Here is a 1,153,433-nt window from a genome sequence, read left to right on the forward strand (position 1 = left end):
TTTAACTGTTTAAAAACAGTTTTTATTTAGAATAATTTCATTCACATATGAAAAATTAAACTGGATTCACACTGATGTCACAAGCAAGCATGATTCAAGGCATATTAGAATAAGTTGATTTGATCTGATTGACTTTAGGAGGAACATGTGGAAATAAACCAATGTAATTTAGGGTAGAGCCTCTTCCCACAGCAGGAGGGGTGATTTTTCTCAGTCTCTTCTCATCCAGACCTCTGGATTGAGAAATGGTGTGAAACCAGGCAGATTGCAAGCCCTTGTATGGAACCTTGGTGGCAGTGACTGGTGATTACTGTGCCCCATTAAGGCAGAGGATCCAGCCTCAGTGGAAGCCATGAAATTGCCTCAGCCTCTGCCAAGTGTTTGTTCTACAACTGCATGATTTGTATGCCACTGCAGAACCCTATGAATCCTAGTGTGTTGTGATGTTGAGAAGAAGAACATGCCACTCTCATTTTTATCTGGTTTTCTGGGGAAAGTACTTGCTAGGATTAGGGAGACTCACAAGCTGGGCCTGGCTCTGCCCCTTATCCTTTATGGGTCTCAGTTTCCTTAACTCTATACATAGGAGAAGACTGAATTTTATGTGATCTCTAAGGTCTCTTTTGGCACAAAAATCCTTATGACCTCTGAAGTGGTTCCTAAACCAAGAATTTTGAGTACTGACTACCATATAGTTCCTTTCTTGTCCTTATCGATTGATGGATTGAGACAGGGTCTTGTTCTGTCACCCAGACTGGAGTACAGTGGGGTGATCATAGCTCACTGTAACCTTGAACTCCTGCGCTTAACCAGCCTCCTGAGTAGCTGGGACTACAGGTGCATGCCACTCTGCTCAGCTAATTTTTTTATTTAAAAATTTTTTTTTTTTTTTTGTGGTAGAGTCAGGGTCTCACTAAATTTCCAGGGCTGATCTCAAACTCCTGGTCTCAAGCAGTCCTCCTGCCTTAGACTCCCAAAGTACTGGGATTATAAGCATAAGCCACCATGCCCAACCTCGTCGTTTTTTAAAAAGCCCAACTTCAAGTAAACATAGCAACTCGGTCATAGTCATATATGTAGTCATATAGGTCTATGTTGTATGTTATATGTGTATGACATGTCAGTCAAGGAAAAGTCAGCCCAACCTGCTTTATAAGGATGGGAGAGGGAGGACCAAGAGACATGGAGGGCTCAGGGTTTCTCATGAAACAAGTATGTATTTGGGATTAAGATCTTCTACTCCATGATCCCACATGGAGACAAGTCTGCCTTCAAGTTTCTCTTCATTAGTGCAGCACCTTAGAAATAAGGGCCATGTCACCCATTTTCCTTTAAATTACTCCTAGCTCAGGGGCAGAGGTGGTACAGGGTGGCACCCTCGGTGATGTTCTTCTGGCCAAGCCATTCCTGCTCTGATGGGGCCACTCTGGAGCCAGCGGGTGGGTTCCTGAAGTAAGCTGATGACTCACTCGGTCTTGGCCTGATTCCCTCAGGTATGGAATCTGTCCCAAGGAGGTCTTGTGGAGAATGGGGAAGGGAAACTGCACATGAAGTGCCCAAACTCCTGGTCACTCTATATGTCAGGCTCAACTTGAGTCACTTCCAAGCATGGATGTGATTTGATGATGACCAGCCTGTTACATACTACATTGTACAAAATAAGAGAGGTCAGAGTGGCCTTCAGACATCATCCTGAAAGTGAATGCTAACTTGAACACCTCCTCTGACAGCCTTCCCTTCTTTGCTTGTTTCTTTTTCCTTGTTTTTTCTAATCTCCAGTTCTTCCTTCTTATCTGACTCATGACTTCCATGGCACTCATGGATGGACGTTGTGTATTTTCCTATCTGCAGCTCAGATCCAAAGACAAAAAAACCCAACTGAGCCCTATCTGCCAACCATCCAAGACTTCCAGGTGTTTCTAAATTCTTTCCTGAATGTCTCTCTCCAGGACTAAGAAGTTCTGGATCTTCTTTTGCAGGCTGTCAACAGATTCCCCCTCATATTTGACAGAAAAGCTTTGACCAAAGCTCAGTGTTACTTCTATGAATAAAAGAGATAATTGTGATCAGTGATTAAAACCATATATATATACGTATATATATACACACACATATATACGTATATATACACACATATATACATATATACACATATGTATGTGTGTATACACATATATGTATACATGTACGTATGTATATATGTATACATATATGTATACATATATACATATATGTGTATACATATATATGTGCATACATATATGTGTGCATACATATATACATATGTGTGCATACATTATGTGTGCATACATATACACATATGTGTGCATACATATATGTGTGCATACATATATACATATGTGTGTACACATATATACATATCTGTGTACACATATGTATGTACACATATATACATATCTGTGTACACATATATGTGTGTATACATATGTGTGCACAACATATATACATGTGTACATGTATATATGTATATATGTATATGTATACATATATGTGTATGTATACATATACATATATACATACGTACATGTATACATATATGTGTATACGTATATGTGTATGTATACACATACATATATACATACATATGTGTATACATATACACACATATATACATACATATGTGTATACATATACACATATATACACATATGTACATATGTGTGTATACATATATACACATACATATGTATATTTGTGTGTATACATAGATACACATACGTATGTGTATCTATGTATACATATACACATACGTATGTATATATGTGTGTATACATAGATACACATACGTATGTATATGTGTGTATACATAGATACACATACGTATGTATGTGTGTATACATAGATACACATACGTATGTATATGTGTGTATACATAGATACACATACGTATGTATGTGTGTATACATAGATACACATACGTATGTATATGTGTGTATACATATATACACATATGTATGTATATGTGTGTATACATATACGTACACATGTGTATACACATGTGTGTATACATATACACACACATGTGTATACATATGTGTGTATACATATACGTACACATGTGTATACACATGTGTGTATACATATATACATATATGTATACATATGTGTGTGTACATATATACACATATGTATATATGTGTGTATACATATATACACATACATATGTATATGTGTGTGTATACATATATACACATACATATGTATATGTGTGTATACATATATAAATACACATACATATGTATATATATGTGTGTATACATATATAAATACACATACATATGTATATATATGTGTGTATACATATATAAATACACATACATATGTATATATATGTGTGTATACATATATAAATACACATACATATGTATATATATGTGTGTGTATACATATATATATATATTTTTTTTTTTTTTTTAAGAGAGAGAGATTCTTGCCCAAGCTGGAGTTTAATGGTATGATCATGGGTCACTGCTGCCTCGACTTCCCAGGCTCAAGCGACCCTCCCACCTCAGCCTCCTGAGTAGCTGGGACTACAGCAGCATGCCACCACACCCAGTTTGTTTGTTTGTTTGTTTATTATTTATTTTGTAGAGACAGAGTCTTACTATGTTGTTCAGGCTGGTCTTGAACTCCTGAGCTCAGTGATCCTCCTGCCTTGACTTCCCAAAGTGCAGGGATTACAGATGTGAGATACCATGCCCCGCTTCTTCCATATTCTTTTTTTTTGTTTTCGTTTTTTTATAAAGAGACAGAGTCTTGCTCTGTTGCCCCGGCTGGAGTGCAGGGGCATAATCTCGGCTCACTGAAGCCTTGACCTCGACAGCTCAAGCAATACTTCCTCCCACCTCAGCCTCCCAAGTAGTTGGGACTACAGGGAAGTGCCGCCATGCCCAGCTAATTTTTTTGTTTTTGTGTTTTGTAGAGACAAGCTCTCACTGTGTTGCTCAGGCTGGTCTTGAACACCTGGGCTCAAGCAATCCTCACACCTCAGCCAATACGCTTAAAGGTAAAAAAGAAATCACCATTAGCTCTCTTCTCTCTAGACCACATAGCACAAACTCCCTGTGGCTTTACTTATAAGTCATACCTTAATAATTTTGATTATTATTGGAACCCTTGTCAGAAGCCCTATGTCTTTTCTTAAAAGGATGACTAAGATGAGATGGTGTGCTATGTAAGATCTGATTTTAAAAGAGCAAAAACAAAAACCCCAGCTCTTTGAAAACCATGATTTATATAATGCATTCATTTTCATATAGGCCAACATTATATTGGTTTTTTAAAACAATGCTTCCACATAGGTAGATTATTCTTAATTTTAGGTCATTTTTCTTTTTCCACATTAATATTTCCTTATTTTTGGATGGAAGGATTCTGCCCAAAAGTTAACCATTTTTATTAATCTACTTTTTGCATTAGGTTTTTCTGTTCACAAGGAACAAAGACCCTCTTGAGTTATCTAAGGCCATAGGGCTTGTAGTAAGGGTCCTTGTGGACCACAATGGAACCGAGCACCACCAGAAATCTTGGCAGCTTGGCACAGGGCCACTGTCTGGCCTCTCATGTTCATTCATGTGTGTCTCCTCCCGTTCCCCTATTCTCTTTCATTCTGCATTTCTATCTCATTCGTCTCTCTAAAGCGACCACCTTGCTCTGCTCCCTCAAAGCTCTTGTTCTCCGTGGCCTTGGCTTGCACGTGCACTTGGCCACAATGATCTCTCTTCTTCTCCTTTCCCCACATCATAACTTTCCAACTTAAGTTCTGGTTGCCAACTGGGTCATTCTGTCTTCCAAAGCAAATTCCCAAACGTGAGGATTTGATAGGTCCAGCTCATCTTTTTCATTCCAGCCTGTGGAGTGACTGAGGCTCAAGAGTGACCCAGCACCTTGGGTCAGGTGTTCACCTATGTCCCTCTTCATGCTGGGCATGTGAAATGTCATTCAAAGAACATGCAGCTGGGAGCAACTGATCAGGCACTGTGATTGATAAATATCTGGTACATCTTAAGTGAACTGAATAGTTTTCATAGAACTATTCTCCACACTTTCTGAGACTGAATTTTCATTATCTCCCAGAATATTAACAGTTCTACTAAATTTATTGTCATATAAAAATTGGGGACATATATTCTAATGCTCTTTATCCACCTAATAAATACTAATATTAAATAAGATTGATTGTAAAAATGAACCCCATGGGACTTTCTTCTGAATATCCCAGGTGGATACTGTCCCATTGAACACTACTACCGTTTGGGTTCAATCCATAAGCCATAACTGTAACTCATACCAAAATAAAGTCAAAGAGTATACTTTTTCTTGATGGGTAACCTATAGAGTCCCAGGTTCTGGGAAGCAGTTGGGAGTGGGGGTTGCTTGCACAGGCTCTGGAGCCAGCCTGCCTGGGATCAAGTTCTGGCTTCAACACTTCTGAGCTGTATGATGTGGGGGGCTTATGTGACCCCGCTGCTCTTCACTTTTCTTGTATATAAAATGGCACCACTAAGAGTATTTATGAGACAGGCTATTGTGAGGATTTAAAGAATTAATCAACATAAGATGTTTTGAACAGTATCTACTACAAGGTAAATACTCCACAAAATAGTTACATTGTCACAATTAATTCCATAACCTTTTGTTGAATACCAACTATATAGCTTAAGCTAGTTTCAGGCAGAGTTCTGTGAATTTTACAGTCACAGTGGTCTTTTTATTAAGCCATTTTTAAAATTTTATTTTTTAAAATTGACAATAATTGTACATATAACAGACATGTTTCAATACATATACTGTATCATGGTATAGGGTAATTACCATATTCATCATGTCAAACATCATTGCTTTGGGAACATTTAATATCCTCTTTCTAGCTATTTGAATCTATATGTTATTGATTGTAGACATCCTACACTGATATAGAACACCAGAATTTATTCCTCCTATCTAGCTGTAATTTTGTATCCTTTAAAAATCTCTCCCTATGGCTGCCTTCCCCCTACTTTTCTGAGCCTCCAGTCACCTCTGTTCTGCTTTTTACTTATATGAGATCAACTCTTTTTTAGCTTCCACATATGAGCGAGAACATGTGAAAATACAGATGGATTTCCTAGTCACTTTCTATCAGTCTATGTGGCCATAATTTTATTATAGAAAGAAATTAGACAAGTTGCTATGCCAAGCTCTTTACAGAATCACATTGGTAATTTTCTGTCATCTTCATATGTATTATTTCATGAATTTCCTATTATGAATATTTCCAACTGCTGGGATCAAATTGAGAACAACTGCATGATTTTTACTGTCTTCCAGAATATTAGAGACTTAATTTAATTAATTCCAATGAAAGTTTCCTTAAGTCAACATAAAATATTTTACAAAGATCATTCTGTGAATCTTACAGTGATGTTGTTCTTTGCATTTCCCCCACTGCATCACTTCTGGGTGTAGTGACTTGAAGCATAAATATATTGGTATGAGAGTCTATACTGAAATAGACACACCAGGCCCTCTTGGATCCAAGTTCAATAAAAAATGAAGTGTGGCATTGCTAGTGATCATCCTGAACTAAGCTGCAAAAATTCTGCTCTAAGGTTTTGTCAAACTAAATAGACTTATATTGCTAAGTATACATATCAGGTTCACTGCCTCTAAACAGGCAGCCTCTCATAACCTAGTGGTAAACATTTTGATTAGTGAGAAGTGTTTTCACATCTGCTTATTTGAAGCACAAGTGTTTTTTTCCTCCTCACAGAAAAATTGGGATAAGGCAAATATCATCAGCTCCATTCATTTCCACTTGCAGTTTCAGCTAGTATGTAAATACAAGGCTCGGAGGACCAGAAGATGTCTTAAATTAACACAGTATTATAACTGCATTGCCCAATGCTAGGGACTGATGGGAAATTGGCATTCCTAATCCAGCTGTAGTGAATATTCATTTTTCCATCTGGAAACTAAGTATGTGTGAATTTAGGAGATTAAAAACTGGTGTGACTTCAGCACTATAACTATATAAACTTTATAGTCTTGAGAGTGAAATTCAAATCAAAAATATGTTTCTGTAAAAGTATTGAATGAGAACTAGAACTGAGACTAATTAAGTCCGTTTGTCAGAAGTAACATAGGGCACAATTACATTTTAAAGAAAACACAGGTGGGGGATCCAAGACCATACTTTGATCACTATTTTAGAGACCATAGGAACTTGGAGAAGTTCTCTGCTCAATTCCTCCACAAGATTCCAATTTCAATAAGAGTTGCCAGGATCTCCTTAGAAATACAGAATATTGGAGAAGTGGAAGGAAACAGTAACTGGAAGACACATCTTATGCCATAAATAAAATCCTGTAGTTAGAGCTTGGAGTGAAAACCTTCTGGGGATTGACAGCTCATTCCTCTCTTAGAATTGCTCTTTAGAAATTAACGGGCTTGGCTTTGTGTCTCCAACTGTTCTTCACAAATGAACCAAACTGGGAATCAGTTGGAGTCACTGAAGCTTAACACAACTCCAGCTATTGTTTACATGGCTCCCATGAAGCCCCTGTGCCAAACTGATTAGATTTACAGTTCATTCGATAAGCCTGTCTGCTCATGGCACATAAGGCAGTGAACCTTTTCACAAAATGAAACTAGAGCTGGAGAGGGGGGAAAACACACAAAATCTTTAATGAAGAGGGAGGCTAAGAGACTTTGGTAGAAGATCTTTTAAGTTTGTAGAAAACCTCCCTTGTACTGGAGTTCCTAGGCTCTACATTGAATTGACACTTTGGGACTTGCCCTCCTGCCTACCAGAAACTCTACAGTGCTGTTTTCAAATTCTTTGTGATCATAGATATGTTTAATGCCAATAATAACTAAGGATTGGAAAACACCCTTTAAAATAAAGATGAAGTGGGCCAGGGAGCACTGTGCGGATCCATGGAAGCGATCACCAACCACACGATGTCAGACAGAGCTGCTTTTGTTTCCAGCTATCTCCCATCCCCACCCTAAACCAGAGGCTTGGGGGAAGTGTGTAAAACCTATCCCAGTGGCACATGCCTTGGACCTATTATTGAGTGGTTGGGAATTAGTCATGGAGCCATAAAGTCATCACCCCCAAAACTCTTTTTAGTCCCTTTTTAGCCAGTATAACTGATCTCACTTCTCAAAAAGCATGACTCAATCACTTTGTAGACCCTGGTCTAGCACTGCAGACTTGCTCCCACTGTGACAATGGCAGAGGAAGTGGCCAGCTTCTGAATAGAAGCTGACACCCACCATCAGAAGAGTCCCTTGTGGGAATTTTACACCATCCATTGCTTCATCACAGACTGCCCTAAAACTTAGTGGCTTGAAGCAACAACCATTTTATAAATACCTCTTAATTCTGTGAGTCTGTGATTCAGGTAGGGCTTGGCTGGGTGGTTCTTCTGCTCCATTTAGTGTCAGCTGGGGATACTTGGTTATTCAGCTGGTGGGTAGGCAGGTTTGTAGATTCCAAGATAGCTTTACTTCCACAGCCTTGGCCTGGACAGCTAGAAGGATGGGTTCAGTTGGACCTCTCCCTTTCCATGTGGCCTCATATTCACTCCACCATGGAAGCTGGGCTTCTTACATAGTGGCTCAAGGTTCAAGAATGAGTTCCCAAGAGTCCCAGGAATAAGACATAAGGTTTCTTATATTTCAGTCCTGAAATTCCCAGGTCATCATGTCTGCTAATTTCTATTGGTCGAGAAAGTCACTAAGGCCAGTTCAGATTCAAGGGAAAGGGAAGTAGACCCCACTTCTTAATGAGAGGAGTGTCAAAATAATCTGTAGCCATCTTGAATCTGCCTCAAACACTTTCTTTTGACCTTAGAAAAATAATTCAGTATTCTAAATCAAGTCATTTTTCACATATCTTACCCAAAAATGGAAAAAAATAGAAAAAAATATTCTTTAGAAAAGAAACCCAAATTAAAAAAAAAAAAGGCATATTCCTTATTCAAAAGATGCCATATTCTCTGCCAGGCTTGGTTTCTCTTAGAACATAGGCTCTAAATCTGGTTTTGTTGGTGCTCTTCTCCCCACGAACATGGCTTTTACTTCTTCTTTTTTTTTGAGACAGACTCTCACTCTGTCACCCAGGCTGGAGTGCAGTGGCGCCATCTCGGCTGACTGCAACTTCTACCTCCTGGGTTCAAGCAATTGTTGTGCCTCAGCCTCCTGAGTAGCTGGGATTACAGGTGCCTACCACCACACCTGGCTAATTTTTTGTATTTTTAGTAGAGACGGGGTTTCACCATGTTGGCCAGGCTGGTCTCAAACTCCTGACCTTGTGATCCACCCGCCTCGGCCTCCCAAAGTGCTGGGATTACAGATGTGAGCCACTGCACCTGGCCCATGGCTTTTAATTCTATCATGAACTCAGTACTTAATAATATTCAGTAACACTTGAGAGATCCATTAAATGGAATATATGACTGGGGGTAATAACCTAGCTTTCAAATGGATAACTCTTGGCTGGAAATTTTACTGTCAGGCTTGAATAAATCACAGAGAAATTGATGTTTAGGTAAAACAACACAGCCCATAAGTATTAAATTCTGGGACTCACACATTGGATGCCTCTTCCCATTCCTTGCATCATGGTCTGCCATCTCATACTATAACCATACTCCTTCACATACCTCCGATGTCTCCAGAATTCTATGTGCACTATAGTTGTGAATTTGAAGGATACCATATTATCCTTGCAGGTGTGAACAGAGGCCATTTCCTTCAGTCTTTTCATTTTCATTGCAATGAAAAGGCACACTCGTAGTATTCTTCAAGCTCATAAACCTCAGCCATGTCTGATATGATACTCAATGCATGCCTTCTCCCAAATATTTTCCTGAGAAGACCTTGCTGGCATTGAGCCTCTTACCATCTGGATATGTACAGTTGGAATAGGGAGAGGGCAGGGTGCAGAGACTGACCCAGTTATTTACCACTGGGTGGGTTGGGCAGTGGAGGGAGAAATGGTTAGAGGAGTCTATCATCTTAACCATTTCCCTTCTAGTTCATGTCACCATGTCTTTGTATGGTGACTAAAGGATGGGACACATTGAAGATGGTAGCTTTATGAGTATCTTGGTACAGTAGACCAAAGAGTGAAACAAATACATTTTCCAATTTAGGGAATCTACCCCTCCCAGAACCCTGCTGCTTTGTTCAAAGGGCTTCTCAATTTGCAGTCATGATGGCCCCCTTTTCAATCTACCCTCCTCTCCCCATTTTCCCTCCAACCGCCCCAAAGTCCTGCTCTAGGAATTTCCATTCTAGATTATGCAGCTCATCTTAACTTTTTCCTTGATATCTTTGGATTGTTGACAGCATTATAGCACCACAGACCTTGAGTCCAAAATGGTGCCTTGCTAATCAGCTGACTTGATGCAGTTTTTCATTTCCATGAGAATTACTCATCTGGGTAGACAGCATGTACCCTTTGGATAAAGTACACTGTTGGGTGTGCTCCATTTTAAGAATGTAATGCAAGGATGACACATTTTCTAAAAATAAAACAACAACAACAACAACAAAATCCTTTCAACTTCAAAGAAGCCTTCTGGCATAAAAAAGATAATTGGTAAAAACCCTTTGGTAACATAGTGATTTTTTGGTAGCTTCTATACTCTAGGGTCAGTGTTTGGCATCAGGGATAGAAAAATGACCAAGGCATGGTCCCTACTCTGAAGGAACTAAGGTTTTAATAGTAGGCATCTATGTAGGCAAATAAATCACAGTGTCCCTCAATGTGAGATAAGAGAGAGGGATATGCAGACTCTTGACTAGGAAGGGAGAGCTGGGGCAGATGGAAAGAGTGTCTACTTAATGCCCAGCTTCCTCTTTGAATTTATTGTAAGTGTAACCAAACCTAGATTCTGCTACTTGCTGCCCAAAAGCCAAAACTTGAGAGGCAAGAGTTGGTGGGAGGAAAAGCAGGTTTATTCGGAGATCCAGTAAACAAAGAAGATGGTGGACTAGCATCCTAAAGTACCATATTAAGTCAGTACAAATTTCAGGCTCTTTTTATGTTAAAGACAGAGGGAAGAAGAGAGGGTTGGGATCAAGAGGTGACCAACGACCGCAGACATCTGGACGCCAATGAGGGTCTGAGGAGGTTGGGAACAACTCTGTCCTTGGTCAGGTCACAACACTCCTATAAATCTTTAACAAAACATAGTTAATTGTTTACATACTTTCCCTTTAATCCAAGAGTTCGTTGCAAAAACTACATGATTGTTGTTTTTGCATATTTTCTCAGTGCTCCAAAATTATCCTAGCTTACGTGCAGGCTAAAGGCTCCTTAAACGAAAATGGAGTTTGCTATGTTAGTTCTTTTGCTGTTTCACTGTTACATAAGTGGCTGATGGCTGGAGTATAATCTATAGCTATAAATCCTTTTGATTAACATTTGAAAATGTTTCAACTTTGGAGTATATTTTCAAAATACACATAACTCTCAAATTATTTTCCCTGCATTTGAATTATTTTAAAAATACAGATGAGAACTGTTTATAAGCACTAACGACATTGCTAGCTGACTGTAGTCAGCACATAAAGTCTCAGAGAAATAGATGTATTTTGGTTATTTACAGAGTATAAATTAGGAAATTCTAAAAGCCCTCCAAAATCAAAGACGTGACTGTCTCCCATACTCTTACCTCCTTTTCAACCAATGTGGCATTTACCCAACTGTTTCTGTAACCAACAGCAACCAGGGGTGGGTTGGCTACTCGGGGAAAGTAAACTTCTGGGGCAATGGATTGGAGGCTCTATTTCCTAGTAGGGCCCAAGGCTGAAAAAATTCTCTCTGGCTTATTGGATTAAGTGGGGGCACAAATCCCCCTAAGTAGCCTTTCTGTGCTTTGCATCCTTCTGTAAGCAGGATGAACAAGTAGCATGTGTTTATGCCTGAACATCCCAACCTAACTGACGATGTGTTTTTTTTCCCCTCCAGAAAACACATTGGCTCAAGATCACACTTTGCAAACTGCTACAGTTCCTTGTTTGGGAAGCAGGAGATTTGGTCTCCATGAGAATTTGTCTGCCAAGGCTGAAGAAGGGTTCAATGGAGTGGTCTGGGTTATGAAATCAGAAGTCAGGAAATCCCAAATTTTAATTTGGTCAGAGAGACTGACATTCTTTTTAGGAAAAGTCCCTACTTTAGCGTCTCCAGACGTAAAATTAGGACACTGGCTTTTGCTTTGTGGAGATGCACTGACTTTAGGGGTTGAAAAGATTCTTGAACATGAAATGTGATATAAGTATCTGTGAACCCATTTTTCTCCTTTTTCACCAGGGAAAGTTCAGAAATATGTTGTATAATGCAGAAACGTTTGGCCCTTCACTTTTGGGCATGTGATCTGGGACAACAAAGCCATTGCAATAGGGACATTCTCGGCTATTAGGTGGTTCAGATTTCTACGTTCTTTTCCTCCTTTCTTTGTTATTTGTTCTATAGAGTAGTGTGTTCACAGGGCAGAATTTATTGCATTGCTTCAAATGTTTTGTTAATGTGCCATAAGAAGGGACGTGTTAAATATAGTGACTACTTAACTTTTCACCTGCCAATGACTTGCTTTCCAGATTCAAAAATGTTGAAGAAATTTTAAAGTTCAAGATTTGATTTCCCTATCAAGTGACATGTCCTCATAACTATCCTGTCAGCTTATTTTAAGTAGTATAAGCTGCTTTAATATTAGCAGCAAGATGTATTCAAGAAGATAAAGCTCCAAACAAAATAATGATAAGTTGGCTGTGATTGTGGATAATTCATAATGCTAACTTTCTCCTTGGCCGAGCAGGTTGTGATAAGGACGTGTTCAGTAATGTCCCTGTGCTTTTGTCTCTTTATTCCCCCCAGGCCTCCTAGCTAGCTTGTCCTCTGAACTGTTTGTCTCTTCTGAAGTTCCGGTGGCCACAGAGTTTGGGACCCACTGTTACTTCTCCAAATTCTGGCAAAAGACAGAAATGCTTCAGACCCAGAGTGAAGCACAAACTTGTTTCTATGCAGACCTTAGCATCAGGAAACTATCATATGACAGAGATTATAGATGGCTCTTTAACAACATGGGTTTGAACCACAGGGGCCCGCTTACACATGGATTTTTAAAAAAAACTCTGATTGAAAATACAGTATTTGCCGGATGTGAACCCGGTGAATGCAGAGGACCGACTTTGTCTATATGCGGATTTTCAGGGCTGACTTCAGGATTTGAGTATGCATGGATTTTGGTTATGTGCAGGGGTCCTGGAACTAATCCCTTGTATATACCGAGGGACGACTATATTTGCCAAGCTATAACGATAAGGAATGGTTTATGCTGACCATTTAAATGGTGCGAATATGGGGCACAAGTGACCTCATTTGCATATTGCCTCTCCCTATGTTTAATCTCCATTATTTGAAGTCCTCTCTTGTTTTATTTTCTAGTATGCTTTCTTCACCTACATTTTCACAGCTACTATTTTATTTCAGCGTGCATTTAATAGTAGACATTGTACTATATACCTCACTTATATAATCTCATTTAATCCTTATAACAACCTGATGAGTTAAGAATTCTGGCTATTTTACAGACTAGGAAATTGAGTCCTAGGCCAGGGGAGGTGGCTCACACCTGTAATCCCAGCACTTTGGGAGGCCAAGACGGGCAGATCACGAGGTCAGGATTTCGAGACCAGCCTGACAAACATGGTGAAACCCCGTCTCTACTAAAAATACAAAAATTAGCTGGGCATGGTGGCATGCGCCTGTAATCCCAGCTGCTTAGGAGGCTGAGGCAGGAGAATCGCTTGAACCCGGGAGGCGGAGGTTGCAGTGAGCTGAGATTGCACCACTGCACTCCAGCCTGGGTGACAGAGCGAGACTCACTCTAAAAAAAAAAAAAAAAAAAAAATTGAGTCCTAAAGAAGTTGGGTAACTTGCTCCAGGCCCTCAGCCGGGAAGAGGGTGAGACTAAGCTGCCTTCCATGAGTGTTTGCCTTAATCTCACCTGATACACTCCACAGATCACTGGCTTAAGTCCCAACTCAAAATCAGCCTTTTTTTTTTTTTCCCACAGGAGATATTTTTATAGAAAGCAATGAATTTTTTTCTTTAAAGAACTTAATTTTAAAATGTCTACTCCATGTTTAGTCTTTCAAGAGTGCATTGCGTGTGGCATGAGATGTACATATAGCTTCATGTTTGTTTCTAATGAAGGTGGGGATGGACAACCAAATTTGCCAGGTGGGGATTTCACCCCAGCCTTGTGACTCAGTTTTAGATTTAACTTGATTCATTTAAGGTTGGAGTTTATTTCTGCCTGGCAAAATGTGGCTTCCTGGCTTAGAAAAATTCCCTCAAAACAAACTTGAAAAAAGTTTGCCCACCTAAAATGGCAACGTGAAACACTCTACATTTTAATGAGCTCATTGTAAGTGAATTAAAAACATTCAAATGCAATTTACTTCAAAATAGATCTAGGTGTTAAAATAAGGAACAGCTGGCAGTATGGAGTCTCCTGATCCCAACTAAAGGCAGGTTTGCCCCTATTAAATGGTCTGTGACTTAGAGTGAATAAAATGTCACTTTTTTTTTTTAAACACAAAAGCATTAAGTTTCAGTGTAAAAGAGAAAACTCTGAACACTAATATAAAAAGACAAATAAAAAAACAGTATGGGAAAACTCTATTTCTTTCTCTGGAACAAAAAATCTGCCATTGACTAGTAGAATCCCTAGTCAGAACAGTTTATTAAGTTTAGTTCACGAAACTATAAGTATATTGTGGTCAATGCATAGCTCATATAAGCCGTATCTTGAAAGACTGTACACAGGTGGGAGCTCTGGTTTTGATGCAACATTCTAAGTGCTTTAGATAACATCAACTCTACTAATCCTTAAGAAAAAGCAACTACTGAGGGGTAGATGACATGTCATTATTTCCAGTTTACAGCTGGGAAAACTGAGACAAGGAGAGATTAAATAGCCTTGTGGCTAGTGTGGAGCAGAGGCAGGATCCGAAATAAGGAACTTGGGTTCCAGAGACCATGTGCTACCCACTCTCATGGATGGCCTCACATTAAGGGGCTCCAGGAAATATGTAAAACTGTTGGGATAATGTAACCACAGAAAGAGAATAAAGAGATGTTTTCAATAACTAGTTTCTTGAGACAGAGTCTTGCTCTGTCGCCCAGGCTGGAGTGCAGTGGTGCAATCTCGGCTCACTGCAACCTCCGCCTCCCGGGTTCAAGCGATTCTCCTGCCTCAGCATCCTGAGTAGCTGAAATTATGGCACCTCCACCACGCCCGGCTCATTTTTGTATTTTTAGTAGAGATGGGGTTTTGCCAAGTTGGCCAGGCTGGTCTCGAACTCCTGACTTCAGGTGATCTGCCTGCCTCAGCCTCCAGAAGTGCTGGGATTACAGGCATGAGCCACCACGTCCGGCCTAATAACTAGTTTTTATGTTGCATGAAAAAAGCAAATATGTTCTCTGCTGTTAGTGATGATGAAGTCAATATAACAGTGAACATGATAACAAAATGATTAAAGTAGGTCTCAGGGAATGGAAAATATATTAGGTATGACATGGATTCTTCAGACTTCTCCATAAATGACCAATATTCTAAAATTATTTTGAAAGCTCTTCTACAGAGGGTGGGATATAGTACAAATAAATAATTTTACTTTGAAAAGTGTACTGGTAAAACATAAGAATTCAAAAGCTCTCACCTGAGCAAATGCCTCTATTCATAGCTTTCACTGCCTTTTAATTAAAAATGTTCAGTTTATAGAAGTTTCTTCTGTGATGTGTTATTTTGTTTTCTAATCAGCCTTTTTTTTTTAGACACGGTTTTGCCAGTTAACTGGATTTGTAGGGCCCTTCTTGCACCGTGCATGTCTTGTTTTCATAGGCATGTGTGCTAGCACACACACACACATGCCCCATGCCCTATATACTCAGCACACCTTTATCACCAAGCTATCTCTCTCCCTTTGGTTCCAGACAAGTATCTTCCTGTCCCAGATTTTGTTTTCCCCATTAAAACTGTGTACTCCCTCCCCAGGTCTTTAATTTTTAGGGCTCTGAATTCTTTTATTCCTTTGGCCCCAGAGATTGATGTGTCCTCAGTGGATCCAGAATGACCGCTAAACCTCCTTTTTGTAAGACACTTTTGTAAAACACCCAACTCTGTTTTACAATGGAAATAACAACTGAGTCACAAAACTTGATTTTTTTTTTTTTTTTTTTTTTTGAGTCAGAGTCTTGCTCTATCACCTAGTCTGGAGTGCAGTGGTGCAATCTTGGCTTACTGCAACCTCTGTCTCCCCATTTCAAGTGATTCCCGAGCCTTGGCCTCCCCAATAGCTGGGATTAGAGGTGCCCATCATTAGACCCGGCTAATTTTTGTATTTTTAGTAGAGACGGAGTGGCAGGGTGTGGGGGGGGGGGTCTCACCATTTTGGCCAGGCTGGTCTCGAACCCCTGACCTCAGGTGATCCGCCCACCTTGTCTCCCAAAGTGCCAGGATTATAGGCGTGAGCCACCGTGCCTGGCCAAAACTTTTAGTCAGAAGGAGCTGACAATCTTCAAATAAATTATGTCAAGAGTGAGGGTTTGACTCAACTTCAAGTATCTTTGGCATCTATGTTGAGAGTGAGAGTTTGACTCAACTTCAAGTAGGTAGGAGACAGGTGGCAGGTAGGAGCGCTGAGCTAATAAGTTTTCCATTTGCGATGAGCACTTGACATATTCCAGAACAAGACTCCCAGCCTTGTTTTTCTTTATCTGAACCTCTTCCCACACAAGCATAATTTGCTTCAGTAATGCTATACATGTAGTTGTGATATTTAAATTTAATATTATTTAGAATTTCAATTTGAGCACAATCTGTGTTTGGGATAAAGTAAATAACTCTGGCCATTCATACATCATCCACTAAACACATCTTGGGAAGACAGGAATGAATGGTCCACAGAATTACTCTTAGAAGCAAGGGCTGATATTCAGAATAGTTAACAGCTGGTATGACATGGGGATATCCAAGCAGAAGGAGCCCTTGCTGCACCAGGGCTTAAGGGCTTAAACTTTCATTTGCTAGGTTGTAAGGAAGTTGCTTAGTCCTAGGAAAATGGGCAGGGCAGGGATGGTTGCCCGTGAGCAACTAAGGGCAGCAGCTTTTATCAACCAATTCAGAATATTTCAGCAACCATTACAGCCAAATCACTGGCTCCTGGCTGAGTACACTCTGCAGTGAGGTTCATTATATTATGGCTATAATAGTCTGGACCCCATCTCTCTGGAATAGTACATATTTTACACGAAGGGAAAAGGCTAACTTGCAACTTATTTGCATGAAAAATCACGTTGCAAATACTTCTTAGTTTACTAGATTGTCTCCAATAGTTTCTCAACCTTATCAAGATGTATTTGTTAAAACTGTGTGCTCTCCAAAATCATCTACTGAATTTAAACCCACTGCACCCCACTTTGGACTATAATTGACTGGAGTTACCGATTGGAAAGGAAGTGGTACACACCCCTAATATGCTGACAGACTTACTCTGACAGCTGCTACCACCTGTGGGGACCCTTGATGATGTTCACGCAGCTTTTCTGAGTGGCACATGCTGTTCTCTTGAATACTCCTTGAGGTGAAGAAGAGGCCATCCCTTACCCCTGTGCACACACAGCTCCTGCTCTTTCCTGGGGCTGCACCCTGCTTGTATTTCCAATGCAGGGATGTCAGATTCCAAAGAGGGCTCCCGAAGGCATTCCAGAAGGCTTCAGGCCAGCACGTCCCAACCTTTTTATGCCATGGGACCCCTTTGGCAGGCTGCTGAAAACCATGGGCCTCTTCTCAGAATAAGGGTTTTAAATACATAAAAGAAACAACAAGAGGTTACAAAAAAAGCCAGTAATATTGAAATATAGTTAACAAAATGTTTTTTAAAATTTGTGCTAGAGCAATATATATGCTTCATTATTGACATATAATATCTGGCTGATTGTCTAATAACTACTGTTATTTGAGATATTTGCAACAACTGTGATGTGATGTAAAAACCTATGGTTTCTAGTGATTACTAAGTCATAAATACTTATCCTACTGCTACTGTAGTTTGTTGTCTACGTTCATAATGGCAAAACATGCTAAATGTCAGAGGTTAGTGAAAATTAAGATGTAAATTTTTTCTCATCCAAGTTCACAGTACCCTTGAATTAATTATCTCTCCTTGGGTTAAGAACCCCTGCAGGATAAGGTTGCCCCTAGGGCCAACACCTCACTGGAGCCCCGCCTCATGTCCTGGAGGCAGGAGACTTCATGCCACCCACACAGAACTCGGAGCTGTCTCTTGGGCCAGCAGTTCTCCCCACAACTAGTTCTGAAAGTCCGGGGCTAGGAAAGAACGGCATCATCGCCTGAGCTCCTGGCGCCACTTTAAACAACCCATCCTTGACTTGCGTGACTTCTTCCACAAGCTCTCCTGGTCACCTGGGCAAAATCCTAGGTGATCTGGGGGCAAGGCGGAGCTTTGGTTTTCTGATCTGCAAAAAGAAACACCTACCTCATAGCACTGTTAGGATGAATCGAGGTAATGGCTGCGTTGTGTACATTATATACCACTATCAAGGTGTGTGCTGTGATCATTTTTGAGGGTTAGGTCTTTGAGGACCCAGAACAGTCTACACAGCTGTAGTCCCCAAGTGTTGGGCACGCCTTAAGCGCTCCACAAACACCTGTAGAAATGAATGAATGACTTATGAATCTGCACGTGTGCCCACATCTCCAAGAACAGGCTGCTCAGGCAATGAGGCCCGGTGCATCACCTGCAGTTTTCTTTATAACGGGTAGTAAAGTCTCCCTCGCTCTGTGCTGCTCGGCAACCACAATTCTCTCCACAGAGGGCGGCGCAGTGGGGCTGCTTCGCCGCGAGCTCGCCTCCGGGTCTCCCACGTCGTGGCTTCCGGGCAGGTACCGGGCCACTGGAGACTCCAGAGCCGGCGGGTAAGGTGCGGGCGGTGCGCCGGGCCGCGGGCGCGCAAGGAGGGGCGAGAGGGTGGGGAGGGGAGGGGCGGGGCCGGCGTCCTCGTCACTTGATAAAACGCCTGCGAGTCTCCAGAGAACAACGGGCTCATTCAGCGGTCGCGAGCTGCCCGCGAGGGGGAGCGGCCGGACGGAGAGCGCGACCCGTCCTGGGGGTGGGGCCGGGCGCAGCGGCTAGAGGAGGCGAAGGTGGCTGCGGCAGCAGCAGCGCGGCAGCCTCGGACCCAGCCCGGAGCGCAGGGCGGCCGCTGCAGGTCCCCGCTCCCCTCCCCGTGCGTCCGCCTATGGCCGCCGCGGGGCATCTGTGCTTGCTCTACCTGTCGGCGGGGCTCCTGCCCCGGCTCGGCGCAGCCTTCAACTTGGACACTCGGGAGGACAACGTGATCCGGAAATATGGAGACCCCGGGAGCCTCTTCGGCTTCTCGCTGGCCATGCACTGGCAACTGCAGCCCGAGGACAAGCGGCTGTGAGTTCCCGGACCCTTCCCACCCCCACCGGGGCGCCGGCCTGCGCGCGAGTTGAGGCGAGGGCGCGCCCTGTTCCCGCCGGCCCCGGGGAGGAGTTGGCCCGTGGGTCGCGCCCGGGCCGGCCGAGGCGCACCCAGCGCCCAGCGCGATCGACTCCCCGCCCTGACCCGCCCCGCGCGGCGCCTCCCTCCATTCAGCTCGGGAAGGAGGAGAACCCGAGGGCTAGGCTGGGCCCCGGGAGAGTTTACTTTTTTTTCTGTTTTAAACAAAGTGCTTTCCGCCGGTTCTTCCCTCCGGGCATGTTTGCTGGGACCCCGGCAGGTGGCACGCTTTGCTGAGCTTCACGTGTGTGTTTGGGGCTGGGGTGGCGTGCAGGGTCACCGCAGCGCTGCTGTGGGTTTGCAGGGAGCGTAGTTCCAGGATGGTCTAGGCCTTTCCCAAACTGACGGTGCACCCCGTTTCCCCTGCAGACTGGCGCGCCCCGCACAAGTTGGAAAGCCACTTTCCATGTGTCCTGCATGACTTTCCCAGCAAGGCGGGGGCGCTCCTTAGGAGATACTTTTGCATGCCTTTAAAAAAAAAAAAAAAAAAGGTGGGAGCAGGGGTGGGAATTAACCAAACACCTGTTCGCTGGACTAGATCAGCTGAGAAAACAAGTCTGAGTGGTGTGCCCAGCCCCCAAAGTACTCGGCCGCACCCGAGACCCGCTCGGCTCCTGCGTTGGGCGGGCACAGCCAAGGGGTTAAAGCAAAATGTCCGATCTGAGCCTGGACTTTGCAAACAAGGTTTGTAAGGGACAACCCCCCACCGTAGCGGTAAACCTCCCAGGAGAAAGAGGAGACCGGCACTACTGGCTTCTCCTTTTATTTCTTAAACAGTGTTTGGTTCCCACATGATCGGCTATTTAAGCCGGAGAGGGTATTTTGGCGCTTAGTCGCCTTAATCGCTATGGGGCTGCATTCTTGATCTGTGCTACTGAAAAATAGGCTGTAGCAACAAAAGGTCTCCCCTCCCCACCCAGACCTTGAGTTGAACTAAGGACCTTCCAGGACCAACAGACCGGAGAAAGCAAAGTGCAGCCACAGTGAAGAGATTTTGTGTTTAGGAGAGGCGAATGGGATTTTAGAACCGGAGGAAACCTCTTGATTTCAGCGGTTAACAACTTTGGAATTCGTGAATGTTGCAGCCCTTGAATTTTAGTCATTTTTTTTTTTCTGATAACACCTGCTAGGTGAAGCACAGAAATTAGCTGGGGGTGGGGAGGCTCTAGGAGGGTGGTCTGAGGCTGTATGCCTGGCCAGCTGCTTATACTCTGCTTTCTCTCAGAAATAATTGTTGTTAAGCTGTAAGTCTGAAATGAAAGGTTCCTGTTAACTCAGTTAATAGATGACGTCTATTGTCTCGGAATACTTGGTGTGTAGAATTTGAGCTTGTTAGTGCAGAAATGATTGTGGGCCAGCAGAGGGAATTCATTCTCCTGGGCATTCTCTCTCTGCACCAGAGGCCCATTGAAACCGGTGGCTTCCTTGAAATACTTGTTCAAGCAAAAAGTGTGAAGGGAAAGTACTGGGACAAGAAATATCCTGGCAGTGGAGATTTGCAAAACGTGACTTTGCCAGGAATCTGTGTCGTGAAGGTTAGCAGCATGCTTGCTAAAACTTGTTACTGCTGCTGGTCTTCTCCGGTATTAGAGCTGAGGCAACTCCTCCCGAGGTAAGGATAATAAGCCTGCAGTGGGGTCTGATGCCTTCTAGAAAAGCTCTTCTTAGCAGCTGACAGAGGGGAGAGGCCCCGTATAAGAAGACTGTATGTTTCCTAGAGTCCAAAGGCAGTGACCACACTTTAAAGAGGCTGTGGTTTATGTCACGAGCTGCCCACCTCCATGCTTTTGTAAAGTGTTCCAGCTTCAGGAATAGCATTGGTCTTCCCAGGAGAACCAGCACACACAGGCCATAAGCACAGGTCAGTTGTCACCTTTGACAGTAAAGAATGTGGGTGTAAATGGCAGAGCCAGTAAGACTGAGAAAACTTCTGGACCAGCTTCCTAAACTCTATGGAAAAACTCAGTGGGGGTCTTTCAGGGACCTGGTGGGAGAGAGACCTAAGCTGAGATTCCTTCTCGGCCTTTTATTAGCAGCTGTTAATTTACTTTGAGCTTTAATTTCTTTATCTGTAAAATGGAGATACTACTGCTTACTGGGGTTATTATGAGGATTAAGAGATAATATGCAAAGTGCTTAATGCCTGCCTGGCATGGGTACTTGCTGACTAAATGGTAGCTGTTAATGATCATTTAAAAAGCAGTAATTGTGTACCTACTGTGTGTCAGGTACCTTACAAGGTGTCTTAAACATTCTGTGATTCTAAGATTGCCTGAGAGTAAAGCCAAAGGTTATTGTTTTTGGGTAATGATATTTTAAACTCAGTCATGTTTATGAAACCCATGTTCAAAGCAACTTAAATAGGTTTTAATTAGACTTATAACAAAAGTGAGTTTAATGAACAGGGGACTTTGAGGAAGGAGAAGTAAAATATCAGATGCATGGGACGGTCAGATAGATGCACGATCATAGAAGACCTATCATAAATTTTTGTAGTTTAAATTTTCTATAGTGCCTTTAACTATTCAGTCACATTTTAGACTCCAGTTATGACTTTATGACAGAATAATATTGTGTCAGAGAGCCCCAAAACATGTCGGGTGTTCCTAAAGCTTTGGAGACTATAAAATTGAAGTAGATACCATAAACTTCATCCAGGTTTTCGGCTGTATATTAAAGAAGTTTCAGACTCCAAAAGATTACTCAATGGTCAGCCAAGTTGGTCCGCCGAGTGACCGAGGTCAGTGTCTGAGCACCTTGGACTCTTTAATTTCTCTTAGGTAGTTAAGATTGAGTCATTCCCAGAGGTGGAAGGTATGTGATGATGACTGTGGGTATATCCAGCCTATGAATCATCACTCTTAGCTCTTCTGGGAAGAGATGGATCTATATATGATCACAGGGAAGAACCTAGAAGAAGGAGATCTATAAGAGATAGTCTCATGAAGTCATTTTGGATTTCTGCCAACCCTCATTTTCTTCTTTATGGAGTCTCTCTCTGATCACCACTGTCTTCCAGATATGCTCCAGGCCCGCTGTCTGTTCTGTTCTGACCCTTACTAGGTTTGTTCTTGACTTTTCTCAGATTTGTCATGTTCCATCTCTTAAAATCATATTTTCTGAACTAGAGATCGTCTAGTCCAACTGTCTCTCTTTACAGATGAAGAAACTGAAGCTGAAAGTTCAGCTTGAGCAGAATCTTAACAGAATGTGGATTTGAATCTCTGACCCATGCTCGTGCCATTTTTAAATGGAAAAGCCAGAAATGTTCTTCACACCTAGAGAAATCGGCAAGCGTCTGAATTTTGGAAGTGTACTATATTGTGTTGATTTATCAAACTGCTTCCCATATGCATAGGTCAGGGCTATCTATTTAAATATTGGTGCCTGGACTCTTACCGTTGACTCTATTCCAGCTGGCCTTGGAACAAGTTCTGGGTCCGTCCTTCTTTGCCTGCCTCCACCCCATTCCCTTCTGAAAAAGCCCAGTGAAGTGTGGCTATAGCTAGCCAAGAATCAGAGCTGTATTCAGGATGTGTACCTAAGCACTTGCTTCCTTGCATTTATTCACTCGGAATGCCATGTGGCCCAGGGCCATCTTCCAGGGATTGCTGGGTCACCTTGAATGCTAAGAGTAGAGAAAAAGCCAAAACGGGCAGCGAGACTTACAGGAAGTCTTAGGACTCTGCAAGAAAGCAGAAATAGGCAAGTTTAATTTTAACACAGGCTGGTGTGAGACCAAGTAATGACAGGGTTGGGGGAAAAAAAGGGTCAAAGTATTTGTATGGTATAAATAATTTGTTGGGGAAGTCAGGTTAAATGCTTATATAAAAGGATTCCTTTATTATGAAGAAGTGGTTATTCTTTGTTCTCAGTTATATAGGCTCTGTTAGCATAACAATATATTGAGATTTAATTTAAGCTTTCATAACCAAATAGTACCAGAATTATGGCGCATGGTTCCCTGAAGACCTCGGCTCAACATATTACTGTGGACAGTGAGGTCAGTGAATTATTTGGTATTTTCAAGAGGCACAGTGAGACAAAACAGAAAATACTGTTGTAAGCTTAGATGACAGGGTCAATTGTGCCTGAAACACTGATTTAGTGCTGAATCAGCCCATTTTAAGAATATAATCATAGCTTAAGAACCAGTTTAAAATTTCCCCATCCTACACTAAAGCAATGTCTTTAACTCCTTTGGATGTCTGTAGCACATTGTGTCTGACAATTCTGATGTTTTGTGCTTAATTGTGATCCACTATCTTTAGGACATGATCTAATCTCTCCCAACTGGATTGTAGGTTGTGTGAGGGCAGGGGTCTTACATTCATTTCTTTGCCTGCTAGCACCTAGCATATGCCTTGCAAATACAATAGAGTCTGATATTATATGCTCAGTTTAACCTGTGACATCAACTCTTCCTGCTGAGGGTAGAGAGAGGGAGAAATCCCTTTCTTTAACCCTTTGCCCTTCCCTTCCTTGCTCAGGCCTCGGTGTCTTCTGCCTCTGAGGAAACAGAAGCTGTAAGCTTAGCAAAGAAACGCGCAAGAAGTTAATTCTTGGTTTTTGATTTTTCAAAGGCAAGGGTTCCAGCTAAGGGATTTTCATGAGTAATTTTAAATTACACCTGGCTTTTGCCCTAAAGGCAGACTTTAGAACCTAACCCCAGAAATACAGGCTGACCTACACTGCAGTGGGTACTCGGGACTTGCTGAGGTGGTTGGTTGTTATGAGGCTGGATAGAGAAGGATGACTGTGGAATAGAGATCCTTCTGAAAGCAACTTGCCAGGGGTGTGGGGGTCAAATGGAAGTGTGCAGTACATGTGTGAAGTCACTTGTGAATTGATAGCGGTAGGTTATTTCTTCAAGGATAGTAAGGGAATCTTGGATATATTTAACTCTTTCGGTAGGATGGTGGGAAGGCTGCTTACCTGCTCCAGGGGTGAGCCTAGGAGCCATAGCATGGGATCTGGGGTTCTGTGTAGCACCCCCGCTGGCTCCTGGGAGGATGGTAAAGATTATGTACTGCGGCAGTGGGAAGTGGATGTAGTCTCAGCCCCCAGTGCCCATCTTCCCTTTCTGGGCTTGGGTACAACTCTGGAATCAAATAACTTTATATCTGGAAGGAAGCTTAGGGGTTCTGAAACTTGGCTGGTCTTCAGGGTAACTACTTGGGCAACCTTTTATAAAAGTGTGATTCTCAGCCCAGCCTAGATCTATTACGTCAGTTTCCATAAGTGTGCTCCAAGAATCTGTTCTTAAAGTCTTCTTCGTTTGAGGCAGACTGGCTTTTCTCCTTTACACAGAAGGCAGAGTATAATGTAGTGACTAAGAGCAGAGCATAGAGCCGGGTGGGATCAAACCCTTTTCTGCCATTGACTAGCTATGATTTTGTGCAGGATTCCTAACCTTCCTAGGCCTTCCTGCCTTCAGCTGTGAAGCTAGTATCCTCGCACATTAGAATAGTCCTGGTCCAGAGTGAGCATTTTGTGTTTGTTAAGTAGATGAGGAAACCAAGGCTGTAAGAGGTGCAGTGGCGGCGGCATGTCTAGCAAACTTGGTCTTCAGTCTGCATCTTCCCTGCTTCCTGGCCTGTGCTGTGTGTGTGCTTTCTCCTTTTAGGTTTGGTTTTCATCACGTTTAAAGGTTTGGTTTTCATCACATTCTCCCTTTCTTCCATTCCATTCTCCAGTTGGAAAGTGCATCTCAGAAGAGCCGTGCCTTCTACTTAGCAGCCCTTCGTAGCCACTAAGCCATAGATAAATCCCAGTGAGGTCTCAGTGTTCAGAGATGAGTGGACAGATGGGTGCACAGACGTGATGGGGCAGTGACTGCAAGCTGGATACCCATGGAGGGTGGGTGGTGCAGTTACAGGATGGGCTTACTGCTAAGGAATACCACGTGTCTGGTTTCCAGGCCTTCTTAGACCTCTATGACCTTGAAAGCACCCCCACACCTCCATCCCTAGGAGGCTGGATAACTTGCACAACACCCAGGGCAGGTTTGAAAATGATTTATTTTTCTTAGTTTTTTGCTTGGCACTAATGTTTGCTAGGAAGGAGCTTGTGGATTATTGATGACAAAACTGCCTAAGGTTGGAAAGTATGTGGGCATATATGGAAGCAGTGTTTCCTTCACAGGTTTGTTTGTTAAACTGGCATTTAGATTTGCAAACACTGATCTCTTGGAACTAAGTTAAAAGGCTAATTGTTAATTAGCCCTGAACTGGGGCAGGTAGATGGGCCTCTCATCAGCGTAGGTCCCTGTCAACCTAATAACAGGGTTTGATAACCACCATCAAATCTGCTATCTGGCTTTTCTGCTTAGATAAACAAGGCAAGACGATCTCAAACCAGCGTACCGATTCTGAGGTTGGCATGTTTGCAGAAGACTGTTCGCAGGCCGCAGTGTGGCAGCAGACCCTCCCCAGTTCAGCCCCATGCCAGATTCCAACGTTGGATCCCACTATCGCTTCATCTCATCCCAAATTGGCAGAAAGATTGTTTAGAAAACTAAGTCTCTAAAACCAATTAAATGGTAAAGAAGACTGTTCTGAATTAGGGGGAATGGGAGGAAGTACCACTAAACGCAAGTTACAAAGGGCAAAAACTCATGACATGGAGCCGTGGGTATCTGCTTGCATGTTTATTTGCCAAGTGGCTAGTATATTTTGCATGTCATACAATCTGAAACTTACTTTTTTGAAAAGCCATTTCAGATATAGTATAAGAAAAGCCTTTGAGAGAAACATGCCTGGAGTATAGAAATAAAAATAAACTTTGCAATAATTTGAAAGGGGCACACTGGTTAGTGATTTGAAGAGTAAGGAAGCACCCAGTAATGCCTCTTTACCCAAGAGCTCTGTTTGCTTTGCTCGGTGATATCAATGTCACTGTGGTTTCTTCATTTTGAAAAGGAAGTTCATTTGTACTGAGGTGGTTTTAAGTGTGTGTGTGTGTGAGTGATGCAAATGATAATAAACATTTCAGACCCAGAGGGTAGAATGTCACTGAACCTAAGCCTTCCTGAGCCAAATAACTCCTTTGTCCTTGCAGAATCAGGAACCCTTCTCTTCAGGATATGCTGCCATTATGATAAAGCACTGTGATGTAAAGTTAACGAGAGGATCCTTATCCAAGTGAATCACAGCCAAGGGGTGGAATGGTTGGCCTCTGGTATGGATGCCCCATTCAGCAGCACTGAGAGTTTGGAGTTGTTCTGTTCTCCTTCCTTCTTGCTGAGGGTAGTAAGAAATCCTCCCTAGGCCCCATTCCCCTGATATATCTTGTGAGTGATGGCCTCTTACTGGCAGTGTGATTATGTATGTCCCTTTAAAACAAAGGTATCGAAACAATAAAAGTTGTGAAATGGAAATGTTTAGAATTCTACAGAGAGATTAGAGATAGGTAGGAAAAAGGCCATTGTTTTCTAATCAAAGGTGCTGAGAACCTGTTGATTGGACCTAAGGAATCCAGCTTTGCCGAGACACAAAACTCAAGAGTTTTGTTTCTTTTTCTTTTCTTTTTTTTTTGAGACAGAGTCTCACTCTTTGCCCAAGCTGGAGTGTAGTGATGTGATTTCAGTTCGCTGCAGCCTTGACCTCCTTGGGCTTAGGCAATCCTCCCACCTCTGCCTCCCGAGTAGCTGGGACTGCAAGTGTGCAGCACCACACCCAGCAATTTTTTTGTGTTTTTAGTAGAGTCAGAATGTTACCATGTTGGCCAGGCTGGTCTCGAACTCCCGGATTCAGGCAATCAGCCTGGCTTGGCCTCCCAAAGTGTTGGGATTACAATCATGAGCCACCATGCCCAGCCCCAAGAGTTTTCAAAAAAGGAAGAGTTCAAAGAGGCTCAGAAATGATCAAGTGGACATGCAGAGACAAAATTTTAGGAAAGGGATATTATGAATATTTGCCAGTGAGTCCCCGTTACTGCTGGTGAGACTAGGCCCAGGTGCCGACTTAAGACAGTACTTTGAAAAAGTTGAGAGGTGGCTTAAAGACCTGGGTGATGAATGAAGAAGACTTCCATGAATTTACAAGTGCAAAGAGAGATGGGTCTGGGCACTGCTGGGCCTTTTAGAGGCTCAAGGACAGTGGTCTTGGAGAAGGCTGAAGGAGACACCTATTGAATTAGGTGGTGCCAAGGCTGAGGGAGGAATTTTGGGAATCCCAGACTAGAGAAGTGTTTTAATGCCAAGAACATGGGAAACCCATTTCAGATACTGTATCAGATAAGCCAGCTTAGAAAGAAAAGCACCTTCTAAGGCTTGCCCTATATTTAGAAAGGGCTGCTACAGAGGTTAACTGAGAAGGGGTTGTAGGAATGTGGAGAGGCGTTGTGAGGATCCTCATTCAGGATGATCTGGGAGGTAAGCTCTGAGAGACAATGATCCCTCTTCCCAAGCTTAGCAGCCATGCCAGAAGCCAGCTGAGAAGGTTTTTCAATATCATAGAATATGTAAGCTCTGTAAGCTCATTTATTTCTCTGTGTGTGCGTACATGTTTTAACCCAAAAGAAATAAGGATTTTTGTCTTTATTTGAACATGCAGGGAATGTGGTCTGGACCTGCCAGAGAAACCGTGGCCAGCTTTTTAGGGTTTTCCTACAGAAATTGTTCATTCAACAGATATTCACTGAGTATTTACTATGTATTTGGCACTGTTCTAGTGCTGGGGCTACAGCAGCAAACAAAATAGACAAAATCCCTGCCTATGTTCTGATCAGGGAGACAGACCATAAACAAAAAGGTGTATCATGTTAGATAGTAATAATTAATGCAGAAGTGTTAATGCAAGAGAGGGGAGAATGGTTGATGTGATCTGCAAAAATATAAAGTAGAGAGGGAACAGGGAGTGCAGATGGGGAGGGAAGTGGTCAGCAACAGGGCCGCCTGGGAAGACTTTGCTGAGAAGGTGAAGCTGCATTCCTGGCAGAGAGAATGGCAAACACAAAGGCCCTGAGGCAGAAGCATGTTCAGGCAAAGCAGTGAGTCTCCTTGGAGGCAGATTGTATAGGGCCTTATGGATCATCGAATGACTGGCTTTTACTCATGAATGAGATGGGGAGCATTGGAAGGTTCTGAGAAGAGTAGGACATTGTCCTCACTTGGATTTTAAATGGATTTCTCTGGCCTGCTGCCTTGAGAGTAGACTGTATGAGGACAAAGATAGAAGTAATGATACTGACTAGGAGGCTCCTGTAATAAACAGATAAGAGATGGTGATTTGGACCAATGTGGCAGCAATGAAGATAGTAAAAAGTGCTTGGATTCTGGATATGTCTTGAAAGTAGAGTCAACAGGATTTCCTGGGGACTAGGTATCAGTTGGGACGGACAGAGTAGAGAAGAATGTGTCCAAAGTTTTTGACCTGAGCAGCTGGAAGGATAGAGTTGTATTATGGTTTGGGGAGAGATGTGAGAGGAATAGATTTTGGGGGCAGGGCAGGAGTATGGTTTTAGATATGTCAGGTTTCGAGTGTCTAGACAGCCAAGTGAGTTATTTAGGCAGTTGAGTAAGCAGCTGAGTCAATTAAAAAAATTGAATTTAAAAGCCTGAAGTTCAGTTGGAAAGGTTTGATTGGTGATGCAAGTAGAGGAGCCTCTAGGTTGTGTTTAGAATGATGAACTGATGAGGGCACCAAGGACGGGGACCGAGGCCTGAGCCCTATGTTGTTCTTACACATGGAGGTTACGGAGAGCCCTGGAGACTGACACCCATGGCAGGAGGAGAGGGAGGGAGTGTGTGGTCCTGGAAGCCACATGATGGGGTTTCAAAAAGGAAGTGAAAGATCAGTTATATCAAATGACACTTACTGAGATTTGATCGCTAGATTGGCAACGTAGAAGCCACTGGCGACCTTGTGAGAGCACTGATGGGGAGGAGTGGGAGCAATGCCTAATTGGAGTGGGTTTGTGAGAGAACAGGAGAGGAGGAATTGGAGACCATAGGAAGTCTTGAGGGATTTTGCTGTAGAGGGGAGCAGAGCCATGGCAACAACTGTAAGGGGAAATAGTGGGTTTTTGTTTCGTTTTGTTTAAGATGGGAGAAGATTATAGTGAGCTGGTTTGATGAAGATGATTCAGTCAAAAAGGAAAAGTTAATGCAAGAGAGGGGAGAACTGTTGGTGTGACCTCACCAACCGAGTAGGTGAGAGGACGTACCGTGGGGGAGCTGGCTTGATGACTGGAGCAAGGGTAGCTCATCACAGTTATGAGGAAGAAAGGCCGGATGAGGGGCACAGATGCAGGTAGGTGGCTAATTATCCTGGTGGAAGGGCATGGGGTTTTTCCATTGCTTCTAATTTCTCAGTGAATAATAATAAGTCATTAGCCCTAAGTTACTCAGTAGTTGTGTAAAAGTTTGCCTCATTAGGAGTAAGAACTTCACTGAGGCAGATGGATGTGGATTTGAATCCCAGCACCTTTACATTCTGTTGATTTTGACGTTGGACAAATTACTTGTCTTCATTGGTCAAATGGAGGTACTAATAGCACCTGCCTCAAAGGGTTGTGAACATTAAAGGTGAGGATAAAGCACTTAGCAGAGTGCCCGGAATATCCAATCAACGTCAGCCTTTACTGTTATGGGTCCCTTAAAGTAAAATATGAACATAATTCCCTCACACTGGGGAGTTTTTGTAGCTCCCTTATCTTTTCAGTCTGGTGGACAGCAGAGGTTACCCTTTGGGGGTCAGGTCAAAGGTTAAGTTTCCTTATGGAAAACTACAACTGGAGGGCAGTCCACAGGCCGCCATGCAGTATACATTGTTTTGATGAAGACAGGAAGGGAAAATATGGGACTTGGAAGAAGGAAGAGAAGATGGCAACATGTCAAAACTGTTTGGCAATCTGCAGACCTTTGTGCTATATTTGAGCTACAGAGAACCACGGCTTTTTGAGTTCTTAAAAGGCTCATTTTAGGTGTGGAAAGAGCTCTTCCCACGTGGGTCTGCAGCTCCAGAATTGGGTAGTGCCTTGGATGGCACAGTCCTGGTGTATCCTGCAGGCTGAGTGGACAGGAGGGCGTTGACTGGGTGTGTGTGATACAGGGTGGAAGCCAGCTCTGGGAATGCAGCAGGAGAGCCAAGGCTGTGCTTCCTGTTCCTGCTGGCCTGGTTGATTTGTCTTTGTAATCCTAGTCAATGTATCCAGCGTCTCAGTGCATATATTGAATAAAAAATGACACATGGCCTTGTTGAATTGTCAGGAGTGTAGAAAATTAGGCTAAATCAGCACTTTGGGTTCTAAAATACTGTCCTTTTTCAATCTCTTCTTTCAAGATTATTGGTGTAGACCTTGGAAATCTGAGTTCAAAAGGAAATAGAATATCTTTGGAATTTTGCAAAAGTGTGAGTCATCAGGACTTGAGCATACATTCCCCTGGTGTGCTGCAAATCAGATATGAAACATCTTCCTGAGGTGGCATGGTGGTGGTATAAAAGCTTCATTATAGTACGGAATGAAGTGTGTACTTATATGAAACACAAGTCTTCGAAGACATTACAAGCTTTTGGTGGTTGCTTTGCACTATGCCTCTATACATGTTCACCTGCCTCTGTCATTCAGTGCTTTTGTGAAAATGGCTGGGAAGCATTGACCAGCTCAACCTTTTCTCTCTAGAAGGAAGACTGAGACCGAGAAAAGTCAAGTGACAGCTAGTCAGTGGTAATGTGGGCCCTGAAACCTAGCTGCCCAGTGCCCAGACCACCTGATGGTATGCCATACACATCTTCCGTTTGGTGAAATAGCCCATTCTTGGAGTTAAACTTGTGCCACATAAATCTTGCCCTTAATAGAACAGTATCTTGGGTTTTTAAATGTCCCCTACATAGTGGGCTGGGAGAGAGAGCAAATACAGCCACCGTCACCCTTTTCCCTGCTTACTAGGGCACTCTAAATGACCATAGCACATTTTTTCAGTGGAATCTCAGAATTCTTTAGGTCAACATTGGTCAGCCTTCACTGTTGTGTGGGTGTTTGCAAATAAGACAGCACCTGTTTGCCCTCCTGGCCTTGCTAAATCCCGTGCATATGGAAGGCACCCTATAAATGTATGCCTGATGGATATGAGTCCTGTTGGTTTGTGAGCTTCTTAAGAATAAGGCTGACATTTTGTTCTTTTTTGGTTCAAATCTAATACATAGAAATGGATATTCAGTAGGTATTTGTTGAGCTCTTTGATTCCCCAAATACATTAAAGGCTTTTAGAGAACAGGAACCGGGGTAACCATTTCTTTAGAATGATCTTCTACATGCTGGTACTTTGAAAAAAAAATTATGGTAAAATATACATAACATAAAATTTATTTTAACCATTTTAAAGTATATGGTTCAGTATTGTTAAGTATATTCACATCATTTCTTGCCCGGAAATGATGTTGTTTCATATTATGAGGCCATAAAGTATTGATAAGCTAAATAAACTTTAACTCAGTATATGATTGTGCTAAATCATTTAATACTATATTCTAATGTGTATTAGTGGCAATAAAATTAAAAGTTTAACATATTTTATGGTACAAGTTGAAATTTAGTCTCATAGCTTATTATGTGTTTTTCCAATGTGGTTAAGGACTGCCGTGAGTTGAATTCAGCAGCTGTATACCTGGCACCAACAGCCTTTGAGAAACCAAGTAATAAAAGTTTTTAATTGAGTAACAGAAAATTGCAACTGATAAAATGCCTGCTATATTAGCTTATTTGTCATTTATATGTTGTTAGTACTCCTTAACTCTTGGTAGATTTAAGATGAAACCAAGAGTGGTTTTAGTTGCATTCTGTGTTCCGATTGAAGCTGAGGCTTGATTTGTGGCTTGAAGTTTGAAAGGAAGTGCCTGTTTGTTCAGGGAACACCAATTGGACTAACAGCTGTCCTTTGTAGTAAGGTCATCTTCAGCTTGTCTTGCAAATACTTTCCTTGTTCACTAATCCCTGCTCCCCACCCTGCTTCCTTTACAGCCATGTTAATCTATTACCTGGGAGCAGCTCTAGATTCTTGAGTTGGTAGTGACTAATTTCTCTGTTGCTCTCATCCTGTTGAGTTTAATAGGCTCTCTTTTTTTTTTTTTTTTAACTAATGTTTTCATGATGAGATTTCTAATAAGCTATTTGGGAGCTATCAGAATAGAAACTAATAAATATTATCTATCAGCTGTCAGAATAAAAGCTTACTGAGGGTTCTGAACTGTGAGGCCACTGAAGGCAGGGGCTTGGGTCTGATTTATCTGTGTTTGCCTAGAGCTTTAACAGAGCCTGACACTTGTAACTCTTAAAAATATACTTTAAAATAAATCTAAACTCAGCCAGGCATGGTGGCTCATGCCAGTGATCCCAGCACTTTGGAAGGCTGAGATGGGAGGATGGCCTGAGCCTAGGAACTCAAGGTGAGAGTAAGCTATGATTGTGTCACTGCACTGCAGCCTGGGTAACAGAGTGGAGACTCTGTCTCTTAAAAAAAAAAAAAAAAGAAAAAAAAAATCGAACCTCAGTGCATAAGACACAGGTGTTTTCATCTGTGAACGAGAGTAGACACATTCTAGTAATACCCAATGTTTTTGTGAATTTCTTTACAATTGAAACTATTTTCCACTTGTAGAAGTTGGGAAGGAACTTGGGGAATGGCCTAGAAAGGTAGACCACCACACTCATTTCATAGAACAAGAAACCGAGACCTAGGATTTGTCATAGTCCTGCAGCCAGCTACAGACAGAGCTGTGCCCACAACTCCCTTCTTGTCCTGAGTTGTTTCTGCTTCATTTCCCACTAGAACCCCATCCTGCCCTCACCCCTAAGCAGAGGTCCACCTAGCTAATGTGTCTGTTTTTATAAAATGTCACCAGAAGCTTAAGTACATCGGTTCATGTCCCATCAAACTTGCCTGAATCTCTTTCTCACCATAGAGAAGTGCCATCCTGAGTTGCTCAGATGATAAACATTTCTCCGCTAGATACTAGGCTCGGATTTGCCTGTGGCCACAAATCCAGAAGCAGCTGTGTGTTCCCCATGTTGGTCACCAACCCGTGTCATGTTTCTGAATAAGGAGTTCTGGTTACCGCCACACCCCTCATTCATTGCTTTAGATTAGATGAAAGGCGAGGTGCCTGACTCAGGCCACGACTCACTCTGCTTGGGTAAACCCAGCTCCTCCTGGTAGGAAGTGATTGCCCCAGGCAGGTTGATGAGTGCCCACAGCATGCAGGACTAAAGCATTTGGACCCTGCAGCTATTTATAAACAGCACTTTACAGTGCTTTCGGTCTGAATATTGGTACTCCCCTGGAAAGGACTGATTCAATCCTTTCTGAAAGGAGGATAGACGAAGGGTGAGGAGTTCGTGTCGGATGTATTTTCATAGCTGAAAGGTTCCTCTGAATGCTGTCAGTGCCATGGATGTTTATAGGGAAGGTTAGAGTTCCTGTCTCTGATGTCATTCATTTTATGCTGTAGCTCACTTGACTGTGGGACTCCCTAGGAAAGCTTATCTACCTTTTCAGCTGTTGCACCTCTTTTCTTCCATGTAGTTTGCCCTCTGCCTTACATTCACTCTTCATTGTAATGCCCCAGTTGCCAGCACAGTGCCTGGCGCACAGTAGGTATGCGTTTGTGAGCTTGCTTTACTGATGTGTTGTCATGCCTCTGGAACGGGCTGTAAAAATCAATCTTTGACTCTTTTTGCCAGCAACCGCCTACATAAAGACAGCATGTATGAGCTTGTTTTATGCAATTATAAGGTTTGCTTCATGACTTGTGGGCGCTGTTTTTTTTTTTTAACCTCACTATCTCCATCATTTTCTCTGCAAGATTTTCAGTGACCCCCGTGTCCATGGACTGACCTCCATTTTTAAAATTTCATTTTTAATTTATTTTTGAATAGGTAGTACAGTCACATGGTACAAATATTAAAACTACGAAGATGGAATGAAAGTCAACCTCCCACCCTTGATCTCTAGGCATCCTGTTCTTCCTGGAGGCAACCATTGTTTTACCAGCTTACTGTGAATCTTTCAGAGCTACCTATACATTTACAAGCAAATATGCACATAGATTTTTTTTACTCATTTGCCATGTAGATTCTTCTGCACCTTGCTCTTTTTCTCTTGGTATGTTTTAATGCCTGTTCAATCTTGTAAATAAAGAGCTTCCTTATTATTTTTAATCTCTGCATAATACTCAGTTTTGAGGATGAACTATGATTTATTTAACCAGTCTGGGTATTCAGATAATTTCTAATCCTTTGCTGTTAAAAGCAGTGCTGCAGTGAAGAGCTTTATGTTTCCCTCATTTCACCTTAAATGGAGGATCAATTAATTCCTAGTGCAGAGTGGACTGGCCAGCGTTGTTGTTTTAATGGTCATGGCTGATTCTGGAGGAGTGATTGCCCTCATTCCTTTCTATCCTAACCGTCTGATAGGACCACAGGCTACGCTATCAGTGGGTTTAGTAGAGTCTTTTCAACAATAGAGTTGCCAGCCTTATGCCCAAGCTGTTGGATCCCTGAAGGCTTCAATGTTTGTGTCCTAGCTGTACTTTATGCTTGTTAAAATGTATGTGTTAAAATTAGAATGGCTTGTTGGAATGTGTAAGATTGCGTATAGTGTTTCATGTTTCATCACTGTGTTGAGTTTACAAAGTTACTTGATGTTATTTCTTTTTTCTTTTTTGAGACAGAGTCTCACGCTCTCGCCTAGGCTGGAGTACGAGTGGCGCACTCACAGGTTACTGCAGCCTCAACCTCCTGGGCTCAGGTGATCCTTCCACCTCGGCCTCCCGAGTACCTGGGACTACAGGCATGCACCACCACGCCTGGCTAATCTTTGTATTTTTTGTAAATATGAGGTTTCACCATGTTGCTCAGGCTGGTCTCAAATTCCTGGGCTCAAGTGATCCTCCCACCTTGGCCCCCAAAGTTCTGGGATTACAGGTGTGAGCCACCGTGCCTGGCCCATCGTTTCATTTGATCCTTGCAACACCCTATGAGAAAATTTAGATAGAATGATTTCACAGATAATCCACAGTGATACTCAGCTAACGGGTGGTACTGCCAGGACTTGACCCCACCATTCTTGTAACTTCCTTGGTATTTCTGATTATGGTTTTGGCCTGCCAGTTTGTTATGGAGCAGAAAAGAAGATGTAAGCTTTCTGGAGGTAGTAGCTGCTACAGGCATACGCTATATTATCTCAGCAATAGCAAGTCCAAGTAGGACTGATTCGGTATACACAAAGAAGTATTAGTTGCTAAAATATTGAAATAACTTTCATTCTGGTTGGTACAGGTTGAGTATCCCAAATATGAACAACCAAAATCTGAAATGCTCCAAAGCTGGAAACTTTTTGAGTGTTTTTGAGTGCCTGCCAACATGACATGCAAAAGAAACATTCACTGGAGCATTTCGGATTTTGGATTTTTAGATTTGGGGTGCTCAGTAAGTATTAATGCAAATATTCCAAAATCCCCGCCCCCGCCCCCTGCCAAAAAAACCCAAAAACCCAAAACACTTGTGGTCCCAAGCATTTCAGAAAAATGATACTCAACCTGTAAATAGCTTTGCCCCAAACCCCCCTGAGTGTCTTTCTCTACTTCCTTGGCCACTTTTCACATAGGAACCCCCATAATCGCCACATATTTCCCCCCACAACCCAGCAACTAAAGGGGAAATGCCCTCATTAAGCGAGGAGCCCCTGGATTGTAGCTCCCGTGCTATGGCCACCATCTGTGCTTGCTAATTGGTTCCCAAGCCATACTGGTCCCTAAATATTCTTAAATCTCTAAGTGCAGGAATGGAGTAGTAAACAATTTAAATGTTTAGGCATATAAATTTGATTTCTGTAGGTTTTTTTGTTTGTTTGTTTTGTTTTGTTTTTGAGACAGAGTCTTGCTGTCACCCAGGCTGGAGTGCAGTGGCGGGATCTTGGCTCACTGCAACCTCTGCCTCTCAGGTTCAAGTGATTCTTCTGTCTCAGCCTCCCGAGTAGCTGGGACTACAGGCGCCCATCACCATGCCTGGCTAATTTTTTTGTATTTTTAGTAGAGACAGGGTTTTGCTATGTTGGCCAGGCTGGTCTCGAACTTCTGACCTCAAGTGACTGCCCGCCTCAGCCTCCCAAACTGCTGAGATTACAGGCATAAGCCACTGTGCCCGGCTGGTATTTATACTTTGTAGATTGCCTTTGTTGTTCATAGTATCCTATTTCTAAATCTGTTTTCTTTTTCTTTTTTTTAAAAAAAAGTCAGGCGCAGTGGCTCACGCCTGTAATCCCAGCACTTTGGGAGGCCGAGGCGGGTGGATCACGAGGTCAGGATATCGAGACCATCCTGGCTAACACGGTGAAACCCCGTCTTTACAAAAAATACAAAAAATTAGCCGGGCGCGGTGTTGGGTGCCTGTAGTCCCAGCTACTTGGGAGGCTGAGGCAGGAGAATGGCCTGAACGCGGGAGGCAGAGCTTGCAGTGAGCCGAGATCGCGCCACTGCACTCCAGTCTGGGCGATAGAGCGAGACTCCGTCTTTAAAAAAAAAAAAAGAAAAAAAAAAAAGAAAAGCCTGAAAGACCTCTTTTGGTTTTGCTTTTTGCTTTGTGTTTGTCTTCCCGGCCTCTAAAAATCTGGGTAGCTAGTCTGAGGTGTTGGGACCCAGGACTTGCTCTCTTGTTGCTCCACCATTGGAGCCTCAACCTCAAATTCAAGGTGGTGGCACCTACATTCCAGGCAGCTGAAGAAAGGAACAAAGAACAGAGTCAAAGGCACATGCATGCCATCTTCTAAGGAAAATTATTGGAAGCAGCAGTGTGATGCTTTGTCACACGTCCTATTCAGCAGGACTGAGTTGTGTGGCACAATCCAGCTAAAGAGGGAGGTTCACTTGAGTAGTAGTTATTCAGCGTGGCCTTATGCCCAACTAAAAAGTCTTTTACTATAGGAAAGAGGAGAACTGATGTTGGGTGACAGCCAGCACTCTCTGGCAGAGCTACTAAGCCTGTTGTTTCATTTATCTCATTTAGAAAATAAACTGTGACCATATTAATTTCCTTTTCAAAGCATTGAAAAATTTGTGTTTCCTGAACTATTGGAGTAGTAAAATGGGTATGGTGACCCACCAGGTGTGAGCTCATTAAGTCTACCTTTTCTCTTCTTGTTTTTTAATAAAATATTTTATTGAAAAATGATGGAATTTAAAGTCGCCTTTTCCTTTGCAGATGAACTATTTGATAACAGGTTTTAAGAAATGAATCTTATTTTTTGAGTTAACACTGATAATATTTATGCTTGGTACACTTGAAATATATAAACCTGCTTGGTCACAACATGCTAGAATTTAAAATTATTAAAAGTGATGAATTAATGACAAAACTTTATTCCCATAACAGAAATTTACTAAGCATCTACTATGTGCCAAGCGCTGTGCAAAGGTCAGGGGTGGAAATGGTGAGCTCACAATCCAGTGTGTACAGTTTCCTAGACTTGGTTTCTTGAAAGGAAAACTCACTAGAGATTGGACTCCAAATCACAAATGTCATTTGGCAACTGATAAGTCGGGTATCTGGTAATTCAGAAGCACAGGAAATGATTAAATGCCACATTTGACAAGATCTGGCAGCTGCCTTGTGAAACTGAAAGAACAGGATTGCTTGGAGACAGTTATCAGAACTTGGACTTTCATTTTTCCTTGCTGCAGTAGACAGTGTTTTACTGTGGCTCTTTAAGAGATGTCGTAGTGGTATGAATTGCTTGGTCAGCTGAAAAACTTTTCACCTAATTTTATTTTTAATTTTTTTGAGACAGAGTCTCACTCTGTTGCCCAGGCTGGAGTGCAGTGGCGCAATCTTGGCTTAGTGCAACCTCCACCACCCAGGTTCAAGTGATTCTTGTGCCTTGGCCTCTGAAGTAGCTGGGATTACAGGTGTGCACCACCGTGCCCAGCTAATTTTTGTATTTTTAGTAGAGACGGGGTTTCGCCATGTCGGCCAGGTTGGTCTCAAACTCCTGACCTCAAGTGATCTCCCTGCCTGGGCCTCCCAAAGTGCTGGGATTATAGGTGTGAGGCACCACGCCTAGCCAAATTTTATTTTTATTTTTATTTATTTATTTTTTATTTTGTGAGATGGAGTCTCTGTTGTCCAGACTGGAGTGCAGTGGTGTGATCTCCGCCTCCCAGGTTCAACCTATTCTCATGCCTCAGCCTCCCGAGTAGCTGGGATTGCAGGCGTCCACCACTACGCCCAGCTAATTTTTGTATTTTTAGTAGAGATGAGGTTTTACCATGTTGACTAGGCTGGCCTTGAACTCCTGATCTCAAGTGATTCGCCCGCCTCAGCCTACCAAAGTGCTACGATTACAGGTGTGAGTCACCACACCCAGCCCCAATTTTATTTTAAAATGAGCTAGTTATATATTTATTTCTGTACTTATAAATTTCTGTTGAAGTGGAATTCTTCATCATTTTGAATGCAGGCCAGTTGCTTTTGTGATTTTTATGTTGTTGCTAATGTTATTCTTTTTTCCTTGAGGTTATTGAAATTCTTATGTTGGGAGATAAGAAGCAAGTGTTGGTGGACCAAGGTCACACCAAAAATAGATCCTAGGGATAGAACCAGAATTCCAGAATTCTTTTCCTGTCTCCTCCCCCATTTTCCTGATCTGACCACTCTTATTAGCATATTCCATTTAAATAGTTGAAATTGAGGGTTGTGATTTCACATTTTTTCCCCCTGCTACATGGTAAAGACTCTGAGCTGAAGGAGTTGAAAGTTGTGGATGTTAAAAACGCGTTCCGCTTTGGATGTTCTTTATTGCATGAGCTCCCTTGCTCTTAATGAGACACACCCATAGTAAAGTACACTGAGTCAGGTTAAGAACTAGAACCCTCAGGTGCAAATGTCACATGAGCATCATATTCACTAGAAAGTGGGTTTAGTTCTAGCATGCTCTTTCAAGGAGGCAGGAAAGAAGGCATTTTGTGAAAATTTGGGAAGGCCAGGATAAAATTGCTGGTCTTGTGCTCCAGTTAAAGGTAACAGGTATTCTTTGCCTTTAATTTTGCCTTTAGCACAGATCTCAGAGTACTTAATAGACGTTAATTATAACTGACCATGCTCTTGTAATAGATTTTTTTTTAATGAGTAAACTGGGATGTAGTGATGTCATCAAATCAAGCAGAAAGGAGACCCTCGGTGTAGTGGTTTAGAGCAAGATCTGGGAGCCCAGGAGTGCTAGGCACAACTCCTGGTTTGTCACTTAGCAGCTGTGTGACCTTGGACAAGTTACTTGTCTTCTCAATTTGTGTCCACATTTGTAAAATGGGTGATGGCAATAGTGTCTCTTATATTATTGTCTCTTATAGTGTCTCATATTATTAGGCAGAGTACCTAATATGAGAGCATAGGAGATGATAGCTGTTGGGGCATTATTAATAATAGCTTGTTTGCCTCCTTTGAAAGTAGGCTATGTTTGTGATTTCTTAGAAGGTTATTAGAAATCTAGTCTTTTGAATGTGAAGTCGTAGTTTATAGTCAAAAGAGAGCCTCAGCCTTTTAGCCAACTTTCTGTGTAAACATGAAAATTCTGGGCTGGATTTGTTCCACTGTGAATTTTAGCTCATACTTGCCCAACTGGATTATCCAGTAAGTATAATTTAAAAATAGGGTTTGGTTTTTCTTCTCCAAGTACCCTTAAGGTTACAAAAAAAGCAGGATCTGCTTCCTGCCCTCAAGGAGTTTATAGCCTAGTAAAGTGAAATTGGGAGAAGTACTTGCCTTTGGAGATGATGAAACTTGAGTTAGGGGTCTTGAAGGCAAAACCGTAGGTAAAGCCTGGAGCTGGAGCTTGGTAATTGACAGTGTTTATGGGGTTGGGGGCAAGGTGGCAGGAAAATGTGAGCAAAGGCGTCAGAGTCCTTGTGTACCTGGGAAGTGAGAAGAGGAGGGGCAGCTCCTGGTGGATGGCCAGGGTGTGGCTAGATGGAGGAGGAGGGCTCCCAATTGTGGTGGGAAGAATGCTGCACAGTGGGAAGGGCACTGGGCTGGAAGCCCTACCCATGTCAGGGAATGTCTGAGCCTCAGATTTTTATTTTCTAGAATGAAGATACTTGCCCCCCAATTGCTGAGATATTTGAATAAAAGTATATATGAAGGATTTTGTAATTATAGAATGTCCTACAAATGTGAGTAGTTTGTTTGCTACTTTTTTGGCGAAGAAAAATATTGGGATGCATGAATAATATCTACCTAAGGTTGTATTCATCCCACTTATTGAATGCCAAGGATATACCAGGTACTGCTCCAGGTATTGTATTCAGGGAACAGAAGAAGAGTCTCTGTGCCCGTGGAGCTAACAGCATTCTAGGGGAGGAAAGATGGGCAGCTGACTTTCATGATCTCAGGTACTGATGAAGATTGTGAAGATTATTACATCGGGTAAATGTAGGGATGATTTAGAGAGAGCTGGTAGCTAGGATGTTCAAGGAAGGGCCTCTGTTGAGAAAGGGGATGGTTGGCTGGGTGCGGTGGTTCACGCCTATAATCCCAGCACTTTGGGAGGTTGGGAGTTTGAGACCAGCCTGACCAGCATGGAGAAACCCTGTCTCTACTAAAAATACAAAATTAGCCCGGCGTGGTGGCACATGCCTGTAATCCAGGCTACTTGGGAGGCTGAGGCAGGAGAATCGCTTGAACCTGGGAGGCAGAGGTTGCAGTGAGCCGAGATCATGCCACTGCATTCCAGCCTGGGCAACGAGAGTGAAACTTCCTCTCCCAAAAAAAAAAAAAAAAGAAGGGGATGGTGGAGTTAGCCCTGAGGAATATGAAGGATGCAACCAGCGAAGATCTGAGTCAAAAGTGTTCGGAACCAAAGGAAGCAATTTCGGTGACTCTGAGATGGAAATGAGGCTGCTATGTTCAAACGACAGAAATGGAGTCAGTGTGGCAGGAGTGCACACCTGAGGGGGTGCAGCCGGAGAGGGAGAGAAAGGGCCACTCACCATGGGCCTTGTAGAATGTGGCAGGAATTCAAATTTCATTCCATTGGCCATCGGAACCCACTGGAGGGCTGTAAGCAGAGGATTGATGTGATATGACCTGAGATGTGCAAAGAACAGCAGTTGCTCTGTGGAGGACGGGCTGGGGTGGAACAACAGTAGAAGCAAACCAGTTACAATGATGCTATAGTTGTTCAGGTACGACGTGATGGTGGCTCAGGCCTTTGTTTTAGGAGTTTGCAGGAGCTCAGAGCAGACAGTACAAGTGGCTACCTTTAGGCAAAACAAATGAAAGGGTTGATCACAAACTGGATTAAAGTTAGCAGTGAGAATACTGAAAAGGAACTACTGAGAAGTGGTCAGAGTAAAATGTGGAGGTAGAGCCTGTAGACTTTATTGATGCATTGGACGTGGGATGTAAGGGCAAGTGAAGAATCAATGATGACTCCTAGGTTTCTGGCCTGAGCACCTGAGTAGATGGTGTACATTTAGTAAGATAGAGAAGGGGTCGGGCATGGTGGCTCAAGCCTGTAATCCCAGCACTTTGGGAGGCTGAGGCAGGTGGATCACTTGAAGCCAGGAGTTTGAGACCAGCCTGGCCAATGTGGCAAAACCCCATCTCTACTAAATATATATATATTTTGTATGTGTGTGTATATATATATAATATACACACATGTATTATTTATTTATATATAAATATATTTTTATGTATTTATATAATATGCAAATATATATTTATATAATATGCAAATATATTTATATACAAATATATATTTATATTTTATATTTTATATATAATTATATATTATATATATTTTATATTTATATTTCATATATTATATATAAATTATTTAAATTTAAATATATATATTTTATATATAAATATATTTTTTGTGTATTATATATGTATGTATATATGTACATATATATGTGTATATATACGTATATACACACATATATACGCATATATACGTACGTATATATATATATATATACATATATACACACAAAAAAATTAGCTGGATGTGGTGGCGCATTCCTGTAATTCCAGCTTCTTGGGACGCTGAGGCATGAGACACTTCAACCTGGGAGGCGGAGGTTGCAGTAAGCCAAGATTGCACCACTGCACTCCAGCCTGGGTGACAGAGCGAGACTCTGTCTCAAAAGAAAAAAATTTTAAAATAAAGATCGGGAAGGAGGCCGGGCGCTGTGGTGTAATCCCAGCACTTTGGGAGGCCAAGGCAGGTAGATCATTTGAGGTCAGGAGTTCAAGACAAGCCTGGTCAACATGGTGAAACCCTGTCTCTACTAAAAATACAAAAATTAGCCTGGTGTGGTGGTGGGCACCTGTAATCCCAGCTACTCGGGAGGCTGAGGCAGGAGAATTGCTTGAACCCAGGAAGCAGGTTGCAGTGAGCCAAGATTGCACCACTGCACTTCAGCCTGGGCAACAGAGCAAGACTATCCAAAAAAAAAAAAAAGGGAATGCTTATGGCAAGCCTGGCTGGGGGAGAAGCTGAGTTCCATTTTGAATGTATTAAATATGAGATGTTAAGTGGAAATGTTTAGTAGGCAATTGAATATCTGAGTATGGAGTTCAGGAGAGAGGCTGGGGCTGAAAAGAGGTGTTTTGAGAGTCATCAGTGAATGGATGGTGTTTCCAGCCACAGGATGAGAGCGCAGCTAGAGATGAGGAAAAGGTCTAAGATCTGGTGGAAGAGAGGAGCAACCAGGAAACTCGAGGAGAAATTGGCAAGTATCGACTGACTTGTACATCCATCTACCTTGCTGTCCTTCCTCCCACTGTTTGGTCTAGTTCCCAACTGAATCGAATTAGAGGACCAAAAGTGAACTGGATGTGGGAAGTCACAGAGACACTTAGATCTCTCTGCTCTTAAATCAGAGCAGTGAGCCCACAATTGAAATTTCTTGTTGGCCAGGTGTGGTGGCTCATGCCTATAATCCCAGCGCTTTGGGAGGCCGAGGCAGGAGAATTGCTTGAGCTCAGGAGTTTGAGACCAGCTGGGTAACATAGCAAAACTCCATCTCTACAAAAAATAGAAAAATTAGCCAGGTGTAGTGGCATGTGCCTGTAGTCCTAGCTACTAGGGAGGCTGAGGTGGGAAGATTGCTTGAGCCTGGGAGGTGGAGGTTGCAGTGGGCTGTGATCATACCCCACTGCACTCTAGCCTGGGCAACAGAATGAGACTGCCTAAAAAAAAAAAAAAAAAAAAGATTTTTCTCGGTGGGGGCAAGATAGGAATGATCATAGTGGATAGTTTCTAACCTTGCAGAATATACGGGCAGTGGTACATTTTCAGTTAGGGGAAGAAAAGATTAGAAAGGGCTCTCTGCACAAAATTAGAAAGGGCTGTCTGCACGGTACCCTCCTAGTAGTGTTACCATTTGAAGCTCCAGCAGTAAAGAGGAGCCCCTGGTGTTTATTCTCACTGCTAACATTAATCAAGTTGGTGATCGACCCTTATGTTTGTGTTTCGCCTCAAGGTGGCCACTTTCACTGTCTGCTCTGAGTTCCTGCAAACTCCTAATAATCCGAGGGACAGAGGGGAGTGGTGGTGTACTGTTCTGGTATCTACTTTTATGATTCAAAAATCTGTTCTTTTTGAAATCACATGGTACTTAAAGATATGTATATTATCTTCTCTGTCGTCTTTTACTCCCTTCATTTTTACTTTGGTAATTTTACCTATTAAGATTGTGAAGGAACTTGACATTTTAGGGATTTCTTGTAGATGTTGTAATGAAACACGGTTTTGGAATTTGATTTAGAAAGAGGTGGAATATAGTCCGTTTTCTTTCTCTGGCTTCCCTCAACCTTCCAGTTCTTTACAGGTGGTTCATTGCTTTGATTACCAGAGGCCTTAAATGCAGGCTGCATAGTTGACCATGCGACCTGTGAGGCTCCCTTTGAACCTTTGTCCGTATTTCTGTAAAATTAGGAGCTCAAATGAGATCAAGCTGGGCTTCCTTGATTTCTTCCAGGGAATAGGGACTGGTGGGAGTCAGTGGCAGCAAGTCTTGTCTAAAGGTGTGAGCAGCAACAAAGCAACACAGGAGGCAGGAAAGGACCAGGCTTCATTAATGGAGGTGATGCTTGAGCTGAGATGTAGAGGGGATTGGGGGCTGGGCACGTGCTTTTTGGAGAATGGGCAGCATTTGCACAGTGTGGGAGTGCAAACAAAGAGCCTGGTGGACCAGCTCCAGGTGGTGACCCCATCAATAGGAATAGGGTGATTCTCCTGCATTTTCTCATCTGTAAGTAGCCATGTGGGGAATCCAAAAACCAGTTACCAACATTCAAAATTACTAGTGCTGTTAGTTCTGCAAGTGTAAAATTAGAAACAAAGTTCAAGCTTCATCTGCCAAGTTGAAGTTTCTTAAGCGTTCTCTCAAAACCCATATTAATGGACTCGTTTTGGCGTTTGTAACCTGGTGAGTTACAGATAAGGGCATTTGCATTAACTAGAGTTGCCTTTTGAAACTCCTCAGCCCTAGCTTTGGTTTCCCAAATGTGATGTGGGTATTTGGAGTAAGCTGCTGTAAGACTAAGCTGTTAGTAAGCATTTGATTTTGAGAGCCCTGTTTCCTTTGCAGCTCTTACAAATGCATTACTCAGTAGGAATTGTTGGAAATTAGAATCATTGCCTCCTCTAATAGTCTAGTTAAGGTGGGGAGGTGGGCCCAGTCACAGCACAGGGCAGAGCAGTCACTTAGCAAGGAGCTCAGGAAATGTTTGCTGAATGAGAGTGGAGGAGTGAAAGGTTGTGTTCTCAGCCTGGCAGCTGGCATTTCTGCATCACTTTTACTCAGAGATTTGCAGACAAAACTTTTTGTTTAAAACAATGCTATGTTAATTATAATCTAACTCTTACACACTTTTTTTTTTTTTTTTTTAAATCACAGTACAGGGCTGGGTGCAGTGGCTCATACCTGTAATCCCAGCACTTTGGGAGGCCGAGGCAGGAGGATTGCTTAAGCTCAGGAGTTCGAGACCAGCCTGGGCAACACCGTAGAACCCCGTCTCTACTAAAATACAAAATATTAGCCAGGTGTGGTGACACATACCTGTAGTCCCAGCTACTCGGGCTGAGGTGGGAGGATTGCTTGAGCCCAGGAGGTGGTTGCAGTGAGCCATGATTACGCACTGCCCTCCAGCCTGGGCAACAGAGCAAAACCCTGTCTCAGAAAGAAAATCACAGTATACATGGAATACAAAGGTTTTTTGTGTTTGTTTTTAAGAAATAGAGCCTTCGAAGGAGCATGTGGCTTATTGGTATTGGGCTGAAGGATGATTGCATGGGGCCCATCTGGATAATCCAAGATACTTTCCTGGGCAGGGGCATTGACAGGGATATTCCCTACTTTCTTCCACCTTTAGAGGATTTACTTTAGAAATGGTTTAAGGTTCCTCAAAGTTTTAAGTCTGCTCTGTTGGAATTATTAATACTGGAGTTTGTCTTTTAATTGTGTAAATTACTTGGCTTGTTCATTACAAATAACCGTTGAATGTCATGTAAGTGCTAGGCACTGAGCTGGATGCTAGGTGGTGCAACAGTGACGAGGACAGGTGTGGCCCCTGCCCCCACAGAGCTGACCTTCTGGGGAGGGAGAAGGATAGTGAGCAAATGGTCTCACACACAGTCGTATAATCACTAACTGTGGCCATTGCTGTGCAGGAAAGGCAAATGATAAGAGGTGGGACCTGAACTAGCCTGGAAAGTGGGAAGGTTTTTTTTTTGTTTGTTCGTTTGTTTTGAGATGGATTCTCGCTCTTGTCCAGGCTGGAGTGCAGTGGTGCCATCTCGGCTCACTGCAACCTCTGCCTCCTGGATTCAAGTGGTTCTCCTGCCTCAGCCTCCCGAGTAGCTTGGACTACAGGTGCACGTCACCGTGCCCACCTGATTTTTGTATTTTTAGTAGAGATGGGGTTTCACTCTGTTGGCCAGGATGGTCTCGATCTCCTGACCTCATGATCCACCTGCCTCGGGGAAGGTTTTTAAGCAGAGACATGAAGGGATGAGTAGGAGGATGCCTGGAGGAGAGAAGAAACTGTGCAAAGGTCCTGAGCCAGGAGAGTGGTGGTGGTTGGAGGGGTGTGAAAGAAGCCCAGTGTAGTTCAAGAGTAGAGAGTGATGGAGAGGGTTAACCCAGAACGTGCCCTTTGGAAATACTTAACATGAAATACTTTTACCTAAGCCATTGTTAGGATCTGAGTTCTTGGTGTCTGAGCACAACTGAATGTGAATAAGAGGCTGTTTGGATTTCCTGCTGTGGATGGCAGGATGCTATTCACAAAGAAGCCTATGTCCTGACCTTCCAGACCTGCTGCTACATTAGGTTAAATGGCAAAGGGGCATTAGGTTGCAGAAGGAATCAAGGTTGCTTATCAACTGATGTTAAAATCAGAGAAGTATCCTGGATTATCCAAATGATCCCAGTGGTTCTTGTAATATGGAAGAGGAAGACTTGAAGATGCTCGCCTGCTGGCTTTACAGATGAAAGAAGGAACCAAGAGTCAGGGAAAGTTTTCCTGCTGGGCACTAGGCTTAGTACCTGAGTGACGAAATAATCTGTACAGCAAACCCCGGTGACACGAGTTTTCCTGCATAACAAACCTGCATGTGTACCCCCAAACCAAAAATAAAAGTTTAAAAAAAGCTGGAAAGGGCAAGGAAACAGATCCTCCCCTAGAATTTTCAGGAAGGAATGCAGCCCAGTGAGACCTGGGTTGGCCTGTGGCCCTAAGGAACTGTGAGATAGTAAGATAAGATGAAGGCTATTATAATAACTGTGTCTTAAGCCACTAAGTTTGCAGCCATTTGTTAAAGCAGCAACAGAAAACACTCTGCCTACCCAACTCAAAGTTTTGTTGCATAGGTGGGTGTTACCACCAAGTCACTTGGCAGTGATGACCTCTGGTGCTTGCTTTGCTGCTCACAGAGCAGTGGAGAGTGGCTCTTACTAAGCCACGCCTGCAGGTAAATATTGCTCAGTAAATACTTACTGAGGGCCTGCCACGTGCCAGACCCTGCTCTCAAAGCTTGGGATAACTCCTGGGTGAAAATGGTAAGATGTGTGCCCTCACCAAGTTTCATTCTAGATGCCTCTCAGCCCTACCCCATGGAGAAGGGCCAGCAAGAGTGTGAATTTCACATCCAGACACCAACGGCTGCTGCTAAATAGTTGTGAATAGCAGTGACTTTCCCCTGAAAAAGAAGTCCCTTCCTTATCTTAACTACTTGTAGGAAAACACATATATACTGAAATAGTTTCCTTCCAGGTTATTCTGAAATGATTCTTTGGGACTGATAAAATGGGACAAACAGAATACAATAATATTTGCTGAAGCGTAGCTCATTACTGCTGGATAGAACTTGTTGTGAGTACAGAGTTCTCAGATGTTTTTTTAGATCTCCAAATCAGTCACCAAAATAAGGAAAATAGTTTTTTCATAACTTAAAGTACACACACACCAACATGCATATAGGCTAGAAAGCCTGATATGAGGTGTTAGTCTGGTAGATTGATTTCTTGTTCAAAGGGAGAAGAGTTTACAGAGGCAGAGGCACAGGGTTTGGATAAACGCACAAACAAGCTTTAACGCCTCCTCTGCTTTTCTTCACCAGGTGGGGAAGGCAGGGAACGGGGGGACCCTTAACTAAAGAGAGGAGAGTAAAGACTGAGCAGTCAAGGCAGGCCACCAGGTTTGCTGAGGGCAGCCAGGAAGTGGTAGAGGGTGTGGACATTCCCTGTTAATCACTGGCCCTTAGAGAGCAGGCACTTCCCCCTGCAGCCAGAGGAGACACAGTACTTCTGTCAGTGGATACCTGGAGGGTCAAGCTGCGGGAAAGGAGAGGGACTCTTATAAGGCCAGTGAACTTTGACGAGATGAGCTTACCCTCAGGTGTCCTGATCATGTGGAGACTGGCCATATGGCTTCCCAGATCAAAATAACTCACCTGTGCCTGTGAAACCATACCAGGGCCAGATGCAGCCACACTGTTGAGATTTGAAGCGTGGTGCTATTGAATTCAAGCTGCTGCATCAGTCAGGTTTCTTTACCAGCTTTCTATCCAAGCCTGGGGTGACCATATCATTCATCTTCCAAACTAGGACACTTTTAATGAAAGGAAGTAGAGTGAATGTTCAATTTTTAGACAACAGGTATGATCCAGGACTGTCCTGGGGAAACCTGGACTTATGGCCAGCCTAGCTAAGGCTAGAAGCGTTAACCATTCCATTGGATGGTCTGATGACCCAAAATGGCTCAGTACAACATAGCCTGTGTGTGGAAGGGCCTCAGCACCCCCAGGAGAGGGATTGTCCCAGGTGCCCTTGCTAGCATATGTCTATGCCCATAGCATAGACAGCTCTCTGATGTAGGGGTCTAGAATAGGTGTTTTCTTTATAATCCAAATACAAAGAAATATTTATTTTTACCCCAAAATTATTCCCCTTGTATTTGAACGTTATAAAATTGTTCTCTTATGAGAGCTGCCCTTCTGACCACTTTATTTTGGAACGACACAGTCATCTGTTCTAAACACCTTGGCTAATCTAAAAGGACCTCAATCCATTTTAGTTGTGGATGCTGATACAGGTTAACTTTGGTTTTAAATAAAAATAAATAATTTAAAGAAGGAGGCAGGCCACTGTGGTGGCTCACACCTATAATCCTAGCACTTTGGGAGGTTGAGGTGGGCGGATCACTTGAGGTCAGGGGTTCGAGACCAGCCTGGCCAACATGGTGAAACCCCATTTCTACTAAAAATACAAAAATTAGCCAGGCATGGTGGCAGGCACCTGTAGTCCCAGCTACTCAGGAGGCTGAAGCAGGAGAATCGATTGAACCTGGGAGGTGGAGGTTGAAGTGAGCCGAGATCACAACACTGCACTTCAGCCTGGGTGACGGAGCGAGATTCTGTCTCCAAAAAAAAAAAAAAAGAGAGGCAAAGAAATTTAGTTCACATTCAGTACTCATTCCTCAGGATTTAGCATCGTAATTGCAAGTACTGGATGTTACAAACTTTAAAACATCCTGGAAATGTTCTAGAAAACTGGGTTAGGCATTGCTCTCTGATGAAGTAATGTCAAAGAAACATACAGAATTTGATTAAAATTGCTTGATGAAATACAAATGAAATTATTTTTAAATGAATGTTTAGTATGTGTGACTTTAAATGTTTGTATAAATTTAAACGATCAAATGTCAGTTGACTTTCATCTGCATTCATAAAGCTTAAATACACATGTTAGCCAAAAAAAAGTTTGGAATGTTTTTCCCCATTCATTCATTTAGGCATACACAGTATGTGAGGAGCGGCAGTTATGACAAGAGAGACGTTGTGGGAACAGCTGGGGAAAGGCATCCCCCTTCAAACTGTGGGGGAAACTAGGCTGGGATGAAAATCTGATGCCTGCAAGGAATCATTGTATTTTGACTTGTGGTTCCAGATGGCAAGCTAGGTATATGGGTTTGCTTCCTGGCTCCTCAAGGCTCCCTAATAGTTTAGAGATTATGAAGAAGTGGAAAGCAGATGGGATCTGGGCTTATGACCTTAGCAGGGGAAGGAGCCAAGTCTAGAGTTCATCATGTTCTCCTCCCCCGCCCCCCAACCAAGAGTGATCAGGTAAAGCAGGGACTAGGAGAGAGGAGTGGGTCTGGAAGTGAAGGACCACACAGGGGTCCACGGAGACCCGGTGATTCCATCGTTCCCTACCTCTGTCTGGAGTAGGGGCTGCTGGCACTTAACACCCTGGCTGAGGGGAAAATACCAAACCCATAGCACTTTTTGGGGGCAGAGAGATAGGGGAATGTTGACATGTGCATGTTTTACAAAGCTTAAATTAATTACAATGCACAAAAATAAAGAATGAATTCTTTTTTTTTTTTTTTTTTTTTGAGACAGTCTTTCTCTGTCACTCAGGCTGGAGTGCAGTAGTGCAATCTTGGTCCTGAAACGTCCATCTCCGGGGTGCAAGCAATTCTTATGTCTCAGCCTCCCGGATAGCTGGGATTACAGGCGTGAGCCACCGCACCCGGCCAAGAAGGAATTCTTTATAGAAGTAGATTAGGCCAAGTCATGACACTAAAAATAAAAGAATCCCTAAAACTAGGGCTTCTCGTGTGAATGCTGGGACCCCAAGAATTAAGCTGTCCTCATTCTGGCATTTGAAGAGTGGTTTGCAGTCTGATAACTAGCTGGCTACCCACTCAGCCTAAAGCGAATCCCTGGAGTCAGCAGCCCCACCCAGGACTCCCTTTCAGAATTCCTGCTCAGGGTGAGAGCGAGCCAGAAATGGACCTTTTTATACAACATCAGAACAAAAGAGAACAAGGATTATCAGGCATGTGATGAGAGCTAGCAGCATAAAAGGCAATGGCCGAAGTAAACCAACAGAAAAACTACAAGAAACAGATAATCCAGGAACACAAAGAACTGTAGGAAAACTTCTAGGCAAAATGCTTAGAATTTTGGGAACATGTTAAACCCACAGAATAAGATAAGGATCTGTTATGTAAAAGGCACAGTCAGAACAAAGAGCTCTTGAAGACTGCAAATGTGACTACTGAAATTAAAAATTTCAGTATAAATACCAGAAAATATAGTTGAAAAATCTCAGAACCACAGAGGAGGGAAAATGAGAGAAAGGGTCGATTAACCCAGGAGGTTCACCACCTGACTAGTTAACAGAGGTTTCAGAAAGAGGACAGAAAACATACAAATGAAATGATCCACACACAATAAAAAGAGTTTCCGGGAAATTCATGTCCTAAGTCTGCGGAGTGAAAGAGGTCACACATAGGCTTACCATCATGCTGTTCAGAATGCCTTGGGTTAAGTAGAGAACGTAAAAGTCACCCTCGGTGGAGCACAGTGGTTCACGCACTTTGGGAGACTGAGGTAGCCGGGGCCTCGAGGTAGGCGAATCCCTTGAGGCCAGGAGTTCAAGACCAGCCTGGTCAACATGGCAAAACCCCATCTCTAATAAAAGTACAAAAATTAGCCAGGCGTGATGGCGCATGCCTGTAATCCCTGCTACTGGGGTGGCTGAGGCATGAGAAGCACTTGAACCTGGGAGGCGGAGGTTGCAGTAGGCCAAGATCATGCCACTGCACTCCAGCCTGGGCAACGGATGGAGACTCTGTCTCAAAAAAAAAAAGTTACCCTTTTGAGAATCAGACTAACACCAAAATTTCCACTGGCAACACTGGATACTAGAATTAATTACAGCAGTGCCATCAAGGTTCTGAAGAACATGTTTTTCAACCTGGATAGTTTCTACACCCAAACCATCAAGAGTGAGAGCAGCATAAAGACATTTTTGTATATGCAGAGTCACTCAGTTTACCTGTCATATGCTATTAGGACAGTATTTAAGAAAGTAATTCAAACAAGGGGGAACATCAGATCCCAGATCAAATCCAGTTACCCCGGATAGCCGTGAAGGGCTGTTCCAGCATGATCCTGTGTAGCAGGCCCAGCAGAGCATTAGGTCTACATTGCTGCAGAAAGGTCCAGGGGCTCTGAGAAGGGAGTGTGAGCCAAGATGAGATCCTGATTTAACACGGGTATGGCTTGGGAGCTTAGAGAAGATTGAGGCTTGGATAAAGGTGAACAATATAAGAAAAAAGAAAGGCAATGAGAAAAGCCAAGGAAAGCAAGAGTCATGGTCCAAATGTGAAGTACACAAAGCAATTGATAGAATGTAAGAATAGCAAGTCTGTTTGACCTTAATGCTAGGAACAGTTTCCTTTGAGGCCGAGGGCTTCTGATACTGCTCCCAGACAGAAAAAGGAAAATCAAAATACAGTTTGGTTCAGCACTGAATAATATTTATTTGGCTATGTAAAAGAATAGATGACTGAATTGTGGTTAAAAGGCAAAATGTAAGTGGTAATAGGTCCTGTAAGTGTAAAGGTGTAGCTGGTAGATAGCAAGACATGGAGAAACTAAGAGGAAAGTTTGGAAGGAAGAATCCAAGTGCTCATAGCTTTGTCTCACTAACTAGGGAATCAAGATTTTTGTCAAAAGTTGAAGGGAAAATAGAGTTTAAATCTTTAAAACTCGGAGTAGCAAATAGAGGAACTAAATCTAGTTATTCAACATAGGATGGGAAGTGGCAAGCAGTTTGTTCTTTCCTTTTCATATTATGGGGCCAACAGTTATTGCCTAAAGCTGATAAATCAATACATATATAATAATCCAGAATTATGGAGAAGTAAATCCAGAATGAAAAGTAAGAGGTTTGTCCAGAGTGTGGGGCTTGGGATGAGTTTGGAATCTGTTGCTTTCTACCGTTAAGTCCTTTATTTTTGATTTCCTATCATTTGTACTTACTACTTTAGCAAAAATTAAATCCTGAGTTTGAAAATGGGTTAAATGTAGAGGTGACACAATTGCCACAGTAATGCTACTTCTAACTTTTTAGGTCTTAATTTGGACAAACTAAGAAGGCTGTGTTTTAAATTAAGCAATAATAGTGTTCTTGTTCTAATGGTGCAATATTTCATGTTTCCTCTGACCAGCTTGCATAGCTAGGGGCAGAATCTTTAATCCTTGAGGAAATGAATTATTGCCAAAGACAGTGAAGCAAAGCTGCCATTGTCCTTGGAGTTTTATAAGTGTCCCAGTGTTTAGAACTTTTGATTTGAAGTATTTATGCAAAAGTATACCAGCTCTCTTTGGGGGAGAACTTGAATATATGAAACGAGTGTGGCTTACTTGAAGAATTTTGAAATAACCTTGTGTTCATAGCATGATAGTGAGTCCTGAGTCTCTGTGCCCAGAGCTCTGATTAGACTCCAAAGACCTGAATTTATATCATATTCCCAGTTACTGTTATACTTATATCGTTAGATTTTTACATTCCATTTTAGTATCTCAGTGTTTATTTCTTATCATTAAAGATGATATTGTGGTTTTGAGTTTTGCCTTTTAAGTGTGGGTTTCTGATATGCTGAAATCCCAAGGCAGTTTTTATTTCGGTGCAGCTTTAAAATTCAGTGGAGGTCATTGTCCACTGGCTGGTTTTGAAATGATCTTAGTTCACACCCAGATTCTTGCCCTTTGTTTAGTTTTCCTTGCCTTGACCGGATATGGGAATAGACCTCTCAGGCTCTGCTCTGTTAATTTCTATCACTTCCCCTACAAAGGCCCTAACTCATATCCCTTGGTCCCTGTGGCTCTGAAGGTCGAGTCATCACATAGCTCTTTCTTCCTTCATACGTACTGGGACGGTCAGTAATGAGTGCTACAGCTGCCCTGGTCCTAGGAGTTGCTGTGAGCATCCTGGTGGTGCCCAGAGAGTACCTGCTTTTCACACTGAACCATCTGGGTGGCCTGGGCTCAGTTTTTGGCGTTTAAGGGCCTTGGAGGGAAAGGGAAGAAAGCTGGAATTTGAGCATAAATTGGATTTTGTGTGGGCTGAGGGTCTTCCTAGGTGTAGACTGTCCCTCCTGGACCTGTACCCACTCTGCTAGCTCAGGAGCCAACCATGTCCTGAACAGCTTAGACCAGCACCCAGACCCTAAATGACCTAGATTAGGAAGTAGATAGGTTGTTCTCTGCTGTCATTGTTTGGACACAGCTCTACCTTATTTATTGTTCCCGCTAGGCATAGCCTCAGCTAATGGGCTGTGATCTCCAGCCTTTAAGGCTGGTTCTAGGCAGAATTAAGAGCCTTTGCTTGTTTCCCAAACCAGGGAGGGCAGCTTTACCTTGAGGATGAAGGCACCTCCAATTGCTGAATGTGGTTGTGATTACTGTGTTCTCTCATCAAGGTGTAGCTTTACCTTACCTTTTGATGATGGGTTCTGCCACCTTATCGCTGTGGGTCCCAGGAGACCGGGTGCAACCGGAGCAGGGGCGCCCTCTGCTGCTGGGTGTTGGCTCTTCCTCCCGCGGCCACCCAGGGGATTTGCAAGGGGCAGTGGAACACCCCTGCTTCCTCCATCCCCTGCGGGACCACCCGAGGTGGAGGAAGGACAGTGCCAGGACCATGTGCAGGCGGAGCCCATCCAGAGGTGGTGCAACAGCTAACGTTATTCTCTGTGGGTACGTTTCTCTTGTCGTTTGCAGGTCTCTTCTCGAATCTCTTGTCCTTTTTCCCCAAACCACCCTGCTGCCCCCATCCTGCCGTGCGGTCTGCTGTCATCTGCAGTAGCCGCCGCATGTAAGACACGAGGACTTCTTCTGCAAGAGCTTGGTGTGGGCATTTGTGAAATTTTGTCACCACACCCCCTGTAGCCAGCCAACAAATTCGAGTTAAATGCCTATTCTTTGTCCCACACATATTAGTTACAGAGAGTGGAGAACAAGTGGCAGATAGAGGCTGGGGGAAGCCAACCCACTCTGAGGGACTGGGCATGTAAATGGGACAACCTCCACAGCTTATTAAACCACAGGACACCCAAAAGCAGCTGTACCCTGCAGGACACAGCAGGCTACGGAAGCCTGGGGCTCAGAGGGTCTCTGACCCCTCGTCCTTTAGTGCTGCTGACCAGGCTGCTGATCCTCGACCCCTTCTTGTCACCCCATTGTGTCCCTCTTCTCCCTTTTCTCTGTCTCCTTCCCTTGCAGCCTTTGCATATGCTGTGTTCCTTACCTGGCCACCTCCAGCCCTGCTGTCATCTCTTAGTGACATCCTCCCTTCCTCTCCAGCAGGTGCTGGTGTCCACAGCACTCTGTTCCATCCTCTCATTACCTCTAGCTCCCTGTGGTTTCATGACCTCATGACCTGTTCATGGATCAGGCTTCCCCAGGCCAGAGATTGAGGAGTGGGGGCAATTCCTTATTCATCCTAGGAGGCTCTTAATCAGCGTTTGTTGAGTGAATAGGTGAACGAATGTGGGAATGGGATAAACAGGACATAAGCCCTGTGCCTGCCTTAGGTAACTTAGTAGCCACCTTGGGTGTGGGTGAGAAGAGGAAGTGGTTAGGAAGACACACAGTTAAGACACTGGGACTCCTGTGCTGCTTTTTCTAGGCTTCTCTTTGCTGGTGGTTACCTTTACAGGAAATCTCTTACCCAGCCTTCACTCCACCCAACTGCAATAATGCTTTTCTTCCTTCCCTCTGCTTGGCTCTATTTTCTGAACTTTATTAGCATACAGAACAGTTCTGCTTGTGATGTTTTATTTGTGTAAGTTTTGCCCTTTCAACTAGGTTGTAAACTTGAAATCCTGGGTTTTACTTCCTGAGCAGCTTTGTAAAGAAATGGAGACAACATTGCACCAAGATAATTTTTGTCATGGCCACCCACTAGCTGTGAGATCTTAGGGGATGAGTAATTAAGCTCCTCAAGGCCTCTGTTTCTTTATCTGTAAAATTGGAGGACTGGTCTCTCTTAGGGGCTTCCAGTGTGAAAGTCCTGGGGTTCTGGGCCTCTGATCCTGGCACTCCACTTATCCCTTCCAGCACCCACCACGTGACTCCACCTCTGACATCTGCCAAGTACAGTAATTGAACACATTCACCTTACAGTCTAGGCCAGTTCACCTCCCAGGTACTTGTTTGTTGGCGTTCCTGGGATCAGGGACATCACTGGAATAGGTGTGGAGCAGACCTGTGGGGACCCCTGTGGCCCCGGCCTTGCCTCTGTCCTCTGTCAAGAAGGTTCAGGCACCAAGGACACTGCTCCAGTTCCTAATTTAAGTCTGTGTGTCAGTTCTGTACCTTGGTGTGTGCTGTTTTGTTCCTTCAAATGTAGGGTGGGTTTGGAGGTGTGGAGACTGACTGTGACTGTCCAGGGATCTGGGAGGAAGGACAGTGCTCGGGCTATGTGTTCTCCATGAGCCACCCCTCCTTCTCTGGGCATCATCTGGCCCCCTTCCCTGCTTTCCAGGTACACTTGCCTCCCGTGGCACCTGCTGCATGATATTGGTTTAAAAAAAATATGTTGAATCCTTTATTGGAATGATTCCTTTATTGGGACCCAACAGGCATGAAGGTAATAGAGACTATTTGGTTTGTATTTTCATTTGTTTTGCTTTTGCTTCTGAGATTTGTGGGTTTCTTGATGGCCAGGAGTGGCTTGTTTTCTGTTGTAAGAGTTTGTTGTTTGTTACAGGTTTGTGTTCCCAGTCCTTTTCCTCAGCTCCAGCCTTGTTTCCAAAACTCTCAGCTCTTGGTTTATCTCTGTCCAGTCAGGTGTGTGTTCTTTGTCTTTGTTTCTTGTCCTAGTTGTTCCATGAGTCAGCCAGGCCTCAAAGATTGTAAACCTGATGGTGAGTAAAGGTATTAGCAAAAGAGACCTAGCAACAAGGTCGTTGGCTCTCTAAAGAGCCTGCCCAGCTGTGAGATGGTGACATTTTAAGGACTGTGGATTTGGATTGGGGGCCTCCTTATAGGAGATAAAAACAGTCGGTTGGGGAGAAGAAGGAATATTACAGTGCCTAGTACATAAGTGGAGCTACACCAGTTGTCCCTGAATCCTTTGTGGGAGACTGATAGGAGGAGAGAGGACGAACTCTTGTAATGTGACAAAAGTGCAAAGAAGTAAGAACTGACTTGGAAGAACAGACATCAACTTGTACACCTCAAATATATCTGCTTTTTATTTGTCCATTCTACCCTAATAAAACTGGAGGGAAAAAAAAAGAATTGGAAAGAGGCCAAGGCTGCAAGTGAATAATTCAGTCGAGTTGTATCTTACTTACCGTTAGGTTCTCTCAATTAGTATATAAACTGAAAATCTAAGATATAGTCAGAATTACCCTTGAAAACTACCTCAGGAAGGCACAGTGTTAGAAACTGACATATTATTGCTTATTACATTTAGTGTGGCCATTTTTTCCTTCCATTGTCACAAGTATTTGGTTTCTTCTCTTGAGTTTCATATGATATCCCTGGCTTCATAGGGGCTTAGAGGTTGTATTCTATGAAGAGGGTGTCTTTTAAACACCAGATCATACCCAGCAAGAAATGCTGATACTATGAGAGACCGGCCTATTTTCCTCGTTTCGGTATCCCCTCTTTGGCTTCCCCTGTTTAGTTGTGTTTGTGCGTTTTGCATGAACCAGCCATAGGACTCTACATTTGTTCTCACTCACTGCCTAAGCTGTTGAAGAATTAGTGGACTCCTAGACAAAGAATAATCCCACTATCTCCTAGTTCTGACTGATTTAAATGTTAAATGTATATTAAATTCAAATCTCTAAATTGTCTCTGTTTCATCAACAGGTTGCTCGTGGGGGCCCCGCGGGCAGAAGCGCTTCCACTGCAGAGAGCCAACAGAACGGGAGGGCTGTACAGCTGCGACATCACCGCCCGGGGGCCATGCACGCGGATTGAATTTGATAACGATGGTGCGTTCCTTTATCTCACTCAGCGTTCACTCCGGCAGCTTGCCTGTACTGTTTCCATGAGGGAGGAGAGTGGGGACAAACATTTATTCTTGTAGAGAGGACCTCTTTTAATTGCATCAGACTTGACTGTTTTTTATTTGCCCTGAAAATATTTACTTTACTTTCTAAATCATACTGGGATGCCGCGTGTTTTGCTGCTTCTCCTAACCGTGGTTTCTAAACCGATATGGTGTAGGGATGTTGCCACCTAGTGATGTGTTGAGGTTCTGCAGGAGGCAGTGGAAAAACTGATTTCATAGCAATGAAGAGAATGAATGAGCGTTATCTTGTATTCATCAGCCAAAAGTTCTCACATGCTGTTAAAATATTTGGGAGAAAGACAGTTTTAAATATCAGACCCCTTTGGAATGAGAGCTGGCTAACAGAGATAGTTTTCCCTACTGTCTCAGAAAGAGACCTGTTTTGTTAAGGGCTCTGGATAGGTAGAAGATACCATGAGGTAGGCATGTTGACATCCAGTGTACCTGGCTTCTTGTAGGTTGAGCAGAGCAATTAGTGTACTGAGAAGCTCTAGCCAAACCTCATTTGATATGTTCGGTCTAAGTAGATCTGCAGATTCGTGTTTATGTTCTTCTCTTGCTTCTTCATCTTTTAGAAATAACATTTGTTGGCCAGGTGGCGGTGGCTCACACCTGTAATCCTAGCATTTTGGGAGGCCGAGTTGGGTGGATCATTTGAGGTCAGGAGTTCAAGACCAGCCTGGCCAACATGGTGAAACCCCATCTCTACTAAAAATACAAAAATTAGCCGGGCGTGGTGGTGCACGCCTGTAGTCCTAGCTACTTAGGAGGCTGAGGCATGAGAATTGTTTGAACCTGGGAGGCAGAGGCTGCAGTGAGCCAAAATCGTGCCACTGCACTCCAGCCTGGGTGACAGAGCAAGATACCATCTCAAGAAAAGAAAAGAAATAACATGTGTTCTTTTATTAGAAAATAATATGTGTTAATATTAAGAAACTGGTAAAATACACAGACCTATGAAGAATAAAAAAACCCACTGGTAATCTCAGTATCTAGAGGTTTTTTTTTTTTAATATTTTGGCATTTTTCCTTCTGTCTAAAGTTGTTTAGTTTCATATTTTTGTAATGATTCAAGATTAAAACTTGTGTCTGTATTGCTACTCATGGAGGAGTGCAAAATTTGGATATAGGTCACACAGTGGGTTTAAATTGATACTGAAATGAGCACCTGGTGGTGTTTGTGGTCCCCGTCTCTCTGACTAACAGTAACTCTCCTGTTTGGCATTGATACATTGCCAGCTACAAGATCCTAAAGTAAATCTGAGTCTTTTTCTCCCATCTCCAGTAAAGAAAAGAACATTTAATGCTGTTACATAAAAAATTGGGGAGTATATAGAGAAGTACCCATTTTTTTTGTTAGTTTGGATGGTAGCTGCAGTTTTGAATACTAGATTTTACATTGTTGCCTTAAGAGATGTATTTTGGAGGGCTCCCTTAGTCTTACAGTTTCACTTACCTTCTGCATTCAGGACCCTGGGTATCAAGAGAGGGCAAAGGGTATTGTTGGACAAAACAGGCGACTATATAGAGCTAAGTATTTTATGTTTCCAATTTTTGAAAGATTCCAAAAACCACTTCTCTGTTTCCTTGAGATGACAAGTAATTTTTCTGGATTGAGTAACTGAATTTATTGAGTAGCTAGACTCAGAGTCAAGGCCATTTGGAAACAGTTGCTTGTATTTTTGTTCAGTGATGGTTTCTAGCATGTGCAGTCACTTGGAAGGCTAACTCTGCTCCTTTCTACAGCTGACCCCACGTCAGAAAGCAAGGAAGATCAGTGGATGGGGGTCACCGTCCAGAGCCAAGGTCCAGGGGGCAAGGTCGTGGTAAGTGTAGAGACACATGTTCATCCTATACTGTTGGACTGCTGGTTACGTGCCAGCACCAGGCTTACAGCAGGGGACAAAGCAGGGAGCATACATTCTAGCGAACTTACTGCTTTAAAGCAGGAATGGATGTCAAAAAGAAATCAGACTGGGCGTGGTGGCTCATGCCTGTAATCCCAGCACTTTGTGAGGCCGAGGCGGGCGGATCACCTGAGGTCAGGGGTTTGAGACCAGCCTGACCAATATGATGAAACCCCATCTCTAATAAAAATACAAAAATTAACTGGGCATAGTGGCATGCGCCTGTAATCCCAGCTACTTGGGAGACTGAGACAGGAGTATCGCTTGAACCTGGGAGGCGGAAGTTGTAAGAGCAAAACTCCATCTCAAAAAAAAAAAAAAGAAGAAGTAATCAAGTAATCAAAGCCTTATTTCTCCTGTGATTCCTGATATACTTTGAAGCAATCACACAACCTACTTTTCTTTAGAACTTTCAGATTTAAATAACTTATTAAAGAACCTTTACTAAATATTCCTAAAACTCTAGATGGTATTATAAACAAAACAAAACTAGACATCATTTCTGTCCTTGGAATTTTATAGCTTTATAGATAAGTTAGTAAAAATATGGGCATGGTCTTGGAAAGTAATAACCAGGTAGTTTTAACCTCTTGTTATTTATTCTGAGTCTTTTCAAATAGAAGGGATAGCAAAGAAAAGAGGGTTTGTTAGGTAGATTGGGCTAGATGGTCATGGCAAGGCCTTCCTGGTTGGAATATGATCTTTTTGTCTTCTCAAAATCTGGTTGCTGTGACGAAATTTATACAGAATTTTGAGAAAAAAAATGTAGTGAACATTGAGTTTTGATATTTAAGGAATGACACTTATGGAAAATTGATTTGATACTAGATTTTTAGGCTGTGTTTACATGGAGGGTAGCCATTCATACCCTGTAGAAATTATAGAGATTATTTCTGTCTCTTCTGGCCTTGTAATTCTGCCTCTTAAAAGTACGCATATTTTGGGAAATAATCTCAGAGCTCAGGGTGTAAGTTAGGACTGATTACAAGGAAATAGTGTGGGGAAAAGGAAATGTCTTTGTTTTAGCTGTGTTTGTTTGATCCCTATGAAAACAGGTCCATGATTTCTCTAGAACATTATTACCCACTTTCACACTGATGTTCTGAAGGTTTATACAGCCACAAAAAGCCAGTTTGAATTAAGAAAATGAAATAAGGTGTTTCTCTTTGTTTATGTGACAGGTAAATTTACAAATAAATTGCCTATGGATACAGATTGTCATTCAATATTTGGAGTGGAGGATTATTCTGAGTGAGAATAAGGCACATTCTAGTTTCTATATGCCTTGATAATGGTCTCCTTAGTGCCACTTTGGGGAATATTTGCTGGTCTGGGATCCAGTCCCAAGATGAGGACGTGCTTAATCATCCTCTTTAGAATTAACCTCTGTACTGACCATTTTATTCGTATGTAATTTTTTAAAAACAAGGTTTATAGACAAGAATGGGCTACTTTCTTCCATCTGCTTGCAGACATGTGCTCACCGATATGAAAAAAGGCAGCATGTTAATACGAAGCAGGAATCCCGAGACATCTTTGGGCGGTGTTATGTCCTGAGCCAGAATCTCAGGATTGAAGACGATATGGATGGGGGAGATTGGAGCTTTTGTGATGGGCGATTGAGAGGCCATGAGAAATTTGGCTCTTGCCAGCAAGGTGTAGCAGCTACTTTTACTAAAGACTTTCATTACATTGTATTTGGAGCCCCGGGTACTTATAACTGGAAAGGTATGACCTTTGTTATTTATAGAAATTGAGATTAGAATGTCTCCCTAATTTCTGTAATATGATTTAGTACCATGATTTAGTACATTTTGAGCTAAAATGTGTTAGAAGACATTTGTATATTATAAAAGTTGGGTAGGATATTAAAAATCTCTAAATGATACGATTTTTAAAAGCTAATAATAGTGGAATGTATGTTTTAATGTTGACATTCTTTTCCCCTCTACCAGTACTTTACTTTAATTCAGGTAGTTAACTTTTTTTTAGTAGGAATATAATAATTAACATTAGTATTTTTTGCTGTTTTATATTTGTGTGGCTCACGAAGCTAGAAGTGTTAATTTTAAGTTAGTGATCTGAAAACTTAGGAGGATTAAATAATGGTATATACAAATAACAGTGTATTAACATGGACATTAATAACAGAGTATTAATATGGACATTTCTCTCTGTATATGTTATTTTCAAAGGCCATGCTTTGCTAATAATTCAGTAAAATTAGAAGGGCAGATTACAGACAAATTGGGGAATTTTGAGGTATAATTTCAGATATGTGAGGAAAAGTTGTTTGATTATTGTGATGTGAGTAAATGGAGATGTGGAGAGGTAAAGAGGAAAATGGCCCATATTTTTTGACTGTGTATGTATAGAAAATGCTCTATCATAAAAGACAACCTAACTCTCATCCATGATGAAGAGAACTGCATCTGATTTGGAAATAAGTCATTTTTGAGAAATTTATTAATATAAGTCACATAACACCTCACTCATCAGGGAAAACTTAGGAAAATGGTCCCTTTTCTATTCAACAATTTGTTTTAATTCTGGTTCTAAATGACTCTTGAACACCTTTCTCTGTGTGCAGTCTTCAAGGGTAATTTCCCTTTGCCCCCACCTCCACCCCAACAGAATCTTCATGTACAGTATTTCCTAGGTTATTTTGACCTAACTGAAATAACATGTTGAATTTAGTTTTATTTTAGCATGAATAAATGCCATATATAGTAAAACAAAACAAAAATATCCACCAATTATGTATATTTTAATTCATGGAAAATATGGTTTACCTGCTTTATAAACCCTGACCTAAAATGTTGCCATTTAAAGCCATATAGTGATTGGGCTTACTATATGAAATCTTATGTTTTACATTACTAATTGTAAGAATTTTTAAAAGATGAAATCTTGGTTAAAGTGATCTAAAGAAAAGATCAATGTGTCTCACTTTTACACTGCAGAAAAAAGACAAATTGAGGCGGGATTACAGAGAATGTAAAATTATATATATCAAGTTCATGTCATTTAAAAATTGGTTCTCTGTAGATTTTGTTAACTAAGCAAACCTTCCATTTTTCATCTAGTTTCATGGCATTATAAAGATAGTTCATGAAAATGCATGGGACATTTTTTAATGACTCAAACAAATTTCTTTCCTAAAAAAATTTACACAAACATATTTAACAACCATAAAAGTCATCTCTCCTTCCTTTTTTTCCTCCAATTTTTTTTTCCTGTAACTAGTGGTAGCATGGGGGATGTTTATTAGGAACCATTTATTTTCTTTTATCTTCATTTTTTTGTTGTTTTTACCATTTCATTCCTTTAGGGATTGTTCGTGTAGAGCAAAAGAATAACACTTTTTTTGACATGAACATCTTTGAAGATGGGCCTTATGAAGTTGGTGGAGAGACTGAGCACGATGAAAGTCTCGTTCCTGTTCCCGCTAACAGTTACTTAGGTAGGAGCAGGCAGAGATGGCTGCCTTTGCCCACCTTCTCAGATACCTTGTGTGAAACTCCCTTGCAGGGCCTATGGCCCCTGGACTTCTAGGCTGAGAAGAGGCCAGGTGGGGCCGGGACCTGTGGCTACTTTTGCTGGAATTTGATAAGCTTGGTGATCTAGAGGCGTTAACCCGACTGATGCCTTGGATTCTTTTCTTCTGACTGGGGCTCCCTCAAAGGGGGAAGGAAACCTATTATCACCTAAAATTGTCTGTCCTCCCTCCTGCTCAGAAGTCTGTCTCTTGAGCTAATGGCGGCCTCCGTAACCTGAAACAGGCCGCTCATGCAGCCATGAAAACGTGCATGGGTGTTCACAGTAAGCTGAGATCTTTGTTCAGTGCCTCTTTCCAGAGATACTCTTAAGAACTGCATTTAATAAAGTTACTCTTAAGTGGCAAGTCAAGACCTCCAGGTCCTCCCTCTGTGATTGTGGTTCTCCGAGGATTGGCCCTGCTTCTGGATTGGGACCCCATGTCACAGGGCCCCGCAGATGGATAAAAGCTTCCCAGCGGAGGTTGAGCAGGACTGCTAAAGCGGCTTTCAGGATACCCAGACTGTGTCTAAGGGCCAATTCTTAACTCCTAAGGCTTGTTTGCATGACTAATGGGTGTCCTAAGTTATTCATGTGCATTATGGTAATTACACAAAGGCTTTTAAAAGCTTTAATTCTTGGTATGAGTTGACATAAAGAATAATTACTGTGCATTTCTTGGAAAAAATGTAAAAAACTTCTAAACCCAAATAGTAACCTGTTTTTAAAAAAAAAAAAAAAGTGGAGAAAAGTACCCAGATGTTAGGATATTACTGGAAGAATGGAAGGTAAAAAACGAAAAAACAGGTATAGATACATGAATAATTTCAAGCAATGTGCTAGTAAACACGCACTAAGAAGTTGTTCAGGCCGGGCCTGGTGGCTCACGCCTGTAATCCCAACACTTTGGGAGGCTGAGGCAGGCAGATTACTTGAGGCCAGGAGTTCAAGACCAGCCTGGCCAATGCAGCAAAACCCCTTCTCTACTAAAAATACAAAAATATTAGCCAGGCATGGTGGTACACATCTGTAGTCCCAGCTACTCAGGAGGCTGAGGTAGGAGAATCACCTCAGAAGGCTGAGGTAGGAGCCTGGGAGGTTGAGGTTGCAGTAAGCTGTGATTGCACCACTGCCCTCCAGTCTGGGCAACAGAGCAGGACTCTACCTCAGAATGTTTTATTTAGGGATTACTTATTAAAATACTTGATTGTAATTGCACTGGCCAGGAAACCAATACTTTGGTCTTTAAGATGGATGGCTGTGGATTTTATAAATTTACTTGCTGTCAGAACATTTGAAAATATGAAGCATTTTTTCTCAAACACATTTGCCACTTTTAGAATGGATTTCCTCAAAAGTGAATGCCTGAGAAAGAAATCAAATTCATATTGTTACATTCGGTTTGTCCGTGCTGTGTGTGAATCTGTCACTTCAAAAGATCAGAGGGTTTGGGGGAACAAAACGATCTGCTTGAGGTTTTGGCAGCTGGCAATGAGAGCAGCTTGCCGGATGCAGTGGTGGCCTCCTCATCCAGCGAGAACAGCAGTGGCTGTCCTGCCTCTTACCAAGCATAATTATTTTTTCTTCAATTTCTTCCGTCCCGTGCATGCGTACAGGCCTGCTGTTTTTGACCAGCGTTTCCTATACAGATCCTGATCAGTTTGTTTATAAAACACGGCCTCCCCGGGAGCAGCCTGACACATTCCCTGATGTGATGATGAATAGCTACCTAGGTTTGTGACCTCTGTGACGACAAATAAATTGTCTTGGTTGTGGTCATTAAAATTTTTTTTTTGATCCATACAGAGCATACATCTTTTTATGCCCTATTTTGTTTCCATTGAAGCACACACAAAAAGCATGCCATGGTTGGGGCTCTGTGGCCAGATGGTTGTAAGAGCTGGCTTCCATATTGCCCTCTAATCTGGTGGCTCATGTTTTTCAATTCACTTCACAATTTGAGAACTGCAACGGTAGTGGTGAAGCTTTTCATAAGTAAAACCCAATAAAGGGGGTGAGCTTATATTATTCTGCATCTGCCTCACCTTTCTATAGAAACATTTACTTAATTTGAATGGTTTTGATATGGGCACTTCTATTTGCTTTTCACCAGATCTGTTATTTGTAATCTGACATCCTACCTGATGCTTTATAATGGGGGTGTCCTAATGTTTTCTGCCCTCTGAACAAGTATATAACTGATACCAATGACAACTTCCTCACCTCTGTTGTTTATACTAGGTTCTCAAATACCATGTACCATCAGTCATTGTTTTGTCTGCATGTTTGTGTCTGAGAACTAAGTTGGTCCAAAACAATGAAATGCTATCTATGGTGTATTAATGATGTTAGCATTTGTTTTTGTCTGATTACCAAAGAGTTGATGCCTCTTACCAAGCTTAATTACTTTTTCTTCAATTTTATTTTATTCCTGTAAAAATACTGGTCATTAAATTATAGCAGAACCCTGTAACATGCACTCAATTATGCTTCCAGTCAGGTTATATTCTCTGTGTATATGATGTAACATAACCAAATTATTCCTGGACAATTCAGTATCTAGCTTGATCTCCTTTTACCATAGTTCCAATATTAAAATAGGATGGAAATTGATTAAGATGTATGAATACTTCAAAATTCAAGTTATACATAGGTGCTTTTCGTTAAAAGTCTTAATACCCGTAGAAAGCAGTAAATTAGCTAGCCCCAGGACTTTGTCCTTGTGTCAAATCTGAACTCCGTCACTCATATTACGAATGTGATAGCTGGTGGGAAGGTCAGGAGGAGAAAGGGGTGGGAAGCCAGAGGAAGAGGTAATGATGGAGTTACCAATGTCATAGGCCTAAAATATATGGATTGATGTGAGGGGCTCTATATATTTTGTTTTTCTAGGTTTTTCTCTGGACTCAGGGAAAGGTATTGTTTCTAAAGATGAGATCACTTTTGTATCTGGTGCTCCCAGAGCCAATCACAGTGGAGCCGTGGTTTTGCTAAAGAGAGACATGAAGTCTGCACATCTCCTCCCTGAGCACGTATTCGATGGAGAAGGTCTGGCCTCTTCATTTGGCTATGATGTGGCGGTGGTGGACCTCAACAAGGATGGGTGAGAAAGCCTCAGGTTATATTATGCTGCAAATCATTGCTGCTTACAGCTTCTATACGACTCGAGAAGAGCCGTCCTTTCAGGTTCATTGATGTAAAGAATATTTTTATTGCCACATTTTTACCAACCTATCTTTAACATTTCTGTGACGGCAGCAGACAGACATTCATATCCCTCCCCAGGGTGTAGGATTATATTTTTGATTTTCAGTTTCTACTTACATGTTGGGATCATAAGTCTATGAGAATTAAAATTTGAAAAAAATTAACTCAGAAAACACTTGCATGATTCTGTTCTGCGGTTTCATATGGGGCTGACGGAGCATCAGCTCCTGTTGAAAATAGGGATTGGTGATAAAGTAAAAAACAGACATGTGGCTGTTGGTGCCAGTTGGGGTGGGGTAGAACAGTGAGGTCTTAATGGGAGTCCTGCTGCACTATGGTTCTAACTCGAGGAACTGGCTTTGAGTTCTTACCCTTAGTATTCTTGGGGCATTTATTATAGGCTACCTTGGTTTTTAAAAAATGTTATAAATTCTGGAGTTGAGGGCCTTTCTATTATATGTCTTTGTATCCTTAGTACCTAGACTGGTGTTGCTGGTATGTTAGCTGTTGGTTCATGGCTCTTTCCCCTCATTATGTTTTTAGGTGGCAAGATATAGTTATTGGAGCCCCACAGTATTTTGATAGAGATGGAGAAGTTGGAGGTGCAGTGTATGTCTACATGAACCAGCAAGGCAGATGGAATAATGTAAAGCCAATTCGTCTTAATGGAACCAAAGATTCTATGTTTGGCATTGCAGTAAAAAATATTGGAGATATTAATCAAGATGGCTACCCAGGTAGATAATAGATTATGAAATGGCTATGATTTATAGATTATTTGATTGTTTAAATAATAGTGCTGCTGGGCACAGTGGCTCACGCCTGTAATCCCGGCACTTTGGGAGGCTGACGTGGGCGGATCTCCTGAGGTTGGGAGTTCGAGACCAGCCTGACCAACATGGAGAAACTAAAAATACAAATTAGCTGGGTGTGGTGGCACATGCCTGTAATACCAGCTACTCCCAGCTTTGGGAAGCTGAGGCAGGAGAATTGCTTGAACCCAGGAGAAAGTGGTTGCGGTGAGCCGAGATTGCGCCATTGCACTCCAGCCTGGGCAACGGGAGCGAAACTCTTATCTCAAAAAAAAAAAAAAAAAAAGCCAAACAAATAAATAATAGTGCTTATGTCATCTTACTTTAAAACATTTTACTGGAGTGTTTCTAAAGCGTTTGTCAAAATGTTAAAATGTGATGTTGTCAACAGATATTGCAGTTGGAGCTCCATATGATGACTTGGGAAAGGTTTTTATCTATCATGGATCTGCAAATGGAATAAATACCAAACCAACACAGGTAACCAAATAACTGGGATTTCTACAGCTAGAGTCTCAACTTTTTGCCCTATAATAAAATATTTAGGTTTAAGTGACTTTTTACACAAATCTTATTTTATTTACAAGTCCACAATAGTATAGATTTTAAAAAAATATATTACTAGAAGATACCTTCAAAATAAATATATAAATGCAATGACTTGCTTGTTCTTAATTGTAAAATTTCTTAGATAAGTTAGGAATCAAAGTAATCCAAAGCAAAAGAATGTTATTCTACCCTGATGGCATGAAGAGAGGAAATACGATATATTCTCTTTAGTAGCATACTAAATAGAGATGAAATTGGGCAAACAAAATAGATGACTGTAACTACATGGAGAATGTAGACACCAAAAATTAAAAATTTCTTTTGAGAAAAATAAGACTTGTAGGGAAGGTAGGGGGATTTGGTTTGTTGGTTTGAAATGGCCTGATTGACTTAATACAATAAACAAGCTCATCAGAAATGGGCTCTTTTCTGCTTTGAGATACTATGTAAATTGGATGACTTTTATGAAATGAAATGTATGAAGTGTTAGATCATATAGAAATTTATGACTTGTATATAATATAATTTACTTATAAGTGAACTCTCAAATTTCAGTTCAAAAGAAACTTGTGTGTCTTTTTCAAAGCATTGTTAAGAAGCTCATGTTGATAGCCTAATGTCCATTCGGATGCCCTGTGTATTTCAGGTTCTCAAGGGTATATCACCTTATTTTGGATATTCAATTGCTGGAAACATGGACCTTGATCGAAATTCCTACCCTGATGTTGCTGTTGGTTCCCTCTCAGATTCAGTAACTATTTTCAGGTCTGTTGTCTATGATTTTAGTGTTAAGCACGTTCTATAATCAGGTTATACTAAAATGTTGACCTTTCGGATTGAAATCTGTCATACCTATACTTCAAAGTTTTATGAATTGTGAAGCTATTTCTTTTTCTTTTGAAGGTAGTAAACAATGTAATAAAAACCTATTTTCTAAAATCTTTTAAAGTATTTGAAGAAAACATAGATCCAAGTTAGAATTTTTACTTCATTTATTTTTAAAACCTTAATTTTGATGATGAAAAAACAAAACACATACAAAATGTAACAGTACAAAGAACATACAGAAGGAAACCCCCTATAATTCACCATGAATTATTAAACTCCAAGATCTTGATTTCTATTCTTTTATTTTCTGTGATTGGACCATGTATATTTAACAAAATTAAGACCATAATTGTGCACAATTTTGTAACCTGCTTTTGTCTCTTTAGGATACATAGTGGACTTTTCCTATGTCACTGAGTACTTTTCCAAAATGAAGTTAACAACTGTCTGTGAGGCATCTTCTGACAGGTTCAGAGCTTATTTAACCAACTGCCGGGCTCTCACTGGATGGTTACGTTGCTTCACAATTTTTTTTTGCCCCCATGATATAAAAAGCTGTGGAAAACATTCTTACTTTTGTTTATATCCTTGTTTCCTTATTATAAATTCCTGGATGTGAAATTGATATATGTGCTTCAAGACTTTTGATTCGGTTTCACCAAGATGACCTCCCGAAATGGTGCAACATTTCCCATCCGTGGTGTTTGAGTCTCCCTTTAACCAGCGCTTTCATCACTGCTGGAAGTCACCATTAAAAATTGGAGGGTTTTTTTTGTTTGTTTTTTAATTTTTAAAAAGTAGCAGATTTATTTTTTTAAAAGTTAATAATATAGAATTATAGAAAATCCAGTACATTATTCCCATCTTCCACAAAACTTCTGAACATTTCTCTACTTTTTAGGGTATCATCAAAAGGCTACACTGTAACTTCTGTGTAATCTGGTTTTTATTTAATCTTGGGCTATCTCTCCTTGTCAATACAATAGATGACCTAACTTTAGTCAGTTAAATGTTTGCCTCTGTCTAGTGTAATTGATATTTTAATATCCTTACTTTCCTGTTCTCATAAGTAGGTTGACTGTCAACCCTGTACACTTGTTCCCTCTTTACTTGCAGATAGTATGAAAGTAAAATTCAACAACCCTTTGATAAGAAGAGGACTAACCTCCCCTTATTTTACAAATGAGGAAACTGAGGCCCAGGACTTGGCTTGAGCTTTTCAGGCTGGAGCCTGAGAGACAGAATGTAGCACCTAAATCTTCCCGACTTGAATCCTGTGCATTTTTTCTACTAAATCATACTAGCACTTCAGGGTAGTTAGTAAATAAACACCAATTTTAAACATGAGGCAGCCAAACTAATAAGACTTTTTTATGTTAAAAGACATAGTTTTCATAATTCATGTATACTTTGCCCTCAAAATTGTGTGTTGTATGTTTAAAAGACAATTAAAATATGTTCTAGGCAGAAATGTCTGTGAAAATACTACGATATGTAAAATACTGTATCTGTGGCAACTGATTTTAAAATACGTGTGAATTTTTGCCTTTTAAATATACTCTCAAAACTTAAGAATGTATCTAGTTAGTATCTTAGAACCTAGCAGCTGTCTAAATGTAAAATAAAAATAGAATGGTAAACAATAAAGGAAAATAGAAAAACAGGGAATGTGGGCAGTATTTGACCCTTTATTGTCCCCCACCTTCACCATGAATGGACTTGTGCTGTCTAGCCTACCAACAGATTGATTCCAGAAGTTTGAGCTAGCTGTTTGGGATTTGGAATGCATTTTCTTATAGAAACACTGTTCTCCAGAATGGCTGGGTTTACCACAAGCCCATCAGAGTCAGCCTAACTGAATCCACGTGGTAATGAAACCCCAGGCCCCATTCTGAGTTCTGGTGGGGAGCGATGGAGGTGGGCCTCCTCACCTACTCATACCCCCTCAACCCACCGCATACCTGCATTTCTTGTGCCTGTGGCAGCAGTCGGGCCACAGACCCGTGGAGACCCCTGTGGCTGCTGGGAGCAGGGCAGCCAAAACATACGAAAAGATGTTTTCAGATGGTGAACCAGAGTAGGGTGTGGAATTGGATTCCAGCTTCTCAAGTGTTTGCGGGGTTGCAGTAGGCAGCGCAGAGGTGGGAAGAGGTTTAAAAGTTCAAGTTTTTGCTTGCAGAGATATTGTGGGGGTAGAAAAGTTGTCAATCCTGGCAATGGGAAGGCAAAGACTGAAGGTTGTGGGTGGGAGACTCCGAGGGAGGCTGAAGAGAAGGGCAAGTGTTTGTACAATGGAGACTCCCAAGTTCAGGATTGCCTGTATTAATTCACATACTGTAGACACGCTGATCATGAGTATCTCAGGTATTAGATGTTTGTTGGTGTAATTCTTCCAGAGGGTATGTTGGCAAGACTACTCGTAATTAAAAATGCACATATTCTTTGACTCCAAAATTCTGCTGCTGGGAATTTATCCCACAGATAAACTCAAGTGTGTGCATAGATGATGTTTGTGAAAGCAGAAAGCTCAACAACGTGAATGTCTACCGATTAGGTACTGGTTAAATAAAGGATGTTACATTGATACGGTGTAATGCCATCAGGTGTGACAAACAGTGAACTAGATCTATGTGTATATACAGGACAAGACCTCTGAAATGAATGAGAAAAAGCCACATACAGAAAAATGGCAATTAAGTTCCCATTTAGTTGAAATTATACATATATTTTAATATTTAATTTTAGATAATTTTAACAGTGACGTGTCTGGAAGAACATACAAGGCTACTTGGGTGTTCGGGTGGGAATGGAGACAAAATATTTACTTTAAAACTCTGAAACCCCTACATGTTGCACATGTAAGTGTGTACGTTTTTAAACAAATATTGTATAATGAGGCTCTGCATTGTATACATTTATATCTATTAACAGTTATTTTCTTCAGCAATGGGGGAAAACGTCACGTGTATTTTTTTTCCTGTGTTTTTAAGCTGTGCTGGGCAGCTAAGGATGCTATCTAGTATGTGAATTGGTCTCACATTCAAGGTAACAAGAGGCTGAGCTTGTTTTTCACTCCTTTTGTCTTCAGATCCCGGCCTGTGATTAATGTTCAGAAAACCATCACAGTAACTCCTAACAGAATTGACCTCCGCCAGAAAACAGCGTGTGGGGCGCCTAGCGGGATATGGTGAGCGTCCCTCTTGTCTTGGTGGGATCCCCCTCAGTTTCCCACCTCCACTTATGATGACTCTGTTGTCCTGAGGAGTCACAGGGAAGATGACGGGAGTGCTGGGCAAAGGGAAGAGGGTCTGTCAAGTGTTTTTATAACATGTTGATCATCAATGGGCAGTGGGGGGATTGGAGAGCTAGGGAACATGTGGGTTTTTTCCACTGCAATAATGGGTCTTTTAAGAAATATGTGTTTGATTTTATTCAGCCTCCAGGTTAAATCCTGTTTCGAATATACTGCTAACCCCGCTGGTTATAATCCTTCAATATGTAAGTACCTAGTACCTTTAAAATATGTCTATTTTCTGTCTGCCAGGTTGAAAGTTCTGCATAAATCACAGAAAAATAAAACTGCAGTGGCCAACATGGGTCTGTCAATTCTGGTGTAAAGAATTAAGTGTATGTTTTGTCTCCCTTTTAATCAGGAGGGCACAGCACAGTGAGGGAGGAAAAAAACTCCACTTGGTCGCCATTTGAGTTTTCCAGAGCAGATGGTTTAGGACAGAATGGCTTGGAAAAGTACTTATTTGCTACCACAACCGTTTCCTCCGTTTCTGTCTTTGAAAAGCAGTGTGGAAAATTGATTTTGTGGTTGTGAGGTGGTAGGTGGTGGCTGGCAGTTGTGAAAGGGCAACGGCAGGTGCCAGAGCACAGCACAGAGTCGCTGCCAGGCTGCCTTCTCTTCCCCACACCCCCTCCCTCCCAGAACACCCGCCCTGTGTTCACAAGAGCAGGCCCCTAGGGAATTTGCAGGCTGGCCCTGAGAGGTCAGAGACCTGGTCTCTGCTCCTGGTTTCAGCTTTGATACTGACTGACCCACAGGGCAAGTCCCTTAACTTTGAGTTTGTTTTCCTATCCGTTCAGAACAATGCCTAGTAGTCATTAGTGCATACAGTTGTGCTGGAGATCAACTGAGAAGACATGAAAAGCAGTTTGTCATTTATTAGATACTGTTCTGCTTCCTTTTTTTGTAATTCAAAATAAGATTTTTTAAAATCAATTTTTGTGGATACATAGTAGGTGTATATATTTATGGGGCAACACAGGATTTTTGACAAGAATTTTGACACCGTTAATGATACTCTTAATAATAGTGGCCGTAGTAAGCTCTCCTCTGGCATGTTTTAATAGCAGCCATACTGCTTCAGCTGTGAGTCATCTGACCCCTGGCTCCAGAGTCAAGGCCAGGGGCATAGGAATTCCAAGAAAATCTTTTCTGCAAAGAGGAAGTGAAAAGAATGAGGAAATTCTCATCCCGGGTCCGGCCATGGTCCTGGCAGTGTGGGATTCTAGTGTACTGTATCTGCCACCAAGGGACACTTTGTGAAGAACAAGGTCATTCTGTCCTTTCATATGGTTGTCAGCCTTTACGAGACTATGAGGTAATGAGTCCTCTGAAGTGTTCTCCCTGTTATCTAAAGTAGTACTGTTTTCTTTATTTAAAAAGGTGTCCCTTATAATATTCCAGAATGTAACCTAATTCAAATAACCTAAAGTTGTTGCTCGAAACAGGAAAAAATAGCCACATAAGGACTAGGGTTTGCAATGGTGAATCCTCTCACACGTCATGGCTCTGTTCTTAGCTGTACTCTAATTCTTCTTTAACTTTATATGAAGTTTTATGTAACACTAATGAATGTATCCACTAAGACAAGAGAATGAAGATACTGACCTGTGATAAAGTTCAATGAATTATGGAAAGGGACAGTTTAAATAAATGTACTATCTTTAATTTTTTTTAAGTCCCCCTTCACCTGATTCTCACTGTCATAAGCTCAGTTAGCCTTCATCTTTCCAGATTTCCAGCTGTCTGCAGGTGGTTTCTCCGTCTCCCCTTCTGTGGGGTCGTCTCCTGCTGTGTGGTCTCTCCATGGGACCTGCAGACTTTGCATGAAGCATTCTTAGAGTGGATGGATTATGACTTTGTGCACAGGTGGAGCTGTGGCCTTTCGCTTTGCTTTTTGATGCAGCTGGCATTTTGTCGAGTGTAGAAAGCAATTCTTTGTGTGGCTTTTAATGACAAAAAAATGTATACTGTGACTCTTCAGGATCTATCATCCTTTCAGTATCATTTGTGTTATTTTTACCCAAATGCCATACCTTACACTAGCCCACTTGGATAATGGGCCCTTTGCCAGTGTTTGGAATGAATTAGAGAGACAAGGAGAAAACAGTGATTCTTTGACTAAGCAGCCAGAGAAAAAGGGGAAACATTTTTATTCTATTCTGATGGCCATTTTTTCAAACCACTCTCAGTTTGACTGTAGATGTGAAATATCATCAGAGCACTCCTTGACTTCCCCCAAATTAATCACCTATATAAAATACAGACTTTCTCCTAGCTGTAGCACGGCATTTGATGCCATGTGTATTACTTTTATGTTATGTAGCTACTCCATTAACCAAGTGTTTATGGATGGCCTATTATGGGTGGAACTTTCCTTTGAAGACATTCAAAGAACATTTGCTTTCATTGCTTTTACTTCCACAGTAAATTCTAAATGAACTAAGACAGAACTTCTACAAAGCTACATAAGTTAATACATCTAAAATCTTCTCCCAGTATCCAAGAATGTGAGCTTATTGTTTGACCGGGCTATTTTAGCTCAGCAGTCCTCAGATGTGGTGTTCCATACATATAGATATCTATAATTGAGCCGTAATGAGTGTTCTACTTGGCTTGCCCCTCAAGCAGTTAGCAAAGGTGGCCTGCAAAGATTTTAAGATGATGTGGACTGTCTGGAGGGTTAGGGAAGGTTAGAGTGAATTTGGCAGATAAACGGTTTTCCTGCACCCACACCTCCCATACTTTTGCTGCGAGGGGCACTCAGCGTGTGAGCCTTTATCTGGTTCATTGTGAAGCTAGCAGGTCACTTATAAATGGATGATGTCAAGGCTGCAGAGGGCCTAAAATGGGGGAGCATTCCATTTGGCAGCTGTGACATTTAAGAATTCTCCAGATGGACACAAAAATTACTATTGAAACTGTCAGTGTTTCTAAATTTTGGTCTGAATAGCTCACATTCAGCATAAGAATGTCACATCGTGTGTGTGTGCGTGTGTGTGTGCAGGTGCGGAACCAGTTACTCCCACTTCCGTTCATCTGTTCTATAAATCATATGTCTATCAGGTGTTGTGCTAGTTGCTGGGGACTGTGGTGGGGAATAAGACTGATGTGATGATCCTTGTCCTTGGCTTTGCCCCACTGTGGGAGACAATCAGGAAATCACAGCGTAGTGGGCCTAAGTGTAGAGACTGGAGAGATAGAATACTCTAGGATAGTGAGGAGAGGCCAGGACAGGCTTCCTGGAGGAGGTGAGGTCCACGCTGAAATCTGAAGGGGAAGGGAGGGCTTAGCCAAGCAGGCCAACACTGCTGGGAGGTGGAAGGGAAAAGAAGGGAAAGACAGCCTGCTGAGGGAAGGAGTGACTCCTGCGGTGGTTAGGAGGCAACTGAGACCTGGGCATCTAAGACCCTGTAGAAAGCAATCACCTTTTGTGTTTGTGATAGAGACTTAGAAGCTGGTGCTGCCTCTATCCCTCTCAGTATGACCCCAAGCCTCCCCCAGAAAAGGTCTCTTCCAACTCTAAAGTGAATATTCGAATGTGAGTTATTCATTTTCTGTGTTTTCTGTAGCAGATTTTTGTCCTGGAGGTTAACTTCTCCAGCCCTCTGCACACTTTGGTTTGCTTTCCCTTTTGATGGTTAGTGACTGCTTAATGAATGTAAGTAATTTAAGTATTGGCCCATGAAAAACAAAGGTAGCAGCCACATCTAATGAACCAACAAAGAATGCGTTCTGAAGTCAAAAAATGAGATTCTGATCATCCACATCCTAGCTTCCCTCCAGGTTCCATTAGTGTAGGTTATCAAGAACAGGCTGTGCCTTCTAGCCCAGTGCAAGGTAGACAGTTTGGTTGTGGGAGCTATATTATGCTGACTGACAGGCCCTCTATCCACTCAAAAATATATAATTTACCTTTTAATTCTTTTTTATCTTTATTATTATTATTATTATTTTTTTTGAGAAAGTTTTGCTCTTGTTGCCCAGGCCAGAGTGCAATGGCATGAATTTGGCTCACTGCAACCTCTGCCTCCTGGGTTCAAGCGATTCTTCTGCCTCAGCCTCCCGAGTAGCTGGGATTACAGGCATGCGCCACCATGCCCAGCTAATTTTTGTATTTTTAGTAGAGACAGGATTTCACCATGTTGGTCAGGCTGGTCTCAAACTCCTGATCTTGGGTGATCCACCCACCTTGGCCTCCCAGAGTGCTGGGATGACAGGCAGAATTCACTGTGCCTGGCCTCTTTTTTATTTGTTAAGGTAAAGGTCTCATCCTACTGTCGAAAGATTCTCCATCTCTAAAATATATTATTCCTCTGTTTAGACAATTATCCTTTATCAGTGCTTCTTAAAACATTAATATTTATAAGAATCATCTGGTGATGCTGTTATTAATAAAAACAGATTCTGGTTCTGTAGGTGTGACTGGGCCTGGGGTTCTGCATCCTCACAGGCCCTCAGAAGATGCTGCTATTCTAGAGACCTTTCCCAGATAGCAAAGGCACGAGGCCACTTGAATAAGCATTGACTGTTTAAAGGGAGAAAATCAGTTTAGGTCCTCGGGGAATGTTGGGTTCCTCTGCTTATCGTTAGTATTCTGTGGGTTCATGAACTTCAGCCAGAAACTGATTCTTAAATAACTGCTGCTGCTGAAAGGTTTTAACTTATTCTTGAGCTCCCCCAGGTGGCACAATGAAAATTTAACTTTGAAACATTGTTAACAGCAAAAGGAAGGAAAAGACAGCTTGATTTGAACCATCACAATTATGCAAATGCATATTACCAGGAAATATGAAGAGAAACAATGGCAATGTTTTCTACAAGGAATTAAAATCTTAAAAGGAGTTCAACATGCTTGTGGCTGGATTGTGCATGAATGCATTTACGTTAATATGATTTTAATTTTATCTAGCAATTGTGGGCACACTTGAAGCTGAAAAAGAAAGAAGAAAATCTGGGCTATCCTCAAGAGTTCAGTTTCGAAACCAAGGTTCTGAGCCCAAATATACTCAAGAACTAACTCTGAAGCGGCAGAAACAGAAAGTGTGCATGGAGGAAACCCTGTGGCTACAGGTGAGGGCTGCAGATGGTCACATCTGTTTTACGAAGAGGACAGAAAAGGGTTATATGGTGATATGCAGGTTTCTGAAATTTATTCTAGCAACCGCTTAATCAATACAAAATCATTGTTTTGGAATTCCCCAATAGCATGTATACCCCACTTAACCCTGACTGCATGCTTTTCATGCAGGATAATATCAGAGATAAACTGCGTCCCATTCCCATAACTGCTTCAGTGGAGATCCAAGAGCCAAGCTCTCGTAGGCGAGTGAATTCACTTCCAGAAGTTCTTCCAATTCTGAATTCAGATGAACCCAAGACAGCTCATATTGATGTAAGTCCCTCTGACTTTCATTTTGCCAAAGTTTTTTGCCATTTATGATGCTAAATCAAATGTCTTTGAAGGGAAAAGAACTAGTGATTTGCTTTAAAGGCCATTCTTTTGTATTAATATGTTTTTAATGTATGCAAAGTTAGAGAAGACTTGTTTCCCAAATTAGCAATAAACATAAAAACATGAAATACAATTTGGGGCCAGAGCGTATTTTCCTTCTTCATTTTTGGCCATTATAACTTATCGAGACTATAAATGGTAGAGCTTATATTCTAACACTGTTTCTCCTTTAGCTGTACATAGAAAGAAAAATACATTGTGTTTTATTTACCATTGAGAACACTGAAATGTAGAAAGCAATATGTTGCTAGTCAGAACATTAAAATCAAGGAATATCAAAATTCAGCAAAGCAAAAAAGTATTATTAGCATACAGTAGTCATTTAGTGCCTAATATAGCCTAAGTCATCTTTGGAAGAAAAATGTATATTAGATGGCCTGCGGGATACCTCATATGAGGTAGGGTCTGTTTGCTAGGGGTTTAGGATGGTTAAGATGCAAGGTTAGCCCGGGGAGCTATGACAGCTTGATTTGGCATTATGTTCTTGCTTTCAAAATCTGATTGATGATGAACGGGTGTGGTGGCTCATGCCTGTAATCCCAGAACTTTAGGAGGCCGAGGCGGGCAGGTCACTTGAGGTCAGGAGTTTGAGACCAGCCTGGCCAACATGGTGAAACCCTGTCTCTACTGAAAATACGAAAGTTAGTGGGTATGATGGACCATGCCTGTAATCACAGCTGCTCAGGAGGCTGAGGCAGGAGAATCACTTAAATCCGGGAAGTGGAGGTTGCAGTGAGCCGAGATGGCACCACTGCACTCCAGCCTGGGCAAAAAGAGTGAGACTCTATCTTAAAAAAAAAAAAAAAAAAAAATCTAATCGATGATGAGTGTCTGTCCACTATGGGGCTCCTGGTACTGGTGCCTTACTGAGGCAGCTTTGCAGAAATGAGTCCTCACTGTCTCAGGAGCTGATGCTTACATCTGCATATTGTCAATCATTTTTGTCACCAAATATAGTTCCTTATATTTCTGTATACTTTCATGTACTTTTATTATTATCATGTTAATATTTCTTATGTACATTCCCAGCTCCATAGCTAGAGATGATTTTCTATTTGTCGGTGTGATTATCAAAAACATATTAGCATGGTGCTAGTATGCCGTTTGCTTACCTGACCTTAAGCTCTCTGTTTCATCATCTCTACAATGGGGATCATAATAATAGTATCTTTTTAGAGGCCTGTTGTGAGGATTAAATGAGTTAAGATATGTAAATCGAGTATTATAATCGTTGGCATCATCATTATTATTGATACTTATTATAGTAGCCCTATAAAGTTAGAATGGTGGTATCTCCACGTTACCTATGATGAAACTTGGACTCTGAAAGGTTAAGTGACTTGCTAGCTAAGTAAGGGGTAGAGCTGGGTTTCAAACCCAAATCTGTGTGGCTGCTGGGTCACACTCTTCTATACCACACTGCCTCCATGCCCTGGTCAAAGTGTTCTTCAAACACAGTATTACTAAAGGACAGAATGGAAATTTGATGTGTGGCAAAGTACATTTAAAGCTTGAATTCTGCATTGGTAATTGTCACACAGGGAAATGAACTGTGTGGAATAGCCAGTCACCTACATCAATGCCTTCCTGAGTCCTGAATGGTGTTAATTGACAATAGTTTCGTTTTCCTACAGGTTCACTTTTTAAAAGAGGGATGTGGAGACGACAATGTATGTAACAGCAACCTTAAACTAGAATATAAATTTTGCACCCGAGAAGGAAATCAAGACAAATTTTCTTATTTACCAATGTAAGAATCGTTCTGTAGCACTAGCAAAAATGATTCTGGCTTCATGGTGGCTTTGTGTTAAGAAAGTTTACTGGAAACGTATTGAGGACTTTGCCTTTTTGTTCTTGTTTTCTTATTTTCAATAGTCAAAAAGGTGTACCAGAACTAGTTCTAAAAGATCAGAAGGATATTGCTTTAGAAATAACAGTGACAAACAGCCCTTCCAACCCAAGGAATCCCACAAAAGATGGCGATGATGCCCATGAGGCTAAACTGATTGCAACGTTTCCGGACACTTTAACATATTCTGCATATAGAGAACTGAGGGCTTTCCCTGTAAGTATTGTTAGAAACCAGATGAAAGGGGAAAAAACCAACACTGTGTGGCAAATGAGTGGATTGTGACCTAGTGCGTGTTTCTTTTACAGGAGAAACAGTTGAGTTGTGTTGCCAACCAGAATGGCTCACAAGCTGACTGTGAGCTTGGAAATCCTTTTAAAAGAAATTCAAATGTAGGTGATGCCTTCATATACTGTATTTTACTGTTTTAAATACCATTGCAGTGTCTATATGCATGGCCTGTGTTAACAGCTATTTATGTTTTTTTAGGTCACTTTTTATTTGGTTTTAAGTACAACTGAAGTCACCTTTGACACCCCAGATCTGGATATTAATCTGAAGTTAGAAACGTAAGAGTTACATCAACCTCTCCATTCAGAATTATTTCATGAAAACATGGGCAGTCAATGAATTGGCCCTGATCTACCTCATAAAAGAAGTCTAATTGTAGTGAGAAAACTGACTGGTAAAATACAACCCTATTGTTTCCTTTTCATTTTCAGAACAAGCAATCAAGATAATTTGGCTCCAATTACAGCTAAAGCAAAAGTGGTTATTGAACTGCTTTTATCGGTCTCGGGGTAAGTGTTTGTGTTTAGCATAACAAATCAGTGTTTGAAAGAACCATTTACAATCCTCATTAAAACTGGTGTTTTTTAATTTGACAGAGTTGCTAAACCTTCCCAGGTGTATTTTGGAGGTACAGTAGTTGGTGAACAAGCTATGAAATCTGAAGATGAAGTGGGAAGTTTAATAGAGTATGAATTCAGGGTAAGTTGGAGCAGTTGGTCTTTTCATCATACGAAAAGCTGACATATACTAGGTATGGTCTTGAGTATGTCATTTTAATAAATCAGTAATATTAATAAGCATTATAAGTAAATCATGAGTTAAAAATTAGTTTGCCAGCTTTTAAAGAACATACTGGCTTATAGTAAAGATTTTATCCTCCAGGATGGAGAACAACTGTCACTGTTCAGAATCCAGTTCAGTTTAGAATGCGTTATGATTTATTCCTTCCTCCTTTATAAGGTCATCTTTCTTACTGCTTGTGGTTGAAAGAATATTAATGTATGCCTACTTTTCACAAGCCCAGTTTTTGTGGTGAATGTAGATTTGGTATATGCCTGTAGGAAAGGCAGTGATTGGCTCTGAACCATTTAGAAGTAGGCAATCACAGTGACTCTCTGTCCTGTTGAATAAACATAAACATATGGTAGAGTCTGTTCGTAACTCACACATGGGTTTAGGTCTGTGTGGCTGAAATCACATTCCTGAAGGCATAGTGACCACTGTAGTGAAAGCCTCAAATGACAAGCATGGGCCCACCTGACTCCGGCAGAATGAAGAGGCTGAATTCTCCTCTGTGTGTCTCTTAGCATTACAGACACAGCTGGGGCAGGTGGTGGTGGTGGTTATGATCTCTATGCAGGTGCAGCTGGAAAAGAAGTCTTTGGGTTCTGGAACAGTCTCGACACCAAGAAGGCTCTTACCTCCTGTGTTTGGCTTCTGCCGCAGGACGTCACTCTGTTCCCAGCTTGGACTCTCATATTCATGGCTGTCCTAATGGTTTTGCAGAATCTCCTCTGGGACAGAGGCAGCTTCATTTCTGCGGTGGATGGGGTTTTCCAGAAGCAGGTTGTTGGTACACTGCCTTGGCCCAGGCCTTGTCATTGGCCAAGCAGGGTGCTTACAGGGCAGTTCACAAATTCACACGATTTTCCCTGGGCATATGTTGAGAACATGGTATATCTACACTGCTGATTCTGTTGCATACAGCAGTTGTTCCTAGAACGAGTTAGCTATCAGTTGTCCTTTGACCTTTTCGTTTTTATTTACAAAAATCTTTAGGCACAAGTCTTTATTTTGAATGCCCTATCTATAGTCCATTTTTGGAGCCTGTGCTTTTATTAAAGGATTACATTAGATATTTTAGCTTCTTTCTCTTGGTAATAGGAGCTGCTACTTAAATTTACATTGAGAAGATTAGACTGAGATAATATGTATTATTTTCTAACAGGTAATAAACTTAGGTAAACCTCTTACAAACCTCGGCACAGCAACCTTGAACATTCAGTGGCCAAAAGAAATTAGCAATGGGAAATGGTTGCTTTATTTGGTGAAAGTAGAATCCAAAGGATTGGAAAAGATAACTTGTGAGCCACAAAATGAGATAAATGTCCTGAACCTAAAGGTATGTTGGTAGATTTATCTAATGTCTCCATAAATGCAAATTAGAGAAACTAACTTGTTAGGGAAAAATCATTACTGTCCTTAGGAAAGTGGCATATTCTGGCAGGTTGACTTTCTCTTTGGTTGTCACAATTTCTCTTTTCTAGTTGAGTAACTGAGGCAGGCTGAGGCATTTTTGCTGGTTAATGACCATTATAGTACATAAGGCAGAGTCATTCAGTGCTTGCTGAGGCAAATGGTATTTTCTGATGTTTCATCATGACCCAGTATGTTACATAATAAGGAGAACTGGGGGGATGCTTCTGGGTAATAGTAGCTGCTATTATCCAGGGGCCAGCCAGTGTTCATTCCAAGTAGAACCAAACTCATTGGAAAAGATAATGGCATCTTAGCAAGTTAACCTTGAAAGGTTTTTATGCTTATTTTTAAAATAGTAATTATTTATTGTGTACTCATTGTGTCTCAGGAACTATGCTAAGCATTTTGTTTTCATTTTCTCATTTCATTCTCTGGATGGTCCTATGAGGGAGTTTCATTATCCCCACCATTTCACAGATGAGGACATTAAGATTCAGAGAGCAAGTAACTCTCTCAGTCACTCAGGTGTTAAGAGACAGATTCCACATACAAGCCCTGCTCTGCCTGATGTCAAAGCCTGTACTGTTAACCCCTCTCTCTATATTGCTCCATGCTTAGATAACTGGCCTATCATTTGTGTTCCAATTTGATGAAGGTTTGCATGTTTATTTCTTTTATTTTAAATTCTAAGGTGACTGGGTATGATCAGTGATCAGAGTTGGTGGCTTATAGCATGATCTTCTACTCATCAATGTTAAAAATCAAGATAATCCGTTATTACTAATCTTTGCTATAAGGAAAATGCAATTTTAAAAGTTCTTGTATGGCTTAGTTTTCATTGCTGTGCTCTGAATGAGCTATATAATGGGTCTTTTTGCTTCTTTCTGTGTTCTTCAGTGTCACTTATTCCTTCAAGATGTGCTGACTACCATGTTTTAGGAACAGCTGGAGGCTAGGGATACAGGAATAAGATTTGATCTCTGATCTCAGTATGCCCACAGTTTGGTGGGGATACAGAGGAACAAAGAAAGCATATTTCTCTTTCTCTGAGTTTTAAGGTCAGAGTGGGAATGAATTACTTAGTCCTATGAGTAAGTCAATAAACTTGAATTTAGAGTGATAATACTTGCTGGTTTTACACTTACTTCTGTGCCTTTGGCAGGAGAGAGGCAAATATTGTTGATTATGTGAATGTGGCACTGTTTGGGAGGATATGCTCAAGAGGCTTGTATGGTAGCGACAAAGAATTACATAAATTGGAACTATTTTGGATATAATTTTTTTCAGGAGTCTCACAACTCAAGAAAGAAACGGGAAATTACTGAAAAACAGATAGACGATAACAGAAAATTTTCTTTATTTGCTGAAAGAAAATACCAGACTCTTGTAAGTATTTTTCAAGAGCTGTGAATATTTGAGAGGATGAGGGGAAGGACTTCTTCAGAACGATGTCTTTTGATGACCATTCTTCCTTTTCTCTCTAGAACTGTAGCGTGAACGTGAACTGTGTGAACATCAGATGCCCACTGCGAGGGCTGGACAGCAAGGCGTCTCTTATTTTGCGCTCGAGGTTATGGAATGGCACATTTCTAGAGGTATGACCTTGGCGTGAGGCTGTCCCATGGAAGTAATTTGCCTTTGCCTAGGACACTTTTCACTTCCCTAATGCATTCACTAACTGTCTCCAAACAGGAATATTCCAAACTGAACTACTTGGACATTCTCATGCGAGCCTTCATTGATGTGACTGCTGCTGCTGAAAATATCAGGCTGCCAAATGCAGGCACTCAGGTGAAAGGTTCCCCAGCTTCATCCCCAGCTTCATTCAGGTTCAGGACATGTCTCTTTTCCATGTACCCCACACTCATGTCCTGAAGTCATGTGCTTTGGTGCTCATTTCCCTCATAGCCCCGTTACGGAGAAAACTGTCTTCAGGTACTGGCACTGCAAGCTGTATTTTAATAGAATCATTGAGAAAAAGAAGTAAATCTAGGGTCATCCAGTTCAGCAGTGCCCATGGCAGGTTTGAGAACTACTGGCTCAATTCAGAGAATGGGTGCACCTCACAGCCCTCTAGAAACCTGTGTCTTCTACCATCTCTAATGCTGCAGCCATTGGTATAATGCCCCAGTGATGGCCCATCCCTTGGCCAGCTGTAATTATTAGAAAAGATCTCTTCATAGCTGAATCCTGAACTGAACCTTGTGAGTCCCTGGTTATGCCCCTCAAACAAGTCTAAAATAAGTTCTCTCTTGGCCATGTAGCAGCCTCTCAAATAATTGAAGGAAATGGTCATGCCTCCTTGGATGTTTCTTATTCTTCTCAGAGTTTACGCACCCAGCTCTTGAGCTATGTGTCACACTGGGCACAGCTGAACTGGCTCCTGGCCTCTCCCTTCCTGGGCAATGTGATTCCCATGTGGACAGAGCAGCTGAGGTGGGGTCTGCTTGGTCCCACTTACCTGGGGCCTTTACCTCTCAGCATCTCGGCACCACACTTCTGTTAGACCTACCTAACATTTGCTTTTTCAAACCATTGCTGAGCAGCATGTTTGAATTTCTAGCAGCTGCTATTTTTGTGTTAGTGTTCTACCGAAACTTCCAGGTGTTTTCATCAGAATTTGTTGTCAAGCTGTGTTGCCAGTATCCTGTCCTTGAGCTATTTGTAAAAATCTAAATGTATGCCTTTAAGTGTATCCTTACATTTTATGCGATTTGCTTTGGGTCCATTGTTTCAGTTTGCAAAGTAATTTTGAATCTTGCTTCATCATTTGCTTTCTCAACTTTCTATCTCTGAAAGTTTTAAAAACTGAGAAGCATGTTCTCTATGTCTTCATCCAGGTAATGACAAATATGTTGAATAGGACTAGGTGTAGAACCTTGTAGTGAACCAATAGTGAGGGGTTCCCTGTGGGAGTCTAGAACTCACAGGGACTTGTATAAAGATTTTGAGGCAGAATGACTGCATGTCATGGTGGGAATCATGAATGGGAATGTTTTGCAAAAAAGACTGGAGAAAGAAATACTGCGAATTACTGTTCTTAGTTAATCTGCCAGTCTACTTATGGAAATGTTCTGGCTTCTTCAGTCATTTAGCTAGCTGAAAATTCAGGAAGCCTCCCTAATCATTCTGTTTTCTGAAATACAGCGGTCCTTATGATTTATTATCCAAACAAGAATACATTTTTGTTTTTATTTAGTTTTTTGAGATGGAGTCTTGCTCTGTTACCCAGGCTGGAGTGCAGTGGCGCAAACACGGCTCACTGCAGCCTTGAATGCCTGGGCTCGAGCAATCCTCCTGTCTCACCTCCTGAGTAGCTGGGACCACAGGCATGCCACCATGCCCAGCTAATTTTTCAGTTTTTTTTGTATAGCCGGAGTCTCACCATGTTGCCCAGGCTGGTCTTTAACTCCTGGACTCAAACAATCCGCCTGCCTCAGCCTCCCAAAATGCTGGGATTATAGGTGTGAGCCACTGCACCCAGCCCCAGGGATACATTTGCCTGAGACAAATGCTGTACTGGGCAAGCTGCTGGATAAGTGGTATCAACCAGCACTGTCCCGGTCTCTCCAGGACATATCAACAGGCATCATAACGGACTTTCAAATAAACCACACCTTCCCTAAGGATCCTTTCTCTGCATCTATAAAGGCAGCAGGTATAGCTTTCTATAACTGTAAATCAGCAACTCTGAAAATCACTGAGATTTCAGAGCTAGACAGAGAACACTTTAGAGGGAAGGGACTAACATTAATGAAGCCTTAATAAAATGTCTACAACTTACTAGATACTTTATACTCTATCATTTAAACTTCAGAAGAATGCCAAGGGTAAACATTGTACTCATTTTACAAACAAAGAAGCAGACTCACAGAGGGGATATAATTTGAGACCCTTGATTGAAACCCATAATTGTCTGACTTCAGGGCTTCTGTTCTTTGACTCTGTGACACTTGGTCCCCTTAAAGTCCCCAAATCTCAAATTTAGATAAGAAAACTGAATCCAAGGAAAGATATCTCCCCCTCAGGGTCACCCGACCAGCAAGTAGAGCTGAGACCAGACCTTGGGTCTGATGTCTCCTCTTCAAGTGCTCTCTTCTTCTGGAAGATGATGGAACTCTGGGGGCCCTGGTGTCCAGTCTAATGACTGGGTCACAAATGAAAGTGAGGTTCTCTTGGGCATTTTATGTTCTTAGAGCTTGGAGAACTCATGCCTCCCAATGGGAATTGATGTCTTCACAAATTGGTAGATTTGTGAATGGGTTACTGGTCTCATATCTAGAACCCATGTCTTTCGAAAATTGAGACATTTTCTTAACCTCTAGTCTTCTGACACCTTTTCTGTTTTCTGTGATTTCTGAAATACAATAGCTCAGATGTCGTATCTGCACATTTCTTGAGTAGTTTAAGCTGTAGTTTTTCTGGGCTTGAAAATCTAAGCTTAATTTGGCTTAAAAAAGCAAAAAAAACTTTTTTGTTTCTTTATAACCCAACCAATTTCAAGAGTTTTGTGTTCATCTTTTAATAAAACACAGTTAAACTTTGGGAGGCCAAGGCAGGAGGATTGCTTGAGCCCAGGAGTTAGAGACCAGCCTGGGTAACATAGCAAAACCCCATCTCTACAAAAAAATACAAAAATTAGCCAGGTGGGGTGGCACATGCCTGTATTCCCAGCTACTTGGGAGGCTGAGGTGAGAGGATCACCTCAGCTCAGGAAGTCGAGGCTGCAGTGAGCCAAGATTGTGCCACTACACTCCAGCCAGGACAACAGAGTGAGACCCTGTCTCAAAACAAACAATAAAAAACACTTTTAAATTAGGACACTATTATAATGAAGTCAAGGAGAGCAGAAGTCACATAATTGAGCCAGTAAGCCATGCTATATTTTAGCATCAATTAAATTAAATCCATCTTGTTAATAAATACCTATGAAAGACACATGTATGCCTTCCCTGTGCTAAATGCTAGAGATGCAAAGTTGGGTAAGATACAGTGTCAACTGTTAAGAATATGCTGTAGGAGACAGAACCAGGATAACATTGTCAAATTAGCCAGGGAAATTGAGGGGGATTGTTTATTGGTTGTATTTATATTGTCCCCATTTATCCCTAAGGAAGCAAGTAGAGAGTATCCAAGCTTCCTGGCTGTCAAAAATTTTTTTTAAATGACCAAAAAAATGCGTAATTCTTCAGGGAAATAAGATTTTCCCTTTTGGCTCTAAATTCAGAGAACAACTTAAGATACGGATCCTTTATAAGATGGCCTGTTATATGATAAACACCAAGAGTGGATGATGTCCTTAATAGATAATTTTGTAAAAGATACGAAAATCCCTTCATTGGGTGACTTCCTGTACTGAAGTTCAATGAGAACAATGGGTGGTACATTACAGAGTAATTCAGAGAAGGTATTTTGGCAGTTGACAAGCTAATGTAGTCTCAGCACTGCTCACTGGTAATCGAATTTAATGCATCAACAGAGCTTATATCCCTCTTCCCCTTATGGGCACATGGTGGATGAGTTTCACAGGTATGTGTCATCCCCATGGAAATAACTACACTGTAATGAAACCAAAGGTAAGAAATTATTTTTGGAGTTGTAAAGCTCTACAGTAGTTTCTACTCACCTGTTCATCAGTAACAGTTGGTGTGACAAGACAGATCAAGGCTTGGAGCTCTGGGAATCACAGCCCACCCTTTGTCTTCCATCTTTGGCCATCTGGCTCTATGGCCAGCTTCCCCTTGTTCTCAATCCCAGCTGGAGAATGACTGTCATACCAAAAACAAAAACAAAAAAACCTTCAGTTGACAGTTTAAGCAAACAACCAATAAAATCTTCCTGACTGGCCTCTCGCCCTCCAGAACCACAGAGCACATCTGCCCTTTAAATGTGTAGCCAACCCAGTCCCTGACTTTGGTCCTCAGTCTTCGATGCCCAGTGAGTTAACAATATGTGGAAGTTCTGGTTTGAATGGTGCCAGGCCTGGGGCTTAGAGCTTCAGCTGGATTCCCATACACCCTGCCACTCCAGGCTGCAAAATCAAAAATTACTTTGCTCAATTGTTAACAATGTTGGATCCCAACCATTTATGGGGGTGGCTTTCCCCTATTGTCAGCTGTTTTAAAGACACTTGTGCACAATGTTATTATAATAAAGCTGATTCTCCTTGCCGAAGACCAGTTTCCACTCTCCACTTCCAGATTTACTTGGAACTTTTTCTTACAAATGAGGATGGCCCTTCCACATGACCACCTTGCCCTAAGGATACACTGTATACCTTCCTTGTGTTAGATAATAGGGCAACAAAGTTAAACAAGATACAATTTAGGCTAATTGAAATCATCTATTTGGTTTGTTTCATTGTAGTCAGCTTACCAACCACATAACTATTCTATTGCTTCACTGGTTTGTCCCTGTCTCCTCTTCTTTGTAGATGTCCCTGTGCTGAACCCAGTAATCTCTTCTCTGTCAGGGGAGGGAAGGAGAGGGGAAGTGAGCCACGAGGCCACCTTGGGGCTCAGAGCTTGTAGAAAACCTCATTTAGAGCATAACAGGAAACATGGTGGCTGATAAAGGTGTTTTATGCCTGCCTGTTACCATCAGTATAATTGGCTAAATCTCAAGATGGGATTGCTGTCTATTGAATGTTTAAAGAAAAGCAGTTTTACTGCTTTTAAGTATTTTTTGTAAGTCAGGTGAGGTTGAGGAACTTTCCTAGAAGTGGAAAGGGAAGTACTTTGATGAGAGATTTTTTAAAGAAAAACACCACCGCATAGAAGTATTGAAGCACAGTGTAGACATAGCAGCATCCAGGGTTCAATACGGACATACAATATTTGACTGAAAACACTTCTCAGAAGTTAAATGCTCCCCCTGAGTTTTGTTTCCCCTTACTTTACATTCTCTTAATTCAGAAATATCAGAAACTTCAAACCAGTAGATCTCTAATCAGTGTAGTTTACAAAATCATGTTCACAGTAATCACCAGGTCTTTAACATGCTTTGAAAAATAGTTCCTGGTATCACAAAGTTCATTTGCATTCTAAACCCATGTAACTGAGTTGTTGGAATTGCCAGAAGCAGCTTTTTAGGTTTCTGAGTAAACACTATTTCTATTTAATTGATATTTGCAAACTATCCTATGTTTAGAGTTTAAGCTTAGCAGCAGCAGGAGCAACTTAAGCGCTAAGCTGCCTCTGAGTGGGTCCAGGGTTTAGTTTGTTCATATACCTTTTTGTAGAAGATGGCACCAAGCCATTTCAGGAAATGTTATTGTTTATGAGGGTCTTTAGTGTGATATCCTAAGAAAAAGGTAAAATGGTGTCCATCAGTCATGCAGCCCCATCCCTATTTTTGTATTTCACAACATCTTTAAAGTCTAAATGAGGAATGTTGGCTACTTGTGCCTAAACTGGCCCTTTTCTTTCCATTCCTGAAAATTAATTAAAAGAAAGTATAGGCCAGGTGAGGTGGCTCATACTTATGATCCCCACACTTTGGGAGGTCAAAGCAGGAGGATCACTTGAAGCCGGCACTTTGTGAACAACATAGTGAGACCCTGTCTCAACAAAAAATTTTTTAAAAAATTAGCTGTGCGTGGTGGCATGCGTCTGTAGTCCCAGCTACTTGGTAGGCTGAGGTTGGAGGATCACTTGAGCCTGGGAGGTTGAGGCTGCAGTGACCCATGGTCACACCACTTGCACTCCAACCTGGGCAACAGAGTGAGACCAAAAAAAAAAAAAAGAAGTATGATTGTTCTCAAAAAGATACCAGGTTAGATAGATAGAACAAACAGACTGGCTGTTAGATCTATTTAACTGGGTATCTTTTTGAGAGCAATTTGTTTAGATAGATACACAGACTGGCTGTGTATTGATAATTGCTGGAACAGGATGATGAATAGATAAGGGTTCATTATACAGTTTACTTGTGTTGATAACAAAATAATTTTTTTTTTAAAGATAAATTAACAAAGAAGTAACCACTTTGTCAGAATACAACCCAGCATTTTCAACATTCTGGGGAAAGATCTTCAAGGAATGTCTCTTGAAGCAATATTCTGTTAAGAGAAAGGATCTTGCATCAGAAAGTCATCTCATCCATTCACAGGCTGCATTGTCCAAAATATATTCAAAAGCAGAATTAGAACCATAAACTCCTGGCATGAACTCTTGCCGCAGTATGTAGTAATGCTGCTTTCTTTTCTGCCCTGTAGGTTCGTGTGACTGTGTTTCCCTCAAAGACTGTAGCTCAGTATTCGGGAGTACCTTGGTGGATCATCCTAGTGGCTATTCTCGCTGGGATCTTGATGCTTGCTTTATTAGTGTTTATACTATGGAAGGTAAGTCATCTCTGGCATTTGAATTTCATAACAAACTTTATTTCATGTTTTAAAAAATGGGAATCAGCACTGATAGTACGTTTTCTTTTTCATTGCTTCCTTTTTTCTAACATTATGAAACTCTTTTGACATAGCAAATTTGAGGAAAATTTTACCATGAACACCTGTATATTTACCAAGTATTTTGTATTTAAAGTATATTATTTGTACACAATAAGTTTCTTCATTTGTCTCTCACAGATAATTTAGCATGTTTAGCAAATAACAAATTTAGATTCTATTACTTTAGCATTTTCTTCACCTAAGATTGAAGTCTGGATCTAAGCCAAATTGTTAGGGTGTTGTAATAATCTGAATCTGTATCCCTGCTAATTTCAGTTTCTGTGAAGAATGTTCATAGCAGCCATTGGTGTTGGTTATGCTTACAGCTAGATTCGGAATAGAAGAGTATGACATGAATGAATAACTCTATGTCAAGGGGGTCACTATAGCGTGTATCAAACATAAGGAAGGTCTAGGTTCAATATGATGTTCCTCATTAGAATTTGGCCCTTTGACTGTAAATAAAATGTAATATCTTCCCCTGATTCTACCAGTGAAGAGTCTACATTATGAAAAACTGCATATGAGATGGATACAAACTCTTATTGCCCAAAGATTACCACCTAAAAATTTTAGATTATTCCCCGTGAGTGATAGAGGCTTAAGGTCCCTTATCTGCCATTCCAGAAAGCTCTGAAACCTTGAAGTATACAATGACTTATTTGGCAATAAAACCTGACGTGATGTGAAGAGAGGCTACTTCGAAGTCTTTCTCCTTTATGATTAATTTCACTGCAGAAATACTAACATTTTGATTATAGTAGCATTAGGTATGCAGTGCATTACTCTTTTTAAAGGACAAAAATTTTGGATTCTCAAACATGTCCGGTCTGGAGGGTTCTGTATGAACCATCAACCCCCTAGGATCAGACTATCCTTTTCTTTTCATTGGATCCAAAAATATAATACATAAGGGTTCAAGATAGTCTTACTTGCAAACATTGAGCATCTGTTTTTGCTTTATTTTTTTCGACTGACTTCTGCCAATTTGAGATAATTTTCTGATGTCTTCTAGACATGGGATTGAAGCGCATGACAAAACTCCTCCTGGTAGGAAGTTTTAGCCAGTTTTACCTCTAATGTTCACCTCAGGCAGTAGGTTCCTCTGGCAAACATAGCCAGTCAATATAAAACATTTTTTCAAGGAGATGCCTTGAAGAAAAAAAAATTTTTTTTTGAGACTAGGTCTCTCGCTCTGTCACCCAGGTTGGATTGCAGTGGCGTGATCATGGCTCACTGCAGCCTTGACCTCCTGGGCTCAAGCAATCCTCCCACCTCAGCCTCCTGAGTAGCTGGGACTACGTGCCACCACATCTAGCTAGTTTTTAAATTTTTTTGTAAAGATGAGGCCTTGCTGTGTTGCCCAGGCTGGTCTTCAACCCCTGGGCTCAAGCAATCCTCCTGCCTTGGCCTTCCAAATTGCTGTAATTACAGATGTGAGCCATTGCACCTGGCCTTGAAAATTATTTTGATATCAAAAACTAAAGTTGGGGTTTGATATTTGAGGATGATGATGTGTTTTCTGGAAGAGGTCATAAGGATGGTCTTTCAGAGCATTGGCAGCCTTTATTGAGGGTGAGACAGCAGTGGATTTAAAGTTAGAAACCTAAGCTGTATATAATCTTCGTCAAATCATTCCATCTCCCTGGGGGCCTCTGTTTGCCTCGTCTGTTAAATAAGTTGATTGGATTATTAGATGATTTCATTATTTTGAGAGTTTTTATTTTGTTTTTGTTTTTTGAAGCTCTGAAGTGTCCAGGCTGTCAAGGGGACTCTAAAACACAGACAACTTATACGACCCCACATAAGAAGCATTTTTATTACTTTTTATACTTTTATTCAACTGAATAATATGTTAAAGTCATAGGATTTTAGGGTCAGAACTACAGTTCAATGGACCTTAAATTGGATTTTGTATATCCATGTAGAGGGCAAAGCTAAACTAGGCAGGATGAAGATCCCTACTTCAACCATAGTAGTTCAGATTGTATCCATTTTAAGTATCAGGATTCTGTACAGGATTTTGTTTGCAGGTGGAAAAAAAAAAAAAAAAAAAGTCCCTTGGGCTGGTCTAAATCACCTTCATTTTGCTAACAAAGATGCTCATGACCAGGGATATTAAGAATGTTGCCGGCCGGGCACGGTGGCTTACGCCTGTAATCCCAGCACTTTGGGAGGCTGTGGTGGGTGGATCACGAGGTCAGGAGATCGAGACCATCCTGGCTAACACGGTGAAACCCCGTATCTACTAAATATACAAAAAATTAGCCGGGCATGGTGGCGGGCGCCTGTAGTCCCAGCTACTAGGGAGGCTGAGGCAGGAGAATGGTGTGAACCCAGGAGGTGGAGCTTGCAGTGAGCCGAGATCGTGCCACTGCATTCCAGCCTGGGCAACAGAGTGAGACTCTGTCTCAAAAACAAAAAAAAAAAGAATGTTGCCAAGTTGGAGGCAAGACCAGGCCTCTTGGTTCCTGGTTTATTCTTCTTCCCACCCTATTTACTAGCACATATTATTAAAAGCTGCCCAACAAAACTCTGTACTGATGGAAATGTTCTGGAGCTGCAGCATCCAGTATGGTAGCCATTAGTCATGTGTGGCTGTTAGGCACATGGAATATGGCTGGTTCAATTGAGGCATAGAATTTTAAATGTAATTTAAATTAATTTCAATCTGAATAGCCTCACAAAGCCAGCAGCTCCCATAGTGTACAAAGTGAATCTAGGCTTTTACCTTCATGAGTTGCTGGACTAGGAATCAGAGTTTTTCAGGAGATTTTATTTGACCAGGTTAAATTTTATAAAAGACAGTTCCATGGCCTTATGAACTAGATAAAAGTAAATAGGAAAAGTTCTCTATCACTGAACGAAGGAAATTATAGTAGAAAGTGGAATTATACTTTTATACTCATTTAGAGTGACCTAACCTGAGGGAGCAGCATTAGGTCCCTACCATTTAAGGGATTTATGGTGCTCAGAGTTTGGGAAAATGACAGCAATCATTCTTTCATGATGGTGTATTCGAATTTGTATTGTGATTCACCCCACAGATCCAAAGGCCTCAAGTAAATGGCATTTGTTCCATAAAATTTACTGTAAAAGGTAGAAAAATACCCATAGTATATCTATGTTTTATTTGGATTTGTGCTTTTATTTAGAGAATTTATTTTCTAACCTTTGTCTCAATAAACTGCCAAAGTCAATCTTTTGCCTCTTTTGGAGTTCATATTCTCCTGCAGGAAGAAACTACCCAAAGCTACAATCAGCAATGCATATACGTTTTCCCTATTAGAATGATTTTTATCCACAAGATTTCCGTTACAAAGAGAAAAATCAATGAGCTGACTAGTGTCATCCATATAAATATTTGACCAGAGATGTATGGTGAAGGGTGTATTGAATGTGACAACGAAACAATGCAGTGGCTGTTCACTGTTGGTTGACTGAAAGTGGTCTGTTTGTAAACAAGCCACTAGTAGAAAGCAGATTAAAATTTGAGATGTTCTGTTGTTTGGCTCTTATACACAAAACTGTAAAATTGACTAAATACCTTGCTTCCTTGTAGTGTGGTTTCTTCAAGAGAAATAAGAAAAATCATTATGATGCCACATATCACAAGGCTGAGATCCATGCTCAGCCATCTGATAAAGAGAGGCTTACTTCTGATGCATAGTATTGATCTACTTCTGTAATTGGTAATTGATCAATGTTTTTTAATTGCTAGCTGTGGGACCCGCTATGGTTGTGGTGGCTAACTTTAAGAACAACAGCTTGCTATGTGTGTCCCATTAACAGATGTTTCCAAATGTCCACACTGGCTTGCCTTGCTTGGATTTGTTTTGTTTTATTTCACTTGAAAGCTCAGTTTTTTGTTTTTTTTAATGCACAATCTTTCGTTGCAGGTGAGTTATTTTATGTTCTTGTTAAATATCACCACAGCAATGAAGAAAATTTGCAATATTTGTACACACAAAAAGAGGCTTTTAGCCCTCCATAGTAGCTCAGTTTGCCATGTGTTATTAATTCAGTATGTAGCCTTCCACTAGGGAATTCAAAGATGCATAAGAAATCATCCTAGATTTCTTGTTCATTTTGGAATTTTCCACAGATAGAAGCTGTGTCGACTGCCTAATTAACCTGTTGCATGTTGGAAATGTTGTGTTTCTCTTGGTGAGGCCTCCTCACTGTCATCTTTTTGTTCTCTTTGCTATAAAGTGATGGGGAAGGCTTGGAATGCTTTTTACTGTTGCTCAGGAATTGTTTTATGCTAGCTAAGCATGCAACTTCCATTTCCTGCATATCTCCTACTGGTCAAAGACCATTACAACAAACTATGATTATCAGCATGATGGGCTTTTATGGCCAACTTCAGAAGATGATCCCTTACCAGAGTTACCTTCCATCTACAAAATTCTAGTACAAAAAATACCCTGAACAGTTTTTATTGCAATATGTTGTGATGGAGTTTGACCATATTTCATGTATCCAGAGATTTTATCCAACCTTGGATCTCAGTTGATTTTAAATTCAAGTTTCTCTTATTTGGAAATACATGGAAATAGGAATTGCTAGTGATTCACCATTTATGTGGGCATGAGAGGACAGAATTACTCCTGTAGTCCTTTCCATGGCACTATCACAGTGAATCACAACATTGCCATTCAGTTTTACATATTACCCTTAATTTCCCTCTTTGTTTAAATGGGGTAGACAGCAGTCATATTTTGTAATAGATAGGTACTTCGGCTTTTTTTTCTTTTTTTTTGCACAGAATAAATGAATCCATGTAGAAATGACCTGGAACAAAACATCTTGGTCCATTTTGCTTATTGATTTAGTGATAACTATGCATATAATTTTATCTTGCTCCATGGCATTTTTATAACATAACATCATTCAGCATAAATGTCCTGTTACTATTGATGTCACACAATAAACACATTAATCAACCGTTCTATTAATATCCTCATTCTTCTAAACTGCATTTTAAAGTTGAAAACACCTTTTTTAAAAAAAAGTAAATATATTTCATTTAAAAATTTAATCTCAATTCAAATTTTTTCAGATATATTCTCAGTAAAAATATACTTTAGATCAGATTGAATATTTCAATGAATTTTATATATATATATACACACATAACACATTAACAATTTAAAGGTAAATGTATTTTTGCAAAATAAGAGAAATTAGGGAGTGCTCTGAAATTCAGTGTAGTGATACACTTCTCAAGTCCTATGCAGCACATGATTTTTATTGCAGGAGACAGTTACTATGTGATTTATTAATGAAATAGCTTAATTACACGCACAATAGCAAATCCAGGCAACATAAATGACCTCCTGGCTAACGAGAGAAGTGATAGGTGTACTAGAGCCTCAGAGGAGAGAAAAAGATTATAAAGTTGACCTGTTGGAACACTGGCATATTCAAATAGTAATTTGTAAAATACTTGTGACATGATTTGCATTTTGTTAGTGGGAAAGGGGCATGAAATAATCTTTGGTTTATGCCTTTTAAAAATTATCCTTAATCTAATCTGATAATCAGATATTTTACATATAATATTGTGATTATTTTTAAATATGGAAGCACTGTTTTCATAAACTCTTAAATTGTTAGTAAAGAGGTAGCCTACATTTGTTATAAAATGTAAAGAGAAGATGAAAATGGACTTTTCTTCCAGTTTTACAGCTGTTCTCTTCCGTTGATCCCCACTGGCTCTTCTTTCATTTCAACCTCTTGGTTCTTTCTTAAAAGAAAACCATGTCTTTTTCCCCTTAGTCCAGAGGTAGACATAGCTGAACAGAAAGCTTAGACATTCCCATTTAGTGTACTTGCTTCTTTGTGAGATTAATTTGTTTCTCTTTCTCTTTCCCTCTTCTCTAGTGTGGATTCTTTAAACGCTCTAGGTACGATGACAGTGTTCCCCGATACCATGCCGTAAGGATCCGGAAAGAAGAGCGAGAGATCAAAGATGAAAAGTATATTGATAACCTTGAAAAAAAACAGTGGATCACAAAGTGGAATGAAAATGAAAGCTACTCATAGGGGGGACCTAAAAAAAAAAAGCTTCACAGTACCCAAACTGCTTTTTCCAACTCAGAAATTCAATTTGGATTTAAAAGCCTGCTCAATCCCTGAAGACTGATTTCAGAGTGACTACACACAGTACGAACCTACAGTTTTAACTGTGGATATTGTTACGTAGCCTAAGGCTCCTGTTTTGCACAGCCAAATTTAAAACTGTTGGAATGGATTTTTCTTTAACTGCCTTAATTTAACTTTCTGGGTTGCCTTTGTTTTTGGCGTGGCTGACTTACATCATGTGTTGGGGAAGGGCCTGCCCAGTTGCACTCAGGTGACATCCTCCAGATAGTGTAGCTGAGGAGGCACCTACACTCACCTGCACTAACAGAGTGGCCGTCCTAACCTCGGGCCTGCTGCGCAGACATCCATCACGTTAGCTGTCCCACATCACAAAACTATGCCATTAGGGTAGTTGTGTTTCAATGGAAAGTGCTGTCTTAAACTAAATGTGCAATAGAAGGTGATGTTGCCATCCTACCGTCTTTTGCTGTTTCCTAGCTGTGTGAATACCTGCTCACGTCAAATGCATACAGGTTTCATTCTCCCTTTCACTAAAACACACAGGTGCAACAGACTTGAATGCTAGTTATACTTATTTGTATATGGTATTTATTTTTTCTTTTCTTTACAAACCATTTTGTTATTGACTAACAGGCCAAAGAGGCTCCAGTTTACCCTTCAGGTTGGTTTACTCAATCAGAATTAGAGCATGGGAGGTCATCACTTTGACCTAAGTTATTTACTGCAAAAAGAAAATCTTTATAAATGTACCAGAGAGTTGTTTTAATAACTTATCTATAAATTATAACCTCTCCTTCATGACAACCTCCACCCCACAACACAAAAGGTTTAAGAAATAGAATTATAACTGTAAAGATGTTTAATTATTTCAGGCATTGGATATTTTTTAGTTTAGAAGCCTGCGTAATATTTCTGCATTTCATACTGTAACATTCAGGAATTCTTGGAGAAAATGGGTTTATTCACTGAACTCTAGTGCAGTTTACTCACTGCTGCAAATACTGTATATTCAGGACTTGAAAGAAATGGTGAATGCCTATGGTGGATCCAAACCGATCCAGTATAAGACTACTGAATCTGCTACCAAAACAGCTAATCAGTGAGTTGATGTTCTATTTTTTGTTTTGTTTTGTCCCCTATCTGTATTCCCAAAAGTTACTTTGGGGCTAATTTAACAAGAACTTTAAATTGTGTTTTAATTGTAAAAATAGCAGGGGGTGGAATTATTACTCTATACATTCAACAGAGACTGAATAGATATGAAAGCTGATTTTTTTAATTACCATGCTTCACAATGTTAAGTTATATGGGGAGCAACAGCAAACAGGTGCTAATTTGTTTTGGATATAGTATAAGCAGTGTCTGTCTTTTGAAAGAATAGAACACAGTTTGTAGTGCCACTGTTGTTTTGGGGGGCTTTTTCTTTTCAGAAATCTTAAACCTTAAGATACTAAGGACGTTGTTTTGGTTGTACTTTGGAATTCTTATTCACAAAATATATTTTGTTTACAAAAATTTCTGTAAAACAGGTTATAACAGTGTTTAAAGTCTCAGTTTCTTGCTTGGGGAACTTGTGTCCCTAATGTGTTTAGATTGCTAAGGAGCTGATATTTTGACAGTGTTTTTAGACCTGTGTTACTAAAAAAAGATGAATGTCCTGAAAAGGGTGTTGGGAGGGTGGTTCAACAAAGAAACAAAGATGTTATGGTGTTTAAATTTATGTTTGTTAAAAATGTCATCTCAAGTCAAGTCACTGGTCTGTTTGCATTTGATACATTTTTGTACTAACTAGCATTGTAAAATTATTTCATGATTAGAAATTACCTGTGGATATTTGTATAAAAGTGTGAAATAAATTTTTTATAAAAGTGTTCATTGTTTCGTAACACAGCATTGTATATGTGAAGCAAACTCTAAAATTATATTATAAATGACAACCTGAATTGTCTATTTCATCAAACCAAAGTTCAGTGTTTTTATTTTTGGTGTCTCATGTAATCTCAGATCAGCCAAAGCTATTAGTGCCAAAGCAATAGGATTGAGGGTTTTTTCTGTTTTCGCTCTATGTAGGTGATCCTCAAGTCTTTAATTTTCCTTCTTTATGATTAAAAGAAACCTACAGGTATTTAAAAACCTACAAATTGGGAGCTGTCTTTGGATTGAATCTTCCTCTTCACTGCCTGTCCTTGTAAGGATAGGGAATTGCTTAGCAATGATAACCTGGCATTAAAAAAAGTTCTGATGGCTAAGCTGCTTCCTTCTTAGAATATGCTTTCGATGTGGGAGCAGGCTAGCTGTGACGTGTGTGGCAGAATCAACTAGTCAGAAAATATTTTCTTCAGCAAAAGATTTTAGAGTTTTATGAAACCTCTAGCTGGATTATCACAACCTAATACAAGAAAATAAAATATATATTTTATATATATATATATAAAATGCCTAGACAATATATAGTATGCCCTGGCCTGAATAAATGTCTAATATATTAGGTAATAGCTTTCCACTATACTTGGCATTACATAAAATCTTGGCCTTCTTGGTTCTTTGAAGATCAAACAGGTGTTACCACCCAAAGAAATATGTGATTGGCACTTAATGATTTGGGCCAGTGGCTGTGAACCTTTTTAGCCTCAGTTCATGTATCAGATATACCCAGATTAAATCACTACAATAATATGTAATCATAACCTCATAGAGCCTATCAGTAGCTGTGGTTTGACTAGGGCTATGGCATAAATAACAGACTGTAAGTCATGGCCCATCCAGTCATAGTGCCTGTGATTCCAACACTTCCCCTCCCTCTCAAAAATTACAGGAACGTCTACCAGCGATTGTGGTATTCTTACAGGGTTATCCCTCGATCTGTTTGGATTCACAGAGGAATCACTGCAAACATTGATACTTCATTACTGGTTGCAAATTAGTTGCTGCAAATTCAGTGTGTCGTGCATAGTCATGGTTTATGCTTTTCCCTTGTGGCTGAGAATATTCTAGCATGTGGTGTTGATATAGGTGGGGAATGCTTTAAAGATTGTCCAGACTGCCAGCCATGGTGGCTCATGCCTGTAATCCCAGCACTCTGGGAGGCTGAGGATCCTTGAGACCACAAGTTGAGACCAGCTTGGGCAACATGGCAAGACCCAATCTCTACAAAAAATTTAAAAATTAGCCAGGTGTGGTGGTGTGCACCTGTAGTCCTTGCTACTCGGGAGGCTGTGGTGGGAAGATCGCTTGAGCCTAGTAGTTTGAGGCTGCAGTGAGCTATGATCATGCCACTGCACTCTGGCCTGGGCAACAGAGTGAGATCCTGTCTCTAAAAAATTGTCCAAATCAGGGAAGTAAGGATAAGATCAAGCCTTCTACTCTAAATGAAAACATCTTAATGAGAAACTGGTCTCCAGTACACTATCCCACAAAAGGACAATGTGGGAAGACAAGCCGGGATTGAAAGACTTTTGTTTTCAAGGAGGGAAAGAGACGCTGTCAGTGGTTGGGTTCCACATAAGTACATCCACAGGGTTGAGAAAACAAATGTGGAAGAGTTGTTTGATCAACTTGGGTAGCATAAAGTAAGTGATTAAAGGCAGTTCCTTAAGACCAAAGGACAGGGTCCAACCACTTGGAATGAGGAAAAGGCGAGGGTCAAAGAGGTGAAGAAAATGAACCTCAGAATGATTTCAAGAGTGGCTATTCCATGCTAGTGGGGCATCTGTTCTTCCCGTAGTTTCTGATTATGGTTAATAGCAAGTTCTTTTTCTCTACCTTAAACAGGTTTTGCCAGCTCCAAAAGGCATCTCATCCAGCTGTTGGAAGGTAGGAGAGCTGTACACTAGGAGCTGAGACCAGGTCTGTGGAGGTGCTACCAACAGACCTCATCTAGGAGGAAAATCATGAGGGGATTCATAGTCAAATCCTCTTGACTCAGGGTAAATGAACTGTAAAACACAAACCAGAGGAAGGAAACTGTTGTGGCCCAGTGCAAGGGTGGACCAGGCACCACAAAGGGCAAAACTAACCAGGTAATGGTTGATAATTACACCAGAGTTGAGGGAATCAAGTGGTCAAGTGCAATTTTTGTAGCAGTCAGCAAAGCTTAAGTGCCTCAATCTTCTCTTGCCCTGGAGCCATCTCTCAGTTATGCTGCCTGTGCTGGGGTCATGGAAACAGTTCCATGCTAGGAGAGGTCAGATAAATTTCTTACTCTTCAGCCTTCTAAAACATGTGCCAAAAATCTCAAACTACAGGGTCAGAATGTACTACTGTTGTTATCTCAAAGCCTAGCAATTTAAGTTTTCAGTTCACCAACAATCAGTAAGTGGATTTAAGTGAGTGTTCTGTTAAGATCCTGTCACTGTGAGAGGGATGTGATTTAATCATTATTTTCCAGTTGGAAGTAAACAGATGTTTAGGGATGTTAAATTAGGCTCTGGGGATATACGTAAGACACTGGCTCTCTGACCTTTTATAGGAAGCTTATCTGAAACTACAGATGGTATTGACAAGCATAAGTGAATTCACTTTTTATAGGCAGCAGAATTTAAAACCCTAAGATATCAATGATTGACACATAAATTCAATACCTGGCCAGGTGTGGAGGCTCACGCCTGTAATCCCAGCACTTTGGGAGGCCGAGGCAGGCAGATCACATAAGGTCAGGAGTTCGAGACTAGCCTGACTGACACGGTGAAACCCCGTTTCTACTAAATACAAAAAATGAGCCAGGTGTGGTGGTGGCACATGCCTGTAATCCCAGCTACTTGGGATGCTGAGGCAGGAGAATCGCTTGAACTGGGAGGCAGAGGTTGCAGTGAGCCAAGACTGCGCCACTGCAGTCCAGCCTGGGCAACAAGAGCAAAACTCTGTCTCAAAAAAAAATAAAGTCATTACCTCAATCACTGCGGGCAGAACTTGCCCCAGAACAACCCCATTCCCAGAAAATTTAGAGTCATTCTTAACCAGGTCTACACATTTAAATCACCAAAGAAATACATATATATTTATTAAAATCCTGATGGCTGCACAATCTGCCACACTGACTACATGAGAATCTGAGTGTGAGACCCAGGAATTAGTGCTGCTTAAAGCTCCCCAGCTGACTCGTAAAGTGCAGCCAGGATTGAGAACCGCTTTAGAGATTATTGGATGTTGTGAATATTTATCAAAATAATATGCTCACTGTGTGGAATGCCTCATTCCTGTTTGTGGTACTTCCACTGCACCAGTAACAGGAGGTAGAAGCTAGAGGTGCATTTGCTATAGGCAGGGAGGCAGCTGAGCAGTGAATAAGGGCATGTCTCTGGAGCCACGCTGCAGGTGTGAATTAGCTTTTCCTCTTAGAACATAACCTTGGGTCAGTTACTGATATCTCTGTGCCCAGTTTCTTGGCCTATAAAATAAGACTGGTTATAGTGCTCACTCAGAGGTTCTTTTTTTTTTTTTTTTTTTTTTTTTTTGAGACAGAGTCTGGCTCCGTCAAGACGGAGTTTTACTCTTGCTGCCCAGGCTGGAGTGCAATGGCGTGATCTTGGCTCAGTGCAACCTCCGCCTTCTGGGTTCAAGCGATTCTCCTGTATCAGCCTCCCGAGCAGCTTGGATTATAGGCACCCACCACCACGCATGGCTAATTTTTTGTATTTTTAGTAGAGACGGGGTTTCGTCATGTTGGCCAGGCTGGTCTCGAACTCCTGACCTCAGATGATCCACCCCTGCTTCGGCATCCCAAAGTGCTGGGATTACAGGTGTGAGCTACCACACCCAGCCCAGAGGTTCTTGTAAAGAGAAAATTGGACCATCTGGAAGTGCTTATTAAATGTTAGTTACTTTTATACTTACCCTTGTTTATTATATAGAACCATAAAATGTTAAAAGGGGAAGGAAGCATGGAAATCTAGTTCTACTTCCTCGTTTCACAGATGGGGAGACACAGTTTATTTTTATTGTCACGGGAACCTTTTGTCTCCTCATTCTTCAGTGTCCACCAACTTAAGTCTTACTAGTGGGTATTATAACTACAAAAAAAAAAAAAAAATGATGAACCTAAGTCTTAAAGTCCTTATCAACATAGATCATTCTGAACAATGACAAGAGTGACCTTTTTTCTATGTTAAATTCTGTCTCAACCCTTAATACAGTGACCATAATGCAGTCTTCGGTTGGGGTCAGAAAGATGACATGTTAAGATAATCAACAAAGCATCTTGAAATCGCTAAGGTATTGATTCTTTGTGTTTTTTCCCCCGACATGGAAGAGTGTGAAAAGAGCAGATTCTCTTTTTGAACCTTTTCTCAGAGTTCTTTACACACCATCGATTTCTTTGATTTCCTTTAGTGGGAAGGCAAGCTGCAGTTTTACTGGTTATTTCCCTTACCTCTGTGCAGAAGAGGAAATGCTCACAGAGCTCATCTTGCACCTGAGTTACACCATGTGTGTTAGAACGGAGTTTGTCACTGGAAGAACAAATTTGAAAACTCCTGCCTCCCGCATGTCACAATAATGCATGGACTGAAAGACTATGTAAAGGCAAAAAACATACATATACATGCATTCTTCCACAGGAAGACTGGGGGACTGCCTGATGCCAAGGTGTCCTCAAATAGCTGATGGAACTGAAGTTCTGGGGTTCTTACCTAACTGAGGAAGCCACTGGTTGTCAGGAAATCTCAATTAGAGAAGTTAAGAACAGTCTTTCTCAAAATTTAACATGCCTAAGACTCACCTGAGGATCTTGTTAAGATTCAGGTTCTGATTTAAGCAGTCTAGGAAACAGCCTGAGAGTCTACATTTCTAACAAGCTCCAGGTGCTGCAATACTACTGACCTATGGATTACTCTTTGGGTATCAAGGGTCTCTAGAGCCAGTCTTTATTCAAGTCCCTATTGTGTCACTTTTTACCATATGACCTGGGCAAGTTTAAATGCCTGATGCCTTAATTCCTTCACATGTAAAATGGTATAAGGAATAAGATTATAACCTAGGCTGCCAAGGAATATACACTATCTTATGTACCTCTACACAACTTCCAAACCCCTAACATCCTCAAATGTGTGGATACGGACCGACTGGGGTGCAGTTAAGTCGGTTTATCTAAATATATAGCTTTCACCGTCTTGACAGGATAGCTGACATTTGTTGTAGGCTACTCTTACAGGCTATGCTTTTAAGATTCCTGCCCCGTGAGAAGTAAAATCCCATGACAGTGAATAGCATTACAACGGAATGGGAAACAATGTGCCAGTTCTAGTAGCTGACCTACAGAAGCAGTGACATGTTGATCTGGTTATAAAGACTTATCTAAATCAGTAACAAAACAAACACATTGAAAAGGTTCAGGCTGACTTAAAGAGAAGCTTTTGCAATTTGACATTTCCTTTCTTAAGCAGCAATTATTCAGTATTTCTTTGCCTGTGCCCACCATGAACAACCCAAGTACTTATGCCAGAAAACACACACACATAAATTAATAAAACTCCTAAGCCACTGTGATACATATCTGTGGACTGGCTTGCTCTATTCCATACTTTTTCTAGTTGGAGGGGCTGAGGGGCTAAAAATACCTTCCCAGACTCCCTTGCAGTTAGGGTTGTACATATGAATATTTTATTTTTATTTATTTATTTAGAGACAGGGTCTCACTCAGTAGCCCAGGCTGGAGTGTAGTGGTGCTATCTTGGCTCACTGCAACCTCCACCTCCTGAGTTCAAGAGATTCTCTCACCTCAGCCTCCCAAGTAGCAAGTAGCTGCAATTACAGGCACCCACCACCATGCACAGCTACCTTTATATTTTTAGTAGAGATGGGGGTTTCAGCATGTTGGCCAAGCTGGTCTCAAACTCCTGACCTCAAGTGATCTGCCTGCCTCAGCCTCCCAAAGTGCTGGGATTACAAGAGTGAGCCACCGCACATGGCTGAAATAAATGTAATTCTATGACTTGCATACCTGTTCACTTGAGATCTGAAACATGGACTCACGGTGGCTGTTTCTCCTAGCAAGCATGGCACGGAGCCCCAGGATTCAATGTTGAGTGTCTTCCAGCTTTCTGAGCCATCATCAGAGAAGGATTGTGACCTCTTGATTCCTTTTTCCTGACCTTGGATTGCAACTTCAAGTATTTGCCTTCAACCCTGTTTTGAAAAATAAAAATGAAATCCTAAGCCCCCAACCAAATAAATGGACCCCCTCTTTGCCACAGGGACCCTAGAGTAATTTTGAAAACCTGAGTTTAAGGGATGCTGCATCTCCCTTTTGTGGTTTTGACACAACAATTGACCAGCATTTCTTCCTAATAAGAGACCACTGACCATGGAGTGGCTCTGGCTAGTGTACATGTGACTCATGAAGGGGCATGAAGCCCCATTGCATATATGCACATTTCTCCTTTTGTAAATATTCATGATTCCTATTGCTGGCCACTGTGTTCAGCATAGACTCCTGTTCCCTTTGCCCCTCCCTCAAAGTATCTGTTTCCAGCTCCTGGACAGAGGCTATCCTTCCCAGTGTCAGAATGGTCACCCTGCCAGCTGCAAACTTTTATGAAAAATAAAGCTCTCCTTTCCAAATTTATAAACTTTGTAACCAACCAGTGGGTTCTCCTTGCCTACTGCCCAGATAGAGCCAATTTATCAAGACAGGGGATTGTAATAGAGAAAGAGTTTAATGCATGCCTCTGGGGATTCAGTCAGGATGGTGGGGAAAATTATAAGAAGCAAATCTTCTTGGAAGGCCTGGGGGAGATGCATAAGCTCCAGTAATAAACTTGGCTGAAGGCAGCCTTGTCCCCTTAGTTAAGTAAATTAAAGTAGAAACAAAGGAATGTGGGGCGTTTATCTAACTAGCTTGTTTACTCATGTGGTCCTAAGACTAACCTTTGATTTACTGTGGGTGCTTAACTGCTTTCTACTCAGGAGGTCCACAATGTCAACTATCCTCTAGTGGTGTTTATTCACGACCTTTGTCAATTAACCTTTACTGAATAAATCCAAGTCTCACTGACTGGTCAAGGCCGCAGTCGCAACTGTTTACAGCACTCTGCTTGTAGTCTGTAAGCAGCCTGGACGCTCAGCTGGACTGGCAAAGCAGAATATCTATGTGTCAGTGTACTTTATTCATCCGTTGTTGGGTCAGGGTCTGTGGGACGGACTCCACAGCTGGTGCCCTGTGTGGGGATTGCTGTGAAGGGAGCACGACAGACCCCTAGAAATGAAGGTGGAGAGGACTGGCGGTCAAGTCAGTAAAACAGTGAGTCATTGGTGCCTGCTTGGGATTACCAAGTTTGGGGGGGGATTGTTCAGGCTGAGATTTCATCATGGGATAACAGTTATCAGTTCAACAAAGACAGTATATAAAAGTGTTGAAACAGTTACTTAAGGCTAGGGGAGCATCAGTTTTGCAGGCTCAATTAAGAGACCCAATGCAAACTGTTGTCTCACTTAATCCATGGTTCCCAGAAGAAGGACCGCTAGATGTAGAGGTCTGGGAACAAGTGGGGAGAAATCTTAACGTTATGCACGAGGGCAATGCGTCCCAGTAACAGCTTTTAATGCTTTAGGCTTTAATTAGAGCAGCCCTAGTTCCGTTCTACACGGAAGAGCCTAAAAAGGGGAAGGAGGAGGAACCGTCACCTATCTTATTGCCTCCTCTTCCCTCAGCCCTGATATTACCGTGCCAAAATAACAAAGAGGAAACAGAGGTTGTGCCTGAGCCACCTCCTCCAATAGATAAGAAAAAAAAAAAAAACAAAAACGAGAGATACACTACAGCTATGAAACCCTGTCTTAAGCAGGCAGCATTAAAAGGGGAGCTCTTAGCTTGCCCAATAATGCAAAATCAGCAAGGCAATCAGGTACCTAAAGAGTTGTTAAAAAAAAGCATTAGAGGCCAAAGCCAGGCGGCCAAGCAAGCAGTAAGTGGAAGGAGAGGCTGGGCAGAGAGGAAGTTCGGGAAACCAGAGCCAGCAAGTGCTCCCGGAAACTCTGTCCACACGGGGGCAGCGGCAACAAAGAGCCAGGCCCGGCTCTCGGAAGTTAGCCTGTTAGAGAGGGGCAGGAGGCGCATGCGGGAAAGTCGGCCCACTGGGCAACAGCCACTGGGCAGCGGGGGTAGGAAGTGGCACAGGCGAAAAGCAACGCAGCTGCTGCCACCCCAGGACCCGTCTGCTCAGCTCTCCAGCTCTGCAGGTGGCCCATGGTAAAATTTCATGTGCTCCTTGTAGACGAGAGACATCCCAAATTATAATTCTATGCTAAGATTTAAGTAAAATTTAATAATTTGAAAAACCTCTTTCTGATAATGGGCACTGTTGTCTCTCTCTTACCCCTAACTCTCTCCAAATCCAATTTAAGTAAAACTGTAACCTCTAAAGGGAGAGAAATTACAAACGGCCCATGAGTTAGTTAAGGAGCAATTAAAGCAAACTTTCCTCCCCAGTAGAAACAAAAACAAAACAAAAACAAAAAAACTTCCTGATTACAAGGTTATTAATTTTATGGATAATATTCTACTAACAGCCCTTGGAGTTCGCCCATTTTCATCATTCCCAAAAAGTCTGGGAAATGAAGACTTTTGCATGACTTAATGTGCTATTAATGCTACTTTACAGCCTATGGGACCCCTTCAACAGGGCCACTCCTCCCCTGTGATGATTCCTCAAGATTGGCCTATAATCATTATTGACTTAAAAGATTTTTATACAATTCCTCTAGCAGAACAGGACAGAGAAAAATTTGCGCTTACAATACCAGCTATCAATAATGAAAAGCCAGCTTGTTGATTTCATTGGAAAGTGCTTCCTCAAGGAATGCTAAACAGTCCTACCATGTAAATCAAGCTTTGGTCCCTAGTACAAAAGAATTTCCTGATTGCAAGATTATTCATTTTATGGATGATATTCTACTAGCAGCCCCAATGGAGCCAATACTTTTAAATTTATATTCCTCTGTCGTAAAGAATACAGAGCTAAGAGGTTTAATGATTGCACCTAAGAAAGTACAAATGTCCTCTCCTTGGAAATATCTTGGGTACATACTAACTTCCTGGTCAGCAAGATCTCAAAAGGTTAAATTAAATACTAGCACTGTATACACGTTAAATGATTATCAGAAATTGGGCGATATTACCTAGCTCCACCCCACTTTGAGGATTCCTACTGATAAACTACAAAATCTGTTTTCTATCTTAAAGGGTAATCCAGCCCTGGATTCTCCTAGATATTTAACCCCTGAAGGAAAAAGGGAAACTGAGGAAATAGAGCATGCCATCTCTCAGAGGCAGCTAGTCGCATTGATCCATGGTATTCAATTCAGTTGTTTATTTTTCCCACCAAACACCCCCCTACAGGGTTAACAGGACAGATGACCCCAGGGCTACGCTTCCTAGAATGGGTTTTTTGCTCACATACCAGGACTAAAACACTATCTCCGTATATTCAGTTAATTACTAAAGTCATCTATTCAGGCCGCAAAAGATGCAATCAGTTGCTAGGTTATGACCCTGATGTCATCAGGATTCCTTTAAGCGAAAAGCAATGTGAATCAGTATTGCTCTTATCAATAGATCTGCAAATAGTTTTCTCTGATTATACAGGACAAATAGAGCACATGCTTCCTGCTGATAAACTCCTTCATTTCTTACCTCATACGCAGGTAATCTTACCCACAAAAATAGTTCACTCCCCCATACCTAATGCTTTAACACTGTTTACTGAGGGGTCTGGTAAACATGGAAAAGCGGCAGTCTGGTGCAGACTACACAATTCAATCACTTGATCTGGGTTTACTAGCAATCAGAGAGCTGAGATTGGGGCTCTGATACTGGCCTTGGAAACTTTTTCCACGCAGCCCACAAATATTGTAAGTGACTCGGCTTACTCAGCATATTTGCTACAAAATCTTGAAACAGCTTTAATTAAGTCCACTCTGGAGCCAGCCTTGTGTGCTTTTTTTCTCCGACTTCAGCAATTGCTAGATCAACATACACATCCTATTTTTATTACACACATTCGAGCCCACAGCTCTCTGCCTGGCTCATTGGCTTATGGCAATGAACAAGCAGATCTTCAGGTTATGACATCACTGCTTGACCAAGCCACCCAATCACATCAATTTTTCCACCAAAATTAGGGAAACTTATCTAAACAATTTCAACATATACAAAGGCTGGCTAAACAAATTATCCTACAATGCCCAGACTGCCAGCTCACAGGCACATCCCCTCCTTCCACAGGTATTAACCCTAGAGGACTAGAACCTAATCAGTTATGGCAAACAGATGTTACATATGACTCTGAATTTAGAAAACTGAGATATGTACATGTATCCATTGATACCAACACCCATTTAATTAGTGCACATGCCCTTCTGGGAAGAGTCTACTCGATATGTCATTAAACATCGTCTTTTAACTTTTGCATTTACGGGGTGGCCCACAAAAATTAAAATGGATAATGGTCCAGCTTATGCCAGCTCACAATTTCAACAATTTTGTCACAATGTGGAATATCCAACATTCCACAGGGATCCCATATGACCCCCAAGGACAAGCAATAGAACGTGCCCACTATTAAAAATATGCTCAAAAAAAACCGGAAAGAAGGAGTATGGGTAAAAGATCCTGCAACACTATAGGCACAAGCCTTATTTACCCTTAATTTTTTAAATTTAGATGACAAATTTCAATCAGCTGTAGAAAAGCACTTTGCTAAAACCTCTCAAGGCATAAAACCTGCAGTTTGATGGAAAGATGTAAAAAGTAATGTATGCCGTGGTCCAAATGAATTATTAACATGGGGAAGAGGGTATGCTTGTGTTCACACCCCCTCAGGTCCTCTTTGGATTCCAGCATGATGCATCAAACCATACCATGGCATGGCTAGGACCCAACCCGGTACCAGAAATGAAGGAGTTAACCCTACAAGACCCACAGACCCAGAAGATGCGGCTTCCGTGAATGACACAAGCCCCAGACGTTATCTGGGGGATGATGAAGAAGACAACTCAGGAGGCTGAACAAATCCTGCTCCAGACACAGACAGCATTTACTCCAGATAATTTGTTTCTTGCTATGTTTTCTGTTGTACATTGCAACTCACGTAGGGTATTAATCCTTTTTATGCTCTTGCTTTGTTTGCAACTGGTACCTGCTACACTCTTTTGGGCTCATTATCTTAGACCCACCTTTCTTTTGCTCTGTCACCTTGGCAGACACTCCCTTCCCAGCCTTTAATAACGTGACTACTTGGCTAGGAGGGATAGATTTACCCCCAGTGGGGTCCCTCAATAATCACACACATTGGACTAAAGTGCCAAGTAACACTACATAACACTCCACTATCCTCCCACTGTGTGTAAGTTATAAAGGTTCTAACCCTTACTGTGTACCTGCCCAAAAACAAGTATAGCTACATCATGGCAAAGGAAATGCCTTAACATTCTTAGCTGCAGGTAGCCTCAAACCAGGCATTGCAATCAATGCTGCTTTCCCAAACATTCCTTCCTGTGCTAAAGAACAAAGCCAGAAAAGTAATGAATGGATTCCAATTTAGCTGGGATGTCTGTCATGGGAAACAAGTCCATAGCCTCCAGTTAGGCAATTATAATATCTTAGACTGAAGTCCCCACGGCCAATTGCAGGGCAGCCTTACTAATGTCTTCGTCCATCATAGCATCAATCACAGTTTCATAGCCATGTCTTGTTCCCCTTTATTTTGGGCCAATGAGGGGATAGGATATCCCAGACCCCAAGTAAAGTCCATGCCAACCCAAGGCACCTTATGGTGCCTGGGACATCTCAGCGCCTCCCTTAACACCTGACATGGGACATATCATAATTCCCATTGCAACTATACTATAACCTTTATTCATAATCACACTGATCAGTGCCTGATTTGCACTACCTATCCATATGTTTTCCTTATGGGAACTAACATTTCCATTATACCCCAAAACTCCACGTTTGTGACCCAGGTGCAGGGATAGGCTTGGTTTGCCTCATATATCACTCACCACAATATATCTAATTTAAAAATCACTAGTGTCATGGTATTAAGGAGACAATCTGAGGCATTTCTACCAGTCAATTTGACATGACTGGCAAGGTTCCTCTGCCCTTGCCACCTTAGAACGTGCTCTGTCCCAGGTCAGACACAAAAGATTCATAGTTACACTTATGGCCTTTATAATCTCAGCCATAGTCATCCTGGCAACTGCTAGCATTGCTGTTGCACCTATTACTGAGTCAATATAAACAGCTAGCTTTGTAGATAATCTGGCCAAAATGTGTCTAATGATCTTCTCTTACAGCAATGTATGGATCACAAGATTCTTGCATGACTGTGAGCCCTTGAGTCTGCCTTAGAGTATATGGGGGAGTGACAAGATGCACTGGCATTCCAAAAGCAATTAAACTGTGACTGGGGCATAAACATATCTGTGTCACTTCTCTACCTTGGAATCCATCAATACATAGTTGGGATGAGGTAAAACAACACCTCTGGGGAACCTTTCATGATAATTTAACAGCACACATAAAGCAACTTAAAACTAAAATTTTAGAATCCCTTCACACCATAGATCTACACACCCAACAAACAGCCATATAGAAGGGTGTGCAAGATCATCTCTCCTAGTTAGAACCCCACTCCTAGGGGTCTCTCTTTGACTGGAAAGAATGTTGCTAATTGTACTCATGATTGTATTATGCTATTTGCTAATTCAGGATGCAAAGCCAGAATAAGAGCAATGACCACCACGCCTGACAAACCTGCTGCTGCATACATGTACACTCTCCAATCAAAAAGACCTGATGCAGAAAACAAAAAAGGGGGAGATGTGGGGGTTCAGTCAGGATGGTGGGGAAAATTATAAGACACAAACCTTCTTGGAAGGCCTGAGGGGTTTGCGTAAGCTCCAGTAATAAACTTGGCTGAAGGCAGCCTTGTCCCCTTAAATAAATTGCAGTAGAAACAAAGCAATGTGGAGAGTTTATCTAACTAGCTTGTTTATTCACGTGGTCCTAAGACTAACCTTTGATTTACCCTGGGTGCTTAATTGCTTTCTACTCAGGAGGTCCACAATGTCAATTACCCTCTAGTGGTGTTTACTCACGACCTTTGTCAGTTAATCTTTACTGAATAAATGCAAGTCTCTCTGACTGATCCAGGCCGCGGTCGCATCTGTTTACAGCACTCTGCTTGGAGTCTGTAAGTGGCCAGTACGCTCAGCTGGACTGGCAAAGCAGCATATCTGTGTGTCAGTGTACCTTATTCATCCGTTGGTGGATCAGTGTCTGCAGGACAGACCCCTGCACATGCCCTGTCAGCTAAAGGGGAGATCAGAGTCATTATTCAAATTAGTCTCTCCGAAAATCTGAAGACTTCCGGAGTTTTTTAAGGATAATTTGGTGGGAAGGGGATTAGAGAGTGGAGAGTGCTAATTGGTTGGGTCAGAGATGAAATCATAGTGGGTTGAAGCAGGTTCTTCTTGCTGTCTTCTGTTCCTGAATGGGATCACAGAACTGCCCGAACCAGATTACTGGTCTGTGTGACAACAGCTGGTGCACTAGAATGCAAGGTCTCAAAAATATCTCAAACACCAGTATTAGGTTTTACAATAGTGATGTTATCTCTAGGAACAACCGGGGAAGTCGGGAATCTTATGGCCTCTATGGACTGTGACCTCCAGGTTACATGTAGGTTCTAAGTTATACTGAGGGCTTAAGAAATACCGTGTGAGACGTGGGCCATGAAGGCTGCACCACTCTCACTCTAGATGAAAACCAGTGTTCCAAACCAAGGAATGATTTCTTTTATTAAGGCCTTAATGGCTTCAGAAGCTGTTTTTGTCCAACAAAGAAAAGACTCAACCCAAGGTATCCACAAACAAGAGTAGGTATTTCAAGTTACCTGCTAACCTTGACATCATAATAAAATCAATTTGCCAGTTCTCTGTTGTTCCTTCACCCCTGGTCTGAACTCCTGTGTTAAGTGGGGAGGGCTAGATTTGGGTTGTTCTGGGCACAGAAGAGATATTTTTCTATAACCTTCCAAATGGTCCTGTTTATATGTGAACCAGCAACATATTTTTGTATCCATTGGAGGGTGGCATCCCTACCACAATGGGTGGAGTCATGAATACATTCAACAATGTCATTCCTAAAATATGCCGGTGCCAGAATTGTTCCTCTCTCATTGTATATCCATCCATCATGAGTCCTCTGATTGGGGTCAAAATCCCAATTGAGTGCTCTTTTTAGGTATTCATCTGAGAATATGGGAGGCTCAGGGCCACAATCTGTTTTAGGTAGCAAAGGTATCAATGAAATTTTGGGGCCTTTATCCTTACTATTTTCTTCATGGCCTCATCTATGCAATATTGTCCTTTGCCAACAAACCATCTGTCTGCTGGTGCCCAAGGCAATGTATTATAGTTACTTCCTGTGGGCTACAATGGCATTTAATAGGACTAGAGTTTCTCTAGCATGTTTTGTTTGTTTTTAATTATCAGAGGTTAGTAGTCCCATTTTCTTCCAGATGGCCCCATGAGCATGAAAAACAGAGAAAGCATATCTAGAGTCTGTGTACATGGCCACTTGTGCTCTGTTACCTATATGGAGGGTTCCAATGAGGGCTCTGAGCTCCGTTTTCAGTGCTAATGTTCTGCAGGGCAGTGCTCTGGCTTCTATAGTCTGTCAGTGGGTTACCACCACACACCTAGCTTTCTATTGTCCCTGGCCCATAAAGCTGTTCCTGTCAGTGAATATCTCTAGGTCTGGGCTGTCTACGGGTACGTCTGTCAGGCGTGGCCAGCTGGAATGAACTAATTCAACTGCTTGTAGATAGTTGTGCACAAGTTCAGATGGCATTTGATGAAGGAGGGGGCAGGATTTAGAGTAGAGACAGCCTTCAGCATTACATCTGGGTTGTCTGAAAGGATGACCTGACACCTGCAGTCTCCCAGAGGTCAGCCAGTATCCTCCCTTCTGTTCCAGCAAGGGGAGCACACAGTGGGGCGGGTGCACTGTGTTGGCTGGCCTGATGTAAACTTTTCTGCTTCCTGGAGAAGGTCACAAGTGGCAGAAACAGCCCAAATGCAAGGAGATCATCCTTTTGTGACAATGTCCAATTGCTTTGAGAAACAAGCAATGGGTCTTTTAATATTTCCTAGGTCCTGAGTTAACACTCCTAGGCTTATTCTTGTCTCTCAAGCACAAACAGAGCGAAGTGCTGGGGCAGTCAGCAGTTTTCCTTTGATATCAAGGAAGGTCCTCTATCAGTCTCCAGTCCATTCTAGGGGTTCATTATCTCCTCCCCACAAAGCATTGTATAGAGGCTTGGCAATAAGTCCAAAATTAGAAATCCATATCCAGGAAAATTTGGCCATAACTAAGAAATCTCACAACTGTTGCCAGGTGGTTGGTTTGTCTGCCCTGGTGAAGGTGTCCCGCTGGTCAGGGACCAGGTCCTTCTGCCCTTGGGAGAGCTCGAACCCAAGATGTTACTGCAGGCCGAGAAATCAGAGCCTTTTTCTTGGATACCTTGTACCCTACTTCAGCCAGAAAACTTAGATTCAATATAGTGTTTTGGTCAGACAACTCCTGTGTGGTACTGGCAATTAAGATGTCATCAGCATACTGCAATAGAGTCCCATTCTTTAATTGCAAGTCTGGGAGGTCTTTAGCAAGAATTTCCCCAAAGATGGCAGGGGAGTTTTTAAACCCCTGAGGGAGAACTGTCCAACAACACTTTTACTGTGCTTTAGTATCTAGGTCTTCCCATTTAAAAGCAAACAGTTCTTGTGACTCAGGGCTTGGGAGATGTAAAATAAGGCATCTTTTAAATCTAAGACTGTGAACCAGCTGAGTTCACCATCTGGGGTTGTGAGCAAAGTATAGGGATTGGGGGCCACTGAGTAGGTATCTTTTACCATTGATTGATAGCCCTCAAGTCCTGAACAAATCTATGTTTCTTAGTCCCAGGCTTCTGAACCAGCGGAATAGGCATGTTACATGAGGACTAGCAAGGCCTAATGAGTCCAAAATGAAGGAAAGCACACAGCAGAGGTTGGATGTCCCTTCTCGTTTGTTGGCTTAACAGGTATTGTTTCAAGCATGGCTATGTTGTTCTCACCTGTACCTTCACTTATACTGGATGGCTGTTCTGGCCCTTCCTGGTCTCCTATCTGCCTATGCTTCCACAGCAACCTGCAGGGCATAGGCTTGTTCTGGAGGGTACTAAAATATTTACTCATACTGGGCTAAAAGTAACTTTGGCATTTACTTTAGTTATGAGGTCATGTCACAGCAGAGGAATGGGGCATTCAGGCATATATAAGAAGCTGTGCCTCAGGTGGGTTGGCCCAGCTGATATTCTAAGGGTTGAAGGATGGTCTCGTTAAGGTTTCCCCCAAGACCCTGGTCACTTTAACAGCTTCTGAAGAGTACAGACAGCCAGGTGTTTATCACCAAGTAACTAGCCTCAGTGTCCACCAAAAAGTCCAAAAGTTGATTTCCCACTGTCATCACGACCTGGGACTCTATGTGGGAATATGGAGGGTGTCGCTTGGGTCAGGAGGAACCCCAGGGCCCCATCATTCCTGGTCCTTATCCTAGGTATCTTTAACCTCAGACCTCTTGGCTATTTCAGGCATCTGGTGAACAGGGAGTGGGTTTTCCTTAACACTGTTCTTTTTACAACGTGGATAGTCTTTCCTCCAGCGGCCTATTAGCTTGCAATAAGTGCACTGCTTGGGACCTACAGTGGGGTGTCACCCTTTGTTAGTCTGGGGCTCAGTAGGGGTCCTATCTGGGATGGAGCGTCTGAAGGAGATTCACGCTGTGGTCCTGGGGCCTCTCGAGTCAAAGCCACAGCCAGAAGGTTAGCCTGATGTTTCACCTTTCATTGTTCCTTTTAAAAAATTATCTGCACTGGGCAACACTCTAAAGGCAATCTCCATTAACTGGGACAGGGACATACGCAGAGTCCCATCCATCTTCTCCAACATTCTCCAAATGCCAGGAGCACTTTGGCTGATAAAGGTCATATTTACCATCTGTCGGTACTTCTAGATCATGTCTGTATACCACCTACCCACTTTAAACACCCATTCCAAGAATTCTGAGGGGCTCTCATTAGATTTCTGCCTAACTTCCTGAAACTTATTAAGACCTTTCTAGGCTGGGCGCGTGGCTTACACCTGTAATCCCAGCACCTTGGGAGGCTGAGGCAGGTGGATCACCTGAGGTCAGGAGTTCAAGATCAGCCTGGCCAACATGGTGAAACCCCATCTCTACTAATACAAAAAATTAGCCAGGCGAGGTGGTGCATGCCTGTAATCCCAGTTACTCAGGAGGCTGAGGCAGGAGAATCACTTAAACCCAGGAGGCAGACGTTGCAGTAAGCTAAGATCATGCCATTGTACTCCAGCCTGGGCAACAGAGTGAGACTCTGTCTGTAAAAAAAACAAACAAACAAACAAAAAAACCTTTCTGTTTCAGCACTACTTTGCAGAGGCCAGCCAGAATACAGTTGCAGTCTTGGTAAGACTAAACCTTGATAAAGCCTTCTCCATTTATGTTCTACTCCCGGTCTAAGGTGGGTACAGCCACCTGTGCAGCGATTCTTACCAGGTTACATGGGACCTCGTGCATGCGACCAACCTCTTCCCTGGCCTTACCTAGGACCATTCTCTGCTCCTCTGAGGTCAATAAAATGCAAAGGAAATTTTGTACATCTGTCCACGGCATGACTGGGTTGCAAATATCAAGAACAAATCTTCCATCCTCCTCAGATTCTCCAAGTACGTGGGTACGTTATTTTTCCAACAAACTCATTGAAGGTGGAAATGGAGAGTAGACCCAGATAAGCCCCATTGGCTGACCTGTGACAACATCAATGCCCCCTATAGGAATCTGCTGAAGAGGGAATTGCCTTCCCTGAGCTAGAGGGGCACTCTGGCCGAATTTGGTTTCCTGTCAGAGGTGTGGGGGTAGACCATTCCTATTGCTCCTAGCTTCTATTCCTGCAAAGGTGGGGAGATCAGAGAAGATGGGGAGATCAGGGAAGATGGGGACCCCAGCTCAGGTGCTCATAGAGCAGCCCCAGCCGCCATAGGTAGGAGGAGGAACTGAGGGCTCATTTAACTGAGCAATCAAAATGTCATCATCTTTTTCATGTGACTCAAAAAAACAGGCTTTTTTCTACTGCCAGTTAGTTGGGCCACGACCTTACACCTTTTCTGCATTGGTTTATTTTGCCTAAGTGCCATGAAACACTGTACATAGGAGGTCCCACCACATTTCTCTTTCCCTTTACAAAACAAGATTCTGTGGTGAAAAACAGAACCCTGACAAGGCCATCATGCATTCTTAATCCCACAGGAAACTATGCCCAAGTTGTGTTACAGAGAAAATAAACTGCTTACGGGTCAGTGGGTAATATCCCCAAAATTTCCACTTCTTGAGGATACATGCCAATGGGCTCTCCACCAGTATAGGAGACATTTGGGTCCCCATACTTTTGTGTTTTTATCACAACTTTGTCTCCAATCTTCAAATAAGAGTCTCCAGTGGTTTGCAGGGACATCCCATCCATCAGATCAAGGCCAAAACAAGTTTTCTGTTTTCTTGGCCTGTCAGGAAGCCCAATATGCCAGAGGGTGAACTTGATGGCTTTCCCATGGGTCAAAGAAAATAGCACATTAAGAGCAGGTGCAGGCATACAAGACGGATTGAGGTATTTCCCTGTTGCGGGAAGTCTGGGACCCCGAATGGAGGGACTGGCTGAAGCCATGGCAGAAGAACATAAATTGTGAAGATTTCAAGGACATTTATTAGTTCCCCAAATTAATACTTTTATAATTTCTTACGCCTGTCTTTACGGCAATCTCTGAACATAAATTGTGAAGATTTCATGGACATTTATCACTTCCTCATATCAATACTCTTGTAATTTCCTATGCCTGTCTTTAATTTAATCTCTTAATCCCGTCATCTTTGTAAGCTGAGGAGGTATGTTGCCTCAGGACCCTGTGATGATTGCGTTATCTGTACAAATTGTTTGTAAAACATGTGTGTTTGAACAATATGAAATCTGGGCACCCTGAAAAGGAAGAGAATAACCGATTTTCAGGGAACAAGGGAGATAACCATAAGGTCTGACTGACTGCGGGGCTGGGCAGAACAGAGTCATATTTTTCTTATTGCAGAAAGCAAATAGGAGAAATATCACTGAATTCCTTTCCCAGCAAGGAGTAACCCAGGGAAAGGACTGCATTCCCAGGGGAGGTCTACGGACTGCCACTCTGGGAGTGTCTGCCTTATGCGGTTGAAGACAAGGGATGAAATATGCCTTGGTCTCCAGCAGTGCCCTCAGGCTTGCTAGGATTAGGAAATTCCAGCCTGGTGAATTCTAGTCAGACAGGTTGTCAGCTCTCAAACCCTGTTTCCTGTTAAGATGTTTACCAATGACAATGCATGCCCAGTGGGACATGGAACCTTATCAGTAATTCTACTTTCGCCCTGGCCTTGTGATCTTGCTCTGCCTCTCTCTTCTCCTTGTGATCTTTTATTGCCCTTTGAAGCATGGGATCTTTGTGACTTACTCCCTGTTCGTACCCCTCTCCCCTTTTGAAATTCCTAATAAAAACATGCTGGTTTTGTGGCTTACGGGGTATCACGGAACCTGCCAATATGTGACGTCACCCCTGGAGGCCCAGCTGTAAAATTTCTCTCTTTGTACTTTGTCTTTATTTCTCAGACCGGCTGACACTTAGGGAAAACAGAAAGGACCTACACTGAAATATTGGGGGCTGGTTCTCCCGATATAAAACAGCACATTAACAGCAGCTGCAGGCATACAAGAGGGATGGAGGTATTCCCCCAACTGCCACATAGCACCTGATAACCACCCTCCCAAAGTGGATTCTGGAACATGTGTTCCCACTCTTAATCTCAGTATGGAAACCTCTTCACTGTCCAACAGTAGCCATAAGAGGGTGGGCGCAACCAAGGTAAGGGGCCACAGTCAAAGCAAAGCAGCTACCACCCCGCCACCCACACCTATCTACAGACAGGACAGGTTGAATGAAACTCTCCAATAACATTTTAGATTCCCAGAAAGGCAGAGAATACACACAGTACAGTACACAGACATTAGTTTCTTTGCCAGTGCCCAAATATTGACCTGGCAAGACTAAAATTTGACCCCATTGGCCCCTATCATCTTTGATCCACTCAAGGTGGGGAGGAATGACCTCTGACCAAGAATTCAATTTGTTATTATTACAAAGCCGGTCTGGTTCCCAGGTAAGAAGGAGATTTAGGGAAAGCACTATTTCATCTTTGTTTCAAGCTAAACTTTAAATTCTTCCTATAGTTATCTCAGCCTATGCCCAGGAATGAACAAGGGTGGCTTGGAGGTTAAAGGTAAAATGGAGTTGGTTATGTTAGATCCTTTTCACTCTCTTTTCCGTGTGTGTGCGTGTGTGTGTGTGTGTGTGTGTCCTCTAGCTACATAAATCCTAAACCTGGTTTTTTTTTTCATACTTTTAAGTTCTAGGGTACATGTGCACAATGTGAAGGTTTGTTACATATGTACACATGTGCCATGTTGGTGTGCTGCACCCATTAACTCGTCATTTACATTAGGTATATCTCCTAATGCTTTCCCTCCCCACTCCCCACACCTCACGACAGGCCCTGGTATGTGATGTTCCCCCTTCCTGTGTCCAAGTGTTCTCATTGTTCAATTCCCACCTATGAGTGACAACATGTGGTGTTTGGTTTTTTTGTCCTTGCGATAGTTTGCTGAGAATGATGGTTTCCAGCTTCATCCATGTCCCTACAAAGGACATGAACTCATCCTTTTTTATGGCTGCATTGTATTCCATGGTGTATATGTGCCACATTTTTTTAATCTAGTCTATCATTGATGGAAATTAGGGTTAGTTCCAAGTCTTTGCTATTGTGAATAGTGCCGCAATAAACATACATGTGCATGTGTCTTTATGGCAGCATGATTTATAATCCTTTGGGTATACACCCAGTAATGGGATGGCTGGGTCAAATGGTATTTCTAGTTCTAGATCCTTGAGGAATCACCACACTGTCTTCCATAATGGTTGAATTAGTTTCTAGTCCCACCAACAGTGTAAAACTGTTCTTATTTCTCCACATCCTCTCCAGCACCTGTTGTTTCCTGACTTTTTAATGATCGTCATTCTAACTGGTGTGAGATGGTATCTCACTGTGCTTTTGATTTGCATTTCTCTGACCACCAGTGATGATGAGCATTTTTTCATGTGTCTTTTGGCTGCATAAATGTCTTCTTTTGAGAAGTGTCTGTTCATATCCTTTGCCCACTTTTTGATGGGGTTGTTTTCTTGTAAACTTCTTTGAGTTCTTTGTAGATTCTGGATATTAGCCCTTTGTCAGATGAGTAGGTTGCGAAAATTTTCTCCCATTCTGTAGGTTGCCTGTTCACTCTGATGGTAGTTTCTTTTGCTGTGCAGAAGCTCTTTAGTTTAATTAGATCCCATTTGTCAATTTTGGCTTGTTGCCATTGCTTTTGGTGTTTTAGACATGAAGTCCTTGCCCATGCCTATGTCCTGAATGGTATTGCCTAGGTTTTCTTCTAGGGTTTTTATGGTTTTAGATCTAATATTTGTCTTTAATCCATCTTGAATTAATTTTTGTATAAGGTGTAAGGAAGGGATCCAGTTTCAGCTTTCTACATATGGCTAGCCAGTTTTCCCAGCACCATTTATTAAATAGGGAATCCTTTCCCATTGTTGTTTTTGTCAGGTTTGTCAAAGATCAGATGGTTGTAGATGTGTGGTATTATTTCTGAGGGCTCTGTTCTGTTCCATTGATCTATATCTCTGTTTTGGTACCAGTACCATGCTGTTTTGGTTACTGCAGCCTTGTAGAATAGTTTGAAGTCAGGTAGCGTGATGCCTCCAGCTTTGTTCTTTTGGCTTAGGATTGTCTTGGCAATGCGGGCTCTTTTTTGGCTCCATATGAACTTTAAAGTAGTTTTTTCCAATTCTGTGAAGAAAGTCATTGGTAGCTTGATGGGGATGATGGCAGTGAATCTATAAATTACCTTGGGCAGTATGGCCAGTTTCACGATATTGATTCTTCCTATCCATAAGCATGGAATGTTCTTCCATTTCTTTGTGTCCACTTTTATTTTGTTGAGCAGTGGTTTGTAGCTCTCCTTGAAGAGGTCCTTCACATCCCTTGTAAGATGGATTCCTAGGTATTTTATTTATTCTCTTTGAAGAAATTGTGAGTGGAAGTTCACTCCTGATTTGGCTCTCTGTTTGTCTATTATTGGTGTATAAGAATGCTTGTGATTTTTGCACATTGATGTTGTATCCTGAGACTTTGCTGAAGTTGTTTATCAGCTTAAGGAGATTTTGGGCTGAGACAATGGGGTTTTCTAGATACACAATCATGTCATCTGCAAACAGGGACAATTTGACTTCCTCTTTTCCTAATTGAATACCCTTTATTTCTTTCTCCTGCCTGATTGCCTTGGCCAGAACTTCCAACACTATGTTGAATAGGAGTGGTGAGAGAGGGCATCCCTGTCTTGTGCCAGTTTTCAAAGGGAATGCTTCCAGTTTTTGCCCGTTCATTATGATATTGGCTGTGGGTTTGTCATAAATAGCTCTTAATATTTTGAAATACGTCCCATCAACACCTAGTTTATTGAGAGTTTTTAGCATGAAATGCTGTCGAATTTTCTCAAAGGCCTTTTCCGCATCTATTGAGATAATCACGTGGTTTTTGTCTTTGGTTCTGTTTATATGATGGATTACGTTTATTGATTTGCATATGTTGAACCAGCCTTGCATCCCAAGGATGAAGCCCACTTGATCATGGTGGATAAGCTTTTTGATATGCTGCTGGATTCGGTTTGCCAGTATCTTATTGGGGATTTTTACATCAATATTCATCAGGGATATTGGTCTAAAGTTCTCTTTTTTTTTGTTGTGTCTCTGCCAGGCTTTGGTATCAGGATGATGCTGGCCTCATAAAAGGAGCTAGGGAGGATTCCCTCTTTTTCTATTGATTGGAATAGTTTCAGAAGGAATGGTACCAGCTCTTCCTCATACCACTGGTAGAATTTGGCTGTGAATCCATCTGGTCCTGCCTTTTTTTGGTTGGTAGGCTATTAATTATTGCCTCAATTTCAGAGCCTGTTATTGGTCTATTCAGGGATTCAACTTATTCCTGGTTTAGTCTTGGGAGGGTGTATGTGTCCAGGAATTTATCCATTTCTTCTAGATATTCTAGTTTATTTGCATAGATGTGTTTATAGTATTCAATGATGGTAGTTTGTATTTCTGTGGGATCAGTGGTGATATCCCCTTTATCATTTTTTATTACATGTATTTGATTCTTCTCTCTTTTCTTCTTTAATCGTCTTGCTAGCGGTCTATCAATTTTGTTGATCTTTTCAAAAAACCAGCTCCTGAATTCATTGATTTTTTGAAGGGTTTTTTGTGTCTCTCTCTCCTTCAGTTCTACTCTGATCTTAGTTATTTCTTGCCTTCTGCTAGTTTTTGAATGTGTTTGCTCTTGCTTCTTTAGTTCTTTTAATTGTGATGGTAGGGTGTCAATTTCATATCTTTCTTGTCTTCTCTTGTGGGCATTTAGTGCTATAAATTTCCCTCTACACACTGCTTTAAATGTGTCCCAGAGATTCTGGTATGTTGTGTCTTTGTTCTTATTGGTTTCAAAGAACATCTTTATTTCTGCCTCCATTTCGTTATGTACCCAGTAGTCATTCAGGAGCAGGTTGTTCAGTTTCCATGTAGTTGAGTGTAAACCTGGGTTTTCTAAGGATAAAAACCTCTGGGCAAGATGGAAGAGCAATGGTCACCCTGAGTTAGGCCTGCTGGACTTCTCTCAGCAATTCCTTCAGGGATCCCCTCCATATATGTAAATATACAACAAAGTAATGACAAAGAGAGGCCTTCCAAACCACAATTCCAGACCAGATTTCAAACCAGAAGAGCATTTCTTTAAACATGTTCCTTATTCTTCATCCAGCTGGGGAGAGATTGCCACAAACTGAGACTCTTCTTACAATTCCAGGGAGAGCTGGATAGTCCCTGTGATGGGGACACAGGTAAATCTAGAGAGGTCAGTAGATCAGGAGAACAAAGAAGGTTTGGCAGCACCTGGAATACTCACCAAACCAGGTTATAAGATGTCTTTGAGGAACTATGTCTCCATTGCAATTAGATCCTTGCACTCTGGGTTGGCAGCAGCCTGTCGGCAGAGACAGCACCAGAGGGAGCCCTTAGTCCAACAGAACTAAGCAGCCACTTGGATTGGCCTGTGGACCTGAAACTGGTGAGGGACTGCCAAACCATAAACAGATGCCCACAAGAGCTATCCCAGACAATCCCCCAGATTTGTAACTGAACAATGGATTCTCCTTGCCCACTGCCCACATAAAGACAATTTATCAAAACAAGGGAATCGAACAAATAAAGAGTTTACTGCACACAGAGCTGGCTAAAGGGGAGAATTGTTTTATTACTCAAATCAGTCTCCCCCAAAATTCAGAGACGGAGTGTTTAAGGATAATTTGGTGGATAGGGAGTTAAGGAGTGGGAGTGCTGATTAGATGGGTTAGAGATGAAATCATAGGAGGTTCCAGGTGGGTTCTTGCCATTCTGTTCCTGGGTGGGATCATTGAACTGGTTGAACAAGATTACTGATCTGGTTGGTGCCAGCTGGTGCATCAGAATATAGGGTTTCAAAAATATCTTGAACACTTTTACAAACACTGATGTTATTTCTAGGAGCAATTGTGGAAGTCAGGAATCTTGTGGCCTCTAGCTACATAACTCCTAAATCTAACCTTGTGGCTAATTTGTTAGTCTTACAAAGATGGTCTGGTTCCCAGGCAAGAAGGAGATTTCTTTAGGGAAAGCTCTATTATTATCTTTGTTTCAAAGTTAAACTATCAACTAAATTCCTCCTATAGTTATCTCAGCCTACGCCCAGGAATGAACAAGAGTGGCTTGGAGGTTAAAGGTAAAATGGAGTTGGTTATGTTAGATCCCTTTCATGCTCATAATTTTTTTTTTTTTTTAATTTGAGACAGAGTCTTACTCTATCACCTAGGCTGGAATGCAGTGGTGTGATCTCAGCTCACTGCAACCTCCATCTCCTGGGTTCAAGTGATTCTCCTGCCTTAGCCTCCCAAGTAGCTGGGATTACAAGCATGCACCACCAAGCCTGGCTAATTTTTGTATTTTTTTAGAGACAGGGTTTCACCATGTTGAGAAGGCTGGTGTTGAACTCCTGACTTCAAGTGATCTGCCCACCTCAGCCTCCCAAAGTGCTGGGATAACAGGCGTGAGCCACCGCCCACTCTCATTTTTGCAAATGCAGTTTTAACTTAATCATTTTCAGTTGGCAATTTCCAGTGACTGCCTCAGAACTCCCTAGCTGGGTTATTATTTTAGAAATTATTCTCAGTGGTACAGCCTAGAGACCACTTTAGTCTGTTTTGTTTACATTTAATCAATCTCCTCAATTAAATCTCTTCATGCCAATAATATCTACAGTGGTCTCTATTTTATGCATCAAACTCTGACCGATATGGCCATCCACCCAAAGAAAATGTTACAAGATCTGGGAAATTGGAAGAGAAAATATGTGGACAAAAGGTAAAGTTGCCTTCTTCCAGCTAATTCTGAATTCAAAGTACTTTTACTGCTTTTAAGATCAACTTGATTATTCAAGACATGTCCAATAAGTTCATATCACAGTGAACTCTGTTTCTTCTTTTTTCTAAATCTCTAAGAAGGGTGAAAATACGTGTGTACATTACTTAACTAAAAAATAATAAATGGGGTTGGGCCGAGTGGCTCATGCCTGTAATCCCAGCACATTGGGAGGCAGGCAAATCATGAGGTCAGAAGTTCAAGACCAGCCTGGCCAATATGGTGAAACCCCCTCTCTACTAAAAATACAAAAATTAGCAGGGTATGGTGGTGCATGCCTGTAGTCCCAGCTAGTCGGGATGCTGAGGCAGCAGAATCACTTGAAACTGGGAGGCGGAGGTTGCAGTAAGCCGAGATCACACCACTGCACTCCAGCCTGGGCAACAGAGCAAGACTCCGTTTCAAAAAATAAATAAATAAATAATAAAAGAGACAGGGTTCAGGACATACCACCTGAAAATATGACTGTAGGACAATATAGCACTCTAAATTTACCTTGTTAGCATGAAGATTATTTTGAGCTGATTATTTTACAAAACAGCAGAAACAGGGGAAGCTCTGAAAACAGAGATGTTACCCTTTTGTAAGAGAAATTATACATCTATAAAGGAAATCGCCATTTGTAAGGATAGCTTCCTCTCTGCATTCTAAAATCACTAGAAACTAATCAATGAAGAAGGCATTGGCATAAATCTACACAACAAACCTTGCTCTTGTTTACCAGGATTTTCCTGGCCATTATGTCATAATTGAGTCTCCTCCACACCATTGATTTAATTCAGAAAACCATAGTGTTTAAGCCTGAAGTGAAAGCCACCTCTTAGAGATTTACCCATTTCTCTGGATTATCTCCCATGTATATAGGAGATGTATGTGTTAATAAACTTCTGTGTGTTTTACTCTTGTTAATCTGTCTTTTGTTCCTGGAGTCTGGGAACTCCCATCAAAAGAAGCAATCAGGAAATGAGAGGAATAAAAGTAAAGTGTAAAGCATCATTATTCTTCAAGTTTTAAAGAATGTCACATTTTGTGAATTGAATGTGTTTATTAAATCTCACTAACAAATTCCAGAAAAATTTAAAAATCTTCAGTTAGTAGAAATTTGTAAGTACAATAAAAGAAAGTGTTTCCAGTGTGCAGAATATCAAAATTGGTGATGAATGGGTATGGTTTTTATTTGCCTAGCATCCTGTGATGGGGTGTGTGTGTGTGTGTGTGTGTGTGTGTGTGTGTGTGTGTGTGTGTGTGTGTGTGTGTGTGTGTGTGTGTGTGTGTGTGTGTGTGTGTGTGTGTGTGTGTGTGTGTGTGTGTGTGTGTGTGTGTGTGTGTGTGTGTGTGTGTGTGTGTGTGTGTGTGTGTGTGTGTGTGTTGCCTTTCTACTTATTCCCAGTTTCCAGGAGTGGAAACATGGTCCAACCCCAGCCAAACAGACTATCCTGGTGCTTTTCAAAACTGACTTGAAAAGAGGTGCTCACTACCAAGGTTTTGCTCAGCTAGGACTACTAAAGCCTGATGCTACTCTGTCCATCGTCATTATGAGGAAAGCAGACACCAAGGAAAGCAGAGCTGAAATAAGGAGAGTAAGCAAAGTGAGGGCAGTACACATTCTGGTGCTTTAGGTCCAACGTAACTGAAGAATTTCCAGTGACACTGATAGCGCAGGAGTCAGATAAATGCCTAGGGAGATGGGGTGGGTCGCAGGGAAACCCCACCTTCATGCCAAAGACAGTTTAAAGCCTGAAAGCCAAGCCACAAGTCAAATCCACAGACTGGATTGAGAACCTGTCTTCCTGCTTGGTGCACTGGCCTCTGATCACCAACCTTCACCTATTTTACATATACCTACCCTTCCCCAATTGGTTTTTTACACAACCATGCACACCTTTGAGTGATGCCTTTGTTTTGAACTTTTTGCATACTCACAAAACAATCAGCATGCACTCCCCTATTCTGAGCCCATAAAAGCCCCAGACTCAGCCACACTGGGAGAGAAACCATCCAACTTGGGGTGGGGTACCACCCCTGCATCCCCTCTGCACTGACAGCCATTATGTTGCTCAGTACAATTCTTCTACACCCTCCTCACCCTTCAATTGTCAGAATATCCTCATTCTTCTTCAATGCAGAACAAGAACTCGGGAACCACCACGTGCAGGTATGAGCTATAACACAGCCATATGTGCAAGCTAGGTGCAGACTGGGTGTGCTGAGGGGGCAGGTCACCTCCTGCAGCAGGTAGTATGCCCAAATGAGGCCTGGGGGGGGGGGGGGGGGGCGGTCACCAACAGGAGGTCCCTGCTGGCAAAATGACTGAAAAAAATCCTGCATCATTTTCTGGGAGCTCATCCAGGATTATCAGAAGGGTGAGTAAATGTGGACATATTATGCTTCACTTTTTCCCAAGGCTTCTCATCCTCGGACTTTCTTCTGAAGGCAGATGAAGCACCAATCCTCTGATTAGCCAATTAAGGGCAAATGGTACAGCTACAGAGCAATGCTGGGGAGGAACCTGCCACACTCACCCCTGCCCTGTTGCACTTGGGTGTAGGGAATCCTGGCTTTGTTTCCCTTCACAGAGGTCTGGCCATCATCGGGGATCAGAATAAGGTCCTGGGGCAACTGAAGGCATCCAGCCAAGGGCACACCTTGATGTTGCCTGAAGTTCCCAGACCAGCTCCAGTTCCCAACCACCTGTTAGGCTGTCAGCCAAGACTTTGCTGTGGCATTTCCCTTCTTTCTTTCATGGATTGTAATGGCTCCTATCTCTTCTTTTATAATATTAAGGGTTCTGTTGCAAACTACAGAGATATTACTGGGTAGGATGGGCACGTGGCCCAGTCATAAAAATGTAATTCAGAACAATGTGGTTTCCATCTATTCTTGGAGGCAGCAAGGAGGCAGTGTTAAGAGTTTTTTTCCCCCTTGAAGGAGCTCATTTGCATAAGAGCAAGAGGCTTTTTCCCCCAAGTGCCTACCCTTTCCTTAACTTAATCTGTTTTTTTTTTGTTCCACCATGTCAGGAGTTAACACAGACCTGCAAATAAAGAGAGCTTTCCTATGCGAGAGGTTGGTTTTTTTTTTTTTTCCTTTTGGGAGGCACCTTACTGGGCCACATCCCCAGATCTTGGGACTCCCTTTCTCTCCCTTGTTAGAGGAGGATGTGGTTCCACAGCTTCACCTTAGCAGTCTGCAGAGAAACAATGGCAGAGAAACAATGGAGGAATGGCCCAGGCTGCCACTGCCAGTCACTGACTGCAGTTTTGCAAAGCCCACATAGGAGTCAATTTAATGAGTCCACGCACCCTCCTGGGGCACTTTGTTGTCCCAAACTCAATTCCAACCTTCAGGTTGAAGCCCCAGAAAAGAAAACTAGGTCTTAGATCAGACAACAGCAGAAGTCTAGGCGCACAGCACAGGCAAGTATGACTAATTCCTGCCAATCAGGCATCTCCCCCCAGCTTCATGGAAGGAGGTTATGTGTGTATCCAAGGCATAAACGAGGTCTAGGGGACTCGAAGGTTACCAACAGCAAGAGGACAGGCCAGTGCAGATATTCCTACCCTCTAGGCTTCCCTGCTACATGGGTGAAGGCCATATTGGGACCCATGGGCAGCACCTGTCAAGGTTGGTGAAACGTGGGGATATAAGGATGGAAGAAAAAAGAGGATGCATTTTTTTTCCTCTCCCTCATGTACCCTGGGTATTTGCTGGAAAGAGAAATTAAGGGATGCCTTTTTCCCCTCTTTCCAGATGGGTAAAAACCATTTTCAGTCTGTACTTCTCTCCAGTGCATCCTGAATCACTGGAACTCCTTTGAAAAAAAAAAAAAAGTCTTTTTTTCTGTTTCCTTCTCTGTCCTCCCTTTGTGGATGGTTAATCGTGTCTCCATACCACAGGAAACTCCCATTCACATGTATCCCCAAACTGGGATAAGTATAATTTCCCAAAACTTTAAACTGTTTGGTCTAAAAATGAACCAGGAAGAAATTACAGCTCTAACCGAAAAATCTCTTGAGGAGGGACAACTTTTACAGTATGTAGATAACCTCTCTGTCTGCTTCCCCTTCACAGGACTCCAGATAGGACTCCATTGCTCAGGGGAAAGGAACTCAGAAATCTGACATGCCGGCAGAAGGGTAAAAGTTCTTACCAGTGACACTTCCAGCGTCCCTCTCTCTGTAAAAACTGGATGAATAAACAGTGAAAAAAAAAAAAAAATCAATGTTTATATAATCTGTAAATATTTGATCAATTGGAAAAAAAGATTTGTGAGGCTAGTCTTAACCTGTAGCTAACCTGGTATACATTGTGTCTTTCTGTATAGTTCTGTCATAAGGTGGAATACCTTAGAATACAACCTGGGCTTAGGATCCCATAAGCCTGCTGTTCAAGCAGGCCAGAAAACTGGATAGTTACAAACTTCGCTACAGGTCTCAGAAGAAAAACAAAAACAAAACAACACTGGATGAGGTCTCCATCTTGTTTTACATCCCTGGGAGCTTAACCTTGTAACCACATGGAAGTATTTTCTCTTGCTCTCTGCCATTTTACAATGGCATCCCAGGTTCACTCCTGCCTTAGGGAATGAGTACTTTCTGGTTAATATCTGTGTGACTTTTTTTTTTTTTGAGATGGAGTCTCAGTCTGTCACCCAGGCTGGAGTGCAGTGGCATGATCTCGGCTCACTGCAAGCTCCACCTCCCGGGTTCACGCCATTCTCCTGCCTCAGCCTCCCGAGTAGCTGGGACTACAGGAGTCCACCACCACGCTCGGCTTATTTTTTGTATTTTTAGTACAGATGGGGTTTCACTGTATTATTCAGGATGGTCTCGATCTCCTCACCTTGTGATCCGCCTGCCTCAGCCTCCCAAAGTGCCAGGATTACAGGCGTGAGCCACCGCGCCTGGCCCTATCTGTGTGACTTTTACATTTACTTATTCTGTTCTCACCCATCCACAACTTCTAGCTTCCTTTTTTAAATCTTCCTTTCTGTGAGCCACATTTAGAGATTCTAGATTTTTAAAAAACTGCTTAACCTCTCTTTGAAAATAATTCATAATACTTGTGGTTAAGTAATAACCTTAGTTGAGGTTTGTTAGTTTCACCTGTGAGGCTGCTTTTGATAAAGTTCAAAAGCCAGAAATATTGGCTGCTTGACCAACTCAAGTAATAAGGGATTTGAAAATATTTTTTAAAAGAGCACCATGGTTAAAAGTCAGCTTATATTAAAAGTGAAGAGGCTGGGTGTGGTGGCTCACATCTGTAATCCTAGCACTTTGGGAGGCCGAGGCGGGTAGATTGCATGAGCTCAGGAGTTTAAGACCAGCCTGGCCAGCGTGTAAAAATCCTGTCTCTACTACAAACACAAAAAATTAGCTGGGCATGGTGGCATGCACCTGTAATGTCAGCTACTTGGGAGGCTGAGGCATGAGAATTATTTGAACCCGAGGTAGAAGTTGCAGTGAGCTGAGATTGTGCCACTGCACTCCAGCCTGAGCAACAGAGTGAGACTCTGTCTGAAACAAAAAAAATTGGATATCCGAGCTATAGGTATATTTAAAACACCTTGATGTCTTTTTTTTCTCTTCTTGGATCTTGTTTGGTTGGAAAAAGGTTTTTGTCTTCTCAGCTGACTGAATTATTTTTCTCCACTCTTAATGTACACATGATAAGCCTAAGATAATTTCTGATAGCCTGGGATTCCTTGGGAAAAACAGAAAACGCACCACAAAACCCATTTTGGGAAAAATCTGTTTTCCTCAGGGAACCCTAATAATTAAAGTCAGATAGACCCCTCTCAAAATCGGTTTTTGTCTTCAAGCTGTACCTACTTATTAGGGCCTAGAAACGGCATGTTTTCTTACCCGTTTTTTGAAGAGCTCCACCCTGGGTCCAGTAACCCAATTAGGAGATTGGCAAGTGAAAAATCTGTCAGGGCCAGTTGGCTGACACCTGTAATCCTGGAACTTTCAGAGGCTGAGGTGGGTGGATCACCTGAGGCCAGGAGTCTGAGACCACCCTAGCCAACATGGTGAAACCCACTCTCTACTGAAAACAGAAAAATTAGCTAGATATGGTGGTGGGTGCCTGTAATCTCAGCTACTCAGGAGGCTGAGGCAGGAGAATCACTTGAACCCAGGAGGTGGAGGTTGCAGTGAGCTGAGATCACATCACTGCTCCCCAGCCTGAGCGACACAGCAAGACTGTGTCTCAAAAAAAAAAAAGAAAAATAACCACTGGATCTTCTTCTGTCTGTGTAGTTATACATGTGATATGTGTATGATGTTTACATAAAAAAGAGCTCCAATTAATTGGATTAAGTAAAAATAAGCACCTAGATCAAATATTTTTAAAGAAAAAATAGAAGCTGTAATGCCTTTTAGTTCATGTGACTTTAATCTTTGAGAAATAAAAAGAGTCTTAAAGATTATATGACAAATGTCTTCAAAATGTAAATATGTGGTCTAAATTATGCAGGTCAAATACTAGGATTACTAAATACTTCAAGGTCAAAAACTGCTTCTTTGGCTTTTGAAAATTGTTAGACTTGCCTGCTTTAAAGGCCTGGGGACATATGGAGTTTACCGTGCCCCTAACCATGCTGGAAAGAGACCTTACCTGTGCCTAGTACATAAATAAAACAACTTACCAGGTTTTACATTAACACTAAAAATATATAAGAGGTTACCATTATAACATGTAACGGAGGCTACCGAAAATAGATTTACATACACAGTGTGTGAGAAAAGTAAAATATGTTTTTAGTAAAAGATTATAAGAAGGCATCGGAATGTAAATTTTTGCCTAGAGGGTTAAAGGATTGTTTTAAATTAAAGGTTTGAACAAGTTGTGGAAGGTCTGTAAAAATTAATTTTGTAAAAGAAATCTGGTGTGTAAATGTATTGACTAAATTCAAGAGTATTATTTGGTTTTTCCATGAATAGAAAATGGGAATAAAAGGAAAACAAGGTTTTCTAAAGGCACTGATCTGCTCTTTAACAAAAATGTGTAAAGAGTTATAAAAGGCTTATTAGACGATGGGCGCAGTGGCTCATGCCTGTAATCCCAGCACTTTGGGAGGCTGAGGTGGTCGGATTGCCCAACCCCATGTCAGGAGTTCGAGACCAGCCTGGCCAACATAGCGAAACCCCATCTCTACTAAAAATACAAAAATTAGCCAAGTATGGTGGTGGGTGCCTGTAATCCCAGCTACTCAGGAGGCTGAGGCAGAAGAATTGCTTGAACTAGGGAGGCGGAGGTTGTAGTGAGCTGAGATCGTGCCACTGCACTCCAGCCTGGGCAACAGATCGAGACTCTGTCTTGAAAAAAAAAAATGGTTTATAAGAATCTCACCTCACAGATGAACAGGTTAAGATTTGATAGAATTTTCTATAAGGTTTGTTGTTGTTGTTGTTGTTTTTGAGGCAGAGTCTCACTCTGTCACTACCCAGGCTGGAGTGCTGTGGTACAATCTCACTGCAACCTCCGCCTACTGGGTTCAAGTGATTCTCCTGTCTCAGATTCCTGAGTAGCTCGGATTACAGGTGGGTACCACCAGGCCCAGTTAATTTTTGCATTTTTAATAGAGACAAGGTCTGTCCATATTGGCCAGTCTGTTCTCGAACTCCTGGTCTCAAATGATCCACCTGCCTTTGTCTCCCAAAGTGCTAAGATTACAGGTGTGAGGCACCACCCCCAGCCTATAAGGTTTCGTTTTTTAAAAATTAAGGCTGACATTAATAGTAGACTAACGTGAAGGTGGAATTTGGCTTCCTCTCTCTTAAACAAGATTTTCACGTAATATAATTAAAGGATAATGAAAGACTTTTGTTTGCCTTGCAAATAAGCTACTGAAAAAAAAGGAAGGGAGAGACAAGAGACAGACTGTTTGGAAACCTAAGTCTTCCCTCTAAATGAGTAAAGGTTTTTGCTTTTTAAAAAAATTTTTGGGCTGACGTTCTTTTCGGACTCAGCCCGCCTGTACCCAGGTGATTAAAAAGCTTTATTGCTCACACAAAGCCTGTTTGGTGGTCTCTTCATATGGACATAAGTGAAATTTAGCGCCGTGACTCAGATCAGGGGACCTCCCTTGGGAGATCAATCCCCTGTCCTCCTGCTCTTTGTTCTGTGAGAAAGATCCACCTACAACCTCTGGTCCTCAGACCAACCAGCCCAAGGAACATCTCACCAATTTTAAATCCAGTAAGCGGCCTCTTTTTACTCTCTGCTACAACCTCTCTCACTATCCCTCAACCTCTTTCTCCTTTCAATCTTGGCGCCACACTTCAATCTCTCCCTTCTCTTAATTTCAGTTCCTTTCCTTTTCTGGTAGAGATGAAGGTGACACGTTTTATCCATGGACCGAAAACTCTGGCGCCAGTCATGGACTGGGGAAGACAGTCTTCCCTTGGTGTTTAATCACACGGGGACGCCTGCCTGATTATTCACCTACGTTTCAGAGGTGTCTGACCATGCAGGGACGCCTGCCTTAGTCCGTCACCCTTAGCAGCAAGTACCACTTTTCTGGGGGCAAGAACCCCCCAACCCCTTCCCTCCATGTCTCTACCTCTTCTCCGCTTTTCTGGAGGGCGAGAACCCCCCAACCCCTTCTCCTTCACCCTTAGCAGCAAGTACCACTTTTCTAGGGGGCAAGAACCCCCCAACACCTTCTCCTTCACCCTTAGTGGCAAGTACCACTTTTCTAGGGGGCAAGAACCCCCCGACCCCTTGTCTCCGTGTCTCTACCCCTTCTCTGCTTTTCTGGAGGTCAAGAACCTCCCACCCCTTCTCTCCATGTCTCTACTCTCTCTTTTCTCTGGGCTTGCCTCCTTCACTATGGGCAAGCTTCCACCCTCCATTCCCCCTTCTTCTCCCTTAGCCTGTGTTCTTAAAAACCTAAAACCTCTTCAACAAACACCTGACCTAAAACCTAAATGCCTTATTTTCTTCTGCAACGCCACGTGACCCCAATACAAACTCGACAGTGGTTCCAAATAGCCAGAAAATAGCACTTTCAATTTTTCCATCCCACAAGATCTAAATAATTCTTGTCGTAAAATAGGCAAACGGTCTGAGGTGCCTGACGCCCAGGAATTCTTTTACGCATCAGTCGCTCCCTAGTTTCTGTTCCCAATGCAACTCGTCCCAAATCTTCCTTCTTTCCCTCCCACCTGTCCCCTCAGTCCCAACCCCAAGCGTCGCTGAGTCTTTCTAATATTCCATTTCTACAGACTCATCTGACCTCTTCCCTCCTCGTCAGGCTGAGCTAGGTCCCAATTCTTCCTCAGCCTCTGCTCTTCCACCCTATAATCCTTTTATCACCTCCCCTCCTCACACCAGGTCTGGCTTACAGTTTCGTTCGGAGACTAGCCCTCCTCCACCTGCCCAACAATTTCCTCTTAAAAAGTTGGCTAGAGCTAAAGGCACAATCAAGTTTAATGCTCCTTTTTCTTTATCTCAAATCAGATAGCGTTTAGGCTGTTTTTCAACAAATGTAAAAACCCAGCCCAGTTCATGGCTCATTTAGCAGCAACCCTGAGATGCTTTACAGCCCTAGACCCTAAAAGGTCAAAAGGCCATCTTATTCTCAATATACATTTTATTACCCAATCTGCTCCCAACATTAAATAAAAATCCAAAAATTAAATTCCAGCCCTCAAACCCCACAACAGGACTTAATTAACCTCGCCTTCAAGGTGTACAATAATAGAGTAGAGGCAGCCAAGTAGTAACATATTTCTGAGTTGCAATTCCTTGCCTCCACTGTGAGACAAACCCCAGCCACATCTCCAGCACACAAAAACTTCCAAATGCCTAAACCGCAGTGGCCAGGCATTCCTCCAGGCCCACCTCCCCCAGAAGCTTGCTACAAGTGCCAGAAATCTGGCCACCAGGCCAAGGAATGCCCACAGCCCAGAATTCCTCCTAAGCCACGTCCCATCTGTGCAGGACCCCACTGAAAATCGGACAGTTCAACTCACCTGGAAGCCACTCCCAGAGCCCCTGGAACTCTGGCCCAAGGCTCTCTGACTGACTCCTTCCTAGATCTTCTTGGCTTAGCGGCTGAAGACTGACACTGCCCGATCACCTCAGAAGCCCCCTAGACCATCACAGATGCCGAGCTTCGGGTAACTCTCACAGTGGAAGGAGAAATTTGAACTAAGATGGAAAGGCTCACAGCAGACCCTCAGAACCTAGATCAGGGATGGACCTTTTCTGCTGTCCAGAGTCTCCTGTTGTTGTTCTTCAGATCACCTTTGGATACTGACAGCAACTCAGCTTGGGCCCAGCACTATTCACAATGGCAAGGACTTGGAACCAACCCAAATGCCCATCAATTATAGACTGGGTAAAGAAAATGTGGCACATATACATCATGGAATACTATGCAGCCATAATAAAGGATGAGTTCATGTCCTTTGCAGGGACATGGATGAAACTGGAAATCATCATTCTGAGCAAAGTAACACAAGAAGAGAAAACCAAACACCGCATGTTCTCACTCATAAGTGGGATCTGAACAATGAGAATACATGGACACAGGGAGGGGAACATCACACACTGAGGCCTGTTGAGGGGTGGAGGGCTCGGGGAGGGATAGCATTAGGAGAAATACCTAATGCAAATGATGAATTGATGGGTGCAGCAAACCAACACGGGACATGTACACATATGTAACAAACATGCACGTTGTGCATATGTACCCCAGAACTTAACGTATAATAATAATAAAAAATAATGGATCATATGATTAAAGTAATAAAGATACATAACATTAAAAAAATTTTGAGCCATCATTTTAGGTAAATAAATGATTTATGATAACCTGGAATTATATTTCATAATATCAAGTGTTCTAAATCTTTAACATATTTGATAGGCTTCCCAAAATCAAACTTCAACTTCAAAATTGTCTTTCCTGACTGCTAACTTTTGGCTGCTACACAGGGCCCCTGAAGCATCCAAAAGAGAAATAAACAGGACTATCTGACATGTTTAGTTACAAGGCATTGTCAAAATAAAAATTATGTTTAACTTCTTCAGGCTATATTTTAGTATATCATATTAAAATACATTCCAAAATTGTACTGGATTTCTAAAATTCTAATGTCTGAGTATATGCTACCAATCATAATTAGAGTTACTATGTTAAGTTATTGTAAACCACAATAATAACCAAATTTCTTTGTTAATCCTGTTTTTGACTGTAACTACCCTGGACATTTGTTATTCAGAGACAACTGTTGTCTTGTTTTGATCCTTTTCAAAAGATGGTTTATAATCAGGTATAGGACTTTGACAGGTGCTCTTAAATAAAGGTTTCTGATAACTTGGGAGATTGTGACATTGGAATAGAGGAAAACAATATAGGATTCATGAAGAGCTGAATTGCAGAATAAGAGTTAACAGAATGGACAGAACTAATAGAAAACTGAAGTAATCCATTTTAATTTTTTGCTTAAAATGTTGCTGATCCTTTTGTTTCTCAAAGCCAGGAAAACTTTCATTTTCAGCTATTTACAACTTTTAACAATTGAGTAAGGTATACTCCTGTGAACAAAATTTGGAGCATATTTGTTTCTCTCTGCCTGGTTTCTCCAAAATTTGGAAGCTAGATGCCAATATTCTTAACTTATAGCAATATAATGTTCTGCATAAGCACAATAAGAATCCATTTTCTTTTGCAACAAGATGCAATTGGTGAAACTGGTTCTTTTACCAAGGCTTTTACTATAAGAGTGTGCTTCCCTTTAGGGAATCAAGCTTGACTTGTAGAGGCAATAAAACTTGCAAGTTTTCCCTTAGGAAAATTTGCCTCATGCCTTGTCTACACAATCTCCATACAGGTTTGGTGAGTTAGAAATGTCACTTTCTAACAGGGCTAGGAGCCCCAAGTCATCTCGGGCCTTCAAGAAGAGACAAATGTACCCAATTCATAGGTATTTAAGAGTACAAACCCATGGCTGGGCTGGGCTTTAAAAAGTCTCAAGTGAGATTCCTTAGAGAACAGGGTTTCATCAGAGCCAATTTTTGAAGGCCTATGTGAAAATAATTATTCTTGCTGCACTTTATGCAAATAATCAGGCCAAGTATGAGACTAAACTCAGTTTTGCAAACAATTCAGTCCTATCATGACTTGTTTTAACAAAAATGAGGACTGGAGAGAGAGCAATTATGTTTCAAAACTTATCATACACTTGTCATTATATTCTAGTCTCATTATTAGTAGTTTCTAAGTTTTTGTCTGCATTTTAGATTAACCCTGCTTAATCCTGTGAACTAACCAGTGATCTCTGGCTGCAGTTCAGAAGAGACAAAAGGGATGGGTAATGTAAAAATCTGGATCAATTTTTAAGTTCTGGGCAATCATTCTGCAAATCCTGACAGGTGACAGGAGTAAATAGGGTGTCTATAAACCAGCAGTTTCATTTTTAGGAAAATAAGACCAAAGGAGCTAACCAAAGCTAAGCCCAGGCACCCAAATCTTAGCAAGCATAACCATAGCCCCCAGTTATCTGGGTGTGTCAGCAGCCTCAGGATTTTGGAGCTGCCCTTATCCCCCCTCTTTTGTTTTGTTTTGATACATGTCCTCTTTTTTTCTTTTTTCAAGATGGAGTCTTGCTTGCTCTGTCACCCAGGCTAGAATGCGATGGCGCAATTTCAGCTCACTGCAACCTCCACCTCCTGGGTTCAAGCAATTCTCCTGCCTCAGCCTCCTAAGTAGCTGGGATTACAGGAACATGCCACCACGCCCAGCTAATTTTTTGTATTTTTAGTAGATGGTTTTTTTTTTTTTTTTGAGACAGAGTCTTGCTCTGTCGCCCAGGCTGGAGTGCAGTGGCGCGATCTCGGCTCACTGCAAGCTCTACCTCCCAGGTTCACGCCATTCTCCTACCTCAGCCTCCCAAGTAGCTGGGACTACAGGCACCCACAACCACGCCTGGCTGAATTTTTGTATTTTTAGTAGAGACGGGGTTTCACCATGTCAGCCAGGATGGTCTCGATCTCCTGACCTCGTGATCTGCCCGCCTCTGCCTCCCAAAGTGCTGGGATTACAGGTGTGAGCCATCGCGCCCGGCCAAGACAGGGTTTCACCATGATGGCCAGGCTGGTCTCAAATGCCTGACCTTATGATCCGCCCATCTCGGGCTCCCAAAGTGCTTGGATTACAGGCATGAGCCACCGTGCCTGGCCTGATACATGTCTTCCAATATGTTTCTTCTTGCCTTCAGGCTATCAAACTCCAAACTGTAATGCAACCGCAGCTTCGGACAATAGCTCCCTTTTACCAGAAACCCTTAAATAGGCCTCTGAGGGAGATCTGACTGCCGTCTTCCCAAAACAGCGCCCCCTGTCAGCAGGAAGCAGTTAAGATCAGTCTTCATTTCTATTCTAATGGCAGTTAGATGTACCTCCTCAGAGAGGAGAATGGATAGCAGCAGGAGGCAGAAAAACGCCTAGGCAGACAGGGACATGTGGGGAAAAGAAAGAGAGATCGGATTGTTACCGTGTCTGTGTAGAAAGAAGTAGACATAGGAGACTCCATTTTCTTCTGTTAATCTATAACCTTACCCCCAACCCCGTGCTCTCTGAAACATATGCTGTGTCAACTCAGGGTTAAATGGATTAAGGGCTGTGCAAGATGTGCTTTGTTAAACAGATGCTTGAAGGCAGCATGCTTGTTAAGAGTCATCACCACTCCCTAATCTCAAGTACCCAGGGACACAAACACTGCGGAAGGCCGCAGGGACCTCTGCCTAGGAAAGCCAGGTATTGTCCAAGGTTTCTCCCCATGTGATAGTCTGAAATATGGCCTCGTGGGAAGGGAAAGACCTGACCGTCCCCCAGCCCAACACCTGTAAAGGGTCTGTGCTGTGGAGGATTAGTATAAGAGGAAGGCATGCCTCTTGCAGTTGAGACAAGAGGAAGGCATCTGTCTCCCGCCCGTCCCTGGGCAATGGAATGTCTCAGTATAAAACCTGATTGTATGTTCCATCTACTGAGATAGGGGAAAACGCCTTAGGGCTGGAGGTGGGACATGGGGGCAACAATACTGCTCTGTAAGGCACTGAGATGTTTATGTGTATGCGTATCTAAAGCACAGCACTTAATTCTTTACCTTGTCTATGATGCAGAGACCTTTGTTCGCGTGTTTATCTGCTGACCTTCTCTCCACTATTATCCTATGACCCTGCCACATCCCCCTCTCCGAGAAACACCCAAGAATGATCAATAAATACTAAGGGAACTCAGAGGCTGGCAGGATCCTCCGTATGCTGAACGCTGGTCCCCTGGGTCCCCTTATTTATTTCTCTATACTTTGTGTCTTTTTCTTTTCCAAGTCTCTCGTTCCACCTAACGAGAAACACCCACAGGTATGGAGGAGCAACCCACCCCTTCAGGACACGTAGCTGGTGAAACCCCACCTCCAAGCCAAAGACAATTTAAAGCCTGAGAACCGAGTTACAAGTCAAATCCATGAACCAGATTAAGAACCTGTCTTCCAGTTTGGCATGCTTTCCTCTGATTTACTCCTACCCTTCACCTACTTTACATATACCTCCCCCTTCCCTAATGGGTTTTTTACAGTCATGCCCACCTTTGATTCATGTCTTTGTGTTAACCTTTTTTGCATATTCACAAACCAATCAGCACGTACTCCCCTATTCTGAGCCCATAAAAGCCCTGGACTCAGCCACACTGGGAAAGAAACCACCCAATTTCAGGTGGGGAACCACCCCCATGTCCTGCCTCCATTGAGAGCTGTTCTCTTGCTCAATACAACTCTTTTCTGCCCTCCTCACCCTTCAATTGTCAGAGTACGTGCATTCTTCTTGGACACAGGACAAGAACTCGGGGACCGCTGTATGTGGGTACGAGCTATAACACAGGGGGGCTGGGGCCCAGCCTGGGTGGGTTGAGGGGCAGGCCACCTCCTACGGGCAGGTAGTGTGCCCCACCAAAGCCTGGGTGGGGGCATCACCAGCCAGAGGTCCCCAGCTAGCAAAGTGACCGAGAAAAATCCTGCGTCATCATCAGACAAAATAGCCTCCAGTTATTTAAAGACGTTTGAACTGAGTTTTTTGTGCTTGAGTCTGAAAGAGGCCTGGCAAATACAAAGTAAAAATCTGTCAACACAAATGTCAGGCCTCTGAGCCCAAGCTAAGTCATCATATCCCCTGTGACCTGCAAGTACACATCCAGATGGCTGGTTCCTGCCTTAACTGATGACATTCCACCACAAAAGAAGTGAAAATGGCATGTTCCTGCCTTAACTGATGACACTGTCTTGTGAAATTCCTTCTCCTGGCTCATCCTGGCTCAAAAGCTCCCACTGAGTACCTTGTGACCCCCACTCCTGCCCATCAGAGAACAATCCCCCTTTGACTATAATTTTACTTTACCTACCCAAATCTTATAAAATGGCCCCACCCCATCTCCCTTTGATGACTCTCTTTTCAGACTCAGCCCGCCTGCACCCAGGTGATTAAAAGCTTTATTGCTCACAAAGCCTGTTTGGTGGTCTCTTCACACGGACGCGGACACGAGTGAAAACCATTGCATCTCTGAAAGGATTAACAAAACAAAATAAGTATTTGGTTATTCTGCCCCTCCTTAGTTGGTTTACCCAATGAGCTTCTCCCTTGTAAACCAAAAATAAAATTTGGCTGGGGCAGTGGCTCAGGCCTGTAATCCCACCACTTTGGGAGGCGAGGTGGGGGAATCATTTGAGGTTGGTAGTTCAAGACCAGCCTGACCAACAGGGTGAAACCCCATCTCTACTAAAATTACAAAAATTAACCGGGTGTGGTGGCACATACCTGTAATCACAGCTACTTGGGAGGCTGAGGTTGGAGAATCACTTCAACCCAGGAGGCAGAGGTTGCAGTGAGCTGAGATCATGCCACTACACTCCAGCCTGGGCAACAGAGTGAGACTCTTGTCTCAAAAGATATATATATTCTAAACCCTCCAACCAACTGAATGGACCCCTCCTTTTGGCCAAGAGCATTCCAAAGTTAACCTGAGAAACTAGTTCAGGCAATGATGGGAAGGTGGGGTCAGACATGTCTCATTATTCTCTCCCCTCTTCTGGAATTCAGGTACAGCTGACCAGCATTAACATTAACATAGAGACTTTACATCTGACAAAACAGACTGTTTGTAGCCTAAGATACCAACATGACAAGGAGCAGGCTCTGCAAGAAACTAAAGATTTTATCTCAAAATATACTTCTTGACATATTTTGAAATAGTCCTGCAAAGCTGTCTCTTGTGGTGAAAATCTACATTCTATAGAGAATCTTCTTCCCTTTCCAAGTACTTTCCCTGATTCAGAAGGGAATTAACTAACTCTGGCACCTTTTTAAAGTCTGATAAGAAACATTTACAAGGTTGGGCGCAGTGGCTCACATCTGTAATCCCAGAACTTTGGGAGGCCGAGGACTCCCCAACTCTGTAAAATATTTGAAGAGATTTATTCTGAGCCAAATATTAGTGACCATGGCCCCGTGACACAGCTCTCAGGAGGTCCTGAGAACATGTGCCCAAGGTGATTGGGGCACAGCTTGGTTTTATATGTTTTAGGGAGGCGTGAGACATCAATCAAATACATTTAAGAAATACATTGGTTTAGTCCTGAAAGGTAGGACAATTCAAAGTTGGGGCTTCCAGGCTATAGGTAAATTTAAACATTTTCTGATTTACAATTGGTTGAGTTTATCTAAAGACCTGAGATCACGGAAAGGAAATGTTCAGGTTAAGATAAAGGACTGTGGAGACCAAGGTTCTTTTGAAGTTTTATTGTGGCTGCCCTCAGAGACAACAGATAACAAATGTTTCCTATTCAGATCTTTAAAAGGTGCTAGACTTTAAGTTAATCTTCTTAGGATTGGGAGGGCCTGGAAATAAAAGATCTAGCTATGTTAATAGAGATTCTTTACTGATGCAAATTTTCCCCCACAAAAGACAGATTTGCAGGGCCATTTCAAGATATGGCAAAGAAACATGTTTTGGGGTAAAATATTTTGCTTTACTTCCTTGTCACGTAATGTTATTCCAGAGTCAGGGTGAAAAGTAAGTCTCGATATATAGGGTTAAATAAAACCCATCTGATGAGAATTTATGGTTTGTAGGGCATGACTCCCCAGAATTCTTAGATAGGAATTTGGGCAAGATAAAAAAATCAGAATTTACTCCTCAGTAGCATCACATGACAGATAGAAGGTCCTGAAATAAATTGAAGTGTTTTACTCCAAAACATATTTTTTTGACATATTTTGAACTGGCCCTGCAAAGCTATTTCTTCCGGGGAAAATTTATATTCTGTAGAGGATCCCTTTCCCTTTCCAGGTTTTTCCTTTTAAAGTCTGACACCTTTTTAGGTCTGATAAGAGACATTTACTATTTGTTCTCTCTGAAGCCTTTATCTGTGTAATAAGAACCTTGGTCTCCACAACCCCTTGTCTTAACCCAGATACTCCTTTCAATTGATCCTAAGTCTTGAGATAGTAACTTAACTCTTTCAACCAACTGCCAGTCAGAAAATCTTTGACTCTCCCTATAACCTGGAAGCCCCCTCCTGCCACAAGTTTCCCAACCCCCCTATATTATGTCTTAAAGTTGTCCTGCCTTTTCAGACCAAAGCAGTGTATGCTTTACATGTACTGAGTGATGTCTGCTTGCAACTTCTGTTCCCCTAAAAATGTATACAATCAAGCTATAACCCAACCACTTTGGGCACATGTACTCAAGACCTCTTGAGACTGTGCCTCAGGCCTTGGTCACTCACATTTGGCTCGGAATAAATCTCTTAAAATATTTTACAGAGTTTGAGCCTTTTTTTTAAATCAACAGTTCAAATAAATTTTTAAAACTTTTAATGTGCCCAAATTTATCTTTTAACATTACCAGTCTCAGTTTGTGAAAGTCTAGAGTTCTCCCTGTCCATGTCTGTAAATTCTTGAGGCTCATAGTCTCATTTATAGTCCCCCCACCCCACCACCACTCGGACTCTTTTTGTGCAAAGTCTATCTCCATTGCCACAAACTCTCATAAAAAATTCATCCTTTCCTCCAATTTTCACAAAAGCACAACACATAAAAGATTCAGTATCCAATAATCTCTTTTTTTGCAAACTTTACTGAAGGTTTGGGTTATAAGAAGTGCTCACATTGTGAACAGTCTTTGCAATCTTCTGCCTCCTCCCCTTCCCCTTCGCTCTACAAAGTGAATTCCTCTCCTAGCTTCCTGTAAAGCTGTTCTGAGCGTTCCCTAGAGATCTCTCCTTCCACTCCAGCAGCATTTCAAAGCACTTACTCCAGATAAAAACTATGTTTTTGCTAAATAAATCCTGGTGAATAGGATGCCCTCATATCACTACACAAGTAATTACCTGAATCAAAGTACGCTTTAAAGAAAGAAGGCAAATGTATATAGAGAAAAATTATGCTTCAGTGGAATATTGCGTATCGTTTAGAGCACAACTTTTCAGGGTATCTGATTCCGATTCACTGTCTTTGAGCTATTTTACAACTCTGTAAATTGCAGATAAATGGTAACGCACATAATTCTTACCTATACATGTGCAAATAAATTCTGTCAGGTAGAAGAGCAACCCTCCCTGATTCCCAAGGAAAGAGCCAGTTTTACAGCCTTTGCAAATTTTTCTGAATTCCTGTTTTTTCACTTCTCCTTTGAACTGGCTGTAATATCTTTACTGGTTCCCCCATTTAATTAATGTATTAAATAAAATTTTTGACACATGTTCATTTTATAGCTGCGTGAGAGTTATTATTTTACCTTTTTTGAAAATTATCTTTCCAGCATATCAAAAAGGGTTCTAGGGCAGGAAATGATAGCACACTCAAAAGGGAAATTGATTAATTAATTAATGAAGGCACTATTTACAGAAGTGTGGGCAGAATTAAACCTCCAGGGCTGGTGAGCACCCAATCAGCAACAAAGAAAAATTAGTACTATCTCTAGGGATACTGGACAAGGGTAGGAAGCTGTGGCCACACTTAGAGGAACACAAATTATAGCTTGGAAGAAAAGAATCAGGGGGAAAAAATATCATGACTCTTCTTTCCTTCTGTCTTCTGAACCTCATGAAGCCAGGGGGTACTGGGGACAAGGTGACACAGTCTAGCTTGTTTTCTATTGCTTTTTCCATTCCTTTCAGTCACATCAGTCCAACATGGATCACAAATTCTCGGTGAATTTACAGGTGCTGGCTCATGTCTGCTATGTAAAAATTTTTTTATAGAAGCTTACAGTATGATTATACTTTATATCTACATGTGTGTCTTAGTCTGTTAGTGGTGCTGTAACAAAATACAGTCTGGGTAATTTATAAATGACAGAAATTAGTTTTCTTACAGTTCTAGAGGCTGTGAAGTTCAAGATCAAGACGCCAGAATTCAGTGTCTCATAAGGGCTTTCTTGCTGTGTCCTCATGTAACCATCCAATAGGTTTTTCTTGCCTGCTGCCCAGATAGAGCCAATTTATCAAGACAAAGAGTTTAGTGCATGTGGCGCTGGCTAAACAGAAGAAGAGTTTCATTACTACTCAAATCAACCTCCTGAAAATTCAGAGGCTAGGGTTTTTTTAAAGATAGTTGGGCAGACAGCAGGCTAGAGAATGGGGAATGCTGATTGGTTGGGTCAGGAATAAAATTATAGGGAGTCGAAGCTGTCATCTTATGCTGAGTCAGTTTCTGGGTGGGGGCCACAAGACCAGATGAGTCATTTTACTTATCTGTGTGGTTCTAGCTGGTCCATTGGAATTCAGGATTTGAAAAATAACTCAAACACCAATGTTAGGTTTTATAATAGCAATGTTATCTATAGGAGCTATTGTGGAGGTTGGTGATCTTGTGGACTCTGGCTGCATGACTCCTGAGCTATAATTTCTAATCTTCTAGTTAATTCGTTAGTTTACTTATTTTTTGAGACAAGGTCTCGCTCTGTCACACAGGCAGAAATGCAGTGGCAGGATCTTGGCTCACTGCAAACTACACCTCCTGAGCTCAAGTAATGCCTCCCATGAAGCACTACAGGCACGTGCCACCATGCCCAGCTAATTTTGTTCATTTTTTGTAGAGACAAGGTCTATGTTTCCCAGGCTGGTCTCGAACTCCTGGACTTACGCAATCCTCCCACTTTGGCCTCCCAAAGTGCTCGGATTACAGGCGTGAGCCATTGTGCCCTGCCTAATCTGTTAGTTTAACAAAGGTGGTCTGGTCCCCAGGAAAGCTGGGGATTTGTTTCATGGAGGAGCTGTTATCATCTTTGTTTCAAAGTTAATATATAATCTAAATTCCTCCCAAAGTTAGTTTGGCCTATGCCCAGGAATAAACAAGGGCAGCTTGGAAGTGAGAAGCAAGATGGAGTTAGTTAGGTCAGATCTCTTTCACTGTCAAAATTTTCTCACTGTTATAATTTTTCAAAGGCAGTTTCACTCACATGGTAGAAGAGATGGTAGGAACAGACTCACCCCCTCAGGCCCTTCTATAAGGCTCTGCCCTCATGACTTAATTCTCTACTAAAGGCTCCACCTCTTAATACTATCACATTGATAATTAAGCTTCAACATAGAAAATTTTAGGGGACACATTCAGAGCATAACAACAGAGAAGTAATACAGCTCTTTACTAAAGTCCTCAAAGGTTCTTTCCAGTTTCTGGAGTCTAAGTCTTTGACTAAGAAGCAAAAGTTGACACCATTTAATATGTGCTTTTATATGCACATTCTCTGTATATTGGTTGAAGCATGGTGAATATACTTTGGAGAAAGGAAAAAGCACTTTATACAACAGTTGATTCCTTCCTGAGGGAAAAAAATCTTGCCAAAATAGTCTCAAGGTTTCTGCTGGGCCTTTGTACTTTCATGCAAATTAATGTTCAGCTGAGCATCTTGACATGCTCAGGCAGAAAGCAGCAAAACTGCAAACAGGGATTGAGGGAGCTGAATAATGCTGTGCATGATAAAGTGACAAGACTTTGGAGCTCAGGGAATAATATAGAAGGAAGGAGATTAGAAAGGAGGAGGCAACCTGAGATGCTGGAGTAGAGCTGTGGAAATGTTTGAGGGACTATTTTAACAATGTGTAATATTCAACTTAAAATTGTTTTCTTTCCAACTTAGGTCCCGCAGAAGGGTGGGAAGAAGAAGGGGGCCATTCAGCCATCAATGAGGTGGTGACACCATCAACATTCCCAAGCACACCCCATTGAAATGGACTTCAAGAAGTGTGCCCCTCAGGTACTCAGCAAAGATATCTGGAAATTTGCCAAGAAAGAGATGGGAACTCCAGATGCGCATACTGATACCAGGTTTGACAAAGCTGTCTGGGCCAAAAGAATAATGTCCCATAGGGTATCCACGTGTGGTTGTCCAAAAAACATAATGCGAATGAAGATTCACTGAAATGTGAAAGGAAAATATGAGCCCCAAAATCACTGAGCTAAAGCGAAAATTCAAGCTGGGAACTGCTCAAGGCAAACCTGCCTCCCATTCTATTCAAAGTCATCCCTCTGCTGAGACAGATGCATATCTGATTGCCTCCTTGGGAAAGGCTTATCAGAAACTCCAAAGACTGCAACCATTTGTCTCTCACCTACTTAGAACCTGGAAGCCTTCCTCCCTACTTCAAGTTGTCCCACCTTTCTGGCAGGAACCAATGTACTTCTTACATACAGATTGATGTCTCCTGTCTCCCTGTATAAAACCAAGCTGTGCACCCACCACCTTGGGCACGTGTGGTCAGGACTTCCTGAGGCTGTGTCACGGGCACGCGTCCTCAATCTTGTCAAGATAAACTTTATACATTAACTGAGACTTGTCTCAAACTTTCGGGGGTCACAAAACTATGTACCCGTTACACTTTCTAAAACCAACAGTGTGGGAGAAGAACTGCTGATACTCGAATACATCAAATAAAGTTATAAAACCGCCAAAAACCGTTTTCTCTCAAACTTTTGGTAAAATGTGCTTCAGGGAAAACACAGGTCAGTGGTTCTGATAAAATCTTAATAAGGAAATAATTTTAAAAAGCAATAATGGTAAAAATAAATCCCATTTATTATCTGGTGTCCCCGGCATTGTGCTAACACAGATAGCTCTACTACCCATATCACAGCAACTGAGACAGATATTATGCTCCTTTTTCAGGTAAAGAGACGGAGGCTCAGAGAGGTTAAACAGCTCACTCAAAGGCACAGTCAGTACATCTCTTCTCCTGGGGCCGCCGTCGCGGTGATACTATTTAGGGCCACACGTCCCAGTGTTCAGCATTCGTATTTACGTACCACTGTTTGGCAAGCGGGGACTCCTGAAGCTCTCTGACCCTGGACAATGTGTGGCTTGCGTCACAGAGGAGCGTTTCTGGAACGCGCTCGCAGCACGACACCGCGGTGTGTGCAAGCGCAACGCCGCCCTGTCCTTGAGCCTTTTGGCTGAGACTGGGAGGGCAGAGGAAGCAGGAAGGTGGGATTTGTTTCAAAAGGGTGCGGGAAGGGGACGCTCCACACCGCCTCGCCTCTTAGTGTCCCCAGTCCCGTCACCAGACGTGTACGGGGAGGGCCGACACGCGCAACCCACATCTCGCCGGCTGGGGCGGGATCTGGGCGCCGGCTGCGGCCTGGCGCGCGCTCCGCATTTCCTTCCCCGCGAGGCTGGGCGGGACTCCGGCGAGGGGGCGGGCCCCGAGAGCGCCCGCCCCTTTTCTCTCCCCGCCTCCTTCCCGCTCCCCGTCCCGCCCAGCGGAGGGGGCCGGGCTCCGGCGAGAGGGGTGGGGGCCGCGCCGGTGACAGCCGATCCCCGCCCCTGCTGCCCGCCACGTCCCTCACGTACCACTCGGCAGAGGAGCGGGGAAACCTGGAGCCCGGGCTGTGGCTTCTCTAGCGGGACTCGGCATGAGGCTGGCGCGGCTGCTTCGCGGAGCCGCCTTGGCCGGCCCGGGCCCGGGGCTGCGCGCCGCCGGCCCCAGCCGCAGCTTCAGCTCGGACTCGGACTCCAGCCCGGCGTCCGAGCGCGGCGTTCCGGGCCAGGTGGACTTCTACGCGCGCTTCTCGCCGTCCCCGCTCTCCATGAGGCAGTTCCTGGACTTCGGTGAGTGCGGCCCGGACCTCAGGCCTTTGTGCGCGGTCCCGGGCGGGGAGCTGCGGCCGCTGCCCCAGGCCCAGTCGGCGCCGGCCAGCTCTCGCCTGAGGCGCACCCCTCCACCTCAGCGTTTCCGCCCCCAGCGCCTTAGGTGCTTCCTTCCTCCCGCCGAAGTGCCGGCGCTGGCTGGCGGCGTAAATAATGGTGGGCGTGTGGCTTTGACCGTATTGTTGAAAACAAACCAGCTGGGCCGCGGAATGATCTTCCGCCTTCCGGCGCACGTGTGCAGGTGCGCGCTCGGCCGGGCCCCTTCCGAGGAGTCGGACCAGGGTGGGAGGCCGAGCGTGGGCACCCCAGAGAATCGCGTTTGGGTTCCGTGCAGTGATGATGAATGCCCAGTTTTGCATATGATGATTGCATAGAATTGGCGTGATAATAGGGAAGGCAGATTATAACTGGCCCAGGGTTTCTTAGAATGTTTTCCTTGCCAGTGGCTTAAAACTGTTTGCACCAACAGCACATTTCATCATCAGCAAGTAAGTCTTGAGCACGTGTTGAGTGCATGAGGACAAGATGCTGTGAAGTTTACCGCATTATCTTGGTTTTCTCTAGAAGCTGTTCAACAAATTGCAGAAGGAATTGCATAGTTAGGCATTTTAACTTTTACATCCCACTTCCCGTGTGAAGGCAATGAGGGGAAAAGGGAAAACCTTAATGAATTCATAAAATTTGAGTACAAAGGTTATCTTCTGCATTGTGACTTCTGCATTGAACGACACCTGCATGGTTGGCAACTTTGTCTTAAAACTGTGGTTTATAGTGGCATAATTTTTGGCTCAAAGCCTTAGGTTTTTGTTTTTACTTTAAAATGACCCTAGTTCGAGGAAGGGGCGAATTTGGTGGTATTCATAAGTATGCCATAAAACTTTTACAAGCTGTTTTCCTTTAATGCCTTAATTTCTACTGTTGACAATCTAGTTTTTGCTAACGTTTTCTCTGCTAAAGCAGCAAGAATAGTAAGTTTAAAATGCATTACTGGAATAATAAGACCTTTTAGATTAATTTTAAATGGAGCTGTTTGCCAAAGGACATTCTACAACGATTCTGCTTAGGGAGTGATATGGGATCCTGATATGGGAGTGTAGAGGGGTCAGGAGACTTTCCAGTAACCAGACAATTGAATAGGACCTACTTGAAGATGGTGCCAACAGGCAGTGGTGAATTTTGCTTTCTGTTGCTTGAAAGCTTTCCTCTGCGCTTACTCTTTTTTCCCGTGTGTGTGTGTGTGTGTGTGTGTGTGTGTGTATATATATATTTTTTTTTTTTAATAGAAATGGGGTCTCACTATGTTGCCCAGGCTGGTCTCAAACTCCTGGGCTCAAGCCATCCTCCCACCTCGGCCTCCCAAAGTGATGATAGGTGTGAGCCACCACGCCCGGACTGCACTTAACTCTTTGCTTATGGTAATTAGCATTAGTGGTTCTATATGGAATCAGTGAGTCTTCCTATGCAAACATCACAATTTTCCTCTTTCGAGACAAGGTTTTACTCTGTCACCCAGGCTGGAGTGCAGTGGTGCTATCATAGCTCACTGTAACCTCAAATTTCAGCCTGAGCCTCCCAAGGCTGGAACTACAGGCAAGCACCACCACACCCGGCTATTTTTTATTTTCTATAAATTTGAGGTCTCATTGTGTTGCCCAGGCTGGTCTTGAACCCCTGGGCTCAAACAGTCCTCAAGCCTCGGCCTCGCAAAGTGCTGGGATTATAGGCGTGAACCACTGTGCCTGGCCCCCTGTTTTTAATTTATTTTTTTAAGGCTAGTCAAGTGAAGCAGTGGGAGTGGAGAAGGAACAAAGAAATCTGTAACCGGTTGTGATCAATTGGTTGTAAATACCACTGCATTCGGACCGGCTTAAAGTTTCTGTTTCTTAGGCATTTACTGTTTTTAAACCTAGAGTTAGAAAACAGATTTTCTAAATGATAGCAACGGGGTGTACAGGATAGACTTTTCCAGGTTCTGCTGTTAATTTTATAAAGCCTTGCTCAGACATGCTGAGGTTACCTAACTTCTAAAATGGGTGATCACTTTAAGGATGCAAATTAGGGAGACAAGAGTATCGTAATTGCTGTACAGAGCCATTGGAATGTCAGTAATTGGAAGGTCATAACTCTGGAGACTGGGTTATCTCATCCCTCGCCTCCCACAGGCAGGTATATCTTTGCCTCCTATTCCCTGTCCCATCGTGGTGATTCTATCCCTCTGGCCTTGCCAGATAACTTCCTCTTATTTCTCTCTGCCTCTTGCCTTCTGTTTCCTTATGGCTTTTACTTACTGCTTTACCCATGTTTGGTTTCAGGATCAGTGAATGCTTGTGAAAAGACCTCATTTATGTTTCTGCGGCAAGAGTTGCCTGTCAGACTGGCAAATATAATGAAAGAAATAAGTCTCCTTCCAGATAATCTTCTCAGGACACCATCCGTTCAATTGGTACAAAGCTGGTAAGATTCTCATCTTGTGTTTGCAGTTTGATGGAGTTGTGAACTTTATTCAAGGTTTTTTACTCTTCGGTGGAATCTTTTTTTGTTTGTTTGAGATGGAGTTTTGCTCTGTCGCCCAGGCTGGAGTGAAGTGGCGCGATCTCGCCTCACTGCAAGCTCCGCCTCCCGGGTTCAAGCGATTCTCCTGCCTCAGCCTCCCGAGTAACTGGGATTACAGGCACGTGCCACCACGCCCAGCTAATTTTTGTATTTTTAGTAGAGACGCGGTTTCACCATGTTGGCCAGGATGATCTCGGTCTCCTGACCTCGTGATCTGCCCACCTCGGCCTCCCAAAGTGCTGGGATTACAGGCATGAGCCACCGTGCCCGACCAGAATCTCAAGGTAGTAGCAGTATTCTTTTTTTGGCTGGGGGCGGGAGGGGCAATGTATTTGGGCTTGTGCCCTGAATTGTGGACTCCACAACTCCTTGATTTTGAGAAAACCAGTTAGAACTGCACTGAAATACAGATGCTAAATTTAGGATTTATGTTAGTATATCTTCAAGGATGTTGTAAGAAAAATGTCTACAATTTGTTGATGACTAGGTATTTATGTATATTGCCTTTAATCCCTTCAACACCCTTGCACAGTGGGTATGATTCTTTCCATTTTATTCATTGTTATTATTTTTATTTACTTTTTTTTTTTTGAAATGGAGTCTTGCTCTGTTGCCCAGGCTGGAGTGCAATGGCATGATCTTGGCTCACTGCAACCTCTGCCTCCTGGGTTCAAGCGATTCTCCTGCCTCAGCCTCCAGAGTAGCTGGGATTACAGGCACCTGCCACCATGCCTGGCTAATTTTTGTATTTTTAGTAGAAGCAGAGGTTTCACCATGTTGGCCAGGCTGGTCTCAAACTCCTGACCTCAGGTGATCCTCCCACCTTGGCTTCCCAAAGTGCTGGGATTACAGGCATGAGCCACCGCTCCTGGCCTATTTACTTATTTTTTTGAGACAGGTTCTTACTCTGTCAGCCAGGTTGGAGTGCAGTGGGGATCACAGGTCAGCTCACTGCAACCTCCACCTCCCTGGCTCAGGTGATCCTCCCACCTCAGCCTCCTGAGTTGCTGGGACCACAAGCGCATGCCATGCCGAGCTAATTTTTGTATTTTTTAGCAGAGATGGGGTTTTTCCATGTTGCCTAGGCTGGCCTCAAACTCCGGAGGTCAAGGGATTTGCCCACCTGGGCCTCTCAAAGTGCAGGGATTATGGACATGAGCCATTGTGCACAGCCTGTTTATTATTTTTTAAATTAATTTATTTTCTTTTTAGAGACAGGGTCTCCATCGCCCAGGCTAGAGTGCAGTAGTGTGATCATGGCTCACTGCAGTCTTGACCTCCTGGGCTCAAGAGATCCTCCTGCCTTAGCCTCCTGAGCAGCTGGGACCACAGCCACGCACCACCATACCTGACCAATTCTTTTATTTTTTTGTAGAGATGGGGTCTCACTTTTTTGCCCAGGCAGGTTGTGAACTCCTGGGCTCAAGCAGTCCTCTCACCTTGGCTTCACAAAGTGTTGGGATTATAGACGTGAGCCACCGCACCTGGCAGGTTAACTCTCTGTACAGATGAGGATGCTGAGGCACATAAAGGTTAAATCTTTTGCATAAGGCAGTACCATTGATAGTGGAGTTGGGATTCAGACCCCCATTTGTCCATCTCTGCTATACCATGCTGTAGTCAGAATGATGAAATATATGAAAGGGTATATCTATTTTTAATAAATTGTGTTTATTGAAGGGTATCTTTTTATAAATTACAAAAGTTAAAACGTTTATTTTTCTGTTTTAAAACAATTAGAAGTTTTTGGAATTGTGTAGAAAAAGTGTGATCTCTTCCCAAAGATAAGTAGAGATGTTAAGGGTATACACTCATGGAGACACCTATATGCAGCCTTCATTAATGTTACTGATTTAAAAGTGTTGTTCTTTTAAACACTGTACGCTTCAAACAAATGAGTTGCCCAGAGTTAAGTCTTAAACGGAAAAGGTTTAGCTGCAGGGCATTTCCCAGTTATGATTCATGGAGATTCAAATTTTCTTTTTGTAGTCATTATAGTGTATGGGAGAAGCTGATCTAATCTCAATTTAAAAAAGCAAAATATGACTGCTATATATATGATAATCAGATGCTATCTAGTCCGAGTATGGAGTAGTTAGTTATAAGTGTGGATTAAATGGGAAGCATTTGTTTAGTAGTTATGATGGGATATAAAGGAGAAAATATAATATTCCATGGAAGATTTTTCCTGTTTTTAAAAAATTCTTCATTAGAAGTAGAATATGCTGCTTTATGAAGCTTATCAGTCATGAAGTCTGATCAGTGCCTGTTGTAGGTACTCAAATATCTCTTGGATGGAGAGCGTAGTTGTTCTTGCCAATTAAGAGGAAATTAAGGGTTAAAGCAAAGCAGCAGCTGCTATCAGAATCCCTTAACTTTGGAATGCAGTAAGACATATTGCTTGTCAGAAACAGCTTTCCAAACCAACAGATGGAATTACAGGTTTTTAAAGCACTTTCATTGCTCCTAGATGCCTGCTAAGTTAGGGCAGTTGCAGGTAAAGTGCTTACAGCCAAGTGGAGCAGATCCCTTACACTGTCAAAGAAAGTAATTCAGTGGTAGCAAGTTATTTTTACCTCTGGCCCCGCAGTGCCATTGTACTTGCCTGCAAGACCATCAGAAAATTTGGCCTTTATTTTGCTCATTCCTTAACAGATGCTTTGATACTTTGAATTGTTAGATAAATTTAAAGTCTACATTTTTATGACTTTTGTGTTTTTTGTTCAGTTTAAAAGAACCACGTAGTAGATTATAGCCTTTCAATAAATACTTGTTAGTTGGACATAAATATGTAAAATTAAGGTTTTAAAGCACAGATATTTAACATACAGTCTCAGAGCAAGAGAGGCTGTCCTCCTTTTACTAAGACAAATTAAGTCATTTGCCCAAGATCACATAGTTACTGGTGACAGATCTCAGCATAATCAGTATATATACTGTAATGTACAGTGGTAAATTAAAAAAAAATTAAAAGCCGTTTTAGAATGTAGAACTTAGAATAGAAAATCTTAAAATTCTTAAATTTGACCTATGCTTTTAGGAGAAAATATGCACCTTCTACCATTTGTTCCCAGCACTTTGCTTGAATGTGCATGGGTGTAAAAATTCTACTTCAACCATAATTTATAGCAGTATTCTAAATTAAAAATTATAAAATGCTAAAAATAGCTTTTGAGCTAATTTTCATGATATTGAACTTTCAGAATATAAAAGAACGAACTTATCCTATTGATCTGCATTTTAGGTATATCCAGAGTCTTCAGGAGCTTCTTGATTTTAAGGACAAAAGTGCTGAGGATGCTAAAGCTATTTATGAGTAAGTTCACTATTTTGACCCTATTCTTAAACCTATTATTAGGTCACTTGGGGGAAATTGATTAACTTTTAGGTTTCTTCTACTTTAGAGCATGTGATATATGTGACTATAGCAGCCCATACAGGCAGGACAAATAACAATCAGCAAATTTGACTAGGCATAAGAAATACTTCGTGTTCCTCTTTAACAAAAGACAAAGTTCAGGTGTGATGATCAATGGAAATGTAGGTGTGGCCTCAGTGCCAGTTGGACTGTTCACCTGGAGGGTGCATGCTCCTTCTAATGGACAACCACCTTCAGCCCCAGCTGATCTTTGCCATATGAAAATACTGCCCATATCATTTGATTGTTTTCTGATTTTAAAGGAAAGCTACAAGTCTAGATTTGTAATGTAAAATCTCTCACTTTTGAAAGATTGGCAACTAATTAAAACATTTTTTAAAACACAGAAGGCCTATAAGAACATGGTTGCAGGTCTCTAGTTTATGCTGTATGGCCTGTAAGATGATGTAAGTAATATGACAAGGTTAATAACCCATATACCAGAATTGGTAAACCAAAGTATTTGCCTTATGCAGCTACCTGCTTATTGCAGTGAAGGGTACTGAGAATGTAATGACCATCTCTTGTCCTCAGTTAGTTACACATATTTTTTGGACTATCTTGAAAGTGAACAGTAACACTTCATTTTTTTAAACATGATTTTAATCTGAAAATAACTTCAGCAAGAGTTTACTCCTTGCTTAGGTATTGAGCAGACTTTACATGAGTGATGTTTTTTAATCCTTAAAACAATTCACTGAAATAATGCTGTTTGCGCACAAAGAGGTTGAATAGCTTAAGGTTACATAGTTAGCAAATGGTAGAATCCAAGCAGTCTTACTTTAAAAGTAAACATTATGTTATAGAGCCTTCTGAAAACAGTCATTCAGAGCTGTGGAAAATAAGTAGTCAAGCAGAATAATACAGATTTGTGTTTCTTTGAAGCAGAAAGAAAATAAATTAATAAAGGAGTGACTACAATGATGAGTTGTTTGTTGTTTTCGAAGAGTTTTGTTGTTTGTATTTTGGTTTAACAGTCTTGTTTTGAAGCTCATTACTAACTAGGAATTCCAAAAATGTTTTAAGCAGTGGAAACATCATTGGAATAAGTTAATAGTACTCAGGATGATGACTTTGAATAGGAAAGCACTCATTTGGAAGTGTAAATTCAGATGGGTTATGTTAGAAAATTGGTTTTGTTACTGCATAATTAAGACTTCTTGGGCCAGGCACGGTGGCTCACGCCTGTAATCCCAGCACTTTGGGAGGCCGAGGCGGGTGGATCGTCTGAGGTCGGGAGTTCGAGACCAGCCTGACCAACATGGAGAAACCCCGCCTCTACTAAAAATACAAAATTAGCCAGGCGTGATGGTGCATGCCTGTAATCCCAGCTACTCAGGAAGGCTGAGGCAGTAGAATCGCTTGAACTCAGGAGGTGGAGGTTGCAGTGAGCCGAGATCGCACCATTGCACTCCAGCCTGGGCAACAAGAGCAAAATTCCATCTCAAAAAAAAAAAAAAAGACTTATTTTCTCTTTTATTTAGTTCTTTAACCATGCAATGTCTTCTAAGTGACAGAGATGGGAAGGCTAGATGATTTGAAGATTTGTCTTTTAATATAATTGTTTACTTTTCCTCTCCCATTTTATAAACTCATAGGATGAGTGAAATGAGAATTCTTTTCTGTTTTTCTGTCCTAAGTGTTTCCTTCTCTCTTTGAACCCTAGGGAATAGTTCCAAAACAGGCAGGCTTTATTGACTCATTCATCTTGATTCCTTGCAGAGCAGAGCAGGTGTTCTGTAGAGGCGAGTGCTTTGTCTTCTCCTATGCAGAATGTCTCTGGAATACCATCCTCTTAGCCAGTCCTCAGATGACCTTAGTTGATAACAGCTAAAACCATTAACATTTTTTGGATTATGTTTTGTGGCAGCCTTACTCTTAGGAAGCCAAGAAAAGAATTAAATCTTGAAAGTTTTATTTTGGAGGTCCATATACTTTCATAGATTTGGTATATTTTATGATCTGAAATACATTTAATTAAGTTTAGGAAAACATGAACTGATTTTCCGTTTACTAAATTAGGGATTTTTTGTCTAGCATAGTTGGTTAAACATATTTTTGTATTAAGTTTACTTGTCAAAATATTTGGCTGTTTTGACAGATGGGTTTGTTTAGCTTTACAGATACTGTGATACGGATCAGAAACCGACACAATGATGTCATTCCCACAATGGCCCAGGGTGTGATTGAATACAAGGAGAGCTTTGGGGTGGATCCTGTCACCAGCCAGAATGTTCAGTACTTTTTGGATCGATTCTACATGAGTCGCATTTCAATTAGAATGTTACTCAATCAGCACTGTAAGTGTCCTGAGTCAAGAGAAGAAGCTAAATGAGATGTGTTGGCATATTTTAAATTTATTTAGGAAACTTCCCTTTAGGTAGAAAATTTAGTTTTACCTTTTGGCTAATTAAGAAAAGTAAATAGACTGCCATCAAGAAAGATGTTTTTATTGAATGTAAAATACTATGTTTATCCTAAAGGAAAATATTTGTTCTGTTTGGTACAATTTAAACAGTATTCAGATTTGGAAAAGAGCATTAGGTGGTTTAGCTTATTTTGTTGGTTTTTTCCTTTTTGGATAGCTTTATTGTTTGGTGGAAAAGGCAAAGGAAGTCCATCTCATCGAAAACACATTGGAAGCATAAATCCAAACTGCAATGTAGTTGAAGTTATTAAAGGTAAATACTGACATTTCTCCTTGCAACAAAAGATACAAAAATCAAAATTATTGTTATTTCTTACTATTAAAACATCTATTTGTATCATGAGATAAAATGGTAGGCACAAATGCATGGGTTTGAAAATAACCTTATAGTATTATTTGTGCATTATGTATAGGATGACTATTTTATTGATAGAGTTATTTGTTAGGCAAAGTTTGGTGATACTATAGAGGATATCTTTTTTGTTTTGTTTTGTTTTGTTTGAGACAGAGTCTCACTCTGTTGCCCAGGCTGGAGTGCAGTGGTGCGACCTCAGCTCACTGCAGCCTCCGCCTCCTGAGTTCAAGCGATTGTCTTGCCTCAGCCTCCCCGTAGCTGGGATTACAGATGCTCAACACTACGCCTGGCTAATTTTTGTATCTTTAGTGCAGACAGGGTTTTACCATGTTGGCCAGGCTGGTCTGGAACTCCTGCCTGCCTGCCTGCCTGCCTGCCTCGGCCTCCCAAAGAGCTGGGATTACAGGCGTGAGCCACCGAGCCCAGCTGAGGGTGTCTTTCACTTAGAAAAGAATTGAAGTCCCTACTGCCCTGTTTCTAATTCCTTACACTGTGAGCAGTAATTCATAACAATTTGGTTTGAATCATTTCACACTTTTTTCTATTTATACCACTTGTACACATACACAATTGATGTTGGTCTCACATTGTTGTTTTTAGAAAATGGGGTGCTCTATGTTTATTTCTACAAGTTTACAGACGTCTTGCTGTTCAGTACATCTGGATATACTCCAAGGTTTTGAATCGCTCTATGGAATGTATCAGTATGTGTTAATTCATTCTCCTGTTGATGCACACTTAGGTTGTTTTAATTTTTTTCTGTTACCACCAATACCAGCAGTACTGCTGTGAACATCCTTAAATACATGCTCACTTTTGCTAGTATTTTAGAGGGTGAGATTCCTAGAATTAAAAACATTTAAATGCATGTAAAATTTTGGTATCTCCAAAAAGGTTTCAAACAATAGATAAGAGTGTTTCCTAACCAACTCTTAAGTTTTGTTACATAGATAGCAAATACTTTCTCCAACCTGCTATTTTTCTTTTTTACATTGTTGTTGGTGTCTTTTTAGCATATAGACTTTTGCATTTTTTTTGTAGTTATATTTGTCATTCATTGTTTATGGCTATTCAGCTTTGTCATGTCACACTTAGACTTTCCCTGGGCCAGGCACAGTGGCTCATGCCTATAATCCCAGCACTTTGGGAGGCTGAGGTGGGTGGATCACCTGAGGTCAGGAGTTGGAGACCAGCCTGGCCAACATGGTGAAACCCCATCTGTACTGAAAATACAACAATTAGCTGGGCGTGGTGAACCACGCCTATGTAGTCCCAGCTACTTGGGAGGCTGAGGCAGGAGAATCACTTGAACCAGGGAGGTGGAGGCTGCAGTGAGCCGAGATAGCGCCACCGCACTCCAGCCTGGTTGACCAAGACTCCATCTCAGAAAAAAGAAAAAGGAAAGGCTTTCCCTGGTTGGGGGCAGTGGTTCATGCCTGTAATCCTAGCAGCAAGGCAGGAGGATGGCTTGAGCCCAGGAGTTGGAGACAAACCTGAGCAATACAGCGAGACCATGTCTCTACCAAAAAAAAAAAAAAAGCAAAGACTTTCACCAAACTATCGAAGTATATTTTCTTCTGTAGAGAGTTTAAGACTTTGATTTGTCAATACTATTGCCATCTTAATGCATGAAAGAGAAGTATATTTATTAAATCCTTTTTTGTTTTGTTTTGATTCGCACTAGATGGCTATGAAAATGCTAGGCGTCTGTGTGATTTGTATTATATTAACTCGCCCGAACTAGAACTTGAAGAACTAAATGGTAAGCCTGATGTTGTCTTTTTCTCAATAGTTAGTGCTTTGATTACTTGATAAGGGATAAGAATTTAAATGTTTTAATGGAAGATGACTTTTTCATCAACTTCATTGGATATGAAGGCTAAAGCATAGTAATCATGTAAAAAATGTATCTATAAACATATATGTAATTTAGTCAGATTCTTTATGAAAAGATTGGCTTTTTGTGCCTCATTTTCTTTATTTTTAATTGATAACTTTGATTCTTTGCTTTTTTTTATTTTCTATTTAGTCATAGAAAGAAAATGATGCCAAGAAAGTTACATTTGACTTTTACATGCACTTCAATAATGTAAGACTTACCCTTTTTCTGCTTCCTGAGTTGTAAATAATTTTCTGTTGTTGAGGACATAGAAAGACTGGGGTTGTAAAAGAGGAAAGAAAGATGCTCATCTATTTGAGAATCTGTTTGTCTCTGATGGTTTTCTTTTTACCCTGATTAGTGCCTTTTGGACAAAAAGGGTTTAGATGCCTTGAAAGGGGATTGATGAGTCTCTTTTTCCGGAAAGCATGGTAGTTTGACAGAGAAAAACATTTCCTAAGATGACACTTTAAGAAGGTGTGGTGGGAAGAATAAAGCAAAATAGGCTTTTACTAAGCTGTATTCTGGACCTTAGAGTGAGACAGCAGTGAAGTTACGCAATTGAAAATAGCATTGCTTGGTGGTTTTCTAAAGCCATATTAACTCTTTTGAGCCATGATGGTAGCGTAGCATTTGGTAAATAACAATCACAATGTACAAGTGATAGTTTGCAAACCTGAACTGCTGTGAGCAATTTCCAGATGTCCCATTTTTGTTCCCAAGGGGAGTTTATTCAGAGGAAGGTCTGATTTATTGGTTGAATTAGAATTCTAAGATATCATGAGTCTTAATCATTTGTTCTATTAAATGTCTGTTTTATACACACCCCATCACCACCCCCAGTGGGGCTCCTATTAAGTGTTTAAATGTAGAATTACTGTCTCGAGAAATTGATGCTAGCTCATATTTTTTTATTCAGCTTTATATCCATCGAAATGCCTGAAATAAAACAATATTCCGCCCAGGTGAAACATTTTGAAAATGGCTTAAAGAATGTATGGGCTGGGCGCAGTGGCTCACGTCTATAATCCCAGCACTTTGGGAGGCCGAGGCGGGCGGCTCACAAGGTCAGGAGTTCGAGACAAGCCTGGCCAATATGGTGAAACCCCGTCTCTACTAAAAATAGAAAAATCAGCCAGGCGTGGTGGTTGGCGCTTGTAATCCCAGCTACTCAGGAGGCTGAGGCAGGAGAACTGCTTGAACCTGGGAAGTGGAGGTTGCAGTGAGCCAAGATTGCGCCACTGCACTCCAGTCTGGGCAACAGAGCAAGACTCTGTCTCAAAAAAAAAAAAAAGAAGAAGAATGTATGCTTGTGAATTGGACTGTGGAATTTATAGATTTTAACACTTCTCTATTTGGAAAGTAAAATTCCTACCCAAAAGTTGAGCGATCTTTAAAAAGACTTTACCATCCTAGAGAAAAATGGGTTGGTTCGATTGTTATTCAGGATTGTGAGAAGTGACCACAGGACTTTTGTCATCGTCAGTTGTAAATATTTGTGGGTATGGGTTCAAACACTAATACATTGAAGAAATGGTGTGGCAGTTCTCCCTCAGATAATACTGTCCTCCATAGTTAATGTTTTCTTTTCATCACTACACAGTTTATTCTTAAAAATGCTTTAAGCACATCTCTCTGTACTTTCATATTTTTCTCTTCTGCTCTGTAGCAAAATCACCAGGACAGCCAATACAAGTGGTTTATGTACCATCCCATCTCTATCACATGGTGTTTGAACTTTTCAAGGTTTGTAAAATAGTATTACATAACCTTTACCAGTACTTTTCTGAGGTTAGGAATCTGCTCTGAAAGCCAAATATTCCACTAGGTTCTCCTATTAAGAAGTGCCATTTCATGTCAGTATCATATCACATTGCTGGAGATAAGCCTTTTATCAACACAGGGAGACACCTCCATGTAGTGGTGAGTTCAGAAAGACCTGGGTTTGAATCCCATTTATGGCACTTAATATGTGTGTGACCTTGGGCAAGCCATTCAGCCTCTCTGAGCCTCAGTTTCCTTTTCTGTAAAACAAGAATACTGTCCAGGATTGTTTATGACCATTGGGAATAACATACTAAGTGTCCAGTACAGTGGCACATATAGGTGCTCAATAAAGTTATCTTTACGTTTTTATAAAACAATATTTAGAAGAGTGATTCTCAGCTTGCTACCCTCAAAGGACCAGAATTCTTTCTTTGGTCTGGCTTTTCTTGGGAGGGGGAGGTCATTTATATTGACTTACAGGATTTCTGCTGTTGTCTTTGCTCTTTACAACAAATTTTGAAAACAAATTATGCTAGTAATACTGAGAGTATCTTTTTCCCCACCAATGATACTTGCTGGTTGACAGGAAAATGGGTGGGGAGTGAGGGGCACAGGTCCTGGTGGGTGAAAATGATTGCCCTCTATCAGAAGCTTGTAGTCTTTCTTTAGTTCTGTTTCATCAGCCAGCAGCAAACTAGAAGAGAGAGGGGGTGGCTTTCAATCTGATAACGTAAAGGAAAAGTGTACTGAAACACAGAAAAACTGACCGAATATCTTAGAACAGCAGCAGAGTGTTCTTTCTTCCAAGACAGCAAAAATGTATTTAATACCTTATAAAATCTTTTTAAAAATATTTATTTTATTTTTTGTAGAGTTGAGGTCTCACTCTGTTACCCAGGCTGCCCTTGAACTCCTGACCTCAAGCAGTCCTGCCTTGGATTCCCAAAGTGTTGGGATTACAGGCATAAACCACTGCACCTAGCCCCAAAATCTTTTTATCCAAGTGGTTAAACAAGTAGTGATGGGCACTTAAAGCATTAACACGAATTTTTTCCTTGAAATTCCAGTGGCATAAAGATCTCGTGCCCTATGATTGAGGCATTCTATATTATATTGTACGTAATGTCAGTAATAATGGCTTTCACCTGGAACCTAATCTTAAACTGCCTTTGGTGGAAATGATGGAATCTCCTCCATAAGGGGACTCAATCGCAATTGCTGTGCCAGGGCCACACACTCTTACTTCCAAATTCGGATGCCTTTTTAGTTACATCTAGTTTGTATCATTTTCTACTGCAATGCTGAATTTCATGATATTGTTTAAGGCTTCTGATATGTTAGCACTGTGTACCCTATTTCCTTTAGAAATTAGTCAAAGCAGCTTTACAATGTCAATACCCTTAATTTCAAACTAGAGATAAAGGGATTCATTGCTCCATCAAATATGACCATCGCTGTTACTACTATATGAAAAAAATTATTTTCCTTTAAAGAAATTTATGAGTTTTTTAAATAGTTCTAAAAATAGAGCTGAAACTGCATTTTCAAAAATGTTTTGCCCATCATTTACTAAAATTATGAAAGTGTTTGAACAGAGTTTTCTGCTTTAATGTAACTAATTAAAAGTGTTTTGAAGTCTGACTTTGGAAAATATGCAGAATTTAGTTGGAATCTTTAGGTCAGAATATCCTTCAAATCCCCCCCAAATTGACTCCATTCAAAAAAAAACTTTAAATGTGGTTATAAGAATTGTGATTCTTTGGCATATTTCCATCAAATTTAAAAACTTCAAATAGTGCATATGTACTTGAAAATTACACTTTCTCTTTTCTAAAAAGCTGTATTTTTAATACAACCCTAATGTATTTCAGAATGCAATGAGAGCCACTATGGAACACCATGCCAACAGAGGTGTTTACCCCCCTATTCAAGTTCATGTCACGCTGGGTAATGAGGATTTGACTGTGAAGGTAAATGTGTTTGGTGGTTTGGTTTTTTTTTGTAATTGATGTACAGACATGCAAAGGTAACTATACGCATAATTTCTAAAAGACGTAATGTACTCTCAGGGGAAAAGAATCTTGTCTGTAATAGATGATAAGCACATTGCTTCATTGAGCTGGTGAATTATAGTTATCCCTTGAGTCTTTTCTGTGCAGGTCCTCCGTCGAGGTGATTCAAGTTAAAATAAATCTTGGAGACAGACAATTTATTATTAATATCTCTTTGATAAGTAAGATCTAAAATATTTGGGTAGTTGCAGTATTATGGAGATAGTATTTAATATATAATTTTAAAAATTTTAAAACAATGCTTTTTAATCTACTTTGTTTCGTTTGATTCTCATGACGTAGGTAATTTTATCCTCACTTGTACAGGTGAGGAGACTAAGACAGTGATTAGCTCAGGATCACACAGGGCAGAAATGCTATGGGACATGATATCCAGTCTTCTGTCCCCAGTGCTAGGCCTTTTCTATTACATTGTTCAAGTGGCTCAGTTTCTTCTTTTACATTTTATTAAAAATTGTTTTCTGTCACCCAGGCTGGAGTACAGTGGTGTGATCATCGCTCACTGTGACCTTGAACTCTTGGGCTCAAGCGATCCTCCTCCCATAGCTTCCAGAGTAACTGGGACTGCAGGCTGCAGGCATGCAAGCCTGGCTAATTAAAATAATTTTTTGGGAGGTAGAGACTAGGTCTCACTTTGTTGCCCAGGCTGATCTCAAAACCCCTGGCCTCAAGTGATCCTCCCACCTTGGCCTCCTAAAGCACTAGTATTACAGGTGTGAGCCACTGTGCCTGGCCCTAGTTTAAGAGTATGATAGTGTTTTTCTTTTTTAATAATCATTTAAAAATTTATATTAAAGTAATAAATGCAGAGACTGTAAAAATTCAAATGTGTCAGTTCCTGGCCCTTTGTGGGCCTCATTACTCAGAGATTCTTAGTCTTTCTTTTTTTTTTTTTTTTTTTTTGAGATGGAGTCCTGCTCTGTCGCCCCAGGGTGGAATGCAGTAGTGTGATCTCAGCCCACTGCAACCTCTGCCTCCTGAGTTCAAGCGATTCTCCTGCCTCAGCCTCCCGAGTAGCTGGGATAACAGGCACCCGCCACCACGCCTAGCTAATTTTTTGTATTTTAGTAGAGACAGGGTTTCACCATATTGGCCAGGCTGGTCTCGAACTCCTGACCTTGTGTTATCCGCCTGCCTCGGCCTCCCAAAGTGCTGGAATTACAGGCATGAGCTACTGCGCCTGGCCTAATGTTTACATTTTAAACAGTAAATATTACGTTTCTGTTATAGTAGTTGAGGAGTTAGCTCTCTTTAATAGAGCACCTGCTCCCCTCCCCTCCCCTAGCCCAAGGGCCACTTTCCCTATACTGTTATCCCAATATTTAAGTTTGTATATGAAATTCGAAGTTGAGAATAATCATCTTGCAAAATTTTGAAGGCATCCATTGTTCCTTTTTTAAAAAAGGTACAATTCAGTGGAATTCATAAGGTTATTCAAGTATTGCCGCTGTCTCATTTTAGAACATTTTCATCAGTCCTAAGAAAAAACCCAAGTACTCCATCAGGCACAGCGGCTCATGCCTGTAATCCCAGCACTATGGGAAGCCAAGTTGGGCAGATTGCCTGAGGTAAGGTGTTTAAGACCAGCCTGGCCAACATGGTGAAACCCCATCTCTACAAAAAATACAAAAAATTAGCTGGGTGTGGTGGTGGGCGCCTGTAATCCCAGCTATTCAGGAGGCTGAGGCATGAGAATCGCTTGAACCCAGGAGCAGAGGTTGCGGTGAGCCAAGATCACACCACGGTACTCCAGCCTGGGTGACAGATCGAGACTCCATCTGAAAAAAAGAAAAAAAGGAAAATACCCAGTACCTATGAAGTCACTTCCCATTTTTCTCTCTTCTAGAGAGTGTGTGTATATATATATATATATGGGTTACTAGTCCCTGATGAGATGTATGATTTGCAAGTATATTCTCCCATTCCATGGGTTCTTTTCACTTTCTTGATAGTGTCCTTTGAAGTACAAAGTTGTGTTTTTTTGTTTTTGGCTTTTTTAAATAGAGATGGGGTCTCGCTATGTTACCCAGGCTGGTCTTGAACTCCTGAACTTAAGCAGTCCTCCCACCTTGGCCTCCCACAGTGCTGAGATTACAGGTGTGAGCCACCATACCCAGCCAAAGTTTTTAGTTTTGAAAATTTTCATTTTTTTTTCACATTGCATGTGATTTCAGCTTTATGTCTAAGAAACCATTGCCTACTCCAAAGTCTTGACAATTTATGCCTATGTTTCTAAGAGTTTTATAGTTTTAGCTTTTACATTTAGGTCTTTGATCGATTTTGAGTTAATTTTTGTACATGGTTTGAGGTAGAGGTTCATCTTCATTCTTTTGCATGTGGATATCCAGTTGTCCCAGTACCATTTGTGAAAAACCTATTCTTTCCCCATTCAATTGCCCTATCACCCTTGTCAAAAATCAATTGCTCATAAATGTATGGGGTTTATTTCTGGATTCTCAGTTCTATTTCATTGATGTATATATCTCTCGTTATGCAAGTACTTAACGCCATTCTCAATGATTGTAGCTTTAAGTTTTGAAATTTGCAAGTGTGAGTTCTACAGCTTCTTTTTCAAGATTATTTTGGCTGTTATGGGTTCTTGCATTTCCATGGGTTTTAGGATCAGCTTGGTCAATTTCTGCAAAAAAACAATGCCAGCTAGAATTTTGATGGGCATCATTTGGGAAGTGTTGCCATCTTAGAGTTAACTATTAACTCTTCTAATTCATGAACACAAGACATCTTTACACTTATAACACAGGGCATCTTTATAGGTCTTCTTTGCTTTCTTTTAATAATGTTTTGTGGTTTTTAGTGTACAAGTCTTGGACTTTTAAATTTATTCCTAAGTATTTTATTATTTTTGATGCTATTGTAATGGAATTGTTCTCTTAATTCCATTTTTTTGGATTGCTTATTGCTAGTGGATAGGAATATAACTGATTTTTTTGTACTGATCTTGTATCCTGCATCCTTGCCAAATGTCTTTATTAGCGCTAGTAAATTTTTGTGGATTACTTAGAATTTTCTATATAAATGATCATGTCTCTGCAAAAAGATGTAAGTGTGGCTGGAACCTCTAGTACAGTGTTGAATAGAAGTGCTGACAGGAGACATCCTTGTCTTTTTTCTGATACTAAGGGGGAGAACTTCTTGTCTTTCACTATTAAGTATGATGTTAGCTCTGATTTTTTTCATAGATACCCTTTATCAGATTGAGGAAGTTTGCCTGTATTCTTAGTTTGAGTGTTTTTATCATGAAAGGATGTTCAATTTTGTCAAGTGCTTTTTCTGTGAAGATTGAAATGATTGTGTGGTTTGTTCTTTGTTCTATTAAGTAGTGTATTACATTGCTTTTTCTATATCAAACCAACCTTGCATTCTTGGGATAAGTCTCAATTTTTTTATGGTTTATGTTGTTTTGTTGAGGATTTTTACATTGATGTTCATAAGGTATGTTTATTGGTCTGTAGTTTCTTGTGATGTGTTTGGTTTTAGTATCAGGATGACACTGGCCTTATTGGGAATTTCCCTCTCTTTCTATATTTTGGAAGAGTTTTTGAAGGATTGGTATTAATTCTTTCAATGTTTGGTAGAACACAACAATGAAGACTTCTGGGCCTGAGCTTGTCTTTGTGGGAAGACTTTTGATTACTAGTTCAATCTCTATTTGTTATATGTTCAGATTTATGGATAGATATTTATAAATATAAATAATAGGCCAGGCACGGTGGCTTAACGCTTGTAATCTCAGCACTTTGGGAAGCCGAGGCAGGTGGATCACCTGAGGTCAGGAGTTTGAGACTAGCCTGGCCAACATGGCAAAACTCCGTCTCTACTAAAAATACAAAAATTAGCCAGGCACGGTGGTGTGTGCCTGTAATCCCAGCTACTCGAGAGGCTGAGGCAGGAGAATCACTTGAATCCAGGTGGCAGAGGTTGCAGTAAGCTGAGATTGTGCCATTGCACTCTAGCCTGGGTGACAGATGAAGACTCTGTCTCAAATAATAGTAATTAAATAAATAAATATAAATAATACATTTGATATCTATTCAGATTGTCCATTTCTTCCTGAGCTCCTGAGCTGTGTCTATAGTTTGTGTGTGTTTTTTTGTTTGTTTGTTTTTTGAGATGGAGTGCAGTGGCGGGATCTCGGCTCACTACAAGCTCCGCCTCCCGAGTTCACACCATTCTCCTGCCTCAGCCTCCCGAGTAGCTGGAACTACAGGCGCCCGCCACCATGCCTGGCTAATTTTTGTATTTTTAGTAGAGACGGGGTTTCACCGTGTTAGCCAGGATGGTCTCGATCTCCTGACCTTGTGATCTGCCTGCCTTGGCCTCCCAAAGTGCTGGGATTACAGGCATGAGTCACCATGCCCGGCCTATAGTTTGTGTTTTTATAGGAGTTTGTCCATTTCATTTAGGTTATCTAATTATTACACACAATTGTTCATAGTATTCCCTCATAATCCTTTTTATTTTTGTAAGATTGGTAGTGATGTCTCCACTTTCATTCCTGGTTTTATAAATTTGAGTCTTCTTTTTTTTTTTCTTGGTCAATATAGGTAAATATCAATTTTGTTAATCTTTCTAAAGAACCAATTTTTCATTTCATCGATTTTCTCCATTTTTCTATTCTGTATTTCATTAATTACACTCTAGGCTTTATTATAATTTCCTTCCTTCTGCTTGCTTTGGTGTTATTTTGCTCCTGTTTTTCTAGTTTCTTAAGGTGGAAGTTTTGGTTATTCATTTGAGACATTTTACAACTATAAATTGTACTCTAAGCACTGCTTTGTCTGTATCTTACAAGTTTTTAATGTTTTGTTTTCATTTTCATTCATCTCAAAGTATTTTCTAGTTTCCTTTTTGATTTTTTCCATTGGTTAATAGGATTGTGTTGTTTAATTGCCACATACTTGTGAATTTCCCATGTTTTCTCTTAATCATTTAAATTTCATTCTGTTGTGATTGGAAACATACTTTGTATGATTTCAAGTATATATCTATTGAGATTTGTTTTATGGCCTAACATAGGGTCTATCCTGGAGAATGTTCCATGTGTACTTGAGAAAAGTGTGCATTCTGCTGCTGTTGAATGTTCTACAGATAGCTATTAGGTTTAGTTGGTTTGCAGTGTTGTACAAGCTTGTCTTTCCTTGTTGATCTTGTAATTGTTATATCCATTGTTGAAAGTGGAGTATTGAAGTCGTCTCCAATTATTGTTGAATTGTCTATTTCTCCCTTGAGTTCTATCAGTTTTGCTTCATGTATTTTGGAGCTTTGTTGAGTACATATATGTTTTTAATTATTATATCTTTTTTTGTGTATTAACCTTATATCATTAAAAAATGTACTATTTTGTCTCTTGTAACAATTTTTGTTTAAAAGTGTATTTTGTTTGAAGTTAGTGTAACCATCCCAACTCTTTTTGTTTCTGTTTTCATAGTGTATCTTTCCAGACTTCTACTTTAAACCTCTTTGTGCCTTTCAGTCTAAAATGTGTCTCTTTATAGCATATAGTTAGAATTTAAAACCATTCTGCCAATGTCCACCTTTTAATTGGAATGTTCAGATCAATTACATTTAATGTAATTACTATTAATGTAATTAATAGTAATTTTGGTTTATGTTTGCCGTTTTGTCTTCAATATATGTCATATCATTTTTTATTGTTTCTCTATTATCACTGCCTTTTGTTAAAATTATATTTTGTATTATATCATTTTAATTTCGTTCTTGTTTTTGTTACTATATTTCTTTGAGTTTTTTAAGTAATTATCCTGGGGATTACAATTAACACCTTAATTTATAATGTAGTTCAGATTAATACCAATTTGCTTTCAATAGTATACACTGACTTTTCTCCTAAATAGGCCTTTTCCCCTCCCCACCCATCCTTTGTGCTGTTATTGTCATATAACATACATTTTTGTACATTATGTGCCTGTCTACAGAGATTTATAATTATTGTTCTATTCAAATGTCTTTTAAATCAGATAGGACACAAAAAGAGTTACAAACAAAAAATACACTCATATTATCCTTTAGATTTACTTTTGTAATAACTTTTACTGGCACTGTTTATTTCTAAACATGGATTCAATGTATTGTCTAGTATCCTTTTGTTTCAGCCTGAAGGATTCCCTTTGGTATTTCTTGATAGCCCGTGTCTGTCAGTGATGATCTCTCTCAGTTTTTGCTTATCTGGAAATGTCTTAATTTCTCCTTCATTTTTGAAGGATAGTTTTGCTGGTTATAGAATTCTTGTTGATAGTCTTTTTCTTTCGGCACTTTGGAATATGTTATCTCACTGCCTTCCAGCCTCCATGGTTTGGATGAGAAATCAGCTGTTACAATCATATTGAATATTGCACATATGTGATGAGTCATTTCTCTTTCTGTTTCTCAGACTGGATAATTTCAATTGACCTGTCTTCATTCTCACTGATTCTTTTCTTTCACATGCTCAAATATGCTGCTGAACCCCTCTAGTGAAATTTTCATTTCGTTTATTTTTCATTTATTGTACTTCTCAATTCCAGAATTTCAACTTATTTCTCTTATATAATATCTATCCTGTTTTTTCACCTTTGCTAAATGTTGATGCATATCATTTTATTGCCCTATATTTTATTGTTATATCATTTAAAATTTTCTATTATGAGACATCCTCATACTTTAGTTCTTTAGTGTTTGTTTACAGAGTCTGAGTTTACTGACTCAGGTATAGTTTATTGACTGATTTTTCCTTGCTTGTGTATGGGCAATACTTTTTTGTTTTTTTAATATCTTGTTATTTTTGTAGAAAACTGGACATTTAAAATAATATATTTTGACAGCTTTGGAGATCAGATACTGCCCTCTCCCCAAGGTTGTTTTTGTTGTTGTTTTGTAATTTTTTTTTTTTGGAGTTAATTCTTTTAAGTTTGAATTCTTTGTTGTGTGTGGCCTCTGAAGTCTCTGCTCATTTAGCTTAGTGGTCAGCTAATGACTGCACTGAGATTTCCTCAAATACTTGGAATCAATAAGTTTCCCAGTCTTTGCCAAGGGACTCTGTGTGTGTATAGAAGCGTTTAGGAGAATATCTTCAACACTCAGCCAGGCAGTTGACAACTGTGCCTTAACCTTTAGGTCCTTGCCAAGGGACTCTGTGTGTGTATAGAAGTGTTTAGGAGAATATCTTCAACACAGCCAGGCAGCTGACAACTGTGCCTTAACCTTTAGGTCCTGCTCGCATAGAGCAATTAGAGGTAAGAGCTTAGGGCCTTCTCATGTCTTTCCTGAGCATGACCCTGGGCATGAGTATGGCCTTCCAGATTCCCAGGAGATAGCTGAGTTTTTCAAAGCCCCTATGGCTATCTCATTCCTTAGACCTTCCTGTTAAGCTTTTTGGTTAGCCTTATTGTTTGCCCTAGCTGTTGTCCAGTTTCTCCTGCAGCCCTCAAATTAATCAATTACTTCTAATTGTTTTTGACAGATGTTTCCAAGGATGGGGGTGGGGTGCAAGACTTTTGTACTGGGGAGCTCAGAGTCAGGTCAAATAAATAGTCTTCCCAGCAGCTACCAGGCTGCTGGTTTCACTCTGATTGCATATTGATTGGAGGGAGGGGGAGCAGATGGGAGCAAGTTAAAATGCTTACTGTTCTTATAGGGATTCAGTTGTTTTACTTGAATAAATGTTCCCCAGATTGCTGCATGCCTTTAGTTAATTTCCAGAATTCTTTTTTTTTTTTTTTAATTTATTTTTTTATTTTTTCAGGTGGAGTGTCACTCTGTTGCCCAGGCTGGAGTGCAGTGGCGTGATCTTGGCTCACTGCAAGCTCCGCCTCCCGGGTTCATGTCATTGTCCTGCCTCAGCCTCCTGAGTAGCTGGGACTTCAGGCGCCCGCCACCACTCCCGGCTAATTTTTTGTAGAGACGGGGTTTCACTGTGTTAGCCAGGATGGTCTCGATCTCCTGACCTCGTGATCTGCCCACCTTGGCCTCCCAAAGTGCTGGGATTACAGGCTTGAGCCACCGCACCCGGCCTAATTTCCAGAATTCTGTCAAAGTAGATTCTTCATGATTTTTGCACCCCCCACCCCCCCCTTTTTTTTTTTTTTTTTTGGTGCTTTGATAGAGGAGAGACTTTTGCAGGTTCTTTCTCTCCTACTTTTGCTGATGTCACTCCTGCTGTTCTTTTTGAGAAGACAATGTTTATTACAATTCCTCTTCCTTTTTATGTGACCAGTTTTAGGTGTCTACTTTTGTTTAACTGGAGTTTTTAACATTTTTTTTTTTTAAGCTGTGTTCTGAAGTTTCAGTGATGTGACTTGGTGTGGGCCTTTTCTTACTTATTGGGCTGTGGTCTTTGAACTTCCCATTATTTTCTTGATATTTTCCTTTTCACTGTGTGTTTAGTCTCTGATAGTCATATTAGGAGGATGTTGGGCTTCATGACATCATTCCCTGTTTTTTATCGTTTCAACTTTTTATTCTATTCTGTGAGATTTCCTTGACTTCAGATTCCCAGCCCTTCTATTGAACTTTTATTTCCATTATCTTACAAATTTCCAAGAACCCTTATTTTTAAAATTAATCCCTTTTTAGAATTCTGCTCTAGTTTTATTTTATTGCTCTAAGGATATTATTGTGTTTTTTTAAATTAATTTGCCTCTGCACCCTGCATTGTCCATTTCCTGAGTTTCCTTTTGTTTCTCTCTCGTTTGTTCATTTTAAAGAGCTAGGCACAAATAAGTCAATAAATGGCAGTGCCATCTGTTTGCTGTAAAAACTATGAATGTATCACTTTTTTTTTTTTTTTTTTTAGCTCAAATGCTATTTTTTGGTTAGTTATGTGTCAGCTACTTGTCCGTTAAGGTTTACAGTCAAGAAAAGACCCATTGGTCTTCTGGTTTGGGGCTTAAGTTGTGCTGCAGCATGTTCTTTCTTGTACCTTTTTCTGCTTCTATTAGAAGTGCTTTATTTAGCATTCTGATCTGCAGCTGCTTTCTATTGCTATTATCTGTCATTGCATAGATCAAGGTTTACTGAGTTCTTAGACTCGCATAAGAGATTATTTCTGTGCTGGTGGATAGGCTTCGCCTAGGGAATCTGTCTTTATGATATAAAGAAAAATTCATAATGACCCAGCAATCCCACTCCTATGTCTATACCTTAAAGGATTGAGAATATTTAGGCAAAAACTTACACACAAATACTCATAGTGGCACTATTCACAATAGTGTACAGGTAGAAACAACCCAAATAGCTATCAGCTAATGAATGGATAAACAAAATGTGGTATGTCCATAGAGTGGAATATTATTTGGCCACAAAAGGAATGAAATACTGATATATGTTACAAACTGGTTGTTATAACATTGAAGACATTATGCTAAGTGAAAGAAGCCAATCACAAAAGGCCACATATTATATGATTTTATTTACATGAAATGTCCAGAATAGGCAAATATATAGGGACAGAAAGTAGATTAGTGGTTGCCTAGGGATATGACCACTAAAGGAGCTAGGGTTTCTTTTGGAGGTGATGAAAAATTCTAAAATTGACTGTGGTAATGGTTGCACATATCTATGACTGTATTAAAAACCATTCAATTATATACTTTAAGTGCATTAATTATATGGTATATAAATTATTTTTATCTTTTTTGAGATGGAGTCTCCCTCTGTTGCCCAGGCTGGAGTGCGGTGGCATGATCTCAGCTCGCTGCAAGCTCCGCCTCCCAGGTTCAAGCGATTCTCCTGCCTCAGTCTACCTAGTAGCTGGGACTACAGGTGCCTGTTACCACACACGGCTAATTCTTGTATTTTTAGTAGAGATGGGGTTTCGCCTTGTTGGCCAGGCTGGTCTCGAGCTGCTGATCTCAAGTAATCCGTCTGCCTCCGCCTACCAAAGTGCTGGGATTACGGGCATGAGCCACTGCGTCCAGCCTGATATGTAAATTATATCTGAATAAAGCTGTTTAAAATAAAATAGGCCTGTAAAGATCTCAAAAAAGAGTGTTCTAGAAGCCTGCTATGTTAATTATATTTGAATAAAGCTGTTTAAAATAAAATAGGCTTGTAAAGGTCTCAAAAAGACTGTTCTAGAAGTCCTGTCTGTATTAGGCTCTGCCTTTACCTGTTGTTTCTGCTCCTCACATCCAAGGTCACATGAAGGCATCTCCTCTTGAGCCTCTCTTTACATGTTGAATTCTTGCTTTTTCTTCAGTCGAGCTTTGATCCCCATTACTTACCCTAGACTTTCAGAATCAAGGCTTGGTTTTTTTTCTTCCCCATTTTTTTTAGCTTGTTCAAATTATTGATGTTTTTTACCTTTTATCCTCCTGCTAAAAATCCTATACAAAAGTTGTTGTTTGTGTCTTACAGCCCTAGCTGCTCTTTCAATTATATGTTTAGTATATAATCTATAAATAACCTATGTGTTATAGCCACATGCCTTTTTTTTTTTTTTTTTAATAGACGCAGTGTTATTCTGTCACCCAGGCTGGAATGCAGTGGCAGAATCTCGGCTCACCGCGACCTCTCTTTCCCGGGTTCAAGCAACTCTTCTGTCTCAGCCTCCCGAGTAGCGGGGATTACAGGCGCGCGCCAGCATACCTGACTAATTTTTGTATTTTTAGTAGAGACGGAGTTTCACCATGTTGGCCAGGCTGGTCTTGGAACTCCTGACCTCAAGTGATCTGACCACCTCAGCCTCACAAAGTGCTGGTTACAGGTGTGAGCCACAGCGCCTGGCCTACATGTCATTTAAATTACAACTTAAATGTCTTGGTTCATTTACTGTTGATGATTTTACAAACTTAACAGTGAAAACGCTGTTGGCTAAGAAACTTTAGGAGCTCTGGGTGAATACAGGGAATGTCCTGGCTTTAGAACTGTCATGTAGTCAGTAGTGGTTCATTTCATCTGGGCCTAGAGTTCACATGAATTAACCTAGGGAGCCTAGTGTTATCAGGAACAGGAAGTTAGGGATGGCAGCTCTTGGTTAGATGACATTGACAAGTGGTGCTTTTGTGCACTGAAGAGAAAACTTTAAAAATAATTGGCAAACTTCTCTTCCTTGGCCTTCCTGTTGACATTACTTATCTCATTATCTTAATAAGGTTGCGTGTTAGTTTTCACATCTCTCTTTCAATACATTTGTCATCAAGGGTACCATTCTTCTTGCCTTGAATATATACAGACTAAATATCTGTCTCTCCATTATTCCCTCCCTCCCTTTTCCTGAAGAACTTGGATCCTCCAATAATCTATTACTGCTCTTTTGGAAACTCTATTGCCTACTTTAAAATCCACTGGCTCCAGTTTGTTGTATTGTTGGCTGCAAAGCAAAGTACTACTTTGACTGTAGTTTCTAACTCTATTCCTGTGGCTTAGTTTGCCCTTTACCTCTAGCAAGATGATGCTTCTCACATCCTCTCTGTCCTGTCTGCTTAGCCCCTCTTATTTTCCCATGCAGCCTGAGGCTGGAAATGACTTCTTATTTTGTACTTGCTAGGTTGTTGTTACAGTCTCCCTGGCCAAAAGGTTAAGGAAGACCAGGAAATATTTACTCAAGTCTACCTTTTTATCTTAGTGTCTATTCTAATATGTTCTTTACTCCCTTCATGTATTTATAGAATACACATACTTCTTATTCATGTTATTAGCAAATGTGCAGCAGAGCATTGAATTAAAGGATGAATAATTAATAAATTGATGGATTTCTCAAAATACCCAGAGCTCTTTATTCATCTTACTAAAATAAATTACTTTACAGGGCCAAGAGTAATTTCAAGCATAATGCTACATAAAAGTTTGTTTTGTTTTTTTGTTTTTTAACTGAGCAGAGTCTCGCTCTGTCACCCAGGCTAGAGTGCAGTGGCACAACCTTGGCTCACTGCAACCTCCTCCTGGATTCTAAGAGATTCTTGTGCCTCAGCCTCCCGAATAGCTGAGATTACAGGCGTGCACCATGACGCCTGGCTAATTTTTGTATTTTTAGTAGAGACAGTGTTTTGCCATGTTGGCCAGGCTGGTCTCGAACTGCTGACCTCAAGTGATTCGCCTGCCTTAGCCTCCCAAAGTGCTGGGTTTATAGGTGTAAGCCACCACACCCAGCCACAAGTTCCTAATAAAGTCCTTGTATACTTTATTATTGATAGTGTAATTACTTAATTTTAGATGTGTTAGAGGCACATCTTTCAATGGTATTTCAAGGCAGATTTTTTTAGTTACAAAAATCAAAATATCCATATAATTACTATTATAAAGGTAATATATATATACTGTAAAAATTTTTAAATATATAAAAACTCAACTATAAGCCATTCAGCCTATTGACTTTTAATACATATTATTCAGTACTATTTTAACCTATATATACATAAATTAAAAGCAGATTTGTTTGTATATGACAACTATATTGTTATAGGCAGTAAAATCAATTCAGATTCTGTGACAAAGGAAAATGGCTGTAGTAGATTAGAATACAAGCTGGATACTAGCTAGGAAAATAAGTCCATGTTAACTTTGAACGAAAAGAAAAATTATATGTAAATAAATTACTAAATTTGATTTGCCATACCGTTTGAGTTGAAAAATGATATAAAAATGTAAAGACCTACATGCCTTAAGAACATATTAGAAATTTTTCTGGGGTTCTAGGCTATAAAATTGCTTGTAGATGCAAACACAAAGTAGCGGTTCTGTCTTTTTGTCCCTAAAAATGAAAATTATACTGTTTTTTTCCTGTTAAAGTAATTGTGAAGAAAATTCAGAAACTGAAAACCCCAGACAAGAAGAGAAAATTACTCATTCTACAGACAATAAAATTAGATATCATTTCAGACCTTTTTATAACAGAATTTTTGCAGAGTATTATAAATGCTTCTTTGTAACTGGTTTTTTTTTTTTTTTTTTTTGCTGCTTAATATCTCTTATGCCAGTATATAGAGTTCTATATAATATCTAATTAATGGTTAACAATATTCTATTTTAGAATGTACTTTCTTTTACTTAACTAATCCCCTATTTAGGTTATTTACTTTTAGGTATTCTGCATAGAGCTGTGATGGATGTTCTCATATATACTTTGCATGCTTTTCTGCTTATTTTCTCAGGATAAATTTCTGGAAGTGACATTGTTGTGTGAAAGGTACATGCATTTTTTTTTTTTTTTTTAAATAGAGGTAGGGTTTTATTCTGTCGACCAGGTTGGAGTACAGTGGTGAGATCATAGCTCACTGCAGCCTCAAACTCCTGGGCCGAAGTGATCCTCCTGCCTCAGCCTCCCAAGTAGTTGGGATTACAGGCATGCACTACCACATCTGGGTAATTTTATTTATTTTTTTTTTGTAGAGACGGAGTCTCACTATATTGCCCAGGCTGGTCTGGAACTGCTGGGCCCAAGTGATCCATCCCCCTGTTATGGCCTCCCAAAGTGTTGGGATTATATGTGTGAGCCACCACCACACCCACCCAATATATGCTTTTCTTTTTTTGTTTTTGTTTTCTTAATTTAGAGACAGTGGCTCACTCTGTCACCCAGGCTGGAGTACAGTGGCGCAATCATAGCTCACTATAGCCTCCACCTCCTGGGCTCAAGTGATACTCCTTCCTCAGCCTCCCAAGTAGCTGGGATCACAATTGTATGCCACCATGCCCAGCTAATTTTAGAAAATTTTTTGTAGTGATGGGGTCTTACTCTGTTGTGCAGGCTGATCTCAAACTCCTGGCTTCAAGTGATTCTCTTGTCTCAGTCACCCAAAGTGTTGAGATTACAAGCGTCAATCACCATGCCCAGCCTAGTACATGCATTTTTAATTTTTTTTGTTTTTGTTTTTTGAGAAGGAGTCTTACTCTGTCACCCAGGCTGGAGTGCAGTGGTACGATCTCAGCTCACTGTGACCTCCATCTCCGGGGTTCAAGCAATTGTTCTGCCTCAGCCTCCCAAGTAGCTGGGACTACCGGCATGTGCCACCACACCTGGCTAATTGTTATATTTTTAATAGACATGGGGTTTCGCTGTGTCAGCCAAACTGGTCTTGAACTCCTGACCTCGAGTGATTCACCCATCTCTGCCTTCCAAAGTGCTGGGATTACAGGTGTGCATGTTTAATTTGCTTCTAGTCACCATGCTGCCCACCAGAAAGGAATAACAGATTTATAGTTACATACAAGATGGTTAACTTGTGCCCAGTTCTGTGCTGTAATGCACTGTTAATGAGACTCCCAGAAATATACAAAGCCACAGCAGTATTATGATGGAGTTTATGTATTAGAGTTTCACATATTAGAGGAGTTGGGTTGGGTTCAACAGCGAGGGAAATGCTTGTATTGGCAACTTGGATTGTGTTGTATTCATTTTCAAAAGCAGCACTCAGGCTGGGTGTGGTGGCTCATGCCTGTAATCCCAGCACTCTGGGAGGCCAAGGGGGGCAGATCATGAGGTCGGGAGAACGAGACCATCCTGGCTAACATGGTGAAACCCTGCCTCTACTAAAAAAAATTAGCTGGGCATGGTGGTGGGTGCCTGTAGTCCCAGTTACTTGGGAGGCTGAGGCAGGAGCATGGCATGAACCCAGGAAGCAGAGGTTGCAGTGAGCTGAGATTGCACCACTGCACTCCAGCCTGGGCAACAAAGCGAGACTCTGTCTCAAAAAAAAAAAAAAAAGCAGTGCTCTCCCACCAGCAGTTAAACTGTGATGCTATGAGTATGTGTTGATATTTTGCTGTTTTCTTACCTTAGATGAGTGACCGAGGAGGTGGCGTTCCTTTGAGGAAAATTGACAGACTCTTCAACTACATGTATTCAACTGCACCGAGACCCCGTGTTGAGACCTCCCGCGCGGTGCCTCTGGTATGTTATCAAGAAATAATGAAGTGTGTTTCTGTGAATTGCCTTCCACATGCTCTAGCTGCCAAATAAGTTAAGCCGTCATGTAGGGTACTGCACAAGGAAGAAAGAAGCTCTTAGAAATGCACACTTTACTCTAAATTTAAACAGCCTTCAGAATACTTTTTTTTTTCCAACTGAAATGGGCACGAGACAGAGATTTGGAGTTCTTGTTAACCATATTTTGAAATATGGTTAACCACATTATTTCTAATGTGGGGAATAAATTACTGGTTTTAGTAGTGTTTGGTCAACACTGAATTACTTTTTAGTGTTGACTTTTTTCTCAAGTATTTGTCATTAGAATGATCTCATATTCTAGACTGAAAAATAAGACAAATTCTAATCTGTTCAATCACCAACCTGAAGGCTTAAATTATAATTGCTTTGATGGTGTTTTTATTAATCTTAGTTCCACCTATTATCAGGTTTAATAGGATCAACTTTTGAATTGACTCCATCCTTATCTTTATGTTCTAACTCCCCCACAAAAAGTATGTTGCCAAAATTTTGTCTGTAATTCTAGAAGAACTCTATTCTTATGGGCTTGCAAACTTCTCTGACATTTCCAGTAGAGTTATGCTGTAACATGATGGGATATAGTACAAGATAGATCTATTTTAGATCCCTTCCTAGGAAGTTACTAAGACTTTATTCTAATAGTTTTGTGTCTGGAATTGGTGGGTTTTTGGTCTTGCTGACTTCAAGAATGAAGCTGCGGACCCTCGAAGTGTTCCAGTTCTTAAAGATGGTGTGTCCAGAGTTCCTTCAGATGTTCAGATGTGTCTGGAGTTTCTTCCTCTCTGTGGGTTCATGGTTTCGCTGGTTTCAGGAGTGAAGCAGCAGACCTTCACGGTGTTACAGATCATAAAGGCAGTGCGTCCAGAGTTGTTTGTTCCTCTCAGTGGGTTCATGGTCTTGCTGGCTTCAGGAGTGAAGCTGCAGACCTTTCGTGGTGAGTGTTACAGTTCATAAAGGCGGCACGTCCAGAGTTGTTTGTTCCTCTGGGTGGGTTCGTGGTCTCGCTGGCTTCAGGAGTGAAGCTGCAGACCTTGCGGTGAGTGTTACAGCTCATAAAGGTAGTGTGGACCCAAAGAGTGAGCAGCAGCAAGATTTATCGTGAAGAGCAAAAGAACAAAGCTTCCGCAGCCTGGAAGGGGACCAGAGCGGCTTACCGCTGCTGGCTGTGGTGGCCTGCTTTTATTCCCTTATCTGGCCCCACCCACATCCTGCTGATTGGTCTGTTTTATAGAGAGCTGATTGGTCCATTTTGCAGAGTGCTGATTGGTCCATTTTACAGGGAGCTGATTGGTCCGTTTTTACAGAGTGCTGATTGGTGTGTTTACAAACCTTTAGCTAGACACAGAGTGCTGATTGGTGCATTTACAATCCTTTAGCTAGATGCAAAAGTTCTCCAAGTCCCCAGCCGATTAGCTAGATGAAGAGCGCTGATTGGTGCGTTTACAAACCTTTAGCTAGACACAGAGTGCTGATTGGTGTGTTTACGATCCTTTAGCTAGACAGAAAAGTTCTCCAAGTCCCCACCCGACCCAGAAGCCCAGCTGGCTTCACCTCTCAATCCCCCCTCTAAACAGGATACCCCAACTGTTGTTGGGAATTGGGCAATGACCGCTGTAGCTACTTCCTGCTGGATACGGGCAGAGAAGGGGCCCTGCAGTTGTAGTGTCCTCCAGAGGGGAACTCTTTAGGCCAGTGAAAGGGCCAGCGGGTCGGTCCAGGGGTCCTCGGTAGAAGTTGTTAGTTGAGTTCATTTGGGGTTCCATTTGTAAGACCATGTATATAGCTTGATGGCCTTGATTCTAGAGGAAACAAATTTGACAAGGAGGTTAAAAATACAGGGCCCGAAGGTGAGTAATAGCAAGATGGCTGTCACAGGACCTGGAAAGGGGAGAAGCCATGTTGCCCAGCTCCAGAGGTTGGTATAAGAGTTTGAAAGGTGTTGTCTGATTTCAGAAGACTTTTCCTGTAAACGCCGGGCGGCATCTCGTACTATCCCTGACTGGTTAGTGTAAAAACAACATTGTTCTCCTAAGAAGGTGCAGAGTCCTCCATTCTCAGCAGTGAGGAGCTCTAGGCCTCAGCGGTTTTGGAGAGTCACTGCTGCCAAAGAGTCTATTTGGGATTGTAGAGTAAGGATAGATTTTGTTATTTCTTGCAAACTGTCTAAGAAATCCTTTGAGAGTGTTTGGTAGTAGGATAATGAACTAGATAAACTGGTATTCCGGTTCCTGTAGCAGTGGCCATTTCTAACTCTATAAGTAGGGGTATTAGTTGTATGGCCCTGCCCTGATGGACTTGAGCTTTGAGGGGCACTGATAGGGTCCGATTTCCATAAGATTAGAAGTTAAGATAATATATGTTACACTGTTAACTTTTAGCAAACTTTACTTTTGTTGAAAACCTTGTAAGTTTGGGATTTCAATTATTCTTTGCTATTAATAAGACCTTGTTCAGTCCATATTAACTTAAAATTGGTATAGATGGCTCCTTCCTGATTCTGTAAGTACTTTAAGGTTTGGCTGAGTGCAAACAGCTCACATGTTTGAGCAGACTAATTATTAGGCAATTTTCCTAACTCTGCTTCTGCAAGAGTTTCCTTATCAATTACTGAATACCCATTGTGTCTTTTTCCCTTAATCGCCTGGGAGGAAACATCTATTGTCCTGTCCTGAAGGGAGTTCCTCCTGTGTCTGGTCGGACCTTCAGATTTAGATCCCCTGTTAGGAAACCTGCTGGGTTAAGGATTTTTGATAGGAAAGCTATGGGTTGTCAGTGGCCTCAGTGCTTTCGGGCTATGCCCTTGTTTACACTGACAACAGGGTGGTATTGGAGTGTTATAGGGTTACAGAGAAGACCTTCAATGATCAGTTATAGGTTTTAAATTTACCCTGGCTTTTAAAGGAATAGGGTACACTGTTTTTTCTTTACTACTTGTATCTCTTTCTCTTTGACTTCTTTGTCTCTCTCTTTCTGACTCCCTCTTTGTCTGTCTCTTCCTCTCTCTGACTTTCTGTGTCTCTCTTTCTCTCTCTGACTTCCTCTTTGTCTCTGTCTCTTCCTCTCTCTGTCTGACTTTGTCTCTTTCTCTCTGACTCCCTCTTTGTCTCTTTCTTCCTCTGTCTCTCTCTCTGACTTTCTGTCTCTTTCTCGCTTTCCTTTCTGCTGGTCTTTCCCTGCCTCTGCCAGCTGCTTATGCTGCTCTTCTCCACTCTCCTGGAGAAGTCCGCAGACCAAGAACCCACCGGAAGGAACCAATTCCAGACACAATACGACCCAGCAGGCCAGCAAGGAAAAGCAATATGCTTTTTCCAGACCAACCACAAGTCATTTTATAGAAAGAATAAAGAGTTTTAAATGACCAGAGGGAAGTCAGCTGATACAGTACTCAAGTAAACCTCAGCTTAATCATTATCAATGCTTAAATATTAATTATATTAAATATAATGCATCTCTCAGATGCAGGCTCTGATAGCCCCATGGTACTCTATGGCATCTATCTTAATTAGAAAAGTATTTCAGTGTGTGGCTCTCTGAATAGAATTTTGTTTTTCTCATCAAACAGGCTGGTTTTGGTTATGGATTGCCCATATCACGTCTTTACGCACAATACTTCCAAGGAGACCTGAAGCTGTATTCCCTAGAGGGTTACGGGACAGATGCAGTTATCTACATTAAGGTAATAGCTGTAGTCTTCTTGATATAATATTTCTTTTGATGATAAGAACAGATATCCATACTTAACTGTAATGAAATTTAACTTTACCACATGCTGTTTAAATAGAAAAAAAACTATGGTTTTTTGCCTGGGGTCTCACCCATTTTGATAGATGATCCCCTCAAACTATGGGGAAAGAGATTTGTATCCTGGAGTGATCAGGACTCTGGCTATTAATAGGAAAAAAATTGGGTTAAAGTAGAGAATCATAAGTTATATATCATACAAGTTTAATTTTAACATAAAACACATGAATGGACATTGATACACCAAACTTTTGATGTACTGCCAAGGCTTTTTCTTCGTATATGGGTCTGCAGATTGGAGTGTCACATTGTCTTTTTTGCAAAAGCTGTACTGACAATGCATCATTTTAGTTTCTTTAAACCAACAAGTGCATACTCTTTTTGGACTTTTATGCAGTCCTTTACAGATACCTCCTGACTGATTTGACAGCAAGTTTTATGTGCCTTTCCTTCATGAGTCTTTCTAAAACATTCATCTTAGTTTTCAAGGAAACATTCCCTTTTTTATTCTTTGCTTATGTAATAAATTTTGTAATTATAATGACAGAATTGTACAAACAGTTATGGGAACAATTACAAGTGACACTTGGTAAGCATATAGCTTACCTGATGGACACAGAAGCACTTAGTCTGCTTACTTGGAGTGTTCAATGCATTAAGGAGGGATCCACACATTTTTCATGGTTGGAAAAACACTAGGTTCCATCATTCCCCTTCTTCGGCTAATTAGTGGCTGTTTATGCCTGATTTAGTGACTTTAGTTTCTTGTTCTGGCCACTAGATGGCATCTATTTTATAGGAAATGTTGAAGAATTTATATTGGAAAAAATATCTGAAAAGACTAAATTCTTTCTAGATGGTATTTTTTGTTTTTTTAACCATGTCAATTGCGAGGAAAAAGGGCAACATCAATGCAGTGTTTTTCTTTTTTTTTTTTGAGACAGAGTCTCGCTCTGTGTCACCTAAGCTGGAGTGCAATGGCATGATCTCGGCTCACTGCAACCTCCGCCTCCCGGGTTCAAGCTGTTCTCCTGCCTCAGCCTCCCGAATAGCTGGGATTACAGGCGCCTGACTAATTTTTGTATTTTTAGTAGAGATGGGGTTTGAACACGCTGGCCAGGCTAATCTCGAACTCCTGACCTCAGGTGATCCGCTTGCTGTGGCCTCCCAAAGTGCTGGGATTACAGGCATGAGCCACCGCACCTGGCTCAATGCAATATTTTTATGACGAAATGTAACATTTTGATCTAGCCCAGGAGTGTCCAATCTTATGGCTTCCCTGGGCCACAGTGGAAGAACAGCTGTCTTGTGCCACACATAAAATACACTAACGATAGCTGATGAGCTTAAAAAAGATTGCACAAAAAAATCTCATAATGTTTTAAGAAAGTTTACAAATGTGTTGAGCTTCATTCAAAGCCATCCTGGGCCACATGCGGCCTGTGGGCCATGGATTGGACCAGCTTGATCTAGCCTATAGATCAAGAAATTCTGGAATATTTAGAGAGAATATGGAGGTGAAAGGTTTTTAGTTCTACCTTGGAGAAAATAGAAGATAAGAAATCTTAGAGAATCATTAAAATTGTCAACATCAAAGACTTTAGCATTATCAGAATGAGATTTTCTGGTTCAGGATGTTCTGCATCTTAGGAAATGCCTTTGGTGTGGGATGGAAATACTACTGAAAAATCCTAACTTGAAGAAGATAACTAGAAATGTAGTTTATCTCAGGTTCCAGTGACTTATAGGAAGCTGAAATACAATGGAGAATTACTGGTAATAATATATCGAAAACATGAAATCATGCATGATGCAGAAATCTTGTGCACGTGACTGAAATTGGAGGCCGGAGAAGACACAGGTTCAAACCCAGGGCCAATAAATGTTCACGAAAAAGCTAAGATGCCTTAGACATAGATTTCTATTTATTAATAATGTTATGAGTTTTAAAATTTTTATGTATTTATAGAGACAATGTCTTGCTTTGTTGCCAGGCCGGAGTGCAGTGGTACAATCTTAATTCACTACAGCCTTGAACCCCTGGGCTTCAAGTGATCCTCCTCTCTCAGTCTCCCAAGTAGTTAGGACTACACGTGTGTGCCACCATGTCTAGCTGATATTTTTATTTTTTGTAGAGACAGGATCTTGCTATGTTTCCCAGGCTGGTCTCCAACTCCTGGGCTCAAGCAGTCTTCCTGTGTAAGCCTCCCAAAGCACTGGGATTATAGGCATAAGCCACCGTGCCTGGCTTATGATGAGCTTTTTTAAAGCACGGTGACTATGCTGAAAAAAACACTATTTCTTCTGGTAAATAATTAAAATAGAGTTCATTAAATTTATGTACATATATTAAGATACATATATCAATTTGTATGCTTTTACATTTAACCAACTTCTTCAGTTAGCCAACTCTGATCTGGGTCATGTTTTGTGTAAAATTTCAATCCAGCAGCTTTCAGGATGGCTGGGGAATTACTGTGAGCAACAAACTCAGTCAACCTGCACATCAGTCAGTGCCATAGATTTCATAAATAACACGTTTCAAATATACATAGCATTTAAAAGTATATTTAGGTGGTGTGGTATAAGGATTAATAAGATACTAATAGAATATTATTTAATTTGTCATAACCTTTTTGCCATTCTCTATTTTCTCAAATAATGAATTCTGAAAAATGCCAGACTTAATAGGTCTTAGGTTTTTTTTTTTCAGGCTCTGTCAACAGACTCAATAGAAAGACTCCCAGTGTATAACAAAGCTGCCTGGAAGCATTACAACACCAACCACGAGGCTGATGACTGGTGCGTCCCAAGCAGAGAACCCAAAGACATGACGACATTCCGCAGTGCCTAGACACACTTGGGACATCCGGAAAATCCAAATGTGGCTTTTGTATTAAATTTGGAAGGTATGGTGTTCAGAACTATATTATACCAAATACTCCATTTGTCGTTTTCACAAAACTATTTGAGTAGAATAAATAGAAACTGAATTCCATTTGTGCCCGTTAAACCTCCTAAAGGATGAAATTGCACCTATTTTACACTTATATTTTCACAGTTAATTGAACATATTTTTAAACAACTGTAGTTTTGGTCAACTTTTCGCTTTGTGGTAGACTTCAGAAGTGGAAATCTTCGGGTTTCTATAGGAAACTAGTTTTTTTTTTAAGAAATACTTTCATTTATGTTTGCTAGAAACATTTTCTAAATGATAGTGATTAGCTGGTTAGCCATCTTCCTGTTATTTGGAGGAGTTCTGCCATCTTTTATTCGGTAGTGACAGCTGTAATATGGTCTTCATGTTTATCAGTGACTTGACTACAAGTAAAGCAGAAAACAGTTGCCCTGTAATCACAGAACCAGCCACCCTTCGGCGTCTACATACATTGTCTTAGCTCTGAGGTTAATTTATCATTTTTAAATTTTATTGTAAAGAAGTGTAATGACTAGCTCTCTGTGGATCTATGCCAAAATCATGGGCCGTCTATTCTAAGTGTACTTGTGATTAATGCAAGGGGAAATTTTTATACTGAAAACAAACAAACTAGCAGCTACTAAAATAGAGAAGAAATTAAGGGCAAAGTAATATGTCTCCAAAACTGAACTGATTGCTTGTTGAGATTACCTAGAAAGCTTTTGGAAAAAAATAGAGCTTTTCTGCGTCCTACTCCAGATATACTGAATCAGAATCCCTAGGGCTAGAGCCTAGAAATCTCACCTTTTAAAATGCTTCCTAGGTAAGTCTGATGCCTACCCTAGGTTGGGAACAACTCTTTCAAAGTAAATAGTGATGACACAGCATTTGCTAAAGTAACAGATCTGTAAGTTTTGGTTTCCACCTATTTAAAGTCAGATTTATAGACTCAAGGAGACAGAAACAGAATCCCACACCTGGTGCAATTAGAAGCATAATTAGAAGCAGAAGAACAAAATGCCACGTAACCAAAGCATCAGAGTCATCATTGCACATGTCTTTTTTTCTTTTCTTTTTTTTGTTTTTTCAAGACAGGGTCTCGCTCTTTCACCCAGGATGGAGTGCAGTGGCATGGTCAAGGCTCACTGCAGCTTCAATCTTCTGGGCTCAAGTAATCCTTCCACCTCAGCCTCCCATATAGCTGGAAGTACAGTTGTGCACTACCACACCCGGCTAATTTTTTGATTTCTTGTGGAGATGAGGTCTCAGTATGTTCCCAGGCTAGTGTTGAACTCCTGAGCTCAAGAAATCCTCCTGCCTGAGTCTCTGAAAGTGCTGGGATTACAGGCATGAGCTACAACACCTGGCCTATTGCACAAGTCTTGACAAACAACATATATTTTCTAAAACTATCCAGATTTCATTATCAGGGAAAAGTTTGCTTAGGTTTATTACAGCAGTCCTTTGCATTCGTATGGTAATTTGTACTTTACAAATACGTTGATATATTATAACTCTATTGGTCTTTGAAACAAAGTGATAACAGTGTAGGTGGTATCATTCTCTTTCTCACTCAGTGTGGCCCAGAGTTGCTCAGAATTGGAGCAGAGCCTGAGGCGTATCTGCAGATCCTGTCATCAGCTGGCAAGTCCAGGAGACTGTGTCATTTAGAGACTGTGTTGTTAGTTACCCCTCAACATCTTCTAAGGTGGCTGGAAATAACATTTTAAAGTAAAAATTTTAAAGTTTAAAGAAGAGTTTTGCCACTTAAACAGGGGAGCTTTGTCTGGAAAATACATTGAGTTGAAACATTTCATCCTTGGAAGGATTATATAAGATGAACAGTTGTGATAAATGTGTAGATTAGAGGGATGTGAAAGGGCAGTTAGTCCAGTGCCCTCATTTAAGAGGCCAAGATCCTGATTCAGAGGAGGCATCCTTTGCCCAGAGCTGCTTAGCTAATCTGACCAAATGTTGGGAAAAATGTCTCACCTAACCCACTATTCCTTAATTATGGATTTTGTGAAAAACAATAGAACATGTTAATGAGTAATTTATATTAGTTCGATGTATTACAATTTTTTAGCTTTAAATTACACTTTTCTTATGATGATGAAATGTTTTAGAATCCTTTGAATCTAAGTACTTGTTTCCTAAATGAAACATTTGTACAACATTTGATGTTTTTACTTATGAAATATTCTCCTCCCCCAAGAAAATTTAAACTTTTTCTCTCTATTTAAAAGCTAAGAAATGTTTTAAAGGAAAAATGAAATTACCTTCCTTTAGCTTTTTTTGAGGTAAAACAGCTTTTTATTCTGTTATTGTGGTAATGGACAGAAAATTACATACAAAAATATTCTGGTAGAGCTTTCTCCTAGTTGGTTTTAAATCACTGTGCTACCTGAAAGGTTTTCAGATTTTATAGGAGCTAATTTGTCCACCAGCATTAATGTAACACAGTGTAGTTATGAAAATATATTGAAGGACAAGAAATGGACACGAAGTGATTTTTGTAACCTGAACACTTAATGAATGTGCCAGCATATTCTAGGAAGGGACAGCAAGAATATTCTGCTCTGTAGTTAAACTACTGGCTGACTTTTGATGTCTTCATGCTTAATTGTGATCACTTTCTTGCACTGTGATGTTTTTACGTGACTATGTTGAAGTAGAAGTCTACCATATTATTTTATAAAATGTTTTCTGTATGGCAATAAATTGAAAACATGGATCAACCCTTCTTTTGAAAATAAACTGAGTCAATTTAGCCTTTTAAAAATATAACCATCTCTTTTAAATAGAATCCTCTTCCACCATCAAGGCTCAACATTTTGTAAGCATCCAGAAAATTGGTAATTAGGGAGCTTGCACTAAATTTCACTATCTTCAGTAGAGAGGAACTGTTTGGAACTTAGATTTACAATGTGTATATTCTAATGGAGAAAGCAAGAGGTAGAGTTTGTATGTTTGACTTACCTTAGATTTTTATTTTCCATACATACCGTAGATGATTGACTTGTTGCATAAATGAAGATCTTCTGTTGTATGCTTTTCAAACACTGTAAATAAATTTGAAATTTGAATAACTTTCCACAGCATAACTGTAAAAAAAAAAAAAAAAGTTCTTAATTTAACCAGCATTACCCTCTGCTTGTACCAATTGAATGGCAGAACTAAACTCCTATAGTCAAAGATAAATTCGTATGCTATTTCTAATTGATGGGATATAGGCAGCACAATTTCCCTTCATTGGTGAAGCCAACAAGTTCCGTAACAGAACTCCAGAGGTAAATAGCTGGGGAAACTGTTAGTTTTAAGGTCCCACTGTTGCTCTGTGAATGACTAATCAGAGGAAGCCAAAAATCAGCCAACCAATTTCAGTTTATGTCTTTAATTGTGATATAAGTGTGAAGTTTCTACATATGGGTAATCAGGGTTGAGTTAGGTAGTTTGCAAACGTGACTTTTGCTGGAGGAGCTTTTAATCATGTCTTATTAATTTCTGGTCCCAATAATTAATTTTCTTACAGTCAAACCCAATGCACTTGAAAAATAGTATAATTAATACTGTGTGAAGGATTTTTTGCATGTTAAAAAAAGCAAACCGCTAGTTTGCTTAGTTCTGGCATTCATAAACTACTGTACCTTCTGTTCTATTGACATGTTTGGAAAAAAGAATTGAACATATGTACCACCCCCCTCTTTCTAGAGTCTCCACAGTTCTTTAGCAATTGCTAACCATAGGTTTTTAATAGCAAAAGACAAGATTGTCAGTTTTTGGTGCAAAACTCTACTCTTTTTGGTTGACTTGGAAAAGCTGTTGCTTATATTGAGAATTGTGACAGCTGTCTTTTACTTTGTTAAATTAGAAATTAGCAAAAATACAGAGTTTCACCCCAGTAAAATAAACTTCCACGTGAGAGTTGTGTTCATTCAAGGGTTATTTTTTGAGAGTAGAAGTACATTTCCTGCATTTGTCACAGATAATATCAGAAATTTTGTTGTTTTGATTAAAATGTTGCCATCTACGTATAAGTTAAAAGTGCTGAGAAGGTTTTTTTTGGAAACAGTTTATGAGGCCAGGACATTTTTAAGTTTGACTCAAATATAAAAAGCCACAGTATTCTTGCCATGGTTTTGTACTTAGATGTCTCTCATTATGGGATTCAGAATGTAACAGTTATAGTACTGCATGAAAATACTTAATATACAGTTCTACAGTTACAGTATTGCGTGAAAATACAGTATGGTATGAAATTATTTGTCCAAAACTGTACTCCAGAAATGGAGCCCATATGATTATATAACTATAAAATAGGATGAGACAGAGTAAAATATGTCTGTATTACAGTATAAACATATCTGGTTTAATATGAACTGTTTCTTTTCATCTCTTTACTCTCAGTATCTCCATAATGCTCAGTATGTAGTAGGCACCTGTAATTGTGAAGCAGCCTCGCTGTCTGGGGTAAATACCAAGGTTCTTGGTCTCATGGCCAAGGAGATCGAGGTCGCAGACACACACAGTTTGGAGCAGGAGTTTAATAGGCAAAAGGAAAGAACAGCTCTCTGTTACAGAGGGGGGTTCTGAGCAGGTTGCCAAGTTGTAGTAAAAATGTCAGGGTTTTTATAAATGGGCTAGTGAGGAGGGGGCTCGTGAGGAGGGGATGTCTTATCCTCCTAGGGTCCGAGGACGCTTTAGTTGGGACCAGGTGTGCTATCTGTACAGCGCAGAGCTTTTTATCAGCTCTTATCCCATTCCTTGACCACATAGGCTCTTAGAATCTTAGTCTGTGTTTCTTTGTCCAGCTTATCTGGAAGGGAGAGTTTCTCTGTCTGTTCCCATACATCTTGCAGCTGCAGGCATCCCCCCAGTCTGCTTTTAGCTTCCTTATCTTAGTGCCCCTAAAGGGAAAGGAATGTGCTTATTAAGGGCCACTATTTTACTGGGGTTAACTGCATGAGGTCAAAAAGGGAGCTATTTTTGAGCTGCTGTTTGTTAAAAGAAAAGTTTTCTGCCGGGGATTCGCTTTACCCTGTCTACCTAAATTCTTTCTGCCTTCTATAACAATTGTATGCTCAGTAAATACATAAGGAATAATGAACTTAATAACATTTTTTTTCCATTCTCAAAACGATACTTAAATGACTCAGTACAACAAAGAAACTATGAGTAGTAACCAGTGCGAAACTAGCAGAAGGATGAAATACACAAGAAAATGAGAGAATTTAACAGGAGTAGCAAAACAGCACCACTAAAGTTACAGGTTTATTTTAAAGTTTAAAATAGAAGTAAACAAGCAAACACGCTGATAATTGTTAGGCTTTCTGTCTCCACTGCACAAATCTCATCTTGAACTATAATCTCCACATGTTAAAGGACAGACCAGATGAAAGTAATTGGATCATGGTGATGGTTTCTCCCATGCTGTTCTCGTGATAGTTCCCATGAGATATGATGGTTTTATAAGTATTTGGTAGTTCCTCCTGCATTCATTCTTACTGCTGCCCTGTGAAGAGGTGCCTTCCACCATGATTGTGAGTTTCTGGAGGCTTCTCCAGCCCTGCGGAACTGTGAGTCAATCCTCTTTTTATTATAAATTACCCCGTCTCGGGCAGTTCTTTATAGCAGTGTGGGGACGGACTAATACTCACCGGGTTAGCTGGGGTAGGTAAAGCCATAGCCGTGGCAGCAACCAGCTGGTGGGTGTCCCTTGATGGAGGCTTTGCATGCTGCAGTAGAAGGGACCCTTCAGATAAACCTCCAGTCAGGAAAGGAAAAGGCCCAAATGAACAGTATTTAGATTTTTTTTAAAAAGGACGTAACTACCAATAGAGATTTAAAATAATCATAAGAATACCATTAACTTTATGATAAAAATTTTGTAAGTGGAGAAGAAATGGATATATTTCTAGGAAAACAGTAGAAGATCCATCTAAGATTTTGGCAATTTAAATCAACCACTAAGGAAATGGAATTAGTAATCACAAGTCCACCTCGCCAAAAGACAATTTTGAAAGATGAATGTTACCAAAACATCAAGAAACTGATCATTCCTATCTTATAGAAACTTTAAAATGAGAGAAAGCTACCCAACCCATTTCAGAAAGTTAGTAAAATCTCAAAGCTACACTTGAGCAAAGACTGAAATATTAATAGACCAATCTTCTTTATGAACATAGATGGAAAAATTGTCGATGAAATATTGGTACATTGAATGTAGCAGTACATAAAATATTGTATCATGAGCAAAAGGAGAATCTTTCCCAGGAACAGGAGGATGTTTTAATAAAAATATGTAATTTTCCTCTCTACAGATTAAAGGAGAAAAACTATATGATCACATCAACAGAAACAGGAAATTCAGTTTTTTGGGGGGGGTAGTTGTAATTAAAAGTGCTTAACTCACTTATATAAGCCGTTAGTGAATGTTACAATAAACCTTGTATAGTGGCAGATATAAGACAGACATACTGGAATTATCTATGGGGTTGGATCCATGGGCCAGCCATGGAAAATTTGTTGAGTAATATGTCCAAGGCGTCACCATTTGCCAGGCATTGCAAGTGTCACCATTTGCAAGGTGTTAACAAAAAGTTACCTGCCTATGGATTCTCCTTTCTAACTCTAACCTATTATTTTGGAACATAGAGGAAAGAAACATCTGATGTTTCTGTGTTTGGGTAAACATTAGGCTTATAAAAGGGCCTAGGGTTTTTTTGTTTGGTAAACCATTGCCTTTCCTTCTTTGGTGTGGCAAATCTTCCTTTGGAGAAAAAGGTGCCTTTCATCTTAAAACCAACTCTCAGTGAGCAACAAAAGCAACAAATAGGAACAACCACCAATTAAGAACCATCAGGTGATGCCGCATTTGCTGTGGTGCACAGCTGAACTTGATTGTTGCTCTTGGATCAGGGTTGGCTTGATAAGGACTCACTTAACCAATGGAAAGTAGGGTTAAATCTTTGTAAGCAATGCTTCTGATGCGAATCACCTGGAGATCTTGAGAAAATGCAGACTCTCGTTCAGCAGATCTGGAGTGGGGCTGAGATTCTGCATTTCTAACAAGTTTCCTGGTGATATTAATGCTGCTGGTCTGTGAGCCATACTTTGAGTAGCAAAGGACTAAAGGTTGTGAGATAAACTGCTTTTAGCAGCCCAAAGGGCCAACTGGAAAGACAAGACCAGTTGCAGAGCAAATGGCAAGACAGATCTGGTAATCTGATTCTTAGAGTACTTAAAAAAGATAAGAAGGATCTATTCCTGATATCCAGGGTACTTGGTGGATGTGTCCATGACCTCGAGATCGAAAACCCATTAGTTAATCTTTGTGAAATCTGAATTTTAAGGATCTTACCCAGTGAACATATAACTAGTGGAAATCCTGATAATTGGCTAATGCAAGGAAGTGATACCCATGTGTAATGCTTGTCTTTGTATCCATTTCATGGGGAAGGTCATGGAAGACGACAGCAAACTTGAGTGGTTAATGAGAGCGTCACTAACGTTGTCTGCTCCAGGCAATAAGTGAAGTCTCTGGCAGTGGGAAGCATGGACCCAAGACCGAAAGCTCTGGCACTTTATGGCAGTGGTAGGGGGTAGATAGGACTTAGTGTGGCCCCTTAAAGAGCAAGGTCTAAGTGATTTTCTCTGGTGAATGTCGATGTGGATCTAGTCTCCAGGGTTAGATCCAGGCAGGTAACATCAAAGTCAGTTGGTAAGACCTCTTATGCCTGTGAATGGAAGGCCTTGATAAAACTTCATTATTAATGTTCTGCATTAATTTAGCAGATGACTATCGTCATTTCACATAGTCTAATACATGAACGTCCTGTGTGGGTGACTGCTGAGGGTTTAACAAAGGAGAGTCCATTTATATTTGGCTGGTAAGGTCGATGCTTCTGTCACTACTGATGGGCAAGGATATTAACATCAATATCTAAAAAATTCTGAGATTTGGATTGTGATGTGTTAAATTTCTAGACCAATTTGAGGAGAATTTAACAATAGCTTTTCAATTTATGAACATAGTGTATATCTTTTTTTGGGGGGTGGGGGGTGGGGACAGAGTCTTGCTCTGAGATCACCCAGGCTGGAGTTTAGTAGTATGATCTTGGCTCACTGCAACCTCCGCCTCCCGAGTTGAAGCAATTCTCCTGCCTCAGCCTCCCCAGTAGCTGGGATTACAGGCGAACGCCATCACGCCTGACTAATTTTCGTATTTTTAGTAGAGATAGGGTGTCGCCACCTCAAGGGATCCACCTGCCTTGGCCTACCAAAGTGCTGGGATTTATAGGCGTGAGTCACCATACCCGGCCAGACATAGTATGTATCTTCCTTTACATAGATTGCCTTTGATTTCTTTCGTTGTTATTTTGTAGTTTTCAGCTTACAGATTCCGCGCATATTTTGTTAGACTTAAACCTAAGTATTTCCTTTTTTTAACTTACAAATTTTTTTTTTTAAAAAACGTTTTTCCTTTCCAATGTTCACTGCTAATACATTTCACCGTTTGAATCTCCAGTTCAGAAAAATCATGGCCTCTGGAGTTTTACTGAGGACTAGAGATAGCTAAGTAACATAGTTCTACCTTATTCACTTGGTCTTTGATGTGGTGTCCATAATTGAGTAAATGGCAGTATGTCCAATGCAACATCATGCTGCCGTGAACTTGACTTTGCCCTCTTGTCTAGCCCTCTCCATTTAGACTACTTGGAAGGGTCAGCAGTAAAATTTCACTGGCCCAGTCCAGGGCTGCTTGAGTGTTACTGTTTTGTGCCACAATATGATGTGGCCAGACTACTTTTCTGGTTTTGAGATTATTTTGGAGCTTTATATTGGGTGTGTTCTTATCCAAGTATCATTAGGGGCATTGATCTCTGATGCCCTTTTCTTTCTTATCTTCAAAATGGCAGGCAGTAAATGGCTTATTAAGCAAGTTTAAGGTTCAAGATCTCAGCCCCAAAGATATATTTGTAGATGCCAGGCTTAACATTCCTGAGGCTCTCAGAGAAAACTTTTCCCTCTATAGACTCCCCATTTTAAGAAGGAGGCACAGGGCTTGGTTGGCCCATTTAGTTAGTGACACACCTATATTACTCTCCTTGGCATCTTACCCCAGCCCATCCATTGGGTTGTGTCAGTCTTTTATTTCTAAGTGAGGATCCAGTCAACAGGAGGCACAAGAGATAGAACCAAATACCATAATGCCTTCTTCTATGCCACTATGAACAGTCAAGGACACTGGAGGCCTCTGGGTGGGACACATATGCGTTCAAGAGCCTCTGAGCTTAAAGATGTGTGAGTGGGGCTAACTAGACTGCCCAGGTTTGGTCTACGCTATAATTTTTTTTTTTTTTTTGTCTTTTTCTTTTTTGGAGGCAGAGTCTTGCTCTTTTGCCCAGGCCAGAGTGTAGTGGCGTGATCTCAGCTCACTGCAACCTCTGCTTCCTGGGTTCAAGCGATTCTCCTGCCTCAGCCTCCAAGTAGCTGGGACTACAGGTGCCTGCCACTATGCCCAGCTAATTTTTGTATTTTTAGTAGAGATGGGGTTTCACCATGTTGGCCAGGCTGGTCTCGAACTCCTGAGCTCAACTGATCCTACTGCCTTGGCCTCCCAAAGTGTTGGGATTGTAGACATGAACCACCGTGCTCAGCCTCTCTGTAAATCTTGAGTTGGCACTGAGCTCATGAAAGCTGTGCTGAATGGGTTTCTTTAGATTTTCATTTTCATGTTTGTCTCATTTATGCTAATATTAATTATTGGAAAATAATTCACCTACTTTCCTTCTCTCTGACCAACATAGGGGCAGGATCTGTGGAAAGACATTACCACCTGTTTGAAAAGGTCAGTGTGCTGATATTCACTAACTACTACCCCCACAACTCCCCCTCCCCAAAACCTGATAGATGTTATAATTTCTGCAGTCCAATCACTATTCTTCCCAAACTCCATGAGCCAGATTTTATACATATTTTGTGTGACCATAAAACGCTGTACTGTTATAGATATAAAACCATTTAATTTTGTAGATACCTTCAATGGTGGCATCACTGGGTCCTCTCTTGGATAGCATAGTCCTGTGACTAAATGGGTCAGTGGTTGATCAGGCTTCATGAGAATATGATCGCTGGGAGAAATATACAGCTAATTTAACAACAAATGACTGTCCTAATTCTGGAGACCTGGGAAGTATTGATAAGAGTATAGTGATCATAAGCAGACATTGGGTGCTTTAGCAAAGCCGATTTGCCTGCATCCTCTGGAAGGTAAAGAAGATCTCTCTCTTAGAACTTAATCAAACTCTTGGCATCCACAGAAGGCTAGGAGGATGTAATGAATACTTACCATTTTTGTGGAAGCCCACAACCTTTTGAATGGCCTTTCTATACTTTAGTGAACCTCCGTGTAATGAACCTTACTTCCTCAAGTCTCTTTTGCTGCTAGGAGGCAGACAGTAACTTCGGTAATTAGAAACATCTGCACTCAGCAACATGAAGCACAAGTTCTGTGCAGTTGTCCATATGCTGTCATGAGTTTTGCCATATGTATCATCTGGCTTTCAGAGGACCTTTCATGGTTGGCAGGTTAAGTTCCTGATACAGAAGTGGCATCGGTGCTGGTGTTAATGGCTGCAGTAAAGTCAAATTCCTAGATTTTAGTGCTCTGTGGTAGCAGAGAGAATGGTGGTAGTTTATTTTTTCTTTCCTTTTTTTTTTAAAAAAAAAAAACCTTTTTCATGTTGAAGTTCACATGACCTACAACTAACCATTTTAAAGTGTAATTCAGTGGCATTCAGTACATCCACAATGTGCAATCACCACCTCTGTCTAGTTCCAAAACATTTTTATCACCCTAAAAGGAAACCCTGCACCCATTAAACAGTGGTAGTTTCTCTATCATGCCACTTTTGTAGCATGCTTTGGGGTCTTATTACTGGGATCTTTCTCTACAGTGGTATAATTATATAAGGGTGGAAATATAAAAGAGTAAGCCTTTAGAAACAGTTTGTGTCTAAATTAGCTCTCAGGCATATTGTCTTCAAAGGAATGTTTTAAACCAGCCAAAGACTAACATCAACATGCTTACATTTTGAGTCCAAAATTAAAATCCAAAATAGCCAAGCATGGTGGCTCACGCCTATAATCCCAACTACTCCAGAGGCTGAGGTGTGATAGAATTTCTTGAACCTAGGAGTTCCAGGCTGCAGTGAGCTATGATTGTGCTGCTGCACTCCAGCCTGGGTGACAGAGCGAGGTTGCTTCTAAAACAAAAATTTGAAATAGTAAGTGCTTTGATTTTTTTTAATATAGAACCAAACAATTGTGAAAATATAATTGGCTAAGTTTCATATACAGTTCTTTCTAAAACTCCTTCTGTTCTCTAAGATGTAGTTTGAACCAGCCAAGGATGATGGCTTCAACATGTCTCCAGTTGTTTTGCCACTCCAGGGCCTGACTCAAACCAAAATAAGACTTGCTGTTACCCTGAGACAAGCCAACTCTCATTGCTTTGGCAGCCACTACAGCTACAGGTTGTTGCATCATGCCAAGCTCTGTGTTCTTTCTAACTAGTAGAATGGAGTGGGATGGTATCATGATGGTGAACCCAAAACAATGGTACTAGGAAGGAGGTTGGCCAAACTCAGAGTGGAGGCTGACCCTGTATCTGGTTGTAGCAGAGTCGGTCCTAGGGGAACAGGCTCAGCAGCAGCAAGGATGCAAGGACCAGAAGGCAGCAGGGGAAGGAAAAGGAGCAGGGGGTAGGGGAACTTTAGGAGCAGAGTAGTGTTGATAACTGGCATCTGGAACCTACAGTTTCCAGTTCAGAGCGGTACACCATAACTCAGTGTATACTTACACTCCAAGACATTTCCTGGGCAGTGATCTAGAAATGATATTTTTAAAAGGAGCTGTGTTTCAGTGTTAGACTGTAGTTATCCAAGCAATATCAGATAGTGTGCAGTTTTTGTAGTATAAGGTAAAAATCTGAATAATTAAGTTTATTAATAACAGTTTTAGTTAATACTTGACTGACATTGAGACTCTTGATGCAAAAAGGTAAGTAGAAGAGAAGGCTGTAAACTCAAGACCATCATACCCTGTGGGGAATTTACAATCTAAATATAACAAACATATAGAATGAGATAGGAGAAAAGAAATGGGATGGTAATGATATTGCTGGTACTAAAGTCTATTTAGGAAATGGAAATATATAGCAAGAGGAGTCAGCTACTTGGGCATTGATCAAAGAAAAATACACAAACATATAGAAGGAAAGAAAGGTCGTTTTAGTTTATAACATTTTCCTTCTGATTCTAGGTGATTATATAGCTAGTCTACTCTTCCACCCCCAAGATTCTGGGGTATTTTGGCTAATGTTATTTGCAATGTCCATAAACTCAGAAGAAGTTAGTATTGACAGAGATATGAAAGAACCTCCAGTTACTGTGCAAGAAATTTTAAATTTCCATCATGTTAAATTGTACAACTGTTTATCATTCACTCTGCTGTAAGTCTATGTGAAACCAAATCCATGGATTTACCAATGGCCATTTTATCACCTCCAAACTATCTTTTATTTTTTTGAATTGATCTCTTTCCTTATTCCATTTTCTTCTGTTTGATAAAAATCCTTCATGTTCTCCTGCATCATATGTCACTCATTTTTGTGTGAGCCACCTAGACCCTCTGAGAAAAAATTCAAAGCTACCCACTGTATGATTGTTCATTCACTGAACATGTATTTTTTGAGTGCCTACTGCATACTAAGCATTATGAAAGGCACTGAAGTGGAAAAGACTCAGATATCCACCATCCACAGATGGGCTTTTGTAGGTCCTGGAATTGAATTTGTCTTGTCTTTCCCCTATCATTTAACAGCCACTCAGGACGTTGGTAATTGGACATTTTCATAAACCACATTAAATTGTATAATTCTGAATTTCTATAATGGAAAATCATTATAAAGTCCCAAATCAATGAAGATAAACTTACTACATTATGCAAAACTAAAAATATGCTTGACTTAGAAGCTTTATTTTCTAAGGAGACAGAGTTAATAATGGACACTTTTGAAATAGCACCCTAAATGTGCTTTTAGTTTCCAATCAGCAGATAGCAGCACTTGATTCCAATTCAAAGAGAAAGTTAGAATGGTGTTCTGTGTGAATGCTATCTATGACAAGGACACTCAACTTCCAGAAAATGATTCTTAAGTGGAAATTGGGCACATTCTAATTGGAGATTGTCTGGTTTGTCTTAGAAAGGGGAGCGCTGCTGTACATTGATCAGGTACATTTAATTAAGGTAAAAGACAGCTTTTCCTCCTCATCAGTGTAAACAACTGGACTTCTTCCTGTTAAGTATCATATTAAACACAATCTGAAATTTTACTTACTATAAAGAAAATAAGATTTTATGCTTTTTTGATTAACTTTTCTCAGGTGCATTCTAAGTGAAGTGAATTTGATTTATTGCAATCGGAGTATTACTGCTGCAGGCACAAAGCTATCCACTGCACTCAATAAAATAAAGACCACATAGAAGAAATTATTAGAGTCCAAACAACCCAAAGAAGTGGAAGGAAATGCGGACACTAGTTTCTAAAACGAACATGCGTGTTTCCTTAAGTGCACATCATCATTGGAATGCGTGATTATCCTGCTGTTTGTACTTGCAGTATTGTCCCAAAAGTAAACTCAGTTATCCATCTGGCAAATGCAGTAGATGGGCCCTATGTTGAGAACTACAGAAAAAGCATTCACTATCTTTTTTTTTTTTTTTTTTTTTTTTTTTTGAGATAGAGTCTCTTTCTGTCACCAGGCTGGAGTGCAGTGGTGTGGTCTCAGCTCACTGCAACATCCGCCTCCTAGGTTCAAATGATTCTCGTGCCTCAGCCTCCCGAGTAGCTGGGACTACAAATGCCCACCACCACGCCTGGCTAATTTTTGTATTTTTAGTAGGGACAGGGTTTCACCATGTTGGTCTGGCTGGTCTCAAACTCCTGACCTCAAGTGATCTGCCTGCCTCAGCCTCCCAAGGTGCTGGGAGCCTCTGCACCCAGCCAGCATTCACTTTTAATCTGTAATATTCTAGCTGAATTATGTCTCGTTCATCTAGTATATCCTTTGCTATGAATTCTATAATATAGGATTTATGTTCTCTCAACAGTGGCTCTTCTTGGTTTATCTTCTCCAAAATGTATCTACTGCATGAATCATCCCTCTTGTTCTACAGTCACTATTTGAAAAATAGGTATCCAGTATGTTTAGGCACTGCCTGCCCCTACGATGCCTCTCAGACCTCTGAGCATGGGCACACCGGATCTCTTTGCAGGGCCAGCACCAGCCACCATGGTGGGGGGCTCCTCCCTGTGCCTAGGTTTTTGAAACACCACATCTTTTCTTTTGTTCTCCAGTCCTGGGTGGGACTGAAAAATTATTTTCCTGTAGTTATTAATCTTTAGGTTACCTCACAATCACCTTTTGGTTTTTCACTTTTATATTATCTGTGTAATCAATTTCATACATCAAATTATCTCTATGTAATTTTTTTCTTTTTTCTTTGAGATGGAATCTCACTCTGTTGCCCAGGCTGGAGTGCAGTGGTGCAGTCTCGGCTCACTGGAACCTCTGCCTCCCAGGTTCAAGCGATTCTCCTGTCTCAGCCTCCCAAGTAGCTGGGATTACAGGCGCCTGTTACCACGCCCGGCTAATTTTTATATTTTCAGTACAGGTGGGGTTTCACCATGTTGGCCAGGCTGGTCTCAAACTCCTGACCTCAGGTGATCCACCCTCCTTGGCCTCCCATAGTGGCTGGGATTACAGGCGTGAGCCACTGCACCCAGCCTCTATTTAAAATTCTTAATTTCTGTTTTCCTTATTTGATGAATACAGCTGTAAAAATAGCAGACATGTATCTAAAGTGTTATTTCAGTGGCAAAGGAAGGTTTTTATCTTGTAGAATTTATGTGTGATTTTAAGTGAAATATTTGTTTGGATCTTGGGGTTTTGGTAGCATATAAAGCCAATAAAATCAGAGACTTAGGGTTACAGAAGGGAAAAAATCCTCAACATCACATTCAGCAATGGTTTAGATTCATGAACGAGCTGATAGTCTAATCCTGAGTATAAAATACTTTGCATTCCATCAACTTCTTCTCAAATTACTAGTAAGAACTTCATATTTTATGTGATTCTCTCATTGACTGTTTTCATCTTTTCCTTAAATAAAACTAGGAGCAAAAACCTCAAAAGTACCAGAAATCAACCAGGATGAAATAATGTGCATAGTCCTTTAACCACTAAATAAATTGAATTTGTAATTTTAAAACTTCAAAAAAGGAATCTCCAGACCCACATGGTTTCACTGAAGAATTCTATCAAACATTTAAAAAGTTACCAGTTTCATATGTTAAGTATGTAAAAAAAAAATTAATGTTAGTTTTACACAATCTTTTCCAAAAAATAGAACAGGAGGGAAACACTTCCCAGCTCATTTTATAGGACTAGTTTTACTGTGTTGCCAAAACCAAACACAATACAAAAAAAACTACAGATTAATATTTCTCATGAACTTAGAGGCAAAACTCCCCCAAAAATATTAAATCCAATAATGTATAACAAGAAGTACGTGTCATGACCAAATGTGATTTATCCTATCTAAGTAATGATGGTTCAAGATTCAAAAATCAGTGTAATCATAGAAACAGGCTGAAGAAGAGAAATCATATGATAACATCAATTGACATAGAAGAAGCATTTGATAAAATTCACATCTATTCAAAATAGCCAGTGGTCCCCACATTGGGATCTGATAGTGCTGACTCCCCTCAGGTACCTTTTCCCATCTTTGATACTCCCTGATGTAAGAATAATGCTTTTTTGTATCTCATCTTGTAAATCAGTGAGTCAGAATTCATAAATACGTAGCTAGAAATGGAATAAATCAAACACATATTTACCATATCATAATTATCAAAGCCACAATTTTAAAAGTTGTTTTCTCACAGAGTAGAGTATTTCTCTAAATATATAATGTAGTTGGAAAATTCATAATTACTCCTATGGTACACACTTTATTGGCCTAAGCTAGTAAAGACCATTTCTCTTCCAAGATCCACCATTATACACTAACATTTGAATGAATATTTTCATTATACAGCCAAGATAGCAATTCCCAGATGCAACGCTAATGCAATTCCTGGCTAAAGCTGAAACTCTTAAGAGCAATTAACTAATTCCTGAGTTAATGTTGTTTAGACATAAGCCTCTAGAACTAAGTGAGCTAATGTATGTACAGTGCTTAGCACATTTCCTGCATATAATACTCAATATATGAAAGTAATTAGTATCACTGTCATAAACTAACAATGTCAAGCGGTTTTTTATGTTGATTAGAAGGTTTTTTTTTAAAAACATTTTCAAGCTAAGCATAAATTTCTCAAACCCATGGTCGAAGGTGATAGGAACACTGTGTTCTCTTAAGTCCAGTCACCACTCTCCAAAATTCAATTTTAAAATGTACTAATAGTTTTTCTGTGTATTTAGCCAAATACATGCTGTACATGCATGTCAGTGAAAGAAAATGCTACCAGTAGTGTTTTTTTTTTTTGTTTTGTTTTGTTTTGTTTTTTTGAGAAGCAGTTTCGCTGTTAATTGTCCAGGCTGGAGTGCAATCGCGTGATCTCAGCCCACTGCAATCTCTGCCTCCCTGGTTCAAGCATTTCTCCTTCCTCTAGTAGCTGGGATTACAGGGGCATGCCACCACACCTGGCTAATTTTTGTATTTTTAGTAGAGACAGGGTTTCACCATGTTGGCTAGGCTGGTCTTGAACTCATGACCTCGGGTGATCCGCCCGCCTCGGCCTCCCAAAGTGCTGGGATTACAGGCATGAGCCACCGCACCCGGCCCAGCTAGTGTTTTAAAGACTTTGCTACAGAAAAGTTATGTCATTTGGGTACTCTGGGAAGCAGATGCTGAGACAGGAATGTAAAAGGTTTATTGGAGGGTAATGAAACAATTTAGAAATGAATTGTGGAGGAAGCAGTACTGGGCATAGAGAACCTCAGACCATGATGCAGAACTGAGTCTTGACTAACAGGAGGAGCTTAGGAGCAAAGACTGCCAATGAGGACACCCACTCAGGGCAGAAATGGCTGGTACCCTGACCCTGCTCAGTCATTGGCAGGGACTTCCCTAGAGGGATGTGGCCTTGGGTTGAAAGCTGAAGCACACAGCCTGAAGGAACTGACAGAGGGAGCTTATCAGCTAATTTGCATTCTTTAGAGCTAAATTGTACATTCTTTCTTGAGGGGAAGTCTGAGCAGTACACCTCCATGACTTCAGAAGAAATGCTGGAGAAGACAAATAGTAGTAAAATCCTTATCCTTATTTGACCTTTTTTGCTGCTAATTCCTTTTTTTTTTTTTTTTTTTAAGAGATGGAGTCTCACTGTCACCCAGGCTGGAGTGCAGTGGCACAATGATGGCTCACTGCAGCCTCAAACACCAGAGCTCAAACAGTCCTCCCACCTCAGCCTCCTGAGTATCTGAGATTACAGGTGTACCACCATGTCCACCTTCGACTTTTTTGCTTATTCCCTATCAGATAGTCTCCTATCTGGACTATCTGAAGGGTGGTTTTAAAAACATATTTTGTGGAATACCTACCCACTTAAAAATGTGTAATAATGATGCCAGCAGGGAAGTGTGGCTGGGGCTGTATACTCCATGGAGCCAGGGGGAGCCCTTCTCCTTCTGAGTTGGGACAGGAACTCCAGTGCTGCTGCAGCCACCCAAACCGCAGCTGTAGACCCAGGCCTCCTGCTCTACGGAGCAGGCAGGAGCCCCGCCCTCCTGGGCTCCTCAAACTGCAGCTGTGGATCCAAGCCTCCCTGTGTTCTTGGGGGAGCCAGGAACAGGCAGGATCTGCCCTCCTGGGTGCAGCTGCAGCTGCCGCACCCACAGCTGCAGATCTGGGTCTCCTGCTCCAGGAAGCAGGCAGGAGCTGTGAACAAGCAGGAGCCCTGCCCCTTCCAAGTTGATGGGGTGGGAGCTCACAGGTCCAGCTGTGACTGCCCTCCCAGGTGTAGAACCCGGGAATCTCTGCAGCCTGTGCCCTCAGGGGTCCCAGGAAGGACCCCCCAACCCCCATCCCTGCAGGTTCAGGAGTGCCTGTTCAGACAGAGTCCTGAATGGAAGGGGTGAGTCCCCAGTAAGTCCCCACCTTCCAGCCAGGGAGGGCCTGAAGACTGGGGACCAGGCTGCCAGTGGCTGCCAGTCCCTCCAACAGGAGTGGGGACTCATGCTCTTCCGTGCTCCTCATGGCCGCCTATGGACCAATCAGCATGTACTTCCTCCCCTCTGAGGTCCATAAAAGCCCTGGGCTCAGACAGATCAGGGCAGAGGATGATGGGATGACCAGCTGCAGAGAGGAGTACTCTACTGATAACGAAATGATGGGCGACCAGCTGCAGAGAGAACCTGCTAGCAGAGAGGAGCTGCCCTCTGCTGAGAGCTTCAGAGACCTGCAGACATCTGAATGACTTGCCTGCAGAGAGGAGCCACTCTTTCCGGGGCCTTCTCTCAGCTGAGAGCTGAACACCCAATGGGATAATCTGCCTACAGAGAGGAGCCACCCACTCCTCTGAGCTGTTCTAACACAATAAAACTCTTCTTCACCCTTCACTTGTCTGCATACCTCATTCTTCCCTGGATGGAGGACAAGAATTCAGGCACCGTGGCCATAGAGGTTTCTGGCCAGAAAAACTGACACCCCAGAGATCCTGTAACAATAATATATTTCTAATTCAGAAACACTTACAAAGAGATTTAATAAAAATTAACATTTTTCTGAATTTTAAGTTGTATTAATTTTTCATAAACTTGATGCCTTATGACATATCTGTTAAGTCTTAGTACACAACAGTGATGAACAGTCAGGAATAGCTGTTTACACTTTTTCTTGGACATAACTTTGCCTGGTCTGGCTGCAGACCCTGCACAGAGTTTGCTCCTGTGTCAGTGGAGTGGCCGCCTGGATCTCACACTTGTTTACTGACGTGCTCCCTCCCACAAGGGGTTGAGCACAGCAGGCCAAGTAGACAGGGTGCCCCTGCTGGGAGTCTGGCAAAGGGGCTGAGAGAAATCTTGCATCACTGCCAACGTTGGATTCAATATTTCATGTCTTTCTGAAAAAAATGCTTGGTACTCTGAAAACAGCAGCACTGTTTGAGTTGTTCAGCCACTAGAACAAAATTTAGAACTTCTCTACTGCCATTAAAATTAAATAATAGAGGCCAGGCGTGGTGGCTTATGCCTGTAATCCCAACACTTTGGGAGGCCAAGGCGGATGGATCACCTGAGGTCAGGAGTTCAAGACCAGCCTGACCAACATGGAGAAACCCCGTCTCTACTAAAAATACAAAATTAGCCGGGTGTGGTGGTGCGTGCCTGTAATTCCAGCTACTCGGGAGGCTGAGGCAGGAGAATTGCTTGAACCTGGGAGGCAGAGGTTGCAGTGAGCCGAGATTGCACCATTGCACTTCAGCCTGGGCAATAAGAGCGAAACTCCGTCTCCAAAAAAAAATTAATTAGTAGAAGCAAAATACTGCTTCACCAAGGGTAAGTAATATCTTATGCAAAATCATCTTTACAATAATCACATGAACACTTTTTGAAACAAATCAGTTATGCAAAAGAATCAGCTATTGGTCAGTTAACTAAATTGGCTATATAATGAGACTTATTAAATTACAAGGTTAGGGAAGTAGAGCTTGTGGTACCCTGTAAAAAAAAGAACATCTTTCTTAAATTAGCAAGTCCATATTCTAAGTCTTATTTTGCTACATGCTACATTTATTCAACAAACATTTAGGGAGTGCCTACAACGGAAGAGGCACTGTGGGGACACAGCTACGAACAGGCACTTTATAGAAGAAAGCCAGACCAGACAGCCAAATCTCATGTAAGTAGGTGCTGAACCTGCTTAGTAATCAAGGAAGTACAAATTAAGATCACATTGAGGTAGTATTTTATATCCCTTAGACTAAAGGTCTAACAAAGCCAAATGTGAGAATATGAATCATTGTGAACTCTCATACGTTATAATGCATGTGTAAATTTATAAAATGACTTTCAAAACCAATTTAGCAGTTTTTTTGTGAAGTTACACATTGAAATAACTTGCGACCTAAAACTCTACCCGTAGACATACATTCTAGGAAAATTTGCACATATTTGGAATACTAATAACAACTGGAAATACTCTCAAAACCCAATGACATGAAATAAGTTTTGATATATTTATCCAGTGAAATAATATACAGCAGTTAATGAACTATAGCTACACACATGGATGAATCTTAGGAACATAATTTTGAGTGGAAAAGAACTCCCAAGAGACTGATACTGTATGATATCTCCATAAACTAAAAAAACCAACACAAACAAAACAATGCTCAGGCATATGAAAACCTACATTTTTTGAAAGGTGAGGGGATGATAAATGCAAAATTCAGGCTAATGGTTGCATGGATGGGATAGGGAAAAGCACAGAGGTGAATGAATGGTGGTGTTCAAGTTGAAGGTTTTGTGAGAAGTAGGTTCATAGAGGTTCATATTATGCTGCATAATTTATATGTGATGGGTTATTTTTTAATTTAGAAATATTTTTTAATTAGGTTAATTTTAAAAGCAATAAAATAATGCTCCATCTTGAATAGCATACTTCTGCATCTAAATTGGCTAGTGGTAGGACTGACAGTAGAATGCATATTTTCTTTCAGGGTAGTGTCTTGGAAAGTCAACTTCAAAACAGTAGAAAAACAGAACATGGCATATAGTGTACTTTCCCAATAAGATGTTCTTTTTCTGTCTTTGTAATTTATAAAAATAATGATTGGTTATTTTATTTATTTATTTTGGGACAGAGTCTCACTCTGTCGCCCAGGCTGGAGTGCAGTGGCATGATCTCGGCTCACTGCAACCTCCACCTCCTGGGTTCAAGCGATTCTCCTGCCTCAGCGTCCTGAGTGGCTAGGATTACAGGCATCTGCCACCACACGTGGCTAATTTTTGTATTTTTAGTAGGGATGGGTTTTCACCATGTTGGCCAGGCAGGTTTCAAACTCCTGACCTCAAGTCATCTGCCCACCTTGGCCTCCCAAATTGCTAAGATTACAGGCATGAGCCACCGTGCCTGGCCAGTTACTTTAAAATTCAAATAATACTTAGGAAAATTAAATAGATAAAATTATTAAATGTTTTATTAAAGAGATAATTCTTATTAAATGAAATAATTTATATTAAATAAAAAATATTATTCCCCTCTTCTTGGTCCATTTTGTGCTGCTATAGCAGATTTCAGACTGAGTAATCTATAAAGAATGAAAATTTATTCTCTCTCAGTTCTGGAGGATGAAAGTCCAAGAGCAAGCCACCGGCAGGTTAGGGCCTGGTCTCTGCTTCCAAGATGGCACCTAGAACACTGTGTCATCTGAGGGGAGGACCATCATATCCTCACATGGCAGAAGACCGAGACAGCAAACCAACTCCTGCAGGCCATTTTTCTAATGGCATTAACCTATTCATGAGGGCGATCCCTCATGACCTAAACACCTCCCATTAAGCCCCATGTCCCAGTGCTATTGCATTGGGGATTAAGCTTCCAATACATGAGTTAAGAGGGGAACAAACATTCAAAACATAGCATCCTCTGAACCTTTCAACTTCTATAATTCCATGTCCCAGATATAATGACTGAATATTTTTGTGCATTATTCCTAATATTTTCTATGTATATGCAAACATACATATATTTATACACATTAAACACATAACTTTATTTAAAAAACCTGTTTGCTGAAAACTATTTGGCAATAACCTATTCCTTTACTTACAAAACATATTTCATGTTAGAACCCATAAATCACCCTCAACACTTTTAGGGGTTATATAGTTTTCCATTGTAATAGATATGATTTAAACACTCATTTGATCACAGTTATTCAGGTTATGGCAATGTAACAGGACAGTAAATGAGACTCTGTCAGTTTTAGTGGAGGCTTCCAAGTCTGCAAATAAAATAAAAGGATCCAACTACCCCTACATTCTATAGTGAGATGGTAGACTATGTAGGTAGGACTTATTATACAAAGGAGGCCTTTATAAAGTGGCTTAGGACCCTGAAGTCATCATTCATCTTAAGATATAAAACTATTCAAGTGTATAAGATTGAAAAAGAAAAGTTAAAATTTTAGAATGAAATATTTTGAAAAATGCTAAAGACGAAAACAAGGGGTCTTTTTTAGTTTACCCAAAAGTAGATGGCCAGGGATACATTGGTCCAATGTTTGGACAAGGATGGCAACAAGCAATAAAGATGAAAACATTCCTACTTTGCGTCACTTTAATAATCATCATCTGGTAGGAAAGAGTAGAAGTAAAATTGGTGTGTGAGAACTGAAGCCAAAGATGAATAAAGAGGAAAAGAATAATAGTGCAAACCATGATTCTCTAAAATAATTTATCTCTGCACCTGGAAAAGTTATGTTTGGAGCAGAATTATGAAATCTTCAAGCTATTGGCTCAGGTGAGCAGATATCTTAGATGAATTCCCTGGCAACAAAATTAAGGAGAGCTGAGAATATTTGTTTGGGAGAGTTCTTAGAAAATACAGCTGGAAGGGGCAGGTAGGACTGACCAAAGTAAGAAGCTTTCCTACAGTGTGGCTGCAGCTGAGGTCCCAGCTGATCCTTCTGGGAGTTCCAGAGTTGAGGATGGCTCTTCAGAGTTGTCCCACATTGAGGCTAGAGATGTGGGCCATTTTATTCCTGCATCAGCGAGCACTGGGAAGGGTGTGACTTTGGGTAAAGAAATTATGGTCTGCAGCTAATATCCCCAGCAGCTTGGGGTTACATGCATCGACCCTATAGAGCAACTGGATGAAGTGCTGCAGTATCCGTTGTAAGAAGTAATGAAGGTTTTTCTTCCTAGTACTCATACGTTTCTGCCTGACTTTCACCACTTGTATGCTACCCTCAGGCTTACAGGAATTCATTCTGCCACCCCCTACCCCCCACTGCACTGGGGAGAGCAGGGCCTTGGGAGGTTGTCTTGGGCTGCTGGGATACGTCATGTGGACATTTGCACTCATTCTGCTCCTTCTGGGCAGGAGAAAACCCTCAAGCCTTGCCTTATTCACCACGGGTGCCCACATTCTCTCCTGTTCTTGGATTTCCAACTGTCTTGAGGATTTCTGCTGTGTCTTCCCATAGTCTGAACAAATTTCCATAGCTCAGTGGACCAGGGGTGGAGCTGAAGGGAAGCAGAGGACCAGGAAAAGCAGATACTGCCCATAACTCATTTTCCCCCATTAAATTTTCGTGCTTGAATTATCTCTAGGCCTAGCTTTTTTTTTTTTTTTTTAATCTGAAAGCATAAGCTTCAGAAATTTTAGAAGCTCTTTCTTTGGTTTTCTGCTGTAACAGTCTTTCAATGCATTGACTAAATGAATAAAAGGCAAAGAGTAAAAAATTCAGAGGAGGATTTCTCAGGTAATATCTCAAAATATTATCCTGCCACAATTACACCCAAGGATATTGACAGGATCTGTGATGAGATTCATGAAAGCTTATAATAGCCTTTGATGGCTCATGAAAAATGGAAAAGGATCAGATGATCAAAGTCAGGGAAGGGTCTCAATTTCGTTTAAAGAAGGAAGAAAGAGGATGCTGCAAATTATAGATTGGCAACCTTAATGTTTTACATGAAGAACATTCCAGACAAAACTGATCTCACGCTGGGCAGGTGGCTCACACCTGTAATCCCAGCACTTTGGGAGGCCCAGGTGGGTAGATCATTTGAGGTCAGGAGTTGGAGACCAGCCTGCCAACATGGCAAAACCCCGTCTCTACTAAAAATACAAAAATTAGCAGAGCGGTAGTGGTGTGCACCTGTAATCCTAGCTACTCAGGAGGCTGAGGCAGGAGAATCGCTTGAGCCTGGTAGGCAGAGGTTGTGGTGAGCCAAGATCACATCACTGCACTCCAGTCTGGATGACAGAGTGAGACCCTGTCTCAAACAAGCAAAACAAAACTCATTTATTTTTTTGATAGTGTGTCTTGGTCAGACAAAGGCTGTTGAAATAGGTATCTGGACTTCAGCAAATAACTGGACAGTCTCCTGAAATATCATTACTAAGATGTAAGAATGGGAACCAGAAGACAGAAGCGCAGGTAGATTTATAATACAGTGAACAACCGTGCCCAAAGAGGACTGGAACATGGCCACAGTAAAGTGATCAAGATAGAGGGGACGGTGGAAACGATGGCATGTGAGGGAAGCTGGAGAGAACTGAGGATATGAAGCCTGGAGAAGAAGAGCCTCAGGGAACCTAGGGTAATCTGAAAATGAGACCCATCATCCTATGCAGGCTCATTCTGTGGGGCTCTGATACGGTTTAGCTCTGTCTCCCCACTCAAATCTCATGTTGAATTATAATCCCCAGTATTGGAAGTGGGACTTGGTGGGAGGTGACTGGATCATGGGCTGGATTTCTTATGAATAGTGTAACACCATCCCCTTGGTGCTGTCTTCATGATAGTGAGTGAGTTCTCGCAAGATCTCGTCATTTAAAAGTGTGTGGCACTCCCCACCTCACACTCTTGTTCTTGCTTTCACCATGTGAAGTGCCTGCTCTCCCTTTGCCTTCCACCATAAGTAAAAGTTTTCTGAGGCCTCCCCACAAGCAGATGCCACAGTACTTCCCGTACAGCCTGCAGAACCGTGAGCCAATTACATCTCTTTTATTTAGAAACTACTGAGTCTAGGTACTTCTTTATGGTAATGCAAGAATGGCCTAATACAGGCTCAAAGGAAAAAAAAACTAGAACAAATTTCTGATGATTAGAACATGTCGGCTGGGCACGGTGGCTGACTCCTGTTATCCCAGCACTTTGGGAAGCCAAGGCAGGCGGATCACTTGAAGCCAGGAGTTCAAGACCAGCCTGGCCAACATGGCAAAACCCCATCTCTACTAAAAATACAAAAATTTGCTGGGCATGTGTGGTGGTTAATACTGAGTGTCAACTTGATTGGATTGAAGGATGCAAGTATTGATCCTGGGTGTGTCTGTGAGGGTGTTGCCAAAGGAGATTAACATTTGAGTCAGTGGGCTGGGAAAGGCAGACCCACACTTAATCTGGGTGGGCACCATCTAGTCAGCTGTCAGTGTGGCTATAATATAAAGCAGGCAGAAAAACGTGAAAAGACTAGATTGCTTAGCCTCTCAGCCTACATCTTTCTCCCGTGCTGGATGCTTCCTGCCCTTGAACGTCGGACTCCAAATTCTTCAGTTTTGGGACTCGGACTGGCTTTCCTTGCCCCTCAGCTTGCAGATGGCCTGTTGTGGGAACTTGTGATCATGTGAGTTAATACTTAATAAACTCCTCTTTTTTATATATATATAATATACATAATATATGTTTATATATTATATATATGTTTATATATTATATATATGTTTATTATATATATGTTTATATATTATATATAGTTTATTATATATGTTTATATGTTATATATAGTTTATTATATATAATATATGTTTATATATTATATATGTTTACATTATATATGTTTATATATTATATATTATATAGTTTATATATTATATATAATATGTGTTTATATAATATATGTTTAATATATATGATATATATGATATATGTTTATATATTATATATGATATATATATTATATATATATAATAGATATGTAGAAGTCACTAGAGGCCTTAATTCTGTCCCTCTAGAGAACCCTGGCTAGTACAGCATGATGGTGCATGCCTGTAATCCCAGCTAGCTACGTGGGAGGCTGAGGCAGGAGAATTGCTTGAACCCAGGAGGTGGAGGTTGCAGTGAGCAGAGATCATGCCACTGCACTCCAGCCTGGGTGACAGAGTGAGACTCTGTTTAAAAAAAAAAAATAAAAGAATTTGTCTCAAAAACAAAATAAAACAATCACATGAAAACCTGGGCTGTTGTGAGGTAATAAGCTTAATAGCAGTGTGATGCCACAGTGGAGATTCATTCATTCCACTAAGTGTATAGAGTGCCAACCCTCCACTCACAGAGAAATAGAGAATGAGGTCAGATGACTTCTGAGAGCTCCCACAGTTCTAAGCAGCTATGATTCCACTCCTAGAAAATGCAAGTGCTAAGCCAAAACCAAGTGAATTGCCACTTTTTGTTTTTTTACCAAAATGTTTTATGTTTTATGTTTTACAGAAAAACCAGTGATTCAGAAAGAGGTTTATAAAAGCCTGTGGATGCACTCAGTCAATTTTATCGCTCATGACCGGCAATATTAATAGAAGCACTAATAAAAGTTATGATATGTAGTAATAAAACACCTAAGCACGCACTCATAAATCATATTCCCACAGGGTTTGCTAGGGCAGGTTGTTTTTCCCTTGTGATTGAAGACAGAACAAATTTTACACTAAACTTAGCTTTTCCCCAGGAGACTCATAAACCTCAGTACAGGCTAAAGACTGGAGTAAAACCATGTTGTTTCAAAGATAAAACACCAATGAACATATATATAGATATGAAAAAAAATGTGACATTCTAGACTTACACAATGGAAATGTTTAGTCATCATACTTCATAGCATAAGAGCAGAGCAGGTTGCTTATTGGGCACTCCTAACTTAAAATTCCATAGGTTGATTTTCTACCCTTCAGTTCTGCTAAGATCCTAAACCAAAATTTGATGGGAAATTAAAATTTATATAGCTTTGGTGATGGCTGTTGTTTTTGCAGCTACTTACCCCTGCCTTCTGGTATTAGAGCCTTTCTTTCTCTGTTCCTCTCAGGAACTCCTCCTACCACATCTGATGGAGCTACCAATCATCAGATCTCCTCTGCCTCTGGGGTGCAACTCAGGCTGGCCAATCAAAGTTCTTCATCCACTTGGACTATGACTGACCCTGGGTGGTTATCTGACCCAAGGAAGTCCAGAATCCTTTTGTAGGGATTATTAGAGATGCTAAGAGAATGGTTGGGGAAAGCTTATCTCCAGAGATGATACACTAGAGCAGGAGTTCCCCAGCCCCCGGGGCCACATATGGTTACCAGTCTGTGGCCTGTAAGGAACCTGGCTGCACAGCAGGAGGTGAGCAGCAGGCAAGTGAGTGTTACTGCCTAAGCTCTGCCTCCTATCAGTTCAGTGGTGGCATTAACTTCTCATAGAAGGGTGAACCCCATTGTGAACTGCACGTATGAGGGATCTAGGTTGCATGTTCCTTAGGAAAATCTAATGCCTAATGATCTGAGGTGGAACAGTTTCATCCCAAAACCATCCCCCAAACACCATCCATGGAAAAATTGTCTTCCACGAAACCAGTCTCTGGTGCCAAAAAGGTTGGGAACTGCTGCACTAGAGATCATTTGAGTGGAGCTGCTGGAGTCCCATCCTTGCCACCATGAGAGTGCTTCCCTGGGGTAAACCAATGGAGAGGAAGGCAGAGCTGAGAATAAGAAGGAAGGGGCAGGGCCAGGCGCGGTGGCTCATGCCCGTAATCCCAGCACTTTGGGAGGCCGAGGTGGGCGGATCACCTGAGGTCAGGAGTTCAAGACCAGCCTGACCAACAGAAACCTTGTCTCTGTTTCAAAATTAGTTGGGCGTGGTATTTTGCACCTGTAATCCCAGCTACTCGGGAGGCTGAGGCAGGAGAATCACTTGAACCCAGGAGGCAGAGGTTGCAGTGAGCCGAGATCATGCCATTGCACTCCAGCCCGGGCAACAAGAGTGAAACTCCGTCTCAAAAAAAAAAAAAAAAAAAAAAAAAGCGGGGGTGTGTGGGAGGGAGGGACAAAAGGCTGATAATGTCTTTTGAATGCTTGAATCCAGGGAGAAAACATGGAGATATGAATGACTGTGTGGAGCAGAACCCACCTTCTCCCAGCTCAGCTTTGGACTGTGAGGTGACAGAGAAATAAACAAACATTTGTTGTGCTAAGCCACTGAGATTTTGAGTCATAACAGCTGTTAGCATCAACGAATCTGACTAATATAGTAGCCCACCATATGACTGTTCACTAGTATGTCTAAAATTCAAGGGCTGTGATCAACCACTCTCCCCGTCCCCACTCTGACAGTTAATTGACCTGTGAATTTGCCTTTTATGTAAATTCTCTTTCTATCCTTACTGCATTATTTATTTCAGCCTTTGTTTGGTTTCCTGACAGATGTAATTGTCCTGTGTGTCCTTTCTCCAGGCAGAGTGATGTTCCTGGAATGTTCATCTAATCATATCATGCATCTGTTTGTAACCTTCTCCCTTCAACCTTATCTCCTGCTAGTCCCTGCTATAGCTCTCTATGCTTGGAACGTATTTTTCTTATGCCTTTGTTTTCCAAGGACTGAATCTGACTCATCTTTTGGGGCTCTGTATAAATATCCCTTTATCCAGTAAGCCTGCTTTGAACATTTAGTCTGGTCTAATCCTAATCTGGTGCCTCTGCTATGAACTCCCATAGTACTTTTTATTTGTCTTAATGGAGCACTTATGACACCTTATTTACATTGCTTAATTGTCTGTTTCCCCTCTCTGGATTTGACGTATAAAGACTCTTGGGCGTTGCATTCCCAGGGCCTCGAGCAATGCCTGGCACATAGCAAAAAAAAAAGATATATTTTATGTATATGTATCTATGTCATACATATCATATGTACATATATGTGCTTAATGACATGAATGAATCAGTGACAAAAAAAGAGAAAATAAATATAAACGTCACAAAGATCCTCCTCCCATGCAAGTGTAGTAACTGATGTCTAAAGGTAGTGAGTCTGCAGCAGGTAAAAACATTTCCTAGAAATCTTTCAAAATCTTCTAAAATGTAGTCATGTATTGGATTCTTTCTAACATTTTTTTCTTTCCTTGGCTTGGGAGTTTATAATATCTCTGGAAGATAAAAATATCTTTGGCTTGGGGCAAAATATTTATAGTTAAGAAACTAAGTTTATTTTTTGGATTCTGAGTGTGATTAGTTGCTGAGGCTCATTTATTATCTGAAATGTAAGTAGTTAAAAGTTTTCAATAGCCTAAGTCAGATATGTGCTACTTTTCAATTTGATTTTGCTTTTGAAGGTAGAGTGACATTAGTAATAATGGGGGTGATAAATAAAAAGGAATTTATATACCTAAAATTTCTGTTGACATGTTGGTATTGCCAGCATAGTTATTTCGGAGAAGAGGGACGCTTTATAAGGAATGGAATGAAATAACTGTTCTTGTCTCTGTAGTTTGGCAATCCATATAGACACAATATCCATTATTTTAAAGATATAGTTTTGAAATTAACGTGTTGCAGGGCGCAGTGGCTCACACCTGTAATCCCAACACTTTGGGAGGCCAAGGTAGGAGGATCACTTGAGCCCAGGGGTTTGAGACCAGCCTGGACAACATGGTGAGACCCTGTCTCTACTAAAAATAAAAAAATTAGCCCAGTGTGGTAGTGCATTCTTGTAGTCCCAGCTTCTCAGTAGGCTGAGGTGAGAGGATTGCTTGAACCTGGCGGTTGAGGCTGCAGGGGGCTATGATTATGCCACTGCACTTAAAAAAGAAAGAAAAGAAATTAATGTCACACCTTCTTTTGGGGTAGGTCATTAATTTATTTAAGAAATCAAAAAACAAGATAAACTAATTTACAGAGATTGTTGAAATGTCTTATAGAAGGCACAGTGAAATACAGCAGTATCCAATCCCTTTCTCAGCTCTGAACACTTATGAAAGACATACAACATCAATTTCTACAGAAAAGAAAACCCCATACAAATCCATTCTTGCAGAATTCTAAAAGATAGAGAAAAAAAGAGGGGAGAGAATGAGAATCTCAAAAAGCTTCAACACTGCCATAGGAATTTTGTCCCGGGCCCAGCAACATGGTTATGCAAATCATTTCAGATGTAGAGGATTGAATGATGCACACGGCTGAGAACATTGTCTGAAAGAATAGTATCTAAACCTGCATCCAGGGCCACCTGTGGATTGTCACAAGCTCTGATATTGGCGCATTCACTCTTCAGTTCTCATGGTTTCAATTCAACATTCAGACATTTTCTGCAATACAGGTTTCACAAAGCATTATGTTCGTCGGGGAAATACTTCAGTGGAACATAAAATACTCTGTTGTGCCAAAGCAACAGCAGCTGGTGGAGTTTATCGAAATGAGCAGAGCCCAATATGATGAATTATAAACATGCTTATGTTTAAAGCAAGCACTGACATAAAAGAGGCAACAGAACACAGAACATGCTTCTATTGAGCTCAAAAAATATGCACAGTATCAAGAAAGCCATACATAGTCCTTAAAAGATCTAGGAAATTCACATACTAGACCATATTTTGTTCTCTCTTCCCTTGGACATCAGATGTGAGATGGAGTAAGGACCTCCTTAGAGGCCTGTGGGCCCCCCCGAAGCATGGAAATTAAGGAAAATCTTGAATTCCTTCAAGTTCATGCACCTAGTTAGCCCTGAGAAGTACATAAGCAACTTGATGAGCAAGAAGGTAGCCTAAAGCAAGAGCCAAGGAAGCTAGAATCAAGGGATATTTGGTTCCCCTATACAAACCAAAGATAACATTGTAACATATGTCTCCGAGTTGTTTTTCAGAAACCGAACCCTTACTGAACAGATCTGCTTGCACATCTACCTGCACATAGACCTCAGATAAGGGAGATCTGGGGTCTGAACTCTGACCACCGTCTTTTGTTCTAAATTTCTTCCCGCAGGGTGTGGAGAAAGTCACACCCATGAGCTGGACCTAACATTCTTTTCTGCTGACCCCAAATTTCTTAAACCTTCTCAAACCAATTGCAAATCAGAAAGTCTTTGAATCTGTCTATGACCTATAAGCCCCTGCTTCAAGATATCCTGCACTTTAAGGCCAAAACCAATGTGTAACCTTGATTTATGGTTTTGGCCATAAATTATTGAGTTATTATTTTCCTATAGCTTCTGCTTTCCTGAAATTTACCCCTGCTTTACAAACCCTTACCTGCTAGTCATAGGGAAGGTCAAGGTTTAAGCGTTAGCTTAGCTACCTGAGCCTCCTTGCTTGGCGCCCTGCCAATAAAACACCTTCCTTTCTCCTGCTGCAAACCACCGTGTGGATATCTGGTATCACGGTGCTGGGCTAGCAGAATCCATTTCAGTTCTATAACAGGTTTGAGGGTTAAGATAATTCTTTCTTTTCCTTTATGGCATATAATCATCACTCCTGTTTGCAGTAGCCTTTTCTCTTTTTCCCCCTGATCCCTGCCCCCCCACTTCCCTTTCACCCTCTACTTCATGGTGCAAAATTGTCAGTAGGTACCAAGCAAGAGTAATGTGTTTGATATATGGCCTTGGTTATATAAACATTTTTGAATAATACATAACTATTTCTGGGTGAGTTGATTTTGGAAACCCGTGTTCATAGGATCATACTATCACATCTCACTCTATTTCTTACCCTTCCCACCTAATACTGGATTTCCCAGCCCTCTTCATGTTGTTGTATGTAACTCTGGTTCATTATTTCTGACTGTAACAGAGTATTCCATAGTATACCTCCATCAGATTTAACGTCTCCATTCCCACCCATGATAAACTTACATTGTCTCTAAATCTCTACTGTCTTAATGTTGTGGGCCATGGTGGCTCATGCCTGTAATCCCAGCACTTTCAGAGGCTGAGTTGGGAGGACTTCTTGAGCCCGGGAGTTCAAGACCATCCTGGGCAACATAGGGAGACCCAATCCCTACCAAACATAAAAATAAAAAATAAATTAGCCAGGTGTGGTGGTGCATGCCTGTGGTCCCCGCTACTCAGAAGTCTAAGGTGGAAAGATTGCTGGAGCCTTGAGGAGGTTGAGGCTGCAGTGAGCCTTCATCATACCTCTGCACTATAGCCTGGGCAACAGAGCAAGACCCCGGCTCAAAAAAAAAAATGTGATGGGCACCTTTCACGTTTGTACATGTGATATGGACAGGAGGCAGGGAAATACTGGGTAGAAGAGGGCAGTCCCCGGCGAGGGCCACACTCTCAAGCCTGGACCCATGGCCCAAAGTGAGAACATGCATTCCTGTTTTCCTGCCCGAATGTTGCCTTTTCCAAAACCACCCTGGCCCTTCCCACCCCCGCATACTGTACCCATAAAAACCCCACAGGCCCCACTGGTGGAGTGGCAGAGCGGCAGAAAAAGGAAGAAGAGAAGTAGCCGGACGTCGGAGAGAAGCAGCTTGACTTCAGAGGGATGGTTTGACAGTGAGAGCTCAGAGAAGAGTTCAGCCGGGGAAGACCGAACTCCAGGGGAAGACCATCTTCCCAATCCATCCCCTTTCTAGCCCCCTATCCTGCTGAGAGCCACTGCCACCACTCAATAAAATCCTCCACATTCACCACCCTTCAATTTGTTCGTGTTTCCTGATTCTTCCTGGACGCCAAACAAGAGCTTGAGATACAGAGGGCTGTCACACTGAGCTATGAAACATTTAGCCATCTGCAGACAGCAAAGCTAAGAGAACACACTGTAACACTCCCTCTGGGGCATCGGGAGTCACAGGCAACCCCTAGGTGCTGCTGCAGGCCTGCATGGAGTTCTGCTTCCGCTGGTTGGCCAGAAGTGCTCATCCTGGCCTCTGTACCGTTTCACCTGTGTGCTCCCCCTCCCATGAAGGTTTGAAAGCTGTGGGCTGAGTAAATGAGCCAACCCTTTGGCTAGTCCTGTGAGGAGGTCAAAGGAAGTATTTGGTTTCACATTCACCTCCTCAACAATCTGTGTGTGAGTTGTTCTAAGGAAAGTGAGAAGGATTGATTGGCTATTTGATACATAAATCATTCATTCCAAAATGGCTGCACAAGCCTACTACTCCCCAACCTTCAGCAGTAAATGAGGGTTGCTCTTCCCCACATCCTCACTAACACTTGGGATCATATGACTTTCCAATTTTAGCAATACTATCTTATGGTTTTAATTTGTATTTTGCTTATTGTGATTTTGGATCTTTTCCTAAAAACTATGTACTTGGGCTTCCCCTCTGTAAACCTATTTATATTCTTGACCTATTTTTATATTGGACAATCTTGTATTTTTTCTTATTGATCTGCTAGAGTACTTCAGATTACCCTAGTTCTGCACTGCTCCATATGGTAACCACTAGCCACAGATGGCTATTTAAATTTAAATGAATTAAAACTAAAAATTCAGTTGTTCAGTTGCACTATCCCCATTTCAAGTGCTCGGTAACCCAGTGTGGATAGTGACTGCCATATTGGAGAGTACAGACAGAAAACATTTCATCATCACAGAAAGCTCTATCTTCTCCCAAATGATCATCCAACTGTAAGTCTTATCTACCATGTCCTTCACTGAATAATGATCCTTAATATTCATATGGTCATATCCACCTATTTTTTACCCTTTCATGGAATTTTTTTTTTTTTTTTTCGAGACAGGGCCTCATTCTGTCTTTCAGGCTGGAGTACAGTGGCACGATCTCGGTTCACTGCAACCTCCACCTCCCAGGTTCAAGCAATTCTCGTGCCTCAGCCTCATGAGTAGCTGGGACTACAGGTGCATACCACCATATCTGGCTGATTTTTTATTTTTTGGTAGAGATGGGGTTTTGCCATGTTGGCCAGGCTGATTTTGAACTCCTGACCTCAAGTGATCCTCCCACCTTGGCTTCCCAAAGTGCTGGGATTATAGGCATGAGCCACTGCGCTTGGCCACCCTCTCGTGGAACCTTAAGAAGTCCTTCTCCATCCCAAAGTACTCAAAAAATATTCTTCTACATATTCTATGTTCACTTCATAGCTTTACCTTTCACATTTAGGTCTTTGATCCATTTGGAAGTCATCTTTATATATAGGGTGACAAAGTTTCAGCTTTATTTTTCTATATACAATGGGCCAATTTTCCAAATGCCATCTGTTAAACAATGTAACCCCTTTCTTGCTGTTTTGTGGGGCCACCTCTATCAAATAACAAATTACCATATAAACATGTCTATTTTGAGTTTTCTATTCTGTTTCATTCCATCCCATCCCATCCTATGTCATTCTATTCCACAGTTAGTTTGGCTTGTGCCAGATGTGTACTGATTGTTGTGTTGTTTACTAGAAGACACATCCTCTCTTAAAGCAGATTCACCTAATTATGATTCAGTATTCATTCTCTTTCATTTTCACTAACAGAACCTTCCTTCTCTGCTTGTGCATGTGCACTTAACATCCACCATTGTGGACTGGTCTCCCAGTTTTGTTTGGGACAGCAATATATATACTCAGCCAAAATATTCATTTTCTCAGACCCTTGCAGCAGAGGTTAGCCATGTGGTAAGGTTATAAATAATGAGATGGAGACAAAATTCCCTAGGGTGATTTTTGTTTCCTGAGTTAAAAGATCTCACAGAAAGTCATTCTTCTGTTCTCCCTTTCCTTCTTTTCTTGCCTAGAATGTAGACAATATTCTGAGGTAACACACATGGGGACAAAGGTGTATATCCTAAGGATATAAGGACAGGAAAACTCAAAGAACCTCTGTGACTGGTAGCATTGTTTAGCTGTCAATATCAACCCAACTGTCTCTTGGCCTGTAGCATGAGTTAAATCATCCCTTGTCTATGCAACTCTTATGGTAGGGCTTTCTGATATTTGTATACGAATACACTTCTGACACACCCTACCTTTCCCCTTCTTTTCTGAAATTGCTTTACTTAGACTTTAATTTTTTTTTTTTTTTTTTTTTTTTTTAAGCAGAGTCTTGCTCTGTCGCCCAGGCTGGAGTGCAATGGCGCTATCTCAGCTCACTGCAAGCTCCGCCTCCCGGGTTCACGCCATTCTCCTGCCTCAGCCTCCCCAGTAGCTGGGACTACAGGCACCCGCCACCACACCCAGCTAATTTTTTTTTGTATTTTTAGTAGAGACAGGGTTTCACCATGTTAGCCAGGATGGTCTCGATCTCCTGACCTCGTGATCCGCCTGCCTAGGCCTCCTAAAGTGCTGAGATTACAGGTGTGAGCCACCGCCCCCGGCTGACTTTAATTTTTCTATATAAACTTTAGAATAAAGTATTCAGGTCTCTTAAAAACCTTCCCTTGAGGCTGGACGTGGTGGCTCACACCTGTAATCCCAGCACTTTGGGAGGCCGAGGCAGGTGGATCGTCTGGGGTAAGGAGTTCGAGACCAGCCTGGCCAACAAGGTGAAACTCCGTCTACTAAAAATACAAAAATTAGCTGGGCATGGCAGCGAGCGCCTGTAATCCCAGCTATAGGGAGGCTGAGGCAGGAGAATCACTTGAACCCAGGAGGTGGAGGTTGCAGTGAGCTGAGATCGTGTCATTGCACTCCACTCCAGCCTGGGTGATAGAGTGAGACTGTCTAAAAAAACAACAACAACAAAAACCTTCCCTTGGAATTTTGATAGGAATTGCATTAAACTTAATAGATTAATATAAGAAAAAGGGGACTCTTTACAATAATAAGTCATCCCAAGTGCAAATATGGTGTATTGCTCCATTTATTTAGATCTTCCTTCATGAAAGAATTTTAGTGAGTTTTTTTGGTAAAGATCCAGTGCATGCTTTGTTGAGCTAATTTGTGATGGAAGATCCAGTACAAAATGTTTATTGCATTTTGCCAGTTCTAATATGTACTTCGTTTTGTTTTGCTTTACATTTGAACATGTCTGCAATGTGGATTCACCTTTAGATTAATGACATCTAATAGTCATTGTTGGCAGTTGGCAGTGTTCCCTCCACCTGTCTCCTTTGTGGTACACAAAATAATGATGCATTAGAACATAGATGGTTTTGGCCAGGCACGGTAGCTCACGCCTGTAATCCCAGCACTTTGGGAGGCCAAGGCGGGCAGATCACGAGTTAGGAGATCGAGACCATCCTGGCCAACATGGTGAAACCCTGTCTACTAAAAATACAAAAATTAGTTGGGTGTGGTGGTGCACACCTGTAGTCCCAGCTACTCGGGAGGCTGAGGCAGGAGAATCGCTTGAGTCCGGGCAGCCAGAGGTTGCAGTGAGCTGAGATTGCACTGCCGCACTCCAGTCTGGGTGACAGAATGAGACTCCATCTCAAAAAAAAAAAGGAACATAGATGATTTTGATTCAAAGAAATACAGTATACATTTTTATTTAATATTTTTTCCTTTTTAGAGACAAAGTTTCACCCTGTTGCCCAGACTGGAATGCAGTGGAGCAATCATAACTCACTCCAGCCTCACACTCCTGGGCTCAAGCAATCCTCCTGTCTCAGCCTCCCAAGTAGCTGGGACTATGGGCATGCACCACCATACTTGGCTAATTAAAAAAAATTTTTTTTTAGAGATAGGGTCTCACTATGTTGCCCAGGCTGGTCTTAAATTCCTGGTCTCAAGTGATCCTCCCGCCATGGCCTTTCAAAGCACTGGGATTACAAGTGTGAACCAATGAGCCTGGCCCTATTTGATATTTTGCATTTGTTGGTTTTCTTTCTTTTGTTTTTTTTTTTTTTTTGGTCCATTTTCTTGACACTTCCAATTGATCAAAATCAAAACTGATCATTTTCTAGAAATGCTTATTAACTTTCCAAATTATTGTATGCACTGCTGATTCTGATAATTTGTAATGCTAAGAGCATTCCTACATTTTTTGTAGATAAAGCCAATCTATTTTTTTGTTTTGCTTGTAGTTTTTTTAATTAAAGTTTTTTGAAAAGTACAATATGTAACAAACTCCCATAAGCCAGCCTCACAGATGAACAATTTGCTTCAATTCAATTTTCTTCTCTTTTTAATAAAAATATAATAAAGTTTTTGTTATGTATTAGCTTAATTTATTTTATTTAATAATGAAATTATTATGACCAATGAAAATTTCCTGCTTCTCTCTTTCCTTTCTCATATTTCACCCTCCCAGTATTGTTTTATGGATTTTAAAATTTTGCCTGTGTGACATCTTTAGTCTATGATTTTTTTTTTTTTTTTGGTGACAGAGCCTTGCTCTGTTGTCCAGGCTAGATTGCAGTGGCACGATCTCGGCTCACTGCAACCTCCACCTCCTGGGTTCAAGCAATTCTTCTGCTTCAGTCTCCCAAGTAGCTGGGATTACAGGCACACTCCAACAGGCCTGGCTAATTTTTGTATATTTAGTAGAGATGGGGTTTCACTATGTTGGCCAGGCTGGTCTCGAACTCCTGAGAGCTCAGGTCATCTGCCCGCCTCAGCCTCCCAAAGTGCTGGGATTACAGGTGTGAGCCGACGTGCCTGGCCAAGTCTATGATATTTCTGCAATTTTCATTCAACATTATGTTTTTTAGTTCTTGCTGTGTTAGAAGGTACAGATGTAATCTATTTATTTTATTATTATTATTTTTTTTTTGGAGACTGAGTCTCACTCTGTCGCCCAGGATGGAGTGCAATGGCACAATCTCAGCTCACTGCAAACTCTGCCTCTCAGGTTCAAGCGATTCCCCTGCCTCAGCCTCCTGAGCAGCTAGGATTACAGGTGCACACCATCATGCCTAGCTAACAGGGTTTCACCATGTTGACCAGGCTGGTCTCAAACTCCTGACCTCAAGTGATCTGCCTGCCTTGGCCTCCCAAAGTGCTGGGATGACAGGCGTGAGCCACCATGCCCAGCCGTAATCTACTTATTTTAACGTCTGGATAGTATTTTATGAATTCCTTTACTGAGAGACTTTTGGATTATTTCCACTCATTTGTTATTACAATCATTGCTGCAGTGAACTTTGAACATGTTTCCTTTTTCATGTTCAGGTACAAAGAATTCCTCAATCCTACTTTCTAGTCTCTTGATTAAGGCACTCTATTCTTAAAATGCAAAAAAAAAAAAAAAAAAAGGTAAGTTTTTTTATTATTTTCAAAAAGAAAATACATAATTTATAAAAACTCTGAGGAAACTTTACCCTCTTTGTATGAAGTAACTGCAGTGTATTAGTGCATTATAATGAACAGTCATTGTAATTGCATTTCTTGAAGGAACTCTTATCAGAATGTCAACATTCTTTATTCCATTGAAAACTAATTGTTTAAAATACTCCCTGCTTTTCCCTCCCAAATCAAGCACAACCTAAAATGTAGACTTGCATAACTCTGTTTCATCAGAAATAGTGAAATCTCACTATATGTGTTTAAGTCTACAATATCACTGCATTGTTCAATATATAAATCTAGTATTTATCTGAACACTTATACCCTATATATGTTTCTATACTATAGAAACAGTAGGATTTACATGACTGCATATTTATTTCACAGTAAAATTTATATAAAAATGTGTTTCATTCCTATAATCTTACCATACTTTCTTAGATTCTGTATTTGTCTATTTGGCATCTATTTATCACACAGCCAATTGTATTAACTTTTTTGGGGGGCTGGGGGTGAGACAGAGTCTTGCTCTGTTGCCCAGGCTGGAGCACAATGGTGCGATCTTGGCTCAGTGTAACCTCCCCCTTCCGGGTTCAAGTGATTCTCCTGCCTCCACCTCCCGAGTAGCTGGCATTACAGGCGCCTGCCACCACACCTGGCTAATTTTTGTATTTTTAGTAGAGATGAGTTTTTGCCATGTTAGCCAGACTAGTCTCAAACTGCTGGCCTCAAGTGATTTATCTTCCTTGGCCTCCCAAAGTGCCGGGATTACAGGCGTAAGCCACCGCATCCTGTATTAACTATTTTTCTGTTTTTTGTATTCTTGATGCTCTGGCATTTGGGGGCCTTACAGACCCCAGGAGAGACTGCCCCCGCCCCCCCGAGCTAATTCCTAAACATAGTGAACAAATGACTTGGGAGTATGCCTTTCATATGCAAGCCAACTGCTCTCTTTAACCTCACACACCAACCCAATATTTCCTCTTCCCCGCATCATTCCAGGGGCTGTCACTGGTCAACCAGGCGCCACCCCAGTAGCTCAAAGCCCACCAGAATTATTCACACTAGCCAATCTTAAACTGCTTCCCCTGCCTTGCCTGGGCTTTCCTGTGGAAACCCAGTAAAAGCTGTGACCTAGGCTCTCCCCTGTCTCCTTTCTGCCTCCTGACCAAAACCGATGTTTCCCTTGTGGCCCCACATGGCATGGTTTTGCCTCTTCTGTTGGGAAATGTAAGTAAGAAATTCTTCTTCCAGTGGCCTTGGCCTCTCCATGTCAGCACACAGTCATCTCCACAAATTAGAATCCTGTGAACACAAATGAGACATATCTACAGAAGGTCTATGTCTTCATCTGTTTTGCTTTGCTATAAAGGAATGCCAGAGGCTGGGCAATTTATAAAGAAAGGGGGTTTATTTGGCTCATGGTTCTTCAGGCTATACAGGAAGCATGGCACTAGCATCCGCTTCTAGTGAGGGCCTCAGCCTGTTTTCACTCCCAGAGGAAGGCGAAGGGAGCCCACATTACATGGCAAGAGAGGGCGGTAGAGGGGGAGGAAGGTGCCAGGCTCTTTTAAACAATCATATTCTCGAGGTGACTTAAAGAGCAAGAACTCAGCCGGGCGCAGTGGCTCATGCCTGTAATTCCAGCACTTTGGGAGGCTGAGGTGGGTGGAACACCTGAGGTCAGGAGTTCGAAACCAGCCTGGTCAACATGGTGAAACCCCCGTCTCTACTAAAAATACAAAAATTAGCTGGGCGTGGTGGTGGGCACCTGCAATCCCAGCTACTCAGGAGGTTGAGACAGGAGAATCGCTTGAACCTGGGAGGCGGAGGTTGCAGTAAGCTGAGATAGTGCCACTGCCCTCCAGCCTGGGCGACAAAGCAAGACTCCGTCTCAAAAAAAAAAAAAAAAAAAAGAGCAAGAACTCATTCATTACCGTAAGGATGGCACCAAGACATTCATGAGGGATCTACCCCATGGTCCATACATCTCCCACCAGGCGCCACCTCCATCACTGGGGATCACATTTTAACATGAGGCTTGGAAGGGGCAAACATCCAGACGATGTCAGTCTACTACCCTCCACCCTCCAATGCAAACAAAATAAAAAAGCACGTAGAAAAAAACTCAAACTGTACCAAAGGGTAAACAGTAAGTCTCCTTCCTACTCCAGAACTTCCCCAGAATCCCTGGCTCAGTTTATAATACATAAGCTGTTTATATAACTGTTTATGTTATTGCAGGATTTCAATAACACTTATGAGAAAGAAGAGTCTAGAATGGGTTAATGAATCTGCATTAGAACTGACTCAAGTGATTTCTGTATAAGGCAGCTTTGTAGATAACTTTTAAAAAACGGTTCATGTTTCCAAGTATTCCTTAGTTCCCACTTTGACCTGTTCCAGAGCAGCTCCGTGACGCTGGCAGTTTGGTGCTCTGTTCTGGAACACATTATCTGATAAAGGACCCTTCACTGCTCAGTTAGAACATTTCACATGCTCTCCGCTAAACATCCACAGACGTCACTTATTCTGCCTATTTCTCTTCACTGGATATTCCTTTAATGCCTACCAAACAGCCTCAGTTGGCCCCGTACCTGATACACCTTAACCCATTTAAAATTATTCTTTTATCAAGAATAAATAATTGTTGGGACTCTTTGGTCTACAGAATTCTTTATCATCCTTAGGATATTTAGAAATAGTATAATCAATTTTTGTTTTTCTCCCATTTTAATCCACTTTTCTGTAGATTTACATTTAAGTCACCATAATTTAGTTGATTTAAGTAAATACATAACTTAGTACTTTCATTCTGATCTGCTCTCTTTTCTACATCAATAGGCTGCATTAATTTTTTTATTTTTTATTTTTTATTGAGATGGAGTCTCGCTCTGTCGTCCAGGCTAGAGCACAGTGGCGCAATCTTGGCTCACTGCAACCTCCACCGCCCAGGTTCAAGCAATTCTCGTGCCTCAGCCTCCCGAGTAGCTGGGACTACAGGCACATACCACCACGCCCGGCTAATTTTCTTGTATTTTTAGTACATGGCATTTCACCATGTTGGCCAAGCTGGTCTCAAACTCCTGACCTCGGGTGATCCACCCTCCTCAGCCTCCGAAAGTTTTGGGATTACAGGCGTGAGCCACTGCGCCCGGCCTGCATTTTTTTTTTTTTTTTTAATGGAGTAGGGAGAAAGCTGATAAAAATCAATATTAAGTTAAATAAATAAATTCCTTTATGTTTGGTTGATTTTCATAATTGCTACTTGGATAGAAACAGTCATGCAAGCAACTGGTGATCAACCAACCTGCCCAAGTATGGGCCTAAGAAAGAAACACCATGGACTGCTGCCATGGTCAGAGATGGCACTTTTATTTAAAAAAGTAACTCATGAAGAAAATGGCATTTTATTATCATGAATGAATTGTCTTAGGTGATGCCACTCGTTACTACAAAGCCAAAAATAAACAAGTGAAGAAAACAAATTAAAATGAACCTTTAACTGCCATTTTATCTTCTTGCTGACATACATTTCCAAAGACATAAAATCCTCCTTCCTATGAAGTCAGTGGGAGGAAAAAACTGTTTTTGAAAACTATTAACTGAATTTCCGCTGAAATATTAACATGTAGAAAATATTATTTCTTTGGTGGAATTAATATAGGTAAAATCTATATAATGGTCTTTATCCGTAAAAGAGCTCATATTCAGTATAATATGTAGCATAAAACTAGGAAATATCTATATTTAAATCTTATTGAAAGGTGAAGCCGGCTGGGCTTCTGGGTCAGGTGGGGAGTTGGAGAACTTTTCTGTCTAGCTAAAGGATTGTAAATGCACCAATCAGTGCTCTGTGTCTAGCTAAAGGTTTGTAAACACACCAATCAGCGCTCTGTATCTAGCTAATTGGGTAGGAGACTTGGAGAACTTTTGTGTCTAGCTAAAGGATTGTAAATGCACCAATCAGCACTCTGTGTCTAGCTAAAGGTTTGGAATTTTAATGATTCCACATATAAATTAAACGTTCTTATATTTGCATTTAAAACTGGCATCACACCATATCAAGATGAAGGTAAAAATGCTGATAATCTATAATTATGACTTGGAATGGCATCAAATAGCACGTAAAAACGTCACAAGGTGAGAGAGAGACTGCAGAAGAAAAGAAAAAACATTTTAGTACCTTTTTTAAAAAATAAAATTTTTTTATTTAAATTTTTATTTAAAAAATTTTTATTTAAAAAATAAAATAGAGACAAGGTCTCACTATGCTGTGCAGACTGGTCTCAAACTCCTTAGTTCAAGTGATCCTTTCACTTCAGCCTCCCAAAATGTGAGGCCTTTTGCTCCAAAAGCCAGATTACAGGCATGAGCCACCATGCCTAGCCAAGTATCTTTAATGGCAAATTTTTCCTGCTTTTGGAGCAAAAGGGTTCACATTTTCATTTTGCAGTGGCCTTAAACACTATGTAGCCAGCCGTGGAGGGAGCTACACAGTTACAAGAATTCAGGAGCCACCTATATCCTGAATGACCTGTGTGCTCACTCTCCAAAGGGTCTGGCTAATGGAGTCCCTGTTCTTCCTGTGAAGTTTGGGAACTTGATTTTTCTAGGTTCCCATGTGTCTTAGCCATGTGTCTGATGTCCCCGTTTCCTTATTACTACAAGATGATTTATAATAGACTTCCCTAATTGGAGACAACCAGAGTTCTCTATTCTTTGCGATTAAAAGCACCTAACGTAAAACCACAAAATATGCTATGATTTTTGTTCAGTAAATTATGTAGAATTATTTTCATTCCCAAAATAAGTGATGCTAACTTAAATATGCTATATGCTATGGTTTGAATATGGTTACCCCCACCAAAACTCATTTTGAGGCTTGGTCTCCAGTGTAACAGTGTTGAGAAATGGTGGTATTTTTAAGGGACATTGGGTCATGAGGGATCCACCTTCATGAAGGGATTAATGCCATCTTTTGGGCATGGGTTCTTGCTCTACAAAAACAAACAAACAAAAAGAATCAGCAAAATGGGTGAGGGAATCTAATGCTGTCATCACACTTTTGCCCTAAGGGACTCCAACCTTTATGTGGGCTTTAGGGGAGACATGTCAGGAATGAGCACAATCATTGTGGTTTTAGTCTGCATAGACAGGGCATAGCAATCAACACTGACTGAGTCAGCAGTGACATTTGCCTAAGCAACAGATGACTAGGTGGAAGGTGAAACAAATGTTAGGATATGGACCAAGGAGATAGGACTGGATTATGGAAATCAGTGGACAAACCATAAAGCCGAAGAAATATTCCAAATGGACAATGTGATAGAGGCCACGGACTACTGCCAGGAAATTTTTTTTGTCTTTAAACTTTATCCTGTTTGATTTTCCCCTTGACAAGGGATAGAAGGGTACTTACTGGAGAATGTAAACATTTTAGTATGGTTAAGTTATGGGCAGTATCTACTATGAACAGAAGTTGAGACTCACTGGAGAAGATGTCTTATATTTATTCATAAGTGTATATTTAGGTTTGATGTGAGTTTAGACACTATGTCTAACTTTGGGCCCTCCTTCCTGGTCCTGAAAAGTGATACCCCAACCAAAACTGCCTGAGAACTCAGCCTGCTCATTGGCAGATGAGGTCAGCAAAGGCAAATGGCTACACAGAACCCTCAGACAAAGACTGAGAGAAAAATATATATATATGGTTTGATTGATAGTTAGTATGTTTACAGACCCAAACAATTGTTTGGAAATGTAATAGCTGGCAGCTCTTTGCTTCCTTGGTTTGTTCAGGGTGTTTTGCTTAAATACCACAGGGATGTGCTTGGAGCATGTGGCCTGCTCACAGCCAACCACAATGAGGCATTAGTAGAAATAGGAAGAGTTTAGATAATGTAGGGGCCAAGGGCCCTCTAAAGGTTTGCTGAAAATCACTGACATGAGGCTAATTGATTAATAGGAGAAAGGGCATGCAAATTTATTTCACATGGATACACAGTAGCCTTGAGAATGAAAATCCAAATATACAGGGGAAGCTGTCCCTCCCTCCCTCTCTCCCTCCCTTCCTTCCTTCCCTCCCTTCTTTTCTCTTTCTCTCTTTCTTTCTCTCTTTCTTTCTTTTCTGTCTTTCTTTCTTTCTGTTTCTCTTTCTTTTCTTTCTTTCTTTTTCTTTCTCTTTCTTTCTTTTTCTTTCTCTCTCTCTCTCTCTCTCTTTCTTTCCTTGTCTCTCTTTCCCTCCCCTCCCTCCCTTCCTTCCTTCATTCCTTCATGCCTTCCTTCCTTCCTCTCTCTTTCTCTCTCTTTCTTCTTTCTTCTTTTGAGACAGTCTTGCTCTGTTTCCCAGGCTGTAGTGTAGTGGCATCATAACTCACTGTAGCCTCAACTTCCTGGGCTCAAGCAATCCTCTCACCTTAGCCTCCCAAGTTGCTGGACTATAGGCATGAATCACCACCACACCTGGCTAATTCTTTTTTTCTTTTTTGTGGAGACAGGGTCTTTCTATGTTGCCCAGGCTTAATCCCAAACTCCTGGCCTCAAGTGATCTTCCCACCTCGGCCTCCCAAAGTGCTGGGATTACAGGTGTAAGGTGCCACATCTGGTAACTTGTCCTTTTTTTTTTTTTTTTTTTTTTTTGAGACAGAGTCTCGCCCTGTCGCCCAGGCTAGAGTGCAGTGGCACAATCTCGGCTCACTGCAAGCTCTGCCTCCCAAGTTCACACCTTTATCCTGCCTCAGCCTCCCGAGTAGCTGGGACTACAGGCGCCTGCCACCACGCCCGGCTAATTTTTTTGTCTTTTTAGTAGAGACGGGGTTTCACCATGTTGACCAGGCTGGTCTCAAACTCCTGACCTCAGGTGATCTGCCTGCCTCGGCCTTCCAAAGTGTTGGGATTACAGGCATGAGCCACCACACCCTGTCCCAGATCATTTATTTATGGCCAGTTTTTATACAAAAAGGCGGAGGAAAAATTAGAGTAATATTTTTAGGTTTTATGGCTGGCTTTTGGGAAAACATATTCTGGTTTCTACAACCTGCCTTGGGGAAAAAGAATTTTAGTTTCTATGGCTGGCCTTGGGAGAGAATGGGACTGAGAGACGGGAGGGCAGAAGAGCAGAGAAAACATTTGCTTCTGAGGCTGCTGGTGAGCCTTTCATTTGGGGTATTATTTTATAAGCCCCAACAATAACGTCATAAGTAACAAATCCAAAAGAAAGTTAGAGGTGTTTGAGTGGTTTAGGCCAATTATGAAAGTCAGTATTTTTGGAGATTAGATTTCCACAAAACATCCCCCATCGGCACTGCTGTTGGGGAAGAATACAGAGCAGAATGGAACGTCTATGGTGTTGTTTGTCTGATTGTAGGAAAAAAAGGATATGTTATTAACGTTAAGACTTTTGGAATTTACCAGTACCTTGGGAGACCGCATGTGCTTTTTCTTTTTTGTTGTGCAAATGGCTTACACTGTTGAGTTTAATCTCTTAGGTGGGTACTTGGTGTGAAGATGGAATATCAATTATGTAATTAGGAAGGTGGTGGGGGTGCAGTTATAGAGGAAGTTGAGCTGTGAGTATGGTGTAGGAGTGGCTGTGAAAACCCTAAGGCAGAGGTTCTCAAAGTGGTGTCCCCGGAATAGCAACATCGGCATCTCCTGGGAACTTGCTAAAATGCAGGATCTGGGACCCCACCCGAGACCTACTGAATCAGAAACTCTCAGCGCGGAACCCAACAGCTCCGTTGCCTTTTAACAAACCCTCCAGGTGAGTCTGATGTGCTAGGAAGTTTGAGAGCTTTGAGCCAGTGAGAGAATGGGCCTAGTGTGTTCATAGAGACTTCCTGACAGGGTGGCCGGTCCCATCCTCAAGTGAGTCCCATGATCTTGGGCTCCCTCCCTCAGGTACTTTGTGCTAAGGTACTGGCTTTCTTCTCCTCTTTCTCCTCCTCCTCTTCCTTCTCCTCCTCCTTCCACTCCTCCTCCTCCTCCTCCCACTCCTCCTCCTCCTCCTTCCCTTTCTCCTCCTCCTCCTTCTCTTTCTCCTCCTCTTCCTCTTCCTTCTCCTCCTTCTCCTCCTCCTCCTCCTCCCACTCCTCCTCCTTCTCTTCCTTCTTTTTCTCCTCCTTCTCCTTCTCCTCCTTCTCTGCTGAGATTTAGGAAATTTAAGTGTCAAACCTTTTCTGTTAGGACATCATCCATTTTTATACTCAGTGAACTAAAATAAGATTATCCCAAAATTTGCCTATTCAAGAGGAGCTTTGGAAGGAGGTAGCACTCAGTACCTCTGATTGTATATAGGAAAGCAATGAGAGTCTTCCCTTCAATTAAACTGTAGTTCTTTTTGGAATGTCATGTTTGTTATAAGCCATTAGCCAAATGGTGATATTGCATTAGATCTCACATTGGTGTTATGGACATTGGGGCTGAAAAGGTGACTGTTAGCCATTGCCATGTAGCTGTTACCTCATAATGGTGGCAGTTTTATAAATATTAGATTGCTACCTCACCTCTTTTCATCCATTTGTCAAATACTTGAGTCATTCAAACTTAACGCCCACACATTCAAAGTTGTACTCCAGGAAGAGCATACTCACCATCAGTCCCAAGCCTAGATCTGCAGGAATGGGGTGTGGCCATGAGCCCTGTGCTTCCGAGGGCTGTGCTGAGTCCTCTTTTAGCCTCAGGGCATCTCTTCCAGCCCCTGGGCCCTAGAATCTCCTGCCCAAATACCCGGAGTGTACATCCAGGCCTAAGCAGGCCTCCTCCTTAGGTCCATCTTCCTGGGGACAGGCCACATCTCCAGTGTGTGTACCCCTAGACTCAAGGGGTGGCCAAGGGGCAGCTGCTTGCTGGGAAGGGGGACCTAGCTTGGATGTATGGGCTGGAATGTCCACATTCATGTGTGCAAAGACAGAGCTGAGGGTGGGGAGAAAATGGGACAGGCCTTTGGTTAAGGGCCAGTTCTCCCTGCCCCACCGTGAGAAACTCTGAGGAGTTCAATAATTCTAAATTCCAGCCTGGCTCCCTAAAGCATTATGAAGAAGAGAGTACATTTGGTTTAACAGTTTAATAGCTTGATTTATAATTCTAAATGTTTAGACAAATGGTATGTGAGCCTCCGTTAGCATTCTTGCCCCCAGGCCTCACAAATGTCAATGGTGGGCTAGCCACCCACAGTGACTCATGTGTTCCCCCATTATATGAAACCTGAAGCTTAAGTTCCCATTACTGAGTTCTATGAGTGCCATCTTCGGAGAATGGTTAACATCAAAGGGCATGACAGGTTTACAGCAAAGCAGACTTGGAGATGCCCCAAGGGCATGAGGAGGCATCCAGCTCTTCTGGTCACAGCAAACACCTGCTGTAGGTAAGAAAGGAGAGGTGACCAGGGACAGGACAGGAAGAGAGACTTTAAAAATGTACCAGAAAAGAACTTCAAGGAATATAACAAGGAGTTGGGCTGCTGCAACATAAAATCAGCCAGCACCTCTGTCTGTAGTGTTTCAGGACTGACTAGGATAACATAATAGTTAAATAGTTCAGGCTCTAAAAACATATGCCTGGGGCTTAAATCCTGGCTCTGATGGTCATTAGTTGTGTGGCTTGGGCCTTTTTTTTAACCTCCTCTGTGCCTTAGTTTCCTGTGTGTAACATGGGAATGGTAATAGTGCCTACTTTACAGGGTGGTTGTGAGGATTAAATAAAATGAAACACACAGAGTATAGAGTGCCTAGCACATTTCAAGTACTCAATAAATGAGAGTTGTGATTACTATTAGTCCTTGTGGAAAATGTTTGCCTATATGGATAATAAGCACAGTTTAAAGTGAAAAGCAAACTCTTCAATGAATGGGTTAGCTCTGAGCCGCAGGATAAATACAACTTGAACTTGAGAAGATCTCACAGCCAAAGGAGCAATGGCTTCCTTTTCCAATGTGAAGGACTGCTTTCAAATCATCTGGAAAATGCAAATGAGAATTTTAATAACTGTTCATCTTATTCCATACTTATTACACATAAGGAGTGTGATGTCAGTCAGTATAATACTAGCTTTAGCCTCACAGAGCCCAGGTTTACATCCTAACTTTACTATTTGCTGTATGACCCTAAACAAATTACTTAACTTCTTTATGCCTTTGGTTTTCTTATCTGTAAAATACAGATAACATTACTATGACAGTACTAATACTAATACCCAGTACATAGGCTTGTTGTGAGGATTACATTCGGTGGTGTGCTGGAACTAGCTCATACCATGGGCAGACTCAATGGTTAAATTTTCAGGATTTTATAAGCCAATTTTTAAACACTGGGCATCTTGAAATTAGCTGTGATGAGAGTATTTACACTACAGAAATCAGCAAAAACTACATATCATGCCCTTTCCCCCAGAAATCCATTTACCAGCACTGCACTGATGACATTGGATAAACATTTAAAAGGCTTAGCAATGTACACGGCATGAAATAGGCTTTTTTTTTTTTTTTTTTTTGAGATAGAGTCTCATTCTGTGGCCCAGGCTGGAATGCAGTGGCACAATCTCAGCTCACTGTAACCTCTGCCTCCCGGGTTCAAGCGGATCTCCTGGAGTAGTTGGAACTACAGGCGCTTGCCACCACGCCCGGCTAATTTCTGTATTTTTAGTAGAGACAGGGTTTCACCATTTTGGCCAGGGTGGTCTTGAACTCCTGACCTCAAGTGATCCACCCGCCTTGGCCTCCTAAAGTGCTGGGATTACAGGCGTAAGCCACTGTGCCTGGCCTAAAACTGTTGCTTTATTGTGCTCTTAATACGTGTTTACATCTATTTGAGGCACTGTATAACGCCACTACTGAAAGAGGATGGTTGTGCCTATGGTGCTCCAAGAGAAAACGACTTAGACTGTGTCTAGAGGACAGGACAAGTAACGTGCTGTCATCATAGCCATTGAGACTGGAGCAGTGGTCACTGCAACCTTCTCCATCTCTGTTAGACTATTTTATTCATCTTTATTTCCCCTAGATTCAGCACAGTACCTGGCAGAAAGGATGTTTGTTGGATACATGATTGACTAAATCAGCTTGATCATGCAGTAATAAGATAATGTATATGACTGGTCAGATGTCACACCAAAAACCTGATTTTTAAAAACATTTCACTGACTGGTTGATTGAGTCAGGCTACTATGGGTAAACTTAGCCAAAATACTCATTTCTATATTTTCTTCTCTTTATAAACATGTACCTTTAACAATGAAGCAAATAACACCTTTTAAAATACTAAATAAGATAGCATAATTGCACGGTATGCACTGCCCCAACTGGATTATTATAATTTACTGAAGGGTTTGCTGTGGATAGATAATAATATGCAAAATAGATAAAGACACAACAGAAAAAATGACTTCTTATGTATGTCTGTTGAAGAGTGATTTTCATACAAAAGGAGTTTAAATTAGATGACAACTTAATTAACATATTTGCTATTTTTGTTTTGTTTCAATTTTTTGGCGTTGTTTCATCTGAGAGAAGGACGCTAGAAATGAAAAGAAAAAGGAAATGGTGCTCTGTGGTGGAATATTTATGTTACTCTTCGCAAACAAAAATCCCCTTTTTTTCTTTCTAATTTGATAGCCTCATAGAGGCACCAAGTAATCTGTTTGGAACTGTTTGGATGATACTCAAGAAAAGGAGAATGTTGAATTATGGGAATCTTTAAATAAACACATCAAAGGCAAAAAAAAGCAGTCAACTTGATGCAGTTGCTTCAGGTAGAGTTTAGACTGGAGGGATGAATTTTGTTAGCCTGCCTGTGATTTTTAGTAATTACAATATAGCTCGTTTCAGTGCTCCTCACACTAGCATGCATAAAAATTCCCTAAAGAGCTCATTAAAATGTTGATTCTTAGGCTCTGTCCCGAGAGATTTTGCTTCAAGTCAGAGAGACCCAAACCTTGCATTTCCTTTTTTTTTTTTTTTTTTTTTTTGAGATGGAGTTTTGCTCATGTTACCCAGGCTGGAGTGCAATGGCGGGATCTCAGCTCACTATAACCTCTGCCTCCCAGGTTCAAGCAATTCTTCTGCCTCAGCCTCCCAAGTAGCTGGGATTACAGGCATGTGCCACCACGTCTGGCTGATTTTGTATTTTTAGTAGAGATGGGGTTTCACCATGTTGGTCAGGCTGGTCTTAAACTCCTGACCTCAGGTGATCCACCCGCCTTGACCTCCCAAAGTGTTGGGATTACAGGAGTGAACCACCATGCCTAGCCTAACGTGTTCCCAGGTGATGCTGATGCTGCTGGTACATGGATCACACTTTGAGTAGCACAATTTAGAGGCCAATAAGGAGCATACTGCCATAGCCCATGAAGGAGGACGGTGATTTCCAAACACGGATGAGCTTTAGAATCAGCACCTAATGCGTTTTTTTATGTGCTTATTTACAGAATCTAGATATAAGCCCACATCAGACTTGCTAAATCAGAGTCTCAGGAGGGGGCCCAGAGAATATGATGGATCGGATACACTGTGAAGTTGAGGGACCCTTGTGGTGATCACTCTTGGTAAGCCAGCTTCTTGGTCAGAACAGATGGGACTTTGAGGCTGCCACATTGAGGAGCATATGCTGAAAAGAGAGAAGCTGTAAAAATCAAGTAAGAAACTGCTCAAAAAATAATGGAGGCATGTCAAAAGGACACAGGAGGCAACTTATGGCCAAAATAGTGCTAATTCAAGGACTAAAATAAACAATGATAGCATTTCATTATAGCCCTCAGAAAAAAGTTAAATATCCATGAGTCCATACTGACGTAAATAAATAATTGAATGAATGAGTAAAAAATAAATAAAGGAAAAGGACAATTCATCCTTAAAAAAGAATTCCAATTAATACATGTAAAAGGAATGCGGAAACTGGAAACTCACTATGAAGTAAGCTCTACCGTAATAATTGTTGCAGGCAAGATCCATTGATGGATGCTAAAATTAGTAGGTAAAAATTTGGTGAGAAACAGAATAGTTGCAGAGTTTCAAAGTCTTTACCACAAGATATTTGTTAGTTTCTAAGGGAAATACCATAACTTCACAACAAAGAAACGCAGCAGACACTACCTTTACCAAGAATCAAGGAGAATATCACCAATAATAAGACATATTCTCATGTACCCACTGACGTGATGCACCAAGAAGGAAGGTCACACCACTTTGTAATATTCGTGCCAGAAATGTTTTATTTTGATCTAATCATGAGAAAATGCCAGGCAAAACTAAATTGAGGTACTGAACAATAACCTTCAAAAATTTCAACGTCGTGAATGACAAAGAAAAATTTAGAAACTGTCATGGATTGAAGAAGACTAAGAAGAAATGAAAACCGCATGCAACATGGGATGCTGACTTGGATTCTGGACCAGAAAAAGGATATTAGTAGGAAACCTGATAAAATTTAAATAAGGTCCACAATTTAGTTAACAGTATTGTAACAGTGTTAATTTCCAGGTTTTGCTAATTGTCCTATGGTTAGATGGCAAGATGTTCACCTTAAGGGAACGTCAGTGAAAGATATATATTAGTAACTCTCTCTTAGTTTTGCATCTTTTCTGTAAGTTTAAGATTATCTCAAAACAGAAAAATTTTAAATGTTGAATAGAGGAGAGAGGTTCCAAGATGGACGAATAGGAACAGCTCCAGTCTGCAGCTCCCAGCGTGAGCAATGCAGAAGACGGGTGATTTCCGCATTTCCAACTGAGGTACTGGGTTCATCTCACTGGGGCTTGTCAGACAGAGGGTGCAGCCCACAGAGCAGGGCGGGGCATCGCCTCACCTGGGAAGCACAAGGGGTTGGGGAATTCACTTTCCTAGCAAACGGAAGCCATGACAGATGGTACCTGGAAAATCGGGACACTCCCATCTTAATACTACGCTTTTCCAACGGCCTTAGCAAACAGCGCACCAGGAGATTATATCCCGTGCCTGGCTCGGAGGGTCCCATGCCCATGGAGCCTCTCTCACTGCTAGCACAGCAGTCTGAGATTGAACTACAAGGCCACAGCAAGGCTGGGGGAGGGGCGTCTGCCATTGCTGAGGCTTGAGTAGTTAAACAAAGCTGCCGGGAAGCTTGAACTGGGGGAAGCCCACCACAGCTCAAGAAGGCCTGCCTGCCTCTGTAGACTCCACCTCTGGGGGCAGGGCATAGCTGAACAAAAGGCAGCAGAAACTTCTACAGACCTAAACGTCCCTGTCTGACAGCTTTGAAGAGAGTAGTGGTTCTCCCAGCATGGAGTTTGAGACCTGAGAATGGACAGACTGCCTCCTCAAGTGGGTCCCTGACCCCCAAGTAGCCTAACTGGGACACACCTCCCAGTAGGGGCCGACTGACACCTCATACAGCCAGGTGCCCCTCTGAGACGTAGCTTCCAGAGGAAGGATCAGGCAGCAACATCTGCCATTCCACAATATTTGCTGTTCTGCAGCTTCTGCTGGTGATACCCAGGCAAACAGGGTCTGGAGTGGACCTCCAGCAAACTCTTAACAGACCTGCAGCTGAGGGTCCTGACTGTTAGAAGGAAAACTAACAGAAAGGACATCCACACCAAAACCCCGTCTGTACATCACCATCAACAAAGACTAAAGGTAGATAAAACCAAAAAGATGGGGAGAAACCAGAGCAGAAACGCTGAAAATTCTAAAAATCAGAGTGCCTCTTCTCTTCCAAAGGAACACAGCTCCTCGCCAGCAATGGAACAAAGCTGGATGGAGAATGACTTTGACGAGTTGAGAGAAGGCTTCAGATGATCAGTAATAACAAACTTCTCCGAGCTAAAGGAGGATGTTCGAACCCATCGCAAAGAAGCTAAAAACCTTGAAAAAAACTTAGACAAATGGCTAACTAGAATAAAGAGCGTAGAGAAGTCCTTAAATGACCTGATGGAGCTGGAAACCATGGCACGAGAACTACGTGATGCATGCACAAGCTTCAGTAGCTGATTTGATTAAGTGGAAGAAAGGGTATCAGTGATTGAAGATCAAATGAATGAAATGAAGTGAGAACAGAAGTTTAGAGAACAAAGAGTAAAAAGAAATGAACAAAGCCTCCAAGAAATATGGGACTATGTGAAAAGACCAAATCTACGTCTGATTGGTGTACCTGAAAGTGACGGGGAGAATGGAACCAAGCTGGAAAACACTTTTCAGAATATTATCCAGGAGAACTTATACAACCTAGTGTGGCAGGCCAACATTCAAATTCAGGAAATACAGAGAATGCCACAAAGATACTCCTCGAGAAGAGCAACTTCAAGACGCATCATTGTCAGATTCACCAAAGTTGAAATGAAGGAAAAAATGTTAAGGGAAGCCAGAGAGAAAGGTCAGGTTACCCACAAAGGGAAGCCCATCAGACTAACAGCAGATCTCTCGGCAGAAACTCTACAAGCCAGAAGAGAGTGGGGGCCAATATTCAACATTCTTAAAGAAAAGATTTGTTAACCCAGAATTTCATATCCAGCCAAATTAAGCTTCATAAGTGAAGGAGAAATAAAATCCTTTACAGACAAACAAATGCTGAGAGATTTTGTCACCACCAGACCTGCCTTACAAGAGCTCCTGAAGGAAGCACTAAACATGGAAAGGAACAACTGGTACCAGCCACTGCAAAAACATGCCAACTTGTAAAGACCATCAATGCTAGCAAGAAACTGCATCAACTAACGAGCAAAATAACCAGCTAACATCATAATGACAGGATCAAATTCACACATAACGATATTAACCTTAAATGTAAATGGGCTAAATGCCCCAATTAAAAGACACAGACTGGCAAATTGGATAAAGAGTCAAGATCCATTAGTGTGCTATATTCAGGAGACCTATCTCATGTGCAGACACACATAGGCTCAAAATAAAGGGATGGAGGAAGATCTACCAAGCAAATGGAAAACAAAAAAAAGCAGGAGTTGCAATCCTAGTCTCTGATAAAACAGACTTTAAACTGACAAAGATTAAAAGAGACAAAGAAGGCCATTACATAATGGTAAAGGGGTCAATTCAACAAGAAGAGCTAACTATCCGAAATAAATATGCACCCAATACAGGAGCACCCAGATTCATAAAGCAAGTCCTTAGAGACCTACAAAGAGACTTAGACTCTCACACAATAAGAATGGGAGACTTTAACACCCCACTGTCAACATTAGACAGATCAACGAGACAGAAAGTTAACAAGGATATCCAGGAATTGAATTCAGCTCTGCACCAAGTAGACCTAATAAACATCTACAGAACTCTCCACCCCAAGTCAACAGAATGTACATTCTTCTCAGCACCATATCACACTTATTCCAAAATTGACCACATAGTTGGAAGTAAAGCACTCCTCAGCAAATGTAAAAGAACAGAAATTATAACAAACTGTCTCTCAGACCACAGTGCAATCAAACTAGAACTCAGGATTAAGAAACTCACTCAAAACTGCTCAACTACGTGGAAACTGAACAACCTGCTCCTGAATGACTACTGGGTACATAACGAAATGAAGGCAGAAATAAAGATGTTCTTTGAAACCAATGAGAGCAAAGACACAACATATCAGAATCTCTGGGACACATTTAAAGCAGTGTGTAGAGGGAAATTTATAGCACTAAATGTCCACAAGAGAAAGCAGGAAAGATTTAAAATTGACACCCTAACATCATAATTAAAAGAACTAGAGAAGCAAGAGCAAACACATTCAAAAGCTAGCAGAAGGCAAGAAATAACTAAAATCAGAGCAGAACTGAAGAGAGAGAGACACAAAAATCCCTTCAAAAAAATCAATGAATCCAGGAGCTGGTTTTTTGAAAAGATCAACAAAATTGATAGACTGCTAGGAAGACTAATAAAGAAGAAAAGAGAGAAGAATCAAATAGATGCAATAAAAAATGATAAAGGGGATATCACCACCGATCCCACAGAAATGCAAACTATCATCAGAGAATACTATAAATACCTCTACGCAAATAAACTAGTAAATCTAGAAGCAATAGATAAATTCCTGGACACATACACCCTCCCAAGACTAAACCAGGAAGAAGTTGAATCTCTGAATAGACCAATAACAGGTTCTGAAATTGAGGCAATAATTAATAGCCTACCAACCAAAAAAAGTCCAGGACCAGACGGATTCACAGCCGAATTCTACCAGAGGTACAAAGAGGAGCTGGTACCATTCCTTCTGAAACTATTCCAATCAATAGAAAAAGAGGGAATCCTCCCTAATTCATTTTATGAGGCCAACATCATCCTGATATCAAAGCCTGGCAGAGACACAACAAAAAAAGAGAATTTTAGACCAATATCCCTGATGAACATCGATGCAAAAATCCTCAGTAAAATACTGGCAAACCGAATCCAGCAGCATATCAAAAAGCTTATCCACCATGACCAAGTTGGCTTCATCCCTGGGATGCAAGGCTGGTTCAACATACACAAATCAATTAAAGTAATCCATCATATAAACAGAACCAAAGACAAAAACCACATGACTATCTCAATAGATGCAGAAAAGGGCTTTGACAAAATTCAACAGCCCTTCATGCTAAAAACTCTCAACAAACTAGGAATTGATAGGATGTATCTCAAAATAATAAGAGCTATTTATGACAAACCCACAGCCAATATCATACTGAATGGGCAAAAACTGGAAGCATTCCCTTTGAAAACTGGCACAAGACAGGGATGCCCTCTCTCACCACCCCTATTCAACATAGTGTTGGAGTTCTGGCCAGGGCAATCAGGCAGGAGAAAGAAATAAAGGGTATTCAATTAGGAAAAGAGGAAGTCAAATTGTCCCTGTTTGCAGATGATATGACTGTATCTTTAGAAAACCTCATCGTCTCAGCCCAAAATCTCCTTAAGCTGATAAGCAAATTCAGCAAAGTCTCAAGATACAAAATCAAGTGCAAAAATCACAAGCATTCCTATACACCAATAACAGACAAACAGAGAGCCAAATCATGAGTGAACTCCCATTCACAACTGCTTCAAAGAGAATAAAATACCTAGGAATCCAACTTACAAGGGATCTGAAGGACCTCATCAAGGAGAACTACAAACCACTGCTCAATGAAATAAAAGAGCACACAAACAAATGGAAGAACATTCCATGCTCATGGATAGGAAGAATCAATATCGTGAAAATGGCCATACTGCCCAAGGTAATTTATAGATTCAATGCCATCCCCATCAAGCTACCAATGACTTTCTTCACAGAATTGGAAAAAACTACTTTAAAGTTCATATGGAACCAAAAAAGAGCCTGCATTGCCAAGTCAATCCTAAGCCAAAAGAACAAAGCTGGAGGCATCATGCTACCTGACTTCAAACTATACTACAAGGCTACGGTAACCAAAACAGCATGGTACTGGTACCAAAACAAAGATATAGACCAATGGAACAGAACAGAGCCCTCGGAAATAATACCAGACATCTACAACCATCTGATCTTTCACAAACCTGACAAAAACAAGGAATAGGGAAAGGATTCCCTATTTAATAAATGGTGCTGGGAAAACTGGCTAGCCATATGTAGAAAGCTGAAACTGGATCTCTTCCTTACACCTAATACAAAAATTAATTCGCCAGGCGCAGTGGCTCATGCCTATAATCCCAGCACTTTGGGAGGCTGAGGTGCGTGGATCGCCTGAGGTAAGGAGTTTGAGACCAGCTTGGCCAACATGGTGAAACTCCATCTCTACTAAAAATACAAATGTCAGCCAGGCATCGTTGTGGGCACCTGTAATCCCACTACTTGGGAGGCTAAGTAACGAGAATTGCTTGAACCTGGGAAGTGGAGGTTGCAGTAAGCTAAGATCGTGCTACTGCACTCCTGCCTAGGCAACAAGAGCAAGACTCTATCTCAAAAAAAAAATTAATTCAAGATGGATTAAAGACTTAAATGTTAGACCTAAAACCAAAAAAACCCTAGAAGAAAATTTAGGCAACACCATTCAGGCCATAGGCATGGGCAAGGACTTCATGACTAAAACACCAAAAGCAATGGCAATAAAAGCCAAAATTGACAAATGGGGTCTAATTAAACTAAAGAGCTTCTGCACAGCAAAAGAAACTACCATCAGAGTGAACAGGCAACCTACAGAATGGGAGAAAATTTTTACAATCTACCCATCTGACAAAGGGCTAATACCCAGAATCGCAAAGAATTTAAACAAATTTACAAGAAAAAAACAACCCCATCAAAAAGTGGGCAAAGGATATGAACAGACACTTCTCAAAAGAAGACATCTTTGCAGCCAATAGACACATGAAAAAATGCTCATCACTGGCCATTGGAGAAATGCAAATCAAAACCACAATGAGATACCATCTCACACCAGTTAGAATGGCAATCATTAAAAAGTCAGGAAACAACAGGTGCTGGAGAGGATGTGGAGAAATAGGAACGCTTTTACACTGTTGGTGGGACTGTAAACTAGTTCAACCATTGTGGAAGACAGTGTGGTGATTCCTCAAGGATCTAGAACTAGAAATACCATTTGACCCAGTCATCCCATTACTGGGCATATACCCAAAGGATTATAAATCTTGCTGCTATAATGACACATGCACACGTATGTTTGTTGCAGCACTATTCACAATAGCAAAGACTTGGAACCAACCCAAATGTCCATCAATGATAGACTGGAGTAAGAAAATGTGACACGTAGAATACTATACAGCCATAAAAAAGGTTGAGTTTATGTCCTTTGTAGGGACATGGATGAAGCTAGAAACCATCATTCTGAGCAAACTATTGCAAGGACAGAAAACCAAACACCGCATGTTCTCACTCATAGGTGGGACTTGAACAATGAGAACACTTGGACACAGGGTGGGGAACATCACACGCCGGTGCCTGTCATGGGGGTGGGGGGCTGGGGGAAGGGATAGCATTAGGAGATATACCTAATGTAAATGACGAGTTAACGAGTGCAGCACACCAACATGGCACATGTACACATATGTAACAAACCTGCGTGTTGTGCACATGTACCCTAGAACTTAAAGTATAATAACAAAAAAAATTTTTTTAATGTCAGTGCACTCTGCCTCATGGAAATTCCAGTTGCTTAAGCAAGTCTATGGCCTCCCTACCTGGCTATGGATAAGCTGCAAGGACGGTTTCACCTGAGAGGTTACCTAATAGTGGGCAGAGAAGGCAATACAAGCACGAAAGCCTATGAGCTGCAGGGGATTGGGATTTTGTCAGCTATACTCAGTACTGCCTTGTCATCCCCTTTCCCCAAGCCACTACCCCATAGATGGACAAAAATAAGCATGGGAGTCTTCAAAGTCTCCACAGTCAGAATATCCTGGATTTTGGATGGTAAGGGGAACTTCCGTAGCTCCTGACCCACCTTTTGGAGCTCCTCTGCTATCCAGCCTGCAGCCCTACCCACGTGGTGGTTGGAGTCAGCAGGCTTCTGCAGCCTGGCAAAGCCCTTCTCCCATTTTGTGGTCTGGATGAGGCCCATGGCCTCTGCTTTAAGGTGATCATCTGTCCTGAGGACCAGCTTTAAAACTATTTCTTTAGAGAGCATTTTATTGAATACAAACTCCTTAGGCAGCATTGTTCACATTTCCCAGTGTTGAACAAATCGTGGTTTTCAGTCACACATTCATCATTCCAGGTCTTGCTGATTGACTTCCAGTGACCCCTCTTAGGAACCTTTTGCTAATCTCACTAATAGAAAGAGCTCATTCCACCCCTTTGGTTATTTCACATTCACATGGCCAGGCTTACATTTTATTTAACTTTCTTTTCACGTAAGAAGGTGAAAAAGTGCTAACCCGCATTTTCTAAGCTCTTGGATCATTTCTTGGGCATTCTGGAAGCAGAATGGTGGTGAAACGGGAGAGTTCCCTTTCCCTGATGTTTGACAGGGGTGTGGCTTGTCTGTTTGGTCACCATCCCTTCAACCCCTTACGGGATGGGGAGCAGGCAGCTGGACAAGTGCAGGAGCCCAAGTGGGCGTGTGTTACAGTGTGCCCTTTTAGCCTTGCTGTCCACAGACGGCTTGAGTGTTGGCCAGCTCAGTGGACCCTCTGCCTTTCTGTAAGGGCAGAGTGCCAGTGTGACAGCTTTCTGTATCCCAAACCCTTGTCCAGCATCCTGGGAGAAGCGGGTCACACATGAACTTGAAGGATGAATGCAGGGGTTTTATTGTGGTAAAGGTGGCTCTCAGTGGGATGGATGGGGAACCGGAAGTGGGGATGGAGTGGGAAGATGATCTTAACCCGGAGTGTGGCCATCCAGCAGCCAAACTCCTCTCTGACCACCCCTAGCTGAACTCCTCTCAGCATTCAGGCGCTCCTTCTCTTCTCTCTTTCTCTGCCACGTTGTTCTGCTGTTCATCTGCTTGTCTCCTCATCTGCTCATCTGCTCCTGGAGCTTGGGGTTCAGGGTTTATGTGGGTACAGGATATGGGGGTGTGGTGGCAGGCCAAAAGGCTACTTTTTGGGCACGAAAATAGGAATGCCTGTTCCCACTTAGGGCTGTAGGTCTCCAGGCTTAAGGGTGGGGCTTTTGCCAGGGAACCACCCTCTTCTACCCAATGTTTCCCTGTCTCTTGTCCGTATTAGTGGGAACTAGCAGAAGCTACAGAGAGAGATTAAATTGGGTTTGGTTTCTGGTTGTGACGTTTATTAATAATCTGACCTCGCATAAGTCTTTTTAGGCTTTTGAGTCTCAATGTCCCTGACTACAAAAAGACATGAATAATACATGTAATCTTGGATTACATAAAATAATGTCTCTGTAGCATTAGAAAATAAATCTCTCATTTATCAGATGTAATAAAAATGATCTAAAACTCACCCAGCCTTAGTGAAGAAGGGAATGTACAAGTAAAAGGAGTCTTGCACAGAGCGGAAGCTGCCTCTACACCCACATGTACTTTATTTGGCTAGGATTGGCCTTTCTTTGGACTGAAAAGGAAAGGAACTAAACCAAGAGCCAGGTCTCATTAAGACTAAATTTAATTATGTCCTGTTTAGATATTAAATGATAAACTTCCTTTTGTTGCTAACTTGTTTTTACTAAGACTGTCTTTAAATTTCTCCTGGGTAACCTTTAACCTTAGCTGACTGGAAGTCATTAATTATATTTTTGGTAAGAAATGCAGTGGAGCACATAAGGTTTATGTCTAAATAGTTCTTAGTTGTAAATTATATCACCCATGTTGTGGGGGTGTTGGGTTTTTGTTTGCATATTTTTATTCATTTTTCCGTACTCTTTATATACATTGAAAAGCTCCAAGTGAAGAAAAAAAACATTGAATCTGTTTTCCTCCCAGCAGCTATTGATTTTTAGAGTAAAGAGGTGACTTTAGCTTGTTTTTGACTCAAATCTAGCATGAAGCTTGGTTTCTTCGAAGACACAAACACTTTAAACATGAGAGATATTCAGTGAAGATGAGTCATCTTTCCCTGGATCTTTATAGTTTGTCCTCCGTAAACATCACCTTATTTGTATATGAAGCTTTATTATCTGCACTAAATTCACTACAGATTGTTTCCATTTTTCTGTCTTTAAGACCTGACATTATCCTCAAGTGCAATTAGGTAGCTTTATTTTAGAACAGTGGTTTCAGAATCTCTAAGTATTTTTTTACACTAAAATGATTTACTGAGCCTCCATATGATAGTGGCGGAATCCCACATTATGAAAATACAGAGCAATAAGCTACTATACATTCAACATTGTTTTTAGCTGTAAACCCTTGTTATCTTATAGGAGCCTGATTGATGTGGTAGTGAGGTGTGGGGTGGGGGACACATTCTGCAGTCCTATGATTAAGTCTCAGCTTGTGGTGAGCCTGTGCCCCTGGGCCGTGACCTTTACAAGTGCTTCTCAGGTCTCCCCCATGCTCCTCACTTAGAGGAGCCTAGAAGATTGGAGTTGAGTATTTTTATTCCCCAGGTTGACTAGGCTCTGGCAAAACCCAATTAGGTTAGGCCCTGGTAAAATAGTTTCCCTGGAAGGCAAGCTTTTGTTAAAGAGAACAAAGCCTCTAGTATATTGCAAAATAGTTCCCCCGTGAGGCTGTATGTGATGGCTCATGCCTGCAATCCCAGCACTTTGGGAGGCTGAGGTAGGAGGATCACTTCTTGAGGCCAGGAGTTCAAGACCAGCCTTATTGGGCAACATGGCAAAATCCTGTCTTTACCAAAAATACAAAAATAGTCTCATAACCTGGCCTCAAAATAAGTAAATAAATAAAAATTAAAAGATAAAATTTTTAAAAAGTAGTTCCTCCACCCAGAGGAGGGGAAGTTTTTCTCTGACCTTCACCTGAGAGTTTGATGAGACTCATGGAGGTAAGACTCAAGAGAAGTGTGGGGGCCCTCCTAAGACTGGGTTCACCCAGAGTTTTTAACTCCCAAGCTCATTCACATTGAGGCTCCAGCAATTTGTCAATTACAGTTTGTGTTCCTACTGGTATTGTCTCCAGTGCTGGCCTTTTATTCCTGGGCTTCTGTTCTTGGTAAGTTGTGATTCTCTACATCCTCCTGTCTTTCAAATTTTCTGGGAGGTGGTTTGCCCTGTGACCTCAATTCTCTGATGGATCTAAGAAGAATTGTTTTGTTTTGTTATTTATTTTTATTATTTATTATTATTGTTAAATGGAGATGAGGTCTCACTGTGTTGCCTAGGCTGATCTTAAACTCCTGGGCTCAAGTGACCTCCACACCTTAGCCTCCCAAAGTGCTGAATTACAGGCATGAGCCACCGTGTCTGGTCAGAAGAATTGTTGATTTTTGGTTTGTTCAGCTTGTTTCTTGTTGTGAGGATGAGAATGATGACTTCCAAGCTCTTTTCATATTGAACCAGAAACCAGAAGTGTCTCGATACTGCTTTTAAATGAATTTGGATGGTAATACTTATAAGAGCATCTGCTTGTATTTTTTAACTTGTGGTTTTTATTATGTGCAGATTGTATTATTTAATATTAATTTACAGATAAAATCTGATACACTTATGGACTCATAGATTTCTTACAATTACTGAAGGAGTTAAGAGCATGACACCCCAAAATATCTTGCTCCGGCATATTGACTATTTTGAGTTAAAGGCACTTGAACAATAGCAGGTGCAAGAAGATCACTCTGACCTTTCTTCAGTTTCTTAAAAGCAGGAGATGAAATTCCCATGTGAAAGATGTCCTCCCTATGCCAGAAGGAAAGCATTATTCTTACCTTCAAGGATAAGAAGTTGAGGCTGAAGGAAATTTGTAGAGTCTTAGCCCATTCTGAGTTGCTATAAAGGAATGCCTGAAGCTGGGTAATTTATAAAGAAAGAGGTTTATTTGGCTCTTGATTCTGCAGACTGTACAAGAAACATGATGCCAGCATCTTCTTCTGGTGAGGCAGAGGAAGCAAGAGAGAAGAGCAAAGTGCCTGGCTTCTTCTAACAGCCAGCTCTTGTGGATACTAATCGAATGAGAACTAACTCACACAACCCCACCACCTCCCAGGGAGGGCATTAATCTATTTATAAGAGACCCACCCCTGTGACAAAAACACCTCCCATTAGGCTCTACCTCTAACACTGGAGATCAAATTTCAACATGAGATTTGGTGAAAACAAACTATGTTGCAGGAAGTCAGGGAACCTAAATGGAGGGACCGGCTGGAGCCATGGCAGAGGAACATAAATTGTGAAGATTTCATGGACATTTATCACTTCCCTAATAATTCTCTTATAATTTCTTATGCCTGTCTTACTTTAATCTCTTAATCCTTTTATCTTCGTAAGCTGAGGATGTACGTCACCTCAGGATCACTGTGATGATTGTGTTAACTGTACAAATTGATTGTAAAACATGTGTGTTTGAACAATATGAAATCAGTGCACCTTGAAAAAGAACAGAATAACAGCGATTTTTAGGGAACAAGGGAAGACAACCATAAGGTCTGACTGCCTGCGGGGTTGGGCAAAAAAAGCCATATTTTTCTTCTTGCAGAGAGTCTATAAATGGATGTGCAAGTAGGAGAGATATTGCTAAATTCTTTTCCTAGCAAGGAATATTAAGACCCTAGGAAAAGAATTGCATTCCTGGGGGAGGTCTATAAATGGCTGCTCTGAGAGTGTCTGTCTTATGCGGTTGAGATAAGGACTGAAATATGCCCTGGTCTCCTGCAGTACCCTCAGGCTTATTAGGGTGGGGAAAAAACCGCTTCCCGGTAAATTTGAGGTCAGACTGGTTCTCTGCTCTGGAACCCTGTTTTCTGTTGTTTAAGATGTTTATCAAGACAATACATGCACAGCTGAACATAGACCCTTATCAGGAGTTTTTGATTTCGCCCTTTTTCTTGTGATCTTTGCTTTGCCCTTTGCCTTATGATCTTTATTGGCCTCAGAAGCATGTGATCTTTGTGACCTACTCCCTGTTCATATGCCTCCTCCCCTTTTGAAGTCCTTAATAAAAACCTGCTGTTTTTGTGGCTCAGGTGGGCATCACAGTCCTACCACTATGTGATGTCACCCCTCAGTGGCCCAGCTGTAAAATTCCTCTCTTTGTACTCTTTCTCTTTACTTCTCAGACTGCCAACACTTAGGGAAAATATTACATTGAAATATTGGGGGTGGGTTCCCCCAATAAAACCACATCCAAACTATAGCACAGAACTAATTTCACTAACCCTTATCTTCCTGGCCATTTCACCCAAGTAACTACCCTAGCCCATGCCCCTTTGCTTTCTCACATTTTCATAATTTACTACTCTTTGTTCCATTCAGTATATAAGTGTTCAACCCTAACTGCATCTTCAGGCCTTCATTTTCTTATGAGGGCTCCTGTGCAACATAAAACATGGATTAAATAAATTTGTATGCTTTTCTTCTGTTGATCTGTCTTATGTCAATTTAATTCTCAGCACCCCACAACCGAAAAAATCTCTAAGAGGGTAGAGGTAAAATTTTGCCTCCCCTACATTACCCCACATGCTAGGGGAACCAATATTTAAAGTACACTAAAAGCTCATAATTTTGAATCAATTGTGAGGAAAGCATCCATTCAGTAAATTCTGAAAAGAGATGACCTCAACATGAATACAATTCTATTAGTTTCAAACAGGGCAGTGTGGGGTACTTTAACAGGCTCTCCTGGCTCCAAACGTCTCATTCCCCAAGCCCTGCCTGACTGTCTAAAATATCTATGTAATCAATCCCTTTGGAATAAGTTATTGAAGGCTTTTTGTTAAGGAGCAACTCCTTTTCTGGGAAGGGAACACTTTCAAACCACACATGTTTTAGCTGGATTTGACCAGCTGAATCATTAGATTTGGTGAATCTAATGATCTAAGTTGCCATCTAGCAGGAACATGAAGGAATGAGATACAGAGGACGTTCTGATGCTGCATGGGGGTTCTGCTAATTGGGGAGTCTGGTAACCAGCTTAGGCAACCAGAGAAAATAGAGAAAGGTGCGGGGTGAGAGCAACAGAGGGACTGACCCCGGGCCCAGGGTTCCATGGATCAGAGATTCCAGGATTGCTTACTAATGTCTGAACAGATTAAAGGGGATGGTTTGTAATTAACATGTCAGTGTATCGATCTAAGTAAAATTGCTTCCTCTCTTTTTTTTTTTTTGGAGATGGAGCCTTGCTTTATCACCCAGGCTAGAGGGCAGTGGCATTATCTCGGCTCACTGCAACCTCTGCCTCCCGGGTTCAAGCAGTTCTCTGGCCTCAGCCTCCCTAGTAGCTGGGACTACAGGTGCACTCCACCACACCCCACTAATTTTTTTGTATTTTAGCAAAGACAAGGTTTCACCATGTTGCCCAGGCTGGTCTCACACTCCTGAGCTCAGGCGATCCACCTGCCTCAGCCTCCCAAAGTGCTAAGATTACAGGTGTGAGCCACAGTGCCTGGCCAAATTGCTTTCCCTTATTTTGCTTGTCTCTGAATGGTAATTGTGACCTCCTTAATCATATTGTTCTTTTAATAGGCTAACATCTCCCTTGAAATTTTATTTACACTGCTCATATGTGACAGCCTCAAGGACACTTCTGCTTGGTGGGGGCAGCCCTGGTTGAAGCAGGTCCTCAACTTCAAATCTGTGGACACTTTGGGTTTCCTGTGGATTCCTGCTCCAGCCTCTCTTTGTCCAGGCACTTTCTTCAGTTCTCTTTTGTTCCCTTCCCTGCAGGTGTGCAGGGTCTCTGCCCTGTTGCTCTAAATAAGCCCCAAGCCAAAGTTGCAGCTCTGGACTTACCTGTCTGGCAAGGGAAGAAGGACAAGAATAAATATTCTTTGCTTTCATGAGCTCTGTAGATGGTAGTGATATTAATAAGCTTGATAATGGTATACAAAAAAAGACAAAAATGAGATTCATACTGATGTTGGGGAGTTGGTATGGGTATGATGATGATGTGACCCTACAAGATGAGGGAACTACAAGGTGAGGAAGTGAAATTGATGTTTCATCAGGAATGTTCCTCCATTCTGATCAGCAGCTAGGGCTGGGGCTTATGGTTTTCAGTTGAATGTAGCTGTGCTTACAGTAGGCTCTACCCTCTCCCGGTAGACCTCCAGGCAGAGGGGTGCAGGAGCTGTCTTGTGAGAGCTGACTGTTATAGTTTAGGAATTTTGCAATCTGGTGGTCAAACACAGCCATTTTTCAAGCTTAAATTATATGCCATTATTGTATAAATTATACAAAAATTATATATTGAAAACAAAGGTAATAAATACTCAGAAGCCATCAATTCCTAATTGTCTTACTACAGTTTGCTGCTGTTCTTGAGGTTATTTGGTTCCTGTCTGGGGGAAATACCACATAATCATGTACTGCTGCACGTCCTTCCCCACTCCACATTCAGTGACATCAGCCATGAAATCAGCTGCGGTTGGAGTTTTTACACCATGAAATTACAAATATTGAAAGCCAGAGCTTGATTTATTATTTTTTTGATTGTGTAGACTTAAGAAATGTTTGAAACATGGAATGCTATGTAGTCATAAAAAGAATGAAATTTTGTCTTTTGCAGCAACATGGATGCAGCTGGAGTCCATTATCCTAGGCAAATTAATGCAAGAACAGAAAACCAATACCGCATGTAACTTGTAATTGGGAGCTAGACATGAGTTACACATGGACATAAAGATGGGAACAATAAACATTAGGGACTATGAGAAGGGAGAGGGAGAGGGGCAGGGGCTGAAAAACTACCTATAGGGTACTATGTTCACCACCTGTGTGACGGGATCATTCGTGTCCCAAACCTAAGCATCAGGCAACATGCCCATGTAACAAACCTGCATGTGTACACTCTGACCTAAAATAAAAGTTGAAATTATTTTTTACAAAGGTGTTGAAGAAAAATGTTAATGCAGATTAAACATGTGTCTATAGTTGTTACAATGTGAATAGTACAAACATCAAGAGAATATTCTAGTTTTGAAAAACTATTATTTGTTTCAGTACAAGGAAGTCACACGCATCTTTGGTGAATGAGTGAAGTTCCAACATACATTTTCATTATCTTTCTTTTGCCTTACTCATTAAAGTAAATGAAAACATCAACCAAAAGTCATGGTGGAACTACACTCAAAGATACAATTATAAGATATTTACCAGCAAACAGCTATCAGGAGGCCACAATTCACTCTAAAAATTCAGTTCTGATTAGCCAGCACTGCCCTCTGTGGATGAGAGGGAGCTTTTGTTTATTGTACAAAATCTTAAAAATGTATCGATAAGCAAAAATAAAGTTAAAAGCCCCTCTAATTTCTCCACCAAGAGATAATATGACTCATAAGCATATACATATTTTTAAACAAATATCAAATTATAGCTATAAAGGGAAGACTTTTTAAAATCGTGTGTGTGTGTGTGTGTGTGTGTGTAAAAGAACATTTGGAGAGCATCTTTCCATGTTATTCAGTTTTCTTCTAAAATCTCATTTGTAATTATTCTATAGAAGGCTGTTGTACTGATTATAACTTATTTCACCAGTCCTCAATGATTGGACATTTGGATCGTTCCCAATTTGTGGCAATTAAAAATACAATCTTAGGAAAATAAATAAATAAAACAAACAAGTGACAAATAAAAAAGACAACCCTACAAAGCACTTCTTTGCAGCTAAATAATACATCCTTTGTTTTCCTTAGGAGAAATTTCTAGAAAAAAGGTACATGCATGTCTAGGCCTTTTTCCCTTCTTTTCTCCTTTTCTTTCTTTAGGGAATGCCATCCCAGTCCTATACTAAGTCTTTAAAAGACCTCCCCTGATAAACTGGAAGCTCCATGTGGGCAGGGACTGTGTCTGCAAGTTCACCCCTCTAGCTTCAACCTGTGGCCCAGTGCCTGATGTGGGGACATATTCAATGCATATTTGCTGAATGTAAGAAGGAAAGAGGAAGGGCTGGTGTATTACTTTGCCAGGGCTAACAACACAGTGCCACAGACCAGGTGGTTTCAACAGCAGAAATTTATTTCCTCACAGTTCTAAAGGCTAGGAATCTGAGGTCAAGATGTCAACAAGCTGGTTTCTTCCAGGTTTCTGGTTTCTTCTGTCCTGGACTTGTAGATGACCAACTTCTCCCTCTGTCTTCACATGGTTGTTCCTGTGTCTATGTCCTTATCTCTTCTCTTAATAAGGATGCCAATCATACTGGATTAAGGCCCATCCTAATGGCCTCCTCATTTTAACTTAATTGCCCTTGAAAGATTCCTTTTCCAACAGTCACATTTTGATAGGACTTGAACATACGAATTTTGCAGGGGACCTAATTTAGCCCACACAGTTGTGCAGATTGCCATGTGGGGTTGTGGTAAGTTAGAGCCAAAAAGGATGGATGTCTTTGGAGACCAAAGTAATGAATTTTCTTGAGACAGAGTCTCACTCTGTGACCTAGGGGCTAGAGTGCAGTGTCAAATTACAGCTCACTGCAGCCTCCACCTCCCAGGCTCAAGCGATCCTCCTGTGACAGCCAGGTGGGAGGGGGTCCTGGAGAAACTCCAACCAGCCTGCCCACTGAGGTAGAGCCTCGAAAGTTCACTGCATTTGCAGCAGGGAGGAGCCTGGTCCCTCTGCTTCTTGGGTGGAATCTGGGATTCAAATGCTGGGCAGGAAGCGCTCTAGCTGGGACTCTGGCCTAGTGAGAGTCCCTGTTTCCCCCTTTTCTTCCTTTTAACCCAATAAAACCCTGTCTTACTCACCCTTCAAACTGTCTGTGAACTTAAATCTTCGTGGCCATAGGGTGGACAAGGACCCCGTCTTTAGCTGAACTAACGAAAAGTTCTGCAACATTCCTACTTCAGCCTCCTGAGTAGCTGGGACCACACACAGGTTTATGCCACTATATCTGGCTTTTTTTTTTTTTTTTAAACCTCTCATAGGAATGAGGTTAGTAAGCTTTTAAAAAGCATTGCCTTGCCGGGCGCGGTGGCTCATGCCTGTAATCCCAGCACTTCGGGAGGCCAAGGCAGGCAGATCATCTGAGGTACGGAGTTCAAGACAAGCCTGGCCAACATGGAGAAGCCCCGTCTCCAGCTAAAAATACAAAATTAGCTGGGCATGGTGGCACGCGCCTGTAATCCCAGCTACTCGGGAGGCTGAGGTGGGAGAATTGCTTGAACCCGGGAGGCAGAGGTTGCAAAAGCCGAGATCACACCATTGCACTCCAACCTGGGCAATGAGAGCAAAACTGTCTCAAAAAAAAAAAAAAAAAAAGCATTGCCTTGCTTTATATGTTGGTTTTGAAATGTCTGATGCCAGTCTAATTCTTTTACCTTTGTAAGTTGTTTGATCTTTTTTCCTGGAGGCTTGAGAGTTTCTTTCTTTCTTTTCTTTTTTTGAAATCTAATAGTTTTACTAGGCTCTGCCTTGGAGTATGATCCTTCTGGGTAAATTTTTCCCGTTACTCAGTGATCTCTAGGAATGTGTAGATAGACATAGGTCTTTTCCCACTCTATGAAGTTATCTTGAATTATAGTTTTAGATATTGGCTCTGTCTCATTGTTCTGTTTTTTCTTCAGGAACTCTGATAACACAAAAATTATTATTATTATTCCTGGCTGTCTTGCATGTGTGCTACTCTTCCTCTGGCCCTTTTTTCTTCTTCACTTATGCCTTTCTTATTCTCCTCATAGTTTGCCTACTTTTCTTCAATGCCTCTTACTAACTTAATTTGAGTCTATTCTATTAACTTTTAATTTGAGCCTATTCTCGTTTTATCAGAGGAGAATTTTTCTCAGTTGATATAATCGAAATTCCATTTCCTGGCTTTTGTTATAGCTTCACTTAACATTTGTTAATTTTTATGGAATGAAGATGTTTTCAACCTTTTTGGTTTAATGGCATCATCTTATGTTGGTATTGCAAAGTCCAGGTCTTTGGCAGGATATTTTGGTTTGATTTGCTGGGATAGAGAGAGTTGTGAATCCTCTGCTTTTCCTTTTTTGTTGCAGGAACCTAAAATTTCCATCTTTTCTTTTTTAACTCTTCCCACCTAATGCCAAAGAATGGTTTTTTTTTCTTTTCTTTTTTGTTTCTTTTGTTCTTTCTTAGAACTTTTGGGTTTCAATCATTGCCCCCTTTAAATTGCCCAGACTTCCAAGTTCCTTCCTGAAGTCCGTGCTCTGATCTCAGACTAGGATGGACCTAGACTTTCTGGTGTTAAATCAAACTCAGGATCCTTCACAAGCTTCCCTATTTTGCCTTCCCTGCAGCTCTCTAGGTTTGCTTTTGTTTGCCCTAAGGGCTAGGGTGTGGTGAGGGAATGAGAAATTGTGTTCTGAGATCTGATTATTCTCTTTCTATTCATAAGTATTTTGAAGTTTGGACATTCTTTAGGTTATGCTGAAGGTGTGGCTTGCATATAAATTCACTTTTTGTCCTTTGTTTGGATCCATGAAGAGGCAGGTGGCTATGCTGTTGCTGTTGCCTGCCTGAGCCTACCCTGAAGCCCCTTAACCTCACTTTTGTTAAAAATTGTAGCAGAAGTGCAATTTGCCTACCGGATTCCTTTTTTCTCTCATTCTTCCTTGAAAACAAAACCCCAGTTTGCACAGGAAGAATCAGATATGCAGCGTTGGCATTTTAAAATCTAATTTCTAGGCTCCTGTGACCAAGTAGCACAGTTTGGTCAAACAGACATAAGCAGAAATCAATGGGGTGGGGTTTATGGAAAAGTCTGAGTGTCTATGGAAATGGTCAGACTGGGCTAGCAAAGCCCTTTGCCCTTTTCTTACCCTCATTTTTCTTCCTGGATCACTTGGACATAACACCTGGAGAGGCAGCAGTTATTTTGTGGCCATAAGCATGAAAGCCAAAAGCTAAGGATGATGGAACAGAAAAATAGTAGGAGCCTGAATATTTGAGGAGCTGGGTCGGCTCTGGATTTCCTCCTCCCAAATTTCTGGTAATGTAAGAAATATAAACCTCTTTCTTAATTAAGGCTGGATGTTTTAGGTCTCTATTCAGGGCTGTATATACGATCAACACTTTGATTTACTGAGGCATTTCCTCCTTTGCATTGACAAGATTATCATTTCCACAGCTCAACTTGTCTAGGGTCCCACTAACCTACTACACATGCTATTCCTTATGTCTCAGTTGTATGTTGAAAGGCTCAAGATTTACATCAATAGAGGAGTACAGAGAAGACATTCCTGTAGGTATCTTTCTCCAGTAGTCTATACAGATGTTGGAAATAAATTTTCGGTGCTACAAAAGAAATAGCACTCAAACATAAGTTTAATTTTCTCAGCAAGGCAATTTTACTTCTGTAGAAGGGTGTATCTCGCGGATGGGGCAATGGCGAGAGCACACCTGAACAAGGGAGGGAAAGGGGTTCTTATCCCTGACGCAGGTAGCCCCTACTGCTATGTCATTCCCCTATTGGCTAGGGTTGGACCACACAGTCTAAGCTAATTCTGATTGGCTATTTTAAAAAGAGCAGGGGTACGAGCTGGAGTGGCAGGGTGACTAGTTTGGTGGGAAGGATGCTTACAGAACAGGTGACTCAGGGTGACTAAGAACAGAGCAGGTGACCAAGGATGACTAATATCAGAGCAGGTGACCGGGGTGACTAAGGTCAGAGCAGGTGATAGAGGCTAGGAGGGGGTTATTTACTGAAACTAGGGGCAAGAGACGTAAAGAATGAAGAAGTTAAACTTTAAAATGGAGAACAAAGAACAAGAGAGCTGAACATACTGATACATTAGTTCTTTGGAGACGATCTCAGAACTCATTGTACTTAACAATTTACTGGCTAAAACCTTTGAAGAGGAATTTATTATATCCTACACAGACACAGAAAGTTTTGTTGTGAAGAAAGAAATTTTAATTTTTTAATTTTTTATTTGTATAAATGTAAGGGGTGCAGTTTTGTTACATGGATATATTATGTAGTAGTGAAGTCTGGGCTTTTCATGTAACCATCATTCAAATAATGTACATTGTACTCATTAGGTAGTCTCTCATCTCTCACCCACTCTCACACTCTCACCCTTCCAAGGGAACTAGAACAAGGGAGACATTTTTAATACTCACATATTCCTAGAAAACAGAAGCAGGACCTCTAGGGAAGTAGGACTGGGGTGGTCAGAAAGCAGAGGGAATGAGAGGGAAATGTGGGAAAGGGCCTTTATTGTGGTTGTCTGCAGAAGGAACAGGCAAGACAGAGTGAGCAGGTTTAGAATTAACTATTTTGAATAATTTCAGCAAGGTCTGGGGCAATGGGGCTGTCCCTAGTTGCCTGGTACCTGGCCCAGGGGTGATTAGGAGAGGGATACAGTTTCACAGAGTATAAGAACCAAATAAAGAAGGTGTCTGGTAATGTAGGCTCTGAATTGGTTGGTTTGCATATGAAAGGTGCAAACAGTTGCTATCTCTGGAAATTAGCTAACCCTGAGAAGAACAAATCCTCCAGGTCAGCAAGTCCCTGGATATGAAAGCTTCAAATTCAGAAACTAGAAAAGCATGGTTTTCACAAATATTACTGCAATGACCTCAGTTTCTTGTAAAGACCATCTGATAAAACATTCTTGTCAGATATAAGCTAATTCATAAGGTAATTCTGTATTCTGTAGTGCTCTCTACTGAGTACACATATTACAATTTACATCACCATCACATACTAACACAGCTTCTGGTTTTGGGCTCTCTGCCATGTGGGTCCTCAATAAATAAAGCTTAATGAATGCTATAGAGCCTTTCAATAAGAAACTAAATGCCACCAATGACAGCACAGTTAATCAGTGGCAAAACCGGAAACTGATCTTAGGCTTCTTGCTTCCAAATGCATTGTTATTCAGTAAGATTATGCTTTGCCAGAGCAAAAGTCTATGCAGCTGCTCTTGAGAAAGTCTCAAAAATAAACGTTAGGTAATAATTGTCTCACTTCTGGTCTAAAATCAGGAGCCTATTTAAAGGATTGACTCTGGGAAACTTGAGAGAAGCTCCAGGAAGAGTTTTCTCCATTTCTGTTTTCTGGACTTGCAATGTCTTATTGAAGTCCTTCCCAAATATGAATCATAGCAAGCCTCATTGAATCTAGAAATCTCGTAGTCTTGGAGGCATCAGTAATAACTGCAAACCAGCAACAATTAGGAAAATCCCAACACCCTGAGCTGATGGTTTCTCTATTTTTTTTTTTTTTTTGGCAATGAAACAAAGTTTAAGAGACCCAAAGCAAACTTCAAGGTCATATCTTTATTCATTCCCAGATGAGCCACTTATATCTCTACTTCCTAGAACAAAAAAGCCCCAGTAATGATCTGTGAACCATAAATCTTGTGATTCAGTTCTTTGATTATTATTTTTCTCGAACTAAACTATATGTACCCTTTATGATTTAATTTTGAACTCAAGTGGCCTACTCTTGCTGCTTAGCTATGAATAGGAGCTTGGGTATATGTCTAAATGTTACTTTAACGATTGTTTGAATCTCTCATCTACTCTCACCTCATAGGAAATTATGGCCTCTTTGTATGGGTGCTCTGCAGCTGCCACCAGTTGTCAACCAGCCATGATGAAGACTGTTTTATTGATTAGCCACCAGTCAGGCTATTGTCATTTGTATTTCCAGCAGAAGGAAGAAATGTCATTTTATTTTATATATACATATTATGTGTGTGTGTGTATATATATTTTATATATACATATATATGTATGTATGTATACACACACACACACATATATATAGATATATGGAGAGAGAGAGAGACGGAGTAAGCTCATACAATATTTGTCTCCCTGTGCCTGGCTTACTTCACTTAACATAATGTCCCCTAGCTTCATCCATGCTGCTTCAAATGACAGAATTTCCTGATTTTTAAAAGCTGAATAGTATTCCATCATGTATATATAACACATTTACAAAATCTGTACATTCATTGTTGGATGCTCAGGTTGTTTCCGTGTCTTAGCTATTGTAAAAAATGCTGCAATAAACATGGGAGTGCAGACATCTCTTCAGCATACTGATTTCAATTCCTTTGAGTATATACCTACTAGTGGGCTTGCTGGATCATATGGCGGTTTTATTTTTAGTTTTTTGAGGAACCTCCATATTGTTGTCCAAAATGGCTGTACTAATTTACAATACCAGTGTATCAGAGCTTCTTTCTCTCCACATCCTCACCAACGCTTGTTTTGGTAATAGCAAATTTAATAGATGTGAAATGACATCTCATTGTGTGTTATTTGCATTTCTCTGATGATTAGAGATGTTGAGCATTTTTAAATTTATCTGTTGGCCATTTGCACGTCTTCTTTCGAGAGATATCTGGTTGAGTCTCTTGCCCATTTTAAAATTGGAGTCTTTGTTTTCTTGTTTTTGAGTAGTTTGAGTTCCTTGTATATTTTGGATATTAACACCTTATCTGATGTATAATTTGCAAATATTTTCTCCATCTGTGAGTTGCCTCTTTGCTCTATTGTTTCTTTTGTTGTGAAGAAGCTTTTTAGTTTTATGCAATCCCATTTGTTGAGTTTTTTTTATTTCATTGCCAAGGCTTAGATTTAAAAAAAAATTATTTAGAGACAGGGTCTTGCTCTCTCAACCAGGCTACAGTGCAGTGGCACAATCAGACCTCACCGCAGCCTTCAACTCCTGGGCTCAAGTGATTCTCCCACGTTAGCCTTCTGGGCAGCTGGAACTAAAGGCTCATGCCACTGTGCCCAGCTAAAAATTGCTTAAATTTGTACATTTTACACAGATTTTAAAGAAAAATAACCATGACCTAAACTTTTCATATTCTAGGATCTCCAGTGTTGCTCAAAAGGAACATTTCCATAATTTGAACTAGCTGCAAAAATATTGACAATTGTAATTTAATTTATGAAATCTAACATACTATACTTGAACTTTCAGTTGAGTGAAAAAATGTTAAGTTTACTGTCGATATTTACACATGGAAATTTAGTTTGCTAAATTTATGAAGTTTTAATTAATGTTATCTTAGTAATGTGTGAATATTTGGAGATATGTCGATTGCCTGAAGGTTTATAAATTTGATTTTAGACAAAGTACAAATAGTGAACATTCTTTTCCTCACACAGAATTTCCCTTGGGCATTAAGTAAATACTCAATTAAAGAAATAGGCATTAAAAAAATTAAGGTTTTCTTAAATGTCTTAAACACTAAAAAATAAATGAAATCAATATTGCAATGATTGCAAAACTGATCGGTTCACTTGGTTATAAAAGTATTTGTATGGTGTATTTATTTTTAAATTTTCTTTATTTATATTTCTATTCTTTTTCAGGCTAAACTCTCAAGCTCTTGAAGGTTATAAGAGAGATTGATAGTCCATGATTCAGGTCTTGAGATAAAAGGCATGAACATCCCTCCCAAGGTGAGTTATTTGAGTCTGTCATCCAATTGGATGAACTTTGTTAATAGTTATACTTCTTACATTGCTTCAGGAGCTACAAAATGCTAACAAGTTGACTTCGATCCATAGAGTTGTTTTGATTTTTTGTGATGTAGATGATCCTGCAGAATGACTTATCTTTATAGGAAAGATGATAAAAAAATCTAATACCTTGCCGTGTTTTGGGTGTCTTTTTTTTTTTTTAAAGCACAACTTAATAGCTTTTCTTTGCAACTGTTGTTCTGAGTATCTTTTCTTTATCATATATTGTAGGATAAGTTTATTTTGCAGTTACTTGTTTTGCGTCATCCTAGTCTTTGTTAAATCTAAAGACCTTGAACAAATTTGGTTTTCTTTCTCATCAACCACTAAGACCTGTAAGATTTTGTCACCTTTATATATCACTACTATAAATAATTGTTATAATTATGAATAATTGATATCTGATAATTATATGAATAAATGATATATATATCATTCAGAGATAAAGTTTTTATTCTTTAGGAATTTTCAAGTTAAAATAACCAAAATAGGTTGGAATGTATCTATAAGTTAATGCTTTTTTTTTAAGCTCTTAACATATTTAGGCCTAAGTTGCTCCCTCAGAGGATTATAATACTTCTTCCATCTATTGGTTTTTTTTTTTTTTTTGGTTGTTATAAAAATAACTTGAACTGTAGGTTGTGAAGATTCTTTGTAAATTACTGTCTAAATGATTGTATTTGGTATAATGACTATTCTTGATATAGCACACACTGATAATGTAATAAACCAATAAATCTGAGCACACGTGAGTCATAAGGGGTAATTACATCTCTTTTTATCTGTGTGTCTATGGCGAAACATGAATGCAGAAGAGAAAGAGAAGAGGCAATGTTTCTGTCTTAGAATAATAGTTTATCATTACCCTTGGGATATCCCTAGCAAGTTACAGTGAAAGTGAAGACAGGTAACACAGTAAAAACTGAAATACATTTCAGAGAAGGGAAAACAAGATAAAAATTTGGAGAAAGATGAATTCTCAATAAATATTTATTTCATGAGTGAACAAATTAATTGGATAGGAGAGCAGAAAGTCAGCCGCTGTTTTTCTCTTACTATTTATATGGGAAACCTCCGGAAAGATAAGCACCATGAGTTGGTAGAAGTGGGAATCTTGGTAAGGAGAGCGTACTTCACTTTGAAAGAGACAAAAAGTATTCTTACAATGTTAGTAGGTCTGCAGAGAGGAAGACAAATGTAGATCCTTCCCAGAACTATTGATTTTATATTCTTTATCTCTGAATCAGTTGAGCCTCTCATTTTAGTCATTCTCCTCCCTTTTCAAGCTGTTTAAAGTTTGAAATTAGCATCATACATCAGAACAAACTCTCTTGCTAAGTCATAGCTCTCCTTTATGTGTTCAGTGATTGTATTTTTATCCATGAATCACCAGTTCTCTAGATGACATACCTTCCTTCCTCCACTCCTTGCTAAGTAAATTTGTTTATTTCACCATTTGTTCTCTTCACAGTCTAAATGTCAAGCACATTCCCGTAATTATTGAGGATTTGTGATTTTTAAATAATGACCCCAAAAGGCTGCTGAGATCTCCCTATCCAAGCACACCTAGTTTAATTGTGCTTTGCTTTATTACCCTTCACAGATATTGCATTTTTTACAAGTTGAAGATTTGTGGCAACCCTTCATTGAGCAAGTCCATCAGTATCATTTTTCTTTCTTTTTTTTTTTTTTTAAAAAAAGAAGGTTCTTTTCTTTGTATTTTTGCAATATCATTCAATAAAAAGCAGTAGAAACATAACAGTCTTAATATTAAGTTTACAATGGAATATTTGAACAAAAAATCTGTACACATTATAATTTACAGCAATTTTATGTGGTAAATCCACTGATTGTTAAAAAATGTTCTTTATAGGCCAGGCGCGGTGGCTTATGCCTGTAATCCCAGCACTTTGGGAGGCCGAGGCAGGCGGATCACGAGGTCAGGAGATCGAGACCATCTTGGCTAACACAGTGAAACCCTGTCTCTACTAAAAATACAAAAAATTAGCCGGGCACGGTGGTGGGTGCCTGTAATCCCAGCTACTCAGGAGGCTGAGGCAGGAGAATGGTGTGAACCCGGGAGGCAGAGTTTGCAGTGAGCTGAGATAGCACCACTACACTCCAGCCTGGGCAAAAGAGCGAGACTCCATCTCAAAAAAAAAAAAAAAAATGTTCTTTATAAATCACTCTTCTGCATTAAATCTTGGAGTATTATAGATAAAGAATGCACCTAGCTCTATTTACAAATGTTAGCAGCAGGACATACCCAAGTCATACGGCATCAAAGCATGTTACCAGCGGCAAATCCATATTGGGTCTTCAGCAGCCTCAATTCTTGCCTCCTCAGAAGAAATAATTTGACTGAGGGGCATGAGGCAGAAGGAGGGACTGAGGCAAGTTTTAGAGGGAGTGAAATTTATTAAAAAGCTTTAGCACAGGAATAAAAGGAAGGAAAGTACACTTGGAAGAAGGCCAAGTGGGCAACTGGAGAGATCAAGTGTGCTGTTAGACCTTTGACTCGGGATTTTCTATGTTGGCATACTTCCCGGGTCTTGCATCTCTTCTCGCCTGATTCTTCCCTTGGGGTGTGCTGTCCACATGCGCAGTGGCCTGCCAGCACTTGGGAGGTGAGCGTGTGCATTGTGTTTATTGGAGTTGTACGCATGTTCACTTGAGGCATTCTTCCCTTACTAGTTGAATGTCCCTTGGAGGTCATATACCAGTTAAATTCCACCATTTTGTTTCTTAATAAACATGCTTGAACCCAATCGCCCAACTCCTGAGATCTTATCAGGAAGCTACTGATCACTAGGCTCAGGTTTTTCTATTGGGAAACTGCCTTTCCCTGGCCCTGGCTATGACTAATTATTATTTTTGAGAGACAGTTAACAACCTCCTGAGCATCAAGTGATGGTCGCCTGACATTCCTGGTGTGTGTGCTGGGGGAGGGCCCTCTCCTGTCCTACTCATGCCTGACTAGCTACCTACTATAACACAGGTACCAAATGAAGAATGTAAACTTCGGTAAAACCCATCAGTTTAACAGCTCAACTTAACATGTTTGTTCAGAGCCCTGTCTGACATATTCATAAAAGGCCAAAAATTAAGTTTCCATAAAGATAGTAAAGGTGTCTGACTCTGACACTGCTTTTCCAGACACCTGTAAAGAAAGATTACTTTCAGTTGGTCCCATGAATTACATGGTTAAATCCAAAACAACCCATCTGACAAGTGGCAACTTAAAATACTTGTGGAAAATCCATTTCAGTATACTTGTCAGTTTACCTTGGAGCATGGTAGAGGATTAAGCAAAGTTTGCCACAAGCCTGCTTTAAGTTTGAGCTTCCTTGGATTTAGCCCCATTTACAATTTAAAACATGCAAAATACACTCATTATACATGAAATTAATGTTCCTTAAGAAAATAAGGCTAGACTAACAATTTATTGAGAGATGATGAACTATTAAAAAAGAAGCCCCCAGGTGCAAGTGCCCACACGTGCTTGGCACCTGATCAGCCTTCCACCAGACCTGGGAGGAGCTGTTTCTTTTGGTGGCCGCAGGTGGCACAGTTAGCTCATGACTCAGAAGTCTCTCAAGCGTTCAGTGAAACTTCAAATCGAATTAATCCTGCACTCCGCAGTCCACGCGTGTAACTTTGATGGGTGCCAGGGCACGTTTCAAAGTCGTCCTGTGAGCTTGGCTGGGGTTCGGGGCTACTCTCTGCAGATTTGAGGTCTGCAGGGTGGATATCTTGGCAAATCACATCCTCCTTCAGCCGGAGGATCCCAGAAATGCAGAGCCACTTCCAGAGTCTGATTTGCTGGTCCACGACTATGCTTCTTAAATGTACTGGGAGTCTGGGTTGAATGCCAGGTGGCCGCATGTGTCTTGGGACGTCTTTAGTGTGGCACCACAGGCAATCGTGTCTGCCTGCTCCTCAGGACGCTCGCCTCTGCAGAAGTCGTCAGCACTGTGGATGCAGGTTCCTTTCCATCAGAACTTCCCGATGAAGATTTTCTCTCTTCCGAAGTGTTGTGTGAGTTTTCTTTTATTTTGCCATTTCTTTGTCAAACTCTGGTTCTCATTTCATCTTCCACCGCCCTCATCCCGTCTGAACGCCTAGAATGGAGCTCAGGGCCTTCGGGAGGCGCGAAGCCCTCGGGCTGCAGGCTGCCGGGCCGGGCCCCCGGCTTCCTGCGCTTCTGCCGGGCTGTGCTCCGGCGTCCAAGGCGCCACCTTGCGGAGACAGCGGACGGGGACTTCGCGGGCCCAGTGCCATTTTTCCAACAGCATGTGCTCACTTTGTCACATTTTGGTAATTCTCACAATATTTCACATTTTCCACCATTATTTTATCTGTGTGATGATGATCTGTGATCAGTGGTCTTTCATGTTACTATAGTAATTGGGGAACCATGAACCACACCCATAGCAGATGGCAAACTTGATTGATAAATGTGTGTGCTCAGCTCCACTCATTGGCTGCTTCCTGTCTTCTCTCTCTCTCTCCCCGCCCTCCCCTCGCCCGGCCTCTCTCTCTCTCCCCGCCCTCCCCCCGCCCGGCCTCCCCACTCCCTGAGACAGAACAATATTGAAATTGGGCCAACTAATAATCCTATAGTGGCTTCTAAGTGTTCGAGTGAAAAGAAGATCTCACCTCTCTCACTTTAATCAAAAGCTAGAACTGATTAAGCTTGCTGAGGAGGGCATGTTGGAAGCCAAGACTGGCCAAAAGCTAGACCCCTTGCACCAAACAGCCCAATTGTGAATGCAAAAGAAAAATTGTTGAAGGAAACTAAAAATGCTACTCTAGTGAGCACTAGAATGATAAGAAAGTGAGGCAGCCTTATTGCTGATATGGAGAAGGTTTGAGTGTTCTGGAGAGACTATCAAACCAGCCGTAACATTCCCTTCAGCCAAAATCTAATCCAGAGCAAGGCCCTAACTCTTCAATTCTGTCAAGGCTGAGAGAGGTGAGGAAGCTGCAGAAGAAAAGTTTGAAGCTACTAGAGGTGGGTCCATGAGGTTTAAGGAAAGAAGCCATCTCTATAACCTAAAAGTGCAAGGTGAAGCAGCAGTGCTGAGGGAGAAGCTGCAACAAGCTATCCAGAAGATCCAGTTAAGATCATTGATGAAGGTGGCTACACTAAACAAATTTTCAATTTAGAAAAAACAGCCTTCCATTGGAAGAAGATGCTGTCTAAAACTTTCAGAGTTAGAGAGGAGAAGCCAATGGCTTCAAGGCTCTAAAGGACAGGCTGACTCTCTTGTGAAGGGTTAACACAGCTGGTGACTTTAAGTTGAAGCCAAGGCTCACATATTATTCTGAAAATCCTAGGACCCTTAAAAATTATGCTAAATCTCTTCTGCTTGTGCTTTATAAATAGAACAACAATGGTCAGATGACAGCACATCTGTTTATATCATGGTTAACTGAATATTTTAAGCCCATTGTTGAGATCTACTGCTCAGAAAAAAATAGTTCTTTCAAAATGTAACTACTGATTGACAGTGCACCTAGTCACTCAAGAGCTCCAAGGGAGATGTACAAGGAGATTAACATGATTTTCATGCCTGCTAACACAACATCCATTCTGCAGTCCATGGATTCAGGAGTAACTTTGACTCTCCAGTCTTATTTGAGAAATACATTTTGTAAGGCTGTAGCTGCTATAGATTGTGATTCCTGTGATGTATCTGGGCAAAGTAAATAGAAAACCTTCTGGAAAGGATTCACTATTCTAGGTGCCGTTAAGAACGTTAGTGATTCATGGGAGGAGGTCAAAATATCAACATGAACAGGAGTTTGGGTGTTGAGTCCAGCCTTCATGGATGACTTTGAGGGATTTAAGACTTCAATAAAGGAGATAACTGTAGATGTGATAGAAATAGAAAGGGAACTAGAATTAGAAATGAAGCCTGGAGATGTGACTGAATTGCTACAATCTCATGATAAAACTTGAACAGATAGGGAGTTACTTCTTAAGGATAAGCAAAGAAAGTGGTTTCTTGAGATGGACTTTACTCCTGATGAAGATGCTGTGAACACTGTAGAAATGATTAAAAAAAAAGGATTTAGAATATTACATAAACTTAGTTGATAAAGCAGCAGCAGGTTTTGAGAGGATTGGCTCCGATTTTGAAAGAAGTTATATTGTTGGCCAAATGCTATCAAACAGCATCTCATAATACAGAGAAATCTTTTGTGAAAGGAAGATTGAATCCATGTGGCAAACTTCATTGTTGTCTTGTTTTAAGAATTTGCCATAGCCACCCCAACCTTCAGCAACACCATCCTGATCAGTCAGCAGCCACCAATATTGAGGCAAGACCATCCACCAGCAAAAAGATTACAACTCACTAAAGGCTCAGACAGTTGTCAGCATTTTTTAGCAATAAAATATTTTAAAATTAAGGTATGTATAGTGTTTTTTAAAGACATAATGCTACTGCATACTTAATAGACTACAGTATAAAGTAAATATAACTTTTATTTGCACTGCAAAACAAAAAAAATTGTGTGACTTTCTTTATTGCAATATTCATTTTATTGAAGTAGTCTGGAATCAAACTCACATATCCCCAAGTATGCCTATACATTGCTTTTGTTGCAGTGTGATAAATGGTGTCGTTTTTGCAGCAAGTAGCATTTTTGCCTCCTCAGACAGGACCAAAAAGTTCAGAGATTTTTATTAGTTAAGATAGCAATGTGCCATGCTTCTTTCTTTCTTCATATACTTCCTTTATTTGCTGAAGCCTTTCTTCCAGTAGCTTCCTAGAGTATTTGCAAGATACATTTTTTGAGGCTTTGAATGTATCTATTTTGCCCTTACACTTGATTATTTGATTGGGTTTAGAATTCTGAGAAAAAGTAAATTTTTACTTAGAATTTGAAGAGAAGTCTCAGGACAACAGTTTTTCAACAAGTCCAGACAGCAACTTGCTCTGGATTGCAGCCAGAGGAAGAGGGCTCCAGGAACAAGGCTGTTAAGGGAAAATAACAATTAGAAGTGTTTGAGCACTTGGGAAAATTATTGCCTAGACATTTCACAGCTCTGTTAAAGCATTTTGGGAAAAATAAAAGTACACAAATAATTAAACATCTTAAAAAGAGGCAGTTGTTAACTTCAGAGAAAACAAAAGGTTATACAAGAATGAAAACATCACAGTGAAGTTATTTGGCTTAGCAGTGAATAATACTTAGATGGTCAAAATAAGGTAAATATTGATTATGGATTTAATCCAAAACTATATAGCTACATTGGGAGGATGAATAAAAGGGAAATTAGGCCGGGTGCAGTAGCTCACTCCTGTAATCCCAGCACTTTGGGAGGCCAAGGCAGGCGGATCACCTTAGGTCAGGAGTTCGAGACCAGCCTGGCCAACATGGTGAAACCCTGTCTGTACTAAAAATACAAAAATTAGCCGGGCATGGTGGTGGGCACCTGTAAATCCCAGCTACTCAGGAGGCTGAGTCAGGAGAATCGCTTGAACCCGGGAGATGGAGGTCGCAGTGAGCCAAGATTGCACCACTGCACTCCAGCCTGCGTAACAGAGCGAGACTCCTTCTTGAAAAAAAAAAAAGGAAAGGGAGTCAGAGGGCTCAACCACAAAAGAGAAGTCTATCGATCCTGTAATGAATCACATAGAGACACTTCTGAGAGTGAAGGGACCACTGGCTATAATTATTCTGAGACAACAGGTACAAATTGGAATTGATGGGCAAACTAGATGTATGGTCACCCAAATTACAGGCATATTATTTTAAATGTAGAGGTAAACGCCAGATGAGACAGGTAATTCAGTTGGAAGTGGCAGTCTCTAGGGAGTGGGATTGGTGGTAGGAGAGAGTAAGACAGGAGACTGTTGGTTTTTAACAGAGTCTATTAGTACTATATGATTTAAAATAATGCTTATGCATGATATTAAAATAAACTTAAAAGTTGACTTTTTAGAACAGATTAGATTAACATTGCCTAATGCTTTTTGATATAAACCAAAATGTTCCTTTTATGGCAAGAGGCCATATAGAAGGACTCCTGGAATACTTACTTCCTATACTATTTATTTGATTCTTTCCTCAATTTAAGAAAGGTGCCACTGGAGGGAGAATAAGTACTAGGTCCTCTTTGTCTCTGAAATAGGGCCTTGGCACAAAGTAGATGCTTCTTAGTTATTTGTTAATGAATAAAAGCAACATTCAGTAGCATTTTCAAAGGCAGAAAAACCTTTGAGAAACCAGGTTTATCAGATGATATTTCCAAGTACAGGTGTAATGGCTTACCAGGCTTACCCTGAGTGGAGTTCATCAGAAGGGGGTCCTGTAGGCAAAGTGAAGCAGGGAAACCTTTTTTGCTTTTACAAAATATAGCTCTAGAGCTTAGAGTGTACAATGTTGACTCTCTCGCAGAGATTTCTTTAAGACAATGGTACCTAAAGCAATAATAATTGAACATTCAGAAATATAGCCTGTAATGTGTGCCTTTAGGGATAATGGTATGTTTTTTACTGCTGACTTGATGCTCATTAGTTTGAAACTTCCCTAAATTTTTATTCTCCAAGAAAATTTTAAGCCAAGCATGATGACTCATGCCTATAAATCCAGTGACTTGGGAGCCTGAGATGGGAGGATTGCTTGAAGCCAGGAGTTCAAGACTAGCCTGGGCAACATAGTGAGACCCTGTCTCTAAAATTTTTTTTAAAGATTGGTCAGGTGTGGTGACATGCACTTCTATTCCCAGCTGCTTGGGAAGCTGTGGCAGGAGGATCACTTACGCCCAGGAGTCTGAGGCTGCAGTGAGCTGTGATGCCACTATTGTCATCCAGCCTGGGCAACAGGGCAAGACTCTGTCTCTTAACAACAACAACAAAAACAAAAGAATATTTTATTTTTCATTGTTATTTGAGCAACAAGGTGAAGTCATGAAGTCTTGAAGAAAGAAAGAACTGGAAGCATTTTCTTTTGGAAAACATTTTTATAGCCTAATGTACTATAGTTTCGAGGAGGGCTTGGATCAGTGATGACCACCATAGGGTGAACAACTTGTTCAGAGTATTTGCAGTGAAATAGGACCAATAGATTGTGAAATTGCAGCTTATTGTATATTAACATGTGTCCTCTAAATTGAAGTTATAATGGGAAAAAATGGGGAGAGAAAGAAAAAAAAGAATGGAAGCAAAACAGAAACAAGAAAGAAAAGAAGGTAATAACTCAGCAGATCTAGCTATTGGAAACCAGGTCGAACACAGGTTAAATCTCTAATCTTAGGGTTTTGGGTTTTTTTTAGCCTCTTCATTTAGAGCACACCTAAACTTAGGTTTTTTATTTTTATTTCTTTAAGTAGAATTATCTGTCAAAACAGACATAAGAAATGCCAAAACCAGTCTTCTTAATTTGAAACCATTTTCCCTTCAATGCTTAAGAGAAAACTTACATTTTTCTTAGTAGTTTGTAAAACTTTTCTTGACCCCCAAGTTCAACCCCTAATATACCAAATTCCAGCCAGATGCTTCTTCCTTGCACTCTCTGTCACAGTCTTTATCACAATTGCATATTAGTAATTGTTTACTTGCCAGAATTTTTCCTGAATTGCAAGCTCTGGGAAGGGGACATTCTATTTTGTTCATCATTGAATGCCCTAGGTTCAGTATTTGGGCATAGTGGATGCTTAATCAATATTTACTGAATAAATGAATTGTACTATCCTTTCTTTCTTTCTTTTCTTTTATTTTTTAAATAGAGACAAGGTCTTACTCTGCTGCCTAGGCTGGAGTGCAGTAGCATGATCATAGCTCACTGCAGCCTTGAACTCCTGGGCTCAAGTGATCCTCCCACCTCAGCCTTTGGAATAGCTGAGAGTACAGGCATGCACCACCATGCCCACTATTTTTTTTTTTTTTTTTTTTTTTTTTTTGGTAGAGACAGGGTCTAGCTATGTTGACCAGGCTGGTCTTGAACTCCAGGCCTCAAGCGCTTCTCTCCCTCAGCCTCCCAAAGTGCTGGGAATTCAGATATGTGCTATCGTGCCTGGCCCTATTCTTTTTTACTTTATATCTACAGGAACCTGTCTGGAAACAATGTGCACTCATTGAAAACTTGACTCCAACAATAAATTCTGAATTTGGCAACTGGTCAAAGCTCTCTAGCCCAAAGGGAATGACAGTGGGTATTGTGACAGCTTACAGGCAACAGAGAGCTTAAGGCAGGTCTCAAGAGCAGCTACAGAGGGCCTGGGCCAATTAGACAAAGGAAAAACCTGGGATTCCTGTCAGGCTTTGACACTGCTCTTTCTTTTTAGTGACTGTTAGCTCATTCCTTAGCCTGTGAAGCAACTCAGGGGAAGTATAAATTATGGCAAGAAACTATACTCCATCTTTCACCTGGCAACAGGCTTAGTACATCTGGCTTATTTCTGAGCTGTTGTGTGCTGCCTGGAGATTGTGATCTCTCTTGTTTTGGACTGTAATAACTCTGAGAGCTTTTCTTTCTCTTTGGGAACAGTTTGGCAGCAATCATTTAAACTAGGCACTGAATTTATTGGGAACTAAAGTTGTCCCCACAGAGGAAAGGAGTGAAAAGAAGTTAAGCGATGCTCTGAACCAGGGACAAAGTCCTTATTATCACATAATGCCGCCCCAGTCCCAGTGAAGTTGATAATTCTGATCACTAATAGTGGACATGCGCATTATGGAGCTTTACTTTATTATTTAATTTTGAATCTTGTTTTTGCAGTGGGGATAGACTTGTACCAGTTAATTAGTGTTCTCTTTTCTAATTCCCTTGTGAGACTTGGCATGCAGCTGAGAGGCAGTCATTCCTAACCATGAGATAGAAAATGGGTTATCAGCACCTACATGCATTGAGTACTTCTCTCAGCTTCTGTCATTCATTCATTCAACAAATATTCATTGAGCACCTACTATGGGGCCAGACATTATTCTAAGTGCTGGGGAAACAATAGTATGTAAACTAGACATGATGTTCTAGTTGCAGAAGATAGACAATACACATAATAAATAAGTAAATTATACATGTTCAGAGGTGATTAGTGGTATACAAAAGGAAAATCAGGGTAATGGGCCTGAGGAGTGTGAGTGGACAAGGTGGGGAATTGCAATTTTATTTATTAGTTATTATTATTATTTTTTTATGGAGTCTCAGTCTGTTGCCCAGACTGGAGTGGAGTGGTACGAACTCTGCTCACTGCAACCTCTACCTCCCAGGTTCAAGTGATTCTCATGCCTCAAACTCTTGATAGCTGGGACTACAGGCACCCGCCACCACATCCGGCTAATTTTTGTATTTTTAATAGAGACAGGATTTCATCATGTTGGCCAGGCTGGTCTTGAACCACTGACCTCCAGTGATCTGTCCACCTCGGCCTACCAAAGTGTTGGGGATTAAAGGTGTGAGCCACCACGCCCAGCCAGGAATTACAATTTTAAATGAGCAAGTTGATGTAGGCCTTATTGAAAGCTGACATTTGAGCAAAGGCTTGAAAGTGATAAGGAAGTTAATTCTGCCAGTATCTGGAAGAAGAGATTCCAGTCATATAGAAACCCCGAGGTGGGACCGTGGCCAGCATGTCTGAGGAACAACAAGGAGGCTGCGTGGCTCGAGTAGAGACAGCAGGGGGAGAACAGGAGAGGACATCAGCAAAGTGATGAAGGCTCAGATGGTACTGGGACATGGAAGCCCCTCTCAGGGCTTTTTCTGAAGGTGAAATGGAGAGCCCTGGAAGTCTGTGGGCAGAGGAGTGACCTGATCTGATATGTGTTTCAAAGTCTGGCCACCGCAGTGAGAATGATCCATACAGAGCGTGGCGGAGATGGCCAGCAGACTGCCAAAATCCACCCTCCTTCCTCCACAGTGGAGAGTTGTCAGTGGAAGCAGCTGGCTAACCAGGGACCACATTTCCTGTCCTCCTCTGCATGCAGGTGTGGTCATGCGACTGGAAGACAGTAGAGTGGCCATTGGCTGAAAAAGGAATGAGTGTGTGGTGGACAGCTGCTTTGCAGACCTGAACCCAGCCCAGACTGTTACATAAGAAAGGAATAAGCTTGTTCTTGAAACTACTGAGATTTGGAGGTACTTTTGTTGTGGAAATCTAGCCTACCCTAACTAAGACAAAGGCCAAGAGTGAAATTTAGAAGATCAATGGGGAGGCTGTTGCAATAGTCTACGTAAGAAATGGTGGTGGCCTGGAAAAAGGCATTAGCAGTGGAGTTAGCACAAAATAAAGAGGCTGGACCATGAATATATTTTGAAGGTAGAGCCCACAGACTTTCATGACAAAAAAGGAGAGCTGTTTGACTTCATGGTTTTTGTGCTGATACCTTATAAGGTTGAGGAAGTGAGGTGATGGAACAGGCTTGAAAGGGTCTACTTGGAGTGAGGTTTGGGTTGTGTGCTTTTTAAAAAACTTATAAAGAGGCTGGGCATGGTGGCTCACACCTGTAATCCCAGCACTTTGGGAGGCTGAGGCGGGCAGATCACGAGGTCAGGAGATTGAGACCATCCTGGCTAACACAGTGAAACCCTGTCTCTACTAAAAATACAAAAAAATTAGCCAGGCGTGGTGGCAGGCGCCTATAGTCCCAGCTACTTGGGAGGCTGAGGCAGGAGAATGGCATCAACCCAGGAGGCGGAGCTGGCAGTGAGCCGAGATCATGCCACTGCAATCTGGCCTGGGCGACAGAGTGAAACTCTGTCCAAAAAAAAAAAAAAAAACTTATAAAGAAATGAGTTTTAATTGGCTAACAGTTCTGCAGCTGTATAGGAAGCATGGCACCGGCATCTGCTCAGCTTCTGGGGAGGCCTCAGGAAGCTTCCAGTCATGGCAGAAGGTGAAGCGGGAGCGGGCATCTCACATGAGCAGAACAGGAGCAAGAGTGGGATGTGTTAAATTTGAGATATTAATTCATCTCCAAGTGAAGATGTTGGATAGATACATGGACATATACATTTGAAGTTTAGGAAGATGTCTTCCCAGGGATGTTAATTTGGAGTGAGTAATGCATGGATTATATTTAAAATCATGGAATTAGATTGGGCTACTGTGGGGATGAGTAAAGTTACAAAATAGGTCAAAGGATTGAGGCCTAGATGACTTCATCTTTAAGAGGCTGGGAAAATAGGGAGAAACCAGCAAAAGTGACTGAATGGGAGCAACCAGTGAGAAAGAATGAAAACCAAGAGAGTGGTGAGCTGGGAAACATGGACCTGTTATACTTAGATGTTCAGACCTCCATGTTGCATACCAGGGCCTGCAGCCCAGAGGAAGACTGGAATGGTTCTTTGCCTTTTAGAAGCAGGAGAAATACATATAAACTAGAGACATTATGATGAGAGCAACCCTGGAAGCATAACAGAGGGCCAGGAAAGAGATTTTTTAGCTGAGAATACCCTGGCAGCAGCAGTGGTAAGTTGGGAAATATTTGGATTCTATTTTTTGATAGGGAGGAGAGAGATATATTTTTTGAGCAATGGTGATAATCATTTCTATTTTAGAGAAGGAACTGGGCTGGGCACAGTAGCTTATGCCTGTAATCCCAGCACTTTGGGAGGCCCAGGCAGGTGGATTGCTTGAGCTCAGGAGTTTGAGACCAGCCTGAGCAACATGGTGAAACCCTGTCTCTACAAAAAATACAAAAAATTAGCCAGGTGTTGTGGTGCATGCGTATGGTCCCAACTACTTGGGGGACTGAGGTGGGATGATTGCTTGAGCCTGGGAGGCAGAGATTGCAGTGAGCTGAGATCGTGCCACTGCACTCCAGCCTGGGCAACAGAGTGAGACCCCATCTCTAAATAAAATAAAATAAGATAAGATAAAATAAAGAATAGAGAAGGAACTGGTGACAGGAAGGGGGCTAGATTTTGGGGAGAAAATAAAAACTTGTAGGTATTTACAAGACCAGTAAACCAAGCTGGAGATGAGTCAGTCCTCTTAAGTGGCCTTGGGATCAGTGCCCCAGTGACTTTAATCAAGCTGGGATCAAGGGGCTGACTCTGAGTACAAACTTTCCCTCCAAACCTGGTCTTTACTTGTGTCTTCAGTCTCAGCAAGGACATTATTATCTACTCAGTTGCTCATGCCAGAATCTGCTAGTTATTTTTAACACTTTCCTCCCCTTCACCCCATGTCCAGTCATTCACCAGTTGCTGACGATTTTGGCCTCCTAAATATCTCTCAAATTTGTCTACTACCCTCCACAGCTGATATGGTTTAGCTCCATGTCCCTACCCAAATCTCATCTTGAATTGTAATCCCCACATGTCGAGAGCGGGACCTGTAATCCCACATGTCAAGGGAGGGAGGTGATGGGGCAGTTTCCTTCATGCTGTTCTTGTGATAGTGAATGAGTTTTCCTGAGATCTGATGGTTTTATAAATGTTTGGAAGTTCCTGCCTTACTTCTCTCTGTCCTGCCACATTGTAAAGAAGGTGCTTGCTTCCTCTTCACTTTCCACCATGATTGTAAGTTTCCCAAGGCCTCCCCTGCCATGTGGAACTGTGAGTCATTTAAACCCCTTTCCTGCGTAAATTACCCAATCTTAGGTATTTCTTTATAGCAGTGTGAAAACGGACTAATACGACTGCTCTACTCACCTAAGCCACTCCAATAGGTTCCTGACTGGCCTCTTCAAAACAGTCCCTGAAGCCCTCCTCTAGTCATAGACCACAATGGAGGCAGTGAGAGCTTTGAAAATAGAAATCTTATCACCTCACTTCCATATTTTCCCTTTCTCTTGGATTAAAATCCTGAGGCTGACCTTCAAGGCTCTGCATGTTCTGATTTCTACATACTTCACCAGCTGTGCACAAAGAAACATCATTTGCTGAATGAATGAATAAACCAGTAGATTAAGACACAGCCTCACTTTGGGTAAGTAACATAAATATTCTAAGCCTCATTTTCCTCATTTGTAAAATGAAAATTATTATTTTCCTTACTGGGATTTGCTAAGTTAAACAATAAGATACCACATTAATAAAATGTGAGTGTTTAGCATTGCATACTATAATTGATCGTTGCAAATATGCCAAATCAGCACTTAGCACAGAACCTGATAAATGCACCCAATACTTGTTGTATTGTTCTTGATAAATCAGCACTTTGGGGTTCTAATGATCTTAGGTGACTTTTTGTTTCTATCAAATTACCTCCAAAATTCCATACCACCTCATTCGATGCTGAACAGACAGCTGCACATGGCTATTTTCAGCATCGTATTGCTGCTCAAAAAATCTTTGTTGTCTTCAATGCCTATGAAATCCAGTTTAAATTCCTGTTTTGCATTCACATTTCCAATTTTGTTCAACATACATCCTATGCTCCTGAGAAATCAATCTCAAACAAAATTTACAGGGTTTCTACAAAATTCCAGGAGCTGTGTTAAGTGCTGGATATTTAAATTTAACCACTGAAGGCTTATATGATGTAGTTTCACCACTGAAGTGCTATTTCATTTAAAGAAACAGAGTCTATGTAGGCCAAAATATCATAAAAAAGGAATTTCACTCTTTAGTAAAGTCTCTCAAAGGATATCAACAGGAATCGTGGCCCTAGAAACACAGCCCAGCACCTGTGCAGCCATAGAGATGCACTGCTAAGACCTCCCTTTGAGAGGTGAAGCCAGCTGGACTTCCTGGGTCAAGGGGGGGGACTTGGAGAACTTTTCTTACAAGAGGTTTGTAAAATGCACCAATCAGTGCTCTGTAAAAATGCACCAATCAGTGCTCTGTAACTAGCTAGAGGTTTGTAAAATGCACCAATCAGTGCTCTGTAAAAACACCAATTAGCGCTGTGTAGCTAGCTAGAGGTTTGTAAAATGGACCAATCAGTGCACTGTAAAATGGACCAATCAGTGCTCTGTAAAATGCACCAATCAGCACTCTGTAAAATGGACCAATCAGCACTCTGTAAAGTGGACCAATCAGCAGGACATGGGCGGGGACAAATAAGGGAATAAAAGCTGGCCACCCCAGCCTGCAGCAGCAACCTGCTTGGGTTGCTTTCCGCGCTGTGGAAGCTTTGTTCTTTTACTCTTCACAATAAATCTTGCTGCTGCTCACTGTTTGGGTCTGTGCCACCTTTAAGAGCTGTAACACTCACTGGGAAGGTCTGCGGCTTCATTCTTGAAGTCAGCGAGACCAGTAACCCCCCAGAAGGAACGAACTCTGGACACATCTTGATCTAAATCCATCTATCCATCTATGTGTCTATCTATCTATCTACCTATCTGCTATCTATCATGATCCAAATAAGATTACTATTGTAAAACAACTAAAATGAACTTAATAATCACATACCATCTGTCTTCGATATCATCTTTAAAAATCATGCCTAATTTTTTAGGAAGAGAATAATATATGAACTACTGTTTTATATAACAATTTTTAGGAACATAAGCACTTCTGGTATGGTTGAGCTCATTCATAAGAAGTATTTAAGCTTGTTTTGAAATAATAGTACCCATGTAAACTAACAATATATTATATAGTAATATAATATGTAGAAGTTATAAAGAAAAACATACAGTTTAATGAACTCTATTTCCTGCCTCCTTCCCAAATATATTTTATTTGATTTTAATTGGAATCAGGCCAATTACTAATGAGGTTGAATATCTTTTTATATGTTTATTGTCTATATTGTTTCTTCTCTGTAAAATACTAATTCCTGACTTTCCCCATTTTCCTATGAAGTTATCATTTATTTATTTAAGAAGTTTTTTTTTTTAAATGTATTCTGGATTATACTCCTTTGTTGTTAAATGCATCACAAATACTTCTCTGAATATGTGTCCTATCTTTTTACATTTTTAGGGCATCCTCCAAGTTTTCCTGGGGATATTATAAGAGGGAAGTAAGAAGGATGAACTATAGCTCCTGTTCCTGTAGTTGGTCTCAGGGTCACACTTCATACTCATCTTCTTTTTCCCCATTATCCATTCTAAATCCCCACCCCCCAGCTTCAGCTATCAGCTCATCAAGGCATGGTGGATTACATGGTGGTGTTTCCCAAACCTTCATTCCAAGGGGTCTGAGCGCTTGGTTTATCATATCTTTCTCAGGCTGGGGTTGCTATAAATGTCCACAGTTACAACTGGGCAAGAGAATAGCAGGAGGTGTCCAAGTGGATCATTTGGGTTCACACATATTCCTCTCTGCCTGCATTGTGTAAAATCAGCCTGACCTTCTCTTGTTAATGGGAGTCAGTTGCCCCTGACAAGATGGGGACTCCTCTTCTTGCCTACTGCCCACTGAACACAAAGACTTCCAAGTGAGGTGGCAGCAGCCATAGCTTGCAGTTCAGTGGGAGCCTTACCAAGTCCCCGTGCACAGGGATCCCCTTTTGGGAGCAAGGACCTCCAACCCTGCAAAGCCCAGAATTGTGGGGACAGGAAGCACATAATCCCGCAGTGGGTCAATTAAGAATGATGGTAATTGGGACTACTTTTGCTTTCACCCTTGGTTCCCAGACACATGTATTTTTCCTTGAGAGGACACACTGCCATGGAGTTCTCTATTTAAAACATGTAGCACGGGATAGCATCTATCCTTGCAGAGTATGACCTCTGAGCATTCCAGCTAATCCTTCAGTAGGCTGTTGCAGTCTTTCGTGAAGCAGCTGCTTCTGGATTGTGCCAGAAGTATGTGATATGTATGTATGGATGTGTGTGATCCCACTCCCATACCTCCTGCACTGTGTAGTAAGAGCCCTGGTCAGATGCTCTTTGTGTGGGATCCCAGAGCACCAATGTTGAAATCCTTAGCAATTAGGTTAACTACCTCATGCCAAGGATTATTGTGCCTGATGTTTCCCTCATGACTGGGTCCTCCTTGCCAGCTGGGTGGTGCATGAACCAGTCCCAAGCCCCATCTTACTGACTGCTGTCTTGGACCACTCTTGGTACCATTTATGTTAGTTTGCATCCTCTAAGGAGCAGACCCCAAGGTGGGATTCGATATGCAACAGGCATTCAAAATGCCTATGAAGGATAAAGGAGGAGGGAGCAGGAAGAGGCAGAAGAGCCTTTAGACCATTTGCAGGTCTAATATCTGGGAAAGGAGAGAAAGAAGGAAGATAGGGAGAGCCTTAGCCTCAGTGAACTCCCCCTAGCACCCCACCTGGGCCATTCACTGGCTGAGTGCAACCCAGAGTAAGATTGGCCTCAATGTGAACACGGTGTTGAATCCCACATGGCAGCCAGAGGCTGTCAGTCAACTCTGTTCCCCACAGCATCTTCTGCTGAAGGTGTGTCCAGAGTTGGTTCCTTCCAGTGGGTTCGTGGTCTCGCTGACTTCAAGAATGAAGCCACAGACCTTCACGGTGAGTGTTACAGCTCTTAAAGGTGGCACAGACCCAAAGAGTGAGCAGCAGCAAGATTTATTTTGAAGAGTGAAACAACAAAGCTTCCACAGCATGGAAAGGGACCCGAGTGTTTTGCCACTGCTGGCTACAGTGGCCAGCTTTTATTCCCGTATTTGTCCCCACCCATGTTCTGCTGATTGATCCATTTTATAGTGTGCTGATTGGTCCATTTTACAAACATCTAGCTAGCTACAGAGCACTGATTGGTGCATTTTTACAGAGCACTGATTGGAGCATTTTACAAACCTCTTGTAAGAAAAGTTCTCCAAGTCCCCTCTTCAAGGAGAACTACAAACCACTGCTCAAGGAAATAAAACAGGATACAAACAAATGGAAGAATATTCCATGCTCATGGATAGGAAGACTCAATATTCTGAAAATGGCCATATTGCCCAAAGTAATTTATAGATTTAATGCCATCCCTATCAAGCTACCAATGACTTTCTTCACAGAATTGGAAAAAACTACTTTAAAGTTCATATGGAAACAAAAAAGACCTTGCATTGCCAAGACAATCCTAAGCAAAAAGAACAAAGCTGGAGGGATCATGCTACCTGATTTCAAACTACACTACAAGGCCACAGTAACCAAAACAGCATGGTACTGGTACCAAAACAGAGATATAGACCAATGAAACAGAACAGAGGCCTCAGAAAAAACACCACACGTCTACAACCCTCTGATCTTTGACAAACCTGACAAAAACAAGAAATGGGCAAAGGATTCCCTATTTCATAAATTGTGCTGGGAAAACTGGCTAGCCATATGTAGAAAGCTGAAACTGGATCCCTTCCTTACAACTTATACAAAAATTAATTCAAGATGGATTAAAGACTTAAATGTTAGACCTAAAACCATGAAAACCCTACAAGAAAACCTGGACAATACCATTCAGGACATAGGCATGGGCAAGGACTTCGTGACTAAAACATCAAAAGCAATGGCAACAAAAGCAATGGCAACAAAAGCCAAAATACAGAAATGGGATCTAATTAAACTAAAGAGCTTCTGCACAGCAAAAGAAACTACCATCAGAGTGAACAGGCAACCTACAGAATGGGAGAAAATTTTTGCAATCTAGCCATCTGACAAAGGGCTAATATCCAGAATCTACAAAGAACTCAAACAAATTTACAAGAAAAAAACAACCCCATCAAAAAGTTGGCAAAGGATATGAAAAGACACTTCTCAAAAGAAGACATCTATGCAGCCAACAGACACATGAAAAAATGCTCATCATCACTGCTCATCAGAGAAATGCAAATCAAAACCACAATGAGATACCATCTCATACCAGTTAGAATGGCAATCATCAAAAAGTCAGGAAACAACAGATGCAGGAGAGGATATAGAGAAATTGGAACGCTTTTACACTGTTGGTGGGAGTGTAAATTAGTTCAACCATTGCGGAAGACAGTGTGGCAATTCCTCAAGGATCTAGAACTAGAATTACCATTTGACCCAGCAATCCCATTACTGGGTATATACCCAAAGGGTTATAAATCATGCTACCATAAAGACACATGCGTATGTTTGTTTATTGTGGCACTATTCACAATAGCAAAGACTTGGAACCAACCCAAATATCCATCAATGATAGACTGGAATAAGAAAATGTGGCACATATACACCATGGAATACTATGCAGCCATGAAAAAGGATGAGTTACTGTCCTTTGCAGGGACATGGATGAAGCTGGAAACCATCATTCTCAGCAAACTATCACAAGAACAGAAAACCAAACACCGCATGTTCTCACTCATAAATCGGAATTGAACAATGAGATCACTTGGACACAGGGTGGGGAGCATCACACACTGGGGCCTGTTGAGGGGGTGGGGGGCTGAGGGAGGGATAGGAGAAATCCCTAATGTAAATGATGAGTTGATGGGTGCAGCAAACAAGATGGCACATGTATACCTATGTATCAAAACTGCACGTTGTGCACATGTACCCTAGATCTAAAAGTATAATAATAAAAATAAATATAAATAAATAAATAAAAGTTCTCCAAGTCCCCACTCAACCCAGGAAGTCCAGCTGGCTTCACCTCTCAAAAAGACACTGGTGAAGTTACCCTTGGTTTTTCTGTTTATTTTTAAAAGCAGACTATTTTTTAGAGCATTTTTAGGCTCTCAGAAATATTGAGCAAAAGGTAAAGAGACTTCCAATATGCTTTCTGCCCCCATATATGCATAGCCTTCCCAACTGTCAACATCCCACAGCATAGGGTACATTTGTTACAATTGATGAGCCTACAATGACACATCAATATCGTCCTGAAGCGATCCTTTTGTAGTTCATAAGCATGATGATTTGGTGTTCACGTGCCTGTGTGGGATGTGCCGCCCCCAAACCTTGTTAGGACATTGGCACATTACCCATCTGACATGAAGAAGTATACATAGCACTCAAAATCCATAATTTACATTAGAGTTCCCCTTGGTTTTGTACATTCTAAGGGCTTGGACAAATGTATAATGACATGTATTCACCATTATAGAATCATTACAGAATAGATTCACTGCCCTAAAAATCCTCTGTGCTCTGCCTAATCATCCCTCCCTCTCTCCTAACCCCTGGCAACCACTGATCTTTTTGCTATATTCGTAGTTTTGCCTTTTTCAGAATGTCATATAGTTGGAATCATACAATATTTAGTCTTTTCAGACTGGTTTCTTTCATTCAGTAAGAGGCATTTGAAGTTCCTCCATGTCTGCTCATGGCTTGATGGCTCATTTCTCTTTAGCACTGAATAATATTCCATTGTCTGGATGTACCACAGTTTATGTATTCATTCATCTACTGAAGGACATCTTGGTTACTTATAAGTTTTGGCAATTATGAACAAAGCTGCTATAAACATCCATGTGTAGTTTTTGTGTGGACATAATTTTTCAACTCCTTTGGGTAAATACCAAGGAATTGGATAGTATAGTAAGAGTATGTTTAGCCTTGTAAAGAAACTTGGTGTATTTTTTAAACAGAAAGCTGGATTTCTCCCCTTTGGCCAAGAATCCTACATTGGAGCACTTGAAAAGGCATCAGTGACACTTCATAATCAGCCTGCCCATGCTTGATGGCAACCAATATAGGCATTCAGAATTATGTAACCTTTGGTGCAGTGAAGAGGGATGCGTCCAGGGATAAGTACACAGATTTCCTGGCACTGGAAATATTCTGTGTCTTAACCTGTATGAAGAGAACAGAAAATTGGTTTTATTATTCTTTATACCATATATAAATTATGTATTTTGGTATTGATGAGGAAATATACCATAAAAATAAAAATTTTTTAGGGCTCAAATACAAGGTACTGGTGGCTCTGGGATTATATAATAGTAGTTTACAACCTTTGTACGTTTGTCACATATTTTCAAAGTTTAGAACTTTTTGCTGTTCACTTAAACAAGCCACTAAATACGTCTGCAAGAATCACACTCCTTAAGTGTAATAGCCTATTACTGAACCAAACTGGGTCAGTTTGCCCATGCGCCATGGAAGGCCAAACATTGAAGCACCAGGCTTTTGTAGAGAGAAGAGTTTATTACAGGCTGCTGAGCAAAGAGACAGGAGTCTGCCTCAAATCTGTCTCCCCAAGTTGGGGGTTAGGGCAGGTCTTATAGGGAGAGGGTATTGAGGCATGCAGTGATTGGATCTTGCAGTGAGGTGATGCTGGGAGCTGTGATCTGACTGGATCTTGCCATGAGGTGATGCCAGGGTGCGATCTGATTGGATCATGCCATGTGGCATCTGCATTTAATTTGGTCCCCATATTCCTTGGTCAGAGCACTTAGGTCCACCTGTGGTTGCACACTCGGTTCACCTGGGGATAATCAGGTTATGTAACTTGCACCCATGGCAACTGAAAACCAACTCACCATTTTATTACACAAAGTTCAACCAGATTGGGTTGTTTCTGCAGTTAGAGCTTCACAGAATCTGCAAAAGCATCCACAGTAATCACTCTGTTTTCCAAGTCACCCTTTAGCACCCACTGGGTAGTGTTTGACAGAGGTGTCTGTCTACCTGACCAGATTTATGCTTCAGTCAAATCTGGACCCTCCTGGAGGACCAGCTTACCCCACAGTGAGCCTCTTCCCTTGCACCAAGTTCTGCTGTCACCTCCTGTGCCCGTGGCTAGCTCAGCCCCATCTGACACATCACTGTGGTGTTAGGAAAAATACATTTTACACGTGAGTCAGAATGTCCATATGCCCTGGGAAGTGTTGATGGCACACTGGCTGGAAGCCATTGGCTCGTAAACTCATGAGTCACTGCAGCAGCTCCGTGCAGAAAAGTCCACAGCGTGGGAGTGGTGAGGAGAATCTGCTTGAGTGCTATTGTCTAAGCTGGAATTCTGGCTTTGCCATTTACTGAGCGGGTGACCTTGGGCAAGATACTTGACTATGCTTTCGTTTTCTTCTCTATAAAGTGATAATAATGTTAGCATACCTACTTCATAGGGTTGTTGTGAAAATTAAATGATTTGGTGTGTGTAAAATGCTTAGAAGGTACCTAGTATCTGATGCTATATGAGTTTTTGATTTTTTTTGTTTCTGTGGCGTCAGAGTAGCTCCATTTAAGTTCAAATGGCAAATGGGATGGGGTCAGAGTTGGGGAGAGGACAAACCTGCTTTTTGTTTTTCTATGCCTTGAAGCTGTAATAAAGAATCGGACTCTATTTTGACTGCTGACAGCTCTGGAGCCGCACCTCTTCCTCTTCCCCTCTTGCTCCACATCTGAGCAAGCTGAGAAGAAAGCCCACGTTCCCCTCTCTTGGTGCCCATAGGAAGCTCAATCCACACAGTCCTCTTCTCTTATGCAGGAACGCCTAGCCCAGCCCACTCCCTAACTACAATAAAGGCCAAGGCTGCTCCCCTCTCCTGGCTCTCCCTCAAGGTCCATTTTCAGACCTTCTTGGGAGCCTACTGTGCTCTCCCCAGCAAGCCTCATTATGTAAGAAGTAAACCTCCTCATACCCTTTTGCTTCCTGTGTAGTCAGGATATCCGAAAAAATGTTTGGTGTATGTGTGGGGTATCCCACCTCCGTGTGGTGACCATAGCAGAGAGGCATGGGGCCGGGAGACAGGGAGGGCAGAAAGCTACTCTTTCTCTTTCCTCACCCTTCACCATAGGAAATGAATTCCCAGTCTCCAGAGTAAAGACGTCAGGATCCATAGCATTGAGGGAAGAGAACTGCATTTCACACTTCCTTTAAGTAAGGCTCTTGCACTGCCCCACTGCAATGTCCATGTGGTTACACAAGAGACTACCCAAGCATTTAAGAGTGTAGCATTCCTTTTGTTTTTACAGAAGCCATTAGAATCTTATTTCTTCACGGAGCTAAAAAAGAATGGAAAATAGAAAATAAAAGAAATACAGCAGGTCCTCAAATAGCATTCAACATCGTTTCATTATAACATTGATGAAAAAAAAGAAATCAATTCCTGTTGGAACCACTGTCTGTGTGGAGTTTGCACAGACTCTCCCTGTCTGTGTGGGCGTTCTCCAGGCATTCAAGTTTCTTCCTACATCTCAAGATGTGCTAGTTTGGTGAACTGGTGTGTCTAAGTCATCCCAGTCTGAGTGAGTGTGGCTGTGAGTGTGCCCTGCTATGGAATGTCATCTTGTCCAGGGTTGGTTCCCACCTTGCACCATGAACTGCAGGGATAGACTCTGGCCACCCTTGGTCCTGAACTAGAATGATTGGGTAAATAATTATCTTACTTGTTTTTATTAATCTTTCTTAAATGTATACATAGCTCTCATTTATTTCAATGTTTAATATTAGAAGTGTTTTAGTATTTATGTAGAAGTTTGGTAGGCCGGGCATGGTGGCTCAGACCTGTAATCCCAGCACTTTGGGAGACCAAGGCAGGTGGATCACTTGAGGTCAGGAGTTCGAGACCAGCCTGGCCAACATGGTGAAACCCCATCCCCACTAAAAAATATAAAAATTAGCTGGGCATTGTGGTGTGCACCTGTAGCCCCAGCTACTTGGGAGGCTGAGGTGGGAGAAGCACTTGAACCCAGGAGGCAGAGGCTGCAGTGAGCCTAGATGATGCCACTGCACTTCAGTCTGGGTGACAGAGTGAGACCCTGTCTCAAAAAACAAACAAACAAAAAAGTTTAACAATGTTTTTTTGACCAGAAATATACCACAGGAACTTAACTCTTGTTTATATCAACTAGCCTGTGATGAAATTGGTTTTGTTATATGTTATTTTGCTTAAAGTCACAGTTTCTAAGAACCTATGGATGCCATACTGTGCTGTGTCACACTGTAAGGGAAAGGGAGGGAAAAGAGCGAGACAGAAGACTTAACTCATGTATTGAGGACCTACTCCATGCCAGTTCCTGTGTTCTGACCTCTTGTCATGCACACAACATAGACAACAGTCTATAGGGTAGAGATTACAATTCCCACTTAGCAGAAGGGGAAAATGAAACTCAAGCAGGCTAAATAAATTACCTGTAGTGGACAGACTCTAAACTCTCCCATATATCCTGCTTTCCAGTGTTCAAACCTTTATGTAAGCCCCTCTCCTTGAGCATGGATGGGATCTGGGACTTGCTCCCAACCAATAGTATATGACAAAGGTGATAGATGCCACTCCTGGAATTATGTTGCATTATATAAACCTCCATCTTACTAGGAGACTGCTCTAGAGACTCTCCTTGCTGGCTTGATGAAGTGCTTATGCTGGGAAAAGCCAGGTGGCAAGGAACTGCAGGTGGCCTCTAGGAATGACAGGGGGCTTAGAGGAACTGCAGATAGCCTGGTTGCTGAGGATGTTCTCCAGGCACCAAAAAGCTAGGGCCCTCAGTCCTACAGCTACAAGGAAATGAATTCTGCCAATAACCTGAGTAAGCTTAGAAGAGGCCGGGCGTGGTGGTTTATGCCTGTAATCCCAGCACTTTGGGAGGCTGAGACGGGTGGATCACCTGAGGTCAGAAGTTTGTGACCAGGCTGGCCAACATGGTGAAACCCCGTCTCTACTAAAAATACAAAAATTAGCTGGGTGTGGTGGTAGGTGCCTGTAATCCCAGCTACTCAGAGGGCTGAGGCATGAGAATTCCTCGAACACAGGAGGCAGAGGTTGCAGTGAGCCAAGATCTCACCATTGCACTCCAGCCTGGGCGACAAGAGCGAAACTCTGTCTCAAAAAAAAGCTTAGGAGAGCATTCTTCCCCAGTTGAGCCTCCAGATAAGAGCACAGTTTGGCTGGCACCTTGATTACTGACTTGTGAGACCCTAAGCAGAGAACCCAGCTAAGCTATGCCTGAGCTCCTCACTCAAAAAAGCAATGAGGTAATAAATTGTTTTGTTTTAGGCCAATAACTCTGTGGCAATATATAGTTCATGCACTACCCAACTCCTGTTTTTAACATCTAATTTTAATTTTTTAGTGATGTAGAATCCTATATAACAACCTATAAAGTGTTGATGAAAGGCTATAGAACATCTTTGACTGTGGGCCATTTTGATTTAGCTGCTCTCATAATCTGTTTGAGAAGTTGATTGTTAAGGAAAGTGTATAATGACCATAATATGCGTTAGTATGATGACATAGGATCACTGACATATTAGGATTTAATAATATCCTAATTGATAGCTTATTTTCTCTTTATTTATACACTCTGACTCTGTCACATTCTTCCAATTTCTATGGAAAGAGTAAATTTAATTTTATTGCTTTATATTTCTGCATTGCTAAAATTTTTCCAGTTAACATCTTTTATAAGGAATCCTATGAAGTTTCTCAATATCTTCCACAAGACTACTTATTCATGATCTTATAGGATCCTTGTAGTGTATGAAATTATTCTAAAGTGTTACACACCTTTGAATATCAGTAATATATAAAGGAGAGGTAAAAAGTGGTAATGTTTGTGCCAATCAACCAACATTCACAAGTTATATACTATATTCTAATTTATTACTCTGCTTCTATCCCAATTAGTATTTTTTTAAGTTTCCTTAGTAAAAGCACTTACTTATTAATATAAATCCACTTCTGCTTGTAAAACTGGTGAATATGTTACGGAAGATGTTTGAGAGCATATTTCCCAACTTACCCTTGCAATGACATTACCCCAAATAGAGAGGGCTCCTTTGTGTGAATGCTACCCATTTGCTGCCTTAAGAAAATCTAGTTCTCTCATTTGCCAATTCCAACTCAAAAACCCACTGGGCAAAAATCACTAAGTCAAGAAATAATTCTGTGACCAGTTCCCCAAGATCTGTAATTGACCCTGTTTGTACAGTCCCAGAGACATACGACAGGGGATAGCAAATAATAAATGGCACGTTTAATTTTAAATTTGCTGGTAAAGTATCCAGATAGGTTCCTGCCATTATTTTCACATGTAAATATCCAGCTTTATCAAGCCTCTGACATTTCAAGAAGTATAATTCTTATGTGGCTGTTGATTACACCAAGTATACCACTGGCCATATTAATCAGGATGGATGGGGCAACTCCCTTCCTTATCTTTAGAATACACGTGCTGAGCAGTGATGCTCTATGATCCAAGCTGAGCTCAAAATGTCTCCAGTTAAAATACAGTCCTCGGAGATTTTAGAGATGTTAATTAACCCCAATAATTACATGTGGTTCTCCCCAAGATTGAGAATCTTCTTAAAAACAATTAGTGTGACATTAATCTTTTTTTTTTTTTCTTTTTTTTGAGATGGAGTCTCGCTCTGTCGCCCAGGCTGGAGTGCAGTGGCGCGATCTCTGCTCACTGCAAGCTCCGCCTCCTGGGTTCACGCCATTCTCCTGCCTCAGCCTCCCAAGTAGCTGGGACTACAGGCGCCCGCCACCATGCCCGGCTAATTTTTTGTATTTTAAGTAGAGACGGGGTTTCACTGTGTTAGCCAGGATGGTCTCGATCTCCTGACCTCGTGATCCACCCACCTCAGCCTCCCAAAGTGCTGGGATTACAGGCGTGAGCCACCGCGCCCGGCCAAATCTGTCAATAAATATGTGTAATATTTCAGTTACACACATTTTCAAATATTTGTAATCCTTATCTCAGAAGATGGAAGAAACTTCCCCATGCTTAAGATACTGGCCCAGATCAACAGAAGCTGAACTGTGTATCTCATTTATATTACACGTTACCACAGCTATGGTTTTAGCAAAAAATGCAGTGTAGCCTCACCATATGCTACTTGCCAATGAGGAGAATTTAAAATGGTGTCCAAAGGGATTTACCATGGCAACTGTCAGAAGCATCTCACTGGAAAACTAGAAACCCTAGAAAATGATCCAAATGTCAGCATTTGTTTATTCTGAAGTACAATCCCACAATGAGATGGCCACCCGTCTTCCTGAAGGAAATCCCAGTCTACTGTGTAATTTTTATGGCAGAGATAAAAGTCATCAGCATAAGCCTAGAGGGCGAGATGAAATACTTCCTAAAACCAGTTTAATTTTGCGTTCTGGTTTTGTGTATCTACATGGAGGTATGCATGAATCATCCCCCACTTTGTTCTACCAAATATTTAGAGTTTCTAATTTTCATGCTCTCTAGACTTCTGAGCATTTTCCTGCCCCTTTCTTTCTCTCCACCAAGAATCTCCCTCTTCTCATGCAAGAAAATACAGCATAAGTTTGGGCTGGTTTGTAAGTGTGACTCACTTCACCATGGTATGACTCATCCTGGGTAAGCTGATCCTAAAAGAAAAGCACCTTCCTCAGCAACGTCTGGTCTTCCACCCTAACTACTACAGAGCCTCCTGCCCCTCAGGAAGAAAGTCCACCTACCTATATTCCCTGTCATGTGTTAACTGCATTCTCTTGAAAATTCCTGTTATATTCTTTTAAGCCTAATGGTTGGAACTTGAGTGTGCACCACAACTATCTGAAGGGCTTGTTAAAATAGAGGTGACTGGGCTCCAACCCCAGAACTTCTGATTCTGGAGGGCTGTGGGAAGCCTCCACATTCACACGGGTAACAAATTCCCAGGTGACGCTGAAGCTGCTGGTCTAGGAACCACACTGAGAACTACTGTTTTAGGCAATGGTCCTCAACCTTGACTACACATTAGAACCACGTGAGGAGGTATTAAACAACACACATGCCCAGGGCCTCCCAAGACCAAGTAAATGAGAATCTCTTGCAGGAGAGTCTCAGGTACTGGTCTTTTTTGTTTCTTAGAAGCTCCTCAGGTGATTTTTATGTGCTGCTAGGATGAGAACCATTACAGTAAGAGAAGCCGATGCCAGAGATGCAAAGGGGGGTGAGATTTAAGGAGAGTGCCTTGACTCAAAATCTCCCCTATACGTTTGGTATTTTATGGGAAGAATGCATGTTTTAATATTTAAGCAGCATTTAAAATATTTCAAAAGCACATTAACATATGTCTCATGTCCCCAGAATCTATTGTTAGTCAAATATTAAAGAATTATAATAGCCATAATAATAGCAAACTTTCATTTCTAGTTGCTACAACTGGGTGGCTAGAAATTTAATTACGCTATTTTTTATGGCAAGATGAATGTGCTATTTTCTATGAAAGAATAAAAATTTGCAGCATTTGAGCACAGCAAAAACATAATAAATGGCATGGAAAACAAATTCCTTATCAAGAGAATAATTATCAGGAAACCTCAACTGAGTAAAACTAGAGCTTCTCAGCAAAGCTGAGCTGTAAGTTAGTTTGTGCTTGGAAACAAACTCCTCAGTTCCTGCAAGTAGTCAGCTGAATCGTTCGTATTTTTTTTTTTGAAGACACCTGATTTTGAGTACAGACCTCGTCTGTTTTTTTTTTTTGTTTTTTGTTTTTGTTTTTTTTACTGTTCAGATTGTAAAAGTTAAAAGTAGTGCACTGGATTGTTATTCCATGAGACCACTCAGTCTCTGTGGGACTCAGGTAATTGCGACCGATTTTCGGGCTAGACTTCAGTCTTTTCAGGTTTCTTTTCCTGCTGTCTAGCACAGCACTTGGCACAGAATAGATGCTCCACAAATATTTACCAATTTAACTGAAAATTATTGCTCTATTTCAGAAGAACTAAATGTGCTTTTTTTCTTTTTCTTAATTTAATTTTTATTTGTACAAAGTAACAGATGCACATAGTGTTAGAAGTCATGGCTTATGACAACAACAACAAAATCGGCCACTTGTTCCATCTTCCTCACCCTCCAAATTCTGCTTCCCAGACACAAGCACTTTCTGCTCTGTTAGTGTTGTTTCTTCTGATATTTCTATCCACATTTGTGTGTCAAAGTAATCACAAAATGTTGTCTTGATAAAAACAGATACTATGTTTTGATTAAAAACAACAACAATAAGCTGAGCTTAATGAAAACTTCTCAGACAGTGGGCAACTGTCCGAATGAATCAGTCAAATGAATTCCCTGAGTCGCCTGAGTATTTGGGTTTTATAAAGTTTGTTGGAGTGGAGTTAGTCGTGGGATGGTTGATGCAGGAGTCAGAGTTAGAATCTGGGCAAGAACTGGTGAAGATTTGTAAGCCCAGGTACCCAGGATAACTTGTTTGGTACATGGGTAAGGCTACTTGTTGGAGCAGTCTGTGGTTTTCTCTTTCCAGAGTCTGTGAATCCAAAAGAGCTGCTAACTAGTTTATCCTGTTTTATTTTCATTTTTCATTTTGGAACATGAGGGTTCTATTTCTACTTCTAGTTCTGTTAATTTTGCTTTACATATTTTGAGTCTATCATTAGATACATGCACATTTAGAATAGTTCTATGTTCTTGGTGAATTGAGCTCTTTATTATTATGAGATGTTCCTTTTTACCTCTAGAAATGCTTATTATTTTAAGAGACAGTTCATTTAGATGTACTTACATATGTCTGTTTTAGCTGAATACACTTTGCCTGAAGGATTCCCTTTAGTATTGCGTTTAGTATATATCTTTTGGTGACAATATTCTTAGTGTTGGTTTGTTGACAATGTTACTATGTCTCCTTAATTTTGAAAATATTTTCACTGGGTATGTTATCTTCCTCCAAAAAGGATTTACATGTGCTTAGGGCCAAGGACTAGGTTAGGGGCGCTGGTAATACAAGTGAATTTGATTTAAGTGAAGGACTGGGATGACTCAAAGACGATTGGCTTATTTTAATTCACCTCTGTTCCTAGGGTGTATTGCTTGTGGGTTCCAACCTAAAGATAGAGGGATGGCCGGGCGCAGTGGTTCATGCCTGTAATCTCAGCACTTTGGGAGGCTGAGGCGGGCGGATTACCTGAGGTCAGGAATTCAAGACCAGCCTGGCCAAGATGGTGAAACCCCGTCTCTACAAAAATACAAAAAATTAGCGGCGCATGATGGCGGGATGCCTGTAATCCCAGCTACTCGGGAGGCTGGGGCAGAAGAATTGCTTGAAACCGGGAGGCGGAGGTTGCAGTGAGCCGAGATCGTGCCATTGCACTCCAGCCTGGGCAACAGAGCGAGACTTTGTTTAAAAACAAAACAAAACAAAACAAAAAAACAGAGGGATTTGCCAGGGCCCCTTTCATTGTTAGACCCTGAACTACAATTGTCTCGCTTACCCCATTAATCTACCAAAAGCTCTGCTCAGCTTCTCTGCCTCCTAACTGCCTTTTTTTTTTTTTTTTAATTGGCAGGTGCTTCCAAGAGAAAAGCAGCCAAAAATGCTGGGCTCATCTCTCTAGGTTTCCTCCTTCTTTTGGATTTTGGCCCTATAATCTTTCACTGATTTGAATGCAAACAGATTTTTAAAAAAATTGTATTCAGCTTTCCTAGCTGCTCTCACTAGGATGGATGGTTGGAATTATCTAGATCACCATGATTGAGGGCAAAACCACTGGTACCCTGCCCATATTCTCTTGGCAATACCTTTTCTGTGTACGCTGATCTTATGGTTTATTCCATCTCATTGTAGACTGTAGTGAGATGAAAAGTATGTACCCCCAAAATATCAGTTCCTAATCCCTGGAAACTTTAAATGTTACCTTATAAGAAAAAAAATATTTTTGCATGTGTGATTAAATCAAGGAGACTGAGATGGGGAAGACTATGCCAGATTACTTGGGTGTTACCTGAATGCCATCCCAAGCGTCCTTATGAGAGAGAAACAGAGGGAGATTTTGCACACACATGCAGAGGAGAAGGCAATATGAAGACAGAGGCTAAGGTGAGAGTGATGCAGCCACAAGGCAAGGGAAGCCGGCAACCACTGGGAGTTGAGTTGAAAGAGTCAAGCAACAGATTCTCTTCTAAATCCTTTGAAGGAGTACAATACAGTTGACACCTTGATTTCAGCCCAGTGATACTGATTTTGGACCTCTGGCCCCCAGGACTGTGAGATAATATATTTTTGTGGTTTTAAGCCACCGAGTTTCTAGTAATTTGTTACTGCAGCCACAGAAAACATACCTAGATTGTTTCCATCAAAGCCATTTTTATATCATTTTCCTATCTCATTTAATTAAATACCATAAGACACCTGGCAGGTTCAAAGCCTTGAGTCCCTGTCCTCAGAGACTCACAATCTGCTATCATAAGTAATTCTGACCCAACCCGACAATAATAAGCAGGTGCTAAAATTAAAATAAAAAATCAAAGAAAATATGGGAGAGGGAGAAATTAATTTTAGCTGAGGGAAGCCAGGAAGTCATCTTAGATAGGATAGTATTTAAAGATCTTTTACTGACTTCTAACTCCTCACACGTTGTGTTTTTATGTAAGTTTTCATCACTCTTTCTTTTTCCTTTTTTTCTATTTATTTATTTATTTATTTATTTATTTATTTATTTATAGTCTCGCTCTGTTGCCCAGCCAGGCTGGCGTGCAGTTGTGCAATCTCGGCTCACCGCAACCTCTGCCTCCCAAGTTCAAGCGATTCTCCTGCCTCATCCTCCCGAGTACCTGGGATTACAGGCACGTGCCACCACACCCGGCTAATTTTTTGTATTTTTAGTAGAGACAGGGTTTCACCATGTTAGCTAGGCTGGTCTCGAACTCCTGACCTCAAGTGAGCCGCCCGCCTCGGCCTCCCAAAGTGCTGGGATTACACGTGTGAGCCACCGTGCCCGGCCTACTTTTTCTCTTGTAATTGCTTTCATTTCATTTAACAAACGAATACTGTAAAATAGGGTGTAAGAGCATGTTCTCACGGTTCCACTTCCCCTCTGTTTATTCTTACTGTGCTTGACATGGCTTTAGAGAAGGGGACACTCCAACGGCTCCTGGCACGACAGCGATGGTGAGACTTCCCACAGCGAAGTGATGTCTCCTTCCCACAGGGCTCCCAGGGACTCTGTCTTCTAGTGAAAGAAGGGCAGCTGACAGTATGAAAAGGGGCTGTTTTCAGTCGGGGTTTTGTGACAGTTGGGGTCCATGTGTCAGAATGACTGAGTTGGGGTGAAAGGATTACTTTCTCATTTCTTCTCAGAATACAGGGCGGCTTAAGGGGTACGTTGAGAATCACAGGGAATGCCAAGGTTTACAGTCTCTGTAAAGGGAAGTAGTATTTTCAGGAGAGCCCACAAGAGGGCAGTATTAAGGAAGGATCAATTTCTACAGGTTCTACAGACTGTGAGAGCCAGGGTATACTCTTGAGCCCACATCCAAAGCACCACAGTTTTTAAAAATGCCATGCTCAGCCTCACAAAAACCCAGATGCTTATGTGCTTTATTTTAGCACGTACCCACCTGATAAGGTATGGGGAAACAACCAAAAGCCATATATGTGTATAAAATTACAACCCTGTGTAGACAGACGCCCTCCCTCATCTGTCTCCCACTTTGGGAGGCTGAGTGAAGAAATGGTCACATAGAACTGTAGCCAGGATTGAACAAGGAAGTTCTAGAAACTTTTCCCCGTACTCTTGAGGTAAAAAGTTATGGAGTCCCAATATCAACCAAATACAAAGAATTGGAAATCACATCAGTTCTACAAGCTCAAAGAAGAACACAAACGCCAGGATCTGCTTCTAAGAAACAGAGAAAACAAAGGCCAGCAAAAAAGGTGGAAAATTTTATAGGACTCAGCAATCAGAAAAGAAAGATTAAAATGTGAATATTTAAATAGGCAGTGAGGAAACTGACCATCTCATATACTGTTGTGAGTTAATGGTTGATACACTTTGAGCGGGCAGATTTATCTATTTATTTATCTATTTATCTATTTATTTATCTATTTATCTATTTATTAAATTTTGTATAAAATGTACAAAAAAAGTACAAAATTTAATGCAAGTCTAATTGTAGGGATGTATCCCTCAAAAATACCCACAAAGGTATCCAAAGTCCAAGGATTTGCCTTGAAAATTTTGCTAAAACATTTACGGTCCAACAGTCCCTTTCTTCCTATAGATTGATCTTCTTACAGAATGATTCCTGTAGGAATTTCTGAGTGTCCAGCCTTTTGCATCATTAATTTTTGACATTTTAAGTCTGCACAAATCTCTTGTGTTTGCCTAACCCTGGGAATCTTTGAGTGAAACTCTCTCTATTCTGCCCTATCTTATTACTGTCACCTAAGTACAGGTCCTGCCACTGTATGTTTCGCTTTACCATAATCCAGGCTTTCTGAAAGATCCATTACTCAGTTTGACTCAGGCTTGTACTCAGTCGTGATGTGGAGTAAAATTGTCATAAGCCTCTAATACCTAGAGTTAATCTTCACTCAATTTAAATGATGGTTGTATCAGACTGTCAGTTTTAATCATGCTTAATAAGAAATATTGAATGAAAAAACTATTTATACAAGTAACTTTGCAAATGTTAAGGATGGCATTAACCATTACCCTCTGTTTGAAAAGGAAGAATAAAGAATATTTACAAAACAGTTGCTCTATAGTTTAAGTTAAATATACTTATTCTGTATTTTGCCTTTGTAAAGTTGAGTTTCTAAATCTGTTTACAGAAAAGGGCACAGAACTTACTTGTAGTATTGAGAATTGTGAGGTTTTCAAATAAATGTTTTACTTTGAGAGGAAGAAGGCTGTAGATTCTCATGCAGTTGTAAGAAATAATACAGAGAGACCCCACTGGCCCTTTACCCAGTTTCCCCCAGTGGTAAGATCTATAGTATGTCAGTTATCACAACCAGGATATTAAGGTTGATACAGTCAACATAAAGAACATTTCTGTCACCACAAAGATCTCTCATGTGGCTTGGTAATATCCACACCCATGCCCCTCCTTACTACTTAACCTTTTGCAACTGTGAATCTGTCCTCCATTTCTACAATTTTGTTATTTCAAGATGTCCTTTCAATGGAATTGATACAAGGCTACAGTGTAAAACCTTTTAGAATTGCCTTTTTTTTTTCACTCGGAGGAATTATTGGTGATTAGTTTCTAGTGTGTTTGTAATCGCTTATTGTAACATTTTTATGATGATTACTTTAAAATCTTTGTCAGACAATTCCAGCATCTCTGTCATCCTGATCTTTGTGTTGGAGTCTGTCAATTGTCTTTTTTTTTTTTTCTTTGAGACAGGGCCTAGCTCTGTTGCCCAGGCCGGAGTGCAGTGGCACAATCTCGGCTCACTGCAGCCTTGACCTTGCCAGGCTCAGGTGACCCTCCCACTTCAGTATGCAGAGTAGCTGGGACCATGGGCATGAGCCACCATGCCTGGCTAATTGATGTTTGTGTTTTTATAGGGACAGGGTCTCACTATGTTGCCCAGGCTGGTCTCAAACTTCTGGGCTCAAGTGATCTGCCCACCTCAGCCTCCCAAAGTGCTGGGATTACAGGTGTGAGCACCCACGCCGGGCTTCAATTGTCTTTTCTCATCCTTTTTGGGTATTCTGTTTGTGCCTCTGGCCCTTATTTGAGCTTTCTGTCTTAGCAGTCTTTTGGTACCTCTTTGACAGGGCAGGTGGGGAGGGAAGCCATTCCATTACTGGCCAGTGGGCGTAACATTCCAGGCTTCCCTCTCAGCTTTCATCCGCGTCCTCCAGGGGGAGGGGCTCCTCGTTCCTGCTGGGTGGGGTGGGAGTTCCAGCTCCCCACTCCGCCTCCACTGACACCACCAGCTAGGAGGGAGTTACTGCTTCCTTTGTGGCCTCCATTGACACCATGGGGTGGGAGGTGGCCTTGTTTCCACTGGGCACGGGCAGAAGTTCTGACTCTCTGGTAGGCCTCCTCTGATACCCCACCGGCAGGGAAGGGTAGGGAGGCTTTGTTTTTCTGGATGTGAGTCCAAGTCTGGGTTCCCTATGTGGTCTCCACTGCCACCACAAGATGTGGGGACTTCCTTTTCACCTGTCAGGGATGAAAGTCCTGATCCCTACTTGGTCTCCTCAGATTCCACCCTGGGAGCGGGAGGAAGGTTGGGGCACTTTGTCATTACAGCGTGGTGTGGTTGGAAGTCTAGGCTCCCCAGCAGACTTGGGCTGGCATGGGTGGGAGTGGGACCACAGTTTGTCTAGGATGTGTGACTAGGCTAGAGTGGAAATCGTCTGAAAGTTTTCTGATTTGCCAGGGTACCCCTTTCCTAGTCCTCTGGCTAGAGAGCAGAGGTTTGTTGGGCATTTATTGTCTGCACAGGACTCCTTGGTGCTTCCAGGCTGCCAGCTTCGACAGCTCCAGGTCTGGGATATACGAGACTAAAGCAAAACTCGGGAACTCACAGCTGTGTCATTCCCTGGGTCCTGAGGTCCCTGACCAGTCTGTCTTCTTCACTCCACCTTTCAGAATCTTATGTTTCGTTTTATATATAATGTTCAAGGTTTTGGGTTATACATAGCGGGAGGAATAGGGAAAAATATGTCTACTCCATCTTCCCAGAAACAAAAGTCTTGAGAATTGTGTGTTAATAGTTATTATCTGAAAACCATTGACTTACAGCTATGGACTGCACATTTGTTGTAGGAATCTTCATTTGTTAGAAAATAGAAATCTGTTTGCTTAAAGTTCTAAAGTTTCCACAGAAAAATGGAATTTACAAATCCACATTATACTAACAATGACAATTCTCCAACCAGTATATAAGAACTGTGGAGGAGGGAAACAGTGCTTAGGGAGTGGGGAATACATGGAAGATAAAACCATTTAGAAAAATGACCAGCCAGACGTGTGGCTCACACCTGCATCTCAGCACTTTTAGAGGTCAAGGTGAGCAGATTGCTTGAGTCCAGGAGTTCAAGACCAGCCTGGGAAACATGGTGAAACCCTGTCTCTACAAAAAATTAGCTGGGCATAGTGCACCTGTAGTCCCAGCTATTCAGGAGGCTGAGGTGGGAGGATTACCTGAGCCTGGGTGGTAGAGGCTGCAGTGAGCAATAATTGTGCCACTGCAGTCCAGCCTGGGTGATGGAGTGAAAAAAAAAACAAATTGCCAACAGGATTTAGTGATAGATAATTAAATTAAAACTATGGTTGTTAGTAACTCTAAGGAAAACAAAAACTTGTTTTCTGTTGATATTTAAATTGTCATAATAATATAATTGCTTTAACTGTAGGGGGAGGATAGTAGCAAGAGAAGTGTGCAAGTGCATGTGTGGCTTGGTTTAAGAGAGATAAATCATCAACTATTTTAATAGTTTCTCACTAAATAATGACAAAAAAGATAAATTAAGAAATAGCAGTATACATATATCATTGGGAAATATGGAAATAAATCCTGGGAAAAACAGCCAAAATAATTGATACAGGTTGAGTATTCCTTATCTGAAAGGCTTGGGATCAGAAGTGTTTTGAACTTCAGATTTTTTTGATTTTGAAGTATTTGTACATATATATAATATGAAAAATCCTAGGGATGGGACCCAAGTCTAAACACAAAATTTATTTATGTTTCATATTCACCTTATACATATAGGATGAAGGTAATTTCATTTTTCCCTTGGGAATGCTGAATAAACTAGTGTTGTCCACCTGTGTTTTGACTGGGACCCATTGCATGAGGTCAGGTATGGAACTTTCCATCTGTGGCGTCATGTTGGTGTTCAGCAAGTTTCAGATTTTGGAACATTTTGCACTTTGGATTTTCGGATTAGGGATGCTCAACCTGTAATTGATAGCTGCAGTAAGAGATGGGACAAAAAGACAGCTGATAAAGAGATTTGTTGTTTCTCTCTCTCTCTCTTTTTTTTTTTTTTGTAGCTATTTAGCACTATGTTTTTAAACCTTTGCAGGTATAATGATGTCATAAAATAAAAATTAATTGGAAAATAGTTAAGGGTATTTAAAAAACAGTGGATGGATAAAACAATACATCTACTACCACCACCACCCTAAGCCATCTTTTCTCCTGGGGTCCTAGCCTCTCGTCTTGTGGGACCATCTCTCCGCACAACTTGCTTTCAGCTATTTCAGCTCCTCTCAGTTTCTCAGCCCCTCACTATTTCAGAAACTCAAACATCTGATTTTTCTTATTCAGAGAAATATAGATTCTTGTATTTCATCAAAGTCATCCCTGAGTGCTAAGTGAGTCCTCCACCTACCAAATGACCCATCAATATGTTTTGTTGAAAAAAGAAATGAAGTTAGTTCTGTTAGGGAAAAGGAAAAGCAACGCTCATCCCAAATAAGTTTGCTGTCAGTCTTGAAGCTAATTCTTGCTTAATTTCAGCAAACTTTTCATACGTTCTTTGTGAGGGTGGATGTGGAAAATACAGGTAGTCCTTGCTTGAATGGTTACATTGTGTACCAATTTCAGTTACCACTGTTCAGTTAAATAACAGCAGTCACCCAACGGCACAATTCAAATTTCAGTTACCATGGCATATTAACTGTGAGAAATTGCATAAAGTGCCAACTTTGCTGCTAGCCCTTAGTTCACAAGTCACTATGTAAATAACAGATATGCATCAATGATCAGCAACTGATCACATCACTTCTTCCAGTCTGTTCCTGATGGGTCACAGTGCATCTGTTGTTCAGTTCAGTGATGGACAGCAATGGTAGTATGGTCTTCTTATCGCTCAGTGATAAACCCACATGACATTTTACAAAAATGGATAACTGAAAAAGACAGTTTGCCAACAAAGACGAAATTGCAGTAAAGAAAAAAAAGTGATAATACTGCAAATGAAATTTGAAGTGAACATAATGAAGTTATAGAGGAAATCGCTGACCCTGGGAATGTTAACCCTGCTACCACTGGAGAGATTCTGGACATGCAGCCAGGGGAACTTAGTGCAGGTGAACTCATGACGTAGGTGAGGAAAGTGGCTGTGAGGAAATGGATGAAGGTGTGCCAGAGGAAGCGATGCTGGAAAAAACTTCATGGTAAAGGCACTCTTAGAGATACTTCACCACATCCAAAATGCAAAAGGTAACATGTTGGAAGCTGATCCAAATTCAGAAAGGAGTATGACAATCAGCCAAGACATGTGAAAGATGCTTGTTTCCTACCATGAGTTCTGCAACAAGAAGACTGCAAGCATTATTCAAAGTACTCTTAATATATTTTTCACAAAGAAATAAAACACTTTCATTCCAATGTTTCTTATATTTTAAATTACAATGTACTAAATAACATGCTAGTTTTAGTATTTTTTCATTTCCTTATACATGTATAACGGACAAAGTTTTAATGTTTTGACAAAAATTATTAAAGGTCAGGAAAGTTATGAAGATTGCTTTGCATTGTTTAGGCACACAGTCCTTTTTATGGTCCTGCACTACTGGGCAAAGCAAGGACTGGCTGTAAAGGAAATTAAGAAGTTCATGTTTTCCTTCTTTTCTCTATACCGGCCTGCCCTCTGCTGGAGGTGCCAGAGATCAGTGAAATTGTCAGACTGTCAAGCTACAGATAGGTAGTTCTCAACCTTTTATTCTTTTCAGCTCTACCCCTTCGCTGCCACCCTAGAGGAGGCAAAGCATTCCCAAGCAAAAGCAAGGATGCTCTAATTCTCAATCGAGTGAGTCATTATATCCACATTGTGGAGAAGGCTCTCATGCCACTAAGCAATTACATCATGTAACTAAATTCTCTTAATGTGATTCTGTGCTCTGAGTGTAACCTGATACAAGCCTGTTATTGGAAAGGACATTGGAAGTTATTTAGTCCAACTGGTGGCTATGCCAACTTTCACTGCAAAACTAAAAATTTTCCTAGGTTGTAAATGAGAGCTTAGAGAGCATCCTCTTTAAGCCTAGATTGGAATTTTGACTATGCCAAATTTCCCCTGACATTTTCTTCTCTTGTTCCATTCCAGCAATTGTCCTCACTGGCTGGACAATTTACTCCTAGAAATGTTTAGCATTAATAGTGACATAAAGATGTCTCTTGTGACCAATAGAAAGAGCCATAGTATGTCAGTGTCTTTCCAGAACTTTCAGATCTGCTTCCAAACTATTTTAGTTCCAAGATAGTGCATTAATCACCTCTTCCACTCTGTCCCTACCTTCCACCCTCACAGTTTACCTTTCCAAATAAAGTAACAATTATTTGCCCAGCAGTTTAGTACAAGCAGTTTAGGTCCACAGGAAATGCTTAATAAATAATTGTTAAATGTGTGAATAAACTAATATATTTCCATTCCTTAATGGAAGCAACCAAAGTTATCACATGGTAATGAGAATAGGAATTTGGATGCAGGCAAATTGTGCATCTATAAATTTATAGAAGGCTGTCAAGACATCTCTCTATGGCTGGGTCCAGTGGCTTACACCTGTAATCCCAGAACTTTGGGAGGCAGAGGCTGGTGAATCCCTTGAGTCCAGGAACTCGAGACCAGTCTGGGCAACATAGTGAAATGCTGCCTCTACATAAAAATTAAAAAATTAGCCAGGCATGGTGGTGCAGGCCTCTAGTCCCAGCTACTCAGGAGGATGAGGTGAGAGGATCACTTGAGCCCGAAAGGTTGAGGCTGCAGTGAGCTGTAATTGTACTATTGCACTCCAGCCAGGACAACAGAGTGAGAACCTATCTCAAAAAAAAAAAAAAAAAAAAAGAGTTCCCTTTGCTCAAAAGGAGGAGAAGAGATTATAGAACATTTAGGAATATGTTCTTATCTGTCTTATATTTTTGTTGTTAAAAGATGTTACATATATATTAGTTACATATATTTACATATATATAAGGTACATATATTTACATTTATTTGTGTATAGAGTCATATTAAGACTGTTAAGGTTATAGGTTTAAAAGACTAGGTTAGAAACTATTGTCTTAAGCCTCTAAGATTCTGAATTATCTGTTTTGTTAGAACCCATGGGTTTTCAGTTTCCCCTGTAATAAATTCTAACAAATATAAAAAGAACAAGATAAGTGAGTACTTTTATTTCTCACTTGCAATAGTTCACAGTAATTTAACATATAATGTGGCTTTTACTATTATTGTTGTCATGGGATCCTTAGGTTGTCACTTCACCAGCCAGGAACCTCTGTGGCTGTTGGCACCTTTGCCCAAGTTTTGCTTGGGCCGCTGGGCTCTTTCTGCTCACTTGGCCTGGCAGGCTTCACTTGGCTTTTGCTACTGGCTCCAATCCCACGGCTGCCAAGGGCAAGCTAGGCACAGGGCGGTGAGGGGTGTGTGAGTGAGCACGGCGTCCAGCCACTACACACAGCCAGGCATGCTAGCTGAGGTGGGGTGGGCAGTTCCAGGTGCTGTCATGAGTGCTGGCTTCCTGCGAGGCTGTGGCTGGACCAGGTGTACTGCAAGCAGCTTCCACTGTGGACACTGGGGAATGCAGTGGCACCTGAAGCTTGGAGATACCAGGAACCGCAGAGCCCCAAAGAGGGTGTCACAGCCATGGCTTGGGGAACTCCTAGATCTGGGCTTCCCAAAGAGCTGCAGCTCTTCTCTCCTTGTTGCCCACAATGTGGCAAGCAGGGGTGGAGGGTGTGTTTCAGGCCTGTTTGTGTTACAGCTCTTTCAGTCCCAGCATTCAGCAGGTCCCAAGTTCTTGTCTCACGTCCTGTCCCACATCCAGGAAGAATGAGGTACGCAGATAACTGCAGGGTGAGCAAGGTGAAGAGGTGCTTTATTGAGCAACAGTTCAGCTCTCAGGAGACCCAAAGTGGGTAGCTCCTTTCTGCAGGCAGGCTGTCCAAATGTCTCTATAGCCATCAGCAGAGAGGAGACCTGGTGTGGGTAGCTCCTATCTGTAGGCAGGTCTTTCTGATGTCTCTGCAGTCTTCAGTGGAGAGGAGACCTGGAATACCTGGAGTGGGTAGCTCCTATCCACAGGTAGGTTGTACAGAGGAGTGTACAGCTCTCAGCGGAGAGGAGACTCATGGTGGGTAGCTCCGCTCTGCAGGGAGGTCTTCCTGTCATCTGTCCAAGTCTGGGATTTTATGGGCTTCAGAGAGGAGAACGTATGTGCTGATTGGTCCATGAGCAGCCATGCGTGGGCTTGGAAAAACTACTGTAAGTTTTCACTCCAGTCCGTGGAACTGGCAGTCCGGTCCCCAGGCTTCAGGCGGGGTTTTATGGGGGACTAGCTCCTTTCTGCCCAGGAGCCTGTCTGCCCCCTGCCACTGTTAATGGTGCCCAGGCTGTTTGAGCTGAGGGGTGCCTGCAAGCCCATGCCGAGCTGCCCACAGTGCCCCCTTGGCCACTCTCTCATACTTGTTGGTGCCCAAAGTCTGGAGGGGGCCAAGGAGGCAGGGGGCTGGCATATCAGTACTGCCCTGAGCATGTGCACACCCAGCCCGGTTGTGATAGCATCTGGGCTTGGCCACAACTTTGCTCTGAAATTGGAGTGAGTGCTGGGAGCAGGGAGAGGCCAGGCAATGCGGGCAGGCACTTCCGTGCCTGTGCGGACAGGGGGACTTCCTGGGCCCCCAGAAGCACAAGGATGCCCAGGTCCCGCAGCTGGGTGGCTGCAGCTGTGTCCAGGAGGGCAAGGTTCCCACCTCTTCAACTGGGAAGGGGGTGTGGATCCCATCTGTTCCCGGCTCCCCCGGCTCCATGGAGTGCACAGCCCTGGCTGCTGCTGGTGTCTTTTCAGCAGCCTCTCCAGATGGGCCACTGCTGCCATCACTATTACACAGGTTTTTTCCTTGCAAGAGCTGCACAGACACCTCTGGCCACAAGGAAAGTTATCATGCCCATTTTATATTTGGAGAAAAGACGACAGATGAAGAAATGGAAATAAATGCCTGATTTTACAGTAGATCTGGGAACAAAACACTGGTACCACTAATTTATTTCACTTCATTAGAGTAGTATTTTTTTGTTGTTAGCATACTCCTTAAAATAGTTTTGAAAAACAATGTGCCTTCTCACACATTTTTATGTTAACATCTGGAATTTTTATCATAAATTTAAATAGTAACAAAAGATATAAATATTGACACTTTTTAACAAAAACCTGTGACATCACTCTTTTCAACGTATACAATATAATCTACATACCAGAACAGTTTTATATGCTCTATCTTAACTTTAAAAATATATGAACAACCTCTCTTCTAACATTAGGAAAATTTACATTGTTCTTTCCCGTTGACCTTGTATTTCCATTTTACTTTACCCACAAAATTTTTTCTTTATATTTGAAAGTTTTTTTTAGAATTAATTATATTACCATACTTTTCTATATTAAAAATATGTCTATGTTGAAATTTAAAATGTTTTCTTTATTGATAAAGCTGAGTGGTAAAATTTTCTTCTAGATTTTATCACAGTTATTACTATACAATTAAATATAACAAAATAAATGTATTATTAAATTTGATAATAAAGATAACAAGTAAAATGTTACTGGAACTATATCTCTTAATGAGACGAATGGAGATTTTTTCCTTTTTAAGTTAGGTTATATGTCAATAGATATGTATTACTTATTGCTAGAATGTGACTGGATACAGTGGAAATTGACAGCCAAAAGAAATTACTGGCTATTTTTACGTGTATGGCTTATAAAAGTTGTATTAATGACTATTTATAGTAGAATCCACAATCCAATTTTGTTCAGCTACTATACCTCTAAATAAGTACACTATAGGATAGAATAAACTGGTAAAAACCAATAAGAGCAAACAGAAAATGCACCCAAATGAAAAATGAATATAGATTTTCTATAACTAGTTATCTTTATGAAATAGTTATTTACAGAATTCGCCTGTGAGTCTGAATAAATATAGAAGAAAATATATAACACTAACTCACTTCTAATATATGTTCTGGATACTTGAAAATGTAATGTTGACCAGCAGGAATAACTGGGAGAATTTGTATTCCTTTTTTCTTGAAATCACTTAGCAGAGACATAAACCAGTGTTTTGATCAAGGCAGCTTCCCTGTAGGCACTGACACCCCAGGGCAAGACCCCATAGCAGGATTCCTGATGGGTGAGAGGTTTGCCTTTACTTTAAGAAGTTGGGTCAAGGTGACTGGGAATGAGGAACTGGGAAGAGATGGAGCACTATGCCTTGCCCAAGTTCTCAGACAGCTCAGATTTAAGCCTATGGAAGTTGAGGCTCTGCAAAGTGAGTCCCTTAAAACCATCCAAGATTACATACCCTTTTGAAAGCTCCCACACAAATTCCAGTTTGAAGACCACAGTGGAGACTTCTGAGGCCCACTACTATGTATTTCAAGTTTACTTAAATTTTTTAGAAAGCCCAGCAACGCAAAGCCTGCCTAGGAGGTTCATCAGGCTATTCCGTGAGAGACCTTCACAGAAGCTTGAGTTGTTATGTGACAACTGCCCTCCTCATGGGAATGCAGCCTCACAGAATGGACAGTGAACAGCTAGGGGGGACACAGTCAAAGAACACATGATGGGAGACCAGTGCTCTTTCACCTTTGAGTGAAAGTTTATGTCCATAAGGAAAAAAATGAAAATTGTTACATGTGAACTGCCTCCCCAAAAAGTAGTATAATAAGAACCAAAATGTAATGGAAACATTCAAACAAGGTCATAGTCATCTTAATGTTAAATTTTGTTTTAAGATACTTTGAAGGGCTAGAGTTCAAATAAGCATTCTTTTTAGTGATCTAGAAATGAAATAAACAAAACTATCATGGTGTTTTCCTAAGGTATTTAATAAACATACAGGTCACAATTTGGAGTATCATAATTGTGATTAATAATTCTTAGGGAACCAGAGAACATTTCATTAGATTATAATGATTTTTATCCTCCTTTGAAAAATTGCCACAAATTTATAAAGGATTTATATGTTTTTCAGAAACTTCAATCCATTAGCAAAAATGAACAAAGTTGATGTCCTGCCTTTGAGATTTTGAAAATGTTATCAAGATGGATGTGTAGAAGGCATACTCATTAATAATATGAAGGCAAAACTATGTCAGAAATAGGGTTTTGTTTTTTTAAGTGTTTACTTGGACTACACATTCACCTTCATATTTCTCAACCTACACCATTTCTATATACTTGGCTAAAATACTTGTTACTAAAATACCTGATTAAGTTGGCCTAATTTTCTTTTTTTTCTTTTTTTGAGACAGAGTCTTGCTCTGTTGCCCAGGCTGGTGTGCAGTGGTGTAATCTCGGCTCACTACCTCCTGGGTTCAAGCGATTCTCCTGCCTCACCTCCGGAATAGCTAGGATTACAGGCACGTGCCACCACGCCTGGCTCATTTTTGTATTTTTAGTAGAGATGGGGTTTCACCATGTTGGTCAGGTTGGTCTCAAACTCCTGATCTCAGGTGATCTGCCCCCCTCAGCCTCCCAAAGTGCTGAGATTACAGGGGTGAGCCACTGCACCAGGCCTAAGTTGGCCTAATTTTCTGGCTTAATAAATAATTTAATTTCTTATTGCTAAAATTAATATATGTATTTGTTCAAATATTGTGTTTTTCAGATTTACTTCTACCTGTGATATTGCTAAATGGAATTTTATTCACATTCAGCAGTTGAATAAATCTAAAATACAGAGGTAAAAATAGACATTGAAAAACTGTGATTCTGAGCCTCAGATCACTAAAATGATATTTTCATGTTGCTAAGAAACAGTTTCTATTTAATTGGAACAAAACTTCATCAATGTTTTCTGTTTCTCTCAGTTCTGTGAAGTAATCCCTTACAATCCAGTAAAATTAAAACTTGAATGTGGATTGGAGTACTTGTATTTATTTAGAAATGTAGAGATTCCTACTTGGGGTAAACAGCCTCCAAGATGGCACCCAGTGATCCCCACTTCCTGTTATTCACAGCCTGTGGAGTCCCTCCTACATTGTACCAGGGTTGGCCAATGGAATATGGCAGAAATGATGGTATCTCACATCCAAGACTACATTATTAAAGAACTGCTTACGGCTTTTCTCTCATTGCTCACTCTACGGGAAACCATGTTGTGAGAGACCCATGTATGGCTGAACTAAACCTGTGTGCATGTGAGTGAAGCAGAGCCTCAAGCTCCAGATGGATCTTGAAATGGCTGCAGCTGGCCTGACTGCAACCTCATGGATGACCTTGAGCCAGAACAACCGGGCTAAACTGCTTCCAGATTCCTGACCCTCAGAAACAGTGAAATAATAAATGCTTGTTGTTTTAAACTGCTAAATGTTGGGGTAATTGGTTGTGTAGTAACAGATAAACTAATAAACTACCTTTAGTTACTACACTTCCTATTAAACCTGTTACTTAAACTATATACTTGGCTAAAATACTTGTTACTAAAATACCTGATTAAGTTGGCCTAATTTTCTTTTTTTGAGACAGAGTCTTGCTCTGTTGCCCAGGCTGGAGTGCAGTGGCATAATGTCGGCTCACTGCCTCCTGGGTTCAAGCAATTCTTCTGCCTCACCTCCCGAATAAATTGTTCTTTAGTCCAAGCCTATTAGTATTTTGAAGTAGAACATTGCTTTGCCATTAAGGAAATATGCCCTAAATTGGTAGTTCTTGATGGTGGTGGTTCCACTCTCCTCCTACCCGAGGACAACCTAGAGCTCTGTGAGGGAATTTTTTTGGTTGTCAAAATGATTAATGGAGCTCACTGGCCTCTAGTACGTGGGGGCTAATGTGTAATGTGTAAGACACTTCATTTTAAGATAGCAAAGGAAACATTACAAAACATTTGTTTTATAAAAAGGGTGTTATTCCAATAGAGCTGAGAGCTACCAGATTAAAGAGAGGAATGTCCTGCTTTCCCTGGGGAAGGGTAAATGAAATCTGCTGATCTTTTTTTGAGATGGTCCATAATGGAAAAGTAAAAGAAACCAGGAATTTGTCACATGGAATATAATTTGCTAAAAAATTTGAATATAAGAATGTAAAATTTGTAATCATAAAAATTCCATTTGAAATGGTATTTTCTAAAAAGAGAAATCAGCCTTTAGTTTTAGGTAACAGGTTAGTTTGAGACAGGTAAAATTCCACACTCATGGAAGGAAATAATGAAGTGAGTGAAATGAAGAGATGTTCTCACTGCCCTTTAGCATCCTAAACTGGGCAAATCCAAAATTATGAAAGGAAGGCAAAGTAAAAAACTTCCATAAAAAATGAAACCTTATTTTGGTACAATTTTCATTTTCATGTAGATATAAAAATATGCATGTTATTGAAATGATCAGAGATTGATTTGATGTGGCTCACAAAAATTGAGATCTATAAGATATATTTTAGAAAAAGTTAGGCCTTTTAATATAGCATTCAGAGTAATTTTTCTTTCATGTTAAATACATTTTAAATCAAATGTAATGTAGTATATTCTAGGCTTATAGGATTTGTTTTAGCAAACAGAATATGTTGAGTGAGTTTGTATTTTCTGGAGTGATTCCATTTGGGTTGATAAGGCAAGGTCTCATGAGGAAGGCCCTAGGAAAGGGTAGGGGATATTCTGTGCCAAAATACAATAGATCATAAGCATCATCTTCTTGTAAGGCAATATAATAGAGGATTGAAAAAGTCAGGAAGCCAGGGTCCCTGTCTTTATTTATTATATCTTTTTATGTGTTTACGTATTATTTTTGTGAAGTATATGTTTATATATTTTAAAAATCACCTTTCTAAATGTATAGTTCTATGAGTTTGGACAAAAGCATAAAGTTGTACAACTACCACTACATTCAAGATATTGAACAGTTCCATCACCCCCAAAATTCATTTTTTGTAGTCAAAACCTCTACCCCAGTTCTTAGCAAGCTCTGATCTATTTACTGTCTTTATAATCTGGCCTTTTCTAGAAAGTCCTAAAAATTAGATCATTATATAGCTCTTCTAGTCTTTTTCCTCGCATTTAACATAATACATTAGAGATTTATCCAAGTTGCTGCATGTGACAGCAGTTCATGCTTTTACTGCTGAGTAGTACTCCATTGCATAGATGTACTACACTTTATCCATTCACCAGCTGAAAGACAATTGGGTTGTTTCCAGCATTTGGAGATTATGAATAGGCACTATAAATAGTCACGTACAGGTGTTTGGTTGAAAATAGGTTTTTATTTCTCTTTGGTAAATGGTTAAGAGAGGATGGCTAGATCATATTGTATGTTTAGCTTTATTAAAAAAAACTTACCAACTATATTCTGAAGTGGCTATATTATTTCATATTTTCATTAGCAATGTATGATGGTTCCAGTGCTCCACATCCTGGTCATCGTGTAGTTCAGCTGGTCTTTTTAAGTTTAAACATTCTGTTAGGTATGTAGTGATGTCTCAGTGGGTTTTTATTTGGTGTCATACATAAGAAATCTTTGTTTATCTTTGTTCCCATCTTGCTTTATTTCCAGTGTTTCCAATATATGTTTTCTTCCAGTTTTCATCTCTCTGCTGAAATTCCATATTGGTTCGTGCACACTGTCTGCCTTCTCCATTTAGAGCCTTTAACATATTACTAATGGTTATTTCAAATGGCTTGTGTGATAGTTCCATCATCTGAATCATCTCTGAGTTTTGTTCTGTTGATCACTTCATCTCAGGACAGTGGGTTACTTTTCCTATCTTATTGTCTTATTATTTTTGACTGAATACCAGACATGGTTTGTAGGACAACAGAGGCTGAAATAAACAGTATAGGGGTTGAGTTTATCTAGTTAGCAGTTGAGCAGGTTTTGTTGCTGCTTGGGTGTCAAAGAGCTTTTCTCTCTCTCTCTCTCTCTTTTTTTTTTTTTTTGAGATAGAGTCTTGCTCTGTCGCCCAGGCTGGTGTGCAGTGGTACAATCTCAGCTCACTGCAACCTCTGCCTCCTGGATTCAAGTGATTCTCATGCCTCAGCCTCCCAAATAGCTGGGATTACAGGCATGCGCCACCACACTGGGCTAATTTTTGTATTTTTAGTAGAGGCGAGGTTTCACCATGTTGGCCAGGCTAGTCTTGAATTCCCGACTTCAAGTAATCTGCCCACCTTGGCCTCCCAAAGTTCTGTGTTTACAGGCGTGAGCCACTGCGCCTGGCTGAGATTTTCTCAATGTTGCTGCTCTACCCCCAGCTTTCAGCCTTTCCTGTGTTGTAGCACAACAAAAGGGATCTATCTTCCCAAGGAGTGGACTGCTATTGCTTGTTACCCAGTATTGCAGGCTCAGTTATTTTGTTCCTGTGATCCTACTTCTCCTTTTCAAGGCAGCCAAACTGCCTTGCATCTTTGGCAAATCTTCTATGGGACTTCCCTGCACCTGCCCAGTGGTAGGAGACTTCTAATAGTAATGGTGTAGGATCCTGAGCCCAGCACTGTTCCTTGCTCTTCCAATAATGACAAGGTTTTGTTTTGTTTTGTTTTCTCTTTCTCTAGCTGTAATGGGTTTTCATCTAGTCTTGGAGATATACAGTTTCTGGTTCTTCCCCCGAGGCTAGAGGCTTTTTTCCTTGAGAAGGCATCTAAGGAGGGCTTTGTGACTTTCCCTCAGCAACTGCACTCCCCTCCTCCAGGCCTGCACCACCAAGGAAGACTCCCTCTGGTCCCCCACCCTCACCCAGTCTTTCTCATGAGCACCAAATGGAAATCTGTGAAGAAGATCTTGTAAGTGTGAACTGCTTTTCTGTCTGTGGCTCCCAGACAAACCTGTACTGTCACACTAGTTCACAGTCAGACTTCTGCAATTTGTTAGAAATTTTAGCAAATCCTTCCTACTTGTTTGATGACAACCGGCACCTCTTCTTCCTGTGTTCTGCCGAAGGTGAGACAGAGCTTGCACCCTGTATTCTTAGAGACGCCTTAGATTTCAAGCTACCTAGTTGCCCTATGGCCCTAACTATCTGATGGGTTCAAGAAAAATTATGAGTTTGTATTTTATCTGTAGTTTTTCTTATTTCTAGGGTGGAAAAGGTGTTTTTGTTTGCTTTCTACATCCTAGGTAGAAGTAGAACTCCCATTGTATCTTTTTGTTGTTGTTTTGAGACACAGTCTCATTCTGTTGGCCAGGCTGGAGTGCGGTAGCATGATCTCAACTCACTGCAACCTCTGTCTCTCAGGCTCAAGCAATTCTGCCTCAGCCTCCCAGGTAGCTGGGATTACAGGCATGTGCCACCAGGCCCAGCTAATTTTTATATTTTTAGCAGAGACGGGGTTTCACCATGTTAGCCAGGCTGGTCTCAAACTCCTGACCTCAGGTAATCTGCCCACCTCAGCCTCCCAAAGTGCTGGGATTACAGGCATGAGCCACTGTGCCCGGCCCTCATTGTATCTTTAAAGATATTCTAGAGATTAAAATTTCACAGATTTTTCCCAGTAATGCACAGAAGGGTTAATAATTTTCACTATCCAAAATTTCATCTTCACATTTGGCTGAGTCATAGACCAGCTAGGAAAAGGCCAGGCAATATTGTGTCTGACTTTTTGCTATGTGCACTCAAGTGCTATCATCATTTTCTTGTCCTACAAGAAGCCTTGGAGTTTCCCAGAACAGCCCCTCTTTGTGGGCAGAGGTGGCTGGCTGGCCACCAAACATTTATGCCCTTTTCTATAGTAGAGTGCCATTGGGAAGAGTTGGCCCTTACATGAACTACACTTTACAGCTTGCCTTACCGTTAGCTACTGCCATGTAACTGTGTTCTAGCAAATATAAAATTGCAGAATGGATGTGAGCCACTTTCAGGCTTCCCCTGTAAAAGCCACTCACGTGGCATTCCTCCATGCTCCTTCCCTTACCACCAGGTGGATGCAAATGCCCACAGTGATGTGGAAAGTTAGGTGTTTAAGAAAGCAGAGCCTCTATTGGTCCAAATCCCTAATGACTGTGTAGAATGGAACTCATACACTCCCATCTCCCAAGCCTGGAGTCAACTTGGATTATTTCATGAGCAAGACATCAACTTTGTGTTCCAGCTCTCAGAGATATTGAGGTCAATTGTCCTGGCAAATGGCCAACCCTAACTAATCTTATCCTTTCCTTCCCTTGTCAAATCACCTGGTCAGCCTGCTCTGATATGAGATTTTACCAGGCTTGCCAGTTATCTGTAGGTCATTCACAAGAAACAGACTTCTACAGCCTCACCATTCATGTGTAGATGAAGTTGAGAAGCTAAAAACTAGATGAGATTCAGAAAAATATATTTTCCAAGGGTGATAAAGATTTCATCTGATGTATTGACTCCAAATTATTATTAGTGGCTGCTTGTAGTGCTGTGTTGGGAAATTGTCTGAGGCAGTGTCCAGGCTAATAGAAAAGAACACTGTGATTAATTGGCAATAACTATCATGGCAGGTGAGGTACGGGTGATGGCATGGGTTCAAAGAACTTCGTCATCCCTGGGACTTAAGCCAAGCTCTTGGATGCATTCAGTAGGCTGTTCCTAGAAATAGTACCCAGATTTGTAAATCTCAAGTAAGAGGCACTTACCATTAAGGCAATATCCTTACCATGGTTGTTACTTATATAAGTTGGTATGATTTATTGGCAGCCTTAATCGGCTAAGTTATAAATGAAATTTAGACATCCCTCTGCCTAGATTCTCCTTGTTTAGTTTAGAAATCAGGTATTTTCAGGACTCAAAATTTCTAGTAAAACAATTTTGAAGGCACACATACTGCTTCCATCTGAGCAGTGGCAAAGCAGATGATTTTAATTGTTGGGATTGTGATCTAGTGTCTTGAAGTCTATTCTGATGAACCGATGAACTCCTTACTAGCTTATAGACTGGTCTGGCAAATGGAAGGAAACAAAGAATAGGAAACAGTCCCTGATATAGATAAACTTTTGGTGGTTAAAAGTTTATCTTTAACTTTTAGGGGTCCACACAGACCCCTTCTTTCTGCTGTGGGAATTAGAGTTTACTTAACAGTGGCTCTCAAGTGCCTGGATTTCTTAAGCTACATGTTCTTAGTTATTATACTGTTCTCTTGATGACAAAGGATGAAGTTCAGATACACACACCTAAGTCCAAATCACACTGCATCCAAACAAAATCTTAGCTTAATCTTTTTCACAAACACATTAGAGATTTTGTATTTTCACAGGACATGGGAAAGAGTAATATATTTTGAACACAAAATAAAATGGAGAAGTTAGCCAAGAAGTTCATGTAATTTCTAATCTTGAGGAAACAGACCATCCAAATTGAAGGATATTCTGTAAAATAACTGTTCCAGAGTCTTTAAAAAATGTCCATGTCATGAAAGAATTTTTAAAAATGGTTGAGGGATTGTTTTAGATCAAAAAAGACTAAAGAGGCACAACAACTAAATGCAATGCTCAATCCTCCATTGAGTCCTGGATAAAACATGCCAAAGAGATAGTTTTAAATCTTTTGGATAAATTTGAATATAAAGTTTATATCAATGTTAAATGTCTTGAGTGTGAAAATTGTAGAAGAGTTTCCTTCTACAATTTTAGATAGGTGTTATAGTACTTAGACCATGGTATCAAAATGTCTGCACTTACTCTCAAAGGATGTGCATTACACTTAAAGAGATGTGGCAACTGTGGTCACTGTTGGAGAATCTAGATGAAGACTATACAAGCATTTATTGTTCTGGCCTTACAACTTTCCTGTAGGTTTAAAAATTTTCACATTGAAAAGCTGGGAAGAAAAGTTTTTTCTACTTAATGGTATATCCTAAGAATTTCCTGTAATATTATATTATATCCTAACCACTCATAATGACTACTTTTAATAACACCGTGGTATTCTTTTGAGGGAATATGTACTCTCTTTAACGATTCCACAATTTAGATTCCTAATAAATAATACTTCAATGTGCATCTCTGTATGTGTTTTGTAGATTCTAATCTTGGCACAAATTTCCACAGGTAGGTTGCTGGATCAAATGGCCATTTATGGAGAATTTGAAACATTCTGCTGTGATCTATTTTTTTTTAAGCTGGTAAGTGAGATGGCAGGATCTTAATAAAAGTGAGTCATTTCAAACAGTTATATTTCTGTGAGCCTGAATATTTTTAGATTGCTGACACCCCTTTTTCCTCACTCATCTGCCAACCTCCCCGATAGTCGTGGGACCTTGGTTCTGTCTTTGCTGCCATTGATTCCTATAGATGAGATTTTTCAGACTCAGACACTGGGCACTAAGAGGCCAATGAGAGTAGGAGGAAGTTGTTAAGCTTTTCAATATTTCATCAAACAAAATTCATACATTTCTCACACTGAAGCTCACATAAGTGAGTTTAGACATGGAGTCTGGCTCTGGTTCAGCTTTGATAGGTAGGGCTGTAACCCTCAGACACCAGCTCAAATGCAACCTGAGACCCTGAGCCAGAACCACCCCATGAAGCTGCACCCAGGTTCCTGACCTGCAGAGATTGTGTGAGAGAATGAATGTTTGTTGTTTTTAGCTGTCAAGCTTTAGAGTACTTTTTTAATGCTGCGATAGATAACCACTACAGATTCTGGAAGTGAGATGTGGCCATAACAAAAACATAAAATGTGAACAAAAGACTTGAATACCTACTTCATAAAAGGAGATATGTGAATAATAGGCATATAAAAAGGTGTGCATTAGTCAGCAGAAAAAATGTATATTAAAAGCACAATGCAATGCCACTACACACCTACCAGAAAGGCTCCAAGTGTTGGTGAGGATGCAGAATACCTGGAACTCATATATTGCTGACGGGAGTATAAAATGGTGTAAACGAATACAGTTAACCTAAATCTAAGCCAGTTGACCCAGAAAGTACACTGCTAGGTTTATACCAAGAGAAATGATTGCATACAACCAAAATAAGAGGAACACATAAATGTTCCTAGCAGCTTCATTTATTATAGGCCTAAACTGCAAATAACTCAAATATTCAGCAGAAGAATGGAGAAATAATTTGTGATATGTCCAGGCAATGGAATACTACTCAGCAATAATAATAATTGAAGTATACATACAGCAACCTGGATGAACCTCACAAGCACTATTTTGAGCAAAAGCATGCTATGTAGTTTCATTTATATGCCATTAAGGAACAGGTTAAAACAAATTTATGGTGATAAAAGAGAGAGTAGTGGTTGCCTCAGGATTGGTAAGTTGTATTGACTGGAAGGTAGCAGGAGTGAACTCTCTGGGGTGATGGAAATGTTCAACATTTGATCTGGATAGTGATCACATGGTTTTATGTATCTAAAAAATTCACAAAATAGTCACCCATTTTGTTCATTTTACTACTATATAAATTACATGTTAAGAAGATAATGTCGAAAAGATCCAAAGGCCTTTCTGGCCCTAGAGAACATGTCTTTGGCCCCTTCTCTGACTTCTCCTCTGAGCACTCTTCCCCTTATTCACTCCCCAAACACCCTGGCCACCTTCCTGCTCCTCCAATACACCAAGCATACTGCCACCTCAGGGCCTTTGCACTGGCTCCTCCCTTGTCAGCACTCCCTGTCCTCAAATATCCCTGCAGATATCATCCTTCGCTTTATTCAGGTCTACCTATCATTGTCACAGTTCTCTAGAGACAGAGCCCTGCGCAAAGGTTAAGTCTTAGAGGGTTACTTGGGAGGTACAATCCCACACAGCTGGCCACTCGATATGTTAGTTCCTAGAGCTGCTGTAGTAACACACCACACACTGTTGTCACTCAGAACAGAAATGTATTGTGTCACAGTTCTGGATGCTAGAAGTCTGAAGTAAAGGTATGGCGAGGCCATGCTCCCTCTGAAACCTGTAGGGGAGGCTCCTTCCCTGCCTCTTCTAGCCTTGGTGTTTGCAGCTCTCTGTGGTGTTGCCTAGCATTTAGATGCATTGTTCCAATCTCTGCCTCCATTGTCACCTCACCATCTTCCCCTGATGTGTCTCTGTCTTTCTCCTTCTAAAGACAAGAGATTGGATTAGGCCCCCACCCCCTTAATGACTTCATCTTAACTTGATTGCATCAGCAAAGACCCTGTTTCCAAATACTATAAAGCCACATTCACAGTTACTGGGGGTTAGGACTTCAACATATCTTTCTGAGGAACATAGTTCAACCCATAACACTCAGTCGGCGCACAGGCTTGGCCACACACAGCAGGCTGTGTGGAGAAATTGTGCACCAGACGGGGCGGGGGGAAAGGGAGAGGCAGTTAAGCTGCCCAGTATCCTCCAATCTCCTGTTTCCTGTCTCCCACTGGTGCAAAGTCCATTCAGGGGGAATGAAATCCTCTTCTTTTCCGAGTTGCATCATTCAGCCCCATTGGCAGTTGCTCAGGAAACAAGGTCCTGCAGTTTGGCATTTCAGCTGAGTTTGGACGTGGGGAGAGAAGCCAGATATTCTAGGCCTGTGGCTGGTGAGCCTTAGGCAGGAAAACCACAGGGGCCTGTGGTGGCTGCAGGGAGCAAGTGGCCAAGAAAGGAACAGGTGGTGCTGAGACAGGCCCCAGGTTCTGCCCAAATGTCATCTGACTAGAGAGGCCTTCTCTGACTACTTCATACCAGATAGATGCTCCTTCCCTGTCTCTGCATTTCCTTGTTTTGCTTAATCATTCTTCACATCAATTATCGCCATTTGACATATTATATATTTATGTGTTTATTTGCTATGTCTCATTTTACTCACTACCACAGTGTTCCCTGCAAGTAGGAAATTCATCTGCTCGTCCTTTGCCCTTTCTTCAGTGCCTATCACAGTGCCTGGCACATTGTAGGTGCTCAGTAAATATTGAGTTTCAATGACTCGAGGAATCAATGGATATAAAGAAATGAAAAAGACTTGGTCTCTGCAGTCTGTTAGGGAGTAGCTGAGTGGGTGGCAGTGGGGTTCTCTTAGGTCCAGACAGGCCTGTCCTAAGCAGGTCAGGCCCCAGGTGCAGCTGCAAGCAGAGCTCCATTTCCAGGGTTTGAATTCTGCAGCTCCCTGAGGAGGCCAGGGGCTGCCAGGATCACAGCTGCAAAGCCTCTGGGTCATCAGGCAGAGGAAAGAGCAGACAGAGGGAACTCTTCTCATCTGGACTTGGAGGGTCGACCTTGCCCAGAGGGGAGGGTATTGCTTCCTGCAGAGTCACGGGTGGGGAGAAAGAATCCTGTCTTCCCAGGTTGACCTCTTCTAAGCTTCCTGAGTTATCTTCTATCTCTGGAACCAAACTAGTACTTTTAGTCCCAAAATGCCAATAAATATATCTTCTTTACTAGCTGTGGCACTATCATATTTTTAAGGTGAAAATTAGTGTCACCTAAGCAAAAGAGCCCAGCTCCTTATTATTTATTGCCCAGTCAAGATTTAATGTGTCTCACTTTAAATGACAATTCTCCATTTTACTTCCTTCAAGTCAACATGCTCTTGGTTCAATATAATCAATATGATTTTTGGTCACATTCTCTCTTTCCTGTGCTATTTTCTCTGTGGAATCCACTATATAAAGTCATCCATTTTTTGAAATATGTAGGAGACCATATTGGATTACTGATGAAAAGGAAATTGTAACAAACACTGGGTGACCATAATTCATTCAAAATTGGTTTGTGGTAATTTTCTCTCTTAGTGTGAAAAATGAGTATAACACAGGTAGAGATTTTCTGAGTTGAATAATGTACTCTGTGTCTTTTGTACAATAATAAAAAGCAATGGCAGCTTGTTATTTCACCAAAATAAATATACTCCACCATTAGAAAATAGGCCTAAGACTAAAGCTGTGACATGGTGACATTTTCCTCACTGCAAATTATGTACCAAAATTCATTACTGCAACTTTACCAACTGAGCTTGAGAAAGTGGCATATGTAACACTCTCCCTTTGTTTTGGTGAGAAAGTGCAGGCTTCGTTTTGGTGAGGAAGACTGTGGCATAGGTGGAGTGCTGAACCCAGTTTGGACCTGAGTGATTTGTGGATTGCTGACTTTCACCATTCTGGGTTTGTGAGGAATTGTCCCTTCTGGGAAGGGGGCAAGGCAGAGAGTTCAAGCTCTTTCCTAGCCTACTGCCTCCCAGGAGGCAGGGAGTTCGTATGTTACAGGAACTAACACTAATAACTACCATTTTCTTTATAGAGGTCAGTATGCTTCTCAACCAGATGCAATTACTTCCAGGACAAAAGATTTTTCTTTTCTCTTAAGACTTGCTTCCATTAATAACTAAGTCACAAATTTTAACTCTGAATTTTTTTTAAATTAAGAGAGTTCATTTTAACTTTGCCCCCTGACTGGATAATTTACCTTTCTGTAAAACGAGGAACTATAACTGCCCTCACCTATGAAGTTACCTGAAGAGCACGGGGAGTACAAAACAGAACTTTACCTTAGTCTTTTACAAAGCTGGAGATTGGAAGATAGTCACCAGACAAGTTCAAACCATTTTTTTTTCTTGCACTTATATTTAGTTGTTTGCCTTAATTCTAGTGCCCTGAAGTTGGATATATCTAAAGTACAGTTAAAACTAAATAGCTAATTCCTTTCTAATTTAATTTACTTTTACATGCCATAATGATAGAAATACAAAACCAAAAGAAAAACTCTGCTTCTAAAAGTCACAAAGAAATGTAATAATACTGTCGATCTAAAAGAAAGGAACTGAGGCAGAGTTAATATAAGTAGGAGTTTATTTGGGCCGGGAGTTTGAAGATTGCAGCCCAGGAGCATAGATGCGTGCTGCCCTGAATAGATACTCTGATTAGTAGCAGTTACAGGTGGACTTTTATTTATCTTCTTTTTTTCTTTTCCTTTTTTCCTTTTTAAACAGGGTCTCACTTTGTCACCCAGGCTGCAGGGCAGTGGTGCAATCTCTGCTTACTGCAGCCTCAACCTCCCAGGGTCAAGTGATCTTCCCACCTTAGCCCCACCAAGTAGCTGGGACTATAGACGAGTGCCACCATGCCTGGCTGATTTTTGTATTTTTTGCAGACACGGGGTTTTGCCATGTTGCCCAGGCTGGTCTTGAACTCCAGGCCTCAAGCGACCCACCCGCCTTGGCCTCCCCAAGTGCTGGGATTACAGGAGTGAGCCACTGCGAAGGGCCTACAGGCAGACTTTTAAAGGTAAGAAAGGAAAACAGTGAGTGGGCTGATACAAAGTTGTTTGTCAGGAATTCTCATTGGTTTACAGACTTAACACTGATTAGTGATGGGCTATACATTGTTAAGCTATAGGGTGTGGGTTATAGTGTCTGGTGTGGCATTATTAGGTTAATTTATAGCTACTGTGGCAATAGTTAAGCAGTTTCAGGAGGTAAATACATAGCTCAGAGTGGGGAATAGGGCACAACTGTGATCTCATTTTAATGCCTCTCTGGGCCTAACAATTCGTAAGGGCTCACAATCCTCAGATGAAAGTTCTTTTCTTTCCTCAATACTTAATTTAGTACTGAAAATATTGAGGTCCTAAATGTGGGTCATTTATGACTTTTGCTTTAGCAGTAAAGTCTAAAAAAAATGTGTATCGTAAATAAAATTTTGGCCACTTTCCTGTCTCCCCTTATTATCGCTTTAAGATCTTAATCCAAATATATTCCCCTAAATGGACAAATCAGTTTTAAAACAAACCACAACCTTTTTATTATAACCCACAAATTGGGACTCTCCTGATCAGATATTTTTAATTATGCATTTCTTTTTTAGAAAGCTCAAGAGACTGTGGAGCTGTACTTCCCTAATGAGTATGGTATTCCTCACAACTCCCAGGCGAATCACTTTGCATAGAAAAGGCAATTGTCTTGGTTGAGTAGGAATTAATGTTGAAGGTGTGGAAGGAAGTTGACTTGATTCAGTTTTCACTAGCCTAAGTCACAGATGTTAAATTGCAAGTTTCACGTCAGGCACCCAAATAGAATAAATATGAAATTCCAAAGTGAGATGCCAAGATGCAAGCTTTAAATCAAAATACTAAAGACCAGTTTCATGGGTCCAAAACTTCTCACCTGAAGGGGGAAATAACAGTGCCTACAAAGGAGAAATTAAAGGAAGATTTCGTGAGGAGTTGTAATGGTTAATTTTATGTGTTACCTTGAGTGGACCAAGGGGTCCTCAGATTAAACATTGTTTCTTTGTGTGTTTGTGAGGGTTTTTCTGGATGAGATCAGCATTTCAATCAGTGGACTCAGTAGACTGCCCTCCTCAAGGAGTCAGCATCCCATTAGTTGGGGGCCTGAACAGAACAAAAAGAGAAATTTGCCCCTTTTTTCCTGCCTTACTGCTAGCATGGGGACATCTCATCTTCTGCTCTTGGATTGGGATTTTTAGCAGCTTCCTTAGTTTTCAGGCTTTTGGATTCAGACCGAATTACACCGCTTTCTTGGGTTTCCATCTTGCAGATGGCATATGGTAGGACTTCTCAGCTTCCATAATTGTGGGAGCCAATTCCTCATAATAAATCTCCTTTTATAGATACAGATATAGACATAGTTACAGATATATAATCCATTGGTTCTATTTCTCTGGAGAATCATGACTAAAAACGGAGTATTTTCTTGTTTTAGTCATGGAAAGTCTTGAAAAATAATATTTCTCATACTGTTTTTTCCTCTCCATGTGGGCCACTCAGAGAACCTGTAAGTTGGGAGCATAGGGGATTGTTGTCTGACTCCAGCCCTGGAAACCTACAGATCAAGAGAGAGGGACTGGTGAGCCTCTTTGGCGAGTGAAGAGGCTGTACTGTTGGTAGGATTGGTCTGCACTCTGAGTTTATTAGAGCAAAATAGGTGTTGAGTGTCCCTATGGACCAAATGTGGGACACACAGAAGAGAACGATCCTGGAGCCCCTTTAAATCATGCTCAAGAAGACAGCTGGGGTGTGGGTGGAAGATAAATTGGGAGTCCTACAGAGGGAGGAAATTTGGAGGGGACTCAGGAAATCCAGTGACACTTGCTTATGTGGGGGGCCCAGCAGCAGGGGCACCTAAGAAAAAATGAAAGCACCCACAAGAGAAAGAGCAGGTTTGACATTAGCCAGGTTTGGAAAAGACAATGCCATCTTACAACTGTCCCAGTAAAGTAAGAACTTTCTTGCCCCTTCTTTTCTCTCTTCCCTTCCCTACTCTGATTCTGGAAGGGTCAAAACCAGCAGCTTCCATGGTGGTCTGGGATGAGGAAGGAAAGGTCTGACCACATCTTCTCTCCTAAAGGCTGAGACCTGCCTATGACCAGCTGTAGGTTGGGGAAGAGGGCAGAATTCTTTTCTTTGAAATGAAGATTGAAATATGTAGTGATATGTTGGTTTGGGCATTCTAATAGAAAGAATCTGGTACTTTCTATTACCTATAAGTGACCAAACAAGCTATATCCAGTGGCAGGGGTAGAATTGCCTTCACTGTGCAAGTTTAAAAGGACAGTGAGAGAAAACATTAAAATTGCTTTTATGATTTCACCGAAGGAATACTGCGTCTTCATTGAATTGGTTATATCACCAGCAGGAGTGATAGATGTGTTTTTATAACCTACCTTCCAATGAGGTACCTAAAACATGATGAATCAGATTTTCCCCCATATACGGATATCAGTGAATGCCCAATCTATGATAGAATTTCCTGGAGAATTTCTATAGGTTTCTCAGGAGACCCATCCCTTGTATCCTTTATAGCCAAAACTTGCAATTTATAGATGTCAAAGCCCTTTAGTATAAGTGATCTCGACGGCTTATCACCACCAGGTCCCTGTGAAATGCAGAGAGCACCTAGTATTATCTGCACTATATGGAGAATAATAGCTAAGAGTTATTGAACACTCACTATGTGCTTGGCACTTATGCTAAATACCTTACAAATACCAAATTCATGTATAATACTATTAATTTCTCCACTCTACAGATGATGAAATGGAGTCTTAGGCTAAGTAGTTAATTTAAGGCCAAACATTTAGTAGAAGATATGGCTGCAATTTGAACTTGGCTGCCTGCCTTCAAATTCCTAACTTTGAACCTCTGCTCAGATGAACAAAATGGAAATCAGACATTTAGCAACTCATTTGAGGATCTACATAGCATTAACAGATATTGGTCTTGTCTCATCCTTGTCTCATGGAGATCTTCAGTAGAGATCTTAGTTCTCTAGTAGAGAAAGAATTCACTAAACTATAGGAAGGAGATTAAGCAGATAATACCTTTTCCCAGTGAAAAAACAAGTCTCAAAAGATAGTGTAAGTAAATTATAACTGTACACTAGAATATTTGGTGGCCAGGAAAAAATGTTTAAGGATTTTTTAAGGAAAGTAAAGCATTTTTCCATTCCAATAGAAAAAGTAGCCTATAAACTATTAATGCTTTCAGGTCTGTTTGAATACATGTATCTATACATATACATGTAAGCACATATATACATATACATAGCTAGTTATATGTATGTGTTTGTGGGTACATGTATGATCATATCACTTCTAATTTTTAATTTTTTTAAAATTTTTGTAGAGATGGGGGTCTCACTATGTTGCCCTGGCTGGTCTTGAACTCCTGGCCTCAAGCAATCCTCCTGCCTTGGCCTGTCAAATTGTTGGGACTACAGATGTGAGCCACTGTGCTTGGCCTTGATTCTATCTTTTTATAACAGAAAAGTTTAGAATTATGTGCACTAAAATATTAACAGTATTACCTCTAGGTGATGGAATTATGGGTAATTTTTACTTTTTCTCCTATACTTTTCTCTATTTCCCCCCAAAAGATCAATCATATTATTTTTCCTCTCCATATAGGTTTATTAATATTTTATTTACTTAATATTTTTATTGAGATAATTTGCATACTGTAAAATTCACTCATTTTAACTATACCATTTGATGATTGTTATTAAATTTATAGAGTTGTGGATCCATCACCACAGTCCAATTTTAGATCATTTCTAGACGATTTCTCAGGCCCATCTGCAGTCATCCCTTATTCCCACCTCCCAGCCTTAGGCAATCCCTAATCTATTTTCCATCTCTATAGATTCGCTTTTTCTGGAAGTTTCACATAAATAGGATCATACAACATATGCTCTTTTGGGACTGACATACATTATGTTCTTTTAAAGAGAGGGAAATGAATAAATATTCTTTAGTTCTTTGCCTTTCCCATCCAATCCAAGCAAAAGCCCGTTTTCTTCCTCTTAATACTATAATAACTAATTATCAACAAGAGTTTCCTTTACTTCTGTAGTTCTTGACCAGCAATCAAATCCCTTTCAGATCACAAGATAATCTATGGGACAGTAAAGCTATTCCTGATGTTTTAAGGATCTCTATTTTTTAATTCCTCACACATTTCTCTATTTTTACATTAAAAAACTGATTTATAACTATTTTGTTCTTACTCTCTGGACAGTCATTGTAGACATGCCCTATACTCCCATTCTATTGGCAGAAACAGGGACACCATCACTGATGTGCAAGGGTTTGGAATCAGACAGACCCAAATTCCACTCCGGGGCCCCATCTCCTGTAGGTGGGTTATCGACCCTTCCTGAGTTCAGTGTCTTAGTGAGTATCTTGGAGTTACTTGTACCTACCTCCAGGGCTGGATGAAGACATGAGCATGCTCTGGACAAGCTAGTGATTGTTGGTTCTCCTTCGAAAGGATGTTTTTTAAATAAGTCTTCAACTTCCCTTTAGAGAAAAGGCAGGGCCCCCACACAGCAAAACAAAGGCCTTGCAGTTCATCAGAGCTACACTCCTTAAAATGCACTGTAGACTCCTCGAGGGTCTCACTCTCACTCCCAGCAGCTCATCAGTGTCTTCCTTCCAATCCAATTAACACTCTCCCTGAAAGTACTGATACATATCATTTTCAATATTTCATTACATTTTCAAGGATATTTATTGCTCTTTGTGGAGTAGTGTCCTTCTGGCTCTGCTTCATAGAGTGTTCTGAAGATTAAATGGGATCACACATGTAAGGAGTACTGCACAGGGTCTAACACTCAGTGGATGTTCAATAAATGGCGACTATTATTAGTATCATAACCAAAGCTATGGCAACTCTGAGCCTCTGTGTGATGATAGGTGATGTGCAGCTCCTTTCTCCTCTAACTCCTTACCTGGAAACCTTCTTTGCAGAAAAGCATTTTCAGAAAGCTTTTGGTGACCTTGAAACATTCTCAGGTGCTCTCTGATGTCTTTATAGATGAAACTTAATATATATAGGAGATACAGTTCCTCCTTCATACCTGTATAGTAAAAAAGCCACAACATAAATACCTTTGGTTAATCTTTATATAGTATATTATTTTAAATATTACCATAAACATGATAGAAATTAACAGAATGAAGGTTAACGGGGGGAAAAGCCCTGAGCAGGGAGGGAGGAGTTGCTGTGGGAACACTGTGGCAGGTCTGAAACTAGGTCCTGATTATCCAGCAGGGGGAAATGGCACATCTTTGGAGGCTTTTATATCATGGTAATAATTGTTTTATTAGGATCAAAGCATCCCAGAAAGCACTTGCTCTTTCCTTCTCTCCAGTCCCCTTGACTCTCCCCTGAGCAGGGTTGGATAGGAGTGGGGGGGGGGCGGGGGGGCGGCAGGGAACAGTAGAAGAAAGCAATGCTATGTTCCTTTCCCCCATTGTCTGGCCCCAAATGTAGTGCCATAAATATCAAAACAGTGCTTGGTAATAGTCCAAAACATTTAACTTGTCCCCAAATTCCTAAACAACCATTGGTGTGTAATTTGGTTCTTGGCAGAGTGTAACTGAACAACTTGTAGACATGACATTTGTGTGAACATCTACAAGAGATAGGCCGTTATCACCACCCATTCAACACTCCAGCCAGAGGAAGAACAGCAAGTGGGGCCAGCCATACAAGTTCACCTGCGCGTCCGGGGTCTCGGCCCGCATCCTAAAACTTCAGTTCTGCTGTGGCCGGGCTACTCCCCATTCTCAACTGTGTTTTCTTCACCATACAGGTGATGGAAGCCCAGGCAGGCCCAGGGTTCAAGGCCAGTGACTTCAGCCTGTCACCCCCTCAGTCTACATCGGGCCCACCGGCCTCCTCCCTCCCTGCCCCCAGCCCTGCCCGCACTGCCGCCCATTGCGCCCAGCCCTTCCTCACCCCGCAGGAGAAGCGGGCCTCTCATTCCTCACTGAGAGACTCGACGGACGTCCCCACGCCAAGCCTTCTTCGCCCTCCCCTCCAGCCCTTTCTGAAGGGGAGACAGCAAAGGTGAGCAAGCAACCGCCGGCAAGTTTCGACAGCTGCTGAGGAAGACTCATGGGTTTCTAAGGAAACAGAGAGGCAGCAGCCATTTTAGTGGCATGTGCTGTATGAAAAATATATAGACACTGGCAGCCCTCTCCCCACTCCGCCTTGGCGCCTGCCCTCCCGCCCCGCCTCAGAGGCCCCGGAGTGAGGGTGGGGCCCCAGTCTCCGAGGGACGCAGCGGCCACCTGTCGCAGGTGGCCGGCCGCCGGGGTCGCCACCCCCAGTGCCCCCCAGCAGCGGGACCGAGGGGGTCCCCGCCCCGGGGCGGAATCCCCACCCCCGGGCGCCGCAGTGCAGCGGCGGGCGGGCGGCTCGGCCCTCCCCGCGCCCGCGTCCCGCCCCCCGGGTCCCCTCCCTCTCCCCACCGCCCCAGGCCGCGGGAGCCCGCGGGGAGGGCGGGCCTGTCGCAGCCGCGCTGGTCGCCGGGCGGTCGGGAGGAGCGGGGTCCGCGCGGCGGACGAGGCGGGGGCGGAGGCGCAGGCAGAGCGAGCGCGGGAGGTCGCCGCAGCCAGGGACACCGCGCGCTGCTGCTCAACATGGTCGCTGCGCACGCTGCCCATTCTTCCTCCTCCGCCGAGTGGATCGCCTGCCTGGATAAAAGGTAGCTCGTCCGGGGGCCGCAGCCGGGGGCCGAGCTCTGCGGCGCTGCCCGGGCCCCGAGACCGCTGCAGCCCCACACCTGGGCGCAGCGCGGCCGGGCTGCGGGTGGCCGGGGTCCCCGAGCGGGGGAAGGGGTTGAGGTCCTCGTCCGGGAGACAGGAGGACAAGGATCCCCGCCTCTCGTGGGGTGCCAGCGGCATGAGATTATTACACGTGGTGGAGAAAATGCAGCGCAGTAAGGGGAGAGAGCACCCACCTCTCCAACCCCCTGCCCCGCCGCGACTCCAGGCTCCGCTCCTGGGTGGGGGTTTATTTTCTCTTGGCATCACGGGACAGAAGAATCGACAGAAGACCCTTTCCGGCTATGCAGACCTTGCGGGGTATTAAGTTTTAAAGAGGGGTGGGGGCACCGGCAGGTGCAGAGTAACATTCTTTTTTTGTTCTCAAAAGCAAAGTGTGAGGGACCCAGTGGAGCTGTTGAGTCCCTTGCTGAAATTCACAGCTCTCTGCCCCCGCAGTCGCTCGCTCAAGGTCTGTGTTAGAGAAGGTCATTTGGGAGGCTGCTTTCCTCTTAATACCTGCTTCTCGGGAAAAGATCTTTACGCTAAAAAAAATTAAAACCATAAAGCATGTAACTCCCGACGACAGCTCTCTCTAAGGAGGATGTGTGTGTTAACAGTGGATTGCAGTTGTTTCCAGGCTCTGACAGCATAATTTTCTGTTTGTCCAGATTGCAGGTTTAGCAGTAAACATTACACAGTATGTTAGCAATTATAGCTTATTACCCTGATTAAAAGGTGATGCATCTGAACTTTTAAGAACTGAGCAAGAAATCTTGCAGAGTGAACTGCCTCTGAATTTCGGAGTTTGATGCAGAAGGGCAATGATTCACGTCTTGCAGCTATCTGCATGACATCTCTATTTGCATTTGTGTGAAATATTTTGTGCTCTGCCATATTGAAAAATTTTCAATTAACAGATTCGTAACCAGATCAAACTTGAAAATCTTAAGTGTGACATGCTTTGCATACTCTATTATAGGCCTTTGTTGAAAAATATTAAGTAATTTGAGAAAAGCTAAATGTAGCTCATTTGAAAAGCTTAATATATCTGAGAAATAATCTTGACTTTCAATTACCACTCAGTAGCAAGATTTTTTGGCAGGCAGTGCCCTATTTATGTCTAAAATGATATGTACTAATATTAGAAGAATTCATGCAATAAATAGTAAGAGAATTAAAGTAATGGTTAAATCACACAGGATTATGTAGAAGAACTAAGAGCATTTAAAGTATAGAGGTTGTTAATATGATAAGTATCTAAATTTAATAGTTCAGGAAAAAGGAATTATATGGGATTCAAGATCTTGCACTAACCTATAAATAGTAGTGCTTCCTTATGAGCAAAATTTTTAGATAATAGATAACATATTTCTATGTGTAGAAATGCATGGCATGGCATTTTTTGAACAGTCGGTAATTCACTGGAAACCCGTTAGTCAATAAGAAGTACTTACGGCAAAATCATAGAGCAATACTAACACAAGTGGGACATATTCGACTCTCTCTTTTCATAATGTGTATCTGCCCAAATGATTTTGCTTGAAATGGATTTTTTAGAGCATGGTGCCCCCATTTAATGCCACCATTCATAATGGGAAAAAAAATCTAGGAAAAAAAAAAAACCCTTCACAGATACTGAGCCTAGCATCAGAAGAGTCAGATGAGTGGACAGATCAATAAGTTAAGGGTTTTAGGCACAGAGCTGTTACCAGTTCTGATATTGGACATGTCACTTTTACTTCCTTGAGTGTCTGAAAAAGGAGGATAGGACTATCAGGGATAAGTGGACAAATGGAAGAAGAAAAAAAGGTGAAATAGTTTGAAAACTGTGAGTGCCATGTAGGCTTTTTGTTTTGTGGTATTAAGAGAACTTCGCATGTTCTGCAGTGTTCATGCCGGAATGAATTCCTATGAGGAACAGTTTAGGGCAGCAATCTCATTGTATAAAGGCCATGGGGGGACTTGTTTTGAAGTTGTGTTTTTACTTAGATTATTTATTTTTTTTTTTTTAGGAAAGGAGAAAGATTGAGAGTGTTTATGGAAGTTGGCTAGGGAAGCCCCCTGAAACCCCTGTTTAGTGGAGACACAGCCCTCAATGTTCCTGTGCAATGCTATCTTGATCCTCTTTTCCAGGCACTGTGAAATGCTATGTTGATCCTCTTTTAAATGCTATGTTGATCCTCTTTTCCAGGCACTGTGCTGGGCACTGGGGATGCAACAAAATATGAGAGTTGCTTATAGGCTTGGAGGGTAGGGGAGATTGGTGGTGGGATGGCTCTGTAAACAGCTAACCACAATGCAATAGTAAGTGCTTTAATGGAGATGTATAAAGTGCTTTGGGAATGCAGATGAGAGAGTTATCGAGATGCTTCCCTAGGTGTCCTGCTTAGACCTCAGAGGCTGAGAAAAATTTTACCAGGCAGATAATAGGGAGGGCATGCCAGGGAGTGGTGTGGCATATGAATATGCTAATTTCTTCCCAACCACAAATTCCTCTTGTGACCAAATCTAGAATATAGGAATGTATGCTCTATTTTTATAAAATCTTTTTTATTATGGACATTTTCAACCCTGCACAAAAAAGAAAGTACAATGAACCCCTGTGGGTTCACTTGGGAATATGATGCTGGGACCTTTTAACTGGGAAAAGGACGTAACTGGGAAACATAGTTCAAATATATGCCTCATTCAAGTGACAACTGTTGTGGATGGCGAAAAAAAGAGAAATCCTGGGACTGGAAATAAAAAGAGAGTTAAAAGAGAAAGTCTGCAGTAGTAAAGAAGTATGCAATGAAATTTGAAGTGAAACAAACAAAACACAAGGAAAATAGAGCCTTAAAGTGTTTGTTAGAAATGCCTAGAAAGCTCTCATAGACAGGACAATACTTGCAAGTGTTGTAGATTCATAGATTAGATTAAAGAAAGAAAATCTATAGCTTTTTATGTATCAAGCATCCACTGTCTTGGACTACGGTGGGACTGAGGAGATGAGGGTCTACAAATACTAATCTTAGCGGGGAGGGGGGAGGGATAGCATTGGGAGATATACCTAATGCTAGATGACGAGTTAGTGGATGCAGCGCACCAGCATGGCACATGTATACATATGTAACTAACCTGCACATTGCGCACATGTACCCTAAAACCTAAAGTATAATAATAAATAAATAAATAAATAAATAAATAAATAAATAAATAAATAAAAAGAAAAGAAAAAAACCAGAAAGACAGGACATTGAACATTTGGATGGATAAACCAACATTGAAAAAAGTCTCAGCAGATGTATTGTTAAAGTAAAACAAGCTCACCACTATCTCAGGGATCTTACCATTTTTTTCTGAGGGGATGGCAACTAGGAACAAATTACATAGTTCCCACTATTTGAGACTTAAGACAGGTAAAATGTCCTTTTTCTTTTAAGTGTGCTGACCATTGTTTAAGTTTTTTTGTTTTTGTTTTTGTTTTTTTGAGATGGAGTCTCACCCTGTCACCCAGGCTGGAGTGCAATGGTGCGATCTTGACTCACTGCAACCTCCCCCTCCTGGTTTCAAGCAATTCTCGTGTCTCAGCCTCCCGAGTAGCTGGGATTACAGGCACACACCACCATGCCTGGCTAACTTTTTTATTTTTATAGAGACAGGGATTCACCATGTTGGCCAGGCTGGTCTTGAACTCCTGACCTCAGCTGATCCGCTGGCCTTGGCCTCCCAAAGTGCTGGGAATACAGGTGTGAGCCACTGTACCCGGCCCATTGTTTAATTTTAATGAAAATATTTTTCCCGTAAGATTTTAAATTTGCCAACTGTGAACTTAAGATCCACTTATAAGTCCTAGTTCTCAGGGTTGGTAAAGGAGTATTATGAAGGGACAGGGACCATACACATTCATGTAGTATAGCAACTCATTGCTGGCATTCATCATGATGGGGTAAGCATTGACAAACTATGGCCTGTGGGCCAGATCTGACAGCTTGCCCGTATGTCTCATGGGCTAAGAATGGTTTTCACATTCCTGAATGGTTGGAAATAAATCAAAAGAAGAGTAGTATTTTGTGACCCATGAAATTTAGATGAAATTCAAATTTCAGTGTCTATAAACAAAGTTTTATTGGAACATAGCCATGCTCATTTGGTTACATATTGTCTACAGCTGCTTTCCCGCTGCAGTGGCAGAGTTGAGTAGCTGCAATGGAGACTGTGGGCCCACAGAGCTTGAAATATTTACTATGTGGACCTTTACAGAAAAAGTTTGCCATCTTTTGTTATAGATGAAAGAACCTATCTAAGTGATTGACAGTGAAACCACTGGAGATGAAAGAAATTGTCTTCATTTGGAAAGGAGTTCACAGTGTTTGGTTTCTTGCTCTTTAATTAGAAGTATAGGTTGGAGAAAGGTTCTCAGTTGATTGGCTTATTTGAGGAACACTGGCTGTCACAGCCAAAGCAGATGATGAAGTTAACATGGTTATTCAAAAGGTTGTGATCTTTCAAAGGCAGCAGATGAATTTTTTTTAAGTATTCATGTTTCAGTTTAAAAATACTCCATGGACAGTTTCCATCTGACTTGCCCCCAAATAGATGTTATGTTAGCTATTTTGATTAGGTTGAATGCGAGTGAAAGAAATCAAGGAACAAATTTGTTAAGAACCAAAATGCTTTGTAGCACACATGGTGAGAGAAGATGACTCAGATATCAAAGAAGCATCAGACATGGGTCCACCCTTGAGAAATACAGAGGATCAAAGAAGCACACAGAGCAGAAGGGGGTCCCTGGAGGAGGCTGGTATCTACTAGCCAGGTCCCAAGGGATGACATTACCCTGGTACATCCTCCAGGGCTCAGGCTGGTCTTGCAATCTCAGAATCCTGACTTGTTAGCACATCAAAAATTAATGTATCTTTCAGCGACAGATACACAGGTACCAGACTCTCAGAGACTCTAAAAGCCAGTAAGACAGTTTATCAATTTGACAATAAGATCTGTCACATCAGAGAAGTGGGCACTCACGTCCTTTGGCTAATGTATTCTTCCTCTAAGTAAGACATATGGGAAATCCAATTATTCTCAGAAGTCCGTTTTCTGCATTTACAATGAGAAGCCAAGCTGCCAGGAGGTCAGGACGCTTACATCTTCTGGCCTGTACAAGAGTACATCCTCTTCCTAGAGCAACAGAGCCTGGGAATTGGATGATAATGAGAAGGCAGTTCTGGGAATCATCCAGGACAGCGTGGCTGCCACCTTTTCCAGTCAGATCACCATTACCTGTGTTCTCACAGCACACTTTGGTCCCACTCTGTAATAACATAGCACAAGTCCGACTCCATTGTAATGGCCTGCTTACTTCTCTTTTCACATCACTTGACTTTAGTCCCTATATTTTATTCATCATTTTATCTTCAGCTTCAGTGCAGTGCCCTGACTAGAGAAGGTGCTAATGGGCCCAGGGCAAGATGGCCACAGGCATCCTTCTCCTCAGGGATGATGGCCTCTGTAACCCTCTAGGAAGGCCCTGGCACTGGGCCCTTTGCTGGGGAAGGGCGTGGGTGACACCATCCACATCTTCCTCTGTTGCTTCTTCTATGTTTTTTGGCTAATGTGAATACTTTTTAAAAAGTGACACTGCATAGCTCTAATCTAATCTATTCTTCCTCCTTAAATCCTCACCCACCTTTTAAAAAAAAAAACTAACATCTTTTTATTATGGAAAAAATCAAAATATACAAAAAGAAGAAATAGCAGTATGATTCTTAATTCTTTTTGTTTGTGTGTGTGTGTGTTTTTAGACGGGGTCACTCTGTCACCCAGGCTGGAAGGCAGTGGTTTGATCACAGCTCACTGCATCCTTGACCTCCTGGGTTCAAACGATCCTCCTGCCTCAGCTTCCTGAGTAGCTGGGACTACAGATGTGTATCTCCATGCCTGGCTAATTTAAAAAATTTTTTATAGAGATGGAGTCTCCCTATGTTGCCCAGGCTGGTCTCAAACTGCTGGGCTGAAGTGATCTTCCCACCTTGGCCTCCCAAAGTGCTGGGACTGTAGGCTTAAGCCACTGTGCCCAGCCAGTATGATCTTCTGTGCTACCCCTTCCCCTGCTCCAACATCATCAACTTACAGCCAACCTTGTTTTGTTTATACCCCCACACACTCCCCACTCCCCCCAGGATTATTTTCAAGCAAATCCCACATATTTCATCTGTAAATATTTTAGCATATGTCTCTAAAAGGTAGTGACTTTTTATAAAGAAAACAATACCACACACATTAAACAACTTGACATTAGTTCTCTAATATAATCAATTATTCAGTCAGTGTTCAAATGTCCCCATTTACCTCATAACTTTCTTTTTTGCAATGTGTTTGTATCAAGAGCCAAATAGGTTGCATTTAGTTGATATGTCTATAGGTCTGGGTTCTCTCTTTCTCTCTTTTTCTTCCTTGTAATACATTTCTTGAAGAAACTGGGTTGTTGTTTTTTTTTCAGTCTGAATTTTCATTGCACTTCCATGCAGTTTTTTAAAACATGTTCCTTTTCCCCTGTATTTCCTGTAAATTGGTATTTGGGTCTAGAGTTTGACTTTTTGGTAAGAATGCATCACAGAAGTGTTATATATTTCCATAATGAAGTATATAATGTCAAGTGATCTCTTTTCATAATGTTAGCAATATATTGTTTTTGAAGTTTAATGCTTGGGAACTATCTATTTGCAATTTATTGGGAGACATTTCACTGTGGCCTCAAATACATGGGAGCACATGACATATATATTTGGAGTAATTTGAGAACAATACAACCTCACATGTAATTAGGGTTAAATTCTGTCGTGCTGATTTTACTTGCTCTAATCTATTAGGAAAGGAAAGTTTAGCCAGACCTGGACTCCCTCAGACTGGGGATACATGTAGGATTGGTGTGCTCAGTCCACACCCTTGACCCGGCTGCCTGGTCTCCTGCACGCAGCCTGGGAGCTGGAAAGAGTCTTCAGAGGAAAAGTGGTGCTTAGCAAAGCAAATCCAGCCTCTTTGTCTTAGTTGGAGTTCTCTCAAATGGATTTCTGGCCCCTCCCTTGAGGGTGGGACTGGCAGATACCTTGTGTTGGAATTTCCCATGAGCTCAGAAGATTTTATGGCCCTCTCATCGTAGCTGCTTATTGTCCTGCACCACCTCCTCACCCTCCATGCAGCTAGTTTTTCTTCAGTCAGAATAAAACCACGTTTGTGCATCCTCAACAGCGGTCAGTGATAGTGGGTTTTTCCTCCAGTACTTTCACGTCACAGATGAGGGAGAGACTGCCCTAGGAGTACTGAGAGACTGAGGAAAGAGAAAGAGGGTGGAAAGAACTGGGTGGGGAGGGAGACAGCGAGAGATCCAGCTGAACATCTGACAGAAAACAATCTGGCTGATGAGCGGAGGCGGGCAGTCCTGGCGTGTTGACTCAGCTGCATCCGTGTGCACCCGCTTGCTTCCCCTGCCCCAGAAGAAAAACAAAGTGCTGCCACTACTCTCTTTTCTCTCCATGCCAGCTGTTTCTTGGCGCATCTATCTGTTTCCTTTTCTGTAACTGTGCAGATTCGTTAAACTCTGTATCTGTGGCTTATCTTCTAGACCAGATGTATTTTTGTCTGTTGGATATTCCCACATGAATATCCCATTAATATTTTGTGGGGCAGACATTGTTTTCCTTCACTTACTTCTGCTATAGAAGCTGGAAAAACAGCATACTTATTTTCCCAATCTCCCTTCCGGTGAGGTGTCCATGTGACACTGTCTGGCCAATGAGACATAGCAGAAGTCTACAGGAGGCTTCCAGGGAAGCTCTTGCTTTACCTATGTATTTAATTCCCCTTTCCTCTCTTCTTTCTGCCTGGAGTTACTACCCGAGGCCTGGGCCTGTGGCAGCCATCTTGTAATCCCAGGAGCAAGTGCCCAGAGAAACACAGAGCCCCCAGTTCTGACTTTGTCCACCTGCTGAACCCAGATCAGTAGTTACCCACCTTCAGATTTTTGTTTAGTGAAGAAACAAAGCCCTATTTCTCTAAAGCATTCTTTGTTTGGTGTTCTATCGTTCGCCATCAAAATGATCTCTAACCTAACAGATTGATACTTGTTTAAAGTTGACCTCATCTTTTTTAGCCCTGCTCCCCATTAGTTTCTCCTTCTTGCTTTACTATTTTATTTATGATGTCATGACTTCCTTATTCTCAGAACTTTGAAGTTATCTGCATTTTCCCTTTCCTATGTCCTTTTCCACATCTAACCAGTCACTAATTTTCTTGACTTTTATATTCCACTTTTATTTCAGGGCCTTAGCATCTGAATCTCTCCGTTTTCTGTTTCCAGTCTGGAAAACATGATATAGTCAAATCAGCTTTGTCTTAGGATCAGCCAGACCTGGATTCAAATTCTGTCACCTCTACCCTCTAGCTGTGTGATCTTGGCCAAGTTATTAATCTTTCTGAATCTCTGTTTTCACATCTTCAAATGAGATTCCCAATGCCTACAGTAATGGCTATGTTGAGGTGTGTGAGCTAATGCAAACGTTGCATGGTCATCTCTAGAGAGAAAGTGTAGTGTAGAGGTTAAAACTTTAGGAGTCAGACTGTATAGGCTCAAACCCCAGTTTTAATTTTATTGATGGTGTAAGTTTGGGTAAGTTATTTGGTTCTAGTAGTTACTTTATAGATTCATTGGGATTTTCCCTGTAGACAATCTTGAATGTGAATACTGGCAGTTTTACTTATTCTTTCTGATTTTTATGTCTTCTATTATTTATTTTTCTTGCCTTATTGCATTTGCCAGGAATGCCAGGACAAATTGAATAGAAGGGGTAAGAATGGATGCTCTTGTTTTGGTTATGATCTTATAAAAAATAGTTTGCTATTTTGCCACATTAGTTGTCTTTCATGTAGTTTTTTTTTTTTTTTTTTAGGAAATTCCCTTTTCTGAAATTATTGAGATGTTTATATTATTTTTCTCTTTTATTCTGTAAATATAGTGAATTTACATTGACTGAATTTCAGATGTTAAGCCAACCTTGCCTTCCTAGAATAGATACTACTTTGTCAACATGCATTATACTTTTTATATATTACTTTATTCAACTTACTAATATTTTGTTAATGCTACTTTCATGTCAATTCATGAGGGATATTAGCCTATAACTTTCTTTTCTTATTTTAGTATCAGGATTATTCTGGCTTCATCAAATGAATTAAGAAACATTTCCTTTTTTTCCTATTTTTTCCCTCTATTTTTAAATGAACTTATATAAGATCAATGCTATTTATTTTACAAATGTCTTATAGATATCATCTGGGCCAGGAGTTTTCTATATGAAAAGCTTTTTAATGACAAATTCAAACTCTGTAATAGAGGACTATTCAGATTTTCTTTTTCTTTTCATGTCAGTTTTTATAGTTATTTCAAGGAGTTTGTCCATTTCATCTAAGTTATCAAATTTATTGACATAGAGTTGTTCATAGTATTCCTTATAATCCTTTTAATGCCGTTAGGGCATGTAGTGTTGTTCTGTCCTTTGTATCCCATATTGGTAATTTGTGTCTTTTTTTTTTAATTCATTCTTACTAGGAGCTTCCCAATTTTGTTACTATTTTAAAAGAACCAACTTTTAGTTGATTTATTCTGTTCTTTGAGAAATTTATTGATTTTTGTTCATTGTTTTTTTCCTTTTTTCTCCTTACTTTGGGTTTAACTTATTCTTTTTCTGGCTTCTTAAAGTGGAAACTTAGTTGGTTAATTTTAACCTTTCTTCTTTACTAATATAAGCATTTCAGCTGCAATTTCTCATTTTCAACACAAAGAAGAAAGCACAGGTATTTTTTTATTCAGTATTTGTAAACTTAAACTATTTCTGCTGGAGAAGAACAACTAATCAGGCTGATACTGGGACCTCTTGACTCCCTCAGCCTCAAGAAGATACTTTGCAATGTGGTGAACAACATCCTCAACAACATTCCAACAGTGATTCAGCAGTGAGTTTCACAGGCTCTTTCAATACAGCATAATTCTAAAGACACATTAAGAAAGGGTAATTCTGCGAGGGGGCCAATATAATATACAGTTTTCTGGTGATCTGATTTAATCCAAGGAAAGATTTTAGTATATTTTAGAAATAGATGGATTGTGTTTCTTACTGGAAATCCAGTATAAATATTGTTTTTTCACATTTGAGCCATTTGTAATGATTATGATTGAGTTTCAATGACTTTGAAGTAATATTTTCCAATAGATACCTGGAATCATTCTGTTCTGTGTTGTTGGCTGAATGAAGAGTAATAAGACTTTGGTGTCAGCCAAACTGGGGGAAAATTATATTCTTGTTTGGCTATCATTTGACCTTTATATTCCATTGCTTTATTTCATTTCATGTATCATTTGGTAGCCAAACAAGAATGTGTGCCTTAATGGTGGTCCATCTCTTCTCTGTGAGGATGTGGGGGCAAGGGTGTATTCTCAAGGAGGAATATTGGTGCCACTCTAACAAATAGACAAATGGTGGTCAAGAGTCCACAGGTAATGCTACAGAACATAGTCCCCTTGGTGGAAACCAAGGGACATATGTTAATTGCACTGGAGTAATCTTAAAATGCTTATCCGTGAGTGAAATAATTTTCTAAAAACACTTTTATTGAATAAAATTGATTGTACAATGTAAGCATATCAAAATGGATGACTTGCTGTACAGAAATAATACTTTTTTTTTTTTTTTTTTGAGACAGAGTCTTACTCTGTCGCCCAGGCTGGAGTGCAGTGGCATGATCTTGGCTCACTGCAAACTCCGCCTCCCAGGTTCAAGCGATTTTCCTGCCCCAACCTCCCTAGTAGCTGGGATTATAGATGTCTGCCACCATGCCTGGCTAATTTTTGTATTTTTAGTAGAGACAGGATTTCACCATGTTGGCCAGGCTGGTCTTGAACTCCTGACCTCAGGTGATCCGCCCACCTCGGCCTCCCAAAGTGCTGGGATTACAGGCTTGAGCCACTGCGCCAGCCACTGCCTGGCCAGAAATATTACTTATAAATTGGTGAAAAGTTCAAGAAACCCTCCCCTTAATTAAATGGAGAAATAATTTTTATAGGCCCTTAGAAAAGACTTAATAGTTGAGGTGTTGAAAACAAATAGAAAAGATCTTTGATGGGAAGCAGATATTACTCACAACTTAGTAATTTGATTCTTGGTATTATGTGAAATTTCAATTCTGTGTAAACCCCAGATGAAGGCATTAATGTTTTCCCTTGTGTTTGGGGCAGCATTAGAACAGCCTTATTCTTCTAGTCATTAATTTTTCATCTTCATTGAGGCACAATTGACAAGTAAAAATTGTATATCTTTAATATGTATGACTTGTTGCTTTGGTGTATGTATACATTGTGAAATAATTGCCACAATCAAGCTAATTAACATATTCATCACCTCATATAGTTACCTAGTATGTGTGTGTGGTGAGAACACTTAAGATCTACTCTCTTAGCAAATTGCAAGTTTGAAATACAGTATTGTTAACTATGTTCACATTGTTGTATATTAGATCTCCTGAACGTATTCATCTTTTAATTTTATTTTTTGAGATAGGGTCTCACTCTGTCACCCAGGCTAGGGTGCAGTGGCACAATCGTAGCTAAGTGTAGCTTTGAATTCCTGGGCTCAAGTGATCATTCTGCCTTGGCTTCCCAAGTAGCTGGGACTAAAGGCACCTACCACCATGCCTGGAAAATTTTTTATTTTTAGTAGAGATGTGGTCTTGCTGTGTTGCCCAGGCTGCTCAAACCCCTGGGCTTAAGCAATCCTCCTACCTTGGCCTCCCAAAGTGCTGGGATTACAGGCAGGAGCCACTGTGTCCAGCCCAGAATTTATTTATCTCCCATAACTGAAACTTTGTACCCCTTGACCAATGTCTCCCCATTTCCTCCTCCCTTCAGCTCCCTGCAACCATCTTCTACTCTCTGCTTCTAGGAGTTTGAATATTTTAGATTCTATGTGTAAGTAAGATCATGCAGTATTTGTCTTTCTGTGTCTGACTTGTTTCACTTAGCATACTGTCCTTTAGGTTCATCCATGTTGTTGCAAATACCAAGGTTTCCTTTATTTTTAAGACTGAATAATATAATAATATTCATTGTGTATATATACACCACGTTTTCTTTTTTCATTAATCTGTCAACAGACATTTAGGTTGTTTTCTTATCTTGGTTATTGTGAATAATGCTGCAATAAACAGAGAAATGCAGACATCTCTTCAAGATACTCATTTTATTTCCTTTGAATATGTACCCAGACATGGGCTTGCTGCATCGTAAAGTCGTTCTAATCTTAATTTTGAGGAACCTCCGTAAGTTTTCAATAACATACTAATTTACATTCTGTATTAGTCTGTTTTCATGCTGCTGAGAAAGACATACCTGAGACGGGGTAATTTATGAAGAAAAAGAGGTTTAATGGACTCATAGTTCCATGTGTCTGGGGAGGCCTTATAATCATGGCAGAAGGTAAAAGGCATGTCTTACATTAGTGGCAGGCAAGGGAGAGAATGAGAACCAAGCGAAAGGGGTTTCCCTTTATAATACCATCAGATCTCATGAGACTTATCCACTACCACAAGAACAGAATTGGGGAAGCTGCCCCAATGATTCAGTTATCTCCCACCGGCTCCCCTCCCACAACACAAGGGAATTATGGGAGCTACAATTCAAGATAGATTTGGGTGGGGACACAGCCAAACCATATCATTCTGCCCCAGCCCCTCCCAAATCTCATGTCCGCAAATTTCAAAATCAGTCATGCCTTCCCAACTGTTCCCCAGTCTTAACTCATTTCAGCATTAACTGAAAAGTCCACAGTCCAAAGTCTCATCTGAGACAAGGCAAGTCCCTTCTGCCTACGAGGCTGTAAAATCAAAAGCAAGTTAGTTACTTCCTAGATACAATGGGGTTACAGGTATTGGGTAAATACTGCCATTCCGAATGGGAGAAATTGGCCAAAACAAAGGAGCCACAGGCTGCATGCAAGTCCAAAATCCAGTGGGGCAGTCAAATCTTAAGACTCCAAAATCATCTCCGTTGACTCCACATCTCACATCCAGGTCACACTGATGCAAGAGGTGGGTCCCCATGGTCTTGGGAAGCCTGGCCCCTGTGGCTTTGCAGGGTACATCCTCCTTCCTGGCTGCTTTCAGGGGCTGATGTTGAGTGTCTCTAGCTTTTCCAGGCACATAGTGCAAGCTGTTGGTGGATCTACCATTCTGGGGTTTGGAGGACAGTGGCCCTCTTCTCACAGCTCTGCTAGGCAGTGACCCAGTAGCGACTCTGAATGGGGGCTTCAATCCCACATTTCCCTTCTGCACTGCCCTAGCAGGGGTTCTCCATGAGGGCCCTGCCCCTGCAGCAAGCTTCTGCCTGGACATCCAGGCATTTCCATACATCCTCCAAAATCTAGGAGGACGTTTCCAAACCTCAGTTCTTGACTTCTGTGCACCTGCAGGCTCAACACCATGTGGAGGCTGCCAAGGCTGGGACTTGCACCCTCTGAAGCTTTGGACTAAGCTGTACCTCGGCCCCTTTTAGCCATGGATAGAGCAGCTGGGACAGCTGGGACGAAGGGCACCAAGTCCCTAGGCCGCACACAGCAGGGGGCCCCTGGGCCCAGCCCACGAAACCACTTTTTCCTCCTAGGCCTCCAGGCCATTCATGGGAGAGGCTGCTGCAAAGGTCTCTGACATGCCCTGGAGACGTTTTCTCTATTGTCTTGCTGATTAATATTTGGCTTCTCATTACTTATGCAAATTTCTGCAGCCAGCTTGAATTTCTCCTCAGAAAATGGGCTTTTCTTTTCTATTGCATCATCAGGCTGTGAATTTCCCAAACTTTTATGCTCTGTTTCTCTTTTAAAACAGAATGCTTTTAATCCCCCCAAGTCACTTCTTGAATGCTTTGCTACTTTGAAATTTCTTCTGCCAGATTCCCTAAATCACCTGCCTCAAATTCAAAGTTCCACAAATCTCTAGGGCAGGGGCAAAATGCTGTCAGTTTCTTTGCTAAAACATAGCAAGAGTCACCTTTACTCCAGTTCCCAACAAGTTCCTCATCTTCTGAGACCACATCAGCCTGGATTTCATTGTCCATATCATTATTAACATTTTGGTCAAAGCCATTCAACAAGTCTCTAGGGAGTTCCAAACTTTCCCACATTTTCCTGTCTTCTTCTGAGCCCTCCAAACTGTTCCAACTTCTGCCTGTTACCAGTTCCAAAGTCGCTTCCACATTTTCAGGTATCTTTTCAGCAGCACCCCACTCTCCTGGTACCAATTTACTGTATTAGTCTGTTTTTCTGCTGCTGATAAAGACATATCTGAGACTGGTTAATTTATAAAGAAAAAAAGGTTTAATGGACTCACAGTTCACGTGGCTGGGGAGGCCTCACAATCATGGCAGAAGGTGAAAGGCACCTCTTGTATTGGCGGCAAGCAAGAGAGAGAATTAGAACCAAGCAAAAGGGTTTTTTTCCCCCTTATAAAACCATCAGGTCTTGTGAGACTTATCCACTACCATGAGAACAGTATGGGGGAAACTGCTCCCATGATTCAATTATCTCCTGCCAGGTCCCCTCCCACAACACATGGGGAACATGGGAGCTACAACTGAAGATGAGATTTGGGTGAGGACACAGCCAAACTGTATCACATTCCCACCAACAGTGCACAGAAGTTCCCTTTTCTCCATGTCCTCAATGACACTTGTTATTTTATGTCTTTCTGGTAATAGCCATTCTAACAGGTGTGACATTGTTTTTCATTGTAGTTTTGATTTGCGTTTCTGTGGTGATTAGTAATGTTGAGCACCTTTTCATACACCTGTTGGCCATTTGTTTGTCTTCTTTGGAAAAATGTCTATTCAGGTGTTTTGCCCATTAAAAAAGTCAGATTACTTGTTTTTTTGGTATCAAATTGTATGAGTTCCTTATGTATTTTGAATATTTACCCTTTATCAGATATATCATTTGCAAATATTTTCTCCCATTTCATAGGTTGAATTTTTTATTGTATTGATTGTTTGCTTTGCTGTGCAGTCATTAGTTATTTATTGGACAAGTTACAGCAAAAGCTGGGTTCTTAAATTTTACAGGTTTTCTTTATCTACTCTTTAAAGAAACTTGGAATATAGAAAAGTTCCATATTCAGTGTCCCTTGCCATTCCTTTTGTCACTCTTCTACCTGCATCATACTGTCTTCCATCTTCCCCCACCCAAATGTGTTCTAGGAAAAGGATCTGATTGTAGCAATTTACTTTCCTAATGTCATTCACCCATTCATTTAGAGATTTTACTATCTGCTTACCATGTGCCAGTCACTCTTGCTGGGTATACATTAGTGAGAAAAACTGTCAAACGCCCTGACTTCACGAATTGAAATACTAGGTGGGAAGACATTCATTTATTCAGTCAGTCTTCAAAAAATGATTTATTGGTTACCTAGTATGTGCTAGATGCTGTTCTAGCTGGTAAGGAATACAGTGGTGACAGAATAGGAGAAGTTAGATGGTAATAAATGCTATGAAGCCAAAGATAAGAGAATATGGAGGTAGAGGAACAGACAGTAAACAAATACAGACAAAACTGTACTGCTGTGTCAGGCAGTGATAAGAGCAGTGAAGGAAAATCAAGGAGAGAAAAGGGGAAGAGACTGAGGGGTAGTGTTATTTTAGAGAGGGTGGTCAGAGAGGTCTTTCTGTAGAAGTGATATTTGACCAAAGACCTTGAATGAACTGAGAGGTCACCTAGTTTGAATTTAGATCAGTGTAATCCAGACTTTACTAAATAGGTGGATGAGGTATTTTAGAGAACAGAGGTCAGGCTAGTTAGTGCCTGTGGTGCAAACACAGGCTGAATCAATGCAGCACTGCCCTTTCGTTTGGTAACAAGGCCTTTTTTTGGGAAAGTACCCATAGACTACTAACTGCTTTTGTTGATGTAATAGACAAGTAGCTTCACAAAACAATGGAAGGGATAAATGAAGTCCTTTTGGAATTTTGGTTTGTCCTTTAAATGTTATTATGACTTAAAGATGTGAAAAATACGTTTCACTTTAGTTTTTTCTGATAATAATTTTCAGGAAAAAGAAAGCTACACCTAGAGAACTGATAAGTACCATTCAGACCAGGAAAGGTACTATCATTTAAATGGAGTTGTAAAGATACTGTTTGCGTGTTTTTGATCATGGATGCTGATGATTACAGCATGGTGGTATCCTCATTCCCATCCTACCCATGGAATTTTGGTTTTCATATTTAACCAGTTTAGTTTCACCAGTGATGAATTTGTCTGGTACCTCTGTTGGATCAGTGTCTTAGCCAGGCCTCGAAGGCAAATGTGCTAGGGCAGGAAAGTGGTCCTGGATACCTGGAAATTCCAACAATTTCTGATTTGAAGGATTTCTTTGCTGTTATTCCACCATCTGCCTTTTGATACTGCTTTTGTATTGAATTCTTATCATATTTTATTCATAGATAAATTCAGTGATATAGCAGTATGTTTTAAAAGTTTTTCATGTCAAAAACTGAAGGCAACTTGAGAATAGTAAGTCTCTGTTGTGATGTTAGGGCACCATATGTACCTCAGACTTATAAATATTCCCTGATGGTATTTGAAGGTCTAGGTTGTAGAGTTAGAACTATCTAGTTAGTGTCCAGGTTTTACATTCTATTTACCAAAAATAATTTAAAAACCTAGATTAGGCGTCCTTGTTTAATTATGTAAATCATCAGATCACAAATAAGGGAGCCTTCTATTGATACAAAAGTGTGCAGCTATAGAACATACCAAGGGAACCATAATGAGGCAGCTTCATCTATAAGGCATAGCCAAATCTGGATGTCCAACTGGTTGAATGTGAATAGAATATAATTTTATTGTGCTCTTTTATCTCCTTGCGCTGTAGCTGTACATTATCAGCTTGTGAATGAACCTTATCTGTTCCTCAATTGAATTTTACATTATCTCTGTTGCTTTGCTTCTTACCTTTTCAGCACTTCACTGGATATTTATCTTAACAACTTTAGAGGTTCATTTTAGAATTCAACATTTAACAGGTCATGGATGTCAAAGCAATTCTAATTTTAAAGATTCCTTTGTGTTCAGATGATTAATATATTTTTGTTTTTGTGATTGGAAGTTCTAATCCTAAATATCCACAGGAGAAATGAGCAATGAAACTGCTTCTTGGAGGAACTTACAGGAATCAAAAGTGGACATTACTTAGCCCTAGTATTGTTTTGAGTTATATGAAATATCATAAAGTGGTAGATTTGCAAAACTGAAATAATTTTAAAATGTATGTATGATTAATCACCTTTAGGGAAATAGTGTAGGCATTGGTGAGAAGGGAGAGTGAACAATAATAAAATAAAAACAACAAAATGGAATGATTTTTTAAAAACTGGAAAATTATTTAAAAGAGAGCTGTTCTTCTTTCCATTTTAGTTGAACTAAAACCTTGATTTTATTTTAAATTTACCCACAATTGATTTTTATCTGCCTATAAAGAGTTTTGTGATCAAATTCTGCCACATAAGAATACCTCTACAAATAGAATATATTTGAATATATTTCTTTTGAATTGGGAAAAGCAACACAGGTATACAATTGATTTTATGTACTGAATTCTTATTCATATGATTATATAGGAAAGAAACTTCATTGATAGGGCTTTGATTTCATAGGATAATATTGTAGTGATTGAAAAGATTTAGAAAATAACAAATTAGTAATAAGGGAAATTATAGGCAAAAAGGAAAACTTTTTTTTAAAGCTTACTAATGTTTAGATGCTAAACCAGGTATCTGAGACAGCACTATGACTCTTTTTAAAATAAGTGACATGTGACATAATTGCTACCAGCACATCCCTTCTTCTTTCGGTTTGTGAGGGTTGCTGCTAGATTGCATCTGAGACGTGACAGTGTGTACACACACACACACACACACACACACCCCCGACACACACCGCACACATACACACACACCAGCTTCTTTCTGAGAGTGTTACCAATTAACATGTGTTGACATATCTTTCTCCTTCCCAGGAGGAAAGTGACAGGAGCTTGTGAAAAGTTACAGAGTAGGATTTAAACTATGTTGTAATTGGACCAAATAAAATAATTTTTGGCTTATAATTATTATTTTATTTCTATAAACTCTATCACCAGGAATAACAGGTCTTAACATTTTTAGCGTATTTTCCTGCAGTATTTTTTTGTGTGTGAGTGTTTTTTAACATGTTTGAGCTTGAACTTTATGACTTTATACCTTTTAAAATGAACTTTATAGGATGATCATTTCCCAGGTTATTAACAGTTATTTATAAATATAATTTGTATTGGCTGAAATCATACAGATCATGTGGCTTAAGTTTTTCCTTATTGTTGGACAACTAAGACATTTGAAAATGATTATTGCTGTTATGAATAATGGAATAGTCTTTTATATTAAAAATTTCTTGTGTTTTAGATACTTCATTAGGATGGAGAGATATCTATAGAACTAAAATTAGTTAACGTATGTGAAGAGATTTAAGGTTTTTAATATATTTTTAAATTACTTTTCATAAAGACAGTAAGAAGCTGCTATTATTGATATTTTAGAAATAAGGAATTTTGAGGTCTGGAAAAGTTAAATTACTCGTCCAGGGTCACATAGCTGCTAAGTGCTAGGGACCACTGGGGAATTGGAACCCCAGTCCTTTTCCACTGTAAGTGATTCAAGTGTGTTCCTTGGAATATTAGTAGATAGGGCAAGGAAAAAACGGCTTATGAGAAAAAATTTGGAAATGTCAAGTTAAAGCTTTTTAAAAAAATCCTTAGGCCAGGCACAGTGGCTCACGCCTGTAATCCCAGCACTTTGGGAGGCCGAGGCAGGCGGATCACAAGGTCAGGAGATCGAGACTATCCTGGCTATCACGGTGAAACCCCATCTCTACTAAAAAATACAAAAAATTAGCCGGACGTGGTGACAGGCACCTGTAGTCCCAGCTACTCTGGAGGCTGAGGCAGGAGAATGGCGTGAACCCAGGAGGCCGAGCTTGCAGTGAGCCAAGATCGCGCCACTGCACTCCAGCCTGGGCGACAGAGTGAGACTCCATCTCAAAAAAAAAAAAAAAAAAAAAATCCTCAGATATCTGGACGTCACCATAAAGACAAAATGATATGTGGCCGTAGAACACTGAGGAATACTCTGGGATGTGCTTGCTGACACCGGGCTACATTATGGTGATGACAGCAGACTTTTGACGAGAAGTTGAGGTTCATATTCTACTGGCCTCATACAGAAACTCTTTAACTCAGGACCCATAAACATCTAACATTAATCCCTTTAGGTAAGATTAAATGACCAGAGAGGAACGGTTTAGTGACATAATTAAAATCTTACTAAATTCAGCCCCTTGAGATTTTAGATAGAAAAGTAACACAAATTGAGCTAATAACAATAATTTAAAAATTATCTTTTAAAAATGGTTATTTATTTATTTATTTGAGACGAAGTTGCACTCTTGTCACCCAGGCTGGAGTGCAGTGGTGCAATCTCGGCTCGCTGCAACCTCCACCTCTCAGTTCAAGCAAGTCTCCTGCCTCAGCCTCCCAAGTAGCTGGGATTACAGGTGTGCACCACCACGCCCAACTACTATTTTTGTATTTTTAGTAGAGACGGGGTTTCACCATGTTGGCCAGGCTTGTCTCAAACTCCTGACCTCAGGTGATCTGCCCACCTTGGCCTCCCAAAATGCTGAGATTACAGGCATGAGCCACCGCGCCTGTCCTAAAAACGATTTATTTTGAAATACTTATAGAGTCACAGGAAGTTGCAAAAACATGTACAGGGAGGTCCCATGTAATCTTCACTGCCAAGGGTAACTCTTACATAACCATACTACAGTACAGTGTCAAAACGTGGAAATCGGCATCAGTAAAGTCCACACAATTTATTCAGGCTTCACCAATTCTATGTGCATTCAAGTGCACACACGTGTGTGTGTAGTTCTATGTAATTTCATCACTTGTAGACTCATGTAACTACCACCATACTCAAGATGCAGAACTGCTCAATCTCTCCAAGACTCCCTCTCGCCAGCCCTTTGTAGCCATGCCTACCCCTCTCCTGTCAATAAAAACTAGTTTTTTAAAAACTGAGCAGTGTATATCTTAGGATATGATAGTTCCAACCCTACTTCATATCACTCGTCTATTTCTATAGGACTCTGCTGATAACTGATTAAGGTTCAAATATTGTTTGGTGGATAGTATTTACTAGGACAGTAAAGTTAGCCAGTCCGGTTTAGAAAGAATTTTAACACCAAAGAAGGCTGGCCTTAATTCTTAGTTTAGGAGGGACCTTAAGCAAAATGGAAAGGTGCCTGTGTGCTCCAGTGCCCTTTCCCATGACCCTCTGCTGCCTTACTGCACTGCCTAGCCTTTGCGCACCGCTTTGGATACCTCAAATGCCCTGGGGCTGATAGGATGACAGTCAGCTCCCACTCTTAGCTTTCACATGGCCCTTACCACTGTGGGTGAGCCTCCAGGAGCCATTTTCAACCCATGTAATCTGCCATACCTATTCTGCCATACCTGTCATATCCCTAGTAGATTGTGTCTAGTCTCCCTTTTGTGTCTAGACTCCTTGGACAGGAGTCCTCTTGACTTCTTCCCCAGCCCTGTCTTGTACTTCTCTTGTAGGCTAATCTCTTAAATAGAAGAAGTAGGACAGACACCTTGTTTCCCACACCTGGAGGTGGTCACAGGATGATAGGGCACTGCACCTTGCATCTATTTGTTCAGGACCTTGCAGTCCCAAATTTCCTAACCTTTAATAAAGTAATCTGAGCTAATGTGTTAAAGAATTTAATGTGCTATCCCTTGCAGAAATGACTGTAGTTCAAATAAAGAATTCCTAGTGAAGTAAAAGCCTTAACTCAATGGAAATATCAGAGTGAAACTCACAGAGTTATATATCTGCCTGGTGACTATTTGAAGTCATATTTTCCAGATGTGTGCCTTCTAACCTAACCCTAATCCTAACTCACCTATCAGGGTTGGACCATTTCCCAAGCCTTTGGCCAACTGAGAATTTTCTTTACATGGTTTTGAAATTGTAAGAACCTCAATTTACCCAGAGTTCTGAAAACCTGCTGAGATCTTAGAGTTGATTGGAATGTGCTCTGTTTTGGAACACAAGATTAATTTGTGGATTTGCAGCGATAAACAAATGGCTGAAAGCCAAACAGTGTAGCTATTTTCAGTGAGTCTTCAGTAATCCAGCATCATAGAGAAGTTAATTTCATACAAGTTTATCCCAATTAATCCTCTAAACTTGCCATTATTTAGTAACTCTGGCAGAATATTTAATGTGACTGCTTTTCTAAGGCATACTGAGTATCATTTTTCTTTTATTTGATGATTAAGGCTCAGTATATTGAACATAAATTAGCATCCTGTGTACCTCTGTAATTTATGATTTTGAAGTATGTGGATTATCTGTTTTAATACCAGATGCCCCCAGTGCTGTTTTTAAAGCTCTGTTTGCTTTTGTTTTATTTATCTGTCTCTTCCCTACTACCGAGAAGCTGTCACTCCTTGCTTGCCCTTTAGGTTTCCATCCTATCTTCTTCCCTTGCACAAACATAATATATTGCTTTTAATCCTTTGGATTTCGAATCCAGGTAACTAAATTTATTGGAGCTGTATGTATAACACAAGTGCATGTATTTGCCCTCTGGGTATTTCTCCTCTGAGTTAAGTGTATGAATGTCAGAGTTTTTGGAATTTGGGGCCTTGATTTTGGTTTCACAAATCCTTTGTAAACTTACTTGCTACATGATCTCACTCCAGTGATTGTTTTAATAACTGAGATTTCCGGATAAATATCCTCTCAATAGTTGAGGCATTACTGTAATGAGATTAATTCCTGCATTTAACAAATATTTACTGAGTGCCAAAGAAACACCTTCTAGGTGCTTAGAGTTTATAATTGAACAAAACAAAAGACTCTTGCTCTCATGGAGCTTACATTCTAACAAAGGAAATAGATAATAAACCATAAACATAATAAATAAATTATATCTTATGTTTGAAGGCAATATGTATTATGGAAGAAAAAACCCCAAAAAACAAATAGAGCCCAGTAAAAAATCAGGAGTGCCAGTGGGTGAAGAACTGTAATATTAAATAAGGTGGGCAGAATAGGGTTCACTGGGAAAGTGATTTGAGCAAAGAGGCAGAGGAGTTTAACCAAGCATATGTTTAGGATAAGAATTCCTGGCAATAGGAACAACCAGTGCAAAGGCCCTGGTGTGGGTGCATGTGTAGGTTGTTTGTGAGATGGTAAGGATGTTGTGGCCAGGGTGAAGTGAACAAGGGAAAGGGTAGGAGAGGAAGTGAGACAGAGAAAGAGGGCAGATCACATAGGAACTTGACAGCTGTTGTAAAGATCTCGGGTTTTGCTCTGAGTGAAATGGGAGCCATGAAGGTTTTTGAACAGAGGAATGATATAATCCGGCTTACATTTTCAAAAGATCACTATGACTGTAATGTTGAGAAGATGCTGGGGGAAGGGGGACAATGGTGGAAGAAGGGAGAGCTATGAGGAAGCTATTTCAGTAATCTAGGTGAAAGCTGATGGTGGCTTGTATCAGGGGAACAGCAGTGAAGATAATGAGAAGCAGCAGGATACATTTTGGAGGTAGAACCAATAGGACGTGCTTATGAATTGAATGTGGAAGTGTATGGGAAAGAAGAGTCAAGGATAATTCTAAGCGTTTTGGGCTGGGTCATTTGGAGGATTGTGGGTCATCTGTTATGATGCAGAAGGCTGTAGATAAGGGGGGGAGTTCAATTTTGGACATGTTGGGTTTGAGATACCTATTAGATATTCAATTGATTAATTATGAAATTGGATATATGCCTCTGGAGTTTGGGAGAGAGGTCTGAGCTGGAGATATGCATTTGGGGATCATTAATACAGAGATGACACTTAAAGCCATGAGATGGGAGCATACCAAAAAAGTGAGCACTGAAAGAGAGGAGTTCAGAAGGAAAGACAGTAACTAGCAAAAGAAGCTGCATGGGATTCACCAATGAAGTAGGAAGAAGATGAAGGGAATGTCAACCGTGTTTTGAAAGGCAAGTAAAGATGTTTTCAAATATTCAGACAGATTGTGTCATGTTGACAAAACATCAGGAAGAAGAAAGACCAAAATCTGGGGTTGCATCTGAAGTTTTATTTCTCACAGGTGATATGGCTAGTAAGTCTATTTTTCCAGTGTGGTTGGCAGTTGGGCTGATTGCATACTCTGTGGCAGGTCTTCAAATGGTGTTGTGAAGAAGCTGGAAGTACTAAAAACAAAAATAAAAGATCTTGCATACAAAGTGCAGGGCAAATGCATAGCCTGTGACCTAAGTTAGAGGGAGATCATTCAATGAGAATTCAGGTAAGTGGGAAAGTAAAGGAAGATGAAAAATCAAGGTATGGAGGTACAGAGGGCAAGGGGGAGGATGACATGGATGCAATTATGAAATTAGGATGTTATTTCTCCATAACAGATGGGAAAAGAACAGAGAGTCAACATCACTGTGATAAATACTGAACAGCAAGGAAGCAAATGATCACAGCTGAGGCATGCGAGCCGCTATGAAACTCAGAAGTGATATTATCAATAAAGCCAGAGTTGTCAAGTGATTACCAAATAAACAACATATGGCTCATTGGTTGCCATGTCCCTGGAAACATATCCTCTTAGGAGATGGTATGCCTCTGTAAATGAGTTTCTGGTTTGTACATACTTACTTTTGGTACATATGGCAGTTGTGACATTGTAACTACCCAGTTTACCAATAAGCAAAACTGCTGCCAAAAAGACAACTATAGATTTCTCATTCTGGACAAGATGGAGTGGATTCAATTCTCCCTATTCCTCCTACTAAGTACGATTCTAAACCCTGGATGTTATATATAAACAAACAAAAAAAGACTCTAAAAGGCAGAGAGAAAAGGCAGACTGGCTTGGACCCTCTCTATCTGAAGGACACAATGGTGAGTTCCTTGAGTTTTCTCTTTGCCTCATATATCCCAGGCTGGATGTTGACAGCTACCCAGAAACACCAATGGGCACAGACAAAAAAAAGGCCCAAGAAAAGCCTACTCTTTGTAGCCATAAAACAAGGAAAACAGAAGCCTAGAGAAATAGAAAACTTTCAGATAACTGCTCTACTATGCAAACACCACAGAAGAAACCACAGGCTTACCTCCACCCCCATCAGCAAAGACCAAATGAGGAGCCTAATCATCCATCCTTGCTTGGTTGTGATGAAGCAGCTCTTTACTCCCAGATTTTGAAGGCATCATCATAAAAATACTCCACTGAGCAATTACAAACACAGAGCATATGAAAAAACAGAATGTTTAAGCAAAGAATAGAAAGACTTAGCAAAGAAATACAAGAAATAAAGAAGAAAGAAGTGGAAATTTTAGAACTGAAAAATACAATAACTGAAATTTAAACGTGAATGGAGGCCGGACGTGGTGGCTCACGCCTGTAATCCCAGCACTTTGGGAAGCCGAGGTGGGTGGATCACGAGGTCAGGAGATCAAGACCATCTTGGCTAACATGGTGAAACCCCGTCTCTACTAAAAATACAGAAAATTAGCTGGGCGTGGTGGCGGGCGCCTGTAGTCCCAGCTACTTGGGAGGCTGAGGCAGGAGAATGGCATGAACCCAGGAGGTGGAGCTTACAGTGAGTCGAGATCGCGCCACTGCACTCCAGCCTGGGCGACAGAGCGAGACTCCGTCTCAAAAAAAAAAAGTGAATGGATGGTTTGACAACAGAATGGAGAAGATAGAGGAAAGAAATAGTGAACTTGAAGATAGAACAATATAAGTTACCCAGTTTGAACAACAGAGAGAAGATGGACTGAATAAAAAATAACAAAGATAAGATCTAACATTCTTATCTTTGGAATCCTAGAAGGAGAGAATCCTGAATATGAAAACCCAAAGAAATCCACACCAAGACACATCATAATCAAACTACTGAAAACTAAACATAAAGAAAACATACTTAAAAGCAGCAAGAGAGAAAGGACACCTTACCTATAGGGGAAAAACAATGAGAATGACAGTGGCTTTTCTCATCAGAATCCATGGAGCCCAGAATGAAGTGGAACATTTTTCTTTCTTTTTTTTTTTAATTTTTTTCCTTTTTTTTTTTTTAGATGGAGTTTCACTCTTGTTGCCCAGGCTGGAGTGCGATGGCACGATCTCAGCTCACCGCAACCTGTGCTCCCTGGGTTCAAGCGATTCTCCTGGCTCAGCCTCCTGAGTAGCTGGGATTACAGGTACCTGCCACCACGCCTGGCTAATTTTGTATTTTTAGTACAGACAGAGTTTCTCCATGTTGGTTAGGAAAATGTTTGTTTGAGACGGAATCTCAACTCCTGACCACAGGTGATCTGCCCACCTCGGCCTCCCAAAGTGCTGGGATTACAGGCGTGAGCCACCGTGCCCACCCTGAAGTGGAACATTTTTCAAGTGTGGAAAAAAAAGAATTGTCAACCCAGAACTCTATACCCAGTGAAAACATCCTTCAGGAATGAAGGGGGAACCAAGTTGTCTCCAGATGAAGAAAAACTAAGAGGAGTTGTGACTAGTAGTCCTAGCCAAGAAGAATTACTAAAAGAAGTTCCTGAAACAGGAAGGAAATGAGAAAAGAAGGAATCTTGGAATATCAGGGAGAAAGAAGGAACATGGAAAGAGTAAACATATGAAGCACAGGAGAGAGGAGATTGAATTAAAGTTGCATAACTTGCAAAACAGAAATGTACGAGGAGATCAGTTGGTGCTACAATGGGTAACTCTTAATGCAAGTGCCTTCCTGTTTCCACTATCCTTAAAAAAAGTGCTGCTTTCGGCCTGGCGCAGTGGCTCTCGCCTGTAATCCCAGCACTTTGGGAGGCCGAGGCAGGTGGATCACGAGGTCAGGAGTTCAAGACCAGCCTGGCCAACATGGTAAAACCCGTTTCTACTAAAATACAAAAATTAGCCAAGCGTGGTAATGAGCACCTGTAATCCCAGCTACTCAGGGGGCTGAGGCAGGAGAATTACTTGAACCCAAGAGGTGGAGGTTGCAGTGAGCCAAGATCGTGCCATGGCACTCCAGCCTGGGCAATAGAGTGAGACTCCATCTCAAACAAACAAACAAACAAACAAAAAACAAACATGCTGCTTTCTCCTATGCACCAGAATTCCATCTTTTAAAAAGCCCCTCAATAATATTCTTAAATTACCCACTTGGTATACAAGAATGATGCTAGTTGGTGAGCATGTACAGCTCTTTCTGCTTCCTCACTTCTATCCAGCAATCCTCCCTCTCCAGTAATCCAGCCACCCCACATGCAAGATCCCTTCCTGAGATATAGACTGCCCCACCTTGGCCTCCACTGTTTCTTTTGCCAGACTGCGAGGAGAATCACATATTTATCACTGAGATCTATGCTCTTTATGGAGTCCCAAAAGTGGTTGGAAAAAAATTTCTTTGATCAAGTGGTTGGAAAAAAATTTCTTTGATCAAGGGCTTCACTTCTACTCAGTCCTTATTCTCACTCTGCCTCTTCACCTGATAATTATTAATTTTTTGGAACCCAAAGGCTGAGCTTGTCTATAAGAGGCCTTCTGTCTGGGATTGGGGCTGCATTTGTCCCCAGTTAGAGACAGAGGACAGAAGAAGAGGTGGCCAACAGTGGACACACTGGCTGGTGAGCAACAACTTTTATCTCCCTGGCTTCAGCCTTCCTATATCCCAGCCTTGTATTTGGACCATGTCACTGCCTAACACAAGGTCATAGATAGGAATCACATGGTGTAACGTGGGGAGTGAACATCTTTGCATTTACATGGACCTGATATCTTAGCTGATATACACATAGGGAAGTGGTGAGTGGGGCCAATGATAAAACACTGACTGTGGACCTGCGAGGCCTCTGCTCTGAGTGACTGTGGGATACACAATGAGATAATAATAAACCTGTGTGACCATGAAGGCCAGTGTGCTGTTATGAGAATTGAGTGGTGAATGTCAGTGATGCCTTCTAGTTATTAAAGAAGGAAAGGCTTAATTAGCTTATTTTTTGAAACTAAGATCTCCAAGATGAGAGCCTGGTATGATTGTGTGGATGGCCCAGTAAATCTTTTTCTAACTTGATGAGCCAGTCTGTTGAAGAAACTCTGGTAGAACATGAAGCTCTCAAATCCCAGAACCTAGTTTCTTCTGATGCCTTCCTCAATCTAAGTACACCCTCTTCTTCACCATCATTTTATCATACAGCCACTTTCCTTGTCTTGAGTCACACAGGAATAAGGAACTAACATTCAAAAGAATTTTTATAAAGCCTTTGTGTTTTGCCTATTTGTCATATATTGAACAATGTGCTACATGTGACCCTGATGCTGGGGCTCAGTCCTTAGAAGGGGACAGTCCTTGCCGTTATAGAAATTATGTGGGACAAGGACACTGAACAGAGGGTATTTAATGTAATTTTCATATGTGCTATGAGAAATCAGATCAGACTTTGAGAACATACACAGGGGAGATCAGATCAGATTTCCCCAGAGGAGGTGGCATGAAAGCAATAAACAGGAGTAGGTGAGAGAACATCAGAGGGTCTTATGTACACAGTACCTTTTGATTCTCATCTCATCCAGATGATTTATTTCCTAGTTTCAAGAAGCCCCCATGTAGCCAGGAACATGTACATGAATTGTGAATTAATCATTTTGACTTAGTGATATATGGATTAGGAAAAAATGACCTGCAGATTTCTCTGGCTAGATAGTACAGGCAAACTTTGAAGGAATTTGTTATAAATAATGTTGACTTTTCCAGTTTAATGCAATGAAAATATTATCTAGTTTGTCCATTTTTGAAATATTTGTATGTTGATGTATGTTGCAAAATTGTAAATGTATACATATTCATATTTCCTTTTTTAGTATTTTCTGATTGTGCTAAGAGAGGGAGTCTGTTTACAAATGAAAGGAAATACTGCTTAACCTATAAAAAGTAATACTATTGGCCAGACACCATGGCTCACACCTGTAATCACAACACTCTGGGAGACTGAGACGGGAGGTCACTTGAACCTAGGAGTTTGGAACCAACTTGGGCAAACACAGGAAGACCCTTGTCTCTTCAAAAAATAAAAAAAATTAGCCAGGCATGGTGGTGCATGCCTGTGGTCCCAGCTACTTGGGAGACTGAAGCAGCAGGATTGCTTGAGCTCAGGAGACTGAGGTTGCATTGAGCCATGATCGTGCACTCATGCACTGCACTCCAGCCTGGGTGACAAAATGACACCCTGTCTCAAAAAAAAAAAAAAAAAAAAAAAAAAGTAGTACTATTATTTCATGATTCAAGTCTTTCTTGTTCACAATTAAACATCCTTATCTCCTTACATGATTCCTACACAAAGTAGGTGCCAGGTAAAATTTTATTGCTGTTTGAATTAACATGGAACTTGCAGAGGTACCATCCCCAAATCCTGGAGTCCTACCATAGGTAAGTGCATTTCCTGCTTTTATTTTGTTTGACTTTTCAATGGAAATGTAGTCGAAGGAGTGTAGGTGAGATGGGCTTGGCAGGATGTGGGTGGAAGATGTGATCTCACTTGTCCCAATAAAAAGGTAGCAGTGAGTCCAGATCTTCTGAGATACAGCTGGGACTCTTCAGTTTGGATGCCTGTGGAGAGGATCTTAATTAAAGAGCATCCATGCCTGAACTCTGGAAGGCAATGACTTGCCCCTTTTGTGGGAGCCATACCCTTATGATGTGTCTACACAGTGTCTAAGGTGCCTGCCTTCTTGGTGATGGAGACTGACAAAAGACTTTTTGTCTGTCCAGAGTGCTTTTCAGTTTTATGGGAGAAGCACTGGGCAATTTGGTCAGCCTTATCACAGTTGGAGCCAGCACTGAACATGGGCCTGAGAATTTGCCCTGGGAAGGTGAATTTCTATGGGACCATGTATTCGTTTCCTGCAACTGCCAAAACAAAGTACCACAAACTAGGTGGCTTAAAGAACAGGAATGTATTGTTTAACAGTTCTGGAGGCTAGAAATCTGAAATGAAGGCGTTGTCAGCACCGTGTTTCTTCTGGAGACTCTAAAGAAGAAGCCTTTCTTGCCTCTTCCTAGCCTCTGACGGTTGCTTGGCATTCCTTGGCTTGTAGATGCATCACTCCAATTGCTGCCTCAATCATAACATGGTTGTCTTGCCTCCGTGTCTGTTTCTGTGTGTCCTCTCCTTTTCTCAGAAGGACACTGGTCATATTGGATTTAGGGACAACCCTAGTTCCATATGACCTCTTCTTAACGAATTACATCTGCAAAGACCCTCTTTCCAAATAAGGTTACATTCTGAGTTCCAGGTGGCATGACTTTGGAGGGTGGGGGTGACACTGTTCAACCCAGTACAGACAATAACTGGAAAACTCAGAAAAGAATCGACCTGTTCCATTTTCCTAAACTATTTTGAAGACCTGTGTCTAATATTCTATGAACCCAACTTCTGCTTCATCTATCCCAAGAGAGAAAGAGCCAGGATGGTCTTTTTACTTGTCCCTAGTGTCTTGTCATCTCTCACACACAGAGGATCCAGATCAACATGGTCCTGGGGAGGCTGGTGTCTGAGATCATGACTATGCCTGTGCCGAGTATGTACTGTGGGATGCTGAAGTTTTATGTGTATGTGAGCCTGGATCCAGCCATGGCCAATGATTTCCTCATATTTTCCTATGACCTTAGGAACATCAGATATGGGTACATCCAGCAAAACCAACCAGAGAACATGGAGATATTCATCCCTACTGCTGGTGCTGGGTTCCCCTCTCATCGGTTCTGGCTGCCACTGTTGGGAGGTGGAAGTGGGAGGCCCAGCTAAATGGGTTCTGGGTGTGTGCAGAAAATCTGCATATTGCAAAGAGACTTTTCCTGTATCTTTAGACTTTGGGTTCTGGATTGTGGGCTCAGGGGAGGACATGAAGTAGCTGTCACTTCTGAACCCTGGGCTGTTCTCTGTGTGAAGCCCAATTTGCAGAAGGTGGGGTTTTTCCTGGACTGTGGTGTTGAAAGCCATTTTATGTTTCAGTGTCACATGTGAATTAGAGTTCTTGTCCCTTAAAAATGGGTTTATCATACCTAGTTAAACAAGATATCTTGCAGATTTATGATATCCTATTATATTTTTTTAAGTTCAGTTGAGTCACTGAATTTTTACTTTTACTTATGTATTTATCAAAAACAGCTTTATTGAGGTAGACCATGATACAATAAAGTACACATATCTAGATTATACAATTATACATTATAAATTATACAATTTGGGGCTGGGCACGGTGGCTCACACCTGTAATGCTGGCACTTTGGGAGGCCAAGACGGGCAGATCCCTTGAGGCCGGGAGTTCGAGACCAGCCTAGCCAATATAGCGAAACCCCGTCTCTACGAAAAATACTAAAATTAGCCAGGCATGCTGGCACGCGCCCATAGTCCCAGCTACTCGGGAGGCTGAGGCATGAGAATTGCTTGAACCCAGGAGGTGGAGGTTGCAGTGAGTCATTGTACTCCAGCCTGGGTGATGGAGTGAGACTCTGTCTCAAAAAAAAAAAAATTACACAATTTGGTACATTTTGACTTATGTGTACACTTGTGAAGCCTTCACCACAATCGAGATAGCACACATACCCATCACCCCTAAGTCCCCTGGGGCCTCATTATGTTCCCTGCCTCCAGCCCCTCCCGTCGCCTTTCTTCATCAAAACCAACAGTGGATGTGCTTTTGTTGCTATAGATTAGCTTGCATTTTCTAGAGTTTATTATAAATGGAATCGTTTAATAGATGCTCTTCTCTTCTGTAATTGTTTTGAGATCTATTGATGTTGTTCAATGTATCAACAACTCATACCTTTTCATTTCTGAGTAGTATTCCATTGCGTGGATATACACAATTCATTTATCCAAGACGATTCTGAAACTGTGTGCAAGGAAAGCTACAAGCAATTGCAGCATTTTCTTGTATGGTTTTGTTTTTGATTGTCTCACTTCTAGTCAAGTTGGCTGTTTTCAGCTCAACAAATTCTGAGAACTTTCTTTTAAAATGTGCCTAATTGGCTTTTTGATGTGTTGTAAAAGTCATAGTTTTTTATATACGGTCATAGGTCCTCCAAGATATAATAAAGTTTGGGTTGTGAAGGTAAACTCTCTATTTTAAATAAACATATAAACAAAGATAAACACTCTATTTTTTTTTTTTTTTTTTTTGAGATGGAGTTTTGCTCTTGTTGCCCAGGCTGGAGTGCAATGGTACGATCTTGGCTCACCACAACCTCTGCCTCCTGGATTCAGGCGATTCTCCTGCTTCAGCCTCCCGAGTAGCTGGGATTACAGGCATGCGCCATCATGCCCAGCTAATTTTTGTGTTTTTAGTATAGACAGGGTTTCTCCATGTTGGTCAGGCTGGTCTCGAACTCCTGACCTCAAATGATCCACCTGCCTTGGCCTCCCAAAGTGCTGGGATTACAGGCGTGAGGCACTGAGCCCGGCCTAAATACTCTGTTTTAAAGAGTATTTAAATATAAACATATGCATGGGCAGTTGAATCTATGAGGAAGATAAGATTGTGCTGAGATTGAACATAGCCCACTAAAGAAAAATAACCTAAAGATGGAAGCCTAGGAAATACTTTTTTCTTTCTGCTTTCTTGGAAAACAAAGACACCAAGTGGTTATATTTCTTTTTTTATTTTCAAAACTTTAGAAATAAGGATCCATATGCTTTTTAGAGCCTACCTTTGTGTGTACCTCCAAATAACTGTCTGTGAAATGGCCCTGCCAGCATCTTCTCTTGAGTTTATTGTGGAAAGCTTAAAAGGTGACACTAGGTTCTAGAGTCTATAGTGATTCATGGTTTTTTTGTTTGTTTCTGTTTTTTTTTGAGACACAGTCTCCCCATGTTGCCCAGGCTGGAGTGCAGTGGCACAATCTTGGCTCACTGCAACCTCAGCCTCCCGAGCAGCTGGGATTACAGGTGCCTGCCACCATGCCCAGCTCATTTTTTTTTATTTTTAGTAGAGACGGGGTTTCACCATGTTGGCCAGGCTGGTCTCAAACTCCTGACCTCAAGTGATCTGCCCACCTCAGCCTCCCAAGTGCTAGGATTACAGGCATGAGCCATCGCGCCCGGCCTGATTCATGTTTTGATGCATGACTTTTTATTGACTGGGACAAAATGTATACACTGCTTGTGCAGACAGTTCCCAATCTCTACCAGGTGAAATCTTGAGAGTTATTAAAGTCAGGGAGGGAGCTGAAGGCCATTGAAAGGATGTATGGACCAGCAGACAGTGATTCATGCAAGAAATGTATTGCCGCTTTAAAATGTGAGGAGGAAAAATATATCTACCAAAAAACCTTAATTTTGCTTGGTTTTATGTTATAGGGACATTCAGTACAACAGAAAATGAAGCTATTTATAGTCCTGTGTTTGTAAACAAATATTTGATATATCACATTTTTGAACAACTCCAATAGGAAGCTTCACTAGTTTATGGGAGCCAGTAGAATTTTTGCAGCCAAAAGTGAAAAAAAAAAAAAGAAGGAAAGAAAAGAAAAGAAAAAGCTGTGGATTCATCAAGAAATCACACTTCCTGGCGTGAGTACTCAGGTGGAAGAGTGCCAGTTGTAGGTGCCGGTGACATCATTAGCGTAATCAGTTCTGCCAAAGACATTGCTCACTGTTTCTGCACCATGGTGCTGATTCTGGGGATTCCCATATAACTCCAAAGTACCAAAGATTACAGTCCCTTATTGCACATTAAAATATCTGTGGCCCACTGGTTTCCATGAAAAGCTCTACATTGGCCAAGATGGAAAACCAAAAGACTGCTGCATATTGGTGTGACAAATTCTTTTGAAAACTCAAGAATGCAAAATCTTTCATCTCAAACTATTTCAGTAAAATTGTTGCTTCAGGTAGATGTTTCCTCTGCATTGCACAGCTCTCCTTGTACTGTCACAGAGAACTGAATACCATCATGAGACGACGAGCATGCCACCCACAGAAGCACCAACATGGTGGTGAGGGGCAAGGGCGTGGGATCACCATTTCCCTTTCCTTATGTGTGAATGTGGAGCAAGTCATGATATGGTGGAAGGGGGAGAACTAGACCTAGGTTAAGCTGTGAAACTTCAGGGCAGTTGTCTTGGGGCATAGGTCTTAAAGAGGTTCTAAATCATTGCCAGGGTAAAAGGAATTTTCCTTTCTTGAAGGTTTGATCTCTGGAATAAACTTGACAGTAGATAGCAGAAAAGGCATACACATTTATTACGTGTGTATGCATGGGAGTCACGAAAAGTATGAAACTCAAAGAAAGGCCAGATGGTTGAAGCTTAAACACCCTCTTCATAGGGGAGAGGCAAGTGGGGGATGTAGACAATTTTAGAGGAAGATTAAAAGATTCTGGGGGAAATGAATGGGCCTGAAGAACAGACAGTAGCCTGGGACAAAGTCTGTCTGAGCTCTGGGTGTGATATCCACCCCTGTCTTCCTTCCTGGAGTATGCATCAATTTCCTCTGGTTGACAAGATATCTGGGAAAGAGATTCATACAGTTGAATATCTTCTGGAGGATCTGGCCTTTAAGTAGATAGGGGGAATTCAGGGAAAGCCCTTCCCTGCATTTGCTGCTCCCCAGGTGCTCTCAGTTTGAAGTTCAAAGCAGCATATTTTGGGGTATTGTTTTCTGAACCCCAACAACACCAACAGAAGTAAGATACGGAGAAAATTGAGCTTATCTAGGTTCCCAGATAAAATACATGATGTCCAACTGAGTTTGAATTTCGGATAAATGACAAATAATTTTAAAATATAAGTATGTTCCAATTATTACAATGGGACATACTTACATTAAAAAAACTACTAGTCATTTATCTGAAATTCAAATATAAGTGGGTGTCCAATATTTGTATTTGCAAAATCTGGCAACCCTAGGCTTACCAGAACTCTTCACACAAAAATACAGTTTAGGGATGGAGTATCCCTTGAAGGAATCCAAGGGTGGATAAAAAGGTGATCATGATGAACCGCATATAGTCTAACACCCTTCTAAAGAGGGTGAGACTAATTAAATGAGGGTTAGTTTTTGCTGATGTATTTGGTGGTGTATGTGTGCATACCCACTTTTGTTTGTTGACAGAGTATGCTAAACTGCTTGAGGAAGTACAAGAATACCTGAGAGCTGCCACTGGCTGGTCCTCCTCCTCTGGTCAGCTACTCTGCTAAATAAATATTGAACCAACAGTCAGAGAATGTTTGAAGTGGACCCTGATTATCTGCCTGCCTGGGGCAGTCACACATCTGTGGGTGGCCCTGATCAAAAATATGGTGGTTAAGAGAGCAGTCAAATGCTCTGAGTTCCAGGCTGGGCTACCCTACTGCCTATGGAGATTTAAGGGAAGTTCCCAACACCCCAAGCTCAGTTTCCCCATCAGCAGGGTGATAATATAATACCTACCTTTTAAGGCTATTGTGAGGATTAAATGAGTTCATATATGTAAAGTGAGTACTTTGATGGGCCCTAATGAAAACACAATAAATACCATCTTCTATTTTACAGTTATTTCCCAAAACATAGTGCTTGCTAGGTTGTGATATAGTTGTTTACCTAATATCTTTCTTATTCGAATGTACATACCTTGAGGAGAGGGAGTAAATCCTGTTCACATTGCACCCACAGTATGTATTATGGTGGCATGCAATAGGCACTAGATGAGTATTAAATGGAAAGAATTGCCAACTATTGTCCCCATCGATTAGGAAATAATCTTCCCTGGTTGGTTCCTGAACAGACACACTTACAGAACTGGTTCTTTAGGCCAGAACTTCCCAACTAATATGCAGTATTGGTATACCTAAGGGACTGATTCTGCAGCCTTTGGATGGCCTGAGCTTCAAAAGGTGGCTTGGGGGCATGGATCAGTTTACCCTATTGTGCCATGCAAATGTAATTTTCTGTGAGTCCATCATGACTTAAAAAAAGGATGGGAGGCACTGTTCTAGGCTGTAATGTAATACTTTCAGTTGTTGCAGAATATAGCTTGGCCCTTGTCTTAGTCTGTTCAGGTTGTTATAACAATGTACATAGGCTGGTCATTTATAAAGAAAATAAATTTATTGCCCACAGTTCTGGAGGCTGGGAAGTCCAAGCTCAAGGGGCCAGCAGATTTGGTCAGGGCCTGGTCTCTGATTTATAGGTGGTGCCCTCTTGCTGTGGAAGGGGAGAACAAGCCCCCTTGGGCTTCTTTTATAAGAACAGTAGTCCCACTCATGAGGACTCCTCCCAAAGCCCTACCTCCTAATACCATCACCTTGGGGGTTAGGATTTCAACATATGAATTTGGGGGCAGGGATACGAACACTTGGACCAAAGCAGTACTGTTTTTTTTTGAAAATAAAGCGAGTTTTAGATTTTTAGCTAGCTAGCTTGCTAGAAAAAGATTGAAAAAATATATAGCATATTGAGGTTATTTGAGAGATTGTAATTGTGATTTTTCCCCTAATATTTTCCCCCAAATGCATTTCTGTAATTAGGAAAAGACAAACTCTCATAAGTGTTATTTTTAAAATATTAAAAACATTTTAAAATTCTTTTTCTTTTTATTTTTTTGGTATGAGAAAAAGGTCTCACTGTATTGCCCAGGCTTGTCACAAACTCCTGGGCACAAGCAGTCCTCCCACCTCGGCTTCCTGAGTAGCTAGTATTACAGTATTAAAGCCACTGTGCCTGGCTCTAAAATTATTTTTAATGTTATATTAGAAATGTTTATGTGCATCTACAAGTAAGTAAACTCTAAACAATGATATGAAGTGGTTATATTGTGAACAATAAACCAGCCTTCAATGCAGCTAAATAAAAGCCCACATTTGATCTATAAAGAAAAATGTCTGTTGCTCAAGGAAAAATTAAAAGCGTTCCATCCAGTAGAAAGTAATAACTGTTGGCTAGACACGGTGGCAAGATGTCTATAATCCCAACACTTTGGGAGGCTGAGGCAGGATGATCACTTGAGCCCAAAGAATTTGAGACCAGCTTGGGAAACATGGTGAAACCCTGTCTCTACAAAAAATATGAAAATTAGCTGGGTGTGGTGGCATACGCCTGTAGTCTCAGCTACTCGGGAGGCTGAGGTGGGAGGATCACTTGAATCCAGGAGATGGACAATCCAGTGAGCCATGATCTGGCCACTGTATTCCAGCCTAGCAACAAGACTCTGTCTCAAAGATAATTTTTGAACTCAGAGAATAAAATGAATGTAGTTAAAACAGAATAAAATGTTATTTTATGTTTTTTATATTATTTTATTATTTATATTATTTTATTATTTTATTTAATTATTTTATTGAGATGGAGTCTTGCTCTGTCATCCAGGCTGGAGTGCAGTGGCGCAATCTTGGCTCACTGCAGCCTCTGCCTCCCAGGTTCAAGCAATTCTCCTGCCTCGGCCTCCCAAGTAGCTGGGATTACAGGCGCCTGCCACCAGGCCTGGCTAATTTTTGTATTTTCAGTAGAAATGGAGCTTCACCATGTTGGCCAGGCTGGTCTCAATCTCCTGGCCTCAAGTGATCCGCTTGCCTCAGCCTCCCAAAGTGCTGGGATTACAGGCATGAGCCACTGCGCCCGGCTAAAACATTATTTTAGAATGAAATGAGTTTGTTTAAGGACCGATGATTCATTAAATACTCAGTATGTTTGTTGAACGAGTATGTGAATAACCAAGCATGTGCTTTGGTACCAGGTGCTGTGCGTCAGATGTGGTTGCTGTGCTAAGGCTGCTCACGGTCTGGGGGAAGACAGAAGTTTATTTCCTTATCAAACTTTTGTGCTCTTTATTTACTTGTCCTAGTTATGTTCTAAACCCAGGATTACTAATAGTGAATCACAAGCACGTGCTTTCTGAATCTGCTTAGCACACAGGTCTTCCAGGAGATGTCAATAATCACTCTTTGATCCCTTTCTTTGATTAAAACTCATTAGGTCCACTTCCATGTGAATGACTGGATTATTCTCTTTCATTAACTAATCTTGGCCCACCCAGAAATGCAGAGCCACTTTTTGTGCATTTACATTGGTTTTTAAAGATGATTCCTGTTGGCTGGGCATTTTCCTTCTTCTACAAGTTCATAAGTATCTGAAAAATCCAGATCTTTTACTAGATAATATGATTTATTTATTAATAATAGAAGGAGTTAGTGTTGTAAACAAATAATCATGCCACATGAGTAACAAACTATAATTATGAACACATATAAAGAGTTTACTATTACAATCAAATACAGCCACAATAAAAATGATCTGGCATCTTTTATGATTTACATATTCGTTCTTGGACAGCATTGTAATTAGGGACAAATGGTTTATGTGATGTTCAAATAAATGACTATAATTAGTGCTACTTCATGTAGTCAAGTCACATTTTTCATTTTGCTGCTAACATGTACCCTTTCATCATCATCTTCACACACCCACTGGCATTTGCAGATGAGAAAAGACAAAGGTCTGGAATCTTACTCATCCATGGCTTTCTGGAGAAACCTTGTCCTCCTCCCTCTTCTCAGACTTGAGAGCCTCTATCTCCTATTCCAGACTTCCCTCCCCACCCCACACTGCCCCCCGCCCCACACTGCCCCCCCCGCCGCCAACCATCCTACCCAACAGCCTAAACCTTTTCAATCAGAATTTCATCCTGCTCTGACCCACTGACTTGGAGCTGGAGAAAAAAGGCAACAGAAGCTCTAAAGCCAAAAAAAACACAAAAAACAGAAAACAACAACAAAAAAATGTGATCACCTGATATCCTGAGGAAGGAGAGAAACTGATCACATAATCGTCATATAGTGAGTGAGGGGAGGGGGCTGCAATTGGTATGAATTGGCTCTGAATCCCTGATATCTAGGAGAGGATCTGCAGAGAAGTGGAAGAGGAAGGATTATTTCTAAGTAAGGTACATACATAATTTATTGTCCAAACCAGAATACTTTTGAGAGTGAATGGGGGCACTATTAATAATTTCACCAGGACTACAGGTATAAGCCATGACCATCTCCAGAAAAAAGACTTACTGTTGTGCTACTTCTAAGTAGACATTGGAGAGAGAAGAGAGTAATGACATTATCACACCTAAATGAGGATGTGGATTCTGCATGTTATTGTGAAAAGCATGACATATGGAGCCCTAAAAGCTCTGTCCTAATTACTTTCCATACCTTTTGCCCCTTTCTTCTTCAGTTCATTCCCTGCTAGACTATTTTTTGAAAATGATGGCTCTGATTTTTTCTGATTTTCTGATTTTTAAATATCTCTGATGGCCTTCCCATGGTTAGCAGAATAAAGTCTGTGCCTGACTGGCTGGCATTCAAATGCTGCCCCAGTTGGGTCCCAATCTTGTTTCTCAGAACCACTAGAACTCCAAACCATTGGAACTACTGGCTGTTCCTGGCCTGTCATTTCCTACCTCCATGCCTTTACTCAAGCTTTATTATTTTGCTGTCTGGAAACATTTTAACCTCTGTTTGTACTTTTGCAATTTCTGTCCATTCTCCATGACCTAGTTAAAATATCAGCTGAAATGCTGTGGAAAGCTGAGCATTGGAAGAAAGGGGCTCTCTGTGAAGCCTTCTCTACTCACTCTTATCTCATATAGCTCTGAACTTCTAGGAGTTTTTCTACAGACCTCTGTGTACCTTTTATAGACCCATATGACTGCTTTAATCCTTGCATTGCCATCATTTCGATATGTGTCTGAGATCTCCTAATAGATCAGAAGCTGTTTTAGGGCAGATTCAAGGTCTGGTTCTTCCTTGTAATTCTCAAATAACTTTTCATTGTGCGTGTACATGCTAGACATGTACCAGTATTGTTGAATGAAAGAAATTAGAGACTGCAATTCAAAATTCTGATGCTGTTTATCTCTGCTTTGGTGAAGAAAAACTGTGGGATGAAGATGCTTCCTGTTTTGCTTGCTCAGAGACTTGGGACTGGGATAAGTGTGGGCATTCGATTCTTGTTGATTCTGAGGCGTGGCTTCCTTTCCTTCATAGGAGGGATAGAAAAGATGGACCAGCTTTTGGTCCATCTTTGGTTTACTAATACTCTTTAGCTATAGGACCCTATTACTACTATATAATCTTTAGTTTATAAGTCAGAGCTTTTGGTGTTTAAGAAGCCTGTTATAATCTCCCAGGCCAGAGCTATATCTTTGGCATGGGTGGGTAGTTACAGTATCCTATTGCTAAATGGACCATACATGACTATAACAAGACTCTTTCTGCAGCCAGCTTTGGCCATTTGCTGGCCCTTTGGGAGCCCTGTCTCTAGGTTTCTTATTGCCCAGGTAGTCACAATTCCTGGCAGTTATAATTAAATGCAGTCATTCAAACCTTGCCTGAGATTATATGTATGGTTAGCTTTCTTTTTATTAAATCAGCATTCTATACACTAGCCTACCTGGCCTGAACTATTAATTCTGATCTCTATGAAAACTGAAATGGCTAACACTAAAAAGAAAGACTGTCAATTGGAATCTTCATCCCTAACTAATCATAATCCCTGCCATATGTCCTTGGCACAAATCATGCTGGCTGGGGCTTTTCATTCTATGCAGTGAGGCATATTGGAAATTTGTGATGGTGAGGACTGCTCTTGCCATTTTCCACACTGAAGAGTGTACCGGAAGCTGTTTCCAAAAAGAATGAAATTCAAGGCATCTGTTTTTTTTTGGCATTTGTAGTTTTGGAACTATGAAAATGAGTTATATTAGACTCAGTGGGTATGACAAAAGGTTTTTGTCTAACAAAAGTTTATAAAAAATTATAGATATTTTTTCTACTAGCTACCTCAGATTTATTTAAGTCTATTCACTCTCAAAGACTGAGGGCTGTTGGGGGGAAAGCCTAAGCACTGTGAAAGGAAAGGGATTTGACTATATCCTAATGTGCCTTAAATCATCTTTGGTTTACTAATACTCTTTAGCTATAGGACCCTATTACTACTATATAATCTTTAGTTTATAAGTCAGAGCCATAAAGAGTACATTATTCTAGCCAGAATCCTGAGTGTATTTTGACTGACTTAGCAATAGATCTGGAAGGTTCAGGTACATTTTGACTAAGATATTCATGTTCGTAGCAGCCAAGTACTTACCGATTTACACTTTGACATGTCATCCTGATTTATTTTTATTTATTGGTTTAATATGTAACTCCTCTTAGAACATAGATTTTTCTAAATCTGGATAGAATCTCAGAAAATTGAGTCCCACATCACTCTATTGGATACGAGAAAGTCAAGGCTCAGGGAGGTTAAGCAACTTGTTCAGGGTAGTAGGCTTGATAGTGGTAGTGCTAAACACAAGACAAATAGTATCACTTCCATCACTTTCTGTTGGTCACAGGGCCAGCCTAGATTAACAAGGAGGGGAAATAAATCCCACCTGTTAATGGAGATGATGACAAAGCATTTGTGGCCATCTTTAATCTACCATACTTAGAATGCTTAAATTTTACTTTATAATATTTTAGACTTTTGGGTGTATTTACTGCCTTTTTAACTGGAAAATTTTCATCCATTATTTCTTTAAAATTTTTTCCCCTCCATTTTGTCTCTCTTCTTCTTCTGGGACTTTCATCATATGTGGATTAAACTCTCAGTATTGTCTCTGAGGCTATTGAGTCTCTAATTGTTATTACTGTTTTTAATCCTTTTCTTTTCTCTGTGCTTTAGTTCAGATAATTTCTATTGCCTGCCTTGAGGTTCAATTATCCTTTTTTTTCTGCAGTGCCCAATCTACTATTAAGTCCATACAGTGAATTTTTTTCATATTTTGTATTTTTAAGTTTTAGAATTTCCATTTGCTTTTTAAAAATATATTTACTTCACTACTGATATTCCCTATCTGTTCATGCGTTATGATAATCTTTTCAATCTTTAAACATATTTATTATAGTTGTTTTAAAGTTCTGCTTTGCTATTTCAACATTTCTGTAATCTCTGACTCTGTTTTTACTGATTATTTTTCTAGTTATGGGTCACATCTTCCTATTTCTTTGCATCTATAGTAATTTATATTTGTATGCTAGATACTGTGGATGCTATGCTATTGAGAGTCTGGATTGTGTTTCTTTTTTTAAAAAAGATCAGCTTCCATTTTCCTAGGCAGTTAATGTCCTGGCCAATCAACTTGATTCTGTTTGGCTTATTTTTAAGCTTTATTAGAATAGGTCTAGCTCTTGGGCTACAGTAGCATTTTTGGAGACTCAGCTGAATGTCCAGGGTGATCCAGGCAGCCTCCCTCTCTGCCTGTGTTCCAGAAAGTGTTTCTAGGCAAAATAACAAATAAAAAAGGTATAAACAGTATATTTATTCTTTCAACAATGTTTATTGGGTATCTACTATAATCCAGACATTGTTCTCGGTACTGGAGATACAATAGTTATTAAAAAAAAAATCCCTGCTTTTATGGAGCTTACGTTCTAGTGGAGACAATAACCAAAATAAATCAGCCTGTGTACTCTGACTGGTTAGAAGTGCTGTATCTCTCAGCACTGTGTGACCTCTGGAATGTCCACTCAGCTCACACTGTCTAGGACCTATTGTCTGCCACATCTCTCCATGAGTATTGGTCTACACATGTGCAGCTAATGACTTAAGAAGACCCACCCCATGCTAAACTTTAGATCTCTTTCTGTGAACAGTGTCTTTCCCTTTGACTCACGTCACTGCACATTCCAGCTACTTCAGCATCCCTGAATTCTGATTGCTGCCTCCCCAGCCCCGTGAGACTGCCACGCTCTGAGTTCTTCCTCTCTGCCTGTGTTCCAGAAAGTGTTTCCAGGCAAAATATCAAGGCGATTGTGTAGACAGATCTTTTTTGTGTGTTTCCCTTCTTCCTGGGATCACACTACTGTGTATTTATTGTCCAGTGTCTGAAAGCAGTCACTTCCTATATTTTGTTCAATTTTATAATTGTTTTCTGTGGGTGAAGGAGGTAGGTTTTCTGCCAGTTACTCCATTACAGCCAGAAGTGGAAGTTCTTTCCCTTTTATAGTGATATAATATAATTTTCTAATAAATAAAAATTTCTTATATTAAAAATTACAATTCTACATAGTGCTTAGGTGACCAATCTAAAGCATCAGATGTAGATATTATCTTGTTAGTGAAGTAAAGACACCTGTAGGACTTTCTTTGACTGTTGGCTAGTATGTGTGGTTCAATAACAGGTTAGTGAGCTGATGAAATTAGTTCTAGTTTAAAATCCTTGGCTCTTGGGTCAAAGTGATGCCTACCTTGATTTGCTAACTTTTTTGTTCTGTTCTCTCTTGGGTTCTTCCCTGGAAGCCCCAGAATGCCTCTGTTATTTTTGCCTCCTGCATGAGTTCTAGTTCCTTATGGGGACTTAACGTCTAAACTTGTATAATCTGATTACTAATCTAGAGACCTGTCTTCTCCAATGTATCTACAAACCCACTTTTCTATTTCTGTCTGTTAATTATCAATTAAGCTAAAATTAAGCACCCCCTTCCCATTTAAATATACTTATATCCAAGTGTTGTGGGGCAGGAGAGATTAGTTACCAAAGGAATGGCCTGATTATCTCTGCACAGGAATAATAAACCTTGTAGTTGCTGGTGTGAAAATGGTTTAGAACCATTTTCAATTTGGGCCTAGTTTAAGGGATTTCTTTGAGTGCATCTCTCTAAAAAGGAATGGTGCCTGTCCTCCTGATTCTGGGATATAGCTTTAGAACTGTATTATTTTCATTTATTATATGGTTTATACCTTCAGAAGAGACTTAGTACATAAATAGTGTAATACCACATTTTTTAATATTTAGGTTTACTTAATCACTCAGGAAAATTAGCATAGGCTCGCAGGAGAAAAAGTAAAAGGGATCTCACAGGAAGTCCTGGTGTATAAATAAGCTGTTACTCATTTAAAAAAATCACTACCAATATTCATTAAAAAATGAATAATTGCTTATTTATTTTATTGAGAACACTGGTATTCTGAGGAGTTATTATTACTGATTTTGGTAAGTATGGTAGAGAACATCAAAAATTTTCTTAACAAAAAAGTAATTTAATTTTCTCTGAAGTGCCATTAACTTTTCATGATTATACATTCTCATGTACAAATAAAAAAGGTATAAAAGTATATTTATTTCAACAATGTTTATTGGGTATCTACTATATTCCCAACATTGTTCTCAGTACTGGAGATACAATTGTTATAAAAAAAAAATCCCTGCTTTGATGGAGCTTACGTTCTAGTGGAGACAATAGCCAAAATAAATAAATCAATAAATTATTACCATAAATATTATGTTAGAAGCTGTTACGTGCTTGGAATAAAGCAATGCAGGGTAAAGGTGCTGTTGAGAGGACTGTGGTTTTAAATGCGGCGGGAGGGTAGACTTCATTAGGAAGGAGAGTTTTGCTCTGTCTTACAATAGGCAAGGGCATGAGCTGTGCAGATATCTGGGTAAATAGTATCCCTGGCAGAAGGAATAGCTGTTGCAAGGGCTTGAAGGAGGGGCAGAGGCCATCAAGGTGCAGCCAAGACACCAGTGTGTTTGGAGAAGTGGGAGTAAGAGGAGGATAGTAGGAGATGAGGTTCCAAGGGAAATGGGTGACTGAGGTGGGACATGGGGGCCAGGTGATGTGGAAACTTTGGTTTTTACTCGGAGCTGAACAGGGAGCCAGCCACTGGAGAGTTTTGAGCATGCTGTGAACCTGCTTAAATATTAAAAGGATCACTCTGGATCCTCCAAGAGGGCGAGGGTGGAAGCAGGGATTGCTGCTAGGAGATCAGTGCCATAGTCTGGGGAAGATGGAGGCTTAGACCAGGGCAGGAAGTCTTGAAGTGGTGAGAAGTGACAGCATTCTGGAAATATTTTAATGTAATATTTGTGTGTATATTTCTTCTGGTAAATAGCAAAAATTAAATCTCCCTCTCTTGTATTCTAGTCACTTAGTCACGCCATAGAATAACCACTAATGCCAGTTTTCAATTTTTGGTCCAACTTCTTGTGTGCATTTATAAATATATGTATATATTCTTCCCTCTGCCACTTTTTTATTAATAAGTGACGGCATGTTACACACCTAAACCCTGCTTTTTACTGAATGGTACTCTAGGGAAGGAAAAATTTTCCCTCTACACCTCTGAGTTCTTAACTGGGGACCCTGTAACAAAAGATTAACAAGAAAAAAAACAAACAAGTTTATTAACATGTATTTCATATACACATGGGAGATACCCAGGGACTGAGTAATTCTCCAACAGGTGGCTTAGAACTCCAGGCTCACTATAGCATCTTTAACAAAGAAGAATACATTTTAGAGAAGGATAATACATTTTAGACGAGACAAAGGAAGAGGACCTTGAGTCTCTACGGACAGCAAATTGTGGGAAGGCAAATCTATGGGAAACTAATTGTGATAAAGGCTAGTTAGCAAAGTTTGTTATGTAGAGTCCTCTGGTATCTTCTCCAGGCTGATAAGGATCTAAAGTCATCTCCAGTGATTAGCTTTTGTTCTTTCTGGTAGAGAGGGAAGAAGAGACACCTTTGTAAATTTATGTCTTCTTTTTAGGCAAATAGCGGGAGGGCAGAGAGCTTTTTTTTGGTTCTGCTTCTCAATTGCCTTTAGCTCAAAATAACCATATGGCATATTTTGGAGTGGAATATTCTGCTACTCTTCAATACCTTGGATTGATAGTGCTATCTCATTTTTTCTTTGCATACCATTTCATTGTGTGGATTTATCATTATTTATATCCACATATAAATATATTTTATATTCTAGTGCATACGTAATTTTACACATGTGCAAGAATATCTGCAGAAGTCTTATAACTGCAATTATTGTATTAAAATATTGTAATTTTGATATACACCATCAAATTGCCCTCCACTGAATTTATATTTACATCTATTTACTGTGTATCTTTACACATTAAAAACATTTCACTTCTTTCATATTCATAACATCTATTGAAATTGAGGCTATTCATTCATAGGGTACATTCTTCTAACAACCAAAGACATCTTAGGGAAAAAATGAGAAGGCTTATCACTCAATTGTGCATTGAAACTCAACAGTGTTTTAGTACTATTTGAATATAGTATTGTTAAATAAAAGTTATTTAACAATAATTTTTGTTATTGATGGTAAGGCAGACTTTATTCAAAGGAAATGTCAACTGAAGAATAACAATGTTCATAAATTTAGAAAGGAAAATTTTACTTCTCGAAAAGAGTTGTAGCCCGCTAGGTGGCCCTTCTGGCAGGCTGGAAAGTGTAGCCTCCAGCCAGAAGTCAGAAACAGACACTTCAGTCAGAAGAATAAGACAGGGAAGGGCCAGGCGTGGTGGCTCACGAGGGCAGGGTGTGGTGACTCACACCTGTAATCCCAGCACTTTGGGAGGCCAAGGTGGGTGGATCATTTGAGCGTAGGAGTTTTAATTTTTAGCAGAGATGAGGTCTTGCTTTATTGGCCAGGCTGGTCTCTAACTCCTGGCCTCAAGCGATCTTCCTGCCTTGGCCTCCCAAAGTACTGGAATTACAGGTGTGAGCCACCATGCCAACAATAGGACTTCAGATAAACATTCTTAAATTTCCAATGCTACATTTATGTACATTCGTCCTGGGGTACCCATGGGAGGATTTGTTCCAGGACCCCACTTGGATACCAAAATCTGCAGATGCTTGAGACCCTGATATAAAATGGTGTAGTATTTGTGTTACATAACCTACCTGCCTACACACACACACACACACACACACACACATACACATAACCTAATACAACACCTAATATATAACCTACACATATCCTCTGTAGATTACTTAATACAATGTAAACACGATGCAAATAGTTGTTATACAGTGTAGTTTTAAAATTTGTATTATTTTGTATTGTATTGTTATTTATTTATTTATTCAAAATATTTTCAATTCGTGGTTGGTTGAATCCTCAGACGCAGAACCCACAGATATGGAGGGCCAACTGTACTCCCCTCAATTCAAGTCCCCGACTTCACACCTTCACCTACTTATTCTGTGGGTTCTTCAAGTTGTCACCAGGGTGGGCACCAGCAGCAGGTACTGGTGAACACCTGGGGAGGTGGCAAGATACAAGGGATGTTCCATGAATAGCTGGGATAAGATACACAAATAACTAATAAATAACTCATAAACTCATCATTAACTCATAAACTACTTCTTTCTTAAAGCTAGAGCTTCCTAACCGGCTGATTCAGTTGGAGAAAGTCTTTTTCAAACCTTCCCTGTTAAAAATGTGTTCTCTGTGTTGCTAGTTCTGGCTGTGCATGCTGTGCCTCAGGTGGACTGGGAGGGATAAAAGGCTGAGAGTCACTGTTCCAGGTAAAGTTCTTAGTCGCCTCCCCTCCCCCCATGCTCAGTGTGCTTCCTTTTTTCCATATTCTTTCTCTTCCAAGGGTCTCCCTCTAGTTACCCAGGAATAGAGAGAGCTAAGAGAAGACTGTCAGAAGGACCTGACTCAAGAGAGTCCCCTTCTCTAACTCTTTCAACCCAAGGCCCTCCGTGGGCTCTCCTACTATTTAGGGGCAACAGTGGCAATTTTTTGAACAGAGTCATCTCAAATTTGAGTATAGCACTAAGTACTATGAAATGATTTTTGAGAGCCTTTGCTTACTATGGTGAAAATTACGTACAGGAAAAAAAGCCATCAGTTGAAACCCATCAGGAAAGCATTTTAAAGAAGCCTTGGTTATCTGAGTCATCCCAGAAGTTGTTCTAAATTTTAAGGAGCCAAATGAAATTATTTTTTAACTTAATGCTAGTAGAGCAAGTGTATTTCAGAGGGACAATTATAGTAGACTTCTATTTTATGTGGTGTTTGGGATCCAATAAGCATCCCCGTTTGGCTGGGGTCTGGTGACCTGAGGCTGAGGGTGTATGGTGGAGAGTCTTTGCCAAGCCTGATGATCCTCTACTGAGGTTAGATGCTCAGGAACAGTCAGAGGTTTTTGAAAAGGGTCTGTTAAAATTGGACAAGGCTGTACTTCGATTTCACATTGCATTTTAATTGTAACAAGACAAATTGCAACACTCCAGATCTGTTAAAAAAATTTTTCTCTCTCTCTTCACTTACAAATGCAGGGCTAAACATTCTTTAGACATTAGCAGGCCTGGTCTGGCCCTCTTCCTAATGATGGGGTTTTTCAACTCTCTGAATAGCCCTGAGCCTCAGATCTGGCATCTTATTCATCCATCGCCGGCTGAGGACAGACTAAGGACAGAGTGAGGACAGAGTAAGGACAGAGTGAGGACAGAGTGGTTCGGGAGGTGGAAGTATTTGGACCTTTTTATTGCTTTGCTTAAGGGCAAAATTGTGGTCTGCAGTGACCTCCAATCACAACTTTCTTATCTCATTTGGGATCTCGAGGGAGCAGTTTCCTCTTCATTCTTTCATAGAGACATAAAAGCAAGAGGGTATGACTGCTAAACAAGGAGGCATTATGCCAGGAATTCACAGACTCCACGTGCTCTGCTCCCTAGTGGCGGCTGTGCAGGTCATGTTTCCAAAGGATCACAGGGGTCTTGGTGTGCCCTGTCTGACTGATGATCAATCTCAGCTGTGAGTGAAAAACTGCAATGGCTCCTGGGATCTCAGGATCCTTCAAAGGGTTTTTTTTTTCTGAGAGTCACCCTGAATATTGACAGAGCCAAGAACCTCAGCCGAGAGAGAACTTGGGCAGTTGATTGCCTTGAGGAGGTCCTTGCGTATGTGTATGTATGTATCTCTGTAGGCATGTTTATGTGGGTATGTATATGGGTATCTGTGTGTGTGTATGTGCTTGCGTGTATGTGTGAGTGTGTGTGTGTGTGTGTGTGTGTGTGGTGGGAGTGGGTGTGTGAGTAGGAAACTCACAGGGAGAGGAGTTAGGAGAGCAGATCTCTAGGGAGAGGGGCCACAGTGATGCACCAAAGTTTTTGGATGAAATGACCAAACAATGTTGGTGCTGTAGTCATAAAAAAAGAAATGAAAAGAAACTGAGTTTAAGGAGATTTTACAGTAATGCCTTCATGAAGTCTTTTTAGAAATTTCATCCATAAGTGAAGCCTCTTTCTCTCCTGGATTCCCATTCTCTTCTTTCCCATTTCCATTGTGCTACTTACCACATTTCACCTTGATACTTGCTGTAGATGTACGTATCTCTGTATCTCTCTTACCCGTTTTTAACTTTCTGTGTTCAGGGACCATGATCTTTATATCACCCGAGTACTTTATTCGCCTGTCGTATAGATGATACTCAGTAACGAACTATAGAAATGATCCCTGAGCTGAGAGCAGTGGCTCACGCCTGTAATCCTAGCACTTTGGGAGGCCGAGGCGGGTGGATCATGAGGTCTGGAGATCGAGACCATCTTGGCTAACACGGTGAAACCCCATCTCTACTAAAAATACAAAAAATTAGCCAGGCATGGCGGCGGGCGCCTGTAGTCCCAGCTACTCGGGAGGCTGAGGCAGGAGAATGGCTTGAACCCAGGAAGCAGAGCTTGCAGTGAGCCGAGATCGTGCCACTACACTCCAGCCTGAGCGACAGAGCGAAACTCTTAAAAAAAAAAAAAAAAAAAAAGATCCCTGAAAGTATAGTCTTCATACTCAGTAAATACTTGCATATTGAATGCAATTTCAACACCTTTCTGAATTTTGTTGACATTGTTGGAAAAACTTGTAATTAGGAAAGAGTAAACATTTTAGTATTCTAAGTGGTTAATAATCATATAATTAAAATAATAACATAAGTGGTAAACATCTTGAGTTTCAAAGACTTTTGCTATATCCATGTCATCACTGACATTATAAATACATGATTTTAGCATACTAATAGTCACCTAACTTCTGTGTCTAAATATGTGTAAAATGAGATTCTTTTTTTTTTTTTTTTTTTTGTGACGGAGTTTTGCTCTTGTTGCCCAGGCTGGAGTGCAATGGCACAACCTCAGCTCACCACAACCTCCGCCTCCCGGGTTCAAGCATTTCTCCTGCCTCAGCCTCCCGAGTAGCTGGGATTACAAGCATGCGCCACCACACCCGGCTAATTTTGTATTTTTAGTATAGATGGGATTTTGCCATGTTGGTCAGGCTGGTCTTGAACTCTTGACCTCAGGTGATCTGCCCGCCTTGGCCTCCCAAAGTGCTGGGATTACAGGTGTGAGCCACCCTGCCCAGCCAAAATGGAATTCTTAATACCTGTTTTATCTAACAGGGCTGCAATGATCAAAATTTTCAGTAAGTGTCAAGGCCCTTTGAAAAGATAATAGTGTTATAAAAAGATTGAGATTGTAGAGTACGTAGTATTTAAGATCTTAACTGTTGTTATAGAGAAAAAACACAGTGCACACGTATCCATAAAACCTCTAAAAGGCATGGAAGAATTCTAGTATATGTTTTTAAGCACTTTATTTATTGCTTTCATGAGATACTTTTTAAAAAAGATCTTGGTGGCTAATAATGATGATGATGATGGTGGTACTAGAAATAGCTTCTGTAGCCTTTTATAATTGATAAAGCTCACATGCATTATCTCAGATTTGACAGTTCTTCACTGGAGGAGATGAGTAGCTCTTTACAATGCTAAATTACTGTTAAAAAGAGTCAAACTGAACCTCAAAGTCGTTTTAATGCATATATATTAAGTGAACATTACACTCAATGTTTTGAAATATATTTACTGATTTTCCAAAGACATCTGAAAATTTAAAAAACATATTGAGGTGGTTGAGCATTATGTGCATTCCCGTAAGATGATAGTGTTACCATAGTCTGCTAATGTGGTCCATTTCTTGGCCAAGCTTTTTGTTTATAATTATGGGAAGGCACTGGGCAGAGAGCAGTTCTGCCTCCCTCCCCCTTTCTCTTCACTTCTTCTTCCTGCACCCCTCAGGTCTGACTGTTGGGTGTTGGAATCTGCTGTCCCAAGAGGTCCCCAGGAGCTGTGGCGGGAGTTGCCACTAAGGGGTCTACTCAGCTGATTGATGAGGTGGGTGGGCACTCTCCACGGTAAAGGGTTTGCAAATATTGACTGTCAGATAGCCAAGCAACGGAAGTCATCGAGGGGACAATGTTTCTTACTGATTTATGGTTATTGTGTATTCTTTCCTACAAATGCCTTTGTGTTCTTATTTTGTGCTCCAGCTAACTCAGAAACTGGCTAATTAGTCCCTAGATAATCCAGAGTTGACTGAATTAAAATTTAAGAGCACAGTAGATGTCCACATTGCATAATGCATGTGGGCAGCACCCAGAATCCAGAACCTTTGCTATTGCCTGGATGCCTGACTTTGATAGTTTCCATATTCAACTACTTTGTGTAGTAAGACAAGGTCCGGCCCTGAACATTGTTGGTACTCATATTACAGTCCTTATTATACTATATTCTAATTTTGATTGATTCCATTTGCCACTAGATTGTGAGCTCCTCGTGGATAGTGTTGGCATTTTGCTCATCTTTATACTTCCAGATTAAGGTGTCTAATGTACAGTAGTAAAGCAGTATAGTTTACTGAGTGAATAAATAAAATGAATGAGCATTCATGAAAGGATGTGTTCGGTGAATGGAGAGCCATTTAAAATTTCATAGATTTCATAAATTTCTCTGGTGTCTATGTCTCCTGAAAGAAAAAAGAATGGTTTTAATACTTATTTATAGGCCAGGTGGTAATTAAGAATTGACTCAGAGCTTTGGGAGGCCAAGGTGGGAAGACTGCTTGAGGCCAGAAGTTCGAGACCAGCCTGGGAAATATAGAGAGACCTTATCTCTACAAAAAATTTTCAAAATTAGCTGGATGTGGTGGCATGTACCTGTAGTCCCAGTTTCGTGAGAGTCTGATGCAGGAGGATTGCTTGAGGTTAGGAGTTTGAGGCTTTGGTTCACTGTAATCATGCCTGTGTATGGCCACTGTCCTCTAGCCCAGACAACATAGCAAGACCCCCATCTCTAAAAAAATAAAATAAACTTAACTTTAAAACCCTATTCCTGGCTGGGTGCAGTGGCCTACGTCTGTAATCCTAGCACTTTGGGAGGCCAAGGCGGGTGGATCACCTGAGTTCAGGAGTTCAAGACCAGCCTGGCCAACATGGTGAAACCCCATCTCTACTAAAAAATACAAAAAATTAGCCAGGTGTGGTGGCAGGCGCCTGTAATCTCAGCTACTTGGGTGGCTGAGGCAGGAGAATTGCTTGAACCTGGGAGGTAGAGATTGCAGTGAGCCAAGATTATGCCCTTGCGCTGCAGCCTGGGGGATAGAGTGAGACTCTGTCTCAAAAAATAAAAAAAAAAATTTAAAAACCCTATTCCTTTTAAGATTATCAATATGTTCTAATAAATGGTCTTTTTTGATACTGCTAATAGGCATTATTACCATTATGATATATATAGAACTTAAAATAATTTTATGTCATCAGAAATATTTTTGGTTTTAGCCTTTTGCTAACTTAGATGGGTTGTCCTCTGTCTAACTTGCTGTCAGAAAGTTTTTGATGACTGTTAAATTCATCTTGGAAGAGCTGAGGAACCATGAGAAGAAGAAAAAAACAAAACAGGAATACATAGTGATTCAAGGGTTAATAAGAAATAAGACCCAACTAGTATTTATTGGATGAATGAGTAGGTAAATGAAGGTGACTGTTAGGGCTGCTAAAACAAAGTACTTTATTTATTTATTTACTGAGACAAGGCTTCACTCTGTCACCCAGGTTGGAGTGCAGTGGTGTGATCATGGCTCATTGCAGCCTCAACCTCCTGGGCTCAAGCAATCCTCCTGTCTCAACCTCCTGAGTAGCTGAGACCACAGGCATGCGCCAGAATGCTTGGCTCATTTTAAAATTTTTTGTAGAAATGTAGTTTTGCCATATTGCCCAGGGTGGTCTTGAACTCCTGGGCTCAAGCAATCCTCCCACCTTGGCCTCCCAAAATGCTGGAATTACAGGTGTGAGCCACCATGCCTGCCTAACAAAGTACTTCAGACTAGGTGGCTTATAACAACTGGAATTTATTTCTCATAGTTCTAGAGGCTAGGAAGTCCAAGATCAAGATGCTGGTAGATTTGGTGTCTGGTGAGGGCTGCTCTCTAACTCATAGACAGCACCTTTTTCTGTGTCTTCACATGACAGAATGGAGAGCTAGTCTCTGGAGTCTCTTTTATGACAGCACTAATCCCATTCATGAGGGCTCTGCCCTTACGGTCTAATCACCTCCCAAAGGCTTCACCTCCTAATACCATCACTTTAAGGGTTAGGATTTTAACATATAAATTTCGGGGACTTAGGACACAACATTTAGACCATAGCAGAAGGTCTCTCCAGGAAAAAATTTACATGCATGAAACATGAAATAATAAATAATGGGGTTAGATGCCAAAAAGAAATGTTATCAATTGGATTTCAGAGAAGAGAAAACGTTGTAAGGAAAAGCCCCAAGAAGGGAGTGAAACCTAAGCTAGGCCATAAGGAAATTAGTCAGTGTGTTAGTTTTCTGTTGCTGTGTAACAAATTATGATAAACTTAGCTGCTTAAAAAAGCATACATGTATTTGTCTGTTTTCATGTGGCAGGAGTCTAGGCACAGCTTGTCTGGATCCTCTGTTCAGAGTCTTAAAGGCTGAAATCAAGGTGCTCCTGGCTAAGTGTGGTGGCTCACATGTAATTGCAGCACTTTGGGAGACCGAGGCAGGAGGATTGGTTGAGCCTAGGAGTTCAAGACCACCCTGGGCAACAAGGCGAGACCCTGTCTCTACCAAAAAAAAAAAAAAAAAAAAAATTAGAAGAGCATGGCCATGCACACCTGTAGTCCCAGCTAATTGGGATGCTGAGGTGGAAGGATCACTTGAACCCAGGGGGTCGAGGCTTCAGTTAGCCACTGCAATCCAGCCTGGGTGACAGAGTGAAACCCTGTCTAAAAAAGAGAATAAATAAATAAATAAGAGGTGCTTCTTTCTGGAGCTCAGTTGACCTCTTCGAAGCTCACATAATTTTTGGCAGAATTCAGTTCTTGCAGTGGTAAGCCTGAGGTCCTTGTTTTCTTGCTGGCTGTCAGTCAGTAACTGCCCACATTTCTTGCCACATGGCCCTCTCAGAGGCCTTCAGACAACCAGGGCAGCTATCTTCTTCAGCGCCAGCAAAAGAACCTCTCATTCCTTCCATCCTCGTTTAAAGGTCTCACTTGATTAGGTCAGGCCCAACCAGGAAAACCTCACTTTTGATTAACAAAGTCAACTAATTCTGGGCCATAATTACATCTGCAAAATCTCTTCACCTTTGCCATATAGCATAACATAATCATGAGAGTGATCTCTCTTCACTTTGCCATATTCTATTGGCTAAAAGCAAATTGGAGCTCCCACCCAGCCTCAAAAGGATTGTACAAGGCGTGGGTCATAGGGGGCCACTTTATAATCCTGCGTTCTACAGTGTCTTTGTTTACAAATGATTCTTTTTAAAATTTTTATTTTATTGTGTTAAGAACACTTACTATGAGATCTACCCTCTGAACCAATTTTTAAGTGTATGATATATTTTTGTTGGGTATAAGTACAGTGTTGTACAGCAGATCTCTAGAGCTTATTCATCTTTCTTGACTGAAACTCTAGGTCAGCTGATAATAACTCCTCATTTCCCTTTCACTCCAGTCCCTGGTAGCCACCATTCCACTCTTTTATTCTATGAATTTGACTATTTTAGAAACCTCATATAAGTGGAAACGTGGTATTTGTCTAAGACTGGTTTATTTCGCTTAGCAGAATGTCTTCAAGGTTCATGCATGTTGTCACAGATTGCAGAATGTCCTTCATTTTCAGGGGTAAATAATACTCCATTGTATGTATATATGTATTATTTTCTTTATCCGTTTATCTACTGGTAGGCATTTAGGTTGTTTCCATATCTTGGCTACTGTGAATAATGCTGAAATGAACATGGAAGTGTGAATATCTCTTCAAGATCTTGATTTCAATTCTTTCAGATAAATACCCAGAAGTGGGATTGCTGGATGAATGGTAGTTCTATTTTTAATTTTTTGAGAAACCTCTAAACTGATTTTCATAGCAGCCACACCATTTTAGATACTGACCAGCAGTGTGCAAAGGTTCCAGTTTCCTCACATCCTCACCAACATTTTTTTTTTGATAATAGCCATCTTGACAGATGTAAGGTAATATCTCATTATGGCTTTGATTTGCATTTCCCTGATGATTAGTGACAATGAGCACCTTTTCATATCCGTTGGCCATTTGTATGTCTTCTTTGGAGAAATGTCTATTCAAGTCCTTAGCCTATTTCTTAATTAGGATATTAATTTTTAAAAATACCAAGTTGTAGGCATTGTAAATGATTCTTTTGTTGTTGTTTGAACATGTTTTAAAAGTGAAAGTTTTTAAAAAGTCATTTTTTAAAAAAGGCCCTGGATATTAGATGCCAGGCTAAAGAAAATCAATTCTCTGTACTTGGAGCTTTTGCTTGGGGACCAGCTGTTCATCGTTATGAAGGGAGAAGAAAGGAGCCTAGAGTGAGCTATAATTAGAGAAACCACATCATCATTTTGATATACTGCAAGAACTTCCTAACTTCCTCTTGGCTGTTGATCTTGACTGTCTCCCATCTGCCACTAGTCACAGTCAAGGTGATCTTTCCAAAATGCATATCCAAGCATGCCACTACCCTGCTTAAAATGCTTCTGCTGATTATTAGACAGAACCCTCCTAGGATAGGACTGCCATGCTGTTCAGATTCATGTCTCAACATGTGCTTTGTGCTTCACATGCCCTTTATCCACGCTCAATGAGAGAGTGGCATAAGGATTAATGGAGGGATGAATTTGAGAGACATTCGCAGGTAAAATCACCGGGATGTGGTGAGGGAGAGTGTCTTGGTCTGTTCTGTGCTGCTATCACAGAATACTGGAGACTGGGTAACTCAAAAAGAACAGAAATTTATTTCTCACAGTTCTGGAGGCTGGGAAGTCCAGTATCAAGGTGCCAGCATCTATCTGGTCAGAGTCTTCTTGCTGTGTCCTCACATGGTGGAAGGTAGAAAGGGGTGAGCCTACTCCTGCAAGCCTTTTTTATAGCAGCATTAATCCACTCATTAATCCACAGATACTGCATGAAGGCAGAGCCCTCATGACCTAAGCACTTTTCCTTAAACTCCACCTCCCAACATTGTTGCACTGGTGATTAAATTTCTGACCCATGAATTTTGAGGGACCAAATAGCAGAAGGAGTATGCTCACCTCTATGCTATTTACACCATAGCAGAGGGTGAGTCTACTCCATGCATGGAAATAAGGGGGGCAGGTGCAGTAGCAGATGTGGGAGAGAAGATAAGTTCAGTTTGAGGTCGCTGTAGATTACACGCAAGGACTTTTTGTATGGTTGGCCCTGTTTCGGGCACTGTAGGATCTATAAAGGAGGTCCCAGACATGACCTCTAGAGAGGTGAGAATATACATTGCATTATGAAATTAGAGAGTCACAAAAGGATTATCACTGGTGGTAGTTTCCAGAGATCGAATAATAAAGGTGTCTGTTAATAGCCAAATGAAATTTTCCCCACTCCATGAAGTACCCAATAAAATTAATGACAGGTAGAAGGTTGCTTTTCATTGTTTCTGAGGCTTAAATATTAAACAAGATTGACATCGTTAGGGCCTAATTTGGGGGCACACAAAAATATCAGGAGAAGAGATTTCACTCTTCTCCCAGTTATCTCAAATTAATTTTGTCTTTCCAAGTGTCTTTTGTCATTTAACAATCTGGTTCTGAAGATTGAAGTTCTTCTGTGCTTGTTTTGGACTGTATAGAAGTACATACATTTTTCTTCTGCTGTTTTCTCATGAGTGTCAGGCTAAAAATCTTTTTAGCTGCCTTAGTCTACACTCCTAATGTGGGAGATGCTCTGGTGAGAATAAACAAAAAGGCATGCTCTTTCTTTCTTTGCGGAAGATGGATTCTAATCTCTGTTTGTCTCTTTTCCTATGTAGCTAAGTAGAATCTGCCATATCATGTCCAGTCAGTTTCTAACTCATCTAGTTCTTATGATTCTTCCCACGGTCACTTGCATGCTGCCATTGCTTTGGGCCTGTGGCTGCTGCCAGTGCTTCTGTGGCTGCAACCCAGCTCCCTACTGGCACCAGCACCAGCTCTGCCTCCCGGGAAGTGTGCTTTACTGTCTGGGATCCCTCGATAGGGGCACCTCTGCCAGCTGCTGCTGTCCTTGCTGCCCCCCAGACACACAAAGACTGAAAGTTGTCTGCACCATTGTCCATACCACCTTATTAACTGCTGAGGTCCTAGTCTCTGTTCCAAAGCCCCTTAACTTTGAGGACATAGTTTCTGGTAAGGAGTTTAGAAAGCCCTTGCGAAGGGGTAATAGGAGGAAGAGGCACTGATACTGATGTGTTGTATTTCCCCAAGTCAAGCCTGCACATCTCTCAGTGCTTTCAGGCATGCTGTCATCTCAGAGACTGGGCACACACACATCAGGATTTCCCTTCCTCTTCCCCAGGAAGCAGAATCCAAACCCTTCTAGTAGGGGTTTGTTGGGAGGCCAGGGAGGTTGTGGGCATATTCTTTGAATCTAATTTTCTTGGTCCTAAAAGTGTGATGGGGTGAAAATTGAGCAAGATGAAGAGCTTTTAAGCTAAGCTCAGAAAAGCCTGTATCTTAGGTCTTCCACTTAGTGACAGGTCATCTACTCATGTCCTCTGAAAATGTTCATCTCTCATGATGGGATCTGTCTTCTGACAATGTCCCAAGTCCCTTGAACTCTGGCCTAGCTAGTCTTGACTTCTGTATTAGTCTGGGTAATGCTGGGTGATGCTATGATAACGTACCTGCCACTTACACAGAATCTTTTGTGGGTTGTACATTCTTCTCCATCTTGTGCTATGGCATGTAAAACACATGCCTCCTGTCTTAGTTTCCTAGGGCTGCTGGAACAAGATACCACAAACGGAATGGTTTAAAACAACAAACATTTTTTTCTGTCAGGGTTCTGAAGGCTGGAAGTCCAGAATCAAGGTGTGGGAGGCCCATGTCTTCTCTGAAGGCGCTAGGGAACAATGCTTCTTGTCCCTTTCTAGCTTTTGCAGGTTGCCAGCAATCTTCGGCATTCCTTGCTGGTAGATGCATCACTCCAGTCTCTGTCACCACCTCCACGTGGCTGTTTTCCTGGTGTCTCTCTGTCCAAATTCCCCTCTTTTTCTAAGGGTGCTAGTTATTAGATTAGGGCCAAACATAATCCAATGTGACCTCATCTTAATTTGATTGCATCTACAAGACCCTATTTCCAAAGAAGATTACATGAACAGTTGCTGAGTATCAGGTCCCTGATATATCTTTTGAGGAGACACAGTTCAACCCATAACACCCTTCAAAGTTGTTCCTGAAGAAGAGAGGCCCCCGGCTCTTACCAGTCTCACCTCAGAAGAGATATATGCTAGTTTTGTTCGCAGTCTAGCCCCAGCATAACTACAAGGGAGGCTAGTACATTTATGGGAGCACATGGCTATTTGGTGAACATTATTTGTCTCTGTCACATCCTCATCCAGTTCATTTTCTCTGATCCCAGAATGCTCTGGGGCACACATGATAGTTTCTATATAATGTGAAATATCTATCAAGAATAGCAGTGGGTGACTGCAAAGCACATGGAAGAAACAGACTTGGAAAATTGCTCAAAGAAAAGAAAAAAATAGTTTATATAGTTTGTAAAACTGTCTTATTTTTGTTTGGTTCTTTGATTTATCTTAATCCAGAGGTTACAAAATGGCAGTCAGCAGGTTGGATCTATTCCAGAGATTTTTGTGTGTGTGTGTGGCCTACACAGTGTTCAAGAAATATGAACAGACTGGGCATGGTGGCTCATGCCTGTAATCCTAGCACTTTGGGAGGCTGAGGCGGGAGGATTGCTTGAGCCCAGGAGTTTGAGACCAGCCTGGGCAATATGATGAAACCCTGCCAGTACAAAAAATTCGCTGGATGTGGTGGAGTGCACCTATAATCCCAGCTACTTGGGAGGCTGAAGTGGCAGGATCACTTAAGCCCTGGAGGTCAAGGCTGCAGTGAGCCAAGATTGTGTCACTGCACTCAGCCTGGGTGACAAAGTGAGCCTATAATCCTAGCACTTTGGGAGGCTAAGGTGGGTGGATTGCCTGAGGTCAGGAGTTCAAGACCAGCCTGGCTAACATAGTGAAACACCATCTCTACTAAAAATACAAAAAATTAGTTGGGTGTAGTAGCGGGCGGCTGTATTCGCTTGAACCCAGGAGGCAGAGGTTGCAGTGAGCCAAGATCGTGCCATTGCACTCCAGCCTGGGCAACAAAAGTGAAACTCCATCACACACACACACACACAAAAGTGAACAAACGTCTACACACCTAGATTTACCTTGAACAATGGGAAGATTTGACAACATCTGGGCCCACATTTACCCAGAAAACTAAGAAGGAAAACAGCCAAATAAGAGCTGCTCCTTGTGGATAGTCCCATTTGCAGTTCACCCTGATGCCCACCATTCCGTGGAGAATCACCAACACTGAGGCTGTCACTTCTCATTTGTCTTTGTGATTTCACTGTTGTTTCCTTAGAGTAGAGATTTTTTTCCCTTATATCTTGCTCTTTCTACTCACTTCCTTTACCTTATTGGCCCCTGCAGGCATTTGTGTTTGTGACTTCATTTTTTAGTAGAATCTGCATTTTCATGTATCTTGTGCTTCTAAGGGATTAAGCATTATACCAGAGTATCACCTTGAACTTAGCACTCTGGGGTTGACTCCTGCTGTAGCATCTGCAATAGTAGTGATTTAAGGCGAATAGTTGGTAAAGCTCCGGAAATGTCTATAGCGGCCCAGAAATACCTATAAGGGGGTGGATAAATATTTGCAATGAAATATTCACAAGTGGGATATTTGGGTAAATTTGAATATAATTAAAATGAGGCCTATTGATTCACTTTGAGGTAAATTTTTACTGATATAGCTTTGTGCCTTTTCTCCCTATACAGACCATTGGAGCGATCCAGCGAAGATGTGGATATAATCTTCACTCGACTGAAAGAAGTTAAAGCTTTTGAGAAATTTCACCCAAATCTCCTTCATCAGATTTGCTTATGTGGTTATTATGAGAATCTGGAAAAGGGAATAACATGTAAGAAATGCAACTCTAGTAGTATGTTTCCATGTATGGTTTATGCTCATTTGTGGTTACTTTATGGAGATAAATAATAAATGGAGTATTTATGTGCTAAATATTTGAGTTTCAACCAAAGGTATTAAGGTGACATTTCCCTCTAGTGTGTTTATTCAGTTGCATGTAGGTGTTTCCCTAACTCCTTTGTTCACAGAACGTAAATGTTCTTCCAGGGCAACCAACTTTCTAGATGGAGCTGGAGGGATGTAATGATTCACTCATTTAGCTATATCTTTAGAAATTCAAATAATTGTCTTCTCTAATCCAAGAAATATGTGGCCAATAGGATATTAAGATAAAAGTTCTCTTAACTAGTGCTGATAGTAATGTTTTGAATTAATGCCAGTAATATCATCTATTCCAGGTGTGAATAAGGGTCAGGGAGATAGAGTAACAGTTGGATTTTTTAAAAAGTATTTTTTCATTAAAAAAGTAATAGTTCTTCTGTTGGAACACTTTATGCTGCACTCACAGAAAACTTCCTTTCAACTGATTTGAATATTCAATGACTTAAGCAAGAAGAAAAAAAATCAATTACTCATATAGAAGAAGTCCTGAGGTAGAATGACTTCAGGGTTGGTTAGTGAAGTGACTCAGTGAAATTATTAAGGCTTCAGGTCCTTCCTGTATTTTTTGTTTTTGTATGCATTCTGAGGTGTTGGGTTTTGTCCTCAGACTTGTCCCAAATTGTTCTGACAGCTACAGCTGTTGGATGCATTATGTACTGATACAAAAACGTCCTACTGAAGGACTATTTCTTTTTGGGTCTCTGTTTCAGAAGTCCCCCAGCAGACTTCTTGTATTGACTCATTGGCCAGAAATGCATCACATGCCTAAGTCACATTGCAAAAATAATAGGATCACCAGGACTGATTTAGACCAATCATGATTGCCCTAGTGGAGCTAACACCTAGCCCTACGGATGAGGATGGAAACTTGTCTAAAACCTGGGTTTAGTTAGACAAGAGGGCATGAGTATTTCTGGGTGGGAAAGCAACAGGGTGAGTCACAACATTATTGTAGAAAATTTAGAAAGTCAACAAAATAAAAATCACCTACAATTTCTACCGTTAACATTTTGTGGGCCAGGCACAGTGGCTCACGCTTGTAATCCCAGCACTTTGGGAGGCCGAGGTGGGCGGATCAATAGGTCAGGAGATCGAGGCCATCCTGGTTAACACGGTGAAACCCTGTATCTACTAAAAATACAAACAATTAGCCGGGCGTGGTGGCAGGTACCTGTAGTCCCAGCTACTCAGGAGGCTGAGGCAGGAGAATTGCTTGAACTCAGGAGGCAGAGGTTGCAGTGAGCCAAGATTGTGCCATTGCACTCTGCACTCCTCTAGGCTGGAGTGCAGTGGTGCAATCATGGCTCACTACAACCTTGAAATCCTAGGCTCAAGCCATCTGCCTACCTCAGCCTCTTGAGTAGCTAGGACTACAGGCATATGTCACCATGCCCAGCTACTTTCTTTAATTTTGGTAAAGACCAGGTCAGCTATGTTGCCCAGGCTGGTCTTGAACTCCTGGTCTCAAGCAATCCTCCTGCCGTAGTTTCCCAAAGTGTTGGGATTATAGGCGGGAGCCAACACACCCAGCTCATAGTTACATTTCTGTTAAGAAAAAAATCATCCATACATATCATTTTCAACCAGTTTTTTTAACTGATGTCAGAAACTTTATTCTTTTGGCAATAAGACTCTTTTATGTTTCTAAAAGCCATTTTCAAAATGAATCTCCTAACATGTATAATGTGAATTTGATTGACAAATAATAATGTCTTTTGGGGCCAAGAATTTCATGAAAGACAAAACCCTAACTCTAAAATGAATCACATAAAGATTTGGAGCAGCAGAGTTACTGGAGAGACCAGTTATAAACTCATCAACCGCGTCTTAAGCTTGTCATTGCACTTGGTAGGATGTCATTGTTGTTCTTTGCCTTTTCACAGCATGTCCTAGTCAGGAAGGTCAGAGCAGCTTGTCGTCATTAATTATGGTTCCCAGAAGCTTGCTCTTCTCCAGTAAGCACTAGCCTTGCCAGAACTCAGTTGTCCCATGAGCTGTCGTGTGATTTTTCATTGAGTTACTTGACCTCTGACTTTAACTGTGAAGAGGATTTTAAAATATCAAATCACTCCATCTAGTTATTTAGTTAGGATATTTAAAAGGACAGTTGGTTTGCATAAGATTTTTGAACCAGTGTTTTGGAATTACTTTCCCAAACCTGGTCTTAATATGATATGGGAACTATGGTTCTATCTAAATACCTAAATATTTTCTCTCTGAGAGGACAAACTTAGAGCGAGATTAGGTTCAAAAATTTCTGATGAGGATCATTTCTAAATGCTTCAAAGCAGTGAATTTGTAAAAAGAATAAGAAAATGGACAATGATAATATAGTAGTTAAAATTTTTAAACAAAGCAGATTTTGGTTCTTTAAATCAATCATTGGTCACCTTAAAAGGAGAGGTGCTAGTCTAGAAAACACATTGCTTTTAATATAGTCTTGGGAAATATCAGCTAATTCTTCTTAAATTCAAAGGATCTTGTAACATTTAAAGCTATCATCTTTATTACAGCTCTGTAAGTATGATAGAGTTCTCTTTAACAAGGTTCCACTTCACAGAATATTGAATAAATAGGATATAGCTTTGTTGACAGATGAGGTAAAGAAAAACATGTCATGTTCCTGTGGGCAACAGATAGGGGAAGGGTGGTAAGCTCAGTTAGGTCCAAGACATGCTTGGACCAGTGAAAAACTAGCAGATCATATAGTAAAACCAAGTTGTATCTGTTATATTTATATCGCTGTTTTTTTTTTTCTAGTATTTCGCCAGGGTGATATTGGAACAAACTGGTATGCTGTCCTGGCAGGGTCTTTGGATGTTAAAGTATCTGAGACCAGCAGTCACCAGGTAATATGCTCTATTTTTTTGAAAGTAGGATTTATTTTTTTTTAAAGACATATTATCCTATGTCTTTTATGCCATTAAAATTACATTTTCAAGTCCATTTCCTCTTTCCCACAGTAAGGAGTTCAGCAGTGTTTGTTGGATTCCTTTATTAAGTCACTCAGCAAACACCTATTGAATGTCTTCCCTGATTTGAGTATAGTGCCAGGTGATCAAAACATGAAATTCAAGAACACATTGGGGCTGCTTTCTAGGAGCTTGTAGTCTATTTGGAAATGCAAGCAATTTCAATGTGACACAAATTGCTGTATAGGGTGAAATGTGAGTGAAGAGGAAGGAGAAGAAGTCTTCCTATGTTTCCTCTTGGATCCTTTCTCCATCTTTGTATCTTGAATTTTCTTTGTCCTAGAAGTGATCCTCTCATCGGCCTTGGAGGAGCTCTTGTGATGCAGGAGATATGTGGCTGATGCAGTCCCCCTAAAATCTCTATTTCTCTGCCTTGTCTTTTCAAATGTGGAAGGCTAATAATATTATTTTCCCTCTAAAGTACAGCACTGGCTTTATTTTCATTAGTCAACTCTGAGGAGTTTGGCATCCTAGTAGATGAAACTCATTCTTTTTTCTGTTCACAAGATTTATGAATATTTTAAAAAAACAAAATTTAAAAAGAAAGAAAGAATGTTAAAAAAAGAAAAAATGTATGAATATTTAAAGTCAAACTCAGGGCCTTCTTTCACATCTGCAGTGACGCTTGCTCTATCATTAAGATATGTGACCAAAATGTACACAACCTCACTGTTTAGAGCCAAGAATCTCGAGTCTGAAAAGTATGACCCATAAAAGGCCACCATCAGGTGTCACTATGAAAATGTTCCAAGTCTTATTTCCACATATTCAGGATTCAGAAAAAAACTGAAGGAATAGAATTAGTTAATTGTAAAATCTGAAAGAATTGTCCAAAAAAATTAAAGAATTAGTTAAAGGGACAAATAACCTTCTGCCAAGTGTCATATTTAAGGCAGTGTTTTGGAGCCTTTCTCATAGGTAGCACACTTCAAATGTGAGAAACATTTATGACACACCAAATTTGAGGTTTAAATTTTTTAGGAACTTGTATGCATATTGATGTTGTGGGCAGTCACCATCTTAAAAATAGAGTGGTATCCCAAAAGATTGCGGGTAAGGTGGGCATTTGGAATTTGCAATGTAGTTTCCTGGGTGATACCCATTGTAATGGAGGGTTAAATTCTCAGGCCAGTGTCCAAATCCTATGTAATCCATAGTATACTCTTTCTGTGCATCAGTGCATGAAAATTCCATTAGACACAGCCTGGAACCTGTGCTTCCCAACTTTGATGGTACTTTTCCTCTTGCTGTCTCTCACAGGACTGGCTTTCTCTTGGATTTCAGAGAGAGTCAAGGTGAGAGGTGGGTTTTGATTCTTGTAAGCTGCCTCAGTTTCTAATGGGAAGGAGAACAGCTAGCATTTCTTGAATATTTGCCATATCCAATATAACCAAGATATTTATCCATATGTAATTTATCCAGTCCTTCTTGAATATTTACTTGGCAGTGTTCCAAGCACTTAACAGGTATTTATTTACTTCTTTAATCCTCAAGTCAACCATGAGGTAGGTCGTATTACTGTTGTCATTTTGCAGATGAGAAAACGAACTCCCCGAGTGGTTAAATAACTTACCTCAAGTATTGTATCTAGAAATTAGAGAAACCAAGATTAAAACCCAAGCAGTCAGGCACCTGAACAGATGCTGTTCGCCACTGCTCTCCACCATTTGACTCTTAAGAAACACGAGGCAACACGCAACTTCCCTCTCTCCCTACTTTTTGTCATCCTTTCAGCTTACCCCATGTCCTCCTTTCTGCATATCTCCTACCTGTGGATGCTGTCCTTGTGGGGACTCTCTGGGCTTTTTTGCTGAGAGCTGCTCCTGGTACTTCCTTTCCCCAGGTTTTACCTGCATAGATGTTCCCTGGGGACAGGGCCTACAGCAGGATCGTTCTGCTCAGTTCCTCCTGCAGCTTGAGTGGTTCCTGAATGAGTGATAATGGAGAGAGTGGAGAAGCTGAAAAGAGAAATGTGACAAAAGAGAGGAAAGGGAAGCAAGATGAGAATTAAGGAGGAGAAAAGAAAGAAGAGGAAATCTCGGGAAGGAGAGAGAAGGAGAATCAGAAAAGGAAGAGCAGATGTGCCTAAGGGGATGATACATAACACCAGCTCTTATGTGCTGACATACCAGATGTGAAAGCTGGCCGAGATTTTGATGGTATTAAAATAGTATCTGGCCAGGGGTTTCAGGAATATTGCCCTTGACCAGTTATCTCTCACCATGGCATCCTAGCAGGGTTATTAGCTACAGATTTAACAATTTTAACTAATCTTTTAATTTTAGATTTACCTGTAATTTTGACCTCAAAACCAATGCAGAGAACTTTCCTAAGCTGGGCCCGGTCTTCTTTTAGTTGTTAGGAATGAGTTAATTTAATACCAAAGCCGGCTTACTGCTTCCTTTATGTATTTCATCCCACAATGTTCAACCAGAGTTTTTCTGGATGGATTTGTATCACTAAAATAAAAGGCAGAGAAAGCTCAATGACTCCCACACCCTCTAGCCCTCTAGAGTACAGCCTGAGATAAACAGGGCCCAGCCTTCCAGCCAGTTCTGAAGGTAGGACATGGACCAGCCACATTGGAGAAAGAAGCTAAGGAGAATGACCAAGATGGCAGAACCCCCTTCCATGTCAAGATGCTTGCAAGGGAGAAACAAAACTGCCATATCTACCCATGCTGGTCTTGTGATGGGCTCTGGGTCTCTGCCCACTAACAATGTGGTAAATCAGGGGGATTGTTTAACATGACAGAGTAGTGCCCCATACAAGTCAGGGTTCTTCAGAGAAACAGAAGCACTAAGAGATAGAGATGGAGAGAGAGAGACAGGTTTGTTTTTAGGAACTGGCTCACATGATTGTGGGGGCTGGCAAGTCTGAAGTCTAGAGCTGGCAGGCTGGAGATTCGGGTAAGAGTTATTGGCAGAAGCAGAATTCCTCAAGAAACCTCAAGGGAAACCTATTTTCCCTTAGGCCTTCAAGTGAGTAGATGAGGTACATGCACATCATGGAGGGTAATCTACTTTAAGGTCTACTGATTGTAAAGGTTAATCACATCTAAAAAATATCTTTACAGCAACATCTAGATTAGTATTTAACCAAACTACTGGCCATTATAGTCTAGCCAAGTTGATGCATACAATTAACCATAATAGACCCCAATGAGGAGGGAAATGGGATTGGGTGAAGGCCATGGGTGAGGAGCAAGGAGAGACCTGGAATTCCTACCCCTAGAGACCAGAAACGATCATTGCTAAGTGCCTTCCTTATGTGGCTCATGTGAGGGGTTCCATGGACATTAACTGAATTAATCTTTAGGCATTTGTGTCCTGTTTTACCAAAGGCTTGAAAACAAGGCTCAGTGACATAGGTGCAGCTTTCCCAGGGCCACACACGTGTACGTGGGCAAACTGAGATTTGAATTCAGGTCTGATGTCCTCCAAATTGCATCTTCTTCTGCTGGGCGCACTCATGAACAGAGGTGTGAGGAGGATGATAAAAGTGAAGGAAGAAAAGTTACGCAGTCTAAGAGAAAACTGAGGAAAGAGAAAAGAGGTGATGGCACAGAGTCAAGTCTTTCAGGGAGGACGGGGCAGAGTTTCTTGCCAGCCTGCCCCTTGCTGCCCTGCATGTCTGCTTTCTCATCTGAGAGCCAGAGGGATGTGGTGACAAATTCCCAAACTTAGCACTAGGTTTCAGCCTCTCAGTGGGGTGTGAGCCAGGATGGTGGAAGAAGAGCGGGAGTGGCTGCTGGCAATGGGCGCCTATGACAGGAGGCTATGTGCCCAGTGTGTCACAAGCATTATCCCACCAGCAATCACCACACTGCCCTCCCCTTAGTGCTGTGGTTTGTCTCATTTTAGAGGCTAGATATTCAACAGCTTGCCCAAGGTCACAAAGCTGCTGGGTATCTGGGCCAGTTCTTTGTGATTCTGGGGCTCAATGCTTGCCCATTGTGGTTGTATAGGTGCCACCCAGAAGGAACAGAAGGGGAAGGAAGAGAGGTGGGGGGCTGAGCCAGCCATTAAGGAATAAGGAATGCAGGGAGGAGCTTTTCCCTTGCAGCTTCTCCAACTCCCACCTGGGTGTCTGATGCAGCTCTGAGCCCCACAGCCCTCCTCTCTAAGCCCACTGCCCAGGTGCTGTTGGAGGCAATCCTCCTCCCACCCTCTCTTTGATCTGGTGATGCACAGTGAAAGGGGTGTGGCTGTCCGTCCAAAGGGCATCCGGATTAGAGGGTGGGGTAGATAAGTGTAGGTGATAGGGAGGGAAAGTGAAATACACTGTGTACAAGGTGGAGGAAAAATGGTTAGAACTGATGGTGATGGGATGTGGAGGTGTAGAGAGAAAGGGAGGCTCCTGACTTGGGTGAAGAGGTGGACAGTGATGCTACTAATGGAAATGGGAATACATGAGGGAGACCACCCTTCCCAGATTCTGCGATAGTATTTTATGCTATACATTTATTAGGTATGTATATTAGTCCATTTTCATGCTGCTGAGAAAGACATACCCGAGACTGGGCAATTTACAAAAGAAATAAGTTTATTGGACTTACAGTTCCATATGGCTAGAGAGACCTCACAATCATGGCAGAAGGCAAGGATGAGCAAGTCACATCTTACATGGATGGCAGCAGGCAAAGAGAGCTTGTGCAGGGAAAGTCCCCTCTTTAAAACTATCAGATCTTGTGAGATTCATTCACTATCAGAGAACAGCGCAGGAAAGACCCACCCCCATAATTCAATTACCTTCCGCCAGGTTCTTCCCGCAACACATGGGAATTGTGGGAGTTATAATTCAAGATGAGATTTAGGTGAGGACACAGCCAAACCGTATCATTCCATCCCTGGCCACTACCAAATCTCATGTCCTCACATTTCAAAACCAATCATGCCTTCCCAACAGTCTCCCAAAGTCTTAATTCATTTCAGCATTAACTCAAAAGTCCACAGTCCAGTGTCTTATCTGAGACAAGGCAAGTCCCTTCCACCTACGAGCGTGTAAAATTAAAAGCAACTTAGTTACTTCCTAGATACAATGGGGGTACAGGCATTGGTTAAATACAGCCATTCCAAATGGGAGAAATTGGCCAAAACAAAGGCTACAGGCCCCATGCAAGTCTGAAATCCAGCAGGGCAGTCAAATCTTAAAGCTCCAAAATGATCTCCTTTGACTCTATGTCTCATATTCAGGTCACGCTGATGCAAGAGGTGGGAGGTGTGTTCCCATTGTCTTGGGCAGCTTGGTCCCTATGGCTTTGCAGAGTATAGCCTCCCTTCTGGTTGCTTTCATGGGCTGGCATTGAGTGTATGCGGCTTTTCCAGGTGCACGGTGCAAGCTGTTGGTGGATCTACCATTCTGGTATCTGGAGGATACCACCTCTTTTCACAACTCCACTAGGTGGTTGCCCAGTAGGGACTCTGTGTGGGGGCTCTGACCCCACATTTCCCTTCCGCACTGCCCTAGCAGACATTCTCCATGAAAGCCTCACCCCTGCAGCAAACTTCTGCCTGGACATCCATGCATTTCCATACATCCTCTGAAATCTAGGCAGAGGTTCCCAAACCTCAATTCTTGACTTGTGTACACCTGCAGGCTCAACACCACATGGAAGCTGCCAAGGCTTGGGGCTTGCACCCTCTGAAGCCATGGCCCGAGCTGTACCTTGGCCCCTTTTAGTCATAGCTGGAGTGGCTAGGATGCAGGGCACCAAGTTCCTAGGCCACACATAGCACCGGTACCCTGGGCTTGGCCCATGAAACCATTTTTTCCTCCTAGGCCTCTGGGTCTGTGATGGGAGGGGCCGCCATGAAGATCTCTGACATGCCCTAGAGACATTTTCCTCATTGTCTTGGGGAGTAACATTTGGCTTCCTGTTACTTATGCAAATTTCTGTAGCTGGCTTGAATTTCTTCTCAGAAAATGGGATTTTATTTTCTATTGCGTTGTCAGGCTGCAAATTTTCCAAACTTTTATTCTCTGCCTCCCTTATAAAACTGAATGCCTTTAATGGCACCCAAGTCACCTCTTGAATGCTTTGCTGCATAGAAATTTCTTCCGCCAGATACCCTAAATCATCTCTCTCAAATTCAAAGTTCCACAAATCTCGAAGGTAGGGGCAAAATGCCACCAGTGTCTTTGCTAAAACATAGCAAGAGCCACCTTTGCTCCAGTTCCCAACAAGTTCCTCATCTCCATCTGAGACTATCATGAGAACACTGCAGAAAAGACCTGCCCCCATAATTCAATTTCCTTCCACTAGTTCCTCCCATGACATGTGGGAATTGTGCGAGTTGCAATTCAAGATGAGATTTGGGTGGGGACACAGCCAAACTGTATCAGTATGAATGATTTGATGGAATTTTTTTCTGAAAAAAAAATCAACCTCTTTCCTCCATATGGTGGTAGAAAGATATATCTGTATATAAATTTCAAGAATACATAGGGTGTAACTATTCTATTTGACTCAAATTCGTATTGCCTTCCTGTTTCAAGTTAATATTACTTTTTCTCCCTTCTTGTCATTCCCTTATATTTTTTACTGACTAGGTTAAAAAACACACAGCTTCTTCTGTGTGATTGGTTTAGCAAATTCTTCCTGAATTTTTTGAATGCCGGGTTGAGGGTCCTACTTATTTTTCATCAGCAGTATACCCAGAGCATGTAGTAGTAACTGTTCATTTGCAGAGCATTTCAGGAACTTTCTTTGGGTTGCGCCTACCCTGTTTGGGAAACAGCTGTGCTGTTTCTTGCTCAGTGCCTGATGCCTGAGTGGCTGTTCAGGATGATGCAGTGGTGAGCCTGGGAACGGGGAGTACCTGGCCTCCTGAGCCCATCCAGCATTCTGCCCCTGCTCTCCTGTGCTTTAGGCAGTGCATGCAGTCATTCCCTGGGGAATCTGCAAAGCCTGCAAGGCATCTGCTCCCAAGGGCACCTGCCCACAAGCTCCTCCAGTGTCCGTAGTGGGGTGGAGAGGGGTGATGGGGATCCTTTTTTGCCCCTGGATTGCTGAAGCCTAAAATTGTATATTAAAAAAAGTCATGATTCTACATTTTGGAGAAGTATTAACTACAGACATTTCGATGAGTGCTGATGTACACTTCAGGCCCTCTCTTAGGAAGGGAGGATGGAGAAAAAAGCTATCGGGCTGCAGGACTGAAATGGCTCACTTTCCAGTGTCACCCCTGGTCAGCCCACCCACCAGAATGGCCAGAATTTGGCCATTGCAGGAGGTGTGAGTTGCAGGCTGACTGGGCCTTACCCCATGGGTCTTCTCTGGGCCCAGGAAGTATCAGATAGTGGCATGGATTCCTGCTGAGCAGGGGAACCCACTGCTTTCCCCTCTCACAGTCAGGCCCTTTCCAGGCAGGCCCCAGTGCCACACGTTGCTTCTTCTCTTTGTTTTCCTCTCAGTCAAGTTTCCCTAATTCAAGACTTCAAGAGACTGGAGGGGAGACAGTGGTCCCTGGATGGGAGGGACGGTGGACTCTGCCTCTCAGAGACCCTCCCTTAGGAGCTGGGGCTGTGTTGCTTTCATTTCTTTTGTTACTGCCTTGAAAACGTGTTTGTCCTAAGAATTGTAGGAAATGCATAGATTATTCTGCCCCTATTACTTTCAGGAACTTTTAAAGGCTGACAAATCCTTGTAATTATCTTTCTGTAAATTATATTTATTTCACTACTCTATAAAATGAAACCTACTGCAACACTCTTACCACTATGTGTAATTGTCAGAGGCATCTCTCCTAGCTTCTCAGACACCCTTCCTGCCTTGGCCATTCTTCATCTTAACCCAAGAAAAAGAGCACCAAGAAGGGGACCTGCCCACAGACCACTTCATCCTCTTAAGGTGTCCCAACCTGGCTGACATGTTCACGTAGATTTCCACTGGGAACATCCACTTGGCTTCTATCAAGGATTAATCCTTCCATTTCGCCAATAATATCTGTCCCCACCTTCAGTCTCTTACCTGAGCCTAACCAGGACACATCCACCTCCAGATCCCCACCACTGTACTCATCTGCACAAGATCCTCTCCTGTCTTGGTGCCTGTGTAACTTAAAAGTTACATAGGGCTAAAAGTCAGATATTTTGCCTTCCCACTAGAATGAATAATACTATGGGTGTATTTTTTCTCAGTAATATTTTAATCGATTTACAGTTAGAGATGAACGTTGGGACAAGTTATAAGCAATAAATAACAAGCTTAAAAACAATAAATAGGGTTATAAATCTCATTGTATCAGATATTATCCAGCTGTGTGTGTGTGTGTGTGTGTGTGTGTGTGTCTGCATGTTTACTTCAGAGACAGAGAGAAAGGGAGAGAGAAGGTCCTGTTTTTCTCTGCAGATTTTATAAGTGAGGGGCTTTTTTGGCGTAGTAAGTATCAAAATCCTAGATGTATATAAGAGTTTAAATTAATCTTTACCTCTCAAAAAGTAAAAGGGCTCTTCCAGTCATAGGAAAGAATTTCTAATGGCTGCTGACAGAATAAAGTTTATATTGCAAGATAGAAAATGGGTGGTTTATTAATTCTTTAAAACCTTTACATCTCTTTCACAGATGCCTATTTAAAGCATTAGTATTTACCTAATGCAACCCATGGTGGTTAAATTCAGAACTCCTTTGAAATTCTGTTGCCACTTAATTGGCTGTGGGTATGCACAGTTAGATTACCTGTAAATTGGGGATAATAGCTCTTATCTTAAATGAGCTGATGTATGTAAAGCACTTAGTACAAAGCCTGGGATAGAGCCAGAGGGTCTGTGCTTTTTGAAATTACCATTTCAAGAAAAGTTGGTTGCAATGACTGCAATGCTGTTGTTTTATCACAAGAGGGCAGTGCCAGAATAGAAAACGCAGGAAATGTACTTGGGATTTGCAACAGTAGAAGTTTAACAATATTGTTCAGCCATTTCATGGATCAGAGAATCCGGGCTGCACTTGGCCTTGGTCATCACTTAATTTCATCCCCTCATCTATCACTGTGAAATTATCTGGCACATTTTAGCTCAATTTCAGAAAAAAATCTCATACTAGTTTTCTCCCTAAAGTAAAATAATATGCTTTTATTTGCCTTCTCTTTTTTCCTTCTACAGTAACAAATATGTTTTTAAGCATTGCATTTTTGTTTACAAAATTTGAAGAACATGTGTGTTTCGTTGTAATGCGGATCTCTCTACCTTTGTCTGTCTTTCTCTCTTTGCCTCTCTGATTCTTCTATTCACTCATTTCACTCCATTATTTTCAAACAGAGAACACTGCCATCATTGGAAACATTTTTTTCTGAGCACATTTATTGAGCCCATAAAACATGAAAGGTGCCAAGTCCACAGCAGTTGTTTGTAATCTCTTCCTACTTGTCTATGCTCAGGTCAGGCTATTTGTTAGGAGCTGATTGGGAGTTTATTGAGCATCCTGCATCCTGCATTTAGTTTTGTTGCCATGTAATTCTTTGTTTGGGTGGTTGGATGCAAAACTGCGTCACAATGCTGGACAGACTGGCTCTCCACTGAAATGAGGCTGGCCTCCCTGATTCAGTTACCAGAATGCTAATGCTAGTCCATTCTCATCAAACCTTCCTGCGGCTGGCTTGCCTGATCTTAAGCTTTGTTGAACATGCTGATTCCAGGGATGTGTTCTAAAAGTAACAGACCTTGTCTTTGCTGTTTGTTAGAAAACACATTTGCCTGAGAAGTATTTTGCCCTCTTGGTTTGGCAGGAAATGCTTCTGCAGCACATACAATCTAACATCTTGACAAATTAAGAGATTGGGTTCCATTTAATTTTATTACTTAAGATGACTTGGAGCACTCAGTAAATTCCAGCACTAAATTCAAGTTCGTGAAATAATCCCAGGTGCTGTGAAACTTAATGGCAAGTATTGCCTATAGACCTAAAATAAAACTTACAAAAATATTTGCCTTGTTAGAATTTGTGTTCACACCTGTGAATAGCCACTGTAGTCCAGTGGCTCTTAGATGAGTCCAAGACCTTGTCTTTAAGAAAGAAAAAAATATGTTTCTGTCTCCACACATTTAAAGGACCAATTATTTTTCCTTTGGTGTTAACTCAATATATGTCCAAAACAATAAATTTGCCATGAGACAATGAACTCTTCTTGAGCCATGAATATGGAAGTGAGTTAAATGTGCATAATAAGATGATCTGATAGCCCTTGAAATTACAGTACAATTTTTAGAAAATCTTGATGTACTTACCACAGAGAATTCTTATGTCTGTTTAATTGATTGTTAGCTATTTTAAATTCCATCAGAATACCTATAACTTGTGTAAGTTGGATTTCAGCTGATGCTTATAGACATTATTTATTTGCAAGGCATAAGTGCCTTAGCTTGAATACCAGTCTTAGTTATCAGTGACACATAACCATTGGCTTTCTTAACACCATTCCCATTTCCATACTGTTTACTATTTTACAATGAAACAAATAAAATGCCTCATATGAGAATGCCTGCTTTAAGAAAACCCAGTGTACCATAACTCAGACATACAAAGCAGATAAATTAAGAGGTGATTAGTTGCAGTACAAAAGGATTCTTTGATTTACAGCACAGTTTGTCAGCACAGTTTGTCAGAAGGGCTCCTTTGAATATGAGCTCCCCCAGAGAGCTGAAGTGTTTTGCAGATCATTCAATCCACTTGACATCCAGACTAGGGGACAGAGAAACTTGGAATTTAAGTGTTGAAAGCCATCATTAGTTGAAGATTAACAAAATGAATATAGAGATTCTCTATTATTTAAATGATAGAAAAAAACTGCTTTGCTTTTTAGAAATATGGATAACCCATACAAGTTTTTGACTAAGTTAGAAATAATAATTTCCATTCTTTATGGAGCACCTATTATGTGCCAGAAACTATACAGCACTATAATGGACTCTGTGTATTACTTTATTTTGATTTAATACTGCTAATGATATTACAAGAAAGATTGTGCCCATTTTACAAATGAGGGTACTGAGGCTCTGGGGAGCATTTTGCCCAAAGCCCACAGGTCGGTCATTGGCAGAGATAAGTTTTGAATTAAGTCTACCAAGGCCCGTGGCTTTTCCACTCTGCTGCTTCCAGGGGATTTTCCCTGCTGAGCATTGAGCGTTCTGACCGTGGGTAGCCTCCACGTGGGAGTCCTTTGCCTGATGCCCTGCCTTCCAGCATGGGCAGCTTCATCGACATTTTTATTAACTTACCTAATGCCAGCTTTTATGAATGAAGTTAACTGGACCCGCATATCCCACTGAAAACACTGTGCCAAGACAGTGCTCATGACTTAACTTCAGCTGGTGCCTGGCTGGGTAAAGGAGGAGAACCTGGAATCTGGGGGGCATCCATGATGGAGGTGGGAAATATCTCGAGGGCATGTTCAGGCAGCACTGGGCAGGAGGGGCAGAGGAAGCAGGAAGGTGGCGTGACACAGCCCCCAGGTTAGTGTGGGGAGGGGCCAAGGCTGGTCTAACCAGGGGTAGCATGATGAGGCTTGGCCTGCTGATGGGAGGGAGTCAAAAGCAGGCCCAGTGGTGGAGATGGGCAGTGGGCAGGCTGCCTAAGAAGTCTGGCCACAGAAGGACTGCCAGAGAGAAACTGGGACCCAGGAAGGGCTGTCAGGACAGGATACTGTCACTTTGAGAAGAATTAGGGTACCCGGCAGGTTATCAAGGCAGAGACTCTGAAAGACAGAAACTCAGTTTCTCCAACCAGGGTCAGAACTCAGTTATTAGAACTGGGGCACAGGATCAGAGTGGGAAAAGCAGAAATGCTGATTTTATTTTATTTTTTTAGAGACAGAGTCTTGCTGTGACTCCCAGGCTGGAGTGCAATGGTGGGATCATAGCCTACTGTAACTTTGAGCTCCTGGAATTAAGGGATCCTCCTGCCTCACCCTCCTGAGTAGCTGGGACCATAGGCAAACATCAATATGCCTGGCTAATATTTTATTTATTTTTTAGAGATGGGGGTCTCACTGTGTTGCCCAGGCTGGTCTTAAATTCCTGGCTTCAAGCAAGCCCCTCACCTCCCCTCCACCAAGTGCTGGTATAACAGGAATGAGTGATTCAATTCAATTCTTAATTACCTGTTTGTGATTGTTTAAATTTCCCCTAATGAATAAGAGGATTGCCTGGGATGGATTTGATCCTCTAAGGAGGATCAAGTGGACCTCAATATTGGAATTGGAAGATTAGAGGAGGAGCAATGCCAAATGTTTTATATTTTCCTAATGATTTGGACTTATTTGGTATTCAATAAATACACAGATTGGCTGACTGAAATAAGAATCAATATAAATTGGTACCTTAACTGATTTTCCAACTGAACCTTGGCTAAGAGGTACTTATACTTCCTAGGACAATCTAAGAAGTATGTGGGTAGATCGTTAGACTAACTAGTTTCTGATCTCAGCTCTTCTACTTACTAGCCATCGTCTTGGGCAAGTCACTGAATATCCTTGAGCCTGATTTGCTCAACCTGTAAAATAGCAATAGTACTACTGATATTGCTGGATCGTGTTAGTAACAGTGTCCGCAATTTATTAAGCATTTGTTTTGAGTCAGGCACTATGCAAAGCAGTTTAAATACATTATCTCATTCACCGGTTGTGAGGAATAAATGAGGCATCATCACTGAGACACTTGGCCAGTGTGTGGCCCAGTCCCCGCTCACACAGATGCAGATCAACATGCATACTGCTGCACAATGGGACTAAGGATGGGTGGATAATTAAGTGAGGAGGTCTGTGTTTTAGAAGGAGGAAAAGGAGCGATCCAGTGGACTGAGAGATGAGATAGCTGGATCAGATTGGAGGAAAAAGCCAGATGGCATGTCAGTGATATGCCAGAGGCAATTTTGTGTGTGTGTTCCCATCAGCCCTTGTTATCTAGTAGAATTGATCTCAGGTAACCCAGTATGTTTTCCTAACAGAATGAAGTCTTCCCATATGTCACCCAAAATATACTGCCCTTACAGTGTGTCTGATGCAATTGGTAAGTGACACTCTGGCCTCTGGCCTTATTACAGAAGTCTCTTTGGGAATGCTGGTTTGGTCCAGTACCTCCCCAGAGGTCTCAATGCAATTTAGGACCCACGGCCATCTTGGCTCACCTACCCCCTTGTTTTGGGTTTCCCCAGAAGCAGACCTAGAGAAAAGGATTTGGCTACAAGTGGTTTTTTAGAGACAATCTTGGGAAATATGATAACAGAGTGGGAAAATTAGAGAAAGAAGGAAGGAAAGCCAATCAAAGTGTTCTAATAAGAGCATTTCCACTGTAGGCAACTGGGCTCACTCCTTCAGGGGGCCTGCTAAGAAACTGTGAAGGGCAAGGAAGCTGGGGTGTTTATCTTCCCACTCTCATGTCCTGCCACTCTCATGGCAATGGTTGCCCCTTTAAGTCATTAACTGCCTAGCACTCTGCCCTCAGGCAGAGCGAGGGTGCAGATGCTTGAGGTGGCATACTGTACAGAGCCATCCAGAAAGCTACAGATGACATCAGGGGTGAGTGCAGAATCTGGCAGGGCTCCAGCAGCATCTGCTAAACCACCATCACATATTGAAGTCAGGTTTTTAAATCTTTACTTCCCTTTTGAAAGTTCTCAAAACAAAGTGCAATCTTACCACAAAATAGGACATTCCTTCACTGTTATCATTTCATGTTCCCTGCATAGGTGCTGATTGCTTTCATCAGTCTCTGTGTTACTGTAAACATCTTCTTTCAGATAACCTCGCTGAATATTAATCTGCAAATGAGCAGAAAATTAATAAAAGTGCTCTTTTGAATAGTCCCTATTAAATAAGTACTGAGACATGAGCAGTATGTATAAGCGTAAAAGAAATGGTTATGTTACATCCAGAAACAGACACTTTCAGCAGCAGGTGAAGGCAGGCATTAAGCCCATCTACAGGGTTTCAGACTTGGAATCCTGACCCATGGAGATCTGGTTAGATGTTAGTGTGGATATCTAAGAGTGCTTCTTCTATATCCACTCACATTCATCCTGTCCCCTCTTAATCTGCCTTTCATCATACATGCTGAGCAACATATATTTGTTCTGCTAAGTGAGAGAACATTTGGATGTCAATTTCTTTATTTGAAAATTACTCTCGCAGCACATTGCAAGGCCCTGCCTGTGATTTAAATGTAAATAAGGGCTAGCACCCATAGACTGTAAAGATAGTGAATAGTCTTTAGGGTGAAAATGTTCTTCTTGGCACCTTCTATTTCTCTGTGCCCAATTATCCCAATGCCCAACCATACCTCCCAAATTCATTCAGATTTCTAAGTAAATTTGTCCTAAAAAATACTCCAAATCTGCTGAAAGTCTGAACTTGCAAACCATACTCCTTTCAGGTGAGGTTTTCCAGTCCTACTTTTAAGATCATATCTTGTAATTTGTGACTCCTTGTCCTTAAATTTGAGTGGACCCAGTGTGAAAGAGAAGATCTGAAAAGGACTGATCCCATACTTAATTCTGATAGAAGAATTGATTCCTGAAACAAGCCCAGAGGGCTTGAGCTGATGACTGCAGCTGGGTACTCACTGGCATGGCATGGTTTTCCCCTTACAGAGGCGGTCCTGACACAGAAATACACCAAGGAGTACAGTTGGCAGCACTACCGTGATGAAATTTTGTTGTATGTGATAAGGCATGAGTCAGGTTGAAATCTCCTGGGAAAATCCAAGAAGAAATCCAATCTTGTGTCTTTATTACAAGAGTTGATTATTGGTGAAAGACAGGCTCACGTGTGTCTCCCAGCCTCTGTATTTCCTTGTGTACTGTTTGGTGGCAAACTACTCGTGTCAGGGATGGGAGGTGATAAAGAAGACTGATTAATCCATAAACTGTACAGCTAGCTCAGGAATAACTGAGAACATCCTAGTTCTTTTGCATTATACTTCACAAATAACCATATATATGTAAAATATGTGCATGATGTTAGTGGTATTACTTAGGGTCCATTTCAGGTTTTTAAGACATGCTGGAAAGTACAAATTAGGCAAAATAATTCTTTCCGAAGGGTTCAGGTGATAGAAAAATGAAATAGGCTAGTGGGAACTTCAGGGAACCTGCTATTCCAGAGAATTGTGAAAGTCTGTGATTTATCATAATCTATCTCATGTTTTTACTAGCATTTAAAAATTGCTCAGAGAGACCTAACTCATTGACTACTGATATTTCAGTTCTGGGGATATTTTTCTGAGTGAATTTGTTTGCAGTTGCCTTTCTGGAAAATTTATTAGCAGGCTTTTCTTAACTTCTTCCCTGATCTTTTATTATTTTCTGAGATATTATTGATTTTATTTTCCCTAACATAATTTTATATGGTAATATCTGTGCAGAAGCAATTTGCTATGGTTGAAGGAACTGGGTTCTTATGGGCATTTGTCTTAGTAATGTGATTACAGAGTCACTAACTTGATCTTAATAATATTTGCCTATTATCGTATATTAGATGCATGAAAGGAAAACTGGGCTTTCTAACTCAGAGGATTACCCTTGTGTGTCTCCCTTAGTTTATAATGCCTTACAAAATTAATGTCCAGGTGATTTTGAGTGGCTATTTGCATTATTCGAAACTAGTTAGGATTAAATCCAAACATTATCACCAGTGTTGCATGCAGAGAGGAAATTACTTTTTTTGGTACACCTTAAGAAACGTTTTAATCATCGATTCATGACATTTTATAAGCTAGTCACACCGTACTTCATCGGATGCTGTTTTTACTCTGCTGTGGCTGCAGGAGGCAGCATGATACAAAAATCTGGTAATCTTATAGTCAGATTTGGTTAGAATCTGGCCACACTGCTTATCAACTGTGAGAACTGGGGCTGTGCATATCCACCACTCTGACCCTCAGTTTCCTCAACTTGTCAAGACAGACAGTGCCAGTTTCTTATTTAAATTTTGTAACTGCACTCTGTAACTTAAAAAAAAAAAAAAACAACTGAGCTCAGCTTCGATAGATTTCTCCTCTTTTCTGAAAACAGATAGTAGTTGTATAAAAAGGTAAGATTCCTGCTGGCAGCTTTATTCATAATATCCTCAAAGTAGAAACAACCCAAATGTCCACCGGTAGGAGGATGATAAGCAAATTGAAGCACACCCACGTTACTCATGAATAAAAGGAAGAATCTATGGATCCATGCAACAACATGGATGAATCTTACAGACATTATGTTGAGCAAAAAAGAAGCCAGGCACAAACAGGAGAATATCATCTGACTTCTTTTGCATGAAGTTCTAAAACAGGCAAAATTCTTTCATGACAGAAATCAGAACAAGTGATCTGAGGGTCTTTCCTGGAAAGGGGCACGAGGGGACTTTTGGGGTTGATAGAAATGTTCTGTCTTGATCTGGTTGGTAATTACCCTGGTATATATATTTGTCAAGACTTGTTGAACTATGCAATTAAATTGGGTGTTTTGCTTTGTACAAATTATACTTCAGTTAAGGAAAAGAAAACACCTATCCATTAGATGTTTAATTTTCTAATGACTAGTTTTTTGGGATCCTCAGGATGCTGTGACCATCTGTACCCTGGGAATTGGGACGGCCTTTGGAGAGTCCATTCTGGACAACACACCCCGCCATGCAACCATCGTTACCAGGGAGAGCAGTGAACTGCTCCGCATCGAGCAGAAGGACTTCAAGGCACTATGGGAGGTGAGCCCTAAGGCTTCTTTGTCAATTAATGCAGTTTCAGAAAAGAAAGGGAGCTGCCACATGGATAATGGCATTACAGTCAAGCCTTAATGTGTTCTGTTCTGAGCTGGTAGATGGAATTTAATTTTCAAAACTTGTTTTTGAAATGAGTGAGTGAAAAAGCCATTTTGACATAAGACATCCTTTTTTTTGTTGTTTAATTTAGTGCTTGCTCAATTTTCTGTAGTTTGACATACCTTATAATTATTTCTTGAATGACCATAGAGTGTTTTATGTATTTTCTCCCTTCTTTTCCACAGATGTATTCTTAACCAGGGAACAAAATACTTTGACATTTTCTTTTGCATTTTAAAAATCATCATTGACATGTTCCCTGGGAAAGTGGAATGAATGGGGTTAACATCTGCTTCATTTAAATGCTTTTAAAAATGATGTGCCCTATAATAAGATATGAGAAATGGAGGTACATAAAGATGTCTGGTTACTTGCCAACTTCAAAATGCATAGGTAGCACAGCAGTGGATGGATGCAACTGGTCCTAGTGGCTTTTGCATTTATCAATGCTTACCAGAGCCCCTTAAAGTATTGCACTCATTTACAAGAAGTATGAGGAATAAATCATCTTATATGCAGTCATGGCAAATAGAGCACTTATAAAGGCCTAGCTAAGCCTTGCATCTTTTACGCTCGTTCTTTTCAGTTCTTTAAGCCTCTGATTTTAACCTGCTCCTTGTCTTTGTCCTTAGCTCAGTATGTCCAAGTGTTAAACCATCAGGCTGCAGGCTTCGCCATTGGTCCCAGTGTGGCTAAGATTTTAAACTTGATCTAAAAAGAATTTTGTGTAATCAAATAGTTTCCTCCAGAGCCAAACAAATGGCAGATGCATTAAGGGAGCCAACCTGCAGGTGAATGAGTGATGCTTTGCCTTAAAAGTCATGCAAAGCCTTGGAAGGCCTTGGTGGTGAAACCTGTTACTTTTATTCTTGGCAGTAGTGAATAAATTGTGAGGTTACTTGTTTGAAATATTTCTCTTAGAAAATATTAAAGAGCTCCAACCGTTCTGTAAAGTTCAGAGACAAAAGCTAGTTTTAGGAAGGAAAATTGAAAGTAGGTTTGCATGAGGTGTATGTGGAGAGATTTTCTGTCAATTAAAAGGGACCAAGCTTGAGGCAAATAAGCCACTTTTTGGATCTTTCATTTTAAAAGGTAAACTGAAAAGTCTTTTTCAAAAGGGGAGTTTGGAAAACTGGTTTTCAGAACAAAAATGATTTCTAACTGTGATGTGTGTCATTATAACCACTTTTGTCTGTGATGACTTACTCAAATTGCTGAGAGAGGATGGTTTGCGGAAATATTTTAAAAATTTATTTTAATTAGGAGCCCTTAGTGCTGAGAAGGAAGTTTCTAAGAGGTTGCTACCTATGAACATTAAAACAAACTTATTATTTTAAAAAATTTCAAACAGACAGAAAAATCAAAAAGTATAGTACAATGAACACCCTTTCACCCCCACTGAATTCAGCAATTGTTAATGTAGAGCCATATTTGCTTCAGCTTTGTTTGTTTTTTTTTGGTGAACTACTTTATCATAAATGATAGACATATAACATATCACCCTAAATATTCAGCATATATCTCAAAAAACTTAGAATATCCTGTTACATACCCTAATGCCATTATCTCACCTATAAAACCAATAATATCCTAATATTATCTAATACTCAGTCTGTATTTCAAATGTCCTTAATTGTCTCATAAATATCTTTTATAGCTTTGTTTCAAACCAGACTCCAATAAAGAGCCATGTCTTACATTTGATTGTTATATCTAAGTCTCTCTCTCTCTCTCTTTCTCTCCCTCTCTCCCCCTTCTCTCTCTTACTTTCCCCCTGCCCCATCATGGCATTGACTTGTTAAAAAGGCCAGGTCAGTTTCTCTCAAATTCAAGATTTGTCTGATTGTTTTTTTCATGGTATCTTTTTTTGCACTTCTATCCCAGGGTTTCCTATAAATGGAAATTAGGCTAAAAGTTTGATTACATCAAGTCAAACATTTTTGGCAAGAAAATGTGAAAAGTGATGCTGAGGACATCAGGGGGATTATAATGTCTGGTTGCTCTGTTGATGCTACGTTTGATCCCTTGGTTAGGTTGTATCAGAGTACCTTTTAGGACTGTTTTCCACAGTTCTTTCCCTTAGAGGAAAAATATTTAATAGGGACATTGATATGGAGGGCTGTCCTTGCTATCTAAAACCTTGCCACATGTTTTGCAGTTCAGTGGGTCCAACTCTTCCCCTGTAACCTCAGAGCATGATTTGCGATCTCCCTTGCCAGTGGCTTAAGTGTACTGGGGATGACATTCAGAGAGCCATTTGGAGTTGACAAGAGTGGATAGTTTTTAGTCTGACCTCTTTTACAGGGTGGGGACTGAAATCTCATAGTGAGTAAGAGATAGTCAGATGTTTCATTTTATTTGCCTGTTCATGCAACTAAGTGTAGAGTGTGAATTAGATGCTCAATCAGTGTTTTAATTGTCTAAACTGAAAATGCAATAAACCCCATTATCTAGCAATCTGTTAATCAGGACTTCATTAATGGGCAGACTTGTGCACATGCAGTACATGATAATCCTAAAAAATTATACAATTTAAAGTACCTTCTGAATAAAAAAGATTGAATTCTGTTTATTGTCTATTCATTTATTCATAATATACAGAGTATCTCCCATGTGTTAGGTATATGTATATGTATGTATGTGGGTATAGTCAGATGTTTGTATGTTTATACATATATACAAATATATATGCTTCTGCTCTCAGGCTAGGGGCTTCTATTCCACTCAGAGGAGACAGAAAATAAAAATCACAGAATCTCAGAGCATAATATATCATTAAATAACTTTAGGTGCATGATTTGAATGTTGATGATCTATACATGGCATATATAGCACTAATCTGCTTGCAAAATATTTGATAACAAGATTGCCTGTTCCTTGATATGTCAGATAATAGGGTTAGTAAAATTAGTCCACCCTTGTTCTGGTAAAATCCATCTTGTGCTGGTATCTGTTAGCAAAATTTAAACCCAAGCTCATACTGTCAGCTGAAGCCTAAGTCAGCTAGATCACCCAAATATCAAAAGGGAAGAACTATACAGGGAAGAATTATGTATTCAGGATTCAGGCCAACTCCTGAATCATCACTGAACGGTAAGAGTGCAGAAGGAAGGCATCAGATGGTGGGAATGTAAACTAGTACAACCACTATGGAAAACAGTGTGGAGATTCCTTAATGAACAAAAATAGAACTACCATTTGATCCAGCAATCCCAACTCTGGGTATCTACCCAGATGAAAATAAGTCATTATGCAAAAAAGATACTTGCGCTTGCATGTTTATAGCAGCACAATTCATGATTGCAAAAATATGGAACCAACTCAAATGCCCATCATTCAATGAGCGGATAAAGAAATTGTGATATATATATATCACAATTATATATATTATATATATTACAATTATATATATAATATATATATTATATGAATTATATATATATATACACACACAGCATGGAATACTACTCAGCCATAAAAAGGAACAAAATCATGGCATTCACAGCAGTCTGGGTGGAATTGGAGACCATTATCCTAAGTGAAGTAACTCAGGAATAGAAAACCAAACATTGTATGTTCTCACTCATACGTGGGAGCTAAGCTATGAGGATGCAAAGGCGTAAGAATGACACAATGGACTTTGGGGACTTGGGGGAAAGGGGAGAGAGGGATGAAGGATAAAAGACTACCATTGGGTACAGAGTACACTGCTCAGGTGATGGATGCACGAAAATCTCAGAAGTCACCACTAAAAAACTTATTCATGTAACCAAATGCCACCCATTCCCCAAAAACCTATTGAAATTTTAAAAAAGAGAAAAAACACTAAAATATATATCATGCAAATATAAAAAGAAAGCAGCAGCAAGGTCAACTGGATAAGGCCTCCACCATCAGGGAGCTAAAGTGCTCAGAGTTCAATGTTCGGTGACAGGTTCCAAATAGTAAAAATTAGAGACCCTGAATCAGAGACCCTGGGTCTAAATTTGCATGTTCATCTCATTTGAGTGTTTACTTTTGAGGAATGTCCTGGTGGGCTCATTTCATGGCAGGTGCTCTTATGTTGGGCTTTGTCTCCTTGTAGGTACTCTTACTGTCACTTACAGGGGCTGCAGGCTAGAACACTCCCATCAGGATTCTGAGCTGTTTCTGAGGGAAAATTATGGTCCCTGATCACTGACAGGTAGCACAGTCAAAAAGTAGTCCTTCAATAGGCTGAGCAAATACTCTATATCTTACACTTGGGACTGTAATGGTAGCACAAAGCTAGGGAATTCCTTTTCTTTTCCAGGTCAACAGCAAGTTTTCTAGGCTTCCTCAGGTATGCCCTCAGAGAACCACACGTAAGGTTTTGAAATCCTATTTAATTCTATCCCCAATACCTCTTGCTTTATATTGTCTATTCTGCTGTAAGTCATATAGGCAACACTCAGAGTATTTTTAAAAAATCATCATCATGAATGTGATTAGAAGCATTTCCTCAATAGTCTCTATAAATATATCAAATAAAATAAATATTCCCTAAGATATAACTGAGGTAGCAGCTTGGCACTTTTTTTTTCTTTTGTACGCTACATCTTTCCTAATGAAAATGACCTGGTTTCCTTCTCCTTTTCCCTATTTCAATTGCCAATTTTGGTCAGATCTGAGGGTGCTGGGTTGCTCTATCTTAAAGTCAGGTCATATTTTCTTAGCTTAAATGAATTATGTTAAGTTTATTCAGAGTTGGTAAATAACGCCTCTCTCCATTTACACCCCTTTAATATTAGAACTTAATAGAAAATATTAACCAAGGCATAAAACATCTCATTTTCCAGTAACATTTCAGGAGGGAGGCAGAGATGGGGAGAGATAAATATTGGAGATAGTATGTTTCTGAATTACATACAGAAGAAAATGAATTTAAAAGTCTTAGAATACCATTTTTAGTTCTTGAGACAATTATAATTTACAATTTAAACTCTTTGACACTAGTGGCGTTTTCTACCCTCAGTAAGGAAGTTAAATGGCAAAGCAGTTAACTGTAAGTTTGGGAGTTTAAAGTAGTTATTATATTAATAGTTGATCTAAGATTATGGGTATTTTATGATTGATAGTAGTTCTTGGAATAAATAAAAACTGATCTGTTATCCAAGTCCATGAATTTCTGCTCGGCGCAGATAGTATGAGAGGGTTTCCAATGGCTAGAACAAAACAGTGAAGGTTTTGTTGGGTTTTCTTCTTGACTTTCTGTCTGATGTTGTGTTTGTGTGAGGATGATTTCAGGTTTGTGGCATGTTTTGACATCTTTACATGGAATATTTCAAATACATGAAATTGAATGAGGTGATGAGTCCACTGTGTTCAGGCAGGTAGATTAGAGAGGTGCTCTTGGTTAAATCCATAAAAGATGCTTCTGAGAGGCCCTTGAACTAGTGGTTACCACCTCTTTACCTGTAGTTCAATTGCATGAACACCATTCTGGAAAAATTTCCCTGTTGCCATGAGCCATGTTTGAGCATATTCAAAATAATAACACATATTTATGAATATGTTCTTAAAAAATTAAAGACAATAATAAAATTACAGAGCCATTAAAAATAAAAGCAATGTTTTAAATTTTTAGTCTGACCTGTGTCACAATAAAAGTGGTTTCTTAGCTGTGATTGTTATCCGGAAGCCTCTTGACATACTATTGTGAGTTTATTCCAACCAGGGCAAAATGTGTCATGGAGAGCCGTTGCTTGGATATAATGATTGGCACATTAGATTTACTGCTCAAATGTGTCTGTGGCCTCAGTAAACATTGTTAACAGACTGAAAATGTATTTCATGCTTTATGAGATACAAAACTGAGTGGTAAAAATAAGAAAGTGCACGTTTCTGTCTTAAGAAAAGAAAGTAATTAGTAAATAGAGATATTAATCAGAATAATGAATGCTGTTGAAGAAATATGTTTATGACTGTCTCTATTCCCTAATTTTCAGAATGTTTATTTTTCTATAAGATTCTACCAGATATGTTGGCAGTTGTGGAACTGAAAAGCTTTTTAGTTACTTCTATGTACTGACTTTTTTTTAGAGTAAATAGGGGAAAATCCCTTTTCCATTAAAATCTTTCAAGCCACAGTGAAAATAAGGATTGTTTGAAGCAACAGCAGCTTAGTCTTTGCTGAGGTGCTTTAAAAACACTATTAGAATAATATACCTTCCAGAGGCATCTGCTCTTGCTCCAATAGGCTTGATGTTTCTATCTGTCTATAGCAATCAGAAAAATGAAAGCCAAATACTTAAAAATTAATATCTCAGAACACAGATATCCCAGAAGTTCTCAGGTAAATTGTATGGCTTTATCCACCATACTAACAATTTCAGGTTATTTCACTTTTGGATTGATGGTAGGCTTTTCAGGTTTATATTTAATGGTCTTGGTTATTGAATTAGGACTGCCCGGCCCACCTGCAGACAAGGCAGCCCCTTGCCTGCCTGATAATGCACGGGGACCGAGACCCACACCCTCATTAGGAGCAAGCAGAGCCTCCAAGCCAAGGGGCCTGCATTCTCCCAAGTCAGGAGCCCGAGCTTACTTTTGGCAACTTTGGAGCTTGTACTGTAGGGTTACTTCTCAGGCCAGAAATTTGCATCAAAGGACTAAGAAAAATATATCCAAAAATAAACATGAAAGCCAAGACTTCATGCCAGGAACTCCAGCCACACACATCCTGTTGGCTGGTTCTCTTGTCTCTCTCCTCACAGTTCTGATTCTTTTAAACCAAGCGGAAGCCTGCTTCGATGACTTGGACTTCTGTCTGCACCAGGGTCTCATTCCTGTGTCTTCAAGCTTTTCCATGGAGTGGCAAAATGATTCAAATCCAGAAAGGAAGGGAGTGAAGTTATTAGGAGCTAACTAAAGTTAAAAAAAAAAAAAAAAAAGGAAGTGTTTTCTTATTGCCTTAGACTGCCTGAGCTTTCCTGGAGAACCATCAGCACCGGTTTCCTTTCTGTGGACTGAGATCCACTCAGTAGTAGACATGAACAGGGAATGAACGGCAATGAAGGTACCTTTTGCTGATCAAATAAAGGATAGATATTCACTGGATGTCTGAGAACTTTGAGAGACAGAAAAAGAAGGACGTATGCTCTACAAGGTCAGAATGGATCTTTTTATTTTTTAGTGAAGGGTGGGAGAGTGGGGAAATACTACATGTTACTGTTTGCATTTTGGAATTATGCTCAAAAACATCTCTGGCTTTTCTAATTATGTTCCACCAGACCCAAATATGTACCATGGTAGGGACATAATTTGATTTCATCTTTGTTTGTGGTGTGTATGGGGCCGGGGGGTGAGTGGTAGCTATCTTTCTGCTAGTGAAGCATGTTTATTTAGCCTGATGATCTTAAATATGTTTCTAGAAGATAAATAAAGGTAGTTGTTCATAACTAGGCAGAGTAACGTTTATCACAGTGAAATTACATACCTGTATTTTTCTGGTGACATATTTGAATGTCACATACTAAAAATGAATTTTGTTCAAGGAAACAGATTGTGGGTGATGGTATTTCACCCTCCAGGCCCCGGAAGGTATTTTGCCTGTAGCTCTCAGACTCAATGAAGTCCTTGCTGTTTATAGGCATTCTGTTACATTATTGATAACTAAGAGTTCTACCTGCTCCCCAAGCAATGATTTCACTATTTCTCAGAAGATGATCAGGGGGTCTGAGCAGATCAAGGCTTGGCTGGCAAATGCCAGGAATGCCCAGATGCTGTACGGTGGGCCTGCTGGTAGGGTGCTATAACCAGTAGTTTCTTTCTCTGAGCTGGCGCTACTTTGGGTGTTCATTTCAGTAGTGTAGAGTGAATACTCAGGTCTTTGAGGAGTTGCTGTTAAAAGAGTTTCTGAAATGCTTCCGCTGGCCGTGCACTAGCCAGGACTCTGTTGACACCTCACCTGCACTGTTCTCTTACACTGGGCCCCCTCACTCACTCAGCTAAGCTACTGAGCAGCCTGCCCTTCTCAATAGCTGCTCAACTCAACAGTAATTGATGCCACGTTAAACATTTCATCTCTAAGAAGCTTCTGTCATATTCAGCAAACATATTTGTTTCCCACCAGGTGGAGGTGCAAAATGCACTATGTCTGCCTTTCTGTGGTTTACAATCTAGTGGAAAAGACAATCATAGACACAAATATGAGACAAACTGAAAAATACTCTAAGAAAGATCCAGTGCGCTAAAGGACAGGGGCAGAGCAAGAAGAGATCCATTTCCACCAAGGGCCTCATTTCATCCAAGGACAAAGAGATCTGCTTCTGAATTCTTATGTGGGTAGCAAGGCTGTTTTTCAGCATCCCTGAAGGACTGGGGACAGTTAACTAAATGATAGCATTTGAGGCAGCCTTGTCCCGAGGGACTGAGCCCACAGAAAAGGGGCTAGGCTTCTTCACTCTGTGGTTGTGTTGTGTGGCACTCTGGTTTCTTCTCCTTTGCTGGGCCCCATGGGCAGGCATGGTGAGAACTCAGCCTGTCATGTGTTGTGTTTCCAAATGTCTGGGTTTGTTTTTTGTTGTTCAGCCATCATCTGGAGGAATCCGCTCTGGGGTTTAACAGGTTCCCCCAGGCAAAGGCAGTTCTAGTTGGGAAAGCTTTAAGAACTTGAGACTTTCAGAAGGAACTCGTGGTGTGGACTGGGGGATACTGTTAAGCTCTTTATGTGTAGAAAGCCCTGTGGTCATGGGACTTTCCTGCTCTCGTGGGGCCAAATTCCACTCCTGAGTCATCTCTGGGCTGCTGTGAGAGGTTAGGGCACAGTCACTGGGGCAGAGGGTCTGACACAGAGGATGAAGCAGCAGAAATCCTGTCACTAAGCTGGCTTCTCCGAATTCCTGCAGTCTTGCCCCTGTTTGATCTCACTGACCTCAATGTTTTGAGCTGTCTAGCCCAAACCAATAAATGCAAGACAAACCTTCCAAAGGTTGTTGATGTGGTTGAATGGTCTGGCCTGAGATTCTGGTCTATTCTTGGTTTAACCCAACTTTGCTGGATGACATTTTGCAAAGCTCTCCAGCTTCCTTATTGTAAAATAGAGATACCTTTACTTAAATCCTGCCTTGCTGACAGGAGTGGTCAAAGTTAATGTTGATTGTTTCTTACGTGCCTTACGAGTTGAAAAATCTAGCATCCCCCTCCCTTTTTGGTTTGCAAGTTAAAGAAGGGAGAGCCACAAATTCTGTGAATGGAAAGAATAAAATATAGGGCAGTAGTTCATATTGTATCAAAATATATTATTTGGAAGAGAAGAAGAACTTTTTGGTATCTTTCATCATTTATAGTTGTAGTTCTTAAAACTGGTTTCATGTTAGAAATATCTGGCAAGCTTTTTAAAAGATTTCCATGCCGGAGCTTTTGATAGACTGATGAAGCCAAAATCTCTAGAAGACAGAGCCTCATCAGTAGCTTCTGAAAGCTCCTCAGATGAGTCTCTGGACAGCCAGGGCTGAGAACCCCTTCAGCAGTGGGTTTTGGTAATTCACCATTCCACTTTGTGCTTACTTCCGCATACACCTGGCCGGTGTCCTTGCCCTGTGCTAAGACGCTATGATTGAATAATGTTTGTTCCTTACAAGTCTGTGTTGAATTTCCTAGTGTAATTTGTCCTTCTCTCCTATAGACATTCTGCTTCCAAATTAGAGTTTCTGGCAGATTTATGTAATAATGGCAGTCAGTACTTTAGAGTCAGAATCTGTGGGGTTTGTTCAAGGCTTTATGAATTAGAGGTTGCCTATGTGGAATGGTTATTGAAAGAGTGAGAATAAGGTGCAAGATCATCCCCAAATTCCACCATCCCAGAAATGCACCTTCTCTGAACAGTCTGAGCAATGATGTCTTTCACAATTTGTAGCTCCTGGGAAATTTCACTGTACACCTATGAGAGAATGAGAGTAAAGAAGACAGGTAATAATTTTACTGTTACTGTGAATGAAGTTCTGAATTAATGGATCCCCTAGGAATCGTGGGAGGCTCTCAACTATCCCCAGACTATACTGTAAGAATTACTTACCTACAATAAATTCCCAGGAAAAGAATCACTAGTTTGAAGAATGTGAAAACTTATGACTCTTGATAAATATGATCACATTTATTTTCAGTAGCTTTTATTCTGCCACCAACAGTATTTGAGCATGCCTATTGCTTCTGGCCTTGGCCATTGTGACCATTATATATGCAGATGCTCCTCGACTTATGATGGGGATGCATCTAGATAAACCCATTGTAAGTTGAAAATATCATGTCAGGAATGCATTTAATACACCTAAGCTACTGAACACCATAGCTTAGCCTATCCCACCTTAAATGTGCTCAGAACACTTACATTAGCCTACAGTTGGCCAAATCATCTAACACAAAGCCTATTTTATAACAAGTGTTGAATATCTCATATAATTCATTGAATACTGTACTAAAAGTGAAAACCAGAATGGTTGTATGGCTACTTGAAGTATAGTTTCTACTGAATGCTTATTGCTTTTGCACCATTGTAAATTTGAACAATTCTAAGTTGACCCATCATAAGTTAGTGACTGGCTCTATGCATGTCCAATATAATAGGCATTGCTATTGCAATTGTGTTTCTTTGATTACTGGGATGCTTGAGGTTTTCTTGTCTCTTTTTTTTACTGATTATAAATACCCAATGTAACATGTCCTCTTTTGGGACATGTTATTCATATGAATTAAATACATTGGCATTTATTTACCAATTTATGTGAATGCTTTATATGATTGAGACATTAACCCTCTTCGAATTTCTGCAAATATTTAATCTTGATCTGTTTACTTTTCATGTTTCCTAATATTTAAAGTACATACCTTTTAAATTCATTAAATCCACCATAAACCTGGCTATTTCATGATTTAAAAAATTAAAATTAGTTTTATAAAGATATTATCTTACCTTCATTTATAGTGGATTTGGAAAATAACATGATGTAAGTAATAATGTGTTTTACCCAATGGTGTTGGCTGCATGAATTGATTGGAGTTTTAAAAATTTTTTGTCACCTCTCTCATTTGCTTCAAAAATTTATTAAATATTCTTACAAATCGATATCTTGCCTCTAATTGTTTCCTATAACCTCTGTGTAAACCTTATTTTATGATCTGTAACAAAATTTTGTGAAGATTTCTTTTCTGGATATTTGCACCACGATCTATGGTCATCCCTTCCACTCCTCTAGCCGTTGGGTGTCTGTGAAGATCCCAGCAATTTGACTGTGGAAGGCTCTGGTCCTTTGCTTTCTTTTGCCTCCATGCCATGCCCTCCCGCAAACATGCTTTAAGCTTTGGTCTGAGTGAAACCATCCAGTAGAATTGTGATCTTTTCTGAGGTTAGAGAAGCGAGTTCTCTTTTTTTGTGTGCATCCATAACTGCCTTCTCTTTTCCACTGTCCAATACTGTGTCTACCTCTTTAATGGTTGTGGAGAAAGTACTGAAACTCTTACCAATAAGTTTTAATGAAACAGTTTTTCATTTTTAGGCCTTTGCTATTTGTTATGAGTTTTAGATTATCTGTTTGGAGGGTGTTTTTTGCCTATGCTTAGCTTTGTTTAAAGTTTATAGAATTGCCAAATGCAAATATTCTAAAAAAGGAAAAAAAGCTCTATAATAACTTTCACTATATACAATTCCTATTAAAAGCACATAGAACTTAAAAATGGGATAAGGTAGTAAAATGATCAGATATTGTATTTAGTAGAGATACACCTGTTCCCAGGGACATACACCACTTTGTGAACAACACCTTGAAAGGCATTCGCTTATTTAAAAAGTTATAAAGCTGGGCTTGGTGACTCATGCCTGTAATCCCAGCACTTTGGGAGGGTGATGCGAGCAGATTTCTTGAGCCTAGGAGTTTGAGATCAGCCTGGACAACATGGTGAAACCCAGTCTCTACAAGAAACACACACAAAAAATGAGCCCAGTGTGGTAGCATGTGCCTGTAGCCATGGGAGGCTGAGGTGGGAGGATCACGTAAGCCCTGGGAGCTTGAGGCTGCAGTGAGCCATGATCATGCCACTGCACTCCAGCCTGGGTGACAGAGCAAGACCCTTTTTCAAAAAAAAAAAAAAAGAAGTTTTAAAATAGTGTTTTAAATGTTAGTGTTTTAGTTCTCTGAAAACTGTGCTGCTAGTCACACTCTCTCCATCCACATTTTCTTTCCTTCCTTACCAAAAAGTTTGATCATACATAGCAAATTGTCCCATATTAATAAAGTGATCATTACTAAATGAAAATTAATAAATTAAAAGCCTTCGGTGAATTCCTGATAATAACAGTTGCAAGCACGTGTATAATACTCTAAACAGCTGAGTCCTGGCTCTGTTAATCCATTTTTAGAGACATTAATGTATTTTAGCACAGTTGGGAATCCATCTCCCCTGAATTCCCTTTCTTGTTTTCTGCTTGTTACTTTATATTTCCTTCTCCCTTTTCCAAGTGCCTTCTCCAGACCTCACCTAGGTCTGAAACATCCAACTTTACCCTTCAGTATTTCAGGTTGGCTTTCTCTCTGCCTCTCCTTGTCCTAGTTGGCCTCCCGTTATAACCAGTCATATATTTACATTAACCTCTTCCTTTTCAATTCCATCCCACCATTTGCAGTGACCTCCCTTCTCTGTCCTCAAGCCTCAGCAGCATAAATGAGGCAGTACAGAGCTTAAAGACCGTGGACTGGAATTGACCAGGACATAGTGACAGTCCTGGCCTTGCTTCATGCCAGTTCTATGTCCTCAGGCAAGGTACATAATATCCCTAAATCTCTTCCCTCATTTGTCAAACGGGGGTCAAAATAACCCTATCATAAATGGTTGTTGAGAGGAAGAAATGATATAATGTAATCAACCCCCTAGCTCCAGGAGCAAAACCAGTAGATGTGGGTGGTGATGATGATTGGATGCATAGACAGAGCAGGGGTTCAAATCCCTCACTCCAGGTGCTCAGACATCTAACTCAGCTCTCGCTGCTGCCCAAGGAGTAAGGTTCAAACTAGCTGCCCTGGCATGCTCAGCTTTCTAAATCTGCCCCTACATCCTTTTCTAGTTGTGGTGCCTCTATTAATTGACGCACACTTTTTTAAAAAAGTCAACCTCAGTCATATCTGCAAGCATTAGTCAAGCATTCACTAAATGCCAGTTACAATGCTAGGCACTGGGGATGCAGAAATGAACAACTTGTGGCCCTCAAGGATCTTGCAATTTAATGAAGATAAATATAAGAAAATAAATATTAAAGTGAGATAAAAGGCACAATAGGGGTGCATACAGGAGCTAGAGGTGGAAGGAATAGAGAAAGTAATTGCCAAGGAGAGTGAAAAGGGTTTCCAGACCAAGTCCCTCACTCCATGGGCGTTGCATTCGTAAGGCTGACAGAAATGTCACAGACAGGAAGATGCCACCAGACCCAGGCAAAGGATACAAGTCTTTCTGATGTGACATATCTTCACACAGAGGAGGGGTCATAACAGCCCCCCAGCATGAGGGACAATCTTCTCTCATCCTCAGGCTCTCCTTGTGGAAGGAGAAGCTCTTTGGAGCCTCCTGGCCTTTCTTGAGGACAGAACAGGGTTTTGTCATCCTTCGGCTCCTCCCTGACCCATCTCACAGCTCCTAGCTGTGTGCTTGCTTGCTCTCTTGGTGCAGAAACACATAAGACACCCAGACATATTAACCAAGAGAACTGAAGGTCAAACTCTTGGTGAATGTCTTGCTAGGGGTAGCAGACTCCAACTTCAGGCCCACTAACTACTGCTCCTGCCTGGGTCTTCCTGGTCTCTTTGCTGTAGGGGCCCTTTGCCTACAGTCACCTTCCTTCTCTACCTACCCCAAGACCCAGCTCAAATGCTGTCTCCTCCCATATCTTCAAGACGACGCCTCCCAGTTCAGGCAAATCACATCAGGAGGGAATCATGGCAGCCCGTTCACACATGTGTTACCTCTCAGCAGTTTATTTTTAAAATCAGATCTTTCTGTGAGGGGAAGGCTGCAAGGAGGCTGAGTTTCCTCCTAAGGAGATGACAATCCAGATGATCAAAGAGAAAGTGACTCTAGGAAAGACAGGTTGGTGTTGAACCTGAGATCAGCTCAGGGAACAGGGATCAGGAGCACAACATCTCCAATTGCTGATTTAGGGAAAGTTGAGGCCAGAGTGCTGCGGCCCCTCCAAGAGACCTGGGCTACGAGGGCCTGGGGCTGAGAGGCCCTGGAGCAAGAGGCTGTATGTTGCTTAAAAACTGATCCAGAGGGAACTAGACACACTCAGGAGATCCATTTAGTTTCTCCTGGACTAGAGGCCTGCAGGTCTTTCTCAGTCAGTGCCTCCCACTTTCAGCAGGAGTTCTGCTGATAACTGGTGTGGCAAGAGCTCACCTTAGCTGTCAGGCCTGGGTTCTTGAGTCGCAGAAAGCCTAAACACTCCACATCACTCTTTTTCATGTGTGTGTTACCCTGGCACTTGGGGAAGTCTTCTCTGTCCTCATGTAGAAGGAAGGTGAGCCCCTGAGCTCATCCATATGAGGCATCCCCGGTATGAACTGGCTGAGGGCCACATCTGATTCGAAAACATCGCGGTCACTTGGATTTTACGTTTGCAAGGCGGGTCTCTGTATGTGAATAATATGTAAGTAATGATAATAGATGAATTTTAGTGACCACCAACTAAGTGCCAGAAACTATTCTCATCTTTTTATGTAGATTGACTCTTTAGTGGTAAATTATTATCAGCTTAGTCTGAAGAAGATAATTTAAGTATCAAGAATTCAGTGATGGGAGCTTTTGGAATGAAAAGAGCTCTAAGTTTGTTTAGGAAAAATGTAGGATTAGGCCGAATGTGAGCCTTTTTTGCCTTTTAGTAATATAATAACTCATTTAGTCCACTGGCAGGTAGGTCTGCGTGTGGAGGGTCAGCAAAGAGGGATGATTCACAACAGGTGCTTTTTACCTGGGATTCTTGAGCCCTGAGGAGTTCAAGGACCAGCTTTGACATTTTTGAAATTTTTATATGTGTGTGCATTTTTATATTCCATATATATTCCATATATAATACATATATTAATGGATGCACACATATAAATTATGATTAACATATTATTAGCTTTCATTCTAATTGGATAGGGGTCTGTTATCTACCAAAAGATTAAGAACCATTTTCTGTGGAATTAAAAGAATGTAGACCAGATTATGTAGCTTATTTCTTCTTTATGTGGGAGAACATTTATTCCCAGTGTAACATATCTTTGTAGAATTTGTGATGGTGAGAGTGGAAATAGAAAAGTACTTGTCATCAAGCTTTAAGTCTTTGACTCTTTTTGTAGTGAAGAAGAAATTATTAGGGAAAAATGCTAAGTTCCAGAGATCAAAACAGAAATACTTTGCCGAAAGAGGTTCTACCAAAGCCCATTTCAAAATAAATATTTCTAATTTGTTGATTCATTGCCCTTTTAAATAGCTAACATCATTTGGACATTTTGTACCTAGTTCCAAACTGATTGAGCTACCGTAGGAGTTTTTCACAGATGTGTGGTTTTGTATCCTCAGTTCCATATCTCCCCAAAACTGTCCACATTTAAAAATGCCTATAAAGCTAACTGGACAACTTCAGACAATGATACTTTTAAAAAGTAGTCATAACACAACCCATCACGCAAAACAAGAATCCTGTTTGTTTATTTATTCATTTGAGACAGAGTCTCTCTCTGTCACCCAGGCTGTAGTGCAGTGGTGCAGTCACGGCTCGCTGTAGCCTTGACTTCCTGGGCTCTAAAGATCCTCCCACCTTAGCCTCCTATGTAGCCAGGACTATAGGCACGTGCCACCACACCTGGCTAATTTGTTGTTGTTATTATTTTTATTTTAAAGAAATTATTTATTGAAACTAGGTAATACATACATGTGATACAAAATTCCAAAAGTACAACATGATATATATCGAAAAGTATGCTTCTCACCCTCCCCTGCCCCAGCCACCAGATCTCTTCACCAGAAGCAACCACTGTTATGGGCTTCTCTGTAGAATATTTTATGCAGAATATTCTCTTTAGTAGATTGCTGGGCAAGACTTCCAAAATGTACATTTGACTCCTCTTCTCAACCTCTTGAAAAAGAAAAATCAATTTTTAAAATTACTGAAACTGTCAAGGCATTTTGAGTCAAAATTTTTATGCAAGTTGACTCTAACATACCTACCAGAGTTTTCATTTACTTGTTCCATTTACTTGATTATTTCACTAAACTCCAACACCTTGAACCCCTATTAGCACTGTCCGATGTTTTAAATCTGAGAATATTTTCACAAAATGTGACTGTTTCAGATAGAAAACTTTTTTTTTTTTTTTTTTTGGAGACAGAGTTTTGCTCTTTTTGCCCAATCTGGAGTGCAGTGGCGCAATCTCGGCTCACTGCAACCTTCGCCTCCCGGGTTCAAGCAATTCTCCTGCCTCAGCCTCCTGAGTAGCTGGGATTACAGGTGCCTGCCACCATGCCCAGCTAATTTTTGTATTTTTAGTAGAGATGGAGTTTCACCATGTTGGCCAGGCTGGTCTCGAACCCCTGATCTCAGATGATCCACCCGCCTCAGCCACCCAAAGTGTTGGAATTATAGGCATGAGCCACCGTGCCTGGCCCAGATAGAAAACTTTAAGTATGTAAGAATCATTGCAGTATAATCATATTGAATTTTTAGTTATTAAGAACTAATACATTTGTTGGAAATTCGAAGTAATACATATGGTTAATAATATTAAAAGCAAAAGAGGTTACCTCCTTCAATTTTAATAGAGATGTTAGTCTCTATTAAGATTATGGGATATCAAATTGGTACCATGCTAGTAAATGCCACAAGAGAAATTCTTTTTCTACTAATTTTCGAAGACATTATCCCTGTAAATTACCTCTACTGATCTACATTTCCTGAGTTGATGTGTGTGCACTCATCAAGGCAAGCATCCCTTGTGGGGTAGATGACCTTGCATCCATGTCCTTTGAGAGAATAAATATTTATGTTGACAGTGCAGCTGCCATATATTGAGTTCATAAAATTGGGTTTGGGTTTTTTAATCTGGCATATTATTCTTGCTTAATTTTATTGTGCTGACTATGGTTCCAGAGCTATAAATCAGGGACAGTGTTTACCCACAGAAGGAAAGGAGAGCAGGAATAATAGTGTGAAATATTGCCTTTGTTTATTAAAAGTGTTTCTTCATTTGGGCACCTGTTGTCTTTTGGTTGCCAGTTCCCTCTGGATCTTATCAGTTTTTGAATTTTTTTCCGAAATTAATAAACAGATCTATGATCATCTGAGGTAAGAGGTAGCATAAAGCTCATAAAGTAAAGGAGTGAGTGGGGCAGGTAAAAAGAAACCTATTTTTTAATATACAAAAATAGGGCATACATATACAAAGTTCAAACAGTACTGACAAGGCTAACTACACAATTTGTGGGGCCCAGTGCGAAATAAAAATATGGGATCTCTTGTTCTCCTCAGAGGAAAAAATATTAACTTTTTCTGTGTTCTCTATCTCAACTCCTCATTTTGTTCTTTGCCATTTAATGTTCTAAGTAAAGAAAAACCCAAATTTTAAATTATTAGCATAAATTTGTTTATCTGTGGTGCAATACCAGTTTTAAATGCAAATATAAGACCATTTAACTTACATGCAGAATGACCCAAATTACATAATTTGAACTTCCTAGCTCGGACATGTGTATATATTTCATTCTTACTAGGGCAGTGGAAACTTTGCACAAAACTGATTCAACTGTTTTTATTTTGCTTCTTGATGCATGCACATTCTAACCAACACTCACTATCTTCAGCTTACTGACAGTAAGGAAGGACTAAAAGGAAAAAGAACTATAGGTTGCCCTATCTTTCCTTTACTTTAATGTCATTATTTTCAGAGTAATGGTTGGCTAATAGAATTGGCTCTTGGTATCCATGGGTTACACATCCATGGATTCAACTAACCCCAGATTTCAAAAAAATATGCCAGTGGGACGCAGTGGCTCATGCCTGTAATCCCAGCCAAGGTGGGCGGATCACCTGAGGTCAGGAGTTCAAGACTAGCCTGGCCAACATGGCGAAACCCTGTCTCTACTAAAAACACAAAAATTAGCTGTGTGTGGTAACACACGCCTGTAATCCCAGCTACTCAGGAGGCTGAGTCAGGAGAATCACTTGAACCTGAGAAGTGGAGGTTGCAGTGAGCCAAGATCGTGCCATTGCACTCCAGCCTGGGCAACAGAGCGAGACTCCGTCTCAAAAAAAAAAAAAAATCCAAAAAAGGTATGGCACTGAACATGTACAGAGGTTTGGGTTTTGTTTTTTTTTTGTCATTATTCCCTAAACAATATGATATGGTAACTATTTACATAGTATCTGTTTGGGGAAAACTAAGGGGAAGAACACATTTTATGGATGTTATACAAAACTTAAAATTTGATAAATGTTTTCTAGTTACACTCTAGAAAGTCTGAAGCAATTTTCACTCTCCACAACAGTGTAGGAGTATACTTGTTTTTTCAGTTATTTAACCTGAGTAATTTCAAACTTTGAAAATTTTTATTACTTCGCTTTGTATTTCCCTAATCATGAGTGAGGTTAAGCATCTTTTAAAATATTTCTTGGCAGTTGTACTGTTTTTGGTCTGTGAATGGCTGGTTCATATCTTTTGTTCAGTACTCTGTTGGGTTGTATCTACAGTTTATGAGATTATAAGAACACTTTGTAAATTAAAGAAACATGCCCCTTTTGCCATATGCATTAAAATATCTTTTCCAGGGTTTTGTTCGAGATACATTTTGTGACTAGGCACTTAGGACTGGAGAAGCAGAAGCATTTCCTTTGTGAGTTTTTTCCTCAAGACATTTCATTCATTAATTTTTTTCCCTGTAATCTCTTCCTGTGAACTATGCCCCAGTTACACATCCCTAAGGACATACAGTATCGCTACTGAAGCAAAACTTTTAAAAAATCATTTTATTGTCTACTGCTTCTCCTGGAAATTATTTTAATTTAGCTGTTTGATGTTTTTATCCTTTTTCTACTGGGGAGATGCTACTTCAGGAAGCTAATTTAGTTAGTTCTTGGATCTGTTGGCTCCAAGATGCAATTCCCAGCACTTATTCCTCCTTATCTATTTGGGGGAAACTCAGAGGAAGAAGGCATTCTGAAATTCTATCACATGCTGTTTTTCTTGGCTAGATCAATGGCTTAGCCATTGGGTGCATGGTCTTTCTTTCTCTTTACACACCAGATACTTTTAATGGGAGTTTCTAGTAGTGTTGAAGCTAAAGAACCCTGAATGCAAAGACAAAGTAATTCCACTTTTGTGCCTCAATCTTATCATCCCAGTGCTCAATGTATTGGCCTTCAGTGGTTCTAGTAAAACAGGATATAATCATGTGTGGAAAATAGCAGAAGCAGCTTCAAAAAACTCAGGGAAGAGAGATTGAAAGGAGTGTCCAAGATGGGGTGCATATTATAAAGGCAGAGGACGAGAACTACTCTTCATAAAACTTGATTTGGAGATAATGCTACAATGGTGGTGACTGGTGCTAGTAAACAGGAAAATAAAGCTACTTTTCTGCACGCTCTGAAACCTCTCTCAACAAGAAATAATCCCATTGTAAATAAATTTGTTTATTTGTTTATAAAATCCCAAGCAACTGCTTTTTTTTTCTTCTTCTTCTTATTCTAATTGGAACATTTGGGATTTCAGGTTTTCAGATTAGGGGTAAACATTCTGCAGATATTCCAAAATCTGAAAAAATCAGAAATCTGAACCAAACAAATGACTTTTAACCACTTTGAAAAATGAGAGCCTCTACAAAAGATTGGTTTTCAGTAAAGGGAAATCTCTTTTCTACACACATTCTTTCTCCTTTAAACATCGAAATAGTCTTGAAAGAATTTTTTAATAAATTCTGTTCTCTTTCTTTGATTTTTTTCTTAGGTGAAATAGTACATTTTGTTTTCCTGTGGCATAATGGCAATGTCATCCTTACCAGCTTATGCTCCTATTCCGTGCTTCAGTTGACTGGCGCCCTCTGAGGCTTCTGAGCTATGTAGGAACTTTTGCCCCCCACTAGCTGACACAGTACATTACAGAGTTGCTCTAAGTTGCCAGCCGTCCTTTCTCACTGAGATCAAACTACTCTCTTTCCTCTGCTCCTGGTGCCTTTTCTCTGCTAAAGGTTGGGAAATGATATGCATCTAAGCAAGAGTAAATAGGCTGTGAAGAAGTGAGTTGTGCATGCTCATAGTGGTGTCACCTACCAGCTTTGATATGCGAAACAGATGCCACATTCATTTTGGTGTCTTGGAGGACTTATATGCAGTTACTAATTGTGTTCAGATCAATTAGAGGATGTGTATAAGTGGCCATTGGATTATTGGTGTGTTGTTAGTGATTTAAATCTTTATAAAACATTATTTCTAGACTGTTGACCAAGCTGCAAACATATCCAACAATATGCATGCTCGTTAATAAATAGAAGAGACAGTTTCTACAGTGGAAAGCACATGGGCATGGTGTCAAAATGAGATTTTACTGCTTTTTGGCAGTGTGGTACTGGACCAGAAGTTTGTACCTCAGTTTTCTCACCTGTAAAGTGAGATAATAAAATATAGCTTGTGTGGTGGTGGCATGCCTAGCACATGAATAAACACTGAGTGAAAGAATTTCATTAAATGATAACAATTTTAGAAATATATAACCTGATATTAACTTAAATATGTTTTATGAATATAAATCATTAGAATACGTTCTCAATATTTATGATAATAAAATTATTTATCCTTATTGATACATACCTTAAATATATGATTATGACTTGCTAAAAAATATACAATTTTCAAATAATAACAATCTCTTAACCAGTATACATTTCCATTTCAGAAGTCAAATCCTCAGTGGCAAGGGAAGATTGAGATCCAGAAAGAACTAAGACTAGCGAGCATTCCATTCCTCTAAGGCTTCTAAATTAGAATGTGGGTCTAGGGCTAGAAAGAGGGTGAGATTGAGTATCATTCTTCCAATCTCTTTCTGGCTTTTTGTTCCTGACTTTGAATGAGGGTGATAGTTGTGATTACTCCAGACTTTTTGAATAGAAGTGAAAAGTGAGGTAACTCTAACTTGTTGAAATGGAAATATACCTTCCACTCCATAAAAGATGTCACATCTTGGTATAATCTCAGGCTTATTTTTTTAGATGCAAATTAGTGAAAAAACAATAGCTAGCAATTTTGGCAGCCAAAATCTTCATGGTAGCTTCCTTTGAATGCCAAAAATCTCTCACGTATGGACACATATGCCTGCCTAAATACATGCAAAACACACCCTCTTCTGCCTCCACATGTCTATGGCAATTTTCCAGGAGAAATGCCAGAAGAAGCAAATGCCTCAAAGACTCTGTGCTTTGAGGTTAAAGGTGTGATGCCTTTGGCACCACCAGAACTCAACTTTGTTGTAGCTCTGTGGTGTGTGACGTCTCAGTTGTGATATCCTAGAGCAACCTCATAGCCCTGATCTCCCATTCTGTCCGTGTGATTAAACACGCTCTGTTTGGGTGTTGCCTGGTAGAATAATAACACTGCTTAGGTAAGAAGGGTATTATCCTGAGGCGTGGCGTCCTTTTGACTTCCTCCCCCAAATGGAGCACTTCCTGCTTTCCAGCTGAATGATGAGTCATGAGAAGAGACTTGAGGATGTGACACAGGAGACCAGTCAGGCCATAATTATTTGTATGGCATGTGTAACAAATCTGCTTTCAGCACACATCCCATTCAGGTAAAGCCAGGAAATACAACGAGGGCTGGAAATAGCTCGTGGCTAGCATGCTCAACACTAGTCATTTAGTGCTTTCAACAACCCAAAGTGCCACATAAAAGTACTCACGTTTACCAGAATTCTCATTGCAGATCTGGATTCTGATGATTATTTCTATTTTTGTGATTTCTGGCAATTGAGAAACATTGTTAGAGTTTATTCAGAGTGAGGGATTTGTGAAGTGTTTGATATATGTCTGAGATAGACCTAGGTATGGGCTATAATGGCACATAGAAATGTGGCCAGGAACACAGTCATGTGAGAAAGCTCCCTGGGGTACGTAAGGAGAATGGCTCATATTGCATTTTAAATTGTGTTCTTACAGAACATGAGCATTACCATTTATTACTGTATATGTCAAGAACCATGTTGGGTGTGTGTGTATACATTTTGCTGAATTCTAACTATGGCCTTTTGAGGCAATTATAAACATAAAAATAGCTATATGACTAATGCTTGCTATGGGCTTGTCATTATGCTAAGTAGCCGTCTTATATACATTGTCTTATTTAATCCTCCTAACAACATTGGCTGGTGGGGGTGATTATCCCATTTTATAAATATGAAAATGGAGACTTGGAGAGATTAAGGAGCTTGCCCAGGGTTGTATGGCTGGTAAAGTGAAGGAGTTAAGATTTAAACTCGCCCTGTCTGACTTCAAAACTTGTAATTTGTACCTCACCATTTTTCTCTCTTACCATCCTATGATCAAGCATTATCAGTGACGAACCAGCCAACCAACAAACCAAACAAACCAATAAACAAGTAAATAAACAAACCCAGTTTCAACCTTCTTTAATGGAGTGTATGTTATAATAGAAAAGTACTTTTTTTCTATTATCTCACTCTGTTGCCCAGGCTGGAGTGCAGTGGTGTAATCATAGCTCACTGTGTTCTTGAACTCCTGGGTTCAATCCCACCTCAGCCTCCTGATTAGCTGAGACTACAGGTGTGCACCACCTTGCCTGGCTAAATTTATTTTGGTAGTAATGGGATCTCACTATGTTGCTCAGGCTGGTCTCAAACTCCCATCCTCAAGTGATCCTTCCACCTCAGCCTCCCAAAGTGCTGAGATCACAGGTGTTAGCCACTCTGCCCAGCCAAGAAAATGCTTATATTCACTTGGAGAACAATAGCTCAAATATGATGTAGTATTCCATTCTCACCAACACTTAGGAAAAAATGGAAATCTATAACATTAAGTTAAATCCAACAAATATGAAGTGCCTACTGTGTTGGTCATACTTCTTATGAGACCCTGAGGTGAACAATCAAGAGATACTTTAGAAAAGAACACCCTCTTAGAATACCAGAAGAACACCAGAAGGCTGAGGCAAAAGAGTACCAGAAGGCTAAAGCTACTGTTCTCACTTTAGTCTCTCACATTGTTACATATCATTTCCTACAAGAAGTGACCTGTTGGGGGGTCTTCCCTGTGATATCCTAAAAAAAATGTAACATGTTTATTTCTCTGTGGATATCATGACGTGAAAGAATATCCTTCTCAAAAATATCTTCCCCATTTCAACTTCAGCACACTTCATAGAAAGATCAAAGTCATGATAATGGGCCATTGTACCACGATGATCACACACACCAGAACACACTGGGAAATCCCCCTTTGTTATCCCTGCAATTTGTTTTAGTTCTAAAGTGATTATCCTAGAGAAAATGAAGTAAGATAATATTAAATAAGCCAGCTTTTGGATATTTGATTTATGACCAAAAGGAAAGAATCCAGAAGCAGAGGAAATCTCATGCATGGTAGGAAGTTAATATCTCAAATAAACTTAAAGGCTTTCTAAGCATGCTGGTGATTAGTTCAATTTTAGATCTCTTTTACCACCTAGATATGGGTTTTAAAAACTATTGTAGGATCTCTTGGTATGGAGGAGATTCCAGAAAACTTTGTATATACGTTTTTGGTAAAATTTAAAGATATTGTATACCCCAAATATTTTATCTTCTCTAGGAATTTGGTTTACACAAGTGCAAATTTATCTAAAGTATGATCTTACATATACGTGATATACCAAACACGGTCGTAGGGGAGGATGGGAGGAAAACTTGCATGAAACATGTGTTAGAGAAAACCAAAACCTATTTATTTGAACCATGTGTTGTTCTTTACTGCACTTATTTTTTTCTTAAGAAGCACAAATTAATTTAGCTAGTTTCTAAGTGTGGGCAATAAGCAAGTTCTTCTTCCCACGCATCCTTTGATCCCCATCACCAAACAGGGAACAGCTTTCTTCTGGTGTAGATCTCCATCTCCCCTCCCCTAAAAGATCAGCAACACACTCAGGACCTCCATTTATATTTTTACTTTTAATGAAATAAATACATCGTGAATATTAATTATGGTGAGTTAGAAGAAAGTGTTCAGCTTCCTTATAAAGCTAGGTCATTGGCTTTGTTACAGGAAAGGGGTCCTGTAGGAAAGGGGGTCCAAGAACGCCAAGAGAGGGTTCTTAGATCTCGCACAAGAAAGAATTCAGGGTGAGTCTGCAGTGCAAAGTAAAAACAAGGTTATTAAGAAAGTAAAGGAATAAAAGAATGGCTAGTCCGTAGACAGAGCAGCCCTGAGGGCTGCTGTTTGCCCATATTTATGGTTATTTCTTGATGATGTACTAAACAAGGGGTGGATTATTCATGCCTTCCCTTTTTAGGCCGTATAGGGTAACTTCCTGACATTGCTATGGCATTTGTATACTGTCATGGCACTGGTGGGAGTGTAACAGTGAGGATGCCCAGAGGTCACTCTCGTCACTATTTGGTATTGGTGGGTTTTGGCCAGCTCCTTAACTGCAACCTGTTTTATCAACAAGGCCTTTATGACCTGTATTCTGTGCTGACCTCCTATCTCATCCTACGAGTTGGAATGCCTTAACCATCTGGGAATGCGACCCGGTAGGTTTCAGCCTCCTTTTACCCAGTTCCTATTTAAGATGGAGTTGTTCTGGTTCACATACCTCTGACAGCTTTATCATCATCTTAAGCTTTAGGGAGAAGCTACCTTTATTCATTCATAGTATATTTATTGAGTTTTTAGTAGTAGCACATCATTACACAAAGGAGATACAAAAAAATTCCTGGGCATTGGGCGTATGGAGGTGACTAATTCAAGAGGTAAGTCATATGCATATGAAAGGCGGAGTATCAATATAAAAGTTACTAACTTTAATGCTAACATTAAGAGGAACATGTATGGATCAAGAAGTGAAATGATCAATATCATATTTTCTGTTCTCTTAAGTGCTAAAAGCCTCTTTTCTCTTTAGTACTTTGTCCTGTGTTTCATCTCTAATTCAAAGCTTTTATAAAATCTTACTTCCTCCATTGAAACCTTTGAGCATGTGAAGAATTATGGTCAGAGCATCCCTGGGTCCAAATTATTCATTATATGGCTTGTCTTCCATTAAGGATCTGTGTTCACTTGCTTTTTGTTTGTTTATGGCTCTCTATTCCTGTCAGAGCTGGTTTAGAGGTTCTGAGCCAGAGTGCAGCTACTTCCAAATCTTTAAAGAAACATTTTCCTCCAGGAAGGAAAACTATTCTCTTAACTGATCATGCAATTCTGGAAGGCGAAGAAGGAGTGGGCCCTGACCCAACAGGACAGATGAGCCAGATCAACCTGGTTATCATAGCAGAGTACTATGTTTCCACTTCAACATCTGCACAATGCCTGTTCTACCCATTTGGTGATCAGCCACTTGTTCTTTGGTCCTCTGTGCCATTCTCTTAGTTGTTGATACTTTTACTGTCTACTTTACCTGCTAGAGTTATGTGCAATGTGGGGGTGAGCTACTCAGTAAAAGCCAAGTCTTAGGGGACCGCATGAAAAGTTCATCACTGCTGACTGTCACATCGTGAGCACTCAGTTAATATTTATTAAGGTAGTAATTGTTAGCAGTTAGATGTAGATTTATTTAAGGTGAATATTATACTTCTTTTATAGGAAAGAATCCAAAAGCATCAAGTGAAGCTGCCCTCTTCTTCCTCAGCAGGTCCTTTTTCAGGGAAATTGTCTTGGGATGTCTTGTTAGCTCTAGGGGTCTTAGAGATCACTCATTGCCTATGAACTGAATAGCAGAAACAGGTCCAGAGAGCTTTCAACTGTTTCCCTAAGGCCACCATGCTGGGCATTGGCAGAGCCAGGACCAGCCTTGGTTTTCCTCTTACTGGCCCAGGGCTAACGCCAGAGCACTATGTCTGAATGGGGCTTAAAAACTAATGTGATAAGGGAAAGCCTTGAATTAACAGTGTCCAAAACTATTTTGAGATCCTGATGAAAGTGATAGACCCTCTCCCCAGAAAAAATGCATCCTATGGTTTGGATATAGTTTGTTGGGCTCCACAGAGTCTCATGTTGGAATTTGATCTCAGTGTTGGAGGTGGGGCCTGTGGAAGGTGTTTGGCTGGTGGGGGCAGATCCCTCATGAATGGCTTTGTGCCACTCCAGGAAGTGAGTGAGTTCTCACTCCTACTTCTCTCAAGAACTGGTTCTTGAAAAGAGCCTAGCACCTCCTCCTTCCCCCTTTCTTCCTTTCTTGCCAAGTAATCTCTACACATTTCGGCTCCCCTTTACCTTCCGCCATGAGTGAAGGCAGCCCCCTCACTGGAAGCAGATGTTGGTGCCATGCTTCTTGTACAGCCAACAGATCCATGAGCCAAACAAACCTCTTTCTTTATAAACTACCCAGCCTCAGGTATTCCTTTATGGCAATACAAACAGATTGAGATAATGCACACACACACTTACAATTTTGGATATAATTTTGGGCATGAACTTCATGAAGCTTATCCAATGACAGCTGTCTAGGGTACATGACTCCCATTTTATGAAGTACTGATACAGATGGAATTTACAAGAAACACTCTGCCTATTTCTACAAGATTATAGAATGTGGATGGTTACTGCCACTTCTCAAAATGGCCATTTAGGATTTAATTATTAGTGAGGGAACAATTCCCCAAACAGACATCCAAATCTACATGTCGGCTGAATAACACACACACACACACACACACACACAAACCCCACACACACACTTGAACACAAATTTAAAAGCAGTTAAAAGGCAGTTAAAAGACTTGAAAAGTGTGGATTTCCTACAACTACCCTATCTTCCATTGAAAAATTATTTTTATTGTCCCTCATTCTCCTATTATATTTTCTTTTCTAGTAAACACCTGCCATAGTGTGTATCCTTTATTCAGGACCTACTGTGCATTTTACTCTGGAGGCTAGAAAATTATTCATCCAGCAAGTATATATGGACCATCTGTTATGTATAAGATATTCTGAGAGATGTGGGAAAAGGGTTCTTAAGAAGACACAGCATGGTCTTTTCTCTCAAGGCGATTTTGGTTCAATTTGGAGGGCACAATGATATTAATATGCATTCAATGGCAGGTCTTTATTGAGCGCTATTCAAGCTTCAAGCTAGAAAGAGAGACAAAAATTACTTTGAGGTGAACTTCATGAAGGAGGTGAAGTCTATACTGACTGGGCTTTGAAAGGTGGATTGGATTGCAGAAGGCCAAAAAGGAGAAGGTATTTTAGTCTATTCTAGTTATCTATTGTTATATAACAGACAATCCCAAACGTAGTGCCTTGAAACAACACCACCTCTTAATTTTCTCCTGAATCTGCCATTTGGATTGCGTTGGGGGATGAGACAGAGAACAGCTTGCTTCTGTTCCACTGGGCATCACCTGGGGCAACACACAGGAGGTTGACATCACCCGAAGGCTCGCTCCTGGCACATGTGTTGGTTGATGCTGACAGGAGCTGTGGCTGTTGACCAGAGCACCTACATATGGCTGTTCCATGTGACTGCCTGGCTTCCTCCCAGCAAGAGGCTTGGTGACAAGAGCCAGTGTCCCAAGAGAACCAGGCAGAAGCTTCTTCAATTTTATGACCTGCCTTGGAAGTCATTCACTGCCACTTTCGTCATAGTCACAAGTGCACCCAGATGCAAGGGGAGGGAACATAGGCCTTGCTTTTAACATCTTCAAGTCACACTGTAGGATGAGCGTGTGGGAGGGGAGATACTGTTGTGGCCATTTGGGAAAACATAGTCTGCCGCACAGGCCGTGGAATGATAGGAGTGAGATTGCAGAGGTGGTGCAGTTACAGGTGTCTGGATAATCATGTTGGGTGGAGCTTGGAAAATGAGTGGGAGTCTAAGCTAAGGAATCTGGATTTAGTCCTGCTGACACTGGTGATGCTTTCAAGTTTTTGATGTAATCACAGCGATCATGAACTAGAATGATCTGGTTGGAGTGTGCAGGATCGTTGGAGGTGGTGTCATTAACTGGGAGTTTATTACAGTAGTCTAGATATGCCAAGATAAGGCCTTGCATGGAGTACAAATAGAGACTGGAAAAAAGTGACAGGAAAGAGAGACATTACTAGGAATAATATGATGTTCAAAATAATTGGATAAGAGGAATAGGGCAAAATAAGACAGTGATAATGTCACTGTTATGAGCTAAGTAAAAATATAGGCTCTATCCTCAAAGAGATGGGCAGTAGTTTTCCAACAGAATTTGCCAGGGGCAAGTCAAAGTATGCACACTTGGGTAATTAGTGTTTCCTGAGCTCCCACAGTGAGTTCTGAACAGATAAAAGACATAATTGATTTAAGTGCATTTACAAAATTAAAATTTTCTTCAAAATGTGATTATATAGTTATTTTATTTTACCTTTAGAGTAGTCCTTTGGGATATTACTGCAAGCCTCACAGTCCCTTACTACCACTTTGAAACCTAAACTGTTTCAAAAGATGAAAAGTTCTTGTGAGCTCTTTTGTCAGCAAAACCTGACCTGAACAGGTATTGAATAGACATAAAGCTGTTTATAGTCTCTATTCATCCCACTTAGTGTGAATATTCATGTATTTCATTGCATACATATTATGTATTTGATTTTGAGATTCTAGATCTGAATCATAATTTTATGGATGAGAATAGCGTTACTTGGAAAATTAAGTAGTTTACCCAAGGCGTACACTAGGATCTGTTATCTGTAAAGACGAATCTGTAAAGGCCTTCTCAGTGAGCACCAACTCCATCTGAAAAGTCGTACACAGGAGTTGTTCACAGAAGCAGATCTGTTTCTGACACCAGTTCTTTTTCTGGTTGGCTATCTTATCTCTGACAGGTGCTGGTATTTTTGCCGTTAAATTGCAAATCCTTTGAAGGCAGAGACAGTGTTATTTGCTTTACATAGAAGCAGTTTACATAAAGAAGAAGCTGAATCTTTGATTTGGCATTTGCAATTGACATAAAAGTACTCCACATTAGGCTGTATTTTACGGGTTGATCAGTATACACTGCCAGGTAAGTCTGTGTACTCTGTCCGTGTCCAGACTTGGGGACTTAGAACAAGCACAATCTCCCAAGGGCAGAATGGTCATGGCCTCACCCTCCCCTCTCTTGGAAACCTCATCTCGATGTGCTGAGCTGGACCTGTGAGACTTCAGGCAGAGTCCAGGGTTAAGCCTCTTCAGCCTCTGGTGGCTTTCAGGTGCCACTTGGGAGAATGGGCCCTGGAAAGTGAGGCACTCGGGAAATAAAGATGTACTTCCACCTTGGGCTTTTCTCCTGTGCAGGCAGGCTCTGCTTTTCAGGAGAGAAAATGACTTCAGGACCTCTCGCATCCTCTCATTTGCGTCCTTCCTCTCCTCCTTACAGTGAATGGGCTGTATACTCTCAAGCATGAGATTCAATTACTTTTATTGTTAGACTTGGCTGTGATTGTCTTTAATGGTCAGAAAATTATCCAGCAACTAAAAAAACACAATTAAAAAAGTCAGCCACAGTGTGTCCCTGTGATTTTTGGCTGGCAGTAAAGAATAATTTCCTCAGAGGACTTCTTTGAGACATTTGACATTTAGTACTTGTTCTCCAAATTTTATTTCACAAATGGAAACCTAAGGCCTGTGTTTTTGTTTTTGTTTTTAGTTCGTTCAATAGCAGACATATTGTAAGCCACTCAAAAGTGATAGTTTCAGTTTAATGTCATCTATGATGTAGAAAATATTTTATAGCTGATAATCCTTACTTTCTACGTACAACATTGAGCAAATATGTATATGAATACAAAGCATGTTCAGACCCTGGTTCCTGCCCCTAAATAAATTGGTATCCTTGGGCAACTTACTATATACAAATGGAATCTATCTTCTTATTGGGAAGAAGGAAAGAGAATTTTAGCCCACATTACAGATTTTCTGATGGGAATAGTAATACAAATGGTATTGATGAAAAGAAGTACTCCAGGAAGTGTCACTGACTGTAGTGACCTAGGGCATTTGCAATAGGGATCACGTGGAAGTGATTTCAGGCCAAGCTGGAGCTTCTTTGAGTTATGTGGGGACAGGGAGTCCTTGAGCTTCATGGACCTATAGTATTTCTGCCTGAGCAGCAAGTGTTTCATAATATGCCATGGCTAACCACATTACAGGAGAAGTCATCACCTCTTATGCTTTCAGGGAGCCAGGGAGCAACGCCTAATGAGATGCCTGACAGTTCAGGGAATGGCCCTGCATGTGTTGTTTTGAATGATGCCAGCCGGTTTCAAGTGGGCAGGATTAAAATGCAAACCAAACCCAGATTTTTGTGTGTGTGTATTTAATTAATGTCTGATGTTTGCCAACCAAGGGGAAGGTGATAGAGGGCAGCAAACAAATTGCTTAGAGCTGTGCCGTCACCTGGACTAAGACATCCTGACATGATATAGCTGGGACAGCAGCTGGCCCCTCTGTGGTACTGGGGAATGGAATTGGCAGATGGAAAGGAAATGTGAAAATGTTCCTGAAGCATGGCCTATTTACAAGTAGACTTTTAATAAAAAATTGTGGTTAAGATACACATAACGTGACATTTACCATTTTAACCATTTTAGATATACAATTCAGTGGCATTAAGTACATTCGCAATGTGGTGCAACCATCACTACTGTCTAGTTTCAGAACTTTTTCATCACCCCATTAAGGAAAACTTACACCCATTAGCAGTCACTCCCTATTTCTGACTTCTCCAGTCCCTGCCAATTCATCTGGTTCCTGTCTGTAAGTAGGCTTTTCAGGACAGCACAATAGCTCAGGGGAATGGAAGACACTGGGGTTGGGAATTAAGAGATGGAGGGTCTTTTCAAATCTAGGCTCCTGTCTTTGTTGTTTTCAACAACATAGCAAACCCTCCTCACCGCAGCAGGAGGACAAACCTGTAACTTATGACTCCCTTTGCAAATCTTTTTAAACCACCTTACTGAGGTGTACTTTATATATCATAAACTTCATGCATTTCAAATGTAATTCAATGATTTTTAGTATCTTTACCAGATGGTGTAACCACTGTCATAATCTAGTTTTAGAGCAGTTTTATCCTTCCAATCAGATCTCTCATGCCTATTTATAGTTAATCCTGTTCTACCCTCAGTCCCAAGCAACTAGTGGCCTACTTTCAGTCTCTATCAATTAGCCTTTTCTGGACATTTCATAGAAATGAAATCATATGACATGTGGTCTCTGCATCTGGCTCCTTTCCCTGAGCATAAGGTTTTGGGGATTCATCCATGATGGAGCATGTGTCAGGAGTTCTTTTTAAAAATTGCTGAATAGTATTTCATTGACTGGATATACCACATTTTATCTATTCACCTGCAAACATTTTTAAAGAAGTTTCTAGTCTGTGAAGTCTAGGGGGTTGGGTTAATTAGATTACTTCTAAGATCCTCCCTCTCCCAGATTCTGGCCAAAAAAAAGTCCCAGTGGCAGATCTGAGTTCTTAGATCATGCATTTACTCAACAGATGTTTGTTGAGTAGCCCTCATGGTGAACCACGCTCTGTGCTAGACACTGGGAATATGGTCCTGCGTTCTTGGGATTTCTGCTTTACTGTAGGAGACAGAGCCCTTCTCACACCAGGCGCAGCCCAGCCCCTGTATTGGTGGGTCACAGGAGCAGACACATTCTGATGGGACTGATGTTTGGTCACAGGCAGCTTTTTCAGTCTGCTCCCCTGACTATGCCACTCCACAGATGCCCTGTGCTCCTCCCAGGCACTGCCATTCTATCATGAGTTTCCAGCACATGTTTTTGGAATTGCCTGTTTGCATGTCTCTCCTTCCTCTGGAATGTGAGCAACCTGAGGATTGAATGGAGCTTAGTACAGTGCCCGGCATGTAGAAGGTGCCCAGTGGTTGTTTGATGAATTAATGGATGATTGAATACCATTCTGGCAAGAATCAGGAGCAAATATAAGAATTGGGGACATACAGGCCTCTTCTGGTCTCTTCGTTTCTAGGGGCAGTGTTCTTCCTTCTCTAGTTCCAGAGTTAGCGGTTGCAGGGTTGCCTCTTTAGACTGCAGGCATAGGTACAGAAGAGAAAATACAGCAATCTGAAGTTCTCACTGCTTCCTGGAACACAAGCTTGACACAGACTTCTTAACACTGTCACAAATATCTTAATAGTTCTCCTAGGGTCACCCTGAGAGCAGACTATTTAGGGAAACAATATGAAAATGGTCTCGCGTGGCAGGGTGACTGTACCCAGATGCCAGAGGTGGTGACAGCATGGCTTCCCCAGCCTGTGCTCAGGCCCCTCCCATTCCACCCTGCCACCACCTGGCTCATGCTGTCAGCCTCCTCCTTGGCTCCTGCCCTGGGACATCTCACCTGACCAGAAAGCCAGGACTGAAGGGGACAGGACGCATCGTGTGTGTTCCTGTGGGACACTGGGCTGAAGGTGGAAGTGGGAAGACCCTGAATGCTGAAGCAGGCAAGGTGCTTCATGTGGAGAAGAAAGCAGGTGGTTCTTTGAGAGCTTTATTGGTGGCCAGTACTGGTGGCTGGGGTCTAATCAGAGTCCCATTACCTTACTGGGACAACACATTTAAAAGGGCAGGGACATAGTTTAGTTTCAGAGATTATATGAAACTTTTAAGAGACTATAATTATTTTTAGGATTATGTTATTCTGAAGGTGTAATCTACTTTAATAGGACCATGTGTTAGTCTTGTCCATCTTGGGACAACTCTGGTGGTCTTTCTCGTTCTGTGGGCATGTTTATTTTCATGGTTATTGATTGGGGCCCATTGATGTGGTCCATCATACACAATTATTTCATGAGTGGTGGTCATATCATACTCTGCTGACATTCTACTAGGGATCTCCACATCTCCCAACCCCTTACAGAAGGACTCTTAATCTCTGGGGTGGGCAGTAGCTTGCTGGGTTCCTTTTCATAATGGAAGACAAAGATTGAGAATCTAGTTGGAAAGAAACTACCTTGGGTTTTAGTTGATTCTGTTATTGATTAGCATTTTTACCATTTAAAATGTACTAATGCTTCAGACACCCCAAATATGTTCTATAAATTCTAAACTCACGCACAGGGCACTTCTCCCTGAGCCACTGTCCAATGACGGTGCAGTGACACCTGGTTCTAATCTTGTGAATCAAAAGTCAAGGTATACATTCTTCCCCTGCCAGCCCCTTCTTGACACTTTGCCTGTTAATTCACACTAGATCCCTTCTGTTGAGCTGGTAGTTTCATTTTTAGTATAGAAATCAAGTTTAATTAAAACTTACTTGCCATTTAAAATGATAATTTGTTTGGTTTAGCATTCTTAATTACCTTGAGTAAATTGCCTATAGAGGCTCACATAATTCGTTTGTTTGTTCAAAGTATTACTGTGCCATCTGCATATTTTGAAAGATACCACTTTAATGAAACACTGGGGTGGAGTCAGGGCAAATGCTAAGGGGATGGTCTTTGCTAAGGGGGTGGTCTTTCTGCCCTAGTCTGTTTGTTCAGCTGGAAGATTTTTATCATCTTACAGAGTTTTCACAAAAGATCAAAGTTTTACAAAGCTTCAGTGTTAGAAAATCATTAGCAAGGAAGTGTCTGGGGGAGGGGTGGGAATATAGCATGTGTGAGCAGCCTTTGAGTCCAGCAAAAGGCCTGCCTCCTCAGCACCCACTTCAGCTTCTTATAAGGAATGCAGGTACCAAGATATCTTCCTGCAAACTCAAGCGTATATGTAATTGAATCATATTTCTAATGCATCAGAGGAGCTTACAATAAGTTAGAAGGCTCAATTAGTGAAAAAAGGTGACGTTGACTAAAGGTGACCATGTTTATAATTCTGAGTGTATTATAACCATTAATCAGTGTTAATAAATAACCATCTATAGCAGAGGGCTTTAGAAAACTTATATTGATAAATAGGTAAGAATAATGGCTGTTCTCTGGGAGCTTTTCTTTTTTTTTTTTTTAGCAGAGAGGTATGAGGGATTTCTTTATGGTCTGGACAAGTTTGCCAGACAACTTGATTCAGTCACTCTCTGATTTATTGATTTTATGTAATTCCAGAGCCTAATCATTGGTTTACTGCCGAAACCTTAGAAACTGATTTATAGTTCTCACTATAAAAAACAATATGACAGAACATAATAGAACACATTGCATTAGTTTAAATATCTCCAGCTTTCCTATTTCCTATAAACAAAATGCAGAAAACATTCTAATAAGAGCTCTTTATTAGTGTTAGTTACATACTAAAAGCATCTCTGAATGATGTGGCCAGAAGGCATATCTCAAATAGGGAAAATTCTCTCTTTTTTCTCAGGGATTGTTTGTAGAGAAAGCGTATATCATATGGAATATCAGTAATGAAAGTAAAAGAATAACAGAGCCAGTTTTTGATGTTTGCACTACAATTTGGGGCAGTATGAGAAAGTCAGGAAGATTGCTCTCTTCAGGGCCTTGTTTAGCCTACATCCTAATGTACTATCTTTGTACATGAAGGCACAGCCGCTGGTCCAACATTATTAATAGGACATGCCCTTTTCTGTCCTTTCTTGGTCATAATGGAAAAGACACTATCTTGATGCTTGGGAGACCTGCTTAGACCACTAAGATCTCTTAGTGACTGTGTGCCCTTGGGCAAGTTGCTTCATTTTTCTGGACTCCAGTTTCCTTACCTGAAAATTGCTTGTCTGTGGATGAATTAAACATTATCTAGGGTTATTCTTACTAAAATGCCGTGCTTTCAGTGGTGATGGATTGTCCTTGGTCCATGTGTCTCTCTACTGGTCTCCATGGATCCAGAGATAGAAGTTGGGGAAACCAGTTCGTGGAGTCATGGTGCAGTCAGAAGGCAAGAGTTAGAAGTAAGCAGACAGGCTCACAGGGGAATCAAGACCTTTGCCCTCTTCATGCTCTCAGTTTTGATGAGCCTGTGTAGCTAAGGATAGACTGACCCTTTAATTTGACCTGACCCATGTTTTCTTCTATTTCCTACTTGGAGTGGAGGGCGTGGGGATGCTGAGAAGAATCTTAAAGATAAAAGCATCTGGAATATGATCTTGATGTCTAAAATAAAAATTTACCTTTGTTTGAAGGAAACGAAGAATTCTTTTCATCTTATTTGACTCAGAAAAAAAATCATTACTTTTAAATGTCAATTTTTTTGCTTTAGTTAGGTTTGTAACATTTTTAAATTAAAAAGTAAAAATATTAGGCTGGGCGTGGTGGCTCATGCCTGTAATCCCAGCACTTTGGGAGGCCGAGGTGAGTGGATCACGAGGTCAGGAGATCAAGACCATCCTAGCTAACACGGTGAAACCCCGTCTCTACTAAAAATATTTAAAAATTAGCCAGGCATGGTGGCGGGCGCCTGTAGTCCCAGCTACTTGGGAGGCTGAGGCAGGAGAATGGCATGAACCTGGGAGGCGGAGCTTGCAGTGAGCCGAGATCACGCCACTGCACTCCAGCCTGGGCGACAGAGCGAGACTCTGTCTCAAAAAAAAAAAATTAACAAATATTATTTAAAATTCAAACAATATGCAAAAGATATAAAGTAAAGAAAAATTTTCTCCACTCCCACTAGCCAGAACTGTCTACTATTAGCACTTTTATCTGTGTACTTCCAGACATTTTTCTATGGACACATCAATGTAATTATTATATATGTACCTTTTTTGTTGCTTTAAAAATTGAATTATTTGGATCTTCTCTCTTTCTTTCCTTATTAGTCTAACTAGCAGTCTATCTATCTTATTAATTCTTTCAAAGAACCAATTTCTGGTTTCAGTGATCTTTTGTATGGTTTTTTGCGTCTTATTTTCATTCAGTTCAGCTCTGATTTTGGTTATTTCTTCTCTTCTGCTTGCTTTGGGGTTGGTTCACTCTTGCTTTTCTAGTTCCTTAAGGTGTGGTGTTAGGTTGTTAATTTGAGATCTTTCTAACATTTTGTTATGAGTGTTTAGCACTATCAACTTTCCTCTTAACACAGCTTTAGCTGTGTCCTAGAGATTCTGGTATGTTGTATCTTTGTTCTCGATAGTGTCAAAGAATTTCTTGATTTCTGCTTTAATTTCATTGTTTACTCAAAACTCATTCAGAAGCAGGTTAATTTCCATGTAATTGTATGGTTTTGAGTGATCTTCTTGGTATTGATTTCTGTTGTTATTGCACTGTGGTCTAAGAGTGTGGTTGGTATGATTCGTTTTTTTTGAGTTTGCTGAGAATTGTTTTATGGCTGATTGTGTGGTCAATTTTAGAGTATATGCCATGTGCAGATGAGAAGAATGTATATTCTGTTGTTTTGGGGTGGAGAGTTCTGTAGCTGTCTGTTAGGCCTATTTGGTCAAGTATTGAGTGACTATAAAGACACATGCACGTGTATGTTCATCGTAGCACTATTCATAATAGCAAAGACGTGGAATCAACTTAAATGCCCATCAATGATAGACTGGAAAAAGAAAATGTGGCACATATACACCATGGAATACTACACAGCCATAAAAAAGAATGAGATAGTGTTCTTTGCAGCAACATGGTTGGAACTGGAGGTCATTATCCTAACTGAACTAACACAGGAACAGAAGACCAAACATTACCATGTTCTCACTTATAAGTGGGAGCTAAACAATGAGAACACATGGACACAAAGAAGGGAACAATAGACACCAGGGCCTACTTAAAGGTGGAGGGTAGGAGGGTGGCGAGAGGGTGAAGATTAAAAAAGTACTGTCGGGTACCATGCTTATTACCTGAGTGATGAAATAATATATACATCAAACTCCCGAGACTTGCAATTTATCTATAGAACAAACTTGTACATGTACCCCTGAAACTAAAATAAAAGTTTTTAAAAATTGAATTATGCTGTAAATTTGATTATGCAAACTGACTTTTTACTTCAATGTCTTTCATGGATATTTTGCCATGAATATTTATAGATCACAACAAGTTATGTGCTCATTAAAAATAATGCCTGGATTTGTGTAACTGTACAGACATATTAGATCATATATGAAAGCAGTAACTCTGCAGACAGTGTCACCACATTGTAGCACGTTTCATCTTTCTATTTTAGGAATGTCAGTGAAGACTGGTCATATTCTAGGCATCCCAGTGTTACTTTCCCTGAACGTTTTCATAACGTGAGCCCCAGGATGAAGATAACCTTCCTCATTCTTTCAGGTTATCTTCCTTAAGGCTTCTTAAGCTATTTTGATGAATTGTCAATTTTGATGAATTGTCAATAAGTTGATCCGATATATAACCCTTCTCAGATTTTATATTTAGATTTGTTTAACTTTACTTAACACTTATATAGTGCTTACTTGTATCAGGTAGAGTTTTAAACACATCAAATTTAAAATCATTTAATCCTTCTAACAACTATATGAGATAGGTATTACTAGTGTTACCCTGTTTCAATTTCCTTGTGATTCTTCTATATAAAAAATCATGTTATCTGCAAATAATGGGAATCTTACTTCTTTCTTTCTAATCTTTATGCATTTGACTTATTTTTCCTGCCTTATTGCACTGGCAAGGACCACCAGCACAGGGGTGAATAGAAGTGGTGATAATAGACATCCTTTCCTTGTCATTGATCTTAGGGGAAAATCATTCAATATTTCATCACTAAATATTATTTTTAACTGTATATTAAAGAAATATCTCTTTATTTTTAATTTGATGAGAGTTTTTAAAAAAATCACACATTGATATTAAATGTTGTCAAATGCTGTTTCTGAACATATTAGTAAGAGCCACATGTTTGTTCTCTTTTATTCTAGTGATATGGTGCATTACATGGATTGATTTTTACATGTTAAAACAGTGTTACATTCCTGAAATAAACTCTACTTGTTCTGTAAAAACTCTATTATGTAAAAAGAACGATTGTCCTTTTTATTGATATATATTGCTAGCTTTGATTTGCTGATATTTGCTGTAATTGTTAAGGATGTTTGTGTCTATGTTCATAGCAATTTTTTTCTTATAGTATTTTTATCAGATTTTGGTATCAGGATTATGCTGGCTTCATAAAATGAGTTGGGGATTGTCCCATCCTCCTTCATTTTCTGAAGAAGTCATGTAGGATTGATATTATTTTTTCCATAAATATTTGATAGAATACCATGAAACCATTTGTACTGGAGTTTTCTTTATGAGGATTTTGATAACACATTCAATTGCTTTAATAGATATGGCACTATTAAAGATTTTTAATTTCATCTTGTGTCAATTTTGGTAAATTGTATTCTTGAAGGAACTTGTCTGTTTTATCTAAGCGTTCAAATGTATTGACATAGAGTTGTTTATTATAGTTATTATCTTTTCAGTGTATCAGGATTTGTAGATACACTACAAAGAACCAACTTTTGTGTTTTTTAAATGTTTTTGTTGACTTTCTGTGTTCTATTTCATTGATTTCTGACTTAAAAAAATTCCTTCCTTCCTTCTCTTTACTTTGGGTTTAATTTGTTCTTTTTTTCTAGCTTCTAAAGATGGAAACTTGGGTCATTGCTTTTATACCTTTCTTCTTTTCTACTGTAAACATTTGAAGCTATAAATTTCCTCTAAGCATTGCTTTGTTTTCTACAAATTTTGATATGTTACATTTTCATTATCATTCAGTTCAAAATACTGTGTATTTTCCCTATGATTTCTTCTTTGGCCCATGGGTTCTTTAGAACTGTGTTGTCAGTTTCCAAATATTTTGTTTCCTACATATCTTGTTGGTATTGATTTTTGGTTTAATTAAATTGTGGTCCGAAAACATATTTTTTAGGATTTCAGTCTTTTGAAATTTGTTTAGACTTATTTATAGCACACTAGGGTTTTCACTCGGTACCTTTTAATAACTTACATTTCTCTGTTGAGATTTCTTTATATTTACCAAGGTATTCCTATCTTGGTAAATCTATCATGCACACTTAAAAAGAATGTGCATTCTGCAGCTGTTGGGTGTAGTATTTTTTAAATGTCAATTAGGTCAATGTAGATGGTAGTGATGTTCAGGTCTTATATGTCCCCACTGATTTTTTCATCTTATTCTAACAATTATTGAGAGAACAGTATTAGAATCTCCAAGTATGATTGTAGATTTGTCTTTTTGTTCAATAATTTTTTTAATTTTTTGCTTTATAACATTTTGTTATTAGGCATGTATGCATTTATTATTTTTATTTCTTTTAGGTGAATTACTCTTTTTATCATTATAAAATTCATCTCTTTTGTCTGGTGATACTCTATTGCCTTCAAATCTAATTCATAGGATATTAATATAGCTACTGTGGTTTTCTTATGCTTTCTCTTTTCATGGTGTATATTTTTCCAAGCTTTTATTTTCTAACTATATGTTTCTTTGCATATAAAAGGTCTAGAGAACATATAGATGAATTTTGCTTTTTTTATCCATTCTGACAATTTCTGTTTTTAATTGGTGTGTTTAGTCCATTTACATTTAATGTAATTATTTATATGATTGGATTTAGGTTTACCATTTTGCTATTTTTGTTGTCGTTGTTGTTCCATCTGCTTTTTTATTCCTCTCTCTTCCTTTCTTGCCTTATTTTGGATTAATTGATTTTTTTTATAGAATTCTACATTAGTTTGGTTCCCTAGGAAGCAGATACCAAGATTGAGTTATAAGTACAAGAGCTTTATTGGGTGCAATGCCAACAAAAATAAAGAGGAGAAAGAGAGTTTGTTACCTGTGAAAGGGGCAGAAGGAATGAGGATGAAAGAGAAAGAGCCTCAGACTGCAGCACAGTTTTGAGAATGTCTCTGCAAGCCTGATGGAGTGTATTGACGCAAAAATTGCTTGTAAACAAGTTTTGCGTTGGGCAGAAATGATGGCCCTCCCTACCATGCTTATCATTGACTAACTTTAAAGAACATAGCTTTGATTCACTCACAATAGATCTAAAAATCACTGCAGTTGGATGCTGTCAGCTAGCTGCACTCTTCACAGCTGATTGGCAAGTTTCTTCTAGAAGGGAGATCCTTCTAAAAGTAGATCTTTTATTTCTAGAAGTAGGCACCTTCATGGCTGCCACGAATTCCATTTTAATTTTTCCATTGGCTTTTCAATTATGTCTCTTTGCATTAATTTTTAATGGTTGCTCTGGGGATTACCACATCTATTAACTTTTCACATTCCACTTAGAATTCATATTGTACTGCTTCATGTCAAATACTGAACCTGGAAATGGTATAATTCCATTTATTGCCCCCCCATGCTTTATGTTATTGTTGATGATATTACACCTATCTATGTTATAAACTCCAAAATACAGTGTTAGAATTTTTATTTCAATGGTTGCTTGTAATACAAGTAATATTTTAAGTAATATTTTTAAAGCATGTGTGTGTCTGTCTGTTTTTCATATTTCCCCACATATTGACATTTCCAGTGATCTTCTTTCCTTCCTATAGATCTGGCTAACCATCTGGTGTCTTTTACCTTCATCCAGAGAGCTTTCTTCAATGTTTCAAGTAATGCAGGTCTGCTGGAGATTAAGTGTCTTAGGTTTTGTTTTTCTGAAAATGTCTTCATTGGCCTCCAGTGTTGAAGAATATTTTTGTTGGATATAGAATCTAGCTTGACAAATAGAATTCTAGCTTGACAAGTGTTGTTTTCCTGTTGGTATTTTAATGATGTCATTCCATTATCTTCTGTTGTCCGTGAATTTTGATGGGAAGTTACTACTACTAATATAGTTTTCTCCTATATGTAGTATGCCATTTTCCCTCTGGTTGCTTTTAAGTTTCTCTCTTTATCTTTGAATTTTAATAGTTTGAATATGATGTGCCTTGGCATGGGTTTTTGTTTTGTTTGTTTTTTATTAATCTGGTTTGGGGTTTGCTGAGAATCTTGAATTTTTAAGTTTATATCTGTTTTTTAACCAAATTTTGGAAAATTTGAGTTATTATTTCTTTAAATATTTTTTCTGTCTATTCTCTGTCTTCTTGTCCTTCTGGAATTCCAGTTATACATATGCTGTTATATCCTATTGATCCCTAAGGCCTTCTTCATTAAAAAGAATTTTCTCTGTTCTTCAGATTGGTTAATTTCTATTGTTCTATCCTTAAGTTCACTGACACATTTTATTATTATTTTTCCAATCTGTCGTTGGGTCGATTCAGTGAATTTTTTTCAGATACTGTGCTTTTTAGTTCTAGAATTTTCACTTGGTACTTTTTAATAACTTGTACTTCTCTGCTGAGATTTCTTTTATGCCCTTGAGCACTTAGTTATAATAGCTGCTTTAAAGTCTTTGTGTGTTAATTCTGATATCTGAATTATCTCAGAGTTGGTCTCTTTTGGTTGGTTTCTTTTGAGGATGGGTTATTTTTTTTGTCTTTGCATGTGTACTTTGGACATTGTGAGTGATATATTACAGAGATTCTGAATACTGTCATATGCCTTTAAAGAGTATTGATTTTCTGTTTTTGCAGGCAGTTAACTTGGCAAAACTCAAATTCCAATTTTGTCTTCCCTGAGACAGCAGCAGACATCTCTGTTCAGTTCTTTTTTCTTAACTGAGTGGCTTGGAGTCTGCTTCACATATATATAGTATTGGGATCAGTCAGAGATTTGGTCAGATCTCATGTAGTCAATCTGGGGTTTTCCCTCTGTGGCTGTCTTCTCTCTAGGATTTCCTCCTTTATTTTCCAGCTGCTATCATCTCCCTGAACTCTGTCCTCTGGTTCCTCAACCAGGAAGACTACAGGCTTTTATCTGACTCTGGCCACACTGTGGAACTGACTGGGCCTTGTCCTTATATGAAAAGTTATAAAAATTGGGTAATTTATCAAGTGCCATTCTTCTAAGTGTCAGCCCCACCCTTTATTTCTGCCTGTTCTCAGTCATTCTCCACTGCCTTCAGTTAATTTTGTTATTGTTTTTAAATATTTTTTCCAGGACTTATAATTGTTTTCTGTGGGAGAACTGGCCTGATATGAATTACTTTCATGACCAGAAGCAGAACTCTATTATCCCACTTTACAGGTGAATTTAAAATATGCGCGCGCACACACACACACACACACACACACACACACACACACACACACAGAGCAAGTCTTAGTACTTTACCCAAGGTCATACAGCTGGTAAGTGGCAGAACCATGATTGAAGACAGGCAAATCCAAGTCTTAGGATTTCTTCCAATGGGAGCTTTTAATGGTGTGAATTTTCAGGACAATGGAAGGAAGTCTACAAAATATTCTGGAACTTATGGGGCCTTATGGTGTCAATTCCTTATGCACCAGACTCATCCCAAGATCTCATTACTCAGTGGATACTTCATATGTCTTTGGGTGTATACAATATTTGAGATACAAGTTTATATACAAGTTGCATTCAAGGGTCATGAGCTCTTGGTTAACTACAAAGTAGATCTTTAGTTATGAAAATCCCTATTTTCAGAGTCCTGTGATCTTGGCTTGGGCCATCTTCCATAGAAACTGGTGAAATAGGCCAGGCGCCTTGGTTCATGCCCACAATCCCAGCCCTTTGGGAGGCTGAGGTGGGAGGATCACTTGATCCCAGGAGTTTGAGACCACCCTGCTAAACATGGCAAAACCCCATGTGTACAAAAAGTACAAAAATTAGCCGGGCGTGGTGGCATGCCTGCAGTCCCAGATACCTGGGAGGCTGAGGTGGGAAGATCACTTGCGCCCTGGAGAGTCTGAGGTTGCAGTGAGCCATGACCTATGGCTGTACTCCAGCCTAAGTGACAGAGCAAGACCCTGTCTCAAAAAAAAAAAAAAAAAAGTGTTGAAGTTTATTATGTGATTCTTTTAGTGACTAAAATAAAGAGAACTTTTAGACGAAGGTAATATCCACAGTAATGTAATGAACACATATGAGTTATTTGTTGAAAACACTCAGAACCACAGTTATGGATAAATAGTAAACTTTTAAAAATGTAATTTAGCTGATGTGAGTCATGACTTTCAAGGCCTAACAACAGGACCAGGCTTGAGCAATTCTTGTTTTTGAGTTTATGCTCTTTCTTGATTGTTTCCCGTTCTCTCATCTAGCCTAAGTCAGTTTGAATTAACATTAATCAAATTATTAATTTCATCTTATTCCTCTTACCCCTTGATTTTATCTTTATGATGTATTTTCAAAGTCTGGCTTGCTCTTTTTGATTTTGTCATAGTTCATAAGCTGATTTGTAGAGTAGTGAAATCTTGTTCATGTATGTTACTTTCAAACTGAAGGAGAAGGCCTGTGTATGTGCTCCTGGAATTCTCTCAGCATCCCAAACCAGTGCTCGGATACCATACTCCAGTGACCGGCCCATAAAGAGCAGGGACTCAATACTTGATTGATTGATGGTTCTGAATCCCAGCCAGTCAGTTCTGGGAAGGTGGGCTTATCTTCCCAGTGAAATAAAACTGAGTCATTGAAGGCCATGATAAAGATTTTGGCTTTCATCCTAAGAGTAATGGGAAGCTATGCAGAGTTTTAAGCAGCCAAGTGACAAGCCCAGATTTAAATTTTTAAAATAATTTATCTGGATGTTTGTGGAGCAGTTAAGTGTAACCAAGTTTTAGAGCACAGAAATCAATATATGTTTTTAAAGTTTACCCAAGTGATATAATCTAAGAAGAACTGATACCCTGAATAGTCTCTAACCAGCCCTCTCAAGTTATTTCTCCTGACTGAAATTTTGAAAAACGCTGAGAAGCATAAAGTTTGAGATTGCCTTTTTCTGTTTTTGGGGGGTGTGGTTGGGGAAGAACCTGAAATGTGAGTATTTAGCATTTCTGATGAGACATTTTATTTTATAATGAAAAATTGAAGAAATGCAGATGTCAAGGATTAGGGAAATGACTATGTAAAGCTATTAAAAATGACAAGTCTGTATTTTATACCTACATGAAAATGGGTATGTTAAACTTGTTAATTTTAATAAGCAAAATTTAAAATGCAATAACCTGTTTAAGATTATGAAAACGATCATGTATTCCCTTAACAAAATACACAAAAATAGAGATGGAACTTGGTATGCTTTGTTATCTACCAAATTCTGTTGCTTAACAGTTGTTTAAAAGTCTTGCTGAATAAAACGAAAAAATAAACCTAATATTACTTCAGTAATCATTGTAAATCTGAGTTTAAAAAGCATTGAGATGCTGCTAAGGCAGCAACATTTTCAAGAGATTAAAAACTTTCATATGAAAATGTACTCTGATATATTTGCTCTTCCCAAACATTTGTGGAGGTTGAGAAAATTTTAAACATGATAAAAAAAAAAAAGAAAGGAATTGACAGCTCATGAATTAAATACAGCCTTTAGCTCCTGCTTCATCTGCTGTTTGTTGATAGCAGGTTGCAACGAGGTTAATAATGATTTGTTTGATGGATCTCCCCAAATTTTTATAGCATTTTATGCTTCCTGTATGGAACTTGCTAAGTCATAGCTCAATATAGCTCATTAAAATAAACATTTAAGCATGTGTATATAAAACAAATATTGGTGGAAAAAGGAAGAGATTTCTCAGAAAGAGTACCCTGAAGGTAAAGTGCACCCTGGGCAGTAAGGTGAAGTATCAAGTTGCTCTGTTTTTATAAATAGTGTCGATTCTGAATTCTGGGCTGAAAAACTGGTAAATGACAGCTCTCTCTGGTATTTCCTGAGGCCATCTACTGTTTTCGAGCATAAATCATAAATGTACCTTTGAACTAAGACAGTCTCGCTGGACCTATCCTTTTGCGACTCTGACTTCCAGTCTCAATGGAATATTGAAGAGGAGGCTCGGTAGAATAAACAGTGGAATCCTTGTCCGGGAGTGACTGCCTGGCAATTGTTTCATGGAAAACAGGGAGGGGTGGGGGACAACAACCCTGCTCTGTTCACTGGCTCTTTAATTTAGATTACCAATGATAAAGCCGGGGCTACGGCTAAAGAAAGGTAGGATGCATACGCAGAAACATTAGTGCTAATATGCTGCAGAAAAGCCAAGATAAATCAGTCCAGCTCTCATACATCACTAAGGGAGAAGCTGATTGCAACTTGACCATGTGCCTGAGTAGTCCCATCAGTGAGAAGAGGAGAGCATGGATTTAAAAAAAACTAGAATGTACCCCTAGGGCTCCTGCCGTGGTGGACCTGGGAGAAGTGTCTGGTGTAAGTTTCAGCTTGTTTTATCCATGTATTTAGCAGTGTGTTCACATATACAGGGAGCTTGTTTCTCTTCTCTGTGTTTTCATGGAAGCCTCAAGCATGTTTATTTACAGTAGTAGACTTCATTTTGTATAAATGTAATATCAACCTAATAAAGTTCTTAACAGAGAACAGTTTAACCCAGTGTTTATCCAGGAGAGAAATGTAAAAAAAGTAATGGTTGTCATAACTGTCTGCAGGAAGCCTGTGCGTGAGTTTTGTTTATTTGGGGTTTTTTTTTTTTTTTTTTTTTTGGTTTTGTTTTACGGGGAAGTGAAGGGTTAGAGGAGTAGATTTGAAATGAAAAACTCAGTTATTTGGCAATTGTTTTTTTAAAAAATGTATTTGTCACCCAGCATTTCACTCTTCCTGTGGTCTTTTGTTTTGAAAAACTATGTTTAAATATGTAAAGCCAGCCTGCTAGAAACGCATTATATTTTATGACTGGGATGTTTGTATTGTTTCATATCTGTTATTAGACAAAATAATCATAAAGGGTGTTTTCTATGGATCTTTTTATATTCCAAAATTAAGTACAGATGGTAATTTTCAGCAGTTTTAAAAATTTGTCAATTATTTAATTTAGCATCACTTAAGCATCTGCACAAGGAGAAAGCTGAGATGGTACAGAAACTGAATGAGCATTGATTGCTAGTCTGAATTGCATCTTTAAAGTTTTTGCCTCAAATCTCTGATTTCACAGTTTATTTTTACCAAATTAGATTATCATATTTCATTATCGAGACTATGAATGGGTGGAACTCTCTGAGATATCCTGCATTTCCCGTTAGAACAGGGCTTAAAGCACTTGCTGATTGTTGCTCTGAGGGAAATTCTCATGCCGGCTCACCGAGAAGATTGCTTAAATAATGCATGGGCAAGAGCGAAGCAAGATGGAATTTATGGCCCAGACAGTGTGATCAGGCTTTTGTTCAGAGGAGACACTACTTAACTGTGAGCATACAGCATACACTGAGGCTCAGGGGAAGGGTGTAACTGAATGAAATTAGTGACCACATGATGCTGTCCACATGCTATTTCAAAACAAGCCTTAAAACAGTCCATTGATCCTATAGTGTGGTTAGAGGGAGGGAAAAGGGGGTATCTTGAAGTGCCAGTTGCCAATAGAATCCCCTGACTGAAAATTCCATGGGGCAGACACAGGAAGTGAATACTATACCAGGAAGATGGTGTCCCTGGTGAGCCTAGGTGTTTGACTGATGAAATGTAGTATGGCAGTCTTGTTAGGAAAGAATAAACCTTGACCAAACTGCAGGGTTCTATACACTATGTCTTCCATCTTGTCCTAATTAGAGGAATATGTCTGCTGAATCTTAATCTGTTTAATTGTTGATAGAGCAGACATGTGATTTGCTATAAATACACATGAGCATTCATTTCTGAAATAATGGCTGTTGCCAAATATATTAGACCGACAGGAGTGCTGGACTAGGGAAGCTGTGCTGAATAGTTGAGTTTTGGAGGTAATGGACCAGTTGAGAATCACTGCACAGCTGGGCCAGCAGCTGCACCCAGTGCTCTGTCAAGTTTGGCCTCTAATTTCCTTGAACTTGTCCTTGTTTGCCAAAATGATGCACGTAGCAAGAACTTGCTTTAAATGAGCCCACTGCCAGCAAAAAAGACCCTTTTCAAAGAGTCTTTGTCGAAGTGTGTTGTCAACAGCGGCAATGGCCAAATGAGGTATTGATTAGGCGATGGGAAGTTTGAATAATCACAAAAATAAAAACCAAAGACAAAGTGGTAGAATGAGGTAAGCTGGCAGGAGATCAGAGTATATTAAAAGGCAGCATTGGGTCATCACTGTCCTAACTAAAGGACATATGGAAAAATCCCATAATAATATCCAGCAATAATTATCTTGTAGTTAGGAAAAAATAAATCGGCCCCTGCAGTTTGGAAGGCAGCCCAGTAATCTCAGTGCCTTTTTTCTTAACAGTGTATTGTTCTGATATTCTTTGGGACCGGGTCAGAAGGAAGCGTCAGAGACAGCATTTTATATTAAGAAGCATCCTATGACTAAATAGTACAATTAGTGGCAAGCTGAGCAGAGACAGCAGCAAGGGCTCACCTTCCATTCTCTGGTTCCAACTTCAGCAAGTGTTTATTTAGCATTTGCTGTGTATCTAGCATGTTCTAGATACATGCTGTGACCAACTAGGTTAAAAACTCTTTGAGAGCAGACACTTGGATTTATACGTTTCTCTTATAAATCCCATCTCTTGAAAACTGTTGCCCTTGATATGATAATGGCAAGTCTGTCTAGTTGCTTGACTTTAAAGGTATTAAATATTAAACCCTTGTTATGGAGATGCTTAATTTTTCTGTTGCAACACAGATCACCCTCCCTCTTCAGATTTGAAGGCTAGTGACTTGAACACTTGCAAGTTAGGTGGTTTGGGACAAAATACCTAATCTCTTGGGAGAGGAAGTTTCCTCCTTTGTGAAATGAAGAAAGTAACATTCATCATACAGGAATTAAGAGAAGAGATGTACCTGGGTATTAGGAGGTGTTCTCCCGCCCTCACAGGATATAATAGTATCATTTACCCCGTGGACTGAGTGTGCAGTGGAGCACAGGGGAGGTGGGGGACTGAGTAGGATGGCAGGAAAGCTGGCTAGAAGGGTGGAACAGTACCTTTGATAAGAATATGACCTGAGACAGGTTGGTGCCCGTGGGAATGAGGGGGAAAGGATGAATCTGAAATATGTTTCAAAGGGGAACATGACAGAGTATGGCAGCAGATTGTATTAAAACAGGGTGACAAAGAAGAAAGAATCATAGTGAGGAGTGAAAAAATGATGGGTTTATGATTATGGCAAAGTCTAATTGTGTGTGTGTGTGTGTGTGTGTGTGTGTGTTCTCTAAAAATCAAAAAGCTAAAACAATACAATATTTCAGGGACTTATAAACTAAGAAAAGTAAGAGAGAAGAGGAAATTGGAGTGCTCTAGTTAACTTATGTAAAGGGAAGGGGAAAAATCAATAATAAACCAATAATATAGAGCTATTGCTGACAATAGAATGAGAATTCAAAGGAATTGCTTAAAATGGCAAATCTATGTTTGGAGTTTTTCCCAGACAAGACCCACAATCATCAAATAATAAGGCTCTTCTGCAATCTTGGAACTTATTTAAGTTTTCCTGAGTTAAAAAATGCCACTGAGGGTATACAAATAGTGTCAGGGTTGGGAAGAAAAAAGAGCATGAGGAATGGAAATTCTCAAAATAGCTCGGTTTTAAAGAGGAAATGGGAGCCAAAAGATGGCTAGTCGACCTTTCAGAACATAACCATTCATTATGATTTGTCAGAAAGTTTGGCAACTATTATTCCCTAAATAACTTATTGTGATTTTTAAGGAAATTCAAGCAAGAATCAAAATTATACCAAACTCCCAACTGGCAAAAAGGTTGTCTTCCACAAGTTCATTTGCAAGCCCTTTATAGGAGCGATGTTGTAAACATATTTAGGCTCCTTTTCAAAAGTCTACCCAACCCACCCTAGGGTCAAAGTCACATACAATTGCAATAAAAATTAATAGCAAAACCACTTTTCATGTTAATAATTAAAGCATATATAAGCAATATTAAGCAATGACTATATAAGCAGTAAGCAATAATTAAAGCATAATAGAAGCAATAATCACCAGGATAGAAAATATTTTGAATGCTAGTGCTCAGGGTCAACTACAAGATGATATGTATGGGCTGTGACTATTTTAAAATTTGTGTGTTCCTTCACTGACTTTGAGACATTGACTTCTTTAATTATGAAAAGTAGGATTTTCCTGTCCTTATTTCAGGCATATCATGGGTTCTACCTTTACCCATATCTGCCATGATTTGGGTTGTTTTCACAAATGAGGATGAGAGAAAAAGGCAGGTAGTGAGAGAGATACCTGAGGTAGCTGGGGCAAAAGTTGAGAGGAAAAACAGCAGGTTTAAAGTATGAGTGAGAAGGAGGTCAAAGGGCAATGAAGGGAGCACTGGACATTGAAGGAGGAACACAAAAAGGTGTGCATTTTGCTCTTGAGGGGAAAGAACATTGGGCTTCATGGCTCCCTGGATCAGCCACCAGGGGGTGCTTCAGCCTCAGAGAAGTTGCCTCTTGAGTCTCGGATTCGGCTCTTGACTGGGTAGACCTGAGGAACCTCCAGTGTACGTCCCCCGATTTACGTCCCCCTTGTCTTCACTTCCTTCCCTGTTCAGTTTGGATATCATGGCCTATCATTTCAATCACCCTCTTGTCCATATTATTGGTTCTCCCAATCATTCATTCAGTAAGGAGTTATTGGCCAGGCACAGCGGCTCACGCCTGTAATCCCTGCACTTTAGGAGGCTGAGGTGGGTGGATCACTTGGGGCTAGGAGCTCGAGACTAGCCTGGCCAACATGGCAAAACCCTGTCTCTACAAAAAATGCCAAAAATTAGCCAGGCATGGTGGCACGTGACTGTAGTCCCAGCTACTCAGGAAACTGAGGCAGGAGAATTGCTTGAACCTGGGAGACAGAGGTTGCAGTGAGCCTAGATCATGCCACTGTACTCTAGCCTGGGCCATGGAGTTAGACTGTGTCTCAAAAACAAACAAAACAAAAACAAAATCCAAAAGATTTATGGAGTGACTCCTGTGCTTCGGACATTGTCGTATTGGATACTTGGAAATGAGTGAAGCAGGTCTGTGCCTGCCCTTGTCACCTACCAGGTCCAATACCAACCCTTCCTCAGTCCAATTGTAGGCTTTCTCTTGCCTCCAGCCGGGCTGCTGAGCACTGCCAGAGAAAACTACACCACTTTCCACATGGCTTCTGTGGCACATCCATCACCACCAACCTCACTGGACCCCTCGGCACAACTGAGCCATCCTCACATATTCTCCTAATGCATTTCTACCCTTCTCCCCAACACCTATTTGAAGATTTCTACTCTCCTCAAATCCTCGACCAAACCACCTCCTTGGTCACTTTTTGCAAACAGCCTCACCTCTTAGCCTCACATGCAAGATTTCAGCTTCCTGCCAACAAATCAATTACCTGCATAGTCCAAATAAACCAACTGCCTTGTGGACAGTTCAACACAGTGAAATCAAGTCTAACTCCAGGAAGCCTTGGAAGGCTAAGGAGGTCTTTATTGAAAGTTTCTTGAGGAGTCAGCCAAGACCAAAAAGGTCACTAATCTTAAAATATATACCTAGATTTCCTAAAAATCGTCTTTACATGTCTTTCTCCCCAAAGTCTGGCTACTCCTGGTGGCTGTTCGTTTCTTCTTGCCCTCTGCCCTCTTCCTCTGTTTCTTCACCAGCTGCCATACTCATCCGCCTTGCCTTCTTACCCTGGCCTGCCTTTTCTTATTCCTGCATGGGTAGAGCACACTAGCCTGTCTTGGTGTTGGCCACTCTCCCCACCACCCATTCCTCTTACCTCCATCAGGACGAGTCATAGATGGTTGAATAAGCAGGTTATCCTCCTTTTGAGTGAAGGGAGGGAGGCATTGCAAATACTGGCAATTATATATATATGTGTGTGTATATATATATTTTTATATGTGTATATATATACACACACATACATATATATAGTCCATTTGTACAAATCCATTTCTAGTCCCTCAGGTTAAGATAGAAGAGGTTTTTCCTCCCGTGATCCCTTCACCTGTGTCCTGGACCCCATTCACTCTCATCCTCTTGAGATGCTTACTTTATGCATAATTTCCTCCATTTCTTATATCTTTCACCTTTTCATCCCCAGTGGATCCTTCTCATCTGAGTGTACATGGGCTCCAACCATTCCAATTTAAAAGAGAACAAGACAAAACAAAACCTTCATCTTCCCCTTGTACCCCTTTATCTACTCTATCTCCCCCTTTATAGCCAATCTTTGTAATGGAATTGTCTATTTGTTGTATCCATTTCTTCCCTTCCCAGACACTCCTCAATCCACTGTGATTAAAATTCTAACCCAGCCACTCCACAGAAAGCTGGCTAGCTGAAGTCATCCCCTGCCTGCTTGTACTGAATGTGAAAGAGAGCCTCAGTCCTTAATTTTTCTGTAGCATTTGACATTGTGGATTCCTTTCCCTTCTTGAAATATTATTTTCTTGCAGCTTTTTAGTGCTCTCCTATTCCTTAATCTCTGTAGGCTTATCTTTCTTTATACACTATTAAAATATAAGTTGTATTCAGGGGCACTCTTCTGACTTTGGGAGAAATGGGGAGATGCCATTAATTGCTGTGGCTTCCGTTAATACATACATACTATTGACTCCCATGCTTAGATGAGGCCTCACTTTGGGAGGCAGGATACAGATCCCTTCTGCTTGGAGAACAGAACTCCAAACTCAACTTGGATTTTAACCCCAAAATGGTGCAGTCTGAGGGTGGGCCTGTTTTTCTGGCCCAAACCAATAATTTGCTGAATTACCCTTCTGTTACAAAAAACCTCTCTCAAACATGTTCTATCACTACCACCACCAATTTTGTTGTATTGATCTCCTTTGGGGCTGAAATATAGACTTTAAAATCTTCTTACATTCTTCGATAGTCTAGTGTTTATAGTGTAAACTTCATAGAATTTGTCCCTCTAATTAAGCCAAAATTTTGGAATGCAAAAGTCTTTTCTATCTCAAAACTGCTTTTTTTTTTTTTCTTGAGACAGAGCCTTGCTGTCACCCAGGCTGCCAGGCTGCCAGGCTGCCAGGCTGGAGTGCAGTGGCATGATCTTGGCTCACTGCAACCTCTGCTTTGCTTCCTGGGTTTAAGCGATTCTTGTGTCTCAGTCTCCCTAGTAGCTGGGATTACAGGTGCCCCCCACCACACACAGCTGATTCTTTTTATTTTTAATGGAGATGGGGTTTTGCCATGTTGGCCAGGCTGGTCTTGAACTCCTGACCTCAGGTGATCCACCCACCTCAGCCTCCCAAAGTGCTGGGATTACAGGTGTGAGCCACTGCGCCCAGCCAAAAACCACTTATTAAAAATAAAAAAAGCCTTTGACTGTCTGTATTTTGGATAAATAAATCTATTTAGACATGCAGTTGGCTTCTTTGTTTCCTTTGGTTCTTTTACTGTCCTTGGGGTAACTGAATGATCTCACGGGGGCAATGAGATACAAACTTTTAAATATTTTAACCTACACAGGAATGGAAAAGGGAATTGAGTTGGTGAGAGGAATCATTCAAGAGAAGAGACTCTTGACCCTTGAACATGAAGGTCCAAGAGAATACTCCTTTGCTTATCTGAACAGATTCCTTATCATCTGAAATGTATCTATCTCACATTGAAACTGGTAACGGTTGGAAGACTCCATCTAATTTTTCAACACTTCATGAGTAAATGGATTTATGACTGAGGGTATGGCTATTTGTTGGGCATTCATAATTAAAATGTGGTGAAAGAAAGATAATGTGGTAAATCCATTGGCCTTGTCCAATTTCATCCTGATTAAATAGGCACAAGCTAATGTCCATCCAGGCCAATCTGCATAGGTAAAAGAGCTAATGTTTAAGAAACTATTTTGAACCTTTGAGCCCTAATTACATTTTGGAAAAGTTTCTTGTGACAGAGAAGAAGTCTGATGATTTGGATCAGGAAAATAAATTTTTATATTACCTTTTTAAATTCTTTAAAGCCACTTTTTGTAGAAGAATATGGAATATATTTGAACTTTCCAGAGATGAAGAAAGTAAAACATTTCATAAATTCAAATCATGTCATAGTTAAATTAATCCAAAATTTAACTGTTAGTCAATGACAGAGAAATGGAAGAAGGTGTGACATGCTTCAGTTGCTGGACTCTTATCATCCAGGTATGCAATTGCATTTTGAACAGATTGGAATCGCATGAAGAGATTATTGGACCACCTAACAAAATGAGCATCCCAGTAATCAATCTCAGAAATAATGAAAGCATGAATTAAATGTTTTTGATCAATATTCACCCAACTCATATCCTTAATGATAATACTTAACTGAAAGAAAGACCTTTGCTTCAAGGTTCATTTGAAATTCACAGAGAACTCTAAATTTGTTTTGACATCCTAATGCTTCTGGAAAGCATGAGTCCTATATTTCATTTTGTAGAATTAGAGCAGACTGCATAACATGCTCTTATATAGCACAGACCATCTCTACTTTTTCATTCTATGTTTTAATAAGAGAAAATTTAATGGGGAAGGGAGACAGAGGGGAAGGAATCTTTGTATTGGGGAGTGGGAGGAAAGAGCCATGTGTACAGTTCTCTCCTGTGAATGGTGCCTGTGCCCTCTTTAAAGGTATGTCTCTTGCAGATAAATTCAAACAATGGAAGCAGCTATCTGTCTGAACCTGACAGTACTTATTAATTCAGAGGACAGAATCATAGTTCTAGCTTCATCTTAATTAAGTGGGTTTCTACAGTTTTTCTTCTTCTAAAAGGGGAACATATGTGTTAGTCCGTTTGCATTGCTGTGAAAGAATACCTCAGACTGGGTAATTTGTAAAGATATGATGTTTATTTGGGCTCACAGTTCTGCGGCCTGTACAGGAAGCATGGTGCTGGCATCTGCTCCTGGTGAGGGCCTCAGGAAGCTTCCAATCATGGTGGAAGGTGAAGGGGGAGCAAGCATGTCACATGACAAGAGCTGGAGCAAGAGAGAGAAGGCTGGTCTCAAATTCCTGGGCTCAAGCCATCCTCCCGCCTTGGCCTCCCAAAGTGGGCCTGGCATCTTGTAGGTTCTCAATAAGTGTTTGTAGTTTTGGTATCTGGAGCCAACTAGAATTTGATCTGAAAACAAAGTTTACATTAAAGAACAAAACTGAATTTCCCCTCATTCTAAGTGAATCTCTAGAATGATTCATTTCCCTATCTGTAAAATGTGAAGACTAACCCTTACTTCATGGAGTTATAAGGGGACCTCAATGAGATAACACAGGAAAGTCCTTCATAAACAATCCAGCTCTATTAAAATAGAAAGTTTATCATGAAAAAAACCAAACCAGAGCCCTTGATAAATTCTTAGTTATTGTGTTATTGTTTTGGGTTTTTAAAAAAATAATATGTGCTTTTTAAGGAATAATTTTGAAGATCTGAAGTTAAAATATTGAAAAATCTATTTGCTAAAAGTCCTTTCCCTGTGGGTAATTTTATGCTGTATATTAGAAAGCACAGGAAGTCCAACATCTTCCATGGAGTTAATGGTAAATTTTGTGTCTTGAGAACTATAGATGGAAAATTGTTTTCTAATATTTAGATGTTTCACCCATGTAGCTGTGCATGGGATATGGGATGGGGGTGTTTGTCAGCTCAGCCTCTGAGCCATCCACCCCCTCACTGCATTTTGATGATTTTTATTATGCACAACCATACAAAATTGCTGATACTTGACTCTACTTTTGACCTACAAAAATGGTGATTTCGTATGTTCAGCCTTAATATATTTCTGTTATTGAATGTGTGTTTGTTTATCTGCTCTGTCAGACATAGGCATTTGGAGGGCAGGAATTGTATGTCATATCTAAAAGGAAGTCCAGAAATCTGAGCTCAGACAATGTAAAATATAAAATGTAGAGGTAAAATGTCTTTTCATATGGGCTGCAGATACTATTATTGACATCCTTCATGGAGACAAATGCACTGGAAACCATAGGTGCTTAATAGCTGGGGACATCCTACGGGTGAACTCCACTCCTGGGGAGTGGGCATTTCAAACTAGGAGCAATCCTGACAAACTGGTAACCTGGGTGTGCTGCAGCACCCCTGAGTCATCTCCTCGTTCCTGAGTCCTGCTGCCTTCCTATTAACTCACTTCCCTCTGCTGTTACCACTGTGTGGATACTGCTGCTTTCACCTGCAGCTTACCCAATTAGGGGGAGATAGGGTGTCCCTGTTGCACTACTTTTCAAGCCTCTTTTATTGTAACCCATAGTAGGAATACATTTCACATCATGACCCGGTACACTGTACTGTATTACGTATATGTGCATACAATCAGCCAGTCAATCAATCTATCTAATTCTATTCTGTTCTATTCTATTCTATCTATGATATATATCTTGGTAGTTCAGTTCCCAGTTCTGAGAAGCTATCCACCATGTCTTTTTTGAATGAGGACCCAACTAAACTTGTGGAGACCTTTATGCTTCATGAGAGAGGGAAAAAATGCCAGCTCAATCTTTAAGCTTTTTATCCCTCTTAAGTAGCTGTGGCCTGTGTCAGTTTATATCAGGATTTGTTTTCCTATTCCTGGTTTTGAGAAGCCACAGCCTTGCAGATAAACCCCAGACTGGGGCTATGGCTTCAGTAACAAAGTTCTGGAACCCATGGAATTAATTATAGGTGGTAATGGCTTCAGTCACGGTGGGATGTTTCAGTTTGACCATGACTCTCACGAGAGATATACTGCTGTGTGCATGGATATAGCCAGGTGAGATTACTTATCTTTATGCTTGTTTCCTATTTCAAATATGACTTTATAATTTTTTCCTATCTACAAATTGAGATTTAAATTTATTAAAATTCCTATGCAGAGCCATATAACTAAATACAGACTATGGATTTTGCTAGGAGAATCAGTAGCTTGGGAATATTTTGGCTTTGATTAAAACTTTTGAAATGTTGTGAGAAGAGGTATAGCACCTTTAACTCAATTCTAAATTTTGGTATAAAACTTGTATATTTATTTCTATTAGAACTAAGAAAAATAAACACCATTTGCCTGCCTTAAGTCTCAGATAGTCTGTTTAAATGTGGCTTTTCCAGTGGTCCACTGCTTTTAATTCAGAGACGTATATTTTCTAGGGGAAAAAAAGAGGCAGTTTCTTCTCCTCGTAGGGTTGTTCCATCATTATCAAACTAGACTGTATCATATCTGAAATCCTGCTAATCAGGCAGGAACTAGAGGCACGAGGCTTTCTTGTTCGGGTGAATTCAGAATGGATTTAGTGTGTTGCTCAAAGGGAAAACTTTTGAATTAACTTGCCTTAGACTTGCACTGATTTTTGAGGTGTGGAGGCCCTTGGCAGAGTGTCTTGATTGGTATCGGCCTGCTTTCTGCAGTGAGAAAACTGACTCAAGGGATATGTGACAATCATAGGAGATTTCCTTTCAAGAACTCACAGAAATGCCTCACAGAGCCCAGAGTTAGATGGAGGATAGTGGAGGGCAAGGCACAAAATCTGGATGATTTATCTCAGCCTCTGACACATTTTATATCCTTGAGTAAATCACTTAACCTCTCTTTGCCAGGGCCTTCAGTTGTAAAATGGAAATAAGGTTCCCATTTCATAGACCTCACTAAAAGGGATATTATCAATTTTGACCAAAAAAAGCAGACTTTTTTTTTTTTTTGGCACTGAAGGTAATTCTAAGAGTTACAACAGTATTTTGAGATGACGGCATTATCAAAATAAGCAAATGACCAGCCAAAGGAAGTATATAGTAAATTAGGGTAAGTCCTTCAGATTAAAAAAAAAATGCATTGAGAAGCTGCTATTTTCAAGATACTTTCCAATTCACTTTTACATGGCTATTTAATCCTCCCAGTAGTTCTGGGTGGCAGTTGGTTATTTTCCTGTTTCTAATTTTATGAATAACAAAACTGAGGATCAGAGAACTTAACCAACTTGCTTGGAGTTACACAGCAAGGAAGTAACTGTGCCCAGCTTCAAGTCTGTTGCTAGGTCCAGCATCCTTCCCATGATGTATCATCTGCCTTTGATGTGGGATTAAGAGATAATAGCATATCTAAAAACAAACCTACTTTCTGAGAAAACTGGATAATTGAAAGACCTATATTTAGTTTCTAAATCATACTTCAGTTTTCAAATTTGCTTTATTCTCTGGAGCTATTTTTCTTTAAGGTGTATATTGTATTGTTTCAACCTTGTTTCTATCAAATGCATTTGTTAGTTGTTAATGGTTCTTTACTAGTTCTTTTAGCACTGGTTAACAAAACTCTTCAGAGGCTTCTCTGTGACGTACTATTATTCCTTTTTAAAATATATGACTGACCCCTGGTGAATAATCTTTGCAGCATTGTTATGCCTATTTTCATAATTTACAACTTTTAGGATAAGGCATCCTTCAATCCAACTGGGTAGTCTGCTAGTTGCCAAGCCCAGGGTAGTTGTATGTTGTGTTTTTGAAATCTCATCTGAGAGGATGAAAAGTTGAACAGTAACATGGTTTGGCCCTGTGTCCCCACCCAAATCTCATGTTGAATTGTAATCCCTACTTGTTGGGGGAAGGGCCTGGTGGGAGGCGATTGGATCATGGGGGCGGATTTCTCCCTTGCTGTTCTCGTGATGGTGAGTGAGTTCTCATGAGATCTGATGGTTTAAAAATATGTGGTACTTCCCCCCTCGCTCCCTCTCTCTCTTTCCTGCTCCACCATGGTAAGACGTGCCTGCTTCCCCTTCACCTTTCTCCTTGATTGTAAGTTTCCCAAGGCCTCCTAGCCATGTTTCCTGTACAGCCTGTGGAACTGTCCGTCTATTAAACTTATTTTCTTCATAAATTACCCAGTCTCAGATAGTTCTTTATAGCAGTGAGAGAATGGACTAATACCAGCAGATTCGTGCTTTTCCTTCCAGCTTCACAAGCAGTAGTGGTGTTACAAATCCCCTCTCACTTCAGGCTTTCTATGTCTATGAACAGTTCAGACTGACTGGAACCATTTATTGAATACCCCTTACTTGGGTGCATTAGTCAAATGCAATTGATTGTTATAACATGCCACCAGCTTAGGAGAGGGAATCAGACTCCTTAATTGAAGATGCAGCTTTGGAGAACAGAGTGTAAATCATTGAATACAAAGTCCAATAATTTTCTCACAGTGAATACAATGTGTCTATAATTGCATTCTCAATACAGCCAGACAAAGCAGAGATGGCTGATATTCAAAACTAGGCATTGGGAGACTCCTAAGAACCTTTCTCAAGATTCATCCAGTTTTACATCTTGTCTGGAAACGTTCTCATGTTTCTCAGGGAACCTTGTTCAGAGGGATGCTGCTATGTATAGTATCCATGTACAATTAAGATTACAATAAAATGAAAGTTAATGTATTAGAGAATACTTTGAAAGCCAACACATTTTAACTGTCATCCATATTACAACCTTGGCATAGTCTTTAGATTGTATATCTTACAAAGGATACAAGAGCAACTCCAGGTCTTTCCTCCTTGGTCCTTCAGCTGCTACCCTCTTTCCTAATTCAACAATAACTCATAATCATTTAGCACAAACTAGAGATATGTACAAATGCAATGATTTAGGTAAAGATTTCCTTGTTGTTGCCGTTGACTTTAAAGAAATGAGTTTATCAGGACATAGGCATGGACAAAAACTTCATGACTAAAACACCAAAAGCAATGGCAACAAAAGCCAAAACTGACAAATGGGTTCTAATTAAACTAAAGAGCTTCTGCACAGCAAAAGGAATATCATCAGAGTGAACAGACTACAGAATAGGAGAAAATTTTTGCAATCTGTCCATCTGATAAAAGGCTAATATCCAGAATCTACAAAGATCTCAAACAAATTTACAAGAAAACAACAAACAACCTCATCAAAAAGTGGGCAAAGGATATGAACAGGCAGTTCTCAAAAGAAGACATTTATGTGGCCAACAAACATATGAAAAAAAAGCTCATCACCACTGGTCATTAGAGAACTGCAAATCAAAACCACAATGAGATACCGTCTCACACCAGTTAGAATGTCAATCATTAGAAAATCAGGACACAACAGATGCTGGAGAGGATGTGGAGAAATAGGAATACTTTTACACTGTTGGTGGGAGTATAAATTAGTTCAACCATTGTGGAAGACAGTGTGGTAATTCCTCAAGGATCTAGAACCAGAAATACCATTTGACCCAGCAATCCCATTACTGGGTATATACCAGAGGATTATAAATCATTCTACTATAAAGACACGTGCCCATGTATTTTTTTTATTATACTTTAAGTTCTAGGATACATGTGCACAATGTGCAGGTTTGTTACATATGTACACATGTGCCATGTTGGTGTGCTGCACCCATTAACTCGTCATTTACATTAGATATATCTCCTAATGCCATCCCTCCCCCCTACCCCCACCCCATGACAGGTCCTGGTGTGTAATGTTCCCCTTCCTGTGTCCAAGTGTTCTCATTGTTCAATTCCCACCTATGAGTGAGAACACGCGATGTTTGTTTTTTTGTCCTTGCGATAGTTTGCTGAGAATGATGGTTTCCAGCTTCATCCATGTCCCTACAAAGGACATGAACTCATCTTTTTTTATGGCTATGTAGTATTCCATGGTGTATATGTGCCACATTTTCTTAATCTAGTCTATCATTGTTGGACATTTGGGTTGGTTCCAGGTCTTTGCTGTTGTGAATAGTGCTGCAATAAACATACATGTGCATGTGTCTTTATAGCAGCATGATTTATAATCCTTTGAGTATATACCTAGTAATGGGATGGCTGGGTCAAATGGTATTTCTAGTTCTAGATCCCTGAGGAATCACCACACTGTCTTCCACAATGGTTGAACCAGTTTACAGTCCCACCAACAGTGTAAAAGTGTTCCTATTTCTCCACATCCTCTCCAGCACCTGTTGTTTCCTGACTTTTTAATGATTGCCATTCTAACTGGTGTGAGATGGTATCTCATTGTGGTTTTGATTTGCATTTCTCTGATGGCCAGTGATGATGAGCACTTTTTCATGTGTCTGTTGGCTGCATAAATGTCTTCTTTTGAGAAGTGTCTGTTCATATCCTTCGCCAACTTTTTGATGGGGTTGTTTGTTGTTTTCTTGTAAATTTGTTTGAGTTCTTTGTAGATTCTGCATATTAGCCCTTTGTCAGATGAGTAGATTGCAAAAATTTTCTCCCATTCTGTAGGTTGCCTGTTCACTCTGATGGTAGTTTCTTTTGCTGTGCAGAAGCTCTTTAGTTTAATTAGATCTCATTTGTCAATTTTGGCTTTTGTTGCCATTGCTTTTGGTGTTTTAGACATGAAGTCCTTGCCCATGCCTATGTCCTGAATGGTGTTGCCTAGGTTTTCTTCTAGGGTTTTTATGGTTTTAGGTCTAACATTTAAGTCTTTATTCCATCTTGAATTAATTTTTGTATAAGGTATAAGGAAGGGATCCAGTTTCAGCTTTCTATATATGGCTAGCCAGTTTTCCCAGCACCATTTATTAAATAGGGAATCCTTTCCCCATTTCTTGTTTTTCTCAGGTTTGTCAAAAATCAGATGGTTATAAATGTGTGGTATTATTTATGAGGCCTCTATTCTGTTCCATTGATCTATATCTCTGTTTTGGTACCAGTACCATGCTGTTTTGGTTACTGTAGCCTTGTAGTATAGTTTGAAGTCAGGTAGAGTGATGCCTCCAGCTTTGTTCTTTTGGCTTAGGATTGTCTTGGCAATATGGGCTCTTTTTTGTTTCCATATGAACTTTAAAGTAGTTTTTTCCAATTCAGTGAAGAAAGTCATTGGTAGCTTGATGGGGATGGCATTGAATCTATAAATTACCTTGGGCAGTATGGCCATTTTCATGATATTGATTCTTCCTATCCATGAGAATGGAATGTTCTTCCATTTGTTTGTGTCCTCTTTATTTTTGTTGAGCAGTGGTTTGTAATTCTCTGTGAAGAGGTCCTTCACATCCCTTGTAAGTTGGATTCCTAGGTATTTTATTCTCTTTGAAGCAATTGTGAATGGGAGTTCACTCATGATTTGGCTCTCTGTTTGTCTGTTATTGGTGTATAAGAATGCTTGTGATTTTTGCACATTGATTTTGTATCCTGAGACTTTGCTGAAGTTGCTTATTATCAGCTTAAGGAGATTTTGGGCTGAGATGATGGGGTTTTCTAAATATACAATCATGTCATCTGCAAACAGGGACAATTTGACTTCCTCTTTTCCTAATTGAATACCCTTTATTTCTTTCTCCTGCCTGATTGCCCTGGCCAGAACTTCCAACACTATGTTGAATAGGAGTGGTGAGAGAGGGCATCCCTGTCTTGTGCCTGTTATCAAAGGGAATGCTTCCAGTTTTTGCCCATTCAGTATGATATTGGCCGTGGGTTTGTCATAAATAGCTCTTGTTATTTAGAGATATGTCCCATCAATACCTAATTTATTGAGAGTTTTTGGCATGAAGGGCTGTTGAATTTTGTCAAAGGCCTTTTCTGCATCTATTGAGATAATCATGTGGTTTTTGTCTTTGGTTCTGTTTATATGCTGGATTACATTTATTGATTTGCATATGTTGAACCAGCCTTGCATCCCAGGGATGAAGCCCACTTGATCATGGTGGATAAGCTTTTTGATGTGCTGCTGGATTCCGTTTGCCAGTATTTTATTGAGGATTTTTGCATCAATGTTCATGAGGGTTATTGGTCTAAAATTCTCTTGTTTTTTTCTGTCTCTGCCGGGCTTTGGTATCAGGATGACGCTGGCCTTATAAAATGAGTTAGGGAGGATTCCCTCTTTTTCTATTGATTGGAATAGTTTCCGAAGGAATGGTACCAGCTCCTCCTTGTACCTCTGGTAGAATTTGGCTGTGAATCAGTCTGGACCTGGACATTTTTTGGTTGGTAGGCTATTAATTATTGCCTTAATTTCAGAGCCTATTATTGGTCTATTCAGGGATTCAGGTTCTTCCTGGTTTAGTCTTGGGTGGGTGTATGTGTCCAGGAATTTATCCATTTCTTCTAGATTCTCTAGTTTATTTGTGTAGAGGTGTTTATAGTATTCTCTGATATCCCCTTTATCATTTTTGCAGCACTATTCACAATAGCAAAGACTTGGAACAAACCCAAATGCCCATCAATGATAGATTGGATAAAGAAAATGGGGCATATATACACCATGGAATACTATGCAGCCATAAAAAAAGGATGAGTTCATGTCCTTTGCAAGGACATGGATGAAGCTGGAAACCATCGTTTTCAGCAAACTAACACAGGAACAGAAAACCAAACACCCCGCATGTTCTCACTCATAAGTGGGAGTTGAACAATGAGAACATATGGACACAGGGAGGGGAACATCATACATTGGTTCCTGTCAGAGGGTGGGGGGCTAGGGGAGGGATAGCATTAGGAGAAATACCTCATGTAGATGATGGGTTGATGGGTGCAGCAAACCACCATGCATACAAACCACCATGGCATATGTATACCTATGTAACAAACCGTAAGTTCTGCACATGTATCTCAGAACTTAAAGTATAAAAAAAAAATAGAAAATAAATGAGTTAAAGTCCAGTTTGAGACCTGGATGATGAGCTGTTCCCTGCTGTAACTAAACCTTGCTTTTCTCACTTTGCTGGGCTACGGCACCAGCCGGAACCCAAGTCCTTCACACGCCCTAGACCGGCCTCTCAGATAAAAGACCTCTTCCTTCTGCCCTTGCTGCCTGTATTCTGGAAAGCACCCAGCCAAGTGCTGGCCTGAAGCTCTTTCTTCATTGCTACCCTGATGCCCCTGGAGTGCATTATGGATGAGGGACCTTCTGTCTTCTCCATACCTTCGGAAAGCAGTGACTATCCTAGCTTATTGGAAAGATGGTACTGTATAATTTCAAACATACTGGAAGTCTACGATATGAATAGATCCTCAGTATGTTTTGTTCTTTCACTCTAAGATGATTGCTAAGAATAGAGGCAAATAAACTCTAAGAAACTTTGTCTGTGACCCCTCCGTGACTCAGCCAGCATTAGTAATTTGCTGTGGGAGTCAGGTTTTGAATCTGTTAGAACAAATTACTTAAGTTGTGCTCTTTGCATTAGAATCTGCACTTCAAATGCATTAATTCTACACCCACCTGGTGTGAAAAACAGCGTAAGGTTAGAGAGGTGGTAAAGCGGAACTAGAGATGGGGGAAGTGATGCTGTGGTTATTCTTCCTCCATCATTTCTGTCTAGGTCCTTCTGACCATGTTTTCTATTGACAAGGTTACCTCCCCTAATCATTCTCTTCTCTCTTTTTCCCACTCACCCAATTGTTGATTGACCCATTCACATTCTAACCTTGCACCTTACCTCAAAATATTCTGATGTCCATGTGAGTTTGTATCCAGAAGGATTCTCTGTGAGAGTCTTATTTCTAGGAGACTCTGTTCATTTCTAGGAAGGACTATAACTACAGCTTGGGGCAGATGGCAGCTGTCCAGATTGCAGTGTGTGATTATTTCTGTAGTTATTCCTGCTAAAAAACATCCAAGTTTGTTAAAAATTGTCGGGAAGAAAGCTCAGGAAAGGGACAGCATATTTCACTGAGAACCATCAGAACATTATTCTTCTAGAGAATGAAGGCAGGTAAAGTAGACAGATGGATTTAGAAACAACACCTGGATGAGAAGTCTTATATATTACATTCCCTGCTAAAGTAAAGAACTCAAAATATTTTATCAATTGACAAGGAAAGTCCACTAGCTAGAAAAAATGGGCAACAATATGTATAGGCGATTCACAAAGAAAGAAATATATTTCTTCTTTTGGTCGATAATTACGTAAATATCACTAGTAGTCATAAAGACGTAAATGGAGACAACAATTAGATATGCTTTTTCACTCACCAGATTGGCAGTGATGGAAGTAATCAATAAATATGCAGTGGTGGGAAAGCTGTGGGGAAACAAGTACTCTTGTACTCTGCAGGTGGGGCTGCAAATATTAGTTACATTTTGCAGTTGACAGGCAGTATTTACCAAAATTTTAAATGCACACACCATTTGGCCAAATACTCCTAAGTCTAGATATCTCTCCTTTGGAAATGCTTGCACATGTTCATAAAGATATTATATAAGGGCCTGTTTTTTGTAGTATTGTTTGCTATAGCAAACTACTGGAAAAACTCTAAATGTCCATCAGTAAAGGACTAGTTAAGTAAATCATAATTCATGCTTAACTTGAAATACTATAAGCTGTTTAAAAAACTGAGAGATCTGTATCTACTGTTATGGAAATATCTCCAAGACATACTGCTAATGCCCAAGCAGGAAGCTGCAGGGACAATACATATGATTATGATTCCATTCATTTTAAAAATAAACCTAAAGCCATAGCTTTGTATATATACTTAGATATGTACATAAATGCACAGATAAAGTCATGTAATACTATATACCAAACTGTTTACAGTGCAGGAAAGAGAGGAATTGGGGTGAAGTGACGAAGTGGGACTTTTAATTTTTTACTCTACGTACTTCTGACCTTTGATATTTTATTACATCTCTATTACAATAAGAATGAATTACTTTGGGAGGCCGAGACGAGCAGATCACTTGAGTCCAGTAGTTTGATACCAGCTTGGGCAACATGGCAAGACCCCATCTCTACAAAAAAAGCCACAAAAAATTAACCAGGTATGGTGATGTGCACCTGTAGTCCAAGCTACTCAGAGGCTGAGGTGGGAGGATCACTTGAACCTAGAAGGTCAAGGCTACAGTGAGCCGTGATCATACCACTGTACTCCAGCCTGGGTGGCAGAGTGTGACCCTGTCTCCAAAAAATGGAATACATGTATAATTTGTTAAGCATATATAAAAATAGGAAAGTTGCAACTTAGCTTTCTGGGAAAAGTACTCTGAATTGCCTCCCAAAGAGACTGTTCAGGAAACCAAAGGTGGGTGGTACAACAAAAGCTTTTCCTTTTTATTTTGGTAGTGGTTGGTCCATTTATATAATGGAGCATGACAGGCTTTTTTCCGTACAGTTTTCGGGAAGCATACCTGCATAGCCTGCAAATGAGGTGGCCATCACAAACAGCTGGCTGAGACAGCGACTTACCTGCAGACTGAAGGGGTGGGGGAAATCACATGCCCACTTGCTGACTGGAACCAAAGAGTCCATCATTAAACATAAAATGTTGCTCAGGTCCCACTGTCCACCTCACTTCCCTGATGCCCCAGAGCTCTGGTGGACTCAGAGCTCCACGCTCTGGGGAGCTCAGGAGGCCTAGGGCTCAGAGCTATCATTAGATTCAATAGAGCTCGCGCTTTATAAAACGTGCTTCTCTAGGCTCCTAACCAGCAGGCATAGCATTGCATCTCCCTGACACCTTCCTGAACTTCTATAGTTACCCATTTCTTAGTAATTCATTGTTTATATGTCAGTCTTCCTCTTTACTCCGTCTTTGTTCGTTTCTGTATTCCCAGAGCTCAATACAGTGCCTGGTATACAGGCAATGCTCAAGAAATGACTGTCAAATAAAGGATAAAAAGTCTAGATTTCCAAGAACTGTCTTATAAGTGAACTTTTGAAAACCTGGGCTTTCCTGTGGTTGGATATAAGGGAAATGTATAGAAGCACAATAATTAAAAACTGGTACAATTAAAACTTAGCTATATGGCTAGTTGGTTCAATGTTTAGGCTTTGGAGTTAACAGCTTATGTTCAAATCCTGGCATTTCCACTTACTAGCCAGTGACTTGGCAAGTTCTTTAACCTCCTTGTGCCTCAGTTTCCTCCTCTGTAAAATGGAGACACCAAAATCAATCTGCCTCACAGGCTGGTTGCTAGGATTCAAGAGATAGTGAACGCAAAGCTTTAACAGTGGGAATGGCACATAGATACATTCATTTGTTGTTTACTCTTAGTGAGTGTTGTCTAGAACCTTTAAGACATGTCATTCTAGTTGGTCAAGTTTTTGAATACCCTTTTAAAAACTGAGTTTGTCTTATTTAACCAACTTTGTGTATTATCTTTTAAAAATGGATTCTGTTTCCTGAAACAATATAATGAGCATCTCCATTTTAACTCAGGAACATTGTCATAAGCAGTAATTATTGTCCTGTGTGCAACACAGAAATACTGCCCACGCTTGTGGAGGTGTGTGCAGGTGTCACACTTCCCAGCTACTCTGATTTTTGAGTTCTTCTGCCTTACATTTATTAATGGTCAACTTTCAATTCTTACTAAGCTCCATGGCCAGCTTTTAGTACTTTCTTCGACTGTTTTTCTTTTTTCTAATATACTGTGCTCTTGGGAATCAGACTACCAAGTATGTTATAAGTGTGTAGAAATAAGAGTGGCTTGATGAGGCTCTTACTGAGCTCTCTAATGAATAAGGCAAGTGCTTTTTGCAGTTTCCACATTGGTTGAATTCTTTCCTATTTAATGCCAATATTTGATATATTTAAGACAGACAAAGTTTTAGCATAAGCAAAAAAATTTTATTCTATTTTCTATTCTACAGTTTTAACTTGAATTCAACATAATGCCATGGACTGGACTAGAAGTTTTAGCACTTCCTCGGATAGAAGGAAGCAGCCTGCACTGTGGGGAAGGACATTAGGTTCAGGTCTTGGATCTGCTAGTTAGTGCTGTGTGAGCTCAGTTTCGTCTTCTCTAACAAGGAAAATAAGATGGGTACTCAGTTGTTAGCAAGGCTTAAATAAGATAGTCTGTTAATATCAGTGAAAGTGCTAACATTTTGTTGGTAGAAATGGTATTACTCCAACACGTTTGTAGTTTTTTAAATTGTACCTCTAAGGATCTGTATTGAGAAACTACTTTGGTATGCCTTATTGGAGAATTCATCAGTGGCCTTTAAATGACTTTTTTCATTTTAAACATTTTCTAAAATTGTTGTGAAGCTACTGTCTGAGGGATGATGGAGTAAGGTAGGGGGACAGGCTCTTAAAAATGCCACCCTATGGGGTTTAGTGAGCTGGGAGTTGGAAATCCCTTTTTCTAATAGATTTAACAATAAGCTCTTTTAGACATACAGATGGGAAAGCATTAAAATATATATGTGGTGTGTTCATGTTAACAGGGGACTGTTGATAATTAAGTAAATCCAATATTTTTCTTCTAAACTTATATTAACTTTTTCAAATTAAATTATTTCTGTACTAACCATCTGTCCTTGTGTTCCCAGTATGAAATGCCTTGTGATTAGTTAGTAAACTTTTACTCAATTTGAAATGTATCTGATACCTTTTCCCCCCTTCCATATTTACTTCCTCCTCTCTTTAGACCTCCATGGGTATCTGCCTGAAATGAATTCCTCTTTGCAGTCCTGTGTCCTCTGGGGCCAGCTGACCATGTTGAGACCTTGAGTTTGGATCCAATTTTGTCTTCATTACACACTTAATGGGCCCCACTCAGGGCCTGTTTAACTCTGTTGTTTAATGGAGTACAGGAACTTTAGAGACACCCAGTACTAAAATGCAAGAATCTAAAAGACATGGAAGCTGAATTTAAACCACATAGAAGTTCAAAATGTACTATGAGAAGCTATCATAGGAGGAGGAGGAGGCTGTGTGTTATGAGGGAAGCATATGGAATTCAAGGTCTGTGTTTATATCTGGACTTTTACTTGTGTGAGTCACTTAGCATTGTCATTTCATCATTAGCAGGTCATTTCATCTCTGAGACTCAGTTTCTTCATTGGTGAAAGTGAGGATAGTATCTGTTCTAGCTATAGTGTAAAGTTGAAAAAAGCTCAAATGAGATAACATGTGAAAGTGCTTTACAGATCATAAGGTGCTAGCAAACATTATCATTATCATCATCATCATCATCATCATCATCATCATCACCATTATCACCATCCTAACTGCTGTTAGGAAGACATGCTAGATCCAAGAATTCTGAAGTCCTGGCTACTTGAAGCATCAAACTGTTCTCCTGCTTTTAGTTACTTCAAGTCCAATTGTTGCATTTACTCATGTTTTGTCATTAAATTTTAAATTTGTTGATTTCCAATTATCCACTGATTTGGAAGCATGGAGTCAGAGTAGGGGAGCAGATGAGCAGGAACATGGTCAGAAGACAGGACTAGGCCAGTTTAAAGCAACGTGTTTAATATGTGTTAAAAAAAAAAAAAAAGGAGCGAATTTAACCTTGGGGCTAGACTTTGTCTTAATCTGTTTTGTGCTGCTATAACAGAATATATGAGACTGGGTAATTTATAAAGAACAGAGATTTCTCTCTTACAGTTCTAGAGGCTGAGAAGTCCAAGGTGGAAGGGCTTGCAGCTATCGAGGGCCTTCTTGCTGTATCATCTCATGGCAAAAGGCAGAAGAGCAACAGAGCATGCTTGCAAGAGAGGGCAAGAGATCCAACTCACAGCCTCAAGTTCCTTTTATAATCAGGATTAATCCATTCATGAGGTGGAGCCCTCGTGACCTAAACACCTCCCATTAGACCCCACCTCCCAACACTGTTGCATTGGGGATTAAGCCTCCAACTCCAATTGAACTTTGGACATTCAAACCCTAGCATACTTCTAACAAGTGGTCAAAAACATTCATATTGGAGTTTGATGAAGACTCTTGAAGAAAAGACCAATTCATGGTCAAACATTAATAGAGAAAGGAAAATAGGACCTGACATTTTAAAAAATTCTGCTGGGCAAATACCTGGTGAAGTTTTACCCAGAAGATGTTTTTCTCTCCTAGAAGATGTTTTCAGGAAAGGTGGGTTTGGTTGGAAGCCCGCTTCATTTGGCAGTGTCTGGGAGAGGACTTAAGCCACAGAATCAATTTGTGTGGTCCTTGGGACCACAGAAAGCCCAACCCAAATCTGACTTCAAGCAGTGTGAAGATGAGATGCAAAATATGGTTTGGAAGAAGGCAAGAGCATTGAGTCCTTCCTTACCTTGCATTTAGGTTAGTAAAAAGAACAAACCATATATAAAAGTTATTTTGGAGGAGAGAAGGGGAGAAAGGATATCTATGGTCAGTGAAATAATTGGCCTCATGGAGTTGGGACAGCAGCTATGGTATCAGACCAATTTTTGTCTTCATTGATTAGGCTTCTTCCGGTAACTAAACTGTTGCCACAGCAATTTTGCTACAACAGTGATCTCTGATGATAGTGTTTAAATTCTGCTATACCCCTGCACCTCCACCCCAGGACCAGGGAGCCAACAGTGAACCGTTAAAATGTATGAGGTAGTTCCTTGCTGGGAGGCTGCTCCTACAGCAGTGTTTTCAAGTTGGAAGCCATGAAAATGGTCTGAAGTATTTTACCCTCAGATACAAGTCCTTAATCTCATGTTGACCTTGGACTGTAATTTGGATAACCAACACTTTTATTCCCTACTTACAGCAGGGAGGTAGACTGGTTAGGAAACTTGTGTTTGCGGTCAGTAGTGTTCCTGCACTGGAGCCTCTATCCCTGTTTGGACTAACATTTGCAACATCAGTATTGAATTTGCCAGAAGATTCAGTTTTGCTTGAAGAAACTTATCTGAGATCACCTCCAGGCTTATACTACTTGTCAGCATAGTGCGTGCTTGAACCAGCTAGAGGTTCCAAAGCATTCCCTCATGTGTGGGAATTCTGTGCTTGTATTAATGCCACACCTGTTCCATCCCTACCATACCGTCTGAGCATTTTGAGAAGAATGATAGGGCCGTTATTCAGCTGGTCCACACTTGTGTGCCCCAAAAGAGTTTTTAATGTCTGTTCTGAATGATCTGTGCCCATGCTGTTTAAATTGTGAGATATTTTGAACATGGTCCCTGTGATATGGTATTTTTTTTTCTGAAAAAATACATATGCAACATACTTCAGTTTAGCAGACTTTTGTCTTTGATCATAAAAGGGAGAAATTTAGGAAGTTCTGACAGTGCTTGAAAATCATTTGCATTTGCCTTGATTTATTTACTTTCTGATGAAACAGAAAGATTACTTGTAGCAAATGCTATTGTTGCCCCTCTCCGTATACCCTTGGCCTATGCCTGGGTTTGTCAGCAGCCACAGTGGACTGCCTCCTGTCCCCTGAAGGCCTCCCATTTCAAGTATCAGTATATCTCCACTTCATCTGAGGGTTTTCCTCAATGGGGGGGATATTCACAGCCCAACAAGCCAGCACAGACACTTCAGGGATTTGATGCTCCCTGGTGTGTTTGACCGTGAGGGCTGAATGCCCCAGCTTCTGCATCCGTCTGTGGGTCAGCATTACAGTGCGTTCCACACAGTTCCTCAGTGGGTCCCCAACAGGACAGAGCCCCAGTTGCCCATGGCGGTATTGGCTTTTCCTTCTCCCTGCCTCGCTTTCCTCCTCCCTGCCTCGCTTTCCTCCTCCCTTATCTATGCCTCCTGAGATTGCCTCCCAAGACCTGGTCTCTGGGTCTGTCAGGGGAACTTAAGCTAAGACAGAATTGTTCCCTGAACTACTGGTTTAGGTTCCCAGCTGGTTGCCCTGTGTATTAGTCCATTTCATGCTGCTGATAAAGACATACCTGAGACTGGGCAATTTACAAAAGAGTGGTTTATTGGACTTACAGTTCCACGTGGCTGGGAAGGCCTCATAATCATGGCAGAAGGCAAAAGGCACTTCTTATATGGCGGCGGCAAGAGAGAAAATGAGAGCTAAGTGAAAGGGGTTACCCCTTACAAAACTATCAGCTCTCATGAGACTTACTCACTACCACGAGAACAGTATGGGAGAAACCGCCCCCGTGATTCAATTGTCTCTCACTGGGCCCCTCCCACAACACATAGGAATTATGGGAGAACAATTCAAGATGAGATTTGGGTGGGGACACAGAGACAAACCATATCACCCTGCATGGCATCTTGCCACCAACACCCCGAATCTGTTAGAAATGCAAATTGACTAAGTGCTAGAACCTTTCATGGTTTCCTCTTGCCTAGGAATGGAGTCCCAGATCCCTAATGCATCTCAGTGCCCTGAGTGCCATGGCTGCTGCTGCACTTCAGTATGTCTGAGACCAGTGCAGCCACTGGGACTTCTCTCCCTTCCTTTCCCTGCAAGCTGCCTTCATGCCTGGCTCCTCTGCACCGCCTTTCCTCTGTGGGACTTGTTTTTTCACATTCTTTTGTTTACCAGTGCCTAAGATCTTTCAGGCTTAGTCCAGCCCATCGATCTGGAGTCGCCTGTTCTTTTCCTTCCTAGAGCTTGGCGTATTTGCAGTGACGTAACTCATTTTCCATTACATGTTTAACATCTTTTTCTCTAGACCAGGGATCTGCCAACAACTACAGTTTTATTAGAACACAGGCACATCCATTTATTTACATATTATCTATGGCTGCTTTCATGATATAACCACAGAGTTGAGTATCTGCAAGAGACCACATGGCTCACAAAGTCTAAAATGTTTACCATGTAGACTTTTACAAAAAAGCTTGCAGACTCTTCCCCAGACTGTGAACTCTGAAAGAAGAGTCTCCTGCTCACTATTAGAACCCAGCACTCAGCACAGTCCCTGACACAAAGTAGACATGATATAAATATGTCTGACTTGAAACAAAGTTTCCATGAATGCATTTCTCCCCTCCTGATTTGTCCCTTGTCTTGAGAATTGTATGTGTTCTTGGGGCAGTACTGTTCACAGCAAGGAAACATTTCCAGACCTGGAGTGTGTGGTACCCCCTTCTTTTAGCTCTTTATCACACAGAAGTGAGATTCCCACCTCTACTGTCATGTTCACTAGGCAATGCCTTTTTTTTTTTTTTTTTTTTTTTTTTTTTTTTTTTTTTTTTTTGGCAATGCTCTTTCTAAAGAGATAGAGATTTTACTATTTTTTTTTCTTCCTCATTTGTTTCAGACCAAGTGGGACATGATGCCCTATGCAAAGTGTTTTCCAGATTCTTGCTTGGTTGAAAAGAATCTCACTTCCACTTTTATGTGGGAAAGCATGCCCTAGCTATTTAATTTGAAAAATTGGCCAGGCGCGGTGGCTCTTGCCTGTAATCCCAGCACTTTGTGAGGCCAAGGCGGGTGGATCACCTGAAGTCAGGAGTTTGACACCAACCTGGCCAACGTGGTGAAATCCTGTCTCTACTAAAAATACAAAATTAGCCGGGTGTGGTGACACATGCCTGTAATCCCAGCTACTCAGGAGGGTGAGGCAGGAGAATCACTTGAACCTGTGAGGCAGAGGTTGCAGTGAGCCGAGATTGCGCCACTGCATTCCAGCTTGGGCAACAAAGTGAGCCTCCACCTCAAAAGAAAAAAAAAAAGAATAAGAAAAATCAGGGTATAGTGAAGTAAAGAAAGATAATAGCTTTAAATGTAATGATACAGGGTATGAAAATATCCATATTCTATGCTGCTGTTGCCATTTTTAGCATACACATTTTATCATCTCACTCATTTACTTAAAAAAAATTTAACATTTTTCTAAGCATCTCTGTAATGCCTATAGGAACTTCTCTAATCTGATTTCCAAGGTGTCCTTATAATCTTATTTCCTGTTATGCTCTAGGGCAGGGGTTGTGAAACTATGGCCTGTGGGCCAAATCCAGACTACTGCCTGGGTTTGTAAATAAACTTTTATTGGAACACAGCCACACTTGTTTATTCATATATCGTTTATGCTTGCTTCAGTGTTATAATGGCAGAGGTGAGTTGCTGCAACCGATACTATATGGGCTACAAAGCCCAAGATTTACTCGCTGGTCCTTGACAGAAAACCTTTGCTGATCGCTGCTGCAGGAAGCCTTCTGTATCTGACCACTCCTGTCTCTTCTCACAGTTCCTCTGCTTGCCGAATCTTTTCATGCATCTGAGCCTTTGCACATACTGTTCCCTCTGCCTAAAGGCCACTCTCCCCTTTCCTACTTAGAAACTTCTGCTACAAGCTAGTGAGGCCCTGGTTGGTTTTTTTCATCTTCTTTGTGAGACTTCTGAATTCCTCAAAATGTATTTTTTCCTCTTCTAGGCTCCCACAGCACTTTGTCCAGATATATGTTAAAGCCCTTATCATTGTTATTAGTATCATAATTCACATTCTTGTGTTTATCTCCTACTAGAATATGAGCTGTAGAGGATGGGTTCCATATCTTTATTTAATTCTGCATCTTCTGTGCATCCATCCAGGAGCCTGAAACCAAGTAGATGCTCAAGAAGTCACTGATTAATAACTGGGGGTGTTGAATGTTATTAACCAGTGCACAGAAAAGATTGTGGGGGTAATGAGAAACACATGCAGCAGTTGGACGAATTATAGAAGGTTTAACTGTAAAGTATTTAGGAATTATTTTTGTTCCACATTTTCCCTGTTCTGTCACCTCCCAGATGGGGAAAAAAGCCGAGGCTGAACGGGAGGCTTGACCAAGAAGATGGGGGACATAATGCCCAGCTCTCCTGTATCTCAGTCTGTTGCCCTTTCCATGTGCGGCACCATCAACAGAGGCTTTTCAGTGGGGATGAACTAGACACAGTGTGTTAATTGGAGAGTTATTAGTAAGATTGTTAATACTTCTTTCCACAGTGGAAGAAATGGATTATTTGTTGGTGGACCAACTTCTAATAGTAAGTAGGAAGCAGATTAGAAAAGTTTAGCATTAGCCCTGTCTTTCATTTGTGGACCAATAAGTTGATTTTCTATCTACCTCAAGTTTTCCCTTTGAATAATAAGGATAATTCTCAGCCCCAAATACTGTCTTTACCTTCAATGAAAATATGCATCCTTTTAAAAAGCTGCTTTGAATCCATAATGGCCTTTGCAATGTCAGCTTTGTGACGTGGCTTGTTATGATCGAATTAATAATTGTCTCCTTTTTCATGAAAGATTGAATTCAATACAGAAAGCAGCATTTTTCAAGAGTTTCTCATATTTATCTGAGTGATGGTGATTTCATGTTGCTAGAGCCAGTTAACTGCTGGATGCTTCGTGCTCTCCAATTGCCTAATGGGGAGAATTTGACCTGGCAGAGAGCCCAGTTGTCCATCTTCCTGGGGCTGGTAACCACTTATAGGGTAATAAAGGTGAACTTTAATTGACTTCCTAGACACCTCTTCACTGAGGGAAAGACACAGAGAAGAGGAAAGACAACCGTGAGTGCTGACGAACAATTTCTGAGATTGATAGGCAGTTTAGATCTAATTTTAAATAGTAGGAAAATCATATTTATCATCTCAAAGATCATATTTGAATGAGAACTCACAAACTAGAACCTCTCTTTTAATACTTATGAAATTATGTTTTAAGAGTATGGCACTCATTTTTTTTTTTCCCTTACTAAAGAGCTGGAAGAGATCACATGACACTGTCGCCTTTCAAGTTAATGGGCTTTTAACATCCTTTTGGCATGTTTTATAAAAAAAGAAAACCACTTTTACTGGATTTTCATTGTTCAGGCTTTGACAATAATACTTATACATAGTAATAATGTCAACGAAGAGTTGTATTTGCTTACAAACAGATTTCAATTGTTGAGAGACCAATTTACGTACGGTTGCTAGAAACATGGGCAGCATTTGCTATCTGTTCATAGGACTACTTTGCATTTAGGATGGTGTCCAAATAACAAATGCCTCTTCTCCCACAGAGGTCATTTCTTCTAGTAATTCCCACTCATAGAACGAGGTTTTACAAGGGGACATATTTATACACAAGGACAGGCTTTAATCAAATATATATACGTATATATATGTATATATACATATATATGCGCCATTCATTCTTTCCCATTCACTGTGAGAATACAGACACACACACACACACACACACACACACGCACACACACAGGCTACCCACTGCATCACTAATCTGATTTGTTACTTTCAAATGTCAATCAGCAGGGAAAATTTTAAAAATATAGGTAGACATTTTGTAAGATTCTAGTCAATGTCAGTATTTAAACTCCTGGACCATATGTGGCTTCTCTTAGCAGATTTTGCAAAAGAAACTTACTCCAGTATGCAAGACTGTGAGTTGCTCTCTATTCCTGGGGTTTTATCTACCAGTGTCTGGGAATGTTTCGTGATGTGCTGGGTTTATTTCTGTAGCCATAGAAGAAAGATGCATGCTTCAATATTTTACAGTTGTCAAGCTCAAATGCCACTTGGGCCAATGCCTGCAGACTGAAGGCAAGACTTGACCAGGCTTCTTAATAGTAAACAGTGAATTTAGAACATGTAAGGAAGGAAGGTCCAATGTGAACCGAAAATAATTTAGAGGGTTTTTATTTTGGCAGCTGAGGTTCTGACGCCAGATGCCTGATTTTGTCTGAGGAAGACTGATGGTAACATTTGTAGTGGCTCTATTTAAGGAGAGGAAGTTGATGACTGATAAGAGCCAGGGCTTAGAGTCAGGACTTTGATGACTGGCGACAGCCATTTCCACAGTTGTCCTTGGGGACTACTGGGTGACCTTTTGTTGCCTCCTCTGCCCTTTTTTTCAGGAGAATAGATTTCTAATTGGGCTACATTACAGGAGACTCTTAAAGAGTTTTCTTAGCAAGGAAGTTAGGCTTTATATAAGCGAACTTCTTTTGAAGAGTAATCATTGGTTATTTTGGGGGGTATTATTTCTCCACTTCTGCAAATAAATAAACCAGTGAAGGGGGCTTAGAATCTCATCCATTTAGAACTTCATCCATTAAGACTTCCTCCTCTTGGTGCTAATCAACCAGGTTACGTTTCTCTCCTCTGTCCAATGTGTCTATAGGCTGTAGTTCCTAGCATCTTCAAACCTAGACAGACAGCTTCACATGAATCTGCAAGAAGCGGGGAGGGAACCGTTGAGAATACCCCTGCAAACCATTTCTTGCTATTTTCTAGACTGTGAAGGAAAGATCTTGTCAAATAATTTCTATTCTTTCACTGGATACATAATATGTGGAAATTCAGTGCAAAATGAAAACATGGGGCCTTTCGTTAAAAAATTATTAAGAGATCAGGTGTGGGGGCTCACGCCTGTAATCCTAGCACTTTGGGAGGCCTAGGTGGGCAGATCACTTGAGGCCAGGAGTTCGAGACCAGCCTGGACAACATGGCGAAACCCCGTCTCTACTAAAAATACAAAAAATTAGCCAGGTGTGATGGCACATACCTGTAGTCCCAGCTACGCGGGAGGCTGAGGCATGAGAATCGCTTGAACCTGGGAGGTGGAGGTCGCAGTGAGCTGAGATCATGCCATTCCACTCCAGTCTGGGCAAGAGAGTGCAACTTTGTCTTTAAGAAAAAAAAAAGAATTTCAAGATGGTAACAGCACAGTATTAAACAAGCACTGACCCTTCTGAACATGCGGTTCTGTGTGACTGCACAAATCTCACACCCATGAAACCAGCCCTGATTTTATCTTTCTTCCCTTCATGAGTTTCATGGGTGATTCTTACCTGATCTTAACAAACATTACTCTATGATATCTGTCAGATATTAAGTTTCAGGTATGTGTCCCTGATGTCTTCTGATTTAACTCAATCTCTCAATGCATATTTGTGTCCTTTTCCTTCTCCTCCTTCTCCTTTTAAAAAGACATTTTCTATAGAAGCCAGCTTTAATTTCCTTTATGGCCCTTTTCCTCTGTCATGATGTCTGTTTATCTCGAAATTCTGGGCTGGTATTGAGCTAAAAGGTTCATGTTGGAAAAGTGTGACTGATTCCAAGAAACAAAGAGTCAAATTCATTGACAGTGGTTCTGCATGGTGGGATCAGAGACAGATGGACGGGGACATGGATGGGTGCACGTGCAGCATGGAAGGATGGGCGGGTGCCTGACGTCCTTTTCAAATAAACAGTGGAGTACAGAGAGTCAGGTGTAAAAACAGTGACAGAATGGGACTTGGTCTGCCTTTTTTCCAATTGACAAAGAAAATTCTGATGACATAAATACAAGAAGCTTTCAAGTATAAATACAAATGTACTTGAAAGCTGACTAATGCACATTTGCTGTCATTGGTAGTAGGTTCCCCCAACATATTAGATGGGAATTCTTTTCCATTATCAGAGCCCAAGAGAGGGGAAGAAGAGCTGTCTTTGAATGATTGAACATACTCAGGTCAGCAAGTCCCCCTCCTTTTCTCTTTACTGCTTCCTTCACTCATTTTTATAAAATGACCATGAAGACCAATGGTGGAAGGAAGTCGCAGTGAATGAAAATGGATGAATGGCAGTTCTCAGCCCTTTGCCCTGTGAATGGTGGGGTGGCAGTAAGGGGAGAGGGTAGGAGCAGGGCGGATGTGAGGGGTGGAGCAGTCTTGGATATTCCTGAGCATCCACTGGCAGATGCTTGCCTGTTCCCCTGAGAGCTCTGTCCCTGAGGTCCAGCTAGGACATCCTCATGCTCCCTATTAAGCACTTTCTTTTCATCGATTAATGGATTGTGTTTTGGAATCAGGTTTTTACTTAGCTGCATAAATATGATGCAAAACCTTAACCATTGACTCCACTGCCCTTTCCTTATCAATAGTTGAATATGTGCCCTGGCCAACCTTCCATTTCAGCTGCCACTGTGACAGACAGTCCCTGTGCACATCAATGCCCCTCCCTAGTTATTCCCAGTCTCTCAGCCTTTCTGGCTCAGGACTGTTTCCTAACCCACAAGAGCTTGCACGGCCTAAACTCCAGAGTGTTGAGAAGTTTTGTGGGGGACAGAGGGAGTTAGTGCTTCTGAAGATTCGCCTCAGATAACAGGGGATTGCAGTCTGCAGATATGTGTCCCAGATTCCTGTCCTTTGGAGGCACAATTCTGAAATGCATTCAACAAGGGTCCCCAGTGGGATAGCTGGCTCCTTAACGCAGCCTGCTTTCTTTCCTTCCTTCACTGTCTCACTTGTCCTGACTTTCACTCCTGCTTCCTGGGATGGATCATCTCCCAAATGAGCCGCATTTAGGCTCTGCTTTCACGTTCTGCTTTCAGAAGAGTTCAGACTAACAGATACCCTAAAGTGAATAGGATACAGTTTTGGCCAGGCTAACATGCATATATGGCAGACTTCTGCATGCATTGGTCCAACTGTGGCATTCCTTGGGGCAAAGGTCTTTAAACTGATAAGTAAAAGAGAAAATAAAAAAATTAGAGATATTCTTTACATTGAAAAGTTTCCCTTATATTTATGGCATCTGATTATGTATTGATCTATGCAGTAAACATTTCCAAAAGCCCCCTTCTGTTGGGCACCATGCTACAGGCTGGTGCTAGAATGAAAGCATTTAGTCTGTTTCAAAGAGAGACAATGTTAGAAATCTCCCCAGAGTACAATGAAGATCCCATGGAAATGGTCAGCTGTGGGTCCACAGCGAGGAGTTGTACAGGATGAGTGGATGAGAGCCAGTGGGACAGAGAGAGGAAACACATTGGATGGGAGGATGCCCGGGCAAAGGGAGGGAGGCACAGACAGCCCCGTCCTGGGAGAGAACTGCAAGCAGCTGGGGCCCAGTTGGAGGCTAACTTAGAATCAGGAGATGAAAGCAGCGACCACATGTCCTGTGTGAAAGTCAGTGAAGGGACAAGGAGCATTGCTGAAACATCACGGGCACAGTAACAACCCCATTCCCCGTAACGTTTGCACTTTATAAAGTGCATTGACCCCCAGATGGCTGCCCCGAATCATGGGAGTTGAGCACAAGAATTTTGATTCAGGATTCTAGGCTTTCAAAAAATATACTATACTAACTTTATTTACATGTTTTATGATTCAATTTTTTGTTTTAGTTAGAGCCTCAGGTGTATAAGATATTAGTCACTATCAAATTTTATATGAAGCATTTATTCAGAGCAAATCTTAACTTTCTTTGTCTTCTTTAGAAGAAAGGGCTCCAGGAATGCCTGCAATTCTTGAAGTAATATAAATCTAAAGCACCTTTACTGAAACTCGATTCATTGAGCCAGAGAAAGGTCCAGACTGCAGTTGATCTCCCATCCTGCCTCAGGCATCTCTGTCTGACCTCCTGCCACTACCAGTGTGCATCTGTTTCCAAATGCACTTCCAGTCTTGGCCACTTTCATTGCATTATTGATGTTTACAATGCCACAGTCTGATTGGTTAGGTCCAAGCTAGCAGAAAATTCTGCCAAATCTTTGGTAAAGATGCTACTGGAAAGCCCCTGTTTTAATTCATTGTTCTATACAAAGACTTCTTCATTCTTGAATTTAAAGATGTAAAGAATCAGAGCACATGTCTCTGTATGTGCAGTGCACACATCATGGGTAAGACCAGTCACAGTGTTGAGTTCTGCATAATCCATAGCCTTATCCCTACAGGCCACTGCACCACTTCCTTCTTTTGCTCCAAGGAGCGTGCTCACCGCCTGTTTGGCATGGAGTGGCCGGTAGAGAACCTTAGAGTCTAGTGGTTTCCCTATTCAGATCTCTGCTTCGGACTTTTTCAGTTCATTAACAGCTTCATCATGGACGCTGTCCTGTAGAAACAGTTGTATACTCTCAATAGTATACCACTGGCCGGAGATTCCCTTTGCGCTATGCAAGATTGCTTTCCTGTGATGGCTTCCAAAATTTAAACTCCCTTTCATTTCTAAAATCGGGACTAAGCTTTATAAAAATTCTAACTCTCACTGTTACACGTTTCTTTCTGATTTCCTTCTCTTTTTATTCTTAGGAAAAGGATTTAGTGGGCGAGAGTAGAAGAATTATTTTGTGAAAAATGAAGATTTATTTTGGAAACGAGCATAAGTGACTCTGACCAGAGAAGTAGGAAAAGAATGGAACATTCATTTCAGTCTGAATAGGAAATTTAGACTGACTGCATGAATGAGGATTTAATGAGAATAGAAAGCTGATCTGTGACTTGGTGAAAAGTGTGTGCCAAAGTCTGGCTTTGCTCTGAGGGTGCATTTCTGAGAAACTCAAAGGAATGGTATCAGTGTCTTGCCATCTGTTTTCTTATTCCAGTTTGTACCAACCTTCTAAAAACATTCATACTTAAACATGCACATGCATACTCTATTTTGGCCTTTAACTTGGGCAGTGAACATTGCGTAGTAATTATTGCAGAATTGGACTTGAACTGTCTTGAACTTTCTGCATGTTTGTTGCCCAATTGATGCTATGTGCATCGAGCCTCTTCAAAGAATGCCAAGCAGAAGAACTGATTTTTGAATTTTCTTTAGAGAGCTCTCTATAGCTTCTGGTGTGTGAGGGAAGGTGGGGAGCGATTTGTTGTTACTTTCTGGGTCTGTTTTAAGTGCTCCTTTGGCAGCAGCCCGACAACCACTTTGCTTTCATGTTTTTCGTTTATCTTTGTTTTTAATCTTTTAGAGACAACAGCTGGATTCTGCTTTTAGTACTTATCCTTGATTCCGTGTCCTGTTCAGAGCCATTCGGGTGGGTTTGGATTTTTTGAAAGGCATGTGGCATCCTACTTGTCCATAGGATTTAATTAAAAGTTTGGCTTTTTGGAACTTGTCATTGGTAACTGCTGGAAAATGGAGCCAGTGAGTATCTCCAAGGAGTCGTAGACCTTTTTCTACCTTTGCAGCCTCCTCACCTGAGGGCTGAATGCTTTTCCCTCAACTCTCTGCTTTGGGGAAAGATCATAGACACACACTTTCCCTGAAATAAACTACATTTGTTGATTTGTCATTTACATGAACATGCCCCCAAAAAGGCTTATTTCCTTAGTTATTGTTCAATATTTTCTTTGAATTTAGTTATTGCCAAAATGATTTAATTTTATATACAATATTTTACATAGAAGTAATCTACTTCTAATGTGGTTCTCTGAGACTGCCGATCTTGAATTTTATGCTGACATAATTTGTCCCAAAAGTATGTGCTCAGGTCACCAAGGGCACTCAGAGATGAGTATCGTATTTTTGTATATGGGGAAAAAGGAATTGGGAGAGGAGGGGTAAAAAGAACACTTTCTCAAAACAAACAGACAGACAAACAAACCAGAATTTGCCCCTAAACCATGCAGAATGATTGGCTTACCTAGATTATGAATTGATAGGACGAGCTATATTATTACAACAATTTAGAAATTAGCCCACTTTTGATCTGATTCTTTACATTCCCATTGCCCTGGCATCCTCTTCCATAACAGCTTTATTTGGGAAAATTATAGTGAAAATGGAGGCTTTTCTGTGAAATAAACGAGCAGTGAAAAAGAGAGATCATAAAGACGTTCTCTGAGAAGTCAACATTTTAAATATTTCTTTACAATCTTCCATTCTTATGCCAGATTACATGAACTGCCGGACTTCACACACATCGGAGGAATTTAACATAGAATAAGAAAACGGAAGCTACTGAAACTATCAAGATGTATTAACCTTCCTTTTCGGGTCTTTGATTTGAAATGACCTTATTGAGATAGGACAGAATAAAATTACCCAGTGAATGAAGCGTTTTAGAATTTACAAGAAGATTTATTTTAATCGGCTTTTTATCCTCTGTTGAGATAAGATAATTTTCAGGATACATCATTATGGCACACTGATTTATAATCTACAGTTTAGAATATAACTGCAAGTTGTGTTTAATTCTCTTACTCACATTTTGTATTAAGCATATTCCTTTGTATACAGAGTTTTTCATAAACAGCTATTTAAAGCTATTTATATAATCAAAATAATATTTATAGATATTTAGAAAATGATTAATCTTAGGATTGTGACAAAGCAGAAAACCTTATTATGTGGGTTTGCCACCAACACCATCCCAACCCCCCAAAAAAATCCAGTTTTGGTTAAGTTCCCTGAATGAGCGTAGTGAAAATTAGTTTCTTTTGGAAGGATCATACAATTGAAAGACTGATTTAAATTAGAAGGGCACATTGGGCTTGGCAGAGGGCATTGTGAAAAAGCAAAGCATAATTTTCCTCCAAACAAAGACAAGCTTGTTGGAGAGCATGCTTTATTGCCTGGAAATTCTATATATATGCAAAGTTGTTCATCAGTTCACTGTTGGGTTTTGTGTGCTTGGTTTCTCGTTTTGTTTGGAAAAATCAAATGCTGAGAAAAGTAAGCATAACTCTGCATGCTATAGGTACTGAGAAATCGACACATGCCAGTTCTCTTGGCATGCAGTGTTCCTGTGCGGTGAGCAGCCTAGGGAGGGATGGTCAGATTTGGGCTCCGTGTGGGTAAAATCGGCATGTATGCTTCACCAGAACCTGCCCAGGATTTCTGGAAAATGGCTTTCCTGCATCTTTTTCTGATCCCTCCCTCTGACAACCAGGAGAATACATGGGGCAAGTTAGGCCCACATCCTGAAGTCCACTCAGTGTTTTCTCTTTTTTTAACAGCTTCATTGAGGTGTAATTCACATTGCATACAATTCACCCATTTATGTTGTATAATTCTGCAGCTTTTTCAGTATGTGTGCAGCCACCACAACCAGTTTTAGACCATTTTTATTATTCCAAAAAGACACCCCACATCCCAGTTAGTACTCTCCTGAGACTCAGATTCGGGTGAATTAGTTCAGTGAAATGAAGGTGATCATTCTCTAGGATGCTGGGTTTTTTTGTTTTTTTTTTTTAGGAGAGAGACAGGGTCTCGCTCTGTCACCTGGACCAGAGTGCAGTGGTGTAATCATGGCCTACGGCAGCCTTGACCTCCCAGGCTCAAGCAATCATCCTGCCATCCTGCCTCATCCTCCCAAGTAGCTAGGACTACAGGAATATGCCACCATACCCGACAAATTTTTTAAATTTTTTTTGTAGAGACAGAGTCTTGCTTTGTTGCCCAGGCTATTCTTGAACTCCTGGCCTCAAAGGATCCTCTCACCTCAGCCTCCCAAAGTGCTGGGATTACAGGCATGAGCCACCATGCCCAGACTCTAGGATGCTTTTGAATGGGAGTTTTCATCTATTTTATTTTATTTTATTTCATTTTATTTCATTTATTTTATAGAGCAAACATCAGCCAGAGAGTTCTCATCTTTGGAACTGCCTTTTTCACTTCATGTCTTAGCTTCACGGCACAGCAACTACATTTAATACTCATCACATGTACTGTACTTTATAGTTTGTGAAGCACTTTTGCACAAGCTCCAGATGAGATGCCTGGCTGGCAGTGGAACAAGGTTGGGGTAAGAAGTTCCCTGGTGACTGGGCTGGCAGAGGAGAGACTGTGTAATTTGGCAACATCATTGGGGTGGGTTGCAGGCTGCGGCTGAGCGCAGCTGTGTGGGGACTCCGGGGTGGCGATAGCAGGAGAGCCAGTGACCAAAGTGGATCCAAGTTAAAAAGAGGGATGTGGGACCAGGTGGATTTCTGTACAGGAGGTTGGGGGATTTAGAAATCAAACATCCAGATGGAAGACCCTCAAAGCAGAAGCTAAAGCTCTGAAAGGGAAGTGGAAATCATGGTAGACATTCACACAATATGAGGTGCAGGCTGGAGGAAGGAGAGGCTGGAGTGGGAACAGAAGGCTTGAGAAGGTGGCTGCTGAATCCTGTTCCCTGTGAAAGAATCCCGCCTGCTCGCAGGATACCCCACCTCCCACTCAGCATTGCCAGACCGTCTTCTCTTTAGTTGAGTAGCTCAGGTGCTTGCTTTTTTGTCCCCCACCATTTTCTCCTAATACATTTTCTCTGACCCACCTCACTCTGTGGACCCACTGGGACAAGCTCCTCTGGGCAGCATCTTCGGTCAGTTGCAAATCTCTGACACCCATGGGTGAGATGAAGAGGCACTGGGCAGGTGTCTAGCTCCTTGGGATGTGGTCTGGCCGGACCTGCTCGCTTGCACCTGGAGGAGGGTACAGAGGACAAACAAGAATGTCCTGGAGGGACAGGTGGGTAGGGAGGTTCAGGAGAGATTTCCCTGGGTCCTGGGTCCAAGTTCAGAGTCCCTCACCTGGTTGCCCTCCCTATGGGCCGCCACACATCTGTCCTGAAAAGTGTTGTTTTCAGCTTCTGACACTGTCGTGGAAGGGAGGAGAGTCCTTTTTGTCCAGATTAGCTGTGGGCCACGTGTTTACGTGAGAAAGTGGCTGGCAATGATGTCTCTCCCTGCGGAACTTCTAAGGAAGTTTTAAAAAGGCACTCCTCCACTCCCTCAGGTTTTCTTTCCTGCAGATTATCTTTGTTTTCCCCCAATTTAAATATACCTCACTGTATTCAATTATGTTGCTTAAAAGCTATGTATATATTGATGTGGGCAAAATGCAGTATTATTTTTAAAACACCAAGCATTTTATTTAAATCTGCAATAAAATCAAGAATATCTGTATGTTATAAATACTGAAAAACACACATTCATGTTTTATACTTTGGGTTGTCATTAGCATGGCACACCTGTATCATATTGTTTAGATTTTGTGTTGGCTGGTAAAAAGGTTGGTTGGTAGAAAGGTCGTTTTTCTTCTTCTAGTACTATAGAGATAATTTATAGGAAATCCCAGTGTAGCTATTTTCTGATGGGAAAATTGGCATTTGAAGTTGGGTTTCTAGATTGCAGCAGAAATCTGTTTTAGTGCATGAACAATGATTAATCCGCATAGGAAAGTGTTTGCAGCAGAAATCTGTTTTAGTGTGTGATCAAAGATTAGTCTGCATTGGAAAGTGAGACTCTTGGCTTGTGTTAACATTAAAGGTTGGATATATGGTGTCCTTGGGCCGCAGGGAAGTCCAGTGTGGAGAATACAAGGAAGCCAGAATGTGCTTCCCAGAAAACCTGGTTACAGAAGCTGTAAGGCTGACCCCTGAGGACAGTGGCCAGTGATCAAAATGACAGTGCCAAAGGAGGCCAGCAAATTCAGACTTGACTCATGATGGCATTGAGGCCAGGAGGATCCGTTTTTCTGCTGGGTGGCACCTGCAGAAGAGATTTAGCAACAATGAAAGAACAAAAAATCGGACAGCTGTTAGCATCAAGGCTCTGGGTCAGCTGTAAAGGGTGGGCTGTATTTCAGGCTAGAACTAGAGGTATGCAGGACAAGAGGTATCCTGTATGTAGGCATGGCAAGGAGAAGGCAGGCTGTGGACCGCATATAGGGCCGAGCTCCATCCCATCAAGGGAACAGACATGCTCATCGAAGAAAAAGGCCAAGTACGTGAGGTGGATTAGGGAACGCTGTGGCTTTGTTGCCCTGAAGTGCAGCCCTTCCTTCCACCCTTGGACTCCTCCTCCCCTCATGCCAGATAACTGGACACATGGGCACCCAGGGGTAGCTCTAGACCTTCCCTGACGGTGGGGACAGAGTTCCCCACTCCGAAGAGGACTCACTCGAGAGGCAGAGGCAGAATGGAGGACAGCAGAGCCTGGAATTGAGTTGAGGAAGACAGGTGGACAGAATAAATTCAGTAAGAGCAATCATTTAAAGCTGCAACTCTGACTCCTTTCTATTTTTGGATAATTTTTAGGTTTTGGTTGCTGTTATTGTTGTTTAGAGACAAGCTCTTGCTCTGTCACCCAGTGTGGAGTGCAGTGGCGTGATCATAGCTTACCCTAACTTCCAACTCCTGGGTTCAAGGGATGCTCCCACCTCAGCTGCCTGAGTAGCTGGGACTACAGGCATGTGCTACCACACTTGGCTAATTTTTTAATTTTTTGTAGAGATGGGTCTTGCCATGTTGTCCAGGTGGGTCTCGAACTCCTGGCCTCAAACAATGCCCCCACCTCAGCCTCCTGAAGTGTTGAGATTACAGGCATGAGCCACTGTGCCTGGCCAATTTTTAGTTTTGATATAATTTTAAATATATCTAGCAAAGTTGCAGGAATAACACAAAGGACTTACCTAGAATTTTTCCCAAATTCTGCCAATTGTTTACATTTTGCCCCATTAGCACCAATCTCCCTTTCTCTCCTATATTTTTCTGAATGATTTGAGACATTGTACTCTTCTGCCTCTAAATACTTGAGGGCATGTTTCCTTAGAGCAAGGACATTTTCTTATATAACCATAAGACAGTTGTCAAAATCAGCAAAGCTGTTTCGTTTTAACACTAATAATAATACTCAAACACTGTCCATAATGTTTTATGATTTCTGTTCTATTATTTTTAAACTGTCAACGATGGAAGGTTTCATTTAAAATGTAATTAAGGTTCTTTTTTTCTTCCCACAGTGTTGAAAGAGAAAACACATACATTATTTTTTTTCCGAATATATTACATGGGAGCTTTTGCCAAGTTTACAGAAATACAATTGAAGGTGGAGTTACAACATAATGACACCAATTAGATAAAGTCATCAGAGAGATCAAAGGAATTTTCTGAGTGACATGCTTTATATCTGTTTACCTTGGAATTAAGTATTTACAGCACTATCTCATTTTTGAGAATAAAACTGAAATCATAAATGGGCCACACATGGGTTTCTTAAAACTAAATTTTCACCAATGAGTATATTTTGGCACTAATTCCAAGAGCACAGACTGGGCACTCTATTCCTCTGTATTTCCTTTTAAAATACAAAATTGATTAGTATCCCTAGATTTTGATGAATTAAATTTAGGTTTTGTTTTTATTGGTATCAAGTGATCGTCATGCTTCCCCTGTCCCTTCTCTTAAAGCAAGAAGCTTATTCATAAAGAACATCATAGAGAGATTTGACCATGTACATCATATGATTTCAAATGGCTTCTTTCATCCTATCTCCAAATCACTAGCGTTATGTTTGTAGGTCTTCATGCATTAGGCTGATTTTTCTTTCAAGCATCTGTTTTTTGAATGAAAATGTGCCCTTTGGCAGAATCAATCTGAGAAGCAATGATGAAGTAGAGGAAATGGGAACTAATATTTATTGTGTGCCTGTGTTGTGAGGAGCTTTACTTGAGTTATCTCATTCAGTCCTTCCATCAACCATGAGGGGTGCCATGGTAATATTTCTGCTTTATTATTGAGGAATCTGAACCTCAGAGTGGTTGAGAAATTCAATCAGTGATCCTTTCACTCAACAACTATTCCCTGAGAGCTTCTTCTTATGTCCCAGGCAAGTGTTCTAGGGTCTGGGTATACACTGAGAGAAAATAGATGCCGTCCTACCCTCCATTAGTCTGTGATTAACAGAGGAGAAAAGCATTGAGCCACTCCACACGCAGATGTGGAGCATAATGACATGTTACCTGGGCATGCCAATGACAGAGACGTGATGCTGAGGGAGAGAATAACTGGGGGACTCATGTGGACTGGGGGTTGGGGAAGGCCACGCTGAGGAGATTATATTTAAGCTCAGGTGAGGAGAAATTGGCAAGGGCAAGTGGCAGAAGTACATTTCAGGCAGCAGGAGGCTTCAGGAGGAAAACTTCGTGTGTGGAAGGATCTGAAAGAGGGCAGAGTGGCTGGAAAGGAATGAACAGGGGAGGCGAGTGGGGGCTGAGGCTGGAGGGAAGGCAGAGGCCAGGTTGTGTAAGGGCTCACAAGTCTTGTTAACAGCAGTGGAGATTTGTAGAGCTGGGATTGGAGCCCATGTCTGCCTGGATCTTCATTATTTATTTATGTATTTCTTTGAGACAGGGTCTCACTCTCTTGCCCAGGCTGGAGTGCAGCGGCATGACCTCGGCTCACTGCAGCCTCGATCTCTTGAGCTCAAGTGATCCTCCCACCTCAGCCTCCTGAGTAGCTGGGACTACAGGCATGCCCCACTACAGTCAGTTAATTTTTGTATTTTTTGTAGGACGGGCTTTCACCATGTTGCCCAGGCTGGTCTCGATGCCTGGATCTTTAAGCTTATATCTTCCTAACTCTCTCAGCCCTGCTGTCTCTCATGCCCCACCCCCTCAAACATGTGGCACCCTAATATTCTCTTCCACACTATTTTGCAGAATAGCTAAAGCACCACTTTCATTATTGACACCTCCTAGCCTTTATGCTGGGAAAAGTAGGGCCTAATCTGTTATTTGTTGATATAAAGTGTGGGCCTGTGTGAGACCCACAAGAACATACCCTGCAGAGAAAACAGAGTTGAGATTTTCTAGAGTGGAGAGATGACAGAAACCAGGATCCACTCAAATGACTCAAGGGGTGCAAAATTCCACCACAAACAGTCTTCCAAAACCACACAGAGCTGTATTACAGTGATTCCTACTACATATATGCAGTAAGTATATATTGGCTTAGATTGACAAGGATGTTTTCAGGTTGTTCATGGGAACTTGGAGCAGCAATAATAGAAAAAATGATAATGGAGGGGAATGAAGAAAGTCATTGCAAACAACATGTGTGGGCAGAAAAGCTGGCGGAGTTTAGAAGGAATTGAAGTACAAAGTCTCGGCCAGGTGCGGTGGCTCAAGCCTGTAATCTCAGCACTTTGGGAGGCCAAGGTGGGTGGATCACCTGAGGTCAGGAGATCGAGATCAGCCTGACCAACATGGTGAAACCCCATCTCTACTAAAAATACAAAGATTAGCCGGGCATGGTGGCAGGTGCCTGTAGTCCCAGCTACTCAGAAGACTGAGGCAGGAGAACGGCATGAACCTGGGAGGAGCAGCTTGCAGTGAGCGGAGATTGCGCCACTGCACTCCAGCCTGGGGGACAGAGTGAGACTCCATCTCAAAAAAAAAAAGCCAGGCATGGTAGCAGGCACCTGTAATCCCAGCTACTCAGAAGGCTGAGGCAGGAGAATCGCTTGAATCTGGGAGGTGGAGGTTGCAGAGAACTGAGATTGCACCACTGCATTCCAGCCTGGGCGACAAGAGTGAAACTCCATCTCAAAAAAAAAAAAAAAGTTTCTAAAGATGAAGAATGCCTGAAGCTAAGAAATAGCATGCTCTGGGCCAGTGAGTGTAGAAAACAGACAGAAGTCACTGCTGTTCTTCTGTAGTTTACATTTTAGTGACCAATGTGCATGGATATGGCAAAAGCGAAGAGACCCTATGGATACTGTATGCCCCCGGGGGTTACTGGGTAGGATCAGACTTAAGACAGGTGAGTTATATATGAATGCTTCCTGAGAAAATTGGTCAGAAAATAAACTGTGAAATGCATAGTGCCTCTGCCCCAGTGGCTTCACATATTGAGGGACAAAGCCAGAAGGGATGCCTCTTCAGTGGGAAGCCCAGGCGTCTCTGAGCCAGCAGTCTTCCTGCCCCATAAATCTCCACTCAGTCTCCTCTACCTGGCATGCCACCCTTGGAGCAGTGCACTGCAGAGCGAGAAAGCAAAAACAAGATGATGGTAGTTTGCTCAAAAGGTCGATAGTCATGGGCTATTACTTTCTGTGAAATGATCCTTTATTTTAGGTTTTTAAATGATCAGTGCATCCTAATTCTGTCTGATTAATATGTAGGCACTTTTTTATAACTTCCATGTTTCCGTGATTTCTATTACTCACATTATTGTTAATTTTATAACAGCTGGGCTTCATGTGAGTTTTAATTCAGAATAATTATATGTAATATTCATCACCCTTTGAAGACTAATATGGTTGAATAAAATGTTGTCAGTCAACTGTTTCTCTGTGAACAAGGAGGCAATGGCTATGTTTTTCACTGTTCTTAGTCCCATTTATATGTTCGCTGGACTGTAGTAGATTCAGACTTAGTGTGATGAGAGGTAAGGATTTACTATGCAATAACATTGCTAGAGCAAATTGTTTTACGACTTTCAATTAAGTAGCATTGACCTACTGTGTGTGTCTTGCTCTCAACTTGAGCTTCCGTAAGAGAAGCTTATGGTTCATTAATTACTTAAATATACAAAGTGTGCACTAACTAAAATTACATTCATACCAGTGAACCCCTGAAATCTCTGAACCTTTTAGTCATATGAAAGGCACAAATGGGTTGAGTGTGCTTCAACAAGAAATCAGGGGCTTTAATATTATTAGCAATAAATAGTTGCAGATCGTTTCACCTCTGCTTTTAGGAATGAAGTGTCTTTAATTTTCTCTACCCGATATACCACTTCCCTCTCTCTTTCCTCCCTCTTTTCCCCATTTCCAGCCCCCTTGAGGTGCCACATCTAGGCCTGCCCTCCCCTTCAGCACCTAATACCTTCCTTGTTTTCCCATCAAAACCATCCTCCAAGCAGCAGGCAGGGCGATCTTTTAAAAACACCCATCTGTTCTTGTCACTTCTCTACTTAGAATGCTTCCTGTCACATGAGGATGATGGTTAAAATTCTTACCGTGACCTGCAAGGCCTTCCCCATCCTGGCCCCTGTGTGTTGAGGCCTCACTACCCTCCTGTCTTCCCCAATTCCCCTTGCCCTTATGCTCCACCCTACTGGCCTTCTTTGTCCCTTAACACTCGACCTGCTCCCTTTCTCCTTTCTCACTGCCCCTATTCCCCAAGCCTCCTCAGCCTCAGATTCAATATCATTTCTCTGACTCCCAAATCTGAATTTGCCCTCCCCTCCCCACCCGAACACGTTTTCAATACACCCTATACTTTTTTTCCTTTCCGGCACCTAGCGTCATTGTGCGAATCCAGGTATTTGTACTGTCGTATGTTGGTAGCTGTCCTCACTAGCCTGCAAGGCCTGGGAGGGGTCCACCATGCCTCCTCTGTCATCCCCCAGCAGGCATGCGGTCAATATTTGTTGACTGACTAAATGAGTGTGGATTTATTCTGCTGTTGTTGCAAGATTAATCTGATTGCCTTCTATGACTGAGACTTGGCTAAACTATTATTCTTCACAGGTAATAATTCTGCTTTCACTTGAGAGTACTTGAGGTTCCCTACACGTATGGGTCAGAATCTTGAACTGTCACAGGCCAGGAAGAGAGAGCATCTCTAACAGGGGGCTTTGTCTGCAACTTCGTCTGCTTGCTTGTAGTGTCATCCCAGTTGGGCTTTAGTCAGGGGCTCTTAGGTGATTCAGGTTTGGAAAGCATCTTCTATTAGAGCTAAAGTTGTGATTCTTGCACTCCAGACCACTGCTCTCAGCAGGTTGGCCATGAATTAAAAATGGTCATAAATTGACAAGCAGAATTTTGCTTCCACGTAGAAATGTCTATAAAAGGGCCAAAGGATGTAATTAGGTATCACTGAAAGGGCTTCGAAGTTATTTGTGCCCCATTATGCGGATGCTCTAGGAATCCAGGAACAAGGAAACAGAGTAACTTGCCTTAAGAGGTCAACTCAGTCCAACCAGTGATCTGTTGTGGGAAAGGCAGTGCATGTGGCTTTAAACAGGTAAACAGAAAGCTTCTGCTCGCAGGCGTCCATGCTTTGCTTTTTGCCTTATTACCTACCATTGATGGGTTTAAGAATTCTGTAGTCCTCTGGGATTTTGGAGCCATGTGTTGTGTCCATTTTCATATCATCTAGAGGCTATGAAAGAACTCTGGGCAAGAAACAGAAAAAAAGGGTCTAAACATTATGTCACTCTTCTAAGCTATTCTACTGTCTAATCATGAGGCTTTCAGAGAAAGTACAGATGACCTGTTCTTTGTCATGACATTTTATGATCTCAGCTTTAGTATGTTGGGAGAACCTAGTGGAACATAATGAATGGGACCTTATGATGAGACACATCCCCACATCCCCAGAACAGTCCTGTGTTATTCTTTCCCAATCCTGGACGCTGCCTCTCCTTATTCTGTCCCTATTCTGAGCACACCCCCACCCCAGGTGTTTGCAACAACGCCTGTCAATTATCCCTGTGGCTTCCTGTTTTTAATGCTTTTCTGGTGCTGATTATCCCAGCCAAGGGGTTTCAGACATATCCCCAGGGAGCTTCTGATGCTTTCGCTACAGCCTGTGATGGCCCAGGAGGAGGGGGAAAGCAAGGGGACAGTTGTGGGAAGGGGTGTGCCCAAAGCTCAGGCAGCATCCGGGTGGGAATGTGGTAGCCGCTGGGTGCCAGCAGTTGCATGCCACTCTGGCCTGCCTGGTGGAGGCTCCTCCTTGGCAGTGGACAGCAGCTTGGAGAACACCCAGAAAAGGCCTCACGGAGTTCCAGGAAGGCCCTGACCTCCACGGTAGGGAGTCCTGCCTGCCAGGACCCTGTCTTCACTTGTCAGATGGCTCAGCTCAGTTCAAGCTGCCAGCCTTCCTTTCTTCTCTGCATCTTGCTTTGTAAACTGAGTCTCAGAAAGTGACATGCCTCTATAATGTCTCCTCCTTCAGGAGATGCCACCCAACTTTTGTATGCCAGCTCCTGGGCTACCTCTAGGCCATATGGAGACTTCGTGCACATTATAAAAAGGGGCCCCCTGCCCCAGGCAGGAGCAGCCCCAGGCCAGGGCTCAAGGCTTGTGCAGCAGAGCTGGGTTTACCCCCACCACCCCCTCCCCAGTCTGGTGGTTGCTCTGCCAGCCTTCCAGCCAGAATTCCTCAGTGCTCTTGATGGAGACAATTGATTGACTGTGAGGTGGACCAGGTTTCAACCTTTCTAAGACTGTCATCTTTTGTTTCATATTAGAAAATATTAGTATAGTCTGTATACTAATATTGTATTAGTCAGTATACTAATACATTTGCAACTCAATCTGGGGACAGGCATCTGGCCTCACTGGCCTGAGGACTTCTCTCCCTTCTCATCCCTTCTTTCTGCCTTCCCTCTTCCCTCTATTCTGAGCCACAGGCACTTACTTTGCTCTAAAAACTGGCCAATTGTAATTGACAGGTTAATTTTTTTAAAGGATTCTCTTAGTAACAAACAGCTCAGAGGGCAGAAAGGCTTTGCTTGTGTTTGTTAGGTTATTTCTGGGCTTTCTCTCTTGTGCTCTTCATTTCTCCATCACTTTGGAACTTGTTGCTTTCTCCTTGGACTATTTTACCATGTGGGTGAAAAATAGGTGGTACATTATAAAATTATTTAAGAAAGTCTATTATTTAAATTCTTATTTTTCCACAGATCCATTTAGCAGATGATCAATTGGTGTGCTGTGGGTCATTGTATGCATATCAACAACCTCAGTGATGTGAAGCTGTAATGTAGAAAATATTCTTTCTCAAAGCTGGAGACTATCTGGTTGGAAAATGTCATCAAATATACTGGGGTTCACTTAATCCTTGGTTTATTGTTAAACTACCATTATTATTATTATTATTATTACTACTACTATCCAGAACCGTTTACTAAGTGCCTGATATGTGCAGGGAACTGTTATAGATTTTATTTCTCATCCTCACAATGGTCGTGAAAGATGGTGCTGTTATCCCAGTTTCCTTACCCAGGAGACTGAGGTAAGTAACTGACCCACATTCACACAAGTAGCATGTAGTGGAATCGGAATTAAGACCCCAGTCTTGTGTGATTTAAATGTCTGCACACTTTCCGTAACATCAGAGGTTCTTGGCTTTTTCCACTGAAGCTCCCAAATGCAGAGGAAATCACTACATAATGCCTGGGGTCTATACCCTTTGTAGCTAGAAGTAGCCAGCAGCCAGATCAGAATTTCTTTGAAGTCTCATGCTTTAATCTTTAAAATTTATGCAAATTTAGCTTTCTACTCCATAATATAAAAGTATAAAAATAATCCTTTAAACTACTTGACATAGAATAAAATTTGAGCTCCAGGAAGAGCTCCTGTTTATTCTTCTCACATCCCTTTCTGCTCTGCTGGGTCCCACACCGGGTGTCTGCACACCTCGGTTGTGAAGGTCAGCACTGCACTGTGATGCATCTCAGTTAAATTCTTAGTACCAGTTTTGTTGATAAACCTTTCCGTTAAGGTGAAAACTGTCACTTGGCCAACCCGCAACCATAGAAGTCATCTTAACAGAGGGTAGAGTCCCTAACACTTCGTAGACAAATCCTAAATTGGTCTTTGTTGATTCTTCATGTAGATCTTTGAGTGACATCTGTCTGGCTGGAAGTTTAGAGATGATTTAATCATGTGGTTTGTAAACTCTTATTTTTTAGGAGCCGAAGTCATTTTTCAAATGAAACTATTCTTGGAACTTTAATTTATGAAACAAAAAATAAAGACACTCAAGTGATCACTGTGGCTGAAGGCCATGCTTGTGTGGTGTGCCCTTGGCTGAGGGTACTCCAGGGAGTACAGATTCTACAGAATGGATCTAATTCAAAGCACTCATTTTACTGATGGGGAGACTGAAGCCAGAGAGCTTGAGGGACTTGTCTGCAATGACCCAACTGATTAGCAGTAAGGAGCCAAGCCGGCCAAGTGCTTCTAAGACGCTTGAAAGTCCTTGAGGTTTTCTTGTCATTTGAAGAACTGATTTCCTAACTGCCTTCAGAGGTCCTGGAGGGGTCCTGGAGGGTTGGGAAAGGGAGTGTGCATGAGTCCTCCTGATAGGGGCCTCCCATGTGTATTAGCACCATGGCAGGGTGGCCTCAGTGTCAGGAGTGAGACTGGTACCCTGGGCCTCAGAGACAGAACTCAATCCAGACCGGTGACCTGCTGCACAAGCCACCCCACCTCTCAGAATGGCCTTGTAGAAGCTTCTCTGGACATGAGCAGGATGCTCTGTAACAAAAGCCTGAGCCCTCCCAAGTGTTGCTTAAGGCATGCATCCTCAAGGCCACCATGCAAGAGTTTTGGAGTAACACTAGAGCTCACCATTCCCTTCTCCACCTCAAAGCACTGATTCAGTGTTCTACTCTGTTCTTCACCTGACTATTGATGTATCTCTGCTAACTCTCTATCATTGTAGGACTTGAGCCAAAGACATAGCTCTTTCCCAAGTGCACATAGCAATTTGAAAAACGACTGAGTGAGGTCATTGATGTTGTTAAGGTGTTAGAGTGTGTTGGGATCCAGGGAAAGGGTTTACAGGGAGAAGTGTACCAGGGCCCCAGAGAGGACATTGTCCACGAGCTCAGCCAGGCCACCACACACCTCCACAGCCGGAGTGTGGAGGGCATGTGGGGGCCACATAAAGACCTGCTGAGTCACCTCTGAACCACTGCTGACCCCAGGTTTAAGCTGACCTGTGCTGACTTATATGTGCGGGCCTTATTAAGCACAGGCTTGGCAATCCCCTTAAGTTTCATTTTGATTTTCAGAGAACTTGAAGTGACTATTAAACTTCTATAAAGATAAGAGCTACTCCACAACCTAGCATTACTGATATGGTCATCTCTCTTTTATTTTTTTCAATTCATCAGCTAAACACCAATAAGGCCTACTAGAAGACTGCCCAGTGTCTAACTCCCCAAATCCCTCTACCCCAGGAGGATTTTACAGCGGAAGGGAATTACCCCACCACTGCATGGGATAATCAAAGAGAGAGGACTGTCTGCTCATGCCACTGCAGGCATGACCCTTGCTGCCAGATGCCATGCGTGCTCTGTGATTTGGCTGCAGGGCAGCCCCATCAGTCCAGCCCCTGGCGAGACAGACACAGTGGGTGATTCCATGGCCTCAGTGTTTGCTCAGCAAAGAGTGCTTCAGGCTTGGGATCCCAAAATTGTACCATTGGCCCTCATCTATTTCAGGCCACATAGACATGGTGCCATCTGGTTTAGCAGTTGTCACCTTGAAAACCTAGAATCCTTATGCCCCAATCCTCTCCAATAACCTCTGGACAGTTTCTCCATTGCACCCCATGAACACAAATAGTGTCTGCACACCACTTTGAGGGCCACGAACTCTACAGCTTCCATGTTGAATGTCTCATTAACTTCCAAGTTGATCTTCCAGCCCTGCTTATTCATTGTAGAAGCCAGATCTTCCAATTGCATATGTTTAGTCTCTACTATTCCTTTTATCTATTGTTGTCTAACCAAACACACCAAATGTAGTGTCATGAAGCAACCACCATTCTATTATATGTGTGGATTCCCTGAGGAATCTGAAAAGGGCACAAAGGGATGGCTTGTCCGTGCTCCACACTGTCTTGGCCTCAGCTGGGAAGACTTGAATGGCTGGAGTTGATCTGAGCACCTGGGGGCTGGAATCATTTGGAGGCTTCAGAGGCTGGCCTCAGTTGGACTGTGGAGCAGAGCACTTCTGTGTGGTCTCTCCATGCAGCTTAGCTTCTCACAGTGTGGCAGATGGCTTCTGAGAGGCAGCATCCCAGGAGAGAGCATTTTGAGACCAAGTGTTCCTGGAGACCAAGGAGAAGCTGCAAGGCTTCTTCTGACCTAACCTGGGAAGTCACACAGCATCACATCTGCTGCATCCTATTGGTTACAACAGAATCACACAGGTCAGCCCAAGTTCAAAAGGAGGGGAACTAGATGGTCCCTATTGGTGAAGGAAAGAGAGCGTCACCTTTCAGGAAAGCGTGTGGGATGAGAGATAGTGTTATATTCATCTTTAGAAAAGGCAGGCTGCCTCAGTCCACTGTCTGGCCACGACAGTTCACAACCTCTCCCACATCCAAAATGCACTCCGTCCTTTCTTGAGACTCCCAGAGTTGTTCCTGTTATGGCATCAACTCAAAGTCCAAGATCCCATCAGCTAAATCAGATCTAGATGTGGATGAGGCACCTTGAATGCTGTTTCTTAGGTACAGTTCCCTGATGATGCTTCTTCTCAATCTGAGACCTATGAATGAAAGGGACAAGTTATGTGTCCCCCACACCCAGCAAACAATGGGTATAGGGGATAGGGAGACTGCAGCAGACATTCTCACTTAACAAGGGGGAAAGGTTGGAATATATGGCACATAAGTTACCAGTCTGTAGCAATTCTGAAGTCCAGCTGGGCAAATGGCATCAGGTCCTTGATTAAGGTCCAATTCTACTTTCCGGGAGTTGTTTTCTGTGGCTCCTGGCTTTTCTGCCTTTTTTGTTTATTTGGAGACAGAGCCTCACTCCGTCACCTAGTCTGGAGTATAGTGGTGCAATCTCAGCTCACTGCAACCTCCACCTCCTGAGTTCAAGGGATTCTTGTGCCTCAGCCTCCCGAGTAGCTGGAATTATAGGCGTGCACCACCACACCCAGCTAATTTCTGTATTTTTAGTAGAGACGAGGTTTCACCATGTTAGCCAGGCAGGTCTCAAACTCCTGACCTCAAGTGATCTGCCTGCCTCAGCCTCCCAAAATGTTGGGATTACAGACATGAACCACTGTGCTCAGCCTTTTTTTTGTATTTTTTTCTGTTAAGAGATAGGATTTTGCTCTGTCGCTCAGGCTAGAGTGCAGTGATCACAGCTCATTGTAGCCTGGAACTGCTGGGCCATGTGATCCTCCCACCTCAGCCTCCCCAGTAGCCAGGATTACAGGTACACGCCACCAGGCCTGGCTAATATTTTAATTTTTTGTAGAGATGAGGTCTGGCTATGTTGCCCAGGCTGGTCTCGAACTCCTGGCCTCAAGCAGTCCTCCCACCTCTGCCTCCCAAAGTGCTGGGATTACAGGTGTGGGCCACCACACCCAGTCTGATTCTGCCTTCTGGGTTTTTAGTTCTACCTTCTGAGTCATGTTCTCTTTTCATAAAATGTAGTCTGTGTTGTAGTTGAGTAGTTCTCAGCCTGCTTCCTGCTCATAGAACTTGAAGGGTCCAAAGGATTCTTTTTATTAGTTACTGTCTCTGTTTCTTACAGTCCAGGATAGTGTAATTTGTTGAAAATCTTAATAGGTTTCTTATGTATCAATTTATCATCCATTTCATTAGACAAAACCATACCCATGTGCATCTTTGCATAAGCCTTTTCCTGCTTTGAACCTTTTCGTGGTTACTGTGATATAGCATCCTTAAGATTCTTTAAAAAAGTCTTTTGCGTATCTAAAACAATCTGTGAAGCACCACCTTAAATCTTTCTGAAGTCTTAAAGCAGGGTTTTACAGTTGCACAGTTGGCCTCCTTACTCTGAGGCTTTGTTTTCCTGCCAATGCCCTGTATTTGATCTTTGTCATGAGGCCCTTTCTAACTTTGAAAATCTTTTATTGAGAGAGGTTAGAAATAGCTTTATTTTTGAACTCTACAAGTCCGAGACCCTAATTTATATTTACTCTAAATTCTGATTGCAAACTAAATGACTCCTTTGTTAGCTCATCTGTGTATGCACCTTAAAATATACAGCTAAGAGAAAGCAGCTGCCACGGATGTTTTTCCTAGAAGCCTCTTTGGCTAGATCCATCAGTTCCTCGGGGGCACTTTTCATTTTCCACATTCCTGCAGGCATCAATTTTGCTCAACTTTCCACCACTGCAAAACAAGGGTGAGTGTCTTCCATCTTCCATTAATGCCTCCCTCACTCTTTTTTTTTGAGATGGAGTGTTCGTCTGTTGCCCAGGATGGAGTGCAGTGGCACAATCTCAGCTCACTGCAACCTCCGCCTCCCAGGTTCAAGCAATTCTCCTGCCCCAGCCTCTCAAGTATCTGGGATTACAGGTGCCCACCACCACGCCTGGCTCATTTTTGTATTGTTAATAAAGATGGGGTTTCACCATGTTGGCCAAGCTGATCTCGAACTCCTGACCTCAGGCGATCCACCTGCCTCAGCCTCCCAAAGTGCTGGGATTACAGGCATGAGCCACTGCACCCAGCCCTCACTCTTCTTTAAACTGTCATCAGATCTCCACCAGCCCCATCAGGCTTCCTCCCAAAATTCATGCCACACATCTTAGGTTTTGTTGTACCACCATCTCACTTTCAAGTATCAAATTCTGCTTCAGTTATCTATTGCTGTGTAACAAACCATACCAAACTTAACAGCATTTGCCAACCATCACTTTATTATGCTCACAGATTTCTGTGGGTCAGGAATTTGAACAGGATGCTGTGGGGAATAACTTGTCTGGACCTCATCTGGGAATACTTGAATGACAAAAGTGACTTGAGTGGCTGGAGGTAACTTGGCTAGCTGGGAGCTAGAATTATCTGGAGGCTTCTTCACTCATGTGTTGGCTCCTGGGTTGGAATGACTCCAAGGCTGGAGTCAGCTGGGAGAGTTGACCAGAGCACTCATATACAAGCGCTTATTTTCTCTAACTCCTTCCTTTAAAATTTTTTTTTGTTTTGATTGTTTGTATGGTTTTTTGTTTTGTTTGTTTGCTTGATGTCTTACTGGTAGAATCCTTTCTTCCATTTCATTTGAAATCTATTAGAGAGTTTAATAATACATGTAAAATAGAGAAGAACATTAACCGTTCTGGAGTCCCATGGAATAAAAGTCAAAAGTTCTAAAGAGTGAATAGTGAAAACTAAGTCTCTCTCCTGCTTGACCCTCAGCCACCCAGATCTCTTTTCTAGAGACAATCCTTGTTACTACTTTCTTGTAGATAGTCTGCACATTTACAGATCTTTATGTATATTCACACACACAAACATCTTTTATTTCCACAAAATGGTATATACACCATGCTGTAGTTTGCTTTTTAAATTTAAAAGCAATAGATCATTCCATATCTGTATATAAGTAGTGCCGCTTCATTCTTTGTCATGGCTTCATACTATTCCAACAGCATCTATTTATCAAGAAATAACCCATCATCATCTCAGAAAGTAACCCAGTGTCCTCTACTAATGGACATTTGAGTAATTTCCTGTTTTGTTGTTGTTTGGTTTAGTATTACATACAAGCACATGTGTTTGCGTATGTATTCAGGTATTTCAGGAGACTCTACATCTGCCCTCTGAGGGAGGTTCCTAGCTCAGTCAAAGGAAATATTCATTTTTTTTTTTTTTTTGAGACAGAGTTTCACTCAGTTGCCCAGGCTGGAGTGCAATGGCACGATCTCGGCTCACTGCAACTTCCGCCTTCTGGTTCAAGCGATTCTCCCGCCTCAGCCTCCCAAGTAACTGGGATTACAGGCCTGAGCCACCACGCCCTGCCGGAAATATGCATTTTAAAATTTGATAGATCTAGTCGCTGGCCACTGAATATGGAGGAAGAGAGGGAGGGAGGAAGGGAGGGAGGGAGGGAGGAAAGGAGAGAGGAAGAAAAGAGAAAGAGAGAAAGAAAGAAATAGAAAGAAAGAAAGAAAGAAAGAAAGAAAGAAAAGAGGAAGAAATAAAAAGAAAAAGAATTACATAGATATTTCCAAATTGCCTGCCTCTGAGGTTGTATCATTTTACACTCCTATAAGCAATATATGAGATAACCTGTTTGCTTCATTCTCACCAATATTCTATTAGCAAACTTTTTGGAACTTTGCCAATTCTGACAGGTAAAAAATTATATTGCACTGTAGTTTTTATGTGCCTTTCTGTTATGAGTGAGGTTCTGCATCTTTTCATATGGTATTTTCTTTTATGAACTGCTTTTTAAGTTTGTGCTTGGAAGATGAAATGCTGCCCAAAGATCAAGCTATATGTAAATAATTTAGAAATCCCAATTTTCTGATACAGGTTTTATTCTAGCTAGCTGTTTTTATCCTAATTAATATAGCGCATTCTGCAGGGTGCTACATAAGAATGAATCTCCCAGGTTTAGTGAATGTTTATTAAAAAGTGCCCCATCAATTTTAGGGACTGACTTTTAATTTACAAGTATAAATATTTCAACCCTAATTTGGTAATCTTCACTATACTAAAAGCTATTATGCTGGAACCCATGTTGTCTTATTAAATGAATTATTTTTAAATTCAATTCAGCAATGACATGAATGAAACAATTAGAAAGTTTGACCCGTCAACTGGATATTACGGATATATTACATTTTTTAGCTGTGATAATGGTATTGTGGTTTTATTTGGGGAAAAAGGAGTCTTTATCTTTTAGAAATTCCTGCTGAAATAATTATGGATTAAATGATATGATATCTGGCCGGACATGGTGGCTCAAGCCTGTAATCCCAGCACTTTGGGAGGCCGAGGCGAGTAGATTGCTTTGAGCTCAGAAGTTCGACACCAGCCTAGACAACATGATGAAACCCTGTTTCTCCAAAAAAAAAATTAGCCAGGCGTGGTGGTGTGTGTCTGTGGTCCTGTCCCAGCTACTCTGGAGGCTGAGGCTGGAGAATTGCTTGAACTGGGGAGGCAGAGGTTGCAGTGAGCTGAGATTGCTCAACTGCACTCCAGCCTGGGCAACAGAGTGAGATCCTGTCTCAAAAAAAACAAAAAAAGATATCTGAGATTTGCTTCAAAATAATTCTAGAAGGGGTAAGTGGATAAATGTGTAGATGAAATAGTATTGGTCGTGAGTTAATAATTACTGAAGTTGAATGTGGAGTATGTGGTATTCTATTTCTATATCTGTTGAAATTTTCTAGAAAAATTTAGTCAACAGATAAGTACTAAGTTTGTATTATGTGCAAGACATAGTTCCCTGTGTTGAAGAAAATGGACATTTCACAAGTGCACAGGACCTTGTTTACTTGTTCTGTGCTGTAAGCCCATCCTGAGACACTGTACATAGTAGATGCTCAATATGCACAAGTCCTGAAATCCAGCCCACACACTCCTGCCCACAGGGCTGCTCTAGTTTCTGTTCCCACTAGCAGCGACCCTGATGATGTGCTCCACAAGACAGCAACAGACCAGGTGCTATGGGGCTTGAAGGAAGATGAAGTCCCATTCATTCAGGGATCAGGAAGGTGCTTCCGTGGAGCTCATGGGGATTGACATTAAGGTGCCTGAGACAAAGAACACCCATCACATCCAAGACAATATTTCTAAGCAAAGTGAAATGGCCCCTTCAATTTAACAGGCAGTATTTCTTTTAGGAGCCTGTTAGGGAGTTGATAATGGTAATCAGGAGTCACAAAACCTTACAACATAACCAGTCCTCATCTGCTCTCTCTGGACCTGTTTTGTTTACAGTCCAGAATAATATGAAGCCCAGAAATGTGCTGCTTAGTGAATGCTGTCTCATGAAGAAGAGTAGATGGTGTCTCATAAGAAAGAAGAGAATCAGAATTAGGAAATTATCTAAGGAAATATCAGGAATGCAGGGTGATATATTGGTCTTGTGGGTATGTCTGAGTGATCACATAGCTCAGAGGCTGAGGAAATCATGGTTTTAATGTTTGCATGCAGGTGTTGGTATAGTTGCCTCAGAATGAGAAGAAAAAAAGAATTTTTAAAAAGCTAGTTACATCTTGAGTAGAAGAAGGCTCTTTTGAGAAAGCATCAATGTCACATTACAAACGCCATTCAAATCTACCAAATGGGCCAGATGGTTGCCCCAATACTGCATGCTGCCAGCTGCCCATTGCTACAGATGAAGTCTTTTCTGCTGACGTTTGTGCAACCCACAAGCACACTATGGAGTGTTGATTCTTTTGATGCTATTTAACATGTATGTGTCATCGTAATTATAAACCATAAATATACATGACACCATGCAATAAATAAAATTGCCCAGCTTCCATTCTGAAAGGGGAGGAGATTGTATTTATGACCTGAGAAGAGAGAGTGGCTAATATTCATTTTCCATTCTTTATAAATGTCACTCCTCTCTAGTTGGATGCTCTAGATGGCTTTATTCTCACCAAGCCTTATCCCTCCTAAACAGCACAGACTCCTGGGGCTAATACCTTATGCTAAGTGCCAGGTTTTAGAGCAAGCTTGGACCAAAAGTCAGGCAGATACAATTCAGGGGAATCCAAATAGTTCTAAATTAATCTAAACTATTTTATTTGACACACACCAAAAGTTCTTTGGAGGTCACATAAACAGGCAGGTGTACGATGTAAAAGGAAGTAGGTAAATGGAAGCGAATCAGCTTCTTTCAAAAAAGACATTTTTCTCAAGATGTGTTTCTTTTTGCTTTGAAAGAAGCTGATTCAGTGCCATTCACCTATTAAATAGGCAGCACATTTATTTGTATCTGCATCTATAAAGCTCGAGTGCCTTTTCCCTCTACAAAAAGCTGAGCTTGTGTTTGTGGGGTTGGGGAGGGGTGCAGGGGGTGCTAAATATCCCACACAATTCAGGCAGCCACAAATATATAAATGAACTGGCGGAGATAGAACCCCTGCCCCCGGGCACATTCAGTCTTATTCAGGAAGACCTGTTTAGAACACAACATCTTTATTTCAGACCAGAGACCCCGGAGAACACGTTTCATGGCTCTATAAATACAAGGCTCAGATGCTTCCTGACACCCAGCATTTCTGCTTTTTAACATGTAAATAAATGAATGCTCAAAGCAAGTAAATATCTGTGTGTTGAGTTTACAATCTTGTCTTTCAGAAATATCGACAGTATATGGCAGGACTTCTGGCTCCTCCTTATGGTGTTATGGAAACGGGCTCTAACAATGACAGTAAGTGGAAAATGTGAACATTTTGTATCTAAAAATTTGTCGTGTGGTATGTGTTTTCATGTGACAAAAAATATGTCCTACACCAGCTTGTCAGAGTAAGTCTCCAGACTCTTTTGTGGATAAACAAACCTGCCAGCTCACACTGGAGATATTTTTAAAGAAATGGTTAATATAGTATTAGTCTGTGGTCTTAGCTGATAGAGAGAGGTATGCTCTGGTGCCAGCTGGAACTTCGGCATGCATAGAATACTTTCCCAAAATATCTTCATCTTATAGTGAAATCCAGTGTTCTTTCTGTGCCCTTTTAAAGAAGGGATGCACGAACTGTATTTGTTTCAGTCCCATCTGGATACCTGAGAGGCCCACCTCTTGCTTTTTTTTTTTTTTTTACTCTATTGATGAAGAGGAGAAGTGGGGTGAGTCATTTATTTAATCTTCTAAATCATGGCCTCTTCCGATTCCAGGCCTTTGTGAACTTTAGATGCTCTTACCACACACACACACACACACACACACAGACACACACACAAAGTGACTATGGAAGGTGACAGATAGGTTAATTTGCTTAACTGTAGTAGTCATTTCACTAGGTATATGTATATCAAAACTGTGTGTTGTACATATTATATATTTTTAATTTAAAACATCCAGGCCTTTTATGAGAGACCAGTCTCTGGCTGGTCAGCAAAGAAAGGAAGTTTTTCTCTGTGGTATTCTTCTCTAGTGCATCCCCACGAGACTCAAAGAAACCCGTATGTCCCCTGAGTCTTTTGATCTGTTCATGCGTGTCGGAAATATGGTTAGTGTTCGTTACCATTGCATCTATGAGTCTCCTTATGAAGCTCTTGTGTGTACACATATAACAAGATTCCAGGTCCTGGAGTCTTTGGAGCTATAATGCTTCAGCCAGCAGACCCAGTGATGCAGCATGTAGTCCCTGCATCTTCAGAGCCACAGCCAGCCACCCTTCAGATCCTCTTCCTGGATCCTAGAATTCCCACCCTCCCTTGCTGACTGGTCACTCACTGCAAGAGATCTCTCTCCCTGCTTGACCGCGATCCTGAGTGAACATCCTCATTCTCCTCCCCTCATTTCACTATTTCTATGCAGCCTCTGCCCTGTCTCCCCATTTGCCTTCTGCTTTCCTGCAGAGGAGGGGGGTGGGAGGGACAGGTTCATCCTTCCTTTCCTCTCTTGTTCTTGCTTTCTTTCTCTCCTGGCTGAGCCAGGGATGGCTGGCTAATTAAAGCACCTGAGTTGCAATCCCAGCAGTGCTGTCTCCTAGCTGACATCTGTCAAGGCACGTAGTCTCTCTGTGCCTCGGCTTCCTCGGAGGGTTTTTGTGAAGATCAAGTAAATCAAAGTATGTTAAGTGTTTCAAAGGGTGCCAGGCACGTAAAAAGCTCCCAAATGGCATTGGCTATTTCCTCACCTCCAGTCACTCTTCAACCCCTCAAAGTCTGGCTTTTGCCCCATACTTCTTGAATAAACCACTCTAAAGTTACCAGTGACCAACCAGTAACCAGAGCCGATCGTTCCCGTTGCCCACGTCCCCACTCCATTCCGCCTTGGCTCCCGGGGCGCCACTGTGTTATCCTGGCTTCCTCCTCTCTCTCTGGCCACTCACATTTTGGTCTCTTCCATAGGTACTTCTTCCCTACCTTACTGAAGAGTTTAGCCATGGCTTCTTTTCTCTTTCCTTCTCCATACTCACTCTCCCCTCTTCCATGGCATCCTTTCCTGCAACGGATACAAACACTTCCCAAACCAACACCTCTGTTTGATCCTTCCAGGGGCAGCCTAAGTTTCCAGGTGACCTCAGGTTCTTTTTCTACCTGGATGTCCTGCTGGCCCCTCAAGCTCAAAATATTGATAAGGGAACACATTCTGATTCCCGCAAAACCAGCCCCTCCTCTGGAGAGGCCGGTTTCTGACAATTCCGTTGTTCTCCTCTTGTGCTGGGCTCCAAACCTCAGCCATTTTGGACTCCTCCTTTCTCTCGCCATCACCCCTGCTTGCCCGGGCCCGGCCCCCTTCCTTTGCATGTTCACAGTCTTCCTTCCAGTTCCCTCTGTAGCCACCAGGCCTTGGGCCTCATCTCTGTGGATTTTAGGGCAGAGATGACTCAACTGGCTCTAAAACTTCACTATCTCACCCTCGGTCTAGTCTAGGCCTGATTTCCCCAAGACATTTTTTACTTTTTATTATGAAAAATTTCAAACATACAGAAAGTGGAGAGAATGGTGCAGTTAACACCCTTATTTTCATCACTTTCATTTAACTGATGTCAATATTTTAATACTTCAACATATTTCTTAGTAGTAAATTAATATGCATTTTAATATTATTTTTGCCACATTCTTTTCTTCTAATCACAATCACATATACATGTCATTCCAAATACGTCACCAGGCATTTTTGAAAATAAGGACTTTTTCATGTGTAACCAGAGCACCACAATCACACCTAATAGCTGGCGTGATTTTCCTTAATAACATCCACCACCCAATCCATATTCAAATATTCCCAACCGAATGTCTTTATTGCTGATTGCTCAAACTGGACTTCAGTCAAGGGCCATGCTATTTCATCTGGTATTATGTCTTAAACATCTTTTAATGTTGGACAGTCTCCTTCCCTCCTTTCTCCTGATCATATCACTCTGCTGCTTGAAACCTTTCAATGATCATCCGTTGCCTACCATGGAAGGTGAAACTCCAAGACTATTAATGTCTTAGCCCAACTGTCAAGTTCCTGCGTGGCTTCAAATCACCTTTTCGGTGTCATTTCTCCACAGATACCCTAATTTCCAGCTACTCATATATGGTGATTTGTGCAACTGTGTATTTATCTTATTGAACCTGCTAGAAAGTAAGCTTCTGTTATATCCCATAACCTCATACAATCAACCCTAGTTCTTTCAGATGGATGATGAGTGGGTGGATGGATGAATGGATGATTCGGGATGAGCTTCAGAGTGCTGACCTGAGGCCATCCTTCCTCTTTCTGACAGACCTAGGAAGTGATAGCGAGCCTGTTAATACTCTCTGTTTCAGAGAATAGCTCTTCTCTGCCTGTTTCCTGACTGCGTTTTTATGTCTTGTGCGGTCCCAGGTGTGGATCAAAGCTTCAATTAGGGAATGTTTCCAAAGTCTCTTTCATCCTCACCCCTCCTGCATTCTGTACTACTGCCTACTAGGATGAGCACTCAGGTTTTTTGCTTTTTCGTTTTTGTCTTTGTTTTGTTTTTTTTTTAGTCAGGGTCTCACTCTGTCACCCAGGCTGGAGTGCAGTGACATGATCATTGCTCACTATAGCCTTAACCAACCTGGTTCAGGTGGTCCTCCCAAGTAGCTACAGGCATGCACCACCATGCCCAGCTAATTTTTTGTAGAGACGGGCTTCACCATGTTGGCCAGGCTGCTCTCGAGCTCCTGGGCTCAAGGGATCCACCTGCTTCAGCCTCTCAAAGTTCTGGGACTACAGGTGTGAGCCACTGCATCCAGCCAGCACTCAGTTCTTTTAATGCTGATACTATAAATCCTGTGTAGCTCCTTGTGTAAAAACAAAATGTCCTGTTTACTCAGAATTTGGATTATTGTATTTTTTTGTTGCAAACCACCTCATACTGCTCCACTAGTTTGAAGATAGGTGCAAGCCACATGTAAAAAGGACCTATGCTTCTGTCTCCTCTATATAAGTTCACTTGTGCCTGCTTTACTGGAGACATTAAGCTCTGCTGGGGCAGTGAACCTCCCAGTGTGGCCACCCTTACCAGGGGAGAAGCCTGAAGGAGGTAAAAAGGAATAGGACTGCCTGTAGTAGATACTCATGAAATGTTTGTAAATCAATGACAAATGAGCAAATGGACGAGTCATTAGCCTTCCAGCTCAGAACACTGAGATAACCCTGGAAACAGCTTCTGCCGTGCTCAGACTTGGCTTGGAGATAGCAGGAATTTGCTTTGCTCACAATGGAAGTTGTTTTCCAATGTCTTTCATGTGCTACTTGCCCCAGCTTCAAATCACTAGAGCCGAGTGGAGTGGTTTGCAAAGTAAAATCACAGCATGTGAAACTTAGGAGTTGATGTGCCTTTCCAAAATTCCAAGTGTTCTGGTGCCTAAGTCAGTGGAATTAGTTGTTTTCATGGTGAGAATGAATCAGTGATGGGTATTTACCTCTGTGAAAGTAAACTATATGGTAGAAGCAAAATAAGCCTGGGTTTTGGTGTCTGGGCACATGGCCCTGCTCCTGATTCATTGATTTATTTAAGCAGCATTATGTAAGTTTTTATATTTCTAAGCAGCATTATGTAAGTTTTGACGGAAATGCAAATTGAAAACACTGAAATTTTACTTGGTTTGGTTCAGCAAAATTTCAATTCCACTTTACCAGTTGATTATACAATTCATGGCCTCTCTCTGTCTCTTTTTCCTCCTTTAGGGATTCCTGACAAGGAGAACGTGAGTAGCTACTCTCTCTGCCTATCTTCTAAAAATTGTTATAAGGTAAAAAATAATCATGGTAACCCTACCAACAAAGAGAGCTCTTGACCCACATTCAACAGAGCAATAAATATTTTTCTAATCTCATTCTGGCATCTTTGGCAAGTCACTTTGAAATAGAAAGGGGAGAAGGTTGATTGCTCTGACATGGTCGTCACATGTCCCTGATTTTAACCAGTCTGAAGAAAGGTTATTCTAGGGGCAAATGCTACAATTGCTAAGTGTTTTCTTTTTCCGATGATGCATACATGGCAGTCAAACAAATCATTAGCCTAATAGCATATAGAAAACTAGTTGTTTTCCTTAGCAGGAATACAAACTATGAAATTCAGGGCCAGTTGATGAATTTGTCTAATTATATACAAGTGCACTAGTGTTAACATTTCTCTTTGGAAACTGAAAATGATTAATTGCTATAATTGTTTCTGCAAAACTGTATTCTTTCTGTAAAAGAGTAGAAGGTTTAGGACAAAGATTTCACCAAGAAATAGCAAGCGTTCCAAGAGTGGTCATGGTTTAGTGGCATACCTTTGCATGCAAATAATAATAGTATTCATCCTGTTAACTAATATCTAAATTTAGACAACAACATGGAAGGGTTAACGATAGGAGTATGCAGTGATTGATTGAGAGCAGTGCTTTGTTGGCTTTCAGATGTGTCACCTTATAATTGTGTCCTTTGATTGCTGTATCCAAGTGGCAATGTTACAGGATTGTCATCCTTGCCTTTCTCTGCTTTCAGTCCCATGTCTGTGGGAAGATATACTCTCTGAATTCAATTTAGATTATTTCCGTATCCGTTCTCAGATATCAGGCTCTGGCTTTCTTTAGCTCTTCATCTTTTCATAGTATTGGTTTTAAAAGGACTGGTTGGGAATTCTAGCCCACTGCTATAGGACTACAAACTTGGGGGGCGGGGGTTGATTTTGGTTTTTGTTTTTTTGTGATGGAATCTCACTCTGCCACCCAGGCTGGAGTGCAGTGGTGCAATCTCAGCTCACTGCAACCTCTGCCTCCCGGATTCAAGTGATTCTCCTGCCTCAGCCTGCCGAATAGCTGGGATTACAGGCATGCGCCACCACACCCAGCCAATTTTTTATTTTTAGTAGAGATGAGGTTTCACCATGTTGGCCAGGCTGGGCTCGAACTTCTGACCTCAAGTGATCCATCAGCCTGGGCCTCCCAAAGTGCTGGGATTACAGGCATGAGCCACCACACCTGGCCAGACTTGGATTTAAGACCTAGCAATGTCAACTCAAATGTTACACCAGAATTTACTTTGTTTGGTCTGGCAAAGGATTTCAGTTCCTAGCTGTGTGGTCTTGCCCAAGCTACTTGATTTGTCTAAACGTACTCATCTCTTCTTTAAAATGTGGATGTTATCTTAAAAGGAAATTATGAATATTGAATGAGATAATCTGTGGAGAAAGCACAGATAAGTAGAATAGGTAGGCTCAGTAAACATTGGGACCATTAATGTGGTTAGTATTTTCTCAAGTCTTCTATCATTTTCTAGCTACTCTTCACCTCTGAAAAATGTCCTACCCTTTAATAAATTACCTGTCCTTTTGCCTTTTATGGCTGCCCCTTCTTCAGTGAACCTTGCCATTGATATTTTAAAAACTTTTAAAAAATATCTTTGTATGTTGAGTCAAGCTCTAGAAAATCAGGCTCATAAAGATTCTAAAGCAACAAACTGATCTTGCCACCATTTTGGACATGGGTGTCCCAAATTATCCATCTTACAACAAATAATACACAAATCATTTGCCAAATAAAGAAGACAGAAACCTTGTCCTTCCTCATCAAGAGACTATCAGTGATGTGGGGAGCTCACACAGAATGTCCAAGCCCTGGGAGGGCTGAAATGTTCTAGGCTTCAAAAGGAAGCGGTCACTCTTGGGCACCCAGTGACCTTTAGGCGAGATCCCCCTGCAGTGGAACAACAGGCACAGGGCTCTAAGCAGAGGGCCTAACAGCTGTCATCATCTAGCTCACTTTGTGACAAAATAGGAATTTAAAGTTTGCAGAACAATGAGCTTGTCAGATACAATGAACTGTTAGCATGTTGTTCTGAAAGATCTGGGGAACTGGCCAGGCCGTCTCCCTAATACTAGTAGTAGTATATGTTTATTTGTATTTGTCTAGGCTATTGTAGGTCAGATTCTATGGCAAACAGAGAACCACACTTTAATTCTCTATTAGCAAATAGAGTAGATGTATCATCACCATGTGTTATTAGGAAAGCTCTCCAATGCCATCAGTCAAAGTACAGCAAATGAAATGAAAGACATTCATGAGCAAAGTTGAAGTGCTAGAAAGATAAAAAGAAGCTTAAGAGCCTTAAAGTGGTGTTAATTGAAAATGTTTATTTTGTAGGAGACAAGTTGTATTATGATGATTTCTTTTATCCTTCAGCTTCTTTAACTACATGCTGGGCAATATTATATTCCCCTTATGTTTCAAAACAACAATAATATGCCTATGGACTGAAATAAAAACATTTGGACTATTGTTTCAGTGTCCAAACAGATTATTTGTAGAAAAAAAAAATTCTCCTTCCCAGCTTCTCATCATTTTGTTAATCACCATGTTTAACTGTTTTGTTTTTGTTTTTGTTTTTGTTTTGAGACAGAGTCTCACTCTGTTGCCCAGGCTGGAGTACAGTGGCATGATCTCGGCTCACTGCAAGCTCCGCCTCCTGGGTTCACACCATTCTCCTGCTTCAGCCTCCTGAGTAGCTGGGACTACAGGTGCCCGCCACCACACCTGGCTAATTTTTTGTATTTTTAGTAGAGATGGGGTTTCACGATGTTAGCCAGGATGGTCTTGATCTCCTGACCTCATGATCTGCCCACCTCGGCCTCCCAAAGTGCTGAGATTACAGGTGTGAGCCACCACACCCAACCACCATGTTTAACTTTTAATCAAATATGCACACATCAACAAGTGCTGTTTGTGGCTGCCTTGCCAGCTACATTTTATTGTCAGACTCAGGCTTACCTTGCACAAAAATAAATTCCTTTTCATATATTGCACCTTTGTAGGAATAAATGGATGGGCAGCTACTTGCTGGATTATTTTGTCTACTATTTATTATAATAGATAGAGACATCATTTAATGTGAGATAATACAGGATGCTGGAACCTACAAAATATCAAGAAAAATGTTAGAAAAACAACCACGCAGCCAGGACACATAGTAAGACTCTGTCTGTACACACACACACACACACACGCTGAATGTGGTGGTGCACACCTGTAGTCCCAGGAGGATCAGTTGAGCCTGGGAAGTTGAGGCTACAGTGAGCCATAATTGTATCACTACACAATCCATCCTGGGCAACCGAGTGAGAAGAAAGAGAAAGAGAGAAAAAAAGGAAAGAAAAGAAAGAAAGAAAGAAAAAAAGAAAGAAAGAAAGAAGGGAGGGAGGGAGGAAGGAAGGAAGGAAGGAAAGAAAGAAAGAAAGAAAGAAAGAAGAAAGAAAGAGAAAGAGAAAGAAAGGAAGAGAAAGGAAGGAAAGAAAAAGAGAGAAGGAGAAAGAAAGACAAGAAAGAAAAAGAAAGAAGAAAGAGAGAGAAAAAGAAAGAGGAGGGAGGGAAGGAAGGAAGGAGGGGGAGGGGGGACAGAAGGAGGGAAGGGAGGAAGGAAGGAAGGGAAAGAAAGGAGGGAGGGAAGGAGGGAAGGCAGGCAGGCAGACGGGAAGGAGGGAAGGCAGGCAGGCAGACAGGAAGGAAAGAAGGAAAGAAGGAAGGAAGCAAAACCATGGAGCCAATAAAGCAAGTTGATTATTTTGATAGGGTTGTGATTGTTAAAGGAATTCTCTTTGATCCATTAAAGTTGTATTTGTTTCTCTCTTTTATATGTGCTATACCTGACTGACCATGTTTAACACTGAAGTTAAAAATCACAATGATAAGAAAGCTTGACTGTTGAATGCTGAATGTTACGGTTGCCCTTTGAAATAATGACCCTGTCTTTAATTTTTGGCTACTTATGCAGATTTTATTGCTTATTGTGCTCCATACTTCTGAAAGGGCAACTGCTATGGGGTTTCCTAGTTTTAGAAGGTAATACTTTACTTCAGTGTGGAAGGAGCCAGAGAAGTAGACTCATGGAGATATTACAACATAATCTCATTTCCTGATTTGTAAACATCTTGTTTCCCAGAGGATCATCTGGGGTCCTCATTTTTTGTGTGTTTTTTGTTTGTTTGTTTGTTTTTGAAGACAGAGTCTCACTCTGTCGCCAGGCTGGAGTACAGTGGTGCGATCTCAGCTCACGGCAACCTCTGCTTCCTGGGTTCAAGTGACTCTCCTGCCTCAGCCTACTGAGTAGCTGGGACTACAGGCATGTGTCACCATACCCAGCTAATTTTTGTATTTTTAGTAGAGACAAGGTTTCACCATGTTGGCCAGGATGGTCTTGATCTCTTGACCTTGTGATCTGCCCGACTCAGCCTCTCAAAGTGCTGGGATCACAGGTGTGAGCTACTGTGCCCAGCCCGAGGTCCTCATTTTTTAGGCAGTTATAGTATTGATAGTATGATTAATAAGCTTTTTGCTAAATACTGAAGAATGCTTTCTCATTATAAGTCACTATCAATGTAGAGCTCAAAGTTGTTTCCCAAGTGCTAGAAGAATTCGTGCTAGTAATTAGTAATGACCCAGCCTAGAGATCATCTCAAACCACTTGGCAAGTCTCATCCTAAGGAGATTACTTAAAGCAGGAGTTTCTCAAACTTTAAAAACTATGGGTCATTTATATGAAAAATAAGATTTAGAAATTATTATAAAGATGTAAGGTTTCAAATGGCAACTAGTAAGGAAATAAGTTTCACAGTTTGTGGAAATTCTCATTAAGGGAAGGGCAGTAGAATAATAAGAACCTTTTGACTGTGAGGGTCAAAAGGTTAGGAATTTGGGGAATTTTTAGGGAATACAGTAACGTTTATTTATCTTTATTGTTGCTTTTTTTTAAGGTTAGAGAGAACAAATTAGAATATTTTCCACCTATTATATGACAACATTTTATCACTACGGACTGGCTATGACAATGAAATTCTGGGCCAGATAAAGAAATAAGAAATTATGTATCCTCATACAAACTTAAAACATTAAAAATTCAGATAATTGATGGCTCATGCCAGTAATCCTAACTACTTGAGAGGCTGAGGCGAAAGGATTGCTGAAGCCCAGGAGTTGAGGCTGCAGTGAGCCAGGATCATACCACTGCACTCCAGCCTGGGTGACAGAGTGAGATCTTGTCTCTAAAAAAAAAAAGAAGAAGAAAAAAACCAACAATCAGAGATAATCCCATAAGGCTGAATAAACCCTTTCAACTCCACCTTTCGAGGACCAACTGAATTCAAACTGTTTTCTGCGGAACACGGTTTTTAAAACCCTGCTTTACATGATTGATCCAGGCCGAACCTATGAAGACACCTTGGCCAGTGTCACCGGTGTACCCCTGGCAGCTGTGTCCCTCTGCTCTAGGGTACCAGTGGCCTCACTAGTGCCATTACCATTCTGAAACTCACGTGTAACTAGCCAGGGTACAAAACTCTAATAGGAGAGCGAAACCACAAAATGCTGAAGCTTTGAAAATCTTGAGCCATCTTGTCCTGATTTTGAAGGACACATTGCTTATCACCCAAATGAAGATTAGATTAGCAGTGCTGCTGGCCCAATCCTGTGAGCTGTGTAGTGTGTAAATACTCCTTTCATTAGCTGGCCTATTAGAAAGCGTAACCCCCGAGCCAGGACTTATTTTGCCTCACCTTCTAGAAAACACCGTGACTTCATGTTGAAGGTGCCAAGAACAACTTCAGCTCTCCAGTCTCTGAGGAAATGTTTGTTTTTGTACTTGTGAGTTATGCATTTTGTGGGGCAGACTGTCCTTGCTGAATTTTTCTCTTTATTCCATCTGTTCCTCAACTCTTAAAAAAGCTAGCCATACTATCTCTCTCTCTAGCTTCTGCAGTGGTAAGCTAATTGCATTTTTAGGATGACGTGTAGTTGTCATCCATCTAAATGGTAAATAGGAAGTGTAGGTAATACTCTAGAACTCTGATCCTTCTGTTGTCAGTTATGCCATGTGTTGGTTGCTTTTGAATGCCCTGGACATTGTTCCTAGGACCTGCTTGCCGTGAGTTTGTTGGTGAAAGGAGATGTATTGGGGTGATGATTCATTGCTATATTTTAGAATTATTTTTGTAATACTATGAATTACATTTGGTGATTGTTTTAATATTCTATGTTTGGTTTCTTTGCAATTTTTAAGATCTCTCTTATGAAATAGAACTTTTTAATGCTGCTGCCATGCTGACGATTTTCTAGGGTTGCAGCTGAGATATACTGCACGGCCCTGCTTTGAATATGCTCCCTCCATCTTCAGTCATCAGAATTTGATTTGGCAAGCTATCCCAGATAACCTGTGTAATGTTCGATAGTTTAATAATAATAATAATAATAAAAGAAATGAGTTTCTCTTTGGCCAAAAGCTTCTTCTTGCTCTCACTTAAAACATTTCACGGCCTTGAGATGCGACTCAGAATTGTCCCACTGTCAGTGGGGAGGGAGGAGTGTGATGTCGTGTTATTAGTGATGTACACAGCTGCTGCTTCCAAGCTGTGGGAGAGCATATTACTGTCTTCTGAGATATTTTCTCCTGTACTGAAGGCAATTATCGTCATCACCAGTTACTTTGGGATGCTAGCATGTTATCTCAATTAACCGTGAGAATAAAATAGACAGTATCCCTTATGTTTGATGTGTTTGAATTTTTATTGTTTTGAGAAACTGAGAACAAATAATTTGCAAAATATGTCTTATGGTTAGCAGAAAAAATTGTAGTGTTCTCAGATTGGATAGACTAATCTAGTGTTGACATGTCATTTAGGGTTTAGATCCTCTTCTACCAACAATTCTGTGTCGGGCAGCCTCCCTAAGTCCACAGATATTAAATATTCCGTAGTCACCCTCTTTACCTTTAGATGACATTACATTGAAGACAGATGACAGATAAATGCACATATATATACACATACACATAATATATAGACACATACATATGTATTTGTACATGTGTAAATATGTATATAACAATTTCAATTCTTTAAAATTTTCAGAAAAGAAAATGGTCAAATCACCTTTACTAATATGGTCCAGAATTGTTCAGAATTCCTATTGCCAGTTTTTATAAATGTCTAAATCCTTTTTAGTTTAATTTAGTTTTCTTTTCTATTTCCCTTCAGCCAAAGAATGACTCAGAAACACCCATGGAATATAGCACTGCTTGCTTGAAAACCTTCAATTTAATGAACATTTATTGATCAATCTCAGGCCGTCATATAGGACTATGAAAATATGGCACTGCAGTCTAGACAGAAGCACACGTGAACAAATAAGAACAGTGAAGTATCGTGGGTGCTCATGTCGTCAGGGTAGTGTGGCCTCAGGACAGGGATTTAGGAGCTCTTAGGGTTTCAGTTAAACTTCCAGCTCTGCCAATTTCTAACATGGGAACGTGAACAAGTTACTTAACTGCCTTACCCATTTGTTTCCTCATCTACAGAAGGAGAATAATAGTAGCATCTTGCCCAGGGAGGTGTTCAAGAGTATTAATGAGATAATGTATGCCAAGGACTTAGCCAGTGCTGGCCTCTAGTATCTGCTTTGTGGAGACACATAGTGGGACTGTGAAGTTCTTGTTAAGAAGAAGGGAAAGGGTTCAAAGTAGCCCCACAGAGGAGGCAGTGTCTGGGTGGGTGCTACCCACAGGGAAAGAAAACAATATGCCAGGCTGATAGCATTGCATGAACACAGGAAAAAAGTACCCGAATTTTCTCTTCTGAATTATTTTGGGCACTCTTCTTTCTAAGGATCCCTTTCAAAGTTATAAAAACCTGGCTTCCAAGCCATAGGCATTCCAGTGTCCCAACAAGACACCTTCCTCACCCCTCCTCAAAGAGCTTGATCTATTTTGAGTCTGGAGGGGGAATTAGCTTGAGTTTCCCCCTATTTTACTTCTCAAAATCATGCCTTCTTTTTTAAAATGACAGAACTAGCTTGAGTTTGGAGGCTATTGTTCACTCTGACCTCCAGCTCCTTTTCCATTATAATTACCCAGTCAATACTCCCTCATTTCTGTTGTTCTCTTTGTTTGCCCCCCTCTTTTGAATGAATTACTTTGCAAAGCTTTCTATTGAATTTTGCCCTCTTTTTCCTTTTCTGTTTGTCAAGGTCATTTTAAATTTCAAACTAGCTCTCCTAACTGCCAGCCACCCCCACTCAATTGGGTATCATTGTTAAATTTGATAAGAATGTTTTTGATTTGATTCCATATTCAAGGCATTAATAAGCATGTTAAATTTAGCAGCATTCAGCCCAGTACCTAAGCCTGTGGAATTCAGTTGTTTGTGCTAATTTATTTGCATACATGATTTATGATCACCCCATCCAGACATAAAAGAAACTTGGGAAAACATACCATGAAAATTCTGGGTAAAACAAGGGCTAAGTCATTGAATTCACTTCTGTCATGCTTTTCACTCAATTGTAGTTTGAGGGAAAAGGAAGACAATAATTTTCTTTCTGTCTCCAAAGACATTAGTGTGACGGGGTTCAATACTCATTCATTGTTACAATCCATGTCCCTAGAAGCGCATGTTTGCCAGTTCCCATCCCTGACACTTAATAGCCAGTGACACTGAACAAGTCACTCATTTCCAGGAGCTTCAGTTTGGTATAATGGTGATCTGACTTACCACAATAAAAGGATTAGTAAGATCAAGCCAGGCGGTGGTTGGGGGTGGAGTTGGGGGGCGGGGGGGCTGGACAGTTGGGAGGGGATTCCAAAATTCGACACTGATCTCAAATAGAAAACATTCTATTCAGTTTACATGGAGCGTAATTCTAGATAAGATCACATCCTGTTTCTATAGCCTCAGTCCCAGGATATTTTTCTAGCTTAGGGGGGCTCTCTGAGGCAGGCCTGTGGGTTCTGGTGTAAGTGGAGATTGGGCCTGGAAAGCCTTAGAGAGGTGCTCTTGCTTCCTGTTAGCACTTGGTTCAATTCTCAGTTCTGGGAAAACTTCAGGACACCAAATGGAAAGTCATTCATCTTACTGTCCTTATAACTTGGCTCAGACAGGAGAATCAGAAATTCCCAAGTCACACCAAGTGCTCCTCTGGTGCTGTAATTTGATAGCCCAATCCCAAGCAAAGTGAGGAAGCCACACCCAAACCTTCCTCCAAAGTTAACCACAGAGATGAACCGGAATAGAGAGTGAGAGCAGGAACACAAAGATAAGCTGGAGAAGGCAGCTGGCTTGTTTGGGGCACAGCGGAGAGTCATGGATGTTATCACAGCAGCCCACCCAGGACCTGCTAGTTTTAGGGTATGTGAGATTTTTAAAATCTTACATTTAACCAATTCTCCTTTTATAAGTGTCAAAACATTGCAGTATACAGCTGCCTAGTAAAAGGATTTGTAACATAGATGCATAAATGGTTCTGTCATTCAATAATATAGTCTCTTAAATGACTGAAACAGGTAATACTTCCCTTTCCCCTTCCCACCCCTCCTGGCACCCCCCGACTCCCCACCCCCACCCCCATGCGCCCACCCCCAACTTTATATTTTGTGTGTGTTTTCTTCCTTTTTCTCAATTTGGTGTCTGGCATATTCAGAAAAACACGTGGGCTCCCTCTAGTGGTCATTCCCGTGTTCATGCATGTCTAACCTTCAAGTTTTAGTTACATGGCACAAGATATTTGGATGAAAAGTGGAAATATTAGTAGTAAATGTTATTTTCATTTGTAAGATTCCTAGTACTTGGAAACCACCAAAATAACCAGCTCATTCACTCATTCATCCATTCATATGTGCACATATATAGTCTTCCATTCTCACATATTGTTGATATTTGACTTTGCTAAATGCAGCATGGTCTGGTCTGCAAGTCCGTACAGAATAATTGAGTTCCAGTCCTGTAAGTTAAACAAATTTTCTCAAGGACTGGGTCTATTAATCAGCAAGTTTTTATGGAATGCATACAGTATATTAGACCAGGCATTGTGAAAAATTATTTGTTGCTCACCACTTAAAAAAAGTATGAACAAGCTTTTTAATAGTTAACAATGTTATGTTATTTCCTTTTGTTGTTTAAATCATATTCCCATTTTATTTCCTCCATAGAATTTTATTCTATTATAACATATTGTTTTCCAGGCCAGATGACTTTGTCATCCAGGTTCAGCTACAATAACAAAGACTCAGACACAACAGCATCTTAAATAGATTATTTTTTACTCATGTTAACTGTCCAAATATGAGCTGCCCGGGGTTAGTATGGCAGCTTCACGTTGTAACGTATGTTTGTGATTGAAAGTCTCTTATGGATCACCGTCATACTGAACATGTATCAAAAATATGTACTTACATTTAAATATTCGTGTTTTAAAATCTCTTGTGACCATGGGTCTTTGTTACAATTTTTCTTCTAGATTGAGTTATGACAATAAGTAGTTATATATGATTATCAAAACAAAATAAATATTTTATAAATTTCTGTACAAAATTATTAAACATTAAAGTAAATTACTATTAGAAATGCATCACTGGGTGACTTGGCAAGTGTTTTAAAAAATGAATTATTTTAAAAAGTCAATTCATGTACCTTTAGGAAATAGCAGTTTCATTCTTCTTCTTGGTTTTTATGTATGCAAGCACTGGGAAAACTCATTCACAAAAATAGGAAGCTGGGGATGGAAGTAGTTTTAAATAACAGTGTTACTAAATTCTTTGAATCCTAGGAAACTCATGTGTACTTCATGGAAAGCTAGAGGTGATGGTGGAGTTGCAGTGGAGGGGTGGAAAGTGTTGCATTCTAGATGGATTTTGGAAATAGAGTCCATAGGATTTTCTGATGGATTAAATACGAGGTAAGAGAGAAGGGACTCAAGGGTGACTTCAAGGGTTTTGGCCTGAACACGTGGAAGGATGCAACTGCCATCAACTGAGGGAGGGAAGGATGAGAGTAGAGTGAGTTTGGAGACCTGGTTTGAAGGTCCCTGTACTGGGCAGTATCCAAGAATGAAGTGTAATTAGACTTTTGCACTGTACCTGGGTCCAGTCAATAGCTAATAATGATAAACATTAGACTAGAGAGTGATAATGAGATAGATGGTAGGGATTTGCACTGAGTAGGACATGCCCGGGGCATGAATGAAATTAAAATGTGTCTGAAAGAAATGAAATAATGAGACATAAAGCAGCAAGAATTTTATCAGGTTTGTTTTGGCCCTCTATTATATGTTATAGATTTAAGATCATTTACGCTTATAAGTTAACTCTGTATATGATTTCAGGTGTCACCTCTTAAATTAATAAAAGGTTGATTTATGTAATATTTCAAGTAAAAACAGCTAAGTGAACCAGGCTAACAAAGCATTATTTAATAGACATCCTCAGGGACCTAATTTAATGAATAGGTAGAGGGATGTTATTTGTAAGTTAGCTCACAAATTATTTCTATATGAATAGGTGACTTTAAATGGCTATGGCCTGCTTGAAACAATTTATTCTCTTAATTAGTTTAATCATTCTTTTTGCAGTTTCTTACACTACTAAATGGGTTAATAATCCCCTTTTTCCTTGAGTAAATTAATTTTTCTAGCCTAGTCACAAATTTCTAATTAATAAAGTTTGAAGGAGTGAGGTAATTTTGTAATAGTAGAAAAAATGACTATATTTTATTTAATCCTTCTTTTTTTTTTTTTTTGTTGGCGACAGAGTCTTGCTCTGTCACCCAGGCTGGAGTGCAATGGCGCGATCTTGGCTCACTGCAATCTCCACCTCCCGGGTTCAAGCAATTCCCCTGCCTCAGCCTCCTAAGTAGCTGGGATTACAGGCACCTACCACCATGCCCGGCTAATTTTTGTATTTTTTAGTAGAGACAGGGTTTCACCATGTTGGTCAGGCTGGTCTTGAACTACTGACCTCAGGCGATCCACCTGCCTCGGCCTCCCAAATTGCTGGGATTACAGGTGTGAGCCACCACGCCTGGCCCTATTTTAACTAACATTTATTAAGTTTCTACTGTGTGCCATGTAGGCTCTGGAGATACAAAGTCCAAAAAGTCCAATGCAATGAATTATTGATTTCAAAGAGCAAACCACCTAATGGGGGAGAGAGATAGGTAAACAGATAATTATTTCAGAATGTGGTACTGAGAGAGATTGGAGTTAAGTACCAAAATACCAAAATACCATAATACACACTCTAAGAGCCTTGTCACCTGAACCGGAAGGATTTCTGAGACAACAGTGTTTCATTTCATCTGTTATGGTAAAAAAAAAAAAAAGTTTCATTATTCACCCCCCACCCCAACATTCTCCCTCTTCACAAGGCTACAGAATTATTAGGTTACTATATAACTCCAGACTTCTAAGTTACAGGTGGCAGAAACCTGGATCAAGCCACCTCAAAAGCAAACAAGAGGCCGGGGGTGGTAGCTCACACCTGCAATCCCAGCACTTTGGGAGGCCGAGGTGGGAGGATCACTTGAGCCTAGGAGTTCAAGACCATTCTGGGCAACGTGGTGAGACCCTGTCACTACAAAAAATACAAAAATTAACCAGGTGTGGTGGCACACACCTGTAGTCCCAGCTACTCAGGAGACTGTGGTGGTAGGATGGCTTGAGCCTGAGGGGCAGAGGCTGCAGTGAGCCAAGATGGTACCATCACACTCCAGCCTGGGTGACAGAGCCAGACCCTGTCTCAAAAAAACCAAACAAGAGAGGAAATTGGGGGCTCACAGTGGAGCCGGCCTTGGGCTGATGGGAGCCGAGGGCTCTACCTCTTATTGTTTCTTCCCCAGCCTAGAAACATGGCAACCAACAGCTCCTGGTTCCTCCCCAGCAGCCACAATGAGAGAGCATAGGGGAAGGACGCTGGCTGGCCTATGGTGGGTCACATGGCCCCTCTATCCCCACTCTGAGCCAGTGTAGGTGGGATACACAGCTCTGTTGATGGGGAGGTCTGTGCCCAGAAGGAGGAGGAATGATGGGAAGTGAGAGCTGTTCATTGCTCCTCGCCAGTGTTGTGTATTCCACTGACTGCCAAAAAAAACCTGCCCCCTTCGATTGATGTACTCAAATAACATCATAATATAATCAATATCTCATTTCGGGCTAGTCTTCATGCCTTGTTTATGAAGAAGTTGGACAGATGCACTTATGAAAATAATGTTGACATCACATTTTGCAGTAACTGTGATTGCAGTGAGCATTGTGCTTTAGAAAGTCTATGCATTCCATTCAATCAGAATCAAATTTTCTTTTGTACCATCTTCTTAACATATATGATGTGGAGATTAACAAGGTTTGATCTTAAGTCTTTTGAGCTACTTAGATGTGGATGCTCCAACAGTACATGACATAGCAATCTCATTTTTCCTAGAATATTACAGAAATTGTTCCTTTTTAATCTACTTTTTAAAGTCTTTAAAGTCTGTGAGCCAAATTTACATTCAGATAAGTCATTGATGTTTATACTTTGTGCCTAAAAGGAGGTGTTTCTGCCAAGAGTCTAAAATGAAGTCTAGCAAGATGGTGGATTTTAAAAAATAATGGTTATCTCTTTCTGATCATAAATATAATACTTATGTTGAATATTTGGAAAAATAAGTGTTTTTAAAAATCTTCCTCATGCTTGTAATCCTAGCACTTTGGGAGGCTGAGGTGGGTGGGTTGCCTGAGCTCAGGAGTTCAAGACCAGCCTGGGCAACACGGTGAAACCTGTCTCTACTAAAGTACAAAAAATTAGCCGGGCATGGCGGTGGGTGCCTGTAGTCCCAGCAACTCTGGAGGCTGAGGCAGAGGAATCACTTGAACCCGGGAGGCAGAGGTTGTAGTGAGCTGAGATTGAGCTATTGTACTCCGGCCTGGACAACAAGCGAGACTCCATCCGCTGCCCAAAAAAACTTCTGTAAATGCTACCTCCCAGAGCTCTGTGTGTTTATATAGTTAACATATAGGAAAATGTATACAAATAGAAACAAAATTTAGTTTACACTGTATATATAGTTTCATATTCTTCCTTTTTCAATTAAATTTTTTAAAGGATTTTTAAAATTAGTTAATATTGTCTCAACCATAATGTAGAATGAATTTCCTCTGCAATACATTTTTATTATTTTTTTTGCAATATTTTTTTAAAATAGCTATTTGTATCTTGTCAAAGTTACTTTTCACACCATCCCTGTCCCATTACTGGAATTATTTTTGTTATATTGCTGTTGCTCTTCCTTCATTCCTGATGTTCTTAGTTTTCCTCTGGTATCATTTCTCTTCTGCCTGAAGAACTTTTTAAAGAAATTATTTTAAGGCACTTGTGATGCCTACGAATTCTAAATTTTTTCTCATCTGAGAGAATCTTTAATTTGTCTTTATTTATAAGAGTATTTTCTTAATGAACAAATGTTGATTCATTATCACCAACTAAAGTCCATAGTTTAAGGCTGGATGTGGTAGCTCACACCTGTAATCCCAGCACTTTGGGAGGCCAAGGTAGGAGGATCACTTGAGACCAAGAGTTCAAGACCAGACTGGGCAACACAGTGAGACTCCTCTCTGCGAAAAAAAAAAAAAAAAAAAAAGTCTTTTTTAATTAGTCAGGCATGGTGGTACCTGCATGTAGTCCTACCTACTTGGGAGATAAAGGTAGGAGGATCACTCGAGCCCAGGAATTTGAGGCAGCTGTGAGTTATGATTATGCCACTGTACTCCAGCCTGGACAGCAGAGCAAGACCCTGTCTCTTAAAGAAAAAAAAAGTCCATAGTTTATTTAGATTTCCCTCATTTTTACCTAATATCCTTTTTCTATTCTAAAATTCTATCCAGGATACCACTTCACATTCAGTGGCCATGTCTCCTTAGGCTCCTTTTGGCTATCCGTTTCTCAGACTTTCCTTGTTTTGAATGACTGACAGTTTTAAGGGATATAGGTCGGGTATTTGGTAGAATGTCCCTCTATTGGGATTTGTCTAATGTTTTTCTCAATATTAGACTGGGGCTAGAGGTTTGGGGAAGACCATATTTTCATCACATCATATCAAGAATATATACTATTAGTATGACTTATCACTGTTGATGTTGACCTTGATCATCTGGCTGAGGTAGTGTCTGCAAGTTTCTCCACTGTAAAGTCACTCTCCCACAACTCCTGCCCCACTTTCCATACTGAACTCTTTGGAAGGAAGTCATCGTGCACACAGCCCACACTTAAAAGGACCTAGGCTCCGGCTTCTTGATAGCAGAATAGCTACATTGTTTGGAATTCCTCTGTGAGGGGGATTTATCTCCTTTCTCATGTTGATTGGTTTATTCTCTCATTTTTTTATATCACTATGCACTCATGGATATTTATTTTATAGTTTGGGTTATAATCCAATACTACTATATTAATTTTATTGCTCAAATGGTTCCAGCTTTGGCCACTGGGAGCTCTTTCCCTTGGCTCCTGTATTCCTTTGACACACTCCCATCACTATGCTTTGTTTTATTTTGTTTTATTGAGCACTGCCTTACCTGTGGCACAACTAGTTGCATGTATATTCTTGGCTCTAGTCTCAGAGTCAGCCATTTTGCCAAGGATTCTTGGTTCCTTTGATGAAAGAATGGTGTTAGCAAGATCTTGGTGCTAGGTGTGCTGTTGCTACTAGGATATCTTAAGCCCTGTCATCTGACATAGCAAGGAAATATATGTGTGCATCCTAACCTGTGCATATACACATATCTGTAAGTACACACACACACACACACACACACACACAGACAACCATCTGTATCTATGTTTGGCTAAGCATGACTTCATACTGATTTCTCCAACTCTAATCCATTACCACATGGATCATCCTAGTCCTTTCTCCTTGCCTCTTTGTAACCTCCCAGTCCCAACAGTGAGAAATTTGGCTTGTACCATCTGCCACCTATTTATTTAACTGTCTAATTCCCATAGACATTTACAGTGATTTAAACTGTTTGCCTGGGCCCCCATGGGAAACAAATGTTATCAAGTAGAATAGAGCACTGTGTGCAGTGTCCTTGCCTTCAGTCTCTCATGCTCCACTCATTTCTTAAGTCAGCACCTTCCTCACCTGCCTCTGCTCTGCCACTCCCTTCATTGAAGTTATTTCATACATTTATTATACAGTCAAATTATTTTGTCACGGTATGCATTCCATCCTGGGATACCCTAACCTTCTAAATGATTTTTAGAATTTGCATATATTAAGTTTTACTCCTTGTGCTGTAAAGTTATATGAGTTTTGACAGATGTGTAGTGCCATGTATGCACCATTACAGTATCATACAGAATAGTTTTACTGCCCTAAACAATTCCCTTTACCTATTTAATCCTCCTCCAAGTCTGAAGCCATAGAAACCACAATTTGTTTACTCTCGATAAAGTTTTGCCTTTTCCAACCTGTCATGTAAATGACATCATGAGGCAGGTAGCTTTTCACTTAGGAATATGCACTTAAGATTCAATGTCCTTGCATTGCTTGATAGTTTATTTCCTTTATCACTGAATAGTGTTCCATTATGTAAATGTACTACAGTTTATTTATTTATTCTTCTCTTGAAGGACATCTTGGCTGCTTTCATTTTTTGGCAATTATGAGTAAAACTGTTATGAATATTTGTGGGCAGATTTTGTGTGGACATAAGTTTTTGAATCAGTTGGGTAATTCTTAGGAGCACAATTGCTAGATTGTGTGGTAACACTATATTTAGCTTTGTAAGAAACTGCCAAACTGTCTTCCAAAGTGGTTGTACCATTTTGTTTTCCCACTAGCAGTGAATGAGAGTTACTTTGTTCTGCATCCTTGCCAGCTTGGCATTGTCAGTTTTTTAAAGCCATTCTAATAGATATGTAGTGGTATCTCATTCTTGTTTTAATTTCCATTTCCCTAATGACAGATGATATTGAGTATCTTTTCATATGCTGTTTGCCATCTGTCTTCTTTGTTGAGGTGTCTTTTGCCCATTTAAAAAATTTGGTTCTTTTCTTATTGTTTGGAGAATTCTTTGTATATTTTAGATACAAGTCCTTTATCAGATATGAGTTTTGCAGTCCAGTCTGTGGTTTTGCTTTTCATCTTAACAGTGTCCTTAGTGGAGAAGAAGTTTTTAATTTCAGTCTAGTCCAACATTCATTTTTTTTCTTTCATGGATTATGCTTTTGTTGTTGTATCTAACTTATCACCAAACTAAATGTCGTTTAGATTTTCCCCTGTATTCTAGAAATTTTATAGTTTTGTGGTTTACTTTTAGGTTTATAATCATTTCTGAGGTACAGATGTGTGTATAAGGCATAAGGTCTGTGTGTAGATTCATTTTTTTTTAGCATATGGGCCATCCAGTTTTTCCAGCTCCATTTCTTGAAAAGACTGTCTTCTCTCCATTGAATTGCCTTTGTTCCTTTGTAAAAGATCCGTTGACTATGTTTATGTGGGTCTATTTTTGGACTTCATATTCTGTTCCATTCATCTACATGTCTGTTCATTCACCAATATTTCACTGTCTTAATTGCTAGCTTTATTATAATTCTCAGACTTTCCTTGTTTTTGATAACTATGACAGTTTTAAGAGATACTGGTCAGGCATTTTGTAGAATGTCCCTCACTTAGAATTTGTCTAATGTTTTTCTCAAGATTAGACTAGGATTATGGGTTTTGGGGAGAAGACCACCGAGTTCTACTGTTTTCATCACATCATATCAAGAATTCCTACTACGAGAATATATATTATTATTGAAATTAGGTAGCATGAGTCCTCCACTTTTTTCTTCTGTGTTGTGTTGACTATTTGATATAGTTTGGATGTTTGTCCTTGCCCAAATCTCATGTTGAATTGTAATCCCAATGCTGGAGGTGAGGTCTGGTAGGAGGTGATTGGATCATGGGGGCAGATTCTTCATGCCTTGGTGCTGTCTTGGTGATAGTGAGTTCTCATGAGATCACGTCATTTAAAAGTGTGGCACCTCCCCACAACTCTCTGTCCCTTGTTCCTGCTTTTTCCATGTGAAGTGCCTGCTCCCACTTCACCTTCCACCATGAGTAAAAGCTCCCTGAGGCCTCCCCATAAGTAGATGCCACTATGTTTCCTGTACAGCCTTCAGAACCACGCGCCAATTCGACCTCTTTTCTTGTAAATTACCCAGTATCAGGTATTTCTTTATAGCAATGCAAGAACAGCCTAACACACTATTCTGTCTAGGTCCTCTACCTTTCCAGTAATTACAGAATCAGTTTGTCTATATATCTACAAAATAGATTCCTGGGATTTCGATTGGGATTCATTGGCTCTATAGATCAAGCTGAGAAGAACTGACATCTTAACAGTATTGATTCTGATAATTTATGAACATGGAATATGTCTCTATTTAGATGTTCACTGATTTTCTTCATCAGTGTTTTGTAGTTATCTCTATATATGCCCTGTACATGTTTTGTTAGATTAATACAAAGTACTTTATTTTGGAGGGATGATGTTCTGAGAGGTATTTTATTATTTCAAATTCCAATTATTCATTGCTGATATGTGGAAAAACAATTGGTATTTTGTACATGACCTTGTATCCTATGACCTTATACTTACATATTAGTTCTAGGAGTTCTTTGGAATTTTCTACATAGACAATCATGTCATCTGCAAGTAAAGACAGATTGATTTCTTCCTCTCCAATCTGTGCTTTTTCTTTATTTCTCTCATCTTGTTGCACAAGGTAGGACTTCCGGTATGATATTCAACAGGAATGGTGAGAAAGAATACCCTTGCTATTAGGTTTTTAATGTAATAATTTTTACCATATTTCTTAAGTCTTCCATGAAGCATTATTTGTAATGGTGGCAAAATATTCCTTAACTCTGGTGCAGTATCATTTATTTTAACCATTTGTATAATGTATATTTTGATTGTTTCTAATTTCACTATTCTTTAGTTTTATTATTTTCACAATAAAGATGAAAAATATTCACTTCATGAAGTTATTGTGAAAAATAAATAACATAATCCATGGAAAGTTCTTACTGCCATGTCTGACAAAAAGTAAGCACTTGATAAAATGCTTTTTTTCTTATCATTATTAAGGCTTTTGAAAAATCAGTGATTAGGGGAGTTAGGGTAGAACCTGTGTTTATGGGCAGAGATTTCTCTTTACACTTTCTGAGGAAGCTGTGTTATGGCAGTACATCATAGGAGTAAACCAGCAAGCTGACTGCTTGAGCTCAATGCTGGCCCTGCCACTTCTTAGCTATGTGGCCTTGAGCAAGTTACTTAAACTAAGACTCAGATTCATCATCTGAAAAATGGGTTGATAATAATAGAATCTACTTCCTCACTTTGTCCTGAGGATTAAATAAGAACACGCATATAAAGTTCACACAGCACAGTACCTGAAACATAGTATGCTCTCAACAAGTATTTTTTATTATAAACAAGATAAAATTGATTCCCCTCATTTATATCTCTGGTCATATATTCTTTTAATGGTGTGTTACAGTTTTCAGAGAGTTTAACTGACAAATAATAATTACAGATATTTATGGAGTATGATGTGATATTTTGATATATGTATACAATGTGGAATGATTAAATCAAGCTAATTAACATATCCTTTTTTGATGAGACATTTGAAATTTACTCTCTTAGCAATCTTGAAATATACAATAGGTTGGTGCAAAAGTAATTGCGGTTTTTGCCATTAAAAGTAATAACAAAAACTGCAATTACTTTTGCACCACAATTACCTAATATTAACTGGAGTCACCATGTTCTTCAATAGATCTCAAAAACTTCTGGTAATATATTTTTAAATTATCTTAGCTCAAATTCAGAACCACCATCTGCTTTCTTCCTCTCTAAGATTAAAGGGCCACGTTCATATTTTGCTAAAGGAGACAGCATTTTGCTGCTCCCCTTTTCCTAATGGATGTCCACCTTTAATGAGCCTTTATTGTTTCAACAACTCCATTTAGCCACGCTATATGTCAGGTGCCTCAACACTGGAGTACCAGGGGAATAAGACAAACATGGTCCTCCTCATGCTTAGATCTTAGAGTCTGGTTAAAAAAAAAAAAAAAAAAGTCAGTAACCAAGTAATTACAACTGTAATGTGTGTTACCAAAGGGAAGTGCAGAATGCTGTGTCACAGCACGGTCCAGCAAAAATAGGATGCAAGATACATGTGTAATTTAGTTGCTACATTTCAAAAAAGTAAACAGGGGTGAAATTAATTTTAATAATGTATTTTTATTTAATCTAACATATCCAAAATGTTCTCATTTCAACATATAACCAACATATTAATAAAACATGTTACTGATATATTTTGCATGCTGCTTCTTGTTCTCCATCTTCATACTTGGGCATGTGTTTGCACGCTTACATCTCACTTCAGACTCACTGTGTTTCAAGGGCTCAGTAGTCACATCTGGCTGGCAGCCACTGCACTGGACATTGCAGCTTCAGAAGTGTGTATTAGAGGGCTTGGGAAGAACTGTCTGAGGAAGGTACATTTTGGTGTGGCTTGAAGGATGGGGAAGTCAGGAAAAGGGAGGAGAACACACGTTTTAGGCAGAGGGAACAGATTGGGCAAAACCTCCAAAACAAAAGCGTTTGGCATATTTGAGAAGCTAAAAACCATTCTGGGCAATAGGAACAAGGGAGCCACTGAGGCTGGAGAGGCAGGCAGAGGTGACGTTCTGAAGAGACTTTGAAGCAGTGGTAAGGAATTTGGATTTGTTCCAAGAAGAATGGGGAGGCACTGTGTTTAACTAGAAAAATGACATGATCAGAATGGCTCTTTTTAGAGAATTGCCTTTACTTTAAGGGGAAGGTAAGCAAGGACTCTTTACTCAGAGGGCAGCAGACAGTAGTGCAAGTGGTTAACCAGAGAGTTCCTATCCCAGAGCTGCCAGTTCCTCATCTGTGAAATGGGAATAATGGGAGCTCATCAAAGGGTTGTTGTTAGTATTCAATAAGATAACCGATGTGACTCACTTAGCACACAGCATGTGATAAATGTTTGTTCTTACCCTTGCCTGAGCCTGGAATAATCTCTTATAGGAGAAATCCACAAACCTTCCTTTGTCTTCAGAACGTACTTCAAATCTTGGGCTTCCCTGCCTCTGGATTCCTGTGCTGAAGCATCCTAAACAAATGAGATAAGGATGGAATGGCTTCTCCTACCCCACAACCCAAAATCAGACAAGAAAACCCTTTCACTGTCTTGCCTTTCACCCGCTGTCTTTGCTTGCATATGTGTTTGCTTTCATAACCTGAGAACAGTTGTTGCATGAACCACATCCTCTCAGAGTTTCCTCTGTTCTATATCTTCATGAAGGTTCCCACATGGTTCTTCTTTAAAAATATGGTAAGATCACTGAGGTTAACCTCCTAATGATAATTAGAGAGAAATAGTTCTCCAAATGGCTACTTGAGTAAGAAAAAGCAATGATATTACCAGCTAATAATAGATCAATTATTTATGGTATTTGCAAACAGTCAATCACCTAAGGCATTTTACTTATTAAATTTTAAAATAAAAACACTTAATACATAGATATTAAATCACATGGAACAGGTTTTCCTCACTTCTAGCCAAAAACATGGGAACATCTTAGGCTGCCCTCTGCTCCTTCCTTCCTTCTGTTCTTGGTAAATGCATCCTTGGTAAATGCAGGCTGCCAGTCTGCATCCTGGGAGGAGCCTCGCTGTAGAAAAAAAGAAGGAAGCTGACAGGTCTCAATAACCCTTTTAGTTTTATGTGGTAAGACAGTCACGTATTGAAAGTTTTGTCTTTGTTTGGAAGAGATTTGCTTTAAAATGCATCCCACCATTTTTAAAGTCCTAAGGGGCAGAAAGCAGAGATTTGTAGTGTTTCCATGCTAGGTAGAGATAGAGGCAAGAAAACAGGTAAGCAGTGGAGTCATCTTATTATCTTGGGCAAGTGCCCAGGGTGGGCCTGTGTCCTAGCACAGCGAGTCATGACTGACTACCTTCCCACACTTCGGCTGTTTCTGTTTCATGGCTGCAAAACCCAACCCTTCCAGAATCTGGAGCCTCACATAGGGAAGCAGATGGGATTGAGATACTTGGAGATTTCTCTCAAAACAGGCTGATCTTAGAGTGATTAACCCCAGTCTGACTGAAAGCTTTAATCAAGGGGCTGTTGTAGCTGTGTCATTTTCAGCCGAACATTTCCCCTTTCTCGAAGAGATACTGTGAAAATCTGTCCTGAGGGTGAGCTACAATCCTCATTGTACTTCCAAAAAAATTATGTCCACAGTTTAAGTTCCTAGTCAATAAAAGAACACAATAACATTTGATTCCTTCTCATTGTACTTGCAGATGTTGCAAGTATGTCTAAACCTTTCAAATTACTTTGAATAAAAAAACTGTGACCTCCAGGTAGAAATGCCAGGTTTCTAAAGTGTGCGTGAGCCTCCATCAGCTCATTATTGTGGGTTTTTTTTTCTTCTTATACACGTTCTTGGAAATTAGAAAAATACAGAAAGGGGAAGGGAGGAAAATATGAGTGAAATCAAATTTTAGAACTTAATATATCATACTACTTATTTCTTTGGCCTTTTAGAATACTGTTGGCATATCTAATTGAAACCATCATCTGTACTAGGGCAACTTGATGGTAAAAGAAAACAAAACTATGTTTAGGGAACTTGGTTTATGAACCTGATCTGAAATGAACTTGATGTTTTATGTAGTATGCTACTTTTCTGATTTGCTTCCATATTTTATATGGTATGCTTTTAGGACTTTGATCATGTTTGTTTTGATGAGCCTTGCAAAGGCTTAAAAGGTTTCTTGAAAACATCAATAGGTTTTTGCTATTCCAGGAATTTTGCCAAACCTAGATCAAATATACTACTGCCCTCAGGTTTCTGAGTCCTTAAAGGTTATCAGAATTATTTGTTTGTATATTCTTGTCCTGTATTTGTACTAAAATTATGTTTATTGTAGCTTTTGCCTACTAGATTGTTTGAGGTAGAAAAAAGTCTTTTACAATTTTCAATCAATACAGATAAATACACTCACATGCAGAGGACTATACAAAAGTCAATCGAGTACATTATTTTTAATTGAAAGTGTAGGACAAAGACCTCTTTTTTTCATGGTAATTATTTTACCTTTCCCAACTGGGAGTTACTATGCTATTAAAATAATGGCCTAAGGCGGTTTACATAGCATGCATTTAAATATTAAGAGAATCTATTTGTGTTTTTCTGTTGGACATTTTTGTCTTAATTGATCTATTTCTTCCACATTAATATGTATTAGTCTTAATAAAGACACTGCCTATGTTCAAGTGGCCAAAGATAGACCACTTTTCTAAGAGTTTATTCAGAAGAAATATCTCATCCAAAGTTACCTTCAATGCAAGCTTCACAATTTGACAATATGCATTTGGAACCATAATCCCTGGCCTGGGTTTTCTACTTCAGGGAATTGATTCTGAGAAGATAATTCCAAATATGAGTGGGTAAGGGGAACTTTTGGCCTAAGTTTATAGCATATTAATACTACTAGCAAATCATTAAAAACTTACAGGCACATTGACAAAAAAAAAGTTAAATTATGCTGTATACATTTAAAGGAATTTTGATGGTTACAAAGAGTTTATAGCAACATGTAAAACTGCTTATGATTTAGCATTATGTAAAAAGGAAAGATACAAAATTTTATATAGAGTATGATTACACTTCAGTTAAAAATAAAACAAAACCCACACTTAGAAACAGGGGCTGAATATTAATATTCCAAAATATTAACACAATTATCTTTGAGTGGTTGGTTTTGGAAGATTAAACTTTTTTATACTTTCCAATAAGCATGCATTATTTTGTAATGGAAAAATAGGAAAAGGTAAAAACCTATACCTGAGTATATGCCTTTACTACAATTGATAATCTGATTCTCTGTATCTATTCTTAACAATGGTGAATTTTTATCATCACATATACTGTCTTCCTACACTTTCTCTCACCTCCTCCCAACTCCAGCTGTAAGCTACAGCCAGACTAGGGGACTCACAATGCCTTAAACTCCCGTCTGTGTGACTTTGGCACCAGCCTGCAATTCCATCTGCTCCCTCACTATCAAACCCTGCTCATCCTAAAGACCCTGTTCAAATCCCACCTCCTCTGGGAAGATTCCTTGAACCACCCTGTTGTTAAGACTCAAATCATTGGGCTTCCTAAGTGTTAAATCTAGGAAGAATGTGATCGTGTTATATTTGCAATGAAATACGTGAATAAATATGATACATTAATATTTTATTCCATGATCTGCTAGGAAAATATATGCTTTGGTGGGTACAGCTAGTATTTAAATAAAATAGCTGTAAAACATTTAATAACATATGGACTTCAATACTTTTTTTGTTTTGATTTTTCCTGTGTTTACATACTTTTGAGGGTGTTGGTGGTGTTTTAAGTAGTAGTAGATAGTTGACATTTGCAATCAGTATTCTTAGACATTTCCAGAGTCGCTGAAGGAATGAATATTACTAAAAATGCTGCATGCTCTGCTAGGCTCACTGTCTAGCCAGGTAACCTCCTCCTGAAGACTCCCCTCTGTGGAGGTCGGTGGTGGTAACATTTTTTTTCTGGATGTCTTTCATGCATACAAGCATATATGCATTCTCTTTTTTCCTTCGAGTCATTCCCAAAGGAAAATTGCTGCATGTTGGGCTGTATTACATATGAGTAAGTGCTACTCAAATGTTTTTATAAACTTCAAAATTCCAAGTTTTCCTTTACTTTTTTGTATGACTCATCTGTATAAGGGAGGGTTGGTAAGTACTTTCTTAAATTTTTTTTTATAAGAAGTTCTAAATCAAGCTTTTTCTTCTGAGTTTTCATTAAAGCATAGAATATACATGTAAAAAAAAAGTGCACACATCATTTAGGTCAGTACATTTTCACAAATGCAGTCATATAAACAGCATTTAGATCAAGAAACAGAATGTCACCACCACCCCAGAAGCCTACCTCATGTTTCCTTCTAGCCACTCCCCACTACCCTGCCTTCTAAGGGTATAGTAATCTGTTTTTATGCTTTATATCGGTGAAATCATCTGGTGTATACCTTTTGTATGCAGCTCCTCTCACTCAGCATTCGGTTGGGAGATTTACCCACATTGCTGTATGCAGGTGTGAATTGTTTTCTCTCATTCCATTATGGGACTACATGATGTATTGTTCATTCTGTTGGTGGTGGGCTATGGTGAATAGCACTGCTCTGAACATTTTAGTATATGTCTTTTAGTGAATGTATGTACAACATTTTTGTTGGGCTTTTATGTGGCAGTAGATTTCTGAGGTGTTAGGAATTACTTGTTCAGATTTACGTTCTATATATGGACTTCCAGAAGTCCATTTACCTCTGAAATTATAAGCACAATTTTAGATATATGTATGTGCATACCATAACTTTTAGGTAATTCTTAGAAGTGTCCTAAAAACAGTCAGAAATACTTATCAAAACAACGAAGTCTCAAAACTGGTTTTGTGTCTCTCTAGGGAAAAATAGGAGGAAGTCAAGATGGTGGAGAAGAATGTTTTCAGGCTCCAAGACCGTCTGTTTTCTAGAACTTCCTTGATCTAAAGGAAATATAAAGGTGTCCACTTGAAATTAATGTGTTTTCCCATGGAATACTATGCAGCCATAAAAAAGAATGAGATCCTGTCTTTTGCAGGAACATGGATGGAGCTGGAGGCCATCATCCTTAGCAAACTAACACAGGAACAGAAAACCAAATACTGCATGCTCTCACTTTAAGTGGAAGCTAAATGATGAGAACACATGGACCCATAGAGAGGCACAACACACACTGGGGCCTATTGTAGGGTAGAGGGTAGGAGGAGGGAGAGGATCAGGAACAATAACTAATGGGTACTGGGCTTAATACCTGTGTGATGAAATACTCTGTACAACAAACTCCCATGACACAAGTTTACCTATATAACAAACCTGCATATGTACCCCTGAACTTAAAAGTTTTTAAAAAGAAAGAAATTAATATATCTTCTGTCCAACCTAAAATACCTTAGTACAGATTTGAACTGAAGGGAAATGTTATTCCTAGGCAGGAAAAAGCAAAAGTAAAATAGTTCACAAATTAATTTCCAACATCCAGTAAACTTAGCCTTTTCATATCTAACCATGAAGAGCAAAACTGGAATTTCAGAAATGAAAAGAGGAAAAATTCTTTTCATGCCACTTCCAGCTAAAAACTCCTCAGAGATTTCTCTACATATTAATCAAATAAATATTTAATGAACAATCTGTATGCACAAAGCACCACAGGGATTCTGAGATAACAAAGACACAATTTTTTAAGGACTTCATGTAGTACTTGGAGAAACAGATATATCAATAACTGTGGTATAAGCAATGAAATATTTACTGTAATGGAGATTCAGGAAATGCAGAGAGGTCCTGAGGGTGCACTCAGGATATGACTGGTGTCTGGCGGAAATATATCCCATAGATCCCTCAAAATCAAGAAAATCAGGAATACCCTAACCCGATCACTCATCTCCCTTTCAGTTGTTTCATCTGATGCGTTGATTATGAATCTTCAAAGACCAAGGATGAGAAAAGTCACCTGTAGTGTGCTATATTTTTTAAAGCAGTTTCTATAGCTTCTCAGATTGTTTCAGTAGGTGTGTCTCTAATTGAGCCAATCTCATTTTTAAACATCTTGTAACCCAAACCTAGGATTATAATTAACTTAGTATCATTTACCAGAATAGTGTCCTTTGAACCCTGACAAATCAGCTGAGCACAACAGATGACATTCTCAAATGTCCATGAAATAAACTGATGTTTGCACACGTATTTTTATTCAAACTAGAATTACATAACATGGTAAATCATTACATGTTATTATTTATAGGGTGTTATTGTAAGTTTGTTACTGTGACATAGTTTTAAGGATGTATCTACTGTATGCCCAATGGGCTTGAGAAAATACTTCCAAAGTTTTGAGAAATGGAAACTTGCCTTTCTATCAGGGTACCTAAGATAGCTGTAATCTTGTTAGATGTTATACACTGTAAATATGCATGCTTGTAATATTTATAAATTTGTTCTCTATACTTAGGTTTTAACATCCCAGGTTAGTAGCCATTTCTTCTGCTTTTCTGGTGGGGAGAGAATGCTAACTTTGATTGGGATTTTTCAAACTTTAGAAATCTGGCCTTCCTGAACACAATTAAAGCCCAAGCTTGTGACCCAAACTCTGCCATCCTTTACAGAATCCAATTCCTTGATGAGGGCGGTAGGGGAGGGGCTGGGTTTCTGGGGTCCAATGTGTGCACTTTGTGAGTCTCAGTGGTACCCAGTGGCGGGGGCCGTGGGGCTTGGCCAAGGTGACCCTGTTCTGCCTCAACTAGTTAGAATAAGGATAAGGATTGATCCATTCAGCAAATACTGAAATCACACTATTGAGATTTAAATTCACATGTAAACATTTTCCAATACTAATTTCATAAATTATTATTAAATTTCATAAAAATGGAGTGTGATTTTTTTTTTCCTGATTCTCTTAGGAGGGTAATGTAAGGATTATGTTGTGTTTTTATCTATTCTTGTGTTTTTATCTATTCTTATGAAATGTTTATATAATGAATTTGGTTGAGATAGTTTATTTGTAATTTAGAAAGTTTGAAGTGTGTTATTTGTGAATATTAAGTATATTATTCAAATACTCCTAAAGGCCAAATGCATTTTCTTTAATAAATTATAAGTATTTGATTTTCCTGTAAGGTACTTGAGTATTCCAAAAATAAAGACAAATGTGATTGCACAATAATTCCTTTAACTGGAAAACATATTGGCTTATTTAGATAACACAAATGTTGTTAGAGTGATGACCTTATGATTATATTGACTAGATCCAATCTTTAGAAATGCTCACGTTAGTAAGGATTATGAAGTTATGGATCCATAGGGTTCTACTGATACTCATCCAATTCTTTGATGCTCAAAGTGTGGTTCCCACACCAGCAGCATCAACATCACTTGGCAGAAATGAAGAATCTTAGGTAACATCTCAGACCAACATAACCAAAATCTGCATTTTAATGAGATCCCCATGGGCTTCGTGCAGTCATTAAAATTTGCAAAGCACTGATTTTGTGCATCATTTTATCAGACACAAAACCCAGTCCGTTTAAAAAAACAAAGGACTAGGAAGAGGGGAATTACTTAGTATTCCTCTCTGTCAGTCAGTAAGCAACTCATTGAATCCGATTCTTCACACCACAGTGCAGTGGAAACACCCAATCAGTTTGCTCCCAACATCCCTTCGTATACCTAAACACATAAGTTACTCTCAGTTTTCTCTTTGGTCACCTACAATGAAGTCAGCTAGAATGAATGAATCAATGAAGAAATTCTTCCATTCATTCAATAAATCCTTGAGTAGTTCTGTATGCCAAGAGCTGGGGTAGAACAGTGAGCAAGACAAGGTTCTTTTCTTCACGCAGCTAACATTTCACTACAGTAAACAGGTAAGAAACGAACATAGAATATCGAGTGTGATAAATGCTATAGCGAGAGGGGTAGAGTGCCAGATATGGGGCAGGGATACGATATCCTATAGAACGGACAGAGCAGGTCTCTCCAAGAAGGTGTGTTTGAGCAGAGACCTGAAAGAAGTGAGGGTGTGAGCCGTGGGGCTGTCTGGGAAGAGTGTGTCCAGGCAAAAGGAAGAGAGGGTGTGGCCTGAGCAGAGGGCTAGAGAGCAGAGATAAGATCAGAGGTTGCAAGGAGCCAGACAGTTACACTGTACACTATAGAGTTTGGCTTTCACTGGGAGTAGGAAGAGAAGCCATTGGAGGGTTTGGGGCAACATGATCTATCTGATCTATGTTTTTATAGGATCATCTGGCTATGGGGTTGATGATGTTGGGGCAGGGATGGCAGGGGATGGAAGCATACACACCTTCTAGGATGGGATCATGATCTCTAGACAAGGGATAACCAAGGCTTGGATAAGGCACAAGTGGCTATGGAGCACTTGAAATGTAGCTAATGAAATTTAGGAACAGAATTTAAAATTTTTAATTTAAATGAAAATTCCAGCCAGACATGGTAGTTTACACAATCATGGCTCACTGCAACCTCAAACTTCTGGGCTCAAGTGATCCTCCTGCTTCAGTCTCTGAAGTAGCTAGGACTGCAGGCGTGTGCCGCCACACCAGGCTATTTTTTTAAAATTAGAGATTATAAAGGGAAATGTCATAGTGTTCCAGCCCTTTTGCTAATAAGTGCCAATCCATGAAAGTTGCAAGAATTGAACCGTGTCTTCAAAATCTTAACATTCGTTTTATTTCCAAAAAGCGCTCAACACACTATTCCCAGGTTTGGACTTTGTTGTCAGAATTTCTCATATTGGAAACAAGGGTGAATGATGAGGCCAAGGCTTAGATTTGTAAAAGGAGGAGAGAACAGTGGTTGAAGACTCCTTTTCAGAGTTTATGTTTCCATAGAAGTCACAATTGTAAGGGGAGACACACCGTAATGGGCAGTGGCTTCTGTGGAATATTATGGTTGGCTTGTGTACATCTCTTAGCTTCTACTACTCAAATGCAGATTTCATAGTAATATGTTGGTATTGCCATTATAAGAAAATCTAGGCTCGATCAAGCCAATTTGTACGGAAAAAATGAACTACTTTGTAAGATCTAAAAGAGAACCATTCTTACTGGTAAGAACAGGGACCTCTCTAAAGTTACCATTTTATTTTTTGCCTCTAAATATCTGTCTTAGGAGTGTCTAACAGATATAGATATACCTCCTAGAAAGCAAACACTCAGAAGATCCTGTATGTTAAAAGAAAGATTACTATCTAATTGAAGCCTCTCTCCACTAGAAGAACTCAGAAACAATCTTACATTGTAAGTTAGGGTTTGACAGAATCATTCTAAAAACATGCCATCTTGCAGCACTGTGTTAGGGTATGTTGCGGAGAAACTTGAACCATTTGCTAGCACCTGCTAAAAGCAGTGCTCCCAGACCAGTTGACAGGAGTGTCCAGGCAGCCTTTTTCCTGGAAGCGCTTCCTTCGTCCAGTTTTACAGACTCACCATGCAGTCTTCTGTATTGTTCAGTCTCTTCTTGTAGTCAGATACAAATAGTCAGACTGCAGCCTGAGACCACACTGTAGGCTTCAGTGCCCCTGATTTATGAGCCACTTAAAATATATATATATAATAACTATCTATTATAGATGTTTTACATTTATATAATATACAATCTATTTTATATCTATTATATATTATATCTATTATTTATTTTATATGTAATAGTTCTCTCTATATAATTCTATATATATCATGATCTCTATGTATAGAGAGAATTATATATAAATATGTTACATAATAAATATAACAAATAACTGTTATATATTTATATATGTAATATATAATCTCAGTTATTTGTTATAATATATGTAAAACCAACCAAATAGCTCTCTAGAGAGAGACAGACAGAGAGAGAGTATATTTCAACTCAGTGAAATATACACATGAAATAATCCCCTTCCCTCACTGACCACTATTAACTGTGTTCTCTCTGGTACTTAGCAACCATAAAAACACCTCAGTCTTAATCCATAAATATTTTGTCACTTTGGGCCCTTAAAATGTTATTTCAGCTATTAAAGATTAGTCATGTACATGTTTTAAATGTTCAGCTCTTGTTGGAGCTGAATCCCTGAGGAGCCTGGACTGGTGGTCCCAGCATTTGGTGGGGTGGGGGTGTGAGGGTGAGATCTGCATCTTCCATCCCACCTGTCTTTACTTGCACTTCTCTGCAACTAGTGTATGAAGGAGAGAGAAAGAAGACATTTATTCTTTTGACTGGTCAAGACAAATTTTTCCCTTTAGGAGACAACTGGTGGGCTAGAGTGGCTACAGTCAGAGAACCTTACCCCATGAGATAAGACACTCCTGAAATCTTTTCCCTAGAGAGTCTGCCTTTATTATGGTGTATGCTCTGGGTGTATTTCACGATGATGATGCTTTCCTTCTCCTTGCCAGAGCCACAAGGAGACCCTTTTTTGGCTCTTCATGAGGAGCTGAAGTAGGTAAAACTGGTGGGGTTGAAGTAGGTAAAACTCACATAGTGTGGGGGCCCAGCTAAAAATGCCCCATCCCCAGGAGTTTCTCACTGTCAAGCTAATCCGCATTCAGCCTCCAGCAATTCAGCAATTCATCAGAACTACCATTTAAGTATTCTTACCAGTTTGTGGTTTCCAGGTGAGCGAATCTCTCAATCAGGACTCTGGATTCTCCTGTCTCAATTCTCTGAGGAGCCCAAGAGCAATCATTATTTTCACTTTTTCTTGGCCATTAGTGACAACTTTCAAGCTCTTTACAAGAGAAAAGCTGAAACTGGAAATCTGTAAGCCAATTTTGAACTTAGGGGAAAAGACTTGGGGAGGAAAAAGAAGCCTTCAAATGGAAGCCAAAGAAGTCTCTAGATGATTTTTCCATTATTTCACAAATGGAAAAACTTACAGAGTTAATTCAGAGTAGTGAAATCTGCCTATGAGTCTGACTTAGTCCTTATTTTAATTTCATCTGGGCGGCCCCAAAGAGTGATGACATTGATGATAACTATTACAAGAATGAGACATACATTTCAAAGATCTTAGTTATATTATTCCAAAATGCCAAAACAAGGGAATATAGCTCCTAAAAGTATGTCATTTTCACTAAAAGACTGAATACTGCTCTCTACCTCCTAGAGATGTCCTCAGCTGAAATAAGAAAAGGGGGATTTGAAATCCAAAATGTTGCAGCATTTATTAGACTCATATTATCTTGTAATTGTTTAACCCATAGAAGTTTGGCTTTTTCAACAAGACCAAGAGCCCATTTTGGTCAGGTACCTTATCAGAGTCTCCTTCTTTAGCCTCGCACACTGCTCTGCACACAACAGACCTCCATTAAATCCTTGAATCAGATTGGATGTGGACTTGCCTGACTTTTTACTGCACTGGTTTGGCAGGAGTTGTGTCCCAATCTTGCTTGTCATTCTTGTCTCTTGGTTTAAAATGCTGTGCTTTGCAAAAGGCTTCTGTGAGCAAGTACTTGAGGAAAAAGAATTACCCCCTTTCAAAAGGGTCTGAATATGGTCTTTCGTGAGGCCTATTACAGTGCCTTATACCTCATTATAATCTACTGGGGAGTTATTGTGCATCTTGTAATGGAGGCTAAATTCATATTTTTCATTCACCTGATTAGTATTTCTGTATTGGCTCTGGTGCCAAAAGGAATATTTTCCGTCTCTGTTTCTCCTTTTCAGTAGTAATATAAACATAATACAAGGCAGTAGAAAGAGCATCCCCTTTCCAGAAACAAACAAAAATCAATTACAGTCAGTCCTGAGGGAAGTCTTTCATGGAGAAAGCCAAGAAAAGCAGAAAGAAAGCTGAATGCCTCTGCCTTTATCTGTCCTCCCTGCCTCACTGTTTTAGGATCACATTGTCACAGCCCCATTTGGATTCTTTCATGCTCAGGTAGGGAGGAAGAATTTTTATCGACACATGATTGATGTGTCAAAATCTAGAAAATTTCATTGGAGAGGGGACCATGCCTTTCGGGGCTCATTTATGATACGCGTTTTCTGGCTATAGGCCCAAACATGGGGCTCTAGGAAGCAAACCGAGCAGGCCAAATGCAGCCCCTACTCTGTGCCGTCCCGCTGTCCTCCTGCCTAGCCTAGAGCTCAGCAGGAAGAGTGTCTGGGAGGATATGGTGTGGGGAGCGAGTGAGAGGGCTGGGTGGCAGCTGTGGCAGCCCTGCCCAGCCCTGTGGCCACTGCGACTACTCTTCTGTATGGGTCCTGGGGCCGCTGCTCTCGGATCAACTCTTTGCCCTTTGGTTCTGCCTTTGAGCTGGTTTTCTTTCTTTGACTCTCATGGATACTGCAGTGCTGCTTCTTTCCCTCTTCCATTTAACCTAATCATTTATAAAATGAAATTCTTTTCCATATTTCTCTGACTTCTGGCTGCAGAGAGATCAGATGTGGGAAGCTCTTCCCTCCCTCTCAGCAGTGGCCCCGCGGCATCTCTAGCAGTGGCCGTACCTTTAGGGTTCTGGGACACCCTTCAGGGTTCCAGCTCCCAGCAGGACACCTGGCTCAGGCCCTGGTCATGCTTCCTTCTCCCTCTGTCCCTTTGCTCGAGGGCCTCCTGCTTTGCCAATATTGGGACTACCTCTCACAGTGGTCTATTTGGCTTCTGAAATTTTCCTCTCCTGGTGCAACACTTCCCGCATGAAATTCCCTCTGTGGTAAATACACTGAGTGGTTTCCATCTCCTGGCTGCACTGGACTGCTACTCCTCTCCCTGGTATATTTGTCTTAGCCCTGATAGGACAGTTCCTCAATGCTAAATGTTGTTTTATTGTTACAAAGTTTCTTTTTTCTTTTCTTTTTTTTTTTTTTTTTGAGATGGAGTCTCGCTCTGTCGCCCAGGCTGGAGTGCAGTGGCGCGATCTCGGCTCACTGCAACCTCCGCCTCCCGGGTTCACGCCATTCTCCTGCCTCAGCCTCCCGAGTAGCTGGGACTACAGGCGCCTGCCACCATGCCTGGCTAATTTTTTTGTATTTTTAGTAGAGACGGGGTTTCACCGTGTTAGCCAGGATGGTCTCGATCTCCTGACCTCATGATCTGCCCACCTCAGCTTCCCAAAGTGCGGAGATTACAGGCATGAGCCACTGCGCCTGGCCCACAAAGTTGCTTTTTAAAAAGTTAATTCAGACCAAGCATGATGCAGGGTGCTAATATGTAATCTCAGTAGGTCACTGTGAATATTTATTGCTGGAAATTCATCAGATCAAGTCTGATACCTGATGACCTAGAAGATCTTGGATGCAATTTTCTCAATAACTTGAATCAAACAGAACACAGACTCTTCCAAAGGGTGGGCCAAGATGTCTCTAGAAGAAAACTGCAGGTGGATGGGGTCATTGTACCTGCAGTGGAGACACTGGAGTGAAATAGACCTGGAGTCTACTCTAAGCAATTGCAGTTATTGGCTGTGTAACCACAGGCAAGTCCCTAGGTGTCTCTGGTCTTAGCTGTCTCGATAAACAATGGGAGTCAGAATATAGCAAGGAGATACATGTAAAGGAGCACGTGTGCACAGCATGTGTAAACCTGCCTCTAGAGCTGGCTTGCTTTCTTTGTTTCTCACAAATATCACCATGCTTTGTCTTTCCTTCTCCTGTTTAACCTAAGAATTCTTAAAATGACATTCTTTCTCTTATTTTTCTACAGTGCAGCTAAGGTAAAATTCTCAAAAGAAACTTTACTTGAAAACCAAGGGAAACCAAAAAGGAAGTAAATAATCTGACACAAAGGCAATAAAATTACACTTGTAATGCAGGGGTCCCTGAACAGGCATTGGCCAGTGACTATTTCCAGGGACATGGCCTGCCTGTCAGGCTTGCCCTCTGTCTCAAAGCATTTGGCTTCTAAGTACCAACATAGTTCTGAGGATGTGGTATATTGCCTAACTGAATACAGTGTCCCTTTCAAAGACAAATTCCTATTCCATCAAAATAAAACCTTCCCTGCTTTCCCCTGCGTGTGTTCCTTGGAGGTTTTATTTAAATAAAGGGACCATCCCCTCCTCAAGGCATCCTTCATTCATCATGTTGCCCCTACACCTAGAATCTTTGAGCCAGAGAAGGATCTGAGAATTCTGCCTTTCAACAGATGAAATACCCTCTTGGTCCTGGAACTGGTACTAGGATTACTAGCTAAAAGACAACCTTGTGTACATTTACCTCTTTAGAAGTTGCAAATCAAAGAAAAAGTTCTGGTTGAAGCTTGATACTTCTTTGCTTTAGTAACACTTTCTTTTCAGGGTTCCAAGGAACCAGAAAGGGAGCTGTCCAACAAAATAAAGTAGCCTAGGGACCACTTGTTAGCATTTTGTTAAAATATAGCCATTGCTTTAGAAACAAATTAAAACATGCAATCTTCAAATAATGTTTCATTGCACCTACCAAAGAATAAACACTTATCACCAGTCCAGAAGCATGGGCATCTTCTTGACCTTGGTTCTGGCAGCCTCTCAAAGATCACTGCAAAGGAAAGTAGGTTTTTCATTGGAAAGAAAAGGTGAGCTTAGAAACAAATCCCATACCCATCTACTCTAGACCACACATATCTGCACCTCTTTCCTCTAAGACAAGAAGAAATGGATTTCTACTCTTATTTTCAAGAAATCAGAGGTCTTTACAATTTGATACAGTCAGGTACAGTCCTAGACTGTAAACCAACCTGTGTAATGAAAAGAGGTGAGAGGCTTAAGAACCTGGGAACTCACAACTTAGAAATATGTAGCGTGTTTTAACTGCACATTTTCAGGGTCCCAGTGTATGATGGTCTCACATGTTTGAACACTTCTCTGGGTGATATACTATCAAAGAATTCTTGTCTTCTTTGAGGTGTTAGGTGCAAGTACAGGGACTCTGTGAGCTCATAGTCTCTCTCCATCAGTAGGTCTGCCATAACGGAGCATGGACTATTTCAGGGCAAAATCAGTCCCTGTTTAAAGCAACTGTTGAATTGGACTAGAGTGATACTTCTTGATCTGTGCTGGTTGTAAACAGTATGCTGCTAAAATACTGTAATATTGCTTGACATCTGTGCTACAGCGATTTCAAGAGGGGAAAAAAGTCTGCTAGATGCCAGCGAGGTGATGAAAATGTTTAAATAAGTTAGTTCAGTGAGATTTCAGCCATTCTAAATACATCTGTGTCTTATCTATGCTGTTATTTTAAAGTTTAGTGTTCTTTTCTCTTTTTCCTTAATTCTATTGTAAATCAAAAGCATCAACCCACTTGAAACTTATTGTTAATTTAAAAAGGTATATATTTATGCATGTATATTTGTATTTAGGTACATACAATATTATATATTGGCCTTTATTTACCTCATTAATTTTTTATTAGGACTAGAGGGAAAACTTATCAATTTATTTTCACTGTAATGGCTTCTATTTGCAAACAGTAGGGTTTTTAGTACAAAGCATAATAATCTGTGCATCAGTTTTCCATGACTGCTATACCACAAATGCAGTAGTTAAAAAACACCTTAATAACCTAGCAGTGCTATTGTTTAGAAGTCTGAAATGGGTCTCACTGGGCTCACAATAAGGCGTCGGCAGGGCTGCGTTCATCTGGAAGTTCTAGGGGAAATCTCTTTTATTTGTTTTTCTCCTTTTCCATCTTCTGGAGGCTGCTCTCATTCCTTGGCCCTTGGCCTCTTTCATCTTCAAAGCTAATTCTGACTTCTCTGCTTCCCTCTTCCATCTTTTAAGCCCCCTTATGATTACCTTTGGCCCAGCTAGAAACACCAGGATGATCTCCTTGGTTTGATGCTTAACTTAATCATACCCTTGGAGTCCCTTTTGCCGTGTAACCTGACATGTTTGAAGGTTCTAGGGATGAGGACATAAACTTTTTTTTTTTTGTCGGGGGAGTATTATTCTGCCTACCACCATCTCATAAGAAATAAATCTCCCATCTTTTCTTAGCTTCTGGAAGTGGCATAAATGGCATTGTATTTGTGGTTCTGTCACTCCCCTTGACTGGATACATTTTTCTCCACCATTTGGAATATCATTACCAGATTATTTCAGAGCAAGAAAACGAAGGGGTTTCCGTAAGACTAGAGGGCTTAATGTGTAGCTGTGTGGAAGTAATTTTTCTGGGATTACATTCAATACCTCCATCTGAAGAATGTTGTTAATAGGCCAGGTGCCATGGCTCATGCCTGTAATCCCAGCACTTTGGTAGGCCAAGGCAGGAGGGTCCCTTGAGGCCAAGAGTTTGAGACCAGCCTGGGCAACATATCGAGACCTCATCTCTGCAGAAAAAAATTAACCGGGCATGGTGGTGCAAGCCTGTAGTCCTAGGTGCTTGGGAGGCTGAGGTGGGAGAATCTCTTGAGCCTGGGAGTTCAAGGCTTTGAAGCTGCAGTGAGCTAGGATCACACCACTGCACTCCAGCCTGGGCAACAGAGCAAGACCCCATCTATTTAAAAAATAGAATGTAGATAATCATATGCACTTTCTCTAGAGCCTAGAGCTGATCTGACAGTCACAGAATCCTGAACTCTGGACAGTTTCTTCTACTTAGTAGAAGAAAGAGAAGTGTACTAACTGCCTCAGTGGACTCTAGGAGCTTGAGTGCATAGAACCGCCAAGAAGTTGCATTTAAAAATTAAAACTTTATTTCTAAAAATACAAATTGCAGAAAAAGAATCTTAACTACACAAGAGAGAGACGAAATAGCTCATTTCCATCCCATATCAATACTTTCTTCCCACCCCCGGAGACAGGTCATTTTAATCTCTATTTATGTTTATCTTGTTTTGCTTTTTCCTCTGCTCTGATGTTTGTTAGGCTCTGAATAGATATTTATTTCCTCTTCTCATGAAGCCTACAAACATCTAATCATTCCTATCTATTTGGTTTTTTCATTTTTAATAATTTATATTTAAATGTTGGCAAATTGAATGGTCTAATTTTGCCCTTTGAATGCCTATGCATTCAAGTTCTTTAGGCAGAATTTATCTCTTTTTTTTTAAATTATATTTTGAGTTTTATAAAAAATGGATGTTTCTTATTATCCCCCAACGCATAATTTTCTTCAGTGAACTTTTTGTTTAATTTTCTTTTGCTTTAACATTTTATTTTTCAGACACCTCTCATTGAACCTCACGTTCCTCTTCGTCCTGCTAACACCATTACCAAGGTAATGGGATGTAGGTGGGTTGATGAGCTATTGAGCTAGCTTCTTAAGTACCTCTGGAGGTGGTCCCTATGTCAGGGGATCACATCAGGAAGCCTCTGATGCATTTTCTAGAGACAGGAAATATTCAGCATTTCAGTTCTCAACATGAACCAGTGACATATCACACAAGTGAACAAAGTAAAGCACTGAGTGAGTTATGTTTTCCAAGCCAGAGTCAGATTGGAAAGTGGTTTCAGGATTTGTTTGGTTTGTTTTCCTTCTATAAACGCTTCTTTCTCCTCCCCTCCTTCCACCTGATTACAATCCAGGTCCCTTCAGAGAAGATCCTCAGAGCTGGAAAAATTTTACGAAATGCCATTCTCTCTCGAGCGCCTCACATGATAAGAGATAGAAAATACCACCTAAAGACATACAGGTATGTGTGCTAATTCTAAAGGCTGTGCCCCGCTCATATTCATGTTTAGTGAAAATGGAACAAAAATGCTTCTCCCTGTTTTCCATGTGGGTGCAGCCCATTTTGTAATGCCTTCAGGTTCTGGAAGGTTAGGCTTGTCTTACATCTCAGCTTAACTGCAGTTGTTTAATTATCCTTAATATTCCTAGCACCTCCTAAACTAAGTTGTTTGGATATTGGTTTAGTTATGATGAACAAAGAGAAGAAAATTTTTGTAATTTCTTTTTACTAGTGACTTTTAGGAAGCCTACTAGATATAGATCACATTCAACCAACATTGACTGCACACTTATTTATACTCAAAGACCTGTACCAGGTCCCTTTTGGTATATTAGCTCATTTCATCCACATAACACTGCTAGACATGTAGACCATTTTTCAGATAACAAAACTGAGGCTTGGAGAAATTAGTTTTGCTTGTCCAAATCACAAGTCTAGTGAGTGGCAGGGCCAGGATTTAAACCAAGGTTGCTTGATTTCCAGATTCAGTGATCATTTCATTCAGTCAGTCAGTCATTTATTCACAAGTTTAGCATTTACTGGGTGCCAGGCACTATTGTGTTTCAAGCTCTAAGAATACAGCAGTTAACAAAATATGCAAAGTCCTTTACAGAGCTTGTTTTCTAATGTAGGATTCCATCCTAGCATGCATATAGTAAGATACACAACTCTGTATCACATATATATTCATATAGAATATGGATTCCTAATTATAGTTGTCACTGGAGTTAAGAAATGACAGAGATAAAGACAGAGGTTTCATGGTTAGCTGAACCTTCTGGGATGACTGAACCAAGCTGGGCCAGTTAAGAACTCGAGTCTAATCCCTAACTTTTGATTTTATCAATTCAGCAAGTGTTGAGGAACTAGAATTGCCAATATGTGACACACAAGCCTTCACTCTGTCTTCCCAAACCCAGGGCTCAGACATGACAACCCTCTTTCAGCAATCAGTGAGACTCTCTTTGCCATTTAGCCTAGACATGACCTCAGAACCCATCAGCATTGGTATGAGTCAAAACCCATTTGATTCACAGGAACCAAATTCATAAGACACACTGAAAAACTAGAATACAAATTTCCAAGTTACCATGAAGGATGCATATCTTCTACCAGCTATGATAGAATCTATAAAGGTTCTGGTTCAGGAATTTGAGCATAAATAAGTGCTCAGTAAATGTTAGTTGAATGTGATCTAGATCTAGTATCTACAGGGTTCACATTAAAGCAAACCTACTCAAGGACAGAGATAGAAAAAATATATTGCAAATTCTTCCTCTTCTGATTATTTTTTCTATACTCCATGCAAACTAATACTCTTCTGCTTGCATTTGGCATGAATATGTTACAAGACCAAAATTGACAGTGTGTTACATTTAGATTGGCCTCTTGTTGACAGAATTTTGGAAATGAGATGGGACTTGAGAAAGTGCCTTAGTCTTATCAGTAGCATATTCCGCTTAAGACACATTCCACCTCTTAGGACAGATTGATTACTTAGCCCTTTTTATGTTGATATTAACTAACTGCTATTTTGGATGTTTACATTTGTAAGTCCTATTCTCCAACACCAGAAGTTGATTCCTTTTCTAGTCTGTGGACCTGTATTAGTCTGTTTTCACACTGCTATAAAGAACTATCTGAGACTGGGTAACTTTTGAAGAAAAGTGGTTTCATTGACTCACAGTTCCACAGGCTTAACAGGAAGCACGACTAAGAGGCCTCAGGAAACTTACAATCATGGCAGAAGGCAAAGGGGAAGCAGGCACATCATACCATGGCAGAGCAGGAGAGAGAGAGAAGGGGGTGGTGCCACACACTTTTAAATGATCAGATCTCATGAGAACTCACTCACTATCACAAGAAAAGCAAAAGGGGAAAATTTTCCCCCATGATCCAATCACCTCCCCCCAGGCCCTTCCCGTGAAACATGGAAATTACAATTTGAGATGAGATTTGTGGGGGACACAAAGCCAAACCCTATCAGGCCCCCTACACACTGCTATAATTTTAAGAAAAGTAAAGGTTAAAATAAATAAATCAATGTGTCATATGTCTTCACAGAGAGTTCAACCTTTTAAATTCATTCAGGGGATCTCAAAGATCTCATATGGTTAAAGGAACTTTCTCTTTTCAAAATTGTATTACTTTTTTCCCTAATTTAAGATGTGATTGTGCTTTGCCAAGTATTGACTTGCATTAGGGAAAATTTATTAAAATATGTCATGTTTGATGATAGATAATGGAAACTAGAAGTCAGAAACCATAATCTCTTTCGTGCTCCATCATACTAAGATTTTAAACCCCTGAAATATACGTGTTATGTCTGTTCCATGCCCTGTGACACAAATTAATGACCTATTGGGAATAACCACAGGACTCAACTGGAAGCCAGAAGCATGATTTCTTTTTTCTGCAGGACAGTCTGAGTTCCTTGTCCCAGCTCTTATACTTTCCAGTTCCATCCTCTGTCTCCCTCTTGCTTCTCACTCCATTATATTATTGCCACAGTGTTCGGGGGCTGAAGCCTCTCCAGGTGCAGCATAACCCCCCAAAATAACTATACTAGAGGTCTGCTGTCAATTTTAAATCATCTAGGGATCATTAATGGAAAGGATACCTGTGTGTCTTTGTTCAGTATTCTGACTGCACAACTGTGTGTCTTTGTTCAGTATTCTGACTGCAAGATTCTTAAACCCTTTGTAAGGACTCATCACATGCTCTGGGATCATCTCAAGTCTGTGTACTCTTTTTAGTAAAGGTAATCACTGAATTAAAAGCCAAATGAAATTGATTTTATGTATTTTTACATGATTTTTACCATTAATCAGTTCTCAAATTAGGAAAGAAATGTAATGGATGGTCTTATGTTTGGTTCAGAATGATTTATAAGTAGGTGACTGTGCCCATTGAAGCTCTAATGTGCGGGTATAGACTGTAATAAGGGCAGTCCTGGAAATATAATGGCCTTCTCAGTACACCCTCCCTGTGAAATATTCTGAAGTCAGGGTCAACCCCAAATCAAGGAATCCCACGATTCCTCTGATAGATTTCAGAGGTCTAAGATTAAAATTATTAGAACAGGAAAAGGCTTTAGAGGCCATCATTTCCTCCTCCTATTTATTTATTTATTTATTTTTATTTTACGGCAAGGAAAGTGAGAACCAGAGAGTTGAAACCATGTGGCCAAGGTCACATAGCTAAGTAGCAGACCTAGTTCTGTATCTCATGTCTCCTGCCACTTCCAGATTGTTCCCAAAGTGGCACAGAACCATGAGTCTCCTCCAATTTCAACTAGAGAGGGGCTCCCTACCCCATGCCCCAGAGGTGGTGCTGTCCTTAGCATGAGAGGGGAGGCCACCAGTGATTCAGTCCCAGCTGCAGGCAGCCAGCTGCTCTGTGACTCCCTGCCTTCTTCCATCATCCCTTGGGATTGAGCCATCACTAGGACTTCAGGATTCTATTTCCTCTCTTGAACCATCATGTTGTGGATACCTGCCCCCTTCTCTTACCCCATGGGGAATTTCGGTATTCCCGAATATGTGAGTGTGTATAATTATGCATTTCCTAACTAATGTATGCAGTTTGCTTATCCAGACCAACTCACCACAGAAGGGCATCTTGGGGACTAATGTGTGAATATACAGGAAGCCAGAAAGCATTTGGAGCTCTTCAGATGACAGGCTCTGGAGAAGTGCTAATGCTCATTACACAGAACTTTTTCAAAGAGATTTGCATCGCTAATTGCTTGTTTCTCCCAACACCCCTCCAAGGAAGATCAGTAGTATTACTTGAAAATATAAAGTGCTATATAATTTTGCACTTATACGGTACCTTTCATAGCACCTCTGAGTGCCTCATAAACATTAACTCATTCGGCACAAGACTCAGGTGGAGAGAGTCAGTATGTATTTTGCTTTGCCTCCATCTTGCACTGAGATTTTCTGGGACCGGCTCACTAGGACAGAGTTTCTGTTCCTCTGATTAGCTTGCCAGACAATCTCCCCCTCTAGCGGCCCCCTGGTCTCCCCTGGTGCTGCAAGTTGTAATTGTTTCATTTAACCAGCCTTGCTTTACAGTTCTCTCATGAGCTGAGTGGCTTTTTTGGCTTGTATTAGCATTTGAGAACCGAAGCTACCGTGTGTGGTGCTTTGTTTGCCATGAGACCTCTTCTGGTAGGAGGCCATTAAGCCCTTTGGTAGGTTTTCCTCTCAAAAGCCATCTCCCATCCTCTATCTGAAAAGGGGTGACTTCCCCACCCTTTATGTCTCACCTCTCGTTAGACAATGCTGTGTGGGAACTGAGCTTGTAGACTGGATGATGCAGCAGACACCATGTGTTCACTCCCGGACTCAAGCTGTTGGCATGTGGCAAGTCCTGTTAGAAGACGGTGTTCTCAACCACGGTAAGATGAGCCCCAGTCCCTGGAAACCTCTCAAGAAATGCTAAGTGCATTTCCCTGGGTAAGTAGTTGCTGAACTCTCGAATGGGCAAGAAAGAATTATGATCCCTTTAGGGACCTGCAGAGCTAGCATCTTCATTTAGCAATACAAATGCAGCAAGTAGTTGCTATTGATTGCTATGTTCCACCATTGTACCTTCCTAACTTGGGAGAATGTATGAAAGGAAAATGAAATTGCAGCCCGAGTGCATCAGTTCCAATTATGTTTATTAGTTTGCATTCACGGTTCATTGATAGTGTGATTATACTCTGAGCAGTGCATAGCAATCCTGATGCAGGGGCAGAGTGAAGAGCAGTGAAGTGTGTGGCTGGGCTGATGACATGAAAGTAAGTAATGAATTCAGAAGCTGCCTTTTAACTGTGCCGCTGTCTGGGAGAGCCAATTTGTATACCCACAGGATGACCATATTTAAAATCAAGAATGTGCTCTGCAATTGTGGCTCTTGATAACTGCAGGGGCTATAATTGAACAGAGTAGCTCTTCAGGACTGGCGTGTAACTCTGGCCAAACTCTCATGCCATTTGTTTAAGACATTTCCAAACAGACAAAATATTAAAAACATTCATTTCATTTACCAACACCTGGGAATCTAGTAATGGTTTTGCCAGCGTTTCTCATACTTTAATGTGCATACATGTCACCTGGGACTCTTGTTAAAGTGCAGATTCTGATGTAGCTTGTCTGGAATGGACTCAGAGTCTGTATTTCCAACAAGTTCCCGGATGCTGCTGCTGCTACTCCTCCAGGAGTCACCCTTTGAGCAGCAAGGGATCTACTGCTTGTCTTGACCTTTTGAGAGTATCGATGCTCCATCCTGAAAAGGGGCTCAAGGCTCTAAGACACGTACATGAGGGATTCTGAGCCACATTCATTGTCTTTGTCCTACCAAGATTTAAATCCTGTTTAAAGGAACAAGAGGAAAAAACTTTAAAAAATCAGATTTGGAAGAAAATTACCACAAAATCCTTCTAACAGTATATGGTCTAGAAACCTGGTCTGGTCAGCTTTGTTCAAACAACTAATTTTATACTAATATTTTTTTCCAGAGTGCAGACAGTACAGTTGATAAACAGTACATATAGAAAGAATAACATAAATTCGGATCCTGACAGGGCAGATTGTTTTTAAAGCCTGTACTTTCCAAAGCTGTGACAGAACATGACCTGGCAGTTGGTTCCTTTCCTGTTTGGGACACAGGTCCCACATCCTAGAAAATATCAGGAAGGCGATTTCTGCAGGTCAAAGTGTTCATCTCAGAAATGCTGGCAGGTCCTCAAAGGGAGTCCCACAGAGGCCGAGGAGATGGGTGGGTCTGAGAGGGCTGTGGTGTGCATGACTGCAGCCCCGAGGTCATGTCTTCCAGCTGCACAGTCTGGGCAGGGCAGAGTGAGAAGGGTGAGGAGGCTCCCGGCTTTGCTGCCACTTGGCCGTCCTGCCTGATACCCTGCATTTGCTTCTAGTAAACGGAGCTGTGAGGCCGAGGTGCTGCAGCTGACACGTGCTTCCATGTTTCCCATAGTGGACCAGGAGCACCATTTCCAAGACAAATATTTATTCTATCGATTTCTGGATGATGAGAACGAGGATGCCCCTTTGCCTACTGAGGAGGAGAAGAAGGAGTGTGATGAGGAGCTCCAGGACACCATGCTGCTGCTGTCACAGATGGGCCCCGATGCCCACATGAGGATGATCCTCCGCAAACCGTGAGTGAGAGCTCGTGGCTCACCCCTCCAGGTCCCGAGGCTGCCTAGTGCGTAGACATACCATGAGGAGAGACACAAGGCTGCTCTCAAAAGCCCTGGCCATCCCCCATGGAACAAAAGGGAGCAGCTGAAGGGTGCCACAGCAGTGCTTGTCTCTGTTATTTTAATTTTTGTGTTTGATCCAGATGGCTCCATTTTCCATTTGCTGAGTTAAAGCTGTAGAGGTTGTCAGTAGTTGGCTCCGGCTGTCAAAACTGAGTCCCCATATTAAATGACCTTTGGTCAATGACAAACAGAAACTGCTCTGTTTTTATGCCGGCCTGTGGCAGCACCTTTCTTCCTAATGCAACAGGACAGAGGTCATCAGGACCATAGCCTTCATGCCCAGGCCTGCATTCATTTGTTCCTTCACTCATTCAGTACATGCTCTTACCCACCTCTGAGGCTTCTGTTCTTCAGCTTAAAGCTCATTCTTCTGAGCACAATACAACTGCATTACCCCTGTCAAGGCCCCCATTGAGCCACTGAGGCAGTCTCTCCCTTCTGTCTCAGCTGAACCCACCTTACCTTCAGGAGCAGGCCACCACCTGCAATTGAGGACTCTGAAATGTTTAATCAGATCCACTCAGGAAGAATGTACTATTAAGCCCCCGTTCGATGTAGGGCACTCCACTAATTGCTATGGGGCATATAAAGAAGCATATGTGTGGTCCTGATCCTCAGGCAAACCTTTTGAGTAAGCGGTGACTTGGCCTTTGCGTCCAAAACCACCACACAGGCTTGTGTTTTTCGGCTGGAAATGAAGACGCCCTCTGCCTCGCAGCCAGCGTCGGCCAGCTGTGGATGTCAGCTCTGTGTCATGTTTGGCCGACCTTGGCGTATTAGTCTTGTATTAGACAAGGGCATTACATGTTACATGTCCTGGGTGTCTGCTGGGTGCTTTCCAAGAGTGAGGTGTCCCTCAGGCCAGCCTCCCCAGAGGCTGCCCCTCAGACCAACCCACAGTAGCCTCTCTGAAGGCAATTTAATTTCCCAGGATTCTTTCACTTGCCCTTACTCAGGGTTGTCCCCTTTGTCAAAACTTTCTCGTGGGTCTGACTCTCCCACACCATGTGTTTCAAAGGCCTCCCCTCATGCCAGCAGATACCATCATCCTTAACTCTAGAACCACGCTCTTCAGCTCTGTAAGCCTCAAAACCCTTTCTTCACACAAAAAGATGAACAGGAAAATCCAAAACATCAAACAAAGCTAGAGCTTCACTGACATAAGCAGGAGTGGGGTCCAAGAAACCTGCCCAGCCAATGTATGCTTTCTCTGCCCTGAAGGATCATAGGAGAATGTGGCTGAGGGGGCACAAGAGAATCCCTGGGGCCTGGGGAACTCAGATGAACACCACCATTTTAAGCCATGTTTTCTTTCTCGTCCCCTCTTGTCCCACTGTCCCTCCTGCATATTTCCCCATCATTTCCTGGGTCTATCCCCTTTTTGCTGTCCTCCTTGCTGCCACCTGCATCCAAGCCAACATATGCAGTGGTTCTGAATCGAGGTGGGACAGCCCCCTAAGGGCTGTTGTCAAAGCGCAGGAGGGGGCCCACTGCTAGCACTCACTGGGCGGTGGCTAGGACCAACGGCTGCCAAACACATTGCAGTACCTAGGAACCCAACACAATAAAGAGCTGTCCTGAGAACAATGCCCCTGTGGAGAAATATTGCAGTCAACTATGAGTTTCTTAAAGGCAAAGACAGATCTCATTTTACTGCATTTGTTCATTTATTGAGCACCTACATTGTTCTAGATACTATGTTAGGTGCTAAGGCGTTAAGGTAAGCATTGAACAGGAAGGCTTCTCTTCCTTGGAGTTTTCAGTCTAGGGCAGAGGATAAACCTTAAGCAACTACTTATGCAAGCAATCATTTAATCACAGCTGCATTACATGCTACAGAGGAAGATGTAGTGTGTGTTAGCACAGCCTAGTGTGGAGGAGGGTTTAATCTGGTGTGGAAGTTAGTAAGGCCGTATCCCTAGCTCTGTGCATTATACCACATAAGCCATCAGTAAACCTTTGCCGAGTGAGTAAATGAATGAATGAATGAATGGAAGTGTGAATACACAGTCCCAGCTAATGTTCCCTCGGCTCTTACTTGCTTCAAGGGAGGCAAAAATGCCATCTGATTCACAAATGTTTTTGAGCATCTACCAAAGAGATTAAAAGAAAAAAGTAATAAAATGGCTCCTGCCTTTGGGGAGTTTATAATTCAATGGGAGAGGAATTCCCAGATTAGATTAAGATCCAACAATCATAAATTGATTGCCTGCTGTATGCTAGGAACATTCATGCTAATTGTTTGATTTACCCTTCACAAGAGACGTGGGAGCTTTTTTTCATGAGTCACCTTGGGAGAAATGGGAGTCACTGCTTGTGCTTCCTTTTATTTTCCATACACCATTGAATTGCATGATCCCTGGCAGCCCAGATTCTTCACAGAATATTACATTCCAAAGCTGACACTCTTCCATTCTATCGCTAGTTGTTACAGTACAGGTTTTACAAATATTCCAAGATACATGATTTTGGGTGGCCTTGGAATTTTCCCATCTTCTTAGGTTTTTCGAAACTTTGCAAACATTGGAATTGGGCTGGCACTTCTGGAACTCTTCAGTTTTCTTTCTGCTGGAATAACAGCCACCGAGAGATGGGAAAGTGAAAAATAAGGAATCTAATTTTAGGAGACAGATATTCCAACTCTACATGTACATACACACACACACCCCTTTTTTTTTTTTTTTTTTTTGATCTGCTAATAATCTTTGGAGCTACTACTTTATTTAAGTGGAAAGAAAACAAGCTTACTTGATCAAGAATTGCCAGTATCACTACTGTCCTTGAAGGGACCAACCGAGCACTTCGCTCCTGGAAACTGAGGGCATGTTCAGAGGTCCTGGAAATGTTGACTTTCTACTGCCGAAAGTGCTAAGTCATTAAGAAATGTGGAGGTATGAGATGCATTGGCTTCATACTGACCAGGGCAGGACCCCCAACTTTTAAACTCAGCACAGCTGCATTTTATAATAGTCACCACTGCCAGAGAGGTTGCAGAACTCTGATAATTACTGGGAAAGAAATAACACAATATTCTTTGATGAGAAGATTACTTTGAGAATTTGATTGTATAATGAAGATGTTGCTTTGAAAGGTACTTCCTATTGTTCTGAATCTGAGACTTGCTAGCAAAAAAAAAAGTGTCACTTGTTTTGACAGGCTACTTAGAAAAATTCTCTGTTTATTACATTAACTGCAGCATTTTAACTGTCAAACTATGAAAGAATGTTCTGTAGTTTAAAAAACAGAATAGAGCTTCAGGGGAAATTTTTTGGCACACTCTTGTTGCTATTGGTGTTGAAAAAAAACACATACATTCTGCATGTGAAATTAGCTTTTTATGTGGTGGCAGGCAGAGTGACTCACAATGCCCATCCTGGTTTCGCAGGTGCAGACCTGGATGGCATTTGGGGGCAAGTGCTACAGAACGATGACAGTTTGACGGTGCTGTTGTTGTAGCTCTGAGACAGGGCCATCAAACACAGAATGAGCTCTCCGAGCTTATTGTTTTGATTTTGCTTTGTTTATAAATCTAAAAACAAGAGGTTGCCCTGTAGCAAGTAGATATAATGGGTACTCTTACCAGTAGAAATGTGCATTTTGGCTTTCTTTGAGCAGGTACTTTGGTTAGAGAAACATGAGTAAAAGGATCTGGAGTGACTAGGTAAACAGAGTATTGTAAACTTGAGGCCAACAGTGGATAAAAAAGAGGCTTCAAGGAGACAGGACGCTCTGCTGTACAAGCCTTCCAACCACTCCTTCCAAGTAAAGTGAGACATAGGGCTCCAATGTTCAGGATGGTCTATCAGAGACCAGCCTAAAGGTGGGAGGACAATTAAGTAGATTCTATTTCCCAAATCGAAATTTAGGTCTGCAGTTCTGAAAATGCCTAACAACCTAGAAGCCTAAGTAAGTTGAGAAAGAGATAAGTCATTTGGGCCTGAGCAGAGAGAAATGTATGTATATATAAGAGAATTGTTGGAAGTTGGGGAATCTTCCAACTGGGTCAGAAACAGAGAAACTTGAGTTCGTTTATTTTATGTGACAAATTAATATTGCAGATGCCCTTGGGATTTTTCCCATCTCCCCAGGTTTTTTGAAACTTTGTAAACATTGGAATTGGGCTGGCAGTTTCTTCTTTTGACTCTTTCTGCTGGAATAAGAGCTCTGAGAGATGGGAAAGTGAAAAGTAAGGAATCTCATTTTAGGAGTCAGACATTCCAGCTCTACATGCACATATACACATATCCCCCACCTTTTTTTTTTTTTTTTTTTTGGTCTGCTAATGATCTTTAGAGCTACTACTTAATTTTACTTTAACGGAAAGAAAACAAACTTAGTTGGTCAAGAATTGCCAGTATCATTGTTGTCTTGAAGAGACCATCTGAGCACCTTGCTCCTGAAAACTGAAAGCATGTTCAAAGGTCCTGGAAATGGTTTTTTTGTTTGTTTTCTTATTGCCCATACTCTGCTAAGGCGTTAAGAAATATGGAAACGTGAGATATATTGGCTTCATATCAAACATATGCTATAGGGCGTAAAGTTGAAAGGCAACAATTTAAGGTGAATTAAATGACATAAAGGCAAAATACTGTGGGCGGGGTTGGGGAGGGTATTGTTTGTCCCTTAATTGGCTGCCCTAATGCAAGGCTGTCCTGCAGAGGCTGGGTGGAGACTACCCCGCTGCTGTTCAATTCCACACACTTGCTCTAGAGGGCGTGTGAGAGCCTGTGTATTGTGTCTTAATTAGCAGTGCCTGTTTTAATAGGATCTTTATTTGTCTAAACTCTTTTCCAGGGTGTGGAATTTAAAATCCTGGTAATTATAGAGGGATTTGTTTCTTCAGGGGATTCCAGATTAGCAAGCCTAAAATTGGTGGTGGTTAGGGTTTTGATTTCTGCTGGGATGTGTTAAGAGAATGTCCACAGTTACGAAGTTCATCTCAGATGCTAATCAGATGAAAAGAAAAGCACGACCGAAAGAATCTAGGCTTCTGAAGTAAGACAGTCACGGCGAATCCTTCCTTCATTGCATGGCGACCTTCACCTTGGTCTTTACTGGAAAGATTTTGGTGTCACAAGTGAAAGCTTGTAGAATTTACCTGAATAAATGATTGCATTAAGTAGGTCATTTCTCTGCCTCTCCCCATAAAAGCAATTTATTCTTATTCCTCATATCCACATGGCCAGAAACCAACCATTGGATTGCTACCATTATGATTCAGATTCAGGAGAGGGGAGGATGAACTTAGCTGCTCATCTACAGTTTAGAGTTTATTATAAGATTGCCTCAAGGTTTTAACGACTTTTTATTGCTAAAGTCGATCTCTTTATTGGAGAAAATTTGGAAACCACTGAAAAGAATTAAAAAAGAAGAAAAAATACCTGTAATCACATGTCTCAGTTAATTACTGTTAACATTTTGGTGCCTATCCCTTTAGTTATTTTTTAATTCCTAACATTTTACACTTAATAACATATCATAGCATTCTGTCTTAAAGTTAAATATCCTTTAAGGATGGAGCTTTTAAATAGGTGTATTCTCTGAATGTTCTTTAATGCATTCAGTTTGTGATCGTTGGATGTTTAGGTTGTTTCTCAAGCCCTTTTTTTTTTCTTTTTTTTTTTCTTCTTTTTTTGAGACAGGGTCTCACTCTGTCACCCAGGCTGGAGTGCAGTGGGGTGATCTCAGTTCACCGCAGTCTCCATCTCCTGAGCTCAAGTGGTGCTCCCACCTCGGCCTCCCGAGTAGCTGGGACTACAGGCGCATGCCACCATGCTCAGCTAATTTTTTAGTTTTTTGTAGAGACAAGGTCTCATTATATTGCCTAGGCTGGTCTTGAACTCCCAGACTCAAGCGATCCTCCCACCTCAGCCTCCCAAAGTATTGGGATTATAGGCATGAGCCACTGGGCCCAGCACCTTTCTTCTTAAGAGCAGCAAAAAAAATAATATTTTAATACTCTTCTTCCCAGAACAAAGGAAGAGCTCCTAGCCGGACAGGGGCACAGGTTGGGCAGAAAGATGCTGGGAGAGTTCCCGCAGGGAACTGTAAACTGTTTCACACCGAGGGAGTGACCGGACAGGAGCACTAGGAGATGCAGCTGGAGAGTTAGGCTGAGGTCAATGGGGGCATCTGCCATGCGCTCTGTGTACATTGGATATTATTTTATAGTCATTTGGGGCACCACTGAAGAGTTTTAGAGAGAGGTGTGGTGTGATCAGATTTCTAGTAGGTTGGTTTCTCTGCTATCTCCAGAGAATAGACTGGAGGGGCCAACTAAAGACAGAAAGCCAGATACTGAGTTTTATGAGATTATATTTGTTATAGTTTGAAATGACAGCCTTTGAGATACATGCATTTGACCCAAGAGTCTTGTAAATAAAGTGAAAATACTACTGTGCACAAGAGCTCTGGGTTCTATTCTTACCAGTTTACCATTATATCATCTAACATCTTCAGATTACAAGTCTCTTAAGGTATAAAAGGAATTCAATAATACCTGCTTGCCCTCTCCCTGCTTCACAATAGATTGGAAATGAAAACACAAGTGCCAGCTGAATTTAACTATAGCCACCATTTATTGAGCATCTGTGTGCTAGACACTGTGCTAAACAATTACTTAATTCAATTCCTTCAACAAAACTCTGAGGTAGTTATTTAACATTACTCCCATATTGTGGACAAGGAGACAGAGGCTTAGGCTGAGTCACTTGCCTATTGTTATCCACAAAGCACTAGACTCAGGATTCAACTCAGATCTGCCTGACTCTTGAGCCTGTGCTCTTTACTGTGCCCTGCCATAATCTGCCATTGTCCAAAGGGGCTTCAGAATGGACTCATGGGCTTATGCTTTGAGCATTGGAAAGGAAAGGTGTTGTGGAAATCCAATTTAAAATAATTCTTACAAGGCTGGGTGCTGTGATTCATTCCTATAATACTAACACTTTGGGAGGCTGAGGCACCCAGATCACTTGAACCCAGGAATTCAAGACCAGCCCGGGCAACATGGTGAAACCCCGTCTCTACAAAAATACAAAAATCAGCCAGGCGTAATGGTGCATGCCTGTAATCCCAGCTCTCAGAAGGCTGAGGTGGGAGAATCACCTGAGCTTGGAAAGTGGAGGCTGCAGTGAGCCGTGATCATGTCACTGCTCTCTAGCCTGGGCAACAGAGCAAGACTCCATCTCAAAAAAATAAAATAATTATTACAGACTAATCTAATTTCATTAAATTATTACCATATAGACCAGAACAGAGTGCACCATCTACTGTGGAAAAAAAGTCCTCTAGCATGGCAGATTCCCAGGCATGCTACTAATCCATAATGGGTCAAAATGATGATGAAGATTATTCTTTCCTGAGGGAGTTACATGCTTCTGGAACCTATAATTCTTTTATTTTTATCTTATGTCCTGAGTTTTACTGTGTATTGTCAGGAGCAGAATCCAACGGGCCATATGGCTCTAAAGTTTTACAATCCATTGTCAAACTCATTGCACAGAAATGAAGTGCTTTATAGTTTTAATTGCCATATGATTAGGGTTGCCAGGTTAAATACAGGATGCCCGGTTAAATTGGAATTTCAGATGAATAACAAACAATGTTCTGATATAAGTATATTTCATGCAATATTTTTATTTGCCAAATCCGGCACCCAACTTATAATTAATCTGCCTCTCTTCACAGCTCCTTTGAAGACTTGCTGGAAAATTTAGTCTAAAGATCACATAAAAAACACTGAAAACCCACAGCTCTGGAAAGAGTCAATTTACTCCACAGCAACCCTCTAGCCAGAACCACAAACAAAACTTAATCACTAATATTTGAATACCACTGTATAGTTTATATAGTGGTCTCACATCCATCCCCTCTTTGAACCACTAAAAAGCTCTGTGAATTAAGTATGGCTCATGATAATCCACTATGTCCTGACAAAGAAATTGAGCTTAGTCAATACCAAGTGCCTTTCTCAACATCACACAGCAGTATATGTGGCTGAACCAGGAACTGATCCAAATCTTACTCCAAGTCCAATTTTATTTCTTCTTTCTTTCTTTCATTGACAATATTATTTCCTCTCTCCTAGGTTGCCTCAAGTGTGTCCTCACTAGTGAATTTACTGAATAAGCAGTGAAATAACCACAAAATATGGATAATCTATGTCCCTGATTAATTAAGAATTGACATTTTGCAAGGAAAAAGTAACAATGCATTCGTATAGCACCTTCTCAAAAAACATTTACATTTTCCATCTCATATGTATATTTCATCCTCAAAGGCAAGCAGTTATACTATCTGACTCCATCCAAATTTATTTGTTCTTCTCAACTTGTTGCTTAGGTGTTTTAAAGGAAAATATTTGTACTTGTACCTTTTAAAAGGTTTAATGTTAAACTCTTGAGTGTCCTTGTAGTAAACACTTTTGCTGGAAGAATGCTGGGCATATTCAGTTTCTAAATGTGATCAAACCACATTGTCCTAAAATCACTTAGCACTCAGAAGCCATGAATTATGGAACCCTTACCCCATGTCCTGACAGGGATGACTTCATTTCTCACAAATATTCATAAAGCTTTTGCCCTTTATTGCAGTTATAGACTATTCATTTCTAACTTCACAAAGCAGAAAAGGATCTCTGTGTACACAAGCTCTGCTATTAGGACTAGAAAGGGAACTTAAAATGTCCTTTTTGAGGTTAAAGATAAGGTGAGGGGGTGGTGGCATGGCCGGGAGCTGAGCAGTCGGAGCTGGGTAGGACACTTTAAACGTGCAGTCACCAGGTTCCTGGAATGTCTCTGACACTTAAGAAGCAGGGGTCCTGAGAGGTGAGACAAAGAAAAAACATGCTTTGCTGGTTTTGCTAGACAAGGAAGTGCAAAACTGCACTAAACTTTCCTTTAAGGGAAGTGGAAGAAGCGAGATCTTAAGAAGATCTTAACAGTGTTGGAAAATGGTCCAAGGTTGAGAAAGGACTTAAAAGTCAGAGAATCAGGTGGATTGAGATGAAGCATTGCATCAAAAATAAAGCATCCCCCATCCCACACACACACAAAAATAGAGCATTTTTTTAAAAAACCTCGAAGCTTGACCATGGCTTATGTAGATATTTATAATGTTGATTTCTCTGGGTGTTTTTCCCTTGTACCAAGGTCTGCTAGGTGACAGGTCTAGAGAACTGGGTTATTTGCTTTCTTACCTGCATATTTTACTATGGGCCATGCCAATGTGCTGCTTGGTGGCTGGATGAATCCCTCATTTTATCCACGTTCCAATAACTGAGGAGCTCTGTCTCTGACCTTGATAAATTCCTTGATAAAACTGTATTTACCAGTAGCTTCCAATATCACCTGAGCCCTCCCATCCTTTAATGTATAAACTGCTTCCCTATCCATCCCCATTTATTATCTTGTCTGTAACTAGACATTGCTGCCAGAATGCATCCCCTGCAGAAACTAGGCCTTTCCACAGCGGGATCCGACAAATCCACATCAATGTGGCACCACGCAGATTTGTAAAGAAGCAGGGATGCCTAATATCTCTCCCTGTGACATCTGGAGAAGGACAAGTAAAGACCAGGTACATTCACCGGCTGCCACTCAGAGCAGCCAGAGAGTCAATTCACTTCCCCAGCCTTGTAGGTTACTCTTATGAAGGTGCATGGGAGTTCTCTCCTCCTGCTCGGGCACAGTGTTCCCTTTACTCTTGAAAGCCAAATTGCCTTCAGTCCTTGGGACCCTTTCATTACTGTTTGAACAGTCTGGGGGCTGATTTGCAGGATCTCTTCTCCATTTTTTTTCCCCTGTCACCCCCGTAAAGACCAAAGCAGGAAAGGTGCTTAATGCCACTGTTTGCCAAGAGAAACCTGCTTTTAAAATGCGACTTTGTTCAGTGATTGTGGTGGGGAACGCTCAGTTTTAGATGTGATCAGGTGCTCTTTGAGGGGTGGGGTGGATCGGGGGAGAACCTTTGTCTGATGTGAGAGTAGAGAGGTGAGCCTTTTCTGAGACACTAGATGGCACAGCAGCTCCGAGCCAGCGGCCTCCAAGAGGCTGGGCTGGTTTCTGTTACTGCTGCCACGAACGCTGAGCACCCCCTAGGGTGGGAGGGGGCTCCATTTTGATGCACTTTGGTGGGCACAGGTTGACCAGACTGACTTTTGCTCCACCTGGCCTCCTCCCTGGGACTCACCTCAACTTTCAATCCTAATGACATGTTGAGGCCCCTGAGGGACAGTGTCCTGGCTCACAGCAAATCTCTCATGAGTGCTTTTGTTGCTTTGCTAGCTGTGAATATACTCATTTTTTAAAGTAAGTCTCTTCACACCTGGTAGTCCTGACTTCTCTCACCTCATTAAAACATTGGCTGTAAACAGAACCAAAAAGTTCTTTGCTGCCTGAGTGGATTGCCAAATGATAGTCGCTTGCCGTGTGATTATTGTGACCACCGCAGACCACAGGGTTGGGGTTTTGTTCTTGTCGTGTTTCTCTTTTTTTCTTTGCAGCTTGAATGTTGTTTAGGATTCAGAAACTAAACTGTTTTTAGGCTTTGTTCCCTTTAGTGCCGAACAGCTGCTGTGGACCTCTCTGAGGCATCCAGGGAGTCCCCACAGAAGCCTCTCTTTCTCTGCGTGAGTTGTTGATGAATGAAAGACCAGGAGGTAAAGCAGGCTGCCCACGTGGGCTTCTGTGCAGATGTGGTGGTCGCACCCCTACAGAGCTTCCCCTGGAAGTGCTGGGGGCTGGCCCTGCAAGGAGACGGGTTTCTTGGCAGGCTTTGCTTTGGGAGAGGTACCTGTGGAGCAGGCAGGCTCACACCATCCCCTTTCCTCTTACTAGTTGCCAAAATAGCAAGGATTTCCTGGGAACAGAGCCCTTCCCTGCTCTTCCTGGGAGAGCTGTCTCCTTTTCCTACTGTGTCACCTGGAAGAGCCTGGGGTTTTCACACCCTCTGTTCTGCTTCTCCCAGGCTCCAGTGCTCACCCTCAGTCCTCCTGGGGCATCTGTCTTAGAGAGCAGGTCTCAAGGTCTTGCCTGGCTGTAAATCTGCCCTTGTCCATTACTGAGTGTGACAGGCATGGGAGGGTAGGAGCCTGACCAAGTGGTGGGGCCTTTTGATCAACCCTTCTGACACCGCCCTCTTCTGCCCTCTGGGCTGATTGACACAGAGCTGTCTTATCAGTGATGCTGTGTTACTCCTGTGATGGTTTTCTTCCGTGAGGGTTGAGCTGCGGCTGCTTCCAGCCTTGTTTCTCAGACATTCTTTTCTCATCTGCTCTCTATTATCCAGGAATTCCTAAAACTTTCTGGTCTGCTGATAGTTCATCGTTTGTGGTGGTGGTATTGCTCATTTGTTTTCCAGTGTCATTTTGCATGTTAAAATATCTTTTCTGCCAAACCTTTAGCATGGCAGACAAAACTCTGGCTAAAATGAAGAGATTAGCAAGGTGCTGTTTGTTGGTCTTGAATGGACTTCCATTTAAACCCCCACTGATCTCAACATAGGTACTGAGGATCTTTAGCTGGTCTAAGATGGGAGTTTGTTTTTCACAAACAGATGACTACATCTATAATCCTAAGAAAAATAGACCTTTTCTATCATTTTACGGAATTTGGAGTAAGAGGTGAGGCCCATCATTTTCACATCTCTTCCCTCTATTAATAATTAACCATTTGCCATGAAATAAATGTGTCCGGTACCAAAAGTGAGTTGTGCCATGGATGCCTTGCCTTACTTAACCTCAGTGGGAAGGACAACAGAGCATAAGGATACATCTCCCTCGGGCCACAAAAGAACTGCTCCATAGCACCACTGCCATCTCCCTTGGGCAGACCCTAAATTCAGCATGAATCGTGAGAACTCGTGTGTTCACTCATCCGATGAGCCATATTAAACACCCACCCTGATAACAATACCACCCTACATTTGTACTGTATTTTTAGTATATACAAAGCTTTATGTATATTACCTTATTTGACCTTTATAACAATCCCGTGTATTATTCCCATTTTACAGATGCAGAAACAAGTCATTAGATCAGTTGGGCAACTAGGAAGTTCATGATTTAGATCTCAAATTCAGTTTCTGCTTCCAATCTAGTGCCTTTGCACTACCAGATACTGCTTCTCTTGAGAAGAACAGTCTAGAGTTATGGATATTTAAGCAAATAACATTCGTGACAGTATGTTGTAATTACCATAGCAGTAAGACCATGTGCCACGGAGGAATAAATGTTAGAGAGCGGCCTAGCATGGTGTCTGATGCCTGTGATCCCAGCACTTTGGGAGGCCAAGGTGGGTGGATCACCTGAAGTCAGAAGTTAAGAGACCAGCCTGGCCAATATGGTGAAACCTCATCTCTACCAAAAAATACAAAAATTAGCCAGACGTGGTGGCATGTGCCTATAATTCCAGCTACTCAGGAGGCTGAGGCAGGAGAATCCTTAAACCCAGGAGGCAGAGCTTGAAGTGAGCCAAGATCACGCCACTGCACTTGCACTGGGCAAGAAAGGTTAGAGAGCCAGTTTCACTTAGGAAAGATGACATTGAGCTGGGCTTGAGGCAGAACAAAAGTATTTTAAGCAAAGAGAGGAGCATGCAAAAAGTCCTGCAGGCATGAAAAAGCTTACTGTGTTCGAGGAATGGAGAGATGCCTAGGATAGCTGGAGAGAGAGTGTAGCTATCAGGGAAGATGTGAAGAGAGAGGAGATAGATGAGTCTAGAGAAGGAAGTTAAAATCTGGTTTCCAGGAGCCTTGTGTGATGAAGAGGGAGCACTTCTAAATAGATTAAGCTGGTGGTCCTTGTGAGTTATGTAGGAAGAGATGGCCAGGAAGCCCTTGGAACTCAGGAAAGAGGGCTGTTCGGAGAACAAGATTTAGGTCTTGTCATTATCTAGATGGAAGTTGAGGGTTTTTCCCAGGGAGAGAAGGTAGAACAAAGCCTTGGGGGCTGAACACAATACAAGGGATGGACAAAAGAACAACAAAACAAAAAGACATTGAGAAGAAGTGTTCAATAAAGCAGGAAGGGAGCCAAGGGGGAGGAGCATGGGGAGAGGAGAGAGCTTCAGGCATGCTCAGTGGTGGAGGGCAGCAGTTAAAGTGAGCACAGTTCAAAAGGAGCTGGAATTCTGCCATCTTTACCTCTCTTCTTCTACAGTTTGTGCAGGTCCTAAGACTGCTGTTACGGCTCAAAGGTCAGCCTTGAACCATGATGTCAAATTTTTAGTATATGGTATTGAGGGTCTGACAGTTCTTCATCCTGTTTCAAATCTCAGATGCAATATTATTAATATGTTGAGATTTGTAGATCCAACAGGCATCATTATGTATGTGTGCGTAGAGGCGGAGTCTCACTCTGTTGCCCAGGCTGGTCTCAAACTGACCTGAAGTGATCCTCCTGCCTCGGTCCCCCAAAGTGCTGGGACTACAGGTGTGTTCCAGCACACCCAGGCAGGATAGTATTTTTAAAAAAGAAATCCACAAAAGTTGAGTAATACAGATCTCATATTTATATTATATAAACATTTTTCCTAACCTCATAGAGATCTGCTCCCAAAATTACAACTTTGAATATGTCCAGATTTTAGAGCAGAATTCTAAGCCTTTCTTTTCCCAGCTGAGCTTTTCTCCTCTCACAGTAACAGCCCACCCCATGGAGGTGCGAATGAGACTTGCTGACTGCTTTCTCTTTTAGCCAAGCTTCTGGGAGGGTTCCGTGTTATTTGCCGCTGATGTCAAGTAGCAAGAACAGCAGGGCTGCTCCTTGTGCTGAAGATCCATAATCCTATTATGCCTACCTTGAGACTGTCGCATTAGCTGCCTCTATAGTAGTAGATGGATGAAGGTGACTCAATTGACTTTTAAATCCCCATCGGTCCCAGTTTCAAAATGCCTATGTCCAAGTCAAGTAGTAGATGAGGCCTCTGGCCGAGAAGGCCTGGCTCCTTTGGACCCCCTGTGGCCACAGCTTTTCTTCAGTGTCTTTATGGGTCCCATACTTTCTGGGTTCCACCATAAGCACGAGATTGGTGTGCAGTTGTGTCCCTCAGTGGTGACCCTTAGCAGGAGGGGAACCTGGCTAGCATCTCCCGGGTCACGGATTTAGTATCTGTCTTTATACAGTCAGGATTAGGAAGATAGCCCTTGTTGATTCCAGAAGAGAATGTTATAATATTCTTTTGTTCATGTTAAAACTGTCCTTGGGAAGGTACCGTGCAAAGTATGCAGAGTTTTCTTCCTCCAATTAGACTCCACTAAATCTGTCATCTTCCCCATGTTAGAATATGGTTGCAAAACTATTTAATCTAATTAGCTATTTTAGAATATTCATAATTCAGTTTTGATTACTAAGAGTACTTATCTAATAATCAACTAAGTTTCAGATGTACTCTAGTAGACCAAATGTCATACTTTATTTGTAAGTTTGTTTAACTGCTTCTGCAAAGGTCTGAGTTTTGAATATCACTTTGCTGTTTTTTTTTTTCACTTACGCAAATAAACGTGTAGACACCTTGATGGTTGCTGCTTCTGTTAGCTCTCACATCTCTCTCAGAAAGATATTGTCCCCAGTTTTCATATGAGACTAAGACTTTGATGTCACATGGCTGGTGAGTGGTTGCACTGATTTTAAACTTGATTTTCAGACCCTAAATCCAGTGCTGTGTTTAGTACACCAATACTCCTCAAGTTTATTTGACCAAGGAACACCTTATAAATGATAATGTCATGATGGTACATCATCAGTAGCTCATCAAGGGTTTAATGTTTAATTAGTAGTAATTACAGTAATATTGAATAATATCATAAATTGTTAAAATTTTAGGACAAAATGCATAAAATAGACCAATGGTTATGTAATAGATAATGTTCTAACTGCAGCAATTAGCTGAGAGTAGATGCTGCCTATCCATCAATATATAGATTGTCTCTCAGTTGACTCCCTAGAACTCTCAGAATTAATAACCCATTAGTTTGTTTTCAAGTTTCAAAAACATATTAGTTAGGATTCTTTATTTTGCAGAAAGCAACAAAAAACTTCAAGTTGCTGACCAGTTGTATCTCCTACCATTAATATAATTAAACACTATAAATGATTTCAAAATAATTATAGATACGAAAAGTGATTAGGAATCTATTCAGTCTTCCAGTGCCAAAAATGTCCACAACACCCCCATACCCCACACATGTCCTACATAATTCTAATAATTCAAGAAGAAGAAGGAAGTGATTTCAACTTTCACAGATTATATACTGAGGTCCTTGAAGGCATGTTATTGGATACTAGTTTTATAATAAATTTTAGAATAAAAATGCTTTACATAAACTGATTAACGTCTGGTGGGCAGTGGTGGTTTTTGTAACAGAGTTTGGGAATGTGGAATATACCTCCCTTCTTGCCTTCTCTTACTAATCCCAGATGCTACCATTTGCCATCTCTTCATCTCATGCCCTTATCTCCCCAGGGCTAGAAAAGAAAACGTTGAGTCTGCATACATCCTATATTTGAGTCCTTCGGAAAAAATACATTATATAACCCCAAATAATAGTGACAGTGGCATTATTATTCTGCTAGGCTAAGATAGCACACAGGATCTCAAGGAATTTAGATCAGTTGTCAAGTTGATTATACCAATTGTTTCTAGTGCTGTTAAAAGACAAGTTTTACCATTACTGATTAAGGTGGTAATGAAAAGCAATTTTTTAGCTCAATCATCTACAAAGTGAGAGATGAGTTGGCCAACTACTGTGTGAGTGGAGGTGCTCTTCCCTCTGAGATCAGAAGAGAAAGCCATGGCTTTCTCCCATATCCTTTCATCAAGGAACACATTTATTTCAAAAATCCCTTTAGGGATTATACTGGTGCAACCTCTCCTTCCGCCAATATCTTCTTGTGCAGAAGAAATCCCTCAGCATGTTACTGATGCCTGGATCCGTTTCCATGTTTGAAGCCCTAGTGATGCCCTTTTTCCTATTTCCTTTTTTTTTTTTTTTTTTTAAATCTTTGTAGACCTGGCCAGAGGACTGTGGATGACCTAGAGATTATCTATGAGGAGCTTCTTCATATTAAAGCCTTATCCCATCTTTCTACCACAGTAAGTTGCCTCTCAGTTTAGCATGGTTGGAGCACTTTGCAATAAATGCACTGTTAGGACAGAGGAGAGTATTATGGTGTTGTGGGCGGAAAGAATGTCTGATTTTCACCTCATAAATCACCTCTACTCTCTTATGAGATGCTGACGAAGTTATATCCAAGAACAATCACTGAAAGGAATCAAATGTTGTCCCAGTATTGGTAGTTACCCATGTGCCCTAATCCCCAGAGCAGCCTGATGTGAGTAGGGTTGGAACACGTGCTTCATCCCTGTGAATATGAATTTTGGAACCTGCACACTCAGATAAGAGAGCCAGGCCTGGGAGGGACTCTGAATCCTGCCATGATATGCTGCCAGAGGGTGGAAAGAGGGAAACATAGATGACCTGTCTTGGCTTGTGGGGCCAACTCCACCAGGGTTTGCTGCCTTATTGAGCATGGAAGCAGAAAGTTCAAGAGAGCATCAGCTCAGATATATTAGTCAAAATAACACCACCCACTAATAAAAAATGACCCAGTGGCTGTATCTGATTCTGAACTTTTACCTGATTAGAGTATTTAGGAGACAGAAATTTTTTGCCACTGAATAGGGATAGAAACACCTCCTCCCATAAGAATATGATTTGTAGGAAACACACATGCCCTACACGCTAATAAGTTAAGAAGAATGAAGTGGTTTCAACTTTCACAGAGCATATACTGAGGTCCCTAAGAAATATCTAGATGCCTAATTTGTTTTCATTCCTAGCTCACTAAAAGTGGTGTTCTGCTATCTCACAGTAGCAGTACCTGCCAGTCCCTGCTGTTGGGGATAAGTTCAGGTCTCTGTTGAGAGCAGTGAGGCATTTGCCATAGCTCCAAGCAAGAGGGCTTCAAGTCCCCTCTCCCCTTCAACCTAGACAAACCTCCTTCACATATCTCCCACCCCCGGCACCACTGAGGGTCTGGAGACTTGCTCACCTATGTGGACTACCCAGGGGAGTGGTCCAGCCCAGCCTCCCGCCTACCTACCACTGTCCTTGCCATCCTTACTCTCCACAGGGCATAGATGTAGTGCCTGGGAGCCTCACCTGGGAAGCCGTCGTATATACAGGGCAGAAAGCTGAGGCTCCATGAGCTCGTGATGTAGAGGGAAGTAAGGAAGGACCCCTTTCCCTGCCTGTGCTCCAGGGACCCAGCGTGCCCCAATCCGACTTCCCTGGTCTCAGTGGAATTGAGAGGATTGTGGGTAGTCTTGCCTTCTACCTCAAACCCCAGGTACCCAGGCATAGAAAAATCTCAAGTTACTGGGTTCTTAGAAAGATAGAGCCATGATTTGGGACCGTAATTTGGAATTTAAAAAAAAAAAATGTGAATTTTAGCTAGCTAGGAATAATTTGGAATTTTAACTAAGAACATAAATGTGTTCGTTCATTTAGGCTTCATTATTCAGCTTCAAGACATAGAATTTTCCAACATGTTTGCCATGATGCATTATATGTAATGCAAACAAGAGTCACTAGTAGCAACAGAATCATATGATGTTGTACACGGTCTCCCCTTCTCACCCAAGCCAAAGACAGGCAGGCAAGTGGGCTAGTTAATGCAGGTGGGACCATGTTTGAAACAGTCTCTAAGGAGGTTGCCTGGTATGAATTAGCTATAAGCTATTCTATAAAAAGAGCTATAAGCTTTAAAAACCTAGCAGCAAATCGAGTAGAAGTGATTTTAGATGAGAGCAGCAGCAAGTGAGGTGAGAGACGACTGCATGGGAAGCCCCAGGACAGTTTGCATTGTGCCCCCAGAAAGAGCACAACCCTTTTCCACCCGACCTGGAAACGTGGCCTTTGCATGTTTCTTCTGTTTTTCTTCTAGGTGAAACGAGAGTTAGCGGGTGTTCTCATTTTTGAGTCTCATGCCAAAGGAGGGACTGTGTGTAAGTGAAAGCTGTACTGGAACCTTGCGCCTGGCCAGCACCCTTGCGAGCACATGCCACAGGAAGCCAGGCTGCTAACGCCTCACTTCTTGGCCCCGGGTCTGGCTTGGTGACTTGGCAGGGTGTCCTGTGGTACTTTCGTTTTTCTGGACCTGTGATTATTTCCAGCACATGTCAATTATTCTGAAGTATCGTGGTTTTCTAGTACCAGCAAGTGTTGTGGGTGCCAGCCTGAGTCTCACTGGCTCCCTACCCTCCTGACTCGCCACAGTGTTTAAAGAGGGTGGGATGAAGTCATTGCCCTTCAGGAAGGGCCTGAGGCAGTACCTTTCCCAGTGACCTCATTTCGTTCATAGCTTTAGAAGAACTAATTGATCTCTTGAGGTTGCTAGTTAGAATGATATTTAAACCATCCTACTTTCTTTTTCTTCTCTCACTTCCACTTTAGGCTCTAAGCTGGAGAGAATTTCTTTGCTTCAAATACGTATGCAGTGTTAATCTATAGTATCTCACCAAAATCCAAGTTGTAGTTTAGTTCTGTTATCATATTTGGAAGCAAGAAAAGGAAATTTGATGTGAATAGATGTGAACAATATTATATAAGCTGGCATGCCTTACTACCCCTACAAAAATCTGGCTGGTTCAAACAGGGTTAGTGATCTACTAAGGTCAGGAAATGCCTCTCCAATCTCTCTTGCAGAATCACAGGACACAGCAGCGTGCTAATGTGTTCTCAGAAGTTCTGCAATAAGGAGAAATGATCACCATGTTTAAACTGATACTTCCTGAGCCTAATGACACCTAGAACACTTTTTGCATGGACACCTGTTAACTCTGTAGAGACATAGTTTGGAAAATCTTGCTCTTTCTTCAGGCTACATTGTATGAGTCAAATAAGCAGGAAACATGAATTGTAAACGTGGTTTTTTTACTTTCAGTCATCAGAAGTGATATTTCTGACATTGATATCTATTTTAGTAAGAATGTAACTTCTCCAAATGTTAAAGGCTTACTTTAATTTAATGGTTGCTAATGACTTATTCTTTTTTATTTTCTTTTATTCTTTTCATTCAAGCTTGCTAATTGTTTTCATTTTATTATGAAATAGCTAAATATTTTAAACAAAGAAATAGAGAATATTACAAATGCCTTCTTAAACTTTGTCAGATATTAACATTATGCCATTTTTTTCATATTTTCTTTTCCTTTTGACGGAGTCTTGCTCTCCAGGCCGGAGTGCAGTAGTGCAACCTTGGCTCACTGCACCCTCCACCTCTCAGGTTCAAGCAGTTCTCCTGCCTCAGCCTCCCAAGTAGCTGGGATTACAGGCGTGTGCCACCACGCCCAGCTAATTTTTTTTTTTTTTTGTATTTTTAGTAGAGGCGTGATTTCACCTCGTTGGCCAGGCTGGTCTCAAACTCCTGAGTTCAAGTGATCTGCCCGCCGTGGCCTCCCAAAGTGCTGGATTACAGGTGTGAGCCACTGCACCCGGCCTCTTTTCATATTTTCTAAAGAGTTAAATTATACACACTGGGTGCAGTGGCTCATACCTGTAATCCCAACACTTTGGGAGGCCAAGGATTGCTTGAGCCCAGGAGTTCGAGACCAGACTGGGCAACATGGTGAAACCCTGTCTGTAAAAATTAGCCAGGTGGATTGGTGCATACCTACAGTCCCAGCTACTTGGGAGGCTGAGGTGGAAGGATCTCTTAAGCCCAGGAGGTCAAGGCTGCAGTGAGCAGTGATCACGCCACTGCACTCCAGCCTGGGTGACAGAGCGAGACCCTGTCTCAAAAAATAAAAAATAAATTGTACAACTACACTTGAAGACCCTTTGTACCCTCATTTATCCCATTCTCATCTTTCCTACCCCAAGGTAACTCCTACCCTGAATGTAGTGGTGATCATTCCAACTCATTTTTTAAAAAATACAGTCAGTCCTCTACATCTATGTGTTCCACATTTACGAATTCAACCCACTGAAGATCAAAAATATTCCAAAAAAAGAAAGTGGATGGTTGTGTCTCTACTGACCATGTACAGACTTTTTTCTTGTTATTATTCCTTAAATAATACAGTATGACAACTATTTACATAGCATTTACATTGTATTAGCTATTATAAGTAATCTGGAAATGACTTAAAGTATACAAGAGGCTGTGTGTAGATTATATGCAAATACACCACTTTATATCAGGGACTTGAGCATCTGTAGATTTTGATATCCTTGGGAGGTCCTGGCACCAATTCCCCATGGATACCAAGGGACAAGTGTGTGTAGGTATGTATCTGTAAACAATATGTAGTGCTGATTTGCATGTTTTTAAACGTCACATTACTTGTCAGATTACGTTTTAGAGCCATTTTTCTATGGGATAAGTTTTAACGAATTGTGGGAGAAATGTGTATGGCTTTAAGAAACAGATTGCTGATAGATTTATATCTACTAAAAACCTATGTTTTAGGGCATAGCAAGGAATGCAGTGTTTCTCTTTCTTTTATATTCTATAGAAAAGGAGATAATATGCCACCTGAACAAGTTAGTATTTGCCAGTGATGTTTCTCGAATTTTACATATGCGTATTTTCTGGGGACTTAAAGTGATGCTTTGATAAGCTGTAATTTATATTGATGTGCTTCTATTCTTATCATAAGTCTTTTCATCTTTTTGTGTCTAGTGTTTAACCAGGGGGAAGAAGGTACCTCCTGGTACATTATTCTAAAAGGATCAGTGAATGTAGTCATTTATGGAAAGGTATATATATCTTTTTCTTTTTGAGACTTTATTACGCTCCACTTACCAGTGTGGCTCTAAGTATTAGCAATGTAGTGCCACAATTAAATTTGCAACAACATTGTTCCTAGATGTAGAAAAGACATTATTGTATCTTTAATCATAAATTACCTCAGTTATTATACTTAAAGTAGTATTGTACTTTCTGGGGTTTGTCTCCTAATGGATTATAGTGTGTACATTTAAGTTAAGCCACAGACCATATTACTCAGTGAAAGCAAAGTGAACATCATAATGTAATTATGTAATCCCCTTTGGCATCGCTAGGTACAGCTCATTTATCTACAATGTTTTAGGGGCCGGGGGTCTGGTGGCAGGAGGCGGTGGGTGTTTGCTCTATTTCAGGGATCCTCTTCATCTGTGTGCTCTACTCTATCCAGGGTGTGGTCTGCACCCTGCATGAAGGAGATGACTTCGGCAAGTTAGCACTAGTGAATGATGCCCCACGAGCTGCCTCTATCGTCTTACGAGAAGATAACTGCCATTTCTTAAGAGTAGACAAGGAGGATTTCAACCGGATCCTGAGGGTGAGCCCAAAGCAAAGTGTGGCTGAGAGACAGCCCATTTTTTCTTTAACTAAATAAGCAAAGCTTTGAGCATGGTCTTAATTGAGTAGTCCTGTGATGAATGAGTGCTCTAGGCACAAAGGGCCTTTGTTACAAACTGGTTATATTTAATGTGTTGGTATGCATTCTGGGATCCAGAGGTTGTATTCCAGCAAAGCTGCAAATGCAGGATGCTGTGCTGGACCTAGTCCCTCTATGCATCCCTGCACTGGTCCATGAGAATTGATGATAAATAGGAATTGCCTTGGCAAAATGTCAGTCTGAGAAGTTTCTCTCTGACATCCTGGGCATCCTTCTTTGTGTCCTTCCCATCCCACTCTCCAACACAGTGGCAGCCCCCTCTGCCCCTTGTCTTTCTCTTTCCTAGACCTTCCTAGTTTCCACCTCCTTCTCCTCCCAAATCTGAGCCTGTCTCATATCATCATACATTCTCTTGATTTATTGAGTGATTACGTTTTACTGGGAATTAACATCTATCATAGTTACTCCAACCGAGCATTTTCATTTTCAAGAGCTTTATCTCAAATTGTTACAAACTAAAGGAATTTCTGACATTGGCAGGCAGGTGAATAACTGGGGTGGTAGACGGAACTGTGCAATTGCACTTAAAAGTTGACTCTGCAGATGAGCCTACTCTAAACGTATTAAGGAATTTGTGAGCGTGGGTGATGTTTAGAAAACGTGGTCTCTGGTCTCTCCCCAGCATGTGGTCCCTTGTCCCTGGGAGGGATGACTCTGCTTCGGCTGGTAGAGGCCTGATGATGGACTTTTAGGGATGGTGACGATGTCCCACCACCCCTGGCTTCTCAGGTGGCCTGTGGTCCTTCTCGCCCTAGCTTGAGTTCACTCAGGAGGCTGTTCTCTCTAGGGTCACACTGCCCTCTTTCTTTCACTGCTGACCCACAGAGCAGGGTCCCTTCTGTCCCTCTTACAGCCTTAGCATCTCTATCCCCTCCTCAAGTCCTAAATGTAGCTTTTGTGCTTTGCGGTATATTCCCGTTACTTAATGATGATTTACAATGTCGTGCTCCTGTCCTTGTGTCTGGACGTCAATCCCTACATGGCCTTAAGCATTTGCCTTTGGTGGCAAAATTTCTGACAACTAAGTTTGTCTTAGGAATGCATGGTCTTAATGCAAAAAGAAAAAAAAGGCTAAAATGTATACACTTGAATGATATATTAAAAAAATACTAGATGGAATTTGAGTTGGTTCTTATCTGATCTCTTTTTAAATGGGGGCCAAATGTTGAGGAAAAGCATGTTAAAAATTTTAAACTAGTTATTTACAATGATTGAAATTTAAATGTAAACTGTACTAACTCCTTCAAGTTTACACACAAGGAGTTTACATTCAGCCAAAACATTCTTTGAAAGAATCAGATTAGGACCATTATCATTGATGTAATTTATAAAATCACTTAAAATAACCAAAAATAGTTTTTAACACATTTCAAACAGATTTTTCTTAAAACAAAACAAAACAAAACAAAGCAGTCTTTTGATTAGAGAGAAGAGGTGCCCCACTCCTAAGGAAACTAAATACACTTAGAAGAAAAAGAACTTTGCTGAAGCTGCTTGCTATTTACCATATATTTTTATAACTAATAAATGCCTTTGCTCCCCACCTTCCTACTCTACTTCCTTCTCCCAAAGGTTTCTCAGAGCATAACCACACTATGCTTTATTCTGCTGTTTTTCTGAAGCTGGGGTAAAAGCAGTCTTAAAAACACATGCCTCAAACCTCATCTGGTCCTCTCTCTGACCGTTCCAGCCCTTGACTTTGAAAATGACTTAATTTGTAGACGCAACAATTAGCATGACAAGCACCAAATGAGTTTCTGAAGCATTTGAAATTTTTTTCATTGTCTGAGTAAGCGGCAGCATCTGTATGTGGTGTAATTTGTATTTGCAGGACGTGGAGGCGAATACAGTCAGACTTAAAGAACATGACCAAGATGTCTTGGTGCTGGAGAAGGTCCCAGCAGGGAACAGAGCTTCTAATCAAGGAAACTCACAGCCTCAGCAAAAGTATGTTTGCATCCAACACTGTAATTGCCAGACTATGATTAACCTTTTCACATGGTATCATCATTTCTACAATAGCATGTTCTCCTTTTTTGTGGAAGATGGCAGTGTATGTGACTTTTTTCCTCTCTATTGACTAATCACACATCTTGTGGAGTATAATGTATCATTTCTGGCACAGCATTGAGCCGGGTGCTGCCTAGAGTAATTCGGGAGAGAATATTCCTTTACTCTAAAAACCACTCTTTGTATACAGTGTTCAACTGTAATAGCTGTGGAACAGAAGGCGTATGAGAGAACAATGGGAATAGCAATGCCAGGCAGCTCAAAGGATATGAAGGCCCCTGGGTGATGAGAACTTTTGGTATTTGAATTTCGTATGCAGGATTTCGCATGAAGTGTTTTCCTCTTGTTATCAGAATGAGCGTCTTTGATGAAAACCCAGACTTCAAATATAAAACAGTCTACTGATTGCATCCCAGAAGCATCCATTTGGCCTCAGTCATGCTTATTCCTGCTAATGTCAAAAGGCCATTAGCTTCACATTTCTCAGATGTCCTGTTTAACTTGAGTCTTTTTCAGCATACTGATGTTCAGTTCCAGCTTTTGCTGCAACTTACTACATAAAACTGCATCAAATGTACCAACATTTGAGTGGTAAGACGGAATAGAAAATGTGGCTCTAAGAAATTACAGAAAATTGCAGAATCTAGTTTTTAAAATGGAGATTAATTTTCAATCTTAGTGTAATAAAAACACCAATTCTGTAGCTAAAGAAATGTTACCCAACAATATGTTGAAGGAGAATGCATCTCAAGTAATTTTCCTTTGTTTGCCAAATAAGCGAGGTGTTTCCTTTATGAAGGCATTCACCATAAATGATTAATTTTTATTGTTTAGACTAAAAGTCTAAGGCCCAGACATTTTCATTTGGGTGAATCAACATATTTGCAAAGAGGGCAGGAAAAAAGATAATATTATTAAATAGCCATAGTATATTTTGCAGATTTTATAGGATTCTTATCATATTACAACACCTTTTAAAAGATGGAGAAATTTAGGCTCAGAGCCACAAGTTACTTGCCCAAGGTCTCAAAGCTTGTAATGGCAGAGCTTGGATTCAAGTCCAGCTTGACCAGTTTTCACACGCCTATCCCCCTTCCACCTGCCAGCTTACTATAACAAAATATAGTAGATAAGACTACATACTCAACACTGTTTAGTAAATATTGCAAACCACTCCATATCGAAAGAACTGACATCAAAAGGACTATGTAAAAAAACTACCTTTCACTTACAAAACTATAAAATTACCATAGAAATTTCCTTATTATTTATTGTTTTCTACTGTCTGTTCTTGAAATTGTTCTTGCCCAAATGTTTTTAACAGTTGTCCTTCCAGTCCACTAAGGAGGATAAGAATGAAAACATTTTTTTCTGTGAAGGTTGGGACTGCTTCTAGTGATTTTCTTTGGTTCCCTTAAATACCTGGTGTTTTATCTGTATTTTAAACTAATGCTTCAGATGTCCTGGGAAAATTATGCTTACTGAAAAGGCAAGCCTTGAGAATTCTCCTTAACCTAGAAACATCTGATCAAGAGGTTCCCTGGAGGTCCCCTTGCTTGACTTCTTCATGTCATTGGGGAATGATCAAAAGCATTTGCCTGTTACAATGGCTTTCATTCAGGGTGTTCTCCAAATATAGGTTTCTTATGAAATCAAACTAAAAGGGATGGAAAAGAAGAGACCGTATGTTTTATTATTTTAGGCCTGATCTGATTTTCTATTATATCTCCTTATTTGTGTCCTGTATTCCAATCCAAATTTCTTCCACAATTCAAAAACTTATGCATGTTCACAATGAGCCATTTAAGAAATATCAGTGAGTACAAATTAATGCACCACACATAATCATTTCCCTGAAGAATGAAAGGCTGCTCTCTCAAGGGGTCATTTCCCATGTTGAGCTTTCCCAAATGAGACCAGAGTTGAAGGGGAGGGGACATGTAAATAAATTTGGGGCTGATATTCTGGACTTCAAAAATGTGGCATCAATCATGTGTATGGACGGACTTAAAATTTAGGAAGCTGTAGGGCCTCTCCTCAGAAATTATCCTTTTTGAGCTCAAAAAGGGTCACCATGTTGGTGCTGCTAATAATGTTATTTTTCTAGTTCATTTTTTTTCCCTGAGAAATCCAGAATAGTTTATGTGTACATTTTTAACTTTCAAAACCTCCTGACTCTACCTAAGCATCTCAACTCTGAGTGTGATATTAAAAATGTCAATAATAAGACAATATTTGCCATGAAGGATAAATTCCACGGAGCCCTTAGTCGTTTACTGTTTCGCATGTCTTTCTGCAGTGTGGTTATGCGGGTTTAGTAAGAAAGAATTTGAGATGCATGTTCCTGTTTTCGTTACCGTGTTGCTTTTATCTTAGACTGTTTTCTCATTGCTCAACTCCATCCTGTGTGCAGGAAGACAGTCTCTTTCAGGTCCCCTTCTCCACACCCTTCTCTATTCTAGGAACAGATTGTAGTGTCCTCATTTGCAGAAAAATATTTTATGTCAGAGGTTTAGAACTTCATAGCTTATATAATGTAACCAATTGGAGTTTGCTTTTAACTTGAACTAGAGTCACTCTTTCATGAAATAAACTGAAAAGAGTCATGCTGTGTGGTCTTCAAGTGGTCCTGACCTCATTTTAAACAGAGGCCAAGCAGTAGGTGCCTGGCAGTAGACAGTGGGAAACAAAGCCGTCACGTGATGTTTCAGCCGAACCCAGAACCCCAAGAGCCCAGAGGGCTGTGTCTGGCCAGAAGCTCCTGGCCCCTCCGTCTTGGAGTCCCCCACCCTAAGGGAATGTCAGCACCTAATAGACTTCTGTGGAGCTGTGAAGAGAAGCTGGGGTAAGGTGGCCACGGCAACTGTACCACAAGAGGAAGTCTTTGGTAGCAAAAGAAAGATCCTGGGGGTCTCTGACTGGCCAGATGGGCAGAGCTTAGAGAGGCCACTTTCTCTCTAGAGAGGTGATCAGGCATCTGGCTTGCCTCTCAGATCTCTATTACTTTTGACCAGCCATAATGCCCTAGCTAAAGGATGTCCAAACAAAGAATACCAGAATGTGAAGCCAACCTTCTAGTAGAATTAAACTTTTGACAAGGGGACACATTTTACAAACTGATGTATGAGTCACGCAGCTAGCTATACAGCTTGCAACTTTCCAGCAGCCACTGCCCAGTGCCACGCAAAGTAACAGACTGGTTTTCCCCCCATTCGGTTTTCATGTTATGGAATGTACCTATACTCCTATTGAAATAAAACTCGTTTTCAGAAACAAACTGAACAAGCCCTCTTTAGAGGAAGGTTGTTAATTACATGGAGAATTTCCTGTTCTGAAAAAGCTCCAGATAGCTAGACCTGGTCTCCATGTGGAGCGTCTTGGTGTACAAGCAGAAAAGTGCCATGAAACTCATGCTTGTTCTCTGAAGCCAGACACACCTGGCTCATGTCAGAGGTCTCCCGTTTACTAACTCTGTGACTTGAGGCATGATGCCCCGCCGTCCTGAGCGGTCTCTCCATCTGCAGAATGAAGATAATATTTAACTAGCAGGAGTAAACAGCACGACCTTATTCAGCCCACCTAGCTGTCTAGGGCATAGTAAACAGTCGACAGATGTTGCTCTCTCTAACCCCGTTTCCTGATTAATGTGGCCAACGCTACTCTTCTTCCAGCTCATCTGGTGAGTGCTATCAAAGAATCATATATTTCAGGAATTACTGAATGAATTGAGCAATATTCTCTATTTCAATATTGAAAGTCATTTATAAATATGCCCTCTTCTTTCCTCAAATATGCATTGCCCACAAGAGGAAAAACCATTGTCTTCTACCTTATCTCTTTTGAGAAAGGGTTCAGACTTTTGAGATGAAAGTAGACTATTTTTTTTTCTATTCCCCTTCTCTCCTCCTCTAGGCGCCAAAGCCAGGTTTCCTCAGAGATTTAACCGTTTATCTTCCTTTTGGTCTTGTGCGCGCACTACAGTTTTAGCTAACAGCTGCCTTCCAGATAGACTGCATTGGCCACCTCATTCAATACCAGGGGTGCTTCCCTCACCGTTTTCACATGCACGTATGTTAAAATGTCTGCTCATCACTCCCTTAGTCTGTGGCTTGAGATCCTGAGATTTAACAATATGTTAGAGTTACTCTTGGGATCTCAACACACCTCAAAAGTCTCAAACAGGCAAGGAAACCAGAGCTGAATTCTCACTGCTTTCTGAACATTAGACAATTTTATTTTCATTGTTGTTTTTACTTGCCTGTTTGTGTGTGTGTGTGTGTGTGTGTGTGTGTGTGTGTTTGTATTTTGAGATGGAGTCTTGCTGTCACCCAGGCAGGAGTGCAGTGGCGTGATCTCCACTCACTGCAACCTCCGCCTCCCAGGTTCAAGCAATTCTCCTGCCTCAGCCTCCTAACTAGCTGGGACTACAGGCACATGCCACCATGCCCAGCTAATTTTTTGTATTTTAGTAGAGACGGGGTTTCACCGTGTTGGCCAGGCTGGTCACGAACTTCTGAGCTCAGGCAATCCACCCGCCTCAGCCTCCCAAAGTGCTAGGATTACAGACGTGAGCCACTGCACCCGGCCCCTACTTGCCTGTTATTTTTAAGTGAAATTCCAAGCAGAAAAGCAAAGCCTGAGTTTTGGAAGAGAAGCACCCAGATCATCTGAATGTATTTTGTCTACAGCTCCCACTTAGTTGTGTTTTGTCACTGTCTTGAGTAAGATTTTGAAACAGTTCACATGCAACTTAAAAAATAAATCCTCCCGTGTTAATTGAAGAACACCATGGAAAGATCTTCTGAAATAATGTCTATTATAACCCCCGGTAATTTATATCTGGCATTGAAATAAATTACAAGGATTTTCTACTGCTGATTTATTTCCCATTCATGATGTTACTGGGGTTTGTTTGTTTGCTTATCGGTGTTATGGGGTTTTGTTTGCTTTCTCTCGTTTTATTATTAGCTGAATTTCCAAAGCACATACCAGTGTACAGTTGGGAAAGACAGAGCATTCCAGAAATAGGTGGGGGAATCCAGTGTGGGACAGAAGTTTTGCTATGAGTAACCCATATATGGATAACCTAGCTTACTCTCACTTCCCCTCACCAGCTCCCCCTGCCTGACCTGAACTGCCCTGGGTTTTACATGTTCCTTTTTATTCTCCTTTGGAAAAAAGACTGAAGTTTCTCAGTTCCCAGCCTACTAAAGCTGCTCTTCAAGAAGTTTACCTTATTCCCATATAGGGAAAAAAGAACAGTGTTTGGAGTAACGACTTCACTTTGTGGGTTTTCTGTTTGTTTGTTTTGTCTTCTTGTGTGACTTTGACGAAGTGTGTGGTCTCTCTTACCATGAAAAGTATATGGTTCCCTGGGATCTCAAATTAAAAAAAAAAATTAGATAAGTAAAAGTTTTTTTAATGATTTGCCCACTTTTGAAAAACTAATGGCATTTTTGTTTCTTATCCAGGTATACTGTGATGTCAGGAACACCTGAAAAAATTTTAGAGCATTTTCTAGAAACAATACGCCTTGAGGCAACTTTAAATGAAGCAACAGGTATACACACAGAACCGTTTACATGTCCATTAAATCCATGCATAGCATTGTTTAAATGAAGCAACAGGTATACACATAGAACCGTTTGCATGTCCATTAAATCCATGCATAGCATTGTTTAAATGAAGCAACAGGTATACACATAGAACCGTTTGCATGTCCATTAAATCCATGCATAGCATTGTTTAAAAGTCCTGAATTCATTCGCAGTGTGTATAGTGAAAGCAGTTTGGGAAGGGGATTCTGTGTATTGATATTTGAAAAGCATCTCTGTGTGACCTGACTGGGAATAGTCCTTCTGACTGTCCTCTTCCCTCCCCAATCCTGACTGTTCTCTAGAAATGACTCAGCCTCATTTCTACATACTATGCCTCGTCTTCCCTAGGCATCTCTCTCTTAAGTTATTCAAATCCCACCTTCTATAGGCATCTCTTGGGTTTATCATTTACATCCTACCTATTCCCACGAAGGATTTGAAGCTGCCTACATAAAAGGTACAGCCTTGCTCCAGTTGGGAGTAAGATACTTCTCTTTGCAGTTGTTGTAGAGTCCAGCTGCTCTAGAATATAACTAAATGCCACCATTCGTTTGCTAGGGCTGCCCTAATGAACAACCACCAACTGGGTAGCTCAAGCAACAACATTATATTGTCTTACAGTTCTGGAGGCTAGAAATCCTAGCTGAAGGTGATATTTGGGTTGGTTCTTTTTGAAGGCTGTGAAGGAGTATCTGTTCCATGCCCCTCTCCTAGCCTCCTGTGGTTTGCAGGCTATCTTTGGCTTGTAGATGCATCATCCAGATCTCTGCCCTCATGTTCACACAGCATTCTCCCTGTGACTCTTCACATAGCCTTCCCTCTGTGCATGTCTGTCTCTGGGTCCAAGGTTACCCCTTTTTATAAGGATACCAGTCATATTGGATTAAGGCCCGCATTAAGGACCTCACCTTAACTTGACCACACCTGCAAAGACCCTATTTCCAAAGACGATTATATTCTGAGATACTGGAGGTTAGTTCTTCAACATATCTTTTTGGGGGGATATAATTCAACACATAACATCTGCTTACAGTGAGTCAGTCTTGTTACCTAAGACACAGAAATTCTAGGGTGAATAAAACAAATCTCACCAGTGAACTAAGTGTTCAGAGTTATAAAATTATGTTCCACTTTGGTTACCATCTTGTATATGACTTTGAAACAGCCCACACACAACGTGTTTTTTTTTTTTTAATCCTATGCTACTGCCTGTCTCTCAGAATAATGATGTGGGTTAATATTTTAAGCACATAGAGCTCTACAGAAGAGCCTTTCTCACTAAAAGAAGTTCAGAGATTTATCTCAAAAACTTAGTTCAAAATCCATTTCCATAATTGACCTTTGCTATATACTCAAGTTGAAGATATCATTATTATTATATACCTCCTAAAGGTATTTTACCACTGAATTCTTATTTTATCTTCTCATTCCAGTTTCTCATTTTATACATAGATTACCTGAGGCTTTTTATGTAGCAAATTAATTAGGGTATAGTAGATATAATCGTCAGGATCACTGGCTCCAGGCCAATTATTCTCAGGTCAATATTTATTGAGTATCTTGTTGGGCAGACACTAAGCTAGATGCTTTGGACTAGGCAATGTGAACAAGGAATCATCCTCCTGCCTTCAGAAAGCTTATGATGTGTTAGAAGACATAATGCAATGTGCACATAACTTGAATATAAGGCAGAATGTGGTTAGTGCTTCAGGGACACTGACTGGGTGAGGGATCTGGAAAAGTATCATGGAAAATATAGAGTGGCCCTGAAGGAGGCTGGTAACCAGTAAGTAGAGATAGGGACAAAGCCATCCATACTAAGGGATAATATTAGCACTGATCTAGAAATAGACAGGGAAGAGTGAGTGGTCAGATTTTTACTGGACTATTATGTACATAAATTGGAAAATGAAGGAAAGGTTTAAGAATTGGGTTATAGATCTTAGAGAGTCTTAAATGAAAAGCCAGCTGGGTGCAGTGGCTCACGCCTGTAATTCCAGCACTTTGGGGGCCAAGGCGGGAGGATCACTAGAGCCCAGGAGTTTGAGGCTACAGTGAGCTATGATCATGCCACTGCACTCCAGCTTGCGCAACAACAACGAAAAGGTAGAACCAAGCACTGGGAAGTGGTTGAAGATGTCTGAGCAAGAAGAACATAATAAGAGCTATGCTGGAGAAAAGTTACTCCATATTTAGTATAGAGAAACTGTTGAAGAACCAGTTATGTGAGGATAGCTACCAAGAGCCATATGTAACCTCAAATAAACCAAATTTCTAGGACCATGGGTCAGGAAAAAATGCAGCTGATTTTTTCCCTCTGATTAACTGTTTGCCCAGAATGTGTGATTGCATAATGCAAGAATCAGCATCTTACCTAAAGTAAGTATTGACTCAAAAATATATATATTCTGGTACATTAGAGACTGTGGCATCTAAGGAACGAGCTATAAGATCTTTACCACCCATGAAGGGCAAGTATAGCCTTCCTTTCAAGTCACCTCTAAAAGAGATGGAGATTGGATTATTGCTGCTGCTTCTGCTTCTTTTGTTTAGTTTTGTTTTTTTAATTACTATTCCTTGCAGAGCAGGGCTAACCCACGGGCAGTGTGCCCAGAGTAGCCTGATTATTCCTTCTTCATCAAAAAAATTAAAGCCTAGAAATCAGTGTATTCTAAGGCTGGCGTGTGGGATGTGATTCTTGACCCTTCCATTTTTGATAGTAGAGACTAAGCTAGCATCATAATTTAATATTGAACTTCATTTCCTGCAGTTTTTCCTGATTTTTTTTCTTACAAGTAATGTTTATGCCTTGGAAATAAAGAACAAACCAGTATCTTTCTCATAAATCAAAAATACAAATGTGCCTCCCTACTGTCCTGGACACTAAATAATCCTAGGGTAGGTCCACGAAATTTGTGGATATACCAGAGTAGGAGACCTTTGGCAGTTATAGATTTACAGTACAGTAAGAAAGGTCAGAGTTACCGTTAAAGTTGTAACATCATAAAAATGCACACTGCTAAATTTGACATCACACTCTCTTAATTTACCAAAAATCTGTTTTCTACCTGAGACCTATTAGTTCTTATATTTTTACTTTTAAAACCAGCATTAGTCATGGAGTGACTTGGTAAATCATCTTCTAGTAGGAAGTGATGTTTTAAATTAATTCTTAAGCAAATTTTAACCTATAAATTAGATTTCCAGTGTTCATGTTTTTGATGAACTTACATTGGCAAAGTTTGAATCAGTGACTAAATGTTTAACCATTATTCTCATTTAAATATAAGTTACGAGTGTAATCCCAAACTGTCATCACTCAGTGTCACCAGTCACCTTCAGTCTCATTATACTGAGAAGCAGAGAAGGTGCCAGACAGAAGAGTTGCTACATGTGAGGGGAGAGCCGGAAAGCCACACTGAAATGTGAGCTGAGTGGTTGGCCATGTTAACTGACTCCCTCCCCAGCCTTGGAGCACCCAAGTCAAGTCTCTGCTTTAGCAAACTTTAAACTACCAGATAGTACAGCCTCCTGGGTGCATATAAGCAAGTATTACCTCCTCTATTCTCAGGAATATATAAAACATATCAAGATGGTGCTAGATGTTAAGCTCAGGCAAGCCAAAATCCTTTGGTATATTAAAAAAAATAGTTTCTTGCAGCCTCTGTCTGGCACCTTCTCTGCTTCTTCTCTGGCTCAGTATAATGGGACTGAAGACCTGGTGACATTGAGTTGTGACAGCTTGGTATTACACTCATCAGTTATATTTAAATGAGTATGTATAATGGTTAAACCTTTAGTCACTGACTCAGACTTCACCAATAAAAGTTCATTAAAAACATGGACAACATTTGGCAATCTAATTTATAGCATTAAAATGTACGTATTTCTCACCATTTTCCATTTAAGATGAGCGTCACAATCTCAGACAGTGTATTTCATGTTTTCCCTGGAAATGTCATGGCATCTTGGGTTCCAAGTTCTGATGGGCGTAGTCCTGAGGTTTTTAGGTTTGCCTTCATGAGCTTTCCCATCTGGCTAGCCAGGGCGTGTTGTCTGCAATGAAGAACCAGCATCAAATTCAGCGACGAAGTAAATGAAGCTTATTTGGGGGACCTGCCTTACTTCCCTTGCCAACCCCTTGCTTCCTTACCTACAAAATAGTTTCACATATAGGACAGTCACCATTGGAATCCACCAGCTTCTGTTTTGTTAGCCTTTGTTTTGCTCTAGTTGCTGCTCACAGCCTTAATCTTGTTTTCTTTTCTTTTTTTCTTTTTTTTGCTGCTTCTTTCTCCCCTCACCAATTCTCTGCTCTTACCACGTCCTGATTCTGTAATTCTATTGTCCTCCTACCTTTCATTGCTTCTTTTGGAAATAGGAGGTGAAAAAGACATAAAAGAGAAAGGATTTTGAAAAAACAAATATGGTATAGACAAAGAAACGACCATGTCTTCATTCTGCATGTATGGTACTGCCCACATGTGACCCTTTAAGTATACAGATTTTAAAATGTTTGGTGGCTAAGGTACCTAGTGCTGTTTGTACAAGGCTGTCTCTCTTTAAAATATTATACTTTTTGTCCATTGTCATAAGAAACTGATTTTCATCTCAATCTCTGTCAACACCATTATTTATATGAAGTGCTTCCGTGTAAAGTAAACTCATACCCCAAACCAATGTGTTAGAACCAATGACTAAGAACAAGTGAATAGATACTCTTGCTTTCCTAAAGATTTCCACAAGAACCTAATTTCCTTTTCTGTTTTTTTCCCCTTCCAGATTCTGTTTTAAATGACTTTATTATGATGCACTGTGTTTTTATGCCAAATACCCAGCTTTGCCCAGCACTGGTGGCCCAATATCCTTTTATTGTGATTGTAAGTCCCTATTCCCTCAAAGACAACCCCACCTATCGAGGGCCATTCTTATCTCATCTTCTGCAGGTAAGTCATGGCCCAGGCAGAGTTGTGCATTCCACCCTCATCACACTGAAATGTGTTTTCCCACATTTTCCACAGTTTTCCCTTGTACAGACTCTAGCTCTGCCTGGCAGAGGTCTGCTGTGCCATGTTTAAGGATTTCCTCCTTGTTACCTGTATTGGGCCATTCTTTCATTGCTATAAAGAAATACCTGAGGCTGGGTAATTTATAAGAAAAGAGGTTTAATTGACTGGCAGTTCTGCTAGGAAGCATCGTGCCAGCCTCTGTTTCTGGGGAGGCCTTGGGAAACTTACAATTGTGGCTGAAGGTGAAGGGGGAGCAGGAGCAAGGTGGGGAAGGTGGCAAACACTTTTAAATGACCAGATCTCATGAGAATTCACTGTCTCAAGGACAGCACCAAGACATGAGGGATCCACCCCCATGACCCAAACACCTCCCAGCAGGCCCACCTCCAGCATTGAGGATTACATTTCAACATGAGATATGGGCAGGGACAAACATCCAAACTGTATCATCTGTGCAGAGAAGTGTGAACCAGCTTACCACAGGAACGTGATGCTGGCAAAAAAAAAAAAAAAAAAAAAAAAATCCATGCCTGGGAGGCAGGCTAGAAAGGGTTATGGAGAAGAACCTGGGAGTATTAGCAGGAATGGTTCCCTAACCTCAGGGACAGACTGTTCCCTGGCAGGATGGACTGTGGTCGGCTTGTGTTCCTTCTCTGAGCTATGGTATTAAATTGCTAACCTGCTGAGATAAATACAAGTTATCACTGTAGGATAACTTTCTTTTCCCATTCATCCTAGTCCATCCTCTCCTCTAGATACCAAAATTTCTTTCTTTGTTACTACTTTTTATTATCATCTTACTGACTTAAAGACCCAAAATTTGAAATTCCAGTGACAATTCCTCTCTATAGCTTGAAGGCCAAGTTTATTTGGGACAGCTTTTCAACAGTGTTTGGAATGGCCCAGTTGATGCTGGTATGTAGCACAGAGCAAACATTCTCAGAAAATAGGAGTGGAATAAAAGAAGTGGGTATTATTAATAAGCTTCACACTCAATTTCGGGAGCGTGTGAAAGTATATTCTAAGATTTTGTTTTATTTTTAGAACAACAAAAATTTAGACCCCAAATCACTTTGGCCCTTTTGAGCAGTTAAATATATTGAAGGAGAATGACTCTTTTATTCTTTCTTTTTTTTTTTTTTTTAGGAATTCAATGAATGTTGGCATGTTTTCCTCATTCAAGATTATAATTACCCTACCTGATTCTCATTTTCTTGTTCACTCATAATTCTCTTTGAAGTAAACAATGTATGAGGACAGGAGATTTGAGTTGAAGGTGCAACTCAGAGGGAGCTGCAAGAGGGAGATTTGTGTGTTTATTTGCCTGGAAACTGTTTTCCCGAGTAATGATGGCTTAATGAGACTTACATACATTATATATTTTTTCTGGCACATACTCAATTTTTCTCAAGTAAAATGAACACATTCAGGATCTCTGTGCTCTTTTAACTCCATACGCACTAATCATTATAGACCTTTGAGATTTGCTGGAAGGAAAAATAAAATCCACCATTGAGTTTAGACTTGCCTTTTTAGCAGTTAGAAGGTCGATAAGCCTAAGGCAAACAAAACTCAAGGGCGAGTCAGCGAGTTCAGTGGGCCAAGGCATGGCATCTTTACAACTCCAAGCTCCAAACACTGCGCTTGTCTTTTTTTTTCAGATTCTAACTTCTTCGTTTATTAGCTTGTTCCCCTTCAAGAGTTGATTGAGAACATTCAAATCACTAACTTCTCTTTTTAAAATAGCGCTCTGGAGAGAAGGTCCGTTCCATGCCCAGGTAGGGAGGAGGGGGGAGAAATGATACTGGCGGGGAGGGAGAGGGGAAGGCAAGACAGCAAACAGGCGTGGAAGAGCTGTGACGTCAAATCTGACTTCTTTTTTCTGTAGATGGGGGAATCCAGGATGACTGGGTATAATCTGTATTATCTAGGTCCCTCAGACCACCTGCCTCATATCTGGCCCTGTGGGAACTTAGATTCTCTTCACTGTTCTATTTTGAATCAGCTCTGTTTGTGTCAGGTGCATGCTAAGAGCATTGACCAATATTATACCACTCTATCCTGGCAGGATTCTATTGGGTTAGTATTAGCTTTGTGTTACAAATCAGAGTCCTGAAGTTACCCCCAGCCCCCACAAAAAAACAAAAAAGGAGTGGCTTGCCCCAGGCAAGTAGCTGAGTCCTCCAGATGATTCCAAACCTGGAGTTTGCCTTTTTTTTCTCTCTCTTCACAACTTATTTATTTGAAAGCTTGTTTAAATTTTAATGATTCTGTAACCTTTCATTAGAGTTTAAGAACATTTCAAGACACTATATTGCATCATAAACTGCTTAACAGCACACCTGCAAGCAACAGGGATGTATAATGCAAACTTGAACAAGTGGTTTAACCCCTATGTTTTTAACGTGGGATATTAGGGATAGTAAAATACTTAACTATGTTTCATTAGTCAGTTGCTTTAGTGGAGTATTTTTAAAGTGCTTAACATCTGGAACTTTTCATAGCAGCCCTATGAAGAAGTCAGTATTTTTACTGCTATTTTTCTAAATCAATAAACTAGAATAATGAAAAATTATGAATTGCTCAGAGAAAGGTAATTACTAGCACAGAAAAGATTTGAGCCCTGAGCTACTGACACGTATTTCTGTTCTTAATCCACATTGTGTGTCTCTTCCAGTTTTGCTTTTACCATGGAGAAAGATAGTAGAACTCTGCTGAACATTAATATATCAAGCCTTTTATGTGCTAATGAGAGAGACTCTCTATTCATTAGACACAGTTTGGACATGATTTGACCCGATGAATACAAGTACTTTATAATGAGTTTGAAAATCATATTTGTTCAATTTCTATACTTTTCATCTCCAGGTTCTTTAATCTTTTTTTAAATCTGCATTTAAAATTGAGTTCAGTTTTCCTTTAGTCTTCAAAAGAAAATTAAAACCACCTGTATATAACCCTATAACCTCTCAGGTGTACTATTGCTAACCATTTTGTGTATATCCTTCTATACATATAGATAAATGTTTTTAAATGTAAGAATGGGATCATACTATAAATAATTTTGTATACCTTTTAATTAAGCAATATTTTATGAGTATCTTTCTATGCCATTATTTTTCTATGCCATTTTTCTAAATATAGATAGTTGTCATCCTTAAAAATAAAACATTCTCATTACAAAAAATTTTAATTACAACAAAAGGAGAAGAGAGCAAAGTTCACCTGGCATCTCACCACCATTAATAAATTTGTTTTTAAAATTTTAGAATTTATATATACATTTTTATGTTCATAAGATTTTATATAAATTAAATAATGTTACATGTGCTTTTTGGTAATATGCTGTTTTTCACTTGGTGGTATATTGTGAATATCTTTCCAAACTAATGTATATATAGATAAAACTACATCATCTTTTTTTCCTTCTAGATATTTCCATAAATGTTTACTGACTGCTGGAAATGTGTCACATAGAGTACTGGGCAACAAGGGGGCAAAGATGTGTGAGAAAGACACATTATCATTTTTAATGACTATTGTATTAATAGATACGTCATAATTATTTTCTCTGCCTCTACCTATTGGATATTTAGATTATTTCCACAGTTTTTTTCTTTTTTTTTGCTATAAGAAACACAATGGAGTGAATCAACATCCTTCCAGCTAAATCTTTGCCCATGTATATGAAAATGTACTCACTTTAAATTCCTAAAAATAGGCAAAGAATATGTAGTATGTTAATGCTTCTAATATGTATTCCCAAATTGCTCTCCTGTTGTATCAATTTAGTGCTTTATGATTAAACTCTGCCATATTCTTGTTTGTACAACTCCAGGCTGGCCTTCAGTTTAGTAAGTGATCACAACGAAGTCAATACTATTTTGAATTTTAATAACTCTCTTTGATTCAGAGTATTTTCACATTATTTACTTTATCTTTCCAACACCAGTTCTCCAAATGTAAAGCAAAAAAGTCTGCTATATTATTTTTGTTGTTGTTGTTGTTGTTGTTTGTGGTTTTTTTTGTTTTTTTTTTTTGAGACAGAGTCTCGCTCTATCACCAGGCTGGAGTGTAGTGTCGCAACCTTGGCTCACTGCAACCTCTGCCTCCTGGGTTCAAGCAATTCTCCTGCCTCAGCCTCCCGAGTAGCTGGAACTACAGGCACGCACCACCACACCCAGCTAATTTTTTTTGTTTTTAGTAGAGATGGAGTTTCACCATGTTGGCCAGGATGGCCTCGATCTCTTGACCTCGTGATCTGCCTGCCTTGGCCTTCCAAAGTGCTGGGATTACAGGTGTGAGCCACCACACCTGGTATTTATTTCATTTCACATATAGGAGAAATCAAAGCACAGGGAGGTCTAATAACTGCCTGAGATCCTGCATATACTGGTAGACATTTGGAGGAAGTCCGTGTAGCACTGATGTAATGGACATTGTGGTTGATTTGCCAACATTCATGCCTTATTACTCGGTCATTCTAGCCACTCGTAGTAATTAGCCTCCCTGGCCAAAGACTGGTTCTCCAACGCCAGACCCAAGCTAGACTGGGCCAATGGAATTCAAAGAGAGGCTTCCTGGGCTTTTGGGTGAAAACCTTTTTAACATTTAGGAGAAAAAAACAGGAAGCCTGTAACCCCAATTGCCAGCAGCAGCTATCTTACAACCATGATGGGAATGAACCCCAAGATAAAGCTGAAATGAGGAGACAGTCAGGAAAAACAGGGGTCTGTGATAACATCATCAGCATTTGACTGGTCCTGAAGCTTACTCTGCCAATAGATTATCTTTTTATGTCAATGAATATAGGTGTTTGTTGTTTAGGACAGATTCTTACTGCAGCTAAAAGAATCTTAAGTATGAATGGCTGATATTTAAACTTACAGAAATTTTAAAACAGCAATAATTTTGGACAGATTTTTTTTGTTACTATACTAATTTTCTTCAGCTTAGTATTCAACACAAATTTTGTGCTTTTCGCCTGGAAATAATGAGTTTAGTTTCTTGAATTAAGAAGAAAAAAATATAGAACATGGATTTGCCACTAAGTTTTAGCTAAATCCACCTTTTCTGTGTTTCATCCCTGTATAGAAGCAAACACAACAGCTTCCCTCACTGAAAAATTAGGGTCCCTGTCATAAAAATCTTTGTGAAATTGATCTGGGGATGTTCTCTTTATAAGTTGACTTGGGTTTTATAAGTGGAACATTTATCAAAATCTACTTTTCTTTTTGATGAAAGATTCACATAATAGCAGCAGGTTCATATTCTTTAAATGAAGCCAAGTTTTTAGGAACATTTTTTAGATTTCTAAGAAAAACTTTCAACTTAAATTTTGTTGAAACCAGATTTTGTCATCATAGTCCCAATTTGATTCTGAAAAGTGTTTGATCCATATGTCACCATCAGAGGAATTTGCTCTGCAGATATGCAATTTGAGAGTTTGTTTCCAATGAGGAAGACTTTGTTTGATGATGTTATGAACATGATATGCTTCTTGGGAAAAAAATGACTGTCTTATCAGATATGCTAAAAAATATTTCATATACATGTTATTGGCCTCATATCAACACTATGCACTCTTTTAATCTTGTTTTTCACAATAGAGAAAGTGAGCTTGAGCAGCTAGATAATTTGCCCCTAGCTACATAGCTAGTAAATGTTATAACAAGATTTGAACCCAAGCAGTGTATTGCGTTAGGGCACGTCCTAACTGCTGTGCTATGAGTACAGGCCCTTGGCTTGAGAATTAAAAGGAGAATAGCCAGGAAGTAGAGACTTCTAAAAACACAGAGGATTCTGAAAATCAGTGGGAAAAATATTCTGAGCAAGAAAATGGGAGATATGTAAAGAAATTGATGGTACAGAAGGCGCTCCTGTGAGCTCAAAGTTAATAGGTACACACAAACAAAGGAGCAGCCTGTGTGGATAGGCTAAGTAACATCACAGACTTAAACCCAGAAATGCCAGGTCTTATGAAAAATTCCACAATGGTCCATTGAAAATACTTTAAATGACTTCCAGAGGAGAATCAGTAATAACATTGGTGGCTAAGATTTACTGAATAGTTAATATGTTTCAGATACATGTTTTACCTGTATTATCTCATTTCATCCTTGACAGCAATCTTATGAAGTTTACTGATGAGGAAACCAAGGCTCTAAATGGTCAATTAACTTACCAAAGATCATACAGTTTTTATATAAGTGGGGAAGCCAGGATGGGACCTAAGTAGTGTAATTTCAGAACTTGCATTTTATGAACATGCCATATGAAGGAGGAAATAGACCCAGTGGTCACAATGTCAGGTTGCTCCACGAAGACAAGAAGCCCAGATTATAGTAAAAAAAGCAAAAGCTCTGAAGTAAAAAGACCCGTGTTTAAGACCTGTGTCCTATAAGCTATATTACTCAGCAATTATGCTTAACCTCTCCAAGCCCCTTCTGTAAAATAGGGGTAATTATATGATACGGTCTGGCTCTATGTCCCCACCCAAATCTCATCTCGAATTGTAATCTGAATTTTAATCCCCATGTGTTGGGAGCAGAACTGTGTGGGAGGTGATTAGATCATGGGGGTGGCCCCCCCCCATGCTGTTCTCATGATAGTGAGTGAGTTCTCATGAGATCTGATGGTTTTATAAGGGGCATTTCCCACCTTCACTTGGCACTTCTCCTTCTTGGTGCCATGTGAAGGACATGATGGTTCCCCTTCCACCATGATTGTAAGTTTCCTGAGGCCTCCCCAGCCCTGTGGGACTCTTTCCTTTATAAATTATCCAGTCTTGAGCAGTTCTTTACAGCAGTGTGAGAATGGACTAATACATTATACTTGCCCTACCCACTTTACCAGGTTGTTGTGAAAATCAAATGAGGTTATGTGTGTGAACATACATTATAAACCTTAAAGCCCCATATATATGTTGCTATTATTATTATACCATCAGGAGAGGAATATGGCATGTTATAAAGAATATACAAAAGCTTTGTCTTGTCAGTGGGCAGATGACCCCCAAAGTTTGTTTTCAGCTGCAAGCAGAGATCTTGTATGCAAAGCAGGGTTTTAAAAAACAACAACAATGAAGAGTATCAGTTTGAATGTTGTTAAGTGTTTTATAAATAGCTGCATAATTAGCATGTACTTACTGCAAAAAGTATACATAATATTTTATTCCCTGTTGTAGGCTGTAATGAATCTGCTGCCTCTACATCCTGGGAGGTTTTCACTTACTTTCCCCGTGATAATTTTAATACATGGAACCATTATTAGCTGAATTAAGAATAAGTAAATGAGCAGTTAAAAAAAAGTACAGAAAAATTACAGGTGCCTGTGGTGAGTAAGATAATAACTAGGTAAAAATATATGAAATAATTACAGTGTTTGAACGGCAGAGCCGGCATGAGGAAAATGACTCAATGGAATATTAAGCCTGATGTTGGCAGGGTAGAAAAACTGTAGCCTACACTGTGGCCTTCACCTCTTCTGATTCTCAGCCCTAAAACCTCACTGCAAACAGATCCAATCTGCTCTCAGTCACATGTACGCAATGCTGAAGGAGGTGGTTCAGTTCTGTGAAGATTTAGTCACTCTGAAAGTTTGTCATCCTGTAGATTAAATACCCAATATCTGAAAGATTCTATTTAAAAGATGTACCAGGTATTTTACAATTAAATTCTTTATGAACTTATTTAGAATGTACCTCTGATCTGTATTTGACATCTTGACAAAACGGGATTCCGGGTAACTTAGTTAAAGGCTCTTAAATAGCTGTGATATTTTTAAAGGTTTTTTGTTTTTTTAGAAAAGTGCATTAGATATAGCATTCCAAACAGTGTAATCAGTTGATAAAAAAATATTGAAGGCTTTTGTGTGCCCAGTCTTTAGCTAGAAAGTGCAGAAATTAACAGTGAGTTTACGACCTCGTTCCTTCTGTTAAGGATTCTGATTTAATGCTTCCAGATGGTGAGAAATACTTTATTACAAGTTAAGTATTCCTAATCTGAAAATCCAAAATCCAAAATGCTCCAAAATTCGAAGTTTTTTTAAGCTCTTGTACCAGTAGGTATAATGCAAACATGCCAAAATCCAAAAAAAAATCTGAAATCCAAAACCACTTCTGGTCCCAAGCTTTTGGGAAAAGAGATACTCAACTGTGTAAGCAAAACTTCAAGTTGGAATTTGAATGATCAGATTTAACAATGTCTGCTCAGTCGCAGTGAGCCACTGCTTTCTTAATTGACAGGTATTAAACTATAGCAGATGGGATCTCGTTCAGGTATTAACAATTTCTGTGCCTCTCTATCAGATTATGAAGGCTGTTAACTCTTTATTTTCTGCATGTGCTTTGTTATGAGGATTTGGGGGATCAATTTCTACATCTCAGATGGATTTCCCTATTTCCCAACAAACTTCGAAGTCATCTGACTCTGCTGTATAATCTATGTTTGCGTGAAGAAAGTAACGTTAACATCAGACAAAACACAACAACATAGGTAAAAAGAGTACTGGGGAGGAAAATAGAGAACTGAGTTCTAGTTCCAAGAATTCCTTTGATAAATTTGGAAAAATCGCTTAAACTCATTCTGCCTCAGTTTTCTTACCTCTAAGGTGATGGAGTTGAAGGAAATGTAATCAAAGGGCTCTTGAAACCGAGATGCTGTGATTCCATGACTTATCTGAAATCAACTCAAAAGTGTCAGTGATAAGTTTGGCCACTTAAACTATATGGCCTTTCCTTAATGGTGTTTAAAATACTAATTCAGTAAATAATTTTAGATTGCCTTACAGACTTTTAAAAAACTAGAACTTTATGAGATATAGGAACCATGTTGTCTTTCTGCATCTCTTTCCCTATGAGTTCAGGCAGCCATATTGCTTCTTTCCTGGACCCAACTGTCATATCATGAGTCATGGCCTTATTCAATAAAAGCACTTCTTGATCATGCATTATTCCAATTTTAGCCAGAGACGGCTTCTTCAACCTTCCTGATGTGTCTGAATTTATTAACATGCTGTATTTGAAATGTTACTCTTTTTAGATTGCACTTTTGACATCATATTGAGACAAGGGAGCTAGTAGGATATTCTTTATTCTTTGGCTGCTACCTGACGGGAATATAGTTTTTCCCCCTTCCTACCTTTTTTGTAGGAGTTAAATAAAATCTAAAAATTACAAACTTTCTAAAAGCCTGGGGAGATTGTTATTGGAATGAATAGAAACCTCAGCGTCTGATCTGTAACCATTTCAGGTATAATCAATTGTGTACAAAGTTCTCTCTGTGTTTCTTAAGAACCTGATTCAACAGACATTTCAGAAAGGGAACCCTGTGTGTCGCCTCTGGAGGAGCAGAATCCTTTAGCAATGCCTGGATTCAGCTATAAAAGAAGTGTCACCCCCACCCTCACTTTAGTAAATAAACATCCATGAGGGGACAAATGAGACTTTGTGAAATAAGTCAGTGCTTCCCTTTATTTTCCCAGGGGTAAAAATACTGAACTTTCATGAGAAAAGGGAGAAAGCCTTTCCCAGTCCCTCCAGATTTGGTCAATTCTGTCTCCCTAGAGGCTGTCGGGTTCTTCATCAAAGACAAGGGGTCAGCCCTGGTTACTAAACATGCTGAATCAGCTGCGGGAACCTTGGAACTTCAACACACACACACACACACACACACACACACACACACACACACACAGGAACTTCAACACACACACACACACACACACACACACACGGAATCTCTTTCCCATTAGGCTTTTTGCTTTCCGGATGCATTTATTCTTAACCCAAGCACTAAGGTCTAGTTGCTATAGCTGCTGGTTAGGATAGTGGGGGTGGGAATAGTGGAAAGAGCCCTGTCTGAATTTGCAAGCCCTGCCATTTATTCACTCAACAACCTTGGCCAGATCTCTTCTCTCTGAATCTCCATTTCCTCACCGGTAAATATTTCCTCCTCAGGTTTGTGGAAAGCATCATTTGATAGTCTAAGAATATTGAGTTATTTTATGAATTGTAAAGCTCTATACACGTGTTATCATAACAAGTAGGAAAGAATCTTTCCTCTCTCTCTCTCTCTCCCCTCACTCCTCCTTTCTCTCTTACACATGTGAATACCTCCTTTCCAACATGTTGTCCAATGTAATATTTCAGATGAATAGGACTGTGCCCATTGTATCACCAGAACCTAGCATGGTGCTTTACTCAAAGTAGTCTGTTAATTAATAATTAGTGAATCAATTGGATCAATTTGAATAGTTTCTTTGCCTAAGTACTTGTAAAGCATTTTGATGTATTTTCTCTGAAAAGCATATTAATTCATTTGAAAATATATTTACCTCTTAAAAACCATATTAGCAGACTCCGTCTCAAAAAAAAAAAAAAAAACCACATTAGCACCTTAATTGTCCTATCTTGGGGTTATTTTTCTAAATTGAGGCTAAGTGTTCACCACTCTATTACTACCAGCTCAGTAAAAGCTTCCCTTTCCTCTCTATGCTGTTTCCATCTTTGAGTGATTCAAAATATGCTCATGTTGCATGTGTAGTGAAATATTTTTAAGATCGTAGTTTATAGAGTAACTTAGGGCACAGTGTGACATTCTTTTAAATTGGCGTGATCTGAGAGAGAATTAAATTTGCTCGTTTTTCACAGTACAAGGCCATCAGAAAGGTTGTCTTTCACAGGCACTATCACTTAGACTTAGAAGAGGGGCTAGAGGGAAGAAGCCTAGTCTCAGGTGCCCGGTGAGGAATATGCATGGTCCATAGTGGCATCAGGATATTTGGGACAGTCTAGGGAGTGAGCCCAGCCTAGTGGGAGCTTTGACACAGACCGTACTCAGAATTCAGAATCTCCACTGACTCTTACATTTATAGGGGTTGGTGTTCCTCAGCCCACACTCCTACTCCCCACCTTGGCCATTCTTACTTTATCCATTTGGCTCCTATGCCATGGAAATGAAAAAGATAGCACCTGCCAAAGCCTGATGTCATCCAAGTGTCTGCACAAACACAAGTTACCATAAAACTAAACCAAAGAAAGCACAATGGCAAGGCAGCATTGTATTTTCATTATGTTAGTTTGTGGCACCTACCTGATTCTCCGTCGGTTCACCTTGCGTTAGCGTTATTAAATGCGGTAGCTGAAAGAGAATTTGGAAATGATTTCTTCTCACCTCCTCATTTCATGGAGAGTAAATGGAAGTCTGCAGTGGCTAAGTGATTTACACAAGATCACATAGCTAAATGGTGGCAGCTAGAGGACTTGAACCCAGATCCTCCCACTCTTGGGTGAACCAGTACATATTTTTCAATCAGTCAAGACTTTCCTATTTGGTACCTACCATGCATCTGACTATGCTCCTACATGCCATTAAAAAATGGTCATAAAATATAATGTCCAGCATTGCAACTCTTTGGAAAGAAAAACTCAGTTATAAATGCATGCGAGCAAGAGACCAAAGAGTTAATCAGAAAAGAAATAATTTTCACAGAAAGAGATCTTTCTTCCTTTCTTTATTGTGAGCTGAGAGAGGATTGTAGCAATACAGGTTGAGCAATTTTCTTTTTTATGAATCTTGTGCTCAATTTATGAAAGCCATTTTGCAACCCATTTACATGCAGTAAACCTTTGCTTTAAGGTTCTGTCATTTACCTTGATCATGATTATTTATAGTCCTTTTAGAAAAGGCTCTTTACTGGTTTAGCTCTCAAGCACAGCACTGTCACAAGCCGGTTTTCTACATCTTTCAAGGCAGGGTAGGAAGCTAAGACAGGGCCAGTCTTGTAGCTCGCTGTGAGGAATGGGGGTGTTGGGTAATGGGAAGAACACTAGTTGGCATCAGGAGTCTTGCATTTGCAACCTCTGCACTCTCACTGTGTAATCCTGGCCATTTATGCTTCTTTAGTTTCAGTTTGTTCACTTATAGAAATGGAGCGACACTTTCATCACAAGGCTATAAAGTGGAGTTGAACTGAAGTACTTTGTGTTCAAGTTATATTGTAAATTGTGAAGAGTAAGTTGTTTTATGAACTAATTATCTATAATATGAACTATAAATCATTGAAAAAGGAATGGTATGTCTAACCTAAAATATTTCTTGATTACCTGTGATGTTGTCCTTCCTGTAGTACATACAAGAATGGACCAGGGACCTTTACACTTGGCACATAGGAGACCCTCAATCAGTACTTGTTGCATTAATGAATAAATACAGTTTCTGGGTGAAAGTCAGTATGCTAGGCATAGTGTAGAATACAGGACAAATGACCATCATCCCAAGCCTCAAGGTGCTTACAATTAAGATGGTAGCCATAAATGCGCAAAGAGCCAGTAAGGTAAGTCGTGGTTCTACACAAGAGAAGAAGGTATGGTGTAAAAAGTGTTTCTGAGGCCCTCACCAGAGAATTGGTACAGCAGGAGCCTTTCCTCTTCCTACCTCTGGGTGAGTTTATCTACCTCCAGCCTCACTTGCCCACCCATGCACTCTTTGTATCAGCCATGGTGCCAGCAGGACTAGATGCCCACTTGGAAGGGTTTTACTGAAATGCATATAACAGAGGGGATTACAGCGATTCGGGCAGAATTTTGGAAACCAACAATGGGTGGAAACGCACCCAGAGAGAAGCAATGGCAGGAAACATTACCACCCAGAGTAGCAAAGGGCAAGGCAGATCCTGGCAGAGAATGACAGCTAGAGCTAGACACAAGAATCCTTGTCCACACCAAGTCCAGGAGGAGTCTGTGAAAGTCTAATCCCTTGGGCAACTATCAGGCCAGAGTCAGCAGGAGTAAACAAGGAATTGCATGCATTTGGCGTAGACACTTTCTGTGGGGTTTTTCATGAGGGCCTAGGGGAGGAATTCTATCCATCTAAAAGCCTGGCTTTCTGAAGCTGGGATCTGTCACTCTTTACCTTTGAAAGTAGCATGTGAAATGAGTGTGAAATGGCTCAATTTCTTCCTTGACTCCTCGGCACCTACCACGCACAGCCTTCACAAGGTACAGAACAGGAGAAAATGGATTATGCCCTCAACAATAAGAGGCGAGTCATCCGCCTGGTTCTACAGTGGGCTGCCATGTATGGAGACCTCCTACAAGAGGATGATGTGTCTATGGCCTTCCTGGAGGTAGGCAGGGGTCATCCCTTCCAAGAATACACTGTTGTCCTACAATACAGGGACCTACCTATAGGCTCAGCAGCTTCCCTGGAGAGACTGTAATTGCAAATGCTAGACTTTGTGAACACATTCGTTCATCAGAAAGGAACTACAGAAAAAGTAAAGAAAAAATTTACCCATTATTCTGCCACTCTGACTCCATAATCGGTAGCATTTTCATGTATTTTCACCTAGTCTCTTTTTCTTTGTATGTTTTATCTTGTAGTCACGTAGCACCCATCATTCTGCAGGATGCTTTTTCCATTTAATTTGATATAATGATTTTTCTGTCAGTACAGTCCTTATAATAAAAATTTCTTTACATCTCCTGAAGTAATCAAAAAAATTTCTAATGACCATTGAGTAGCATGTCACAGATATATTTATGTGTTCCCCTATTGTTGAGTATTCACATCATTTCCAGTTTTCACCTTCCTAGAATAGTAGTACGGTAAAAAGTCTTGTGCAAGTGAGTCTGTCCTTGATTACCTTCCTAGAAGTGGGATTACTAGATCAAATGGTAGATATTTTTGAGTGGAGTGGAGCAGATCGTTTATTTAGGAATTGCTAGAACCGGAAATGGTAGGCTGTGAAAGCGGTTCGTAAACACTGTTGAAATATGCACTTCCCCGTTCCTTCCCGTAGCTCTAGCCCCAAATTACAGCACTGATCCTGACATTTAAGCTCAATTAGTCACTCTCTCTTCCAAAATTTGGATGAAGACCTTACTTCTGTGCAGGCAAAAGGCAATGTTACTTCCATTTCAAACTTTTTCAGTCTGTGTGTTCTAAAATTATAAATTATCCAAAAGAAACATACACCCTCTTTCTTTTCTATTCATATCATTTCACACCCAGAGGGGCGAGGCAGCGAGGAAAGATGGACCGAGAGCATCCCTCCAAGCTGAGGAATGAAGTATTTTGAAAATGCGAGGAATGGCGGTAGCTTGGGGTCATACATTGACTCATGGCCTCTACCCACTGAGTTACAGGACCATTTTGCAGTGAACTAAAGTGGTGGTGAAGCTGGCACTGCCATGGTACTCACCTACTGCTGCAGAGCAGAGTTCTGCTCCTAAGCAGAGCAGGCACACCTACAGCTGCAGGGTTACGACAGTTCCCAGAAGGGCATCAGAGAGTCCTGAGTTGGTGGCACAAACTCAGCATAAATTCGCTACAGTGCTGAAGACCATGCTGCATCTTACCACCAACCATGACCCAGAATGAGTGACACCTAGTAAATAAACAATACATAGCAAAATAATGTGAAAACGAACATTAAAATTCCCCTGAAAAAAAATGAAGTAAAAAAAGCACTTTTTTGTGGACTGCAAAATGACCCATTTCAAAACATTGGCTTTCATATAAATATCATATAAACAGTTCACCTGCAATTTACTTTGAATTGAATTTTTATTGTTGTAAAATAGATATCTAATATAAATGTTCCCATTGTAACCATTTTTAAGTGTATAGTTCAGTGGCATTCATTTCATTTCTGATGTCTGTGAAGTCATTGATTGCCACTATCTATTTCCAAAATTTTTTCTCATGGCCAATTTTGAACTTACACATAGTGTAACATTTTCTTCTTTGTTCTTCCTCCAGTCCGTGAAGCCATGGTCTGGAGATGCTGGTGAAGCAGATGACATAGGGACACATCTTTATTGCTCTTGACAGAATCGTGTGCCTTTTGCAGTTCTTGTTAAAAGCCTGTGACTTTTGCCAATTACAGGAGTTTTATGTATCTGTATCAGATGATGCCCGGATGATTGCTGCCCTCAAGGAGCAACTGCCAGAGTTGGAGAAGATTGTCAAGCAAATGTAAGGAAGGGCTTGACTTTGGGGGTGTGCTTTCATTAAGTAAGTCTCAAAAAGTCCTTTGCCCACAAGAAAGGTTAAAGCTGGTCTTTGCATAGCCATGCCCTGCTTGATTTGATTTAAGCAGACTGGGCTGAGGGCATAGGTGGTGCAGTAAGGCCAGAGGAACAGAAGGACTGAGATTCTGTTCATTCTGTGCTAGAGGGCTGCCAGAAGAAAGCCTGGGAAAGAAAAGATCCTCCTGTGTGGAGTCCAACTCAATAAACGTGGGTCCCTTAGGTTCAAGGCAGTGAATCTGGCAATAAAATGGCCAGCAGCATTTAAAGAAAGTTTGAGGGCAATTCCTTATATGGAAAATTCACTAACTGCTGCCAAAGCTGTTGGTAGTGAATATTTGTGTCCTCTCAATGAACCAGAAGGTTTTCACATGGTGTTACTTGAGCTATAGATTAAATGCAGTATCAGAGAGTGAGTGTGCTGCTGGACAGACTTTGAAAGCTAGAAATCCTGGCTTTGAACATCGGTTCTGCCAGGAATCTGCCTGTGACAAGAGCTGATATCTTTGCTGTCTACCCTTCTGCTTTGATCTATTACTATTAAAATGAGGAAGCTCATATTGCCTCCTGAAAGGATTCTGTGATTGTGATTTCATTTTCTAATATAAGATTAGTTATATACAAATAAGGCAATTTAATAGTAGCAATGGTATTAAATAATGTGCTTTGTCTACTTCTCATAGCTCAGAAGATGCAAAGGCACCACAAAAGAAGGTAGGTAGCATGAACTTGCATTCTCTGTCTGTGCCCTGTAGAATTACAATTCCCCAGAAATATTATATTGCAGTCTACATAAAAGTGATTTCTTTTTTGTAGACGCGAAATATATTGTCTTCATTTCTTGACTCTGCTTGCTTCTCAGATGTGTCTTCTCTGAGATGCTAGTGTGCATTGGTCACTGTCTCTTATGGCACTTGCTGTGGTTGTTTTTACAGCACAAGGTTCTTTTGCAACAGTTCAATACAGGTGATGAGAGAGCCCAGAAGCGCCAGCCTATCCGCGGCTCTGATGAAGGTGAGAACCCTCTTCCAACTAACTCGTAGTTGTATAGATTATTTAGAGTCAGGATAATGATAAGCATCACCTTGGACCCACAGAATAGCTTCTTTTGAAGGTTCCCTGTTGCCCTCCAGATGGTTTGCTTGGAGGTACCCTTTGGTGGCCCGATTATTTATGTCCTTAAACTCTTGTGCCTGAAGCCGAGGTGCCTGTCTACCCTTCCCTGATTTGGCCTCTCCCTGCTTAACCCCTTTCCTTGGAGGAAATGAAGATGATCTCAGGGCCTGGTTGTCAGGATTGCCCACCCCTGGGAAAAGCTGGTGGGAAGGTGGCTGGCACCTAGTGGGTGCCAAGGAGACAATGGATCACCAGCATCCTGCCCAGGGACAATGCTCTGGCCCTGAGCCCAGCCCTGAACAGGGAGGCTTTACATCAGGAAGATCAAGATGCTGGCTTTTGTTTGGTTGTTTAAGATTATCCAAAGAATCACAACCAAAAATAGTCACAATAATAATGATAAAACTTTCATTTAAAGCTATAAATGAATCTTGTCATTTAGGACTGCCTCTAAACCCAGGAATTATAATATAATAATGGGAATTGCTCCCAGGATTTTTGTGTTCAGAGTTGAGCCTCTGGGTGCCATATCCAGATCTGCTGATCTAAGTCTGCTGAGCTAAATAGCATCCAAGCTTATATGGCCTGGCCCCAAAGCACACAAGCCACTGAAGCAAGTGAGCAGGAGTGTCAGCACGTGCTCATGGCCCAGGCGGAAGCCCTCCTGTGTGCAGAGAGGTGAATGGTGGCTCCCCACTGCCACACAGGGTAGCAGTGATCTGTGAATTGCCTACAGTATAGCACTTCAGACACTGAACATCAGCCTGAAGATACTCTCAATTTTTTCCCATGACCTATTTGTGGGGTTTTCACCAATATCTCTTGTTCTTTTAATTGGACTTGGCAACCATATGTGCACCTATTCTTAGACCAATGCTAAGGTAAGCAGTTTAGAAGGGGCAGGAATAGGTGTAAATGAGTATGAATAAATACAGTAATAAAAATGGCAAAATGATGCAAATTGGAGAGGATGCCTAAACATTTTTCATAACTATAGTTTTGTTGAAAACTCTTAAGACTGATTTACTGCCTTGTTACTGCCTTTGGATAGTTCTGTTTAAGGTCTATTGCATGGACCACACCTACACAACCATTCGGGTGCCAGTGGCCGCCTCAGTGAAGGAAGTCATCAGTGCAGTTGCCGACAAGCTGGGCTCCGGGGAGGGCCTGATCGTAGTCAAGATGAGTTCCGGAGGAGGTAACAGCTTTAATTCATATTTTAGGCTCTGCAAAATGGGACGTTCCATCCAAGCAGAAACTATGTAAGGAGTTAGCGTGGTCATGTGAGGCTCACCCAGAGGATGAACTGGTGCTTATGTATGCTTCCACTAATAACAGAAACAGTACGGGTAGAGGTGTGCTGGGTTTCTAATGTCCCCTATCTTGTAGGTACCCACTCTAAACCAGAAAGGTGACTGGAACTGGGACTCTTGTGTAGATGTTGGCCTGGAGTTCTTTCAATTTAAACTCTATTCAAAAAAGTTTTAGGCCTTGGAGCCCTGAAAAATATGGACCCCAATAGGAAATCTAGCTGGACAAGCTCAAGGCCATGGGTTTCTACAAGTCCAAAGTTGGAAGTGGTCAGAAGCTAGTTCTTTGAAGCTGATGATGGTTTTTCTCCTTACTCAGTTAGAGAGGCTAGGAGCCTGGCTCAAATGAAATGAGGAATATTTTTCCTCCATGGGATTACAGTTCCTTTCACTGTCCTTGATTACATGGTGCATTTCTGAAATGTCATTTATTTGTTCATCACATATTTACTGGCCACAGTGTGGCTATGAAGGAAAGAATGAGTTAGACACAGCTCACGTCCCCGAGTTGTTCCCAGGCCAGGGAGGAGGTAGACGGTAAGTTAAAACAATTACAGTTCATGCTGGCAAGAGTTTTAGGAATGACCACATACTGTAGTGAGAGACTAGAGGAAGCAACAGTGAGGTTCATTTCTCCAGTCATGATTTGACAGCCATTTGGGGGAATCCTTCAGGGACAGGTGAGCCATTTCTGTCATGTTTTAAGGTGAATGATTCCATTGATGGAAGATTTTTAAATGCATGTTGGATTTTAAGATCTCCCCTCCATTTCTGCTCCAGTTGCACAAGGCCCAGGACGTCTGCCCTCCCTGACCCCTTGTCACCTTCCCATAGATATCCCAGGTCCCACCCTCACTTTCTTTCGGTCTTTACCCAAATGTCAGTGTCTCACTGAAGCTCCCTCCTTCGTTTGCTTCATTCCCTTTCTAAAATGTTAACTTCTTCCCCTTACACAAGCTTCCTAGCCCCCACCCCTGCGATATTTTTTTCTCCTTGCCTTCTTACTCTCTAATCTATTTCTTTTCTTTATTGTTGGCATCTCCCACTATGACGTAATGCTTTTTGGGGTGGGATTTTTTTTTCTGTATTGTTCCCTTCTGTTTCCCCAGTGCCTGGAGCAGTTTCTGGCATGCAGTAAATACAAAATAAATGTTTATTAAATGACCTAATTTCTTAATTTTTTTGACAAGTTCTCATCTGAAGAACTAATTTTTTTAATGTGGGAGGAGGCTTAATCTAGTTAATGCTATTGCCCTGCAAATTAGGGAATAAGTGAAAAAACAATAGTAAATTTTGCGTCTAAAATCATGTAAGGTCTCAGAAACCTCCGAAGTTTTTAAAAAGTGATCTTTCTATGTCCAAAGTCCTGGGCGTGATTACCATCTGGAAACATAACTTGGGAGATAAATAGCAAGTGCGGGTTTTATATGCTCAGTAATTATGGTTGCAGCACAAAACTGGGTGAATTGACCCTCTGGCATCTCTATTCCTTTCTGTGGCCATTTCTGATGGCATCCTGAGTGGCGCAGGGCTGCATGAATGCTGTCTTTTTTATTCCGTGGATCCCTTCAGTACTCTATTTTATGCAGTCGCTCTGCGTGTTCCGGTAATTCACCAAGCTGGCAATTTGTTGGTGTGATTAGGGCAGTGCAGCAAATCTCAGATGTATTTAATAGGCAATCTCATGCTTTTTATGTTCACAGAAAAGGTGGTGCTCAAACCTAATGATGTTTCAGTATTTACGACGCTCACCATTAATGGACGCCTGTTTGCTTGCCCGCGAGAGCAGTTCGATTCACTGGTAGGTGTGTATGGCCTGCTCAGAGCAGCATTGCAATCAGAAAAACTTGTCTGGAGCCTAATTTTGCAATCACACTGAACCCAGTGGCTAAAAAATCTCGAATGGTACTTAGCTTTTTCTTTTTCTGCAGTCTATTAGGTAAGCCTCAGGTGTTCATTTGAGATGCTCAGGGCTTTTGATTTTCTTTTGTGGAAATTAGCCAAGTAGCACCACTATTAGGGCATAATTCAGCTTTCAGAACTCTTTGTTGTAACTCGCCTCATTGGTATGTCCCCAGTTTAAATATTAAGAATCTGAATATTTACGCCAGGATGGAAATAATTTTTCTAAAGCAAAATATCACTATTTATCAGGCTTCTTTGCATTATGGCAAAGCCACCATCTGGTCTAAGAGAAATGCTGTTCCCCGAAAGCACTTTCTCTACCTTATGCAGAAAATGCCAAAGGCCAGACCCTTCCCTAAGTCTCCAAAAACACTTGTTACCCAGCATACAGACAGATCTTTCTGTGAAGAAAGGACTAATAGGCCCAGACTAATAACTGAGTAGCCTGCTCTCTTTTAACTAGGTGGTAGCGTCCATTTCTATTTATCCTACCAGAATTTGGTATATAGGTGAGTAGCTGGTAATATATCTTAGAAAGCATAGAGGGCCAATTCAGAGGGTAGAGAAAGTGGTTTCTTCAGTCTTTGGATACACAGGGTTTCTCCTTTAAGAAAGGCACAAGACCGAGCGTGGTGGCGGGCGCCTGTAGTCCCAGCTACTCAGGAGGCTGAGGCAGGAGAATGGCGTGAACCCGGGAGGCAGCGCTTGCAGTGAGCCGAGATTGTGCCACTGCACTCCAGCCTGGGCGACAGAGCAAGACTCCACCTCAAAAAAAAAAAGAAAAGAAAAGAAAGGCACAAGACAAGAGCTAGAGGTAAACTGCATCCAATTTTAGGGAGGGAGTTTACATAAGGGATGCATGAGTAGGTTTCAAGTTTGATCAGATCAGCTCTTATAGATATCAAGATTCTCTTCCTTGGACTTTTTAGAGGTTGTTTCAGGCTGCTCATAATCCTGATTTTTTGTTTTAGAGAGTACCATTTTGTGCACTCCAGTGAGGATAGGTGGATTTTTACCATATTTTGAATTCACTTGGAGAGGAACTTAGTAAATGTGGCATTAGTTTTCCTGCTAATCCCTCATCTGTCACAGCCCATAAGCACGCTCACCTTTCCTCAACCACCAGCCTTATAAGATCTGAGTCTGCCTCCCACCTTTCCATATATTTTTTTAGTCATCTACATTCATTGCTTTCTAAATAAATATTTCTCAATACTGAAGGATTGGGAAAAAAAAAATGTCATAAATGAATCGTGCTGCCCTCTCCTGGAAAGGAAAGCCATAAAAAGCCAGTTCAGCTGCAGCCCCATCAAAGGTGCTATGTGACATGTTACTGCACGGGTGCTGGGGACTCTCTTGCCAGCAGGTTCTTGGCCGCAGTGCCAAATGACATGGCACAGAGACAGGGAGTGCAGACTGTCTTCAGCTCCCTGTGGGGAAGATACTAACTTTCTAAACTTCTGTTTGTTGGCACACAGTCCTGCAGCCTTCCAAGTTCTTAGTCCTTGCTCGTCCTCTGTTTTAAGGCCTTTGTTGTTGGAAGGAATGTCCTCTGCATTGAGTACCCTGGGCATAAACTTCTTCCCTATCAGCGCTCTGCCATTCATTGTGCTGTGAGTGGCCAAACCTTACCTGCTTCACATAACTGTGGACAGGGAGCTCCTTCTCTGGCTTTCTAAAGATTCCCTTTGAGGACAGCCCATCGAGGAGGAGTCGCACAGAGGATGACCCTGCAGTAGAGAATGTTGGCCACACTCTCTGATCCATCCACACATGCTTCTGCAGGGTCTGCTCTGCGCTTGGGGCTGTGCTGGCTTCTGTGCGACACTAAACCAAGTGCCCCAGAGCCTCTGTCCTTACCGCAGTTATGCTAAAGCCAGAGAGATGAGACTAACACAAGCAGCCTGGACTAGAACAAGTCTTAGTGTTCGATGTTAGCCTTAAATTGTGTGGTCTATAATAGAATTAGTAGAGTGCTGGCGAGTTACCCTAGTGGTTAAGGGTTCAGATTCTGAAACTTTACTCTCTTCACATTTTATTTAAGTATAAATGTCCGTACAGAGCAAATTCCTATAAAACTCCATTGTAGTATAATGTGATTCTACTTTTTTCCGTTCACTGGTTCCTCAGACTTTTATTTAGTACCTACCACATCATCGCAGGCGTTGTAGATGGTTCTGGCTCTGAAATGGTCTTGAAGACAAAACCATCATGGTCCTTATACCTCAGTGAGCAAACAGTGTAGTGAGGCACCCCCGCATGTGATCAGTGAGAATGCAGTGCAGCAAGGGCCATAGCAGAGCCAGACACAGAGGGTGGGGGCGCAGGAGGAAAGGAAGATGCTCCGGGTAGCTTACCTTCGACTTCTCTTTGTCACTGACAATCCACACATCCCTTTTATGACTTAGTCTCCTCATCTGGAAAATGGGAGGATAACAATGCTACTCTCCCAATTACCCCTCTCCAGCCTTAGCAAAGAAATCATGGCTCAAAAACCGTGGGGGAGAAAATGCATGGGAGTTCTGTGTCTGTGTGTAAGCAGCTTTCAGATCTGTGTGTGCAATGCAGGCTCCACATAAGCTCTGCTGTGCCTTATCTGTAGGACATTTCCACAGGGCTATGTACAAGAAAATGGCCCAAGGAGGCGCTTCCTCTGGGGTCCAGGGTGAGCATTTATATTCCCCATTTCTAAGGGAGAAGCACCTTTTGCTGCTCAGATTGCCTCTTCCGTGGCTCATGGAAGGGGTCAACCTGCCCTATGCCGGGAGAGAGACTTGGTGAGCCCTACCCGCTGAAAGAAAAGTTGAGACTCAACAGAGCTTTCCGTTACTCTTAAAAGGGTTGCAGGAGTGATAGGCCAGCATCCACGACTAAAAGAACTTTGCATATTTCTTAATATTAGACTCTTCCCTGTGTTGTTAGGTAAACTTATCCCCCTTATGTAAAGTTATAAAGCCTCAAGGAAAAGAAGGAGCGAGGGGGACTGGGTATCTCCAATCCTGAGGAGACAGCGAACAGCAGGAATAACGTAGGAGGGGCAGCTCCGCAGAGCAGCAGAGGGGCTGTGTTCACAGCAGCTGCAAGAGGGAAGAAAGAACGTGCAGGGCCAGTTTGATCCTCTGAGAGGCAGTCCTAACCCCTAAAATGTATAAGCTTCCCCAACTTTTTTTACCGAGGACCTACCCTGGTTAAAATCATTCTCCTCATTTGTTTCCATATGCTACTTGCCCATCAGCTTCGGTTCAGTTCCCTAAGATTTAAAACTTTGGAATCACTTTTCTTCCCTGTCCTCTGTCCCCTGTGTGGAGTAAATTGGGAGCAACAGTATTTCGCTCCTACATCCAGGTGTTGTACTGATCACACTTTTCTGTGTATTTGCATTGCTGCAGCACTTCTAGAAAGTGAACTGATTTGGGGGAGGGGACCTCTTTTGTGCCACGCACTGTATTTACATGATTCACTGAAATCATTCCTATCCAGTTCTCTTAACAAGCCTAGGGATAGGTATCATGACCCCAATTTACCAGAGCTGGAAACAGACACTCAAGAGATTAGGGAATCAATCCAAGTCTACGCAGTTAGAGTAGGGTTTATATTCAGAGTCACTTGCTCTCTAAAGCTGACACTAACCTGGTCTATTATCTAGTCTATTACAAAACACAGACTTCTAATCTGGTACACGAAGATGTGCTACTAACTGTTCACACTGTCCATGGGGACCCCCTGTGCTCTCTGCTTCTGCCAAGCAAGTTTCGTGACAGCTTCCCCAACTTCGTGCCCTTGTTGCCATCCTTCCACCCCAAGGGGCCATCCTGGATGCTCAGGGAAAACCTTGCTATTCTCACCTGCCCAAGCTTGTCTGCTTCATCTTTTAAAGCCCAGCTTCTTCAAGATCCTGTTCAGACCACACATTCCTTCCAAATATCCAATAACTTCCCAAAAATCTATTCATGTTCCCCTCCTGTTTATCTCTGTACCTGGGTGTCACGTGTGTTGTTGCTTCTGTCCCTTTATACATGCAAATAAGGACCAGCAGCAGATGCTGTCTCTGTGGAGTGCTGTATGGGCCAGACAGGGTTGATTCCCTTCAACTGTAAGCTTGCTTGGTCCTCTCCTAGACTGTAAACTTCCAAATGCAAGGACCATCTACCTGCAGAACATGTAATTTCTCTAGTGCCCAGAATGCAGTGGGAGTTTGTAGAATACAGTGATGATGATGAAAATGATGATGGAACTTGTATAATATTAGGGCTTCTGACATGGATAGTATCTAAATATAGTTAGCATCATTTTGTTTTTATTTTTTATTTTATTTTTTTTGGAGATGGAGTCTCATTCTGTCGCCCAGGCTGGAGTGCAGTGGCACGATCTCGGCTCACTGCAACCTCTGCCTCCTGGGTTTAAGTGATTCTCCTGCCTCAGCCTCCCGAGTAGCTGGCACTACAGGTACATGCCACCACGCCCAGCTAATTTTTGTATTTTTAGTAGAGACAGGGTTTCGCCATGTTGGCCAGGCTTGTCTTGAACTACTGACCTCAGGTGATCCACCCGCCTTGGACTCCCAGAGTGCTGGGATTACAGGCGTGAGCCACTGTGCCAGCCACTTTTGTGACTTTTGGAACTTTGTAATGTATATGTTGCCTATTTATATATAAATCTATTGCATTATACATGTGCTTCCTATATATGCATATCATTCATCTTACTAAGTAAAAACACTTTAGATCGTTTCTCGTAAAAGAAAACTGAGATAAGCAAGTCAGATGGAAACTTTTAGTGAGGGGTCTTCCAGAAAGTAGCAGACGTTGGCTCTCTAATGTCTAGCCCAAAACACCATGACCATGTGAATAACATCCTCAGCTCAACATCTGCCCAAGAGTAGAGGAATCAGACATCATGTGTAACCTCAGTTCACAGAGCTTTCCATCCCCTCATGACCCCAGGCAGTGCGTCCCAAGAGATGGAGAGGCAGCAGTGTTACCATGGCCACCGGCAGCAGGAAGTAACACTGTGGATGAACGTCCCAAACTGCCATGCCATTACCTGCTTTACAGCAGCTTCAGTGACAAATAGGAGGAAAAAGGTCTCCGAGGACTTCTTCCATTTTTACCAGGGAAAAGAAGAGTTTCCAGGGACCTCCCAGGCCCGAGTGTAAGAGAAGAGAACCTCTGCAGGTCACTCTTCACTGAATCTTATTTGCCGCGGTTCACATTTTTCAGTCAGTGGAATTGATGATAATGATGATTGGTGACTATACAGACGACACTAAAGCAACCAGCGTTGCGAGCAGAGGCATCTCTCATCAGAGTTTCCAGATATTCCTGAAAGCATCCATCTCCAGAATCCTTTCCCCTCAGAAACTCCTGAAAGCTCTCAGTGCTAAATACTTGTCTGTGTTGGGTTTCTGATATATTTTTGCATTATTATTCATAGACTCCCTTACCAGAACAGGAAGGCCCAACTGTTGGAACAGTGGGAACTTTTGAACTGATGAGCTCCAAAGATTTAGCATACCAGATGACAATTTATGATTGGGAACTCTTCAACTGCGTGCATGAGGTAAGATGCAGGATCAGATGTGTTAGTAGCTAAGATAGCAAGGATAAAGGCTGCTGGCATTGCTTAGTTTGTAAGTGCTAATATGTGCTACAATATGGAAACCACATGACAATTTTTTTGCATACTGAGCTTATAAATAAAGCATGCTATAAAGCCTTTGAGTATTAAAGAAAAATCTTTACAGTATGCCATGTCTTCCTGTATATATTAAGCCAGTAAAACCTAGTTTATATTTATATATTTAACAAGCCTCATGGAAGCCCTTCAAGTCTGATTGAATTCACATTTACTGACCAGTAAAACACTGTCTTGACAAATAGAGAAACCTAGCTGGTGTTTTGATTTAAAAACAAATAAGCAAAATTGTTTTCCTTTCTTTTCTAGCTGGAGCTAATCTATCACACATTTGGAAGGCATAATTTTAAAAAGACCACAGCAAACTTGGATTTGTTCCTGAGGAGATTTAATGAAATTCAGTTTTGGGTCGTCACTGAGATCTGCCTTTGTTCTCAGCTCAGCAAGCGTGTTCAGCTATTAAAAAAATTTATTAAGATAGCAGCCCAGTAAGTATATTTAGCTTGGAAAGAGAAAAAAAAAATGTTGAGCTGTGTTTTCATTTTGTTTTCTTAGACTACACCTTAAAAAGAAAAACAGGATCTAGGAACTGCTAGAGGGCCAAACACAGGGTCTTAGGAATAACCAAACTCTTGTAATGGATCTCTTCTATATTTTGTAGCATTTAACATCAATAGATAAACTAACTTCTTTACAGCACTGATGCTGGAGTCGAAGCTGTGACCTCTCTTTGCTCTTTGCTTTCTACTCAGACGGTTTTGCCTCCTTTAGTTTAAAGATTCCTTCCGCAAACCAAGTTCCCTTGTACTTCGAAAGTTCAGTTGAAAAGATCTTGAAGTCAATGTCCAGCATGACACATTCTCACCAGTAGAGGGCAGTGCAGCATGCATGTACAGCAGCACATCCAGCCCAGACAGAATTAAATCGGTAAAATGCATGCAAGCTAACCTGGTACATGAAAATCATCTCTATAAACATCAGAAAAAGAAGCATCTATCTTATAAATATTCTATTAAACAGCACTTCATGGGAAACAATTTTTTTACTACAGGGGCCAGTTAGAATTCTCCCTGACATGAATTTAATCTCCTGCTATTTAGATATGCCTGACGACCTCCTGTTTACTTCCATGTTTTTGGTATCACCACAGTGCTAAAAATAAAATGCTAAATGTGGCCTATGGCTGTGAGACTTCTTTCCTTTCTAAATGCAGGGAGCTCTAGCACACAGGAAGGCTGAGAGCACAAGTGACCCCAGCCAGACAATTTTCTTGACCCAAAATCAAACATGGAGTTTGATTTCCTGGGCTAAACAAAGAAGTAAAGGCTGCTTGACATTTTATAGATATCAGTTTGCCAGATGCCTGGAATTATTTGCCAACAACTTGAGGGTTCAACAGAATACCAAATCCCTTGGATTCAAAAGCTGCTATCTGTTAATATGGCAAAGCTGGCTATTTTAAGAAAGGTTTGGTAAAATGGTGCCTATGAATTTCTGGTACAGAGTATAGCCACTTCCCTGGTAGTCTGCACAGCCTTATGGCAAGGGACAAATGCCTTCACGTATTTGGAATGAGCTGATTATGGAAACTATGACAAGATGTGCTTTCCCGTTTGAAGAAACACACCCTCTCTCTTCACCTTAGCCTGGCAGTGCCCAGGGCAACAAGAAAAGAGAGGCAATCTGCACACAAATGTGGGAAGCCAGAAAACCTTTTGGGGCCTGATCCTGTTATTTTACAGAGGCAACATGGGAGAGCCTTTCAGAACACCCAGGACTTTTTTTTTTTAATGTTTTTGCTTTTCTTATCCCTCTCCCTTCTGTTTATGTGAACGAGTAGGTGGACTTGGCCTTCAGTATAAATTAGTTTATGCTATTTAACCATTATTAAGCCCTGTGCTAAGTTTGCTGTCCTATAGAGAAGCTATTTACACAGCCCAGCTGAAGAAGACTGTAGACTTTTTAAATCCGAGATCTACAAGAATGAGGTTGAAACCTCGTGACAGTAGCATCTGTTTTACTTTATATTTTTAGAGAACTTCAACATATTTGTTTTAAGCTCTTTGCCTGCCCAGAACTGTGTGAAGTTGGTGGAAGCAGATGTTCTTATTCCTCTGTTTACATTCGTGGAGGCATAGAGAAATTTCATGACTTACATAGGGTAATAAAGTTAGCTGATAACAAGGCAGTGACTAGAAAGGCAGGTCTACAGCCCTGCATTTGTTCTTTCAAGATCACATAAAGAGACAAAAGCCAACATATAGATGCGATCGATCGTACACCTGCCTTTAGCCCCAGGTGTCTTCTAAATAACCTTCAGCTCCTGAACTCAGACCCATTGTCCCAGCACACCAAAGGGCTCACTTGCTTTCTCACCAGTGGAACCATACACACTAGCTTCTCTGAAATATGTTCTCCATCTCCACACAGACAATTTAAGAATTACTCTTTGCTACCTTTGCAATGGGTAGCAAATGCAACAATTTAGTCTTTTTCAAAAATGTTAATCCAAACAGGATTTCATTATGATATAGTCAATTTCGATAACCATATTGATTCAGGGTGAAGGATTTATGCTTATTGCAAAATGAATTCTTTCCCTTTTCAGGGACCTGGTATGAAGAAGTTTGGGATTCCTCTTTCTAAAAAATGGTTAAACCAAGTACCTGTGTTAAACATCACCATTCTAATAAGAATTTCTGGTTTTTTCCACATGTCTCATTCCCAAACATATATTCATAAAAGCTAATAATTGCATAAGTACAGATTCACAATTATCAGCTTCACTGATGTCAGTAAAACACAGAGAAGGTTATTTTTTGGTCAGTTGTTTAGGTTACTTCTCAGCTTTAAAATTCCTCGAGATTGAGTGCCCAGCCTATAGAAATCACGCTTTGTAAGTTGATATTTTTCAACAAACAAGTATCGTTTGCATGGCAGGTAGACGCCATGGTGGCTGCAGCTGTGAGACTCCCTTAGTGCCCTCTCAAGCTGCCAGACGAGGGTATCCACCTTCAGGCTAAAGGTCTAGAAATCTCCAAGGTCATTTCACTTTTTTTCTTACGCCATGAGATATTTCCCTCTCAGTCCAACAAGGCTTTTAGCAAGTTTGGGATTATAATAACAACCCCTAAGGTAGGTGTCTTTAAGTTCCTTCTCAAATCGCAAACCTCAATGGCTAACGTCTTCAACTTTCTAAAACCACAGTGAGAAATCAAACAGCAGAACGTGGTCACCCAAGTGGAACTTTTACAGTACATTAAATCTGTCATTGCCTGTTCTCATAAATGAGCCCTGACAAATATTAATGACTATCAGAAAATAGAACTCTAATTTTTTTATCTCACTCAGAAGTAACGCTTTACTCAAACGCGCATCTCCTGTGTTTCAGCTGTAAGGAGTATAAAAATCTGAATTCCTTTTTTGCCATCGCCATGGGACTAAGTAACGTTGCTGTGAGCCGCTTGGCACTCACGTGGGAGGTAAGCTTCAGCTGGGATCCAGCTGTGACTTTTGCCTTAGGAATAAAAACACAGGCTCACCAGTGAGCTTTTTAATAGAAATATCACTCACACTAGTATAACAATGGGAAAGGTGGGACACTTGGAGGGAGGTGACCTGTCTCCTTTTTCCAGTTGCCTCAGAGGGAGAATTTTTAAAAGATATTGTCCTTTTGTGTATGGAGAGTGGAGGAGATGAGGGGATGTCTACTTCTTGATATACACAATGTAAATAAAAATAAATCCAGTTCCTAAGTATAACATGAAGGACCCACATTGCTGGGAATGACTTCATAAGTTTGCTCATAGATTCTATTGTTTTCTGAAATGTCTGCTTGTTGCTTTTGCCATAAATCTTATCTTTAATTGAAAGAGGACAGAAGATCCATTTTTATCCAAGTACTCATTTTGCTTCTGGAAGGAAGAGCCAGGAAGCCAACTGTTTGCAGCAGTTGAGTACTAAGTGTCGCCCCACCACCTGGCAGACTTCTCTCCACGGAGAGGAACAACAGTTGGCTAATATTCAGTTTGGGGCAAAAGTGAGGCAGGTGTGTTGTGAGTTTCTGTAGCAAATATAATGAATGGTTTATCGAGAGTTGGGTATTCAAGCTAGAAAACATCTTCATTTATTATTAGCTTTGTACTCAAAATGTGCTTGACCTCTTACACGTGGCATATAGTTGAAGAAATACTAATCTCTGATAGAACATACATACAGAAATAGACTCATGCTAAAAATAAAAAATTGTGTGTAAGTGGGACACAGAAAGAGGGCAAGGAGTATATATTAGAGACCCAGCTTGCAATGGTGCTTAAAGGCAGCTGTTTGCATCTCTAAATGCTTTTCTGAAATTATTTTCTTCTCCATGTCCTTCTTGCAACGATTTTCTTTTTCCGTCCCTCCTAAATGTTTCCATTGTTTGTAGAGCAGGTCCTCACAAGTCCTTCTGTCTTGGGTTTCTCTTAAAATTCCAGGCAGATGCAGCACACAGCAGCTCATCCCCTGAATATAGGAATGAGGGAATTGGTGAGGCCTGCGTGCCATGCAGCTGTATCATCTTCCAGCTAGTAAAAGGACGGAGCTCGTGCTGCCAAGAGATCTAAGCACAAAACCATAATGCAGCTCCGTCGTCTTATAGTCCAAGGCTCTTGGGATTGCTGGAGACCTATGGTCCTCCTGCAAAGAGTCTGCCTTCCCCAGTCGGCTTCCAGCTTCTAATCTCCCTGCCATAGAGTCCAAATTAGTTGGTCGGGGACATTTGAAAGAACCATAAAGCCTCAAAGGGTCCAAGGAGGCCAGGTGTGGGTACCACAGATCAGCCAGACAATAAGAACAGAGCATGTGGGAAACACTCTCTGAACCCCCTTTCCCAGTCTAAATAAAAAAATAGGAGGCTGCTGAAGAGGGTGCAGGCAGCAAAAGGAGATAGCTAACTGGCCAGTCCTTTGGTTTCACTAAGGATGGGAGTTCTGTGAGTCTATGAGCTTCTGTTTTCAGCACTGAATGTTGCTGAAAAGAGGAAATTATCCTTTCATCATTTATAAGCCTTTGTTTTTTAAGGTGAAGTATAATTATATAATTCTGTATGGGAGATTTCATTCCTAAGCAACTTTGATTCTAGTTTATGTACCTGCACTTGCCGAGAAAACCTCCCAAAAGCCTCCCATGCAACTCCATTGAGCACCACAGTGACCACAAGAGCAGCGTGAGAAATGGTGCCTGGCCTCGTGGAACTAGGGGACACGTGTGGAACAGCCAAGGAATAAAATAGAAAAGAAAGCCAGAGCACACAATAAAGGGAAGGGTTCAAAACTGAGGGGGAAGATCAAGCTGAGATGAAGCAAATGAGAATTACCTGGAGCACACACACTCTCTCAGCCTCGGCACTGGTGACATCTGGAGCAGAACAGTTCTTGGTCGTGGAGATGTCTTCTGTGTTGCAGGACAATTAGGAGCATCCCTGGCCTCTCCCCACCTGATGCTGGAAGCACCTCTTACCACGCCCCACCCCAGCTGTGACAACAAAAAAATGTCTGCACACATTACCAAATGTCTCCTGGATTGGCAGGATGGCCCTATTGAAAACACTGCTCTAGAAGCATGGGGGGGTGGATAAATAATAGTATTAAGAATGAAAGAAACATTTTTTATTACCCTGTGCCCTACTGTCTTTGACCTAAAAGAAAGCTAAGAGAACAGATGACAGAGGTCTTGCCAAAAACATAATCCACTCTTAATTTTTTAAATGGACTAAATTCAGTAAGTCAATATTTTTGCATAACTTGGTGATCTGCATACTCTGTGTGGGGTGAGATCCTGGCATCCCTTGATGCCCATCCCAGCTTTCAGCCCTTTGAATAGTCTTCTCTAAGTGAGGGCATCAAGTCTTCCTGAACCCTAACTTGAAATGCCAGAAAAATGAGTTTGGAGGATATACAGTGACTAGTTTTTAGAAACAAAATCAGGGTTTACAGATGTTTAAATGGGAATATGACAAACTGATTGAGACAGGAAAGAGAAAGAGCCAAGAAGAGCCATTCTGTGGATCGCAGAGGCCCAATTGGTGAATCACCTGTTGAAGGTAGGCTTCACTGTTCAAAGCCTCCTCCCAGATGACCCAGGAGTCTCTGAGGCCCAGGGGTTGGTTGATGAGTCCCTAGTCCTGGGATGGGAAACATATCACACAGCTCTATCTTGGCTTGGCCCTGTCAGGAGAGAGAAGTGAAAGGTTCAGCTTTACTGAAGACTCAGGAACTAAGCAAAGTAGGAACCAATAAATTGAAAGATGATTCAGTATTGATCTATTGGTGTAGATATGTGGGTGCAGTAAGTGGTGTTGAATCATTTGCCAAAATAAAAACATGAGAAATCAGTAAATTGATGGAACTATCCAATTTTGTATTATAGGAAGGCACGTGGGAGAAATAAATGCTCATGTAGAAAAGCATGGCGCATGTGAGAGACGAGACAGCAGGAAAAGAGGCAGGGGATGCAAATTACAGGCTCTAATGAGAAGCAGCTGTGTGACTCTGGGCCAGTCATTGAAACTGTGAGACTTAATTTTTTCCATCTGTAAAACACAGGCTCAATCTATTCAAATGAATATTTAGGGAGTACTATGTACCCAGTACTTTTTTAGGCACTGAGAAAAATATCAGTAAACAAAACAAATAAAAATTCTTATTCTCATGTAGTTTACCTTATAAGGGAGGAGGAGGGTTGAAAGGGGTAGTTTCATAAGCTCTTTTATTGCTAATATTCTGTAATCTAAATTCCTGATTGTGGGAATCAGAGAGTTTTAAAAAGTGGTGGGGGAGGTATATTCAGACTCTTCTAGTCTAGGGAATGCAGTCCTCTTTATAAATCATCTAGTTGAGAAAACATTATAAAAGCAGTAACACCAAAGCATTCATAGTTACTTTTGGTTCAATTAGGTTAAAGACTTTTAAAAGGCAAGTTCTCTATATTCTGGAAGATTATTCTCAAATGACAGGACAGATTACAGTCTGGCCTGTCTCAGAGATGTTTGATTAAAAGCCAATAGAAATATATTTCCCCTAGAAATGGTAACCCATAATACATATCTAGATATTGAATCTGACATATGCGTGTGGCATTTTCATTTCATTAACAGAAACTGCCAAGCAAGTTCAAGAAGTTCTATGCGGAGTTTGAAAGTTTAATGGTAAGTGACAGTGGCTTCTTTATTCTGTTCACTGTCTACATTAATCCAATTTCTGATTAGCTGAATTGAAGTTCTCATTTCGGAAATTTTATCTGTCCTTGTATGACTTTAAGAAGTTTATGATCCCTTTTAGTGCTGCTAAAACAAGCATGTCTGACTAATGAATGGCACCCTCAGGAACTAACTTAAAGAGGACTTATGTCCCACATAAGGTCAATTTGTATAACTAAGAAAAGCAGTGTAATAGGGCCCTCTCCATCCAGCTCAGGTTGGCTATGGGTTGGAAGCTGCATTTTCCTTGGCTTGCCAAAATTATTTTTCCCCGTTGGCTGGAGGTGTTAGACAGAAAAGGAGTGAGTTGGGCTCGCCGGGAGTGATGGCAGGTTTCAGAGGGCAAATCGGGACAGGGATCGGCTGTGCAGGGCAGAGAGTGAGTGAGCCAGACACCCAGGAAGAAGGTGGGGCTTCAGGAAAAGGGGAATCTTGCAGTAGAGGTTTCATTTTTGCTTTCATAGGCAATATCTCCCCTTGGCCCCCGTACGCAAATCTCTTTTTCAAACAAGAAAGGGAAAAGAAAACTCCAAATTTGTTATGCCATAAGTGAAGTTATTTTAAAACACAAATCAGGCCAGGCGCAGTGGTTCATACCTGTAATCCCAGCACTTTGGGAGGCCAGGAAAGGTGTATTACTTGAGGTCAGGAATTCGAGACCAGCCCGGCCAACATGACGAAACATCGTCTCTACAAAAAATACAAAAATTAGCCAGATGTGGTGGCCTGCACCTGTGGTCCCAGCTACTCAGGAAGCGGAGATGGGAAGATCGCTTGAGCCAGGAGGTGGAGGCTACAGTCAGTAGTGACTGGGCCACTGCACTCTAGCCTGGGTGACAGAGTGAGACCCCATCTCAACACACACACACACACACACACAAATACAAATCAATTTGTTTAACTAAGTCTACCTTTCTTTTGTAGCTATATTTGATTCAGAAATACAGTTGAGCCTTGAATAACTCGGGGGTTGGGGCACTGACACCTCCTCCACCCCCAGGCAGTAGAAATATTGAGTATAACTTTTAATTATTATTATTATTTTGAGTCTGGGTCTCACTCTGTCACCAAGGCTGGAGTGCAGTGGTGCGATCATGACTCATTGCAGCCTTGACCTCTTGGGCTCAAGCAATCCCCCGACCTCAGCGTTCCAAATAGCCTCCCAAATAATTTTTTATTTTTTAAAAAACAGGGGTCTCGGCCAGGCACAGTGGCTCACGCCTATAATCTCAGCACTTTGGGAGGCCGAGGCAGGCAGATCACGAGGTCAGGAGATCGAGACCATCCTGGCTAACATGGTGAAACCCCGTCTCTACTAAAAAAATACAAAAAAATTAGCCAGGCCTGGTGGCGAGCACCCGTAGTCCTAGCTAGTCAGGAGGCTGAGGCAGGAGAATGGCATGAACTTGGGAGGCGGAGCTTGCAGTGAGCCAAGATCACACCACTGCACTCCAGCCTGGGTGACAGAGTGAGACTCTGTCTCCAAAAAAAAAAAAAAAAAAAAAACATAGGGGTCTCACTTGGGTTCTCACTATTTTACCCAAGCTGGTCATGAACTCCTAGGCTCAAGCAATACTCCTGCCTTGGCCTCCAAAAGTGCTGGGATTATAGGCATGAGCCATCATGCCCAGCCCAAGCATAACTTTGGACTTTCCCCAAATTTAACCACTAATAGCCTACTGTTGACTAGAGGCCTTACTGATAACATAAAGTCAATTAACACATACTTTGTATGTTATATGTATTATTATGTACTATATTCTTACAATAATGTAAGTTAGAGAAAAAATGATAAGACAATTATAAGGAAGAGAAAATGTACTGACTGTTCATTAAAGGGAAGTGGATCATCATAAAGGTCTTCATCCTTGTCCTCTTCCTGTTGAGTAGGCTCAGGAGGAAGAGAAGGGGTTGTTGGTCTTACAGTGTCAGGGACAGCAGAGGCAGAAGAAAAGCCATGTATAAGTGACCCACACAGTTCAAACCTGTGTTGTTCAAAGGTCAACTGTACCTGATTGTGGGGTGAAAGGCAGGTGTATTAGGAGGTAACAAAGGGTGGTGTATCTGTCACCAGTCATCACCATCATCTCTTTTTCTCTCCTAAGGACCCTTCAAGGAACCACAGGGCCTACAGGCTGACGGTAGCTAAGCTGGAACCTCCTGTCATCCCCTTCATGCCTTTGCTCATTAAAGGTAATCCTAATAAGATGCACAGGCCAAGCAGGTGATGAGTATTTGGGGAGGGAAATGAACAATACCTTGATAAGATTGATTACTTAGGGAAGAATGATCGATCCCAGCCTTCTGCCTTCTTTGTCATGTCCTCTCAGTCCTGACTTTTCAGAAAGGGTCAGAAAGATGACTGGAGGAGCAAGGATCCATGATTTGGAAAACTTGTTAGTGAAACAGAAGATTAGTTTAAAAATTTTACTAATCTCAGGTGAAGTGATTTAAAAAGTTAAACACCTAGCGTTAAAGGAACTATTAACAGCTTTTTTCAACTGTAGTGTTACGCAAATCTGCCAGCATAATCTAATGGTGCTATTGTGCTTTCTTAGTATGACATATTTCCATTAGTGATTAGAATGTGGCTTTTATTTCTTTACAGATATGACATTTACTCATGAGGGGAACAAGACGTTCATTGACAATCTAGTAAACTTTGAAAAAATGGTATGTGCAGTATTATAACTTAACCACAATGTGTTTTTAAAATAAAATTTGCATTTTTTCTAATAAAGGAAATAATTTCCATATATGCTGCCCTGTTAAAAAAGGTAGTTACACATAAAGGAGTTTTGAAATATTTGGTTCAAATTGGCTACCTATTCTATTCTGTCAGTTCTCTTTTGTGAAATTGAATAGTATTTGTGTTGTGGTTCACAGCAGCAGCTGGCTTTTATGCTGTGTGTTTCTTCCTTGGCAGCCTGTTGCTGAAATGCACAAATGTTCATGAGTGACTTCCATGTTGTTGTTTTGCTATAAGGTTTGTGGAGCTAGACTGCCCCAGGATGCCTTTGAAAGGTTTATCTGTCAAGCCTGACTTCAGTGCCTGTAGGTAAAAGGCAATTCTACGCCTTTGTTGTAGAGGACTAATCTAAATGTGTATTGCTTATCCCAATAAAGTTCGCTCAAGTTCAGAGAAGGAACATGAAAATCTTTATAATAAAAAAAAGTTTTTAATCTTGTTTTTAACATTTTTATATATTTATTTATTGTTGGAGACAGGGTCTCTCATTGTCACCTTGGCTAAAGTGCAGTGTTGTGATCATAACTCACTATAGCCTCAAACTCCTGGGCTCAAGCGCTCTTCCTGCCTCAGCCTCCCTAAGTGCTGGGATTACAGGCATCAGCCACTGCGCCTGGCCTAGAAAATTTTTTTCACAACAGATGTGGAACTGGCACATATTCAGTATTTTCTAGCCACCCTCCTCCTAGTCCTTACTCCTAGCAGGGGGGAAAGCAGGGTTATCTGGCTTAAGTTACTTTGCAGTTGATTTTCTTATCTTCTGTGAAGCAATAAAGCAGAGCATGCCAAAACCTTTCTTTAGCTGCATAGTGCATGCTGATGGAATGATCATTGTCTTCTGAATCCTTTGGCTGCAACCTGGTGGATGGAGTGTTGGAGTGCTTTATCTGTCTGTGGGTGAGCATTTGCCCGGTCATGAATTGCAGTGTGAATGTGGCGCTGTGGGAAAAGCTGAGGACCTGGAGTCTGGGAGACATGAGGTTCAGTACACAGTTTCATCACTTTATACTTGTCCCTTAACTTCTCTGTGAGTCGGTTTCCCCAACAGAAAATGGGAATCCTGTCCAGCCCATCTATCTCTAGATTATGTAAGCCATAAAGTGCTATAGACTTCTTATCAGAAAACTGTTATTCTAGTTGTTTCTTGAAATCAAGCTGGTACGTGTGACTCCAGGAGAATCTGAAACACCCTGCAGTCATCCTGTAAGGATCTGCAGCATTCAGCCCGGGGAATGCACTTATTGCAAAGCCCAGTCTGGTCAACTGCAGCTACTGCTGGGCACTATGTCTTAAGCTTCTTAGGAAGTAACATGAGTACACCCTCCTCAAAGACTCTTTGTGCTAGATGGCAAATATGTCCTCAGCAGTCTTCCTTCCCACCCCTCACACCAAAGGCAGGGTATGAACATCTTATTCGTGTGTCAATTTAATAATTGTTTGATCAAAGTAGACAACATTCTTTGCTAACTTATTAGTATGGATAATTAAACAATTCCTCTGACTTCCCAGAAAGAAAACCTGTTTTCCAGAAATGGAAGATTTGGCAAATGAGTAAAGAAACTTCTGGATTACTTATGCAGAAATGCAAACTGAGGATTGGCTAAGCCACCCATTTAACTATAAAATATACATGTGCACAGAGATGTAGAAGTCAGAGTTTCCTAAAGAGTTTACTGAGCTTTAGAAGTTTTGATGGCTATCATTCTCAGCAAACTAACAGAGGAACAGAAAACCAAACACCACATGTTCTCACTAATAAGTGGGAGTTGAACAATGAGAACACATGGACACAGGGAGGGGAACATCACACACCAGGGCCTGTCGGAGGTTGGGGAGCAAGGGGAGGGAGAGCATTAGGACAAATACCTAGTGCATGCAGGGCTTAAAACTTAGATGGGTTGATAGGTGCAGCAAACCAGAATGGCACATGTATACCTACGTAACAAACCTGCACATTCTGCATATGTATCCTGGAACATAAAATAAAATAAAATAAAATAAATTTTTTTAAATAAGTTTTGATGGCCAAAGTTAACTAAACTGAACAAATAAGAATAGCAAGGTATGCAAAGTCAGCCATCTGTTGGGGTAGATAAAAGTTGTTTCATCTGGGTTTTGAGATCTTGGTGTCCCATCCATAACCTGCAAGGAAAAGTCAAGGTCACATTCAGTGGATACTAGGAGAGCACCATTCCTCTCCCCATTTCTGCACTTCATACCCAGAGCAGTGGATTCCTCCATGCCTAGCACTAAGGAAAGAGATCCTTCTCATCTTGCTCTCACAGAGTCCACTTTTGCTGAAAAGCAATGAATAGCTAAGATAGCAAGCAGTTCAGCTTCATTAATGGAAACCTAAATTAATGATGGCATAAGCAAGATCAGCTTATTTCTTTCTCACTTAAAAGTTCAAGCAGGCCGGGCGTGATGGCTCACACCTGTAATCCCAGCACTTTGGGAGGCCGAGGCGGGTGGATCACGAGGTCAGGAGATCAAGACCATCCTGGCGAACACATTGAAACCCCGTCTCTACTAAAAATACAAAAAAATAAAAATTAGCTGGGCGTGGTGGCGGGCGCCTGTAGTCCCAGCTACTCGGGAAGCTGAGGCAGGAGAATGGCATGAACCCAGGGGGCGGAGCTTACAGTGAGCCGAGATCACACCATTGCACTCCAGCCTGGGAGACAGCGAGACTCTGTCTCAAAAAAAAAAAAAAAAGTTCAAGCGGGTATGGTAGCCCTGCTACAGGATGCGATCGAGGACCCAGGCTTCTCACTTGCCAGTTTTACATCCACTTGGTTCAAGATGGCAACCTCCACCTCCACATTCCAACCACAGGGAAAGGGAAAGGAGAAGGTAAAGGCATGCTTCATCCCTTTTAAAGATAGGAAAGAAGTTACACTCACCACTTGCCTCATAGTTTATTGCTCAGAAACCTAGTCCCATGAAAGGAAGGCTAAAACATGAAGCCCTTATTTGAAGTATTCATGTGTCCCACTGAAAGTTGAGGAGTTTTATTCATATGAAAGAGAAGGGAAGAAAGGATATCAAAAAAGTACTGTTAGTTCTCTGTTCCAGCCACATGATACATTTTATCTCATTTGAGAAATTCTACCATAAGAAAGTTTGATTTTAGAATTGGCCTTCCAACTGGGTGTGGTGGCTCATGTCTGTAATCCCAGCACTCTGGGAGGCTGAGGCGGGCGGATCGCCTGAGGTCAGGAGTTCAAGACCAGCCTGGCCAACATGGTGAAACTCCATCTCGCTAAAAATACAAAAATTAGCCAGGTTGATGGTGGGCACCTGTAATCCCAGCTACTTGGGAAGCTGAGGTAGGAGAATCGCTTGAACCTGGGAGGCAGAGATTGCAGTGAGCCGAGATCACACCACTGCACTCCAGCCTTGATGACAAGAGCCAGGCTCCATCTCAAAAAAAAAAAAAAAAAAAAGAATTGTCCTCCCACAAGTTAGATGTTCCCGGAAAATGAAATGAAATTTCAAAATGATTTGATTATGTTTTCTAAGCAAGGTGCATGTTGCCAGGTTTCCAAAATTTTCTCCCCATAAACTAACCCACCCCTACCCCCATATCACCACCACTACCATCAGTGGCTGCTGTTATTACTGTGGGTCTTGGGAAAGGCTACATTTTCCTTTTCAGGTTGATGTCAATGCCACTTCCCAGTCATCCATCATCAAGGCCCAGGTGCTGAGCAGAGCTGGCAGCCTCTGTGGGGCTGGTGGGCTGGGTCCCCAGAAGGAGCCCCTGCCAGGGGCAGAGGTCACCAGAGTAGCCAGGAATACAGATACCTTTTCTTGGTGGCAGCATTGTACAGTCACAGCAAACCACCATGCCAACTCTAAGTGTTTTTATTTTGTACATCTTCATTCAAAACATTTCTCTGAAATGGAACCAATCTCCTACATCTTCACCCTTGAGGTATGAAATAAGGATTAGAGAATTTGTTGCTTATTGGTTTTCAGGATTTATGGGTATGAACAAAAGAGAATTCACACCCTGATCCTTATGCCAAAAAAAAGCAGACATTCTTTTATTTGGGGGGAACATAAAGGAATATTCAAAATAATGTTTGAATAAAGTCATTCCTAGCTTTCTATGGGATACATGAATATTTATAACATTTAGGAGGTAGACTAGCAATAGATTAGAGGATAATATGCTGGCCGCCTGCCACCATCCCAGGCTGCATAAAGCATGCTGATAAGAGATTGGTTCTATTTCAGACATACCCATATTTAGGTATATTTATTTAGAAATATGATTTTTAAGGTAGTCATTTTATTTGGAATGAGAAGCATAGGGCAAACTTTTATACTTCTGTAAACATTACAGAAGCTAATTCATTAAGGAAGAGAAATGTTTTGAATCCTTTTATTTTTGTATCACTAAGCATGTCATTACATAATTAGCAACAATATGTTTTCTATCACCAATAATATTATTATAAGATTCATGGAGAGAGCACTTCACTTGTTACCTCAATCTATGGAAAAAAAGAATCTCTAAGTAAAAATCTACGTGTTCAAGTCCACCCTATTCCCAGACCTCTCCAACACAAAAGAAATCTATGGGAGTACTTTGAGAGTTTACATCTTTGTATAGATTTCACAGGCCAGGCTAAATGCAGATTTCCAAAGGGTGTGCTTCAAAACAACATAACGTGTGCAGTGTCCAGGCAAAAGAATTTACTAAGAAATAGAAACATCTAGAAAGTAACCCTGGGCCTTTAGGAGATTACCTACAGCTGGGAAGAGAAAACATAAACACATGAAATATTAAAAATCCACATAAGATATAAAAACTAGGTCACAATAATAATAAAAGATGTCAGAAAGAAAAATGCAGGAAAGAAAACTTCATGCAGTTTTATCAATGGAAAATAAAACCACATTATATGCAGTGACATAATATCAGAAGATCTAGACTAGCCCTAAGAACCTGTCCAGCCTCATCTGACACTTTGTCTTTTCTGTATCCAGTCCAAGTTGGTGAGACTGACCTGCCTTCTTCTCCTTTTGGCCTCAGGGTTTTTTGCGCTAGCTGTTACTTTTGCCTGAAATTGTCTTCCCGCAGTCGTCTGCTGTCTGGCTTCTCGTCAGTCAGGCCTCAGCTCACAGGTCCCCTCCTCCAAATAGTCTTCCCTGCCCATGCTTGAGGGAAGGGAAGAAGATCACACATCTTCCCTTATCTCCCCTCCTCCGTGTGGTGCTAACTGTATCTGACCTCCTTGTAACACCGTTCCGCCACACCCAGCACTCTCCAACACAACCTTGCGTTGATAGGGGTTTCACAGCCTGAGATTATCTTCCTGGCTCTTCAATGTCTTCCCTACCAGAATGTAAGTGCCCTGGCCCAGGTATCTGTTTTGTCCACGGATATTTCTCCAGCGCCATAAAAATATCTGACGCATTATTTCCCCAGCACCCATAAAAATATCTGGCACATCGTAAGTATGCAAGAAGTACTTGTTGAATAAAATGTTAATGTTTCAGTGTTGGGCTTAGTGCACGAAAGCATTTTTCAAATATTTTATGTAATAAATCCAAAAGCGTTTTCTATTTTATTAGAAAATTGGATTAATCAGCCGGGCGCAGTGGCTCATGCCTGTAATCCCAGCACTTTGGGAGACTGAGGAGGGTGGATCATGAGGTCAGGAGTTCAAGACCAGCCTGGTAAAACCCCATCTCTACTAAAAATACAAAAATTAGCCAGGTGTGGTGGCGGGCGCCTATAATCCCAGCTATTCAGGAGGCTGAGGCGGAGAATTTCTTGAACCCAGGTGGCAGAGGTTGCAGTGAGCCGAGATTGTGCCACTGCACTCCAACCTGGGCAATAGAGTAAGACTCCATCTCAAAAAAAAGAAAAAAGAAAAAAGGGAAAGAAAATTGGATTAACCAAAATGTCCCAAAGCATTTTGCATAACTGAGACATTATAAAAGATGACTTTCCCTTAGCCTCTGTTCTTAACCGGACATTATTCTGTCCCCCCTCCTCCCTGTGGTGCTGCGTCTGTCCTCCAGTGTCCCTCCCTGAGTACATAGAGGTATACATGCTCTACGCGTGCCTGGAAAGGCACCTGAACTGTCTTCTCCCATGGTCATCATATGTACCACATACTGTAAGCATCATGCGTGTGTTACACATGTGTATCTGCATGTCACACACCTCTTGGATACTAAAGATCTGTAGGGAGACAGGACTCAGGGCTCCTCCTCAATGATGCACACAGTGAAGGCTAGTTCAGCTTCAGTTCCCTTTTATCTCTGGTCCTCACTGTGCCCTGCCATTGGGTTGCTATCACAGGCACAATCTTTGTTAGGTGAGACACTGTGTATTTCTGGATCTTGTGAAAAAAAAATTCTTGTCCCAAATATGTGGAGGTCTGAGTGAAATAATCAAATGGTGTAAATATGTTTTTGCACATGCTAAGCAAGGAATAATTAACAAAGGTCCTATATTTGATAGGCATAGGTCTGGAGACAGAATCAAATTGGTAGAGGCAGAAATGTAAGAAAAAGCAATCTGGCAAACATTAAGAGCAAGGATTGTAAAGATCTTAAGGGGCAACAGAAGGAAAGATGAAAACTGTTGAGGGCAGGCATTTAGAAGAGGCCTGACGGTGAGGAGCCTCTTCTTGAGGGATCTGAGCAGAGGCAGAATAATAGGCTAAGAGGAAGGCTACTGTGGCCACTGTCTGGGAGCGGGAGGTCCTAGAGTGGCACCAGTGAGGTGGTGTGGCCTGGAAGGCCTGCTGGTCAGAACTTGAAGAATAAAGTCTTCTCCTCTTCTGCAATGGGAGAGCAAAGGGGGAACTTGGACTAGGGCACAAGAGTCAGTGCAAGCTGGCCGGGAAGGTAGAGACAGCCAGGAAGTCCTGGTAGGCTATGTCATGTCTTTATAGGAGTGAAAGTGGAACTTGGCTGGCCTGCTCCTGAGGGGAGGATGCCACAGAAGGGTGACGCCTGCTGAAAGCCAGGCCACAAAGGCCCAGTCTGAGAACAAGATACCTCTGACACCTCAGCAGACTCAAGGGAAATTCCCTGCATCAGAGCTTGAGGGAAATTTGTGTTTGGGATGCTGGCCTCAGAGCCTCTGGCTTATGCCAGGCCGAGGTGCAGACAGTGGTCACCCCTTCCTCTGGATGCTGTCTTTGTACTGGTCACTCTGATGCAGGCTGACCCCTAAATTGGGGCTCAGCTGGGGAGAGTTCTTGGCTTTCCTAAGGAAGGAATTTAAGAGCGAGCTGACAATGAAAGATAGCAAATTCATGAGAGGAACAGCATACAGGAAAACAGCTGCTCCGCAGCCTGAGCAGCGCTGTCTCGTAGGCAGGGTAGCACAGAGTAGCACTCACAGAGTGCTGGCCAGCTCTATTTATACCTACTCTAGTTACATGCTAACTAAGGAGTGGGTTTTTCACAAACTTTCTGGAAAAGGGGCCAGGAGTTCCTGGAACCATCTAAGGTAGCTTCCTGGTCATTGCAGTGGCATTTGTAAACTGTCATGGCGCCGGGGGGCGGGGGAGGGGGGGGGCTTGTCTTATGCAAATGCATTATAATTCCTAGTCCTAGCTGGTATGGGCTGGTTTCTTTGCTACATCAGAAGGGTGGTAACCAAGGCTGGGAAAACAAATCCTGCTGATCTTCTACCTCCACTCTGCAACACAGGCCCCAGGAAGGACATCTACTTCTGTGCCCCTCTGTTTTCAGCTCTAAAGAAAAATAGACACGTGACACAGTCACAGGGTTCTTCACTCACCACATCATTTTTGCTTTCTGCACTTCCCTCCTCAAGTGCATGTCCTGAGGGGAATTCATCAGCTTTCAGTTGGGCCCAGCTCTAAGCCCTGTATGTAGGCCACGAACTGTAGGAACATATTCATTTCTGCACATAAGCTCCAAAGACCTGTACTTACGATTAGTCCCAAGAAACATCAGTTTAAGTGTGGCGACAGGGGGGTTCAATTTGTTCCCCTACACCGATCCGGAGCGCCTTCTAAAGGAGGCACTCTGATGTGGGGCATGTTTGCCCCACATTTACTCCTGAATTACCAATTGCTGTCTTAATGAGCTATTTGCTCATGGGAATGTGTCATAAACCTCAGTCTGGCTACTAGGGAAAAAAAGATGAGAATCTGTGCTTTGGAGTAATCAGATATTCCCCCCCGGCCTGGCATTATAGAAAGTTGCCTGGCCGGCTCCAGGCAGGCCAACCTGCTCTAGCAGGACCGTGAAGCATAGGGTGTGATTTTTGGTTTCAACCCTACTGCAGCAGTTGGATAATGAAGCCTATATCTCTTTAACCTTCATTTCTGCCAGGCTAGACTGCGAGCACCAATTAATAAACAGCTGTCTGCCGTCAAAAATAACATAGGCTGAAGTTTGTGGAAAGATAGACTCTAACTAGATGGTTTTAGTTTTTAAAATCCTCCGCTCTGGTCCAAGAAATCAACTGTACATGCACAGAGCAGAAAGCTGCATCCACACAGCAGCTCAGCGAAGGAGGCTGAGAGGTTTAATTCATGAATACTTCAACAGATGTCAGTGGCATGACTTCTTTTTAACTGTAGGCCCAGTATAGCATCATCTAGATCAAGGAAAGAAGAAAGATCATAATTTCTCTGCACTTTACAATTGTTTAGTCTAGGGCAGCGTACTAGAGACGGTTCGGAAGAGAACCAAAACTGTCTTATGAAGAATTGTTAAAGAAATTGAGAATATTTAGGCTGAACAAGAAAAGATCTGGGGGTGTGAAGATATCCATAACAGTTATAGTCAAGTATTTGAAGACTTGTCCTGTTAAAAAGAAATTAAACGTGTTTGCTGTTGGGTCATTGCCATGGCATTTGTAAACTGTCATGGTGCCGGTGGGAGTCTTATGCAAATGCATTGTGAGCTCCAAGGATAAATGAGCAAAAAGTAAAGGGAGAACGACTTTAACTCAAAATGATAAGTTTCAATAATCAGAGATGTCTAACAATGAAAGAGGCTATTTTTGGAGGTAATGAGTTACTCATTGCTGGATACATTCAAACAGTTGGAGAGCCACTGTTTATAGGCAGGCTGTAGAAATAGTATTGTGCACTCTGGAGATGGTTCAAGGAGGTGACTCCTGAAGTCTCTTTCAGCAACTCAGGAGAGTGCCTTGTAGCTGGGTGTAGTTGTCAGTAACTGCTTAATATTACGTGTGTTAATGGGTGCAAAAGGAGGTGAAGTTAAAATATTAAGTTAACCCTTCTTTGGCTTTGTGAAAGCATTTCTAACTGTGCATTGACCAGCAATGCTAGTTGGATTCACACATCATAACTGTGGGTTCACACCATTAAACGTTATTGTCCGGACCTCACAAAGGAAAAGAATGGACCTCGTTGTAAAGCCAGATTTGGATTTCGAAGTTAAACTGAAGTTATCTTTGAGAACAATTAAAAAGGATACGTCAAAATTAAAACCATTGTTAAAATTAATCAAAGATTTAGAAAGGTAGAATGAACTTCAGGGCTGGAAATTACTGATTTAAACAATTGTTCTCACATTTTAAACTACATAATGAGCTAAAAATTATGAAGTCTCAGAGTATAGCTGTAAAGAGTAGCATAAAACGAAAGTCAGAATGAAATGTTTTAGCTTTCAAAACTAAAAAGCAGAACAATTACTCCCTACAAAATGGTATAGGAAGAGGTTTCTGACCCCTGCTAATTGTTTTATTATTCTTCAGAGGGGCATACTGGCAGCATTTCCCAGGGTTTTCGGTAATTACACTCCATTCAATATCTGAAGAATTACAATAATTCTACATGGAATATACTTGTGTCCTTCAGATGCAAAGCCTTTAGAGAAGTGAAAAAACAACTTAAAAGTAAATTAGCAGGGAAGTTATCATTGTTACTATTTATTTCCCGGCTCCATATATCAAGGGCTAATTATACATTGTACGTTACGTTTTCTGGGAGGGATTTGTGATATGTTTCTCATGCTGATCAACAGATGGATGTGTCAGTTTTTAGGATCTTTGACGAAGTGAAGTTCTAACTTTTCCGATTGCCTCTTTGTGTGCGAAATTATCCAATGCAGGTACATGTCACCTCAGGCTTGCTAGAGTCCTCAAAGCAGTAGTATTCAGTGAGGTATTATGATGCTCGCAGATAATATATTTGTAAGGCCTTGACTCATCTATGATTTTTTTTTACGCTATGTAAGCTTTCTCAAAGTCATTTTCTTATACTTTGGCAAGCCAAGGGTCCGTGAGAGAAGAAAGGGATGACTAGAATTACATAGCTGCTCAGAGATCGGGGAGTCTCTTTCCCTGGGTGGCGCCTTATCAATTTTCTGCTAGTGTTGTAATTAATCTATTATCTCTACAGGGCGCCCTTTAGAGCCTGAGCAGTAAGGTGTCCTGAAACATACATAGTGACCAGGAGTGCCAGCTATTGTTCAAATACCGTGACATTCTGGCTAAGAAATGGAGAGTAGGTCTCATGAGTGTTTTTCCCCAGGGGATAAGAGTCTCTGTTTCTGTCCATTTTCTTTTCTCTCTTCTTTTGTTTTTAATTGAGCTTAGCACAAAAGATTCCCTTTTAAGTCTTTATTGCAACCAAAACGTCACAAAGAAATTAAGATGATCACTTAGTGACCAAATTTTAAAAGGTCAAATAAATTAGAATCTGTCCACTTGGTTGAATACATGCTTTTTAAAAAATGTTTTAAAATGCAAATGGCATGGAAAATAGTCACAATGCAATGTGAAAAATTTCAAATCAAAATAAAATATGTATGTACTATATGAATTCAAATTTTTTGAAAAACATGTTTTTATGTATTTTTAAATATAAGAAGGCTATATGCCAAAATATTAACAAGATTACTCTTGTGAAGTAATATTCTAAGTGATTTTTACTTTGCTCTTAACATTTTCTGTATTTTCTGAATTTCTTTTTTTTTTTTTTTTCTTGAGACGGAGTCTCGCTCTGTCACCCAGGCTGGAGTGCAGTGGCACGATCTCGGCTCACTGCAAGCTCCGCCTCCCAGGTTCACGCCATTCTCCTGCCTCAGCCTCCGGAGTTGCTGAGACCACAGGCGCCTGCCACCATGCCTGGCTAATTTTTTGTGTTTTTAGTAGAGACGGGGTTTCACCGTGTTAGCCAGGATGGTCTCGATCTCCTGACCTTGTGATCCACCCGCCTCGACCTTCCAAAGTGCTGGGATTACAGGCATGAGGCACTGCGCCTGGCCTATTTTCTGAATTTCTAAGATGCGTATATGTTAGTGTTATAATCAGAAAGGAAGAAGAAAGGAGGAAAGGAGGGAATCAAATCATTAGGATTAACATTAAAATGCAAACTTTTGCTGGAAGATTAGAGAGGTCAGTAATACAGAGTGTGTAGCAAAAATGTAAAGGTAGAATATTTTGACTTGCTGTTCAGTCAATAAAATCTCATACCTCATGAGTGAGTCTTATTTACTGTGAGGAACTTGACAAGCTAACCCTTCTCCAAATCTAGGATAGTTACAGATTCTCTTACAAATTCATGGCAACCTCAAGAAAGGATGGTGAAAAAGCACTAATGTACAGTCTCAGGCATGATAGATGCTTTTTACATCATGGGGAACTGGCCAACAATTATGAGAGTTATGCCATTAATATTCCTTACCTGAAAATGCCTTGTATGTATGTGGGTACCCCTTTGAAATAATTAAACAAGTTATACATCAGCTAGTTGCCTTCAGATAGTCAACATCTCAGAACATGTCACTTCTCATGGTACCAAGTATTGCAGAAATGGTTTGTTTTCCTTTTTGGATTGTACTCTACGCTTACTTGAATTTCTTTTTTTTTTCTATATTCCTTTTAGCGCATGATTGCAAATACGGCCAGAACAGTGAGATACTACAGGAGCCAACCCTTCAGTAAGTTAAGTGCTGCCACCTCTTACATTGTAGATGTTGGTGATTAAGGTCTTCTTAATGAGGCCATTGAGACACCCTTGGAGCCTGGGAAATATCTGACTGTGTCAGAGACACTTTGGACCATGAATTCCATGAGATAGGGGCCTTGAGTTTAAGGACTGTTTTTGCTGTTTTAAACTAGAACATATTTACATTGTTGTGAAACTAGAAAATAACCATAGGAATATTATTTTGTGAATGAATTTAAAGAGAATTAATTTGCTCTATCCAGTGCAGCTGGAGACAACTAAAGTACGACTGCCAACAAATCCTGCCTCAAACCAACTCTCTTTATGACTCATTGCTCCATGCTGAGAAACTCACATCAGCCCTTGATGACTCAGTTCAGTCAATTATAAACCAGGAAAGATAATATTTATTGTCTTTCAGGGTGTTGCAAGAATGCATTAATGTTTATAGCACATCCGTAAAAGGTCCAAAAACAGGATTTCATATTATATTTCTAGTATTCCCACATGAATTTGAGGTGCTCTTTTAAAATCTGAACATCTATCACAAGAACTGGTATAATGCTTTAATATAAAAAGATTACTAATAATAAATAACGATTTTAGTCTGTTGGGAGTTAAGTTGCATCATAGCACCAGATGGTCATACTAGACCAGTGCTACTGTTTCTTCTGGGCTGGGACTTCCATGGTGGGGGTGGAGCTTTGGCTCCCTCAATCTGGTCTGGAAATGAGAAGGTGAACATTAAAGATTTTTGCTAAGTTCATTGTATGAGTCATTTAAAGAAATTTATCCCATTAACTCAATATGATACTATGACATAGACATGAATCTGAGGCTACCAGTACCATCTCCTCCAATAAACCCAGTGCTAAGAGACTACGATATTCTTGTTTTATTAGTCAGAGTTGTTTGTTCTTCCTAGAGCAGGACTAGCTCATGGCCAGATTTGCTAACATGGGACACCAGAACTACTAAATGTTCATTTTTTAATGAATAGAGAGGAAAAATATAAGAAAAATAACATTGATTTGGGGAGTAACTGATTCAAATGATTGTGCCTTCTCTGACTTCCAAAATGTGAATAGTCTTGCATATCATCAACTATTCGTATGTGGATTCAGACAGAATTAAAGCATCTCATGTGTTTTCATCTATTAATTTACTTTGTGTTTATAGATGTGATCATAAAGCAGTTGTACAAGTGAAAACAAGAATAGATAAGTGACATCAGTTACAACCGGAGTTTATAATCCCAAATCCAGCAGCGGGGATAAAAGGGGACCCTGAAATTATATGCCAAATCGTGTGTGCCTGAGGGGGTTTATAGCCTTAAGAAGGTTTTCAGTGAGGCTCAAGAACCATAAAATAATGTGCTTTGTTCTATGAGCTTCTTTGGAAGTAAATCTTGCATTCTTCTATGTCTCCTCCTAGAGAAGCCAAGGGGAAAATTTATTTAAAAAGAAAAAAACTCCACTGCATTTGTTGAAGTTATCAGTAACTGCTGGTAAACAACAGCTGCTCAGCTCTGAAGTCAACAATCTATAGATAAAGCTATAGGAATAGATTCACAAACACTGTGGGAATGTGTACAATGTAATTACAGTATATTGTACATGTAGAATACACTGCCAGTGAGAAGCGGAGGAAATTAAACACAATGTGCTCTGCAGTTTGCTGTGATATTATTTCTATGTGATAATTATACTGATGAGTTTCTTCTCACAGGGGGCAGGGGCATGTATGTCTTCTCTCTGCTTTTCTGCCTTCAGACCTGCAACACTCCCCTTCACCCCTTGTGCAGATGGCATTCTAATTGTCTTTGGGAGTGCTGTGTGGATCTAGCAGGAGCAACCAGACTGCAGAAGGCAGTGTACTGTGGTGGAAAGAACCCCAGTCGGGAGCCAGGGTCTGGCTCTGCCACTCCAGGTGTCCCCTTAGACCTGAGGCCCTACCCAGTGACGCATGAAATGGAGGTGGCCCACAGAGGTGTTGGGTCTAAAGAGAGCATTTTTTTCCCTTTTATTTTGAAATAATGTCACCATTTTAAAATTGGGAGAATTCACGAAGAAGAAATCCAGATTTCCCATTTCTTAACAAAAAAAAAAGGAAGATCTGGCAACTCTAGGCACAGATTCCCCCGTGGCAGCAACATGCAGAAGCCAGGTCATCACTTCCGGAGGGACCTGTGTTTCCAGTTCACCACCTTCTAGTCTGGCTTTCCTTATTCATGTACATTCCCTGCGAGGGCTGAGTGCATTGGCTCATCATTCAGGCCTGATCTTCAGGAAATCGGTTAACCTCAGTTGCTCACATGCTTGGGATGTGCATCAGAATAGAATGGTAGCTGAGTTTTCAGAGCAGATAGCATCAAAGAATCAAAGGTCTAGCAGAAGTCATAACTTCAGCCTGTGAGTTGGGTCTTTTTCTGAATATGGACAGTCTCTAAGAACATACAATCTGTATAGTAATGCTGTATACTGTGTGCAAATAAAGAGGGGAGTCAGGACTCTGTAGTCTCACTGGCCTGCTTCAGTTTGGCCCAGATGTTAAGCACTTTTGTGAGGGGCTAATGAAAACTGTCTTTTGACATTAGTCTTCATCTGGATCAAAGGAGGCAGAGACACAGAGTGAGACACAGAGACCTCTGGAAAGGGAAACAATTTTAATCTGTACCCGGGGGCTATCAGACACATGCTTCCCTTTTAATTTGGTGCCATTTTTTTTTGTTTTGTTTTTACAACGTGCAATTCAAAGGAGAATGATCAAAAGAGGTGATTCCAGGGAAGACAAGAAAATTGGAGGGTAGGAAGGAGGAGATGGAACAACCAAGTGGAAACGTTTCAATGATTGTGGTGTGTTGAAAGGTCTTGAGGGAACCCAGGAACCTACAATAAATGTAATAAATAATTGGAGAAGTAAGATTGTATCTTATATACATATATTACACAATGCCAATTCTGCCCTTTCCTCTTTCAACAGATCCTGATGCAGCTCAAGCTAATAAGAACCATCAGGATGTCTGGAGTTATGTACGGCAATTAAATGTGATTGACAACCAGAGAACTTTATCACAGATGTCACACAGATTAGAGCCTCGTCGACCATAGACATTTCAAATGCCCAGAGCAACAGTTTGTCTCCAGTCCACAATCTTTCAAAAATGCCATTTATGCTACTACTGACTGTATTGCCACTAGAGAATTCTACAAAACAAGCAAAAACACATCCTGAGACACCTCAGGGCTGCATTCAGCTTACCAGCTACCTGGCAAGAGAAGGAATTATTTGACTTGCCTAAAGCTTACACACTCTAGCTTAGGAATCCCCAGTTTGTGGTTACCCTGTTTCATTTCCACTTGTGCCATCTTCTTTGCTGAAGTGTTGAATAAGGCCCACGTGAAGAGTTTGGTAGAAATACCCTTGTCAAGAGAACTAGCAAGCCCCTGACATTTTTTTCTAAGAGTGTTTATGGGATGAGATGTGCTACAAATGGGATAGATTTGGATAAAATTTTAACTCAACATCTTGATTTGGAGCCTGGGGTTTGGGGAAGGTGTTGAGGAATCTATAGAAGTCCAAATTATAGGTTGTATTCTTCCATCTTCATCATCTTACCTCTGAAGGAATAGAACCGGACCACATTATTATGAAACATTATGGCTGTTTATGTAATTTAGGGAGGACTGGTCTGTAATTTCTGAATGATATATAGAATAATATTTATGTTTACAATGTAACTTTTCCAAATTTACAAATCAGGATTATATACATAAGAATTCCACTAAGAAATGCCAAGGTTCTTATTTCAGCGTTAAAGTAGAAAATAACATTTCAGAAGAGTACAATATGCACAAAACATTTTTCAAAATTGAAATATTTTCCTGGGCATTAAAAATCTTTACTATTGGCTACAAATTTATTGTACCTGATGAAAACATATTTTCTGGACTTAAATGTTATTACAAATATCTTAATTTTCAGCAATTGTTTTGCACTTTCAAAGATTGTAAATAGTTCATTCAATCAATGGTATAGAGTTATTTATTTGCTACATAATAGATATTGTGCCAAATAATTACTTTTTATTTATTTTATTTAGTATGTAATTTTGAAGTACATTTTTTCCTGTTTTCACAATTAGACTACATTTAATGTGTAGGAATTGTATGTATGTATATCTTCTGTAAATAACATCTAGTATCTTCACTAAATATAATTGTTGACAAAAAATGATTGTGTTCATCTCAATTCCTATAATATGAAAGGGATAACCATTTGGTATGGTGGGGTATTGGATCTTTTAATGACACAAAATTCACATATTATAAAATTCATTCTTTTAAAGTGCAGAATCCAGTGATTTTTAGTATATTTACAAAGCTGTATAGATAACCATCATCAGTATCTAACTTCAGAACATTCTGCTCATCCCTAAAAGAAACTCTGAACTCATTAGCAGTCACTTCTTCTTCTCCTCTCCCTCCAACCTCTGGCAACCACGAATCTGCTTTCTTTGTCTTTAGATTTACTCTGGATGTTTCATATGAGTGGAATCATACAGTATGAGGCCTTTTGCGTCTGGTTTCTTTCACTTAGCATAATGTTTTCAAGGTTGACCATATTATAGCTTGTACCAGTACTTCATTTATTTTTATGGCCATGTAATATTCCATTCTATAAATAGACTACATTTTGTTTATCCATTTATCAGTTGACAGACATTTGTCTGTTGTGTTCACTTTTCAGCAATTAGGAGCATTGCTGCTCTGAAGGGGCACTGGATTTTAGAGCTCCCTGGTGTGGGGCTTCATGCCATTTCTCAGTGATTTAAGTACTTAGTAAATATTTGATGAAGAGATATCCAAAATTCTTTAAATTCCAGACATGCCTCTATTTTTTTAATAAGTCAGCATTTTCCAGAGCATGTTCCAGCCTATTCTAGTCTCACAAGTTCACATACTGTCCCTCCAAAAGCAAACACACACATGCAAAGCCAAAAACAAAACCAAGATTCTATCTTCAAATAAATGTGGGGACCACTGCATAATATACCCCATTCATAGAAATGATTCCCAGTATTCACTCACACATTAAAGTCTCTGAGAAGTCCTATTGTAATCCCTTTTAACATCCCACAATTAAAGTCCACTTTGAGAAATGCCAAAGCAGGCAAATGCCTCTCTGTGTTCATTCATATAAAATTTCAAGGTCCCCAGAACCAGAGGTGGTGTTTTCTGTGGTATTACACCTGCCTCTGGAGGCAAGTGCAGTGCCTGGGATTTACTAGACAATAAAAGAAGGTCACTGAATAAATTTTCTTGAAATCATTATCGTTCAGTATTTCACTACCTGATAGACCTCAATATCAGCTGCAAAGGTTCCACTTTTATATATTTTCATTTAGATATCCTTTATAGTTTCTTTTCTAGATAATTTACAAAGATGATGAATGAAGCTGGGAGCCCGTTCCTGGGGCATCCTTGCTCTTGTTTTGCTTGTCTTTATTCCTACTTTACTGAAAGCTAGCATTCTATATACAGCAGCACTTTTCCCCAATTCCATGGTGACTGCCAACTTATGATCTTATTTTAATGTAGTTTCAACATTATTCAAAATTGATACATATTCCCCTATGTATGTTCCCCTTGTTGTTCCACATGAGAATAACTTAACTGTACTTAATAAAGATAAGACATTTTTAATTATTTCTAGCTTCTTTGAAAATGCATTAAACTCCATTCTTGAAGGTAACAGTGGTAAAATAATAGAATTCACACTCTAAAAATGTAGAGTAGTAGCCAAGCAACCCTTCCTGAGGCAGGAGATGCAGTTAATAGTTTAAAACTTGCAAACAAGCCAAAAGAAAATGAGATGCCTACAGGGTCACAAGAAGGATAATGAGGTTTGCTGGAAGATGTGAAAAAGAAGAATGTTTTTACCAAAAGCGCCTGTAGAAAATTATACATTTGAGTGTTTAACATACCTATTTAGCAAGGTCACTGGCATAGTTTATGGGAGCTAAGCTTTTCCGGCAATTTTTGAATACCATGCAGGTTAAATATACTCGTCCTGAATTCAGTGGCATTTCCTCTGAAGATATGAATGCAGATCAATGACTACCAGTGTGAGAAAATTAAACAGAGTGTCATTTTAGTTTCAAATTGTGCTTTGAATAATAATAAAAAAAATCAGCCTGGAATATGCAGTGTGGTAAAATGAACCCCTACCTCGAAAAGCTTTCCTTTTACTGTCAATCTAGAATGCATTACATCTCTTGCTTTAGAGTAATCTTAATCTGTCCTACATTGAAAATTGTGGTATTAGATGAACAGTTATCTTATCCCTTACTTCTAAACTGGAAAAAAGCCTTTAACTTAGGTATTGTTAGTCACTTTTCTATTCATTTATTCATTCATTTTCATTCATAGAAAATAATGATTGAAGTGCTTACTGAGTGCCCTCTGTGGACACTGAATTCAATGGTGAGGACAACTAGAGAAGGTCCCTGTTCTCCTGGGGCTTATCATTCAGTGGAGGAGACAGAGGTTAACCAAATAATGATGTGAACAAATAAATATAAAAATGCTTCCCGCTGGGCACAGTGGCTCACACCTTTAATCCCAGCACTTTGGGAGGCCGAGGCGAGTGGATCATGAGGTCAAGAGATCAAGACCATTCACGAGATGTAGTGAAACCCCATCTCTACCAGAAATACGAAACTTAGCTGGGCATGGTGGTGCACGCCTGTAATCCCAGCTACTTGGGAGGCTGAGGCAGGAGAATCACTTGAACCTGGGAGGTGGAGGTTGCAGTGAGCCGAGGTCATGCCATTGCACTCCAGCCTGGCAACAGAGTGAGACTCTGTCTCGAAAAAAAAAAAAAAAAGAACGCTTCCAAGGAAGGATATGGTGTTGCAAGAGCATGTGATAAGGGAATTTAACCTGATCAGAGGCAAGGAAATGTTCCCTGTGAAAGTGACAGTTGAGCTGAGCTCTGAAAGATGTGAGTGCTGGCTAAGAGAGAGGAGGAGAATGTGTTCTAAGCAGAAAGTAACATTGGCAGTAAGGGACAGCAAGCTCACTGTGGCCAATGGAGATCGAAGGAGACAACATTTCCAGATGTGCTAGAGAGCTAAGAAGGGCTCAGAGCATGTAAGGCCTATGCAGAACTTTGAGTGGGAAGTCATTAAAGAGCTTGAGGCAGGGCATTGCATTTCCAATGGTGAGCCCTTGAATGGCAGAGACACTGCTTTCTGTGTACCACACTGCCCAGGACACTTCGTAAGGGCCATCCCTAATTCCTTAGTTACTTTATTATGAAGGCTTAAAGGTAGAGCAGAGGGAGCTGTGGAGAATGCAAGCATTCAAAAGCAGTAGTGGACCCAGACACCCATACAGACAAACATCATCCCTTCTCCTAAGTCCACACTGGGCCACTTTTTAATTTTTTATTGTGGTAAAAGATATATAACATACAATTTACCACTTAAAACCTTTTTGAGCAAATAATTCAGTGGCATTTAGTACATTCACCTTGTCGTACAGCCATTGCTGCTATCTATCTCCAAAACTTTTTCAACATTCCAAACTGAAATTCCGTGCCCATCAAACATTAACTCCCCATTTTTCCTTCCCTCCAGCCCTTGGTAACCACTTTTCTTTTCTCTCTATGAATTTGCCTTTTTCAGGACTTCATATAGGTGGAATCATACAATATTTGTCCTTTGTGTCTGGGTTGTTTCACTCAGCTTAATGTTTTCAAGGTTCATCCTAATTGTAGCATGTACCAGAATTTCCTTCCTTTTTAAGGCTGAATAGAATTCCATTTTATGTCGATTCTACATTTTGTTTGTCCATTCACCTGTTCAAGTCCCAACTTCTCAATTCTTTGGGGTATATACTAAGAAGTAGGATTGCTGAATCGTATAGCAATTCCATTTAATTTTTGTAGGAATTGCCATACTGTCTTCCACAGTGGCTGTACCGTTTAATGGGCTACATTGGACATAGCTCGTAATTACCTGCATCATCTCCGAAGCTGCCAATGTATGGCACAGCTGCTGAGAGAAGGAGTGGGCAGGGGACCCAGGGCTCAGTATGTGGGTATCCAAGCAAGGAGCAGGGAGGCTTCATTTGCCAGTGTCCCATCTGTCAAGCCAGGACAGCTCACGAGACAATCACAGCCCCAGAACCTCTGTCCATCCTTGCTGCCCTGTGGGTTGATGCACCACACTCCTGCTGCCTGTGGTCTGACACTGCAGGATGGGAGGAGTGAAGGGAATGTTTCTAACCCCCAGAGAATAAGGGCGTGGGAATGGGAAATGTGGTCGCTTTGCTCAGGCTCCTTTGCATGTGCTTTTCAGGCAGCTAGGGAAGATCAAGCATGCTGCTACAGGAAGCCAGGATCTTTGTTCCCGGGACAATTCAACCTTGGAAGGATTGGGGCCAAAGCCCTGCTCTAAAGGGAAGTAAGCACAGGGCACTATGGGCTCATGGGCTCTGACATTTCCCTCCAGATTTGAGGAAGAAAGAGAGCCTAGAGCCAGGGCATGTGAGAGCTGCCTGATTCCATCCCAGTCTTCTTCCTGCATCCTCCTCTGGGATGGTTCTGACTCTTCCTAGCCAGAGAAAACTCAGGAAGAGTGGAATTCTACAATAGGAGGACCAGTACAGAGAAACATGAGAGCAAAAGTTGGTATAAAACTCTTCAGAACAGGTTTTTGCAGCACCTGAGACAAAAAGAGGACTGGAAAAGCTGCATCAGGTCTCCATCTATTTCCTTAGCCAGAGACAGGTGGCAAAAGTCTCCAGGTGATAACATCAAGGACCTGGCAGGAATGGAGGAGAATCGATGATTTCAGGCAGGAGTCCTGATACTTTAGGACAGAGGGACAGATTGATGATTCAGTCTCCCCAGCAGGGAGAAGCACTTGAGGTAAGGAGACACAGAAGCTCTTGGGGAACATGTTCTGCATTAGCCAAGCTGTGGTAACTTTAGAAGAATAAAGAAAGAGGTTGTTCAGTGATATCAGTGAGTTTATCAACTGCTGTGTGTATTCGGGTTATCCAGAGAAATAGAACCAATAGAATGAGCTTTAAGGGAGATTATAAGGGATTGGCTTACATGGTTATGCAGATTGGCAAGTCCAAAATGCACCATGTGGACTGGCAGCCTGGAGACCCAGGAATGCTGATGGTGCAGTTCCAGTTTGAAGGCCGGCAAGTGGAGACCCAGTAAGGCTGGTGGTGCAGATAAAGTCCAAAGGCAGAGTCTGCTGGAGCGTTTTCTCTTGCTGATGGAGGCCAGTCATTTTGTTCTATTCAGGTGCCTTTAATGGATTAGAGGAGACCTGTCTGCATTATGGAGAGCGGTTTGCTTTAGCTACAGCTCACCAATTTAAATGTTAATCTCATCTAAAAACACCCTCCAACTTGACAAAATTAACTATCACACTGTATAATAAACCACTCCAAATTTCAGTGACTTAAAACCAAAGCTTTAAATCAACAACTATGAACCATGAGTTGATGGGTTAACTGGACTGTTCTGCCATCTGAGCCAGACTTAGCAGATCAGGGCTGGACTCAGGCATGCATCTGTGGTCAGCTGGTCTAGGATGGCCTCAGAAGGAATGACTTGTCTCTGTTCCATACAGTCTCTCACTCTCCAACCAGCTACCCTGGGTTTCCTCACTTGTTGGCTGGGAAGGGTTCCCAGGAAGCAAGAGGATAAGCAAGAGCTCTAGAAGCCCAGGTCAGAACTGGTGCTCCAAGAGGACACTATGACTTCTGCAGCACTTTGCTGATCAAAGTGGTCAAGAGGATAGCCAAGAGTCAAAGAGTGGAGAGACAATCCTCTCTCTTGATGTCTGGCACAACCAAGTCATATCATCAGAGTTGTGAATATAAGGAGGGGAAAACTGTTGTCATTTTTACCAACCATCTACTAGAGTGAGGGTAGCACATAATGGGAGCGGCTGGAAGGTCCACTGCTCTTGTTTAGGGAGAGTTTTTCAGGCATGGTGCAGCCAGCTGTTGAAAGTGCTTCTCCAGGGTGACTCTATTAGGTCTTGGGGAAGCAGCAGGACTGGCAGAAAGATAACCAGCTTGAAAATCAGGCAGACCTGGGTTTGACTCAATCAGGGCCACCTCCAGTATAGACAGCAGCTTTGTGTGTATTAGGCAAGAGTCAACCCTTCCCTCCATTGGCACTGCCTCACAGAGAGCTCCTCCTCAACCAGGCTTCCTGTTGTGCGTGCCGTGGCCTACACTGTTGTAATGTGATAGCCCTCAGCTGTGAACTTTGGTATTTTACCTCTTTGAGCTTCATTTTCTACATCTGCCAATGGGAATGACAAAGCCTGCCTCACAAAAGCTGGGGGTAGTCCTAAATGAGTGAAGGTGTAGAAAGTGTCTGGCATACTGAGTGCTTGGTGCTCAAGAAATATTAGTGCCTTTCCTGCCTCTCTGCTATAATGAGAAGCCACAGAAAGAGGTGCTTTAGAACATTCAAGGATGCCTGAGAGTTCAGCCAAACCAATTATGAAAGGCTGGAAAAGGAGAGAAAGTTATATGGTGGCTTTAAGTCATTGAAATTGACTTGGGCTAGAGGGGCAGTTTACGAGTTCTGTCAGATGCCTGTCCTTTGTATTCCAAACTTGGTTTACACCAGTTTTGCAAAGTTTTTGCTGCAATAATTGTACCAAGATACCACATTTTTATATAGGCACAACTAAAAAGTTATTTGCAGCAGAATAAAAAATATTTCAAATTACTGAAAAAAAGAAAGGAGAAGTGAAAATAGAATAAAAGACTCATGCTCCTTAACAACAGATAAAATGTTCGTATACGAAAGAGTAGACCAGAAACTAAGCCAAAATATAACACAAGTCATACAGACATAGATCACGCCAGAAATTAGATTTTAGCCTAACCTCGGTGTTCATTTACATGCTCAGTCTATCTCGCCTAGAAACAATTATGCATTGTTACGAGATGCCTCCTAAGAAAGTAGCTCTTCATTAGCAGTCCTAATCTTCCCCCACCTAATACTCAGAAGCCATTATAAAAATCCATTTATATTTCTGGCTTCAGAAATTACATTGTAGGTATAAGCCAAAGTGTACATTAAATTAGGGATTATTGCTTGTGGCACTCTATGTGAGCCAGGTGATGCTGGGCCATTTTAATTAAGAATTCGTTTCCAATAACAACACAAGCAAATGAATAACATTAAGTCAACATTGAAACAGTCGTGGGTGGAGGGGATTATGGGAATAACTGTGATACTCAGTTGTATTATAGGCTTATTGTGCAGAGTTCATTTATGCATTAGAAAAAAACATCTTTGCAGCAACTGAAGAAAGTCTGTAGCACGGGGCATGGAAATCTTTTGAGCATGATGAGATGGTTGCTAGGGGAAAAATAGAGGAAGTCCTGTACTTGTTTTTTAAATTAGAAGAAAAGCAAGGTCACTAAGGAACACAGATTTTTAAGTACAAAGTTTTCTGAATGTGGACTTTGGAAGAGAATTTTCTGGGCTATTTACTGGTTCAGTAATCGATGCTTTTTGTCTGCCAGTTCTTCTGGCATTTATTGAACACCCACTATGTGCCAGTTACATACAGAAAGCATTTTATTCTAAATACCTAAGAAATGAATAGTTTCACTATTTACTGATGAGGAAACACTGAGAGAAATGAAATATCTTGCCCGAGGTCACATACTTAGATTATGAAAGAGGTTGGGATCTCAAACCAAGTACATCTGATTCCAAGGCATATGTTGTTAGCTATGAGGCTCACAGTCTGCCTAGCTTCTCGTCCCCAAGAGGACTGATTATTCAGGCTTTTGATGCTGCAAAATAAAAATAACAGATAGGAGTTCAAGAACCAAAGCATGAGATTAATTTTGCCAAAATATAGTAAGTGAGGTTTTAGGAAAGTGATTTGGAGTATTTTTTTCTGAAGTTTTATCTTTAAAATAAAAGTGTGTATGTATACATATGAATCCCTTCATAAATATCCCACAAATCATATGCCATATATCAGTTATGGGAAGACTTTACTCAGGAAATAACATTTCTTCGTATTCACCATAAGGGATTCACTCATATACAAGAAGGAGCTTCAGTTGTATTTGAAATGGTTTATCTCTTAAAATACGTATGATTGGCCTATATGTGTTTTCATATTATTCTCCGTACTTTATTTCATTAGAAATTGACTCCACTGAAATCAAAGCATTCTTGAACTCCATGTATTTACTGAATATTATGAAGAAAACAGAGGCAAGGGGGTTTCATTATAGAACCCAAGAGTATTTCATTTTAACAAGTCCTCATTGGACATATCTTGTCTGGAACTCCTTCCCCTCTGCTGCCAGTCACATGGTCTCCTTTTTCTATTCCCAGTTCTCTCCACCCTCTCTAGTTTGCAGATCATTCTTGGGGACCCTAGGTCATGTTTTCTTTTTTATGCAGACCACTTTAATCTTCTCATAGCTTCTGACTCCAAACTTGAAAATCTCTACTTGGGCTGGGGATGAAGATATTGTTTGTACTGAGCAAACAGAAGACTCTCCTATTACCAAGATCCCTTATCTTTAGAATGGTACTATCAAAGAAAAAAATAGGAATAACAAAAACTGTTATGATATAAAATAGGTTAAATAGTCTTATTTAAAACCAAAACTGGGCCTGGTGCAGTGGCTGGTGCCTGTAATCCCAGCACTTTGGGAGGCTGAGGAGGAAAGGTTACTTAAGACCAGGACTTTGAGACCAGCCTGGGCAACATAGGGAGACCCTATCTCTACAAAAAATTAAAAAATTAGCTGGCCTGGTGGCAAGCACCTATAGTCCTAGCTATTTGGGAGGTTGAAGTGGGAAGATTGCTTGAGCCCACGAGTTTGAAGTTACAGCGAGCTATGACCTTGCCACTGCACACCAGCCTGGGTGACGAAGTGAGACCCTGCCTGAAAAAAACAAAATAAAAATAAGTATATATAAAAATAAAACCAAACTGGCAAAAGCTACTTCTGCGTCCTCAGGATGAATGTCATAATTCACATCAGGAGCAGTAAATATGTTTCTTGTTTAGGTTGGTGCAAAAGTAACTGTGGATTTTGCCTTTGAAAGTAATGGCAAAACCCACAATTACTTTTGCATCAACCTAATTCATTTCAGAGCCTGGTAGGAGAGAAAAAGAAAGGAAGACCGAAACTTCAAAGCCTCCTCTAGCTCTGCTGCATCCAAGCACGCTTAGCAGAGGATCTATTCATGGAAATGGGAGCCTAATAAATCACTGCCATTCCACCTGGAGACAAATTCACAGCATACACGTTAACATTACTCTTCCTTTCTCTTCATATCCTCTAAGTTGTAATAAGCTTAGGGGATAGTTTTTTTCCCAGCTACTTAAAAAAAAAATCCTTAGAGGCTGCATATATATATATGTGTGTGTGTATATATATATATAATTTATTTATTTTATCTTATTTTTTCTTTGAGACGGAGTTTTGCTCTTGTTGTCCATGCTGGAGTGCAATGGCGTGATCTCGGCTCACCACAATCTCCGCCTCCCAGGTTCAAGCGATTCTCCTGCCTCAGCCTCCAGAGTAGCTGGGATTACAGGTGTGCACCACCAGGCCCAGTTAATTTATATATATACATATACATATATATATATATTTTAGTAGAGATGGGGTTTCACCATGTTTCGCAGGCTGGTTTCGAACTCCTGACTTCAACTGATCCACCTGTCTCAGCTTCCCAAAATGCTGGGATTAACAGGCATGAGCCACCACGCCCGGCCTGATTTTTATCTTCTTGATAACCGATCATTTCTTTAAAGGCCTCTCAAGCACTGGCAAAAATTTGCATTTAAATACTCAGCAAGATACTCTTCCTGCACACTTTAAAAAATCACCTCCAATAGGCCGGGCACAGTGGCTCACCCCTGTAATCCCAGCACTATGGGAGGCGAGGTGGGCAGATCATAAGGTCAGGAGATAAAACCATCCTGGCTAACGAGGTAAAACCCCGTCTCTACTAAAAATACAAAAAATTAGCCGGGCGTGGTGGCGGGCGCCTGTAGTCCCAGCTACTTAAGAGGCTGAGGCAGGAGAATAGCGTGAACCCAGGAGGCGGAGCTTGCAGTGAGCCGAGATGGCGCCACTGTACTCCAGCCTGGGAGACAGAGCGAGACCGTCTCAAAAAAAGAAAAATCACCTCCAATATAATCTTTCACATTTTTTCATTAGCCATATGGGTTATAACTTCACGAAATAAGACAGAAAAACTCCAAGGCGTGCTGGCACTGACTCAACCACACAGGCTGAGCCAATTACGAATACATTACCCTACAGTAAGCCTGCTGGTCAACTTGTCCCATCATGTACTAAAGATTCTCATTGAGTTTTCCTATTCAGGAAAGCACCCTATGGCTAAAAAATCTACTTCACAATAGTGGAGATAATCCATGCCAGCTAACTAAAATAACCAACATAATTCTTCATTCTTACATGTAAACAATAACAATCACCAGAGATCTCTGAGAAAACTAGTACCATAAAAATAAAAAAACAAAAATAAATAAAGAGAAAAACTAACTCTGGAAAAAACAGAAATAATTCAGGTAACTGAATAGCAACAACAACAATAATAATAACAGCAAATATTCAGCATATGAAATGCGACTAATAATAACAATAATAATAGCTAGCATTACTGAACACCCAACTCTGGGCCAGGTCCTGTTTTTAAGTGCTGTTCATATGTAGACTTATTTAATCCAAACGAAAACCTGAGTACTATCCTCATTTTACAGATGAAGAAACTGAGGCTCAGAGAGGCTAAGTAAAATCCCCAAAGTTACAGACCTCATAAGCAGCAGACCCAGGCCTCTATGCCTCTATCCAGCTCTATGTGACTCCTATTGCTTCAGATGGACCCATGTTCTTTTTTTTTTTTTTTTTTTGAGACAGAGTTTTGTTCTTGTTGCCCAGGCTGGAGTGCAACGGCACGATCTCGGCTCACAGCAACCTCCGTCTCCCAGGTTCAAACAATTCTCCCGCCTCAGCCTCCCGAGTAGCTGGGATTACAGGCATGTGCCACTATGCCTGGCTAATTTTTTTTTTTATTTTTAGTAGAGACGGGGTTTCTCCATGTTGGTCAGGCTGGTCTCGACCTCCTGACCTCAGGTGATCCGCCCACCTTGGCCTCCCAAAGTGCTAGGATTACAGGTGTGAGCCACCGCGCCCGGCGATAGATCCATGTTCTTAATCCCTATGCTACACCTTCTTCAGAGCCCTAATCTTTGAGTTTTAGACACTTCAAAGTCCTAATTAGCATTTATCCCAAGGGATTCATCAAGCAATCAAGTTCTCTTCTACTAAGACTACTGAAGGTCCACCCTGATTTGTCGATGAGTCTGGGGAAGGGTGACAGCTTGAATTTGGTCTCCGTCTATATACACATTTACAGATAAGGCGAGTGAGGAGATGAAGGGCCCAGGGCTTTAAGAATACCTATGAACGTTGTTCTGTAACAAGATGTCGACCCTGAAACTTGTAGTGTCCAGATCCATCAGGATCTGAATCATCTAAAGATATGTCTAAGGCAATGTCCTCCAGAGACTGGAAATGTTGCTCATGGCTATTAAGCTGTGTGATCTGACACACTGAAACTTCTTAGAGGGGTTTATGTAACTAATTTGCATAGTAAAATAATCCAGATAAACTGGTTGTCAAGACAGATGGAGGCTGGCTAAGCGAGGCTGAATTTTGATTACTCAACTGAAATAATTCAGTACAATTTTGTATATCTGACTTATAATTATTTCGAAATGTTTTCCACAGTGGGCTGGGAAGGTTTGCTCTATGTTAACAAAGTGAAAAACTTAGGCAATTATCCAGTTATTTCAACACTTTTATTTTTTTGCCTGACATCTGCTAGTAAAAAGAATTTTGATTAAAATACTTAAATAGTTGAGGCAAAAATGTGTTTATATGCGTGTGTGTGTGTGTGTGTGTGTGTGTGAAGCGTTTACAGTTGCACGAACATACTAGATAAATAGCCCTGCTCTCCGCTTCTTTCTGATAGAACATTCTTTCCATTAAAGTACTCCTGTATTAGTCAGCTTGGGGTGCCATAACCAAATACTACCTACCTACCTACCACTTCCTACCTGTGTTCAATTTTCTGTCTCCACTAGGAAAACAACAGCAGCAACAACTTTATCATTATCATAGACTAAGGCCATTTCTAAAGAAAAAGTTGAAAGTGGGGAGAATTATCATAAAACATGACTGGTAATGAAAAGAGTATTATGTGTCAGGAGGATGGATTAGTGAGAATAGCTTCTAGTCAAGTGTCTTTCTTGAGAATCAACTCTCATGGAACCTCCAAAATGTATATAAGATGAATTACCCTGGATGGAAAATTAAACTAATAAATAACCAAATTAATGTTTTCAACAAAATTCCACTCTTTAAGACTTCAAAAACAATTTTAAAAAGTGAAAAAGAGATTGGGCGCAGTGGCCTGTAATCCCAGCACTTTGGAAGGCTGGGGCAGGTGGAATACTTGAGGCCAGGAGTTTGAGACCTGCATGGCCAACATGGCAAAACCCTGTCTCTGCTAAAAATGCAAAAATTAGTCGGGTGTAGTGATGCATGCCTGTAATCCCAGCTACTCAGGAAGCTAAGGAATGAGAATCACTTGAACCCAGGAGGCGGAGGTTGCAGTGAGCTGAGATGGTGCCACTGCACTCCAGCCTGGCTGGCTGACTGAGATCCTGTCTCAAACAAACAAACAAACAAACAACAACAACAAAAAGTGAAAAAGAGTTTTCCATAGGAAAACAAATTTTAGTTTTATTATGTCTCATCTTTTCTTAACTCAAAGCTCTACTGTGGAATTATTTAACAATCTTGGAAGTAAAATTGTATGCTGTATAGTTAGGAACATTCTAAACTACAGACATGTTGTTACTCAATTCCTTGATTCAGAGCTCAATTGCATTGACAGCCAAATATGAAAGGAGAGCATATCTTTTCACATTTATCAAAAAAAGGGACATTTACCAAAAGTTCAACATGGAAAATCATCTGGAAATCCAGCTTGTATTTCTCGGTGAAAACTATATATGTTTGTCTTTACTATGTTTCAATAAAAATAATGCCTTTTATTTGCTTTTAAAACTTATGAAATACTTTTACATAAATTACCTCATTTGAACTTGACAACAACACTTTGAGATGGATAGGAAAGCTATAAAGGACAATTCACAGCAGGGGAAGCTGAGTTTGAGAGGTTAAATTCATTTCTCAAGGTGGAAAAGAAAAGATTACCATGGGGTCATATCCAGAGAACACTAGAGGAAAAAAGGAAGAAAGATTGAAAGAAAAGAAAATATTTCCTGGAAATGTTACATAAAAACGTGAAGACTAATCTCACATATAATTATTCAGAACTGTTATATGTGAAAATAAGAATTGCAACGAGTGGTATGTGGGAAGGCTCATCCTACTGAGAATGTAAACTGGCACTACAGAAGTTTTGATAAGGAGGAGGGTGTGTGACCCAGGCAAAAAAAGGCTTAATAAACCTCATTCTCCGATTTGAAGGTGACATGTCTAATTCTATTGTAAAAGCAATGTCACCCCAGAGTCTGTAGAAGTCAGGGAGTCAGTGAGCAGATATATTTAAATATGTATAGCCAAGCCAGGTGCAGTGGCTCATGCCTGTAATCCCAACACTTTGGGAGGCTGAGGCAGGAGCATTGCTTGAACCCAGGAGTTCGAGACCAGCCTGGGCAACATGGCAAGACCCCATCCCTACAACTAATTTAAGAATTAGCTGGGTGTGGTGGTGCATGCCTGTGGTCCTAGCTATTCAGATGGCTGCAGCAGGAGAATCACTTGAACCCACAGGTCAAGGCTATAGTGAGTGGTGTTTGTGCCTGTGCCACTGCACTCCAGCCTAGGAACAGAGCAAGTCCCTGACTCAAAAAATAATTTATATATATATATAAAATGCATGCACACACATCCCTATTTTATATATGTAAATATATAAAATATCAAATATATTATATATAAGTATATGAAACATATATTTTTATCAATTGTATGTATTACCTTTACTTGTTTATAAAAAAGATCTAGAATCGATTTCTTTTTAGAACGTTGATACTATGCATAGGAAAATAAAATGTTATGGTTATAAAATAAATTTTTTAATGTTACGGCATTTCTTAAATCAGTGGAAGAATATCCACTGAGGAAAAAAGTCTTAATTTCCTTTTATAAATAGCTGTGGATTAGAGTACTACAACAATAGTTCTAACTCTGCTATTGCTGTGCATTTAAAGCCAAGATGATGACTGTATTGAAAGAGAGGGAAGAGAAAATCAATAGATTACGGCTTCAATGGAGCACACAACAGTGCTGATTAGAGAACACAAATGGATTGCATAATAGTAAAATAACTATAAACTGGGTATGGATTTAAGCCTATGTTAAGAACATTCTTAACTGCATTGTGTCTTTAGAAAACATGCATTGAAATTATAACAGCAAATTAAATCTATTCGACCGCAAAATTTAATACATAAGACATAGCATTTATTAATGATCTGGAAGAAGGAGTAAATAGCATGTTAATGAAATTTGCAGATGCTGCTAAATTGGAAGGTGTTACAAACAACAATGCAGACAGGGGCTTAATACAAATGGACCTTGAAAAGTTAAGGAAGAACCAACAGTGACAAAAAAAAGAAAAGAAAAAAGAAAGCAGGTTGAACTTATAAAAATATCAGTTAGAGAAATTTCAACATGAGAAAGAATAATACAAAAGAAGTGTGGCCAGGAAAGTGACTTTGAAATTTGACCAGGATTTTGTGATTATAACCAGTTGTTAAATCCACATCTGGGAGGTCTTAGCCCAGATCCTGGGAAGCAGTAGTCATTCCCTTACTTCCCACTCGTCCTCCAGGCAGTCCAGAGGAAGTATGTTGCTTAGTTGTAGACTCTTGGTAGCAAGAGAAATGAAGAAAACACAGATCAGGCATATCAGTTAAAAATGCATATAGAAAAGAAAGGGATTACTATGGGAGGCAGATGATTATGTATTAGTATCATCTAATCAGGTATACAATGAAAAAGACCATGAGAAATCTACAGATATCTGAAAATTTTATGTAAAAGATGGTTATGTCACTTGATTATTTATGAGTGATGATTAAATGGATCTAATAATTACCTTATGAAATATAATTATTGCTTTTCCAGAAATCAATGGATAGAAGAGTTCGCCTGCCCTATTGCACATGCCTAAATTAAAGAAATTGGTGGTATAGCTGAATGACATATGGGGTTATAGTTGGGTTTCTCAGAATTTCTGGAAGTTTGGGTCTGATAATTTGGTTTATCCAGGAAAACAGCAAGATGTGTCTAGGGGAAGATCTGAGGACTGTAAGAAAGTAGCAACGTATCTGTAATGTTTACCAGCTCACCTGAGATATAGCCACCTGGGGATGAAAGTTCATCCCTGCTTATTGGATCTTTTAAAGTAGAAGCCTCAATTTCAGAAACTTGACTAGGTTTATAACACGTTATTTTTATGTAGTTATATTATGTATGCTTTTCTTTAGATTTCAGTAATGTTTTTTTGAATACAGGCTGCCACCCCAGCACTTGGGATGGAAGCAGTGTATTCTTAGTTGCCAGGTGTGACAATGAGCATGAGAACTGATGTAGGCAGGTTCCAAAGTGTAGGGGAAGATGTTGGGAGGGGACAATGGTGGAAGAATTGAAGCTGGGCCCATGCATGGACTTTTTCCACCTGGGTATTCTCCTTCTTGAACACTTGTGTAGTGTTTGAGGATTTGTATATAGGAAGATATTCTTTATAGAGGATTTGTATATAGGAAGATATTCTTTATAGAGATCTGAGACAATTCTTGAACCATTAATTACGATAAAGTAGTGAGAAATCATGCACTTAAAACCTTAAAACTCTTGTATCATCTTGTCTAAACGGGTATCAGCTCTTTGCTGCTACACTATTTAGTTAGTAAACTTTGTTTTAATAAATTAGACCAAAAACTTTAAAATGTTTCAGAAAAATATTACTTGTTGGCATGTGCTAAGACATGGAATACATGCAATTGCCTCTGATGTGTACAAAGGTCTTATGATACATATTATAAAATATGCCACTTTTTTTCCAATTTTTAGCAATGGCTGGGCCCTTTGAGAAATAATTGTAGAGACTGACCAGGTGCTTCTTATAGCTCATTTCTTTGTCAAAAACATCTAAACGTATATTTCCCTTGAAACACAGTACAATAAAAACAATATGGGCTATAGACTCAGATAGATCAAGGCTTATCTATATCCTGACTTTACCACATATTAGCTATGTGATATTCAGCAAATTACTTAGCATCTCTGAGTCTGCAGTTCTTCTTTTATAGGTTAAATACATTAAATAATTAAGTGTATTTGTATAACTTCTGATAAAATGCTTAACACAGAATCAGTGTTCATGTAGTGTTAGTTTCCATACTTCTCTACAAATAAACTCCCTGAGACAGTTAAAAGTAGTTTCTTGAATCATAATTCAATTAGGAATTCACTTTCTTTTATTCGGTTTTTCATTAAATAAATATTTACTGAGTGATTGCAAGCAATGTTTATGTCAGTTGTGGTGGGTTTGCACAGACATAATAATATATGTGGATCTTCCCTTTAAAGATCATGAAGAAAAGGAACAACAGCATGTAAATAATCATAATATGGGGCAAAACCCAAAAGATAAACAAACGTATTCTAAGATTCCAAGGGGGAAACGATTACTTCTTTTTTTTGAGACAGGGTCTTGCTCTGTCACTCAGGCTGGAGTGCACTGGCTTGATCATGGCTCATTGTAGCCTCAACCACATGGGTTCAAGCGATCCTCCCACCTCAGCCACCCAAGTAGTTGGTACTACAGGTACATGCCACCATGCCTGGCTAATTTTTAAATTTTTTTTGTGGAGGCAAGATCTCAGTATGCCATCCAGGCTCCTGAGCTCAAGTGCTCCTCCTGCCTTGGCCTCCCAAGATTACTTCTTAACAGAGGATTGGAAAAGGCTTTCGAGAAAGGGAGCATTTTACCTGGGCCTTGAAGATAGCAGAGGTGCTAGAAGAAAGTAATTAGAAGGAAAACATGGAAATTGGAAAATGAATGGTTCTATTTGTCATGAGGCCCATGATGATGGGAGATGTTTGGGTTAGATAATGGAGGATTTGGGGTTTTGGGTTTGGGTTAGTAATGGAGGATTCTGAATGCACCCTAAAGAGCTTGGACTAACATATTAGGCAGTAAGGCATCAATAAAGGTTTTAAGCAAAGGTTTTTGAGTTTTGATAGGATTCTTCTACCTAATTTATTAGCTATTCCTTCTAAATTCATGTTAGTCCTTAATTAGATACGCATGTTTCCTAGGTCTTCATCCAAGTTGTTGAAATGTTCAACAGGGCAGAATAAAGAAGAGAGCCCAGCAACATACCGTTAGAAACCCTTCTCCACCAGAGCACTGATCCATTCATCAGCACTTGTGGCTCAGTTTTCAATCTAATAGAAATTCACTGTATTGTGTTGTTATCAGTTAAAATTTCCTTCTGATTTCTAAAGCCATCCTGAGAAACTTTGTCAAATGTTTCACTGAAATCAGATCCACACTGACCTCCTGTGACACCAGTAGCAAAAACTAGACACATCTTGATTTCAGTGAACCCATGCTGGGATTCAGTGAATCCCAGTGTTCATATTCAAAGTCATTACCAGCCCTTCACTTAATAATACCACTTCATAATAAGTAACTCCAGGATTCTGTCAGAAAATTATATCAATTGTTACATCTTTGGGAAGAGGTATATGAGTTTCTTGCAATAAAGTAGAGTTAAGAGTGAGTAGAAAGAACAGCAAGACTCGGCCAGGTGCAGTGGCTCACGCCTGTGATCCCAGCACTTTGGGAGGCCGAGGCGGGTGGATCATGAGGTAAGGAGTTTGAGACCAGCCTGACTAACATGGTGAAACCTCATCTCTACTAAAAATACAAAAATTAGCCAGGCGTGGTGGCTTGCACCTGTGATCCCCACTACTTAGGAGGCTGAGGCAAGAGAATTGCTTGAACCCAGGAGGTGGAGTGAGCCAAGATCGTGCCACTGCACTTCAGCCTGGGTGACAGAGTGAGACTCTGTCTCAAAAAAAAAAAAGAATAGCAAGGCTCAATGCTGAATGAATGTGACAAACTCAGTTATGATTCAGTCAAAGTTTAGTATAGCATTTTAAAGAAAAGTAGCATGGCAAACAATAGTAAAGAATGAGCAGTGACTAGGACTCAAGACTCAGATATGTAGGACTTTATCATCCCACATCACCATTAGGCAGTATGGTCCCAAGGAGGGGACAGTTGTTTAAGGACAGGGCTGGCACCACATCCCAGATATTCTGCCATTTAGCAAAGTGCTCTCTTCCCTGCTTGATGCAGCTGCCCTGTTATGCTGCATCTTGAAGCAGAGAACAAGGCAACCAACTCCCTTCAGACTCTAAAATATCAGTTCTCAAAATGCAGCCTGGGGACCCTTTGGGGGGGTTGCAAGGTCAGAACTCTTCATAAAAATATTGACACTCTCTCATGAGTGTACAGTGGAATTTCCCAGAGGATATATGTAGTATGATATTGGAATAGATTAAATTCAGAAGCAGATATTAGAATCCAACTTTTGTCTACTAAGCTAAACATTAAAGAGATTTGCAAAAATGTAAAACAATGGTATTCTTTTAGTTTTTAAAAATCTGGGGCAATGGTTATTTTTCACTAAAATGTTATTTATGTTAACATAGGTAGGCTTATTGGCTTATTATTTTTAAATGGATTAATTTCTAATTTTTTTTTTGAGATGGAGTCCCGCCCTGTAGCCCAGGCTGGAGTGCAGTGGCACCATCTCAGCTCATTGCAACCTCTGCCTCCCAAGTCCTGCTTCAAGCAATTCTCCTGCCTCAGCCTCCCGAGTAGCTGGGATTACAGGCATCCGCCACCAGGCCCAGCTAATTTTTGTATTTTTAGTAGAAACGGGGTTTCACCATGTTGGCCAGGCTGGTCTCGAATTCCTGACCTTGTGATCAACCTGCCTCAGCCTCCCAAAGTGCTGAGATTACAGCTGTGAGCCACCGTGCCCGGCTTTAATTTCTAATATAATAAATTTGATAGATATGACTCACTTAAAAGCTATTTGGCATCCTCAATGACTTTTTTAGAGTGTAACGGAGTCCTGAGACCAAAAAGTTTGAGAACTGCTTGATTTGAAAAAAACAAGCCTAAAGTCTACCTTTTGCTCCCTGAGGGAAGGCAAGTTGCCCAACTTTTCCAAGACTTTTTCTGGCCCCATAGCATGGGATGATGACTTAAAACTACCTGCTAGGGTTATTGTGAAGACTAAATGGGAAGATGTCTGTGTAAAACTCTTAATTCAGTGCACGGCGTATGACTATTCAGTAAATATTAACCATCTATTATTATTATTGCTTCTGCTATTACTGTTACTACTACTATGAGGGCTATTACTCCCTGCTGGTGATGTCTTTACTCAGATACATAAAGAACTTTTTCTTTGAACTTGCTAAATGCTCTCAGGCCATTGCACTTGTTCCCTTTGCCTGGAATATCTTTCCCTCCTTTTTGTCCAGCAAATCCTCTTCATTTCTTCTTGTATTAACTTCGAGCTTCTTTGATTTGGAAGCCTTCATTGACCTCTCAAAACTATGCTAGGTACCCTGCTGTAAGCCCCAATCTTTGCCCCTTTAAGAGCATACCACAATGTAATTGCTTGTGTCTTTGCTGGCTCTTCCATTGCACTCTGAAAACTGTGAGAGAGGGGACCATGCTTGTTCACTGCTATAATTATAAAGCTCTGCACAGTGCCTGGCAGTCAGTAAATGCCTGTTGAATACATGTTGTAAAAGTCTTCAATATGTCTTCTTGCCACACTGCTCCTTTCATGTCCCAGGGTGCCTAAATAAACTCGATATCCTGAATATTCTTGTAAATCTCTTTGATCCTCAAGTTAGATGTAAAAACTAAACTCAAACAATGATCTGGGCTTCATTTATGATTTTAAGGCAATGGTTAAATGACTTAAAGGATGTTTGATTATATACCTTAATTTCCCAGGGATTCAGAGTTGTACAGGAGGTAAAGCCTTGGTCTTTGCATAAAAGTTGGGTAATTCTTAGCTATGATCCAGGCATAGACTATTCACAATTTAAGATGGAGAACTAAGACGGCTAGAGAAAATGCCCCTGGGTGCCAGCTTGCGCCATAACTCTTACCACTATAAGAGGAGGGGAGGATAAAGACTGCTTTCTTCCTTTCAAGTTGCCATTCCTTCTGCCATTCGTAGAATTTATGTCTGCACTTTTCTCATCCACTGATAGCTAGTGGCAGTTTCAGAATATCTATTTGAAGAGGGGCTTAGAGGAAACAGCCCCATTGAATAGGGGGATAGGAAAGTTTTTCCTTAAGCTATATTTATATTTTTCAACTTAGATAGCATGTTTATTTTGGAGAATGTTCTTGGATATAAGAGGGTGCTAAGGACTTCCAAGCCACCCCACTGCTAAGAGTACATCTATTTTTAGTGTGGAAACATTTGAAGTAAAGGAATAGGCAGGTCTGATAAGAGAGGTTTGACTAGGTCTCTTTTGTTATTGCTTTTCACACAGGTAAACCTAAACTCTGCCTGGTGAGTATTAACCAATTGAAAAAAGATTTGAAAGTTCAAAAAAGCAGTCAGTGTTGAGAATACATACTAGACCATATTTATTAGGTCTGGGGCCTAAAAAGATCAGTATAATCAATAGGAAACAGGCAGCTTGATAAAAGAAAAACCAAACTTGAGGCAATCAGTTTATCATACAATCATTATATATTTATTTCAGCTATGGACAATACATATGCAGATACCACACAATATAAGATGTGACCTCAAAGGGCTTGCAACTTATTTGGGAAGACAAGAAAATGTCTACTAGATTATCATTTAAGCATGTTTCTGAAACTAATCTTTAGTGTTCATTGTTCCTGCTGGTTATTCTCTTGGCCTAATTATGTGAGGAAAACAGAATGAAGGAAAAGGGATGGGAAGCAAGGGCAATGTGGCTAAAAATATTGATGCTCTTAAGCCATGTGTTCCAAATTTAAAGCAATACATTCATGGTTTTAAAGCTGGAACCTGTAAGTAACTTCTAATTAGTCCCTCTTATTTTGCAGAGGAGGAAACTGTAGCCGATCCTGCAAAGCACTCTAGCTGATAACCGGTAGCTCTAAGACCAGAAGTTAGGTTCTCTGACTCTCAGTCTAGTGTCCTTTCCATCACAAACAAGTGCCTCTGAAGGTAAGGTAAAATGACTGGAGTCTTCCTATGCCTGGGGTCTATGCTAAAGAGCCTTAGTTTTTCCTTGAATGGATAGGATGGAATTATTTGAATTATTTTATTAGACCTGCATTACAAATTTTTTTTAGCATGGCAATTTTCATCAATTCTAATTTCTCAGTTACCAAAATAAAATTTATTAATGCTAAAGTCTCCAGTCCTTATCAAAGGGCAAATTAATCAGACTAATAAATTGTTTTTTAACCTCTACTCATCCATCCCTCAACTTTCATATCTTTAACCTATTGAATGACTTACAAATTTTCTATTTCACTCTTGACCTCTTTTCTGAATTTCAGTTTCATATTTCAGTTGCTGCATCTCTACCTGTTTTTACTCCTATGACCTCAAACTCAACATGAAGCCAGCTTCCCTTTCACGTATTCCTATTTCTGTCAATGACACCATCATTCTTCCAGTCATCCAGGTCTGAGATCTTGGCATCATCTCTCTTCTTCTTCTCTTCTAAATCTTGTGGGTTACCAATTTCTGTGGCCTCTTGCTGAAACGTTTAATATTTCTCTCAATTCCATTTCTTCTTCTTCTTTTTTTTTTTTTTGAGACAGAGTCTCACTCTTATCCAGGCTGGAGTGCAGTGGCACGATTGTGGTTCACTATAGCCGCGACTTCCCCAGCTCAAGTGATTCTCCCACCTCAGCCTCCAGAGTAGCTGGGACTATAGATGCATGCCACCACACCAGGCTAATTTTCTGATTTTTTTAGAGATGAGGTCTCACTGTGTTACCCAGCCAGGTCTCAAGCAATCCTCTCAGCTTGGTCTCCCATAGTGCTGGGATTACAGGCACCATGCTCAGCCCATTTCTTCTTTTTAATTCCATTTCCTACATCCTAACTCAGATCCTCATGATCCCACAACCGGGTGGTGACAATATCTACCACTCATCCTGGTTCCATCCTAGCAACCCAACCTACAACTACTGTGGACTACTCTCTCAAAATTACCATTTAAACAGAAACACAAATACCCATTTCACCCCTTTGATTCTAATTGTTCACAGCTCCCAGTGTCCATGGATAATAAAATTCAAATTCAAAATCCTGAATAATGTTGCCCATGCCCTTGCAACCTCCTCTCACTTTTCCTTCACAGAACCATCCTCCCCAATCAGAAATTTCTTTTCTTCCCAACGCCCACCTCCACCTTTGGCTTAGGCCTGTAACGGACTCTGGCTCCTCTTCTGAATTCTGCTGTTAAAGTTAGCAACTAGAGCAGCAGACCATGGCCCCTCCTCAAAATTCCAGAGGTACCTACTGATCTTTCTAGAGAGGCAGCCTTCAGACCTATGTTCCCAGAAATCTCTACGTTTGTGCCTTTCCCAACTAGAGAATTAACTCTTGCAGGGCACAAAACAGCCTCTATTTCTTCGCGTCCCCAGCGCCTGTTTGTTGAAGACTGAGTTGAAGGAGTAGCAGGTGGTGCTAACTTGTCAAAAAGATGAGTTAAGGTGCTGGGGGCCGGCGGGAACACCCCCACGGCCCTCCCCCCACAGCAGGGCAGGTGTGTCTGGGGGCCTCGGCGGGTGCCGGGGCGCGGGGCGGATGGTGCCCCCCGGGCGCAGGCCAGGGAAGCCCGAGCGCCTTCCCCACGCCCCGCTCGCCCGCGCGTGTGAGGGGAGGGCGGCCCAGCCGTTCCGCGCCGGGAGGTAGGTGGTGCTGTTGCCGTGACTGTCTTCCTCATTGGCGCCGTGCAGAGAGGCGGAATGTTCAACTCCTAACAGCGGCGGAAGCGTGGGAGCCGCGCGGGCCGCTGTCGTCCCAACCCCCGCCGCCCTCGTCGCGCGCGGGGCCTCCGCGCCCCCCGGCTGCTGCTCGCGCCCCGCCCGGGAGCCAGGTAGGGGCCAGGCTGAAGCCCGCGGAGGGCGGGGAGGGAGGGGGCGAGGCCCGCCCCGCTCGCGAGTCGTCCCCGCTTCTCGGGGCCGAGGCTCCGCCGGAGCCCGGGAGTCTAGGCGGCCTGGGGAGGCTCCTCGGGGCTTCCCTCCCCGACCCAGGGCCCGCCCGGCGGCGGCGGCGGCGGCGGCAGCCCGAGCGAGCGAGCGTTCGCGGCGCCGGGGAAGTCCTCGCGGGACCTCGGCCGCGGCGCCGCCAAGTGCGGTTCGGGAGAGTTCGGGCCAGTCCCATGGAGAAGTTGGCGCCTGGAGGCGCGGGGGCAGGCCGGAGCGGCTCTGGCTTTCGCGGCCCCGGGCGTGCGGCACGGGCAGGGGCTCCGCGAGCAGCAGAGCCGGCCAAGCAGCGGGTGACTGGGGCACTGTCGGGAGGCGAACCGCGAGGCCCCCAAATCAGGGTACGGTGCAGGCCACTTCCCAGCACTCGCTGTGCGTGCGAGGAGGGACGACGAACTTCTGCTTTTCTAAGAACTCGGCCGCGAGCGGTGTTGCTTCCCATCCATTTTCCTTCATTCTGTTTTCCTCACATAATTAGGCCATGCGAATAACCAGCAGGAACAATGAGCACTAAAGATTAGTTTTAAAAACATGCGTAAATGTATCCAGAGCCACCCAGAGCCGCCGCTCCCCGCCCTTCCTGCCCCGGGCTTGGGCAGCATGAAGCGCCCGCCCTCTCGGGCTTCCCCCTTGCCTCCCACCGGAGCCGGGGATGTCCCCTTTGGCGACCCTCAGGCAGCGGCTTTTTGTGGGCTCCCAGACCTGCACCAGGCCCAGAAGTGCTTACCCAGGCCGTCGCCTCGTATGGCCTCGCTTGCCCATGACAGCTTTCAGAAAACTTTAATTCAGGACTGGCTAGATGACATCCGATTGCCTAAAAAAATAAAAAAAAAAGTTATCTCTGTTAGATCGCTGAAAATGTTATGTTTCTGATGCGCTTTGAGATCGCGCATAAGTACTGTTTATGGGGAACTTAATTACTATTTTTGTTAGTTTCTGTAATAATGAAAGCAACACAATTTAGGGGCCCATTCCAAGTATGGTACAGTAAGCAGCTCTCATTAATACTGGTGTGTGAGAATCGTCTTACAGAGTGAATTTGAGGATATTTGACTTAAGATTGTTGAAAACTGTATTCCTTCTTTAACCCCGAAGCTGTTTTAGAAGAGCCTTCTTGCTTCCTCGACCTTGTTGAAATGAACAGCTAGGATTTAGTGGATCCAAACCTCCAAACACGTTTAAAGACAAAAATAAACAAGTGATTCAAGGCTAGTTAATGTCCTCTTTGTAGTAGGCCTATCTCCACAGTGAAATTTCACTTGTTTTTCAATTTTCCAAAAAAAAAAAAAAAAAAGTGATGGCTGCATTTTAATTATGGTTATGGTCATTTGTAGAGTCTTTGTTTTAAATTCCTGCTACTATAGTGAGAGATTTAGGAGACTAAATGAATACGAATTTAGTTTGGGAAGAGAGAATTAAGATAAAGAAAAATGGTCTTTTGGACCACTGCACCGTTTATTTTATCTTTCACAATTTAATTCCTACTATAATGTTTTGAGATTATTTGGGGAGTTTTTTAACTTCAAAATATTGTTTAAGTAAAAAAATTTAGTGATAATAATTCCAGAGTAAATGACCATGATGCAATTGCAAGGACTTTCTCTGTTGTCTAAAAAAGCAAATAGATGATTGATCTGTTTTTCTTAATCTTTTAGGGAATATATAAGGACACAGTAAAGAGAGAGAGCGAAAAAAAATATCCAAATATTAAACACGCGGACTTGGGTCTAAAAATGGATGGTCAAAGATCTTGGGAACTAAGGGGCCTTCTTGCCAAATAAGGAAACTTGGCAAGTTGCACTGTGTATTTTAACTTAGCACACAAGTGAGTGTTATTGGCAATATATTGGCTCAGAGCCTATCTGGAATGAGCGGTGAAACTGACTTCGATAGGGCTACAAAATTATAAATAGGAGGTATGTGGGGGAGTGGAGTGAATAATCGAATCATCAGAGAAAACACTGAAGAAATTACAATGATGTTTCATGAAGAGAAGTCAGATGTAAGGTGAAGCTATTAGTGTGGAGTGAAAGAGCAAAATGGACAGTTTATTTTAGAAATTGGTAGATTCAGAAGAGAGGAGAGAATCAATGGTTTTTTTGTTTTTGTTTTTGTTTTTTTTTAAACTGGAAAAAGGTGTTTGTGGGGATATAGTACTTCTTGGAATAAGATAGCCCTATGTCTGTATCCTGAGATGCTGGAAATAAAAATGAATTTAGATCACTTGTTTTCCATTTTATTCTACCCAGGACAGATTGACAGGGTGAGTATCTTGTCTATCTAAATGTAGTAGGAACAGTTAAGGCACCTTTTGGTCTTACTGCAAGGAAGATTTAGGCTAGTTTTTTGGTAGCTATTAACTTTGCCCCACTAGACACAAATAAGCAGAGTTCCAGCTGTGACCAGAAAATTGTACCTGGTAAGGGACGAGGACTATGAATGCTAGAGCTTAGATTGATTTGACTGATACATGGGTGCTTTTCTGTCAGACCCTCCTACGGAAAGCTGAAGCATCGATTATGTCCTAATAGCTGTTAAGTAATCCCAGCACAGTGGAAGAATCTGTGAGAACAAAGCAGCCCCACATTTGACACCCTAACCCCAGTGTCTTCAATTGTAATAGGAAATTAAAGCCTCAAATTGAACTTTAGGTGGATGGTAAGCAATCCAGTAATTACTGTAATAAGAAAAGAGTTAGTTTAAATAGGGAAAACAAAAGGCAAATTAGAAGGAGGAGGCAGAATGTTATTAACAAAAAGACACGATATGGTAGAAAACAATGATATGACTTTGGAGTCAGGCCTGAATTTGACACAAGTTGTGTTACCTGTAAGGTAGTTGGCTTGAGCTACTTTCATACCCTTGATCCTCAGTTTTCTCACTCATATAAGTTGGGGACAGTAGTACCTGCTTCCTAAGGATAAGTACAGTCATGTGTCCATTAATGATGGGCATACGTTCTGAGAGAACTGCGTTGTTAGGTGATGTTGTAGTTGTGTGAACACTGCAGCATGCACTTACACAAACCTAGATGCTATAGCCTACTGCACACCTAGGCTGTGTGAGATAGCCTGTTGCTCCTAGGCTACAGCCCTATGTAGCATGCTACTGTACTGAATAGGCAGTTGTAACACAGTAATAAGTATTTCTATAGAAAAATAGAAAAGGCACAGTAAAAATACAGTATAAAATATACGGTATCAAAGATAAAAAATGGTACACCTGTATAGGGCACTTACCATGAATGGAGCTTTCAGGACTGGAAGTTGTTTGGGGCAAGTCAGTGAGTGAGTGGTGAGGGAATGTGAAGGCCCAGGACATCACTGTACACTACTGTAGACTTTATAAACACTGTACACTTAGGCTCTACTAGATTTATTTAAACATTTTTCTTCAATAATAAATTAACCTTAGCTTGCTGTAACTTTTTTGTTTTATAAACTTTAGACTTTTTTTTTTAACTTTTTGAGTCTTGAACTAACACTTAGCTTAAAACACGAACACATTGAACAGCTATACAAAAATTCTTTATATCCTTATTCTGTAAGATTTTTTTTCTATTTTTAAATTTAAAAAAAAATTTATTTTGCTCCTTAAACTTTGTTAAAAACTAAGACGAAACACACACATCAGCCTAGCCCCACACGGGGTCAGGATCATCAATATCACTGTTTTCTACCTTCACATTTTGTCTCACTGGAAGGTCTTCAGGGGCAGTAATGTGTATGGAGCTGCCATCTCCCCATCTCCTATGATAACAGTGCCTTCTTCTGGACACCTCCTGAAGGACCTGCCTCAGTTAACTTTCTTTTTGTTTTTTTTTTTTTTAAGTAGAAAGCGTACACTCTAAAATGAGGATAAAAAGTATAGTAAATACATAAATGAGTAACACAGTCATTTATTATCCTTATCAAGCATTGTGTACTGTACATAATTGTATGTGCCATACCTTTATACAGCTGGCAGCGTAATAAGTTTGTTTACACCAGCGTCACCACAAACACATGAGTAATGCATTGTGCTATGACGTTAGGAAACTGTGCCATCACTCAGCAATAGGAATTTTTCAGCTTTATTACAATCTTATGGGATCGCTGTTATATACGCAGTCCATTTTTTGACTAAAACATAGTTATGTGATGCATGACTTTGTGAGAAAGCACATAAAATGCTTGTAACAGTGCCTGAAATTTCAGCCACTGTATCAATGTGGTAAAGAAGGATGTTTTACTACATCTCTCAAGTTATACAGAGCTGCTTGCCCACTGTCCTAGTCTGTTTTCTGCTGCTAGAGCAGTCTATCACAGCCTGGGTAATTTACAAGGAACAAGGGTAATTTATTTGGCTCATGGTTCTGGAGCCTGGGAAGTCCAGGTGCATGGCTCTGGCATCTGGTGAGAATTACCCATTGTGGAAGGGTGGAAGGCGAAAGCAAGCCATGAAAGACAGAGAAAAAGTGAACTCCTGAGATAATTAACCTACTCCCAGGATAACAGCGAGAATCCATTTATGACCTAATCACCTCTTAAAGGTTCTGCTTTCCAGTACTGTTACATTAGCAATTAAGTAATTAAGTTTCAACATGAATTTTGGTGGGAGCATTCCTACGATAGCACTCAGCTCTTCCAGCTAAGGCTTGCCTTTGGTACCCTGTCCTGTTCCCAAGTCATACTTACGTAGTGGGTATGTAGGTTTTCGTAACTACTCTCCTGCTTTGAGTATAAGGGTTTCTAAAGTGTGCTTTAGAACCATTTGGAACCATTTTTATAGCTAATTTTGAGCAAGGCCCAATACCCTTCTTTCTGGACTCATCTCCAGGCTTCTGTTTAAGAAAACCAAAAAGAAAAGGAAAGAATTGCTGTCTGCACGTCATGTAGTAAATTTTTACTTATTAAACTTTTCTACCAAAGTACTCTATTGTGGGGAAAAATGAATGTTTTCCTTCAAGAATTTGTCCATATAGCCACAGATACCCCAATGCAAGCAAGTACTTGCTTTAAAATTTTATATTTAATCTGAAAAATTTATGTGGATTTTGCATTCTCTTATGTCCTACACTGTTTTACTTAAATTGAACAAATCGATACAAACAGACACATATTTTTAAAAAGACAAATCTTTTTTTTTTTTTTAGAAACAGAGTCTTGCTGTGTTGTCCAGGCTGGCCTTGAACTCGTGTGCTCTAGCAATCCTCCCATCTGAACTTTCCCTGTAGCTGGGGCTGAGGGTATGTGCCACCTTGCCTGGCTTATTCCCCATAGTGTTACAATGAAATTGATGCTGTAGGACAGCTGTTTATTCATATCACCTTCTGCACAGTACTGTGTAATATCACATATGGGAATAAGCACACGAGGAACATGGGATTGGTCCTAATAAAACGAGTCCTGCACCATTAAGCTCTGCAGCCCAATACTGCATGGGGTAGTGCAATTCCATTTTGCTGATAAAAGAATAGGGGTAGATCATCATCCAAAGAGTTTTGATGTTAGGTGGTTATACTCTGGCTTTCAAGACAAAGAGATCTCTTTGCTTTGGGAATTGGGGGGAAGGAAGAGGAAAGTTTTAGGATAGAAACCTGGAATGTGGCTCTTAGCTTCCCACCCAGTTTGGGAGGAGAAATTGAAGAAGATGGCCAAATCATTTCCCTTATTTCCATCACTGATGTGGTTCACTGTGCTTCTCCATGGTGTTTCGTGTCGGGTTCATGACTGCTTCCCTCCGAAAAGGAGGGAGACCATCTATACTTTATAGTAGATTAGTCATCAACTCACAGGGTTGGAGTGGGTCTTAAAGTGGTTTCTTTCTGCCCTCCTAGCTGATGCAAGAGTCTCCCACTCCCACTCTACACCCCACGTCCCATTGAACTGTCTTGATGATGGGTCACTCACTACTAAAGAGGGTGGCAGATTTTCTTGTTGGCCAACTCCAAACCAGGAATCCTTTTTTTTTTTTTTTGGAGACGGTCTCACTTTGTGCAATGGCACAATCATAGCTTATGGCAACCTTGAACTCCTGGGCCCAAACTGTCCTCCCGCCTCAGTCTCTTGAGTAGCAGGGACTACAGGCATGAACCACCACACCTGGCTGATTTTTATTTATTTATTTTTTATAGACATGGGATCTCACTATGCTGCCCAAGTTGGTCTTAAATGCCTGACCTCAAGCGATACTTCCACTTTGGCCTCCCAAAGAACCACGAATTCGTTCTGTTACTTTCATCCATAGATAGCCTTGCCTCTTGATCGTCAAAACATAATATAAGGTCTTAGTCTTCCCTAGTTTTACCATCCCCATTCCTTTCACCCTTCATCTTACATTGAGGTTACCATGTTTTAACTCTTGCATTCACCCTTCTCAGGAGTATTCATTCCGGGCACTCAGTCCAAAGTTGTACCTGTCTGTCAGCAGCCAGGATGGTCTGATACTTTCTATTTGACAGAAAACGATTTGGGGTACAAACAAGGGCTGAGTAGCAGCAGGACCTAGGGTGGGGGCAGGATAGGTGGGAGGTGGTGAACTGAAGTGAGCTTTGTGTACTCATAGGCTACGGCTTTCTCCTCATCCCCAGTCCTGACACCTGTGAATTCCTCTTCTGGCCAAGCGCTAGAAATCTCCCCTCTCTGTGCACCCTCACTTTATTCAACTCTGGCCCCATTCTCTTCCTCATGCCGCAAGAAGCTCCCAGTTACTCAACACAACAAGCCCACGCAGTGGCCCATGCCATGGCCGTAGGTTGTATCCACTTCATGTTTCCTAGTTGGGCTTCTGTTTGAGCACAGACATGTTTCCACGCAGCATTTCTGTGGCGTAAGTGCTCCCACCAGCTACATTCCTGTGCCTCCCATCTTTTACTTCTGGTAACAATACTTTTGGTAAGGAAGTGTGTTGTGGAAGTTGATTTTTATTAATTGAAATATTAAATTACTTTAATATTTCAATAAGAATGTTTAGCTTATTTTTATTCTTACCATTGCTCTAACTAGAGAGTTACATTACTTATATGGTAAAGATAGAGGAGGAGGGAACACATGAAACAATGGCTATTCAGTTTTTTAGATTCTTATTTAAAGTTGGGTTCTCTCAGATATCCATACCTGAAGTCCTATTTACTGAACCCAACCTACTCTGTATAAGATACACTATTTTTCTAGGAGCAGCCTTGGAGGAAGAAGGGAAATACCTGGTAGACACAGTACGAGTTGGTTCTGTTCATATACCTAGTCTTGCAACTTTTTTTTTTTATTTTTATTTTTATTTTTTTGAGACAGAGTCTCACTGTCGCCCAGGCTGGAGTGCAGTGGCGTAATCATAGCTCACTGCAGCCTCGACCTCCTGGGCTCAAGCAATCCTCCTGCCTCAGCCTTGCAGAGTGCTGGGATTACAGGTGTGAGCCACTGTATCCAGCCAGCTTTTATCTTTTTTAGTGATTAAAAAAATGGTAGAACCGCAGTCCTGTTGAGGAATAGAATCTTTGAATCTTTGACCTTGGTGTTACGGACAAATACACTGAACCAGAGCTTTCCTCATTTTTTTGAAGATAAGACTCAGGGGAAAAAAAAAAATTGCAGAACAGTGATTCCAAGTGGTGTTCTTTTTATACACATGATGATAAAGCACATATTATTAATTTATTCACTGATCTATGTTAAAGAGGCTGAAATAATACTAGCATAAATATCAAGGCAGCAAGTTTGGCAAAATAATTTGCTGAATATTGAAAGCTCCTTTCAAAGAGTATCCTTTTTTTCACATCCAGGTCATGATAAAACAAGTAAGTTTTTCTTCCTATATTGTATAAAAAGTAAACTGGCAACCTTACTTTTTGAAGAAGGGGGAAAGGAAAGTATGAATTAGGGACAGGAAAAGAGGAAGGATCTAAATTCAGAAATATAGGCCCATGTAAAACCACAAGATAGAAACATCCAGAGAAAGTTCAAAGACCTTTTTTCTAGTAAAGTTAATCCTTTCATAAAGTAGGTTTTTATTTTTACTTTTAGAAATGAGATCTCCCTATGTTGCCCCAGCTGGGCTCAAGTGATCCTCCAACCTCCGCCTCCCAAAATGCTGGGATTGCAGGTGTGAGCCACTGTGCCCGGCCAAAGTAGATTTAATTTTTTTAAAAAAATCATCACTTGCAGGTATTGCATAATCAGGTTATAGTTTTCTTGGGTTAGACGTCCATTGACTGTGCAGCAGGTAATGTCTGAAAGAAGACCGTGGTCACCAGGGAAGGAGGGGATGCTCCAGCACCCTACCAAAGTGAGTGCTGTCATTGAATAAATAGATCTTAGCAATGCTAATATCCAAAAAGTGCAAAAAAAGAAAAGTATTGTGTTTTAGCCATTTAAATACTCACATTATGAAAAAAGTTCAAAAGAAATTATAATTACTTACTAATAAGATCTTTCAGAAATGACCAAAACCAAAAACGGCAGTTAAACAGAGGAATGAGAAAGAATTAGAACATAGGCAAAGAGAGGGAAAGGATTTAGGGATCAATAGCACCTTTATTTGTTAATAATTGCTCTACAAAACTAAGAGATAAAATATAAAACAATTCTGAAAATGGGGAGAGGAAAGCTATTGAGGAGAGCATACCTGACCATAAAAACTGAAGGAATAGATTAGATATCGAGGGTTATTAAAATAATGAGAAAACTATAATTTCCATTCATTGCATGTATACCATATACTAGGCACTGTGCTCACGTATGCACTTTCACAGCACTGGTATTATTGCCAGTGAGAACAGTGAGGTCAGAGAGACACAGTGCCTTGCCCAAGTAGCTAATAACAGATCTGCTCGTAGATCTCTCTAGTAGGGGTCTTTCCCCTGAATCATGCTACTTCCCTGTTGAAATATCTCTTACTTGGAAGTGAGATGTATCAATGAAGTCAAATACTGTGCAGACTTGATAACTTTGGGGCTATCAGTTTTGTGACATTGAATGGAAAAGATTTGAATTTTTTTATTTATGCATCTGGAAATGCCACAGTCTGAGAAAAAGTAATTTGTTAAAGTTACCGAGAGGTGGAGGGAGAGTTCAAACTCATATCAATCTAATTCTAAAACCTTGCTTTTTAACGTTAGAACTGTAGTGGGGTCATTTTTGTTTTTAATATGGGGGCAAAAGTAAAAGTGAAAGGTAAATGACTTATTTGAGGTCAACATGGATCTGAAAAATCAAGAAGCAAGATAGAAGATCTTTGAATAGAGAAACTTAAGTCTATTTTTTTGGACTAGAAGATTGAAAACTTTAAAAAGTAAAATAATTCTTTAAGATTTCCTACCTTCTTATGTTTCCACTTTTCATAATTAGCTGATGCTGCTATATATGCTTTCAGCAATTTGGTTAATAGTTAAATGTTTTTGAATTTTAATTTAAGGAAAATTTTAAATTAAAAATTTTTTGACATTCTACTCAAGTAGTGAAATGATTGGATTCAACCACCAAATTATTGATTTTCAACATTTACAGAGTTGTGATGCCTTATTTTACTTTGATTTTTGTGACATTTCTGCTCTAACTTACCCTTCAGTATTGTATGGTAGATACTTAACATTTAAAACAGCTTTGAGAGTTTATAAAAGAACAGTTAGAATGCTACAAAACTAAAACTGAGCATTGTTGCGTGGAGCAAAATTGCCTTTTTTGTGTAAAAGCAATTCTTTTTTTTTTTTTTTGAGACAGAGCCTTGTTCTGTTGTCCAGGGTGGAGTGCAGTGGTGTGATCTTGGCTCACAGTAACCTCTGTCTCCCCGGTTCTAGCAAGTCTCCTGCCCCAACCTCCCAAGTAGTTGGGATTACAGGTGCATGCCATCACGCCCTGCAAATTTTTGCATTTTTAGTAGAGATGGGGTTTTGCCACGTTGACCAGGCTGGTCTCGAACTCCTGACCTCAAGTGATCCACTCATCTTGGCCTCCCAAAGTGCTGGGACTACAGGCGTGAGCCACCGCGCCTGGCCAAAACAATTCTTTTAATACAGTGAGATGAAAACGTTGGATTTGATTTGATATACCATGTAAATAAATTTATATAGATGACTTTTTATTAAATTCTGGTATATTCATTCAGTGGAGAATACATTTGAAAAATTAGAACATAATTTTATCAAGTAGCAGTCTTCCCCAACATGCTTTAAATATAAATAACTAGCAACTCAGATTTTTCATTCTTCTCGTCATAAATTGATCCCCTTAGAAAAATGATTCTTAAAGGAGAGAAAACTCAAGGGGGAAAAAAAAATATATGATCTAACTTTGATGTATATGGGAGTGGAAATCTCAACCAAGTTTTTCAGCTACATCCATGATGCTTTGCCAAGCTCACTGGAGTTAAACCTGTACTCATATACCGTAGATTACTAGTTTATTCAGTATTCAGATGGAACTTAATTTTTTATGGTTTCAATAAAACATTCAAGTAATTGGATAGTTCCATTCACAAATAGCCAGTTCCCAAAATGGCATGGTGTATCACAAAGTAGCAGTGATTCTGTGAAGAACCTGGCTAGTTGCCTCCTGTCAAGTGGTGAAATCCTGGAGAAGTGTGCTTCTCAAAAGTCAGCCTTTTTCTGGCACCCTTAGATCAGTGTCAGTTGTGACTGATCCTACCTCAGTTCATCCACATTCCCTGGGCTTGTTCTACAGCACAAGGCTTAGATGAATTCATACTGATCTCATCCTGCTTCAGACCTCTACCTTTGTTTTGGAAAGGATTTCTCTACTCCTCCTTCTTCCCTGACCCTGGGATTCAGAGGGATCCAGTACTGGAGGTCCCAAATACACTCTCCTCAGTCTCCCAAGAAGCCTAGGCAGCAGTTTCCAAATCAGGAATTGCTTCAGAACCCTTTGGGGCACTTGTAAAAATTACACACCTTACATTTTACATTACTTGGTTGAAACCTTTCCAGCTACAAAAGATATAATGGAAGAATAACCAGAAACTATTTACTCACTTATTCAACAAATGCTTTTTTAATGGAAAAGCTGCATAACTGTGTACTTGGCTGTGTAGTAGGTGCTGAGGATCCAGATGTAAACAGAACTGAGTTTTGACTTTAGGAAATTTATAGTCTGGTGGGAATTAAGTGGGAAAGATAAATGGGTAAAGAAAGGTGCTGTGGCACATAAGAGGGAGAGTTCAACTGTGCTCAGGAGACTCAAAGAGGTGGTCAGGGATAGAAGTTTGCTGTGCAGAGAAAAGTATTTGAAGCAGAGACACTAGCCTGTGTAGAAGTGTGGAGATGTGAGAGGTCAGTGTATATTGGGAAGTGCAGGCAGTTCCTCATGTGTGTATGGGAAATGAGATGACATGAAGTCAAAGTGGCTATAAGTGGTAAATGAATAACACAAGAAACTTTCCTGGAATTAGAATACATGAGTTACAGATAGAAAGAGTTCACTGAGTGTCCTACCAATGAATGAAAAAGACCCATTCCTAAACATATCCTATTAAAATTCAGGAGTCCTGGGATCAATAGAGGATCCTAAAAGCTTTCAGAGAGGAAAAAATAATATAAAAATGGTTAATAATCAGTAACATCAGACTGCTCAGTAGCCACATTAGAAACTAGGAGAAAATGAAGTAATACTTTCAAAATTATACGGAAAATCATTTCCTACCTAGAATTGTATGGCCAACCAGGCTACCAATCAAGACATTTTAAGATATACAGATTCTCAAAAAATTCTATTCTGTGTGTTCTATTCAGGTAGCTAATGGGAGATATGTGTTGTCAAAACAAGGGAATAAACCAAGAAAGGGAAGACAGGAAATCCAAAGACAAGGTTCTTACAGAGGAAAAAGGTGAAGGCAATTCTTAGGATGGTAGCTAACAGGACTCCCAGTCCAAGTCAGGCCTAGAGAGCAACCATTCCAGCCAGACTGAATCAGGATGAAGGGCCTAGAAGGAGTGTCTCTAAAAACAATAGAACCAGAGAGTAAAAAAAAAAAGAGAGAGAAATTACTTGTTTTAATTTCATTGAGAGGAGTTTTGCAGCTCGTGGTAGAGATTAATGAGGGGAATGTGTTAGGAGTGTAAAAAGCTAAGCAAACAACAACAAAAAAGCAAAAACAGGGCAACTAATAACTCTAAGAGAATCAAAAAGTTATCCAAGAAAGGAAATGTATTATTGAATCCTACATGGCACTGCTGGGAATAATGTTTACTTTGTTGGATTACTGTAAACACTGACTGTTGACTTAACCAAATGTTACTGTACAGCTGGAAGCTGGGAGGTTTGGGCAAGTATGCCATGCTTGTATGCATGGAGGTAGAGGGTGATATATGAGAACTAAATTCTTGTCTTCCACAGAAGTTAATAGATAATATCTAAAGTGGAAAATCAAGAAATAGTAATATAAGCACATTCTTTAGAAATACAGAGTTCAGTGCCAGAAGAAAATACTAAAGGAGTTGAAATTAGTTGCGTCTAGACAGTGGGAATTGGGTATGGGGAATGGGGAGACAGGAGACTTCTATTTTTTATGATAAGCTTTGTAGTTCAATTTCATTTTAATGCTTTTATAAAAATAATTAACAAAAATGTAAACCTAGTGTCTGTAATGCTGAGGGAACCTTGCAAATGGTGTTTGACATTTGGTTGAACAAACTTCTTAGCTTGCATACTCAATATACCTACCCTTGGCAACATTCCTGAATTTTATCCAAATTTTGTTCTTTTCCATGTTTAACTAAATAGGAATTACAAAAAAGTTGGTAACATAAACTGTTGATTCACATGTTTATAGACTATATTTGGATACTATGATCTTTCCCTCACTCATATTTTTATGTGGAGTGTATCTTCTAAACTTTAGAGGATGAACAAATAACCCTTCCTCTTTCTCGCCTTCTCCCCAAAGTAGAGCAGCGTTTGACTTCATGTGAGAAATCAGCATTCTTCAGTGACCCGATTTTCCTGAAATGGGATGGCTAACCAGCTGCATGCTAAGATCTTTGAGCTGCCTGTGCACTTCACTCAGCAGAGCCCCAGGCTTTTTATGGAGAAATGTTGCCAGTTTATATGGATACAAACCAACCCCTTCTACCTTTTTATTTAAAAAAAAAAAAAAAAACAGAAGAATGGAAAGAGTAGTAAAATGTCCAGATACCTGTCACCTAGATGTGCCAGTTCTTAACGTTTTGGCATGCTTGCTTTCTCTCTCCCTCTCTCTATTCCTATGTACTTTTTTGGGTGTGTGTGTCGGGGGACAGGGATGAGGACTGAACCATTTTAAAGTGAATTATAGACATCATACTTTAAAATGGCTACATGCATTTCCCAAGCAATATATCCAAGGACATCCATCTATAAAACAAAAATACCATTATTTGCCATGGATAAAATAATATCATCTAATTTATAGTTAATATTTAGATTTCTCTAATATCCCAATAATATTTTTTATAGATTTTTTTATCCAGAATGCAGTGATCATAAATTATATATAGTCATCATGTTTCTCTTTTTTTTTTTTTTGAGACGGAGTCTCACTCTGTTTCCCAGGCTGGAGTGCAGTGGCACTATCTCAGCTCACTGCAACCTCCACCTCCTGGGTTCAGGGAATTCTCGTGTCTCAGCCTCCCAAGTTGCTGGAATTACAGGTGTCTGCCACCACACCCGGCTAATTTTTGTGTGCTTGGTAGAGACAGGGTTTTGCCATATTGGCCAGGCTGGTCTCGAACTCCTGACTTCAAGTGATCCACCTGCCTCGGCCTCCCAAAGTACTGAGATTACAGACGTGAGCCACCACACCCAGCCTAGTCATTGTGTTTAAGTTTTCCTTATGATAGAAGTTTTTCTGCAAAAAAAAAACCAAAACAAAAAAAAAAACTTCCATGACATTCATAATTATGAGGAGCCTAGGCCAGATGTTTTGCAGAATGTCCTAGAAATATAGATTTGTCCTTCATAAGGTTTTGGTTTATACTTTTTGCAAGAATCGTATAAACCACATAAAATAGTGCACACGGGATAAAATAGTACACAAACTTTTTTATCTGCCATTTTTAAGCATTTTATGTAGGTTCAAAATTTTAGCCCAATTTTAGTCCAGTTTTTGTGTTTGTGAGTCTCACTAATCTGTGGTTTGGCACAGGGTGTTAACAATGACCACTTACCTGGAGAACAGTAAAACTCCTTAGACCGTAGGAAAGATCACTAGAATAATCTCTGGGAGGGGTAATACGTTTCTCTGGAAACAAGCATAATATTTTTTAACGTCCTTGGCAGTATTCTTTGGATGACTTAATATATTGTAATCAAGGGCAAATTTTTCTACTCTTTAAGTTTTGTTACAGTATACAGTCCAGAGAGCCATTTCTGGCAAACAGTCGACCAGCTTTTCTGTCATCCCTAAGCTGAAAGTTTGTTTTTGGAGTCTAAACATTGATTGTGTGTTCAGTTTGCAGCCGTTTGGCTGTCCGTGTACCAGGATGCTCAGTGGCTTAGGTTGTGTATATTTTGTGTGAAGTGAGTGCAGCGTGGAGAGGTGGCATGCCTCAGATGCCAGGGGAGCTATGCAAGCTTGCTGTGGAAAGCATGCTTCCCGTCTGTCAGGGCTTCCTGATAGGAGACCTGGTGACACAGTAGCCTTTCGGCAGAGCTCCTTGGGATGGGTAGGAAGTGCTGCTGCAGGTTTTGTCTGGGGGATATCTGAGCCATTTCTCTGCGGACAGCTGTGTTTCAAAGTCTGGGCAGGTTGTTGTTGAATTTTGCGTGGGCTGCCAGGGTGAGTGTTTTCATTTCGATTTGTTTATAATCTTGCTTTTCTTCTTCCTAAGTCACCATGACTTTCTGGAAGTTTCACAGGACTCGTTCATGATATATTATCTAAAGTAGGATTCAGAGGATTTAGCCTAATATATTTGTAATTCAGCTTTTCTTTTTCTTTCTTTCTGCAGATTTTGTGGAAGTATAATACTTTGTCATTATGAGATGTCGTCTCTCGGTGCCTCCTTTGTGCAAATTAAATTTGATGACTTGCAGTTTTTTGAAAACTGCGGTGGAGGAAGTTTTGGGAGTGTTTATCGAGCCAAATGGATATCACAGGACAAGGAGGTGGCTGTAAAGAAGCTCCTCAAAATAGAGAAAGAGGTAAGGTCTTTTCCAGCTGACAGAAACAGTCACGATACCATTTATGTAAGCTTTTTCAACCTCGAGTTAGAGGGTCACAGGGCTGCAAGGGACCTAGCAAGGCCTTTGGGACTGATCCACGAGGCCGTTTCCCAATTTCCATTCTGGGAGCCCCATAAATAGAAATTATTGCAGCGTGTGCTTTAGGGTTGAGTTCTACTAGGGGTCAGCTGAAGTAAGAGGATTTCTTTCCAGGGCATGAAAGACCGAATGTTCTCTGAGCTCTCCTGGAGGCAGAGGTGAGATTTCAGACCTTCCCAGGGTTCAAGCTTTTCTCTTCCCTGGGCAGCCAAGAGGGGTCGGTAAAGAGTAATGTGTAAAGTTTTTATACCCTTTCCATTTTCTCTGCTTGAACTTCTGGTCATCAGCAGTTGTCTTTTAAAAGATAAAAGACACTTTTTTTTTTAACTGAAATATGCAGTACCTGTTTCTTGGATTTCATCTCTACTTAAGGCTAACAGTGATGGTCTTTGTATTATATAGAATTAATAGGTGCCAGACAGAGCGCTGTCCTCCTAGTAAAATCAGAAAAGGATCTTGGCTTTCAGAGCCTGGGATTTGTGCTGGTCCTAGATGAGCTCAGAGCTCTTAGAACTGTCATCCTTCTCAGGAATGAGATATAACATGGTTGTCACATTCAGTTTGGTACCATGAGAATAAAAGTAATTGCAGAGCTGACCTGCAGGGACTCAGCAGCATTGATAACTTCAGTAGCGACCCTCTGGAGCTGGTTTTGGTCATTTCTATTTATGTCCTGTTTTGTCTAATTATTGTTCAATATCTTTTTAAAGTGAACTTTCCCATAAATATCCTTTAATCTCCCTGAATGATTTCATTTTTTTCATTAACTGCTGCCAGTGAACCATAGCAATTGATTAGAGAAGGAAACCCAAATGGTAGCACTTTGTGAGTTTCCTCCCAGCGGTGCTGTGTAATTGTGTGATCACCATCTGTGTTTCCAATTGTTGAAGCCAGGTTAGAAGGACTGAGAGATCTCTGCCTTGGGGTATCTATAGGTTTTTGGAAGACATTAAGAAAGGAGAGCTTTTAAAGCCCATGCGTACACAAAACAGAAAGGTACTGGGTATAAGAAAGTCACTTTCCCTTTCCCCCATTTCTCAATCAACAAAAATTTTTAATAGTAGCCAAGTAATAAATCCATGTCTTACCTTGGACTGAACCTAGCCCTTTTAGCTGATCAATTCATTAAGTCCTTTATAGGAAGCATTATTGTCCCCATTTTATAGATTGGGAAGTAGAGCTTTGTGAAATGTATTAAGCTGCCCCAGGAGGAGCAAATGAAATCCAGGAGGCTAGAACCCCTGTTCTTTAGTTTTTGACTCTGGAACCTCTAATTGACCAGGTAACAAAGAGAAAACCAAACCTGTTCCATCCATTTATAGGCAGTTATTTATATACATGCTAATATTTTAGCTTTAGATTGTACAACTTCAGTAAAAGGAACATGTTCTTATATGATTGTTCAATATGAGAAAGATTTTATGAGACATGAAACAGATTTTGATAGGAAAATATTAATTGTAACCCATTCACTCCACTCCCCCCTCCCCAAGGATACCTACATAATACCTTTTCTTCTATTCTTGGGAGAGCCAGGAAAATGACATAGGAAAGTGCAGGAGTGAAAGCAGGAATTGGAAACTGCCAGATCCTGGTTTCGTGCAGTTATTTAACATGAATGTAGATAATTCAGAAATTGAGTTGATTCCAGCAAACTGTAAGAGCATAACTCATAAACCTGTAAGTAGGAAAAACAAAACCTCCACTTTTGCTTTGGGGCTTAGTCAGTGATTATGAGTGATAAAGAGACACAGTAAATTATGGCAAAGAACCCCTGTTTGTACTGGAACAACATGAGTTTAAGACGTAAAAAGTTATGGCGAGGAGTTGACAGTTACTAGCAAGAAAATATGCATTTCTTATGTAAATAATTGTTATGCTTTATGAAGTGTGTGTTGGCTTCTGGCTAGGTGTTTTCTAAGTGATAAGATAAAGGTAATAAGCCCTGGATTTTTTCCAAATTTATAGATCCAGTTCCATGTCACTTGGTTGTTTTTTGCCAATGAGTTTTAGAAGCAATGGAACACTTAATAAAATGTTTGCAGCTCATTTCATGTGACTCTTTAAGAATGACTTAATATTAGACTAAGTATACGTTCTATAAACTTAGCAAAATGTGGAGAAAATATATACCAAACTCTAATTTGTTTATGTGAGAGGAGAAAGGAAGACTATTTACTTTCACTTTATTTGCAGACCTCTAGTGTAGTATGTACTACTTTTCTCTGTTTTAGTGGGTATAATACTACTTTATTTAAAAACAAAAAAGAAAGACTGTATTTACTTAAAATCTCTGTAGCTCTTTAAAACTTTATTTAAAAAAATTTTTAAACCTAGAGAACAATTAAAAGAATACTACCATGAGCTCTGGTACATTTTATTCTTCCCCTAGACTCACCATTTAAACTTTTTACATTTGCTCTTTCTCTCTATATTATTGATTTATATGTATTCATATATATACTGTATGACTTTTGCTGAACGATGAGAGTACATTACAGATGCCATGTACCTTTATCCCTAAATACTTCAGCATCTCCCAAAACACAACCACGGTACAATTAACAAATTCAAAAAATGTAACAATGATAACAATAATGTTACTTGTTATACAGTCTATATTCACATTTTGCCAACTTTTGCAATGCGAGCTTTTGATGGCAATTTTTCCAACCCAGGATCCAATCCAGGATCATATATTGCATGTAATCGACATGTCTGTTTAGCCTGGCTTAATCTGGAACAGTTTCTCTGCCTTTCTCTGTCTTTTAAGACGTAGACATTTTGGAAAAGTATAGGATAAGTGTTTTGTATAATGTCCCTCATTTGGGGTTTATGTGATTTCCTCGCCAGCCCCCAGCCTAGTCAGACTTTATGTAGTTTTGGCAGGAAAACTACATAGGTCATGTGTCCTTGGTGTGTCTTAATGGGTGTCTTGTGATGTTGATTAGTCTCATTATTGATGATGTTAGTTTTGAATGCTTAGTTAAGAGGGGTTTACCCAATTTCTCCACAGTACAAGAAAATACCTATTTTTCCTTTGTAATTAATAATTAAGCTATTGGTAGATACTTTGAAGCTAAGTAAATATCTTTCCTCAGCAAACATTTACTAATGTTTTTAGCGTCTATTGATGATTCTTGTTTGGATCAAATAGTACTATGACAGTTTACTGTGCAGAAAGTAAAAAGTTCTAGCATAAGTGAGTTTGCCCTTCTTATTTTTTCCTTTCTTCCTTTATTCAACCATTCATTCATGTATTTATTGTTTGATTGTATACTTAAAGACTTTTTGGAATTCAGAATGTTATAATCCATTAGTGTTATTCATTTTTGTGCTTAAATTATCCCAAATTTAGCAAGTAAGAGCTCTTTCCAGCTGGCTCTTGTGTCCTTTTGGTATGTCGCCATCACTTTTTGATGATTTTCTTACTTCAGGCACAAAAAGATGTACTAGGCTCATCTAGTTCCTGTCTCATTCCTGGAGTCAGCCATGTTTTCGAGAAGCCCTGAGTCAATATACCTGATTTTGGAGTATATTATTTAGGAACCAAGATTTGGGTACTAGGATTGTTTACTTTAGACTTTTTTTAAAAAGAACATTGTCTTTTTGACAGAAATTATGGTTATAGAGAAATTTTGTTCATGAAAGCATTTAATTTGAAATGTAAACTCATGGCTCTGATTAGCTAGCATCTGTGATACACTGCTATTAGGAATGTAAATTGGTAAAGCTTTCTGGAGAAGAGTTTAGCAAAATGTATCAAGAATCTTAACATGTTTACTTCTTTGGGCCAGGAATCTTACTCTTGGACTTAATAATCAGAGATGTGCAGAAAGATGGATATAATTATAGGATTTTTCTCCGATGTATAACAAGGAAGAATTGGAAGTTACAAATTATGTTGCAGCTATGTAATTGATTTCTCTTCCATTTGGAAGAACATTTAGAAAGCAAGGAAAATACTCATTGTATAGTGCTAAGTGGTGAAAGGAAGTTACAAAACATTATATACAATATGATCCCAGGTATAGGTTTTGTGTCTGTATGGTGCTTTTATTTTTCTTATACTGTACCTTGTTTTTCGTATTTTCCTATGATGATTTTACATTTCTTTTCCCCGCAACATTTTATTGTGAAAAATTTTAAACATAAAAGGTGAAAAGGTTTTGTAGTAAATATTTGCATACCTACCATCTAGTGCCTATCATTAATATAAATACTTGCGTTATAAGATGTGTATGCAGCTATCTACCCTTCCATTTATTAATTCATTTTGATACGTTTCAAATAAGTTGCAGGCGTCGGTGTGCTTCTCCTTAAACACTTCATCGTGTATATTTTTACTAGAGTTCAGTATGTGTTTGCAGTTTTGTTTTCTTCTGGGGTACAATTTACCTCAAGTTTTGAGAAATGTAAATACCACATGACCCACATATTTACTTTTATAATCAGAAAAATTCAATTTAAAAAAGTATAGCTGTGACAATCTATGTCACTTTCTTTTTTTTTTTTTTTTTGACCCAGAGTCTCGCTTTGTTGCCCAGGCTGGAGTGCAGTGGTGCAATCTCGGCTCACTGCAACCTTTGCCTCCCAGGTTCAAGTGATTCTCCTGCTTCAGCCTCCCGAGTAGCTGGGACTACAGGCACGTGCCACCATGCCTGGGTAATTTTTTATAGTTTTAGTAGAAATGGGGTTTCACTGTGTTAGCCAGGGTGGTCTCAATCTCCTGACCTTGTGATCCACCCACCTTGGCCTCCTAAAGTGCTGGGATTACAGGTGTGAGCCACCACACCTGGCCAATCTAGTGAATTGAGTTTTATAAACCTCCTTAGCCTATCATACAACACTAATTTTCCACTCTCAATATGTGGCTGTAGGGTGTTTAATGTTTACTTTCGTATCGCTTTTCCATAGCAGTGCAAGACCTCAGTTTAGCTTGTTTACATTATTTGCAGATTTACTTACAGTGTACTGTTTATTTCTGTTTTAAAAAGTCTTTGCAATAGGAGAAAATCATATGATCTTAAGCATATACACCAAAGGTAAGAAAGGAAGCCACTATTGTATCCTTTTGATGAATTCCAGATGAGCTGGGATCAAATTGAACTGCTTAGGCAGAAATTTAAGGGACGAGTAGAAGTGGTGCAGAAAGACATTGTAACTGCAATGTCCTGTTTACAGCTACTGCCCAGAGGAGAACACTCCCAACACGACAAAGAGTTCATCAGCGTGAATGTTAACTTTTGAAAACAATTAACTGGCCTGGCGCAGTGGCTCATGCCTGTAATCCCAACAATTTGGGAGGCTGAGGCGGTCGGATCACAAGGTCAAGAGATCGAAACCCCGTCTCTACTAAAAATACAAAAATTAGCCAGGCGTGGTGGCGGGCGCCTGTAGTTCCAGCTACTCGGGAGGCTGAGGCAGGAGAATTGCTTGAACCTGGGAGGCAGAGGTTGTAGTGAGCCAAGATAGTGCCAGTACACTCCAGCCTGGGCTACAGAGTGAGACTCCGTCTCAAAAACAAAACAAAAACAAAAACAAAGCACAATTAATCACAGCAACTTAATTGTACTCTTGTGTATATTTGATAATAAATTGAACAAGATATGTCTGTACATAGTATTTTTTTTTCTGTCTGGAAGAGATGGGAACCTGACAGCCTTTATGTTAACTTGAAATCTGTTGATATTCAATTGAATCAAAAGGAAGCAGAATCCTTAAGAGGTAATATATAAGGCCTTTTCTTCATCTGTCTTGGCTTTTGTAAGACACCACTACCCTTATTTTAAAAGAAAAAGCATCCTACCAAATTTCACTGCTTTAGAAATGTTGGAAGCCAGATAAATTCAAGTTTCAAATTTATTCCACGTTATAAATATTTATAGATAAGGAGAGAAGATCAACGTGTCAAACTGGTATAATAACAGGAACTATCAGTAATTTTTATATAAAGGGGAAAATATCTGTGTGAAATAGGAAATATAATCTTGAAATTGACAGAAAACCAAGAGCAAAAAATAAAAAGCTTTTATTATACTCAGTTAGTCAATATGATATTGTTTAGTGATTTATGGAAGGCTAGTTAAATGTTATCACTTTATTAGCTCATGGGAGGGAGACCCTTCTTCTTTTCTATGCAGTTCTGTTGCTAAATTTTTATTAATAAATTCTTGAAATTTGTTTTAATTGTAGGTGCTATTTTAAATATTTCCCCCTGCCCCAAACACAATAAAGAAGAATAATGACACATTTACTTTCTTTGTAAATCCTCTCAATATATAAGTATATTGATGGGACCAATACAAATAAAAATTAAGTATCTTAGCTATTTGACAACTACTATTGAGTTCTGGCATAGTTTCTGTAATAACTTGTCCAAAGCGGTGCTCAAGAGTGGCCACTGGTATTTTTAAGCATGGAGAGAGCTTTCTTAACTATACCAGAGGTAACATTTTAAGTTGGTACAAGCTGAGCATCCCTAATCTGAAAATCTGAAATTCAAAAAGCTCCAAAATCTCAAACTTTTTGAGTGCTGATGTGACACCACAAATGGAAAATTTCACACCTGACCTCATGTGACAGGTTGCAGTCAAAACTTTGCTTCATGCCCAGCATTATTTAAAGTATTGTATAAAATTACCTCCAGGTATAAGATAGATGAAACATAAACTGATTTCATGTTTAGCCTTGGGTCCCATCCCCAAGATAGCTCATTGTATGTATGCAAATATTCCAAAATCTGATAAAATCCAAATGCTTCTGGTCCCAGCCATTTTGGAAAAGAGATACTCAACCTGTACTTTCAAATGTATCCCTTTATGGCTGGAGAATATTGGTTATAGCATCTCCACATGCCTAGACTCTTCCCCTTCACTCAGGAGTCCCTTTGTGAGTTATTAAAATAAATAATCTCATATAAAATTTTTCTCTCCCCAGTTAGAATTTACTCATTCTGGATTTTATCCTTTTAGGTCAGTGGTTCTCAAAGTGTAGTCCCTGGACCAGCAGCATTAAGCATCACCTGGGAATTTGTTAGAAATACAAATTATTGGGCCTCACCCCACACCAAATGAGTCAGAAACTGGGAGGTAGCACCCAGCAATCTGTGTTCTAACCAGCTTTCTAGTTGTTTCTGATGTCCCCTAGAGTTTGAGAACCACTACTTATATTGTACCTAGCCAATCATATGCTAAATATAGACAGTATAACTTCAGTTTGGAATTTTGGGTACCTTGTCAAAAGGTGGCAGAGAGGTTTTTGCTCTTAGAGGCCTTTAGGCTCTTAACTTCACCCATTGTAGATGACCACCTATGCATATAATAAACTAAAGGCTGACTTAGGAATGGCAAATGTACGTGAAACCTCAGGCCAGTACTTTCAGATTCCAGCCCCTTCTCATACTGGTGCTAATCTGACTTTCCAGCCTTTTTTTTTTTTTTTTTTATTCTCCTTCCTTCCTTCCTTCCTTCCTTCTGTTGTTTTTGTTTGTTTGTTTTGTGTTTTGTGTGTTTCTTTTTTCTTTTTCTTTCTTTTTTTTTTTTTTTTGAGACAGGGTCTCCCTCTGTCCCCCAGGTTGGAGTACAGTGAGCTCACTCTAGCCTCGAACTCCTGGACTCAAGCCGTCCTCCCAGCTCAGTCTCCCAAGTGGCTGAGATTAACAGGTGCAAGCCCTCTCACTCAGCTGTTTTATTTTGTCTTTTTTTATTTTCTGACACAATCTCTCCACTCCTGTCCAACTGTTCTTCTGCATTACTTTTTTAATTTTTGTGGCCTTGTTCACATTCTTTCCTTCACTCGTAATACCTTTGTCTTCTCTGTCTGGGCGGATCCTACCCATTCTTCAGCTATAATTATTTCCTTCTCTATGAAGCATTCTCAGTCATACAAGCGTATTTTCTCTTTCTCTTCTGAATTTATACCACGTAATACCCATAGTACTAATTTGACCGATGGTTAAAACTGTCTGTGACTCTGCATTCCAGTGAGAAATTGCCACCTAAGTTTTCATGTGAACATGCTATGTCTTCTCATCTGAAAAGCAGGGCTAATGATAGTACCCACATCATAGAGTTGTTGAGAGGATGGAATGAGATCATACATTTGAAATGTATGTAGAAGAGTGCTTGACTCAGGAAAACTTGGATAACTGTTAACGATCACTCGCATCTTTACAACTGTACCCCACAGTCAGAACAGCAGCTAGATGTCATCTTTTGTGAAAATGTTAATTAGTTGATATCTAGGCCTCATGCTGAGAAGGGATCAGATGCCACAAATACAGTTAGCAGCAAAGACAGCCTGGCAAGGCTCAGTGTGAATACAATGGGCAAGCGCATGTGTGGTGCATTTGATGTCCTGTCGTGAACTTTCTGAGGGCAGGACCGTCTTTGTAGCTGATGCTGTCACTAGACTAGTCATCATCACTCTACCAAGTACTGCTACCACTGTGAGCGTGAATTTGGTGAAGGGCTTTACACCATTGCCCTCTTCTTCTTCACAGTCACTTTATAAGATTATAATCTGCATTTGATGGAAACTAAGGCTCAGGGAAGTTAAGCAGCCTGCCTAATATAAACAGCATCGTTCACTTGGGTCTTCCTTGCCAGCCTCACAACACCTGCCATTGTGCTTTGTTCCCAGTGAACACTGAAATATTTGTTCCTTGATACCTGGTATTGTGTTGCAGTGGACATCCCTCTCATTTTTGTTCATCTAGGAAATGTATCTCGTATTGACATACCTATGTTTTCTTCATTTACTCTGCTTTGAGCTGTGAAGAGGGTAGAACTCATGTGTCTTTACCGTGTCACTGTAAGTACGGTAACACACTTGCATTCACCTACATAGTAACAAACTCTTAGGTATTGCCCTTGTTCTAGGGTTCCTGATGTCTGGTTTTTATAAATGCCCTTGCTTTTGTGCCTTTTAGACTGGCATGCCATTTCTGCTTAAGGAATTTTAAACATATCACTGTGCAGTGCTTTAACATTGTGCTACGTATATAAATCATCGTTTTGAATTAGAGAGTAAGCAATTTAAAATAATGGATCGTTTTATTTGAGAATTAACATAGTCATCATCCAGAAGTATATGTTGAACAGCCATCCATCACTCTGCTCTTTTCTACCAGACATTTCTGTTACTGGGAGCTTGTAATCTAAGACACTCCAAAGTGAACTGCTGTAAAGGTGATAGAGGAAATTGGACACATGTTGAGCAAATAAATGTATTAAATGAGTAACATGTATTACTGATATGTCTGAAGATAACTCTAACCTTAGGAGAGAGGTCAGTGAGGAAGAGCCACCAGAAAGTCTTCTCCTAGGACCGAGAGGAGTTTGGAAAATTACCTGAATTATAAATAATGTTCCTACCATGTTATGTGAAATGTAGTTACATTAAGACAAACACCACTGATATTTTTTTAGATGATTAGTGTGACCATAAAAATGTTTTATTTGTAAGTCAAAGCCCCTAATCCTTCTTATTTTTGCTAGTCTTTTAAAATTTTAAAAATCCTTTCAAAACTTTGTTAGATAATATATTTACCTGTACATGGAGGTTAATTTCAGTTTGCCTTATGAGAAACATTGCAACTGTTTCACCTTTTCATTAAAGTATTATTGATCTCAGCCTATTGAGCAATAAACATTTCAGTTAGTTAATATTTGTTCTATAGCCATGCTCAAAATATTATGCTGAAGTAAAACCAATTAATGTATTTCAGTAAAAATGTTACAGCCTGAGTAGCTGATGTTATACAAAGCTAGGCTCTTGCTATTAGAAGAAAAATAGTATACAGCATGAATTCAATTCCTGAAAAACTCAAAGCCTAATATAGAGAATTGAGAAATTGAAAAATTGGAGGAGAGAAAAAGCAGCCCGTAAGTATTTCAGATAGTTTCAAAATTGATATGTCTGGCTCTTAGTCTTCAAAAATAGAATTATCTCACTTGAATATTTTAAAAGTACCTAGAATTTTCTTCTCTTTTCTGCAGTGAAGATGGGAAGTCACTGACATGAAATTACCCAAGAATAGAGGCCATGTTATCAATTTTTTTTTCACTGATGCTTGACTCATACTCCCGGTTAGGACATCCAGTTTCTGTTTGAACACTGCCATTGATGACATATGAGATGCAGTCTGCTGTAGTTTGGAACAGCTTTTTAGAAAGTCCTTTATAATGTAACTTCCAGCCATTTTTCCTGGTCCCTGCCTCCAGGGCCGTATACAACAAATCTTACCTTCTTCCATGTATCAGCTTCTAGAGGATGGCATCTGTACCTTATTGATCTTTGTACTTTCTGGACTCTACACAGTACCTGGTCCACAATAAGCAGTCAATAATGGATAGGATATACATGAAAAGAATAATAAACATAATGATCATATCTCAACTTTCTCTTCTTTGTAAGATTTACAGAAAGGTTTCACTATTGCTGAATCTTCAGAAAAGAATACCACTTGCCATTCCTACCCTACTTTATAGCCTTTTCTTCTCCATGTTTGGCTGATTTTTTGAGTTCTTAATAAATTACTTTGTCTTTGAATGAAGGGTTCTGTTCTATAGCAGCTAGAAAGGATATTTTCCTGGCCGTGGTTCTTATCTGGTTTTTGAACATATTTCCCAAAAAGGAATCCAAGATGCTTTTTCTTAGCCCTGCTAATATCAGATGTTCACTGATTCATGACCTGAGAAAAATTAAGGTGTCCTATATGAAATGAGACTGCCAGAATTTTAATGACTTCAAAATATGACTCTTATCCCTGATACTGTTCTTCAAGAAAATAATGCTTGGCAGAATTAGGTGCATTGGAGAAGCAGCACTGGTAAGTATGAAAATGTTTGTTAAAGAGGCAAGAGACTGTATGGCAGCTCTGCTTTCCAGAGATTGTATTCAGCAAGTAATGTACAAAATCAGCTGATCTCACGACATTTTAAAAACATGCCAAGCAGTGCTTCCTTTAGTCAGAAACTGAATTGCTTCCATTATTGGAACATAGAATCTACCTTAAGAAATATATACTCATAGGCAGGCAGATCACCTGAGGTCAGGAGTTCGAGACCAGCCTGGCTGACATGTTGAAACCCCGTCTCTACTAAAAATACAAAAATTAGCTGGTGCCTGTAATCCCAGATACTCGGGAGGCTGAGAGAGGAGAATCGCTTGAACCCGGGAATTAGAGGTTGCAGTGAGCCGAGATCACACCATTGCAATCTAGCCTGGGCAACAAGAGCAAAACTCCATCTCAAAAAGAAAAAAAAGAAAAGAAAAAGAAATATATACTCATTTTTATTTTAATCACTTGGTGGGTATTTTAAAATATAATACAAAGTTTAGTGAGCATCCGCTGCTGAACAAATCTTTAAAGTTGTGAAAGTGAGGGACTTTTTCTCCCTAAAACCTCAGGATGTCTTCTTAACTACACAGTAAAGCCTAGGCCTCTAAGTGTAGCTTGCATTCTTCTATGGGAAAAACCTTATGTGCAAAGAAGCCTGGGGATTGTAGTAAGGCCAGGACACCTCTCTCAGACCAGTGAGGCTCTGTGGGAAATCCTGATTCTGGATATACTGACCTCAAGTGTTGGCCAGACCAAGAGCAGATTTTAGGAAGAGATCAAATTAATTAATATTAAATGGACTTGGGAGTATGGAGTGTTAAAAAGTTATACTCTGGCCTTGTTTCAGAAAGGATTTAAGATTATTAGCAGATAAAATAAGCATGTTTTGAAGTTCCAGGAAGGCCCTCTGTATCTCCGAAATCTCTCACCTAAATGTAAGGTGAGGAAATAGAAGAAAATTAACATTTCTTTAATTTCTGTTATTTACAGCTACTCTTCTAGGCACTTCACATAGATTCACTATTCAAGCCTACTGCTAACACCTCAAATTTTATCTTGTAACTTTATTCTTTAAGGCTGTTTCCCATAATAGAACCGCAGATACCACTGAAAGAGGTAACTCTACATGTGAATAATAACCTTGAAGTACAAAACATACCTGATTTGTTTCCTGAGCACATATTTTTCTAGGTGGGGAGGTGCATACTTGACACTAGGAAACTGTGACCTGAACAGATTCTGAGGTAACTTTCTTTTCTGTAATTCAGCCATCCAACAAATATTGAGTATTTATTACATGCTAGGTACTATTCTAGATACTGGAACTACATTGGTAAATAAAAGATACAAGGATTCATGTTTTTTAGAGTTTACCTTCAAATGTGGGGAATAAGAAAATAAATGGTATGTCAACACATTAGAAAATATAAGACCTATACCTGCCAGGGCTAGGGGCTGAATTTAGTGATTCATTTCCAAAGATTCAAGTATAGAAAAGGAATAGTTGGTAACTTTACAGTGGGCTAACCTGACAGATGCCTCCTTAACCAAGTGATGAGGGCTAACACCACTAGTGATTAGTCAGATTGATAACGTGTATCCCACATATGATTTGGTGAGAAAAGCGTTTTACCCCTGAGGTTTTCTTTCCCTAAACCCATAACCCCAGTCTAGTCATGAGGAAAATGTCAGGCAAACCAAAGCTGATGGACAGTTAACAAAATACCTGGCCCCAGTGCTCCTCAAGACTTTGAGGTTTTGGGAAACAAGGAAAGACTGAGAAACTGTCACAGACCACGAGAGATAAGGAGATGTGATGAATGTACACAATGTGGTATCCTGAATTGGATTCTAGAACAGAAAAAAAAAGATGTTGGTGGAAAAAATAGTGAAATGTCAATAAAACCTAGAGTTTAGTTCATAGTCATGTATCATTGTTGGCTTCTTAGCTTTGACAAATATACCCTAGTGATGCAGCATGTTAACATGAGGGGAAAACAGCGAGAGGAACTGTCTGTACCATCTTTGCAACCTTTCTGTGAACCTAGAATTATTCCAGAATAAAAAGTTTATTTTAATTAATATAAGGGGAAAATAGGGCAGAGTAAGGGAGATCAGGAGTGCCAGAGGGGCTAGGGTTCAAATTTCAATGAGTTGGTCAGGGTAGGCCTCACTAAGAAGGTGACATTGAGTAAAAACTTGAAGGAATTAAGGGAGGGAGCCATGCATGGGGGATAAAACATTCCAGAGACAGGCCCATGGCAGGTGGGAGCATGCCTGTTGTGTTGGAGAAATAGCAAGGGGGCCATCGTAGCTGGAGTGGAGTGTGTGAGGGAGGAGAAACAAGAGGTTGGGCCAGAGAGGCAATGAGGCCAAATGATCTTGGACCTTGTAGGCAATTATAAGAGCCTCCGACCTAAATTGGAAGGAAATGATGAGCAGTTGAATGCTTTTGAGTAGTGACGTGAAATGGTTTGACTTACATTTTCACATGACCACTCTGGAGACTCTGTTGAAAAGAGATGACATGGGACAGAGTCAGGGGACCAGTTATGGCTCTATTGCAGTAATCTCAGTGAGAGATGCTTGTGTCTGGGGCCAAGAAGTTTGCAGTGGAGGCAGTGAGAAGTGGTTGAATTTGGGGTAGAGTTAACCAGATTTGCTCACTGATTGTCCATGGGCTGTGAAAATAATCAAGGGCGTCTGAGAGGTTTTGCACTGAGGAGATGGAAGGATGTGCGTGGGGGCAAGGGAAATCAAGAGAGGAGCAGGTTTGTGAGCAGGTCGAGTTCTTTTTTGATACAAACAATGAACAATTAGAATCTGCTATCTAAATACCATTTACAATACAATAAAAATATGAAATACTTGGAAGCAACCTAAATGTCCATCAACAGATGAACAGATAAACAATATTTATTATTCAACCTTAAGAAGCAATACAATTCTGATCCATACTACAATATTGATGAATCTTAAAGATGTATGCTAAGTAAAAATAGGCCTAACACAAAAGGACCAATATTGTACAATTCCACTTACATGAGGTACCTAGAATAGGCAATATTTGGAGACAAAAAGTAGAATACAGATTACCAGGGCCTGGGAGAGAGAGAGTGGGGAATTATTGTTTGATAGGTATAGAATATTTGTTTGGGATGATGGAAAAATTCTGGTAATGAATAATGATGAGAGTTGCACAACAGTGTGAGTGTAATTAACGCCCCTGAATTATGCACTTAAAATGGTTTAATTGGTAAGTTTTATGTTATGTACTATAATTTTTAAAACAAAGTTCTATTTATAGAAAAATGCTGAAGGATAAATTTAACAAAAGTCTGTGTAAGATCTTTACACTGAAAACTATAAGACATTGCTGTGAGAAATTAGTGAATACATTTAAAAAGGAAATATATCCTACATTTATGGATCAGAATATTTTTATTCAGATGTCAGTTCCCCCAAAATTGATTTGAAGATTCAATATAATCCCAAATCATAACACAGCCAGTTTTTAAAATTTTTTGTAGAAATTGATAAGCAGATTGTAAAGCATATGGCAGTGAAGAGGACCTGGAGTAATTAATGAAAAATGAAAACGAAGAGTAATAATGGAGAACTTGTACTACAAACTTATTTGATTGCTTACCATAAAGCTACGGTAGTCAAGATAGTATGGTATTTGTGTGTAGATAGACTAGTGGAACCGAACAGAGAGTCCAGAATTAGGCTCACACATATTTGGTCAATAGATTTTTGACAAAGATGCCAAGGCAATTCAGTGAGGAAAAGGGTAACCTTTCCTAGAACTGGTGCTGGAATGATTAATGTCTATATTAAAAAAATTGAGAACCACTGAACTAGGGAAATGTAGTATGGTTGCTGAGAAGCAATCAGGTTGTGTGTTTTCTTCAGCCATATTCAGCTCAACAGTTGCAAGAGTGGAGTAAACAGAGAATTGGATTTCTTCAGGGTTGTGGTTTTCCTGAGTACAGTGAAGGAAAAGTAGAACCATGATGCTGAGGATGGTTGCAGGGGAAGGATTCTGTGATTTGGCCTGGAATTTAGGCTAGGTGAGGAGGGAAGACTTCAGGGAAGGGTGTGACACTCATAAGGTATAGGAACAGGTAATGATAGGTCAAGGGATTACTGGAGTTCAGGTGCTGGAGGCAGGAAGCTGGAGATACAGGAAGTGGTGGTCAGCAAGTAGGGGGCCTGGATTTTGGATTGTAGAGAGGTGCAGTTATGGGTAATTCCTAAGTCATGACCAAAGGAATTTGTGACTGCGGCAGGGTGAAGGACTAGACTGTTGCAGAGGAAGAGTTCAAAGACTTGAAAGAACAGGTGTCTGAGGGTCTTGTAAGTGCGTGAAAATTCTGACACCCAGACAGCAATAGTAATCGGACAAAGTGACAGTGAGCTGGGGCTAAAATCATTAAGAAACAGGGGAGTGAACTAGGGATTGGTACATGATGGCAACAGTGAAGGCTCATGAATGATGCAATCTCATGACAGAAGATTCAGCTTTTGGGAGGTGGTAGGAAAGAGTACTGTCTGGAGGTGGTAATGAGAGGCTCCCCACCAGGCTCTGCAGAGCAAGGGCCAAGAGACAGAACAGCAGTATTGCGAGGGCTGCCGGGAAGGGCCAGGCTCCGGACAGAGGAGGCAAGGGAAGGTTTAGAGAAGAGGTTCGGGATAGAGGGGCTTTGTGCAAGGGTTTCAGGAGTTGAGAAGAGATGGGAGGAGGATCCAGCTAGAATACATGCGGTCCTGTAGGAATTGGCATGAGAGGTGAGGGGGCAGCCGGAGTCGGTTGTCTTGTGCTGACCTGCACAGGGATAAGGGCACGCAGAGCCTAGTCCTGGAGTATTCAGGGCAGGTGGTCATGACCTGGCTGCCCGGGGAGGAAGGGTAGCCTTAGGCCTCCTCTGGCCTCAGGAGTTGGACCTGGAGAGGAGCATATTTCCTATGAAAATCTGTTTAATGACAGAAGGGATTTTCCACCGACTCACCTTAACTTCTGGTAGTGTGATTTGTGTAATCTAGAATTAGTCAGTGACTCTGTGCAGATAAGTGTCTGAGAAGATAATTATTGAGAAACTAGGAAACCTAAAACCAGTAAAAACTTCTTGCCAGCATGTCCTTAATGGGGAATCAATCTATTGACAAAGATGGCAGTCAAAACATTCATGAAAACTGTAGAATTGGTTTTCATGTATTTTTTTAAATTTGTTTATTTGTGTTTTTTTTGAGACAGGGTCTGGCTCTGTCACCCAGGCTGGAGTACAGTGGAGCGATCTTGGTGCACTGCTCAAGCCTTCCTCCTACCTCAGCTTCCTGAGTAGCTGGGACTATAGGCGAGGACCACCAAGCCTGGCTAATTTTTGTGTTTTTGTAGTGACAGAGTTTCCCTATGTCGACCAGGCTGGTCTCGAACTGACCTCAGGTGATCCGGCTGCCTCGGGCTCCCAATGTGCTGGTATTACAGGTGTGGCCTGTTTACATGTTTTAAAATAAAATATATGTTTTAAATGACATCTTCTGCCTTGGGCTGCAAATGGAGGCATTTAATTCCTAGGAAGCAATATGGCTTCATGTTTAAGAGCCTGGGCTTTAGCGTCAGACAGGTGTAGATTCAGATGCTTTCTCCACTACTTATTAGATTTATGGGAAAGTGACTGCACCAAGCCTTAGTTTCCTCTTTTATAAAATGCAGATAATAATAGAGTCCACTTCATAAGGCTATTGTGAGGACCACGTGAGGTAATCTGGGTAAGTACACCCAGCACAGTGCCTGGCTCCTACTCAGCTCTCAGTGCGTGTACCTGTGGTGGTTAGTGCTATGATTTCAGCAGCAGACAGTCGGAACATATTCGAGATTTCTCCTCTCCCCTGTGGCTTGTTAGCACTATTTCAGCATAACTTGCTTTTTAAGACTTACAGATAACTAGCTATTTACATCATCCTAGACTATAATGTTTCCCAAACTTTAAAAATCTTTGTTCCCTATGGTGGTTTCTCATCCTTTTTAAAAAAATTTTCTCACCAGACAACAATATTTTGTCATTTACTTACTATATTTTGTGTTGTAAACTGGGATTTTTTTTTTTTTTTTTTTTTGAGACGGAGTTTTGCTGTTGTTGCCCAGGTTGGAGTGCAATGGTGCGATCTCAGCTCACCACAACCTCTGCCTCCCAGGTTCAAGCGATTCTCCTGCCTCAGCCTCCGGAGCAGCCGGGATTACAGGCATGTGTCACCACGCCTGGCTAATTTTGTATTTTTAGTAGAGATGGGGTTTCTCTATGTTGGTCAGGCTGGTCTCAAACTCCTGACCTCAGGTGATCCGCCCGCCCCGGCCTCCCAAAGTGCTGGGATTACAGGCGTGAGCCACCGCGCCCGGCATAAACTGGGATTTTTAAAAATCTCTTTTTAATTACACATGTCCTGTCTCCTTCCTTGTCCTCTGGAAATTGAGATCTCTCACTTAGGAATCATTGTTATATCAGATCATTATGATTTCATCATAGAATAATTTGGAGGTATTGTTCCATGTATAAGATTGGTAGAAATGAGAAGGACTGAAACACTTATAGCTGGTGAGGGAATGGAATGATGGGCATAGCGCTTTCTTGGTGGAAGTCTAAAATGGTAAGCCTTCCAGAAGACAGTTTGAAAGATTGACAGAAGTTTTAAAATGAAATGCCTTTGACCTATCGTCCTCACTTTTAGGAATTTGTTGTAAGCAAAAATTGGAAAAGTGCATGTGCATATGTATTAAGAGTTGCGTATGGCAATGCAAATCAGCAACAGTGAGCACATTCCATTTTTATAATCAGAACAAAACAACAAAACTAACCAAAGGCATGGAATCGTACTTGTGAGACACAGATAGTAAAAAATCTTTATAATTGGTCTGTTTTGTACAGATTGGCAGTTCACCCCTCTGTTGAGTTTTCAATCATGCAAAGTACCTTGAAAGTACACTCATATGCTTTTGATATTTTCTGCTTCAACTCTCCTAGAATGTCTTTGATGGCCCAGAATTTTAATCTCCTTACTTCTCTTTTTTACTTTCTCCGAATTTATTTGCTATCATGAAGCTCAGCAGATACGTGGTATAAAGTAAACATTAATTCTACTTCAGAGTTTCTCCAGGTCGTAATTGGTAGCTGAAGAAATACTGCAGACATTTTAAGTTAAATGTAACTTGAATTTATCTGGGCACTAGGCACCTTCCTTTAGTATTCTGTAAGAATACAAATAAAACTTTTGGTTACTAAGCAATAATGCTTTAGGGTTTTGCCTTTGTTTATAGCTCTCTCCACATCTGGTGATTATAAAGGGGAGAAATCTGTATATGCTCTGTAGGTGAAAACCAGTACTTGTCACCAGTACATGAGACCAATACTTGGGTGGTATTTGAAATATGTCTTTCCGTTTATTGTGGTGGTTTTTGTTTTTTTTTTTTTCTGTTCGTTTTAGTAAACCCATAAAGGCTCTGGAATGTCTACCCACAGACATTTGTCAAGTTGAGTAAGAAGAAATTTTCCCTTTTAAGAACTGTGTATAAAGAAAGAAGTATTTCACACCTGTTTATCTTAGCAGGGTCTGCAGAGAGAGGGAGATAGATTCCCCATTAACTCTTTCATTCAGAGGAGAGTTTAGAAAAGGGAGTGTATGGTGACCTTCTCTGCTCTGTGGAAGGGCGCTGGAGCCAGGTAGAAGGGCCTGCTATTTGTGTCTACAAACAAAAAGTTTTCCTAAATTTCTTGCTTTTCTTGTTGAGCCCGTTTGTGGAATTCTTTCAATTCACATAGCTGAATTGTCTACAATCATAAAATGCTAATATGATACGTTTCCAGAAACATATTTTAAGGCTTGTAATTTTTTAAAAAATGAAAACTATCTTTCAGTTTGGGTTCCCATTTGATGCAGTTGCAGATGAGAAATGTCTTTCTCATCCTTCCTAGTAGATTAGGCAACCTAGTTGGGGGATGGGACGTGATGTATTTGTCTCCCCCAAAGGAATGTTTAATGATCCTCTTCCTTTTAAGATATTATTAAGTCAAGTTAGTAATAAGTAGGAAATAAGTAAAATTATCTTTTTAACTTTAAACAGAAACAGTTATTTTAATACAACTTTGTATATATAAATAATAAAATATATATAATATATGTTATACATATATATATATATATATTTTTTTTTTGAGACAGGGTCTTGCTTTGTCACCCAGGCTGGAGTGCAGTGGTGTGATCATGGCTCACTGCAGCCCCGACCTCCTGGGCTCAGATGTTCCTTCCACCTTAGCTTCCTGAGTAGCTGGGACTATAGGCATGTGCCACCATGCCTGGCTAATTAAAAAAAAATTTTTTTCCATAAGTTATTGGGGTACAGGTGGTATTTGGTTACATGAGCAAGTTCTTTAGTGGTGATTTGTGAGATTTGGGTGCCTCATCACCAGAGCAGTATACACTGCACCATATTTGTAGTCTTCTATCCCTCACCCTGCCCCTACTCTTTCCCCCAAGGCCCCAAAGTCCATTGCATCATTCTTATGCATTTGTGTCCTCATAGCTTAGCTCCCACGTATCAGTGAGAATATATGATGTTTGGTTTTCCATTCCTGAGTTACTTCACTTAGAATAATAGTCTCCTCCAGTCTCATCCAGATCACTGCAAATGCTGTTAATTCATTGCTTTTTATGGCTGTGTAGTATTCCATCATATATATACACCACAGTTTCTTTATCCACTCGTTGATTGATGGGCATTTGGGTTGGTTCCATGATTTTGCGATTGTTTTTGACCCAATGCTGCTATAAACATGCGTGTGTAAGTATCTTTTTCAAATAATGACTTCTTTTCCTTTGGGTAGATTCCCAGTAGTGGGATTGCTGGATCAAATGGTAGTTCTACTTTTAGTTCTTTAAAGAATCTCCACACTGTTTTCCATAGCAGCTGTACTAGTTTACATTCCTACCAGCAGTGTGGAAGTGTTCCCTGTTCACCACATCCATGCCAGCATCTATTCTTTTTGATTTTTTTGATTATGGCCATTCTTGCAGGAGTGAGGCGATATCACACTGTGGTTTTGATTTGCATTTCCCTGATCATTAGTGATGTTGAGCATGTTTTCATATGGTTGTTGGCCATTTGTATATCTTCTTTTGAGAATTGTCTATTCATGTCCTTAGCCCACTTTTTGATGGAATTTTTTTTCTTATTGATGTGAGTTCGTTGTAGATTCTGGATATTAGTCCTTTGTGAGATGTATAGATTGTGAAGATTTTCTCCCACTCTGGGGGTTGTCTGTTTACTCTGCTGACTGTTCCTTTTGCCGTGCAAAAGCTCTTTAGTTTAATTAAGTCCCAACTATTCATCTTTGTTTTTATTGAGTTTGCTTTTGGGTTCTTGGTCATGAAATCCTTGCCTAAGCCAATGTCTAGAAGGGTTTTTCCAATGTTACCTTCTAGAATTTTTACAGTTTCAGGTCTTAGGTTTAAGTCCTTAATCCATGTTGAGTTGATTTTTATATAAGGTGAGAGATGAGGATCCAGTTTCATTCTCCTACATGTGGCTAGCCAATTATCCCAGCACCATTTGTTGAAAAGTGTGTCCTTTCCCCACTTTATGTTTTTGTTTGCTTTATTGAAGATCAGTTGGCTGTAAGTATTTGGATTTATTTCTGGGTCCTCTATTCTGTTCCATTGGTCTATGTGCCTATTTTTGGACCAGTATCATGCTGTTTTGGTGACTATGGCTTTATTGTATAGTTTGAAATCAGGTAGTGTGATGCCTCCAGATTTATTCTTTTTGCTTAGCTATGCATGCTGTTTTTTGGTTTCATGTGAATTTTAGAATTGTTTTTTCTAATTCTGTGAAGAACGATGGTTGTATTTTGATGGGGATTGCATTGAATATGCAGATTGCTTTTGGCAGTATGGTCATTTTCACAATATTGATTCTACCCATCCGTGAGCATGGGGTGTGTTTCCATTTGTTCGTGTCATCTATGATTTCTTTCAGCAGTGTTTTGTAGTTTTCCTTATAGAGGGCTTTTGACTCCTTCATTAGGTATATTCCTAAGTATTTTATTTTATTTGCAGCTATTGTAAAAGGGGTTGAGTTCTTGATTTGATTCTCTGCTTGGTCGCTGTTGGTGTATAGAAGAGCTACTGATTTGTGTATATTAATCTTGTATCTGGAAACTTTGCTGAATCTTTCGTCAGTTCTAGGAGCTTTCTAGAGGAGTCAGGGTTTTCAAGGTAAACAGTCATATCATCAGCACACAGTGACAGTTTGACTTCCTCTTCACTGATTTGGATGCCCTTTATTTCTTTCTCTTGTCTGATTGATCCAACTAGGACTTCCAGTACTATTTTGAAGAGGAGTGGCAAGAGTGGGCATTCTTGTCTTGTTCCAGTTCTCAGAGAGAATGCTTTCAACTTTTCCCCATTCAAAATTATGTTGGCTGTGGTTTTGTCATAGATGGCTTTTTATTACATTACATACAAGTATGTCCCTTGTATGCTGATTTTGCTGAGAGTTTTAATCATAAAGGGATGCTGGATTTTGTTGAATGCTTTTTCTGCATCTATTGAAATGATCATGTCACTTTTTTCTTTAATTCTGTTTATGTGGTGTATCACATTTATTGACTTGTGTATGTTAAACCATTCCTGTATCCCTGTTATGAAACCCACTTGATCATGGTAGATTATCTTTTTGATATGTTGTTGGATTTGGTTAGCAAGTATTTCGTTAAGGATTTTAGCATCTATGTTCATCAAGGATATCAGTCTGTAGTTTTCTTTTTTGATTATATTCTTTCCTGGTTTTGGTATTAGGGTGATGCTGGCTTCATAGAATGAATTAGGGAGGGTTCCTTCTTTCTCTGTCTTGTGGAATAGTGTCAAAAGGATTGGTACCAATTCTTCTTTGAATGTCTGGTAGAATTCTGCTGTGAATCCATCTGGTCCTGGACTTTTTTTTGTTGGTAATTTTTAAATTACCATTTCAATCTCTCTGCTAGTTATTGATCTGTTCAGGGTATCTAAGCTAGGAGGGTTGTATTTTTCCAGGAATTTATCTATCTCTTTCTAGTTTACGTGCATAAAGGTGTTCATAGTAGCCTTGAATGATCTTTTGTATTTCAGTGATGTCAGTTGTAATATCTCCTGTTTTGTTTCTTAGTGGGGTTATTTGGATTTTTTTCTCTTTTTTGCTTGGTTAATCTTGCCAGTGGTCTATCAATTTTATTTATCTTTTCAAAGGACCAGCTTTTTGTTTCATTTATCTTTTGTATTTTTTTTTTTTGTTTCAATTTCATTTAGTTCTGCTCTGATCTTGATTATTTCCTTTCTTCTGCTAGGTTTGGGTTTGGTTTGTTTTTGCTTCTCTAGTTCCTTGAGGTGTGGCCTTAGAATGTCAGTTTGTGCTCTTTCAGTCTTTTTGATGTAGGCATTTAGGGCTATGAACTTTCCTCTTAGCACTGCCTTTCCTGTATCCCAAAGGTTTTGGTAGGTTGTGTCATTATTGTCATTCAGTTTGAAAAATTTTTTAATTTCCATCTTGATTTCATTTTTGACCCAGTGCTTATTCAGGAGCAGCTTATTTAATTTCCATGTATTTGCATGGTTTGGAAGGTCCTTTTTGGAGTTGATTTCTAGTTTTATTCCACTGTGGTCTGAGAGAGTGCTTGATATAATTTCAGTTTTCTTAAATTTATTGAGGTTGGTTTTATGGCCTATCATATGGTCTATCTTGGAGAAAGTTCCACGCACTGTTGAATAGAATGTGTATTTTGGGGCTGTTGGATGAAATATTCCGTATATATCTGTTAATTCCATTTGTTCTGAGGTATAGTGTAATCCATTGTCTCTTTGTTGACTTTCTGTCTTGATGACCTGTCTAGTGCTGTCGGTGGAGTATTGAAGTCCCCCACTATGATTGTATTGCTGTCTGTCTCATTTCTTAGGTCTGTTAGTATTTGTTTTATAAATTTGGGTGCTCCAGTGTTAAATGCATATATGTTTAGAACTGTGATATTTTCCTATTGGACAAGGCCTTTTACCATTATCTAGCATCCCTCTTTGTCTCCTTTAACTGCTGTTGCTTTAAAGTTTGTTTTGTCTGATATTAAAATAGCTACCCCACTTGCTTTTGGTGTCCATTTACATGAAATGTCTTTTTCCACGCCTTTACTTTATGTGAGTACTTATGGGCTAGGTGAGTCTCCTGAAGACAGCAGATGGTTGGTTGGTGAGTTCTTATCCATTCTGCAGTTCTGTGTCTTTTAACTGTAGCATTTAGGCCATTTACATTCATTCAATGTTAGTATTGAAGTGTGAGGTACTATTGCATTCATCGTGCCCTTTGTTGCCTATGTACTTCGGTTTTTTTGTTTTTGCTTTTTAATTTGTATTTTTGTTTTATAGGTCCTGTGTGATTTATGCTTTAAAGAGGTTCCGTCTTGATGCGTTTCTAGGATTTGTTTTGAGATTTAGAGCTCCTTTTAGCAGTTCTTGTAGTGGTGGCTTGGTAATAGCAAATTCTCTCAGAATTTGTTTGTCTGAAAAAGATGTATCTTTCCTTCATATATGATGCTTAGCTTCACTCGATACAAAATTGTTGGCTGATAATTGTTTTGTTTGAGGAGGCTGAAGATAGGGCCCCAATCTCTTCTTCTAGCTTGTAGGGTTTCTGCTGAGAAATCTGCTGTTAATCTGATAGGTATTCCTTTATAGGTTACCTAGTGCTTCTGTCTGACAGTTCTTAAGATTCTTTCCTTCGTCTTAACTTTGGATAACCTGATGACGGTGCGCCTAGGCGAAGATCTTTTTACAGTGAATTTCCCAGATGTTCTTTGTGCTTCTTGTATTTGAATGTCTAGGTCTCTAGCAAGGCGAAGGAAGTTTTCCTTGATTATTCCCCCAAGTATGTTTTCCAAGCTTTTAGAATTCTCTTCTTCCTCAGGAACACCAATTATTCTAAGGTTTGGTCATTCAGCATAATCCCAGACTTCTTGGAGGGTTTGTTCATATTTTCTTAATCTTTTTTTCTGTGTCTTTGTTGGATTGGGCTAATTGGAAGACCTTGTCTTCGAGCTCTGAATTTCTGTCTTCTACTTGTTTGATTCTATTGCTGAGACTTTCCAGAGCATTTCAAATTTCTAAAAGTGTGTCCAAAATTTCCTGAATTTTTAATTGTTTTTTCTTTAAGTTATCTATTTCCTTGAATATTTCTCCCTTCACTTCTTGTATCATATTCACTTCTTGTGTCATATTTTGGATTTCCTTGCATTGGGTATCTCCTTTCTCTGGTCCTTCCCTGATTAGCTTAATAACTAATGTCCTTAATTCTTTTTCAGGTAAATAAGGGATTTCTTTTTGGTTTGGGTGTATTGCTGGTGAACTAGTGTGATTTTTTGGGGGGTGTTGAAGAGCCTTGTTTTGTCACATTACCAGAGTTGGGTTTCTGGTTCCTTCTCATTTGGGTAGCCTCTGTCAGAGCGAAGGTCTAGGGCTGAAGGCTGTTGTTTAGATTATTTTGTCCCATGAGGTGTCCTCTTGATGTAGTACTCGCCCCCTTTTCCTGTGGATGTGGCTTCCTGTGAGCCAAACTGCAGTGATTGTTGTCTGTTTTCTGGATCTAGCCACTCAGCAAGTCTACCAGCCTCCAGGCTGGTACTGGGGGTTGTCTGCACAGTCCTGTGATGTGAACCACCTATGGGTCTCTCAGCTGTGGATCCCAGCGCCTGTTCTGGTGGATGTGGCGGGGGATGCAGTGGACTCTGTGAGGGTTCTTAGCTTTGGTCTGTGCTTTGCTTTTTATTAGTATTAATTTTGATCCAGTTCTGCAGGCTTAACCGGAAGCACGGCTGGGAGGCATCAGGAAACTTGCAATCATGGCAGAAGGTGAAGGGGAAGCAAGCATGTCTTACCAGGGCAGAGCAGGAGAGAGAGTCTAATTTAAAAAAAAAAAATTTGTAGAGAAAGGGTTTTGCCATGTTTCCCAGGCCAGTCTCACTAACTCCTGAGCTCATGCAATCCTCCCATCTCAGCCTCCCAAAGAGCTGGGATTACAGGTGTGAGACGTTGTGCCTGGCCTATTACATATTTTGAATTGACAAGTAAAATGGTATATATTCATGCTGTACAACATGATATTTGGAATGGCTGAATCAAGCTATTTAACATATGCATTATCCCACATACTTATGATAGAGCTGTTGGTGAGGACACTTAAAATATACTCTCTTAGCAATTTTCAAGTATACAATATATTGTTACAAACTGTATCACCACAATGTACAATAGATCTCTTGAACTTATTCCTCCTAACCAAAATCTCGTGTCCTTTGGCCAGCATCTCCCTGTGTTCCCTAAAGCTGATTTTATACAACTTCTAAATCAAAATGAGTATGTCATCTTTGACTGAATCAGTTCGTTAGCCACAGAAACATTAGTTTCATGTTTTCATTGGCTGCCACCCCTCATCACTGACTTTGTTTTTCCCCAAGACTACTTAAATTGCTTTGGCCGCAGGTTCATTTCTTCATCTGGCAAACAATCCCACCTTGCGTGTCTTTATCACCTGCCTTGGTTACCATCTGCATCCTGCTTCTGAGCATCATCAAGTGAATTTGCTCTCCACCCTAATAACCTCTGAGCCGACCGCAGACTTCTTTCTACCATGACCTCGTTGATGACCTTCAGCTACACTTACCTTCAGCTACTTATTGGTAGAAGCTTAGGACCTTCAAAATGGCATGCCCGCGCTTCCCTTCTTTGCCTATAATCTATCTCACCCAGTGTCTGAACAGTAAATATTGTGAATTCATTGTGAACATTTAAAAATCGTATGATTTTACATAAATCCAGATTCCTAGCTCCTTTGAAAAAGAAGCAAACTGGATCATTGTTCTTGAATGGTGACAGCAATGGAGATTTCATTGATGGGGACTTCACTGGTGAAGGCAAGGCTTATTTGGAGGTATCAGTTCTAAAAGAGTTAGGAAAGATCAGTTCTATTTTATCATTTTATGTCATGTAGTATATAATTTTAATTAGCATTTAACAATGCAATCAATAAAATAAATAAAAGAATTGGTATTTTTAAATTTTATCCATAAAGCAAATCTGAAAGAATGAGGAGTGTTTAAGGTGAGTCTCTTAAGAATGCCTGAAGAGTTTCTTTTTTGAAGCAGGGATATGTAGTTTTAAACTTCCTCATTTATTTATTATTATTTTTGAGACACCATCTCACTCTGTTGCCCAGGCTGGAGTGCAGTGGCACAATCACGGCTCAATGCAGCCTCAACCTCCTGGGTTCATGAGATCTTGCTACCTTAGCCTCCTGAATAGCTGGGACCACAAATGTGCACCATCATGCCTGGCTAATTTTGCTTATTTTTTATTTATAGGGAGTCTCCTTATGTTGCCCAGGCTGGTCTCGAACTCCTGGGCTCAACTGATCTTCCTGCCTTGACCTCCCAAATTGTTGGGATTACAGGCACAAGCCACCACGCCTGGCCTATTTCTTTTTCTAATAAAATTATATTGAATTTTAGTTTTAATTGCACAAAAAGAATCGATTAGTAATTTTCAAGATTACACAGTATAGAATAGAACAAATGTGAGGATACTCTGAAGGAGTACTCATCTAGAAAATGCATCTGAATAAGGCAAGCATAAAAATCATTTCCGGCTACAGAAATTTTTATTAATCACTTCTGGCACTTAGCACAGAGACACTCTCCTTTTTCCTCCTAAGTTATATATAGGCCTTCCCTGTGTCAGATGATGTCATTCACTCATGATGAATTCATGATGTCATCCTTTCCTGCCTATCATTCATCAAAGTTAGGATGATGGGAAGGGGGTGATAGATGCTTGAGGGGGATGGCAAATGGAAGGATGTGAGTACAGTGTCTAAATCTCTGGTATGGCAGGAGACTTACCCCCAAGGGGTTTTCTGTTCTTTATACAGTTGTAATTAGAAAATTCTGGACCTGAAAGCATACTACCTGAGCCAGCTGTTATTGCTTCCATCATTTTACAAAAAGAGAATTCAGCCATTTGGTAGACCTTAAGATTAATTACGTTTCATCTCTTTTCTCTTTGTAATTCCATTTTCCTCCAATCAAGTTAGGTTATTTTCTTAGTTCGTTGTATTGTTTATATTTAAGAAGATAAAAATCCTACTGTAAATAGATGTGTCAGAAAGAATGAGATGTGAATTTAGTCACTAACATTAGTGGATCTAGTTCAGGGAGCAAGACCTAACCCACGGAGTTTATGGACCTGTTAATTTTTTGAAATTGTTTCTAGATTTTTGTCTTTGTGTTATAAGTTTGTGGTAGGGGAACAATTTAGAAAGGCAGCAGGTAAAAACTGTAACATATAAATATTTTATGTTTTGGTTTTTTGGGGGGGTGACTGTGCATCTAATTTTGATGCCTGAGAACATGAGCACTTGGAGCCACAAGCCTGTGTGTAGATACACAAGCACATCCACACATTTTCCACCTTTGGTGTTCACAAGGCCTTGATCTGAGTACCATGATCTTACGGCGTAAAGTAAAGCATGGATTAGAGAATGTATTTGGCAAGGAGATTTCCTGAATTCTTTGAAGGTGAGAGATTCCTTAATGGCCAGGTTTAACTTGGAAGTTAGTAATAATCATGATAGTTAACCATCACTTTTTGTATTTACATCATCTTGTAAATACAACTTGATTTGTATTTACTTGATTTATAACTGTTTTCTTTCACTCAAGGAATTACAACTTTATCCTGTCATTTTCTTAAAATGTTATCAAATTAATGGTTCTAGAAGTAGCTATAATTAAGTTTTAGAAGTGTACAGTTTGTCAATTGTATATTCTGTCAAATGGATAATACCGTGATATAGTAGATGCTTCAGTATGAAAACAGTAGATTGTATCAATCAGAGTCAGAAACCACACCAGTAATTTGAATAGGGAAACTTCAATATTAAAATTATTAACTAGTAAAAGATAGTTAACTTTTAAAAGACTCTAAAGAATATAGGACTAGCAAAGGTAGGGAACAGCTGCTACCTCTAGCACTGAGGGAGAGTACTTAAGGGAGGAACAGACTTGGAGGAGGGCCCCACTCAGGCTGGAACTTAGCCCTTATTGGAGAAGGTGTGTTTGCAGCTGACTGAGTGGTGTCACAGGCTGGAACTGGTTTACAAGAAGCCATCTGCTGGGGGTCCAGTGACAATCTCGAGTGTGCCGTGGGGCAGAGCTGGTATGCAGGAAGCCACCTGCTGGGGTGCTGGGAGGCTAAAGCTGGCCCACAAGAGTCTTCTGGCTGGTGGCCAGTGGAACCCACTTGAGGGTCAGTACCACTGGGCTTTATACATGCTGCTGGCCATCATGGCCACTGGAGGAAGGAAAAGCATATAGGAAACAGGTCTCTTCCTCCACTGGGCCTTTGCAGTGGTCCCTCCAGTGCACTGTATTGACACAGGTTAACACTGTGCCAGCTGGCAGAGGAAAAGTATTTACAGGGCCTAGCTCCAGTATCACGAGGCAGTGCAAAACACGATGGATTTGGTGCTGAGAGGCAATAAATTGTTAACTGGCACAGTTCATCTCTTTGGCTGCTCAGCTTCTATATACACCATCTACACACACTTGAACTTCCAAGTAATAATGAAACAGTTCTATTTTTTCACCTGTGATGAAGGTCCGCTGCCCTTTGTACAAGTGGAGAAGTTCTCACCCTTTCCCCAAAATGAGATGCAGTCCCAACAGTCACTGTGTCCATTGCCTGCTTTATTAATTTCTTCTCAGATTTCGTTACAGTACACTGAATATTCTGTTACCTAAAGACTAAATCATAAAGTTAGTCTCTAACAATATATATATAAAATAACAAGGGGAAGAAGGAGAGATCAGAGAGAAATAATTAATATACACAAGTATCTACACATATACACAAAGAACAAGCAAAGCCTCCTCCCTCCCTGCCTTCCTGCCTTCTCTCCTCTTTCTTTCTTTTTTAAAAGAAAATGGTTTCAATGTAATACAATTATCTTTTAAAAAAAGAACAAAGGGAAAATCCCCAAAGCTGCTATAGTCCGCATTTCTGTAACTAGTCATGATCTCTGACTTCCTTCTCCACGTGTCATTCTATGTATTTTTTTTTTTCACTTAGCCAAAACCTTAGCTGGTTGGGTGGCTTTACCTGATGGGGTGACCTGAACTTTCATTCCTGAAGGTTCTGAGTCCTCAGCAGTCCTGCCTTTTATTGATTGTCATATTGTTTCATGAACCTCTATTCTTGGGCATAGAAGCACTAGGAGTCACCCCATGAACCCCCTGGGTTTCAGACATAGACTTCCTTGCCCTCATTGTTTAGCAACAACCCAATATTCCCTTGGTAATTGGGATTAATCACTCCAGTCAGTAGAGTATCCTCTTTTTCTGCTTGTTGGTTCAGAACCTAAAATAGCCAGTGGCAGTCTCGTATCCCAGTTAAATGGAATAATTATTATATCCCCACATGCAATAAGGTAAAAGCATTCCATCCTTGGGGACTAAGCTCTCCAAACTAACAGAGCTTAGGGGTGCTGGGGTGGGGATCATGAATTCTGTGAGTTATTAGGTATAACAGTGATAGGAGTCACTCTCACTTCTTTTTTTCTTTTTTGGGATTGAGTCTCTCTCTGTTGCCTAGGCTGGAGTGCAGTGGCATGATCTTGGCTCACTGCAACCTCCGCTTCCCGGGTTCAAGCAATTCCCCTGCCTCAGCCTCCTGAGTAGATGGGACTACAGGTGCGTGCCACCATGGCCGGCTAAATTTTTTTGTATTTTAGTAGAGACGGGTTTCACCGTGTTGGCCAGGATGGTCTCGATCTCCTGACCTCGTGATCCACCCGCCTCGGCCTCCCAAAGTGCTGGGATTACAGGCGTGAGCCACTGCACCCAGCCAGGAGTCACTCTCACTTCTATTCCTTGATTACCAAATCCATGTATTCTGTTACAGGGTTGCCAGTGGTCCATGATTCAAGGCATATTCTTACTTCATCCTGTAAATCAGAAATGCTTTCAGGGTGTTGTCTTTCATTTGATGCCATAACTGAATTTTCCAGTGAGTCATTACACATTTCTATTAGGTGAGCTGCTTCTGATTGGAGGAATATGGGGTGAGACTACTTAATTCCATGAGTATGAGCCCATTGCTTCATTCCCTTGCTGTGAAGTGGTTTCCTTTGTCGGAAGCAGTGCAGTATGGAAAACTATAATGGTGAATAAGGCATTCCGTGAGGCAACTGATGAAGATATTGTCGGAAACATTACAGGCAGGGAAAGCAAATTTTTTTTTTTTTTTTTTTTTTGAGACGGATTCTTGCTCTGTCGCCCAGGCTGGAGTGCAGCAGGCAATCTCGGCTCACTGTAAGCTCCGCCTCCCGGGTTCACGCCATTCTCCTGCCTCAGCCTCCCAAGTAGCTGGGACTACAGGCGCCTGCCACCACACCTGGCTAATTTTTTTGTATTTTTAGTAGAGACGGGGTTTCACCGTGTTAGCCAGGATGGTCTCAATCTCCTGACCTCGTGATCCGCCTGCCTTGGCCTCCCAGAGTGCTGGGATTACAGTCGTGAGCCACTGCGCCTGGCCGGAGAGCAAATTCTTATCTAGGATACATGCTATTCCATTCAGCATGGTTGCCCCCCACCCCCTACCATCACCTCCTGGGAATGGGGGACTGTCAGGGGCTCAGTGTCTATCTCCATGTTGGCAGATTAGATACTCAGTAGTAGCAACAGACAGTTCAGCCTTCATAAGGGGAAGTCCATGTTACTAAGCCCACATTTAGTCTCCATCCTTGCCATCGTGGACACTTTGTTCATGGCCCCATTGAGTAAGCCTCGGGGTGGCTGGGAAGGAGGCTGAATGACATCCACAGAGCATATAATTGTATTCATTTGATTATTGAGGTCTGTGCCCAATGTGAGAGGTCTGTCACATTCTCTTCCTTCAAATTCTTTGTCACCAATCTTACAATCTTCTTCTATTCAAGTCCCTGATCATTCAGATGAACTATAAGCAATCACCCATGAATTAATGTAAACTCTTATTTCTGGCCATTTCTGATTACAGACAAAGTGAATCACCAAATGTATTGTCAAAGTTCTTCCCTCTGGGAGGATTTTCCTTAAAAGCTGTTCTTTGGGGGTCACCCCTAACTGGGGATGTAAGCTGTGGACATAGACTTTCATTCAGCTAGTACCAGTGTATCATGCAGAACCATTTATAAACTGAGCTCGTGTTTTTTCTTTCTTAGTCAACTTGTGGGGAAACTTGGTGTTGATTCAGAGCTAGTGTTCAGTCATCCCTGAAATATCTGAGTATGTCCTTTCCCCCGTGCACTGTCCATCTAGTAATGGCAGCAGGCCTCTTTGGTGAAGGCTTGGAGGAAGATTTATGGTATATGCCTGTGGCAGCACTGCAGGGTTATTTTTGAAGGAAACCTGGCCTTCCCTTCAATCAAAGGGTTACGGGTCAATACACTGTTCTAGGCCTAGAACTGGGTGTGATTCTGTGACTCTCCATTGTGGTGACGTAATGGCCACTGGACCTACAGTTTTGTTGTTGTTGTTATATAGATTATACAGTATTGTAATAAACTGCATACTGATTTCATTCCTAGGGACTGCAGGATAAATTAGCTACCACCAGAGATTCCTGTGGGCCAAAGCATTTTGATTAATATGTCCCTGATCCCTTTGATAGTAAATGTACCGATCTTGTCTTTGGCACTCAGTGCTGCTACTTTTTCTGCTCCTCCTGTATCCCACCATCTCCAAAGAAACCAAGAAGCTCATCTCAGTCATGACATCTCCTGTGGTCTTACTGGTCTACAAAGGAAAATAACTACAAAGTTTTTCAGAGATGCAGCGCTCCCCTCACTTACGTATTTTTCAATGTCTTAGTGCAAGGAGTGTCTCTGGTCCTTTTCAGGAGATGTAGTTGAGGTGGTTGGGTATGTAGTTCACACATGATAAATCCACTACGTTCCTATCTCCTTAAGCTTTTGGATTCCATCCTCCATATCATGCCAGGGAAGTTCTGGCATTTCAACCTCATTACAAGTTTCAGTCAACCAACCAGGTAAGCTTTCAGAGATTTCTGGCTTCATGAGCTAACACATTCACATTCAGTCCAGAAACTCTAATAGGTGCATCTATATCCATGAAAGCAGCCTGATGTGCTGTATATTTCCCAGCATTCTTTATCTAACACCATGGGTATCTACCCCAACACATATTCCCAGGGTTCTGCCACTATATATTAACAAGGGTCTTGCAGGTTTTTGAGTCTGTAAGCCATTTCCTTCTGGGTGATGCTGTGTACTGTGAAGCATGTTGAGATTTAGGAACTGAGTGATTATGAGAGATCTTGAGGAGAATGAGCATCCCCTTATAAAAACATCTACTCCAGGTGAGGCTACTCAGCAAAAGTTTTCCAGAAAAAGAAAGCTAGTCTCTTGAGACATAAGAGGGCAAGCAACTTCCATGGTCAAGGCAACCTCAGAGTTTCTTTGGGGTTTGAAATTGTTTGTTTCATCTTGAATTCAACCAGATGTTCCCCTTTCCAGGTTTCAGGTCCCATTCTTTCTTAATCAGTACCCTAACTTTCACATGAGAGATTGTAGTTGTAAATTCAACTGATGTTGTAATTCAGCAACACACCCAGTACATTTTTTTATTATTATTTCTGGAAATAGTAGCTCTGTGGCTACAGGAAATAAAATTTTTTTTAGAGCTAGTGTGGAAGCTCTCTGGTTCTTAGACTTGGGCTGGGGGTTAAAAACACCTAAACTTATTTTCTTTTGGTAGATACTTCATTGCACTCAAAAGAATTCATTGTACCCTACAATCTTTATATTCATCATTACTGCCATAGGGGTCAAGGACAGCAGCCTCTTTGACTCCCAGACCTTGTTTCTGTTGGCACTTCATTGCAGTTAACCACGGGTGATAGCTTAGTTAATTTTGATGTGACTTTATGCCATGGATTACCAGCATCCCATATCCCATTGACAAGGATTGGTGCTGTCCTCCAGTCAAAGCTCGTGACCATACTAATCCCAAAGTTCTATTAATATTTTTGAGGGTCTGTAACCAGGAACCATACTTGGTACCAACTCTGTATTAGAGTTCAGTTAGGAAAATTAGTATAGAGAACTGTTACCTAGTAAAAGGTGGTTGACTACTGAACGGGGTAAAAGAGACTCTAAAGAATATGGGGATAGCAAAGGCAGAGAACAGCTACTAGCTCCAGGCCTGATGAAGTGCATCCAAGGAAGGAGCAGATTGGAAGAGGGCCCACTCCTGGGGCTGTGACTGAGACCTCATTGGAAAGGGTGCAGCTGCGAATGGATGATGGGGCAGTGGGGGTTGGTTGGGGTTCCATGGGTGGGAGCTGGTTCACAAGAAGCCACCTACTAGGGTGCTGGTGAGGCTTGATATAGTGCCGCAGGTTGGAATTGTTCCATGAGAAGTTCTGGGTTGCCTGTGGCCAGAGCTGGTGAGCAGGAAACTGCCCATTAGGGTGTGACATCAGAACTTATTCACAGAAATCCAGCTGCTGGGGTGTCCAGGAAGCTTGCTGAAGGGTGAGCTCAACTGGATCTCCTGCACTCTGCTGGCAGCTAGACTGTCAAGAGGAAGAAAAAGCAGCAACAAACAAGAAAGATGCTCCTTCCTCTGCTACGACCCTCCCATGCCTCTATTAAGAAAGCTTAAAGTTGCAACAACTGGTTGGGCATAGTGGCTCACGCTTGTAATTCCAGCACTTGGGGAGTCTGAGGCAGGAGGATCACTTGAGCCCAGGAGTTCCAGGCTATAGTGAGCTATGATTGCACCATTGCACTCCAGCCTGGGGGACAGTGAGACCCTGTCTCTAAAGAAAATAAAGAAAAGGAAAAGAAAAATTTTACCAACTGACAGAGATGATTTTATAGGGTCCAGCTCAAGTACCACATAGGAGGGTAAGGTGTGGATGTGGAACTGAGAGGCAGTTAATCCATAACTTGCACATTTTATAAAGTACTAGTCATTCTGAGAAGGAATGGGTATACCATTTTGTCTTCCCTATTTTAAGGAAGATAGGTATGTTGAATCCACCATTAAATATATCCCTTATAGAATCCCTTATCTTCTAAAAGAAAGCACTTTAACCATGTAATATATTCTTGTGTACGTATTTCAGTCTTCAGAGCATTACTGTATATCAATGAATCCTGGACTACACCTAAAGAATGTATATTGTTTTATAGCTTTTTGGCTTGGTGAGCAGGCTCATCACAGCAAAATAAGGATCTCAGATTATCCTTAGAGCAACCTCACTTACTTGTGTTTTTCTGCTTAGCAGTCTCCACCTCACAGTTTGAAAATAGGAAGTGAAGTTAAATGTTAGATGTGGTTTTTTTTTTAAATAAAACTTTACTTTATTGAATGTACTAGCATTTCTTGTCAAACACTAAAAATGTCAGTACCCTGGGGATTGGAAGGGAAGATAAATTTTATTCCTGAGAAGAGTTTTCTCAGTAGGCTTTCTTTTCTTTATTTCCTTTTATTTATTTATTTATTTTTGAGATGGAGTCTCGCTCTGTCACCCAGGCTGGAGTGCAGTGGCGTGATCTGAGCTCACTGCAAGCTCCGCCTCCTGGGTTCATACCATTCTCCTGCCTCAGTCTCCTGAGTAGCTGGGACTACAGGTGCCTGCCACCACGCCCAGCTAATTTTTTGTATTTTTAGTAGAGATGGGGTTTCACTGTATTAGCCAGGATGATCTCGATCTCCTGACCTTGTGATCCGCCCACCTCGGCCTCCCAAAGTGCTGGGATTACAGGCGTGAGCCACCGCGCCTGGCCCCTTTTAATTTTTTAATTGAAAGATATATACTCTTCCATTCTGTTTTGCAGTAATCTGTACATTATAAGTGAGCAAAAAAATTATACCACTAGAATGATTAAAAACAAATGCTTTCAAGCAATATAATTAAATTTCTTTATGGGACTATAACATGTTTAATCCAAAGGATGAGGCATTGTCTCTAAATATATATATTTTTAAAATACTTTGTGTAATGTTTTTGCCTGTGGCACTTACATAGGATTTATATAAATTAGAGTATTTTAGAGTTTCATATTATATAGTTGCGGCAGAGAAAAGAATGACTGACATTGGGCAAGAAAGAGATGATTCTATGGTATTCTAGTGGTGATATTGGGGTAAGGGTGGTGTCAAGGTAACAAAGTAATGATGAATTTTTCTTTTTTCTTTTTTGTTTTTGTTTTGTTTTTGTTTTTGTTTTTGTTTTTGAGACAGAGTCTCACTCTGTCACCCAGGCTGGAATGCAGTGGTGTGATCTCTGCTAACTGCAACCTCCGCCTCCCAGGTTCAAGCGATTCTCATGCCTCAGCCTCCCGAGTAGCTGAGACTACAGGCATGCACCATCACACCTGGCTAATTTTTGTATTTTTAGTAAAGATGGGGTTTCACCATGTTGGCCAGGCTGGTCTCAAACTCCTGACCTCAGGTGATCCACCCACCTCGGCCTCCCAAAGTGCTGGGATTACAGGCGTGAGCCACCGTGCCCAGCCGATGAGTGTTTCTTTACAAAGAGAATATGCATTTCGTATTTTTATTAGCAGTCTAGAGGGAAGGAGAGTGAGAACTGTTTGGATTGCAGAATGCTCTTCCAGACTATTCTAGGCAATAAAGCTTGCTTCGAAAAGCAAGCCAGACATTCTGTAGGCAGCATCCACAGGTTTAACTCTGACATTGGTTTCTGCAACATCAAGGTGTGTGTTCCCTGGATTTTAGAAATTGAAATAGAGCCTGTGAATGTTCTTCTGCGCTGGCCATGTGGTTTTAGAATGGACATTTAAGTTCCCCACCAAACCACAATCCTATCTGAGTTGGTATTGTGGTTTTCTTCAAACGTACAACAGGATGTAGGGACTAGCATTATGACCATTCAATAACATTAGGATTCTGATCACAAAATAAATACAACAAGGAACAAGAAAGCAAATTTCCACTGAAGGAGACCACCCAGTGACCATTTCTAATTACAGTGAATCTAAGAAAGAATGAAAAGATGAATGTGTAGATACTGACTGCAAAGTCTGCGGAAGTTGGTTCCCATTGGCCCACTCCATTTCCTCTTCATTTAAGAATTCTGTGAATATTTAAATAATGTAATTAAGGTTTTACTGCTCTGTCCTTCTCTTAAGACTTGCTCTGCTATTCATAATGAAGGAAAGATAGAAGAAAAATAACTTTATAAATAATTTATTCAGAAACAGAAATTTTGCTTTTTGAGGATTCTCTTAAAAAGTCGATCTTTAGAATTAGCAGCATCTTTCAAATTTAAGATCCCAGCTTACAACAAGCACGTTTTCATTTTGAAGAGTTTTTGGCAGAGAAAAAAGATATGGGAAACAACTGGTATAAGATAGGAGAAAAAGTTAAAATATATTACCTTTACAGTAAATAAACCCAACCTTTCTTCTGTCTTGGAGAAGCCTTTTAAAAAATTGCCTAATTCTCAAGTGAGATGGGTGTGGGAATTGGAAATAAGGTACTAACTCCAAAAATGCATATATTGGTTGGGAATACATCAGTAAAATTTATCCTACGTTAGGACAAAAAAAAAAAAGTAAGACTAAAGGCTGCCCCATAATTCATGCATATCAACCAATAATACGAATACCTGCAATCCCTTATTGAACTCTTCCCATTTATCAGGCATTGGGCTGAGTGCCCTGTGTGCATAGGTAACACCCCAGTGGGCTAGGAATTATTGCCAGGATGCAGGTGAAGAGATGGAGAGAAGTGAACATACATGCCCAAAGTCATATAGTTAGTAAGTGGTAGAATCTAGACCTTCGTAACTGCCATGCACACACACACATTATTTCAACTGTCCCTCTGTCAAATGAACCATACCTATTTTTTTCTCATATCTCATACCAGTTGAAGCCTTCCTACACTGAGTACAATTTTATGTTGATGCAAAAGATTATGAAAATTCTTGAAATGATTTCAATAATTTATTTTCCTCTGACACAAGGTTCATCTCACACTCCTCCTCCTTCATGCCTTCTCCAGTATTTCCAATGATAGTTTTCTAATTGCAGTTTCCAAGAAATGACATTGATTTGAGTTTATGCATCTGTAAAAGATCCAATCACAGCAGCATATGGAAAACATTATAGTTAAGTTGACTTATTTATTTATTTATTTATTTATTTATTTATTTGAGATAGAGTCTCGCTCTGTTGCTCAGGCTGGAGTTCAGTGGCATGATGTCGACTCACTGCAACCTCTGCCTCCTGGGTTCAAGTGATTCTCGTGCCTCAGCCTCCTGAGTAGCTGGGAATACAGGTGCACACCACCACGCCCAGCTAATTTTTGTATTTTTAGTAGAGAGGAGGTTTCGCCATGTTGGCCAGGCTGGTCTCAAACTCCTGACCTCAAGTGATCCACTTGCCTCAGCCTCCCAAAGTGCTGGGATTACAGGTTTGAGCCACTGAGTCCAACCTAAATTGACTTTAATGAAAAGTTTCCATGCTGTTCTTTGCATTAATTCTCCTTTAGCTGTTTGGAGACTGCTTAATTTCATGATTTTAGTACATTGTTGAGCTGATTCTTTCCTGAAAGTGCAAAATGATCACTTCCTGTTCAAACTAGATTCCCTTTAAATTACATTAAATAAGAACCTGTTTTTGCTGTGGTAATTTTAAAATAAAAAAATTTCAACTATTTTATATGAAATATGCTCCTTCAAGGAACCAAAAACATTCTTCAGATCAATTTTAGAAATGTTTTCTTTTTTTTTTTTTTTTTTTTTTTTTGAGGCGGAGTTTTACTCTTGTTGCCCAGGCTGGAGTGCAATGGCACAATCTCGGCTCACTGCAGCCTGTGCCTCCTGGGTTCAAGTGATGGTCTTGCCTCAGCCTCCCGAGTAGCTGAGATTACAGGTGCCTGCCACCATGCCTAGCTAATTTATTTTTTTATTTTTAGTGGAGACAAGGTTTCACCATGTTGGCCAGGATGGTCTCGATCTCCTGACCTCGTGATCTGCCCTCCTCGGCTTCCCAAAGTGCTGGTGAGCCACGGCGCCCAGCCAGTTTTAGAAATCTTAGACATTTAAATCAAAGTTGTAGAAATATGTAACACTATATGAATACTTACTAACAGATTTTTGGAGTATTTACTATGCTAAGCTCTTGCATGCATTATTTCATTTCATTCTTACCACAGTCCTGTGAGGTAAGCACTATCATAGCTCATCAAATCTAAGATGCCTTTGGTTTAAAATATTATGCACTACTAAGAAAAAATGCTGCCAATGGAAACTGTAAGATGCCACCAATTGTAATACAACCCCAGTGTCAATGATACCAAAAGAAACACGCATCTTACAATCCATGAATACAGCAGCATTATCACTGTTTTACATCTGAAGAAACTGAGACATAGAGAATTCAATAACTTGCCAAAGATCATGCAGCAAATAGGAGCAGAGCTGGGATCTGAGTCCTAGTCTGACTAGGTAGGTCTTGTGTTTGTAACTGTTGCATTTGTGCTTTCATAAGTGCTTTCATTAAGGGATATGGAGGTATTTAGAAATGAAACTTTACCAGATGTTTTATCTATACTTGACCTATTAAAATCAAGTTGGAATTGCCTTTTCTAAAATTACACATAATCAGAAATTATAATTGAATCTCACTTAACTAAAGTGGAGTCAAGAAGTTGGGGCCAAACATACTATTACAAAAATAGAAAAAGGACATGAAGAGACATTTCACAAAAGGGTAGAGTATTTACTGTTGATAAAGATAAAAATGAATGCAGATACTCACTAATGCAGATACTCACTATTAGTAAGGGCTTGGGAAACTGACACTCTCTAAATCTGTTTAAAGAACCTCTAAAATTGAGGCAACAAAAGTTGATATATTTCCAAAGTGCAGAATTGCATTATGCGTCAAAATGTGCTTACTTTTGACCTTGGCATTTCACAACTCAGAATATATCCTAAGGTTATGGTGAAACAAGTGCATCTGATGAATGTGCAGAGATGTTCACTGAAGTGTTTTTATTATCATGAAACATTTGAAACAACCTAAATCTTCAACAGTAAAAAACGGGGCAAATAAATGTTGGTATTCTCATTCAATGAAAATTAAGCTAGTATGGAAAACAATTGTCTAGACCCATATTTACTGACATGGAAAAATGTCCATTTTTTTAAATAAAGCACCTTATAGACAATATGGATTTGCTTAATGAAGAACTACCCTGAGATAATATCCATTAATGTTTGTTATTCTCAAAAATCAGGAACGAAAAGGGTAATGAGAATATGTCAGTATTTTTATGCTATCAAGGAGACAGGGATACTCGTATTTTTATCCTAGACTCTGGAATTAGTTGCTTCCCTCTCTGATGTCTTCATCTGTAAATTGAGAGAGTTAAAAAATAAAAAGATTGAAATCTTTCCAGTTTTAGATTTTAAATGCACGTTCACTAAAGTGCAGAGTTAAATATGATATGAGAATGTGTTGGATCCTGTCCAAAGTGTGCTGGTTAACAGAGAACCAACATGCTAGGGTGTGATCAGTCTGGGACGGTGCTGAGCACTGAGCTGTGAAAGTGTTCTATATGGAACAGACTTTGCGATTCTGTTCTCAGGACACTGTCTAGTAGATAAAATGAGACCAGCAGTGAGACAGTGGGAATTCTTGCTGATGATTGTTTTATGCCATGTAAGTGCAAAACAACAACTTTAACTGCACCAGGATTCAGAATGTGACAAGGTTTTAGGATCTACCAAAATTCTACTGAAACGTGTGGCTATGACTAAAACAAACAAGATGCTTCTAAGAACACATTGTGACTTGTCTATCAGCCCCTTTGAAAACAATGTGCATGCTATTTATTAGGGACTGTAATTACCTCATGGAGTAATGGCATTTGCACAGTTTTTGTCTGCCTGGATAAAAACCCTTGGCTGTGTCTTCTAACTTGGTGAAAAATCGCAGCAACAGAGGCAGCCCAAGGATCTTAAATCATCCTGTGCATACTCTCATTTTGTTTTTCTGCTGTGGCTTTTACCCACTAGAGGGGACAGTGCATTGTCTCCAGGGAATTAGAGACTGTCATATATGCCTTATAGAATATAAAGGAGCTTAAGTAATATACACACATATAAAGTTATATGTACAGTAATTGACATTAGGTGCTCCATTAAACAATGAAATGCCACAGTGTACCAGTTCTTCAGGACATGTTGCCATGGATACCCAGTGTGATGGAGATGGGGAAAGAGTTGCTTAGGAATTCAACGATTTCGTTTTGAGGTGGAGTGAAAAATAAACTGCCCAGAGATAGGAACCATGAAACCAGTCATATATACAAGTAGTTGTTTTCGAAATTGTCAAATAAAAGGAAAACATGTTTGAAAATGAGTACCAATTAATAACCGTTATTTTGTATTGTCTGTAAGCCAAAGGGCTGGGCAGGGTTCTTTATTTCAGCTAGGAAATTATGTGGTATATTAGATATTTGCAGAAGAAAGTATTTTAATCAAAGTTGAATAAAATTCAGAAAATCATGTGTAGAAATATAGAAAGATGGCAGTGGAATGGTAGGAGGCAAGTTCTCTAAGGGTCTGCTCAGGTGCACTCAGTATTGTGAACCTCAGGTTGCCTTGGGGTTGATGACAAAGCAAAGATTTCAGAAAGGAGCAAGTTTTAAGAATAAATGTGATGTGATAGAAGCAGAGGCAAGGCTGGCAGCTAACTGGTTTGATGGGATTTCGTGGTTTGCAACCAGGACTAAGTGTCTGATTCTTTGATTTTCTAGAGACATTCCTAATTTCATCCCTAACTCTCCCCAGATAAATTCTCATCTCTTATCAAAAACAAGATCCCTGGAATGGAAGGTCAGGGAACTCCCTGAGGAAATGAGTGTTTAGCTGTATTCTCAGTCATGTAGGTTTTGTTGATCAGAGATATTTTTGAATTGATGCTTTCTTGTCCCCATCTCTCCTTCCCTTAATTCAAGTCGTACTTATCACTCCTTTCAACCTCTGGTTATTCCCCCTTTCTGATTCATCTGTCATATGGACCTCAAATTTAAAAAGAAGAAAAAGTAGATCAGATCATGTCATTTCTGCACTAGAAACTTTTGTTGGTTCTCCATTACCTACAGAAAAATTCTAATCCTTAATATGGCATTTAGGCCCTTTACAAAAGTCACCCTCAACAAAGCTTTCGTCTTCTCCTCCGGCTGACTCCCCACCCCTTGCACCCCATGCAGGCTGCGTATCAGCTTCAAGAGAGAGAAGAATCCTCTCCGAATGAGCAGTGTGCTTTTCAGACTCCAGCTGAAATGCATTTCTACCCCTTCCCTGCCCCTCAGGCGCTTCTTGTCATTAAAACACCCTTCCTTCAAAGCCCTAGCCCCTCCTTGCCTCCACCCAGGAGAGTTAAAGTTTTTCTCTGTTTTCCACCTCTGCCAAGCATTTGTCTTCGGTTGCTTTTTGTAAGCTTTCCCCCTCCCCTGTCAGATATGTAGTGTGGTGTTAAAGGGATGGGTTCAGTATAGTGTAGTGACTAGGAGTGCAGGCTCAGAAGTGGTTGTTGAATTTGAATCCATCTCAGCTGTACCACTTGTTAGCTTTGTGACCCAGGGTCCGTTACACAACCACTAAATCCCTTTCTTCATCTGTAAAATGAAGTTAACCTTGGTAGCTTGTTAAGGGAATTAAAAGAGAACACATAAGAAGTGTTTAGCACAGTGCCTAGCACATAGTATTAAATAAATGTTAGAAATGTATACTGAGCTTTTCTTTTTCTCTCTTCCATTTCCGTGCCCTCAACAGTACTTTACATACAGTAGGTACTCAAAAATATTTATTGATTTTAAAATGTGGCTCACTCCTACACAGTCCTTCAATGTTTCTCTACTTAAGTTGGTGATAGAGATATATAAAATTTAGGGAGTCATCTTTCTAAATAGTTTCCTAAATTTTACATATTTTAAAATGGGAAGTATGGTGAAGAATGTGTATTTTTATTTAATTCCAAAATTTTAGAAGATAGTTCAGTAGCAAAGCAATGTAAACATCTGAGTCCTTTACCTAAAGAAGCTTGTATCAGTGTTTTTATCCATGGTGATAAAAAGTGTATAAGATCTGAAAGCAGACTGGGTAACACGTAGAGATGATGCACAGTTTGGAAACTACAGTTTCCAAATTAACACTAAGTTCTTGGAAGAAGCTTTCTCACAATAACTGTAACTGAAAGGACCCAGTGAAATGAGAGTAGATGCCAGAGTTTGATTTAGAGAGTGAGAGTCATTCAGGGACTGTGACATCTGTCATACATTAGAATTTTAAATACAATCATAAATTAAGAGATAGTTGAGAACATACCTTCAGAGAGTTACAGAGCATACCTTCAGAGAATATGAAGGTATGCTGTATAACATAGTATGTTTAAGTTGAACAGGAACTCACAAGACCAACCTTTCTAATTTTGGCTGTGCTTCAAAATGACGTAGTGGGCTTGTTAAAACACACATAGCCCACAACAAGGACTCTGATTCAGTAGTTCCAGGGTAGATCCTAGGCTCCTCTGTGTGTGTGCATTTTAAGTTTTTTTCTTTTAAACATTCATGCGGGCGGATCACGAGGTCAGGAGATTGAGACCATCCTGGCTAACATGGTGAAACCCCATCTCTACTAAAAAAAAAATAATTAGCCGGGCGTGGTGGCCGGGCACCTGTAGTCCCAGCTACTCGGGAGGCTGAGGCAGAAGAATGGCGGGAACCCGGGAGGCATAGCTTGCAGTGAGCCGAGATCACACCACTGCCCTCCAGCCTGGGCAACAGAGTGAGATTCCATCTCAAAAAAAAAAAAAAAAAAAAAAAAAATTTATGCCTGATGTAGCAGGTCAGTGGACTGGGGTTTGAGAACCACTGATTTACCCTAACCAGAGATTCTCAGTATGGGATTATTTTCTACATCATCTGGTAATCTGCATATTTTAAATACCTCTGGTGGTAGGAATCTTATATTAAGACACCCTCCTTGTTTTCAATAGCTGTCTTTTTTTTTTTGAGACAGAATCTTGCTCTGTCCTCCAGACTGGAGTGCAGTGGTGTGATCTTGGCTTACTGCAACCTCCACCTCCCAGGTTCAAGCAGTTCTCCAGCTCAGCCTCTCTAGTAGCTAGAACCACAGGCGCATGCCACCACTCCTGGCTAAATTGTGTGTGTGTGTGTGTGTGTGTCTATACATATATATATATATATATATATATATTTTTTTTTTTTTTTTTTTGCAGAGACGGGGTTTCGCCATGTTGGCCAGGCTGGTCTTAAACTCCTGACCTCAAGTGATCCGCCTGTCTCGTCCTCCTCCCAAAGTGCTGGGATTACAGGCATGAGCCACTGCCCCCAACCCATTACTGCTGACTTAGTTGGTCTTAGTTAGAAGTTGCTTTACTTTAACGCTGCCCATTGGTTTTAGTACTGTCCTCTGGAGCTGCATACATTGGAACTGATACTTCCTCCATGTGGCAGCCTTCAGATATTTCCAGGGAGCTATGATGCTCTTTTTACTTTTATTTTATTTAGGCTACAGAGCCCTTTGCATCCTTATTGTGCTTAATATATGCCAGAACTGTGCTGGAAGTTGGAGACCCACAGGGATCTTACAGTCAAACTGGGAGGAAGAAACTTGTAAATATCTTCAGAACAGAGGAAGTGGTTTAAAGTGTGGGTTCTGGCGTCAGACCCATGTTGAAATCCCTAGCTCAGCCATGTGACTAGCTTAGTCCTCAGGCAAGTTCTTTAACATATTTGTGCCTTAGTCTCCTCATTTCTAAAGTGAGGATAACGGGACCTGCCTCAGGACAATGCTTGGCATATAGTAAGTGTTCAATACATTTTGGCTAAAAAATATACTAGGGGTTATAATTCTGATAGAAGCAAAGAGGATGTATTACTAATTGGATGGCAAAGTTTATCTGGTCCTGAAATAAAAATATTGGAAATAAAGTTTCCGTATACAAATTAGGCGATTTGTAAACACTTTTACAAGTACATAAAGAGCATTTAATTCTTGTAGAGTTAAATTAAATAATTTTATTCAATGTCCTATTCAATACTTCCATTAATAATTTAGGTAGCATCTGATTGACTCTGAGTTCCTGTAACAGTCGGAAGAGTAATTGACATGTTAAAAGGTGCAATAAGAATAAGAACCTGAAAAGATTTCAGCAGATTAGAGCAGTGGGTTAACAGACGGAAATGAAAGTCCTGCATGGAGACTCTGGAAAGCTAAGGATTGATGGAGGATGAGGAAGATGTGGCTTAACAGAAGGACATTTTATATTTGGGGCTTATTATGAGTTAAAATGTGATATATTTGCCAGAAAAGTTAATGTGATTTTCAAACTGTGATGGGAAGATTTTAGAATCCTGAATGAAGGAGATCATACCGTATTCTTCTCTGTTTAAAGTTTTAGATCTTTTCCTCCTTTGCTGTTTGGGAAATCAGCCAGCCACTCTGGGACTGGGTTTCTGCACTTATAAAATGGGGATAATTTCTGCCCAGTTATATTTCTCTGAATTGTAAATGTCAAATATAATGAATGCAGGAGATATCATTATCACTCTAGACAATTTTATCACATTTTTTCATATGCTTCAAAACCCTTTTCCTTGATATGAGTGACAACTTAGTATCACCAGTTTTTATTAACCATCTATAATTTTAATTAACTGAATTTAACTAAAATCTTAGAGATTGTAGCATATAGATTACTATTAGACTTGCTTTAAACACTCAGTAGAAATGTGAGCATCAAAGTGGTTGGTAAATAGTGAATTATTTTTCACCGCTTTTTAGTTTAGATATTCATTGACAAACCTGTGTGCTACACTGACCAAGGTGTTGTAGAGTAAGTTGTACTGAATACCTTAACAACATCAATGCTAAAATTAGCTGTAACAAAAGCAGCATGGGCCACCTTGTTGAGTAGCCTGTGTTCCACTCTTAGGGAAAAAGGATATCCCAGGAATATAGGGAAAGAACAGAGTGGCAGTTTCTTTTTACAGCATTTGCTGATGGCATGGAGGAATGTGATTTTTGGGGTGTGGGGCTCCTTTTTCCTGTTCGTTCATGTTTCTTTCTCTCTTTTTGACTTAGTCACTGTCATAACAACAGAAAATGCATAATATGGAGATCAAGAGCCTGCAGATTACAGCTCTAATTATTTTTTAAACCCAAACATGAAAATTAGAATTCTTTTACACACAATCTGACAGTTTTCCATCAGCTTTAAATTGGCATTTTGGATTGTGTTCTCTGCAGTGCCTGAAGAGCCTGATAGAGAAGGAAAGAAGCAGAGGGTGAGAAAGAAAGGAAGATTCTAAATGACAATCTTTTGAATAGTGCAAGTTCAATCCCTAAAACAAAAAGCAAGATCTTTTTTCCCCTAAATAATGTGCTCTCCGGCTTCACCTCTCATCCTGAGGAACATGAAAGAGAAAGTAAAAGAGGTGACCCAAATCACAGAGTGCCTTTGATAGGAGAAATTCAGCTGTTTTGAACACTTACAATCAAAGGAAGTGGTTTCCCTAATTACATGAACTATGTGAAATCTCTCAGAATAGCTCTTCCACCCCAGGATTCCTTGCACTTTAGAAGTTTGCATAAAAGCTCACATAGAGAATCAGATGCAAAGTGTTTGATTCAGATTTTATTAAACAGAAGAGTGCCCACATCCATCCTGCAGTTTGCCAGCTGCTTAGGTTAGGACCACTATACCTGGTTTTGATGTGGTTGTCTTTCAAACCTGCAACCTTAAGATCTTTGTTCTGTCCTTTTCTTGCAAGAAGCACCACTTTTTAGGGAGAGTAGCGATGAAAATTTTTGGAAGATTGGTCTTCTCAATTTCTCTCCTGACCTAAAAAGGATTGATGGCTGTGTTTGTGAACTTTACGTGGGAAAACATACTTTCCTGTGTGTTTGTAGCTGGCGAGTGTTAAAGCGTTAGATTTGATTAAGCTCTTTAATCTGTTTAAAAATTGTTAAATGTCACAATGACTTACCTTAAAATTTATATATGCAAAATTCCCCATTTACTGTCAGGATCTAGACTAAGAATCTGCCAAAACACCTGGACTAAAGAATAATAGTGATTATGGCTTATTAGATCTTTTGTACCTTGGTAGTCATCTTGTTATTGAGAGATATGGTGTAGTGTAGATGTGTACAGAAGAGAATTGTAAATACCCTATGTTCTCTGTTTGGGAAGGCAAGCATAAGTATGAATGCAGAAGACAGAAGCATGCATTTTAATTTAAATGTCAGCTTGAGAAGATTTTTTTTTCTGGTTGAGTAATTTTATAAGTAAGAGAAATTGTCTGGTATGTAATCATAGATGAGTAAAAAGTGTGCATGTTTTATTTTGTCTCTTTTCTTTCCCTCTCTTTTTTTCCTTTTTTCTGTGAATAGGTATGTTGCTCTTATTGTATTTTATAAAATATTCTTTTGAGAATCTGTGTGTCCCAAAAAAGAAAAAGGAATCTATGAGCAGAAATGGAAGGAAATTTTATTTTTACAGTTTTTAAAGTACTGGCTTTAATTGTAACCCTCATAAAATTTCCTAATACTAGTGCTGTTGACACGTGGGCAGCAAGATTTAAGTAACAGAAAGTAAAAGTGATCCTCAACCATACAAGCTACAAAAATCTACTTGAACAATTACCTAGCAATTTCTTTCTACTTTAACCATCCTCATTTATTCCAGGTAAGTAGCTTATTTGAAAAGACACGTAGATTAATAAATATTTGTGACTTTTTGTTCTTTTTTGAGACAGAATCTTGCTGTGTCGCCCAGGCTGGAGTGTGCAGTGGCGCAATCTCGGCTCACTGCAACCTCCGCCTCCCAGGTCCAAGCAATTCTCCTGCCTCAGCTTCCCAAGTAGCTGAGACTACAGGCGCCCGCCACCCGACCCAGCTAATTTTTTTTGTATTTTTAGTAAAGACGGGGTTTCATTATGTTAGCCAAAGTGATCTTGAGTTCCTGACCTCATATTTCGCCCGCCTCGGCCTCCCAAAGTGCTGGGATTACAGGCGTGAGCTACCGTGCCTGGCAAATATTTATGATTTTAAAGGGATATTTAAAATCTGAAAGTGTCCATGATTATGAAATATGCACTTTTTCTATTTTGTGTGTTTTGAACTCCTAATTATGGATGTGTCAAGGTTTGGATATTTTGTATACAGTCATAGCATTATAATATGGGGAAGATTTGAAAGATGATGAAGGATTGACACTGTGGTGTAGGTTTTTTGCTTAACAGGTAGGTTTTCACATAATTGTGAAAAGTTCTGTTCTCTTAGAAATCGAATACAATACACAAACTGAAATTTTAATAGCTATTTTAGTCCAACGGCCCCAAGCCCTCATTTTAAGAATCAGTAATTTGAAGTTCAGAAAGGTGATGTTCGGTAGCAATAGATTCAGTTCAAGGGCCCAGGTCTTTGGTTTGCTGGTTTGGAGCTCTTACACCCTGTTAGGTTCCCTCTGTGTCTGTTGCTTTTTAAGTGATACTCAACTGCCTACTGGATGCTTGTGACAAGAGAGAAGGTTTGATATTCCTGAATGATAGCCATTTATTTGATAACACTTTAACATTAGCACCAAAAGGTCATTTTGTTTTCCTTCTTCATCTAGTACTTCTATCAGCTAGGGCCATAGTACTACATGAATTGCTGTTCTAGATCAAGATTGTAGCTAAGTCATTTCAGACACTGCGAATTCTGTATCTGTTGTTAAAAGTCCACAGGCTGTCTGGAAGTGGGTTCAGTCATCCTCACCATTCAAAAGTTCTGCTTAATGGCTGGCTTAAGTAACTTTTGTTAATGTTTGAACTCGGTATCCTCAAATGATAGTAAATAATGTTACTCAGTGCTTTGCCATTTATAAAGCACTGTTACTTACATTATTTCCTTGCAAATGATGAAGCAAGTGCGTATGATTCCCAGAAGCACACTGGAGAAGTAAGTACAGTGCTTAATCTTAGGTTTTTCTGGCTTTGGACCCAGTGTGTGCTCTACTTATAATAGAATCTCAGCTTTGGAAAGGACCTTAATTGACCGTATTTCCGATGCCTTAATGTCCTCTGAAACATTACTGCCACAAATGGGCATTTACCTCCTGTTTGAATTCTGATTGCTTATGAAGGAGAACTCAATAGCCAGTCTCTTTTATCTTTGGGAAATTGACTATTAGAAAGTTCTTCTCTGAGTTATTCTGAGTCTATATCATATGCTGTCTAACAGTGCTTGTTTGGACCAAGGATAAAAGGATCAATGTAATGCTGTAATATGATTTTAAAAACAACATTAAAATTATACTCTTCAGAAAACTCTTACAAAATGACATTTATTAAGTGCCTACTTTCCCCCTGAGTCTTATCTTACTTATAAGTAAAACAACTTCATTTATTTTAGCTTTTTAGTTTTCTGTGAATTTTTAAGTTCTTTTTCTTGCTTGGTGGAACCTCTTCCAAAAATAAAAAATGACCAGTGCTTACTTAAGTAAAGGAACCAATGTGGATATAGTTCGTAAACGAAAAGTAGATTCCTAAATATTTTATTTTACACACTCAGTATCATGTTTCTTTTTAAAGTTTCTATTCTTAGCCATTTGTTTACTGTGACCCTGCTATACTTACACCCACATATTTCCATGTTATATTTACTTCCCAGATTTTAAATTTTCATGTTAAAAAGGTAATACATGTTCAGTGTAAAACAAGAAATTTCAGCAGTATACAAAGTAAAAAAGCAGTTTTCCTTCCCTGCAATCCTATACTTTATTTGATTGATTGATTGATTGGATGGAGTTTCACTCTTGTTGCCCAGGCTGCAGTGCAATGGCGCAATCTCAGCTCACTGCAACCTCCACCTCCTGGGTTCGAGCAATTCCCCTGCCTCAGCCTCCCCAGTAGCTGGAATTACAGGCACGTGCCACCACGCCCAGCTAATTTTTGTATTTTTAGTAGAGACGGGATTTTGCCATGTTGGCCAGGCTGGTCTTGAACTCCTGACCTCGTGATCCACCCACCTCAGCCTCCCAAAGTGCTGGGATTACAGTCATGAGCCACCACATGTAATCCTATACTTTAAATCCTATCTTTAAAATCCTATACTTTAAAATCATTAGTTTGTGAGTAACTTTCCAGATTTTTTTTTTTCTTTTTTTGAAACGGAGTTTCACTCTTGTTGCCCAGACTAGTATGCAGGGGCACAGTCTCGGCTCACTGCAGCCTTTCTGCCTCCTGGGTTCAAGCGATTCTCCTGCCTCAGCCTCCCAAGTAGCTGGGATTACAGGCATGTGCCACCACACCCGGCTAATTTTGTATTTTTTGTAGAGATGGGGTTTCTCCATTTTGGTCAGTCTGTTCTCGAACTCCCGACCTCAGGTCATCCACCCGCCTCGGCCTCCCAAAGTGCTGGGATTACAGGTGTGAGCCACTGTGTCCAGCCCAGATGTAGTTTTTCTCTATATTTATAACTATTGCTAATACTATTCCCCCCATAAAAGTGGATCATATGAAGAGGGCGGCATGAGGGAACCTTGTGATGGAATTGTCCTGTATCTTGACTGTGGTAGGAATCACTTGAATATATGTGTATGACAAAATTATGTAGAACTAAACACACAGACACACACACACACACACATGCACACGTGTGCATATAAAACTGGTGAAATCTGAATAAAGTTGGTGGATTGTGTAAATGTCGATTTCTGTTGGGGGAAAGTGAAAAATATATAGGTTCTCTCTGTATTATTTCTTATAATTGCATGTGTATCTATAATTATCTCAAAGTAAACACTTAAAAAACTAGATTATGATATTTTATATGTATATATATCATAAAAAGATGTCTCAGTGTATAAGTTGTAAATCACCTTGCACCTTAGTTTTTTAACTTAGTATACTGAGGCACTTTTTTATGTGACTACATGTAGAGCTACCACGTTCCTTTTAATAACTTTTTTGTATTTTGTATTTAAATAATATTTGTTTACTTTTTATACTAAATTATATTCTTGTGTAATATTATTAGAAAAACTAGACATGTGAAGTAAAAACTTACTAGACGTGAAGTTGTAATTAGCAGACAAAAGACTACAAAGCAGCTTTTATAAACATGTTCAAGAACTTAAAGGAAACCATGGTTAGAATGAGAGAGCAGAATCAGTAATTCAGCAGGAAGATGGAAACTAAAAATTCTAGAACTGTAAAACTACAGTCTCTTTAAATGTAAATTGTACTGGGTGGGGCTTAACAGCAGATTGAGGAAGGCAAAAGAAAAGGTCAGTATATGTGAAGACAGATTAATATAATTTATCAAATCTGAAGACCACACAAAAAAATTTTAAAAATTGAACAGTTACACATGAGACAATGTCAATCTAATATACATTAATTGAATCACAGAAAGAAAGGGGGGGGATGGATAGAAAAATATGTGAAGAAATGATGACTTCAAGTTCCCCAACTTTGATGAAAACCATACACTTATAGTTCCAATAAGCTCAGAAAACCCCAAACAGGATAAATTAAAAATGAAAACCAAAAACACCACACTCAGTCACATCATAGTTAAACTGCTAAAAATCACTGATGAAGAGAGAAATGTCAAAAAGAGCCAGAAAAAAAAGACACATTACATAAAGGAAGCAATACCAGTTACTTCTCACCAGAAGCAATGGAGGCCAAATGACAGTGGAATGATACCTGTAATATGCCAAAAGAAAAAAGATAACTGCCAATTTAGAGATCAATATCCACTTAAAATAGTCTTCAAAACTGAAGATGAAATAGAGACATTTTTAGGTAAATGAAAGCTGAGATAATTTATTGCCAGCAGATTTAGTTATGGTTAATATGAGGGTAAATACAAATGATCATTTAAAAAATTCTGTTAATTTCTTCAAAAGACAACCAACAGCTAAAAGGAAAGTTGCAATGTTATATTATGGGCTGTATAATGTATGTACGTTAAAATATATAACACATGGCCAGGCATGGTGGCTCACACCTGTAATCCCAGCACTTTGGGAGGCCGAGGTGGGTGGATCATGAGGTCAGGAGATCGAGACCATCCTGGCTAACACAGTGAAACCCTGACTCTACTAAAAATACCAAAAATGAGCCTGGCGTGGTGGTGGGTGCCTGTAGTCCCACCTACTCGAGAGGCTGAGGCAGGAGAATGGCGTGAACCCGGGGGGTGGAGGTTGCAGTAAGCCGAGATCATGCCACTGCTCTCCAGCCTGGGCAACAGAGCAAGACTCCGTCTCAAAAAAAAAAAAAAGTATATATCACAATGACACAAAGGATGGTGAAGTGAGCAAGCATCTTACATTTTATGTGTAGCACAAAATTAAATCTAAGTAGACTGTGACAAAGATGTATGTTGAATTCTTAGAGCAACCACTATCTACCCCCACAAAAAAACAAAACAAAAGAGGTATAGCTAAAAAGCCAATGAATGAATGAAAATGATATACTAAGAAAAAAATTGTTAAAGACAGGAAAGGAAAAACAGAGGAACAAAAAACAAATGGAACGAATTTTTAAAAACCAAGATAGTAAACTTAAGCCCAATAATATACATAATTACATTAAGTATAAATGAATTAAGCACCCCAATTAAATGGCAGAGATTGCTAGGCTGGATGAAAAAGCAAGATCCAGCCAGGCACAGTGGCTCACACCTGTAATCCCAGCAATTTGGGAGGCCAGGGCAGGAGGATCACTTGAGCCCAGGAGTTCAAGGCTGCAGTGAGCCTCGAACTCCTGTGACTCACACCATTGCACTCTAGCCTGGACAACAGAGCCAGAACCTGTCTCAAAAACAAACAAAAAACAAAAAATAAAACAGGACCCAACTATACGCTATCTACAAGAGGTGTATTTTAAATATAAGACACAGATGTGTTGAAAGTAAAAACATGAAATGGAGAGAGAGGTATGCAAATAGAAAGCATAATAAAGGTGTAATGGCTCTATTAATATCAGACCCAGTATGGACTTCGGGAACCAAAAGTATTACCAAAGATAAAATGATTTAATAATGATGATTTAAAAAGTCAATTTCTTAAAAGATATAACAATCATAAATGAACATTTATCCTAATAACAGAGCTTCAAAATACATGAAGCAAAACTGATAGAACTAGAAAAAGAAATAGACAAATTCGCAATTACATTTGTAAATTTTAAATATCCCCCCTAAGCAACTGAGACATTATACTTAATAACTACAAAATATACATTATCTTCGGGTGCACATGGAGTATTCTCCAAGATAGATCATAAAATAAGTTTTTATAATTGTCAGTCTTTTAAAGGGATCTGCCAAAAAACCTACACCTAACATTTTAACTCAGCAGTGAAATATTGAATGTTTTTCTCCCTAGGAGTAGGAGTAAGACAAGAATATCTGCTCTCATGATTTCTGTTCACTGTTTCGTAGAGATCCTGGTCAATACAGTAAGACAAGAGAAAGAAACAAAAGGCGTTAAAATTGGAGAGGAAGAAGTAAAACTGTCTTTATTTGCAGATTAAATGATTGTTTACATAAAAAATCTTTAAAAAATCTACAAAACAAATACTAGGACTGGTCAATTTATTTAACAAAGTTACAGGAAACAAGTTTATTATATTTCTATATACTAGCAGCAAAAATTTTAAAGACAATGTAAAAAAATTTTATTTACATTAGCATTAAACACAAAAAATATATTGAAATAAATTCAATAAAAGACATACAAAACCTCTATGCTGAAAACTACAAGACATTTCTGAGAGAAACTTTAAAAGACCTAAATTATAGGCATGTATAATCATGCCTATAATCCCACCACTTTTGGAGGCCAAGGCAGGTAGATCACACGAGCCCAGGTATTCAAGACCAGCCTGTGCAACTTGGTGAAACCCTGTCTCTACAAAAAAAATAAAAATAAAAATAAAGAAAGAAAGGAAAAGAAAAGAAAGAAGGCCGGGCGCCGTGGCTCATGCCTGTAATCCCAGCACTTTGGGAGGCTGAGGTGGGCGGATCACAAGGTCAGGAGATCAAGACCATCCTGGCTAATGCGGTGAAACCCTATCTCTACTAAAAATACAAAAAATTAGCCGGGCTTGGTGGCGGGCACCTGTAATCCCAGCTACTTGGGAGGCAGAGGCAGGAGAATGGTGTGAACCCGGGAGGTGGAGCTTGCAGTGAGCCGAGGTCACGCCACTGCACTCCAGCCTGGGCAACAGAGGGAGACTCCATCTCAAAAAAAAAAAAAAAAAAGAAAAGAAAAGAGAAGATAAGAGAAAAGAAAAGAAATACAAAAAGTAGCTGGGAGTTGGGGGCATGCTCCTGTGATCACAGCTACTGGGGAAGCTGAGGTGGGAGGATTCATTGAGCCTGGGAGTTCAAAGCTACAGTGAGCCATGATCTCGCCACTGCACTCTGGCCTGGGTGACAGAGCAAGACGCTATCTCAAACAAAAAACTAAATAAATGGAGAGACATGCGTTTTCCATAAGTCCAATTGTAAGACTCAGTATTAAAATGTTACTTTCCTCCAAAAATTGATTTGTAGAAAAATCAAATTGGAGGATTCACATTACCTGATTTCAAGACTTAATCCAAAGCTCTAGTAATCAAAACAGTATAGTATTGGTATAAAGACAAAAATATAGATGCAACAGAATTTCAGATTTAGACCCAGACATATTATAATCCATTGAGTTTTAACAAACATGCCAATGTACTTAAATGCAGAAAAGAAAAATCTTTTTAATAAATAGTTCTGTAGGAGTAGGATATGCATATGAAAAAAAGGGAACCTTGACTTCTTTATTCAAATGCAAAAATTAATTCAAGATCCAGGGTAAACCTAAATGTAAAAGCGAAAACTACAGTGCTTCTGTAAGAAAGCAAAGGTAATCTCTTATGACCTTTGATAGCCAGATATTCCGTAGACAAACCGTAACAGGTGCTAAAAATAAAACTCCAGCCTGGGTGACAGAGCAAGACTCTGTCTCAAAAAAAAGAAAAAAACATTGGTAACTAGAGCTTCATCAAATCCAAACTCTGTGCTTATGCAAAGAAATTGTTTGAAAAACAAAGATGCAATCCACTGACTGGGAGAACATATTTATAATGAGATATATCTGTCAAAGCACTTGCTTCCAGAATATTTAAAGAACTCCTGCAAGTCAATATTAAAAGATAATGATTTTCAAAAATAGGTAGAGGATTAGAATAGTCATCTCACAAAAAGTTATATGAATAATCAATAAGCATGTGTGAAAGTGTTCAATGACAGTGGTTAAGGATATCAAATGAAAACCACAGTGAGACCCATTTCACCCAGACTAGAATGGCTAAAATTTTAAAAACCCAGAACACCCAGTGTTGGTGAGAATGTGAATCAGCACATTCTCATATGTTTTTGTGGGGAGAGTGAAATGGTATCACCTCTTTGGGATGCTCTTTGCTGTTTCTTCAAAAATTAAACACCTAGCCTATGAGTCAGCAATTCAACTTACAGGTGTTTACCCAAGTGGAATGAAAACATATATCCAAAAAAGACTAGTATAAGAATATTTGTAGCAGCTGTTTATAATAGCCAACAATTGAGAACAACTCAAATATTAACAGGAAAATAGATAAACAAAGACTGTTGATAAAATAGAATACTAATTAGCAATTAAAAGAATGAACTACTGATATATATAACCCCAGAGATGAATCTCAAAAACAAAATGTTGAGCAAAAAAGGTGAAAAGGACTACATCATGATTCCACTCATGTGAAGTTCAGTAAAAGGCAAAATTATCTATGATGGTGAAAGCAGAACAGAGCCCGTGAGGGTTGGGTACTGAAGGGTAGACGCGTGGAAAGATGGAAACATTCTGTATCTTGGTCAAGGTCATACGTAGGTGCATATATTTTCAAGACTCTACCTTATTCACTTAAAGTCTGTGTATTTTATTATACATAAATTTTACCTCAGAAGAAACAAAAAAGTTACAGTTTTTTGTTGTTGTTTTTTTTTTTTAAGGCAAAGGAACAAGCCAGTCAAGTCTGTTGCCTTTTAGAGGGATTCTCCAGAAGCACCAATCAATAACCAAATGTGTGTTTGTATACATGCATGCATGCACATATACAGTGTACATGCAAACTATTTTATTCATATATGTAATACTGAATGTGAATTGTAGTATAATTCACATACCATGTAATTCATCCATGTAACATGTACAGTTAAGTGTTTTATAATATATTCACGGTTATGAAATCATCACCACAATCACTTTTAGAATATTTTTATCACCTCCAAAAGAAATCCATATTCATTAAGCATCATTTCCCAGTTCCCCTCAAGTCCCCAACCCAAGACACCCACTAGTCTACTTTCTGTCTCCAGAGATTTGCCTATTCTGGACATTTCATATAAATAGAATTTAAAACGATGTGGTCTTTGTATACAAGTTTTTTGTGGACGTGTATTCTCAATTCTCTTGAGTATATATACCTAAGAGTAGAAGTGATGAGTCACATGGTAACTCTTTAATTCTTTGAGTAACTGTCAGAGGGTTTTCCACAGCAGCTGTTTCATTTTACATTTCCCCCGGAAGGGTATGTGGGTTCTAACTTCTCTACACCCTTGTCAACACTTGTTATTCTCTATCTTTTTAATTATAACCATCCTAGTGGGTGTGAAGTGGTTTCTAGTTCTGGTTTTGATTTGCATTTCCCTAATGAATAATGACGGTCAGCATCTTTTCTTATACTTAGTGGCCATTTGTAGATATCTTCTTTGGATACTTATTTGGATTCTTGGCCTATTTTTAATTCAGTTATTTATCTTTTTATTATTGAGTTGTAAGAATTTGTATATATTCCACATACAAGTCCCTTATCAGGTATATGACTTATGAATATTTATTGCCCTATTCTGTGGGTTGTCTTTTCACTTTCTTGATGATATCTATTGAAGTGCTAACGTTCTTCATTTTGGTGACATTCAGTTTAACTTTCATTGCTTGTGCTTTTGTTGTCATATCTAAGAAGGCTTTGCCTAAGGTCATGAAGATTTACTTCTAAATTTATTTGAGAGTTTTATAGTTTTAGCTCATACATTCATGTGTGTGATTCATTTTAATTTTTGTCTGTTCTGAGGAAGGGATCTAACTTTATTTTTTGTATGTAGATAATAACTTCTTACATCTTATTAGCCAAGATATGTCATATGGCCACATTTCGCTTCAAGTGGGGTTGGGAAATGAAATTTTGGGGGTGCATATTGCTATTCTAAACAAAATAGAATGCACCCAGCAGCATCTGCCACAGTATATACTGTTTTTAATTTTGACTCAAAATAGTATACCAACAAACTCCAGCCTTTTTTTTCTTTTTTTGAGATAGAGTCTCACTCTGTTGCCAGGCTGGAGTGCAGTGGCACAATCTCGGCTCACTGCAACTTCCACCTCCCGGGTTCAAGTGATTCTCCTGCCTCAGGCTCCCGAGTAGCTGGGACTACAGGCACGTGCCACCACACCCAGCGAATTTTTGTATTTTTAGTAGAGACGGGGTTTCACCATGTTGGCCAGGATGGTCTTGATTTCTTGACCTCGTGATCCACCCACCTCAGCCTCCCAAAGTGCTGGGATTACAGGCATGAGCCACCATGCCCGGCCACTCCAGCCTTTTTAAAATATGAATTTGGCCAAGAAGCATTGTCTATAACTGGCCTCAAAAAGGATTTTTTAAAAAGTTATCTGATTTTGTTTGTTAATATGCTTATATCCTGACCTCTCTGAAAATCTGACTTTGACCAAGAAGCATTATCCATAAGTGGCCTCACAGAAAGACTCAAACATAAATTTTCTGGATTTTTGTTAGTATGGTTTTTCTGAAGCTAATCCTACAAGCTGGAAGGAATACACTGTTTCTTATGCCTCTACCCAACTCTCTGTCCCCTTATCCTCCCCTATCCCCCCTCACACCAGTTCTTGTCTGTCTTTGTTGGCTAACATTACATAATTTTAACGGGTTTAACAAACATACACTTAAGTGGACATGTTATTGGCCTCTCTACTGAAATCTCGTGGTATTCTCCCTTGCTCTTGGGTTAGAAAACCTTCTTGTTACCACTTTCTGGTAAAATTTTATGCTATGAGAGGTAGGCTGTTTCATGGCTTTCAGTCTAGGTTAAGTGCCAGAACATGTTCTTTATTTTACTATTCTAAAGGGACTTGGAATTTATTCCACTATCTCCTGATATCCTTAGGATGAGTGGTGTGAGTAGAATGGGTCCTGGTCATACTTTATAGAATTGGCCCTTGAGCAGACCTTCATAAACACCTTGCTCAATCTAGGATAGCAGGAAAGACAAGAAGGGGCAGAGTTAACCAGCTGGTCCACTGAGGGATAAAGAAAAGCATCCCTTCCCTGCCTCTTTCCACCCCAGGTCGCTCCAACCTCCTGACGGTGCCTGGAAGCAGTGTGCAGATTGTTTAACAGGAAATGTGTGGGTATTTGTTACTTTGCTGATCTCTATGGAATGTCCCTTATTGAATTTCATGGTTTGCCAAATTTGGCAGAGTTCTTCACTTCTTTGACTGTGTAGCTCTGAGGTGTGAGATTGATGTTCGATGATGAAGGGAAACCTAAGTGGGTCCTGAGGTTCCATTAATACCTCTGCCTTCACTCTGCCTCTTCTTCTGTTTCCTGCTCTCCCAGATTGAGCCAGGTGTTTACAAAAATCTGGTCAAGGGCTAATTCTATAAAGCTGACTTCCTATACTGAAAAGAAAATCTGTGGTCATAGAAGGAATTTTGAACCCCAGACATCCGTTGTAGACATATAGAATTGATCACAATGTAGGATAGGTAGAAATATTTATAATGATAGTGCTGAAATCAATATTTGGAGCTTAATATGTGACAGGCAGTTTTCCTGGTGCTTTACATGGATGTACTCATGATGCATAAGAATAGTAAAGTGTATTCTCATGGTACTTTTCACTGTACAAAGTGTTCTTATATTTATTTGATTCTTATAAAAACCCTGTGAATATGAGACCAGAGTAGACTAAAGAGATATGACAACTAAATGCAGTGTGGCACCTTGGATTGGATCCTGAAATGCAGAGAGGACATTAGTGGAGAAACTGGTGAAATCCAAAGTCTGGAGCTTAGTTAATAGTAACGTACTATATATAGTAACATAAGACGTTAACAATGGGTGAGGGGTATATGGGAACACTCCTATATTTTTCTCTGAATCTAAAATTACTCCAAAATAAAAAAGTTTATTTTTTTTAAAAAAACCCTTATGATCTAGTCAATGCAAGTCTCATTATCCTCATTCCCCAGATTTGTACTGTTTGGAAAGGCTGAGAACCTTGCTCAGTAGCACACGGGGGAGGTGGTAAAAGACCAGGACCTAAACTGGAGTCCTTGCATTCCTACCTGAGTGCTGAGTACTGAGGAGTACTGCCTTAGGAAGAATGCACTGCTTTCTGCCTACATCATCTCCGCGCATCCTCCCCACAGCCTTTTGAGGGTTGAGAGATGATACTTTCATTTTACAGTTAAGAGATCATTGCCATCCATGTTCACTACTGGAAAAATAACTCAAAAATATGTTTCCTATTGACTTCAAGTGACTATTGACTTCCATATTTGAATGGAGAATACAGTACATATTTTGGGGCCCATTTGATTAAACCAGTACAACTGTTGAAATCTAATTTAGGGAGTGTATAGAGAAGATGAATGATGGCTAATGCCCAAAGGCAGTAATTTTGAAAAAGAATAATAGTGTAGTGGTGTCTTCTGTGATCTCTGACACAGAAATCTGTGAATGGACAGAAAATAGAAACACAAGAATTGCCCCCATCAAATTCAGATTTGTTCTGCAAATGTGGTGATTGTGAGTCTAAAGATGGTATGCCAGATTCCATATCCTGTAAGTGGAAAAGAGAAGTGATGTTCAATTTCTGTCAACATGGCAATTTATTTTTTAAAATAGCAGGGTGACTTAAGAGATTTATTTGGAAGCTTGCAGAACAAGGCTTACTAACAGCTTGTGGTCATCTCAGTATATCTTGGTCTTTGGATTTAGATTCTTTTGCCAGTTGTGGCCTGACCTGACTATGCAGGATGACATGTGTTCTAACACTTTTCCAACGCTCTATTCTATAGATTCTCTTTGGTTTGTGGTTAGTGTCCTACACAGAGTCATTTCAGCCTCTTCTCTCATAAAAGAGAGAGTGCTATTGCTGTCAGTCTGTGGATCTGTTTTCCAGCAATTGATTGTTCAGACTGATGTTCTGTGTATCTGAGTTCAGTTCTGCATATCCTTAAAATTTTTTTTTTCTTTGAGACAAAGTCTTGTTCTGTCACCCAGGCTGGAGTGCAATGGGTGATCTCGGCTCACTGCAACCTCCGCCTCCCGGGTTCAAGCAATTCTCCTGCTTCAGCCTCCTGGGTAGCTGGGATTACAGGCACACGCCACCCCACCCGGCTAATTTTCATATTTTTAGCAGAGACGGGGTTTCACCGTGTTGGTCAGGCTGGTCTTGAACTCAACCTTGTGATCCGCCCGCCTTGACCTCCCAAAGTGCTGAGATTACAGGCGTGAGCCACCACACCCAGCCAAAAAAAATTGTTTTAATGTAGGTACAATTTCTAGCAGCTAACATTTATTGAGGAAAACCATGTGCCTAGCATGTACTTTACATGGGAGTTTGGTCCTTGTAACTGTGTTAAGTGGATACTGGTTTTATTTTACATATAAAGAACACACTTAATTGAGAGACTTGCAAGACCACACAGCTCATACACGATAGAGCTGAAATTTAGCTCCAGGGTTTTCAGACTCCAAGGCAACTAGGCTACAGTTTAGCTTGCCACAGAACCACTCACTTGTTATTAGACAATAACAAGTGTTGGCAAGGGTGTAGAGAAGTTAAAACCCACAAACCCTTCTGGGGGGAATGTAAAATGAAACAGCTGCTGTGGAAAACCCTCTGACAGTTACTCAAAGAATCCTGGCTACATATTAGACTCACCTTGGAAGCTGGGAAGCTTCTAAGAAGCACCCATGCCTGAGCCCCACCCTATACCAGTTAAATTAGATTTAAGTCAGAATGTTAGACTTGAAGAGACTAGATCATTCCATCTGTCCCTTTTACTTCCACATTTTGACATTTTATCAATAGATAAGCTGACGCCCCAAGTCACACAGTCATTCAGTATTAGAAGCAAGCCTAGAATGTAGGTGTCTTGATTGTGATCTTAGAGTTGCTTCCATACTCAGATCAACTATTACTAAATATGTTAGAACATTTACTGTATACAAAGGCCTAGGCATATGTGTAGTAATAGGTGAATTTGTTTATTTATATGTAATATTATAGAAATGTGCAGGCATGTACATCTATGTGATTTTGAGAATTTATATTCATATGTCATGATTGAATTCATAGGCTTTGCAGCCAGATTGCCTAGTCTGAATTTTGGCTTCACTGCTTCTCAGCTATATAACCAAGTTACTTAACCTCTCTGTTCCTTACTTTCTTAGTGGCACACTGGAATAATAGTATTTCTCCTATGGACTAAATGAGTTAATGTATGTAAAGTGATGAGCCAGTGTTGATACACAGGAAATGCTCCATAGGTGTCAGCTATTGTAATGTATGAGTCAGATTGTACTCAGCCTACAACTTCTGAAACTTCACATTTATTACATTCATTCATTGCAAAAGAATTATAATAAACTATGTGGTCTGCCTCATCTGTCTCAAATTTTGTATACCTTTCTATAGGCTCTTAACAGGGTCTATATTCTCATGCTTCATAGCCCATTTTTTTTTTTTTTTTTTTTTTTTGAGACGGAGTCTCGCTCTGTCGCCCAGGCTGGAGTGCAGTGGCGCAATCTTGGCTCACTGCAAGCTCCACCTCCTGGGTTCACGCCATTCTCCTGCCTCAGCCTCCCAAGTAACTGGGACTACAGGTGCCTGCCACCACGCCCAGCTAATTTTTTGTATTTTTTAGTAGAGATGGGGTTTCACCCTGTTAGCCAGGATGGTCTTGATCTCCTGACCTTGTGATCCACCCACCTTGGCCTCCCAAAGTGCTGGGATTACAGGCGTGAGCCACCACGCCCGGCCAGCCCATGATTTTTTATCTCCTGGAAAACATGTTGATATTCTAATTTATTTTCTTCACCTCTGGGCTCACTGTTGGACCATTATATCTCAGCTCAGTTCAGCAACGACCTTCTGTGTATTTTGTTAATAAATGTCTCAGGCTGCCAGAATGTTGCTCTGATGTAGATTGGTATATTGCATCAGTCATCACCAGGTTTATATTTGTTTACATGCAGAACGATTCTTGTCTCTTGAAGGTCATATGTAGTTGATAAGCAGTATTCAGAAAATCTTGGATTATTTTGTCTGGGACTTTTAGTGATGATTATAGGCTGTTACATGGGAAGAGTTCTACCTGGAGAACTCAAAATACAGATTGAAGCCTGTTGTCTCTGATCTCCCCTAGGTTCTAAGCTTTGTTGCATGAAATAAATGGTATTTGTTACACAAACACTACTTCAGTCAACAGGCATGGAAGAACGGACCAGTTACAGTGTTGTTAAGTACCATTTATTGAATGCTCTTAAAGGAGCCCTTTTAAAAAAACCTTTCTGCTCAAAGATAGTAAGGTGTTAAGTAGAGTGACAGATTAAGGACACCCCGCTGAATCTTCAAACAAAGAGAAAAATTAGAATTTGGGGTGAGATGGTATTTAGAAATAAGGAGATAAAAATCTGAGCTGAAACACAGCAAGCAAGATCAAGACTTGCACCACAAGTTACATAGGTCAACTCTAGTAATTTTACATAGTAGAAGTAGAATAGGCTATCTTGAAAAATAGTTTCCTACTTTGGGAGATTTGAGGCTCCCAAGAATATAGTGAAGGCACACTCTAGGGAATGCTGGTAGCTGCCCAAATAGGTCCCTGTTGAAGTGGCTTCTGATGTATGCATTTGGAAATTTAATCTTAAGAGTTCAGACTTGAATGGACTCTCAAGGATGCTAAATCACACATAATTTGATTGAGACTAAATAATTAAACCATATTGCTAATCTCTAAATTTTCTATTTTTAGATAAGGTGTGTGGGAAACAAACTTATAAAAGATTGCTTTATGAATGTGAATTCAGAGCAAGAGCAGTTAGTAATAGGATTTGTATATGTTCTGATACCACATTCAGCTGATAATCGATTTACCTACCCTTCAACAGGAGGCCCACCTTACTGGAGAAGTTGTTAGGCCTCCCATTTTCACCCCTCCCCTGTTAGGGCTTATCATCTCTTTAACTTTTCTCTAAGTCTTTGTAACTGACTGTCCGTGACTACCTCTGAATACTCACACAATTTTATTAAATACGTTAAAACTTTCTATCAAGTTATTCTCCATCCTCCTGGCCTGGAAGGGTCTTTCACTTTAGGATGACTTGACATATCTCTGCTGACACCCATTTAGGTTGATCATTTCCAAATTTCCAACAATGCATCACTGTTCCCCTGGTGTTCATCTGTCACTGGAAGTGTTCAGTCAGTAGGATGCCTGTTTCTTACAATATTACTAAGAGGGTTACTTCATTAGACAATTGGAGCAGATGACCTTTAAGTTCTAACTTATGAGAAAGTAGTGATTCTTTTACCTCTGTAGGCCTTACTGATCCTGGGAGATTTCTTTGAAGTAAACCTAAGAATTAGTCATTTCACGCTATCTGCAGAAGATTTGTCCTAGGATTTCCTACAGATACCAAAATCTGTGGATGCCTAAGTCCTTTGTATAAAATGATGTAGTATTTGCACATAACCTACATGTATCCTCCTGTATAAATCATCTCTAGATTACTCATAATACCTATTACAATATAAATGCTCTGTAAGTAATTCTTATCACATATTTTTACTCGTATTATTTTTTATTGTTGTATTGTTATTTTTAAATTTTTTCTAATATTTTAGGTCTGTAGTCGGTTGAATCCACGGACATGGAGCTCGCAGATACAGAGAGTCGACTGTTTATTTTCTTGCTTTTTAGAAGTCACTCCCACAGAAATCTGACATAAATATCAGCTTGGCATATGTTAGCAGTCACACTGCTGTGTGTTAGCAATTCCATTACCTGCCTGTTACCCTATCACTACACCACATTCCAGCCAAACTAAAGTGCTGCCGTTTCTTAGGCATGCACCCCGTCCCAGCTATGAACCCAAATGGAATCCATTCTCTTTTTTTTGAGATGGGATCTTTTTCTGTTGCCCAGGCTGAAGTGCAGTGGCATGATCTCGGCTCACTGCAACCTCTGCCTCCCAGGTTCAAGCAATTCTCTTGCCTCAGCCTCCCGAGTGGTTTGGACTATAGGCGTGTGCCACCATACCTGGCTAATTTTTGTATTTTTAGTAGAGATGGGGTTTCACTGTGTTGGTCAGGCTGGTCTTGAACTCCTGACCTCAGGTGATCCACCTGCCTCGGCCTCCCAAAGTGCTGGGATTATAGGCATGAGCCACCATGCCCAGTCTAATCCATTCTTCATGGTCTAGTTGACACTGTCCGTTATCTCCCAACTTCCTAATTTTTATACAGATCCTTCATGTGTTTTGTACTTCTGATGGTTGTTATGTGGAATCTTGTTAATAGGTACTTTTATTTTTCCCATGATAGTGGGTAAGCCCTTGATAGCAGGAGTTTATTTCTTTTTATTTGACCTCCAGCACTCTGATGCACTCTGCCATCCTTGTTTTAATTTGTATCAATATATAAAATAATGTAGATACTAAGGACAATATCAGAATGTTAAGGAGAGGCATGGTTACATTTAATTTTAAAACTCAGACTATAACCTATATAGGATATTTGAAAGAAAAGATCAGAATTCCAAGTTACTTAGGGAAACTTTAGCATTACTATAAAAATCCAACCAAATATAATGGGATTAGGGTGCCAATAGAAAGTGAGGAAATGGAACTTGGTGTAAAGTACTATTTCAAGAAGTTTTGGTGTTCAGGAAAGTAATTTGAGAAGGAGGAAAGGGTCAAGAAAAGTTGTTTTTTGGAGAGATGAAAAACATTTTCTTAGGCCTAGAGGATATAACTAGAAAGAGATGGAATATTTCAGAAAGAATATTGATGGAGAGCGATATCCTGAGAGAAGAGGGGGAGGTAAAATCTGGGGAAGGGGAAGGGTACATTTTTCTCTGAGACAGAAAGAAAGGCGTAGGTGTAAGGTAGGAGTGCTGAGTTCTACCTGTTTCCCTAATGTGAGAGTATTCATAGTTTCCTTAATATGAGAGTATTCATAGTAATCTATTGACGATGAAAAAGCAAGAGTACTAGAAGACATGAGAAGAACTGAGGTGTGTTGTAGCTTACTCATGAAAATTATCTTGTATATTTCTTGATATCATTATTGTCCGTCTTTTCCAGCTAGATAGTAGGCTCCATGAGGAAAAAGGTTTTGCTGTCTTGTTCACCACTGTCCTTAGTGCCAAAAAATAGTGCCCGGCACATCATATATACTTCATAAATATTTGTTGGGTGAATGTTGAATGGTGAATGAAAGAGGAGACTAACTGGAGAGACTCAAAATGATTGTTTTCATCCTTTAGCTTTCAATAAATGTACAGATCATAACTACACCATGTTAACTGTCTCAGTACAGATCTGTCAGAAAAGCTTATCTGAAAGTATTGAGGGACATAGAAAGGTAATTATTGGATTTTTTTCCATACTTAGAGATTGGTAGCATGGGGACTGGAACTTTAGGGTTTTGGCAAGTATGTTTTGGGATTATTTGACCAAGGAGTGCAAAATGTTGTTGTGGTACCCTAGCGACTCTTCCATTAAATGGAACCTTGATCTCTGATAGCTTGATAGATATGGCATTAATTATTAGCTGCTTACCCAGTAATATTCTCCTCATCTTCCTTAGGATTCCTGTATTGTTAGATGTGCCACTATACCCAGCTTAAAACTACATTTCCCAGCCCTTCCTGAAAGTAGAACTCATTTATGAGATATAGGCAGAACTTTCTAGATGAGATTGCTGGGAAAGCTCTCTAAAAGAAGCTGACCTGACTAAGAGGACACCCTAGTGTACTTTCCTCCTTGCTGCCTGGAATGTAAATTTAACGGTTTGGAACTTCAGGGGTTGCACTGGGACCACCACACAACCTCAAGGATGTAAGCCAGTGCTAAGGATGGTGGAATAATGAATTGTTGAGCTGCCATATTGGGATTCTTGCAGCCTTCGTGTTTTGAGACATTTTGTTATTTCAAGACTGATTTGTTATAAAACTCTATCTTGTTTAAAGTACTGTTATTTTGGATCTCTGTTTCTTTTAGTAGAACCCCATTTATTAGAAAGGAATTGAGGGACTGGAAGCCTCAACCTGGTCAACTGAAGAGCTGGTTTCACGGGAGTAAGCATAAGAGATTGAGGTCAGAGAAGGGTTTCTAAGTGAGGCGGCTGGGTAATGAAAGGGTCTAAGACAGCAGTCCCCAATCTTTTTGGCATCAGGGACTGGTTTTGTGGAAGACAGTTTTTCCACAGATGGGGCAGGTGGTGGGGGATGGTTTCAGGATAAAACTGTTTCACCTCAGATCATCAGGCATTAGATTCTCATAAAGACTGTGCAACCTAGATCCCTTGCATTTGCAGTTTACAATAGGGTTTGTGCTCCTCTGAGAATCTAGTGCTGCCTCTGATCTGACAGGAGGCGGAGTTCAGGCGGGAAGGCTCGCTCGCCAGCTGCTCACCTCCTGCTGTGCGACGTGGTTCCTAACAGGCCACTGTTGGTACCATTACCTAAGAGATGGTCATAAGGAGCTAAAGTAGAATGCTGGTGAAAATTCCTGGCGTAGACAAAGTCAAGGAAATAGTATTTGTATGTACAGATGGGAAACCAAGAGGTAACCCTTCGATTAAGCCAGTGTTTCTTTGAGTTTTGATTTCATGGCCCATCAAGGATCTATGAATCTGTGGACCCCTGGAATCTTCTTTTAAAGACTGCAATTTGAGATACACTATAAAATACAGTCAACCCTTGAACAATGCAGGGGTTAGGGGCACCAACCCCTGTGCAGGTGAAAATATGGGTGTCCCTTTTGACTCCTTTGTTAGCGAAAGGAAAGATGGTGGCTGGACTGATGGTTATTAAGTATGAGACAGTTCATTCAAATGGAGGCGATCTGTTCATCAAGCCATTAGGGGAGAAGTGATCTTTTGCCTTTAAGTGTGGAGTTGCCTTAAAGTGGGATTGTAGTTGAGGACTAGAAAGGAAAAGGCTGGAAGACTTCAAATCCCTTCCATTCTTAATATTCTATGATTCCAGATTATCTTTACTATGTATTAGTTAGGGTTTGGTACCTTTTTTTTTTTTTGCAATTAATAAAACTAAAAATGTCTGCCAGCTATGACACATATGCCTTTAGTTATTGTTTATGCTGACAGAACCCCAAAATAGTAAAATCATTAATGTAGCTGAAGAATCCAAGTGTTCAAGACACTGTCTAATTGGAGTCTAAAAGATGTTAAAGGACTTTCAGACTATTTTAAAATTAAATTTGCTAAATTCTTTTAAATGATTTTGTAGATTTCCATAATAAATATGGCAAACATTTCTCTTATGGGATGTAAATAATCAAACTCTGTTTCGCTGGAGAGTAATATTATAAAGCACTTAGCTAATCAGATTGTGAGAGTCGCTCAAAATTTCTAACCATGTAATTTTTGCATAGAGAGAGAGAGTGCCTCCTGCTGTGCAATTAACTGGTTTTATTAGCTATAAAATTGGTTGATGCTGGTTGGCCTGATGGCCTAGTGCCTGTAGGGAGTTAGATCTTGGTTCTTGACCTGATTCTGCACAGTTGAGTGTCAGGAAGACTTGGAAATCTTATAGTGGGGACAGCAGCTCAGGCCCTAAGAGGAAGCTGATGAGTTGTTTCTCACACTTCTCTAACTAAAGAGAGCTTTGGAATTTTCTAGACGAGTTAATTTTTCCTTGTTCATTTTATTCTGTATTCAAATTAGGTTTGTGAAGTGGAGTGGTATGGTTTACTGATGATAAGCAGGGCTTTGAGATCATACTACTTGTATTAAAAACCTGGCTTTGCCATTTCTTGTACCCTTGGGCAAGTTTTAAAGTTTCTCTTTGCCTAGGTTTCTTCCCCTGTGAAAGGGTGATTAATATAAGCCCTAACTCATGGTTTGCTGTGAGAATTTAAGGGCTCAATCTGCAGGAAGTTTTTGGCCTAGCTCATAGTAGGTACTCAATACACATTAGCTAGTATTATAGTCTGCAAGTTGAAATCTCTTTGAGTAGGGGAAAGCTTTAATAAAAAATGTTTAGAAGGACCTATGATTTTACTAGACTTTTTTTAAAGGGAGAAAGGGGAAGGAAAATATATAAAAAGAGGCAGAGGCAGGCGGCCTGGCATCAGACTTTATTACTGACATTTACTAGGCAAGTAAGCTTGAGAAAATCAAATCAAAGACCCAATTTTCTCAACACTTAAATACAATACAATATCTCATTTGTGAGAGTCAAGTAAGATAAATGCTTTGGAAATGTCAAAGTGCTATATTTAGGTAAAAACATAAGTAAACAAGGACAATCGAATATAACAACTACATGAAGCTAATTAAAACAAGCAAAATATGTAAATGGAATCCATTGATGGAAGACATAGGAATTTACTCATAAGCTTGACTTGCTTCTGAATGATCATTGATTATAAAGGAAGGGGAAAGATGTCAGAGAAAGGACTTAGCATTGGTGGAGCAACCTGGCATTTGCTGGGCACTGGAGTAGGATTACTGTCTGCCTTTTACAGATGAGAAAACTGAGTCTCAGGTTAAATAACTTCCTCAAAGTCACCTCACTGATAAGTGGCAGAGCCAACATTGTAATGAACTCTGTGTGACTCCAGAGGCTGTCCTAATACAACATGGTTAATTACCTCCAATCCATTTGTCACATATTTATTGAGCACCTACTCTGTGTGCTGTTAATAATACATTAATTTTTTCACAAAAATGGATAGAAATGTAAAGCATGAAGGGATCTGAATGACAATTTTGTGCAACCAAGTCATTTTGTAGGAAGGAAAAAAGGCCCAGAGTGACCAGGTCGCTTTAGGGCCATCCATTTTGGAACGGAATTAAATTTTTACTCACCTAGTCCAATGTTTGATTAAGTTATATTGCTATTCAATTTCTTAGATGCCTAATCCTTCATTAGTTCCAATTTGAAGCCTCATCTGGGGATTTTCTTTGGGGATAATTTCCGTGTGATTGCTTTGACCAAGTTGTATAAGTTGTTTGACAGAAAGCTGACTGAATTCTTGTCTGTGCTTTTGTCACCCAAACTGAGTACGGGTTGTTTCAATATATTTTACTCTTTCTTTCTTTCCTTTCCTTCCTTTTCTTTTCTTTCCTTCCTTCCTTCTTTTTTTTTTTTTTTTCCTGGATCTTTGTTGCCCAGGCTGGAGTGCAGTGGCACGGTCTCAGCTCACTGCAGCCTGGACCTCCTAGGTGCAAGTGATCCTCCCACCTCAGTCTCCTGAGTAGCTGGGACTACAGGCACATGCCACTACGCCTGGCTAATTTCTGCATTTTTTGTAGAGATAGGGTCTCACTATGTTGCCCAGACTGGTCTCGAACTCCTGAGCTCCAGTTATCTGCCTGCCTTGGCCTCCCAAAGTGCTGGGACTACAGAGGTGAGCCACCACACCTGTCCTTACTTTTTCATGTTATCAGTGACATTCTGGTGTGAGCACAAAGAATGTAAAATCTCTTTGCCTTTTTGTGATTTGGAAATAGCTCTTGAATCCCTGGTCTTAAATCTTCCCTCTGTTTCATCCAGTTTTTGCCGCCCTCCTATCCTGCCAGGTGAGTCTGCCCTTAGTTGGGTATGTACTTAACTAGAGAGCAGCTCTAGATCCCTGGAGGGAAGCCCAGGCTCCTCCCAAGTGACTGCACGCAGTGAGTCGGCTGCATCACACTAGAAATACCATTGAGCAATAGGAGACTTCCCAGCACTGGTGACTCCATCTCAGTTGTTTAAGAAGAGTGGGGAAATGACTGGTGTATTTTTTTTTTCATAGCATTTGTAACTGTTTTTCTTCCAAAGAAAAGTCTTCATGATGTCAAACATCATTCAGAATATAGGATGTATTCTATTATGGGTTTGAATTCAGTTCATTTATCCTTCTTTATTGCCCTGAATACTAAAGAGCATCATTTGAAAAAGAACCTATGGAATTGTGAAGTTTGCTGTTTTTTATGTGACTGTGACTGAATGGGTCTTGTTAAGCCCAAAGTGACTCAAAGGGCATGACCTGTGTATGACTCTCTGGTGATTATATACAGGATTGAAAATCCTCCAACCCTGCTTTTAAAGTTGTAGCACAGCAGTTTTAGACGTAGAAAGGCTGGTTTTCCATCTTGTCATACAGGTAAGAATGAAGTTTTTTCTTTTTATTAAAAAAAAAGCCCCTGGTTATGATACTCTTGGGGTAAAAATGCACTGAATTAAGCAGCATTTTGTTTAGTTTTTGACTCAGTCAAGATCCTGGGGTCATGAACCTTTTATACTTTTGATAACTGAGATTGAAAATTCTCCTTCATTTTCTTTATAATCAGAGCCTGAAACAATTAGCAGGCAAGGGAAGTTCTCCCTACATCTTTCCTGAAAGGTCTAGCTGTTTTGACATTATAGATTTGTAAATACTGTTTTAGGAGTTTCTAAATCAATAATTTCTCCTTGCGTTCACATTCTTCTACCAAGTACAATAGTTCTGGACTCTGTAGTAATAAAGATAAGAGGTATGCTGCACTGAGCAGACCCTGGTTCATTTGTTGTGGATATTTATGATACTGGCCCTGGCCTAGGAATGGAGCTTGTGTGCAATGTGGCCCCACTACTGAGTATCAGGGGTCCATCTGTCAGCACACAGCAAAGAAGCACCTACCAGATAGCTTTCAGGTCGAATAATGGGTATTGAATGTGGACCTGGCAAAAGGCTGGCTCATCTGTAGAGGTGACTTTGGAAATACATGGCAAAATGTATTGGGTAGAAAATTGGAAATAGAGGGTTTAAGGTTAAGTAAGCCTTTCATCCTTGCTTAATCCTAAAACCCTACATTTAAGTACAAGGCAAAGAAAAAGTACAATGCAAAGGCAAGGGCATGCTTGAAGAATGCAAAGCAGCAAAGGATTCTCAAGAAATTGTGCTCATGTAATTGCCTTGGGCAACAGTGCCTACAAAGAGGCAAAGTGCAGCTGTCCAAATCCTCATTCTTGAAGTTTAAATCCACAATGAACTAGTGAACATAACTCTCAACTGTGCTTCCTACTGCAATTATATAATTGATTGACTGTTATTCTTATGAAATGTACCCTAAGTAACCCTTAAACATGTAAAAGAGCAGAATGAATACTGAAGCAAATTCATACCTCCCGGCATTTTACTCTTCTCACTGTACGGTTCAGGGTTAACATTTGCTAACATAGGCTCTCCATAATTATTTAAACACACTGAATATCATTATCATCAAATATTGTTCATTCATCCTTTAAATGTTAGTGCTTCCTGTATATAGGGTATCTGACTTTTCTCACTCATGTGGTATTATACTAGATATTTTATAAGAGGAGCAAAGTAGGAAAGGCTCTTCTAACGGGTAGCAGACCATAGGAGCAGACACGAGAAGGGAGAGGAGCATTATGTAATAAAATGCTGAACCACATGCATACCGAGTAGGTTGAAGTCCCTCTAGAGCCCACGTGATTCCAGTATCCACGTCTTTAGACTCATGGCCTCTCAGAACCTATGGCCTTCTGTAAGAGTAACCCGAGTGAACCCTAGTTTGTTCCAGAGCCGTATCGGGAGAAAATCACAGGTCAGTGGTTAACTAAACATGTTTTTATATGTCTACCGTAGTCCTGGGAAGGTAAGGAAAGAGCTTCACTTTTTCCTGACCCAATCCTAGGGAGAATCTTTCCATGCAAATAAATATTTTAAATTTCATATTCATATATTATTATATATATTACATATAACATGCCTGTACTGCTTTTTCTGATTATAAAAATTACATAGACTTATTGTAAAGAATTTGGGAAACAAAAAAAATTATGATCCCTATTCTTTCTGCCACTTAGAAATAGATGACCACAATAATGTTTTCTTTCTTCCTTGCCTTTTTTCTATACACATAATTTTTATTTTTAAAAAATGTAGGATCATCTCCTATATTCTTGAACTTTGGGGGAATATAGTGACCCTGGATCATATTGGCATTTTGGAGATGCAGTTTTTGGAGAGAGCCTTGGACCTTGGATGTAGAGTGCAGTGAGGAGACGGCTTCAGCTGAGTGATTGGCTGAACCACTTTTCTTTCTCTTACTACCACACTCTGATGAAATGATATACTCTTACAGTTGATGAGGATCGGCTGGGCACAGTGGCTAACACCTGTAATCCCAGCACTTTTGGAGGCTGAGGTGGGCGGCTCACCTGAGGTCAGGAGTTTGAGACCAGCCTGGCCAACATGGTGAAACCCTATCTCTACTAAAAATACAAAAATTAGCCGGGCGCGGTGGTAGGCACCTGTAATCCCAGCTACTCAGGAGGCTGAGGCAGGAGAATCGCTTGAACCCAGGAGGTGGAGGTTGCAGTGAGTCGAGATCGCACCATTGCACTCCAGCCTGGGTGAAAAGAATGAAACTCCATCTCCAAAAAAAAAAAAAAAAAAAATTGGTGAGGACTTCAGAGATCAGGTCCGTGGAGTAGTTATGTGCTTAAATACCACACACACTAGAGGACTTGAAGGAGTAATTGACATTCATGGGCAAAATAAGTGTACCTTGTGTCAGTGCCACATCACACACGGAAGCATGGACCCCGCTGAGACACAATCTTGCTGCTAGGTGGAGGGAAGTAGCTGTTGACAATCAGAGAGAAAAGCCTGTTCTGAGTATAAGATGTAAATGGAACCTGCCAGCCTTATGATGTGGGGCTTCATAAATGATTGCTTTCATTCTGTACCCATCAACAGGTTGTTGTTAGTGTCTTTGCTTTCTTTCACAAAAATAAGTGAACTCAATTTTATTTTTACAATATTTATCACAAATACATATAGAGTACATAAATGGAATACAAAAGGTGTAAAACAAGCTTTAACTTTTAGGTTTTGGGGTACATGTGCAGGTTTGTTACATGGGTAAATTGTGTGTCACGGGCAGTTAGTGTACAGATTATTTTATCACCCAGGTAATAAGCATAGTACCCTATAGGTAGTTTTTCAATCCTCACCCTCCTCCCACCCTCCACCTTTAAGTAGACCCCTGTGTCTATTGTTTCCTACTTTGTGTCCATGTGTACTTAGTGTTTAGCTCCTACTTTTAAGTGAGAATATGTTGTATCTGGTTTTCTGTTCCTGCCTTTGCTCACTTAGGATAATGGCCTCCAGCTCCATCCATGTTTCTGCAAAGGACATGATCTTGTTCTTTTTTATGGCTGCATAATATTCCTAGCCCCATCCATGTTACTGCAAATGATACAATCTTGTTCTTTTTTATGGCTGCATAGTATTCCTAGCTCCATCCATGTTTCTGCAAAGGACATGATCTTGTTCTTTTTTATGGCTGCATAGTATTCCATGGTATATATGTACCACATTTTCTTTATCCAGTCTACCTTTGATGGGCATTTAGGTTGATTCCATGTCTTTGCTGTTGTGAATAGTGCTGTGATGAACATGTGTCTTTATGGTAGAATGATTTATATTCCCTTAGGTTTCCCCCATTATATTCCATTACCCAGTAATGGAATATAAGTATGGAATATAAGTAATAGAATTGCTGGATTGAATGGTAGTTCTGTTTTAAGTTCTTTGAGAAATCTCCAAACTGCCTTTCATAATGGCTAAACTAATTTACACTCCCACCAGCAGTGTATGAGCATTCCCTTTTCTGTACAACTTTACCAGCATCTGTTATTTCTTGACTTTTTTTTTTTTTTTTCTGAGACGGAGTCTAGCTCTGTCGCAAGGCTGGAATGCAGGTGTAATCTCGGCTCACTGCAACCTCCGCCTCCCAGGTTTAAATGATTCTCCTGCCTCAGCCTCTGGAGTAGCTGGGATTACAGGTGTGTGCCACCATGCCCAGCTAATTTTTGTATTTTTAGCAGAAACAGGTTTTCACCATGTTGGCCAGGCTGGTCTCGAACTCCTGCCCTCACGATCTGCCCGCCTCGGCCTCCCAAAGTGCTGGGATTTTTTAATAATAGCCATTCTAACTGATGTGAGATGGTATCTCATTGTGGTTTTGATTTGCATTTCTCTAATGATTAGAGATGTTGGGCATTTTTCCATATGCTTGTTGGCCGCATGTATGTCTTCTTTTGAAAAGTGTCTGTGCATGTCCTTTGCCTACTTTTTAATGGGGTCGTTTTTTGCTTGTAAACTTTTTTAAGTTCCTTATAGATTCTGGACATTAGACCTGTGTGAGATGCATAGTTTGCAAATATTTTCTCCCATTCTGTAGACTGTTTACTCTGTTGACAGTTTCTTTTGCTGTGCACAAGCTCTTCAGTTTAATTAGTCCCATTTGTCGATGTTTGCAAAACAAGCTTTAAAGACACAGAATCTTTAAGGAGTCTATGGCAGCTCTCCAAAATTAAATAAACAAAATAAAATTTGGGATTAGGTTGAAAAAAAGTTTTGAATTGAAGGAAAAGAGTCCTTCTGAAGATGGAGATATTTTTTAACTGTTGGAAATACTTCAAAGGAAGATAATTAAAACTATGATATTTAACTTCTTTTAATATCTCTGAATCAGTCTGTTTGGAACCTGTGTGTTAGTCGATGTCTGGAAACATGGCAAACTGAGCTAATGGCTCGTGTTCCCCTGTAAACTTATAGAAATGCTGATAAAACTAACAACAAAATACTCACAACCTCCTAGGTTAATCAACAAACTAAAACTTCTGTAATTTTTCCAATAAAGGAAAGAGGAAGGGAGAAAGGAACTGGCCCCAGCTGGAAACAATAAGAGCAGGCAAACAATAATCTATAGAGACATTTTGGTACCCTAATAGGACATGACTATTAGACATTTTTATGAAGAGACCTTGATTCCTCCGTTTATATCTCAGATTGGGGCCCTTTATTTTATGGAGAATCTCAGAGCCTGAGTTAAAATTGGCACTTTGGGAGGCCAAGGCAGGTGGATCATCTGAGGTCAGGAGTTCGAGACCAGCCTGGCCAACATGGTGAAACCCCGTCTCTACTGAAAAAAAAAATACAAAAATTAGCTGGGTGTGGTGGTGCGTGCCTGTAATTCCAGGTACTTAGGAGGCTGAGGCAGGAGAATCTCTTGAACCTGGGATGCAGATGTTGCAGTGAGCGGAGATTGCACCACTGTACTCCAGCCTGGGCGACAGAGTGAGACTGTCTAAAAATGTATATATATTGTTGCAGTCTGTCCCAGTCTTTTCTTAGATCCTCCAAGTCCTAGTTTGGAAAATTACATATTTATCTTATGGATACTTAGACCGTAGTTTGTATAACTTTAAGATGACTATTGAATATACAGACTGATCACTCATCTCTGCAAAAATTTACAATGCCATTTTTTAAACTTTTTTATTGTGGTAAAATATGCATAGCATAAAATTTGCTATTTCAACGTAATTAAGTGTATAATTCAGTGCCATTTATTTATTTAGACAGGGTCTCACTCTGTTGCCCAGGCTGGAATGCAGTGGCACAGTCACAGCTCACTGCAGCTTTGACCTCCTGGGCTCAAGCCATCCTACTGCCTCAGCCTCCTGAGTAGCTGTGACCACAGGCATGTGCCACTACACTTGGCTAATTTTTTATTTTTAGTAGAGACAAGGTCTCACTATGTTGCCCAAGCTGATCTCAAACTCCTGAGTTCAAGCGCTTCTCTTCTCCTGCCTCAGCCTCCCAAAATGCTAGGATTGCAGGCATGAGCCCCCGTGCCTGGCCAGTGGCATTTATTGTAGTCACAGTGTTGTGTACCATCACCACTGTCTGTTTACAAAAATTTTCATCACCCCAAACAGAAACGCTGTACCCATTAAGCAATAACTCCTCATTTTCTCCTCCCATCAGCCCCTGGTTACAACCTCTAATCTGCTTTCTTTATTGCTGAATGTGTCTGTTCAAGATAGTTCATATAAGTAGAATTATACAGTATCTGCCCTTTTGTGCCTGGCATATTTTACTTAGCATAATATTTTCAAGGCCCATTCATGATGCAGTGCATGTCCAAACTTAATTCCTATTTACAGCTGAAATAATGTTTCATTGTGTTTATATACAGCCTCACATTTTATCTGTCAGTTGATAAACACTTTGGTTGTTTTTACCTTTTGTTTATTGTGAATAATGCTGCTTTGGACATTGGGTCCGAGTATCTGTTTGACTCCCTAGAATAGCATTTTGCACACTGAGAAATGTGTAGATCTTTTATATAGAAAATTTTAGTCTTCCAGATTTCACATGTTGACTGAAATTATTTCTGTGTTACTTAAATATACGTAAACATAAAACTAAGAATTAACTCCTTATAACTCTCATATACAGGTAAATTCAAAACCAATTTTTCAATTAAACAAAAATAAAATCAATACAGTTTAAATTAACAATTGTTATCCAGTTATATTTATTGAAAATAAATGGCTTATGTTGGTTTTAATAGTGTAAAAAGATATACTTTTGTATGATGGACCATTATTTTAGCTTTCATCATTATCATGTTTTCTTTTTAACAGTGAACACATTTTTAAACCACTAATCCATTATTTTGATGCGCAGCTCATTTGCTAGATTATCCCAGAATATAAATCTGGAAAACAAAGGAAAAACAACAATTCAGTGAGAAATTATTTACTACACATTTATTGCAACAGTTTTTTTTTTCATGAGCTCTTGCAAGCAGGTGCCTATAAAGGCAAAATCCAGAGAGTATATCTGCTTGCTGTCAGAGCGTGATTGCAACAACACAGGTTTTAATAATTTGGTTAACCTCACACTTGTTTTTATTGGAGCTTATTTGAATTGCTGACATCATGATGTCATTTGACCTTCATTTATTACAAACATATCACTTACTTATTCAGTCTGCGTCTGTTTATTGTTGGCCCATTTCCATGAAATCAGTACAGCACTCTAAAATAACATGTTGTTTTTATGTGATGTTAAATCAGATTCTTAGTTTATTATATAAGAACCTAAAATCTTATTTCATGAAAATGTCATTTACTTGGAAATAATACTGCAAAATTTTTTGCAAAAAATATGAGCACAACAAGGGGATATAGGATAATGATTGTTATTTTGACATTAGCATTCGCCAGCCTAACAGCTGTTAGACATGCTTACCGGCACCTAAAATGATCAATCCTATCTCCTCAAGATATCACTTGGCAATATCTTAAATATAAACATGGAAACTAGCTGGCACACTGAAAATCCCATCATGCTGCATTGTAAAGTGGTCATCCAAGGATTCAGAATATACTTGTATTTATTCTTTATTGATACAAAAATCTTCAATGATCACAAAATTCAGGTGCCCCAAAGAATATTCCAAAGGATAACACTGCCTCAGTTTGACAAATACTGGTTCAAACATTAACTCTATTGCTTTACTCACATTGAACTTTAATGCTTTATTCACAAACAGTTGGTCCTACCACTTAAAATGGGGGCTTTGTGATTTCCAAACTGCACATACATTCTATTTTTACAAAAAACTTTATTATTTCTTAGTAAGAAGTAGAGTTGCCATGTGGATGAATAGTTGTGTTGCACAAATAGTACATCTTCTTCCTACTTGAGAAACTAAACTATGAGAAGAAGGTTGCTTGATGAACACAGACCCCTCTATACACACGAGGCACTCAATAAGTGTTAAGGAATTGTTTGATTAAGCAGTGATAGCCCCCTTCGACACATGTATTACTATAAGAAAACACTGTCAAATCAAGCTTGATAAGTGTCTCATGCAATCAGTGATATTCTTTATCTCAATTTCATATTGACCCTATGCCAACCCTCAAACTTATTTTCCACCTAGTTACACCTTCAAAACCAGTTTCACAGCTGTTTTTAATGAAATCCCAACTCTTATCCTATGAAAAAAACTGATAGCAAATAACACTAATTCATAGTGTACACATTCCCAAAGGGGAGTCCCTTTCTGACCAAAGTGTCTCCATTTTCATTAACTGCTGACATTCTTCTTGATGATCCTCTTTCTGGGGTGGGGACTTATAAATCTCCTGTCTACTTACTGCCAGTAATATGCCTTTCATTGAAAAATACTGAATATTTTCTATATTTAACTTACGTGATTTTATACCTCATTATATTTATAATTCTTGATTAGCCATATTTTATCTCCATAAAAGTCATAAAATGTTGATGAATATATGATTTATGTAGATATCATCTTTCTATTGACATTAGCAGATATATACTATAGTATCTGGTTTTTTTGTTTTAAAAATCAAGTTTAATAAATACAGCTTATTTTTACCATGTCACTCTTCAGTACCGCTTTCTAGTATTTAACAGGTTTCAAAATGTATAAATATGGCCTCCTATCAAATCACCACTGAAGGTCAAGAATCTACCTTTATATGTTTATAGTACCTTGCATACAGAAGGAAAACAATAATATATTTTGCATAAATGATTAGATAAATAAGTGGGTATTACCTGAAAACCCACTTATTATAAAATCTCTACCTTAATTTTGACTCATCTAACCAACAGAAGTTCAGTCTGGCTGTAGCCTCTCAGAACAGACATTTTGCAAAATATATATATTTGACTATTAGGAAGAGGACCTTCACTGCAGATAAATGGGGTATCTCTTCAGTCATTCTCCTCCATTATCAGTCAGGTGGGCTTGCTAGTAAGCACCTCTTTTATTGCTTCAACCCCATTTTCTTTTTAAATTTTCAGAAAGCTTCAGTAGAAATGTTTAAACTTTCAGGAAAGACACCTTTAGCAGAATCACATACTTGTTGGGCACATATATATCTTTGTAAATGTACATAAAAGAAAACTAAGGCCAGGCGTGGTGGCTCACACCTGTAATCCCAGCACTTTCGGAGGCCAAGGTGGGAGGATTGCTTGAGCCCAAGAGTTCAAGATCAGCCTGGACAACATAGACCCCATCTCTTAAAAAAAAAAAATTTTAATTAGCTGAGTGTAGTGGTGCGTGCCTGTAGTCCCAGCTACTTGGGAGGCTGAGGCAGGAGAATTACTTGAGCCTAGGAGGCCAAGGCTGCAGTGAGCTAAGATCATACCACTGCACTCTAGCCTGGGCAACAGAGCAAGACCCTAGCTCAAAAAAAAATGAATAGGAAGCCTGTTTTATTTGACTATTATAAATGTGAAATGTTATGCAACTTTGCATTTTATTTTTTGTATAGGCAGAAATACTCAGTGTCCTCAGTCACAGAAACATCATCCAGTTTTATGGAGTAATTCTTGAACCTCCCAACTATGGCATTGTCACAGGTAAGAACTCAGTGTTTGACTTCTTTCTTTTTCCAGTTACCTAGCTTTAGATTCCTTAATATGCTAAAATGCTTAATATTAGGTTCAGTCATGAATTGTGTGTTACTGTCAGATGTCACTTTTGTTGCTATAAAGCATTAATAAAACTGATTATATCAATATAATTAAGAATAGTGTTTCCACTTTACCCATGTTTAATTGTGCTAATTATATCTGCGTAAATGCTATTTAAATGCACTCGCAGCTGCAATACCAATATTTCAAGGTGCCATTTAACTAAAATTTCATTTAATTAGCTGAAATGAAAGATGTTTTTTGTAACTCTGTGACCTTTTATAAATTAAGATTTCTTGAGCTATTCATGTTGTAATTCTTTGCGAGGCATTTTAATCCCATTAGAGCATTCTTTCTTCAACGTCTCTGACATAAGAACAATATCTTTCAGGTTTGGTCAACTAAGTTGGTAATGACCTTGATCTAAATTATCACATAATTTGGAGCAGCAGTTTATAACTGACAGAAATACCCTTTCTAAAAAGGAGCACATAGAAAGTTTTGCCACATGAAAATACAGAAAGACACATATCTTTAATACTTTATGCTCATATTTGTATAATCCACTGAATAGCTTGTAGGTCTATAATAACTCGGTGTTACAGCAAATAACTTTGATCTTTTATCTTGGCAATTCCTTGATTAAAACAAAGTCAAACAAGAAAACCTTTAAGTATTAGCCATATCTTCTCCCACGGTAGAGATGAGAGCCTGGATTGTCTTTATAGAAAATAACAACAAAACACTCTCAATAAAAAGGATTGCGTTAAGTACTTTCTATAAATTATCTCATCTAATACTTACAGTAATCCTATGAGATAGATAAAATAATTCCTATTTTACTAGTAAGAAACTACATCTCTAACTTAAGCAACTTTCTCATGGTCACCTAGCTAGTGGTAGAACCAAAGCGGTATAAATTTCTCAAGCTGATTCTCCACAGAAGCTCCTCTTCTATGCAAGCTAGGTTCTGGAAGCCTGTGAGCTGACTGGTTCTTAAACTCGGAGAGATATGGTTGCTGTTATTCCATCTTCTGGCGGCAGGTAGTTTAACATGCTTTTATTCTTAGTAGCATTTTAACCTAAGTTCTTAAGTGGAGGGACTTTTTTTATCCCCAATTCACTGTCTTTAGATCTGTGACTGAAATGGGGCATGTAGCAATTTTTATCTTGAGTCTGTATTTCTTATAAACGTGAATACTCAAGAATGGGTTATATTGTTGGTTGAAAGGGAGGTAACCATACCTCACATTTTAAGTCAGATTTCTGATTTAAAGTTAAACCTTTCTCTGACCCAAATACCATGTGGCTCCTTTTTTCCTTGTCCATTGTATCTACTTCTTTTTACTAGTTATATTTACTTTTTAAATCTGAATCCAGTGTTCTGATCCTCGTTTGTGGCTGATGTTATTCCTCCCCGAGAAAGTGTGATACTCCCAAGAGATTAGAAACTCTGTTTCTTATTATATACTCTTGATGTTTAATGCTTTTTGAAAATATTTTTGGCCAACTAATGAGCTATTCATGAAGTTTTCTAGTTTCTTGAGGTGAGGGTGAAGGGTAGAAAAGCGGACTTGAGTGGTGATATGAAATTCTTTTTCCAAGAGTTTACTCTCAGTAGGAAGATATGAAACATTCTTAGGCAGCATATTTCTCCTACGTCACCTCATCTGAAAGAGGGAGAAAGAATCCAAGAAGTTTGCTTTCATTCAGTATTTGTATCAGACTAGTCAGTCCTTTATTTCATTCATCCCTTTAGCATTCTCTACTCATACTTGCACCTACCCAAATTCTTCAGTTAAATTGATTAGTTTTTTATGGATCTATATCTCTTTCCCTGTAGAGCCAGTAAGTAAGCAACTGTTAACATTAAACATAAAGAATTAAAGCAACACAAGTTTCAGATTATGAGGTAGCAGTAGATTGTATATTTATAGCTCTTATTGACCTATGAGATTGATTATTAAAGAGACCTGTTAGGTGAGTTTTAGTGTTTTGAATGTATTGATTTGATATGATTATCTTTGTTCCTAGAGATGTTAGTTTTAATTAACTAAGTGCTTGTTTATGTGAGCCTTTCAGCCTACCTTCTACAGCTATGTTCTGTGCATGGGTAGTAGAAAATATGACAACTGAGCCCAGTTTGGGAGTGAAGAAATCACATGGATTAGTGATGATAACACTTACTCAGCCACTGGAAATGAGCACAAATAAGTCTTAGTGTGAGGCGGTTATGAGAGAAACAAAGATAGGTGGGAAAACTGACCTTGATCACCCAGCCCCAGCCAGATACCCCTCTGTGAACCTTATCATATTTATCAAATAGTGGAGGCTCTGAAGGAGGAAGCTTGGATGGCTTGAATACATTCAATTTGAGGTAGTTTTTTTTTTTTTAATAGAAAAGGTTGTTGCAGCAGGCAGCTGTTGTCATTCATGCTGAGAACTTGAGAGAATGATTTATCAGAGTGGTGGAATGGAATGAGCAATGGAATGGGAATTGTGAGATGTGAGATCTTGTCTTGATTCTGCCAGAGCTTCATAGATGGGTCACTGATGATCTCTCTCTGTCTCAGTTTTCTCATGTGAATGAAGGGACTAGAATACATGATCTCTGGGTGAGTGTGTATGTGTGTGTATACTTGTGCGTGTGTGTTTGCTGAAACTTTTTTATCATAGACATATAAAACCTGCTTATCAGGGGACCCAGGGGAGAGACTAAGAGGCAGCTGCCAATTTATTTCCCTTGGAAAGGAAATGAACATCTTTCTCCCAGATCTACAAAGAAATGGGATGACAAGAAACTCAGAGTCCAAAGCCAAAAGAAAAGATAAAATAATGGATCATCTTTTCTTTTCTTTTTTTTTTTTTTTTTTTTGAGACGGAGTCTTGCTGTGTCGCCAGGCTAAGTGCAGTGGTGCGACCTGGGCTCACTGCAACCTCCACCTCCTGGGTTCAAGCAATTCTCCTGCCTCAGCCTCCTGAGTAGCTGGGACTACAGGCGTGCGCCACCATGCCCAGCTAATTTTTGTATTTTTAGTAGAGACAGGGTTTCACCATGTTGGCCAGGATAGTCTCTTGACCTCATGATCCGCCTACCTCAGCCTCCCAAAGTGCTGGGATTACAGGCATGAGCCACCGCGCCCAGCCTGGATCATCTTTTCTTTGACCTTTGGAAACCTCTTCATTCTGTACTACTCCCATTCTTTTATTTCTTTGTGTGTGTGTGTGTGTGTAAAACATAAATACGTGAGGGCAGGGGGAGCTCCTGGGAGATGAAGGAAGGAGTTGCTGGATATCAGACCATGTAGCTCTTTTGTAGCAAGCCAGATTGGAGAGGAACCCACACCCAAAGTATCTGGTAATCTAAGAGTAAAGAAAGGGTGGCAGACTGGGTCCCAGGGTTCCAGTGAGAAGTGATTTAGGATCCCAGATGCCTGGAAATTGCTCTTTGTTCTCAGGGGCTGATCTCTTAAGTTACCTGTTCTGCGTTAGCCTCTATTACTCCTCTAAGAGAGGAGACTAGTTCTGCGTGATTTCTCAGCAGGCCCAAATTCTCATTAAACCCAGCCAAGGAAAACATACTAATTTTTAAGTGCCCAATCTCATTTCCTTTAACTTGATCTTGATTTATTTTAAGCACAGATACATCTAATTTGCATGTTTTGATATTGTGCTAGTCTTTTTTTATTAGTCAATTAGAGACAAGTGTCACATTTTGTTATAACACATTTCAGACACTTGCATACATTTATTTATTCTATTAGTTACAATTTAAATAAAGCTTGGTCTTGGTGACATTTTATTACAAAGATATTTCATGGTAATGGTATTTGTTTCAACAATTCAACAATACTGATATTATGTTTACATTTTTCAAAGCCAGCTATTGTCACCATAAAACTCAAAGGGAAGACATCATCTTATAAATGAAAAGGAAATTTTTGCTTAATGTGGTTCTTAATGACTTCAAAAAAAATGAAACAAATACTTTATACTAAAATCCAGTAAACTACTTTCTACGGAGAAGTGGTTTGAAAAGCATGTAACTATATGTGTATATAGTGAGTCCACAATTTCCAATGGCAAAACCAAAAGGATGAAAGAATTAAATGCTTATTTAAAATAGTTAATATGTTAGTTTAGCTATCCACGTACCTAAAGATGACATTTTATATGAAATAAAGGTAATAATATTGCCTTTCTTGCAGCTTCAAAGTCATGAAACTATTTAATCATGTATCTTTTTTTTATTATACTTTAAATTCTGGGATACATGTGCAGAACTTACGGTTTGTTACATAGGTATACATGTGCCATGGTGGTTTGTTGCACCCATCAACCCGTCATCTACATTAGGTATTTTTCCTAATGCTATCCCTCCCCTAGCATTAAACGCCCCTGACAGACCCTGGTGTGTGATGTTCCCCTCCCTGTGTCCATGTGTTCTCATTGTTCAACTCCCACTTATGAGTGAGAACATGTGGTGTTTGGTTTTCTGTTCCTGTGTTAGTTTGCTGAGAATGATGGTTTCCAGTTTCATCTATGTCCCTGCAAAGGACATGAACTCATCCTTTTTTATGGCTGCATAGTATTCCATGGTGTATATGTGCCACATTTTCTTTATCCAGTTCTATCATTGATGGGCATTTAGGTTGGTTCCAAGTCATTGTTATTGTGAATAGTGCTGCAATAAACATACGTGTGCATGTGTCTTTATAGTAGAATGATTTATAATCCTTTGGGTATATACCCAGTAATGGGATTGCTGGGTCAAATGGTATTCCATGTCTTCATCGTCATTAGAATGACTTTTTTAAGTTAACATGGTTTTCGGATTACAATGTCTTCACTGTAGTGTAAGATGTTTGAAATATCATGCTTTGGGGAAATCTCTGTATTATACTATCTCTGGATCTTTATCTCAAGCTACAAGTACCCAATGGCATAACGTTAGGATTGTTGAATATTTTAGTCCCATATGCTATATTTGTAGTCATAACTGACAGCTTTTCAAAGTGATCTTTAAAAGACTTGTTTTCAGTGACATCCTGCAGTTGGAATTGAGAACTCATAGTTCCAGGAATAATTGCTCTGTGTTAAATTTTGTTGCCCCTCCCTACTTCCCTCTCTCTCTTTGGTCTTATTCATATAGGTGACCTTTATAAGCTTTGAAAAACTAACTTTGATTGAGGTCATCTCAGACTTATATATTTTTCCCCAAACAGTATTTTGTTGTTCAAATAAAGTAATGGAGAGAGCATCTTAAAATATGAGGGATTTTAGAAGTATCTGAATATAAGTTGACTCATTCTTTTCTTAGGTATAATTTTACGGGACTGCAGTTGCCATCTTTATAATATCCACATGACTGTTCCAAGTGTAAACATATTTATCTTAAGAACTGTGTCATGCCTAAGAGCCATTCGTAGGGTGCCGCTCGTCTGTAAACTGGCCTACTTGTCCTTATGAATAATGAGGGCTGACTAAACTTGATTGAAACGTGAGGAACTTTGTGTTTGTAAAAGTTAGCAGTGTTTCTTATTTCAAGGGTTTTATGGCATTCTCTTGCTTATTCTATTAAACCTTTAATTCTTTAAACCTTACAGTGGGCCATATGTATGAAATTTATAAAGTATTAATGATCTTCTTAACCAAAACAAGAAAAAAATTCCAAAGGGTTCCCAGTTCTGTACTGTTTTATCATCTTAAAAGTTTAAATAAGATGTTCTGCTGCCATTGTTGTTTTTACTGTTCACTATATTAGCACTTTCTCTGATGTGCTTTGGAGGTTGATCGATGAATTTCTTAGGCATTTTGCTGGAATTAATTTATGGGTGTCTGACTAGATGGTGAAGAGTAGACTGAGAGAATCTTCAAGTGACCATGTCATTGTTTTCTTGCTGTCTTGTCTTGGTGATTAAGATATAATTCTTTTTAAAACCAAATGGCACTGGTTATCATGTTTCCCAAATCAGAAATCTATTTTAGTTAATATTTTAAAGAAATATGAAGCCATAGCAAAAAACAAGTATTATTTTTACTACAGAGTGTTAATGGATGTAAAGAGGTTAGCGAAATATAGTGTTTAATTAATGATGTTTATTTTTACTATATTTAATGAATAATCTTTTCATCTCCTTTAAAGAAAAATAATGTTTATTGGTTAAAGGTAAGAAATGATAGTTAAGACACCAATTTAATTTCAAGATCTTTGACTATATTATGCATTGTACAATGGATTTCACTTTTCATGAAATGCCTCAGTTTTCCTACTTTAATTTTTTTTATTACCATTCAACTTATAGTTTTTCTACCTTTAAAATAAAGATAATGATGAATAAAAATAAAAACATAACATTGTGTAAAGCAATACATTTTTGTTCACTTTTGTTAACTTTAAAATGTATGTAGATATATTAATATATCACAACAATAGCATAAAGGATGAGGGAGGGAATGGAGTTATATTGGAGAAAATCTTCTGTATTTTATTGTAATTAGATTAATATTAATCTGAGGTAGATTGTGCTGAATTAAGATACATTTTATGATCCTTTGAGTTACTACTAAGAAAGTCATTCAATAAATATAATAAAATATCAATCAAGGATTTAAATGATAGATTAAAATTTTTTATTGCAAAAGAGGACAATAAAGGAGGAACAGGAGACTGAGAAAGACAGGAGACATGAAGAAAACATGGCAAATGTAAACCCAACTGTATCAATAATCACATTATATGTAGATGTTCTAAACACTTCAATCAAAAGGCAGAGATTGTCAGATTAGATTAAAAAATAACAAGATCAAACTATGTACTCTCTACAAGAGACATACTGTAGATTCAAAGATACAAATAGGTTGAAAGTAAGAAGATAGAAAAAGATATGCCATGCAGACAGTAAGCACCAGAGAGCTGGAGTAACTATATTAAATTTCAGACAAAATACAGCAAAGATAAGAAATATTACTTGAGACAAATAGAACCTTTTCAAAATGATAAAAGGATCAATACATCAGAAAGACATAGCAATTGGAAATGTATACACACCTAAAACAGGTCTCAAAGTATGAGGCAAAACTAACTGAATTAAAAGGAGAAATAGGCAATTCACCAGTAACTGATATCAGTATTCCACTCTCAATAATTGATAGAACAGCTAGACAGAAAATAAAATGGGATATAGAAGACTTGAAGAACACTCAGCCAACTCTACCTAACTCACATGTAAAGAATACATACTTTTTCAAGTACACATGGAACATTCTCCAGAATACATCATAACGGAGGCCATAAAATAAATCTCAGTTCATCTAAGAGGACTGATACCATACAATGTGTGTTTTCCAATCACAATGCAATTAAAATTGAAATTAACAACAAAAGGAAATCTGGAAAATTCCCAAATTTTGGAAATTAGGCAACACACAGCTAAACACCCACTGGGTCAAAGAAGAAATCACAATAGTTTTTTTTTTTTTTTTTTTGAGATGAAGTCTCATTCTGTCACCCAGGCTGGAGTGTAGTGGTGCCATCTCGGCTCACTGCAACCTCTGCCTCCCAGGTTCAAGCGATTCTCCTGCCTCAGCCTCCCGAGTAGCCACCATGCCCAGCTAATTTTTTGTATTTTTAGTAGAGATGGGGTTTCACCATGTTGGCCAGGCTGGTTTGGAACTCCTGACCTCAGGTGATCCACCTGCCTCAGCCTCCCAAAGTGTTGGGATTACAGGCGTGAGCCACCACACCTGTCCAGAAATCAAAGTAGATTTTAAAATATTTTGGAGTGAAACAAAATGAAAATGTGACATATCAAAATTATAGAATATTAAAATTATAGAATGCAGATAAGGCAGTATTTAGCAGGAAATGTATAGCTTTCAACACCTATATCAAAAAGAAGAAAAGTCTGAAGTGGATAACCTAAGCCTCAACCTGAACAAACTACGGAAAGAAGAACCAATTAAAACCAAAGCGAGTCAATGAAAGGAAATAATAAAGATTAGAACAGAGCTCAAGAAAATAGAAAACAGAAAAGCAGTAGCAAAAATCAGTTTATTAGATTTGTTAATCTTTCCAAAGACTAAAGGATTTATTAATCTAAAGACTAGACTAAAAGTTTAGTCTTTGAAAAGATTAATAAATTTGACAAGCCTTTAACTACATTGATCAAGAAAAAAGAAAAGATAAAGATGAGCAAAATCAGGAATGAAAGAAAGACCAGTGCTATGGCTCCTGCAGAAGTTTATAAGGATTATAAAGAAATGTTATGACCATCTTTATGCCAATAAATTAGACAATTTAGATGCAGTGAACAATTTCCTTAAAAGATACAAATTATCAAAACAGAAGATCTGAATAGACCTATAATTTAAAAATTGAATTAGGCTGGGTGCAGTGGCTCAAGCCTGTAATCTTAGCACTTGGGGAGGCCAAGGCGGGCAGATCACTTGAGGCCAGGAGTTCGAGACCAGCCTGGCCATCATAGCGAAACCCCATCTCTACTAAAAATACAAAAATTAGCCAGGTGTGGTGGCGCACCCCTATAGTCCTAGCTACTTGGGAGGCTGAGGCATGAGAATTGCTTGAACCCGGGAGGTGGAGGTTGCCTTGAGCTGAGATCATGCAACTGCACCCAGCCTGGGCAACAAAGCAAGACTCTGTTTCAAAAAATAATAATTGAATTAGTAATTTTAAATATTTCCATAAAGAAAAGCCCAGGCCAAGATGATTTCACTGGTGAATTCTATAAAATGTTTATAGAAGAGATAACATCAATTCTTCCCATACTCTTTCAGAAAATAGATGCCAATATTCTATATGAACAAGCAGTATTATCCTGATACCAAAGTCATACAGAGACATAAGAGAGCGACAGACCAATATTCTTCATGAATATAGATGTAAAAATTCTTAACCATATTAGCATACTGAATCCAGCCACCCATAAAAAAGATGATAAATTCCAATTAGAATTTATCCCAGAAATGGAAGGTTGGCTTAACATCTGAAATCAGTCAATGTAAGGTACCATAATATACAATAAAATCATAGAATAGAAGACAAAAACCTTATATGATCATTTCAAGATTCAGAAAAAGCATTTGACAGACAACACTCGCTGATAATAAGAAATCTCGGCCGGGTACAGTGGCTCACACCTGTAATCCCAGCACTTTGGGAGGCCAAGGCGGGCAGATCACAAGGTCAGAAGATCGAGATATTCTGGCTAACACGGTGAAACCCCATCTCTACTAAAAATACAAAAAATTAGCTGGGCATGGTGGCGGGCGCCTAAGTCCCAACTACTCGGGAGGCTGAGGCAGGAGAATGGTGTGAACCTGGAGGCGGAGCTTGTAGTGAGCTGAGATTGCGCCACTGCACTCCAGCCTGGGTGACAGAGTGAGACTCCGTCTCAAAAAAAAAAAAAAAAAAAAAAAAAAGTTTAAAAAAAGAAATCTCAACAGACTAGGAATAAAAGAGAATTTTTCCAACCTGATAAAGAGCATCTACAAAAACCCACAGCTAATGTCTTATTCCATGGTGAAAAGCTGAATGTTTTCTCCCCAAGACTGGGAACAAGGCAAAGAAGTTCTACTCTGACATCTATTTAACATCGTACTGAAGGTTTTAGCCAGTGTGATCAGGCAAGAAAAAGAAGTAATAGGCATCCAGATTGGAAAGGAAGAAATAAAACTGTCTTATCTGACAACCTATAGGTAGAAAATCCTAAGGAATGCACACACACACACAAAAGCTACTAAAACTAACAAACATGTTTAGAAGGGTCACAGGATGCAAGATCAGCGTTTAAAAATCTATTGTATTTCTATATACTGAGAGTGAACAACCTAAAAATGAAATTAAGAAACAATTCCATTTACAGTAGCATCAAAAAGAATAAAATAGTTGGGTATAAATTTAACAAAATAAGTATAAGACTTGTACAATGAAAAGTACAAAAGGTGCTGAGAAAATTAAAGATCTAAACAAATAGACATTTACATATTTATGGTTTAGAAGATTCAGTGTTGTCAAGAGGGCAGTTCTCCCCAAAATGATCTGTAGATTCCACACAATTCCTATCCAAATCCCAGCAGACTTTTTTTTAGAAATTAACAAACCAATCCTAAAATTTACGTGGTAATGCAAAAGACCTAGAAATAGCCAAACCAATTTTGAGAAAGAACTAACTTTGAGGACTTAGACTGCCTCATTTCAAAACTTATAAATCTGTAGTAATCAACATAATACAATATTGGCACAATATCTACAGGGATATAGACCAAAGGAACACAATTAAAATTCTAGGGAAAAAGCCTCAGATTGATTGGCAATTGATTTTCAACAAAGATGCCGAGACAATTAAGTAGGTAAAAGACAGTCTTTGATTGCTGAGACAATTAGAAATTGATATGCCGGGGCCAGGTGTGGTGGCTCACGCCTGTAATTCCAGCACTGTGGAAAGCAGAGGTGAGAGGATCGCTTGAGACCAGGAGTTCAAGACCAGCCTGAGCAACATGACAAAATCCCGTCTGTACAAAAAATACAAAAAAAAAATTAGCCGGCGTGGTGATGTGCACCTGTAGTCCCAGCTACTAGAGAGGCTGAGGTGGGAGGATTGCTTGAGCCCAGGAGGTTGAAGCTGCAGGGAGCCAAGAGTGTGCCACTGCACTCAAGCCTGGGCAACAGAGTGAGACCTTGTCTCAAAAATAAATCCATATGCCAAAAAAAAAAAATTAGAGCCACACCTCAGACCATACATAAAAATGAAATGAACTCAAAATGGATCATAAGCCTAAGTATAAGGGTTAAACTATAAACTCTCAAAAGAAAAATAGGAGAAAATCTTCACGCTTTGGGGTTAGGCAAAGAGTTCTTAGAAATGATACCAAAAGCACAGCCATAAAAGAAAAATTGATAAATTGGAATTTATAAAAATTAACAATTTCTGCTCTTTGAAAGATGATCTTAAGAGAGTGAAAAGACAAATGATAAACTGGGAAAAAATATTTGCAAATCATATATATGACAAAGGACTTGTACCTAGAACTAAAAAAAATTATTAGAACTCAATAAAACAACCCAGTGTAAAAATGGACAAAACATTTGAATAGATATTTTGCTTAAGAATATATAAAAGGGGCTAACAGGCACATAAAAAGATGCCCAACTTTGTTAGTCACTAGGGAAATGCAAAGTAAAAGCACTGTGAGATACCACTAGTGTTATACCCACTACAGTGGCCATAATCAAAAAAACAGACAGTACTGCTGGGCACAGTCACATGCACCTGTAATTCCAGCTACTTGTGAGGCAGAGGGTGGCAGGGAAGGACTGTTTGACAACAGGAGTTTGAAGTTTGAGACTAGCCAGGGCACCATAGCAAGACCCCTTTCTCAGAAAAAAAAAGACAATATCAAATGTTGGTGAGGATGTGGAGAAACTGAAACCCTCATACATTGCTGGCAGGAATATAAAATGGTACAGCCTCTTTGGAAAACAGATTGATAGTTTCTTTAAAAGTTACAGCTAAACTTACCATATGGCCCTGAAATATCAGTCCCTGAAATCTACTCACAAAAAATTAACATATTTACACACACAGACATGTACACAAATGTTCATAGGAGCATTATTCGTAATAGCCAAAAACTGGGAACAATCCAAATATCTATGAACTGGGGACTGAATAAACCAAATGTAGTATATCCATACAACAGAATAGTATTCAGCAATAAAACAGAATGAAGTCTTCTTGTACGCTTACCACTTGAGTGAACTTTGAAAACATGATGTGGCCAGGCGCAGTGGCTCAAGCCTGTAATCCCAGCACTTTGGGAGGCTGAGACAGGTGGGATTGCTTGAGCTCAGGAGTTTGAGATTACCCTAAGCAACATAGCAAGACCTCATCTCTACTGAAAATAAAAAATATCAGCCTCAGCATGGTGGTGTGTGTCTGTAGTCCCAGCTACTTGGGAGGCTGAGGTGGGATGATTGCTTGAGCTCAGGAGTTTGAGATTAGCCTAGGCAACATAGCAAGACCTCATCTCTACCGAAAAAAAAAAAAAAAAATCAGCCTCAGCATGGTGGTGTGTGCCTGTAGTCCCAGCTACTTGGGAGGCTGAGGTGGGAGGATTGCTTGAGCCTGGGAGGTGGAGGCCACAGTGAGCCGAGATCAAGGCTGCAAAAAGCTGTGATCACACCACTGCACTCCAACCTGGGCAACAGAATAAGACCCTGACTCCAGAAAGAAACAAAGAAAGAAAAAAAGACATTATGCTAAGGGAATGATGTCAGACACAAGGAACAATTTGTATGATTCTGTTTATATGAACTATCCAGAAAAGGCACACTGGTAGAGAGAAAAAGCAGATTGTAGGGCTGGTGTGAGAGTGATGATTAACTGCAAACTGGCACAGGAGAACTATTTGTAGTGATGGAAATGTTCTAAGACTGGATTGTGGTGGTGGTTGCCCAACTTTATGAACTTACTAAAAATCATCCAGTAATATACTTATTGCAGGTGAGTTTATGGTATGTAATTTATACTTCATTTTTAAAGGATTTTTCTCATTTTTTTGACCTTTTGTGCTTAAATTTTGAGAGCTCTTCTAAGTCCTTATGTGACAACGATTGATTTGTTTACACTGTCATATAAGCTGTCTGATTTATGCATTTAATATCTATCTCATAAGAATAACAACTTTTAAAGAAATACCCATTTATATACATACCTTTGTTTCAAATTTATTCTTCCAGCCTCTTCGTGTTTCTCAATTCCGGCTAAATGGCTTTTGATTCTCAACTGAAGTTTACTATTCATTGTATGTTACTGTCTTGTGTTTGACAGATATTTTTCAGGATGACATTAACTTTTAGAAACCAAACCATGGAACAATTTTTTTATATTTTTGATGTCTTTTGTTAAATTATTTAACATATTTTCTCAATGAAAATATGAAGTCTTATTTCTGAAATGTACCTTGATTTTAATTACATGCTTATCTTTCCTCTTAAAATAGAATATGCTTCTCTGGGATCACTCTATGATTACATTAACAGTAATAGAAGTGAGGAGATGGATATGGATCACATTATGACCTGGGCCACTGATGTAGCCAAAGGTAATAATATTTGGTATATTCTTATAGAATTGGTGGGGTGCATTTTCCCCTCCTGAAATGGGGACTTAACATCAGAAAATGTTTTATTCTGTCTTTAGATGTTCTTTTTTCAGACCAAAAGTAGTAAGAATTCCACAGCTGATGGTACAGATAATATTTTAGGTCATTGCCTTTCCACTCCTGAATTCCTTTTCTCTTCCTCTTTTCTCTACTTTATTTCTATCCACGAAATCTAGTTGTAGCTTCAGGGCAGACATGTTTGTCATGTTTTGTGATATTATAATTGACTACCTTGCTTGACACATTAAATGGAAAAATCATAATTCTGTTGTTCTAAAAGTCTCTACTTAGACTCAGTATCCAGAAAACATGATTTATTGTAGGATTAGTTCTACTCATTTTGTATACATAATATGCTAAAAATAGAAACCACTTGCAAAAAAAATTTTTATTTGTCCTGCCATGTAAAAGCAATTCAGATTTTATTTTACATTTAATGTAAACTTACTTAGGCATCGCTGTTGGAATTAAATATTTTTAATACACCAAACCCCTTACAAGGTGCCCAGTCTTTTTTCTCATACATTCTTGCATAGATGAACGCTTTCTAAAGCAATTCAAACTTCATTTATTTTTATCTTTTTTCCATTTTCCTAACTGAACATTTCTGGGCTTTATTTATAACTGTCAGAGTTGCTTTGGAAACAACTTCATCTAAATAATGAACACTGATAGTTATATTTGTATTCTAGCAACCCCTACAAAGTGTGTCTGAATTTTCCTGGGGCAATTAACTCCTTTACATTTTACTACTCCATTCTCTACAAGCATCTCTTTACAAAGCAAATATAATGTGATTTAGCACTCAGTAAGGGGAGCAACTCATACGTTGATTTCACTGTGTGACTTCCAAAAGTAGTAGTCTTTCCTTTGGGGAATTGTCTATTTTAAGTTTCATCAACACCTACCAAATTCTTCAAATAAGGAAAGTGAAAAAAAAATTTTTTTGAGTTTCATGCTAGATGCTGCTGCTGAATTGATGTCTCATTACCTTATAAAAATAATATGCTCTGTGTTTAGGGTGAGACTTTATGTTAATTTGCTTAATTGTGTATTGATGCATCAGGCATCTCAAATCATGCTTAAACTTTCATATTCTTAAAAATATTTTCATGTAATATCATAGTGACTTCTCTGCATGTCAGTAGAACACAAGGACCAGCTCTCTGTAAGCAAGGTGATGTGCCTTTATTGGGAGCTGCCTGCAGCATTGTGGAAATACCCTTAAATAATGTAAATGCATATATAGGTAGTACTTAACTTACAGCACATCACCTTACATACATTTGCATTTAGGGTGCTCAGCCAGTTACACCCATGTTATTACTTATTGGCACTTAGAATAGATAGACAGTAGATAAAACAGCTAACATCAGTCACTCTGCTTCCTGCTGTGCTATACTTAAGCATCCCTGGTTCCCAGCCCAGGAACCTCTTCTCCCTGCACCCCCTTAACCACATGCCACATCATCCCGACTGAGGGGTAAGTCTCTTGGCTCCCTGAGTCATTCTTGGTGTTTTCTCAAGAGTGCTAGTGCTCTGCATCAGAAGGGCAAGGAAGAGAAGGAATCGAATTAGGTAGCAAACTGGGCCTGGTGCAGTGGCTCATGCCTATAATCCCAGCACTTTGGGAGGCTGAGGCGGGTGGATCACTTGAGGCCAAGAGTTTGAGATCAGCCTGGCCAACGAGGTGAAACCCTGTCTCTACTAAAAATACAAAAAATTAGCTGGGCATGGTGGTGCACTACTCGCCTATAGTCCCAGCTCCTCGGGAGGCTGAGGCAAGAGAATCACTCAAACCCCAGAGGTTTGCAGTGAGCCAACATCAAGCCACTGCACTCCAGCCAGAGTGAGACTCAGTCTAGGAAAAAAAAAAAAAAAAAAAATTAGGTAGCAAACTGGTACCAGAGTTAAAAATGAGGAAGGAGAGGCCAGGCGCGGTGGCTTCACGCCTATAATCCTAGCACTTTGGGAAGCCGAGGAAGGCGGATCACCTGAGGTCAGGAGTTCGAGACCAGCCTGACCAAGATGGAGAAACCCTGTTTCTACTAAAAATACAAATTTAGCCGGGCGTGGTGGCACATGCCTGTAATCCCAGCTACTCAGGAGGCTAAGGCAGGAGAATCACTTGAACCTGGGAGGCGGAGGTTGCGGTGAGCCAAGATTGGGCCATTGCACTCCAGCCTGGGCGACCGAGTGAGACTCCGTCTCAAAAAAATAAAAATAAAAAAAGGGAAGGAGAGAATGGGATTGGACCCCCTGATGGTGTCCAAAACTGCAGATTAATAAAATTCCTTTTGCCTGTCTGGCTAATGTATTTGACCTCAGGTGAGAAGAGTGAGGCAGAGAAGAGGCTTGTATGTTTATGGACGCAAGTAATACTTAACATTTAAAAATCCTTTAAGATGGCCCATAAAAAACAAATCAAGGCTTTAGGAATGACTTCAGCTTTCTCTGATAAGCTGGGTGTAGAACTTAAGAATTTAAGAGATTAAATAGGAAGGCTTGATTTTTGTTGATTCTGTTTCAAATTCAGCTATGTACCTTTCAGTTTAACCTATGATTGAATCCACTGGAGCAATGATATGTTGAGAAATCAAAAAATGAATATTTTAAGTAAAGGTTGATTCATGCATTTTAAAATACGCATTGCTCAGCATCATTGCTGTTGAGACAGTATCTCCACAAACCAAAAAAGATTCTTTTGTTTCTAGATGTGAGGATAATGGAGGGTGAACCAGCAAGTATATCTGAAATTGCTGCAAGCTAATCAGCAATGCTTAAAAGGAACAATTAAAGCAGATAAACTCCAATCCAGTTTCAAAATGGTCACCACTCATTCCAGTTCTCCCCAAAAGTCTCCTCAGTTACACCTGCCAATTCTTTTTTTTAGGAAACCCTGAATGTACACCTGATGAAAGTATTTTTCAGCCTTCTTAATTGTTTGTAATAAATATAAGGCAGAATTATAGATGGATCTACAAAAACATTAAATAGAATTTTATGTGAGTGTGATGACTATTGTTTATATGAAATATTATTTAAACATATACTATGCATCGTACACTAATACTTTATGGTACTTTTTTCTTATAATCTTCCATGAGGAAGGAAAGTGCCTATATTTAAAGCTTTTGTATTTGAGTCTCGTTTTTTGAAATCCTTACTTGTCAGCAAGTGTAGAAACTATCTCTACCAGTAGTAGTAATTATACAGATTCTACCTGAAAAATTATTAAGGAATTTGATTCTAAAGCAAGAGAGAGGTAACTGTGAAATCCAGTCATATAGATTATTAAATGCTACCCAAGTTGTAACTATTGAATTTTTGCAGTTTGAGGGCTGTAGAACTTCGTATCAGAAGAGAAATTTCCTTTATCCCAGTTACATCTTATTTAAGATCACATAATTTGCTAATACTTGTGTTAACTTGACTCTTCAGTGATATCATTCAGTGATACCATTAAATGGCAAGAGTTTAAATTTTCTTTGTCCTTTCATGATTCTTCAATATATAATAATTAAAATAGTAGAAGAATAAAGATTTAAAAATTAACCTCTCTTATGCTTTAAAAAGCCAAAGCCTCTTATTAAATTATTTTCAATGCACTGTTCATTTTAAAAAGAAGCCTGTTTGATTTGGAGGTGAGGGGGAGGCTACTTCTGCCATTAGTTAGAAAAGACAACTTGAGAAATAAAGAGGATATATTTTAGTAGAAAATCATCCTTTTTTTGTTCTAAAGGGGTAGACACTACGTAAATACAGAAAGTCAAAAACTACTAAGGTGGTAACCATAAAATGTGTCTTTAAAGTATAATTTTTGATTCAAAATAATAAAGCTCTATAAAGTTTATATACACCCAATATACTGACGTAATTTGATTTACATCCTAAATATGATGGAAAGAATTTTGCAGTATGTTGAAATACAGATTATCTCAAAGATTTATCCTTGTAAAAGGAATGAAATACTTTATAACTACTTTATACTTTTTTATCTGAAGATCATAAAATTATTTACCAACCATAACTAATCAGTCCTCCCAGTTCTCCCCACCACTACCCCACATCCACTCCCAGGTCTTGTTGGAATGGGTACTGAGAAAAAGCCAAGCTGCAGCTGGGTAACCATAGATATCCAGAACTTTGGTAACTGGACATCAGAATCTGCAGTTGGGTACCTGCAGACAACCAGATAAAAACCACAAATTTTACTCAGAACTTTGGCAGATTTAGAAGGTGGTTGGTAGCGGAATACCTTAGTCGTGGAGCCCTCCTTTCAGTGGTTACTGTGCTATTTTCATGCAGACTGCAGAAAATTAAGGTGTCCTTATTAGGTATTGTAAGAAGCTAGATTTACCCACAGTCAAATTCCAACCGCTAAGAGATTAAAGCTTATAAATTTGACTTCACATATACATGTTACTAATGTAGACATATTCTGTTTCCATTTTATCAGTCATGGAAGAATAACACATGTGAATTAGTTTCTGCTCTTGAGTTCTTTGAAAAACTATGAAAGGTAATACTGATGTAATGTTGAAAAATATTAATAGGCCTTTATTTCTTTTTGTGTGAAAAGGAATGCACTATTTACATATGGAGGCTCCTGTCAAGGTGATTCACAGAGACCTCAAGTCAAGAAATGGTAATGTAGTTATGTTTTTATTTTAACTATTTTATTACAAATTACATACACTTGCATGTAGAAATGAGCATCATTCTTTTACATATCTTCTGTAACCTACTATTGGACTCACTGCTGATACCATGGAAGCCTTTCTACTGTCAATAAATAACAAAAATCTCAATATGATTTGAAGAAGCTGCATAGTATTTCACTGTATATATATAGCCCAGAATGCAGACATTTGAATTGTTTACATTTTTTCTATGATAAGAAATGTTGGGCTTAATATTTCAGCCAAATTTTTCAAGACATCCCTAATTATTTCCCTAGAATCATTTTCTAAAAGAGGTACTGCTGTGTCAAAGTATGCAGTCATATATTTTTAGTCTTCTATTTTTAGGTGGCTTTGTGCACTATCAATTTTGAATTTTGTTCTTGTTGCATCTGAATTGCATGGTGTGAATTGTAGATGCCAGTCATGCCTGTATTACCTGGAGTAGTGCCCAGAAATGAGCCACATGTTTGGAAGTTTGGAAAGTAAAGGCTCTCTTTTTCTTTTCTTCTGTACTTTCTAAAGCTTATTTATGGCCCTGTATTTTATAATTTGGAGGGTGAGCATTTTAAAATAACTTGCAGGATTAGACATTACCTTCAAGTAGGAGTGGTAACAGAATGCTTCTTCTGTTACATCACTTCAGAGTTATCTGAGAAAGGCAGTAGGGTTATAGCACTAGCTAAAGTAAACATCAGAGTTTGCCACTTTTCTGAATACCCTCCAATCAATTAATTATTTACATGCTTTCTAAATGCTCCTTCTCAGTAAGGAGGAAGAGAACTATCTATTTTTAGGAGATCTTTAATTAAAATGCGTATATGCTAATAGTGTGATCCTTAGAATGGGTGGTGATGACAAGTAGTGGAAGAGGACCAGGGAGTGAATCGATCAGGTACCCTTGCACGTGCCTCAGGACTGTGAGGTTTGTGTGTGTGAGTGTGTGTGTGTTTAGCAGGGGGTGAAGAGATGGGGGCAGGGAGGGAAGTTATCGGCACCTGCCATTCATCAGTAGTCCAAGTTGGACCACCAATTTAACCCTGTCTGATTGTCCTTTCCTCTTCTAGGTTATCATGTATTCTTTGGTTCTTCTTAGACATAAGTTTCCTGAAGCTAAGCACTTTTGATATATGGTCAGCTAACAGGAAGTCATTAGGAAATAATCTAGACTGTAGTAGAAAAGATCAGAGTTTTATGAATTTGTAAATTTTCAGTTCATGCTCAGAATTTCAATTTAACTATGTTATTTGACTTCAGTATATCTTAAATCTTCTACAAAAGAGGAATGATTAACTAAATTATGGATTTATCCTTGCTATCATTATGAAGACTATATAACAATGGAGAATGTTATATAGTCTTTTATAACTATATAAAAGACTATATAGTTATAGTCTTTTTTTATCCCCATTTTAAAAATTTTAAAAAGTTACAGTTATATGTATTGTAGTTACTAAACAGGAACACAGATACACTCATATTGAAAGAATATAGACCTAACTTATAGCAATTCTTTTTCCCTTGGAAAGGTAACCAGAGTTTCAACTTTCTATATTATGTATTTTTATAATGGCAGTTTTTCTACTGAGCACTTGTTAATCTTATAATGAGAAAGCTGAATATAAAATTAATAATATTTACATTTCTATTTCTAAAAGTTTATAGCTTATTACTTATAGTATCAGGTTTACCCTGAGGCTATTTTCAAATATTAGATCATACAAAGATCATTTTCCCTCCTTGGTAAAATCATCAGTAACTAGTAAGTATTGATCATCTGTCATGTTCAAGGCACTGCACGGTTTACAAAAGAAACATCTGAAACAGTTCTTCAGAACTTTATCCTTGGACTCATCTCCTCTTATGCTCTGATTCTTGCACTCCCATAAAAGCCCTATTTACATATTAACACTCAAAAACAGATCTCAACTTCAAAGCTATATATCTATCTGCTGATTAGACACATCCACATAGATATTTTTTAAGACCCTAAAATACATTATGTCCAAATTAATCTTTTCATTTTCTCCCTAACCCCGAAAAATCATCCCTGCATTTCCTTTACTGAGTGGCAATACTGTTTGCCCAAGCCAGAAACGAGATAAATAGTAGTTACAGTTTAAAGCCAGAGCTCCTATTCTAACCATTAATCTGTATTGCTTCTTTATCTGATTTTATCCTTGAGTTCGCTTCCTTCTCCCCCCAATATCCAGCCATTCATCAAGCCTAGGTGATCCTACATCCTAAATATTTTTTGACTCAGTCAACTTTTCTCCTGTCCTTTGCCACTGCCTTAGTACAGGTGTCCTCATCTGTCTCCTGGACCACAAAACCTTGAGTGCAAAGTGATCCCCTTGCCTCCAGGTCTATTCTTCTCTGCCATTGTCTCCCCTCTGCACCTTTGCTCATGTCATTCCTCCACATAAAATTGTTCATTTGCTTTCTCTTTCTCTTCTTGACCTGGCACCTACCTTCCAAAATGGCCATGCGTTTTTTTGTCTGCTCCTGAGATTTTGCATAGGCTCTCTCTTCTGCCTAGGAAACTACTTTCCTCCCTCAGCTCTCCTCTTTCTGGTTAACTCCTGTTTTTCAGGTTTTAGCATAAGCATCATTTCTTACAGGAAACTTCATCTGACTTCCCTCGACATAGATATCGTTGTTCTTTGGCTCTATAGTATTGTTTGTTTCTCTCATCATGGAATCTATCCCGCTTTGTTGTAGATGTTTATTTAATTGTCTCTCTGATAAGAATATAAACCCCATGAGAGCAAAGACAGTGGCAGACTTGCTTACAGTCCTGTTCCACAGCATTGTACGTGGCCTTACCCACAGTAGCCTCAGCAAATATTTATTAAATGAATGAATTTATGAACAAGTGAATGAATGAATATTCTCTCCACCTTTAACAAAAATCACTCAGTTGGGAGGAAACCCTATATATAATATGAAGTAGTAAAGCTAGTGACTACCTCAGTATCACATTGGCAGTACACGGGCAGAACCCAGGTAAAAATTTGGTTCTCCTAACTACTACTAATTTTTGTCTTTCTTACTGGATAGTACTGCATTTGGATAAAACAAGTGTCTCAGAAGCCTTTTTAATCAGTACCTAATGGAATTAAGTTTTTGTTTTAATGTCAGTCCCCTTTTGCAAAATCCTCAATGCTGTAAATACATTGATTTCACCTTTCATAATCCCATATTGAAGACTGAAATAGAAGTTTATGGTTTTTTCAGTAGAAGACAGCTCAAACAAATTAGATTGTCGTAATTTATCCTTTTTTCTTTTTTAGTTGTTATTGCTGCTGATGGAGTATTGAAGGTAGGACTATTTCTTAAAAAAATTGTTAATTTCAGACGTAGATTTTTGTAACTGATAATTCCTTAATTAGCCAATAAGTAGAAAGTTGATACTGATTCCTGTTTTCTCAGATCTGTGACTTTGGTGCCTCTCGGTTCCATAACCATACAACACACATGTCCTTGGTTGGAACGTTCCCATGGATGGCTCCAGAAGTTATCCAAAGTCTCCCTGTGTCAGAAACTTGTGACACATATTCCTATGGTGTGGTAAGTTCATTTCTCATTTCTTGTTTACTAAAGGAAATACAAAAAGCAAACACTTTAAAGGAGAGACACAGTTTAACATGGTTTTATTTTTGAGACTGTACTGCTGGTGGAATGCCTGAAGCAGCACCATTGGAGAATGCTTCCTGGTTGCCAAAATGTTTAATCATTTTTAATCATCGGAGTTATTTTGTCCTGTGTTGAGAAGAAACCAACACCACTTCCAAGAAACAAATTAAATGGAATCTGAGATAGTGTTGGGCTCCACTTTGCCCGTGAGAATGATTTTTTGCAGGGTGGTAATGTCACTGTGGACTATCTCTGTAATTTCAATGGAAATGTGGATCATTTGGAACAGGACTTCATTGTAATGGATTGCTTAAACAGTATAAAATCACCAATAGATCTGCCAAGCGAGTTAATTACCAGGAAACTTTTGAGTCTCAACTATTAAACTGATTCATCGGTTTCTAAAAGTGCAAAAGAAAATGTACTTAGCACTTACCAGATGACCTTGTCCATGTCTGCTGCCAGTCTTAGAGTAGCAGTGACTATCTGAAGCGTGACTCTAAGGCATTACATAAGAATCACAGCAGAGCCACATAGAGAATAGACTAATGAGGGGGTGGAGTGCTCAAGGAAGAGACCACAGGAATGAAATCATTAAGGAGCAGTGGTTAAGGAGCAGAAGCTCCTGGAGGAGGAATTTGGAGATGGGCCATTTCCTGAGGAATAGGTTATACCTGCCTTATCAGAGAGAAGGAAGTGGAGTGGGAGAGTTCTTTGCTGGAGGAAGGAATTCATTTGTTGCCTTTTGTTGAGGATAAACTTTTCCCTAAAATGTTACGTATTCTTTAAAAAGTCCAAAATAGTTTTGGAATTCCCTATCTTTACATCTCATACTGCCCTGCTATTTATACTATTATACTGCCCTGCTGTTTATACTATTACTTCCTAAAAGGGCATTTTCATAGTAATGAGTAAAGAAGCACCCTGTTTTAGGTCCAAATCAGCATGTCTCTTCGTCCTGAACCTCTGTGTTTTCTTACTGCAGGTGGTAGCCAATGACACAAGAGGAGATTCACGTTGTCAGACCTGTTTTGTTTTGTTTTGTTTTCTTTATTCGGTCTCTAGGTATTTAATGCTGGCTTCACAGGTTTTGGACTTGTTTCAGTGACTAGCTGTTTGTAAATCATAACACATCCTATGTATACCAAATTAATAAAGATTAATTTTGTTAGCTATTGAAAAAATCATTTCAAGAATGAAATATATGTTTTTGGCCGAAGGCTAGAATTTTAAAGGTCAGAAGGCAACAGTAACATCAGGCTTAATACCTGATATCCAAAAAAAGAAAAAAAAATCAATACCTGATATCCCTTGATTCTGGTTTCTAAGAATGAAGACTATAAGCTATTACAGACAGTGATCAAATATTTCTCATTGAAAAAAAGAAAAAACAAAACATAAGTTTCAGAGGAGACTAGCTTGTGAAACTGGTCTATGTCAAATGTTACTACATTCTAACCATCATACATCCATCTGTGGGATATTCTGAAAATGGGGTATTTGTAGCAATTTAAGACTCTTTGTAAGATTGTTTTCTCTTGTGAAAGTGCATTCCTTCATTTATAACCAAACGTTTATTTATTGAGTCACACACCACCTGAGAGTAATTTAAATTCTTCTTAGCCTGCTTGTTGGGAACGGCATCTCGTTTTGTCCTGTAGAAATAGGAACAAGCAAACTTTTTCTAGAAAGGACCAGATAATATATATTTTTGGCTTTGAGGGCCGCTTACAGTCTCTGTTTCATAGTCTTCAAAGATGCCATAGTTGGCTTTTTGTTTCTTACAACCCATCAAACATGAAAAAGCCACTCTGTATTCTGCAGCAGGCCATCGTTGCAGGCACCTCCGTGGCACAAGAGGGCTTGGGAAGATGAGCAGCGTGGTTTAGGAACGTGGCTTGTTTAGTCAGTGTTTCAGCTGACCGTTCAGAGTGGCTCACCAGGAGCCCACTGCTCCCACTCCTTTCATGTACATGTGCATATAAATGTATATAAACATGTTTGTTGGTGTTAGGTATATATGTATGTTGGTTACAGTTATTGTAGATGGTTATAGCTTTTAAATTGTTTGGCACATTTATATGAACTAGAAGACTTTTGAGGTTCATTTTTGCACTTACGAGTCCACACACATACAGTGCTTTTACTTTTAAAATTCTCCCCAAGTCTTTGAATTTCCTTATCTCAAAAAATTTTGACCTTAAGACACAACTATACATAGAGTGAACTTTCAGTCTCAATATTATTTCATATATGAAAACAAACTTTATGCTGCCTTCTTTCAAAGCCTTACAGTTGCCAGAGCTTTGGTGTGAAATGCCCCCCTCTGCTTTTCCTGAGATGAAGTACAATCTTAGTACCAATAGCCAAGCACAAATTCCTTTTCACACATAAACTATAAAAGATGTTAAGAGGTGACTTCTGTTTGCAGAGCTTAGGATTTTTTTCCTGTATCATTTTAAAATCTCTTCATACATTCCACATTGACCCCATTTCTTAAACATAGTTTGAGTCAACCTTTCTGGAGCTGCACATTTTCAGTGTTTTTTATTAAAAATCTTTTCACTTAAGAAACTATGCACCACATTTCAGTAGAAGGGCTTGAACACGTCTTTGTGGATTAGCTTTTCTCTCTACTTGTGTGCTGACCCTACCTTTGCTTGGTTTGGTTTGGTTTTGGAGGGATTTAACAAACGCTTAACAAACCATCCTATCGAGTAATTTCACTTACTGAAACAAACTCGACCACCAGCCACTGAGCATTTCCAATGTTGCTCTGTATTTACACCCTGGACGTTGCTCTGCAGAACGTGTCCGCTCCATCATGTGATGTGGAATATCAATTCTGCATTCATGCTAGAGCCTTCCCTTACCTGGTGGAAACAGAAATGCCATTTCAGTGAGTCTGTTTTAAAACAGCTTCTGCTGTGTGACTATCTTGAAGACAGAGGTTTGCTTGGAATGCTGGTTTGCCTCTCAGAATGTTGTGTCAGCAGAATTCCATTCAGAAAAGTGTACAGATGCTAATTTAATTATAAACAAGAACTCAGGACTGTATATGTTGGTGCAAAAGTAATTGAAGTTTTGCCATTTAAAAGTAATGGCAAAAACTGCAGTTACTTTTGCACCAACCTAATATTTAATTCTGACCTCTTCTCATTCTGTTTGTTCTAAATAAACACAATTAGTGAAAGAAAAAATACGAGGTATGCTTTCCAGCGACCTTTTTATTTAAACAATCATAGATTTTTTTTCTTAATGAAGAAAGCATTATGTGTTCAAGGTAGATGTTATAGAAAAGAGCAGGTGAGGATAGTTAAGGTTGGGACCATGTTAGTTTTAGAAGTCTGTGGTTCATAAACTTGGAAAGTGATACCTATTTTAATTCAAAATGTGGTTATTTTGAATTTTTTATGTTTTTTCAAAAATAGGTGAGTAGCCAAGGCTCCTTTGTCAGTAGGAGCATTTATTTGCATTAAATATCCCATTGTTCATTGGGAGTCTGTTCTGTTCACTGAAACCCCTTCTACACACAGCAGTCACATACAGATGAATAAGACCATTAAAAAAAAGTTGTTTTTTTTTGAAATCCACCCAAAAAACTGCAATATATTTTTGCTTTTTGTTTTTCTAATTTTTTAGACTTCTGTAAGAATTTAGCCCCTACTACTCCCAAAACTACCAGCCCTCCCCCCCAGGTTGATAAACCTTTGTTGCTTCTTAACAAATGGCAAGACTCACTAACCTTCTACTGCCTTAAAATAAATGTGCTGTGAATGCCAGAAGTGGATTTTATGATCCTTGCTCTTAAGCTGGTAAACTTTGCTAGGCAGGCAATTGTTTCCCTCCATTTTATAAGAAATGAGATTTTTCTACCCTCTTATGAGAACTTCTCTTGGAGGACTGAACCTGGAAGAGTGTTTAGTATGTTATCCACAAAAAAAGAAAAAGCAAAAATCACTGAAAGAATAAGCCTTCTGAGAACACAAGGCCTAGCCTCTCTTAAGAAAAAAAAAAAAAAAAAAAAAAGCTATTCTAATGACAATGCAGAAAGGATTACCTTCTTAGAAGCTTCTCAGCCAAAACCAGCCTTGAAAAGAGTGGCTTAAGAGACAGCATGGCTGCCTGGCTTGTCTGTGAGCACTGTTCCAGAACAAGCTAGGCTCAGGTAATGGCTTTCTATTGTTTGGAAAAGAAAGGGCAGAAAAAGTATGTAGTCTTTTCCAAGTTTCTATTCTGTAAACTGAAAACAGAAATTTTCCTTGTGAGCACAGTTTAAATGTGAGGACGTCTCAATATAAAATGAGTCGGAAAATATTTTTAAGGTGAAAGATCACAATAATATTTGGCCTGAATCCTCATAATTGGTATTTTTAGGCATCATTTAATATATTTTTAGACCTCCAAGTGACTTCCTCAATAAAGTTACTTTTGTATGCCAAATGTCATTTTTGTTTAGTGTAAAAAAAAAAAAAGCTGATGTCCTATCTTATACCACCTGCTTTTTGATACATTCCCGAATCCAAGGAATTAATAAAAGGAAATCATGAAATGTGCTGATACTGGAATTAAACTAAAGACCTCATTTGGGCTTCAGGCCATAGCAGCTAATGACGCCACCTCAGACACTTTTACATCCATCAAGTAACTCCCTCAGCTGTAGTAGCTCTTCAGAGACACAGAGGGAGTCAAATGAAACTGGCTTTTTTCTTTATTTTTCACGGTTAGAGCTCTCAGAGAAATATAACTTCAATTTTATTAGATTTTGGACATTTTCCAGCAGAATATTTTGGAATCAAGAATGATGTAAATGTTTTTCTGGTGTTGTCCCCCAAACTCTTGGATTTGCAATTGACTTCACAAAATTCAGTCTGTGCATGTGTGCACATGTGTACACGCGTGTATCATACCTGCAGGCCAAACTCAGAAGAGGCACTGCTCATCTGTGCATTTGGGGGTCTGGAGCGTTTGATTTATTGGAGGCTAACTCCCTGTTCCCATTCTCCTTAGGAATGCCACATCCATTAATTTACTTGCCCTTCATATCCTTTCCCCTCCCCAGCCCTAGCCCCCTGTGGAGTGGTAATTGCAGCCAATTGAGGGGCTCCATTTCCTGCTCAGCCCTCTTGCTGCCCAGCCTCCCTCCCTGTGTAGGTCAGGGTGATTGCATACCTGTTCTGACTGTCACTCTTCCTTTACGTGTGGTGTTCACTAGAATTGTCCCCTTGTGGGATGCCCCTTACCTTTTCCTAATCACTTGTGTGACTCAAATAGAATTATTCAGTAGCTCCTCTAAAGGAGTACCTTACACACTTGATTAAAAGCCCAAAGAGGCTTCAGTGAATTTTTTTTCTCCTGCTTGAGCAGCATCTGCCAATTTCCCTGATTTTCCTGCTAATTATCTTCGTATTAGCCAGAATTCATTTACTATGTTATGGTTGAAATGAGACTGAGCACTGGCTGAGGAAATAGCGGATATGGAGTGAAAGGTTTCTATGATTTGCTTGACTACAGTATGTGTGCTCCATCTACGTTCCTATTAGAAATGAGCTTTTGTTTTTAAAACAAGGGAAATCTGAGTCAAAGCCACTGGTTCTCTTCCTGCTTCTCCCAGGGCGCCATACCTAAGACAGGCCTGTCGCATTCTCTCTAGTACTGTCACTTTCCCTTCACTCACATTAAAAGGAGTCAAGAGCCTGACCTTCAGGGTGAGCCAGCTGGTTCATAGTCTGGCTGTGTCACTGGATAACTGAGTGTCTTTGGGCAAGTTTTTTTTTTAACTTTTTAAATAGTTACCTCAGGTAATATGTATCCAGTAGGATTGCTATTAATCATGATAATATATGAAAAGGGCATCTGGAATATAATAAGCACTCAATAAGTGGTAGTGGTTTTTATTATTAGGACTATTACTGATAAAACTAGAATTGTTTTTGCACTTTACAGAGTATTGGTATACTCACATTTTTGAACTCCATTTGTATAAATAGGGAAAAGTAACATAGTATACAAATCTCCATTACTCAGTGTTTCAAGAGAACCCAAAATCAGCAGTATTCCTAGCATCAATTTGCTTTCTTTGGGCATTCCACTCAGATTTAATAATCATACTGATCTCAAGAACTGCACAAAGATGAACACACACATAAGCTCACATTCACATAGTCAGCTTATATGTATAGAAAGTGTTTATTACATCTTAGAGTATGGTATAATAGAGTATATTGTAGGTAGATGAAAATAGATCCCTTAGACCGACTCATTTTGAGGGAGATTTCTCCAAAATCTCAAATGTAATATGTAAAATCTAAATATTACAATTTTGCAAGTATCTACCATTGTGGGGTAGGTAGGTTAGCCAGTGATTTGGATTTGGGGCTCAGTTATTTTTGATGAGACCATTATTGAACCTTTTAAAATATTGTTGAATTCCCAGTTATTATTTCCTAGACAAATGTATCAGAAATTGAAGGTAGAAAGAGTTTTAACTAACAAAATACAAAATCTAATTTGTGAGAACATAAAAATTCTGATAATTTATGAGATGACATTAAATCAGTCAGGCCCATTGGTTTCATAAAATTTTAAGTCTGGCTCTAGACGTCCTAATTTCTAAACCAGGTTTTTTCTTTATAAAAAAGAACGTAAAAAGTATTTAATATATGGAAGAAGTTGTGTGCATGAGCATAATTGTTTTGCCCAAGTTTCTACAGATGGGGTTGGTTGTGTCTGGTAATTAGATACAATTACATGTTAGATAAAGTTTCAGTAATATGTACCAAAAAATATAAAGTACAAGAATAAAAATTCCATTTTCTTTTTGTTCCAGGTTCTCTGGGAGATGCTAACAAGGGAGGTCCCCTTTAAAGGTTTGGAAGGATTACAAGTAGCTTGGCTTGTAGTGGAAAAAAACGAGGTAAGACTACGTTTCTCCATTCAGGTACATAGATCAGAAAACAGTATTGGGGTTTTGCAAAAGACTTTTTCATCTTCTTCAAATTGAAAGTAAGTTCACGCTTATGGAAAGATTAGCAGTAGGAGCTAACACAAAGGGTCAAAGTGATGTTATTCCTCATGAATGGACCCTTTACATCTAATTGTTGCAGCTTCACGTCGTGATGCTGTAGATCAAAAATTGTACAAGTACTGTACTAGTTTCTCAGTCTCAATTGTAAAACCTAGGGGTTTGTTCTTAGTGATGAAAGAAGCCATTGCGTCCAAGGTAGGGGAACAGTTTAACTCCATCTCCTGCGTTTAGGACATCTTTTTTACTGGCCGGGAGTTGATATATCTGTAAGAGACCTTCAGCTACTTCAACTTACCTCTCCCAGCAGGAGTCACTATAGTACAAGAAACTGTCGCTTAGATGAGAATTTCAAAAATAAAAGAAGAAAAAATAGTTTCAAAAAAGGGAAAAATTACAGTTTTGCCACCTACGTTGAACACTACATTGAAGATGAGCTCCTCACTGGAATTGGCGAGGCAGTGGCATAACTGTTCGCTTCTTCATGCAGAGCCTTTCCATTTCAAAAGAACTTCAGTGGCGTAAACACCGTTTGTGCTATGTCCCCAGCCTCGCTTCTCTTCTTCCCACAAATTGAGGCTTTCAGTTAGTTGGACCTATGAGCCTACATCAGAGAACATGGTACATTCATATCAAAGAGAGCAACTACATTTTGAAAGGTTTAAAATTGTGACTGAAACGCACAGCCATGGAAATTCTCAGCATAAGGATGAAGCATCCCATATCAAGGTATTATGAGAACTTAGATCATGTAATGGAAGCAAGCAGTTGTCTTTGCAATGCAAAACTACTTTATTTCACAAAACTTCTTCATTTCCAAATCTTATCTGTGCTCTCCACAAAGGGTAAGACTGCAACCTTAGAATAAAATAATTTGCAAAAAGGTGAATATATAAAAATGTTCCCTTTTAATGCTCTAAAAGAATTAGATTCATCTGCTTCCCTGGTGAATGCAGGAACAAACTAGATTAATCAAAAAGCTGCTATTGACTAGGAGAAACCAAGTTTCCATCTTTTAGATCACATAATCCAGAGTTACCATATAATTTTTCCTCCTGATTCATTGGGAGTGGATGAAATGTTGATGATAGCTGAAACTGATGGGAAAGAGCTGCCAATTTAAGAAATGAAAAGGAGTTATATGCAAGAATGTGCCTTACTCATTGTTTCACAGGAGCTGTTCTGTTTTAATTAAAAGTGATAGTAATTCCTCATGTGCTATTAAATAAGATCTTACACACAGGATAACTGATATTGTCGTGATATGAGGACACACTTGTTTCTGTTCTATTTCTTTTGCCAGTAAGATGATTAGAGATCTGGTTCTGGGTTTACAAATGAGAGCAAGGAAAATTACTGACCTTGTGTAGACTCTGGAACCAAAACATTCAGTGTAATCTTTTCCCTCTGCACTATTCCAAGATAAACTAGGAGAAAGGTTTTTTTAAATTTTGTTTTGTTTTTGTTTTTTTAGCTAACTGGACCCTCCATATATGTATAAGACAGAATAATTAATATTTTTAAATAATATCTAAAGGTGGCACAATAGATATAAATTTAAAGCACTTTTTAAAACATTGGAGTATCCGTGAAGGATTTTTAAAGCTGAAGAAAAACATGAATTTAGAAGTTGCCTGGATAGTTGACTTGAGGATTAGAATCACCCATGAATAACACCTTCAGAACCTCTTCAACATTATGCATGCAGAAGCAGTCTTTTTTCTCCCCAGAGATCCCAGAAAGTAGAGTTTACTATTTTATTCATGATATGTTCTGATGATCAGCTAATAACTGATGAAGACTACTCAAATACTTCCCACACTGTATTCATTAAATATAATAGTAAGTTGAAAAAAGCCTACATGGTGAAATACATTTTCTTAACTTTCTAATGAACTTCAGTAAAATTGGGTATTACAAGGATATTTATCTGCTGTTCTCATTCTGTACAATATTTATTTGTCAAAAATATGGAAATTAAGTTTCAAAGTAATTTTCAATATCATCATTTAAGAAGGTATCTTCATTTCACCTCACAAATGGAGGTATCCATTTCCAAAATAAATTCTGTTGACATAGCATTAAGATAATTCACAAGGGTTTATTTCATTTCATAACAAAATTGAGGCTTTGACTTAAAGAAACATAATTTACAAAATCCCTTCAACTTCTAATTCTTTTACTATATTTTTACTATTGAATATTTTGGGTTATGAGTTGAAAAGAGAAAGTCGTATTTTTAACAGGCCTCATTTAAATAAAGAATGACATGTTCAAGTGTTCAGGAAGACATTTTAAATGTTATCTATTCATCTGTAATATCTATATCCAAGTATTAGAGTTGTCTTTTTTTTAACTTTTTATTTTGAAATAATTATAGATTCACAGGAGTTTGCAAAAATATTACGAAGAATCAAAAAATTAGCTGGGTGTGGTTGTGCATACCTGTAGTCCCATCTACTGGGGAGACTGAGGTAGGAGGATCCCTTGAGTCTGGGAGGTCAAGGCTGCCACCATTATCACACCACTGCACTCCAGCCTGGGTGACAGAGGGACACCCTGACTCAAAAAAGTTTTTTTATTTTTAGTAGAAATGGGGTTTCACCATATTGGCCAGGCTGGTCTTGAATTCCTGACCTCAAGTGATCCACCTGCCTTGGCCTCCCAAAGTGCTGGGATTGCAGGCATGAGCCACTGTGCCTGGCCAAAAAAGTTTTTTAAATTAACAAAAACTGAAGAAATTTGTGTACTCTTCACACCCAGCTTCCCTCACTGGTGAAATCTTACATGTCTGTAGTATACTGTCAAGACCAGGGAATTGAGATTGGCGCATTACTCTTACCCAGACAATAGACCTTATTCATTTTCATCATTTAAGATTACTTTTTGCATCTATAGAAAAATCAATACTTCCTAAAAATTATATCTGAAGATCTTTGCTTCTAATCCCTTAATAATAAAATAAGAAGTTTAAACAGTCATATTTCTAATATTAAATCCTATTAAAACTAGATTCATAAAGCACTGCTAAACTTTACAAAGTAAACAATGAACCTTTATAGAAGGCATGAAATTAAGAGGGCATTACTCATAAATTTTTTAAATGGAACAGATAGATATATTTGCTTTTGTCATTTCCATGGTACTCAATCAGTGATCATTCAGAATGTTCTGGTAGCATAATTTCTATTTTTATAAATACTTAAATTCTTACATATAATGTGTTCTAAATAACAAAACTATTTGACTAACAGAAATCTTCATAAGACTTAATCCACTCTTCTTGACTATACTTTAGAAAAGGATAAAAACTTGACTTAAAAAAAATTTTACATCTTATGTAGAAAATGGTGCAAAAATGAATATGGTCTTTAAAAAATGTCATGCCTAATTTAGTGATTGGGAAATATTTTAATTTGAAACTTTTATTTTAAAATATTTAAGTTTTAAGTAGTATTGCAAACCTGGTGCTAAGATCTGGTTATTTCAGAATGTTTTCATGTATTAGGAATGTCCATAGTTATGTAATCATGACTTAAATACTTTGAATTCTATTTTAAAGTACTTTTTAACGCACCAAAATAATCCATTGCATAAAGTGTCTGAGTCTAGATTTAACTGATATTTGGCCATGTCAGATTATTTAAAATAGTAATTGTGTCTCCTTGTGTAATGACTTCGATGTGGTATCTAAACAGTTTTTCAGTAAGAAAAGATCACAGAAATGATCATCCTCCATATTCAGCCAGCTCACATTCAGTTCTCAGGAAAATGTTGAGACAAAGTTGTATTGAAAAATGTTACCCTTGACGAAAACTCATTATTTTTAGTTACAGAGTACATTCAAGTGCATAATTGGAATTATAGTCTACTTTTATTAATTCCCAGCCCCCAACCATTTTATATTTAAAAAAGTAAACACCTGAATTTTTTTTAACCTTCATCAAAAAGGTCTGCAGTTTACAGTAAAATAATAGTACAGTTTAATACATCTTGTCCTATTCTGTGAAATCACAAGACTAGAAGTTTGAAAGTGCTTAGCACGGCCTTTAGTTTGGAGAGAGTTGTTTTGTTTTTCAACTTTGCTTTGTTTTGATTTTAGGATTATCTGTAATTCAGAATACAGGTTGTCAGTTTTCTTGTCAAGGCGACTATGTTTCTAGTTTCTCATAGCCTCCCCCAAATCCAGCCAAGTTCAGTTTTAAGTTTTTTATTTGCAAAACTTCTTTGGCAAACAATACTGTGGCATAAGTCTTAATACTTCTTAGTACAACAGTTCTCAACTCCATCACACCCAGTGCTCATTTTATAACAACTATGTTAACAACCCCTTATACTCCCTTGAGGTGAAATTCAAAGGTAACACAACTACCTACACACATTATATTGTAAGTTAACATAATGCTCTAACTGTAATATAAAAGAGAAATAAATGAAAGATGTTTTCCAGTGTACAAATGCTCAAGCATGACCACACCAGAGGGGATTTTGGAACAGTTTTAGGGGATAAATAGAACTCAGCAGCTACAAATGCACCCAGATGGAGTTGGGTTGTATTAACGACTCCAGTACTGGGAGTAGCACTGTTGTTGTTATGTCAGAAATCATGATAAAGTTATGAATCATGCAAGAATCAATAAGCCTTTGATTTATTTTATTTGGTAGATGCATTCTGCAGAGTTCAGTGTATCTTAAAACTGTTCAAAAGAATACTTTGTGTTTATTTGTTAAGTTAGAGTTAGATTCTAGGCCCAGAAAATTATAAACGTCATTGTTTGCTTGTTTTACTTACATGGATGTAAATGGGGCATTTGAAATTTTGTGGGATACAGGGGAGTTCTTGGTTGTGCAGGGTAGTATGGTATATTGAATTGTCTAGCATTCCTGACCTGTTATACTTAAAAGTCAGTTGCAACCCACCAGTCTCTAAAACAAACACAGATGCTTCTGTGGAATAGAGGCACCACAAGTTCTATGAGGATGTGAGAACAGGACCATCCTCACATTATAATTTTTGTTGTAGCGGGTCCTTAAAGTATATGGGTTTGACCAAAACAAAGCCATAATCAGTCATACGTTCAGAATGTCTTATTTACCACTGAGAAGTGCACAGTTTTTAAAATTATCTCTGTGATCTGTGCTCAGATGTTTTCAGAGTTGTATACCTACTGCCAAAGCTAAACTGGTTTCTAGTTACCTGGCCTATTTACATATATCGTAAGTTGCCTATAAACGTACAGTGACATATGGTTTTATATTTAAGTTCGGACTTGCCCCCTCCTACTTTAGTTCTGTTTAGATATTTTATGTTTTGTTGCATTAGTTGTACTGAACCTGACTTCTCCGTTCACTACAGTTCCCTTTCAAGAAAAAGTATGAGTGTTTAGAGATTACAAATCTAAACATAAATTGTCACTTGTCACATATTAATCAATGGAAGCTTTAAATTTCATGCCTTATGCTCTTAAATTAACTCTATTATGACCCTTCAGATATGGTGTTTGCTGACATTAATGAATAAATCCCTGTGTTTTATTTTGTTTTGTTTCCCTCTCTCTATTGTAGAGATTAACCATTCCAAGCAGTTGCCCCAGAAGTTTTGCTGAACTGTTACATCAGTGTTGGGAAGCTGATGCCAAGGTATACATATGTATTTTTATTATTGTTTAGAATTCTGAAATTTCTCTTGTTTGGCTTTCAGTTTTTAAAACTTAGGGTAATAAAATTAATTACAAAGCAAAGCTGGATTGATGCTCCTATGAGCCCGATTGACTGTTAAGATTTTCTGTTGACATCTACTTAATCTTGATCTCTAGAGACTCATTATTAACTCATTCTCATAGCATGCTTTGACATTCTGGATTCAGTAAAAATAATTTTATTATTTTGTTTTTAATTTTTAGTAATAACTATTGCACCTATATGCTATTGAGATGGCTAAGACACAGTACTTATAATATGTCAGGCATTGTTCCAAACACTTTATGTATGTTAACTCATTTATTCCTCAGAATATCTCTATAAAATAGATGCTTCAATTATCCTCATTGAACAGATGAAGAACCAAGACATATAGAGGTTACATCATGAGCTCAAGGCCACACAGCTAGTAGGTAGTAGGGCTGGACATGAACTAGGTCTGGCACAGTCCCTGCTCTTAACCACTGCACTATTTTGCTTTTCTAGCCAAAGAGCAGACAAAAGTAGCACTTCTAGAGCATCTTGATATGTACTCCCTGTCCAACTTCAGTGATGTTTTTGAGCTCCACAGTAGAGTTGGAGAAATTCCAAAGCTTAGGCTTTCATGTGGTTATCACATTTGAGCATGAATGGCCCATATCCTTTCCCCGCAAACATCATTTTAAAAGACTCTCGCATACATATGGAAATATTTACAGATGAAATGATAGGCTAGTCTCGGATTTGCTTCAAAACAAAGTGAAGGGAAATGGATGATGGTATAGATTAAACAGGATTGGCCATGATAATTTTTGAAGCTGAGTGATAATATATAGAGGTTCATTATATTGTTATCTCTACTTTTGTATATTTTGGAATTTTCCATAATGAGTTAAAAAATAAAAAATATTCTCACAGATTAAAGATGAGAATAAGAGAGCAGTTACACTCAAGAAAGGAACAAAAATTTTATAGTTTAAATTTGTCCAGTTTTTTGTGGAAACAGAGGTATTAAAACTGATCTTTTAAACAGAGACTAAAAAGAAAGACTAAAGAATCAAATTTCTTACTGAATGTAAACCCTGTTCCAATCTGACCCCCAAGAAGAATGGCCATAAAAAATATACTCTGTTCTTCTACAATATGTTTCTTTAGTGAGAATAACTCAGAAGCAGTTGGTGAGAATGGAGACTGGGGACTATGTTAGTATAACACAGAATTCATGTTGATGGTTCATAACGTTTCCCAACACATTGTTCGCACTGAGCACAAAGTGTAATAATGCAGCCAACAAGGCAGCAAGGGACCAGTGCTATGAAGCCTGTTCACTCCACGTGCTCCTTCTTGGCTTGGCTTAGCTTAACTTGGAAGAATTTGTTGCTGGTTCTCCCAGCAACAAACTGTGCTGTGTACATGTTGCAAAATCTTTGCTTTCACTCCTTGTTCTTTAGACTTCCGTTACCCTTTTTTTTTAAGTAGAGTCCTAGATATTCCTAGTATTATTTTTACTAAAGCGTCATCTTTTTAAACTGTGTTAGTATTTAGGATTGTTGTTCTTTTTATTAGTATTTGATGACACAGTTGCATGGTTTTTGAATGGTCTGCCCTACTCCTGTTTAGGCCCTATAATTTTTAGTACATGATTTTGTAGAATGGGGATTTTTAAGCATTAAGAGAAATGCCTACACTTTGCAACTAATTCAGTAGAAACTATAAGCAGGGATTTTCAAGCTTGCTTTAAAACATTTACTTTATACTGTCAAAATGGTATCATAGTACCCCTTCCCTACCCTTCTTACTAGTTATATGTCCATTGTGACGTAGAAGTCATTTTGGACATGTTTCTCTCTGATACATAAATAGAAATTTTCCCTGAAATTATTTGCATTGAATTTGATTATTGCAACTACATCTCTATAATTGTGATTATATTTCAGTATGCAAAGCAAATTTTGAGTTTAATTGAGCACTCAGTACCACATTAATTAAAATTCTAAGAACATACATTTATGGTATATCCACCTTACACAACAAGAACATTAGGCCCAGTGTTGAAGCTGTGCAGCTGGTGTGTCTTTAACATGTAGTAAGCTAACCCTTCTTTAGGACCAAAGAAATCTTGCATTCCAGCCACATGAAGTATAAAGGAAGTTTAAGATTGATTTTTATTTTCTAAATTCATGACATTTTATTCTGATTAAACAGTGACGTGTCCCCTGTATTTGATTTGGTTATATACCTGGCCACAGCCCACATTTCCAACTCACTCACTGCTGATCTCCTCTAGACACACCTTACATACTTTCATTCCCAAACAAGTTCTCTTCCTTCTTTTCTTTCTCCTCTGAATACTTCATCATCAAGTCTTCCTTGGTTATTCTATTGAATACTTCATCATCAAGTCTTCCTTGGTTATTCTATTTATCCCACCCCAGGCTTAGCACTTTTCCTAAACCTGGTACAGCTGTATTTTTAAAGACATATTTTCTTCCTAGATGGACTGCAAGCTTTATAAGGGTGTAGAGGTAATTGTTACATGTATTTGCCTATTGCATATTACATCAGTTTGGAAAGTGGATGCCCAGTTTGTTGTTGCTTGAAGTAGCCAGACCACAGTAAATTTCCTGAGAGGTACATCCATTTTCTGGCTAGAAATACGTAGCAGTTCAACCAGAAGTTAGTGCCAGTCCTATGTGCATATGTAGAGCAATAGTTAAAAAAAAAAAGACTTTAAGTCCTTAAATTTTTAGGGTATTAACATCTAGATTAAAATATTCAGCCCACCTATAGAACTGCTGTTCTTTTGCAATGAGGGTCGGGGGGCGGGGTGGTGATGTATGCAAGAGAAAGCTGATATTAGGTAAATGTCAAGTCCTTCTAGTGGCTTACAACAGGTGCTCAAAATATTTTATTGAAGAGAAGGAGAAGAAAAGGAAAGGTGGGTATTGGTTCAGGTCCTAAAATGACATTTCTAAATAGGGAAAAAAATAAGTTGGTCTGGTGCAGTGGCTCACGTCTGTAATCCTAGCACTTTGGGAGGCCGAGGCAGGCAGATTGCCTGAGCTCAGGAGTTGGACACCAGCCAGGCAACACAGTGAAACCCCGTCTCTACTAAAATACAAAAAATTAGCTGGGCATGGTGGTGCGTTCCTGTAGTCCCAGCTACTTGGGAGGCTGAGGCAGGAGAATCACTTGAACCCGGGAGGCGGAGGTTGCACTGAGCCGAGATTGCACCACTGCACTCCTGCCTGGGCGATGGAGCAAAACTCCGTCTCCAAAAATAATAATAATAGTAAGTTGAAGTCATAAGTTCAATAGGAAGTAGTATCTTACCCTTATGTGACAAAAGATGTTGAAGAGTTTACGAACAGAGCCCTTGGTTCTGTAACTTGCTTCCTGTGTGATGCTGGGCACTTCCTACTCTTCTGAGACTTGTGGTCCTTACCTATAAAATGAAGATAACAAATAGAGAAATAATGTATGTAGATGCTTCACAAATGGTCCCAGTTTTTATTTTAATTTTTTTTGAATAAGCAAAGCCTATGTAATGCCTAAAAGGAACCTAATCTGTTTCAGAGGAATTTATATAAGATCCTAGACCAAGTGTTGTATTCTGTAACCAGAATACTCATAGAATATTATTACCACAAAAATCTATATTGTTATCACCTCTTAAATGTTCACTTTGATAACCTCTATCCAAGAGTAGGTTCTGACTATAAAATTAAATTTTTTCTAGGGATGCTGGTCATCCAGTTACAGAAGAGTTTCATCTTATTTTAAGAATGATTAAATGTAGGGAAATTATTCTTTAAAAATTCATTAGCTCCTCCTGCTGCTTTTCCTTGCAAAATGAAAATCCTTTATTATATAATTAGTTCTTATGCAAATGATTAAAACATTTTTCAGGCCAGGCACAGTGGCTCATGCCTGTAATCCCATCACTTTAGGAGGCTGAGGCCGGAAGATCACTTGGGACAAGGAGTTTGAGACCAGCTTGGGCAAGATGGCGAGACCCCTCTGTATAAAAAACTAAAAAATTAGCTGGCCATGGTGGCAAACACCTTTAGTCCCCGCTACTTGGGAGGCTGAGGCAGGAAGATTGGTGAGCCCAGGTGGTCGAGGCTGCAGTGAGCTATGATCATGCCACTGCATTCCAGCCTGGGCAACAGAGCAAGACTCTGTCTTAAAAAAAAAAAATCATTTTAAAACCCGATACATGCTGGGAGAAATTAAGAGGAGGACAAAGTTAAAGAAGATAAATAGAACATTTTTCAAGCTTCCTACTTTGGGCATTTTCCTCTTTGCTTATTAGAAGGCTTAATATATATCAGTAACATTTATCTATGTATGCCCTCTTCAAGGAAAGACACAGGCACACACATGCACACAAGTGCCCTTGAAAGAGAATAATAATGGCAGAACTCAATATATATCCTAGGTTTTTATATTTCTGAAAAATGGAAAAATTGCTTTTCTTAGTAATGTAGGAAGCACTTAAATCCTGAGAGCAAGCCACCTCAACATTGTTTCTTCTTGTTTTTGTGCTCTTAAATTAAAATGCATGTTTTAATTGCTGCAACTATAATTTGTTCAGTAATGGTGTAATTACGAGGCATGATGAGAGAGAATGTGCATCATCCTTTTTATTATCTTTCTCTCTCTTTGTTTTAACTTTTGTCTCAACCTTGGCTAGAGTCTAAAGAGATAGACTAGAATAGTTACTGCTAGCTCAAGAAACACACTTAACCACTGCTCATTTCTAGTGAACAGTACCTTATAGTGTCTTAGCACTAAAGCTAATTATAACAGAACATAAATATAACAGAAAATAAATATAACATCATAACAGTGAAGTTCTGATGCCTTTAAAATTGGGTTTTTTTTTTCTTTTTTTTACTTTACTTTTAGGTTCAGGGGCACATGGCCAGGTTTGTTATATAGGTAAATTGTGTGTCATGGAGGTTTGGAGTACAGATTATTTCCTCACCCAGGTAATCAGCATAGTACCTGAATTCTTTTTTCTGACAAACCAATTTGGAAAATTTTATTAGTTCCAATAGATTGATAGGTAGATTTCCCCCCAACGCTTTATCATAAAAATATTCAAACATAAAAGTGGAAAGAATTTTACAGTGAACACTAACATCCCACCACACACAGTCTACCGTTAACTTTTTACTGGCTTTATCACGGAGATTTTTAAAGGACTTCATTGTTTCCTTTTAGGAGTTCTTAATCATAACTAAAAGAGAGAGTTAGTGTTCTCTCTTCCTGGAGAAAAAACATGAATTATCCCAACCTTAGGCCACATGATAGAAAAACAGCACCTGAATCTCTCCTTGTGAATAGTTCACTGAAAATAAAGAATACAGTTCCCTAAACCTGAGTGATCTGATGATTGTAAAATAACTACATCAGGACATTGTATCATGTTTTATTTTGTTGTGGTGGGTTGAGTTTATTACTATGCTTGTAATATCTACGTTTTCTCTTAAACATCTCCTTTCTTAAGTCCCAACGAATGATTACTTATTTTCTCTTCTTCAGAAACGGCCATCATTCAAGCAAATCATTTCAATCCTGGAGTCCATGTCAAATGACACGAGCCTTCCTGACAAGTGTAACTCATTCCTACACAACAAGGCAGAGTGGAGGTGGGTAGCCCCGACAGCAGGCCACAGCGTCTGGCTTTTAAAGACCATCACTCGTCTCATTGAAGAAGTGAACCAGAGATCTGAATGACAGTCCTGATTTCTGAGCATAGCTTAGGGAAAAAGAAAAGGTTTTTTTATGATTTTGGAAATCGTATAAGTCCTGCATTTCATAAGTAAGCAAGAAATAGTGTTTCTCCAAGCTTGTTGCCTTGTGTAAGTATTTGAAAAGAATATTGAGGCCAGTCGCGGTGGCTCACGCCTGTAATCCCAGCTCTTTGGGAGGCCAAGGTGGGCGGATCACCTGAGGTCAGGAGTTTGAGACCACCTTGACCAACATGGAGAAACCCTGTCTCTACTAAAAATACAAAAAATTAGCCAGGTGTGGTGGCACATGCCTGTAATCCCAGCTACTCAGGAGGCTGAGGCAGGAGAATCACTTGAACCTGGAGGCAGAGGTTGCAGTGAGCCGAGATCATGCCATTGCACTCCAGCCTGGGCAACAAGAGTGAAACTCCGTCTCAAAAAAAAAAAAAAAAAAAAATTGAAATCATGTCTTCTGAGACAAAAGATGGTTACCAGACATTTCTCTGTGTTTACTCTTTGTTAGGAAGCTTTGTCCTCTGTTCTGTAAGAAACAAGAATACTGTTTACCTTGAAATTCGCAGAGCACTGTGTGTGCTAGTGAAGGGGGATAGGGAGACATCAAAAATACTCTTAAAAGAAAACTTGATGTCATAAATCCTATTAAAGCTTGTTAAATAAATTTAGTAATGAGAAAATTGTATTGCATGAGTGGAAGAGTAAACCCAGGATGAAACATTTGAGCCAGGTCACATGATGCATGAATATAAATAGCATGTTTGGAAGCTGACATTATTCCCCCCCTGACTCAGCAGAGATTTAGGTAACTTCATCTCTGCTCCTGATAGCTGTGGGCAGTAATGTGACGCCTTACGCCATCTGCTGATGCCAAATGAATACTGCATGCACTTTGAAAATTACTGCATTGTTTACTCCTGTTACTAGATACTTCGTTGGGCTTTCTGTTTGTTGTTTTACAATAACCTTACTTATTTTTATTCCTTTGAAATATCTATCTAGGGCCAGTGAGGTAAATGAATTTTTATTTAGGGATACAAAAATTATACAGTGAGCTCAAGTCTAGGTATAAGGGACTTTTTTCTGGGCTGAGATAATTAACAAAACAAAACATGTAAGTAATATTTGTTTTTTGCAGTAAGAGATCAGTATACATGTCATCAGATCATTCTCCTTTAAAATCCATATATAAGTTCCCATTACTCTTAAGACAAAGACCAGAATACTTGGCACGGTGGCTCATGCCTGTAATCCCAGCACTTCGGGAGGCCAAGGCGGGTGGATTACTTGAACCCAGGAGTTCAAGCCCAGCCTGGGTGACAGAGCAAGAATCATTCTCAAAGAATGAAAAGGACCAGAATACTTAAGAAGACTCACCAGACCCTCATTACTGTGGCCTCACCAGTGTCAGCTTAAGAAGATCACTCTCCCCTTAATTTCTGCCTTTCAGTCCCTCAACAGATGCATATTTCTCCCTATTCAGGATCCCTACAAGCAGTTTCCTCTCTTTGAAGCTTATCCCGTTTCAGCTGTGTACCACGCCTGCCGTCACACCTCACCTTAACTCCTGTCCATCACTGACATAGCAGTTGAATAACACATCTGCAGGGAAATGCTTCCTGACCCCAGGCCAGATCAGGTTCCACTTTATGTGCTCTGAGAGCATCTCCTTCATAGGCTTTACGGCTATTGGAATTAAGTAATAAGGGCCAGGCGCAGTGGCTCACACCTGTAATCCCAGCACTTTGGGAGGCCGAGGCAGGTGGATCACGAGGTCAGGAGATCGAGACCATACTGGCTAACACAGTGAAACCCCATCTCTACTAAAAATACAAAAAATTAGCCAGGCATGGTGGCGGATGCCTGTAGTCCCAGCTACTCGGGAGGCTGAGGCAGGAGAATGGCGTGAACCCGGGGGGCGGAGGTTGCAGTGAGCTGAGATCACGCCACTGCACTCCAGCCTGGGCGACACAGCGAGACTCCGTCTCAAAAAAAAAAAAGAAGTAATTCGGCAGTTAGTTGTTTAATGTGTGTCTCACAGGCTGAAACGTAAGAGAGGCAGACAATCACGTTTGTTCATCACTCACAGCATCAAAATGTGCCTTGAACACAGCATTTGCTCCGTAAATATTTGGGGAAGCAAGAGAGAAAATTACCATGGTGGTAATAATATAAAAAGAGATTGTGATATTATACGGGAGAATATAAATATGTATGTTTGCCATGACAAAAGTACTTCTTATATTCATTCATTCATTATCCATTCATTGAACTTCTGCTGGTGTGAGAATGACTGTTGCCATTCTGGTACTGGGCTGTAGCGATGAGCACAAGAGTCCCAGGGCATGTGGAGCTCTCCAGCCCAAGTGTCCAATGTTAAACTATTAAATATATTCAAAACTATCGCATTTCTATTTTGACAAGTATTATGACAGAGAAATATACTAGATGTCTGAGAGCATATAGCCATGAAATCTGATCTAGTCCAAGGACATAGTAAAAGGATTTTGGAGAAAATGCTATTTGATCTATTACCAAAGGGATTAGTAAGATTTTAATACCAAGATAGGGAGTCTTTTAAAGTATGTCAACAAGGCCAGGCATGGTGGCTAACACCTGTAATCCCAACACTTTGGGAGGCCGAGGTGAAAGATTGCTTGAGCCCAGAAGTTCGAGACTAGCCTGGGCAACATAGACCTCATCTCTACTCACAATTTAAAAATTAGGTGGGCATTGTGACTCTAACCTGTGGTCCCAGCTACTCAGGAGGCTGCAGTGGGAGGATCACTTGAGCTGGGGAGGTCAAAGCTGCATTGAGCCGAGATCTGGCCACGACACTCCAGCCTGGGCTACAGAGTGAGATCCTATTCAAAAAAAAAAAAAAAGAAAAGAAAAGAAATGAGAATGCTGTGCAAAAATGTAGGGACACTTATTCAGCAAAACATCATTGAAAAGGGTAAACCAGAAATGGTATAAAGTGCAATAAACAGAGAATTAAAATAAATTTAAAATGATGATATCTCCATACACAGAATAATATGGTCATTCCTAAAATCACAGATCTGATAAATGATTTCAAAGTAGAACCTACAGTCTAGTTTGTTTAGAATGATTCTATTTTTTATAAAACAAATATATATTATTGTGTATATGTACACAGAGAAAAGTATCAAAAAGTCAGTGTTATCACTGGGTAATGGGATTATAGAGAGTGTTTTTTATTTGTATATCTTTATTCCCTACTTCTTCCACATTAAACATGGACTAGTTGCATGATAAATTCAATTTTTAAAATGCTTAAAGATGAAAGTGAGGGAAATAAAATTGATGATTGAGAACGGGGGAAAAAGGAGGTACAAGACAGTGAAGTATTTTAGTAAAAGGCATACAGTTGCCTAAGGGGCCTCCTCATCTTTCAGGAACTGTTAATCCTGTTCTGAGAGCTGGAGAGAGAATATATATCTTGACCTGAACCAGTAAACCACAGTTTGAGAAGCAGCAGAGCTGTTTTCACTGAAGCAGGCAATTGGTTAAAAACAGGACTATAATAGTAATTTTAATAATAATAAACACAGTTATCACTTATTAGGTTCTTACCAGATGCTTGTACTTCATTTAGACTTTCTTTTTTAATCCCCATAGCAACCCTAAATTATATCACAGATGCAAAGGTAAATTGAGTAACTTTCTCAAAATCATACAGTACTGAGAACAGAACCCAGTACAGAATACAGTAACAACCCAGGTGGTCTGGTAGCACAGGCCTGCCCTTGCACCCATGCTGTACAGTGCGGTTACTAGACTTGTGGCCGTTGTCATGCTGTCTTCTCATTTTTAGCTAAGAGAAATATTACAGGGCATGATCATTTTAGGTTATTAAGGTGTCTAACTCAATATGTAAACTGCTGAAAAGAATTATATGTTTTTATCAGATAATTTCAACATTTCAAAAGACAACACATTCAGACTACTCCCCTTTCCCCCCAACTTTTATCTAGTGTCTGAAACTACATCACTAGTGTCCAAACAGTGTTTTAGTAAATTAGAGTGACCGTGATCACAGTGCAGCCTGATTCCAATCCTGCTGTGGTGTTTCTGGCAAATGATTATTTTCTGGCAGAGCTTCCTCTACACATAGGCCAGATGCAACTTGTATTTTTAGAAAACTGAATGGTTATTCTGAAAACTCTTTTTAAAACTACATTATTAAAAACCACATAAACTGTGTTCTTTCCTTTGACCTAATAAATGATTGATAGGAACAAAATCTAGTATCAGACTTTTCCTCAGTCATCAGATCTTCAGCTTACTTCTCCTCCCATTGACTTATTAGCAATAATGGCAATGAGCATTAAGAACAGAAAATGTGTCATCCTGTTGGTCCTGTTTTGGATTTTCATTAACCATGTGATTGTCTGTAGATCTGTGGCAACCTGCACTGAATGAGCCGTGCAGTGTTGTGATGAGCGTTCAGATCTGTGTCTCTTGGCAAAACACTTGGTTGGTTGTGTTTCCCGTGGTGACCAAAGTACTCTCACCATGACATGCCTTCTTAAAAACAAAAAACCAGAGATCAAAAATGTAACCTTTGCAATTTGTGCAATGTTAGCACAAATCATGTAATATATAACACTACATTTAATAAACAGATTATACATTTATCATGTAATACATATTCTATATCACTCTTTTTACAAATTGACCTTTTATTTCAAAGTAAGTTTCTGTCTGATGAAAGAAGATAATTACAGTTCATTGCCTGTTTTTGGCATATGGAAAATTGATACTAGTTGACATTGACCTTGATTGGATTTGGCTTACAAGAAGACCATAATTTTCATCAACTAAGACATTTAAACTATATTTTTAGAACAAGAAGTTTATATATCAACAAATGCATTTGATGCAAAACAATGCACCAAAAAAACCAAGGGAGCAGCTGTTTTTGTGTCATCTCTGGGTTGGGGTCACGTCTCTAATGGCATATAACCTCACACACGATTTCAGACTCTGCAGTGTTGGGAGTGCTGTTGGAAAGCTGAGCCTGAGAGACAGATTGAGGAAGGAGATTTACTCGGTGTTTGTTTCTGTGTCACAGCTTTCCGTCCATTTAACTCTTGATCTATTTTCTGGAAGTGCTCAAAATCGCAGTAGGCTCTCAAAGCTGGAACTTGAGATGCATCTTTGGCTTAAATTACAAGTGAAATAGAATGTAGTGGCCATTTACCCTGGTCTAAAAGAACATCAGTGAGATATGTCTCACTGGCAGGGGTGTGGGGACTGGGTCGGCAGAAGCGCCGTGTAGATGCTGGCCCAGGCCTCTGCCATCGCACACTGAGCGCACCCAGCTCCACCACCTCCTTGCCGCCTTCTGACCGCCTCACTGACTGAAGATGGCTCACTCTTTTCTTTTTTTGTGACAAAAATTTACCCTAAGGTTTTTCACGTTTTTTCCCCTCAGTCCTCCACTGAAAAATAAAAACTTTGTTTACATGCATAGGCATAATATTTTTGTCAGAAATATCAGGGATAAAATTTGGACTTTATGGTACAGTCATAATTCTGAAAGATTGCTGATTCACTGCCTTCTTTAGGGACTGTAATGTGACTTATAGCCTTTTATGATTTTTCAAATGGCACCAGTAAAAGGCACAGGGTGTTGATATTTGTGGGCGGTGCAGCAGAAGCTACTTACAAACTGATTGCTGCCTCCCTTGCTCTGAGGTGCATTTCAGACGAGTAGGGAAGTGAAATGTTGAGCCAAATCCAGACCCACCTCCATACCTGTTCAGAGTTGGATTTTGCCAGTGAATGCCTGAACTTTTTGTTTTCATTCACTTAGTTATTATCTGTAAGAGCATTGGAATGTTCCAGTAAGAGTAAGCTGTTCACTTAACTCTTATTCTTCCTAGAAAGAAGAAGGCAGACTTTGGTTACATATATTCATTAACTTAGATATGGGGGCTTCCACCTTCCATAGTCAACGTCTCAATCATGATTATGCCATCACAACACAAGATTGCCTCAGCGGCACCTAGAAGCAGTAGCTGGCAGCACCCAGCAGCTATTCTGCAATAGTCACCCAGTTCCCATCTTCTTCTGCATCCTTCTCTCCAGTGCCTTGTCTAGCCTTGACTTCCCTCTCCCCCTCCCTCATTCTCTTAGTATTGTTGCTTACTTACAGGCTTTTCAGAAACTCAAGGGAAAGAGCTTCCAGTTCTCAAAACATAAATTTAGACTTAAACATTGCAACAGCCCTAAAGGAGAAAAACATTTGTGCTGAGCCATGGTACCAGTTCCACTTTCTGTGAAGAACAGATTTCTGTAACATGGCACATGGTTCCAAGTGGTGAGGTTGGTTGGCCTATAGACACAAAGGGGATAACTTCCTTTAAAAATTATTAGAATTAAAAGGAACCTTAAGAGTTCATCTGGCCCAGGATTTTCTACACTTGCTTGATTGTAAAAATTACTCGGGTCTTTTATAAAATAATGAAAATTCCAGGGTCCCACCCAGGCCTACTGACTCATGAGCTCTAAGGAAGGGTCCTAGAAATCCATGTTTTGCTGGGTTCTGGTGTGTGGTTTTTTTAAAAAACAAGTTGCCTATGTAAGTCTAAGGATCAGGCAGGTAGGAGAACCCTAATGTACTATAACCACCACCCCTTACAACCAAGGAAACTGAGACAGGTTAGTCAATTGATTGCTTGGGTTACTCAGCCAATGAGTAGCCTAAAGTGTCATCTCAACCACTTACTGATGGTGTGTTGTTGACCACCTAACCTGAATATCATTTTCCCACCTATACTATGAGATTAATACCTGTTATGGGAATACTGTTATGGGAATAAGATGAGATCATATATAACATCACTTACAAACTGTAAAAAACTAGATAAATGTAAGCATTTACTAAATGGCTGTACCAGGACACCAGCTCCATAGGTTATGCTGCACTATGGCATAACACTTTCAACACTTTGTTGAAATATTTTGAGCTTATTTTTCCAAGCTAGAAACTACCTCTTGATATTTAAGGACATAAAAGACTCCTTCTCCCCGGCAGTTTCCTGGTTGATTTTAAAGCACCAGCATGTGTCTTTTACTTTGATTAGCATTCTGATGGACCCACTAAGCGCTTGATGTCTCTTAAGTAAAGTTGAGACTTAACACCAGCTATCCCTGTGCAGGTGCGAAATTGAGGCAACTCTTGAGAGGCTAAAGAAACTAGAGCGTGATCTCAGCTTTAAGGAGCAGGAGCTTAAAGAACGAGAAAGACGTTTAAAGATGTGGGAGCAAAAGCTGACAGAGCAGTCCAACACCCCGGTGAGTACCCTCCCCCTTCGCCGTCTTTCCGTATGCGGCTCTAGGCTGCACGGCTGAGCATGGCAGCATGGCACCTCTTCCCCTGCCTCCCGCCGCCCCCTCCTCATTTCCTGCCTCGCGCCTGTGTATTAAAGGGCCCGCGTGTGGACTCAAGCAGCGTTCATACCTAATTTCAATTAATAAAATGCCAGAAATTTAAAAGAAAAGCTTATCCTATTTCTGGCTCCTTCCTTAAGAACTGTTATTCTGTCAGTGTGTTTGTATATTAGAATTACAATAATAAAATCCGATGTATTTTCACACCATCTGCTCAGTCTCAGAACATGCACCTCGGTGCTGATTAACTCCTTCTAGTCGCTCAGTCATTAATAACCGTAACTCCAGCAGCTCACTGACTAACAGAGTCTTTGATGTGTCAGAACTTAACCATGTTTTCCTTCTAAAATGGAGCTAACCATGATGACATGCAAATGAGAAGCATTAATATTTCGTACTCAATTTAGTGTTATGATCATGGGCAGCAAAATATTGGAAAAAGATTCTCTCTGGACAAGCTTTCAGTATTTATTACACCTAGGCAGTATCTTGTTTTCTCCCAAGTCTTGTATTTAGAGGAATAGAAAAATTATTTTTAAGCATTTCACTGGTTATACACTAACCTTGAGCTTACATGCTGATATGGTATTATTCAAGTCTAATCAAATTTCAGCATTCTTTCCTATTTTAAATGGCATAACATTTTCAGGAATTAAGTATAAATTTATAATTTTTTTTTCCAGGGTTTTTAATGGGCAATATTTGTTCACTTAAAATTACCCAAGTAATGGTAGATTAAAAGTAAACATATATTTTAAATTCATTTTTGATAGTTGCTATGGTGATGCCAAAAAATACTGAAATGCCGTTCGTTTTGTGATCTTCAAAAAGCTTTCCTATCTTTAAAAGTCTTAATCTTCATTAAGCAGCCAGTGCCCAGTTGCAAAGTATTTTCCGGTGTCTAAAGAATAAAATAGTTTGTCTCCTTCCTAACTTGTGTGGAGAAGCAACCTGATAATCCAAAAAAGGAAAATACAATGAAGCTAAATGTTTATTATCAGATTCAACTTGGGAAAAAAGGACTTTGGTTCTCCAGGGAATTCCAAAATGAATTGAATTGCTATCCATAACACTATCATGGAACATATTAAAAGTGCCACATTTTATCTGTGAATTTAACTTGGCTTGTGAGAAAGACGATGAGGGAAGTTTCCTGTTCTGGCTGACTGGGTGTCAGCAGGCAGCCTCTGAAAGCCTCACTCTAGGGATCTGCATAGGAGCAGTGCTTCTCCCAGAGCTCATGAGGGACAGGAGCAAAAATGTGACCTCGTCCCTAGAGCACAGCTTCTGAAGTCTGCGAGGTTTTGTTTTGCTTTAAAATGCGTTGAAATCTAAAGCTGTAAAGCATTGCATGGCTTCACTCTTTCTAAATGTAGTATTGTAAGAAAAAACTTTACCCATTCACATATGCTTCAGAACCTTTCTTTAGTTTATTGGCATCAGTTTTGCTAAGAAATGGGCTGCCTTGCACACATTATTGCTCTTAGTAACATAGTTACGTAATAAATAATAAAGTGCTCTACAATAAAGCTCTGTGTGCTCGGTAGGTTGCCTGCTTGAGTTTTTAACCCCACAAAACTTTCTGTGAAGGAACTGCTCTGAGGGCTACCATCTAACAATGTGCCTGCAGCACAATCTCAATGAGATTTTCTTCTTTTTTCCTTATGGGAGATAAGTTTTCTTTCTTTACAGTACTTGCTTTTAATGTGTCTTCTGCTTAGAGCTGGTATCTCTGAAGGAAAGAAAGTTTATGTTCAGATATTTTGTAAGTAGGTATTTTCTTTTGTCCTCACATCAGTTTCTGTTTAGCTTTAACTGAGATTTCTTAGAGAAAGATGAAATAAACATTTTAAAAAGGAAGTGGCTGGAGGTTTAGCTTTCCTGTAGGTGGCCTCATCTTAATTATGTAAGTTTAACATTTATGTAACTTCATAAAAAATTGTATCATTGAATTAATTTCAAGGGCACTATTTTCTTTCCTAAAACTAAAACATTAGTTAAGGATATTTGAGGAGATTAATTAATTATGCATAAATATGGATGTTTATTTTCTAATTATAGTTGAAGCTTGATGTAAACTTTTTATTTAAGCATACAGGCTTATCTGAGAAACATTTATAGAGATCTTTAGAGTCAAACCTAATGACCCTCAAAATAATACAATGAGCCACAAAGAGTTCCTGAGAATATCTAACAATTGAAAACGAATTTCAGAAGCTGAGAAGGTTGACTGCAAGGGAAATAACATCCTGTTTCCAGTGTTTAAAGATTTAAAGCAATTGTTTTCTTCCATATAATGGATACTTTTCAGTTGAATTATATGAATTAAAGTTATTGAACTAACAACTCCAGGAGGGTTTTTCCCAAAAGAGCAAGCTACTTTTTAAAAACTCAGCTCCAACTTCACTTTAAAAATTAGGAAATTGAGGCCAGGCACGGTGGCTCACACCTGTAAACCCAGCACTTTGGGAGGCTGGTGGGGGGGCGGGGAGTGGATCACGAGGTTGGGCGTTCAAGACCAGCCTGGACAGCATAGTGAAACCCCTTCTCTACTAAAAATACAAAAAATTAGCTGGGCGTGGTGGCGGGTGCCTGTAATCCCAGCTACTCGGGAGTCTGAGGCAGGAGAATCGCTTGAACCTGGAAGGTGGAGGTTGCAGTGAGCTGAGATAGTGCCACTGCACTCCAGCCCGGGTGACAGTGCTAGACTCTGTCTCAGAAAAAAAAAAAAAAAAAAAAAAAAAAATTTAGGAAATTGATCCTGAATATTAGGTACCAGAATATAGAGGTCATCCCAGTATATTATTTGTACATTATTTATCATAAATGTATCCATATTGAAACTATGCCAAAAACATAAGCCTTGATTTGCTTGTTTCTCAAAAGAAAAGGCAGTAACATTTTTCATGTGCTAACAGTTTTACCCCTGAAATGGATATGCCCAAACATTTATGGGAATAAGTTGGCTGTTCAAAATAATTACGTAAAGTAGAAGATAATGTCTGTGACCACTGTGAGTGGTGACATCTTAGAAAAAAGTTCTGTTGAAAGAAGAAAACTTGAATATCAGAGCATATTAGAATAACACTATTTTCCTTTCTTCCCAGTTTTCATGTGTTTACGTACTTATGTCTAACTTAAATGTGAGACAGAATCTAGAATTTGTTCACAAGTGAATTATTTAATAATTTGAATAAATAGTATTACATCAGTTCTGGCTACAATAAATAAATAAGTGGAAGCAAGTGAATTCTAGACTAATTTTTAGTGTATATTCAGAGTACTAATCCAGATAAAAAGGTAGTTAATAACCCACATTTCCCTAGAACTGTATAGACTGCTGACCTGTCTTTTGTGCTTCCTCTAAGCTTTTCTTTTGGGTACAAAGTTTCTTAATTTTTCATTTGAGATTTAATCTCTGCTTAATTTCTTTTTTAAAAAATATAATGGTTAACTAAATGTTTCCTTATGAAAGTGAAATTGGGAAAAGTCAAGATAAATCCTAAAAACTATTTTGTTTTAAGCAAAATGAGGGCTTAAAACTTGCAACTTCTTTTCCATTTGAAATTTGGCTTGCTGTGGTGCTTTGCAAACTTTTGGTTGTGATTTATCCTGTCATTCATAAATTATGGCAAATATGCTGGAGCCAAATCTGCCATTAAATAAATTCTCACATAATTCCCTACATTCATTTATTTCACTAATCATTTACCTCCTGTGTAGTGCCAACTAATTTTGTGGTATCTATTTTCCTGATTTAAATTGGTCCTAATTTCTTTTTTTACTTCTGTCCTTTCTTCCCTTTTGATAGCTTCTCTTGCCTCTTGCTGCAAGAATGTCTGAGGAGTCTTACTTTGAATCTAAAACAGAGGAGTCAAACAGTGCAGAGATGTCATGTCAGATCACAGCAACAAGTAACGGGGAGGGCCATGGCATGAACCCAAGTCTGCAGGCCATGATGCTGATGGGCTTTGGGGATATCTTCTCAATGAACAAAGCAGGAGCTGTGATGCATTCTGGGATGCAGATAAACATGCAAGCCAAGCAGAATTCTTCCAAAACCACATCTAAGAGAAGGGGGAAGAAAGTCAACATGGCTCTGGGGTTCAGTGATTTTGACTTGTCAGAAGGTGACGATGATGATGATGATGATGATGATGATGGTGAGGAGGAGGATAATGACATGGATAATAGTGAATGAAAGCAGAAAGCAAAGTAATAAAATCACAAATGTTTGGAAAACACAAAAGTAACTTGTTTATCTCAGTCTGTACAAAAACCAGTAAGGAGGCAGAAAGCCAAGCACTGCATTTTTAGGCCAATCACATTTACATGACCGTAATTTCTTATCAATTCTACTTTACTTTTGATTTATTTTTGCTTACAAAAAAATGGGGGGAGAATTAAGCCAAAGAGGTATATTTATGAATCAGCAAATGTGGTGCCTGATTATAGAAATTTGTGATTCTATATACAATATAGGACTTTTAAAGTAATGACATTCTGGCTTCTTCTTTTAATGAATACTTTTTAGTTTGTATTTGACTTTATTTCCTTTATTCAAATCATTTTTAAAAACTTACATTTTGAACAAACACTCTTAACTCCTAACTGTTCTGTGACATGTAGTAATTCTGTGACATACTTTTTCTTATAGCAATACACTGTAATATCAGAAATGGTTGGCCTGAGCAACATAGTAAGACCTCGTCTCTACTAATAATTAAAAAACTAGCTGGCACACACCTGTAGTCCCAGATACTTGGGAGGCCAAGGCAGGAGGATTGCTTGAGACCTAGCAATCAGTCAGGGCTGCAGTGAGCCATGATGGCACCACTGCACTCTAGCCTGGGTGACAGAACAAGACCCTGTCTCAAAAAACAAAAAAAAGAAAGAATTGATAGTACAAAATCCAGCAACAACAATACTGAGATGATCTAAGAAGGTTATAACAAAATGCTCTTCAGAAATACCTAAGTGCTGAGAATTTTTAGTACTAAATAGCACAGCTGCTCAAAGTAAAGCCTGAGCAGTGTTCTCAGTAGTGTATTTGAAGGAAAAATACCCTGATTTGAAACCAACAGCAGATGTTGCAAACTTTCATACCACTGCTGGCCATGGAAGCTTCTTAACAACACACTGTCATTTAAGGCTGTGCTTGTGCTTTATACAAAGAGAAAGAGGTGGTCTTAAGGGGATGCTTCTAGTGGGGTGAGTTCATGCCTCTCCTGGATTTTCCAGCAAGTGGGGTATGTGTGGTGGTTTGTTTTTTAGAGGGGCGTAATAATCCAGGATTCTAAGCATATGCTCAGCTATTTTAAAGAGGAAATTAAATATTACAAAAGAAATAGTAAAGATAAGTTATCCTCACTTAGGCAAAAGCACAGGTCCTTTCCATATCAAGTTTAGCCTACCAGGGTTGTTTTTTGTTTTAACCCTGCTTAATAATGTTGGTGTTTTAGAAGTAGATACAGGCACTGCTCTGAAAACCTGGCTAGCCAAGGATATTCTCAGAATGTTATCACCTATTTGTCAAAGCTTGTTTAAATTATAAAACACTTTTAATTATCTATGTGAGGCAAAAGAACTAAGACTTTTTTCAATCTAAATTAGAAAGGAGTGTCATTATTTGACTGTTAAACCAAAATATTTTTGGTGGGTCTTTTTATGGAAGTTTAAAGAAAGGACATCATCATACATATGATCTAATAGTATTTCTAACTATATTTGATCATTAAAAGCCTCTTAGAATTTGAAGCGTGACATGTTTCTAATGCCCCTTGAGAGCTGAAAAATACCACATAATGATCAGTATGCTGTGCCAGCTTCATTTGGGGAGAAATAACTAATAGAATGTTCTGGGTGTGAGGTGTACAGCAGTCTAGGTGGCATAGTGATGAAGAAAGGGATCAGAGTCTGTCACTCAGAATCCTGGGCCCAGTTGCTCGACAACCTTGGGAAAATTATTTAATCTTTGTGCATCTGTTTGCTGATCTTCAACGTGGGAATAATAATAGTACCTACTTGAAAGGATCATTGTGCGGATTAAAAGAAATAATATACGTAAAGCACTTTAACACAGCACCAGGCCCATGGAAAGTGGCTAGTTAATGTTAGCTACTATGAATGGTGCCAGTTGAAGACACTGAAAAATAAGTGATTTCAGTAACCTTCTGGGAAACTATCAGTTTCAAATAATATTTTCTCTGTAGTATGAGATGAAATTAAAAGTGGATAGCTTTCAGGAAGGATAAAGAGAACATTCTTAGAATGTAAGCTAAACAGATTTCTTCTGTTGCTCTTTGAAAACCATGAGCCCTGGCCAGCTTAACCTGGTCTGAGGTGAGACTAAACACAAAAACAGTAGATAAATCTCTCCCTAAAAGATGGATTCCCCCACATACCCATGCTACTAGTTTCTCTGTCTATTCACACATATGTACAAATACATGAACACAGCCTGTCTGTGCTCAGACATAGAGAAGTACTACCTGACTTGAGTCAATGCACCCAAGCAGAAAAGCTTGGAGTAGAGTAGAAGGGAGGGCTTGGGACTCCTGTCTTTCCAGCATGCCCTGGGGTGCAGTGGTCAGCCACCTGAGGAGAGAGCCAATAGCATGGGGTTTACAAGGTAAAGATACAGTCGTTCATTCAACACATATTCATAGAGCTCCTTCTCTGTGCCAGACACTGTTCTGGAAGATAGCTAGATGAAAATCTTAGCACTCACAGAGCTTACATGCCAGTGAGTGAAGATTGATGATAAATAAAGCAAATGCATCATATGTTCACATTTGATAAGTATATGCCAAAAAATGAAGCCGGGAAGGAGGATAAGGCCCATGGGTGAGTGTTGAGGTTTTTAAAGTGTGGTCAGGAAAGGCCCCACTGATAAGGTAACATTTGAGCAAGGCTGAAAAAGGCAAGGGGATCTTTGGGGCTAACTTCAGGATCTCTGCACTTTATGTAAGAATGTAAACCTTGAGTCTCATTTAAGAATGATCAGCAATACATTTAGAACATATGAACTGAATGAAATGGACATTTTTTCTTAATTTACATATAAATCCATATGATTATACATAAAGTTCTGATGCATTAATAAAAGCAGCCAAATAGGGCCAAAGAGAAAAATAACAGGACTCTGTACTGGACCTAACTTTATCATTAATTAGGTAATATTTTCCTCATTTATTTACTGCTGCCATTTTCCTCACCAGTATTCCAGAGATGGTCATAGCTCAATACTCTACCACCAAGAACCTACAAGGAATTAGAATACAGCAGAATTGGCCTCAGTGAAGAGCTTAACATTGTTCTCCTCGTAGAACTGGACTATTGATCATTACCACGTGACGTTGGCTCTATTACTTTCTGTTCCCAATCAATGTCCTTCTAGTGGTTTGAAAATGTTAAAACATCCCTAAAATCTAAATCATATAATCAGAATTTTATAGTGTCTCACTCTATCTGTAAAGATCCTTTGGAAGACTTTAGACTCTATTAATTTTAAAAGGAATATTTATTAGCCATATGCAGAATTTCTAATGACGATACTGTACAGCTTCTAATTCACTTTTCAGATCAGTGTTTGAAATGGCAATTATCAGTGTTGGATTTAGTTCCAATTACTTGATTTACAAAAGTGTACATTTAGAAAGAGAAGGGTTAAAAGAAACAGTGAGAAATGTAAACATTCAAAATGAGAATTGAATCTCTCAATTGTGGGAATAATTATCAGAGACATGCAACCGAAAATGTCTCACCTTTCATCTTTTTTTCTTAATTCATAAAGTTATCCTGTAGAATTTGATGAGACCCTCCTAGTCATTCTCAACTGGGGTGGTGCTGTCACCGAATGGTGTTTGAGAGTGTTGGGGCTAGGGCACATTTTTGGTTGTCACAGCAACTGGGGTGGCATTTGCTGCCCCGTGCCAGGAATAGTAACATTATGAATGCCAGGGACAGTGTGCTCAGTAAAGTCTTCCATCCAAAAGGGGCTGGGCGCGGTGGCTCACGCCTGTAATCCCAGCACTTTGGGAGGCCAAGGTGGGTGGATCACCTGATGTCAGGGGTTCGAGACCAGCCTGGCCAACATGGTGAAACCCTGTTGCTACTAAAAATACAAAAATTGGCTGGGTGTGGTGTCACATGCCTGTAACCCCAGCTACTAGGGAGGCTGAGGCAGGAGAATCACTTGAACCTGGGAGGCAGAGGTTGCAGTGAGCTGAGATCACACCACTACACTCCAGCCTGGATGACAGAGTGAGACTTCATCTCAAAAAAAAAACCAAAAACAAAACCCGGTAGCATTGTCCCTTCCCCACTGACAAACTTATCAAATCCAGAAGCTTTAGAGTTTCGTGTCTAATTATTTTTCTCCCGAACAAAATTACCCAAGTCAAAACAAAATGTATTTTTAGAATTACAGCAGCATACAACCTGAATTTTGTGAGTTTCATGGCTTTATCTTAAATCACCATTTCCCTAAAAATGGTTTCTTTCTCCTTAGGAATGCTGGTGGCAACTTGATTAAACAGCCGAATGCACCAGGGCAGGTCACTCTCCCATTACACTGATTCCACAATTAAAAAAAAAAAAAAGAAAAAAAACCTCATTGAGATAGCTACAATTCTATAGGTTAATTTAAAGCCTCCTTTTTCTACTCATTTTTGAAAGCAAAATTACATTTTACTATTTTACATAACCAGTGAAAAGAAGTTGAAAGCATACAGCTCACTGTTTTTGGTGCTCTGGAAATGTTGAGGGTGGGTTTTTAACCAGTGATTTTTAACATGCAGTGAATTTGTTAGACTTTTAAACACTAGCTAAGGTAGTCAAACTTGATCCCCATTAAAAATCAAGAAATTAGGGGCCGGGGGAGGGTTTAGGAGTGATCCAGAATGACCTCCCAGAATTACTGTGCATATAACTTTATTTTTCAGAGTTTTCATTGGAATGGTAAGAGTTTTATGAAAGACAGTTTTAAAACTTATTGAGTTAAATATTAATACTTAAAAAAATTATTATACTAGACTTATTGCAGCCTTTTGAAAGTAGCAGAGTTTCATCATACCACATATATAAGAGAGCATAAATTTTCTATAATCAGGCACCTTTTGCTGCTTTTGAGTAAGACTGTTTTCCTGTTTAAGTGTTAAGCATCGCCAGACATAAAAATCTATTCTCTTCTCTCGATTGTAGCATAGCCTGACAGCTCTAGATACAGCATTTCTATGATGAAAAATGAGTGTCTATCAGGAAATCTAGAAGACTAGCTGTGTTTTCTCAGACTCCACCTTTGTTTGCACTCTGTTGCCTGTGAGGAGCTTTCTGGCATGTGATTATTTACTTCGAAACTAGAGTTCCAAGCACCTACATTAATTATTTTATATTGTGTGCAGAATAGTATATCTTTTAATGTCAGATATGATACACTGCACATATTGCTTTTGCACTCTTAAAATTTTTGTACTAAATAATAGAAAATATTTATATTCTTTGAGTGAGCTTTGAATAGATGGCATTATCACTTTATTGTTTTTTTAACAAAAACTTTTTCTCAATTATTCTATTGCAATGTTATTCTGAGCAAGTCCTATGCCAAATATCTTGTATAATGTTTGTATGGAAGATTAAATTTTACTCTTGTGTGGTAAGACTATTCAGTTACTGATTTTATAGTTGGAATTTGATATTCCAGCACAAAGTCCACAGTGTATTCAGAAATCCAAGTTGGTGTCATACATTTCATTTTGATGTGAACTTTTCTTTGCTTTCCTTTGTTCTAAGACTCCATTTTGCAATAAACGTTTTGACAGTAAATCCCTTTGTTATGTGTTGCTGTGTATATAAGATCCCTGTTAGACTGGATTCCCAACATCCTTTGAAGGAATCGTTGTCACACGCATGCACACAAGTGTTAGCTTTTCTCTCCTAAAGTCAGTGGGAGTGTAAATAATAAATTTGTAAAGTGATGGGACAGTCATGGGGTGGATTTTTTTTATTCCCCAAAGAAAGAAAGGCTTAGAACTCATCCTACAGCAGATACACTGATATGTTAACAAGGTACAGAAAACATAAAGGAAATGGTAAGCCACTCTGTGGCTGGAGATCATTAACTCTTATCCCCCGTCTTACCAAATTCAAACCGTCATGAAGCAGTGCCTGGCTCCAGCCTTCCTCTCACTGATCTTTGCTAGCATTGTGCAAAGAATCCTGCTGGAGTGAGCATCCAGCTGAAGCCAGTGCCTTTCCCTAGGCATCGTATTGGAGAACCATCCTCAGTGTGCAACCAACCCCCTCTCCTTTTGACATTAAAACCAAAGATTCTGGTTGTGATTAGTTATTTCATTTACAACTTCTATTCTATTCAAAAAATACTTACTTCTCAATTTTGTTTAGTACAACATTTGGGAATTTTATAAAAATAACACTACACATCCCCTCCCCCCATCCCAGTTTCTATAAAGGTGAGAGCCTTGATGCAGGAAAATATTTCTGTAACTCAGACTGTTGTTTCTTGAACGAACCAAAAAAGTTTCGTATTTCACATTTGCTTCTGTGATGGGAGAAGGGAATGGCATGATTCTGCAGCTGTGTCCAGCTGCCCTGTGAAGAGACAAAATTGTCACCTATTTTCTTTGATCCAGTTCAGCTTTAGATTCTGTTCCTCAAGTCTTTCTCCTTTCCCCATTATTAAAGCAAGTGAGTGTGTGTGATGATTCCTACCCACCTCAAGTGTTTCCGAGGAGGTAAAGGCAACCCTGGAGGGAAGGGAAGCACATGCAGGTAACAGAGTATATGCAGAACACGATCGATTTCAGTGTGTACTTTATGTCCTGACAACTTGTCTATAAATACTCAAACCTACACATTCATATCCATTTCAGCTAGTGGGTTTTTCCGCTTGCCTCCCCACCCTGTCTGCCTCATTTCCCCTTTTTCCTCCAACATGAACTCACTGCCTTCCATTCCCATCCTTCCCTCCTGTCCCTCCCTCTCCCGCCATGCCAGATTTTGCCTTGTTGCTTCTCTTTACCCGGAATCACCTCTCTTCTTGCCCTGCAGGACCCAGCTCAAGCCGTGCTGCCCTCCATTCTCCCATCTTATTTTACGAATCCCTTTGTGAATACATCTGTCTATGGTATACCCATAGACATTGAACTCTATACCAGAGAACTTAGCATTCCAGTAAATGCACCCTTTAATTTTATTCATTCCTTAAAATGACTCAACAAAAATTTACCAGATACCGTATGCCAGGCAGTATGTTAGGCATTAAGTAAACCAAGATTCAGGTGGCCTTGGAGTATCCCAGGTATAATTTATACCTGTATTAGCCCCAGTTAAATTAAAAGCTCCTTGAAGGCAGGGGCTGTGCCCTTCCTAGCAGAATTTTGAGCATGTGGGTACAAAATACCTGTAAGTTAGAAAGGTTAACTCACCTACCCTCTGATTTTTATGCTAACAGTAAAAGCAACCAAACTCAACTTCTTTTTTTTGAAACTCACTCACAAGAAAATATTATTTGTAACAGAAGATGAGTGACGTTTTGCCATATTATCTCATAAGCAATTCATTTTTGGGGAGCAAGTTAGGCTAGTTAAAGCTAATAGCTGTACCAAACTCTAATTTGACTTATAGGACACACAGACTTCTAAAAATTATGTAAGCATTTATTATTTAGATGGCCATGGGGCATATACTGAAGACAGTAAGTAGTTCTTTGGCTCTGAAAATGGTGCAGGCTGAAGTCCTCTGGAGACATCTTCATTTGTACTTGTGAACCTCACAGGAGGTATTTTAATCTGTTTTAGTTAGAGCAAGTCTGCAGCCTGGGTTTCTTAGGACCTTACCAATTTCCCATGTCCTTTTTCATCCGTGGGTGCTAACATTTGGTTTTTAAAATATTGTGCAAATGAGATCTTTAAACACTTAGAAATTCCCCCTTGAGAACAGGCATAATACATCATCTGGTTACTAAGTGGTTGCTTTGGAATTTTCATTAATAATCCAACAGTCCTCATGTTGGCTGAGACTCTCAGGAAGACTCTAGGTCTCTGAGAAAATGTCAGAAATTCCTTGACTGCTGAGGCCTGATTGTGGGATGTAAAAACCAAGTACCAACAGAGGAATATGAAACAGCTCCCAAAGTACATGAATTGTTACTGAGAGATTGGTGAACATTACTGGAGCACTGAGAACTGCCTCTTAAGGTCAGGAAAACTGTTTTCCATTCAACCCAACCTACAGGAGGAACCAAGCCAGAGCAGCAGCTGAGAGCTGAAAGAGTGAGACAAGAGGATGAACCAAAAAGACAATGATAATATTACTTTTTTTTTCATTTCATGCATATTTCCCATGCAGCTGCTGCCTTCCTTTGAGATCAGTGCATGGACAGAAGACGATGTGGTAAGCTCTTTGTATTCATGCCTTATTTGACTTGGGCAGGTATTTCATAAATTTTTCCCTAAGTTTTTAGGGGAAGAGATTGGGCTTTAGGAAAGTCTAACTAGGAGAAGTTGACAAATTCTTTTCTTGCTGTGTCTCCCAGGCTGGAGTGCAGTGGTGCCATCTCGGCTCACTGCAACCTCCACCTCCTGAGGTTCGAGCGATTCTCCTGCCTCAGCCTCCTGAGTAGCTAAGACTATAGGTGCCCACCAGCATGCCTGGCTAATTTTTGTATTTTTAGTAGAGATGGGGGGGTTTCACCATGTTGGCCAGGCTGGTCTCGAACTCCTGACCTCAAGTGATCTGCCCGCCTCAGCCTACAAAAGTGCTGGGATTATAGGTGTGAGCCACTGCGCCTGGCCTTTTTTCTATTTTTAATGCAATAATGATTGAAAATAAAGCCTCAAGAGTAAAGCAAGTATCTCTGCAAATCTTCTAAGAGGGTTCTACCTTCCTAATTTGCTCTGAAAGTATTCCAGAATACAATAACAAATACCAATGAGGAAATTAAAGTGGCAGCTCAGGAAAACAAATGAACATACTTGAAGGAAAAGTTATCTTAAATCTTTTTACAAGAACAGGGATGGCCTTGAGCCATGGTGGAGGAGGATCTGGTCAAGGCAGTGCTGGGCTGGGACACCACTGAACTGGCTTTCCTTCCACCTCAGGCCTGTTTGAAAGTGAGGCATCATATTTGCCAGCCTTATTCTGGCCTCCCAAGCGGGAATAGACACAAGCACGCCCAGACATTCTCTGTAGCTTTAGCCAGAGAAGCTCTATGTTTTTGAGAGGCTGCACTCAGACTGTTGAAGTCCAAAGGAAGTCCTGCACTCTGCATTCTTGATAGAAACCCTGAGAAACAATCCAACTTAGTCTGTTACATCGCCATATCTATTTTCTTAGTGACAAAACAGATATGAAAATTCCTGATGTGAAAACTCAGAGACTAGGTTGGGCGCAGTGGCCTGTAATCCCAGCACTTTGGGAGGCTGAGGCAGGAGGATCACTTGAGGTCAAGAGTTCGAGACCAGCCTGGCCAACATGGTGAAACCCCATCTCTACTAAAAATACAAAAATGAGCCAGCTGTGGTGGCACATGCCTGTAATCCCAGCTACTTGGGAGGCTGAGGCAAGAGAATTGCTTGAACATGGAAGGTGGAGGTTGCAGTGAGCCGAGATCACACCACTGTACTTCCAGCCTGGGCAACAGAGCAAGGCTTCATCTAAAAAAAAAATTTTTTTTAAGTTCTATAAAACTCAGGGACTTATGCCTATCCAGGTCTATTTAACAAGTTCAGGGTATCGCTAAATGAAAATGAAAAAAACAAAAGATGTAATGCCAGCCTTAGTGGGTTTGGGCTCCAGCCCAGGGAACAGACCAGGTGCCACAAAGTGCAGACTAGCTACTGGAAACTCCTCAAAAGATCTGTTTACCTAGCTCAACCTGGTTTTGGGCCCAGGCATTTCCCTCTCTGCCCTTTGTATTCTTTTGAAGTGCACCTGCTTTCAACATTAGCTAACCTCTTTGGCTTCCATAGGGTAAGGAAACTTGGCACCAGTTGCCACTATTTCTTCCCATTCACTGAGCCCCAGTGAGTCTCACTTTCCTGCCAGCCTTGCTTAACAAGGAAAGAGGACTCAGGGTCTCCTTTATTCACTATCCTGGATATAATCTCTTTATCCCTAGCTACGAAGTTTCCCCTGTCATTTGAAAAGAAATTTTTGAAAAATCACTGAGTTCTAACAGCTATTTTTAGTCTTTGCTCTGAGGTTGAGTGGTTTCCAGGCCACTTAAATAAAATTCCAGAGTTGAGGGCTCCCCCAGAGAATCAGAGGGACTGAGTCTGGCCTCCCATCCTTCTCCCCTCACAAAGGTACTGTGAGAGGCCACCAGTAAACCCAGACCCTGTGATATACAGGGACTAAGCTTAGGTCACTGGGTCCAATCTCCTCATTCTACATAGGAAGCTCCACACTTTGACTTGGCCAGGGCCACATGGCTACTTCATGACCTGGCCTAGAACAGAAGATTCCTTCTGTCTGTTGCTCTGTCCACTGCTGTGTGGTCCCTGGAACTCATACAATTCCTGAGTAAACCGGTGCCCCTCAGCAATCCAGGGGACCACTGGCACATAAATGGAAAAATCACTGTAAGTAAGAACCCTCTTGAAAGGATTTAAAAATATCTCCCAAAGAAGGAGGAAAACTAATGGTCTTTTAACTGTCCAAGACCCCCGAAGAGAGGGATATCTCCCATTTGAAAGCTTGAGGTTTTAAAACTACAAAGAGAAAGTCTTCTATTTTACCTTTGTGGTTGAGCCAGGAATTAAAGCTATTTTGATCTATTGAAAACTCTATGTTTACTGTGAAGACTGGCCACTGACCATGTGTGAATCTTCAAAACCGTATGTGTCTTCTCTTTCACAGTATTGTTGGGTTCAGCAACTCGTCAGAAAAGGCAAGTGGAATAAGTTACCTTCTTAATTCATGGAGTTAACTTTGTTTTGGATGTGATTTCATCTAATTTTATTCTGCTTTCTAATCACTTCCTTCAGGTGACTCTTCAGCAGAGATGAGTGTATATGCAAGCTTGTTTAAAGAAAACAACATTACAGGGAAGCGGCTGCTGCTGCTGGAGGAAGAAGACCTGAAAGACATGGGCATTGTCTCCAAGGGGCATATCATTCACTTCAAGGTACCTCAGAAAGGGACAACATTCCTTCAGCAAACTTTTTTTTTTTTTTTTTTTTTTTTTTTTTTCTGAGATGGATTCTTGCTGTGTTGCCCAGGCTGGAGTGCAAAGGCGCAATCTCAGCTCATTGCACCCTCTGCCTCCTGGGTTCAAGCAATTCTCCTGCCTCAGCCTCCCAAGTAGCTAGGATTACAGAAGTATGCCACCACACCCAGCTAATGTTTGTATTTTTAGTAGAGATGGGGCTTCACCATGTTTTCCAGGCTGGTCTCCAACTCCTGACCTCAAATGATCCACCTGCCTCAGCCTCCCAAAGTGCTGGGATTACAGGCGTGAGCCACCAGGCCTGGCCTCCATCAACAAATCTTTATTGAGCACCTACTATGCAGCAGATCACGTGTTAGGGGCTGCAGATGGAAACGGTGCTATGCTGGTCATGACTGTGCTGAAATGCTTACACCAGCTGATAATCAGCGGCTGCCCCCAGGCACCCCTATTCCTTCCTCATAATCCAACAGCAAAAAGGTGCATACGTGGTATAGTAGGAGTCACAGGGAGATACCTGAATATCACCCCCCTGCCCTCAGGAAGTCTCTAATCTGGTGGAGAAAACAGATACTGCTTATGTGATAATGGTAAATGACAGCTGTAAGAAATACCACAAAGGCAGCGTGGTGCCTGGAAAACAGCCATCCACCCAGAATAGCAGGAGGTGACTCAGTTTAATTCTAGAGAGGACAAAAATCCATCAGGAATCCCTAGGGACCCCGGAATTTCTGCATGGCCAGAGGGAAACCTAAGCCAATGCAGTAACCTAAAGGCATTTGTAATTTTTGTCATTATGACCTGGAACAGACACCACCATGTATGTGTTTTAATCCCCACTTACTCAGGAAATTCTAACATTTCCCCCAAAACTTAAGTTTTGAGTAGTTTCAAAGCTAAACCTCTGTGTTCGTTGTGGTGGTCGTGGTCATGGTTGTTTTTTGTTTGTTTGTTTTTGCTTTTTTCAATTTAGCAACTTAAGCTGAGTAAGAATTGCCGGCATCTGTGTGGTCATTGTGACTAATCTTGTTTCAAGAGAGATCTTAGAATAAAATCAGGTTTGCTCCCCAAACCCTCACCCCCATTCCAGTGTGGGTAGATGGACGAGTGTGTACAGGTTAGAAAGAAGAGAAACAGAATAAAGGAGAAAATTTAGAAAAGGCAGCCTCCTGTCCAAATCCACACCTTCACAAAGGCTCTACCAGCACACCAACTAGGCCCTACCTCAGAGCTACCCACACTGACCTTTCTAGAGAAATCCCCATTAAGGCCCAAAGACAGCCCATTCATTTCATTCTGTGGACCCTAGGTCCGGGAAGAAACATCCTTACAGACTCTCAGCACCCTTTGCGTAACAGCTTGGCACTCACCCACCAGAGACCATCTCCACAACAGAAAGAGGACCTTGCTGTCTTCTCCCTCCTAGAAGGGCAGGAAAACTCATGCATAGCATATTTCTCAAAGGCTGGCAAAGAATGTAATCCCAGCCTCTGGGTGTGGGCAAGTCCATCCTAAAAGCTATGCTGGCTTAGGTGGGCCAGAGTAGGAAAAAGTATTTTCTGCAGTACAGAGATGTTTCAGAGCTCCAGAAAAGAAATTTTGTAAATCTTGTCCTATTTGGCAGATGCCAAATAAGATGCTCCCACCTCCCCTTCCCACCTGCCATCTTTGAAAAGCCCCAGTATTCCTTAAGGATCAGTTCAGAGGAAGGGTGGTGAGCTGGGATATCTCACCAGAACCCCTCAGTGATTTACATCTTTCCAAGGGTGGCCCTGGATAACCTAAGTACCCCTTTCAGGCTGAGCAGGATCATTTAGGCAAGCAAAGTCCAGACTTACTGTTTATTGTTCAACAAATTCAGTGAATGTCTACTAATTGTGAGACTGGGCCTATGAAGATTCAAAGAAACCTGTGGTTAAGGAATTTACATCTCAGAGAAAAGATTAAACGTGCATACAGCATCTCCTTGGCAATTGGGAGGAAAGGACCGATTCATTACCCAGACTTGGGACAGACCATGGTGGGAGATAGAGAGGGGAAACTTCACAGTGGGTGGCCCTTGAGCCGGATCTTGGAGGAATGACAGATTTTGGAATGTAGACCAGGAAAGGAAAGAACGTTAATCTAGACAGAGAGAACACAGAGTTAAGAGAAATGGAAGAGAATGTGGAGGAACAGAAAAGACGAGTCCCGACCTAAGTAGCATAAGCAGCTCCGTCTGCAGAACACGGGTGATGAGTAGAATGCACGGCACCTGAAGTGGAAGGAAGGTGGGGCCGGATCCTGGACAGCTTACAACTTCAAGCTGGGGGGAAGAGCTGGAATTTGACCAGCTGTCGGGAGTATTGAGAATTGACATGTTTACACTTTGCTTCTGGAAGTTTTAAAATGGATTAAAAAGGCAAGGCTGGGTTTTGAAAATACAGGAGGGTATAAATGTGGAGAATAATAAGCACTGCAGTGTAGCAAAAATGCGAATGGAGAGAAGGGGAAGATGTCACAGGTAAGAGGGCTGTTCTCAAGCTCAAGAAGGAAAGCACAATGAAGTATTGATTGTTGTGGGCAGACTGGCTGGGGCCGCTGCCGCAGGTAGTAAAAGAATTTACCAAGACAGTCGTAGGTAAAGAAAGTATGAAGATGCGTTGCAAGGGTGCAATGGGCAGCACAGCAGAGAAGGGGCTGTCTGCCAAGAGGCAGGGGCTTGAGGGAAGTTTTATGGGCTCATACTGGACGGGCTACATGCAGATAGGGTGTGCAGACAAGGTCATGCTGCTGGAGTTACTTGCAGAATGAGGTATTTGGGAACAGGTTGTTGTGATTGTCTGTGATTAGCCGTCTCTCAGAACAATTGTTACCCACCCCCCGCCCCGGGACCCCCTCCTCGTTGTTGCTTACTTAACTTATTAGGACTCCACACTGATATGCGTGGCAGCATAGATGAGCCTTGAACATGATGCTAAATGAAAGAAGCCAGACACAAAGGTCACATATTGTATGAGACATCCTGAACAGGCGAATCCATAGAGACAGAAAGCAGTCAGTGATTGCCAGCTGCTGTGGGGAGGAGGCAATGGTTATTGACTGCCTAATGGGAGTAGAGTCCCCTTTGGGGGTGATGAAAATGTTTTGGAACTAGATAGAGGTACTGGTTGCACAACACTGTGAATGTGCTAAATGCCACTCATTTGCCCACTTTAAAATGGTTAATTTTATGGTATGTGAATTTCACCTCATTAAAAAATAATAATAAAACAAAGGAAAGCACAGGCACCTCTACACCCTGCCCAAGAGTAGTCTTCTTCCAGCTAGGAAGCTTTCTGTCTTTGGCAGAAAGGATGTGTGTGGCCAGGAAAGTGAAGAGGAAGACAGGAATATCTGTCCACAAAGTAGGAAATGAGGAGAGAATGCTGTTACAAAAGTCAAAGGTTGGAAAAGCTTTAAGATAGAATCGGTGGTCAAAAGGGTCTAAGGGCCAGGCACTGTGGCTCAAGCCTGTAATCCCAGCACTTTGGGAGGTCAAGGTGGGCAACTCACTTGAAACCAGGAGTTCAAGACCAGACTGGGCAACATGGCGAAACCTTGCCTCTGCAAAAAATGCAAAAATTAGCCAGGCATGTGGTGCACACCTGTGGTGATCCCAGCTACTTGGGAGGTTGAGGTGGGAGGATCGCTTGAGCCCAAGAGGTTGAGGCTGCCATGAACTATGATTGCACCACTGCACTACAGCCTGGGCAATACAGTGAGACCCTGTCTGAAAAAAAAAAAAAAAAAAAGGCAGGGACAGGGGACAGGGGTCTAAGCTTGCAGAGAAGCCAAGGAACATGCAGAGAGAAAAAGCCCTGTTGGAAGCAGCCACTTAAAAGTTAAAAAAAAAAAATTATTTGACCCACTAGAGTGGAGTCAGTGTAATGTCCTCTTTTTATGACCTCTGCAGAGGGTCTGCCCAGAGCTCCAAATGAAGGAGTAGCCTGCATCTGTTGGGGGACCTAACACTGCCCTCAAACTCCTGAGTGAGTCTGCACGAGCTTCTAAAGACAGTCATTCACAGAGGGGCAGTCTCCAAAGTGTGGAATGCGGACCCTCCCCCTTACTACCAAGGCTGGGCCTGTATGTAAGAATGGCTACCCAGCGGGGGTTCAGCCAACAGGTGACCACTAAACTCAGCCAGAGCATGGGGATTTCCAACAAGTTTATATGAGAGGGAAAGATAAAGGGAAAGGGTCATGTGCACTTACTCTAGGAGGGCCCTGCATAGACTCTCAATTAAGATAAGTAATGCTCCAAGCTGGGCCTTTGGGGATGAGTAGATCCACACTGGAGGAGTCCTCCTGGTCCTTGTCAGAAGTTTTTCTCACACACAGCCTGATGGTAAGAATGCATCCTTTATTCTTTGCACTTTCACTGAGGAAGGCACAATTGTTGTGTACTTTCTCCAAGAGTCTCTCAGTCCTTAAATGGTAGGTGATCAAACTGGACAGTGGAGCAGTATTTCCCCTTTCTTTTTGTTTGTTTGTTTGTTTTTTTTTTTGAGCTGGAGTCTCGCTCTGCCACCCAGGCTGAAGTGCAATGGTGCGATCTTGGCTCACTGCAACCTCCGCCTCCCGGATTCAAGCGATTCTCCTGCCTCAGCCTCCTGAGTAGCTGGAATTACAGGCGCAGGCTACCACACCTGGCTAATTTTTGTATTTTTAGTAGAGACAGGGCTTCACCATGTTGGTCAGGCTGGTCTCGAACTTCTGACCTCATGATCCGCCCACCTCAGCGTCCCAAAGTGCTGGGATTACAGATGTGAGCCACTGCACCCGGCCCCCACCCATTCTTTTCCTGTGTGTTTGTCCCTCCCTTTAAGCCTGACCATGGCTCCCTTCTTCTCTGAGCCTGCAAGCCCTCTTGTGGAGGAGTAGAGTGTAAGAAGTAGGATTGGACACCCAATAACTGTTCATTACATTGTCAGCTGTCAACAGTTATTTTGCTTTAAAATAAAATGCATCTAATTTTCTCAGGTTGGTACTTTTTTACTCTCTCTGCAATCAGTTCTTAGAAAATCTGAACTGTGCCTGCTGAGTATCCAAAAAATCATCATTTAAATTGTCTTCCTTTCCTTTCAGATTTCTTTGTGTTTCATTGGCAGAGGGGATGTTGGACACATATCTATAGAAATGTTCTTATAATGCAATCAACCTTTTAGTGAGATTCTAGCCTTCCTGAAAGTCTGGTGTTATACTCATGTGCTATGTTGCTTTTCTCACTGTTATTCAGAGTGGCACCTGCATTCTGTACAATAGAACATCCACTTCTCAGTACTATACTCTGCCGGTGTTTGAAAAATTGTTTTATTTATTGCTTAGTCTGAGGTTCAACATCTTTAAAATGTCTTCCTTTTCTTGGCCTCATCCCTGTAATCCCAGCACTTTGAGAGGCCAAGGCAGGAGGCCAGGATTTCAAGACCAGCCTGAGCAACAGAGTAAGACCCCATCTCTACAAAAAAATAAAATAAATTAGCTGGGTGTGGTGGTGTGTGCCTGAGTCCCAGCCACTTGGGAGGCTGAGATGGAAGAATCTCTTGAGCTCAGGAGTTCAAGGCTGTGGTGAGTTATGATGGCATTATTGCACTCCAGCCTACACGATAGAATAAGACCTGGTCTCCAAAATAAAAAATAGTTTTTAAAATTTTCTGGTCCTTTAAATAATTACAAACCACCTACACTGCTTTGGACAATGAGATTTATTCTAAATAGACGTTGGATATTAACGCCCCCAAGATATTTTATGAACTAGGTAAATAAGGAATGTTTTTGTTTGTACCCAATGATTTTAATCTTCTCTTGGTATTATTGGATCATTAATAAAGTCATATGATTTTTTTTTACAGTCAGCCATTGAGAAATTAACCCATGATTACATAAATTTGTTTCACTTCCCACCACTAATTAAGGTAAGTAAGGTTTTTCTTACGGACACTAATGCTACCTTTATTGACACATGCACCTGCTGCATCCACACCTAAATTTGCCAAAGTCGGTAATGGTTGTTTGAAGTGAAATTTCATCATATCTGTCTAACAAAAGGCCCTTTGAAGCAAGGGATGTGTGTAAATTGAACACCCTTGTTCCCCACAAGTTGAAATATTAACAATTCGTTCATGATAAGAACAACACACCTCACTTTAATGGCTAGAAGTTGTAAGTGCCAACATTGTAGGTGAGGTCCTGTGGCCTCCCACCTGGCCCTGGATACTTTTCAACATGTAAGTCACTGAGAGAATTCATACCCTGGAGCACTCGATCGTCACTTTCATAGGGGATGGGAGGCTTACTGTTTGAATAACATATTAGTATACTTAACATTTTGAATCTAGTTTAAAGGAATGTGGCATACTTTGTTTAAAATCAGCAAATACTTGCAATTCATACACAGAACTTTACTTATTCACTAACAGCTATAGTTTTTCATCTCTAAGCCCTCAAAGACTCGTTTTGTTCCTCTGCTTCATCCTCCATCCACATTTGCATCCTCCATCCACTGCGTAATCCCTCTTTGGGAATAGCTTGTAAATGCCCTGGGTATTGTGAACCTCTGAAGTTGAAATCTCACAATGCATCTCGAGGTGCTAAGTGCATTTCTAGGGTAAAATTGCACAATGCAAGATGCATTGTGATAAATGTAAGACAGTGACATTCAATTTGAACTGCATGAAATAAATCATTTGGCAAAGTCCTGAAAGGCATAATATGTCATTTCTCTTGCTTGATGTAATTAGAATTTGTAGCTTAATCCAAAATAACCAAAAGTTAATAGATTAGAATCGAAAAAAAAAAAAAAAAAAAAAACTAGTGCTAAGATATCATCTTCTTTACATGAAAAGTAAAAACAACATCTAGAATAATTGGTGCTTGGTTTCCTGTTTTAGGACTCAGGAGGTGAACCTGAAGAAAACGAGGAAAAAATAGTGAACTTGGAACTGGTTTTTGGTTTTCACTTGAAACCAGGAACTGGCCCACAGGTAAATCACATTTTAAATCCTTTGGATAAATCTCAATCGAATTACTCTTTTTTCTCTTCTGTAACTCCACGGTTTTATACACCCCCTACCAGCTGGTAACTGGATTCTGAGTAAATTTATAGACTTTATAAAATAGAATTTAGCTGAAAGGCTGCCAGCTGCCTCTGTAATCCAGTCTAGGAATCTTACTTTCTCAGTCAGCTGAAGACGCCCATGTGAGGCCACCCAAACATCAGGATAACTCACATTAAAGCATGGACAGGGAAGGGGGGCCGTGGATACCAGACTGTGTATACCACTCATGTCGCAGCTTCCTGATTCCTGATTCATAAGAGAAAGCAGCTTTATAATACCGAGAATAAAAACTAAGAATGGAACTGTAGGCCATGTGGAGACCCAAATTATCAGCTCTAAATAGGGTGGCAGGGCATTTGAGCAACACTTCTTCAATAAGCCTTTCAGTTTATGTCATTTTGAAAGTCTGGAAAAATTATTTGGCCTAGGTAGCCTGTGAATTAGAATTACAGTAGGTTTGTGTTACTTTTGATTACTATAAATAGCTAACGATAATAATGATAACTTCTGTTAACTGACCACTTATGGTGTACCAGGCATACAGTACTGAAGTGTGAAAACTACTTTCCCCCATTTTGCAAATGAGGAAACTGAGGCTCAGACAGGTTAAATAACTTGCCCAAGGGTTACATGGCTAGCAAATAGCAGAATAAAGATTTGAATGCAGGTTGCTCTGGTCTCAGAACCCAAGTTCTTAACTACTCATAATGTGGAAGCCTTCCCTTGAGGGAAGCCAAGGGACCTTATAAATACACCTCACAAGCTGTGTGAGCCTACCGATTGCTCTGGTAGGCTCAGCTGGCCCTGGACTTTCCTCAGTGAAACTATGCTTGCTCCAAGGCCATTCCTGGGAACCAGTGCCTAGGAATGATTGGAAATTGTTGTGAGGGGTTGAGTTTTTCCTGGGCCTTCCAAAGATGCTCTTTCTAATAATCCAGTTAAAAATGGGCAAAAGATCTGCATAGGGGTTTCTCAAAAGAAGACATACAAATGGCCAACAGGTATATGGAAAATGGCTCAGTGTCACTAATTATCAGGGAAATGCAAATCAAAACCACAATGAGATATCATCTCACCCCACTTAGAATGGCTTATATCGAAAAGACAGGCAATAATGAATGCTGGTGAGGATGTGGAGAAAGGAGAACCTTTGTACACTGTTGGTGGGAATGTAAATGATCCAGCAATCCCACTGCTAGGTATATAACCAAAAGAACGGAAATCAATATATTGAAGAGATATCTGTACTCTTATGTTTACTGCAGCACTGTGCACAAAATCCAACATTTGGAAGCAAACCTAAGTGCCCATCAACAGATGAATAGATAAAGAAAACGTGGTACATATACACAATGGCATACTGTTCCCAAATACAATGAAATCATGTCATTTGCAACAATATGGATGGAACCGGAGGATATTATGTTAAGTGAAATAAGCCAGTCACAGAAAGACGGAAGCTAAAAATTAAAACACTTGAACTCATGGAGATAGTAGAATGATGATTACCAGAGGCTTGGAAGCATAGCAGGGGAGGGCAGGAGGATGCTGGGATGGTTAATGGGTGAAAACATAGACAGAATGAATAAGATCTATTATGTGATAGCACAACAAGGTGACTACAGTCAACAATAGTTTATTATATATTTTTAAATAATTAAAAGAGTGGAATTGGGATGTCGTAACACAAAGAAATGAGGTAATGGATGCCCTCAGTTATCCTAATGTGATTATTACGTACTATATGCTTGTATCAAAGCATCACAAAGACCGGGCGCAATGGATCACACCTGTAGTCCCAGCACTTTCGGAGGCCGAGGCTGGTGGATCGCTTGAGCCTAGGAGTTCAAGACCAGCCTGGGCAACATGGTGGAATCCCATCGCTACAAAAAATACAAAAAGTAGCTGGGTGTAGTGGTGTACGCCTGTAGTCCTAGCTACTTGGAAAGGCTAAAGTGGGAAGGATCACTTGAGCTCAGGAGGTCAAGCCTACAGTGAGCCAAAATTGTGCCACTGCATTCTAGCCTGGGCAACAGAGTGAGACATCATGTCAAAAAAAAAAAAATTCACATGTACCCCCAAAATATATACACCTAGTATATACCCAAAAACATTAAATTTTTTTTAAAGATGCCCTTTCTAGACATCTATGCAAGAATGTGTCTTGCCTGCACCACTGCAGTTATTTCTTTACCTGCTGAATGAAAATCTTTACCTCCCTTGTTTCGGCCACAGACTTTGGTTGAGTGAGAGCTGCTCTGGATCCAGGTTTCTTACATATGAATAGTTTTCTCTCTGTGAATGGATCACTGTCTATTCACTCCTGTTGTTAGAAGGAGCTACAGAAAGGGGACAGGAAAGTAAGTTCTTCTGTCTCCAACAATATCAGAAGCACTTCTAACCCTGACATTCTGCAGCTGTGGCCACCCCTACGTTCATCTGATGGTAAACAAATTGCACATTTCAATTTGCCTTTTCTAGTTTTCTTGATTCCATGACATTGAATTTATGAGTTACCTTTAAGCTTTGTTATGGCTTGTAGGTGGTAAAAGAAGAGAGAAAAAATTTCCTTGGAAAAGACTTGTGAAGAGAGATCTCAATCAAGAAAAAAAAAATTTTTTTTTTTTTTTGAGACGGAGTTTTGCTCTTGTTGCCCAGGATGGAGTACAATGGCGTGATCTCGGCTCACTGCAACCTCTGACTCCCTGGTTCAAGTGATTCTCTTGCCTCAGAAGTACCTGGGATTATAGTCGTGTGCCACCACGCCCAGCTAATTTTGTATTTTTAGTAGACACAGGGTTTCTCCATGTTGGCCAGGCTGGTCTCGAACTCCCGACCTCAGGTGATCCGCCCACCTCGGCCTCCCAAAGTGCTGGGATTACAGGTGTGAGTAACTGCGCCTGGCCAAGAAAATATTTTCAATTAAAAAAGAAATAATTTATTAATATGGAAAACTGAAAAATCTATTTTTTAGTAAAAAGGAGCTATGGATAATATTTGAGACTGAATACAATGGTCTGTTTTTGGTAATAATGATGTAGACTTCTTGAGTCATAGATTATCTACAAGCCCTAAAGTTGCTGCAGCTTTTGATACTCTGCTGTTCCTTGGTTACCTATCCAGAGTAATCTTTTTTTTTTTTTTTTTTTTTTAGACAGAGTCTCACTCTGTTGCCTAGGCTGGAGTGCAGTGGTGCAATCTCAGCTCACTGCAACCTCCGCCTCCCGGGTTCAAGCAATTCTCCTGCCTCAGCCTCCTGAGTAGCTGGGATTATAGGGGCACGCCACCACACCCGGCTAATTTTTGTATTTTCACTAGAGACAGGGTTTCACCATGTTAGTCAGGCTGGTCTCCACCTCCTGACCTCGTGATCCACCTAGCTCGACCTCCCAAAGTGCTGGGATTACAGGCGTGAGCCACTGCGCCCAGCCCAGAGTAATAATTTTATCTATTCATTTGGCAGGCATTTACTGAGGACCTACTTTGTGCCTGGCTCTAAGGTAGATGCTAGATTTTGATACAAAATCAAAAAGTACAATCCCAGCCTTTACGGAACCTACAGCTTATCATGAGCAATAGACAAAATCCATGCATGAAAGGCTATGGTACAGAATGATGAGTTTTTAAAAAGCCATTTACATGGTTCCATGGGAGTTCACTGGATGAGGATCTACAACAGATGGGAAAGGGGTGAGGGAGGGTCCTAGAAGTCTTCTTGGTAGAAGTGTTGCTTAAGCTAAAATGTTAAAGCCACTAAGAATGACTAGGTAAGGAGAGGACACTGAAGGCAGAACCAACCATGTGTGCGAAAGCTCAAAAGCGTGAAGCCAGGAAAACACAGGGAGCTCTTTCTTGGAATAATTTTGAGGGGACTTCACGACTCAACTCAAGCATCCTCCCTCTAGAAAGACTTACCATGGAACAAGCGGCTGCCAAAGGGAGTGCCCAGAAGGGTGGCTGGCGACCAGAAAAAGCACTGTCTTATGTGCTAAGCCAAGGAGTTTTAAGGATTTTAAGAAGAGAGCAGATAGGATCAGATTTATGTTTTGTTTTTTTGTTTGTTCGAGACGGAATCTCGCTCTTTCGCCCAGGCCGGAGTGCAGTGGCGCTATCTCGGCTCACTGCAAGCTCCGCCTCCCGGGTTCACGCCATTCTCCTGCCTCAGCCTCCCGAGTAGCTGGGACTACAGGCGCCCGCCACCGCGCCCGGCTAATTTTTTTGTATTTTTAGTAGAGACGGGGTTTCACCATGTTAGCCAGGATGGTCTCCATCTCCTGACCTCATGATCCGCCCGCCTCGGCCTCCCAAAGTGCTGGGATTACAGGCGTGAGCCACCGCGCCCGGCCCAGATTTAGTTTTTAACAGATCTTAAAGAAGCACAGAGAAGAAGGATGAATTGGAAAGGGGCCAGGCTAGAGTGAGAAAGATCTGTGAGTGGGCAGTGCAGACAACCAGGTGGAAAATGTCAAAGCGCTGAGCCTGTGACAGTGCCATGGGTCCCAGGACACACTGAAACGGAATTAGATTGTGTCACTAGCTGCAAACGCAGCAAGTGGGAGGGAGGGGCCAGGAGGGTGCTGAGGTTTCTAGTGTGAGCAACTAGAGAGATGATGTTATGAAGTGGTGGATCAAAAGTGAAATATACAATGTGAATATGATGCTAAGGTGCTAAAAGTATAAAGAAGTGACTGGAGTGGGTGAGGTTCATCAGGAAAAGCTTTTTTGGAACCATGAGTATTTTATTGGGGCTTGAAGAGGTTGGTGGGCAGTTGCAGAATAATTTCCTGAATATAATGCTTAAAGCTTTTGCTTAGATAATACATTCTGAAGAGCTCAGGTATTCTATAAATGTCATCTCCTTTATCCCGTTGGCATTTGGGTGAGATGCATAACTCATAGTATCATCATTGCTGATTCAGAAAGAGATAACAAGAGAAAGTGTATGACTTGCCTGGGATGAGGCAAGGACAGAGCTAAGACCAGAAATTACATCTTTATTATTGTCTTTGTAGTAAATATGTGCTAGATCTCACACCTGACCCACAACATTTAAGCCATCTGTAAACCTATGTAAAACAATCCTAGAATAAATTACTGTCCTGTTCTAAATTATACCAGCTATGCCAGCCTATGTCTTAGCATTATGAAATATTTTCTGATTAATGTGCTTTGAATTGAAACTTCATTTCCCCACACGAAAACCTTGTTGCCTTGGGCCTTAAAGATAGAACCCAAGAAAAAAAGGCTTCCTCCAAATCCCAACTAACCAAGTTCTCATAAACCCATCTTTATGGGTTATGGGAAAGGTGAAGCCTTTAAGTCCACCCCCCACCTCCATGACTGGAATAAGCTTTCCAAGAGAAAATTGGAGCTTTGCAAGTTCTCTCCAACCTAGGAGTTTGCATAGCAGAGGCATTTGCTGGATTTCACCTTTTCTTTTACAAGTAAAATGAAAAATGTGTTGTAATGGCAGCCACTGAGAATAAGGTATGACAGTGACTTTATCATGAAAATAGTAGCTACATTTCCCCTTTGCATTTGAGAAGGACCACCCAGTAACTACCCCTTAAAATTATGTCATTTCCACAACTTTAAGCCTACTAAGAGCAAGCCAGGCAAATATTACCTTATACACAAATAGGTAAAGGAAAAACCCTGTCCACCTTTGTCCTAAGAATTCAGATTAAGTTATTTTTCTTAGCTTCATTTTGCAAGCGACGGATGATGGCACAAAGTGAGGTTGATGTGCAGAACCCTGGAAGGTGATCTGCGTTTGGGTGCCTGCCCTGCTATCGTAATCAGGAGTGGCTGCAGGGCCATCTTGCCCATGCGCTTAGTCTTCACAGCCACATCCTTCCAAAGAGCCAGGACCTGACCAGGCTCCAGCCCCATTGATGCTTACAAGAATTCTCCCACAAGTGAAATGTGCTTTTTCTGAAACAACCTAGCAGAGAAAACATCATGATTAGACCAAAGGCTTCACTGGCAATTTAAATTAATAACCGAAACAGGTTTTACCCCCATTTACTTGACCTGCTCCTAAATAGTAAAGTTAATTATTAATTTAAATGACATAGACCAGGCACAGTGGCTCATGCCTGTAATCCCAGCACTCTGGGAGGCTAAGGCGGGCAGATCACTTGAGGTTAGGAGTTCGAGACCAGCCTGGCCAACATGGTGAAACCCCATCTCTACTAAAAGTATAAAAATTAGCTGGGTGTGGTGGCCTGTGCCTGTAGTCCCAGCTACTTGGGAGGCTGGGGCAGAAGAATCGCTTAAACCCAGGAGGCAAGGTTGCAGTGAGCCAGGATCGCACCACTGCACTCCAGCCTGGGCAACAGAGCAAGACTCATCTCAAATAATAATAATAATAATAATAATTTAGATGACATCATATGTGGAGACAACCTGGAAGTTACGACAATCAAACTGGCAGAAATTGTGTCTTTCTCTGCTTGAATGTTTCCCATGCTAGGGAATAATAATTATTATTTTATTATATATAACATATATATATCCTATTATAAATAGGGATATCCCTATTATAATATATATCTCTATTATTATATTATATTATTTTAATTATATTAAATATAATAAATTTATTATATATAATATATAATAAATTTATTATATATTATATATTATTAAATATAATAATATATTTTAATATATATTTGTATATAATTATATATTATTATATATAATTATATATTTATATATAATAATATATATTATTAAATATAATTATATATTATATATAATTATATTAATTATATTATAATATAATATAATTATATTATATTATAATTATATTGTATTATATATTGTAATATATATCCCTATTATTAATAATAGGAATAATAATAATTATTATTACTTCATACTTCTGGTGAGCACTTTGCAAAGGGCATATTTGTGTAATTGTTACAACTCAACATGACAGGGAACATTATCTCTGTATCATCCTCTTCATGAGGAAACTGAGGCACAGAGGTGAAACTCCTCGCCAGAGGCTCCAACCTAGGGCAGATTCAGTCTAAGGGTCTAACTACTGTGTCGCACTGCCTCATTTTGGAAGATACCGTTGTCCTCCAAAATAAGGATAGTGGTAATGAAAAGGCATTTGGGGGTCAGTTAATTCTACATTACCACTATTTTTGTTTTTGCAATCAAGGTGCCCTGTGTTTTACAATCTAAGGCCTTTGGCTTGGCACAAAAGGAAAGCGGCTTCCAGAATCTCAGGCGACTTCATGCGCTCCCCAGGGTGGCAACCACCCCTTTTTATTAAAATATTCGGCTGCCTAGATTTTATTATTATATCTCTTATCAGCTCACCACGCAGGAATATTGATTCTCAAATTGCCAAGAGATAAACTATGAAATCACCCAGCAGTTTTCTCACCAAGATCTTTTTGAGACTTCGTGTGTCATAAAAATTCAAAAGCAGAATTAGGAAGGAACTCTTTGGGGAGTCATCCATTCCTTACGAATGCTCAACCGTCACAGACTTTGTTCCTTGCGTCCTTATTTCCTCCTCTCCCCAGTGAGGCAAAGGAAACCTGATTGAAGCTGGGTTCCCACGGGTCTAAACTGATTACCTGACATAGATAAGAGACTGAGGTTAGGGGAAAAGTAACGGAAACAGCACGCTGCCCCTCCCAACTCTCCGAACACGCCGGCTACCTATGAGTGGGTCTTTGAATAAAGACCAGGCTTCTGGACTGGAGCCGCTCCTTCCCAGATGACCATCACTTCCAATTTCCTATCTCAAAGAGGCAAGAAAAGTAGGAAGAGTAAATGAGAGGAACCTTTGGAAGAGGTAGAAGCAGAATTACTGATGCCCACAAAGTGGAAGGTTATCAATAGAGGACTTTCCTGCCCAGCCGACTCCCTCTCCTGCCTTCCACCCTTGCCATTGTTAACACCCGGCCTCTTCTCCCGCTCCCCAGTGGAAGAAATTCAATCAATAGTTCTGCTTTTCCAGCCATGTCATCTATAGGTTAAAAATTCGGCTTTTTACAAATGCTTCCCACTTGTACTGTGCTTTTAAGTCCTTATTACATTGCTTATAAAATGTTGCTTTTAATAAACTTAATTGAATCTCCAGGCCCTTTCTCAGAGCACTATAAATATCAAAAACTGCCAAATAGGGCTTTTTTTTCCCTATTGTGCAATCTTTATAAATGGATAGATAAACATGAATAAAATAACAGGGCACAAAGAAAAGGATTTTATATTAGTATAAAGCCAACACTTTTTGGAAATTTCAGAACAGCAGAAAGCAGCGCTTTACTTTGACATATCTTGCGTTTATTAAAAATTAAGTGTAGGGAAGTTTATTTCTATGATCAACTATTTTTTGAGAGAAAAACATACATGTATGCACACATGAATTTGTGTGCCTATGTATCTAAGATGAGTAAGTTCTAGAGATCTACTGTACAAGCATAGTATCTATAATTAACAGCAGGTTGTTATATATATATAAAATTTGCAAATTTGATCTCATGTTAAGCATTCTTATAAAAATAATAACTAATAAATAAGAAGGCAGGAGGAAACTTTGGAGGTGATAGATAAATGTTTATGGCATAGGTTGTCGTGATGATCTCATAGGTGCATACATTACCTACCTGTTCTTGAGTTCTCATGCAACAGAAATTAACATGAGGGTGAGAAAGTTTCCCAGACAAGGCTTTGCTGGGGCCTATGCTCAAGCCCAAGGGAGACAGCATGGGAGCAAGAGTTCTCTGACTGGCTCTCTGAGGGCAGGTCTTGCAGTGTTTTAAGAAGGATGACATGAATAAGCATGAGGTAAGTGAAAGTCATTACATGTGCAGGACAGAGCACAGGGTGTGCAGGCGAAGTGAGAAATCGTGTTAATACATGCATCGCATGATCAAAAAATGGCAAATAACCTCCTGGGGCGGGGATTTTCGTAGTATAATGAGGCAAGAGGTTAGGATGGGTCATTTTCTTGGTTTTGTGTGCATGCGGGTGATAGGGTTAACTCCCTTGAGGTTGACGGTGGAATGCTGCTTCTCAGTTTCATCACACAGTTTACAAGTTCTCATGGTCAGTGAGGATGTATGGAAAAAAATACACTAGTTGGGCGGGTGGGGTTGAGCCCCGTCCCTACTCTGTCTTATATATGTATCTCCAAACTCATCAGGTTATCTACATTAAATAGGTAGAGCTTTTCATGTATCAGTCATATCTCAATAAAGTGGTTTTTTAAAAATGAGAAAGAAACACAAGTTTTAATTGAGCAAAGAAGCAAATGCAGTTCAGAATTTTACAACTGCATAAGTCACTGCTGATTTCTAATTACAGAGTGTGGCAATGTACTTTGTCAAACGGGTTGGACAGCCACCTATAGAGCTAGAGAGCTAGAGCAGAACTAGGCGAGGTTCTCAGTGCATACCTGCTGAATGGATTGACAGTCCTGCATACACGCTAGCATGCCAGGAAGTGTCTAACAATGGGAGAAAGCCCTGGTTTGTAGCATGTGTAGATCTCCATGGTGTGAAAAATTCCCACTTTGGCCGATTTCAAGTTACCAATCTGGCATCACTGGATTTGAAGTTGGGAATGGCTGTAAGCAATCAGCTCATGAGAGCTGGCTCCAGCACACTATTGGGTCTCTCTTAGTCTTCTTAATCAAGATTATGAATTCCTTTTAAAATAGTGATGTACATGATAAAACATAGGCTTAAATAAATTACAAGCACATTATTGCTGGTTACCAACTATAATAATAAGTGTCTTTAACTCAAAGAGAGCTCCAGTCTCCTAATGAATCCATTGTCAGTTGGCTTAGGTCTCTGGGTCACCATTGTCTCATTTTGTCATATTGTCTCATACTGACCATAATGCATAAATCAAAAATTGGGATTCAATTTTGTAAAAGGTAAGAATAGAGTTTGGAAACAGAAAAACAAAATGTAAATCTGTGACTGTTTTTAAAAAATGTGGAAACAGTCATAGTTGTGACTCCTTGATGACAGGCACAGTTGTCTATAGGAGAGAGATCTTTGCTTTTAGAAGCAAGTTTTCAAAAGCTTCTGAGGATCACTGTAAGTTCTGCAGTGAGAGACCTCAGTACTCACAGTGGCTTCTGTTTTCTAAACCGAAAATTAGGTGTTGAGAATAATCAACTAAAAAAGAGACAGACTATTTGAAGTAAAATTAAAAAGCACTATGTTGGAAAATCAAGGATGTAGGACAACCATATCAATCCTGGACATTAAGATTTGAATTGATAATAGCTCAACTGGTAAACAATGCCTACTAACTAGGTTAGTGTTTCTTTGAAAATCATTATTTCTTTGAGTCACCCCTAAAGTCATGGGGTGGGAGGAGAAGAACTTAGCAGGTAGAACAGCTGTTTTTATATTTTGAGAATCCTGGATAAAAGTTTATTTGCAGCAGATTTCCCAGTATTTAAAAATGTTAAAGCAGTGCTTAGGTAAGCGAGATGAACTTCTATATTCGTTAAGAAACCCAGACTGACATAGAATAGATTCTTAATTATTCAGAAATCAATAGCAAGACTTACTATTCTTTTTTTCCATCATGAAGACCTAGTACTTTCCAATTTCAAATACAGTTAAGGGAAAAAAAAGCCCTTTCCAAACATGTCAACTAACATCTGAACCATTTTAGATAGTCAAGTGTGTAATGCATCATATGAAAGTATGTCTCACTTGATTTGTTTCACTTTATTTTAACATCATCCTTAAAGCCCCTTTTTCATACATAACTCAAAGAACAACCCCCAAAAAGGCAATGTAACAACCTTATCTCCACTGGTGTCTACTTGGCACCAATCTGCCCTGACCTTAGACACAAGCCATTGTTAAGGGTATAACGCATTTACATATTTTGCAATAAAACATCAGTTATTTGCATTACTGTGTCAAGTTTTATTTGATTCTTTCACCTAAAAATGACTCATTTTCCTTTCTTGTATTTTAAAAACCAACTACTCTAAGCTTGTTTGAGAATAATCAAAAATTGCCCATTTAGCTAGAAGTCATTTTCTTTTCAAAAGGCAAATGTTATTTAATCTTTCAGCTGTTCATTGTGCCATCATAAATACTTTCTTTTCAGCACAGTTGTGGGGACTGAAATGAGCCCACTAATTGCCTCCCATTTCGACTGACATGTGGTGGTTTAGTGGAAAGAGAACACAGCAGGGAGAAGGAAATAGGAGGCTGAGAAAATGAGAGCTAATTATTTTCACTGCCTCATGTCAGGCTCTGTGTCAGCCTTGTTTTTACAAACTGGAAGGTTTAGCACTAAATAAAACAAACTGGCGTCATGTTTTTATATACTGGCAGTGTCATGGAAGCAGCTGCACATCTCAAAGACAATATAATGCCTGCGTTCGCATGGACACCATCTGACAGACACTGTGAGCCACGGCTAATGAGGATATCACAGTGGTGCCAAGTGAAAGGTGCTGAATTATGTATGATTCTTCATCAGTACAGCAATAGTCCTGTACATCATTATGAGACATTGTTTTGCTGAAGAGATTAAAACATTCTTAGTTCCAGACCCTGCAACCTATACGCGCTGAAAGAGGTTATTAATGGAATTTTTAGGGAGAGTTTCTTGTGGATTTCTTTTTGGTTAAAAAAACAAATCTCATGGGACAAAGCCATGGTGGGTCATGACACTGTGTAGATAAAGAAGAGAAGCAAATTAACCATACTTGTATTATCTTTTTTTTAAAGGCAGCATAATAAAATATAGTGTAGCAGGGTTATACTTAATGATAAATAACCCAGGTGCTATCACGGGATGTTCCACTCTCCTGCCTTTAAAACTGCAGGTTTCAACAGCTGAGCTAGATAATAGCAACGCATATAAAGGAGCCTTCAGAGGCCTAAATTGTCAACATCTTACTACTTTTAATACCAGCATGAACAAAATTTTTATCGTATTCTTATTTCATCTTGCATTACTTCATAGATTTCACAACAGTCAGTTGTGACTCTTGTGGCTCTTCCAGTCTTCCCTTGAATCTTAAAAAGTTTATTCTGACCTCTGTATTTTATATTTTAAATTGCTTCCTCAAGACAGGCATTTTTTGCTGAAACCCTGAGCATTCTTGGTTGATTTTACTTTTTCTCCATTCATGGTTTTGGGGGGTGGTGGTGGATTTTGAAAATTAACCTCTCAGCTTAGACTTGGCATGCCTGGACTTGAATTCCCATCCTACAAAGCCAAATGACCTGGCTACAAATCTCCCCATTTTCTGAGCCTCAGTCTCCTCATCTGTAAAATGGGGGCAGTGCTCTCTGTAACAGGGTAAGGCTGCGAGGATTAATTAACATAGATAAATCTCAAAAACAATATACAAGTACCTGCTGTAAAATTCTAATTTTGTGATATTCCAGAACAGTCAAATTTAATCTATGGTGATAGAAGCTGGAACAGTGTCCTGGTTATGCAGGCAGCTTGTCTGGAAATAGGCATGAGGGAAGGTTCTGGGGTACCAGCAATACCTTGCTTATTCTGGTGGTTACACAGATATATACTGTTGTCAAAATGTATTGAACTGTACACTTAAAAATTTGTGCATTTTATTATATGCAAATTATACCTCAATAAGAAAATACATTTAAAATTTTTTAAATGTCTGTAACATCAGGTAAAGGTGATCTATAAAAGCCTGAAAGGCTAATTTTGGGAGTCTATTTCTGAAATATCCTGAATGATCTTAGTCTTGATTGTTTAATGGTTTTAGCTATAATGTTGATAAATGCAATTAAATTTTGATAAGGAAAAATAGACAGAGATAGAGAGATTGAGATTATTGTCTGTGAATTGCCAAGAACTTTAAACTCTAGTTTTTTGTGCTACCTTTTAATCTCTTTTCCTATTTGGAAAATTTACCTCTATCTTACTTCTTTTTATTCCCTCACCTCTTCCCCCGTTTTCTTCATTCCTTTTTTTCTTCCTTGTGGGAGATCACTTGTCTGTGATGTTTTGCATCACTTGTACTAGCTTGGAACTCTAAAAAAATTTAAACAGCTTGCAGAGAGTGTAATAGTGATTTCTCACAAAGAGATACTTAATTTAGCATCAACTGAGTGTTGTTTAGGATTTTATCTTCACAGTGTAAGAGTTTCTGTTTTAGTTGGCCAGTAATCTTAATTCAGAAAATTTTTTCAATTGGTGATCCTGAAGCAGTTCAGATAGAATGCTTTCTCATCCTCCATTAGCCACACACTTGCTCCTAAAATTACCCAGGTATTTCAGCAGATAAACATGCATATTCTGGGCACCCACCAGAATTGTCATTTCATTCATGTCAAACGCACACATTCCCCTCTCCCCAACAAAATTCCATTTGTTTCTTGTAGATTTGCATTGAGAGGCAGATTTTCTAGCTAGTGGAAAGTTCCGGGTAACTACTTTTTGCTACTCGAAACCCTAGCAAAAGCACTTCCCAGTGCCCAGCTCTGCTCCTGGGCTAGTTCTCTTTTCCTGCTGAAGAGTAGTTAGCACTCCCTGCAAATGCGCATCAAGCACTTGTGCCCCACCACTTGCTACCTGCGTGACCTCAGTCAAATTACCTCATCTCTCTGTGCTTTGGTTTCCTCATCCAAGATAAGGCTCTCTGGCTGTCAATCATACATAATACCTCCAGACATCTGGTGCTGCTTCTTAGTAGTGCTGAATCAGGGTATGTGGAAGCAGGGAAGGTCAGAATTGGTGTTAAATGATCCATCTATGTAAGAAGATACGAATTTATTCCTTCTTTGATTCATTTCATGAAACTGGCCATTGTTATGTTGCCGCTTGGCTGCATCTTCTCTTTTTCATCTCTGATCACTCCCTGGTACCCGAGTGATTCACAGCCCCCTGCACGCCCAGACTCCTGCCCAAGTGAGATGCGCTGACCCAGCCTGCCCACTCCAGCAGGGTCCCTCTTCTAGCCCACTCTTTACACCTACCTGCCCATCAAAGCTACCTTGTTCTCGGTCCCATTCCCTTTTATGGCTGCTAGATGACAAACCAGCTAATCTAGTAAAATAATTGGAGCTGTGTTGGTGACCATATTGGTAATAATGATAATTATTCCTTTTTGAGCTCCTAATTCGGTTCTGGCACAATGCTGGGAACTGCATTTACAGTATCTTATTTAATCTTCACACGACCCAACAATCCACTTCTGAGTAAAGAATGCTGAGGTTCAGAAAGGTTACATAATTTGGCTATGGTTGGAAGGAAAAGGGACAAAACTGGAATTCAGGCCCAGGTAGTCAAACTTTAAACTTGTGATCTTGCCCCACCTTGCCCCACAATGTTCCACTAGTAATGACTTAATGTATGGTTTTTTTCCATACTGTTTCCATTTTAATAGGAATCATCAACACCTTAATAAGAGGAGTGAATAACAGGAGCATTTCAGATTACCAGGGTGAGATGGTTTTGAAAAAGGAGTACTTTGCAGTTCCCATAGGACCTCAGAATAGAGAGATGTTTGCTTTTGAGAGTTATTCACAGACATTCAAAGTGACCCTTGAATATTTCTAATTCAAAAGTCAGTGCCCACATCTCTATCACTCACCTCAAGCCAAAATCAGTAGTTTACCTGGGCCAGGTGCAGTTGCTCATGCCTATAATCCCAGCAATTTGTGAGGCTGAGGCAGGAGGACCACTTGAGCCCAGGAGTTCCAGACCAGCCTGGACAACATAGTGAGACTTCAACTCTACGAAGAATAAAGGCAAAATTAGCCGGGCATGGTGACACACGCCTGTGGTCCCAGCTACTTGGGAGGCTGATGTGGGAAGATCACTTGAGCCCTGGAGATTGATGCTGCAGTGAGCTGAGATTGCACCACTGCCCTCCAGCCTGGGTGACAGAGTAAGAACCTATGCCAAAAAAAAAAAAAAAAAAAAAAATCTTACCCTGGTCAAAGTGAATGGTTTTAAAATCAGAGTTCCACTAGGCCAGGCGAAGTGGCTCATGCCTGTAATCCCAGCATTTTGGGAGGCCAAGGCAGGCGGATCATGAGGTTAGGAGATTGAGACCATCCTGGCTAACATGGTGAAACCCCGTCTCTAATAAAAGTACAAAAAAATACAAAAAATTAGCCGGAGGTGGTGGCGGGCACCTGTAGTCCCAGCTACTCTGAAGGCTGAGGCAGGAGAATGGTGTGAACCCAGGGGGTGGGGCTTGCAGTGAGCCAATATTGTGCCACTGCACTCCAGCCTGGGCAACAGAGTGAGACTCCGTCTCAAAAAAAAAAAAAATCAGAGTCCACTGTGCCCCATTACCTGGTCCCTGTCACAGCCAAGGTACTGAAAAGGTTGAAAATATGTAAGTAAAATCCTATATTAGGCTCATAAACTTGTGGAATTGTTATTTTTAGTGATGTTATTGATGACTTAATTCATTTTATTTGTAATGATAGCCTTTTCAGGGGTTGATCAGTTAAGAACAGGTTACATGGCATCTCAATGTCTGCAGTGTGTCCAGTCCAATTCAATAACCATTTGAATCCCAGAGTTGTGGACAATCCTCACTGACAATCTATGACTCACAAGATGGCAAAAACGTTAAGGATACCTTAGGCTAATTTGAAATTGAGCAGAATATAAGGAATTCCATTACTTTATTTGTGGATTACTTTTGTTAACTAGGCAACGATGACATCATAGATGCCCTGAAGATATCTGGAGTTAGGTCAGGCCATTGTCAAATTAACTTAATGATTTACATGGGCACTGCATGTTGGAGCATATTCTCTTTCTCTCTTACCCAGCTTTGTAACAAGCAGAACCTACTTTTTAGTGAAATGAATGATGCCCTCCTTGTCTTATGACTTCCTTGATTATAGTTTTATTCCTTCGGTAGCTACCTTCTTTTATGGTTCAGGTAAAAGCCTTTCTGTAGTAGAAGGGAAAAAGAGAATTTAAAAATAAAAGGTCTCTAACCCTATTATTTGTATCAGTGTTTCTCCAAGTTGGACTTTGGGGAGCAGGGAAGCAGTTACTGCAGGGAGGATGATGGCCACTAGCTTTCTTGGTTGTATCAACGAAATCTTCTCTGGTCCTTCTTCCGCCTGTCTGTTGTCCATGGCTGGACCCATTTATGGAGCTCAATAAAACCATCCAGCAGGTTCACCTGCCACCTCTCCCACTTGCCTGTCCCCATTAGTATCTCCTCCGGCTTTGGAGTCACGCAGCCTTGTGCTGACGTCAACCACGTATTGGTCATGAAACCCTAGGAAAGTTCTTTAATCTTTCTGAGCCTCATTTTTCTCATTCATCTAAAGAGAAAATAGTCCTGACTTTCAGGGTTCTGATGGATATCCAATAAAATAGCATGGTGTAAGTGCCCAGCAACATGCCTAGAGCATAGTAAGCACTCCACAAATGTGAGTTCTCCTCCTGTCAGCCGCTTCTTCATACAGAGCTGTTCTGACAGTGTGCAGAGGAGGGTCTGATTTATAGCTTGAAGTCATGGGGGAGCTCTCTGGTTAGGAGATGAGAGTGAAGCAGGGGAAGTTCAGGCGTTTCACACAGTTCAAGGTGTTTTGACTGTGCTTTTGACTAACTTAATTCCCAAACTTGACAGGCAAAAGAAACTGAACTAAGTAAACTCACCTCTTCTAAGGCTTTTTATCCCAGCTGCTGCCTTGAGGAGGTTCTTGCTATTTCAGAGAAGAGCAATTATGACACCAAACGTCATTATCCTGCCCACTTATCTCAGGACCCACGTTGCCTGGGTAGCAGTGGCTCCAAAACAAAGAAATACTGAGAGATTTGTCAATTCTGAGAAACTAATTTGACTTATGTTAGCCAAGAACCAGGTTTTCATTTTATTGAATAGACCTTTTCCTTCATTAATTGGCTTTCCATCTTGTGAATGTGGCTGGGCAAAGAGGGTCAGACATGGGCCCTGCTTGGCTTGCGATTCATCTAGAGGCTTTCCTAAAACATCAGGCACCCCCAGCTTCCTGTTGAAGCCAACAGGCTTTCAACAGCCTCTTTGTTGATGCCTTTCCATATGAATTATGTCTGAGCTTGCTCTAGGAAACATTCCAGGTCCACTCTTATTTATGAGGGCATTTTCTAGTTTCAGCATGTGAGGTGCTTGGTACATTAGCCTTAATCCTCAGGATTCTTCATTCTTCAAAAAACACAGAGCCAGGAGCAGTGGTTCATGCCTCTATCCCAGCTACTTGGGAGTCTGAGGTGGGAGGACTGCTTGAGGCCAAGCGTTCAAGACCATCTTGGGCAACATAGCGAGACACTATCTCTAAAAAAGAAATTAAAAAAAATAGATAGATAGATAGACAGACAGAGAGAATGTGCATTTATGGTCCAGGGGTCAAATTTGGTACAAAGACATGAGTTTATTTTCCTTTGTTTATCCCCATTTTTATTATTAAATTATTTATACAGCAAAGTTGAAAGAATTTTACAGTGAACCCTCCTAGCCCCCATTCAACCATTAACATTTTACTATACTTGGCTTATCACATAGTACTTGGCCTATCCATCTACCCCTCCCTCAGCCATCCATCAATCTTTATTTTTTGATACATTTCAAATTAATTTGCAGACATCAGTATACTTCCTCCTAAATATTTCAGTGTGCTAGAATAAAAAATGCAGTTCAGGTGCAGTGGCTTACACCTGTAATCCCAGCACTTTGGGAGGCTGAAGTGGGAGGATCACTTGAGCCCAGGAATTTGAGACCAGCTTTAGCAACAACATAGTGAAACCCTAGCTCTACAAAAAATTAAAAATAAGAAAATATTAGCTGAGCATGATAGCATGTGCTTGTGGTCCCAGCTACTTGGGAGACTGAAGTGGGAGAATTGCTTGAGCTTGGGAGGTCAAGACTGCAGTGAGCAGAGATCATGCTACCATACTCCAGCCTGGGTGACAGAGCAAGACCCTGTCTCAAAAAAATTGTTTTAATAATCACTATAAAATTAATTAAAAAGAGAAATACACAGATTTAAAATATATATTCACTGAGTTTTGACCAATGCATGCACCTGTGTAACCCAAACCTCTATCAATAGAGCACTGCTACCCCCAGAAAGTTTCCTCATACCCCTTGTAAGTCCCCATCTGCTGAAGCAAGCACTTTTCTGAATTTTTCTACAATTAGTTTTGTCTGTTCTAGAATATCATATAAATGGAATCATTAGGTTGTTCTTTTTTTCTGTGTAGTTCTTTCACTCACTATAATGTTTTTGAGATTTATCCAAATTGTTGCATGCATCAATAATGTCTTCCTTTGTATTGCTAAGTAGTATTCCATTCTATGCATATATCACAGTTTATCCATTCTCATTTTGATGGACACTTGGCTTGTTTCAAGTTTCCTAGTCAACATGATAAAGCTGCTAAGAACATATCTAGACAAGTCTTTTTTCTTTTCTCTTGGGTAAATATCTAGGAGTAGAATTTCTGGGTCATAGAATAGGCATATATTTGGTTTTATAATAAATTACCAAAATTTTTCTGAAGCAATTGTACTATTTACATTCCCACAAACAATGTATTAATATTAATGAGAGTTCCAGTAACTAAATCTTAGCCAACATTTGATGTTATCAGTCTTTGCCATTCTGATGGGTGTATAGTGGTACCTCATTGTGGTTTTAATTTGCATTTTCCTGGTAACGAATGATGTAAAGCACTTTTTCATTATATGGTGATTTTACGAAAAATTTAATTAACATACCATCGTTTAAAAATCTAGAGTTTTACATAAGGATCCTAATTCTCAGCTGTTCATGAAATATTAAAGGACCTAGCAAAACTGGGCTCATATTTCCACATGGGAACAATCAACAGAAGCCATGAAGTAGCTGTGCCTTTAGGGGAACTGTTCTTTGGCTTCCCAGAGTCCCTCACCCACCCCATAACTCCCTAGTTGTCCGTTATCATATATCATCACATTTGCACTGTTGTTTTCCTTCGTGTTAAGAGGAAAGTGAGAGTTTCTTGAACTCACATCATTATCAATCTAGGAAAATTAAAGGTGGATCAAGGGGGCCTTATATTTCAAGAAAGGTAGAAAACCCACATTTCTTTGTGGCAATGAGAAAATGTTCCTACAGTGTTTAATATGTAAATTAAATGGGTCTATTTTAAAAGGTTGCCACTTAAAGCTTTATAAGGAAACTGCCTGGCTTTACTCCTTTTTATTATCTGCCTGGTCCCTTCAGGATTTTGAGTTTGTAACTCCTATAATAGAACACTTAACACTGATACATTATGTCTCAAGGCTGCACTAACTGGGGCTTATTTAGATATACATAGGAATCTAATTTCATGTCCTTTTATTGAAAAAGGAAAAAAAAAGCCACTCCAATAATACTTCATTTAGAATATTTTATGTGTTATGAAATATTGAGACTAAAAAAAAAATTGTTTCACTTTCTTAAATTCTATAATTTTGTTTTTAATTCCAGGATTGTAAGTGGAAAATGTATATGGAGATGGATGGGGATGAAATTGCAATAACCTACATAAAAGATGTGACATTCAACACTAACCTACCTGATGCGGAGATTTTAAAGATGACAAAGGTAGGGTTCTATTTACGGCTTAAAAGCTCTTTTCAATTCACAGATATCAAACAAAGACATTAAAATACCCCAGCAGTGTGCTTTTGTGCTTGTCCGTGCTCACATCAGCTCAGCCTTGAGCTGGCTGTTGAAAGGCACATTTTATTTAGCAGATTGAGATCATAATAGGTTTTTGTTAAAATTCTACTTATGCTGTGTGAACTAAAAAGCACTGCAAAAAGGTATCGTTTAATTTTTTTTTATTTTTTTGTCTATTATTTCTTTATGCTTACTCTGCCATTTATTAAAGGAAGGAAAATGTGAACGATGAAAATATTTACTTCAAATTTTGAGTACTTTTAAACTTTGGAAAACTTACACGGAGAATGACTTTCTTGGTTGAGGTCAATTTCCTGAAGGACTGAGATGAGGTTAATGATGAGGCACACAGTGAAGTCTTAATGGCTTCCTTAAGCTCACACCTATGAATTCCTGGAGTGGCCAGAGAGCATGTTACTACTCCAGGGTCAATGGTGGAAGCATGCTGATGGAAGCATGCTGATGAAAACAAGAAAGACTTGCGGAAATGCTTAGCTTGCTCCTCAAAATGGAAAAAAATTCAATTCTGTCCCGATCATACTGGAAAAATACATATGAGACTTCAATTGTAGAAGGTCAACAACTTCAGGTGAATAACCATGAAGTCAACAGGATAGTCACCATAACTTCACATAATCCATTAACTGTAATACACTATTAACCAGGTCTTTGGTTTCAGTGAAGAAAGTGGGGCTTGTAGCAAAGAACCCAGATACAAACACAAGTAGGGAACTCAAATGGTTCTTCAAAGACATGCATTAGAGAGAACGCATTGTAAATGTGTTCTCTTCATACACATCAGAGTGCTAAACAACCATGTCCTTTTAATTTACAAGTGGACATCAAGCAGATCGATTTGATATTCATTGTTGGATTCCACTGTGAATCTAGGAGTTATTTCCACGACATTATTTATCTATAAGGGTTGTGACTTGGTTTTACCTTTTTCTTATTTTGTCGGGACATAGTATGTTGTCTTGAAGACTGGAAAGATATTTTCTTTCTTCCCCACCCATGCCACGGAGTTTGTAAAACTGAATATAAGTGTTTCTGCTATCATGCCATACATACAAAATCGTACAGCAACATTTTTTAACAGGCTTATAGGAAAACTAGAACTGGGACAGAGCAATCAAAAGTTATAGAATTTTTAAACATCAACAGAAACAATAACAATCCTAATTTAAAACAAACAAACAACAGCAACAACAAAAAACTAGCCCAGGCTGGGTGCAGTGGCTCACACCTGTAATCCCTGCCCTTTTGGAGGCTGAGGTGAGCAGATCACTTGAGGCCAGGAGTTGGAGACCAGCCTAGACAACATGGTGAAACCCATCTCTACTAAAAAATACAAAAAATGAGCCAGGTGTGGTGACGTGCTCCTGTAATCCCAGCTACTTGAGAGGCTGAGCCTTGAGAATCACTTGAACCCAGGAGGAAGAGGTTGCAGTGAACCAAGATGGCACCACTGCACTCCAGCCTGGGCGACAGAGTGAGACTCAGTCTCAAAGAAAACCTAGCCCAGCTAAATCTCTATCACATTTTCTTTGAACCCAGCTCACAGCCAGTCATTCCTTTGCAGCCTTAAACCTGAAGTGAAAGGGGGATGGGAGGAGAGTACAGCTTATTTCTGAGGCTGTTTTCATCATAATTAAAATAGGATCAAAGCTACAGGCTTCCTCACTAATCCTTCGTTTTAATATAGTGGGAAAACATAACCACGGTTTCTTCATGTGTATGTGCAGCTTTGCTGGACAGTGTGATGTCATGGAAAGCAGAGCGATTGTTGAAGCCACTAAACCAGCCACGGCTTTACTCAAGGAAAGCACTTCTGGGTCTTCTCATATTGCTATGGATTTCTCTTAATTGTGGGAAAGCTTTCCAACTGATGCTTCAAACTTTAGCATGAATTAATGACCTAATGATAGGATTGAGTGATAGCAAATGTTATATCGGAAAAGAAGGCTGTGGGAGGCCATGACTAGCTGTTTACAAATATACGAAAGGATGTCTTATGAAAAGCAAAACCCCAAACATTAGCATGTTGTGAGTGATCACATGAGAACCAACAAGGCTTTCATGATAATCTGATCTTATGCCCCATTTGCTAACTGTTTATGGCACAACCAGCCTCAAAGAAACATACTATAGTAGAGCAGACTGTGTTATGGTACTACACCATCCTACCTTTTGTTTTTCAGCCACCATTTGTAATGGAGAAGTGGATTGTAGGAATAGCAAAAAATCAGACTGTGGAGTGCACTGTCACATATGAGGTAAGCTCTGGGGGCAAGAGGCTGGTGGCCTCACCATCAGTTAATGAATATAAATTTATCTGTTACCTCAGAGCATATAATTTATTGGGAGATATACCCAGAGCATATAATTTATTGGGAGATAAACCAACCAACATGAACATGGGAAGATCAATATAATTTCTCTCACAACATGTTGGGAAGAAAAGAGAACAGGATAAACCTACCCAGCTAGAGAATGAGGTAGTACTTCAGTCATTCATTAGTTATGGATTGAACACCCCATGTAAGATGTTTGGTATTGGGGATACTAATACTTAATACTAATTTTTTTAAAATCAACAAGATCTTCGTGGCTGGTAGGACATACACCTTACAAGGTACGTAGACCCAGTGGGAGTGGGTGGAAGGCAACAGTTATAGTACAGTCTTGGCACACCTGGAGATATTAGTGTGCACCCACCACCAAAGGGACATGCATTTCATTCATTCACCCAATTCATTCATTCAAGAAACATTTATTAAGGATCTACCATGAACCAGGCACTATTAGAGGTGCTTATACCAGTTTGATCACACTAACTTCATGTAAATCAATACTGAAAAATATTGGCCAGGTGCAGTGGCTCACACCCGTAATCTCAGCACTTTGGGAGGCTGAGGTGGGCAGATCACTTGAGCCCGAGAGTTTGAGACCAGCCTGGGCAGCATTATGAAACCCTATCTCTACAAAAAATACAAAAAGTAGTCGGGTGTGGTGGCACATGTCTGTGGTCCCAGCTACTCGGGAGGTTGAGGTGGGGGGATTGCTTGAGCCCAGGAGGTTGAGGCTGCAGTGAGTCGAGATCACACCACTGCACTCTAGCCTGGGTGACACAGTGAGACCCCTGTCTCCAGAAAAAAAAATACTGAAAGATATTATTATCCTCATTTTGCAGATAGGAAAAATAGGCTCAGAGAGATGAAAGGAAGTCTTGAGGTGTGAGGTACTCACTGACAGAATTGTTGAAGTCACTTCCACGTTTTCTGACTATAAAAAACACTTTCTGCTCTTCCCTGGCTACTCTGTTAGCTCCCAGTGGCTGCAGTAAGATGAAGTCCACCTCAAAGAGGACTTTGTGAGTGTGGCATTTTGATGGTTTCCTGGGCTGCCAGGATTTGGCTTTTCAATATTAGAAGTACAAACCCTGGGCCAGGCACGGTGGCTCACGCCTGTAATCCCAGCACTTTGGGAGGCCAAGGCGGGTGGATCACCTGAGGTCAGGAGTTCGAGACTAGCCTGGCCAACATGGTAAAACTTCATCTCTACTAATAATACAAAAATTAGCTGGGCATGGTGGTGCATGCCTGTAATCCCAGCTACTCAGGAGCTGAGGCAGGGGAATTGCTTGAACCCTGGAGGCAGAGGTTGCAGTAAGCTGAGATTGCGCCATTGCACTCCAGCCCAGGAGACAAGAGCAAAACTGTCTCAAAAAAAAAAAAAAAAAAAGAAAGAAAGAAAAAGAAAAGAAAAGAAATACAAACTCTTGCCAGTGCACTTATCCAGGCTGGAAGCCAAAAAGTTTTACAGCAGTTATTTATCCTCACCTGCTGGGGTACACAGGTTGTCAGGGATGAGGCATCTGAGAAGTTATATTATTTGTCAAAGCACTGCCTGCAAGGTGCAAAACCCAAACAAAAGAGGCTGGTTGGTCTTGAGGAACTTAGAAACTAAACTATTCTACAGCCTGTTAACCGGTCCTCACTACCCAGGAAAAGCCCTCATTAGTAATTGGACAATTAGAACAACCAGATTCTACCTCTGCCTGCCTTAGACAGTTTTGCAGACAGCACACCCAGTTCTTTTTCTTCTTCTATCTCCCTCCTCCTCCTTTTTTAGACCCCATGATGATATGCCACTTTTGTCTGGGTTTTTCACTTCAGAGTTTTTTAAAACAGATTTCCCTAACCATACTGAATCCTGGAGACTCTTTAATTGACACTGATTGGTGACAGCTAGTGAGGAGGGAGATTTCAGGACAAGAAAGTAATGTGTCTTGACCTAGCGTCCTCTCCTTTTCCTGGTCCCCATTTCTTACTTCTTGATCCTGTCTCACTTTTGCATCTGAGACCGTTCCCCCTCCGTGCAAGTAATTCACCCCACCACCTTCACTCAGTTTCCTTGATGATCCAAATTCAGTCTTAGGCAAACATGGTGGTCAGATTTTCATTTATTCAACAAAATAGCTGTCTTCAAGTACTATAAATAGAAGATGTAATTTTTTATTTCTTATTAAACAAAGAGGTAAGTTGAGATTTGTCAAATATAATAAATTCTGGGAAAAGACAACCATATTTTTTAGCTACTATAGTTTACTAAGAAATATATGTTATAATCCATTAACGAATAAGTGCTATAACCCACTAAGAAATAAAGTGGTTAAAAATTTTCTTTTCATTGAATTAGCATATTTGGACCAACTGTTCAGAATATTTTCCTAGTGCATTATGATAGTGTTCTAAGAGGTGAAATTGAAGTGATACAATAACCTGGATGACTTTCTTTCCCATTTTATATATGTGTGTCTATTTGGTCATATGTTTCTATTTGTCTTTTTTTTTTGTCTTTTTTGTTTGTTTTACCAGAGTGATGTTAGAACTCCAAAAAGCACTAAACATGTCCATTCAATTCAGTGGAGTAGAACAAAACCTCAGGATGAAGTGAAAGCAGTCCAACTTGCCATTCAGACATTATTCACCAATTCGGACGGCAACCCTGGAAGCAGGTCCGACTCAAGTAAGTTAGTGTTCCCATATTAGATGTGTGCTAGATTCCAGAAACTTAATTATGATATTTCCAGATGATCTGAAGACTCAGAGGATACCACCTCAATCAGTTAAGATCTATCTTTGAGCTTCGAGTAGCAGAAAACCCAGTTTCAACTGGCTTACTCCAATAATTCCCCAAGTGTGGCCCCAGGACCAGCAGCATTGGGATCACCTGTGAACTTGCTAGAAATCCAGATTCTCAGGCCCAAACCCAGACTTACTGAATCAGAACTCTGGGGATAGGGCCTGCAGTCTGCATTTTAAGGAGCCTTCCCAGTGATTAAGAACAACTCTAAAGTCCTTAAGCCACTGATTTAAACCGTAATAAAATTTATTATCTTCCATAACAAGAAGTCCAGAGGTAGGGCAGGCTCCAGGTGCAGGAAGATAAGCCGGCTCAACCATATTCAGAGAGTAGAATGAACCTTCCCTTCTTTCTGCCCTGCCATGCTCAATAGGCTGCCTTAGCCCTTGGCTCCTCTCCTGTTTACAGTCATCACACAAAGATACCGCAATGCCCAGAGGAAATAACGGGTTAGGTCCCTACCTGTTCTTATATATAGGAGTAAGCAAAACTTTTCTAGAAACCCCCAACAGACTACCCCTCAGCAATTCTGCTTTGGCCAGAATGGAGCAACTTGTCCGTTCCTAAACATGGCATGAGCACATCTGACTTAAACTAATTAAAGTCGATCCCTGGAGTCAACTCTCCGATCACATGGCTACATGGAGGGGGATGGAGACTGAGCAAAATCAGGGTTCTATTGGAAGCCAAAATTCCAGAGAAGTCAAGGCAAGGAAAGAAGGCATCGTGATTCTGTATGCTACTGCTCGTGTGAAGTATCTAAAGTAGTCAAAGTCATAGAAACAGGAAGTAGAAGATAGTTAGCAAGTGGGGGTCAGGGGGCAGGGGAGAAGGGAAGGGAAAAGGGGAAAGAGGAAGGTAGAGATTAGTGGGTATAGAGTTTTAGTGTTGCAAGATGAAACAATTATAGAGATCTGCGCAACAATGTGAATATACTAACACTACTGAACTATAGGCTTAAAAATGGCTAAGATGGAAAATGTGGTTTTTACCACAATAAAATACACACATATACACAATAACAACAACAAAAGAAGGCATTGTGATGGACTGAAGCCTGGAAGGAGTCTCTGGAATTGTCTGGACAAGTCACTCACTTCAGAGGTACGGGTCACCTGTGCCCAGGCAGTGAGGAGACAGAGACATGTGCATGCTTTGATACCCTCCACATGCGCCGTCTGCATGAGCAGGGGGTGGAGTAGCTGAGGAAGCTAAGGCTGGGAGGACCACCCAGGAACTCTATAACATGGGTAACATTGTTCAGGCTCGGGGGAAAACAGCAAAGATCTCAGGTGTGAGGAACTTGCTTATTCACTGAAATATAGCTTACTAAATGGTCCTTGTTAATTCACCATTTTCTTTTACCTTAACTTCTTCCTATTTGCCAATGCAGCTTCATTTTTTTATGCTGAAAATACTTCTTATTCCTGAGCCTCAGGATCTCTCCTGTGGACACATGAACGGTCTTTCTTCCAAATAACCTCTAGCTGTCTCAACCTTCGGAACCTCATTTCTCTTATCTGCATTTAGGGTCCTTGAGGTTTTAAAAATGCAGGTTGCAAAACAAACCTTTTGTTTACTAAACATGCCCCTGCCACCTGAACATACTTTCTAGAAGTGACAACACAACTATGTAGGAACAAGATGGGATTTAGATACAGAAGGACTTGGTATTATTGACTGAGTGATCTCGGGCAAGTTATTTGGCCTCTCAAGCTTCCTCATTTATAGAATAAAACTATTAGTGTTTACCTAAGATTATTGAGAGGATTAAATGAGATAGTGTAAGTAAAGCCCATGGAACCATGCCAAGCACATAGCATATATTGAATAAGTGTAAATGTCCTTATTTTTTAAAAGTATTTGTAATAAAGGAAATGTCCTTATACATAGCCTAGAATTTCTATGAATGGTAAAGCTTAGAGCATCCCAAACAGCCCTGAATTATCCTAAGACAGGCGTATGAATTAGACATGCAGCTTTAGTGTGGCTTAAAAGATGCTCATTTCCATTTCTCCCGCAGGTGCTGATTGCCAGTGGTTAGATACTCTGAGGATGCGGCAGATTGCATCCAACACTTCTTTACAGCGTTCCCAGAGCAATCCTATTCTGGGGTCACCATTCTTCTCATACTTTGACGGCCAAGATTCCTATGCTGCTGCTGTCAGACGGACCCAGGTGCCCATTAAGTATCAACAGATTACACCTGTGAACCAGTCCAGAAGCTCGTCTCCTACTCAGTATGGACTGACCAAAAACTTCTCTTCCCTACATCTCAACTCTAGGGACAGTGGCTTTTCCAGTGGCAATACTGACACCTCTTCAGAGAGGGGTCGATACTCAGACAGAAGCAGGAACAAATATGGACGTGGTAGTATATCACTCAATTCTTCTCCTAGAGGAAGATACAGTGGAAAAAGTCAGCATTCCACTCCTTCAAGAGGAAGATACCCTGGAAAGTTCTACAGGGTTTCTCAGTCAGCACTCAATCCTCACCAGTCGCCTGACTTAAAGAGAAGCCCCAGGGACCTCCACCAACCCAACACCATACCAGGGATGCCTTTGCACCCTGAGACTGACTCAAGAGCCAGCGAAGAGGAGAGCAAAGTCAGCGAAGGGGGCTGGACAAAAGTGGAATACCGGAAAAAGCCCCACAGGCCATCTCCTGCCAAAACCAATAAAGAGAGAGCCAGAGGGGACCACCGTGGATGGAGAAACTTTTGATGAATTGAACTACATAGTTTTTCTAAGCAGGTTAAAAAAAAAAAAAAAGAAATGTAATGGTTTTTGATAATATGATCCCTTCAGATTGAATTAACGAAAAGACAACGCTTCCAGTTTTTGGATTGGGAAATACCTTCTAATTGAGACTATAGCCAAACCAGGGCCAAAATTGTGGATATTGGTCACCCAGTGATCATAACTAGGCTTGAAAATCACTACACATATTTTCTGCCTTGAGTGAACATTTTTAGAGGAAAGGTTATGCCATCTTTTTACCCTAACCACTGATATTCTGGTTAGCAGGGCCAGGACAAGGGGAAGGAAAATGAGGTCAACAAAAAAATTAAATTTTTAGGAAAAGATAAGATGAATGTTACTGATTTTTCCTTTTGGCTGAGGCTGCAATATGGCCTGGCAAGGCACTGCTACTGATCTTGTCTTTAACATTTTGATATTATTTTGTTCATCATAATTTTTTTGCATTTGTTTTATTTTTTAAAATATTGCATTAAAATATCATTTAGCTTGATTATCGAGTTTTTTGGTTTGAGGTTTTTTGTTGCTTTTTTCTTTTCTTTCTTTCCCCCTCCTTTTTTTTGGATGTCCCCTTAAATTTTGTGCCCAAGGCAGGTACCTCACTCATCTCATCCTTGGCTCAGCCCTGCTGGTTAGTATTTAGTATTTATTTTAGTAAGATATTTGTGTTTTTATGATGGTCAGAGTTGAACTGATCTGGCTTGTCATTTTTCAGTAATAAAAAAAGTTACTGAATTTAATGTTGATTATGATGCATATCTCATTCATTACGATTTATCAGAAACCAAAGATTTAAATTGCCTAGATTTGTGGTTCTTTCTCTCCCTAAGTTCCCAGGGACTGCTTTCAAATAGTATTTTCTAAATTTCACCAAAGAAGGAGCAAAGAGGATAAAACAACACTCCATAAAGGCCTCTTGGGATGTCAGAAATCTAAAATCTAAAAGAAAACAGACACAGAGCAAGACAATAATGTCACAAGCTAAAAGCCAGAGAAATTTAAAATTACCAACATCCTTGTTGGAGTAAGACAGTAAATATCAGCCTTGCAGCAAGACAGCTCCGAGCAGCTGCGGGCAAAGAGGTAAACCAGTGGGGGTGCAAGGAGACTGTCTTCAGCTTAGGGCAGAAATGGTGGGATCCCACTTGTGAAATGCTTCATGTTTTACAAACCAAAAAGTCAGGTAGCAACAAACTTATTATATGTCAAATCAATAAATGTTAACTTTCAATATTCTGAGATTCTGTTCAGCATTCACTAACCCTGTTTAGCATTCACTAAGCCCTACACAGGATTCTCAGTGCTCTGTAGAAATCCAAAGGACACTCTTCTAATTCTGTGGGTTTGAATTCTTTTTTAAAAGAAGCTGGTCATCAGAGTACATGCATTTGTTCTCAGGGTAGCTCCCCTGCTGTGTGTGATACATTACTTGAGGCCTGGTGGGGAAAACTGTATTTTGGTAGCATTGAAGTCAAGGTGGGCGGGGCATGGTGGCTCACGCCTGTAATCCCAACACTTTGGGAGACTGAGGCAGGAGGATTGCTTGAGCCCAGGAGTTCAAGGCCAGCCTGGGTCACCAGCCTATCTGGGTCAGATAGGGAGACACCATCTCTACAAAAAAATACAAAAATTAGTTGAGCATGGTGGCATATGCTTGTAGTCCCAGCCACTCAGGAGACTGAGGCAGGAAGATCACTTGAGCCTGGCAGGTCAAGGCTGTAGTGAGACGTGACTGCACTGCAGCCTGGGCAACAGACCAAGACCCTGTCTCAATCAATACTAAAGTCAAAGTTATAGGAAATGACCTTTATTTACAAGGGAAGTTGTCATCACCTAAACATTGATTCAACAACTTGATTTTATAAAAGTTTTATTGTGTGCCAAATGTATTTACAAGCAAAAGCAATGGGAATGGTGTAATCAGTTAGTGAGGGCCTCTTTTCCATCATGTGTAACCAACTTCGAAGGTTTTCAGCTCCACCATGATTCTTTCTCATGAAGCTATCAAGCACACCCTGTTTTCAATTATTTTTCCTTTTCGTCCTTCATTTAAATTTAAAGAAAAGTAGACTAATGCAAAATATGCTATCTTAATATCATGCTGTTTCTAAATAAGCAATAAAATATTTTCTGTGATCAGAATTTTTGGATAAATAGATGAACAGTCTTGACTGAGTCACTCTGAAAGGAACACAAAGTATGGCCTTAATTGTGAAACGAAATTTGCATTCTGGGGAATTGCTGAAGAGTCTAGTTTAAAAGGCACTATGCAGATCATTGCTAGTTTCATGCTATTTCTTCCATCTTGCTTTCTTTGGTTATGGGGTAGCGAATCCAAGCTGGTAATAAAATAACTCAATGATCTCAGCCCTATTTAGTGCAGTCAATGACTGCAAAGAGGTTATTTCACCAGCCCACAAAACTGACCACTTTGTAATATCTCATGGAAAACTACTTGTCAGCATCAATGCTCCCAGTCAAAATCAAAGTAAGAACATCTGCAGTCTGCTTCTTGACTGTAAAGAAATAATAAGTTGGATGTTCTCTCTCTTTTTTTCTTTTCCTAATGGTACTTATTCACCAAAAGTCACTTGCCAGGTTGAAAGATGAATGTAAGTCAAGAGCAAAGCAGGGATTAACAGGACTTTTTTTTTCCCCATAAAAATAAATTAGTAGCCAACAATGAGAAACTGTATTAGTCGCAAGGGGTGAGGTTAAGACCAAAAAAAAGAAGAAGAAGAAAATCAAAAGGAAAGAAAGGGATATTATTTTAGGATTAGGAGAAAAAAAATACAGTAGAAACAAATCAAAAGAGTATATCTTGGACAGGGCACCTCTAAATGTGGAGATTTTCCCTAAATAGGCTTCAGAGCTAGTTTGGAAGTGCCAAGTCTACATGGGTTGCTACCATAGAGGCAGTCTTTATTCCAGGCAAGGCCCAGACAAAGCAGGATGTTTAGCTCTTTGCACAGTCACCAACCACATTAGCAATACAATGGACCTAGGCTGAATAAATGGAAAATCCCAAATCTGTATAGGAGAACTGGGGATTTTTTTTTAATCAAGGACTACTTCTGAAAGAAATGTAATTATCAATTGTTTTCAGCCAATTTATAATGAATATAAGCTCATAAAAATAAAAATATAATATTTAAAACTATTTACAGTAAAATTCAGAACAGTAAAATCTGACCTGGGAAAATTAGGTAAGAACTAGTAACTATAAAGGAAAACTCACAGTGGCAGAAGCTATAATTGGTAACATGCAGTATGAATAACAACAAAAAATTGATATGCAACATCTTCATTGTAAAATTAAAATTGCAAATAATTGATTCCATAGGAAAAAATCAGTACAATAAAAAATTTGGCCAGGTGCAGTGGCTCACATCTGTTATCCTTTGGTTAACAGCACATTGGGAGGCTGAGGCAGGAGGATCCCATAAGCCCAGGAGTTTGAAACATGGGCAACATAATGAGACCCTGTGTCTACAAAATATACAAAAATTAGCGAGGTGTGCTGGCACATGTCTGTAGTCCCAGCTACTGGGGAGGCTGAGATGGGAGGATCCCTTAAGCCCAGGAGGCTAAGGCTGCAGTGAGCCAAGATCATGCCACTGCACTCCAGCCTGGGTGACAGAGTGGGAACTTGTCTCAAAAAAATAATAACATACAAATGGGAAACAGCATTATGTTGGATAGGAAACCAATCAGGAAATTAAATTGATATAATGACATTCATTCCATGAAATGCTTTCTTGACAAAAACATTTCTCAATATTTATATAATTCGGATCAAAATGTTTTATGTATAAGTAGAGTCAAAATGTCTCCAGGATCAAAACAGTAGGGTCAGAATCTCCAATAGTTCAAAATGGCAGGGTCAAAACATCCTGGATACACCTCAAGGCATTCTGACTTAACTGCAACTTTTCCAATTCAGTTGTACCAAAATATTTTATATTTCATAAGCTTTTTAAGTACCTTCTCTACAATTTATCCTTTCACTTCAACAAGTTGGTACAGATGTGGTATGCTTCTACAACTCTGGTTCTTAGAAACTACTCAGTTTTAAGATGTCATGATGTAGCCATGCCACCTTGTTCAGGATGTAACCTCCCTGAAATTTTAAATTATAGAGACTGCACTTAGGAGGTGTATCAACTCTCTTGCCATCATTGGATCTGAGAAACTACAGTGAAGCTGGGGTGCCCTGGGGAAATTAGAGCGAAAGACCTGGACTCAGCTTCTTACTATTTGCTGTTATTGGAACTGGCTTATGAGATTGCTAAAGTGGAAAAAGTGCCAAATGTAGGGTCAAAACTGTCAAGGCTTTAGTGTACCAGCTGACCAAATAATGCATGACCGAACCAACAGAGTTACAGAATGAAGATTTATAACCTCATAGTTCACTCAACACTAAAATCAAGATTCAGTTTCTACAACCAATGTCTCATTACTCAAGTCTACCAGAGAAACTCCTGGCCTACTACCACCCTGATGAAACTTACTTAGCTTTCAGGGTCCTGCTGAAGTCCTGCCTCCCTGGAGACCTCCCCCAACAGCTCCAGCCACTTCTCCATTCTGCTCCTCTCCAAGGCCCTTTATCACACACTCCCTTGCACGGTTACTTCACCCTGACAAACCCACTCCCTTGCAGGTGCTCTGTGAGTACAGTGCAGTGCTGCCCAAGAACTTGACAATAAGGGAAATAAGACTAAGCTCTGAGAATTAATTGATGAAATGGCTACGATACCTCCCAGGCATGGAAACGTGCTGCAGGTACAAAGCAATCCAAAGAGAGCATGGGTCTTTCAGAGGCTGTGGTGAGTTGGAACAGCCAAAGCTGGTCATCAATGGAAGCCTAGAATGCAATCCACAAAGGAAAAGGTTAGCCATACTGGGCAAGCAAGACTTTCATGCAGGGCACAACCTGCCCAATCTCAGGTAGTGGCCCTGTAAACTAGATAATATTGTCCAGCATAATCCCTCCCAAAGTGATGTGAGAATCCATTCAGCCTGAGAAATATGTACCTGGTGTAGAGATGGTCCTATAACCCTGCTCCTCTGAACCTCTTTTGCATCACCCCCACAGTGAAGCAACCACACATCACACTGCAGCCACACTGAATTAGCTGCCAAACCCTCGTCTTCAAAACTTTGTACTCCTTCTCTCCCCCTACCCTCGATCCAGCTGCCCCTGTATTGTCTGCTTAAGTCACCTTTCAGCTCTCTGCTGAGACATTACCACCTCCAGGAAACCTTTCCAGATCCCCATGTCTGAGTCAGGCCCGCCTTTGTGGCTCACATAGAAACTTTTGGTTACTCGATCATATTTATCCCCCTCTATTGTAATAAATCTCCCAAGATTTGCTCCTCTGTATGCCTCACTGGACTATCAGCTTCATGAAAGCAGGATTGTGCCTATCTTGAGCCCCTGTGTATCTCCAATACATAGTTGATAATCTTTCTCCAATACATAGTTGATAATCTATTTGCTGAATAGATTAACTTATTAATCAGGCTAACACACATCAAATCATCTAAATTCTTGTTCTAATTTCATGTTCATTAAGTGACCTTAACAGAAGTCTCCAGTCCAGCTAGGAGTTAGGTCTAATGTTGAAATAATTACCATTCTAATTTTATACATCAGTCTCCTGTGAGCTTTGCTAATGTGAGTTGGCCCCTAAGTACAACTCAGACACTGATTAAGTTTTGGGGTGTATTACTGAGAGCAGATTCTGGGTATGCCAAGGACCCCAAGGGAAAGGCCAGTCTATTTTTCCTAAGAAGCCCCTTGTATCATAGTGAACTGTGCTCATTTTCTATTTTGAATTTTGACACCTAGCATAGCAATATAAATGCAAGTTCTCAATAAACACCTGTCATAGGAATAAAAAAGAATACTATGTATGTTCACAAATAGTCCTGTGTGACTCTACTTATAGATAAAATATTTTGATCTGAATTATATAAATATTGAGAGATGTTTTTGTCAAGAAAGCATTTCATGGAATGAATGTCATTATGTCAATTTAATTTCCTGATTAGTGTGAAATTCGCACATAGATATGTGTGAAACTCACACATAGTCGTGTGAATGTCCTTTTGGACATTCACAGAATCTCACTATTTGGCTTTCCTTTTCAGAGGCCCAAAGTTCGGTCTTTTTAATGAATATGAATTATTCCTGATCCCAGTGCCCTCTACAGTCCTGCTGTGACTGCTGCTAAAAGTACACAAAGCTTTACTGAAAGTCTGACCTGGCAGTTTTCCTTTCCTTTCTCTTACCCAAAGACACCAGCACCCTCATTAGTTGCCAGATGATGCCTCTTCTGGCTGAGACTGGAGGACGCTTTGTGTTGGTGCGGGGACAATTCAAGATTTGTCAGCTGGTAGTGGCTGATTATCAAGATGTCCAAACTGGCTCCTTTGCTATGTGTAAGCAATTTAATTTTGTGCCTAATTTTAATCTGCAGTGTACTGTATGTCTGCATCTGCTGTGTTAAAGCATTCATTAGCATTTAAAGGGGGAGCTGATGGTATTGATCACTCTTATTAAAACTAAAAACAATAATGTGGCAGTAACTGATGAGCATTCTCTTCAACCACTGAAGTCACAGCCAAAGTTTATGTACTCAAAACACTGGCAGAAACAGAAAATGCGATGTTAAAGCAAGAATACAAGGGGCATCTGTTAGGCATTTATAGTTGACTACCACCCACCCAACCCCTAGCTTCCCAGATTATAAGCTTCTTGAAGGTAGGAAAGTTTATTACTGAATTTCTATCACCTGTGCTCAGAGTAAGTTCTCAATAAATTTTCAGATGAATGAATAATTAAAGAAGGAAGGTGAGGCTGGGGCAGTGGCTCACGCTTGTAATCCCAGCACTTTGGGAGGCTGAGGCAGGTGGATCACCTGAGATCAGAAGTTCAAGACCAGCCTGGCCAACATGGTAAAACCCCATCTCTACTAAAAATACAAAAATTAGTCAGTCATGGTGGTGGGCACCTGTAATCCCAGCTACTCAGGAGGCTGAGGCAGGAAAATCACTTGAACTGGGGAGGCAGAAGTGACAGTGAGCCGAGATCACACCATTGCACTTTAGCCTGGGCAACAAGAGCAAAACTCCATCTCAAAAAATAAATAAATAAATAAATAAATAAATAAATAAAAACAAGGAAGGTGAAATAACCAATGCATGTTATATGAACACTCAACAAGAACAACTATATTTTTCTTACAGACAGCATAATGGCTATGTAATACTATGTAACAAATCACCCCAGAACTTAGTGGTTTAAAATAAAAACAAGCATTTACTATCTCACAGAGTTCTTGTGGGTCAGGAATTCAGGAGTGACTTAGTGGGCAGGTTCTGGGTTGGGTTTCTAATGAAGTGTCAATCAAGACATTGACTGGAGCCACATTTATCTGAAGGCTTGACTGGGGCTGGAGAAATCTGCTTCCAAGATGGTCCTCTCAAGAGTGTGCTGGTGTTCTTAGGAGGCATCAGCTCCTCCCCATGTGGACTTTCCACATCTTTAAGGATCCTCATGACATGATGGCTGGATTCCCGCAGAAAGAGTGAACAGGAAGTAAGGTGAAAGCCACGATATCTCTCATGACCTAGCCTCAGAAGTCACACCCAGCCATTTCTGTAAGATCCTAATGTATAGACAGGTATACACAGGTCAGCCTACTCAATGTGGGAGGACTGCACAAGGGTACAAACACCAGGAAGTGAGAACTATTGAGGGCAGGGGCTGTCATCTCATAGGCTTGCAACCGCAGGCACCAGTTAAATCTCTGGCCTCCCCACTGTAATTTGGTGTCTTCTTTTCTAAGCTTTGCTGTTTCTGCTTGTTTCACATTTTCCCAATCTAAAATCTGGACCTGAGCATAGTTCAACTGAGTGTTAGAGCAGGAAGGTATTTTTTTTTTTTTTTGGAGACAGAGTCTTGCTCTGTTGCCCAGGCTGGAGTGCAGTGGCACGATCTCAGCTCACTGCAACCTCCGCCTCCCAGGTTCAAGCAATTCTCCTGCCTCAGCTTCCTGAGTAGCTGAGATTACAGGAGCCAGCCACCACGCCCAGCTAATTTTTTTGTATTTTTAGTAGAGACAGGGTTTCACCATGTTGGTCAGGCTGGTCTTGAACCCCTGACCTCGTGATCCACCCACCTCAGCCTCCCAAAGTGCTAGGATTATAGGCGTGAGCCACCGCACCTGGCCAGGAAGGCATCTTGAAGACCATTTACAGAAGTTCAATGTGCTCATTTTGCAGATAAAGAAACCAAAGCCTGTGGGGTTCTGAAGCACCTGCCCCATCACTAAGCCAGCTATGGGCAAAGGCAGAGCTCAAGGCCACCCAGCTCTGGCTCTTCTCTGTTCTCATTGAAGCTTATGCCTTGTGAAATGTTTAATCCCCAGTAAAAATAGTGTTCATGAGGTCCATCAGCTGTAAGTTAACACTTTTGTTATGGTACAGTTGAATCTTCTTGGGTCTCCATAAACAGCGGAAGAGTCTTCATGAATTAGTAGATGAGTAAATGCTTCTAAAAGCAAGACATTAAGGCAATTACATTTCTTCTTTCCTTCACCAGGCCTGTGTTGGTTTCCTCTGGATTTTATGGTGCTATAGAGAGATTATGTGTTTTATGGAATAAATATTTCTAACAAAGTCATCTTTAAAATAAGTTTTAATGCTCAATTCAGTCAAGCAAACATTAGCTGACACCCACTGGGTGTTAGGTATTGGCCTTGCATTCTCTCTGGTTTCCATTGTTAATTCAGGAACAAGTCTCAGAGGTAAGGAGAATTATTTCCCTATTGACCTAATTGGAAACTTGGAAAGAAAGAGACTGAAACATAAAATGGCAAAAGAAAAATCATTTATTTTGTGGAACAGGAATAATTCGTTCCCCACTCCTTTGCTGTTCTTTGGTTCCTTCTGCATTCCTCTCCACTCTCCACTCCCCCTTCCCCTGTTTGCACTTCATCCTTGCCTGAGGGACCTGAGGCTCCGAACCTGAAGTTCTCGGGACTTAGCCGACTCTATTATTCTTTGTCTTTGTCTTAAAAATGTCTAACAATCACTAGCTCCTGCATTTAATATAACATACTCAATGATGACCTTTCCTTAAATTTGAGCCATTATAGCAAATCACTATCTTATTTTATCAAAGGCTCAAAATAAGTTTACCAAAAATAAGAGCTCTATTAATCCAGCACTAGATGGTTGTTATGAACTGGATGTTTGTCCTCCCACAAATTCATATGTTAAAACCCTAATCTCCAATGTGACAGTATTTGAAGATGGGGCCTGTATTGGTCCATTCTCACGCTGCTATAAAGCACTACCTGAGACTGGGTAATTATAAAGGAAAGAGGTTTAATTGGCTCAGAGTTCTGCAGGCTTAACAGGAAGCATGGCTAGGAGGTCTCAGGAAACTTACAATCATGGCAGAAGGCAACGGGGAAGCAGGCACCTTCTTCACAAAGCATCAGGAGGGAATGTAAGCAAGAACAAGGAAGTGGCACACTTTAAAACCATCAGCTCTCTTGAGAACTCATTATCATGAGAACAGCATGGGAGAAATCATCCCCACGATCCAATCACCTCTCACCCAGTCCCTCCCCTGACATGTGGGGATAACAATTCGAGATGAGATTTGGGTGGGGACACAGAGCCAAACCATATCAGGGGCTTTTGGAATAATTAGCTTATAAGGGTGGAGCCCTCATGATGGAATTAGTATCCCATAAGGAGAGTCAATGAGAGATGAGAGAGCTTCGTTCCTCTCCCCTACTCTACTCTCCTCTCCCCTCCCCTCCTCTCCTCCATGAGGATACAGCAAGAAGACGGCAGCCCGCCACCCAGAAAAGGGCCCTAACCAGAACCCAACCATGCCTGATCTGACTTCCCAGCCTCCAGAACTGTGAGAGATAAATTTGCGTTGTTTAAGACAAGCCATCCAGTCTATGGTAATATGTTAAAACAGCTCAAACTGACTAAGACATTCGGCAATTTTCAGAGGTCCCATACAATACAGATGAAGTTCCAAGGAAACTCAAAAGGAAATCAACAATATCTGCTTGGTTATGTTGGTTTTTTGAGATAGGGTTTCAGTCTGTCACCCAGGCTGAGCGCAGTGATGCAGTCAGAATTCACTACAGCCTTGACCTCCCAGATTCAAGCGATCCCCCCTCCTCAGCCTCCTGTGGAGCTGAGACTACAGGTACACACCACTACACCTGGCTAATTTTTTTTATCTTTTGTAGAGATGAGACGTTGCCCAGGCTGGGGTCTCAAACTCTTGGATGCAAGTGATCCTTCCACCTTGGCCTCCCGAAGTGCTGGAATTACAGGCGTGAGCTGCCACGCCCAGCTTCACCTGCTTGTTTTAATGAGGTTTCTCTATAAGAAACAGTCTCATTCTATCTAGTTCAAACACAATTGAATTTTCTGTAGCGTAGTATAAAACATATCATGGAAGGAATGATTATGATTAGAGTTAACATTTATTGAGTATTCATTATGTATGTGCCAAGCCTGGTTCTAAATCCTTTCTTCATTTAATCTTCACACCAACCCTATGAGGTAGAGTCTATTATCATCCCCATTTTACAGTTGAGGAAACTGAGACATAGAGAAGTTAGCTATTTGCCCAAGGCAGTCCAAGAAATGGGGTAGAACCCCATAAAGACTGGAGCTGGAGATGGTTCAGAATGTGAGGTGACTCTAGGGGCAGATCCTTGTCATTGTGCTCTGCCATTAATGTGATTCCACTACCCCCACAGAGCTGCTGCTTTCCATGCCACCACCGTCTGATCTTCACTGCTCTCCCTCCTTCAGCTTGCAGCCACAGGCTTCCCATCCTTGCTGCTAGCTCCTGAACTTTTAGCTGCAGCTCCCACCTTTAACCAGTAAAACCTTCAAGCCTTCCATATTTCTTGTTTCAAAGTGCCAAGAGAGTCTATTTGGCCCAGCTCATATTTTTTAAACAGACCGCAGAGGTTGCGGGTTGCTCAGCAGACCCTATGTTGGATAGGTGTCCATTCCTGGTCTTGTCAGCTGTGGCCCATAAAGAGAAGAGTACAAGACTAGCAAATGATATAAAGCATGGCTATTTAGGCTACAAGGGCCTGCAGGTGCAATAATTTCTCTTAGAACAGAGTAAAGACATAACCTTTCCAGCACATTGTTATTCTCTAGTGATTAATCTACACTGTTTGCTACAAAGGCATATTTCAACAAATTTGCTGAATTTAATAAGTCTATTTTTATGTGGCACTTACAAGAACTGTACCAGGAAAATTATGCAGATAAAAATCTCTGCCTTTTAAGAAAGACTGGATCGGATAATTTTATATACCAAAGTGTAATCAATTTAAACCAATATTAAACTGAGTACCTACTATGTGTAAGTTATCATCAAGGACAGACTTTTTTTTTTTTTCCATACAGGATCTCACTCTGTCACCCAGGCTGGAGTGCAGTGGCGCCATAATGGCTCACTGCAGCCTCAACCTCCCAGACTCAAGCTATCCTCCCACCTCAGTCTCCCCAGTAGCTAGGACTATAAGCACTCACCACCAAACCTGGCTAACGTTTGCGGTTTTTGTAGAGACAGGGTTTCGCCATGTTGCCCAGGCTGGTCTTGAACTCCTGGGCTCAAGTAATCCACCTGCCTTGGCCTCCCAAAGTGCTGGGATTATAGGCATGAGCCACCGTACCTGGCCAACAGAATTTTTTTTTTTTTTTTTTGAGATGGAGTCTTGCTCTGTCATCCAGGAGTGCTGCAGCACAATCTTGACTCACTGCAGCCTCCATCTCCCGGGTTTCAGCAATTCTCCTGCTTCAGCCTCCCAAGTAGCTGGGATTATAGGCATGCACCACCATGCCTGGCTAAGACTTTTTTTAAGAGTAAGAATTAGGCCAGGGATGGTAGCTCATGCCTGGAATCCCAGCACTTTGGCAGGCCAAGGCAGGTGGATTGCTTGAGGCCAGGAGTTCGAGACCAGCCTGGCCATCGTGGCAAAACCGCATCTCTACTAAAAATACAAAATTAGCCATGCATGGTGGCATGTGCCTTAAATACCAGCTTCTTGGGAGGCTGAGGTATGAGAATTGCTTGAACCCAGGAGGCAGAGATTGCAGTGAGTCAAGATCATGCTCTGCACTGCAGCCTGGATAACAAAACAAGACTCTGTCTCAAAGGAAAAAAAAAAAAAAAAAGTAAGAAATAGAGTTTGTAGAATTTTAAGGATCACTTAAGTTCAGTGTTCCTTAAACTGAGATCAGACGTGTTCTAAAGGTCACACATTCTTTAAGAAACGTTTTAAAGTTTTGTGTTCGTATTTCCAGACCAATCTAAAAAATTAGTATGAATGTATTCTGGAGCATCCATGTGGCCACCTCAAAGCTATATACTGCCATGCAAATTAAGTGTTTGAGTCTGGGTTTTTCTTAATGCCAAATAGTATTAATATTACTCTTGGTGGGCTAAAAATACAAGGGGAAATTTTAAATACACATGAAATGCATTTATGCCAAAGCTCACTGCATGTAGTAGTTTGGTTTCCCAGTAATTGGAACAGAGAAAAACGATGACAGAATTGAGTAGGTGAAGACACTGTATTCATGAGGGGAACAACAATTATTTTGATCTAAAAAAATCCCACTTCATATCCAATTAATGCTATTAAGTTTCATTTTGTTTATATTCAGTTTGTAAGTCTGTGAGAGATGTATAGTTGAATGACAACTCTCAGGAAAGAGGTTTCTGCTTTTTGGAGTGGTGGTTTTCTTTTAAGTAACATCATAACCAAAGTAATTGAGTAATCCTAGGAGAATCTCATAATTCTTTTCCTTTAAAAGGATGCCATACATTACTCAAGTTTGAGAAATGCTGATTTAACTCAACGCTACTGAGTTTTAGATGGTAGCCACAGGGCCTAAAATAAGCTACAATTAAATCATAGTTACAATTACTACTACTACTGAAAATGGGAGAGAAGAAAAAAAAACAGGAAAAAGACATCAGAAAGTGACCAGTAAGATGATCAAGATAGGCACGGTAAACAACCCTGTGAAATAATACTTAAGACACAGACTGTAACTTCTTCATCCCAAGTGCCTAGAATGTTAGATCCTCTGTTAAGTGGTAGTAAACGCAAGTGCCCACGACGACGCAAGATGGAGACAGAGCCAGAACTGGAGTTTTAGACCTGTATTCTCTCCTCAACTCCACTCCCAGAGCCTTTAAACACCTGCCTGCCCGGATTACCTGTCATCACTTTCTGACTTCTTTTTCCTGCCTTTTTTCTTCCCTCAGTTCTCAGTAGTAGCAATAAATTTAACTATACTTTATAGCTACCTCTGTGCCAAGTGCTTTAAAAACATGATCTTGTGCGATGTTTAATTAGACTCCGCAAATCCTGGATTGTCTTTATTTTTGTTTTCTTTGCCATTTTGTTTTTCCCATGTCTTCGTCTTGAAGTTTCTTGAGCTAGGCAGCTTTTCAAGCTGAATGGCTGCCGGTGTTCCTGAAGGGTGTGCACTTTCAACCTGAATTAGGCCATTGTGCCTATTACTGGGATCACGAATTAATGATACTTGTCAGTCATTATCTTGAGAGCTTTTTGTTGTCCTTAAAGACAGTTCATTTTGCTTGCTATTGTGACTGTGACAATTTGGTTCTCAGTAAAATACAGTTTACATGCGAGTGGAAACCTTTGTGTTTTGTAGTGTTCTGCTATGAGTTATGTTTTCCTCAGCCAAGTTCCCTGAAAGAAAACACCCTTCCTGTTCTCCCCTCAATCCATTATTTCTACCGTGACAGGTTTCTCAAGCAAACAGGAAAACCATCAAATGTAACAAACCTTTTTCTTTATGTAGCCCTTCACAGCAGAGCACAGAGGCTGGCCCCCATAACAGGCAACATTACCACCTTAGTTAAACACCGTTATCTCTGTTCTACAGAGGTGAAAAGATTTCCCTGGTGGTATTAGAAAAATCTAGAGCGCTGTCCAAATTTTAATGCAGAAGAACCAAAGTTGTCTTTTATCCAGATTATTGTGGTCCCATGTACATCATCCTTGCAAGACTGATTCCATTTATAGCCATAGAAAGATAAAAATGAGCATTCTATTCAACCTGCAGAGCCATAATCAGACTGTGCTAGGTCCTGCTGCTACAAAAAGACAGCACTTGGCTTCCCTGAGTGGGAAATTAGCACGAACTCCATTAGTTTGTGTTTTATAAAGACAGGAACATTTCCCCTAATACATATCTTAAAAGAGAATTTCTCAAAAGATAGCTATTCCCCCTAGCCCTGCTACCAATCACTCTTGTTATAGTGGGATGGTATCTCAAGTTTTATTAACAAGTTATTTTACTAAATAAAGCCTAGGTAAAAGATATACTCGTTCTGAGCTCCCTAAAAAGTTGGTGTTCTATCAAGGTTGGAAAGAGTGACTGACTAAAACACTGATTCTAGTTTTTTGTTTGGTTTGGTTTTGAGACCGAGTCTCGCTTTGTCGCCCAGGCTGGAGTACAGTGGCGTGATCTCAGCTCACTGCAACCTTCACCTCCCTGGTTCAAGCGATTCTCATCCCTCAGCCTTCCGAGTAGTTGGGACTACAGGGACCTGCCACCACGCCTGCCTAATTTTTGTATTTTTAGTAGAATCAGGGTTTTGCCATGTTGGTCAGGCTGGTCTATAACTCCTGACCTCAAATGATCCACCCACCTTGGCCTTCCAAAGTGATGGGATTACAGGTGTGAACCACCACATCCAACCTGATTCTAATTTAAAAACAAATGATTAAGAACAAAGACAACAAAGAAAAGCAATCATAACCGGCACACACTCTCTTCTTAAAATTGCCATTCCTGAGTTTGCTGCAGCATGTGGAAACCAAAACATTACCATTAATAGACAAGGAAAGGAAAATAATCCCAATCCTTTCTGCACTTCCAGAATTTGACCTTTAACAGAGTCAGAGCTGGGTTGAAGGTAAGGAGAAGCCAACATTAGCTCAGCTGGTTGTCAGACCCACCACTGAAAGTACTGGCTCCTTTACCATAGCGAATAGCTTCTCTGACAAAATTAAGGTCTTTGGCAGGGGTGGGGGGCACTTTTTTATTTTTATTTACTTACTTATTTTTGAGACAGGGTTTCACTCTGTCACCCAGGCTGGAATGCAATGATGCATTTGTGTCCAGAATTGGTGGGTTCTTGGTCTCAGCGACTTCAAGAATGACGCCGCGGACCCTCACGGTGAGTGTTACAGTTCTTAAAGGCGGCGTGTTGGGAGTTTGTTCCTTCTGATGTTCGGATGTGTTCCGAGTTTCTTCCTCCTGGCGGGTTCGTGGTCTCGCTGGCTCAGGAATGAAGCTGCAGACCTTCTAGGTGAGTGTTACAGCTCACAAAAGCACTGCGGACCCAAAGAGTGAGCAGCAGCAAGATTTACTGCAAAGAGCAAAAGAAAACAAAGCCTCCACAGTGTAGAAGCAGACCCGACCGAGTTGCCACTGCTGACTGGCGGGGCGGGGCGGGGAGGCAGGCTGCTTTCATTCCTTTATCTGGCCCCACCCACATCCTGCTGATTGGTCTATTTTACAGAGAGCTGATTGGTCTGTTTTACAGAAAGCTGATTGGTCCGTTTTGACAGGGTGCTGCTTGGTGCGTTTACAATCCCTGAGCTAGACGCAAAAATTCTCCAAGTCCCCACTAGATTAGCTAGACACAGAGCACTGATTGGTGCATTTACAAACCTTGAGCTAGACACAGGGTGCTGCTTGGTGCGTTTACAATCCCTGAGCTAGACACAAAAGTTCTCCAAGTCCCCGCTAGATTAGCTAGACAGAGAGCACTGATTGGTGCATTTACAAACTTTGAGCTAGACACAGGGTGCTGATTGGTGTGTTTACAAACCTTGAGCTAGACACAGAGTGCTAACTGGTGTATTTACAATCCCTTAGCTAGACATAAAGATTCTGCAAGTCCCCACCAGATTAGCTAGATATAGAGTGCCCACTGGTGCATCCACAAACCTTGAGCTAGATACAGAGTGCTGATTGGTGCATCCACAATCTCTTAGCTAGACATAAAGGTTCTCCAAATCCCTACTAGACTCAGGAGCCCAGCTGGCTTCACCTAGTGGATCTCGCACCGGGTCCACAGGTGGAGCTGCCGCCCAGTCCCGCACTGTGTGTCTGCACTCCTCAGCCCTTGGGCGGTCGATGGGACCTGGTGCCGTGGAGCAGGGGGCGGTGCTTGTTGGGGAGGCTCGGGCTGCGTAGGAGCCCACGGCAGCAGGGAGGCTCAGGCATGGTGGGCTGCAGGTCCCAAGCCCTGCCCCGTGGGGAGGCAGCTGAGGCCCGGCAAGAATTCAAGCGCAGCACCGGCGGGCTGGCACTACTGGGGGACCTGGCACACCATCTGAAGCTGCTGGCCCAGGTGCTAAGCCCCTCACTGCCCGGGGCCAGCAGCCCCAGCGGGCTGCTCCGAGTGCGGGGCCCACCAAGCCCACGCCCACCCAGAACTCACGCTGGCCCACAAGCGCCGCCCGCAGCCGCAGTTCCCACCCGTGCCTCTCCCTCCACACCTCCCCCCAAGCTCAGAGAGCCAGCTCTGGCCTTGGCCAGCCCAGAGAGGGGCTCCCACAGTGCAGCGGCGAGCTGAAGGGCCCCTCAAGAGCGGCCAGAGTGGGCTCCGAGTAGGCGCTGCGAGCGAGGGGTGCAAGGGCTGCCAGCACACTGTCACCTCTTACCTTCATAGCTCACTGCAGCCTCAGCCTCCGGGGCTCAAGCCTCAGCCCCCCGGGCTCAAGCCTCAACCTCCTGGGCTCAAGCAATCCTCTCACCTCAGCCTCCCAAGTATCTGGAGCTACAGGCGGGCACCACTACGCTCAGTTAATTTTTGTATTTTTTATAGAGACACGGTTTCACCACGTTTCCCAGGCTTGTCACAAATTCCTGAGCTCAAGCAATCTGCCCGCTTTGGCCTGCCAAAATGCTGGGATTACAGGCATGAGCCACCATGCCAAGCTTTTTTTTTTTAAAGTTTGTTCTGGTGATATTTTATCTTCTCCTTACCTGAGAAAGAAGAATGCTCAGTAATTATTTCACTATGCTTACTAATTATTTCACTAATAATTCACTTAGTAATTATTTTAGATTTGCTCCAAAATAAAAGTAAGATAAGTATCTTTAAAAGAATAAAGTGTATCTATGTAAAGTGCTCCATTCACCTGGCTCCTGTCATAATAACGTAGCTGTTATTATGGTATTTGCTGTTGTTGTTACTAGTATATTATTATATCTTAAAATTCAAAATAAAGTGGTCAGGCCTGAGACAGAAATAGTAAGGCTCTAAATTAGACCAGCTTTCACTAACAAAATAAGCATTTTTGCTTTACTGTTTTTGTTAATCATCTTTGTTTAAACCATTCTCCCCAGCCCTTTTCTTTGTTTTGTTTTTAAATTGCCTTATGCGGAGCTTGCAGTGAGCTGAGATCATGCCACTGCACTCCAGCCTGGGTGACAGAGCTGGACTCCATCTCAAAAAAAAAAAAAAAAAAAAAATTGCCTTATGGGTAATAACTGTGTTTGTAGTGGATCAATATTAAAATTCCTTAAAATATTATAATCTAGTAAGCTTACTCCCAAAATAAATATACCTATTGTCTTCAGGCTTTGGCTACTGTGAAAGGATTGTATATCAGGGACTTAGTTGTACCAGTTTACATGTTCCTAAACATTAAACACTATGGGGACTTAGTAAATTGAATAAAATTCTGTAAATTTTTAATGGATCCCCAATATTCCAATCTGATATTATTACATTATTACTTTTTAGTCAAGTTAAAAAAAAAAAAAGTGTGTGTGTGTGGGTGTGAAAACAAAAGTCTGGAAGGATACACAATAGAATATTAATTTTGTTTATCTCTGGGTGGTGAGAGAGCAGCTGTGTATTTTCTCTTGTTTTGCCTATTTGTCTAATATGTCAAAAATGAGCATGAATTGCTGGTCTTTTTTCAGTTAAAAAATGTATTTCTGGCTGGATGTGGTGGCTCACACCTGTAATCCCAACACTTTCGGAGGCTGAGACAGGAGGATCGCTTTAGGCCAAGAATTCCAGACCAGCCTAGGCAACATAATGAGACCCTATCTCTACAGAAAAATAAAAATAAAAAATAAAAAAATTAACTATATTTCTGTGAATATTATAATCTAATATCTTTAGATAAACCTTCGAAAGAGAGCTTTCTGCCTCCTTGGCCCAGTGGATTCTTTCGGTATCTCCGTACCCTCTGAAGGAATCACAACAGTTATCCATAAGAGTCTTTGTTGTCAGCACCCCTAATTCTAGCCAGGCATCTTCAAGGGGGTATCCAATAAGCCCTAGCACGAATCTGTACCACTGCTAGTAAAAAAAAACCCTCTGAGTTTTTGTCCTATCAGATATGAGCTGACAATTTCATCTTTGGGATTAAGGCAACCCTACATTTTAACACATCACTTAGGAGCTGTATGGATTAGGACACATTTTCCCAATCTATGAAATGGGGACAAGGATATTTACTTCACAGGAGAGTTATGAGTGTTAGGGACAATGAATGTAAAACTCTGAACAAAGTGTCTCGCAAGTGTGATCTTTCAACCCACAGAAGCCACTCTAATAATTCTTCTCTGTGGGTCAAACAGCAAGAGGTTCTTGCCCATTCCCCCACCTGAAACGTTAAGTGTTAACATCTCAAAAAAAAGGCCGGGTATGGTGGCTCATGCCTGTAATCCTAACACTTTGAGAGGCTGAGGTGGGAGGATTGCTTGAGACCAGGAGTTTGAGACCAGCCTGGGCAACATAATGAGACCTTGTCCCAACAAAAAAGAAAAAAATAAAAAACTCAGGAAGGCAGACTTTCCTTTCACACAGCCTTGCCCGAGAAAAGGAACAGCCTGCACTCATTTGCTGTTGAAATGATTAAGATGTCTGTATTGGCCAGGCGTGGTGGCTCACGCCTGTAATCCCAGCACTTTAGGAGACCAAGGCAGTTCAGTAGGCTGAGGCAGGAGAATCACTTGAACCTGAGAGGCAGAGGTTGCAGTGAGCCAAGATCACGCCATTGCACTCCAGCCTGGGCAACAAGACAAAACTCTGTTTCAAAAAAAAAAAAAAAAAAAAAGATGTGTGTATCTCTTAAGACAATACCCTTTCAATTTTAAATAACTAAAACTGTATTTAGTTCAGCTGCTTATAGTCATTTAGCAGCTGATTAAACGACTACCAAATCATAAATATTACTGCTAATTCCTGAATAATTTAGCTTTTGTCCTGCTTACACTTCTAATTTGTAAACCACCCATATTCTTAAAGACCTTTTCCCTCTCTAAATAATTAAGTCAATAAAATACTCCTTGGGCAGTGTTCATTTTGAGACTCTTCAAGACACCTGCTTTTCTTTTTCTTTCTCTCTCTCCTTTTTTTTTTTTTTTTTACAATTGTCTTCTAAGTCCATATCTAAAACTCTTTGGGCTAGAGCCCAAGGTCTCTCAAATCAGCCTGCTCCAACTTACCACTTTAACCCTACTATGTTTCGGTTTCCTCAACAGTATAAGATAATAATAGTACCTATCCTATCTCATGAGGTAAATTTCTTAGACCGGTGAAAGCTCATCATATAGTAAGTGGCTATTATTATTATTATAAAAGTGAAATATACTCCACTTAACATTTGCAAGTCCATCAGTCCATCAGAATGGCAAACTGCCTACATGAATGATTCTGTTTCATGACACCCATTGTTAGAAAATCCCTAAGTATGCATGCCAATGTCATAGGCAAGAGAACAGGCCATACATAGACAATCTCTAAGGTGATTTCTGCATGACCGTCGTTACTGGAAGTTGAGTGGCAGAACATTATTCTGTCTCATAAAGAAACTTGGTTTGGGGGTTTCCCATAAACTAGAGTAATAACTAGTTGATTCCATACCCAATCGAGTTTCAGTCCTCTCAGATGTGTTTGAATGCAGAGTCCCTTATTATTTTTTAATCTTGGGTTTCTTCTTCTTTATTCCAGCCTCCCTCAGTAGATGTCCCCACGTATAGGGAAGTACTTGAGGAAGATCAACAGAAGCCAACTCTGCAAGGGACACATCAAAATGATTCCCTGCCCATTAGCTAGAAACTTGCTGAGCTGATTGAACCCCACAAAGTTTTCAGATCATTGTTCCTCCCCTTCCTCCTGTGCGCAGTCACTCAAAACAAGGACCTCTGTGTGCACTGGCATTCGGTGACAGTTTTGTTATCAGGTTCAAGCAGTACTGCTGAGGATCAAACCTTTACCTTAATTTAAGCTCATGTTTTCCACAAACCCAACTCCAAAGTATCCTGGTAACACGCTTCAAAGATACTCCATCGAATTTTTACTTCCACAGCGATATGCCTTATGACCTAATTACCATTATTATTCTGAGCCAAAATAAGACAAATTGCTTTATTTGGTAATAGAGAGGGAAAAAAATCTGAGCTAGAAAGACCTCCTGACATGTCATAGCAATAAATTGAAAGAAAATAGCCATGCTCCCCTGAAGAAGATAGAGATCAACAGAAATCTTTTGTAATGGGCAACATACGATGTGGAAGAATTCTCTTTAATTTTTTATCCATTTTGTTTGTTTGTTTTGGAGACAGAGTCTTGCTCTGTTGCCCAGGCTGGAATGCAGTGGTGCAATCTCAGCTCACTGCAACCTCAAATTCCTGGGCTCAAGTGATCCTCTCCACTGAGCATCCCAAGTAGCTGGGACTACAGGCATACGTCACCATGCCCAGCTAATTTTTAAATTTTGTAGAGATGGGGTCTCCTTATGTTGCCCAAGCTGGTCTCAGGCTCCCAGCCTTAAGCGATCTCCCCACCTCAGTCTCCCAAAGTGCTGGCATTACAGGGGTGAGCTCTAATTTTTTATTATGATAAACTTCCAGAGCTCCAAGAATCACACCCTTGCTTGTGACAGGTTGGAGGTTATGTAGGAGGAGTTTTATATGTCTAAAGTTAATAAAAGTCTGCAGAGATTATATTTAACTATGTGTAAACATCTTGTGTGGAAAAACAGAATAGGCCTGATGTTAGACCCAGCTGAAAAGGACCAGAATGTTCTAACTGAAAACTGCAGGGACAGCCAAATGTCCATCTGCCTCTTCTTTAGGAGTTTACTAGCGTAGGCAACACCACCCGAATGACTTTCTGGGCTTTTCTGAGTATCCAGGCTCACAGAGAGTTTGACTTTTTTTTTCTCAAAAATTCTGTTAAACTCATGGTCCAACGTTTATATCCTAACATTTTATTTTAATACAGAATATGCAATCAAGCGTTAAAATAGTTGGCTTCTGTAGATTGGTCTTTTCTCACTACACAGTAGCTCTCTCTTCAGCAGAGTCATTGATACTATCCTTTGAATATCCAATAACTCCACAAAAATCAGAGGTACTAACAGACTTAATGCTTGTGGCACCCCCACAACTCATATGTTGAAATCCTAACCTCCAATGTGATGGTATTAGGAGGTGGGGCCTTTGGGAACTAACTAGGTCATGAGGGTGGCTACCTCATGGATGGGATTGGTGCCAGGCCTGTAATCCCAGCACTTAGGGAGGCCGAGGCGAGCGGATTGCCTGAGCTCGGGAGTTCGAGACCAGCCTGGGCAACACGGTGAAATCTCATCTCTACTAAAATACAAAAAATTAGCCGGGTGTGGTGGCGCGCGCCTATAATCCCAGCTACTTGGGAGGCTGAGGCAGGAGAATTGCTTGAATCCGGGAGGCGGAGGTTGCAGTGAGCCAAGATCGTACCACTGCACTCCAGCCTGGGCAACAGAGTGAGACTCCATCTCCAAAAAAAAAAAAGGAACCCTAGAGGGCTCTCTTGCCCTGTTTCTTCCATGAGAGGATATAATATTGAAGAGGGTACTCACCAGAACCCAACCATGCTGGCACCTGACCTTGGACTTCCAGCCTCCCAGATTCTGAGAGAGAAGTTTCTATTGTTTATAGGCCACCGACTAAGACAGGCACAGGGCCCCTGACACTATCGACATGACTGAAGTGATGACAGGCACAGGGCCCCTGACACTATTGACATGAGTGAAGTGACGATGATTGAGGATAAAACCATGAATGCCACACTCAGTTCAGCCCACTCTTTTCTCACTACCACATATCAAAACACAAACAAAACATGTGCTTAATCATGTAAAATACATTTAAACATTTTGATACATTGATTGCCTTATTCTAGGATGTTAGAGAGATTTCTTAGCCAGGTGACCTGGTTTCCATTCCTAGCTCTGCAAATTATCTATGTGACCATGGGCAAATGACTTACCCGCTCTGTGTTACAGTTATTAGTCTATTTAGTCGTTTAACAAATCTTTCATTATGGTTTCATTTGTACAGAGTGTGGTGCTAGAAATGGATACAGAAATGATCAAGATTTCCCTACATCTGTCCTCCAACTCTTCTATTGTAGTTTTCATTTCCACAATTTTATTTTTTATTTTGAAGACCTTTTCTTATGTTGTTTTCTGAATATTCCTTCTTTAATATTCTTGTTTAATATCATCTTATCTCTCTGAGCATACAGATGCAGTCTTTTTTTTTTTTTTTTTTTTGAGGCAGATTCTTGCTCTGTTGCCAAGCTGGAGTGCAGTGGTGGATCTCGGTTCACTGCAACCTCCACCTCCCGGGTTCAAGCGATTCTCCTGCCTCAGCCTTCCAAGTAGCTGGAACTACAGGCGTGTACCACCAAACCCAGCTAATTTTTGTATTTTTAGTAGAGACGGGGTTTCACCATGTTTGCCAGGATGGTCTCAATCTCTTCACCTCGTGATCCACCCACCTCAGCCACCCAAAATGCTGGGATTACAGGCATGAGCCCCTGCGCCCAGCCATTTTTTTTAAAAAATAGAGATGGGGTCTCGCCATGTGGTCCAGGCTGGTCTCTAGCTCCTGGGCTCAAGCAATCCTCCTGCCTCGGTATCCTAAAGTGCTGGAATTATAGGCATACACCACAACGCCCAGCTGCAGTCTCTTTTCTTTTTTGAATTTTTTTTTGAGATGGAGTTTTGCTCTTGTCGCCCAGGCTGGAGTGCAATGGCGCCATCTCAGCTCACTGCAACCTCTGCCTCCTGGGTTCAAGCGATTCTCCTGCCTCAGCCTCCTGAATAGCTGGGATTACAGATGCCCACCACCAAGCCCAGCTAATTTTTGTGTTTTTAGTAGAGACTATGTTTCACCATGTTGGCCAGGCTGGTCTCGAACTCCTGACATCAGGTATCCACCCCCCTCAGTCTCCCAAAGTGCTCGGATTACAGGCGTGAGCCATTGAGCCCTGCCTTTTTTTTTTTTATGTTTATTTTTTTTCCCTCTGGAGTCTCTGTTTTGTCTAAGTTGCTTTTTCTCCATTTTTTTGTGGGGTTTTTTTTCTGTTTTTGTTTTTTATATTCCTTGCAATCCTCCAATATCATCTTTTAGACTGAGGATGAGAGGCTGATGGAAGCTCTCAACACATGAGTATGGCTTATCAATTTTTATCTCACCACAGAGCAGTGGTTTTCAAAATGCTTTGATCAAGTCAACAGTAAGAAATGTATTTTACATGATAACCCTGTGTATGTGAATGTGTGTGCGTGCATCTTAGAAAAGCTTCACCATACTTTTTTCACAATACTTCACCAATACTTCCCTTTATTATTGTGATATAATCTGATACATTTTTTTCTATTGTATGGACAAAACATACTAAATTTATTTCATGACCCAGTAATGTGTGGTCACCTCTAGAGAGAGGGCCTGTTTTCCTGAGGAATCCCAGATCAGATCTCTCTCTTGGAATTATCAGAGAGGTACCCAAAAGATATTTTTCCTTTTTTCCTGCCTGGAAAATACTTGCCTAGTGGCTAGAAGTCTGGAAGCCAAACTGGGTAGAAGCTGGAGCTTTGATATTTGAAAAGTGAACTGTCATTATCACCTCTTTTCAAGTGTGGAGTCCCTCACTTCAGAGACCCTTATCTTATCTTGTAAAGATGACAGACCTCTAGTCTTGTGAATGAGGGGCAGCCACTCAGCAGCTGCAGAGTAGGAGGGAGTTGGGGCTCCATCTCCTCCTTAAAACGAATTTCAGGGCCAGGCATGGTGGCTCTCACCTGTAATCCTAGCACTTTGGGAGGCGGAGGTGGGCGGATCTTGAGGTCATGAGATAGACACCATCCTGGCTAACATGGTGAAACCCTGTCTCTACTAAAAATACAACAAATTAGCCAGGTGTGGTGGTTGGCACCTGTAGTCCCAGCTACTTGGGAGGCTGAGGCAGGAGAATGGTGTGAACCCAGGAGACAGAGCTTGCAGTGAGCCAAGATCATGCCACTGCACTCCAGCCTGGGTGACAGAGTGAGACTCCATCTCAGAAAAGAAAAAAACGAATTTCAGGCCAAACATGGTGGTTCACACCTGTAATCTTAGCACATTAGAAGGCCGAGGCAGGCAGATCACTTGAGTGCAAGACTTCAAGACAAGTTTTACAGTTTCACCAATGCACCACAATGTAGTAGTCTCTCATTGTGAGGTATCACTCGGAATTTTTTCTCTCATGACCAAGAAATTTAAGAAGTGTGGTCACAAAGGATGAGGTTGGAGCGAACGTTTAATAAGCGAAAAAAGAAAGCTCTCTGCCATGGAGAGGGGGTCCAGAAGAGGGTAGCCATTTTAACAGTTGAATGTAAAGGCTTTTATAAGAAACTGATGAGGGCTTGGCATCTCATTTGCATAAGGAACAAACTTCTGCTAGCTGCACCCTGTCTTCCTAGTGCACATGTAGGTCCTTAGCTTGAGTCACTCCATATTGCTTTGTTCCCCTTACTGTGCCTGTGTCAGGGGACAGAATTTTCCATTACAGGCATGTCCAGGCAAGTCACCTGTGTAGGCTTTCTTATCTGTGTGGCTGTGGGCATATCTTAGGCAAGCCCTCCTATGCAGGTTCCCTTATTTGTGCTTGCAGGCTGTTCTCCCGTTTGAAATAATTCAACTGAGGACCCACCTAACTGCCTGCCTAATCAGTTTCTTCCTTTTTACTCTTTCATCTCCCCCCTCAGGAGTGGAGACCCTAAGCACTGTTAGGGAGATGGAGCAACAATCCTTCTGGCTGCTTCCTGCTACAGAGTAGCTTTGTGTGGGGAACAGCAGCTATGATTCCTCCTAGGGCTGGTCTGAGAGTCCTTGGAAGAAAGGCGTGTCCATGTGTGATTTCATTTGCATTACGATTTGGAGCTTGATAGCCTTTAGGTAAGAAGAAACAATTTGGGTTATTACAGGACATGTATTAAAATGAAACAAGGTGGGGGCGAGGTAAGAACAGCTTAAAAATCCCAAGGCTGCCAACACGCCCAGATAAGTAGTGGTTATAGTTATGCTTGCTAAGATTTAGGTGCATGAGGCTTGGCTTTGGTTAACTTCCTTAGTTTTATTTTCCCAAATAAAGAAATCTCTGAGTAATGGACACCCTATTTACTCCCATCACCTTGCAGGATTTGCACAATAATTACCCAGAACTAAAATATTGATCCAGATTTTTACATTAACCATCCCTTTTTGTTTCTTCTGAGATGCTGGTTGGTTTATATGAATAAGCCGGGTTAGTCTAAAATGTAGGCAAGAACTTTAAGGCAACTAATGAAATTAGAATTTAATGACAAACATGTAAGACATTTTGAAACATAATTTTTCTCTTTCCAGTCCTCATTTTTGTTAAAAACAAATCATGATAGAAACTTTAGTTTTATACTTGGTCTGATTATTTACATAAAGTGAAATAAGAATAATTATTTTTACATAGGCTTTTTAAATTGGCTTTGATGGGACTTGTGGAATTTCAGATAGGACTTTTTAACCTCCAAGTCCAGCCACGGGTTTATACCCTCAAATACCTATGAGTTAGGTGAATTCTTCTCTTCTTAAGGTCCCAAGAATATGGGGTTCCTGGGCCTGTTAGAAAGTGACATTCTTTACTCACCACAGGTTAGGAACCCTGTACGGGGAATGTATAGACAAGCTATGAAGCCAGTTTCCCCAAGGGGCTTTTATTGGCTCTGTAAGCCAAGCTTGATTCCTTAAAGGGAAGCATACCCTTCCAGTCAAAGTCTTAGTAAAACAACTAGTTTCTGCAATTGTGTCCTGTTGTAAAAGAAAATGGATTGTTATTGCACTGAGGCAAACAACTACATTGCCGTAAGTTAAGAATACTCAGTTTCCAAATTCTGGAGAAGCCAGGCAGAAAGAAGCAAGCATGCTCCAAATTTTGTTTACAGGAGTATGCCTTATGTAATTATGAAAGGCTATAAATAGCTTAAGATAAGTTTCCTTGACTCTGAAAAACAAAACAAGGATCAGCAACATTTTGAGCAAAAACTTTAAAAAGTCCGTTTTTTTAACTATTGTTTTGCTTGATATTCATGAACATTTCAGCTCTTCATGGGTCCTGAGCACTTTTCCTTTATTCCAATGTCATAATCTACAAACCAATTAGAAACTTGCATTTGAGAGCACCTCTCAAAGTCCTATAGCTGATTATGAACCAATCTTTGAAGAGGATTAAAATAAGATAACAATTATCTATGAATGATGAAATGTCCAGGGTAGTTACAGTCAAGAACACAATTGACAAAGAAATTTGGTTATTTCTGTGGTTTACAATAACTTAACATAAAAACCTTGATTATGATTGTTGGTATACACTCAGACATTAGAATTTTTGAAATCCTGTACAATTTTTGAATGTATATTAATATTACTCACTAAAATATAACCTTAAGAAGAGTAAACATCGTTTTGGAAACCCCATGTACCTAAACATGTTAGATAACCCTGTTTACCTCTCTTCTGGATGCTTCAGGGGCCCTCTGTAGCATCCAAAAGCTAGAGGTCAGGAAAGACAATTCTGAAACTGAAATTCAAAATGGGCAAAATTCCCAAAACTGATTTTGAGAAGCCTCTTAAATAGGTTAGAGATTTAAAACACTTGATGTTATGAAATAGAATTCCAGATTACTATAAGTTATTTATTTGCCAAAATAATGACTCAAAAATTTTAAAAGGCAAAAACCTTTCATTAGCCTTTACTATTACATGAAAATCCTGTTCAAAGACAAATTTCACCCTTGCATTAGTTTATTAATGTTAACCTCATTTTTTAAATGAAAACTTACAGACAATTTCATCTAATCTTAATCAGTTTAACCATGAGGTGAGACTCTCATAAACTTTCTATAACCCTTTACAAACTCTGCTAAAGAGCAGATTATCTTCTTTTTTTTTTTTTTTGAGATGGAGTCTCGCTCTGTCACCCAGGCTGGAGTGCAGTGGCGAGATCTCAGCTCACTGCAAGCTCCACCTCCTGGGTTCACGCCACTCTCCTGCCTCAGCCTCCTGAGTAGCTGGGACTACAGGCGCCCACCACTTCGCCTGGCTAATTTTTTGTATTTAGTAGAGATAGGGTTTCACCATGTTAGCCAGGATGATCTCGATCTCCTGATCTCATGATCCACCTGCCTCAGCCTCCCAAAATGCTGGGATTACAGGCATGAGCCACTGCACCCGGCCCAGAGCAGATTAGCTTCTTAAAAAAACCTTGGCCTGGCATGGTGGCTCAGGCCTATAATCCCAGCACTTTAGGAGGCCAAGTCAGGTGGATCATGAGGTCAAGAGATCAAGACCATCCTGGCCAACATGGTGAAACCCCATCTCTACTAAAAATACCAAAAAAAAGCTGAGCATGGTGATGGGCGCCTGTAGTCCTCAGGAGGCTGAGGCAAGAGAATCACTTGAACCTGGGAGGCAGAGGTTCCAGTGAGCCAAGATTGTGCCACTGCACTCCAGCCTGGGCAAAAGAGTGAGACTCCATCTCAAAAAGAAAAAAGAAGGCTGGGCGCAGTGGCTCATACCTATAATCCCAGCACTTTGGGAGGCCAAGGCAGGTGGATCACGAGGTCAGGAGATCCAGACCATCCTGGCTAACATGGTGAAACCCCATCTCTACTAAAAAATACAAAAAATTAGCTGGGCATGGTGGCGGCCACCTGTAGTCCCAGCTACTTGGGAGGCTGAGGCAGGAGAACGGCATGAACCGGGAGGCGGATCTTGCAGTGGGCAACAAAGCGAGACTCTGTCTCAAAAAAAGCGAGACTCTGGGCAACAAAGCAAGACTCTGTCTCAAAAAAAAAAAAAAAAAAGAAAAGAAAAAGGAAAAGAAGAAAAGAAAACCTTGTTGGGCTTTTATTTCAATGCTTAATTTACAGAAAAATTTAATACCCTTTTAACTTTAGCTAATGTCCACATAGAATTTCTACAGTATCTCCACAACTTGTTTAAACCTTCAGCTTTATCTTATCTGATTCAAAACCATCCCTTAACCCTAGGCAAATATATATTTCCATGCCTTCTTATAATCTTTTACTAAAAACACATTTTACTATTTTTATACATCTTGCATGTAAATCTATTTTCAGTAGTCTCAATTACATGTTATAATTGTAACTCTTAGCAATTTTAAATTTTAATGTGAACCTGGTAAGTTATTTTAATGATGTACTAGGCACAGATAGAATCTGAACCTAGTATCTGACTTGCATAATTTAGACCATCTATTTATATTTTGAACACATTTGTATTTTGCCAATAATCCTTAAGACTGTTTTTGTTTCTCAGAGATTAAAGTTATGTGAACCAAGAAGCATTACAGCTTTTACTTTTTATTTAAAAAAAAAAATTTGAACTAAGCACTTATTTTTCTTTAAGCCAATTAATTACAGCTCTTTTTGTAGACATCACATGCAACACATATATAACTACACCAAAAAACAGAAGCAGATCTAGTAGTTATAAGATATTCATTTGCCAATTTTTAAATTGGATTTTTGGTCTCCGGGTGGGCCCCTTTAAGAGCAGGGATAGGAAAACATGCAGTTTTTAGGGCCTAGTAAACAGGCATAGCTGGAGGACAGAAACAGATTTGGAGAAGGATCTATTTGCCTCTAATTCCTGGGGCTCCAGGAGGAAAACAAAGATTTCTCCCAAAATGGAATCTATGGCACCTTTTCTGTTTTTCCCAAGGAGTCCCAAGCCACCAGAAGTTATCTTGGGGCCTCTCATGTGTGCATTAAGAGTGGTAAGAAGCTGGTTGCAATGGCTCATGCCTGTAATACCAGCACCTTGGGAGGCCGAGGTGGGTAGATCACATGAGGTCAGGAGTTCAAGACCAGCCTGGCCAACATGGTAAAACCTCATCTCTACTAAAAATACAAAAATCAGCTGGGTGTGGTGGTGAGTGCCTGTAATCTCAGCTACTCAGGAGGCTGAGGCAGGAGAATTGCTTGAACCAAGGAAGTGGAGGCTGCAGTGAGCTGAGATCGTGCTACTGCACTGTAGCCTAGGTGACAGAGTGAGACTGTATCTCAAAAAAAAAAAAAAAAAAAAAAAAAAAACAGTGGCAAGACAAAATGGAGAAAAAGAATTCAGGTGACTGAAAAAAACCCTTTTTCCAGAAAAACAAGATCCAAGAAGAGAAAAACAAAGGCCTTTTAAATATACCTATAACTTAGATATCCACTTTTAATTAAACTGAGCACTCTTTAAGAAAATCCTTTTAAATCCCTTGTTATCCAACTTTAGCCACACCAAGTGGTTAGTATTTCTGGCTTTTGAGCTTTACCAAAAGTAACCTCACAGGTGAAAACAACAAGCCTCAATTAAGATTATGATTTAACCACAAGTGTATGAGGTATTTTCAAAGTGCGGTAAGCAGTTCTTACAAAATATAGAACCTTTAAAGATAACTCAGGGAAAGGCAGATTTAAGAAAAAAGGTAAATGTTGTTCATAGAGGAGAAGAGAATCAGAAAATGGCAAAAGTCACACAGATATTAACCCAAAAGTGCTCATTCCTCAAGTCAGGATTGAACTCAGGCCACCATTGTAAAACAGCAGAGGCCAAAACAAAGTACTGCCACATGGTTACAGGTCACCCCAAGGACGTAAAACAAGATGGAGGTCTGCAGCAAAATTTGTTACTGACCAGCTTACCAGGCTGGGTGGAACAGCAGGCTTATGGAGTCCCAGGCCTGCATTCCATTTTGAGGTATCCCTCTCTCTGCCTTTTTCTTGTGTTTCCTCTCCTTTTCCTGGGCCTCCTCTTGGTCCCTATTATAAAAGACCAAGGCGGGTACCGTTAGGAGGTTTTCTATGGTGCTGTGTGATCCAATAGCCTGTTTCTGCAGCTTCCTTCTGATATCAGGGGCCACCTGAGTAAATCTGTCTTTCAAGATTTGCTGTCCCTCAATTGAATTAGGAGATAGGTGTGTTTTACCAAGGCTTCTCTGAGCCTTTCTAAAAAGGCTGAGGGATTTTCGTCTAGCTTTTGATCTATCATGGATAGCTTAGAGTAGTTGAGGGGTTTGGCTCTGGTCCTCTGTAAGCCCTCTAATATACACATCTGAAAGTGTTTTCTTTTCACTCATCTATGGGATCACTAGTGTTCCAATTAGAGGTTTCAAGGGGCACTGCCTCTCTTCCTACTGAGAATGGGGATTTTGCCTCTTTCTCACTCTCTTTCCCCTTTTGACTGGCTTTCTTTTTTGAATGGCTAGAGGAAATATGTTATTCATCTCCAAATTTCTCTGCTACCTGTAGGGCTGCCTGTTTCTCAGCAGCAGTTAGAGTTTGATTTAAGAGTAACATAACATCCTTCCAGGAGAGTTTAAATAGTTGGGTTAAATAGTTGGAAGATCCTATATATGTGTTGGGGCTTGCCCAAAGTGAACTTCAGGATCTGAGGTTACACCAGGTTACATCCAGGCTATGCTCAAGGGGAGTGCAGGCTTGAAGATGGGTTCTTGCCCATCTAGAAAAGAGAGAAGGAACTTCTCCAAGAAAACACCAAATGGCAGATGATGCTGGTGCAGGAGTAGGGGGCCGGAGGCCCTGGGGGCCTGGGATGGGGAACCATGGTGGCTTCCACAGAGGCTTTGGTAGTGGCATCCAGCAGCAGGGTTGTGGTTGTGGACGGGGCCAGGGCCAAGGCCGTGGAGTTCACGGAGGCAAGGCCAAGTATAAGGAGTGGATGGCTGTCACCAAGCTGGGCCGCCTGGTCAAGGACATCAAGATCAAGTCCCTGCCCATCAAGGAATCTGAGATCATTTGACTTTTTCAAAACCTCATCCTCGCTCAAGGACGAGGTTTTGAAAATTATGCTCGTGCAGAAACAGACCCGTACCAGCCAGTGTACCAGGTTCAAGGCGTTTGTTGCCACTGGGGACTACAATGGCCACGTCAGTCTGGGTATTAAGTGCTCCAAGGAGGTGGCCACTGCCATCCGTGGGGCTATCATCCTGGCCAAGCTCTCCATTGTCCCTGCGTGCAGAGGCTACTGGGGGAACAAAATCAGCAAGCCCCACACCATCCCTTGCAAGGTGACAGGCTGCTGTGGCTCTGTGCTGGTGTGCCTCATTTCTGTGCCCAGGGGCACTGGCATTGTCTTGGCCCCTGTGCCCAAGAAGCTACTCATGATGACTGGTATCAATGACTGCTGCACCTCAGCCAGGGGCTGCACTGCCACCCTGGGCAACTTTGCCAAGGCCACCTTTGATGCCATCTCTAAGACCTACAGCTACCTGACCCCCAACCTCTGGAAGGAGACTGTATTCACCAAGTCTCCCTATCAGGAATTCACTGACCACTCCATCAAGACCCACACCAGAGTCTCCGTGCAGAGGACCCAGGATCCAGCTATGGCTACAACATAGGGTTTTTATACAAGAAAAATAAAGTGAATTGAGCCCGAAAGAAAAAAAGAAAAGAGGGGAGGAGAAGGTGTCCGTTAGTCTTCCTCCTCCTTTCAGAGTGACCCAGAGTGGAGAGAAAGATAGAAAGGGTGCCCCATTTCTCCTCTTTCATCGCATCTCCTCAGGGTCCCAGCAACCATCATAGATGCCACCCATAGATGCAAGCATGACCTTCACCCATGGATCTAGAGGAGCTAGTTGGCAAGAGTAGTCATGTTTACCTGTATGAGGCCCTAGCTCTCCACCCTGCTGGTTTCCCAGACCCACATGACCCATAAGGCTCCCAGGGTACCCCAGGGGCCGAGGAGAGATTGCAAAATAGTTGAATTTGGGCAAGACCCTTTAAAGGAGGGAGTGTCTTAACTCTATCCATACATCCTCTTACTACTGCCCGGGCAAAGTTATGAATTCCTAGAGAATGGGACCAATTGACTTCTAAACATAAGATCCGTTTCTCACTTAGATGCCAATGTAGCTGGATGCAGAACAGATGTCTCAAAATAATGTAAGAATTGAATGCCTGTCCTCCCTCTGATAGGGATAGCACTGAGGCTAAAATCTGTCTTGCCAAGATGGCTTCCTCCCAGCTGCTGAAAGGGGAGATTTTCTGCTTACAAATAGGGCACCGGGCCTTATCACTGAGAGAGGGACGTAAGAGGGAAAGGAATCAGGGAACTAGAGGTTCTGGAAGGGCTGACAAGGCTCCCCATGGAGAAGAATCCCACCCCACTAGGTGGCACTGGAGTGCTTAAAATGTCGGAAAAAAACTCTGACTCCAGATTCTTTCCAAGCAGATGTTAGAAAGAGAAGTTTGGGGCTTAATAGGATGTCCCCACAACATGCCTACTAGCAGGAAAAAATTAACTTGTCCTATAGAGGAACTGCTTAAATTAACTGGGGAATGCTGAGCTCTTACATGGGAAAAAAAAATGGAGCAGAGGGTATTCACTCGGGGTGAAATATCCGCACATACAGTGCCAGGAACGCCTATCACTGGGGGACAAAAAGGCCCTTACTAGGTGAAAGTTTAGATTGAAATCTTGAAATCCCCCCATCTCAAGGAAATCACAGAAGCAGCAATTTTTTAAAATTTACATTCCTGGTTACTAAGGCACCTGCTAACTTTACCCAACAAGATTATCTCCCAGGCTGTAAAAAATCCCTCAACGTAGCACATAAAGAAGGGATAGGAGATATGATAGCTGTGAAAAGAAAAGAAAAGAAATTCAATAGAAAAGTCTGGAAGTCTTGATGCCAACACCCTGATGGGCTGTTGGGGGCCAGAGGTAGTCCGGGGGCCAGAGGTAGTCCAGGGGCCAGAGGTTGTCCAGGGGCCTATAGCCTTGGCCAGATGCCTTCAGTTGCCCCAGGACCTCCTTCCAAAGGAAACTGGATTGGAACAGAGCCAACATTCCCACCATGTGAGGCCAATAGGGGATTGAGAAAGTCCTCTCCAGCAAGCCTGACCCCTGAGTTTTATAAGGATGGCAGCCACTCTAAAAGCTTTTAACTGGCTGAAGGGCCCAGTGTTTTGTTTAATTAAAAAAAACTGAAGGCAAGAAGCCCCCAGACAAAAATGAAGAATCAGAGGTCCCTCCTACCCAACTTTCCAATGTTTCCTTTCCCTGCCAATGCACTAAAATGTTACAGTTTTGCCAATGCACCACAATGTTACTGTTTTGCCAATGCACTGCAATGTAGCAGTTTCTCATTGCCAGGTATCACCTGCATTTCTTTGTTTCACAACCAAGAAAATTAAGGAGTCTGGACACAAAGGGTGAAGTTGGAGGGAAAGTTTAACAAGCGAAAGAAGAAAGCTCTCTGCTGTGGAGAGGGGGCCTGGAAGAGGGTTGCCATTTTTACAGTTAAATGCAAAGGCTTTTATAAGAAACTGAAGAGGACTAGGTGTCTCATTTGCATAAGATGCAAATTTCTGCTAGCTCCACCCCATCCTCCTAGTGTGCATGTGGGCTCTTAGCTTGAGCTATTCCATATTGCTTTGTTCCCCTTACTGTGCATGCATCAGGGGATGGACTTTTCCATTGCAGGCATGACTGGGAAAGTCACCTGCATAGCCTTTCTTATCTGTTCAGCTGTGGGCATGTCTTAGGCAAGCCCCTCTATGCAAGTTCCCTTATCTGTACCTGCAGGCTGTTCTTTTGTTTAAAGAATTCAACGGAGGACCCACCCTAACTGTCTGACCAGTTTCTTCCTTTCTACTCTCTCACTAGCCTGAACAATGTGGTGAAGTTCCCTCTCCATAAAATATACAATAAATGGGCCAGGCATGGTGGCACGCATCTCAGGAGGCTGAGATGGGAGGATTGCTTGAGCCCCGGAGGCAGAGGCTACAATAAGCCAAGATCGCACCACTGCACTCCAGCCTGGGCGACAGAGCATGACCCTGTCTCAAAAAAAGCAAACCTAATTTCAATCATTCCTTCTCTTTGTAACTCACCTGTGTCACTACTCGGAAAGGTACACAATGTTGCGAATTCCTGCAGGGGGGATTCTACTCTGTTAGCGAATGTTTCCTCACTGCTGGCTAGGCAACTCATCTGAAGTTGCTTGCCATTCCACCATCTTCTAGCTCCTAAAATGCTGGTGTTATTGTATCTGGAATTTATTCCTTCTGGTGAGTTCTTGGTCTCGCTGACTTCAGGAATGAAGCTGTGGACCTTCATGGTGAGTGTTACAGCTCTTAAAGATGGTTTGTCTGGAGTTTGTTCCTTCAGATGTTCAGATGTGTCCGGAGTTTCTTCCTTCCAGTAGGTTCGTGGTCTCGCTGACTTCAGGAGTGAAGCTGCAAACCTTCACAGTGAGTGTTACAGCTTTTAAAGGTGGTGCGTCTGGAGTTGTTTGTTCCTCCCGGTGGGTTTGTGATCTCGCTGACTTCAGGAATGAAGACGTGGACCCTCGCAGTGAGTGTTACAGCTCATAAAGGCAGTGTGGACCCAAAGATTGAGCAGCAGCAAGATTTACTGTGAAGAGCAAAAGAACAAAGCTTCCACACCTTGGAAGGGGACCCGAGCGGATTGCTGCTGCTGGTTCTAGCGGCCAGTTTTTATTCCCTTATTTGGCCCCGCCCACATTCTGCTGATTGGTCCATTTTACAGAGTGCTGATTGGTCCATTTTACAGAGTGATTGGTGCTGATTGGTGAGTTTACAATCCTTTAGCTAGACACAGAGTGCTGAGTGGTGCATTTACAATCCTTTAACTAGACACAGAGTGCTGATTGGTCCTTTTTTACAGAGTGCTGATTGGTGCATTTACAATCCTTTAGCTAGACAAAAAAGTTCTCCAAGTCCCCACTCATCCCAGGAAGTCCAGCTGGCTTCACCTCTCATAATTGTCTCCTCTCCTACCCTCATTGCTCTTGTGATTTTCTACTTTAGAAACAAATAGGCTGGATGCAGTGGTTCCTGCCTGTAATCCCAGTACTCTGGGAGGCCGAGGCTGGAAGATCACTTGAGGCCTGGAGTTTGATACCAGCCTGTAAAACATAGCAACACCCCTATGGCTACCAAAAATTAAGAAATTAAAAAATAACAAGGGAAACTCCTGTTACTGTGGTTTTAGAGGGATTTGAGATGGAACATAGCTAACTGCTTGTATTAAAACCAACATTTTAAACCAGCCTCTTTTTTTGAGATGGAGTCTCATTCTGTCACCAGGCTGAAGTGCAGTGGTGCAATCTCGGCTCACTGCAACCTCCACCTCCGAGGTTCAAGTGATTCTCCTGCCTCAGCCTCCCGAGTAACTGGGACTACAGGCATGCGCCACCACACCCAGCTAGTTTTTGTATTTTTAGTAGAGACGAGGTTTCACCATGTTGGCCAGGATAGTCTCGATCTCTTGACCTTGTGATCCGCCTGCCTCGGCCTCCCAAAGTTCTGGGATTACAAGTGTGAGCCACTGTGCCCGGCCTTAAACCAGCCTTTATGTACAATTTTATATTTCCTTTAAAAAATTTTTATTTAGTATTGTAGTATAATCATTTCCCTGTGTGATTAAAAATGTAATGTTGACCAAAAGAGTCAAACTCTGTAAAATATTTGAAGAGATTTATTCTAAGCCAAATATGAGTGACCATGGCCCATAACACAGCCCCCAGGAGGTCCTGAGAACATGTGCCTAAGGTCAGGGTACAGCTTGGTTTTATACATTTTAGGGAGGCATGAGGCATCAATCAAATACATTTAAGAAATACATTGGTTTGGTTCAGAAAGGTGGGACAATTCGAAGCAGGGTGGAGGGCTTCTAGGTTATAGGTAAATTTAAACGTTTTCTGGTTGACGATTGAGTTTGTCTAAAGACCTGGAATCAATAAAAAGGAATGTCTGGGTTGTGATAAGATGTGGAGGCTGGGCACAGTGGCTCATGCCTGTAATCCCAGCATTTTGGGAGGCTGAGGCGGGCAGATCACCCAAGGTCAGGAGTTTGAGACCAGGCTGGCCAACATGGTGAAACTCCGTCTCTACTAAAAGTACAAAAATTAGCCAGGCGTGGTGGTGCATGCCTGTAATCCTAGCTACTTGGGAGGCTGAGGCAGGAGAATTGCTTGAACCCGGGAGGCAGAGGTTGCAGTGAGCCGAGATTGCACCTCTGCACGCCAGCCTGGGCAACAGAGTGAGACTCTGTGTCAAAAAAAAAAAAAAAAAAAAAAAAAAAAGGCCAGGGGCAGTGGCTCATGCCTGTAATCCCAGCACTTTGGGAGGCCAAGGCAGGCAGGCAGATCACAAGGTCAGGAGATCGAGACCATACTGGCTAACACGGTGAAACTCCGTCTCTACTAAAAATACAAAAAATTAGCTGGGTGTGGTGGTGGGCGCCTGCAGTCCCAGCTACTCGGGAGGCTGAGGCAGGAGAATGGCGTGAACCCGGGAGGCAGAGCTGGCAGTGAACCGAGATCACACCACTGCTCTCTAGCCTGGGCGACAGAGCAAGACTCCATCTCAAAAAAAAAAAAAAAAAAAAAAAGTTGTGGAGACCAAAGTTTTATCATGCAGATGGAGGTTTTAGCCAGCAGGCTTCAGAGAGAATAGGTTGCAAAGTGTTTCTTTTCAGACTTAAAGTCTGTGTTGAGTTTAATGCTGGAGAGGTATAAAGAGGCATGTTTGATCCCCTACTTCACATCATAGCCTGAAACAGTCTCTCAGGTTACATTTCAAGAGCCTTGGTTGAGGGGGAAGTCCATTCAGATGGTTGGGGGGGCCTTCAAATTTTATTTTTGGTTTACTCTAATAACATCATTTCAGTTGCTACTTATAGTCCATTGTCCTTTTTTTCTTTTGAGGGGGAACAGGGTCTGGCTTGTTGCCCAGGTGGAGTACAGTGGTATGATCATAGCTTACTGCATCCTTAAACTCCTGAGCTCAAGCCATCCTCCCACCCTGGCCTCCCAAGTAGCTAGGACTACACGTGCATGCCCGGCCATCATTGTCCTTTCTTAATAATTTCATGGACATTGGGCTTCTTTCTAGTTTTTCCCAGTTATAAATAATACTGTAATAAACATCTTTGTGTAAGTAGAAAACCGTGTCCTCATTTTAGGTTATGTGAACCCTGAATATCTGAGACAGGTCTCAGTTAATTTAGAAAGTTTATCTTGCCAAGGTTGAGGAGGTGCACCTGTGACACAGCCTCAGGAGGACCTGATTTTCATGCGCCTCTGTGTGAAGAGACCACCAAACAGGCTTTGTGTGAGCAATAAAGCTGTTTATTTCACCTGGGTGCAGGCGGGCTGAGTCCGAAAAGAGAGTCAGCAAAGGGAGATGGGGTGGGGCCGTTTTATAGGATTTGGGTAGGTAAAGGAAAAAGGGAGGTTGTTCTCTGGCGGGCAGGAGTGGGGGTCACAAGGTGCTCAGTAGGGGAGATTTTGAGCCAGGATGAGCCAGGAAAAGGAATTTCACAAGACAATGTCATCAGTTAAGGCAGGAACAGGCCATTTTCACTTCTTTTGTGGTGGAATGTCATCAGTTAAGGCAGGAACCAGCCATCTGGATGTGTACGTGCAGGTCACAGGGGATATGAAGGCTTAGCTTGGGTTCAGAGGCCTGACACTGATGACATGTGCCCACTGTGGTCAGGCCACAGCTTGGTTTTATTTTATGCATTTTAGGGAGACATGAGACATCAATCAATATATGTAAGAAGTACATTGGTTCTGTCCGGAAAGGTAGGACAACTTGAAGCAGGGAGGGAGGCTTCCAGGTCACAGGTAGGTGAGAGAAAAATGGTTGCATTCTTTTGAGTTTCTGATTAGCCTTTCCAAAGAAGGCAATCAGATATGCATCCATCTCAATGAGCAGAGGGAAGACTGAATAGAATGGGAGGCAGATTTGCTCCAAGTAGTTCCCACCTTGACTTTTTCCCTTTACCTTAGTGATTCTGGGGCCCCAAGATTTATTTTCCTTTCAGTTATTTCTTTTGGATAAATTTTCCAGAAGGGGAAATATTATGTGAAACAGGAGAGAAAATGAAGACAGATGAAAGAAGAACAAGGAAGTCCTCAGAGCAGGAGGTCTACACCAGTCTCAAACAGCTGCCCCAGCATCACCTGGAGGGCCTCTTAGAACGGTCTGCAGGTCCATCCCCAGAGCAAGTCTGGGGTGAGTCCAATGGTAATTTACATTATTAACAAATTCCAAGACCTTTGCTGAAGCTATTGTTCCCAGAACCAGGCATGGGAACAGGTTGGAGTTAAGAATACATGAAACTGCAGAGGTGTTTGTAGGTGGAACCTAGGTGGGAAATTGTACTTTTATTTCCTATCAAAGTAGGAGGTGGGATCCCTGGCCAAAAGAGAAGCAGGAGGGGGCAAATACATGATGAAAGGAGTGAATGGTTTGGATAAGCCTCAGCAGGATTTAAGGAAGGAACTGGTACACAAAAATTATGAGAACCCATTGTTTTGCACTAGGCTTCTGCACTAGGCCTCAACAGACCAGACCATACCAAAATGGAGTCACTCATGCTAAATGTCACATAATCAAACTGAAACCAAGGTAGCAGGTAGATTCGAAAACGGTTTTTTCCCCTGGAAACAGGACATTCCAGCCAACCCGAATCAGCATATTCAGGAGGTCCTCTTTGCCTTAATCTTTACAAAAAAGTAACCTGAAATTAACCAAGCAGCTTTTTTTTTTTTAATTGTTCTGTTTCCTTCCTTGTTCCCACCTTACAAAACTGGCTGTTCTGCCATTGCCCAGTGGGAGCTCTCATTCTGTTTTATAGAATGGAACCTGCCTTGATTCATGAATCACAAATAAAAGCCAATTAGATCTTTAACTAAACTTGCTGTAATTTTGTCTTTGGACAGAACTGATCTGAAATCCTATAAAGCACTGAATAGAAGAATTGAGAATCCAGCCGAAATTAGACATCATAAATTGAGTGTAATATTAGTCTTCATTGTCATGTAATTTTTTTCTAACAGCTCTCAGCTGCCAGAGAAGGCCTGGGTAGAGGTTGTGGGGGAATGGCACAGCAGCACAGAGAGTAAAGGGCTAGTAGTTGGAGAGAGGTAGTTTTTCTTTAACTGTAAAGCAGCCCTCGAGGAAGTGAGGCAGAGGGCCAGAAGATTGACATTGAGTGGTGTCATTAGAGTTGACCATTATGCAAATGGAGCTGTTCTCAGGTGTGACAGGAATCTGACCATCTTTAGAATCACATTAAGGAAGTCTGAAGGCAAGCTGTTGGATGGGTCATTTGCACGGGCTCCAGAATTCTTGAGGATAATGACAAATCCCTGGTAATCTGCTGGTTGATGAATGAGATCAATGCAAAGGGATGTGGAATTGAAGGCAGAGGCAGTGGGAGCTTCAGAAGACTTTTGCCTGAAAGTGAGAGACTGATGAACTGAACTGAGCCATAAGCACTAGGAGAATTCATGCCCTGTCTTCTCATTCATGGTGGGTGAGGTGTAGGGAGCTGATGGGTGTCACCTAGAGACCCTGGAGTTTCCCAGGCCATCTCGATTAGGGGCTGGGCCTTACAGAGATACAGGTGATGAAAGCTGCAGTGAAGGCCATTTTGCTAGAGGCCTGGAGGATAACAAGAGTTCTTGCAGGAAAGCCTAAAGTCTGCAGAATTGTTATGGTACATAAGAAACCTAAATGGTTCTCAGTGAGGATGAAGGCTCACCAGGACAAGACAAATGCACATTTGTGACCATAAGTAATTCCTATCAAGCAGAAGCTGCTAGGTGGCCGCTGTGCTCTTCAACCTTCCAGGATCACAACCATTCTCAGTGCCCCATGCAGCCACCTCGGGTCAGAGTCTGTGCTCAGAATCAACACTCCATCATTCTTGCTAGGCATCGGAATACTCGGTCCCTGTTTTCAAGAGTCTTAGTGACTGGAGTCAGAACAGTCGAGGAGACAAAACACTCTTTAAGGGAGCTTGGGAAAGGATCCCCTAAGTCTAAAAAGAGTGATTAAAAAATGCCTGCTCAGGCTTTTGAGTGCTTTCATCACAAAGAAATGTGAATGCATGAGGTGATAGATAAGCTAAATATCCTGATTTGATCATTAGACAATAGATATATGTGTCAAAACATCAAATGTTACCCCATGAATAAGTACAATTACAATTTTTTTTTTTTTTTTTTTGAGACAAGGTCTGGCTCTGTCGCCCAGGCTGGAGTGCAGTGGCACGATCTTGGCTCACTGCAACCCCCACCTCCCGGGTTCAAGCAATTCTCATGCCTCAGCCTCCCGAGAGCTGGGACTATAGGCGTGCGCCACCACACCTGGCTTTTTATTTTTAGTAGAGATGGAGCTTCGCTATGTTGGCCAGGCTGCAATTTGTCAATTAAAAAAAAATAAGCTGTCTGAGAACACGTCTCTTTTTTGAAGCAAAAGCTGTTTGAGATAGGCATTTCCTTGGAAGGAAGTTGTCAAAATGCAAATCACCCACTCAAGACAAAAGTACCTATTGTTTCTCTTTGGCTGCTGTTTCTAGCCTACTTTGTGTGAAGAGGAGTTAGCCAGGGGCTGAGTGTGTGGCAGCCAAGCAAATAAGCCACACCCCTGTCACAAGTCCTGTGAGGGGAGACTGATTTGGGTAATAATAACACTATGGTCTTCCACACAGCCAGTTCTGCATGAATTACTCTTTCTCTATTGCAATTTCCATGTCTTGAGAAATTGGCTCTGTCTAGGCAGCAGGAAGGTGGACCCACTGGGTGGTTACAGAAGTACAAAGACAAAAGAAAAGGACTTGGAGTTTCCAGGGGTGACAAATTGCAAGAAGGCAAATACATGGGGGAAACTGATGGGGCAAGGTTTGTTTCTGCAGACCCATTTTAGCATCAACTCTCTGTGGTCTTCATGGCCATAAAACTGAATAATATTAAACAAGACAACAATTGTCTGTGAGTGACACAATGTCTTAAAACCTCCCTGGGAGAGGGGATTTATGGAAATCCTCATTTTTCAGAAGTGTCTGCTTTTGGTCAGATAAGTAAAGGTCCAAAAGGCTTCTTTCAGCCTCTGTAACTGATATGGACAGGACGCAGGGAAATACTGGGTAGAAGAGGGCGGTTCCCCAACAAAGGCCCCACCCTCAAGCCTGGAAACACACACACAGCCCTAAATGGGAACAGACATTCCCGTTTTCGGTTCAAATGTTGCCTTTTCCAAGACCACTATGGCTCACCATGCCCCTATCCTGTGCTTATATAAATCCCAAGCTCCACGAGCAGATACAGAAGACCAGAAGAGTGGCAGAGCAGTGTGGCAGAGAAGGGGAGAAGAGAAAGAGCATCTGAATGTCAAGAGGAGTTTGGCTAGGGACAGTTGGGGAAGAGATTGGTGAGGGGACACCTGAACTCCAGGGGAAGATCATCTTCCCACTCCATCCTCTTTCCAGATCCCCATCCATCCCACTGAAAGCCACCTCCATCGCTCAATAAAATCCTTGCATTCACCATCCTTCAAGTCCGAGTGACCTGATTTGTCCTGGACACTGGACAAGGCCCCAGATACCAAGATGGCAGGATGTAAAAGGCTGTCACTCTGACTCTCCATTGAGCTGTTTTAACAGTCATCTGTGGATAGCAACTGCTAAAAAAGCACTAATTATAACATAGCTCTAGACGCTACCATGGGGCCGGAGCCCAAAAGTGCTCACCCCGGCTCCTGCACCTGCCTGTCTGCATGCCCCCCATCCCATAAGGGGTTTGAGTGTGTGGCAGCCAAGCAAATAAACCACACCCCTGTCACAAGTCCTGTGAGGGGATCAGGGTAAGGGAGGAGACCACCACTCATGTTGTCTTATGCCCAATTTCTGCCTCCAAAGAAAGAAAAAATAAAAACTAAAAGGCAGAAATGAAATCCACAGACAGCCCGGCGCCACACCCTGGGCCCGGTAGTTAAAGATCGACCCCTGACCTAATCGGTTATGTTATCTATAGATTCCAGACATTGTATAGAAAAGCTCTGTGAAAATCCCTATCCTGTTCTGTTCTGATCTACTTACCAGTGCATGCAGCCCCGAGTCACGTACCCCCTGCTTGCTCAATCGATCATGACCCTCTCACCCACACCCCCTTAGAGTTGTGAGCCCTTAAAAGGGGCAGGAATTGCTCACTTGGGGAGCTCGGTTCTTGAGACAGGAGTCTTGCCGATGCCCCCGGCCGAATAAACCCCTTCCTTCTTTAACTCGGTGTCTGAGGAGTTTTGTCTGTGGCTCGTCCTGCTACAAGAGAACTCTCCCATTTTGTAACTGCCCAGTGGGTTCACCTTGCCTGCTGCCTAGACAGAGTTGATTCCTCAAGACAGGGGAACTGCAATACAGAAAGAGTAATTCTTGCAGAGCTGGCTGTTCAGGAGACCAGAGTTTTATTATTACTCAAATCAGACTCCCCAGCATTTGGGGATCAGAAGTTTTTTTCTTTTTTCTTTTTTTTTTTGACAGACTCTTGCTCTGTCACCCAGGCTAGAGTGCAGTGGCACAATATTGGCTCACTGCAACCTTCACCTCCTGGGTTCAAGCAATTTTCCTGCCTCAGCCTCCTGAGTAGCTGGGATTACAGGCATGCGTCACCACACCCAGCTGATTTTTTTGTATTTTTAGTAGAGATGGGGTTTCACCACGTTGGCCAGGCTGGTCTCGAACTCCTGACCTCAAGTGATCTGCCCGCCTCAGCCTCCCAAAGTGTTGGGATTACAGTCATAAGCCACTGTGCCCGGCTGGGGATCAGAGTTTTAAGGACAATTTGGTGTGTGTGTGTGGGCCGGGGTGGGGGGTGGGGGGGAGCAGACAGTGAGCCAGGAGTGCTGATTGGTTAGGTAGGTAGGAGATAAAATCATAGGGAATTGAAGCTGTCCTCTTGTGCTGAGTCAGTTCCTGGGTGGGGGCCACAAGATCAGATGAGCCAGTTAATTGATCTGGGTGGTCCCAGCTGACCCATCAAGTGCAGGGTCTGCAAAATATCTCAAGGACTGATCTTAGAAGCAGTTTAGGGAGGATTGGAATCTTGTAGCCTCCAGCTGCATGACTCCTAAACCATAATTTCTATTCTTGCAGAGAATTTGTTAGTCCTACAAAGGCAGTCTAGTCCCCGGGCAAGAAAGAGGTTTGTTTTGGGAAAGGGCTTTTATCGTCTTTGTTTTAAACCATAAACTAATTTATTCTCTTATTATTGATTCAGCTTATACCGAGGAATGAACAAGGACAGCTTGGAGGTTAGAAGCCAGATGAGTTGGTTAGGTCAGATCTCTTTCATTGCCTCAGCTACAATTTTGCAATGGCGGTTTCATATCTGTTGATTCTCATTCGTTTCCAGCTCAAAACAATCTTTATGTCAAAGTGACACATTTTGGAGTAGCATTTTTCGATCTCCTACATCTACCCTACATGGGTTGCTAGGGAAATGTGACCCATTCCATAGCCAGCCTTGGGAAAGGAAAAAAAGAAATTGAAGCAATAGAGGCTTATGGATGGTGGAATTTTAAGAAGAAAAGAAAAGCAGGCTGAGTCATTGGCAAAAACAAAGAAAGAAAGATTAATAAATGGCCTGGGCTGAAATTCTTGAGTTTGTATTCAATATTTGATGCAAAGTCATTGAGGAATTGCAGACAGGGGAACTATACAGTCACATGTGGGTAATCAAGGCCAGGGAGAGGGTGGGTTGGGTGGGTGGGTTGTGGTGGTGGGAGTGAGACAAGAGGCAGGAAGATGATTTAGCTTCTTAGTCCATCTTCTTTGTTCTTTGTCCATCTTTGTTTCTTTCTCTGTCTCTAAGAGCTTTGAGAGGCCTAGTCCAGAAGTTTATTTTTCCTCCCAGAATGTGTGAGATTGTGTGGATTAATTTCTCCTTTTTATAGCTGTCAAAAATGAGAGTAACAAACCCAGCATTTTTTTTTTTTTTTTACTAAATCAAAAGAGCAGTTAGTAGGTTTTAACAAAAAGGAGACTGTTACAAATAGTACAAGCAGGAAACTCGCAGTTGGCTGTCTTGGCATCCCCTGGTATTCCTTAACTGAACTCATTCAACATTTAGGATATACAGGCCACCACACCAAGATGAAAGCTATGAATTAGACAGACAGGGTCTTTGCTTTTCTGGAGTTTACATTCTAGGTAGGGGTGTGTGTGTGTCTGTGTGTGTGTGTGTGTGTGTGTGTGTGTGTGTTGGGTACTGAAGGCGAAATGTTAAAAACATATAACTAAAAATTTCAGATTCTGAGAGGAACTGTGGTGAAAATAAATATAACACAGAGTGTCTCAGTCCATTTTGGTTTTGTTTGGATTTTTTTCAGAGACAGGGTCTCACTACGTTGCCCAGGCCGGTCTTGAACTCCTGGGCTCAAGTGATCCTCTCAACTTGGCCTCCCAAAGGGCTGGGATTAAAGGCATGAGCCCCCACACCTGGCCCACTTTGTTTTGTTATAACAGAATACCTGAGACTGGGTAATTTATAACGAACATAAATTTATTTGGCTCACCGTCCTAGAAGCTGGGAAGTCCAAGATCAAGGGGCCATATCCGCTGGGAGCATTCTTGTTGCATAACACGGTAAAAGGCATCACAGAGTAAGAGAGAGCGAGAGACAGCAAGAGATAAAAGGAGACCAAACTCATCCTTTTATCCAGAGCCCACTCCCACAGTAACTAACCCACTCCTGCAATATCACCATTAATCCATGTGTGAGGGTAGAGCTCTCATGACCTAATCACTTCTTAAAGGTCCCACCTCTCAACACTACTGCATTGGGGATTAAGTTTCCAACACATGAACTTTGGAGAACACATTCAAATCGTAGCACTGAGGTAGGTAGAATATAATAAGATTTAGGGGAGACCACTCTGAAAATAAATAGGACCTAAGGGAGGTAACATTTAAACTTAGAAAGACTTAAGGCTGAGAAAGAATCAGAGCACAAAGATCATTTCACCCAGACAGAATAGCATGCACAAAGGCCTCAAGGTAGTTTTGAGATGTTCCTGCGCCGATCACATTAATCAGGTGGCGCATTGGTATGAGATGGGGGAGGTGGGCAGAGGCCAGATCACGTAGTACCTGGGGCACTGGAAAACTGATAAAGGACTTTTTGAACAGGAACGTGACACAAACCAAGTTTCTTTTCTAAAAATCTGCTCTGGCTTATGAAGTCACTGGAGCACTCAGAGTGATAACGGTGGTTTACACTAGAATGATAGTAGCAGAGGAAAGAAGTAGATGGATTTGCCATATTCATAGTCCTTCCTCATCCTCAGGGGATACATTCCAAGTTCCTCAGTGGATACCTGCAAATGCAGATAATATCAAACGCTATATATGCTTTTTTTAAAGACATGCCTATAATAAAGTTTAATTATAAGTTAGGCATAGTAAGTGATTAACAAGATTAACAAATAATAAAATAGAACTATTATAGTAATATGCCAGCACCACTGCTCTTGCACTTTGGAGCCATTATTAAGTAAAGAAGGGTTAGTTGAACACAAGCACTACAATACGTCCAGTTGACGTGATGATTGATCTGATAACTGGGATGGCTACTAAGTGGCTCACAGGTGGGTAGCATACATAGCAAAATATATATGCACCCAAGGATGATTCATGTGCTGGGTGGGATGGAGTGAGACAGCACAAGACTTTCTCATGCTACTCAGAATGGCACACAATTTAGACCAATTCTCACTCACTCTGCCTTCAGTCCAAGGGACCAGGGCTCAAGAGCCATGACCTGGTGTCTCCTGCCCACCCTGGTCCCAGGTAAATGTGAATGGAGATAGGTATGAGAGCCTGTCCTCCTTTTTGATTTCCCCCAGCCCCACCCCAAGCCTCACGACGGTGCTACCTAAAAAAGCCTTCCTCCCCACCCTCCACTAGGCTGGTCAGTGGTCAGTGAATTGGAAGAGGACCTGATGGGAGTGTAAATGTGAGATACAGTGTCTTGATTGTACCTGTTTGTAGGTTAGCTTTGTATTTAGACAGACAAGCAAGGAAATAAACTTGAAAATTATTTGTCATCATAAAAATGAAACAAAAATTAAAATATTTATTGCCAGGCCAAAAAAAGTATAAATTGTTTGTTTCTGGAATTTTCTATTTAATATTTTCAAATTGAGGTTAACTGTGGGTAACTAAGACTGTGGAAAGCAAAACTGAGGATAAGGAGGAACTACTGTACCTTAGAAGCAGAATCAACAGTATTTGGTAACAGATTAGATGTGAAACAGAGAAATTGGCCGGGCGCGGTGGCTCACACCTGTAATCCCAGCACTTTAGGGGGCCAAGGCAGGTGGATCACGAGGTCAGGAAATCAATACCATCCTGGCTAACATGGTGAAACCCCGTCTCTACTAAAAATACAAAAAATTAGCCAGGGGTGGTGGCAGGCGCCTGTAGTCCCAGCTACTTGGGAGGCTGAGGCAGGAGAATGGTGTGAACCTGGGAGGTGGAGCTTGCAGTGATCCAAGATCGCGCCACCGCACTCCAGCCTGGGCGACAGAGTGAGACTCTGTCTCAAAAAAAAACCAAAAAAACAAAAATCAGAAAAATTAAGAATAATGCTTAGGTTTTTGGCTTAAGCAACTGGGTAAATGATAATGCCATTTTTGCAGTGGAAAAGATTTGGAGACAAGTAGATATAAGGAGGGAATCAAGAGTCCCATTACTGATATGTTACATTCAAAGTGACATCAAGTTGCTTATTAAACATATGAATTTGGGATTCAGAGGAAAAGTCTTGGCTGGAGACATAATAATGGTAGTAATAGGCTGGGCATGGTGGCTCATGCCTGTAATCCCAGCACTTTGGGAGGCCGAGGTGGGCAGATCACCTGAGGTCAGGAGTTCGAGACCAGCCTGGCCAACATAGTGAACCCCCATCTCTATTAAAAATACAAAAATTAGCCAGATGTGGTGGCGGGCGCCTGTAGTCCCAGCTTCTTGGGAGGCTGAGGCAGGAGAATGGCTTGAACCTGGGAGGTGGAGGTTGCAGTGAGCCAAGATGGTGCCGTTTGCCGTTGTACTCCAGCCTGGGAGACAAGAGCGAGACTTAGTCTCAAAAAAAAAAATAATAATAATAATAATGGCACTAATAGTACACAGTGGCATCATTGCCTATTGGTTCAGACAATCTGTCCTCAAAAACAGTTAAAGTCACATCTTTGCTAATTCAAGAATGTCATCCCTCGTGCCATCTTTCACTTAATCCCCATATTCTGTAGGCAATCACTATTCTGATTTTTATCACCATAGTTTCATTTTGCCTTTTCTAATGTACTGTTTTTCTTTTTTCCTTTTCTTTTTTTTTTGAGACGGAGTCCACTCTGTCGCCCAGGCTGGAGTGCAATGGCACAATCTCGGCTCCACCTCCCCAGTTCAAGTGATTCTCCTTGAATTACAGGCACCCACCACCACACCTGGCTAATTTTTGTATTTTTAATAGAGATGGGGTTTCGCCATGCTGGCCAGGCTGGTCTTGAACTCCTGACCTCAGGTGATCCTCCCACCTCAGCCTTCCAAAATGCTGGGATTACAGGCATGAGTCACCGCACCAGGCCCTCTAATGTACTTTTATCATCATTCAGTACAAAATATTTTTCTCCTTATAATTTATGACTCATGGATTATTAAATTGTGTGCTGTTTAATTTCCAAATATTTGAGCCTTTTCTAGATATCTTAATGGTATTGATTTCTAACTTAATTCCCTGTGGTTAAGAAATATATTATGCACAATTAAAATTTCTTTTGAAATTTATTAAGATTTATTTCTGACCTAACACATGGTATGGTATATCTAGATGAATGTTCCATTTGCACTTGAAGATAATGTATATTTTGCCATTCTATAGTTACTGGGTGAAATGTGTTGTAAATATCAATTGAGTAATTGAAGTTTCTTGATTGTGATTTTCAAATTCTTCAAATTCTGTTTGTTTGTTTACTTTTTTTTGAGACAGGATCTCACTCTCTTGCCCAGGCTGGAGTGCAGTGGCATGATCATGGCTCAGTGCAGCCTTGAATTCTGGGTTCATATAATCCTCCTACCTCAGCCTCCTGAGCAGCTGCAACTACAGGTGGGCACCACTACACTTGGTTAATTTTAAAATTTTTTGTAGAGACAGGGCTTCTCTATATTGCCATTTAGGACTGATAGATCTTCCTGGTGACTTAATCCTTTCATCATTATAAAATGTGACTGTTTCTGATAATAATACTTTCTGGTTTTGAAGCTTAATTTGTCTGGCATTAATATAGCCTCTCTTACTTTTTTATACTTACTGTCTACCTGGTATATCTTTCCTTATCCTTTTATTTTCAACCTATGCCTTTCCATTTAAAGTGGGCCTCTTTTAGGCAGCACGCAGTGGCTGTTCCTTTTTTTCTGAGATGGAGTCTCACTCTGTCACCCAGGCTGGAGCACAGTGGTACGATCTTGGCTCACTGTGACCTCTACCTCCCGGGTTCAAGCGATTGTCCTGACTCAGCCTCCTGAGTAGCTGGGATTACAGGTACGCACCACCACGCCCAGCTAAGTTTTGTATTTTTAGTAGAGACAGGGTTTTACCATGTTGACCAGGCTGGTCTCAAACTCCTGACCTCAGGTGATCCACCCCCCTTGGCCTCTGAAAGTGCTGGGATTACAGGCGTGAGCCACTGTGCCTGGCCTGGGTCTTCCTTTTTGATTCAGTCTATAGTCACAGCCTTTTAATTGATGTGTTTAATACATTTACATCTAATATAATTATCAGTATGTTGAATTAAATTCTACTGTTTTGTTCTTTGTTTTCCAGTTGTCTCAAATATTTTTTGTTCCTTTGTTTCTCCTTCCCATCCTTATTTTTGGTAAATCAAATATTTTTAGCACTCAATCTTAGTTGCTCGATTGGCTTTTTAACTATACCTCTTGTATTATTTTCATACTTGCTTTAGGGATTACAATATGGATTCTTAATTTATTAGTACATTCTGAGTTAATATTGTACCACTTCACATAAAATTGAGAACCTGGTAATAGTACAATTTTGTTTACTTTCCCCATTATTTTTGTTATTGTTGTCATATATACTTTTTATATATGTTAAAATCCCATAATACAATATTATTTGCTTTCAGCAATCGGTTGCTTTCTAAAAGAAATTAAGAAAGAAAAAAAGTCAGGGTATGGTGGCTCATGCCTATAATCCAAGCACTTTGGTAGGCTGAGAAAAGAGGATCACTTGAGGCCAGTAGTTTGAGACCAGCCTGGGCAACATAGCCAGACCCTGTCTCTACAAAATAAAAAAAAAATTAGCCAGGCCTGGTGGTGTGTGCCAGTAGTCCCAGCTATTTGGGAGGCAGAGGCAGGAGAATCACTTGATCTAAGAAGTTCAAGGCTACAGTGAGCTATAATGGCACCACTGTACTCCAGGCTGGGTGACAGAGTGAGACTTTGTTTCTAAAGCAAGAAAGAATGAAAGAAAAAAGTTGGCCTTTTCTATTTATCTGCACATTTATCATTTCTTATGCTCTTTCTTCTGCTCAGTAGATCCAAATTTCATATAATGTCATTTCTTTCAGCCAGACAAGCTCTTAATTCTTTTGCACTATATGTCTACTGTTGATGAGTTTTATCACCCTGATATATCAAAACATCTTACCTCATGCCCCATTTTTGATGATACCTTCATTCCATATTGAGTTTTTGGCAGAGATTTTTTCCCCTAGCCTTTTTAAAGATGTTGTTTCATTACCTTCTGGCCTCCATTGCTTCAGATGAGAAGCTGGCAGTCCTTCTTAATGTTGTTCCCCTGTATGTAATGTGTTTTTTTTTCCTCTGGCTGCTTTCAAGAAATTCTTTTTCTCAGCTGGGTGCAGTGGCTCACACCTGTAATCTCAGCTCTTTGGGAGGTGGAGGAGGTCAGATCACCTGAGATCAGGAGTTTGAGACTAGCCTGGCCAATAGGGTGAAACCCCGTCACTACTAAAAATACAAAAATTAGCTGGGCATGGTGGCGTGCACCTGTAATCCCAGCTACTCAGGAGGCTGAGGCAGGACAATTGCTTGACTCTGGGAGGTAGAGGTTGCAGTGCTGAGATCGAGCCACTGCACTCCAGCTTGAGCGACAGAGCGAGACTCCATCTCAAAAAAAAAAAAAAAAGAAAGAAAGAAATTCTTTTTCTCTTTGATTTCAGTAGTTTGACTATATTGTGATTAAGTACTGTTTTCTTTGTGTTTATTCTGCTTGGGTTTGCTGAGCTTTGTGTATCTGTAAAGTGATATTTCTCACTAAATTTGGCAAAATTTCAGCCATTACCATTGTCCCTTCTCTGCAGTTCCACTTTCCAGAGTTTCAGCTACCTGCAGTCAACTAAGATTGGAAATATTAAATGGGAAATTTCAGAAATAAACCATATGAGTTTTAAATTGCTTGCCATTCTCAGAGGCATGATGAAATTTTGTACCATCTCACTCCATTCTGCCTGGGAAATGAATCGTCCTTTTGTCCAGCATATCCACACTATATATACTACCTACTACTAGCTGTCTTAGTTATCAGATCTATTATCATGGTATTGCAGTGCTTATATTCAAGTAGTCCTTATTTTACTTAATAATGAGCCTAAAGTACAAGAGTAATGTGTTTAATTTATAAATTCAACTTTATCATAGGTATTTATATATAGGAAAAAGAGTGTATATATAGCATTAAGTACTGTCTTAGTTCATTTTCTGCTGCTATCACAGAATACCACAGACTGGGTAATTTATAAGGAACAGAATTTTATTTGGCTCATGGTTCTGGAGGCTGGAAAGTCCAAGAGCATGGCACTGGCTTCTGACAAAGTCATTCCAAGGTGGAAGGCATCACATGGTGAGCAAGCAAGTGAGACAGAAAATCAGGCCAAACTTATTCTTTCTATCAGGATCCCACTCCCACTCCTGCACTATTTATTTATGAGAGCAGAGCTCTCACACCTAATTACTTCCTTAATGACCCACCTCTCAAGACTGCTGCACAGGGGATTAAGGTTCTAGCATATGAACTTTGGGGAACATATTCAAACCATAGCAGGTACTATTCATGGTTTTAGGTACTACTGGGGGTCTTGGAACATATCCTCCAATAATAAGGAGGGGGACTATTTTATTTATTCAAATTCTTTTCTGACTCATTTGTTCTCTGAGTTTTTTCTCCTTGGATGTCAATTACATGTATTTTAGTCTGTTTGATATTGTCTCATATGTCACTGAGTATTTGTTTTATTTTTAAAATTGATTTTTCTCTTTTCCTCAGATTGGATAATTTATACTGATCTGTCTTAAGGTTCTGACTCCTTCTTTGTGTTGACAAAAAGAGTCAAACTCTGTAAAATATTTGAAGAGATTTATTCTGAGCCAAATACAAGTGACCATGGCCTGTGACAGCACCCTCAGGAGGTCCTGAGAACATGCGCCCAAAGTGGTCAGGGTGCAGCTTGGTTTTATACATTTTAGAGAGGCATGAGACATCAATCAAATACATTTAAAAGATACATTGTTTGGTCCAGAACGGCGAGACAACTCAAAGCAGGGGGGCTTCCAGGCTACAGGTGAACGTAAACATTTTCTGGTTGACAATTGGTTGTGTTTGTCTAAAGACCTGGGATTGATAGAAAGGGAATGTTCAGGTTAAGATAAAGATTGTAAAGATGAAAGTTCTTTTAAAGTCTTATAGTGGCTGCCTTTAGGGACAATAGATGACAAATGTTTCCTATTCAGATCTTAGTTAATCTCTTTGGGATTGGGAGGGTCTGAAAGAAAAAGATCTAACTACGTTAATAGAGATTCATTACAGATGCAAATTTTTCCCCCACGAAGAACAGCTTTGCAGGGCCATTTCAAAATATGGCAAAGAAACATGTTTTGGGGTAAAATATTTGGATTTTATTCTTTGTCTCATAATTTTTTTTTTTTTTTTTTTAGACGGATTCTTACTCTGTTGCCCAGGATGGAGTGCAGCAGTGCGATCTTGGCTCCCTGTGCAACCTCTGCCTCCTGGGTTCAAACGATTCTCCTGCCTCAGCCTCCCAAGTAGCTGGGACTACAGGCATGTGCCACCAGGCCTAGCAATTTTAGTATTTTTAGTAGAGACGTGGTTTCGCCATGTTGGCCAGGCTGGTCTCAAACTCCTGACCTCAGGTGATCCACCAGCTTCGGCCTCCCAAAGTGCTGGGATTACAGGTGTGAGCCACTGCACCTGGCCACCTTGTCTCGTAATGTTATGCTGGAGTTGTTATGCAGGTTGGAAAATAAATCATGATATATAGGGTTAAATAAAACCCATCTGATGAGAATTTATGGTTTGTAGGGCATGACTCTCCTGACCCCTTAGATAGGAATTTGGGCAAAATAAAAATCAGAGTTTAGTCCTCATTTGACTATATGTGATCTCTTTGTCAGCTCACCCTGTACATTGTTTATTGCAGCAATTGTACCTTTTATTTTAGAATTTCCAATTTATTTTTTCTTATAGTTTTCATTTCTCTGTTGATACTCCCCATCTGTCTACTCACTATGACTATCTTTTAAGTTCTTGAGACTACATGTAATAGCTGCTTTAAAATCTTTGTCTACCAATTACATCTGAGTCATCTTAGGGTATATTTTTATGTCACAATTTTTTTTCTTGAGTCTGGGTCAAATTTTCCTGTTTTTCCACATGTCTAGTAATTTCATATTTATAACGGACATCCTGGATGATACTTTGTAGAGACTCTGATTTCTGTTAGATTTCTCTGAAGAGTGTTGGTATTTGTTCTGCAGACAATTACATTTCTGGCAGATCACCTTAACCTTGTGAAGTCTTGATTTTATGATTTTTCATTGTGAGCCTATTCAAAGACCAAGGTGTTTACTGAGTTTCTTAACTATGCAGCACTCAAACTCCTTCTCTCCTGCAGTAGATAGTAGCTGACATATCTGCTCAGTTCTCTCATCCTTTCAACTATTGCTTTCCAGTGGGCCCCTTGAAATGACCTCTGCACATGCACAGGTTGGGGGTCAGCCAACTAGTTGACAGGAGTTTATATGCAGATTTTGGGGACTCCCTCTTGCATGGCTTTTTTTCTCAGATTTCACTTTAGATTTCTAGCCACTCTTGCAGCTCTGAAATCCCAGTCTTTGACACCTCCAGCAAATAAGACTGCATATTTCTACTTGAGTCCTAACTACCCCATGCTGTAAAAATATAGGAAAATATGGATAAATGTAGATCCCATCAAATTAGTATGGTTCCCCTCATTTAACTTTGAAATCCCTTCTAATTTCTGCCTGCTTTTGGTCCCTCTCCAGTGTCTTAAAATGGTTGGTCACATTTTGTCCAGGATTTATCATTGTTTTCTGTGGGAGAGTTATTGTAGTACTAGCTACTCTGACATTATCAACACCAGAACCCTCAGTTCTCTCTCTCTTTTTATAATGAGACAATAACAGTATATTTTAATTGGGATTTCATATTAAAATAGCATTATACTAGAACAATACAATAATAATTTCAGATTTTAAAACAATTACAATTCTCCATTTCACCCTATATGCTACAGTAAACTTTTGGAAAGAACTTGTTTTATGTTCGTTCTCTCTCTCTCTCTCTCTCTCTTTCTCCCTCCCCATCTCCCTCCCTCTCGGTAGATTGTATTTAATAAAATAAAATCTTAGGCCGGGTACAGTGGCTCAGGCCTGTAATCCCAGCACTTTGGGAGGCCAAGGCAGGTGGATCACAAGGTCAGGAGATCAAGACCATCCTGGCTAACACGGTGAAATCTTGTCTGTACTAAAAATACAAAAAGTTAGCCGGGCCTGGTGGCGGGCACCTGTGGTCCCAGCTACTTGGGAGGCTGAGGCAGGAGAATGGCGTGAACCCGGGAGGTGGAGCTTGCAGTGAGCCGAGATCGCGCCACTGCACTGTAGCCTGGGTGACAGAGCAAGACTCCATCTCAAATAAAATAAAATAAAATAAAATAAATCTTGATATATTTCATTTAATTCTCTTGTTGAATAACCTTTATAAAATGACTTTTAAACTTTTTATGTAGAATAAACATCAATCTAAAGTCAATTGATTGTTAAAATTTTGCCAGCAGTTGTTAGTTTAACCTTATTAGCCTGCAATGGTTATATACCTTATTCAAAATGTAAAAGGAAATATTAAACTTATCTGAAAGCACAATAAATATAGTTAATTCCACTTAGAGAAAATTAGATTTTGTACATTGTCAGACAAACAAAAAAATCAAACTTATCCAGAAGAATTTCTACCAAATATAAACACCTTTTATTGCATTTTGCAGAATTTTGTAAGTGCCACTGTTTTGATTATTTTAATTTACTTCCTATCATTGCAAATATGATATTCTCTATTCAAAGAATAATTAAAGGGAACATGGAGGTGAAGACAGAGCATAACTCAAGGAATAGTTTGGTTTTTTTGTTTTTTTTTTTACTATCCAATTCTAGTCATGCCTCCATTCTCTTTAATAGTACATTAGAAATTTTTTTCTGTTGGTACTTGAGTGTAACTTTGGACCATGCTCACTTTTCTCTTCTCCCTCTCTTCTTTTTTATGTTGTCAGTTTTCATTTAATCCTGTAAAAATCTTTCCAATTGTATCAAGGAGAAAGGCTCAGTCTGATATTAATGTTATTTAACATCAGATACTTTTTGTTTTATCTAAGACAGAACAGGTGTCAGACTTTGGAAGACAACAACATCTAATTAGAACATAATTATGTTTTATATTACATTTATTTCTCTATAATTTTATTGATGGCTAATTGCACTGCTTTTCTCATTGCAGCTATGATTTTCAATTACATACAAGTAAAAAATGTGAGTCAACTTAAAGAAAACTAATAAATAACAGAACAAGGATTATACACTTATAGCAAAACATGAGACAACAGTGCTGGAATGACTGAAGTTAGGAAAATAGTGTTCAGTAACATACCTCCTCTGACCATGAGACAGTGGTGAATGGCAATCTAGAGTCAGGAAGAAAAGACAGGATAAGAAATACAGATTTGAGAATTCAAAAGCTTAACACCTTCAGTCCAGTGCCATTGTTAGAGTAAGGTTTTACAACTTTAATGTGAAAGGTTGTTGAGAATACAGCCATTCTAAGAGGTTCTATCTTTGGTCCCCTGAGATGTTTTTATCCTTATAGGTTGTTAAATTTTGTAAGATTCACTATAACATGCTCAATTCCACTTCTGATTTATGTTTTATATTTGATTTTTTGCTTTCTATTTCTAACCATTGTGAAGATAGCTTTAAAATAGCTCTGTAAGTTCATTTGTTTGAATGTCTCTGATGAAAACTTCTTCAATTTCAGAAATCTCTATTGTTACCTTTCTTTTTTTTTTTTAAATCATTGATCTTGATCCTGAAGAGACTTATAAAATTTTCTTTTAAGTCATCTGACTCTAGTCCTGGATCAGGCCAATATCACCTGAAAACTAACACTTCTGTTATCCAAAGAATATAAAGAAAATAAACCCCCAGGGAGACAGCACTGGCTAAAGATTAGAAGAAGGGGACATCAGGATGATAATCCAGTTTAATCAGCTATCTTTTTTCTAAACTCTGTGCTACCAATCCTTTCTACCCTAGCTTTTCAAGGGCTGATATGACAACCTGGTGCTGATACTTATTTATATATTGAAGGCACAGTTTTATTTTCTTAAGCAACTAGGTTTTTGTCAGTTTACTGTGGATTAACTTGCTCTTTGATCTATTTTGATGGATGTGACCAAATAATAAATTCCCAATAATTATGTAAAGGGCTTGGCATCATGGACACATGTCCAACTGCTTTTTTTTGTTTTTTTTTGGCTGGTGGTATACTAAAGTTGAATTACACCTGAGACACTGACTTTGAAACACTTAAATAACAAATACTTTTGATGAGAAGTCAGTGGTCATTTGTATTGTAATTCGCTGTTTATAATGTATTGATTTTTAAAAATTGTTTTTAAGATTTTTCTCTCATCCTTGCTTTTTAGAAAATTAAGACTCTATAGATGTGGTTTACTTAGTATTTGTTCTGCTTGGGGTTCACTGAGCTTCTTGAATCTACAAACTTGAAAGTTTTTCAGCTGTTATTTCCACAAATGTTTTTTCTTTTTTCTTTTCTTTTCTTTTTTTTTTTTTTTTTTGAGACAGAGTCTTGCTCTGTCACCCAGGCTGGAGTGCAGTGGCTCGATCTCGGCTCACTAAAAGCTCCACCTCCCAGGTTCACACCATTCTCCTGCCTCAGCCTCCCGAGTAGCTGGGACTACAGGTGCCCACCACCACACCCGGCTAATTTTTTGTATTTTTAGTAGAGACGTGGTTTCACTCTGTTAGCCAGGATGGTCTCGATCTCCTGACCTCGTGATCCACCTGCCTCGGCCTCCCAAAGTGCTAGGATTATAGGCGTGAGCCACTGCGCCCGGCCCACAAATGTTTTTTCTATTCCATTCCTTCCTCCCAGGACTCTAATTAGTCATATGTTAGAAATGTTTATATTGTCCCTTAGGTCACTAAGCCCCATTTCTATTGTCTTTCTTTTCCCACTTCCCATTCTTTTTTCTCTCTGTTCTTGAAATTTGATAATTTCTAATGATCTGTCTTTGTGTTCACTTATTCTTATATCCTCTCTAGTCTTCTATTAAGACCATCCATTAAATATTTTGTTTTGGTTATTTATTTTTTAGCTCTAGAATTTCTTTCCTTCCTTCCTTCCTTCCTTCCTGTCTTTCTTCCTTCCGTTTTTTCTTTCTTTTAAAGAAGTGATCTTTCCTCCTTCACCTCCCAAAGTGCTGGAATTATAAGCATGAAACACCATGCCTGGCCTCAGCTCTAGAATTTCTGTTTGATTTTTAAAAATACTTGTGATCTCTGTGTTGATATGTCCTATTTGTTTATTAATTATAGGATATTGTCCTTTATGCTCTTGAACATAGCTTTAATAGCCGTTTTAAAAATCTTTGCTAACTCAGTATATGGGAAATCTTCTGGTCAGACTGCAATGATTGCTTATGAGTTACAATTTCTTTTTCTTCCTAAGTCTAGTAATTTTTGATTTTATTCATGACATTGTAAATGATACATTGTAGAGATTTCAGATTCTGTTCTATTCTATCAAATAGTCTTGATTGTTTTAACAGGAAGTTAATTAGTCCTGCCTCAGACTCTAAACTCAAACTTCCTTGCAGCTGGCAGCCACTGAAATCTTTGTTTAGCTCTTTTATCCATGGCTGAACTCTCTGGATATGTTCTGTATATGTAGTTTAGAGATCAGCCAGAGATTTGAGCAGAGTTTATGAGCAGAATTCTTTTCTTTTTTCTTTCTTTTTTTTTTTTCCAAATGTTCCCACTTTTTAATGGGTGCCTGTATGCCCAGCACCTTGGCTGCAAGCCAGAACTGCCAGGGCTCTTTCTACCCTCACAAAGCTGTGATCTGTGATTCTGGCTCCAACACACCCTAAACCCAGACCCAGATCTTTACTCTCCTGAGGCCATACATGCATCTAGAGACATCAGACCCATCAGAAGAGACTGGCTGCCCAAAACACAGCAAACAGCAAAAGTATGCTTTCAAAGGGGAAGGCATTGCAAAAAAAAAAAAAAAAAGGCCTTAAGAGAAAAATCATTATGAAGGGAGGAATAAACCAAAGTGTCACATATGCCTAAAGTATTAAGTAAAAATATTGCATTTTTTAAAACTTAGAGTAAAAAACATCAAGATTCTTTGACATCATGAGCCGTGATGTCTCCCTGCTTTGCCTGTAATGCAGTGACTGTGGCAGAGGGGTGAGCATTCACTGTGCCCACTCACCTTGCTGCCCAGCTGAAATGTAAAAGGTGGCACCCTATGCCCCTGGGGCTTCTCACTCTCTCCAGGGGAGCCACTGTTATGTGCAGAATTCTTACATGCAGGGTTTTTTGCAGAATTGGAGGCCACTCCTCTGTCACTGTCTCCTTTCTGAGGTTTTTCCCTCAGTTTCCAGTTGCATTGGCCACTTTGAACTCTGTCTATCTGTCTCTTCAAGCCAGTAAGACTGCAAATTTCTTTTCTTTCTTTTTTTTTGAGACGAAGTCTTGCTCTTGTCCCCCAGGCTGCAGTGCAATGGTGTGATCTTGGCTTACTGCAACCTCCGCCTCCCAGGTTCAAGCAATTCTCCTGCCTCAGCCTCCCGAGTAGCTGGGATTACAGGTGCCTGCCACCACCCCCGGCTAATTTTTTTTTTTTGAGATGGAGTTTGGCTCTTGTCGCCCAGGCTGGAGAGCAATGGTGCAATCTCGGCTCACTGCAACCTCCGCCTCCGGTGTTCAAGTGATTCTCTTGCCTCAGCCTCCCGAGTAGCTGGGATTACGGGCGTGCACCACCATGCCCAGCTAATTTTTTGTATTTTTAGTAGAGACGGGGTTTCACCATGGCCAGGCTGGTCTCGAACTCCTGACCTCAGGTGATCTGCCCGACTCGGCCTCCCAAACTGCTGGGATTACGGGCGTGAGCCACTATGCCTGGCCAAGACTGCAAATTTCTATTGAAGTTTTAGCCAATCTGTCTGGTATGGACTAAGGACTGCCTTCAAGTGAAAAGCCATTCCTTTCTTCCAACTACAACCTTCTCTGCAGTTCCCACCTACTTTTAGTCACTTTCAAGTGCCTTCAGGTAACTGTTTTTTAGATCTTGTCCAGGAGTGTGGCCCCACAGGAGTTACTACACCATTTCTGAAGCAGAATCTCACAAGTTTTTTTTCTTCTTATGATATTGATTTAATTTGTTTTTGCAAAAATAAAATTGGGCTGTTTTATGGACAGAATCTTTACTTTAGGCTTTAATAGACAACTGTTTAGTGTTTTTATGCCTAGCCTCATTTTTAAATTAAACTTTTTATATTGAGGAAATTATAGATTTATGTGTAATTGTAACAAGTAATAGAGGTCCCATGTACCCTTTACCCAGTTTTCCCCAGTGGTTAACATTTTGCAAAACTATTCACAACCAGGATATTGACATTGATACAGTGAAGACACAGAATATTTCCATCACCACAAGGATCTGTCATGTTGCCTTTTTATAACCATGTCCACTTTCCTGCTGCCTCTATGCCTTCCTTAACTCCTGGCAACCACTAGTCTCATCTCAATTTCTATAATATTTCCATTTCAAGAATATTATAGGGCCAGGCACGGTGGCCTCCACCTGTAATCTGAGCACTTCGGGAGTCTGAGGTGGGAGGATTGTTGACACCAGAAATTCAAGACCAGCCCAGGCAACATAGTGAGACCCTATCTCTATGAAAAATATAAAATTAACCAGGCATGGTGGTGCACATCTGTAGTCTCAGTTACTTGGGGGCTGAGGCAGGAAGACTGCTTGAGCCCAGGAGGTCAAGGCTGAAGTGAACCATGATCACACCGCCACACTCCAGCCTGGGTGATAGAATGACACCCTGTCTTAAAATAACAACAGCAAAAAGAATGCTACATAAATGAAATGATACAGCATGTAACCTTTTGGAATTGTTTTTTTTTTCACTCAATATAATTCTCCTAATGCATTATTGTATGTATCAGTAGTTTGTTCCTTTTCATTTCTGAGTAGTATTCCAAGGTATGGATGTATCATGGTTTATTTAACCATTCATCTATTGAGAGATATTTGAGAGCATTTTTTCCTTCAATTTTTGACTATTAGGAATAAAGCTGCTATGAAAACTCATGTACAGGTTTTTGTGTGAATACAAGTTTGCAATTCCCTGTTTTTCTCTTGGTTTTTCTCTTAAGCCCCTTTTTCTTTCTTTTTTTTTTTTTTTTTTCAATGGCTTCCCCTTTGAAAGCATACTTTTGCTGTTTGCTGTTTTTTGGGCAGCCAGTCTCTTCTAATGGGTCTGGTGAGATTTATTGCAGGGAAATCTCTGTGACTAAGTCATATGGTAGTGTCATGCTTTGCTTCTTAGGAAACTGTTAAAATGTTTTCCAGAGTAGCTGTCTCATTTTCTATGCCTATCAGCAATGTATAAGTGATCCAGTTTCTCTACATCCTCACCAGCATTTGGCAGTGTTGCTATTTTTAATTTTAACCATTATGATAGGTGTGTAGTGATATCTCATTGTGGTTTTAATGTACATTTCCCTAATAGCTAATGATACCAAAGATCTCTTCATGTGCTTACTTACTATCTGTACATCTTGGTTTTTGTGGAGTGTCTCTTCATGTGTTGCACTTGTTCTGATTGGATTGTTTACTTTTTTTTTTTTGAGACAAAGTCTCACTCTGTTGCCCATCCTGGACTACGGTGTCATGATCTCAGCTCACTGCAACCTCTGTCTCCCAGGCTCAAGCGATCCTCTTACCTTGAAGCAGAAGATGCAAAAAGAAAAAAAACAAACTTTATTCCTTTCCTGTGGTATGAACAGTTTCCCCCTTGAATCCCTCCCCACTCCATGCAATTGTATCCTGCTCTGCAAGTTTTGAGCAAGCTTGAGCAAGCTTAGACTGCAGCCATCTGGGTGCCATAGGGAAGGACACGAGATAAGATTGTGCAGGCATCTTCAGCAAGCCTAGATAACAGCCACCTGGCCTGCATAGCAAGAATCACATGAAAGCCTGATTATGAGCCTGTTGCTGTTTAATAAATTGCCTTTATTCTGCTTCTATAAACCTGCTTTCGCACCACTGCATTTTGCACCACTGATGCATGTATAAAAGTCAAGCCAAGTCTTTGTTTGGGGCTCAGCCTTTTGGATGCAAATCCGCTAAGCCAGTGCACCTAAATAGAATCCTCCTGTTCCACCCATTGGTTTCTCTGGTTCCTTGGTTCCTGCAACAACCTCAGCCTCCTGAGTAGCTGCGACTACAGGCACAGTCCACCATACCCGGACAATTTTTATATTTTTTGTAGAGATGGGGTTTCACCATATTGCCCAGGCTGGTCTCGAACTCCTGAGCTCAAGTGAGCTACCTCTCTAGGCCTCTGAAAGTGCTGAGATTATAGGCATGAGCCACCATGCCCAGCTGGATTGTTTACTTTGTCACTGTTGAGTTTTGAGAGCTCTTTATACTTTCTAGATACTAGTCCTTTCTCTGATATGCAGTTTGCAAATACTTTCTTGCAAACTGTAGCTTGTCTTTTCAAACTTATAACAGGATCTTTAGCAGTGTGTAATGGTTTTAATTTTGATGAAGTCAAATTTATCAATTTTTCTTTTATGAATTATGATTTAATGTCAAGTCTAAGAACTCTCTACCTAGCTTAGGTCCTGAAGATTTTCTCCTATGTTTATTTCTAAAAGTTTTATAGTTTTACATTTTACAGTCAAATTCATAATCCATTTTGAGGTCATTTTTGTATAAGGTATGAAAAGTGGGTTGAGGTTCATTTTTTTTTTTTTTGCCTATGGATGCACAATTCTCCAGCACTGCTTGTTGAAAAGGCTATCTTTTCTTTATTGAATTGCTTTTGCAGCTTTGTCAAATATCAGTTAGGTATATTTGTGGTGGTCTATTTCTGGGTTCTCAACAGAAATTCCATTGATGTATGTGTCTATCCCTTCACCATACCACACTCTGATTCTGATTACTATAGCTATGTGGTAAGTTTTAAAATTGGATAGACCAATTTCTCTCCATTTATTCTTTTTGTTTGTTTGTTTTTGAGACAGAGTCTTGCTGTTTCTCTCAGGCTGGAGTACAGTGGCTGTGATCTCAGTTTACTGCAACCTCTACCTCCTGGGTTCCAGCGATTCACCTGACTCAGCCTCCAAACAAGCTGGGATTACAGACATGCCACCACATCTGGCTAATTTTTTGTATTTTTAGTAGAGATGGGGTTTTACCATTTTGACCAGGCTGGTCTCGAACTCCTGTCCTCAAGTGATCCACTCGCTTCAGTGTCCCAAAGTGCTGGGCTTATAGGCTTGAGCCACCAGGCCCAGCCCCATTTATTCTTTTTAAAAATTGTTTCAGCTACTGTACTTTCCTTCCTTCCCTCCCTTCCTTCCTTCCTTCCTTCCTTCCTCCCTTCCCTCCCTCCCTCCTTCCTTCCTTCCTTTTTTTTTTTGTTTTGATAAAGAGTCTCCCTCTGTCAGCCAGGCTGGAGTGCAGTGGTGTGATCTCAGCTCACTGCAACCTCTGCCTCCCAAGTTCAAGCGATTCTCCTGCCTCAGTCTCCTGAGTAGCTGGGACTACAGGCGTGTGCCACCACGCCAGGCTAATTTTGTATTTTTAGTAGAGGCAGGGTTTCACTATGTTGCCCAGGCTGGTCTTGGCACCTGACCTCATGTGATCTACCTGACTTGGCCTCCCAAAGTGCTGGGATTACTGGCTTAAGCAACCACACCTGGCCTGCTTTTTATTTTCTATACCTTCAAAAACTTTGCTGGTATTTGGCTAGGAATTGTATTAAACTGTATATCAATTTGAGAACTGATATCTTTAGTGTAACGGATCTCTAACTCAATAACACAGTATTTCTTTTCATTTGTTTATATACTTTTAAATTTCTCTCAACAACATTCTGTAGTTTTCAACATGTAAGTCCTGTACACGTTTTGTTAGATTTACACCTATTTCTTTTTTATTGGTACTATTGTGAATGATAATGTATTTTTATTTATTTATTTTTAGGAGTCAGGGTCTCATTCTTTTGCCCAAGCTGGAGAGTGATGGTGTGATTATAGCTCACTGCAGCCTTGAACTCAGGTGATCCTGCCACCTCAGCCTCCCAATGTGCTGGGATTACAGGCATGAGCCACCACACTGGCCAGTAATGTATTTTTCATTTAAATGTCCATGTGCTCATTGTTAATATATAGAAATACAATTGATTTTTAATATTAACTTGTTTCCTGCAATCTTGCTGTAAGTATTCATTCTAGAAAGGTTTTGGGTTTTTTAAATAGATTTCTTGAGACTTTATACATAAATAATCATGTCATCTGCAAATAGAAACAATTTTATTTCTTCCTTTTTGACCTCTATGGCTTTTATTTCTTTTTCTTGCCTTATTGCACTGGCTAGACTTCCAGTACTATATTAAATAGAAGTAATTAGAATGAAGAATGGACAACCTTGCCTTTTCCCAATTGTACAGAGTAGGATCCAGTCTTTTACCATTAGGTGAAATGCTAGCTGTGGGTTTTCTGTAGATGGTCTTTATCAAGTTAGAAAGTTTCCCTCTTTGAATATTGGTCTGTAGTTTGCTGGGTTTTGTATTGTCTTTTTCTGCTTTTGGCATTATAGTAATACTTATCAAATAAGTTGGGAGGTGTCTCTTCCTTTTCTATTTTCTGGAAGTGATTGTATAGAATTGGTGTTAATTCTTCTTTAATTTTTTGGCAGAATTTCTCTAAACTATCCAGGCCTGGTTATGACTTTTGGGGAAAATTTTAAAATTACATCTTCAATTTTATTAATAGTTATAGAACTATTCAAACTATTGATTTCATGTTTGGTGAGCTGTGGCAATTTGTGTTTTTTGATAAATTGGTCCACTTTATCTAAGTTGCCAAATTTTTGTCTGTCAGGTTTAATAGTATTTCCTTATTTTCCTTGTGTTGTCTGCAGAGTCTGTAGTAATATCTCCTGCTTCACTCATGATATTGGCAATTGTGTATTCTCTTTTTTCTTTGTCAGTCTAAAAAGAGATTTGTCAATTTTATTGATCTTTTCGAAGACCCAGCTCTTCCTTTCATTGATTTCCTTTATTGGTTTCCTGTTTTAAATTTCATTGATTTATACTTGAATCATTATGCTTTTCTTCTGGATATTTTTGGTTTTGTTTGCCCTTATTTCTCAGAGTTCTTGAGTTGGCAGCTTTAATTACTGATCTGACACTTATCCTCTTCCCTAATATATGCATTTAGGTTATGAATTTCCCTATCAACAGGGAGTGTCTGGCACATTTTAATATGTTGTATTTTTATTTTCATTAAGTATTGTGTATTTTCTAATTTCCCTTGGTACTTCCTTTTCAAGGATTATTTAGAAGTGTGTTGTTTAGTTTCCAAGTGTTGGAAGATTTTCCTCTTAGTTTTATGTTATTCATTTTTAGTTTGATTTCATCATGGTAAGAGAACACATTCTGTGTGATGTACATTCTTTTAAATGTCTTAGGGATTGTTGCTCTGACCTATGATATGATGTATCTGCTTATGTTTGCTGAGCACTTGAAAAGAGAGTGTATAATGTTGTTATTCAGTGAGGTATTCTATAAAAGTTACTTAGCTCTTATTGGTTGATGATGTTGAGTTCTTCCATATCTTTGTTTTCTGTCTACTTGTTTTATTACTTGTTGAGAGGAGTGTTGAAGTCTCCAACTATAATTATGGATGTATTTATTTCTCCTTTAAGTTCTATCAGTTTTCGTTTCTCACATTTTGCAGCTCTATTCTTAGCCATATACATATTTAAGATTATCATATTTTGCTGGGCATGGTGGCTCACGTGGGTAATCTCAGCAATTTGGGAGGCCAAGGCAGGTGAATCACTTGAGCTCAGGAGTTCAAGACCAGCATGGGCAATATGGCAAAACCCTGTTTCTACACAAAATACAAAAATTAGCTGGGCATGGTGGCACATGCCTGTGGTCCCAGCTACTTGGGGGGCTGAGGTGGGAAGATCACTTGAGCATGGAAGGTGGATGTTGTAGTGAGTTGAGATCATGCCACTGAACTCTAGCCTGGGCGACAGAGTGAGACCTTGTCTAAACAAAAAAGGTTACTGTGTTTTATTGGTAGAGTGACTGATTTGCCATTATAAAATGTCCCCTCCGTCTTTATTAATTTTCTTTACTCTGAGTTCTGCTTTATCTGATACTGATATAGCACTCTTACTTTTTAAAATTAATGCTTGTATAATATCTTTTTCATCCAACATTATTATATATGAAATACATTTTTTATAGATGGCATATAGTTGGGTCATATTTTTTAAAATCCACTCTGCAATCTCTGTCCTTTAGTTGGTATATTTAGACCATTTATATTAATGTAATTCTTAATATGCTAAAGATTTAGTGTGGCCAAGTGCAGTGGCTCACACCTGTAATCCCAGTACTTTGGGAGGCTGAGGCAGGAGGATTGTTTGAGCCTAGGAGTTCCAGACCAGCCTGGGCAACATAGTGAGACCCCATCTCTACAAAAAATAAAAAATTAGCTGGATATGGGGGTGCACACCTGTGGTCCAGCTATGTTGGAGGCTGAGGTGGAAGGGTTGCTTGAGCCCAGGAAGTTGAGGCTGCAGTGAGCTGCGATCGCACCACTGCACTCCAGTCTGGGCAACACAGAGAGAGAGAGATGCTGTCTCAAAAAAATTAATTAATTAATTAAAAATAATGGATTAAGTCTGCCATTTAACACTTGATCTAGCCAAACGGCTAAGAAACAATGTGTCTGCCATTTTATTATTTCATTTTCTGTTTTTCTCTTTTCTTTTTGTTCATTTCTCTATTTATGTGCCTTCCTGTGGGTTGCTTGAACATTTTTTAGAATTCCATTTTGATTTTTCTAATGTGTTTTTGAATGTATCTCTTTGTGTAGCTTTTTAAGTGTTTGCTTTAGATATTACATTATGAATACATAACTTATCACAGTCTACTAGTGTTTTCATTTTAGTAGTTCAAGTACTTTGTGTAGCTTTTTAAGCGTTTGCTTTAGATATTACATTATGAATACATAACTTATCACAGTCTACTAGTGTTTTCATTTTAGTAGTTCAAGTACAGTATAAAACCTTAAATCTTTACATTCCTTTGCCCTCCCTTGCTTGTAATATAATTGTCTTAAGTATATCCTTTGCATATATTTGGAACTACATCAGCCATTGTAAATTTTGCTTCAATCATCAAACATAATTTACAAAACTTAAGAGAAGAAAAGGCATTATTTATCCATACTTTTCCTTAATATGTTATTTCTTCCTTCCTGATGTCTCAAAGTTTCCTCTTTTGTCATTTCCCTTCTGTTTAGAGAACTTTTTTTAGCCATTCTCTGAGAATAGGTCTGTTAACCACAAATTTTTCTAGTTGTTTTTTTTTTTTTTTAAATCAGGGAATGTTTTGGTTTCTTCTGTTTTTCTGAAAGATATAGTTTTGCTGGGTATAAAGTTCTGAGTGGACAGTTGTATTAGTCCATTTTCACACTGCTGATAAAGATATACCTGACACCAGACAATTTACAAAATAATGAGGTTTAATTGGACTTACAGTTCCACATGGCTGAGGAAGCCTCACAATCATGGCAGAAGGCAAGGAGGAGCAGGTCACGTCTTACATGGATGGCAGCAGGCAAAGAGAGAAAGCTTGTGCAGGGCAATTCCTCTTTTTAAAACCATCCGGTGCTGTGAGACTTATTCACTCTCATGAGAACAGCACAGGAAAGATTTGCCCCCATGATTCAATTACCTCCCATTAGGTCCCTCCCACAACATGTGGGAATTCAAGATGATATGGTTTGGCTGTGTCCCCACCCAAACCATATCAATAGTTTTCTTTTTTAGCACTGAAAAAATATTGTGCCAGTTCTTTCTGATCTCTATGCTTTCTGATAAGAAGTACACTATCATTTTAATTGTTTCCCTTATTGATAAGGTATTATTTTACTCTGGCTGCTTTCAAGATTTTTCTTTGTCTTTAGTTTAATTATTATATATCTTGGTATGGTTTGTTTGTTTGTTTTTTACAGACAGTCTCTTTATGTTGCCCAGGCTGGTCTCAAACTCCTGGGATCAAGTGATTTTCCTGCCTCAGTCTCCAAAAGTGCTGGGATTATGAGCATGAGCCACCATCCCTGATCCTTGGTATGTTTTTTTGAGTTTATCCTTTTTGGGGTTTGTTAAGCTTTTTAAAAAACATATTTAATTTTTTAAGTTTAATCTTGTCTTACCTTATTTTATTTTTTTAGAGACAGGGTCTCACATTTTGCCCAGGCTGGAATGCAATGGTACAATCATAGTTCACTGTAGCCTCAAACTCCTGGGCTTAAGTGATCCTTCTGCCTCAGTTTCCCAAGTAACTGGGACTATAAGTATGTGCCATCATGCCATTTTTTGATTTTTTGAGACTGGGCCTCAGTATGTTGCCCAGGCTACTCTTGAACTCCTGGCCTCAAGTGCTCCTCTTGCCTTGGCCTCCCAAAGCACTGAATTACAGGCATGGGCCAAGATGCCCAGCCATGCTTGGCTTCTTAAATCTATTAATTTATGTCCCTTGACAAATTTGGGAAGTTTTTAGCCATTATTTTGTTGAGTACTTTCTCAATTATCTTTTGCTTCTGCTTATAGGATTCTAATGATACTAATATTAGATACTTTATTATAACTCACAGGTCCCTGTTTGACTTTCTTTCTTTCTTTTTTTTAGGCTATGTTCTCTCTGCTATTCAGGTTAATTTCTATTGCATTATCTTCAAGTTCACTCCTTTCTGCTGTTAATTTCAATTACTTTTTAATTTCAGTTACTGTATTTTTAAATTTTAAGATTTCAGTTTGGGTAATCGTCCTCCTCCTCCTTCTCCTTCTCCTTCTTCTTCTTCTTCTTCTTCTTCCTCTTCTTCAAGATGAGGTCTTTCTCTCTTGTCTAGGCTGGAGTGCAGTGGCATGATAGCTCACCACAGCCTCAACTGTCCAGGCTGAAGCAATCCTCCCACCTCGGCCTCCCCAGTAGCTGGGACCATAGGCATGCATTACTATACCCAGCTAATTTTTTAATTGTTTGTAGAGACAAGGTCTTTCTATGTTGCCCAAACTGGTCTTGAACTCCTGGGCTCAAGCAATCCTCCCACCTTGGCCTCCTGCAGTGCTGGGATTACAGGCATGAGCCACTGCACCTGGTGAACTGTTTTGTTTTTTGAGAGGGGGTCTCACTATGTTGCCCAGGCTGGTCTTGAACTCCTGGGCTCAAGCAGTTCTCCTACCCCAGCCTCCCAAGTAGCTGGGACTTCAGGTGTATGCCACCATGTCTGGCTGAAACATTTTTTATCATGGCTGCTTTAAAATTTTGTGAAATAATGCCAATATCTCTCTCATTTTGGTGTTGGCACATATTGATTGTCTTTTTTCACTGGTGTGAGGTTGCTATGGACCAAACTGTGTTCCTAACAAATTTATATGTTGAAGTCCTAAGCCCCAGTGTGATAATGCTTGGGAGATGGGGACTTCGGGGGGTCATAAGTGTGGAATTCTTATTATGGGACTGGCACTCGTAAAAGAAGAGACATTAGACAGCTTGCTTCCTCTCTCCCTCTCTCCACCCTTGTGCACCAAAGAAAGGCCATGTGAGGACACAGCAATCCAAGGAGAAGACCCTCACTAGACACTGACCTGCTGGCACCCTGATCTTGGACTTCCAGTTTCCAGAATTGTGAGAAATAAATTCCTGTTATTTAACCTACCCAGTCTATGGTATTTTGTTGTGGCAGCCTAAGCTAAGACAGAGATCTTTCATCTTTGGCATGATGAGTACTTTTCCACTGGAACCTAGACATTTTGTATTACGTTCTGAGACTCTGGATTTTATCTAAACTTTTTGTTTTAGTTGGCTTTTTCTGACACTACTCTGGTAGGGGAGATATGTGTGATGATGCTGCCTCTTTATGACAGGTAGAGGTACAAGTCCATGTTCTCTACTTGGCCACCATTGAGACCTGAGGGGAGTAGGCTCCTTCTGCCTCAGTTCCCTATGTGGTCTCCACTGACACCTTGGTGGGAGTGACCTAATTACTGCTAGACAGTGGTCAAAGTTCTGACTCTTCACTAGACCCTCTGATACCACCCTGGCAGGAATGGCAAAGGGTGCCTCATTAGTGTTGGAAGGGGCTGGAAGTCCAGGCTCCCCATATGGTCTCCACTGACACCATGGAGAGGGGAAGGTCCCTGTTACTGGCCAGCAGAGATGAAGCTCTCAGCTGTCTGCTTGTCCCTCTCTGACACCAACCCTTTGGGATTGGGTGTTGGGATACCTTGTTATGGTATCTGCTGAGTGGAAGTTTAGGCTTCTTGACTTTTGCTAATGGGGGTAGGGATGGGGCCACAATTGTTTTCTATGGTGTTTGGATGGAGTAGAGTGGGTATCGTCTAAAATTCTTGTCTTATTTGGCTACATCTTTCTTGGTCTTTTGGCTGGAGAGAATAGGCTTTTGTTGGGGCTCTTTTGTTCTGGAATCACTGACAATATGGGTTGCTGGCTTCCTCCACTTCAAGTCTGGGATCATGAGGCAAAAAGGAAATCAAAGGAAGTCCCCCGTGTGTGGGTTCTCAGGTTCCAGTGTACCTTGTTGGTCTGCTTTCTTCTTTCTATCTTTTGGAGTCTCCTTATGTTTGTATCCAGGTATATATAGTATCCAGGGTTTTTAGTCGTAATTAGTAGGAGAAATAGGGAAAAATATATGTCTGTTCTATCTTCTCAGAAGTGGAAGTCCCCACAAATACTTTTTTTTACAAGTACTTTTTTAAAAAAAATAAATAACTGCCTGATTTTTCAAGACTTAGCTCAAATTTTACCTTTGATAGTTTCTCCCTAATCAAAATGTCAGACAAACATTAATTTTAGTTTAGATCTTTCAGTTCCAAGGGTAATGTGGTGTCCCACCAAAGTCTGAGTTGACGTTTGGTTACCCTAGGCTATAGGATTAGGTGATTGAAATGGTTCAGACTCAATTATAAGCAATAGAAACCCACTCAAGCTGGCTTAAACAGAAAGGGGGAATTCATTACAAGATAGAAGCCAGGGGCAGGAAGGTAGAAATAAGTTTAAAGACTGAAGGGGCTCTGTCAGAAGACAGATTCTAAGGAGGGAAAAACATGGTGGCAAAGAAAAATAATCAACATTTATGAAAATGGCATCAGACAACAAGGCCTAGAATAAAGAAGAGTTCAGACAAAAGTCCCAGGTGATCCTGTCTGTACATTTACAAGGTACTGCAGGTAAAACTTCGTAGAGCTGAATTCTCTGGTTTTGGTTTCCTAGCTTTGAAATGGATGTGTAAATAGTCGTAGAAATCATCTCTGGATCCATGGAAGCTATGGAAGATGAAACTATAGATTTTTCAATCTCTAGGCAAAATTTAATATTCTGGTCTTAGTAGCTGATCAACACCACGTGGCTCTAGATTTGCTGACTATCCAATAAGGATGCTTAAAGATTACTTTTGATCAAAAGGGGGAATGTTTAGGAGAATTATGCAAAACTTAGAAATAAAGCAACGATATGATTCTATGAAATTTTTTTTGATTGTGTGAATTTTTAGTGTCACGCCAAAGCTTTGACTTAAGCATCACCTAACTCTCTAGGGAAATGGACTTTGTTTACAGAATTGATTAGATGCTAGACATTCTATAATTGTGTAAAATGGATAAGATGTGATGACTTTCTTTTCTGTTAATAGAGAAGATAATTCTGAAAAAGATGGTTTCATGTTCCTGTGGGACATTAACCAGTTGCGTACAAAACTTAGCAAACTATAAGAATTATGTTTCCAAATTTCTGAAAATTATATTTGACATCAGGAGACAGAAACACACAGTGGTGTATAGGCCAGTCATGTTATGGGTGGAGAAGCAGGTGAAGATCCATTAACTCCTGGAGCTGCTGCAAATCCAAACCCCATTCCCCACATGGCCCAGAACTGTTACAGCCTAATATTTGATTCTGGGTTTGCACGAGTCTCTTTGTTGTTCCCCATGTATCTTTTACTCGAGTTATCTTGGGTAGATCTCTGTTTTATCTGTAACCTGAACTGTCTCCTAGACAACACCAGTTTGTGATCCTAGGTAAGATTTTTTTTTTTTTTGAAGAGTTCACTCTTCAAAACATTATGTCTTCAATAATGTAATGTTTTAATGGGTACACAGTGCTTTCACTTGGCATCAATTATGAGTTGTTTTCTAAACAATTCAGTATTATATCAGCTGGGATGCCTACTTATCTCTTCATTCCTTTGGGGTGACTCTGCCAACAGGGGACATGTTCCATTCTATTCCAGTTTGTGTTGCTATACATATCCCTACAGCAATACAGAAAGTGGTTTCACTAGCTCATACAGCATTACCGTGTTTATCATGAAAATCAGGTGTATGCTTCTGGTGGCTCTGCCTTGCTGTTGTTCGCTGGGTGCTTCAGACTTGGAGATGACTTAGTGCCTTTTTGAGCAAGGGAAACATTGTGAAGGTGAAGCTAGAACTGTGGAAATGCAGCTGCTGCTTTGGTGCAAATTTGCATCAGGTCCCTCGGGAAGGTTTCTAAGTCCACTAGATCAGTAACTTTCACTGGTCAAATGGCAGGATTTCAGCTTTTTTTCTTATTATTTTATCTTCTGGGAGTCCCCAAAGTTAACTGTGGGAAGAGTTAATCAAATTGTTTGTAAAGGTTTTCCCCATGCTTCAGACATAAAACATGCAGAATATTGTGGGCTGATACTTTCTCTAGCAATCCTTCTGGAATTGCATGGTCCCAACCCATAGAGTTCATTAAACAAAAGAAACACTGACCGAAACCTGAAAGTGTATTACTCTCCTTTGTCTTTCCTTAGGCTTTTAGAAAAACAGTGGCACCACACCACATCCAGGACCTGGAACAGGTGGAATGGCAGCCCCTCAAAATATATGTCCATGTCTTAATGCCGAGCCACTGTGAATGTGGCCTTATTTGGAGAAGGGTTTTTTGCAGATTAATTAAATTAAGGACCCTGAGATGAGATCATCCTGTATTACCAAGGTGGGCCCCAAATCCAATGACAGATGTCCTTATAAGAGACACAGGAGGAGAAGACACAGACACAGCAGGAGAAGACACAGACACAGAAGAGAAGGCCCTGTGAATACAGAGGCAGAAATTGGAGTAAGCAGCCACCATTCAAGGCATTTGGTCAGCCACAGAAGCTGGAAAAGGAAAGGAGTGGAATCTCTCCTAGAGCCTGTGGAGGGAGCACAGCCTTGCCAACACCTGACTTCAGATTTCTGTTTTCCAGAACTCTGAGAGAATAAATTGCTGTTGTTTAAGCCACTCAGTTGACAGGAATTTGCTATGGCAGCCCTAGGAAACTCACATAACACCACAGCCGGCTTTCAGTCTCTCACCTGAAAAAGAGAGGTCCAAACAGAAACAGCGTGGCAGGGAATGCTAGAGATGCCCTCATAACACTGGTGACAAACTAGACGAGATCTTTCAAACCCTCACTCTGAAAGACAATAACTAGAATAGCTAGGCCTTACCAATTTCCAACTAGGATTCATGACTGATGGAATCAGGTTTTACAGTTCCTGATTTTTCCAAGTTTTGAGGAGTTCTTTTTTTTTTTCTGTCGCCCAGGCTGGAGTGCTGTGGCGCGATCTCGGCTCACTGCAAGCTCCGCCTCCCGGGTTCCCGCCATTCTCCTGCCTCAGCCCCCGGGGTAGCTGGGACTACAGGTGCCGGGCTAATTTTTTTGTATTTTTTTTAGTGGAGACGGGGTTTCACTGTGTTAGCCAGGATGGTCTCGATCTCCTGACCTCGTGATCCGCCCGCCTCGACCTCCCAAAGTGTTGGGATTACAGGCGTGAGCCACCGCGCCCTGCCTTGAGTAGTTCTTAATGCTGTCCTAAGCAGCCCAGCCTCCTCGCTGGCCAGTGTCTTTTCTGCTTCCTCATGAAGACTCATAAAGCCTGTCACAGCAGGCTTTGGTCTGCCATAAAACCAGGGCATGGTTTTACCTTTAATCTTATCATTGACCAGCATTATCTCTTAGTATTAGAAGAGATTAATGAAGTCAAGAGAAGGAAAATGACTGGCTTAGTTCACATCATGCATGTGTGTTTCTGAATCAGCAGTCCCTATGTCATCAGGCGTCCAATCTTTGGTGACTGGAAGTAAGGGAGCAGTATCACATGGTGTCAAACACAGTGCTTAAGCTGCCAGGGATAGGTATTCAGATGCTGTCCCACTCAGTACAATGGTAAAGAATGTAGACTCCACCTGAGCTAGAAAAGTAGCTCTGCCACTTATCACATGTTTTATGAACTTCGGCAAATTAATCTCTCTGTGTCTCAGTACTTATTCCTAAGTAATAATCCAAGGCTACCTCACAAATTGGCATTAGGATAAAATGAGTACATCTCTGGAATGAATGCAGTGCTCAATATATTTTAGCTATTATTATCAAGTCTGATAAACACATATGTTTTCTCATTCTACAGTTCCAAAGTAGCCCTAGGCCAATATAATTCAAATATACTTTTCTAATTATAAGCTCACATGCCTGTTCCAAAAGAAAAAAGGCTCCTAGGCCGGGTGTGGTCACTCATGCCTGTAATACCAGCACTTTGGGAGGCTGAAGGGCAGATCACTTGAGGTTAGGAGTTTGAGACCAGCCTGGGCAACATGGCAAAACTTAGTCTCTAGTAAAAATACGAAAATTAACCAGGCATGGTGGCACATGCCTGCAGTCCCAGCTGCTTGAGAAGCTGAGGCAGGAGAATCACTTGAACCTGGGAGGCAGAGGTTGCTGTGAGCCGAGATTATGCCACTGCGCTCCAGCCTGGGCGACAGAGTGAAACTGTGTCTCAAAAAAAAAAAAAAAAAAGAAAGAAAGAAAAAAGTCTCCTAAAATCATAGCCAGCTACTGTATCATGGGGCAATATTAAAGTATGCTTTTCAGTCTCAGAGTACATAACCTCTTGACAACATTACATCTCAAGTTCTGCTCCAATTCTTTCTTGCCATATAACCTATGGACTAAATGGTACTTATATCAACATTGCTGATATATTATTTATTTATTATTTAAATATGTATTGAAGTATATTAATTAAAGAGTAAAGCAGTCGGGCGTGGTGGCTGACACCTGTAATCCCAGCACTTTGGGAGGCTGAGGCAGGTGGATCACCTGAGGTCAGGAGTTCGAGACCAGCCTGACCAACATGGTGAAACCCAGTCTCTACTAAAAATACAAAAATTAGCTGGGCGTGGTGGTGGACGCCTGTAATCCCAACTACTCGGGAGGCTGAGGTAGAAGAATCGCTTGAACCCGGGAGGTGGAGGTTGCAGTGAGCTGAGATTGTGCCATTGCATTCCAGACTGGGAGACAGACTGAGACTCCATCTCAAAAAAAAAAAAAAAGAGTAAAGTATATCAAGTACCTATTAAATGAATGAGGAAATTTAAAAAATAAATTACTAGGCCGGGCACAGTGGCTCATGCCTGTAATCCCAGAACTTTGGGAGGCCGAGGCAGGTGGATCTCGAGGTCAGGAAATCGAGCCCATCCTGGCTAACACGGTGAAACCCTGTCTCTACTAAAAATACAAAAAATTAGCTGGGCATGGTGGCGGGCGCCTGTAGTCCCAGCTATTCCAGAGGCTGAGGCAGGAGAATCACTTGAACCTGGGAGGCTGAGGTTGTGGTGAGCCGAGATTGCGGCATTGCCCTCCAGCCTGAGCAACGAGAGCGAAACTCCATCTCAAAAAATAATAATAATAAAATAAATATAAATAAATTTCTAAGAATTAAAGTATTGTAGGGATGAGCTCAGCTCACTATGAGTCTTGCCCCTAGAAAACTAGATCCTGTTTTCTCCTGCCTTAAGTGAATTTATGTTAGCAAAGCACTGGGCACAGAGTGAATAGTACAGACAGAGTAAATCCACCAACATGGGGTCTTTCTTATACTTTATCACCCTAGTAATTATATCATTCCAATTGAAGACCAATGTTGTACTTTTACTTCTAACTTTGATTTAATTATTGGAATCATATACATGGTTTTCAATTTTTCACACATTTTAAAAAATATATCTCCAAACTAATGTGGCATTAGGAATGTAGTTCATTGGCTTGTTTCTCGAGGACATGAGTGAGATTCTCCTTCTTTTATGACACCACTCTAAATCTCTGTTAATTGTGCCATTTTGTACTTTTCTCCCACTGGTTATACTCTTGTTCCCTCTGACTTTCTTAATATCTCTTATGACCAGTTCCATGCTCTCCCCTCCCTTTAATACCATCCAAAGAAATGTTAATTTAGGCCCTCATCATTTCTTGTCTAGATTGCCGGAATCGCTTTCTAACTGTTTTCCCAGCATCTAGCCTTGCCCTCTTACAGGACAGTCTTCTCTGGCTGTCAAAGTTACTTTTCTAAAATGCAAATTGTATTATATTGTCCCTTTGCTCATAACCCTATTGCCTTAAGGATGAAACCCAAACTCCTTAAGCCTTTCAAATTCTAGCTCAAGAGGCGCCTGTGATCTCCTTGCTTGCCATTAGATTGTCCCTGTGACACCTGTTAGTGCCTCTTTTCTGCTCCACTGCCTGGTGGTCCTCATGGGCAAAGTGCCTTGCTGTTGTTACTCATGTCACCTCATCACGCCCTCAGTCATCAATGAGAGTCTGTTTGATGACACTTGTAATTGCAGTTTCTAGTCTTTCTGAGACAGAAAAAGCCTTCTCCCCATTTTTACAATTCTTTCATTTAATCCCCAAGGGAGCAGCCCATTCTTAGTTACAACCCCAGGAGGGACAAGTTCCACCCAGCCCATTGGGAGACCATTTGAGTAGATCATTGTGTGCCACTTCAAAACCTTTCCAGCCAGGCGTGGTGGCTCATGCCTATAATCCCAGCACTTTGGGAGGCCAAAGCCGGTGGATCACCTGAGGTCAGGAGTTCGAGACCAATCTGGCCAACATGGCAAAGTCCTGTTTCTACTAAAAATACAAAAAATTAGCCGGGTGTGGTGGTGGGCACCTGTAATCACAGCTACTTGGGAGGCTGAGGCAGGAGAATCGCTTGAACCTAGGAGGCAGAGGTTGCAGTGAGCTGAGATCATGCCACTGTAATCCCAGCTACTTGGGAGGCTGAGGCAGGAGAATTGCTTGAACCTGGGAGGCGGAGGTTGCAGTGAGCTGAGATCTCACCACTGCACTCCAGCCTGGGTGACAGAGTGGGACTCCGTATGAAACAAACAAACAAACAAACAAACCCTCTTTCTTTGGGCTAGATATTCCTAGGTGTTCCAGGAGGAACCTAACTAAGCCTGAGTATCCTATAGCTTGTTTCCCTCATGCTAGGTGACACCCACCAAGGGATAGGGATGCTAGTTCTCCCAGGGCCGGATCTCTGTGCATGTGGGCCAGTTGACAATTCTGAATGTTTTCATCACATTTCTTCCTGATGGCCCAAGAAGTGAATACATCTTTGTGGGTATAGAGATTATGTGTCATAATAGTGAAACATTTTTATCATTATTTTAAAAAATTGCAATCTTGGCCAGGTGCAGTGGCTCACGCCTGTAATCCCAGCACTTTGGGAGGCCAAGGTGGGCGGATCACGAGATCAAGAGATCGGGACCATCCTGGCTAACATGGTGAAACCCCGTCTCTACTAAAAATACAAAAAATTAGCTAGGTGTGGTGGCACATGCCTGTAGTCTCAGCTACTCAGGAGGCTGAGGCAGGAGAATAACTTGAACCCAGGAGGCAGAGGTTGCAGTGAGCCAACATCACGCCACTGCACTCCAGTCTGGGTGACAGAGCAAGACTCTGTCTCAAAAAAAAAAAATTGCAATCTTTACACACTATTAAAACAAAAAGGAGCTGTGAACTATGATTTCTTTATACGTTATTAATAATTCTATCATATTTCCAACAGTAATCTCTTCTCCTCTCTGGAAAGCTGGGAGTGGCTGGCATGAGAATGTGGGTCTCCTCTTTATTCTCAACACCTTTAACCTGACCCCATGAAACCTCATGGAATCTGCAAGGTGTGGTGGCTCATGCCTGGGATGACAGGCATGAGCCACCACTTGGGAGGCTGAGGTAGGTGGAGTGCTTGAGCCTAGGAGTTGGAGACCAGCCTGGGCAACATGGTGAAATCCCATCTCTACAAAAAAGACGAAAATAAGCCTGGTGTGGTGGCACACGCTTGTAGTCCTTGCTACTCGGGAGGCTGAGGCAGGAGAATCACTTGAACCCAGGAGGTGGAGGTTGCAGTGAGCCAAGATTGTACCAGTGCACTCTAGCCTGGGTGACAGAGCTAAAACCTGTCTCGAGAAAAAAAAAAAAAAAAGGCCAGGCATGGTGGCTCACACCTGTAATCCTAGCACTTTGGGACGCTGAGGCGGGTGGATCGCCTGAGGTCAGGAGTTCAAGACAAGCCTGGCCAACATGATGAAACCCCGTCTCTACTAAAAATACAAAAAATTAGCTGGGCGTGGTGGCAGGTGCCTGTAATCCCAGCTACTTGGAAGGCTGAGGCAGGAGAATCACTTGAACCTGGGAGGCAGAGGTTGCAGTGAGCCGAGATTGCACCACTGTACTCCAGCCTGGGCAACAAGAGCAAAACTCCGTCTCAGAAAAAAAAAGAAAAAAAAAGAAACCTCATGGAATCAAGATTTCTGGTAGGCTTTTATTTAAAAAAAAAATGTGATAAAACATACAAAACAGAACAGACTGGGCATGGTGGCTCACGCCTGTAATCCCAGCACTTTTGGAGGCTGAGGTGGGTGGATCACTTGAGGTTAGGAGTTTGAGACAAGCCTGGCCAACACAGTGAAACCCGTCTCTACTGAAAAAGCAAAAATTAGCAGGGTGTGGTTATGCGAGCCTGTAATCCCAGCTACTCGGGAGGTTGAGGCAGGAGAATTGCTTGAACCCAGGAGGCGGAGGTTGCAGTGAGCAGAGATCCCACCACTGCATTCCAGCCTGGGCAACAGAGTGAGACTCCATCTCAAAAAAAACCCAAAAAACAAAAAAAACCTCACAGAACATATAACTTACCATTTTAACCATTCTTATTAAACACTTCTTTTTACTTTTCAATTTTTTAATTTTTATGGGTACATAGTAGATGTTAACCATTCTGAAGTATACAATTCAGACCAGGCATGGTGGCTTACGCCTGCAATCCCAGCACTTTGGGAGGCCGAGGTGGGTGGATCAGGTAAGGAGTTCGAGACTAGCCTGACCAACATGGTGGAACCCTGTCTCTATTAAAAATACAAAAATTAGTCAGGTGTGGTGGTGCGCACCTGTAATCCCAGCTACTTGGGAGGCTGAAGTGGGAGAATTGCTTGAACCTGGGAGGTGGAGGTTGCAGTGAGCTGAGATTGCACCACTGCACTCCAGCCTGGGCGAGAGAGCAAGACTCCGTCTTGAGAAAAAAAAATTAAATTAAATTAAAGTGTACAATTCAGTGACATTAAGTATATTCAGTACTGTGCAATCATACCTCCATCTATTTCCAGAACTTTTTCAACATCTCAAACAGAAACTTTGTATCCATTAAGCAATAATTTCCCATTCACTTTCCACCCAGTCCCAGGTAACAGGTATTCTACTTTCTGTTTCTATGATTTTTTTTTTTTTTTTTTTGAGACAGTCTTGCTCTGTCACCCGGGCTGGAGTGCAGTGGTGTGATCTCAGCTCACTACAATCTCCACTTCCTGGGTTCAAGCAGTTCTCATGCCTCAGCCTCTGGAGTAGCTGGAACTATAGGCATGCACCACTATGCCCAGCTAATTTTTTCATATTTTTAGTAGAGACAGAGTTTCACCATGTTGGCCAGGCTGGTCTCAAACTCCTGATGTTAGATACAGCTAGGTTCCTCTTCAAACAGTTTGCCAAGTTCCCCCATTCTTTATTCTCTAAATTCCAAGTACCCCCCAACCCCTGGCTTTTGCTGGGCATTAACCTGTCTAAATATGCCTAGATATGATAAGCCCCAGTCCACATTCCTTTCCTTACATGGGAACAGGTTAGCTTTTTAGTCCCCCAGAAGTGACCGCTTCCTCCTCTCCCTCTCTCCATCACGCGCCTACCTTATCTAAGAAAGTTTGAATATTTTGCCATTCAGGACTAGTTTAGACTGTGTGGTCCAACCCCAGCCAATGGGGGAGACACAGAGGTAGAATCTGTGATAGGAATAAAAATCCCTACTCTACTTTGTTCTGTGTGCTCTTGTGATCGTGACTGACGCAGGCAGCACCCTTCTGCCAAAGTAAATTTGCCTTGCTGAGAAATCCTTTGTCTCAGTGCTGGTTCTTCTTCGCGGCACCTGACCTCAAGTAATCCACCCACCTCAGCCTCCCAAAGTGCCAGGATTACAGGCATGAGCCACCACTGTGCCTGGCCTGTTTCTATGAATTTGCCTATTCCAAGTACCTCATATGAGTGAAATAAGGCAATATTTATCCTTTTGTGCTTGGCTTATTTCACTCAGCATAATATTTTTAAGTTTTATCCATGTTCAAAGGATCAAAATTGTATTCTTTTTTTTTTTTAGACAGGGTCTTGCTCTGTCTCCAAGGTTGGACTTGGAGTGTAGTAGTGCTATCTCAGCTCATTGCAACCTCTGCCTTCTGGGTTTAAGTGGTTCTCTTGCCTCAGCCCCCTGAGTAGCTGGGATTACAGATGCCTGCCACCACACCCAGCTAATTTTTTGTATTTTTAGTAGAGATGGGATTTCACCATGTTGGCCAGGCTGGTCTCGAACTCTTGACCTCAGGTGATCCACCCACCTCAGCCTCCCAAAGTGTTGGGATTACAGGCATGAGCCACTGGGCCTGGCCCTATGTTTAACTTTTGAGGCCTGCTGGGGGACTAGTTTTGAATTCTAGGTAGATAGGACAATGTGCAGATTAGCCTCTTCCCTGGGACTCCCACCAATATCTTGCACTGGTTTACTTCAGAAATTAAACCACCTACAAATGAGCCCTAAGTCTCCTTTTAGTTAATAAAGTTCTTCTCTCTGCAGCAATTCTCTTTCCAAAGAGTTGCTTGAAAGGAACAGATCTGAAGAAGACACAGATGATTTATATAATTCACAACTAGGACAATTTAGACTAAGTTGCCTATGCGATGAACAGAGACATTTAACACCTTTTATGGGTGTTTCCAGAGAAAAAAATGATCAAATTAAAAACAATAAAAAATTCTTACATAAAAACAGACAAAAACTTTGCCAAATGGAAAAAAGAAATTATGGAAAGGTGAACAAGTGACAGGGAAATTGTGGATGGTAAGAAGTAAGCCGAGTTAGGTTTTGGCTGTAATTCAGCTTCCATAGTGTTGGAACTGACTGATTCGTAATCAAAGCTTGACTTTCCCTTGTGCAAAGTGTTTAATGATGTTTTAACACTAGCAGTTAATATATTTCACAATAGACAATGTTCATCCACGGAAAAACAAATATTTCTTCTTGCCAAAAAATGGTCAGATTTGCATTCATTTTTCCATATTCCTTTTTCTAATCAGGTGTCAGATGTCAGCAAACTGATCTACTTAAAACAGTGTTGACATACAATGAAAAACAAACATACCAATATGGCTTGCAGAGCCAGCATTTGTGAACCAAACAGCCAGGGTGATAATGGGCTGGGCCCTCCAACAGAGCAGCTTTTGACAATTGAAGCCTAACTTTAGGCCTTTTAACTATATTGCCTTTATGCATCCTGAAAGCAGGCACTGGAGAGGTAAATCTGTAATTAGGGGTTATTTAAAACAGAGATTTGTGACTTGACAGACTGCAAACTGTCTATATCCACAAACACAGTGAAATTGCTCCAGCCCTTTGTCTCCAGGGGTATCTGGTCTATTGAAGGTCTCTGGTTTACAGGGGCGCTTGGGTTCCTGTTATATCGCCTGAGAGATGGGTGCATGGGACTGAGAGCAGCACATGAAACATTAGCATTGTTTCGAAATCTCATCTAAAAATGATACATGCTATTAGCGGTTGCATTCTTTGTCCGAAAACCAATCATTCTGAGTTGAAGTTTGACTTTAACTTACCTCATTATGTAAGTGCTCTGAACCTCACAGTCAAGTTTCAAACTTAATAATAGGAAACGGAATTCTTTGTGCAAGGTAAATAAAAGGTATAGAGAAACACAGAATTCTTAAGGTTTGTAGTAGCCCAGGGAATTCAAAGCTCTTTAACAAGAGATTGATATTTTAGAATATTTTGAAGATTTAAAATTCCAGGGCTGGGGATGGTGGCTCATGCTTGTAATCCCAGCACTTTGAGGGGCCAGGGCAGGCGGATTGCTTGAGCCCAGGAGTTCGAGACCAGTCTGAGCAACATGACGAAACCCCTATCTCTACAAAAAATAGAAAAATTAGCCAGATGTGGTGGCCTACATCTGTGGTCCCAGCTACTTGGGAGGCTGATGTAGGTGGATTGCTGGAGCCCAGGAAGTTGGGGCTGCAGTGAGCCATGGCATGAGCACTGCACTCCAGCCTGAGTGTGAGTGAGACCCTGTCTCAAAAAAGAAAAAATGTAAAAATAAAATAAAATTCCACCTACAACCTCTTTAGTTGGAAAAATAGCTAATGCATGCTGGACTTAATACTTAGGTGATGGGTTGCTAGGTGCAGCAAACCACCCATGGCACAGATTTTCCTATGTAACAAACCTGCACATCACATCCTGCACATTTACCCTGGAACTTAAAAAATAATTAAATTAAATTATACAAATAATACTTATAAATATAATAAGTATTTACTGAGTACCTGTTGTATTAACAGCCCTCATATCAAGTACTGTCTGTATAAGTATGTACTTATAAAATGTCATTTCCTTTTACCTTTTGCTGTGGCCTGTGCCATCATCTTTCCCTGGACACTGATTTTCCATGCTTATTCATTTTGTGTCTTTCATTTAAAATGAAAATATTTACCAGTGTGTGATTAATACAGTGACTTAAAACCTTTATGAGGCACCTAAGATTGCAAGACAAACTTGCATTCCTATTTATAGGACCCTGTAAAGGAACTGTATATTTAACACAATAAATATATTGATATTGACTGGGAGAACAAACTCTCCAAAACTTAAACATTTTAAAATTATTAAATGTTTCAGATAAAAAAAAAAAGCAAAAAAAAAAAAGCACAGAAAGTAAACATGTAAAAGACACCCATGTACTAATCACTGGCGTTTGTCACATTTAACAATTTGCCATATTTGCTTCTCATGGTGTTTATTTTTCAAGAAAGCACTGTTAAAGCACTGACCTTAGACAAATTAAATTTAGCAGTTTAATGGAGCAAAGAATGATTTGCAAATCGGGGATCCCCTGAACCAGAGTAGGTTCAGAGAGGCTCCAGAGCAGCTGCATGGTGGAAAAAGATTTATGGACAGAAAAAGAAAAGTGAGGTACAGAAAACAGAAGTGAATTACACAAACAGCTGGATTGGTTACAGCTCAGGGTTTGCCTTATTTGAACACGGCTTGAACAGTTGGTCACCCTTGACTGGCCAAAACATGGTGGTTGGTACAAGAGTAAGTTAGTCTGTTTATACACCCAGTTGGGTTACAGTTCATTATGTATGGAGAAGCCTTTAGGCTGAACTTAAAATATGTAAGGAGGCAGCTTTAGGCTAAACTTAATTAAGCAGCATTAATGATAGCTGGGTGCAGTGGTGTACACCCATAGTCCCAGCTATGTGGGAGGCTGAAGTGGGAGGATCACTTGAGGCCAGGAGTTGGAGGCTGTAATGTGCTATGATCACACCACTGCACTCCAGCCTAGGCAACATAGCAAGACCCAGCCTTTTTTTTAAAAAAAAAAAAAGAAAAGAAGAAAGCATTAATAATGGAATCAAAGGCCCCACCCTTGCCTCTTTCCTCCATCTTTTCCACCTTAAGTTAACTTCTGTCCTATTCTGCTTGTCTAGGTTTTTATACTCTCACAACTTAGGTATGTTTTGTGTTTCTAAAATTTGCATAAAGGGTACACTTTACAGACACTTTTACTATTTGCTTTTTCATTGAACACTGTTAAGATTTCTCTACAATGATGCCAGTAAGCTACGCCATTCATTTGAACTACTGTTCAGATTCCATTGTACAAATACACCACTGTTCATGTATCCACTTCCCTTCTGAGGGGCATATTGACTGCAGTATTTTACTATGATACATAATGCTAATATGAATGAACCATCCATCCCTCAAGTCCAATTAGCTCTAGCTTTTATAATAATAATATATCTTAAATCTGACTTCATGTGACCCCACAACTATCCCAGTCCAAGCCATCATTTTCTTCTCCAGGAGCCCATAGTTCTCCCAGCTTTCACTCTTGGCTCTCCTTCAGTTTATGACCCACACAGTTCATGGGGTCGGATTGAGTCTTTCTTTTTCTCAGAATCCTTCAATGACTTCCCATCATATCTGGAATAAATCCAAAGTTCTTCCCATGGCCAAGAAGGTCCCACGTGATCTGGGCTCTCTCCCTCTTTGCCTGGCTTTCTGTAGTGTGCCTTGCTGCGCACTGCCTTACAGCCTTTGGGCCAGCTGTGTACTGTGCCTGAAACCAGCACTTTCCTCTTCTTCCTGTAGCCTCCTTCCTGACTTTGTTCATGTTCCTCCTCAGGTGTCACCTTCTCAGAGAAGCCTTTTCTGTTTCTCTTATTTAAATTTGTACCTCTTTCATTTTCTATCCCCTTGTCCTGTCTTTAGCTTTCACCTTGCTTTTATTTTTCTTCGCGGAAGTTAGCACACCTGAAACTATTTTTTTGTTGTTGTTTACTTCTGCTTTCCTACTAGAATGTAAACTCCTTGAATCACAAATTTCTTAATAGTATGTAGAATGATGAATCCTTTTCAGAAGGTTTTCAATGGACTCTGTTCAGATCCATCAGAGGAATCACTATCTATGGCAGCTATAAACTTATGAAATGTATTTCTTTTTTTTTTTTTTTGAGATGGAGTCTCGCTCTGTCACCCAGGCTGCAGTGCAGTGGTGCAATCTCGGCTTGCTGCGAGCTCTGTCTTCTGGGTTCACGTCATTCTCCTGCCTCAGCCTCCCGAGTAGCTGGGACTATAGGCGCCTGCCACCACACCCTGCTAATTTTTTGTATTTTTAGTGGAGACAAGGTTTCACCATATTAGCCAGGATGCCCATGTCGTCAGGCATTATTTACTTGCTCCATCTCCTGATCTCGTGATCTGCCCATCTCAGCCTCCCAAAGTGTTGGGATTACAGGCGTGAGCCACCGTGCCCAGCCATGAAATGTATTTCTTAAATAATAAGACTTTAAAGTCAAAATTACTCCCTGGTCCACGGACTGCAGAATGGATGCTGTGTTACTAGGCATGAAAACATTTCATCAATCTCCATTAGAGCTCTTGGGTGAATAGGGGCACTGTCAATGAGCAGTAATATTTTGAAAAGAATCTTTTCTTCCGAGCAGGTCTCAAGAGTGGGCTTAAAATATTCAGCAAACTACGCTGTAAACAGATGTGCTCTCAATCAGGCTTTGTTGTTCTGTTTATAGAACACAGGCAGAGTAGATGTCGCATAATTCTTAAGGAATTAAGAATTTGGAATGGTAAATGATCAATGGCTTCAATTTAGGGTTACCAGCTGCATTCATCCCTAACAAGAGAGTCAGCCTGTCCTTTGAAGCTTTAAAGCCAGACATTGACTTCTCTCTAGCTATAAAAGTCCTGGATGGCATCTTTTTCCAACAGAAAGCTGTTTTGTTTACTTTGAATATCTTTTGTTTAGTGTAGCCACCTTCATCAATTATCTTAGCTAGGTCTTCTGAATAATTTGCTACTTCACCTTGTACTTTCATATAATAGAGATGGCTTTTTCTCTTAAACCTTGTGAATCGACCTCTGCTAGCTTTCAACTTTTCTTCTGCAGTTTCCTCATCTCTCTCAGCCTTCACAGAGTTTGAAGAGAGTTAGGGCTTTACTGTAGATCAGGTTTTAGCTTAAAGGAATGTTGTGGCTGGTTTGATCTTCCCTGCAGACTACTTAAACTTTCTCCATATCAGCAATAAGGCTGTTTTGCTTTCTTATCGTTCGTGTGTTCACAGGAGTAGCACTTTTAATTTCCTTCAGGAACTTTTCCTTTGCATTCACAACTTGGCTGTTTGGCACAAGAGGTCTAGCTTTCTTCTTATCTCGGCTTTCAACATGCCTTCCTCACTAAGTGTAATCATTTCTAGCTTTTGATTTAAAGTGAGAGATATGTGACTCTTCTTTTCATTTCAATACTTAGAGACCATTGTAGAGTTATTAACTGGCCTAATTTCAATATTGTTCTATCTCAGTGAATAGGGGTGTATGAGGATAGAGAGACAGGATGGTTGGTCAGTGGAGCAATCAGAACACATACAACATTTATTGATGAAGTCTGCCATCTTATATGGGTACAATTTGTGACTCCCCAAAATTATTACAACAGTAATAGCAAAGATCACTGATTGCAGATCACCATTATGGATATAAAAATAATGAAAAAGGTGAAATATTGCAAAAATACCAAAATGTTACACAGAGACACTAAATGAGCTTGCGCTTTTGGAAAAATGGCACTGATAGGCTTGCTATGCTTAGGGTTGCCACAAACCTTTAATTTTAAGCACAGTGCAATAAAATGAGGTACGCCTCTATTCCCAAATTGCTCTGCAAAGTTAACAATTTACACTACTAACGTCATTGTGGGAGTTTCTCATATTCTTAACAATAGCTGGTCTTATCAGGCACTTTAAATTTTGCCAGTCTGAGTGAAACTGTATCTCCTGTGTCAGAGGCATTTGAACTACAGCAACTCCATCTTGAACAGGAGCTGGGCAAAATAAGCCTTGAGACCTGCTGGGCTGCATTCCCAGGAGGTTAAGGCATTCTATGTTACAGGAAGAGGTAGGAAGTCAGCACACGACACAGGTCATAAAGACCTTGCTGATAAAACAGGCTGCAGTAAAGAAGCCAGCCAAAACCAAGATGGTGAGGAGAGTGACCTCTGGTTATCTTCACTGCTACACTCCCACCAGTGCCATGACAGTTTACAAATACCATGGCAACATCACGAAGCTACCCTATATGGCCTAAAAAGGGGAGGCATGAATAATCCACCCCTTGTTTAGCATACAATCAAGAAATAACCATAAAAATGGGCAACCAGCAGCCCTTGGGCTGCTCTGTCTATGATGTAGCCATTCTTTTATTCCTTTACTTTCTTAATAAACTTGCTTTTTCACTGTACGGACTTGCCCTGAATTCTTTTTTGCGCAAGATCCAAGAACCCTCTCTTGGGGTCTAGATCGGGACCCCTTTCCAGTGACACTTGTTTTAATTTGCATTTTCCTGATTACTAAAAAGATGAATAGACCAGAGATCTTATCCTTAAAAAACACATACACCAAATTATTTTCTTGTGCTCCCAGGAAGACTAAAAATTTCCCTATCAGAACCTTTCACAGGCAAGGTGACTTAATCTTCCCCTGCTTCATGGATCTAGTAATTCCAAATTTTCATATATTTAGCTTTAGTGGCACAAAATTATATTCCCAAATGTTTATTCATTCAACAAATACTTACTGAGGGCCCTGTAATTCCGTAATTTCACCACCCACCGGTAGCCTCTCCTCCTGGCACTCACCTTCTAGAACTTGAGCTCTTTGTCCCCTGCACAGTGGCAGAGTGATCACTGGGTAGGTATATTTAAGAAAGGCTGCAAGACTCCTTCCAATCCATTGTCCTCGGGCATTATTTACTTGCTCACAGTTTTTGTATTCAATACACCAAGAGAGGAACACAGTATGTCTATGCACTCTCTTACTGCAAAGGAATTAATTATTCCCCAGAGAAAAGTTTTGAAATGAGGGGGAAATGCGAATGTTTTCATTTCAAGCGCTGGTTTTAAATGTTAAGAGTATAATTAGTGTCTTCTAAAGAAACTAAATTTACTTTTTCTTCTAGAAGCAAGTTTTTGCTCTTCACACACACAAAAAGCCTCGCTTTATTTCATTTTTTCGTTGTAATGCCAAGTTTGGTTAAAAGGGCAATGAAAAGTATTTCTCGTTCGCACTGACTCAGGGTAGTTCTCAATTCTGAAGACAGAAAAGATCATCAAGCCACAATCGTTCAATCTTTAGTTTCAATCCCCAACAGATAATCGTTAAAGGTTAACTATACTATAGACGTCTTCATCAAGCTGCTGCGGGTTTTCTTCTACTTTGAAAACCACAAGTCTGATGTAAAACAAGTCGGCTTCCCGTGCTTTTTGGAAAGATCAGGATTTAACTCATTTTATTGCTTCAGATAATGGTGTGGTTCCCAGATAAGAGGTGCTACATCCAGGGGCGGTGAACTGGATTATGAAGGGTGGAGTTCGTGCTGGATTCTACGATTTTTTAAACCTTGTAAACCGCACGCAGCAATGAAAGTGCTAAATGCCGTGGTGCGTGACCCGCGCCACCCTCACGCTGCTCTCCTTTACCCCCCAGACTCCACTTTTCCTCCGCCACCACGAAAATTCATGCAAATCAGCCAGCTAACCCCGGGGCAATACGAGCCATTTTCGCGCCACTCGCTCAGGACCGCGCAGCTGCACAAGGAGAGTGGTCGCCGTAGCCCTTAAAGTGCCCCTTTCTCAAAGAGGATTTTAGGAGTGGCCAAGGCTATCCTTTGAGGTCAGAATATATAGGGGGGTCGTGTTTTTTCCAGGGGGCCATCTAGTCTTGCGCCATGTCTAGCCGTTACCACAGCTTGCAGGACCTGTGTCCCAACGCGGGAAAGACAGCCCGAGCCCCGCCCCTCCGGGCCCCGGTCGGCGCGCCCCGCCTGCCCGCCGCGCTGCTGCTGCTCCTCCTGCTGTGGGATCGCTGACCGCGCGGCTGCTCCGCTCTCCCCGCTCCAAACGCCGATCTGGGCACCCGCCACCAGCATGGACGCTCGCCGCGTGCCGGTGAGGGCTGGGCGGGCGAACCCGAGGGGCGGGCGCGGTGGGTGCTGGACGCAAGCGGGCGCGGGGCGACCCTCTCCAACTCCGCAGCCTAGCGCTGCTTTATCAACTGGTGGCCTGCCTAGGCGTTGCCCGCTTGGGCAAGCCCCTGATTTTATGCACCTGGGATAACTGAGGGTCACGTTCCTGCGTGGCGTGCGCACCCGAAGTGCGGGCGGCGTGGAGACTTGAGTCGTTTGCAGGATGGCTAGCAGCGCTGGAAAGCCCTAGGCACGTGCGTCCGCCAAAGGCCAGACAGCGGCCGGGAGGGCTGGCCGGTCCCGATTGTGCCTGCCGGGCAGAGCCGGCCTGCCTGCCCCCTGGGAGGTTGTCCCGCAGCTGCTCAGCCCTTTCCCGCACACAACTCGGAGCCAGTGCGTGGCTCGCCGCGTCTATACCCGCGCTCAGTGGGTGGCCCTTGGGCGCGCACCCCGCCCGGCAAGAGACGCGTCCGCTTCTAACCGCTGAGGGCCAGCGCGTTTGAGGTGTGAGGTCTTGCGAACCGGTCTCCTAGAACTTGGGTTGCGCACGCAGTGTGAAGCGACCGTAGTCCCGGGCGGTGGTTAAGTGCATTTAAAGGGCTTGGTGGGCCAAACCGTTCGCCGACCATTTGCTCGTTTCCCACTTCCTCCACCCCAACCCCCAACCCCCCAGCCTTACTCTTGGCTGCAGGACGTTGCTCTGGGTGGAACGTTACTTTTTGCTCTAACGGAAGCCAGAACGTAGGGTCGGGCTCTTGGAGACGGTAGAAGAGTGGGGGTTGGGTGAAACGGAAGACAATGACATGTTTAAAATAAATATCAGGGGTTAGGGACCCACGCGGGGGAGGACAGGTTCGCGGGGGTGGGTGCGATGGGCGTGGTTTCAGAGCTGAGTCGCCGCCCCGGTGGAGCTGGGCATTGGCTTTCCGAATGAAGAAAACCATGTGTAGCTGGTCTTGGAACCTGACATGCCTGGGTTCAAATTTGAGCCGCCATGGGACTTGAGTAATCCATTTCGCCTTCCTGAGCCTCAGTTTCCTCATTGGCTAAGTGAGAATAACGATAGCACCTTTGTTGCAAAGAATTAAACCTGACGTGGAAGTGTACTTAACATAGTGCCTGGCACGAAAAACGCCTACTATAAATGGTATTAGTTATTACTTACCTGCCAAAGAAGTTCATCTCCGTCTTGACTATTTGCCTTGCTGCTTTTTTTGTGGCTTTTCCTCCAAAGATACATTTGCCTGGTAAATAACTCTTGGCTTGTGCTGACTTGTTAAAGCTCAGCATGTATTTCTCGGACAGCTTCCAATAGAATGCCGCCTTTGAGGCTGTCTGGGGCCTCTGACTGCTTGCAGGTAGATTGATGAGTAAAGGGTGACAATTCCTGCAGTAATGCGAGGAACACTGCTGTTTAAGAAGATGGCAGACTTGAGTTCTCCTTCCTGCCCCTGTGATCTTGCAGTTTATTACACCTTCCTGGGGCCTTGAATATCCTCATCTGGAAAATGGGATCTGAGATCCTTTTCAGCTCCTAACATTCATTGTGTCCCAGGCTGGAGTGCAGTGGCACAATCACAGCTCACTGCAGCCTACCGGGCTCAAGCAGTCTTCCCATCTCAGCCTCCCAAGTAACTGGGATTACATGTGCGCACCGCCACACCCGGCAGATTTTTGTGTTTTTAGTAGAGACGGGGTTTCACCATGTTCCCCACGCTGGTCTCGAACTCGTGGGCTCAAGTGATCCTCCCACCTTGGCTTCCCAAAGCGCTGGGATTACAGGTGTGAGCCACCCCCCTACACATACACCTAACCTTTATATTTAGTAGCTCTACCTTTTACACATTGTCCTGCCTTGTTAAGAGGGCAAAAGACAAAAACTTCCTAAGATGATTGAACAGAGTTTAGTTAGGGGTATAGGGATGTTGGGGGTGCCATCATCATGAAAATAACTTTATTTGCAAGAGACTGAAATGCATAATGTTAGGCAAAGAAGGAGGGCAAGAATGTTCTGGTCACCTGACATCTTACATCTTAGCATATTTTGTAGAATCTATAGCAGAGCTTGCCCTTTCAAAGTTTTCAGTATAAGGAATCACTTCTGCTATTCCATGGCCCCATTTAAGAGAATGAAAACACAGGACCTAATGCAACACTTAAGAAATCTCGTTAAATATTAAGAAATGACAAACCACTATCCTTTTTTTACACAAGATAGATGCCAATTGCATTTTCTGAGAGCAGTGCCAGGCTGTTCAGTATTTATGAATGAATGAAGCATTTCTATATAAGTAATTTGCACTTTATAAAAGGACTTTTAAAAACTTAAGTCTTGTATAGCAAAGGGACAGCAGCAAGAACTGAATGACAGCCTCAAGTAATAGGGTGCTAAAATGGAATCAGGTATCCCACCTGCATTTGGAGTGCTATTTGACCTTTAACTTGGCTCCTTGTACCATATGTTGAAGGGTTTGATGTATTTGCTTTGTAAGGACTTCTGTGGAAATCACGATAGCCCTCTTGATTGGAACGGGGCCTGCTTGGAAGCCTGCCATCTTGAAGTAGAGGTCCTGCCCAGTTTTTGTAGTTTGTGAAATTAGCATCACAGTACATAGCCCAAAGCTTACATAAAAATACCTCATTAGCTTGATTTTGGCTGAGGGAGAAAAATCTTTCTGCCATTTTGTACTTTTGAAATTTCCTTTTAGAAGTACAGTTTAATTTTTTTAAAAAAACCGGTTGGATTTTAGGAGTTTAGCATTAAAATCTGTGGAGCTCAGTATAATGCTAAGAGCTAAAGATTAGGGGCTCATAAAGGTGGGTTGAGAGGTAGCTCTACAGATGTTTGAATAAATTGATAAATGTCTTTACAATTTTCCTGCAAAGGGATCCTTTCTTAGAATTTGACCTGGTTTCTGCCGGGCGCGGTGGCTCACGCCTGTAATCCCAGCACTTTGGGAGGCCGAGGCGGGCGGATCACGAGGTCAGGAGATCGAGACCATTCTGGCTAACACGGTGAAAACCCGTCTCTACTAAAAATACAAAAAATTAGCCCGGCGTGGTGGCGGGCGCCTGTAGTCCCAGCTACTCCGGAGGCTGAGGCAGGAGAATGGTGTGAATCCAGGAGGTGGAGCTTGCAGTGAGCCAAGATCGCGCCACTGCACTCCAGCCTGGGCGACACAGCGAGACTCCGTCTAAAAAAAAAAAAAAAAAAGAATTTGACCTGGTTTTAAAGATTTTTGGGTCCAGGTACAGTAGCTAATGCCTGTAATCCAAGCCCTTTGGGAGGCTCCGGTGGGAGGATCGCTTGAGCCCAGAAGTTTGAGACCAACCTGGACAACATAGCAAGACCCCATCTCTAAAAAAAATAAAATAAGTTAGCTGGGCATGGTGGCACATGCCTGTAGTCCTGTCTACTCAGGAGGCTGAGGCGGGAGGCTTGCTTGAGCTGAGGAGTTCCAGGTTGTAGTAAGCTATGATCTCACCACTGTACTTTAGCCTGGAAGACAGAGCGAGATCCTGCTTCTTACAAAAAAAAGAAAGAAAAAATTTTTTGTAGCAGTTAACAAACTTCCTTTTCTATGTAGGTTATGATAAATGGACATATCTACTCTGTGCTGTTTGAACCTACTAAACTAAAAAAAAATGATGTCTTTAGTTAAATAAAGTAAGCATCACACTTAATAGGATTGCTATTTCCATTTGCAGCAGAAAGATCTCAGAGTAAAGAAGAACTTAAAGAAATTCAGATATGTGAAGTTGATTTCCATGGAAACCTCGTCATCCTCTGATGACAGTTGTGACAGCTTTGCTTCTGATAATTTTGCAAACACGGTAAGTGCTGCCTGAGAATAAACAGAATTGAGTCTGCAGTGCTCAAAATGCCCCAGATGCTTTGTGCGTGATTAAAACTGCTTGCTTTTTGCCTACATTTCTATACAGCCGTTATGAAAATACAGTATGCACTATAATTTCATTTCACTTTTTGCGGTGGTTCTAGGTAGTAATTGTTGGAGGTAGATTAGCTACTTATTCTATCCTTTTGAAATGTCGCCTAACCTAACATGCATGATGATTTGCCATAACAACTCAGAAATCATTTGTAAACCTCTGAACCACTTTTCTTTGTAACAAAAGCTGTTCTCTTGTAGTGCACTTGTAAATGTGATTTGCTCTCTGCACGGTTTATGGAAAATTGGTTCTTGAAAAAGAAAAAAAATGCACAACCACATTTATTTATTTATTTTACAGAAACCTAAATTCAGGTCAGATATCAGTGAAGAACTGGCAAATGTTTTTTATGAGGACTCTGATAATGAATCTTTCTGCGGCTTTTCAGAAAGTGAGGTGCAAGATGTATTAGACCATTGTGGATTTTTACAGAAACCAAGGCCAGATGTCACTAACGAACTGGCCAGTATTTTTCATGCCGACTCTGACGATGAATCATTTTGCGGTTTCTCAGAGAGTGAGATACAAGATGGAATGGTGAGTTTGAGAGTTTCACCAGTTTCAAGAAGTAAGATACATTTAGAGGCATGACATATTTTTAAAAAAATTTTTCTTATGATTTTGATTTTAGTCATGCCAGCAGACTTTGTTGACCTTTTAAAAATTTTGAGTATTTTCCTCGTGTCTTAAAGCAGTGTTTACTAATGTAGTCAGACTTACAAATCATGAACATTTTGTAGGCTCTGAAAATTTGGAAACTGGTAAGATAAAATTGGCCAATCTCCAGATTTTCATTATCACAAAAATCCAGCCTAATCAGGAAGCACACTAGTCCTAAATATTATCTATATTTGCATTTAAGTTCAAGTGCCCAGCCTAGTGCCTGTCATAGAGCAGACCTTTGATAAATGTTGGTCTCATAGTAGATCTGTGGCTGCATCTTGAAAACCTGTGATAACTTATGTGCAGGAGCTCCATTGCAGATAATGACATTGAGGGCCCTTCCTGCTGCTACTTTTGCTCCTTGGTTGGCTTTTCCTATGCACGCTACCTTCCTTTAACTGCTGCTGCCACTCTTGTGCTGTGCCTCGGTCCCACTCTTTCTGAGCATACTGTTTAGTTCTGCACACATTCTCCTGTTCCAAAGACTTTCTCGACAAAGGAAGCAGTGCATTCACTGATAATCAAGTGCATGCTCTTCAACTCACTGGTCTGACATGGATCCACTGCCTGAGGATCACGGTTTGAGTAACATTGATACACGTGGCAGTGCCTGGCCAAGGAGTGTTTTGGTCCAAATCAGTGCTTACTGGAGTTTGTTGCAGGGGGACCAGTCTGCAGATCTGGATGTGACACAAACATTGTCAATAGCCTGAATAATTTCTGGGCAGTGTTTCAGTTCTTTGAAGATACTGTCATGATTAATAAAATGCCAATTCATTATAATTGTTAGGAACTCATGTAAGGTTTTTGTTGTTTTGTACTCTCTCAATCCATGGACACTAAAAGTACAAAAAGCTGTTTGTGGGCATGTAAGACTTTTTTGAGACAGGGTCTTGCACTGTCAACCAGGCTGGAGTGCACTGGTGTGATCATGGCTCACTGCAGCCTCCACCTCCTGGGCTTAAGCGATTCTCCCTCCTCAGCCTACCCAGTAGCTGAGACTACAGGCGTGTGCCACCATGCCTGGGAACTTTTAAAAATTTTTTATAGAGATGTGGGCTCACTTTGTTGTTCAGGCTGGTCTTGAACTCCTAGGCCCAAGCAATCCTCCCGTCTCGGCCTCCAAAAGTGCTGGGATTACAGCCAAGAGCCACCTTGCTGGCCTTGTTAAATATTTTAATGTTAAAACTGAGTCTTTATGGGTGAAATTCTGGGACTTTATGGGTGATTTTTTTTTCTTCTCTCTCTTTTTTTTTTTTTACCTGCAACCATTACCATAGTCAATTTTGGAATACCTTTATGACCCCAAAAAATGACTCTGTACTCGTTAACAGTCACTCCCTATTCTTTCCCAATACCCCCAGCTCCTGGCAACCATCAGTCTGCTTTGTGTTGTCATAGATTAGCCTGTTGTGGATATTTCATAAAAATTGAATCATGATATGTGGTCTTTTGTGACTGGCTTCTTTCACTTAGGATAATGATCTCAAGGTTTATTTATGTTGTGGCATGTGTTAGTTCTTCATTTTATTGCAGAATATTCTGTTGTGTGAATCAACCACATTTGATTTACCCATTCATCAGTTGATGGATAAGTGGGTTGTTTGCACTTTTTTGGCTATTATGAATAATGCTACTGTGAACATTCATGTAGAAGTTTTTCTGTAGACGTATACTCTTAGGTATATACATAGGAGTAGAATTGTGGGTCATGTAGTAACTGTTTAACCTTTTGAGAAATAGACAAAGTGGCTACACCAGTTTACATTCCTACCAGCAGTGTGTGAGGGATACAGTTTCTCCAAATTTTTGCTAATACTTTTTTTTATTTTCCTTTTGCTTTTTTTTTTTGAGACAGAGTCTCACTCTGTCACCCAGGCTGGAGTACAGTGGCATAATTTTGGCTCCTGTAACCACAACCTCCGCCTCCTGGGTTCAAGCGATTCTTGTGTCTCAGCCTCCAAGTAGCTGGGACTACAGGTGCGTGCCACCACACCTGGCTAATTTTTTATGTTTTTAGTAGAGACAGGGTTTTGCCATCTTGGCCAGGCTGGTCTCGAACTCTTGACCTCAGGTGATCTGCCCATCTCAGCCTCCCAAAGAGCTGGGATTACAGATGTAAGCCACCCTACCCAGCCTTCTTTTGCTTTTTAGCTCTACTATGAAGTGGTGTCTTATTATGTTTTGTGTTTTTTTGTTTGTTTGTTTTTTGTTTTTTTTTTTGGGAGACGGAGTCTTGCTCTGTATCCCAGGCTGGAGTGCAGTGGTGTGATCTCAGCTCACTGCAACCTCCGCCTCCTGGGTTCAAGCGATTCTCTTGCCTCAGCCTCCCAAGTAGCTGGGATTACAGGCATGTGCCACTGTGCCTGGCTAATTTTTGTATTTTTAGTAGAGACGGGGTTTCACCATGTTGGCCAGACTGGTGTCAAACTCCTGACGTCAGGTGATCTGCCTGCCCCGGCCTTCCAAAGTGCTGGGATTATAGGCATGAGCTACTGCACGCAGCGTCTCATTGTGATTTTGATTTACATTACCCTATGGCTAATTTGGATAAATTTTTAATGATGAAAACCTATATTAGTTTTGGAATCTGGAAATATTTTTATTTTGAGCTTCTAAAAGTAGATTAGAGAAGTACCTAGAGAAGTCAAATTTATAGATAGAAAACAGGATGATGGTTGCCGGGGCGGAGGGAAAGAGGGAATGAGGAATTACTGTTTAATGGGTATGGATGGAGTTTTAGTTAGAGAAGATGAAAACATTCTGGAGATGGATGGTGGTGATGGCTGCACAACAATGTGCATGTATTTAATGCCATTGACCTGTATACTTAGAAATGGTTAAAATGATAAATCTTATGTATATTTTATTATATATTTTTTAAAGTAGAGAATTGAGATATGTTAATATAATTTAATATTGCCATAAACATTGAAGCCATATTTGTAGGGGAACACATTTTTTTCCCTTTTTTTTTTTCAAGACAGGGTCTGGCTCTGTAACCCAGGCCTGGCATACAGTGGCACGAACATGGCTCACTGAGCCTCTGCCAACTGGGCTCAAGCCATCCTCCCACCTCAGCCTTCCAAGTAGCTGGGACCACAGGCGTGTGCCATCATGCCCAGCTAATTTTTGTATTTTTTTTTTGCAGAGACGGGGTTTCACGATGTTGCCCAGGCTGGTTTCGAACTCCTAGGCTCAAGTGATTCACCCGCCTCAACTTCCCAAAGTGCTGGGATTACAGACGTTAGCCACTGCACCCAGCCAGGAGAACACATTTGTTCTTGTCAGAATTCTTTTAAAATACGTAAAGATCTGTTTCTAAAGCAATGAAAAGCAGGTGGTAGGAATTTTAACATTTAAAAAAAGGCTCAGAACCACAGGCCTAGGGACTATGAAAATAGCTTATAACAATGTGGTCCAGATAGGCTACTTGGAATTAAACTGCACTCTGTTGATTGTTGTACTCTTTGTGGTTCCTGATTTTGTTACCCAGAGGTGTCAATGTTCAGTTAAAATTCATTTCATACAAATGTCTCATTGAAAAGGGACTTTGTAGTCATACTGATGCAGCTTGTCTGCTGATCAAGTCCTAATGACTCAATTGTTGTGATTAGAGGCTGCAGTCAGTTCGGGAAGGCTGTAGGACCCGCAGCCAGTGCAGGCACTCTGGACCTCTCAGGGTGGCGATGAAGTTTCCAGCACGAAGTACCAGGGGAGCAACCAACAAAAAAGCAGAGTCCCCCCAGCCCTCAGAGAATTCTGTGACTGATTCCAACTCCGATTCAGAAGATGAAAGTGGCATGAATTTTTTGGAGAAAAGGGCTTTAAATATAAAGCAAAACAAAGCAATGGTAGGTATCTGACCTTGTGTTAGAATTAATTTTTCCTCTCTTAGCAACTCATTACTTAAATCTGTTCCATCACGCAAAAAAGTTATTTTTTTCTGTTACATGAAGAAAAAGTTATTTTTGTTTACCTGTGAAGTCTTCAATGTGTGCCTCAAAATGTGTTTCTTTCCCTGAACTACTTTTTTTAATCTGTTAAAGGCCTGGTTAAGTGTATAGGGGAAATCAGAAACTTTGAATGTGTCAGCTTACTGTCAAATATAAAACCATGAGATGTACTTGAGTATTTTCCAGAAGTTAGTTGCTCATTTTCAACAGTTATTCTAAGCCTATGATATCAGTTTAATTTCCTCCCTTTTTAGCTTGCAAAACTCATGTCTGAATTAGAAAGCTTCCCTGGCTCGTTCCGTGGAAGACATCCCCTCCCAGGCTCCGACTCAGTAAGTACCAGTCCTTGTTTATATATAGTAGTGTTTTGGGCACACCTAAGGTAGATCTGTGTTGTATTTAAAAATCTAATTTCTTTATTTGTGTGGCCTTCTAGACAAACGAAGGGGACCTAGAGGAAACCCCCTGACAGATCTCTGGATGATCCTCCTTGAATCCTGGGCAGTTTGGTCTCTCCTTGCTGTGCTCCTGTGGCACTAAACTCCTTTTGATTGGTTATTTCTTTCCTTCCCAGCTAGACTAAGCCCCTCATGGGCAGGTAATGAAGATTGAAAACTTTTTTCTGTTCTCCAGTGTGAGCACATTCCTCCTACATGGTAGATGTGCAATAGATGTTTTTAAAATTGGAGAATGAAAATAAAAGAAGAAAATCACAATTTCTTATCAAGTCATAGCTTGGTATCATATACAGTTGCATTCTGATGAATTAAGCTGGTACAACTCAGGGAGATTTGGTGTGTCTGCTGTGATAGAAAAGATTTCTTTTTCCTGCCTTTCCCTGAGGAAAGGAAAGATAGAAAGAGGGAAACCCTACAGATACCCCTCTATTTTGCAGTGTAGAAACTGAATGTGTTTCTACAGGGTCAAGAGACATCAGAGAAAATATTTTTTTTTAGAACAGAAGATCATTTCTTACATCTTCATTAAGTGAAAGAATAAATAGCTCATCTCTCAAGTTGAAAGAAACTGGGCTTGGTATTACAAAAGCAAAATTAAGATGGCCATATAGGTTTTAGGCTCATTTTGCCATGCATTATGCAAAGGACAAAAAAAAAGAAAAAATAGAGTTCTCTTTACTTAAAACATCCTTAAGGAGAAGCTATGAATTCCCCAAAGTACTACTTCTCTTTGTTATGGAATAAATGGATTCCCTTGTGCGTGCTTTGTTTAGCAATCAAGGAGACCGCGAAGGCGTACATTCCCAGGTGTTGCTTCCAGGAGAAACCCTGAACGGAGAGCTCGTCCTCTTACCAGGTCAAGGTCCCGGATCCTCGGGTCCCTTGACGCTCTACCCATGGAGGAAGAGGAGGAAGAGGATAAGTACATGTTGGTGAGAAAGAGGAAGACCATGGACGGCTACATGAATGTGAGTTCTCCGCATTGGTACTTGCTCTTCTGATTCTCATCTTCGGTAGGCCTAGCATCATACACAGCACAGGTACACACACATCTTTAACACCAGGCGATCCATAGTAAATGTTTTCCTCTAACCACTCAGAATTGTAAACGTCACATAAGCTTACTTGGTAATTTTATTAGCAGGTGAGAATTGGGTTTACTTCATCTCTTCTTAATTGTAGGCATCGTTTCCAAAATGTCCAGTTATGGCTACAGTAAGCATATGGCCTGTTCCCCTACCATAAGCTCTAGGAGAGATATCCAGGTTGAAGTTTGTGTGAAGAAATTACAAGTCAAGTATCTGAGATTCAAAGCTGGGGAGAGCCAGTTTTGAATCTCTGTGTTTCATATTTGAATCTCTGTTTTTCAGTTTTGAATCTCTTTCAATCAGTTTTTCAGTTTTGAAGCTCTGTGTTTTGTGTTCCTTGTAATGCAGGAAGATGACCTGCCCAGAAGTCGTCGCTCCAGATCATCCATGACCCTTCCACATATAATTCGCCCAGTGGAAGAAATTACAGAGGAAGAGTTGGAGAACATCTGCAGCAATTCTCGAGAGAAGATATATAACCGTTCACTGGTGAGAGCCTCTAAATTACACCTGAGAATGTAAACATCTGTGAGAGGAAGAGAGCTTCTCTGTCCCTAAGTGTTGCCCAGGTTCTAAAGGGCCTAGCATGTGAAATATGTGCCTATATGTTTTTTTCACACAAGGAAGGAGAAGTTTTACAGTATCCCTGGGATTTAGCCCTCTTTTACAGTGGAATTATCTGCTTAGTAAGTCTGTAGTCGTGGTAAATCTTTTCTCCTAATTTAGAAATCAATTCATTCAACATATATTTATACATAGCTAGGTGCTGGGGTGTGGTGGTACACCAAAGATAAAAGTGGATTTGGGTAGGTTATTTTTTAATAAGACCTTTTCTTAAAGGAAAGTGGTTTTACCACACCAGGCTAATTTTTATATTTTTAGTGGAGATGGGGTTTTGCCATATTGCCCAGGCTGGTCTTGAACTCCTTGGCTCAAGCGATCCACTCTCCTCAGTCTCCCAGAATGCTGGGATTACAGGTGTGAGCCACTGCACCTGGTTGAGTTATTTTTCATACCCTGGCATGTACATGTGTATGCAGAGATTCATAGACAAAATGTAAGCCTATACTACGAAGAGGGACATTCTGTAAATATGCCATTTTCTCTGTTGAAAAACAGTGTTTTTTTTGTTTTTTTCTTAATTGCTTATTTGTAGGGCTCTACTTGTCATCAATGCCGTCAGAAAACTATTGATACCAAAACAAACTGCAGAAACCCAGACTGCTGGGGCGTTCGAGGCCAGTTCTGTGGCCCCTGCCTTCGAAACCGTTATGGTGAAGAGGTCAGGGATGCTCTGCTGGATCCGGTAGGTGCCTGCCAGGGGTTGGTCCTGTGGGCTTGAAGGTCAGCCACAAACTGTGATGAGGCCAGAAAAAGGCATTGGTGAAGGGGTGGGGCCCTTTCTGTTATAGGGTGCTCTTCTTTTTTTTTAAGATGGAGTCTCATTCTGTTGCCAGGCTGGAGGGCAGTGGCGCAATCTCAGCTCACTGCAACCTCCTCCTCTCGGGTTCAAGCGATTCTCCTGCCTCAGCCTCCCAAGTAGCTGGGACTACAGGCACGCGCCACCACACCCAGCTAATTTTTGTATTTTTAGTAGAGACGGGGTTTCACCACGTTGGCCAGGATGGTCTTGATCTCTTGACCTCGTGATTCACCCGCCTCCAGCCTCCTAAAGTGCTGGGATTACAGGTGTGAGCCACCACGCCCGGCCCAGGGTGCTCTTAATTCAGAACACAAATGAATTCAGAGTGATGGTGCTGCATAGGCATGAGCCACTTCTACGATACTCGGGTCTGAACTGTCCCTAGGAAGTTGCTGCTCCATTTATCCCTGGTAGCTGCTTGTAACTTCCACTCCTGGAAGGAAGCATTAGGCATGACTAATACATATTAATCATATAAATTTTTAACCATAAAGAAGGGGTTAAATGTAATGTAGATAAGTTGGCGGGGAGGTAAGGTTTAACTTCACTGTGCCGTTTGACAATCCTCCAGAACTGGCATTGCCCGCCTTGTCGAGGAATCTGCAACTGCAGTTTCTGCCGGCAGCGAGATGGACGGTGTGCGACTGGGGTCCTTGTGTATTTAGCCAAATATCATGGCTTTGGGAATGTGCATGCCTACTTGAAAAGGTAGTGGGTGTTTTTTTTTCTCTTCCACATCTGAATTTTATATTCATTTATGTCTTAATGAAAAGATGATAGATGTCAGAAGAGTGGTTATCTCTGGTTATCTTCCAGTGGAGACTGACTGGAACACAGGAAGGGATGGGAACATTTTCTGTCTTCACTTAGGTGGTGGTAACATGGGTAGGTGGGTGTGTATGAAAAAGTCAGATTATATACTTGAAGATGTGTGCACCTGACCATAGTGATGTTATAACTCAATAAAAATGTTTTTAAAAATGAATTAGGCTTTCAAAAGAGAATTCTTTGGTTGAAAACTATGTCCTGACACGTTTCCTTTTGTTTTTCACAGCCTGAAACAGGAATTTGAAATGCAGGCATAATATCTGGAAAATTTGCTGCCTGCCTTCTACTTCTCAAATCTTTCTTGTAAAAGTTTCCAATTTTTTCACTGAAACCTGAGTTAAAAATCTTGATGATCAGCCTGTTTCATAAGAAACTCCAATCAAGTTAATCTTAGCAGACATGTGTTTCTGGAGCGTCACAGAAGGTATATTGCTAGTTACACTTTGCCCTCCTGCAGTTTCTTCTCTGCTCCCAACCCCCATCTCATAGCATCCCCGTCTATTTCCAATGCTCCTCTCCAACCGCTTAGTTTGTGAATTTCTTTTAAATTACAGTTTTATGAAAGCATATTTTATTTACTTGGTGTTGAAATAGCCCTCATAAAACCTAAGCACTTGGAAACACAATAACAGTATTAACTAACTAGATCTATTGAATTTCAGAGAAGAGCCTTCTAACTTGTTTATACAAAAACGAGTATGATTTAGCATTCATACCAGTTGAAATTTTTAATAGAATCAAGGCACAAAAGTCTTAAAACCATGTGGAAAAATTAGGTAATTATTGCAGATTGATGCCTCTCAATCCCTAGTATTGCGCTTATGTTACAAGTTGTTGTCACAGTTGAGACTTAATTTCTCCTAATTTCTTCTGCCCGAAGGGTAAGTGGTGCGTCCAGCTTACACAATCATGATTCAAAGGTTGGTGGGCAATGTAATACTTAAAATAATGATGGAAGAGCTATCTGGAAATTATGAGTAAGCTGATTTGAATTTTCAGTATAAAACTTTAGTATAATTGTAGTTTGCAAAGTTTATTTCAGTTCACATGTAAGGTATTGCAAATAAATTCTTGGACAATTTTGTATGGAAACTTGATATTAAAAACTAGTCTGTGGTTCTTTGCAGTTTCTTGTAAATTTATAAACCAGGCACAGGGTTCAAGTTTAGATTTTAAGCACTTTTATAACAATGATAAGTGCCTTTTTGGAGATGTAACTTTTAGCAGTTTGTTAACCTGACATCTCTGCCAGTCTAGTTTCTGGGCAGATTTCCTGTGTCAGTATTCCCCCTCCTCTTTGCATTAATCAAGTTATTTGGTAGAGGTGGAATCTAAGTGTTTGTATGTCCAATTTACTTGCATGTGTAAACCATTCCTGTGCCATTCAATGTTTGATGCATAATTGGACCTTGAATCGATAAGTGTAAATACAGCTTTTGATCTGTAATGCTTTTATACAAAAGTTTATTTTAATAATAAAATGTTTGTTCTAACTTGTCTGCTTTTTTAAAAATAATCTTACTGTACTTAATTCTAATTTTTTCCTCATATTTAAATAAAAGGCCATTTCCACCTTTTCTAAAAAAGTCTCCCTTTTGACTGAAGTTTCTGAAGTTCTAAGGTCAGCTCGTTTGAAAGGACCTCACTAGGTGACAGGACTAATACCTGTGATCAGAAAATGGGCTGAGACAACCACAGTGCCTGATCGAAAACAATACGTGCCCATGAAGTTTTGTAGTGTTTTCTTTTCTTTCATGATGTGCTTTGCAATACCTGGCTTACTTTTATCAACCATTCAAACATACATTAAATGCATGCTATGCCTTGAGGCTTGTTCCAGGACTGTGAGAATCAAAACAAAAAAGGCATGGTCTAAAAGCTCTCATAGCCCAATTCTTTTTTTATTTTTTATTTTTTGTAGAGACAGGTCTTGCTATGTTGCTCAGGCTGGTTTCAAACTCCTGGGCTCAAGGGATGCTCCTGCCTCAGCCTCCCAAAGTCATAAGATTACAGGCAAGAGCCACCACCACACTGGCTGTTCAATTCTTTAGACCAGGGGTTGGCAAACTACAGCCTGTGGGCTACCTGCTGCTGCAGACTTTATTCATATGGCATATGAACTAAATATTTTTTTTTTTTTCCATTATGGAAAGGGTTGTTAAATAAGCAGAGACAATATGGTTCACAAAACCTAAGATGTTTACAACCTGGCACTTCACAGAAAAAGTTTGCTGTGTCTGTTCTAGAGTTATTTGAGAAGCCATGTTTACCCCATACTCATCTTGGGAGAAGAACAAGCTAAATGAAGTTGTACAACTGGTATTCTATGTAGATCAAAAAGAAATCAGTAACTTTGTTTTTGTAAACTTTTTGGGTCTTAACCCAAATTATAATCCAACCTTATTGGATATGTAACTGGGGAGCTTAAATGTTCAGAGTTCATATAAATTGACGCTTATTTAGAAAAGTTCAGGTGATACCATGTTTTAATAGGAAGTAGAACTAATGGTGGTTTTCATTAAAAATTAACTATAACAGTTGATTTGGATGCCTTATCCTTAAAGGATTTACAATCTAATGGGGGAACTAAGATGAAAACCCAAAAATAATGTTCTCAGCAGGAATGAAGGGAAAAAAACAAATTGGCATTTTCCCATTATCAGACATTTTAAAACATGGGTGAGCTACTGGGTTTTGTGATGATCCCATTTTATACTAAGGAGCCTTAGGTTAGTTGCCCAGCCTCAGCCTCGACTGTGGGAGCCCACAGGGCCCACTGCAGAGCTCCACAGGCCTTCCTGAGTGGAGAGAACTCTGGTTTTCACAGCTAGCTGTGAAAAGTGGTGTTAGGGTGGCTGTGCCCAGGAACTGCTTTCATATTTGTTTCTTCAACCTGAGATAGAGTTTTCTGAGGTAGAGATGGTATCTATGTTTTGATTCTTACTTAGGAGTTAAGAAATGAAATATGAACTAAAAAGGCTTTCACAATGAAGGGCAAAGGCTGCAGTTAGAGTGTTTTGCTGGAAAGTTTTGTTTTTGTTTCGTTTTGCTTTTAGAAGAAAGTGAGAGGGGACTTCTGATTGCCCCAGGAAGGAAATGAGGTCACTGGGAGAATGGAACTAGAGGTCTCAGTGCTTTAGGAGAAGATGGGAGTATGGGGACAGTATTAGGTACTCAGTCCTGAGGGGAATAGGAGGTTTTATGTTAATGCTAACCTCACATCCATTAGGTGTCTGAAAGAATGGGGAAGTAAATCCAGATAAGTTGAGAAAAATGCCCAGTATCACACAGCTCCAAAGAGGCAAAGCTAGGCCAAACACCAGAGAGAGGACTTTATTCTTTTTTTCCCTCTTTAAGCTGACTTTGCCTTAGGAGTCAAAGAAGAAGAGCGGGTTGTTGATAAGGTTCTGGCAGGGAGAACAAGGGCATCTTGGGTGCTGGGTCCAGCCTGGCTGATGTGGCTTACTGTAGGAACCCTACTGAACAGGGAGGCTGGCAGGGCTGGAAGGGGTCTGAGTGTTTGTGTGGATCAGGGGGTTGCACTGGGGGCGAAGAAGGGTGGAGAGCAGGTTCAGAAGGAATGAGGCGGTGGGACAGTAGGAAACCAGGGCCTTGGATGATCCTGCATGGATGTTAGAAACCCCCGAAGTTTTAACTGAAGGGCATGGGAATCCTGTGGGTGGAGAAGGACTCCTTAGATAACTACAAGGTTGGGGAAGGAGGAGGAAAAGCAGGGGGCAAGAAAACTTTCTAGGAGCCGTTGCTGTGAGACAACGGAAGAGGGACTAGAGCTTGGGGTGGCAGTAAAGAGCCAGGAATCTGACTGGGACTATAAGGGATGGACTCCTGATTGCAGAGGAACTGGCACATTCCAGAGAAAGTCCTTTATCTGTTATAACATCCAGGTGATGTAAGCATTTGAGGGAAGGAGCAAGGAACAAAAGAGATACCACTCAAAGCTGAAAGCCATGAACATTTTGTTTTTTTCCAATCTGTATTTTGTTTTATATGGTAGCACTTACACTACATGTGCAACTATTAGCATTAAAATTTGGCCCCAGTGTGGTCTTTGTTTTCTGGTAAGATCCAATGTTACAGGCTCACTCTTACACATTCTCTACCCTAAGCCTGGAGTCAGCCATTTCTCCCAAGTGCTTTGTTTTCAAAACATTTCTTTTATATCTATCTATTAATTTTTGGTATATTTGTGTATATATACATATATACACATGCATACATATGCTTATACATACTGGTATTTATATGTAAAATTAACAATAATGTGGCTATGTATACATATGGCTTCAGAATTATAATATATGTATATATTATAATACATGTAGAATATAAAATTGTATATTAAATTATATAATTTAAAGTTATATATTAAAATATATAATATAAAATTAATATGTAATATAAAATTATAATTATATAATAATTATATGGTAACACAGAATTATAGTACATATAATATGGCTTCAGTATAATTAGGCTGGGCGCACTTGGCTCATACCTATAATCCCAGCACTTTGGGAAGCTGAGGCGGGAGGATTGCTTGAGCCGAGGAGTTCAAAACCATCCTGGGCAACATAGTGAGACCCTGTCTCTACAAAAAATAAAAAATTAGGCCCTGATTTTTAAAATGTAAACATTATATATATATATAATTTTTACCCTCCTATTGCCTTTCAGATAAATGGTAGCATACTACTTACTACATACTCTTTTTATCCTGCCTTTTTCACTTAACTATATATATGGGAGATAAACTTAATTTTATTATACAAAGAATTCTGGCCGGGAGCAGTGGCTCATGCCTGTAATCCCAGCACTTTGAGAGGCCGAGGGGGGTGGATCACCTGAGGTCATGAGTTTGAGACCAGTCTGGCCAACGTGGTGAAACCCCAGCTCTACTAAAAATACAAAAATTAGCTAGGCCTGGTGGCAATGTAATCTCAGGTACTTGGGAGGCTGAGGCTCAAGGATTGCTTGAACCTGGGAGATGGAGGCTGCAGTGAGCCAAGATCGTGCCACTGTACTCTAGCCTCAGCAAGAGAGTGAGACTCTGACTCAAAAGAAAAAAAAAACAAAGAATTCTGAAGTTATAATCAGTACTCACAAGTATGAACATGGAATTAAGCTTTAGAGTTTCAGAGGAAAAAAATATTGTAGATAATTGTTTTCTGTTCTACTCAAATGCCCAAGGACAGACTATTCTGTGGGCTCATGCTAGGAAAGTCAAATTTCGGCCGGGCTCAGTGGCTCATGCCTGTAATCCCAGCACTTTGAGAGGCCAAGGTGGGCGAATCACTTGAGGTCAGGAGTTTGAGACCAGCCTGGCCAAAATGGTGAAACCCAACCCAGTCTCCACTAAAAACACAAAAATTAGACAGGTGTGGTGGTATGTGCCTGTAATCCCAGCTACTCGGGAGGCTGAGGCAGGAGAAGCAGGAGAATCGTTTGAACCTGGGAGGCGGAAGTTGCCATGAGCAGAGATTGTGCCACTGCTCTCCAGACTCAGTCTCAAAAAAAAAAAAAAAAAAAAGTAAAATTTATTCTCCCCACACACTTAGTAGGCAAGCCATATCAACAGAAACCAGTATTTCAGTTTTATTTTTATTTGGTTTTCCATACTTTAATAGACTAATCCTTAAGTTTGTCTTCTAAATTGAATAGCTATAAATGTTTTTCACTGCTTAATGACCATCCACTGTGTTTTCTTGAGATGGAGTCTCGCTTTGCCCCAGGCTGGAGTACAGTGGCACAATCTTGGCTCACTGCAACCTCCGCCTCCCGGGTTCAAGTGATTCTCCTGCCTCAGCCTCCCAAGTAGCTGGGATTACAGGCGCCCACCACCACACCTGGCTAATTTTTGTATTTTTAGTAGACACAGGGTTTCTCCCCATGTTGGCCAGGCTGGTCTTGAACTCCTGACCTCAAGTGATCCACCTGCCCTCAGCTTCCCAAAGTGCTGGGATTACAGCCGTGAGCCACCATGCATGGCCTGTTTTTTTTTGTTTTTTTTTTTAAAGTCGTAATCACCACTGGCACTTGCCTGAATTTCCAAGATGTGACCATTTTGAGTACCCTAGTGCTTAAGGAGGAAAAATATGTAAATAAAATTCCTTTATGCAAATGCTTTCTGCAACTCTCATTGCCAGCCAAATTCTTGTAAATCATGATAAACAGATGCTACTGAACTAAATGAGTAAGTAAAATTATGGAGACAGATTCTATTTGTCTTATTTTTCAGTGTTGGGGAGGGAGAAAAGGATATTAACTAAATTTTTTCTGTGCATGATGATTCGGGCAGACACCAAGAACTCTATTAATTGATTTCAGCAAGGCAGGATTTGGGACTCCGCTAGAGAGCTGCCCCTGGTAAGGGAAAAGGTCTATTGCAACTTTGCTTGACCAGAGAACTGGGTTTGGAAACAATTCAATATCAAGCTTGCTAGGTCTCTGCCTATTGTTCAGCTTTTTGTTGTTTTTTTTCGCCAACGTTTAAAAAAATTGTAGTAAAATTCACATAACATAAAATTTACCACTTTAACCGTTTCAAAGTATACAACTAGGTGGCTTCCAGTACATTCACAATGTTGTGCAACCATCATCACTATGTAACACTAGAAAACATTTTCATCACTCCCAAAAGAAACCTCGTCGGCATTAAAAAATCACTCTCCTTTTTTTCCTCTCTCCAACCCATGAGAACCTATTGCTTTCTGTCTCTATGGATTTGCTTATATTCTGGACATTTGGAAACACACAGTATGTTGCTTTTTGTATCTGGCTTTTTTGTTTTTCTAAACAGACACAGGGTCTTTAAGTTAGTGTCACTCAGGGCGGAGTGCAGCAGTGTGTGATCATAGCTCACTGCATCCTGGAACTCCTGGACTCAAGCAATCATGTCACCTCAGCCTCCCAAGTAGCTGGGAATTACAAGCATGAGCTACCACACCAAGCAGGGTTCTTTCACTTACTAATTCATTCATGTTAGGCCGGGTGCAGTGGCTCATGCCTGTAATCCCAGCACTTTGGGAGGCTGAGGCAGGTGGATCACTTGAGTCAGGAGTTTCAGACCAGCCTGGTCAACATGGTGAAATCCTGTCTCTACTGAAAATATAAAAATTAACCAGGCGTGGTGGCGGGTGCCTGTAATCCCAGCTACTTGGGAGGCTGAGGCATGAGAATCGCTGGAACTCGGGAGGCAGAGGTTGTAGTGAGCCTAGACTGCACCATTGCACTCCAGCCTGGGTGACAAGAGCGAGACTCTGTGTTAAAAAAAAATTAATGAATAAGATTCATCCATGTTGTATGTATCATCATTTTATTCCTCTTCATGCCCAAATATTCCATTGTATGGATATACCACAATTTATCCATATATCAGTTGGTGGACATTTTGGTTGTTTTCACCTTTTGGCTAGTGTGAATAGTGCGGCTATGAACATTTCACTTACACATTTTAGTTTGAACACCTAATTTCAGTACTCTTTGGTATATACCTAGGAGTGGAATCACTGAATCATGTGGTAATTGTATGTTTAACTTTCTGAGGAGCTACCAAACTTTTTCTTAGTGGCTGCACCATTTTACATTTCCACTAGTAATGTGTGAGGGCTCCAGTTTCTCCACGTCCTTGCCAGCACTTGTTATTTTCTGGTTTGTGTGTTTGTTTTATAGACATCCTAGTAGGCATGAAATGGTATTTCATTGTGATTTTGGATTCCATTTCTTAATGACAGATGATGTAGAGCATACTTTTATGTGCTTTTTGGCCATTGGATTATCTTTGGAAAAACGTCTACTTCAGCCATTTGCCCATTTTATTTATTTATTTATTTATTTTTTATTTATTTATTTAAGAGACAGGGTCTTGCTGTGTCACCCAGGCTGGAGTACAGTGGCATGAGCATAGCTGACTGCAGCCTCAAACTCTTGGGCTCAAGTGATCCTCCTACTTGGCCTCCCAAAGCACTGGGATTACAGGCGTGAGCTACTCAGACTCTTTGCCCATTTTAAATTGGTTTCTTTTCTTTTTGTTTTGAGTTTTATGAGTTCTTTATATATTCTGGATATTAGATCTTTAGCAGATATGTGATTTGCAATTATTTTCTCCCATTTCTGTGGGTTTTCCACTTTTATTTTTAACAGCTTTATAGAGATATAATTCACATACCATACAAACATTTGAAATGCTCCGTTAAAGAATACAATCAATGGTTTTTAGCATATCCACAGATATGTAGAACCATCACTACTGTCAACTTTAGAACATTTTCAGCACCTCAGGAAGAAACCCTGTATCCTTTAGCTATTATCCCTACCTCTCATCCCTGCTTCCACTAGGTCTAAGCAACCACCAACCTGTTAATACTTTCTGTCTGTATAGCTTCCCCTGTTTTGGACTTTCATATGAATAGAATCATAAAGTATGTGGACTTTTGTGGCTGACTTCTTTCATGTGGCGCATAGTGTTTTCAATGTAATCCATGTTATAGCGTGTATGAGTACTTCATTTCTTTTTATGGCCAAATAATATTCCATTGTGTGGGAATATCACATTGTCATTTGCCCACTGATGAGCATTTGGGTTGCTTCTACTTTTTGGGTATTATGAATAATGCTGATATAAACATGTCCAAGTTTCTGTATGCACATATATTTTCATTTCGCTTAAGTATATATCCAGGATTAGAATTGCTGGGTAATATGGTAACAGTTTTTAATTGTTTGAGGAACTGCCAGACTGTCTTTTCACTGGCTTGATTGTGTTCTCTGATGCACAAAAATTTTAACGAAGTCCAATATATCTTTTTTTTTTTTTTTTTTGCTGCTTGTTCTTTTGGTATTATACCTAAGAATCCACTGCCAAATCCAATGTCATGAAGATTTACCTATATCTTTTCTTCTAAGAGTTTTATAGTTTTAACTCTTACATTTAGGTCTACAATCAATTTTGAGTTAATTTTTGTATATAGTGTGAGCTAGGGATCTACCTTCATTCTTTGCATATGAATATTGAATATCCCAGCACCATTTGTCGAAAAGACTATTCTTTCCCCTGTTGAATGCTCTTGGCACCCTTGTTGAAAATCAGTTGACCACCAATATATGAGTGTATCACTGGACTCCCATTTCTATTCCATTGATCTTTATGTTCTTATGCCAGTCCCATACTGTGTTGATTACAAAACGAGATTTTTGTTTGTTTGAGGCAGAGTCTTGCTCTGTCGCCAGGCTGGAGTGCAGTGGCACGATCTCGGCTTACTGCAACCCCTGCCTCCCGGGTTCAAGCGATTCTCCTGCCTCAGCCTCCCAAGTAGCTGGGACTATAGGTGCGGGCTGCCATGCCCAGCTAATTTTTGTATTTTTAGTAGAGATGGGGTTTCACCATGTTGGCCAGGATGGTCTTGATCTCTTGACCTCGTAATCTGCCTGTCTCGGCCTCCCAAAGTGCTGGGATTACAGGTGTGAGCCACTGCACCTGGCCACAAAACTGTGGTTTTATAGGTAAGTTGTGAAATTGGGAAATGTGATCCCTCTAACTTTGTTCTTTTTCAATATTGTTTTGGCTATTTGGGGTCCTTTGCAACTTGATGTGAATTAAAGTATCAGCTTGTTCATTTCTGCAAAAATAGAAGTTGGAATTTTGATTGGGATTACACTGAATCTATAGTTCAACTTGGGGGAATATTGCGATTTTAACAATATTAAATTTTTCAATCTATGAACATGAGATGTCTTTCCATTTATTTAGGACTTCTTTAATTTATTTCAACAATGCTTTAGTTTCCTTTGTCCATATCCCTGGTTAAATTTATTCCTAAGTATTTTATTCTTTTTGATACTATTGTAGCTGAAATTGTTTTCTTTTTTCTTTTTAAATTTTATTTAGAAATAAATGTTGTGTAGAGGCAGGGTCTCGCCATGTTGCCCAGGCTGTTCTCGAACTCTTGGTCTCCAGCAGTCCACCTATTTTGGCCTCCCAAAGTGCTGGGATTAAAGGCACGAACCACTACACACCCAGCCTGGAATTTTTTTTTTTTTTTTTTTTTTTATTCCTGAGAGAGGAGTCTCACTCTGTGGCCCAAGCTGGAGTGCAGCAGCGTGATCTTGGTTCACAGCAGCCTCCACCTCCTGGGTTCAAGCAATTCTCCTGCCTCAGCCTCCTGTGTAGCCGGGACTATGGGCACGTACCACCATGCCCAACTAATTTTTTTGTATTTTTGGTAGAGAGGGGCTTTCACCATGTTGGCCAGGCTGGTCTCCAACTCCAGACCTCAGGCCATCCACCTGCCTTGGCCACCCAAAGTGCTGGGATTATAGGTGTGAGCCACTGTGTCCAGCCAAATTGTTATCTTAATTTCATTCTCAGATCATTCATTGCTTGTAAATAGAAACACAACTCATTTTTGTATATCGATGTTACTGTTATTTTTAAGGGAACTGCTTTCCCATCAGTGCATTCTTGAGAACTTTTGCTAATTCTCTGAGTTTATCAGTCACTCTCTGATCCTCACTCAGTCTTTCTAAATGCTGAAGGATATTACAACCCTACTTAGTCCCACCCCTTCTTGATATGAGGATTCAACACTACCTTATTAACAAGAAGTTCCCACTTTTTTTTTTTTTTTGAGATGGAGTCTCTCTCTGTCACCCAGGCTGGAGTGCAATGGCACCATCTCGGCTCACTGCAAGCTCCGCCTCCAGGATTCATGCCATTCTCCTGCCTCAGCCTCCCGAGTAGCTGGGACTACAGGCGCCCTCCACCACGCCCGGTTAATTTTTTGTATTTTTAGTAGAGGTGGGGTTTCACTGTGTTAGCCAGGATAGTCTCAATCTCCTGACCTCGTGATCCGCCCGCCTCAGCCTCCCAAAGTGCTAGGATTACAGGATACAGGTGTGAGCCACTGCACCCGGCCAGTTCCCGCTTTTAAATTAACCATAGATAGCACTTCATTTGAAGATGTTAAAATGTCAGGGCAGACATAAAGAGGGATATGGGAAATAAGCCTATGTTTATTATATTTTAAATTATTATTAATATTATTATTTTGCTCAATATCTTTTGATGGTTATAAAAGTATATTTTGCACTTTGAGAGGCTGAGGCAAGAGGATTGCTTGAGACCAGGAGTTCAGGAGCAGCCTGGGCAACGTAGCAAGACCCCATCTCTACAAAAAATTTAAAAATTAGCCAGGTGTGGTGGTGCATGCCTTATAATTCCAGCTACTCGAGAGGCTGAGGCAGGATCCCTTGAGCCAAGGAATTTGAGGTTACAGTGAGTTGATGGCACCACTGCACTCCAGCCTGGGTGACAGGGTGAGACTTTGTCTCAAAAACAAAAATTATCTTTTAATTGCTTATTATAGAAAATTGGAATGTCATAATTAAAATCACCCATAATCCTTCCACTTACAAGTAACCGCAGTTAAGAGTTGGGTTATTCGTGGGTACTGAACCTGAGTATTATTAACATTATTAAGATTATATGGCTGGGCACAGTGGCCCACACTTCTAATCCCAGCACTTTGGGAGGCTGAGGCAGGTGGATCACTTGAAGTCAGGAGTTCAAGACCAGCCTGGCCAACACGGCAAAACTCTGTCTCTACTAAATATACAAAAATTAGCCAGGCTTGGTGGGGCATGCCTGTAATCCCAGCTACTTGGAAGCTGAGGCACAAGAAGTGCTTGAACCTGGGAGGCGGAGGCTGCACTGAGTTGAGATCGCGCCACTGCACTCCAGCCTGGGCAACAGAACAAGACTCTGTCTCAAAGAAAAAAAAAGATTATATGCTACATATAACTTTTATCCCTCTACCCTTTGTTTCACATCTAAATTATGTGATAATGACTTACTTTTAGGAAACGTCAATTTAAATGCATTATTAGAAGTAATAGTAATTTCTTTATATTTATTTGGACAGCTACTTGTGGCATGTCTTTCATGGATTATTTCTCTTTTTTAAAATTAAAGTAATAACATGGACTTGGTATCTTAGTCCATTGTCTGTTGCTTACAATACCTGAAACTGGGTGATTTATAAAGAAAAGGAATTTATTTCTTATAGTTATGGAGGCTGAGAAGTCCAAGGTCGAGGGCCCATATCTGGTGACGATCTTCTTGCTGGGGGGCACTCTGTGCAGAGTCCCAAGGTGGCATAGAGTGTCATGTGGCGAGGAGGCTGAGCTTGCTAGCTCAGGTCTCTCTTCCTCCCCTTGTAAAGCCACTGACCCATTCCCATGATAAACCATTAACCCGTTACTTCACTTACACATTAATCAATGAATAGATTAATTCATTCTTGAGGGCAGAACCCTCATAACCTCATCACTTCTTAAAGATCCCAGCTCTCAACACTGCCACATTGGGGATTAAGTTTCAACATGAGTTTTGGAGGGAACAAACATTCAAATCATGTTTGGTTAAAACAATCAAATAGCTCTGAAGGATTTACAATAAAAAGCAACAGCTCCTTTCTCCACCTCTCCAGAACCCCAGCCCTATTTTCCAGGAAGCAACCACTTTTAACTTCAGTTTTTATAACTTTTGAGGAATAACCTGCATATCTCAACTAATAATTCTTTCCTGATATTTCTTGATATATAAACTTTGATTTACTCATTGACTTCCTGACCTCTCTTCCTCACTTCTGCTACTAACTCTGGCAACTCTCCTTTTATTTTTGCATAATGTAGGCTGATAATATTGACCTTTTGATCTAAAAATGTGTTCTGAACCTTGTCTATAGGATCGTTCAAAAGGTTGAGAACAAATAAACAACGTACGTTAATCTTGATATAGCATCCTTTACTACAGTTGTGAGTGATATGTTTGGGTTTTTTTTCTTTTCAGAGACAGGGTCTCTGTCGCTGAGGCTGGAATGCAGTGGTGTGATCTTGCCTCACTGCAACCTCTGCCTCCCGAGTTCAGGTGATTCTCTCACCTCTGCCTCCCAAGTAGCTGGGACTACAGGTGCATGCCATGACACCTGACTAATTTTTGTATTTTTTGTTAGAAACGAGGTTTTGTCATGTTGGCCAGGCTTGTCTCAAACGTCTGACCTCAAGTTATCCTCCTGCCTTGGCCTCCCAAGGTGCTGGGATTATGGGCCTGAGGCACCATGCCTGGTGTGATACGTTATGATTACATTGCTCCCTTCAGTTACTCCCTTCAGTTCTTGATGACAACCTGTGGCCAGCCTCTCAAAGGAGAATATTCTCAGTGCCACCATCAATTGAATTGTCTGTTCTTATACTCCAGTGATTATTTTAAATTATCCCACATTTTATTTTCTTGACTTTCTTATAGACATGTCAAAATTTCTCCTAGGTTTTTAGATTGCCTTTATTCTTGAAAGGAAAATGAAATACATACTTTATCACATATTTAATCTTTCTTCTTTTTTATTCTACTTATTGCTTGGATCCCTCTTCATTCTTCTCTTGAAGCCACTAAATTACTCCCCTGTTTTGCTACAAAGCTGTCTTCCTAAGAAGAGCAAGTTCCATCATTTCTTGCAACCCGTATTATTCCCTCCCTTAGTTTCCATTCTAATTGTACTGGGGTACATCCTCAGGCAATTAAATTGGCCAGGTTAAGAGGTAAGTCATTGCACACGTTGAAAATTATTGTGCCCAAACTTAGTTATTAGTTTGATTGCAAAGAGAATACGAAGTCAAATTTCTCTTCGGATTTTTGTAGTTTTGTTCCCTCACCCTTCAGAAGTCTTTGCTGGTGATAATCTTTTTTTTTTTTTTTTTTTTCTACAGGTGACCTGTATTTTTCTCAAAGTCTTTTGGGGATCTCTCTATTTTTCTTTTTATTTTTTGAGACAGTCTCACTCCATCACCCAGGCTGGAGTGCAGTGATGTGATCTTGGCTCATTGCAACCTCTGTCTCCTGGGTTTAAGCAATTCTTGTGCCTTAGCCTCCCGAGTGGCTGGAATTAACCACCACAGTGCATGCCATCACCCCAGCTAATTTTTGTATTTTTAGGAGAGGTGGGGTTTCGCCATGTTGGCCAGGCTGGTCTCCAACTCCTAAACTCAGGTGATCTACCTGCCTCGGCCTTGCAAAGTGCTGGGATTACAGGCGTGAACTACCATGCCTGGGTAGGATCTCTCCATTCTTTTTTATTTTTCTTTTTTTTGAGACAGGGTCTCAGAAAAACTTTGTTTTTTTTTTCTGATTACAAAGTTAATCTGTGTTTATTGTAGAAAATCTGGGAAATGCTTGAAAGCATAAAGAAGAAAATAAAGGTAGCTCTAATCTTACCACCTGAGATAATAAACATTTTTAACATTTTAACATATTCTGTTTTCTGTGTCTGGGTATATACACATTATTTTGCTTAACAAAAATGGGCCAGGCATGGTGGCTCACGCCTGTAATCCCAGCACTTTGGGAGGCTGACGAGGGCTAAGGTGAGATGATCACTTGAGGCCAGGAGTTTGAGACCAACCTGAGCAGCATAGCAAGACCCTGTCTCTACAAAAATAAAAGATACTAGCCAGGTGTGGTGGCACACGCCTGTAGTCCTAACTACTTGGGAGGCTGAGGTGGGAGGATTGCCTGAGCCCAGGAGTTCAAGGTTGCAGTGACCTGTTTGCCATTGCACTCCAACCTGGATGACAGAGCAAGACCTTGTCTAAAAAAAAAGGTGAGGGAAGGGGGCATATTGGAGATACTGTTTTGCAACTTGCTTTTTTCAAATTAGTTTTTTGCCCTGAACATTATCTTCTTTTCTTTTTTATACAAGAAGATACTCCTGAGAATGCTGAAGCATCAAACGACTGAATTAGTTAATGGTGACTGGGGAGTACCAGGTTCTTATTCTTGGGTGACTGGTGGGAAGGCACTGAGGCAAAGGGAGCCCTGGGGAGGTGGTGGAGGTAAGTTTTAAGCAAGGGGGCACTGTACTGGGTCTGTCTGGAGAGGGTGAGTATGAGAGAGGAAGGGGGTAGAAGTGGATGCTATGATTCTAGGCAGGTGGGAACAGCTTCAGGGTACTCTGAGGCTTGTGATCATCCCTCAAGGCCTGGCCAGAATAAGCATGCTCATGCCAGATATGAAGAGTAACTAGAATTTTCTGAGCACTTACTGGGTGCCAGGCACTGTGCTCTAGGTTTGCCATTTTAATCCTTTCAACAACCGAGTTTACATTATTCCATTTTAAGGATGAGAATACACAGGTTCAAAGAGGTGAAGAAAAATGTCCATGTAGGGCCAGGTGCGATGTCTCAGGCCTGTAATCCCAGCACTTTGGGAGGCCAAGGTGGGCAGATCACCTGAGGTCAGGAGTTCGAGACCGGCCCAGAAAACAGGGTGAAACCCCATCTCTACTAAAAATATAAAAAAATTAGCCGGGCATAGTGGCATGCACCTGTAATCCCAGCTACTCTGGAGGCCGAGGCAGGAGAATCACTTGAACCCAGGAAGTGGAGGTTGCAGTGAGCCAAGATTGCACCACTGCACTGCAGCCTGGGCGACAGAGAGAGACTCCATCTCAAAAAAAAAAAAAAAAAAAAAAAAGAAAAATGCCCGAGTATGGCAGATTGCATTTTCCCAAAAATGGCCACAACAATATCACTGGGCCCACCTGCTTTCCCCCTTGCTGTGGGCTTGCTTTTCCGAACGCTGTCATTCCCCTTGCTATGGCATCCATTTCCTGTCACTCAACCTGGGCAAGCCTTTGTGACCTCTTTGAAGACTAGAATATGGTGGAAATGTCACTGCGTGACTTCCAAGGCTGGATTTAAAAAGGCTGAACATGTCTTTCTGTGAAGAACCCGACCGCCATGTTGTGAGGAAGCCCAGGCTCTGAGCAAAGGCCACATGCAGGTATTCTGGCTAATAGCCCCAACTAGGGCCCCAAGCCGGCCCCTGGCATCAGTCATCAGACATGTGAGAAAATATGCCTTCAGAAGGTTTTAGACTCAGCTGTTGAGGTGCCTTCATCCTTCCAGTCTTCCAACTGAGACCTCGGATGTTGTAGAACGGAGACAGATTGTCCCTATTACATCCTGTCCGAATTCCTGACCCATAGAATCCATGAGAATGAAAAAGGGTTGCTTTATGCCACTAAGTTTTGAGGTAATTTGATACACAGCAACAGGCAACCAGTATAACAGGTGCACACAGGCTCAGGATGTGAAGCTCCACCTCCAGCATCTCCGCTGTAGCCACCGGCTTCTCCCATCCCATCTGTGAAGACCACAGTGTTAGTCTGCCAGGGCTGCTATAACAAAGTGCCACAGATTAGGTGGCAGAAACAACTGGAATTTATTTTCTCACAGTCTAGGGGGTACAAGTTTGAGATCAAGATGTTGGTAGGGTGGGTTTCTTCTGAGGCTTTCCTTCTTGGCTTGTCAATGGTGTCTTGTGTCCTTCATGTCATCCCTCAGTACCTGTGTCCTAATCTCCTTTTGTATAAGGACATCCGTCCTATTGAATTAGATCCCACCCATATGGTCTCATTTTACCTTAATTGCCTCTCTAAAGGCCCTGTCTCCAAATACATTCTGACATACAAGGGATTAGAAATCAATGTATGAGTTTTGGGAGGACACAACTGAGTCCACAGCAGCTATGCCCAGGGCATTTTGGAGGTCTGAAGGGGCTGGAAGTCTGGCTCCTCCTATCCCATCTAGCTAGCCTCTGGCTTCATCCATTACCTTCTAGAGCAGGGGTTTTAGACCTTGGCTCCACATTAGAATCATCCGGTGAGCTCCAAAAAGAACAGTTATAACCTAGCCCTGCACCAGATTAATTAAATCAGAATCTCTGAGGCAGGGTCTGGGTATCAGCAGGTTTTAAAAGTTCCTTCATGATTCCAACATGCAGCCAGGGTCGAGGCCCACAGCTCTAGGGGTGAAAGAGGTGACAAGAGCGGCAAGCCAGGGAATGACGGTACCCCGTGGTAGCAAGCACACTGCTGCTGTGGCTAGAGGGAGAGAAACCAAAATCAGGAGCATCCTGACACGTTTCACATGCCTCTTCACAATATGAAGAGGATGGGGCATTATGAAGAATGAAAAACAGGCCAGGCATGGTGGCTCACGCCTGTAATCCCAGCACTTTGGGAAGCCGAGGAGGGCGGGTCACCTGAGGTCAGGAGTTTGAGACCAGCTTGACCAACATGGTGAAACCCTGTCTCTACTAAAAATACAAAAATAGCCAGATGTGGTGGCGCATGCCTGTAATCCCAGTGATTTGGGAGGCTGAGGCAGGAGAATCGCTTGAAACTGGGAGGCGGAGGTTGCAGTGAGCCGAGGTGGTGCCACTGCACTCCAGCCTGGGTGACAGAGCGAGACTCCATCTCAAAATAAATAAATAAACAAATAAATAAAAAATAAAAACAGAAGAGGTAGGGAAATATCCATCCCACCAGTTAAAATGAGAAATTCTATTACATGAAATAAGAAACAAAACCAAAAAAAGGAAAAACAGGAAAGCACAAGATACCTAGTGGAAGTGAAGAAACAGATGCATGAGTAGGGGCTGATATGAGTCTCCTCTGTGATAGCCTGGTTTTCGTGTTTTACTTTAGAAATTTCCAACTGAGCTTATGGACTTGATTTTATAAAATGCAAAAATCAACTGTCAGCTTTATTGTTCAGCCTGGGAACTCGCCACCCAGCAGTCAGAAATCACAGGCTCAGAATGGGAAGCCAGGGCAGCACCAACCCGTCCTTAACCAGCTTCATCCTCGGCCACACGCACTCAGCAGACCCTGATTCTGCTCAGATCTTTCTTTCCTTTCCACTCCCAACCCTCCCCAATGGGCTGTTTCTGGGGCTAGATACTGCTTGCGAATTGCCACGGGGGATGTTGCCTATTCCTGAAGTCATTTATATTGGTATTACTACAGTAAATTCTTTATGAAATAAAAATCAATAGTCACCGACATCCTGAGTAGTGAGGAAAATAATTGTTTATGGCACTCAGCTTAAGCTGTTCTGGTAATCACGTTGAAAAATACAATATTTATTCATTAGATCAAATTTAATGAGGCCTCCTGGCAGTAATTATAAAAATTACTGTAGCAGTAAATTACTAATGAGTTGTGATGTGCTTCCTACCTGTGAAGAAGGACTGGGGGTTGAAAAAGCCTGCTACCCAGATGAGGAAGCGAAGGAGGGAGCCCTGCGGCCCGCGCTGCTCTCTCACCCAGGCAGGGAAGGATCAGTGTACCCAGACCACAAAAGCAAACAAGAAAAAAAGACTGAGGACACACAACCAGGGGGATTCCTGCAGCCGTCGGAGCAGGATCAAGATTACAGCATTCTTTTCCCAAAGGTGAGCATCGTCTCAGCGACTTGGTGTTGCTGGCGTGCTGGGGTCACAGAGGAGCACTCATCTGATGCCTGGGAAGGACAGGGCTTCTTCTTATTAAGGCTGGGAAATGATTCCAGGCACACGCCGCCCTTCAAGTCTGAGGCCTTGACTGACTGCCGAGGTGCAGGTTCTGCTCAGCTCTTTCAAAACCAGCCGCAGAGCATGGCGCCTGCTCTAATGCAAGCACAGTTGATGGTTTTTACAAGCTCCTGGGGGTTTCTTCCTGCTCTGAAGGATCAGAACTGGCTAGAATTTTGCTCTTTTATTTATAGCAGGGAGCTAAGTTTTTTTTTTTTTTTTGGACGCAAGTAATTAATTTTGATTGAGGAGATATATATAAAAAAGCCAGAAAATCTGATCTGAGGGCAGGCACAGTTTTTAGAGTTAGCAGAGTTAAATAGAAACATTAAATCTTAGGGAAGTATGGCTGGATACGGCATTGTTGTGCAGTTTTCTGGATTAATATGGACGGGAAATAGCAGCCTTACCACATAGCAGGGCTATGTCAGTTCATCCCTGGTAGCCTTTGTTCCCTAGACATAGAGCCATGGCCTGCTGATCAGGGACTAGCCAAGCTAGGTTACAGCCTCCCACCCCACGGGCAGCTGGAATCTGGGAACCAGCCGAAACATCCTCTGAAGCCTCAGCATAGCCCTCCCCTGAAAAGTGTCTCTGAATAGCCGGCAGGCTGTCGTCTGGAGTGACAGCTATCTATTCAGGTAGTTGCTGCTATTGTCTTCACACTTGTAACACCAAGAGGATTTTTGTTTAACTTTAAGAATTCTGACAGCATCTCAGAATGTCGTACTCCAAGTGGGTCCAACCCCTCCTCTCATGGGGAGGGCACAATGACATTAGAGTGTACATTTTTTTCTTTAAATTGCAGATGCCTTAAAATGAGATTGTCAGGTTTGTTGGCTTGTCAGACTAAAGTATCAAGATTGTCACAGTGTATTATATCACTATAATATGATCATTGTACACGAAACTAATGAATAATATTGTACTTAGTGGTGGGATGGAGTCACATTAACATTAAAAATGGTGAGCAGCCTTGCATTTTACCCAGGAGAATCTGGGAGGGATGACTCTACACTGTGGGGTGTCAGGCCAGAATTTCATCACCCAGGGGAGGTCAGGAAGCCCTCTTTGGACAGAGAGGTTAGGAGGTGGCCAGCTGAGTGCTGTGTTGGGAACAGCAGAGCAGAAGGGAGGTTGGGGGCTCCTCAGGGAGGCTGATTGAAGTGTTTGCACCCTAATAGGCGCACAGAAAATAGTTTTTAAAGGAAGGTGTAAATGTCAATTGCGAGTTTTCTTCACAATTAGAATCACATGCAGCTAAACTAGAAGCAGTTTGATGAGGATGCAGTGGAAGCTGCAGTGTCTACCTTGCTTACGCCCTCATTGACCATTAATTAATTAATTCATTCATTCATGCATTTATTAGATGTCAATAAGCCCTACTACGTGCCAGGCACTGTGCCAGGTCCTATGCCCATGTAGCAGGCCCAGCCTTGCCTTTGTAAGGCAGGAAAGGCAGCATTGCAGACACTGAACAAGGACATGTACAAAACAATACCGTGAGTCCCTACGGCATAAGTGCTCTGAAGGAAAGCAGAAAAGGGGAGGCCAACTTATTTTGAGGGAGTGATACTGAAGTGAGATCTCAAAGAGTGAGAGGGAGTTAGGATGGGAAAGAGCATTTGAAGCAATGGAAGCAGAGGCTTAGAGCCCCTGTGAACTGAAGGAAGGTCAGAGGGTCTGGAAGGAAGCAGCAGCATCACAGTCACTATGTGGGGAATGTGGCTGCTGGGGTCAGACAGACCTGAGTTTGGGTTTGGGCCAGTTTACCTCTGAGTTGTCAGGGACTAAATAATATCATCGGTCAAGCCCTCAGCACAGGCCCTGGCCCATAGTAGAAATCCCATACATGAAAACAATCATCATGGTTACAGGGAGGCAGGCTGGGGAGCTTATTGCACGTGGCAGTTTGAAGACACCCAAGTGCTTGTTCTATGGTAGGTGGGCTTTGGGGGGATAGAGCAGGCGAAGGCACAGGTATGTCAAGGCATGGCACTGCCATGTTACCTGAGTTAGGATGCAGAAGAAAACAGGAGAGTGAGTACTTACATTGACTCAGGATAACAATATCCCACTGTAAACATTCATTTACTTTGTCAGCATCAAGCAATGTGTCTTCATACTGCAGATTAGATTGCACATGACAGTTAGAGAAGTGCCTCCGGGGTTTGTTCCATTCACAAACTGTACAACCATACTCAGAAGCCCGGAATTCAATACAAATTCTTTTCTGAGTGCCTACAAGGTGGTAAATTTGAAGTCTGTATTTTTTTAAAGGCAGACTGCTCTTGTGCCTACTATTACAAAAAGTCTATTTCCTAAAATGGATAGGATTTACAGGGTTTGTCTTTTCCAAAAGATGCAAGTACATTCCTCTCACTAATGTTATTGCAAATTGCACTCAAAGGAGGAAAGTCTTCTGCAAGAACAGTAAATTAAACATTTGTACTCAGAGCCCTCGCAGAAGTCAAATACTTTGGTGTTGAGAGTCTGTGGAGTCAGCTCTGCATGACCCGTGACCTCTATTTCTCCACACTCAAGAGCAGCATGGTAAGATGCAGTTTGGGAGTTTCCTCATCTCTCCTACCTCAGCAGCATAGCAAAGGCTGGTTGAGATTCATTTTTCGTGGGTGGGTTGTGAACATATTGATAAAGGATTAACCTGGGCCTGGTATTCCACGAAAACAATTTAGTGAAAACATATATTTTATTCCACTTGTCTTCATCTATCTCTTCCCCTAGTTATTCTGGATATGAGTCATTGTCACTGGGAGTGGAGTGTACCTCACTGGTATTCCTGCTAGGTATGACACAGCTTTTTCCCACCTATACTTCCAGAAGATCACAAGCTCTTATTTTCTGAGAATTTTCATCTGGAGGCAAAGCATTCACCGGTGGGTTGACTGAGCTTTGTAACCAAAATGGCTGAACAAATGAGATGTGGGAATTCTAAACTGGCTTATCACTTCAAAATGCATAAGCCAGGGAGTGCTGGGGAGGGGAGAAGAGGGAAGAAGCAGGAAGAGGGCAGACACAGGCCGGAGACTCACCAGTCCTGCCAGGTGGGGCTTTGTCTGGTCCGGACTGTCTCTGGTATGAGAGGGCACATGCACATTCTCACGCAGCTCCACTCTCCCTGGCCTTCAAGCCTGCTGCCCCCGAGCTCCTTTTACAGTGCCAGGTCTGAGTGTGGCTGAAAGAGCCATCTGCAGAGCCTGCTCCATGCACATGGTCAGCTCTTTGTGGAAGCTGCTTACTGGGGGGACTTTAGAACTCAGCCTTTTTGTCCCACGGACCGCATACTTCTGTGGGTTTTTTCCCCCTAAATTGAACCACTCCTGTCCCTAATTGTGTCACTCCTGCTGTCACCTCTAGCCATCAGAGCCAGTGGCATGGTTCTGATTGTGTTGCAATGTGTCCTTGAAGCATTCTTTTTGTTTGTGTTCAATGGCTCTCCTTCAGCTCACAACACAGTGGTGGCAATGGTTTCCTAGGGTCACCCATTCTCCTCTGAGGACCAGCCCAGAAAAGCTCAGTCGTAATGAACGGGGCTTCAGACGGATGGACACACACACGGGCTTGAGAGCCCTCCTGGCTTTGGCCACTCTAACAAGATTTTGTCATTTGTGGCTTTTGCACATTGGAAAAACTTTCATCTCTGAGTTTCTATGGGCTATAAATACTTGGTAGGTTAAAAAGGAATCATTCAGAACATGAAATAAACATAACCTGGCACGTACACAGCAACACACCTCAACGGAGCCCTTCAACTTCTAGGCCAGAGCTGCAGGAATCGGAGCCGGGGCTTCCTTCATCCCGTCTCGCATTCACTTCCCTCCCGGGCTGGGCACTGCTCTGGTTTCTGACCTCTTTTGGTTGGATATTTTCCTAATGAGGCAGGAGGATGAGGTCTCCATGTTCCTTACGCCTTTTAACCACAGAGTGAAAACTGTTGATTTTGTTGGCATTGGGGAAAATGTTTAGAATGTATGGAAAACATGTTATGGATATTATATATCTACCATAAACCAAGAAAAGAGTCTGGCAGAGGGAAATTCTATGTTGATTCTGAAAAGTCACCACGATCCTGGTCTTTATGGCTTCATTTTTTTTCTAAACAATTGTTTTATTCTTTTTTTCAGAATATAAAAGAAAGACTAAGAAAAAGATAAACCAATCATGTCTTTCAAAGATAGCATTATTAACATCTTGGTCCTGTGCTTTTTAAAAAAAAAAAAAAATTGAGCTAAATGTACATAAAGAAAGATGCATAAATCATAAGTGAACATCTCAACATTTTAAAAATCCTAAAAATTATGTATACCCATGTCACCACCACCTAGATCAAAACATTTCGTGTACTCTAGCAAACTCTGTTGTCTCCGTTCTTAGAAATATCCACTCAGAAGTCTCTCCCCCATGGCCTGCCATGGTGGCTTATGCCTATAATCCCAGCACTTTGGGAGGCTGAGGCGAGAGGATCACTTGAGCTTAGGAGTTCGAGACCAGCCTGGGAAACATGGTGAAATGTTGTTTCTACCAAAAATACAAAAATTAGCCAGATGTGGTGGCACGTGCCTGTCATCCCAGCTACTCAGGAGGCTGAGGTGCAGAGATGGCTGGAGCCTGGGAGGTCGAGGCTGCAGTGAGCTGAAATTATGCCACTGCACTCCAGCCTGGGCAACACAGGGAGGCCCTGTTTCAAACAAACAAACAAGCAAACAAACAAAAAAGCAAAAACAACAAGAACAACAAAAGAAGTCTCTCCCCTAGAGGGAATCACGTTCTGATTTCAAGCTTATCCTTTTGTCACCGGTCGAGGGTGTCCGGGTTCTTGGCGTCTTGAACAAAGAATCGAACAAAACACACAAAGCAAGGAAGGTAATGAAGAGGTTTACTGAAAATGAAAGTACACTTCACAGTGTGTGGAGCGGACCCAAGCATAGGGGCTCAAGGGCCCCGTTACAGAATTTTGGGGAGTTTAAATACCCTCTAGAGGATTCCATTGGCTACTTGGGGTATACCCTATGTAAATGAGGAGGATGAAGTAAAGTTACAAAGTTGTTTATTACGGAGAGGATATTTGCTGTCATAGCTGAAGGGTGAATCAGCCTTATGTTCCCTGCCTCCAGACCCTGTTTTCATGCCATATATATATACATATATAATTTTATTTCATAAATATTATATAATAAAAATTTATTTAAAGTGAAAGGATAAGATTGTAATACCGTATGAGTAGTTTGATCCATTTTTGTTAAAATCTGTGATATACATAAAGTATAAAAGTTAAATATAGAGAGAACAATGTATGCAAATATTATATATAGCTATATAATATAGCTATATTACAATCTTATCCTTTCGCTTTAAATAAATTTTTATTATATAATATTTATGAAATAAAATTTTGTACAGTATTACTACATAATATAATAAAATGTCACATTTATGTGATGTATAAATATATAAATTATATAATTATCACTTTATATATTATCTTTCTGTCAATAAACATAAAACGAAACCATCACTTTTAATGACTGCATCCTATTGTTGGGTATAGCATAATTTGTAAACTACTTTCCTGCTAATGAACATTTTAGCACTGCTCCTTTGTGATTATATTTTTAAATTGCCATTAGGGTGACATCTATGAATGGTTTTATTCCAAAGGCTTTGTAATCCTATTTTACTGTTATTAACTATGAGTATTAATGCTTCTATATTTTATATTGTCCATCTCTTTTTGTTCCATTTCTTTCCCTAGCATGTATTCATCTTGTGGCTCGTGCTAAAGGACAGTGTGTGAATGTGCGTGTGCCTGTGCACACATGTGCATGCATGCATGCCTGTGTACATATATTCTATGTTGTTATTGTTATTCTAGTGGTCCCAATCCAGCCCAGCCTTGGAGCAGGAGATGTAAAGTATGTTTGCATCCACACAGCATGTCATATAGTTTTAAAAGTCATTAAAGAAATTCTCACCAGATTTCATTTCTAGTTGTTGGAGAATTTCTTCCACAGACCATTCAATTCTTTCAATTTATAGGGGGAAAAAATGTCTCTGGCTCCAGTCCTCTGAGTGAAGTTGTTGTAATGTCACCCCTTCCACTTGAGTGGAAAGCACGCCCATGAATGCACACATGAATTTCCTTCCACTCTAATCCATGAATATCACTGCCCTTGTTTCCCAGACCCAGCCCCTAGGGTTTTTGTGTGATACGCCACACTTTCTATCAGGAGTTAGATTCTCTGTCACAAAACTCCAGTGCTGTGGGTTGGCACGTTTGCTGAATTTTCAAATCAGGGGTTTATTTTCCTGGTCAGTTATTTAATTTATTTTTTAAAGACATCTTTTATTTTCAGTCAAAAAGACAAGTAAAAATAATTCTCAGAGATATGTGTTTAAAGTAAAACGGGTCTTTGTTAGGATGTTTGTTTACATCGACTCTACAGAATTCTTTTTAATCTAGAAGCCACAGGGATTATTATTTCTTTGTCATGGAATCCCTAGATCTTTGTGGGAGGCCTAGAAGCACCAGTTTCTCTTCCATTTCAACAAATTCTATTCAATTCAGTTGCATTGGCAGAGCACACCAAAATCTTAATTTTCTCAGCCATGGAGAGTGAAGTCAGCTTGGGAGCTTTTTAAACGTGGATTTTGTTCTTTTTTTTCATCCTAACACATGCCCAGAAAAAGAAAATACACCCTCTTCTCTAAAGCAATGAAAGTACATAAAGTTTCTCTCCTAAAACCCTTCCTGGCCAGGAGATTATGTGAGAGTGAACCTAAGTATATCTTTCCTATTGGCTTAAAAGAAAAAGCCAAGCAAATAAACACTTGTTTTTAAAAACTCAAATCTAAAAAGTGAAAATAAAATTTTCTCTCTCACAGTCTCATTACCTCAGGGATAGTGATTAATAATTGGCATTTGTATCGTGCTTTTGAAATAAAAGGTGGGATGCATTGTCCATAGTGTAATGCAAAAGGCCATTTTCACTCCCTGTTAGACACTTCTCTGTGGCAGAACACAAAGATACACCTCATTCTTGAGTAGCAGCCAAGGATTCCATAGTTTGGCTCTCTATAATTTATTAACCATTTTCTATCGGATATCTGTGCTTTCTACAGATTTTTCTATTAAAAACCTAGATATTGAATCCAATTTTGTCTGAGATCCAGTTATAATTCTAGCCAGAGATCTTACTTAGAGAGATCTTGGAGACAATCACAATTGTTGGTTGATGATGGCTTTTACCCATTTCTATTCCCAGAAAAGAAGGAAGGCAGCAATCCACAGCCAGTGCATGGCCTGCCTAACAGAACACAAACGTCCATATAAAACCTCTTTCCTTTTTCCACCCCAGCCTCTTCCAACCTCTTTCCCTACAGGATCTCCATCTTCTTTCAAATGGGAAGGAAAAGGTTCCAAGAACAATTTGGGGGCCCGGACTTGGCTGATTTACCCAAACTTGTTTGGAGAAATGACTTCATTGTATGTTTCTGGCTCTATATTCCTGGTTTTCTCCTACAGGTTCTCTGGCTTGCTCTGCATCTGGGAAGTGAGGACTGTTGTCTGTGGGAAGATTTCCAGTGGCTGGAAGCTTATGGCTGATGATGTAACTCAGCACCAAGTTCACACCAAATCCAGCATTCCTAATTCTAACAAGGTGCTCTTGATCCAAACTTAGGGCATTTGAGGCTCTACGGTTCATTCTCCCCTTCCTTTGTCAGCAAAAATAAGAGTACGTACGTCAGTAAACTGAAAACAGCGCAGAGAGGACAGCTTTCAGACTTGCTTAGTCAAAGAGCAGAGCTGTGTGTGTTGTGTTTGTACTGTCAGCCCACAAAAAAACAGAGAAGATTTAGGGAGAAAGGAAGGCAATTTACTGGAACAAAATACACGATAGTTCACATTACATATTTTCTTGATGGACACAAAGTGACATCCATACTGATTGACTGTCAGCATGTGCCTCTCCACGGAGCCAGGTTCTGTGTGATGGATAAGCCAGTCTCTGGCAAGTGTCAGGAAGATTATCAAAAGAAAGAGCTGTCTGTAGTTGTTCCCTTTCTGAGGAGATTGACAACTCACCCTAACAAAAGGAAACATTAGTGTGCTATTTGCGTCTCCCAAAGAGACTGTGATAAGATGATGTGATAAATGGTGGGGTGGGGGTGGGAGGGAGGTTGCCATAAAAACACATAAGGTAGCTAAATCGTGAAGTGCAAAGAAAACCTCGGCTCCCACAATTGATGAGCCTTGTTTATTTTAAAAAGGTGAGCTCTTCTGAACAACAAAATTGCCTACAGCATAAGCACTGGTTGGAGAACAGCAGAAGTTCTCCAACCAGTGTTGCCAACAGCTTCAAGGGAAATCTTAAATATTCCATGTCCTACCCTTTCCTCTAGTTGCTTTAATATGACCACCGAGAGCATGTGAAAGAAGACACGCGGTGATGTGGAGCAAACCTTAGGTACATCTTTCTCCTCTATGAAATCCAGAGTGGGCTCTGGGTCTGGCATAGCCCCAAGAACAGGGGTTTGTATATGAAATTCACAGAGGGCGTTTATTATGATTCAGAAACAAACAGGGTGAACTTGAGTGTATCCAAATAGGAAATTGTGCCCCAGAGAGGCTTTACCCACAACTGCAGCCACTGTCACCCCTCATTAATTGCACGGATGGCACCAATTTCAAATGTTTTCAGGTCATCTTGGCAGGTTTGCTTTCCAACCAAGCTAATATATGTGGAAGTCGATGTGCTGTGAACAGGTTGGACTTGGAGATGAAAAGTACTTTCACGAATTGCTAAACTCCACTGGCGCCTTCAAGGATGTTAAAAGAAAAACTTCAGCCGAATTATGCTTAAAGGAGTTTAATTGAGCAATGGACGATTTGTGAATCAGGCAGCCCCCAGAAACACAGGAGATTCAGAGAGACTCCAGGGATGCCTCGTGGTCAGAACAAATTCATAGACAAAAAACGAGAAGTGACGTACAGAAATCGGAGGTGAGGTAAAGAGACAGCTGGACTGGTTACAGGTTGGGGTTTGCCTTATTTGAACACAGTTTGAACACTCAGCAGTGTGTGACTGGTTGAAGTATGTCTGCTGGGATTGGCTGAGACTTAGCGATTGTTACTGGCGCAGACTCCTAAGTTAGGTTTTCAATCTCATCTACCTATTAAGTTAGGTTGCAGTTCATCCACAAGGGCTCAAATATAGAAGTACGGAGTCCTTCTCAGGCCACTTTTAGTTGGCTTTAACAGTGAGCACCTACTTTTTTCCTGCCTGACCCTGCATTTTCACAGCATTCCAAGCCCCGCAGTGCTACCGGGAGGTCTCTGGCTTATGGCAAACCAGACCCTGTCTAGCAGGCAGGGACATCTCCTTTGGCCTGAGTTGTACTGAAAAGCCAGGCACTGGCCGGGACGGAAAAGAAAGACTCTTCTGAGATTTGTGTGCTGTCAGCCATAAGAGCATTGACTAGGTGGCGAGTATCACATTCTGTCCACGTGTTGGTGTTGATAGAAAACATGGTCAATATAAAAAACCAGTAATAACACCCGGAAGCCTTTCTAATTTCTCAGTGTTTCTTCCTACTCTGTGGATACTGGCCTCTACTATTACATTCTTTTCATGACCTATTTTTCTATATTTTTTCAATGTCATACTTTCTCCTGAGACTTAAAGCAGTTTGAATCTTGAGGTGGTTATCCTTTAATCCTTGTGTGGTTTGCATTTTTCTTTCTTTCTTTCTTTCTCTTTCTTTCTCTCTCTCTCTCTCTTTCTTTCCCTCCCCCCCCCCCCCTTTCTTTCTTTCTTTCCTTCCTTCCTTCCTTCTTTCTTTCTGACAGAGTTTTGCTCTTGTTGCCCAGGCTGGAGTGCAATGGAGTGATCTCGGCTCACAGCAACCTCTGCCTCTTGGGTTCAAGCGATTCTCCTGCCTCAGCCTCCTGAGTAGCTGGAATTACAGGCATACACCACCATGTCTGGCTAATTTTGTATTTTTAGTAGAGATAGGGTTTCACCATGTTGGCCAGGTTGGTCTTGAACTCCTGACCTCAGGTGATCTGCTCACCTCAGCCTTCCAAAGTGCTGGGATTACAGGCATGAGCCACCGCGCCTGGCCTGTTTGCATTCATTTAAAGCTGTTCCCTTAAGGATGACTGGATGGGAGGCTGAGGTGACTCTTTTACTCACTCCCAATTGATGATGGGAAGGCTACAAGAAACAGGAAGACAAATTCTACTAGCGTGTCTCTGTTGATCAGTGGGAATGACATGATCAGGTTATGCCAGTCACCAACATGGTGCTTTCCAAGACATTGGGAAGCCCTCACCTGGCCTATGGAGGAGGCCAGATATAGGGGTGTTTCCCTCCTCATTTAGGTGACCTCCAGGAGAGAAACTGGCTCCTTCTCCCTGGGACCAATATTTATCTTCTGAAGGCTTCTCGGATCCATGGATTCCCTAGAGAACCTATGTCACGCTGTTTCCTCTCCATTGATCTTCTTTCAATTCATGCCTATAGACAACCACGATTTTTGGATAAAATCCAACTCTTTTTTTTTACAGAGAGTGTCCGGATTCCATTACAGGTTATGGGGCCCTCTAACCCCTAGGAGTACTGAGGCAAACCAAAAAATGTTTAAGAAAGCCTAGATCTAAAGTGGCTTGTATTTATTATTTATTATTTTCAGACTTGGTAAACAGAAAGTGAGATCTAAAGTGATTTAGAAACAAGTAGTTGAGGGGAATGGCAAAGTGAGCAGTCAGTCAAAGAAGAAAAGTTTTGCAAGGAGTGGAGAGAAAATGGGTGGCAGGCAATCAAGCTAGACAGAGGAATCAGGGACACTGGAAGGAAAGGAGAGGGAGAATGTGTGTGTGTGTGTGGAGGGGGGCGAGGGTGGGGGTGGGGAGAGTGAGAACAAACAATAAGAAGGCCAAGGAGAGAAATCATATTACTTGAGCAAAAACCCGAAACAATAGGATCAAAACAAACAAAACCCAGAGAACAGAGTCCTTCCCAAATTTTCCAAGGTTAGCAGCATCCACCAGGTGATCTGACAGTGACACCAGGTGGCTGATGACACCACGTAGAGGCCTTATCTTAAATCATTTTACCCTAAAAAGCCAAGCTTTGTTTTAGAAACCCATCCTTAATGGAAACAGAATGGAAAGAAATCTGGAGATTATGTATTCCAACTCCTTTACTTTACATTTGAGGACACCAGGTCCTCAAGTTATCAAAACTTACCCACCAACCGAACAAAAAAAAATACAGTCCAAGCGTGCAGACACAGCACTTCATTTTAACCAACTCCGTGACTCTAGCTTTTGTTGCTTTTAATCTTTAAAAATAAAATATATCTTAGAGTTAGTTGCCTTATGATCAATAACGGGCAACTAATATTAAAACACAAATTGTGACCATTGTATTTGATCAATTCAGATGCACAAGGATATTATGATATAAACTTAATTATGGAGAAAATAATCACAAACACATGTGTAGTACCTTTTGACTTAAACTGATTATTGAAGAGAAAGCATAATTTGACTAGTATTGCCTTTCTTCCATATTTTTAAATGGTTAACAAAAATTACAGCAAACCATTTGCCATTCTAGGAGTAATATCAGACACAGAACATGAGTTTTTGTCAGTTTTTAAAGAATATCATGCAGTAAGAGACAGCAGGGGAATTCTAAATGTTTTTAGTGTTTTATATGGTAAAGTAGAATGCAGGGGTCTATTTTCCCTGGTTAAATCTTAATATGGTTTCATCTAAATTATACACCAAAGGAAGCATTTGGATTATATACAAAAAAATCCACACTCAATATAAGAATGTGAATCAGCTGGGCACGGTGGCTCATGCCTGTAATCCCAGCACTTTGGGAGGCCAAGGCAGGTGGATCACCTAAGGTCAGGAGTTCGAGACCAGCCTGGCCAACGTGGTGAAACCCCATCTCTGCTAAAAATTCAAAAATTAGCCTGGCATGGTGGCATGAACCTGTAATCCCAGCTACTCGGTAGGCCGAGGCAGGAGAATTGCTTGAACCCGGGGGGTGGAGGTTCCAGTGAGCTGAGATCGTGCCCCTGCACTCCAGCCTGGGCGACAGAGCAATGCTCTGTCTCAAAAAAAAAAAATACTAATAATAAATAATAAATAAAATAAAATAAAATAAAGAATGTGAATCAGCAAATATTAGGTGTGAGGAACATTACAATGGACCTTTATAAAGAAATTTGGCTTTTGGAAAGTAACAACAAACATTCTTGTAGGGAAGAAAATGAAGAAATAAAAATATTAGTTACACCTTATAATGATACATTGAGAACTAGTTCTTTACCTTAAACAAAATTTCTTATATGGCTAAGTGTTATAAATTATCAAAAATGAAGGAAAAAAATCTTTACAATTTCCAGGAGTGGCTTATGTATTTTGACTTGTTTTCTTGGCTAATTTTATTTTTATTTTAAAGCTCTAAAGCCATTTCCTGCTTTGCTTTGGTCAAATTAAAGGGAAAAGAAAAAATCAAACAAGAAAATAGAGATGTTGAGTGAAGTTGATGACCGTACAGAATAACATATGTGCTTTGTCACTTGTGAACAATTTTCCATCTCTGCACACTTACAAACCCTCTGAGCACCTCCGTGTATTTACTGACTGCTGGCCATGTGGTGATGTCTCCTTGCCAGTGATATAGAACAAGCTGCCCAGGGTAGAAAACAAGCTGCTCCTTGTCCTTGGCAGGAATTCAGTCTGTACCTTAGGGTACAGGGCACGCAGGGCCAGGCCCTCCTGAGGCAGTATTTCATCCCTGCCCCGAGGTCAGCTCTGGAAATCTGGGATAGAGAACACCACAAAACAGAGTGGGGAGCAGAAGAACCAGTAGCCTGTCTAGCTCTCCTAACAAAACCCTAGTTATTTTCATCACTGCTCCCAGTAGATTCCCTGATCAGATGCACAAACCAATGATTATGTTGGTAAAGACCCAGCATTTCTAATGTGTCCGTGCCTGCTTAGATTCATTTAGATGAATCCATATTATTAAAACAACTTTCAGAGAACACAATCACAGATCCTTCATTGACAAACAAGCGAACTGGGCTGCTGATGAGTCTCTGAACTGTCTTTTAGCTGAATTGTTATTAAATACAAACATGGTCCTTTTTTTTCTAAAGGGGCACATGTTAAACAATTTAATATTTTAGAAAAATACTTTCCCTTATTTAAATGAAAATAAGTAATGTAGTTTGCAAAGTAAAAGGCAGGGTTTCATCTTTTAGAAAAAAAAAAAATTAAAAGAGAGAGAGAAAGACATGTATTGTCTATTTAACAATCAAAACACTACAATAAAATAAAATAAAATAAAATCGTGGTATCATAATAATGAGTTCTCTTTCAAATGGTTTGCTCTGAACTAAATTGTGCTCTTTATGTAATAGAATGACAAATTGTTTAATTCAGTATCAAATATTCATGAGTTGTAAATGTGCTGCATCACCAGAACGGGTGCAAAATCATAAACAAATACTGTAGCATGCACAGAAATGGAAGCTATCAGAAGTGGACGTCTGCATAGATTTTCAACGTTGTTGTGGCTTTGCGTCTATGAGAGAGAGAAGGGAGAGAGAACACCTCCTTCTCCAGCCATCTCCAGATGCTGCCGTGGGAGAATAAAAGGGTGAGAAAGGAACCTGTATGTGGATTTGCATAGCTCCGATTCTGCTGCAGATCAGAAGGCTAAAAGCAAATCAGAGATTAGACCACAATATGATGGAAATTCCTAGACACTTCAAAATGCTGCAGGGCAGTATTTATTTATTAGAAAAGAGTATGTATGTGAACTCTTTTTTTGTTAAAGTTTAGAATGGCTAATTATTCTGAGTTTGAATTTTAAAGTGAAGCGTCTTCGACCATTCAGGGAGAAATACATGAGAAACCCTCATCTGCGTTATCTACATGGTCATTTATTTGCCCTTTCCATGGCAGGGCTTCAGAGGAAAATCCAGCTCCAGGCTGCAGGCTCCGAGAGTCTTCTTAGACCTCTCCGGAACAAACGTATTCATTTAGAATTAGGTTTCTTCTTTTAGCCTCAGCCAAACGCCCTCAATGCCACACAGGTTTCCCTCTCTTCCCTTTCTCCTCACCCCCCGCCCCTTCTCTCCTCTCTCCAGTATTTATCCTCATAGAAGTGGAAAGACTGGCGTTTAGAAGGAGAGAGGAATATGTCAGTCCTTCAAGGACAACGTACAGGTTCCCTTTGCCCTACAGGGGGCAGACCCTATCATTTCCTAGCTGACACATTTGGCCTCACAGGCTCTCTTCTGGAACCCTTGAGTTCAGAAAGGGTTGAACACCACCCATTTCCTCCCGCAGTCCCTTCCAGGAGTTCTGTTCCCATGCCTGTAAGCAGTCATTTGGAGTTGCCTAAGAAATCTTCAAGAACCTCACAATATTGAAATCAACTCTTTCAAATGGCATGAAGAGTTTTTTGGTTATTAACTCCACCATCTCCCGTTAGCTAAGCTCATTTGTTTTTCCTTGAGAGAAAACCTCTTCCAGCATCTAATCATACCTAATCTTTCTGCAAAGTTGTTTTCCTAAAAAATTGTGTAAATCAAGTTTTTGTAAATCTAGTCATATGTTTTATGCATCAGGGGAACTTGGAATGTAAAGGAATCTCATGGTGCATGCATACTTCTGTAAAATGAAGATTTGCTCCCTTATTTATTCATTTTTGTAAATCTGAATAATTATTTACTGAGTTGAAGGAGGTATGCCTTTATTTAGGCTTTTGCATTTGGTATCTTTCCATTTTTTATTTTCAAGGTGCCCCAAAATGGCCACACATTCCACCTTTAGAGGAGGAAAACACAGCCAACAGGCTCCCTAATTCTAAGTCATAAAGAATTCTGTGCCAGTAGCTCATAAGGGGTCCTCGTCTGATCTAGAAAACCAGCAGAAAACCTTGCCGCTGTCTCACAGGAGAGATACACATTTCACACTGACTGGGTTCTACTCCTTCCTTCTTTCCCTTCTTCTTCTCCTTTAGCAAGTGCAAAGATGCACAGTACTTGCGATTTCAAATAGAATGGTGTCTATTAAAGCTTTACCCAGGAGGAATTCCCCAAATCAAGGAACATGAAATTACTCAGCCACAGGAATCCTGGAGAATCTGGTCTCTGAAGATGAAGCTAGAAATGAGCAAAGGTTTACTGTTCGTTGTTTTCCTCGGCAGACAGCGCAGGGTCCTTATGGCAAGGAAAGGCTGAGCTGTTGGAGCGGAGTGAAACCAGATTCCCAACATCTGTGCTCTAGACCCCACTCCGAAGGGGGACTTTCTGGAGGTATTTTTCTACTCTCCGTGCCCTGGATCCCAATTAAGGGAAACACTTTTTGTAGACATGTTGTTATCCCATGATAGAAAAGCAGGACTCACTGTTCCTCCTTCCCTCCCTCCTTCCTTCCTTCCCTCCCTCCCTCCCTCTCTCCCTCCCTTCCTCCCTTTTTCCTTTCTTCCTTCCCCCCATCTAGATGAGCAATGCAAAAGGTCTGGTATTTGAGAAATGTAATTATATTAGTGATAAACTTCATGGTTTAATTTGGGAAATCTCCCAAACCTAAATTCCCAGCCCGGAGGAGTCCAGTTAGATCTGGGCTGGGAAAACTAGAATATATTTCAGCGAAGGGGAAATAACCAAGGGGAAGCGAGAACCGCGAATGGCCAAACACGGATGTCGGCTCAAGTCCTCCTCGGAAAATGCCTCTGTATGAGGATAAAGTGGCTGGTGGAGAGTTCACTCAATCAGGGCTGCACGGTCTTGTGGAATAAAATACGTCCAGACAGGGTTACGACGTGCTTTGGATTCCAGCAGGGGGAGCTCTGACTCTGGAAACCGGTCAGTGGCCACCAAACGCTGTTTCACGGGGTCTAGACCTTTGGAGATCAGCGTTCTCTGGTCGCCAAGGTTGGTAACAAGGTCCGTGGGTAATGTCGCTGAACCAGAAACAGAGGTGTCTCCCTTCGCACAGTCCCCGGTGAGGAAAGCAGTTAACACCTCTGTAGAAACACAGCTGAAGAGGCATTTTAGGAGCAGGTTACCAAAGTATTACAAAGGCAGCCGGGAAAAAGTCAGGGATGGAAGTTAAAGCCCCCGTTTCCCCCTCTTTTTCCCTTCCATACCCCCAGGCATAACTGTTTCTCACTCGGGGGCTGAGCTCTGATATGACATCCTGTGAGGATACCTTTAGCAGGGGGAGCCACAACCCCGATTTTAAAAACTGCCTGTGGTTGAGATGAACTAGATTTCCTGATGCAATCAGTCAGCTCTGGGCACTGCTGGGTCCCTGCTGCTCTCACTTTGGGTTCCTAGGAAGGAGAAACACAATACCTTTATGCTGTAGCTACATCAGTGCCAAGAGACCCCACTTCCCATGTCTTCTGGACTTGGCTCAGAAGCATCTGCAGAGAGACAAGGAAGCCCCACAAAATGTGGACAAATGCCATTCCAGCCCATGAAATAGCTGAGAAAGAGTGGGGCTCGGCACAGCATTTTCTAAGCTACATTGTGTAAAAGGTTGCTGGACCCTAAGGGGCTCGCAGGTATTTATTTCATGGGGTAAAAAGTGTTCTGATGTCAGAGTCTGAGAAAGGCTGTAGGCACTATCTGTGCATTCCCCACTCCCCCAACTTTTGTGGAAAGAAACCTTGTTAAAAGTCCTAGAAGTCCTACAGTCCAAACAAACAAACAAAAAAGCCCACTTGAATTTGTCTGATCCAGCACTTCCAAAACTTATCTGACCATGACGACCATGACATTTTGTCTTTTCCTTTCCACAAAGCACCTATGTTCTAGGCACTTGTGTCTCGTGGAACATACCCTGAGAAATACTGAGTATGCGTAAAAGAGCAAAGTTCTAGGGGTGAAGAAACTTCTGCATTCCTGTAGATCAGTTCTGATCCTAACTTCTGCTATGACTTTTTTTTTTTAAGATGGAATTTAGCTCTTGTTGCCCAGGCTAGACTGCAGTAGTGCAATCTCGGCTCACTGCAACGTCCGCTTCCCAGGTTCAAGCGATTCTCCTGCCTCAGCCTCCTGAGTAGCTGGCATTACAAGAACCCACCACCACACCTGGCTAATTTTTGTATTTTTAGTAGAGATGGGGTTTCACCATGTTGGCCAGGCTGGTCTCGAGCTCCTGACCTCAGGTGATCCGCTCCCCTCAGCCTCCCAAAGTGCTTGGATTACAGGCATGAGCCACTGCACCAGGCCTGCAGCTATGATTTTTGACATCACATAGCCTCTCTGAACCTCAGTTTCCTCTTCTGTAAAATGATGACTCCTCCATTCCTACACATCTGCATGGCTCCTGGCTGAAAGGGGAAGGACGGAAGTCCAAATATACCTAAAATTTGTGCTCCTGGAGACAGAAATGGATCACACATTTATGCTGAAAGTAAGTTGTAGACTTTTGTCTACAATAGACAGACGAGGCACTATTCCCCTCTCTTTCTATTTGGCTTATAAATCACAATTCACACCAGTCCTGTGGCTACTTGTATATCTCTATCTGTATGCTTTGCTTAATCTATGGACTAGCTGCATGCAGCATTCTCTTTGCTTTTCATATGCAAGACTGCGAGTTTAAAAAAATTCATGTAATGAATGAATTTTAATTGTTGAGGACATTCATTCAGAGCTTTAATGGGGATTCTACAGATTGCAAGGACTCACAGTCTTTTCTGAGGAATAGCAGGAGCCAGAGTGCATGACAGTGGTATTATAGTTGGGACTGACATTAATGGAATGGTCCAAGTTGTAAAGTGTACACCTGAAGGTTTATTTCTAAATTGCTATAAAGGACAGTGGCGAGGGTGATCAGGTCCTCTGTGCTAAAAGTGCGTTTCTTCTTTCCCCCCAGATCTCTACCTCTCCTTCACCTGGGAATAGAAATGGCAAAAGGAAACAGAATCACCTTAACTGCCTTTCCTTGGGGGTGTTGATCAGATGCATCGGAAGGAAGCTAAGGCAGTGTGGCTTTGCGGTATGGCATGACCGGCCATCCATCCACCTTGCTCATGCCCAGCTGCATGCACTTTCTCAGCAATGTTTATCCAACAAACATTGATTGAGCACCTACTATGTGCCAGGTATTTATTCCCATCAAGTGGAAAGTCCTGTTTTCCAAGCTGCAGCTAAGTTCTGGCTCCTCTATGGAGGCTTCCCTGATATTTCCAGCCTTCACTAATATCTGCCAAATTCTAAATTGTTATGGTTGGGGTTACACAATTGAGCAGTCATTATATACTTCTTGGTTGCTGTGGTTTCAAATGAATGTCTAAGATGTAAGCTTCAAGAGAGCAAGGGCTGCGTCCTAACAATCTTTTACTTGCTCTTGGTGCTTCTATAAACACAATTCACCAAATCAGATCAACGAGCAACAGACTCTGGAGAATCCTTCAGACTACATGTCTCTGCACCTCGAGGTAATACAATGTATTTTTCAGCCAATAGTGTATGCCATGCTGTAGGTGCCCTGGCAACTATCCCTAATGTCTACTCTCTTTGTTCTAGTTGGTTTCTGTTTGTTTCAGAATTAGAGGGTCAGACTTGGTGTTTACTTCTCACTATTTGTTATTGATAATGTTGTGCATTAAAATTTGGTAAACTCAACAGAATTGAGTGCCTTTCTGGGTGGTCTGAATTCATCTCCAAAGGCAACTTCCACTGATGTGGTCTTTTTTCCTGGCTTTCTGTTTTACTAGTTTGTGGCTAATTACAAGGGCTTCAGTCAGTTGATGCAGCCACAGATGACACTAACACCCTAGGTGGCCCAGGGGAGGATTTGTGGGGCTGTGGTGTCTGGGCTCTTTCAGAGAGGCCTGCAGGGAAATTACTGACGTGGTGTGGACTTCGTCTCTGTCCTTCCTACGCCTCTTCTACTGGCATCCTCCCCCATCTGAGGCTCTGCCTCCACCTGTCCTGGAGCCTGATCTAGGTATTCCCTGCCACAAGCATCTTGCCTAAGTAACTTGGGGCTGGTAAGTGTTTATAGTGGGCCACCTCCCGAGAGCATACTTACATGAAAAATTCATCTGGAATACCCAAAAGTGTTTCACAAAGCCTAACTTGGCTGGTTTTCCCCAACAAATTGTAACCTTTGCACACGTTTTCACAGTCTACAAAATGCTTTCATGCACAGTGTCAGTCGAGCTGTGAAACAACCATGTGAAGTCAGGGGAGTGGTGGAGAGGCAGGGATCAGATGACTTGCACAGTGAGTGCAGAAGAGGTGGCAGGGCTGGAACCCACCAGTTCTTCTGACTTGTCCCTGTCCTGTTTTGCCTTGAATTGTGGTTATTGGAGTAGACATCCTTTATTCTCATAGACTGTAATACGATGTAGTGGAAAAGTAGTCAGTCTGAACACTTGAAACTAAAGCCAGGTCTGTTCCTCATAAGCAGGTGGATACTACTACCAATAATAATTATAATAAATCACAGCTCCAGTGTATCCAGCACTTACTATGTGTGAGGAATTGTGCTCATATTATCTCATTTAATACTCAAACAGACCTCTGCAATGGAGCTTAGAGCAAGGTTTCACCATCACTGACTGATGCTCAGATTGAAGCCAAGTTTTGTCTGTTTCAAGTCCATGATTATTCAGTTTCTGCCTTGGTTGTTGAGAGGTTTAAGCAAGAGAATCATGTGTCTCACATGGTGCCAGACTGATGCAAGCTTACAAGAAACAGTAGGTCTTTCTCTCCTTTTCCTTGAGTCTAGGGATGTAATCACCACCCCACCCCACCCCTTGGTATTCCTCATAGCATAGTGTTTTGCATAAGTCAGTCCTAGGTGAATGTTCATTGAGTTAAATGGAAATCAAAGCTGAGAATGAGGAAATTAGTCTGCTCTCCTCAGCAGATAGGGGAAGTAATGAAGACCAACCAAGCAGTTCCATTGCAAGAGTTGCTGGCATCTAGGTTGGTTTATAATGAGACTAGGGTTGTGGCTTTTGTCCCTAACCACTACCTCCTGGTTCTTCACCCACCACTCTGGCTGCCCCTCTTACAAAAGAAACATCTTTTGTAAGCATCTTTCTCTCTTTCCTCTTCATGTTAGCGTACCTATGAGTTCTATCTACATCAAAGCCTTGCAAACGCCACTCGCAGCACCAACCCCCGTGCTATAGGTGCATATATATCCCAACACCTACTCAGCCTGGAGTCCCATACCTCATACTTAGCACGTCTTGTACTGAATTCATTATTCCCTCGTCCCACTTAGCTGCTTTTCATGTTAAGCTCATTTGAATCACTTCAAATAATGTTGGTTTTATTGTAAGGATACATAGGTGGGAGAACCTAGTTAAAGCTGAAAAAGCAAAAACCAAACCAGATCCCAGGGGAAGAGAAATTGTAATGGGCCAGGAAAAGTGAGAGCCCAGAGCAACTCTTGGATGTTAAGAGCAGGAATCAGGATGCCTTTTGCATGTGTCGCTAAACCTAACACAGCTATCCCACTTGACACTTGCTTCTGAGTGGCTGGTCCATGCCTGGGATGTGCATTGTTTCTTTACCTGACAACTCCGCTAACTTGTTTCCTCGTTCTCATCTTACTCATAGTTTCCACTTCTGCATGACTCCGGCATGCCTTGACGCCTCACAAGCCAACTCTAGCTCATGGAATGTCCATGCCAGTTTTAGATCCTACTGAATGCTGCCTCATTCTCTCAGTATTTTTGTGGTTCAAATTGGAGAGAATATGATTTTCTGGCACATATTTTCATGCCATACCTCCTCATGGGTTCTTGACCAGCCTGTGGGCTGGCTACCCTCAAGGGCCCACTGATTCAATCTGTCACTGTGGCCAAGGGTAGGACACTTGGCTGCCTTTTTCAAGAATGTTTTAATCACCCAACTGTCCTATGCTAAGTGAAATAAGCCAGTCGTAAAAGAACACATATTGTGTGATTCCATTGATATGAACTGCCCAGAACTATATATAAAGGCACATCTCTATATAAAGTAGATTAGTGATTGCTTAGGGCTGTGGGTGGGGGTGGCGGATTGGGGCATGACAGTTAATGGGTATGGAATTTCCTTTTGGGGTGATGAAACATTTTAAAATTGATTGTGATGAAGGTTGCACAACTCTGTGCTAAAACTCTATTCTAAAAGCCATTGACTTGTACACCAACATAGATGCAGTGCATGGTAAGTGAATTATATCTCAATAAAGTTGTTTAGAAAAAAGAGTTTTGTAGAAGTAAATTTCTTAGGAAGGACTGAGGATATGGCAGGTACCACATCCTCCCTAAATGTTTATCTTCATAAATGCCACCACTTTTTAATCCATTTTGCCAAACCAAAACTCTGAAATTTATCTGACACCCACCGCTTCCTTTTTCAGTTCAGTGGTTACCTCCTTCCTTGATTCCAGCTATTAGTTTTTTAATTATTTTATTTCATTTTATTTTTGCTTTTATTTTTAAAATAGAGAGAGAGAGTCTTGCTATGTTGCTCAGGGCTTGAACTCCTGGGCTCAAGTGATCCTCCTTCCTTGGCCTCCCAAAGTGCTGGGATTACAAGCATGAGCCACAGCTCCCTACCCTTGATTATATTAGTGAAGTAGTTGGGCCAGATGCCCTCCTTTGTGCTCCAAAAGCATCTGATACATGAGCCTGGAACCGTTTATTATCCTCTGTTATAATTGGTGCCTTGCTGGCAAGTCTCTGCTACTGGACTCTAGACTATTTGGAAGCCCTTCCCCTCCCTATCCTGGCATGCTGCCTGACACCATAGGTACCTAACAAGGTTTCTGCCATGGCTGACTGGCTGGGTGGGATGGGATGAGGGGATGGATGGAAGGAAAGGTTGATTATCATCTCTGCCCATGGCTGCTGCCTGCTCTTAGAAATCCTGCCAATTCCATAAAAGGTGTGTGTGCCAATGGGACAATGAATGAGGAATGGGTGGCTTAGTGCAGTTCCACCCTGTTATCTACTGAAGAATCCAAAACACAAGTGATACTGATGCAGTGTGGCCCACTGCTGTGGGAGCAGTTTATCTGTGGCAGCTGGCAACCTTCCAAGGACTCAGTTTCCACTCACTGTGATTTGACTTGAGTTTCTGATGGGTCCTGGGGCACGATATATTACTTAGAGTAAGGGCCGACTTAGTGCTCAGCCACACGGAATAGGCCTGGTGTTTCTAGTCATTTCTCTTCTGGGCCAAGCCCCTTGAATGAAAGATTTGGGGCAGTGGGAGGGCAAGAGGGTGGGAGAAGGAGAAGTGGGGAGAGAAATAGCCTTCTCAGAACAACGATTGATTTGGAATATGAAAATCTTATTGATAAAAGCAAAGCCCAGACAGAAGGAAGCAGTTTGATATGTGCACTATTTGAAAAAAATCATGTGCATCTGTTTAGCACAATATACAACATAATGACAGCAATCTTCCCTGTTTGTATCTATTCATCTGATTATACAGAGTAACAATTCTTTTAGTTACACATTTATTTACCCAGGGATTTTTTAATGGATAATAAGTTAGTAAATCAGATAGCATGTGTTCTGGATAATACTTTAGTAAACTGTCTACCACACAAGACAGTTGCAATTCACATTTTATATAATATCCAATGTTCCATTAATACACATAGCACAATGTGAAGCTATGAGCAGCTCTTCAAGAAGGACAAAGCAGATTTTAATGATTATTTAATACTGTTTGATCTAGACACATATTATGTTGAAAAGCTACAGATTTCAGTCCTGCAATGCACCACAGATGTAACGAAAAATGTGGACTTATTTGAAGTATAATCCAGTGGATTTCTTTTGATGCAGTTGCCATGGCTGTTTGTGCTAAAGTTTCTTGTCTTTGACCCAAGGATAGATATATTGTATGCTTTTACTGACTTTTTCCAAACTTAAACCCCAAAGCATATATATCATTTCATGGGAAAATAATGAACTTGAAGGAAGAAAGAGAGAATAGTACTGCATTTAGCTTAGGCCATTGAAATATGATAATAAAAGTAAAAATAGTTCTTTCTTTCTTCCTGGAAGGAAGATAGAAGTCAACACAATTTCTGGTTCTTTCCAGAATGCTGAATGGGCCAGGAAGTCTTATGGCTTAAGACTGGAATTGAAGATGGCAGAAGAGCACATATAAAGAGGGGCTCCGTCCTTAACTCCCCACACTACTGGGCCAGGCTAGCAGGAAAGGGCATAGGCTGCTGTTGCAAGCCTAGCAACAACCACCTCTGAGATTAATCCAGCAATACCAGCTTGCAAAATGTTCGCTTCTTCTGCGTCTCCTGATGCCCATGGGGTTTCTCAACGTCATTACAGAGATCTGTTGTGGTCTTAAGATCACATTATATATCTTATTTCAAAGAACATTCCTGTGTCAGATTCTCATTACATGCCACTTTGTAGGGTACTATTGCAAATGGAAATCAGCATCCTTATTATTTAGTGAGTCACGAATGAGGAACATTTGCAGACATGCTTTGGCTGCATCGAGGGTGGAATCTAAACATTAAATCTGATCAGATACAGACAACAGCGAGACCTTTCTATTCCTTTCGTTGGCATGCATGTGACAGTATTATTGAAGATGGACACATTTCTCCCTAAAGTGATGCTCAGACTTTGCTTGTTCTTCCACAATGCTACCTGTCAGCTGCCTAGCCTGCAATCCCACAGTTTTTGAAAGGTCAATTTCTTGGGGCAGAATGAAAAGACATTGACTATCCGACCGACTTTCTTGAAATAATTTAGCAAAATTACACTTGTTTTAGAGCACATAAAACATGAAAGATATGAAGGGGAGGACCTGGCATGAACGAGTGGCCACTATTTCCCAAGCATTCTCCATGCATTTTATTCATTTAATAGTTACAATTACCTTGTGAAGTAGGTATTACCATCTCCCATTTCCAGATGAGGAAACAACACTCAAATTTGCACAATTAATCAGGGGCAGGGCCACTATCTGAACCCAGCGCCAGCTGGCTCGGAAACCTGTGCTGTTTGTTTGTACTGGTGCATCTCAAACTACACAATAGTATCATCTGGAGTTAAAAATACATCATTGCCTCAGCTCCACAGCCAGAGACTCTGAAGTCATTGTTCTGGGCTGGGGACAGGGCATTAGTATTTTTTAGAAACTCACCCAGGGATTCTAACAGACGGCCAGGTTAAGAACCATGATTATATCATACCACCTGCAAAGTTACAAAACCCATTGCAAGTCACTGCATTTACTTGAACCACATAAGTCATAACTAATGAATACCCTGCCATCTATACTGTGGGGCATACAATAAAATGTGGATGTCCTTGAACACAACTCATTATCAATCCTTTCTATGCAGTCTTCATGCATTTGACATTCCACAGTGGATTGTACTGTCCCCTTTTTTTTTCTCACTGCAATTCAACATCTTAAGACATTTTAAACAAGTTCATTGAGCTGTATTCTGGTAGTATTCTGGTAGTGGTTCTATCATACCAAGCCCATTAAATAAACTCAGGAAAGGAAATAATCAGATTAAGCTGTGTATCTACAGGGTCAAAGATTGGGTTAAAATCTTAAAACTTAGACATTTCCAATGGTTAATTTCTTTCTTTCTTTTCTTTTCTTTTTTTTTTTAGAGAGTCTTACTCCTTAAGTGATCCTTTCACCTCAGCCTCCTGAGTAATTGGGTACTACACCACCATTCCTAGCTAATTTTTTGTATTTTTAGTAGAGACAGGGTTTCACTACGTTGCCCAGACTGGTCTCGAACTCCTGGGCTCAAGCTGTCTGCCCGCCTCTGCCTCCTAAAGTGCTGGGATTACAAGTGTGAGCCACCATGCCTGGCCAATGGTTAATTTCTTTTGTTCATTATCGTGACCTCAATCATGATCTTAAAACTAATTTGATTGGATTTTTGGTTTGTTTCTAACTTGAATCTAGCTATTTGCCTGACAAGTTCTTCTGGTGCTGCAGAAGCGCATTCTGTGGATGAGAAATGGTAAAATCTAAACCTGAGATATTATTCTTTTTACATATTAATGCCATCACTTTCTCCCAAGTCTATAAGGGCTATTTATAAGGCATAAAAATCCTCAAAACCAAACCCCCAAAAAACAAACACTCATAGGCTAAGAGTTAAATTATGTAAGCAATATTGTTGTGCTTGTGGTTAGAAATAGTAACACTTTTTGGAAGAAATGCTTCAAAATGCTAACAATGGCTATCCCTGTTGGTTAGAGGTATATGTAGAAAATATATGAACTAAACCCAAAAACTTGTTTGAGATTCTTAAGTCTGCTTACATCAGTGGTCCTAGTGGTCCTACTTATTATTCTTTTTTTTTTTTTTTGAGACGGAGTCTCACTCTGTCACCAGGCTGGAGTGCAGTGATGCAATCTTGGCTCACTGCAACCTCCGCCTCCTGAGTTCAAACGATTCTTCTGCCTCAGCCTCCCAAGTAGCTGGCACTACAGACGCCCGCCACCACACCCAGCTAATTTTTGTATTTTTAATAGAGACTGGGTTTCACCGTGTTGGACAGGATGGTCTTGATCCGTTGATCTTGTGATCTGCCTGCCTCCACTTCCCAAAGTGCTGGGATTACAGGCATGAGCCAGCATGCCCGACCTGTACTTATTATTCTTTCCAAGGCAACGGCTCTGGGTCATTTTCACTTTTTTTTTTAAACTGTTTGCATCTTAGTGCAATGACTTGCTCTAATAAAAGCCTTTTATTTTAAACATATGGGAGAAGAGATTAAAAACAGTTACATTTTTGCCGAAAATCCTTTAACATGAACAAATGTTTCCAAAGCTTTCTCAGACCTGAATTTCTTTGAACTACTGTTTCTCTCTGTATATATGTTTTTTACCTGAGTCTGATTCCAGATTTTATTGAATAAATAGAAGCAGAAGTATTGTATGTGGTTTAACAGGAAGAAGATAAACTAAAATAAGAAGGCTTAATTCCAGCAAAACCTTTCAACATCACACAGTGTACAAATTGAGAAGGCAGATGCTGGAAGCAGAGGCCTGTGGGCTGATCCTGGTCACGTGACCTGGGCACCTCACTTAACCTCATTTTCCTCTGCAAAATGGGGACTAATATTTAGCAACTTCCTAATAGAGTTGCTGTGAGGATTAAATGTGTAACTGTATGTAAATGCTTAGAACACTATCTGGAAGTGCTCAGTAGGTGACAGGTGTTATTGCTGTTGTTAGATCTGTAGGTCAGTGGCAGAGCTAGTAAAACTGTGTAAAGTCTAACGTGGGTAGCCTGTATTTTTAAAAAGCATCTATTTCCTTTTATTGAGCTGTTCTTTGCAAGGAGGGGCCTTGTGAGGGGCAGGGATTGGAGAGTGGAAGCTATCAGAGTGACTATTTGGTGTCCTTGCTTCGGTGCCATACAAAAACTTGGTCATTTGTTTTTATCCCTGGATGCTGCTCTAGGAACTTTAACAGATACTAAAGACAGGTGCAGAATTATGTCCTGGTGACTAGCAGTTTACTCTCTTGGCCAGGACCACAGGCTAGAATTTTAGAAAGAGATCATCCTCTGAGCCTGGACTTAGGAAATAAAAACACTTCATTTTTTATTTTTATTTTTTTTTAACATAAGTGTACCGAAGTGTTGCAGCACATAGCTGTCCTTCCTTCCTTTTTCTTTCTCATTCTTTTTCTTTCCTTTATGATCAATTCTTTTAAAAACAATCACTTATAAAAACTTGTTTGCCAACTGAGCAATAAAAAGCATTGACTAAGAATAAGTTAACTAAAATGCAACTAAAAAGTTAATTATGTTGTTAACGTAGTTAATAGCACACATGACTTGCCCATTGTTGGTGTTTTGCTGCAGTATCCTAGTACCCTGGGCCTTCCCAGGAGATGTAAACCCCTCTCTCGCTCCCATCCCCTGAACATGCTCATACACAGAGCTCATTCCCCCAGTCTCCTTTTCTTTTCCTCCTTCCACCTCAGGGAACTCTCCTATAGCCTGCTCCGGGGACCAACTTTATGCTGAGGGCAGGAGCTGCTGTCTCTGACGTGGCCGGGGCGCGTTGACCTGGAGCTTTTGCCTGGGATTTCTCACCCCTGTCTCTGCCGTGAGGACTCCTCAGAACCCATGGGCTTGGAAGAAATGCATTTCATTATTTCGACCAGCTTTTACTTAACTATTGCGTTAGACTACAAGACTTTCCAGCAAAATTAAATATTAGAATAAAAATTATTTGCAAAAGTACTCCTCATGTCTTCTCTTGCAACTTGGACCACATTTTGAGTGCATGCAGTTAACTATAAGGCATTCTTTCTTTGGCTACGAGTTCAGATGTCTTGTCTTTATTAGAAAACAGCCCTGTGCAAGCCCCAAATTGCTCATATTTCACTTTTTATCTTTTGGTTCACTTAGTATATTATTCTCAAATCACTTTTTCCGATTCTTAACTAAGTTGTCTTTAATTTTTGCCTTTGCACCTTGGTATCCCCTCAACCCTAAAGCGAATACTCTTATTTGCCTTAAAGAAATGGAGTAGGCTGGGTGAGGTGGGTCACGCCTGTAATCCCAGCACTTCGGGAGGCCAACGTGGGTGGAGCACCAGGTTAGGAGTTTGAGACCAGCCTGGCCAATATGGTGAAACCCTGTCTCTACTAAAAATACAAAAATTAACCAGGTGTGGTGGCACATGCCTGTAATCCCAGCTACTGGGGAGGCCGAGGCAGAAGAATTGCTTGAACCCAGGAGGTAGAGGTTGCAGTGAGCTGAGATCACACCACTGCACTCCAGCCTGGGCGACAGAACGAGACATCATCTCAAAAAAAAAAAAAATGCAGTAAACAAACCTAAGCAATTGCCTTTCTGCATATAGTCCCCTCCCTAATACCCCTTAAAGATTGTGCTTTCAGTAACTTCTAGTCATGGGCTTCCCCCCTACCATGGGATAAAGAAACTTACATGTCATTGTCCATGTTTGCTTAGAGGACTGGTAAATTTGATTACTCACAACTAAGTCATCAGACCAGGAACCAAGAAAAAAATCTTAAGTCTCGGATAAAGCCCTCTTTCATTAGAACATAGATTTGTGGATCTGGATGGATCTCAGAAAGAAATTAGATTTGTCTCAACACTTTCTAGATGAAGAAACCAAAGACCCAGAGGTTACTTTTTTTGGCCAGGTGCCACATGACTAATGGTAAATGGCAAAATTATAACAAAAGCCTAAGCTTTCTTACATCATCTACAGAGTACCAACATTCATTCATTCATTCACTTATTCATTCATATCTTTCTTTGTTTTTCCTTTCTTCCTTCCTCCCTTCTTCCCTGCTTGTCTCTTTCTCTTCCCTCCTTCCTTCCTTTTTTTCTTTCTTTCCCAACATTTATTCATGCCCACTATGCACGTGTTTCATCATAAACAAGAGATTTATTTTCAGAATTGAAAACCTGGGTGACATATGGTCTGATGAGTAGGAGTGCACTAATAGACCTACAGAAGCAGAATGTTTGAAATGGGAACTGCCCGCGAAAATCTGATTTACGTGGTTATTGTCATCATAGCTTGCCACTTTCCCTGTAACGCACACCACACCAGTTTTACTGTGGTGCCATAGAATCCTGATTCAAAACAAGGCAAGAAGGCCCAAAGAATAATAAGAGAGTACGTGTACACGTCCAAACCCATGCATAGAGATGGAGCTGCCTCGGATGTAATTCAGCAGACAATTAGCACACTGACATTTTGGCAAAATTTCCAGACATTTCCATAAATCCTTTTTAGATTCTTCTTCCCTCCAGCTCAGCAAGACAGTCACATTTTTTTCCGGGCCTCAGACAAACAATAGCATCCAAATGATATTTAAGAACAACCCCCCAGCATGACAACTGAGGCTCAACCCATCTCGGAGAAAGGAAGGTCACCATATGCCCCGCACTCTTTGTGCGCGGCCTCGCTGCCATTTTACAGGGGCCTTCGCCTCTTTGTTTTACTTTGGGAGACAAGAGCTCTACTAAAACGCACAAAGGGGATTTGAGATTAAGGATCGTCTTCTATCTCTCTAACCTACAGCATCTTTCATCCTAACAAAGGTGGGAGGAGCTGAAGAGAAAGATGGGGCTAACAGGAGGGGGCTGCGGAGGAAGCCAGGCAGCCGAGGGGAAAGGGAAGAAAGGGAGCTTTTTAAAACTTGCTGTCCCCCGGCCCTCCTGTTTTCTTCATCTTACAGAAGCACCATCTGTTCCCAGACTTGATGTGCTTGCATTTGTTTTCCATTCAGCAACAGCTTATGTAGGAAGCAGATTATGAAGTGAGCAAATATGTCACCGACTGGATCAGCAACTGTATTTTGTTCGCCCCCTTAAAACTTTACAGAAACCCTGCGGCCCGTGCACACGGGGCCGGACCCGTCGCCAGCGCCAGTGCGCCGGCCTTGATTAGAGCCACCTGACTTCGATTATCCTTTGTGCTCCAGCCTCTCAGTGTTTATGCACTTCATTTATACTGTATTTTAAAGTACCCTTAAATTATGTTTTCAAAAATTTTTCTAGTGTGCAAGCCTAACGAGAGCATAAACAATTCAAGAACAGGGAATTTACTATTTCTTGCCATATTCTCTTTTCTCTAGTCAGCCATACAGACAACTTTATAATATAGTGACATTTTGGCAAAATTTCCAGGCATTCTCTTAACTATGTAGATTATTTGATCATACTTCCAAAACTAACAAGGTTAGTTGAATGAATCATAGGAGATCGGTTGCAGACATCACAAAGTCACCTTTTGCTATCTCAAAAATAGAAAATCCCATCTTCAGCTTTTAAAAATATTCTGGGCCGGGTGCGGGGGCTCATGCCTGTAATCCTACCACTTCGGGAGGCCGAGGCGGGTGGACTGCCTGAGCTCAGGAGTTCAAGACCAGCCTGGGCAACACGGTGAAAGCCCGTCTCTACTAAAATACAAAAAATTAGCCGGGCGTGGCGGCGGGCGCCTGTAGTCCTAGCTACTCAGGAGGCTGAGGCAGGAGAATCGCTTGACCCCGGGAGGCGGAGGTTGCAGTGAGCTGACATTGTGCCACTGCACTCCAGCCTGGCGACAGAACTAGACTCTGTTTTAAAAGGAAGAAGAAAAAAAAATTCTTGGCAGGGCGGGTGGCTCACACCTGTAATCCCAGCACTTTGGGAAGCCGAAGCGGGTGGATCACCTGAGGTCAGGAGTTCGAGACCAGCCTGGGCAACATGGTGAAACCCCGTCTCTACTAAAAATACAAAAATTAGCCGGGGGTGTTGGCGCATGCCTGTAATCCCAACTACTCGGGAGGCTGAGGCAGGAGAATCGCTTGACCCTGGGAGGCGGAGGTTGCAGTGAGCTGAGATCGTGCAATTGCACTCCAGCCTGGGTGACAAGAGTGAAACTCCATCTCAAAAAACAAAACAAAACAAAATTTCCGGAAGATATGATCCAGATACTGTGATCTTCCCACTGGGCTGTGGTGTCTTCCAGTGACAAGACTCTGAAATACAGAAAGGGCCACATAGCATTGTGTGGAGCTGATACACTTTACATTCTCATTCTGCTATTGTTGGACATTTTAGTATAACATTCCAATGATAAATAATGCTGAGGTCAACATCTTTAAGCATGAAGCTTTTTCTATTTTTATAATTATTTTCTTAGACTACATTGTGAAAAGTGGAATTAAAAAATAAAGTTAGTGACATTTTGAATTTCTTCTTCAAACCACCATTTAAGAAAAGTTTACTGTTTTGAATAGGTATATAAAAGTTGGGACTACTAATTCATCATTGCATGTACATGTTTTTACCCAAACTTTATTGGAGAGCCTTGGCACATCCCTTAACTACAGTCTTCACCTTTCAGACAGAAAATTTAATATTATTTACCTGAAGTACCCTTAATATCTTGGAATATAAGTTGCTGTTAAACTTATTCATTATTTTCTCTAAGGGCTCATTGAACATTTAAACACCTTAGTAGAGAATATGAATGACTAAACTAGATACTTTAAGTTCAAACTTGGTTGTACTATTGGGGCATTATAATACATTCTATGCATACTATAAATTGCTGAGGCATCAAATTACAGAAGTTCAGTAAAGAAATGTTAGATTTTAAACTTCAAATGTCATGGATTAATGCTAGACAATGGTTTTTTTTAAGCACTAAATTTAAATCTGACATAATTATTTTATCCCATTTCATATTTTCCTGGGAAATTTTTACTATGTGTTTAAAAATGAATTAAATTAGTGGAGGGAAAAATTTCAGAATGTCTATTTTATTTTATTTATTTTATGTTTTTATGTTTATTTATTTTATTTATTTTATGTTATGTTTTATTGAAACAGGGTCTTGCTCTGTCATCCAGACTGGAGTGCAGTGGTATGATCACAGCTCACTGCATGGTTGACCTCCTGGACTTAAGCCATCCTCCCACCTCAGCCTTCCAACTAGCTGGGACTGCAGGTGGGCACCACCATGCCTGGCTAATTTTTTATTTTTTCTAGAGATAGTCTCACTATGTTGCCCTGGTTGGTCTTGAACCCCCGTGCTCAAGCAGTCCTCTTGCCTTGGCCTCCCCAAGTGCTGAGATTATAGGCATGAGCCACCATACATGGCATCAGAATGTTCGTTTTAAATTGAAATTGCTGTGTAGATTTTAAGAAATATTAGAAGTTGAACTATTTGTCATACTCAAACTTTTTCTTTGATTAATGCAGCAAGTTACCTTGTTTTGATATTGTATACTTCTTGATTAATAATTTCTCTTTTACATTCTTGAGCGTAAACATTCTTTTGTTGAATGGAGCTTTTATTTTTTCACCCAAAATTATCTGCATATGAAATATGTGTACAGAACCACTTTAGTGGAAAATCACAACAGCCAGGCCTGATGCAAACACATGGCTGAACCCCTGGACCTGAATTCCTCAGTGTGCTGCTATCCCAACACAGAGGATAACACAACACAAAAAAATCCCAACACAAACATTTTTGTTGTTGTTGTTGGATATCCCAACACAAAAAATCTATAAGCATAAAACTCCTATAACTTCCCACAAAATGCCTTTGGCCTTGGCAATGTAAAGCTTACACTCACTAAAGGAATAGCCTTCATTTATTAGACGGAAGGTGGTCCCTGGAAAAGGTTGTGAATTTTCATTAAACTCTGCATTTTCCACATGTTGACTTTTTCTAGATCTGCTTTAATTTCTTTTGAATTTATGAGTCCATGCTAGTGTGCATGACTGAGATAGAGTTATATAGAGCGAGGTGGGCTGTGGGGCAAAAACCTTGGAGTATTGTCCATTTTGGGTAAAGAAGTGTAGATAGTCTTCAACTGTTCCTGCCAACAGGTTACAGCACTTAAACACAGACAGGGATCAGATGTTTCTCTTAAAGTATTAATACTTTATCTCATGCCCTACTGGGACAACAGGAGTTAAGCAGTCGTCTCTTTTTCCTCTGATCTGTGGATATGCACATTATTTAGAGCAGAACATTATTCTCTCATTTTTCTTCCCTTGCAAAAGTTAAGGCCAAAACCAATTCCTCAGAGAATTAAAGGTGATCCTAAACCAATTCATCTTTATATTGCCTGCTTTTATTCCTCATCTGTATATATGCTAGTTGTCATAATAATAAACAGAAGGGGAAAAGACAGTAAAACCAGAATGCTTCTGACAGTAAAACAGGAACTCCTTGCTCTTAAAAATGAAGGAGTCATGTGCTTTGGCTCTGGGTGCCTTTTTTGGGAAGTATGGCCTCTGCAGAGGAAACCTGGAGCTATTGTCTTATGCAATGGTCTCTTTCATTGTACACAATGTCTGAATCATCACTTCTGCTGTCCTACCTGTATGAAATCTGGGTGTTATTCAATGGTGTGTTGGTAACTTATCAACCACCTCTTCAGAAAAAAGAAGCCCTGATATGTAGCATTTGTCGATTCCCATGATATAAATATTCCCACCATTGCTGATTTTAAGCTACCAGTGTGATTTCACTGATGTAGAGTTAGGAAGAATTGTGCAAAATTGACTCTTGTGAGCTGATGTGAGCTGGTTCCAGTACAGTTTTAACTTCCTCAGCATCATGAACCCTTTCCTTTCATCCAGCTCATGAATCTCCTCCTGGTCGTCTCAGATTCTTTATCCAATCTTGACTTCATGGTCAGCTCACCTCACCATCTTAACCTTTTCTCTATATCAGACATTTATTGCATAATTACCATGTTGCAGACACAGCACAACACATTATGGCTACCAGGTCAACTAAGACAAGGTCCCTTCCTCCAGGAGTTTATCATGTAGTGGGGACACAGATTAGTTATCAGGCTAGCCAGGGATACCAATTCACAGTGTAAGTGAGCGGTACAGGCAGGCTCAGGGTGCTTTAGGAGCCTAGGGTCACCTCTTGGGGTGATTCATATATCCCCAGACTTCTTTTCCTTTTCTGGAAGTTTGGAAAAGCAGGTTCCATCATTCACTCCACCCAAGCTGGCCTGAGGAGCATTGCTAGTGAGGGGAGTTCCTGAAGTTCATCTTCAGAGGGGCAATGTCTGTGTTACTCTTGCTGTGTCTCACAGAAGGTATTCCTGACTTCTGGAGCCACCTGCTGCCCCAGTCGCTGACATCCAGGGGACTATTTCACCTCTTGTATTAGTCCATTTTCACATTGAGGAAAAATACATATCTGAGACTGAGTAATTTATAAAGAAAAAGAGGTTTAATGGACTCACAGTTCCACGTGGCTAGGGAGGCCTCACAATCATGGTGGAAGGTGAAAGGCACGTCTTACCTGGCGGCAACAAGAGAGAATGAGAGCCAAGTGGAAGAGGTTTCCCCTTATAAAACCATCAGATCTCATGAGACTTATTCACTACCATGAGAACAGTATGGGGGAAACCGCCCCCATGATTCATGTGTCTCCCACCAGGTCCCTCCCACAACATGTGGAAATTATGGGAGCTACAATTCAAGATAAGATTTGGGTGGGAACACAGCCAAACCATATCACCTCCTCCTTTGACAATTAGATTGAGGCCAACCAGAATAAGTTCCCACCTTTACCTTGTCCTCCCTCAGGGGTGTTCTTTCCCTCTGATTAGCCCTCATTTTTGTCCAGTCTGAGACGAAGAGCTGCCCATTTGTCCCATTAGGGCAAACCAACCTATTTCCTCCTACTTCACAGCCTTCCTGCACCTCTCGGAAGCCCTTTCCATCTCAACTAATGCCTCTTCCCCTTGGCCTTTTCCCTCTTTTTCTCTTTCCTGGCTTCCTTCCCTTGACTTCATATCCTTAGCAGGCATTCTCCTGCCTGCATCCACTCTCCTTGTCCTCGTGGTTCCCAGCTCTGACACAACAGACAGTGGAGGAGAGCCTCCCGCTCATTCAGCTCTCTGAACCCCAGTTTCCTCGTCTGTAAAATGTCGATGTCCACAGCACTATAGTGAATAGATAAGGAAATACTAATTAAATGAGATCATTAGATAATGTGTTATTTACCAGTCTTTTACTCTTGAAGTCCTAGAATGTTCTTGCAGTGGCCAATGGTAAATGGCTTCTTTTTTGTGGGTTTTTTCTCTGACCTCTGCAGCGTTTGACATCTTGCTGACACCAGTTCTTCCTGAGACTCTTTTCTATCCTGGATTTAGGCACTGCATGGTCTGGAGAGTCTTCCTGCAGCCTTGAGTGCTGCTTTCCTCAGCCATCTTCCTGGTTGTGGGAGTTTCCCAAGGGACAGTTTCCACCCTCCTTCCTACCCATCTTGGAAGAACCAACGTGCTCCCTGGCTGATGCTCTAGTTTCTGTGCAAAAGATTTACAATCTACGTTCTCACTTGCCTGGGATGACCAACTGTCCCAATTTTCCTGGGACTGTGGGATTTCCCAGTGCAGGGCTTTCAGGACTCAAACCCACAGTCCCTAGCAAACCAGACCATTGTCTGCCTAGTCCTCAGCTTCTACCTGTTTTGTGAGGTCTCTAACTCTCTACACTACGTGGCCATTTGGATCACCTGTCATTGCATTAAGCCAAAGAGTCGAAGATCAAACCCATCTCTTTTTCCTTCTGTCTGAACTGGATCCATCCCTTCTCACTTTTGGTATTTGTTAGGTTTGTGACCCGGGGAAAGTAACCCACTCCTTTGTGCCTTGGTTTCTTCATCTAGAAAATGGAAGTAATAAAAGTTCTCATGTATGGGTTTGGGAATTTTAAATAAGTGATTAATGTAAACAGTTAGAACGGTGCTGACAATAGTAAGACCTCAGCAACTGTTAATGATCAATAATACTATCAGCACTTCTTCACATTCATGGGAACGTCATTGTCTGAATTCCCAGTTTCAAAGCATGTGAATTATCATTGATTGTTTCACCATTTCTGGGCATTTGCTGAATTGTATGGATCGTTAATTGCAACTCTCACATGCACCCGCTCTTTCCTTTCCTTCCCCAGAGCCGCTTCTGGGCTCTTGTCACTTCCTATCTGTGTAACTGTTAGAGGGTTCTCACCACATTTCCTGCTTTCTGTCTCCACATTTGGTTCCATCCTTGGCATGACAACCATCCCTACAAAATGCTTTTTTTTTTTTTTTTGGAGATGGAGTCTCACTCTGTTGCCCAGGGTGGAGTGCAGTGGCTCTATCTCAGCTCACTGCAACATCCACCTCCAGCGTTCAAGCATTTCTCATGCCTTAGCCTCCTGAGTAGCTGGGACTACAGGAGTGCACCACCACACCTGGCTAATTTTTGTATTTTTAGTAGAGATGGGGTTTCATCATGTTGGCCAGGCTGGTCTCGAACTCCTGACCTCAGGTGATCCGCCCACCTTGGCCTCCTAAAGTGCTGGGATTATGGGTGTGAGCCATCACACAAGGGAGACAGGAAGGAGGGAGCCCAGGTACAAAGCTCGAATCCCTCAATTCCCTCCTCTCTGGTTGGCCCATTGTTGTGATAATGTGAGATAGCACAGGAGATGAAAGCTGTGGCGCCTCATGTCCTTGTCCAGTATTGTTGGTAGCTGTTATAGGGTGTATTCCATCTTCTCTGATCTGTATGCTAAGCCATCCAGGCTCCAACTCCAATCACCTCACCTCATTTCCTCCAACTGTCTCCCACAAATCATCCTTGGCTCCAGCCATGCTGCTACCCTTCTGTGCCACGAGCAGACCTTTAGCCTCATGTATCTCTTCCTCTCTAGGCCCTCAGGCCTAGATAAACTTTCAGTTCCAACAGAAAACTTCTGCCCATCCCATGAGCTCACAGTGCTGTCAAACCCTCTTCTAAACCCCAGCAGAGCTGTCTGTTTTATTTCTGCAGCTGGACTTGACCAGACAGTGCCTTAGAGCAGGGTGTCCTAAAGTATTGCTCCTGGGAATGCTAGTGCCACTGGATGCAAGAGAGCTCTTTCTGCAAGCCTTTAATTAGGTGGTGAACATCATGAATCTTCAAGAGGGGGCTATAAAAAGTGGCATTTCCCCAATCATATTTGTCCATAGAAACATTTTTTTAAAACATGGAGCATTCACAAAGACTGCTGTTCTATCAGCTACTCTGGGAAACACTGTCTTAGAGTGTTACTTGAGTTGATGATTTGTTTGGTTACATGTGATCACAAATTCTTTGAGGTTAAGATCATAATCTTTGTTTTTACTACAATAATCATATGGCCATTTGTTCAAAATCTAATAAGAGATGGATATTGAACTTAAAGACATTGAATTCCAGTTCTTCTGTTTTTATTTTATTTATTTATTTTTGAGACAGACTCTCAGTCTGTCACCAGCCTGGAGTGCAGTGGTCCGATCTTGGCTCACTGCAACCTCCGACTGACTGGTTCAAGTGATTCTCCTGCCTCAGCCTCCCGAGTAGCTGCGGTTACAGGCACACGCCACCATGCCCAGCTAATTTTTGTATTTTTAGTAGAGACAGGGTTTCTTCATGTTGGCCAGGGTGGTCTCTATCTCCTGTCCTTGTGATCTGCCTGCCTTGGCCTCCCAAAGTGCTGGGATTACAGTTGTGAGCCACTGCGCCTGGTCAGTTTTTCTTTTTTTAATAGGGGGATTATGAACAAATTATTTAGTCTCTGATATAGGCTTCATCTTTCTTATGGGGATAATAATACCTACCTAAACTGGATTATTGTAAGGATTAAATAAGATAAAATATAAAGTATCAAGCATAAAGTCAGAAACAATGTAAGTTCAATTACTTTCAGTTTTTTTCTTTCTTTTCCCAGATAGTTCATTTTGATAGGTTTACTCTGGCTTAGTTTTTTTTCTTTTGTTTTGCTTTGTAAATACACTTCTAAGAGAACCCTCTAAATCATCCAAATGTCTTTTTAAAAATTTCATATTGTAAATCTGGTTATTATACATAAATAGTCTTTACTACCAGAAGAAAAAATAGAGCCACAATAAAGTTTGGCTCACGATTTGTTTATACCAATATCTTCACATGGTTAAATTACAGGAAATCATCAAATTAATACATTGTTGATGTTGCCTTTAATGTTTTACATATTCACATTTTTCATTTTCTTCTTGTGTACCCATTGTCTTTGATTTTGACAACTTAAGCCAGAAAGGTACAAAGATGATACGAAGCTATGGGTAAGAGAGTCATAGAGTCGCCAGGTGCAGTGGCTCATGCCTGTAATCCCAGCACTTTGGGGGGCCGAGGTGGGAAGATCACCTGACGTCAGGAGTTCAAGACAAATCTGGCCAACATGGTGAAATCCTGTCTCTACGAAAAATACAAAAACTAGCAGAGCGTGATGGCACACGCCTGTAGTCCCAGCTACTCAGGAGGCTGAGGTAGGAGAATCACTTGAACCTGGGAAGCAGAAGTTGCAGTGAGCCGAGACTGCACCACTGCACTCCACCATGGGCAACAGAGTAAGACTCTATCTAAAAAACAAAGAGATTCATAGAGTCACACTCCGGGCAAGGATGAGAGAGCCAACCAAAAGCTGAGATGTCTTTCTCTCATACACATCCCATATACTGACTGAGGCCGTAGATTGTGCTCCAGGCATGCACACACCAGAAAAGCCACAAGGATGCAAATATACAACAGGCTCACTATGCATTTTGTGCCAGAGAATGTCAGGGCAGCCAGCCAGTATATAGTTGTCTGTAAGTGACCTGTCCACAGGGTCTCATTTTGATGGGGGTGAAATTATTTCCTTCTTTCGAAAGCCTGCAAGGAAAGCAAAGAAACTTCTGGTCTGATGGTGACTGCCAAGTACTTTGTGGGTGAGAAAGAAAGCGAGATCCATGCATCCTCACCACTGGGAAGTCATTTTTGGCAGGATGCAGTTAATTTATTGCTTGAAGAAATGATCAATAAAAATGGCAGAACTTGAGCTGCTCCTGCTTGGAGGCAGGTAGTGTGTTAAAGCCCATTGGGCGGGTCAGGCAACTGAGGCTCCATTGAGTTAAGAGACTTGCTTGAGGTTATAGAATTTGTGAAGATGAGTGGTGGGGCCTGGCTCCAATGTGCTGCTCTTCCAAATGTACCATGATATACAGCAGCTTTCTCCTTAGACATGAGTCCCTGTTCTTTGAGCACATTAGGTCTGGAAAATAGCATCTTAGATTGGCCCAGAGAGGGTAAAATCAGAATGAAAAGTATTACTCTTTAATTTTTTTTTTGAGACGGAGTCTCGCTCTGTCGCCAGGCTGGAGTGCAGTGGCGCGATCTTGGCTCACTGCAACCTCTGACTCCATGGTTAAAACGATTCTCCTGCCTCAGCCTCCTGAGTAGCTGGGATTACAGGCACATGCCACTACGTGCAGCTAATTTTTGTATTTTTATTAGAGACGGGGTTTCACCATGTTGGCCAGGATGGTCTTGATCTTTTGACCTCATGATCCACCAGCCTCGGCCTCCCAAAGAGCTGGGATTACAGGCGTGAGCCACTGTGCCCGGCTGAAAAGCATTACTCTTATGACATGCATTGGAGAAAATAAGCCATTGTAGTTGATGTTATGTGTGAAGACAGCCAAATCTTCTCTGGGGCAAGGAATGCCCACTAGCCAGTTAATCCTTCTCCACTTTTCTTCAAAGAGAGGGAGGGGGAATCTAGAAACCGATTCAAGGGATTGGCACCTACTGAGCCAGTTTAGCGGGAAGGGGCATTCCTCCTGCCTAACCTGAATTCCAGTGCACGTGATTTCACTTGGGTGGTGTCTTTGATGTCACTTCTCCCTTTACAGGCCTAACCTCAAAACATTCCCTTACCAACCCCTCTCCCCTAGGCAAAATAACACAGGCAAAAGGTTTTTGTTATTATTATACAGGCAAATTATTATTATACAGGTGATATCATAGGCAAAAGGTTTTCGTTGTTATTATACAGGCAAATTATTATTATACAGGTGATATCATAGGCAAAAGGTTTTCGTTGTTGTTATACAGGCAAATTATTATTATACAGGTGATATCATAGGCAAAAGGTTTTCGTTGTTGTTATACAGGCAAATTATTATTATACAGGTGATATCATAGGCAAAAGGTTTTCGTTGTTGTTATACAGGCAAATTATTATTATACAGGTGATATCATAGGCAAAATGTTTTCGTTGTTGTTATACAGGCAAATTATTATTATACAGGTGATATCATAGGCAAAAGGTTTTCGTTGTTGTTATACAGGCAAATTATTATTACACAGGTGATATCATAGGCAAAAGGTTTTCGTTGTTGTTATACGGGCAAATTATTATTACGCAGGTGATACCATAGGCAAAAGGTTTTTGTTGTTGTTATACGGGCAAATTATTATTACGCAGGTGATATCATAGGCAAAAGGTTTTTGTTGTTGTTATACAGGCAAATTATTATTACACAGGTGATATCATAGGCAAAAGGTTTTTGTTGTTGTTATACGGGCAAATTATTATTACACAGGTGATATCATAGGCAAAAGGTTTTTGTTGTTGTTATACGGGCAAATTATTATTACACAGGTGATATCATAGGCAAAAGGTTTTTGTTGTTGTTATATGGGCAAATTATTATTACACAGGTGCTATCATAGGCAAAAGGTTTTTGTTGTTGTTATACAGGCAAATTATTATTACACAGGTGATATCATAGGCAAAAGGTTTTTGTTGTTGTTATACAGGCAAATTATTATTACACAGATGATATCATAGGCAAAAGGTTTTTGTTGTTGTTATACAGGCAAATTATTATTATACAGGTGATATCATAGGCAAAAGGTTTTTGTTGTTGTTATACAGGCAAATTATTATTATACAGGTGATATCATAGGCAAAAGGTTTTTGTTGTTGTTATACAGGCAAATTATTATTATACAGGTGATATCATAGGCAAAAGGTTTTTGTTGTTGTTATACAGGCAAATTATTATTATACAGGTGATATCATAGGCAAAAGGTTTTTGTTGTTGTTATACAGGCAAATTATTATTATACAGGTGATATCATAGGCAAAAGGTTTTTGTTGTTGTTATACAGGCAAATTATTATTATACAGGTGATATCATAGGCAAAAGGTTTTTGTTGTTGTTATACAGGCAAATTATTATTATACAGGTGATATCATAGGCAAAAGGTTTTTGTTGTTTGTTGTTATACCCAGCATCATATAACGGAAGGATGGTGTATGAATCCACTCTGAGGTCACCTCACAGATGCCCCTTCAGGACCAGGAAGGGGAATCACCCTTGGCCAAGGCCACACTCCTGTCTGGAGGCAGCCCCCATCAATGGCTGGTCCTGGAAGGAAGAAGGATAAAAGGCAGCCCCAGGCAGTTCAGAGCTCCCTGTATAATTGGCTGAGACTGCATCTACATCATAGTTCAGCGCCTCCCTCTCCCTGCCTGTCTGTCCTGCCCCAGCTCCCTCACAGGTGCCTGCTTCTGAGAAGATCCTCCTAACCACTCCCGGTAAAAACCTTCCTCATGCAAATCTCATCATCTTAGGGTCTGTTTCCCAGGGATTGTGACCTGCAGCAGAAGGTAATTTGGGTAGTACTATATGCCACTTTGTAACAAGCTCATTTTTACTAATTATGGCATAAGTAGGTGGTGCTTGAACTCAGCAGGGACCGATAAATAGTTTTGATTCAGGCTGAGTGGGGTGGCTCACGCCTGTAATCCCAGCACTTTGGGAGGCCAATGCGGGTGGATCACTTGAGGTTAGGAGTTCAAGACCAGCCTGGGCAACATGGTGAAACCATATCTCTATGAAAAATACAAAAGTTAGCCGGACGTGGTGGCATATGCCTGTAGTTCCAGCTACTAGGGAGGCTGAGGTGGGAGGATCACTTGAACCTGGGAGGCAGAGGTTGGAGTGAGTCAAGATTGTACCACTATACTCCAGCCTGGGCAACAGAGTGAGTTTCTGTCTCAAAACAACAACAACAATAACAAAAAAGAGTTAGGCAAGTGTAGGATTGAAATATCACCTTTGCTAGTGAGCCAGCTGATCCTGCAAATAGGACCTATATCTGCAGGAATTTGATGGAAATGCGTCTGCCCCCAGCCATGGCAGTGCTGGACGATAGCTGTCAGCATGGAGAGCATGGAAGGCAGGAGCAGAGCGGAGGTGGCTTCCTGTGGGCAGCTTGTGCCTGAGCGTGACCAAAGAAGGCCTGATTCTTTGTCCTAAACACATCATTGTGTACATTGCTGCACCTTCCCATGGTGGGGCTGGAGGGTGGGGGAAATGAAGTGGGGAGGGGCCCAGGAGTGTTCTGCTGGGCAGCTTCCTACCTGTGGAAGATGGCATAAAGAGTGGGAGGACATTCTGTCCCTCACAGATAGCAATTCCCTTTGGAGATTGTATCTCTTTCTTGGGAATTCAGTCCTCAGCAAATTGATTTCACAGATATTATTAAGTGCCTATTCAATGACAGACATTATTTTGGGGGATTCAGAAATGAACAAAACAGGCAAAATCCTTGCTCTCATGGAGGTTACAATCTAGTGGGGAACACAGAGAGTAAATGAGAAAAATAAGTAAAATATGTTGGGGGATGGATAGCTGTCAGTGATCTATAACAACCCCAAAGTGGGGAAGAGAAAATGAGGAATTATGAGGCATGGCATCAAAAAGGGACACAATAAAGGCCTCCATCTGTTTGGGTAGAATAGGGAATAGGGAGGTAATATTTGCCACTCAAACTGTGCTTCAATTTCAGTTGTCATTTCTGCTGACACTTGTAACACACTTCTCTCTCACAGCTCCCCTACATCCAATCCCGCAAGACCCTTATTGCTTTTGTGAACTTGAGCTCTCTCTGCAACCCTCTAGCCCATCCTCTGCAGGCTCAGTCACAGTTAATGACCTTGACTGTAGCCTTGAAGATATGGACGTTCCAGGTGGTCCGCCCTGGCAGGAGTTCAGCGTTCCTTTCTGTCCACAGTTTTGCTCTTTGGCCTACTTCAGTGCTGATCCAGCTGGCTGTGACTCCCCACCAGACGTGAAGGGACTTGTACCACCTGAATCTGGTTAGAAGCTGGCTCACATAGCCAGGCTTGTAGTTTCAGCTTTGCTACTGTCATGTGAACCCTAGGCCAGAAGATTCTGTTGACACCTGGAAACTAGGAATGCTTTGGCGGTGTCCTGATATGGTGGATATTTATTGTTTTGTGTTTCTGGTACTCCTCCTACTTTCTGAGAATAACACTCCCTTTATTTGGGGGAGCTGTTCTTGCTACCCAATGTGAACCAAATGGGTAATTCATATTTTACATGACCCCACTTGTCTGTACAAAGTGTTTGATCCAAAGGTAGGCCCTTGGCTAAGCTGAGCTAATCATGGGAGCCCCTGTTCTGGCCACAGTGACATATGTCTAATGCATGACTCAGAACACACCAATCACTCCCCTGGGATTTCAAAAACTAAACCTGCAGGGAGAAAACGTTTTTCTCTCGAGGAAAAGCTGGCAGATGTAAGCCTGTAGCTGTAGCAGCCATGTCTGACTTCTGTGAGAAAACCAAGCCATGGTTAGGGGAGAAGAAAGCCGATCCACAGAGAGAGGCAGAGACAAGAGAGTCGGAGAGAGTCTGAGTCCCCAGCTCCAGGTGTCTCAGTCACGCGCCTGCTCTTCAGGGACTTAGGTCAATACATTCCAATTTTTTCCTTACCTAAGTCAAGTAGTTCAGGTCAAATTGCAGTCATGACTATTAGACATTGAGTCATGGCAACTATATTTGGGAAGACCCAGAGGGTTCAATTGAGCATCCCCATGTCTTCTACCTGCCCATCTTTGGAAGATTACTTCTTCCATGAAGTGTTTTCTTTTTTTTTTCTTGTTTGATACAGGGTCTGTCTATGTCATCCATGCTGGAGTGCAGTGGTGTGATCTCGGCTCACTGCAACCTTCTCCTCCTGGGTTCAAGTGATTCTCATGCCTCAGCCTCCCAAGTAGCTGGGGTTACAGGTGCCCACCACCGTCCCCGGCTAATTTTTGTATTTTAGTAGAGACGGGGTTTCACCGTGTTGGCCAGGCTGGTCTCAAACTCATGAGCTCAAGTGAGCTGCCTTTCTTGGCTTCCCAAAGTGCTGGGATTTACAGGCATGAGCTACCGACCTGACTCCTCCTCCTTCCTTCCTTCGTTCCCACATGGTGCTTCAGTTCTGCTTCTCCCATGGTACTAGTAATCGTTAGTGTACTTGCTGGTTTAACCATTTGTCCCCACCGAGAAGGTAGAAATTGGTTCTTATTCTTATTCGTATTCTCTAAGTTGGGCATGTAGATGCTTAGTATGTGTTTGTTGGATGAAAGGATAAATGGATAGATGGATGGATAAGTATCATTACCATTAAGTGGGTGTCTCTGTATGTCAATCCTTTAATAAAGATGTCAAAAGCCCAGAGACTCTCTGGGGACTGAATTAATTCTGGGGCTTTGGAGGGGTTCTGAAAAGGCCTGGGGAAAGTGAATTCCCCTGGAACTACTCTGGAGTTGCCACAGGGTGATGCAGAGTTGGTTCAAGTCTGCACAGGACACTTGGTGACTATCAGCTTTCTCTGATTTGTTCAGGGTGCATGAGAGTAGTGTTTCAGCCTGGAGCGTTGGCTCATGCCTGTAAACCCAGCACTTTGGGAGGCCGAGGCAGGCGGATCACCTGACGTCAGGAGTTCGAGACCAGCCTGGCCAACATGGTGAAACCCTGTCTCTACTAAAAAATACAAAAATTAGCCAGGCATGGTGATGTGTGCCTATAATCCCAGCTATTCAGGAGGCTGAGGCAGGAGTATCTCTTGAGCTGGGAGGTGGAGGTTGCAGTGAGCTGAGATTGTGCCACTGCACACTCCAGCCTGGGTGACAGAGTGAGATTCCATCTCAACAACAACAACAACAACAAAAAGAGTAGTGTTTCCTCTGAGGCTTAGGATGCCAGCTTGGGGAACTCCAAACTTGGGCATTATGTGGTGGCAAAGCACCTCAATCCACAGAGACACCCAACCTTGCCATGGCAAGTTAGACATAGCAGGGAAGACTGGGCTCTCCCTGATTTGCTCTTGAGTTCCCACTTTTCCCTCCAAACTTCCCAGAAGGGACTGGGGCTCCATTCCCTGGGGTCATTCATAGCCACACTGCCTCTCCTTAGCCATTTTCTCTCAGCACAGTCATTCTTATTGGTATAAGTGTTTCCCCAAACTGCTTCCTTGATCTTAATCTCTCTGTCTCTCTGTCTCTGTCTCTCTGTCTCTGTCTCTGTCTCTCTCTCTCTGTCACACACACACACACACACAGACACACACACACACACACACACAGACACACACACCTACACCATTTATGGCATTAGCTGCTTTCTACCTGGCATTTTAGTCATTCCTTTCCATGGAGACTATGTGCTTTTTTGAGGACAACTACTGTATTTTCTTCATCTTTGCAGCCCCCAGGGTGCTCAGCACAGTGCCCGAAAGAAACGGCGTTAGATGTTTTTGAATAAACTCTGTGTTCTCACATTTAGGTTTCTCTAATTGCTTTAATTCAGGTTATCTACATAGGTTTCTACATAGGGATTCTCTTAAGAATATATTGTGAACAGCTCTCTTTTGCTGATATGGACGTTTCTCCAAATTTATTTTTCATGCTGACAGATTGTTTTCTGGTCTGAATGTACTGCCATTTATTTCCCCAATTCCCTAGTGCTGGAGCTTCTGGGTGCGTCTAACATTTATAATTATTAACTGTGCTGCTGCGAGCCTCCTTGGTAGACCTTTGTGTAATCCATCATTGCTTTCTTAGGATAAATTCTTAGAATGGAATCTACATTTTAAAATCTTTTGACACGTCCTGACAAACACCGTTCCCCACAGCCTTCAGTCTGGGCTGCTTTTATAGCTTTCCTCATAGCCATTATTCCATCAATAGGTAACATCGACAGACTTCAGCAAATGGAATCCTCCAGCCCTTTACCCTGATCCTTCCTCCTAGTTACATATTTTATGGTTTCAAGGCCACCTTGAAATCATTGAGAAACAAAGACGTAGGAAAAGTTTTTTAAAGTGAGGAAAAGTAGAAAAACCTTTAGAGGTCTTCACAGGGATAGCATAGAAACCATGTAGTTGACATTTTGTCTTTCTATTTATTTTATTTATTTTTTAAAAGTGCTTCTTTTTTAATGAAATAAATCTAGAAGATGTACAGTCAGGCTCAAGTTGTGCAGTTCACAAGCATGGGAGAAACAAAGCAACGAAGTTCAGGATGGTCAGAGCAGAGTTAACCCAGGACGAGGCTGGACTTGCCACCAGGGGGATTTCCTATGGATGGTGCTGAGGCCGGGGCCACGGGGCTCAGCACAGGTGCAGCAGGCGCAGTCTTCTCTTCCCTCGGCCCCAGGCTGCCTTGCAAGTCTGTGTTCACATTTTCATGAATGTCACCTTCTCCCTTCAGATCTAAGAATCTGCAGAGTTCACTTCAGAAGCGTTGCTTCCCTGCAGTCCGGATGACTTCAAGTCTTCTCCGCCACCTCTAGACTTGGCACCTGCCGAAGTGGCCTAAGAAGGTGGATTTTCTTGAGGTGTCCCAAAGATATTAGAGGCCATTTTGTTCTTTCTCACAGGTTGTTCTGTTGGTTCATCAAAACCCAATGAGAAATTGGATCCACCACCTGGCAGCCGCAAAACCCGGGAGCTATTCCTGCTGTTGGGGTCGACACCCTTGAAGATGGTGGTGGTGGTCATGGCGCAGAGGAGCTAGTTAGGCTGGCATGGAAGCAGAAAGCTGACAGGGTCGGACCGAGGGCCATAGGGAGGCTCCATACACCACAGACTGGCCCCTGCTAGGGGAGTCTCGTGCCCACATGTTAGCTCTTCAAATGCTATTTGGAATATGTTTATTATGTCTCTTTAAATGCTATTTTGAGATGATACTTATTACTACCTAAGATGTAAATAACTCATCCTAGGTCAAAAACGGCATGGTTAGTGGGCTTCGAACATAATCTCTTCTGTACGGCTTTTGAAATACGGGACACCATGGCTATTCAGTTAGGTCCCTTGCTGGTGAGTCAGGCAGCCAATACCATCAGAAGCTGACCACATATGTGCCCCCCATGGAAGCTTCTGTAGCACAACCATGTGAGGCAAGCCTTGGACACGAAGTCCCTGTGCCCAGTTGACTCACAGCTCCACTTATCTCTGCATGAGATCAAAATACAAATGCCAAAATTTCACTTCCCCAATTTTCTATTTTTGCTAATTGCCTCCACCTTGCTCTTTTTCTTTATATTCTATGCATGTTTGACATTTTAAAAAGGTGTTTTTAGCTCTGAATTTAAGCAAATTGGCCCACAGATCTCCCCAGCGAGTAGCAGACTCTGAGTTAATATTCACGGTGTCCTAAATGTTAACACTGCTTGGTTTTGCCCTGTTGCCTTTGCCTTGGCCCCAGCTAGTTTTAAATTGTGTTTACACAGTTTTACAGAGTTACTTGCATTTTTTCTTTAATGAGTCACGATATCTAGTATCAAGTTCAGTTTGGTCGGCTATTTCACTACTATTCTGTACATAAGACAGTTAAATTATAATGTTAATTTAAAAGACAGAAAATCTATAGTAGGTTTATATTTGAACAGGAGAACACTTTTCTGCCAGACCTGAGGACCTTCTGGGCTTTATCTTCTAGAATATCTTCTTTTGTAAAGAAGAGAAAATAAATCTCTGGAACTATTGGGGAACACCTTTCATTTTGGTTTTTTAAAATGTTTGCTTCTTTAATCCCCTGTGATAGAGAAGGCATAGAGGACTGCCAACTGAAGTGGAGGGGACCGATCACAAGGTGTACAGCATGCTTACTTTAAAACGGCTCTGAAAAACAAGGCAACGATTCCTTATCAACACTGACATAATAAAGGCAGTTAGCTCCAAGTATACGTGGGGGTAAAGGACTGTCCTTTATATGTTGATCACTACTGTTTGTATTGTCATTCTTGGCCATGAAGAATATTAATAGACATTTCTGTCAAGAAGATATTTTCGTTAGAGCCGTTTCTGTTTTCTTATTCAACAGAAAAATAGACGAGGAGCTGGGCATGGTGGCTCAGGCCTATAATCTCAGCACTTCGGGAGGCCAAGGTGGGTGGATCACCTGAGGTCAGGAGTTTGAGACCAATCTGGCCGACATGGTGAAACCCCATCTCTACTAAAAATACAAAAATCAGCCAGGTGTGGTGGCGGGCGCCTGTAATCCCAGCTACTCTAGAGGCTGAGGCAGGAGAATCTCTTGAACCTGGGAGGCGGAGGCAGCAGTGTGCCAAGGTTGTACCGTTGCACTCCAGCCTGGGCAACTAGAGCAAAATTCCATCTCAAAAAAAAAAAAAAAAAAAAGGAAAGAAAAATAGATGAGCAATGTTGGTATATCCCAAATGTTCCCAATTCATCACTCTGGTGTTCATATCACACTCATCTGAGACCCCATGTTGTCCATCCAGCCTTGTAATTTCCACTTCTGTCTCCTGCTTGTTTGTTGCTTGATCCAGTTGTCTAGCCCTGGACCACAACCCTGCTCTTCCCCCTGTTGCAGCCGGTGTCCGGCTCTGTCCCTTTCTGTCGTGCTTTCTCCTGAATGTGGTGGACACAGACACTTCCCACAGTCCCCCTATGGAAGTTGAGAACAGGCTGTAATTTTTGAGGGTTTGGGAGTAGCAGAAGTGGATTAAACCCCAGGGACCGGAACTGCAGGCAGGACTGCTCTCAGCATCTGACTCCCCATCATCACAGGGATACCCACCTGAGTACCATTCTTTCTAGACTGTCAGCAGCCATTCTTCCCCTCACACGTAGCACGGTTATGTTTCCTGCCCTGGGGTCCAGACCCCATCTCTTACAGATCAAGAGAAATGAAAAGATTCTTCAATCAGATTTGCCTCCTCATTCCCTGCATAAGAATTGCTCTCTTCCCAAGATTATGGTTACTTGAGTTACATTTATTTCTTTTAGCGGAGCCCCACCCCTGGAACCTTCCTCTTTGTCATCTAAACGATGCTAGAATTCAATGGTTTGATGTCATATATTTCCCAAAGTTTGGGTTAGTTGCTCAGGTTGGGATTTTTTGTCAAAGGGTCGAAGTTGGGATTTGGCAATCCCAGTCTTCCAGTGTGAGGGCACTTCCAGAGAGGACAACAGGGCCTGTCTGGAGTCTGTGTTGTCTAAACCCAGATTTAGTAAGGGAACATTTTTCCTAAGGAAAACCTAATTTGCAGAAGCATAGGTCCCATTAAAAGCCATACCCAACTGACATTGCTGAAAAAGACACTTAACTTCCCAGTTAGAATCATTTGCATTCGGGTCTTTTCCAGAAAGAGGAGAACATGCTGTACATTTGCACATCTCTGAGTGATGGGTCTGGAAGTGAGTACCGGCAGGGCTAGACAAGAGGCTTATCTCCCACTACACTATAGCAATGATTTCCCAAATGCAAGCCAAAAAACGTTCTGTGACTCAAATCAATATGAAAACTATTGAGATAACAAGATGTTTTTCAACTCAAATAGGCCTAGAGGCCTTTATTTTGCTCTGTACATTATATGTCTCTGAGAAGGGGGTGATATTATGTGTTTCTTAAACTTTCTGACCATTTAACTCTCTGTCTCCTCCACAAAGAGTTACTCTTCTAAAATTCTAGTCAAGATTGGATGGATAAAGACCCATTTGCCTTCCTTGGTTAAAGACACTTAGTTTACAACCCCAAAGATAAAAATAATTACTATGACTATGCTTAGAATTATATTTCTAGCCTGCTCAAGGGGATAGAGAGAAATCCCAGAAATCCTGTGACCTGGCAGCATTTGCAGCCTCAAACAATCTGTTCTATTCCAGATGGTTTTGCCCTGTGAGCCCATGCAGCACGGCCTGCTGCATCGTCTATGGTCTCTGCTTTCCTTCCTTGTTCTTTTGCTCACTCCATTCTTTCTCAACTTGAGAGATTCAGGCAAGAAAGATCCCTTAATTTCTGTACATGTCCTTTAGGGAGTTTTCCCCTCTCTTACCTATTACTTCAGATGCTGAGAGCAGTCCTGCCTGCAGTTCCAGTCCCCAGGGTTTAATCCACTTCTGCTACTTCCAAACACTCAAAAGTTAAAGCCTGTTCTCAACTTCCACAGGGGGAATGTGGGAAGTGTTCTGCATTTACTGCATTAAAAAATAGATTCTCCATAAGCTTTTTGAGGGACAACTCTGTCACTATTCAGACTTGAGAAGATTTCAGTGTTTTTTGGTGAGGCAATAGTGTGATATCTGGTTTCTGGGAATAATCACACAGAGTAATATATTAGTAGTCAATGATTCATTTATGCAAAATATAAAAATACAGACATTGTCATGTTACAAATGCTAATATTTAATACCTGCTTCAGTATTTCTGCAATCATCCATCATTCTTAGTTGATGAATCTTCTATTTTTTCCATAAACTTTCTTTCTTGGTGAAAGGTACTTGTTTTGCTGTATAGCTCAAGTTAATTCTATATCAAGAAGGCATATGCTACCCAAAGTGCTGTTTCTAACTGCAGATGCCTTTCTTTAACCTTTTGGAGACCTGTAGAATGACTTATCTTCAAGAAATGTGAATGCAGAAGTAATGCAAGAGAACCTATCTATGCTAACTGAAAAGTTAGGGTGTAGAGTCCCAGTTTACTCTAATACATGTGCTCTCAAAATGTACACACATGCATACACAAGTGTTTTATTTTAAGATGTGGGAAAACAAGACACCTACCAGAAAAGCTGAATGAGATATATTCATCTCAGGAGACTACAATGGACGAGACTGAGAATCAAATGGATAACTCATCAATCAGATTATTGACCTTCTCTGTCATGATGTTGATGAGTTCCATCTAAAGCCTTGTTTGGGGTGGGATTAAAGATTAAGAACTGTTGTGGGGAAGAAAGAGACAGAAAGGTTGTAGGACAGTCAGTAAATAGATTTCCCCTAGAGTAAATTCCTTGTTCACACAAACATTTTGATCTAGTATTATATAGTCAACTTGAAGAAGAATTAATATTTTTTTGTCTTGAATGTACAAAACTAATCCATAAAGAAAGAGAACAACAAAGACTTTATTGTAGTTACTTGTAATTTCCTTAGTGGTTTTATTTCTAAAACTTGCCGGTGACAGAGACCTAGTCAGAACAAGGGAGTTTAGACTCCGTTGCCAGAAGGAAACAGGAGGTGGTGGAAGATTAGAGGGTGGGAATTTCCCAGTTGCTGAAAAGAGAGAATGCAACACACTTCAGATTGCTCAGTATTGGTAGTAGTTATTTTGAATGTGTGTGCTCCTGGAGCACCTTATTAAAATCTCCAATATAACACATAACACATTGCATTATAACTTTTTACTTGCATTCCTCCGTTACATTTATTTATTTATTTTTGATATGGAGTTTTGCTCTTGTTGCCCAGACTGGAGTGCAATGGCATAATCTTGGCTCATTGCAACCTCTGTCTCCTGGGTTCAAGCAATTCTCCTGTCTCAACCTCTCGAGTAGCTGGGATTACAGGCGCACGCCACCAAGCCTGGCTAATTTTTATATTTTTAGTAGAGACAGAGTTTCACCATGTTGGCCAGGCTGGTCTCGAACTCCTGACCTCAGGGGATCTGCCCATCTCAGCCTCCCAAAGTTCTGGGATTACAGGCGTGAACCATTGCGTCCAGCCTCAGATACATTTATGAACAATCAGGTCACACCAAAAGACTTAATGCAGAAATTTATAGGCCTAGAAAATCTCAAGTTTTCTTCCCTATGGGACTGTGAACTCTTATAATACTATGAAGATATACCCATAGGAGAGGTGTGGCTGAACACAGTAGGTGGTAAAGAGGCAATAATGAAAAGAATATGACCTCTGTATTGGTTTCTAAATCAATAGGGGTGATTTAAAATGGTGATTTAAATCCACAGGTGTTTGCTTTTCTTACATAATAAGAAGTCTGGAGATAGACAGGGTCTGGATGTTGCTTTGGCAGCCCAATATATCTAGGAGTCTCAGCCTTTCCTTCGTGGTGGCAAGATGACTCCTGCAGCACCAGCCATCACATCCACATTCAAGGTAGTACCAGGGCTTTACCTATCGTTGTCCCCGGTACTTATTCATTCATTTTTTCTTTCATCAAATGTTTTCTGAACACCTGCTATGTGCCAGATAATAAACCAGGCACTGCGAATAGAAAGATGCTCCAGCCAAGATGTAGAAAAGGGGATATCATATGTTTTTGTTCTTATGAGGAAAGCAAAAGCCTTCTTTGGAACCTTCTAGAGGCTTCCTTTATGTTTCATAGACAAGAAATGCATACCTGCCTCCTTCTAATTCAATCATGGGTAAAAGGTAATTGGAAGATTGAAGCCTTAGAATAATCATAACCTTTTCTGAGGCTGGGGGAGGGGCTACCCTTCCCTAAACACATATGACAGTCATAATCCTGGACTTTACCCACAATTGCTATCCCTACTGCTCATTCATTTATTTATTTATTCAACAAACATTATTGAACACCTGCTGTCTGCCAGGTACAAGTTAGGCACTGAGAATAGGAAGATGCATATGACCAGGAGTTCCCAGACTGCTGGAGAGTGAAAGCAATGCAAACAAATCATTGTAAAGCAATGTGATAAGATGTAGTAAGGTGATATTGGGAGTGGAGAAAAGCCCAGAAGTACTTATGAATTTCTCAACCAGAGAATATGGGGTAGATTGAGATAAATGATGCCTGCATAGAAGAGAGGGTATTACAGCAGGCCCTTGGGGAGAAATGGGATTTCATAGAGCACAGATGGGTTGAAGGTAGAAGGGAGGCAGTGAGGGACTCAGGAGGCTCTGATCTAGTTGCAATTTATCACGGGGTGCTGGGAGTATTTATTTCCCCATGGAATTCAGTGATTTGCTCTTGTCTGTATGTTGACCTCTCATGCCACTGATTCAAGGGCTGTGAAGCAGAGTAGTGGGTAGAGGGGAAGGCTGATTCTATGTTGGAGACTTCTCTCTGGGCAAAAATGTCTTCCATTAAAATTATAATCTCTTTATCCTTTCCCTAATCCTGCCAAACTAAGAGACAGGAGAGTTAACTTTGTCTGTCTGGCCCAGAATGATCTAACCTTTCAAAGCATCAGAGGGGAAGGGGCACGATTCCTCTCATTGTTCATGATATGTTTCTAACATGTCACCCTCACTTTAGCAACTTTATTGGCAAGACAAGGCATACAGGAGCGCCGTCTGGTCATGCAAAGAGCTTTCCAGCTGTAAGCTCCATTGCTCCCAAAAAAGGGAAAGCCTGAAGTTCCCCAATACATTCATGAAGGGGCTTCAGAGGAGGAGGGGCCCGGGTTCTGTCTGCATTTTAGAGAAGTCCAAACATGCCAGACAAGGAAGACTTCCATGGTCCTCCAGCTGCTAATCCACAAAAGACCGGGTTGGTCTTCTTTATAAACCTAATCCTCCCGTCCACAGTGATTAGGGGTCTGAGGACACTCTGCATCAGAAGCACTGGGTTCTTTCTGAATCAGTCGATGAGCCAATACCCAGCAATCCCTTTAGAAAGCAGGGGGTTATGACATCTGACCTTAGAGAAACCAGATGACATAATCCAATCCTATACAACTCTATTTTGGGTCTGACCAGTCACAATCCCCTGTTGAGGGAGAGGGATCTACTGTCTTAGGATGTGTCTAGGGAGATAGGAAGAGATGGCCTCTGGAAGCTTTATTTTGACTTAAAAATATTGTAGCTTAAAAAATATTCTTGATCCCTTTAAAAAGTAAATTAAATGTGGTTTGGGGAGGTGTGTCTTAAATTGGATTAAATATTGGATGTTGTAGCCTGCCAGGATAATGCTGAACCTAAGGCTCCACACATGCTCTGTCTGAGCTAAAAGAAGGGATGCCAAGTGCACCAGTAATGTCCTCAGCAGCAGAGGTTCCAGATGCCTGGCAACCTGCTGGGCAGAGAATTCAGAGGCACCAACTCTTCCCACTGTTACATGAATTACATCTGCAAACCAAATACATGAAGATGAACAAAATCCTGTATCATTCTAAGTTCTACAGATTTATTTGTCCAAATTTTAAATAGGAAAATGGAAAATAATAATGAATGAATATTTCTAGAAATCCAGATTGATAAATTACAGACCATGAAGAACATTTTCTACTAGAATAGTATTTTTGGCTGGGCATAGTGGCTCATGCCTGTAATCCCAGTGCTTTGGAAGGCTGAGGTGGGAGGATAGGGGAGATGATCACTTGAGCCCAGGAGTTTGAGATCAGCCTGGGCAACATAGTGAGACTTTGTCTCTGCAAATAATTAAAAAAATTAGCTGGTCGTGGTGGTGCGTGCCTGTGGTCCCAGCTACTCAGGAGGCTGAGGCAGGAGGAGCACCTGAGCCCAGGAGGTCGAGGCTGCAGTGAGCCAAGATAGCGCGCTCCAGCCTGGGTGATGAAGCAAGACCCTGTCTCAAAACAGCAACAGCAGCAACAACAACAACAACAACACAATTTTGATTTTGTGTAAGTTGTAAGTTGTGTAAGTTATTTCATGCCCTAAAATGGAAACATTTTACATTTTACTGTTTAATTATATAAATTTGACATATTAGGAAAAGTGATTATTTAAATAAAGTTTTAAATTTTAGAATAGTTTTAGATTTGCAAAATAGTTGCAAAAATAATACAGAGCTCTCTTATACCTCTCACCACTTTCCTCTACTAACAACTTCTTACATTAGTATGGTACATTAGTCACAATGAATGAACCAATACGGATACATTATTGTTATTATTATTTCTTTTTAAGTAGGGTTTCACTCTGTCACCCAAGCTGGAGTGCAGTGGTGCAGTCATAACTCATTGCAACCTCAACCTCCTGGGCTCAAGCTATCCTCCCACCTCAGCCTCTTGAGTAGCTGGGACCACAGGTGCACATCACCATGCGCAGCTAATTAAATTTTTTTTTTTTTTTTTTTGAGACAGGATCTCCCTGCATTGCCCAGGCTGGCCACAAATTCCTTGGCTCAAGTGACCCTCCCGCCTTGGCCTCCCAAAGAGCTGGGATTATACACGTGAGCCATCATGCCTGACCCAGGTACATTATTATTAACTAAAGTCCATACTTTCTTCAGATTTCCTTAGTTTTTACTTAATGCCCCTTTTCTGTTCTGGGATCTCATACAAGATACCACATTACCTCTAGTCATATATCTCCTTAGGCTCCTCTAGACGATGACAGTTTCTCAGATGTTCCTTGTTTCTTGGTAACCTGAACAGTTATAAGGAGCAATGGTCAGGTATTTTGCAGAATGCTCCTCAAAAAAAAAAAAAAAAAATCTTCCTCATGATTAGACTGGGGTTGTGGGTTTTTGGTGGGAGAGTGGGACACCGCAGAGGTGAAGTGCATTCTCATCGCATCATTTCTAGGGCACATCCTATCAACAGAATCCGTCACCGTTAATGCTGACCTTGGCCACATGGCTGAGGAAGTGTTTGGTCAGGTTTCTACACTGTAAAGTGACTCTCTGGCCCCCTACCCCCTGCCCTTCGCATACTGCACTCTGTGGGAAGGAGGGTCCTACAGATATTTGATATTTATTCTCCTAGGTTTTGTCTTATTCTTGTCACATTATACCCTGTCTCCTTTCCTCTCAGTTTTTAGCAGTCTAGCTGAAGTAGGAGCCTGGCATTCAGTGCGAGAATAAGGGAAATATCTGCCTTCTACGCTCTTCAACTTAGAAATTATAAAAAAGAGAAAGATTATCTAAAAGGTAATTGAAACAATTTGTACCTTTTAAAAGAAGTACTTAATAAATCTTTTCTGCACATATAAGAAGATACATGGAATTTACTATAAGACAGATAATTGGATCATTGTGAGGGTAGGTATTAATGGCAATGGCAATGAACGGGGGAGGGGGGTGATGAGATTGTATCTCTCCCTACAAAGCTGGACCTTGATGACAGTGTTGGAGTGATATTTTGTTGCACATTTTCACTATTAGACCGTCTCTGTTAAACCCACCCTTGGTACCCACTTTGCCAAGAACCAACTGTAAGACTTTGGGTCAAATCATTTCACCTTTTGAACCCTTAGGCCCACATTGTCATATGGGGATGTTATCGCCTGCTTTTTTACTAATTTTAGTGCATCACTGACAGATGCTCATGAAATTTGTGTGCGACACTGCATTGAAAAGGGGAGAACAGATGTACAACCTCTTAGCCACTATTCTGGAATAAAAAAAAATTCTAAAAACTGGAAGTTATTGCATAACTCCCTTGGCATGACCTAATGTGAGGCCACTGATCGTTTTCCTTTATCCCATTTAATATAAACATCTATATATTTAGCTGCAGAAATGTGAATGTTTGATTGTGGATTGCTGCCCAGACTACAATGGGGACATTATGTAATATATGACATATGTACTGGGTTATAATTCTAAATTCCTGACATTTCTGAATTCTGAAACCCATCTCGTGCAAAGGAATTCAGATAAGAGGCTATGGGTCTTTATTTCTAGATATCATTATTATTTCCCTGCCATGAAGTAGGACTTTTCTCAAATCTTTCTAAAACCACAGCCACTAACATTTTTCCTTCCTTTTCAGAGAGTCACAGCAAATTTCTTCCTCATGTTTTCACTTATAGAATAGTCTAAAAATTCTTCAATGTCAAAGCTAAAGGGTGTATGGGAACCGTTGTTCTAGTTGATCAGATGGGTGAATTAGGGCCCAAAGCATGTATTGAGGAGGCCATTCCATGGCAGAGAGGTGTCCAGATAATGCGAAAAGCCACCTGAGTCCCATACCCACGTTCCACCTTCTAGAGCGCGCAGCCTCCGTTCCTAGTTGGTAATCTCTTCCCTGCAATTAAATTCATTTGATGGTGCATCTTAAATCAACTTTAATTGGACACTTGCTGTGCTTTAAAAATACTACTTTTCCTTATCTATGTAAGTTTCTTTGCACGCTATCACTTTTTTTTTTAAGCAGAAGAATTTGTATGTGTAGTATGTGTGTGTGTGTATTAGAGTAAAAACAGTCTGTAAGATTTTGGCTGCTCCATTATTATCTGGAGGCAAGAGTTCTTTTTCCAGTTACTTGGTTAAATTTACCTGTTGATAGCCTGGGAAACATTGTAAATATTTTTCAACCCCATGTAAATAACTACCTTAATTAAGTGCAATGCATCCTTTAGAACTTCAATGAGCTGTAAAATCATCTCTTCACCTTCAAATGCCTGATATAGCTAATTTCACACGATATGCCAGCAACAGGCAGCCATAAGGTAGAAACCAGAACAGAGTGTTAGAAATAGAGACAAAAGTTTTATGTTGCTTTAAACAACAAAACAAAACAAAAAACAACTTTCCCTCTTTACTCTCAATTTTATATGGCAAACTGGGTGTCATTTGACCTCTGACTTTTATTCCTCTTATTTTGTATTCCAGATGATTCTGGGTACAAATAACAGAAGCACAAAAGAGGCTACTCTGATTAATAATTTGTGCTTTCTAAAGGATGTATGCATCAAAATGTGGGTGGAAATTTAAAGGCCACTGTAGACCTATTAGCACTGTATGTTCACTGGAGGAGGATTGATTGGAGCTAACTGCATGAGTTATGTGTAGAACATTATCCTTGAGTGGAGTTATATGTATGTCCTGAATATTATGCTTTGTTACAGTTTATTGGCCTTGATTCTACTTGTGAGGCCAGAGTATATTGCTCAGTTTTAGGGGAGCATTAACTATTTCAATCTGCCCTGATGAATCATAAAGCAAGGAAATAGACAGCACTGTATTTTTCTGGATTTTTACACACACATTAGGACCCACTGCTTGAGTCTCTAGGAGCCTTTATGTTTTGGAAATCCCCAAATGACAAGGTGAAATCATGCCTAGGTGACAGTAGCCAATAGGTTCCAGACAAATCTTCAATCAACCACATCCAGCTGGAAACAAAACTCCTTCCCAATCAAATAGTCCCAGCTAAGGTTTGAGTCAAGAAGAGAATCTTGCATTCAAACTAGGATGCCCCTTTGCTCACATTTTGCAAAGGTACTTCCATTTTCCACAGATCATTTTTTTTTTTAAACAGACTCAGGTATTCTAGCTGGGATGGTTTTGAAAGCATAATGTGCTGTCTGTTGTCTAGAAAGATGACGTGTGTGCCCCACTGCCAGAAGGGCATGCTCTTTGAATTGCTTTTGCTGCAGTGGGAAAAGGGGTTTCTCTAATTCATCCACACATTCTCTTCTATTGTCTCTGAGCCTGTGGAGGCCCCTAGTGAAGACCGGGGAACACAAAATAAGGCTGCAACTCCTTGGAGAGGTTCCTGGGGCAGAGATTTGGGTGGCTCTCGAGAAACAGCAGAATGTTCAAGGAAGAACAATCTGGAGAAACTGGGATGGGTAAGAAGCTGCACAATCATGTTTACATGTTTTTGGTTTTGTTTTTGTATTTTAGAAACAGGGTCTTGCTCTGTCTCCCAGGCAGGATTGCAGTGGTGCAATATCAACTCACTGCAGCCTTGACCTCTGGGCTCAGGTGATCCTTCCTCCTCAGCCTCCCAGCGGCTGGGACTACAAGCGTGCACCACCACGCCTGGCTAACTTTTTGATTTTTTGTAGAGACAGGGTCTCACTTTGTTTCCCAGGCTGGTCTTGAACTTCTGGGCTCAAGTGATGCTCCCACCTCGGCCTCTCAAAGTGTTGGGATTACAGGCATGAGCCACTGTGCCCAGCCCACAATCATGTTTAATTTTTTTTCTTTCCTCACGCGAGTGTTAGAGATTATCATACATCTTAAACATATACTACTCCTTTATTAGGAATTTTATCTTTTGTTCCTATGAAGAGCCCATTTTGCATTTTGCTAAAGGTACTCTGATTTTACTTCATATATTTGTTACTCCTTCATACTGGAAACTGGAGGATGAGGTGAAATGAATTCAGGGAGGACAAGAGTTGGAGAAACCTGAAATCTCAATATAAGCACAAGACCCCTTCCATCTCTGCTCCACTCACTCTTTCCTTTGGGAGTTTGAAGTATGGAGAATGTTCCGTGAAAAACCAAGAGCAGAATAATAATAGAAGCTGATTCGTTTCCATGTTCAAATCTGATGTTAATGGTGAAGAGGCAAGCTATACTTCCATCTATATCTCCCAAGGAGCATACGTCCCTCTAAAATACAGAGCCTGTGTCTTAAAATGTAAGGGTGGGATCCCTGCAGGTACAATGGGCATCACTTGCATATACTTTGTATATATTTGCATAAAACTGCATGCTAAGATTAAGTGACTTTAATTCCATGTTTATAGAATAAAATTAAACAAATTGATACCACAGCCAACTACAATACCCACCAGCTTCAATATCAGGAAAAATATATATAAAGTACACAGTAGACTTTTTTTTTTTTTTTTTTTTTTTAAACAGAGTCTAGCTCTGTCACCATGGCTGGAGTGCAGTGGCATGATCTCAGCTTACTGCAACATCTGCCTCTAGGGTTCAAGAGATTCTCCTGCCTCATCCTTCTGAGTAGCTGGGATTAAAGGCGCCCGCCACCATGCCCGGCTAATTTTTGTACTTTTAGTAGAGATGGGGTTTCAGCATGCTGGCCAGGCTGGTCTCAAACTCCTGACCTCAGGTAATCTGTCGACCTCGGCCTTCCAAAATGCTGGGATTACAGGTGTGAGCCACCGTGCCTGGCCCACAGCCAACTTTTAAATGAGTTAATTTGATTATATCACCACAAAGACCTTTGAGCAGAAAGAAAAAGAAAATCTGGCTAATTTCATAGTAGTGACTCAAAATGGTGAGTGGCTAAAAATAACAGATTTCTCCAAAATGCATGAGAGAAGCTATATTTAGGTAACTGTGAGAAATGTATAGTGTGGAAAGTAGTGTTAAGGTGTTTGCTCTTTTATATTGTATGCTGGAGAAGAGTGAAATCCTCACTTTTCAGTGGGCAGTTTCATCACTTAAAAAGATGTGCACATAATACACTTACAGGAACTAACCATCTCATCCAGACAAATTCTGTTATGGCCTCTTTGCTTCCCTGTCCCTGTTCAGCAGAACAGAACATTAGATCATAATTGTGGGGGCAGCAGCTCTTTGGTTTGGCTGCCACGGTGAAATGGGAGTGGGACCTTGTTTCTGGACTTTGCAGAGTGAATTTGAGCAGTACCGCACAGACATCTCTGGTTTGCTCCTGGGTCGAAAGGCCCTGTGCGACCCTGCTCATTGCCCCTGCTTCAAACCCCCTGTCATTTTCACAATGGGTCTAAGGGTCATGGGGATGCAGTGCTTGCCAAAAGCACTCAGTTAAGAGCAAGGAAGGGAGAATCATAACCATATCTGTTTCCGAGGAAACAAGATGCCATAACAAAGTGTCACAAACTGGGTGGCTTGGACCAGCAGAAGTCTGGATTCAAGGTGTGGGCAGAGCCTTGCTTCCTGTGAAGGTCCTGGGAAGGATCATTCGGGCCTCTGTCCTAGCTTCTGGTAGCCCCTTGTCTTGGCAGCATGACTTCGATTTTCACATGGCCTTCTCCCCGTGTGTCTGTCTCTGTGCCCGAAATTGACCTTTTTCTAAGCACACCTTACTGGTCATATTGGATTAGGGGCCCACCTTCCTCCAACGTGAGCTCATCTTAACTCATTCCATCAGCAATGACCTTAGATCCAAATATGACCTCATTCTCGAGTACTGGTAGTTCCCTCAATGTACGCCTTTTTGGGGACACAGTTCAACCCATAACGCTCATCAAGTAGATGTCCTGTGGGTTTAACCTTCATTCTGACTTGTATGACTGCGCCGGGCTGTTTCCAGGTTCTCCAGTGGGAAAGTGCTCCCAAGGAAATTACCTTGCATAGAGGAAAGGCAGGTGAAGAACTCATCTCCTAGCTGAATTTTCAACTCAATTTTCAAATTGTTTTCCTTCTTGGTGAGTGCAGATTGAAACAGCAATAAATACTTTTCAAATGTATAATGTCAGTCTTGTCAACAGAGAAAGCATGTATCACTGCCCTTCCAACTTGATCATCTCAAGGAGTTTCACTGATTTCACGGCTCCTGTAGTTCAATCCCCAGTCAGCTATCCAAAGGGAAATAAAGTGTTATTTTGCCTTATTGTTGACATGGCTATAGGAAACTAGAGAAATAACTGTTTGTAGAGTTATTCAGAATTAGTGGACCAGGATTAATACCTATCAGGAAACTGGCATAAAAGCAACTCGCTCAGAGGGCAGAGAAAGACTGGCTGGTGGGTGGGAGGTCCCATGGCAACTCCTGTCCCAGGGGAGCAATTTTGCTATTTACTTTGGTGACATCATCTAAATTTAAAGTGACAAACTTCTCTTAAGGACTTTCCAAATTCATTACCCTCTATTAAGAGCTTAGCTCTCCTCTCATTACTCGTAGAAATCATTTAAAGTGATCTCAAACCAGATTTCAAACTGTTATTGAGGACTTGAAAGCTAATAAGAAAAATCACTTAAAGTTTCCAATAACTTGTATATACCTCTTATTTCCTTATACCCTTGCACAACTGACCAAAAATAAAAAAGAAAGTAGAAAAAATGGCTACACACATCAAAAAATAATGATAATAAAAGCAAAAAGTAACCAAATTAGAGAGATTATATTAGGAAGATAAGGGCAAAAAGGACTGTGAGAAAGGTGGAAGGGGTAGGGGAGCAGGAAATAGAGGTAAAAGAGTGTTAGAAAACAGAGACCTATTACTGAATAAGAGATGATTCCATTTCAAAACCATAACCAAAATATAAGAAGTACTAGTCATTTCCCAAGTCTTTGCTCACCATGAAGTCACTCTTTGTAACCATATCCTCAAGGGAAGAAAAGCAATCTAGTATGGCCAACCACTAGTCCACAGACTCTATAATCCACAATATTAATCCCTAATCCAGAACACTGTGTGTGTTGGTAGTGGAGAAAGGTTATTCAACAAGGACAACCATATGGATGTATGGGAATTAAGGGTCATAATCCCAAGGAATATGTGTACCTTCAAGGGGCTTATAGTCTGTGTCACTGAACACTGAAAAATAAGTGGCATCCAGCTAGATCCAATCTGTTTGCTTTTTAGTCACTGTATTCTAATCTGGAGGCCTGGGCTTCCAGTCTCTTTCAGATTGTTGGCAGAATTCTGTTCCTTGTGGCTGCAGGACTGAGGTCCCTGTTCCCTTTCTGGCTGTCAGCTTGGGGCTGCTTTCACCTCCTGGAGACTGCCCACCTTCCCCACCACTTGTCTTCCTGCATCTTCAAAATTCACACATGGCGATGTTGAATCCCCCTTGTGCTCTCAACCTGACTTGATCCTCTTTTGCAACTAGCCAGAGAAAATCCTCTACTTTTAAAGGGTTCATATAATTATGTCAGGCCCGCTGGGATAATCCTCCTATCTTAAGGTCAACTGGCTTGGGACCTTAATTACATTTGCAAAATCCTTTCATGGCAGTGTTTGATTGAATAACTGGGAGAAGGAGTGTGTACTGCAGGCTGAGTATCTGGAAGGCTATGTTCGAATTTTGCCTACCATGGCTTCATTCTTACATTAGTGGTACTTCTGCTGAAACAGCAACAAGCCAATTTGCTATTTGTATAGAAACATCTTTCTAAAGAGCAGAAGGCTGCAATAACATTGCATGATGTATTTTTCAAGATGAATATAGTACTCTTAAAAATAAGTGGTCTGGGTGTTGTGGCTAACAACTATAATCCTAGGACTTTGAGAGGCCAGGGCAGGTGGATCACTTGAGCCCAAGAGTTTGAGATCAGCCTGGGCAACATGGCAAAACTCCATCTCCGCACACACACAAAAAATTAGCTGGGCATGATGGCGTGTGGCTGTAGCTGTAGTCCCAGCCACTAGGAAGGCTGAGGTGGGAGGATCACCTGAGCCTGGGAGGTTGATGCTGCCGTGAGCTGTGATCATGCCACTGCACTCTAGCCTGGGTGACAGAGTGAGACTCTGTCTCATAAATTAAAAAAAAATAAATAAATAAATTGTCGTACTATTTACAAAAACAGTTCTTAATACTTTTTTAAAACGGATCCTTTTTTTAAAAGGATGACTTTAGTGCTCACTTTGGCAGCACATATATTAAAATTGGAATGATACAGAGATCAGCAATTTCAGTTAAATAAGAAAAAAATTTTTTTTAAAAGGCTGACTTTAAAACCAGAGTTCAGACATTAAAATCCAAGGTTCAGGGAGCTGAGAGTGGGTGATCCCTGTATAGAGGCCACTTCTTAGTAGGAATTACATGGCTCTGTGTGGTCCCACTGTCGGACAAGCTTCACCCAATTTGCTCACTGAAAAGACACACTAACATGATCATTTTGGTTTTGAATCTGAATTTTGTAGCAACAACATATACTATCAAGACTCAACTTTTGCTAGCACAATAATCTTATTTTATTTTACTTTAAGTTCCCGGACACATGTGCAGAACATGCAGGTTTGCTACACAGGTAAATATGTAGCACAATAGTCTTAGAAATAGAAACTAAAATAAATAAATGAAATAAAAGCTCCTTACAAAATATTTTGGAAAATATTGCAAATCACAAAGACCAGAATAAAAACAACCTCTAATTATACTACCCAGACTTAACCACTCTTAACGTTTTGGCTTTTTGTTTCAGTCTTTTTTTTCCTCTCTTCTTCTACATAAACATGTTTATTAGTCATAGGCCAATCAGGAGACGGAAACCACACAGTAATTTGAACAGGGAAAATTTATTATAAATAACTGTTAACTATAACCTAGGCCTAACTAGGAAGGTGAAAACAATGCTCTAAACAATATCCTAGGGCTGAGGATGAAAATCGGGAAGAACCACTTTGAAGGAGGTCCTTTTCCCCACGACGGATTCAGACAGTGAGGGAAAAGAGATTTTCAGCTCCATTGAATGGTGGAGCTCTCCTAGCTGCCTGAGACAGAACTGGTGCATGGTTGTCGGGAAAGCGGGGAACATATGTCTGCAGGGCAGGTGCTCAGAGACAGCCGGGGCACAAAGAGTCAGCTTGTTGGCAGGACAGATAGAGGCCCGGGGTGAGTGGTGTCCCTGTTGGGGGTCACCGGCTGGGGTTCTCTGAGAACTTGCCGAGAAACTGCATGCTCTGGGTGTGTGGCAGGGGCAGAGGCTTCTGGCAGTGGTGCGCTAGGAGCAAGTAGAAAAACAATGGACGTCCGGGAACCTTGGGCGGGGATAGTGGGGTAGGTTCTTCCTCCTGCAGTGTCTCTCCTGCGCCCTCTACCGACGAGCTAAACCTCATTCTTGCTGCAAAGGAAAAAATGCTTGAAGGGTCCAGCCTATGAAGGCAGAACAGGTCATGAAAGTAGATTTGGAGGTGAGAGGCAATGTACTACTAAACTGAGATCACAACATGTATCCTATTTTGTAACCTGCTTTATTTACTTCAAAATATACTAGAAACATTTTCTCATATGATGAAAAATATTCTTCTACTATATATATATTTATTTTTTTTTCTTTTTCCTTTTTTGAGACGGAGTCTCGATCTTTCGCCCAGGCCGGAGTGCAGTGGTGGGATCCCGGCTCACTGCACGCTCCGCCTGCCGGGTTGACGCCATTCTCCTGCCTCAGCCTCCCAAGTAGCTGGGACTACACGCTCCCGCCACCACGCCCGGCTAATTTTTTTGAATTTTTTAGTAGAGACGGAGTTTCACCGTGTTAGCCAGGATGGTCGATCTCCTGACCTCGTGATCCGCCCACCTCGGCCTCCCAAAGTGCTGAGATTACAGGCGTGAGCCACCGTGCCCGGCCTACAATATAATTTTTAACAGGTATATGATAATTTATATAATGGATGACCCTAACTTTTTTCGCCAGTATTCAGTTTTGGGCCACTGAGGTTATTTCTACTTTATAGCTATTATAAACAGTGCTGTAACAAATATTCTAGTGGTGAATGCTTGCCATATTTGTATTTCCTTAGGATAAAGTCCTAGCAATGGGATTCCTGGATTGAAGAACATATATACTCTTAATGTTTTTATTCATGTTCTGAAATTTCCCTCCAAAAGACGGCAGTATATTTTAAAGCAACGAGTCTTAGTAACATCTCTACATTTTATTTTTAAAATTTGTACCAATTTTACAAACATACTAATTAAATGAATTTCATGATGTTACATAATAAAATAGTCTTGGAGAAAACAATTCTCATAACAACATTTAATAATAATAATACCAAAGAATTATTTAAAATGATAATGAAGTGGCTATTAGTACAATACCAAAGAGAGAGAAATGAACAGAACTTACAAATGGAGACACTGATTATTCCAAAATAAATTTTAAACTGTAAACACAGAACTTATTGTAACAGACCATTTTTTTACAGAAACAAAAATTTAACAGTTTGCTTTAAAATAGTTATCTTTTAAAAAAGTCAGTAGTAATTAGATTTACTCTTAACTCAGAAAAATGCAGTAGAAAAAATACTAGAAAGAAAAACGAAATGAAATGAGAAACCAAAAGAGGGAAGGAAGGAAGGATAAGAAGACAGGAAGATTTTTCCAAAAGAGGCAGGAAGGAGGGCGTACTGAAGAAAAGAAGAAAAACTAGAAGGAAAGAAAATATGAAAGAGTATATGAATAGAGCAGAAGAAAAAAAAAAAAAGGGAAAAGAAACATTTTAAAGCAAATTCCACCTCCAGAATGGTAATATTTAATGGGCTAACTATCAAAACATTTTTAAGTACTAAGAACACACAACTTAAGAAAAAAAGACATACTTGTAGGACATAAGCCTTAATTGTCCAATTTGCCAGAGAAGCAGAGATGGCAGTGTTTTTGTGACACTTATGTGGTTGGCTTCTCTCATCATGGAAGTAAGTACAGAAGCACATGCATTTCCACATGGCTACAGGATCCCCAACGCTTCCGTTTGCTATAGGATGCCTCCGAATAAACGGCACAAGTATTTCCACAAAGAAGGTTTGGAGTAGACACATTGAGCATTTCCACCATGGGGTGGTAGAGTTCACTTGACGGGTTAGTTATGGCAGTGTGGTTTCTCAACAGGCTGCATGGGGTCTGGCTTGCAAAGGAGCCCGCATATAAAGTGAAAGCTGCTCACGAGAGCCAGGTCTCCCCACAGGCGTCCTGTGTTCACAGTCCTCGTAAATGTTCTCTGGAGACCACAGATTCATTATGTCGGAAAAGGTAGGGCAACAGACAGAAAATGCTGGCAGAGGTCCAGTCCTCTCTGGGCTTCGAGTGTGGTATTGCCTAGAGCTTGTTCCTACAGGGATTTTTGCATAAAGACCTCTGTCTGAGGAAGTGAGCCTAAGACAGCAGAGCTCAGGACGGTCTTTTAGAGTATTAGGTGCCCACGACTCTTTTGAAAGAAGTCCATTGATACTCCTCTACTATTTCCCCCAATCTATTTGAGAGCTAGCAAACTGATTTGATAAAACAGTGATAGATTTGTCAGATTAAGTTAGTAATTTGCTTTCATTAATTTGAGAGACATCAGTGTCTCACAGTGAGAAGAAATATGGCCACCCTGGTGGGATACATTTAAATTCATTAAATTTTCTGGCTTTCATCTGAGACACTGAGACTTTTTCTTCTCAGCCCATCAATCCTTTCAGTTTTTACTTCGAATGGCACCAAACAAGCACTCATCAATTTATATTTTAAATTCTCCTAACAATATCCAGTTGGATAAATCTGTTTAATTAGCAGTGGGTTGATGCTTTCTTGGCCCACTCTACGTCCAGTTACCAAAATAAAAGAAAGGCATGGAAAGCTGCTGGTTGCAAAAAACATGCCTCCTACAATGGCAGGGAACAAGAAGAGACATTCTCCCAACACATGTTAACCCAGGGAAAAAATTTGAATATATACAAAAGATGAAATTAACAATAGATGAATGGCAAATGAGAAAGCTGCCAGTGACCAGACTTTCTCAGGAGCCAACCTTTAACAATATGGATTATTTCGGATAATTCATGGTTTGCCACTCTTTATCCTTTGTCTCCTCTGTAATATCCAGGGCACATCTTAGACAGATAATTAGGGCATTATCATATTCCTTAACTAAGTCGGACAAATTGCATTGCGCTTGGTGGAAAACCAACCTAGGGCTGTGTCATTAGCATTGTCTAATTGTTCCAAATAAAGTCTTTGCTTTTTTTTATTACATCAACTTTATTTGTCAATACTCAGGAAAGAGCGGCTGTTCCCTTTCCTGTAGGGTTTTGTGAATATGCTAGTCACTAGGTAATCTTACAGTTAATACAGGCTGCAGCATGGTAAAATGTAAGAAAATGTAAAGGTCAAAAACATGTTTCTATTATGAAAAAAATGAATGATAATGACATAATTTTTTCAGCTCATCAGGCTCTTTGCTAAGTGCTGCTGTTATTGCCAGATCAGTAGTGTATAACAAAGAAGTGCTTTCTGCAGCCTGCTTCATTAGTCTGCCCTGTAGGACCTCACCTCCAGACCTTTCACTAATCTGTTGGCGCGCTCAATAGTCTTGTTAGTTCTATTCACTTCTTCCTGACAGCGGATTTTCTCAGCTGTAGCCCTCCCAGAGGCCGTGGTTAAAGCAGCCAGGTTTGTGTCTAGTTCCTTTAAATAAAAACAGTGAGAGACAACTTTGGACATTGTCGGAACAAGTAAAAATGTCGCCGCAGACTTATTTTATATTTCAGAAACTTAAATTATACAGTATGCCCAGAAGTAAACACAATTGCGTTCAGGAGACTGTGCCAATTCACACAATGAGAAGGTGCAGTAGGGAAAATGGAAGAAAAGGATATTCGATAGTTTATGTAATTTTTGTTGTTTGTTCAAAACAGCACCGAGGTGGGAAAAAGAACATACAGACAAATTCAAAATCCTAGGGGGAAATGGAGAATGTCATTTTCCCAGACAAATTACCTGAAGTCATGAAGATTTAATACAATTGATTTTTATGTACCATTAGTGCCAATAACACACTTAATACAAAGTGTCCCAAAACATTTTGCATTGAGAGCTGCCGCCAAGATGAAATGTAGGGGAAGCTTTTAAGGTGAGATTTGAAGAGCTGCGGCCTATTGGTGTATTGACTGCTCAGAGGGAGGGAGCCAGGGCTGGGGAGCTGGGGCAGCGTGTGGCAGCAGAACTTCCTGCTGGGGGTGGATGGGGAAAGGGGGCCAAGGAGATGGGGCTCTAATTGAGCCAGTTGCAGTGGCGGTGGAGCTCACCAGGGATAAGTGGAAAGAATGGGTAGGAAAATGAAGGTTGTGAGTGTACATGTGTTCAAGAGAGTTGGCTGTTTCTTTGGTAGAGGGGGATGGTGAGAAGAGGGCGAATTGGAAAAGAAAAGCTGTGTTTAAGAAGAATCATTGTTCAAATAGCAAAAGAACAATTTTTTTTTTTTTTGGCTGGGCATGGTGGCTCGTGCTTGTAATTCCTGCTCTTTGGGAGGCCAAGGTGGGAGGATTGCTTGAGGCCAGGAGTTCAAGACAAGCCTGGGCAACAAAGGGAGACCCTGTCTCTACAAAAAAATAAAAAAAATTAGCTGGGCGTGGTGGCGGGCACCTGAGGTCTCAGCTAGGTGGAGGATTGCTTGGAGCCCAGGAGTTTGAGGTTGCAGTGAGCTGTGATCACACCACTGCACTCCAGCCTGGGTGACAGGGCTAAACCTTGTCTCAAAAAAAAAAAAAAATAAATAAATAAAAAAAAGAACATTTCTTTTTCTGTGTGTGCTTGTTTCTAACTTGCTGCTCTCTTTCAACAAATCATCTGCTCATTTAACATTTGTAAAGAACTTCCATGAAGAAAGGAAACTGTTTATGCTCACACAGCATATTGGGAAGGCATTTGTAGACACAGCATTATGTATAATTTTGCTCATGATATTTTAATGAAAAACGTTTAACACTGGAAATAATAGTAAAAATGATGATAACTCTCCCCAGATATGCAACTTAATGTGAGCATCTCAAAGTCCCTTTGGGGACTACCGAGTTGTCATAATAGATAAAACAGAGTGTTTTTATTATTTATTTATTATTTTTTGAGATGGGGTCTCACTGTGTCACCTAGGCTGGAGTACAGTGGCACAATCTCAGCTAACCACAGCCTCAACCTCCCAGGCTCAAGCGATCCTCCCACCTCAGCCTCCAGAGTACCTGAGACTACAGGCACATGCCGCCATGCCTGGCTAATTTTTTAATTTCTTGTAGAGATGAACCCTTCCTATGTTACCCAGGCTAGTCTCAAACTCCTGGGCTCAAGCGATCCTCCTGCCTTGGCCTCCCAAAGTGCTGGGATTACAGGTGTGAGGCACCATACCTGGGCCCCATCAGTCTGTTTTATATCTAGGGAAACTGAGGCCAAGTACTTGACAGGAAACGGGAAATAATTGCTTACGGAACTGAGGAAAGAAATTAAGTCAGTATTCCTTGGGCATGTAGAATTATTTTTTAGGCTGGCCCTGATCTAACCACCACTTAAAATTCCTCAAGCAGTTAACAAGTCCACCTCCAACCCTCCGCAGTTTCTACACCTCTCCTTTCTCCCCAAACAGCTGGCTCTTAGTTATGCCCCCACAGTGCTGATCTAGACCATTAAAACAAATTAGGATGAAGGACCAGATACTGCAAAGTCTATCTAATATGTCTTCAAACTGCACTGATGGCAGCACATCTGGCAAGGTGGGCAATCTTTCACCAAGAAGAACATCCTTCTCCTTCTAGAACCTTCTGATTAAACAATCTATTAGACATATAGGCTGCTGTATTCCGCTGCAAGGCTGCCATAACAAAGTACCACAAGCTGGGCACCTTCAACAGCAGAGACCTAATTGTCTCACGGTTCTGGAAGGTTAGAAGTCCAAAATCAAGGTGTCGCCAGAGCTGGTTCCTTTTGAGGCCCATGAGGGAGGATCTGCTCCAGGCCTCTTCCGAGCTGCTGGGGGTTTGCTGACAAACATTGCTGTTCCTTGACTTGTAGAAGCATCACCCTGACCTCTGCCTTCGTCTTCACGAGGCGTTCTCCTTAAAGAGACAAAGTGTGCGTGTCTGTCTCAAAATTCCCCCTTTTCATAAGGACACCAGTCATATCGGATCAGGGCTCATTCCAAGGACCTCATTTTAACTTGTGCTAAAATGTAAAGGTCTATATAAACCCTATCTACAAATACTGTTACATTTTGAGGTACTATGGGTTAGGAATTCAACACAGAATTTTGAGGGAACACAATTCAACCCCTAACAGCTACCAAGAGCTGGACACAGTGCAATAAACCTGAAGGGGAGGATGGTAAAAAGATGGATAAGACGGCCCCTGACCTCACACCCTCACAATTCAGTGAAGGGGTGGGTTGATGTGTACATGACGGAAAAGAATATCAGTATCAAGGGATTCATGGCTCACTGGGGCTGTACTGAGCCTGAGGGACCGAGAAGCCCAGATAATTTGTTCCTGGGAAGAGGAGAGGAGCGTGTAGTGAGCCAGGCTTTTATTTCAATCCTCCCTGGAATAATGGACCTGAAGGGACAGTGGTCCCCATTCCTCCTGGAATTGGTTGCAGTGGGTGTCCTGCCAGAGAACGGGGCTTCGATTCTTACTGCCTCACTGTCAGCCATTGGGGGTGTGTATTCGTCTGTTCTTGCATTGCTGTAAAAAAATACCTGAGACTGGGTAATTTATAAAGAAAAGAGGTTTAGGTGGCTCATGGTTCTGCAGGCTGTACAGGAGGCATGATGGTTTCTGGGGAGGCCACGGGAAACTTTCAATCATGGCAGAAGGCAAAGGAGAAGCAGGCACATCTTACGCGGCCAGAGGAAGAGGTGTGGGGAGAGAGGAGCCATATACTTTTAAACAACAGGATCTCATGAGAACTCACTCACTAGACAGTACCAAGGGGGGATGGTGCTAAACCATTATGAAGGATCCACCCTGTGATCCAGTCATCTCCCATCAGGCCTCACTTCCAACACTGGGGATTACAATCGAACATGAGATTCGGGTGGGGACCCAGATCCAAACCTTACCAGGGTTGACACCTTGTTCAGCAACTAAGGTGGGCCAGTGTGCAGGACACCTGATATTTGGGGTCAGGAGGAAGGGAGAGCACCAAGGGCAGGCACTATGTGGATGAAGGTCCTGGCTTCAGCCCAGGTGCCCTGGAAGCCCATGGGGACCCCATGCTGGGGGCAGGGGACAGGAGTCTCCTCAGCAGTCTCCATGGCTCTGTAGCCCTTGGGGAAGACTGGGCCCAGATATTTCTTTCTTTCTTTTTTTTTTTTTGAGATGGAGTCTTGCTCTGTTGCCGAGGCTGGAGTGTAGTGGTGTGATCTCGGCTTACTGCAACCTCCACCTCCCAGGTTCAAGCGATCCTCCTGCCTCAGCCTCCTGAGTAGTTGGGACTACAGGTGCTTGCCACCACGCCCAGCTAATTTTCTGTATTTTTAGTAGAGATAGAGTTTCACCATGTTGGCCAGGATAGTCTCCATCTCTTGACCTCGTGATCCACCTGCCTCAGCCTCCCAAAGAGCTGGGATTACAGGCGTGAGCCACAGTGCCCGGCCTGGCCCAGATGTTTCTTCAACTGTCTTCCTAGTCTCTAACCGAAGTCCGTCCTGCTGGGCCGTTCCCTCCTACCCTCTTCTTGGTGCGAACGGAGAAGAGCAGGGAACTTGCTGGAACTGCAGGATGCTCTGGAGACTTGAACCTCTTTACTGACTGTTACCAAATTTCAAAGATTTTTGTTCAAAAATTCTTCCGAAGATTATTTGAGTTTATTTTGGAGGGAAAGGGAAAAGGTGGGAATGGAAAAGAGAAAGGAAAGAAAGAACACAGGAATTCAGGAATGTAAGGGGGTGGGATGGCCGCAGAAGAGGGGGGAGGGGGAGGGCTTGTGCAAGAGCCGCTGAAATCTGAAATCCCTTTCTAGACTTTCGCTATTCTTTTCTCATTCAAATCCGTTCCTCACACCAGCGATCGGGATTATACTTCCAAAACACAGGCCAGTCCTCCAGCCAGCCCTCTTCCACCTTCCCTGGCCTCTCTGGGAGAGCGCGCGGACGCCTTGGCTGGCCACCCTGGGACCTCTGCGGGCTGGCTCCTGTCTAACCTTCCAGCTTCACTCCCCCTCTTTCCTACACTGCCTCTACCCCTGCTTCGCAGAATTACTTTCCATACCGAACCTAAGTCATGCTAGTTCACACCCGAGAATCTTGCAAATGCCGTTTTCTCTATTTAACTTTCCAGGCTTCCAAAGTAGCTCCTCATTTGAGTATGCCACCTCCTTCGCAAAAGCTTCGCGGAACCCCAGGCAGAGGTCGTCGCATCTCCACCCTCTGCTGAGTGGCACAGCCTTGTTGCTCATCAGTACAGTACAAACAGCATTATGCTGTCATGACATGCTTCTCCCCCGTCTTCCCCGTGGGACTCCTGTGGGAGGGAAGCTTTGTCTTAGGCATCTTGGAGGCCCCTGTGCTCAGCACCAGGCCTGGTCACGTAGCAGATGCAGAGTAAACCTCTGCTGAGTGAATGAATATTTGCAAGGCTTAGAAGAGAGACAGACAGAAAGAAAAAACTGAGAGAGAAGGCAGAAAGACTAGGTGGAAGGGAAGGGAAAGACAGGTGAGGAAGAGCAGGAGCTTCTGATTCTCTACTGTGAGCGTCCGCCCTCCCCCCATTCCCACTCACTGAATAACTGTGGCCCTCAGGGTTAGCCGTGAGGCACCCCTCTGGGAAGGGGGGATATGGACACGTAGGATATAGTGTCCATGGTCAAGGGGCCCCCAGTCTGGGTAGTATTGCAGGGGTGGCGTGAGGAGGAGATGATGAGTAAAAGAGCAACCAATGAGCAAATCAGTGTTTACTGACAGTCACATGGGGAGAGAGGCAGAGGGTGCAAACACCAAGCCTGCAGGAGTGGAGGATTTTGATAATTGAACAGGTTTGTTGACCAAGGGTAAGGAGTGGAAAGCAAAGAAACAACAGTGGGGTTGGGCACGGTGGCTCGCGCCTGTAATCCCAGCACTTTGGGAGGCCGAGGCGCAGGAGATCCAGACCATCCTGGCTAACACGGTGAAATCCCGTCTCCACTAAAAATACAAAAATTAGCCAGGCTTGGTGGCGGGCGCCTGTAGTCCCAGCTACTCAGGAGGCTGAGGCAGGAGAATGGCGTGAACCCGGGAGAAGGAGCTTGCAGTGAGCCAAGATTGTGCCGCTGCACTCCAGCCTGGGCGACAGACCGAGACTCCATCTCAACAACAACAACAACAAAAAATGAAACAACAGTGGGCCAGGCGCGGTGGCTCATACCTGAAATCTCAGCACTTCAGGGCGCTGAGGTGAGGCAATGTGTTGAGACCTCCATCTCCACAAAAAATAAAATTAAAAAAAGAAGAAACAATAGTAACTGTTAATGTTTTTTAAATTTTATTTTAATTCAGAGTGCCAGAATTCTAGTAACTATTCATGTTTGATTTGTAGAGGAAAGTCTTTTAAAATTAGTATTTTAACATTTTTTTTCCCATATCTGAAACTAACAGAACTTGCAGAGTGTTTCTTGAGATCTAAATTTTCTGATTCTTTCTAGAATATTTATAAAGATATTTGAGGTATTTGAGATTGGCCAAGAAATATAGGATTTAGCCCCATGAACAATTTCCTAAGGTTGGATATTGTTCATTTTATAGGTTATAAACCTTTTACAGAAAGGTTTATAATTTTATTTTGAAAAATCACTTTCTCTTGTTTTTCATCCTCCTCGATTCATTTGGGTTTTTGTAAGTGAAGCAAAGGAAGAGAGAGAAAGAGGATCATTTTGAATCCTGTCTTCTACCCTCATTTACGCCCAGGGTCTGTGTCCCCCGGGGAGAGTTGAACTCTGGTGGCAGAGATGCCCACACTCCCGGTAAAGGCAGCAGCAGCAGCTTTCCCAGCATAGGCAGTAGCGCCGTGAGCCCACATCACACTGCAGTTTCTTTAGAAGGATTGGAGAGTTCAAGCTGGCATGATTTGCTTTTAGGCCCTCTTTTTTGAGTCTGTTTCGTGTAACTATAGTCTTTTTTGACACTCTGAAAAAACTGTGCTAAACAGATAAAAGATAATGCCATTAGTCCCCCATTTTTCCATGTGGCTGATAACAAGACATACCCCTTCCCTTACAGGATGTGCATATCAATGTGATTAATATGAAAAAAAATTAAGAGTCTAAGCCCCTTTCTTTTCCAGCCCCCCTCTCTTTTTTTTCCTTCCTTCTTTCTTTCCTTCTTTTTTTTTTTTTTTAAAGCATTGCCCTTTTCAAAACAAGGGGAGATTCAGTATCGTTCCCGTGCCACAGTGATCCAGTGGTGTCACATCACTATGGCAATTGCTGCCCAGGGCAGGAATGCAGAGCAGCTGTAATTGTGCAACGCCTTATTGCTGGTGCATGTCAATCAGAACCTATGAATTGAGAAAAATTTGCTCTGTTCATTCTGTTAAATGATGTATCCAATTAAACCTGTTAGAATTCATGATCTTCAGTCAAGGTTAAATGAAAGTAGTTACTCCTGTCAGCTAGGTGATTAAATGCTGCCTACATCAGGCACATTTATGTGCAAAATTAAAATTTTGGTATAAAGCATGAATCTTTATGCATGCCAGTTAATTATCTTGCGGTTCCTCCATTTATTAAATGCCCACTGCATTTCTTCTTAATCATCAGCTTCCTTTCAAAACTTATTTCATACTTCACATTACACCAGATTTCAATGTTTAAATGAAATGCCTTACCAATGAAAACTTCCTCTTTTTGAGGGCTTGGCTGTACTATGCTACTGAAAATAATCACGATGAACATTTTCTCATTATTATATACAAGTATTTCTAGAAGACATACTGAAAGTGATTCTGTTCAGGCTGGACCAAGGCTTGGTTTTGACCTGGGATTCAGCTTCCTACATGCCCCTTTACTTCACCACTGCAGGTGGTCACTGCGCAGTGACTTGCTGATTGTAAGGCATTGCTTCTTTTTCCTCTCTCACATACTTTGAGTACAGAAAAAATGAATTCATATGTAATAACAAAATGATTTACATCCAAAATACATTAGGGCTGGGTGCAGTGGCTCACAACTGTAATCTCAGAACTTTAAGAGGCTGAGGTGGGAGGATCGCTTGAGGCCTGGAGTCCAACCAGCCTGGGCAACATAGTGAGACCCCGCCGTCTCTACAAAAAATTTTTAAAAAATTGGCCAGGTGTGATGATGTGCACCTATAGTCCCAGCTACTTGGGAGGCCGAGGCAGGAGCCCAGGAGGTCAAGTCTGTAGTGAACCAGGATAGCACCACTGCATTCCAGACTGAGTGACAGAGCAAGACCTTGTCTCTAACATAAGTAAACAAAATACATTAGAAATAGATAGGGGAAAATACTTCTTTTCTAAAAAATAAGACAAAGACCCGATCATGTCAAGTCTCAGGCATACACAAATGTTGCTTCTTCTATTGGGTATAAAAATGAATGAACACTACAAAGTAGAAATGACACGATTCCATAGTACCCATGGTTCCCAAATGCTGCATTATCAGAGCAGTAAGGTGTCATGAAACACTCCATCAAATACTTCTCTTAGAAGCATTTCGCGCTATGAAATCCACCTTTTTTGACCTTTTATTTATTTTTACTAAGAAAAACTCAATAATAGTTGCATATAACTAAAAATTTTGCAACACGATTTCTCCTACTGATGTTATTATTCCAGACATTTATTTCTTTCTGTATGAGGCAGATGATAAGCTTATACATTTTCAAATGTAAAAATAAATTCCTACTATTTAATTGATTTATAATAAATAATACCAATGGGGCCAATGTAACTGAAATTAATTTCATTTTTGTTTAATTTTCTGTGTCATGTTTAATAGTTTCACAATCTTTTATAACCACAAAGCATTCACAAACCACAAGGAAAATATCTTTAAAGATGAAAGGTTTAAGTCCTCCATTTAGTTGTTGCAAATATTTAAATAAAAATACTTCCCACACTAGAAAGTTATGAAATATTCCTCTTAAATGAACTTGGAAGGGACTGATTTCCATGAAAATGAAAATAAATTTATTAACAAATGAAATGGAAGAAATGTTTTTTGCTGAATAATATTAATGAATTAGCCAGTGGTTGGTGACACTGAGCAGCCGCCTATAAGAAAATGTGTTAGAAATTAATCTTCACTGCAAATATGCCCTCAGACACACCCTATGTCAATAAGGATGTTCTATTATCCTTCCTGATTTTATAGCTCTAGATAGTACATACTAATATTCAAATGTCGACATTTAAAAAAAATGGAACTCTAACACCAAGGGGTTCAAGAAATGATGAAACTTGAGCTCAAGTGAATATACGTCCTTTCATTTGTTGCAAAGACCAGACTTATATGGGTGGGTGGGTGACTCTCATCCTGGGGAGGGAGTGGGGCTGTCTGTGTGGCAAAGGTGATACAGGGGGTCTTAGGGGGCAAGACTACCTCAGAGCCCTCCAGTGATTGTAACCCTTATCCCAGCCTCAAGAGAGGTGCAGGATTTAGGTGGCTCCTCACCTTGTTAATGCTCTTTGCTTCTGATACTAGTGTCCTCTCCTTACTTGCTCCTCAATTGTTACTGCTTGGATCCCTCAGTTCTTCCCCATGGAATCCACCCCAGGTCAGATCTCAGCTCTATTCAGAGCTGAGGTAGGATAGAACATTAGAATTGGAATGAGGGTTGAACTGGGCAGGTGGTACTGGAGACATCCACTTTTAAGGACTTTTTAAACAGAGTATCAATGGAAGGGGTGGAGAAAATTGTATTTAGGATGCATTTCAGGGAGAATAATGTGTCCTGTTGGAAGGAATCTGTTGATATACCCTTTAGGGTGGGGGAAAGGTTTGGAGAACTCTCTGGTGCGAGGAGCATGCTTGAGTTAACCACAAGTGGTGAACAAAGTGCCGCCGAGAAGGGGAGGGCCAGCTAAGTTCAAGGCTTTGGTGTTATGCAAAGGACTGTCACGGTGTCCTCTTATGCACTTCTCCTATGCAGCGCTCTCTTTTTTTCACTGTATGAATGCTGAGTGATTCTTTAAAGGACATTGACTTAAAGTGGTCCCAAGTCATGACCCAGGAAACCCACATGTCTCATTCTGGCTCTTAGGAGGTGGGTTAGGTGGGGTTCTGGCAAAGAGAGGTGTAAGCTGGAGCTCCCCTGAGTTCTGTCTGGGCTGAGAGGCCAGGGGAGCGGATGCATACCACTGTTGGACAAAAACAGTGTGTGGGGTGATGCCAGCAGCTAGTGAAGAGCAGAGTGAGCAGATACCTCTTTAAGTTAATTCTTATAAACTGGCCTTTTTTTGTGTGTCACCATATGTGTATATTATGGATTAGATGTCAGAAAAGCAGTATCTTTCCTGAGAGTCTCTTTCTTTTCTCCCTCTTTCTTTCTTTTTATTTCTTTCTCTTTCTTTCTTTTTCTTCTTTCTTTCTTTCTTTCTTTCTAAAAATCATTTAGAAACAGGAACAATTTTCTGTTCAAATGGTTGCTGTCCCTAAGTGGCTTAAAAACTCCCAGTGGGAAGGACAACAGCCTCTCAGAGGCAGAGTGGCCTCTGTCTGTGAGAAATATTCAGCTACAGGTATGCTTTTCTGGCTTGCTTTATCGCTGGCTTTGCAACTTGGAGATGTAACGTAGCTTGAAATCAACCGTGTGTTTAGCCCTGCTTTGGTCAGCCCACCTAGTGACAGATTGGGCTGTTTTGTAGCCCTGCTGCTTTCCCGGGTCACACAATGCCATGGCAAGTAGAAGGACTGGGTCCGATTTAATCAAAGGCTTTTGATTGTACAAAGCTTAGAGCCTCGTTCCAACAGAGAAGCCTCTTCTGGGACAGGGGAAGAAAGGGCTCGGTGTGTAGCACATACACACTGGTTTAAAGCTCCATGCAGAGAGCTTGATTCACCTAAATCTGCCTGGCAGCAACATCAGCAGACCACCACTGCTGCACATGGGTCACCCTGGAAATGGCAGGAAGCCAGAGGAAGGGCCACCACTTCCTTTCAGGGAGCGGCTGTCCGGACGGTGTGGTCTGCGGCTCTCATGATCTCACACTGCCGCCATCAGGCTAGTTAACCTCCAGGTGAGGGTGATTTAAACAAGAAGAGGTAATATCACACCTCGGAGCCGGTACGCAGGCTGGCGCACCCTTTTGCACTGAGTCACGAGGGCAACAACTTCAAAGGCACACACTGGTAGCAGGGAGATCTGTGTTTCTAGCCTGACAGCCTCTTGACCTGAGGTCAGAAAGGAGAGTCAACCAATAGGTGTCTGCCCCCCCACCCAACTTTTTGTTTTTGTTTAAAATAGAGATAAAAATAATTTCCACTTTTCAGTCCTTTGGGGTGTACATCGGATGGCTTATGTAATGCCTACAAAATAAAAACACTAAGACTCTCATTGCCTTTATTGATGTGCTGTGAATAATTTTCCAGCGAATGAGAAGTTTACATTGAACGTTAAGTAAAGAAGAAAAAAGCAAAGTCCACATATAACAAAGCAGACACTGTAAAACGGACAGCTAGCAACTTTCTCTGGTAGTCTTTGATTCATCTCATGAACTCACGGTAACCTGAGATGGTATGTGTGTGGGGTTATATGGCTTTACGGGCAGACAATCAGTTATTTTAAGACAAGAGGTGCTCAATCTTTATTTATGAGTGAGACAATTCTTAGTGCTCTCGGATTTGCAGTATTCAAGGGTGCTAGAGGGAGAGAACAGAGAACAGTTAAATGTGGGTGTGGTTTGAAATAATTTATGTTTGGCCATAAAGATATTTACTAAAATATCTTTTTCATTTAAAATTTACACAGCATGGCAGTGGTTACATCCGAATTGCATTTATTTATTTATTTATTTATTTATTTATTTATTTTTTGAGACAGTCTTGCTCTGTTGCCCAGGCTGGAGTGCAGTGGTGGGATCTCGGCTTCCTGCAGCCTCTACCTCCTGTTTTCAAGAGATTCTCCTGCCTCAGCCTCCTGAGTAGCTGGGATCACAGGCGCCTACCACCAGGCCAGGCTAATTTTTGTGTTTTTAGTAGAGGCAGGGTTTCACCATGTTGGCCAGGCTAGTCTCGAACTCCTGACCTCAGGTGATCTGCCCACCTCAGCCTCCCAAAGTGCTGGGATTACAGGTGGGAGCCACCACGCCCAGCCCCCAAATTGCATTTAAACTCAAGGAAATTACAGTAGATCACTACAGTTTCTTGATGTACTTTCTAAGGGGTTTTCTGTCACTTCGGCCAGGCATGACCTGGTGTAGGGGAGTAGTTCATGTTCTTTCTGTAGGTTTGAACAAACATCAGCATTGGGAAACTGTTTGGAAAACAAATTGAATACAGAAGAAAAGGCAGAAGGCTGTTTTAAAGAGAAGAAGCCAGTGCACTGTGACGGCTAATAAACACAAGAAAGGACAAATAATCCACTTCCTGGCTGTTTTCTAGACTAGAAGAGCTCAGCGACACACTCAATTAAAGATCCGGTTGCTGCTTTCCCTGCGGCACTGTGACAGGGATAGCAGAACAACGTTTTCCCCTGCAGTTTTCTCACACCCGTTTATGCCGTTAGGTAGGAGGCAGTTTTTTGGCCCTAGGAAGTGATGGAGTGGGGGTGAAGGTTTCATGAAGATCTAAGCTGGGGTTCATGTATGAGACAGGAACTATTTGGTAGAATACACGATAGGGTAGAAGCAGCCTCTCTGCTACCAACTGTATTCCCCCAAAAGAGTTAAAGAAGATCAAAATAGTTAGAAGTTAGTGACCGTCTCTACCACAGCGGTTCTACGCTGTGCCTGTGTCCCGTACACGCAGGTGACAGACCCTCAGGTAAGTTAGCAGCTCTACTTGCCTGGCCTGCAAGGCAGTGCGGAGCTGGGGGTGTAGCCACAGTGGCCTCTTACTCCTGTGCTGCGTGCCGGCAGCTGGGGCTGAGGCCACCTCCCGGAGCATTTTCAGGCCCTGAGAGGACACAGAGGCTTGAAACCCTTTCCTGCACGGCCCGCAGCAGTTTAGACCTATGTCAAGAGCTGGCAGAACTGGGATGTCTTACAACTGGTGTAGGGGAAGGCAGCCACAGGTACAGGCTGAGTGCCATGGCTGGAGGGCAGATGGGAACATCACCATGCTGGTGGGTACCAGCATGAAGAGATGAGGACAGCAAAGAATCAGGCAGGATCCCTACAATTCTAAAGATGCCCGGTGGACAGATGGAGGCTGAGGACCCGAGGCCTCCCCCAAGGGGAGGGAGCATAGATGACATGCCTCCTCTGGGTGACGGGGAGACTCTATGTTGACCAAATTTACCATGAATCCATTAGGCAAGCTCTGATGTGACTATGTTTCTAGGAATTGAAAAACATTTTCCTTTAGAGAACAGAAGGGAGACTTGAGTTTCTATTGAGACAGATACTCAGTTCAGTTGCAGAAAAGTAAAGAGAGTTACAGTTTCTGAAAACCAGAGTGTGGAGTAAGAAATATTAAGAAATATCATACCCATTTCAACACCAATTCAATACTGAATTTTAAACAGGTATTTGGAGTAGAAGAGACACAGCCAAATGCTTGAATTTCGTTTGAAACCCTTTAAGATTCATGATTATAGCCTCACAATTGTAATCTGTGTGAGGCCGAATTTATCTTATTTTCCTTTGAACCCTAAATTTAAAAAATTTATTTATTGGTTAAAATGCCTATTAATGGTTGCTGTCCCTAAGTGGTTTCAAAGCTCCCAGTGGGAAGGACAACAGCCCTCTCAGAGGCAGAGTGGCCTCTGTCTGTGAGAAATATTCACCTACAGGTATGCTTTTCTGGCTTGCTTTATCACTGGCTTTGCAACTTGGAGATGTAACGCAGCTTGAAATCAACCGTATGTGTATTGTATTTATATACATGTGTAGATACAGGGAGGATAAAGTCACATAAAATGTCTTCTTTGATCTCAAAGGGCTTAAAGTTTATTGTTTTGCAAATAGCGTATAGATTTTTCGCTCAACACATTTATGTCATTAGAGTAAAATTAAAGCAAAATGATAAAAAGATCATTGAATGTAAGTAAAATCAGAATCCTAGCTTAGACTTCATGCATATTTAATATACCACTATTAAATGATGAAGTTCATTAGGAGTTATAAATACGAGAGGCAGCATGGTAGAATTAAGTCCACAAGCTCTGGAGTCAGGCTCCCTGGGCCTGGATCCACATATTCACTAGCCATGTGGTTTTGGGCAAGTTACTTAACCTCTCTGTCTTTCTGTTACCTCAGTTGTAAAATGGAAATAATAATAGGACTATGACCTCATAGGGATTATTATGAGATTAAATGAGTTATCATATATAAAACACTTTTAACAGATAGAAAGAACACTAGATATATGTATGTATTTATGCATCTGTGTAATACATAGCAATGCATGTATTTTTTTTAACATGCTCTTTCTTTGCTGTAACCTAAAAAACTATTCTATTCAGTTGATGCTGTACTGCAGAATATAAATACATCTTTGGAAAGTCTTTTTATTTAATTTAGCAAATGAATTATATTAATCCCATACATTAAAAGAAAGGTGAACCAAATCACCCCCTTAATATTGTTTTTGCAGTTATGCATCCAATATGAAGTCCCACTGTTTGGAAACTGCCACAAACATTAAGAAACAGACAGTAAAATACTTTTAAAATGAAGCACCAGATTTAGTTAAATATATGTCTTTTTGAATTAGCTGTGTGATAAGAAGGAGCTGGTTGATAAAGGACAAGAGAAATGCTAAATATGCATCATGACAAACAGTGAAAAATTAAGGATTGTAACTAACATTAATTACATTCCACTAAGATGAATAGGCTGCTCATCATTAATGAGAACATACACCTTTGTCTAAGTCTCACATCCACCTGTGATGAATGTGTTAATGGGGATAAAATACATCATAGTAACATTTGAATTAACAGCACACTAATAGATTGACATATGAGTATGAATAAAGCATTTAATCATATAAACTATACCACACCCAAGAGCAAATTTTTCCATCTCTCCTACATCACATCCAAGTGAGTGTAGAGAACATTAGAGACTTATTTTAAATTATATATTTAAGACACTATCCACATTGTGTAATACTACAGAAAAAAGAATTTACTTATTGCATTCCAATGAACTTCGCTAAGGTGAATAAAAAGATTCAATCTAACTCTGATGACATAAACGGACATCAAATCCTGTTATGCAAGCTATAGCATTGTGTCTTGTGTATGTGCTGCCGATGAAATGTTATCAGTTTAATACCAAACATAAAGTGTACTGAGCTAAGGTCAGGCTTCTGTTTTGGGGAGAGTTCTATGAGAAGTCAAATCTATCCTTTTTGTTGCTATCTGATATCATTTCTATAGCTGTAGACTAGTACCTCATAAATAAGGCAATGCCACATTATTTTGATGGGTGTTGGATTTCTAATGTATTAAGTAATATTATTTAAAGCTGCACCCACTGTGATTAAATATTCTTGGAGGAGAGCAATTATGCATATATTACAACAATGGGGATAACAAGCATATGTGTATAATCTAAATCCATTTCTGGTGAAAAAAATAAGCATGCTATATGATATTTTCAAGCAATCCCAAGATCATGTATAAATCACTCTAGTCTTTATTCTTTTTTTAAAAATTGTGAGTCAAAACCATTTGATTGCATAACAATAATAGCTAGAAGCCCTTTGAAAAGTATTATAAACCATCAATCATTTATTCAGCCACTGAGCTCCTATTAGGTCATGTACAATGGCAGTGCTCAGATAGGTATGTGGACACTGAAGACAAGGTTTTGGCCCTTGAGGAGCAAATAGACTCATTGTGGAGGACAGAAGTACCAACAAGTGTGCTGAAGATCTCAAACACAGACTTAAGCCGTGTGGATCCTAGCATGGAGGGAGGGAATTGCTTGGAGGTAGGGTAATCACTTACAAGAGGATAGAAGGATCTTCTGGGGGAGAAAAGATAATTAAAAAATTTTTAATTGACAAAAACTTTATAGATTATGTACAACATGATGTTTTAAAATATGTATACATTGTGGAATGGTTAACTCAAGCTATTAACATGCATTACCTCACATACCATTTTTCTGGTGAGAACACTTAAAATGCACTCTCTGCATTTTCAAGAATATAATACATTGTTATGAACTACAGTTACCATGTTGCACAATAGATCTCTTGAACATATTCCTCCTATCTAACTGAAATTTTGCATCCTCTGACCAACACCTCTCCAACCACCTCCTGCTCCCAGCCTCTGGTAATCACCATCTGTTCTCTACTTCTGTGAGTTTGACCTTTTTTTTTTTTTTTTTTTTGAGAAGGAGTCTCACTCTGTTGCCCAGGCTGGAGTACAGTGGTGCAACCTCGGCTCACTGAAACCTCTGCCTCCCGGATTCAAGCAATTCTCCTGCCTCAGCCTCCTGAGAAGCTGGGATTACAGGTGTGCGCCACCACACCAGGCTAATTTTTGCATTTTTAGTAAAGACAGGGTTTCACCATGTTGGTCAGACTGGTCTCGAACTCCTGACTTTGTGATCTGCCCTCTTCAGCCTCTCAGAGTGCTGGGATTACAGGTGTGATCCACTGTGCCCAGCCTGAGTTTGACTTTTTTAGATTCCACGTATAAGTGAGATCATGCAGTACTGGCCTTTCTGCTCGTGGCCTATTTCACCTAAAAAAAATCCTCATAGTTCATCTGTGTTGATGCAAATGTCAGGCCTTCCTTATTTTATTTTGTTATTTATTTTTTTAACTACTCCCTTGAAATGGCATGAAACTTCCTTATTTTTTTTTAAGGTCAAATAATATTTCATTGTACATAAATGCTACATTTTCTTTATTCATCCACTGTTGAACATTTAGGTTAATTTCATATTTTGGCTATTGTGAATAATGCTGCAATAAATATGAGGGTGCAGGTATCTCTTGGAGATACTGATTTCATATCCTTTGAATACATTCCCAGTAGTGTGATCACTGGATCACATGGTAGTTGTATTTTGAATTTTTTGAGGAACCTCCATACTGTTTTCCATAATGGCTGCACTAACTTACATTCCTATCAACAGTATGTGAGGTTTCTTTTTTCTTCACATCCTTGCCAAATCTTTTATCTTTTTGGTAATAGCCATTCTAACAGGTGTGAGGTGATATGTTATTGCATTAATAACATATTAATGTTTTAATTTGCAGTTCTCTGATGATTAGTCATGTCGAACATTTTTTCCTATACCTTCATCAATTTATGTGTCTTTTGAGAATTGTCTATTCTCCTTTACCCATTTTTTAATTGAGATATTCAGTTTCTTGCTATTGATTTGTTTGAGTTCCTTATATATTTTGGATATTAAGTTTTTGTATTAGTCCATTTTCATGCTGCTGATAAAGACATACTTCATCAGCAATTGCCAGCAAGACTGGGCAATTTACAGAAGAAAGAGGTTTACTGGACTTACAGTTCCACATGGCTGGGGAGACCTCACAATCATGGCAGAAGGCAAGGAGGAGCAAGTTACATCTTACATGGATGGCAGCAGGCAAAGAGAGAGCTTGTGCAGAGAAACTCCCATTTTTAAAACCGTCAGATCTCGTGAGACCCATTTGCTACCACAAGAACAGCATGGGAAAGACCTACTTCCATGATTCAGTCATCTCCCACTTGGTCCCTCCCACAACATGTGGGAATTATGGGAGTTACAAGATGAGATTTGGGTAGGGACACAGAGACAAACCATATCAGTTTTTATCAGATGTGTAGTTTGAAAATATTTTTCTCCATTCTATAGGTTGTCTTTTCACTCTGTTGACTGTTTTCTTGATTGTGCAGAAGAATTTTAGTTTGATACAATCCCATTTATCTATTTTCACTTTGTTTACCCATGCTTTTGAAGTCATATAAAAAAAAACAATAGGCTGGGTGCGGTGGCTCACTTTTGTAATCCCAGCACTTTGGGAGGAAGAGGCAGGTGGATCACTTGAAGCCAGGAGTTCGAGACCAGCCTGGCCAACAGGGTGAAACTCCATCTCTAGTAAAAATACAAAAATTAGCTGGGCCTGGTGTCACACGCCTGTAATCCCTGCTACTTGGTGGCTGAGGCAAGAGAATCACTTGAAATTGAGAGGCAGAGGTTGCAGTGAGCCGAGATCACACCACTGCACTCCAGCCCAGGCAACAGAGTGAGGCTCTATTTTAAAAAACAAAACAAAACAAAAAACCAAAACATCATTGCCCAGACCAATTTCATTGAACTTTTTTTTTTTCTTTTTCTTTTTTTGAGACAGGGTCTCATTCTGTGAAACCAGCCCAGGCTGGAGTGTAGTGGTATGATTTTGGCTCACTGCTGCCTCAGCTTCCTAGGCTCAAGTGATTCTCCTGCTTCAGACTTCTGAGTAGCTGGGATTACAGGTGTGCACCACCATGCCATGCTAATTTTTGTAGAGACAGGGTTTCACCATGTTGCCCAGGCTGGTCTCGAATTCTTGGGCTCAAACGATCTGCCTTCCTTGGCCTCCCAAAGTGCTGGAATTAGAGACATGAGCCACCGCACCTGGCTAGAGCTTTTCTAAAAGGAAAAAATTGGAGTTCATCATGCAGCTTTTCTTTTTTGCCTCCTTCCTGAGATTTATGCTCAAGGGACTAAAATAAAACCAACATTAAAAGTAGTCTCCTAAAATGTCTTGACCTAGAGGAGCTCAACAGTGTAGCCTAAAAACAGAGTGCATCTGAAGTCCTTCATCCACTGGGGTTTACAGGCGGAGTCCATCGGAGTGTGGAACAGACAGAGTGGGAAATTGGATATAAAAATAAAATCTACACAAATAATTACAATGAATATATTACAGTAACAGAGGTAAATAAAACATGCTATAGGCAGACAGAAGATAACAATGAATCCTGTTCTTAACATTTGTAGACATTTTCACAAAGGAGATAATATAAGTTGCATCTTGAAAAAAGGATAGGAGTTCTTCAGATAGAGGAAAGAGGAGAATTCCTAGTAATGGAAGAGAAGGCACAAGGCCAAGGCCATGGATATTTAGAAGAGGGCAAAGAGTTTGATATGATTGGCATATAGGCTGCATGAAGCTGGAAGTGAGAGAGATAGGACGGCTATAAAGTGTAGAGTATATCATTTAAAAATATATATTCTTGTTTTCGAGAGAAAATAATATTCATCTCCATATCTATAGGAAGACAGTTGAGGAAAAGCAAAGCAGACTAATTTATTTACCTATTGTATAGTGCCTTCATTTTTTTTCCAACAAATATATAGAATATTTTCAGCTAACGTATCAGATTTGAGCTAGTTGCTGAGAATTATCATAGGAAACAAGGGACAGTAGGGACAATGTCTATCCTCCAGAAGCCGGCAGTCTACTGTGGATCAGAAGAAAATAAACAAGGAGAGTCAGTCAAAGGAAAAACTTGCTGAAGCTATGATGTGGTAGGCCTAGGTGTTACAAGCCACAGTAGGAGAACTTAAGAAGTCTGAAAGTGAATGGCATATGAGGTAAACTTTCTAGAGGAGGAAACATTTAAGTTGACATAAGAAGGATGGTGAAATTGGATAGGTAAAAGTACAGAATTAGGCCGGGTGCGGTGGCTCACACTTGTAATCCAGCACTTTGGGCGGCTGAGGTGGGCAGATCACGAGGTCAGGAGATTGAGACATCCTGGCCAACATGCTGAAACCCTGTCTCTACCAAAAATATAAAAAAAAATTAGCTGGGCGTGGTGGCATGCGCCTGTAGTCCCAGCTACTCAGGAGGCTGAGGTAGAAGAATCACTTGAACCCGAGAGGAGGAGGTTGCAGTGAGCCGAGATTGCACCACTGTACTTCAGCCTGATGACAGAATGAGACTCTGCCTCAAAAAAAAAAGTATAGAATTAAAACAATACATTTCTGAGGTCTTAAATATCTTTCTACTCTCCACCTCATTGATCCCAGTGCCTTACACGCAGTGGGCACACGCCTACAAGTCGCAGCTGCTATTGTTGCACTAACAAACCCCTCCAAAACCTAGCCATTTTATTTGTGGATTCTATGAATTAGATATTTGACACAGCAGGAACGGCTTGTTTCCATTCCATGATATCTGGGGCCTCCATGATATTTGAGAAGAAGCCAGGTGTGGCCAGATGTCTAAGGGCTGCAATCATCTAACAGTGTCTTCACTCCACGACTGGGTGATGCTGGCTGTTGTTTGAGGCTTTAGCTGGACTGTCAGCCAGAATAGTCACACATTAACTAGCTATTGGAATACCCAGAGGTGCCCACTGGGTGGCATCCACCTATGTGTTTGTTGATTGGTGTTGGCTATTGGTCAGAGCCTCAGTTGGACTGTCAGCCAAGATAGCTACATGTGATCCTTCCACATGATCTCTCCACGTGGGCTAGCTGGGCTTCCTCATGACATGGCAGCTGGACTCCAAGAGCAAGTCTCTCAAGATAGCAAGACAAAGTGCTTGGCATTTTAATGATCTAGCTTCAGAAGTCACTCAACATTCATTCACAGTACTCTGTTGTTCGGGAAGTCACACTCACTCTGATTCTCAGAAAAGGGACATAGACCCCTCCACTTGACAGAGGAGTGTCAAGGTCACACTGGACACAGGCTGTGTGGAATGGGAGGTGTTGCTCTGGCTACCTTCGGAAAACATGATCTGCTCTAGCACTCAACAAGTATCTGTTGAATGAGTGAATAACCTGTAAAAATTGTGTTTGAAACTAATGGCAGATAATGAAATACTAACAGACCTTTTAAAAAGGAAATTTCTGAGGCCATAGCAATCACTTATCAAGAAGTTGTTTCACTGTGATTTAGACATGTCCATCATGTTAACTACTTAGATTAGCATTTCCGAGAATCTGTTAGGTAGAATAGTCTTATAGAGAAAAATTTCATAATCAAATAAAATGCACAGAATACTGCGTCTATTTGCCCCTGTATCGGTTATCTATTGCTGTGTAATAAACTACCCCCCAAATTACTGGCTCAAAGTAGCCACCATTTTATGATTCTTGCTTCTGTGGGTCTGGAATTTGGGCAGGACTCAGCAGAGACAGTTCATCCCTGCTTCTTGGGCTACTAGGTGGGGTGGCTCCACTGGGGCTAGGCATCTCAGATGGTCTCACACTCAGATTTAAAAATTTTTACTTTACCTTTTCTTCCTGCCCCCTCCCCCAGCCCAGAGTTCCTTTATAGCCTTATTTAAAATCAGTGCTCCAGAGACTACAGAAATGGCATGTATTTAAATTCTGCTCCAGTTGTATTTGTCTGGGCATCAGAGTCAACAGATCACCCATGGCAGAGTTAGCTGTGTAATATCAGTCAGTGTTGAGACAATTGTCCCAACTTTGGTTTAAAGCTGAAGTCTGCAAAAATGGTGTACAGGGCACTCTGTGGGGTGTGCAGTGCTGGTTACGCCTTTGCATATGCGTGTGGGTGTGCGTGCACCCCTCCTTCCCTCCATACTCATGAGGTGTTCTTAGAATGATGTGATCTCCCCAATCCTTTCATTTTCTTCCTGTGAAGGGAACTCAGAGAATGTAACTTGTGGCCTCCCCGTGCCCTTTTACCAACTCTGCCCTAGAGAGGTGGGATGGCTTATTTGGTCGGTCAATTTGAGAAGAATAGCTGGGCTTGCTTGGTTCCTTCTTTCCTTTCGGGCATGTTGCTCTGCTCCCTCATTGATGTAAGCCCCTCTGGCAAGACCCCTCCATACTGCTTCCCAGGGCTGAGAGCACAGGACTGCCAGATCTGGAGTTCAACGTTAACGTCTATTTTCCTGAAAGGCCTAATACTCAATATCTTCCAACTTGGCCTCCATCAATTATAAAGATAACATTTCCATCCCCGTTATTGTTCTTTTGTTTTATTTCTCAAATTGTTCAGAGCTGGGCTGAAAAGAGGGTGAATATTGAGGGGACCCCTTTATAGATTGAGCATGGTGTCTGGGTTCAAAGTGTAGTCCTTTTTCTTGTTGGAATGGTGACTTTGAGCAAGTAACTTAACTTCTCTGGGGCTCACTTTCCTCCTCTATAAAATGGGAATAATAATAATACTTATCAGGTTATTTTGAAGATTAAATAAAAAGCACTGATAATGCTGTAAAACAGTCAATACATTTAGCTATTATGTGTTCATTTATTCATCCACTCATCATATTATATTTTAGGTGGATTTTTCTGCATGCTATGGATAATAAGACAGAGAGAGTGGCTACATTTGTATCATTTAGAGTTTAGTAGGGAGAGAGGCAGTGAACAAGTAAATAACCACATACACCATACACAAGAACATTTCAGAGAGTGATAGATATTATGGAGTAAAATGCCAGGGGATCAGGTGGGGTGTGGAAAAGGAGTGCTTTATCTGGGGTAGTCAGGGAAGGTCTTTCTGTGAATCTCATGCAGTAGCTGTTTAGTTGGCTGAGTGAGGGCCTCAAATGAGAATGGATGGTTAGTAGTGAAAAGCACAACAACCCCTGCAAAGGTAATCTGCAAAGTCTGTAACAGAACATTCTTTTGCTTTCCTCATGAAATTAAATGCTGTCACTTAACTCAAAACAGCTGTGGGTGGTTTTGTGCAAAAATTTTGGATTAGTCTCTGGGTTCCTCAGATGGTTTCCTTTGCCTAAGAATGATTTTCGGGGTGTGGGGATTAGTTCCTTATCAAGATTAACAAGGCATCGAGGGCTATCATATAGTCAGAAAAAGAAGTGCAGAGGGTTTAGTGAACCTTTCAGAGCTCTTCCAAGGACCACAAATAGCAACCTAGTACCACGGGTCGGAGTCTTGGGAGAGTGGCATCATACTCATATAGGTCAGCACAGAGGTTAACAAAGAGTTAAAGCTAAAATCTCCACAAGAGGAAGCCGGACAGGAACACCTTGTTCACCAAGCTGTCCAGCTCCCACCTCAATGGAGGGTAACTCCTGGCTGGCTGAGGTTTAATTTGTCCTGCTGGGTGTTCACAGTAGAAGCTTCTTGCTCGGCATATGGGCGTATGGGTCTGCTTACTTTGCCTCTGGCTACTGGGTTTGTCGGGGATACATACCAGTTCCTTGATATGGTAGTGCCCCCACTCTCCCTATTACGTTGTTTTGCCAATTTACAAATCACACTGGCAGATTCTTCTTTAAAGAACATATTAAGAGCATGTGGAGAAATGAAAATCTAAATGACCAATATAAGTTATACAACAAGAGGGCTGATAAAAGACATCTACCTAAAAAATATCCAGGTAATATCCAAATAAGAAAAATGACAAGTAACTCAACAATATATACTAGAAAGGGCACAGATCTGGGTATTAGTACGTTGGTTCTAGCTCTGCCACCTGTTAGCAGAGCAAGTAAATCAGGAAGAAAACAAAGATTTATTGGGCACCTACTATGTGACAGATTTTGTGCTAGTAACTTTATATAAAATATTGCATTTAATCTTTACAACACCTTATAAAATAAGTATTAATCCTCCCATTTTATAGATGAGGAAACTTAGGCATGGTAAAATTAAGTGTTCACACAATTAGAAATGGGAGGCCAAGTTTGAAGCTTAGGGCTGTCACATGTACAAGTGAGCTCTTCCTAGGATACTATGTTTTCATTAGACTCAATACTGCCTTTGGTTACTTTTACATTTTCCCATGGGGCCATAATATACACTCTCTAATGCTTTCTTCTAGTTCTAAACTTTACTCATGGCTGGCTGAGGTTTCAGTTGAACCTAGAACTACTTCTAGTTCTAAAAATACTCCTCTGAGTATTTTAAAAGTATTTATAATCCGTTGATTTAAAATATGTTCACAAGTTCTTTGACATTCCCTTAAAAGATAGAGCCTTATTTCCCTCCCCTTGAATGCAGCTGGGCTTAGCAACTTGCTTCTAATGAATGGAACAAGGTATAAATGGCAGCATGTGATTCTTTAAAACTGGGTTATAAAAGGCAATACTATTGATTCTTCCTTGCTTTTTCTTAGATTTCTTGTGCTCTGGGAAAGCTGGCCATGCTGTGAGGACACTCAAACTGCCTAATGAGAGGTGCCCTTGGTGGGAAACCAAGGCCTCTTGTCAACAGCCATGTGAAGGAACCCCAGTTAAACCCTCACATGAGACTGCATCCTCGGCCGACATCTTGACCATGACCTCATGAATTTCTGACCCACAGAAACTGTGAAGTAATAAGCAATTGTTTTCTTAATCCACTAAGTTTGGGGTATTTTCCTACACAGTGACAAATAGCTAATACAATAATAAAGGGGCCAGATATAAAGTCAAACATGGCCTTTAAAAAAGTGTTATATACTCATTGAAGATATGTTAAGGAAATCTGGATGGATTAGTGAAAAAATACAAGAAAAATGAGAAGGAGAAGTTTATAAGGCCATCTCATACTTTTAACAGCACGAGTCCCTTAAGTCTAAAGTTTTGGCCCAACAATATTCATGCCTTTTTTTGCTGAAAGGCATCAGTAGGGTAAGAGAAGATTTGACATAGTGCTTGGGTGAATTCTATCTATTTGTGATTGTCTTTAGTGCTCTGCTCATAGAATACAAATCTCTGGATAAGATGGGAGGAGAGAAAACTTGATAGTGTTGACTTTCTACCCCACTGCATTCATAAAATCTAGCTAGATTGTGTCTGCAGTATAGAATATCAGTGTTGGAAGCAACCCCAAGAACCATCTAATATTTTCATTTGAGAGATTCAGGAATGGGAGCACTAAAGTGTAGTGGTTGTCCATAGTCACAGGGCAGGTGAGTGCTTTTCTTGAGACTCCAGGTGGCTGAATTCCAGAGCAGTGCTGTGCTTCTACTGGAGGCTGCTTAGGGTCCAATTGCTGAAGTGAGTTCTGTAGGTATATTTATCTGAGCAGAGGTGACAAAGTGGCTTCCAGTGCTTCAACAGGTTCTCCATACTCTCTTCTCACACACCCTGCCATGTGTCTTGGGTAGTAAGATTTGCATTTTGTTGGGAAGCCTCTCCTTTGATCACAGGGAAGCCTAAAAGATCACTGATGTAAGCTAAAAAGAACTCAGATGGGAATTGATGAAAACAATTCAAATGTTGGAGAAACATAGCATTGCTCAACAAAATGCTCCAGAGTCACTGATTTTAATGGCTATTTCCTTAGAGAGGGTGGCCTTCTTACTACTGGAGGATTGACTAGTGACATTCCTAAGAAAGACATTTCTAGAGAAATTCTGAAACTGACTGAAAGAAACACGAGACTTCATTTTCATGGACTTAAAAATAATTTTAACATCAATCATTTAATGAAAACGAAGTAGTGTGAACAGGAAGTAGCCCAAAATACAGTGTTGCAGTGGAAGGTTGGTGCATGCTGTTGGAAAGCGGAAGCCGAGGAGGTTGTGGATGTGGGGAACAAGTACTCTGTAAGGACAGGGAGAGAGTGGTCAGAGGGGCAAAGAACCAAGACAGCCACTCATCCAAGCAACCCTAATACGGGCTGTTTTGAACTGGCGTCGTGCCTCAAACACTAAAGGGGATGAGATGATGAGCTCCAGCTGCTTCTCCCAATGGTGTCTGTCCAATATGGTGATTCTGGGACATGGACATTTGCATGCTTACATGTGTGGAGAGCACCCCAAGGCTTATCATTACCCCCAGACCTCCCTGAGGTTTTCTTTACAGGCTGGCATCCCTAGCAGTGCATCTGGAGTGACTTCCTAGTTACTCCCCTGGCCTGGAGTCCTGGTTTCCTCCATTAAATTTCACCATCTTATTGCCAACCCAAGGGTATCAGTGCCTATTGGCTACATTATATGATACTGTCTCCCAGGACCTAATCCGCTAGTCTGCTAAAAAACAAACAACTCCTACCCCCCCGCAAAAAAAAAAAAAAACCAAACCCAAAACAAAACAAATAAAAAAACCCTGCTTAGCCACATCCTAATCCCCTGATCAGTGGCTTTCTCCCTACTCTTCTAACGAATGTCTTTAGGGTCTTCATTTTCTCCTCTGGCTGACACTCTTCCATGCATCCAATTCCTTCTCCATTAAAAGGGATTTAGCAGTGGTCTCTGAAAACATGTCCAGCAGGATGTCCACTTTCAGCTGCAAGAGACTGTTCTCTTCCTCCAGTTGCTAGTTCTGCCTGTGAAGGCACTGGGTCTCCCTCCGGTCCACACCTCCACTAATCCCTGTCTCTGCTATCCACTGGCCATTTTCAAACTTCTGGCTTTGTGTTTGTTTTTGTTTTATGAACCTTTTCTAGATTCATAGTGGGAATTCCATAGTCCAGGCCCAGCTCCACCTCCTGGGTTGACTGATCAAAGGAATGCAGGTTGGAGAGAGAAGCAGACTTCCAAGGAGGCATCTTCTTGGGACTAAAGATACTCCCAAAGAGGGGCATCTTTGGCTTGATGATGGAAAAGCCAATGCTCCCTTCTCCTGACATGTCCCAGAAGCCAGGGTCCAAGCATACCTCAAGACTTCCTGCAAGGACCCCATCCAGGTCCCCATCACCCACTGTGACCATAGCCTGCCAGCCTTCCTCATGGATTATTCTAATTATTAATTAGGAATAAGTGAAGTGAAGACAAAAGGTCTCCAGAAATGCTGGAGACATTGTTGTTGACTCTTCTCTTACTCTCACACCCACTTTTGGTCTCTCAGCAACTCTTTCTAGCCTTAATTGAAGATTATGTTTATGTATGTGTGTGTATATATATATATATATATATATCATAGTTATAAGAGCTATTATATATATAAGAACTAATATATATATCTCCAAAATTCTGGCACTTTTCACTACACCCTACCCCACTGCCACCATCTTGGTCAAAGCCACATTTCTCACCTGGATTACTGTAGAATACATTATAGCAATACTGCAATTACCAGATTACTTTCTGTAATAGATTATTTTCAACTGACCCCCCACTTGCACCTTTGCTGTCTGTAATGTATTCTCAACACCACGGCAGAATGCTCCTGTTGAAAGTAAGCCATTTCTCCATTCAAAACTTTTCAATGGCTCCCCACCTCACTCAAACTGAAAGCCCAAGTCCCTTCCGTGACCTACCAGGCTCTGTGTGTCCTGGCGATGGGGCTGCCCCACACCCCTGTCATTCATGACCATTCTGAGCTCATCTCCTGCCCCTCCCACCCTTTAACTGCTCCAGCCACACGTGTCTTCTACTGGTGCTTGAATGAGCAGGCATATTCCCACCTTAAAGCCTGAGACGCCCATAGCTGCACTGGCTCAAATTTCAACCCCTTCAATCCAACACTTTCTACCCTGACTCCTTGCTTTACTTTTTCTCCTTAGCTCTTATCACTATGAAGCGCGCTATATATTTAACTTATTTTTCTTGTTTGTTGCTCTTCTGGTGGTCCAAGGGAGAGAAGATGATGGTGTAGACTGAAGAGTTTGCAGTGGAGATGACGAGAAGAGTCTGGATTCAGGATAAATTTTGAAGGTCATGCTGACAGGACTTGCTGTGGGTTGAATGTGGAGCTGAGAGAAAGAAATCCAAGGAGATGACTCTGGTTTTGACTTGAGAAATTGGGTGTATGGTGGTTCTAGGATAGGAAAATAATTTAGGAATGATTTTTTTTTGATAGAGAAGATCAATAGCTCAGCTTCAGCCATGTTAATTTAAGACACATATTAAACATACAGAGATGTAATAAAGACGTATTTATACATGCAAATCTAAACCTCAGTAAAGAGATCTGGACTAGTAAAATGAATTTGGGCATCATCAACATTTGGATGATATTTGAAGACATGGGAGCTTTTGGAATCACTAAAGAAAAAAGTGTAGCCAGAGAAGAGACTTATAAAAAAATTGCTGGAGGAGCTAGTGCTTAAAGATTTGGTTTAGGAAGGAATAGATGATACAGAAAAGAAGAAACTGTTTCAGGAGCCCAGCTCATGAGAAGGACAGCAAGCTGGGAAATAGGGCACAAGTTTACCAGAGCATGTGACTACAGATATGAATAAGCTTGTGGAATGAAGGTGGGAAGTTGAAATGGTTTTCACATGATTGCATCTATATTTCTGCATGAAATATACGACAAAATCTTCGACTGAAGTTGAGTGGGAGGAGATGTTGGAGATTTGAGGATTGAGGAGAAAGTGTGTAATAGTCATCTTGGGAGTAGGTTAATGAATTTACTAGCGAAGTTTAGTTGTCAGATAGTGTTGAGTGCTCACTGAAGATTTTTGGTCATAAATTTGAAATGGGTCCTGATAGCCTTGGTTGTGTGATTTTTCTCCAGCAACATTTAGCCGCTTGGGTATGGGGGTACACTAAGCGATTAGTTGAGTTTAAGAAGAGTTGGAGTGGGGAGAGGGAGAAATGGAGAGTTGCTGTTCAATGGGTGTAGCTGCCATTATGCAAGGTGATCAAGACTGAGAGATCTGCTGTACAACATTGTGCCTGTGGTTAGCATTATTACATTGTATACTTAAAATTTGTTAATAGCATAGATTTCATGTTAAGTGTTCTTACCACAATAAAAAAATAAAAAAAGACAGGTTCCATATAATATCAAATAACATTAGATTTGGTTGCAGACCTCAGAGAAAATTTCTAACTCTGGATATGCATATTAAAAAATAAAAGTAAAAAGCTAAAGAGTAAAAATATAAATAAACCTTAAATAAAGGTTCAGAAAAATAAAGCTCTGGAAAGCAGATTTGGATAAATGGACTTTATAAATCAGGAAATAGAATAAAATGTACAATAGATGGTCGGGTGCTGTGGCTCACGCCTGTAATCACAGCAGTTTGGAAGGCCGAGGTGGGCGGATTGCCTGAGCTCAGGAGTTTGAGACCAGCCTAGGCAACACGGTGAAAACCCATCTCTACTAAATATAAAAAAAGTTAGCCGGGCAAGGCAGCGTGCGCCTGTAACCCCAGCTACTTGGGAGGCTGAGGCAGGAGAATTGCTTGAACCTGGGATGTGGAGGTTGCAGTGAGCTGAGATCGCTCCACTGCACTCCAGCCTGGGCTGGATATTTGAGCAAACATTGGAAGGAAGGGACTGGAATTGACATACAGATATCTCAGGAAGTGCAGTCCAGGCAGAATGACAACAGATGCAAGGTAGGCCTGTGGCTAAAGCGAGGTGCCCTGGGTATCTCAGAGGGCTCATACTCTCTGCAAGGGAAGAGTAGTAGGAGAGGAGGTCAGAGACATGATGGGGGGAAGGGATCAGACTGCATGGAGCATGTGCCAGCTTGAGGAGGGCTTTGCAGGTCATTGCAAAGATTTGGCTTTTACCTTGTGTAAGATGAGAAGCCACTGGAGGGTTTGGAACAGAGATGAGACATACTCCTAGAAGGACCACTATGCCTGCTGTGTTGAGAGGAGACAGAAGAGGGACAAGATTGAGGGAGGGAGGCCAGCTGGGAAGCTCTCGCAATAATCCAGGTGAAAGCAGATAGTGACCTACACCTGGCTAGTAGTGCTGGTGATGGAGAAGAGAATCTGGCCAGAATTTGGAAGTGTTGTGAAGGAAGAAGAAGAAGTGTTTGCCAATGGGCTGGAAGTGGGACTTGAGGCAGAGAGGAGACAAGGGAGAGTCTAAGAACCTTGTCCTGAGCAACTGGAAGGTTGGAATAAATATTTACTCAGGTAGAGAAAACTGAGGGGTAGTTAGATTTGGTTTCAAATCAGGTTTTGGTTTTGTTCATGTCAGGGTTGAGATTCCTTTTAGACTTGAAAGCAGAGGTGTGGAATAAGCAGTTGGCTATATGAGATTGGAATTCAGGGTTCTGAGCTCTAGCTCAGTTCTATTTTAGACTGAAGATAAAAATTTGAAGCTCATATTAAGCCATGAGACTGCATGAGATCTTTACAGGAATGTGTGTGGCTAGAGGAGAGAAAAGGCCAAGAATACAAGAGGAATACCAATGTTCAGAGGTCAGGGAGATGAGCAAGGAGGTCAGGGAGATGAATAAGGAGAACGTGGTGTCTGGGAGCCAAAGGCTGCAGTTATTGGCAATGGCAGGGTCTAGGTTTCACATAGTCTAGGTCTAGCAAAATAGTGGAACACTATTTTGAAGATGATATTTTGCTAGACCTAGACCAACGACCATGTGAGTGAGTGGCTAAGGTGGGCTGGAGGAAAATGTCATTGGAGCAAAGGAGGACAAGGAGCTGAGTCTCAGGATGTTGGTTGACTCCAAAGTCAATGATGGGGCTTATGGTAAGAGAAAGGCAGTGAGTCATAAGCTGACATCACCCATGACTCCATGAAACAGGAGTCAGCCAGCACACAGCAATGAGAGGCTTGTGAGGCTGCATAGTTTGGTGATTGTCTTCAAAAAAGCTGGGGTTTTTGAAGGAGAAGATCAGACATTTGAGAAGTTACAAGGGGGCACCAAATGAGCATTTACCCCTCTCCCAGCCTTTAGGTGGTTGGGGAAGAGGAGAGGCAGTCTTTAGCTGAGAGGGCTGCTGGAAGTAGAATCCTCAGAGGACAGCCTGGCTTCCCTGGGCAGGAAGATACATTTATTTTTAAGCTTATTTTTATTTTAAATTTTTTATTTTGAAATTTTATGGGTACTTAGTAGGTGTATATATTTATGGGGTACATGAGATATTTTGATATAGGCATGTAATGCACAATAATCACATCAGAATAAATGGGTATCCATCCCTCAAGCATTTATTGTTTCTTTGTGTTATAAACAATCCAATTATACTCTTTTAGCTATTTTAAAATGTATGATAAATTATTGTTGACTGTAGTTATCAAATCCTAGACCTTATTCATTCTATCTAACTACATTTTTGTACTCATTAACCATCCGCACTCCCCTGCTCCACTATACTTCCCAGCCTCTGTAACCATCATTCTCTCTCCCTGTGTTCAATTGTTTTAAGTTTTAGCTCCCATGAATGAGTGAGGACATGTGAAGTTTTTCTTTCTGTGCCTGGCTTATTTTGCTTAACATACTGTCCTCCAGTTCCATCATGTTGTTGTAAATGACAGGATCTCATAGGAAGATACATTTAGAAGTGGAAGAAGGTGTAGGAGAGTTTGCCGATCAGTGAGTTCCTAAGGGTGCTGTGGAAAAGCTTGGGAAGAGAGAAGGGTTTGTGTTAGATTAGATAATACCTGTCTGTTGAGGGATAATCTGCCGGTGACCCAGGTTAAAGTGTGTGTTGAGGGGGTGGGTAGCAGGAAGGAGCCACGAATGGCTGGTATTGGTATGAGGTATTTGGGATTAGTCCAGAGCCGTAAGGGGCAAGATCTCCAGGCAGCTGGTCTAGCCTGAGGCTGGAGACGTCATGGCAGGAGGAAGACAAGATGATTGAAGACCCTCCTGAGGCTGGTCACACCCCATGGGTAGGATGGTGGAGAGTAGAGTAAATCTCTCTATGATAGCTAATTGTAATATTGCTATAGTCATCACGGTTGAGGGAAATTTATCAGCAACTAGGCCATAGACTGAGAGAAGTTTATCTGCAACTAGGCCAAAGACGGATGAATTGCTTTTTGTCCCCACCCACTGACTATCCTAATAAATGTTGGCAAACATGAACCAAACTTTTGCTGATAAAAAGAAGAGATATTCAAGGAAACCTGGAGAAAGAAAGAGGTGAGCATTTTACAAACTTCAGGAAATGGCCAGACCACTCTTTCCTTTAGTTTTCATGGTAACTGTTGGCCAGTAAAGTAGAGCTGCCTTGGGCTTCTGCATCTGTCTTATCCACATCAAAGCTCTACTGAGCAGGGAGATTATAAAGGCTCATTTGACAACAAAAGGTTGGGATGGCCAAGAGTTGCTTCTTTTCCATTTCTTTCCATTTACTTTCATTTTCAAGCCTTGTTCACTGTGGCTATAGGACTCTATTGCTCATGAAGGGCAAAGGGGTCCTTCTCTGTATTCATCTTGTGGGTTTTCAGAACGGCCCCTGGCCTGTCAGTTAGGAGGTAGGACCCAGTTCTGACTATTTTCCTTACCTCCTTTTTGACCTGAGCCAGGTCACTCATCCTCTCTAGACCTCAGTCGTTTCACCTGAGGTCCTTTTCACCTCTCACATCCTATGTCTTGAAGTTACTTGAGTTAGCAGGAAGTGAAAGTAGAATCTGCAATGTCTTGGTATGAACTAAGGAGAGAGCCTAGGATTTTAATTCAGAATAGGAAACTCATTATTCACTCTAGGGTTAATCACTTTATAGCAACTTGAGTAAGTGACATCGCTTCTCTGAATCCATTTAAAAATTGTATAAAACAGGTTGATATTTTCACTTTTCTTGGCTTCTTAAGAGAGATTTTGATACTATAAATAAGATTAGTAGTAGGGACAAATATGGAAATGATAAAGATTCTTCCAAAATTCTTACAGGTACCATTAACTGGCATAATATCATTGATTGTTGATTGAATTGGCAACCAATCAATCAGTAGTAAGCATCTATTTTTTCCATCAAAGTGTATTTATTGAGGGACAGGATTATGTTGGGGGAATATAGATAAAGTAGAATAACATAGTAGTACCTCACAGCTGGGGTCACCAAAATGAGATAACTTGTTTAAGGTCATACACTACTAAGAAGAAAGTTAGGATTTGAACTTTGATTTGTCTGCCCCAAGGTTGATGATCTTTCTAGTCAACCCCCAGCCCCTTCTCATATTTATATGTTAAGTAAGTGGCAGGCACTGTGCTAGGAATTAGTGTTGTCCTGGCAGCATTTGGCACTGGAAATGGGATCTTATTTCAGCCAATCATTAGTTGTCCCATGAATTAAAACCGGCTGTATTATTTTGATTCTTGGCTTAGTCTTAGAGCCTTATGATAAGAATTAGAAGCTGACATGACCAACTACAAGGGTTCTTCAGTGAACACTCATGTCCTGCAATAAAATGAGCATCTCAGGTGGTCTTTTCTCAGTGGGTGAGTGGTGTTCCACATGTTCCTCCCACTGATAGCCTGTGGGAACATGGAAGTTACAGCGTGAAGTAAAAAGTCAGGACAGCTAGAGAAAGCCTTGTCTGACCCAAATCTACCCTTATATGGGATATGTGGATATAAATATTCCACATAAATAATGTGCTTGTGTCATTCACTTACTTTTTGCTTTTTAAGAGAACCAGAATCACTGTGATTCATACTGAAACATAGACACACACGTATCCACACACAAACCCACACTATCATGTGGCCAAATTACCAACTGCCCAACCTTCATCTGACACTTGTGGAAAGAGAAATGCAGAGTTTACTGCCTTGTAGAGAGTTCCCAACTTGAAAGAGACAATTGGTATAAATACAGGCTTCATGACCTCAAATTCACGGGGTTTATTTCAGGCAAAATTGTCTCTTTTTTATCACGCAAGAAAGTAGAAAACAGTACAGTGTATCTGTTTAGATTCTGGCGTCTGAGGTCTTTGTGGACTTGAATGCTGATAGGGCGATAATGCATCTAAACATTTAACCCAAGGGCTGCCAGATAGTAAAATTGTAATTAATTTACTAATTTAATAATGTCTTGCATCTTCAAGTAGAATAAATAGCTTAATGACTTGGAGTAAACCAACTTAAGAAATTAGTGTCTTCTACTAACTATGGAGTTTTGGGGACAAAGATTCATCCTTCTATCTTCAGTGCCTACAGTAGTGCCTGGAAGTGAATTTTTTGTTTGTTATTTAGTTTTCATTTCATAATCATAAACTTAACTCTGCAATCTAGCTAGGCATGGAAGAAGGGAACAAGGAAAACATGGAACCCAAAGGGAACTGCAGCGAGAGCACAAAGATTCTAGAATACTGCGAGCGGATGGGGTGGAGGGCTGCTCTCCTGAGCTGCAGAAGGAATGGTCCAGTGGTTAAGATAAAACACAAGTCAAACTTATTCGAGTTGTCCAAAGTCAGGAATGGTGACCTTCTTGCTGGTCTTGCCATTCCTGGACCCAAAGTGCTCCATGGCCTCCACAATATTCATGCCTTCTTTCACCTTGCCAAAGACCACATGCTTGCTATCCAACCACTCAGACTTGGCAGTGCAGATGAAAAACTGGGAACCATTTGTGTTGGGTCCAGCATTTGCCATGGACAATATGCCAGGACCTGTATGCTTCAGGATGAAGTTGTCATCATCAACTTTCTCCCTGTAGATTGACTTGCCACAAGTGCCATTATGGTGTGTGAAGTCACTACCCTGACGCATAAACCCTGAGATAATTCTGTGAAAGCAGGAACCCTTGTAACCAAATCCTTTCTCTCCAGTGTTCAGAGCACAAAAGTTTTCTGCTGTCTTTGGAAACTTGTCTGCAAACAGCTCAAAAGTGATGCAGCCCAAGGACTCACCATCGACAGAGATGTGGAAGAACATGGTGGGGTTGACCATGGCTGGTAATACAGAGCTCCCGACGGCAGCATCTGCAAAGCACTCCGTGAATGTTTATGGAATAAATTGGAGTCCTGTTCCCTCAACCTTGCTACTACTGTTTCCCACATTCATTTTCCAGATAAATTCCCAGACAAGTTAGGGAGGGATCCTATGGAGAAACATACATTTCTCCAAATCCATTGGTAGTAGAAAATAACCTTGGACATAGGTCTTCAATGAATTGGTATGTAATTATTCAACATCTGAGTCAAAATGCAAACAGTAGCTCCAGTCTACACAGAGTAATCCAAATTAAATATAGCCCATATTTGTTGTGCTGACATCCATGTTGTTGAGAACATGTATATATATGATGCAGCTCAAATAACATAGGGAGAACAATGGTTAAAGTCTAAGGCTCTTAGCTGCCCTAATGAGATGGGGAATGGGGAGTTTGGGCATGGAGGTGCTCATTATGTGAAAGATAATATTTCTATTCAGCATCATAGAGCATCCATTTCAGCTGAGATCTCACTCTGGGAACTCCTTTTCCGTGCAAAATATAGAACATACACATTCAGAGAGAATGCTTAGAGAGAGAGAGGGGAAAGCTCTAAGCCTGTAACAGTGGGAAAGAAGGTCTTTCCTAGCTATAAGTAACTGGCAGCGATGTCCAGTAGAGAACATTAGAGCAAACCTTATGTTATAAATACAGTTGATAAGCAGACTGTCCTTTACTAGGACTTGAAGCTATTGCAGTCAGAGACTGAAAATTTCCTTCAAATCCTAATGAGGGCCATGGTACAAGGAAGCTTTGAGGGCTGAGAGCAGTAAAGGTTGCATAAGAGCACTTCACATGAGCCTAAATGACAGATAAGATAGAGGCCTTCGGTGGGAATCAGACAAGATCATTTCACAGAAGCTTAGGATTTCCATTTGTAGGAAACTGGGAACAGTGAGCAGAATCCCACCATTCAGCCTTGCTGTATACACTTAGGCTCAAAATTTGGTGACTTAGAGTTCTTACATATTGTATCAGTCATTCCCCAACAATCCTTTTCTTTAATTTTGTTTTCTTAAATTTTCGTCAAAGATCTATCATCATGTATTCTTACGCTTAAGAGATAAATGCTGAAGTATTTAGAGGCAAAGTGTCAGATGTTTGTAGATTACTATCAAGTACAAAGCAAATATGATTGCCATCTTTTGAACTATAATTCTTCTTCTAATTTTTATATGTTAAAAAATCTCATACTAAAAAGTAGAAAGAGAAAACCATATCTGATATTGGTACAGATAGATATCTAGACTAAGTGCACCTCACTTGTCTATTTTCATCAAGATTTGACTGCCCACAGTGATCAATCCAAATTGGCAAAAACTTCTATAGAACCTTCCTCTACAAAGGCTTATTTCTGTCAGTTCCATTCATTAATTCATTCAGGTATTGTTGAACGTCTACTATATACTGGGCACAATTCTAAGTCCTGGCTATATAGCAGGGAGCTTAATCCTGTGCACTTATATTAACTACTATTTAACAAAAATACCCTTTAGAGAAAGTAAGTCTTTTGGAAGGTATATAGGTTTATTTTGAATAATGTCTTCCTTTTAAAATACCAGTTCCTTTAAACGTCCTTACTAAACCTATGTATTACAAGAAAAATGACTTGAGTTTCGCTGGAAAAGCACTTGTAAAATGTACTTTATTTCTCTCTTTACGGTTTTCTGGCTTCTATAACTTAAAATATTGCCCTGGGGTGACAGGAAGACCAAAAATTCCAATCCTGTAAGAATCAGAGGCAGGAAACTAGGAAAAATTGTTAGTTCAGTCAAGTTTAAATGAGAAGGAACACAAAGGTTAGGCTGGTAATTATTTTAACCAGAATAATGGGATAATCTGAGAGTGAAAATGAACCTGTTTACATTTCATATCAAACTTACAAAAAAAACTCCATGTACTCGGGAAGCTGAATTGGGAGAATCACTTGAACCTGAGAGGTAGAGATTGCAGTGAGATCCTGCCACTGCACTCCAGCATGGGTGACAGAGTGAGACTCTGTCTCAAAACAAACAAACAAACAAACCCCATGCACAGGGTGCATAGTGTTTCTAGGCACGTTTGTGGTATCCAGGGCAAGCTCTTCAGGGCAAGGGCGTTTTTAGATACTTGTGACTGTTTTACCACTTACTCCTGAAGATCAGCAATTCATAAAACTTAATATCTGCTGATTTCAGCCTGCTGTAATGTCACCACCCCAGGGCACACAATACCATTTCAAATGACATCTTTGGTTTGCCAGCTTTCATATGCCAAAGAACCTTCAAATGGTGCAACCCTATCCTCCACACTGCCTTTTACGCGCTATTGCTATAGTAGGCCAGCAGGAGATCTACTCCTTACCATGAGCAGGAGTGTTTTAATAGGAGAAGGAGAATATGGGAAACAACGATTGCTACATTGGGTTTATATGTTTTGTTTGCAAAATAATGGGTTTTAGGTTAAATTGAGGCAGGTGTACAAATGTTCTGGTGAAGTCCATGCAACCTCCCTCCAAAACAGCAAACTATAAAAAGATTCTCATAATAGCGGTCACCAGCATCAATAATTGTAACAAGGGGCTGGAATATCAATCACAGGAAAGACAAGCATTTTGATAGCATTAATCAGAGCTGGTTTTCTCTTGCAAATCATGCCAAAGCTCTTGGATTGCTGCCTGTTCCCATTGTTTTCTGTCTGGTGGTTTGCACACAGATTCCTCTCCCCTTCCCCAGTGTGGCCATAATGAAATTGGGGAATTAACTCAGAGCAGAGTTGTTCTAGTTTGGATGTGAAGGTAAACACAAATGGAGAAAGTTCAAATTTTTGAGAAGAACAAACAGCCCTAGTTACTAAACATTAGCTGGCAAATGTAATAGACATGTACAATGGGCAGATATCATGGATGATTTCTCATACTGGCCAAGAGGAAAGATGGTCACAGGCTATAAGGCCTGTGTGTAGTATCTGCAGAAAGAGTTTTTAGGTATTTTCATTTTCAGCAGCCAAGGCAATATATTTAGTCTTCTGATTTTGAGTAACACTCTGCCATCACTAACAAAAAGAGATGAGAGGAAACTCAAGTGCTTGAATCTCTTCAATTATCATCCTGCACTTATTTCTATGCAATGCTTAGAGCTTCAATGGGGACTGATCCAATCTTTTTGCTTCCCCTTATTGCTCATTAGACCTCCTCCATATATGAAATCTGTACAGGTCTATTTACTTATTTTGGGTCCCAGTCAGACCAGTTACAAATGACAGCCAAGAGCATGACTTGGAAATTTAAGCACTGCAAGATTGGAATTTCCCCAAATCATAAATGGCTTAAATATTGCTTGAATGGAGGTAATGATGTAATTTTATGTTAAAAGGAGAATATGGTATAAGAGCGAGGACTTTTCAAAGAATCACACATCAGTGAAAGAAGATGAGTTAAAATAGAAAAATCTACCCATTCCATCGGAGGCTTCATTCCGGGTCTCTCTATCAAAGTGATACTTCCTTTGGATTCATTCAAAGGAGATGTTTTATTTTATTTTTTTTGAGACAGAGTTTCACTCTGTTGCCCATGATGGAGTGCAGTGGCATGATCTCGACTCACTGCAACCTCTGCCTTGAAGGTTCAAGCGATTCTCTTGCCTCAGCCTCCCGAGTAGCTGGAATTACAGGCGCCTGCCACCATGCCTGGCTAATTTTTGTATTTTTAGTAGACATGGGGTTTCACCATGTTGGCCAGCCTGGTCTTGAACTCCTGACCTCAGGTGATCTACCCTCCTTGGCCTGCCAAAGTGCTGGGATTACAGGCATAAGCCACTGAGCCTGGCCCAAAGGAGGTATTTTTAAAAGTCCTTGAAGACAAGAAGCAAGAGCAAGGCCTTTCACCCACACACATATCAAGTATATTACATATAAATAATTGTAGAATTATATATCTTTCCATGGGATTAAAGCCATTGAAATGGGAAAAAAAAATCCATGTATCATAAGCACAAATGTATGTACATTTATATGCCTACACAAAACCAAAATAAATGTTGAAAATGAGATTCAGTAACTCAATCATTTTAATTATCATTTTTTTCACTGAATTGACTGATATTTTGTAGTGACTAGAATGAATTGTGACTTTGTATAGACATTTCATATATGGAACTGATCCTTGAAAAATTAATTGATCAGGTTTTGCTATAATGGATAACAACCTATGTTAGAGATACCACATATGAACAAATTATTATTCTTTATAGCATACATTGACTAATTAATTTTCCAGGGAGCTATAAAAGTCCTAGATAATATTATTAACTAGTGGTAAATGAAAATGTGTTTGTTTCCAGCTACTGGGGAGGCTGAGGCAGGAGGATTGATTGGGTCCAGGAGGTCAGGGCTGCAATGAACTGTGATTGCACCACTGCACTCCAGCCAGGGCAACAGAGTGAGATGCTGTTTCAACAACAACAACAACAAAAAGAAAAGAAAAGAAAATGTGTTCAAATGTCAAATGTTCAAGTTTCTTGTGCCTTTTATTTCATAATAAGGACCCCATTTTTTCTAAGTGCCAATAAATTATTGTCTTTAAAATGGGGTATACATTGGACGCTAGATCCTGACTTTGTTCGTTGTTCTTTTCCACATTAACATAAGCTGATCTTTAGATATGAAACACACACACACACACCCACACATGCACACGTATTCTAGACAGACTTTGGAAGGAGTAATTAAATTGTTATGAAAAGAATGTTGCCCCAAAATTATATTGACCTTAATTTGAAAAAGACAAGGAAAATATGGAAAATGAAAGAGGGAGAAATGGTTAATTTGGTTTATAATCCACAATGATAATAATATGTGCTTCCAAGAAATTATAGATTAAAATAATTAACATGGCTCATATATGAATATTAATGTTTTTTTCTCAGAGGGCCTCTTTGTCTCGGTGCCCAACATGGCTCCATCCTGACAGAATTTCTTCCGTTGTCCTATTCGGGCAATCAGTGCCTCAATGTCTTTGTTTGTCTGATGAGGTTCTGTTTTCTGAATGGCAAGTTTAGACTTTATATCTTCCACCTGAATTATTACAAGAGAGATTTGGTAATTAAGTTCTAACAAGATTTAAATGATATTAAAAACAGTCAGTTAAAAGGAAACAGCCTTGGGCTTTGTTGTAAATTTGTATAATTATTTTTAGTCCTCTAGAGGATGCATAATTATGTTTCTGTATTTATAAAAATACTGCCTCGGAGGCACCAAAATGAATTTTTCTGTATGCTAATTTACATATTAATGTTACTCTTTGTATGTCAAAATTTCTTTGGATGGATAAAAAAAGATTTTCTGAGGAAATTTTCAAAGTAATCATGAAGAGTGTAAAGTCTTTTGATTGGTAAGTCTGGAAAAACCACTGTTCAGGGAGAAAGTCTGACAGTCCAAGAAAAAAAAGAAACTTAAGAAGGCAGACATATAACCTTAAACTTCAAGTTTAATTTGATCTTAATTTGGAATGGGGCATGGTGGCACAGCCAGGAATAATACCCAGTGACATTTATTGAGTAGTCATTAGGTGCTAAGTGAGACCTGGTCACTTCACCTGCTTCATGCAAGGATCATAGAGGTAGGTACTATACTTATTTTTCCCATTTCAAACATGGGAAGACTGAGGCACTGAGAGATCAAGCTAATGGCTCCGGATCACACAGCTGGCATTTTAACCTAGGCAGTTTGATGCCAGTGCCTTAACCTCATGATTAATTAATAGTTGACTAATTTTCTGTATTGTTTTCTGAACAGAATCATAAGGAAGCACCAAGGGCCTCTTTGTGCTGTGATGGAGAAACCATTTTCCCATGAAACCCACACGAGACAGCTGCTAGGTCTGAGTGCAGTACTGGAAACGCCACACAATCCCGGGGCGTGGGCTCAGCTTTCCCTGCATGGACGCTCTTCACTATTTTACAAGCAAGTGAGCTCTCTGCATCAGATTTTAGGCTCCTCCAGAGCCGGAACTCTTCTTTGCTTCCTTCTATGCTTCTCCCTTAGGGTTCAGAGTTGGCCTGGCTATTCATTGAAATGAAATCCAGGAGTGAGTCTCAGGAAACACCTACGGTCTTTCTGTGATAAGTTAATTTTTTGTTGTTTTTGGTGGTAAAATATGCATAACATAAAATTTATCATTTTAACCATATTTAAGTGTGCAGTTCAATGGCATTAAATACATTCACATTACCGTGTGGCCATCACTACCATCCCCTTCCAGAATGTTTTGCCGTTCTCCTGCCTCAGACTCCCAAGTAGCTGAGAATACAGGCATGTGCCACCACGCCTGGCTAATTTTTTGTGTTTTTAGTAGCGACGGGGTTTCACCATGTTAGCCAGGATGATCTCGATCTCCTGACCTTGTGATCCGCCTGCCTCGGCCTCCCAAAGTGCTGGGATTACAGGCATGAGCCACCATGCCCGGCCAGTTTCTTCCCAAAATAAAACTTGGTACCCATTATATATAACAACTCCCCATTCTCCTCTCCCCATAGTCCCTGGCAACCACCATCCTACTTCCTGTTTCTAGGAATTTGACGACTCCAGTGGAATGGTTAGTATTAAATTGAAGGTAATTTTTACATGAGATGGGATCTCCAGTATTTTTATGCAGGAGACAACTTCTTCTGTTCTCTTGAACTGTGTTCTAACTGTGGAAAGGAAATTGGTAGAGCTAGGAAAGGTCAGAAGGTGCGGCTGAGGGACAATTTCCCTTCCTCTGTTGTTAGAGGGGAAGGATTAGAAGGATTGGTGACAGCCATTGACCATGACAGCACAGTGATGGGCAACTGGGACATCATAGTGGAGGCCAGACAGGGAAGCCAAGGTGAAGGGCCTCCTTGGAGCTTGTTTCTGCACCTAGGTGAGGCTGCCACTGGGGTGCTGGAAATAACTGGGAAGTCCTATGTGAGGGGCAGTTCATAGTGAAATGGCTGCATGGCCTTGTGCCATTGTCATTTGGGTTATGCATGTGCTTCTTCATTTAATGCTCCCAACACAACTACCAGTTGGTTGGTTCATCGCTATTTTTTAGGTGAGCGTAATGTGATTTAAAAAAAGAGGTCAGGAAACTTGCCCAAAGTTACAGCTTCAAATGGTAGAGTAAGGATCTCAACCCAGATCTGACTCCAAACCCCATGTTCTTTCCACTCTGTCACTCTGCTGCTTCTGGGGTTAATAAGGAGACTGCAAATCCTGTGTGTATCCTGAAGGTCAAGGTGAGAACTAAAATATTGGCCTCTGAGAAAGCGCTCTGAGAAACCTACCACACTGCTCTAGAAGTCTACAGCTTTAGATTGGAAGGGAATGCTCAGAACCATTGTTTGGTCCAACTCCCTCAGGTTGTGGTTGAGGAACCCAGGCTGCCAAGGCCACTCAGAGTTTGGGTGCAGAACTAAGGTTGGTGCAAAAGTAATGATGGTGTCTGCCATTGAAAGTAATGGCAAAAACCACAATACCTTTCACACCAACCTAAGATAACCAGAACTCTATTGCAAGACCCTAGTCTGTGCCTTTGATTATATAATAAAAGAAGAGCATTCAATATTGGTTTCATCTATCTTTAAGTCCCCCTGCTTGCATTTCAACACTCCATCCACAGGAGGCTCCTCTGCAGCATCCTGCTTTCAGCTGGTTGTCATTTAACATCTATAAGATTAGCCAACAAGAAAAATGTTACTTTATAATACTTTCAACCCCTTCAAATTCCGTACAAGGAAAAAGTTTCCTACAAGGAACTTTTGCCTTTTAACTGAAGCCTATTAACATATTCTGGATGAAAGAAAACACATTTTATGAGGAGAGAATTACAGGCAGTCGAGTAGTCTATTTTGGGCAGGACTCTTTCTGTAATTGTACTATGTCTGTCTACTTCTTTTTCGTTAGTTTGTTTTTTGTTTTAAGACAAGGTCTCCATCTGTTGCCCAGGCTGGAGTGCGGTGGCCCGATCATAGCTCACTGTAGCCTCAACACCCCGGGCTCAAGTGATTCTCCTGCCTCAGCCTCTTGAGTAGCTGGGACTACAGGGGTGTGCCACCATGCCTGGCTAATTTTTAATTTTTTGTAGAGATGGGGTCTCCCCATGTTGCCCAGGCTGGTCTCAAACTCCTGGTCTCAAGTGATCCTCCTGCCTTAACTCTCAAACTGTTGAGATTACAGGTGTGAGTGACTTGGCCTGGCTTCTGTCTACTTCCAAAGCTGTGCTAAGGAATAGGAAGGCCTTTGCTGAAATCTCTAATTCACCACTCACTCATTATTTATATGACCTCAGGCCTCTCTGAGTCTCAGTAATCTGCTTTGTAAAACATATTATTAATAGCACTTACTTTGGGGGTGGTAAGAATTATATGAATGTGATAGGTAAAGTGACTAAAATAGTTGCTTAATAAGTGTTACATCCCTTTCTTTTCTCTCTTGGAATCTATGTGAAGGCCCTTTGTGAAGAGGTGCACCTATTACAAACCCATTGCTTAACCTAGTTCCGATTGTATCTTTCACCACATTGCATTTTATTTCTATTTGCACAGGAAGAAATAGAAGTCTAGGGGTTAGACAGAATGGCCTGGTTTTTGGCTTAGTTACACTGCCCCCAAGTGTGAGTTCCTAAGGACCTACTGCTAGGGTGACCGAACGTCCTAGTTTGCCCAGGACCGAGGGATTTCCAGGACAAGAGAATGCAGTGCTAAAAGTAGGAAACTCTCAAGCAAAGTGGGACAAATTGGTCTCCCTCCCTACTACATCCATATCTAGATAAAGCCTTCGTTGCTTTCCTAAAGATAAATGCCTCTGAAATCCCATGCTCATTTCATGATGGAGATGTAAGAACAGTGATCATTCTGTGCCTACATAAAAAGGGAGACCTTAATTCAACTGGCAGGGACAGGGAGAATGAACCTAATAAGAAATTGCCGATAACCATTTTAATTCCACTGAAGTGCCAACAATATTATTTGGGGATGTTTTATTTATGGAAATATTAATCATGATTATTTTTTGGCTATATAGAGTGTAGTGAAGAATGAAGGATTCCTGAATCAAACTTTTCTGTACTATATGGCTAACTCTCCTATTTATGCAAAATTAAAACTTTGTTGCTAAGATATACAGGATTGGTATGTCGCCAAAAAGTTTTGATTGCCTGTGCTGCCTCCCCATCCATGCAATTCTAGGAAGTCCTATCTTTTTTTCACTACAGTTGTGAATAATTTCTCATGTTGCGGATGGGGAGATTTAGGTACAAAAGGGTCCATTTTGTGCCATTGGAGTCACAGCCAGGGAAATGCTTTCACTAGACTTGTGGCTTCTTAAAGATGCTGGAGAAACTGTGGAATTGCTTATAAACACTTGGTCTCTTGATAAATGAGGTAGACAAGTATCTGAGAGTTAAGAACTCTTTTCATGTTTCATTTTCAAATCTTCTCATTTTCTGGGTCAATTCCCTCTTCAGACACGTAAGTCCTGGTAAGGCCGGATAAATGGGAGCGCCTGAATGAGGGATAGTTATACTTTCCTATGTATTTTATGTCAGTGCTTTAGGTAACTTCATTTACGCTCTTGTGTGCCAAGGCAATGTAGACACTAGCGAAAGTGTTCACTTGAGCAACAAAAAGCAAACTGGAAGTACAAGGTTTCAGCAAATTCTCAGCAGTCAATATTTAAACAGTTCTTATTTACACATACTCAGCTGGGGGCCCTGATGATGGACTGTGGCCTATATCATTTGCTGACTTGAAAGATTTGTGTAAAGACAATTCTAGTCATCAACAGTAAAGATTAAGATACATAAAATGCTGTTGGGGATGGATTTGATTTTTCAGAAATACATTAGTAAGAAATTGATGTCCTGAGTTTGATCAATAACAGTAATACATGTGCATGCTTCTGTATCCCCTTATTAAACCTGCTGAACTGGGTCTGGAAAACCAATATCTATTTCAAACCACTCAGTGTTAGAAAAGTCTTTCTCAGCCCTGAGTAGGTCTCTGTCAAGCCTGCACAATGCTCCATGTGCCCTAGGATTGTCTCTATTCTGGACAGAGCCATCTTGGGGTAATAGATTGTCAGAGCCCTAGGCTTGGTTGATGCATTACTCCAATGTGTCAGAACAACTTCTGGCTCAGTTTCTCTATCCTGGAAGCCAAGCAACAGCTAACTACTATGATGGATTACATGTGTGGTACAGCCTATCGCGGTAATACATCAAGACATGGCACTCATTTGAAGGTGAATTAGTCAAAAGATGGAGTTCTTGCAAGCTCCAAACCCAAGAAAAGGAATCCTGTTTAATTATAGAATGAAAGACAAAGTAACTGGCATGAGGGCTATAACTGTCAAATGGGGGGCAGTTTCTAAGATACGATCCACATTAAGTGTGCATCATTACCAGATGAGGTTTTATTGTTGCTCTGCTTTCTTGAGGTGTGATTCATATCTTCCATCAGCACCCCCACCCCCACCAGAGTAGTTGGACTGCCATTTGGGCATACTTTTTTCATGTGTGTTTGTAAGGACTTTCTAAATCCATCCCTACTATAAATAACCAGGTTCCTTCTGTCCTAAGTTCAAGTGCTCTTTCAGTTTCTTTTTCTTCCCTTATACCCCTTTGCTCCAAATCCCTATAGAATAAAATGAAACTATAAAATGAGGAAGCCTGTGCCTTTCTGTCTCTCATGATGTGGTTGAGCTCTTTGGCATCAATTCGTTCAGTTATTCATTTAATAGGACTGATTGTGCATTGAACGTGTAAAGATGTTTCAGTTTCATGTAATAAAAAAACTGAGTGGTTAAAAAGTAAGGATATTTATTACTTCACATAATGAGATGTTCAGAAAAAGCAGTTCCAGGGTTCAGTGGCTCAGTGAAATCATCAAAGATTCAGGTTCTTTCTGTCTTTATGTTCTGTGGTTTTTGTCTTTAGGCATATTACTTCATGGTTGCAGGATGGCTGCTGCAGTTCCAGCCATCACATGTAGACATAATAACACTGATCAAAGGAAGAGACAGAAGAAGGAACATTCTCTTATATTCTTAAGAGTGAGAAAAGCATTCTTAGAAACTCACAGCAGACTTCCCCTCAAGTCTCACTGGCCAGAATTGTGTCCTTTAACCATGTGCAAACCACCACTATAAGGAGAATGAGACCACCATGCATGGCAGGCTAAAGCCTGCCCTCTCTACTCCCTGACGTACATGGCTGCTTGGCAAAGGGTGGATAAAATGGAGATTTTGGAAACAAGGAAGACGAGGAGTGGTCATTTGCTGTTCACAAATTGATGTCTGGCTGTTCTGCCTATGGAGTAGCCATTCTTTATTCCTTTACTTTCTTAATAAACTTGCTTTCACTTTACTGTACAGATTCGCCTGGAATTCTTTCTTGTGAGAGATTCAAGAACCCTGTGTTGGGGTCTGGACTGGGACTTCTTTCCAGTAACGTCTTTCTGGCGACCAGGGAAGAGACAATACTGAGGAAACCCCTGAGCCAAAAGCTAACTTTGGGTAAGCGGCGGAGTCTGGTAACATCTTTCTGGTGAACCCCAAAGGGACGATACTGAGGAGACCCCCAACCCAAAGGAAAATCATCTGCGTGCACCAGTTGGCTGACTTTGGGTAAGTGGGGTGCATTTACCCAAGTAAAGGATGGGATTGGGTTAGAGGCCCAACTTAAGGAGGTTTGAGCTATTCCTAAGACAGAGTGGGTTAAAGACCCCACTTAATAAAAGGCAAGGATGCTTGACGGAACTTGGGTTCGAGGCTCAACTTAGGAAGGTTAGAGTCCTTCCTAAGATTTAGGGGATTAGACACCCCTCTCAGTAAAGTCCTTATCGGCTAAGAACAAGTTTGGCAGTACGGGATGTAAACTGCTATTCTCTTTGGATTAATCTGCCCTGCACTCTTTGCTGACGGCTATGGGTGACAGGATTAGGCATGTACAGGATCATGGGACATGGAGAGCTTTTTCTCCCCAAAGGAAAATTTGAGAGATGATGTGGCTACTGAAAAAGATCCCTTTGTGACTGACAAGTGGCTGCCTGAGCTTTTCAGTGTCGCTGGGATGGTTGGCCCTTTCTCTGGTCTCCGCGAGCTGCTTGCCTTCCCCACCATGCTGCAGGCAATGCTTTTCTCTCTCTCTTTCTCTTTCCTACCTTTTCTGTTAATCAGGGTGACCATCTTGCCCAGAGACCACAAGTTGAAAGTGGTAGAAGGTTGGATTAACAAAGACAGGGCCCAACCGGGGGCAAGTTTGAGCCTTGCCAGTTTGATATTGGGTCCTAAGCAGAGTGGCTAATGTCTATGTTTTGTCACATGTATTTGGCTCCAGCCAGAATGGAAAGGGATAATTTTCCTTTGTGTTGTGACTTGGCCCTGAGAGCTGTGGTGCAGCCAGCTGGGTCACTAGGGCCATTCAGGTAAAGGGAAACCAGAAACCCGTCATCCTGGCAAAAGGGTAAGAATCTCTTTTCTTTTCTTTTTTTTTTTGAGATGGAGTCTTGCTCTGTCACCCAGGCTGGAGTGCAGTGGCACGATCTCGGCTCACTTGCAACCTCTGCCTCTGGGTTCAAGTGATTCTCCTGCCTCAGCCTCCCAAGTAGCTGGGATTACAGGTGCGTGCCACCATGCCCAGCTAATTTTTGTATTATTATTATTATTATTTTTTAGTAGAGGCAGGGTTTCACCATGTTGGCCAGGATGGATCTTGTGATCCACCCGCCTCGGCCTCCCAAAGTGCTGAGATTACAGGCATGAGCCATCGCACCAGGCCAAGGGTAAGAATTTCTTACCAGTAAGACTTCTGGTTTCCCTCTCTCTCTTTCTTTCTCTCATGTCTCTGTGCAAACTAGTTGAATGAATGGTAAAAATCACTATCTCCTCTGTAAAGTTTTGATTAATGGAAAAAGGATTTGTGAGGCTAGTCATAAACTGCAGTGAATTGGGTGTGCTTTGTGTGTCTTTCTGTATTGCTCTGTCACAAAGAGAAGTACATGGGCTTAGGATCCATGTACTAAGATAGAACATAGGCTTAGCACCCCATGAGCCCACCGTTCAAGACAGCCCAGCACATTGGTTGTCATGTTCTTGGAAGCTTGACCATGTAACCACGTGGCAGTACTTTCTCTTGGTCTCTGCTGTGACATTGGTGGCCTGGGCTCAGGGTTCAATTCCTGGCTTAGGGAATGAGTCCTTTATCTTCTGTCTCTTTGTGTATTTTTATGTGTTGTGTGTGTGATATAAAAAAGCTTTAATTGGTTTTAAAATAATAAATGCTTAAAGCTAATATTTTGTCAGAAAAGTAAAAGATGTAATTCCTTTTAGTTCATGTGACTTAAGTAATCTTTGGGAAATAAAAACAGTTCTACATGCAAGCTGTATAAGGACGGTGAAATATGTTTTTGGTAAAAGATTATAAGAAGTCATGGGAATGTGGATTTCTTGCCTAAGTTTAGAAGGTTAAAGGATTGTTTTAAGTTAGGAAAAAGCTAAAGGTTTGAGTAAGTTGAAAAGGGCTTTTGAAGGGTTAATCTCGTAAAAAAAAATTCTATGTAAACATATTGGCTAAAAGTAAATGGGTATTATTCAGTTTTTCTGTAAACTGAACATTAAAAGCACAACAAGTTTGGCTGTGCATGGTGGCTCACGCCTGTAATCCCAGCACTTTGGGAGGCCAAGGCGGGTGGATCACGAGGTCAGGAGATCGAGACCATCCTGGCTAACATGGTGAAACCCCATCTCTAATAAAAATATAAAAAAATTAGCCTGGCGTGGTGGTGAGTGCCTGTAGTCCCAGCAACTCAGGAGACTGAGGCAGGAGAATGGCATGAACCCAGGAGGCAGAGCTTGCAGGAAGCCGAGATCGTGCCACTGCCCTCCAGCCTAGGCAACAGAGCGAGACTCCATCTCAAAAAAAAAAAAACAAACAAAAAAAACACAACAGGATTTTCTAAGAGCACTGCTCTGCTCTTTAACAAAAATTGTAAAAGTATAGAAGGTTTGTGAAAATCTTATCTTATGGTCATACTGATTAAATTGAACAGATTTGTCTATAAGATTTTATTAAAAATTAGATTTAACATTAATAGTATACTAATGTAAAGGTGAAATTTGGCTTATTTGATATTAAAATCATACAGGAAGCATTGTCAAATGTGAAATGGTGTCTGGCTTTCTTTGGGCTATATTTGTATAAATATGTTATTGGTATGTGTTCTAAAATTATGGGAAACTCCTATAATCCTGATATGACATAGTGTATGTTATTAATAACTATAATTTTTATGCAAAATTTTGTATGCCACAGAAGTAACCAAATTTTGCTATCAATTGTAGTTTTAATAGTGACTGTCCTAAGACAATTGTTGTCTTGTTTTAATCCTCTTCAAAACATGGTTTATAATCAGCTACAAGACTTTGATAGATGCTCTTAAATGCAGGTTTTTGGTGACTTTGGAGATTGTAATGTTAGAATAAGGACAAAACTTTCAGAACTCTCATGGAGAGCTGTAATGTTGATGAATATCAAACAGAACAGGAGTAAACTGCATGGACTGAACTAATAGAAGACTAAAGTAATCTTTTTAACTTTACTTAAAACGTTGCTGATCCTTTGCTTTGTTTTTTTAGAGCCAAGAAAACTTTTCTTTTGAGCTATTTACAGTTTTAATAATTGAGTAAATTAGACTCCTGTGAACAAAATTTAGAGCATATTTGTTTCTTTCTACCTGATTTCTCCAGAATTTGGAAACTGTTTGTGAGTATTTTTAACTTATGACAACATAGTTATTTGCATAAGTGTAATAAGAATCTGTTTTCTTTTGCACAATTGGAGAAACTGATTATTTTACCAAGGCTTTGACTGGAATGGTATGCTTTCCTTTAAAGGATCAAATTTGACTTCTAAAGCCAATAAAAGCTTCTTTGGAAAACTGGCCTCCTACCTTGTCTACACAGTCTCCGTACAGGGTTCCTGACCTATGGTAAGTAAAGAATGTCACTTTCTGACAGGCCCAGAAGCCCCAAATTCTCTTGGGATCTCAAGAGGAGAGGAATTTTACCCAACTCATAGGTATTTGAGGGTACAAACCCATAGCAGGGCTCAGCTTTAAAAAGTCTTATCTGAAATTCCTTCTAAGGAACAGAGTTTCATCAAAGCCAGTTTGAAAATAGTTTATGTGAAAAATAATTATTCTTGCTGCACTTTATACAAATAATCAAGCCAAGTGTAAGACTAAGGCTTCCTTTTGCAAACATATCAGTCTTACCATGACTTGTCTTTAGTAAAAATGGGAAACTGGAGGGAGAAAAAAATTGTGTTTCAAAAACTATGGTACACTTGTTACTAAATTTTAGACTCATTTGTTGTTTTTAAGTTTTTTTTTCTACAATTTAGACTGACTGCTTATTCATGTAAACCAATCAGTGATTGCTGACTGCGGCTCAGAAGAAACAAGAGGGATGGGTAATGTAAAAATCTGGATCAATATTCTAATTCTGGGCACATATTGGACTCAGCTAGCAACCCCATATCAGCTTGGTTTCTAACAATTACCCAGTTCAGGGAAAGCCTTCTTATTACTTGGAATAATTTTATTTATTTTGCTTTACCGTTGTGGAATATATTGCTATTGTACTCTTTGTGTAGCAATGCAGGATGATCTCACCTCAGCAATCTCTTAAATTGAACACTTACTAATCTTCCAGATATCACCTTCTTTTGGAACTCAAGAACTGTGAATGGCACTCACCATACTGATGCTTTCTGACTGAGCTCCTCTCTACCCTAATTACAACAGACCCTAATAGTTAGGCAGGAATATTGTCAGTCCTATTCATTATGTAAAAGTTACAGAAGATGGATCTTCATTCCTCTGTAACCCTTAGGATTAAGGGTTCTCTTATTAAAGGGAGGGGGGGAAATGTCAGAGGCGTTTGAACCAAAGTGCCTCCACCTTGAATAGGGGTTAGATAAAATGAGGCTGAGACCTGCTGGGCTGCATTCCCAGACGCTTAGGCCTTCTAAGTCACAGGACAAGACAGGAGGTCAGCACAAGACAGAATTCTTAAATACCTTGCTGATAAAACAGCTTGCAGGAAAGAAGCCACCAAAGTCCACCAAAGCCAAGATGGTGATAAGAGTGACCTCTGGTCGTCCTCAGTGCTATACTCCCATCAGCACCATGGCAGTTTATGAATACCATGTCAATGTCAGTAAGTAACCCTATATGGTCCAAAAAGGGGAGGCATGAATAATCCACCCCTTGCTTAGCATACGATCAAGAAATACCATAAAAATGGGCAACCAGCAGCCCTTGGGGCTGCTCTGCCTATGGAGTAGCCATTCTTTATTCCTATACTTTCTTAATAAACTTGCTTTCACTTAAAAAACTTGCTAATGTCTGTTATAGGTTTCTAGCTCTGAAGACCAGGTGAAGTCTTTCTTTAGATCCTTGGGAGCCCCTGGAGGGCAGTTTGTTGTAGGCAAAGTTATGTACTACCCAGATCCCCCCTTTAGAAATAAAGAACTTATTCTACCAGCTACTGGGCAGCCCCAACGGTCAGTCCTCTGCAGAAGAAGGCTGCCTTGCTCAAGGTCATGCCCTTTCCAAGGTCAGCCTGCATTCAATGACTGATCAACACAAAGGTAGAAAGGTCTCGTCCCCTGGCTACACTTGGAACAACTCTAAAGGGCCATTTGTCTTCAGGGCTCCTGGTCACTAAGGACTTCCCTATGCCTGCATCATAGCTCAGTGTCTCCTTCTGCCCAATCCTACTTCTTCCCTTCCCACCACAGGTGTTGGTCCCAAGAGCACTCTGTGTTAAAGATCCTGCTTGCTGATCTCCATCTCAGAGACTGTTTTCTGGGAAATCTGCAACACAGCGTTTTTGATCTAAACTTGATGTTTCTGACCTGAGTCCCTTCAGACTTTTAACGCCAGACTACCCAGAGAGATGGCCAGTTTTTCATGCCATACACACAGTAATTTGGAGTATCTCAAACAAGGGGAGGATTCCTGAAACAACTGAAAAGTCTAATCTGCTAAGAAGATTCTCCCCACACCCTAATAATAATAATAATTTATTACTCACTTTTGGCTTCCTGAGGAGGAGCAAAATGTGAGAACTCATTTAAGCTTAGATATTGGCCAGAAGTGTATCTGTGTTTCTGCTGTTGCCCTAAGAAGTGGATCAACAAATAGGTCATTGCCAGTATGGTATGTCATGACAGCACTCTGGTCCTTGCTACTCAAAGCAGGGTCTGTGGACCTGCAGCATGGACATCACCTGAAAGTTTGTTAGAAATGCAGAATCCAGGCCACATCCTTAGACCCATTGAATGAAAATCTGCATTTGAACAAGCGATTCACATGTGCTACTTTTCTACCTTCCCTCCTCCAGCTAAGCCAAAAAGATTCCCTCCACTTAGTTACCACAGGCCCTGAATTTTTACTATTACTGTTATTACTGTTGGGTTTGGATACTTTAACAAGATTACAAATGTTTTCAAGGCTAACATATGCATTCACTAACACTTTATTTGAATTAGTTTATCCAAGTAACCCAGGCTTCTTGAGTACTAGCTCTGTGCAAGGCTCTGTGCTTTGTCAGACTTTTCTCCTCGTCAGGAGCATCAAAAGGCAGTTGACCACCTAATGGAGAAGGAAGGCTAGACAAGAGGCCCTAGGGTGGAAAGGTGCTATGGGAAGCTCCAAAGCCAAACTTCACAACTTCCCTCAAGGACAGAAAAGTGTCTGATGCTTCTCATTGGTGAAGTCTGCAGGCATGAACTCCTAACCACAAGCACCTTTTGGCTCATGGGGGCATTCAGCTTTCTGCTTGTTTGATCAATAAGTTGAAAAAGGCAGATCATGGGCCAAGTTCTCACTGACACCTCATTTCAGGGAGGGCATGAACGGTATCTGGCATGGGAAACAGGCAAAATGACTTCAGTTTAACTATGGAAGTTATAGTGAACATTCAGTCAGAAGCAGGCAGAACAGTCCTGCTGCTGCCAACTGTTTATCGGGAATGGTGGTCATTGGACTGATGCTACTGCCCTCCCCGACAGCAGTGACTGAGAGGCATGTGATGCACTGAGGCCAGGGCGATGGCATTGAGCACTTGCTAGAGGAAGGCAGGTGATGGAGGGTTCTGAGGGGCAATCTCTAGGACCCTCAGCAGTGGTCAGTGAGAAAATAGCCAGTCCCGGTGTTACAGGAAAGGGGTCCTGATCCAGACCCCAAGAGAGGGTTCTTAGATCTCATGCAAGAAAGAATTCAGGATGAGTCTGCACTGCAAAGCAAAAGCAAGTTTATTAAGAAAGTAAAGGAATAAAAAGATTGCTACTCCATGGGCAGAGCAGCCTTGAGGGCTGCTTGTTGCCGATTTGTATGGTTATTTCTTGATTATATGCTAAACAAGGGGTGGATTTTTCATGTCTCCCCTTTGTAGACTATATAGGGTAACTTACTGACGTTGCCATGGCATTTGTAAACTGTTATGGCACTGCTGGGAGATAGCAGTGAGTAGAGCAGTTGAGTGTCCTCAACCAGAGGTCACTCTCGTGGCCATTTTTGGTTTCTGTGGGTTTTAGCTGGCTTCTTTACTGCAAGCTGTTTTATCAGCAAGGTCCTTATGACCTGTATCTTGTGCTGACTGCCTATCTCATCCTGTGACTTAGAATGCCTTAACCATCTGGGAATGCAGCCCAATAGGTGTCAGGCTCATTTTGCCTAGCTCCTATTCAAGATGGAGTTGCTCTGGTTCACACGCCTCTGACACCTGGCCCCAGAAATCTCCTGCCTACTGAAGGGCCTTTAGGACATATGCCACTGTGAAAAAACATTGCATTTATGGGGACCCTCACTACTTGAAATCCTGCGTCTTATGGGTCTTGCTACTTGGATCCTGAGAATCTTGACCCCTGGATCCTTCTACCTCCCAAATTCATGGCAATACCAACTCTGAGAGTAATTCACTTTGTCTTAGTTTCCTTATCCATAAAATGGGCGTAACTAACTTCACCCTGATGTGAGGTTCTCAAAACGTAAAATATTAGAAAGAAATTTAAAAATTTTGATGTAAGGTCCTATTTTTCCATTAGCCAGGAAGTTAGCAGGAAGGGCAGCTGGGAATGAGGATGATTGTTGGTAAACCTGATCCCTAATAGAGAGATCCCAAGCACTGTGGCACCTGAAGAGTATTAGAGATAAGGCAGGGGCCCAGGCACCTTCTATTAATATATTACTGCTCCACCTTTCATAGTGTGTTACCCATGTGGGCATGTCCTAAGATGGCATCTACCACATGCAGCCAATGAGAGGTAGGAGGGAAGGACATGCTGCTTCTTTTTAAGGGCACAGTCTATAAATTGTGTTAATTGATTCCACTCATATCCTACTGGCCGGAACTTACACACATGTACATCTTTACCTGTAAGAGAGGACGGGAAATGTAGTCTTTTTTCTAAGTGGCCATGAGCCCATCAAAAACCAGAAGTTCTACATCTTTGAGAGAGAAAGGTAAAAGTGATTTTGGAGGACAACTAGCAGCCACTGCCGTACCCAGTCCAATTCAAAATAATGAGACCATGTGAGAAACAACCAAAGAGAGAACAAAAGCACACCTTTTTCTCATTCCTCTCTTTCAATAGCTCCTAATGAGTATGTAAGCCTGGATGACAGGACTCTTTCAGAGTCCAAATACATTTCTTTGCATAATTTATTCCATTCTGTATTTAGAATGACAGAAAAAGTTTTCTCTTCTAGCATAATCTTAACATCAAAGTAAGATTATTTCTAAATGATAAGAGTAAAAAATTCCCCGGGTGACAGGACAAGATGCTCTTGGAACTGAATTGGTAAAAGAGGCTGTAAATGAGGGTGTTTGAGAATTGGAAAGTAACTGCTACCTCTTTCTCTTTTAATTGTTCTCAGAAGGAGAAAAATGGAAGTTAGTGTTCCTCCAAGATCATACTTAAGCCAACAGACACCATTATTGAGTCACAAAACTATAAAGTTTGAGTATGGTTTGTGCTCCATAGAAAAGTTAGCAGTCCTGGTAAGACATTCTAGGGAGTGGCAATTTGGGGAATCTGACACTTGCCCACCAGCAAAGGCGGCAGGATTAACACAGAGGTTCTAAAGAAGATATTGACAGTTAGCTTTGAGACAGATGTCACTTACATTGCTGTGCACAACAGGGAGAATGATACAAAACAACATGATTAATAACCAGTGGGATCCGAATCACTAGGGGCCCTTACACACACTTTATAAAGATGAACAAAAGCTTCCACTGTAAGTAATGCAGCTTTAGCTGTGAACATTGCTTGGCATGTCCTTAGCTGTGGCAACACATTGCTTTATTGTTGTTGGAGATTTTGCTGGGGAGATGAAGCAAGGGGAGAAACAAAAGAGATACAGAATGAGGCAGATGAATATTAGAGTTTTCATGTTTGGCTCATAAAGACACAGTGCATATGGGTCAATCATGGAAGTATGCAAAGCAAGGATAAAGCCTCTGGGTTATTGGCAGGGACGGAGAGAAGATGGCAATTATTGAAGCTATTTCATCCTCTCTGGCTATCTTTTAGGGCACCATTATGAATACTAGATGAATTTCTATAAGACACACATAGTTTTTTCCTCTTCTTATCTGTTTGTATCTTATAAGTCAAGGAACTCACCAAGAATAAATATTATACCAAGGTAAAAGACAATTATTGTGGAAACAACAAAGAACCACCATAGGTCATTTGATGAATTTCCACGTAAATGATATACATGTTTGAGCATTTAATCATACCTTGTATTGTATTTTTCACCACTGAGCAACATGTTGCCCTAAGAGTCAGTCTTGCTTATGTGACTATGTTGGATTTAGTCTTAGCCCTTTCTATTGTTTTAAGGCACATAGAAATTTAATGTAAATAGAAAGACTCTTGGAAGGTGGAGGGTGGGGTGCTGCCACTGTAGCTTCCCAGGGAGGAGACAGGCTGATCAAATACATGTGAACTTTTCCAAGGGCTCCCCATCTCTCTCTACCCCTTCCCTCTTCCCATATTTAAAGGGCACTGACATGTGCACACCTTGAGGAGACAGAGTTGAAAAAGCTATTGTCCATGTTCTCAGCATATTCAGTCAAATGGAGAAGAGAGACCCAGAAATAAACATTACAATACATTGAACAACGGGCAGAAGGAAACGTGTGTAGAATGTTCTCAAAGCACAGAGGATGGAGAGGATGGCTGAACTACCTGTCTTTGGGAGTGACATTTGGGCAGAATTTTAAAGTACAAGTGAGAATTTTATGGGTAACTAAAGAGTGAGAGGTCTCTTCTGGGAAAAAGGAACAGCAAGTAAAAAGGTTTAAAGACTTGAAATAGTAAGATGTATTAGGGGAATGTCACCCAGGCCATTGCAAATCAAGGCAGGACATGGATGGAAGTTGAAAATGAGGCTGGCAAGGGATCTTGATGCTCTGCTAAGCAGTCTGGGTAATTTGTTTTTAGATTTATGGGTGTTAGGATTGTGGTGGAGGGAGGCGGTCGGGCTGACTAAGTCCCTGAGCAGTGGCAGGTGGGCACTGCTGCTCACTTCCCAGCTCAACCCACTAGGATCCTAGCAAGCCAAAGACGGGGGCCACTGATGACAAAACAGGAGTTCTAGAAAAGAGTTCCAGGCCGAGTACTGGTAGGTGGCCACTGGTCTGGTGATGCAGAAAACAGTTGCTGTGCACATCAGTCAGGGGCCCACAGGAGGTCGAATCTGCGCCAGATAGTCAAGGCGAAGAGACGTATATGAAGGACTCCCTCAGAGCTGTGGACAGGCAAGGGATATGGAGGTTCTCAGAAACTGGCCACAGCAGGAACTACTCCTTGGGCTGAAGAGGCAAGAGAAGGACATCATTAGCAGAGTGAAGTGAGGAGCTGCCCAGAGGAGCTGTAGTCATGGAGGGACAGAATTAGCGCCACAGACATGACCCAAAGCAGGAAGGAAGTCGGGGAGAAAAACCCCACCTCTTTCTTCCCCAGGCCTTTGATCCCATGCTGGTGCCTCCATTGGTCAAAACCAACCAGAGCCAGCTGATAAGAAAGTCCAGGTGATACAGTTCATGGGCCCTCAGTCCAGGGCCTACAGAAGGCTAAGGAAGGATGAAGAATGAAGCTGAGTTGGGAGTGGAGGCAAACAGAGGATAGGTGATTCACTGCTTATCTGCTCTCTTCCCCCAAAGACCCTCAGGGATGGGAAATTGACTCCAGTGGTCATCTTGGCCCTTTTATTTTTTTGTCAATTAATCCCATACAATATCTGTTTTAAATCTTTTTGTTTGCACGCCCCTGTGAGAATCTGATGAAAACAATGGGCCCCATTCCTACACACACACACACACACACACACACACACAAAACAAAATAAAACACATATGGATGAAATTTGCATTCAATTTTTATATCCTCTAGAACCTTGAGACTCAGAGTGGTCCATGGACCAGCAGAATCGGCCTCACTGGGGATTTTAGAAATGCAGGCTCTCAGGCCCCACCCAAGTTCTACTGGATAAGAATCTGCATTTTCATAAACTCCCAGGTGATTTTTATGCACCTGAAAGTTTGAGAAGCACTGCTCTAGGAGTCATTGGAACCCAGCTTGATCATGGCTGGTTGAATGAATATAGTTATGTCAGTTTAGGATATAGGTTTAGCTACAAATAGAAGAAAACCCAGCCAAACAACTGCTTCCACAAAAATAGAGGTTTTGTTTTTCTCATGTAACAGGGAATCCAAAGAGAAATCCAGTTCAGTGCTGTTGTCCTGATTGCCCCACTCCCTAACTGAATTTCCACTCAGCCATTTTTAATCTGTGGCTTTTGTCTTCAGCATTGCCAGATGGGCTCTAGAACTCCAGGCAGCATCTTTGCAGCCTAGGCAAAGGGCAAAGGATGAAAAGAAAAAAACCACTGAGCCCTTGAAAATATCCTTCCCAGAGCTGCTGGCTAGAAACTCCCACTGGCCATGATTTCAGATAGCTGCCTCTGGCTGCAAGCGAAGCTACAAGATGGAGTTTTTTGGTTTTTTGTTGTTATTTTATTGCTTTTTTTGTTGTTATTTGTTTGTTTAATTACCAAACAAAATAGGATTTATGTGGGCAAGAAAAAAGAGGGAAATTGATATTGAGGAGGCAGTTATCTCAATCTGTTATCATATAACATAATGAAAATTATTAGTTCTGAAAATCTCATTCCATCTTGCATAGCTGATGAAAACCTATTATGTGCATTCTGTACTTTGGAATCTCCTTTAGTGAAATAAGGGAAATTCAAAACTTCTTAATGGGGACAAAATAGAATATAGAAAGAGAGAAGTGGGAGATAAAATTTAAAACTGATCAATTTGGGCTTCAGTTGTTCATAATTGGTAGTAGTTTCTCTGGTATTAGAACTGAAATAAACTTTTTTCCTATAAAGAATAACTGCCTAAGTAAAATAGAAATATACCTAAGAAGACAATTAAAGGATACTTTATATTTTTTAAAGAAATTGTGCCCAAGTTTCATTTGTGTGGGCTTTTTCATTTCTTATTGCAGGTACTGTCAGAATTCTTGTAGCCCGTTCAGAGTAGTATATACTATCTGAAAGGAATAAAACTCTGACTTTTGAAAATATTCTGCATTTCACAATTTTTTACTAATTCAGACAATCTCTCCAATTAATCTAAATTAGTGATTTTTACTGGATTCAAGTAGCCAACTTCTCCATGATCTTTGAACTGGTATGGTTCAAAGATACGGTATGGTCTGTATGGTATTACACAGTATTGTCTTAAATATCACTCAGATAGAGAGAGCTGGATTCTAAGGAAACGTTAGACTTAGATTAATGTTCTGGATTCTGGAAAAAAAATTGCCCTCAAAATACTTTCAGTGTTTTATGGGTCTCCATGCAAGGACATTTGAAAGTGGTTAGGGTTTTGTTTGAAAGGTTTTTCTTCTCTGAGGAGTCAAAGGTCCCAGCTAGACCCTAAAGGAATCTTGAGCATGAGAGTCAGGCTTAGCTGACAAAAGCTTTTGGAACAAGACTCTGCATCCAGGACTCAAAAACAGGCTTCTGATCATCAGCTCTTGGAGCTAAAAGGACTCACCGCTACAATATCATGAGACTTTGGGCAACAGGTGTGTTCTAAGATATGTGTGTATTTTTGTCAGTCTGTGGATTATTTTGCCATCTTCTCAGACTAAGAATATAGAGAAGCACTTAATTGGGTGACTCCACTATGGTTATTAGTTTCATTCATTCAGGCAGTGTTCATTCAACACCAGCTATATTGCCGTCTCTCTGCTTGAGCCTGGCGGGAGGACGAGAAGATGTGCAGACAGCTAAGGGGAGTGCATAGTTCCTGCCTTCAAGTGATGTACATGTATGGAACTGGTCATACATAACTGGTATACACTAAATGCTAAATATTTTGCAGATGTGTAAAGTTTTTCCATTCTCCCTAGAAACTCTGGTCTAATGCTGAATACATAAAATAAAAACCTATGAGATTTTGATTCAGCTTTCTAGTTTATAGATATGTTGGAAAAAGGAGATAGAGGAGATAGCCAATATTGAACCTCTATTAGTAACTATTAGTAACTGCTGGTTTTAAATAATCTGTACTAAATACAGTCATCCCTCAGTATCTGTGAGGGATTGGTTCCAGAACCTCCTTTGTATATCAAAATTCAAGGACATTCAAGTTCCTGAATAAAATGGCATAGTATTTGCATACAACCTATGCATATTGTCTGTATACAGTCACACATCACATAATGACATTTCAGTCAATGACAAATTGCATATACAATGGTGATCCCATAAAATCATAATACTATATTTTTATTGTACCTTTTCTATGTTTAGGTATGTTTAGATACACAAATACTTACCATCGTGTTAGAGTTGCCTTCAGTATTCAGTACAATAACATGCTGTATGGGTTTATAGCCTAGAAGCAATAGGCTGTATGGTACAGCCGAGGTGTGTAGTAGGCTATACCATCTAGTTTTGTGTAAATACACTCTATGATGTTCGCACAATGAGGAAATTGCCTAAGGACTCATTTCTCAGAATATATCCCTTTCAGTAAGCCATGCATGATTGTACTTTAAATCATCTCTAGATTACTTAAAATATACGTAGTAGTACTATGTAAATAGTTTTTACATATTGCTATGTAAATAGTTGTAATACTGTATTATTTAGGAAATAATAACAAGAAAAAAATCTGTAAATGTTCAGTGCAGACACAATTTGTTTTTCAACTTCTTTCAATCCTTGTTGGTTGAATCCATGGATGTGAAACCCGTAGATATGGAGAGCTGACTGTATTTACCAGTATATCTTTTCAAATCTAAATAAATTCATCCAGTTTGTGCAGTCCGTGTAAGTCTACAATATTAATGGTTGGTTCAACTGTTTTTGGACAGCTGGATTACAACTTTTGAGAACTGTGCTACTCATTCTTATCGTACCCAACTAAAACAGAGTTGCAAGGCCCGGAAGGAAAGCACTCAGGACGCATACCATTGCTCCAACAATGTACTTCTCTGCAAGTCTGACTGCTGAAACTGCTTGCTGTAACCTGAAACCAGTTTTATCTCAGGGCTACTGAAACTACCTGCTGCAATCTAAGACTAGTTTTGCTGACCACTACGGTTCATCAATAAGAGCTTGCCAGCTCCCCGAAATCTTGCTAGTGTCAATGAACTTTCCTGAAGAGCAATGCATAATATTTCTCCTTTTTATTAAACCTCTAACCTTCTCCTTGTTCTTCGGACATACCAAAGACTTCCAGTCTGCATGTGTGCTCCAAATTGCAATTCTTTCTTCCCAAGTAAAACATGTTAATTTCAGAGATTTGTTTCTATACATTATTTGACTTGAGCAATACTGAGGTGATGTTACATTCCTCACTACACTTTTGAAAAGCGGCCCTTCTAACCTACCAGGGTTGCCATGTTATATGCTGTTCAGACATTCGGGCATGATCCATCCTGTTTCCAAGGCTTCCGTGGTGTTATTGGCATGTTAATTATTACAGCAAATGATAAAATGTGCAAAATGGTACCCCCTTCTTAATGACATAAATAAATGAAGCAATTAATTTTACACAATAAAAACAAGCAATACAATAACTTACAAATTTGGAGTTTCTTCATTATTACATCAAATTGCAAAATGGAAACATGTAATTTCAAAAGGCTCATAAGTAAAAATGGAAACACAGCTGATGCTGCGTCAGCTTGTGGGCTGCAAAATAATGTGGGGCTTGCACAGTGTGGAACAGTCAACATCTTTTAGATATACCAGGCCAGATATGATTCAGAAACTATATATCTTCCTAGAGCTGAGCCATCCCAATAAGCTAAGCCATTTATGTGCTGTAATGAAAAACAAAACAACTTTTTCTTATTTCCCTTATATATTATTTGGAATTCCAGAAGTTACTTTGCTTAGGATCCTCATCACCATGTATCTGCAGTTACAGAAGCTGGAAGCCTATGATTGATCTTGTAACTTCAATATCTGGAGAAAGATAAGTAGGAAAGCAAATTTCCTGGGAGAGCTGACAACAGTTTTTAAAATGAAATGTGTATACACCAAGCCTGACATACTATATTGCCCACCATGTTTGAAACCGTCAGTTTCAGGGCTGACATTTGGTTCTGTGTGTTTGTTTTGGTGAGTGAGAAAGTAACACATATTTTCTTTGACATCTTGTGCAATTTTACAAGTATTCAGGGCACATTCTCTGCTTTGCATGGAAAATGTATTTGCACAGTTGTCAGAATGATGGACAGGGGAGCCAATGATAGGACAGAGCGCTGATCTTTGCTTGTTATTACATACAATAGCTTGGTAGGAATCGTGATGTGTTGGTGAGACAAACTGTGTCCCATTCTGGAACATATTAAGTTTGTCTCCAGGACACACATGACTTCGCTAGGGTGTTGAACCTCATTCATAATAGATGCTAATCTTTTCAGGGCTGACTGATGACAGCACTTCCTGCCCTTCACGGAATTAGAGCTGGGTTTTATCAAAGGACTCAAACTGCCTGCTAATTAGACTAATTCCCTTCATCATGAATTATTTATTTCCATTGGTAACCGATCACTGTGACATTAATGGGTTCTGCTCAACTTAGTTTCACACTAATACACACTAGGAGTTAAATGTTTAAAAATTCGTGATACTTCACTTCAGGTCAAGTGTATCTTTGTCTAATATTTGACAGATTCAGTGAAGTTTCGATGATTATGGTTTAGGTACAAATAAAATGGGACAAAATTCCAGATTTTGTTGATAAGAAAACAAATCCATTTCTTTCTCTGCTCAGGTGTCTCCTGTCTTAGCTAGAACAAGTTGTCTTATTCTGGGACATGCTGTCTGTGCTATGTAGTATTTTATCAAGGTCAAACCATCACATAAATGTGCTGGTGATTCTCTTTAGTATCTCAAAGTTAAACTAGACATAATGTCAGCTAGCTAAGTTGAAATGATGCTTTATTCGGTTATTGATATCTGTTGACAAAAATCAGTGTAATGTCTTGTTTACTTATTTGTAAAATGCAGAGTGGTCTTTTAAAAAATGGAATTTACAGATAATATAGCCCCCTTACTTATTATCTTCTGAGGTTGTATAAATCAGTGTTTCTCAACATGTAATCAAGGCATCACCTGTATCCTGAAAGTGTTATTAAAATTCAGATTTCTGGGCTACATATACAGCCTGTTAGAATCTCTGGGAATAGGATCCCAACATTTGCATTATTACAAGTTCTGTGATTCTTGAGCAGTGGTACAATCATTCACATTGGTTATCCAAAATAACCCCATAATTGATCAATATTTTATCAGAAATACTGAATCAGTTCATCCAACAGGTGCAGGAAGGATCCTATAAGCTTAGTAGTGCCTTTTGGAATTGGCGTCTGTTGTAGTTTCATCAACACATATAAAACACGCAACATTTATACTGACTGATCATCAGGGAGCTCTGTGAATGGTGGGCATCACACCTTTGCTCAGAGGACACATGGGAAGAAGGTGTCAAGGGAGAGGCATACACAGTTACGATTCAGCAAGGCAGTTGGTATCAGATGGGAAGGCTTTCTGTACGCACCCCGCTGAGGCACATGATTGTGCTCGGTAGTTCAGCTATTAAATACTGAATTGTGGAAAATGGTAAAAGAAAAAGTAAAAAGCAGCATAGTAAATGGAAGCTGGAGATTAGATGACAAACATTGGACAAAGGCATTATGTAGCCCACGACACAATGAGGCAAAACCACAAATAATAGGTTCTATTAGAAGCGGCTACAGTTCTAAACCAAAGATTGGTTTTTACATGTGTCCCACATGTCAAAGATTACTGATCTCAAATCACATACACCTGGGTGGGCAAAAAACAATGCTTTTGTCAGAATTAAGGTTGAATATAAGAAGCAATAGGTTATACACACTGATTAACCCCTGGTAAATTATATCATACTTTTATTTTGAAGCATAGGTGATCTATTCTTTCAGATTTTCTAAGGAAAGTGGCAATATTGCATAGTAGGAGTTTTTAATAGTCAAAGACACCTGAGACCTGTGTAACCAATAAAGCATGCTTTGATTTATAGTTACACAGTACACTGTATTATTATCGTCAGAACATCCATTCACACATTCAACAGATATTCATGAAATACTTACTAGGCTCTAGGCACCTACATCTGATAAAAATAAGCTTACAAAAATATACATGGAGTGATGATGGATTCATGAAGAGTTTATAGATGTTTTTGGAACTATTTATGTGTGCCAGTGTCTCATTCTACCTTCAACTGCAGATGTTTTTCCAATTTAGAAAAAATTAGGAAACATAAGGTTATTAGTTAAATGGGGAAGTGTTTTTATTTTGTTTAGTTTTCTTTTTTTCTCATGGAAATACTCAGATGATGTTAGCTCTGTATTTTCACACACACACGTACTTACTCACGTATATTTAAGTCAATCTTGAATCTGATTTCACTGTCTTACACCCCTCCTTAAGTCACTGTTTTTTGATTCATTTCATTGATCTAACCTTGTTTATGAAATTGTTTTCCTCTGTCTTCTGCTTCCCTTTTCATCCCTTCTATAAGTCACATCGCAGCTGGAGTAATTTTAGCTTGAGAAGTTAATTCATAGTTAATATTTGGTATTTTGAATGGATCTAACCCTTGAAACTTCTATAAGGCAGAGTATCAATTAATACATCTCAGATATAAAAATTTTTCTTAAAAAAGGTATCAAGGGCTTCTGTCTAGGGATTGCAAAAGTATCCCATGAGGTGCTGGCCTGATTGCATTCTGCTGGTTCTCACATTATTGGAGGAGATCAGCTATCAAGAAAACTTCCCCAAAATACTTTATATTGTACATCTACATGCTTAATATGCATTAAATTGACCAAAGGTTTCCAATGGCTTTAGCAAATCATGTCCCAGCCTCTCCTCGTCTGTATCCTGAGATTCTGCCTGACCTCAAAAGAATTCTTTCTTTGTTTTTGAATTGCATTTTTCTTACTTAAAAAATGTCGTTAATGCAATGTTGAAAATGTTACCAAGGGAAGGCAGTGGGGAAAGATCTGAGGTCTGAAAAGGAAATTAGCCTGTAGCCCAGTACTGAGCTCTGGGTGTCATGGAGACTTCTGACACCTGGAGTTAGAGGTAGTAACTGTGATTGTATATAACATCGTGTTTCACATTCCTCCCAGGGAAAAATAATGTGACCTACCAACTGGTGAGGTCTGGAACCATTTGGTCACCTATGCAAACATCCCTGATTATTCTTTAACATAATCATGGAGGAGACGTAAAAATTACAAAATTCCTGCTGGTCAATTAACTGGAGGCTTAGAGTATTGAATGAAAAATCTGCTAATTATATTAATTTGGTGCCTAAATATTGGGAGAAATTTTGCAGCATCGTTTCCCCTTATAACTAAATTATTCAATCAATATAAGATACTTAACTGTAAGTAGAAACTAAGCATAAATCAATAGTTAAAATTATAAATCCAAAGAATAAACTAAACCAAACTTATTGGCAAGATGAATCATTTGTAGAAAAACAACTATATTAGAAATGTGCTAAGCCCATGCAATTGTTCTCTCTAACAGCTTACATATTCCTTGATCTATTTTTAAGATCATGCTCCTAAAGCAAAGTTTTCCAAGATGTATTTCAAGGAATAATAATTGCTGAAGATATTAATAGGTATTCTGTAAGAAGTGTTTCATGGCCAGATATATTTGGGAAATGTTGAGATAACTTTCAAATAAAAAATACTCCTTATTGGCTTCTGTTTCCTTCCAGAATAGTGTCATAGGGACCAGATTTACTTTTCTACCATAAACAACTAGCAAACTGGCAAAGTCTATGAAACAACCATTTCCAGACATTAGACAGAGGCAGCTCAGGGTTGTGATTCCTGAGAGAAGGGAGACAAATAAGGTAAGTCCCACTGTCACCTTGGTTTCTGTTTGGAGGCAATTTCCAGACAACTGTGCAGGAAAGAGAATCCCAAGCAGGGTATAATGGCCTTGCTGAATTAAGGAGAAGGATATCAGGGAGATTGAGAAGCCTGAAAGTTTCTAGACATCCACAACATTCATAATGTTTAGAATATAATGTTAAAAAGTCACTAGACATGCCACAAAATGGGAAGATGTAACCCACAACCAGGAGAAAAATCAGTCAATAGATACAGCCTTGTTCAATAGGTAGAACTACCAGTAAAGGATGTTAAAACAGCAGTTATAAATACGCCCATGTAGTTAAAGAAAAGCATGAACATAATGAGAAAAATGGAAGATAAAAAGAACCAAATGGAATTTCTAGAGATCATAAATACAATATTTGAAAAGAAAAATTTACTGGATGAAATTAACAAAAGGTCAGGCACTGAAGAAGAAAAGATAATTGAACTTGAAGACATAAAAATAGAATTTATACAAAATGAAGTACAGAGAGAAAAATCACTGAAAAAACCCAAAGCAGGCTGGGCGCAGTGGCTCAAGCCTGTAATCCCAGCACTTTGGGAGGCTGAGGTGGGCAGATCACGAGGTCAGAAGATCGAGACCATCCTGGCTAACACGATGAAGCCCCGTCTCTACTAAAAAAAATACAAAAACTTAGCTGGGCGTGGTGGCGGGCACCTGTAGTCCCAGCTACTCGGGAGGCTGAGGCAGGAGAATGGTGTGAACCCGGGAGGCGGAGCTTGCAGTGAGCTGATATTGCACCACTGCACTCCAGCCTGGGTGACAGAGCGAGACTCCATCTCAAAAAAAACAAAACAAAACAAAACAAAAAAACCCAAAGCAGAACAATAGTGACTTGCGAGATATTAAGTGATTTATCATACATGTAATTTGAGTCTCAAAACAAGAGGAGAGAAAAGAAGGAAACACTAGTATATATGAAGAAATAATGGCTGAAAATTCCAAATTTGGTGAAAATCATGAACCTTTAAATAAAAGAAACTCAATGAACTTCAAGCAGGAGAAACATGTACATACACACACACACCACAAACCATATCATAATAAAATGCTTTAAAATGAGTGATTAAGAGAAAATCTTAAAAGCAGACAGAGATAAAAGATGTTACATAAAATGAACAGAAACTAAGACTATCCAAGGACTTCTTTCCAGAAAATGTATAAGCCAGAAGAAGATAGAATGGCATCTCTAAGGTGCTGGGTAAAACAAGAGCAACAACTATAAACTTAGAATTTTATATCCAGCAAAAATATCCTCCAAAATTTAATGCAAAATAAAACTGTTTCACACAAGAACTGAGGGAATTTATTGCTAATGGACATTTACTATAAGGAATGTTGAAGGACATTCTTCAGGCAGAAGGAAAACTGTACCAGATAGAAACTTGGATTACATAAAGGGATGAAGAGTACTAGAAGGGGTAAATATATGAGTAAATATAAAGCACATTTTTCTATTTTTTGTGTTTCCTTCAGGATATTAATAATTAAATGATTTGAACACTCCACTTAAAAACCAGAGATTGTCAGGCTGAATTTAAAAATTAACAATATGGTTTCTATAAGAAAACCACTTTGACTGTAAAGATATGTTAAAAGGTAAATGATAGAAAAAGACATAATCTTAAAAATTTAGTCACAAGAATGGCAGGTGGCTATTTTAACATTAGACAAAGTAGATTTCAGGACAAAGAATATTTCTAGAGATAAAAAGGGGTACTTTATGATGATTAAGGAAACAGTCTATCAAGAAAACCTAAACTTCTATAAGCATGTGTCCCCAGTAACAGTTTAAAATTACGTGAAGCAAAAACAGACAGAACAAAAAAGAAAAAAGACAATCACAATTATTGTTGAACATTTCAACAGTTCCTTCTCAGTAATTGACAGAAAGGTAGATGGAAAATCAGTAATGATACAGACTACTTGAACAACACTATTAAGCAATTTGATCAAATGGACATATAGAGCATTCTATCCAACAATAGCAGACTATACACTCTTTTCAACTGGACATGGAAAATTCACCAAGATATATAATGTGTTGGAACCATAAAACCAGCCTCAATCCATTTAAAAGAACTGAAGTCATAAAGAGTATGTTCTCTGACCTCAAGGGAATTAAATTAGGAGTGTAGCCAGGTGAGATGGCTCACACCTGTAATCCCAGCACTTTGGGAGACCAAGGTGGGTGGATCACCTGAGGTCAGGAGTTCAAGACCATCCTGGCCGACTTGGCGAACCCCTGTCTCTACTAAAAATACAAAAAAAAAAAAAAAAAATTAGCCAGGTGTGGTGGCACATGCCTGTAATCCCAGCTACTTGGGAGGCTGAGGCAGGAGAATCTCTTGAACCTGGGAGGTGGCGGTTGCAGTGAGCCGAGATCGTACTATTGCGCTCCAGCCTGGGCAATAAGAGCGAAACTCTGTCTCAAAAAAATAAATAAATAAAAATAAATGAATTGGGAATGAATGGCAGACAGATATCTAGAAGACATGGCTAATGTTTTACTCCCCTGGACAAACATTTTATTGGCTTTAGAGGTCCTACTTATTTCCTAGACAAATATGTTGTGTATTATCAGTACTTCTTCCAAATAGCTTTTTGAAGTTGCTAGCTTATGCCTACCAAGTTCAATTTCCCCACCCCTGTGGAGTTTCCAGCATCTTATCTCTCTAAGGGAGTGTCATGAGGCACATTTCTCCTGCTGACCATAGAGCAGATCTCAGGCATAAATGAAAGCCTGGAAGTCTGTGTAAACTTGACGTGCGGTGGTCCTCAGGCTCAGCCCTTGCTGCCGGCACTCTTCTCAGTGTTTCTTGCAAGTAGTTCTTAGAAACAGCAAAGTCCTGTGGTCTTTTTTCCACAGTAGCGGCCTAGAGCCCAGGCCTGAAACTAAACACATCCTCAGGAGTGACAGGACTCAGTGAATCAGGGCAGACCTACTGGAAATTAGACAGTGGGCAGGCAAGTGGTCTCAAAGCACCTGCCATTTGCTTCACAGAGTAACATGCAATTCAGCTCAGTCACTGGAGCATAATTGCCTTATTTTTACAATGCTAGTATTCACATAATCTGCCATTCTTTTCATTAAATTTTCGTGGGCCATTTATCTTTTTCAGAGGACTCAGGACATCTCCTGAAAGCAGTTGTTATATTTTAGTCCTTTTCCATAGGCATCAGGAGATAAAAAGTGAGAGGACTTTGAAGATTCAGGGGTTGAGGACATGAGTAATGTAGGTAGGGCAAATGCAGTGGAAAGTTTAATTATTTAGGAGGCAGCCATGGTGTGGTAGTGCAGCCTCAGAAAGAGCCAGGCCCAGCTGTATTTCTTACTTGCTATGAGATATTTGGCAAGTTTCTTATATCCTGAGCATTGGTTTCCTAATTTATGAAACAGTGCAAAATAGGCCACACACATACACACATATAATTTCATACTATTTACTTAAAGAAGTAATATTTTTAAATTGCCTATTATTCCTAGGACATAGAAGGTTCACAATAAACAGGAGCTGCCATCACTATTTCCAAAGCCACTGTAATGGTTTAAAATAATAAAAATTCCTGTACCCCCTGAATCTAAAATAAAGTAGAAATTGTAAAACAACAAAAAATAAATGAGAGCATAGAGTGCCTTCTAGAGAAGGAGTTCTAAAAGAGTCTCAAGAGAGGCTCTTTAAAAACTTTTGCTTAAGGTAGGGGCAGAAAGGAGAGAGAATTTAAAATGAACAGAGCTCTCAAGAAAAACTGAAAACGATTCCACATTATTTTCAGAGGCAACCGGATCACACCTGGATCTTCTGGGAGGCATAAGTAACTTCTTTAAAGTGTTCCTACAGTTCCGTGTTTCTAATAGAAAGCCCATTTTCTCTTAAAAGCAGATACTACTCTGCTCCTATGCAATGGTGTCCACTGAAGATAAACGCACCATTTAGAGCTCTCTATACATTCTGTAGCCTGCACACGCTTTCTAAATATAGTAGTCAGATGATTACTTAATTTAGCTAGAAATGGCAGATTGTTGACAAAGAATTCCTGCTGAGTTCCAATGCCTTGAAATGCAGCTTTTATAAAGCAAATCATATCTGAAGAAATGACTAACAATGCCATTTGCTTCATATAGTGACACAATATTTAGCTCTGTCACTGGAGTATAATTGCCTTATTTTTACAATGTTAGTACTCTATTGATAAATATAGATTACCTGGAACAAGTCAGTCCTGCTGTAGGGGGTATAGCAGTTACAAAGAACAGAGATTTTAGACAAGGAAACTATCTCATATTCAAACATATCATCTGTTCTCCATCACTTGGTTACTCAAATGATGTCTATTTAGTTCGTAGGTAGTATCAACTCATAGAGGATTATTTAATTGACATGGAACTTAATAAATGTTAGATAAAGAAATATAAACAGTTTCACATGACAGCCAGAGATGGGAAGAGACCTACAAATATAAATCCTGTTGCCATTTTGCTACTTGGTTATAATATGTGGTGGGGGCTATGGGCATTAGAGTTAACATTGCCCCTACCCTCTCATATATCCAGATATGTGCTCCCCTATGTCTCCTTCCTCCTGGAGTTAACGATTGTTTGATAATAGTGTGTCATCCCTCAGGAATGTTGGAATATAGGAGGGTAGAGAGAACCTGTAGAACTAACTGAATAGTCCAGGTATTCAGATAATCAAATCCATCTGTATGTGTCTCTGTCTCTCAAGTTTGCTTTCCTCATAGGTGGTCCATGAATACAAGATGCCCATGGACAGATAGCATCCTTACAGCTTGCAGTCCCAGTAGAAGAATAAATGTAGGAATTTAGGAAGCCCTCTGATTCGTCTGGATTGGGAGACAGGATAAAGTGCTCAGTTTGGCGAGGTCAGCTTTACCTGACCACTCCACTCCTGGAGTGCATGGCTGGGTGGGGAGGCACTTAGCCCTTCCAAAGCCACATGACTAAATAGGTCACTGTGGCCTGAGTTAGGGTAATGCCCTGAAGGAACAGCTGATGGGCAGGCGAAGGAGATGGTACTAACTGTGTCTCCGCAGGATAAAGGGAGAGTAGGGAGAGCCACAGAGTGCTGTGGGGCTTCCTGAAGGAAAGGTTATCTTGGATGCAGAAATGTTTTATGGAGGAGGGAGTCTCTGAGATGGGGCTTGAAGATGGATAGGATTTACCTTGTTGAAAAAAATTGTCTTTATATACTTTTCTGTTAGTCTGTGCAACACTAGACCTCTAGAATTATTTTATGAATATGGACTTGTCCCTCTAAACTGTGAAGTCAAGAGTCATGCCTAATACTTCTCTGTATAGAACCCAAAGCAGGCACTCCATAAGTACAGCTGTACTTGTTAGAATTGGAGCTCTTCTGGCAAACATACTGCTCATGCTCGTGCTTTATTTATGTCAGCGAGGCCTCCATTGCCCCTTTGTTTATATGTTAGGGTGGAGATTCTCCAGTCTCTTCAGAGCAGACACTAGATAGTGTCTGCTAGGCATTGGTCTTTTTTTTTTTTTTTTTTTTTTAATTTTATGAGATGATGTCATCTCTTTGCCTTGCTCTAATTGTCAATGTGTATGACTTTGCCCTTAATCAGACACAGTGAATATCTACACCTCAGATTATTGCTAGAGAATAAAATCTCAAATTACTCTGTTCTATTAAAAGCCCTGTGGTACAAACTATATCACCAGAAGATTCCCTAAAGTTACATAGAGTCCTGACATCTAAATAGACATTGTAAATTGCCTGATTGGACCAAGGCAGATAATTAAAGAGCTCAGAGAGTTTTGATTCCTCCCCTGGAACTGCTTTTGCTGAAAAGTGCTCTGAGGTTATACTGTCAGCTGCATTGACATGGTTCCCAAAATTTGCTCTTGGGAACACTCTGTTTCCCCTTCATAAATCACTACAGGAAAAAATTTTCTCAGGAAAACTGTTCTTTCCGAGCAACCATTTTTGTTTGTTTCTTTCCTTTTCTACCTTTTTTTTCTTTTTTTTTGAGACGAGTCTCACTCTGTCGCCCAGGCTGGAGTGCAGTGGCACGATCTCTGCTCACTGCAAGCTCTGCTCCCAGGTTCAAGCCATTCTCCTGCCTCAGCCTCCCGAGTAGCTGGGACTACAGGCGCCCACCACCACGCTCAGCTAATTTTTTGTATTTTTAGTAGAGACAGGGTTTCACTGTGTTAGCCAGGATGGTCTTGATCTCCCCTTTTTTGCTGTTTTTTTTTTAAGTCCATTGAACTTTGTGAATCTTTTAGAGACATACTTTGGCTAATTTAGAAGGTCAGAGACAAATTTGTTGTCCACCTATAGCAACTGCATAAGATATTATAAAACCATTTTATAATACTAACCTTACCCTATATTTATTTTATTTTCCTGCCTTTACTCTTATTTTTGTTTGATTTCATCTGTTTACTTAATCCCATTTATCCTAAGTATTTTAAAGCACTTCAAATCATTTTTGGAGGTGAGATATAAATAGAGTGTTAAGGCAATATGCCCAATATCCATTAAATATTTTTGTAATTTAAAAATATCCTATGGATCCCTCTGTGGCTCTTTTCACTGAAGCCTTAGTGGACAAACTCAGGAGCTTTTATTGTGAATGGTTCTAACCGGCAGATCTGCAAATGCTCACTCAGCACTTCTGGGAAGCAGAAGTTCAAACATGAGGAGGCAAGCGACTGTGTAGGAAGATGTCTTGATTCCGGTCACACCCTGATGTGACCAAGACCTCTTATTGGCAATGGCCAGAATTCATCCTTAGGTCCAACAATTGTAGGGAAGTGGGGTGTTCCCGAGTGATCCCTTTCCTCTAGATGCCTGGGATATTGTTCAGTGAATACCAAGGAATCTTGGAGATTGCAGACTCATTTAGAACTCAAATCTCAACCTAAAATTCTCGTGGACAGGTTCCTGGAAGTGTTTTAAGGACCCTAAAGATTAGGGCCATTTAGGGGGTGGTGACAACATTCCAGGCTTACTGTTGGAAAAGAAATTTAGGAATTTGCATGGAAGGTAGCTAGACATCTACGGGCTGACAATTAGTTTTGTGTTATTGATCACTGTATCAGTTAGGATGCTTTTGGTCATATAGAAGAGAAACCTAACGCAAATGGGCTTAAACAATTAAAGGGAATTTATTGACAGAAAAATCCAGAATTAGAAAAATTGTATGCAAGAATTGATCCAGAATTGAGACTCGAGCTCAACAAGGCCACCAGTGTCTTTCAGTCTGTGTCCTCTCTCTACTGAACCTCACATTGTGGCAGCTTCTTCTCAAGGCTGGTTCTCCTTATTGCAGAATGGTTGTCAGCAACAACTGGAGTTGTTAATTCTCATCTCCTAGGAGAAAGCACCAGCGATTTCTCCACATCAGAGCTTCCTTCTGCTTGGACCGATTTGTGTCACATGCTCACCTCTGAGCCAATCAGAGGAGACGCAACTAAGGACAATCAGGTCCCACCAGGGTGGGGACAAGGACATCTACACCACATAGCTAGAAATGTGGAGTCCTGATAGGAAGATGGGAAGAAAGGAAAAAAAGAATACTTGAGGAGTGTGTGTGATTGGGAATGGGTGAAGAAACAGACAAACAATCTCACTATTGCTATTAGAGTCTTAGAGGAACAGTGCAGTTTATCAGTCCACGAAAACCCTCCAGTGTCTGCCTACAGAGTGTTGCAATGGCTTCTACTGGTAGAATTGACTGCCTCATTGCTAGTTTTGAACTTCCTGCATGATGTTGCGCCGTAAGAAAATCTATAATTAGAAGATGTACAATGTATTTTAGGGAAGTTCTAAGCAGATTATATTAAGGGAAAGGAAAAAAGATCTGTCTCACTCATACTAAGTACATTCATCTTCTCAGTAAATGACCACTGCTGGACTGAGAGACTCTGGTAACCAACTAAGAACCAGGAGATGGTTGTGAAGTGGAAGAGAGGAGTTGCCTTTGTATTTAGTGCAGACCAGTGGAGGAGATGCATAAAACACCCTAAAAACCCAGGAATGAACATGCTGCCTGGCAGGACCTACTGAATTGCCCCACTTTCGGCAATAGGACTCAAGGACCCTCCAACAGAGTATGATTGACAGGTCTGGGATGGCTTGTTAGACTTGGGTTTAAGTTGGGGGTATCCCAGTTAACTGTGTTGTTTGCACCAACAGAACATTTTGGGCTTGCCCACGTCTTAAAATAAGCCCTCCCTCCTTCCATTTCTGCCTGATCACTAAGATTGTGATGGTTTCACCTTTTCACTGGGTATGGAAAAAAATGCAAATCTCTCTCTCTTTGTGATGTATATATATATGTGTGTGTATAATATGTGTATATATATGTGTCTGTGGTCTGTGATCTGTGTTGTGTATATATATGTGTGTGTGTATATATATATACACACACACACACACACATACACACACATATACATGGCCTGGCTTTTTAATCTAAGGATTAAGCATTCTTCAAATTGATTTTACAAAATTATTTCTACTGAATTCCTTTCCTTGGGGTCTTTCTGGCTCATAAATTGTTTCCCAAAGTGTATAACAGCCTCTATCTTTGACTAAGAGTTTGCACGAATAATAAAATCTTCCAGGAGTAAACAAGCTCATATTTTTACCATTTGTAAACTTTATTGCTATTATAAAATCAATGTTTTGCGACCATAACTCTGGGCAGATCTTATTGATGGTGGTGGGGACTGTCAACAAGGCACATGGACTTTTTCTCCTTTTCAGTGTGAATTTCTTTTCATATAAAATATTAGTGTAGTTTTATATATGTGATAATCGCTCTTCATCATAAATATCTCAGCGTGCCACTTAGTGAGGCAAGCAGTGGTGTACATAATGATATGCAAAGCAGTGCCTACACCTATGGATGAATGGCCCTCCCAACACAGATCACAGACCACAGACATATACCCACCTCGAGAGAGATAAAGGCTTTCAATGTAATGAAGATTAGAAACCGGCAAACTCTGGTGGAGGCTCTTCCCAGACACTTGACCTTCTTCCCTGACCCTCAAACTTGTCTAGATTGAAAACCCCAGAACTGCCTTATCTGTTTCCCATTTTTGCCTTTGGCTTCTCTTGGGAAGCCTTCAGCTGTCCTCTAGGGCAGGTATTCCCAAACATGTCTGTTAATGAGAATTATCTGATGTTTCCTTTTTTTCTTAGTGATGCATAAAATAATTATAATAAAATAATTCATGCACATGGAAATAACATTTCAAACAGTATAGATGAGAAGGAAACAAAAAGATCACTTTCTCTCCCTGCCTGGCCTCATTTCCTAATCATTTTAAAACCATTTTTGTGTTAAGTTCTTCTTCTGGTGTTTACCTCCATAATATTCAACAATATGTTTATACTTTTATAAACATAAATGAAACATACAACAAAATGTTATGTTCTTGGTGCCTTTATTGAAAATCAGTTGGCTACAAATATGTGGACTTATTTCTGGATTCTCTATTCTATTCCTTTGGTTTATGTGTCTGTTTTTATACCAGTACCATGCTGTTTTGGTTATTATAGCCTTGTAATATATTTTGAAATCAGGCAGTGTGATGCCTCCAGCCTTCTTCTTTTTGCTCAGGATTGCTTTGGCTTTTTGGGCTCTATTTTGGTTCTATAAAAATTTTAGTATTTTTTTTTCTATTTCTGTGAGAAATGTCCTTGGTATTTTGACAGCGTTTCATTGAATCTGTATATTACTTTGAGTAGTATGGTCATTTTAACCATAGTAATTCTTACAATACATGAGCATGGGATGTCTTTCCACATGTTTGTGTTCCCTTCAGTTTCTTTCATCAGTGCTTTGTAGTTTTCCCTGCAAAGCATTTCACCTCCTTGGTTAAATTGATTACTAGGTATTTTGTATTTTTTTATAGCTATTGTAAATGAGATTGTTTCTTGACTTGTTTTTCAGTGAGTTTATTATTGGTATATGAAAATGTTACTGATTTTTGTGTGTTAATATTGTATCCTGCAATTTTACTGAAATTGTTTATCAAATCTAAGAGATTTTGGTAGATTCTTTAGGTTTTTCTAGACATAGGATCATGTCATCTGCAAAGAAGGACAATTTGACTGCCTCTTTTCTGGTTTGGATGCCTTTTATTTCTTTTCCTTGCCTGATTGCCCTGGCTAGGACTATGTTAAATAGGACTGGTAAGAGTGGAGATCCTTTTCTAGTTGCAGTTCTTAAAGGTAAGGCTATCAGCTTTTCTTCATTCAGTATGTTGTTAGCTGTGGGTGTATCACGTATGGACTTTATTAGGTTGAGGCATGTTCCTTCTGTGCCTAGTTCGTTGGGCATTTTTGTCATAAAGGGATGTTGAATTTTATTAAATGCTGCTTCTGTGTCTATCAAGATGATAATATGATTTTTGTTCTTTGTTCTGTTGATGTGATGTAGCACATTTATTGATTTGCATATGGTAACCATCCTTGCATCCCTGAGATAAATCCCACTTGATCACAATGTATTATCTTTTTGATGTGCTCCTAGATTTGATTTGCTAGTATTTTGTTGAGAATGTTCACATCTATGTTCATGAGTAATGTTGGCCTTAAGGTTTTTGTTGTTGTTATTCCTTGTTTGGTTTTGGTATCAAAGTAATGCTGGTTTCATAGGATGAGTTAGGAAGAATTCCTTCCTCTTCTATTTTTTGGAGTAGCTTGAGGAGAATTGGCATTAATTCTTTTTTATCTGTAAATTTTGTAGAATTCAGCAATGAAGCCATCAGGTTCTGGGCTTTTCTTTGCTGGGAGACTATTTATTACTGTTTTAATCTCATTACTTTTTATTAGTCTGTTTCTATTTCTTCCCGATTCAATTTTTGTAGGTTGTAGGTGTCCAGGAATTTACTCATTTTCTCTAGGTTTTCCAGTTTGTTAGTGTGTAGTTCTACTCATAGTAGTCTCTAATGATGATTTGTGGTATCAGTTGTAATGTTTCCTTTTTCATTTCTGATTTTGTTTGTCTGGGTCTTCTTTCTTTTTTTCTTGGTTAGTCTAGCTAATCGCTTATCAATTTTGTTTATCTTTAAAAAACCACTTTTCATTTTGTTGATCCTTTGTATTTTTTTGTCTCTATTTTGTTTAGTTCTGCTCTGATTTTATTATTTCTTTCCATCTACTATAGTAATTTTGGGTTTGGTTTATTCTTGCTTTTCTAGTTCCTTGAAGTGCATTGTTAGGTTGTTTATTTGAAATCTTTCTACTTTTTCATCTCTACTATATTTTCAACAGGTATCAGAGTTGGGCAGGGAAAAATAGATTATTAATTCATTTTTCAAGGGTGGGCCTGTCACATATTCTGAGTACCTTGGTGTCATCATGACTTCATCAGCCATACCTTTCTTGACTCTTCATGTTCATCTTGACCTCCAGAACTTTAACTTTAAAAAAAAAATTGTGTGTCCATTTCTGGCTCCACTTGACTCTTCAGGCAAATCCCCAACTCTTGGAATCCCTTGCTGTTCACTTTCTGTGCTCCTGCTTTCTTCCCTGCCAAACTTCTTGAGAGTGCAACTTGCACTGGCTGTCTCAGTTTCCTGTTTTCTGACATCTCTTTAATCCATGACCACTTCTCTTACATTCTGGAAGGTCACAGAGACTTCCAAAGCCTAACACCCAATACATCTTTACATCAGAGCTTATTCTGCCTGACTTATTTACGTAAAGTACCATAGTTCCCCAACTCTACTCAACAAGTTTGTATCCCTCCTCTTTCATGATACTATATGACCTCCTCCCATATCTCTAACTGTTCTTGCTCTGAATTGTTCACAGCATTTTTTTGTTTTTTTGGTGTGGGGGAAACAGATTTCACTCCCAGGCTCTTGAATCTGGCATCACCCAGGAAAGGAGACTTACATGGTAGTATGGTGATATGGTTTTGTTCTGTGTCCCCAGTCAAACCTCATCTCAAATTGTAATCCCCACCTGTTGAGGGAGGGAGGTGATTGGATCATGGGGTGGTTTTCCCCATGCTGTTCTCATGATACTGAGTCAGCTGTCATGAAATCTGATGGTTTTATAAGCCTCTGGCATTTCCCCGCCTGCACTTATCTCTCCTGCTGCCATGTGAAGAAGGTCCTTTCTTCCCCTTCACCTCCCACCATGATTGTTAGTTTCCTGAGACTTCCTCAGCCATGAGGAACTGTGAGTCAATTAAACCTCTTTCCTTTATGATTTACCCAGTCTCGGGTATTTGTTTATAGCAGTGTGAAAACGAACTAATACATATGGTTATTTGTGGGCTTCCCATGCTAGGTTGCATGTATCTCGAAACAGAGATTTTTGCCTTACTTAATGTTGTATCTGTCACAGTTATTGAATAATCTTTTTATTATTTTTAAAAAAGTTATTTGGTTCTCTTCATCCCAACCCTGGAAGTGCATTTCTAATCTGAATACATAAGTCACTGAGGGAAAAATAGCATTCAATGTAGTATGCAGAAATTTGCTTTATAGTCAGATTTTTAGGATTTTACCTATTATTTAACAGCACTACTAACATAAAACAATATATAAATCAGTTTACATCAGAGAGTGATGCCTAGTTCTTCTGAGTTAGAATGCTGTATCTTATTTTCTAAACCAACAAATTGTCCTCTCAACTTTGTATCTGTGCTTGACATCTCACCCATTCTTCTGCTTCAGCTCAAATGAAGTCCCACACTGTATTACGGATTCTTTTCTAACTACCCCTTAGTTGAAAACTTTTGCCTCCTTCAAATTTTATATGGTCATTATTTTCTCTCTGATGACACAATCATGTTATAATTATTTTCATACTTCCCATCTTCTACTTTCCAAGTTTCATGATATCAACATCAATAGTTCACCTTTCATGGGGGGTTTGGGAGCTTCTCTAGCTTCCTCTAGCTGGCTCTATATACTGCATGTCTTAGGTCTCTGTTAAGTGTTTTAAAATTTAGATCAAATGGACAGATTTTGAAAGACAAGCTTGGAATTGAATCATAATTTGGGAAGAGGGAACAACTAATTAAGTGCAATACCAAAACAACCTGCAGAAGATGGGGTGAAAAAGACCATTTTTAGGTGGTATCTCTTCTCTCCTTGGGGCTAAAAGCTCAAGCAAAAAGCTCATGAAAACCCCTAAGAATGAGCCACCTGGAAAACTAAGCCTTCCAGGTTGGGGATCTCCTTTGAGCATCTAAATGAAATCTTAGCTATTTCTTGAAATCTCAGTATTTCTTGGGACCGAAAGAAAGGGCAGAAAACAATTTGGTGAGAACTTTTCAAAGACATTTAGAAGTTCTGCTTATAGCCTTAATTTAAGACCCAGGACACTCTCATGCTGCTTCAAACTTCCTTTCCCCCAAATCAGGTCCTTACCTTGTTTAGAGCATAAACATAATTAAAGGAAAGAAAAACAATCCATTAACACCTCTTCGAGGACTCCTTGAAACAAAAAAGAACCAAATTCCCTCTTTGCTCTCAGTCTGATCAAAAGATTTTCCGTCTTATTTGAAACAGAGAGGATCATCCATCTTTCCTTAAAATATGGACATTTTTTAAGATTCTTAGGCTGAAGGTCAGTTTGGAATATCAGATAGATACAGCAAACCAGTCCAGATAAGAGTTTCCAAAGCTATTCATCACTTGAATAAAAGCCAAGCAAGCAGGTATTGATCCTAATCCTGAGGACAGTTTGAAAGAAGCAGGTACGGTCACAATAAAGTGGTTACTCAAGCATCTGAAAGAGATGAGACTGTGATGAAGCAGGAGACACGCGGGAAACAGAAATCATTATGTCACAGTTAGAAAAGAAACTCATCAGACAAGTCAAGTATGACCTGAAAAGCCGTGTTATATCACCCAAACTAGGGAAAAGCCATTATATCACCCAAACTGGGGAAATCAAAATGGAACTCAGTGGGCTTGGGTTTGTAGGCAGAGAAGATCCTTAACCAGGGTAAGTCAGGGAAGAGGATTCTACTCCAAGACTATGAAAGTGATATCATGTTGATGACAGCCACAGCCAGATTGTGGGCCTCCCGTTCATGTTCAGGTCCTTGTTCTCCAGGCTACACTGTGTCCTGGTTCTCCCTTTACCTTTTGAGATAGTTCTATAAAGATACACTACAGTTTAAAGTTCCCGCTTGCCCCCATATCCTGCTCACTTTACATGTATTCCTGGACTTATAAAGTCTGGGAGTGTGTACCAAGGGCAAATCTCAGCACACAAACTCACGTGTGAAAAAAAATGGGTAGCTTTCTTGATTTTTCTATAACTGAATTTCTGTTTTGCATCACCATTCTACTGAAGTGGCAAAAAATTTGATCTCAGTCATTTATTTTTCAGCCTAGGGTTTCTCCTTCCCAGACAAAAATGTCTGTAAAACTGTCTAAGAGCCTGCCCACCCTACACTCATCATGCAGCAGCACCTCTTTGTGGCTGCTGCAGAGCTCTCCTCTCTAGGGCCAACCAGCATCTATATTTCTAACACTTCCCTTCCCTCTACCTGTGGTCTCTCAATATAGCCAGGACACATTATTTCTGGTCTCCAAATTGTTTGAGGTAGGAGATGGAGAAGAATGAACATGTTCCTTAAATTCTCAAATATGATTTACTAAAACCTTAATTTTTTTGTGTTCCTTTCAGTACATAAGCTATTGAAATACAAAACCCCAGAAGAATATCCAAGGATGGCTGCTTTCTGTCCTGTCTGAGGGATGAGCCCAGGGCAAGGTTCAAATGGGGCAAGTGCCAAAGGGCAAGGAAGTGGTTGGGCAGTGCACGGTGTGGGTGTGGAGGTGCACGTTGTCTAATACTCCCCAAATGATATCCTATAGCAACAGCTGCAGAAGCCAACAGTGTTTGAACCCAGCCCATGGATCTGTTTGTGACTCCTGTCATACTGTAGTTCACATCTGGTGTTATTATTAAGGATAACTAGCCTTCTTTTACCTTTCCCCTTTTTGACTTCCCTGAGAGAAGCTGCCCGTTGCCAGTCCCCTGCCCCGTCGAGCTCTGCTCTTCCTCTCTCTCCCTCCACAAACTCTTGCAATGACTGTATTCATCTTTATACTGATCATACGTTTGCTCTAGAGTAATAGAGGATGTCATTGTTGATGGCTACAATACATTTCTAGTACATAAATCCCACATCTCATGTATCATTTCTACCAGACACTGTGACGTTCCACATAAGGCATTATTCTGGAAACAGGAAGTTTGCCTGCTTTAAGTTGCACATCTTTAACAAAGTTATAGTTTTTTTGTGCTTATAAGGCACATTTTCATTGTGGTAAAACATATATAATATAAAATTACCATTTTAACTATTTTAAGTGTATAATTCAGTTGCATTAAGTATAGTCACATTGTTGTACAACCGTCACCCTGTCAATCTCTAGAATTTTTTATCAGCCCAAACAGAAACTCTGTTTCCTCCCTCCAGGCCCTGCTAACCACTGTTCTACTTTATGTCTATGAATCTGACTACCCTAGGAACCTCATATAAGTGGAATCATATAATATTTGTCCTTTTGTATCTGGCTTATTTCACTTAGCATAATGTTTTCAACATTCATCCATGTAGTGTTTGTCAAAATTTCCTTCCTTTTTAAAAGGAATAATATTTAATTGTATATATAAATTACATTTTGTTTGTGTATTCATTCCTTGATAGACATTTGAGTTGTTTCCATCTTTTGGCTATTGTGAGTAATGCTGCTGTGAACATGAGTGTACACATATCTGTTCAAGTCCTGCTTTCAAGTCCTTTGGGTATATACCTAGAAGTGGAATTGCTGGATCATGTAGTAATTTTATATTTAATTTTCTGAGAAACTGCTGGACTATTTTCTATAGCAGCTGCATCATTCTACATTTCCATCCGTAATGCACAAGGGTTATGATTTTTCTACATCTTCACCAATATTTGTCATTTTCTATTTTGTTTTGTTTTATGATAGCCATCCTAATGGATGTGAAATGGTATCCCACTGTGGCTTTGATCTGTATTTCTGTAATGAATAAGCATCTTTTCATGTGCTTATTGGTCATTAGTATATCTTCTTTGGAGAAATGTCTGTTCAAGTCTTTGCCCACTTTTAAATTGGGTTATGTTTGTTGTTGTTGTTGTTGTTGAGTTGGAGTTTTTAATACACTCTAGATATTAATTTCTTATCAAATGTATAATTTGCAAATATTTTCTTCCATTTTATCGGTTGCTGTTTGACTTTTTTGATAGTGTCCTTTAATGCACAAAAGTTTTTAACTTTGATGAAGTACAATTTACCTATTTTTTCTTCTATGGTCTATGCTTTTGGTGTTATATCCAAGAAATTATTGCCAAATCCAAAGTCATGAAGGCTTATCCCTATGTTTTCTTCTAAGAGTTTTAGCTCTTATATTTAGATCTTTGATCTATCTGAGTTAATTTTTTGCATATGCTTTAAGGTAAGGGCCTGACTTCATTCTTTTGCATGTGGATATCCAGTTTTCTCAGCACCATTTGTCAAAAAATATTTTTAGATATTTAAAATGTCTATTACACACTATTCTGCTATTTTAAATAGTATATAGAAGATGGCAAACATTTTCTCGAGAGTTCTTGATCACCACTAGGATCATTAACACTTGTTCCATGTTGTCTTACAGGAAGTCTCCCAGGGGCTTTTCTATACTGCTACCCTTGGACTGCTGGGATTCATTTATCCTTCTCCAGGTTTGCATTGTTTTGTTTGCTCTTTTTTGTCATCAAACTGTTGACTGTCAAACTCTGAGCTATTATGTCTTCCTCATAGGAGTGCGCCCTCCTCATTTGTTTCTATAGAAACAAAACTGATAGCCAAACTTAACAGAAATTGTATATAAACTTAAAGCCAATATTCTCTAAGAAAAGATCTAGAGGATTCATGAATCAGACAAAGGGAATGATGTTTAGTTAAAGGAGAGCTATTGACTTTGCTAAGAAGTTGCTGTCATCTATGTTGAAGTCTTTGTCTGATGTCTACGTAGTTGGGTATTACTCCTTGGTGTGTTAGTAAATGTTTAAAAACTAGCTTTCAGGGGTGGTGGTGGAGGTCTTGATTTAGAGCAGTTGCTGATTTCCATGGTGTAAATACTCCAAGTAGGGCCAATTTCAAACTACACTATGCTATCACTGCATGTAGAATTGGGAAGAGATGTGTAATGGAGTGTCATTATATAGCATTTTCACCATATTGATACAGTAGTCATAAATAACATAGATAATAGTAAAACAATTAGAAGTGAAGCATTTTGAGTATTTACTACCTTTATTATTATTATTTTTTAAAGCTACTCATGTATTTGAAAACTTATTTAGAATGTTTTACATATTCATATGTAGAAATACAAAAGATGAAGTGAAAAGGTTAATATCACAAGTACATGGCATATATAGCAATATATTATATAATATAAAGGATATATTGTATTGTATATAATAGAAATTGATAGATATATAATTTCGTTTAAAAGGTTTTTTTTTTTTTTTTGAGACAGAGTCTTGCTCCGTCACCAGGCTGGAGTGCAGTGGCGCGATCTTGGCTCACTATAACCTCCGACTCCCTGGTTCAAGCTATTCTCCTGCCTCGGCCTCCCAAGTAGCTGGGATTACAGGCATGTGTCACCACACCCAGCTAATTTTTGTATTTTTAGTAGAGATGGGGTTTCACCATGTTGGCCAGGATGGTCTCGATCTCCTAACTTTGTGATCCGCCAGCCTCGGCCTACCAAAGTGCTGGGATTACAGGCATGAGCCAAAGTGCCCGGCCTAAAAGGTATTTTTAACAGACTGAATGGAAAATTAGTTAAATTATTCAGATTTTAAAAGTTTTAACATGTACATACAAATAGATATATTCCAGAATGCTGATAAATTAATTTATGACACAGACTAATTTTTATGCATGGTAGTTATAATTAAGAAAACGTGGTTTCATCTCATACATTCTGTCTCTGCAATTTACTAGCCGTGTGAACTTGGGCAAATCATATATAACCTCTTGGTTCCTCAATTTCCACATCTGTAAAACACCAATAATTTTACCCTATCTAATCAGCTTGTCACGTGAAAGGACAATAACGTGTGTAAAATGCATAGTACCGTGCCGGAAGTCAACCATAAATGATTGGTCTGTACAGTGGTTCTCAAGCCCAGATGAATGTTAGAATCACCTGGGGAGTTTTGAAAATACTGATGTCCAGGCTTCACCTAAAGCAATTAAATCAGAATCTCTGGAGGTGGGGCTTAAGCCAATAACAATTTTTTAAAAAATTCATTAAATGGGCCAGGTGCAGTGGCTCACACCTGTAATCCCAGCACTTTGGGGGACCAAGGTGAGGTGGAGGACTGCTTGAGCCCAAAAGTTGAGATCAGCCTGGGCAACATGGTGGTGCTCTGTCTGTACAAAAAATTTTAAAAATTAGCTAGGCATGGTGGAGTACACCTGTAGTCCCAGCTTCCTGGGAGGCTGAGGCAGGAGGATTGCCTGAGCCCAGGAGATTGAGGCTGCGATGAGCCTCGTTTGTGCCACTGCACTCCAGCCTGGGTAACAGAGTGAGACCTCATCTCAAAAAAAAAAAAAAAAAAAAAAAACCCAAAAAAAAGACAACAACAACAACAAAAACCCCTCACTTTATGATTTCAGTGTGTTTCCAGGGTTGAGAACTACTGATTTATAATAACTATCACGTATCACATATGGGCATGTAATGTTTGTATATGTGAATTATATTCATATAATATAGTGTCATGTCAATTAAGCAAGTGGTCAAAAGAATTTAAAAATCTGTCCAGTGATTTAGTTTGAAAAAAAATAATCTAAATTGGAAGAATAGATAAATGATAATCAGGCCTAACATCTCTGGAGTAAGTGGCCTGCACACAATTACCAGCTCCATCATTCACTAGACTATAACTTTGGGCAAATTACTCAACTACTGTTTCCTCATTTATCAACTAGGGATAATGAAGATGCCTATCTTTCATTGTGTTGTTAGAACATCACATGATTTAATATTGGTAAAATGCGTATAACATTGTCTGGAATATAGCAAGCACTACATATTTATGTTTTGGGAAATTTAATGGAACTGTTGCTGGGAATGTAAATTAGTTAAACCATTGTGGAAAGCAGTATGGTAATTCCTCAAAGAACTAAAAACAGAACTATCATTCGACCCAGAAATCCCATTACTGGGTATATAGCCAAAAGAATGTAAGTCGTTCTATCATAAAGACACATGCACGTGTATGTTCACTGCAGCACTATTTACGACAGTACGACAGCAAAGACATGGAGTCAACCTAACTCCTGATCAATGATAGACTAAAGAAAATGTGGTACATATACACCATGAAATACTATGCACCCATAAAAAAAATGAGATCCTGTCCTTTGCAGGAACACGAATGGAGCTAGAGGCCATTATCCTTAGCAAACTAACACAGGAACAGAAAATCAAATGCCGCAAATCCTCACTTATAACTGGGAGCTAAATGATGAGAACACCTGGACACATAGAGGGGAACAACAGACCCCTGGGCCTACTGGAGAGTGGAGGGTGGGAGGAGGGAGAAGACCAGGAAAAATAACTAATAGGTACTAGGCTTAATACCTATGAAATAATCTGTACAACAAACCCGCGTGACTTGAGTTAACTTATGTAACAAACCTGCACATGTACCCCCGAGCTTAAAATAAAAGTTAAAAAAAAAAAGAAATTCGATGGAAATAGGTATTTGGAATGAAATATTGCTAGTCATTAATATTCAATATCAGTAACATACTTTTGCATTAGAACTGAAAAACAGATGCTATATAAAAGGTCTGGGGTAATTGTGAAAAAGCGTTCTCCAGACCTTATATGAAAGATCAAACTGATCCTCATTTCATGTTAGCTATTTGTCATCATAGAAAACAATATGTTAATCTTGCCAGGACCTATATAAAACACTGTGGAATATGTTTGTAAAAGTATCCAGCGTCCCTGAAGCCCTGAATCTCAAATACTACATGACAAACTGCTGGGAATGTTCAAATCATGATAACCATACACAGGTCCTGTGTTGGGTGCAGGTCCTGGAAGTGGATTTTCAGTGATGAATCCCTCTGTCTCAACTGGCTTGACTTCCCCTACTTCTCCAGCCTTGCTCAAATGGCCTCACCTCACCCTCTTGCTCCATCTGGGCAATGCCCTCTTCCCTTTCCATAACATGTCCTACTATTTGCCTCCTCCAAGACTTGGCTATTCTTGCTGATCCCTCTTACTAGAATGTTCTTCCCATTTCCCTCTGACCATCTCACCCCCAACCTATACATCTTTTAAGATTCAACTCAAGTACTAACCTCTTCCATTGAAGACTTTCCCCAACACCCAGGATTGAAGTAACAATTCCCTCTTTTTCACCTGCTTAAACCACGAACAGAGGGCCATTTAAAACCATCATTGAGCCTCCTTAAAGTCCAGAGCACTTGTCTTATTTATTTATTTACTCATCAGCCTGTGGCACAGAGCCTGGCTTGTTTAACTGATTTCATTGACTTAGAGAATGGAAGGAAGGGAGGGAAGAAAGAAAGAAGAAACGACATCCATTTGTAGAGTGTATGACTTAGAGAAAGGACACCAACAATGGGCATGAATGTATACATGAAAATCTGTGGCCCCTGGCTTCAATAAGACCAACAGAAAAACCATGCTGGCATTAAGCAATCAATTTCTCATAAACTTAATGGAGCATCACATCTCTGCTTCATGGAGAAACACTGTTCCGGATTTCAGTAACAATCAGAAGTTTACTTTCAAACACTGGAATTCTCTAGCTTTCTATTTTTATAAATTAACTCCCATCTTTCACAGATCTTCACTCAGGAGGCTGAGGTGACAGGATCACTTGAGCCTGGAAGGTGGAGGCTGCTGTGAGCTGAGATTACAGCACTGCACTCCATCCTGGGTGACAGAGGAAGACCCAGAATGAAGATCCTAAGTCCCTCAAAGAAATATGTTCTGTTAGTTCAAAGGTCTTTCTGTGCCTTTTCCACAGTCTCTCTCTCCAGATTCTTCCTCCAGCCTCCAGCCACTAGCCCAGAATTTTTGTCTTGTTGAGCAATAGGGAAGACAACTCATAGAAATAAAAAGGATTGGAAGAGAACACTATGGGCTAGATACAGTGGCTCACATCTGTAATCCCAGCACTTTGGGAGTCCAAGGCAGGAGGATCACTTGAAGCCAGGAATTTGAGACCAGCCTGGGCAAGAAAGCATGCCACCATCTCTCCTCCTCACAGAACTTCAGTAAGCCTATTGTTGTTTTTAATATAATTCGTTTTTTTTTTTTGAGACAGAGTTTTGCTCTTGTTGCCCACGCTGGAGTGCAATGGCATGATCCCAGCTCATTACAACATTCGCCTCCTGTGTTGAAGCAATTCTCTTTCCTTAGCCTCCTGAGTAGCTGGGATTACAGGTGCGTGCCACCACACCCAGCTAATTTTTTGTATTTTTAGTGGACATGGGGTTTCAGCATGTTGGCCAGGCTAGTCTTGAACTCCTGACCTCAGGTGATCCACCGGTCTCGGCCTGTCAAAGTGCTGGAATTACAGGCATGAGCCACTGCACCCAGCCTTTAATATAATTCTTTTAATCATATGTTTATGCAGTTTAATTTTTAACAAATGCCATGTTTAACAACCAGCTCACCAAATTCCTGAAAAGTTAACAATTTACTCTTGCAAGCAGAGATTAGCCATCTCCAGCACACCTCTCAACTACTTTGCAATGAGGGCAATAAAGTCATAAAATTTATTATTCCCAAGAATTTGTACAGACAAAATATAAAGAGTTTTTGAAGGCTCCTATTAATTAACAGATGACGTGCATGATCAGTTACTAATGGAAACAGGAATATTTAGATGGTATTCTGCAGAATACTAGATAACTAAAATTTTCTGAGTGCTTATTTTGTGCCAGGCACTAAGATAAGTTCTTTATTGTCATTATCTTGTTGAATCCTGATAAGAACCTATGGGTAGGTGCTGTTCTTATTTGCAGTCTATAGATGAGAAAACTGAGGTTGAGGGAAGTTCATGTGTTTAAAGACACGTTAGGTTTTGAGCCCGTATCTGTGTGATATCATGCCTTCAAGAATTCTTTATTGGAAGTCTACTGTTTTCTAAATAAGCAGTAAGGGGGACACAGAAGGGGATAACATGGCTGGGTGGAGACTGAAAGGGACCATGGTACAAAGTAAAGCTAGAGAAACGTGGATGGCCAGACCATGCAAAACCTTCTAGGCCATGTTAAAGAATTTGTTCTGACTCAGGAGCAGTGAAAGCCACTGAAAGGTTTTAATTATCAGGCATGAAATATCTTCAACTCTGCCTTTTGAAGGAATTTTCTGTGGAGTGTACATAGGAAACTAGTTAAGAGGCCACCTCAGTGATCATGCATGGGATGAGGCTAACTTGGGCTGGGGTGACGTTGGTTTGTGGTTTCTGCAGCTGGATGAATGGTGCTGTCCTTCGTGGAGACAGGAAACTGCAAGAGAAGCAGCTCAGAGGGGAAATCAAGAGTTGAATTTTGGAAATGTGGACTTTGAGCTTTCTCTAAGAGTTCCCAGAAGAGAAATTAAGTAAGAAATTGGAGACTCATGCCATTAAGTTCTAGAATATTTTCACGTATCTTATCTTTGATAATTTTGTTGTCTTCGTTTTCTCTGTTCTCTGTTGCTGGGAATTCTGTGGATAATGTGTAAGAGCTTCGAGTTTGATCTTCTAATTTTATTTTTAAAAGTTATTTTTTTGCTATCTTCCATATCTGTATTTTTATTTGAGTTTCTAGAAATATTCAATGAAATAGAGCAGAACTTGTACCAAATTTTATTAATTTCAGGTACTGTACTTTTAATTGCCAAAAAGTCTTCCTCTTCCTGTGACTATTCTTTTCTTCCTTATATCTTGGATTTCTTTTGTGAATGCATTACCTTAATCAGAAGTTGGCTTTTTTTTTTTCCCCCCCTAAGGTTCCTTTTGCTCTTCTGCTCCCTATATTGCCTCTGCTTCTTTTTCCTATTTGCTTATTTTGGTCTCTGTCCTATGTGCTGAAGATTTTTCTCAAGTGTCTGCTGTCTTTCATTTCTGTTAAAGATTGAGGCACTAAACAACGGTTTGGCAAATCTGGAGTGGGGGTGGTGGTGGTGGGCGTCATTGTGGGGTGGTCTGGCTTTAAGGGCTTTTTCTGTTGGGAGATTCCTTAATGTCAGGTTCTGAGGTCTTTTCTTGGAGGCTGTCCAACTTTCCTTAGGAGTCCTCTGCTCTTGCATGAGGGACCTGGTTGCTGGCATTCAGGAGCAGGACAAGGTCAGGGGCTGAGTCTCCACCTGTTCCAAACACAGGTTTTTATGTAATTCTCTGTTTGACCTTGAACCTCATGTCTGATCTGAAGCTTCTTTTGTTCAGTTTCTCCAAATAAGCCTCAACTCCTTCATGGGATTGATGGTGGGGGATAGGGAGGGGTAGGGGGAGAGAGATTTGTTCATTGCTTATGGATATATCTCTGAAGCATTTTGACTTGTTACTTCCTCCACTCTGCTAAGTCCATTACCAGCTTTCCAATCTAGTTCTCATCTTCAAAATACTGGTGGAAATCTCTCTTCTGCTTTTGTTTCCTCTGTTATCCTTTCTCTCCTTGTATGTTAATACCTTTTCATTCTTTCATTGTCATTTTAGAGAAGTTTGGTGAAGAAAAGGAAACAAATACATATTATAATTCTGCCATATTTAACTTGAAGTATTTCTCCCTTTTTTGTTCTATTTTAAGATGTGGAATCTATATAAGTCTTTTAAAATATTATAACCTATTTACTAATTATTGATTATTGGAATGGGATAACTTCACATTCATATGAATCACAGTTACCAAAATGAACAAACAAAAATGAAATATGGAATTTTTTCTCTCTCCCCTCCAATTATGCCACCAGAAAACATGTCCTATTAATTGATCAGACACTGTAATCACTGTGTATTTGTAGATAAAATGTCAACAGGAAATAGACTCTAAGAAACAAATCCACCTTTAAAAAATTTTTTAAACTCTCCTAAGATGAGCTTTTGAGTATCTGATGTGGCAAATTTCCCTGATCATTTTCAGTAATTGTGAGTTTATCTGAGAGAAGTAAAGTCATTTTGATCAATGTGATGTGTTCTAATCATACACATTTCCTTTGATTGATGAATGGCAGTGTGCTTTCCATCTAGTGGGGATGTTGAGCAGCATCTTTGTTGGCATTCCAAGTGAGGTGCTCATCTGGGGACCCCTGAAAATGGTAAAGCAGTCGGGCTTGTAGTAAAAAGCACAGGTGCCCATGGTGCAGTTCTGGATAAAAGCAAGAAATTAGCGATCGCCCACACAGACGGAGCCGAATACCTCAAAGGAACACTCCATTGTTCTGATTGAAGTGGAAGAGAAGAAGGTAAAAGAGCTTCTACTTGGTATCTGAGTACCAGGAAAGTAAAAGAGAAAGGAAAAAGCTTTCAGTGCCTCAAGAGCAGTTAACAAACCCTGAAAGGGAAAGAGAAGTGGGCAAAACTGCACTGCCTGAAAGTTTTATTGAGAGAAAAGAGAAAGAGCTTTATACACAGGGTGAAGAAATGGCACTCTTGGTGCTTAGAAAAGATGATAATGTCAGTTATAGGTAAGAGCTGGTGGAAATAGTACTACTCACAAATTTTTATAGAAATTTGCATGTAGCCTTCAATACGTAATGAATTACAATGGATTTTTAAAAGCGATAGTAGTTTTAAAATGTAGCTTTGGGGTTGGGGAGATACTGTTCAAAGGATACAAAATCTCAGATAGGAGGAATAAGAAAAAGAGAAAAAACTTACAGCCAATATACAAAAAAATTTCATTATAACATTTGTAAGAAAATATTCTAATCTTGAGGAGGAACATCAGGCATATTTCGTGATGAGGGAGTGGACAACCTAACTCTGTGTAATAGGGACTTGGGCAAGGCAATTTCAGAAAGAACTACTGACAGGTTTTTATTGACAAAATTTGCCAGGAGGCAAAGATGAGGAGAAAGATGTCAAGGTTGAAAACTTTATTTTTTTTCCCAGTAGATAACTAAATCCTCCAGGAATGAATTCTCTTAATAACAGTATTTGTGGTAAGTTATTTTTATTAGTAAAGAATAAAAATCCATCTATTGATTTTTTAAAAAATGGGCAATACCTAGCTTTCAGAGGCTTCAAAAACTCATTTGTTTAATCCAGAGATACTGTGAATAAGGAGAGTAAATTAGAGAATGAGGAAATTTAATGAGTAGTTTAATGATATTTTTATCATACAGTTGGTATGAAAGGAAAATAAAAATATTATTATAGAAAATTTTAAGGACTACAGTAAAAGCAGGTTTATTCCCTAATCTAACACTGCTCTCCAGACTCTCAATTAATTGATACATCTTTATATCTGAAGAGCATTTTAAATTGTGGTCTGTAAGAAAGACCTTGAGATGGAGTGAGCTCCCAAGGCATTCTCAAAAGGGCTGAGTTCTGTATAGTCTCAGAATTAGAAATATTCTATTGTTGACAGTCATTGCATTCATGTTCCTGAGAAATGGTACTGCTAGCTGAAACAACGTAAGTCACCTCTGACTTGACTTAACAGCATAGCGTAACCCTCCTGTTCAAAGACTCTCTTGCAGAAATAACCTCAATCACTGTATTTCGTGAACTATAAATGGTATGCCTGGACACCAGAAAGCATTCTAAAGTACATTTGGTCACTTAACAAGATTGCACAGTAACCAGTCACCTGATAACATTCTAGGGCAAAAGCCCGCAACTAAATGTCTGTCTTCATGATTCCTGCTAATTTCTCCAATAACAAAGCAGATGCAAGAGCTCCCTCAGGGCAATTAATATGCAAGGGCTGCTTTAGGGGGAGAGTCTTGGTTTTCTTTAAAAGGATTTGGTGGAAGGTGGGGGGGACCTTTTGGGGTCCTTTTTGTAAAATAAATATAGATGTTTGTTACACTCTCATCTTTTATTTATTTCTGTGCTTCCCTCCTTCTCTCTCTCCCTTCCTCCCTTTCTTCTTCACTCCCATCTTTCTGTCTCTCGCTGTTTCTCTCGCTTTCTTTTTTTTTTTTTTAAGAATTGCCCTTAATGAGTGTGTTCCAGTTATCTAATGCTGTGTAACAAACCACCCCACAACCTAGTGACTTAAAATAACAACAGAAAAGCAGTAGAGATAAGTTAGGTAGAGCACTAGACAGGAAGCCTGAGGTCTTGGGTTCAAGTGCTGGCCATGGCTTGTAACAAATTAATGCCATAAACACGCCTATTTACCTCTCTGAAGATTTGCCTTTCCAAATCAGGGTCCTCTCCAGCTGCCTGCAGCCTTACAGCTATTCCTACCCCTGCCAAGACTTCTGTCAATCAAGTTTTCAAGCACTCTGCTTCTTCAAAATAGAATTTCTCCCTCCACCTTGAGTGCAGTCCCGTCAGGCAATTAGAGACATATCTGACTTAAAAATATATGACCAAATCCTGATGTACACTTTAATCCTTTGATCTATTATCACATTTATACAAGGCAAAATGGCCCAACAATGACCACACACAGAACTATAGACTCTTACAGCTGGAAGGGGATAGAAAGTTCCATAAAGTTGAGTTTAATCCTAAATCCATAAAATTAAAAGCTATATATTCTATACTCTCTTAAGATAGAAGAATGCAAAAATTCCTTAGGCATTGGCTGATTTTCTCTTTCCTTTATCAGCTTTAAGATTGAATAAAATGTATGGGTACAAAATTTTCTACAAATCTTGCTTCACTTTTAATGAAAGTTGTCCTTGAAAGGAATCTCTTTGAGAGGCTAAACACTTATTCAGAGTATGTTTTGCTTGGTCGTATTACAAGATTACTTTTTGAATTGCTTTCAGAACTTTTTACCAAATTAGCTCTTTTTACTTGATCATCCATTTGTTATTTTCATTTTCCTTCTCTTTGGGCATCACCTGGTTAGCCCTCTTATCATCTGCCCTACCACTTTGATTCTGCCACTGGAGCCTACAGCTTTGTTGTGTTAGCAAAGACAAGAGAGACTCCAAAGATGACTCAGAAGGTGGTGGAAGATGTGGACCTTGTCTAGGAATGTGAATCGAGCAGCATTTCATTAAGCAAATAAAAAACATATGGTTTAGACAACATTCATTTCAAAATGTTGATGTCTATTTTAAGTATTGTAAATACTTTGATGCAACTGACTTCCAGAAATGGGAAACATTTAATAATAAAGTGTTTATTCACTCAGCATAGTTCTAGGTGCTAGGTATATGTCACTGGTTAAGACAGAGGAGGTCCTTGCTTTTATTGGAAGAAGAAAAACAACAAATAAACAAAAATAAAGTATCAAATAGAGTTAAATGGTAAATAGAGAGAAATGAGAAACGGTAAATAGAGAAAAATGAGATGTAGGCCTGGTGCGGTGGCTCAAGCCTGTAATCCAGCACTTTGGGAGGCTGAGGTGGGCAGATCACAAGGTCAGGAGTTCGAGACCATCCTGGCTAACACGGTGAAACCCTGTCTCTACTAAAAATACAAAAATTTAGCCAGGCGTGGTGGTGGGTGCCTGTAGTCCCAGCTACTCAGGAGGCTGAGGCAGGAGAATGGCGTGAACCCGGGAGGTGGAGCTTGCAGTGAGCCAAGATTGCGCCACTGCACTCCAGCCTGGGTGACAGAGTGAGACTCCGTCTCAAAAAAAAAATGAGATGTAATTGGGGGCGACTGAGTGGCAACTTTGGCTGGGGGTGAGGGAAAGCCTTACCAAGGATGGGGAGTGCAACCTGAGAGCTGAAAGAGAACACATGGCCATGTGACTATTTGAGGGAAGAGCGTCCCAGTGGATAGGGCAGCTGGTGCAAAGGCCCCAAGGCAAGATCAGAAAGAAGAACAAAGTGGAAGGATCACAGTGGGAGGGACCTGAGATGGTCAAATAGAGGCCAGATTATTACAGTGTTGAAAGGCAGAATAAGGAATGTTTGGGTATGATGATGGGGTGGCATGTTATGACTTCTATGTCAAAAAGTCATGAAACTTGGAAGCAAGGAAGATGTCCTTCAGCAGGTGATTAGATAAACAAGTGTTGGTAGATCCATACCATGGAATATTTATTATTCATTGATAAAAATGAATGAGCTATCGAGCCAAGAAAAGACAATGGAAAAACCTGAAATGCATATTACTAAGTGAAAGAAACCAATTTGAAAAGGCTACACATTGTAAGACTCCAACTATATGACATTCTGGAAAAGAAAAATTATGGAGACAGTTAAAACATTAGTAGTTGCTAGGGATTTGGGGGGAATGAAGGAGGGATGGACAGGTGGAACACAGAGGTTTTCTAGGACAGTGAAAGGATTCTGTATAATACTGTAATTGTGGATACATGTCACTATATATTTGTCAAAACCCACAGACAGTACAGTATGAGTGAAACTTAATGTAAACTATGGACTTTAATTAATTGTAATCTATTAATACTGGTTCATCAGTTCTAACAAATATACCTGTCTCAATCCACTTTCTGTTTCTATAACTGAATACCACAGATGGGATAATTTATAAAGATAGAGGTTTATTCAGCTCATGGTTCTAGAGATTGGGGAGTCCAAGAGCACGGCACTGACATTTGGTGAGGGCCTTCCTGCTGTGTCATGATATGGAGGAAGGCATTACATGGCAAGAGAGCAAGAATGTGCACATCAGTTCAAGTGTCTCTTCTTCTTTGTATAAAGCACCAGTCCCATGATGGGGGCCCCACCGTGGTCTTTTCTTATTCTAATTACCTCCCAAGGTCCCCACCTCCAGTCAACACATATGAATTTGGGGATTAAGTTTCCAACACATGAAATCTGGAGGAGACATTCAAACCACAGCAGTACCATTCTAATACAAAATGTTAATAATAGAGGAAGCTGGGGGAGAAGGGAGAATGGGATGGGGAGAAGGTATATGGGAACTCTTTACTTTTCACTCAATTTTTCTATAGACCTAAAACTTCTCCAAAAAAAAATTAATTCAATTTTTTTTTAAAAAGTCACTAGAGGTGATATTTACAACCGGATTATAGAGTGAAGAGTGGTTGTAGGAAGACCGTTTGGGAGGCAGTTGCTGCAGTCTGGGTAAGGGGTATATGGCCTGGACTCTAGAATGGAGGGGAGTCAGGAGAGAGGAGATGGGAAAATGGACAGATCTAGAGCATATTTTGGGAACTAGATCGACAGGATCCAATCCTGATGGCCTGAATATGAGGGCAAAAGAAAGACAGGTGTGGGGCTTAAGCAACTGAGTAAATGGTGAGAAATTCCTATTAGACACACCCATTTATACATCAAGTAGTTGGTTGGATATACAAATTTGAAATTCTGGGGCCAGGTCAGGACTGAAAATAGAGATCTGGAATTGATCAGAATATAAATGATGTTTAAACCCACAGGACTGGATAAAATCAGCAGGAAAGGGATAATAGATAGAGGAAGAAAGTGGACCCAGCCTTGGCTGCTCAGCATTTCAACACGGGGAAGTAGGGCATCCAGGAATGGGTGAGGGAGGCTGAGAAGGAGCAGCCAGGAAGTAGGAGAAATCTAGGAGAGTGTGGTGTCCAAAAGCCAAGAGAAGAACTGTTTCGCCCTGAAGAATTGTATCTAGGCTCAACTCTGAGCTGGAGTTATTCACAAACACCCAATCAGGTGAAGCAGACTCCTTCAGACAGCAGGCTCTCCACATCTTCCCAGGTCAATTCTGCTTTCATCAACAAAGGGACTACAGTGCCTCTCCTCTGAACTGAGGCTTTGCCCTTGGGTCCTCTCATTAAGTCTTCTTTTTCAGGGAGCCACACAAGCTTATTGGTTTAGAGCAGGGGCTGGCAACATACAGCCCAAGGACCAAATTGGCCTGCCTCTTGTTATTATACAGCCCATAAGTTTAGGATGGTTTTTGCATTTTTCGATGATTTTAAAAAAAGAACATTTTGTGACACATGAACATTGTAATAAATTTGAATTTCAGTGTCCACAAATAAAATTTTATTAAAACCTAGCCATGCTCATTTGATTGTATTTTCTATGGCTCCTTTTACATCACAACAGCAGAAGTGAGTAGTTGTGACAGAGGCTGTATAGCCTGCAAAGCTTAAGGTATTTGTTACCTGTTCCTTTACAAAAAAACACCAAAAACAAAAAACCTTTCTGATTCCTGGTTTACAGCACAAAATCTAAATTACCATGTGTGAGAAATGTCAGGACATTAGCTTATCTATGCTCATCATGGGTCCTAATGAACACAGTTTAACTTGATGTTTTTTTAAAAAATAATGTCACCATATTTCACACACACTTATACTACTTATAGGAGCATTTCCTCAAACAGTGACATCCAGATTTCTGCTTCCAGTTGTGACCTCTCCCCTGAGTTTCTCGTTGCATGTCCACCTGTCTGCTAGATGCATCCACTTGGGGAATCCTTAAACTCAACGTGTTCAAAATGGAACTAGCTACCTTCCCCTGAAAGTCTGTTTCACTTTATTATTTCTTAGTGTGGTATAATCAAACACATATGTTTGGCCTTTGCCCCCAGTTTCCGGCACAGAGCTTCATAAACTCTTGGAATTTTCTGAGTCATAGGAGTGTCATCTGTCTTTTGCCCCTTTCAACCACACCCGAGTTTATGCTAATGAGGTGACTCCCAGTGAGCCCTTGGATAGTTTCAAGAAAGGGGCTGGCTATGCCAGAAAGACTAAGCTTACGATTAGAGGGCTACAGTTTTCAGCCCCACTCCTGACCTCTAAGGAAGGGAGGTTGAGTTTAGTCATATGACCAATGCTGTAACCAATCATGCCTACCCAAAGAAACCCCAGAAACCCAGAACTCTGAAACGAGGAGGCTAGGGGGCTTCCTAGTTGGTGAACATCCTGTTTAGGGAAGATGGTGAACCCTGAGTCCATGAAAACAGAGGTCCCTATGTTCAGGACCCTCCCAGACTTGCTCTAGGTACCTCTTCATCTGCCTGTTTATTTGTATCCTTTATAATAAAACAGTAATCCTAGGCTGGGCACAGTGGCTTCACACCTGTAAGCCTAGCACTTTGGGAGGCTGCGGCAGGAAGATTCCTTGAGACCAGCCTGGGTAACATAGGGAGACACCATGTCTACAAAAAATAAACAAAAATTAGCTGGGAGTGTTGGTGCACAGCTATGGTCCCAGCTGCTTAGGAGGCTGAGGTGGGAAGATTGCTTGAAGCTGGGAGGTTGAGGGTGCAGTGAACCGAGATCACACTGTTACACTCCAGCCTGAACATCAGAGCAAGAACCTGTCTCAAAAATAAATACATAAATAAATAAAACCCAGTAATTCTTAAGTGTAATGCTTTCAGTGAGTTCTGTGAATCATTTTAAGCAAATTATTAAACCAGAAGTGAGTTGTAGGAACCCTCAAATTTTAAACAGAACTCTGGGGGACTTCTGTTGCATGGGGACTCTACTTGTGGTTAGTGTCTGAAGTGGGGGTAGTCATGTGGGACTGAGCCTCTTAACTTGTGAGGTCTGTGTTAATTTTACATAGTTAGTGTCAGAATTGAACTGAGTTGTAAGGTGCCCAGTTGGTATTGGAGAACTAGTGTTAGAAGGTACTTAGTTAAAAGCTGTACCATCCAAGCTGTCATCCAAGGTAGAAATCTAATAGTTATTTCAGACTTGTTTCATCCACCTTCCACATTCAATCGCTAAATAATGCTGATTTTGCCTCCTAAATATGTATCGACTCAGCCTCCCTATCTTTGACCCCTCATCTCCCTCTCTGACTTCCACTGCCCTAGTTCAGACATTTAGTGACTCTCACATGAGCAGGTAGAGTAACATCCCTAGGGCCCTCCCTAGAAGCAGTCTTGTCCCATTTCAAATTGTTCCACTATGTTTTAACTAGTGATCAATTGAAAAATGCAGATCTGGCCAGGTCTTAACACCATTCAAACACTGCCTCCCACCAACAGCAATGGTTCTCAAGCCTGATGTAAGACACAATCACTCATGAAGTATTTGAAAAATGCAGATGCGTAGGCCACATCTCCGTTAATGCTGAGATGGAGCTAGGACCCACCTGAAGGACCTGATAGCTTTTTCCTGTGGTTTTTCTATCAGACTCCTCAAGTATTTGTTCTCAAGTATTCAGAATTTATGCTGGTGAAGAATTATGGAATTTTTGAGTTATTTCTGTGACAAGAAAAAGAGAAAAATCTTCCATCCCACTACTTAAATAACACTTCATGGAATTTCATCATTCAGAAACATTTAAAATACAAGTTTTTGGCAAACCTTCTATACCCAGTCTTTTTTTGATTCAGACTGCAATCTGATGACTGATCAAAGCTTGCAAAATGTGAATTCAGGTTTCCAAATCTGGCTGCATCTTACCTGAGGTAAACTCTATTCTGAGACAGCTTTTTTAAACTGTCAGAAGAATGCATGTCTTCAGTAATGGGAGGGTCGCCTTCAACCAAAGAGAGAACTCAGGCAGGAGAATGCATTTGCAAGGTTCTACATTAGAATTCTGCAGATGTGGTGGGATTCAGTGCCATTCTCTATCAGGGATGTTGCTCTGTTAGACGGGGATAATTCTGTAATAGCTCACCCACATGGATTATCTATTCCTCTAACATCTTAGGTAATTTAAGCACTACTTCTATTTTAAAAGAAATCATTCACTTTATCAGCAATACACAGGTGACTTGACCTTAAACTTAGGTAATTATAATAATGAAAGAGCTAATACCACATTCACAAGCATGTGCAGACCCTCTCTCATTGCCTATTGTCTAGAAACCATTATGCTGCGTGTAGCTCTCTTTCTGTTCCCCGTTTCCTTGGCTCCCTTCCAAGATTCAGTCTGTTATTATTGAAACTCTCTTTGAATGTTGGTATGTTGGTATTTTTGTGCTCTGCCTTGTATGACTTATGGATTTTTTTTCCTTCTTGGTAAGATACTTTCCATATCCATTCACAGCCATTATTCATTCCACATGCTGCAAATATAATGCCCACCTAATCAATCACCACTGCTGCATTTGAAAATAAAGCCATCCTTTCTTTATTATATTAGGCAAATTAGTCAAATGAGTGTTTTCTAAAACTTGCTGCCTTTTTAGGGCCCTTGGCTCTCAGCCTGCCTTTCTCTACTGCCTCCTCCCCCTTCCTCCTCCTCCTGTTTGCAAACAGTATCAATTCTCATTTACTGGTGTTCAGGATGAATTCTGATCCTCCCGACTTTGTCATCAGCTTTGAAGATCAGACGTCCTTCCTTCGGAGGATCCCTTTCCCAGAGGCCGAGTGGGTGGCAGAACTGTCAGAGAGAGAGGCTCATCTCCTTCTCCCCCTGTGATGCAGCAGTGAAGCCCCTTGGAATGAAAAAAGAAACTCTCTCCTGTCTGGCTGGTTTTACTTTCAGAAAACACTGCAACCATATAATCAATATTAATCACTGAAAATGACAAAATGCCATTGTTGGTGGTTTGCTTGAAATCTAATAAAGAAAAACAAAACAAAACAAAACTCCAAAGAATGATGCAGCTTATGTACTTGATTCTTTCCTTACCAGTTCTCCCCAAGTCCACATTTTCCTTAGTTTTTCCATTTTAGCTTAAGTTTAAGAGGGATTTCTTTGTTTTAAGAAACCAGGGTCCTTTTGTGCCAATCTCAACATTTTTGTCAATTAAGCCTCTTTAAGGGAGAGAGAGCACAGTGAAGCATCTGCTACCACAAGAAGTCTTTTGGCCAAAGCTTGTTACAGGAAACTCTGTCTAAACTATTGTCCTGGCAAAGCAAATGGCTCTCAGAATCGTGGTTCTTTCTAATGTATGTGTTTATCAGCAATTAAACTCCAGTTTTAGGGAAGACTTGCTAACAGCATACATTATTTTAATAGACATACAGTACTACTTTAAACCGTCTTCGCCATCTGCTCATCATGATTATAAATGCAAAAAGAACATATTTTACATTAGCATCAGAAACTAGTGCGATATTAGGGATTGAAATGCCCATATATGCTCTTTGTACAATACCGAATGCATCTGTGCTATTTTCCTTTTCTTTCCACAATGCAAATTAGAGAAAGAAGATGCTTGCTCCTTGTGGACTATTTCCTGACATGGAAGATAATTTCCAGGAGGAAAATTCATTAGGAGGGGATTTTGACTTACTATTCAACCAAATATGCCTTTAAAACTATATGAGCTGATGTGTCTGGCTCTTGCTGGGTGTATTTGGCTATCTTAGCTCCTAGGCAATGAAGGAGAAAAAACAATACATCAAGGGCGGTGAATCTACTGTCATCTTCTTTAATGTCCATCAGGGATATAATGTATAATTTATAATGGGGTAAGTGTTTCTTCTCTATAAATAAAATTTAAAATACATGGGATGCACATGCATTGGTGGAACACTTAATAGAGTTGGAAAAGCATCTGGATAGGCATACGCTGTCTTTTTCATCTGCATCTTTATGGCTGGATGGTCTTTCTAAATGGAGAATAATACCATCATAATGTTGGAGGAAGCAGGGATGAAACACTCAGTTCTGTTTTCTTAGCTGGCCTAGTCAAAGCAACCATATAAACATATTCATTTCAAAAGAAATGGTAGAAATGAATACATTAGACTCCCCACCAAGTAGGATTTTTAGCCAGAGTCTAGAAATGTAGGCTGAAGGAAAGGATGCTCAGAACGAATTAAAAGATGCTCAGTAGTAGAGTCCACTTGAAATAATTTCTTCCCCACTTCAGGAGCAAACTTGATTTATCATTTGCTTGAAGAGCTCAGTTCACACTGCATTTCCAGTTCAGCAGAGTTAAGATCAAAGGAGAATAACCATTTCCTCTGGGCTTATTAACTGTATTCTGGGTTTTTGTTTTGCATTTTGGCCATGTTGGTGGGCATTGAATGATAAAGGCACGCATTGTAGGATGAGAAATGTTATGTATAAGGAAAGATGAGCTGTATGTGTTCATTGACAACCAGTGATTATAGCTATGATCTATGCAACCAGGTAAACATCACCTCAGATGACTGCCCCCCAGGTGACAGAACCAAGACCTGCACTGGTCACAGACAGAGTTCCCAGAGGCAGAAAGCCATCGCTGTTCTCTCTCCTCAGTTCTAGGTTAAAAAAATATAATGCTTAAAATACGAGATGCTGCAAGAAAATATCTGGTTTCCCTTGGAGTAGCCTAATCTTGTAATTCTCTGGAAGACTGCCTCCTGGCCTTGACTGCTGTTCTTTTGTGTAAGGGCTCAATTTCCGAGACTCTGCCTCCTAAGTGTGTACAATGAACTAACCCAGCATCAAGACCAGCTTCTCTCAAGTACCACATTCTCCACATTACTCTAATCAGAAGTATTCAGTGGTATCCACAGCTCATGTTTGAGGTCCCTGCTGAGGTCTCTGTTCACAAGATCCACCATCTTTTTGTTCTAATCCCAAGACTTGTCTGATCTATTCCATCTCTCAGGCCTTCCATGCTTCCCATGGGATAATGACAGGACTTCTGGATCTCCACATGCAGACTGTGAGAATCTGAGGGACTCTATCTCAGACCTTCTCTGGGGGTTACCAGTACAGTTACATGCCACACTGCCATATTCTCCTGCAACAACGCTTGTTGGTTTAGGGACCTGTAAGGTGGTCTCTTCCCTTAATTTCAACGGAAATCAAGACCCAAGCCCTCATTAGTGTATCTTGGGTTTCTGTCATCTTGCACGCTTTCTAGCCCCGGGCCAAGACTGAGAAACCCAGGTCTTTCTTATAGGTATAATTAGTGCTCTAACCCCAGGTTTGTGTCCTCTGTACTCCTCCTCTTTCTCCTCTGCCCTCCCCCTCCTTGTCATTTTTGAAAGGACTTTTATTCTTTCACAGTTTTAAGAATTTTCCTTACACCATACCCTGCATGCCATCCTCCCCCTGTGGTAAATTGTAAAAACTCTGCTCCTCTCACTTGAGATCCTTGAAATCCACCAATCCTTTCTTCCTTCAGCAAAGGTTGGCTCTCACAAATGAAAGCCTGGGCTTTCACAACTTTTAGACCTGAAACAGGAAGGAGGAATAGCATCCTCCCCAAATTCAGGGCTGTATTCTGCCCTTCCCTAAAAGAAGGATAATTTCAGCTCCAACGGATGGAGAATTGCAAAGTAGCAGGAATTCGGGTGAATAAAAATTACCTAAAATAACACTTTAAAGTAGTATTTTCCTACAAAATTAGCCAGGTGTGATGGCACATGCCTGCAATCCCAGCTACTTGGGAGGCTGAGGCAGGAGAATTGCTTGAACCCAGGAGGCAGAGGTTGCAGTGAGCTGAGATTGCACCATTGCATTTCAGCATGGGTAACAAGAACAAAACTCCATCTCAAAAAATAAATGAATAGGGGTGGCTGGCAAGATGGCTGAATAGGAACAGCTCTGGTCTGCAGCTCCCAGCGAGATCAATGCAGAAGGCAGGTGATTTCTGCATTTTCCACTGAGGTACCTGGCTCATCTCATTGGGACTGGTTAGACAGTGGGTGCAGCCCACGGAGGGCAAGCAGAAGCAGGGTGGGGCATTGCCTCACCCAGGAAGCACAAGGGGTTGGGGAACTCTCTCTCCTAGCCAAGGGAAGCCGTGAAAGACTGTGCTGTGAGGGATGGTGCATTCTGGCCCAGATACTATGCTTTTCTCATGGTCTCTGCAACCCACAGACCAGGAGATTCCCTCAGGTGCCTATACCACCAGGGCCTTGGGTTTCAGGCACAAAACTGGGCGGCCATTTGCGCACACACCAAGCTAGCTGCAGGAGTTTTTTTGGTACCCCAGTGGCGCCTGGAAAGCCAGTGAGATAGAACCATGCACTGCCCTGGAAAGGGGGGCTGAAGCCAGGGAGCCGAGTGGTCTAGCTCAGCGGATCCCACCCCCACAGTCCCAGCAAGCTAAGATCCACTGGCTTGAAATTCTCGCTGCCAGCACAGCAGTCTGAAGTTGCCCTGGGATGCTCAAGCTTGGTGGGGGGAGGGGCATCCACCATTACTGAGGCTTGAGTAGGCAGTTTTCCCCTCACATTGTAAACAAAGCTGCCAGGAAGTTCTAACTGGGTGGAGCCCACCACAGCTTGGCAAAGCTGCTGTAGCCAGATTGCCTCTCTAGATTCTTCCTCTCTGGGCAGGGCATCTCTGAAAGAAAGACAGCAGCCCCAGTCAGGGGCTTATAGATAAAACTCCCATCTCCCTGGGACAGAGCACCTGGGGGAGGGGGGCATCTGTGGGCACAGCTTCAGCAGACTTAAATGTTCCTGCCTGCTGGCTCTGAAGACAGCAGCAGATCTCCCAGCACAGGGCTCAAGCTCTGCTAAGGGACAGACTGCCTCCTCAAGTGGTTCCCTGACCCCTGTGCCTCCTGATGGGGAGACACCTCCCAGCAGGGGTCGACAGACACCTCATAGAGGAGAGCTCTGGCTGGCATCTGGGGGGTGCCCCTCTGGGACGAATCTTCTGGAGGAAGGAGCAGGCAGCAATCTTTGCTGTTCCACAGCCTCCCCTGGTAATGCCCAGGCAAACAGACTGGAGTGAACCTCCAGCAAACTCCAGCAGTCCTGCAGAAGAGGGGAGTGACGGTTAGAAGGAAAACTAGCAAATAGAAAGCAATAGCATCAACATCAACAAAAAGGACGTCCACATAAAAATCCCATCCGAAAGTCACCATCATCAAAGACCAAAGGTAGATAAATCCATGAAGATGAGGAAACACCAGTGCAAAACAGCTGAAAATTCCAAAAACCACAATGCTTCTTCCCCTCCAAAGGATCACAACTCCTCTCCAGCAAGAGAACAAAACTGGATGGAGAATGAATTTGATGAATTGACAGAAGTAGGCTTCAGAAGGTGGGTAATAACAAACTCCTCTGAGCTAAAGGGGCATGTTCTAACTCAATGCAAGGAAGCTAAGAACCTTGATAAAAGGTTGCAGGAACTGCTAAACAGAATAACCAGTTTAGAGAACATAAATGACCTGATGGAGCTGAAAACACAGCATGAGAACTTTGTGAAGCATACACAAGTATCAATAGCTGAATCGATCAAGCAGAAGAAAGGATATCAGAGATTGAAGAATAACTTAATGAAATAAAGCGTGAAAGCAAGATTACAGAAAAAAGAATAAAAAGGAATGAACAATGCCTCCAAGAAATATGGGACTATGTGAAAAGACCAAACCTACGTTTGATTGGTGTACCTGAAAGTGATGGGGAGAATGGAACCAAGTTGGAAAACACTCTTCAGGATATTATCCTGGAGAACTTCCCCAACCTAGCAAGGCAGGCCAACATTCAAATTCAGAAATACAGAGAACACCACAAAGATACTCCTTGAGAAGAACAACCCCAAGACACATAATCGTCAGATTCACCAAGGTTGAAATGAAGGAAAAAAGTGTTAAGGGCAGCCAGAGAGAAAGATCGGGTTACCCACAAAGGGAAGCCCCTCAGACTAACAGCAGATATCTCTGCAGAAACCCTGCAAGCCAGAAGAGAGTGGGGGTCAATATTCAACATTCTTAAAGGAAAGAATTTTCAACTCAGAATTTCATATCCAGCCAAACTAAGCTTCGTAAGTGAAGGAGAAACAAAATCCTTTACAGACAAGCAAATGGTGACAGATTCTGTCACCACCAGGCCTGCCTTACAAGAGCTCCTGAAGGAAGCACTAAACATGGAAAGGAACAACTGGTATCAGCCACTGCAAAAACATACCAAATTGTAAAGACCATTGACACTATGAAAAAACTACATCAACTAGTGGGCAAAATAACCAACTAACATCATAATGACGGATCAAATTCACACAAAACAATATTAACCTTAAATGTAAATGGGCTAAATGCCCCAATTAAAAGACACAGACTGGCAAATTGGAAGAAGAGTCAAGACCCATCAGTGTGCTGTATTCAGGAGACCCATCTCATGTGCAAAAATACATATAGGCTCAAAATAAAGGGATGGAGGAATATTTACCAAGCAAATGGAAACCAAAAAGAAGCAGGGGTTGCAATCCTAGTCTCTGATAAAACAGACTTTAAACCAACAAAGATCAAAGAGACAAAGAAGGGCATTACATAATGATAAAGGGATCAATGCAACAAGAACAGCTAACTATTCTAAATATATATGCACCCAATACAGGAGCATCCAGATTTATAAAGCAAGTTCTTAGAGACCTACAAAGAGACTTAGACTCCCACACAATAATAGTGGGAGACTTTAACACCCCACTGTCAATATTAGACAGATCAATGAGAGAGAAAATTAACAAGGATATTCAGGACTTGAACTCAGCTCTGGACCAAGTAGACCTAATAGACATGTACAGAACTCTCCACCCCAAATCAACAGAATATACATTCTTCTCAGTACCACATCACACTTATTCAAAAATTGACCACATTATTGGAAGTAAAACATTCCTCAGCAAATGCAAAAGAATGGAAATCATAACAAACAGTCTCTCAGGCCATAGTGCAATCAAATTAGAACTCAGGATTAAGAAACTCACTCAAAACCACACAAAACTACATGGAAACCAAACAACCTGCTCCTGAATGACTACCAGATAAATAATGAAATTAAGGCAGAAATAAAGAAGTTATTTGAAACCAATGAGAATGAAGACACAATGTACCAGAATCTCTGGGACACATTTAAAGCAGTGTGTAGAGGGAAATTTATAGCACTAAGTGCCCACAGGAGAAAGCAGGAAAGATCTAAAATTGACACCCTAACAACACAATTAAAAGAACTAGAGAAGCAAGAGCAAACAAATTCAAAAGCTAGCAGAAGACAAGAAATAACTAAGATCAGAGCAGAACTGAAGGAGATAGAGATACAAAAAACCCTTCAAAAAATCAGTGTAGCCAGGAGCTGGTTTTTTAAGAAGATCAACAAAATAGACCGCTAGCCAGACTAATAAAGAAGAAAAGAGAGAAGAATCAAATAGACACAATAAAAACTGATAAAGGGATGTCACCACTGATCCCACAGAAATACAAACTACCGCCAGAGAATACTATAAACACCTCTATGCAAATAAACTAGAAAATCTAGAAGAAATGAATAAATTCCTGGACACATACACCCTCCCAAGACTAAACCAAGAAGAAGTCGAATCCCTAAATAGACAAATAACAAGTTCTGAAGTTAAGGCAGTAATTAATAGCCTACTAACCAAAAAATGTCCAGGACTGAATGGATTCACAGCCAAATTCTACCAGAAGTACAAGAGGAGTTGGTATCATTCCTTCTGAAATTATTCCAAACAATAGAAAAAGAGGGACTCCTCCCTAACTCATTTTATGAGGCCAGCATCATCCTAATACCAAAACCTGGCAGAGACACAACAAAAAAAGAAAATTTCAGGCCAGTACCCCTGATGTACATTGATGCAAAAATCCTCAATAAAATACTGGCAAACCTAATCCAGCAGCACATCAAAATGCTTATCCACCACGATCAAATCGGCTTCGTCCCTGGGATGCAAGGCTGTTTCAACATATGCAAATCAATAAATGTAATCCATCACATAAACAGAATCAATGACAAAAACCACATAATTATCCCAATAGATGCAGAAAAGGCCTTCAATAAAATTCAACACCTCTTCATGCTAAAAACACTCAATAAACTAGGTATTGATGGAATGTATCTCAAAATAATAAGAGCTGTTTGTGACAAACCCACAGCCAATAACATATTGAATGGGCAAAAACTGGAAGCATTCCTTTCGAAAACCAGCACAAGACAAGGATGCCCTCTCTCACCACTCCTATTCAACATAGTATTGGAAGTTCTGGCCAGGGAAATCAGGCAAGAGAAAGAAATAAAGGGTATTCAAATAGGAAGAGAGGAAGTCAAATTGTCTCTGTTTGCAGATGGTATGATTGTATATTTAGAAAACCCTATCTTCTCAGCCCAAAAACTCCTTAAGCTGATAAGCAATTTCAGCAAAGTCTCAGGATGCAAAATCAATGTGCAAAACTCACAAGCATTCCTGTACACCAATAATAGAAAAACAGAGAGGCAAATCATGAGTGAACTCCCATTTACAATTGCTACAAAGAGAATAAAATACCTAGGAATCCAACTTACAAGGGATGTGAAGGACCTCTTCAAGGAGAACTACAAACCACTGCTCAAGGAAATAGGAGACGACACAAACAAATGGGAAAACATTTCAGGCTCATGGATAGGAAGAATCAATAATGTGAAAATGGCCATACTGCCCAAAGTAATTTTTAGATTCAATGCTATCCCCATCAAGCCACCATTGACTTTCTTCGCAAAATTAGAAAAAACTACTTTAAATTTCATATGGAACCAAAAAAGAGCCCACATAGCCAAGACAATCCTAAGCAAAAAGAACAAAGCTGGAGGCATCATGCTACCCGGCATCAAACTATACTACAAGGCTACAGTAACCAAAACGGCATAGTACTTGTACCAAAACAGATACATAGACCAATGGAACAGAACAGAGGCCTCAGAAATAACACCACACATCTACAACCATCTGATCTTTGACAAACCTGACAAAAACAAGCAATGGAGAAAGGATTCCCTATTTAATAAATGGTGTTGGGAAAACTGGCTAGCCATATGCAGAAAACTGAAACTGGACCCCTTCATTACACCTTATACAAAAATTCACTCAAGATGGATTAAAGACTTAAACCTAAGATCTAAAACCATAAAAACCTAGGCTATGCCATTCAGGACATAGGCATGGGCAAAGACTTCATGACTGAAATACCAAAAGCAATGGCAACAAAAGGCAACATTGACAAATAGGATCTAATTAAACTAAAGAGCTTCTGCACAGCAAAAGAAACTATCATCAGAGTAAACAGGCAACCTACAGATTGGGAGAATGTTTTTGCAATCTACCCATCTGACAAAGGACTAATATGAAGAATCTACAAGGAACTTAAACAAATTTACAAGAAGAAAACAAACAATGCCATCAAAAAGTGGGTGAAGGATATGAACAGACACTTGTCAAAAGAAAACATTTGTATGGCCAACAAACATACGAAAAAAAGCTCATCATCACTGGTCATTAGAGAAATGCAAGTCAAAACTGCAATGAACCGTCTCATGCCAGTTAGAATGGCTATCATTAAAAAGTCAGGAAACAACAGATGCTGGAGAGGATGTGGAGAAACAGGAACGCTTTTACACTGTTGGTGGGAATGTAAATTAGTTCAACCATTGTGGAAGACAGTGTGGCAATTCCTCAAGGATCTAGAACCAGAAATACCATTTGACCCAGGAATGGGATTGCTGGATATATACCCAAAGGATTATAAATCATTCTACTATAAAGACACATGCACACGTATGTTTATTGCAGCACTATTCACAATAGCAAAGACTTGGAACCAACCCAAATGCCCATCAATGATAGACTGGATAAAGAAAATGTGGCACATATACACCATGGAATACTATGCAGCCATGAAGAAGGATGAGTTCATGTCCTTTGCAGGGACATGAATGAAGCTGGAAACCATCATTCTCAGCAAACTAACCCAGGAACAGAAAACTAAACACTACATGTTTTCACTCATAAGTGGGAGTTGAACAATGAGAACACATGGACACAGCGAGGGGAACATCTCACACCGGGGCCTGTTGCGGGTGGAGGACTGGGGGAAGGATAGCATTGGGAGAAATACCTAATGTAGATGATGGGTTGATGGGTGCAGCAAACACCATAACACGTGTATACCTATGTAAGAAACCTGCACGTTCTGCACATGTACCCCAGAACTTAAAGTATAATAAAAATAAATAAATAAAATAAAGTAACATTTTCCTTCACATGCATTAAGATTGACCCCAAATTCTATCTTTTCTAATCAAACAGATTAGAAGCAATTTCTACCACCTTTTACTCTTAAAGCATGTAGTCATTTCTCTCTTATCTCTCTGAAGAGACTGTAATCCTATTATCCTCCACCTGCCTGATGCCAGTAGTTTTTTACATCTGTTTAATTAGGGAATGGGTGACTGGTACTTTATATACAAGCAGAAAGGAGCTACACAGCAGTAAACATAGTCTCAATTAACATTGTCTCCTTGCTCCCTATAGACAGCCTCCTGGTGTCTTCCCAGCGGCAATCTCTGTTTGTCATGAAGTGGGTGGCAGGGGATGCGGATACAGCAACGGGAAACCCTGGGGGCGCGTCTGTGACTGGTCCACACTTTGCCTTTCCCACTTCACCTCGTCTATGGACTCTTAGGTGCCTTGATGTCCAATGGCACATCAGTGCCTCACTGCCAGCCAGCGTATGAACTTGATATTTGGACACTGAGTGGAATTACTCAAAGGAAAAGATTTGACATCAGGAGAATGGACCCCTAATCAATGCGGTCTTCCAGTGCCTCCAAATTTGAAATTCGAAAGAAGGATGAAATTAATGAATACAGTTCACTGGTCACAACATAAAAGTAGGCGATCTTTTCTTTAAGAGATTTCATAGTGTTTAATATAGACATTACAAGTAAAACATTGTTTAAAACACTTTAAACTGTTATTTTAATTTGAGAAATAATTCCTGCACCTGGCCATTCAAAACTGAGCAATACAAAGATGAGATGCAAAAGGCAAATCTCTCTCTCCTTCTGAAATCCTTTCTAGTTCCTCCCCCAGAGACAGTTACTCTTAACAGCTTCTTGTTCATCATTCCAGAAAATTTCTATGCATATATAAGGTGCATATGTATAGGTGAATATGTATATGTATATGATTGTCTTTTTTCCCTCACAAGTGAACCTTCTGTCTATGCTGTTCTGAACCTTGCTTTATTCACTCTAAATGAATCTTGTCCACATACCTACATCCATATGCACATACCTACATCAATACCTTCTCACTTATTCTTATGAGTGATTACTATTGCATTGTCTGAATGTTCCATCATTTGTTTGACTAATTCTCTACTGAAGAATATTTAGATCAGTTATACAAACAAGAATTTCTTTCCTAAAATTCCTAAGCAAATCTGATTCTGAGAAACCAGGTCACAGGTTATGCTCTGGTGATTTGAGCACATCACCACATCCTTCCTTGTGAGGGAGAAGTCCCTCGTCCTTCTCTGTGCAGGAGGAAAACATGGTGGAGGGACAGCTCTTCCCTGGCTAATGAGGGACATAGAAGCACTCAAGGCTTCTATGTAGCCTTATTCTGTCTATGCTCCCTCTCTAGAGCTTGCTTAATTGGGTTCTAGCACCGGTTCTCTGACGCAGCCCTCCACTTGCCCGGGCCTGTTGCATCAGTGTGAACTGCCAACTCTCTCCTCAGACCATCTGATGCTGCTCGGCTCACTGCTCAAGCCTGTCTTCTCAATCTACTTCTTGTGCCTCACATGTTTGCATCCAGAAGGCTTATGTGGCCTCTGGGAGCTGGGCACTCCCTGCTTTTGGGGACAGCTTCTTTCCTAAGAGTCTGAGACTTCACTCCCCGGTGTTTGGCCTCTATCTCTCTAACCAGCTCCTTTGCTCCTCCTCCTCTTCCCAGCCATATTGTGTTGGAAGGCCCCAAGGCACTGAAATTAGCAATACTGGCTTCTCCAGCCACACTGCCTCCCTAGGTGACTGTACCAATGCCACTCTCTAACATGGTTGAACAAGGAAAAAACCCAGGAATCACCCTGACTCCTCTCTTTTTCTTATATCGGTGTTCATTAGGTCCCATTGGCTCTACTATTGACTTCAGGAATGGAAAGCACACTTCTCTCTTTTCTGAGCCTTTTGATGAGCTGCATTAGGCTGAATTTAAGAAAAATCAAGGAAACAACCAGCCCAAGGAATAAAAATGTGGTTGGCACTGATAACATGAAATCTGGGGTGTTTCACATGCTTTCATGTTCTAATTTGCACAAAATCCCATTGTACCACTGGCCTCTTTGCTCCAGCTAGGGAAGAAAGGGCAAATAAGTAGAGAAGTGACCACTCATGGCACATCCAGTCATTGCCTGTTGCTGCCCCCTGTAGTCCACCCTCAGAGGTATCAATCACAAGAAGGCACTGGCCAAGAGGGCAATGAGGCAGGCCCAGAATCTGGAACAGTGCTGCTAGTATTGGTAGCTAGTAGTCATGCATGGTTGCTGAGCACATGGAATACAGCTACTCCAAATGGAGTTGTGCTATAAACATAAAATGTACGCCGAATTTCAAAGACTTAGGACAACAGCAAAAAAGAATGTAAAAACATCAATAATTTTTTAAGTTGATTATATGTTGAAAAAAATTTTGCATATATGGGTTAAATTAAATGTTGTTAGCATTTTATCAAAATTAATTTCACCCTGTTTCATCTTTTTAAATGTGGCTACTAGAAAGTTTAAAATTACATAAGCGGCTTGCGGTGTATTTCTATTAGAGAGCGCTGGTCTAGAAAGTCCGATAATTGGGGTTTTAAGAAATCTAACAGCGTTTTAAAATTTCAATGATATGTTGTCCGTGAACACTAATTCCTGAGAAGTTTCCATTGTTCAAGAAACGTTCAAGGAATGAAAACCCTACATTCGAATAGTCTTCCAAGTCCAGAGCCCTCATAGGGGAACACCTTTGTTCTCTAAGAGTGAATTTAATTTCCTAAACTCTTGGCTCATTTATTCAACAGACATCTATTGAGCACTTACTATGTGTCTGATGCAGCTAGACGGTGATGCATGTAGAGGGGAAAATGAAAATCTCCTCATCTTAAGAAGTTTATTACACTGGAGATATAGATACGGAAATAAATATCCAAAAGAATTATCCAAATAGGAGGGTGTACAAAGAATGACGAATGTCCATTCACTCGGAGTCAGACCTGATGAATGAAACAGATGATTGATGAATGAAATAGATGATTGAATTAACGTTCAAAGAAAGGTATGAGTGACTCTACAGGAATGACACTGATTGTCTTTCACAGCTTCTAAACAAGATGGACCAAAATTGTGAGAAATGGCTGCTCCAGTGTTCGAATAAATGTGTCATTTAGCCTGCTAAGGTGCTCACTTGGAAAGGGACAATGCTTATTTTAGCTTTTAAGTATTCCCATATTTGTACAAATAAAACCCTACACTTTTGTTCTGCTCCAGTGCCTCCTGCTCAGCCCAGTGTTCCCATGAACCAGCTATGCTGGCTCTGGGTGAATGGGAGGGATGACCAGGGATGGAACCTTAGGAGACAGCTGTCAGGGATTGTCAGCATCTTGTACAAGATGCTTAGTGGACTGGAAGGGGAACCAGCAACGTCTGCCTCTGTACGTTCTTATTCTCTTAGAGAAATGTGGGAATAATATCCAAGGGTCCTCTCAAAAAACCAAACACCGCATGTTCTCACTCATAGATGGGAATTGAACAATGAGAACACATGGACACAGGAAGGGGAACATCACACTCCGGGGACTGTTGTGGGGTGGGGGGAGTGGGGAGGGATAGCATTAGGAGATATACCTAATGCTAAATGACGAGTTAATGGGTGCAGCACACCAACATGGCACATGTATACATATGTAACAAACCTGCATGTTGTGCACATGTACCCTAAACTTAAAGTATAAAAAAAAACAAAAAACAAAAAACCATGAACTTGCACTGTGAAAAAAAAAATATCCAAGGGTCCTCTAATCTAGGCCATGGCAACCTGTCCTATTGGACAGTTAGGAAATTTCTCTTATCCCAATACTCAGTGTATGAAATTCATTCTACATAGACTCCTACTGTGTGCCTCATAATTAGTTCTATTTAAATTAAAATGTTTTAAAAGAGGAATTACTTCGGTGATTAGGACAGACTAGGGAATGCCTCTGCTAATTTTTATTCCAGTATGAGACACACCTATAACCGAGGGCACTGACCGAATGGATAAGAGAAAGCAGAACCAAGCTTCATGGCCTGGAATTACAGACTTGTCTGACTGATGTTCGGTCACACAAACATTTTCTCATACTGGTAAATGTCGACATCACCCAGAGGGTGCCTGGTCCAGTGCAAACTATTAACCACATTAGAGAAAATAGCCCTGGAGAGGTATTGCTCAACAGTTTTAACTTCAAAAGATGTCATGAGAAAAGCCACAAATTATTATTGCTGACAATTTGTACAATTTGTCCCTGGTGAAATGTGTGTGTCCCTACACTGCACCATTTTACATAACAATATGAAATATTAAAAGGGAAAAACGTTTTGTAATAAACAGCAGTTTTGCTGATTGCGGCTGATTATGTTAAGCAGCTTGTACTGTGGGTGTCAGAGGAGACTTAATAGCTCCTATAACTAATCTTCACGACTGACCTCTCCCCTCGGCTGATGAAGCCTATTCAAAAATCTGCTGCCCTTTGCTCATTTTCAGATCTTATATTTCTGAACTGTTTGGATCGTGCATATATTTGCTAAAGTTGTTGCGTACAGGATTTGTGTGTGTGTGTGTGTGTGTTTAAAAAAATATACAATCCATGAAGAAAGATTCCTGCCAGGGCTGTCTTATGCATTATTAAAAAAAAGGAAGAAACTACACAAACAGTAAAAACAACGCATATTTACAACATTCGTATCAGATACCATGTCATTAATTATAGCTTAAGACCATTCCTGTATTGAAAGAAAGCGTGCGAAGAAATATAGGGCCAACATTTTTTACTCCAACTTTAAAATAAAGGGTAAAGGAGGTGTTTCTGGGGAAGAGCGTCATCTGGGCCATTTCATCAGCCTCGATGGCTGGTACTTAGAAGCAAAGTGCTATTCAATCATGAAGCAATTTCATTTTTCTCATAAAAGTTTTTGATTTAAATGGAATTTCATAGAGAACATTTCAGAGTATAGAGAACTCCTCCATCAGTAAGTGCAGATAAACATGTAAGTGCATATGTGTAAGTGTCTATAATTAACAGTTTGCTCTTCCTCTGTTCCCCAAATCCAAGGATGTTTACAAAGCCACAGGGGAAATGTGGAGGTTGGTAAGAGCAGTGCTTTAAAGAGCAGAGACGTCAGTCCTCCCCACACTATTCAAATGCAGCCATCCTGGGGAAATGAAACCAAATAAAGACAAAAGAGGGAGAGAAAAAATCAACAATTCAAAAAGTAAAGTGTATGAATCTGACTTGCTAGAGAAAGGGGTAGACTCAGTACAACAAGATCACAAAAATGTGCAGCCTTCGATGAGACAAATACTGGCTGAATCCGGCTGATAAATATTTCCTGTAGGATTTGAAGCAGGTTGCCACCAGCAAAACAAAAATCCCTAGGGGGCAGTACATAATTAACAATTTGAAGATGTGGCCACGTGTCATTGTCTCAGAAGGAGCCGGGGAATCCTATCCCCAAAAGCACAACCCGAGTTCCCGTATTAATCTTACTATTTCCCTATAAACGAACATCAGTGTTTCCCCAGAGGCTCAGAAGACGCCTTTGCTCTGGGTTGGCAAATGTCTCCTGGCTCATGGTGTCATTTTCCTGTGATTTTATATCAGCACCACCAAACGTGTTCCTCTAGTCTGAGCAAAATCACACAGCATGTTTAGGAAAGCAAACAAGTATTTTTTTCTATTATCAAAGACATGAATAAAATCGGGACTGAGAGAAGAAAGCTATTTACACAGGGTGCCTGAACGAGTGTTTAAAGACTTTTAGAACAGTGACTCTCTGAAAACAACTGACCTTCAACTAAATTGCAGCCACACATCAGAACAAAAACTCTGGGAAGATTAACAGAAGTCATAGAGAAGTTTTGGCGTGGTTTAAATATTTCTTCGGTGTATTTCAAGACAGGTTGGAGTTTGGAAAGAGGAAGAGGTTAATTGCCAGAGGGAAAGGGTAGAACAAGGAAATACTGAACTTAATCTTGGGGTGGTTCTGGCATTCACTTAAGAGAAGTCAGCAATATTTCCCAAGGGGGTAGATCCAGGACAATGCCAATTTCGAGTTTGTTCTGCTGCTGAACCTTGGAAGCAGTGTGGACTACTGCTCAGAGCAACAAATTTGGGAAAAGGAGACCTGGGCCACATTCCCACCTGTGACTGAAAGTGGGTGCTCCTTGGGAAGTTTCTCAGATTCTCTGTGTCTTGGTTCCTTCAATTGCGAACTGAGTTCAGATCACTTGCCACCTGCCTACCTAATCAGAATATTGTGAGGGTTAATGAGATTGCACTTGCAAGGTGATTGCCTCATCATATAACTCCAAAGTATTATTATTCATCATAAAGACACAGCTGCAATATTGTATATTGTTACATACCAGACGCCATGCTTCTATTTTTAGCAACCTAGAAATGAGAGTGTCTTAGAATTATACAGTGGGAGGGGCCTGGCAATATTACCTGCCCCAAGCTCTGTTCTGGGTCAGGTGGG

At 40.6% G+C, this 1,153,433-nt stretch overlaps 6 protein-coding genes, 2 long non-coding RNA genes, 1 other non-coding gene and 4 pseudogenes across 42 annotated transcripts; 7 read left to right on the plus strand and 6 right to left on the minus strand.

Annotated features, from left to right (window-relative positions):
- Positions 1-19,117: 19,117 nt before the first annotated feature.
- On the plus strand, positions 19,118-98,426 carry ITGA6 (integrin subunit alpha 6). 2 transcript variants are annotated; one of them, XM_054477042.2, is made up of 26 exons: positions 19,118-19,527; positions 57,812-57,936; positions 59,763-59,842; positions 61,396-61,651; positions 63,255-63,386; positions 66,353-66,563; positions 67,211-67,404; positions 67,871-67,959; positions 68,675-68,793; positions 71,945-72,043; positions 72,293-72,354; positions 77,061-77,221; positions 77,400-77,543; positions 79,298-79,413; positions 79,539-79,728; positions 79,821-79,904; positions 80,002-80,081; positions 80,235-80,312; positions 80,400-80,502; positions 81,752-81,925; positions 83,290-83,388; positions 83,487-83,597; positions 83,695-83,793; positions 90,218-90,343; positions 94,008-94,137; positions 96,332-96,471. In XM_054477042.2, exons 1-25 carry the CDS (start codon positions 19,346-19,348, stop codon positions 94,113-94,115), a joined length of 3,222 nt encoding a protein of 1,073 aa, XP_054333017.1. In that variant the 5' UTR covers positions 19,118-19,345; the 3' UTR covers positions 94,116-94,137; positions 96,332-96,471. The 2 variants fall into 2 exon arrangements, with proteins under 2 accessions (XP_054333017.1, XP_054333015.1); XM_054477040.2 differs by lacking the exon at positions 94,008-94,137 and having other exon boundaries at positions 96,332-98,426.
- LOC129031141 (uncharacterized) lies at positions 83,338-147,569 on the minus strand. 2 transcript variants are annotated; one of them, XR_010122940.1, is made up of 4 exons: positions 147,146-147,569; positions 104,490-104,674; positions 87,629-87,770; positions 83,338-83,953 (listed from the first exon to the last, which is right to left on the minus strand). It is a non-coding gene; the product is annotated as an uncharacterized LOC129031141 (long non-coding RNA). The 2 variants fall into 2 exon arrangements; XR_008500960.2 differs by lacking the exon at positions 147,146-147,569 and adding an exon at positions 146,602-146,973.
- On the plus strand, positions 147,027-262,837 carry PDK1 (pyruvate dehydrogenase kinase 1). Of its 24 annotated transcripts, XR_008500953.2 has the most exons (15): positions 147,208-147,403; positions 149,755-149,896; positions 153,240-153,311; positions 155,529-155,713; positions 155,999-156,094; positions 157,881-157,958; positions 159,745-159,821; positions 161,714-161,812; positions 176,652-176,762; positions 180,382-180,495; positions 183,274-183,469; positions 193,287-193,327; positions 233,846-233,962; positions 258,157-258,246; positions 259,910-262,837. XR_008500953.2 is itself a non-coding variant. In XM_054477045.2 (11 exons), the coding sequence occupies exons 1-11, from the start codon at positions 147,208-147,210 to the stop codon at positions 183,412-183,414; spliced, it is 1,311 nt and encodes a 436-aa protein (XP_054333020.1). In that variant the 5' UTR covers positions 147,027-147,207; the 3' UTR covers positions 183,415-186,261. The 24 variants fall into 24 exon arrangements, 3 of the variants coding, with proteins under 3 accessions (XP_054333020.1, XP_054333022.1, XP_063504389.1); XR_008500959.2 differs by lacking the exon at positions 233,846-233,962 and having other exon boundaries at positions 259,910-262,836; XR_010122936.1 differs by lacking the exons at positions 233,846-233,962; positions 258,157-258,246; positions 259,910-262,837 and adding exons at positions 191,709-192,981; positions 200,922-202,169.
- A 16,135-nt stretch (positions 262,838-278,972) lies between these two features.
- Positions 278,973-279,076, plus strand: LOC129032280 (small nucleolar RNA U13). The gene has a single exon (XR_008501293.1). It is a non-coding gene; the product is annotated as a small nucleolar RNA U13 (small nucleolar RNA).
- A 43,103-nt stretch (positions 279,077-322,179) lies between these two features.
- Positions 322,180-639,095, plus strand: RAPGEF4 (Rap guanine nucleotide exchange factor 4). Of its 4 annotated transcripts, XM_054477049.2 has the most exons (31): positions 322,180-322,563; positions 381,823-381,965; positions 384,836-384,924; positions 401,580-401,726; positions 504,697-504,769; positions 509,213-509,232; positions 547,102-547,155; positions 547,464-547,570; positions 551,893-552,014; positions 553,592-553,775; positions 569,887-569,971; positions 571,825-571,885; positions 574,564-574,640; positions 575,060-575,206; positions 577,158-577,273; positions 582,808-582,896; positions 587,716-587,794; positions 600,920-601,070; positions 602,835-602,923; positions 603,660-603,690; positions 603,912-603,990; positions 605,144-605,290; positions 607,106-607,203; positions 612,741-612,866; positions 613,251-613,429; positions 616,333-616,423; positions 620,077-620,127; positions 622,284-622,371; positions 622,787-622,851; positions 634,795-634,849; positions 637,840-639,095. In XM_054477049.2, exons 1-31 carry the CDS (start codon positions 322,499-322,501, stop codon positions 637,965-637,967), a joined length of 3,036 nt encoding a protein of 1,011 aa, XP_054333024.1. In that variant the 5' UTR covers positions 322,180-322,498; the 3' UTR covers positions 637,968-639,095. The 4 variants fall into 4 exon arrangements, with proteins under 4 accessions (XP_054333024.1, XP_054333025.1, XP_054333027.1 ...); XM_054477050.2 differs by lacking the exon at positions 547,102-547,155; XM_054477052.2 differs by lacking the exons at positions 322,180-322,563; positions 381,823-381,965; positions 384,836-384,924; positions 401,580-401,726 and adding an exon at positions 408,750-408,966 and having other exon boundaries at positions 637,840-639,093.
- A 22,529-nt stretch (positions 639,096-661,624) lies between these two features.
- MAP3K20 (mitogen-activated protein kinase kinase kinase 20) lies at positions 661,625-854,194 on the plus strand. 4 transcript variants are annotated; one of them, XM_063648320.1, is made up of 20 exons: positions 661,625-662,004; positions 677,216-677,408; positions 756,092-756,179; positions 769,257-769,358; positions 774,001-774,066; positions 777,394-777,422; positions 777,533-777,670; positions 784,566-784,652; positions 790,326-790,400; positions 795,990-796,096; positions 803,386-803,521; positions 815,987-816,031; positions 818,498-818,528; positions 818,626-818,765; positions 824,680-824,742; positions 825,718-825,810; positions 845,349-845,465; positions 847,745-847,819; positions 850,424-850,574; positions 852,715-854,194. In XM_063648320.1, the coding sequence occupies exons 1-20, from the start codon at positions 661,901-661,903 to the stop codon at positions 853,413-853,415; spliced, it is 2,541 nt and encodes an 846-aa protein (XP_063504390.1). In that variant the 5' UTR covers positions 661,625-661,900; the 3' UTR covers positions 853,416-854,194. The 4 variants fall into 4 exon arrangements, with proteins under 4 accessions (XP_063504390.1, XP_063504391.1, XP_054333582.1 ...); XM_054477607.2 differs by lacking the exon at positions 661,625-662,004 and adding an exon at positions 662,016-662,192; XM_063648321.1 differs by lacking the exons at positions 815,987-816,031; positions 818,498-818,528; positions 818,626-818,765; ... (4 more) ...; positions 850,424-850,574; positions 852,715-854,194 and adding an exon at positions 807,429-813,442 and having other exon boundaries at positions 661,708-662,004.
- Positions 662,517-663,392, minus strand: LOC134737740 (uncharacterized). The gene is made up of 3 exons (XR_010122941.1): positions 663,332-663,392; positions 663,029-663,115; positions 662,517-662,811 (listed from the first exon to the last, which is right to left on the minus strand). It is a non-coding gene; the product is annotated as an uncharacterized LOC134737740 (long non-coding RNA).
- A 30,316-nt stretch (positions 854,195-884,510) lies between the features above and the next one.
- On the plus strand, positions 884,511-885,309 carry LOC129031376 (small ribosomal subunit protein uS5-like; annotated as a pseudogene).
- A 39,429-nt stretch (positions 885,310-924,738) lies between these two features.
- Positions 924,739-924,981, minus strand: LOC129031377 (cytochrome c oxidase subunit 7B, mitochondrial-like; annotated as a pseudogene).
- Positions 924,982-940,521: 15,540 nt separating this feature from the next.
- CDCA7 (cell division cycle associated 7) lies at positions 940,522-955,372 on the plus strand. Of its 3 annotated transcripts, XM_054477610.2 has the most exons (10): positions 940,522-941,491; positions 945,217-945,342; positions 945,760-945,996; positions 949,740-949,976; positions 950,333-950,410; positions 951,310-951,504; positions 951,973-952,113; positions 952,781-952,930; positions 953,619-953,755; positions 954,102-955,372. In XM_054477610.2, the coding sequence occupies exons 1-10, from the start codon at positions 941,471-941,473 to the stop codon at positions 954,130-954,132; spliced, it is 1,353 nt and encodes a 450-aa protein (XP_054333585.1). In that variant the 5' UTR covers positions 940,522-941,470; the 3' UTR covers positions 954,133-955,372. The 3 variants fall into 3 exon arrangements, with proteins under 3 accessions (XP_054333585.1, XP_054333588.1, XP_054333590.1); XM_054477613.2 differs by lacking the exon at positions 953,619-953,755; XM_054477615.2 differs by lacking the exon at positions 945,760-945,996.
- A 62,704-nt stretch (positions 955,373-1,018,076) lies between these two features.
- On the minus strand, positions 1,018,077-1,018,540 carry LOC129031379 (jupiter microtubule associated homolog 1-like; annotated as a pseudogene).
- Positions 1,018,541-1,064,941: 46,401 nt separating this feature from the next.
- Positions 1,064,942-1,065,347, minus strand: LOC129031380 (protein chibby homolog 1-like; annotated as a pseudogene).
- A 7,443-nt stretch (positions 1,065,348-1,072,790) lies between these two features.
- LOC129031381 (peptidyl-prolyl cis-trans isomerase A-like) lies at positions 1,072,791-1,073,309 on the minus strand. Its single transcript, XM_054477616.2, has one exon. The coding sequence runs from the start codon at positions 1,073,307-1,073,309 to the stop codon at positions 1,072,812-1,072,814; it is 498 nt and encodes a 165-aa protein (XP_054333591.1). The 3' UTR covers positions 1,072,791-1,072,811.
- Positions 1,073,310-1,153,433: the final 80,124 nt, after the last annotated feature.

This window comes from Pongo pygmaeus, chromosome 11 (genome assembly GCF_028885625.2).
Source record: "Pongo pygmaeus isolate AG05252 chromosome 11, NHGRI_mPonPyg2-v2.0_pri, whole genome shotgun sequence".
Lineage (NCBI taxonomy): Eukaryota > Metazoa > Chordata > Mammalia > Primates > Hominidae > Pongo > Pongo pygmaeus.

Excerpts from the sequence above, each read along its gene's own strand:
- ITGA6 (XM_054477040.2), top strand. The coding sequence starts at position 19,346 with ATGGCCGCCGCGGGGCATCTGTGCTTGCTCTACCTGTCGGCGGGGCTC. Across the intron at positions 72,355-77,060 it reads TGGTTATAATCCTTCAATAT|CAATTGTGGGCACACTTGAA; the intron begins GTAAGTACCTAG and ends AATTTTATCTAG. Across the intron at positions 83,598-83,694 it reads GGAATGGCACATTTCTAGAG|GAATATTCCAAACTGAACTA; the intron begins GTATGACCTTGG and ends GTCTCCAAACAG.
- PDK1 (XM_054477045.2), top strand. The coding sequence starts at position 147,208 with ATGAGGCTGGCGCGGCTGCTTCGCGGAGCCGCCTTGGCCGGCCCGGGC. Across the intron at positions 156,095-157,880 it reads TGTAGTTGAAGTTATTAAAG|ATGGCTATGAAAATGCTAGG; the intron begins GTAAATACTGAC and ends GATTCGCACTAG. Across the intron at positions 176,763-180,381 it reads CCTCCCGCGCGGTGCCTCTG|GCTGGTTTTGGTTATGGATT; the intron begins GTATGTTATCAA and ends CTCATCAAACAG.
- RAPGEF4 (XM_054477049.2), top strand. The coding sequence starts at position 322,499 with ATGGTCGCTGCGCACGCTGCCCATTCTTCCTCCTCCGCCGAGTGGATC. Across the intron at positions 547,156-547,463 it reads CTGCTAACACCATTACCAAG|GTCCCTTCAGAGAAGATCCT; the intron begins GTAATGGGATGT and ends ATTACAATCCAG. Across the intron at positions 577,274-582,807 it reads AACTCACAGCCTCAGCAAAA|GTATACTGTGATGTCAGGAA; the intron begins GTATGTTTGCAT and ends TTTCTTATCCAG.
- MAP3K20 (XM_063648320.1), top strand. The coding sequence starts at position 661,901 with ATGGTGCCCCCCGGGCGCAGGCCAGGGAAGCCCGAGCGCCTTCCCCAC. Across the intron at positions 774,067-777,393 it reads AGACCTCAAGTCAAGAAATG|TTGTTATTGCTGCTGATGGA; the intron begins GTAATGTAGTTA and ends TTTCTTTTTTAG. Across the intron at positions 824,743-825,717 it reads ACTTCCCACCACTAATTAAG|GACTCAGGAGGTGAACCTGA; the intron begins GTAAGTAAGGTT and ends TTCCTGTTTTAG.
- CDCA7 (XM_054477610.2), top strand. The coding sequence starts at position 941,471 with ATGGACGCTCGCCGCGTGCCG. Across the intron at positions 945,997-949,739 it reads GTGAGATACAAGATGGAATG|AGGCTGCAGTCAGTTCGGGA; the intron begins GTGAGTTTGAGA and ends TGTTGTGATTAG. Across the intron at positions 950,411-951,309 it reads CCCTCCCAGGCTCCGACTCA|CAATCAAGGAGACCGCGAAG; the intron begins GTAAGTACCAGT and ends TGCTTTGTTTAG.
- LOC129031381 (XM_054477616.2), bottom strand. The coding sequence starts at position 1,073,309 with ATGGTCAACCCCACCATGTTCTTCCACATCTCTGTCGATGGTGAGTCC.